This window comes from Ovis aries, chromosome 2 (genome assembly GCF_016772045.2).
Source record: "Ovis aries strain OAR_USU_Benz2616 breed Rambouillet chromosome 2, ARS-UI_Ramb_v3.0, whole genome shotgun sequence".
Lineage (NCBI taxonomy): Eukaryota > Metazoa > Chordata > Mammalia > Artiodactyla > Bovidae > Ovis > Ovis aries.
Genome location: NC_056055.1, coordinates 141442360 through 142347172, shown reverse-complemented (window position 1 = coordinate 142347172; position 904813 = coordinate 141442360). Strand labels below are relative to the sequence as shown.

Here is a 904813-nt window from a genome sequence, read left to right as displayed (position 1 = left end):
ATGTTCATAAATTTTAAGTTAATTGGGATTTTTTTATATGAGAGTTGCCTACTTTTCGCTTTTATTCTGCAAACAATTATTTTAATGTTGATTTTTTAAATTGTCAACAGGTAAAATGCTAACAGATAAAATAACATTCAAAGTTACTCTTTCAAGGCTTTTGTGATAAACCTTACGATAATACCTGGTATATTGCTTGTTTTATTCTGCCGAATTAAAGCTAAATTCACTTTTATTCTCATAACGGCCATTCGTCTTCCCTGATAGAGTTCTGGGTTCTCTTTGTTCGAATCTTCCACTACTCTATAAGTGGTGGGATCCTTTCAGTTATTAACGTTTCCACAATATTGATATATGTGCACTGCTTATACTTGTGTGTGATTATTATTCACATGCCTCATTTGTTCTTTCAAATTAGATGGTTTGATGTTTTTCATTAATTTATTTTAGTTGTAGGCTAATTACTTTACAATATTGTGGTGGTTTTGCCATCTGTTGACATGAAGCAGCAACAGGCATACATACGTCACCCCCCATCCTGAACCCCCTGCCCCCTCGCTCCCCACCCCATCCCTCTGGGTTGTCCCAGCACACCGGCTTTGAGTGCCTTGTTTCATGCATCAAACTTGGACTGGTGATCTACTTCACATATGGTGGTATACATGTTCCAATGCTATTCTCTCAAATCATCCCACCCTCGCCTTCTCCCACAGAGTCCAAAACTCTGTTCTATACATCTACGTCTCTTTTGCTGTTTTACAGATAGGGTCGTTGCTGCCATCTTTCTAAATTCTGTATATATGCGTTAATATACTGTATTGGTGTTTTTCTTTCTCACTTACTTCACTGTGTATAATAGGCTGTAGTTTCATCCACTTCATTAGAACTGATTCAAATGTGTTCTTTGTTATAGCTGAGTAATATTCCATTGTGTATATGAAACACAACTTTCTTATCCACTTATCTGCCGATGGACATCTAGGTTGCTTCCATGTCCTAACTATTGTAAACAGTGCTGCAATGAACATTCGGGTACACGTCTCTTATAAAAGTGTTCCACATGTGTACACTTCAGTGTGGTAACACCAGTAGCAAATAACCACTAATGACAATTAAGTACTTCCAAAGTACCTGCTGAGATGGAGCAATTTGTGAATTTTACTGAATTTTAATTAATTTGAATGCAAATAGTTACCATTTTGGACATTATAGTTTTAGTAGAGGTCATTTCCTCAAGAAACTCATCATCCACCTTTCTCATAGGAAGGGATCCAGATGATAGTTAATTTTAACTTACCCTTTCTCTGCAAATTTATCCTTCTAAAAATATGGGTGGGTAAGTATAAAGAAAGTCTATCTCAGCAAAATAAACAAGTAAGTAACAATAACCCACATAATAAAAAGATTGTCTACAAGGTTTAGTAATCTCTTCTGTGCAGTATTTCCTAGTGACAAAATTAAGAGAAACATAGTTTCACCTGTGTCCCCTTCTCAACGCACTATAAAACAATGGTACTATTATAGGAACAGACATTTCTACTGTGAGGGTATGCGATTTTCCTACAATATCTTTTCTAGAGCTTAACTGTCTTAGGAATATGAATCCACTCAGGTCAGGAAGCAAACCATTCTCTAAATACCTAAGGTCAAAAAAGTTAAATGAAATACAGTAACAGGATGCCTTAAAATTAACAGAACCATTCCTTTAATTTAAAAAAAAGGGGGCTTCATTTGGAAGCTCATAAATAAATTAGACATAGAGCAGTTCCAGCGACAGCCGTCAGCACCATTTGTTCTGCTGTGACTGATGTGCTCTCTCTAATGGAACTCAAAGTACAGGCTTTTAGACCCAGTCTCTGGGCACACCATGGTGAACCCAAGACTCTCAACCCCAGCTTCTACTCCCAGATCTGCTTCCTTACCTGCTTGTACCTTTTTTCATGCCCCCAGGTAATCTCCTATAGAATAGCCATGTTATTTTAATTCACACAGGAGACATGTCATCAGTAAAAATATTGTCAGTGAATCACCATTTAAAATAATCTCACAGTGACGTCCTTTACAAAGTGAAGATTCCTTTTGTCATATCAAAAGGATTTGCCCTGTTTGATCTCTTTACTCAGTTTGAGGTTGCTCTTTTTCTTTCTTAAAGTGGGTTTCACCTGCAGTTTTTCAATGACTCCCATACGTTCCTTTTAGTCCCTTTTATAGTCAGTGAGTCAAAACAAAGTCCAGAGTTAAATCATGGACTCTGTTGGAAGGGGCAGCTGGGGGTTTGCTATTCTGAGGAAACTGTAGTGAAGGATCTATTCATGAGGTCTTTCACATGCTAGCTATAAATCAGCACCTTGGAATGCTGGAAAATTTCCATTGGTTAATAATCAAAATCCCAGGAAATCATTTTGAGCTGGGACATGGTCATACTTAATTTTAAAACATGATGCCATCAAAGAAAGAGAACAACAAATATAAATATCCCACTTGAGAACCATTCATTCATCTTGTGTATTGGAAGAACAAAATATTATTTTTTAAATATTCTGATTATAGAATCAGAAATGTATATCTATTCCTAGAGAATATTTTTGATGCACTGTTTTCATTTGTCCATTCACTCATTCATCAAATGCTTTTGATTGTTTATTTGAGACAGGTACTAGTCAACATGCTTGGGAACATCCATGAATAAAATAGACTAAGACGAGGGAAAAGAAAAACAAGAATCTCCCTTCGTGCAGCTTGTATTCTAACAGGGAGAAACATACAATGCACAATAAAAATAGTTAAGTAAATTATATATCAGAAGGCAATGAGTACTATAGAAGATACAGATTAGGATAAATTGGATAGGGACCTGTGAAGGTTTGCAGTTTTAATTAGGATAGTCAGGATGAGCCACAACAAAAAGATGACATTTAAGCAAACACTCAAATAAAAGATTTTTTCTCTTTCTTCATCCCTAGGAGTATACAAAGTTATAGTTTTTAATGTGTTTAAAACAGATATATTCAGGAAGGTTTGAAGCAGAATCCTCCGTGAGAGGTGACAGGCCCCATGATCTGAATTGACTATAGTGTTGGTATTTACGCAGTTACCTGAAGCAAAGGTAATGTGGCAGTAAAATCCTTATGGGCTTTCACAGGTGGAGCTAGTGGTAAAGAATCCGCCTGCCAATGCAAGAGATGCGAAAGACATGGGTTTGATCCCTGGGTCAGGAAGATCCGTGGAGAAGGGAAAGGCAACCTACTCTAGTATTCTTGCCTGGAAAATTCCATGGACAGAGGAGCCTGGCAGGCTACAGTCCATGGGACCATGGAGTCAGACATTACTGAGCAACTAAGCACACAGAGAACCCTTATACCTTACCAGTGTCACCATGCAAAGTGTGTGACTATTCCGCCCTTTGCTCCTCAGTACACATGTTATACGTTTGGCATATCTATTGCTCACTTTTGGTCTCCAGAAGACAGGCTAAGATATGACGCAAATGATTCAGGCAGAATCACAGGACCGGCTAAAGACTTGGAGCTCACACGTGGGACCTGAACCAAGAAGTGGTTATTCTAGGGAAAGGGACATGAGAATTGTGTTACCTAATAGGTTTGAAATTAGAATGTCAGTACAAAGGTGAAACACAAGAACCCCGCATCTTAACCTGAGTTCATGTTCTCTCCAGGTTGGCACAGCTCATGTAGCTGTCAGTGTTTCAAAATAAAGGCAACGTTAGAGGTTCATGAATGTGGTGGGACCACACTGGACAAGTTTCAAGACAGGTGTTGAAGATGCAATCATAGTTTGGTTTAAGCACAAAGCTAGTCACAAAGGATTAATGCATGACTAAGAAAACACGTTACTTTGAGGCAGTGATTTTTGAGGGAAAAGAAAGAGAGAACGAAGAAAGGAGGATAGAGAGAAAGTGACAGAAACAGAAGTAGGAATAGAGGGGGAAAGGCAGGAAAAGGCATCGGGGAAAAGCAGTTCTAAAACAGTTTTTGAGAAATATCTAGAATCCAGTTACTAAATAACTGGCGTCAAAGACAAACACAGAGGGAGAGCAATCGCAACATCCATAAATTCAGCAAATGTTTACTGAACATGTACTGTGAGCCTGCTTCTGTATTTGGTATCGGGGAGTAGGGCATATGAAGACATATTCTGTCTCTGAGCCACTTTTAAGAAAGGAAGCACGTCCACAAAAAAATTGTCTTTAAAGGATGAATAGTTGTATAGCAGAAGGGCATACAGAAAGTCATTTGTCCCTGGACCCAAGATGCTTTGCAGAAGTGCTGATTTTCTTTTTTTTTTTTTCTTTTTGAAGTCTTTTTGTGGAGGGGAATGGTGCTGACTGTGAAATATGATTGGGATTTGTAAAGAATATTTTTTTCAAAGATGTTTGAAAGGGAGGAATATGAGAAAGGGGGAAAATTCCAGGTAGATCAATTGAAAGTAAGGAATTTGGGGGGAATAGGAAAGCTTCCATATATTTTATACTTAGCAGTTCATGTCAATGAATATCTTTATACCCAGTGAGGTGGTGCCTGAGTAGGATCTCAATTCCAAAATGAAACAATTTAGGTTGAGGTTAATATGACTCAGTTGCCAGGTTAAGAAAGCTGGTTTGAATGAAAAAGGAAGGCAATTTTTATGCATTCAGGGTTGATTAAAATGTTGATTGACATGTTTTAACAAAATTTATAAAAGTGAAGGAGCGGAGTATTTACCTATTTTTTTACCACAATAAAAAACAAACATTCTAAGGACAATCCTAAACTCTAGACATCCTAGATATGAGGAGTGGGGAAAAAAGCTGCCAAGTACATTAGCTAATTAGCAGTTCTTTAAAAATTCAGTTTTCAAAGTATATGTTTTTTATGTATTTGTATTTTCAGATTTTGAGCCAAATATTTTTATCACAAATGTGTATTTTTTCCACACAATCTAATATAAGAAATATCTCATGTATTTGAAATCAAAATTAATTAGAAGCATTTTGTTTCTAAGATAATATCTTATTATTTCTGCTTAATACAGCTTTGCATTCTCCTTAAATATTTAGTGTCCATGGTGAGTTAGAAGAATAATAACTTATCAATAAGGAATATGAAAACAAGTAATAATAGCACATGAATATGAAGTTATATTTACAAAGAGTTACATGTTTCTATATTTGGCTTTTTTTGCACATCTATAAATATGAGGATTGAGCTAAAATAATGTTCTATGAATAAATATTGCATGTCATAGTTATGATTCTTTATTTACAACTTCCAAAGTGATGAAATACTATATGGGGCCTCAATTAGAAGAGTACACAAAGTTCCTGCCAGAGGGTCTCAGGAATTCTTGAAGAACAACACATAACTTTGTATTGCCTAATATAAAAGACCAGTTGTTCAGTTTTTTGAAGATCACCTATTTAAAAAAATAATCAGTTCTTGCCAAACACAATAGGGATCATCCTGTTTAATAGTTTACTAGGTCTAATATTTCAGTGTGTAACATTCTAGGTAGTTCCAGATTTATTAGGGGATGTGTAATCATTCTCTAATGACTTGTTAAGACCATTGCCTTTCAAAAACATCAGGGAAGAATTTTATACACCACCTCCAAACCTATTTTATATCATCATGTAACAATACTTTTGACTCATGGCTGAAGTATCTTCAATCTCTATCCCTAGGGATGATGAAGTGCTCTGTGGGAAGATGATGTCAGAGCATGAAGCCCATTACTTTTAGTTATATTATGGATAAGTAACTATTAAGGAACTTTAATATCAATTTTTAATGGATCCAGGTTAGTAAACAGCTGGTAGGACAAAATATAAATCCTTTCTGGCAGAATGTATGTAGTTGACTAAGGCCTCAATAAAATCCAGGGTTAGAGTTCCATTGAACGTGAGCTCACAATCAAAAATCACAGGATAGGCAAGAAACAACACTATGTAAGAGTCAACATGTATAACAAAACAGAATTATACATACACAAACATCAGATGTGAATTAGAGGTTTTAGAAAGGGAGCTCTGTATAAAATTATATTAATATAAGTGTATATTTATGACTTGAGAGGGGAAAATAAACAGAAAATGTATGAGACCCAATGTCATAAAAATATGTAAACTTCCATTGACTGAAAAAATTGCACAGCCTAAAAGGTGAGCATTATGTTTTAGTTGGGGCATTATTGAAGACTTATCCAGAATACACAATACTAAGCCCAGAATATAGCCTCTTAGATATCTCTGAGAGTCTGTTCTAAAGACGTAAGGGAAGAGCCAGGACATTGGAATTTTTGCAAAACAAACAAACAAACAAACAAAAAGAGTTGAACATGAAAAGATTACTGCTAATTAAAGTAAGAGCAAGCATCCTAAGTTAATGAACTTAGCACTTTTCTCTGTATGAGAAGATGCGAGTCTAGGTTTTTTTTTTTTTGGCGGGGGGGGGGGGTGGGTCATGTTGCTGGGCCTGTGGGATCTTAGTTCCCCAACCAAGAATCAAACCTGTACCCTTGCTTTGGAAGTGCAGAGTCTTAACCACTGGACCATTAGGGAAGCCTTTTTTTTTTTTAATCTGGGCTTAATGAAATTATTCCTTTGATATGCTTCTTAACTAAGTAGGGCCAGTGTCCTGTTTTTCTTCATCCTGAATCCCCCTAGGGTGTACCGTCATCGAGGGTGGCCTCAGTGGCGGATAGCTTGATAGCCCCAATGTCCTTTGGTTACTGATATGGCAGGTGACATATTTTGTCTATGGTTCTGAAAACAATATATTAACTAAATAAGAGAACAGAAAAATAACAAATATTATAGCACATATAACCAACAAAACATGAATATCCAGGATATATGGGCAGCATCTATCAAAGAGACAACCAAATTTAAAACTGGGCGAAGTATCAGTTTCCATTTCAGTTCAGTCACTCAGATGTGCTCCAGCTTTTTGCGATCCCATGGACTGCAGCATACCAGGCCTTCCTGTCCATCACCAACTCCCAGAGTTTACCCAAACTCAGTCTACTGAGTCGATGATGCCATCCAACCATCTCATCCTCTGTCATCCTCTTCTTCTCCTGCCTTCAATCTTTCCCAGCATCAGGGTCTTTCCAAATAAGTCAGATCTTCGCATCAGATGGCCAAAGTTTTGGAGTTTCAGCTTTAGCATCAGTCCTTCCAATGAACACCCAGGACTGATCTCCTTTAGGATGGACTGGTTGGATTTCCTTGCAATCCAAGGGACTATCAAGGGCCTTCTCCAACACCACAGTTCAAAAGTATCAATTCTTTGGCACTCAGCTTTTTTTATAGTCCAACTCTCACATCCATACTTGACTACTGCAGAAACCATAGCCTTGACTAGATGGATCTTTGCTGGCAAAGTAATGTTTCTGCTTTTTAATATGCTATCTAGATTGGTCATAACTTTCCTTCCAAGGAGTAAGCGTAGGAACCAAAATAAAGCTACAATTTATAATAATCATATAAAAATGTGAACAACACTAGTAATTATTGATAAAATTGACATAAGAATTAGGCATAATATTTTCCATCAGATGATCAGAATGTAAAAACTTTCTGCGACAAACTTCCACTTGTGAAAAAGTGAAAGTTAATTGCACAGTTGTGTCCAACTCTTTGCAATTCCACGCACTGCAGCCTGTCCTGCTCCTCTGTCCATGGAATTTTCCAGGCAAGAGTACTGGAATGGATTGCTGCTTTCTTGTCCAAGGGATCTTCCCCAACAGGGATCCAACCCAGGTCTCCTGCATTGTAGGCAGATTCTTTATCAGCTGAGCCACAAGGGAAGCCCCTCATTTGTAGGATGCATTAGGTAATGAAAGTGCGTTAGCTACTCAGTCATGTCCAGCTCTTTGTGGCCATGGACTGTAGCCAGGCTCCTCTATTCATGGGATTCTCCAGGCAAGAATACTGGAGTGGGTTGCCATTTCCTTCTCCAGGGGATCTTCCTGACCCAGGAAATGAACTTGGGTCTCCTGCTTTGCAGGCAGATCCTTTACTGTCTGAGCCACCAGAGAAGCTATATAAAGAAATAGACCCTCTCATATGTTGTGGTGGTGAAAAAGAAAAAAAAAAAGTATGATCACTTGGAGAGACAGTTTAACAATGTTAATCAAATTCAAGATTTCAATCTAAAAATTCATACCAACTTTTATCTATTTTTCTAAAAGAAACACTAGAAGTAAGTACAATCATCAGTGATGGAGGATATATATTGAAGAAATGATTTTACTAGAGAAAAATTTTTGATTAAGATACTAAAATCTATAATATTATTGAATTTTTTTAATTTTGTTCAAATATTGTTAAAATCTTTATAGTATTGTATCATAAGCTTCTCATAAAAAAATTCAGACTTAAGCCAAAGAAAGTGGGGGAAACCACTGGTCCAGCCAGGTATGACTTAAACAAAATCCCCTATGAATATACAGTGGAGGTGATGAATAGATTCAAGAGATTAGATCTAGTAAACAGAGTGCCTGAAGAACTATGGACAGATGTCCATAATATTGTATGCTAAGTCACAGCTAAGTCACATCAGTCATGTCCAACTCTGTGCGACCCCAAGGACTGAAGCCCACCAGGCTCCTCTGTCCCTGGAATTCTCCAGGCAAGAACACTGGAGTGGGTTGCCATTTCCTTCTCCAGTGCATGAAAGTGAAAAGTGAAAGTGAAGTCGCTCAGTCATGTCCGACTCTTAGCAGCCCCATGGACTGCAGCCTACCAGGCTCCTCCATCCATGGGATTTCCCAGGCAAGAGCACTGGAGTGGGGTGCCATTGCCTTCTCTGATAATATTGTATAGGAGGCAGCAAACAAAACCACCCAAAGGAAATGAGAAGCAAGAAGGCAAAGGGGTTGTCTGAGGAGGCTTTACAAATAGCTGAAGTGAAGTGAAAGGCAAGGGAGAAAGCAAAATATACACCCAAATAAATATAGAATTACAGAGAATACCAAGGAGAGATAAGAAGGCCTTCTTCAATGAACAATGCAAAAAAAAAAAAAAAAAAAGGAGGAAAACAACAGAAGGGGAAAGACTAGAGATCTCTTTCAGAAAATTGGAAATACCAAAGATGGAACATTGGAAATATCAAAGATGGAACATTGGAAATACCAAAGATGGGCATAATAAAGGACAGAAATGGTAAAGACCTAAGAGAAACAGAAGAGGTCAAGAAGAGATAGAAAGAATACACAGAAGAACTGTACAAAAAAGGATCTTAATAGCCTGGATAACCACAATGGTGTGGTCACTTACCCAGAACCAGACCTTCTGGAGTATGAAGTCTACTTGGTCTTAGGAAGCATTGCTGTCAGTAAAGCTAGTGGAGGTGATGGAATTCCAGCAGAGCTATTTAAAACCCTCAAAGTGCTGCACTCAATAGGTCAGCAAATGTGGAAAACCCAGCAGTGGCCACAGGACTGAAAAAGGTCAATCCTCATCCCAATTCCCAAGAAGAGCAGTACTAAAGAATGTTCAAACCACCGGACAATTGCACTCATCTCCCATGCTAGTAAGGTCAGGCTCAAAATCCTGCATGCTAGGCTTCAGCATCATGTGAACCAAGAATTTGCAGATGTCCATGCTGGGTTTAGAAAAGGCAGAGGAATCAGAGATCAACCAGAAAAACATCTACCTCTGTTTCATTGACTACGCTAAAGCCTTTGACTGTGTAGATCATAACAAGCTGTGGAAAACTCTTAAAGAGACAGGAATACCAGACCATCTTAACTGTCTCCTCAGAAACCTGTATACTGGTCAAGAAGCAACAGTTAGAACCTTGTATGGAATAACCAACTGGTTCAGGACTGAGAAAGGAGAATAACAAGGCTGTTTACTGTCACCCTGTTTATTTAACTTATATATACATCATGAAAAATGCTGGGCCGGATGAGCTATAAGCTGAAATCAAGATTGCCAGGAGAAATATCAAGAACCTCAGAAATGCAGATGATACCATTCTAAGGGCAGAAAGAGAAGAGGAACTAAAGAACCTCTTGATGAGGATAAAGGAGGAGAGTGAAGAGGTCAGCTTTAAACTAAATATTAAAAAAACTGAGATCATGATATCTGGTCCCATCACTTCATGACAAATAGAAGTGGGAAAGGTGAAAGCAGTGACAGATTTCCGAAAAGGGCTCTAAAATCACTGTGGATGTTGACTGCATTCATGAAATTAGAAGACAATTACTTCTTGGCAGGAAAGCTATGATAAACGTATATAGTATGTTAAAAAGCAAAGACGCAACTTTGTGGACAAAGTTCTGTGTAATCAGGACTATGGTCTTTCCAGTAGTCATGTACAGTTGTGAGAGCTGGACCATAAAGAAGGCAAAGCACCAAAGAATTGATACTTTCAAACTGTGGTGCCGGAGAAAACTCTTGAGAGTTCCTTGGACTGCAAGGAGATTAAACCAGTCCATCCTAAAGGAGATCAGTCCTGAATGTTCACTGGAAGGACTGATGCTGAAGCTCCAGTACTTTGGCCACATCTTGCAAAGAGTCAGCTCATTGGAAAAGACCCAGACTGGGCAAGATTGAGGGCAGGGGGAGAAGGGGGTGACAGAGGATGAGATGGTCAGAAGACATCACTGATGCAATGGACATGAACTTGGGCGAACTCCAGAAGATGGTGGAGGACAGGGAGGCCTGGTGTACTGCAGTCCATGGGGTCACAAAGAGTCAACACAGCAGGATGACTGAGCAACAATGACACTTGTTGATCCCAAGGATACGTATCACATTGTTATGTATATCCCTTATATCCCTTGAGGAGTAACCAGAACCCTGCTGCATCACTGCCCTGTTTCTTGCCAGTCTTTCCTTTGTTTCCTCGGTCTTCTAATTAGTAACTGTTTGAATCTGTCCTTTAGAACTCTGGGAATGTCTAGAAGGTTGAAACCTTTTCTTACAAAAAAGAAACAGTGACATGGAAATCTTTTGTATCTGGGAGGGCCCCATAGGGTCCTGCTTGCTTTCATCACTGTTGAGTGGCACGTCTATATGCTGAAGAGTTGTAAAAAGCTGAGGGGCCATGGCAGCAGGCCCACCCCCCAAAGTGTTACAACCTCCCCCGCCCCCAGCAGCAGCAAAAAGAATTGTAAAAAGCTATAAAGAGTTAGGTTTAAGTTTTATAATAGCAATATAAATGAAAAACTATTATATTAAAATGTGGCTGTTAACTGGCCTTTTGTTATTTGATTCCATATTTTGTAAAAGACTACTGTTATTTCAATTTCTACTTTGGTGGAAGTTTTTTTAGAGATTTGCAAGTTTAACAAATATGAGTGAATAAAGTATTTTAGGAGAGGTTAATGTCAAATCCTGTAACTTTAAATAAAATCTTTTTTTAGGACACAACTCAGTCTATGACAGAGCATTGTGTGAAGTACAAGGTCTAGATTCTTTTACAGGTTTAAAGAGTGAATTCAGTGTTCATCATTTATCACCAAGCAATCTGGATTGGGTCCCAGTGGCTATGGGATGTTGTTTGCATTTCAACTTGCTCTTAGTAAACAACTCAGTTATCTTAAGTGATATTGGAAATTGTTAATGGCATAGAGAAGGTTCTCATTAAATATAAACCAATGGGCTAAATTTCTATTGAGACTAGGCCATAACATAGGATAAGAAGTGATAGGAAATGGATTCTGGGGCAGAAGAAAGGTTAACAAAAGAAGACAGATCATGAATAAAACCGATTGTCTAAGAAGCATAGGCATCTACATTTTGAGGAAGGATGTTAATACCAATTATATGTCAGACACAGGCACTGACAATGCAAGGATGTATAAACATCCTCTCTCAACTCTGGTCTTAAAATTTGAGTTTCTCAAATCACCCTGCTAGCATGATTATTGGGAGAAGGCAATGGCACCCCACTCCAGTACTCTTGCCTGGAAAATCCGATGGACAGAGGAGCTTGGTAGGCTGCAGTCCATGGGGTCGCTAAGAGTAGGGCATGACTGAGCGACTTCCCTTTCACTTTTCACTTTCATGCATTGAAGAAGGAAATGGCAACCCACTGCAGTGTTCTTGCCTGGAGAATCCCAAGGACAGAGGAGCGTAGTAGGCTGCTGTCTATGGAGTCACACCGAGTCGGACACGACTGAAGCGACTTAGCAGCAGCAGCTGCAGCAGCATTATTAAAATGCAGATTTCTCAATGCAACCTACAGCTTATAGTAAAATGTAACTTACCTCTTTGATTTAGACTCGGAATATCCATGCATTTTAATAAACTTCCCAAGTGATTTCTCTGCACTCTGATCTAGTTTGGTAAACAATATTATCTTGGATTTTTGTTTGCTAAGGGAAATAGCACTGAGTTCTAGCAGCTCATCAGTACTAAGATTGATCCTGTATTTGGAGAGAGGCAGGAGTTGGGCCGGAGTGGGATCAAAGTTTGAGTTTTGGGTACAGGCCAATCAATGTGAAAATAACTAACAATATAAAGCACAAGAATGCAAATAAAAAGTACCATAAATTTTAGATTATCAAAAATTTTCTTTAGACAGAGACAAACAGGGGAATAAATTCTCAAATAGATCCTGGGATCCTACCTCTCTCCCCATTATAGTCATTCAAGGAAATATGTTGTAGTTGTTTGTGTGAGTGGAACAGTTTTGCAACATCTGGGTTGAGTTAATTTATTTAGCAAATTATGGTTGAGCATCTCTTATAGACTAGGCTCAGAAGACACAAATATGAATTAAGACTATGATCTTGATCTCAAGGAGCTCAGAATTTATAGAAGATGGATATAGATACAAATGCAACCCCTCATGGGACTAGTCCACCAGGCTCCTCTGCCCATGGAATATTCCAGGCCAGAATACTAAAGTGGGTAGCCATCCCCTTCTCCAGGGGATCTTCCCAACCCAGGTCTCCCACACTGCAGGCAGATTCTTTACCATCTGAGCTACCAGGGAAGCCCAGTAGGGCAATAGAAGTCATTATTAATTTATTCAAGCAACACATTAATAAAATGACTACTGGATACTAGGCCCCAGATATACCGTGATGAACAAAAATGTGGTTCCTGCCCATATGGATCTTTTCTGGTGGTGAATAAAGCAGATAATAAGTATATAACGTGATAACAAAATAAATAATGACAAATTGAGAGTAAAGGAAGAAAATTGGGTGTATGAGGTGGCTGTGGAATTACTGGGGACAAAGGAACCATTTACACATAATCTTTAAAATTGAATTTCTCTCTAGATTTGAGAAGAATTCGCTAAGTCTGACTAGTTATTTTCTATTTATGTGTCAGTAGGCTGTCAAATGATTGTATTAACAGAGGTGATATCAACTCTCTTTTCCTGTTGTATTTTTAAATTAACTTAGTCCTAAAGTGAGCACCAGAGGCTGACAGTTTTGTGAGAGAAATGTTTTGACCATGTACTTTCATTTCATTCAGGTTAAGCATACTTTTTTTTAGACCAGCTGGTTATTATTGCTTACATTGTTAGTCTTTATTTATATATATATATACATAATCATTTATGTCCTCACAGCAATGAATTTGATGTGTCTTCATGCCCAACACAACCTGGGCCTGAAGAGCAAGAGGACAAGTCAAATCATATTTAATTAAAGCTAGAAAAGCAATATAACAGAAATCTCAGCTCTAGACAAGGTGAATAGCTATTTCATTAAGAATAAATGGGCTGGGGCTTACCTGGTGGCTCAGTTGTAAAGAATCTGCTTGCCAATGCCAGAGATGCAGGTTCAGTCCCTGATCTGGGAAGTTCCCACATGCCACAGAGCAGCTAAACCCATGGGCCGCAGCTATGGAGCCTGTGCTCCAGAGCCTATGCTCCAGGAACGGCAGCTCCTGAGCCCGGGCGCAGCAACTACCTAAGCCCACACGCCCTGAGCCCACGCTCTGCATCAAGAGAAACCACAGCAATGAGCAGCCCTTGCGCCACAGCTAGAGAGCAGCCCCCGCTTGCCACAACTGGAGAAAGTCCAAGCAACGACAAAGACTTGCACAGCCAAAAATAAATGAGATTATTTTTAAAATAAGTAAATAAATGGGTCCATAGAGAATTGTTTGCCACATTGACGCCTATTACTCTGCATAGCGCTCAGAATGGCACAGAAATAGTTTGCCCGCTAGGGAAAGTGCAGTCCATAAAAGTTCTATAAGATATATTTATAATTAGAGTGAATTATCTTAAATCATCTAAGATGTTTCCAAGTTCTTTGCATCAATAAACAATTGTAAGTTCATCAATGCAAGATAAGTTGTATTTGCATACTCAGTGTTATATAGATGTTCAAGGAAGGTAGTTTGTGTGAATACATGATTTTCCAGTTTTTGACAAGGTGGTTGACTATGGATTGCACTTCTAAGGCATAAATTTAGATAATAAGTTTTGAAAAAAACTTTGTATCAAATAAAGTCTACTGTGTTCATGTTTTATGACCTGTCAATAGGAAAAAACATTTTTTTAATAACTAAGTCTTGAAGAGTAACAGAAACTGACCTATCAGCCTGAAATGACATCTGAAGCAAAGCTTAAATGGCTTTTTGGTTAGTCAATAAAAATAGATGAATGTCTAAAACTTCAAAGACAATGAAACTGACTGTTCATGATTTTCCTCTTCCAAGCTCCACTGGAAGCTTTTAGGTTTCTATTTTCATCTTGCTTATGGTTTTTTTTTTTTCTCAATTCACAGTCTAAAAATGCACATACTAAATCATCCTTACACATTCTCCCAATTCTCAATATAAACAAATCAAATGTTGCTTGGAAATATTTACTATGCTTTGTTATTTACAACAACAACAAAATGCATCGATTGCAATAAAGACATGGAGACAAGTATTCTCAACAGACACACAAAGCAGTTTATGACATCGAAATGGCATGCTTGAAAAAAATGTTAGATTAATGAGAAAACCTAGGGATCCTAGTTTGTATTGCTAAATTCTTCCATCAAATCTTTTCAGCTTTGATTCATTCATTCACTCCTTTACTTATCTGTTTATTCTGTGTGTCATAAACAGATGTTTTCAGTGTGCTTTTGACTTAATTCATTATCTTTGGGGGGCTTCCCAAGTGGTGCAGTGGTGAAGAACCTGCCTGCCAATGCAGGAGACACAAGAGAAGCAGGTTCGATCCCTGGGTCAGGAAGATCCCCTGGAGCAGGAAATGGCCACCCACTCCAGTATTCATGCCTGGACAGTTCCATGGACAGAGGAACCTGGTGACTACAGTCCATTGGGTCACAAAGAATCATCCATGACTGAGCACACGTGCACATGCTTGGGATAACATGTGAGCCTACTGTGTTCAGTGGGATGTTCCTATGTGAAAAAGTCAGTATCTACTTTACATGGACATTGCTCTTCATTTACAGGAAGCAAAGGAAAGAAGCTTACACATATGCTGTATACAATATACATGTATATGTATAACAGCTCAAAGACTATCCTATGTCTTCATTTTTTTTTTTGAAACACCAGACGCACAAAGGAAGTCCACCAAAAAATAAGTGATTTTCATTACTTTCAAGAAAAAATTTTGAGAATCCAGAATTTTTGCCTGTCTTTCCCCATCCACCCCTGTGATCAAAGCAGCTTGTGAAGTGTTACTAATTCCATACTCTTAGAAAAAAGCAACAAACTTCCTTGACAAGGCAGCTGAAGATCATTATGAAAAGTGTTGCAATGGGAGGAACAAACAGTATCGGTGTATACAAGCCCATGGACAGATGTAAGAAGAAAAAAATTATAGAGCTTCATCTTGGCCATAGTGACATATTTTAACTTGATATCTGTCTAGTCTTTTGGGTGAAAATAGTAGCAGAGACTATTAAGAGTGGGGGAAAAAATCTATGAAAGCTGTTCCTTTTCTCCCTGAAAATAAAGGGCATCAAATGTGAAGTTATTTATCCACATAATAACTTAAAACAGTGTTCTAGCTGTGCTGGAACATAAACAGTTTGGCATCAGAACCTATAATTTCCTTAAAGATAACAAAAGAAGACTCATACACAATTAAATGTTTTCAGTCAGTTCAGTCACTCAGTTGTGTCCCACTCTTTGCAACCCCATGGACTGCAGCATGCCAGGCCTCCCTGTCCATCACCAACTCCTGGAGTTTACTCAAACTCATGTTCATTGAGTCGGTGATGCCATCCAACCATCTCATCCTCTGTCGTCCCCTTCTCCTCCTGCTTTCAATCTTTCCCAGCATCAGGGTCTTTTCAAATGAGTCAGGTCTTTGCATCAGGTGGCCAAAGCAGGTTACAAACAGTAACTGTTCTTACAAAATACACCTGAAAATCATTAATTCAACAGTACATCACAGTTTTATCTCTGGGACTGCATAGGGGTTTTTTTTCCCATGTTTTCTATCTCTTTATAACTACAAATGTGTTTGAGGCAAGAGTCGAGGAGATTTTGAGATGCTGTTGAAGGATGCAAAGTAAATTTTTATTGTATAATATTTGCCTTTTGCTCAATGTCTTATCTGACATATTTAAAATTTAGCTCAAACGGACTTAAGTGTGAAATGGAATGACAGAGATGTGTTCATACATCTGTTCACCAAACCAGCATTTATGGAGCACCCACAGTGTACCAAGCCCTGTGAAAGGCACGGGGTAACCAGTAACAGCAGGACAGAAATGGGCCTGTCCTCACAGCATTTACCATGCAGTAATAATAACTCACATTTCTATTGTGCTTTCACAATATGTAATACATTTTTATAAACATTTGTGTTATCTACTTATCCTTTGAGATAAGTGTTATTATTCCCAACATATAAATGAGATTATTGAAACTGGAACACTTTAAGGTTGGGAGGTTCAGAGATAACTACAGATATGTATAGAGGATATTCAATCTCAAAAAAAAGCCATTTACATATCTTTAAAAATGTTTTACTGGCATATGATTGGTTAGAATATTTTATTAATTTCCACTGCAAAGCAAAGTGAATAAGCTATATGTATACGTATATCCTGTCTTTTTTGAATTTCCTTCCCATTGAGGTCACCACAGAGCATTGAGTAGAGTTCCCTGTGCTCTACAGTAGGTTCTCGATAGTATCACTAGTGTGCACATGTCAATCCCAATCTTCCAATTCATCCCAACACCCCCTTCTCCCTTGGCATCCGTGTTTATTGCACATACTGCTGCAGTGAACATTGGAGTGCATGTTTCTTTTTAAATTATGGTTTTACCCAGGTATATGTCCAGTAGCAGGATTGGTAGGTCACATGGTAGTTCTATTTTTAGTTTTTTAAAGGAAACTCCATGTTATTCTACCTAGTGGCTGGACAGCCACATGTAAAAGAATGAAATTAGAACATTCCCTAATATCATGCACAAACATAAAATCAGAATGGATTAAACACCTAAATGTAAGGCTAGATACTATAATACTCTTAGAGGAAGACAGACAGAACACTCTTGGCACAAAGTACAACAAGATCTTTTTTTGATGCCCCTCCTGGAATAATGAGAATAGAAACAAAAATAAACAAATGGGACCTAATTAAACTTAAAACTTTTGCATAGCAAAGGAAAGCATAAACAAGACAAAGAATGTAACCCTCAGAATAGGAGTAAATATTTGCAAATGAAGCATCTGACAAGGGACTAATCTATAAAATATACAAGCAGCTCATGCAACTCAATATAAAAAAAAAAAGCCAATTAAAAAAAAAATGAGTAGAAGACCTGAATAGTCATTACTCCAAAGAAGACATACAGATGGCCAACAAATACTTGAAAAGATGCTCAACATCACTTATTATTACAGAAATGCAAATAAAAACTACAATGAGGTATCCCCTTACACCTGTCAGAATGGCCATCATCACAAAATCTACAAACAATAAATGCTGGAAAGGATGTAGAGAAAAGGGAATCCTCTAACACTGTTGAGAATGTAAATTGATACTTCCATTTATATTTTATTGCACTTAATGGTTCTTCCAGTAAGATTTCAATCAGGAGACAAGAAACATACAGTAACTTTAACAGGGGAAGTTTAAAACAGGGAATCATTAACTATAACAGGAGATAGGAGCAAAAGAGAATTGTACATAAAGGAGTAAAGAAAACTCTAAGGAATACAGAAATAGAAGATATAGAAAGCAACCACAACCTCTAGAGGTAACAAAGATCACCCAAGAAACTAACAAATATAGAAAGGGTCCTCTGCCCTGTAAGGCTGGGATCCAGACCTCCCTGGAGAGCGCACTACTGAGGCCCCCCAGATGGCAGAGAAGTTCATAGAGGGGCTGCACTGGGAAACTGGGGAATCACCTTCTGGGCCTCTGAGGGAGGTACCATGCAGAGGTACCATATGCCCTGGCCACAAAGCACTGTAGGAAGCTGCCAGGAGAGAGGATGCACAGAAACCAAGAGCTGACTCTCTTCCAGGATCCCTCCAGGGTTCTCTACTGATGAAGCTTACCATCTTGCCAGCTGGCAAGAGAAAAATGTTCCAGCATTGCATGCAGAGCCACCGAGGGTAGATCTGCAGCTTAGAGGAATAAAATGATAAATGACACATTGGTATATCAAGAACATTTAGATGAATTACATAATATCATTTATTTGTCACAGTTCACTAAGGGGATACATATTTTATTCTTCCCTAATGGATTAAATCATTTTTAAAAATATATTTCATCTATTTATTTCTAAAAGATAAAAAATTTTGAAATTACTTTGCCCATTACTATAAAGAGTAAGACTTACAACCTGGTAATCAAAAGCATTGAATTGGGCACCAGACAGTTTGGATCCAATTTCTGACTGTTAGACTTTGAGCAAAATATGTTGGGAAAAATATTTAACCTGTCTCTATATTTTGGTTTGTTTGCTTTAAAAAAAGCAGAACTTACTACATATATTTCTTATGGAGATTATATTAGATGATGTTTGCAATATACTTGGAATGCAACTGGCACATACGTATGCTCACTTGCTGTTATTGTTATTATTTGCTGCTATTATTTTCATATATGGTTATTATTTCTTCCATTACAAATCTTAAATATGTAGGATAAAAAATAAAAAGTCTTATAAGCATCCTAAGAAGAAAATCAGTCATATACAAAGTAATACTGTCAAGATGCACTGAATTTTTCTCCAACCTATGCTCTGCTAGAAAACAGTAGAATGATGTATGTAGGTTTGAGGGAGAAGAGATTATTAACAAATAATTCTATAAGCAATCTAGTTGTTTCTAACATCTTGACTATATAGGCAATAGAATCCTAGAGGTCCAGTGGTTAAGACTCCATGTTCCCAAAGCAGGGGGCACAGGTTCAGTCCCTTGTCAGGGAAGATCCCACATGCTACATGGTGTATCACACACACACACAAAAGACATAAAAAAGTCTAGCTACAAAAGTTCTTCCACTTCTATATTTTCAGTGGCAAATGACAGCATGTTTATTTGAAAAACATTAATGAGGCTTATTGTTTTGTTAATGTTATAAATATGTGATTTTCCATTGTGAGATAAAGTTTAAAAAATTAAAAATTACTGGTATTCCTACCGTGGAGAATCAGGTGTATTTCCTCCTAGTTTTTTCTCAGTGGATATACATGTAAAATAGCATGTAGAAACATACACTTTTAGAAATTAGTGTTCTGCTAGCTGTGTAGTGATGTTCCACATTCTACTAGATGTGTGGTGGTATTTGGTTTTGCTTTTATTAGTTATAGTAATTTTTGAAGACTTTTAAGTATATAGTAATGCAATTTGAATAGTGATTGGTTTACTTCTTCCTAATCATTTGTCTCATATTTCTTTTTCCTACCTTATTACACTGGCAAACACTGCAGCATGATGCCAAGTGGAAAGGATAAGAGTAGACATCCTCTCCACAATCTTAATAAAGACAAAACATTCACGTTCCATCATTAAGTGTGATGTAGGCTACAGAATTTTATGTACATGCTGTTTATGAACTTTAAAAAATCTTTTTATTCTTAGTTTATCGAAAGTTTTAAATCATGAATAGGTGTTGAATGTTGTCAAATATGGTTCTTTGGTTACTGGAATGATAGATTACTTAAAATATTTTAATCTACAATTATGGTGACTGACTTTATTTACTTTGGAGACATAAATGGATTTGCATCATTTCTCACGAAAAAATAAGGCAAATATAAACCACTGGGTATAAAATTATCCCATTTTTTATAAAAAAGGAGGGTATGGAGATATATATATATACATACATATAGATATGTGTTTATGCATATATTATCACTCATATAATGTGTCTTTTTACGTACAAAGAACATTTCAGGATACTTGAAAAACTTGACAACAGTGTGTTGCCCACATAAAAACGGTCTGGGTGTCTGGACTCCAGAGAGATTTAATTTTATTCTTACTCTCTTGTGTGAAATGTTGACTATATATGACTTTGAAAAAATACATGTCTCTATTTCTTATGGTTGTTTGTTGCATTTAGGCTTAAGTATTTTATTAGCTTAGAATATGTATTTGAAATATAAGGTGTGACTTTGAAATGTTCTCTTTTTTTTCTTTTTTCCAGTCATTTAGTTGAATTTCTATGCTCTAGAAAACTAATTCCATTTTATATGCTTGATTCAGAATGATTATTTTTATTCCATCCACTAAAAGGATATTGATTTCAATGCCAATTTCACTATATTTGAGTTAACACAGCTTTGTAAATCGGAGATGGCACCCCACTCCAGTACTCTTGCCTGGAAAATCCCATGGGCAGAGGAGTCTGGTAGGCTGCAGTCCACGGAGTCGTGAGGAGTCAGACACAATTGAGTGACTTCACTTTCACTTTTCACTTTCATGCATTGGAGAAGGAAATGGCAACCCACTCCAGTGTTCTTGCCTGGAGAATCCCAGGGACAGGGGAGCCTGGTGGGCTGCCGTCTATGGGGTCGCACAGAGTCGGACACGACTGAAGTGACTTAACAGCAGCAGCAGCAGCTTTGTAAATTGTAATTTTTGCTGGGGCTAGTGTGTCATACTGGTTTGTCATGTTTTTTAACTCACTTTTTTTTTAATTTTTGTATTTATTTTCCTGATAAAATTTGAAATTTGGTCACTACCTTAAATGTGTTCCTTGACCACTCAACCTAAAGTGTTTTCTTCTTCATACTGCTGATTTCTTCTCCTTCATCAACTTATCCCCTATATAGTATATCTATTTGTGTATTGACTAGGGCCCATGGATGTTTTGTTCATCCTATAAACACTTTATCTATCACAGTGCTTGATATACAGCTGCTCTATTAATATTTGATGACTGACCTACTCAATGAATGAATGTATGAGTGAGTGATTTGAATAAATTCATCAAATTCCAAAAAAAATACACACTTGATTTTATTTCCCCTGCTTTCTCTCCACTCTTGACATTTAATGTCACATAATTTATTTTAATCTGTGATTAGAACCCTGAATTATTATATTTTAAAATAAGATGCTATGAATACTAAAATGTTGTTTTCCATATATGCTTTTTCAAGGATCTGGGGGAAGTTTACATTCAATTTTTTTTTTTTTTTTTTTTTTTTTGCTGCACTGTGTGGCCTGTGGGATTGTAGTTCCCAGATAGGGGTCAAACCTGCCCTCTCCCTCACAGTGGAACAGATGAGTCTTAACTACTGGAGTACCAGGGAAGTCCTTGCTGCTAAGTCGCTTCAGTCGTGTCTGACTCTGTGCAACCCCATAGACGGCAGACCAACAGGCTCTCCCGTCCCTGGGATTCTCCAGGCAAGAACACTGGAGTGGGTTGCCATTTCCTTCTCCAGTGCATAAAAATGAAACTGAAGTTGCTTAGTCGTACCCGACTCTCAGGGACCCTATGGACTGCAGCCCACCAGGCTCCTCCGTCCATGGGATTTTCCAGGCAAAAGTACTAGAGTGGGGTGCCTTACATTCAGTTTTATAACTGTATTTACAGTATTTGTCTGCTTTTAACTCAAATAATAAAGCTTTTATACAATAAATTTCTCATTCTTTTAATGCTTGATTTGAATCATCTTTTGTAGGCTTACAGATATATTTTAGCAGCTTCCCTACTGAGGATATATTAACCACTTGCTTTGAGAAATTTTTTATTTATTGAAAATATGTCTCTATGTGCCTCATACATAAATAACAGGTACTTGTCTATAAAGAGAATTGTCCATTCAATCTATGTCCATCATAAAAACAAACAAAAGCAAAACCCCTCATATACAATATTGCATTCTATCATGGTACATAATGTCTCAGTGAGAACTCTGAGACTAGCTTGTCTTTTTCCTTATTCATTATTTTTTATCTTTAAAATTCAAAAATTTATAAGGACATATCCAGGTATCTGGATGAGCCTTTGGTTTTGTCTTCTCAGATCTTTCTTCAGCTTGAAAACTTTTTCTTTTCTTTTAAATTTAATTATTTATGTCCTTGCTATTTTTTTTTCTTTCTTCCCCTAAACAGTTATCTTTCTTTGAGCATATCTCTGTCCTTCATATCCATCATTATCTAGGCCATCATTTTCATCTCTTTGATTTCACTCCTGCATTACAAAAAATTTCTCAAATCTTTTCCCATTTCATCGATTGGATTCATTTTTTTCTTACATGCTCTTTGCTATCTCAACTGCTACTTTAATTTTCTATTGAATTTTGCATTTTCTTGCCACCTACTATAGCCTTCGCTTTTCTCATTTTTTTATTTCATCCTATTCTCTCCTTAATAACACATATTATAGTTTTGTAGAGGCTTTTATTCATGAATCTTCCTGAGCACATCAAGATTGTAAATGTTAAAATGAAGAATATAACTGTAAGTTTTTCAGCTATTTTAAAAATAAACTAATTCTCAGAATTATTCTCTCAACTGGCCTCATCAAGTCAGTACACTTTTGCCTTCCTCCAGCAGTGCCTCTTTATGACATCTTGACTTATTTACTTTACTTGCACTGTGTTGAGATTGATTCAGGCTTGCCATTTCCTTCATATAGGGTGAGGGAATTTTTTCTTTTTTTTCTTTTTTTGCCATCATGGAACATTTGGATCTTCATTCTTACCATAATTTTTTTTCCGTTTTCTCTTTGAACTACATCTAAAAGCTTTAATTTTTGCTCCTATCCAAATTTGCTAGGTAAAGGTTAAAGCTTCTACCTTCTACCTTACAGAATTAAACTAAGATTATCAGATACAGTGTATAAACTTGCCTTTGCATAATGCAAAGCATGACAAATTGTACAAAGTTCCTCCATCTGCTGTCTAAAGTGCCCCTTTAGAACCCTAACAACCCACCCCACTTCTCCATTCTGTTCTGATAGATGTAGTGTATGTACTGATGTATAGTAAGAGGGGAAGGAGTGGAGATGACTCAGGGCTATAGTGCGGCTTGGTCCAGAAGGTATTCACATGATATAGAGAGAAGACCTCCTAGTTTTGGTCAGAGCAACATGTGACTGGGGAGTGAGTCATTCTTTCTCTCTTATTTGAGAGAATTATGTGTCGCCTGATTCGGAGGGTTCTCTATGCAATGTGTCATCCAAAACTGTGATTCATGTCTATAGCTCGGAGGGAAACCACTGTTGGATATTCTGCACAAACATCAGCATATTTTCTCCTGTTCTTTCTTCTTTTCTCTCATTTTCTTCTTTGTTCATCTTCTCTCTTACACAAACATAGCATCACTTTAATATTCTAGCTCTCTCATTATTAGCAATCCATGATATTTTGGACAGCTTTATTCTTTTTTACTATTTTAACTGACAGTGGCTTATTAGGAATACCTAGTCATCTGTCATTTTTTAGCCAAATTGTACCCTAATATTAACTTTATCGGAATCAAATCTCATAGTCCCTGGAGTTCTTTAATTCATCTCCATCTTTGTTATTGGGAACATGTTTTATCCAAATTATATTTAAAGAGTAGAGATGATTCACATTCTGAAGTACTTAGTAAAGGACTATTTTATATTGGGAGCCAGGTCACCAGTCTCTTGCATGCAGACCCTGATAGTGAGTCAAGAGGGTCCACATTAGGCTTATTAGTCATGTCATTCCACCATCCTGTTTGCCCTGGACTGTTACAGATTGTGCTATTGTGTTATCATACTTATTTATAGTGTTCTGTTCATTCTCTAAAGCATTCTGGTTTGCATGATAAATTTCATGATCATCCTATATGACACTATGAGATACAATTTAAATGTCAGTCATATATCCTTGAAGGACTTATTCATGCTTCCTTAATATTGTGATGTAATTTTAATGGAATTAAACTTAAACAGGTGAAAACTGCTGTTAATTAAATTGAGCTACAATTTAGTTCAGTTCAGTTCAGTTCATTTCAGTTGCTCAGTCGTGTCCGACTCTTTGCGACCCCATGAACTGCAGCACGCCAGGCCTCCCTGTCCATCACCAACTCCTGGAGTTCACTCAGACTTACTAATATCCTAATCCTGCTTGCATGAAAACTGAATGGGTCATGTCATCAACAATGTTCAAAGCAGATTGTTAAACTCTAATTGGTGGACTAGTACTTCATGTGTGCTGGATAATAACACAGAATTTGGAGCTTTACATATTCAAGTTCTTTAATTCTACAGATTCTAGACATTTAGTTCTTTAATTCTAAAAATCTTAGATTGGCCCCATTGGTCTAGGGATTATCTATCAGGTGACTCAAGTGCAGATGTCCCAGCTGTAAAGTTCCCACTCATCCACTCTTTTTGTCTTTAGAGTGTCCACTGTTAGTTAACTTTGCTGCAATGCACAAAAGGGGCTTTCCAGAGTCTACCTATTTTGCAGGCAGTGATCAAGACCATCTCCAAGAAAAAGAAATGCAAAAAGCCAAGATGGTGGTCTGAGGAGGCCTTACAAATAGCTGAGAAAAGAAGAGACGCTAAAGACAAAGGAGAAAAGGAAACATACACCCATCTGAATGCAGAGTTCCAGAGAAGAGCAAGGAGAGATAAGAAAGCCGTTCTCCATGATCAATGCAAAGAAATAAAGGAAAACATGAGGATGGGAAAGACTAGAGATCTCTTCAAGAAAATTAGAGATACCATGGGAACATTTCATGCAAAGATGGGCTCAATAAAGGACAGAAATGGTAGGGACCTAACAGAAGCAGAAGATATTAAGAAGAGGTGGCAAGAATACACAGAAGAACTATACAAAAAAGATCTTCATGACCTACATAACCACAATGTATGGTCACTCACCTAGAGTCATACATCCTGGATACAAAGTGGACCTTAGGAAGCTTCACTATGAACAAAGCTAGAGGTGGTGATGGAATTCCAGTTGAACTATTTCAAATCCTAAAAGATGATGCAGTGAAAGTGCTGCACTCAATATGCCAGCAAATTTGGAAACTCAGCAGTAGCTACAGGACTGGAAAAGGTCAGTTTTCATTCCAATCCCAAAGAAAGGCAATGCCAAAGAATGCTCAAACTACTGCACCACTGCCCTCATCTCACACGCTAGTAAAGTAATGTTCAAAATTCTCCAAGCCAGGCTTCAACAGTACACAAACTGTGAACTTCCAGATGTTCAAAAAGGATTTAGAAAAGGCAGAGAAACCAGAGATCAAATTGCCAACATCTGTTGGATCATCGAAACAGCAAGAGATTTCCAGAAAAACATCTACTTCTGCTTTATTGACTAAGCCAAAGCCTTTGACTGTGTGGATCACAACAAATTCCCATCAGGAGATGGGAATACCAGACCACCTTACCTGCTTCCTGAGAAATCTGTATGCCGGTCAAGAAGCAAGAGTTAGAACTGGACATGGAACAACAGACTGGCTCCAAATTGGGAAAGGAGTATGTCAAGGCTGTATATTGTCACCTTGCTTATTTAACTTAGATGCAGAGTATATCATGCGAAATGCCAGGCTGGATAAAGCACAAGCTGGAATCAAGATTGCTGGGAGAAATATCAATAACCTCAGATATGCAGATGACACCACACTTCTGGCAGAAAGCAAAGAGGAACTGAGGAGCCTCTTGATGAAAGTGAAAGAGGAGAGTGAAAAACTTGGCTTAAAATTCAGCATTCAGAAAACTAAGATCATGGCATCTGGTCCCATCACCTGATGGCAAATAGATGGGGAAACAGTGGAAATAGTGACAGACTTTATTTTCTTGGGCTCCAAAGACACTGCAGATGGTGACTGCAGCCATTAAATTAAAAGTAGCTTGCTCCTTGGAAGAAAAGCTATGACCAACCTAGACAGCATATTAAAAAGCAGAGATGTTACTTTACCAACAAAGGTCTTTCCAGTCAAAGCTATGGTTTTTCCAGTAGTCATCTATGGGTTTGAGAGTTGAACTATAGAGAAAGCTGAATGCTGAAGAATTGATGCTTTTGAACTGTGGTATTAGAGAAGACTCTTGAGAGTCCCTTGGGCTGCAAGGACATCCAACCAGTCCATTCTAAAGGAAATCTGTCCTGAACATTCATTGGAAGGACTGATGCTGAAGCTGAAGCTCCAATACTTTGGCCACCATATGCAAAGAACCTTCTCACTGGAAAAGACCCTGAAGCTAGGAAAGATTGAAGGTGAGAGGAGAAGGGAACAACAGAGGTTGAGATGGTTGGACAGCATTACCAACTCAATGAACATGAGTTTGAGTAAGCTCTGGGAGTTGGTGAAGGACAGGGAACCCTGGTGTGCTGCAGTCCATGGGGTCACAAAGAGTCAGATACAACTGCTGAGTGGCTGAACTAAACTGAACAAGGTGATCGCTCTCAAGGCATATCATCCAGCATACATAACAGTGGTTGGATAGAATGTGTAGATTATGGTCAAGATAAATAATATATCCCAAATGATCCAAACATATGAAATCAACAAAATTGAATCTAATCTCCAATACTGCTGATTATTAACTTTTGTCTTTGAAGGAGTTCCTTAACTTCACTGACCCTCAGTTTCCTAATATGAAGTGATAATACCGAAAATCTTGGTGGTGTTGTGATGATAAAATAAAACATATGTAAATCACTCTGATACAATTCTTTTTCATAAAGTCTATATTTATTAAGAGAAAATTAAAGAAAAAAGATTCACTGCTTTTCTTGGAAATTTGTACTATTAATGAACAAGAAAACAAAGTGAGCCAAATGAATTCCCAGAGAGTGTCTATACTTTTTGTCAAGGATAATAGTCTTCAACCAATAAATGGTACCAGGAAAAGTAGAATAAGGGAATAAATTCAAGATAATTGATGACCTAGTAAAGAAGCACATAGAATTTTGAAATCTCCTAATCTAAACATTTTATATCAAGCTACCAAGAACGATACAATTTTATATACATAAATGAACCTAAACTCATACATTAGTTTCCCCTCAGAAGGAGGTCTTTAGCAGCAGTATGACTTTGAATATGTCAGTGGTTCTTCTCTGTTCAATATTCTTTATCATTCACTTAGATAAAACATATTGCAGTTTGTGAAGAAAAAACTATGGTAAATGGCAGAAGCATGCTGGACTAATGGGATGGTGCCATTACCATTCACTTAGGCATAAATTTTTAAAAAATAAGAGAATGTAATGAGGCTTGTCAGTAGCATATGCAAAAAAAAGGCTTACATTTTAATGAGCAGTAGTTATATGATTCAACAGTGGCATATATCTACAGAAAATCTCATGAACACTTTTTGATATCCAATATAAAATATCCAAACAAAACCTTTCTATTTTTTATTCACCTGTCTTCCAGATTATTAATCTTGTCTTTCACTGTCTCCCACCTGGGATAGTGGGAGACAGCGAACACTTGATAGTTTAACACTATCCCTCAAGTTCTTAATTTCTGATCAGCATTGGAATGTCCATTTCATTATTATTTTGTAATTTTGATTTTATTGAAAAATTCTCTATATTTTTATATACATCCTGTGATATTTCCTATATTTTCTTAAATACATAAATCATGATTGTTTTAAAGTCCTTATTGTCTAATTAACCAACTATTAATATCTGCTTTTTTCCTTTTTGCATGTAGAGACAATGTTCTGTCTCCTCGCATGCCAGGTACTTTTTTTTAGTTGAAAGTCAAGCATTGCGTTTTCAAAAAACAAAGGTATACAAATCTCCAGATGATATACTTTCATTAGAGAGGTTAGCCTCTCCTCTGCTAGGCAGACACAGCAGAGGAAGTAGAGGGGCTGACTACTTTAAGCTTTTATTGAGAATCTGTCAGAGCCTATCTCTGCTCTACTTTTCAGAGGTCTTCAGCTTGGATATGTAGTGACACACCCTGTGAAGCTTCTGAGTTTGGTAAATTGAGGAAGAGAGACTGGCTATTGTTAAGTCTATTCAAGTCATTAATTTTATCACTCTATGCCTAAACAGGTTCCTCCTTTGTTGTTTCATCTGTCTTCCATCTTCTAGGGGCTGAGACAGGATCCTCACTCAGCTCCAGTTCAGTCTGCACTATCAAGCACCCCCAGAGACAAAGCAGTTACTGAGGATTATTTAAAAGTCAATTCCCCTTTCCTTTGAGGACTTTGAGCTGTCCCCTGTCCTCCTAGTAGATCATGAAAATGTAGGCTATTCCACTTTTCTGTGTTTGGGCTTATAGCTATAGCCTGCTATCCTGTGAAATTTTGAAACTTAGCTGATATCTTGAGGAGTAAAATAAATCTGAGGTCCTGCTCCTCTCCAGTTTTATTATCCCAGTCTGGTGCAACTGCCAAAACTATTGTTGTTCTTTTGTCCCCCAGCCTCAGTGCTCTTCCTGACTTAGCCTGGATTGTCAGCTTCATCTGCATCTAGAAATGAAAAATAACCTCCAGGGATAGCTTCAGATTCTTAGCTCACATTTGAAAAATCATATTTCTTGAAAGGTACTCCCTCTAGCCCTTATTGTTTGGCTGATCCTTGATGCCGTTAATATACTTTTTTTGTAATTGATTCAACTTTTCTAATTGTTCTCAATGGGAACATTGCATGCTGTCGCTCAGTCATGTCCATGGCTTGTGACCCTTATGGACTGTAGCCAGCCAGGCTTCTCTGTCCATGGGATTTTCCAGGCAAGAGTACAGGAGTGGGTTGCCATTTCCTTCTCCAGGGGATCTTCTCAATGTCCACTCAGCTATCATTCAATCTCACAAAAGTGTTTTGCAAAAGAGCAGAGAAAAGAGATGAGATGCCATATACAGAAGCATTTATGCTATCGCATCAGGAGAAAAAGGAGTCAGAGGACTACCATATTACGGTATGGAGGTCGAAGAGAAAACCCAAAAGGGTACATAGACAAAGGAGCTTTAAAAATGCAGGAGACAAAACCAACTGAGGATCCATCAGAGTTTCTAGAAAGAATTTATCAAACTTTTAGGTTCAGCTCAGCTTAGTTCAGTTCATTTCAGTCACTCAGTCGTGTCCAACTCTTTGTGACCCCATGCACAGCAGCATGCTGGGCTTCCCTGTCCACCACCAACTCCCGGAGCTTACTCAGACTCATGGCCATTGAGTTGGTGATTTCATCCAAAATCTCTTCCTCTGTCATCCCCTTCTCCTCCTGCCCTCAGTCTTTCCCAGCATCAGGGTATTTTCCAATGGGCCAGTTCTTCACATCAAGTGGCCTAAGTATTGGAGCTTCAGTTTCAGCATCAGTCCTTCCAATGAATGTTCAGGACTGATTTCCTTTAGGATGGACTGGTTGGATCTCCTTGAAGCCCAAGGGACTCTCAAGAGTCTTCTCCAGCACCACAGTTCAAAAGTCTCAATTCTTTGGCCCTCAGCTTTCTTTATGGTCCTACTCTCACAACCATATGGAAAAACCATAGCTTTGACTACACTGACCTTTGGTGGCAAAGTAATGTCTCTGCTTTTTAATATGCTGTCTAGGGTGATCATAACTTTTCTTCCAAGGGGTAAACATCTTTTAATTTCATGGCTGCAGTCACCATCTGTAGTGATTTTGGAACCCAAGAAAATAAAGTCTGTCACTGTTTCCACTGTTTTCCCATCTATTTGTCATGAAGTGATGGGACCAGATGCCATGATCTTAGTCTTTCGAATGTTGAGTTTTAAGCCAACTTTTTCACTCTCCTCTTTCACTTTCATCAAGAGGCTCCTCAGTTCCTCTTTGCTTTCTGCCAGAAGTGTAGTGTCATCTGCATATCTGAGGTTATTTATATTTCTCCTGGTAGTCTTGATTTCAGCTTGTGCTTCATCCAGCCCAGCATTTCATGATATACTCTGCATCTAAGCTAAATAAACAAGGTGACAATATACAGCCTTGATGTACTCCTTTCCCAACTTGGAACCAGTCTATTGTTTCATGTCCAGTTCTAACTGTTGCTTCTTGACCTGCATACAGATTTCTCAGAAGGCAGGTAAGGTGGTCTGGTATTCCCATCTCTTGAAGAATTTTCCACAGTTCACTGTGATCCACAACATGATTATAGGTGCTACATGCAAACAGACCTGGAGGTCCCTGAGAATGTAACGATGATAAATATGACCCTCATCAGGCAAAGTGCCCCAGATATTTTAAAAATGTAGAAGTCATATTGTGTATTTGAAACGAATCCTTCTCAACTAGTAAGTGTTGTTTCGAAAGTATTCAATAACAGGGAACAATGGCAGAAGCAAGGAGATGCAAAACCAAACTCAGCTTTTCTGGTAGCCACACTGAAAGCAAGTAACCTAAAGGGAGGCTTCCCAGATGGGTCAGTGGTGAAGAACCCACCTGCTAATGCAGAAGATGCGGGTTTGATCTCTGGGTCAGGAAGATCCCCGGGAGGAGGAAATGACAACCCATTCCAGTATTCTTGCCTGGAGAATCCCATGGACAGAGGAGCCTAGAGGGCTACCGTGCTTTGGATCGCAAAACAGTCAGACATGACTTAGCAATTAACAACAACAAACACTAGAAAATATGAAAAAATAATTTTATTTATGTATTTAAATCAAATATATTTATTTCCTGAAAGGGCCAAAAGCTGGAAGTTTGAAGAAATATTATCTTGAATTAAACTTACAGAAACAAGTGAAGAAATTTATCACTACAGTGGAATGAGAAAGCAGGCAGTTTTGAGTAAGAAGAGAAAGTACAAAGCTACAAGTCCTGTCTTTGAATAACTGACAATATTTTGAAATACTAAAACCATGATAGCATCATTAGGTTCTATATTCAAATACAAAAGTAAAGATTATTATACTTACCTTGTAGGTCAATCTCCTCATGACTAAAATCAAACTGTTGTGATGATAGATCTAGTGCTATTTTCTTAACCATATAGCAGGATAAAGTCATAATAATAATAATGATAATTTTCAAATAAACATTTTTCCTAGATTTAGACTTTCACGCATATTATATACTGTTGTCGTTTAGTTGCTAAGTTGTGTGAAACTGTTTTGCGACGCTGTGGACTGTAGCCCACCAGGCTCCTCTAGCCATGGGATTTTCTAGACAAGAATACTGGATGGGTTGTAATTTCCTATTCCAGGGGATCTTCCCAACCCAGGGATTGAACCCACATGTCTTGCATTGTTAGGCAAATTCTTTATCACTTAGCCATTAAGGAAGCTCCTGAGTATTGCACACACACACACACACACACACACAGAGTCATTTAATCTTCACAACCATCATTTAAAGTAGGTAAACTGAGTTCCATTTAGTTATAGAGAAGTAAAGTGAAATATAAACAATGTATGAAATTTGTCAGGTCACAGAGTGTAGTTGGTATCAAAGCTATGTTAAAATCCTGTGCTCTAAATCAGCATAGAATTGTCTGCAATAATAGGAATGTGCTATCACTGCAATGTCTAACACATAGCCACCAGCCACATGTAGAAATTAAGTGCTTGAAATGTGTCTAGTGCAAGTGATGAAATAAACTTTCAATTTTATGTCATTTAAATCAAGTAAACTTTTGCTAGCAAATTTGGAGAACTCAGCAGTGGCCACAGGACTGGAAAAGGTCAGTTTTCATTCCAATCCCAAAGAAAGGCAATGCCAAAGAATGCCCAAACTACCGCACAATTGCACTCATCTCACATGCTAGCAAAGTAATGCTCAAAATTCTCCAAGCCAGACTTCAGCAATACGTGAACCGTGAACTTCCAAATGTTCAAGCTGGTTTTAGAAAAGCAGAGGAACCAGAGATCAAATTGCCAACATCCGCTGGATCATCGAAAAAGCAAGAGAGTTCCAGATAAACATTTATTTCGTCTTTATTGACTATGCCAAAGCCTTTGACTGTGTGGATCACAACAAACTGGAAAATTCTGAAAGAGATGGGAATACCAGACAACCTGACCTGCTTCTTGAGAAATCTGTATGCAGGTCAGGAAGCAAGAGTTAGAACTGGACATGGAACAACAGACTGGTTCCAAATAGGAAAAGGAGTATATTAAGGCTGTACATTGTCACCCTGCTTATTTAACTTATATGCAGAGTACATCATGAGAAACGCTGGACTGGAAGCAACACAAGCTGGAATCAAGATTGCTGGGAGAAATATCAATAACCTCAGATATGCAGATGACACCACCCTTATGGCAGAAAGTGAAGAAGAACTAAAGAGCCTTTTGATGAAAGTGAAAGAGGAGAGTGAAAAACTTGGCTTAAAGTTCAGCATTCATAAAACTATATCATGGCATCCAGTCCCACCACCTGATGGCAAATAGATGGGGAAACAGTGGCTGACTTTATTTTTGGGGGCTCCAGAATCACTGCTGATGGTGACTGCAGCCATGAAATTAAAAGACACTTACTCCTTGGAAGAAAAGTTATGACCAACCTAGACAACATTACTTTGCCAACAAAGGTCTGTCTAGTCAAGGCTATGGTTTTTCCAGTAATCATTAATGGATGTGAGAGTTGGACTGTAAAGAAAGCTGAGCACCAAAGAATTGATACTTTTGAACTGTGGTGTTGGAGAAGACTCCTGAGAGTCCCTTAGACTGAAAGGAGATCCCACCAGTCCATCCTAAAGGTATTCAGTCCTGAGTGTTCAGTGGAGGGACTGATATTGAAGCTGAAATTCCAATACTTTGGCCATCTGATGCAAAGAGCTGACTCATTTGAAAAGACCCTGATGTTGGGAAAGATTGAGGGTAGGCAGAGAAGTGGGTAACAAATGATGAGATGGCTGGATGGTATCTCTGACTCAATGGATATGAGTTTGGGTGGACTCCGGGGGTTGGTGAAACTTTGAATGATCACATGTGTCTAGTAGCTCCCACACTGGACAGCACAGCTCTAAAATAATTAAGTTGTATTGGCTTCTGGCCCTGAAAAATCTGTGGGTGTACAAGAACACTGTCTCAGAAGCTTTTTCTTAGAGTTAATCAGTTGGAATATCACTCCTTGACCTATTTTTAATAGAAAGTACATGTATATGGAATATTGTATATGGGAAAGTGTAATGTATATACTAGTCTTTATTAGTAAACAATATGAATAGCTTACTTGTAAGCATTTGTATGAAATAAACAATATGTAAGTCAAGTGATTTCTTTAAGTCAAAGTGTGATTTTTCTCTTTATTTGGGCTTCCTGTGAGGCCGTTAGTGTACACAGTAAACCTATCAGAAGCAAGTAATAGAAGAGAGGAAAGATAGAGGATGCTGCCTGTTTTATGTTTACTTAGAAGGTATTAGATGTTGGCATTATGGAGCTCAACTGCAATTCTAGGCGAGTTCTACTTCCTTCCGGGTCAGGTCTCCAGGTTGTGCTGAGTAAGGAGAGTGGTAGCAAAGGACACCTGATATGATTCTCTCAGGAGCATGTGAGGTGACTCCTTTCCCTGGCCTGCTGTTCCTTCTGGCAAGTGCCCTTTATTCTCTCTAGAATGCCTTATCACTCCTTCCTCTCTCACTTTCTTTAAACAAGAGAACACTTTCTTACTTACAAATATACCACAGCGGTGTTTTGCTTTGTATGTGAAGCCTCAAAACACAAACCAATATTTTCAATACCTAAGAGCTGTTTGTAAATAAAAACAGGGTTTCTGCTTCCTGAAAACCCAAATTCCATCATAATAAATTAGAACATTTTCTCTATGCTTTATTTTCTTTATGCTTTATATTCTTGACTCTTAAAATGTTGAAATTATTAAAACAAATGAAACTAATTCAAGGACTGTCAGTCCTTTCCCTCATCGGTGCTAGTTATTTTTTAGGCTTTGTTCGGAAGTGGAGAGTTGGCTTGATGGTCCTGGCTGCAGAAGGAGGTTTGATTGACTGCACATGTGTTAATACCATGCATACATTACTGAGGAACTACGAGGCAGAGTGCCCTCAGAGACACACTTCTGGAAAGAGTGGTTGACTCAGGCCCCACCTATACAGAGCTCAGTTCCTAAAAATAGGTGCTAAGTTACATCCTTAGACGCAGGGCTAAAATAAATTCAGCCGTCCCATCTACTTGCTTGATAGACCCTTCAGTGGAGCTGGCCTCCACTCCACCGATTGCTTTCAGGGGACTGGGAAATTTGCTGTACAAAGGAGGAAACTAGTCTGTGAAGAACTGTAAAGATATATGATATTTCCACGAACTTGGGGTTAAGTCTAAATATTGCAGAAGGTATGTGTTACGTTGTCATTGATAAATGTCTACTTCCATAGCTATAATATGTTCTTACTGATTGCTTAAGATCAGGGAAGACCACAGGTCTAACTGAACTTGTTAGCAGAGGAAATATTCAGTCAGATTTTGTTCTTATGACAATATTTAGCATTACTTCAGATTATTACATTTAGGGCTTCATCTATTAATCTCTTTACAGATTAATAGTTAGTCCTTTTTTATTTTTAGTATTAAAGAATAATGAGCCAAATTTGATAAACAGACATGAGTGGAAGTTATACTTCAGTTTTTAGCTAAAAGAGAAAACTGAAAAAATTAGTTCATCTTTTATGAGCATAAATTGATCATCTATACAATAAATATGTTTAAAACTCTAAACTATATTTCTTAAAATTTGCTGAGGGAAAAAGAGAACTTAAAATATTCTCAACTGTTGCAGCTTACTCAGAGAAATCTATGAAATGTATTCTTTATGCAGCCTTAGTTTGATTTTGTACTTCTTGCCCCAACCACAGTCTCATCTCCTCTGGGAGTATTACTGGAGTAAGGATTAAAGAATCAGGTTCTTACATGTTTTCCAGAATTAAGAAAAGCGCAGCCAGTCGGATCTGCCAGCCCTAATTATAGTAACTACAAACTTAAAGAGAGAAGACAGATTTTACTTTAAAAGTAGCATGCCCTGTATACTGTTTCAAATGAATTTTTTCTGTCTTCAGTTGCCTGTGAACACCTTAATTTGGTCCTGTTGTGCCTTAAATGTTTAGAATGTTAGAGACTAAAGTGATTTGGAAGAGACATTATAACAGATTCTCTTAAATTAAGACACCAACTAAAAGCAAGGACACTTTAAGATTACATAATACAGGGTTTAAATTTAGCCAGCTGGTGCTGAACTGAAAGATATTTTATTTTTATCAGAGCTCTATTTGGTCACTGACAAGTTGGTGGTTGTTTGAATCATTTTAAAATTTTATGTACAGAGTGCCAAAGGACAAGTAAAATATTTACCTCAGCTACCTTCAGAGCCATGAATTTTAATATGAAAGAGCACCTGTTTTGAGTTTTAGAAGCTATTACCATTGAGTTTTAGAAGCAAAAATACCGGATCAAAAATGGGAAAGTCTTGAATTCTATGCTTAAGTATTTCTCTACTTCTCTGCCTAATCTTTGATTCTTTTACCTTTTTTATTGTTAATATATAAACAAACAACTAGACCTATTTTTTTAAGTCAATCAGCAGTTCAAATGTCTACAATATGGCAAAGTGCCAGCTGTTTGGGGAAAATGTAGTCTGGAGTTTGGCATGAATGTTTCTGCATGAAGTACTGGGCATCTTTGATACAACTGCCTGTAACCACCTGAAAAATTAAAAGAGGCACTGTTTAATGATCACAGAGAGCATCACTTTAGAAAATGTCAGGTGGGCCTCAAGTCTTCAGCAATTAAAGAGGGAGACAGGGTTGGTTCTCTTTCTTCAAGTTGACTTTTGGGTAAAAACACCACAAAGTTCATGTATAATTTATTGTTGTTTACCATGGATAGCTGTCTGCTAGTCAAGAATTTTGCCTCTCACATTTACCACAATTGAAAAGCTTCTGCACATCAGTATTCTTTTTTTATTTGTCTGGTAAAATATTACTTACGATGAGACAATTTGGGGTTGGACTCCTGTGATAACCTTGAAACAGGGAATTGACACTCAGTTCTTCTCTCACTTTCTCTCCGTCTCTCTCCTCTCTTTCTTCTTCATGCCTATACACAATTCTGGGCAGTAAGAGACCATTTTGTAACACTTATTTGTTAGCTCAAAGTCATGTCTAGATTCAGTAATTTATAGACCAGGGCAGCAACTTAATAAGTGCCTGGCAGTATAATTTCAAGACTTCTGATTGAACAGTCTGTGGGGAACAGTACTTAATTGACAATACGTTGTCCTTTTTGTTTGTTTTCCACCTCCTTTTTTAAAAGCATTTGAGTTACACTTTGAAATTTAATTAAATTGTAATTTGTTTTTTCCTGCTTCTGAAACAACCACTTGCTCATTCAAATTACAGTTTCATCCTTTGCAGAGTGTGGTTAACTTCAGACTTTTCTGATTCAGGAATAAACTATTTTAGAACACTGATTTATTCAATCTTTTTTTAAGATTTTTTTTAAACATGGGCCATTTTTTAAAGTCCTTATTGAATTTGTTATAATATTGCTTCTGTTTTATATTTTGTGTTTTTTGGCTGTGAGACATGTAGGATCTTAACTCCCAACCAGGTATCAAACCCACACCCCCTGCACTGGGCCACCAGGCAATCCCCCTAGGTAAATGGTCTTCATGTGACTGTGTAAGATATGATATTGTTGGTTTTCCTCCCTTATATCAAATGACTGATGTTTTCTAACACCAACCAGTTCTCCAATTCTCTGATAGCAACTGGGTATACAACAATTCACTTCAGTACTCATACTAACTTCCAGAGTTAGAGCAGAACAGACAGGTTGTGCCCACTTTAGCCTTGAATTTGGGTTACAACTCAAGAACAGTCAAATGGAAGAGATTTATAGAGTAATGTGTGTGTGTGGAGATGGTGCACAGAACTTCCATGCCCTCTCTGGGCTCACCATCAATCAACATGTTCACCAGCCTGGAAGCTCACTAAATGCTGTTATTTAGAATTGAGATTTCTTTATGTGGGGAAATTGGCTGAATCATGGCCATTGGTAATAGGATTCAGTGCCTAATCCCTCTCCCTCTTTAAGTAGAAAGTAGAGTTGAATATTCCAACTCTTTAATTACTCAGTTGGTTTTTCTGAATGCAAACCCTGTCCTGAAACTATCTATATTTCCCCCCACAGCCAACAGGAAGCCAGGAGTTACCTCATTAGCTCACATACCAAAGTGAAGTAGCTCAGTCGTGTCCGACTCTTTGCGACCCCATGAACTGTAGCCTGTCAGGTTCCTCCGTCTATGGGATTTTCTAGGCAAGAGTGCTGGAGTGGATTGCCATTTCCTTTTCCAGGGGATCTTCCTGACCCAGGAATTGAACCCAGGTCTCCCACATTGCAGGCAGACGCTTTACCATCTGAGCCACCAGGGAAGCCCTGCTCACATACCAAAGACACCATCAAATTCCAAGAGTTTTAGGAGCTCTACGCCAGGAATCAGGGAAACAGGCCAAATATATTTTTTTTAATTATTTCACATATGTCCCACAATATTACTACTCTGTGAAATGCTACCTATGAACTCCAGAGTGAAATATTCATAGTATTTATTTTCCTAATCATTGAAATCTCTTTTTTTGCAAATTTAACCTGAGTATTTTTCTATTTGTACATTATAGTCAAGAAAAGCACAAAGAACAGTGACAATCAGACAATGCAAAGAACAGATATTTTGCTTTCTTAAAAGAGTTGAGAGTCAGCAAATTCAGTGAGTTATTTGTGTCAGTTGGATACAACAAATGACAGCATGGCTATATTTAATGACCCCTGGGACTCCATGGGCCTAAATGGTGGCGCAAAAATAATCTGGCACTGAGCAGTGCAATAGGTAATCCAAATTCCTGGTAGAGTGGCTGTAGTTCTTAAAATGTCACAAAGAATAAAAGGAATTTGTCACATAGATAACACAAAGAACCCCACTGACTTTTTGACTTAGCACTTTTAAGTTCTGGATAAGAAAACTGAGGCACAGAACATTAATTAGTAACTTACAAGATTTAGGCAGAGAGAAGTAGAAACCTACTCTCTTGACTGTACTTTATTCTGCAGAGCTTCATGAAACCATCACTCCATCCTCACTCCACCCCCACAACTTGGAATACATTTCAAAGTACAACTTGATAAAGTCTTTTTGTCCCAGGTTATTATTTTTCTTTTTATTTTTCATTTCATATTTCTCTCAAATTTAGGGTAAATTATGGAAAAGCAGACCTGATCCACATATTTATTGACAACTTAATAAATGGCGCTTGGTTTATTTTTTAACTTTACTGTCATCTAAGTTTGCTTGTCATCTGTGCTGGATGAACTCTTCCCCTCTTCCCCAGCACTTCCAGCCCATGTCCCCTGCCCTCCACCATCAGCCCATCATTGGACACATCATTTTGCACTGTTGTTTTTGGCAGACCTTCAAGTAGGCTTGTGTCTTCTACATTTCTCTAATTGTATGCAGGATATATCCTGTTGCCTGGTGAGCTGAACACTTTAGATATGTCTGGCTGTTCAAAAATAAATAATTGCCAAATTGCTCCAGGCATACATATGACTTAAAATGAATATAATACTAAAATAATTTCTTTTAGGAAATTTTTGTTTGTCAAGGACCCAATTCCACCCAAATCTGAATATATCAGCATCTGTGTTTCTAAATGCATTTACTTGGTAGTCAGCAACATAGAAAAGCTAAAAGAAAAAAAAAAATCATGTCACCGTTAATTTTAGAAGCTAAGTCCAGTGTTATAAATGGTTTCAAAACATGTCAATGCTTTTCATGTTAACTTTCACAAACAGGAACTATACATATAAAATAATGTTCAGATAATAATTACGTTATTTTCTTACTTAATTCATAAGAAGTTAGTTGCACTGAAGTAAGATGTAGGTGGATCACTTTATTAAGTGGTGGGTTTTTTTAAAAGCTATATATATGAAGTTTTGATGAGTAGAGTCACATTTCCCCACTGGATTGCATTAAAATCCACAGGTGCTTTATCACTACCTCTGTTGTTGTTGACTGTTTTCAGTCCATGCAGTCATAATAAGAATTCAGCTTTATCTTATCTAACCACTAAGCCTTTTTGTCAAGTAATTAGACTTCAGAAGTAACTACAGTAAATAAGTGTTCCAAAGAAACAGGGAGAAATCTTTTTGCAAAGCTAAGGATCAGCTTTTAATTTATTTGTTGTATAAGTTAGAGTTTTTTATTGTCAACACAAGCACCTTATTATCAAGTTGGAAAATCCTAGAAAGAGATAAAAATAAAATGAGTTCATTCACATTATTTAAGGGTGGTCAATTCCAGCTCCAAACTTTGATTTACTGCCTCTGCTTCTGTTGGATCCTGAGCTAGACTCCTGAGTATTGCATAGGATGAAAGTCTGCTGTGGCAACTGGGGTGCAGCCCAGCCCAGGTTCCAGTTGGAACACAGGGGCTAGAGCTAGAGGTGCCAAAGGAAGAGCAGTGGATGGCGATCAGCCGCTTGGTCGTTCCCTCTGTCCTCTGTGCCACCCCAGACTGCTCAGAGCAAGAACAGAACCCTGTTTTACAGCCCTGACTTCTGCAGTGGAAACTGTGCTAGCCCTCAGGATCTCAGAGGACGCAAAAGTGCTTATTTTGAGGAATATAACTGTATTATGCATGTGTGCTTCAGTCACTGACTTGTTCTGGAATGGGAATGATTTCAGGATTCATCATCCAGATAATTTCATTATCCAGAATTGGGCAACAACCACAAGTTTAACTCTATAAAGTATCAGAGAAATGAAATTTGAAAGGCAGCCATGTGTTTGTATTTAAGTTGCAATCTTTTTTTTTTTTCTGTAAAGATCTAGTTCAGTTATTTCAATTGTTGGCTCAAAACTACAATTTATAGTTTCTAATAGTTCACCCTTTAACTAGAAGCAACAAATTACCTCAAATTTCAATTTTCACTGCTTTTCTTTTAATTCATCATTTCAACCCAACTGGTCCCAGCTTCTCTACTATGTCATTTTGTTATACGGTTACCATCTCTTTTAATTTGTGTTCCATTATGATCATGTATATACACGTATGTGTATATATATGTATGTGTATGTATCTGTATGGGCCTCCCCAGGGGCTTAGTGGTAAAGAACCCACCTGCTGGTGTAAGTTTGATCCCTGAGTCATGAATATCCCCCGGATGAGGAAATGGCAACCCACTCCAGAATTCTTGCCTGGAAAGCCCCATGGACAGAGAAGCCTGGTGGGCTATGGCCCATGAGGTTGCAAAGAGTCAGACATGATTGAGCAACTGAGCACGTGTATATGTATACATTATTATACACAAGGCACAGTGTTACCCATGTCTCCATATTGCTTTCCCTTTAGTTTATGTTCTCAAAGTCCATTTAGATGTTAAAAAAAAAAAGAGTAGTCTTCAAACAATAACCAATAACCACAATATCATCTATAGTGACACTTTACCTTTCATGTAACATTGCTTTAAAAACTGCTGTTTTGTAAACATTTGTACTGATAAAGTACAAAGCTATATTTTTATAAAAACTATAACAATAATAAACCTTTTCTATAAGATTATTCTCCCATAGATAGCTGTATGGAGTTGATATATAAAATTTCATTATTTATAATCATCTTTGTATTTTGAAATTAGAAATTTTTTTGAAAATTTTCCAAAATTAGAAAGATTTCACAAATGATGTGCATTGTTCTCTCTCTCTCCCTTTCTCCTTCCTTCTTTTTTATTTCATTTCTCTTAAAGACCTGTGGAATATATTACTTAACCCTAGCTCTATCACTATCCTTAAGATTTGTGGAGTGTCCTCAGTTTACCAAAATCACAAGAACATCACCTTCTAGAGCCAGAAGAGATCTCAAAGGAAACCCACATAATACTTTACTAGGAAACCAGAAAATGCTGTGTCACATAAACTCTAACTAGTTGAGTACAGACTTTGAAACAAGACAGTATGGGTTTGAATTCTGGCTCTTAAACCTAACCAACTGATTGATCCTGGGTAAATTACTTAAATCCATCTCTGTGCCTATTTCCTCATCTGAAAATGGAGATACTAATAGAGTCTATCTCATAGATTACTGTTTTGAGGATTAAATAAATTCATATTTGTAAAATGTCTAAAACAGTAGTGCCTGGTATACAGTAAATGCTACATGAGTTTTGGCTATTATTATCATCATTATTATTACTGTCTAATATATGGGGTTAATATAATAACATTTATGTCTTTCCCAGAGAACAACTTAAGAATTTAAAGTACCAAGTTATCCTAGATGCTGCAAATTCAAAATAACACCATACTAAATAAAAACGTTTTTAAGAGAGAAAATTATCTACCCATTTTAATAGGTTGTTCTCTTGTTAAAGGCATCCTTCCTTTTCAAAGGTGCACTCTTGAGCTCAAATTAAATTTCTGTCCTCTTTGGAGTTGTAGAAAGCTATTAAATATCATTTTTCTATTATAATCATTCCAACACTTGAAACTAATAACTTTTTGGTTATCTTCAGTGATGTCAGTATCACATTACTTCAAGAAACTGAGCTCTTCAACCACTTCAACCATAATGCGTCTGTCTCCTTTCTGATGGAGCTGCTCATAGCCACACATTGGACCCCCTCATTACTTTGACTTAGTTCTTAACTCTCAAAATACTCTTAGATCACAGTCTTTTTTCTTTTAGCTGCAACTAACCTTGACCCACAGCATAGTGTTCCCATCCTCAACACATCCTGCCCATCAGCCCCTCTGCTCTTTTGCCTCATCTCTCTGCATTTTGAATCCACTCAGTGTCTGAGTAAAGATGGAGGGAGAACTCTTACTTGGGAGGAAAGCATTGAAAGATGCAGCTGTGGGCACCTGTTCATCAGTAGAATCTAAAGCAGAAAAGGCCAAGAGGAATCCAATAATGGAAGAGGAAGCAAAACTTTATGAGCCAGTAAAATGGTACAAATGTATCAGATTTGATGGATGAAGCTAAGCTATAAAAAGAAAAATAAATCACAAGGTCAGAAATAAGGAAAACTAAGAACAAGACAGGATGGAACCTAGGATGGATTAGGGCACACATTTCAACTGAGGCCAAGAACAGTTCAGCAGTGTTGGTGGCCTGGTGTTAAGCACTCCTGACTCCATGCTTCAGGCATGGGTCTAAAGCTTAAAGGACCCATGCCAGACCCAGCGCCCACTCAGCCTGGGCCCATTGTCAGCTGCAAGATTAGAGGTTCCATTGATCTCCCATTTCATTTGTCCCCACATTCTTGAGCTAAATATACCTTATCAAAAGCCAGTTCAACATTTTCCTCATCATCTGATATATTTGCCCCCATTCCCAGGTTGTGTGTGTGTGTGTGTATATATATATATACATATATATATATATATTTTTAAAGGTTTGTGGTTTTGCATATATGTTAATACCCAACAATCATTTTATCCACTTTTAGTTGACTTCATGTCACATTCACCACTATTCCTGACAATCCCAGATGTTCTCCATTGTAATATACAACTGGAAAATTTGAAAATGAAAAGACGTTTGTGAGTAATATTCTTTTTAAAAGTCACATTGAATTTTCAAAAGTATGGCAAGGTTAAGTCTGAAATAGTTACTAGAGATATACATTGATATAATATGGATGAAACTGAGAACTAATAGAATGTGTGTGGTAAGACAAAAACAGAAGACTGGGGATGGAACCCTGAAAAATGTATGTGATTGGGTGCCAAGAATTGTGTGTGTGTGTGTGTGTGTGTGTGTGTGTGTTTCAGGAGACTGGTCATGATAGATGAGTATTTCTTCTGTCTGGCCTAAGCTACTCACCAACTCCACACTCAGTTTTAAGATTTTATAAAGCACACTGCAGAGAGTGCTGCAAAGCATCATTTTAAATTCCTTCTCCTGAGATACTTCCTGCAACAGCAAATGTTAGGCTCAGAGAGTTTCATGATGTTTTCCTCAGGTCCTGCATGGCTGGTGAATGGGGCCTGGGGATTTCTGCCCCATATGTTTTCCTTGGCAGGCTTCCAACCCAGAGCTGCACTGGGAGAGTCTGAAAACCTCCTGAGGTCTTCCTCTTCGATCTCATAAAGCAAACAGGATACTACTTGTGATTAAATAGTCCCCTAAAGAAAAGTGTGTGTGTGTGTGTGTGTGTGTGTGTGTGTGTGTGTGTGTGTGTATTAGCACTTACATGTTCTATCTGTAGTCTTGTACTTATCCACTGGAATGAGGAAGCTAGTTATTTTCTTCTGGACCGAACTGTGATGGAGATATGAATATGTCTGAAATTTTTTAGCTATAACACTTCTCTGCAGATATGTAATAACAAGAGAATTTCTGACAGAAATTAAACTGGGCAGAAAGCCCAAAGTTGACTTGTTTCATTTTCCAAACACACGATTTTATGCAGTTTTAATTTTCACCTGCTCATGTGGTGTCTTGCTGAGCATTTTGGGAGATGAGCTGGATTTCATTGTGGGAGACTCACAGGTTCACAGGCAAGAAGTTTATTTTTCCTCCTTCCTGGAAGCTCTAATCCCAAATTTCACATCACTGCTCTGCTTAAATAACTTCTGTTACAGAATTTGGAACTTGTTTTCTACTCTTTAAAAAGAACTACAAGAGAAAAATTAAAATCTGTCAACAGGAACCCTAAAAAGATGTGCACTGAATTTTGCAGTATTGTTGCAAGGCAAATTCATTCAATAAATGCTTACTGGGCAAGTAATAATGTTATATGTTAAATACCTGTGAAGCTGGCCATATTCATCTCAACTGTCAATTGCTTCTTGGCAATCTAGGAATTTTAGTTCCTGGTAATAATAAAAATTGCATATAACCTGTTCTTCCAAAAACAAAAAATTTTTAGCAGCGGCTCTGGCACTCATTATTAGGAAAAGCACAAGAACATCATTCTTACAAATGAACTGTATTCCTCCGATCCCCATATAAAGGCCCATGGGGATTGTTTCTGGCCACTGTTTAATGACCAGACTTTCACATTCACATTGTAGGTGTGGCCATTCTGTGAACTGATGAGACTAAGAGACTCTTAGACTGAAATGACGGTAAGCATGGTGATGTGCGCTCCTAGGAGACTTCAGAGATGGAGCCTGATGCTGAGTCCCTGTCTAGTGATTGTTAGTTCCCGTCTACAGCCGCAGTTAAATGTCTAGATTTTTAAATAATCTTTACAAATAAACAAGGAGATACTTAACTTTATAGTCTGAGTTCCTTTTCAGGTAAGCTATCTTAAAACAGTAGAAGGTTACACTAAGTTGAAGTGACTTGTCCAGCTGCCTAAGGTTTTTTGGTGCCTAAAGGGAGTAGTCTTGGAAAGTGAATCTGTTTGAAAGTTGTGAAAGCCTAGCTTCATGTGGACTCTTACAAAGAAGCACAATATATAATTTTTAATTCCTTTTTACGTTTCTTTCCCGACACCCCCCCCCACAACCTTCCTCCCCTTACCTACCACCACGCCTGAATTTAAATATAATTGGTCTATCAAAACTTTTGTTTGCAAGTTTTAATTAAATTCATTGTTCACAGACGTTACTGTCTTATCGTGCACAGAAAAGAGCAAGTTTCAATCCAAATAACATTTAGAGACTGATTTTTACACTTCACCCTTTAAAAACAGGAATGAAATAAGCAGCATAAACTGAGTTCCACCACTTACGGGGCCTGATAGGATTAGGTTTTGAATCTGAGAGAACAGAAACAAATGCCAATGCCAAATTTTCAAAGATAGTAGCTATAAATAAATTAAGGGATGATGAGACTGACTGACTATGTGTCTCATGTGCATCTTAAGCAGGGAAGACTATTAAATTACTTCCACTCTTTGGACTGTTCTAGGACCAGGATATCATTAGGAAACTGACATCATCTCTTTCTTTTGAAATTACAGGCTGCGTTGATATGCAAAGGGTATTTAGGGCATGTTAATGGTGACAGGGACAGTAACCCAGCACCTGGCTGATTTAGTTTTGACGTAATTAAAATTATTATAGTTTTAATTTATAAACATCCTTGTTCTAAATTAAAAGACTGTTCAAAATGTATACAGTATTATCAAGTGTCCTTTACAATTATGGGGGACAATAATCAGAAAGGAGTCATGCCAGTACAAACATTTGACAAGTGCTGGTTACCCTTCATTTTATAGCATATTAGGAGAACCTAGAACTTTGGTAAGAGCTGTGCTTAGTCGCTCAGTTGTGTCCGACTCTTTGCAACCCCATAGACTGGATGGATTCTTATTATTTCTGCTTAACATTCACAATTTTATTTTCCTACCCAGGAAACATTTTAAAGGTTAAAGATCGCATTGTTTGGAATGTGTTTGTAGAATTTTTCTAGTATATCACTGCTCTGAAAGAGTGAATTTACTTCAACAGAAGTCTGTTATTTAGCAAGCAAAACATTGCAGTACTTAAGCATTTTCACTTTTCTCCTTGGTTGCTTAGCCTTTCCAAATAATGTTTGGTAAGGAAACTGTGTGGAGTTAGTGAGTTTTCCTTTCTTTGATGAAGTCTATTAGCCATTTAGTTCCAAAGAAAATGATATCAAAGTATGCTGTTATTTGTGGACTTAGGCAGAGAAAGCATTTTAAACAAAGACTTACTTAAGGTCATTGAAAAGTTTGTGTAAATTCAGAGACTGAATTTCTCTAAGACAAAAAGCAGACTGAATTAAATGCATTTTGTTTTTCAAAGGAAAATATGGTTAGTAGGAGAGAAGCTGCCGCAGCATCAATTGTCTAAGTCAGTGAGAATCAGAATTAAATGATTCAGGCTTTCTTTTAATGCCCTCTATCAGAATAAATCTCAGATGCTAACCTTAATGGAGAGGGGAAAGTTAGAGGATGAAGAACTGAGGAATTCCTAAAAATGTCTGGCTTTTCCAGATTGCAGCTAGCATAGAACTGATTTAAGTAATAAATAACTTTCTTACTCTGCCCAAGCTTGTTTTAAAGGTAGGCATACTGGGAAGATGTTTTTCAAAACTGCAGATGATTAAAGGTTCATCTGCATTTTATTACTGTTGCTTATTTTTGATCTGTTGAGTGACAACAGCATACTTGGAACTAAATAAAATAGTTCAGTACACACGAACTAGCTTTGCATGAAATTTTTCCAAGCCTGAGAAATAAAAATGGATTGTTTTAGGGAAAGAACACATTCTAAGCTAGTATGCAGTAGGAATATAAAAGGAATATATTAGGAAATAATGGGTGAGAAAAAGTTAAGTTACATCAAAGAGGAATTGAGTTAGCAAGAGGTGAATTATGCAGAAACATATCAACTTTGGAGAGTTGCTAGAGCAAGACCTTAGGGGAAAAGGGGGATGGAAATCAATTTAAGTAAAGGAATATACAGATGAAATAATAGAAAGAATACCTACATTCCAACTAACCAAATATAAAAACCCCTCTTCCTTTAGCAGTTATCAAACATCTTACTAAGGTACTTAGAAGAGATACTTACCAGAGGTACCTAGAAATGTAGAGGTACTTAGCAGAGGTACCTAGCAATGTAGAGGTACTTACCAGAGCAGCAATGGAATGGATCGTTAAACATGGAATCCAGGATCCTTCTCTTTCTTTGCCTTTGGAAGGCAGCAACAAGGATGGCAGAGTCTTAAGGAGCAGCCCAGTCATCACTACCTAACTGGTCCAGGCCAGGGTTCACTGTGCCAAGCCCACTGCTCAGAGACACCACAGGGAAATAAAACATGTGAATAGCTTTCAGTGATGATTTCATGATTTTACCTAACAAAACAGAGGGCAGGGGGAAATGTGAGGAACCATTTGCAGGAAGAAAAGGAGTAGATCCATCCCCACAGTGTTGTGATTTTCACACATTTCACATTTTCTAGGGGACTGCCCTCTTGTTTCCTGGTAAAATTTTAATGGTTCATTTATTTCAGTTCAGTTCAGTCGCTCAGTCTTGTCCGACTCTTTGTGACCCCATGAATTGCAGCACTCCAGGCCTCCTTGTCCATCACCAGCTGCCAGAGTTCACCCAAACTCACGTCCATCGAGTCAGTGATGCCATCCAGCCATCTCATTCTCTGTCTTCCCCTTCTCCTCCTGCCCCCAATCCCTCCCAGCAGGCTAATGCCAAAAACACAGACAGACTAATACTTTGGATATCACATTCATTGACATTCTTCTCTCTTAAATACTTTCTCCGTTCCTGTGGCCATATGAACATGACTGTACGCCTTCTTTGCCCCAGTCTCTCCCAGTAATTATCTACTCTGTCGTGCTCTATTGTATTCCTGTTGCAAGTAGCATGGCAGATACTTGACTTTAGGAAGGAGTGGAACAGCCTTGAGATTCATATGGATCAGTCAAGTCCTATCCTTTCTACTTACTGGCTTTGAGATTTGGGGAACTTTGTAACTTTTATTATTCTCAGACTTGTATCATCTCAAATTATCTGGATAATATTACCTAGGATATATAACACCACCTAAGGAGAAGGCAATGGCACCCCACTCCAGTACTCTTGCCTGGAAAATCCCATGGACAGAGGAGCCTGGTGGGCTGCAGTCCATGGGGTCGCTGGGAGTCAGAAACGACTGAGCTACTTCACTTTCACTTTTCACTTCCATGCATTGGAGAAGGAAATGACAACCCACACCAGTGTTCTTGCCTGGAGATTCCCAGGGACGGCAAAGCCTGGTGGGCTGCCATCTATGGGGTTGCACAGAGTTGGACACGACTGAAGTGACTTAGCAGCAGCAGCAAGGAGACAGGAAGCTAGGGAACATATATTATTTACTATGTGCAAGATACTATGTAAAACTCATTACTTTAATCAGATATCCCTCAGTCCTCACAGGCATTCAGGTTCTGGTATCATCTTCTTGTTATAGGTAAGAAGAAGAAGGCTTCCAGGGGTTAAGAAATTTGCTTAAAGTCAAAAGTAAGTGTCAGAGACAGAATAAATATCAGGCTTTCTGGGTCCAGAGCAGATGATTAATCTCCCTTGGGTTTGCCTCATGCAGGATGAAACCCAGGTAGAACGGATATAAAATGGGTTTCAAAATGAGCTTAACCCAGCCCTGTGCTGGAGGAATCTGCATACAGGTGGAAGGGCAGAGAAGTAGGGATGACAAGAGAGATTCAACAATACAATAAAAAGTAACACATAATACAAACAAAAGTGTAATTTTCAAACATTGGGAGAGCACAGTAGAGAGAGCTACTCATTGCTTGGGTTAAGTGGGAAAAATCTGAAGAGAAATTAAGCCATTATGAGAATACATGTGAGGGACTTTTCAACCCCATCAAAATGATTAGTCTTGATCTAGTTTAATTCAGTTTCATCTCAGTATAAATGAATGTGGTTTGGGGGATGGGGATGTGGTGTGTGTGTCACCAAGTTCCTTTAGGATTCCCCACCTCAGGAGGACTCCATCTGCTGCATATTCACAAAAGCTAACTTCCTTGGCAGGGCCAGCCATATGGGAACTTTTTATTCCTAAGTCAGCATGTGGAAATGATGCAAGCTGTTGTGGTTTTCTATTTTTAAACACAAGGCCAGATCAACACTTAAAACATTGTGTTTCTCGAGGATCACTCTGGGGTTTTTCTTTTCTTCTCTTTTCAAGGAGAGCAGGACTAAATAAAACAGTGATTAATTTGTGCCCTGCCCTGAGCACTATGCGTTGTCAACAGTTGTTGTTCAGTTGCTAAGTCATGTCTGACTCTCTGTGACCCCATGGACTGCAGCACACCATGCTTCCCTGCCCTTCACTATCTCCTGGAGTTTGCTCAAATTCATGTCCGTTCAGTTGGTGATGCCATCCAACCATCTCATCCTCTGTTGCCCCCTTCACCCTCTGCCCTCAATCTTTTCCAGCATCAGGGTCTTTTCCAGTCAGTCAGCTCTTAGCATCAGGTGACCAAAATATTGGAGCTTCAGCTTCAACATCAGTCCTTCCAATAAATATTCGGGACTGACTTCCTTTAAGATTGACTTGATCTCCTTACTGTCCAAGGGACTCTCAAGAGTCTTCCCCAGCACCACAGTTCAAAAGCATCAGTTCTTCCGGGCTCAGCCTTCTTTATGGTCAACATTAGATGAGTAATAAATGTTTACCAAATGTATGCTGAAAGCCTTAAGGGGAGAGTTTATCAAATACCCTTATTGTATACCTGGGATTCTGATTTAAACAAGAAGAAACTTTGATGGAATCATGCCACCACCTCCCATGCCCTGAGGCAAAACAAATCAATTGCACTGAGAGCAGTCCTGGCTTTGCATTTCCTTCCCTTACAGAAAAGCTTAGCTCTGTCCCTGCTGGCTTGGATCAATACCTAACCCCATCTCAAGTTTGAGCTCTACAGTGAGTGACCAAAGAAATATAGATGAAGAATTTGCTTGATTTCCAGTTCTAAATTCAAGCTTATAAGGACAAAAAAGAACTCACTTAGAGGCACAGAAATTCAACTTACTGGTTTTCCTTTGATTTATCCCTAGATACTCTGAAATAAAGGATTTGTGTGTAGATGTTTAGGAAGCAAAAAGGGAGATTCATACCCTTAATGAAAAGCTTACTTTATAATGTTATATGTTAATGAAAAATACTTACATAAAAGACTGTGCAGAGTTAAATAGCTTTGTACTCAGAAATACCTGAACTTTTTCAAGCTCAGCTCCTTACTGTATGATTTTATCTTTTTAAATGTTACTTTTGCCATTAGTAAACTCGAAATAATACCACCCATCAGGTAGAGTTGTTGTAAGAATTAGACATAAAATGATGTGTAAGAATACACATGTAAAATGGCTAACATATAATTGATCCTCATTAACAAGTAGTTATTGTTGTAATGCAATATACGTCTCATTGTGTTAGGGAAATATCTAACAAGACTTATTTTGTAAAAGTATGCATCATCTATAGGCATTTAATACTTTCAAGTTATTTGACCACTTCAAAGAAATTTAAGTCATTTAATTCAAGCATTGATTTTTTAACTGGCCAATACTTTAAGCAATCAATTTAACATATTTAATAGCAATATGATTGAATTTTCAAATATGTCCAAACTAGCAATATTAAGCACGAATGATTATTTAATTTCCATCTAAATTCTATACATTTATAACTGCTCTTGTACCAGGAGAACTTCTTATGAGATGCCAGGGGCTGCAGAAAAGAGAAGACAAGTCTATACAAGAAGTTGTTATTACAGTTAGAAATGGCAGTTCTGTTACCCAGAGAGATTAGAATCTAAGTGGACTTTTATACTAAGTCTTATCTATGAGTAGGTAGACATTTATTCTTTGAGGCACAAAGAAATTCAAAGATGTTTCCAACAGAGCATGGTTTGTGTATATAAATCTATGAAATTTGGGGCAGCTAGAACTGAAATATGCCATTAAAAGAATTGACTGTGCAGTGATTTCAGACTTGGTGAGGTGCATGTACATGTACAGTGGATGCTTGTATTAGTTTTCTATTGCTGCTGTAACAAATTAATGCAAACAGTTATTAATACATACAGTTGTGCTTACAATAGCACAAATCCATTCTATTACAGTTCTGGAGGTCCAAAACAAGTTTCACTGGATCAGCATCACAGTGTTGCCTGGGACCCCGCCTCCTCCTAGAAGTTCTGTGGGGGAGCTTACCTTTCGAAACTTTTAGAATCTACCTGCATTCCTTGACTCATGGAATCTTGCCTCTGCTTTCAAAGCCAGTAGCTTAGATTTTGTATTACAGCTCTCTCTCTCCACCCCCCACTCTCCTCCTCCCCCCTCCCCTCCCTCTCACTCCTCTTCCTCTTCTCCTTCCTCCTCCACTTCTCCCTCCTCCTTTTCTTCTCCTTCTTCACCTTTTTCCCCCTCTCTCACCTCTGTCATTGTCTCTCCCTTTTGACTCTGACTCTCCTGCCTCTCTTTCCCTCATGTGAAACCTTGTGACTACATTGAACCCACCTGGACAATCCTGGAGAATCTTCCTACCTTAAAATTCTTAATTTAATCACATCTGCAAAGTCCCCTTTGTCATGTGTTGAGTTAACCAGAAAGCACATTCAAGATTTTCTGTAAGATCTTGCAGGAAAATCTGAATGAACTTTTGGTCAACCCAATAAAATACCATATTCACGGATTCTGGGGCTTCTCAGTGGTGCAGTGGTAAAGAACCCACCTGCCAATGAAAGAAAAGCAAGAGACACAGGTTCGATCCCTGGATCAGAGAGATCCCCTGAAAAAGGAAATGGCAACCCACTCCAGTATTCATGCCTAGAGAACCCCATGGACAGAGGAGCCTGGAGGGCTATAGTCCATGGGATCGCAATGAGTCAGACATAACTGCTCATAACACATAACACGCACACACACACACACACACACACACTCACAGATTTGGGGGATAAGGATGTACACATCTTTTGAGAACCTATACTTTGTTTACCGCATTGCTAAACCTTGTCTTTCTCCTCTATGAGGCAACTGGATGTGTAGGATCTCTTCTAGTACCTGCATAAGGAGAATAGTGGTTAGGGAAGATTTACTAAGAAAGCAAGAACTAATCCTTTTTATTACCGTGAGAGATGATCTGTTCTTGTTAATGTATAAATTGTGCAAATCACATGAATGAATGGAGTTTGGAGAGGCGACTAGAGTACACACAACACAATGCTTCTGGGGGGAATGGGGCCAAAGGGAGGTTGGTCTTAAAGGTGGAATCTGATTTACTGGGTTCATATGCCACAGCATGCCTTTTGTGCCGTCACGTCAAACACTTTTACTCAGTTAACTCTCTGCCCTTCTTCTCCATGTTTTTTTAAAACACTGTAAATTAATGCAAGATTTGCTATACACTTGCTGTTTCATTTTATTCTCCACCTATTTCTTGGTTTTATAATATTCAAATGAGGGTAAAAGATATAAAACTCAAGTTGAGTACAAATTTGACTTGGCAGCAGCATTCTGAATGCTTAAAAGAGATGAACTTTATTATTAGCTGAGGGATATGCAAATATTAAGAATTATAGAAAATTTATTCATGCTAATAGCTCTGAGTCTATGGTATGTCCATAGATTTGATCTGGTGTACACAAATTTGAGCTGGGTTATAAATCATATATTTAGATTTTATGGAATTTAGTTCATCATTCTCCCAATTTAGTTCTAAGTCAATTTTCTGAGTAGTTGACTTCTTTAGAATGCATCCAGAATATAATAGCAAAGCTATTGATATGTCTCCAGAAGTACACTTGCCTTCTTGAAGCTGACATCTGTATTTGTATCAGCTTTGTGGACTTTTGTGACACTCCAGCTCATTCTCTGCCTAGCTTTTAGTCTGGACTAAATAAAGGCTTCTTAAATTGATTTTAGAAAATTTCTAATAAAAAAATCTTTAAATTCTTATTTTTCTGCCTGAGAATTCAAATTACTATTAAACCTTAGAATTTCTTTTGAGTCATAATTATACATCAGTTTTCTAGGTCTATTTATTTTATATGTTTTTATTGCATATGCAGTGAGTCAGTTAGCAAAAAAAAAATGACATTATTATGTTGTTTGAATTTTACTTCATCTCTTTCCTTGGGAAGGTAATTGTTTGGGTTTGTCTTTTGGTTTTTGGACACTTGTACTTCTTGAGATATAGCATAGAATTGTACTTAAGTCACAGAACCCAGAGCCAGATTGTCTAGCTTTCTTTCCAGCTCTGAAGCTTACTAGCCACCTGATCTTGAACAAGTTTGACAGTCTTTCCATGTCTCTGTTTCCTTATCTGTAAAATGGAGATTAAAAATAAATATAGTCTCTACCTCATACGGCAGTTGAGAGCATTAAAAAGACTAATGTCTGACATGTAGAAAGCACTTTATACATATTTTCTATTGTTTTTTTGCTTGTGAATCATTCCTTTGAATCATTTATTTGCCTTTTCAATAATGTTAGAAAATAATTAGAAAATTAACACTTCAGCCTATTTATTATACTTGTCTGTCCTCCAGTTTTCTTTTATCTCACTACATATTTGGAAAGATTTTGTCACTTTGAATTTTTATGCTAAGAATGTCCAACGGAACTCATTTTATGAATTAGCTATATCTCTCTAAGGAATTTTCATCATTTTAAAAATCACTTAAGTCTTGCTTTAGAAATAAGATCACAACAAAGCACTTGGTGGTGTGAATCTGGTCACATTAGGTGTTTTCTAAATATTTTCCTGACTTTAACATGTGGTGAGAAACTCTTAATGTTTTCCTCAAAAGCATTGCCTAATTTTCCCAACACGATTTGTTGGTAATGCTGCTGTTTCCTTCCTTTTCTGCATCTTCTTCTCTTCCACGCGGTCACATGCCAACTCTTTCTTGTTTCAGTGCAGATGTTCCACTTCTCAGGATGCCTTCCTGACACAACGCAACGACACACCCAGGTAGATTAGGTTCTCCCCATCCCAGGGGCTCCCAACTCAACCTGATGGAAAACCATAAATGCTCTGGGCTAAAATTGCCTGTCTCTCTTACCAGTTAGACTGGAGGCTCTGGAGCATAGCAAATATGTCATGTTTATTATAATCAGTATTTAATAATAAAGAATACATAAATGACATTAAAATAAACCTTATTAAAGTATAATTCAGCTAATTTATTTCTGAAGTTTCATATGGCAAAGATGGAAAAATATTAAAGTCATCTATAGCAATTATATTCACAACAATTATATAAAAATTCTCCTTTTTGTTACAGATGACCTTTATATGTTTCTGTTCTATGCTAGTCAGCATGCAGAAGCCCATAGTTGCTATGGCTTCATAGTGGGGTAGCATCTTCTATTTATAGAATAGCTCTCTATTTCATTGAACATATTTTTGTTTTTAATGCTACTGCATGAAAGGAATATAGCCATGATAACTCCTCTTCATTTATTTTTGCCTGGCAATTTCTTGCCCAATATTTTCTTTTTAAATTTTGTCTTGCAGGTGGCATATGATTGGACTTATTAATATTTGTCTTTGTCTTTTAGGTGAAGTTTGGCACATGTTTCTTTACATTTGGTTTTACACTATTCCATTTTATTTTGTTAAGTCTCTTTGTTTTCTTTTTGGCTGACTTGTTAAAAGGATTGTGTTTTTATTTTTATTGACTTTTCACATGAATACCAACTAGAATTCACATAGACTGTAGTTCTCAGAGTTTTGAATTCGCATAGACTCTTGAATTCGCATAGACTCTTGAATTTGCATAGACTCTAGTTTTCAAAGTCTTGAATTCACATAGACTCTTGAATTCACATAGACTCTTGAATTCACATAGACTCTTGAATTCACATAGACCCTAGTTCTCAGAGTCTTGCATTCACATAGACTCGGATTCACAGAGACTCTAGTTCTGTACTGAAACTAAAATTTCAGTAATCAGTTCTCTAACTGCTTTTAGTGTTCAGTGTTAAAAAGAAGACATCCTGAATTTTGCCTTATCATCACAGAAATCCTTCATCTGTCTGGATAATTTCTTTTCCTTGATTCTGAAATGTTTTACCAGGATTTACTATTGGTGTTTTAGAACTACTTTTTGTCCTGGATTATGGTAAATACTTTAAATCTATCAATGCCCAACTTTTATTTTCAGCAAATATTTCTTCTATTTTCAGCAAAAAATCTATTTTTCATTTGTTCTGCTCATTCCTCCACCTTCCCACTGAAATGCTATTATCTTGTAGTAGCATTTTGAATTTTGCTGTCTTTTCTGTATCTTTGTCATCGTCTTTCACATTGTCATTGGTATTTCGCTATTGGTTTTTCTCTTCTGCAGCATATGAAAAAGAAAGTCGCTCAGTCATGTCCAACTCTTTGTGACACCATGTACTGTAGCTCGCCAGGCTTTTCTGTCCATGGAATTCTCCAGGCAAGAACACTGGAGTGGGAAGCCATTCCCTTCTCTAGGGGATCTTCTGGACCCAGGGATCGAACCCAGGTCTCCTGCATTGCAGGCAGATTTTTTACCACCTGAGCTACCCAGGGAGCCCTCTGCAACATACAGTAACTCTATTAACTGCCTTCAATGTGTGCTTTAATTCTTCTAAAAAACTTTTATACCTTTAGTTCTTTTCCCGCCTTTGATAACTTTCCTTCTGATTTCACCACAGCTAGGAAATCAGAAACACCTCTGCTTATACCTGTGCTCTAAATCAGAGAGACCAAATATCAGCTTCACAACTCAGACTCTAGCAAACAGTCTCTTAGTGAAATAAAGAGGTCAAAGTATTTTTTACTTTATTTCACATAGCTCATATTGTGCAGGCAAAAGGGAGAAGTAAAGAGGTGACTCACAAAAATTTACACCATCCTTGTGCAAGCCAGTTTTACAGCTCCTGGTGTTCAATATCAGTCTTTCATCCAGTAACATCCATTGACATAATCATCTTTTCCATAAAACTTTACCCACAACTATGATTTGGGAATGGGCCTCTCGTATTTTGAAAATAATAAGACATATTTAAATTTAGAAAATGTGTTGAGATTGAATCTTGCTTTAGAAATAAGATCATGACAAAGCACTTGGTCGTGTGAATCCTGCCACATTAGGTGTTTTCTAAATAAACACTTTTATGACTTTGACAGTATTTTGAAGCAATACACTGAGCCTACCACTATGTATCTAGACATTAACCTTTATTTCCAAGTCATTAATTATATTTATAACTTATTTAAGCTTTTAGACATTTGTTTAATGAGAAATAAGGATAGATTTGTCATTTTTAATGCTCTAGGAACATATCATTTATAAAATTAAAAAAAACTGAATTGCATCTTTGAAAATTCCTGAACAGCTAATTTGAAGACTAGTTCATAGCAAATGTCTCAGTGACCCTTTTGAAATGCCTCTTGATATTAGTCTCTGCATATTTCTAAGAATTCTTTCACTGATAACAGAAATTGTGAAATTAGGAGAAATTTTCAATGTGTATTCAAAACATTGACTATTCCTTATCATTTTGTATATCTGATATCTTAAAACTATTATCACCTCCAAGAAAACACAGAAGGCTGACTATGCAAACCCTTCTGTGACTGATTACATGCAGATGAATAATCGCTCAACAAAATTAGGGCATTCTGCCTTATCTTGTACTACTTTGCTTTTTTAAAAATTCCTTAAACAAGGACTTTCCACAGGAAGTAAAATTCAAGGAAGCATAATAAACTTTGCAACCTAGGTAAATTTGCTTGATTGATCCATTGGTTTAGTCAGTTTCTTCATTTTTAAAACCTGCAGAAGAAAAGCACATGTTTGAGGCTCATGGAAAATAGAGACATGAAAAATAGTCACACACTCTCTCATGATTTAAGAAAATAGGAAGTGGACATAAATTGGGTCCAACTGGAGTATATAACTTCTTATATTACAAAAGGTAATAATAGAAATCTTTCCCCTAAGAACCTCAGAATTCTTTGAAAATGCATTCTTACCCTTGGTTTCTAATAGTCTCATGATAACAGCTTAGATTTGTTAGTGGTGTATATTCTTTCCAAGTGCTTCCCTATATGCTCTTTCTGCTTTACAGGATATGTTCTATTACAGAAAGAATTAATTTGGGGGTGGATTAGCAAGTATTTTCTTATCAGCAAATAAAATATTCTATATATAGGATTACAATAGATTCTAGGCTGGGCTGGAGAACTCATTAACTGGAGATTTGAGAAAATTCATTGAACTTTTAAAAAAGTTTATTTACTCATCTGCACAGTGAATTACCTCTAAATCCCAGAAACAAATAACTTCTAGTACAATGGTTTTGTGATGTAAATATTTATAATGCTTTTTATCAGAAATAGTCATGTAAAATTTTATTTTCCCTTCCTCTTTTTCACAGACCACTGTAGCCTTATGGCATGGTCCTCCACACTCTGGTTTCCATTAGAATACTTACAGGTCCTATTATTCCCTATTTTCTACAAGTATTTTATGACAATAGCATCTTTAGTTTCCAGTCAATTATTAGTAATGTTTTTAAAAATTATTTAATTTTTAAAGGTTATCTTCCATTTACAGTTGTTACAAAATATTGGCTATGTTCCCTATGTTGTATAGGATAGCTTTGAGTCTGTCTTACACCCACTTTGTTCTGTGTTACCTTTCTCTTTAAAGTTTCCCTAAACTCAGTTAACCCTGTTTCTAATGTCAGTCATATTCTGAAAGAGAATATCATGAGGTCAGACAACCAATGTTCCTATCTTCTTTTCCACACATCACTAAGAAAGGGACTGTCCTTACAGATGGCTAACAAATACATGAAAAGATGCTCAACATCGCTTGTTATTAGGGAAATGCAAATCAAAGCTACAATGAGATATCACCTCACACCAGTCAGAATGGCCCTCATCAAAAAGTCTACAAACAATAAACGCTGGAGAGGGTGTGGACAAAAGGGAACACTCTTGCGCTGTTGATGGGAATGTAAATTGATACATCTTCCACTATGGAAGATGGAATGGAGATTCCTTTAAAAACTAGGAATAAAACCACCATATGACCCAGCAATCCCACTCCTAGGCATATACCCTGAGGAAACCAAAATTGAAAAAGACACATGTATCCCATTGTTCACTGCAGCACTATTTACAGTAGCTGGAACATGGAAGCAACCTCAATGTCCATCAATAGATGAATGGATAAAGAAGCTGTGATACAAATACACAGTGGCCATAAAAAGGAATGCATTTGAGTCAGTTCTGATGAGGTGGACAAACCTAGAACCTATTATACAGAGTGAAGTGAGTCAGAAAGAGAAAGATAAATATTGCATTCTAATGCACATATACAGAATCTACAAGAATGGTACTGAAGAGTTTATTTACAGGGCAGTGATAGAGAAACAGACATAGAGAATAGACTTATGGACATGGGGAGAGGGGAGGAGAGGGTGAGATATATGGAAAGAATAACATGCAAACTTATATTACCATATGTAAAATAGGTAGCCAATGGGAATTTGCTGTATGGCTCAGGAAACTCAAACAGGGGCTCTGTATCAACCTAGAGGGGTGGGATGGGGAGGGAGATGGGAGGGAGTTTCAAAAGGGAGGGGATATATGTATACCTATGGCTGATTAATGTTGAGGTTTGACAGAAAACAACAAAATTCTGTAAAGCAATTATCCTTCAAAAAGAAAAAAAAGAGACTGTTTTATGAACCTTACAAATTTACATCAGGTGTCATCAACATCAGGATAGGAACAAATGGGCGCGCTGCCTCACAGTACATTCGACAGGAAGCATCACCTTGTTTTTCAAATGAGGATATTAAAAGACATTGACTTAGGAGGTTAAAAAACAACATGGACACAATTTATTTGCTCCAGGTAGGTTTTCTACTCCACTACCCTGCCTGTGTAGGCAGAGTCACTGATGGGGAAAAGAGAGGAAGAGAGAGAGAGAGAGAAACAGAGAGATTAAAACATATGTCTTTTCTGTGATCAGAAGAAAAAGCCACAAGGCAATGGAAGCCAAATCTCTCTAATACTCAGGCAACTGATTCCCTGACCATTAATAATCTTAGGCATTTCCCAGTATGTAGGATAAAAATTGAAGTATTTGGAAAGTAAATACTCTAAATTTTTGCAAAAATAAACTACTGACTTTCTGTTAAGATTGATATAAGAATGACATATTTTATGAATAATGTACAAAATGAAATTCATATCATAATGTGGAAAAACTTTAGTGGCTCATGTTCAATTAAATTTATATAGTGACCATTTACAACAAGAGGAGTATGGCTGAACATAACCAGAATTCATCTGTACAAATAGACAATGCACAGAGAAAAATAAAGACATATTTTCTTCTGCATGTGAAAGACTTTCAGTAGTTTGTGTGAATCTCTTTTTATCAGGATTATCTGGTGGAGTTATACTTTTGTGTGGATATATAGAGTTTTCAGAAGACAGGTGAATTTTAAAAACTAATTCACATTTATTGTGAATATATCAGGTTATACAATCACAGCATGCATATGATACAATGTCTTATTCCTGTATATTTTGTTTCTTTTTGATATGTGTGAAATAAAATATAAAAAAATTAAAACTTTAAAATATACCTATAATTTAATATAATAAGAAGTCCTTAAGGAAAGCCAAATACGGAGTCAGACTACAAATGATTTTTAATCTCTCCTGGGTCACGCATATTATTCTCAAATTGCTATGTGTACATAAACTTTCAAGTAGCTGATGGAAAAAAACAAACAATGTACTAAGATGGTTCAGTGTGGGGACAAGGTGAGAAGATAGGGGAGCAGGGCAGGGAGGAAACAGCTTGGTGGTCTGTTAAATGGGGTTGTCTGGGGCTTTGAGTCAGTGTTGGTAAACCAATTCAAATAACAAAGCACACCAAAGACCACTACCCTATGAGTGCAGAAAACAACAGCCCTAAGGAGAAAGGCAGGGGTGTATGAATGAGTGATGAACATATCAAAACAGACACACACACACACACCATTCACTGGTTGGCCCCAGAAGGAGCCCTTGAAATGATTTTGGAATTACAATTTTTAAAGAGTAAATAGTAAACAAACAAACAGAGTGATAGCAGCAAAGAACACTGAATTAAATAACAAAAACTAGTTTTGAAATCAACTCTGGCACCTGTATTTAAATAAACATGGAGAATCACACTCACCAGGGAGGGTCCTTATATTCCTTTCACATCAGGAAACATGTAGATGTGTTTCCTTATGCCTAAAAGGAATCGATTAGACCAGATGAGACTACGGTATCTCTAAGACATTTCTGCTTCTGACATCTGTTATTCTGTGATCATGCAATCAGGCTTTTGCTCTGTTTGCAAATATGTAATATCTAATGCCCTATATTTTTGTCAGGTAGATGGCTTTCATGGGAAAATATCAGGTGATCTGGAATGACTGGCAAAACTTATTTTTAAAGGGAACTATTAATTCTGTCTTATGTAACACATGCCTCTATGAAATTAAAGGAAAAACTCCAGTCTATAATTCTTATAGCATTCACATATTTTAGATCTATCTCAATAGATCTTTCTAGATCTATCTCCTTGAGGGTTGAAGGGTAAGGTAAGAGGCAAAGAGCAATTTTTAGACTTGCTAAAGATTTAGTCAAACCACCAAATCTGACACTTACTAATTGTGTGATCATAGGAAAGTTTTTTAATTACTCCGATTCTCCATTTTCTTTGTCTATAAGTTTTAGAAAATAATGGAACATTCTTCATGAGGTTGTTAGAGAAGTAAATGAGATTACGCTTTTATAGCATTTAGCATAAATCCAACACATAGTGCTTCAGGAGTTTCATTAACATTATGTATCTCTTAATAAATACTTACTGTTTATCGGAATAATGGCAGGAAAGTGGGGCAGTATTTTCATTTGCTGTTTGCATAAGCAGATGCTTCTCTATTGGCATTTTGTAGCTTTGCTTGAAGGTTTAAAAAAAGAAGGTGACTGTGAAACATGGGAAATACTGTCGTATATTACAGTCTGCTTTCCAAAACCAGATGTTTTAAGTGCCTTCACTGTTCCTAAGATGATGTTATTTTCTTTTCAAAACCTGAATCATATCTGAGCATGCTACGTTTGTTTTTAGTGCCTGCTGGCCCTACTAAGCCTGCGAGTGAATTTGCAGAAGACACTGCCGTGCAGAGCAAGAGTGTGTCAGACCTCCAAGAAGTGGTGTCCTTGAAGGAACGGATGGCGAGGTACCAGGCAGCTGTTTCCAGGGGCGACTGCCGGAGCTTCTCCGCCAATGTAAGCTGCTCCTGGTGCTCCTGCATTAGGCCGGCTGATTGCCTTTCACATGCCTTCTTTACATGGCAATATAAGAATACTACTGGACAATTGGATAAAGTAGAGAAAACAGCAATAATGTGTATCAAATTCAGGGTATCTGAAATTAAGCTTCAGCTCTGCCACTTACTGGGGCTTCCCAGGTGGCACTAGTGGTAAAGAACCTGCCTGCCAGTGCAGCAGACATAAGGGACTAAGGCTTAATCCCTGGGTCAGGCAGATCCCCTAGAAGAAGGCATGGCAATCCACTCCAGTATTTTTGCATGAAAAATCCCACGGACCGAGGAGCCTGTCAGGCTACAGCCCCTAGGGTCACAAAAAGTCAGACATGACTAAAGCCACTTAGCATGCATGCTGCCACTTACCATTTGTATAAACTTGGGCTCCTATCTTAACCCCTCTCTGAACTTCAGTTTCCTTAACAGAAAAATGGGAAAAACCACCTACTGCAGATGGTCTCTGTGAAGAGTCAAAGAGATAATTTACATGTAAGCCGTAAGGCACTGTATAAATGTGTTATTATTGCCCCAATTATCATTTAACCTATAGCTATTCTCCTCAGGAAGGTGGGGAATTAATTTCAAAATCTTAATCATGTGGGTCTGCCTCCCATCCTCCTTGTTCACATGTATAGTTAATTTAAATTCACTGGCAATATAATTTCTTTTGCTTTTTTCATTTTTCTGTATGCACTAAATCCATTACGAGTAGCTTAATCAACATAGAAATGAGGGAGATTAGCAATGTAGGCACTCTGCTAAACCACTTATGATTATAGGAAAGAGCAGGATTCAGTAAGACCACCGATATTTAGAGCCAATGCATAATAAAGTCATATTCAAAAGAGTTTGTTGGGCTCCATATTCTGCGGCCTGCAAGCCACAGGATTTGAGAAGTCATTTTATTAGTAGAAGCTTTAATGGAATGTAAGGATATTCTTTTATAATTATAATCTCCAAATTAGCAAAGATGTTCATTTATCCACAAGAGAGAGAGAATAGCCAAGAAGGGTGGTATTCTAAAATAGCTACTGTGAAGCGGCGTTTTTCTTTACAAATTATTCAGAGACAAGAATGACTGTGCCAAACTCATTAACAATATTGCAATTCTAGATGACATTTAAGATTTTACATAGTAATTAAAATACATTTTAGACGCAGCATAGATGTTGAATGAATGTAGAGAAATATCTAAATACTTCCAAAACAAATAGTATCCCTCCAGCACCTCCTGCCAGTCTTCTTACATAGCACCCCCTGCTGGATCATTAAGCAATTTCACCACAAGTTAGATAATAAATTGGAAGAATGTTTCTTGGGGGGAAACAAGCTGACTTTGAAAATACCTAAATAAAGACTAGCTATTTACTAAGCCATCTTTTATCTAGGAAGACTTTTATCTTGCTAGGCACGAGGATAATATACCATAAAACACATGTGTACAAGGCATGATTTGTATTTAATGTTAAAAGGAAAACATTTAAATCAGGCACATGGGAAACAATTTCTCACTATTTAATATAAAAAATTTTTAATTTCAGTGCTATTCTGAAGAAAGTCTATGTAAAAGGAATTTAATAGTCCCTGTCTTTCCTGCCCATGTACAGATAAAACTAACTGAGGGACAGCAATTTATGGGAGGTCATGTAATTAGATAGCAACGAAGCCAGACTAGATTCAAAGTCTCCAGTACTCTTTTAACTATATTCAACTGCCTCTTCTTATACAGGAATGCATATTGGCCCAAAAAATGCCCTATTGTTTGGTTTGCCCCTAAGCTAATATTTTGAGAAAAATGAGCACATATATTATCTCAGAGAAATCCTGATAAATATCTAAGATACAGCAAAATAACTGCCTCATTTGGCCAATTGCATCAAATGTTTGTTTAATCAAAAAAGCATGGAAACTACTTATAACCAAGTGTTGTCTGCATAAATAAACCAAATATTTTATGTGCAGAATTTGGAAGTCATTGATGTGGCCCCAAACTGAATCCATTATATTTGAATTACACTGAGATAGTTTCTTTGTCCTAGATCAGTTTCTCTTTGTCCTAGAATCAGCCAGGTGGTATCTTGTTGAACATAAAGGAAAGGCTGGGGCTTCCCTCAGAGCTCAGTTGGTAAATGATCTGCCTGCAAAGGATACCGGGGTTCATTCCCTGAGTCAGGAAGATCCCCTGGAGAAGGAAATGGCAACCCACTCCAGTATTCTTGCCTGGAGAATCCCGTGGGCAGAGGAGCCTGGCAGGCTGCAGTCCATGGGGGCTCAAGAGTCCGACACGACTTAGGGACTACACCACCACCACCACCAAAGGAAAGGCCTGCCTGTGAAAAAGCATCAGTCTACAGAAGACCCCTAGAGGAGAAAGGAGAAGTAACATTTATTAAGCAACAAAGCAACACATTTTGTGCTGTGCAATTTTATTTCCTTTATCTTCCTTTTTAACACTTGCTAAAAACCTGTGAGAAATATGTTGCTCCCCCTGCACCCCCCTCCAGTTTGAAGAAAGAAAACTGAGGTTAAGGAACTCTAGCCCAAGGTTTTAAGGCTCATACATGGGATTAGAATCACTGTTTGTCCTACTCCCCAAATTATGTTACTTTCTATTATGCTCTAGAAACCAAGAACAATTCTTTTAAACAAAATTGCTGATTCTCTATGTAATATACTTGCCTAAGTTTAAGTGTTATATATTTAAATTAACTTACTATTAAAATAACATTAGGTAGATTTTGTGTTAGGTATTTAAATTACTTGTTAAGAATAATTTTATTGGTGTACCCATTAAATTCCAAATCTTATTGCTGTGTCCAAGAATAGGAAACATAGAATAAGGATAAACATTTTTTTAAAGGTTCAACGCAAAGCAATCTAAGTTATATGGTCATTGACAATTACATGGAGTAGTTGGGATGTCAGTACCTGGTGGTAACCAAGGCATAATGATTTCAGTCTAAGCAAAGAAACATCACTCCAGCTCATAGTCACAGGCTGCTTCTTGAGTAAGTCCTGCCATCTTACATAGGTAAACATGCACTTACAAGCTGAACTAAGCAAAAAACCTTTTCACTCCTACTAACTGAACTATAGCTCAAAGGGCTGTCCCCCTTAGCCCAGCAAGTGGCATCAGGAGTACTGGGTTGTATTACTAGAAAATATCAACAAACTGTATGCATTGTTGCGTGTGCAACATGGTCTAATTCCAAAGCATGATGCTAAAGGAAATGAATGGATATATTCATTTTTTTCTAATTCGTTTAGTAGATAAGAGGCAATCTATTCAGTGTAAGAACTGATATTCTTGTGCAAACACACATACCAGGAAAGTATCCATTCATTAGCATAGTTAATCAGACCTACCAGATTAATTTGTACATCATTTGGACATTGTTTATAGTTGTTGGAAAAGGTAACTTTCTTAACAAAATTTGGCTTGATTTCTGTAATTTGATATTTATATATTATCTATAAATGATTGGAGAAGGAAATGGCACCCCACTCCAGTACTCTTGCCTGGAAAATCCCATGGACAGAGGAGCCTGGTGGGCTGCAGTCCATGGGGTCGCTAAGATTCGGACACGACTGAGCAACTTCACTTTGACTTTTCACTTTCATGCATTGGAGAAGGAAATGGCAACCCACTCCAGTGTTCGTGCCTGGAGAATCCCAGGGATGGTGGAGCCTGGTGGGCTGCCATCTATGGGGTCCCACAGTGTCGGACACAACTGAAGCGACTTAGCAGCAGCAGCATACATGAAAAAGGTCATTTACGTAAGTTAAATGATAGAGGGGATAAGAGAAATACTGTAGCCTTAATTTACCCTTCCCTTTCTTTATCTTAAATTTCAAAAGAGATGCCATAACTTCTTATGATTTTAACGTGTATCAAGTGATAGTAATTGACCAGGATTTAGGTGTGAAGTTTGTTACAGTTTGATAGAATGTATCCCTTCTTTCCATTGAGCTAATGTGCTATTCTTAAATATTTGGCAGGCCCTGTAACTGGGGAAAGGTTATAAACTTGATAAAGCAACCACTTGAGTATCTGCCAGTAATTCAGACAATCCTGAATATTAATTTCATCTCCAGTATTTTAGAGTATTGCCTGCGTGTGGGCATGCATGCACGGTCAGTCCCATCCAACTCTTTGTGACCCCATGGACTGTAGCCCGCCAGGCTACTCTGTCCATGGGATATTCCAGGCAAGAATACTAGAGTGAGTTACCGTTTACTCCACCAGGGGATTTTCCCGACCCAGGGATCAAACCCAGGTCTCTTGTGTCTCCTACATTGGCAGGTGGATTCTTTACCACCGTGCCACCTCTGGAAACCCATTTTAGAGTATAGAAAACCTCAATATAGTGTTGTACTTTTAGTACTTGTTTGAGAAACTATTTCAGTCAGGATTTCAGGATCGTAAGAATCCACAGTCCAGGGAACCTCAGCTCACAAGTATCCAGATACTCTCAGGTTTCAAGTCTTCCAGGGTTATGTCAGGACTGGGCCAGACCTCAGGAGACCTTCTGTGCATGAAGTGTCACTGAATCTCCTTCCAGTCTCATACTGGGACACATCCTAGAGGAGAGTGGGTTGGCCTGGGGCCTGTTTGCTTAACAGTTGTCATCCCACCTGGGCTTGAGTGCCTGCTGGGCTGTGGAATATGCTGAATCGTCAAAACCAAAGCCGTCAAGTTACTGAGCTTCCCACAGGGACAGAGTATCTAAGACAACTTCTCAAAGTTGTTCAGGTTGTTCCAAGTGACTCCTACTAGAATGAGCTTTCTTATCCGTAAACTGCCAGTGATAGACCAGGATCTTTCTAAACTTAGACCCTCCCACCCAACCCAGAGTCTCATATACCAAGGCTAAGGGCTGAGTCCTAGGGTACATCCATCTCAGAGTATCTGTTTTTCTGCCTATGTTTTAAAGGCTAGTGTTAAGACAGACAGCTGTGATTAAGACAGGCAGATATGGTTTCAAACTCCAGCTCCCACACTCACACCCTAGTTGTGAGAATTTAACAAGATGTCTTACTTCCCCAAACCTCAATTTCCTCATTTTAAAGTGAGGATGATAAATGTTCATATCTCACAGAATATGGAGAAGCATCAAATGAAAAAATATATGTAAATATATAGAAGAAAATCACTCAGCACTATGTATTAAATAGTGGTTATTTTTATTAACTTTAATATTTTTTCATATGATTAAAAATATGCTCCCTTAAAAGAACTCCAAAGCTATTTTGTTTATCCTTAATGATTTAAGTACATTTTTGAATAAGTCAAATTTCTTTTTTAATATTGTTAACGGTGTGTTACCTATCTAGACATTAGGGATTTTAATAACAACTTTATTATGGATTAAAATTTAATCCATTGTTCTAATATCTGGCTAGTTTATGTAGTATGAGAGAAATACATTCTAACAGGTCTAATCTCCAGACATCAAAATCTATCTGAGATAAAGAAAATTAACTCAATACTTTGAAGATTCTTCTAACTTTATATCAGAAGACTGACACATGGAAAACCATCATGGATAGATTATTTTTATTAAGGTTTTCTGTAATAAAGGCCTTCTGAAATAATTATTTATGTTACTGTCTTTCTATTATACCACCCACTAATAACTGTCAATGATTTTTTTTTAATAGCTTGAGAATCCTACCCTGAGATGATGTAAAGTTGAATTTTCCTTTTTCTTAATTTGTTTTAGATGCTGGAAGAATCAGAAATGTGCACAGTGCCTGGTGGTTTGGCCAGAGTGAAGAAACAATTTGAGAAGGACAAAGTTGCTTCTTCCTCTAATACCTTCACTCAGTACCAATACCAACACCAGAACAGATCTGAGCAGGTAATACTACTATCAGTCAAGGATAAATCCTGTCTGGCTGAAATGCTCTTATTTCAGTGCTAATATAAAACACACACACCCGCCCTCTTTGGTGGTATATTTGTTTTCATTACTCATCAAGAATGGTAATTTTGAAATGTTTTGAAAATCATCCTGAAAGCATATCAGTGTATTAACTTATTGGAGCATTTTGACATGTTTGTAGAAAATCACACTGGTATATTATTTTCTCGGCTTCTAATGTCTCAAAAATGAAAATTAGATAGTCTAAGTTAGTCAACAGGTAAACAGAAATGTTGAGAACAATGTTTACATTGAACCTCTGCCTTTACATTATAACTCATGATAAACTACCTGTTATTTCTTTTCATAGATTAAATTGAAGCATTATTCAGCTGCTTATTTTGATGAGTTTTCTGTTTGCTTAAAATCATCAAAAATTGAGTAGAGGAACCCAGATGTTATATAAAACTTAATAATGCAACCTCTAAATGCTATCTTACATAAAAGATTATATTTTCCCATTTCATTACTCCATTGTCATATATCACCAAATGTTGTCATGGGTTATAATGATTTTTGATTGTGAAAATATTAGTAATAAGACTCATTAGATTGAGCCTGGCACTGTGAAAAATAGTAACTGCACTGTAAATAGCCTTTCTATGAGGAAGAAAGTAACTGGGATATTTCTGAAATGTTGTCATAGGACATAAAAGTATTTTTTGTTTTTGTTTTTTCAGAAAAATCCCAAGGATATTTAGAGTTGTCTAAGTTTTGAATACTAAGGCATTCGAGTGTGTATGGTGGTCGGGTAGCAGGGAAAGTATATCAGATAGATTAATTAAAAGTCTGATATGTGAAATAGTATTTGTTTTCTTTTTCTGGCTTTGTTTGAAAAAAAATTTTAAGGTGCAATATACGTAGCTCAAGTTTAAGGCAAGATTTCTTTTAATTTTACCTAAAGGAAATGTAATGTAAATAAATTAAGATTGGATATTGTTGCCGTTTGGTCGCTAAGACATGTTCAATTCTTTTGTGACCTCAAGGACTGCCCATGGAGCTTTTCAGACAAGATTACTGAAATGGGTTGACATTTCCTTCTCCAGAGCTATCTTCCCGACCTAGGGATCAAACTTGCAGGTGGATTCTTTACCACTGAGCCACCAAGGAAACCTGGGATTGGATATAGTTGTGATCTAAAATATAGCTTTTGCAACATAGGAATCTAAGTGAATCAAGTACGTGTGTTTACTTGAAATTGATCAACTACATGATATATAGTCATTATTAGTAATTTAAATAAATCCTATGTAGAAGTACAGGTTTTTACAGGTCCTTTAATTTACAGGAAAGCAGAGTGATAGAGTGTAAGAACTATGAGACTTGGTAGATATGAGTTCACGCACCACCTCTGACATGTATCAGCTGAGTTACATAGACCCAGGGCCACCTTCACGGGGAGCAGTTACACAGAACCCCTTGGGTGGAAGGGCCCTGCACTTATTTTCATACTCTGCTATTATCTTGAAATTCTTAGTGATTTTTAAACAAGTAACATTACATTTTCATTTCACACTGAGTATGGCAAATTATGTTGCCAGCACTACATAGTCCAAATTCATAACCCCTCAAGTCTTAGTTTCTGTTAAGATGGAGAAACCAATGAGTGATTTGTCTATTTCATGAGGTGATTGCGGTGGTCAAAGATACCAAAGGGCATTTCCATGAAAGCATTTCATCATCTGTAAAATTTGCTATCAATTAGGATGCTTTATTTTGCAAAAGGCCAAAAATCCAACCACAAACGTCTTAAGCTAAAAAGAATATAACAAATTCATAAAAATGCAATCTTGTAGAAGGGAGATTTGATGTAATCTCCAGAGGTATACTAGAGCAGCTGGCTTGTGCCAACACTTTCATCATTAAATTTTTAGGAATTTTGAAAACCAGATAATATCATGTTAATAGCTTGCAATCAGCCATATTATGAATATTAATACCAAGGGAACTGGCAACAAATCAGGAATATTTTTCCTCCCTTCCTTCCTGCTTTCCTTCCCTTCTATTCTTCCTCCCTCTCCTCTTTCTGTCTTTCCTTTGAGAACCCATTGTTAAGCATGTATTACATTACCATGGATTTAACTAAGGATTCACAGTATGTCTCTAGCACAGTAGCTAGGAGCACTCAGATGGAGCAAGATCGCTGGGGTCCGTATCCCTGCTCCTCAACTTACTGCTGTTGTCATTTAGTCACTCAGTCGTGTCCAACTCTTTGGGACCCCATGGACCATAGCCCGCCAGGCTCCTCTGTCCATGGGATTTCCAGGCAAGAATACTGGAGTGGGTTGCCATTTCCTTCTCCAGGGGATCTTCCTGACTCTGGGATCGAACCTACATTTCCTGCTTTGGCAAGTGGATTCTTTACTGCTGAGCCACCAAGGAAGCCCTCCTTAACGTATTAGCTGGTGACATTAGGCAAGTTTCTTTGTATCTCTGTGTCTCAATTTCCTCAATTATAAAGCCAAGATTAGAATAGCACCCACCTCATAGGTATGTTAAGAGCATTAAAAAATCTGTTTTTGTAAAGTACTTAAGATTGTGCTTGGACCTTATAAGCACTTTCCAAGTGTTTGTTTTAAAAACTGATTATCTCCTTGACCATATTTCTTTTCTTTTTTAACCTCTCAGCCTTACTTCCTCTCAGTTGGCCCCATTTTCACTCAAATTTTCCCCAGAAAAGACTAAAAATGATGGAGAAAAAGAGGGAGAATCCTTTTCCCAGAAGCCTCAGGAAAAAGCCTTATGACATCTAATTGGCTCTAAATGGATACATGTGCTTCCCCTAGAGCTAAAGTACTACAGCCAGAGGGTGCTGATTGGCTGAGCAGCCTCTGTGCATGTCCTCAGCATCCCCTTAGGAACAAACAGTAAATAGAGGCTGGGTAAAAACCATCAAACCAAAACAATCAACCAATCAAAAACAAATCAATCCTGGGTAAAAACAATCAAATCAAAAAACAATCAAAAACACCAAAGCAATCAAGCAATATATGTGTGTGTGTGTATTGCAGATGTATTTTTCTCCTTGCAAATATAGTGTACTATAATAAGCGGTAATCCCTGCTCTGAGAACATGAAACACTAAAGTATGTAAGAGTAATTTAAAAAATGTACTAAAAATCTGAATAGCTGCATGATTCTAGGCCTGTAATGACCTCTCTGAACTTCAGTTTCATTATCTGCCTTTAGACATACTAATAATACCCCATAATTCCATGAGAAATGGCTAAATCTAAGTCATAATGCAATGCAATATAAATAAAATAGAAAGGAAACATGAGAGAATGAACAAGTAAATACCATTTATTGACCCTTACACAGAAATCTGTAGGGAAATAAAAGAAACAAGTCATCTGTCCTTAAAAATCAAATTACTGACTTATAGTCCTTAATGGAAATTTGAGCTATCTATCAAATTTGAGCAGAAAATGTAGAAAAATCATGTTTTAGATATTCACTTAAATGTTTAAAGCATTCTGAATGCATTCTAAAAATCTCTTCTTTTATCAGCAGGGATTGAGGACAAAACATTTATTGGTAGACAAACAGTTAATTCTGTTTTATCCAAATTGTTGTCATGCCTGAGAGTGTTTTCTGTCTCTTTGTTTAAAGTACTTGAGATTTATCTCTCTGCTAAATTCTGCCCATAGCCAGAAAAATATTTAGTTTGCTAACATATATAAATTAACTTGAAAATCAAGTTTAATTAGAGTTAAAAGAAAGAATATTTGTTTTGGATTTCTGACAATATTTAACATCACAATTAGTAATAACTTCATCAGTTCAGTTCAGTCACTCAGGTGTTTCCGACTCTTTGCAACCCCATGAATCGCAGCACGCCAGGCCTCCCTGTCCAACACCAGCTCCCAGAGTTCACTCAGACTCACGTCCATCAAGTCAGTGATGCCATCCAGCCATCTCATCCTGGGTTGTCCCCTTCTCCTCCTGCCCCCAATTCCTCCCAGCGTCAGGGTCTTTTCCAATGAGTCAACTCTTCTAATGAAGTGCAAATGTTAGTCGCTGAGTAGTGTCCAGCTCTTTGCGACCCCATGGACTTGTAGCCTGCCGAGCTCTTCTGTCCATGGAATTCTCCAGGCAAGAACACTGGAGTGGGTTGCCATTTCCTCCTCCAATAATTTCATAAGGTGTAATATGAATTCCAATCCACCTCTTTTTTTTTCCTAATGTACTGAAGTCAAATGTTTCAAGGTAATTAGCTATTTGGAAGCAGTTTGTCTGGAAGACAGAGAACAGGACTAAACAGGTTTTGAAAATTAAGCTATCTCTGAGGGTAAAGTTCTCTCTTTTATTTAATTGATTATACCTATTGAAAGAGGTTTAAATAGTGGGGGGAAAACAGGTACAAGATATAGGAACACTCACTATGCCAAACATTTTAAACTTGGACTAATGTCCTATTTATGTATTCTAGACTTCAACTTTATGGTTTCTGCCTAACAGTTAGCAGCATCACTGCTAGCCTGTGGGAGTATCCTTATGAAAATTAGAAAAAGAAGCCACTCTGGACAGTCATGGTCTCTGGGTAACAGGGGTATGGAGTTCAGCTTCTTAGAAGAATATGTTGGGCAAAACTTTATTATTATCGGTGGTTCTGGTAGTTAGTACTGCTTTTAATATCACCCATTTAGAGTCTGTTTTTCAAAGCATCCATTACTTATTCCTGTAGATAAGAATGAAATCCAACCCTCCTTAAGGGATTATGAACCATTCAGCATGTGTCCTGTTGATATTTAGGTTAGAAATACCACATTAGCATTGTTTCTCATTTTGTCTTAGGACTGAATTCTCAGAATTCTATGCCAGTGAAAAGCAGTAGGTTCTTAATACTAGAATGGAAAGGACCACTTAAGAGGGATATTTTTAATCCACTCACTACAACAGGCTCCATTTGGGAAAACATTCTGAATAATCCATCCCCTCATCTTTAAAAAGAGGTCTTGAAGTACATGGAGCAGATATTAGGATAAATATGTTGTTGGTAGGAAAATGCCATTCTTCCTGTCAGAGTTTATTTTCACTCACCCATTGTATGGTTGCTGGGTTGTTGTTCTATTTAAAGACTTCCATCCTCTCTTTCTTCATTTTTAACAGCTTTATTGAGGTAATTTGCATACCATAAATTTCACCCATTTACAGTGTACAGTTCAATGGCTGTTCAATATATTTACAAAGTTGTGTGGTGTCGCCACAATCTAATTTTAGAACTTTCCCATTCTTCCAAAAACCAAACCTTGGACCCATTAGCAATCTTAGGAGCTTCCTTCTTTGTGCCATATTCTCACATTCAGGATTTGATCTTCATTCTCTCATGCTTATTTCCTCTTCATTTTCTTTCTCTTGTATTTACACAGCACTGAGTAGCTCTTTGCGTATTAATTGTGAAGTCCTAGCAGCTCTTTTCTGGAGTTGCTTCTTTTTTCCCTCATTTTAAGTGGTCTACATAGGGAAGAACAGATGGAGCTCCAAAAATCTGGTAAGTACTCAGTCCGATGCTGTGCTTAGGTAATTGCTTTCATATGAGAACGGCTGCACTGAATCTATGTCAAGAGTCTAAAGCATGCCTGACCTCCACTCCCTGCCGCCAAGTCTGATGTGGACCAGTAGGGAGCTGCAAGACAGGGTGTATCTTTCCACACACATCTGCTGTTGCAAAAAGCCTCACATAAACAGTCGTACTCTATTAAGATTATGTGGATTTGAAGCAATCTCTAAACAATTTTAGGCTGATAGAAAACATTTTTGACAGCTTGTGATGTATCTGACATCTGTGTGTTTTAGACTCTTTAAAGGTGACCCATAATTATTTTCTAGCAAGCTAAACATATTTTTATCAACTGTATGTCCACATTGCAAAGCATTTCTCATAAAAGTGTTTTAAGCCTGACTTTAGCTTTCTGCCACATACATAATTTTTCAAGGGCCTGGATTGCTATTAACAATCCCAACCTAACTTATATCTCTATCAGCACACAGGATTGTGACCAAAAGTATGTGTTGAAATGTGTTTTTTTTTTCTTTAAGTTATGTGCATGGTTTTTAAATGACTGCTGTAACTAAAGTAACCCAATCAAACTGAGGCAGTTTAGAGGAATGGTTAAGCCTATCAGTTCCAGAATCAGACAGCCCAGGTTACAGTCTCCTGAGCTGACCACATAACCTCCTTTATAAAATGAGGATTAAGTACCGTGTGTGTTGAGAATAAAACGAAGTGGTTCATGTAAAGTTCTTACCAGAACTGACCAGCAGATATGAACAGTTCAGTAAACACCAGCTACTATCAGTAGTAGTATTGCCACTACTTTGCCATTCAAAGTAGAATACGATTCATAAACTTATTTTATTTATAAGTAAAGTGACAAAGAAGGATGGCATTGTTCTATGCCTCACACCGTCCTTCTTTTTGCCTTTTTGGCCTAGGGAGACAGAATCATTTCCTAGAAGCTCATTAGGCAATTCAAGATTAGTTTAAAATTAACATCCCTGAACACGCTTTTCAACTTGTAACCTCTGGCTACCCAGCCTCCATCTGCCTCCTCTCTTCCTGTTCATGTCCACCTTCCTATAGTTCTGTGCGTCTTGGTGAAACCATGTCCAGTTCTAACTGTTGCTATTCAGCCTGCACACAGGTTTCTCAGAAGACAGGTAAGGTGGTCTGGTATTCCCATCTCTTTATGAATTATCCACAGTTTTTGTGATCCACACAGTCAAAAGCTTTGGCATAGTGAGTAAAACAGAAGTAGATGTTTTTCCAGAATTCTCTTGCTTTCTCTATGATCCAGTGAATGTTGGCAATTTGATCTCTGGTTCCTCTTTTTCCAAATCCAGCTTGTACATCTGAAGTTTCTTGGCTCACGTACTGTTGAAGCCTAGCTTGAAGGATTCTGAGCATTACCTTGCTAGCATGTGAAATGTGTGCAATTGTGTGGTAATCTGAACATTGTTTCGCATTGCCCTTCTTTGGGATTAGAATGAAAACTGACTTTTTCTAGTCCTGTGGCTACTACTGAGTTTTCCAAATTTGCTGGCATATTGCATGCAGCACTTTAACAGCATCATTTTTGGATTTGAAATAACTCAGCTGGAATTCTATCACCTCCAATAGCTTTGTTCATAATAATGCTTCCTAAGGCCCACTTGCTTCACACTCCAGAATGTGTGGCTCTAGGTAAGTGACCACATCATTGTGGTATCCAGGTCATTAAGGCCTTTTTTGTATAGTTCTATGTATTCTTACCACCTCTTCTTAATCTCTTCTGCGTCTGTTAGGTCCTTGCCATTTCTGTGCTTTATTGTGCCCATCTTTGCATGAGATGTTCCCTTTGTATCTCCAATTTTCTTGAAGAGACCTGGTCTTTCCCATTCCATTGTTTTCCTCCATTTCTTTTAATTGTTCACTTAAGAAGCCTTTCTTATCTCTCCTTGCTATTCTCTTGAACTCTGCATTCAGTTGGGTATGTCTTTCCCTTTTGCCTTTTGCCTCTCTTCTTTTCTCAGCTATTTGTAAAGACTCCTCAGACAACCACTTTGACTTCTTACATTTAATTTTCTTTAGGATGGTTTTGATTACCACCTCCTAACAGTGTCACAAACCTCTGTCCATATTTCTTCAGGCACTCTGTCTACCAGATCTTATCCCTTGAATCTATTCCTGACTTTGATTTAGGTCATACCTCAATGGTCTAGTGGTTTTCCCTACTTTCTTCAATTTAATTCTGAATTATGCAATAAGGAGTTCATGATCTAAGCCACAGTCCGCTCCCAGTCTTGTTTTTGCTGACTGTATAGATCTTTTCCATCTTCAGTTGCAAAGAATATAATCAATCTGGTTTCAGTACTGACCGTCTGATGATGTCCATATGTAGAGTCATCTCTTGTGTTGTTGGAAGAGCCTATTTGTTATGATCAGTGTGTTCTCTTGACAAATCCCTGTTAACCTTTACTGTGCTGAAAATGAGCAAAGAAACTAATCTGCCTGGTGGCTTAGAGGGATTTAGAGGCATTACTGTATGAAGCCCCACCACTATCCCCTTGTTTCCCAGGCAGGCAGGACCTTGGGACATAGTACAAATACTCATAAATAAGACTAAGTTACAAGCATAGATTCAACACTTTCAAAATATCTTGAATTGGTTGCTTTTCTTTCTATGATCATCTTACTGTTTCTCCAAAAAAAAAAAATTTGTAGAAACAAGATTTATCCCAGTTATTGGAATATTATGACCATAGTTCCTCTTCTTCTGAATGGTACTGTGAGTTTTTCCATTTCTGTAACCTATTTGTTCTTATAGAACCCATTTTCAATTTCTTTTACAGAAGACAAGTGTGCTTACAGATATACCCTTCACTTCGTTCAAGTAAAAGGAGTTAGGATTGCTCAGGAGGAAAGGAATGGCTTTGTGCTTATCACAGGGCCTGTGGCTGTTGAGGGAGTGTCACCTGGACCCTTTCCACAAAGGCACAAAATCACAAAATCACAGCAGAATTTCATATTCTCAGTGCTCCAACACATGATCTCAAAAAGCTTTTAATGTTGATAAAGATGTAAAGATTATTTAGACATAATCAAGTTGTATGTCTTCTTTTATGGGAGAGAGTAGACATTTAGGGAAAGTTGGAATAGAAAAAAGAATATATATTTGTATAGCCCCTTCTTCAATCTGAATTGTCCTATTAGTTTAGAATTATAACTGTGCTCTTTGTATAATTATACCTAAAAAGCTTCTCAAGTATGTAAACAATATAGTATAATATATTTACTAAATAAACTTTCTTTTTAAATTTAATAATAAAATGGCAAGATACAGAATTTTAAGTTTTGAGATTTTGCTAGTTTGTGAAGAGCAAGGAAAATTATAGGACCAATAGAAATCATTAACATTATACAATCATTATGTTTTCAGAACTTAGTAAAATCTGCAAAAATTTTTTTTCCCATATAATTACTTTTATGAAAATGGGCATTTTCTATAAGCAGTTGACATCAGAGGATATATTATTAGCTTTTTCTGCTGCTTCTGGATCTGATATTTCTCAAAATAAACCTGTCCTCTTGGGGCTCTAAAAATGATTGGATTGAGTCAAGCCTGTCTGTTCTTTTGGATGCTCATTTATTTATTAGTTTGCATAATTACAAATGAATTATCCTGCTAAAAAAGCAAAACTGGAAGAACACAAGGCGTGAACAAAGAAGAAGAAGCACAAAGAGATTCTGTGCTTAGAGGAAATGCTTCTGCAGAGATATGTTTAGGAAATTCTTCATTTTTTTCCAGTTTCTTTGCAAATCTCAACATCACAGAACCCAAAAGTAAGATTACATCTCCTTCCAACAGGCTTTTCTTGTGCTTCTTCTTTATCCCTCTCTGTCCTGAGTGATCTACTCAACATGGTCCAATAAACAGCTCTTTCAGTTCAGTTCAGTTCAGTTGCTCAGTCCTGTCTGCCTCTTTGTGACCCCATGGACTGCAGCACTCCAGGCTTCCCTGTCCATCACCAACTCCCGAAGAGCCTTCATTTTCAACCCCGTCAGGAGGACAGAGCACTTCAGGTAGCAGCCACTAGGTGGACACCAAAAGCGGGGAGCCAAGTACTCAATCCATCTTCCTTATCCTTGGGTATACACCATGGTCTTCTAGAGACATCATTCTGCTTTGGTATTTGAAATCCCTCCATTGGATTATGCAATTCATCATATTGCACAGTGTATAGAAATAGGTTTGGGGAAGGTTTGCGAGGCTTCAGTGCAGTCAAGACTTTAGGCTGGGGTCCAGTTTGTGAACCTGTTATCATAAGCATTTTTTATCATTATTCTGAAAGTATCAACAACAAATTCCCCCAATCACATTTCCATTGTTTTGTTTTTCTTAGAGGATCTAAAAAAGGAGTATTCCTTTCTTCCCCTCAATTTCTTTTCTTTTCTGTCTTTATTGTTCCCAACCCTTTCGTTACTAAAGAGGGGATTATGACAATGACAGAGTGTACCATAAGTCTGGGTACAGAAAACAGAGAACGAAAAAGCAGTAATTTATGGAGATGAGGGAATGTAAAGAAATACAGGTGAGAGAATTAGAGATACTCACATACACAACTACTTTTTCTATATCAGAATCAGATACAAATGTGTTGATTTCCTCCTGTAAAAATAGTGCTGAGACAGTATCATTTCAGACAAAATACAGGCTAACTTATTTAAATATAATGATCATTGTCTCTGTGTTTAGCACTTACGCTCAGTATAATTTCTCTTATAATTTTGAGATATGTAATCAAGTATTTATCTTTTACTGTTTCCTAGACCACTATTCTTGAAGTTTTAAAGACAAGACTATCACCCCTTCTTAGTAAAGTCTATTTGAATCTCATCTGCTCTGACCCCTCCTTACAGAACTAATTTGACCTTCAGTCATGAATCTCCAGCAAGTGGGTGGGTGTTCTACCCTTTACATTGCCCTGGAATTGATAAGTATAATTGGAGAAAAATCCAATACAGATCAAAGGCTATGTCCTTAAATTTCATTTCATCTGATTTGTTTCTATATATGTATAGGAGTTAAATGGCTCAATTTTTAAAAGCTATAGATGTATACTTTTAGGCAAAATGAAACTATTTAAACATCTACTTAAAGCAAATAGTTCTTTGTTCTCTTTTTGTAAGAGTCTCTTTTCAATTTTGAGACCCCTCTAACTTTTGTATTTTTAAATCTTTGCATGTGATTACCAGTATTATATTGATAGAAAAGATGTTTCACTGAATCACGAACCTTAAAAGAAATAAAGAAAATTGTGCAGTTACCTGATGGACTAGTAAAAACCATATTAGGGGAAAAGACTCAGTGATTTTTGAAATCAATGTGCAATAAAAATTACAGCACGTGACTTAATTTTTTAATTCTTTGAAGGTGTTTCAGTGCAGTTCTTCAGCATAAATATTTAGCTACTTGAGGATAATGACTCTCCTTTCTTGTTCCTAGTTTAAACACACTTTAGGTACATCACAAGTGCATGTTGAGCACCTAACTTACTGCTTTTAGGTGTTAAAGCATTGATTCTATACTGATGGAATTCTTGTTAACCTCTGTACCATGGTGTATGTTTGGAATTTTCAAATCTTGTGCAGCATTTTCCCTTCAACTCCTTTTACTGATTAAGTCCGTGGGTAATCAACATGTAGAATTTAAAAATGGTAAAATTCTTAACAAATCAGATATTATGAAGTGTGAAGGGCCTTGTGTATTTCCTGACATATACAACACTCAGTCAGTGACAGGTCTTTCTTTCCGTCTCCTTCAATGCTTCCCTACACTCTGCCCCAGCAGGTTATGAATCAGGATTCTAACTGCGACTGAAATTAGCTGTCGTTTACTTACCTGATTTCTCACTTGAACTGATGACAAACTCCAGCTCATAATCCGCCATTCCTATTTCCACTTCATTATGTTTCCATTCCTGATGTTACTAGTAGATACATTCACCAGTGCAACTGCAACCAATTGCCCTTTTATTTTTCAGAAATTTCCCTCATTTTGAAGAAAACCCAAGTGATCAGAGTAATTAATTTGCAATCATAATTAATAATTACCCTGAAAGGCTTTGTTTGCACAGATTATCTTGGAATGCTTACATCAGAGTTTAATCTGTTTTATTGCACTTTCTTCTGCTTGGATTTTTATATAAGGAATTAAAATGTGTCCCTCCAGTGAGTAAGACTGATGACCATAAAGACTCAGAGGGATGGTGAAAGAAGGAGGCAGGTTTGTATAACAGGAACTCTTCATGATCCTTTTAGCAGAGAAATTTTACTGTCTCAGTCCTCCCAAAGGAATTTGTAAAGTCAAATGGAACATATATTACCAAGAAATAAGCCCGAATCAATTTCATCATAAGACATGAATAGTGTTTTCTACAATGAATGGCATCCCTTTTCTTGTGTTTTTAACTGGTTTCTGTTTGATTAATAAGACTGCAGTGTTGATAAATAACACTTTCTTAGGAGAGATAATGTCCTATTTTCATTCTTTTGGACATCTGCACCTCCGTCTACCCCTGGTGACTTCACCATCCCATGAGGCAGAACCAGTCTCCACTATCAGAAGCTGCAAATACCATACGCTCACTCACCTGGTATCTAGGACTCAAGCTTGTCAACTAGACTGCACCAATCAGACACTTCCAATTCAAGCTTTGCATAAGGAAGTAAAGAAAGGACAAGAGAAGCAAGAACTATGCAGAAACAGTTTTAGTGATGGCTGGTAACAGGAGATTAGCTGCATCAATTTTCAAGAAATAGTCACTGTAAAAACAGTATTCATGATATAGTGTCAATGGCTTTGGCAGTGGGTGTGTCCAGTGTCAACCGCAAGGGTGGATTCACCGGAAGGTTCTGCAGTATTATTCAGCATGGTTTCTCGCTATAAAACCTCCAAGTCTCATTCTCTGAGAATATTTCGGGAATCTTATTCCTGGAGAGTCTGTGAAATACACTTCTACTGTGAATTGTTTCTTTAACAAAGTACCTTTCCTATTTATATCAGTTAGACTCTGATGCTTGGCACTGGGAGCTGTGACTGATAATATACATATATATGTAGTGGTTTAGTCACTATATTTTGAACTTCCCTGGTGGCTCAGACGGTAAAGCAACTGCCTACAATGTGGGAGACCTGGGTTCAGTCCCTGGGTCGGGAAGATCTTCTGGAGAAGGAAATGGCAACCCACTCCAGTGTTCTTGCCTAGAAAATCCCATGGACGGAGGAGCCTAGTTACAGTCTACAGACTGCAGTCTATGGGGTCGCAAGAGTCAGACACGACTTAGTGACTAAGTGGAAGTGAGGTAGCTCAGAAGCCTGCCAGGCTCCTCTGTCCATGGGATTCTCCAGGCAAGAATACTGGAATGGGTCATTGTTTCCTTCTCCAGGGGATCTTCCTGATCCAGGAATTGAACCCGGGTCTCCTGCATTGCAGGCAGACTCTTTTTACCAACTGAGCTATGAGGGAAAATTATAAATCTTAACATTCAATTTGTTATTTACATGAGAGGCACAAAACAGGACCTTTTAATGAAGAGTTAAGTGTAAAAAGAATTGTATAATAGTAGATCAAATCCCTGTGAACTGAGTCTTCATTGGATGTCAGTTCAGAGAAAAACTAAATCAGTGATCTGAAAGCTACTCTCTGGCCATGCCTCTATAGAAATTTCCATGTCCTGGGGGCCAGAATGATTTAGAAGGGTTATGATATGCACAGGCACCTTTTTGCTTCTCTTTCAATAAACCTCACAAATCCACTTCTTCTCTGGTGGAAAAAAGAATATACATATTGAAACTTGTTTTTTCTTTTGTTTCTGGACTCATTTCTATAATGAAAAAATTCATGGCAAAATATATTGACATAACCAGAGACAATCTACTTTCATTCAATCTTTTTGTTTTTTTCTTTTGCCTTATTTACTGTATCTTGAATTACTGGGGAAATAGCTGATACAGAGTAAGTGTACAATGAATATTTGTTAAACAAACATAGCAAATATTAATGTAGCACTTATAAGCCAGGTTTTCACATATGTTACTCCGATTCTCCTTGCAGTAACCTTCCAAGATAGGTACTATTTCATCTGCCCCTACACACACACACACACACACACACACACACACACACACACATACTTTTTTTGGACAAGAAATGAACTCATGGAAGAGCTAAGTAACTTGCCCAAAGAAAGTGAGCAAATGTGATCCAAACTCAAGAAGGCTAATTCCAGAGTCTGTGCCTTGTAATTTTGTTATTGTGCTGATAGTCATTAACATGCACCATGTGTCAAGCACGAAAGATTCAGTGATGAGTGTGATATTGCTTTGCCCTCAAGAAGCTCTCTCTATCAGAGAGACAGACACATGACAAATGATTACAAGTGCAATATGGTAGATTCTATGATAGAAAATATAAATGAGGTTTGTTAGGACACAAAGGTTGTGATAAACTTTACTCCGGATGAGGGATAATTGAGGAGGGGAATCTGAGAGTGGAGAATGCTTCAGCAGAGACTTAAAATACATTTTTTATAAATGTAGAACTACACTGTAGGTGAAAGAAACAGTTTATGCCACAGGTAAATTAGTATATTTATGAATATAGTGAAACAGAATTGAGTCATGGGGCTGGAAGTGTAGCCAAAGCCTGCATAAGAGAAAAAATATATAATTTTTATTTTATTCTAAGGCAATCAGAAACCATTGAAGAAACAAACAAGGGAGTAAGAAGAATAGATATGCATTTAAGTAATGTTCTTCCTAGCTGTATAGGATTGATGTAAGGGGTGTCAAATTTAGATTGGAGAAGGTAAGTTAAGAGAATACTGAAATAGCAGATTAAATATATGAGGGCTTAAATGGGTCAGAAATTCTAGAATAAAGGGGACACTGACTCAAAAGATAATTAAAGGTAGAATTGGCAGGGCTTTCACTGACAAATCAACTGAATATTGGTGAAGAGGAGTTGTGTAATGAAAAGGTACAATTCTTCTTTTTCTCTATTTTGGTTTGTATTAATTAACATAGTATACATGTTACCCCTGGTTTTCTTTTTCTTTAAGTTATTTTCATTCTTTTTGCAAGCTTTTTACTTGCAATTTCACTACTCCTTGAGACTCCATGTTTTAGCCTCTTTTATTGTACTTTTATGTTTATTTATATCCAAATGCCCTTTTGGTTTTAAGATGCCTTACTTCTATGTTAGACTGAAATGTTGTATACATGTATATATGTGTGTGTGTGAATATATAATATGTATATTATACTTCTACATAAAACTTCTAGGTGTCTTTTACTGAAAATCAAATGTTTTATGTATCCTGTTTTTTTTAGTTTGTCAAATAAGTATTGCTATTTATATAACTAATATGTTTGATGGCTCAGTTGAGAGTACATCTTTTAAAGTTCTTTTTATGAATCTTTAGCATTTTAGATGCTGAGATATGACCGTATAAATAACACTTTGGGGAAAGAAGAGGACAGAATTTTAGCAGTGAAAGCTGTCATTACTTATTCAGAAACCTCTCTTTGAAGTCAAATATTTCTACTTTTAAATTAAATATTTTATTAAAAACGATAAGTTTTGTTCTTTATAGCTAGATGGGACCAAAGCATAATTCTTTTGAGTCAGGAAATAGTTGATATTAATTGAATGATAGCATTCAATTAAAGCATGAATTAGTATGAATTCAATAAAGTATGAATTCAATTCTCTCAGAGACTTATACAACAAACCTACATAATTTGTGCATGTCTATATATTACAGATCTTAAGAGAATTTCAAGTTAAGTGAGCCATTTTTATTCCATTAGATATATGTGTACATATTTTTATATACTGCATAGATATAGAGATAGACTGACAGATTATTGATATGTAGATAGGTTGGTAGATAAAACTTTTATTAAAACAATGCTTGCAATGCCTAGCAAAATGCTATAGAGATAGGTGGTGCTCAGTAGCTGTTGGTAGAATAAATAAATATATAGGTGAAGTGATATGAGGTCACTCACATTTAGAGATGCAGTAATTTCAAAGGAAAAAATTGCTACTTTAATTTTTTTTACAAATGTTTTGCATCATCACTCTCTTAGGATCCAATAGTCCAACCAGCTTCAGGGAGCACTCATAGCTTCAGGCAGCGCTAGTACTAAATGAAGTACAACTGGAGTCTTCACTTCCAAGTATACACAGTTATACAAAGGGTCACGACTCGCATTTGCCTTGACTCTTCTTTCCCCTTTATAGTGAAAATAAGGATAAAATATTATCTTTTATTGTCATCACAAATATATCAACTTAATTTGCTGATGCCATAGAAACTCTGCCCAATGCATTCTACTGTTGTTTTCACATAATACTTGATAATGCATTGATTTACCAACTCAATGAATAATAACAATTTACAAAAGAAAAGGAACATACAAGTTAGTTTATCACCAATAAGATCTTTTATAAAAAGAACATTTGAAAATAAATTTTCCTATTTTGAAAGGTTCTTTACTTTCTGTATGTGTTTGCTGCCTTTGTGTATCTTTTGGTTTCTTGATACGGGCTTCCCTCTAGTGATTTCAATTGCTCTTTATAGCATAACAGCACTGCCCATGTTCTTCCATAAACGTTCCAACCATTTGTAATGTTATCAGGAGAACTCTGCTAAGTATACTTTGTCAGTGATTAACATATTATTGCTATATGCATCAACTTCAGTAACTCTGCCTACCAATTATGAAATATTCAGTATCAAAGATTATCAACTGAAATATTAAAAAATAAAATCATAGGATTTTATAGAACTTTAATTTTTAAACTAGATTTTTATAAAATCATAAAGTTTTCACATTCCTAAAAAAAAGTTATTTTTATCCATGCATTCACTTCTTGACATTTAGAGGGGAGGATCTACTCTCTAACAGGAAGATAAACATCAAGATTTGAAGATGTATGAGTTCAGTTAAAGGAGAATGTCATATTATCAAATAATGACTGTGAAATGTGATAGGTATGTAATAGAGATATGTACTGACCATATAGGAATATGATAATAAGAGCAAGAACAGGTAACTCTGTACAGAAAAGTCAGGAAAGGTTTCAAAGAAAATACAGTTTTTGAGCCAAGGCTCAAAAGTGTGTAGTGAATGAGGAAAAACCCTAACATGAAGCTCAAACTATAGGGATATCAAATTTTATGCTGTAAAATTTGAAAGTAAATTTTTTAAAAAGTGAAGAGAGAAAACTCAGGGCAAAAATAAAACAGGTTTGAATTCAAATATATCCAATATCCAAATAGACAAACACAATATATCAACCACAAATTTTTATGTTCATCACTTAAATATTCTTTCAAGTCTTGAATCAACTGACATTTTTGTTAACATAAACAGCACATTTTTGGTATTATTTCCGCTTGTTTGACAATGGTACAAACCCTTCTTGGTTTTATTAAGAATGAGGTTAGTGATGGGTAAAATTGCTGAATTACTAGCATTGAGAATGAGCTATTTTTTCCACTTTAGTGAGGCAGTTATCAACTACTCTTCTGCCAGTCTTGCATCACACTTTATTTTAATGGATGTCCTTCTAAGAGTCACAATAATAATGAGTCATCATAAAAAAACTGTCTTTTTTCTTCCCTTACTCATTATGGTAGCATGAGTTTGCATTTTTATCAGTGGAAATGTACAATGCCTTTTCTTACAGTGATAAGAACAATGGCAAATTAAGTAGGTGAAGTGCAGAATCTTTTCTGTGCTGGAGAAATCCCTTTTGGAGAAATGTACATCCATGGAAACTTTGTAATATACTTGATTAATCCATGAGCTGATATCAGATTGGCATGAGTTATGCAAACATTATAGCTTTTTTTTATTTTGCCTGATATTGTCTAGATTCCAAAATTAGAGCATATATATCATATGTTTCTTTTCAGGGATAAATGAGATTTTTTTTTTAAGTTAAGTGTGATTTAGTAAGTTACCCATAGTAACTTATGACATACCTAGTATAAAGGAGGGCGTGAGTACTGATTTTGGTTAATCCACCTACGAACCCAAAATTGTATTTTTCTTCTTGCAGCCAATCTATACTTGAATTTAATTTTTAAAGTATTAATACCAATTTTGTGAACTTTTCATGTGGATTTATGTATGGTGTTCTGGCCAGAATTCTTTATTGCATTTATTTGTGTAATTGGATTTCTTCCTGATCGTTATGATGATCCATCCTTTTATCTAATACTTCAGTCTATAGACACCAACACTTGGGAAGAAAGAAAGTCAGATTTAAAATCCAACTCCACTACTTACAAAATATGAAACACAGTAAATAATGGAAACAAAAAATTGAAATATTTTAAGACAGGCTTTATGTAAATTACAGAAAACAGGGGCCAGTAAAATTGATGCCTTGACACTAACATACCGAACTAGTGTAACAGTTATAGTTCTGTTTCATAATAGCACATAAGTGCTGAAGTAGAAGCTTATAACTGTAAACTAAATTTATGTATCCTTGTACTGTTTATATATTTATGTTGTGTCATCTCCCACAAGAAAATATATTTAGAGATGATAGGCCTGGATTGTTTTAAACCAAGTAGATACACAGAAAGTATAAAGTGTTAGCCCCAGAAAATGATACTTTTTTTTAAATGTGTTGAAATATATTTATTTACTGTTTTTCTACTCCCAACATTTTACATTTATCTTTCTCAACACATCAAGTTAACATACTGACTTTATTCTTTCAGCCTGACAATTAGCAGCAAGTATCAGAAACTCAAATTTCTATGGTTCCAGGCAGATTTGGTATTAAACGTTAGTGAATGATAGGAACGGTGCCCAACTGAAAAGTATATGTCCCAACTAAGACAGGTGGCCACTACTTTGTCCAGCAAGCCACTGCCATGTTGGAATGTGAATCCAGTGTTGCCAGATCTTCAAAATTTCAAATATAAGCAGGAATCTTGATTTTTTGGTAGGTGTTAACTAGTTCAAAACCTTAAAATCATTGAGTGGGTCAAATAAATGGGTCTCTGGGTCACAGCTTGTCATATGCGCCTCTAGGCAGAGATGTGATTCTGTAGTAACGATCAAAGTGCCCTTCAATAAGGATCTTGTCACTGATCAAGTTCCCATGTCCTTTGCTCTTTCACTGTTTAATCAGTACTTCCTATTTCTCAGTGCGTCAAAAGAAACCCATAGAATATCCCCATTATATGTCGATAGATATAAAGATCAGCCATAGTTGCAAACAGTTTTTACACAAAGAAATGTTATTTGTACCCATGCATTCCTTTCTCTCTGTTGTCTGCAATGGCACTTATTATTCTCTCCATGCATGCCAAGTCGCTTCAGTCGTGTCTGACTCTTTGCAACCCCATGGACTGCAGCCTGCCAGGCTCCTCTCTCCACGGGGTTGTTCTCCAGGCAAGAATACTGGAGTGGGTTGCCGTGCCCCCCTCCAGGGGATCTTCCTGACCCAGGGATTGAACCCGAGGTTATTATGTCTCCTGAATTGGGTAGGCGAGTTTCTTACCACTAGCACCACCTGGAAAACCTAGGTGATGACAATAAAAGATAATACTTTTATTATTTCCTCCAGCCTAATGTTATTAATAACCTTAAATAAAACTTGATTATGCACAACTTCTTATTATATAGAATTATGATTATTTGAATCTGAAAGAATATGGATTATTTTCTATATTCCCTCTTGAGAAAATAAAGTACACATTTGTTCATTGTTCTAACCCCTGGTCCTAGGACATTCTCAGCCAAATAGAAGGTTGAATGAAATTAATTTGTTAATGGAGGTTTTATTTTGTTTTATTCATTCATTCATTAAGTAAGCTTTTCCTTAGCATAAACTATGCATCAAGCATGTTAATAAATATCATGTGATAAATGACTAGAGCTGGAAGTACATTCTGCTTAGGAAAATATTACACTGGTCTTAAATTTAATGAGGTATAATTTAAATTTTTTCAGGTACCTTTTCAAATGCCTTTTTCAGATATTCAGTTATATCTTTATTGAAGTATAATTGAAAAAATTATAAGATATTTAAAGTATACACAGTGATAATTGATATACTTATACACTGTGAAAGGATTCTTCCCATCTAGTTAATTAACACACCTAATGGAATATTAGGTATAAATATTAGGTTTACCCAAAAATATCTGGGTAAACTCTGGGAGTTGGTGATAGACAAGGTGGCCTGGCATGCTGTGATTCATGAGGTCACAAGGAGTCGGACACAACTGAGCGACTGAACTGGACTGAATGGAATATAATCTACATTTTAAAGTGCAAACCTAGATTTTGGCTTCAATTCTCTGTAGGACTTTTGAGAAGTTATCAATTTTTTGTCTTAATTCTCCTTCCCAAAGAAATATAATAAGATCAAGTCATGTTTTATATATACAACTTCCCTGGTGGCTCAGTTGGTAAAGAATCTGCCTGCAATGCAGGAGACCAGCTGCAATGCAAGAGACCAGAGTTTGAGCCCCGGGTCAGGAAGATCTGCTAGAGAAGGAAATGGCAATCCACTCCAGTATTCTGGCCTGGAAAATTCCATGGAGAGAGGAGCCTTTCAGGCTACAGTCCAAGGGGTCACAAGAGTTGGACATGACTTAGCAACTATACATACATACATACATACATATAATGTAAATATATATATGCAAATATATGACTGCCACTTTATTAAATTTGACCCTATATACCAAATAGACTTGAGGGGAAAAAGCCAAACACTGCAAGTATACTAGCAAGAAAAAAAAATCACAAGTCAAGATCTCATGAATTAATTTTAATATAAACTTATTCTTGGTTTAAAGGTTTAGAACTTAATCATTTAAAACTATTTAACTCCATGTTTAAAAAGAAAACCTCTAGTGCTTCTATTTGATTAATAACAATAATTCACCTTTGCTCACTTGACTATTCTTTAGTAAGACAACATTTTTATTAATGAAATCCCATATCAAAAACAGTACTTGCTAATCATGTAAATTATCAAAAGTAAAGTGAAATCCCAACTTCAAAGGTGTTCAAATAGATGTGTTCTTGGAGAGTCATCTGTCTACATTCTATTTTTTGATGGTAAGATTTTTAGCAGTGTGCCAAATGCTTCATATCAATCAATAAATCATATATTTGCATCAGATCCCATCCCAGAGTAACAGCAGGGATGGACCACCAAAGTTAGCAGCAGTTTCAACCATCCAGTTCAGTCAGGATCACCTGCGCTAACTTAACTGGAGAAGGCAATGGCATAACTAAAATCAAAAGCAGCCTGATGTGTGGTGATGGAGATATGCTAGCATAATATGGCCTGTTTATATTGGTTTTACGTAATGGTTATACTCTTAAATTAGACTCTAGATCTGCCACCAAATCAGAAGGTCAGCTTGAACACAGGAATGTCTTTCTGTAATATGAAAAATCTGGCTTATAAACCACAATATTGATATATTTCTTTTTCATCAGGGATTTTCACTTTCTTTTCGAGATTCATCTCTGTCATATGGGGTATGAGTTGCCTCATTAACAGTCGTTGCTTTCTAAGGGTGGTGAACAGAATACTGGCTCCTGAAGATACCTGTGTCTTAATCCTCAGGATTTGTGGATATGTTAAGTTATGTGACAAAGAAGAATTAAGGTTGAAGATGGAATTACAGCTGCCAAGTAGCTAACCTTTTGACAGGGAGATAATCCTGGATTCTGTGGATTAGTCCAATGTAATCACAAGGGTCCATAAAAGTGAAAGGGGGATCAGAAGAGAAAATCAGCAAGATGGCAGAGAGAGAAAAAGTTTAACTAGAAGGAGGCCATGAGCCAGTGAAAGTGGGCAGCCTCTAGAACTGCTGGAGGCGAGAGAATGGATCCTCCCCTAGAGCCTGCTAACACCCAGCAAGACCCATTCAGTGTTTCTGACCTATACAACTGTAAGATACTGTTTGTGGTCATTTGTTAACAACAGTCAAGCAAAGCAATATACTGAGGAAACAACTTTTTTCAGAAGTCTCTTTCACCGAAATTGCACTGATAAAAGTTAAAAATTTCAGAATTTTCTTAAAGCATGTCTATTCATTCATTCATTTTCAGGAGGTAATCTGTAGCAACCAGGTCGACATTTCAAGTCGCAGCCAGGAAATGGAAAGAAATGAACCAGAAATTTCTGAAGCACACAAAATTGATGTTCTTGGAACAGAAATGGTAACTACTTAGAAAAAACACTTTCTGGAAACTGTTCTGGAAACAGTTCTGGAAACTGTGTGGACATTCTGATCTTGTTATAAACAATTGCTTTTATATTCCTTTATGTATTTAGTACCAATACACATCAGTGTCTCTTTCCCAACTTTGAAGTCTTTGAAATATAAAATGAGCACCCTGAAAATATAAGGGTACTTTAGATGTCCATTCATATATGTTCTGTTACAGCATGAGCTCATTAAAACAAATGATCAGTGTTTAATTTGCATCTCTCTACGTGTACTGAAGTCTTGGATGAAAATCACTCTGCAATGTAGAATACATGTACAATCCTGAAATAACTGATTTCTTAAAAGCAATTATTTATTTAAAATTATCTTTAAACACAGGTCTCTCATCTTGAAAAGCACACTGAGGAAATAAATCAAGCTTCTCAGCTCCATCAATATGTTCAAGAAACAGGTAAGAATCTGATATTATTTGATTTGAATATACCTTTTTACTGTTGATGCTTCTGTGTTTGAATAGAGGACTTCCAAAGCACAAGCCTTCCCACTAAATAAAGTTAGTAACTATTACTCATGATTCTAATGGAGACAGGACAGTATTTCTATTATAATTAGGTTCTGTCTATGCTAAGAGATGCAATAAGCTTCTAAAATAGTTCATTGCCCTTCAACTTTATGATGTATCCAAAAAGCCTAGAAAGTGATAAGCCAGTCACCTCTGAATTGTTTTTGCCTTAGGGATCTAGAATAAACTTGATGTTTATCAAGCTCCTTGGGAACAGAAAAGTTTATCTAGATTGTATTACTTTTATTTTATTTTTTTGTATATGACTTTAATTCCAGTTAATTTTGCTGCAGAATACAAATACTTTAGTTGAGAGTATTACAGATATGAGATCTCTGATTTGATTGTGGACAGCTGAGGTTATTTTGTTTTTTGTTTTTTGTTTTTTGTTTTTAAATTTTTTATTTTTTTAACCTTTTGGCTAAGATCAAGTGTAGATTGTATTACTTTTAATGATAATCTTCCCTGGTGGATCAGACGGTAAAGCGTCTGCCTACAATGCAGGAGACCCGGGTTCAATCCCTGGGTCGGGAAGATCTCCTGGAGAAGGAAATGGCAACCCACTCCAGTATCTTGCCTGGAAAATCCCAGGGACGGAGGAGTCTGGTGGGCTACAGTCCATGGGGTCGCAAAGAGTCGAACACAACTGAGTGACTTCACTTTCACTTCACTTTAATGATAGATACAAGCATGTTTAAGTCTAATTCTCCAACCTACAGATATGAGATTAGATTCCAGGCAAACTTGTGCAGATCTGCATAAAATGGGTACAGAGTGTCTTGCCTGTAAAAGGGGAATGAGTTTTCCTGTTCCTAAGTGCTAAAAGGGAAGATTTAAGCCAACAGTGACCCAGATGTTACTTAACTATATCTGAATTTGGTTTTATGGTAGTTTTGCTTAAGGAAGTAGATCCTTTCTTGTTCTTCTGCTGTTCTTTTCTTGTTTTATAACTTTTATTATTATTTGAGCGCAACAGTAAAACATGCTTGTAGAAAATTTGGAAAATATATACAATTAAAATAAATAACAACTTCATAACTTATGACTTTCCATCCAGTAACCACCATCATTTTTCTTCCTATATTTTTTGACATCTACTAACTTACCTAATGTAGTAGTACCATATGTATACACTTATATCCTGAATACTTTTATTTAACGTATGTTATAAGAAGTTTTCCATAGTATTATAATGACTTCTCAAACATCATGTTTATTAGTTACGTAATATCCATGGTGTTCTTTTCTGTTTTTAGTCATAGATACACCTGAAGATGAAGAGGTTCCAAAGGTTTCAACTAAGTTTTTAAAAGAACAATTTGAAAAGTCTGTCCAGGAGAAGGTCCTTTATTCTGACAAAGAATTGACCCCAGCCAAGCAGATTAAGGTAAGACAATTTCTCTGCACAGAGACATGTTAAGTATAAAACCACATGTAAACACATAACATTTTCGAATTATTGACTGAAGAGGTTTTTCAATAGCAAAAAATATCCTAAACCAGTCCTTATTCTGTTCCAGAAGAAGAATATTTTTCTACACGAGAAAAGCAGTACAGAGAATTAAAACTTTTCTCACTAAAGCAAATTAGGGGAGAAAAAATTATATATGCACTTAAGTTTAATAATTAACATTAGATAAAGTAATAAAGCCAGTTTTTAAATGTCATCTACTTACTCTGTTGTGTCTAAAATTCCAAGGAAAACAAAACAACCCTCAAAAGTACTTTAAGATTTTAATTGTTTCCCTCTAGATTACTCTGCATAGCACATTAAGTAAAGAAGGAAAGACAGTCAAAATTATGGGTAAATGTTAAAATACTGAGTTCCTGATGTATTGAATAGGGAATGTAATTCTAAAAAGTGCAAATGGATTATAGGAAAGATAGTAACATATACTGAATGTTGCTTTGAAGTAGGTCTCTAAATGGAGTCTATCACCTGTTGTTCCCAAGGGAGACATCGTAGCATGGGCAGGTGAAAGGCAGTGCCCAGAAAGTCTCCACCAGTATACTCATCTTTATAAGATTTGATTTTCTCTCCCTTAAAGATTGAAAGTGAATCTGAAGAGACTTTAAAGCCATCATCAATTGTGGGTACCTCTTCTACTTCTTACACTTCAACCAGCCAGAGGAAGGAAACATCAGCCACCAGATACAGTGACCACAGGGCTGCTTCCTCAACTCTGGCACAAATTAATGCCACTCCTTCGGAAAAGACAGAAGAATTTCCTCCTCCCCCACCTGACATGCTTCAACCTCCAGTCGATGTGACAGCATTTTCCCAGTCCCCTGAACTCCCCAACCTTCCTAGAATACCACCAGTCCCCAAAGAAGTATACTCCAAACAAAGAAATTTGTATGAATTAAACCGTTTATATAAACACATCCATCCTGAGTTAAGGAAAAACTTAGAAAAAGATTATATCAGTGAGGTTTCTGAGATTGTTTCTCGTCAAATGAATGTGGGGAGCTCAGTTTCAGCAGATGTGCAACAAGCCCGGTATGTTTTTGAAAATACGAATGACAGTTCTCAAAAAGGTCTGAACTCAGAAAGAGAACACTTGGAGTGGGATGAAATTCTGAAGGGGGAGGTGCAGTCCATGAGATGGATCTTCGAGAATCAGCCATTAGATTCCATCAACAATGGCTCTCCAGATGAAGACAACATCTCCAAGGGCATTGCTGATCAAGAAATCATCGCTGGTGGTGACGTGAAATATACCACATGGATGTTTGAAACCCAACCCATCGATACTCTGGGGGATCATTCTTCTGGCACTGAGGAACATGCTGAGAGAATTCCTGAGCTAGCCAGAGGAGATGTCCACACAGCTCGGTGGATGTTTGAAACAAAGCCATTAGACTCGATGAATAAATTGCATCAGAGTCAAGAAGAATCAACAGCAACTGCCATAAAGGACATAACTGGGGGAGATGTCAAGACTGTGAGATACATGTTTGAAACTCAACATCTGGATCAACTTGGACAACTTCACTCAGTAGATGAGCTGCACCTACTGCAACTCAGATCTGAGCTCAAAGAAATTAAGGGGAATGTTAAGAGAAGTATAAAATGTTTTGAAACGCAACCATTATATGTTATTAGAGATGGCTCAGGTCAAATGCTAGAAATTAAAACTGTTCACAGAGAAGATGTTGAAAAGGGTGATGTGAGAACAGCACGTTGGATGTTTGAAACACAGCCCCTAGATACAATTAACAAAGATATAACAGAAATTAAAGTCGTCAGAGGAATATCCATGGAAGAAAATGTCAAAGGTGGGGTGAGTAGGGCCAAGTGGTTGTTTGAAACTCAACCTTTGGAGAAAATCAAAGAAGAGACAGAAGAGGTCATCGTTGAAAAGGAAACAGTAATAGGTACAGATGTCTCTAAAAAGTGTTGGATGTTTGAAACACAGCCATTAGATATTCTGAAAGAAGTTCCTGATGCAGACCATCTAAAGTCTGAAGAGATAATAGGGGGTGATGTGCAAACTACTAAGCAACTATTTGAAACACTTCCAATAGAGGCTTTAAAAGATAGCCCTGATGTAGGAAAACTTCAAAAAATTACTGCTTCTGAAGAAGAAAAGGGGGATGTCAGGCACCAAAAATGGATTTTCGAAACCCAACCTCTGGAAGAGATTAGAGAAGATAAAAAAGAGTACATACGAACAGTGAAACTTGAAGAAGTTGACAGAGGAGATGTAAGGAATTATACACATATCTTTGAGTCAAACAACTTGATTAAATTTGATGCATCACATAAAATAGAGGTGGAAGGAGTCACAAGAGGTGCTGTAGAGCTAAATAAATCACTCTTTGAAACAACACCATTATATGCCATTCAAGATCACCTTGGAAAATACCATCAAGTAAAGACAGTCCAGCAAGAAGAAATCCTAAGAGGTGATGTAAGAAGCTGTAGGTGGCTTTTTGAAACAAGGCCCATTGATCAGTTTGATGAAAGCATTCATAAATATCAGATAATTAGAGGAATATCTGCTCAAGAAATACAGACTGGGAATGTAAAATCTGCTAAGTGGCTATTTGAAACCCAACCACTTGATTCGATTAAACAATTCAGCAATATGGAAGAAGTAGAAAGTAAAACTGAACAAGTCACTGATATTGTTAAAGGGGATGTCAAAACCTGTAGATGGCTTTTTGAAACCCAGCCAATGGAATCTCTTTATGAAAAAGTTTCACTAATGACTGGCAGTAAAGAAATTCATAAGGGAGATGTGAAGGCCTGTACATGGCTCTTTGAAACTCAGCCACTTGATACGATAAAAGATGACTCTGAAGCAACAGTCAAACTGCAAACTGTGAAACAAGAGGAAATCCATGGTGGGGATGTTCGTACAACATGCTTCCTTTTTGAGACAGAAAATCTGGACAGCATACAAGGAGAAGAAGGAAAGGAGATCAAAGCCATAGAAATGGATATCCAAGCTGGGGATGTCGCCAGCATGCGGCATAAATTTGAAAGTCAGTCCTTAGATTCTATAAGTTCTGGTTCAGAGGAGGTTTTGAGAAAGATCAAAACCCTAAAGACGGAAGATATTCAGAAAGGCAATGTTTTACATTGTAGGTGGCTCTTTGAAAACCAACCAATTGATATGATAAAAGAAAGTCAAGAAGGTGATGAATTAGTTAAGACAGTGACAGACATACAAGGTGGAAATGTAAGAAAGGGGTGCTTTATCTTTGAGACTTTTTCTTTAGATGAGATTAAAGAAGAATCGGACTATATTAGCACCAAGAAAACAATTACTGAAGAAGTAATAAAGGGTGACGTAAAAAGCTATAGAATGCTCTTTGAAACCCAGCCACTCTATGCAATTCAAGATCGAGAAGGGTTTTATCATGAAGTCACTACAGTTAAAAAGGAAGAGGTAATTCACGGAGATGTACGGGGGACAAGGTGGCTTTTTGAAACAAAACCATTAGACTCAATTAATGAATCTGAGACTGTGTATGTGATTAAATCTGTCACACAAGAAGACATTCAGAAGGGAGATGTTAGTTCTGTTAGATACAAATTTGAAACCCAGCCACTGGATCAGATTGCAAAAGAATCATGTGATATTGTGCCCACTGTGAACTGTATTCAAGGTGGGGATGTAAGGACAGGTAAACAATTCTTTGAGTCTGAAAATTTGGATAAGAATACTTATGTAAGAACAGTAAGTGTCAATGAAATACAGAAGGGCAACGTTAAAACATCCACGTGGCTATTTGAGACCCATACTCTAGATGAACTGAGAGGAGAAGGGTCAGAATATGAAAATATCAAAACAGTCACCCAGGAAGATATGCAGAAAGGTGATGTGAAGCAGGCAGTATGGCTCTTTGAAAATCAAACTTTGGATTCTATTAAGGAAGCAGATGAAAGCATCGCAAAAATCACCAAGGAAGAAATCCCTCCTGCTGATGTCAAGACAACTACATGGCTCTTTGAAACCACACCCCTTCACAGATTTACTGAAAAGAGGGTAGAAAAGGTGGAAATTATTGGCAAGAGCATTAAAGAAACCTTAGGAGAATTGTACTCTCAAAAAGTTATCGAGGCTCCTGGAATCATCATTGAAGCTGATGAGGTTGGAGATGTTCGAATGGCAAAATACAAGCTAATGAATCAAGCATCACCTGAGATACAGAAAGAAGAGATTATCAAGGTTGACCTCAGAAATATAATGGTGAACCTTCTTTCCAAAAGAGACTGTAAGAAAAGAGAGATCTTGGTCAGTGAAGAAGAGAAAGGAAATGTTAATCTGACCAAAACTCAGTTATTAAACAGATCAGCAGAATTTCATGCTGAAAAAGAAGAGATAGTGAGTGGTGATGTCCAACAAGCAATAAAAAACCTGTTCTCTGAGGAAAGATCTGTAAAGAAAGGTATTTTGATTCAGGAAGATGAGAGAGGCGATATTAACATGACTATCTATTGTCTTCTCCATGAAAATGCTGCTGACACAATTAAGCGTGAAGAAATAGTAGGGGGTGATGTAAAACGTACGATTCATAATTTGCTATCTTCCATATCAAACAGTAAAGTATCTGAAAGGGCTAAAATTGATGCCTCTGAGAGAGGAAATGTTCAGTTTTTTACAACATGCATAGAAACTGGAGCTTTGGATTATCTCAGACAACTCCAGACAGGCTCAAATGAAATACTAACAGGTGGGAAACAAGAAAAAGAGGAAGAAATAATTGGTGGTGATGTAGAAGGCACAAAACTGTTATTAAAGAAAAGGCAATCTCAGGTTGAACGTACTGTTAATGAAACTGACATCATCCCAGGAGATGTGCTTAACACAGTTAAGGTTTTTCTGACAGAGCCTCAGAATACATCTTGTAAGTTACCCAAAGAAGAAATTATTAAAGGTGATGTGAAGTCAACCCTAAACTCCCTCAGCCAGGCCGTAAGTCAGAAAACAGTGGCTAAAACAGAAGAAATTTTAAAAGGTGACATGCTGACCTCCCTCAAGTCACTTAAGGAATCAAGTCAAAAATGGAAAGACTCTAGACAGCCTGATGTCATCCCTGGGGATATTGAGAAAGCTATTGAATGCCTTGACAAGACTGCACATACGAGGACAGAAATACTGAAAAAGGAGCTTATCCTAGATGACCTTGAGGCATCATTAAGGAGTCTAAAAGAAACACAAAGAGCTTTCAAAGAGGTAAATAAAAGTGCAGTCAAAGACGATGTGCACACTGTGATGGCAGGCTCCAAAGAAGAGCAGAAAAGAGGGATTCATCAGGTGGCTGTCCAGAGGGACAAGAAAAGCATTCTTCAGCCAAGACCAGGACCCTTTGAGCCAGCAGCCAGGTGGCAGGAGGGAGGAGACATTCTCAATCAAACTGTAAACAAATCTTGTCATGGAGATTTAATGGAAGAAAGAACTGAGGTTAATCTTCCAAAAGCCCCCAAAGGCCCTATAAAGATCGTCATAGATCGCGAACAAAACAATGATGCTCTTGAGAAAAACCTTAGAAAACTATCTAATTCACACCAAGTGGGTATCGGTATCTGGACTGATAACACGACAGAGCAACATCTTAGGGATGAACATGTAAGCGGACAGTTGACTTCAACCCTGTCAGTTAGGGAACATCGAAAAACCAAGGAAGCAGAGACAGAGAGAGGACAGAAGAAGGAGGCTGTCTTTTTGCAATCTACTGATAAAACAACTGGAAAGCAACAGACTGAAACTTCCCAACTGGGGAATGACCACCAGCAGATTGAGGCTTTCCCGGTCAAGTGTTCTAAAAATCCCCAAAACACTAAAACATCAACAGATACACAAAGCTCTAGGCCTGGTTTAACCCAGGCTCCAGTCTACAAGATGGTTGGAGAAACACGTGAGGTTTCAGAGGACTTTCAGAAGCAGACTCTGTTAAAGCAAGAAAAGCAATATTCTAGTAAAGATAGAATGAAAAAGAATGTGACCCCTCAACCAGGGTGGCAGACTTTGCCTGTGAATCAAGACATGTCAGATGTAACAGAAGCAAAAGTCTCCCAAAAAAGCCACAATCAACTTAAAGCAACTGACAAAAAGCAGACTGATATTCATCTGAAGAGCCAGGACTTTCTAATGAAGACAAATACCACCAAAGATTTAAAAATGGCAATGGAAATGTCCTTTAATCCAATCAAATTTAACCCTGAAAATAATGCAAAGGAAAATGAGTTCCCTCTTCCACCTCCATCTCCACCTCCTCCTCTACCTTCCAATGCATCATCTGAAATTGAATTTCCTCTTCCTCCTCCACCTCCTTTAATGATGTTGCCTGAAAAAAATGTGTTTCCTCCTTCACTGTCCACTGAGAAGATACAGGCTGAATTTGAAAGTTTTCCAGGCCTCCCTCTTCCTCCACCACCAGAAGATGAGAAATTTGAAAGAGAATGTCTATCCATGTTTCCACCACCGCCCCCTCCTCCTCCAGCTCCAGCTCTAAAACCAGCACATCTCCTTTCCTCTTCTGTTCAAGAAAAGCATAATGGAACATTCATACAATACTCCCAAGAAGAAGCCTCAAGCTCTCAGGCTAAAATCATAACAGGAAAATCTGGAGGACGTTTGCCACCTCCCACACTCCCCAAGCCCAAGTTCCCCAAGCAGATAGAAGTTGATTTGGAAAATTCTCTGCCAGATACAGAATGTAAAATGACTCCCTCAATGGATCAGAAAAGAGTAATAATGGCAACTAGCAGTGAACACATAGAAACAAAGCAGAACATATCTAGCAAAAGTCTTGATAAAAGAAAACAACGATCTATGGACTCTACGAGGTCTTTTTCACAGGCAGTTCCAGAAAGTTCACCAGCCAAGAAAAAACCTATCGCACCTCTCATAAAATCTCATTCATTTCCAGCAGGTTCAGGGCAGCAAAGTCCAAAACCTTATATGAGAAAATTTAAAACACCTTTAATGATTGCTGAAGAAAAATATAGGCAACAAAGAGAAGAGCTTGAAAACCAGAGACAGGGGAGTTCAGGCTACAACATAGTCAGAACAGAGAGCCAAAATCAAAACATATCAGAGCTGAAAAAGGACGTGCTGTTACAAAATACAAAGGAGGAGGTCCCCCTGACTGCAATGGATTCAGAGGTCACTGTGGCCCAGACAAACCCAGTCTCTCAAAGTCTTTCTCAAGAACTAGGGGTCTGTACAGATAACCAGATTTCCACAACACCGGCAGTGACATTCTCTGCCAAGAGGCTCCAACATGTTCCAGCAACCTTGGAAGGCAAAGATACCATGAAAAAGGAAGTTTTGCAAAACTCAAAGGATATGATCCAATCTAAATCAGCTTGTGAAATTAAACACAGTCAGCAAGAATGTAGGACCCAGCAAACACAACAGAAGCATCTGGAGCACTTGCACTTGCCCCAAAGCAAACCAGTTTCCCCCAGTTTCAAAGTTAAAACCATCAAGGTTCCAATTCTAGATCATAAGTTAAATGAAACAAGCCACAGTTATGAAAGTCATAAAAAGCAATCTGAAGTTGATATTCAAACCATTACCAAACAACAGTACCAGGAAACTGAGAGAACAGAAGCAAGGACTGAAGGTAGTAGCAATAAGCAGTCAGTGACTGAAAAATATTATCAATTACCTGCGAAGGAAAAGAGAGCAACAATACAGTTGCCTACAGAAACCACAGGGAAAAGCCATGAAAGTAATGTCAAAATAGTTCATGAGAAGCAAAGAGAATTTAGAGAATCTGAGAGTGGGAAACCTCTAGGAAGTGAAGAAACAATTCAGGGACCGCCGATGATTGGCCCAAAGAAAGAAAGTCTAATAGTTGAAGCAAAACAAGAACACTTGAATAAATCAGCTCAGAAGGTAGTCGAACAAAAGGTTGCTGAGGCACATCTTGATTCTCAGACTCAGAATTTTCAGCAAACACATATACAGTCTTTTGAAAGTCAAGTTGAACATAAAAAATTGCCCCAGCCAAATAATCATCTTCAGGAAGAAAAATATCTTGGCGTCAAGGGCACACAACAGAAACAAGTCTTTTCTAATACTAAAGAGTCAAAGCAAGAGATTACACAGAACAAATCTTTATTTTCCTCTGTGAAAGAATCCCAGCAGGATGATGGAAAACGTGCTATAAATGTATTGGAATTCTTGAGAAAACGTGAAGAACTACAACAGATTCTGTCTAGGGTAAAAGAGTTTGAAGCAGAGCCAGATAAAAATGGCCTTAAGACATTTCAGATGCTGTTAAATATTATTCCAGTATGGCTATTAAGTGAAGAAAAAAGAGAATATGGAGTTCGCATTGCTATGGAGAATAACATAGAAAAAATCAAAGAAGAAATAACACAGATTAAGACTCAGGCAGAGGACATGCTTGTGTCCTGTGAAAATACAATTCAAACGGCCATGATATCATCTAAAGCAGGAAAGCAGAGAAATAAAGCTACCAGTCTTAATGAAACATTATCTAAAGTGTCTAATGCTAATGTCAGTTATAATAAAAATACCCAGCAGAAAGAAAATACAATTGTGGAAAAAGCAGAGCACCACCAAGTAGCAACTCATCAAGAAACTACTGCTCATCATCAAGTGAAAACGCATCAGGAAATTAAACTAGATGATGCCAAGGTTCCTCCTCCATCTTTAAAAACACGCCCACCGTCACCAACTTTCATAACGATCGAGTCTACCGCCCGGCGAACACAAACCTCTCCTAAGGATGAGCTTTCCCAGTCCCCTAAAAAGGACAGTTTTGCTGAACCATCACCAAAACCGTCACAACCAACTAGAATCCTCAGAGCAAGTATCTCCCCTTCGCCACCCAAGAGTCGTTCTGAACAACTTGTGAAACTCAAAGACACCACTGCGAAGTTATCCAGAGGGATCATCCCATGTTCATCGATAACCCCGGTTCCCATTGTGGAGAAGAGGTCTGAGATCATCACGTCTCCTGCAACACTTCGCCGTCAAATTAAGATAGAGGCTCGTGGTAGGGACTCTCCACCTACAATCACAATACCTATAACTGTCAATCATGCTGATAGTGGTTCTTTCAAAGAATCCATGGAAGCTCAAGAGGAAGTAAGGAAAGTAGAGAAAAGGTCGACTTACATTCACAAAGATGGAGTAAATTCCGCTAAAGACATAGTGCCAGATACTGAGAGTTTTGACGCAGTGGAAATCATCCGCAAAGTCGAAGGACCTCGCCTGGCAGAGCACGCGCAGAGATACGAAGCAGCCAACAGGACTGTTGAAATGGCTGAAAATTTCGTGAGTGACCATGAAAATGACATAAACAGATGGTTCAGGGGATTTGAGGATGGCCTAAGTTTTGACACACAGTCAAATAGAAGAGTTTATGTAAATGGAGAAGCAAATCGTAATATAAAGCAAGAAAGCCATTCATTTAAGGAGGAATTTGGATTGACATCTTCAGAAAGCACTAGCTTTACGGGTTTTTCTCACAGTCGTCCTAGAGAGCGACAAGAAATGATGCCTGTTAAGCTGCCCAGCATACGCTCTGAAACAAGGTCTCTCAGTGAACATTTCTCAGGTCTGGATGCATTTGAGAGTCAGGTTGTAGGGTCGAAGACGACGGTCTCTTCGTCACATGGTTCAGAAGCTGGCAGATCTCGCTTTGACTTCAAGCACGCCCCACCCACCTATGAGGATGTCATCGCTGGCCACATTTTAGATGTTTCTGATTCACCTAAAGAACTCAGGAGGAATTTTCATCAGACTTGGCAGGAGAGTGAAAGAGTTATTAAAAACTTGGGATATACAACCTCAGATGCTTCTGCAACAGAGATGGAAACCACCTTCCAAGAGGAATCTGCATTTATACGTGGTAAATGACCTTGCAAAGAGTGAAGGAAGATTAACCCTTTAAAGGCAGAGAACTAAGACGCTTTGCAATTAAAAGAGTACATGGAAAGAACTAAACAACATAACGTAAAACTAACAGCTTTCCCTGGTTGTTGCTATCCTTCCCTTTACCGTGCTTGCTTTTACTACTTTCTCTTTACAAAAGCATTTAATATGATTCACCAGCCCTGTGTGAGAGTAACAAACACTACTATATAGGTTATTGAGACCTATGTTTGTCAAGGTAAATAAGGCTTTAGATAAAGCAGCAGGTATAATAATAATTGCTATTGTGGTAGCATTCATTATTATATGGAATTAAAGATTTATTAATTATTGCATACTACTAGTACATTATACAGAGACGGCAACGGCACCCCACTCCAGTACTCTTGCCTAGAAAATCCCATCGGTGGAAGAGCCTGGTAGGCTGCAGTCCATGAGGTCGCTGAGGGTCGGACAGGACTGAGTGCCTTCACTTTCACTTTTCACTTTCATGCATTGGAGAAGGAAATGGCAATCCACTCCCGTGTTCTTGCCTGGAGAATCCCAGAGATGGGGGAGCCTGGTGGGCTGCCATCTCTGGGGTCGCACAGAGTCGGACAGACTGAAGCGACTTAGCAGCAGCAGCAGCAGCAGCAGTACATTATGAGTATTTCTTATTAAAATATTATTTTATACACATGTTAAAGACAATATGAGATAATATTTCTTGACCTATTATTGATAGAATTTTAACTGCCAGACTTAAGTGGTGTTTGAGTTTGCATTCAATACAACCTGGTAATAATCCAAGAAACAATTTGCACTCTGCATATGTGCTTTAAAGATTTTCATTGATTGAGATCTCTGACAAAAGTATATTTAATTATTGTTGTTGAGTTGGATGGAATTGGCTCTCTAATGCCACTGCTATTTTCCCCCCTGTAACTGATTTTCTTTTGCCTTTCGTAAACCCCAAATTATAGCTCAATTGGTCTCATTCACAGATAAACATGGACAATAATTTTAAAATATAATTATATTTGGAAGAAGAGATTTAAAACACATGAACTTAGTACAGATTTTTTAACATCAGAGAACCGTTCATTTCTTTATATTCTCCTTTTTACAATTAATGAGGCTTCACAATAAGAAGATTTGACATAATTAATGTAGCCCATTATTTTAGATAGACTGAAAGAAATAGCAAGCCTAAAAATAAAAACTGCTGAAACTAATAATTCTGCCCTTATCATATTTGCAACATATGTGTCTATTTTATCAGGTTAATATGATTTCTTAATGTACTGACTTCTGGCATAATTAAGCAAAGCTGTCTAATTTCAAATGCTGAGTTTCTGTTAACTAAAGACATAAAAAAATACAAGGAAATTGGCATTAAATATAGAAGTTTGTCTCCAATTAGAACAAAATAAATAAAGGAGATTTCTTAGTAGCCCAAATTGAGCATCAAAACATTAAAGTGTGTGTATATAATATTTTTTATATAAAGAACAGTGCACATATATGCTCATATATAAAACTACTACACTAGCTTATTACAGAATAGTTGTGAGAATCAAAACAATACTCTGGCAAAAGTTGTGTCAGTTTTGAACCACTATGCAAACACTGGTAATATAACTATGCAAACACTTGGTAATATAACTACTATTACTCATAGGAACTGGCATTCACATGTAACTTTGGGAAATCATAAGAGGCAGAGATAAGAATCCCCAAAGCCCTGAAATCTTAAGCTATTTAGACTGAGGACAAATGGCCCTGAATAGTTCCTTGTATTTAGGAGTCTCATCTGATTGTTACGAATTGGTGTCACAGAGTCAACACTAAGTCATCAAGAAAATACCTAAACAAATAAAATATCAGCTGAAAAAATACATGGATATATTTTAGAAAAATCTCTACCGAATACTTTAAAGACTAAAACTTTAGACCAAGTTAGGTATAAACTTTTATATACATAGAAAGTTCAGTCATTTAGAATGATAAGTGGTCTCAGGAGGTCTCCTCATGACCGATTTTCTATATATCTTTTTCAGTGTGTTAAAGTTAGTGAACACATTTTACTCATGTATATTTCCTAAAATAATAAAAATTAACTTGTACCACGTATAAATAGTAGATAAACCAGAATAAGGTTGATTGTACCAGAACCTTAAGCCTAATGGTAGATGCCCTACATCCAGAGAAGGAACATCGAGACCAGTAGTGTTAGAGCTTTCTGTACTAACTGCATGGCCAGTTAATATGCTGTTGCTGTTTGTTTTGCTTTTACAATGTGACTGAAAACAGTATTACATAAGCTCTTATATATTTTTATTTTTAGAAACTGCAACTCCAAGACAAGGAAATATGTATACTTTGTCGAAAGACAGTTTATCCAATGGAGTGCCTAGTAGCAGACAGGCAGAGTTTTCATAAATCCTGTTTCCGCTGCCACCATTGCAACAGTAAACTGAGGTAAAACTGTTTTGTGGCCTGGGGCCCAAGTATTCAAAGAGCTTGCAGTATACTTATAACATCATGTCTCTACAAAGATGTCAGTTTTTCCAAATCCTGTTTCCATCAGTTAAAACAACAAAGGGAAATGTGGTCATTTTCTGTGTTGCTCGGAATGGCTGTTACCTTTTTCCTTTTAATGTTTTGCTTTCTTAATAAAATTCAGAAGGGGCCCTTTAGTCCAAGCATGAAGATCACATAGATAAGAGAAAAAACTCTCACCACCACCAACCTCTCCCAATGCCATGCTCCACTGAATAAGAAAAATGATCTTTCTAAAAATGCAAATCTGGGATCACTTCCCAGTTTTAAACATGTAATGGCTTCCTCTATTCCCAAAATTAACATATAAATATGAATTAAAAAGCAATTCAATATATTATCCCTTCTCATCTCCCAACACCCCTTCCTCCTGTTGCCTGTTGCTTTTCATGAAGACTGAATTTCAGTTCCTCAAAGTCATTTTTTTCTCTCACATCTAGCTGATTCCAAATGTTGTTGCTGCTCCTTGGAGGAGTTTTCCCATGCCTCACCCCCAGATCATTCCTCAGAGCTCAACTGAGACTTTATGTCTTTGAAGTGACCTGCTTTTACCCCTGTATATGGATCACAGCATCTCCTGTGCTCGCCCCATTCTAACACAGTCTAGTGTAATTTTCCCTGGCTGTAGGAAATGTGCTAATGTTTGTCTTGTCAATACCAAGTGAACCCAAATATACAACAAGGACTCAAAAACATTTATTCAATGACTGCTATTTTTAAAAAGCATTATATAAAACCCAGGCTTCCCTGCTGGCTCAGGTAAAGAAACTGTCTGCAATGCGGGAGACCTGGGTTCAATCCCCGGGTCGGGAAGATCCCCTGGAGAGGGCATGGCAACCCACTCCACTATTCTTGCCTGGGGAATCCCCATGGAGTAGGGTTACCTAGTAGGCTACCATTCTTGGGGTCAGAAAGTATCAGACACAACTGAGCAATTAAACACAGTACAGCACATATAACACCCATAGATACAGAAAACCAAGCAAAGCAAATACGTGGCTCACTAAATTATAAAGTGAACACTTCATAAGCACTATCAAGATCAAGAAATACAGCATTGTTAGCCATTCCAGAAGCTCCTTCCTCCCTTTGCCCTATGCAAACATAACCAGTCTCTTGACTGTGAGTCAATATCATCCTTTATAGTAATTGTTTCCTTGCATTTTATAGTTTTATTTACCCAAATGTGCGTTCTTAAATTCTGTACTCTGGTTTTATCCTTTTTAAAAACACTCTTTCAAGTCTTTCAAGTCTTTTTAAAAAATAATCTATGGGTTTTCCATCCATTCCTTTCATTCCATATTGTTTACTTGTGAAAGACCCAGGACATTTGACCTGTGAAGTTTTGCAGTCTGCAATTGCTGATTACACACTCATACTGCAGTTCATATGCTCCTTTATCCTCTGTATTTTCAAAAACTGTCAGCTGAATCCAGGTTCTAGATTAATTCAAGTTTAAAATAAGATTTGATTCCTTTTGGAAGAACATAGGGAGTATTGACAAGAGTATACTTAACACATTATGTCAGCTTTTCTCTCTTTTTGTGACATAGCAGATATTGAAGCTTGTAATACCTATATCTGTTCAATGATGTCTGAAAAATCCTGATACTCAAATTTTGTTCTTCATTTTTTATGATTAGAATACTTTCACAGAAGATGCTTCCCTGTATTTGGTATTTGTTTACACGATGATAAAGTTAATTTTTAAAAAGGCAGAATAAGTCCATAATTCTTTTCCTTTATTCATCAGTTTTGGCAATGTATCAATTTTTATTTAGTAATTTAATATAATAGTTTCTTATCTCCTAGAGATAACCACTTTTAAGATATTTTAATGTCTTTATAAACTTCAGATTTACACATGTTTACACAAACAGTTATCATCATTACTGAAACTCCAGTTATTCTATACCTGGCCAGTGGAAGCTACTTCAAGTTGTCTCCTGAGTCCTTTTGACAGAACCCAAGTTATCTGTGATAACTTCCTCTTTATCTGATAGGTCTAGATGTCCCATGTTCATCTTATACATTTACTGGCCCAGATGCAGAGTCAGTCATTTCTCTAAGCCTTGGTTTCTTCTAGTGAGAAATGTAAAATATTTCAAGACTATAATCTTGATGCTCTTTCTACCGAGTTGATCGCTATTTCTAAGCTTTTTAGTGTTAAGATATAGTAAATATTTATATACACAGAAAAAAATAGGAATTCATAGTGATGTTTCCAAATTGAATTCAGAATTTCGTAGCTTTTGCTTAGCCTCTTCTCTGTTACAGCTGTATCTTCTTCTTCTTCTACTTCAGGGCTTCTGGTTCTCAAAGACAAAGGAGATAACAGAGTTAGACGATCCCATATTCATTTGAACAACAATTTTAGAAAAACAAAACTATCAGCACCACTAATTTGATTATCAAAGCATTAAAAGTTGTATTTGCTCCGCTGATCACTCACACCTCATATTTTAGAATAGTGTACTGAGTCTTTGGTGTCATCATATGTAGCTGTTACATGATATAGTACCTCTCTTTGTGCCCTCATTTCATCACAGTTTACATATAACAGTGTATTTAATCTAACCCACAATCCTTATGTTGAGATTTCCGTAGTCATTATGGTTGCTCAAGCTTATTTTCAAGTAGATTCCTTAGAAAAGGCTCATGGAAAGTTTATTCCTTCAGTTCTTACATACTGATGATAACAATTTGTGATCTTTCCATATGTAATTTCATTCTTTTTTATATTGGGAAATGCTCTTTAAATTATAGCTTTTTAATATTTAACTTGTTTCATAATTTTATTTTCTTATTCAGGAACTCCTATTATATATTTTTCATTTATGATTATAAATTTTTTATCTTTTAATTTTCCTGTTTTTCTTTAGTGAAAGTGTTAGTCGCTCAGTCGTGTCTGACTGTTCGCCACCCCATGAGCTGTAGCCCACCTGGCCCCTCTGTCCACGGAATTATCCAGACAAGAATACTGGAGTGGGTTGCCATTCCCTTCTCCAAGGGATCTTTCCAACCCAAGGACTGAAACCAGGTCTCCCACACTGAAGGCAGACTGTTTACCATCTGAGCCACCAGGGAAGCCATATTTTTCTTAAGATGTTTCCTATTAATTTGCTCTTGTTTTTCTTTTAGTTTGGTTTTTATTGCTGACATGTTTGACTTTTCCTTTCATTACTGTTTTCTTCTTGATACCTGAAACCTTCTTTACTGCTTTTTCTAATTAGAATTCATGCTGTTCTTTTGGGTCTTTTATCTCTTTCTTAATGTCTTTTAGTTCATTTTGAAATAGTAGGTTAAAAGTTTGGTGTTTCAAGAACATGTTTTTCTACCATGTTTTTGTTGCCTACAATGATAATGCTCCTTATTCTTTCACTTCTCATAATAACTTTATATACTGTTTGGCCTTGATACTTTGCTGTTGCTTGTTTTTATATGGAGTTAATTTATGCAAATCTTGGAAGGAAGCAAAATTCAGGATGGTTTTCCCAACTTCACAGGGCTACCTTTTCTAATTTTCTTATACTGTTCAAAAAACTATGGTGCCTTGATATTCCTGGGATTTCCTGTCTTGGATTCTCTCCTTCATGTTGACTGGGACCTTTTGATTTCTGTCATCATTGTTCACCTCACTTTTTATTCCACTCCCGTATTTGTTTTTCACAGTGTAGGATCTAAAGGATCACAGTGGGTTAGTTTTGAGTTTAATTTCTCCAGCCTCTTCAGACTTTCCTGCCACAGGACTTTTGCACTCTCACTGGCTATTGAAATGCCAAAACCTCTCCCAATTTGAGCTGCTGCTCTCCGATTGGCATGTGATACTTTCCAGGAACTATTGATTGACTATTTTGTAGTCTCATATTTTCAGGTCCATCAGACACCTTCCTTTCTCCCTCTGTTGTCATCCACACACATGCTACTATTATGCTAATCTTGTAGCTAATGTTGGTTTGTCCTTCCCTCCTTGTATTTTGAGGTTGACGAGGATACCTTGTCACTTGGTTTTGTTGTAATTTTATCCTTGGGTTTTTAGTTTTTCTCTCCATTTTTATGTAGTGATTCAGAAATATTAAAAAATGATACTGCTGCCTTTGACTAAATTTGATGTTAATTTTAACAGGCATTTCTATTTGTTAATATTTCCAAAGAGACAAGATTAAAAATTGCATAGACAAACTTTCCAATTCATTCATTCAAAATCCAGTTAACTGGGAAGTTCAAATAGTTAATTTTTGTATGCTATTCAGGATTTGTTCGAAATTGCAGCCCCTCACAATTCTCTGAGTTAGCAAAGATTTAGTCCTACCATTTTACATCATCTATAACTACATATGCATTACACTATAGCACCTTTTGTAGCAGTACCTGACATACAGCACGAAATTCTGACTACTGCAAGACAAGTATTATAGAGGGCATTAGTGGTGAATATTATCTAACAAGAATGTTCAATCAATAGGCACATTCCTATTGCCAGTAAGCTAATTGTACTCAATCTCTGATTCATTGCTCGAAATAATCAATTCCCTAATGCTGTATAAATTTGCAGTGTATATATAAAATGTTTAAAAATGTTTTTTTTTTTTGACAGTTTGGGAAATTATGCCTCACTTCATGGACAAATATATTGTAAACCTCACTTTAAACAACTTTTCAAATCAAAAGGAAATTATGATGAAGGTTTTGGACACAAACAGCATAAAGATCGATGGAATTGCAAAAATCAGAGCAGCTCAGTTGACTTTACTCCTAATGAAGAACCAACTATGTGTAAAAACAATACGGAAAATACCCCCATGCTTGGAGAACTTAATAAGCATTTAGATGCTGGTAAGAGTGAAGGGCAAAGGGATATTTTGAAAAAATGTGGAAAGAGGGGGAAATTAAAAATCATTTGGCCTCCTTCCAGGGAGATACCTAAGAAAAGCTCTTCCCTTGAGGAAGAGCTCAAAATGAGTAAACCTAAATGGCCACCGGAAATGACAACCCCTACATCTGCTGGATTTAAAAGTGGATCACTGATAGAACACATGAAAACTGTGGAAAGTAAAGGACAAGAACTAGATAACATTTCTTTCCTGCAGCCATGCCTGCAATCCACCCACATGTGTCAGAAAGAAGATATTACAGGAATCAAAGAAATGGAAGCATATGAAACAAGAAAAGAGAAGAAGGAAGGAAATAAGGATGTACAAGATAAGGTGAATGAGGCCGAAGATACAAAGAATAAGAGGAAAAGTGAAATGGATCTTAATGATAACAATAATGCGGTCGCACAGAGTGCTGAGAAAGAGAAAAATGAAAAAGCTAATGAACCTGATGGTGCAGAAGGTCTACAGGTTACTAACACCGATGATGAGGTGGTACCAGAAAATCGTAAAGAGAATTTGAATAAGAATAATAATAACAATTATGTAGCAGCATCATATCTGAATAATTGCAGGCAGAAGACATCTATTTTAGAATTTCCTAATCTATTGCCACTGTCAAGTGAAGCGTACTGCACTGCAAATGAATGTCAAATTGAAAGCTTAGAAAATGCTTCTAAACTCCCGGAGTTACTTGGTATATTCGAATCTGAAAAGACTTACTCAAGAAACATGCTGGCTATGACTCTAGATAGACAGACTGACCGAGCGACTGCAGGCAGTCCCGTGCAGTGTGTCCCCAGGTCAGGCCTCAGTGACGGGAAAAGTTCAATGCCCTCTTCTGAGACAAATATTTTAAACATCAAAGAAAACCACTCAAATAATAAAACCCTACATTTCTTCTTTTCGAACACTGTGAAAATTGCTGCTTTTTCCAAAAGGAATGAGAACATTTTTAAGCATAATTTAATAGATTCTGTAGATCATATTAAAAATATGCCATGTTTGTATTTAAGAGAATTGGGGAAGGATATCAAACATTGGCATGGGCAAACAATAGGAGCAGCACACGTCAACAGAGACACAGATTTTGATGCTCCGAGCTGTGAATTTACAGCCAAGCCTCCATTTCCCAGAGTGGAAGTCCAGTCTGAACAACTCACAGTGGAAGAGCAAATTAAAAGGAATAGGCACTACAGTGATACTGAGTAGAACGTCTCTGGCCACTTGCAGTCCACACTCAGGCAGTATCAGTGTTCTGAAAGAAGGCTCTGGGGGTTTTGATAACCTTTTGTTGAATTTGTAAACATTCAGAAATCTCATGTCTATCACAATGGATGTAATATATCCATTGGATCCACAATGGATGTAGTAAATCCATTGGATCCACAATGGATATAATAATTCCTTGTATTACACTAGATGATGTTTTTCATAATTGATTTGAATCTACTTTTAGTCTGAATGGAATCAAGAGATGAAACATTCTTGAATGTTTTCTTGTCAAATGATACTTAAGTGTATTGCTCTGTTTTTTCAACATGCCAGATAACATCATGGTGACATTCTGTACTCTGATATTTATCACCATTCTTACACTTTCTCTATAATTTCTGCTGAAATAAAATCGAATCACCTGGGGTGCAAACCAAAACACTTGTGTCTGTTTTCTCCATGTATATTTTCATTCTAAGCATGTATGTTTTCATGATTTAGGAAATATATGTCTTGTGCCAAGTATTTAATATGCAAACACACACTCCTGGAAAAATTAAATACTAAGCCAGAGCCACAGTATTATTAGAAAATATAAAATATTCTTTCCCTTTTTTGCTCTTTTTATAGAGATACAAGAACTATTATGGTTGTTTATTTACCTGTGTAAAATTATTATGGAACATGCCTATAAACATTTAATGAAAAAATATCACTTTTCATCAAAATAATGTGAAGTTCATACTCAGAAATCAACTGAACTCAAAAAGTATTAGAAGTTACTTAAAAAAATTATGGCACACATTTTTAATGCTTACTATATATGCAATTAGTGAACATATAAATGATATCACTACATTTTGTCAGATTTTTTTCTTACCCTATTTAATGGATATTAATTTTTTATTACAAAACACTGTCTTTTGAAAATTTCTTTTCTGAATTTTCCCCTCAAATACATGTGATAATTCTGAGAAGAAAAATAATGTGAATATAGATGAGCCAGTGCATGTTGACTTCAGTTCAGTTCAGTCACTCAGTCATGTCCAATTCTTTGAGACCCCATGGACTACAGCACAACAGGCTTCCCTGTCCATCACTAACTCCAGGAGCTTACTCAAACTCATGTCCATCGAATGTGAGGCCATCCAACCATCTCATCCTCTATCGTCCCCTTCTCCTCCTGCCTTCAATCTTTCCCAGCATCAGGGTATTTTCCAATAAGTCAGTTCTTCGTATTAGGTGGTCAAAGTAATGGCGTTTCAGCTTCAGCATCAGTCCTTCCAATGAATATTCAGGACTGATTTTCTTTAGGATGGACTGGTTGGATCTCCTTGCAGTCCAAGGGACTCTCAAGAGTCTTCTCCAACACCACAGTTCAAAAGCATCAATTCTTCTGCACTCAGCTTTCTTTATAGTCCAACTCTCACATCCATACATGACCACTGGAAAAACCATAGCCGTGACTAGATGGACCTTTGTTGGCAAAGGTCCTTTGTTGTCAAGAATATGAAAAGGCATGTTGACGTAAAATATACATATATGAAATAGGCCTTATCCTGTATTTTTCTACATGAGCACAAACCGTTGCCTTTCTGTCAAGTATGAAACCAAAATGTAATGTTGAAAACTCATTCTTTTTAGAAATTATAACAATTCTCTCCTGTTAGTATGTTCTCAACAGGTTCCTAAGACATTGTTCATTTGCCAGGGTTGCCATATAAAGTACCACATATTAGATGGCTTAGACAACAGAAATTTACTTTCTCACAGTTCTGAAGGCTGGATGTTCAAGATCAAGGTGTCTGCAGGATTGGTTTCTCCTAAGGTCTCTCTCCTTCACTTGGAGACAGCTTGCCCTCTCACTGTGTCCTCACATGGCCTCTTCTCTATGCAGGTGTACTGCTGATGTCTCTTCCTTTTCCTATAAAGATATTAGGCCTATTGGTGTAGGGCCCCACTCCAGTAACTTCATTTAACCTTAATCACCTCTAATACAAACCCTACCTCCATATATAGTCACACTAGGGATACGGCTTCAACATATACATTTTGTGGGAATATATTTACCCAGTTTAATGGAGTACTGTGAAAATCTGCAAAGAAAACAGTTAACTGTAGTACTACAATAGCAAAATTATTGTTTAAATTGAATTATTCCACTTTTGATCTACTCTTTGAATCTTTATTATTTATTTATTGGCTTCCAGTTGGCTCAGTGGTAAAAATCTGCTTGGCAATACTGGAGACACAGGAGATGCAAGTTTAATCCCTGAGTCGAGAGGATCCGCTAGAGAAGGAAATGACAACCCACTCCAGTATTCTTGCCTGAGAGACCCCATGGACAGAGGAACCTGGTGAGCTACAGTCCATCGGGTCACAAAGAGTTGGACATGACTGAGCCACTGAGCATGCACACATTATCCATTTGGCGGCACTGGGTCTTAGTTGTGGCACATGGGATCCCATCTTTGTTGCATCATGCAGCATCTTTAGTTGTGGCATCTGGGATTCTAGTTGTGGCACACATAACCTTTAATTACGTCTTGTGAGATAATATATGCTAAGATTACACAATAGTTTCCATAGAGGAAAAAATAATTTATAAATGATCATGGCAATATCTTGAGATTTAGTTTCTTAATGTCAGTTGCACTTTAACAAAAGTGGTTTGCTTTACAAAATTTCTACCTTGGGATTCTGCTCATTTAATTTGGGTATCGCAGTCCACATAACTGTCAGTTACATTAAAACCTGGGATTAAAATTAGCTAATGTAGATATCAGGGAAGACAATAGAAAAATATGAATTGTTCTTTTGTTTACCCTTCATTCAATCAACAACTTATTGTTTTCAAACCTTCTCTATCAGACATAATTATTGACTGCCTCACCTTCCTTGGGTAACATGTAAGATTTTTTTAAAATTCAGATATATTTGGGGAGAGAATAAGATGGCAGAGAAGTAGGTGGACGTGGAGTACATCTCTCTCCATGGATACATCAGGAAGATGCCTTCAGACACAGAAGTGCATGCAGAACACCAGCTGAGAGCAGACAGGAGTACCTGACCAGTGGAAAAGAATATATAGAGCCACACACAATATGCAGAGAGCCTCAGTAGGACAAAGGAACTAAGGGGAAAAACAGGAGTGTTAGTAGGACTGGACCTGCCCTTGGCCGGTGAAGGAACTGAAACAGGGATCCGATCCCCACATCGGGACAACTGTCTGAGTCAGAAGAGAAACATTTAAGGCCAAGAGTGAAACAGCTGACCTGTGGCAGCCTAAATGGAATGAGAATCAGACAGTCCTTGCTGCAGCCATACATACCGCAGACAGGGACACAGGTCCCCTGGAAGGCACAGCAGCTGGGAGCTGGAGTTTAGGAGTTGTGGAGCAATCCCAGTGCAAGAGCTGCTGTTGACTGTGAAGAGACAGATCAATGGGATGTGAGGGAGGAGACTGTGGTGGGAAATACCTGTGGCGGAAAGTCTGGCTGCCATGGAAGCAAAGCAATACTGCTGAGTCATGCATAGAGGGTGAAGCCATCACAGAGGCTCTCTCCCCACAGGCCAGCATCGGCAGCTGAACAATAGAGAGGCTGGCCCATCAAACGCCTGACACACTGAACTACAGAGTAGGACCCCAGCCAGGGTGCTCCTTTAAGTGACTGATGCACCGAACTACAGAGTAGGACCCCAGCCAGGGTGGCCCTCTATGTGCCTGACATGCTGAACAACAGAGTAGGACTCCAGGCAAGGGAGCCCTCTAAGTGCCTGGATGGGCAGAGCTACGGTGAAAGACTGGCCAAAGAGGCTTTCTGATTGCTAGCTACAAGAGGCTTGAAAATCCGATAGGGCCATAACTCCTGTGGCAGAGGCAGTCTGTTGCCCTGCACACTTGGCACAGCCAGGGTTCTCACAAGCCAAGCAGCTGTGCCATCTTCACACTCAACTCTTACTGGGCAGAGCTGCCACAGGCAAGCAAAAGTCTTGCATCTACACACACAGTCAGTAGTGTCTGATGCTTTGTGACCCTGTAGACTGTGGCCTGCCAGGCTTCTCTGTCAGGGATGGGGTTCTCCAGGCAAGAATACTGGAGCATCCTGGCCAGTACTGGTTCCCATACCCTTCTAAAGCACTATATTTCCTGCTTCCCTAGCCGCAAACTCCCCTGAGTACTTGATGCTGCCAGAACCCCTGCGACCCAAGCAGCTGCACCACCTCCACATCTGGCTCTCAGAGGGGCAAACCCAAATCCTCCAGGGCAGCCTCAGGAACAAACCCCAGTGGATGAACCGCGTGTGGAGGTAGAAATAAAACCACAGTTGAAACCCAGGGGCAATGTGGCTAAGGAAGAAGACCCAAAGCCTTCCCACCATCTGTACAAGCTGTAGATTAAATCCACACAATCAACTAGGCAGACTCTGTATCTACAGAATATAAAAAAGGTCATTGAGAGCTCCCAAAAAATAAAACACACTGGTTCTGATAGCTGTGGACATTGGAGGCAAGAACACAAAGAACTAGGACCAGATTAGAATCCGAGCTGCCCCCACAGCAGGTCCAGAGATCAGCACAGTGTTGGAGGGCATCCTAGGGAGGTGAGGTGGACTGTGACTCTCAGTAAGGAAAAGGACTCTGAAGCAGCAACTCAAGAAAAACTATTTTTCTTATGCTTTGACTTGTTCTGTAGATTCTTTTGGATTTTTCCATTTTTGTTTCTTTCCCCGCCCCCCTCTATTGTAGTAGTTGATTTTATTGGCACTAGCTGTATACAGTCAACAAAAACAAGACCAGGAGCTGACTGTGGCTCAGATCATGAACTCCTTATTACCAAATTCAGACTTAAATTGAAGAAAGTAGGGAAAACCGCTAGACCATTCAGGTATGATCTAAATCAAATCCCTTATGATTATACAGTGGAAGTGAGAAATAGATTTAAGGGCCTAGATCTAATAGATAGAGTGCCTGATGAACTATGGACAGAGGTTCGTGACATTGTACAGGAGACAGGGATCAAGACCATCCCCATGGAAAAGAAATGCAAAAGAGCCAAATGGCTGTCGGGGGAGGCCTTACAAATAGCTGTGAAAAGGAGAGAGGCAAAAAGCAAAGGAGAAAAGGAAATATATAGCATCTGAATGCAGATTTCCAAGGAACAGCAAGAAGAGATAAGAAAGCCTTCTTCAGCAATCAATGCAAAGAAATAGAGGAAAGCAACAGAATGGGAAAGACTAGAGATCTCTTCAAGAAAATTAGATATACCAAGGGAACATTTCATGCAAAGATGGGCTCGATAAAGGACAGAAATGGTATGGACCTAACAGAAGCAGAAGATATTAAGAAGAGGTGGCAAGAATACACAGAAGAACTGTACAGAAAAGATCTTCATGACCCGGATAATCACGATGATGTGATCACTCATCAAGAGTCAGACATCCTGGAATGTGAAGTCAAGTGGGCCTTAGAAAGCATTATTACAAACAAAGCTAGTGGAGGTGATGGAATTCCAGTTGAGCTATTTCAAACCCTGAAAGATGATGCTGTGAAAGTGCTGCACTCAGTAGGCCAACAAATTTGGAAAACTCAGCAGTGGCCACAGGACTGGGAAAGAACAGTTTTCATTCCAATCCCAAAGAAAGGCAACGCCAAAGAATGCTCAAACTACCACACAATTGCACTTATCTCACATGCTAGTAAAGTAATGCTCAAAATTCTCCAAGCCAGGCTTCAGCAATACATGAACTATGAACTTCCTGATCTTCAAGCTGGTTTTAGAAAAGGCAGAGGAACCAGAGATCAAATTGCCAACACCCGCTGGATCATAGAAAAAGCAAGAGAATTCCAGAAAAACATCTATTTCTGCTTGATTGACTATGCCAAAGCCTTTGACTGTGTGGATCACAATAAACTGTGGAAAATTCTCCAAGAGATGGGACTACAAGACAACCTGACCTGCCTCTTGAAAAATCTGTATGCAGGTCAGGAAGCAACAGTTAGAACTGGACATGGAACAACAGACTGGTTCCAAATAGGAAAAGGAGTGCATCAAGGCTGTATATTGTCACCCTGCTTATTTAACTTGTATGCAGAGTACATCATGAGAAATACTGGGATGGAGGAAACAAAAGCTGGAATCAATATCAAGCTGGGAGAAATATCAATAACCTCAGATATTCAGATGACACCACCCTTATGGCAGAAAGTGAAGAGGAACTAAAATGCCTCTTGATGAAAGTGAAAGAGGAGAGTGAAAAAGTTGGCTTAAAGCTCAACATTCAGAAAACGAAGATCATGGCATCTGGTCCCATCACTTCATGGGAAATAGATGGGAAACAGTGGAAACAGTGTCAGACTTCATTTTTCTGGGCTCCAAAATCATTGCAGATGGTGACTGCAGCCATGAAATTAAAAGACGCTTACTCCTTGGAAGAAAAGTTATGACCAACCTAGATAGCATATTCAAAAGCAGGGGCATTACTTTGTCAACTAAGGTCCGTCTTGTCAAGGCTATGGTTTTTCCAATGGTCATGTATGGATGTGAGAGTTGGACTGTGAAGAAGGCTGAGCGCCGAAGAATTGATGCTTTTGAAGTGTGGTGTTGGAGAAGACTCTTGAGAGTCCCTTGGACTGCAAGGAGATCCAACCAGTCCATTCTGAAGGAGATCAACCCTGGGATTTCTTTGGAAGGAATGATGCTGAGGCTGAAGCTCCAGTACTTTGGCCACCTCATGCAAAGAGTTGACTCATTGGAAAAGACTCTGATCCTGGGAGAGATTGGGGGCAGGAGGAGAAGGGGACGACCGAGGATGGGATGGCTGGATGGCATCACAGACTCGATAGACATGAGTGTGAGTGAACTCCGGGAGATGGTGATGGACAGGGAGGCCTGGCGTGCTGTGATTCCTGGGGTCGCAAAGAGTCGGACACGACTGAGCGACTGAACTGAACTGAACTGATGAAATCTAATTAAGCTTTTGAACTTTTTATTTCCTCAGTCACATTTCTTATTGTTGTTATAAACCTCTGCCTCTACATTGAGCTCCTGCAGTTCTGTAGACTTTTCCTTTTTTTTTTTAATTGTTCTTTTCTCTTTTTCTAATTTTAATTTTTAACCTATTATTATTTTCTCTACATTTATGTATTTGTTTGCTTTTCCCACTGCTATTTTCCCCTTGCAGTTAATCTTTAATGTATATAAATCTTCATCTATCTCTATTTAACTTTGCATATCTATTCTATCTTTCTTTCCTTTCTTCTCAACATATTTGTTAATTTTGTTTTCATTACTTTATTCCCCAATTGGCACCTTGCTTTAGTTTTGTTTTCCAGTTTGTGCTTTGGTTAGTTTTGTTCTTAACTGGTAAATATAATTTCTGATTTCCTTTATACGCCAGGCCAATCTACTGTACTTTATTTTTGTTGGGCTGTTTTGACTTTGCTCATAGATGTATATGTATATGTGTGTATTCATTATTTTAATTATTATTTGCTGATTTTGTAACTGCCACTTGTCCGGAGTTCATCTTTGGTTTCTCATTTTGGGATATTTGTTTTAATCTCACTAAATGCCAAAAAAAGAACACTTGTGGAATCTTTGTCCCTGACCAGAGATAAGCCCTGAGCCTTTGGAGTGGAAGCACTGACTCCAAGACCCTAGAAAAGTGAAGTGAAGTCTCTCAGTTGTGTCCGACTCTTTGCTACCCCATGGACTGTAGCCTACCAGGCTCCATCCATGGGATTTTCCAGGCAAGAATACTGGAGTGGATTGCCATTTCCTTCTCCAGGGGATCTTCCTGACCCAGAGATCAAAACCATGTCTCCTGCATTGTAAGCAGATGCTTTACCATCTAAGCCACCAGAGAAGCAAGACCCTAGATTACCAGAGAACTAATCCTCAGTTCAGTTCAGTTCAGTCCTTCAGTCATGTCCGACTCTTTGTGACCCCATGAATCACAGCACGCCAGGCCTCCCTGTCCATCACCATCTCCCGGAGTTCACTCAGACTCACGTCCATCGAGTCCGTGATGCCATCCAGCCATCTCATCCTCCATCGTCCCCATCTCCTCCTGCCCCCAATCCCCCAGGATCAGAGTCTTTTCCAATGAGTCAACTCTTCACATCAGATGGCCAAAGTACTGGAGTTTCAGCTTTAGCATCATTCTTTCCAAAGAAATCCCAGGGTTGATCTCCTTCAGAATGGACTGGTTGGATCTCCTTGCAGTCCAAGGGACTCTCAAGAGTCTTCTCCAACACCACACTTCAAAAGCATCAATTCTTCGGCGCTCAGCCTTCTTCACAGTCCAACTCTCAAATCCATACACGACCATTGGAAAAACCATAGCCTTGACAAGACGGACCTTAGTTGGCAAAGTAATGTCTCTGCTTTTGAATATACTGTCTAGGTTGGTCATAACTTTTCTTCCAAGGAGTAAGCGTCTTTTAATTTCATGGCTGCAGTCACCATCTGCAATGATTTTGGAGCCCAGAAAAATGAAGTCTGACACTGTTTCCACTGTTTCCCCATCTATTTCCCATGAAGTGATGGGACCAGATGCCATGATTTTCGTTTTCTGAATGTTGAGCTTTTAGCCAACTTTTTCACTCTCCTCTTTCACTTTCATCAAGAGGCTTTTTAGTTCCTCTTCACTTTCTGCCATAAGGGTGGTGTCATCTGAATATCTGAGGTTATTGATATTTCTCCCGGCTTGATATTGATTCCAGCTTTTGTTTCCTCCATCCCAGTATTTCTCACGATGTACTCTGCATATAAGTTAAATAAGCAGGGTGACAATATACAGCCTTGACGCACTCCTTTTCCTATTTGGAACCAGTCTGTTGTTCCATGTCCAATTCTAACTGTTGCTTCCTGATCTGCATACAGATTTCGGAGTATCAAATAGTAAGAACACAAACAAAGGAACCCATTTGAATACAAGAGTCAGCATCATCCATGGACCAGTAGTACTCTATGCAGGACCCCTTATCTAAACAACAACAACAACAAAATGCAAACCTAATCGTCAGTAGACAGGATTACCACCTACTCAGTCTTACCCATCAGAGGAAAAACAAACAGGCAAACAAACAAAAACTCAACACAAATTTCACCCTATACAAAGCTTACTCAAACCACTGAACCAAACTTAGGAGGGCTGAAACCAAAAGGAAGGAAGAATTCAACCTTGAAGCCTGGGAAAAGGAGACCTCAAACACAATAAGAAAAAAATAATAATAATGAAAAGGCAGAGAAATACTATGTAAATGAAGGGACAAACTAGAAACACAGAAGTTCAAATAAATGAAGATGAAATAGGCAAACTACCTGAAAAATAATTCAGAATAATGATAGTAAAGATGATCAAAAACCTTGAAAACAAAATGGAGAAAATGCAGAAATCAATTAACAATACCTAGAAGAATTAAAAAATAAATACACAGAGACAAAAAACACAATTACTGAAATTAAAAATACTCTAGATAAAATCAATAGCAGAATATCTGAAGCAGAAGAATGAATCAGTGAGCTGAAAGATAAAATGGTAGAAATAACTTCTGAAGAGCAGAATAAAGTAAAAGGAAGGAAAAGGACTGAGGGTAGTCTCAGAGACCTCTGGGACAATGTCAATGTACCAACATTCAAATTATAGGGATCCCAGAAGAAGAGAGGAAGACAGGGTATGAGAAAATTTTTGAAGAGATTATACTTGAAAATTTTGTCAACCTGGAAAAGGAAATAGTCGGTCAAGTCCAAGAGGCACAAAGAGTCCCATATAGGATAAACCCAAGGAGAAACACACCAAGACACATACTAATCAAACTAACAAAGACTAAACTCAAATAAAAAATATTAAAAGCAGCAAGGGAGAAGCAATAAGTAACATACAAGGGAAATCCCATATGCTTAACAGCTGATCTTTCAGCAGGAACTCTACAGGCCAGAAGGGATTGGCAGGATATATTTGAAGTACTGAAAGGGATAAATCTAAACCAAGATTACTGTACCCAGCAAAGATCTCATCCAAACTTGATGGAGAAATAAAAACCTTTTCAGACAAGCAAAAGTTAAGAGAATTCAGTGCCTTCAAACCAGCTTTACAAAAAAAATGTTAAAGGGACTTATATAGTCAAGAATATGAGAAGAAAAAAGATCTATAAAATCAACCCCAAACAACTAAGAAAATGGCAATAGAAACATATATATCAATAATTACTTTAAATGTAAATGGATTAAATGCTCCAACCAAAAGACACAGACTGGCTGAATGGATACAGAAATAAGACCCATATATATGGTGCCTATAAGAAACCCACTTCAGACCTAAACACACATTTAGACTAACAGTGAGAGGATGGAAAAATATATTCCATGCAAATGGGAAGCAAAGGAAAGCTGGAGTAGCAACCCTCATATCAGACAAAATAGACCTTAAAATAAAGATTACAAGAGATAAGGAAGGACACTACACAATGATCAAGGGATCAATCCAAGAGGAAGATATAACAGCTGTATGCACCCATCAAAGGAGTACCTCAATACATAAGACAAACACTAACAGACATAAAAGGAGAATTTGACAGCAACACAATAATACTAGGAGACTTTAACACCTCACTCACGCCAATGGATGATCATCAAAACAGAAAATTAATAAGGAAAAACAAATCTTTAATGATACTTTAGATGAGATGGATCTCATTGATATCTTCAGGACATTCCATGCAAATGCAGAAGAATATACCTTCTTCTCAAGTGCACATGGAACATTCTCCAGGAATGACCATATCTTGGCTCACAAATCAAACCTCAGTAAAATCTTCTCCAACAACAATGCTATGAGACTAGATAACAATTACAAGAAAAAAAAAAACTGTAAGAAAGACGAATACATGGAGATTAAACAACACGTTTCTAAATAGCCAACAAGTTATTGAAGAAATCAAAAGGAAAATCAAAAAAATTCAAGAAACAAATGACAATGAAAACATGACAACTCAAAATCTATGGGATATGGTAAAGCAGTTCTAAGAGGGAAGTTCATGGCAATATAATCCTAGCTCAAGAAACAAGAAAAACGTCAAATAGACAACCTAACTTTACACCTAAAACAACTGGAAAAAAACCCAAAAAACCCCAAAAGTAGTAGAAGGAAAGAAGTCATAAAGATCCGAGCAGAAATAAATCAAAAAGAAATGAAAGAAACAATAGTAAAGATCAATAAAAACTAAATGCTGGTTCTTTGAGAAGATAAACAAAATTAACAAACCTTTAGCGAGATTCATCAAGAAAAAAAAGAGAGAAGAATCAAATTAATACAATTAGAAATGAAAAAGGAGAGATTACAACAGACAAGGCAGAAATACAAAGGATTTTAAGAGACTATTATTAACAATTACATGGCAATAAAATGGATAACCTGGAAGAAATGGACAAATTCTTAGAAAAGTTCAATCTTCCAAGACTGAACCAAGAAGAAATAGAAACTATGAACAACCCAGTTACAAGCACTGAAATTGAAACTGTGATCAAAATTTTCCAAAAAACAAAACCCCAGGATCAGATGGTTTCACAGGAGAATTCTATCAACCATTTAAAGAAGAGTAGAGCTAATGCCAGAGAAGGCAGTGGCACCTCACTCCAGTACTCTTGCCTGGAAAATCCCCTGGATGGAGGAGCCTGGTGGACTGCAGTCGATGGGGTCGCTAAGAGTCGGACACGACTGAGTGACTTCATTTTCACGTTTCACTTTCATGCATTGGAGAAGGAAATGGCAGTGGCACCCATCTCCAGTGTTCTTGCCTGGAGAATCCCAGGGACGGAAGAGCCTGGTGGGCTGCCATCTATGGGGTCACACAGAGTCGGACATGACTGAAGTGACTTAGCAGCAGCAGCAGAGCTAATGCCTATCCTTCTAAAACTCTTTCAAAAAATTGCAGAGGAAGAAACACTTCCAAACTCATTCTACAGGGCCACCATTACCCTGATACCAAAACCAGACAAAGACAACACACAAAAAAGAAAACTACAAGCCAATACCACTGATGAACATAGATGCAAAAGTCCTCAACAAAATTTTAGCAAACAGAATTCAGCAACACATCAAAAAGCTCATATACCATGATCAAGTTGAGTTTATTCCTGGAATGCAAGGATTCTTCAATATATGCAAATCAATCAATGTGATACACCACATTAACAAACTGAAAGATAAAAATCATATGATAATCTCAATAGATGCAGAAAAAAACCTTTGACGAAATTCAGCACCACTTTGTGATTAAAACGCTTCAAAAAAAAGGTCATAGAAGGAACCTACCTCAACATAGTAAAGGCCATATATGATAAGCCTAAACAAACATTATCCTCAATGGTAAAAACTGAAAACATTCCCCCTAAGATCAGAAACATAACAAGGGTGTCCAATTTCACCACTGTTATTCAACATAGTTTTGTAAGTCCTGGCTACAGCAATCAGAGAAGAAAAAGAAATAAAAGGAATCCAAATCAAAAAAGAAGTAAAACTCTCACTGTTTGCAGATGACATGATACTGTACATAGAAAATCCTAAAGATAGTATCAGAAAATTACTAGAGCTCTAGTAAATCAGTGAATTTAGCAAAGTTGCAGGATACAAAATCGATACACAGAAATCACTTGCATTTCTATATACTAACAAGGAAAAATCAGAAGGAGAAATTAAGGAACCAATCCCATTCACCAATGCAACAAAGAGAATTAAATATCTAGGGATAAACTTATGTAAGGAGACAAAAGAACTGTACACAGAAAATTATGAGACACTAATGAAAGAAATCAGAGACAACATAAACAGATGGAGAGATATTCCATGTTTCTGGGTAGGAAAAGTCAATATTGTGAAAATTATACTACCAAACACAATCTACAGATTCAATGCTGCTGCTGCTGATGCTAAGTCATTTCAGTCGTGTCTGACTCTGTGCAACCCCATAGAAGGCAGCTCACCAGGATCCTCTGTCCCTGGGATTCTCCAGGCAAGAATACTGTAGTGGGTTGCCATTTCCTTCTCCAAGGCATGCATGCATGCTAAGTCGGTTCAGTCTTGTCTGACTCTGTGCAACCCCATGGATAGCAGCCCACCAGGCTCCTCTGTCCACAGGATTCTCCAGGCAAGAACACTAGAGTGGGTTGCCATTTCCTTCTCCAGATTCAATGCAATCCCCATCAAATTACCAATGGCATTTTTCACAGAACTGAAACAAAAAAAATTTCACAATTCATATGGAAACACAAAATTCCCTAAAAAGCCAAAGCAGTCTTGAGGAAGAATAATGGAGCTGGAGAATCAACCTTCCTGACTTCAGATTATATTACAAACTATAATCATCAAGACAGTAGAGTAGTGGCACAAAAACAGAAATATAAGCCAATGGAAAAAGATAAAAAGCCCAGAAATAAACCTATCAACCTATGGGTACCTTATTTTTAACAAAGGTGGCAAGAACATACAATGGGGCAAAAACAGCCTCCTCAATAAATGGAGCTGGGAAAACTGGACTGCTACATGTAAAAGAATGAAATTAGAACAGTTCCTAACACCACATACAAAGATAAACTCAGAATGGTTTAAAGACCTAAATGTAAGACCAGAAACTATAAAATTCTTAGAGGAAAATGTAGGCAGAACATTCGATGACATAAATCAAAGCAAGATCCTCTATGACCCACCTCCTAGAGTAATGGAAATAAAAGCAAAAGTAAAAAAAGTGGGACCTGATTAAACTTAGAAGCTTTTCAACAGCAAAGGAAACTATAAACAAGGTGAAAAGAAAACCCTCAGAATAGAAGAAAATAATAGCAAATGAAGCAACTGATAAAGGATTAATTTCCAAAGCATACAAGCAGCTCATACAACTCAATGCCAGAAAAACAAACAATCCAATCAAAAAGTGGGGAAAAGACCTAAACAGACATTTCTCCAAAGAAGATGTACAGATGGCTAGCAAACACATAAAAAGATGCTCAACAAGGCTCATTATAAGATAAATGCAAATCAAAACTACAATAAGGTATCACCTCACACTGGTCAGAATGGCCATCATGAAAAAGTCTAGAAACAATAAATGCTGGAGAGGGTGAGGAGAAAAGGAAACACTCTTGCACTGTTGGTAGGAATGTAAATTGAAACAGCCACTATGAAAGATGGTATGGAGATTACTTAAAAAACTGGGAATAAAACCACCATACGACCCAGCAATCCCACTCCTACATTTCTTCCAAGGAGTAAGAGTCTTTTAATTTCATGGCTGCAGTCACCATCTGCAGTGATTTTGGAAGTCCAAATATTGCTTTACTTAGTAATGAGTATTGGTTAACTCTAATTATGACAAAATCTTTCAGCTAAATAAATGGACCCAAAGTTATGACCAACCTAGACAGCATATTCAAGAGCAGAGACATTACTTTGCCGACTAAGGTCCGTCTAGTCAAGGCTATGGTTTTTCCAGTAGTCATGTATGGATGTGAGAGTTGGACTGTGAAGAAGGCTGAGCAGCAAAGAATTGATGCTTTTGAACTGTGGTGTTAGAGAAGACTCTTGAGAGTCCCTTGGACTGCAAGGAGATCCAACCAGTTCATTCTGAAGGAGATCAGCCCTGGGATTTCTTTGGAAAGAATGATGCTAAAGCTGAAACTCCAGTACTTTGGCCACCTGATGTGAAGAGTTGACTCATTGGAAAAGACTTTGATGGTGGGAGGGATTGGGGGCAGGAAGAGAAGGGGACGACAGAGGATGAGATGGCTGGATGGCATCACTGACTCGATGGCCGTGAGTCTGAGTGAACTCCGGGAGATGGTGATGAACAGGGAGGCCTGGCATGCTGCCATTCATGGGGTCGCAAAGAGTCAGACACGATTGAGCGACTGAACTGAACTAAAGTACAGATAAACACACAAATCCAAATTCAATAAATTTTCTTGTTTTTTGCAAAGAGGGTATTAGTTTGCTAGGGCTGCCATAACTAAGTACCACAGACTGGAGTCATTTAAATAACAGAAATCTGACAATTCTGGAAGCTGAAGTCCAAGATAAAGTTGTAAACAATTTTTTTTTTCCCTGAGGCCTCTCTATTTAGCTTTAAATGGTTACCTTCTCTCTGTCATGATCTTTCTTTTGTATAGATCTATGTCCCGATTTCTTCCACTTGTAATGACGCTACTCATACTGGATTAGGGCCCATCTTAATGACCTGTTTTACATTAATTACCACTTCAAAGACCCAACATCCAAATATAGTAACTTTTCCAGATAATGAGTGTTAGGACTTCAACATATTGTCTTAGGGGGACACAACTCAGTCCATAACAGCAGTAATTACATTTTACCTTGGTACTTTTTTAAAATATGTCTATGAATATTATGAATAATTTTTCATTTAATTTTCACTCAAAATTCTCAATAATTTTCTCTAATTTATATCACAGAATTATGTTACATATGGATTTATGCTTTCGGTTCAGTTCAGTTGCTCAGTCGTGTCCAACTCTTTGTGACCACATGGATTATAGCACACCATGCCTCCCTGTCCATCACCAACTCCTGGAGGTTACCCAAACTCATGTCCATTGAGTCAGTGATGCCATCTAATGACCTCATCCTCTGTCGTCCCCTTCGCCTCTTGCCCTCAATCTTTCCCAGCATCAGGGTCTTTTCCAATGAGTCAGCTCTTTGCATCAGGTGACCAAAATATTGGAGTTTCAGCTTCAACAAAAGTCCTTCCAATGAACACTCAGGACTGATCTCCTTTAGGATGGACTGGTTGGATCTCCTTGCAGTCAAAGGGACTCTCAAGAGTCTTCTCCAACACCACAGTTCAAAAGCATCAGTTGTTCGGTGCTCAGCTTTCTTTACAGTCCAACTCTCATATCCATACATGACTACTGGAAAAACCATAGCCTTGCCTAGACGTACCTTTGTTGGCAAAGTAATGTCTCTGCTTTTGAATATGCTGTCTAGGTTAGTCATAACTTTCCTTCCAAGGAGTAAGTGTCTTTTAATTTCATGGCTGCAATCACCATATACAGTGATTTTGGAGCCCCCCAAAATAAAGTCAGCCACTGTTTTCAATGTTTCCCCATCCATTTCCCATGAAGAGATGGGACTGGATGCCATGATCTTAGTTTTTTGAATATTGAGCTTTAAGCCAAACTTTTCACTCTCCTCTTTCATTTTCATCAAGAAGCTCTTTAGTTCTTCACTTTCTGCCATAAGTGTGGTGTCATCTGCATATCTGAGGTTATTGATATTTCTCCCAGCAATCTTGATTCCAGCTTGTGCTTCATCCAGCCCAGTGTTTCTCATGACGTTCTCTGCAGATAAGTTAAATAAGCAGGGTGACAATACACAGCCTTGACGTACTCCTTTCCCTATTTGGAATGAGTCTGTTGTTCCATGTCCACTTCTTTTTTTTTAATTTAAATTTATTTATTTTAATTGGAGGCTAATTACTTTACAATATTGCATTGGTTTTGCCATACATCAACGTGAATCCCCACAAGTGTACACATGTTCCCAATCCTGAACCCCGCCCCCACTCCAACTTCCCTCACCGTACCATCCCTCTGGGTCATCCCAGCGCACGAGCCTCAAGCATCCTCTAACCTGCATTGAACCTGGACTGGCAATTCGTTTCTTACACGATAGTATACATGTTTCAATGCCATTCTCCCAAATCATCCCACCCTCTCCCTCTCCCACAGAGTCCAAAAGACTGTTCTGTACATCTGTGTCTCTTTTGCAGTCTCACATACAGGGTTATAGTTACCATCTTTCTAAATTCCATATATATGCGTTAGTATACTTTTGGTGTTTTTCTTTCTGGCTTGCTTCACTCTGTATAATAGGCTCCAGTTTCATCCACCTCATTAGAACTGATTCAAATGTATTTCTTTTTAATGGCTGAGTAATACTCCATTGTGCATATGTACCATAGCTTTCTTATCCATTCATCTGCTGATGGACATCTAGGTTGCTTCCATGGCCTGGCTATTATAAACAGTGCTGCAGTGAACATTGGGGTACACGTATATCTTTCAATTCTGGTTTCCTCAGTGTGTATGCCCAGGAGTGGGATTTCTAGGTCATAAAGAAGTTCTATTTCCAGATTTTTAAGGAATCTCCACACTGTTCTCCATACTGGCTGTGCAAGTTTGCATTCCCACCAACAGTGTAAGAGGGTTCCCTTTTCTCCACACGCTCTCCAGCATTTATTGCTTGTAGACTTTTGGATCGCAGCCATTCTAACTGGCATGAAATGGTACCTCATTGTGGTTTTGATTTGCATTTCTCTGATAATGAGTGATGTTGAGCATCTTTTCATTGTTTGTTAGCCATCTGTATGTCTTCTTTGGAGAAATATCTATTTAGTTCTTTGGCCCATTTTTTGATTGGGTCGTTTATTTTTCTGGAATTGAGCTGAAGGAGTTGCTTGTATATTTTTGAGATTAGTTTTTTGTCAGTTGCTTCATTTGCTGTTATTTTCTCCCATTCTGAAGGCCATCTTTTCACCTTGCTTATTGTTTCCTTTGTTGTGCAGAAGCTTTTAATTTTAATGAGGTCCCATTTGTTTATTTTTGCTTTTATTTCCAATATTCTAGGAGATGGGTCATAGAGGATCCTGCTGTGATGTATGTCGGAGAGTGTTTTGCCTATGTTCTCCTCTAGGAGTTTTATAGTATCTGGTCTTATGTTTAGATCTTTAATCCATTTTGAGTTTATTTTTGTGTAGTGTTAGAAAGTGTTCTAGTTTCATTCTTTTACAAGTGGTTGGCCAGTTTTCCCAGCACCACTTGTTAAAGAGATTGTCTTTTCTCCATTGTATATTCTTGCCTCCTTTGTCAAAGATAAAGTGTCCATAGGTGTGTGGATTTATCTCTAGGCCTTCCATTTTGTTCCATTGATCTATATTTCTGTCTTTGTGCCAGTACCATACTGTCTTGATGACTGTGGCTTTGTAGTAGAGCCTGAAGTCAGGCAGGTTGATTCCTCCAGTTCCATTCTTCATTCTCAAGATTGCTTTGGATATTCGAGGTTTTTGTATTTCCATACAAATTGTGAAATTATTTGTTCTAGTTCTGCGAAAAACACCTTTGGTAACTTGGTAGGGATTGCCATGAATCTACGGACTGCTTTGGGTAGTATACTCATTTTCGCTATATTGCTTCTTCTGATCCATGAACATGGTATATTTCTCCATCTATTAGTGTCCTCTTTGATTTCTTTCACCAGTGTTTTATAGTACTCTATATATAGGTCTTTAATTTTTTTAGGTAGATATATTTCTACGTATTTTATTCTTTTTCTTGCAGTGGTAAATGGGATTGTTTGCTTAATTTCTCTTTCTATTTTCTCATTGTTAGTGTATAGGAATGCAAGGGATTTCTGTGTGTTGATTTTATCTCCTGCAACTTTACTATGTTCATTGATTAGCTCTAGTAATCTAGTAATCTAGTAATCTTTCTGGTGGAGTCTTTAGGGTTTTCTATGTAGAGGATCATGTCATCTGCAAACAGTGAGAGTTTTAATTCTTCTTTTCCAATTTGGATTCCTTTTATTTCTTTATCTTCTCTGATTGCTGTAGCCAAAACTTCCAGAACTATGTTGAATAGTAGCGGTAAAAGTGGGCACCCTTGTCTTGTTCCTGACTTTAGGGGAAATGCTTTCAATTTTTCACCATTGAGGATAATGTTTGCTGTGGGTTTGTCATATATAGCTTTTATTATGTTGAGGTATGTTCCTTCTATTCCTGCTTTCTGGAGGGTTTTTATCATATATGGATGTTGAATTTTGTCAAAGGCCTTCTCTGCATCTATTGAGATAATCGTATGGTTTTTATTTTTCAATTTGTTAATGTGGTGTATTACATTGAGTGATTTGTGGATATTGAAGAATCCTTGCATCCCTGGGATAAAGCCCACTTGGTCATGATGTATGATCTTTTTAATGTGTTGTTGGATTCTGATTGCTAGAATTTTGTTAAGGATTTTTGCATCTATGTTCATCAGTGACATTGGCCTGTAGGTTTCTTTTTTTGTGGCATCTTTGTCAGGTTTTGGTATTAGGGTGATCGTGGACTCATAGAATGAGTTTGGAAGTTTACCTTCCTCTGCAATTTTCTGGAAGAGTTTGAGGAGGATAGGTGTTAGCTCTTCTCTAAATTTTTGGTAGAATTCAGCTGTGAAGCCGTCTGGACCTGGGCTTTTGTTTGCTGGAAGATTTCTGATTACAGTTTCAATTTCCATGCTTGTGATGGGTCTGTTAAGATTTTCTATTTCTTCCTGGTTCAGTTTTGGAAAGTTGTACTCTTCTAAGAATTTGTCCATTTCTTCCAATCTGTCCATTTTATTGGCATATAATTGCTGATAGTAGTCTCTTATGATCCTTATTTCTGTGTTGTCTGTTGTGATCTCTCCATTTTCATTTCTAATTCTATTGATTTGATTTTTCTCCCTCTGTTTCTTGATGAGTCTGGCTAATGGTTTGTCAGTTTTATTTATCCTTTCAAAGAACCAGCTTTTGGCTTTGTTGATTTTTGCTATGGTCTCTTTTGTTTCTTTTGCATTTATTTCTGCCCTAATTTTTAAGATTTCTTTCCTTCTACTAACCCTGGGGTTCTTCATTTCTTCCTTTTCTAGTTGCTTCAGGGGTAGAGTTAGGTTATCTATTTGACTTTTTTCTTGTTTCTTGAGGTATACCTGTATTGCTATGAACTTTCCCCTTAGCACTGCTTTTATAGTGTCCCACAGGTTTTGGGTTGTTTTGTTTTCTTTTTTTTTTTTCATTTCTATGCATATTTTGATTTCTTTTTTTGAATTTTTTCTGTGATTTGTTGGTTATTCAGCAGCGTGTTGTTCAGCCTCCATATGTTGGCATTTTTAATAGTTTTTCTCCTGTAATTGAGATATAATCTTACTGCACTGTGGTCAGAAAAGATGCTTGGAATGATTTCAATTTTTTTGAATTTACCAAGGCTAGATATATGGCCCAGGATGTGATCTATCCTGGAGAAGGTTCGGTGAGCACTTGAGAAAAAGGTTAAATTCATTGTTTTGGGGTGAAATGTCCTATAGATATCAATTAGGTCTAACTGGTCTATTGTATCATTTAAAGTTTGTGTTTCTTTGTTAATTTTCTGTTTAGTTGATCTATCCATAGGTGTGAGTGGGGTATTAAAGTCTCCCACTATTATTGTGTTATTGTTAATTTCCCCTTTCATACTTGTTAGCATTTGTCTTACATATTGCGGTGCTCCTATGTTGAGTGCGTATATATTTATAATTGTTATGTCTTCTTCTTGGATTGATTCTTTGATCATTATGTAGTGTCCTTCTTTGTCTCTTTTCACAGCCTTTGTTTTAAAGTCTATTTTATCTGATATGAGTATTGCTACTCCTGCTTTCTTTGGTCTCTATTTGCATGGAATATCTTTTTCCACCCCTTCACTTTCAGTCTGTATGTGTGCCTTGTTTTGAGGAGGGCTCTTGTAGACAACATATATAGGGGCCTTGTTTTTGTATCCATTCAGCCAGTCTTTGTCTTTTGGTTGGGGCATTCAACCCATTTACATTTAAGGTAATTATTGATAAGTATGATCCTGTTGCCATTTACTTTATTGTTTTGGATTCAAGTTTATACACCCTTTTTGTGCTTCCTGTCTAGAGAATATCCTTTAGCATTTGTTGGAGAGCTGGTTTGGTGGTGCTGAATTCTCCCAGCTTTTGCTTGTCTGTAAAGCTTTTGATTTTTCCTTCATATTTGAATGAGATCCTTGCTGGGTACAGTAATCTGGGCTGTAGGTTATTTTCTTTCATCACTTTAAGTATGTCTTGCAATTCCCTCCTGGCCTGAAGAGTTTCTATTGAAAGATCAGCTGTTACCCTTATGGGAATCCCCTTGTGGATTATTTGTTTTTCCCTTGCTGCTTTTAATATTTGTTCTTTGTGTTTGATCTTCGTTAATTTGATTAATATGTGTCTTGAGGTGTTTCACCTTGGGTTTATCCTGTTTGAGACTCTCTGGGTTTCTTGGACTTGGGTGATTATTTCCTTCCCCATTTTAGGAAAGTTTTCAACTATTATCTCCTCAAGTATTTTCTCATGGTCTTTCTTTTTGTCTTCTTCTTCTGGGACTCCTATGATTAGAATGTTGGGGCATTTAGTATTTTCCTGGAGATCTCTGAGATTGTCCTCATTTCTTTTAATTTGTTTTTCTTTTTTCCTCTCTGATTCATTTATTTCTACCATTCTATCTTCTACTTCACTAATCCTATCTTCTGCCTCCGTTATTCTACTATTTGTTGCCTCCAGAGTGTTTCTGATCTCATTTATTGGATTATTCATTATATATTGACTCTTTTTTATTTCTTCTAGGTCCTTGTTAAACCTTTCTTGCATCTTTTCAATCCTTGTCTCCAGGCTATTTATCTGTGATTCCATCTTGATTTCAAGATTTTGGATCATTTTCACTATCATTATTCAGAATTCTTTACCAGGTAGATTCCCTATCTCTTCCTCTTTTGTTTGGTTTGGTGGGCATTTATCCTGTTCCTTTACCTGCTGGTTATTCCTCTGTCTCTTCATCTTGTTTATATTGCTGAGTTTAAGGTGGCCTTTCAGAATTCTGGCAGTTTGTGGAGTTCTCTTTATTGTAGAGTTTCCTCTCTGTGGGTGGTGTTGTGTGGGTGGCTTGTCAAGGTTTCTTGGTTAAGGAAGCTTGCATCGGTGTTATGGTGGGTGGAGCTGGATTTCTTCTCTCTGGAGTGGATGTCTTCTCTCCGAAGTGTCCAGTAATGAGTTATGAGATGTCAATGGTTTGGGAGTAACTTTGGGCAGCCTGTATACTGAAGCTCAGGGTTGTGTTCCTGTGTTGCTGGAGAATTTGTGTGGTATGTCTTGCTGTGGAACTTGTTGGCCCTTGGGTGGAGCTTGGTTTCAGTGTAGGTATGAAGGCATTTGATGAGCTCCTATCGATTAATGTTTCCTGGAATCAGGAGTTCTCTGGTGTTCTCGGGATTTGGGCTTAAGCCTTCTGCTTCTGGTTTTCAGTCTTATTTTTACAGTAGTCTCAAGACTTCTCCTTTTATACAGCACCATTGATAAAACATTTAGGTTAAAGATGAAAAGTTTCTCCACAGTGAGGGACACTCAGAGAGGTTCACAGAGTTACATGGAGAAGAGAAGTGGGAGGAGGGAGATAGAGGTGACCCAAACGAGATGAGGTGGAATCAAAAGTGGAGAGAGCAAGCTAGCCAGTAATCACTCCCTTATGTGCGCTCCGCAGTCTGGACCACTCAGAGATGTTTATGGAGTTATACAGAGAAGAGAAGAGGGAGGAAGGAGACAGAAGTGGCCAGGAGGATAAAAGGGGGGGAATCAAAAGGAGAGAGACAGATCCAGCCAGTAATCAGTTCCCTAAGTGTTCTCTACCATCTGGAACACACAGAGATTCATGGAGTTGGGTAGAGAAGAGAAGGGGGAAGAAGGAGACTGAGGCAACCTGGTGGAGAAAAAGTAGAGTCCAAAGGGAGAGAGAGTAGTCAAGCCAGTAATCTCGCTCCCAGGTAAAATTGGGTACTGAAGATTGGTTTCTTAAAGGTACAAAAGTGATGAGCAATACCAAAAAGCAAAGATTAAAAATCTAGAGTAGAGGTTGGATTTTCAAAAATACAATAATAAAGAAAAGAAGCAGAAAACAAGTCACAAAAAATATTTTTAAAATATATATATATGAAATTTACTTTATAAAATAGGGTATTTTTTTGGAGAGTAATAGTAGGTTATAAAATGAAAATTAAAGAAGTAATAGAGGTCTTAAATTTTTTTTAATTAAAAAAAAGAATGATTGTAAAAATAGTACAAATATACTAGGGCTTTCTCTGTTGTTGTTGTGGGCAATGTGGGGTCAGTTTATCTTCGGATAGTTCCTTGGTCCGGCTTATATTTCTCAAGATCTATAGGCCCCTTCCTATGTAGTCAGTACTAACTACAAGGTTTTAATCTATTGCACCTGTCACTTCCAAGGCGGTTCCCTCTGTTTTAGCTTCTTCTGTTTACTGGTCTCTTCACTGTCTGATTTCTGCCTTGACACAAGGAGGGCAGTGGTGGACACTTTTTTTAGGCTCACTTGTTCAGTCGCACTGTGGGGAGGGAGGGATGCTGCAAACAAACAACACTGGCGTGTGCTCACAGTGTCTCAGCCACACTGGGCCTGCCCCCGCTCATGGCACATGTGCCCTCCCTCCTCACGCTGCTCAGGCTCTAGGTTTCTGCGCCCAGAACTGTCTGAGGCCCGCCCTGGGCTGCATGCACCTCCCAGGTCTAAGCCGCTCAGGTTCAGGCACTCAGGTAGTCCTCCGAGGCGCAGACTCGGTTGGGCCTACGTTTTGTGCCCTTCCCAGGTCTGAGCAGCTCAGGTGATGAGGTGTTTGGCGAGCGCTGTCGCTGCAACTTATCACCTCCCCCATCCCTGCCACTCGGGTTTCTGGGTGTACAACCGGCACACCTTCTCAGGTGGATGTTGACTGCCCAGAACCCCAAGAAGTCTTAGTTAGCAAAGAAGCCTGCTTGCAGTTTGGTAGGTAATGTCTCTCTGGGGCTGCGATTGCCCCCTTCTGGCTCTGGCTGCCTGTCACCAGAGGGGGATGGTCCACAGCCGGCTAGTTCTGTTCAGTCCTTTGTTCTGTGCGCGGGCCTGGCAGTGTCTTAGGTTAGGGCTTTGCGTGTGGTAGCTATCCCACAGTCTGGTTTTCTAGCCTAAGTTAGTTCACTCAGATTGCCCTCGGGGCATTCAGGCCTGGTCCTGACTCTAAGCAATGCAGCTTGCGCCTCCCTGCCCAGCCCCTGCTTGCTAGTGGCGGATGCAGGCATCTGCGCTGCTTCTCCGCTGGGGGAGTTACCGTTGGGCTGCTAATCTGTGGGGTTTAATTATTTACTTATTTTTCCTCCATGTTATGTTGCCCTCTGTGCTTCCAAGATTCGCCGCAGACTTAGCAGTGTGAGTGTTTCCTGGTGTTTGGAAACCTCTCTTTTTAAGACTCCCTTCCTGGGACGGAGCTCTGTCCCTACCTCTTTTCTCTCTTTTTTTGTCTTTTATATTTTTTCCTACCTCCTTTCGAAGACAATGGGCTGTTTTTCTGGGTGCCTGTTGTCCCCTGCTGGCATTCAGAAGTTGTTTTGTGGAATTTACTCAGCGTTTAAGTGTTCTTTTGATGAATTTGTTGGGGGAGAAAGTGGTCTACCCATCCTATTCCTCCACCATCGTAGGACCCCTCCCTCCCCCATGTCCAGTTCTAACTGTTGATTCCTGACCTGCATATAGGTTTCTTAAGAGGCAGGTCAGGTGGTCTGTATTCCCATCTCTTTCAGAATTTTCCACAGTTTGTTGTGATCCACACAGTCAAAGGCATTGGCATAGTCAATAAAGCAGAAATAGATATTTTTCTGGAACTCTCTTGCTTTTTTGATGATCCAGCAGATGTTGGCAATTTGATCTCTGGTTCCTCTGCCTTTTCTAAAACCAGCTTGAACATCTAGAAGTGCATGGTTCACGTATTGCTGAATCCTGGCTTGGAGAATTTTGAGCATTACTTTACTAGCATGTGAGATGAGTGCAATTGTGTGGTAGTGTGAGCATTCTTTTGCATTGCCTTTCTTAGGGATTGGAATGAAAACTGACCTTTTCCAGTCCTGTGGCCACTGCTGAGTTTTCCAAATTTGCTGGCATATTCAGTGCAGCACTTTCACAGCATCATCTTTCAGGATTTGAAACAGCTCCACTGGAATTCCATCACCTCCACTAGCTTTGTTTGTAGTGATGCTTCCTAAGGCCCACTTGACTTCACATTCTAGGATGTCTGGCTCTAGGTGAGTGATCTCACCATCATGATTATCTTTTTCGTGAAGATCTTTTTTGTACAGTTCTTTCTGTGTACTTTTGCCTCCTCTTCTTAATATCTTCTCCTTCTGTTAGGTCCATACTATTCTGTCCTTTATTGAGCCCATCTTTGCATGAAATGCTCCCTTCGTATCTCTATTTTTCTTGAAGAGATCTCAAGTCTTTTCCATTCTATTGTTTTCCTCTATTTCTTTGCACTGATCACTGAGGAAGGCTTTCTTATCTCTCCTTGCTGTTCTTTGGAACTCTCCTTCAAATGGGTATATCTTTTCTTTTCTCCTTTGCTTTTCACCTGTCTTCTTTTCACAGCTATTTGTAAGGCCTCTGCAGACAGCCATTTTGCTTTTTTTGCATTTCTTTTTTTGGGGGGATGGTCTTGCTCCCTGTCTCCTGCACAATGTCATGAACCTCCATCCATAGTTCATCAGGCACTCTGTCTATCAGATCTAGTCCCTTAAATCTATTTCTCACTTCCACTGTATAATCATAAGGAATTTGGTTTGGTCATATATGAATGGCCTAGTGGTTTCCCCCACTTTCTTCAATTTCGGTTTGAATTTGGCAATAAAGAGTTCATGATCTGAGCCAGTCAGCTCCCAGTATTATTTTTTCTGACTCTATAGAGCTTCTCCATATTTGGCTGCAAAGAATATAATCAGTCTGATTCTGATGTTGGCCATCTGGTGATGTCTATGTGTAGAGTCTTCTCTTGTGTTGTTGGAAGAGGGTGTTTGCTATGACCAGTGCATTCTCTTGGCAAAACTCTATTAGCCTTTGCCCAGCTTCATTCTATACTCCAAGGGCAAATTTGTCTGTTACTCCAGGTGCTTCTTGACTTCCTACTTTTGCATCCAAGTCCCCTAAAATGAAAAAGACATCTTTTTTGGGTGTCAGTTCTAAAATGTCTTGGAGGTCTTCAAAGAACCATTCATAGATTTATGCTGTAAAAATTAATATTTCCAGGAACATAATTTTCTTTCAAAGGAATCAAAATGGTTTTACAATAGATGAGTGCTTTACCAAAGGAGTCTGTATGATAGCAGAGCTTAGCATATGAGGGGTTTTGCATTATTTTTTCAAGATTGGACCTTGCAATGAATATTATAAAAATGTTACGTTACCCAGAAAACTGTGCTGAACTATCTTTTGCAACTTCAACACAATCATCCTTGTGACATATTTGGAACTCTGGGCAGCACATTCGTTGGTTTGGGACAGTGATTTTCCTACAGTTCAATGAAACTTCAGAATGTATACCCATTACCCCATCTCTGATGTGTGACAATCATGTGCATCCACCATACTTTCCCCTAGATTAACAGTTTTCTATAAACATCTCTAGAATAATTTCTAAAGGGACATTAATTTTTTAAGGAACTTGAGGATAGGAAAAGTATACCTTCTATGCTATAAGCCAATGGAGGAGGAGAAAACTTTCCCCATTTCTAAGAAAATGAATGTATAGAAAGATAATCACAGATGTTGCAGTGAAAGAAAATTACAATGCATTTTTTTCTCTCTGGAAATGCTATTGAGAACCAAGAGTTATTGCCACATCTGATGTAAAATTTTTAAATCTGCATATATTAACAGTAATATAAAATCTTACTTTAGAAAAATCAAATTCACAAATACACCATGAATGTAATTCTCAGATTCAAAACAAGAGCCATGAGGGTATATGAGAGTGCTAAAGAGTTCAGTCTCAATGCCCTGGGAATTATCTCTAGTAAAAGACAAGAGATATTTTTGGATAAATCTAATCTAAAAGTGCTAAAGCTGAAACTCCAGTACTTTGGCCACCTCATGGGAAGAGCTGACTCATTGGAAAAGACTCTGATGCTGGGAGGGATTTGGTGCAGAAGGAAAAGGGGATGACAGAGAATGAGATGGCTGGATGGCATCACCGACTCGATGGACGTGAATTTGAGTGAACTCCGGGAGTTGGTGATGGACAGGGAGGCCTGGTGTGCTATGATTCATGGGGTCACAAAGAGTCGGACACGACTGAGCGACTGAACTGAACTGAACTGAATCTTAAAGTAACTTAATCTCAACTTTGATAGAGTACTTTGTGTGTGTGTTAGTCACTCAGTCATGTCCAACTCTTTGCAACCCTGTGGACTGTAGCCCTCCAGGATCCTCTGTCCATGGGATTTTCCAGGCAAGAATACTGGAGTGGGCTGCCATGCCCTCCTCCAGGGGATCTTCCTGACCCAGAGCTCGAACCTGGATCTGTGCGTTGGTGGGCAGACTCTTTACCATCTGAGCCACAGGTAATTTAATCTCAGCTTTGACAGAGTACTTTGTAAAGGCTAATTTAAGCCCTCTAACAAGGTCCATTTATCATGGATGTTTTTCCCCCTAAAATATTATGAGAAAATTTTAAACTTTAAAACTGTAAGTATTTATATGCAAATAAAGTGGTAGAGGGAAAGCAATAGTCATAGAATGTCTACAACGTGGCCATTACCTTTTCATATAGTAGTACTTCTTTGTAAAAGTAAACTGATGGATAGAAAGCCTGACTAGTACATACTGTGGCAGGACCCAGTCAACAGCCATTCTGCAAATATCATAGAACTCTTAGTATATGTTGGGACTTCCCAGGTAGCTCAGCTGGTAAAGAGTCTGCATGCAATTCAGGAGACCTGGGTTCCATCCCTGGGTTGAGAAGATCCCCAGAGGAGGGCATGGCAACCCACTCCAGTATTCTTGCCTGAAGAATCCCCATGCACAGTGGAGCCTGGAGGGCTGTCAGACATGACTGAATGACTAAGCACACTCAGTATATGGTGGCAGAGTGACTTTTTAAAGAATAGCTTATGGTATCTTCCATATAAGGTCTCAGACTTGAATTTTTTTTTTTAATCCCCTAATTATGTTTATAGATGTAGCGGGAACCAACCCAGGAAAATGTATAACCATAAAGAGTCTCTTAAATTAGAGTACTTCAAAATCATAGTAAATAAACATGTGAGAAATTTGGGACTTTGAAAGGTAAACTATCTTCATATTGCCATAATCACAATTTATTTTGATGGAATTATATGGTTGTGGACTCAATGATGCACAGCCAAGATTCCCCCTACAGGAAGAAGGACTTATTTCCCCCAAAGCTTGAAATACAGCCCACAGAAAGTCCTCCACTTTCAGTCCATGCCAGGATTGCTTTAGCTAAAGAAAGTCGCTTCCCTCAGCACAGACTGTATTCAATAAGAGATGAATTCGAGGACAACTTGGCACAACTCTGAAGGGTCACTCCAGTGTGAATCTCCCTGTAGAGCTGCTGAGCTCTCCACTGAGCCTGCATCACAACTCACCTTCTTCTGTCCAATCTCCGTTCTTTCCCATCCCTTCCCTTCCCTTGGTACCAAGAGCACACCCTGATAAACCATCACTATATCAATCCTGTCTCAGAATCGATGTCTCTGAGAACCCACCTGGACCAGCTGGTACTAGGAATGACCCTAGCAGAACACAGACACTGGCATGATATTTTGGAGCCAAAATATTTGCTGCCTGACACTGGGCACAAGATGGCAGTGCAATTGTTAAAAATCCCAGCATTGCTGATCTTGAATGGCTGTACTAATCGAAGTAAGTGCTTAACTGGTACCATACGTCAGATATTTGAGAAGTGTAGGAAAAATAGCAACTACAAAATGAAAATGAAATTGAGTGGCCATTCTCAAACACTGTCACTCTGTGGGGGAATTAACAAAACCCTGAAATTATCAATCAAAAATTAAAGGCTAAATGTAGCTTAATTGTAAGAGTAGCTGGGCCCTATGGAAGCATAAAGATTTGCCAAGGTCAGGGACTTGTTTGGAAAAAAATGGAATTCAGAACATGGTTGGAGATAAGTTGGCTGATGTAGCCAAAATATTGCAAGATTCCTCTGAATATGTGTTTAATAATTAATATCCAAATTTCAAAAACATCAATATCAGCACTTTTCTATGCTCTTCAGCCTGTTTTTAGCAAGCCAGAACATTCCATTTTAATGCTGTCAAAATCACCAACTCTGAATACGTCATTGTTAGAAGTTAATAACAACATTATTTGGATAAATATTTATCACTTGGATAACATTTATGTTGCCAATTGTAACATTCAGATGATGCATTTTACTCTTCTCTTCTTTGTTAATACCTTCATTGGTTTGTTGTTAATGTAAATAGATATAGTACTGGTAAGCAAGTGTGTGTCTATTAACATAATTCTTATAACCATGCTATAGCTACTCAAAATGTTTTACTAATTTCGTTTATTTCTTCACCTATATGATTCTTAGCAATTTTACCCATGCCCAAGGCTTCAATTATCTTCTTAATATCAGTGACTCCCACATTTATATTACTTTACCTGAGTTTTCCTCTGAATGCTGGAATCATAGACAACTGCCAGTTTGACGGTTTCTCTTGGGTATTTCAATGGCACATTAAATCCAGCATGTCCGAATCAGAGCATTACCCACTCCATACCTCCAGCCTTAAACTTGGGTCTCTTTTGCTATTTCCTATCTCAGACTCTGTTATAACATCCAGTCACTAAAAAAAAAAAAAAAAAAAAGGAAAGAAAAAACTAGGACTCATAGTTTATCATCCATTCACAATTAAAATCTTTCACCAAATCCAATTGATTTTTTTACTGCTTAGAAAACTCATCTATTCTTCCTAACACAAATCACATTTGTATTGATCATTTTCCATGTTTTTGATAAATTATTTGATGAATGCTGGTAGCACTCCACTCACCCCTCCCACACTGACTGGAAGCTTTACAAAGACAGGACTGGGTCTAATTTTACTCTCCACATTTCCTCAAATTCCAGCAATGAGTTAGGCATCAGTAGGCATTTAATAAAGTTTGGAGAAAAAAAATGTAAAGAGCCAATCTAAATCTAAAACTTGAGCCACAGTACATACTGTTTTAGAATAACATATGGAAATGGATAAAGATATTTCTGGGATCACTTTTGGATTAAACACAAAGTATCAATCACAGACCATGTTGATAATATGTAAAAGCAACATTTCTGAGAGAACTGCAGTTGTACTGGCAGACTGTATATCCAAATGTCAGTGGCACCATTGGGCATGTTTCTAGAATAACAGCTGAATGGGTAAACTTTATTATTGCAAATAAGGCTAGGCTGATTTTTTTTTACAGGAAAACATGTTTATTTTCTTAAAGACTGACAAAATTAATCCAATACCTAAGGATAGACAAAATCATTCATATAAATACATACATATATTTAAAATCTGTATTAATATTCATTACATTAGCTTTAAAGTATGAATTTTCCCACATATTGCTAGTTTACTTTGTACAATAACTTGTATAGAACATACTGGTTGGATAGTTAAAGGCTGGAATGATGATAAGTCCTTGATTTGGAGGTCACATTTCAAAAAAATACCCACATATAAATAAAATGCTGCTAAAGATGGAATTTAAAAAAGCATATTTAAAGTATAAGAATGCATATGGTAACATCTCTATTACTTTGACTAACTATAGAAGTTTATGTAGTTCCTTGTAACTTGTAAATCATGTCAATATGATTTATCTCAATTTTCACGAAAATCCTACACTGTATGTAAATCTTTATTTCATTTGACATATAAAGAAACTGGGGCTCAGAGAGGTTACATATTTATCCCCAAATAATACAGGGCTTCCCATGCGGTTCAGTGGCAAATAATTCATCTGTGAATGCAAGAGATGCAGGAGACCCAGGTTCTATCTCTGGGTTGGGTGGATCCCCTGGAGTAGGGAATGGGAACTCACTCCAGTATTCCAGCCTAGAGAACCCTGTGGACAGAGGAGCCTGAGGGCTACAGTCCATAGGCTCACAAAGAGTGGGACATGACTGAAGTAACTTAGCACTCAACCTAGTAAATTAGAAGTGAAAGAGATTTTAGTATTCCTAATTTATCTTTGAGAAAAGCAAGATTTAGAGATATTGAGTCATCTAAGGTTATGCTTAAAATACTGTAATGTAAGGACATGAAAGGACTTCCCTGGTGGCTCAGCTGGTAAAGAATCCACCTGCAATGAGGGAGACCTGGGTTTGATCCCTGGTGTGGGGAAGATCCCCTGGAGAAGGGCAAGGCTACCCACTCCAGTATTCTGGCCTGAAGAATTCCATGGACTGTATAGTCCTTGGGGTCACAAAGAGTCGGACATGACCGAGCAACTTTCATTACATTACATTAAGGACATGAAAAAGGTTATTGTTTGAAGTTCCATACCCTTTCTTCCATTGAAAGTCTCTAAAAGTCTGATGATTTTGCTACCAAACATTTAATTTTTATTCTCTGCTTTGTTTTTCGCCCTTTCGTTTATCTTTGTATATAACTGGTGATGCATGTGTGTGTGTGTGTGTGTGTGTGTGAGATCTGTGCATGCATGTACATCTATGTGCACATATACATGTGTATGCACACATACTAACGTTCTAGAACCAAATCTGAAGCATCTATTTCTCAAACAAGGTCCTACACATGATTTGGCTGAAAAGTATTAGCTTTTATATAAATGCTCGTAATTTCAATATATTTAGAAATTTCATGTGTTGATTATTTTAATGAACTCAGATAGTGGAGTACATTCGTTTTGGAAGATTTTAACAAGAATTGAAAAGAATAGAGTCTGGACTAACCATTATTTAACCAGAAATTACAGATAGGCAGAGAAGAAATTGCCATTAATTAGAAAATAAACAGCTATGCTTGTCCATACAAAAATAATATAAATTAGTTGCAGATAGTATTCATCTTTTGCTGTGCTCCAACCTCACAGCAAGGACAAGCACCACGGTCCCTGATATTATTTAATTCTCACAAGTGTTCCATGGATATGACATGAAATAAGGTTTCATGATTATGACATGAAATAAGGGTTTGTGGCTTAGGCAGTTCGGTTTCTTGACTGAGTTTTACGAAGTTATCCGGCCGTGAGTACAGAGGCACAGATTGAAATTAGTCCTAACTGACTAAAAAGTCTATTAACTATGCCTTGTCGCCTTCTCCTGGCCTTTCAGCCCTTTATTGTGTGAGTAAAACATATGTACCAGATGCTCTCATACATGCTTATGAGCACAAGTATGCCTAACTACTATGTTTATAACTATATTTAGATATTACAATGAATATACGTATGTGTTATACATATACTCATTGCATTTTTTTGTGTAAATGTATCCATGTGCAATTGTGTGTTTGTACACACACACATATTATTACATGACTACTATCAGGTACTTATGCCCATACATTCCAAAGACACATTTATAATGCAAAGTAGAGAAAAAAAGATTACTTACTGAAAATGTCATCAACCTCAGGGAATGAAAGTGAAGGAAATACATCAATTCACTCGCCTACCTTAAAGGCGAGCAGCAAGCAGAACTGCTCTTTTTAAATCGATGAAATTAACAAAAGCAATTGCATGTGGCAGAGAGGAGATGTCAGGTAGGAATCAGTACATGTGGGACCTGAAGACTGTGAATAACTTAGAGAAAGACATTAAGGCCTCTGCTGCTACTGATTACCTCACTCTCTGTGTGGCTGTAAAACATGGCAGCGTTTTCTCCTGTGCCAGGAAATGCCAGGAGGCGAAAGGTTCAGCCATGGCCATGTGAAACAGGACAGGAACTGTTCACCCTAAATACCAAACCTTTTGATTTTCAAAGTTCTGAAATATTTAAGCTAGAAATACTTCCAACACAGGAGGATGTGTAAATGCCTACTTGATAAAGAAGAAAGGAAGAGCATGTGCCTATTTTTTAATTCATAAGAAAGTTATTAAATCACTAGCATTTCAAAGAGCCCACTTTCAATTACCCATGAAGAGATTGCCTACAGAAAATGTTCAATTCCAGGCTGGCATCGCCAACCCACCCAGACCACTGGCTCCCTTCCACCTTCACTTGTGTCCTCCGGGAATAAGAACGCACTTCAATATCAGTAGAAGTAAAACATAATGGCCACATTTACAGAATAATTTCCTCTGATATTTTTATTCCAAGGCAAAAGGAAGGGAATTGTGAGCATAAATGACGCAGGCTGGATTTCTGCTGCTTCTGCTTTCAATGACAGTCTTATACAAGGTCCTGCTAAAGACAGTCCCCGTGGACTTCCTTTCCCTCTTTCTCCTGCCCATAGGGCATGCAGCCATTTACTTCCACACCATTTTTTCCGGCTTTTTTCATTAACCATGGCATCCTGTCTCTGCCTCCCTTAATACTCACACAGGATGCATGCTCAGTGAACACTTGATAGAAGAATGAATGAGTGATGACATATGTTCCTGTGGACAGCAAATGGCAGCACGTTGCAAAAGCACCTTCAGACCTTTGTTCCCCAATATAGCTTATAATGGAGAGATAAGGGAGCAGGAAGAAGAAAAGGAGGGAAGAAACTCAGGTGGATGTCTACATTTTGCCAAAGTTCAGTTTTTCCAAAATAAATATCTGTTAATATCCATGTAATACTTACGTTAAAATGTCTGGCATATATTTTAGTATCATGTTTTTATAATTGAGGTAACCAATTGAGGTTCATTTAATTTTAACAACATACTTCTGAGATGAAATTATTATCTCTATGTAAATAACTTACATCTTGAAGAAAATTAAACTATTTTCTCAAGGTCACCCATCTAGAAAGTGGCAAATCACAATAAATGATGAAAGACCATGGGAACACTGGCCAAAAATTAGTATTCCTAAACCTAATTTGGGAGAGCTGAGTAATAGAGGTATGTAGTAAAAGAGAAACTTATTCAGGGGAACAGCTTAAAAAATATGTATTTTGATTTCCTCAGGGTATGTGAGATGTATGGAAAGAGCAAAATGGAAACTTACATTACCATATATAAAATAGACAGCAAACAGGAATTTTCGGGCCAAGAAACTCAAACAGTGGCTCTGTATCAACCTGGATGGGTGGAATGGAGGGGGAGATAAGAGGGAGTTTCAAAAGGGAGGGGATATATGTATATCTATGGCTGATTCATGTTAAGGTTTGACAGAAGACAACAAAATGCTGTAAAGCAATTATCCTTCAATAAATAAATTTTAAAATATATGTTTTTATTTGTTTTGCACTTAAATGTGGGTGATCATGAGTAGATGACAGAAAAATAATGGGTTTAGCAGCATAACTGGGTTCAGCCAGTAAAGACAGATTGGTTCAGATTCTAGGACTGAAACCTCAGAACCCAGAAAGGGCAGTTAGAGAACCGTATTGGTTACTGTCAGTGACTCAAGGTGTAACAGTTAGACCCTGAAATCTCAGTGGTGTAAGGTAAGAATGGTTTAATTCTTGCTTCTATCACAATCCACTGTGAGTTGGTGAGGAAGAAACTCTGCTCTAAACAGGTCTTCAGGAGCCTAGCATCCTGGCTCTGCCCTCCTGCACAGCCCTGGAGCGTGGTGAACTGGCAGACAGAGAGGTAAGGGGGAGTGTGGTTTGGCAGTGTGAGGCTTCTATGAGCCAGGCCTGGAAGTGGGTCGCATCACTTTTGCCTGCGTTTCATTGTCCAGAACTCCATGCTATAGCCACACCTGCCAGCAAGGGAGCCTGGAAATGTACTCAACTTTGGGCCCAGGAAGAAAATAAAAACATGCTTATATCTGAACGTCTGCCACAATGAGATAAAAGGAAATCCAAACTTTCAGACACCCAACCACATCTATTTCTCAGAACCTTTGTACTAAATGTTATTCTTTAAAATTTGTACCTGTATGGGTTATAGCCTTTCATTTAGAAATCCACCATAAACATTTTTGGTTTTTTTTGTTTTGTTTTTAATTTATTTAATTGGAGGCTAATTACTTTACAATATTGCAGTGAGTTTTGCCATACATTGACATAAATCAGCCATGGGTGTATGTGTTCCCCATCCTGAACCCCCCTCCCACCTTCCTCCCCATCCCATCCCTCGGGGTCATCCCAGTGCACCAGCCCTAGGCACCCTGTCTCATGCATCGAACCTGGACTGGCGATCTGTTTCACATAGGGTAATGTACATGTTTCAGTGCTATTCTCTTACATCATCTTATCCTCGCCTTCTCCCACAGAGTCCAAAACACTGTTCTATACATCTGTGTCTCTTTTGCTGTCTCGCATATGGGTCATCATTACCGTCTTTCTAAATTCCATATAAATGCGTTAGTATACTGTATTGGTGTTTTTCATTCTGGCTTACGTCACTCTGTATGATAGGCTCCAGTTTCATCCATCTCATTAGAACTGATTCAAATGTATTCTTTTTAATGGCTGAGCAATGACATGGATGGATGAATCTAAGTCAAAACAGATAAGCAGACCACCTTTGGAGGTCGAGCACTGGGCCATTTCAAAAGGCTTGCAGCTCACAGATTCAGGAGTTACGAGCAGGCAAAGTGGAGACCAGACAGGCAGGAAAGTTACAGCGCAGAACTTCAAGCGGGAATGCAGACTGGGCCATTTCAAACAACCATGGGTCTTTGGAAGATCTGAGAGTTCAAAGCACCCCCAAGTATAGAAAGGTTAAGAAGCTGCACAAGTGGGAGGCACGTGGCAGACACTACAATAATGACTCAACTCTGAGGGCCGAGATCCAAAGCAGAGTATCACTCACTTAGAACAACCCGAGAGCCCGGGTGTGAGCCCTGGGAAAGGACTGACTACTGTTCTCAGCCTTGCTTGCAGGCATTTTTCAAGACGCCCTGCCAGAGACTGGAGGATTGCTGCTAAACCTACAAGAATGGAAAAGGCAAAAAACTGATGAGACTAAAGATTACAGATGGGTTGGCAAAGATACAGCACCAGCTCCAGTCTCTGAGGGAAAAAGGGAGAATTTCCAAAGTCAATCATTAGTGTTTTTAGATAGATGCACTAGGGAGAAGGCATTCTAAATCCCAAAATGAACAGGTTTGGCACTGGCATTATCTACTACTTTGCATTATCTTGACCTCTGCATTTTTGCTGGGGTAGATAATGGGTAATTCCACACTTTGGCAACACGGTCAATGACAAATGACAGGCCCATGGATCACAGACCAAGTTACCGCTGTTGCCTCCTCCTTCTGCCTGGGTACCTCTTGGTATTCGGCCATCTGAGACAGTTTAGTTTAGTCCTATAGTTCTCTCTCTGTGTTTTGTGTGTTTCTTAATAATTTTTTTTTTTCCTGGCAGTTATTCAAATCAGTGCCTAGTTAAGCTTCATGGATGCAAAAACCTGGGAATACTTTGGCAGGGGTAGTCTTTTCTTTCCATCCAGGTCCTTGTGTGTGTCAAATAAAGATTCATACTCTTCTTACATTTATGAGTGTGTGTGTGTGTGTGTGTGTGCACAGGTACATGGATACATTACCTTTCCTTTAAAGTTAAATGCAGTTCTGTTTATAGAGATCCTTGGATTTCATATCTAGTAGGCCACAGGTGTTTTCTAAAGCTTATTTGAATTCTCATTGCTGAAATACATTTCAAACATGTTAACTAACAAGTTAATTCAGTTGTATTGGATATGAAATTACTTGCACCCACTGTGAGTAATAGGTTGAAAGGATCTAGGAAAAACAAAGGGATAAATTTTCCTATGAAAGAGGAGTTGTTCATCACTCATTATCAGAGAAATGCAAATCAAGACCACAATGAGGTACCATTTCACACCAGTCAGAATGGCTGCAATCCAAAAGTCTACAAGCAATAAATGCTGGAGAGGGTGTGGAAAAAAGGGAACTCTCTTACACGGTTGGTAGGAATGCAAACTAGTACAGCCACTATGGAGAGCAGTGTGGAGATTCCTTCAGTTCAGTTCAGTCACTCAGTCGCGTCCGACTCTTTGAAACCCCATGAATCACAGCACGCCAGGCCTCCCTGTCCATCACCAACTCCCGGAGTTCACTCAAACTCACGTCCATCGAGTCCGTGATGCCATCCAGCCATCTCATCCTCAGTCGTCCCCTTCTCCTCCTGCCCCCAGTCCCTCCCAGCATCAAAGTCTTTTCCATGAGTCAACTCTTCGCATGAGGTGGCCAAAGTACTGGAGTTTCAGCTTTAGCATCAGTCTTTCCAAAGAAATCCCAGGGCTGATCTCCTTCAGAATGGACTGGTTGGATCTCCTTGCAGTCCAAGGGACTCTCAAGAGTCTTCTCCAACACCACAGTTCAAAAGCATCAATTCTTCGGCACTCAGCCTTCTTCACAGTCCAACTCTCACATCCATACATGACTACTGGAAAAACCATAGCCTTGACTAGATGGACCTTAGTCAGCAAAGTAATGTCTCTGCTTTTGAATATACTGTCTAGGTTGGTCATAACTTTTCTTCCAAGGAGTAAGCGTCTTTTTAATTGCATGGCTGCAATCGCCATCTCCAATGATTTTGGAGCCCAAAAAATAAAGTCTGACACTGTTTCCACTGTTTCCCCATCTATTTCCCATGAAGTGATGGGACCAGATACCATGAGATTTTAAGGAGATTCCTTAAAAATCTGCAAATAGAACTGCCTTATGACCTAGCAATCCCACTGCTGGGCATACACACCAAGGAAACCAGAATTGAAAGACACATGTGCACCCCAATGTTCATCGCAGCACTGTTTATAATATCCAGGACATGGAAGCAAGCTAGATGTCCATCAGCAGACGAATGGATAAGAAAGCTGTGGTACATGTACACAACGGAGTATTACTCAGACATTCAAAATAATACACTTGAATCAGTTCTAATGAGGTGGATGAAACTGGAGCCGATTATACAGAGTGAAGTAAGCCAGAAAGAAAAACACCGATGCACTATACTAACACATATATATGGAATTGAGAAAGATGGTAATGATAACCCTGTATGCGAGACAGCAAAAGAGACACAGATGTATAGAACAGACTTTTGGACTCTGAGGGAGAGGGAGAGGGTGGGATGATTTGGGAGAATGGCATTGAAACATGTATACTATCGTGTAAGAGACAAATCGCCAGTCTAGAATACAGGATGCTTGGGGCTGGTGCACTGGGATGACCCAGAGAGATGATTTGGGGAGGGTGGTGGGAGGGGGGTTCAGGATTAGGAACTCATATACACCCGTGGCAGATTCATGTCAATGTATGGCAAAACCAATACAGTATTGTAAAGTAAAAAAAATAAAATAAAATAAAGAGAAAAAAAAAGATTCATTTCAGTACTTGGTCCTCTGCTGTCTTATGATGATCTCTCATAATAGTACAACGTATTTCATATGTGAATGGGCCTGTATCACTAATGATAATCACAGCTTAAACATATACTTGACTGAATTAATCATAATTTTTAGCATGAGTTCTTATTTGTGGCTAAAGAAAATGTGCTTGAGGAAAACAGTGGACCGAGTACTAGAAAATAGGATTGAAAGTGATTCCAAACCTGAAAAAAAAGAGAAAGAGGAATTGTTTATTTTTCTGCATAAAATAAATAAGTGACAGGATGCATGAAATAGAATATAATCAATAGATTCAGATGTCAGCTTATTAGAGAGTTGACTTTGTGCTGATTTTAAAACTGTTGATTTATCATATAGAATGAGCTTAGATTTTTGAAAACATGCTGCACTGTATCTACAAGTATAAATAAATTATGCATAAACTTCTCAAAGGGTTGTGACAAGGCTCTCACACTATGCTGTTGTATTTTCCTTAATTTCAACATTGTTATGGGAAAGTGGAGGAAATGAAGTGTTTCTCTTTTGCCCCATATCAAAAATCTCAAAAGCTAATTTATGGTTAAACTTTCCTTCTCTCTTCTGGTCTTCATCCTCCTGCTTCTTCAGGGATCTCGTTCTATCAATGGTACTTCCTATCTCCCAGAACTTCTACCTAATCTTCGTCCTGTTCTGCTCAAGCTCACTCAGTCATGTCCGACTCTTTGCAACCCCCTGGACTGTAGCCTACCAGGCTCCTCTGTCCATGGGATTTTCCAGGCAAGAATACGGCTCCCTCCTTGAAACCACCATCTACTTTAGCTCCTGAAACACACATCTCTCCTGGTTCTGTTCCCAGTCTCTTGGTATTCATCCTTTGCCTTTTCCTCAGCTCCTCCTCTATTTCTCACTTGAATGTGTACTCTCCAGACTTGACTTTTCAGCTTTCTCCACTATACATTCTGCCCAGAGCAGTCTATTCACATTCATATTCATGTTTACGTAAGTAGATCCTACAGCTGTGTCTCCAGTTCTCGAGACCAGACCTTCCTCCTGAGCTCTGGCTCCTTGTTTCTAACTGGTTGGTCTTCCACAAAGATGTTCGACACAGTATATTCTGCCCAGACCTTGACCTCTCGTGTGTGTGATTATGTGTCTGTGTTTCATGGTGTGTTAGTTGAGGGAGATGAGCATGGCTAGCAGTCAACAGAGCAAGCTGGTAATCATCCTTTGTTTCCTCCTCTCTTTGTCTCTCTGTCTTGTTGGTCTGTCTGCCTTCCTCTCTCTTCCTGTCTTCCTCATGCTCTCCTTTCCCCTTGGATGCCCTTTCTCTGCCTTTCACTAGGTTAACTCATCTCTCATACAGGTCTCTGAAGATTAATTCAAGCTTCACTTCATTTTGAAAACATCCTTACCACCCTAGACTGACTTAGGTGCCTATCCTCTGTAGCCTGTTGTTTTTGTGTGTGGAATTAAAACAAACTGTCAACCATCTCGAGGTTGGAAAAATGTGTCTTTATCCTGTCTGTATTCTCAGTGATAGGAATAAAATAAGTCAGGGCTTGAAAACTAGAGGCATCAAATTGAGATTCATCCACACAAAATGGATATGGGTATGGATGAAATTGCCTAGGCAGAATATATTAGGACTGATGAATTGAAAACATTAGAATCGTGAATGAGCATGACAATATGTTTTGTGTGCAAAAATAAATGATTGAGCTTTATGTGTAGTACCTATGAGCTCAAGATTTAAGACAAACAACACTGGATGTTGACAGACTAATAAACCACAACCGAATAAAACAGGAGCGTGAAAATACACATGCTCAATGAGTAACATAAGTCATAAAGAATGAGAGTCACCCAAAGTCTTGTAGAGATTACTACTCTGGTTTCACTCTGACAAAATACGAAGCAAGGTTTGAGGAAACACTTGGATAACCCAAGAAGAGGAGACTTGAATAAGATATTGGAGTGGGGAATGCCAACAATTGAATATTGATTATGAAAATCAGAGTAGGATAATCAGATAAAGGATAAATGTGCTGAAATAAGTGTGTCTAAAACATGTGGGACTAGGATTAAAATAACAGTCATCAAGTGTCCAAATAATACAATAAGGGATATAATGTAGGTAGGATGATTCCCTTTCACTTTTTTTTTTTAAGTTTAGACTCTGAATGAATGAGTATGTGTTAGTTTCTTATTGCTGCTATAATAAATAACTGCAGACTTAGTGGCTTAGAACAATATCAATTTATATCTTTTCTTTCGGGAGGACACAAGTCCCCAAATCAAGAGATGAACAGGACTGTGTTCCTTCGAGCAAATTTGGGAAGCAGTTTCCTTGCCTTTCCCAGCCTCTGGAGCCCTCTGGCATTCATTGGCTCACGTATGCCAGCAGAGTAGCAATCCAGGATAAGCACCTCATCACAGTATCTTTAACTTCATCTCATCTGCAAATGTAAGTGTAAATATTATTTAGCCATGTAAATAACATATTCACAGGGTCTGAGGATGAAGATGTGTATATCTTTGAGGGTACATTGTTCTGCCTAACATAGATAGTAGAAAAACCATAAAAATTAGGCAAATACCTGAATTTCATTCCTTTATTAACATTTGAGAGTCTATTTTCCATTTAAAAACAATCCCTTACATTAAGTTTCATGCTCTCTAAAGCATTTTCACACTCATGATCATACTTGAGCCTTAAAATAGCCTTGTGAAAGAGATAGGGGAGATATTATGTCCATTTTATAGATGAGTTTATGCATGTGTTTGTAAAAGCTTAGTGGCTTGCTGCAAGGCACACAGCTAGTGAATTCGAGATTTAAACTATAATACCATGTTTTCTAACTATAAATCTTTCTCTCCACTATTCCGTAAGTTTTTCTCGAGAGTTTTCTAAAAATATATTCACATACAAAAAAATTGACAGAATCACCAAAAAAGGTTTTAGTCTTAAAGATGTGATGAACAATTCTGAAGCCAAAGAATTCTCAGTAATAGTGGGAGTGTATTCTATCATTCCAACCCAAAAAGCTCTGTCATTTTTAAGAGATAAGAGCGAAACAGAAAAAGTCAGGAAAATTCTATACACTTTGAGTAAAGAAGACATGTTGAATGAAGTGAGGACTTCCTGCCCAAAGCAGCAGGGCAGTCAGGACAGATCGGAGCAGGGAGCAGTCCAGCAGCTCAGGCACCAAGAGAAGCAAGGATGACCTTGGCAACTGCTGTTTGCTGCTATGCAGCAGAAGCGAACTGGCAGCCTAGACAGAACTTGCTCAGTGACAATGACCCCAGGTGGTGAGAGCTGCCAACAGAGAGGGGGAAGACCTTCTCCTGTTTTAGCGTTTTTGAAGATGTGGACAGAAATGACTGCAGTGGCTCTAACTGTGGAAACTCACTTGGAGCATGTTGTTCTTGGTGAGGAAGGAATAAAATGTCTTACACTTGCCTAAGGATGGGGGGTTGGGGAAGTCTCCTCAAGTCTGCATTCTGAGCGGTAGAAGTTGTGTAAGCCAAGGAATGCCTCAAGCAAGATTTGGAAATTTTATAATGGCGTCCATTCCTCCCATTTGATGTAATTAGAATAAGTTTCTTTAAAAGTCAATGTCAAGAGATAATCGTTGCTGTTTCTAGGTAAATATTTAAATGCCTTTCATCCTGGGATCCGCCAACCCCCAAAGTGATTTTTTTTTTTCAGTTTAGTATATTCACTCTTTCTACTACAAAGTTTTATGAGTTTTGAGAAATGCATCATGTCATATATCCATCATTATAAAATCATACAGAATAGTTTCACCATCCCCCCAATTCCCCTGTATCTCAACTGTTCAGCACCCTCCACCTTGAACCCTAGGCAACCACTCATCTGTCTACTATCTCTACAGTTTTGCCTTTTCTGGAAAGTCACATAAGTGGAATAACACAGTGTGTAACCTTTGCAGACTGGTTTTTTTTCACTTAGCATTATTCATTTGTCTTTGCATATCTTCATAGTTCATCGTTTTTACTTTTCCCCTCTGAATAATTTTCCATTTATGGATTACTACAGTTTGTTTATCCACTTACCTATTGCAGGACATCTTGGTTGCTTTCAGTGTTTGTGATTATGAATAAAGTCACCATCAACATTTGCACAGTATATAAGCATAAACATTTTATTGGGATTTACTATACCACCAAACAAAGCACAGCTATGTTGGGTTTGGTAAGAGACTGCCAAACTGTCTTCCAAAGTGGTTGCACTATTTTACATTCCCAGCAGAAATGAATGAGAATTCCTGTTGCTCCGCATCTTCACCAGCAGTTGGTTTTTGGATTTTAGTCACTTGCAACATGCATGTATGGGCATCTCCTTATCATTTTAATTTACAATTCCTTAGTTACAAATGACTTGAGGATATTTCCAAATGTTTATTTGCTATTTGTATATCTTCTTTGAGGTATCTGTCCAGAACTTTTGTCCATTTAAAAACTGGGGTATCAATTTATTGCTGAGGTTTAAGAGTTCTTTGTATATTTTGCATACAAAAGTCTTTTATCAGATATGTGTTTGACAAATGTTTTGCCCCAGTGTATGGCTTGTCTTTTCATTCTTTTTTCTGGGTGTTTCACAGAGCAGAGTTTTTAATGTTAATGCAGTCCAACATCAATTTTTCTCTTTCATGGATCAAGCTTGTTTTTGACCTGCTGTTTCCACTTAACAATACGTTTTGAGCCTATTCCTTGCTAATAAATATACTCTTATAGTTTGAAAATCCAGAATTAAAAAAGTAAAACACTTTCAGACAGATAAAAGAGTGTTAAATAAGTGTTTTCTAAGATCACTAAACAGAAAATTAGTGCAAAAAATTGTTTTTGGTTTTATGAATAAATGAGTGTGTCATCTGACACACAACTCCCATTATAGTCTCTGTATTTTCCTGAATATCTCTTCTTAATTTAATTTCTATTCCGCTGCTACCACTGTGGCACTGACAAGCTGGATGCTTAAAGATGATCAGAATGCCAACATGTCTTTGGTTATGCTTCTGAAAGTATAGCCTAGTTCTTTGAGGTATAAAATAGAAGGCTTAAAAATCTAAGAATGGAACTTCAGAGAGAGAAAAAAAAATTGGGAATGAATTTGAATCATAGCATCACTGAATTATTTTTATCTTTAAAAGGTAAAATTTACAAGCAAGATCAAGGTTATGGGTCTTTTGAGTCCCTTAGATTACCCTTGATTGATAATAGTCAGGGCAAAGATATACTGTAAATTAAAGGTTTACATTTATTATTCCATTTTAGATCGCATATGCAAACTGCCTTTCAATTCTTATAATTTAATCAAGTAAATTAGTATATACTCTGTACGTCTCCTGGTGGCCCAGACAGTAAATAATCTGCCTACAATGCAGGAGACCAAGGTTTGATCCCTGGGTTGGGAAGATCAGTGGAGAATGGACTGGCTACCCACTCCAGTATTCTTGCCTGGAGAATTCCAAGGACAGAGGAGCCTGGTGGGCTAGAGCCGATGGGGTCGCAAAGAGTTGGATATGACTGAGAGACTAACCATTTCACTTTTACTTTCTGTACCTAGGGGAAAAAATATACCTTATCTTTTGCCATTATATCCTTTAATCTTCCCAAATTCCTACAAAGTAGCTATGATTATTCCCATTTCATAAATGAGAACTGATACTCTGGGAAGTTCAGTAACCCAATGGCACAGCTAATTTATGGTGTAGGTGGATTTTGAACACAGGACTAACTGATTCAAGAGCCTAAGCTTTCTCAACTATCAATACAGAAAGAGGAATCAACTATATGCTTTATGTTTGTATATAAAACAGTTCTGTTTTGGATGGAGATGAGGAAGAATTGACACAAATATGGATCCTGGTGTGATGAAAAATCATCTCCTATGGTGTTGCAGTGAGTGTAATGAAAAATCAGTAAGAACTGAAGTGATCTGGGGAGGAACTAGTAAGCTGTGCAGGAAACCCATCTCCCTTTCCTCTGGACAGATTGACCACATTTCTCAGACTGCGTTGTGCTTAGTTGCTCAGTTGTGCCCAACTCTTTGCAACCCCATGGACTGTATGAGGCCTGCAGGCTCCTCTGTCCATGGGGATTCTCCAGGCAAGAATACCGGAGTGGGTTGCCATGCCCTCCTCCAGGGAATCTTCCCAATTGAGGGATCGAACCCAGGTCTCCTGCACTGCAGGCAGATTCTTTACCATCTGAGCCACTAGGGAAGTCCAAGAATACTGGAGTGGGTATCCATCCCTTCTCCAGGAGATCTTCCAACTCAGGAATCAAACCAGGGTCTCCCTCATTGCAGGCAGATCCTTTACCAACTGAGCTACCAGAGAAGCTCTTTCTCAGCCTACCTTACAGTTAATAGGCCATGAGTACCTATTACTTCCAGGCCTTGCTCATAAACATCAGCTATGTCATCTCCTTCCCCTTTTTCCCCCTGGGTTTCTATCAGTCTGAATTCTTGAATGAATTCAGTATTGCCGACTTCATTCCTTTCTGCAGGCTGGTGGCAGCATGCTCTGTCACCCTGGCCCTCTTTGCACGGGAGCTGGCTGGTTTCTTCTTAGGAGTTTCCATGTTCAACAGCACCCAGTGCCTCATCTATATCCTTTCTAATATGCTCCTTTTCTTCTCGGCCCTTTTCCACCATAACCCACACCTAATTAACTTTCTGTGAGCAGGACCTGCACATCCACTAATCTAAGCCAATGATATTTCTAGATTTATCTGTCACAGCAACTGGTGTCACCTTGACTAACACAGAAACTGGTGTCAGAAATGGGATGCTACTAAGCAAACACTTAAAATATGTGGCACTGTCTTAGCAGTTGGGCAGTTCTGTTCAGTTCAGTCACTCAGCCGACTCTTTAAAGAGTTGTGTCCGACTCCTTATGACTCCATGGACTGCAGCACGCCAGGCTTCCCTGTCCGTTACATGTCCCAGAGCTTGCTCAAACTCATGTCTGAGTTGGTGATGCCATCCAACCATCTCATCCTCTGTCATCCCCTTCTCCTCCTGACTTCAATCTTTCCCAGCATCAAGGTCTTTTCCAATGAGTTAGGTTTTCACAGCAGGTGGCCAAGTATTGGAACTTCAGTTTCAGCATCATTCCTTCCAATGAATATTCAGGACTGATTTATTTTAGCATTGACTGATTTGATCTTCTTGCAGTCCAAGGGACTCTCAAGAGTCTTTTCCAACACCACAGTTCAAAAACATCAGTTCTTTGGTGATCAGCTTTCTTTATGGTCCGACTCTTACGCCCATACACGACTACTGGAAAAACCATAGCTTTGATTACTCAGACCTCTGCCAGTAAAGTAATGTCTCTGCTTTTTAATATGGTACCTAGGTTTGTCATAGCTTCTCTTCCAAGAGGCAAGCGTGTTTTAACTTTATGGCTGCAGTCACCATTTGCAGTAATTTTGGAGCCCAAGAAAATAAGGCCTGTCACTGTTTCCAATGTTTCCCCACCTATTTGCCATGAAATGATAGGACCGGATACCATCACCTTAGTTTTTTGAACATCAAGTTTTAAGTCAGCTTTTTCACTTTCATCATGAAGCTCTTTAGTTCCTCTTTGCTTTCTGCTATAAGGGTGATGTCCTCTACATATCTGAGGTTGTTGATATTTCTCCCTGCAGTCTTGATTACAACTTGTGCTTCATCCAGTCCAATATTTTGCATTATATACCCTGCATACAAGTTAAATAAGCAGGTAACAATATACAGCCTTTATGTACTCCTTTCCCAGCTTGGAACTAGTCTGTTGTTCCATGTCCAGTTCTAACTGTTGCTTCTTTACCTGCATACAGATTTCTCAGGAAACAGGTTAAGGTGGTCTGGTATTCTCATCTCTTTCAGAATTTTCCACAGTTTGTTGTGATCCACACAGTCAAAGACTTCAGCATAGTCAGAGAAGCAGAAGGAGAATGTTTTTTCTGGAATTCTCTTGCTTCTGCTATGATCCAACGGATGACGGCAATTTGATCTCTGGTTCCTCTGCCTTTTCTAAAACCAACTTGAACATCTGGAAGTTCATGGTTCACGTATTGCAGAAGCCTGGCTTGGAGAATTTTGAACATTACTTTACTAGTGTGTGAGATGAGTGCAATTGTGCAGTAGTTTGAGCATTCTTTGGTATTGCCTTTCTTTGCGATTGGAATGAAAACTGACCTTTTCCAGTCCTGTGGCCAGTGCTGAGTTTTTCAAATTTGCTGGCATATTGAGTGCAGCACTTTCACAGCATCATCTTTTAGGATTTGAAATAGCTCAACTGGAATTCCATCACCTCCACTAGCTTTGTTCATAGTGATGCTTCCTAAGGCCCACTTGACTTCGCATTCCAGGATGTCTGGCTCTAGGTGAGTTATCATACTGTTGTGATTATCTGGGTCATGAAGATCTTGTTTGTATAGTTCTGTGTATTCTTGCCATGTCTCTTAATATCTTCTGCTTCTGTTAAGTCCATACTATCTCTGCCCTTTATCGAGCCCGTCTTTGCCTGAAATGTTCCCTTGATATCTCTAATTTTCTTGAAGAGATCTCAAGTCTTTTCCATTCTATTGTTTTCCTCCATTTCTTTGCACTGATCACTGAGGAAGGCTTTCTTATCTCTCCTTGCTGTTCTTTGGAACTCTGCATTCAAGTGAGTATATCTTTCCTTTTCTCATTTGCCCTTAGCTTCTGTTCTTTTCTCAGCTATTTGTAAGGCCTCCTCAGACCACCATTTTGCCTTTTTGCATTTCTTCTTCTTGGGGATGGTTTTCATCACCGCCTCTTGTACAGTGTTATAAACCTCTGTCCATAGTTCTTCAGGCACTCTATCAGATCTAATCCCTTGAATCTATTTGTCACTTCCACTGTGTAATTGTAAGGGATTTTATTTAGTTCATACTTGAGTGGCCTAGTGACTTTCCCTACTTTCTTTAATTTAACTCTGAATTTTGCAATAAGGACTTCATGATCTGAGCCACAGTCAGCTGCTGATCTTGTTTTTGCTGACTGTAGAGCTTCTCCATCTTCTGCTTCAAATAGTAAAATCAATCTAGTTTCAGTATTGACCATCTAGTGATATCCATGTGTAGAGTCATCTCTTAAGTTGTCGGAAGAGGGTGTTTGCTATAACCAGTGCATTCTCTTGGCAAAACTGTTAGCCTTTGCCCTGCTTCATTTTGCACTCCAAGGCCAAACTTGCCTGTTACTCCAGGTATCTCTTTACTTCTTACTTTTGCATTTAAGTCCCCTATGATGAAAAGGACATCTGTGTGTGTGTGTGTGTGTGTGTGTGTGTGTGTGTGTGTGTGTGTGTGTTGGTGTTAGTTCTAGAAAGTCTTGTAGGTCTTCATAAAACCATTCAACTTCAGCTTCTTTGGCATTAGTGGTTGAGGCATAGACTTTGATTACTGTGATATTGAATGCTTTTCCTTGGAAATGAACAGAGATCATTCTGTCGTTTTGAGATTGCACCCAAGTACTGCATTTTGGACTCTTGTTGACTGTGAGGGCAACTCCATTTCTTCTAAGAGATTCTTGCCCACAGTAGTAGATATAATGGTCATCTGAATTAAATTTGCCCATTCTGGTCCACTTTGTTCACTGATTACTACTAAAATGTTGATGTTCACTCTTGCCAGCTCCTGTTTGACCTGGGAGTTCATCTTTCAGTGTCAGATCTTTTTGCCTTTTCATAGTGTTCATGGGGTTCTCCAGGCAAGAATACTGAAGTGGTTTTACATTCCCTTCTCCAGTGGACCACATTTTGTCAGTACCATGACCCATCCGTCTTGGGTGGCCCCACACGGCATGGCTCATATTTTCACAGAGTTAGACAAGTCTGCAATCCAAGTGATCAGTTTGGTTGGTTTCCTGTAATTGTGGTTTCCACTCTGTCTGCCCTTTGATGGATAAGGATAAGAGGCTTGTGGAAGCTTCACGGGAGGGATTGTCTGCGGGTGAATCTGGATCTTGCTCTGATGGCCTGGGCCATGCTCAGTAAATCTTTAATCCAATTTTCTGTTGATGAGTGGGGCTGTGTTCCCTCCCTGTAGTTTGGCCTGAAACCAAACTATGGTAGGGGTAATGGCGGTAATGGGGACTTTCTTCAAAAGGACTTATGCCCAGACTCACATTCAGTTCCCCTGACCCCATGGCAGGCCACTGTTGACCCATGCCTCCTCCAGAGACTCCTGGACACTCACAGGGACGTCTGGCTCAGTCTCCTGTGGGGTCACTTCTCCTTTCTCCTGGGTCCTTGTGTGCACAAGGTTTTGTATGTGCCCTCCAAGAGTTGGGTGGTAGGCTACAAAAAATTAGTCCTATGAGTTTGAATATGTAGAACGATGCCATTTGCAGACAGAATATTTGGGGAAATTGCTGTTGGTAATTAATCAAGTAAACAATACCAAACATCCACTAAGGTTTTCTTTAGAACTAAGAGGAGCTGGAAAATGCAGTTTTAATAGTGTATATTATTTACTTATAGCTAAACTCAGCAAAGTACTAAAATTAGTTACAAATTGATTGTTTCATAATTAGAAATGAAAAGTGGAAGACTAAAAAATTGGTGACTTAAAGTTCTGACAAACTTGATTCTGGCCATTGCATATTAGGAAAGACAATTTAAAAATAGATTGAGAAACCTGGTCAATTAAATTGGTTTATGAGTATATCCACCCCACCAGTTTTGTTGATCTATCTCAAAGAGGCTTCCATTGAGTTGAAGGGCAAGAGACAAGGATAAAAACAAATACATTAGGCTTGAGAATAATGTCCAAGAAAGAACTTGTGAGTATGTGATTATGAGCATACAGTACTATCTGGAAACAAAAAAGGATGGAGCCTTTCAAATTTTTGATGAATTGTATTGTCAAAGGCATCAGAAGTCCAGGCTTTAAAAACAACTGCAGCAACAACGATACTTGAACTCTCCAGGGTATAAGGCAACCATCATGTTTCTGAACTTGAACCAGCAAGAAGCAGACTGCAGAAGGAGAGTATGTGTCCTATCACCAGCTTCAAATGGAATCATGGAGAATAATTTACAAGAGAGACTCCTTCCTGCAGGTAGAAGCAGGGCCAGAGAGAAATATGCACAAAAGACTTCCTCCCAGAAATTAGAAACAGGGCCACACTAAGAAACTTTTATCATGCAGACTGGGGGCTTTCAAGAAGCCCACAATAATGTTTTCTTGTTTGCTGTGGACCAAAGTCTGCTTGACATTTCCCAGTACTCTCATTCCTAAGAAGATAGCTTTTAATTGCTACTATATTTACCATTGTTCATTGGGAAGAAGGTATAGATAACTAGTCTTTTAGTTTATAGTTCATGAGGAAGCACACCAGAAGAAGAGGGGTGAACCAGATGCAGTATCTGGCAGTAGCTGGGAGTTGTTTTATCTTTCTGACCGTAGTAGTGGTTAAGTGAAATTTTATTTATTTATTTTCTATATTTTGTAATTGGAGGATAATTGCTTTGAAATGTTGTATTGGTTTCTGCCGTACAACAATGCATATCAGCCATAATTATAAGTGATATATATATATATATATACACATACACACACACACACACACACACATATATATATATAGGCTTTGCTGGTGACTCAGATGGTAAAGAAGCTGCCTGCATTGGGAAGATCCCCTGGAGTAAGGGAATGGCTACCCACTTCAGTATTCTTGCCTGGAGAATTCCATGGATAAAGGAGACTGATGGGCTCAGACCGTGCTGTCACAAAGAGTGGGACACAACTGAGTGATGAACACATACAAACACACACACACACACACACACACACACACATATATATATATATATGCATGTATATATCTTTCCCTCTTGAGCTTTCCCCCACCTCATCCCACCCCTCTCGGTCTTCACAGAACACCAGGGCGGTCTCCCTGTTATACAGCAGCTTCCGACTAGTTATCTATTTCACACACTATAGTCTATATATGTCAATGCTACTTTTCCAGTTCATCTTACCTTCTCCTTCCCCCCAAAAAGTAGCCTGTGGTAGAAATGGAGGAGCTGTTCACTAAAAGCTTGAGTCTCTTTACTCCTGGTGAACAATTAGACTGGCATTCCCAGCCCTCCTTGAAGTTGATGCAGCCATTTCACTGAGTTTTGAGAAGTAACATGTCAGCAGAAGTGACGTGTGGCACTTGGACAATCCTTCTGGGCTCACATGTCATCTACGTCAGGGATGATGATTCCCTGAATCATTCTGAAGACTATGTTGACTATGAAAGTATCTGAACAATCCTGTGGAGCAAAGCCCTTTGCTTCTCCTTCTCACTACACCAATGGAACAAGAATGAGTAAGAAAGAAAGGTCTACTGTGTTAAGCCATCGATATATTGGGGTTTATCCATTTCAGCATGGTATCCCAACAACTGCTTCAGGAAAGGTTTCCCAGAAAAAAAGAAAAGTGAAATGGCGTCTTAAATTTATTTGTAATGAAGACACATATCTCTTTAGTGGGAAAAGCATGAACAAAAACTATAAGACTAGATTGATCTTCAAAAGAACACTTGAAAGTTGGGGCAAGTCATCCACCCCAACTTTGATTACTCCTACTCTAATATATTGATCAATAACAATGAAAAATGATCTACATAGCTACTCTTCCAGGTACTAACCTAAGCACTTAGAACACATTATCTCATTTAAATTTCAAAGTCCCTCTGAGGACTAGACATTATTATCTCTATGTTACACGAGTGAGGAAACTGAGGCATTGAGTTATAAGTGCTGCTGCTGCTGCTAAGTCGCTTCAGTCGTGTCCGACTCTGTGCAACCCAATAGACGACAACTCACCAGGCTCCCCCGTCCCTGGGTTTCTCCAGGCAAGAACACTGGAGTGGGTTGCCATTTCCTTCTCCAATACATGAAAGTGAAAAATGAAAGTGAAGTCGCTCAGTCCTGTCAGACTCTTAGCGACCCCATGGACTGCAGCCTACCAGGCTCCTCCATCCATGGGATTTTCCAGGCAAGAGTACTGGAGTGGGGTGCCATCGCCTTCTCCATGAGTTATAAGTAACTGACTCATAAGAGGTAGACCTAGAATTTTAACTCAGATTGGTCTATCCTCACTCTCCCCATTATGAATTACTTCTTTGTATGTCATAGAAAGCAAAGCACTTTAAAACTTCCCTGCTTTACCTATTCCGTGTAAATAAAAATATGCCTGGGATGACTGAGGTTTCATGGTAGGGTTTTCCAAAATGACTCAAACAGTGTCTCTCTTAAGTACATTTTTAGTTGATTACCAAAACCAACACTCATCTTATTGTTCCACTGTCAGTCAGTCAATGCCCAGAAAATCCCATAAAATTACACCTCTCTTGTGTTTGTATCACTGAATACTAGCCTCTCCATTCCAATGAATATAGACATTATACATTAATGACTTAGTGGTTGCTTTTCATTACCTTTTCATTAAAAGTTGAGCAAAAAAAAAATACTTGCACATTTTGGGGTCTTGCATTTATTTTCTTCTTGTAGTTGATTTGCAATTGTGCTTCATGTAATTATCCTATTACTCTTCAGAAAATGATAATGCTCTTGCCCCACAGAGGCAAAGCCCAACAAAGAGGATCTATGTTCTGGTGCCAGTGCCAGCTGTTGGAAATTATCTTCCAGCTCAGATTCGATCTGTTGTTTTAGATTTTAGGGTCTACTGTGCAATCCCCAGAAACAGCATTTATTTCAAAGATTAAAAAGACACTAATTAGTTACATTAAAGTACCTGATCCAAATGTTCTGTTAAGGGATTTCCAAGTTGCTACAATGGCTTGAGACTTTATACAGTGTCTAATGGGTTGTACTGTAGAATATTTTTGGTGTACTGGACTAGGGGATATAATGCTGGGATGCTGTTAGAAGAGTTTGAGATGACATGTGGCTGAGGATTGGATAGATTCAGGAAGATTTACACCAAAGAATTAAAATCCACAGGGAAGTCACTTTATGAGACCTGACCATCCAGGAGGCAGTAGGGGGTGGTATTTAAATAAAAGCAAGGTAAAACACCTTGTCATCTATCTTCCTTATACGTATTAATGTTATTTCTAATATAACATATTTATAGAGTGCTTAAAACCTGGTAGGGATGTTACAAATGTGTTGGGAATCTGACTTATCTAACTATGTGCAGTTATGTTTTGCAATGTCCTTCTTATAAATATTTATAATTAATGTCTCAATTGAAAAGTGCTTGATAATAATCAGGATTTCTTCTCTAAGAATGAGGTACTCAAGTCAAGTACTATATAGGTCTAACTGGTGAGTATAATTAAGGGAAAGAAAACACCTGAATTCAGTGTATACATGTAAAATCTCAAGCAAACACTGAAGGATACAAAAAAACATAGAAGCCATTATTATTGCAAGTCTTTAAAATTAAATGAAATAATGAGGTTTTTTTTTTTTTCCAGAGACATTCACATAAACTGTTAGGAATTCACATCTTTTTGGAAAGAAAAGTCAGTATGGGAATAGAGTTATAAGAATTTAGAAAAGATTGTAAGCCAGGGACATAACTATATAGACTATAATATTTTTAATATTCTAGTTTACATAAGCTGCATTTTAAGAAGATTTTGAAACGTAAACCCAGATTTTCACTTTGTGATTAAAATAATGCTAATAAGAAAGGTAGGTGTTTCTACCTCTTTAAAACATTTACTCAGTACTACACTGAGTGTCTGAGATCTTTTGAAGTGAAGTGAAGTCGCTCAGTCGTGTCCGACTCTTTGCGACCCGCCGACTGTAGACCACCAAGCTCCTCCGTCCATGGACTTCTCCAGGCAAGAATATTGGAGTGGGTTGCCATTTCCTTCTCCAGGGGATCTTCCCGACCCAGGGATCAAACCCAGGTCTCCCACATTGCAGGGAGACCCTTTAACCTCTGCAAACCAGGGAAGCCCCGGGATCTTTTGAAGGAGGTCATTATTATCTTCATTACCTCCACCATTGTTTAACAGGTAAATAGCAAGGAGGGAACACAGCTCCACCCATCATCAAATCCCTTATGATTATACAGTGGAAGTGAGAAATAGATTTAAGGGCCTAGATCTGATAGATAGAGTGCCTGATGAACTATGGACAGAGGTTCGTGACATTGTACAGGAGACAGGGATCAAGACCATCCCCATGGAAAAGAAATGCAAAAAAGCAAAATGGCTGCCTGGAGAGGCCTTACAAATAGCTGTGAAAAGAATAGAAGTGAAAAGCAAAGGAGAAAAGGAAAGATATAAGCATCTGAATGCAGAGTTCCAAAGAATAGCAAGAAGAGATAAGAAAGCCTTCTTTAGCGATCAATGCAAAGAAATAGAGGAAAACAACAGAATGGAAAAGACTAGAGATCTCTTCAAGAGAATTAGAGATACCAAGGGACCATTTCAGGCAAAGATGGGCTCGATAAAGGACAGAAATGGTCTGGACCTAATAAAAGCGGAAGATATTAAGAAGAGGTGGCAAGAATACACGGAAGAACTGTACAAAAAAGATCCTCACGACCCAATAATCATGATGATGTGATCACTCGTCTAGAGCCAGACATCGTGGAATGTGAAGTCAAGTGGGCCTTAGAAAGCATCACTACGAACAAAGCTAGTGGAGGTGATGGAATTCCAGTTGAGCTCTTTCAAATCCTGAAAGATGATGCTGTGAAAGTGCTGCACTCAATATGCCAGCAAATTTGGAAAACTCGGCAGTCGCCACAGGACTGGAAAAGGTCAGTTTTCATTCCAATTCCAAAGAAAGGCAATGCCAAAGAATGCTAAAACTACAGCACAATTGCACTCATCTCACACGCTAGTAAGTAATGCTCAAAATTCTCCAAGCCAGACTTCAGCAATACGTCAACCGTGAACTCCCTGATGTTCAAGTGGTTTTAGAAAAGGCAGAGGAACCAGAGATCAAATTGCCAACAACCGCTGGATCATCAAAAAAGCAAGAGAGTTCCAGAAAAACATCTATTTCTGCTTTATTGACTATGCCAAAGCCTTTGACTGTTTGGATCACAATAAACTGTGGGAAATTCTCCAAGAGATGGGAATACCAGACCACCTGACCTGCCTCTTGAGAAATCTGTATGCAGGTCAGGAAGCAACAGTTAGAACAGGACATGGAACAACAGACTAGTTCCAAATAGGAAAAGGAGTACGTCAAGGCTGTATATTGTCACCCTGCTTATTTAACTTATATGTAGAGTACATCATGAGAAACGCTGGACTGGAAGAAATACAAGCTGGAATCAAGATTGCCAGGAGAAATATCAATAACCTCAGATATGCAGATGACACCACCCTTATGGCAGAAAGTGAAGAGGAGCTAAAAAGCCTCTTGATGAAAGAGAAAGAGGAGAGTGAAAAGTTGGCTTAAAGCTCAACATTCAGAAAACGAAGATCATGGCATCTGGTCCCATCACTTCATGGGAAATATATGCGGAAACAGTAGAAACAGTGTCAGACTTTATTTTTTGGGGCTCCAAAATCATTGCAGATAGTCACTGCAGCCATGAAATTAAAAGACGCTTACTCCTTGGAAGAAAAGTTATGACCAACCTAGATAGCATATTCAAGAGCAGAGACATTACTTTGCCGACTGAGGTCTGCCTAGTCAAGGCTATGGTTTTTCCTGTGGTCATGTATGGATGTGAGAGTTGGACTGTGAAGAAGGCTGAGCACCGAAGAATTGATGCTTCTGAACTGTGGTGTTGGAGAAGACTCTTGAGAGTCCCTTGGACTGCAAAGAGATCCAACCAGTCCATTCTGAAGGAGATCAACCCTGGGATTTCTTTGGAAGGAATGATGCTAAAGCTGAAGCTCCAGGACTTTGGACACCTCATGCGAAGAGTTGACTCATGGAAAAGACTCTGATGCTGGGAGAGATTGGGGGCAGGAGGAGAAGGGGACGACCGAGGATGGGATGGCTGGATGGCATCATGGACTCAATGGAGGTGAGTCTGAGTGAACTCCGGGAGATGGTGATGGATAGGGAGGCCTGGTGTGCTGCGATTCAAGGGGTCGCAAAGAGTCGGACACGACTGAGCAACAGAACTGAACTGAGCATGGCCCCGCCCATCAGAACAAGACCCAGTCTCCCCCTCAGTCAGTCTCTCCCCTCAGGAAGCTTCCATAAGCCTCTTATCCTTCTCCATCAGAGGGTAGACAGACTGAAAACCTCCAACTCAGAAAACTAATCAATCTGATCAAGTCCATGGACCACAGCCCTGTCTAACTCAATGAAGCTATGACCCATGCCACGTAGGGCCACCCAAGATAGACAGGTCATGATGGAGAGTTCTGACAAAATGTGGTCCACTGGAGAAGGGAATTGCAAACCACTTCAGTATTCTTAAATATTCCCTGGTGGCTCAGACTGTAAAGTGTCTGCCTACAATCCGGGAGACCCGGGTTCAATCTCTGGGTTGGGAAGATCTCCTGGAGAAGGAAATGGCACCCCACTCCAGGATTCTTGCCTGGAAAATCCCATGGACAGAGGAGCCTGGTGGGCTACAGTCCATGGGGTCGCAAAGAGTCCGACACGACTGAGAGACTTCACTTTCACTTTCTTTCACTTTTCAGTATTCTTGCCTTGAGAACCCCATGAACAACATGAAAAAAGCAAAACGATAGGACACTGAAAGATGAACTCCCCAGGTTGGTAGGTGCCCAATATGCTACTGGAGATCAGTGGAGAACTAACTCTAGAAAGAATGACAAGACGAAGCCAAAGCAAAAACAACACCCAGTTGTGGATGTACTGGTGATGGAAGCAAGGTCTGATGCTGTAAAGAGCATAGGAACCTGGAATGTTAGGTCTATGAATCAAGGTAAATTGGATGTGGTCAAACAGAAGATGGTAAAATTGAACGATGACATTTTAGGAATCAGCAAACTAAGATGGACTGGAATGGGTGAATTTAACTCAGATGACCAGTATATCTACTACTGTGGGCAAGAATCCCTTAGAAGAAATGGAGTAGCCATCATAGTCAACAAAAGAGTCTGAAATGCAGTACTTGGATGCAATCTCAAAAACGATAGAATGATCTTTGTTCATTTCCAAGGCAAACCATTCAATATCGTGGTGATAAGTCTATGTCCTGACCGGTGATGCTGAAGAAGCCGAAGTTGAACGGTTCTATGAAGACCTACAAGACCTTCTAGAACTAACATCCAAAAAAGATGTCCTTTTCATTATAGGGGACTGGGATGCAAAAGTAGGAAGTCAAGAAACACCTGGAGTAACAACCAAATTTGGCCTTGGAGTATAGAATGAAGCAGGGCAAAAGCTAAGAGTTTTGCCAAGAGAACACACTGGTCATAGCAAACATCCTTTTCCAACAACACAAGAGAAGACTCTACACATGGACATCACCAAATAGTCAACACCGAAATCAGATTGATTATGTTCTTTGCAGCCAAAGATGGAGATGCTCTATACAGTTAGCAAAAACAAGACTGGGAGCTGACTGTGGCTCAGATCATGAACTCCTTATTGCCAAATTCAGACTGAAATTGAAGAAAGTGGGGAAAACCACTAGAGCATTCAGGTATGACCTAATTCAAATCCCTTACAATTATACAGTGGAAATGAGAAATAAATTTAAGAGACTAGATCTGATAGTAGAGTGCCTGATGAACTATGGATGGAGGTTCATGACACTGTACAGGAGACAGGGAGCAAGACCATCCCCAAGAAAAACAAATGCAAAAAAGCAAAATGGCTGTCTGAGGAGACCTTACAAATAGCTGTGAAAAGAAGAGAAGCGAAAAACAAAGGAGAAAAGGAAAGAAATAGCTGTTTGAATGCAGAGTTCCAAAGAATAGCAAAGAGAGATAATAAGCCTTCCTCAGTGATCAGTGCAAAGAAATAGAGGAAAACAATAGAATGGAAAAGACCTGAGATCTGTTCAAGAAAAATAGAGATACCAAGGGAACATTTCATGCAAAGACAGGCTCAATTAAAGAATGGTAAACAAGAATGGTATGGACCTAACAGAAGCAGAAGATATTAAGAAGATGTGGCAAGAATATGCAGAAGAACTATACAAAAAAGATCTTCACGACCCAGATAATCACGATGGTGTGATCACTCACCTAGAGCTAGACGACATAGAATGTGAATCAAGTGGGCCTTAAGAATCATCACTACAGACAAAGCTAGTGGAGGTGATGGAATTCCAGTTGAGCTATTTCAATTCCTAAAAGATGAGGCTGTGAAAGTGCTGCACTCAGTGTGCCAGCAAATTTGGAAAACTCAGCAGTGGCCTCAAGACTGGAAAAGGTCAGTTTTCATTCCAATCTCAAAGAAAGGCAATGCCGAAGAATGCTCAAACTACTGCATAATTGCACACATCTCACATGCTAGTAAAGTAATGCTCAAAATTCTCCAAGCCAGGCTTCAGCAATACGTGAACCGTGAACTTCCAGATGTTCAAGCTGGTTTTAGAAAAGGCAGAGGAACCAGAGATCAAACTGCCAACATCCACTGGATCATCGAAAAAGCAAGAGAGTCGCAGAAAAACATCTATTTATGCTTTATTGACTATGCCAAAGCCTTTGACTGTGTGGATCACAATAAACTGTGGAAAATTCTTCAGGAGATGGGAATACCAGACCACCTTGACCTGCCTCTTGAGAAATCTGTATGCAGGTCAGGAAGCAACAGTTAGAACTGGACATGGAACAACAGAGTGGTTCCAAATTGGGAAAGGATTATGTCAAGGCTGTATATTGTCACCCTGCTTATTTAACTTCTATGCAGAGTACATCATGAGAAATGCTTGGCTGGATGAAGTACAAGCTGGAATCAAGATTGCTGGGAGAAAAATCAATAACCTCAGATATGGAGATGACACCACCCTTATGGGAGAAAGTGAAGAGGAAGTAAGAGCCTTTCCATGAAAGTCAAAGAGGAGAGTGAAAACGTTGGCCTAAAGGTCAACATTCAGAAAACTATGATCATGGCATCTGGTCCCGTCACTTCATGCCAAATAGATTGGGAAACAGTGTCAGACTTTATTTTTTGGGGCTCCAAAATCACTGCAGATGGTGATTGCAGCCATGAAATTAAAAGATGCTTACTCCTTGGAAGAAAAGTTATGACTGACCTAGACAGCATATTAAAAAGCAGAAAGATTACTTTATCAACAAAGGTCCATCTAGAAAAGCTATGGTTTTTCCCATAGTCATATAAGGATATGAGAGTCAGACTATAAAGAAAGCTGAGTGCCAATGAACTGATGCTTTTGAAATGTGGTGTTGCAGAATCCTCTCAAGAGTCCCTTGGACTGCAAGGAGATCCAACCAGTCTATCATAAAGGAAATCAGTCCTGAATATTCATTGGAAGGACTGATGCTGAAGCTGTAGCTCTAATACTTTGGCCACCTGATATGAAGAACTGACTCATTGGAAAAGACCCTGATGCTAGGAATGATTGAAGGTGGGAGAAGAAGGGGATGACAGAGGTTGGGATGTTTGGATGTCATCACTGACTCAATGGAAATGAGTTTGAGTAAACTCTGGAAGTTGGTAATGGACAGGGAAGCGTAGCATGCTGCAGTCCACGGTGTCACAAAGAGTCAGACACGACTGAGCGACTGAACTGAACTGAATAACTTTCTCTCTCTAACCATATTTAAAAGTCCTCTCCACTTGCAGCTAAAGGCAAATGGGCTCAAATGAGTCTACGTGCAAAGAAAGTTACATTCTGTGGTATTATGCTTATAAACACATGCTCTCCACCCCTCAGTTTATTTTAAAGCCTCAAAAATTCTTGACATTGCGAGGGCATAAAATTTTTAGTTGGCTATTTTTACTTAAGGCATTCTACACTGAGATGTGCAAGTCTATATAGTTTTTTCTGTGAATGTAAAAGCGTTCCATGGTGTTCACTGGGTTTTGTAAGTCAACTCGCAATAAAACAGAAGTAGCAATGGCTGTGGGCTTCCCTGGTGGCTAGAAGGTAAAGAATCTGCCTGAAATGCGGGAGACCAGGTTCAATCCCTGGGCTGGGAAGATCCCCTGGAGGCATGGCAACCCACTCCAGTATTCTTGCCTGAAGAATAATCATGGAAAGAGGGTCCTGGCCAGCTACATACAGGCCATTGGCTTCCAGAGTCGGACATGACTGAGCAACTAAGCACAGCATAGCAGTGGCTTGCACACTTCATTTACCAACTAAACAATGTAGCCTACCTACCCCTAGCACTGCCAGGTCAACAGCCATAATACTAGCCGATGACAAAACAAGGGCTGTTTATGTTCGTGACTTGGTTGTTTAAACATTCAGAGAAGTGGATTTAAAAAATCAATCCTATTGTGAATTATCAGTACACTGTTAAATAGACACCAAAGGTTACTGACTATAAAGGACACATCCAGCCTACCTCCAAAGTAATGCATCATCATAAAAATTTAAAAAGGGGGCTGAAAACTATGGGTTTATCTACAGGTACAGAAACTAAGGCAGGCTTTCAGAACAGAGAAAAAAATTGTAAGGAAGAAAAAACCTTTACAAACTTAATTTCTAGAAAGTAATTATCAAGCTGCATGGTCGCATAAAGCCCTATTGATCCAAATTTCTCTTTCTGTATGAACTCCACAGACTTGCATGACTTGGCATCAGTAAAAGCTAATGATGATTCATGTTATTAGCTTCAGCTGCCCTAGTCCCTAGGAACTCAGCTTTGACCTTTTACCAGCACTTTTCTCCCTAGCAAGCAGGATCAATCTCCAGGCATATTTCCTAATCATCCAAAAGCACCTGGAGAATGAGTTACACCTGACTGGGTGAGGGGCTGGGAAGCTAAGGAAAAGAAAGATTCAGACTGAGGAGAGAATGTATCCCATCATGTGATCTGCCCAGCAATTTTGGGAAAACTTAAAAAGTAATATTACATATTAAGATTTCACTTACATAAAGGTAAAATAGTCATAATTACAAGACATGTTAAATGTTATCAGTTGATTTTAACTTTTAGCAGCAGCCTGCCCCCTCCCCCGCAAAAACCCATACAATATTTACAAGCTCCTTTTTCCTTGATCAAACATTTATTGAGCTCCTAGCACTATGCTAGGCACTTAAACAGCATTCTACTGTGGTAATATAGAAGTCATTAATTTTTTAAAATTAATTTTTTAGTGTCCTTTGCTTTAAGTGGCTCCTGAGAGAAGTATTGATTTATGAAGCCATGGAAAACTGCTTCACAAATAACTAAGAAAAACCTCTTCACCTCTTCTTCCTACTCTTTCCATCCCCCACTTCTCTTCCTTCACTTGCCTAGCCTTCCCCCAACACATGCCCTCTCATCTCCTTTCCACTTTTCTACTTGAGGCTGGATCAATGCAACATGCAGGTCCAGCATGCAATAGAAAAATAGATTAACTTTAGTGATTAAAGTTACAGGAAAAAAAACATTATTACAAGAGATTGGCTTATTCGTTATTAGTCAAGCAAATAACCTAATTCGAGATTATAAAAATTGAAGATAATCTAAAGGGTAGTTAAATAAAGATTTTTTTTTTCTTCAGTTTTGGTAATGGTTTGGTTTCCATAACACACACACTCGTTGAAGGATTGCGTATCTTTGCAAATGTTTTGTTTCGATGATAACAATAAAGACTGTCCCTACTTTAAGACTTTGTGAGAGTCTGTATCAATTAAAATTCTTATACAGCCTTCTGTATAAATCATAACTCCACCTTTATTTCAAAATACTAAACCCAGAATAACATAACTCTTTTCTAACATAATAGTAGGGACTTCCCATGTGGCGCTAGTGGTAAAGAATTCACCTGCCAGTGCAGGAGACATAAGAGATGCAGGTTCAATTCCTGGGTCAGAAAGCTCACCTGGAGGAGAGCACCGAAACCGCTTCCAGTATTATTGCCTGGAGAAACCCGTGGGCAGAGGAGCCTGGAAGGCTACGGTCCATAGGGTTGCAAAGAGTTGGACACCACTGAAGTGACTTAGCACACTTGCAATATGATAGAAGCATACCCACTGGAAATCCTTTTCCCATTCTGTGTGGGTCAGATGATTTTCATTCAAATCAGCCTACCATAATATCTCTCGTCAACATTTAGAGTCAAGAGTTGGTATATGCCACTTTCCAGTCCTTTAGCAACTTTCTTTCCTTGGATTCCACAGTGCCAAATTACTTTTCAGTTTCTTCTGGGATTTCATATTAAATTGCCTCCCCTGCAAAGAGACCCTGCCATCTTTATGTTCTCTTAATTGTAAGTGGTTTCCTATGCTTGTCGCTCTGTCTGTGCTTTGTCCTTGGATATCTTTTACATTCTCTTAGTTTCAGTGATTCCCTTTCTCCTGACAACTCCCAAGTCTCAGGAGAGAAGTATGATGAGGGGGAATAGTATAAAGCTAGGTGTTGTAATATTTGCTTGGTTTGGAGACCTGTTCCCTATTAAATTTTGATGAGTGACTTTATTGTATCCATGTGTGTTCGTGGGGGTGCTGGTATAAAGTTTGTAAAAAAAAAAATACTAGTTATGATGACCTGAATAGAATACAATTCCTTTCTGATGGTTTTGTTTACTTGTCTTGATTTTTCTTTACTCTTTTAACACAAGAAACTTACATAGAAATCTTTTAACATGAGCATGGCATTCATTGTTATAGATATTTCAGAGTTCTAAATATGAAAACAGAAGACTTATGTATTTGAAGTTATCTAATTAATTACATTACTGGGTGAAATCCTTTTATTCCAGGTGCAGCTGACATCCAATACTAAATGAAATGGGTTGACTTTCATTTAAATGAAGGAACCAGCCTTTAAACGTGCATATTTCAACCATATTGGAAATGGCATAGTGAAGGGACCATGAGAAAAACAGTCTCTGGATGGCAACAAATAAAATGTATCTGACAGTCAATTTACCGTAAAATTGGTGAAAAAAAAAAAAAAGAAAGCCTCTTTGAACTTCCATTCATCTGTAGAAACAGGTATTATCAATACATATCCACAATTAACAGGGCTGTTGTGAGAATTATATCAAGTCACATTCAGAATAGGGTAATATTATCATTAAATTCCAATGCAATACCTTTCTGGAAGATCTTTTCTGCAAAAAGCCCATCGTGGCTTATAGTTCCAATTATAAGTTAATCCTCACATTTAAGAAAGTCAGAGGTTTACTTTGTTTTTAATCTCTATTTTACAGATTAGAAATGCTGGGTAAGTTTAAGTGACTGACCTGTGATTTTTCACCCGGTCATAAGCAGAGCTGGAACTAGACTGATTTCTTTCCTTTTTATTCAGTTTTGTGTCTGCTGGATGTACCTTTTATTCAGAATTGATTCCAGTGAAGTATTCAGTTCCTATTCTTGATAAATATAGATTTTTTGCATCAATTAATATAAAATTATTATATATATATATATATTAAAGTTTGGGCTTCCCAGATGGCAATGGCAATAAAGAGTCCACCTGCCATTGCAAGAGATGCAAGTTTAATCCCTGGGTCAAGAAGATCCCCTGGAAGAGGGCGTGGCAACCCACTCCAGTATTCTTTCCTGGAGAATCCCTTGGACAGAGAAGCCTGGCATGATGTAGTCCATAGCATCTCAGAGTCAGACATGACTGAAGCAACTTAGCACACATGCACACAAGCAAATTTCTTCCTCTTCTAACAAGTTGAATGAGTTCTCCATCGCATGGGGAGAAAAACAGAGATACTTAAAAACACACACACAAAGAGGAATTAGCTCATTAAATACTTGTATTTAAATAACACTGGACTTTCTGACCAATATAGATGATGAAATTCATAGCCATGCATAAAACTAGCATCAGCATGCAATCTTTTCAGCTATCTCTTTTTTTTTTTTTAACAATTTTCAATCTTCATCAATTTTAAATATTTAATGGTTTTCATTCTTAGTAAGTTGTTAATGGTATACAGGTTTCTTTTGCTCAAAGCTGCTTATGCATAGCACTAGCAGTAGGCAATATTAGTGTTTTATCTGTATGTATGTTGTTAATTTTCTTTAACATTTTTGCTTCTGTAAGAAGTTGTTTGATCATCTTAATCACTACCAAATCCATTAGGACCCATATATTTTCAGGATTAACTGTTGCAAATTCCAGATATCATAGAAAAGATTACAGGGTACTAGAAAAGACTATATTAGGCAGAGCACAGAGGGGTAGTTAGAAAAATTATGTAGATATTTGTGTGCAGTTCTCTAAAAATTTTTAGCATTCTAAAGTTTGGTAACATTTTCATATTTCACATGCCTTTAGTCAGGATTAGTCTTTTGATTGAAGGCCATTTTATCTTTTATCACAAATATTTCTAAACTGTTATTGCATTTAAATTTTCCAATTTTAAGATATACTTTTTAATATTTCTAGTTATTGCAAATAACTCCCCTTTCCCCCCAGTTTGAATAAAGCACCTTTTGTTTTCCCTTTCTCTCCCAGACTTAAACTCCATTCCTCTAATGATTACTTCATGCAGTTAATGAGGGTGTTCATTTTAAGTTACAGTTACAAAAAATAATTTAAAATGCTAAACAAACCAAAAAAAAACCCTTCTCTAGATTAAAAATTCAAAGTGATGTGGCATACAGGTTGCTCCTCCCTCCATGGGATTTTCCAGGCAAGAGTACTGGAGTGGGTTGCCATTTCCTTCTCCAGGGAATCTTCCCGACCCAGGGATCGAATCCAGGTCTCCCGCATTCCAGGCAGACGCTTTACCATCTGAGCCACCAGGGAAGTCCTAAAAATAAATAATATATGTTTTATTTGCACTGTTGTTTTCTTAATCAGAGATGGTCTATCTCCCAAACTAGATTGGTCAAATGACTCATGAAGGGGGGAAAGGAGTACAGGAAAATTTGGATGAATGGTGCTGATATGTACGCATACATTTTCTCTAGTACTGGAAGACGGCAACACACAAGTCTATTCTGCAATCAAATTTTCCTTAAGAGTGCTCACAAAATTTCCGCAGGGTTTGTTTGAGGTATCATGGGTTACATGGAATTATCTTGGAAGGCAAATGAAGAAAGGTGATTGTTGCAAGAAGACAAAGATCACTTACAAATAATTAGAACTAGCAGCAGAAGCATTCTGAATTCCAACTAATTAGACAACTACGTTGCTAATTTATACACGTGACTTTTGACTTTTGCAACAACTTTGTAAGATAGAGAAGGTTACTCGAAGAATGACCCACACAGTAACATCTTCCTGTAGAACTTGTTTGTCTTACTGCAACAATAATTTACTGCAATTGGTTATAGACTTATTAGAACTCTGGACCTTTCAGTCGTATTTGCACTGAAGGGACTTATAATGCTGCATAAGGAAAGATCATCATTAATTGCCACTTTCTCTTTTTCTTTCCTTGTTAAATAACATCATTTCTCTCGTGTTTGTGTCAAGTGAGCGCGTGGGCGCGCGCGCACACACACACACGAACAAAAAAGCACCCATTTAATCATTCAAAAGTGATTCCCCAAAGGTTAAAAAAGGGGGGTATAAACCAACTACGTTGCCTGTTTAAAGTAGCTTTCTCCTTGCTACCTGAGGTGTTTTGTTTTGCTGGGTGAAGGTGGGAAAGTTCATTTGGAAGGAAGGTCTGGAGGGACCCTCCACCTACAACTTTGAGAACATTTCTCCAGATGCCTCTTTCATAGCTCGGGCACTGATTACTATGGCAAGGAGCAGTTAAGAGGCTCAGAAGTACCACTCTTTTCAGATGCCAAAGCTACCAAAGGGAGGAGGACGGGGGCGCTGTCTGGTGACTGTTCGCATGATTCCTCCAAGGCGGCGACCACCTCCAGGGATGCGCTCTCCGGCACTGCCGTTCGTGTCCCACTCGGGTCCCACGGCCGGGGCGCAGGGATGCCAAGACGCTGACCCTCCAAGCCGACGCTCTGGGGACTGAGTCACCCCAGCACGCCCTTTCCCGCTAAGCCACGGGCTCCAGACCGTCAAAAAACGCGCCAGGCCCACCTCAGTGGGCCCGGTCGCCCAGCCGCACCTAAGCCTCGAGAGCCAGGAGTCCCGCCGCGCGTTCCTCGCTTGCCTCCCCCATCCCAAACGCTAGCAGCCTCGCTGCCTCTCCCGGAAACGAGCCTGCTGAGCAAAGGCGGAGGAAAACCTTGGGCCTTCCGCTCTGATTGGTCTCCCCGCGCCGTGCGGGGCGAGGCAGCGATTGGCTACCCAGCGTTGTCAGTCGCCGAGGCCAGAGCCTTCGCCGGGGAAGCGCAGCCGGGCTTCGGTGCTCCGGCGGCCGCCGCGGCGGCTCTAACCGGTACCGCTGGGCGAGCCCGCGCGGGCGCCACCGCCTCCGCTGCTGCCCACCCCGCTGCGCCGCAGGCGCTGCCGGTCCTGCAGGCGGACGCCGGGGAGGGGCGGCCGGGAGAACGGAGCACGAGGAGGCGGCGGCGGCAGCGAAGTGATGCTGCCGTTGGGGATGGGGCAGCGGCCGCGGAGCAGCAGCATCTACGGGACCCCGGCTGCAGCGTCCCTGTGGCCCGCGGGCCAGCCAAGCGGCGGGAGACCACGCGCCCCACGGGTAAGGTCTGGCCCAGTGCGCGCGCCGCCCCCGGGGCCACTGGTGTTATCTTTGGGGGTTTCGAGGCTCATTGTTCCGGGGGCATTCAGACAAAGGTGTTTGGGACCCTGGCAGCGAGTCCGGACGCGCGGCTAGGCTGATGGTCGCCCGGGTGCCACTCCTGCTCGTGCGTTTTCTCCTCTGCGCCGGCTGACTTTGATAGCGCGGGGATGGCATTGTGTGTGCATTTGCGTGTGTGAGCGCGCGGCTTAGGGCACTTTGCGGGGAGCGCCGTGAGTCCCCTCTCGCGTGAACCTACGTCCTTCAGGGCTCCAGGCTGGGATAGAGAGAACTGGATGCACTTGGCTCAGCTGGAGGGAGAGCGCACGAGAACGCACGGGGAAAGTCCTTAGTGGCTCATTTAAGAGCCTGGCAAATTGAAGTTTATTGCCTTGATGAAAAGAGGGAGCTGTCAGTGCGCCAGGGGACAGGCACATTCACCGAGGCTCCCCAAAGTCCCACTTTGCGCCGGGGACTTTGGAGGGGAGGAGATGAGAGAGGAAAGTAAAGGTTGGTCCGCTTCGCTGGGAAAAAGGATGACGGAGAGGAGGGAGAGGAACGAGGGTTGGGGAATGGAGCTAGGCTTGGAGAGAGGCGACTTTTTTGTGTCGGACGCCCCACGTAGGAAGAGGAAGCTCGCTCCACTTTTCGGGGATGCAGATTTGGGGAGAGAGAGTCCAGCTTTGAGGGGCCGATTGAGGGTGTTCTGGCCCGCGCCAGTGTGGGGCACGCGTGTCACTGGAACGGGGCGGGGCTCGAGTGCCGGTTCAGGTGGAGTCCCTACCTCAGCAAGCTACCTTGGTAGATATATTCGGGATCCGGACACGGCCGGGCGCGCGCGTGGCCGCTGCGAACTGTAGGGTGGCTCCACCCTCGGAGAAAGTTCCAGCCCACTGGGGTCTGGGCAACTAGACCTAAAGCGGGTTAACCTCCCAAGTGTAACCAGGGTTACGTACCCAGCTTCCTCCAGTACATACACTGTTTTTCATTTTATATATTAGATTAACTTATTTTGTAAAGCCATTGGGAGTTCCACCCGCGATGTAAACCTTTCCGCAGAAGGCTGGGTTTTTTGTTGTTTTGGTTTTTTTTTTTCGCTGCTGCAAATGGATGATGCTACCGGGCTAAGTCCAGATCTCCGGAGCTCAGTGCAGGGGTTTCTCCATCCCTGTTCGGGACGCACAAAGTTATTCTTGGCGATTGCTTTGTACGTGGTCTTTTGTCTCCTAGGAGTCTGCTTGGAAAGTTCTTGAAATACCTCGGCACTGACAAACTGTCCCTGCCTGGCATAGATGGAGAGGCTGTGGTCCTTTACAGAAGCGGATGAATTGTAGCGGGAATGGGAGTGGAGGGCAGCTCCCTTCTTACCAGCTAGAACCTTTGGGAAACATTTAAAAATTAGCTCAGTACAGGGAGCCGGATATTAAGCTGAGAACAGCACTTCCGCAGCTACATAGACCCTTAGTCCCTTTCACTGGAGGAGTCTTTTGCCCCTAGACACAACGCAGCAAAACACAGCAAAAACAAAACCCAAAGCCCCGCGGCGGAAACGACTTTGGCGGGGCTCATTGCTGATTTGGCAAAGCTGAAAAAAAAAAAAAAGTAAAAACACCTCATAGAAATGATGTAGAAAAATCAGAAGGGAGCTGTCCAAAATGTCAGCATTTTTTTACAGGTTTTTTTAATTTAAAGATTACTTCCCCCCAATTTGGTGATTTAAAATAATTATGAAGCAGATGAATAATTTACTGGTGAACTAGGAATGATGTTAATTTTATGTCTGAGAATGGTTGCACATTTTTTTTTATCACTTAATGCATGAACCGTAAATGGAATTTTTCGTTCTATTTTACTTGAACACTTATAATTGCATTTGGGTTAGTACAAAATTGGCAGCGAGTGCTTTCCCCTTAGTAGTCATCACATCTGGTTTAAAAGGCTAGTTTTTAGATATCATTAAAAAGAGTATAGCTTGTGATTGTTACGTTTCAATACAAAATTTACCTGTTGCCAGGTGAGTACTATAATATCACAATATTTGGTTGTAACTTTTAGGACTTTATTAAGGTGATCAAACACAATAAACGCATTGTTGCATTACTAATCAATAGTTTTAAAATAAGCTTAAAACCACTTACTAAAAGCATCCAGTTATCAAAGTGGACCTTTTAAGGAAATTTTCAAATACTTGGCTAAGAATGTGGTTTTTCACTTTGCAAACAAATAACATTTTGTAAATCCACTGCATTATATATTGGGGCAAGTCACAACTTTCTAAGCAGAAACAGAGCTTTTGTATTCATTTTAAGGAGTTTTGAGGGTTTTTTTTTTTGGAGGGAACAGACTTTTATTTGGGAGTACTTTTCAGGTAATTAAATATGTTTTCAAAACCACCAGACAAAAATGTAACAAAGTGCAGAGAAATGTGTCAATGAGCAGAATAAAGCAGCAAGGTCTACGTGTCACTGAGGGTGACCATGCAGGCAGTGTGTGGGAAGGGGGCCCCTCAGGTTTAGGGGAGGGAATAAGTCAGCAACTTAAGTTTACACAAGCAATTCAAGTTCTCCCTATTCTGCAAACGCACTTCAGCTTTGACTTGTTTTGTTGCAGGGCAGCCCATGAGCTCAGATTGCTTTATCTTCTAGATGGAATTTAGTAACTCAAGTAAATGTCAAGTTGTCAAGACTCCAGGCCAACAAATTCTCTTTCTGACCTATACTGGATTTTAATTTCAATACTGCATAACTTTTGTAAAAAGATTACATTTACTGTGAATAGCAATACAATATACACTATGATCTTGAAACATAATTTGTCAAGTAGTCATGATTAGTTTCTATTAATAAATTGTTAAGTAAGACAGTGAAGTTTATTTTAATTAATAGTAATTTATATTCATTTAATTAATGGTGAAATAATTTTGTTTTTTGAAAACTAACATGTTTCAGGGAATTAAAAACCGCAAGCAGTTCAGTAAACCTGAAATTTATTTGCATTCTCTCATAGCCTGTCTTTCTCTCTCTCTCTCTCACACACACACACACACACACACACACACACACACTACACACTACACACACACACACACTACACACGCATACTGGAAAAGCTCTCAGGAAAACTAACCACTCCTGAATTTGAAACAAATTCACCAACCCAGCCTAAGTGATGAATATACTTCATAAGGCATAATTCTTATCCTTTCAGGTACTGTCTTTCTAATTAATAATGATACTGGTTTATTCAAGTAAATTGTAACAAATTGAACTGTTTTCCAGCTGTGTGCAAAACATTGTTCTAGTTGGCTTTGACAATATTAGTAAATCAAAACCCTTGCCCTCATAAAGCTTATATTTTCTTGGGGTAAAATAGAATAGATAATAAATGAAAAATATAAGTAGGTAACTTTCTATATATTTTGTAACTTACTTATATATGTATATAAATGATTTATCACCTACCAGCCTATCCACTATCGATGGCTCAGTCTCTCTTTCCATCTCATTTTGTCTCCAGCCAGTACACATCTACCCACACACACACACAAATATACTCACATTAATCTAAGAACTGAAAAGTGATCATGGTGAATATCTGATACATGTTACTTCTGAAGCTGTGTAACTGAAAACACTGGATATGATGACAATTAAAGATGATTAACGATTTAAAGACGGTTTAAGATGATTTTAAAACCTTTAAAGATGGTTAACAATTTCAAGATGATTAAGCAAAATATGACAGGATATCTGCCTTTAAAAATTCTTTAAAATCAATATTTTTTCAGAGGAACTGAAGTGGGAAATACTATCTTTTAACATATTGCATTCAAACTAACAACATTTTAAAGGGTGTTTATGACTATCAACGGTCAATCTACATAACCTCATTTAAAGAAGATGAATGAATTTGATGTAGAAATAAAGCACCCAGATACATAATTTTAATGAGAAATGTTCTACTTATTCCAAATTGAAAGTGATGTATTTCTGTACCTCTGTGAAAGTCAATCAGAACCCGTAGAGTTTGAGGTCAAAGTTTTCCTAAGTTTATTCATCCCTCCCCCAAAAACCCCTAAACCTCACAATCTGATCATCTAATAATAAATGACAAAACACTTCAAAAATTCAAAATTAGTTCATCTTTAATTCAGAATTGATTTGGTTATCCAGTCAGTCCAATTACAGATAAAATCTTGCAGTATTTTCTCTACTCTTGCTCATGAAAGTGTGCAATTATGATTCTAAGTTTTCACTTTCTGTGCTTTTCATTTCATTATTTTCTTTAGAGTCTTTAGCTTACATATCAAAATAAATGTGTGTGTATTTACCTTTGTGTAAAGAATGGGCTCTAGCTTGACTTTCAAAAGTTAGTGAACAGTATTTTTGTATTGGAGGAAAACTGAAATTGTAGTCTCAAGAAGCCACATTACATAATGAATTAATGCCATTTTATTCACAAGTTTTATTATGACTGTATATTAGTGCAGGGCACACAATATTAATAATGGTCGTTTCTGAATTGATGTCCACCATTCAAAGAAAATCTTTTGAGATTACTGCTCTGCAATTCATTTTTAGCAGATGAGGAAATGTCTTCTGATCCTGCTGTTTCAGTATATGCCCAGTTTCAAAAATTCATGTACCACCCACTTAAGCCTTTATCTTTTATTGCCCTGGCTTTTCTCCATTCTGCCCAAGTACAAAACTTTAGGAAAACAGTGTTTAAAAATGCAAGTAAAGCAACCAACAGTTATTGTACCTAGCACACAAAGTCAGCTCTGGCTGATTATGAAACAGATGAAAACTCACCATAAGTCAATTGACCCCGGGAAAACCCAGGTCATTAGTCTAAGGTCCCCTGTGTATAAGAAAGAACTTGAGGGAGTTAATAATTGCCCAAGGTCAACTGAAAGTAGAGCCAGGTTTAGAAACATTGTTTATCGTCTACTAAGTGTGGGTGTTGACTTCATGTCTGCTGCCCATTATACAGCCTTGCATTTATAATGTGGTAACATCACATTGGTTTATTTTTCTCCCTCAGTTCTTATAGCAGCAAAAATTTGGAACAGTGGACTAAAAGGTTTAAAACAACAGGCAAGTTAGAGCTGAAGCAGACAGATCTTTTATTAGACAGACATTCCCAAGACATGGGAGTAGACCAGCCGGAAAGGAGTTGACCTAACATTCCCTTTTGGCTTCCCGCTTTTTATACTTCTGTCTCTTTCCTGGGATAGTATTGAACAACCTGCCAGCTGATGCAGGAGACATAAGAGATATGGGTTTAATCCCTGGGTCAGGAAGATCCCCTGGAGGAGGGCATGGCAAGCTCCTCCCATATTCTTGCCTGGAGAATCCTATGGACAGAGGAGCCTGGGGGGCTATAGTTCATTGGGTTGCACAGAGTCTAACACAACTGAAGGGACTTAGCACAGCTCACACTCCTCCTCCTGGTTGTGCCCTGTGCAAAACAGGGCCTGTACCCACCACCAATCAAGAAAGGGAATGCAAATAGGTATATGTCCAAGGCCAGTTGACAGTTGCAAGTTACAGAACCGTTGTATTTCTCTTCGCATAATTCAGTCTGTTCTAATCAAATATATATACGCATAGAGTATTTATGAACCCTTGATTGGCTCCTAGTTATCTAGGATTCCTTGAGGAAGCCCCTGTGGTTAGTTTGTGTCCACTGTGTGCCTAGGGTGCTGTGTAGGAATTGGAAAAGCTCCTGTGGTTATTTTGTAGCCAGTCTGTGAGCTCTCCTGGATGTGTCTGAAGGGAGTTTAGAGATCAGCTTGCAACCTTTTCACTAAGCCTCCCATCCTTGCTCATCCCTAACATCCTACCTAAAAGTAATGTAAGCAGAAATGACGACATCTACCAATTTGTGCATCTGAATATTTTCTAGTAATATCTGAAATAATATATCACATTAATATTATCTTGAATCAAGGAAATGATAAATTGGTAGGCATTTAGAGATGTCATCTAAGATTATAGGGCTAGAGCCATGTCTTCATGTAAAATATTTGTATTTAATATAGTCATTTTGTCTACAGATTCCTTTAAAATATGTACCAGTATTTCTAAAACAGAGTTTCTTACTTCCAGAGATCTATAGACTTTAAACTGATCGATAGGTGAATTAGGGACTTCAGGAGATAACCATGGTTTGCAAGTTTTCAAACCCATATCTCTTCTATTCATTACTGTTCCAGATTAACTGGAAATGATTAAGAAAACCTTAAAAGCTACTGCTCTAAATTCAGTTCAGTTCAGTCGCTCAGTCGTGACCGACTCTTTGCAACCCCATAGTGATCACACCTTCGCGATTATCTTGGTCGTGAAGATCTTTTTTGTACAGCTCTTCTGTGTATTGTTGCCACCTCTTCTTAATATCTTCTGCTTCTGTTAGGTCATACCATTTCTGTCCTTTATCGAGCCCATGTTTGCATGAAATGTTCCTTTGGTATCTCTAATTTTCTTGAAGAGATTTCTAGTCTTTCCCATTCTGTTGTTTTCCTCAATTTTTTGCATTGATTGCTGAAGGAGGCTTTCTTATCTCTTCTTGATATTCTTTGGAACTCTGCATTCAGATGCTTATATCTTTCCTTTCTCCTTTGCTTTTTGCTTCTCTTCTTTTCACAGCTATTTGTAAGGCCTCCCCAGATAGCCATTGTGCTTTTTTGCATTTCTTTTCCATGGGGATGGTCTTGATCCCTGTCTCCTGCACAATGTCATGAACCTCCGTCCATACTTCATCAGGCACTCTACTATCAGATCTAGTCTCTTAAATTTATTTCTCACTTCCACTGTATAACTGTAAGGGATTTGAATTAGGTCATACCTGAATGGTCTAGTGGTTTTCCCCACTTTCTTCAATTTCAGTCTGAATTTGGCAATAAGGAGCTCATGATCTGAGCCACAGTCAGCTCCCGGTTTTGTTTTTGCTGACTGTATAGATCTTCTCCATCTTTGGCTGCAAAGAATATAATCAATCTGATTTCGGTGTTGACCCTCTGATGATGTCCATGTGTAGAGTCTTCTCTTGTGTTGTTGGAAGAGGGTGTTTGCTATGACCAGTGTGTTCTCTTGGCAAAACTCTATTAGCCTTTGCCCTGCTTCATTCTGCATTCCAAGGTCAAATTTTCCTGTTACTCCAGGTGTTTCTTGACTTCCTACTTTTGCATTCCAGTCCCCTATAATGAAAAGGACATCTCTTTTGAGTGTTAGTTCTAAAAGGTCTTGTAGGTCTTCATAGAACTGTTAAGCTTCTTCAGTGTTACTGGTTGGGGCATAGACTTGGATTACTGTGATATTGAATGGTTTGCCTTGGAGACGAACAAAGATCATTCTCTCGTTTTTGAGATTGCATCCAAGTACTGCATTTTGGACTCTCTTGTTGACCATGATGGCTACTCCATTTCTTCTGAGGGATTCCTGCCTGCAGTAGTAGATACAATGGTCATCTGAGTTAAATTCACCCATTCCAGTCTATTTTAGTTCACTGATTCCTAGAATGTCGATGTTCACTCTTGCCATCTCCTGTTTGACCACTTCCAGTTAGCCTTGATTCATGGACCTGACATTCCAGGTTCCTATGCAATATTGCTCTTGACAGCATCAGACCTTGCTTCTATCACTAGTCACATCCACAGCTGGGTATTGTTTCTGTTTTGGCTCTATCCCTTTATTCTTTCTGGAGTTATTTCTCCACTGATCTCCAGTAACATATTGGACACCTACAGACCTGGGGAGTTCCTCTTTCAGTATCCTATCATTTTGCCTTTGCATACTGTTCTTGGGGTTCTCAAGGCAAGAATACTGAAGTGGTTTGCTATTCCCTTCTCCGGTGGACCACATCCTGTCAGACCTCTCCACCGTGACCTGCCTGTCTTGGGTTGCCCCACGGGCATGGCTTAGTTTCATTGAGTTAGACAAGGCTGTGTCCTAGTGTGATTAGATTGACTAGTTTTCTGTGAGTATGGTTTCAGTGTGTCTGCCCTCTGATGCCCTCTTGCAACACCTGCCATCTTACTTTGGTTTCTCTTACCTTGGATGTGGGGCATCTCTTCATGGCTGCTCCAGCAAAGTGCAGCTGCTGCTCCTTACCTTGGATAAGGGGTATCTCCTCATCACCGCCCCTCCTGACCTTGAAAGTGGAGTAGCTCCTCTTGGCCCTCCTGTGCTCGTGCAGCCACCGCTCCTTGGACAGTTAGCGTAAACCAAAACAGAACACAATAGAGGGAGGGAACATATGTGGATAAGGAGAGGATTTTAAAGGACTGAAAGTAAAAGTGAAGTCGCTCAGTCCTGTCTGACTCTTTGCGACCCCATGGACTGTAGCCTACCAGGCTTCTCCCTCCATGGGATTCTCCAGGCAAGAGTACTGGAGTGGGTTGCTATTTCCTTCTCCAGGGGATCTTCCCGACCCAGGGATCGAACCCAGGTCTCCCGCATTCTAGGCAGACGCTTTAACCTCTGAGCCACCAGGGAAGGTCTTTAAAGGACTAGTACCTCTCTTATTACTCAAGGAAAAGGGAAAAAAGAAAAAAAAACCCTGTTGCTGGATTTTATCAGAAAACAACCAGGGCAGTGGTTTGAAGAGACAGTGTGTTGCAAATTTCTAAGATGCAGATTTGCAACTGATCAGATGGCTTGTTACTGATATACTGCACTTGGTTCTGAGTTTCTGCTGTTAGCATTGTTTCTTCTTTGACTAAGAAATGTTTTCATGACGTATATAGATAACATCAGAGCTGAATCACTTCCTCACTGAACAACAAAATTTGCGGGTGACTTCACTATGGCTTTAGTACTCAGTCAAAGACAATTGCCAGAGGTATAGTTGGGTTGGATACAATTGGCTATAAATTTAAATGCTAATAGACAAGAAAAATTGCACTAAATGTGCACATTTGCACTGTGACTGCATGAATACGGCACGTGAACTAACATAAACTCCCTCCGTTGCTGGTGAGTTCCACCACAGCCTATCACTTCTTTATTTCTATGTCTGTTAAATGACAATAGCATTGCTGATTACTTGAATTGTGATTTTTGAGGAGTTAGATGAATTGAATGTGAGTAATACATATTGATTTCTCTGAGTGAACACAGCCATCTAATTACAGATAGGAGAAGTGCTATATTTGATAAGCAAGACTAAAAAATAATGAATTACATTGATAAAGTCATTTTAAGTGGTGATTTTGACTTAATTCTTTATTCAAAGAAAAAGATGATCTTGAGTTTCTAACCATACTGATTAAAATTTAAAAAGTAGGCCAATCCTGAAATGTCTCGAAGGCAGTTGAAGCAGTTGTTTTGTTTTGTTTTGTTTTGTTCTCCATCTTTATTGGTTTCTTCTCTCTGTCTCTCTGTCCCTTTGTCTGTCTTGACAGATAAATATTTTATATTCTAAATGTTGCAAGGAATTATTTCAGAGCTGCCTGAAATTTTCTACTGACTTTTTGTTATAGTAAGTTAAGACTTAGAGGAAATTAAAACTCAAACCTTTACTAATGGAGATTGACAAGAAATGAGAAAAGGTAGAGGGTTTTCTAAAATAGAAATATTGAATGTGTATGTGTGTATATATATACACATACCTATGTAGACAATCCAAATTAAAATAGAAAGAGATTGTTGGGAAATTTAGAGATTTGAAAGTTCACACAGAATAGCAAATAAGGTTTTTTGAATATTAAAAAAAAATTATTTGGCTGTCACAAGTCTTAGTTGCAGCACGTGGGGGCCTTTAGTTGTAGCATGAGAGCTACACGTGGCATGTGGAATCTAGTTCCTGGACCAGGGGTCACACCCAAACCCAGGCCCCTGCATTGGAAGCATAGAGTCCTAGCCACTGAACCACCAGGGGAGTCTCAGCAAATAAGTTTTAATTGCAAAAGAATGTTTAAATAAGGAAAAAAAAAAAAACCACAACATTGAGACAAAGTTCCACTGTCAACTAATGATATTAAAAATGGCTATAATTAACACAGTGTATTAATATGCAGACAGACCTGAAGAAATGGAAAGAACCTCAATATACAAACTCTAAAATATGGAAAATAAAGCATAATATGCAATAATCACAAATCTGTGGGAAAACAAAAAATGATCAATATGTGGTTCTGGGAAAATTGAGTAATTATTTGCAAAAAAGGTACACTCTGTATCTCACATTTTGTTTAGAAATAAATGTCAGATGAAGAAACTCTAAATCAAGTTAGAAAAAAATAGACTTCATAAACACAGTATAATGGGGAAAATATACAGATTTGACCTCATAAATTTTAACAGACTTAAAGTGCCATAAGTAAATCAAGAGAATATTTTTAGCATATTATGAATAACAGTTTAATATTACTCTAATAATAATCTAGTGTTTTCTATTAGAGGACTTACCTCAAAATATTGATTCATAGCTTATATCCATCTTACTCACTAGATTGAAAACCTCTTAAAGAGAGAAAGTGATTATCATCATTTTATCCCTAGTACTTTCAACAAAATCAGGGAGAATAGACATTGTCATTGATTACTAAAAGTTTTCCAAGTATACCAATAGAAAAGTGAACTAAGAAATAAATTGATAATCTATAATAGCTGGACATATATAAGACCAATAAGTATCCAAAATTTTAACTTAATGGTAAAAAGTAAAGGAAAAAAATTAGATACATTTTTTAGCTCATCAAAGTAGCAAAGACTGTAAGTGAAGGTTGTTCATTTACAAATTTGGTGGAGATGAAGATGGGGCAAACTGCAGATTCCCCTAAATTTTTGGTAAGGCTTTTCATTGATGTTTACAGAAATCTTTTGTTGCATGCTACAGAAATTGATTATGACTAATTTAAGGAATAAGATCCACAACGAAAAGAAAGTATTTTGTAGCTTACAGAATCAAAAGAAAAGGAGAGGAAATACAATAGCTACAGAGATACTGGGAGAAACTGCTGAAACCTTTGCCAGGAACCATCACTAGGATGAATCAGCATCAGTCCTTTCTGTCCACGTGTCAATTTGCTCCAAGCCCAAATTCCTGTAATGAGAAACATGACTGACCTAGCTCCAGTCTCATACCTAGACTTTGGTCAGCAGATCACCAGACACCTTGATTGCCCTGCTGTCAAGACCACATTCAAAAGAAAATCAAGGGACTCGTAACTGAGGAGCTGGTTGTGCAAAAACAACAGGTGTCCATAGTGTGTGTATCAAAAGCCTTAAAGGTATCGCCTTTGTTTCAGTAATACCACTTCTAGCAGTTAATTCCATATCATTACAAATAACACAGTTTCATTAAAATACCATTTGTAGTAGTTTGGTAGTAAAATATAATCGACTTGGCCAGTAACATCAGAGTAATGAAATTATGGCATATACTATTAAATTATGGTTTTGAAAGCTTGGTAATAACATTGAAAAATGCTGATGAAATCATAGTGGAAAAGAATACAAAATTTAATATGAAGGATAAGCTTGCATTCACATATACAAAAAGGCTTAAATAAAATATTAATGTTTGTTTTGGGGGATATGAGGATTATGGGAATTTTGTGTTTAAGCCTATGACAATAGTTTTAGCAGGAACAAGCACTACTTCGATAATCATATGAAAATCAATACTGAAACAAAAAGACAAAAAATAACTGGAGAAATGACAGTGGCTTTGAGCTTCTCGACAGCTGTATTGGAAGCAAAGCACTGGACTGCTATTCTTAATTTTGGAAGGAAAGGAGCTTTGTATGATACAACATTCCCTTTTCTACGTTAAGTTAGTTATTATACCAAGTGAAATTTGGCTAGATTCCCATCTGAGTGACTTTTCAGGAGCCATCATGGACTTTGCTTTCCAAATCTTCAGCTCAGTGTAATAGAATTTAAAATGTGTTCTCATTTTATGGTTCAAATGAAGAATTCTTACTAGCATAGGAAGTTAGAATAAAAATAATTACTTCTATTGATATGTGTGTTTCATTGTTTACCTTGCTCATTTCTATAAGCTCATGCTTAAATTGAGACATTATATCTTAAAGTAAACTATAGTTTGGCTTGGTTGTTTATTAAATAAAATTAAAGATACTGTACAATTTGATGGTAATAGAGCAGAAACCCATGCTTCCTTATATAAATCGGAAAGCAAGCATGGCTGAATATTTTGAATATTATTTTCCTCTTGTTCATACCTACAGCTCATTACAATTTTCAAAGAAGAGCAAAGGGGTCTGGATGTAATAATGGGTGGAATTTTCCTGAAAGAGCGAGGTGTTTCTATTGTCACGCATTTTCCCTCTGGTAGTTTACTGTGGTGTATTGGCGGAGCTTTGTATGGGATGATCTTGTGAATTATACTTGAACAAATAATACAATTACTGGAAAAGTACAGAAAAAAGAAAATTGGTTGATCTTTGGTTTCCTCTAATAATCACTGCTGCCCTGTAGCTCGTGGGGATGGGCAGTCTAGCTGCTTGTGCCCTTCCAGGGCACAGGCTAGGATAATTTCCTTATCATTTTCCTTTGTTAGTGTATGTACTGTTTGAATGGATAGCACGCACATGGCAGAAAACACATGGTAAAAATTCTCCATTTCATATCCCTTCTCCATACACCCAGTATTCATCTTTCCCAAAGAGGTAATTACTCTTACTAGTTTCTTGATGCCTTTTCAGAGCTTGCCTAGTGCATGCAAACAAACACTAAGTTTTCCAACATTTTCTTTTTTCTTCCAATTTTTATACAGATGCTAACATTGTTGTGTGTGTATGTATATGTGTTTTGCTTCCTGCTTTTTAAACTCAGTTGATCGTTTCTTCATTCATTTTTAAACTTCATGGTATTACATTTGTTGAAAGTACCATAATTTATTATCAGACAGTCGCCTCCTGATGAACGATTGTGGTTTTCAGATCTTTTAGCCAACGCAACCAATAATGTCATGCAAAATCTTGTAAGCATTATTTCATGTGTGCAAGAATCTTTAAGACATAGAAGTGGAGTCTCTGGATTAAAATGTATATGTATTTATTTACTTTGAAAATGTATGGGTCTTTGTTTATTTTACATTTGATTACCTTGCTTTCCTTATTTTTCATCCCATGATTAATAGTGCTGAATTGAACTGGACCAAAAACTAGGATTCATGAAATTTTCTTAGAGACCCCTCACCCAGGTTTGCCACCATCTACCAGTGTGTTTTGTGTTTATGCAATTTACTGTGAACTTACCTTGCTTGGTGATCTTCCAGCATCTGCTTTACCATCTTGACCACAATAATAGTCACTAGAATAGGCAGACTTTGCCAAGTTATTCCTTAATTTCAGATAGTCTCCTTTCCTATGCTTTGGTCTACTAGACTAAGCCAATTATATGAGCAATGGGAGGACTTGTTCTTCATCTACTAAATGATACTATCAAAAATAATCACGTCCTGTGTTGGCAAGGATGCAGTGAATATGGTGATTTCAGAAGCTGTTTATTGCAATTAAGATTGGCACAGCCCTTTTGAAAAGCAATTTGGAAGGATATTGGGGATAAAAACTATAAAAATATTCATACTGTCTTACCCACTGATATTATTTCTGGGAATTTCTCCTAAGAAAATAGTATAAAATATGGAAAAGGTCATATATTTGAATATGTTGATGGATATATTTTGTGAAATAAACTCAGAAGCAACTCAAATGCCCAATAATACACTTAGACACATGTATTTGAGGATAATATGTAACTATTAAAAGTAAATATGAGGATTATAATAAAAACGCCTATGCTATAACGTTTCTTGGATAAAACAGGGTACAGACTTATATACAGGTTCAACCATAGCTAGATAAAAACCTACACCTATGAACATTAAAATTATAATGTATTACACAATGGTGGAAAAAGTGGTGATCCCTTAGTTAACTTTTTAATCTCCATTTTTCTAGAATGTTTTACCACATTTTACATTTAAAATGAAAACACACTAGATTTCCCCTTTTCTTTTTAATATTTTGTATTGAATGTGAGTTATAGCTTTTGATGATTCTTTGCTACTATTCAGTGACAGAAGCTTTTTCGTCCTGTTTTTTTGTACAGGTGAATGTAGCGCTTACCATCTTCAGAGGTTCTTGGCTCAATCCCTTCTGTGTATCAAAAGACATCTTACTCAACTTTCTTTCACTCATTGTCATGCTAAGTAATTTTTTCCTTAGGCAGCAAATTCAAAATTCAAACAGTACTGAATTTGCTTTTTGCTTCTTTTTAGATTTAACCTCCTACGATCCTCTCCTGTGCTCACTAAGCTCTGTGTTGATCTTTTCCTGTCTCAGACACTCTAGGCCAAATCAGACTGTTTCCTAATTTTTATTAAATTTTAAATATTTCATTAAAATACACTTAGGGAAAGCTAATAGCATAGCACATGTATCATGCTATCAATGTACTTACCCAGTGAAATAGATGGACATTAGATAAGATTGCCCATGATAGTTGTATATTTTTATGAAAAAGCAAATAACTAAAGTATAATGAAAAAAATATTCTCTTTATGGTATGAGTTAATTTGTTACATATGAGTACATATGAATACATTTGTACATATGAGTTAATTTGTTAACTTGCAGTGAATTATGAAAGAACAGAGTGAAGTATGCATTTTACCCCACTAACTCCTTGGGAAATGAATGCAGTGGCATTATCTCTCTTTGAAATGAGTTTTATTGTAGCCTATCTTGTTATCTTTGCCCAGCTGATTATCATGTTATCTTTAAAGTGTTCAGCTCACGGTTAATTTCAAAGAGACAGCAACGAGAAGAGTGTCATCTCATGTTGGAAGCACTATATTTTACAATTCCATCTACTTATCTTTCCTGTCAAGAGAACTGATTTTGAATATCTTAATAGTAAAGATGTTAATTTCTGAGACAATGCACCAGTGGCTAGACAGGATCATTTTGAAGCCACAGTGGAAGGCAGTGGTGTAGCTGCCTAAAGGATTTGCTTGGGTCAAGTCCCATCAGTGGTCTGCTAGGACTGTCATCTGAGATTGGGTCGGATTTTAAAGAATCTGTCTGTTTCACTTCAGTTCAGTTCAGTTGCTCAGTCATGTCCCAGCTCTTTGCAACCCCATGGACTGCAGCACTCCAGGCCTCCCTATCCATCACCAACTCCCAGAGTTAACTCAAACTCATGTCCATTGAGTCGAAGATACCTTCCAACCATCTCATCCTCTGTTGTCCCCTTCTCCTTCACCTTCAATCTTTTCCAGCATCAGGGTCTTTTAAAATGAGTCAGTTCTTCATATCAGGTGGGCAAAGTATTGGAGTTTCAGCTTCAGCGTCAGTCCTTCCAGTGAATATTCAGGACTGATTTCCTTTAGGATGGACTGGTTGGATCTCCTTGCAGTCCAAGGGACTCTCAAGAATCTTCTCCAACACCACAGTTCAAGAGCATCAATTCTTCGGCGCTCAGCTTTCTTTATAGTCCAACTCCCGCATCCATATATGACTCCTGGAAAAAACATAGCTTTAACTAGATGGACCTTTGTTGGCAAAGTAATGTCTCTGCTTTTTAATATGATGCCTAGATTGGTTATAACTTTTCTTCAAAAGCGTCTCTTACTTTCATGGCAGCAGTCACTATCTGCAATGATTTTGGAGCCCCCCAAAATAACGCCTGTCACTCTTTCCACTGCTTCCCCATCTATTTGCCATGAAGTGATAGGACCAGATGCCATGATCTTAGTTTTCTGAATGCTGAGTTTTAAGCCAACTTTTTCACTCTCCTCTTTTACTGTCATCAAGAGGTTCTTTAGTTCTTCACTTTCTGCCATAAGGGTGGTGTCATCTGCATATCTGAGGTTATTGATATTTCTCTGGGCAGTTTTGATTCCAGCTTGTGCTTCCTCCAGCCCAGTGTTTCTCTGATGTACTCTGCATATAAGTTAAATAAGCAGGGTGACAGTATACAGCCTTGACATACTCCTTTTCTTATTTGGAACCAGTCTGTTGTTCCATGTCCAGTTCTAACTGTTGCTTCCTGACCTGCATACAGATTTCTCAAGAGGCAGGTCAGGTGGTCTGTATTCCCATCTCTTTCAGAATTTTCCAATTTGCTGTCATCCACACAGTCAAAGGCTTTGGCATAGTCAATAAAGCAGAAGTAGATGTTTTTCTGAAACTCTCTTGTTTTTTCGATGATCCAGCAGATGTTGGTGACTTGATCTCTGGTTCCTCTGCCTTTTCTAAAACCAGCTTGAATATCTGGAAGTTCACAGTTCACATATTGCTGAAACCTGGCTTAGAGAATTTTGAGCATTACTTTACTAGTGTGTGAGATGAGTGCAACTGTGTAGTAGTTTGAGCATTCTTTGGCATTGCCTTTCTTTGGGATTGGAATGAAAACTGACCTTTTCCAGTCCTGTGGCCACTGCTGAATTTTCCAAATTTGCTGGCATATTGAGTGCAGCACTTTCACAGCATCACCTTTTAGGATTTGAAATAGCTCAGCTGGAATTCCATCACCTTCACTAGCTTTGTTCATAGTGATGATTCCTAATGCCCACTTTACTTCACATTCTAGGATGTCTAGGTGAGTGATCATACTACCATCGTGATTATCTGGGTCATGAAGATCTTTTTGTACAGTTCTTCTGTGTATTCTTGCTACCCTTCTGCTTCTGTTAGGTCCATACCATTTCTGTCCTTTATTGTGCCCATGTTTGCATGAAGTGTTCCCTTGGTATCTCTAATTTTCTTGAAGACATCTCTAGTCTTTTCCATTCTATTGTTTTCCTCTGTTTCTTTGCACTGATCACTGAGGAAGGCTCTCTTATCTCTTCTTGCTATTCTTTGGAACTCTGCATTCAGATGGGTATATCTTTCCTTTTCTCCTTTGTCTTTTGCTTCTCTATACTTTTCACAGCTGTTTCACTCAATGGAGTACTAAAAATCCTCCTTTTCTAGACCTGTTAGGGATACCACTGCCAAGGTCATCCTTTTTAAAATCTTCCTAGTTAAACTCAGATATTTTACTCTTACCTATTCCAAAGTCCTTTCCACCCACCACCATCCACAGTTGATAGTTTTTAAAAAATTGTGTCTTCCTTAAAAATACCTTCAAATGTACACACTACTTTATTTAAAATTGATATCCAACAAGGACCTACCATATGGCACAGGAAACTCTGCTCAATATTTTTTAATAACCTAAATTGAAAAAGAATTTGAAAAAGAATAGATGCATGTATAATCAAATCACTTTGCTGTACCCCTGGGACTAATACAACATTGTTAACCAACTATACTCCAGTATAAAACAAAAAAGTCCTTCAGCAACTTCTCAAGCTCTGAAAACATATCCATTTAAATGTCTATCCCATGATTAGGAGTAGGGATGATATGATGAAATTTGAAAATGAAGTTAAAATATAATTTTAGTAAATGGTACAATAGTTCCTATCTCATTAAGCTATTCATTGAGAATAATAGTAATAGTATATAATTTTTAGAGTGTTACCACGTGTTGGATATAGGATTGCTTATCCTTTTATAGGAATTTTATCTTTTATAACTTAGCAAAACCTGAGGAAGTAGTTGTTATTAATATCTTTATTTTATAGATGTTGAAATTAAGAACAAGATATTGAGTTAAATAACATTTCCAAGACTCAAAAATGATTTTTTTCTGATGGAGTCAAGAATCTAACTCCGAAGCCTTAAACAAAAAGTGAACTACTTTTGTTTACTGGCTTTTGTTGTAGAGTGAATTTTCAACTTTTCCTTCCTGAAGAAAGTCAATAAAGGAGGTGAAATTTCAAATATACATGTATCTATACATGTACATGGGCTTCCCAGGTGGCTGAGTGGTAAAAATTTTGCCTACCAATGCAGGAGATGCAGGTTCAATCCCTGGGTCCGGGAAGTCCCTTGAGAGGGAAATGGCAACCCACTCCAGTGTTCTTGCATGGAGAATCCCATGGACAGAGCAGTCTGGTTGGCTATAGTGCATGGAGTCGCAAAGATACACGACTGAGCATGCAGCTCTCATGCCTAGATGCACACACACGCATTTATGCATGTGCATGTTTATAGTTATTACTAAAAAGGAACAGGCCCAGGGTCGTCTGATAACTGGGAAAACGATCCCGTCTTCCTCAGACATTGGCTACAATTTCTGTCTATATTATTCATGTTCTCTGTCATTTATTTACCATGCTGTTTTATTACTTCACATCTCAATTTAAAAGTTGGGAAATGCAGTAAGTGATACTTTAAAATAAAATTTGTAAAACTCTCTAATAAGATCCCCTTTGTGTAGTCAGTTTAAAAATGAAATCAAGATATTTGGCTTCTAACCAAAGCTTTTTTTGTGAGATGGGTATGGGAGCTGAGAGTTGAATACATTTCTATCACATTTTTTTAAGGCTTATTTTAAGTTGATAGTTTATTTCTCTTTCTTAGTTGGTAATGGGAAAACAGCATCCTATACTTAATTTTCCCTTATAACTCAGATAGGATGTGAGAACTATTTTATGCCATCAGAGGCTTGACAGATACTTATGATAGATGATCTTTTTCATCTATGTAAAATCCTGAAAAATAGCCAAAAATAGCTAAAGCAGTGATTTCAATTCACAGCAACTCAATCATTAACTCCTGTTTGAACTGGGGACTTACACCTGAAGACTTGTTTCCTAGCTATTTTAAAGTCATATTCGTTATCATATCTATATCTATTTACCAGTTGCAAAACTAATTTTCCCAGCAGGATTTGGCTTAATAGCCAAGAGGCCATGAATTACAATCATGAAATTTTTTCATTAAATATATTAATATTATATTTCAAGAAACTGAATTCTCATAGGTTATGATTGAAGAAGCCTCATGAATGTACCTTGGTCTGTATTGATGCTAGATGCTCCAAAGCAGAAGGATTAGATCCGGCATTAATCCCCATTATTCAGTTTTTCTTTTTCTTAACTTTCGCTTTGCTTTCTTTTCAGTTACTTTCTATACATTTAATGCTATCTCAAAACTAATTTACTGTAAAATCCCAAATAAATAGCAGAATTCAAAATTTCTGAGAAGAACAAATAGATAATACCTGAATGTTGGAAAGATGGAAATTTACAGTTTATATACTTTATAATTATACATATGTGTCCTACTCTATGTGACCCTGTGGACTGGACCCACAAGGCTCCTCTTGTCCACAGGATTTCCCAGGCAAGAATGCTGGAGTGGATTGCCATTTCCTTCTCCAGGGATCTTCCCGACCCAAGGATCCAATCTGTATCTCCTATGTCTCCTGCGCTGCAGGCAGATTCTTTATCTGCTGAGCCATTAGGAATACCTGCTGTTTGGCTGTTGCTTCATATTTGTGAGCCACTATTTTTGTGTGTCAGGATTAGTGTATGTGGTACACATGGTTACTTGTTTTAGTAGAACTCCATTGCTATGTTGCCCTACCTCATAAAAGTTTTGGGCTGTTTTCTAATCTGTCATCTGGCAATGTAAAAAATACTTAGTGTCCGGATGTCTTAAGCCTATCAAATCACATTATAATGCCAAGAGTGCAATAGTATTTATTGATACTAAAGGGTGAAATAACAAAAATAACTTGTAAAAAGAGAGAGTTAATAGGCAGTAGGAAAGGAAGGGGGATGAGAGTAGAGGAGAGAGAGAGCAGCAAAAACACAGATAACGTAAGGTAACATGTCAGGTAGTATGAGTGCTATGAATAAGAACAAGGCACAGGAGGGCATAAAGCCGGATAGAAGAGTGGACAGCATGCTTTAGGTTGGGCTGTTAAGAACAGTTTCTCAAAACTTGCGATATTTGAGTTCAGTTCAGTTCAGTGGCTCAGTCATGTCCGACTCTTTGCGACCTCATGGACTGCAGCACACCAGGCTTCCTTGTCCGTCACGAGCTCCCTGAGCTTGCTCAAACTCATGTTCATCGAGTCGGTGTTGCCATCCAACCATCTCATCTTCCGTCATCTCCTTCTCCTCCTGCTTTCAGTTTTTGCCAGCATCAGGATCTTTTCCAATATTTGATATATGAGTAAAGACCTGAATTAAAAGAAGGACCATGCCATTTGACACTCTCTGGGGAAGAATTCTCCAGGCAGAGATGCTGCAGGGGGAACGAATCAGGTGTGTTGAGACACCTCACGCAACCCAGTGCTACTGCAAAAAGTGAGTGAGGAGTAGGCCAAGAGGTGAAGATGGAAGATTCCAGAGCCTGCCAATGAGCCCCCTGGAGGCTTGAATGAAAGATCATAGAATAGGTTTGAAATATCAGTGATGGCAGGGTTTTGATTGGAAAGGTAGGATGATGTCTTTTCTGGCTGCTCATGTGTAGAATTGCCAACAGGAGAAAAAGAGCCTGATAGGAAATGAGTTAGAGGCTATTTTAGAGTAGTAGTTGAGAAATAATGGTGGCCCGGGAGGCATGGAATTGAAACACCCCAGCTGCATTCACCAACCTCTGAAAATGATTTATCTTTGTTTGCTAATGTCTTACTTATGATTCTACACATTATATAAAGATAATGGCAGAAACCAAGGTGCTGCAGACTCATTTGGGAGCTGTATTCTACCCTTACCATCTTTGTGCATCTTATTTTTCCTAAGGCAACTTATCAATAATAAAAACCCTAAAAGATTTGATGACATGTAGATTAAATGTGCTAATTAGCATTTCCATCTTCTCTCTTTAGATTTAATTCCTACTACACTATTTATCATTTAACGCACCTTCTCCTTCTCAATTGATTATTGCTCACTGACCTGGATGAGAGGAGTGATATTCTATAGTTACATACATCATTTTATTGTGTGCATAGCTTCTAAAACTTTTTAACTTATCTGGACTCTGAGTTGCAAGACAGAAACCCAATTCAAAATAGCTCAGGATAATTTATTGGCTTCCATAACTGAACAATCCAAGGGGAAAATTCAGGTATATCGGAATCAAAGATTTCAGCCAATGATATGGGACATTCTCTAACCCAGCATCATTGTGTTCTGCTAACTTCTGCTTGGCTTCATTCTCAAGTGATTTCTGTCTTTTTTTCTCTTTCTCCAACATCACCCTCCCTTCTGTCCCACCTAAACTAGTTACCTCGGAATGAAAGATGACAGAAAGGAAGAACTGATTTTCTTTTCTGAGGATAGTCACATGTGACCAGGAGAAGTGAGTGCCGGCACTTGTCTACACCTTGCTTTTCTGAAACTTCTTATAAGGGCTAATCATGACCCTAGGGAGAGTTGATGGGGAGACAAAAAGTAATTACGTTGACTTTGGTTGACTGACTTCGGATATATTTCAGGGTTTAACAGCTTCCAGGAAATCCAGAATCTACGTTTTTTGGGTTAATTTATGTGAGAAAAGGTTTTTTAATGGTCTAAGGTAACAGAACAAACCTAGTTGATATTTGGGTAAATGCAAAAGTTCCCCAGTGGCCATGAGATAATGATCGGATCATTGTCTGTTAAACATTACTTCCAGTTATGATACTAACGTTCATTTGAACCACCCTTTCCACCAAGAGCAGCAAGAAAAGTTGTTGAATGGAACGTAGAAGAAATGCAACCAAGTGTGTGAGGAATTATAGTGCTGAAATCTGGAGAAGGAAGAACCAATAGAAGTGAGTTCAGCATTTAAGATTATTTTTATCATCAGGAAGGAGTGTCTGAGGGGTGAGTTGAACTCTTGGTGCTCTTGTGGGTCTCGGTAGAGTCCCTAAAACTTTCCTAGGGGGATTCACTGCCTTACCATCCTCCACCTGGGGCTGCTTAGGAGGAAGTTTATGGAAAGCAAACCAGTCTTTGCACAACTTGCAACCCACCTCTGTGTTATATGGGTGGCCTGGAAAACCACAAGCCTTGAAATCAGATTAAATTAGGTCAAACTGGCTGGAATCTCAAGTGCCTGGAAGAAGAAAATGAAAAGCCTGTCTAGAAGAAATATCATCATTCTAAGTTTGAAATGCTTTAACATATAATTTTTCATATATAATAGCCAGTATACATTTAAACCAGACATACATTCACCAGGGAATCAAAATGAACACTTTCAATGCAGGGCAGGTGGTAATAAATGTGCCTCTAGATATAATATCCTGAGAATGAGACAGTATCATTTATATAATATTATGATTGAGATTATATAATGTGAATCTAATCATTGGGAGACAACAGATTAATGAGGTCATTTTATTTAAAAGAGGGAAAACAGAAGAGATGTAGTAATGTTCTAAATAAAAAGAGATCAAAGGGACATGACAGCTAAATCCTACACATTGTCCTATATTGAACTCTGTACCAGAAGGGAAAATATGCTAAAAAGTGATGTTATTGACTCAATTCACAAAATAGGATATTGGATGAAAGTCTAGATAAAAATATTTGTGTTAGTTTGCACTGCTACAACAAAGTGTCAGAGTCTGAGTGGTTTATAGAGAACAGAAATCTCTTTCTCACAGTTCTGATGACTAGAAGTCTGAGATCAGGGTGCCACATTGTCTCATTCTGGTGAGAGGCCCCTTCTGGATTGCTGATGGCTGCCTTCTCCTTGTGCTCTCTCCTGTGGCAGGAATAGCTAGCCAGTTCTCAGGTCTCTTAAGGACACTAATCCCCTTCATGGGGGCTCTATCCTCATGACCTAATTATTTCCCAAAGGCCCCACAAATACCTTCACTTGGGATTACGGTTTCAACGTAGGAATTTTATAAGGACACAGGCAGTTTATAAGGATACAAGCATTCAGTGCATTGCAGTGTTATAACAATGTTAAATTAACCGAAGTTCATAACTATCTTGTAGTTATGTAAGGTAATATCCTTATCTTAGAAACTAAACTCAAAAGGTTTTATTAAATATCAGTAAGCAGTCATATATGCAACTTATCCTCAAATGATTAATAGAAAACTTATATACATATAGACTTGTATACTTATGGATAAAATGATAAAGCAAAGGGGCAAAATATTAAAAATATTTGAATCAATAAAAGGTTATTTGGGTGTGCTATGTATTGCTTTTATTCTTATAAATTCCTTATAATTTTCAAGTTATTTCCAAATGAAAAGTTAAAAAGAAAAATTAGGCCCACCAAGACCTAATATGTAAATTATCAGACATAACCTATAATATCTTAACTAAATAAAAAAATCATATGTATTTATTATCTTTATTGATGTGAAAAACCCAAACTTGAAAATTTTTACAGGGATGACATAGAAGCTTTGAAAAAGAATCCTTTTGAAATTATGGTTTGAAAATAACAATAACTGAAGCTAAGGATTTACTGGAATAAATTTAACAGTAAGTTGGACATCAAGAAGAGAGACTTAACTAGCTAGAAGAAGGGGCAGAAGGAACGATGATCATAGGATGAAGGTATGAGAGAAGACAGTGGGTAGTCTTTATATGCATCTAGTTGGAGTTCTAGAAGGGGAGCAAAGGAGGAGACAGAAGCCATTCTTGATGAGACAATGCCTGAGCCTTTTCCAGAAGTGACCATGAATTTTAATCCAAGGAGTCCAAAGGAAGTTTTAAAAAAAGAAACCATACTTAGACACTTCATAATGGAATTGCAAAAATAATAATACAGAAGAAAAACATATCTTGCCATAGTTAGAACAGCATCCAGAATCCTAGTGGAAGGCAGGACTGAAAGATGCTGTATTTAATATATTGACTAAAAATAACTACTTACCTCTAAAATTGTACTTAATGGAAATATTCTTAAAGTGAATAAAATGTGAAATAAAACTAGATTTTCAGATAAAGTAAGCCAGACAAAAACTGAATTTATCACCAGCAAACCTGCACGCAAAGAGTTCCTTTGTGTATAAGGAAAGTGACCTCACAGGTGCAGGAAACTAAAAGATCAAAGAGAATGATAAATCTGTAGATAAATCTAAATGAGATTTGATTTTATAAAATAATTATGAAATTGCATAAATTGAATTGGGAGAATTAAAATACCTGATAACCACAACAGTATCATATCAGTCAAAGGAAAGTTAAATGAAGATAAATTGGTTATTTTGGTCCTTTAATTGTCTGAAGAGGGATATAAGACTTAAATAAATTGACGATGTGCTGTAAATTCTAGAGTGAATCTAGGAGAATAGAAAAATGTATTATAATAGAAAAGTGAAATTCTAATTAAAGGAGTATTCAGTAGAAAAGATACCAAAAAAGGAAAGAAACTGTAATGACACAACCAAGAAAAATAGGGAAACATAGATGGTGAAGTCATAATGGATATTTTGTAATGATATAAAATGTAAATTGATTAAATGATCTCAATCTCAAAGGTTATTAGACTGTATTGAAACTATTTCGTTTTCAAAGGAGTACTTGAAACTTAAGATGTGGAATTTGAATTACGCAGGATTGGAAAAGCTATCACTAGTCATTGATTTTGTATGGTGGTGGTGGCTTTATAAATAATCGCCAGGGAAATACATTTCAAAACTACAATGAGATACCACCTCAAGCTTACTAGAATGGCTGTAATAAAAAAGACAAGAGGTAACAAGTGTTGGTGAGGATGTGGAGAAAAGGGAACCCTTGTGCACTGCTGGTGGGAACATGAATTGGTATCGTCACTATGGAAAATGGTATGGAGGCTTGTCAAAAAAATTAAAAATTGACCTACCATATGATCCAGCAGTTCTGTATATATACACAAAGGAAACGAAACAGGGTACTGAAGAGCTGTCTATACCCAGTATTCATCATATCATTATCGACAGTAGCCAAGATAATGGAACAACCGAAGTGTCCATTAGTGGATGAATGGTTGAAGGAAACGTGGGAGGTATATGGATGGATGTGAATACTAATGGATATTATTCATCCATAAAAAAAGGAAATTCTGCCATTGCAACAACATGGATGGATCTTGAAGACATTATGCTAAATGAAATAAATCAGAGAGAAATATATACTATATCGTCTTGTTTACATGTGGAATCTAAAAAAACTGAACTCATACAAACAAAGTAGGATGCTGGTTGCTAGGGGCTGGGGGGTCAGGAAAATGGGGAGATGGTGGTCACAGCATACACACTTCCATTTATAAGATGATTAAGTTCTAGGATGTAATGTCCAGCCTGATAATAGTAGTTAACAATACTGTATTATATATTTGAAAGTCGCTCAGAAAATAGACTTAAATGTTCTCACCACACACCAAAAAGGCAGTTATGTAAGGTGATGGAGATATTAGCTAACCCTATTGTTGTAATCATTCTGCAGTACATACATGTATCAGATCATCACGTTATACACCATAGATTTACACAGTAAAACTTCAATAAAATTAGAAAAATATTATAAAACATAAGATTTCATTCACATGATATATATATATGTATACACATGCACACACACACACACACACACACATATGCCACAGGACTGGAAAAGGTCAGTTTTCATTCCAATTCCAAAGAGGGGCAATGCCAAACAATGTTCAGACTGCCATACAATTGCACTCATTTCACATGTAGCAAGGTAATGCTCAAAATCCTTCAAGGTGGGCTTTAACAGTATATGAACTGAGAGCTTAAATGTACAAGCTGGATTTAGAAGAGGCAGAGATACCAGAGATCATATTGGTAACATGCATTGGATCATAGGAAAAAGCAAGGGAATTCCAGTAAATGCCTGCTTCATTGACTACACTAAAGCCTTTGACTGTGTGGATCACAACAAACTGGAAAATTCTTCAAGTGATGGGAATGCCGGACCACTTTACTTGACTCCTGAGAAACCTGTATGCAGGTGAAGAAGCAACGTTTAGAACCGGAAATGGAACATGAACGGATTCAAAACTGGGAAGAGAGTACAGCAAGGCTGTATATTGTCACCCTGCTTATTTTAACTTCTATGCAGAGTACATCATGCGAAGTGCCAGGCTGGATGAAACACAAGCTGGAATCAAGATTGCCTTGGATATGCGGATGACACCACCCTAATGGCAGAAAGCAAAGATTGAACTAAAAACCTCTTGATAAAAGTGAAAGAAGACGCTTGCTTAAAACTGAACATTCAAAAAACAAAGATGCTGGCATCTGCTCCCAGTGCTTCATGGCAAATAGGTGGGGAAACAAGAGAAACAGGAGGAAAAAAAAGAGAGACTCTATTTTTTGGGGCTCCAAAATCACTGTGGATGGTGACTGCAGCCATGAAATTAAAAGACACTTGCTGCTTGGAAGAAAAGCTGTGACAAACCTAGGCAGCATGTTAAAAAGCAGGGACATTACTTTGCTGACAAAGGTCTGTATAAGTCAAAGCTATGGTTTTTTCAGTCATCATATATGGATGTGAGAATTGGACCATAAAGAAAGCTGAGCACCAAAGAATTGATGCTTTCAAACTGTGGTGTTGAAGAAGGCTCTTGAGAGTCCCTTGGACAGCAAGATCAAACCAGTCAATCCTAAAGGAAATCAACACTGAATACTCATTGGAAGGGTTGGCTGATGCCGAAGCTGAAGCTCCAAGCTTTGACCATTTGATGAGAAGAGTTGATTCATTGGAAAAGACCCTGATTCTGGGAAAGATTGAAGGTGGGAGAAGAAGAGGGCGACAGAGGATGAGATGGTTGGATGGCGTCACTGACTCAATGGAGATGAGCCTGAGCAAATTCCAGGAGATGGTGAAGGACAGGGAAGCATGGCATGCTGCGGTCACAGTCATACACAGCCGAGCGACTGAATAACATCATCTGTGTGTACATATATGTGCACACACATGCATACACACACTGACATATATGTGCGTGTGTGTGTGTGTTTACATTAACTGGGCTTTATTGGTGGCTCAGATGGTAAAGAATTCACCTGCACTGCAGGAGACTCGGGTTAGATCCCTGTGTCTGGAAGGTTCTCTGGAGAAGGGAATGGCTACCCACTCCAGTATTCTTGGCCTGGAAAATCCCATGGACAGAGGAGCCTGGTGGGCCACAGTTCGTGGTGTCGCATAGAGGCAGACATGGCTGAGTGACTAACACTTTCCTATATAAACTAGTTAGTTTAAAAATACTATAAAGAGCAGACATAAATATGTGCCATTAAATTATTACTATATTTCTGTTCTAGTTTTATTCTCTTTTCCTGAGATGACTTTTTCTTTCTCCGTCAGCCCCTCAATGTATAGTCAACTAAGTCAAGATGTGTCCCAATATAGTGACCTAACAGAGTAATTATCTTGCTAAATGCTACAGTATTTTGGCTTTATTAAGTCCCGATTTTCCTCTTCATACCTGGAAAAGCCAGTGTACTATCACTTTTACCTTCTTTCTGCGAGGATCTTACTAAACTCTCCTCTCAGGATGCATGCACGTGTGCTAAGTCGCTTCAGTTGTGTCTGACTCTCTGAGACTGTGGACTGTAGCCTGCCAGGCTCCTCTGTCCATGGGATTCTCCAGGCAAGAACACTGGGGCGGGTTGCCATGCCCTCCTCCCAGGGATCGTCCTGATGCGGTTATGTCACTTGCTTTTTTCTTCCCCGTGTCTGTTATGTCTCTTGCTTTGGCACGTGGGTTCTTTATCACCAGCGCCACCTGGGAAACCCCGCCTATCAGGATAACTTGCTGTGTATTTTTGCCTGTCTTTTCTCTGCTTTTGATAGAGAAAAGCATAGGGAATATTTTGAAGTTCATATCCTAGTTCCTAAATCATCTTTTAGTAAGTGATTCACTGTGATTTAAATTACCTTACCTAAAAAATTGACAGACTATTCTTAACTATGATCAATGTGTTAAATGACCGAATATAACAACTTTAATTTAATTAAAGATTTTAAAATTTAAAAAATAAAAAACTAAAAAAAAAAAAATAAATAAAGAGAGGATGGAATCAAAAAAAAAAAAAAAAACATAACTAGATAACTGTATATAGAAAACTTAAGGGCATTTTTAGGATCTAAATCCAGGCCAGATCTCCCAATCCAGGGCAGTTTAAGCAAGCACTCTGGTCCTTTGGTGACCCTGTTGTAAGACATAAAGTTCTTCTCTTATGCAAAGCATTCAGTTTGTTTTTCGACATGGTTAGGTAAGGAGGGGCTTCCCTAGTAGCTCAATTGGTAAAGAATCTGCCTGCAATGAAGGAGACCTGGGTTGGGAAGATCCTCTGGAGAAGGAAATGGCAACCCACTCCAGTACTCTTGCCTGGAGAATTCCATGGACGGAGGAGCCGGGCAGGCTGCAGTCCATGGGATTGCAAAGAGTCGGACATGACTGTGCAAGTAACTTTCACTTTCAAGGCAAGGAGAGAAAATGGTTCTCTGTTTAGTCCAGTATTCAGATGCTGTCATAGGGGATTTCTTGATTTGGGATTCTGAAAGGTGGTCTTCAGTCCTATTTCTGCCAGTCAGTTATTGAAAAGATAATTGATTTATTGATAAATATCAGATGATAATTGTGCATCTGATGGATGCACAGCAATTTAATATACCTAATAAAAATATCCTTTCTTTTCAGGCTTTGAAAGTCCATGTCACTTGTAGTCACTTAGTTTTCATTACCATTGTTTTCCTTTGAAAGGAAAGGGCCTTTATATTTTTCAGTTGCATTTCTGAAGTCCTGAAGCATATTAAGGGTACCTCTTCTCACGTTGCACTCACTAGGAGTAACATGGCTTTGCCATTAGGTTATATCCTGATGAAGATCATATGTTATTAGCATCACTGCTCAGAGATGAGAGGGTCTTGATCCTTCACACAAAAAATTGTTGTCAATAATATTAGCTTTATGTGCTTTTGACTGAGCTTAGTGAACTTTTTAAAATATTTTCTACTCATGTATGTATACATGCTGCTTGGCATTGGTTTCCAGACTTAAAATGAAGAGGGATCAAATTTTTTCAAAAGGATGTCGAGGAAAACTGGCCTAGATACTGAGATATCTAAGAGTCCCTCAGGAGAGGAGAGTAAATTGCTCAGATATTGTCTTTGTCCTGTAATAATATAAGCTGGCTACTTATCAGAACCAGAGCTGCTGTCACTTGACTAGCATATACAATTTTACTTCAATTGTAGGAGCACTATAAGCTAATTGACATTTTGCCAACACTAACAAGTGTTCCTCTGATTGTGTATGTTCACCAGCTCTTCTAATAAAGATATAATTTGTGCCAAGAGTTGATGTGTCATTTGTGGTTTTACCAAATTAGTTGTTTGTATGGAATCAAACTGTACGTTTCTTTTGTTTTAAATGCAAAATATTCAACACTACTAGTAGTGATTTGCATATCACTTTAAATTGTCATTTTCATTATGAATCTGTGTCTTATCTTGGCTGGTATGCAAATAGGACACATTTTTATATGACCACTTTTTTTTTTTTTCTGAGTGTGATAAGGCTGTTAACATGGGTTGCTGAAATGTTTGGTACATTTGTATTGACTAAAATAATATTTCTATTTTGTATTTAAAGCCCTTCAAGATTCTGGACCTCCCATTTCTCACAAAAAAGATCATAAGTGATATTTTGCATAAATTATATGGATTCATAAGCTTATATCCTAGGAAAATTCTCAAATTTACATAAATGAATTGTTACATATTGACTATCCATTTCTAATTAGAGAGCTGTTTCCTGATTCAGTTCAGTGTGTCCATTAGACTACCAGATAGCTCCAGAACAGGAATGCTTAATAAATTATATCGCTTAAGCATTATTAAAATAAATCATGCATATTTAGTAAAAGCTCTGTAAAAGTGGTGATAATGATATGCATCCATTGATTCTTGAAACGTAATTGAAATATTAGTTGAAACTTTTAAAAACGAAGAGCACGTTCTACATAATGAAACGCAAGGCAGAGAATAATAAACCTTGTCTTTTGCTCCATGCCAATCCATACTTAAAATCCCAGTTTAATATCATCATGACTAAGTATAAATCCACCTACTATGAAGAGGCTCCTAGAATAGTTGCCAATCTAGAAACAAAATGAAAAGAGAATTTTTTCATAAAGACTTCTTATGTTCTGAACTTTTTTCAGTCTTGGATGGGATTTTTTCAGAGTGCATTACCCACTGGACCCTGGCATGATATTTGTTTTCTTTTGACAAAGGAGCAATAGCTGCTACTACCACCTCTGTCATCCCCTACCTTCTGCTTCTTTCTGCTTCCTATTTTCAGGACTGTCAGGAAGATAGATCTTCACTGCTCATCGTTTTCTGGAAAATAGAGGGAAGTAGCACCTTACCCATCTCAGAAAAGTTATGTGAGGATAAAATGAGGTATTTGTGCCTCGAAAGCTTAGACGGACATAATACTTTATAATTACTATAAAATTCAAAATGTCTTTTCTCCCCTGTCTTGCCCTTCATTGCCAAGCACAATCCCATTTTAGCTTAGTTGAGCAGAATTAACTCTTCTCTGCCGACCTGACTTCACAGCAGGTTTATGCTGAGAGATCTTTTGAAAGTGAAGTGAGTTTTGTTGCCATAGAGGTAGAGAAGGTGTTCTACTTGGCTTGATTTGACAGGAAATGTTTTGAAGCATTTCTGTCCATTTTATCAAATTTATAAGTATATTTTATATATTTTACTTACTAATAAAGTGCAAGTGTTTACATACCTGGTCCTTTACATATTTAATAATTCCTTATAATGTGAGAAGAAATATTAAGTGATCCAGATTCTTTTTTTTCACATTTATTCAGGCCTTGGAAATAGAAATTTAAAAAGTCCTGCTGAATTTCAAGCATAGTTGTACTTCTGTTGCAATTGTGAGAGCTACCAGACATGAATGGGAGAGTGGGGAAGCTTGAGTATTTGGTGCAGAGGATACCATACCAGCCTCTTAAGAACTTTTTCTTAAAATTTCTTGGGAGAAAATGGTAAGGAATGGTTTATGCACAGTGAAGATATGAAAAATGCATGTATAACAAGAGCAACAAAAACTAAATGGGGATGGGCATCTGATGCACAAAAACTTTTACCTTGGGATTCTTGCATAGCACAGTGCTTCCTGCCCTGTAGTAAGCTGTTGAAAAATAATTATTGTGTAACTCTCAGTTTTGCTAGTATCTTTTACAGTATGACAGAATATTTCAAGCATCACTCCTGTTGTGTAAAGAAAATTGGCATCCACCCTTTATTTCTGCTCATAACCTGCTCATTACTGAAAGTTGGATCCTGCTGTTTACTGCTGGGAAGCCAGTTCTCAAGAGGCAAGGTTGGTCTTTAGCACTGAGCCACCTGGGAAGCGCCAGGTAGAAAGGAAAGTTTGCTTTATTTCAGAGGCTGGCAACTAAGGGAGACGGTGGGCTCATTTTCAAAGGGCAACTCCCACTGATGATCAGTGGGCAAGAGCTTTTAAAGGGGAGTTTCATGGGTATATATATATGTGGAGGGAGGGGTTAAATGCAGAAACAACACCTTCAGCTCTGACAGTCTTCTTGAAACTGGTCATCAGTTTCAAGTGTGATCAGCCGTCATCTTGATTGTTTTGAGTACAGTTAATCTTCAGTTCAGGGCTGATCTCTCCCCATTTCTTTGAGGCCATTTCTAGGAGTTATGGCAGCTTGTGTCATGGCTTCCCAGGTGGTGCTAGTGCTAAAGAACCTGCCTGCCAATTCAGGAGACCTAAGAGAGACAGATTCGATCCCTGGGTCACGAAGATCCCCTGGAGGAGGGCATGGCAACCCACTCCAGTGTTCTTGCCTGGAGGACCCTCTGTACAGAGGAGCATGGTGGGCTACAGTGCATGGGGTCACACAGAGTCGGACACAACTGAAGTGACTTAATATGGATACATGTCATGGCTATGGTCTGGTCATCATGTAGTTAAGTTCTTACGGCTGGTGGGGGTGTTAGTGTCTATAAGACAGCTTGCCAGATATGGCTCAGTTTTATCTGTAGCCCTTGAGAAGGAGCTAAATGTCCTTGACTTTGTTTATTACTGACTTTGAAGGACAACCTGTTTATTTTGTCCAGTTTGACTACTTCCTTTGTTTCTGCGTTTTCTTACTTCTCTTCTCTGATTAAACTTATTCTTTCGCTAAAGTTTTTCTGCAGACGAAAGTACGCAGAAGACATGGAGTTGGGGAGACCATTGGGTCTTGCTTGTTTCAAGCTCATCATTAGCATACTGCAAGCTCACCATTAGTATATTGACAACATTTGCCTCCAATCTTGGTCATCTCCAGTTGAGGGCTTTCAGACCTCAGACAAGGCAGGTTGGACAAGAGCACAGGTTACTGCCCCCAGGAACATTCTTAACTAATAGCATCTTGAAGTTGGAGGTAAATATACACTCTTTGCTCCCCATGTGGGCTAAGTCTGACATATATTCTGTCTTGTCTCCTGGCATTCCCTGCAGGACCATTGGATAAAGCAGTAACCTACTCAACCACACACCCTTTTTTATAAAATTTATTGCTGTGTAGTTGATTTACAATGCTATGTTAGTTTCAGGTATACAGCAAAATGAATCAGTTATACATATACCCACTCTTTTATATTCTATTCTCATATAGGTTATTACAGAGTACTGAGTAGAGTTCCCCATGCTACATAGTAGGTCCTTATTACTTATCCATTTTCTGTGTAATGGTGTGTATATGTCTATCCTCATCTCCCAATTTATCCCTCCCCCCGTTTCCCCTGGTAACCATAGGTTTGTTTTCTACGTATGAACCGTGCACCCTGTATTGGCTTCTTTATCTGGTGCCTGTCTTCCCTCATTGATACTTCCTGAGATGAGCTCCCAAATAAACTACTTGCATTCAAATCTTCCTGATAAGATCTGATTCTGGGGACATCCAAACTAACATAAGCACCTTCCAAAAAATTCTGAGGACACTAGCAAGGTAAGTATAGCACAGATACTGAAGACATACAGTAGTTAAATTTTTTGTTTGTTTCTTTTACCAATTTTCAAGTTGTGTCAATCCTCTGAGACTTAATGTAACTATTTCATTTTCCCAGGCTCCTAGGATTAAATGGGTTGGATATTTTAGGATGAGAGGAATAAAGAAACAAGGAGAACAGCTGTAATTATTTCACTGTGAACACTGGAGGCATTAGAAGGCTACATAAATAATGTGTTTGTGTCATAGGATAGACTGAAATATGCAGGTGTTTCCAGTATTGATCAAAACATAAATGAACATTGCAGATGATGTTAGAGAATCCAGATAATCAGCTCAGCTACCTGGGATGGCAGTGGAATGAGAAATGAGTGTACAAACAAGCTTTTTTAAAAAAAAAAAATTGGAGTATAATCGTTTTACAATGTTGTGTTGGTTTCTGTTGTACAACAAAGTGAACCAGCTGTGTGTGTGTGTGTGTGTGTGTGTGTGTGTGTGTATAAATAACCGTTCCCTCTTGAGCCTGCCTCCTACCCTCATTCCATTCCTCTAGGTCGTCACAGCAGCGAGCTGAGCTCCCTGTGGTATACAGCAGCTTCCCCCTGGCTAGCTGTTTGACACATGGCAGTGTATAGATGTCAGTGATACTCTCTTGATACATCCCAGCTTGTGCTGATAGGACTCAGTCCAGCTCCAGAGCCTTCCAGGTGTGGATAAGGAAGAGCCAAGGTGCTTCAGCTCTGCCAACACAGTACAGTCACCTTCTTCCTGGGAGTGACTTGAGGGCACGTTTAGAAGCATGTGAACCATGACCCTCATGAATGCCCAGACCAAGATGGTCCAATAGACTTCTTAGAGCTTTAAGTAAGAAGCCTACCCTGTTCTTTGAATTTTCAAATGTTTGTATGTGAGAACACAAAACAGAAACTTTTACATTCTCCTTCAGTGATGACATCACATATTTGGTTGGATATATATTTCATATTTGCAGTCTAGCATATTTGTAATTTCTGTAAAAAAAAAGTCTAATAATTAAGGATAACTTCCATTACAGCAATTATATTAAAAGGAATCAGTGTATCATATGATTTTTATGCAAAAATCTTTGCTGCTTCTTATATATAAACAGAATGACAGAATTTGTTTTCTAAACAAATGGCAGAATTTAAATCCTGAGATTATTTTATCTAAAAATGGCAAATTTCAGAATTTCTAAAAGGTTAGTTTTCACATTGCAAATAGACCAGATCCAAACATGAAGATCTAAAATTCATTATTAAAAGCTCTAATCAAACTTGATAAGAGTTTTGTGAGTACATATATTCAAAAGCAGTTGGTTATACCCAATACCAAAATTATTACTCTATTTGACCTTTTCGTAACTTTAATATTCTGATGCTTACATTTTAAAAGAAATTCTGTGAAATCCAAATAGTATTTCTTGTTGTTGTTTAGTCACCCAGTCATGTCTACTCTTTGCAACCCCATGGACTGCAGCACACCAGGCCTCCCTGACCCCACCATCTCCCGAAGTTTGCCCAAGTTCATGTCCGTTGCATTGGTGATGCCAGCCAGCCATCTCATCCTCTGACGCCCTCTTCTCCTTCTGCCCTCAGTCTTTCCCAGCATCAGGGACTTTACCAAGGAGTCGACTGTTCACATCAGATGACCAAAATACTGGAGCTTCAGCTTTAGCATCAGTCCTTCCAGCAAGTATTCAGGGTTGATTTCCCTTAAGATTGACTGTTTTGATCTCCTTGCTGTCCAGGGGACTCTCAGCAGTCTTCTCCAGCACCACAGTGTGAAGGCATAAATTATTTGGCGTTCTGCCTTCTTTACGGTCTAGTTCTCACAACCATACATGACCACTGAGAAGACCATAGCCTTGACTATACGGACCTTTGTCGGCAAAGTAATGTTTCTGCTTTTCACCAACACACTCTCTAGGTTTGTCATAGCTTTCCTACAAAGAAGCAGTTGTCTTCTGATTTCATGGCTTGCAGTCACCATCTTCAGTGATCTTAGAGCCCAAGAAGAGGAAATCTGTCACCACTTCCACCTTTGCCCAATCTATTTGCCATGCAGGGATGGGGCTGGATGCTGTGATCTTTATTTTTTTTTAATACTTAGTTTGAAGCTGGCTCTTTCACTCTCCTTCACCCTCATCAAGAGATTCTTTAGTTCCTCTTCACTTTCTGCCATTAGAGTGGTATCATCCGCATATCTAAGGTTGTTGATGTTCCTTCTGCCTATCTTGATTCCACCTTGTAACTCATCCAGCCTGGCATTTCTCATGATGTGCTCAGCTTATTGATTAAATAAACATGGTGACAGCAGACAGCCCTGTCATATTCCTTTCTCAATCTTCAGCCAATCAGCTGTTCCATATAGGGTTCTAACTGTTGCTTCTTGACCTGCATACAGGTTTTGTAGGAGACAGGTAAGGTGGTCTGATATTCCCATCTCTTTAAGAGCTTTCCATAGCTTGTTATGATCCACACAAAGGTTTTAGGGTAGTTGATGAAACAGAAGTAATTTCTTTTTTTTTTCTGAAATTCCCTTGATTTCTCTGTGACCTAGCAAATTGGGGAGTTTGATCGCTGGTTTTCTGCCATTTCTAAATCCAACTTGGACATTACTAGTTCTCTTCCACTCTTACCCAGTAACATATTGGACACCTTCAGACCTGGGGGACTTATCTTTTGGTGTCATATCTTTTTGTTCTTTTATAGAGTTCATGAGGTTCTCATGGCAAGTACGCTTTGGTGGTTTGCCATTCACTCCTCCAATGAATCACATTTTGTCAGAACTCTCCACTGTGACCCATCCGTCTTGGGTGGCCTTACACAGTATGGCTCATAGCTTCACTGAGTTACACAAGACCCTTCACCATGACGAGGCAGTGATCCCTGAAGGGGCCAAATAGTATTAGGTTGGTGCAAAAGTAATTGTGGTTTTGCATTGTTGAACTTTGTTGTTTGATATTGGAATACATTCCTAAATAAATGTGGTTATGTTATACATCATTTTAATGCACATTTTGTGCTTTGTTGTTTGCTAATAACATTACTTGCTGTGTATTTTAGACTAGGGAAATGATGTTAGACAAAAAAAGCAAATTCAAGTGCTTTTATTATTTGAATTCAAAATGGGTCAGAAAGCAGCAGAGACAACTCACAATATCAACAACACATTTGACCCAGAAACTTCTAGTGAATGTACAGTGCAGGGGTGGTTCAAGTTTTGCCAAGGAGACAGCCTTGATGATGAGCCATCAGAAATGGTGAGCCATCAGAAGTTGACAATGACCACCTGAGAGCCATCATCAAAACTGATCCTCTTAAAACTACATGAGAAGTTGTCAAAGGACTCAACATTGACCATTCTACTGTCATTCTGCATTTGAAGCAAATTGGAAAGGTGAAGAAGCTGGATAAGTGGGTGCCTCATTAGCTGACTGCAAATTTAAAAAAAAAATCATTATTTTGAAGTGTCGTCTTCTTTTATTCTTTACAACAGCAAACCATTTCTCAATCAGATTGTGACTGTGACAAAAAGTGGATTTTATACGACAACCAGAGACTACCAGCTCGGTGGTTGGACTGAGGAGCAGCTTCAAAGCACGTCCCAAAGCCAAACTTGCACCAAAAAAAAGGTCTTGGTCACTGTTTGGTGATCTGCTGCTGCTCTGATCCACTATAGCTTTCTGAACCCTGGTGAAACCATGACATCTGAGAAGTATTCTCAGAAAATTGATGAGATACACCAAAAACTGCAATGTCTGCAGTTAGGATAGGTCAACAGAAAGGGCCCAGTTCTTCCCCATGACAAAGCCTGACTGCATGTTTTACTACCAGTGCTTCAGAAGTTGAATAAACTGGGCTACAAACTTTTGCCTCATCTACCACATTCACCTGACCTCTCGCCAGTCGACTACTGCTGCTTCAAGTAGCTCAACGACTTTTTGCAGGGAAAACACTTCCACAGCTGCCAGGAGGCAGAAAATGCTTTCCAAGAGTTCATTGAATCCTGAAGCATGGATTTTTATGCTACGTGAATAAACAAACTTATTTCTCATTAGCAAAAATGTGTTCATTGTAATAGTTCCTATTTTGATTGATAAAGATGTGTTTGAGCCTAGTTATGATGATTTAAAATTCATGGTCCAAAACCACAATTATTTTTTTCACCAACCTAGTAGCAGACATTTACCCAAGTTTCATTTCCTGTGCAAGTCTAGGTATAAAATAGGGCTCTCTGCTGCTGCTGCTCCTAAGTTGCTTCAGTCCGACTCTGTGCGACCCCATTGACAGCAGCCCACCAGGCTCCCCCGTCCCTGGGATTCTCCAGGCAAGAACACCAGGGTGGGTTGCCATTTCCTTCTCCTTTGCATCAAAGTGAAAAGTAAAAGTGAAGTTGCTCAGTTGTGGCCGACTCTTAGTGACCCCATGGACTGCAGCCTACCAGGCTCCTCCGTATGATTATTTTTATGAGACGAATGAGTGACCTAGGTTTCTACCCTTAGATTCTCTTTGCAACTAGGCCCTTATCCTGTGAAGAACAGTGATATAAGCAAAAAAACCTAACTTGTGTTTTCTGTAATTATTTTCTGTTAAAAAGTTTATTTTTAAAAAACTTAAGATTTCATAAATATTTGTGTAACGTTTGTTAATCTTAATTATCCAATTTGAGCTCAGAAATGCAAGCCAACTGTACTTCTTAGCTAAGGAGAGGGAAAAATATTAATACCTTTTCCAACGTCCTGGATTCCCTGAGGTGCCTGGGCTTTCAGCCAGCCTCTCTGGGAGACATATTCAACTGCTGTGGCGGAGAGACCCCTGTCTGCACAGAGGCTGCAAAAAGTCTGTCTGACCAGCTGAAAATCAGCCACAGAGAGCCAGCTGCAAATGGGACAGCGGGGTCCTTGGAAACATCTGGCCCTTTGGAGACTGCAGGGTGCCTGCCATTCTTTGTCGAGAACACCTTTCTTATCACCTTTGCTCTCAGAGGAGTTTGAGCTGCTTCTGTTTATAGCTGTGAAGAAGGATGACTTGGAGAATTCAGCAGGAGACATCATTTCCTTGCTTGTGATGGACTTTAGGACTCTCTGTGAGGAATAATAATGCTTAGGGCAAACTGGAAACTGACCTCTTTAGGCTCATGATGTCTGTTTGGAGCACATTAGGAACAAAGCTGCCATTAATCTCCATGTCCTTGATCTCATTTCTGCAACAGGAAACTGTGTGTTCAGACATCCCTGAACTTCTAAGAGGGCTCTTCTAAACCTTTCATCTTTACCTCACTTTAGTTTACCTTTTGAAATTTTTTCCCTGAAGGCAAAGTTCCTTTTCAGGAAGCCTAAGATGGTAGCTTCTGGCCTGTTGGTCTGAACATGGTCAGTTGCTCAGTCATGTTTGACACTTTGCGGCCACATGGGCTGCAGCAGGCCAGGCTTCCCTTCCATTGCCAACTCATGGAGCTTACTCAAACTCATGTCCATAGAGTCAGTGATGCCATCCAACCGTCTCATCCTCTGTCATCCCCTTCTCCTCCCACTTTCAGTCTTTCCCAGCATCAGGGGCTTTTCCAATGATTGGTTCTTTGTGTCAAGTGGCCAAAGTACTGGAGTTTCACCTTCAGCATCAGTCCTTCCAATGAATATTCAGGACTGATTTCTTTTAGCATGGACTGGTTGGATCTCCTTGCAGTCCAAGGGACTCTCAAGAGTCTTCTCCAACACCACAATTCAAAAGCGTCAATTCTTCAGTGATCAGCTTTCTTTATAGTCCAACTCTCACATCCATACATGACTACCAGAAAAACCGTATCTTTGACTAGATGGATTGGCAAAGTAATGTCTCTGCTTTTTAATATGCTGTCAAGGTTGATCATAGCTTTTCTTCCAAGGAGCAAGCGTCTTTGAATTTCATTACTGCAGTTACCATCTGTAGTGATTTTGGAGCCCAAGAAAATAAAGTCTGCCACTGTTTTCATTGTTTCCCCATTGATTTGCCATGAACTGATGGGACTGGATGCTGTGATCTTCATTTTTTTAATGTTGAGTTATAATCCAGCCTTTTCACTCTCCTCTTTCAGTTTCATCAAGAGCTCTTTAGTTTCACTTCACTGTCTGCCATAAGGGTGGTATCATCTGCGTATCTGAGGTTATTGACATTTCTCTCGGTAATCTTGATCCCAGCTTGTGCTTCATCCAGCCTGGCATTTCACGTGATGTACTCTGCATGTAAGTTAAATAGACAGGGTGACAATATACAGCCTTGACGTATTCCTTTCCCAATTTGGAACCAGTCTGCTGTTCCATGTCCAGTTCTAACTGTTGCTTCCTGATCTGCATACAGATTTCTCAGGAGGCAGGTCAAGTGGTCTGGTATTCCTGTCTCCTGAAGAATTTTCCACAGTTTGTTGTGATCTACACAGTCAAAGGCTTTGGAGTAATCAATAAAGCAGAAGTAGTTGTGTTTCTGGAATTCTCTTGCTTTTCGATGATCCAGTGGATGTTGGCAATATAATCTCTGGATCCTCTGCCTTTTCTAAATCCAGCTTGAATATCTGGAAGTTCATGGTTCATGTACTGTTGAACCCTGACTTGGAGAATTTTGAGCATTACTTTGCTAGCATGCAATTGTGCAGTAGTTTGAACATTCTTTGGCATTGCCCTTCTTTGGGATTGGAATGAAAACTGACCTTTTCCAGTCCTGTGACCACTGCTGAGTTTTCCAAATTTGCTGGCATATTGAGTGCAGCACTGTCACAGCATCATCTTTCAGGATTTGAAATAGCTCAGCTGGAATTCTGTCACTTGTTGGACTGAAGATGGTACTCATGCACAAGTACAGCATAAACTGGAAATGATTTTCAGTTATCAGATACCTCTGCATTGATGCAAGTGATAGCATTTCTGTAACCTGAGGTCACTGTAATTCGACAGAAAGTAGAAGAGCATGGAGAATCTCTGGAAGTCACTCATTTGGATGTTTTAAGAATTCTGTCTCAAGAATCACCCCATTGTCCTGCTTATTGTTTGACACAAAGAATGACACAAACAAAGTTCTTTTGTTGGAACTCAAATGAAGAAATTTATCTCCTTCTTTAGAAGAGGGATGTACAGAATCATAACACATGTGATTTTTGTAATTCCTCAGACATGGGTACTTAATCATACATAAAATGTCTATTAATGATGAAAAATAATAACTAGTATCACCGAGTATTTTCTGTGTGCCAAGACCCTGTGCTAAGTCCTTTGTTATGGGTACCAATTGGATGTCAACAGGCTCGGATGAAAATGCATTAGTTTCTCAGATGAAAACACTGTGGCCCAGTAGTTAAGTGATGTAGTTACTCACACACCTTCAGTTCTACAACTTAGGATTGATCAAGTTATGGTTTGAACCCAGATCTGTTAGAATCCTGTGTGGCATGATTAATCACTCACTATCTTACATTTCTTGCCTTCTATTTTTTAAAGATTTTCAATATGATGGTTTTATATATAAGTGTGTGTATGTGTGTATGTATATACACACACTGTGAAATGATTCAGTTCAGTTCAGTCGGTCAGTCGTTTCTGACTCTTTGCGACCCCATGGACTGCTGCACACCAGGTCTTCCTGTCCATCACCAAATCCCGGAGTTTATTCAAGCTCATGTCCATCGAGTCAGTGATGCCATCCAGCCATCTCATCCTCTGTCATCCCCTTCTCCTCCACCTTCAATCTTTCCCAGCATTAGGATCTTTGCCAATGAGTTGATTTATGGCCTATCCAATATTGTTCTTTACGGCATTGGACTTTACTTCCATCACCAGCTGGGAGTTGTTTTCACTTTGGCTCTATCTCGTCATTCTTTCTGGAGTTATTTCTCCAGTCTTCTCCAGTAGCATATTAGGCACCTACTGACCTGGGGAGTTTACCTTTCTGTGTCCTATCTTTTTGCCTTCTCATACTGTTCATGGGATTCTCAAGGCAAGAATACTGAAGTGGTTTGCCATTCCCTTCTCCAGTGGACCACGTTTAATCAGAACTCTCGACTGTGACCTGTCCATCTTGGGCAACCATGGCGTGGGCTCATAGTTTCATTGAGTTAGACAAGGCTGTGGTCCATGTGATCAGTTGGATTAGTTTTCTGCAATTGTGGTTTTCATTCTATTTGCCCTCTAATGGATAAGGATAAGAAATGATTACCACAACCAAATTAATTAATACATCCATCACTCTCACATTGATACCATTTTTGTGTTTGTGGTGAGAACACTGAAGATCTAGTCTCAGCATGTTTCATGTGTATACCATATTATTAACTATAGTTACCATGCAGTAAATTGGATGCCTGGAACTTACTCATATTATAACTGTAAACTGGTAACTTTTGGCTTATATTCTTTTTGAAATGCCGTAAAACCTCCCTTTTCCAGTTAGTTTGAATAATGTTTTGGTTTTAAGAACTTTTAAGTGTTTATCTATTTTTGCAGTTCAGCATTCTGGACTATATTTCAAGACTCCTCTACATCTAGGCTTCAGAGTTCATCACACAGCTGGATAGTGCCATGTTTGTGTTAAAACAGTGAAATCCGCTTTCCACTCTTCACCTCTTTTCTCTCTTCAAAATATTCTCATTCTGAGTATATACATATGAGCATAAAAACCTTTTCATAGCAGTTTAAGTAGTGTTTCCTGTATAGATTATAAACATATCATTTAGCTGTATTTTTAGAAAACAACATGTTTTTTAAAAATCAATTGAAAACATTTAAGTGGATAAATGGGAATCAAGCCGTTCAGGAGTGGGCATTGTAATTGTATAATAGCTCTTGAAGAAAAATGTTCACCTAAGGTCTGTTTTTTTAGGTTGAAAGGAAGATTTCCAAGTTGAAATACATTAATCACCATAAAACAGAACCCCTACTCTCAAATATTCTAAACAATGAAAAATATGGAGTCACATCTTTATAATGAGTTTTGGTAATTGTGGCAGAAAGAAAATCATTAGGTGATTGAAAAGAAAAATGAACCTAGGCTGAAAATCTAGTATATATTAAAAATAGAGAAAAACCTAAAGTATAAGAATAAAATTAAGCCAAAGCCTTCATGGCACTTTTTTTTCCCCAAAAAAAGTCTTATATTTGTTTATTTTTGGAAGCATATTTTAGAAGATTTACTTTACTTTTTTTTAAACTACTTTTCAGAATTCGACCCGTCTAGGGTGGAAGGAGCTGAGTGACTGCACATCTCTGAGTCTCAGTTTGTTGTTGTTTAGGCTGTAAGTTGTGTTCAACTCTGCAACCCGGTGGACTATAACCCGCCAGGCTCCTCTGTCCATGGGATGTCCCAGGCAAGAATACTGGAGTGGGTTGCCATTTCCTTCTCTGGGGAAAGAACTTAGTTTTTTAGAGCAGTTTAGGTTTACAACAAAATTGAGAGTATGGTAAAGAGATTTCCCATGTACCCCTGTCCCTACACATGCACACCTCCTCCATGATCAACATCATTCACCAAAACGGTCCATTCCTTTTCTTTTACCAACAGTGAAACTACATCGACACATCATGACCACCCAAAGTTCACAGAATATATTATGGTTTACTCATAAAGACATGTATCCATCATTATAAAAGCATGCAGAATATTTGCTCTGAGAGTCCTTGTGCTCTGCCTGTTTATCTCTTACCCCCAACTCGCCACGGACCTCTTTTATGTCTCCAAGTTTTCTTTTCCAAAACGTCATATAGTTGAGAGCAAACAGCTTTTTCAGATAGACCTCTTTCACTTGGCCATATGCATTTGAGATTCTTCTATGTTTTTTTCATGGCTTAATACTCCATTTCTTTTCCAGGCTGAATAATATTCCATTATCTGGATAGACCACAGTTTCTCTGTTCACCTACTGAAGGATATCTTGATTTGCTTCAAAGATTTGGCACTTAGGAAGTAAATGCCGTAAACATCCATGTGCAGGCTTTTTTTTTTTTTTTAACATAAGTTTTCAGTTTCTTTCGGTAAATAGTACAGAGCATGATCATGTGGTAGGAATTATGTTTAGTTTTGTAAAAAACTGCTAAATTTTCTTCCCAGTTGGCTGTACATTTTTACATTCTCACCAGCAATGAATGAGATCTGTTGCTTCATATCCTTGCCAGCATATGATGTCAGTGTTCTGGATTTTGACAAGTCAGATAGGTATATGATAGAACCTCATTGTTGTTTTTGCATTTCCCTGATGATAGTTTAGTTTGTGTTTTCCCCGATGTCATATGATGTGGGGCGTCTTTTGGCTTATTTGCTATGTGTATATCTTCTCTGGTGAGATACCTGTTAAGCTCTTTGGGTCATTTTTTTGAGTTTTCTTGTTGTTGAGTTCTGAGTTCTTTGTATATTTTGGGTAACTCTACTCTGTTGGATGTGTCTTTTGCAAATATTTTCTTCCAGTCTGTAGCTTGTCTTTTAATTTACCTTATCGTTATTTTTTTCCTTCCAACTTTATTGAGATATAATTGACATATAACATTGTATAGTTTTAAGGTGTACACATGGGCTTCCCTGGTGGCTCAGATGACAAAGAATCTGCCTGCCTTGATGGGATCCGGGTTTGATCCCTGGGTTGGGAAGATCTCCTGGAAAAGGGAATGGCTACCTACTCCAGTTTCTTTGCCTGGAGAATCCCATGGACAGAGGAGCCTGGTGGACTACAGTTCATGGGGTTGCAAAGAGTCAGATACACCTGAGTGACTAACGCATACACAGCATACAAAGTATACATATGTTAATTTGATACACTTATATATTTCATTATGACCACCACCAGAGTGTTAGCTAACACCTCCATCATATCACATAATTACTTCTTTTTTTGTGGTAAGAACACTTAAGATCCAGTTTCGTAGCAACTCTAAATTTTAATGCACAGTATTGTCATCTCTAATCACAATGTTGTACATCCAAATTTATTTTTCACTGGAAGTTTGTACCCTTTGACCATCATCTCCTAATATTTTCCACCCCAGCCCCTGCTAACCACCATTCTTTTTGTTTCTATGCTTTTTGTGGATTCCACATATAAGTGTTACAAACAGTATCCATCTTTGACTTATTTCACTTATTGTAACATCCTTAAGACTACCCATACTGTCACAAATCCCATCTTTCTCATGGCTGAATAATAGTCCATTATTATGTTATATGATATATATGATATCATATCTTCTTTATCCATTCGCTCATTGATAGGTAGTTGTATCCATATCTTAGCTATTTTGAGTAATGTTTCAATAAACATGAGAGTGCAGGTAATTCTTGGATATTCTATTTTCACTTCCTTTGGATACATACCCAGAAGTGGGATTGCTGAATAATATGATAGTCCTATTTTTAATTTTTTCAGGAACCTCCACACAGATGTGAAATGATATTTCCTTTTATTTTCATTTGCATTTTCTTGATGGTTAGTGATGTTCCACATCTAATCATGTACATTTTGATCATTTGTATGTCTTCTGAGTTAAAATGTCTGTTCAGTTCCTCTGCCTATTTAAAAATCAGATTGTTTTTTGTTATTGGTTTATATTAATTCTTTTTATTTTGGATATTAGACCCTTATCAGATATATGGTTTGTAATTCCTCTGTTTCTTTTGCTGTACATGAGTTTTCTAGTTTAATGTAATCCCATGTGCTGCCTTTTTACTTGTGCTTTTGGTGTCATACCTAAACAGTCATTGCCAAAACCTGTGTCAATGAGATATTTCCCTGTTTCCTTCTAGGAGTTCTATGGTTTCAGGTCTCTTGTTTATGTCTTTGATTCATTCTGAGCAATATACAATAGAGTCCAGTTTCATTTTTCTACATGTGATTACCCAGCTTCCTAACATCATTTACCTTGGACGTGGGGTAGCTCCTCTCAGCCACCACCCCTGACCTTGGACGTGGGGCAGCTCCTGGAATGTGAGGTCAAGTGGGCCTTAGGAAGCATCACTATGAACAAAGCCAGTGGAGGTGATGGAATTCCAATTGAACTATTTCAAATCCTGAAAGATGATGCTGTGAAAGTGCTCCATTCAATATGGCAGCAAATTTGGAAAACTCAGCAGTGGCCACAGGACTGGAAAAGGTCAGTTTTCATTCCAGTCCCTAAGAAAGGCAATGCCAAAGAATGCTCAAACTACTGCACAATTGCACTCATCTCACACGCTAGTAAATTAATGCTCAATATTCTCCAAGTCAGGCATAAGCAATACATGAACTGAGAACTTCCAGATATTCAAGCTGGATTTAGAAAAGGCAGAAGAACCAGAGATCAGATTGCCAACATCTGCTGGATCATCGAAAAAGCAAGAAAATTCCAGAAAAACATCCGTTTCTCCTTTATTGACTGTGCCAAAGCCTTTGACTGTGTGGATCACAATAAACTGTGGAAAATTCTGAAAGAGATGGGAATACCAGTCCCCCTGACTTGCCTCTTGAGAAACCTATATGCAGGTCAGGAAACAACAGTTAGAATTGGATATGGAACAGCAGGCTGGTTCTAAATAGGAAAAGGAATACGTCAAGGCTGTATATTGTCACCCTGCTTATTTAACTTCTATGCAGAATACATCATGAGAAATGCTGGGCTGTGAGAAGCACAAGCTGGAATCAAGATTGCCAGGAGAAATATCAATAACCTCAGATATGCAGATGACACCACCCTTATGGCAGAAAGTGAAGAGGAACTAACGAGCCTCTTGATAACAGTGAAAGAGGAGAGTGAAAAAGCTGGCTTAAAGCTCAGCATTCAGAAAACGAAGATCATGGCATCCAGTCCCATCACTTCATGGGAAATAGATGGGGAAACAGTGGCTGACTTTATTTTCTGGGGCTCCAAAATCACTGCAGATGGTGATTTTGCAGCCATGAAATTAAAAGATGCTTACTCCTTGGAAGGAAAGTTGTGGCCAACTTAGATAGCGTATTAAAAAGCAGAGATATTACTTTTGTCAACAAAGGTCCATCTAGTCAAGGCTGTGGTTTTTCCAGTGATCATGTATGGATGTGAGATTTAGACTATATAGAAAGCCGAGTGCTGAAGAATTGATGCTTTTGAACTGTGGTTTTGGAGAAGGCTCTTGAGAGTCCCTTGGACTGCAGAGATCCAACCAGTTCATCCTAAAGGAGATCAGCCCTGGGCGTTCATTGGAAGGACTGATTCTGAAGCTGAAACTCCAATCCTTTGGCCACCTGATGCGAAGAGCTGACTCATTTGAAAAGACCTTCATGCTGGGAAAGATTGAGGGCAGGAGGAGAAGGGGATGACAGAGGATGAGATGGTTGGATGGCATCACTGACTCAATGGACATATGTTTGGGTAGACTCTGGCAGTTGGTGATGGACAGGGAGGCCTGGCATGCTGCGGTTCATGGGGTTGCAAAGAATCGGACATGACTGAGAACTGAAATGAACTGAACATCATTAATGAAGAGACTATCAAATATAGCATTTGTTGAAGAGTTCCCTTGTTAGGGGCTTCCCTTGTAGCTCAGCTGGTGAAGAATCCTTTGTAAAATATTGGTTGACCATATACGTGAATATTTATTTCTCTGCTCTTAATTCTGTTCCATTAACCTCTGTTTTAATGCCAGTGCCATGCAGTTCTGGTTACTGTATCTTCATAGTGTGCTTTCACATCAGGAAATGTGAAGTCTCCAGCTTTGTTCATCTTTCTCAGGATTGCTTTAGCTATTCAGGGGTATGGTACCATACAAATATTAGGATTATTTTTTTCTGTTTTTGTAAAAAATACCATTGGAATTTTGATAAGGATTGCTTTAAATTTATAGATGACTTTGGGTAGTATCCTATGGACAGAGGAGCCTGGTGGGATATAGTCAATAGGGTTGGAAACAGTCAGACATACTGAGCAACCAACACTTTGGGTAATATGGCTATTTTAATAATTTTCTACTGACCTATGAGTATTGGCTATCTTTCCATTTGTTTGTTTCTCTTTAATTGTTTTATCAGAGTCTTGTAATTTTCAGTGTATAAACCTTTCCCCTCCTTGGTTAAATTTATCCTTAATATTGCTTTTGGATGTATCCTTAGAAAATAGTGGATTCTTTGTTAATATAGTGTAACCCTCAAAATCTATTAATGGATACTAAAAAAAGTTGAAAAGGGTATTTATTCAGTGAAATAAATACTGAATGTTAATACTTACAAACGTGTTAAAGAAAATATATCTGAGTATTTTCTTTTTTGGGGGTGTGTCACTATTCTTTTTAAAATTTTTTTTATTTTTAATTGAAGGATAATTACTTTACAGTATTGCATTGGTTTCTACCAAATATCAGCATGAATCTTACAAACCTATTAAAGAAAATACATCTCTGAGCATTTCATTTTACAGACAGTAGTCTTAGAAAAAATTGTTCTAGTATATGTAAAATGATTAGTTTTAGCATATTAACTATTAGATTGTCTTAAACCACTAAGCTGAATACTTACTATATATGATGTTTATTTTTCTCTTGTACCACCTACTTACACAGCTTTAAATTCCACCTTCCCACACCTTCTCAGCTAACATATGTCAGTTCACAAAGAAAATCATGGTCAGGAACAGACTGATATCCAAACCCTCAATATTCAGATACCACATTTATTAAAACACCTACATTCTCACTAATTCATTGATCCTTTAACCAGGTCAAGGTGGATAAAGCATCCTTCTGTTTGGCTGTCAATAATTTTTCTTCCCATTTTCTTAAAAATCTTACCTCCCTCTCTAATGGTACTTCTCTGCTGCTACTGCTAAGTCGCTTCAGTCGTGTCCAACTCTGTGCAACCCCATAGACGGCAGCCCACCAGGCTCCTCCGTCCCTGGGATTCTCCAGGCAAGAACACTGGAGTGGGTTGCCATTTCCTTCTCTAATGCATGAAAGTGAAAAGTGAAAGTGAAGTTGCTCAGTCACATCCGACTCTTAGTGACCCCATGGACTGCAGCCTACCAGGCTCCTCCGTCCATGGTATTTTCCAGGCAAGAGTACTGGAGTGGGGTGCCATTGCTTTCACTAGGTGCATTTAAAGACTTTCTATCTTGAAAACAATAACAGAAACAAAGTACCTATCCCACATCCTATTTTAACTGCTACCTCCACTTGTAAATTTGTACAGGGTGGTAATCTGAATTTTGATCCATTTTCCCAATTTCCATTTACTCCTCAGCCAATTTTATGCCAATTTTTGAAGTTACCAGTCACTTGGAAGCTTTTAACCATTAAATCCAAGGGCAAAATATATAGGAAAGTTGTTGGTTCATTTCTTGTTTATTTATTTATTTAAAAAATTTTTTATTTTTACTTTATTTTGCTTTGCAATACTGTATTGGTTTTGCCATACATTGACATGAATCTGCCACGGGTGTACATGAGTTCCCAATCCTGAACCCCCCTCCCACCTCCCACCGCCTATCATCTCTCTGGATCATCCCCGTGCACCAGCCCCAAGCATCCTGTATCCTGTATCAAACATAGACTAGCGATTCGTTTCTTACCTGATAGTATACATGTTTCAGTGCCATTCTCCCAAATCATCCCATCCTCTCCCTCTCCCACAGAGTCCAAAAGACTGTTCTGTACATCTGTGTCTATTTTGCTGTCTCACATACAGGGTTATCATTACCATCTTTAAAAATTCCATATATATGTGTTAGTATACTGTATTGGTGTTTTTCTTCCTGGCTTACTTCACTCTGTATAATAGGCTCTAGTTTCATCCACCTCATTAGAACTGATTCAAATGTATTCTTTTTAATGGCTGAGTAATACTCCATTGTGTATATGTCTCACTGCTTTCTTATCCATTTGTCTGCTAATGAACATCTAGGTTGTTCCCATGTCCTGGCTATTATAAACAGTGCTGTGATGAATATTAGCGTACCCTGTATCTTTCAATTCTGGTTTCCTCGGTGTGTATGCCCAGCCGTAGGATTGCTGGGTCATAAGGCAGTTCTATTTCCAGTTTTTTAAGGGCTCTCCACACTGTTCTCCATAGTGACTGTACTAGTTTGCATTCCCACCAACAGTGTAAGAGGATTCCCTTTTCTCCGCACCTCGCCAGTATTTATTGCTTGTAGACTTTTGGATCGCAGTCATTCTGACTGGTGTGCAATTGTGGTTTTGATTTGCATTTCTCTGAGGTTGAGCATCTTTTCATGTGTTTGTTAGCCATCCGTATGTCTTCTTTGGAGAAATGTCTATTTAGTTCTTTGGCCCATTTTTTGATTGGGTTGTTTATTTTTCTGGAATTGAGCTGCAGAAGTTGCTTCTATATTTTTGAGATTAATTCTTTGTCAGTTGCTTCATTTGCTATTATTTTCTCCCATTCAGAAGGCTGTCTTTTCACCTTGCTTATAGTTTCCTTTGTTGTGCAGAAGCTTTTGATTTTAATTAGATCCCATTTGTTTATTTTTGCTTTTATTTCCAGTATTCTGGGAGGTGGATCATAGAGGATCCTGCTGTGATTTATGTCGGAGAGTGTTTTGCCTATGTTCTCCTCTAGGAGTTTTATAGTTTCTGGTCTTATGTTTAGATCTTTAATCCATTTTGAGTTTATTTTTGTGTATGGTATTAGAAAGTGATCTAGTCTCATTCTTTTATAAGTGGTTGACCAGTTTTTCCAGCACCACTTGTTAAAGAGATTGTCTTTAATCCATGGTGTATTCTTGCCTCCTTTGTTGATGATAAGGTGTCCATAGGTGTGTGGATTTATCTCTGGGCTTTCTATTTTGTTCCATTGGTGTATATTTCTGTCTTTGTGCCAGTACCATACTGTCTTGATGACTGTGGCTTTGTAGTAGAGCCTGAAGTCAGGCAGGTTGATTCCTCCAGTTCCATTCTTCTTTCTCAAGATTGCTTTGGCTATTTGAGGTTATTTGTATTTCCATACAAATTGTGAAATTATTTGTTCTAGCTCTGTGAAAAATCCCGCTGGTAGCTTGATAGGTATTGCATTGAATCTGTAGGTTGCTTTGGGTACTCAATGGTGAAAAATTGAAAGCATTTCCCCTAAAGTCAGGAACAAGACAAGAGTGCCCACTTCCACCACTACTATTCAACATAGTTCTGGAAGTTTTGGCCACAGCAATCAGAGCAGAAAAAGAAATAAAAGGAATCCAAATTGGAAAAGAAGTAAAACTCTCACTGTTTGCAGATGACATGATCCTCTACATAGAAAACCCTAAAGACTCCACCAGAAAATTACTAGAGCTAATCAATGAACATAGTAAAGTTGCAGGATATAAAATCAACACAAAGAAATCCCTTGCATTCCTATACACTAATAATGAGAAAATAGAAGGAGAAATTAAGCAAACAATCCCATTCACCATTGCAACGAAAAGAATAAAATACTTAGGAATATATCTGCCTAAAGAAACTAAAGACCTATATATAGAAAACTATAAAACACTGGTGAAAGAAATCAAAGAGGACACTAATAGATGGAGAAATATACCATGTTCATGGATTGAAAGAATCAATATAGTGAAAACGAGTATACTACCCAAAGCAATCTACAGATTCATTTCTTGTTTAAAATCTTGATATCATTCAGTGCCTTTGGACACTCCTTCCTTAGTCTAGAAACTCTTCTTTGGTGTTTGCTGCTGCTGCTGCTAAGTCACTTCAGTTGTGTCTGACTCTGTGCAACCCTGTAGATGGCACCCCATCAGGCTCCTCTGTCCCTGGGATTCTCCAGGCAAGAATACTGGAGCAGGTTGTTAGTTCCTTCTCTATTGCATGCATGCATGCTAAGTCGCTTCAGTCATACCTGACTCTGTGCAACCGCATGGATACAGCTCACCAGGCTCCTCCGTCCACAGGACTCTCCAGGCAAGAATACTGGAGTAGGTTGTTATTTCCTTCTCCAATGCATGCTGAGTCACTTCAGTCGTGTCTGACTCTGTGCGACCCCATAGACGGCAGCCCACCAGGCTCCTCCTCCCACAGGATTCTTTAGGCAAGAACACTGGAGTGGGTTGTTATTTCCTTCTCCAATGCATGCATGCATGCTAAGGCGCTTCAGTCGTGTTTGACTCTGTGTGACCCCACCACCAGGCTCCTCCATCCACAGGATTCTTTAGGCAGGAACACTGGAGTAGGTTGCTATTTCCTTCTCCGTCCTGGTAGTTCAGTTCCGTTCAGTTCAGTCGCTCAGTCGCATCCGACTCTTTGTGACCCCATGAATCGCAGCACACCAGGCCTCCCTGTCCATCACCAACTCCTGGAGTTCACTCAGACTCACGTCCACTGAGTCCGTGACGCCATCCAGCCATCTCATCCTGGGTCGTCCCCTTCTCCTCCTGCCCCCAATCCCTCCCAGCATCAGAGTCTTTTCCAATGAGTCAACTCTTCGCATGAGGTGGCCAAAGTACTGGAGTTTCAGCTTTAGCATCATTCCTTCCAAAGAAATCCCAGGGCTGATCTCCTTCAGAATGGACTGGTTGGATCTCCTTGTAGTCCAAGGGACTCTCAAGAGTCTTCTCCAACACCACAGTTCAAAAGCATCAATTCTTCGGTGCTCAGCCTTCTTCACAGTCAAACTCTGATATACATAAGACACTACAATTTCTTCGTAGGATGTTGTTGCTCAATCTCTTTAATGAATGAAGTGATATTTGCATTCTTTAGTCATTCTTTCTTTCTACTAATATTTAAATATCTACCTCGTAACCAATTTTCCAGGCTGTCTGGTATATAAATTCCTTAAAGCGTCAGAACAATTTATCCCTTTCTCCCACCTTCCTTCCCTCCCTCTTTTCTCACTTCCCCACCTCTCTCCCTTCCCTCTTCCTTCTTTCCTTTCTTTTTTTTTGTCTCTCACCTTACTGTCTACCTAAAGTACTTGACTTAAAATCTGACATTTAAGATTATGTAAATACATCAGTGTACTATATTTTTCCTGTAATGTGATGGATTATTTCACAGCTTTTATATACATATTAACATTGGCAAGGTGGTAGATGATTGAAGAAATAGCAGCCCAAAAGTGGAAAAACTTAAGTTATATCCTTGTGTCTCTAAGGATATACATATATTTTTTTACTTCTTCCATAGTTTTAGGACAGGTATGTACATTGTTAAAATATGATAAAATGCTATTTTAAATGATTGCATATTCTAGAAAAGGACTGGCATGCAAAGCTATTGAGCTATTTTATTTTAATAGTCTGGAAAACAATAAAAGAAGCACACTTTTAGAATAAAATATTGAGGAATTGGTTATTTCTATCTTATCTTTCAAAAACTAAGGTGAATTATTTCAAATTAAAAATTTTCATGTAATAAAAATTATTTGTTAACTCTACCAATGCCCCTGCCATGAGCAGAAATACACATAGTATCTTGAGATGTTTTCTCTTAAAAACAGAGGTGGTTACATAGAACAATTTTAAAGACCTAGGCATGTCTTTCAAAGACTTCAATATAACAAAGACTTATAATAAATTCCACTAGAATGAGCTACCCAGGGATAACTTAATATATTTAATGAGTTTAAAAAATATGTGCTAACTAATAGTTCTAAGCTTTTTAACAAAGAAGAACTAATATTGAGAGAAAAAATATAAGGATATTTCATTTGAGAAATGAGCTATATCTGAGATAAGAGGAGACTAATTTTTAAAATGTTATAATTTTGAATGGCTCCATGAATCCAGCCAGTGATCACTTTTCTCCTGGTGAGGTCCTCAAGGTGAGACTCTCATGTACTACTTATATGAAATAAAGACACACATTCTCAGGAAAGTTAGAATCTGCTTATTTTGAACATCCAAACAAATTAATACAGTGGTTAAATGTATTATTTAGTTTCAGTGAAGAGAAATACAAATTCCCTGGTGTCTCAGAGAGTAAAGAATCTGCTTTCAATGCAGGAGGCCTGAGTTCGATCCCTGGGTCAGAAAGATCCCCTGGAGAAGGGAATGGCAACCCACTGCAGTACTCTTGCCTAGAGAATTCCATGGACAGAGAAGCCTGGTGGGCTATAGTCCATGGGGTTGCAAAGAGTCGGACACAACTGAGTGATTAACACTTTCTTCCTCTACTTTCTAAATGTATTATTTAATTTCTGTGAGTAGAAATACAACTTATCAAATTGTTACCTAATTTTTAATGAAAAGTTCTTCCCCAATATATTTTTACAGTAATTATCCTGATGCAAGCTGTCCCCTACCTTCCAGTTAAAGCTTTCCTGAAAATATTTTTAATAGTTGAATATCTTAAGGAAAAACAGTAGAATCTCACTAATGAGATTCAACTCCCAGGAAGTTAAAAAGAGGTAAAATTGATAATTAGTCTATAAATAGGGAAATTTTATGATTTATAGTTTTAATATTCTTTAAAATTAAAAACTGAATTAAACACCAAATATATAAAATAAAAGTTACCTGATCAACTTCTCTGAATACCTGAATGTGCCATATTTTCCCTATAACATGCTAGATAATTTCACATTACTTGTATGACTTTTAGGAAAATTAAAATAAGTGATTTGACTGTTGAGAAGCATTTTATGATGATTATGCAAGGAAAAGAATAAAAAAGTCTGCTGTTCACTTTGATGGCTTCTTATCAACTTCCTTGAAGAATTTCTCAAAAGAAATATGAACTCCCAAGTTTTCCTGTCTTGGTCAAGGGGCCTGTAACAACTGTGTAGCTACAGTCTCCAGGGTGGTAAAACCCTCTCTGAATCCAAATTACTGGCAAGCTTTTGAACCTTGATTTTTAAACTTATAAACTAAAATGCTTATTTATTTCATCTATCACTGAATGGAAGCTTTCAGACAGAATCCTTACTGATAGAAATAGGGTGGTTCTTTCTCATGATTTTGGATTGTGTTCTTCCTCACGATTGAAAACACAGTCAAGCTTAGGATTCATCATTTGTGGCATGACTCACCATTTCCATTTTTGTCTCAGTTGTGTTAGCTCCAGAACAATACCTTCATTTTCTATTTTCTGGTCATTTTTTTATGAAGTAAAGGCAAAGCACAATCAAACATTATTATGATTGCTCGATTATTGCAGCATAGACAAGGTATATTGTGTGTGAGAGTATAGCCATGCAAAGCAGGGAGGCAGATAGCCCCATTGTTCAATAGCTTGAAGTATTTGTTCACCAGCTTGTGATATATAAGTCATAATTTAGCAAAGGAGACAAAATTTAAGAGTGTGCATGTATAAGGCTGTATGTGGCGTGCATGTTGGATATGTGAAAAGTTCATTTTAGGTGGTGCAGTATATATCATTTCTATATAATTTCTATTTTAGATCTTTGGTTAAGGCCCTCTGTCTTTTCTGTACATATGACTTTGAATAGATTGGTGCTCAGAAAATGTTTATTTGATGTGGTTGTTCAGTTGCTCAGTCGTGTCTGAATCTTTGTGACCCCACAGGCTGCAGCATTGCCAGGCTTCCCTGTCCTTCACTATCTCCTGGAGTTTGTTCAAAGTCATGTCCATTGTATCAGTGATGCCATCCAGCCATCTCATGCTTTGTTATCCCCTTCTCCTGCTGTCTTCAGTCTTTCCCGGCATCAGGGTCTTTTTCCAATGTGTCACCTCTTCACATTAGGTGGCCAAACTACTGGGGCTTCAGCTTCAACATCAGTCCTTCCAATGAATATTTAGTGTTGATTTTCATATGTCTTACTAAATGAATGAATGAGTGAATGACTGAATGGTTGGTTGCTTTGCTGAAATGCCAGGTTATTAGGACACTCAATAACTTAGTAAGATAGGCAGCCATGTTAAATTTAGAAAACGCAAAGGGAATTATAACTGAGCATGTACAGACAGAGTATAGAAGGGTAATAGAAGTTTTTTTTTTTTCTATGCTATTTATAAAACTTTTTTCTTTTTTTTATTTTTTTATTTTTTTTTAGTTTTTATTTTTTTAATTTTAAAATCTTTAATTCTTACATGTGTTCCCAAACATGAACCCCCCTCCCACCTCCCTCCCCATAACATCTCTCTGGGTCATCCCCATACACCAGCCCCAAGCATGCTGCATCCTGCATCAGACATAGACTGGCGATTCAATTCTTACATGATAGTATACATGTTAGAATGTCATTCTCCCAAATCATCCCACCCTCTCCCTCTCCCTCTGAGTCCAAAAGTTCATTATACACATCTGTGTCTCTTTCCCTGTCTTGCATACAGGGTCGTCATTGCCATCTTCCTAAATTCCATATATATGTGTTAGTATACTGTATTGGTGTTTTTCTTTCTGGCTTTCTTTCTTTCTGGCTTACTTCACTCTGTATAATCGGCTCCAGTTTCATCCATCTCATCAGAACTGATTCAAATGAATTCTTTTTTATGGCTGAGTAATACTCCATTGTGTATATGTACCACCGCTTTCTTTTTTTTTTTTTTTTAGTTTTTATTTTTAAATTTTAAAATCTTTAATTCTTACATGCATTCCCAAACATGAACCCCCTCCCACCTCCCTCCCCATAACATCTTTCTGGGTCATCCCCATGCACCATCCCCAAGCATGCTGCATCCTGCATCAGACATAGACTGGCGATTCAATTCACATGATAGTATACATGTTAGAATGTCATTCTCCCAAATCATCCCACCCTCTCCCTCTCCCTCTGAGTCCAAAAGTCCGTTATACACATCTGTGTCTCTTTCCCTGTCTTGCATACAGGGTCGTCATTGCCATCTTCCTAAATTCCATATATATGTGTTAGTATACTGTATTGGTGTTTTTCTTTCTGGCTTACTTCACTCTGTATAATTGGCTCCAGTTTCATCCATCTCATCAGAACTGATTCAAATGAATTCTTTTAACGGCTGAGTAATACTCCATTGTGTATATGTACCACCGCTTTCTTATCCATTCATCTGCTGATGGACATCTAGGTTGTTTCCATGTCCTGGCTATTATAAACAGTGCTGCGATGAACATTGGGGTACATGTGTCTCTTTCAATTCTGGTTTCCTTGGTGTGTATGCCCAGCAGTGGGATTGCTGGGTCATAAGGTAGTTCTATTTGCAATTTTTTAAGGAATCTCCACACTGTTCTCCATAGTGGCTGTACTAGTTTGCATTCCCACCAACAGTGTAGGAGGGTTCCCTTTCTCCACACCCTCTCCAGCATTTATTGCTTGCAGATTTTGGATCGCAGCCATTCTGACTGGTGTGAAGTGGTACCTCATTGTGGTTTTGATTTGCATTTCTCTAATAATGAGTGATGTTGCACATCTTTTCATGTGTTTGTTAGCCATCCGTATGTCTTCTTTGGAGAAATGTCTATTTAGTTCTTTGGCCCATTTTTTGATTGGGTCGTTTATTTTTCTGGAATTGAGCTGCATAAGTTGCTTCTATATTTTTGAGATTAGTTGTTTGTCAGTTGCTTCATTTGCTATTATTTTCTCCCATTCAGAAGGCTGTCTTTTCACCTTGCTTATATTTTCCTTTGTTGTGCAGAAGCTTTTAATTTTAATTAGATCCCATTTGTTTATTTTTGCTTTTATTTCCAGAATTCTGGGAGGTGGATCATAGAGGATCCTGCTGTGATTTATGTCTGAGAGTGTTTTGCCTATGTTCTCCTCTAGGAGTTTTATAGTTTCTGATCTTACATTTAGATCTTTAATCCATTTTGAGTTTATTTTTGTGTGTGGTGTTAGGAAGTGATCTAGTTTCATTCTTTTACAAGTGGTTGGCCAGTTTTCCCAGCACCACTTGTTAAAGAGATTGTCTTTAGTCCATTGTATATTCTTGCCTCCTTTGTCAAAGATAAGGTGTCCATATGTGTGTGGATTTATCTCTGGGCTTTCTATTTTGTTCCATTGATCTATATGTCTGTCTTTGTGCCAGTACCATACTGTCTTAGAAGGGTAATAGAAGTTTTTTAGGAGAGAATTGGATGTATTAGAAAGAGCATGTCGCAGCAATGCACATCTGTGTTCAGATCCTGCTTTATGACATTTCAAGCATTGAGAGTGTCAGTTATATATATGCTTTTCTCATTTGTCAAACTGAGCCTTAGTTTTCTCATGTATAAAATGGGAATAGTTTTGTTTTTCTCACAAGGTTTTGTGTATAAACCTAGATCAGAGCTTCACATTTGGTAACTGCTCAGAAATTCTAGTTTTTAAGAAAAATTTCATTTGAGAAGTCGTACTTGTTTTTGCTTCTGACATCCAGGACCTGGTGCTCCAAAGTTACTCTGCAAGGTCAAAAGTTAACATTGGCTCAGTTTCCTGATTTCTTTTTGAAATACAGCCAATGATATTGTCTTGCTTGTGGGAGTTTGATACAAACAATCCAGGCCACCAACAATCCCCATGGCGGCTTATTGCTTCTTGGCTCGCATGTAACTCTGATTGATGAGTAGAGTTTCAGCAGGTGCAGAATTTGGCTACACTCTTTTGGCTGGAAATGCACTAGTGCCCTGCTTCAGAGTGAGTACTAATGTTGATTCAAAATGCAATTCAAGTGATCACTGTGGGTTTTGACATTCCTAGAGGATATGAGCCAGAATTACCCTACTTATGATTCTTTTTCCTTTGTGTGAGCCTAATAGATGAAATCAACAGCAGCGTTTCTGTAAAGATTTCTAGGTGTATAGATGAAAAATCTGTAGTTCTGGGATTCTCTGTTTTGACTGCATCAGTTCATGACATTCAGTTCACAATTTGAGGCACATTCCTTTATGATAAATGATGGAGTGTCAGGATGGTAAACATGAGTTATCAGTTATTTATTGTTGGTCCACATGGCACCAAAAATGTGCTTAACTTTGTTACCTGGTGCTGGCTTGTTTGTTACTGTTTATAAAGCTTCTGTTTTGAGATTTCCCTGTGATATACTTTAATTTACTCATTCCTGGGAGTTTTATATTATGAGGACCTTAAGCCAAGGAAAATGGTTTTTAACCTAGTTAATATAACACACTAATTTGTTGTACAGAAATTACTGAAGCAGTTATGAAAATTTAAAATTATATGGTTGCCGATTGTACCAATAGGGGCAGTTAAATAGTATTAAATTGCTTAGAAAGAGTCACAAGATCCAAAATGGCAATGCATGCAAACCTGCAATTTATTGCAGGAAGAAGTGGTGAAATACTGCAGCAGGATTTAATCAAGGACGTGCATCACATCCAAAGACTGTTGGCTCAAGAGAGGGCAGGTGCCAGCTCTGATTGCCTTCCTTAGTAATGGCCATAGTAGATGCACTTCTCTCAGAAAAGGAACCACAGACAGTGCACAAAATTCCTTGGAGCCAGGAAGCCACAGATGGAGTCTGAGCCCAGATGAGTCTGCTGGTCACAGAGACAGATTTTTGCTCTATAATCAGTAAGTGTCTCGTGGAGACCAGATGCAGATCATCAATTTCACTGTTACCAAGAAACAATCTTGACATGATGGGCCAAACCTCCCCAAACTCTTTGAACCTGTGGTTATAAAGCAGCACTGTGAATCAGTCCATGTCATGCCTTAACCAGGTATCAGTTCTGTAGGGTCTTTTCTAATTTTAGTGACAGAGCTGAGGCCCATTCCAGGTCTGTTGGAATTAGTCCTCACAGCATATCGTTTTTGAAACAAGTTTAAGAAAAACTAATTCTAAGTAATGATGGCAGGTTGAACATGTGCATTGACTTTCACTCTTTTCTGAAATCTTGTTAAAATTATAGTAACTGTTCTTTAAAGAAATAAACCCACAAGGACCCAAAAAAAAAAAAAAAAAAAAAGAGACAACAGCAACATAATTTTGGAAACCAAAAACGTGGATGGGCAGGTGGTAGCTGATCTAGCAGTCCTAAAAACATTCAATCCTAAAGTAATTGCACAGAAAGCCGAGGAACTACAGAGCTAACTTCGTAGATCTCCAAAAGGTTTCAATTGGTGCCAAGAGGTACTCCTGGAAGTAAGTGAGAAAGTGAAAGTGAAGTTGCTCAGTCGTGTTCGACTCTTTGCGGCCCCGTAGACTGTAGCCCCCCAGGCTCCTCCGTCCATGGGATTCTCCAGGCAAGAATACTGGAGTGGGGTTGCCATTTCCTTCTCCAGGGGATCTTCCTGACCCAGGGATTGAACCTGGGTCTCCCGCATTGGAGGTTGATGCTTTAACCTCTAAGCCACCAGGGAAGCCAAGATGATATGTAGGCTGGGAAGTCTGAAGCAGAGCTAAAACCAGGAGAACTAATTGGAGTTCTGTTTAAGTTCAGTCCTCAGATCTCCTACTGCTTTCTGTCTTCCACAGTGCTGTAGATTTAGAATTTTATAATCTGAAAGTCACTGTTAGATTGGAGTTTGAATCAAGAGCCCAAGGGGCCTTCCTCGATCTCAAATAGCTAGTTAGTGACTGTGGCTTTATTAGAACTAGGTTCTGAATTTCTTGCTATCTACATTGAAACTACTTGCTAACCCAGAATGATTCTGCAAGAGAATGCTTTGGATCAATAGGTATATCCTCTGGTTAACAGGATATACAACTCAAGATATGGAACTAGACCATGTGAGAAATAATGTATTGGTGGTTTGTAGAATGTACTAGTTCAGGTTTAGAAGGCAAGAAGAGAAATCATTTACGTTATTGCAGTATTTCAGGGAAGAAGTGGACTAGGATAGCCCAAACTATGGTGAAGTTACTGGGAATGGAAGTTTGAGGTCATATTGAAAAGACTTAAAAACAACCTCCCTTCATAGGGTTGTGTTTCATGGCACTGGAAAATCTTCCTATTTAGGTTTAAGGAGCTTTTTATTTTATCTTTATAGTGTAAGGTCATTGTAGTTTTGTCTCATCATTTTCTTAGTTTCCAGATAATAGCTTACTAAAACTTTTATTCAGGTGCTTATTTTTATTTTATTACTGTGTCAGTTAGCATTAGTTATTATATTATAATTGACTACAGTTGAGAACATGACCCTATTTATATTGGATAATAAACATAATACAGTGCAATTCAACTAGTATTATACCTACTTACTATGATTAGTCTACTAGTGATCCTCAAAAATGACATATATGCTATGTACTAAAGAACTTAATGATAATGTGGATCATTTGATATTGACTGTCTTTATGATTAGTGTGGATGGATAACTAACCATCTGGTGTCTCCTCCTAATCTTCCTCAAAGAGGAATAATATGTTGGAAAGTAAAGGGACTCTATTCACTTTTAAATAGTCCCTGCAAGGTGATTTAACCATGCTTTATTATTCATTATATTAAAGACAGTTGATGAAGCATGAAGCAGTCGTTTCTGTAGTTTTAAAAGAGGTCATGAGCTGATTCATTCAGGTTTGTAATTCCCTCTGAAACCATCTTTGAGCCAAAGATATTTGAAGATATATTTCTATAGCTACAGATACACACACACATATACACACTAACATAGAAATATTTTCTACTATTATTTGGATACTTATTGAAGGAAGAGGATGTTAAACAGTAATAAAAAGAAGTTTGCAGTCCTTCAGTTAAAGATGATAGTATAGCTCCTCTTCTTTAAGGAAAAGGATAATATTTTAGGGTGCTATTCTTTATGAGGAATTTTAAACTTTATAATACAGGTGAAGTATGGTGAATAAGGTGAATACAGAGATATTTTAACAATTGAGAATACTTTAGCATAACCAATAGTTTATTTGTACAGATTCATCTGGAATAATGTTTTAAGAATTAATGTCATAGATGTAAGATTGCTTTACTTTGATGGTGGCAAAGTTCTTTTCTGAGGTCAGTTTTCCCTGAATTTCCAAGTACTTGTATTCTGTAATTTTCTTTTTTCCTTTCTTTCTTAGTATTTGTCCTTTGTTCATAGTCTAGGTTCATTTCTCAGATTTTCTGCTGAAACTTTCCTCCTTTATATTTCAACTTGAGGTGTAATTTTTGGCTTTGCTTACATGGTTGGGTCTCTAGGTTAAGCTCTATTCTCTTTATTTTTTTTTTTTTTAAAGAAACATTTATTTACTTGGCTGTATCAAGTCTCAACTGTGGCACACAGGATCTTTCATTGCTGTGTACAGGCTCTCTGTTGTGGACTCTAGGACAGGTGGGCTCTCTGGTTGTGCCTCGCAAGCTTGGTTGTCATGCGGCATGTGGGATCTGAGTTCCCTGATGAGGGATTGAACTCATGTCCTCTGCATTGGAAGGCAAATTCTGAACCACTGGACCACCAAGGAAGTCCCTCTATTCTCTTTAGAAGCTTAAAATACTTCCTTTTATGTTTTAGCTCTTGGCCTGCTTTCTTCAAAATGTTCTCAAAAGGAAAAAATAGCAACATGCTTTATTCTAACAAAGTACACTGGCTTATCTGTTCTTCCAGTGACCACAGGTATGTTTTTGACCATCTATTCACTTAATTAAGATGTCTGATTTGTTTAAGGATAACCACTTCTTAATATACTATCCACCTTCCCCATCTTGACATCTGAGAAGTGTCCATAGATAAACATTTTCAACTTTGCCTACAGTAATTTATATGTTGTAAAAGATAGGTATAAAAGAAAGCATACAATTCTGGTTTGTTTTCAATAAGTACAGTTTAGTGCTACATTGATTTTTAGAAATCATCTAATGATTTAACACATTCATTTTAGAGATGAGAAAATAAAAGACCTAGGGTACTTGGAATTTTATCCAAGTTTCCCAGCTAGATGGTTGCAAATTTTAATTTATTTGTTAGTTTTTTTGTGATTACATTGTTGGGAGAAAAATAAAAATGCTTTGGTTAAATAAAAAAGAAAACACCTAGATATTCTTCCTGCTTTATTGCTAGTTCTCACCTTATCTTAATTATGTTTGCCAGGTAATGGACTGGTTACTAATCAGTAATCCTTTGGTATCGCAAAAGGATTGGTTCCAGGGCCACCCCCTCAACCGCTTCCCAGGGTATACCAGAACCTGAAGATCCTTAAGTGCCTTTTATAAATGCGGTAGTATTTGCATATAACCTATGCACATGTCCCCATATACTTTAAAATTATTTCTAGATTACTTACAATACCTAACACACAAAAAATGCTGTGTAGATAGTTACCATCATGTGACAAATTCAAGTTTTGCTTTTTGAAACTTTCTGGACTATTTTTTCTCAAATATTTTCTATCTGCCTTTGGTTTAATCTATAGAAGTTGAACCCACAGATATGGAGGGCCTACTGTATCTTGTTGATAGGAACCCCAGAGGAAAACCTGATGGAGTTTGTTCTGCTTCCTCAAATTTATGGCTATAGTGACTTGCAGATTGAAGTAGTTTTCTACATGTCAACTTGGATCCACAGTTTTAGACCATCTAAGATCTATTCAAGTAAGCATCTTGAAGTAGAGTCTTAAACGTTACATACATTTCCCCCCTCCTTTTAAAGGGTGGAAATTGGGATTCATGCTTGATAAGGAGGTTAGGATTTTTTTTAAAAAAACATGTTTACCGCTGAGAAGGCACTTGCTCTAATAGTCATCAACAAAGGTACTAATCATACTAAATAATTACTTGGCATTCAAATTAATCTCTGAAAGATGTTGCTACTGTGGTAATTTGAGCACAGTGTTCAGTCAACTAGGGCATTCTTACATAAAAGTAGGTTAGTTTAGCAAGGCAAGCTGATGATTATTCTCCATTCAGTTCCTTGTTAGGTACTTGACAGTTGATTGTGGATTATTTTGTCCAGTTCTTTTTACAGGTGTGGAAGTTAAGCTAGATGACTCCATTTCCTGGGTCCTTTCTTTGTCTCCTTTAAAATATAGATGCTTTTTGGTAATTCTTTTAAAACGTTTTTTTGGTTGTTGTTGTTAGCTCTTAACCAGTGTACCATAAAGTCTGTGACCTGGAAGATATAGGCTCTGTAATAATTTTTATTTTATTTTTCTTAAATCACTTAATGCTATACAATAATTTTAAAGGTTTTAAACCTTTTCTCTCAAAGATCCATAGCCAATTGTAACCTCAGCTTATAGCCACAATTGAGGATAGAATTCTACCTGGAAATCCCTTCATCATGCAGTAGGGCTAGGTGGGCACAGTTCCCCTTAAGCTCTCTAGGTTTACTTCCCTCCTTAGCTCCCTGTCTTTCTGCCACAGGTAGGATTAGGATGCAGAGAAGCCAGGGCTGATTTAAACAGGATCAGAATGTTGAACAGCAGCAGCGTTACATGAGGGCTGGTGTAAAACTATAGTTGAAGGTGAACTTGTCCTTTAATTTAAATTGAAAAATACCTTCAATACAGGAAAGTCATAGGATATCATTTTTGTGGCTTCCTATAATGCAGGTCTTACCAGGAGATATAGGTAATATGCTGTGAGGATTGAAGTTTATAATGTCACTTCTAGAGCGTCTCTCTCTCTCTCTCTCTCTCTCTCTCATCCATTCCTTTGCTACACTTTTTAAACGCCCATATATACACATACACCCACATGCACACCACACTCACATATGCGTACATGTACACACATACACACACTCCGCAATAAAAACCTTTCCCAAAATACATTTCCTTTTGTGAAGAAATATCTGACCAGCTGGGTTTCCTGTATAATTTATTTTCTCATAATAACTTTAGCATGTGGGGTATATAATTAATTCTTTCAGGCTGCCGCAATAGACTTGAGTAGTCATTTGGTGGCTGTGATCCTAACAATTTAAAAAATAACAAAGAATGTACCTTCTTTAGTTTCAAATGTCCTCACTTTGAGTAAGTTATTACTAGAGACAGTGTTGTCAGTGCATATTTGCTGCATGGGATATCGGTATTTAAATTTGAACTTTAGCTAATAATAGCCATGCAAAACTAATATGCCTTTGTATTTGATGACTTTTAAGCACTTACTATGAAAAAAAGCATGAAACATAATCTGTTAAACAATCATTGATATGCATTTGTTTTTCTCAAGTTACTAACAAGAAATATCGGTGTTCTTACTCTCATTGGACCAATTCTCTGTATTCCGTAAATCAATTACAGAAGGCTTTGCAAGTATATTTTGCCTTATTTTGCTAAATGGGAAAAACTTTGAAGCCCAAGACACAATAGGTCTAACAACTCTTGTTGCATTCTCCTGTGTAAGGTGAATACTGAATATTTTGGATGAAATGATGGTAAGATTGCATATTTTCAAGATATTTTTGGAGGAAGTGACCTACTTTCCCATTTTAGGAAAAATGAATAAGGTCAAAATGATTATACACAGTGGACAGAATCTATTATTTCTTAGATCATATGTTAAAGTGTATAGGAGTTATCAAAATGTTAAGCTAGAGTAAATAAAATGTTAATAATCTTAGTTCTTGGTCTTGGCATGCAGAGTTTGGCAGATAATAGATTATCAAAGTATTTAGAAGGAATGCCTCAGTGTGCAAAATTAAGTCATTCCACCCTCACATGGCTCTATAGCTCTGTAATCAATTCCATTTCTCTGAAGTGAGGGGTTTTATAAAGAAGTTTAAATAAATTAGAAAGGTATACTATATAAGCATAAATATTCAGTATTAGGGAGATATCAGTTAAATCCCTTTTCGCCATTCTTTTTCAGTGTTAAACCAGAAGTTCTGGCTAATGCAGTAAGATAAGAAAAAGAAATAAAATGTGTACAGATTGGGAAGGAAGAGATAAAACTGTCTGTGTTCTCAGATCACCTGATAATCTGTGTAGAACATCCAAAAAAATTGACCAAAAGTACCTGGAACCAGTAAGGATTATATTAAGGCCACGAAATACAAGGTTGATGTTCGAAGGTCAATTGCTTTCCTATATACCAGCAATGAACAAATGAAGCTTGAAACTAAAAACATAACATCATGTATATTAACAACCCCAAAAAATGAAATATTAGTACTTAGATATAAATCTAACAAAATATGTAAAAGCTATAAAACACTGATGAATGAAATAAAAGACTTAAATAAATGGAGAGTAACTCATGTTCTAAGATAGGAAGACCAGTATTCAGTTATGCCAAACATGATCTGTATATTCAAAGCAATTCCAAACAAAATCCCAGCAAATTATTTCACAGTCATCAGCAGACTGGTTTTAAGCTTTATATAGAGAGGCAAAAAACCCAGAACAGACAACACCTAATATTGGAGGAGAAGAACAAAGTTGGAAGACTGACACTACCTGACTTCAAGACTTACTATAAAACTATAGTAGTTCAGACAGTGTGGTATTAGCAAAAGAACAGACAAAATAGAAAGCCCAGAAGTAGACTCATGTAAAAATGGCCAGCTGATCTTTGACAAAGCAAATGGTATCAGAATCAATCTAGACACAGACTTTAAACTCTTCACAAAAATTGACTGTGAATGGGTTATAGAACTAAATGTAAAACACAAGACTCCCAGAAGTTAATATAGGAGAAAACATTGATGACGTTGGGTTTGGTGATGACTTTTTAGCACCAAAGACATGATCATGAAAGAAATAATAATGTATATATACTTCATTAAAATTTAAAGTATCTGTTATAAGAAAGAAAATGTCAGGAGAATGAGAAGACCAGCCATAGATTGGAAGAAAATGTTTACAAAGGCAAGTTATCCAAAACTATACCAAAAACTCCTAAAACTCAACAGTAAAGGAGCAAGCAGCTTGATTAAAAATGTACCAAAGACCTTAACAGATATCTCGCCAAAACAAATTTACAGGTTTCAAATCAACATGTAAGAAGATTTTCCACATTGTATGTCATCAGGGAAGTACAAATTAAAGTAACCTTGAGATAGCACTACACATCTATTAAAATAACCAAAATTGAAAACACTAACAGTACTAAATGCTGATGAGAATGTGGAGCAACAGGAACTCTCATTCATTGCTGGTGGTAATAAAAATGGTGAAACCATTTTGGAAGATGTTTGGTTTTTAAAAAAACTAAACATTCTCTAAGCGTATAATCCAGCAGTCAGGCTTCTTAGTATTTACTCAGAAGAGTTGAAAACTTACATGCACTCCAGAACCTGCATACCAAAGTTTATAGCAAGTTGGTTCATAAACTGCCAAAACTTGGAAGCAACCATGATGCTTTTCAGAGGGTAAGTGATGGAATATTATTCAGCACTGAAAATAAATGAGTTATAAAGCCATAAAAAGACATGGAAGAGCCTTAAATGCAGATTACTAGGTGAAATAAGTCAATCTGAGGGAGGCTGCATGCTGTTTGAATTCAAGCATCTGCCATCCTGGAGACAGTGAAAACTAGCAGTAGTTTGTAGGGATTAGGTTGTTGGGACGGTGAGCAGGCAGATCACAGAGGATTTTTAGAACAGTGAAGAGTCTGCGATTGATATATGCTCTTATACATAGAATGTATAGTACCAACAGTGAACTATAAGGTCAACTATGGTCTTCGGATGATTATGATGTGTCAGTGTGGGTTCATCAGTTGTAACAAATATACTATTTTGGTAGGAGATGTTGATAATCTATCACAGGTGAGGCAATACATGTAGGAGGCAGGAGGTTTAGGGAAAGTATACCTTTCCCCTCAGTTTTTGCTGTGCACCTAAAACCACTCTAAATAATTATAGTTGTCATTAAAAAAAGATCAATTCTCTTAAAATTTATCTGAATTCATTGAAATAGATTTAAAGTTGCAATGGGTTTTACATGGATGTTTATATGTATAGCAGAAGCTGTACACCTCTACATTTTCCAGCTTCCCATGTAATTTTAGCTAGATGATTAGCACTGGCCAGTCCAACATGATAGAAAATGGTAGGCGTCACGGGTGAGCTTCAAGTCACTGAGAGTGACCACGAGGTCACAGATGAAGTAACCTAAACCTCTCATTCATTACTTGGCTGAGAGGCACTTTTTTTTAAGCCACTAAAAGTTTGTGTGAACTTTTTTTTTTTTTTACTTATAAAGCATGGGCTTACCTATCTTGATTAATACAGCTACTAATGAAAATTTATATGAAGCAGAAAAATGTCAGGAATACATAGCTAATTTTGAAGACTAATACATATAAGGTGAGAGAACAAATAGATGAATGAAATTGAATAGTGATTCAAAAAGCAACACAAGCATACCTGAACCTTAGTAGATAATATAGGTAGCATTGCACATCACTGAAGGAATGCTGAGTCCATTGGCTACATACATGAAAAAAAAAATGATACCTCATACCTTAATCAGATATTAATTTTAGATGGATTTAAAACTAAAGTGTGTACAGTAAGAATTTAAGACACTCAGAAGAAAGTTTAGAGAAAGAATTTCTTAGTCAAGAAAGAAAAAATATATACACTAAAATGAAAAAAGAAGTGTTATAGGTAGCAATGGAGAAACAGACATAGAGAATACACTTATGGACATGGGTAGAGGGGAGGAGAGGGTGAGGTGTATGGAGAGAGTAACATGGAAACTCACATTACCACATGTAAAATAGATAGCCAATGGGAATTTCCTGTATGTCTCAGGAAAGCCAAACAGGGGCTCTGTATTAGCCTCTAGAGGGATGGGATGGGGAGGAGATGGGAGGGAGGTTCAAAAGGGGGGGATATATGTATACCTATAGCTGATTCATGTTGAGGTTTGACAGAAAACAACAAAATTCTGTAAAGCAATTATCCTTTAATTAAAGAATCAACAAATTAAAATAAAAATAAACTTTAAGAAATGGAAAAAAAGAACAAAAAGAGAAGTGTTATAAATGGATAGTTTGCAGTTTTAAATGCCTGTACATTAAAATATCCAAAAACCATAGTGAAAAAGAAAAACCACAGACTAAGAAAAAGTTTTGCAAAATGTATAATAAACGTTAATATTTAGCATATATGAAAATTCCTTCAGTAGATAAAACATAACTCAAAAAAAATAACAAAAGGAGATACCAATTCGTACCATCAGATTGTCAAAATTATAAAGGCTAACTAAGTACTAGTGAGAATGTAGAGGAGCAGAAACTCCCATAAAATGTGGATACATTTAAATCAGTATTGTCTCATTGGCGAGCAATTTGCTCACTTTAAAGATGTGCATAACCTATGACCCAGCAACTCTCCTTCTAGGTATATATTCTATAGAAATTCTCATACCTGTGAAGGGAGAAACTGTTTAAGGATAGTCATAGTGGTATTGATTGCAATGGCGAGAGAAAGAAAAAATTGAAATGCTCAGTGAGAGTATATAACAAGAACTGCAAGTATTAACACAAATTTAAAAGTAAGTTGAATGTTTAAAAGCAAGTTGCATGAGGAAATAGAATGCATGATACTTTTAATACAAAGTTTAGAAATATATAAAAACTACTAAGTATGTTATGAATTTGAATGCATGTGTGTAGAGGGTTGAAAATGTGTGGATAGTGATGAATGGGTGTAAATAAAGGGCACGAAGATGTGTATCAGAATCATAAAGTTTAAATTCAAGATAATTTTTGGGAGGGAATTTTATAGGGCTTTTCTATTGTACTTGCTGTGGTTTATGATGTTGGAAAGTGGGCTGATTTGCAAATATTTACTTCTTAAGCTGAGTAGAGGATACACTGGTGTTTGATATACATTATTCTCTATATGCCTTTTGCTAGTCTTAAAATACTTTACAAGTAAATGAAGTTTTCAGTTGAAGAATGGAAATTCAAAACAATGGGAGCCTTCCATTTCCAAAAAGAATGAGATGGTTCACAGTGGGCCAAGCTTCTCACTAAAAATAAACAAGCAAGCCAGTGAATTACAACATGATCTATGTAAAGGCATTAGGGATCAATGAAAGCAGTGAGAATTTAAAAGTAAAATTACAGATGGAGAACCCTTCAGAAGTGAGCTGAGGATCTGCGATAGTCCCCTGGAGACAGTTACTAAACCTTCACACTGGCTATAAATCGTAGATGTCAGCTAGACCCAAACAGAAGATCTCTGCTAGAAGCAAAGAATCTAGCAGAACTTTTTACATCCTCATTGGGCTAGAGTAACAGAAATGGATCATGAAGCATCTCAAACACATGCAGTTTCCAACTGTGACATTTAGTGAGTTCTAAAGCTGCATAAGATTTGACCAGAACTTTGATAAAAGCAACCTGAGTTCTTGCATCCATGTTTGGAAAATAAAGACTTGCTGTAGGTGGAGGCAAGGAGAGGTTTATGAGAACAACAGGTGAAAGCTGGAAGGACTTGAAGGAGTGCCAGATGGACTTTGATGATCTCTTCAACCACATAATGCCCAGAGTCTTTTAAAAACCCTGCATAGAGGTTCATAATAATCTAGGTTTTACCCTAAAGGGAGAACCACTTAAGTGGGACAGAAAGCAAACATAAGTAGTGACAGTGGAGCAGGGCTGATGTTACAAAATCAAGGACTTAAGAGGTCTCAAAACATCAAGGGGATTCCCAGGTAGTTCTAGTGATAACCTGCCTGCCAATTCAGAAGACATGAGAGACGTGGATTCAATCCCAGGGTCGGGAAGATCCCCTGGAGAAGGGAATGTCAGTCCACAACAGCATTGCCTGAAGAATCACATGGACTGAGGAGTTTGGCGGGCTATAGTCCGTAGGGTTGCAAAGAGTCAGACACTTTAAGTGACTTAAAGTAGCATAGAAAACATCATCATGCAGTCTCTGCCTCAGGACATTTGTCAAAATATGAAGCTGCACGGGCAGGAGCCAAAAAACTAGATCATAAAAGATCTTTTTTTTTTTCAAAAAGGTGAATTTTTTGCTATCTTTTAGTGCTGAGGAGACAAACATTCATAAGAAATTCCAAGGAGAATCATGAAGGGCCCTCTTGTAAGAAGAAAAGAAACCAAAGTGGAGCCTGAGTCTTAGCAAAGTAGCCACCCTCCCCTGCATGACTGTGTTTAAGGTTAATAGCATCACTCTACCCTACCCCACTGTATCTGACTAGCAGAAGAAAGAATAAATCTTCTCTAATTGAAGATATCATCATCTGGACCCTCTACTGTTTTCTTGAAAATGTGCAGTATCTTGTATTCAAACAAAAATTACTGTGGGCTTGGAAAGAAAAGATAGAACTGTGAAACTGATCATGAAAAGAAACACAATAACAAGTCAATTACTTGTGTTGGCAGGTATTCAGCTGAAAATAGCTATGTTTAATATGTTATGATAGTAGAGGAAAATAAGAAAAATATGGAGAACTATAGCAAAACAGGAATCTCTCAGTAAAATCAAACAGAAACTCAGCAGTTGAAAACTGACATTAAGAACTGATGTATTTAACAACAATGGCACCCCACTCCAGTACTCTTGCCTGGAAAATCCCATGGACGGAGGAGCCTGGTGGGCTACAGTCCATGGGGTTGCGAAGAGTCGGACACGACTGAGCAACTTCCCTTTCACTTTTCACTTTCATGCATTGGAGAAGGAAATGGCAACCCACTCCATTGTTCTTGCCTGGAGAATCCCAGGGACAGGGGAGCCTGGTGGGCTGCCGTCTCTGGGGTCGCACAGAGTCGGACATGACTGAAGCGACTTAGCAGCAGCAGCAGCAGCAGCAACAGAAGACAGGATCACAGAACTAAAGACAGAACATTAGAAGATGTCCAAGCTGAATAAACGAAGATCATGGCATCCAGTCCCATCACTTCATGGGAAATAGATGGGAAACAGTGTCAGACTTTATTTTGGGGGGCTCCAAAATCACTGCAAATGGTGACTGCAGCCATGAAATTAAAAGACGCTTACTCCTTGGAAGAAGAGTTATGACCAACCTAGATAGCATATTCAAAAGCAGAGACATTACTTTGCCGACTAAGGTCCATCTAGTCAAGGCTATGGTTTTTCCAGTAGTCATGTATGGATGTGAGAGTTGGACTGTGAAGAAAGCTGAGTGCCGGGGAATTAATGCTTTTGAACTGTGGTGTTGGAGAAGACCCTTGAGAGTCCCTTGGACTGCAAGGAGATCCAACCAGCCCATTCTGAAGGAGATCAATCCTGGGATTTCTTTGGAAGGAATGACGCTAAAGCTGAAACTCCAGTACTTTGGCCACCTCATGCGAAGAGTTGACTCATTAAAAACGACTCTGATGCTGGGAGGGATTGGGAGCAGGAGGAGAAGGGGATGACAGAGGATGAGATGGCTGGATGGCATCACAGACTCAATGGACGTGAGTCTGAGTGAACTCCGGGAGTTGGTGATGGACAGGGAGGCCTGGCATGCTGCGATTCATGGGGTCGCAGAGTCAGACACGACTGAGCAACTGAACTGAACTGAAGCTGAATAAAAGAGATAAAAGGGATAAACAGAAACAATTCTGAAACATAGAGACAAATAAAAGACCCCCCAAACAACTTAACCAAGGCAAAGGAATAGTGTTTATTTTTTATTTTTGGCTGTAGTTTTTGTTTGCTTGTTTTGGGTTTTAGTTTTGGGGTTTTGGTTGAATGCTTCACTGAGATGTGAGGAAGTTCTGATCAGAGTTATGATTTAAAGTCTGGTTCACTTCAAGTGTTTGTTTACCATTTATTTAGAAGAGAGGCTGATATTCAAGAAAAGGCAAACAAGAGGATCACTGCTCACCCCTTTCTCTCTTGTAGTGAACAGTTGAGCTCTGGTTCTGAATATGTGTTCTTCACTCAACCCTGTAAATGTCCTTCATCAAACTCAATATTTTTAGAAGGTTGTCAGTAAACCCTGTTGTTATTTGAATGTGACCTTTACAATATCCCCACCTATCCAAGGAGCTTATCAAAATATTCTTTCTAATCACATGAAATATTCTTTCAGAGAGGAGTTGTGAATTGTTAGAATTTTCCTTACCTTACTAAATTTCTAGTATTTGGAGGTTTTTTTGTGTGTTTTTTTGTTTTTTTACTAAATTGATGAATACCACTTGCCTAGTTAGATCATCACCTCTTAGTCCAGTTTTTCTTGAACTCAGTGATATATAGTCAAGCTGCATAAAAATTATATTGAGTCTTAGCAGAAATAACTAAAATAATCAAAGTCAGAAAATCATTGAAAATATCTGAAAGATATTGCTGTAAGCAATAGAGAATTGTAAGGCTTTAGATATGTCTCCAAGGAGAAATAAAACATGTAACATGAAATAAATATTAACAATTAAAAAGAGACATTTTGAAAATGTCTAAGAAAAGTCAAAAGGCCTTGGGATTGATATTTCTTAATAGAGATGGAGTTTTTCAATTTGAAAAAAAATTGTAAAATACTGGAAATGAGTCTATATTGCTTCTCTGGCTATTTAGTACTTAGAAAATATTTTTTCCTCCCCTTTTTTGAGTTTCCTGCTCTTTTAACTACAGTTCCAGTTCTAGTACATAGCCTGATATGTGTACTGAACATAAAGGGTTTGACTGGTCATGGTGACGCCATTTTTGGTGGCTGTTGTTACAGTGTTTGACACATGTTTTCATTGCTTTCTTTTTCATTATCTTGAAATTATCTTTAATTATGCTTCTGGGCTCCTAAGAATTTGCTCAAAGGAGAAAGAATAACTACAGCAAAATGAGCTCCTAAGGTGGTCCACATACCTGTCACCTCAAAGGGGCATTTAGAATTTATTCATTTTTCCTTCTTGAAAGAAATTCCTTATCCTCCTCACTGGGTTAAGTGTCTGTGAATATTATAAACTGGAAGATTCTAGGCTTCCCTGGTGGCTCAGAGGTTAAAGCGTCTGCTTGCAATTCGGGAGACCTAGGTTCAATCCCTGGGTTAGGAAGATCCTCTGGAGAAGGAAATGGCACCCCACTCCAGTACTCTTGTCTGGAGAATCCCATGGACGGAGGAGCCTGGTGGGCTACAGTCCACGGGGTCGCAAAGAGTTGGACACGGCTGAGTGACTTCACTTTCACTTTCATAGTGATAAGAAGTAGCTTCATATTTTTGTTTCATCTTTTCTCTGATAGTGTTTGAATCATAACACTCTAGGTGTGGAGCAGGTTGAGTGAAAAAGAATAATCAGTATTTTCTTTGGAAGAAGGAGGGAAAGCCGACTTACTGTATGGTATCACACGAAAGGAAATTTGTCAATTAACACTCTAGTCGTCTACCGAGAACCCCAAGTTTCCATTCAATGCACTTTATTAGTAATGAAAGATGGAGAAAAGGAGGCATGGATTATGAGTATGTGGTCCACCTTCTGGCCTTCTCAGAATGATTGCAAGATGACTTCTCTGTTTTCAGGTTTCAGTTCTATTTTAGACTGTATTAAAAGGGGAGAGGGATGGAAGAAGCTAAAAAGCAGAGGATAAAATAGGATATGCTTTCAAAAGTGCTTCTCCAAGTCTTCTCATATACCCCAGATTCCTACTGGGTAAAATTAGCCAAAACTGGAACACATTTCTAAATCCTGCCTCTGTAGTAAAAAAAACATGAGGGAGAAGAAAGTATTGGATGGCTTTGGGGTGGTCAGTTTACAGTATATTTCCATCTCTTTCTTCATTGCAAGCATTATACATAAAAATTGTAATGAATATGAATAAATAACAATATGACAGAGGATGTGATCTGTGAATGTAATTGTAATAAAGCAAGAATGTAAAAATAAATTTAAAAAGATGGAAAAATAAGATGAGCTATTGAGTCACAATTTACTCTTGTATCATCAAAAAGAACCTTGTCTGGTAATCATTCTACAGTATCAAATCAGCATGTTGTATACCTTAGACTTACATAGAGTTAGGTGTCAATTATTTCTGAGTAAAGCTGGAAAAAAGAACTTAGTCCACTCAGTCCCAAAACAAACTCACCTTGTTTCCAAAAGTGAAGAGAACAGACAAGAAAAGCAGCATAACTGAGAAATATTTTGTATTATTTAAATCCATTTGACATCTTCTTGTGCTGATATTTAATTTTCCTCGTGTGCTTATAATCAGCATCTTTTTTCACTCTCCTCATACTAATCAAGCACTCTGAAATAAACTTGGGGCTTTGGGTAGATGAATAACAATTGACAGGCTCTCCTTAGGGATAGTAATCTATCTTGGTGCAGAGCAATGAGCTAAACAGAAAAAAGAAATATTTTGATCCTTTTGGATACTATACCAAATGTAAAAAGAAATAGACCCCAGTATTAGCTAAACGAAGATTTTTGGGTCACGTTAAATGCTTGACTCTTCAACTGCATTAGGCAGAGTTATTATTTCCTTTTGAGCTGGATTAACTATAATCTTCATAGTGAAACTTCAGTAGAGGACATAGAAATATTGTATAAAAATTGATTATAAAGAACACATGATAAAGATTTGTTAAAGAACTTTACAGAATTCTTTAGAAAATTATGTGATAAATGTAAGTGGAAAAAGAATGAAAACCTCAGTGTTTTACTTGGAAGATCTTCAAAAGATTAAGCTATAATCTGAAGCTTAACTTCAGTGAAATATCGACATCAATTTAACTAGTAAGATATTTGTCAATTTTTATAAGAAAGGAGTGAAACAACATAAAGAAACAAATTCCCATCATATTTTAGGATTTAAGCAAAAGACCTTTGCTGAAACACTGAGACGATTTAAAATGAACCTTCTAAATTATCTAAAATAAAATTCTAAGTCACTTTCTTCTATTGTAAAAAAAATACATTGTAGACACAAGTATCATTAATTATGCATTTTTTTTGCAGTAAAAATGCTAGTTGGGTGATGTCTTCATATTTAAACACCAGCCAGGAGTAAGTTGTTAACTCAGAGTCCTTTGAGACCCTCCAGTGGTCATTTAAATAATGTGGCCACCCTGACGGTGATTTGTCTTAGGTCTTAGTTCATTTGGGCTGCTATAAACCTAAATTCCATGGACTGAGTGGCTTAAGTTCAATAGAAGTGTATTTCTTACAGTTCTGGAAGCTGAGAGGTCCAAAATCAAGGAGCTGACAGATTCAGTGTCTGATGAGAGCCTATTTCCTGGTTCCTAGACAGCCGGACTGTTGCTGTGTCCTCATGAGGTTAGAGGATGAGTGGGCTCTCTTCTTGTAAGAGCGCTAATCCTTTCATGAGGGGTCCACCCTCGTAAGTAGCTTCCAAAAGCTTCCAAATACCGTCACTAAGAGATTAGGAGCTTAGAGATGAAGAGCGTGAGTCTGATTGGGTAAAATGACTTAAAACCTCTCTTACCTAATGACTACTGCTGTTCAGTCACCCAGGCGTGTCCGACTCTTTGTGACCATGGACTGCAGCCCTCCAGGCCGCCCTGTCCGTCATCATCTCCTGGAGTTTTCCCAAATTCATGTTCATTACATCGGTGATGCTGTCCAGCCATCTCATCCTCGGATGCCCTCTTCCCCTTCTGCCCTCAATCTTTCCCAGCATCAGGACTTTTCCAATGACCATTAGGAATCCCTGAAACAAATTAAGATCTGCAAGAAATGTCCTTTGCCATGGGGGCCTTCTCACCAGTGTTCTCTCTCTGATTATCAGATCATCTTCCCAACTGGGTCTGAGGAATTGAAGTTCTGCATCAGCAGGTTTTTTGTTTTTTTTTTAATATAGGAAAATTTAATTTATGTGTACCGTAGCACTGTTCAAGCTCCTTGTGAGTTGAGATTCACAAGAACTGATTATACTGGAAACTGGCTTGACATTTTTTAACATCAGTATCAGTGCCAGTGGAGTTTATATAAAAAAGTGTGGATAGAATGGTTTCTTACAGAATCTATAATCCTGTCTTGTCTTTGCTTTAGAATCCATGGATTTGCTGGTTTTTTTTTTTTTTTTTTTTTTTAAGATAACTTTTCTTTTTCCTGTGACCAGGTAAAAGAAGAAAATATAAAATCATTCTTTTATCCTGGAAAAGTTGTATTAGTATATGGAAAAACCACATGTATTAATATCTTCAGAGATCAGGTTTACCTTTAGGGATATTGGTTGGTGTTTCAGATAGCAGAAAGAAGTGACACTAGTTTTGAGGCTTGGCTGACCTGGGTCATCATCCCGTCTCCAAAACTTATTTTACTGTGTGGTCTTGGGCATTTCTGAACCTTAATTTTATCTTCTATAAAATAGTATTCAGTTCAGTTCAGTTCAGTCGCTCAGTCATGTCCGACTCTTTGCGACCCCGTGAATCTCAGCACGCCAGGCCTCCCTGTCCATCACCAACTCCCGGAGTTCACTCAGACTCACATCCATCGAGTCCGTGATGCCATCCAGCCATCTCATCCTCTGTCGTCCCCTTCTCCTCCTGCCCCCAATCCCTCCCAGCATCAGAGTCTTTTCCAGTGAGTCAGCTCTTCTCATGAGGTGGCCAGAGTACTGGAGTTTCAGCTTTAACATCATTCATTCCAAAGAACACTCAGGGCTGATCTCCTTTAGAATAGACTGGTTGGATCTCCTTGCAGTCCAAGGGACTCTCAGTCTTCCCCAACACCGCAGTTCAAAAGCATCAATTCTTCGGCGCTCAGCTTTCTTCACAGTCCAACTCTCACATTCATACATGACCGCTGGAAAAACCATAGTATTAGTAATCCCCAAATTACAAAACTGGTGTGATGATCCAAGATAGTGTGTGAAATCTAAATTTTACATAGCAACTGGCATGTAATATATATTTAGAAAAGGTTGACTCATTATTAGAAACAGTGATAGATATTTAAGGCAAAAATTTCAGTAAATTTAATGAAAGTTTTAAGTCATATTGGCATGCGTTCATAAGGATAACCATTTTTTTTCCTGATGCCTTTTTAATAAATTTAAAAGTATTCTGTGTTGTATGAAACATGAGACTGCAGTGTTTTGGAGATAAATTCATCTCTTTCTCTTCCTGATAGACACTGCTACCTTTAATTCCATAGAATATCTTCATGAATAGACCTCAAGAAAGCAAATTTTATTTGATGAAGGTCTTTAGGGCTTAAGATCTGCCAGAGAATTGAGGAAATTGATAGAACTTGTTATGCTTAATCACATAAAATGACCTAAATCCAAAATTCTTGGTTAGTCATTTGAAGCCTGCTATAAACTGGTCCCTTCATCTTCAAACCTACCTTCTACTAATCCACTTCTTATTACATACACTGAATTTCACTTTCTGGAATTATAAATGATTTTTTATTCACTCAAAATGGAAAGCCTTTCCACCAAACTCAATATGTTCTCATTCCATTTGTTCTAAAAGACTTCTATCAAAGTCTTTCTATTCCAGAAACACTTCCCAGATTCACTTACTAAAAGTATGTGCAGTTTCTCTAACCCCTATTATTATTTTCTATAGAGGTTTTATATTATCTATCTTTCTGCATTATAATATAATCATATTCCCTATATCTTATCTTTCCTGTTATTTTAAAAGTCTCATGAAAGTACTATCTGTGCTCAATTAATCTTTGTGTCCCTGCAGTAGTGAGCAGAGATTTTATACCTAGTAAGCCAACCATACGTATTTGCTGAACTGGTCATAATTCAATTTTTTCAGGTCAGGATATAGGTATTGAGATGTAGTACTAATTGTTAAGTGATGAGAGAGATAATTATTTATACTTGTTGTTCAGTAACTAAGTTGTGTCTGACTCTTAGTGACACTACGGACTGGAGCATGTCAGGCTCCTCTGTCCTCCACTATTCCCTGCTGCTGCTGCTAAGTCGCTTCAGTCGTGTCCGATTCTGTGTGATCCCATAGACGGCAGCCCACCAGGCTCCTCCGTCCCTGGGATTCTTCAGGCAAGAACACTGGAGTGGGTTGCCATTTCCTTCTCCAGTGCATGAAAGTGAAAAGTGAAAGGGAAGTTGCTCAGTCGTGTCTGACTCTCAGCAACCCCATGGACTGCAGGCTACCAGGCTCCCCCATCCATGGGATTCTCCAGGCAAGAGTACTGGAGTGGGGTGCCATTGCCTTCTCCGCCACTGTTCCCTGAAATTTGCTCAAATTAATGTCCTTTGAGTCGGTCATGCTGTGTAACTACCCCGTCCTCTGCCACCCCCTTCTATTGCTGTCAGTCTTTCATGGTATCAGGGTCTAGTATTCCTCAAAGACATAGACTATAACTTCTTGTGTGCATTTTTAATGGAGCAGTAATTACATCTGTTAAAGTTTTTTAAAATTTATTTTTAATTGGAGGATAATGGCTTTACAATGTTGTGTTAGTTTTTTCCATACAAAAATGTGAATCAGCCATAAGTGTACATATGCCCCCTCTCTCTTGAACCCCTTCCCACCCCCCACGCCATCCCTCCCTTCTAAGTTGTCACAAAGTACCAAATTGAGCTCCCGGTGTTTTACAGCAACTTCCTACTAGCTATCTGTTTTACATATGGTATATATATATGTTATATAACATGTATGGTATATATATGTTATATAACATGTATGTTTTATATATATATATGTTTCATCCCACCCTCTCCTTCCCCCACTGTGTCCAAAAGTCTGTTCTCTGTGTCTACGTCTCTACTCCTGCCCTGAAGTAGGTTCATCAGTACCATTTTTCTAGATTCCATATATATGTGTTGCTGTGCTTCATCAGTTCAGTCATGTCCGACTCTTTGCAATCCTATGGCCTTTAGCCTGCCAGCCCCCTCTATCCATGGAATTTTCCAGGCAAGAATACTGGAGTGGGTTGCCGTGCTCCTCCTCCAGGGGATCTTCCCGAGCCAGGAATCCAACTGGGATCTCCTGCATTGCAGGTGGATTCTTTACCAGCCAAGCTACCAGGGAAGCCCATATGTGTGTTAATAAATGATATTTTTCTCTTTTTGACTTACTTCACTCTGTATAACAGTCTGTAGGTTCATTCACTTCACTTCCTGTACAAATAATATTGAAGAACTTAAAGTTTGCAATTAAGCTATAACTTTAATCAATGAATTTCATATATGGAATACAAAAATAGAACTCCATTTTTAAAAGTTTTTTAAATAGAAGATCTGATATCAATGTAAAGAACTTTAAGTTAAACCTTAAACTTACAACTTCACATTTGTAATTGCCAATAATGACTACTCAGCATTTTCACAGAGATAGCAAAGCATTATTGTTTCCAGTCTTTTAAACCTTAAGGAAAATGTGGTAATTGAAAAAAGATTTTTAAATGCAGGTAAACTGACCAGAACCAAAGCTTCAAGTGATTCCACCACTCATTGTTAGAGTGGACTTTTTGGTAGAGTCCTATATCTCTTTGGTTGTTAGTTGTTCATTTTTTTTCTTTTTTCATTTGAAAATGAGGACAATAGCACACAGCCTGCCTACTCTGTAGGTTGAGAAGATCAACCATGATTATATAAGCAATGGAATTTGTAAAATCTTGCGTTGCTTGTGTGTATAAATAGCATCATTGATTATAATTCACATTTTCAGTGTTTCGAAAGAAAGCTTTATATCAGTGTAGGAAGGGTCCCAGTGCAACTGAACATGTCTTCTGTGTTCCTCCAGTTCTATAAATCTTGTACGTAATAAGTGACATGCTGTCAAGCTCACAAATTGCATTTCAGGCAGAAAGCTCAGAACTCACCCTGTGTATACTTTCTTGGTCCATCTGTGTCCAGCACAGGCGAACTTTTCTTGGAATTGTTTAGCTAAGCAGTGGCCGTTGGTCACACCTCCAGCTTTCTGTTTTTCAGGCCCCAAAGGGTCGAGGTTGGAGTTCTTTCCCTGGGGCAGGAAGCAAGGCTCAGGAAGCTTCACTGGCCACACTCTGCTACACTATGGTGGTGCCCTTGGAGGACCAGTGCGTTGCTAGAGGCCAAATATTGTGTGTCCTCTCTCTTTCTGCAAATATACACTGACCTACTGAGGCCTGGTGTGCTGCTGTTTGCCTCTGAGACCTCGTACATTTGTCTCTTCCCCAGATGGCACTTCCCTGCCTTTCAACGCTGGCTGCACTTGTTATATTCTGTCCTGGGGCACAACCTGACCACTCTGTGAAACTACAGCATTTTATTTCTCGTCATTCTGGAGGTGTTTTTGTACAGTCTGTGCTACAACTTCTCTGTATTGTTGCAGATAAAGTAGATATTCAAGTGATTCTTTTCTCAGGCAAAAATAAAACCTATCTCATGGTGATAAAAACCAGTCTTTGTAGTTGTGCATTAATTCCTACTGATGACATGAGAGAGAAATGGCCGTTTTGCTTCCAAAAGCAAACTTGGCTTTGTGACAAGAGGTTTGGTTTGCTAAAACAAAGGATATGTGTGGAGGAACGGTGAGATACGAGGTTTGTTTAGTGTTCAGGAATAGTTTTGTGTTTCTGAATTTTGCCTGTGTAATGAGTGACATATAAGTAAAAGAAAACAAGATGAAGGTCAAGCAGACTGAAAAGTTTGAGGAATATGAAATGACCCACTTTGCCTTCTTCCTTTTCATACCTCCCTCAGTTGCTTAAAAACATTGTCTGTGTTGAGTAGCATGGGTACAAAACCACACAATCACTGCTTTATTTGATTTTTACTTCAAGATACTGAAAGTTGATGTTGTGAATAATAGCTATGACTAAGGGTAAGTGTGGAGAAGGCAATGGCACCCCACTCCAGTACTCTTGCCTGGAAAATCCCATGGATGGAGGAGCCTGGTAGGCTGCAGTCCATGGGGTCGCTAAGAGTCGGACACGACTGAGCGACTTCACTTTCACTTTTCACTTTCATGCATTGGAGAAGGAAATGGCAACCCTCTTCAGTGTTCTTGCCTGGAGAATCCCAGGGATGGCAGAGCGTGGTGGGCTGCCATCTATGGGGTCGCACAGAGTCAGACACGACTGAAGTGACTTAGCAGCAGCAGCAGGCGGAAGTGACAGAATCTCCCAATGAGAAGGCTCTTTGTGAATTATTTTAACAGCCCATTGCTAGTTGCTTCTCTACACCATTGATTTATGAAGAGAGAGATGAGTTGCTTGCTCTCTGTTTGGCATAGAGTTGGTCTATAGAGTTTGTCTATGTGAATAGATTGGGAGTATAAAGATAGTTCAGGAACTGCAGAAACTGCAAGAAGAGGAAGAACTAATTGCATAACAAACATCAGGAGTCACGTTTAATAACCTGGCTTAGAGGTTTCAAAAGAAAAACGATGGATTACCCAACAGTCTCAAGAGGAGAATTTGCTGTTGAGCAGGCGTGTCTCTTCTTCTGGGAGAGTGAATGTTAGGATAATAAGAATAATTATAATATTCTGATAATGAGGCATAATATCATAACTAGTATACCCAGTGGGATTTGGCATGCCAAGGGTTTATTTATAATGGAGATTGAAAAAAGAAGCCCTGTGGGGAGAAATTAAGGATGAGAAAGCAAAATGACAGAGACTGATCTCCATATTGTAAGTATGCCAGGTTTATCTATCTATCAGTTTATCTATCTTGATTGAGCTAGTTCAATAAAAGGGTTTCTTTTTGAGGCCAGGGTTTCACTCAATGGTATTAAAGTAAAAGCAGCTCCTCCTTTATTTCCTCTCTCAATTGGGGGATGAAAACTGGTTGCATATGAAATGACTTGGAAACAGTTATTTCCTAGAATTTTAATTTGAACCTATGACTTGAAGTCTTGAGGTGATGTGTTTTAGGTGCAAGGCTATTGGCCAGGATTACTGTCGACTATTGGAAGAGTCAACAGTTTGTTCAGTAGCGTTCACTAAAACTCAAGCTGTTCTGCAAGTTTAGGTGACCTGTGACTTGCTGCTTCACAGCTCTCTCAAAGATTGTGTTTGAAGTTGAACCTGTTATTTTTTTCCAGTGATAATTTTTTAGGTAGACAAATGCCCCTGTTCTGTGATGTTCAGCAGTTTTTATATAAGCACTGCTCAAAGGTTGCTAGGTAGGATATTATTCAAGGCCTTAGAGCATCTTATCCAATCAATGTATGTATGGAATGCAGCTAACTGCAAATAAGAGTTTCATGAAGGATTTACTTTTTATTGCTATACCTTGTATCATTGCAAAATCTGAATACATCAGATAAATAATTAATAACATAAAAATCATTATTAAACTCTAAAACCTCATTGAAATATATCAGTATAGGAGACGTATGACTTTTCAATTGCTTGTGTTTTTACTGTAGCCACCTGAGTCACTTGGAATACCTAATACCTGCCTAATAAGTGCTGTGTTTTTTGGTTATCTGATACCTCCTAGAAGTTTGGGGAAGGAATTCAGTGTTGCAGTACTGAAGGATGAAATTTCAAGCCTCCTTTTATTTATTGTGATAATAAAGGATATAACTTCATCAGTGACAATAATGAAATCTTACAGAGCTAATTCAATTCATAAAACATGATACGTGGATGCTAATACAGGTTTTAGTTTTTTTCTTCCTTTGGAAAGACAGTACCATTTTGATACACCATCTGAGGATGCTGTAAGTTGTGGGAAGTCTTCTACCACCTATGGTATGTCAGCTCCTTTGTCTGATAGGCACGTTCTGCAACAGTACCCTTCCCAAGCTGCCAAGTTGTATCATAGCTCTCAATTGTGTGTGTGTGTATATATATATTTCCTGACTTATACCATGCCATAGTGCCATCCTCTCTCTGAAACAGCCAAAGCCTCTTAAAGTTATTGCCAACTTTTCTTATTTTCTTCCCTCTTATAGTAGTACATCACAAGTATGGTTGTTTCTTCCTTTGTTAAATCTTTTGTGTCTGTCCTTTTCTTTCTCCTTTGCCCCTGCTTGGTCTAAGATCATTACAGCCTCATTCACAGTTTATTAAGAGCCCATTGACAGGACTTTATGCTTCAGTCCATGACAGTATTCCATGCAAGTTATTCCCTGCTCCACCATCCTTCAATTGTCTTACATTGCCTGTACCACATTTACTACCTACTTGCCCAGTCTAATGTACTTTTCCGTCTTTATCTCTCAAAATATCACTACATCGATCACTGATTCCCCCAAAATTGGTTTGCTGAAACATGCCATATGGAGTCTAGACTATCACCATGCTTTTAGTCATTCAATACCTTCTGCTCCTCTTTTAAAATATATTTTAATTTCCCTTATCTTCAATGGCTAACCCCAAGTCTTATCTCTTCCCTAAAGTCTTGCAAAATCCATCAGTAGTGGCCTAACAAAAGTTTCGTTCATAGTAGGCTTTAAATAAAATAGGATGGGAAACTAGGTGAATTTGTTACATGGAGATTGACTAATAAACACGTATTTTTTCACCCCTCTCTTTCCAGCATATGTCTCAGAATGATAATGCACTTCTTGTTTAACCTTCTAGGTAACTATCTCAAGGACTTTTAAAGGCTTAGAGACCTAGAAGTAATTTGCAAATTACAGTTAGTCTAAAAGTGGAAACCTAATTGATTAAAATTGCATTACACCGGTGAGGAAGTGAGTGAGGGCTGAGTGGACTCAGTGCTCTCATGGGACATCTTGGGTAATCCTAACCTTTAAAGTTGAATTTGATTGCAAATATGTACCTGTGTATTATATTTAACAACTTTACCCGGTCAATAAATAGAGTATTCATAGAATTATCAGTCTTGCTTTCATGCAGTCAATGATGTCTAAACAGGGTGTCATTATAACACTTTTGGTTTTGTTGTTCAGTATTAGCCTAGCAGTAGTTTGTCCTTCATGAAAAATTTCTATTAAAATTAGTTTCTGTCCTTGGTTTTAATATTTTTGAAATTCAGAATATATTTTCTTTGAGTTTTTTATTGTGTTTTTTAGAACAAATGATTTTTCTTAACCACAAAGCTTAAACTGTGTGCAGTTAGTTTGAACATTGTACTGAAATCCCTGTACATTTTTGATGTACTAAGATCTAGAAAGATGAACATTCGTAGCTTTCCTTTTCTTTGTAAAGGCGAATTCATGGTAAATAGACTGAAACACGCAGCTGGGGTGATAAGGGTAGGAAAACGTTTTTGTTTTCAAAATGAAAAAAGAGGTCTAAGAATGATTAGTACTAAGAATGATTCATGTAGTGCAGAGTTGCCAAGTGTGACCTAGTTTTATTTACAGTAGCTGAGTATACCAAGTTTTCCAGGGAAACTAAGCATAGCTGATGGAGTGTGAAGACCAAACTTGGTTAAATCTCCTCCAACAAGAGAGTTACTCCCCCAACTCCTCTCCCCTGCTCACTACAGAAATTGCTGTCCTTTTGGTGGTAAGGTTGATACTTCATTTATGATACATTATAAACGGTGGCATTTGAAAGGGGGATTTTTGTGCATGTATTTCTGTACCTGTTGCTGCTTTTCTTTCATACAGACTATATTAACTAATGAAAGTGAAATAGACCCTCAACACACACGTGTGTCCTTGGCCAAAATTTGGAGAATGAAAGTTGGAGGGGTGTGCAGACTAGAGTGATGCATTTGGGGTTTTTTTGTTAATAAGTACTGTTGTCACTGCAGTATTCTTGCCTGGAGAATCCCCATGGACAGAGGAGCCTATCATGGGGTCACAAAGAGTTGGGCACGACTGAGTGGCTAAGCACACACGCATTGTTGTCGTAAAACTGTACTATAAGGTGTCCTACTTTCCATGGTAGATACTGTGATAATATAATTGTACTAAACTGCATCTCTTGCTTCTGTCATTCTAATGGTACATTTCTGTGTCTGCAACACTAAGTAGATAGTGCTGTATAAACAAATGCTACATACTGTTGGGAGTCTTGCATTTAAGGAAAGCAACGTATGAATCCTTTTATAAAGTGAAATTTTTGGTAATCTAAAAATACTGTGTTTAATATACCCTAGAACTTCAGACTTCTCTAATAGATTTGTATAAACCTTGGCTCTAAGGTAATTGCTAAAGGTTAATTTTAATAAAATTTACATAGTCACATATATAATGACATCAACATTTTTTTTAGTTTCCAAACAATAACTTGTATGAGTCAAGCATCATTAGGGTGGCATTTCAGTACACTGATAATGCTCTCAAATTCTCAAATGGATTCATAATTTAAGTAATAAAATCATGAAAATACTAAACAGAAAATAGATACACCATTAACCTTGACATGACAATTGCAGAGAATTTCCCAAGTTTAAGTTGTGTGCATATATACCCGGATGCGTGACCATAAACATACTAATAGAGTTTTGCCAAGAAAATGCACTGGTCATAGCAACATCCTCTTCCAACAACACGAGAAGACTCTACACATGGACATCACCAGATGGTCAACACCGAAGTCAGATTGATTATATTCTTTGCAACCAAAGATGGAGAAGCTCTATACAGTCAACAAAAACAAGACCAGGAGCTGACTGTGGCTCAGATAATGAACTCCTTTTTGGCAAATTCAGACTCAAATTGAAGAAAGAAGGGAAAACCACTAGACCATTCAGGTATGACCTAAATCAAATCCCTTATGATTGTACAGTGGAAGTGAGAAATAGATTTAAGGGCCTAGATCTGATAGATAGAGTGCCTGATGAACTATGGAATGAGGTTTGTGACATTGTACAGGAGACAGGGATCAAGATCATCCCCATAGAAAAGAAATGCAAAAAAGCAAAATGGCTGTCTGGGGAGGCCTTACAAATAGCTGTGAAAAGAAGAGAGGCGAAAAGCAAAGGAGAAAAGGAAAGATATAAGCATCTGAATGCAGAGTTCCAAAGAATAGCAAGAAGAGATAAGAAAGCCTTCTTCAGCAATCAATGCAAAGAAATAGAGGCAAACAACAGAATGGGAAAGACTAGAGATCTCTTCAAGAAAATTAGAGATACCAAGGGAACATTTCATACAAAGATGGGCTCAATAAAGGACAGAAATGGTCTGGACCTAACAGAAGCAGAAGATATTAAGAAGAGGTAGCAAGAATACACAGAAGAACTGTACAAAAAAGTCTTCATGACCCAGATAATCATGATGATGTGATCACTCATCTAGAGCCAGACATCCTGGAATGTGAAGTCAAGTGGACCTTAGAAAGCATCACTATGAACAAAGCTAGTGGAGGTGATGGAATTCCAGTTGAGCTGTTTCAAATCCTGAAAGATGATGCTGTGAAAGTGCTGCACTCAATATGCCAGCAAATTTGGAAAACTCAGCAGTGGCCACAGGACTGGAAAAGGTCAGTTTTCATTCCAATTCCCAAGAAAGGCAATGCCAAAGAATGCTTAAACTACTGTACAATTGCACTCATCTCACATGCTAGTAAAGTAATGCTCAAAATTCTCCAAGCCAGGCTTCAGCAATACGTGAACCATGAACTTTCAGACGTTCAAGCTGATTTTAGAAAAGGCAGATGAACCAGAGATCAAATTGCCAACATCCCCTGGATCATGGAAAAAGCAAGAGAGTTCCAGAAAAACATCTATTTCTGCTTTCTTGACTATGCCAAAGCCTTTGACTCTGTGGATCACAATAAACTGTGGAAAATTCTTTAAGAGATGGGAATACCAGACCACCTAACCTGCCTCTTGAGAAATCTGTATGCAGGTCAGGAAGCAACAGTTAGAACTGGACATGGAACAACAGACTGGTTCCAAATAGGAAAAGGAATACGTCAAGGCTGTATATTGTCACCCTGCTTATTTAACTTATGTGCAGAGTACATCATGAGAAACGCTGGACTGGAAGAAACACAAGCTGGAATCAAGATTGCCGGGAGAAATATCAATAACCTCTGATATGGAGATGACACCACCCTTATGGCAGAAAGTGAAGAGGAACTAAAAAGCCTCTTGATGAAAGTGAAAGAGGAGAGTGAAAAAGTTGGCTTAAAGCTCAACATTCAGAAAATGAAGATCATGGCATCCAGTCCCATCACTTCATGGGAAATAGATGGGAAACAGTGGAAACAGTGTCAGACTTAACTTTTTTGGGCTCCAAAATCACTGCAGATGGTGACTGCAGCCATGAAATTAAAAGATGCTTATTCCTTGGAAGAAAAGTTTTGACCAACCTAGATAGTATATTCAAAAGCAGGGACATTACTTTGCCGACTAAGGTCTGTCTAGTCAAGGCTATGGTTTTTCCTGTGGTCATGTATGGATGTGAGAGTTGGACTGTGAAGAAGGCTGAGCACCGAAGAATTGATGGTTTTGAACTGTGGTGTTGGAGAAGACTCTTGAGAGTCCCTTGGACTGCAAGGAGATCCAACCAGTCCATTCTGAAGGAGATCAGCCCTGGGATTTCTTTGGAAGGAATGATACTAAAACTGAAGCTCCAGTCCTTTGGCCACCTCATGTGAAGAGTTGGCTCACTGGAAAAGACTCTGATGCAGGGAGGGATTGGGGGCAGGAGGAGAAGGGGACGACCGAGGACGAGATGGCTGGATGGCATCACGGACTCGATGGACGTGAGTCTGAGTGATCTCTGGGAGATGGTGATGGACAGGGAGGCCTGACGTTCTGCAATTCATGGGGTCGCAAAGAGTTGGACACGACTGAGCAACTGAACTGAACTGATCCATGTACACAGAATTACTTTTCTAGTGCTTTCTGGAACTTTGCATTACAGGCAAATTATATAAAGCATGGATAATAAATACACAACTGTATTTGTATTTAATACCATTTAAAATATGTATTTTAATATTTATCTTGAGTTCTTTGTATTTCACAGGTCTCTGTAGTTAACTTGCATTTGTTTATTTAAAAATTTTTTTTGAAATAGACTAGGTATAAAATATTTACTGAATTTTATTGCAAATCCAGGAGAAAAACTTTTCATTTTAAAAAGAAAACCAGTTCTATTTGCAATTTTTTAAGGAATCTCCACACTGTTCTCCATAGTGGCTGTACTAATTTGCATTCCCACCAACAGTTTAGGAGGGTTCCCTTTTCTCCACACCCTCTCCAGCATTTATTGCTTGCAGATTTTTGGATCTCAGACATTCTGATTGGTGTGAAGTGGTACCTCATTGTGGTTTTGATTTGCATTTCTCTAATAATGAGTGATGTTGAGCATCTTTTCATGTGTTTGTTAGCCATCCGTATGTCTTCTTTGGAGAAATGTCTATTTAGTTCTTTGGCCCATTTTTTGATAGGGTCGTTTATTTTTCTGGAATTGAGCTGCAGAAGTTGCTTGTATATTTTTGAGATTAGTTGTTTGTCAGTTGCTTCATTTGCTATTATTTTCTCCCATTCAGAAGGCTGTCTTTTCACCTTGCTTATATTTTCCTTTGTTGTGCAGAAGCTTTTAATTTTAATTAGATCCCATTTGTTTATTTTTGCTTTTATTTCAGGAATTCTTGGGGGTGGATCATAGAGGATCCTGCTGTGATTTATGTCTGAGAGTGTTTTGCCTATGTTCTCCTCTAGGAGTTTTATAGTTTCTGCCTTATGACCCAGCAATCCCACAGCCGGGCATACACACCGAGGAAACCAGAATTGAAAGAGACACACGTACCCAATGTTCATCGTAGCAGTGTTTATAATAGCTAGGACATGGAGACAACCTAGATGTCCATCAGCAGATGAATGGATAAGAAAGCTGTGGTACATATACACAATGGAGTATTACTCAGCCATTAAAAAGAATACATTTGAATCAGTTCTGATGAGATGGATGAAACTGGAGCCGATTATACAGAGTGAAGTAAGCCAGAAGAAAAACACCAATACAGTATACTAACACATATATATGGAATTTAGAAAGATGGCAATGATGACCCTGTATGCAAGACAGCAAAAAAGACACAGATGTGTATAGCGGACTTTTGGACTCAGGGAGAGGGAGAGGGTGGGATGATTTGGGAGAATGGCATTGAAACATGTATACTATCATGTAAGAATCGAATCGCCAGTCTATGTCCGATGCAGGACACAGCATGCTTGGGGCTGGTGCATGGGGATGACCCAGAGAGATGTTAAGGGGAGGGAGGTGGGAGGGGGGTTCATGTTTGGGAACGCATGTACACCCTTGGTGGATTCATGTCAATGTATGGCAAAACTAATACAATATAGTAAAGTAAAATAAAGTAAAAAAAAAAATAATAATTTTTTTAAAATTAAAAAAAAAACCAAACATTTCATTAACTTTTAAATGTATTTTTCTCTTGGAAATTCACTGCAGTGTTATTATCATTTTGAATGCCAATATATAATAGTGCTGGCATTTATTTTAGCTTCACCCTAAAATAGAATGTTTGGTGTATTGAATTACATTTGGCTATAATTCATCACTTGAGTAGTTTGTTAAAGAGGAATTTTATTCTTTTTTTTAATCCCTGCCATGACAACTTTGTGTCAAAAAGGCAGTCAGTTCTGTCAGGGACCAGGATGGTGGTTAAGAAATTGAAAACATTTCTGCTGGCAGGTTCACTATTCATTTCTGACACCTGGCTGGTACAATATTGAGCACTTTAATTTATTGAAGTTTCTGTTCGGATAATAAAAGTCGTACACTATTCTACATGGAACCTGTTTCAACATTTTTTTTTATTTGTTTGGACACAGTTCATAGCTTTTTAATAAAACATTGCACCTTCCTCTTTTTAAAGTGTAATATAAATGATAGGTAAAACCATTAACTAACCTAAATTCAAGATTCACTTTTAACACTTGTAAAAATTATAGGATATCAAACTAGAAACATTTCTAATGTATGATAAAGTGAATTTTTTTTGGTTTCCTTGTATCATCAAACTTTAGCTATTTTTAATAGGTTTTAACATGTTGACACCTATTTTTAAAAGCCCACTTATTTGATAGCAAAATTACTATCTGCTTTTTTTTTTTTGCAAGAGATAGAAACAAAACCTTTAGATGTGCTGATGACTTGGATGATTGATGGGAACCAGAGCCAAAATGGTCAAAAACTGAGTCTGAGCCATCACTTTACAAAGAGCCAAGGTCAAGACAGGGGAACCAAGGTAAGTTCATAGATGCAAAGTCAGAAATAAAAGCATGTGTGAGTAGTAGGCACAATTTTTAAAAGGAATTAGGGAAGAGGATTCTGGGTTAAAGAATGGCATCAAAGTTTAGGACTTATCTTTATGGGCTTCTGGTTAGAGGTGCATGGATGGATTAAGTTATCATAATGGTAAAACCTCAGGCATTATTCTGTTTGGTAGATCTTGTTTTGTTCAGGCAGTATACATAAAAATTTCTTTCATTACAGTTTTCTAGTTATTAAAGCTAAGAAGAACTATCCAATTTTATAGAGCATGTTGGTAAACATCTTTTCAGTAATAACTTGAAAGTTTTGCAAAAGGCTCAATTTGAAATTGTCAAACTTGAAACTGATTAATACATTCACAGTCCTTTATTTTGATGTGATAGCTGAATCATTAACACTACACTATTATGTGATGGGATTTTCATAGATTTTAACTATACATGTTGAGTTTTACAGACTTTAATGTATAGAATTTGCAGTTAGGTTAGAAACTGCTATATTCTGGCAAATACAGATAGGCATGTAAGCAACTATATTGCTGTCATTAGTGGTGAGGAATATTCTAATCATTGTGTTCAATTAATGTTAGGAATGAAGAACATCGTTGCTAATCAAAGGACCTTGTTTTCACTTGCTGTCATTTACCATATAACACTAAGTCTTTTGAGAAGATATAGTAGGAAGGATCTTTATCAGTGCTTCCCACAGTGTGGGTCCCTAGACTAGCAGCATCAGCATCTCCTTGGAATGTCTTAGAAATGCAGATTCCTAGGCCCCTCTTGGTACCTACTGGGTCAGTAACTGCAGGGAAGACGTGGTAACTCTGATGTATACTTAAGTCTGTGAACCATTGATCTGCATAAATGGAGACCTTATCTATGAAAGGGAGTACGGGACCAATTGTGACATAAGAAAGCCCAGAGATAAATCCATGCACCTATGGACACCGTATCTTTGACAAAGGAGGCAAGAATATACAATGGAGTAAAGACAATCTCTTTAACAAGTGGTGCTGGGAAAGCTGGTCAGCCACTTATAAAAGAATGAGACTAGAACACTTTCTAACACCATACACAAAAATAAACTCAAAATGGATTAAAGATCTAAACGTACGACCAGAAACTATAAAACTCCTAGAGGAGAACATAGGCAAAACACTCTCTGACATTAATCACAGCAGGATCCTCTGTGACCCACCTCCCAGATTACTGGAAATAAAAGCAAAAATAAACAAATGGGACCTAATTAAAATTAAAAGCTTCTGCACAACAAAGGAAACTATAAGCAAGGTGAAAAGACAGCCTTCTGAATGGGAGAAAATAATAGCAAATGAAGCAACTGACAAAGAATTAATCTCGAAAATATAGAAGCAACTTCTGCAGCTCAATTCCAGAAAACTAAATGACCCGATCAAAAATTGGGCCAAAGAACTAAACAGACATTTCTCCAAAGAAGACATACAGGTGGCTAACAAACACATGAAAAGATGTTTAACATCAGTCATTATCAGAGAAATGCAAATCAGAACCACGATGAGGTACCATTTCACACCAGTCAGAATGGCTGCGATCCAAAAGTCTACAAGCAATAAATGCTGGAGAGGGTGTGGAGAAAACGCAACCCTCTTACACTGTTGGTAGGAATGCAAACTTGTACAGCCAGTATGGAGAACACTGTGGAGATTCCTTAAAAAAACTGGAAATAGAACTGCCATATGACCCAGCAATCTCAGTGCTGGGCATACACACCGAGGAAACCAGAATTGAAAGAGACACCTGTACCCCAATGTTCATCGCAGCACTGTTTGTTATGTGATTATAGTGTTTTAAAAGCACTGCTTCCAGGACATGGAAGCAACCTAGATGTCCATCAGCAGATGAATGGATAAGAAAGCTGTGGTACATATACACAATGGAGTATTGGCCATTAAAAAGAATACATTTGAATCAGTTCTAATGAGGTGGATGAAACTGGAGCCTATTATACAAAGTGAAGTAAGCCAGAAAGAAAAACACCAATACAGTATATTAATGCATATATATGGAATTTAGAAAGATGGCAATGATAACTCTGTATGCAAGACAGCAAAAGAGACACAGATGTATAGAACAGTCTTTTGGAATCTGGGAAAGGGCGAGGGTGGGATGATTTGGGAGCGTGGCATTGAAACATGTATAATATCATATAAGAAACGAATTGCCAGTCCAGGTTTGCTGCAAGATACAGGATGCTTGGGGCTGGTGCTCTGGGATGGCCCAGAGGGATGGGATGGGGAGGGAGGTGGGAGGGGGTTCAGGATGGGGAACACGTGTACACCCGTGGTGGATTCATGTTGCTCCTGCTGCTAAGTTGCTTCAGTCATGTCCGACTCTGTGCAACCCCATAGATGGCAGCCCACCAGGCTTCCCCGTCCCTGGGATTCTCCAGGCAAGAACACTGGAGTGGGTTGCCATTTCCTTCTCCAGTGCATGAAAGTGAAAAGTGAAAGTGAAGTCGCTCTGTCGTGTCCGACTCTAGTGACCCCATGGACTGCAGCCCACCAGGCTCCTCTGTCCATGGGATTTTCCAGGCAAGAGTACTGGAGTGGGGTGCCATTGATGTATGGCAAAACCAATATAATATTGTAAAGTAATATATATATATATATATATATATATATATATATATATACACACACACACACAAAATAATGAAATAAGTGAATTTAAAAACACCTGAAAGCAAGAGAATTCTCAGTGGCTCATTCCTCCTAAATGATGCAGAGAAAATTCTTCATTCAGGAAAAAAATCCAGTAATCCAGCCAAAGGTGAGAAAGGGATTGGGAAGGCGAAGGCTTCCACATGGCAGTGTGTGAACCACCAAAGACAAAGAGGGCAGAAATTCAAGTCAGGTGGTGAGCAGGGAACGGGCAGTTTTAGTGCCTGTGTACACACGGCAGGTTGTGATCCATGAACAAAAATCCCAAAGGGCAAATTAAAAAGAAAAAGCCTCCCTGCTTTTCCTTTCTCAGAGCGTCTTACTGCTTAGCATTCTTGGTAACTGTTCATCTGTTTCCTTCTTGTCAACATGCTGACAACCAGCACCAATCAACACTTATTCCTGTTTCCTTGTTTTTCTCTCTCTTTTGTTTTTCATTCTAAACCCTTCTTTCTCCCAAATCAGAGTTTCAGGTTCTAAGAAAATTACCTGTCACCAGAGCAGAGATGTTTTAAAAAATAAATACATATTCCACAATTCAAAGCTATATAATATATTGCAAACCCTCTGAATCAAGGATTGTTTTTCTACTTTTGATTTACACATTATCTAAAGACTTTTAAACTGACAAAAATGTAGTGATACAGGGGAGTGTGAATGGAATGTAGTTAGCACTGTAAACTAAGTTACTGTTTTCCCCTCTTTTTCTATACTTTTCCTTTATTCTCTTTTCTCACATTCTTCCTTTTCCCTTGTTCACACACGCTTACTTCTTGTAACTCTGGGGATATTATCTTTAGTTTTCACACCATTATCACATCTTCTTTGTTTCTCCCCCTCTTTCAACTTTTCTGTTTTAAAATGAGCATTTTCCCCGGTTCTTTTTTGCTGCGTTGCCTCATTCCCTCATTCACATATTCATTATTTCTTCGTGTCCCTGTGCCTTCATCCTCCTGCCTTTCTCCTGGATTGTTTTCTGTGCTCTTTCAGCTGGGTCTTACTTAACTGTCTTTTGATCTCGCCCTTCTCAGAACCTTCTGGATTTTTTTTTTCCACTTCCTTCTCCACTCATTTTCAGTAAAATAGTTAATGCGCTGATAAAAATGCATAGCATCTGCAAAGCTTGAAATGTCTGCTCTTCATAGGAAGATGAAGAGTCTTGGTTCTTGCTCACAAAGAAGACAGTATTCACAATGGCTTTTGACTCAGGCCTCTAAAATGTGTCTTGTCAGTTGTCAGCTAGGCCCTCGATACTTGGTGGTAATGATTTTACTCATTCTTACTCGTGGCGCTTTCATACTTTGCCTCATTTTCTTGTCTTCCCTCAAACCCTGTCTCAGTGTTTTCCAGTGTTGGAGGGTAGCGTTGCCTCCAGATTTACAAAGCAAGAGACGCCACTGGTCATAACGTTGTCTCAGTTTTCCGACTCCCTTTCCCTCACCTGGTAAACCTTCAGGTGCCCTGAAATCTGGATGCGATCCTACTCCATTTTCTGTTGTTTTGCTAGGAGTGACCTACCTGCTTTCCTGGATCATACTTGTGTGATTTTTTTGTTTGTTTGTTTGTTTTTGGTTTTTAATGCCCAGTGCCTGGTTCACAAGAGGAATTTAGTAAATGTTTGTGAAACCAAATTAAAGTACCTTTTCCCCATCCATATTGTCCGTAGCATTTCCTGCCATCCTGTGTGTCTCACGCACCTATTATTGCCACGTTGTCATATACTCAGCTGTTGTTTTCCTTGGTTTTTGAGGGCAGGCTTTCCATCTCTGACTCCTAACATCTTAGTACCTAGTATGTGGCAGAAGTTCTCAAAACAGTTTTGCTAAATAACAAGCAATGAGTGAGTCTCTTATTTTGCCTGCTATGAAAACTGAAGGGATATCTACCCAACTGCACCTCTGGCACTTTTGCCATTCTGCACATTTTCACCATGGGGTCTGGGAGGGAAGCTGAGGTGTGGTTTGCATCAGCCTGAAGACTGGAATCCATTTTTAGCTGAATGTTCTCTTTCAGTTCTCATACATACCCATATACTTGGACATTACTATGCTTTATATTTAGCATAAATGTTGATGCTGGGCTTCTTTGGTGGCCAAGTTGACGCACAATCTGCCTGCAGTGCAGGAGACCCCAGTTCAATCCCTGGGTCAGGAAGATGTTAGCTTGTATCTTCATTTTCTTTACTTTGTCCTTTCCAGTTTGCATCCCATGTGTATCGTTGGAGTAGGCAGAATCAAAATATACATGAGATCCTCTTAAAGCCCACTATTTCTGGGAGCATTGGATATTATTTGATGAATAATCTGGATGGACTTTAAGTGCCTAAAATGTAACAATAGGAGCAATAAAATGTGAGCTATATAGGAATGGTTTCCTAATGGGCATTATACACTTTTTTTTAATGTTAGTTCAAGAACAAACTCCAAAACACTTTTGGAATTTCTTGACTACAGGTAGTTTCTGGGGCTTCAGGTAATGAATTACAGTTGAGGGATTAAAATGAGTGACTTGCATCAAGGATCTTTCTTGGCCCACCTCCCTTCGTAGAGATCTAAGAACAGTCTCTGAGTGGGATCAGAAAGAATTATGTTCTTCCTGCTCTTTCAGTCTGGAGCAGTTGGTAAAGCTATTTGGAAATTTGGCTTCCAAAGCTAGCCAGAAGTCTTCAGGTTATGTTTCATTTATTCTTACTAAATTCCCAAAAACTTATTCTACTTTGGAGGGATCAGAGATACTGGCTCTTGCATATCTTGTCTTGCTTTTGCTGCTGTCATGATAATATCTTTCTTAATTACCCCTAGTTTGCAGGATGTTGAACAAAAGATATAAGAAAATCATATTTCTCTCATACTCATAATATTAGATAAACACAGCACTCACTCTAAATTGCCTTTTGCCAAATTCTCAAGGAGAAAAAAAAGCTGCTTTATTTTTATTATTTTTGCTTCTTTGTTTTCTTTCATTTTATTTCTTCTGAGTGAGGATATAAAAGTAGATTGCCCTAAAATCTCTAAACCATAAAAATGAAGTCATATATACTACTATGGCACATGAAAGAAAGGAGGGTGATAACAGGGACAATAATTATCGACCAGAATTTATTGAATGATTTTGTAATGCCCCTAACAATAAGTACTCACACAAAACAGCAAGGCAGAAATAGTTCTCCTGAATTTATGTAAAATGAAACTGCACCTCCAAATGATTAAGTGACTGGCTGAAGGCTTCACGCATGTAAGATTCCTGTGTTCTTTTTGTCAAGCAATTGGAAAACATCAGAAGAAAGAGCAACATGCTTGCAGAGAACAGTATTGGGAAATGTCTTATCAAAGACACATTGTAAAGTTTGCAGAAAAGAATTTGAGAGACTAATGATTTTGAAACACTGTAATTTCTTCTCTAAAATGGAAATTGGCCCACTATGGATACGAGTATGGCAACATCTTGTTTATGAGGTATTCAGCCTGCTGACAACTGGGGTTCACCAACTTGAACTCATGTGCAAAATCAAGTATTCTGTTGCAAAAAACGTATTACTTCTTTGGCTCCAAAACTTTTTTTGTATTGGGAGTAATAGATAAAAATTAGAATAGAGAGTTAAAGGTAATATACTAACATGGAATAGATTCAGAAGTATAGAATAGTTTTTGAAAGCACTGCAGTGTGTTTTTTGGTCACATTTTACAAACAATCTTATGGAATAATCAGAATTTATACATGTGGAAATTGGAAATATGAATAGCTAAAGGACCAGACCATAAGTGGTGGACCTGGAATAAGAATCCAGATCCCCTGATATCTTCTGTTGTGTTCTTCAAAAAATTTGATGACCATGAGCCATCAAGAAAAGATCGAGTACAGTGTTTCAGTTGTTTGTTATCCCAAAACATAGTGACTTAGAACAGCAGCAAGCAGTCATTGTTCATATGATATTTTGCAGTTTGGGCATGACCTTGGAGGGGGCTCATCTCTGCTCCACGGAATGTCAGCTGGCTCCACTAAATTGAGACTGGAGAACCCATTCATAAGGTGCTTCACTCTTAGGTGTGACAAGCTGATTTTGGCTGTTGACTGGAGGGTCATCTAGGGCTATCAATCAGGGACCCCAGACCTCCTTGTTGGCTCCCCATGAGATGCAGGGTGCCTCATGGGGGTGCCTGGCTTCCTATGCAGCACAAAAGCAGAAGCTGCTAGGCTTTCTTAAGTGTTAGGCCTAGAGCTAGCAGAATATCAAGTTTGTGGCATTCTTCTGGTTAAAGTCAATCACAGAGCTAGTCCAGACTTCCAGACTCAAGAGGAAGAGACTCCACAAGTGCACAAATAAATTGGGGGTGGGGAGTTGCAGTCTCTTGAGGACCACTGATGTAACTGACTGTTATATCACATATAGTTTAGAGTATTCAGATTAAGAAGGACAGAAGTAGTATACTGTTTAGAAAGGTTTCTAGAGAGTCAGGTATTTACAAAAATAAACTTTAGTTAATGGAAAATATTCATTACTTCCTCCAACGAGCCAGGTAAAAGAATCCAGTGTAATTTGAAAAGGGTCCTAAAATAATCTATCTTAACTATTTTTTTTTTCCTTTTAGCAGTTTGTTATCTGATTTCGGATAGAGCTTTTCAGTGAGGATGTGATGGATTACCCATTGCTTAGTGTTGGATCTTCTTTGTGAGAGTGTCCAATGTTTTCCAGCATTTTCTACTGGACATAGAGTCCTGAGTACAGCCTCTCATTCATATTTCTATGTTAACGTAGAGAAATCACTTCTATTTCATAAACACATTTCCGAAGAAGAGCCAAGAAGATACCTCAAAGATGAGCTGTTGGTTTGTGTGTTATTAACTCTATTCAGCAAGTGGAACTTGCAGTTCTATTAAGAACTGTAAAATCAACTATTGTCACCAACTTTGCAGCTGGGAAAGATGGTGGAGTTCTTTCCAATTAAATGTATGGGCTGGCCCTGAAGGAGTTTGATCAAGAATTTGAACACTTATTTGCCAACTAAATAAAAAAATACCCTGCTGCCCCTGAGTAAGACTGGCCTCCTTCATGGGATGTTTATCAGATGCTATGGCTTCCTTGCTAACATCTCCTTACAGTGGTCTAGTCATTCTTTAAATCATAAATAAGAATCTCTGGAGTGTTTCAAGGCAGAGCAAATCAGATATAACCGAACTTGAAAAGCAGGAATTTTCCCATTTATTCTTCTACCAATCTTGTGAGCAGAAAAAGAATCGACACTAAACTAAACCCTCTCCTGCAAATGCTCCTGCCTTTAGCAGCCAGGCTAAGAAGCAAGAGGACCAAATATCTATGAGGAACACTCTCTGAGAATGAGAAAAGTATGACACCTTCATCTCAAGTAATCTGTAGACCAGGAAATGCGAAGATTCTCAGAGCAGTTAAATGGGAGCCAAGAATCTAATTTGAGAGAAAAATTGTCTTCTGGAGTGTGTGACCAGACTGCTCAAGTTCACGTGTGTCATCCTTGAGTGTCTTGAAGTTTTGTCCTGTTTTCTTTTATTGTTTTACCTAGCAATATAAGAGACATGGAGCTTAATTCCAGACGCTATTAGGAAAAAGAAAGAGTTGGTCTTTGTGCGGATGCAGAAATCCTGAGGGTTATATTTACCTTTTAGAAGCCTTAAATCTCACTGTCCCCGCCTCATGGTTTCCATGGCACTTTGTCCCTCTGCCTTGTACCTGGTTTCCCTAGACGACAGGTGTAGGTAAAACTGCTCTGACCACTTGATGTTCAGGCAGAAATTATATAAGTAAAATATAGATACTGCTGCACATTGACAGCTCTCATTTTCCGTGTCTGCAAAGGTCTGGCACTCTTGTTACTTAGGCAATTTACAAAGAGGAGTCACGTTCACCTGAAACATCTGATTAGGAAGTCTTAATTAAGCCTTTATGTGATTCACAATTAAGTCTCTAAATTTAACATCGTGGATGTCTAAATAAATGTTACCCTTGCTGTCTTGCCTTACTGTTGAGAGGACTGCTTGTGAACTAATGCTCTTGAATCTTGGGAACCTGTCTCCTTCTGTCCCAGGACAAACTGTTATTTTGGTGTGCTCCTTATTTATTGCTTCTCTTCTCCACTCCACCTAATCAGTATCCTATTTATTTTCTCCTTGTTGATGTCCTGTGTACGCAAACAATTCATTTTGTAAAATTTCTGTGATATTTGAGAGTCTGAAAATGATTGAGAATATCTTTAACCACTTCAACTTTCTGTAAGCCTTATGCTATGTAGACATATCTTAGAGTTATTTTCCCTCAGCATAGATATTCTACTGATTTTTAGCATATGAATTTAATAATTAGTTGTGCGATTCTTATTCATACATGTTTCTTTTTTCTTCCCAGAAGCCATCAATGGGGATTGTTTAGCTTGGCACTTAGTGGACTCTTTAATTTTATATATATATATATATATATATATATATATATATATATTTCTTCAGTTACATAGTATTTTCCAGTAACATTTCTTAGAATTGTTCATACCTTTTCACATTTACTTTTCCTTCTGCTTAAATTCCTATGGAAAAGGTTTATATTTATTAATTGATTGTCTAAATTCTGTAGCTTTTCATTCATATTTTCGATTTGATAAGTTTTGCACTGATTATTAGTAAATGGTTTGTGCGGTCTTCCAAACTATTTCTGTTACAATGGTACTGCAACTGTTTGATTATGCAAGCTCTGGGTAAATGTCTTCATTTTTTTAGTAATATACATATTTTATAGTATTATGTCAGTATTCCCAGGTTAATATATGAGGATGTAAAGCAGCCAGTTTAAAATGAGGAATTAAATCATTGAAGCAATTATTTATAAGGAATCAGCTACGCGGATTTTTCTTATAAGATTTACTTTTTAAATCCAAAGTAGTAAGATGTTTTGTATTGGATATATACTATTCATATCTTGTGTGTGTGTGTGTATTGAGTATCTTTGAATAGGGGAGAGATTAGTCTGTTTTTAGATGGACCTAGCTTTGCACCCAGTGGGTCTTCTGTGCTGATATGGGTGTGATACAATATAGTGAAGTTGTTTTGAAGGTCTTGCCTTTTGCTATCTCTATATTCAGAATAGTGGAAAAGAGTGAGGGATGAGATTCTGTGAGTTGGAACCCCATTGTGGGAGAATCACATCAAAAATTGCTAAGAATGGTAGTGTTTGCAGTATTTTGTACTACTTACTAACTGTGTAAAAGACGGGAGAGGTTTTTCAGGAAAGGGCTGTATAAAGGTGTTTTGTTTTGAGTGATATCAGACAAGATTAAAGTTTGAAGTATTGACTTGAGTAAGCTAGGGATTGGAAGATATTTGACATCAAGTCACTACCAAATTGACTGAGCTGTGAAACAGTTGAGCAAAAGTATATGCCTTACAAAGGTAGTGATAGTAATACTCAATTTGATTTTAACTATCGAAGCATAGATTGGAGTATATTAAGTGGAGGAAATGAGGCTAGGGTGATTTCATAGGTCTGGAGCAGGATTGCTTTTAGCTTCAATACTTTGCAGAGCTAGCAAGGAAAGGAATGTATGATATTAAGGATAACAGTGGTTGTGATTAGACAAAAGCTATGTTTTATAGAGTATCTTAGCAGGGTAACATTGGACCAAGGAACAAAGTGAAATTCAGCATAGTGCAGGGTAAAAAATATTGTCCTTCCTAGCAGTTTTTAAATTTTATTGATTTATTTTCAGAAGATATTGAATGTTTTTTATTGTACCAGTTCAATTAACAAAACAGAAGCTTTAGTTCCATTACTGATACTTGGTAATCCTCGATCGGTTTTTGTTTGTTTTGATAATGGAAGCAGTGATGGTTGAAATTAACTGTAAGTGCAAAGAAAGTTAGTGTTTGTTTTCTTAAAGTTTTTGTCTCTGTACAAATGTTAGCAAATTTCCACTGCTTGTATTATGAGATTTTAACATGCTTTAGAATGCTTATGTGAATGCCTCATTAGTGTATATACATAGATGTTTAGTTTAGATCCCAGTTTCTTGTTGTTCAGTTGCTCAGTCATGTCCGACTCTTTGCGACCCTGTGGACTGTGGCACGCCAGGCTTCCCTGTCCTTCATCATCTCCCAGAGCTTGCTCAAAGTCATGACCATTAAGTAGGTGATGCCATCCAACCGTCTTGTCCTCTGTCGTCCCCTTCTCCTGCCTTCAGTCTTTTCCCCAGCATCAGGGTCTTTTCCAATGAGCCAGTTCTTCCCATCATGTGGCCAAAGTATTGGAATTACAGCTTGAACATCAGTCCTTCCAGTGAATATTCAGGATTGATTTCTTTAGGATTGACTAGTTTGACCTCCTTGCAGTCCAAGGGTGTCTCAAGAGTTTTCTCCAACACCACAGTTCAAAAGCATCAGTTCTTGGGCTCTCAGCCTTCTTTATGGTCCTAGTCTCACATCTATACATGACTACTGAAAAAATCATAGCTTTGAGTATACAGACTTTTTTGGCAAAGTGATGTCTCTGCTTTTTAATATGCTGTTTAGGTTGGTCATAGCTTTTCTTCCAAGGAGCAAGTGCCTTTTAATTTCACGGCTGCAGTCGTCATCTGCAGTGATATTGGAGCCCAAGAAAATAAAGTCTGCCATTGTTTCCACTATTTCCCCATCTATTTGCCTTGAAATGATGGGACTGGATGCCATGACCTTAGGTTTTTGAATGTTGAGTTTTAAGCCAGCTTTTTGACTCTCCTCTTTCAGCTTCATCAAAGGATTCTTTAGTTCCTCTTCACTTTCTGCCATAAGGGTGATGTCATCTGTGAATCTAAGGTTATTGACATTTCTCCTACAATCTAGATTCCATCTTGTGCTTCATTCAGCCTGACATTTCTTATGATGTCTGCATTTAAGTTAAATAAGCATGGTGACAATATACAGCCTTGATGTACTCTTTTCCCAATTTGGATCCAGTCCATTGTTCCATGTCTGGTTCTAACTGTTGCTTCTTGACCTGCATACAGATTTTTCAGGAGGCAGGTCAGGTGGTGTGGTATTCCCATCTCTTGAGGATTTTCCAGTTTGTTGTGATCCATGCAGTCAAAGGCTTTGGTATATTCAATGAAGCAGAAGTAGATGTTTTTCTGGAATTCTCTTGCTTTTTTAATGATTCAGTGGATGTTGCAATTTGATTTCTGGTTGCTCTGCCTTTTTAAAATGAAGCCTGAACATCTGGAAGTTCTTGGTTCATGTACTATTGAAGCCTGGCTTGGAGGATTTTGAGCATTACTTTGCTAGAATGTGAAATGAGTGCAATTATGCGGTAGTTTGAACATTCTTTGGCATTGCCCTTTTTTGAGACTGCACTGAAAACTGACCTTTTCCAGTCCTGTGACCACTGCTTAGTTTTCCAAAGTAATGGCCACAGTTGTATCCCTTTAACTGTTAAGTCTGTGTACATGATAGTTCATTTTGTTAAACATATGTCCCACATGGGCATATATTGTACCTAATGGCAATGTCTGCAGGCACTGAATGACAGAACCGGAAGTTCCTGTAGTACTTTCTCTCCACAAACATTAACTAAACACATACTCTTGACTGAGTGCTAGGCCCTGTGGAGAAAAAATAAAGAAGATATAGCTAGCCCTTCAGGAGAGCGCACACACTCAAGTTTTGCTGCTTCTAAGATGGGAAGATTAGTCTACTGGAAGAATTAGACAGTTTAAGAATGGCTGCGAGGTGCACTGATGTGGGGAAAGGGAGTGGGAATCATAGGTAGCTAAGACCAGCAATATTCTAACTGTTGGGGTTAGATTCTGTTTCCATAGTGTTCATTATTTGTTAGAATATCTAATTGATTAATTGCGTGAAACAGTGATGCACTGGTTAAAATCATCAACCATGATTTACAAAATTTCCATTCTCTGCACCAAATAGCCTAATCAGGATCTAGGGCAGTGGTGATGTAGCAGAGATAGAAGGAAAAAGAAGATACAGCAGCAGACAATGCCAAGAGCTCTGCAAAATTTCTGCTGTGAGTTTGAAACATCCGAGCCAATTCAGTGATGTCATTCTCATTTGCATTACAAAAATATTTGCTCTATGAGGGCCGGATTTTTTTTAAGTGTATTTTTGTTTACTGCTATGTCTTGGGTGCTTTGCATAGTACATACTTAAAATTTTCTCAGCTGTTTACACAGCATGCCACAAAATCCTCTAATCTTTATAAGTTAAACCTGTTGTCTCATTTTCAAAATTTAACACATATGTTCCTAACAAAGACTACATACTTACAAAAGAGCAGTGTTTAGATCTTAAAGCTCTTGTTTGCCTTTTAATAACAATGTGTTTAAATAGAAAATACAGATACTCCACACCATTTTTAATGATATGGTCCAAAAATGTTATTGTGACGTACTTTAGAAATTCTGAAAATAGATTTAATTAAGATTATTGGCAGGCTAAATTTATGCAGACTTTAAGTAAAACAATACTTTATCTGAAGAATATAATAGCATAAATTGAAAGTAGGCTGCTGTAGCTGGATGAATTCTTAGAAAGTATCAAATCCATTTCCTTCATTTCATAAATTAGGAAGCTAAGAATGAGGGTAGAAATTATAAATTGTCCAAATTACATATATTCTTAAGAGAAATCAGTTAATTGCTTTTTATAATTTCTTATGAGTTAATTCTGAATCTCTAGTAAGAGAAATATTTAAACAATATTATTGCTATATCCGTTCTAAAATTTTCAATCAGTTGAAAAGTTTTGTAATATTAGAGGCTTTATAGCATTTACTGACATAAACTGAATTTGATCATTAAGTTTTATATATATACTAATAAGATATTTTAAAAATTGGTAGTCTACCACTAAAATGTTTTAAAGGTATTAAAATTATAACGTTCAGGAAAACTTTGATAAAATTTACATCAACTGAAGAAACTAATTTTATAATAAATATCCCCACATAGTTTGGGTAGTTTCATTGGTAATTCTTCACGTACTTAGAGAAGAAATAATACTATTTTTGCATAAACTCTATCACTCTTTAATGACAACATAAGTTTCATAACAAACCATGACCAAGTCATTAAATGAAAGGAAAATTATAAACCAGTTCTTATGAACATAGGTGGAAAAAAGTCCATAACAGAATCTTAGCAAATTGAATCCAACAATGCAGAAAAAGGTAAAATATCATGACCAAATCAGGTTTATCCTAGAAATGAGACACTAAAATAACATTCAAAAATACCTTTTATAGTTAACTATATTTACAGAATAAAAGAAAAAATGTAGTTATTTTGATACATGCAGAAAAAGAATTTTACCAAATTGACACCTATTTATTGTTTAAAAAAGATGTCAGAAAACTGAGGATGGATGTGTCCTCAATCTTATAAATGGAATCTATTAAAAACCTATAACTAACATTATACTAAATGGTGAAATATTAGATGATTTTCCTAACATTGGGGCCAAAACAAACAAGCATCTTCTTTGAGCTGTCGTAATTTTTGTGGAGGCACAAGCCAGTATAGTAAGGGGAGAAATCATGATAAAAGGCCAACAGATTGGAAATAAAGTAACAAAAGCATGATTGTTTATTTAGAATATCCTATAGAACCTAAATACTAATTCCTAAAGTTAATTTAGTGAGGTTACAGTTTAACAAGTAAATATATGAATATCAGTTATATTTTTATACATCAAAATCAAATAAAGGAGAATGAAAAAGTTAGAAGTCCTTTACAATAATACCAAAGCAAAAACACACCTAGTAAACATTTAACAAACAACATAGGCCTATAAACTAAAAACTAGAATGCATTGCTGAAAGGAATTATGGAAAACCTGAGTAAATAGAGAGCTGTATCATATTTGGGATTAGGGCTGCTTTGGTGGCTCAGACAGTTTAGAATCTGCTTGCAATATAGGAGACCCCGTGTTTGATCCCTGGGTCGGAAAGATCCCCAGGAAAAGGAAATGGCAACCCACTCCAGAGTTTCGCCTGGAGAACCATGGGCAGGGGAGCCTGGTGGGCTACAGTCTATGGGACCACAAAGAGTCGAACACGACTTAGTGACTGACACAACAGGAACACTCAGTATTGTTAAGATGTCAGTTCTCTCTAAACTGATTTGTAGATTCAACACAATCTCAACCGTAATCCCAGCAGGTTTGTTTATAAAATTGTATAAGATGTGTAAAATTTATACAACTGCAAATGAAATATAAATGATATGATCTAAAATAGCCAAAACAATTTTGCAAAAGAAGTTATAGGACTCATAGTACCTGATTTCAATATTTATTTAAAGGTACAATAATAAAGTCAGAGTGGCATTAGCATTAACAATAGGAAAGTACATCAACTGAGTATAATATAGAATCCAGAAATAGCTACCTACTCATACATGACCAGTTAATAAGAGTCCAAGATAATTCCATTTTGAAAGAATATCTTTTCAAAAGATAGTTTTGAATCAATCCAGTAAGTTTATGGGGGGAAAATATTGGGCTTCAGCTCTGCTACACATCATATGCAAAAACTAATTTAAGATAGATGATAAACCTAAATTTAAAAGCTAACTTGAAGCTTCTTCTAGAAAATATAGAATATATTTAAAACCTTTGGGATAGACAGGACACAAAGCCCAAGCCATACAAGAACATAATTTATAAATGAACTTCGTCTAAACTTAAAATGTCTGCGTTTTGAAAGGTACCATTAAGAAGAAAATGAAAAAAGTCACATGCTGGCAGAAAATATTCTGAGAGAAAGAACTCAATATATATGACAAAGAGACCAGTTTCCATAATCAACAAATAATTCCTATAAAATCACTAGGAAAACAAACAGGCTCAAAAAAAAAAAAGAGTAAAGGACTTCAAAGATACATTATAAAAGGAACTTAATATCATGATTTGAGAAAGAAAAGTGATAGTAAAATTAGTATTCAAGTGCTTCCTTGTAAATGCTTTTGTTTTAATGTAATTTTTTCCCCTAATTGTACTGACATCAGAAATGTCTAGGCCAGTGATTTTCAATGCTGACTGTATGTTAGAATCACTTGGGAGCCTTTGAAAGCACCGGTGCTGAGGCTCCATCCCAGACCAGAATCACTGGGGTGAAGTTGCTGGGGATATTGGTTATGATTTGGAGGCTTTTGGTGATTTTAATATGTAGTCAGAGTAAATAACCAGTTGTCTATAACTAATATATATACACATATATATGTATATATGCATATATTTGTATGCTACTGACTTGAAGGATTGAGAGAAGTTTCCATAGACTGTGTTGCACTTGTGTCATGAAAACCTGATTTACCATTGCCAACATTTTGAAGATATATTGAGCATTACACAATGGAACCGATGGGGGGCAAGTAATACCAACTGTTAACCAGAGAGGGACTGTTGTTTTAAGGATCATATAAAAGCCTTTGTGGTATTGAGGCTGTAAAATTGGCAGCCGGCATCCTATGTAATGGTTTATTTACCTACAGTTTTGATCAATTTATCTTTCTTACTCTGATGATGTAGACAGCGGGATCCTTTTAAATGTGTATCCGATATGTTGGGCATAGCCTATTACCTCAGTAACCAGTGTTGCCAAATGTGTTTTATTGGAGGTTGATGGTGTGAGCCAAAGGTGGCTAGTTGCAACAATAGTAGCAGAAATAAGTTATTGGGCTTAAATTGAGGCTATTCATTTTATAGTTGCAGGATGTCATTTTTCCATATCTCCATTATCAAGTTACCTTTAAGTCCCAGTTATTTAGCATCAGTGATTCCACCGTTTAATAATTTTTGCTCATTTGTAACACTTCATTGGTGTTATGTAGGTTTGGTGATCCAAACATAATTTTGGAATGAAAGCTTTTTCATATTTTCATTCTACCCTTCTGCGTGAGTTTCTTTCTCTCTGCTGAGTTTCTATTTCTGTAAAAATTTTTTAATTAACTCTCTCTCTCTCATCCTCTTCACTACCTTTGCATTACTTTTTTCTTTAGTTAAGGATGCCACTGATGGCTAAAAATTGTCTTTGAGCTGAGTTCCTGCCTCTCCCTTCCTCCCTCCTTTTCTCCATCACTGTGTATTTTTATTAAGAACTCCTCTATGAGAATTATTCAAGGAGTGGTAAGGGTTTTACCTTAAAATTGAAACGAGTAGTTCTAAAAACAGTCACTGTTAGAAATACAATAGGCAGAAGACACTGTAGTAAACTACATATCGAGAAATTAAACTTGGTGAGTAGGGTGTATGGAAGCCTGGCCAACCTTTGCAGGTGAAATGAAGGAAGAACGTGAGTGGCAGGTGGAGGCAGGGGAGCAAACTATACCTGAATTTGCCTAAGTTCCAAATGTTGCTTTAAAAACCACGAGGGAGGATTGCATCTACATTAAGTTAGATGCTATATTCTGTACCTTGTTTATAAACACCCTTACATTCCTTGGTTCCTTATGGAAACCAATAAGGAGTTGGAGTCAATTCCCTTCCAGCTCTAGCATTTTGTAATATTATAGTGTACAGTGCCTTATTTTGACTCAATGCATGTTTACTACAAAGGTCAGGGGCAACTGGGATTCGACTCTGAGTAATTTCTAGTCTTAGGAGAAACAACTGTTCAAAAAAGAAGCTCCAAAGTCATCCAATATGCAGGGTCTAAATCAGAGATCTTTCTGGGAAGCAGGAAGTTTCTGAAGAATGTGAAGGAGGCCAGACTGTTCCCAGAACAATACACTTGCCCAGCTTTTATCCTGGTTCACTCTTATGTATCTTTTTAAAAATTATGTTATATTGGTGTACAGCCAATTGACAGTGTGATAGTTTCAGGTGAACAGCAAAGGGACTCAGGCATACATATACATGCATCCATTCTTCTCCAGACTCCCTTCCCATCCAGGGTGCCGCATGATATTGATCAGGGTCCCCTGTGCTATATATAGTAGGACCTTGTTGGTTATCCATTTTAAATATAGCAGTGTGTACATGTCAATCGCAGACTCCCTAACTACGCCCTTCACCCCATCCTTAAACCATAAGTTTGTTCTAAGTCTATGAGTCTGTTTCTGTTTTGTAGAGAAGTTCATTTGTATCATTACTTTTTAGATTCCACGTGTAAGGGATGTTATAAAGTATTTCTTCTTCTTTCTGACTTACTTCACTCAGTATGACAGTCTCTAGGTCCATCCATGTTGCTGCAGATGGCATGATTTCATTCTTTTTAATGGCTGGGTAATATTCCCTTGTAGATATGGACCATATCTTTTTCCACTGCTCTGTTGATGGACATTCAGGTGGTTTCCATGTCTCTTGGCTGTTGTAAACAGCGCTGCAATGAACATTGGGGTGCAAGTATCCTTTCAGGCCTTGTTTATCTCTGCGTATATGCTCAGGAGTGGGATTTCAGGGTCATATGGTAGCTTTACTTTTAGTTTTCTAATGAACCGCTACACTCTTCTCCGTGGTGGCTGCACCAGTTTACACTCCCACCGACATTAACTCTTACACATCCTTTGATTCAGTGCCTGCCTTCCCTGAAGAGCCTAGGTTAGGAACTGCTTCTCTGTAACACATGGTATTACAGTAATAATTTCTGTGTGTGTTTCTGACTGCTCCACTGGAATGGGATTGGGGATCATATTTTTCAGTGCTGAAACACCAGAATACAGTATGGTATGATACATACTGTAAATATAAAATAAATTTTTTAAAGCAAATGCCTGAGTATGCAGATGTTCTGTCTGGTGGTAGAACTGTCCACAGTTCCCTTCTGTACAGTTCACAGTTCACTTCAGTACAGTGAACCAAGCACTTCATAGCCCTTTACAGTATAATCCTTCAGTTACTGACAATGGCAAAGTTTTCTTAACATTTTTCTAATACAGACTTCTCTCAGGTTTCAAGTGTAATGATTAAAGTTTTGCCTTTTATGGCTAGAGCTTTTATTGTGTGTTTGAAATATAGTATAACATTATAACCCTTTTTAATATAGGTCTTTTACTTTCAAAATGTACAATGTTTATATATGCATCCTTGCCTATATGTTACATATAAAGCTATGGTTAGTAGGGGTTAGTGTAAAGAGGACCAGCTCCTTAGGTAATCAGCTATTGGGACTCTAGCAAATCTTTCCATTTCAGTTTTGAAATAGTAGCAACAAAATCTCATCCCTATAATGATGGGAGATGGTGCAACTTGAATGAGAGAAATGAATCTAGAAGAATTTGAAAACCATGAAGGTTACACCACTTGGTAAAATGGAGCTGATTATCTCTTTTAGATTCTCAGAGATTTGGAACAGAACTAGAAAGCCTCTCCCTCCTTGGATGGTGCATATACGTGCTCGATGAGCTTGGCGACCGACACTCTGCAGTTTTCCTCCAAGAAACTAGCATATGTTGTGAACATGTGTGTTCTCCAGGAGATGCTTCGGGGGTCCTATGGCAGGCTTGGGCACTTTTAAGTCTCGACTCTTATTTTAAAGCCCTCTCTAGGCCCCCACGTGCTCATCTCCTCGTACACACTCCTATATTCCCTGATTCACGTGGCCAGAATCGTTATCCATTGAGCTGCCCTATCTAGACACCTCCCCACAGATTGCCAGTCCCCTGGTTTCTCCAAAATGCCTCTCATACTATTTCACCCTTGCCATGCTCACCACCTCTGCCTCTGGCCAGCCACCTGCATCTCTTTCCTGCATTATTGCCGTAGCCCCAGCTCAGTATTTCTCTAAGCATCTGGCTTTTCCTTTCTCTTATCTAAACCATTAACTGTGCTTTACCCCTCCTCCAGATATAAAACTCTCTCTTACTAGTTTCCATGGGCTAAAAGCCCATTCTTCTCTATCCAGACCAGAAGTTCCCCCTGAAAAGGTGATTGATCCTTTTTACACTTTTTCAGCAAATCAGCAGCGTGAAGCCAGAGCTTTGAAACCGCTACTTCCTTGCCTCCCAGGAGCAGACACTCTCCCCCAACGCTGTCCATCCACATTGTTCCTTCTGCCACAGATGTTCTTTCTTCTCCTTTACCTGTCAACCTTGAACTTATCCTGGGAGATGCTGCCCAAATTCTACCTTCCTCTTGGCAGAGGCATCATGGAAGATTCCAGGGGCCACACTGAGAGGAAATAACATGACTGAGATTATGAGACAACATGATTATAGCTTTCCTTTCATAAAATAGTTACTTTGATGGACACCACTAGCCCAGGTTTGAAAATCTACTCAAGACAACTTGTTGACTGCCATAGTATTTCACTTGGTAGCCTAATCTCACACTCCTTCGAGGATGAGCATTAAGAGTTCTGTCAAACCATTTCCCAGATTTTCCATCTTGCAAACACAGTAATATTTGAAAGGAAGACTGTTTATAAACCTTTGTTCATGTTTTTGGGAACCACATTCCAGGTAAAGGAAATAATCTGCAGTTTCTTGAGTCTCTTCTTCCCTTTCTTATTTGTCTTGCAGGCTACAGCTGTTAAGCCAAAGGAGATTGGTTCCCTACTATGAGACTGTAAGTCTTTGGAGACTTGCTAATTGACATAGTCCAGAATTGAAATAGATGCACAGTGGGAAATCCTGTTATATCTTCATCCCATTATCTCTTCTTGAGCAGAACCCTACCACTGTTGTTCCTTGAAAGTGAAGTCGCTCAGTCATGTCTGACTCTTTTTCACCCCATGGACTGTAGCCTATCAGGCTCCTCCGTCCATGGGATTTTCCAGGCAAGAATACTGGAGTGGGTTGCCATTTCCTTCTCCAGGAAATCTTCCCCACCCAGGGATCAAACCCAGGTCTCTTGCATTGTAGACAGACGCTTTACTGTCTGAGCCACCAATTGAAATAGATGCACAGTGGGAAATCTTGTTATATCTTCATCCTGTTATCGCTTGAGCAGAACCCTACCACCGTTGTTTCTTAGAAGATGCTAATAAAGTTCGGCTTGGTTTTAAGAGCTTTCTGGGTGCCCTGGTAGTCCATTTGAAGATGGCATTGCTCCCTCTTAAGAACGTCCTTTGGTGCAAAATGAAAATTCCCAAACCTATTTGATTAAATTGGTACACATGGTGGTATTAATTTTATGATGGGGAGCCAAAGAGAAAACTAAGGAATAAAACCACACAAAACAATAGTATAAATAATGTTTTTTAATATAAGGTGAGCAGCAGAAGAACTTGGGAAGGTGTTTTCAAAATGCATACCAACACAGCCATCTCACCTTTTCTCCAGATTTTGACTCAGTAAACATGGCATACTGCCACATGTTGAATTTTTTCCCAAAAGCTTTTTGAATCATTTTGATGTAATATACTGAACTATAAACAGGAATGCTAGTCTCAAACCATGTTATAGCCTTACATAGCAACTGGATTTCATCTTCTAATATCAAAGTCTAGTATAGTATGCAGAGAAGGCAATGGCACCCCACTCCAGTACTCTTGCCTGGAAAATCCCACGGATGGAGGAGCCTGGTAGGCTGCAGTCTATGGGGTCGCACAGTGTCGGACACGACTGAAGCGACTTAGCAGCGGCAGCAACAGCAGTATAGTATGACTGAGATGCAAATTCAGATTTCTAGTGAGAGGTTTAGGACACATGACTGAGGAGCTTAAATCCTACCCAAAGTGTTCTTCCATTTGTTAAATTGGACAGGACCTTGGCCAATGTTGGCTTCCCTGGTGGCTCAGAGGTTAAAGTGCCTGCCTCTAATGCGGGAGACCTGGGTTCGATCCCTAGGTTGGGAAGATCCCCTGGAGAAGGAAATGGTAACCCACTCCAGTATTCTTGCCTGGAAAATCCCATGGACGGAGAAGCCTGATAGGCTACAGTCCATGGGGTCGCAAAGAGTTGGACACGACTGAGCGACTTCATTTTCACTTTGGCCAATGTTTATTTTAATAGTGTTTCAAATTAGTTTTAGAAAAATGAAATCTTTTTTCCCCCTAACAAAAGCAGCCCTAACTATATAATAGATGAATGAGAAGACCAGTTGAATGAAATGGAGGCTGCATAACAGCCTCCTCTTTCCTTTAGAACTGGTGTGACCTTCTTGATTGCTTTAGGGATCCACAGTTTTAACCACTGGTAGTCTACCTGTCCCATTTCACGGATAAGGAGACTGAGGCTTAGTGGAAGCAACTTGATGTGAAAACCAGTGTTAGAACATGGGGGTCCTCACTGTCAGTCTAACACACTACATTATTACTTTTCTTTACTCTGCCTAAGAGAGGGCATTAAAAGATGTAGTAGGCTGCCATTGTCCTTACTAGCATTACTAACATTTTTACTGACAATATGCCATTCCTAAACTCAAATTTATAATTGCTGAAATAAATGGAAAAATATATCAAAAGTTAAATTAGATGTACTATACCATTAAAGGAATCAGTTGATTTTTGTCAGCTGGGAAAAATACTGTAAAATCAAATGTGATATTAATTAAGTAGAGTAATATAATGAGGCTTCAAAATTGTAAAATTGGATCCTGATAGGGCAGTATAGTGGAGGTGGTGTGTTATCTCATTATACAAAGTCTTGGAGGGGGGTTCTCTTGCATACTTTCAACTGAAAAATGTAGGAATTAGTTGAATCCCTTTGACTCCCATCAAAAAAAGACTAATAGGCATTGCCAAAGGAAATTATGAAGGTAAAGAAATGCAAATCATTTAACTCTATGTTAACTCCTTACTTTAGCAACTACTAGGCTTACCTTGGTGCCTGGTGATGCAGGAAATATGGGAGACGTGGGTTCAGTCTCTGGGTCAGAAAGATCCCCAGGAGGAGGGCATGGCAGCCCACTCCAGTATTCTTGTCTGGAGAATCCCTTAGACAGAAGAGCCTGGCAGGCTACAGTCCATGGGTCACAAAAAGTCGACATGACTGAAGTGACTTAGCAGCAGCAGGCTTACCCTGAAAGCTCGCAAAGAGAGGCTGCTTCAGTTTGTTTCTAAACTTGCACATTTCACTTTTCAGTACTCCTGTTTACTAGTTAAATCATAGAATATGTTGATATACATGCATTTACGTTAGGTTGAATAACTTTATATAATTCTGTAGATATTTTATTTGGAAAAGGAAAAAAGATAATATAAACCTCTACTGCCTAATGTCTCCCCAAAAGCTAATAATGCCTTATTTTTTTGGTGCTGGCACAATACAGAATATTGCATTTAAGAATTCAATTTTCTTTATTTCATGGTAGCATTGAAGCATGTTTGAAAGGAATATATGTAACTTAATGCCATCCATTACATCACTAGTGGCATTTTCTAAAGAGCAAAACTTGAATAAAAATGTAAAACAAATATTGAATATTTTTGAATAGCAGGTGACATTGGGACGAAAGATAGCTTTCCTTTCAGCAGCATTAAATATAATTTTGTAAGGGAGCATTCTTGATGGAGGAGACTGAGGCATTAGAATACTAAATCCTGTGTTTATTGGGAGGTGCAAGATGATGAAATAAGTAGATATCACAAAATAAAGGGAGAATGGACTTGCTTCCTTGCAACTCACGTTGGAGGATAGAATAACCTTTACGGGGTAGGATTTAAGATTGCCTTGCAACCACTGAAGGCTTCTGTGCTGTCTGAGGGAGGAATCTGGCCTTAAATCATCAAACAAATTAAAAATAGCAAAATGTTTTGTTAAGACAAACCATCTGTTCCAGAGCAGCAGAAAGAGAGAGGCTGGGGAAATCTCCAGAAGGCTTGTGGATTTAGGAGTAGAATAGTCACACAGAGTTTATACTCCTCTGAGCCTCACTCAAGTTCATTATTGATCCCAACCTCACCAGACTAGGAGATGCTACCTGGGAATTGAAAAGTGAAACCATCTTAGATTAATATTCTACCCAGATAACCAGGATTTTGTTGCACAGTAACAAGAAAAAATGCATGCATTGACCTTGCAGCTATGGTTTTCCACCCTGACTGCACAGCAAAATTGCCTGCAGAGTTTAGAAAGAAACCCCAATGCCAGGGCCCCATCTTGGGTCAGTTAAGTCAAGGCCCCTGGGGGATGAAACATGCACATTAGAAGGATTTGTTAAAAACTGGGAAGGTGATTTAACATGCAGACAGCCTTGAGAACTTCCTTTCTGTGTAGTAAGAAGACAATAGCAATAGAAACTAGGAGTCATCTCCCTGATAAAACCATATGTTGATATTTGGCAGATTTGACTTTTGTAAATACAACAGAAGGACAGGGAGGTCTTGTCCCTTAAGGGCAAATGCATCTGTTTCTTTTGTGGACAAAATAATTTCCTAGAGTGTAAATTATCTTTTTAAAAAATTCTGGCAGAGACATTTCCAAGAATATATCAGCTTTTGGCTGGCGAGAAGTCACAATCTGGTAACAGAGAGAGCCAGTATGTTATATAAGAAGAACATCTTGTCATGGACTTGATTCTGCGATTCTGGTGTGCCCGTGAATATTTCTGATGGGGAAGACAAGTCTTATTTGTTCTCAGCATATAAGCATGGGATACGAGGAATTTGAGGTTTGGTCTATGTTAAGCATTCTAGCTCTTTTGTTTGCAAGTTGGAGAGAAAATTCAGATGTATAGACCTTAGTAGTTTCATTCAGATGAAAGCAGAGAAAAATAAAAATCTAAAGAACCAACCGGTCATGATGCCGAGATGATTTTCGGTGACTTGGTGCCATTTTATTACTTCAGTGTCAGTTTGAGTAACTGACATGTCTGTAGGAAACAACTATATTCAGAATAAGAGGAGATTTTTCTGATGATCCAGTGGTTAGGAATCTGCCTGCCAATGAGGGACATGGGGTCGACCTCTGTTCAGGATGATTCCACATGCCCCGGGGCAGCAAAGCCCATGTGCTGCAACTGCTAAAGCCAGCAAAAGCTAGAGCCTTGCTCCACGACAAGAGGAGCCACCACAATGAGAAGCCTGTGCACCACGACTAGAAAAAGCCCCCACACAGCACTGAAGACCCACAGCAGCCGAAAACACGTAAATAAGTATTTTAAAAAAGAGAAGAGGAGGAGCCACCACCAAGAGCCTTTGCTCTAGGTTGTGTGAATTAAATCAGCTTGCTGAGGCTACCTTGAGTGAGGACAAGCAAATACTTCAAGGCCTAACAGAATGCAGCATGAATGGGTTGTACATGAATAGAGCACTGAAATGGGAAAGTCTGGGGGGTTGTACAGTGAACTAGAGCTGCATGGTGGTTGTAGGAAATTTGCGTAGTTACCAAAGGACCCCAGTCAGAAACCAGTGGCATGAGAAGCAAAGGCTAGTCACTTACAGAAAAAGGCAATGGCCGGATGAGTTATCAAGAGAACAGCACCATGAGAAGAGATCCTCGTAATGGCCCCAGTCTGTGAGAGACCTTAGCCATACTGAGAAGGGATCAAGGCAGAAGCTCAGACCTATAAACCAGGCCGTTGTGGAGGAGAAAGGGTCAAGTAACAGCTACGTAGGGCCCTGGACCAAATCATTACTACACTCCATTGCTGGCCTTCAACCCTCAATCGAAGGGAAGACTAAGGTTGTTCCAATATTTGCTGTTCCAGCCAGAATTTATGCTGGGAACTGGAGCTAGACTGGTGTGCTGGTGGGGCAAAATAGTTGATTTAAGTTTGAGGTAGAAGGACTACAAAGATGTAGAAAAAATTAGGCAGCTGATGGAGTTATTCCCGGTGTACGGGATCCTGATCATGCCGTTTCCAGAAACTGCCTACAGTGGTCACCACATTTCTTTAAAGAAAATGAACTCAATATTAATAACTTCTTTCCTTCTCCTCACTGCCAGTGAAGATGGAACACTGGGTATATTGGGAGAAGATTCACTTTAGAGCTCTTAGACTTTGACCTAGGCGCCAAGTGGAGGCTGTCACTTGGAGTACACATAGTAGCCTTATCTCTGGATCTTTTCCAAACTAAACCTGCTCTTTATCTCCATTTGCTGGAAATTCTGTTTATGTCCTCTCTCTCCATCCCTCTGCTCCCGCACCCGCAGATCTGTACAAAAGGCAGAAATCTTCCTTATTTAAGGTCCTCTTCCACATCATTCATGACATTTGTGACTATGTATTGATATTCATCATATTTTCTGAGAGGATGTGAGCCATGCTGCTGATTTCTATGAGGGGAAGAATCCCTGTCTGAAGTAGAGGAAGCATTTGGTCAATATCCAGACTGGAGGAGTGAGTGAATCCACTTACTTATCTGTTTTAATTCAACACATTCACCATCCTACCTGCTAAAGAACCACAACATAGAGAACATTTACAGTTTTTTTTTCTTTTTTTTAAGTTATATTCCCTCTTAACCACCTTTCTTATTTTAGATGAGATGATGACACAGATATAGAAGGTTGGGACAGGTCTATATTCATTCTGAAATACAGTATGAAACTTGCTGTGAGAGAAAATTTCTTACCTCTGCCACCTCGGATTCTTCAAGGGAGAGGAACATGCATGCTATGGAAAAGAATCCAGTTGGTTGGCTTCCCAAAGATGGAGGTGATTGGTTTGGTTCTATGATCCACTATCATCTTGTTTTATTGTATGAGAGAAATTCTGTTTCCTTAAAACAAGCAGTACTATACAGACGAGTGAATGCACTGGATAACAGTACATTTATGTGGCAATTTTAATTACAGTTCTGTGGCTACTATATCATGATTACATTTTGATTCTGTGAGTTCCCTGGAACTTGTTTTTCATTCCTTTATTATAGCTCACTTATTATTCAGAAACTCTTATATAACAGGTTCATGCTTTGATAAGACTTAGAATTACCTTATAATACTGGATGTTAAGCCTAATAAATCGGTTGATGAAGAACACTTTCATGAATCATGGGAATAACTGATGAAATAATAATGAATGCTCTTACACCCAGTGCTGGTTGCTTTAATGGTAACTTTCATTAAGTAGGTGTAATTTTGCCAAAGCTCAATCTAGATTAACCTGAGTGAATAGATTTTTATGGCAAACATGAGTTTTCCATGTTTCTTGTTTTTAGAGAATCAGTAATGTATGAGCATTGTCTTCCCAACTACCGTTACAGTTTTTGGTTCCTTGTCGATGAAAACTTAATTTTCATTTCTGCCTTGAATTCCAGTTTTTGTGATTTATTTTCCATCCCACTGTGAGTGGGCTATAATTTCTATAAGGAGGCAGAATGTCTACTGTGTCTCAGCTTTTGATCTCTGGTACCTAAAGCAGAGCCTAAGACAAGGAAAGCATGCAATAAACACCTGTTGAATTAAATACCATTGAATGAAGTAACTAAAACTACCGTCCCACTTTGAATACAGTGAGGGTGAATCTGATTAGAAAATGCATACATTTTTAAAGTGACTAAATGTTGACCCTCTCCTGCAGCGTTTTCAGACTTGACTTTTTAGTCTCTGGAGCTCCAGAGTCTGCATCAGTTCTATGTTGAGATGTATCATCACTGTTTTAAAGTTGAATTATTTTAAAAATCAAATAGAATATAATTTTGCTTCTCTGATGGCTCAGTGGTAACAAATCTGCCTGGGTTGGGAAAATCCCCTGAAGAAGGAAATGTCAGGCCACTGCAATATTCTTACCTTGGAAATCCCATGGACAGAGGAGCCTGGCGGGCTGCAATCCGTGGGTTCTCAAAAGAGTCACATATGACTTGGTGAGAAATGCTGGGCTGGAAGAAGTACAAGCTGGAATCAAAATTGCCGGGAGAAATATAAATAACCTCAGAAATGCAGATGACACCACCCTTACGGCAGAAAGTGAAGAAGAACTAAAGAGCCTCTTGATGAAAGTGAAAGAGGAGAGTGAAAATGTTGGCTTAAAGCTCAACATTGAGAAGACGAAGATCATGGCATCTGGTCCCATCACTTCATGGCAAACAGATGGGGAAAGAGTGGAAACAGTGGCTGACTGTTTTGGGGGGCTCCAAAATCACTGCAGATGGTGACTGCAGCCATGAAATTAAAAGACACTTACTCCTTGGAAGGAAAGTTATGACCAACCTAGACAGCATATTAAAAAGCAGAGACATTGCTTTGCCAACAAAGGTCCGTCTAGTCAAGGCGATGGTTTTTCCAATGGTCATATATGGGTGTGAGAGTTGGACTATAAAGAAAGCCGAGCGCTGAAGAACTGATGCTTTTGAACTGTGGTGTTGGAGAAGACTCTTGAGAGTCCCTTGGACTGCAAGGAGATCCAACCAGTCCATCCTAAAGGAGATCAGTCCTGAGATCAGAACAGGACTGATCTCCTTTAGGAGATCAACTGATGTTGAAGCTGAAACTCCAATACTTTGGACACCTGATGCAAAGAGCTGACTCATTTGAAAAGACCCTGATGCTGGGAAAGATTGAGGGCAGGAGGAGAAAGGGATGACAGAGGTTGGATGGCATCACTGACTTGATGGACATGAGTTTGGGTGGACTCCAGGAGTTAGTGATGGACAGGGAGGTCTGGTGCATTCTGGTTCATGGTGTTGCAAAGAGTTGGACACGAATTAGCGACTGAACTGAACTGAAGATGTGCTCTGCTATATTTCTGGAGCAGTATAGAATGGACTCATTTGAAAAGACCCTTGTGCTGGGAATGATTGAAGGCAGGAGGAGAAGGGGGTGACAGAGGATGAGATGGCTGGATGGCATCACCAACTCAATGGACATGAGTTTGAGTAAGTTCTAGAAGTTGGTGATGGACAGGGAAGCTTGGTGTACTGCCGTCCATGGGGTCGCAAAGAGTCGGACATGACTGAGCGACTGAACTGAACTGAATAGGTACTTTTAGCAAAAGACATTCTTTAAAATATATTGCTCCAGTAGTATGCATGATATTTTGATAATGCAGCTTTGATGCAATCCTGCTGAGGGAAGGACCTTTTCTTTTTCTTGAGGAGGGGGTATGCTTTGAAGTGGTCTTTTAGCTAAAAGCAATTTGGTATGAGGACTTTTTTTTATATGTTATGTATTTAATACATACATATTTTCAGCATATGTGTATATATACACACATATACATTGTATATATGTATATAAACATATACATTATTTTCAGCATTTCATTACAGAATGCAATATATATTCCCTTCATTCTGATACACACTTCACCAAATACATTCTACTCCCGAACCATGGAAATTGCAAATGAGGTAGTTTAGGGATAGAGAAGTGTCCCACAGGGCTGAATCGCAGAGAATTATTCCCAGGAATGGAAACCTAATGGAGTTTACCTAGTTGGATAGAACATTGTTTGGTGGTGGTGGTTTAGTTGCTTAGTCATGTCCGACTCTTGTGACCGCATGGACTGTGGCCTGCCAGGCTTCTCTGTCCTTGGGATTTCCCAGGCAAGAATATTGGAGTGGGTTGCCATTTCCTTCTCCAAGGGATCTTCCCGACCCAGGGATTGAACGTGTATCTCCTGCACTGCAGGCAGATTCTTTACTGACCGAGCCACCAGGGAAGGCTGGCACATTGTTGAGCACCAGCAAATCCTTTCTTCTTCATATTTTCTTCTTGTTGGAATGGACTTGTCTATAGCTTTTGTCCGATGCTGTTCCACTGTTGTATTTGGGAGCAGATCATTTATCCTCTAATTTCACAAGTCTTCAGATAAAGCAGAATTTTGTCTCAGAATAGCTCATCCCCAGAGTCTCAGCCACACTTGGTTTAGATGATGAGGTTTGGGATTTCTGAGCTGATGATATTTAGATGAGCTTTCACTTTAAGCTGATGCTGTAATGAGTTGGGGAATATTGGGATGGGATGAAAGTACCTTATATGTGGGATGGGTCTGAATCTCTGGGGGCCAGAAGGGGACTGTAGTAGGCTGTATACTCCATGTCCTAGTCCCTAAAACTTATGAAGTCTAGTTTATAAGGCAAACAGAACTTTGGGAAGCAATCAAATTAAGGATTTAGAGATTGGGAGATGATCCTAGATTATCTAGATGGGTCTGATGTAATGACAGAGGTTCATATAAAAGGGTCAGAAGATGAGTCAGAGTTAGAGGGAAAAGTGATGTGATGATTGTGGCAGAAATTTGAATAATATGCTTTGAAGATGGAAGAAGAGGCTACAAACCAAGGGATGCAAGTGGCAACAAGACATTGGAAAAAGCAAGGAAACCGGTTACCCCCTAGAACTTGCAGAAAGAACGCACCCAGCTGACAGTTTAACTTCAGCTCAGTGAAACTGATTTCAAACTTCTTCTGACTTCCAGAATTCAAACATAATAAATTCATGTTGTTTTACACCTCTCAGTTTTTAATGATTTGGTACAAGCAATAGGAAACTAAGACGGTCCATATGAAACTGCTTTATATTGGTTTCTGGCAGAGAACTGATGATTCCTTGGATATTTTATTTATTTTTTTTAGATATCACTTTTTTTTTTTTTTTTGGTGTGTGTCTTTATTTTAATTGAAGGCTAATTACTTTACAATATTGTGGTGTTTTTTTCCATACATTGACATGAATCCGCCATGGGTGTACATGTGTTCCCCATCCTGAACCCCCCTCCCACCTCTTTCCCCATCCCATCCCTCAGGGTCATCCAAGTGCACCAGCCCCGAGCACCCTGTCTCATGCATTGAACCTGGACTGGCGATCTAGTTCATGTATGATAATATACATGTTTCAGTGCTATTCTCTCAAATCATCCCACCCTCACCTTCTCCCACAGAGTCCAAAAGACCTGTTCTTTACATCTGTGTCTCTTTTGCTGTCTCACATATAGGGTCATCATTACTGTCTTTCTAAATTCCATATATATGTGTTAATATGCTGTAGTGGTGTTTTTCTTTCTGACTTACTTCACTCTATAATAGGCTCTAGTTTCATCCACCTCATTAGAACTGATTTAAATGTATTCTTTTTAATAGCTGAGTAATATTCCATTGTGTATATGTATCACAGCTTGCTTATCCATTTGTCTGCCGATGGCCATCTAGGTTGCTTCCATGTCTTGGCTATTATAAACAGTGCTGCGATGAACACTGGGGTACATGTGTCTCTTTCAATTCTGGTTTCCTCACTGTGTATGCCGAGCAGTGGGATTGCTGGGTCATATGGTGGTTCTATTTCCAGTTTTTTAAGGAATCTCCACACTGTGGAGATCTCCACAGTGGCTGTACTAGTTTGCATTCCCACCAACAGTGTAAGAGGGTTCCCTTTTCTCCACGCCCTCTCCAGCATTTATTGTTTGTAGACTTTTTGATGGCAGCCATTCTGACCGGCATGAGATGTTACCTCTTTGTGGTTTTGATTTGCATTTCTCTGATGATGAGTGGTGTTGAGCATCTTTTCATATGTTTGTTAGCCATCTGTCATCTTTGGAGAAATGTCTGTTTAGTTCTTTGGCCCAGGATCCTCTATGACCCACCTCCCAGAGTAATGGAAATAAAAGCAAAAATAAACAAATGGGACCTAATTAAACTTAAAAGCTTTTGCATAATGAAGGAAACTGTAAGCAAGGTGAAAAGACAGCCTTCAGAATGGGAGAAAATAATAGTGAATGAAGCAACTGACAGAATTAATCTCAAAAATATACAAGCAACTCCTGCCGCTCAATTCCAGAAAAATAAACGACCCAATCAAAAAATGGGCCAAATAATTAATTTTATACTTCGTGAAAAAAACAAATACAGAAAATAACTCTGTAAAGGGGATGGAAGTTGGAGAAGTAAAGGTCATTCATGAAGTAAAGGTCATGAATATTCACTGTGTGTCTTACTGGGTAACAATTAGAAGAGTAGTTTTACAGGTTGACAGGACTATTTTGTCTAGAATCCAAAAAAACTGAATTGAAATCCCTTTCATCTTGGTTTTCCTAGATGTTTTCTCTTCTGTGTCACCCACCCCCACTCCTCCAGAGTATTTCAAGTTGGACCTGCAGAGACCCTTTTGAAGGTTAAATGGAGTTCAAGGGCTTCCATTCTTAGTTTCCCTGCTGAGACAAAAGATACACTAATTAATGGCTTTTATGAAGACTTGACTTTTTACTGGAAATAAAACCAAATAATTCCTCTGAAGATTTTATAACTAATTGCTATTTAGCATAATTTGATTTGAATTTCTCGTGGAAAACAGTTGAATGGTAACAGAGTTGATTATTATGAATCCAAAAGTTTCTTCATCTGAAGATTAATCATGCTAAAAGCCAATATATCACTTATATAATTTTATTCTGCAGATCATTTCCTGTTTTGATGTACTGTTTTGGACTGCTTACTGAGTAGAGTGAGCCTTTGGAAAGCTTTTTCCTACCTAGAACTCTCAAGCAAATAAGTTATTTCAAACTGAAACATCTTTTGGATAGAATTTTTCTTTTTAAGCAAAAAGTCGTATATATTTGTGTGTACCTAATGGTGTGTATATATATATATATATACACACACACACACACACATATATATATATACACACACACATATATATACACACACACATATATATATACACTTGTTTTTTGACTTTAACAATTTATAAGGAAACTCTTACAATATATAAAATCATATACATATATAGATTTGTGATTTTTAGGTAACATGAAATATAAATGAACTTTTCCTTAGTGATACTGTATTAGCAATAAGACACCGTTTTTCTAGACCGAAGCTCAAGAACACAGAGTAAGCTTGTTGAGATGAGCAAAACATGCATCTACATGAGGTCCAGAATATGCCCAAGTAGGGTCACAGGTATGAGTGTGATCTCTCTAAAAAGTAGTGGAAACAGAGGTGATACCATTACATGATTTAGTGTGCATGAAGAAAAAATATGAGTTATCTTGAATTCCCTCAGAAGATTGTCATTAAAATGTCATGTTTTAATACAGTCTGCAAAGGCCTCAACAGCATCCTTAGGGTTATTACTCCAATGATTTTCTAAGGTTTATTCAAATAACGAGCCTTCATATTGGCTATATTGGTTAATGGCAGAAAGTCAGAGTAAAGTTTGAATAAAATTGTCTTCTTAATGAGAATATACCAGGTTTTCAAATTTGTCTTCCTAAAAGGAATTGGATCCCCCTGGTGGCTCAGATGGCAAAGCGTCTGCCTATAGTGGGGGAGAACCGGGTTCAATCTCTGGGTTGGGAAGATCTCCTGGAGAAGGAAATGGTAACCCACTCCAGTATTCTTGCCTGGAAAATCCCATGGACCGAGAAGCCTGGTAGGCTACAGGCCATGGGGTTGCAAAAGAGTCGGACATGACTGAGCGACTTCACTTTCACTTAAAGGCAATATATTTTTTAGAATAAGATTTGAATTTGTTTCTTTACCTAGGTGAAATCTGATTTTTGGTTTATTAATCACCTTTTATTTAGATTAAAGATTTTTCATTCCTTATCTCATCTCTTTTTCTTCCCTTTTTTCCCTTTTTTAAAATCTTCCCTCCTTTTCATCTTCCCTTTGTCCTTCTACTTCATTCTTCCCTTCTCTCCCCTCGCTTCATCCTTTTTTTCCTTTCTTCCATCCCTCCTTCCTTTTTCTGTACCTAACTGGTCAAAGTCGAATCTAAAATGCTGAGCCTGTTTTCTGGACAAATATGGAGCAAATTTTTAAAATACCTCTCAAGTTATTGAAGAGGTGAGGGGAAAACATTTTCCTCTTAACTCAGAAGGCAGTGTATTGGAATGTAATTTATATACTTCAAAAATATCTTAGAACATCCTATTCTCACTGGCTCCCTGATTGTACTAACCATCCCTCAATGCATACAGATTCATGGACAGTTAAGAAAGGGAAGGGAAGGGAATGAAGCGGGAGTGATCATTTTCTAGTCAAATGTTCCATATTGCACATGTAACTAGTGACTAATTCAGAAATGGTGTCTTGTCTTTACTTGATATTACAGATTTGTCACCTAAAAAATGAAAATTTATTTTTCCCTGCATGCCTTTATGTTCTTCAGTTTGTGTCCTCAGTTTCTGGATTTTGCTGTCCCATGGGTGAATGGAATTTACCTTCATTCCATCTGAGAACATCTTCATCTCATTTAAATAAGGCATATCAATGAGCAAAATATTCTCTTCCCCATTCTCAAGAGAGGGTAGTCCTAGTTCTGTTACAGTCTAAGAAAGCAGGCAAAAGACTCTGAGACTGCACTTCTTATTCAGTTGGTTGAACGGCTTCAGTGCTAGCTTTGACTCACAAAGTAGTGTGGTATTTCTTGTACCTTGAGTGTTATGGAGCAATTATTCTTTATTGCCCACACAAAATAATGACAGGGAACCTTTTGATATGCACATGTATTTGAAATGTAATCCACTAATTTATAGCAAAAAATAGTGTGTTTTATTTACTAAATGACGGAGGATAAGATGGTTGGATGGCATCACCGACTCTATGGACATGAGCTCTGGGAGTTGGTGATGGACAGGGAAGCCTGGCCTGCTGCAGTCCATGGGGTCGCAAAGAGTTGGACACGACTGAGCAGCCGAACTGATTTAGTAACTTGAACACAGTTTATGGTCCAGTCTTTGAGGATATAATCGGAGTCAGTCCAGTAGATTAGGTTGAATGGATCAGGTTCCAAGGAATGACCAAAAGTCTTAGATCCTCACTTGTTAGTCCAGACCTGGCAGTTACAAATTCCATTAGGTAATGAGAGAAACGGGGCTTCCCTGGTGGCTTCCCTGGTAAAGTGTCTGCCTGAAGTGTGGGAGACCTGGGTTAGATCCTTGGGTTGGGAAGATCCCCTGGAGAAGGAAATGGAAACCAACTCCAGTACTCTTGCCTGGAAAATTCCATGGGCTGAGGAGCCTGGTGGGCTATACAGTCCATGGGGTCACAAAGAGTTGGACACGACTGGGCGACTTGGATTAATGAGAGAAACATTTATTTTGCCTTTCTCGTCTCTCTTCCATCTCCCTTCCTTCTTTCCTCTATTGCTAGAGCTATGCCTCTCTATCTCTGCCTCTGTGTTGCTTTGTATCTCTATTATTGCCTGACTCTTAAAAAATAATAGTTAATAGCTAATCTTTACTGAGTATTTAACATGTTCCAGTTATAAATCTACATGAATTTTATTTAGATTTGAAGGGATGATAAAATGGAAAACAAAGCAATTGTTTTACATTGAAAAGTTATGAAAAATAAACTTCACTGTACATTTTAAACTGTTAATAATTCATGAGGGGAATACCCACTAAGGATATTCATGAGAGAAATGTCCACTAAGATTATGTCTGATGAAACTAACTGGTCAGAATATCATTTGCTTCAGTTCAGTTCAGTTGCTCAGTCATGTCCGACTCTTTGCGACCCCATGAATTGCAGCACGCCAGGCCTCCCTGTCCATCACCAACTCCCGGAGTTCACTCAGACTCACGTCCATCGAGTCGGTGATGCCATCCAGCCATCTCATCCTCGGTCGTCCCCTTCTCCTCCTGCCCCCAATCCCTCCCACCATCAGAGTCTTTTTTAATGAGTCAAGTCTTCACATGAGGTGGCCAAAGTACTGGAGTTTCAGCTTTAGCATCATTCCTTCCAAAGAAATCCCAGGGCTGATCTCCTTCAGAATGGACTGGTTGGATCTCCTTGCAGTCCAAGGGACTCTCAAGAGTCTTCTCCAACACCACAGTTCAAAAGCATCAATTCTTTGGCGCTCAGCTTTCTTCACAGTCCAACTCTCACATCCATACATGACTACTGCAAAAACCATAGCCTTGACTAGGCGGACCTTTGTTGGCAAAGTAATGTCTCTGCTTTTGAATTTGCTTAGTTTTATTTAATTTATCCGTCCTCTCTTTATTCATCAAACATATCTTAGGTGCTTACTATTAGTATATCAAGATGTATGCTAATGAGTATAGCTACAGAACAAAGGAAACTTAGGTTTCATCCACCACAACCTATGTCCTATAGTGGGTTTTGCATTTCCTTGCTGAAACTTTGTCTCAGAGATCTCAGTTCTGACACCAGTATATCTAAAACCACGGTGACATCTAACAACACAGACTCATATGCTACAACATTATTGACTCCAGTCATCAACATTCACAGCTCCCCATAATTCTGAGCTACTGTGAATGTGGCAGACTGCCATGACCATGTCTGGCAGAAACCTTTTTATAGTTATTACAGGGAAGACTTCTCATTTAATTGAGATGCATTAGGTAAATATGATGCAGGTGGCTTCATTAGTTGAGTTTTACAGAATGCAGTCAGCCACAGCCCTCTGAAATTCTAGAAACTCATGGGCCAGCAGTAGTAGCACAAAATAATAATGGAGTTGAACACTGACCCCCGCCTGCACCCCATCAAGGGTCATCTGCAAAACAAGCAACAGGGGTCTCAGAATATATCAAATGTCTTCTGTTTCTTAGAGGTCAGAATATGTGTTAATTTATAGCATGGATAGAAATAAATTAGATAAAATTTAAGCAGCTCTTTTTTTCTCTAAAGTATAAATAATGTAGTAACACCTGTGCCATATTTCTAGTATCAAGGCCAGATGGCTCATCCTCATTCTCTGTCTCATTCTACTTTTCTTTTAACTGTTTAAAATTGTGATATACTTGTTTCATGTTCTAATATTCAATGTTTTGCTTTTACTTTTCTCTGCATTTTTTATTGCCTTTATTTTTTTGTTGGTTCATAGGAAAAGCATATTCCTTTATTCTTCAGAATTGTTTATTTTTTAAATTATATAGGCAATTCTCTTTCCTCCCAGTGAGATCTCTCCCATAGTCTTGTGTCTTGTTTAGCTCTCACTTTGCTAGGAAAAATATATAACATATACACACATACACACGCTCAAGTTAGTTTCTTAGAACTATGAAGAGAAGAGTAAAGAAGTAAAAGGTAGTTTCATGTCAGAAAGTGTTATTCTGTTACCTTTACTAATAACTTGGACATAAAATTACAAATACAAAAGCATTTTCTTTAAAAATTTTAACATCTCAATTTAGTTTTATCTAACTTCCCTAATATTATCCCTTCCCTACCCTTTTCTCCTTTCATAAAATCAAGTTTGCTTTCAATGTCTGTGAATCTGCTTCTGTTTTATAAATAAATTCATTTGTGTCCTATCTTAGATTCCGCGTGCAAGCGATATCGTATGGCCTTCGTCTTTTTCTTTCCGACTTGCTTCGCTTAGTGTGATGATCTCTAAATCCTTCAGTGTGGCTGCAGATGGCATTAGTTCACTCTTTTTTATGGCTGAGGAGTTTTCCTTTGTGTAAATATGTACCACATTTTCTTTATCCATTCATCTGTCATTGGCCAATTAGGTTGCTTCCATGTCTTGGCTATTGTAAATAGTGCTTCACTACACGCGTGGTGCACGTATCTTTTCAAAATATGCTTTTCCCTGAATTTGCTATAGAGTGAGATTGTTGGATCATGTAACAACTCTTAAGTTTTTTAGGAATACCTCCATACTGTTTTCAATAGTGGCTGTACCAATTAACAGTATCACCAACAGTGTAGGAAGGTTCCCTTTTATCCACATTTTCTCCAGTGTTTGTTACTTGTAAAATCTTTGATGATGGTTATTCCTACCAGCGTGAAATGATACCTTTGATTTGCATTTCTCTAATAGTAATGATGAGTATCTTTTCATGTACCTATTGGCCATCTGTATGTCTTTGGAGAAATGTTTGTTTAGGTCTTCTGCCTATTTTTTATTGGGTTGTTTTGTTTTTTTGTTATTGATATATATGAGCTATTTCTGTATTTTAGAAATTAAGCCCTTGTTGGTCTCACGATTTGTAAATATTTTCTACCAGTCTGTAGTTGGTGTTTTAATTTTGTTGATGGTTTCCTTTGCTGTGCAAAAGTTTTAATTTGGATTAGATCCCATTTGTCTATTTTTGCTTTCGGGACACTAGCCTTAGAAAACATTGGTATTGTTTATATCATAAAATATTTTGCTTATGTTTTTCTTCTAGGAGTTTTGTGGTTTCATGTCTTATATTTAAGCCTTTAAACCAGTTTTGCATTTACTTTTCTGTGTGGTATAAGGGAGTGTTGTAGCTTCATTGACTTACACGCAGCTGTCCAGCTTTCCCAGCACCACTTGCTGAAGCAACAGTCTTTTCTCCATTGTATGCTCTTGTCTCCACTGTTGAAGATCAACTGACCGCAGTGTGGGAGTTTATTCTGGTTCTCTATTCTGTTCCGTTGATCCATGTGTCTGTGTTTGTGCCAATATCATGCTGTTTGATGTTTTGATTACTGTAGCTTTGTAGTATTATCTGACTCTGAGAGGGTTAGTTATATCACCTTCTTTGTTCTCTTTCCTCTGGATCGCTTTGGCAATTCTGGGTCTTTTATGGTTCCATATAAAATTTGAGATGGTTTGTTCCAGTTCTGTAAAAAAATGTCATAGGTAATTTGATACAGATAATGTTAAATCTGTAGATTGCTTTGGGTAGTATGCCCATTAAACAAAATTCATTCTTCCAGTCCAAGAGAATGGGATATCCTTCCATTTCTTTCAATTTTCTTTAATTTCTTTTATCAATGTTTTGTAGTTCTTAGCAAATGAGTCTTTCACCTTGATCATGTTTATTCCTAAATATTTTTTTTTTGCTTATTTTGATATGATTTTAAGAGGGTTTTTTTTTTTTAAACTTTTCCTTTCTGATGTTCCACTGTTGGTATAAAGAAATGCAACAGGTTTCTAGGATTTTTCAGTGGCATAAGGTGGGGGACAGCTGTGGGTCCCTGAACCCTGAATACACCCTAGAGATACATAATTTTCAGAAAGTTGTTGTAAGCTCATTCACTGAAGATCTCCCTCTCAGTTCTCTTTCCATCACTAATGCATATTTATATCTTGTACATCTTTTCTGTACATCTTTTCTGTCCATTTAGTGGGATTTGGAAAGGGTTAGAGGGAAAAAATTCTGTAGCAATTTGGCCATCTTGAACCAAACAGGATACACATTTTCAATAGCTTAACTAGATGAAGAGCCAACTAGAATACCTGGCTTTTTGTAAGAAATCTATCCAAAAAAATCACTGTCACAGATAGGAAATAGAGACTACAACCTAAACTTCACAGAACTGAATTAAATAGGAATTTCAATAACTGGAACTTCTAGCAGATTTGCTAGTGACTAATACAGGGTGAAATTTTATTTTGCTTCTGTCTACTTTTTTAGTTCCCTTTTTTCATGCACATATATGTAATCAATTTGAGTAGGCAGATCTCATAGGATATATTTAGATATCATCTGTTTTTGTCTTCCATTCTTTCTTTAAATCTGCTAGGTGAGTGACTTTATGTTCTTGCCACTGGAACAATTCTGGCTGAACCAAAAGTCACTTTAAATTACCAAAATTATCTTGATTAAGTAATTACAACTACTTGGTCCCAGATAATAGTTAATATTTATAAATTTTATGTAAGATTAGTCTGCCATCCTTTCTTGCTCCTCTGTTCTCAGCAGGATGGTATCAATTTGATTAATCTTCAGTTTGATAATTTCAATTGATTAATCAACAACTGGAGTTTGAAAAAAGCAAGGCAAGGATGTTTATGTGTTTTCTGAGCTTAATCAGTGTTTAAAACTGGCTCTCTCATGGGGACTTTTGTGAATTCTGTGAATGATTTTGTAGTGGGTTTTCTCTCTGCATCCCCCTTGAGGTGGACATCGCCCCTTCTTGGCCCAGCTTCTCCTGAGCTCCCAGCTTCAGTCTCCACTGTGGCATCTATAGACTTTTATAATTGGGGTCCTCTTGTCTTGGCAGGCTGTCTTCTTTGGCAAGATCCTTTTAACAAGGATCTTTTCACCAATTCACTGTGTCTACAACTGCAGGGGATACACATTAATTTCTCTGAGTGCTCTCTTAGAATTCTTGGTTACTTTTACTTGGAGTTAGAGTATGGCCCCTCCTTGCCCCTTCTGCCTCAGGGAAATGACTCCCAGACCTGTTATCTTCAAAAAAATCCTCCTCCCTAATTTTAGCCAGCATGGGGTGCTTAAAATTCTCCTTGGCCAACATCACTTACAGCCTTCACACCTTAACTAAAACTGAGAAAGGAAAAGGCATGTCTTAAAACCCTGTTGCTGCTGCTGCTGCTACTAAGTCGCTTCAGTTGTGTCCGACTCTGTGTGACCCCATAGATGGCAGCCCACCAGGCTCCCCCATCCCTGGGATTCTCTAGGCAAAAATACTGGAGTGGGTTGCTATTTCCTTCTCCAATGCATGAAAGTGAAAAGTCAAAGTGAAGTTGCTCAGTCGTGTCTGACTCTTTGCAACCCCATGGACTGCAGCCTACCAGGCTCCTCCGTACATGGGAGGCACAGGTTAATTGAACACAGCATTGACTAAAAAGTTTGAATGATTTTTTAAAACTCGGTGAACTTTAGGCTTGAATTCTGCAACTGGAGTAAAATCGCATAAAAAGCAAGAATTTCAGTGGAAATAAATGAGTTGTTACCAATAAATGATTTGAGATTGTCACTAATTCAGAAATAGAAGGTTCTCAGTCAAAGCTGAAACTGGACTGGCTTTTAAGAAATTCAGATAGCATATATTTGATTAAGAAGTGGCTCAAAGTTTAATTACATGATGAAAATATAAACAATTTCATTAGGAGAGATAAATGGAAGGAATTGTTAAAATATCTACTAATTAATTTTTTCACTAATATAATTTTAATTTCTAGAAAAAATTATGAACTATGAACATTTATGAACAATGAAATATTAACCTAAATAATTTAGAAGTTTTGTAATTCTGAATTTAGTAACTACAACAAATTTCTATTGATTGTGGTGCGGGAGCAGACTCTTGAGCATCCCATGTAGAGCAAGGAAATCAAGCCAGCCAATCCTAAAGGAAGTCAACCCTTAATATTCATTGGAAGGACTGAATCTGAAGCTGAAGCTCCAATACTTGAGCTACCTCATGCGAAGAGCTGACTTATTGGAAAAGACCCTGATACTGGGAAAGATTGAGGGCAAGAGGAGAAGGGGGCTTCAGAGGATGAGGTGGTTGGATGGCATCACCGACTCAATGGACATGAGTTTGAGCAAACTCTGGGAGATAGTGAAGGACAGGGAAGCCTGGTGTGTTGCAGTTTATGGGGTGGCAGAAAGTTGGACACAACTTGGCAACTGAACAACAATAGCCTACTTTCAAAATAAAATGTCAAAAAACAAGCCAGGTGGAACCTGGAAATATGCATCTAAGCAAAGTCATTGATAAGCATTACATATTCTGAAAATCCACTATCTGAAGGAATGCGTAACTGGACCTACTGGATGCTTTCTTAGTAACTAATATATTTTAATTAAATGAAAGCTCATAAGTAAAACCTGTGAGGGTATAGTGTTGTTACTTTATCATTTCTATTGTGTCAATATGGCTTCAAGAACACAGAACTTGAATTATGGATCAAGACGTCCAGTGGCAGGACTCTTGATCATTGTGCTTCTGGAAGTGACCAGACCCTTGTGAACTGTTAAAGTTTTCATGATATTTGAGTTGGCAGTTCAGGGACAGGGGGGAAAAAGAGAATGGGCAGAAATAAGCCCAATTTCTTGGTATTTTCATGATATTTGAGTGGGTTCATTAAGATGGATTTCTGAAGTCCCAGAGTTAGTCACATTTCCATGGCATGAGATTTTGGAAGATGATTGAAAGGTATTGGGAAGCACTTAGCAGTACAGTTCTAATGGTATAATTTAAATTAAATTTTTTTAATAAGCCCAATATGGAATAATGGCAAGACCGCCCACCCATTGCATTTGCCTGTAAGTAATGAGTGAGATTTGGTTAAAGAGGAAAAAAAAATATTTAGTAGACTCAGATACTGGTTTGCACAGATATGGCTTTAGTTGAGTCAGGCCAGAGAGTTATGTGATCAGTATTATGATGTGGCCAGTGAACTTATGATGATGAGTGTAGGAAGGGTGACCGGGACCAGGGAACAGACACCCCACCACACCTATGCTGGCATGACCAGGCTAGAACACTGCACACAATTATAGACAAACAGAACATGTTCATGAGGGAGACAGCTCAGTGTATAATAAAGAGAATTAGAAGCCAGGTTGGTGGAGAACAGTTGACTATTACCTTGGAAAGAAGAGAGAACACGAGGTTTTTGTTTGTTTGTTTGTTTTTATAAATGTAAAGGTTAACTTTTATTCATGAAAAGTGATTAGATTTTTAAAATTTTCTGCTTCGTCCCAAGAGGTAAGGAGAGATGGATAGAAATAGAAGGTGTGAGGATAATATAAAGAAGTACTTTGTCAGAGTTGAGAAAATACAGACTACTTTGAGATTGTGCTGTGCTATGCTAAGTCACTTCAGTCGTGTCTGCCTCTTTGCGACCATATGGACTGTGACCCACTAGGCTTCTCTGTCGATGGGATTCTCCAGGCAAGAACACTGGAGTGGGTTACCATGCCCTCCTCCAGGGGTTCTTCCTGACCCAGGGATATAACCCATGTCTCTTATCTCCTGCATTGGCAGGCGGGTTCTTGACAACTAGCTCCACCTGGGAAACCCGACTTTGAGATTAGTGATTGTTCAAGTATTAAACTGGAGAAATTTCAGTTAATTAGCAGGTTGTTTGGTTTTATTGTTTTGGTTCTTCTCTGTTCAATACAACTTGTTTGCCCTGGGTTTTTTGGCTGGATGCTTTTGGCCAGTATACCGATCTTGATGAATTTTGAAATTGTGGAAATGCATTACATTCTTTATCAACATGTTCACTGTAATGGAAGTCCTCTTTTTGCAGTGAGAATTGATGTTGGGTGGCATACTCATTGTTCACTCAGTGCAGTTTGCTCAAAGACCTCTCCATTGACCAGGAATGTCTTACCAAAATGCTGTGGTGACTTGTACTGTGCTTAAAGAAAGCACATCCTGGCCTGAAAATAAACGGATGCCTCCTGACACTCAGTTCATGTATTCCTCAGAGTTTATGATAATTAGGATGCTTGTTTAATTGCTGTCCTTATATTTCCACTGGATTGTTGCAGGTGAAAAGCAGATTTCAAACCATGTGTGTTACATGCACAGGTAATTTATAAACTCATTTTTGCTGTTACGAGCACATGTAAATCATCCTGAATATCAATAAGTCACTCTTTTATTAATTTTGTGCCAACTGTTACTAAAGGTACATTTGGCCCTCTCCTTAGAAAGGATTCCTTTGAGTGACGGCATTTCATGAATGTGTCCCTTTGATGATGATAAGTAAGCATTCTACCACTATAACGATTTTTATAGAGTAAGAACTCTTGAGATGTATTAGGGGTGCAACCAACTTTCAAATGCAAATATGAAAATATCTGTAAGTTATAAAGTAGCTTTCAACTACATCAGGGACAGATATTTTATCCTATTCAGTATTACTAAATAATTATTATCACATAAAAGGATTATATTTAATAATTCCTTTACTGATCTGAAATATAGCCAATTTATTACATTAGGAATACTTAGAGGATGTTGAGTTTCTGAGGGTTGTTAATGTTAACTATCACAGTGCAATAATTATTTTCCAAATTCTATTATTAAGCAATAATTTTTTAAATTATAATAAGCCCAATTTCTTGGGATATTACTGTTGGGTCAGAAAGGGTCAGAAGCTGAGGTGTTGTTATTCCTTATAAGGAAATCATTTATAAGTTCATGTGAAAGGCAAGATGAGCTCTTACCAGATAATCTTTACTGAATTTGTTACATTATTAAAGGATTTACTTCACAACAATACAGTTACAGGAATACTTAATTATTAGATTCTTTGTGCTTTCCCTTTTTATTTAAAATGTATAATATTATATATATGACATGGTTTGATTCAGTATCTTTTATTTTAAACCTATTTTAAATGTGATTTAAATGGAACTTCCCCATGAAGAATCATGAACTAAGTCTCTTTTCCAGAAAAATTCTAGAAATCCATAATGAATTAAACATTCTAATGCCCAAAGGGTAGTATCATACAGGCATACCTTAGAGATATTGCAGGTTCCTTTCCAAACCACCCAGTAAAGGGACTATCACAATAAAATGAGTCATACAGATTTATAAATACAACAGAAAGTGAATCATCTTCAATTTGTAAAATGCACAGAACAAAATACAATAAAACAAGTTATGCCAGTATTCAAAAATTATTGTTAATAAATGAAGTATGTAAACATGTTTGGTTAAGTATGGTCAGCAGATTTCACATCCACAGTTTCAGGCAGGCTCAGGTCAAAAATATTTGGGGAAAAAAATTGTGAAAACTTCCAAAAAGTAAAACTTGAATTTGGTGCAGAGGCAATCATTTACATAGCATTTATATTATAATTAGAATACCATTTACATTGTATTAAGTATTATAAGTAATCTAGAGATGATTTCAATATATGAGAGGATGTACATAGATTATATGCAAATATCGATACTACACCTGTTTATTTCAGACACCTGAGCACACTTTGATTTTCTGATCTAATGGGGACCTGGCGCCAACCCCTGTGAATACCAAGGGAAATGACTATAAAAGAAAGAAAGAAAAAGAATACAAGTAAACATTGGGAAATAAAATAGCTGTTGAGTAAGAAATGATAGTATTTGGGGAAATCTTTTTTGTTAAGCATGAGCATAATTTAAATATTTGAAAATAATCACAGAGAGCACCTGGTGCAATTTCTTGCCTTTAAGCAGGATGGCATAAAAGTATTCAAGAGGGAAGAAAGGACTAGAACGAGAAGAAAAGATCTAGCAGGGACTTTGGATCAAAAAAAAGTATACATTTTGGCTGAGGAGAATGATATCCAGAAATTGAGTTGCTTCCATTTGACAGCTGTGGTAGATTACAGATCACCTGATTACAGTCCCACACAGTACAGCAGATCATTGTTCAAAGAATACTGAAGTTAAAAAGATCATTTCTAGGTTTCATCTATGTTTTTATTTTATATTGGTGGCACCATGCAATATTTACTTTGCAACTGAAGGTAATACCTAAAGCTATACCCCAACATCAGAAAATTTAAGTTACAAAAGAGAGGTGAATTGACTCCAGATGGATTTTAGAAATAAATATGAAAGGCAAAACAATAAGACTTTTAAAAAGAAAGCATAGAGGAAACTTTTCATGACATGTTATTGGCACAGGTTACTTAAATAGCATATAAAAAGCACTAACTGTTTAGAAAAAAATGAAAAAGAAGTAAACTAAATTACATTTTAACTACCAGTTTTTGTTTATCAAATGGCATCTAAGTGGTTAAAAAATAAACCTACTCATAGAATTGCAAAACATATTTGCAATATCTTTTAACTAGTTATGGATTTAGTCCAGAATATGTGATGAATTTCTACAAATTAATACTCAAAACACAGACAATCAAATATAGAAGTGGGCAAATGTCTTAAACAAGCACTTTGCAAAAAAAAAAAAAATCCAAGTAAGCAATATTTTAAATATATGTTCAACTAATAAATTAATAACAAAAATTTAATTTGCAACAGAATACTATGCATACTTACCAAATGACTCTTATAAAAAGAAAAACCCACACTAAGTGTTGGCAAGACTGTGAAGCAAATGAAACCCTCATACATCAGGAAGAGTATATGAACTGGTATAAGCACTTTGGAAAATTGTTTAGAATTATTTACTTAAGTTTACCATCTCTCGTTGTTTAGTCGCTAAGTTGTGTCTGACTCTTTGTGACTGTGGACTGTATTCCACCAGGCTTCTCCATCCATGTGATTTCCCAGGCAAGAGTACTGGAATGGGTTGCCATTTTCTTCTCCATAATTTTATCATACCTTGTTACTGCTGTTGATCAGTTGCTCAATCTTGTCCAACTCTTTGTGACCTTATGGACTGCAGCATGCTAAGCTTCCCTGTCCCTCACTCTTTCCTGGAGTTTGCTCAAACTCATGTCTACTGAGTTGGTGATGCCATCCAACCATCTCATCCTCTGTCTGCCCCTTCTCCTGCCCTCAATCTTCCCCAGCATCAGGATGTTTTCTACTGAGTCAGCTCTGCATATCAGGTGGCCACAGCATTGGAGTTGCAGCTTCAGCATCAGTCCTTCCAGGGAATATTTAGGGTTGATTTCCTTTAGGATTGACTGGTTTGATCTCCATGCTGTCCAAGGAACTCTATAGTCTTCTTCAACACCACAGTTCGAAAGCATCAATTATTTGGCACTCAGCCTTCTTTATGGTCCAGCTCTCACATCTGTATGTGACTATTGAAAAAAACATAGCTTTGACTATATGGACCTTTGTCAGCAAAGTGATGTCTGTGTTTTTTAATATGCTGCATAGGTTTGTCATAGATTTCAAGCTCTTCCAAGGAGCAAGAGTCATTTCATTTCATAGCTGCAGTCATCATCCACAGTGATTTTGGAGCCCAAGAAAATAAAATCTCTCACTGCTTCGACTTTTCCCAATCTATTTTCCATGAAGTGATGGGACTGGATGCCATGATGTTAACCTTTTGGATGCTGAGTTTTAAGCCATTCTTTTCACTCTCCTCTTTTCACCCTTATCAAGATGCTCTTTAGTTCCTCTTTGCTTTCTGCCATTAGAGGCGTCCCTCATAACCCAGCAATAACATTCCTAGTATATAGCCAAAGAAAATGTGTACGTCTCCTCACCGAAAGGCATGTATATTTTGTGTAACATTGGATCTGAAAATTGCTATAAAGAACTCAAATGCACCGCACACAAAAATCAACTCAAAATGGATTAAAGATCTAAATGTAAGATCAGAAACTATAAAACTCCTAGAGGAGAACATAGGCAAAACACTCTCAGACATAAATCACAGCAGGATCCTCTATGATCCACCTCCCAGAATTCTGGAAATAAAAGCAAAAATAAACAAATGGGATCTAATTAAAATTAAAAGCTTCTGCACAACAAAGGAAAATATAAGCAAGGTGAAAAGACAGCCCTCTGAATGGGAGAAAATAATAGCAAATGAAGCAACTGACAAACAACTAATCTCAAAAATATACAAGCAACTTATGCAGCTCAATTCCAGAAAAATAAACGACCCAATCAAAAAATGGGCCAAAGAACTAAATAGACATTTCTCCAAAGAAGACATACGGATGGCTAACAAACACATGAAAAGATGCTCAACATCACTCATTATTAGAGAAATGCAAATCAAAACCACAATGAGGTTCCACTTCACACCAGTCAGAATGGCTGTGATCCAAAAATCTGCAAGCAATAAATGCTGGAGAGGGTGTGGAGAAAAGGGAACCCTCCTACACTGTTGGTGGGAATGCAAACTAGTACAGCCACTATGGAGAACAGTGTGGAGATTCCTTAAAAATTGCAAATAGAACTACCTTATGACCCAGCAATCCCACTGCTGGGCATACACACCGAGGAAACCAGAATTGAAAGAGACACATGTACCCCAATGTTCATCGCAGCACTGTTTATAATAGCCAGGACATGGAAACAACCTAGATGTCCATCAGCAGATGAATGGATAAGAAAGCTGTGGTACATATACACAATGGAGTATTACTCAGCCATAAAAAAGAATTCATTTGAATCAGTTCTGATGAGATGGATGAAACTGGAGCCAATTATACAGAATGAAGTAAGCCAGAAAGAAAAACACCAATACAGTATACTAACACATATATATGGAATTTAGGAAGATGGCAATGACAACCCTGTATGCAAGACAGGAAAAAAGACACAGATGTGTATAACGGACTTTTGGACTCAGAGGGAGAGGGAGAGGGTGGGATGATTTGGGAGAATGGCATTCTAACATGTACACTATCATGTAAGAATTGAATCGCCAGTCTATGTCTGACGCAGGATACAGCATGCTTGGGGCTGGTGCATGGGGATGACCCAGAGAGATGTTATGGGGAGGGGAGGTGGGAGGGGGGGTTCATGTTTGGGAACGCATGTAAGAATTAAAGATTTTAAAATTTAAAAATAAAAGTTAAAAAAAAAAAACTCAAATGCCCATTAATATATTGTGGTATATTGAAGTACTTTTCAAATATGAGAAGAAAATGAAAGGAAAAAATGAGAACACTACAAACTGGATGGGTCTTCTAGCATAATATTGAGCAAAACACATCATACAAAAAAGTACATATTATATGACTGATCTATTGTATGAGAAATCAGAATATTCCTCGCAGAAGGGTAACATCTAGAAATGGACAAGAAAAGGGCTTCTTGGAGTCTGGTAATATTCTATTTCTTGTTTGGAAGACTGGTTATACTATTTGTTCATTTTTTGGACATTAATTGAGTGTACAGTTATGATTTGTCTTCTTTTCTGTATGTAGATTTCGCCACAATAAAACTTACAGATGGAGTGAGTGTGAGAGGGCTGGAGGGAAAGAGAGAGAGAGAAGGAATAGATGAAAATGGAAAAAACAATTGGAGAATACTGTCAGCTTTATGTGTTTTAATAGGTTGTGCATTCTGATTTGACAGAATTTCATATATGTCTTCTGGCTAAACTAGCAATGGCTGCAAAGCTATTTGAGGTTGTCTGTATCACTGGATTCTTTTTTTTGCATGACATACATTTTCTGAGAGCAGCATGATAAAATTTTCAATCCAAATTTTTTTTATTTATCACTGTATTTTTTTGTTTTACTAGTCTTTTGTATTTTGAAGTTGTATTGTTAGACGCATATGTATTTGTGATGAATGCATCTTATTTATCTGTTGCTCATTTTTAAAGTACATAACATGTTTGTACTGTATTTTTTGCCTTAAATTCTGTATTTTCAAATATTAATATTACTGGAGATTTGGAGGAGTTTTATATTTGTCTGACATATCTTTTCGATTCTTAATAGAATATGTTATTAATATGTTATAGTTCCTATGTCTTTTTGTTTTATGTCATTTATATGTAAGTTGCTGTTTTATTAGCACTTTGCTTTGTCTTCTTGTCCACATCAACTTTCTGTAGTATTATTCTGTTTTGTTTTAATGTATTTTTGCTTTCTTAGAACAGCTTAAGTTGTTGTTTTTTTTCCTGATGACTCATTCTTTCTAATATCATTTATTTTTGTAGTTGATTCAACAGAAGAACCATATTCAGTTTATTTACCCTTATTGTTGCATTTAACATAGTACTGTCTCTCCTTAATAAGAACAGCACTTCAGTAGTTAAGGGAAGTATTCTTTGATGATTTAATATTGACATATGTGTGTATTGGATCTAAATGTGAGATGTATTTCTTTTGTGGCTGACACTCAGAAACGTTGAAAGCTGTGAGTCTCTTCTGTAGACCTTTTTTAAAAAGGTCAACATGTTTCTTTTAGGTCTTCAGTTTATTTCTCTGCCCCAGCACATTACCAAAATCATTTTTATTCAGGTATTTACTGCAGCACACATCCAGCAGGGAGTTCTCAGAATGATTAAAGAGCATTCAAGTATAAAACTTATAATAGGAATGTCTCAATCATCAATCTGCTGTATTTCTTTAACTGTGCTCTAGACATTCCAAGCATAATGACAAGTTATTTTAATCTTGGGAAATGTTTTCAAAAGAGACAGAAAAGGAAGAGTTATTAAAAATTAAAATGGTTTTACTTCTTATGTTTCTTTTGAGAAAAAAGAGTCTCTCTCTATTAATGATCTGATAGAGTGGGAAAGATATAGCCAACCTCTTCCTGTCTAATCAGTAATTGTTCATGGAGATAAGACACCATTCAGGTTAGGGGGCAATTTCTATGAAAGAGGAATGAGAAAAACTTACTTTTGATGCCTGAGCATTATGCTTACATTGATTTTTCATTTTGTAATATGATTTTAAAATCTTATCTTTATCTGCATAGCAGGTTTTGCACTACATGTAATTCACTGACTTTAGGAATTGGTAGCACTAATTAAAAATTAGAACAAGTGAAGTTTTATTGAAGGTAATCTTGTTCACTCCAGTGCTTAATTATGTACTCCCAATATCTGTTTTGAAACATGAATATTTCTGTTGTACATGTTTTTAGGTATCTTTATTAACATGAATGTTTCCAAGTTGGCTCGACAGATTAATTTCACAATACCACCTCATACCGGTTAAATTATAAAACCCTTTTACTAAATAAAGGAACTGAAGAAAAAGAGAAAGATTCAAATTTTCAAAGAACAGCCTTGCTTTTCTTATAGATAATGCAAACAGTGAAGACAATTTCTTTTTGTCCAGTCTTGGGTCATTAAGTTCTAGCAATTTCCATGAAAACCCAGAACACTTCTAGTTTTCTTATTACATCTTGAGAGAACAGCAAATATATTGAATATTAACTTCGAATCTCAAGACTTAAGCTTAAATCTTGACTTGCCAATTGACTGACCATGTAATTCTGGCCAGGCAACATAAGCGTTCTGAGATACAAAAGTTTCTTTTTGCTAATTAGCTCTAATTTCTAAGGTCCAAGGAACCAATTAGATTATAATGTTTCCTTTATGGAAGTCATTTTTGTTCCGTGTGTGTTACATTTCTCTTCAAGTGGCACATAATTAACCGTGTGTCCTCTTCTTGGTTCAGTGCTTTTTATAAGAACCACAGTAAATTACAGATGCCAAATCATAGATGTCAGTGCAGAAAAGCAAAGTGGGCTTTCTCAGTAAAAGCCATTTATATGAACTGTGGAATCTTAAAAAGATAAGTTATGCTAAAGATTTATTACATTTGAATGAATGCATACTCACTCTTAGGAACTTCGGGTAATGCCCACTGTAAACATTGTTGGAAACCATCAATCAGAAACTCATTTTAATGCCACTAGGAAGTTAACAGTGCTATGGATTCATTCAAATATGCTTTCATCTCTCACCAGGCTTTCACAAATACTGTATTAACAATCTTGGCAGCCACAGGTGTGAGGAGTGTGAGGTATATTCCCTTAATGCATGGCCCAAACTGCTGTTTTAATTTTTAACAGACATTTTTCAAGGTAATATACATTTAATGCTTTTCAAGTGAGAAGGAAATCCACACTTCCTGAGTGTTCATTACATGTCTTACATGAATTATCTTGTTTAATTTTGTAGCAACCAAATGAGATATATTTTACACTCCCACCACCCCCCACCCCATACCTTTTACAGATTAGAAACCGCTTCTGAGAGTGGTTACATCATGTGGCCAGACTTACATAGTCAATCAACTGTGAAGTCAGCGTCTGTGCTCTCTTAAGAAGTAATTAAAGGAAAATAGTGTTATTTAGGGTTTTCCTTGAAATTTCTAGAACTCAATGGCCCACCATTGAAGGATGCCGTCAAGAATAATGGTTAGTCTGACCATTATTAGTTATTTTAATTATGGTGAATAGCTACATGATTTTACTTAACCTCTTAGGCCCAATGAATCACAAAACTTCATGGTCATGATTATTCAAAGTATTAACTGCTCAAACAAATACTAAGTTCTCTGGCAAAATGACGGTTTTCCTAGTGCAGTGGCGACTCAGTGCTCTAATGAACATTGTGCAGACCTTGGTCTAATAAGTGTAAGATACGAATTTCATGGCATGATCAGTATATTGATCATGTAGCAGTATATTGATCAGTAGCAGCTTCTGACGCTGTTTTGATCGTTCAGTTCAGTTCAGTCGCTCAGTCGTGTCTGATTCTTTGTGACCCCATAAATCGTAGCACGCCAGGCCTCCCTGTCCATCACCAACTCCTGGAGTTCACTCAGACTCACATTCATCGAGTCCGTGATGCCATCCAGCCATCTCATCCTCGGTCGTCCCCTTCTCCTCCTGACCCCAATCCTTCCCAGCATCAGAGTCTTTTCCAATGAGTCAACTCTTCGCATGAGGTGGCCAAAGTACTGGAGTTTCAGCTTTAGCATCATTCCTTCTGAAGAAATCCCAGGGTTGATCTCCTTCACAACGGACTGGTTGGATCTCCTTGCAGTCCAAGGGACTCTCAAGAGTCTTCTCCAACACCACAGTTCAGAAGCATCAATTCTTCGGCACTCAGCCTTCTTCACTCTAACTCTCACATCCATACATGACCACAGGGAAAACCATAGCCTTGACTAGATGGACCTTTGTTGGCAAAGTAATGTCTCTGCTTTTGAATATACTATCTAGGTTGGTCATAACTTTTCTTCCAAGGAGTAAGCGTCTTTTAATTTCATGGCTGCAATCACCATCTACAGTGATTCTGGAGCCCCAAAAAATAAAGTCTGACTGACACTGTTTCCACTGTTTCCCCATCTAGTTGCCATGAAGTGATGGGACCAGATGCCATGATCTTCGTTTTCTGAATGTTGAGCTTGAAGACAACTTTTTCACTCTCCTCTTTCACTTTCATCAAGAGGCTTTTAGTTCCTCTTCACTTTCTGCCATAAGGGTGGTGTCATCTGCATATCTGAGGTTATTGATATTTCTCCCGGCAATCTTAATTCCAGCTTGAGCTTCTTCCAGCCCAGCGTTTCTCATGATGTACTCTGCATATGAGTTAAATAAGCAGGGTGACAATATACAGCCTTGACGTACTCCTTTTCCTATTTGGAACCAGTCTGTTGTTCCATGTCCAGTTCTAACTGTTGCTTCCTGACCTGTATACAGATTTCTCAAGAGGCAGGTTAGGTGGTCTGGTATTCCCATCTCTTTCAGAATTTTCCACAGTTTATTGTGATCCACAGAGTCAGAGGCTTTGGCATAGTCAATAAAGCAGAAGTAGATGTTTTTCTGGAACTGTCTTCCCCTCTTCCATGATCCAGCAGATGTTGGCAGTTTGATCTCTGGTTCCTCTGCCTTTTCTAAAACCAGCGTGAACATCAGGGAGTTCACGGTTCACGTATTGCTGAAGCCTGGCTTGGAGAATTTTGAGCATTACTTTACTAGCGTGTGAGATGAGAGCAATTGTGCGGTAGTTTGAGCATTCTTTGGCTTTGCCTTTCTTGGGAATTGGAATGAAAGCTGACCTTTTCCAGTCCTGTGGCCACTGCTGAGTTTTCTAAATTTGCTGGCATATTGAGTGCAGCACTTTCACAGCATCATCTTTCAGGATTTGAAATAGCTCTACTGGAATTCCATCACCTCCACTAGCTTTGTTCATAGTGATGCTTTCCAAGGCCCACTTGACTTCACATTCCAGGATGTCTGGCTCTAGATGAGTGATCACATCATCATGATTATCTGGGTTGTGAAGATCTTTTTGTACAGTTCTTCTGTGTATTCTTGCCACCTCTTCTTAATATCTTCTGCTTCTGTTAGGTCCAGACCATTTCTGTCCTTTATCGAGCCCATCTTTGCATGAAATGTTCCCTTGGTATCTCTAATTTTCTTGAAGAGATCTCTAGTCTTTCCCATTCTGTTGTTTTCCTCTATTTCTTTGCATTGATCGCTGAAGAAGGCTTTCTTATCTCTTCTTGCTATTCTTTGGAACTCTGCATTCAGATGCTTATATATTTCCTTTTCTCCTTTGCTTTTCACCTCTCTTCTTTTCACAGCTATTTGTAAGGCCTCCCCCGACAGCCATTTTGCTTTTTTGCATTTCTTTTCCATGGGGATGGTCTTGATCCCTGTCTCCTGTACAATGTCATGAACCTCATTCCATAATTCATCAGGCACTCTATCTATCAGATCTACGCCCTTAAGTCTATTTCTCACTTCCACTGTATAATCATAAGGGATTTGATTTAGGTCATACCTGAATGGTCTAGTGGTTTTCCCTTCTTTCTTCAATTTGAGTCTGAATTTGGCAATAAGGAGTTCATGATCTGAGCCACAGTCAGCTCCTGGTCTTGTTTTTGTTGACTGTATAGAGCTTCTCCATCTTCGGTTGCAAAGAATATAATCAATCTGATTTCGGTGTTGACCATCTGGTGATGTCCATGTGTAGAGTCTTCTCTTGTGTTGTTCGAAGAGGATGTTTGCTATGACCAGTGCATTTTCTTGGCAAAACTCTATTAGTCTTTGCCTTGCTTCATTCCACATTCCAAGGCCAAATTTGCCTGTTACTCCAGGTGTTTCTTGAATTCCTACTTTAGCAGTCCAGTCCCCTATAATAGAAAGGACATCTTTTTTGGGTGTTAGTTCTAAAAGGTCTTGTAGGTCTTCATAAAACCGATCAACTTCAGCTTCTTCCACGTTACTGGTTGGGGCATAGACTTGGATAACTGTGATATTGAATGGTTTGCCTTGGAGACGAACAGACATCATTCTGTCGTTTTTGAGATTGCATCCAAGTACTGCATTTCAGGCTCTTTTGTTGACCATGATGGCTACTCCATTTCTTCTGAGGGATTCCTGACCGCAGTAGTAGATATAATGGTCATCTGAGTTAAATTCACCCATTCCAGTCCATTTTAGTTCTGTGATTCCTAGAATGTCGACGTTCACTCTTGCCATCTCTTGTTTGACCACTTCCAATTTGCCTTGATTCATGGACCTGACATTCCAGGTTCCTATGCAGTATTGCTCTTTATAGCATTGGATCTTGGTTCTATCACCAGTCACATCCACAACTGGGTATTGTTTTTGCTTTTGCTCCATCCCTTCATTTTTTCTGGAGTTATTTCTCCACTGATCTCCAGTAGCATATTGGGCACCTACTGACCTGGGGAGTTCCTCTTTCAGTATCCTATCATTTTGCCTTTTCATATTGTTCATGGGTTTCTCAAGGCAAGAATACTGAAGTGGCTTGCCAGTCCTTTCTCCAGTGGAGCACATTCTGTCAGGCCTCTCCACCATGACCCGCCCATCTTGGGTTGCCCCGCAGGCATGGCTTGGTTTCATTGAGTTAGGCAAGGGGTCAGGAACTGCGGTGGTAAGGAGATACCCCTCATCCAAGGTAAGGAGCAGCGGCTGTGCTTTGCTGGAGCAGCCGTGAAGAGATACCCCACGCCCAAAGTAAGAGAAACCCAAATAAGATGGTAGGTGTTGCAACAGGGCATCAGAGGGCAGACACACTGTTTCGATGGTAAGTAATATTTATTGTGGTTACAAAAGTCCATGTGTTTTGCCATTTAGCAGAAGACTTTTCAGCTCCTGAAAATGTTAGATTTGGGTCATAGTTTAGTATTCACTTAGAATTTGTGTATGATTTATTTCCATTTTGGACCTCCACCTTGTGGCCACTATGCTGTTTTGATTGAAGACATTTTCAGGAACCACATTTGTCTCCATCATGCCATTGAATCTGTAAGTGGCACACAGCTCTGAGGCCGTGTGCTTTTCAAGTGCTTCTGGGAAGTTCAGATCTCTAGAAATCTGTGAATTAGCTGTCTGACTACTCCTACTTTCTTTTACTTTCTCTCCTTCAGTGTAGGTATGGAAGCTGTGACTTAAAAGGAAAACTGCTTGATGCAAAGTCTAAGGTTGTCATTAAAACCTTGAGGGTAACAAGAGGTAGAGATGTAAGGCTCACGTGAAGGAAAGAATGATGAGAAAGAAGAACAAATGTCTTTTCTATGGTGGTTCAAGAGAACTTAGCAGAGGAGAAGCTAGTCACCTCAGTGCCAGAGAAAACCAATTTTCCATTGCCTTAAGTGATACTGCAGAGCTACCATAGAGCCCAGTGACCTCAAAGTGAGTTGTCGAATGGAATTTGTCCTTGGTAGTGGTTCCTGACTTTCTCTCATAAACAAGGCTGTGACTTGACTTTCCCACTTTTTCTTCCTCCTCCTCCTCCTCCTCTCTTTTCTGCCCATCTGAGCTTGGAGATGCAGGTTATTTGATTGAAAAGTGCAGTTGCCATGGTGGCTGTTACTGCATTGGTGAGCATTACGTGTTTGCTTTGATGAGTGGCAGATACCACCCAGCCCCTGGGTGCTGTGGCTGCTTCCATCAGTGTCCTACTGCAGGAATGAGATGGTTCTATGTGTTAAATGATTTTCTTACTTTTCCAGGAAAAAAAAAAATCATTAGGAAAGTGACTCAGTGGACTCTGGTTTAAGAATAATAGAATAAAAAAAAAAAAAAAGCTTAACCACAGCTCAGGGCAATATATCTAAATGAAAAGGAGATCTATAATTTTATCAAATAAAGAACTAAATAACACCCAGAATATAATGTATTGGGAGCTACTGTGCTTTCAAATATGATCACACAAAAAAATTGGGAAAATTATTTAAAGCATGGAGCACCTACTTGATGTTAGTGCTTAGTCTTTGCCTGCAAAAGACAGTATTTAAATCTAGTTTCTTCTTCCCGAGAATGTTTCGTATGTACATACTACTGATAAGCAAGTATTTACTAGATGCCTTCTAGTTGTCTAACATGAAACTAGGCACCAAGAAAAATACAGAAAATGTGTGAGACATATTCCTCTGCCCATAAGCAGAGTCTGTGTGTCAGATAATAATAGATATCATTAAATTGCTAAAATGTATAATAGAAGCAAGTACCATAGGAATTTAGAAAATGTGGAGGACTTATATGAGGTGAAACATCTGGGATGATCAGCAGGGGGATGTTGAGACAGAATACCTTTATTCATATTATCATTCATACTCAAAGAATGAAAAATTTTAAATCATACCTGAATTAATCTGTTGTAACACACCAAGCTCTATCTGATAGTCTCTTCAGCTCTGGAAACACACAATGAGGGTTGTACTTCCTATTTTCACTGACTGTTGACCTTGTTCACCACCTTTAATCAGAAACAGTCCCATGGGCCTGACTGTGTCAAAACCAATGAGTCTGATAATAATGTTGTTTCCCAGTAGATTCCAACAATGCTACATACATCACCTGAGATTATCAGAGTGAACTAAAACAATTCTAATACCACAGTAGTTAAACAAAATACATTGGTTTTTGTTTTCCTGTGGGATTTGTTCTGAGGATTTAAAGTGAAAGTGAAGTCACTCAGTTGTGTCGGACTCTGCGGCCCACCAGGCTCCAGTCCATGGAATTCTCCAGGCAAGAGTACTGGAGTGGGTTGCCATTTCCTTCTCCAGGGGATCTTCCTGACCCAGGGATTGAATCTGGATCTCCAGCGTTTCAGGCAGACACTTACCGTCTGAGCCCCCAGGGAAGCCCTAATAGAATACCTCCTATAAGATTATTCCCAGCAAACTGATACCTAGGTTTCATCTGTCCCTTAGAACGTAACTCCAAGTGAAACTCTAGAGCAAACTGAAGGTTTTTGTAGCAGTGCAAATATATATATATATTTATATTTATATGTACATACATAAATATATATATATAACAGATTGAGAATTGATCCAGAATTCACGCAAGTGTTCTATGAATCAGCATCAGTATTACTCATGTGCTATCCATTGTTTGAAATGACAGAATTCTTATCTAATGAAATCCTGGAATGTGCCCTTAGCATACTCACTAAAGGTCAGTGTCAATGATTTTCCACTTAAACTTGTGAATAATGGATAGATGGTTTGGCCAACTAATGAAACCACAAAAATTAACAAAACAGAAATACTGTAAATTTACTAGATGAACTGAAAGTAATGTGGGGCTAATAGTAAAGTTCGGGAATATCTAGTTCAACCTAGAGTTATCAGAGATGGTACAGGTTGTTTGTATGAAGACATCGTGCATTTCTAAAAAACAAGGATAGATCCAAATACTAGAAAAAACTCACTACACTCTGGGGTTAGCCCCAGTGAAGACTAGGGAGTGCTACCTAACTCGGATATGTCCTTTGCATCTCTAAAGTATTTTGAAATACATGTAAATTACCTCATGCCAGGCATGGCCATTGCAGTCCATATCTTCCATGATGATTGGCTTTGCAAATCACATGAACTGTCTTATCTGGGTCCACTTTAGTAGTTATACATAGACTCAGTCTCAGAGTACATGTAGTCATTGCTCTAACGCTTCTTTGAAGGACAAAGGAGGCACACTGTGTTAAGTCCTAGCTTCCACAACTACTTTATTACATAAAATAGAAGAAGGGCATAGGCAGAGTTGTGGTAGGGAGTCAAAAGGGATGTCACTTGGTGTTAGAATATTATCAAAAATGACTTCTAGTAATATCACCTACTAGACATAGTTAAGTGCTAATCTTTGATAATGTGAAAATGAGTCATTCAGTGCTTATTGAGTAGAATGATATAATGGACTACAAGTAGATCATCATTCTGGGTACTGTGTACACAGGAAAGGAATTAGAGATGGAGCTCCTAATGGTGTGGCACTGCACTGTCCGGTACGTGGGTACTAAGTACATGTGGTAGAAGCCGGTGGGTGGTACTAAGCCGGGAGCTCTGCTTCTGGGATGGTCTCCCCTTCCAGTGAACGGCAGGGCAAAGATATGCTTTCCCCATGAGCCTGATGTAGACTCTACAGAAGAGAGCCAGGTTTAGGTCGTCTTGAAGTGGACCCCACCCAAGAGTTTAGGGGTGAGGTATACTGAGAAAGTGACGTGGGATAAATTATTGCAAGATGGGCCTGAGGAAAAGCACAGAAGCATAAGCCAGAGGAGACAGCTTATGTCAGAGAATTCTAACTGGAAAAACCCCACCATCAGCAATCTAAAAATCCCAAAAGCATTCTAGAAGAGGAAAAGCAGCATTCAGACATCAAAATCTGATATTAGGTTATTCATCTATCAGTCAAGTGATATCTATTGGATTTTTGCTTCTTTGTTTCTCTACTCCAACCTGAGGGATCCAGAGGCAGCTCTGTTTAATGGGTAAAAAGCCCAGAAGAGCCAAGGGTGGGGAGTAAAGAAGTTGATGGCACCCCTGTTCAAAAGGGGGCGTTGAGTCCAAGCTTCAGCTGAACAAAAGAGAGAAATTTTTAACTGGATGAGTGATTACATTGAACTGGACTGATCTCTACAATACCAGAAAGCAAGGACGATATATAGAGATTTATGAAGGGGACTTGGTGCAAGATAATTTTCCTTCTGCTTTCAACCAGTTGAGACTAGTTTGTGCATTAAACCAAATACAAATAAGAAAAGTATTTCTCTCCAGTAAAATGAATCATTTAAAATCTTCGTAAAGAGCCTTTAAAAGTGTACATTGTTGAGCACAGTCTGAAGGTTTCCTTTCAGATAAACAAACTGAATATTTCTGCCCAAGGCTTGTGACTATTATTCTTTGCAGTAATTAGTACTAATTCAAAGAGGATTATGAGTAACCTGTGAACCACAAACAGGACCCAAAAACCTTGATTACTAGTTATATCCCTGCAGCTGCTTCCTTGGACCTTTCATTCTTGGCACTGCTGTTTCCATATTTGCAGATTGGCAGTGATAATGTCTAGAATATAAACCCCCTCCCTTAAAATAGGAGCATCTAATTTGTTTCTCTCTGTGTTCCTAGTGCCAAGAACAGTGCCTGGCACATAAGAGATAATAAACATTGAATGAGTGGCTTTCCTGCCAAACTCACAAGAATACTGTGAAGATCAGATGAGGTGGTAGACATGACAACATATTTCAAGCAAAACAGAAGCCAAAGGTATACACCCAGTATCACTGTGCAGGATGGAAATGGTTTGCAATATCCAGAGGTCACCTTTTCCCAGGTACATTTGGCATCTCTAATCATTCAGTGACTTTTATTGAGTGTCTAACATCTTTAGTTTTTTGCTTTGATGTGTCTATTCCAGTCTGTCTAGAGTACCAAATATGCTATAAGTGAGAGGGTCTTAAGTGGAATCAAATAGGAAAAGAAAAAAATTTTGGAACAGAATTTCCTATTTTGTTCCCTAAGAATAAGACATAAGAGAATTTGGGATAATGCTCAGGCTACAAAATGAATAAATGTGCCAGAAGACCTGGTTTTTATAGGCATCTAAAAATGATAGTGACAATAATGTAATTCTAGATCAGTGGACTGGCAGACTAGCAAAATATACAGGGAAGCCCAGATGCCAGAGATTCATTGATCACTGAAATGCCACCTGCTAAAATGCCAGAAGGAAGACATAATTAAAATTATGTAATCCGAGGAAGAGTCTTTTTTTCCAACTTGAAACTTTCAAAGTGTTGTCTACAGAATGTGTGTGTGTGTGTGTGTGTAGTGATTTCCAAAATGATGAAGCAAAAATATTTTGCAAGCCATATTTAGATTGAGACAAGCAAGTCTGGAAGCACTAGGGCTCTTTTCATCCCCTGCTCATTTTTCTATGGCTGACAATGAAAATATACACTTTTGTAACAGCCAGTCCCCTTTATAGCCAAGAGGGTCTTTGTGAAGGATAGTGGACTTATGAGTGGTAACGGAAGACTTACATGTACTACACCTAGTTTCCAACAGCAGATAGACAATGAAATTTGAACGTATCCTGTTAAAAATCTGTGCCTTCGGGTGAGCAGAGAAGAAGGAAGAGAATTCTTTCCCCATCATTTTGAAGTCAACATTGCGTTTTCACCAAATGCACACACATATGCCTGCACTTCTTTACCCAGCTGCTCCTTCTGGTTAATTTGTTTATTTCTGAAAGCTACATCTTGCCAGTGGTTTTATCAGCCTCTCCTGCTACAATAAATCTACCCTATTACTTAATATGCTGCAGTAAATAATTTGTATTTGTGACTATAAACAGGGCTGGCAACCTCTGTGGATGATAGGCACTTGACAAAGCCTGCAGGGTCTTTATTTGTCCCTGGCAGACAGAACCCTGCTGTGTGTGTCCTGTGTTCAGTGCAGATCCAAAACTGGGAGCTTTATACGTTCTGTTGGCAGTTGCCGTTTACCACTTTCAACTAAATTTGAAGGCAGCAACTGCTTTAGTTGTTATTTTGTATGTGATTCAGACTTTTTTCATTTTTTTTCTTGATGTAATGCAACCATGAGTTACACAGAATAACCAAGAGAGTCTGCCCAGGTATAAAGGCCCACCATGGTCTATTAGACGAATCCCACCAAAGGGTAAAAAGCCACCTATTTAAAGGAAGCATTCATCTCAGATAATATGAGTTTTAAAGGATTAAGAACAATGTAGTAATATGGTTGAGAAAAATCACTTTTTCAAACATCTGAAGATGATATATAATTTTCCAATTGCATGCTGTGCAGACTACTGCCAGAAGTGGGTTATCAGAATTAACTCCTCTGGCAAATTAGTGTGGGAATAAGAGAATTTGCTCTGCTGCATGGTCTTTTACTTGATATTCAGCACCAGATTTTCTTTGGTTCTTTTTCGTTTTTCATTCTGCATTTATTCGCGCAAATGTATATTTGCATCTGAGTACCAAAGCTATAATGATTCAGTGCTTTTGTACATGACTTATATGCACTAATTTTGTAATTATGTGCACAAATTAGATGCATGTGTAAAAACAGAAGCACTCAGAAAAGTGTGTCCATTGAATTTAAATGAAATCAGAATTAAAGACTATTTAAAACCTGAACTGATTAAATATTATTCTGACATGAAGTGTAATATACCATTTGTTGCTGCTTTGAGGTACCTTTTATTCATTTGATTTGTGATTTGTCAGGGTAAGACATGCAACCTGGGATGGGACCAGATGGAACCAGATACCATAGTCTTTGCTTTTTGAATGTTGAGTTTTAAACTAGCTTTTCACTCTCTTCTTTCACCTTCACCCTGCAAAGCAACTATCTAGGAGTGGTTTCCTGTGACATGAAAGAAGCGTATTATTCCCCATATAATATGTACATCCCAAATCAGCATATCAGAAGTGAAGCAGCTTGAATTGGTGCTGTTGCTGTCAGTTGCTAAGCTGTGTCTGACTCTACGACCCTGTGAACTGCAGCACGCCAGGCTTCTCTGTCTTTCAGTGTTTCCTAGAGTTTGCTCAAATTCATGTCTGTTGAGATGGTGATGTTATCTCACCATCTCATCTTCTGCTGCCTTCTTTTCCTTTTGCCTTCAATCTTTCCCAGAATGAGGGTCTTTTCCAGTGAGTCGGCTCTTCGCATCAGGTGGCCAAAGTATTGGAGCTTCAGTATCAGTCTTTCCAATGAATGGTTAGGATTGATTTCCTTTAGGATTGACTGGTTTGATAATCCTTGCTGTCCAAGGGACTCTCAAGTGTCTTCTTCAGCACCGCAGTTCTAAAGCATCAATTCTTCAGTGCTCAGCCTTCTTTATGGTCCAACTCTCACCTGCATACACGACTCCTGAAAATAGCCATAGCTTTGACTATCCAGACCTTTGTTGGCAAAGTAATGTCTCTGTTTTTTAATATACTGTCTAGGTTTGCCATAGCTTTCCTTCCAAGGAGCAAGCATCTTTTAATTTCATGGCTGCAGTCACCATCCACAGTGATTTTGGAGCCCAAGAAAGTAAAATCCCTCACTGTTTCTACTTTTTTCCCCTTCTATATGCCATGAAGTGATGGGACTGGATGCCATGATCTTAGTTTTCTGAATGTTGAGTTTTAAACCAGCTTTTTGCTCTCCTCTTTCACCTTCATCAAGAGGCTCTTTAGTTCCTCTTCACTTTCTGCCATTAGGGTGGTATCATCTGCATATCTGAGGTTGTTGATATTTCTCCAGGCTGAGTATGATATTAATCATGACCATGATGATGCCTTAGATTCTTTACATCTGCAATAAGATTCTTTCCTGAAAATTCATATTCCTATTTAATAGGCCAGCCAGAGTGCGATAGAAATTTAAATCCTGACGTGCATGAAGGATTTGTTTATCATTATTTCAGTTTATAATGGACACAGTGAAAGAGTGTCTGTTGTATTCACCTTTCTATTCCTTGTTCCTAGCAAACTGGGGGATAGATAATCTTAAAAGTTATCAAATGAATGAGTGGACTGATGGATGAGCAAATGAGTATAATAGCCTAAGTAATATACAGTTAGGTAGTGACAAAGCTCTCAGGAATGTGCATGTACCATTGATACCTATAGAAACTGGCAAAGCCACCTTGCAAAATGGTGTGGCATTACCAGCTAAGGTACGCCTACCCTATGACCCCACATTCCACCCTGAGATATATGTTCCAGAGAAATGTATGGCTGTGTGCTGCAGGCTGTAAGGGAAAATACGTTCATAACATCATTGTTTCATATATCCCCAAATTGGATTCAACCTGAATGTTCCTCAGTCGCAGAATGGATAAATAAGTGTGATATAGTCGCATTGTAGAATATGAAATGGCAATTAAAATGAAAGATCTGCTGTGGCTCAGTTTTCCAAGTATTATACTTTATCAAACTGTATAGCAGAAAGGAAGAGAAAATAGTTTCATTTATCCAAATTTCAAAAATAAGTAGAACTAAGCTGTATTGTTTAGATCAAGTATGCAGGGATAACATGATTAAGATAACATGAAAATTAGTACTATAAGTTCAGGGTGATGATTACCTGTATGGGATGAAAGAGATGTGATTGGAACAGGATATGTGGGTGGGGGAAGGGATCTGGGTGTCAGTGATGTTTTGTTTCTAACCTGATTATTACACTGTTCAGTTCAGTTCAGTCGCAGTCATGTCCGACTCTTTGCGACCCCATGAATTGCAGCATGCCAGGCCTCCCTGTCCATCACCAACTCCCGGAGTTCACTCAAACTCACATCCATTGAGTCAGTGATGCCATCCAGCCGTCTCATCCTCTGTCATCCCCTTTTCCTCCTGCCCCAATCCCTCCCAGCATCAGAGTCTTTTCCAATGAGTCAACTCTTCACATGAGGTAATTACACCAGCGGTCACTTAATAATTATTGATTAGACTCTATGAAGGCTCTGTGTATTCTCTGTAAATATACCTCACAGTAAAAAAGATAAAACAGGTAGAAAGTTTAATTCAACTTATATATTTACCAGAGTCTATTTAAAATAGTGGGACAGTATATTGATTATGAGCTCTCCCCATAAGGTACAGTTGGCAAAAAGTAGCATTTTCCCACAGCTTTGCTGAGATATAATCAACATATAACAGTAGATATGTTTCAGGTATATAACATGATTTTATATACATATATATTTGGTATAGCCATATGTGTAAATAATGTTTTCCAGAATAAGTTTAGTGAACACATCATATAGTTACAATATTTTTTATGATGAGAATTTTTAAGGACTTGCCTAAATATACAATATAGCATGAATAGTTAACTATAGTAGATCACTAACAACAAATCACTAATAACTTTCTCATGATAACTAATACTTACCAAGTTATTATGATCACTTTTAATGTTAGAATCATAAACCATTAATGTCAGCAAATAGTCTAACCCTTTATGTCACTATTCAGATGATGTCATTGAGGCCGAAAAGAATTGACTGCAGATGGTTACTGCAGCCATGAAATTAAAGACGCTTACTTCTTGGAAGAAAAGTTATGACCAACCTAGAGAGCATATTGAAAAGCAGAAACATTACTTTGCCAACAAAGGTCCATCTAGTCAAGGCTATAGTTTTTCCAGTGGTCAGGTATGGATGTGAGAGTTGGACTGTGAAGAAGGCTGAGTGCCGAAGAATTGATGCTTTTGAACTGTGGTGTTGGAGAAGACTCTTGAGAGTCCCTTGGACTGCAAGGAGATCCAACCAGTCCATTCTGAAGGAGATCAGCCCTGGGATTTCTTTGGAAGGAATGATGCTAAAGCTGAAATTCCAGTACTTTGGCCACCTCATGTGAAGAGCTGACTCATTAGAAAAGACTCTGATGCTGGGAGGGATTGGGGGCAGGAGGAGAAGGGGACGACCGAGGATGAGATGGCTGGATGGCATCACTGACTCAATGGACGTGAGTTTGGGTGAACTCCGGGAGTTGGTGATGGACAGGGAGGCCTGGCGTGCTGCGATTCAGGGGGTGGCAAAGAGTCGGACATGATTGAGCAACTGAACTGACTGAAGGTTAGATAAATCCAACTGTTAAAGGCCAGAAGTGCCCGTCTTGTCTCTTTCCAATACCAGGGCATGTTATTCTGAAATTTCTCTCCTATCAATAAAGTTAAGGAAAAATTGTGCATCCGTCCCTCCCAGTTGAAGTCCAGGCTTCTTCTCTTTGAAGCCACATGGGCTATTCATTTCATTAAACTTGTTACTTTTGTTTCCTCACTGGCTTCTCTTTGTAGTCTAGCTGCAGTTGGATGGATAGGATGGGCTGAATTGTGTGCCAAATAATCATTAGTGGTTTTGTACAGAAGAGGTTCAGATAGAGATTGTTATGAAAGATTAAGATCGGTGCAGGAGTTCAACATTGAGAAGTCCATTAGACAGAAATCCAAGCGTTGTAATGAGCACATTGACATTACATCCTGCAGCCTTGCTTCTGAACAAATATCCATAGGATTCTGATGCTGTGGCCCAGAAGAAACAGAGATTAGATTTAGCTGGTATGAAACACAGTAGGCTGAAGAACCCACCATGAACAGAAAGTTTGTCTGTCCCTGAATTATTGAAAATTTCAGCAGAAACTTTTATGAGGTTACAGAATGACCTTAAAATGAAGAATTTCGCTTTTTCTTTTTTAGCATGAATTCTGAGTTATTTTTGAATATCAGAAATATATATAATATGACATTACAAAAGTTAACATTTATAAAAGGCACACACCATAGAAACTAAAAACAAAAATGCCATTTTACACTACAGTAGTTCCTTTAGAATGTCTATAAGTGAATAAGTAAAACTTTAACCACTTGGGATATTTTTATAAAGCCTTTATATAACATTAATAATTTTTGGTTCAACTGTTTAATTAAAACTAAACTTTGAAATGTCACAATGAACTCTACCTAAAAGACTATTTTTGCCAATACTTTTTGTAAACTGGAAATCAATATAGGGCATTTCAGAAGTACTATATAAGACAATGGAGCTCAATTTTCTTTAAAAAGAGTTTGAGACGCTGGTAAAAAAGACAGTACCATGATAGCTACATTTTCCAATCCGATATCCCCAAGAGAAACAAGGAACAAAGGCATATTGTCCTGGGAAAAGAAAAAACCCAGTGGGAAAACCAGTTATTATTTCTGACCCTCCATTCTGGGAATGTTCTCTTCGTGCTTAATAATGGAATTGCTCCAGATTTTAGACATAATATCTCAGAATTACACTGGAAGTGGAGTTGGAAGAGCCCTAGAGGCTGTCATGAGTTTGCAAGATGTTTATTCTATACATACAGGAGACCATTTATGTGATTATTTTAATGGTAAAATGTACTTTAACTTAGAACATGATGTGATCATCATTCAGTTCCCCATGTGCTATAACCACGATTTAAGTTTTTTGCATTAACAAATGAAGGGAAATAGTGCCTGTGATCATGTTTGAAAATTCAGAATACAGACATGAAAATACATAATTAATAGTAGTAACAACTATTTACCAAAAACTTAAACTAATAAAATATTTCACATTAAATTATTGATTGTGAAGAGACTGTATGGGGAATTGAGAGTTGACTAGAACCACTCCTCCCACTCCTACCCCAGCTCCTCACAAAACCACGCACTGTGGAGAATGTTTCCATATCTGAACAGCAGGGCTGACAACAAATCCTAGAAGCTTCACAGCCCACCGGTGTTTGCGCAGTAGGATGAGTGAGCAAGTGAGCAGAGCTGATTACCCAGAGCAGAGCCAGTATGGAAGGTCCTGGGTGCGCAATGTTCCCATCCTTGGCCATTAATTCATGGCCAAGGCTGAGGATAGACCTTGGCCCCTCCCAGCTGCGAGCTTGAGAAATCAGCAGTAGCCTGGAGAAGCCCGTCCCCACACTTCTGCCCGCACACCTTGGTAAGGGAACTGTGACTTAACCCCGTCTACTGTGAAGAGTGACTTTTGGCTCCATCTGACCAGAAAGGCAGACAATAGCTCCTGGAAACTGTTTGGCCCAGCAGTGGATGAGCCAAGGGAGGGGCAGGCAGAGCTGATAGTTTTCAGAGTAAACCAGGGCCTCTGTTTTAGCAGGAAACTTGAGGTGTGGGTCAGCTTGAGTTAAGAAAGCAAAGCTTTACCAGCTTTAGGCTACTTCTCCCTCTGGGCAAGGAATCTAATTCATAACCCTGCTCACCACAGAATATAAGCCTTAGTGTATCCAACCAGGAAGACTAACCAAAGCTGCACAGCCCATTCAGGAGTCCTCTGTAGAGTGGCGTTTGAGGAGAGAGCACAGCTTGTGACTTCCCTTGTCTGCAGAGCAAAATCAGTGGCCGTGTCTGATCAGGGATTCAGTGCACACTCTGGCTGGTTACAAGTTCCCAAATGATGAGCTGTTCAGGCACTGTGCCTGTCTTGCTGCCCTGCCAGGACAGGCAAGCTAATTCCAAACTCCACCTACTACTGAATGTAGTACCCAGTCCCAACCATGTAGTAAGCCTGACCAGAGAGTCCAGACAAAGGAGAAACCATCCTCAGTCTTACCTGGATAGGCAGCCATGCCAATAGTCCTGTCAAACTGTTCTCGTCCAGTGGCACCCTCCCCCACCTTTCCCTATCCTTAGAACTTGAACAGTTAGTTGCCTTATCAAAAAAATAGACCATAATGTTAACAGCCGCCCCTCCACCCCACCCAAGGACATGATCAACAGACTCACCCAGAAACCCAAACTGAGCTGACTGGTTAAGAGTTGTTTCTGCCAAAGAAAACCTGAAAAGTTTGGAAGAAGAGACTGATCATTCAAATGTGCAGATATTGATGGGAGGAACCAGAGGTCATGAAAAATCAGGTAAACGTGACACCACCAAAGAAAACTAATAAAGCTGCAGTCATGACCCTAAAGAAATGGAGATCTAGGAGCTGTTAGACAAATAATTCAGAATAATCCTCTTTAAAAAGTTTAGCAAACTGTAAGAAAACACAGAGACAACTAAAAGGATGTAGGAAAACAAAGATGGAAATAGAAGTTCAACAAGGAAATAGCAACCATAAAAAAAAAAAGATCAAGATTTGAACATGCAATAACTGAACTGAGTAATTAATAGTTTCAAAAATAGACTAGACTATGCAGAAGAAAGAATTAGCCACCTGGAAGATTGTTATTGTTCAGTTGCTCAGTCATGTGCGTTTCTGCAAACCCATGGACTGCAGCATGCCAGGCTTCCCTGTCCTTCACCATTTCCCCGAGCTTGCTCAAACTCATGTCCATTGAGTCGGTGATGCCATCCAACTATCTCATCCTATCGCCCCCTTCTCATCCTGCCTTCAATCTTTCCCAGCATCAAGGTCTTTTCTAATGAACTGGCTCTTTGCATCCGGTGGCCAAAGTATTGTAGCTTCAGCATCATTCCTTCTAATGAGTATTCAGGATTGATTTCCTTTAGGATTGACTGGTTTGACCTCTTTGCAGATCAGACCTGGACAGTAGGACATTGGAAATTATTTTGTTAGAAGAGCAAAAACAGAATGAAAAAGAGTGAAAACAGCCCAAGGGGGTTGTGACACAGAATTTAAAAAACCATATTTACATTGTAGGAATTCTGGAAGGAGAATAGAAAGGAACAGAAAGTATATTTAAAGCAACAATGGCTGAAAACATCCCAAACCTGGAGAGAGAAATGGACATACAGATCCGTAAGGCTAAAAAAAAAAAAAAAAAACAAAACAAAACAAACAAACAGATAGTTTGAACCTGAATACAGCTACATTGAGACTGTTTTAGATTAAATCATCCGAAGTCAAAGACAATTTTAAGAGCGGTAAGAAAAAAGAGAGGAGTTATATACACAGGAGTCCCCATAAGATTATGGGCAGATTTCTCAACAGAAACTTTTCAGGCAAAGAGAGAATGAGATGACGTACTCAAAATATTGAAAGAAGATAATTTAAGCCAAGAATTCTATACATGGTAAAGCTGTCCTTCAGAAATGGAGGAGGACAAAGACTTGCTTGAACAAACAAAAACTGAGGGAGTTTATTACCACCAGACCTGCTTAATGAGAAATGCTGAAGGGGGCTCTTAGTGTGGGAGTGAAAGAACACTAATTAACATCATAAAAACATAAAAATGTAAACAATAACAGTAATGGCATGAGAAATAAATCTCCTTGACATGGGTCTGGGATCTAATACATTTTTGGATATGACACCTAAGGCACAAGCAACAAAATTTAAAATAAGCAAATGGGAGTTTATCAAACTAAAACACTTTGGCCCAGCAAAGAAATAATCAGCAAAGTGAAAAGAAAGCCTATAGGGTTAGAAAATTTGCAAGCCATGTATTTGATAAGGGATGAATATATAAATAATTCAGTAGCAAAATAATAGTAGCATTCTCCAAAGGAGATATACAGAAGGCCAACAGATGTATGAAAAGATGCTGAACATTACTAGTCTTTGGGGAAATGCAAATTAAACCTACGATGAATTATAACCTCAGGCCTCTCAGATTGTTCATCATCCCAAAGGTTAGGAGATAACAAATGTTGGCATGGATGTGGGGAAAAGGGAACCATTATGCATTGTTGGTGGAATTGTGATTGGTATAGCTGTTATGGAAAAGCAGTGGAGGATCCTCAAAAATTAAAAATAGAACCAGCATGCAATCCAGTAATTCCACTTCTGGGAATGTATCCAAAGAAAGCGAAAACGTTAGCTTGAAGAGATATCTCTTCAAAGATATCTCTAAAAAAGATAACATGTACCCTCATGTTTATAGCAGCATTGTTTAGAATAGCCAAAACATGGAAACAACTTAACTGGCTCTCAGTAGGTGAATTGGATAAAGAAGTAGCATACGTGTATATACACACATATGCACGCAAGAGTATTATTCAGTATAAAATATGTGGAAATCCTTCCATTTGCAACAACATAGATGCACCTTGAAGGCATTATGCTAAGTAAAATAAACCAGAGAAAGACACATGCTGTCTCACTTATATATGGAATCTAAAAAAAAGGGAAACCTTCCTAATTTGTAGAAAAAAAGATCAGACTTGCAGTTACTAGAGGACAAAGTGAGGGAGAGTTGGAAAAATGTGGTCAAAAGGTATAAGTAGTTGGGTTGTAACTGTAGCCAACACTGCCATTTTATATATAGGAAAAGTTTTAAGAGAGTAAATCCCAGGAATTCTCATCACAAGAAAAAGTTGTGTTCCCCTCCCGGCTTTTCCCCTTTCTTTTCTTTTTATTGTATCTATGTGGGAAGATGATCGTTGGTTGAGCCTGTTACATTCGTTTCACTACATGTGTAAATCAACAGTCAATGCTGTGTGTCTTAAGATTATACAGTGATGCATATCAATTATTTCCCAATAAAGCTGGAAAAATTATTGGTTGTTCCTACATTAAAATATATAACAAAACTGTAGATCTTGTAGGAAAGAGAAATTTGACAGAACAGATTTTAATTCAGCCTTCAGGGTACTAACAGCAAGATCATTTAAATATCATTTAGAATTATACTTCAAACCTTGAACATGATATCATTAGAACTCCAAATTCTTTTATCTATAATTCATATCACTTTATTTGCATGTTTACTTCTTGATTTATGTATTTATTTGTCATTGGGTTGATGGATTAGTTCGACCGTGCCTCGTTCCAAATGGAAGTTGATGTAGCTTATTATGTTTAGGTCCACAAACTAAGGTTTGCAAAGATGTCACTTTAAAAAATTTTATTTTCTCTCGCTTAACTCAGTTTCTGACCCCAGACCCTCAGGATCTGGTGGAAAATTTAGCCTCTATGCTTCCAGCATTCTTACTTTCCCTAGGATGGTTACACAGCTCTGTTGTCTTTCAGAGCGCTGTGGCCATTCTTTTCCAGATCATTGTCTTCACCACTTAATGGGCAGACCTGGGGACCCTGGTGTTCTTTCTGCAGCTGCCTAAGCTCTAGCCTGTGGATGCTCCCCATAGCCTCACAAAGGCTACTTTTCAGAGTTGCTAGCAGAGGTAGGGTCCATCTCTGCTGTTCTGGGTCTCTCTGGTTCCCCCATCCTCTCCTCTCCATCCACAAAGGCCTCCTCCCTTTCTTTGCTGTCTTCCACAGACAGCTTTATGTTCTTTTAAGGATATGTTTGTTGTTGTTTATTTGTTGTTTAGTTGCTAAGTCATGTCCGACTCTTTTGTGACCTCATGGACTGTAACCCACCAGGCTCCTCTGTCCATGGGATTTGCTAGGCAAGAATACTGGAGTGGGTTGCTGTTTCCTTCCTCAGGGGATCTTCCCAAGCCAGAACACAACTTCTGATTTGATTTCTAAATAGATATGTCTATCTTCATGGCATTTCATTGTAAAGGGTATATGGGATGTTTACATAAATACCATACACAACAAAGGCAAAATACATAATAAGGGAAGTTGAAACGTCTTTGGGAATGGGAACTTTTGGGAAGGTAATATAAAGCCATGGTTAAGATTAGCACCCAACATTGCATGGTAAAACGTACGTTTTCTTTCTGAGTTTCCTAATGAACAACCCAGATGGAAACACAAACATTTACATGATTAATAGTGTCCAAAAGATAAAAATGAGCCAAGCATCTTGAGGAACATAGCTTCTCTGTTCTTGAGAACTGAGAGAAATTTCTTCTATTGATATACATTAAGGAGAAACTTTCTCAAAGTAGTGAACAGTATTTTCTGCTTTCGTCCATGGGATTTTCCAGGCAAGAGTACTGGAGTGGATTGCCATTTCCTTCTCCAGGGGATCTTCCGGACACAGGAATCGAACCTGGGTCTCCCACATTGTAGGCAGATGCTTTTACCGTCTGAGCCACCAGGGAAGTCCCTTAAAACACACACACAAGTATCAAATGAGTTTCTGATGAAAGCAAGTACAATGTTGTGATTTGGGTTTGGCTTTCAGCTCTGCCATTGAAACCTATGTGACCTCAGTTAAATTTTTCCTATGGAGAACCTCAGTTTCCTCCCATGGAGGGAAAAATCACTGACTTCATAAAATTGTGAACATAACTAATTCCTATAAAGATGATGCCTGGCCAATACAAAAAGGCAATTGATATTAGCCTGTAATTCTTTTTCATAATAATTTATCATATGTATTAAAGCATTGTCTTTCTTGAATGCTTGCTATTTGAACGGTATCATTCTAAACACTGGAGATGCAGATCAAAATCCCTGCCTTCAGAGAGCTTGAATTACACTAGGAGGAGGCAATGATCAAAGTATTTAAGTAAAATGAATAGTATGATATGAAACCATAAGTCTGTGGATAAAATAGGAATGAGGTTAAATAATGCCAACAGTGAGTGTGGGTTGTTCTAAATAATATAGTTGGAGTGGCCTCCCTGGAAGAGTTGGAGGGAAGGCGTGAGTGTATCTGGAGGAGGGCAGGCCAGGCAGGGAAAGCAGATGGCTGTTCATGAGTGTTTGAGGAACAAGGAAACCAGTTGGGAGAAACAAGGTAATGAGAAGATACATTCCGGGAAAGGTGAAGGACTGGGAAGCCTGGCGTGCTGCAGTCCATGGGGTCGCAAAGAGCTGGGCACGACTGAGTGACTGAAAAACAACAGTCAGGGAGCTTATGAGGGACCGATGTCATTGGGACCTTGCCACCCCTGTTGCTTTCTGAATGTGATGAGGCTACTGGAGAATCCAGATCGAAGATGGATATAATCTAACTTACATTTGAAAAGAGTCACCTGATTCCTCTGTCGGGAGGCTTTTGGACTTAGCCAGGTGAGGGAGTAGCAATAGAAGCTAGCATCAGGATGGAAGGTGGTGAAAAGTAGAGATATCTATAACCTTTTGAAGTGAGAGGCAACAAGACGTGAAGGATTGCAGGTGGCATATCAGAGGGAAAGAGGAGACAGTGAACCCTTCAGAGCTTTTGGTCTGAGCTGATGAAAGGATGGAATTGACATTAACTGTCTAAGGTCAGAAAAGGATTGAGGGAAGATTATGGGAATAGCCAGCTTCAGGAAGAATAATACCAGTATCAACATTATCATTGTTACTTTTAAGACTATTACTCTTTCCCTCAGAGCAAAGTGATGACATGTCACCAGATTATAATTCAGAGGAGGCACTTAAGTGGGGATCTGAAGGAAAGTTGAGTAAACATGCAGCTTTTTGAGGATCTAACTAAAGCAAGGATAAAATTTAGGGTATTAGGGGACTTAATGCATTGCTTATCCTTCCAACATCCTGCCATGTCATTTCTTACAACTGAAATGCTGATAATATTTGGACAACAGAGAATTCTTTCATATGAAACTGTCATGCCTGGAGAAAATCTGTGTGCTTTGATGGTCAATTGAGTGGCTAGCATAATTAATTATCTAAAATGAGATGGAAAGAGTTACAGTTGAGGAGAGAATCATCTCCCCTTCACATAGCAGAAGTTGAGGGAGAAAATGGTCAGGGATAAATACTTTCCTCAGAGAACAGCACTTAGAAAATAAAGCCCCCAGTCCTAGATTCTTTTCCATGGAGCATCTCTCTAATAACTGTAACCTAGTAAAATTTCATCATGATATTACCTAACATCTACCATAGAAAAATTTCATTAATGGACCCTTGAGAGTTTTTATTTTAAAATAATATAACTTTTTGATGAATTCAACAGGACTAATTAAGTTGCAAAAATTCATCTCTGAGCAGCTAAGTGGGTTAGCCTGTAAGATGTTACAATTGCAGAGCAATTGTTTCAAAATATCTCCTTCATAGAAATTTTTGCTTGTAAGATATCAGTCCTTAAATCATTTGTCTTGACAGTAGTCGGACCTCATGTTCTGTTGTTTATTGAGACTTCTCTTTTTTGAGGTGAAAAAAATACATCACTGACAACGTTCTGTTTACTGTGTTAGAGGTAAACGTGAAAGTCACTTAGTTGTGTCTGACGTTTTGCGACCTCATAGACTGCAGCCCACCAGGCTCCTCTGTTGATGGGGTTTCCCAGGCAAGAATACTCGTGGGTTGCCATGCCCTTCTCCAAGGGATCTTCCCAAAGCAGGGACTGAACCCAGGTCTCCCACATTGCAGGTGGATTCTTTACCAACTGAACCACCAGGGAAGCCGATGGTGGAGGTAAGGGTCTCCAGATCAACCAGAGGCAGTTTAAAGTCATTAGGACACCTGTTGAGAAAAGACTGACTACATAGAAATCATCACTATGAACAAAGCTAGTGGAGGTGATGGAATTCCAGTTGAGCTGTTTCAAATCCTGAAAGATGATGCTGTGAAAGTGCTGCACTCAATATGCCAGCAAATTTGGAAAACTTAGCAGTGGCCACAGGACTGGAAAAGGTCACTTTTCATTCCAATCCCAAAGAAAGGCAATGCCAAAGAATGCTCAAACTACCACACAATTGCACTCATCTCACACGCTAGGAAAGTAATGCTCAAAATTCTCCAAGCCAGGCTTGAGCAGCACGTGAACCGTGAACTTCCTGATGTTCAAGCTGGTTTTAGAAAAGGCAGAGGAACCAGAGATCAAATTGCCAACATCTGCTGGATCATGGAAGAGGGGAAGACAGTTCCAGAAATACATCTACTTCTGCTTTATTGACTATGCCAAAGCCTCTGACTCTGTGGATCACAATAAACTGTGGAAAATTCTGAAAGCGATGGGAATAGCAGACCACCTGACCTGCCTCTTGAGAAATCTGTATGCAGGTCAGGAAGCAACAGTTAGAACTGGACATGGAACAACAGACTGGTTCCAAATAGGAAAAGGAGTACATCAAGGCTGTATATTGTCACCCTGTTTATTTAACTTCTATGCAGAGTACATCATGAGAAATGCTGGGCTGGAAGAATCACAAGCTGGAATCAAGATTGCAGGGAGAAATATCAATAACCTCAGATGTGCAGATGACACCACCCTTATGGCAGAAAGTGAAGAGGAACTAAAAGCCTCTTGATGAAAGTGAAAGAGGAGAGCGAAAAAGTTTGCTTAAAGCTCAACATTCAGAAAACGAAGATCATGGCATCTGGTCCCATCACTTCATGGCAACTAGATGGGGAAACAGTGGAAACAGTGTCAGACTTTATTTTTGGGGGCTCCAAAATCACTGCAGATGGTGATCGCAGCCATGAAATTAAAAGATGCTTACTCCTTAGAAAGAAAGTTATGACCAACCTAGATAGTATATTCAAAAGCAGAGACATTACTTTGCCAACAAAGGTCCGTCTAGTCAAGGCTATGGTTTTTCCTGTAGTCATGTATGGATGTGAGAGTTGGACTGTGAAGAAGGCTGAGCGCCGAAGAATTAATTCTTTTAAACTGTAGTGTTGGATAAGACTCTTGAGAGTCCCTTGGACTGCAAGGAGATCCAACCAGTCCATTCTGAAGGAGATCATCCCTGGGATTTGTTTGTAAGGACTGATGCTAAAGCTGAAACTCCAGTCCTTTGGCCATCTCATGAGAAGAGTTGACTCATTGGAAAAGACTCTGATGCTGGGAGGGATTGGGGGCAGGAGGAGAAGGGGATGACAGAGGATGAGATGGCTGGATGGCATCACAGACTCGATGGACGTGAGTCTGAGTGAACTCTGGCAGATGGTGATGGACAGGGAGGCCTGGCAGGCTGCAATTCATGGGGTCGCAAAGAGTCGGACACGACTGAGTGACTGAACTGAACTGAGAACAGACAGACAAAGCACCCTGCTGTTTCAGGCATTTCAGAATTATCATCTGGAATTTGGTCAATCTCTCCAGAAAAAAATGATAGCTAGAGAATTTTTAGGAAAGGAGTAATTCATATACTAAGAAAAATTTCTAGGAAAAATAATAATAGGGGGGAATCTGCAACAACAGTGGAAACTAGAGAATAAGCTGTAAGTCTTCCACTGACTTGAAATACTTTCTGCTGGAATGACGGTAGATCCGGCATGAATAAAGAAGGAATTGCTTATGAGTCACTGGCCCAGAAGCGCTGGATTGTCATAGAGGAAGTATGCAGATATCGGCCCTGAGAGACTGATCTAGCAGCTCCCAGAAGGCCTTCATGAGTCATACTGTGTTTATGTGTGCTCCGTCGTGTCAGACTCTTTGCAGCCCCATGGACTGTCATGGATCAGCAGAAATCCTGTACGTTGTAGTGGTGCGAGACCTGGGGAGTCAGAAAAGGAAAGGGAACAGAAAATGTGCAGTAATGGTGACAGCTGTGATTTTGGCTCAGTACGTTAGTGACTTCCATGATGAAACTGAATTCGGATGCCAGGAACCATGGATCTGGAATCATAATATCTTGATACTGAGTGGGAGGTTCTGTTGAGTGGGAAGTTAGTGAGATTGGTCCAAAGAAAGACAACTGTTGCTGCACCTGGAAGAAAGCTGGGTGTCACTCAATCTAACTCCTGACCCAGAAGCTTCTGCAAACAGAGAGAAAAGCAGGCAGAAGTAAGATTGGTCTGCTGGGATCATTCACAGCCTCAGTGGCCCCACTACTCTTACACATGGATGTCTGCGTATGAGCAGTAAGCCCTCTGGACTGAGCTTTAAAAGAATTTCTCTTACAGTATGCAAGTGGAAAATGAGAAAGCCTATGCCTTTGTGGGGAAATACCAGGCACAGAGAGCCTTGCCACTCTTGAAGAATGAAAAAAAAAAAAGAAATTCAAAAGGGCTTATGAAAAAATGATATAATAAAGTGAAGTATTCAAGAGGCAGAGGGAAATCACTTTTAAGAAATAGACTTTTATTTTTAGAGCAGCAAAATTGAGCAGAAGGTGAAGATTTCCCATGGTTGCCCTGCCCTCCCTCATACATAAACTCCCCCATTATCAACACCCTGCACCAGAGTCACTGGGCTCAGCCCAGGAGTCTACACTTACACATTGCGTGTGTGCGCTCAGTCGTGTTCAACTCTTTGCGACCCCCATGGACTGTTTCCCATCAGGCTCCTCTGTCCATGGAATTTTTCAGGCAAGAATACTGGAGTGGGTTGCCATTCCTTCCCCAGGGGATCTTCCCAACCCAGGGATCGAACCAGCGATCCCTTGTGTCTCCTGCATTGACTCAAAAGGATTCTTTACCACTAGCGCCACCTGGGAAACCCTACACTTACACAATATTATCACCCAAAGTATGTAGTAGATTAATACATTCCAGTTTACTCTTGGTGGTGTGCATTCTGTGGGTTTGGAGAAATGTATGACATGTACCAGAGGATTTTAACTACCCTAAAATCCCTCCACTTCCTGCCTGCTCATCCTCCCCCTCTTCTTCAACCTCTGGCAATCACTGATCTTTTTCATTATTTTCGTACTTTCGCCTTTTCAAGTTGAATCACATGGTTTGTAGCCCTTTTAGATTGGCTTTTCCACTTACTAATATGTGTTTAAGTTTTCTCTGTGTCTTTTTGTGACTTGATAGCTCATTTTCTTTTAGTGCTGAATAATATCTCATGGTCTAGATGTACCACAGATGAATCCATTCACCTGTTGAAGTTCATCTGATTGCTTCCAAGTTCTGACAGTTATGAGTAAAGATCCCCAAAGCACCTAAAACCATATTCTTTCTGTTATTGTTAATCTGCTGACTTAATTTGTTTTTAACTTTTGTTGAGGTATAGTTGATTTATAGTGTTGTGTTAATTTCTGCTATATGATAGAGTGATTCAGTTAAAATATGTATCAGTTTATTTTTCATATTCTTTTCCAGTGTGGCTTAAGTCACATTAACTATGAACATTGATATCAAATATGGTTCCCTATGCTATAGAGTAGGATCCTGTGGTTTATCCATCCTGTATATAATCGATTGTGTCTGCTAGTGCCAACTCCCAATCCTTCCCTCCCTCACCTCACTCCCCGTGTCTGTGAGTCTGCTTCTGTTTAGAGATGTGTTCATTTGTGTTGTTATTTAGATTCCACATATAAGTGATATCATATGGTTATTTGTCTTTGTTTCTCGTTTACTTAGTATGATCTCTGCCTCCATCCATGTTGCTGAAAGTAGCGTTGTTTCATTTATTTTTAAGGCTGAGTGCTTATTCATTGTACCTTGATTAATTGTATTTTAATCTATACCACATCTTCTTTATCCATCTGTTGATGGACACTTAGGTTGCTTCTATGCCTTGACTTTTGTAAATGGTGCTGTTATGAGCATAGTGGTGTATATATCTTTTTGAATTACAGTTTTGTCTGGATATGTGCCTGGGAGTGAGATTGCTGGATCATATGGTAACTATTTTTAGTGCTTTGGGGAACCTCCATACTGTTTGCCATAGTGGCTGCACCAGTTTACATTCCTAATGGTGTAAGAGGGATCTCTTTTCTCCACATCCTCTCCAGCGTTTATCGTTTGGCGGCTTTTTAATGATGGCCTTTCTGACTGATGTAAAGTGGTATTTCATTGTGGTTTTGATTTGCATTTCTCTAATAATTAGCAGTGATGAGCATCTTTTCAAATGCCTATTGGCCATCAGTACAAATATATTTTCTTGAAAAATATTTTATATATGCAGCAAGAAATTTCAGATTCTATTTGCTCTGTCCTTTTTGACAAAAGAGGAAATTATAGACTGTATAAGAAGAGAGATAAAAAGTAAAAGAAAAGAGGTTATAAAAAATGGAGCTATCCAAGTGGCAAATTGAAGTTTGAAGAGAGATCAGTAATAAATGAATGTAAAGGATTAAACAGCAGAGACATTACTTTGCCAACAAAGGTCCATCTAGTCAAGGCTATGGTTTTCCCAGTGGTCATGTATGGATGTGAGAGTTGGACTGTGAAGAAAGCTGAGTGCCAAAGAATTGATGCTTTTGAACTGTGGTGTTGGAGAAGACTCTTGAGAGTCCCTTGGACTGCAAGGAGATCCAACCAGTCCATTCTGAAGGAGATCAGTCCTGGGATTTCTTTAGAAGGACTGATGCTAAAGCTGAAACTCCAGTACTTTGGCCATCTCATGAGAAGAGTTGACTTATTGGAAAAGACTCTGATGGTGGGAGGGATTGGGGTCAGGAGGAGAAGGGGATGACAGAGGATGAGATGGTTGGATGGCATCACAGACTGGATGGACGTGAGTTTGGGTGAACTCCAGGAGTTGGTGATGAACAGGGAGGCCTGGTGTGCTGCAGTCCACGGGGTCGCAAAGAGTCGGATACAACTGAGCGACTGAACTGAACTGAAAGTTATGGAAAAAATTTTAAATGTTTTAAAACCAATTAAGAGCAGAAAATATACAAGAGGAAACTGAACAAATGTTATAGAGCTCAGCATGCAATAATAACAAACATTTAACTGAGCAGAAAGGTAATGATGTGGAAAGCAAGATAGAGTTGGTAGAGAAATAAAAACATATTAAATTATGTTAAAGCACATAGAAGAAAAAACCATTTCATAGGTAAAGATATAATTTGATATTTAACATAATTCATAGAGTTAATTTTAAGAGATAAAGATGTAGAAATAGTAAGGATATTAGAATTTAAGGAATAGATATTCAACAAGCATTCTGGCTGAAAATAGTGAATAAAAAACACCTTTCTTAACAAAGAAACTGTATTTTTAGATCTTTATTTCACAGCTATAGAAAAGAATAAATTATAATTAGCCCTTTCCCCATTCTTGTTCTATTATGGAAACTTTCAAACACATACAAAACTAGGGAAAATTTGTATAATAAACCCATATGAACCCATTCCCCAGCTCAATATTTATCAACTCATTGCCAACCTGGTTTCATTCGTATCTCCAGCCACCATCCCTCTGAGCTTAGAAGCAGTTCTAAGATTTCATATCACTTCTTTCATAAATATTTCAATATATGTCTCTAAAATACAAAGTCTCTTTTTTGAAAGCTTAACTACAGTCCATTACTCTACCTAAAACATTGTATTTCTATAATATCATTCAGTAGCCAATCAGTGTATCAGCCATCCCTAACTTTATACATTTACTTTTGATTTATTCAAATCAGGATCCTATTTGGGATAGGATTTGCATTTACAAATTGTTTGGTTAATAAATCTTTAAAATGTAATTTAATCTGTAATATCTCCTCCCATTCTTTCTCCTTGTACTTAATCCATTGAAGCTATGTTTATTTTTCTATTCTACAGAGTTTGAGGGAAAACACTGTGATTCTAAATTCTAATTAAGTTCTAAATTTATTCAACTAGTCTCTTATTTGTCTATGAGATTAAAAAATGTTTCATCCTTGTACCTTTCCTTAAATGTAAGCAAACATCAAAATCTGTGAAAATAAAGACTTAAAATGGAAATGTTTTGATATAGAACTGGTAATGAAAATAGGAGTAAGTCTTAAAATTACAAGTCTACATTATAAAATAGAATGAAAACATTGTGACTAATTCTTAAAAGCAAAGATACATAATGTATGAGTCTTTATTCTTAGATGATTTCAATAAAACCATTTTAAATTAATTTTTACTGTGATAGTGTGTGATCAACACTCTTCTTTAATGCTTTAAGTATATAATAGAAAAGCAAAATTTAAGAAACTGAAAACAAGTTTGTAGAGAGATATACTTTCCTTTTAGTTCTTTCAACAGCTTTTCCTTAATTTTAATTGCAAATACAAATATACTGAAGAAGATTTATCTAGTTGTTTATTACTTGTTGCCAAATTCTGGACTCAACTTTTTTTAAGAGTACTATATCTTTATCCTGTGTACATATTTTCTATAATAGCTCATCCAGCAAAAGTCTAATGCTTTTGCTCACTTGGGTGCTAAAGAGTTCTTTCTTGTGTATCTTCCCACTATGAAGATATGAACTCCAGCTGCGCTTTTCTCCTTTTACTTTAGAATTGATACCCCTAAGGTGAGATCTTTAATGTTGACTAGGGTCTTCCCTAGTCTCTCAGTTGGTAAAGAATCCTCCTGCAATACAAGAGACCATCTGCAATGCAAGAGACCCAAATTCGATCCCTGAGTTGGGAAGATCCCCTAGAGAAGGAAGTGGCAACCCACTCCAGTATTCTTGCCTGGAAAATTCCATGCACAGAGGAGCCTGGCGGGCCACAGTCCATGGGGTTGCAAGAGTTGGACACAACTGAGTGACTAAACCACCAACCTCCAAAGGTCAAATGATCGTTAAAGACATCCCTTCATTCACGACATACTGTTTTATACCCTTCATTCATGATGTGAATCCTCACACGTTTTACAAGTGTTGCTCTCTGAATATTAGATATTCAACATTTACTTCACTCAGTTGCTTCCCAGCATGAATTACAGGGTGTTCCCCAGGATAGTTCCCTCTCCTGGTAAAGAGAACTCACATGGGAGAGAAAGCTGATGTCTGTGAGTGACACGATAAAGGTTTCAGTAATTTTTCATCCTTCAAATGCCTAACGTGAATTCATACTGAGGAAAACCATACACGTCTCTATGTGGGAAAGCCTTGACTCATACTCCTATCAAGATCACAAACTACACTGGAGAGAAACCCTATAAATGAATATGGAAGTGTCTTCTTCCAAAGTGTGTACCAGACACCAGAGAATTCATCCTAGGAAAAACTAAATATAATGGATGAGGGAAAGATGTCAGTGAGAGAACTAACCTGTATTCACACAGAGAACACATGACTGAAAGATTATGTCTGTAGTCATTGTGGAAAGGCCTTTGTTGATAGTTTATCCTTTAAAAATTAATGTGAGCAGACTCACACTGGACAGTAGCCCGTTCTGTAGTCATAGTGAAGGGGCCTTCAGTGGAACTCCAGGCTTTGTATGCACAGGACAAGTCAGACTTGGAGGAACACAATAGGAAAGAAGCGGGAGAGGCTTTACCGAGAGACATACATTTTAAAAATACATGCTTGCGATTAAAGATGTATAATTTTAAAAAAATCTTTGGAGATACGGTGTGGGGAGAAATCACAAGAAACCCTGGACTTGGATAAAAATTATTCTGAGATTTATATCTGAGAAATCTACGCCTCTCAATTTTCCTGTATACCTGGGCAAACAAGAAGACTGGCTACAGTTTGATCCTGTTTTAGTAAGGACTGTCAGGCTGTAAGCAAAAAGTTATATAATGGACTTTAAAGATTTTCCAGTGGGTTAGATTTGTGTTCTAGTCTACCACTCTAGTCTATAGAGTATAGTTTCATTGTGATTGAAAGATGCTGTCTGTTTCTATTCTACTTGTTAGAATTGGTTGAGTTCTAATTGATATCCTAATAAATGATTCATTTTTAAAATGTTTCATAATTCCTTGAAAAATATTCAGTCATCTCTGTTTGATGGGTGTGAGTTGTTCTGTCTCTCTGCCTTGGTCTCTATTTCTCTCCATCTCGATACACACGCACTCACACTCAGTTCAAGTACCGTTATGTCCCACTGTGACGACTACAATAACACTTCAGCTAATCTCGCTAGCCAGCGCTTGCCCCTCTGTATTCTACATAGTTGGAACAGTCCTTTAGAGAATGACTCCTGTGACTTCTCTACTCAAAACCTTCAACTCACTCAGAATTCAGAGTGCTCAACCAAAGCCTGGAATTCCTTACACCACCTGGCCTCTGGCCACTCCTCCTTACTTTTCTCCGTTTGCTTACTGTTCCACTCAGGTTGGCCTCCTTGCGCATCCTTCCACCCATCAAGAATAGTCTTCCCTCAGGCACGTGTTCTGCATGTGCCTCCCCTCCCTATTACGCTCTTCCTCAGACGTGTATGTGACTTGTTCTGTCTTTACTCCCAGGTCTCCATTAATCTGTGTCCTTATTCAGGGATCTTTCTTGGACCAAACAAATAAAAATAACCCCTAACCATTCCCTTACTTGGATTTAATTTACTTCATTTCTCTTAAAAACCACTCAGAACACCGTGTATTTATTTATAATCTACATTTTTATATTAGTATATAGATTTTAACTTTTGTTTTCTTTCATATGTATTATTTATTTAATATATTTGCTTAATATCTGTCTCCCTCCACTGAAACATAAACTGCATTGCTGTGTCCCAAGGTCCTAGAACGGTGCCTTTACCCAATAAATAGTTGGTGAATGAATGCAACCCATTTTTCTCTCTCACCTTACATACAGGTAAAATCTGCACCACCATATTAGACATGGTGTGGGCTTCTGAGAGTCATCCGTTTTGCTTTTATCCTGCTGTCCCTGATTCGGGAACATTCACTCTAGTTTGGTACCATTGTTGATTAGCCTGACTCTTATTTTTATACTGAAAAGTATTATACCTGAAATTTGTTCCTGCAGTCAACTACATCCTGACTTCTGGATATATAATCTCTGTCACACATACTAAATACAGAGATGATGGCAATACGTTTCCCAGTGTGAAAAAAAGAAAACCAGTATCATTGTCCTCATAGCATTATGGAACAGCAGTCTATATTGTATCCCTGTTACATTTAGTAGATTTTCATTAAATTCCTCTTCTTGAAGGGCCCTCTTCTTGAGGGATGGAAGGTTCTAGATTTTTGAACTCCCACTAGGTGGAGCACATTCCGCACACAGGGCTCTAGAAATCTTCCCGAGTCCGAAGCTGTCTTATAGTCTGCTAGGATAAATGAGCATTTGTTTGTGCCTTCTAATCTTGAGTGAGTAAGTTGGGTGAAGTGTTTAGGCACCACAGATATAGTCTCTGGTTAAATACAAAGAGCTCTGAACACTTAATTCCAGTGCTTCCTGTTTGAACAGCCTTCATGTTAAGAAGACTTAATGGGTTGAACATTCTGCTGGAAGCAGCACGCACAAATTTTCCACTTGGATCTGATAACTTCTCCAGTTTGGGAGGGGAGAGGAATCACTGCCTAGTTTAGTTTTAAAATTTCTGTCCCTAATCACATATTCAAAATGATATTTGTCAAGGAGATACTCGTGGAGTAAGGCTAATTGTATCCTCTGGGCTGGAACTGAAAAGATCACACTTTATTTATGAATTTACTACTCAGCTTATATTTTAAGGCTTGGAAATGGTCTTAATCCATGTGCTGAAAGAATTTTTGTTCTTCTCTTTATTGCCTGAGGTAATGGAGGCAATGGGGATATTCCCAGTGTCGCATATATCTTGGTTGGCGTTCAGTCGCTGAGTTGTGTTCGACTCTTTGTGACCCCGTGGACTGCAGCATGCCAGGCTTCCCTGTCCTTCACTGTCTCCCGGAGTTTGCTCAAACTCATGTGCATTGATTTGGTGTTGCCATCCAACCAGCTCATCCTCTGTCGCCCTCTTCTCCTACTGCCCTCAGTCTTTGCCAGCATCAGGGTCTTTTCCAATGAATTGGTTCTTCACATCAAGTGAACAAAGTATTGGAGCTTCAGCTTCAGCATCAGTTATTCCAAGGAATATTCAGGGTTGGTTTCCTTGCAGTCCAAGGTACTCTCAGGAGTCTTCTCTAGTACCACAATTTGAAAGCATCAGTTCTTTGACACTCAGCCTTCTTGACCACGGTTAAATCTCAAATACTCAGCTGTTCCTTCTTTAAGAGTATCATATGCCACCATTGTCCCAGATTTCTTTGACTCTCATGGGAAAGTTTCTATGACCTGAGCTGAAGAAATTAACATCTTCATGCTGATGTCTGATCTGTGATAGACAATGGAAAATTACAGTCTGCATGGGTAGACCTATTACCTCCAGTGCCAACCTCTGTGTAACAAGATGTTAAATGGGATGTGAGTTTAGTTTCTAGTGAATCAAAATAACAGAGAGAAAACAGTAGGTGACAACTTCTGCCATGTTCTAAAGTAGGGTATTAGACCACCTACACATGCCTTGCAGAGCAGATTCTCAACCTCTAGCTATAGAAGAGGATAGCTAAGGAACTGAAGATTGGAGAGAGAATTTCTTTGTAAAAACTTGTTGCAGTTCTGTGGCATACCCCCACATACAACATGACTAAGAAAGGGAGGTGCTTTTCCTCCAATCTCTAGTAGATTGATGGAGGTTTCAAAGAATCCTGAGAAAGTGGTGTTTTCTCTGGAGGTTCAAACAGTGCATATCAATTAGTGACTGATATGCCTGAGAGAACCAAATTGCAAGAAATGGAAGTTGCTTGTGGCAGCCCAGTAGAAGACTATAATTTGGAGAGTAACTGCTTTCTCAAAGATTGATTAAGAAATGCATGTTTCCTACGGATATACACAGAGAGTTCCCTGGGGTTGTCTCAGTGGGATTATTTCTAAGAGTGAAACCTGGAGATCTGGTGGAATTCTGAAGGGTTACCTGGACTTAGACTGTTGAGAACCAAAATCTAAATTGGGAGTGGGAGAGGTCATCCTAAGCAGGCAGCCAGAAAGTTCACCAGAGGATTTCAGAGAAAGATTCTAAGCAGTGAATACTCTTCATAAAACCCACAAAGCATACTCAGAAGTGAAATTCAGCACTTAACCAAACTAAGATCATGGCATCCGGTCCCACCAATTCATGACAAATACATGGGGGAAACAATGGATGCAGTGAGAGACTTTATTTTCTTGGGCTCCAAAATCACTACAGATGATGACTGCAGCCATGAAATTAAAAAGATGTTTGCTCCTTGGAAGAAAAGCTATGACCAACCTAGACAGCATATTAAAAACCAGAGTCATTATTTTGCTGACAGTGGTCTGTCTAGCCAAAGCTGTGTTTTTTCCAGTAGTCATGTATGGATGTGAGAGTTGGACTATAAAGAAAGCTGAGTACTGAAGAGTTGATGCTTTTGAACTGTGGTGTTGGAGAAGACACTTGAGAGTTCCTTGGCCTGCGAGGAGATCCAACCAGTCCATCCTAAAGGAAATCAGTTCTGAATATTCACTGGGAAGACTGATGTTGAAGCTGAAACTCCAGTACTTTTGCCACCTGATGTGAAGAACTGACTCATAGGAAAAGACCCTGGTGCTGGGAAAGATTGAGGGCAGGAGGAGAAGGGGATGACAGAGGATGAGATGGTTGGATGGCATCGCTGACTCAATGGACAGGAGTTTGAGCAAGCTTCTGGAGTTGGTGATGGATAGGGAGGTCGGGTGTGCTGCAGTCCATGGGATCACAAAGAGTCGGACATGGCTGAGCAACTGAACTGAAGCTAAGGAATTATTGATTCTGGCTTATAACTTTAGGAAGCTATTCTCTTCTTCTTACTTCTACCCACCACCTTCAAAGAGCCTTGGCAGTCTATTGAGTTAATATAAGAAAGAGAGACAGTAGCTTCAGGTGGGGTCAATAGAAAAAGCAACTATGCCACCCTTTTCCCTTGCAGTGTTTCCATCTATAGGAAACAGAAGGACTTTATATTATCATAAAGTGGCCAAAGAAGGTAGAGATCTGCCTAAGATTTTATCTAAGGACAAGGAAAGATCAAGACCCACAGAGTGAATTTTTAAAAGCAGTCATGAAAAAAAAATTTGCCTTGTTTTGCCCCTTTCTTCTGCCCTTTGATATTATGATATCATGTATCTCATATACATACATACTATATACTATGTATACATTATGTACTGCATAGCATATGTATTATACATTATAGTATATATACATATTATATATGTATATAATGTTGATATATGTATCAATGTCATTCATTTTTTTAGGTTTTTATTATTTTTTTTATTTTTTTTAAATTTTAAAATCTTTAATTTTTACATGCGTTCCCAAACATGAACCCCCCTCCCACCTCCCTCCCCATAACATCTCTCATTCTTTATACTTTAAATAGGGTTTTACCTTCATATATGGATACCCAAGATAGTTGTGTTAATGATTAACACTCATAGTATTCAATATGATTATCTTTTTGGTCAGCTTTCTTGTATTCAGGTTTTGCTTCTGTACTTGAAAGCTATATTGCATGAAGTCTTATAGTTATATCTTCTTAGATAACTTTAGGGCTTCCCTGGTGGTTCAGACAGTAAAGAATCTGCCTGCCATGCAGGAGAGCTTGGTTTGATCCCTGGATTGGGAAGATCCCCTGGAGAAGGAAATGGCAACCCACTCTAGCATTCTTGTCTGGAGAATTCCATAGACAGGGAAGCTTGGTGGACTACAGTCCACGGTATTGCAAAGAGTCTGACATGACTGACTGACTAGCACTTCACTCACACTGATCAAATTCCTTTGAATCCTAATTTTCATACCAGTATTATCAACTCTGCTTTCTTTCTACAAATATTTTCCTCATATGTTATTTTAAATTTTCTTATTTTCAAGTTTATATGTTACTTTGTTTTAGATTGTTGGATTTGGGTTATATGTATATACTTTCTGTACTGTTCACTTCAGTCACTCAGTCATGTCCGACTCTTTGTGACTGCATGAACCACAGCTCGCCAGGCCTCCCTGTCCATCACCAAATCCTGGAGTCCACCCAAACTCATGTCCATTGAGTGGGTGATGCCATCCAACCATCTCATCCTCTGTCATCCCCTTCTCCTCCAGCCCTCAATCTTTCCCAACATCAGGGTCTTTTCAAATGAGTCAACTCGTTGCATGAGGTGGCCAAAGTATTGGAGTTTCAGCTTCAACATCAGTCCTTCCAATGAACACCCAGGACTGATCTCCTTTACGATGGACTGGTTGGATTTCCTTGCAGTCCAAGGGACTCTCAAGAGTCTTCTCCAACACCACAGTTCAAAAGCACCAATTCTTCTATGCTCAGTTTTCTTGATAGTCCAACTCTCACATCCATACTTGACTACTGGAAAAACCATAGCCTTGACTAGACGGACCTTTGTTGGCAAAGTAATGTCTCTGCTTTTTAATATACTGTCTGGGTTGGTCATAACTTTCCATCCAAGGAGCAAGCGTCTTTTAATTTCATGGCTGCAGTCACCATCTGCAGTGATTTTTGAGCCCCCCAAGATAAAGTCTGCCACTACAGCCACTGTTTCCCCATCTATTTGCCATGAGGTGATGGGGCCAGATGCCATGATCTTCGTTTTCTGAATGTTGAGCTTTAAGCCACCTTTTTCACTCTCTGTAATGTTAGAATTAATATTTAAAGTTACAGCTATATTTTGATCTTATTGATTTCATCATAGTTTAGTTTTATTTTGACTAGTAAAAATTACCCCTAATTTTCCACAGATAATATTTAAACAGATATTCTACTATTAATGGAAACATCTAAATCTGTAACTTCACTTGTGAATGAGAAAAGATGCTTAGCAAAAATTTTACCTATTTCTTCCCCCCTACTAATTACTTTTCAGATTTTGTGTAGTTGTTTACAATTTCAGTTTCCAAATTGAAATAGTTATGTTTTTCCATTATGCCTCTTTCATGAATCCTCACGTAATAAAAGCAGTATATTTCACAACTACAATATAAACAGTTATTTGAAATTAAATACACATTTTCCTGAGCTCTTGGCATGCCTTTCTTTTATCTTTTGTATTCTAGAATCTTGGATTTTGTTTTGTTATTTTCTCAGACATGAGCAAGAAAAAATTTAAAGGCCAATACATTGTACCATTTTGAGATTTTTTAATACATTATGAACATGAATTCAAAATACTGATTTAGCTGGGCGGAAGAGTTGAAGTTTCCATTCATCACTCCTGTGCCTTATGAATTTGCACTGTGATTTCCCTAAAATTTCATTTTACAGGTTAGAAGTTTGATATGCGATTCTTTTGTCTATGGAAATAACTTTTTTATTGTTCCTATATGGCTTTATTTTTTTCTTTATTTGGTTCTTAATTTAGTTGTGCCCTGGTATTTTATTTTATTTTTTTAATATTGGCCTTTTTTTTTTACTTTATCTTTTTCGTAGCTCTGTTCTGTTCTGTAATTACCATTTTGCTAGTTACTAGCTATTTTTAATTGATCCTCTGTGTCTTACAGCGTTTTTTTTGTATTTTTTCTTTCCCTTTGCATTGTGTGCTGAAATACTTTCCTGATTGAACTTTTCAGACCTTTAAACTTGATCTTTTTCTGTTTGTTTTTTTAAAAAAATTTTTTCTCTATTTTTTCCCTCCAGTCACAGCCATTATTTTATTTAACCTTCTGATTGAGCTTTTAAAAATAATGATCATGATTAATTTTTGAGAATGCTAATTAAACAAAGTTGGTCATGGATATAAAGGATAGAGTCTGGATTGATCTGTGCTAGTTGCCAGACTGTATTTATTCATCTATAATGGCTCACAGGAACCGGGAATCTAAAGTCTAACCGGCTCCCTGGCTATCATGAGTAGACTGTATATGTGATCGGTCACGTGGACTCTTTCATTATATACTGTGAGCAGTCGAATTCCCAGCCTCATGGGGAGATTGAGAACTTTTCTGGCCCATGACCCCACTTTTGGCTTTTGTCTTCACCCACAGGCTGAATCTCTGGTGGCAGGTTTGCTTTAAAGGATTGTTCTTTCATTTTTAGCTCAAACTCTGCAACCAGCCAGTCTGAAAGCAAGGGAATTAGACTTGTTAGTACATCCTTTTTTGTCAACAGGCCCACATACACTGCCCATCATTCAATCTTGCTCCTCAATTCTTGCTGCCCCAAGTATTGGTTTGTTAATAGATCTTCTGAAAAAAATCACTCTTTGGAAGTTTTGTGAATTCTTACATTTTACATGTTTTTTCCTACCAATCTTATACCATATGTTATCATATGTTATCATCTAGAAATCTTCAAGATTTGATTGATGGCACGCTTTCTTATTAGTTATTTAGCATACTGGATTTATTCTTTCTTACTTTAATGTCTCATTGTGGTTTAGGATCTATGAATGAATGTAGCCAGGTGCCCTTCTGGTTTTAATGACCCAGACTATTGGGTTTAGATGTCTGATTATTTTTTTTAAGTACATCTATTTTTTTTTTAATTGTAAGATGTCTTGCAATATTGGCAAAATGACCATTTGGGACAATTCTGATTCTGATATCTAGTTCTCTATAAATTGTTTTACTTACATATTGTTGAAATAGGATGTTTTGCTATTTATGGCTTCTCTTTCTTACATTTGTTAATTTTATTGGAGAGAGACATTGAAAATCTGCCAGCAAAACACATTCAGAAGCAGAGATACTGAGGAAGAATATGAGCTGCGTTGCCTTGCTTCCTGAATTCAGATCAAAATAGCAGTCAGATGCTTTCATCCTGCTCAAACAAGGGAGGTTGCCAGAGTGTATAAGGTGGAGAGAGTCATGCTTCTTTTGATACTTCTAGCAAATAATGGCAGTGACCCCTCCTCAAAGCTGCATCTTGTAATCCATTAAAGCAAACAAACATTAAAGATATGATTTAAAGTAGGAACTCTCCTGGAAAATGGTCATGGTATGGCAACCTCAACACAGTTATTCTGTTATCAAGCAATATGTTTGGGGGAATCATACCTTCAAAGCTTGTTATCAAATCATTCTACAGTGGTAGCTCTCTTTTTCTGAAGCACTTCCTGGGTCAGGATCATGAACTGTTATTAATGACTAGATATTTTTTGGCCTTTAGCATTCCCCTTAAGTGATGAGAGAATCTTTTATTTCCTTGCTGTAAAAAAAAAATGAGTATGTAGGGAATTGTTATCTATCAAAGAAGAAAGAAAAATGATTGTGCACTGGGTAATTTTTAAGGCTTGTCATCCTTTCCTGGGAAAGACTCCCAACCATACACCCTTCAGAACATAAACAAAAATGAATGAATGGGTTAGCAGTAATATTGTTTTCAGTTTCGATGAGAGTTAAAAAGTGAAAGTTATTCAGAATATTCCTTCATTCAAATTAATCTTCCCTGGATTCCTCATACATTATTCATAATGCTGTGGTAGAATGACCAATTCCATTTGAATACTAGATGGTTTATTTTCTTCTAAATAGAGCCTCTGCCAGCTGCATGAATAACCGTAACTCCATGACAAAATTTTTAATGGAAAATATATTTTAAAAAATATTTTTCTCTTCCTTTTTAGTAACTACTTTTATGGTCATTCGGACTTCTATGTGACATGGATTCATCAAAGATTAACACTCTTCTAGTATTTTTTTTTTTACTATTTTGATTAATTATTTTTGATCATAGTTATCTGTGTCTCTCAGTAATATTTGGAAAATTTATGATGATGAAATAGAAAGATGTGACAGAGGCGTCAGGGGCTCACAGTGTGTTCAGTCTGGGTGAAGTTTAGTGGTGTGTGTCTATAGCATCATTCAGATACACAGGTGTAAGAATTGTACTTTGAGAAACATCAAAGCACAGTACTTCTCAAACTTTAATAGGAAAAAGAATCAACCAAAAATCTTGTTAAAATACAAAGTCTGATTCAGTAGGTCTTGGGGCTTCCCTGAGATTCTGAATTTCTGAAAAGCTTGTAGGTAGCGCCCTTGCTGCTGATTTAGAGAAACCATGCTTCACGTAGCAAGTTGAGACCAGTCTTCAACTTTGCAAATAACAGAAGTCTCAGTTTTTCCAGTTCATACTGAATTTGATCATGAAGAGACAACACAACAGTAACCGAAGAGACAGGAGGCTGATGTTCAAGCCAAATTACCAGTTTAATTATGGCATGGCTTCTTAGCCCTGAGTACTGAGAGAATAACGCAGAGAATGCCAACGCTTAGACACAATTCTGATTTAATTGGTCTGGAATGGTCCTAAAACACATAGTTAAAACTTTCCAGCTGATTTTGGTATGCAGCCACAGTGAGGATCCCTGTTTTACATTGAGATTTATAATGCCAGTAGATCAACCAATGTTAGTTGACCATCACATCCTCTTTCTTGAAGAAAAGTCTACATAGGGAGCCAGGATTAGGTTGGTTGCTTGCCTGGGGAATGTAGACTCACAAGGGAAGAAGTAGACTAACGTGAGCCTCAGCAAGCTTAATAGGTGCACCTTTATTAAGGCTATGCTTGCCATGGTTGTAGGTGTGCAGTAAACCCTTCGGTGCCCTTCTGCAGATGATTACATTGTATTTCCATCTAATTTCCATTTTCTGTACTGAGTCTATACTAAGACTATCCTACCTCTGTTTTTTTCCTTCATTCTTTAAAGCATATTTCAAATGTTTTATATTTATTTAAGACAGATTTTTGCTGTATTCATTTATTCCTGTTTATTTTAATCCTCTCCAGCAAAATTCTTACTCCCCTTGGTTGAAAGTGTTTGTCCCAACATTGCCTCTGTGGTTCTCTTTATCATTCATGCCTTAGGGTGGATTTTCTTTATATAGTTCTAATATTTCCTATTATATATATATCCTGCTTTTGAGCTTATTTCTTTGAGTGTGAGCTTCAGTTCCAAATTTTAGACAGCCCCTCTAATTTTATAATTGCTAAATTATTTGTTCAGTATCAATTAGGTGAATATATGAAATGCAGTGTATATATTCCACTCGTTTTCACAAAGTTAATGCAAGAGTTATATTATTTGAAGACAAAGATGAAGTGAAAATGAGTAGCAGGTAGTTTTGGCTCATAGAACAAGACTTCATTTGTCACTTAGGAAAAACTGTTCAGTATAAAATTGAAATGATACAAAATCACTTTCGTACAAAACCATTTCAGCCTGCAAACTGGAGAAGTGCCAACAGAGTGTTTAACTGACTTTCTCTTTTAAGTGGGAGAACAGTCGACCTGGAACCATTTTTTGGGAGGGGGTAAACTTTTGCTATTATTAAACTCAGTGGAAATTTTAACAACAGATCATTTTGAGAACATGTGAAAAGGAAGAGGTAGTAATCAGGAATTCTTTGTGAACTTCTGTCAGACTAATTGAATTTTCCTCTCTGTCAGAATGATAGGACTGATATATCAGTTGAAGTAACAGATGTAATTTACCTTGACTTTAAATGAGCTTCAGCGTCTACTTTTTTGGCATACAAATTGCAATTTTTTAAAGTAATCTAGACTAGAATCTTGCACGTTAGAGTTTTATTTATCTACACCAGAGGCTTATCCAAAATTATCTAAGGTTTTTGTAAATGTGCACTGAATTTTTATTAAGTTATAACCATGTCTAAGTTATATTTGTATATTCTTAACCTACAACTGCAGATGAACCACAGTAATTGTATACAGTAATGACAGAAATATTGTGTGGGTGTTTGTGTGTATAAACCACCCACAAAGTCAACAGCCTGCAAGTGGAATGTTAGCTTAGCTTAGAGTATCAGGACTAATCTTCTGGAAAAGCCATACCATATAGTCATAGAGTCTGGGATGGAAATCAGATTTCTCTAGAGAACACAACCAGTAACAAATACATATAATGGAGCACTAGTGTTGTTTTGCTCTGTTATCTTGAAGCCCACCACAATCAACAAAGCTAAAATATATGGCTCCATGGGGGCGGGGAAGGTTTGAACATTGCCTAGATAGCAGTAGGCATTCAATATATGTATGCTGAATTGATTTTAGCACAGTAAACATTATATACACACACACACACATGTGTGTGTGTTTGTAGGAGTTGACTCGCATGATGTTTGCAGAGGCTGAAAGTTCCATGATCTGTTGTCTGCAAGCTGGAGATCAGGAGAGCCAATGGTATATAGTTCAGTCCAAATCTGAAGACCTGAGAACCAGGGAACAGATGGCACAAGATCCCAGCGAGAAGTCAGGAAGATACTCATGACACAGCTCAAACACATTGAGGGACCACACTTTCCCCTCCTTCACCTTTTTGTTCTGTAGGCCCTCAGTGGGTTAGATGTTGCCCACCCATGTTAGGGAGGGCAGTCAGCTTTACTCAGTCTGACTCAAATGCTAGTCTCCTCTGGAAATAACCTCATAGACACACCCAGAAATCATATTCACCCAAATATCTGGGCACCCCATGACCCGGTCAAGTTGACACATGGCATTAACCATCACAGCCACCACTTCCATCCCAGCCCTCCCCTGTGTCTTTGCACTTGGTTACCTGGTGACACTGAAACACAAAAGATCAACCTTGTCATTAAAAGAAAAAAAAAAAAGAGGAATCTGGGGAGCTCTGTGAAAGGAAAAATGCTTTAAAATTTCAGAAGCCAATTTCTCAAATACAATTGATAGTGTAGGAGAGATGTTTAGACGTACGCCTCTTGTAAATATCATCTGCTTATTTAATTGTCAGCCTTGTTGGAAAACTGAATATGTTAAGAGGGGAAAGCAATGTTAAAAATGATAACCCCTTTGAATAGGATTTTGCAGTAATAAACAAAAGTCCCATCTGTTATCTCATTTGCGACTAAGAACATCCCTCTGAAATGAGATGACAGTTTTTACTGTGAGGTTTTCATATGATAAAATCAGAGTCAACAAATGTTAATTTTTACTGTGCTAAAAACAATCAAGTTAGCATAGATGTATTGAATGCCTGCACTTTCCAGGAAATGTTCAGACCTCATCCACACCTGAGGATCCACAGGCAGGTACAGGAGCCTGCAGGTTGTGCATTCCTATACCTAAGATCAAAGAAAGAGCGTGCGTAAGTCAGGGAACTCTCCCCCTAGAGAACCAATTTTAAAATACTAAGCCTATTGCAACTTACTAATTCCATTTGCAAGAATTTCATGTACCTAAGTTAAGCATTTCTAAATCAGAATTTATCCACTCATGGGTCTCCATGCATGGGGCATTCCATACTTTCCTGTGTCCTATGATGCCCTAGATTGAAAACTTCTAAAAAGTATGTTCATGCAATAGACTTGTCAGAATGCTGGCATTTACTTTTAGGGAAAATTCTAACTGAATCAAGGTTACTTTTTAGTGTTTATGCAGACTTAAACCCAAGTTTCACCAGATTTGGAAAAATATACCTAATATCATTTGGGGGAAATAGCAGGTTCCTTATTCATATTCACATGAGTATGTGATATATATTCTATATATATGTATATAATTTTTAGTTGATTTTGGTGAACTTCAAGATAGGGAAGCAAAATAAAAATGCCATTGCTCCTTCATTTTGAAGAATTCAGTTCTTAATTCGTAATAGATCACTCTAAATGCTACACTGTTAATAAATATCTGTAAAGTTGTGGAGTACAGCACGTCTCATTCTCTTGAAAATGAGGTCCAGCCAACATATACATGATCACCTAATTTAAAGCAAAGAGACCATGCAGAGCAATGGAGGAAGATGATCTTTTCAAAAAACTGTTAGTTGGCTATATGAGAAATAAATTTGATGCCTAACTCAAACCATACATACAAGTCGACTGCAATTAATTACAGATATGTATGTGATAAATGGAGAAGGCAATGGCACCCCACTCCAGTACTCTTGCCTGGAGAATCCCATGGACAGAGGAGCCTGGTAGGGTGCAGTCCATGGGTCACAAAGAGTCGGACACAACTGAGCGACTTCACTTTCACTTTTCACTTTCATGCATTGGAGAAGGAAATGGCAATCCACTCCAGTATTCTTGCCTGGAGAATCCCAGGGACGGGGGAGCCTGGTGGGCTGCCATCTCTGGGGTCGCACAGAGTCGGACACAACTGAAGCAACTTAGCAGCAGCAGCAGCATGTGATAAATGAAATGATAAAACTCTGAGAAGAAAACATACAAAAAGTCTTCCTGACCATGGAGTAGGCAATGATTTCTTAAATAGGAAAACAGAAAAATCCCAATAATAAAGGAATTTCAGAAAAAGATACATAGGATCATATTAAGACTAAAAACATCAGTTCATCAAAATATACTGATAAGGAGAGTGAAAGGCAAGGCACACTGGCAGAATATATTTGCAAAAGTCACGAGTTAAGTTGTTAGAGTATGTAATGCTTATATTTTTATTTATTTGGGGGATTTCAATTACTCAGGGCAATCTTGATTTTTTTTCTTGGAATGCAAAGTGCTGACTCCTGATTGGAATGTGATGTGTACCCTTCACCTAATAGCAGCAAGGTAAAATATCAATTTTGGATCTACTTGTGATGATTTCCCACAGCAACATTTCAGTTCAGAGAGATTGTTGTAAAAGGCATAAAGATTTAAAATATGCTTCCAAAGAATTTTAAATACTTTGCTCCATCAAGGATATAGGTATATTAGCTACAATGAATTTTTGGTCTAAGGAAAAGAAAATTCAACTCAAACTAGCTTAAACAATGTTGAGAATTCTAGGAGGCTGTATTATTAACTGAATACATTCAAAGTGCTTCAGAAAGCAAGTTCATGTCTCTCTTTTGTGGTTCTGCTTCCTCTGTGTGTCTGTGTGTCAGGTGCTTTACGAGATAGTCACTGTACTCCTCATTTCCCATGTGTAAGTAGATCAAAGGCAGGGAGAGTGACTTTCACATTTGGCCCATGATTGGAGCTGCTTTTCCAGAACCTATTCTCACACCTGCCCTTACCTGTCTTTGGTCTGAAATCTATTGTACACCCATTTCTTGAGCAAATGTTTGTTACCAGGGGAATGGGCCTGAACTTAAGCTGCCCATCTTGAATGAATTGCTGGGACAAGTGGCCTGGAGATACCCTGAGTAACAGCCCAGTATTTCTCAAAGTGTGAACTTTGAAATGGCAGCATCAGTAGCATCTGAGAATTTACTTTAAATGTAGTTCCCTGGTCTTCATTGTAGATCAGCTGAATTAGTAACTCCGAGGGAGAGCTCTGGCAATCTGTATTTTGTCCAGATCTCTGGGAGCACCACAGATGTAAGCTCACATGCTTACATTTGAGCACCACTTTTTGACTAATCAGAGACCACATCTAGAACTGGAGCCAAGCCCTCAAACAGCTACTGATTAACTGGAAAGGTGTGAGATGTATTATAGATACAGCTATAAAGCCAACTACCCTCAAAATGTATGAAGCATGTTTTATTATGTTTAGTTAATTAAAGTTGTAAAGTGTTCTATTTTGGAATCTATTTTAAATGAGATAAACTGTCATTTATTTGGATTGGTTGATTTTTCATACTCTAGATTGTGATGCATTTAGGTCATTATATAAGTTATTTAGTAGTGACCAGATTTTTTTAATATGTTAGATTTACTATATAGAATAGAGTAGAAAATAGAGTATAGCAATGTGAAATTGTGATTCAAATGTATATCTACATGTTTACATATGTATGTGCTACTAGGTTGTAATGTAACATCCGTAACAACAAGCTGTCTGGTTGCCATGAAGTGATGGGACCAGATGTCATGATCTTAGTTTTCTGAATGTTGCATTTTAAGCCAGCTGTTTCACTCTCCTCTTTCACCTTCATCAAGAGGCTCTTTAGTTCCTCTTCACTTTCTGCCATTAGGGTGGTGCCATATGTTACTGAGTTTTCTGCCTGCAGTCTTGATTCCAGCTTATGATTTATTCAGCCTGGCATTTTGCATGATATACTCTGCATATAAGTTAAATAAGCAGGGTGACAATATACAGCCTTGATGTACTCCTTTCCCAATTTAGAACCAATACGTTCTTCCATGTCCAGTTCTGTTGCTTCTTGACCTGCATATAGATTTCTTAGGCAGATAAGGTGGTCTGGTATTCCCATCTCTTTCAGAATTTTCCACATTTGTTGTAATCCACACGAAGACTTTAGCACAGTCAGTGAAGCGGAAGTGGATGTTTTTCTGGAATTCTCTTTTTCTATGATCCAGCAGATGTTGGCAATTGATATGTGGTTCCTCTGGCTTTTCTAAATCCAGCTGTATATCTGGAAGTTCTCAGTTCATGTACTGTTGAAGCCTAGCTTGAAGGATTTCGAACATTGCCTTGCTAACATGGAAATGAGTGCGATAGTGCGATTGTTTGAACATTCTTTAGCATTACCCTTCTTGGGGATTGGAATGAAAAGTGATCTTTTCCAGTTATGTGGCCACTATTGAGTTTTTAAAATTTGCTGGCCTGTTGAGTTCAGCACTTTAACAGCATCATCTTTTAGGATCTTAAATCCATCTTTGTCCTTAGACACTGATGAATTGGATTTGAGCACTGAAGGGAAGAAAGGAGCTGAAAGCCATCTGATATCAAAAGGTAGGTGTAAAATTTCCCTAAATATTGTGATTTTTGCCCCTTACTAGCAGCAGCAGCATTAGAAACATAGTAGTAGGCAATACCATTTAAAGTTAATTAGAATTGTCAAGTTTTGCACTTGAGTCCATACAGTTTTGTCTCCCTAATAGTTTTATTATTAATATATAATGATTCAGTGGTAGAGAATTTTCCTGCCAATTCAGGAGACACAGATTTAATCCTTGAGTAGGATAGATTCTCTAGAGAAGGAAATGACAACCCACTCCAGTATTCTTGTCTGGGAAATCCCATGGACAAAGGAACCTGGTGAGTTGCAGTCCATGGGATTGCAAAAGAGTCAGACATGACTTAGTGACTGAACAACAGCAACAACAATTAATAGTAATAATTAGTACTTAACAATTCTTAACAGTATTTCAAATATTTTTCATGAATTATTTGTATAATTCTTACCACTACCTCTAAGTAAAAGGGGGAAAAAATTCCATGATCACATTCTTTACATCCAGATATATGATTAAACAGTAATAGCCTGTTTCAAATTTCCAACATTGATGAATTTCAGTGCTTTTCAGATTATATAAAAAAGTGGATTTAAGATTTTGGGAAGTTCTCTAAGGCTAATACAGTGAAAGATATGGAAATGGCAAATAGAAGGCTTAAAAATAGACAGTAATATAGACATTTGATTTGAATGAGAAACAAGATGGGTATGGTAATCCACTGAAAGCGTGCTACCAAGACAGCGCTTATAAGATAAGACTGACACTTTAGAACTATAGTTCATGGCTTTGGCAAGCTCTGTCTAACCAAGAGGCCTTAAGCAAGAGCAGAGACAAACTAAGCTTTGGACTGGGCCATCTTTTCAAAGCTCTGCCTTATTCTGGTCTGAGAAAAGTAATTATTCCATCTTTAATCTTTATTTCTAAGAAAAAGTCAAACTGAAAAAAATGGGGTTTCTGAAACATAGTTACCTTAAAAGATTTATTTGAGGAATTCATTACTAGAAGCTGAGTCCTATGTGATTTTTTTTTAAAGGATCTCTTTTCATTTGAAATAATTATTTGAAAAACCTAGACTATCAGGAGGACAGTCATATTATGCCTTTATTGCATTGCTTCAGCTGTTTCTTAAAGGAGATAACTTGAAAATAAAGACAATTGAAATGCAAATTTTTGGCCTCAATGAAAGAATCATTCTTTTCAGACAAGGATAAAACTTATAATATTTAGAATGGGCTTCTTTTTTTTTCCTTTGTAAGAAGATAAAACTGTTCTTTCCTGCAGCAGATTTTATTTGGCCATCAGAAAGTTCCAAGAGATTCCAATTAAGAGGAAAAACATAATCTAACCTATTTATAGAAAAAAAAAATTGTGAGTGCTAATGGTGGCCAGTCCTTCTATGTTTAGCAGAATCAGAATTCATCCCATGGGAACATGAGTAAGGCAACTTAGGATAGTGGCTATGAGCAGGGCAGGGTTAAAGTCAGATAATACTAATTAGAAATGCAGCTTTTCTGAGTGTTAGTTGAGTGACTTTAAGTTACCTGCTGCTGCTGCTGCTGCTAAATCGCTTCAGTCGTGTCCAGCTCTGTGCGACCCCATAGGCGGCAGCCCACCAGGCTCCCCCGTCCCTGGGATTCTCCAGGCAAGAACACTGGAGTGGGTTGCCATTTCCTTCTCCAGTGCATGAAAGTGAAAAGTGAAAGGGAAGTCGCTCAGTCATGTCCGACTCCTAGCGACCCCATGGACTGCAGCCCACCAGGCTCCTCTGTCCATGGGATTCTCCAGGCAAGAGTACTGGAGTGGGTTGCTATAATTTTTTCTAAATTCCACTTCCAAATCTCAGACATGTATATGAATGGAAATATTACTTAAAGGATCATTTGGGAAATTGGTGATCTAATAGGTGTGACATGTCAAGTGCAATAGATGGTAGTTACAGTGTTGTAATATAAACTCGACACTCTGCATTTCATTCATGTATTGTTCACTGCATAATTGATCACAGGAGCATCTTTTCAAATTTGTATTGACATTGTGGTCTATTCTTCTCAGTTTTTTTATGTTTTAACATCAATAAGTTACTACTTTAAAATATTCAAATGGTTCTTGAGAGGGAGGGCCTTTTCAGCAGAAATAAACAAATAGATTCATACACACACATATATAAATACCTCATTTTTTCAAGACAAGGCATTCCAGTAGTTATATTGGAGGTACCTGTTAACTTCTCTATTTCAATCCCTTGTATGAATATAAGATTTTCTTTCCATTTTGGAATATGAAAAGGAAAATATTTAAGAACTACTTATATATTAATAAAGAGTAAAATACTTAAGCGAAAAAAGTAATTCCACTGAACTTGTTTGCGTGTATTGTTTTTAATATGACAAAATATTTGTTCATGACAGGATCAAAGATCTATATATTCAAATGTATTTCAAAAAGAATTCCAAAAAGCAAATATAAATTATTTTTAATTATTTGTTCAGTAATTGAGATTGAACTATAAAAAGGAATAGTGCTAAGTGGTTTAAAAAAAACCTACTTCGTATCACCTAAAGGGAAAATGGCAAATTTAATGAAGATGTGACTGACATTTTTTTTCTCTTCCCTTCAGTAAGGTTATTTCTTTCCATCTCCAAGGGGTTTTCTCACAATGACCTCTGAAAGAGAAGCTCAATGACATTGCCTGCAGAAATTATCGGCTGCTTCTAAGTCAGTCACAGGTTTTGCTTCAAGGCAAGAAAACACATTGCTGCCAGTCATACCTGAGAGCACCGTCTTCAGAAAGCTTCACCCTCCTCTAAATGCAGCCCCACCTCTTACAGACAGACAGAAATATTTCAATGATTTCCTCAAAGGAGGTATTACCTATGGCCTGGTTTCATGATATGTATTTTTTTAAGAAAAGATGCTCAGTTTTAAAAAAAAGGAAGCAATAAATTTGAAAATCAAATACAGATACATTAGCATATATTAAGAAAAATGTGCATGTTATTTATGAATGTTTTAAGCAGAATGTCTTGGAAAAAAAGGCTATTAACTTGACCCCAGTAAGCTGTGTACCTTATTTATATAATTATTACCTACTATAATATTTCTTGATATTAAAACATGATACCACCATGCTGTAGCTGTAGACTTTTTGATGGATGCAAAATCAGCTACTCTTCCCTTTTGTCCATCTAATGATGAACAGGGAGGGATAGGAAACATTCACATTCTAGAGGCGGGGAAGTAGAGCAGAATGGAAGGGAGGCATGCTTAGCAAGGCAAAGAACAAAGCTGATTGGCCCACTCAGGGTCACATTAATATCATACATGTTTATCAGAAGTAATCTATGACTATTCTTTGTTCTCCTGGGGGAAAAAAAATAATAAGTACAGTAACCTAGGTATCGCCTTGGCTTATTACTGATGCAGAGTCTCCCCCAGGTATTGCTTTTGATAACAGATACATAGTCTTCAGTAACCATGTTGAGCCATATAGGATTACTCAGTAGTACAAACAGTAAGGAACAAAAATGTTCCATTAAGATTTCTCAAGAGATGACTACCTGTTTCTTTGAGTGATTATTCCCACATGTTTGTAAATCCTGTATCATAAACAGTTGGCTAGTTTTTCTTTGTTTCGTCCTGTCGGCTGAGTTTTGACATGATGACATATGACTGGCAGGGCTGTGTTCCTCATAGAGGATGGGAGCAGAAGGCCATTCTGTGGTATAGATAATGAACAGATGAATACATTGACTCTTAACTCCCAATGCCATGTTGTGTGGCGCTTGTATCTTGTTTGTGAAAAGTACTGGTTTTCACAGCTGGAAAAAAGCAATCGATTAAGCAAATTAATTCAGCATATACTTTTAAACTTGATACAGTACACATGCATAGAGAGTATCTAGACTGTATAGTCTGAGATTAACGTATTGGTTCATTCAACATTTAATGTGTGGTATATACCAGACATTGTTTACGGTGCTGCTGTAAGGTAAAGACCCTGTTTTATGCGGTTTACATTCTGGTGGAACAAAATAGACGATAAACATCCAAACAAATACACGTGGTTAGTTGGGGAAAATGGGAAGATGTATGAAGTGTGGTAAGGGTGTCTCAGTGGTGAAATTCACCTGCCAGTGCAGGAGGTGCAGGTTCAGTTGCTGGGGCGGGAACATCCCCTGGAGAAGGAAGTGGCAACTCACTCCAGTGTTCTTGCCTGGGAACTCCCATGGACAGAGGAGCCTGGAAGGCTATGGTTTAGTGACTGAACAACAACAAAAAGATGTAAAAAGGGACAGATGGTGATGCCATTTATTGTTCAGTGGCACTCTTAACAGCATCGCTTTCCGGAAGGACGACAGTCTTGGAAAATTCTATAGACTACTGATACGCACAGTCTAAAGGACTGTAATGTTATAGACGAATATTTCATGACTTTAGGCTTATGGTAAGCAATTTTCTGTATAAATTACTTTTGAGAGTAGACTGCAAAATGGTCTTTTAATCAAATCTAATCAAAATGTAACATGGGCATTATAGGAATTTCAGTGATTATAAACTACTCTTTCTCATAAATGCAAAAATCTTAATCCAAATATAAGCAGGCCAAATTCTATGATATATAAAAATTATAATATATATTGTTCAAGTTGGATTTATTCCAATGATGAAAGATTCAAAAATTAAATCAATAGTATATCACATTAAAAAAATAAACGAGATGTTCTTCTGAATACAGAAAAGTAATTTGATAACATTTAACATTTCTTCAAAATTAAAAAAATAAAACTGTTATATTACTAATAGGAATGATTTTTCCCATCTGACAGAATATTTTTGACATTATTCTTTTTTTTCTGACATTATTCTTAAAGATGGAATTCTTAATACTCACTCTATAAGATCAGAAATAAGGCAAGAATACATCTATAGCCACTTCTATCCAGCATTGCACTGAAGGGTCTACCCAGTGAATAAAAGGAAAAGGAACACATGTCAAGGGATTAGAAAAAAAAGATGACTATGTTGTATATGAAGAGAGGATAAAGTATCTATAACAAAATTATTAGATTAATATATAATATTAATAATTATATGTTATTAGATTAATATCACCATTTTATATAACATGGTAATGGATTTGAAAAGATGGTCACCATATACATACATACATACATACATGTATATATATGGGGGGATATATGTATGGATACACATGTGACATGTATAAAAATTTCATTATGGGTTGAATTATATCTTGATTAGAACTCCTAATCTCTAGTACCTCAGAATGTGATTTTATTTGGAAATAAATAATAAATTTGCATGGGAGTCAAAGAGAGGTCACTGTCATGGACCCAACCGATATAACTGATGACGCTCACAGAGGGAAAATGCTATGAGTACACACGGAAGAAGACGACTGTGTGTTAGGAATGGTGCAGCTGCAGGCCGTGGAATGTCAGAAATTGCCAGCAAACCACCAGGAGCGGGAAGAGTCAAGGAAGAATTTTCTCAAAGGTTTCAAGAGGCGCATGAACCTACTGATGGCCTTTAGAACTGTGAGATAATAAATTTCTGTGTCAAACCTCCCTGGTTTTGGTAACTTTGTTACAGTAGCCCTAGGAAACTAATGCAGTTCATATCAACATTATTTGTTGTGTTTAAAATATTTCAAAACAACCCAAATATCCATCAACAGTATCGTGGACTTTTTTTTTAAAGGTGGTATGTTCACCTACTGGAATAGATGTATTCATGTACTGGAGTCAGAATAAAAATGAAAAGAATATTGCTACAACTACAGATACAGATAGGTAGAGGATAGGTAGATAGTTACGACAGATCCATGCATAAAGTAAAAAAAACAACTCCCTGGCGTTAGATCAGAATAATGATTTCTTGTTTGGATGTAAAGAGGTCCTCTTTGGTGTTGCTGTTGCTGAAATGACCTGAAACACTCATTCTACAACCCAGAGAATTGCAGAAGCCAAATTGTAAGATAAGCTACTTCGTGGTATCCTGAGAACCACGTAGTATTGTTGGAGGTTCAAGAGGGAGGGGACATAAGAATACCTATGGCTGATTCATGTTGATATATATATAGCAGAAACCAACACAATATTGTAAAGCAGTTATCCCCCAATTAAAAATAAATACATTAAGAAAAAAATTGTGAACTCTCTAGGCAGCCTACTGAAGTTTAAAAGCCAGCCCCACAACTTGCTACTAAGTTAATCTAGGTAAGTTCCTTCTCGGGTTTCAGTTTCTTACCTATGAAATAGAAACAACATTATCTATTTTAGGGGATTGTTTTAAGGATATAGTAAATTAAAGCTTCTAAAACATTTAGAATAATACCTAAATATTTAATGTGCATTTACTTAGTATATATTTATTAAATATATAATTATATTTAATTTATATATTTAAATTTATATATTATATTTACTAAGTATTATGTCTTTATTGCATATTTCAGTTCAGTTCAGTCGCTCAGTCATGTCCGACTCTTTACAACCCCATGAATTGCAGCACGCCAGGCCTCCCTGTTCATCACCAACTCCCGGAGTTTACTCAAACTCATGTCCATCGAGTTGGTGATGCCATCCAGCCATCTTATCCTCTGTCGTCCCCTTCTCCTCCTGCCCCAAATCCCTCCCAGCATCAGAGTCTTTTCCAATGAGTCAACTCTTCGCGTGAGGTGGCCAAAGTGTTGGAGTTTCAGCTTTAGCATCAATCCCTCCAGTGAACACCCAGGACTGATCTCCTTTAGGATGGACTGGTTGGATCTCCTTGCAGTCAAAGGGACTCTCAAGAGTCTTCTCCAATACCCCAGTTCAAAAGCATCAATTCTTCGGCGTTCAGCTTTCTTCACAGTCCTACTCTCAGTAAATAATATAATGAAAAAAAAATTGAACTATAGAATTTTGAAATCTCATGTTTAGAATTAGATTGTTTCTATCCATTTATGTTAAGTCTGTACAAAGTAGTAAGTAGAACATCAGTGAAGTGTTAGTCACTCAGTCGTATCCTACTCTTTGTGACCCTGTGGACTGTAGCCCACCAGTCTCTGTCCATGGAATTCTCCAGGCAGGAATACCGGAGTGGATTGCCATGCCTTTCTCCAGGGCATCTTCACAACCTGGGATTGAATCTGTGTTTCCTGCACTTCAGGCAGCTTCTTTACCATCTGAGCCATCAGGAAAGCCCAGTATGTGAGTACACCTAAGCATTAAGCAGTACGTGTGAGCAGATATGTTCATGATAAAAGCACATTCTAAATCTTAATTAAATGCATCTTAAATCACTATTAATAGTATTGAAAATGTGATCTAATACATTTGCAACCATTATGGAATAAAACAGCTAAAAGTATTATCTGTATGGAGTTGAGACTTGGATAACATACTGTTAAACTATAGTTATTTCCCTTAAAAGATGAAACTGTATTGAAAAGCAGTTTCTAATTATCATTCACATTTTTATACATCAATGCATGAGTTTAATTAATATACCCAATTATTAAAAATTTAAAACAGGTAAGCAAGAACTATTGCTAGTGTTTAAAAACTGTTAGCCATTTGGATGGACTTCCTTGGTAGCTCAACTGGTAAAGAATCTGCCTGCAGTACAGGAGAGCATTGTTCCATTCATGAGTCAGGAAGATCCCCTAGAGAAGGGATAGGCTACTCACTCCAGTATTCTTGGGCTTCCCTGGTGGTTCAGGAGGTAAAGAATCCGCTTGCAGTGTGGGAAACCAGAGTTCGATCCCTGGGCTGGGAAGATCCCCTCGAGGAGTGCTTGGCAACCCACTCCAGTATTCTTGCCTGGAGAATCCCCATGGACAGAGGAACCTGGTGGGCTACAGTTCACGGGGTCCCAAAGAGTTGGATACAACTGAACAACTAAGCACAACATGGCAACCTTTAAATCTCCAACACCTTTGCAAATTGGCAAGTATTCTCTGTTTTATTAATAGTAAATTGTGTAAAATTGTTTCTGTAGGATTTGCAATGAAAGACCGTCTTTCCACAGTGTTGAGTCTTAAGGATAGAGTTGTTATATTTTTTCTTTTCTGAATACTCATTTTGTCCACTTTCAAAAATAAACTCCCATCATAGTAGCTTTCCTCTGAGCTATAATGCTGATGTGTATTCATGAGTTCCAGGACCAAGGGCTTGGCAGTACATCTCACCAGCTTCAAACTCAGTGTCTGTCTACCTGATTTCTGCTCTATCCCAAAGTGAGTTTATTTGATGCCATTAATTTCATAATACTGAGAAGATTCACTGAGTTCACTGGAATAATCATCCTTGAAAATGGGACCATTAATCATTTTCTGCTGTCAGATCAATTCAGAAAATACTAAAAATTGGTTAACTTATTTTTCAGGGTTCTGACACTCAAATATGAATAGAAGTAGTAGTTCCAACATGTTCTTTTTGTTTTATTAAAAGATAGATTTTAATCTGGGTATCTTAATTTTAATTGTATATAGATTAGTAGATTTGTAATTCAATATAGATACATAGCTATATTTGTAAACCAATTCATCAAAATATTGTTAGCGATTTGGATTTTAAATAATACTTCCTAGAGTGATGTGAGGTTATTTTAAAAACTATAATAGTCATTGAGTCTTCTGCTGTAAAAAAATGATGTTATCTAAATTGCAGTTGGTACCAGAAGGAGCTGGAGAGGGATTGAAAATCATCTTTATGAGTTGAAGTTGCTACCATCCCCATAATCTCTACAGCCCATTCCTAGTCTACTACTGACTTACTTATCATAATCCATCCAATTCATGTGGAAAATTTTACACAGTTACTTATGATTATATTCACCAGTTTTTTAGATATTACTTTTGTGAGAGATAATAATCAGTTTCTGGGAGCTAATTTCTATTTAAAGAACTATGAAAAGCATTGAGTAAATCTAAAATTAGAAATAAAATACGTACTTACTTTTCCATGTAGCTTGATCAGTTTCATATACCTATTGTTAAAGAAGCATTCAGAGCCTCTGGCCTAAGGATTCATTTGTTTCTACATAGAAAATAGGCTTTATGACTTTAGGCAGCCTGCTATTTTTTATCCTTTATATAGGTAGGAAAGAGCAGGCTGATTGAAGAGATTCATTATAATGTAGTTTCAGCTCCTTGATCCTGTCCAATGAGGAAAAGTAAAGAAGAACCTGCTAAAAATAGATAAGCAGAATTCTGGGTAAACAAAATGAAGAGACCCTTTCTTATTTAGGTTTCTTTCTTGAAAAAGCCTGTGGGAAATGTTCTTTCTGAACAGGACCTGCTAATTAATTAGCACATATAAAATATATATGCATTTTGGAAACAGAAATTAACATTTGGTTCATTTATGCCACATAAATAGAACTAAGACTTTGTGGGAAGGCACATTCCTATATACAAACTATCCTTTCATAGATGGGATAGTTTCATTGCTTCAAAGTTAGCTGAGGTGCAAAAAAAAAAAAAAAAAATCAATATACCGAACTCCGTCTTCTAAATTACTCCCATTGAAAATGAAACATGGGTTTTGCAGTTGAAGATTTAAAAGAGCAGATGTAGAAACAGAAATTTTGGCGGACTCAGTCAGAAACTAATGAGCTTTGGGAAAATCCAGCTGATAATGGAGTTTGGGTAGATTACAATCAAAACTAGAGGTTGTTGAATGCCTACAGTGAACTGGCGTCAAGGTGGCACATGGAAACTGACCAGAGGTAGCCTTTCCAAATTCCTTATAGGATTGCTCTTTATCACAAAAAGCTACCTCAGGTAGTATCATTCAATATGTTCAGAATTTACATTCCTCTTAATAAACATACATTCCTCTTAATAAATACACCACACACGCTTCTTTTGAAGCAGGAGTAAAAGTGCACTGTGGATACCTTAAACTCTTGGTGCATGCCCTACATGGTCCATTAGCCACCATAAAACTACGGATGGCCTTTCCTTCGTGGTGGCTCTTTATGCCAAGCCTGTGCATTCTATCCAGTTTAAGGACTCTCAGTGAGAGGCCCAGAGCCCTCAGCCAAAGGTGAGAAAAACAGAAGGATAGTAGGAGAAAGTGCTAGCTGACTATGAAAGCTCAGAGTTCTTGTACTAAGGAACTCTCTTTCTGTAATGAGTTCTCCTGCTGGTTCTTGATCTGATGAGCTATATACAAACTAGCTAATTTCATGTGTTGAGTGTTTTAGTGTGTATTTTGGTATATTTCAGTATGTTTACAGTGTTTCAAATTTAATTAGTACCTATTTGACTATGCAATTCTGGCACACCTGGTTATAGGTTTACAGAATATACAAATTAGACAATCTTTATGTGTTGATGCTGATAAAATGTTGTCATGGTACTTCAAGTCAGAATTCATCCATACACATTTTTCAGTTATTGAGTCCTACTTTCTTAATATGTGTGTTTGAAAGGGTATGGAATAAAAGTAGATATAAGAAGTGTTAACAAGAAGAAGCAGGAATCTCTCTGCAAAATATTGTAGTTCCCGAGTATACCATGCCTTTCCAGACCGTCTCAGCACCTTCCCAACTCACGAGTCTAATCCAGTGTTTCTCATAAAATCCAGTCTCACTGTAGGCTCTACCCCTTGAGTCCAGTGGATCCAGATCGGTGATTTGCACCCTGCTAAACATCCAGTGACATCCCAAGAAATGGTAGAATAAAATGCAAACCTCTAATCATAGTCTCAAGGATCCTACACAGATTTTCCCCTGTCCACCAAACCTTCCCTGTTGTCTAGGAAGCACTCAGGTAACCTTGCTCTGAACCATCCAAGTTCCTCTTGTTTCAAAGGCTTTGCCTTGTGCTTCCTGTTGCTTGCCGAGCTCTTCCTCACTCTTCATTTTTGTAATGGAAGTATAGTCTTTATTTGGCAGCATCAAAAGAGCAAATCTGTCAGCTGTTAAGTGAAATGGTGAAAAATGGCATCAACCTGCAGTGATGTTAAAATTTCAGTATTTTCAGAATTCTCTATGACAAATGGCCATATACATATGATCTAAATATCCTTCATATGTTTTCATGGAAAAAAAAGGGGAAGGAACGTTAAATCCTTTTCTATGTGGAACATTAAAATTGCCAGAAAATAATTTAAACTGAATTTGGCAACTTAATTATATAATTAAATAAATCTATATTGGCACATTTTATATTTAGAAAGCTATAAGGGTTTTTAAGGCTTTAAAGTGTTTTTGTAGAGGTTAATTATCCATAAACTCAAATCTTATAAATTCATTTTTTCAATAAATATGGAGCAACTACTATATGCCAATCACTCTAAAAGTTAGTACACCACATTTTCAGTTATCATGTAGATTGTAAAGAAACATGAACCAAATAAATAGACACTTTGGGAACAACCAGTAAAAATAGTTCATTTTCCTATAAGCATGAGGATGTATTCTGTACCTATTATTGTGCTTGGTGCTGAGAATATAAAATCTCTGATTTCAAGATGTTTGGACACCGACAGAAGCAGACTTTGAAAAGAATTCAGTATATTCCATCATAAGTACAGTAACATAAACAGGTTAAAGGTATAGTGGTAGTAAAAAAAAAAAAAAGAAAAGGAAGATGGGGTAATCAATCAGTGATGAGAGAAGTGGCAGTGGGTCACTAGGGAGGTTTTCCTGGAATATCTGAGAGTATCTGAGTTTTGAAAAGGGAAGAAACACGTATTACCAGCATAGAGTGTCCCCAGCCCTTCCTTCCCACCTGAAGGTAAAGGTAGTTTTCTTAGTTTCCTTCTCTTCACTCTGTTTGATTAGTTCTTCAGTTATGCAAATCAAAGGAAGAAGGGACTATGGGAGAGAACCAGGCCTTAGGGAGGAGTGTAGGGATAATTTAGAAGAAAAATAAGTAGAGGCTATTGTATGTAAGGAAAAGAAACAGGGGAGAAAGGTGGATGCTTTGAGACATTTCCTTTTCTTAGACTATGTAGCATATTTATGGGTTCAAGAGTATGATATCCTGGCATAATGCAGGGTAGTGCAAACTAATGGATGCTCAACTCATTATTGTAAGGTCTGGGACTGAGCCATATGGGACACAGAATGGAAAGTAGATATTTACTAGGAAGTCAGAGAGGGATGACATTGGATCAGAGAAACTGTAATGGACAGAGGCATGTGTCTCTGTTTCTTTCATAAACACATGAAATAGCAAAAGTTGTTGGCTCTTGAAAAGTTTGGTACTGAATATTTTAAAAGGAAATGGGAATATGACAGAATGGGGATATTAGTACAAAAAGCTACATGTATGGATGTGAGAGTCGGACTGTGAAGAAAGCTGAGCACGAAAGAATTGATGCTTTTGACTGTGGTGTTGGAGAAGACTCTTGAGAGTCCCATGGACTGCAAGGATATCCAACCAGTCCATTCTAAAGGAGATCAGCCCTGGGATTTCTTTGGAAGGAATGATGCTGAAGCTGAAACTCCAGTCCTTTGGCCACCTCATGCAAAGAGTTGACTCATTGGAAAAGACTCTGATGCTGGGAGGGATTGGGGGCAGGAGAAGAAGGGGACGACCGAGGATGAGATGGCTGGATGGCATCACGGACTCAATGGACGTGAGTCTGAGTGAACTCCAGGAGTTGGTGATGGACAGGGAGGCCTGGCGTGCTGTAATTCATGGGGTCACAGAGAGTCGGACACGACTGAGTGACTGAACTGAACTGAACTGATGAGATATATTTCTGGAATATGGAAAACTTCTCATCAGTCGGTTGGTTCATACTTCAGTAGCTGTTTTGACTTACTGTTTGCATTAAGCTGCCGAACTGGCCACAAATTTGCCTTCTTATTTGACACAGTCTTACTCTTTGCACAGTGGTTTTCTGAGAAATGCTGACATGAGATTCCACTGGATTTATCTAACAATATTTGCAGTATCTTTTGTCATCATCTTCTTTCTTTTCTCTTGTGTTTCACTTCTGTTTACTTCACAGTTATAATCTAACAAAATTGTGTTGATACAAGCATCACTTCATCCCTGAGAAACTGGTTGTATTGTCTCTTGACTGTGTTGCCAATGTCTTATCTCCAGAGGTGTATATAAAGTGAGGTTAACCAAAGCTAAGCTTCAAGGCCTGTCACTTCTGTGAGTCCACCACATACAAATCTAATTTTGGACTTGTAGTCTTATCTTCTTTTCTTTTTAATAGGGATCCTAAACTTGTATAAGATTCAGGCCACATAAAACCTGGGTCTACTCTTACAGTTATCTCAGATACAAATAATATGACACAGGTTGAAATGGCAGTCAACAGTACTGTAGTCGGCTCTTGAAGCTACATTGTAAGTTCTTAGGATCAGTATCTGGTAGACTCCTCAAATTTGATGTGGTTTTGACCTAGATGTTAGAATGTAAATTATGCATCATGTGGTTTGCTCTCCAAAGGCAGTACATAAATGTGATTCTAGAGTGATTCTAAAAATTTTGAATTGCCAATTCAGATATAATTACTGGATGATTGAAGATTTTATCTCCCCATAGTAACAAATAAATATACATGCTATGCATTGTAAATATCACATCAGATTTTATATGTCTTCTTACTAAACAGCTGTATTAGTTTGGTAAGACTGCCATAAGAAAGTATCATAGTTTGAGTGGCTCAGACCACAGGAGTTTATTGTCTCACAATATATGAGAGTCTAGAAGTGTGAGGTCAAGGTGCTGGCAGGACCGGGTTCTTCTGCAGGCTGTGAGGAGGAGTCGGTTTGATGCCTGTCTCCTAACTTCCAGGCTTTTGCCGGCATTCTCTGTTGTTCCTGGGCTTCGGCTGCAACAGCCTGATCTCTGCCTTCCTCTTCACCTGGTGTTCTCCTTGTGTGTGTGCCTGTGTCCAAATTTCCCCATTTTGCAAAGTCAGCAGTCATGTTGGATTAGGGACCCATCCTACTGCAGTATGACCTCATCTTAATTTCTTACATGGACAGTAGCCGTATTCCCAATAAGGTCACATTCTGAGGTCCTGGGAAGTAAGACTTTAACATATGAATCCTGGGGGACCGGTAACAACACGTGGTAGCAAATTACGATCAGAAAGAACAGTATGACCTTCATGCAGTTGGCACTACTGTGGACAGTGCTTAGAATTCTAGTTAGCAGATCTGAGTATTTATCTGCAGTAAGCACAGCCAGCCAGGAAAGCTAAATGTATTGAGCATTTTTCTAATGTCAGTGGACATAGTTATAAGTATTTATTATTGCTATGATCAGGAGTTTAGAAAATATCATATCTTGCCTCCTAGGTTGTGGCCTCTAGTTGCATTCGGTTCTGGGGCCTGCAGCTTTAAAGCAACTGATATTGGAAGACACAAAAAATGATGCTTCTTGTTAAACCTTGACAGCTTTTGGGGTTTTCCTTTAAGGGGGAATACTGTTGACACTTTTGAAATTCTTTTGACCATTTAGGGTCTTAGTATTTTAATAAAACATTCTATTGTAAAGGGTACTTCTTCATATAACAATATAGGTACTGCATTCAAAATAAAAATTTGAAATTTTATCCTCTATACCTCTCACTGAACTAGTGGCTTCCTTAACTTTTTGAGCAAAGTTGAGTGATTGATGTTATCACCTGTGATTCACATTTAACTTTAATTGAAAAATGGAATCATTAAAAAGAAATTAAGAGGAGGCAAAGAAGGAAAAAGAGGGAGAGAAAGGCGGGTGACCAAATGTGAAGAAAACAAGAAAAAAGACCTTCATCTAACTCTTCAGAAAGTCTTTCTTAAGTAAGTATTGTAGTTTTGTAAATAATTCTGTCTAGAGAAGATAAAAGGAGCAGATTGGCCAATTACCTTCAAACTGTTTGATCACATCCATGTTTTTGTTAATTATTCAAATTTTAAGAGTCATCAAAGAATCCTAATGCATAACTCAATAGGAGGAGCGAAAGCTAAGACATCGGCAAATTCTTTTTATGTTTGAGATTTTGCCCATTTATGAGCACATGTGCTTTTGAGTGTTGGTCTGATTTAAACCCTGTTTGTGGAAAGGAGGGTGATAATTTAGCCTTTGGAGAAAGAGGAAGAAGGACATAAAGATACTTACAAAGTCAGCAAGTAGAGTGGAGGTGTAGGATGAAATCACATCCTTGACATTATGTGACCCACTCTGTCTTTCCCCATTGCACCCTCATCCTTGGCCCAGCCACACATCTTTTGCTCCAGCCCAAGTGGTAATCAACCGTATACAGTGATCGATCCAGAATCTTCAAATAAAAACTAGCTGCCTGAACTGTTTAAGGATCATAAGACTAAATGAAAGGAGATGATTAGACAAAAGAAGCAGGTTGATACAGTGAGATGCTATACTAATGTGGAAGCGAGTTCCAAAGAAACATTTTTACAAAGCCTGTAATATATTACTTTAGTTGCATCCTGATTGTAAGTTATCGGAGCTTTTTATGGACACTGTAATGGCACTAGAAGTGAATGTCTAACAAAATAATAGAGTGCATTACCAATTCTTCTATGATGACCACTGCTGAGAAACTATTAGACCCATTTGTCAATATACCTTGGTGTCTAATAGTAGTTTTCAAGAATGAGTGATTGTGAAACTATTCAACATTTTAAAGTTATTATTTCTCCTTATACACATTCCATTGAATCATCAGTTTCGAGTACATCTATTTGTCCACCCATGCCTTTTCAGTAAGCTGATTGAAAAGTAAACAACAAAAACAAACTTTGAAAGGATAGAAAATACTAACAACTGTGAATGGCATTTCGAAGGTCTATTTACTGTTTCAGACGGAATTGATGTTTGGTTACGTTTTGAGTATTGTACAAGTTGGCCCAGAACATTACAATAGAATATATACAAAATAGAACTTTAAAATAGCAAAAATCTGCTTTGCAGTAAAAAAAAGATTAGAGGTCTGGGATAGTAGTTTTCATGCCATTATAAAGAATTTCTTGACAATGGGCAGATGTAACAAGCTCTGTGGAAGCACAGCCTTAGATATTATTTATAGTACTGTAGGCGACTTTGGAGATATTGTCCTAGAATCAGATTGTCTCAGAGTCAAAACTGTCTCGTCTATGATTGTGTCTCTGTCATCTGTGTTCTTGGTTGTGTTTGATGCCTGCCCTATAGACAGTGGTGCTTCGCAGGTGCCTCAGTGGTAAATAATCTGCCTGCCAAGCAGGAGATACCAGTTCAGTTCTCGGGTCGGGAAGATCCCCTGAAGAAGGAAATGGCAACCCACCTGAGTATTCTTTCCCAGGAAATCCCAAGGACAGAGGAGCCTGGTGGGCTTCAGTTCCTAGGGTCACAAAAGAACCGGACATGACTTAGCAACTAAACAATTGTAGGCACTGACAACATAGAAGTTGTTCTATTGAAACACTAAGTTCTACCCCTGCAGCCCTATGGCCGGGTTTGGCTTTTACTGATTTCCTGGTCCTCTGAGATTTAGCAGCAACCTCCATGTGATCCCTAACTGGAGCTGCCCATTTTGCAAATTTTGTTCTGTTGTGGAATCACCTTGTGCCAAACCCTTTAGGCTCCCTGATTCTTAGCTATTAGTATTTCTTAGTTCTGTAGTTATGATCTTGAGAATTTCTGCTATTTATTCCTCATGTTGTGAGAGGTGAATAAAACTTGGATAGGACAGGTGTCCATCTCAGACACGTTACCTAGATCTGCCTGGCTGACTTTTCTATCTACTGAAGCTGACTAGTTTGATGAAGGGTAACCAGCAAGTTTATTTTCTTCTCAAGGTCCAGAGTAGATGTGGTGTAAGTCACGAGTACTATATTTACTAAATATTTGGGGAATTTTCTGTCATCCCACTCAGGAGTTTCAACCCCAAAGCAGTTTCAGGGAACAGAGCCACCCATACTGTCTGTGCTCTCTTTGTTCTCCTTTTCCTATTTCTTTCTCCTTTTCTAGTCTATAAATGATCTGTATTTTTATCACCTCTCTGTTTTGTAGGGGAAACTGCTCTTCTGGCATCTCTTAGTTTTTTGGTTTTTTTTTTTGCACCCCTCTATGACGTAAACCCTTGCTCCAAGTCCCACATGATTTGCTTCTTGATACTTAAATACAAGCTTTTGGAATTTTTTTCCTCTCTGGCTGCTGGTACTTGTAATTCAAAGCCATGGTTTTAAAGACTACTGTCTTCACTGTTGACTTACAAAGGTCAAATTAATTGCTCAAAGGTCAAAATAGTGATTCTTTGTTCTCTCTGAATCACCATACCCTGAGGCATGGAGAAAGTCCTCTTTGCTACTTAAATATGGTGGAATAATGTAACTAAAATAAATTGAAAAAAATCAGCACTTAGTTTAATAGCAAAATACTCCACTATGAAGGAAATCCACATTGAAATACAGTGTTAGGTGTACTGTATACTTATTGATATTTACTTATCTCTACAAGCTAAAACAAATGCAGAATAATAAATGTGCCAGTTACATGTCTTTGTGTTTATTCTAAATGGGAAAGACTAGAGATCTCTTCAAGAAAATTAGAGATACCAAGGGAACATTTCATGAAAAGATGGGCTCAATAAAGGACAGAAATGTTATGGACCTAACAGAAGCAGAAGATATTAAGAAGAGGTGGCAAGAATATACAGAAGGACTGTACAAAAAAGATCTTCATGACCCAGATAATCGTGATGCTGTGATTACTCACCTAGAGCCAGACATCCTGGAATGTGAGGTCAAGTGGGCCTTAGAAAGCATCACTACAAATAAAGCTAGTGGAGGTGATGGAATTCCAGCTAAGCTATTTGAAATCCTGAAAGATGATGCTGTGAAAGTGCTGCACTCAATATGCCTGGAATGTGGAAAACTCAGCAGTGGCCACAGGACTGGTAAGGTCAGTTTTCATTCCAATCCCAAAGAAAGGCAATGCCAAAGAATGCTCAAACTACCGCACAATTGCATTCATCTCACACACTAGTAAAGTAATGCTCAAAATTCTCAAAGCCAGGCTTCAGCTGTATGTGAACCGTGAACTTCCTGATGTTCAAGCTGCTTTTAGAAAAGGAACCAGAGGAACCAGAGATCAAATTGCCAACATCCTCTGGATCATGGAAAAAGCAAGAGAGTTCCAGAAAAACATCTATTTCTACTTTATTGACTATGCCAAAGCCGTTGACTGTGTGGATCACAATAAACTGTGGAAAATTCTTCAGGAGATGGGAATACCAGACCACCTGACCTGCCTCTTGAGAAACCTATATGCAGGTCAGGAAGCAACAGTTAGAACTGGACATGGAACAACACACTGGTTACAGATAGGAAAAGGAGTATGTCAAGGCTGTATATTGTCACCCTGCTTTTTTAACTTCTATGCAGAGTACATCATGAGAAACGCTGGGCTGGAAGAAGCATAAGCTGGGAGAAATATCAATCACCTCAGATATGCAGATGACACCACCCTTATGGCAAAAAGTGAAGAGGAAGTAAAGAGCCTCTTGATGAAAGTGAAAGGAGAGTGAAAAAGTTTGCTTAAAGCTCAACATTCAGAAAACAACGGGGAAACAGTGGAAACAGTGTCAGACTTTATTTTGGGGGGCTCCAAAATCACTGCAGATGGTGACTGCAGCCATGAAATTAAAAGACGCTTACTCTTTGGAAGGAAAGTTACGACCAACCTAGATAGCATATTAAAAAGCAGAGACATTACTTTGCCAACAAAGGTCCATCTAGTCAAGGCTATGGTTTTTCCAGAAGTAGTCATGAATGGACGTGAGAGTTGGATTGTGAAGAAAGCTGAGCACCAGAGAATTGATGTTTTTGAACTGTGGTGTTGGAGAAGACTGAGAGTCCCTCAGACTGCAAGGAGATCCAACCAGTCCATTCTAAAGGAGATCAGCCCTGGGATTTCTTTGGAAAGAATGATGCTAAAGCTGAAACTCCAGTACTTTGGCCACCTCATGTGAAGAGTTGACTCATTGGAAAAGACTCTGATGCTGGGGAGAGATTGGGGGCAGGAGGAGAAGGGGACGACTGAGGATGAGATGGCTGGATGGCATCACCGACTCAATGGACGTGAGTCTGAGTGAACTCTGGGAGTTGGTGATGGACAGGGAGGCCATTCATGGGGTCGCAAAGAGTCGGATATGACTGAGCGACTGAATTGAAGTAATGTTCTCCAGTTAAAATACAGTTAACCCTAAGATGTTTTTGCTATCATAGAGCAACACATGCTATAATTGAGTCTGTTTTTGAAAATCTAGCATGAACTTGCTGTTTCTGTTGAACCCTCTTACCTACAAACATCATTGGTTCATTTATTGAATGTCTACTGTATGCTGGGAACTAGGCATGCATTAGAGAAGGAAATGGCAACCCACTCCAGTGTTCTTGCCTGGAGAATCCCAGGGACAGCGGAGCCTGGTGGGCTGCCATCTATGGGGTCGCACAAAGTCAGATACAAATGAAGTGACTTAGCAGCAGCAGCAGGGATAAGTAAGTGAACAGTGGACATGCCCCTAATCTAGTAAATGCTGAGAATTTTCTTTAGTCACTGCTACTGCTAAGTCACTTCAGTCGTGTCCTACTCTGTGTGGCCCCATAGACGGCAGCCCACCAGGCTCCCCCGTCCCTGGGATTCTCCAAGCAAGAACACTGGAGTGGGTTGCCATTTCCTTCTCCAATGCATGAAAGTGAGAAGTGAAAGTGACGTCACTCAGTCGTGCTGGACTCTTAGCAACCCCATGGACTGCAGCCTTCCAGGCTCCTCCGCCCAAAGGATTTTCCAGCAAGAGTACTGGAGTGGAGTGCCATTGCCTTCTCCGTCCTTAGTCAATAAGTAAATATAAAAATCCTCAAGCTCCCACCCCATGTAGTGGAACTCCCATACCCTGCCTTTCCAAGTTTAAAGCCACACCTAGAAATCTGCACTTGTGCTGTCTGGTGGAAGAGTTAACTGTGTATTTGGCATTTCGTTCTCCACCTCTGAAGAGAACACTCCATTAGATCCCCAGAAGTAACTCAGGATATATGACTTTTAAGGGCTTCCCTGGTGGGGATGAGTTCTATAAATGGTTAATGAATAATATCATTAAATGTTTTGTTTTTTCAAAAAATTGAAACATACTTCCGATCATCACAGAGTCCTAGTCTGGGCTCCCTGTTTTTGTAGCAACTTCTCACCAGCTGTCCAGCTCACACCTGATTGTGTGTGTGTGTGTGTGTGTGTGTGTGTGTGTGTGTGTTTTGATGCTGCTCTCTCCATTTGTCTCACCCTCTCACACCATATAGTGTGTGTGTGTGTGTGTGTGTGTGTGTGTGTTTTGATGCTGCCCTCTCCATTTTTGACTCACCCTCTCCCTCCCCTGCTGTGTTCACCAATCCATTCCCTACATCTGCATCTCCTTCCCTGCAAATAGGTATGGCCTGGAGCGATGGGATGCGGGGAGGGGAGGGCAGCTAGGAAAGGAGGGGATGTATGTATAATTATGGCTGATTTGCATTGTTGTATGGCAGAAATGAACATAACATTGTAAAAAAAATTTTTTTTAATTAAATAGAAAAAAAAATACTTCCTATCTATAATTTCCCAAGATTTCTTCTGGTTTTTACAATGATTCCATAGTTTAAACAATGCATATTTGGTATATTTCCTTTTTTCTTGGGTTTAAAATAGATACAGCATAAATGTGCCACTCCTTAATCTTTTCTATTAAAATAATCTCAGAGTCTGATTCTAATATTACTAAGCTCAAATCAATAATACATCAAAATCCGAACAGGTTAACGATATTTTACACCTACACAGGGGAACTTTGAAAGTTTCATTAGGACTAGATTTAAAAAATAATGACATTTATTCTGAGCCTTCTTTATTCTTATACTATATGGTCTGATGGAAAGTCAGGATGAATTAAAGTTGATCATGAGATTGAAATAATCTCTTTCAGGATACCAGAGCTTTATACTAAATTTCTACAAATGCAAAATTTGAAATATACATTTTCCACAATGTTGTCAGCCAGTGTTTCTTAAACTTATATAACCTATAAAGTCTTTTTTTATGGAAAAACAAAAAGAAGCACAAAAATCTTCTATGTGAACCCTAGCATTAAATCATTTTTATTACAGTGTTACTTAAAAATATGCAAACAGAAAGCCAGGCATAAATACCTTATGCTTATACTTCTTACAAAACATAGTTACAAATGAATGCAAACAAATGTCTAAATCTGAGAAATTCAGTTTCACAATATTGTTTTTTAATGTAGAGGAGGTGTTTTGTGGACATGAAATGTCTGTTCACCATGTGAAGAAGACATGGGCTTGCTAATGTACAGATTCTTGTGTACCATACAGTGTAGTATAGTGACAGTTCTCCCTATTTAGTGACAGTTCTCCCTACTTTGTGGAAACTCACTGTGCAGGGTCATCGTTGTCCTTTTTCTCTCTGTGTTCCTATTAATACTTCTCGATGCCCAAATGATTGCATTTAAAGACACGAACACTAGGTTAATATGAGAGCACATGGTGATAAGATAGTGTGGTCCAGAAGACCCAGAAAGCATTTGGATTATTTCTTTTATCGTTATGGAAAATCAAAATACAAATATGATAAATATATTACTAAAAGGTAATGTTTAAAAGCAAACTCAAGATTTTTATACAAATATGAAAATAACTTGAACATTTTATTTGACTCCATCATTAATGAGGAAACTAATAAGATGTTATCAATAGATTCAACAGAGAGTTAAGAATACCACAGGTATGTAGTTGAGTCAGGAGTGTTGAAATCAATCTACAGATAGATGCAAAACTGGCATTTTTACATAGAGTTGCTATGAGGAGAGAAATTTTCCCTCCAATAGAAGGAACTTGCATATCCTTACATAAGTGGTGCTTTAACGTCTATGAGTTATCTATAATTTATGTCTTTGTAAAACAGTTCAAATTGCCATTTAAAGAATCAGATAACCAAAAAGGATATACTTGGTCAATGCCTCCTTTGCATTAAAGATACCCAGTCTTCTTTTGATTCATTTGAGTCTTTCACAGTTCGTCCATCCAGTATATCTAAGACAGATATACAGACCTCATAGAACCTATCCATGGACCTCTATCAAAAGCTTGAAGTTCTCCTCTGCTCAACTGTCTCTTGCGCACTCCCTCGAGCGGCAGATAGGTGACCCACTCGAGCATTAGTCTTAGAGGAATATACAGCTTCCCCTCAGATACGACACCCAGCAACCTATTTGAATGAGTTGGATGTCTTCCAGGGGAATGAGAACTGTGATAACTAATCCCAGATCTTTTACACATGAAAGATTTGCCCAAAAGAGTTATAATGATAAGTCAAATTCACAGTAGGAGTGTTTAACATTCCCTCCCTCCCTTTCTTCCTTCACAATTGTTGCATAACAGATACTTCACTGAGAATGTTATATATGTTATTTCATAAAATATCATAATCCTATTGGCATGTGCATTTTTGAGAAAATTCAGCCTGAATATTAAATATTAAATATTCAGCACAAATATTAAATAAAAGATTTACACATCATAGTCCTTCCCACCTCATCTGGGAAATTGAGTGTCCAACCTACTTTTTTTTTTCTCCCTAGTCCTGTGATTCCATTTGGCACATGTGTGTGTGTTAGTCACTTAGTCGTATCCAACTCTCTGCAACTCCATGGGCTGTAGTCTACCAGGCTTCTCTGTCCATGGAATTCTCCATGGACAAAACTAGCAAAAATAGTAGAGTGGGTTGCCATTCCCTTCTCCAGGGGATTTTCCCGACCCTGGAATCGAACCCCGGTCTCCTGCATTGCAGGCAGATTCTTTACCATCTGAGTCACCGGGGAAGCCTAAATGACCCTAACTTATCTTGTAATGTGTTTATGCCCCCTTACCTTCCTTGGCTAAGCTACGAGCCTCTTTAGCAAAAGAGCCATGTTTTATTCATGTGTCCTTGGTTCCTTGCACAGTGATAGGCACATACGGGGAGCTGATTACATACTTTGGAGCTTATCTGAAGTACACATACACAGTAAAGCTAATGCCTAAAATTGAACCTCTGGAAAAATTCTGTCCTGTCACTAGTTCCAAAGATTTTATTTCCTCTCTCAAGGTGTTTCACTACTGCTAGATAGATTTTAGGGTTTAATAGATTTGTTAAATGTGGGGCTGTTAAAAGTTGCTCTGGGGACACAGGAAAACCTTGTCTTATCATTGGGTACAGGCTTGCAGACTAAATGTCATTATGTGACATCCTTGGGAGTGAAGGAAGCTGTGACAATGCAAAAACCGTTAGACATCATCTAGAATTTTGCACCACAAGTATGTATCCAATGAATGGAGAATAAGAAAGTCTTAAATGCCAGTATTTTGTTTCCTTCGAACCTCGCATGCTCACAGACCACATTTTGCCCTAAAGTGTTTCTTAGAGTGAGAGTGAATACCAAAGAACTGCTAAGGAAGTGGGAACACAGAGAGCTGATATTCCGCCTGGCAAAAACAAGGCATAGAAACCAAAGCTCGAGGGAGATCGGAGACTGAAAATTAGAAAAGTGGAGGGAAAAAACCGCACTAAAATGCTAGGAAAAGCTTCATTGTGTTATCAACCGTTTGATTGAAGAATAAAAATGAAATGTAGGATTTAAAAACAGTGTATGACTTGGGCAAAATATATGCAGTTCTTAAATATTAAATAGGTTAAACTTACAGAAACAGGAACTGTCATTCCTTTTCAGCAGTAGAGCATTTCTTTTCAGTTTATCACTGATGAGGATAAGGAAGTAATTAAGGTGTCTATCCACAGTTTCGATTGCAATCTGGCAATATTTTCTGAAGATACATGAAATGGCTATCACTATTGAGATAGTTATCCAGTGTCCCAGTTAGTGTAGGGTTTTAATGGTCACTTTTATCAGGGGATGTTCCTGACCCGGGGATCTAACCTGTGTCTCCTGTTGTCTCCTTGAATTGGCAGGCGCATTCTTTACCACTGAGCCACCTGGGAAGCTTTGCTTTCTCTTAAAGCAGTCTTTGAAAAAAAAAATCACGTTGATTTTCTTCTAGACAGTTTCATACAATAAGTAATATAGTCTCCTTAGAAGCTTAGAAATTCAGTAACTTATATGGTTCATGGGTTTTTTTTCTTTTTCACTTTTTAATTGTTATCTTTTCATCTTATAAATAGCTCTTCCCATTTTGGAAAGAATTTGGGACAAACAGGTTAGAAAACCTTTACTAAAAAGGAACGAGGTGATTTTTTTATACCAGTTAGGCTAAGTAAAATTTTTGTATGTTTCAAAAATTGGACTGCCCATAGAGGGACTTCATTTAAAATTGTTTGGGGAGGGAGCTGTGTCGACCTGATATCATTTTATATTGGAATGCTGATCCATTCTTGGTTGTACTTTGTTTGTATATCAAGTACCGCCCCAGCCACAAGCTTGGGTTTCGTGTGAATATGCATAACACTCCTTGTTAGGAGAGCTTGTAAATCCCTCACTGGCAATAGTCAGCAGAAGTAGATGCACCTGTCTTCCCAGCTGGGATTTGCTCATGGGAAAGAGAGTTATTTAACGCCATGTTATCCTCATGGACAGCTGTATATATAAGATGCCCTAGGGTGTACAAGACCTAAATTTTGTTTGTTAAAAAAAAAATGAATGTCAAAATGAAATTTGACATGAAAAGTGTTTTGATGTTTTGATTCAGTAGCTTTAAGAATATATAGAGTTGGATTAATAGAAAAAAGTGTTAGTTGGCTTGCTTTGGTCTGATTGCTCTAACAGCTTTTAATGACTCAACGAACACCAATATTCTCAGCTCAGATTAGCTTGGGGTTTAGCATAAAATACTTCATTCTGTTTTGATGCAAGGCCTTTGTTAAAACATGGGGCTTGCCCTCAATGCTACAGCCATAACTCCTTGTCTTCATGCATTTGAGTTTTCTGTTTTCCCATGACAGACTTAAACTCCATAATAGGAGCAGTGTCTGTTTTGCTGGCTATTCTTTTCTCTAACTCACTGCCATTGTGTTAGCTCTGGATATATTTGTGTTTAATAAATCTTTGTTGAGTGGATGCTTGAATGAAAGAAAGGATGAAATGTGTTTTGCTGACCAGGAAAAAGGTAGTGACTGCTTCTTAAAAACTCTCTGATTCAAAATCACTGCAAAATCTAGAGATCTCTTTGAGTCCCATTTTTAAATGGAGGTATAATTTACTTACAATAAAATGTAGATTTTATAGACATGGCTTCATAGTTGTTTTTCTTTTTTTCAGGTCTGTCTATTCATATAACCACTATCTCTACCAAATATATAGTTTTCCCATTATTCTAGAAAGTTCCCTCCTGCTACTTTCCAGTTAATCTCTCATAACCACTGTTCTGATTATTACTACAGCCTCTTTTCTGTCCTTTCTAGAACTACTGAAATGTAACCATGAAATATGTGCTTTTTTTTGTGTCTGTGCTAATAGAGTAATAGGAAGGATAATATTATTTTAAAAACTACTCTGTGGCTCTCCTTGGAGGTTTTACTGGCCCTATCTTCCCCAGTCTCTAACCATTTGCTCTTAAGAATTCCAAAAATATAGAGAATAAGATTCTTACATGTAGAGTTCAGAAGTACCACTCAACTTGTAACTTTGTACTATGAACCTCCATTTGAAAAGTGAAACCCATCAGTAATAATCTAAATAACTCCAGTGTTAATAATCTATTATCTAAATAATATATGTATGTAATATATACTCTTACAATGTACTAATAAATAACATGGAACTTATTATAATAAGTAACATAAATAATCCTAATTTTCAGAGCTAGGAACATAGCCCTTCTTCCAGACTCCTCTACGCTTTACACAACAGTAACCATTGGTTTCACTTATCTTCAAGACAGTTCTGTGAGCAACCAACATGTGTGTGACAGGTTGTAGAAGGAAAATAATATGAAAAAGAATATATATATATATATGTATAACTGATTCACTGTGCTGTACAGCAGAAATTAACACAATATTGTAAATCAGCCATATTTCAATAAATTTTTAAGTGAAAAAAAGGAAAAAAAAATTTCCAAAATTAGATATTTCCTCTAAAAGTTCTTGTTTAAAATATATTTTCAATAACATATAGCCTTTGGGGATGTAGAAGGTAGGTAGCATTGCAAAGGAGGTTTACAAAGAGCTAGTCACTTTGCAGGCAGTGGGAAGAGCCTGCCAAGTAAAGCCTGTAGAAAATGGATTCATCGAATCAGAGCAGTCCATGATTGACTGCCAAAGCCAGCTTATTTTCTTTGCTGGTTCCGAAAAAGAATGTCTGAAACTGTGTGGTGATGGAAGGCTATCTTACAGAACATGCTGGCAGAGCATACTTTTTCACTGGCTCAAGTCAGTATTATTATAAACTTGATGGGATACTTAAGGCTCTGGTAAGGATTTTTAGGTCAGAAAAAAAAATTAGACGTAGGAGATTAGGGAGCAAAATGTGTTAGTTTATTTCACAGCAGAGTAAAGCAATAAAACAGCCTTAGCAAAGCCACAGACAGGACTTGTAGAAGTCTAACAATTTTCAACTTCTCTTGTAGAAACATTTGCTGTTACTAAGGAGACCAAAAAGTATAAAATTGTGATCTAAGGAAAGTAAGTCTAGTAGTTGCTGAAAAAGAGTTAATACAGTATTACATTAGATAAAGAAGGCATCCTTTCAAAGATGGATGAGATTATTGATTTAAAGGGAGAAAATTCCCACGTTCAAATTATGTCTTCTGTAAAGGGTGCGGTTTTGTACAAGATAGTTTGATGCAAGGTATGTGGAAATTTCACGAAATGGCAAAAAGAATCTGAATAACCTGAAACAGAGTATGAGTGTTAGCCGAAGTGCACCTAGAAGATTATTTATGTATTTTTCTTTCCCCTTAGACCTGGTAGAGACGCTTCAAGAACTGCCTAGTCCCGGGGAGGAGGGATTGCCTGAGGACACCGTCGCTTTACCTTGAGGCGAGTGCAGAAGTTTGCATTATAAGGTAATAAAAGGTGATTCCTACTTTTGGTTTTTGTAACCTTTGAAAATTAATGAAACCGTGGTGTAAAATTAGGCTATGTTATCAGAAGCATTAAAGATGTTCCGAATTTATTTATAGCTTTGTTTTTGTTCATGCTTTATACCTTTCATGTGGAATATGTGCAGAAATAATTCTTTCACAGATATTATCTTTATGTTTGAAGTTGGATGATACGTAGACACAGTGGGAATTGCAAAGCGCGTCTGGCCACTTTGGATTAAAATACCGTTAGCAAAGATTCTCTCTTGAGGTGCTTCTTGGCCTTTTCCTTCTTGCCGGCATACAGAAAATGGTAATGTCCCTGTGGTACTCTGCAGAGGCCGCTCATTCCCAGAGACAACTGGTGCTGAGCCCCAGAGCATCTGAAGAGATGGAATCTCAGTACATCTGTAAACCACTGTGTAGAAGAGCTATAGAGAGCAACAGATGCTGCTTTTTTGAACACTCTGAAGTGTATCCCCAGCTTTGTATATGTCCCTGTGATCAGAATCTGGATTTAGAGAAGTTTTTCACAGAGGGAAAAAAAATGATCCTTTGCACTCTAAATTTTCCTATGAAGTTCATTTTCTCTAAAGATTGCCCAGTATTTTATATCACGACACTTGAACAAGTGTTTTCCTTCCATGTCCATCTGTACAATGATAAAGAAGTCCTCTCTTGGAGGACCCACATAGGCACGTCAGTTCTCACAGAACTCCTTGTTCTCCTAGGGCTCTGGGCAAGTTTACAGAAGACAAAATATACCTCCAGGGATAGAAAGAGCCCCTGCAGCCTGAGGTAGCTGTAGAGTTTAGGGCTCCCTTCCGTATTTGGTCTGGTCTGGGTAAAATTAAGTTATCTCATTCAGAAGAAACTGAGTAAGCATTCGACAGATTTGGGGCCTGACTCAAACCCAGACCAAATATTGCAGAATTAGAGGATACAGGCTGATGGGACTCAGCTAGTCTGGTGCTTCTTTTATGCCTTATTTTCCAGTATTGTCACATGTTCCACCACAGTTACCACCTCAAGGTTAAGAGGTAATAGCTGAGATGTCCAGTGGTATCTCCATGAAAGATGCACATAAATACCCTTTGGTCACGGTTCTGTCAATAGAAGCTGTGCTATATAACCAGGACCTTTGGTTTGGTTTGCTTTGGTTTTATAACCTCTGTATGTTAGCATTTGCTTTTTTTTTTTTTTTTTGAAGTGATTGACAGATTTTTGTTAGAGCAGTTTTAGTTTTACAGAAAAATTAATTGAAAACTGCAATGAGCTCCTCCTGCATATCCTCCCTGAAAAGCACACATTATTTGTCCCATTATTAACTTATTTTATTGGTATGGTACATTTTCTGTGATTGATATGAACCAATATTGATACATTTTTCTTTATTAACGTGTTGCATAAAGGTTCACTCTTTGTATTGTGCATTCTGTGGGTTTGAAAAATGCATAATGACACATTTTCATTGTTAGTGTATCACATAGAATATCTTCACTACTCTGAAAATTCCATGTGTTTCCTCTGTTGGCCCTTCTCTCCCCTCACTGAAATCCTGGCCACCTGTGATTGGTTTACTGCCTCCACAGCTTTGCCTTTTCAGGAATGCCATACAGCAGACAGCCTTTGCAGACTGGCTTCTTTCACTTAGCTCGTTTCTCTATATTGTTGAGTAATATTCATTGTACGAATGTACCACAGTTTGGTTTTCCATAACTTATTAAAGGACATCTTGGTTATTTCCCAGTTTGACAGTTATGAAAAGAAAGCTCCCATGAACGTTTAACTGCAGAGTTCTATGTAGACATAAGTTTTCATTTCATTTGGATATATGCCAAGGAGTGTGATTCCTAGATCATATGGTTCAAGTATGTTTAGTTTTTAAGAAATCTCTAAACTGCCTTCCAAAGTGGCTGTACCATTTTCCATTCAGTATGCATGAGGGTTCCTGTTGCTCCACATCCTTACCAGCATATGGTGGTGTCAGCGTTGTAAATTTTAGCCATTCAAGTGATTATGTAGTGTTTTCTCATTGTCTTAGGTTTTTTAAAATTTAATTAATTTATACTTGGTAATGACATTGATTAAGAATCTGAACTTCCCCCTGGCAATATCCACTGTGGTCATGCATTTTTATGAGATAAGCATGTGTGTACATCTAAGGGTTTGAAAAACCTTTATGTACATGTGTCTGTGTATACCTTCTATTCTCCATGATAGAAAGAGGTCATAGTGGGCAAAGACTTTCTAAAAATACACCATCAAAATGAAAATATACAGAGTATATCAAAGATACTTTTGTTTCAAAAAATGAAATATGAGTATTCTATGGATCCAATATGAAAATAGGCCATGCTTGATGTTATTTACAGCTAGTTTTTTGACATGAATAACAGTGTTTATACAGGCCACATCAAATTTGGCACTCTTAATTTTCCTATCCTGTTAAATTCAGCCATGCAGATATAGGCACAAGAAAGATTCTTTTTAGTCCTTTTAAGTTACAGTATTTTTTTTTTCTGTATGCTGAGTGCATCTTTAGACTTGATTGCACTACTTTGTAAATGTTTCTGATGAGATGGACTTCCATAGGAAGTTTCTCCTGTGTAAGTACTGCTCCTTTCATTTTTCTGTCTAAAATAGGGCACGGTGCCTGTGTGAAGGACAGAAATCGCATGACACTTGCTAAAGACAGTAGGGAAGACTTTATTCAGGAGGGACTATAGCAATGAAGTTTTGTCGCAAGAGAAAGAGAAATGGCTCACCTTCAAATACAACAAAGACAATGGGAGATTTATAGCCTAGGAGCAAAGTGGGGATCAGTGGATGGATGGAAAATTACCAAGACCAGAGGAATTCTTGCTAGACTGACACAACAGGATCCTTGCTGAAGGCAGGTCAGGGAGAGAAGATTTGGGTATGTTTGTGTGTTTGTGTGTGTATATGTGTTTGTGTGTTGTGTGTGTGTGGAAGCTGATCTAATATCAAAGATACCAGAGACAGAGATATGGATGTGTGTGTGTGTGTGTGTGTGTGTGTGTGTGTGTAAACTGATCTAATATCAAAGATACCAGAGGAAGAGTCCCTAAACTGACTCAGCAGAATTCTTGCTAGAATTGAACTAAGCAGGCCAAGGAGAGACCCCAAGGTCAGAGCTTAGTTGAGAAGAGGATTCAGAGGATCCTCACCCAGATTTGGTCAAGGAGAGAGTCTTTGTCATCTGACATATGACAGAATTTCAGTGACCCTATATTGTTATTATGTAGATAGCCCTATATCAAATATTGTAGGAATCTATTTAACAAAGTCTTGAAGACACTAAATGAGGATTATAATTTAAGGAAAAAAATAAGGAAATTACTTTAAATCATGTAAATAGTTTTCTGTAATGTTCAAGACTAACCTATTTAATGGAGTATAGATCTGGTTAAAAAAGTTAACTAATACGTATGAGCAGTTTTTATGTACAAAACAGAATCTCAACAGTGACAGAAATATGAAGATAAAAAAAAGGCGCACTCTACTACAGGAGGGTCCAGGTGGGAGGGAAAGAGAATTATTTTGTGTTAGTCATCAAAGAATTTATATATATATATACATATATACATATATATATGCAAATTTCATAAAGAAGTAGAATAAGAGGTCTGTTGGCACTGGGTATATCTTAAATCTAGATTGCAAAGTCACTGATATAGTGGTATATAGAAGACGTTTTTCAAACTTTAGTATGCATAAAATTAACGTGGTGTTCTTATTTAAATTTCTTTCTCTTAGATTCCAGACCTAAATGTCTGAGTAATTGGAAGCGTCCAGGATTCCTCACTTTTAACAAGTATTCCAGGTTACTCTATTATCGCTGTCATTCAGTTGCTTAGACATGTCCAACTTTTTGTGATCGCATGGACTGTGGCAGGCCAGGCTTCCTTGTCCTTCACCATCTCCCGGAGCTTGCTCAAACTCATGTCCATTGAGTCAGTGATGCCATCCAAGCATCTTGTCCTCTTTTGTCCTCTTCTCCTCTTGCCTTCAATCTTTCCCAGCATCATAGTCTTTTCTAAGGAGTCTGCTCTTCTCATCAGGTAACCAAAGTATTGGAGCTTCGGCATCAGTCCTTCAGTGAATATTCAGGATTGATTTTCTTTATGATTGACTGGTTTGATCTCCTTGTGGTCCAGGGGAATCTCAAGAGTCTTCTTCAATAAGGGACCTGTAAGCCCTGTTTTTAAAAACACTGATCTGTACTATAATATGTACAGTTTTCCTCCCTGTAGTGTGGCTGATGTTAGAAAGTACCCCCTGAAAACAGGATAATAGCGCAGGAAATTAGCGCAAAATATGGGAACCCCAAGAATGTACAGAGGAGACTGAGTGACTTTTAGTACTGTCATTTATGAAGGATTGTCTTAAAAGTCCAAAAATAAGGAAACAAACTGGACAAAAACTGTTCAAGTATTAGAACATTTTTAAAAAGATACAACAAAAGATGTATATTTTATTAATAAGTATTTCTAAATAGATAAATATAATTCAATTATATCAATGAATTATTTCACAGGTATCAATTAAACAATATTTAAAATTATAGGGGAATGATAAATAATGAAAACCAAAAGTGGGATATTAAGTTAATTAGTGCTTTTATCTCAGTGGAATATTATTTTTACTACTTTGAAGAATGATGACATTTACAAAGTATTTAACATAATGTTATGTTAAAACTTAGAATCTACAAATATGTGCTTGGAATGGCTGTTTCCACATAAAATATGTATGTATATGTGATGAAATTTTAGGTGTTTTGAATTCTAAAATTTTTTAAATGCTACATGGTGCTCACAAAATCAGTACTAGAATCTGAAACCTAGATGAAACAATACTATGTAGAAATCAGAGGCTTTGGTCATGAATTTTTAATAGTTAAAGAGTAAATAATTTTCAAGTCACAGGGTGCTTTGAGATTATGCTACTATCTGTTCCAAGGAAAACTTATATATATAGGAGTGATACCCATAGCTGGCTGATTATAACAGTTATTTGGGGAACTTTCTAAAAATATGAATTCCTTAGAATCTAGACAAGTGCTGCACTTTTTCAGATTGGAGTCTGGGTCTTGGAGTCTGATTTTTTAAAAAATATGCTATTGATGGCCTTACTGATTAGCAAAGTTTGGCAACTACTATTGTGGGGAAGATAATTTATGCCTTTAAGAATTTCTACAATGATCAATATATGGCACCCTCCCCCCAAAAAAACCCCAAAACTCAAGACAAATAATGTCAAATTCCAGATTGTTTAATGTGTATATATATCATAGTAAATAGAGTAGACGTTCAGAAGCAGGGAGGAGTAACATGAGGAGGATAATTTAGGAGAGCATTCTGGATCAAGAACCTCAGAAGCATTAGTGGCAGTGTGGCAGGAAGGGGGACCCCTTCCAGAACCCGAAATGGGCTGTTGTCTAACACTCGGAAATGAATTGTCCAAGGAGACACATGTGCTGACAAAGCAAGAGATTTTATTGGGAAAGGGCACCCGGGTGGAGAGCAGCAGGGTAAGGGAACCCAGGAGAACAGCTCTGCCACATGGCTCACAGTCTTGGGTTTTATGGTGATGGGGTTAGTCTCTGGGTTGTCTTTAGCCACTCATTCTGACTCAGTCTTCCTGGTGGTGCACACCTTGTTCAGCCAAGATGGATGTCAGAGAGAAGGATTCTGGGAGGTGGTTGGACATGTGATGTCCCCTTTTGACCCTTCCTGAACTCTTCTGGTTGGTGGTGGCTTATTAGTTCCGTGTTCCTTACCAGGACCTCCTGTCGTAAAACAGCCCATGCCGATGGTTGCTATGGTGCCTGGCCAGGGTGGGCGGTTTCAGTCAGTGTGCTCCCCCTAACAGTGGGGTAGCATAGTGCTGCAGAAACCACAGACTTCATCATCTTGACAGCCTGCAGGTCAAGACGAGAAGTGACGAGACCTTGAAGTGCTTAGAGATGGCTGTAAAAAGATGGCACCATTTGGGGACGGCAGCTTTCTCAGCAATCCGCAGTGTAAGCCCTTCACCCCTTCCCTAGAGGTTCAGATCCCTTTCCGAGCTTCTGTTCCCGTTTTGGATCCAGGCTCTGAGGCACAGAGAAGCACTCGTGGCAGAAGCACTTTGGGATGGGAGGGTCCTGTGGAGTCTAGAAACCAGTGTGTTTTGTTAGGCTTTTTATTTTGTATTGAGGTAAAGCTGATTAGCAGTCAGTGTTGTGACAGTTTCAGGTGATCCACAAAGGAACTCAGCCATGCATATACATGTATCCATTCTCCCCCAGACTCCCCTCTCATCCAGACTACCACATAATATTGAGCAGAGTTCCTGTGCTGTACAGCAGGTCCTTGTTGGTTATCCGTTTAAATATAGCAGTGTGTACCTGCCCATCCCGAACTATTCCTTCCCCTCATCCTCCCCCCTAGCAACCATGAAAGCTATTTCTTGAAGTCTGTAAATCTAAATTGGTGTCTCTTTAGATGAGGAGAAGAAATGCAAGGAAAGAAACTTCAGAATATTTGTGGAAGGACAACACATTTATTGAGTATGTTTAGTCAAAGATATTATGGCATTTAAAAGGCATCCATCACAGAGTAAATTGAAATTAAACCTTTACGAATAGGTATGGCTTGTTTCCCCAAAACAGGAAAGGCAGAGGAGAGAGGCATTTCAGTGATGGGGACAACGTGTACTGATGTCGACCACATGTGTGTCTTCTGAGGACTCAGTTCCTTCTTTAACGTAAATGTTACCGAGTCCAAGCTCACTCTGCTTGCCGCACGACAGGTCAATGAATCCAAGAGACGAGGGGCTGAGGCAAGGAAGAGATTTTAACCAAGAAGATGGCAGGCTTAGCCCATGAAAATAACCATCTTCTTGGGGTCTGGATGTCAGGTTCTTTTAGAAGTCAGAGATGAGGGGAGGTAAGGAAGCAAAGTAAAAAGGCCATTAATCTTGCAAATGTTTCTGAGAATGGCAAGCCACAGGCAGGGGATGTGTTCATTTCTTCCTTCCTGCCATCCACAGGTGGGGTGGACAGGGTTCTGAACAAAGGCACTTTAGTTTAATAGTCAGGCAGAGGGGCAGGATTCTCTGAGGCAAACCATTCTGTATGATTATAATAAGAAAAGTAACGAAAATTAAATCAAAGAAACAGTTCCAACTTGGAGCCAGAACTGGCTTTCTCCCTGCAACATAAATGCTTTTGTTTAAAGTTATATTCTTCCAGCTTAGTTGCCTGAACTGACAGAACTTTGTTTTATGCAACATAGGACCTAGGAATAGGAGGTCCACGAATGTTTCTTCAATGAACAAAACCAATACCAGCTTGACTAGAGTCATTGGAAGTGTGGGCATAGACGAGTTTGGATGGAGTTGGTTCTCATGTGGGCAGGGCCTCAAGTCCCAGAAGAATTTGGACTTGGTCTTACAGTCAAGGTTTCTGAGAAGGATAATGAGAAGATAAATGTGAGTTTTGAAGAAGAAAATCAGCCAACAGTAAAGGAGATGGATTAAAGAGAGGGGAATAGGAAATGTAATTAGCATGCTAATCAGCTAATTACCATGAGAGGAACCGTGGATGAGGCTGTTGGCAGTGAAAAGAAAAAAAGAAGTGGATAGCAGAGGGAAGTTTCTCAACTCAATTAGAGGAGTACTGACCAAGTACTAAGTGCTGGTCACCATTCTGGACCAGTGAACAAATAGAGCATATATTCTGTAAGGATAAATCAATAATTAAAACTAATAAATATAATCAGTAAGGTATATACATGTCAGAAGTTGCAGCTGTTATAGGAAAACACCAATCTGAGCACAGTAAGGGGAGCCAAGAGGAAGAAGGGCAGCAGATTGTGATAATACAGAGAATGGTCAGGGGAGGCCCAAGATTTGAGGGAGATCAAAGAGTGAGCCAGTCCCTGGAGGGAATAGCATGCCAGGCCAAAGAAAGAGAAGAGGTGATAGGTATAAGAATCCCAGGGCAAAGGAGCCTAGTGGGCTGCTGTCTATGGGGTCGCACAGAGTTGGACACGACTGAAGCGATTTAGCAGCAGCAGCAGGGTATTCCAAGAACAGCTACATTTTTAATTTAAAATCTATTTCAAGCAAATGCTAAAAGGCACCCATCACTGACTACTGAGATGGAGGATTTGGCTGCTGAAAACAATCTTCCTCCTTTGTAGTTCTGCTTCAGGCCAGATTGGATTAAATTTCTAAGGGACAAAGGAGAAGGAAAGAAGCAGTGTGAATTGAGGAGTCAGCCTCAGGCCATGCCTGTAGTTAAAATGAGAGAAAGTGAAGTCAGAGGAAAACCTGGATGGGGTCTATCCTTAAGGCTTTGTAAAGAGGGTTTGCCTAAGAAAAGGAAGCCCCCTGGTGCCACATGCAGGAAAAAAAAAAAAAAAAATTAAGGAGACTAAAAGACTGCAGGGACAAAACCCTGATGGAGTTGGGAGAGGAGGCATTGGGTTACCCCGGTCTCTAATGACTCCGGAAAACAGTTTCAATCGGCAGAAAAAAAGCATAGGATTATGGTGTATCCAGGTAGTTCTGTTTCCTCTGCCAGGTACAGTGACCATCTGTGCTGTTAAGAATTAATATCCTAGACAAGTTGAGTTTTTCAGCTCAGCATTCAAGGTACTTGAATAATGTTTTGAAATCTGTCTTTGATAAGAAGTGCTGACAAGCTTGAAAGACGCAGATTCAGTGTGCGTGGCTTCACTTCAGACGTATGCAGCTTCTCCTTCCTCTCCGCTCCTCCATCTGCTCGGATTTCAGAACGAGGCCCAGCTTTGACATGTAGAAGAATCAAGTTTTCTTCAGGTCTTCACCAAAGCTTGTATTTTATTAATGCGTCAAGCCTTTTTCTGGGGCACAGTGATGTTCGGGTCTCAAAAGGCCAGCAGAAATACAGGGCTATCCTAGGGTGAAGAGTGGAGCCTGTCAATATTTGATAGCCTCTTCAATAGCTCCCTTAAAATGGATTTTTTCTTTTTAAAGTTTGCAAGAATTAAAATGTAGCATAAGTAGTGATTCAATACACGTCTGCTAAAATGTTAATAAAAAGGTACACGGAAGTCAGGGATTTATAAAAATCGGTGCTGTCAGCTCTGGTTCCCGTTCTCTCTGCTATGACCTAGAATTCGTTTTTTAAAATATCTCTTTTAGGTTATATAGTGAGCCTATCAGAAAAAGTGCTTTGAAAGCAATGGGAGGTTAGACATTCAAAGAATGGAAAAACATCCTAATCTAAGAAAAGGGATGGGCTTGTTATTCTGGGAAACAAATAAGGACAGAGTGTTAAAGTTGATGTGATAGATGGTGGCAGTTACATGGAATTTCAGGATTGATTGTAAAGAACTTTCTGAAGGAGATCAGATTCCTATTTAAGGCCAGCCTCTTGCTCCTTAGTCTCTCTCCCTTTTCTTTTCAGATTTCCATCACCTTGCCTCTTTTAAAACCTGGTCTCAGGAAGGGATCCACTGTCAGTCTTCTATAACTTCCGGTGAATTTGAATCAATGTGATACTTCTCCCAAGTGTGTGTACACTTTAAGAAGGAAAGGAAGGTTGTGTCTCCATTGAAAATAAATTACAAATCAGTCTACTCAGTCTGCATGTAAGACGTGGGGAATTTTAAGGGAATTTTGACTTGGTGATTGCACTTTTATATTTATTTTTGCTTCCATTTTATATTAAAGGAACTATGTAACTCTCATATTGCAACATGATGAGATCCTCATGGCTTTTTATTTACCTGCCTTTTTCTTTGTCAACTCCACAATTTGGATAAATTTGTTAGCAAACAAAAATTTGTAGCTGCATGTTGCTTTTACCGTTTATTCTTTGATACTCCCATCATTATGTTTCAAATGGGAACAATCTTAAATGAAATCTAGATCTTATATTCTGTGATAAACATCACCACATTTTCCTTGAAGGCATTGTCTCAGAAATGAGTTTTTAAAAGGTAGCACTATTGGTCTCACTTCTCAGAAGGCAGAAATATGTCAGTCAGAATAATTAGATAGTAATCTTGGTATATTTAGTATTATGAGACTAACGGATTTAGCAGTAAAAGGAAATCTTTACAGAAGGAAAAGTTGGCACATTTTGTTAAGAGGAAGAGAGTTGAGTTGTTATATTTGACTGTGAATCTGACAACACTGGAAGTGATTGCTTAGAAATAAAAGCTTTTCTAAAGCTTTTTATTTGAATTAGTCTTTATAATTCCATCAAAAACCATTCTTAATTTTTATGAACACAGAAGTATGCATCATTTTTAATCCTTTAATATTCAAAATGCACAATACATTAACTTTATAGAAACAGAGATAGAGAGAAAATAACCCTTTGTCAAAGCATCTCAAAGCTCTTAAAGGATGAAAGAAATTATGTTTACTTTTACCCAAGAAAAAGCAGCAAGTTGGGTGGAGGAGATGGGTGAAGCAAATGAAAATACATGGCTGGCTTCGAGATGGTGAGGAGAGGTCAAGAGTGTGTGTGTGTGTCTGTGTGACAGAGAGGCAGCACAAGATAGACATAGAGCAGAAGCTCAGAAGGAAGAGTTTAAACTCCCAGCAGAAGGAAGTATTTGACTATCTTTCAAGTTTTTGATTTGACACTCGAAAAATGGCTTTTTGTTGCTTTGGAAACATCATTTCACCTTCTTGCATCTGAATTTTTTGAAGAAAAACATCCACTTAATGTCACAATAGCCTCACAGGAATAATTGAATAATTTCTGCTAAAAGCCTTTAAGAACTCTTGCATAGAAGATGCCATTTACAAAGGTGTTCTCCGCCTCTGTCAGTCTTAACAAACTGAGAACTTGATGGGTTTATTTACCAAACTATCAGCTGTAGAGAATAAAAAGCAAGAATACTTTTATTTTAGGACTTGTTAAAACGCTAGTTAAATAATGACCAGAAAATGACAAGTTAACCTTCTTCAGTGGCACTTCCAAAATATGGCTTTAATATGCCTAGTTTTATTTCATCACTTTAAGTGATAAGTAATCAGGAAAAATTCCTTTGGGATACCGTTGATATGATCTTTGGAGAAAATTATCTTTTTCTATTTCTGTTTTTTGGGGATCTTCTCTTGATTTGACCATAACTGGATTATCTGGCTATATACATCTCTAGAGTAGCTACAAACATCTAGAGATTCTATGCCACACTTGGACCCCAGACAGACCTTGACATAGGAGGAAAAAAAGATGCCCATATTGTGCTTCCTGTAAAGGCAAGAGTGCTTGCCCATGGGTACATTTTTTTGTGTGAGCATAGTAATTCTTGAATACATTGCTAATACATAGATCTAAAAGAAAAATACGGCTCATCATCTTGGCTAATGTTTTTGGAGCTTTCAACTGACTTGTTGTTTGTAACTTATTCCTTGGGTGGCAATAGAAGAACCTTCTGAAGAATGATTTGTAGGAATAGATTTTCCCAAAAAGGTGGTTATAGCCTCTTTGATAATTGTTTGAACTACAACCCTTAAGTGATGGTTGGTCTATCATGCTATCTGGGATAGTGAAACTTTTAACTCTAAACTGAGTAAGATCGTTTCATTGGTTTGCTAATAAATTCCTAAAGTAGAATAATAGGATATCCTTTAAAAATTGACATGTAAGGAGTCAATGGTGTTAATTACATGATATATTTTAATAAAGTACAGTAATTAAAAACTATTGTCCTTTTAACTAACTTCATGAGGTAAACTTCATATGGTGATAGCAAATGGAAAAGGACTTTGAATTTGCAAAACTAGAAAAGACCTTTTTAAAGTGGATATTTTGAGCTAATTTGCTTTTTCTTTCTGATAACATATCTATTAAATAATAAATGAAATCAAATAGAAAAATGTATGTTAACTAAATATAAAAACATTTATATTAATATAGCATTATAATTCCTGGAGAAGGAAATGGCAACCCACTCCAGTATTCTTGCCTGGAGAATCCCATGGACAGAGGAGCCTGGCGGGCTACAGTTCACAGGCTCACAAAGAGTCAGACACGACTGAGCGACTTCACACACAGCATTATAATTATATTATAATATTTTAGTAAAACTAATACATTAGGTAACTAATATAAGTATTTCTAGTTTTCAAATCTGAAATTTTCAGTTTTTCTACTTAAGCATTTGAATTTATTAAAAATTTTTTCCTTGGTTTTAGCTTGAAGTTAAAACTTGAAAGACAACAATGAACCAAAATAAGAAATAGCAATACATTTTATATTCAAGATCAAACCAATGTTTCAAACATTATAGTTTATAGTTCCCTCTTAAATATAAAATCAATTAGAACTTTTCAATATTTGGAAACCATTTTGCCCCTAAAGGCAGCTCTCAGAAATGTTAATTCACTCATCCGCAACAGCAAAAGAATGTCCATGAGACTGGGCCACCACTGGACTGCTCTTGGAGTAATTAAATACCTTGGACTTTTACCTTGCAGTGACTGCTTATTTCTTGGCATTTAGCCTTCAAAGTAGTGTTATGTTTGAGATGAGTACATGAATGAATTACATGTGACATTTATAGCAAGACTCTAGAGGCTCATTTCCACTCTGAACTCTTACAGTGTTGATCCCTTTGAAGTTGTAAGCATCCTAGTGAAATAAACTTGTCTAATATCACTTCTGTATTTCATTTTTCTTAAAATAAAAGGAATAGACAAAAGATTCTGGATGGTTCACTCATTCATTCATTCATTTATTTTAGGAACATTGACTAAAAGTCTCCTTTGTGTTATGTAGTGAACAAGGTGGTGAAGGCTTACATTCTAGTAGTGGAGATGTTTTCAGTCGCTACGTCATGTCCAGTTCTTTGCAGCCTCATGGACTGCAGCACACCAGGCTTCCCTATCCTTCACTCTCTCCCAGAGTTTGCCCAAGCTCATGTTCATTGAGTCAGTTATGCTATCCAACCATCTCATCCTCTGTCACCGCTTCTCCTTTTGCCCTCAATCTTTCCTACCATCATGGCATTTCCAGTGAGTTGACTTTTCACATTAGGTGCCTTTGTATTAGAACGTTAGCTTCAGCATCAGTCCTTCCAACGCTTATTCAGGGTTAATTTCCTTTAAGATTGATTGGTTTGATCTTCTTGCTGTCCAAGGAATCTCAAGAATCTTCTCCAGCACCACAATTCAAAAGCATCAATTCTTTTGGTGCTCAGCCTTCTTTTTGGTCCAACTCTCATATCTGTATATGACTACTAGAAAAACCATAGTTTTGACTATACGGAACTTTGGTGGCAAAGTGATGTCTCAGCTTTTTAATATGCTAACTAGATTTGTCATAGCTTTTCATCCAAGGCAAAACCATCTTTGAATTTCATGGCTAGAGGGAGATATACACTAAACAAAATATTTGACAACGATTTCTGAATGTGTGTATCTGTTAGTCGATCAGTTGTGTCCAACTCTTTGTGACCCCGTGGACTGTAGCCTGCTAGGCTACTCTGTCCATGGAATTCGCCAGGCAAGAATACTGAAGTGGGTAGCCATTCCCTTCTACAGGGGATCTTCCTGACCCACAGATTGAACCTGCATCTCCAGCATCTCCTGCATTGGCAGGAGAGTTCTTTACCACTAGCGCCACCTGAAAAGCCAAGTATATCCGTAGGTACAATTATGAGAAATGCCATAAAGGAAACTGGATGACTAGAATGCCTTATTGTAGTCAGAGGGATCAGAAATCTTCAGGGAAAATACAAGTGAAGGGAAGGGGAACATCTCAGGAAAAGCAACCAGAGTATTCCAGGAATATATTGTAATGATCAGGATATTTCCTGGAAAAAAAACTGCAACAACAAAAATGTAATGACTTAGGATTCTAATTAATACTTTATAACATATAGATTCTCATATCTATACATGACTACTGGAAAAACCATAGTTTTGACTATATGGACCTTTGTTGGCAAAGCAGTGTCTCTGGTTTTTGATATGCTATCTAGGATTGTCATAGCTTTTCTTCCAAGGAGCAAGCATCTTTTAATTTCATGGCTGCAGTCGCCATCTGCAGTGATTTTGAAGCCCAAGAAAATAAAGTCTCTCACTGTCTCCATTGTTTCTCCATCTATTTGCCATGAAGTGATGGGGCCGGATGACATGATCTTAGTCTTTTGAATGTTGAGTTTTACGCCAGCTTTTTCACTCTTCTCTTTCACCTTAATTGAGAGGCTCTTTAGTTCTTCACTTTCTGCCATAAGGGTGGTGTCATCTGCATATCTGAGCTTATTGATATTTCTCCAGGCAATCTTTGTTTCAGCTTGTGCATCATCCAGCCTGACATTTTGCATGATGTACTCTGCACAGAAGTTAAATATTCAGGGTGACAATATTATACAGCCTTGACATTCTCCTTTTCCAATTTGGAGCCAGTGTGTTGTTCATGTCTGGTTCTAACTGTTGCTTCTTGACTTGCGTACAGGTTTCTCAGGAGGCAAGTAAGGTGGTCTGGTGTCCCCATCTACTTTAAGGATTTTCCAGTTTGTTGTGATCCACACAGTCAAAGGCTTTGGCATAATCAATGAAGCAGAAGTAGTTGTTTTTCTGGAATTCTCTTGCTTTTTCTATGATCCAGCAGATGTTGGCAATTTGATCTCTGGTTCCTCTGCCTTTTCTAAATCCAGCTTGAACTTGATTGAATCTGGAAGTTCACGGTTCACTTAAAACCTAGCTTGGAGAATTTTGAGCATTACTTTGCTAGCATGTGAGATGAGTGCAATTGTGCGGTAGTTTGATCATTCTTTGGCATTGCCTTTCTTTGGGATTGGGATGAAAACTGACCTTTTCCAGTCCTGTGGCCACTGCTGAGTTTTCCAAATTTGCTGGCATATTGAGTGCTGCACTTTCACAGCATCATCTTTTAGGATTTGAAATAGCTTGGCTGGAATTCCATCACCTCCACTAGTTGTTTGTAGTGATGCTTCATAAGGCACACTTGACTTCACATTCCAGGTTGTCTGGCTCTAGGTGAGTAATCACACCATTGTGATTATCTAGGTCATGAAGATCTTTTTTGTATAGTTCTGTGTATCCTTGCCACCTCATCTTAATATCTTCTGCTTCTGTTAGGTCCATACTATTTCTGTCCTTTACTGTGCCCATCTTTGTATGAAATGTTCCGTCAGTATCTCTAGATTTCTTGAAGAGATCTCTAGTCTTTCCCATTCTATTGTTTTCCTCTATTTCTTTGCATTGTTCACTTACGAAGGCTAAGTGAACACAAGGAGATCAAGCCAGGCAATCCTGAAAGAAATCAATCCTGAATAATCATTGGAAGAACTGATGCTGAAGTGAATACTTTGGTCACCTGATTCGAGGAACCTACTCATTAGAAAAGACCCTGATCCTGGGAAAGATTGAAAGCTGGAGGAGAAGGGGACAACAGAGAATGAGATGGTAGAATGGCATCACCTACTCAATAGACATGAGTTTGAGCAAGCTCCAGGAGATGGTGAAGACAGGGAACGCCGGCGTGCTACAGTTCATGGGGATGCGAAGAGTCAGACGTGACTGAGTGAGCAACTACAACATGTAGATTATCTCAGGATACTTTGAAAGTTGCTGTTGACATCCATGCTCAGTCACTAGCCCAGTCATATCCCACCAGGGTCCTCTGTCCATGGCATTTTCCAGTCAAGAATGCTGGAGTAGGTTGCCATTCCCTACTCTTGGGGGTCTTCCCAACCCAGAGACTGGCCGCACATCTCCAGCATCTCCGGCATTGACAGGTGTATTCTTTACCAATGAGCCACCTAGGAAGCCACACGGCCCACTAAACTTCCTATTAAAAATTCTCTGCATCATCTTTCTTTTTTTCCAATCTTATGGCTTGACTCCACTATTAAAAGTGTTTGCAAATAGTGAATAGATTTGATAGGTATTCATAAGTGATTATTTGTAGAAAATTCAAGGGACATGTTCTTCAAGTCAAGATCTATAGAGTATCTGGTTGCCTTGAGGTTTCCCTTCACCTGACTGTCACCCAGGTTACTGTTGTTTCCTGAACACTTGCGAGAAATGAAAAAGCTTACTATTGAGTCTTTATTGCATTAGACTCTTTAAAACTTCCAATAGCGGATGCATCTTATGTGATAATGTCAAAAATAGTAGCTTGGCACTAAAAACTCTTTCAAGTCAATGTGATCTCCAGCGTACATTTCCAGCATCGTCACTTACTGCTTCCCAGCACAGATTGTATGATTTGACCAAAGCAGTTCATTTACTTTTCTCCTAATGTAACTTATTTCACTTCTAAGAAATTCATGCCAACCAAAACACCTCCCCCCCCACCATTTATTTTCTTCAAAAGCCCATTCAGTCTTCACAATATCATCACTCATCAATGTCATCATTGCTCCAGAGTGCTTTTTTTAATCTGAATTCCAATTTTAAAAATCATATAAGCTCTCTCTTGCCATATTCCTGGGTGCCTGTTTGCTTGGTAACACTTATAAAATTGTGTTAAAATGTCAAGTGCACTTTGTTTATTTTGTTCATAGCTTCTGTTTATGAAACAGATCTATGTATTGCCCTAAATTCCAGGGATCCTTTTCATATTTTAAATTCATCTCTGTAGCTTATCTTTAAAACCTTGAAGTCAGAGTACTCTGCCTATATTCAGTGTTCAATAAATGCACATTGGTGCGTTGATGAAAAAGAACAGATTTTGCAATACCACCAACCAGAAGAACTGCTGTGTCAACACCAGGAACTTTCTGGCTCCGTGGATTAATATGCTGTGGGTACAATTCCATAACAGATTAATTGCTACCCATCATGAAGAAGTTAAAATACTCTCTGAATTTAGAAACTATACTAGAATCATAATGAGGTTTCTCAATTTTGTGCCAAGCCTGTAGATTGAGTATCTACAATTATTTAGCTGGCCTTACTTATTTAGGGATACTTGTTTCCTAGAGACTATTCAGATCATTGAATTGTAATGGATACAATTCTAGCCTATAGTCCATATCCTACTATGTTATAAGTTGCTTAGAACTAGATATTATATCCTATTATACATTAACCATGGAAAAAAGCACAAGCCAGTCTTTAGGATTTTAAAATAAATTATCTCAGATTTAAGGTACAGCTTTCTTCTGTTTTCATTGTGATTGTTTTTTCATGGGAAGACATATTTTTAGGACCATTTGCCATGGGCAGATGCATTTTTTATTTTAAACTAGTCATAAAGAAAAATTAGAAGATGCCTTACCAGAAAGGAGGAGTTTCCTTCAGTTTTCATTGATAGTTGGCTAATTAACTAACTGAAGGTACATCTATGCAATGTAATACATACAGCCATAAAAAAAGAATGTATGTTTCTCTATGCACTAATACAGAGAGATCTCCAAAATATATGAACAAAGCAAGGTGCAGATCAGTGCGTATGATATGCTATCATTTGTATAAATATAAATAATAAAGAATATGGTAGATTCATGTGTGTGTGAAAAAGATATATCAAGAAGATTATACAGTGTGCTGATTATGCCAGTAACTTTGGAAGAGAAAGGAGATGATTAAAATGAAGAAATGAGAGGAAAACATTTCACTGAATGCACTTTGTATTTTTAAAATGTGAAGCCATGTGACTGTATTAACTGTTAAAAATAAATATTTTAAATTTTAGAATGGAAACACAAGAGGAAAAATAATTTTTTTAAGTGTAACAGAGCTAATGAAAGTTATCTGAAAATAATAGACTTATATTAAGCCTGTACGCATCTGAAAAATGCCTTCCAAACTCTCTTTGATTTTGTTAACACTCACAGATGCTCCAGTGTCAAACTCAAGAAATAGAATTAGGGATTTCAAGAGGGAAATAGAGTAAAATCATAGGACTCCCTACTATGGAAAAGATCAGTTACAGAACCAGTGAATTTGGTCATGAGGTGTTCAGTCAGCTTGGACTTTGAGCACACAATCGAGGCTTGATCCACAGCTACCCAGAACTCATCCACTCCCCCTCCTCCCAAGAATGTGCTTTAGAGTCAAGAGTGTTGAACATTTCTATGTATCAGGCACTTTTTAGGAATCTGAAAATAACAAATAATATGGCATGCAACAGATAACAAAAATCCCTGCTTTCAAGAAGCTTACAGTGTTATAGGAAAGAGATAATTAATATTTAAGGAGAATATATGTTATATTAAAGTATGCTGATATACTTTATATATGCATATATATACATATATATACTCTACATATGTGTGTGTGTGTGTATATATATATACATTTATATATAATGCAATGCTGATTGTTAAGGATTAAAAAAACAAAAGGGAGACTGGATAGGAAATATTGAAGGTGAAGTTACAGTTTTACTAAGATGACCAGAGAAGGCCTTTTAGAGTAGGAGACATTTCTTTAAAGTCCTTAAGGAAATGAGCCAGTTAGCAATGCATGCAGAAATCCAGCTAAAAGCATTAGCATTTGCAGAGACCTTGATATGAGACAGTACCTGGTTTGGTCAATGAACCAATATGGCTGGAACAGAGTGAGTCTGGGGAAGAGCAACAGAAAATGAGGTCAGAAAAGGGGGAGGAAATAAGTAAATCACATAGGGCTTTGTTCTTTGAAAGGAACTTGGCTTCCAATACTGAAAGTTTGGAAGGTTTAGAACAAAGGATTGACATGATCCATTTGCATTTTTTAAGAATTATGACTCTGACTGCTATGTATAAAATTACATGAAAGAACTCAAGAGCAGAGGTGAGGATGCTACTGGGAAAATGAATGAAATAGTCCAGGAGACAGAAGATATACATACACTGGGAAATAGAAGTAGGAGAATAGAAATGGCAACCCACTCCAGTGTTCTTGCTTGGAGAATCCCAGGGATGGTGGAGCCTGGTGGGCTGCCGTCTATGGGGTCACACAGAGTCGGACACGACTGAAGTGACTTAGCAGTAGCAGCAGGAGAATAGATAAATTTTGATAGTAGATTCAGTAGAAGGTATTGACTGTCAGTTGTGGACAGTGTGATAAAATTAAGGGTCAGATTGTCAAAGCAGACTCAAGACGAATTACAAATCTTACCTGCTATCAAGTTTACTAATAATTCTTGGATACAGGTCATAGCTAAACATAAGCCAAGCATTTTTCCATTGGAAAGGTATGAAGCCATGAGTACAGCTCTCCATAAAATGATCTTTTCATGCCTGAGGACATAATACTCTGGTTCAGATTTAACATGAGAAGTTTACATACTGTAGGTAATACAGTGCTTGCACAGGAGAGATTTCATTTGTGAAGCATCTTCTTATTAGGTCTTGTTAATTACATAATATGAAAGGTCAACTAGGTCATCTGTTTCTTTCCCAGATGGATTAAGGTAAAAAACAGATTGCAAGTCTGTTACTAACTTTTGCTTTCTAGAAAGCAAGGAGAGTCAAATATGGTGTACAGGAATTTGTCCTGAACACCAAGGACTACGTTGTTAACTGTGATGAGGAAGACAGTGAGAAGAGAAGTCACTAGGGAGTGAAACTGTAATAGCTCAGTTTTGCACCATGAAATTCAAAGACACTTACTCCTTGGAAGGAAAGTTATGACCAACCTAGATAGCATATTCAAAAGCAGAGACATTACTTTGCCAACAAAGGTCCGTCTAGTCAAGGCTATGGTTTTTCCAGTGGTCATGTATGGATGTGAGAGTTGGACTGTGAAGAAGGCTAAGCGCTGAAGAACTGATGCGTTTGAACTGTGTGTTGGAGAAGACTCTTGTGAGTTCTTGGACTGCAAAGAGGTCCAACCAGTCCATCCTAAAGGACATCAGTCCTGGGTGTTCTTTGGAAGGAATGATGCTAAAGCTGAAACTGCAGTCCTTTGGCCACCTCATGCAAGAGTTGACTCATTGGAAAAGACCCTAATGCTGGGAGTTTTGGAGGGTAGGAGGAGAAGGGGACGACAGAGGATGAGATGGCTGGATGGCATCACCGACTCGATAGATGTGAGTCTGAGTGAACTCCGGGAGCTGGTAATGGACAGGGAGGCCTGGTGTGCTGCGATTCATGGGGTCACGAAGAGTCAGACACGACTGAGTGACTGAAGTGAACTGAAAGGTCAATTCTTAGTTGCTCAGTCATGTCCAACTCTTTTCAATGCCATGGATTGTAGCCCACCAGGCTCCTCTGCCCATGGGATATCCCAGGCAAAATATTGGAGTGGTTTGCCATTTCCTACTACAAGGAACCTTCCAATACAGGGATCAAACTTGTGTCTCCTGCATTGGAAGGCAGGCTCTGTACCATTATGTCACCTAGGAAACCCCATTTTAAAGGGACCATCATTTTAAAAAATGATTATCTTTTAGAGACACATATTGAAGGATTTCAAGTTAACTTTTATGATTTCTGGGATAAAGAAAACGTCAGAAAAAAGGGAGACGGAGAGGGTGGGATGATTTGGGAGAATGACATTCTAACATGTATACTATCAAGTGAAAAAAAAAAAAAAGAAAAAATTAAAGTAAAATAAAAAGTAAAAGTGAAATAGATGAGTCGAAACTAGCATTGTTGAAACTAGGTTATGTATAATATGTAGAGTAATTACACCACCCTTTTTTTTCTTCTTGTGCATATTGAAAATTATAGTAAAAAATAATTGTTTATAAAAGAAAAACAAAAACATATTGTTAGCTAATAAATGTACACATCTGCTTCAATCTAATTTCTACTCTTGCTGTAAACTAATGCTCCTTGTTCTTCTCTATCATACATGGTTTCTATTAAACTTTGAGAACATTTTCAATATTGATGTGCATTTTACTGACTACCTTTTATAGACATCTTAATCATATATAAAAGGCGGTATCAATTATCCCAGTTTTGTAAAAGTTTGGAATTTAATGAGAAGAATCACGGCAGTTTTTAGACATATGTTTTTTATGAGCATGATAGTCAACCAGCGGCAGTTTCCTGCAGGAAACAGGACAAGGATTGTCTTTTCTCTCTTCCTGATGCCTTTCAACCTTTCTTTAATGTCCCCTATTGAAAGAATTTACCTGGGAGTCATGTGGGAAGGAGAAATAAAGTTCAGAGTCACAGAGCTGAATATTACTGAGTACATTTGAGTCCAAGACATAATAACAATAACTGATAAGCAGGATATCTGTTGCTTTGAGTACTGAAGTTTAGTATTTTTTTTTCTTTGTTTATAGTCAAATAATGTAAATTGTATAGAATGATGACTGATCAAGGTAGACTTTTTTTTAAGTAGTTAAATCCCGATTCCTACTTGTGGATCAATGGATAAAATACTGAAATTCTACACCCCATAGTCTTTCACCCATAATATGGGGCTAATAATGAAATCTACTTCATAAAGTTGTTGTGAAGAAAAGATAAAATGTAAAATGAGTAGCCTGGGCACATAGTACCTGGTTAATAAGTATAAACTGCTGTATTTCTTGTATAATTATCATCTTTCAATCATCATCATTGGGATTTCTGTTTTTTAACTTAAAAATGCATAAAAAATTTAGGGAAAAATACAAGAACATAAATATTTTGATAATTTAGTAGCCAATTAGAGTATTTTTAATATTGTCATTCATATGTTCATTTTACACATTGCCACTTTTAAGGACATTATATTTAATATTCAAAATAATACTTAGGGGCAAAAGTGATTAATGTCTTCAGCCTCAGCTAACCTATTATAGCTCTGGAAGTCCAGAAATGCAGGAGAGATTTTCCTTTGGAGGTAAGGAGATCCATTGATTCAGCTAGGTGGCTCTAGGCTTGAGGTACACATCCGCTGCAAATGTTATTTCATTCAGTATTCAGTATGTTTAACACTAATCAGGCATCCTTGAAGAAACATACTTGAGATGGCGAAAGTGCTCACTTCAAATTGTCCTCAAGTTTAGGTTGGAGTTTACAAAGCAATTCTTACGATGTGCCACTGATCAGTGGTGGTTCATGTAGGCACAGAGATTAAGCATCCACTGCGCAACCATGCAGTTACAGTGAAGCGTGAGTCAAAGTGCTGAGAAGTGCCTCTGTGAACAGATGATTGTGTCAAGGATGCTGTGTGTTCCCTGTTTTTTGTTACAATGAATATAAGACCACCTCCATTACTCTTTATTAGGATGGGATATTTATGTTGGTTTTGTTTTTGGTCTTACTACTTTCACTGATTTTATTCCCCTAGAGAAATTAAATCTACCACAAAGCAAGTTCATCTAAAAATTTTAGTATAAAATGCATGGTGACTTAAATTTTGTACTTTCTTCAGGGTATATTTATCTACTGAATCTCTTGAACCTTCCTGAACAAGCATTTTTTAAGTTATGACTTTTAAGAGTAGTACATTTAAAATTAAAAATAATGATTAAATAATATTTAATATTAAATGACCTTTATATTATATGGTTAAATTATATTTTAATAGAAAACTGACTTTTAAAAACCAGCTTTTCAAAGTCACAAAACAAACTACATACATTTTCCAGATGTGCCTATGTATTCAACATGTTCTAGCAATACCTATCCTGAAGCAAAGATTTGGCTGAATGCCCTTGACCTTCTATTTACAATTAATTTTAATAATATTTGCCATTTGTGGTTTTTCCCCTTTGCCAAGTTTATATCCGTTCTATTCTCCCCCATTTAACAATTTGAAATACTATACATAATGAGAATATTCTGTTCAATATGCTAAAAAATTCAAGAGAATTTTTTTTCTGCCAAGGAACATTTGTCAGCTGCCTTCTCCCTTCTCTCAGGCCCTTATTATTTCTTGTTTGGTCTGATATAAGAACTTCTTTAATGATTGCCCTGCCAGTGTCTTGTCTCCTTCCAAAATATCATCATTATTTCTCCCTATGAAAGTTCTCTAAAATACAGATTTGAAATTATATTTGGCTTAAATATTTTCAGTGTTGACATATCAACCTCAGTATTAATTCCAAACTTTATTGTGATAGAGAAGGCCATGTTGCCACTCTAACCATGAACTCTGAAGAAAGTGTCAAAGTGAGCTTAAATTCCAGTTTCATGGTTAGTTAGCTGCATCACCTTTACCAAGTCATTTCATCTCTTTGGGCCTTTAGTTTCTCAACTGTAAAATGTTTGAAATAATAGTACTATTATCGAGAAGGTATTATTTTTGAAAAGATTTAATGACTGCGTACATGTGAAATGCTAAGAACATTCACAGCGCAAAGTAATAATTATATCACTTTAGCTATTACACTTATCCTATTGTAGCTTGTGTTTTTTCCCCGTATCACAGCCCTGTCAAACTCATGTACAAACACCTCTTACGCTGTACCCATAATGATCTAATTGCTTTGTGGACTGAGAAAAATGCACAGCCTTAAAGTTGAAAAGTACGTTTTATTTGGGGAACTTACTGAGGACTTAAGCCTGGTAGATAGCTTCTCAGCCCTGAGGGACTGTTCCCAAGAGATAAGGGATGAGCCAGGATAGATAGAAATTTGGGGGGAAAAAAAACAAAACACATTGTTGGAGCATTACAGTATTGTAAAGTAAAATAAAGTAGAAATAAAAATTAAAAAAAAAAAGATTAACATTAATTAAAGAAAACAGGGCCTCTCAAATTAATGTGTTTAGTAAGGAAAGTTATGACCAACCTAGATAGCATATTCAAAAGCAGAGACATTACTTTGCCAACAAAAGTCCGTCTAGTCAAGGCTATGGTTTTTCCAGTGGTCATGTATGGATGTGAGAGTTAGACTATGAAGAAAGCTGAGCACTGAAGAACTGATGCTTTTGAACTGTGGTGTTGGAGAAGATCCAACCAGTGCATTCTAAAGGAGATCAGTCCTGGGTGTTCTTTGGAAGGAATGATGCTAAAGCTGAAACTCCAGTACTTTGGCCACCTCATGTGAAGAGTTGACTCATTGGAAAAAAACTCTGATGCTGGGAGGGATTGGGGGCAGCAGGAGAAGGGGACGACTGAGGATGAGATGGCTGGATGGCATCACTGACTCAATGGACATGAGTTTGGGTGAATTCTGGGAGCTGGTGATGGACAGGGAGGCCTGGCGTGCTGCAATTCATGGGGTCCCAAAGAGTCAGACATGACTGAGTGACTGAACTGAACTGAAGGTTTTCAGTGTATGGAAAGATGCAAGGGTCTTGGCTCATAGAAATCATTCCTTTGATATGCACCTTAACTACTAGGGTCAGTATCCTGCTTTTCTCCATCCTGAATTCCTTCAAGGTACACAGTCAGGGACACCCCCGACCCCTGCCATCCACACACACACGCAGGCCGGCAGCTTGACGACTGCAGTATCCTTTGTTTACTGATAAGGAAGTCAACATCCTTTGTCCACAGTACACACTGAGAACTTAGCTTCTACTTGCTCTTCATAACCTACTTCATTTTTTCAATACTGTGACAACTGTATATAGGTTACCTGCTTGTCCTGTGTGTCATCCAAATATTCCTTTTTAAATTAGCTTTCTTGACTAACTTTACTGTAAGACAGTAAATACTCTAAAGGCAAGAATTACTTGTTTTGATATTTTTTAAAATCTATGTATCTGACAGAACAGAGAGCAGCATATAATAGTTATGTGATAAATCATTGAATAATTGTTTTTGTAAAGTGCAGACAAAGAAGAAAGTTCTCCTCGAATTTTCTTCTCTTTTTTAAAACATGAGGAAAATTACTTTCTACATTAAGATGTTACTATTGATTATTCTATTCTGTGCATTTAATGAGAAATAAAACAACCCAATATGCAGAAGCTGCCTTATCCTTTCAGGGTTAACAATAGCAGCCATGCTAGATCATCTAAAAAGCAAGCTTTTGTATTTTCTAATGGAGACACTGCTCATTTTTTGGAGTGATGAGAAAATATTCTCAAAGCATTTTTCAGTCTGGAAAGAGTTAAAATATTGCAAATGTTATTTAAGTAAATTTTACTGTTAACTAATTCTAGCCAGCTAGTGTGCTGCCCATATAATCAAGAACTGCTTTTCTGAAATTTTTATGCACTGTTTATTTCCTATTTTATAAGTAAGCCTTTTATTTTTGCATTAATTCTCATTATAGTGAGGAGAGCAGTGGTCTAGAAACAACCCATGAATTGCATTATCTAATTTAATTAAGGTGAACTGGCAATTTCTCGAAAGATTCAACAGTCCCCGGACAACTAAAAATGAAACTTTAAAATAGCTTTGTAGTGGACATAAGCTTCTGTCATTTACCATTATTATGCACTCTCACATTCCTTGACAGGAGTTTATGAATAATTCCACAGATACCCCAATGCTTGATTTACATAAGCAAAGCAGGTGTTTCCAGATGTTAGCCTACTGCTTAGTCCCAAGCAGTCCTAGAAGAAAATCATTGTCTCTGATTTTGTGAACCATACCTCTGATTGTGTGGCGCTCAAATCTATAAAAGCTATTTTATTGTACCAATATAATCCCGGTTGATCCAAGCATCTGTGAATTCTCCTTGCCGTGCGGTTTCCTGGTCAGAGGATGCAGTGTACTTCTATCAATAGGACTTTGATCATATGTGGCTTTCTGGGAAAAGATAAGTTCCTGGGGCAAGGAGAAAGGTTAAGGCTGTAAGAAGAGAAGAGATCAGGCATTAACTGTTTTCCTTCAAGTACATTATAGCAAGTTAGCACAGCCAGGAAACCTTAACAAATGAAAAGTGAGAAATTGGCTGACTGACTACAAATCATGAGATTTTGTTCTGTATTTTCACTTAGTGTAACACAGACACCCATTATTCAGATAGAGATAAAACACTGTGAAACTAGTTCCCAAGCTGGTATATTCATATCAGCTATAGAATGCTGATTTCTTACCAAGAGTTTATGCTCTATTACCTATATAGGTTGAATGAATATTCAGTATTCAGTACTTATTTTACCTATCGCATTTTACCCTAACATCCTAAAGACTTTTTTTCTTATTCAGTTGTTTTCTAAAATCAGGTTGTACATTCATGTCTTGTAAGAGTCCAAACTGCATGAGAGAGGGTCTAATAACTTCAATATCTTTCATTATTGTAAACCTTTTACTGAAAATAATAAAATGAGTGGTGTGAACTTACATTTAGTTTAAGAAAATAATTTTCCATTTGCTGGTTTTTTAATAAGTAATAGGAGTCCGCTAAATCAGCTAGAATATAGTGTTAATGAGATTAAAATTGCAGGTTTGATTCCTGTATAAGGTAATTAGTCTTATGTGGAAGAAAGCTATTCCAAGGCCATAATTTTGATCCCCAGTGGAGTTCTTATGAAAGGAAGACCACGTAATGAGTTATAAAGGACTTGTGGCAAATCAGGCTTTCCTCCTTGGGTGAAAAATGACAGATACAAAAACTTGATATAATTTAGAGCATGTAGCATGTCAGCTGGCCAAAAGCATCATCATTTTATATGAGGCTACAAATCATCGTGTAAATGGGCACTTAAACAGAGTATGGACTCAGCTCATTTCTCCTTTAGCTCCACACCATTGAAAATCACTTAGAGACAGTGGGACCGAGCATAGATCAGAGTTGCAGAATGCACAGAAAAATTGAGACAGAGCCCCCTGCTAGAAAAGTTATTAAAAATTATTCTATAATTGCTGTAACTCTTCTATCAAGCTGAATAATACCAACCTGAAAAGTATTTGTATTTTCATTAGATACATATACTAAGATACGCAATTATATTGACTGTCATTTTATTCTTGTTTCTGATATGGAAAATCTTAGCTGATCAACATAGATATTGTAAGTGTATTTTATATGTACCATATATTTTCCACATATTAGCCAGATGTTGGTATATTAAAAGTAAAATTGAAAAATCCAACCTCATTTTAGGCTTGTTGAATATAGTAAGTTACTTTTCAGTCATTGAAATTTTTTACATCGAAAACTCAGTAGTTTTGTTTTAATAGAAAATGTGGTCATGTAGAATATTTGGAAAATGTATAAAATTTCAAGTAAGATAAACACATGAAGTATTCATAATTCCAGCCAGTGAACATAATCATGTCATTATATTTCCTTTTATGATGCTTTTCCTTTTATTAAAAAAAGAATTAATGTGAAAAATGGAATCAAATACATCCAAAATTATAGGCTATTTTTTTCAACTTTCCCATCAGTTGTGCTTCAGAAACAGTACTCTTATGACTGTATAGATTTCCTCTTAGATATATGCTATAATTTACCTGTTATCTAAATCTTAGAATTTATGGTTATTTCTGTTTTTTCACTATTAGAAATAATGCTGCAGTGAGCATCTTTGTCTGCATTCTGGCCAGTTTGTGGACAGGATAGTCTATATTGGTTCTTTAAATAGTCTAGCACTGAGGTTGTTGGGTAAAAAGATTTGAATATGTTTAAGTCAGCTACCACAAATAGCCACATTCCTTCTCTTCTCACATTGCCCCGATTTATGCCACCACCATTGGGTTACGAGGGCACTCAGTCCTTCAGTTTCCCTACATCTGCTGTTATCACATTGAAGTCTTAATTGCTACAATCTTATGTAATTCCTAGAAGTTGCTTTTCATAACTCCCTTTATTTTTAGACCAATTTATGTCTTAAAAGACATATAATTCATGTATGTTTATTTTATTACAACAAAATCAAACGTGTTATTTAGACCTGTTCTAAGCACAAAGCAATGTTAGTTCTTGTAAATTGATGAATAGAAACAAATCATCAGTAGTTTTGTTTGTTTCCTAACTCATATACATGAGATTTGAATGGTAAAGTTACTTAAACATTGACCAAAATTAAATAAGTATTATTAATATGACCATTATACCACCATAATGACAGATTACAGTTGAATTCTGCCATAAAATTCTAGAAAGGAAATGGCCATCTAACTTTTATGAGATAAGGTTTTGGCATTTTTTCTAAAGAATAATTCAGTACCTAGCCTCTTGAAGGACAGGTCTGAGGGGGAAAGCTAAATATATAAATTCTCCAGATTTGATCAATCGTATGTTCCTCTGGGTTGCCTTGTCTCCCAGATGTGTTCATTTGCAATTAAAAGCATTATTCATTAAAAATGCTTAATTAGCAGGTTGGCAAATGTTCTGTTCTCTAGAATTTTCCATAGCCAGGCCCTAAGATTTTCCTGCAAATTTCAATGTTGAGTTAATTTGTTGCTGTCCAGAGACATATTTGAGCAGAAGGGAGAAAGATTACCTAGTAATATGTTTTCCACTGTTTTTCGTGTACTAAATTAACAAATTAAAGTACATTATCAATTAGCAGTTTTTAAAATTTTCTTTCTGATGAAACCTAAGCAGTTTGTTTTAGAATTTGGAGTAGAAAAGCAGTGCACATGGAAAAGAACAGATTAAGTCCTCATTTGCTCTCCCTGAGTTCAAAATAACATGTATTTATCAGTTGTTATTCATATGAGATTTTAAATGGTTTTCACTGTTTTTCAAATTATCAACAGTAGAGTTCACTGGAGTCCTTCAGCTGTGCCTTTACATCCTACAGGATATATGGTAGGTAGATACTATAAATCAAGATAGCACTTTCCTGTAGGAAAAACTCTATATGCCCTTTAGAGACATTTTCAGTCTAGAATTAAACTAAAACATAACAGTAAACCAGGGATATTCGTGTTGGTGATTCCTTAACCCTTCCTCCCTTCACATGCCATCAAGCCACTGTGACTCTCCCTAGAAAACACCTACTGTCCCATGAACATCCATATACCAAACCTTTTCTGTTTGTCTCTAGGCTTAACTTAGTCCCAATTTGATCTCATTTGCTTCCTACTATTAAAACTAAGATTGTGTTAGATTTCTAGAAAGAACCTCCTAACCCCAGAAGAATGACTTCTATGGTGGGAATTATAATCTCATACTTGAAGACATATCATTCCTGTTACCGGAGTGAAAAGTAACTCTCTCTCTCACTCTTGTCTGCCAGTCACTCAGTTTCTCTAAGAACAACCACTGTTAGAAGTTTCACTTGTGTACTTCCAGAAATATCCCACTCATCTGTAAGCATTTATGTGAATTCCTTTTAATTTTACGTAAATGAGCCCAGAATATAAAAAAATGACCTATACTTTCTTATTTAGAAATGTAGCTATCATGAAGATATTTTATTTTGTTACTTCTAGAGCTATCCCATTCTTTGTCATGACCCCCTGGTATATTGGATGGGTGTAGCATCATTTATTTAATCAGTCACTATTACTGAGAATTTTAAAGTTATTTTCAGACTTTTATGAACAATACTGCAATGACCGCTCTTAATATACATGTAGGATTTTCTGGATCATAGGATGTGAACATTTTTAAAACTTTTACTGTGCAATGTCAATTGCCCTCCATAGAGATTGAACCAGTAGGTCACCAACATTTGTCTTTACCCTCACCAACTTAGCATATCAAATGTGATTTTTGCCAGTGACAAGCTAAGATTATATCTTTACATTATCTTTAACATATATATAATATATATATTATATATTTAAAATATATCTAATCTGATATATGTGCTTATTATATATCATATATATTGTACTGTAATTATATCTTATACCACCCACCCTCTCAGTGGTGTAGCAACCTGACCCTATTGGTGGAATACACTGAATTTCCGGAAGCTAGTCCAGCTCGTAGTACCCTGTAGATGACCAAGTGTAAAACTTCTGACATAGATGGAAAGGTTGGACAAATTTATGTCATTTTTCCCCTTCAAATCACAACACTAAACTAAACTTCTCCCCTTCACCCCTAAGGAGAAAATTCCACGACCTTTTTTGGAATCCATGTACCCATTAACCACCATAGAAAGAATGCAGATCTATTGTGCATAGCAGGGAAACCACTGTTTAGTGACTTCTGTATAACATGAAAATGCCAGGTCAACATTTTCTTCTCTGGGATAGATATAATATCTTTCTGAATGACTATAAACTGCTAACTTAATTCAGTTTATAGCTAATTAATTAGTTAAGGCTATTAATACCTCTGACTAACATGTAAAAAATGTATACTCAGTTGTTGGCAGAGTACTAATTAAAACTTTATTTACTTTATGAAATAATTTAATTATATTTTTGGAAAGATCACGTTGAGTTTTTCAGTTTTTAGTTGTCTGAATGTTGAGTTTTAAGCCAACATTTTTAACTCTCCTCTTTCACTTTCATCAAGAGGCTTTTTAGTTCCTCTTCACTTTCTGCCATAAGGGTGGTGTCATCTGCATATCTGAGGTTATTAATATTTCTCCCGGCAATCTTGATTCCAGCTTGTGCTTCTCCCATCCCAGCGTTTCTCATGATGCACTCTGCATAGAAGTTAAATAAGCAGGGTGACAATATACAGCCTTGATGTACTCCTTTTCCTATTTGGAACCAGTCTGTTGTTCCATGTCCAGTTCTAACTGTTACTTCCTGATCTGCAAAGTGAAAAAGTTGGCTTAAAGCTCAACATTCAGAAAACTAAGATCATGGTATCTGATCCTATTACTTCATGGGAAATAGATGGGGAAACAGTGGAAACAGTGTCAGACTTTATTTTGGGGGGCTCCAAAATCACTGCAGATGGTGATTGCAGCCATGAAATTAAAAGACGCTTACTCCTTGGAAGGAAAGTTATGACCAACCTAGACAGCATATTAAAAAGCAGAGACATTACTTTGCTAAAAAAGGTCCATCTGGTCAAGGCTATGGTTTTTCCAGTCGTCATGTATTGGATGTGAGAGTTGGACTGTGAAGAAAGCTGAGTGCTGAAGAATTGACGGTTTTGAACTGTGGTGTTGGAGAAGACTCTTGAGAGTCCCTTGGACTGCAAGGAGATCCAACCAGTCCATTCTAAAGGAGATCAGTCCTGGGTGTTCTTTGGAAGGATTGATGCTAAAGCTGAAACGCCAATACTTTGGCCACCTGATGTGAAGAGTTGACTCATTGGAAAAGACTCTGATGCTGGGAGGGATTGGGGGCAGGAGGAGAAGGGGACAACAGAGGATGAGATGGCTGGATGGCATCACCAACTCAGTGGACATGAGTTTGAGTGAACTCCGGGAGTTGGTGATGGACAGGGAGGCCTGGCGTGCTGCAATTCATGGGGTCGCAAAGATTTCGACACAACTGAGCGACTGAACTGAACTGAACTGAAAGTAGATAATCCATGCACATTTTTCAAAATTTAAGTGCAAAACTGTGTGCAGTTTAATTAATTCACCCATAGTTGTCAATCCCCATCAGTCGTTCTTCCAGAAGACTTATACATGTGTGCAAGTGTCTGTGTGTGTGTATGTGAGAGAAAGAGTGCGTACACATATATCATAATCAAGCCAAATAGACCATTAGCAACTTGCTGCTGTTCCCCTAAACAATGTATTTTGGAGGAATTTTCATATCAGTGTATATAAAGTCTTTAAGAAACTAAGATCATGGCATCCGGTCAACAGCAACAATCATCCTCTTTAACAGCTATGTAGCACTCTGTTGGGTGGATATACTCTAGTCCATCATGATTGACATTTAGAGTATTTGCAAACACTGTATATTAGAAAGTTGCTGTGGTGAGTTTTCATGTGCGTATGCCATTCTCCACATGTACAAAGATTTCTGTAGGAAAAATTATTAGGACACCCCCTAGGTAAAATAATAAGTGCATTATCAGTTGTTATATGTTGCCAAATTGCCCTCCAAGAGATACTTCATGCCAATTGTACTTCCACTTCCATGCGTCTCTGTGAAACTGCCTCTTTGTAACCTGAACAACTCAGGATTACCAACATTTTAACATTTGTCATTCTTAGAGGAAAAAAAAATGTTTTGCTGTAGATTTGAGGGGTTTATTTTTTATGTATTTTCCATTATATTTTCTAAATAGGAATTATATTGTTTATTCAGTTTTTCAACATACTTAGCAAAATGTTGAGAACATTTCCATTTATGAAATATCTTTATAAACATTGTTTGTAATAAACTTAAGGTAGTGAAATAATTTTAAAGTCATAGGGACATTGCAAAGATACTACATTGTTCTTTTATTCATCATTTATTTTTTCAGTTACTTGTCCATATCAGTATGGACTCATGTACATTTTATGCTTTGGGGTATTATCTAATACTAGGGCTTCCCAGGTGGCTCAGTAATAAAAAATCTGCCTGCCAATGCAGGAGACGTGGGTTTGATCCCTGGGTGGGGAAGATAAGATCCCCTGGAGAAGGAAATGGCAAACCCATTCCAGTATTCTTGCCTGGAAAATCCCATGGACAGAGGAGCCTGGTGGGTTATAGCTGCTACAGAGGAGCTTGGTGAGTCACAAGAGTCAGATATGACTTGACTGAACAAGAACATAACAGTATGTTGTTTCTTTATTTTCTTATTCAGATTCTTCCAGATTTTGTCATTGAGAGCTTTTCAAAGTTTACTCCCGTGTCCCTTAGACACAACCCTAAGCTTTTGTTAGTTGAGTATATCCTGAGTTTTAGTATAAGATGCTTTAGGCTTATCTCGTATTTTCCCTGCCTAGACCTAGAATCGGTCATTTCTCCAAGAACTCTTGGTTCCTTCAGTGGAGAATAGGATTTAGAAATTAAGATCTAGGCATTGAGTAAGTTTGTTGCTTTTCATGGGTTAATGGTTCAGTGCCCTTTCTGTGTACAGAATTGAGTAATGTATCTATAATTATTTATCTCTCCCTCATACATATATGGGAGAAGGCAATGGCAACCCACTCCAGTACTCTTGCCTGGAAAATCCCATGGACGGAGGAGCCTGGTAGGCTGCGGTCCATGGGGTCGCTAAGAGTCGGACATGGCCAAGCGACTTCCCTTTCCCTTTTCACTTTCATGCGTTGGAGAAGGAAGTGGCAACCCACTCCAGTGTTCTTGCCTAGAGAATCTCAGGGACGGGGGTGCCTGGTGGGCTGCCGTCTCTGTGGTCGCACAGAGTCAGACACGACTGAAGCGACTTAGCAGCAGCAGCATACATATATGAAAGTAAATGTGTGTTTGTGTTCATGACTCAGACTTTAATGAAATAGTGAAGGATTTATCCTAGTCTTCCTTTCTTATTTATCTGTAACTTCTCTCTCCAATAACCAGGCTGCTACCACCCACCATCTATTTAGCTATTTGTTTGATGTGAAGCAGTTTCAAAATTAGTAACCTATATCCATATGAGAAACAAACTTGCCAACTAAATTTTTGGTTGTAGTTCTAATTTGCCTTTTGTATTATCCAGGAGACTGAATTTATTTTCATATGTTTAAGAAATATTTGACTTTTTCCTAATAAATGTTTATTATATTCTTGAAGCACTGAAAATTGAGTTATTAGCCTTTTCTTATTCATTTGTAAGTATCTTTTACATTAAGGAAATTAGCCTTTGATTCATAATGTGAATTGGAAACGTTTGTCAGTTTGTCATTTGTCCATATATTCATATATATATATATCGTTTATATATGCATATATATGCAGCTTATATATATATATATACACATTTTATACATATATACATATATGGTATATATATATCTCTATATACTTTTTAAAAAATCAACTCTTTTTTTCTACTTGAAAGATATTATATTCAATAATACCAATAATAACAATCCTCTGAATGGTTGCATGAAACTGCTGTGTATAATAATTTGTTTTCAAAATCAAATAATATAAAAGGATAATTTTACCTCTTGTTTATGACTAAATCTTACATTTTCAAAAGTGAAAGGGAAGTCACTCAGTCGTGTCCGACTCTTGGAGACCCCATGGACTGTACCTGCCAGACTCCTCCATCCATGGGATTTTCCAGGCAAGATTACTGGAGTGGGTTGCTATTTCCTTCTTCAGGGGATTGTCCCAACCCAGGGATCAAACCCAGGTCTCTTGCATTGCAGGCAGACTCTTTACCACCTGAGTTTCCATGTTTTCATTTGTGTGTTAGAAAATCTCACTTGTGTAAATGAGGAGCAGTGTTCACATATAGTATTTTGGTTTCTTTTGACTTTGTTCCTAGCATATGTCGTAGTAATAATAAAAATTACTACAAAATTGTTTTAAGGAAATGTTCAACCAGTGTTCTAATTGACTTAAGGCCTGTAATGAGATAGTTTCCATCTCTAGGGGGAGAATTTCTGACAGTCTTTATTTGAAAGTTTTCTTCTACACATAATTACTTAATTCTCAGAGCCAGCCACAGCATCTTCTATAAACCAGTTGCTCCTCAGTCAGTCCTGCAGTTGCTGGACTTTAGAGCACAGGTGCTACCCTGCTGGTGCTGATTTTATTACAGTGGGGGACTAAGCTGAAGTGAAACATCGGGAGATTTCTTGTTTGTCAGGCATGTTAAGATCATGGATATCTCTCCTATGTTTAGCATTCCTGTCACTATAATGGGTTTTTAAATTTTGTTTATATAAAATAATAAAATCCCTATTACACATAAAATATACAGACTTTTTTACCTTAGACAACAAAGCTATGCTTCTGTCAGGTGTTCATGTATGACCTTCATACTGAACTGTGAATCAGGCAAATAGTTACAAAATTAATTGCTCATTGTGAGTTATGCATTATCTTTTTTCCAGCTTGTCTTCTTTTGTTAGCACAAACTTATGCAGTATACAGTCCTTAAAAGGCTCCAATATAGGCAATTTAAATTTCTTTATTTCTGCTCAAGAATAAAGCCTGTTAATGAACTAGCATAGAGTCATTTAATTCTCTAAACTAATTATTTAATATTCAGCTGTTTCATTTGTCTGTTCCGTTCAGTCATTGTCTGACTCTCTGAGGCCCCATGGACTGCAGCACACCAGGCCTCCCTGTCCATGACCAAATCCCGAACGTACTCAAACTCATGTCCATCGCGTAGATGATGCCATCCAACTATCTCATCCTCTGTTGTCCCCTAATCCTCCTGACTTCAATCTTTCCTAGCATCAGGGTCTTTTCAAATGAGCCAGCTCTTTGCATCATGTGGCCAAAGTATTGGAGTTTTAGCTTCATCATGAGTCCTTCCAATGAATATCCAGGACTCATCTCCTTTAGGATGGACTGGTTGGATCTCCTTGCAGTCCAAGGGACTCTCAAGAGTCTTCTCCAACACCACAGTTCAAAAGCATCAGTTCTTTGGCACTAAGTTTTCTTTATAGTCCAACTCTCACATCTGTACATGAATACTGGAAAAACTATAGCTTTGACTGGACGGACCTTTGTTGGCAAAGTAATGTCTTTGCTTTTTAACATACTGTCTAGGTTGTGATAGCTTTTCTTCCAAGGAGCAAGTGTCTTTTAATTTCATGGCTGCAGTCACCATCTGCAGTGATTTTGGAACCCAAAAATATAAAGTCTAACACTGTTCTATTGTTTCCCCAACTATTTGCCATGAAGTGATGTGACGGGAGGCCATGATCTTCCATTTTTTAAATGTTGAATTTTAAACCAGCTTTTTCACTCCTTTCTTTCATTTTCATCAAGACGCTCCTCAGTTCCTCTTCACTTTCTGCCATGAGGGTGGTGTCATCTGCGTGTCTGAGGTTATTGATATTTCTCTCAGCAATCTTGATTCTAGTTTGTGCTTCATCCATCCTGGCATCTCGCATGATGTACTCTGCATATATGTTAAATAAGCAAAGTACAATATACAGCCTTGACGTACTCCTTCCCCAGTTTGGAACCAGTCTGTTGTTCCATGTTCAGTTTTAACTGTTGCTTCCTGACCTGCACACAGATTTCTCAGGAGGCAGGTCAGGTGGTCTGGTATTCTCATCTCTTTCAGAATTTTCCACAGTTTGTTATGATCCACACAGTCAAAGATGTTAGCATAGTCAATGAAGGAGAAGTAGATGTTTTTCTGAAACTCTTGCTTATTCTATGATCCAATGGATGTTGGATCCAATTTGATCTCTGGTTCCTCTGCCTTTTCTAAATTCAGCTTGAAAATCAGGAAGTTCTCAGTTTATTTACTGTTGAAACCTGGCTTGGAGAATTTTGAGCATTACTCTGCTAGTGTGTGATATGACTGCAGTTTTGCAGTAGTTGGAACATTCTTTTCAATTGCGTTTCTTTGGGATTGAGATGAAAACTGACCTTTTCCAGTCCTGTAGCCACAGCTGAGTTTTCCAGATTTGTTCCAGATTTAGCATATTGAGTGCAACACTTTTACAGCATCATCTTTTAGAAAGTGAAATAACTCTACTGGAATTCCATCACCTCCACTAGCTTTGTTTGTAGTGATACTTCCTAAGGCCCCCTTGACTTCGCATTCCAGGATGCCTGGTTCTAGGTGAGTGATCACACCATCATGGTGTCTGGGTCATGAAGATCTTTATCATATAGTTCTTCCATATATTCTTGCGACCTCTTCTTAATATCTTCTGCTTCTGGTAGGTCCATATCATTTCTGTCCTTTATTGAGCCCATCTTTGCATGAAATGTTCCCTTAGTATCTCTAGTTTTCTTGAAGAGATCTTGAGTCTTTCCCATTCTATTGTTTTCCTCTATTTCTTTGCATTGATCACTGAGGAAACTGTCTTATCTCTCCTTGCTATTCTTTGGAACTCTGCATTTAAATGGGTATATCTTTCCTTTTCTCCTGTGTCTTTATCTTCTCTTCTATTCTCAGCTATTTGTAAGGACTCCTCAGACAACCAGTGTGCCTTTTTGCATTTCTTTTTCTTGGGGATGGTCTTGATCACTGCCTCCTGTACAATGTTATGTACCTTTGTCCATTGTTCTTCAGGCACTTTGCCAGATCTAATCCCTTGAATCTATTTGTCACTTCTGCCGTATAATAATAAAGGATTTGATTTAGGTCATACCTGAATGGTGTAGTGGTTTTCCCTACTTTCTTCAATTTAAGTCTGAATTTGGCAATAAGAAGTTCATGACCTGAGCCACAGTCAGCTCATAGTCTTGTTTTTGCTGACTGTAGAGAGCTTCTCCATCTTAGTCTGCAAAGAATATAACCAATCTGATTTCAGTAGTGACCATCTGGTGACGTACATGTGTAGATTCATCTCTTGTGTTGTTGGAAGAGGATGTTTGCTATGACCGGTGCATTCTCTTGGCAAAAATCTGTTAGCTTTTGCCCTGCTTCATTTGTTTCCCAGGCCAAACTTGCCTGATACTCCAGGAATCTCTTGACTTCCTCCTTTTGCATTCCAGTCCCCTGTGATGAAAAGGACATCTTTTCTGGGTGTTAGTTCTAGAAAGCCTTATATGTCCTTATAGAACCATTCAACTTCAGCTTCTTCAGCATTACTGGTTGGGGCATAGACTTGGATTACTGTGATATTGAATGGTTTGCCTTGGAAACAAACAGAGATCATTCTGTCATTTTTGAGATTGCACCCAAGTAGTGCATTTTGGACTCTCTTGTTGATTATGATGGCTGCTCCAATTCTTCTAAGGGATCCTTGCCCACAGTAGTAAATGTAATGGTCATCTGAATTATTGGTCATCTGAATTTGTAATAAATAAGTTTCCTTTTTTCATGATTTATACCTTTACTTTACAGGAATGTAAAAAGGGTAATAAATATATGGTTAGTTTGCCATACTAAAAGAGAAGATCATATTTTGTTATTTAGTTATAAAAGATTCATTTATTCAGATGACTTTGACTAGTAAATTACTTTTTCAGTTGAGTTCAGTCACTCAGTCGCGTCCGACTCTTTGCGACCCCATGAATTGTAGCACGCCAGGCCTCCCTGTCCATCACCAACTCCCGGAGTTCACTCACACTCACGTCCATCGAGTCAGTGATGCCATCCAGCCATCTCATCCTCTGTCGTCCCCTTCTCCTCCTGCCCCCAATCCCTCCCAGCATCACAGTCTTTCCCAATGAGTCAACTCTTTCCATGAGGTGGCCAAAGTACTGGAGTTTCAGCTTTAGCATCATTCCTTCCAAAGAAATCCCAGGGCTGATCTCCTTCAGAATGGACTGGTTGGATCTCCTTGCAGTCCAAGGGACCCTCAAGAGTCTTCTCCAACACCACAGTTCAAACGCATCAATTCTTTGGCACTCAGCCTTCTTCACAGTCCAACTCTCACATCCATACATGACTGCAGGAAAAACCATAGCCTTTTTAGAAAATCACAAATAATTGACCTTTATTTTGAAACACAAGTGTGTTCTTCAAAAATATCGATTTGACCCTATATTTGTTGTTGTTGTCAGTAGCCAAGTTGTGTCTCACTCTTTGTGATTCCATGGACTGTAGCATGCCATGCTTTCTTAATCATCATCATCTCAAAGAGTTTGCCCAAGTTCATATTTGTTGAATCAGTGACGCCATCCAAGTATCTCATCTTCTTTTGCCCCCTTCTCCTCCTGCCCTCAATCTTTCCCAGCATCAGGCTCTTTTCCAGTGAGTCAGCTGTTTGCATCAGGTGACCAAAGTATTGGAGCTTCAGCTTCAGCATCAGTCCTTCCAAAGAGTATTCAGAGTTTATTTCCTTTAATATTGACTGGTTTGATTTCCCTGCAGTCCAAGGGATTCTCAAGAGTCTTCTCCAGTACCACAGTTTAAAAACATCAATTCTTTGGTGCTGACCCCATATTAGATGATACTTTATAGCACAATATTCTGTGATGTTGGAGAAGACTCTTGAGAGTCCCTTGGACTGCAAGGAGATCCAACCAGTCCATTCTGAAGGAGATCAGCCCTGGGATTTCTTTGGAAGGAATGATGCTAAAGCTGAAACTCCAGTACTTTGGCCACCTCATGCAAGTTGGTGATGGACAGGCAGGCCTGGTGTGCTGCGATTCATGGGGTCACAAAGACTCGGACACGACTGTGCGACTAAACTGAACTGAACTGATTAAAGGTTAATTCTTAACAAGGGAAATATTTGTATATAGTTTAAAAAGTAGTTTTCATTCATGATACTATTCTGTTCCCTATAACCTTGTACTTTTCATTTCTAAAAATTGAAGAAATTGAGGCATTCCATGGATTAACTACCTGTAGCACATTTCAAATTTAAAATCTGCGGACTCCCACCACACAAACACAAAACAGTTTTAAAAATATGTTTGTGTGAAGGTATTCTCAGAATTGTTTTTTAAAAAGAAAGCATGTTGTGGGGAGGGAGGTGGGAGGGGGGGGGTTGTCATGTTTGGGAACGCATGTAAGAATTAAAGATTTTAAAATTTAAAAAATAAAAAAAAAGCAATTTGAGAAATTGATGTCCTTTTTAAACTTGAGGTTAAGGAAGAATTGAGTAAGAAAGATAGGATTAAATCAGCTATAAGGTTAGGAAAGAAATAGCATGCTGCAAAATACCATATGCAGTGGAGAGATGGGCCGTACATTTGTTCTCAGCTTTGAAGTAAATGTGATCTTTCACCCTGCACTGAGAATATAAGCCACACTGCTTTCTGTGATCCATAGGATCTAGCCCCTGCCTGTCTCTCAAACCCATTTGCTATAGTCTCTCCTTGAACTTTTTTCGTTTTCCAAGCTGCTTTAGCTGGCCTCTGCTCTATTTCAAGGAAAGCTCTGCTTTATTTTTTACAGGTGGAACTTTGCATTTCTTTTATCTGGGGAACTCTATCCTCAGTCAGTCAGTCAGTTAGTTCAGTTGCTCAGTCATGTCCAACTCTTTGCAACCCCATGGACTGTAGCATACCAGGCCTCCCGGTCCATCACCAACTCCCGGAGCTTACTCAAACTCATGTCCATTGAGTCGGTGTTGCCATCCAACCATCTCATCCTCTGTTGGCCCTTTTCCTCCCAACTGCAGTCTTTCACAGCTTCAGTGACCTTTCAAATGAGTCCATTCTTCACATCAGGTGGCCAGAGTATTAGAGTTTCAGCTTAAACATCAGTTTAAGCCTTCCAATGAATATTCAGAACTTGTTTCCTTTAGGATGAACTGGCTGGATCTCCTTGCAATCCAAGGGACTCTCAAGAGTCTTCTCCAGCACTACAGTTCAAAAGCATCAATTCTTTGGCACTCAGCTTTCCTTACATTCCAACTCTCACATCCGTACATGACTACTGGAGAAACCATAGCCTTGACTAGACAGACTCTATGCTCAGGCCTCTGCAAATCTGGCTCCTCTTTATCTTTAAGTTTGTGTGGTGCCTGGGGGAATTAACCAGGCTATGCCAGGTGGCCCATCCACCTTTAGTTCGCTGTCATATTGTCCTGCTTACTTCCTTCTCAGCACTTGCCATGATCAGTTGGGGAAGAACCATGTTAACTCCATGAGTGAGGTGATATTGATTAATGTCCAGAATGTATGCTTTATTGCCAGAGAACTCAGATTGAATCCTGCTTTGCTGTTTGTGTTTGTATGGCATTAGGCAAGTCACTTACTGTCTCTGTGCCTGGATTTTCTCACATATAGAATGTCCTTAACTAATACTCTTGCCTGAACCCCTATGAAATAGAACTATGTACTGTATACAGACTTTCTGGTTCATTCTTCTACAGCCACTGCAGATCTGTGGGACGGGAAAGTACAGACAAGAAACCTTATTCCATTGTTATTCCAGTAATTGTTGCTACAGCTTTTTGTTTTGTTTCCTAAGCATAAAAAGTTATAGAATTCCTAGATCTTACTTTCCAGCTTTGTGCTCTTGATTCTCAATCTGCTTCTCTCCTCAGTAAAACTCTTCCAAAGGATTCCCTATACTCCTTGTTCATCTGCTTTTGTGTCCTGATTTTTGACTGGATTTTCTTTGCTACTACTCCACCGAAACTGCTCTAGTCCGTGTCTCCAGTGGTCTCCACCTTATTGAAATCCCTGTCACTTCCCAGTTTTCATTGTACTTGACCTGTCGAGAGGATTTAGCACATAGATTATATGGTATTTATTGAACAAATTCTTCACCTAGCCCCCAGGATGTATACTACTTGGTTTTCCTACTATTTCAATGATTGTTGGCTTTTTAGTTTTTTTTGCTTGTTTCTCCTCATCTATCTAACCCTAAATGCTGTCATACCTGAAGAGTAAACTATTGATACCATTTATATCTGCATTCATTGGTGGGTAATTTCTTTGTCATATGTCATAAAATACTGTCTATGCAGTACAGTATGCAAACCATGAACTGTAGCATGCCAGACTTCCCTGTCCATCACCAACTCCCAGAGCTTACTCAAACTCATGTCCATTGCGTCGGTGATGCCTTCCAACCATCTCATTCTCTGTCCTCCCTTCTTCTCCTGTCTTCAATCTCTCCCAGCATCAGGGTCTTTTCCAGTGAATCAGTTCTTCACATCAGGTGGCCAAAGTATTGGAGTTTCAGTTTCAATATCAGTCCTTCCAATGAATATTCAGGACTGACTTCCTTTAGGATTTACTGGTTGGGTCTCCTTGCAGTCCAAGGGACTCTCAAGAGTCTTCTCCAACACCACAGTTAAAAAGCATTAATTCTTCAGTGCTCAGCTTACTTTATAGTCCAGCTCTCACATCCATACATGACTACTGGAAAAATGATAGCTTTGGCCAGATGGACCTTTGTTGGCAAAGTAATGTATCTGCTTTTTAATATACTAGCTAGGTTGGTCATAACTTTTCTTCCAAGGAGCAAGCGTCTTTTAATTTCATGGCTGCAATCACCATCTCCAGTGATTTTGGAGCCCAAGGAAAGAAAGTCTCTCACTGTTTCCTTTTTTACCCCATCTATTTTCCATGAAGTGATAGGACCAGATGTCATGATCTTAAGTTATCTGATTGTTGAGTTTTAAGCCAACTTTTTCACTCACCTCTTTCACTTTCATCAAGAGGCTCTTCAGTTCTTTCTTTTCTACCATAAGGGTGGTATCTTCTGCATATCTGAGCTTACTGCTATTTCTCCCGGCAGTCTTGATTTCAGCTTGTGTTTCCTCCAGCCCGTCATTTCACATGATCTACTCTGCATATAAGTTAAATAAGCATGGTGACAATATATAGCCTTGACATACTACTTTACTGATTTGGAACCAGTCTGTTGTTACACATCCATTTCTAACTGTTCCTTCTTGACTTGCATATAGATTTCTCAGGAGGCAGGTCAGGTTGTCTGGTTTACCCATATCTTGAAGGATTTTGCACAGTTTGTTGCAGTCCACACAGTTAAAGGCTTTGGTGTAGTCAGTAAAGCAGAAGTAGATGTTTTTCTAGAATTCTCTTGCTTTTTTGATGATCCAGTGGATGTTGGCAATTTGACCTCTGGTCCCTCTGCCTTTTCTAATTCCAGCTTGAACTTCCAGAAGTTCATGGTTTATGTGATGTTGAAGCCTGGCTTGGAGAATTTTGAGCATTACTTTGTTACCATGTCAGATGAGTACAATTGTGTGGTAGTTTGAGCATTCTTTGGTATTGCCTTTCTTTGGGATTGGAATGAAAGCTGACCATTTCCAATAATTTGGCCACTGCTGAGTTTTCCAGATCTGGCATATTAAGTGCAGCACTTTCACAGCATGATCTTTTAGGATTTGAAATAGCTTAACTGGAATTTCTTTAAGTCACTAGCCTTGTTCATAAATGATGTTTCCTAAGGCCCATTTAACTTTGCACTCCAGGATGTCTGGCTCTAGGTGAGTGAGAGAAAAACACCATCATGGTTTTCTGGATCATGAAGATCTTTTTTGTATAGTCCTTCTGTGTATTCTTGCCACCTCTTCTTAATATCTTCTGCTTCTGTTAGATCCATACCATTTCTGTCCTTTATCGAGCCCCTCTTTGCATGAAATGTTCCCTTGGTATCTCTAATTTTCTTGAAGAGATCTCTAGTCTTTCCCATTGTATCATTTCCTCTATTTATTTGCACTGATCACTGAGGAAGGCTTTCTTATCTCTACTTGCTCTTCTTTGGAACTCTGCATTCAAATGGGTATATCTTTTCTTTTCTCCTGTGCCTTTTGCGTCTTTTCTTTTCACAGCTATTTGTAAGGCCTCCTCAGACAACCATTTTCCCCTTTTGCATTTCTTTTTCTTGGCAATGGTATTGATCACTGCCTCTTATACAATGTCATGAAACTCTGTCCATAGTACTTCAGGCACTCTATCAGATCTAATCCCTTGAATCTGTTTGTCACTTCCACTGTATAAGGGATTTGATTTACGTCATACCTGAATGGCAAACCACTTCAGTATTCTTGCATTGAGACCCCATGAACAGTATGTAAAGGCAAAAAGGTATGACACTGAAAGATGAACTTCCCAGGTCAGTAGGTGCCCAATATGCTACTGGAGAAGAGTGGAAAAATAGGTCCAGAAAGAATGAAGAGTTGGAGCCAAAGCGAAAACAATACCCAGTTGTGGATGTGACAGGCAGTAGAAGTAGAGTATGATGCTCTAAAGAGCAATATTGCATAGGAATGTGGAATTTTAGGTCCCTGAATCAAGGCAAATTGGAATGGTCAAAAGGGAAATAGCAAGAGTGAACATTGACATTTGAGGAATCAGTGAACTAAAATGGACTGGACTGGGTGAATTTAACTCAGATGACCATTATATCTACTACTGTGGGCAGGAATCCCTTAGAAGAAATTGAGTAGCCATCATGGTCAACAAAAGAGTTCAAAATGCAGCACTTGGATGCAGTCTCAATAACGACAGAATGATCTCTGTTCCTTTCCAAGGCAAACCATTCAATATCACAGTAATTTAGGTCTATGGCCCGACCAGTAATGCTGAAAAAGCCGAAGTTGAATGGTTCTGTGAATACCTACAAGACCTTCTAGAAATAACACCCAAAAAAAGGTATCCTTTTTGTTATAGGGGACTGGAATGCAAAAGTAGGAAGTCAAGAGATACTTCGAGTAACAGGCAAATTTGGCCTTGGAGTACAAAATGAAGCAGGGCAAAGGGTAACAGAGCTTTGTCAAGAGAACACGTGGTCATAGGAAACACCCTCTTCCAACAACACAAGAGAAGACTCTGCACATGGACATCGCCAAGTGGTCAATAGTGAAATCATATTCATTATATTCTTTGCAACCTAAAATGGGGAAGCTCTGTAAGTCAGCAAAAACAAGGCCAGGAGCTGACTGTGGCTCAGGTCATGAAGTCCTTATTGCCAAATTCAGACTTAAATTGAAGAAAGTAGGAAAACCCACTAGATCATTCAGGTATGTCCTAAATCAAATCTCTTACAATTATACATGGAAGTGACAAATAGATTAATGGGATTAGATCTCACAGACAGAGTGCCTGAAGAACTATAGACAGAGGTTCCTGACGTTGTACAGGAGACAGTGATCAAGACCATCCCCAAGAAAAAGAAATGCAAAGGGCACAGTGGTTGTCTGAGGAGGCCTTACAAGTAGCTGAGAAAAGAAGAGAAGCTAAAGGCACAGGAGAAAAGGAAAGTATAGTCTTTTGAATGCAGAGTTCCAGAGAAAATCAAAGAGAGATAAGACAACCTTCCTCAGTGATCAATGCAAAGAAATAGAAGAAAACAATACAATGGGAAAGACTAGAGATCTCTTCAAGAAAATTAGAGATACCAAGGGAACATTTCATGCAAAGATGGGCTCGATAAAGGACAGAAATGGTCTGGACCTAACAGAAGCAGAAGATATTAAGAAGAGGTCGCAAGAATACACAAAAGAACCATACCAAAAATATCTTCATGACCCAGAAAACCATGATGGTGTGATCACTCACCTAGAGCCAGACATCCTGGAATGCAAAGTCACATGGGCCTTAGGAAGCATCACTACGAACACCAGTCCCCTATAATGAAAAGGACATCTTTTGGGGGTGTTAGTTCTAGAAGGTCTTGTACGTCTTCATGAAAATTGTTCATATTCAGCTTCTTCCGCATTGCTGGTTGGGGCATAGACTTGGGTTACTGTGATGTTGAATGAATTTCCAGGAGAGCTGAGAAGTGATCTCTAGGGCCAGTGAGTGAATTCATCCTTCCAAAGGGAAAAGTTTGACTGGTTTAACGCCAAGATGGCGGAGTAGAAGGATGTGCACTCATCTTCTCCTGTGAGCCCTCCAAAATCACAACTGACTGCTGAATAACCATCCACAGGAAAATGCTGGATGCAACCAAAAAAAGATACCCTACGTCCAAGGACAAAGGAGAAGCCCCAGGAAGATGGAAGGAGGGACGAAATTGCATTTAGAGCCAAACCCCGTACCCACCAGATACACTTGGAGGGTTCAAACAAACCTTGTGCTCACCAGGACCCAGAGACCCCCCATAGACTGAGCCAGAACTGTGTTTGAGTGTCTCCTCCGGAGGTACAGGTCAGCAGTAGACTGCTGCAGGGGTAGGGACTCTGGGTGTAATAGACCTGGGTATGGCTTAAGCCCCTTTGTAGGAGGTCGTCATTAAACCCACCCTATAGCCACCAGACCTTACACAGGACTGGGGTAACAGACTCTTGGAGGGCACAAACAAAGGTCTGTGCAGTGGCAGCCTCCAAATTAATATGTCCAGACCAAACTTCTACACCAATGTGACATTCTTTTGTTTGTTGGTTGGTTGGTTTAAATTAATTGATTTATTTTTGGCTGTGCTTCGTTGTTGGACTCAGGCTTTTTTTAGTTGTTGTGAGCGCCTCTCTTGTTGAGGTGCATAGCCTTCTAATTGCAGTGACTGTCTTGTTGTGGAGTAATGGCTCATTAGTTGTGACACATGGGTTTAATTTTCTAATGGCATGTGGAATATTTCCAGACCAGGGATCAAACCCATGTCCCTTGCTTTGGCAGCTGGATTCTCAACCACTGGACCACCAAGGAAGCTTTGAGGCCACATTCTTGACATTTATCTCTTGACATCTCCAGTAGGACATCTAACAGAAGTCTCAAAGTCAGCATATTTAAAACTTCATTCCATATCCTCCCGCATGGGGAACACCAATCATTACCCCCATCTCAGTTGATAGCAACTCCATCAGTCTGGCAGCTCAAGCCAAATTATTTTGAAATAATCTTTTCCCCCTCTCTTTCTCTCATCCAGTCATTAAATAAATTATCTTGGATATATCTTAAAATATATCTAGACTCTCAGTACCTCTCATCCACTTTTTTGCTTCTACCGTCACATTTTGTTGTGACCACTGAGATAAGTCCCCACCTGCTTCATGTCCATAGCCTCTCATGTGGTCTCCCTCTTTCCACCCTTACCATCAAGTTTATTCTTCATATAGTGGCTAAGGCAATTCTGTTACATTGTCGATCATATCGTGTCACTCTCCTCTTACCTCTCTAGTGGAGTCCTATTACCCTTAAAATAATAGCCAGAATCTTTACTCTACGGCCTGTGAGTCTTCCCTTGATTTAGCCCCTGTTTCCTTCTATGAGCTTAGTTCCTGCCGACCTCCCCTTTGTCCATTCCTTCCTTGAACATGAAAGCCCATTTGATCTCTGATGTTGATCGTGCTATTGTCTCTGCTTAGAACTGTCTTCCTTCAGATATTTGCATAGCTTGCTCACTCATTTTGTTTAGAACTCTGCTCAAATTTTACCTTCTCAAATAGATACTACCTCTCACTGCTAACTATTGTTAGTGCTAATTGCAACAGTACCTTGTCTCCCTCCATCTCTTACCTGGCTTTATTTTTATTTCTTATACTTACAGTGCCTGATTGTTATGAATTTTTATCTCTTTTCTAGTCTGTTTTCCCAACTAGAACATACATGTCATGAAGACATAGCCTTTCTCTAATTTCCTGAGTCCTAGATCAATGCTTAGAATCCAAAAGGTGATTACTAAACATCTAAAGGAAAGAAAGAATGAAGGGGCTCTGTACAAATGTACTCTATATATGCTGCTATAATCATTTTAAAAATAAAATTGTAATACTCTTTTTGGGTTGGACTGAATGACCAGTTTTCTTTGATATTTGATATTAGTTTTAAGTTAGACCGTGAAATAGCTACTAAAAATGTGAGAATCGATGATGGAAGAGAAAATAAAAGATCATCTGCATCAGCTATCACCTTCTAGCCTGCACTCACTTAGGTAACGTCCATCTTTATTGAAGATTTGTCTTATTTTTACAGCTCTCAACATTTCACCACCTTGACAGGACATCTTTTCCAATATTTAATTATTCTGTCAATTGAGCATCTATTTTTTTTAAGGCAAATCAGATTTAATCACTATATTTTAAACTTATTTCTTTTTGGAGATCTTCTGATAAATAGAAAATTAATTTTGTGTACAAAATGCTTAGGTAGATTAACCTGAATATTCAGTACAGGGGTACATAGTAGGAACACTAATGCTTGTTGAATGTTGTTGATTGAATCATATGTAAACAAGAAAGAATTTTTTAACCATTTCATGTATTTTAGATTTTTTTATCATAAGTTTTTATCATTTCTTTCTGTTCATTTAATTATTTTTGCTTTACATGCTCTTTTTCCTACCAAACACAGACATCAAATGTTCACACAGAAAATGAACGCTAACTTAAATAATCCAAAGTTTTGCATGTCAAAGTAACAGATATTCTCAGTGTCATGTTATAGTTTTAGATAATAGCTTTTCTGGTTGGCTCTGGAGACCCTCAGCATAAGTCTATTTGAGGACGGGTTACAATGAAGATGACGGGGAGATGGAAGAGGAACACAGGAGAAAAATCAGGTCTGGAAATTGATGGTCACTTTCTACGTATGTTTGTCACCTTGGAAAAGATTAAGGGGAGGATGGTACCTCTTTATAACTCATTTTTTTATAATGTGTTAAGATAAACCCAAATAAATGATCAGCCATAATGGTGAGAGGAGGGCTACCATGTGGGGATTGCATTGCTAAAGCCAGTCACAGAGGCCTACTTCCAGGATAGGAAAGTCTAATCCAGTATTTTTCTTTGAATGGTGTGTGGCTTTTGATAAGTAATAAATACACTAAAATAAAAAGAATACATGTCGTAAAAAAGTAAAAATGTGGGTTTTGTAGAAACGAAACTGAAACACCATGATGCCACCATCTAGATAGAATTGTTACTGTCTTTGTACTTCCTTTCTGTTTTTTTTTCTATGCATATTTTAACATAATAATGAGAGTGGTATTATCCTCTATATAATTATGGATCATGACTTTTGATTACTGTTACTATATGCACTCAGTCCTTAAAAATACCTAATTTTAATAATCACATAATATCTTATAATTTATCAAGGTATATTAATTTGCCTAGTCATTTACTTATTGTGATAATTTGGGCTACCTTTAACATTCAGTGTTAAACTTTTTTGCACAAAACCTTTAAATTATTTGGGAGGAGAAGTTTCTTTTTAAAAGGAAGAATGTAAGGCAAATGTTCTGAAAACCTGTCTTCTTAGGAGTAGTGAATATTTTGGTCTCATGCAGTGTTTGTAATTTTATTTTAGACTGCCAATCTGAATATATAAATTGCTATTTGATTCTTATTATCTTTGTGATTCGTTTACCTGTGCTTACTACCAGTGTTGAACATTTTCTTGTGTTTACTAGCATTTGTGTTACTTCTTTGGAGACATTTTCATATACTATGTCAGTTTATTTGGCTTTTAGTATTTATATTCCTCCATAAATAGTTCCTCCAGTCAAGATAAGACTGTCTGGTTCACCATCCATTTCATTTTCTTGTTTGTCGGTTTAACTCAGTACTACAGAATGGTAAACAAATGGTCAAGTCCATGTAGCATACAATGGTTTTAAAAATATTCTTTTTTTAAGCCCTATTCAAACATTTTCTATAAAATACTAAGAATCTTTTTATAGGCAATTCTTTATAACCTAGATCTATTTTATAAGATAAACCTTTTTTGTATTTGTTGTTTGAAATCGAGTAAAACCTGGTTCTCAGTTCATACTTTATATATTTTCTTAATTCACACCTTGGTCACACACACATACACACAAATTTCCCTTTTATTTACTTATCTTACTTTTTGGAAAAGGATAAAAGTTAAAATAATAGTCATACTTATATAAATGTTATGCTTAATATAAAATATATATCTTTAATTCTCTCTTTTAAATGAAGGGATGTGATATTTTGAAAGGAGAGAGTGAATAAAGGTGAGGATGTTGAAATTTTGGAGAATTAGAGACTAGAGAGTTTTTGTCTGGTTACTATATGTTAAGTATATAAAATGCAAATATTTCTGTGACTAAGCATTTTTGAATAGAAAATCCTCTTTGAGCTAGGGTAAAATTAAAAATCTTGTTCTAAATTAGGAAGATAAAGATACAATGAGTACCATAGAGAATTATCAAGAAAAACCCCTAGAGAATAACTGAGCAACTCATGACCTACCTGTGGGACCCCCAGTTTCTCTGTCAACTGTGAACACAAATGCAAAAAGAAAATACATGTGTGTGAAGAAATTTGTATCTTATATTTACATTAGCATTTCCTTTCCTACAGATTTAGTAATCAAATCTAGACTGGCAAATAAAAAAAGAAGGATATCAACTTTATGAGTCAGTTATGATGTTCTCAATTAAGGACTGCAAATACTTAACCCCTTACAGAGGATTACAAATCTACCAATGAGTGGATCCAGATTCAAACCCAGGTCTGACCCCAAGGATCATGGTCTTTAACAAACCTAAGGTGTTTTTATCATGTCATATTCTATCACACAAGTCATCAAGGAAACAGAGGAAAAAGGAAAGAAAAAAAAGAGATTATCCTATTATCCTAAAGTAAGCAGCTGAAGAGTATAAAGAATCAAAACAGTAGATCATAGAATTACAGGTTATGTTTTGTTTTGTTTTGTTTTTGCATGAGAGGAGATGTCACGTAGGAGAGGGATAAATTGGCAGTAAGGCCATGGAGCAAAGGGTGAACTTTGTACATCCATAGCGGTGTGATATAATTGGTGGTCCCTTGAGTTCTCCAGTCTATAACTTAAACAGTGCAGCATCCCATTATGGATAAACCATGGCCACCTGGTCTTCCTGGCTCTGAGGTGCAACCTGCAATGTAATTTCAGAAATGCATTAGAGCTGGGAGACTGAATCTCAAGGAAAATCAAGTTTGGTCAGCTGACAAAGTTAATTTGGTGCTTCATCATTGTACTGGCCAGCTCTTGTCATAGAAGCAGCTTAGTCCTTTGAAATTGTTCAGTCTGGGAAGAAAACAAAAAAACACAAAAGCACAGAGATATGAAGGAGAGGCATACCTTTCCATCCCCCCAAATTTAGCCAGCACTGTGTGTTTTCAAAACAATTAGATTAGGGAATTTCTTGTCTGTATTTTAAGAAAGGATAATATCTACATCATTTCTGTTAGATAATACTTGTTATTATAGAATACAATAATAGGGGCAAGGGTCAAAGTGTATTTTGCATTAAAGTATGATGCAAGGTCAAAAAGTCCAATTTTGAAAATGTCTTGCTCAACAAAATTTGTTCAGTATAACAACAGTACAGTTAGATACTGCAATTCATGCCAAATACACAGTTTCTAAAATGCTAGGAAGAGAGAAAAGGAGAAAGAAAGAGGAAGGAAGGAGGGGAAGAGAGAAGATAAAAGGAAGGAGAATGAGAACAAGAAAAAAGGAAATTAGGGAGGGAAAGAGGATAAAAGAAAAAGGAAGAGTAGCATGATAATAATCAAATAATTTTTAAATGGTATCAAGTCAACTGAGATGTTTGCTATTAAAAAGAACATAATTTATTTTTTGTAAAGTAGACTGCAAAAGAGTATATTTGTCCTAAAGTGGTAAGTGTGCAAAAAGAAAGATAGGTAGTCTCATCATCATTAATTTTGCTCCATAAAATCTCCTGAACTGTATTTGAATCATCCTTCAGGGTCACTCATTTCCCTTCCTTTCCTGCCTTCCTGCAGCCCTTAAGGAAAACAGCTCTAGTGTTAAAAGAAAAGGATTTGTTTCTGTGTTGAAAATAAGGGGAAGTGAAAGGAAAGAAAAATCAAACATTTCTGGTCCCTTTTGCATGAGGAGGATTCCAGGAGTGTTAAGAATCCTGTGAGACCAACTGCACCCAAGCTCTTGCTCTGTACTGCCCTGACTGCAGGGACTAGAGTTGGGAGTCCACCTAGCAAAGGTGCAGAAAAAAAAAAAAATTTTTTTTTTAGCTGCCCTTCTCCTTCAGCACTGTGAATACCCTATTTTGAAAGGTAGTCTTGATTTATTTACTTCTGGATGAAACTGAGTTTCTAAAAGCCTACAGAAAATCTCAGATCACTAATGGAAGTAATTGAAGGCTGACATGGTCAACCAGAAGACAGAAAAAAAAAATTATAGTATCTATATATACAGTGTGTCTCTGAGAGAACCAAATGAAGTGTTAGCGGGAAGAGATAATCAAGAAAAGAACTTAAAATCAAATGTTCAGTTCAGTCACTCAGTTGTGTCTGACTCTGCGGCCCAATGGGTCTTTTCCAATGAATCAGTTCTTTGTATCAAGTGGCCAAAGTATTGGCGCTTCAGCTTCAGGATCAGATGAGACAGTGGCTAATTATCTATACATGTTTTCCTATCAATTCTCTCTTCCCTTATTTCTGTAAATGGAACAATGACCCACCCAGTGGCTCAAGCCAAAACATAGGAGCCATTCTAATTCCTCTCCTTCCCTGTCTCCAGGTCCCTCCCCTACCCCATTACCAAACATCAACAGATTCTTTCCACTCTACCTCAAAACCTTACGACCTTTACTTGTCACTTGTATAAATTGTTTCCCTGCTTCTACTCCTACTGATGGTCCAAAGCAATCCAAAAATCTGTGATATCTAGGAATCAGAAACCCTTTCCAAACTTTTCTTTAAATTCCTGGATACCTATTCTAAAGTTACCTGTGTGTCCAGATTCTTGCTTCTCTGATCTACATCATATTAAGGCAGATATGTCAAGACTTAATGCTGTGTCTGACTACTGGAGAAGTAAGAAAAGATTTTTAAAACTAAATTAAAAAAAAACACACAACTGAGGAAACTACATACGTGTGCATATATATACATATGTAGGTATCTGTGCTAGAGCTTCCCTGGCAGCTTAGCTGATAAAGCATCTGCCTGTAATGTGGGAGATCCCGGTTCAATTCTTGGGTCAGGGAAGATTCCCTGGAGAAGGGATAGGCTACCCACTCCAGTATTTGTGGGCTTCCCTGGGGGCTCAGATGGTAAAGAATCTGCCTGCAATGCAGGAGGCCTGGGCTTGATTCCTGGGTTGGGAAGAATCCTGGAGAAGGGCATGGCAACCCACTCCAGTATTCTTGCCTGGAGAATCCTGGAGGAGTCTGGCAGGCTGCAATCCATGGGTTCACAAAGAGTCGGACATGACCGAGTGCACATGTATCTGTCCATATATGTTTTTAAAGTGTGCATCCATATATATGTATTCTCATATATATATGTACACATATGTATAAAGTCTTGCAAATTGTAGCATTTTTGAGTATATAAAACCCATAGTACTGGTGAGAATACATGAAGAGTGTCATTGCAGGCTTTCTCAATGCTCTTTCACTCTTTGTTCTTTTACTGAGTTGACTACTTAAGACTTCAACTCATTAGTGAGCACATCCCCTGAGTTCCACAGCCACCCCCTCTGCTGCCCCCGCCAGGTGGAGCCCTGATTTTATCACATTGTTTCCAGAAGCCAGCTTTGGTTATTCTCCAGGCTGGGTTTGCTTTGGTCACCAGTATGAAAAATTTAGAAAGAAAATAACTCCAGTTCATCCTTGTATAATTCAAATAGTATTTTAGAACATTATGTTAATCATAGAAACTGCTGAATTAAATATGAAACTGAAGAGATTTTTAGCAGAAACTTCTTAAAATACTTAACTGAGGCTTTTCAGCTTTCACAAAAATTCTACACCCTGCTTTTAGAGCACTGATAGGTAATACGGTTGATGCTAGATGAAAGAATGTAAGTGTACTTTATTCATCAGGTCTAACAGTACCTCAAAACCTGTGTGACAAATATTTCTTGTATCCCAAACTATTATTACTGGGAAAAAAGGAATCACAGGTGACATTGATTATACTTTCTGTATAGAAATATTCTATGTTAATATCTTGGGCTTTCTTGGTGGTTCGGGGTAAAGAATCTGCCTGCCAATGCAGGGGACACAGGTTCGATCCCTGGTCCAAGAAGATTCCACATGCCGTGGAGCCACAAATACTGAGCCCACATGCCGCAGCTGCTGAAGCCCATGCTCCCTAGAGTTTGTGCTCTGCAGCAAGACAAGCCACAGCAATGAGAAGCCTGTGCACCATGGCGAAGAATAGCCCCGGCTCACCACAGCTAGAGGAAAGCCTGCCCAGCAACAAAGACAGCTCAGCCAAAAATAAATAAATAAAGTAAAAAATAATAGTTAATATAAAAGTGGCATAAAAGATACCATGCTAAGAATCAATGACAAATGAAAGCTGTCCAAGAAGAGTAACAAACGTAGGGTAATCTCCTGAAGCTCATATGAATTAATCAGTCTCTAGTCTTTTCCCGATACTATAAACATGATTAGAATTCACAAAAAGAGCTTAAGTAGAATATAGTCATTTCTTTTTCTGTTTAAAAAAGATCTGGACTAGATCAGAGTTAGCTTCATCAGTGGAAAAAACTTTATATAATTCAGTTCAGAGCAGCCAAATGAGACCTCCAAGGACAAAAAAAAAAAAAAAATCCAAATATGCAAATATGTGTAATTTCCCAGAGTGGTACAGGTATACACTTCAAGTAAAGGTTAAACAAAAATTATTCATTATCTCAAGTAAACCAGAACAATGCATTACTTTTCATAAACAGATTGCCCTCTTTTAAAAAAATGATGTATTTTGAACCTCAACCTGATATGATTTATGGTACTAATATACTCTGTGAGAGGACAGAATAGTGCTGGTTATTCCCTGACATTATAGCATAAACTGTAGATCATTTAAATATGCAGAAATTGAATGATTTGCAGAGCCATATCCATGCTCCTCTTGCATAGCTGTTTGTAGTTAAGCAAAAAATACCCTTCATTCTATTTTTACAGCTTTATTTTTGAGATGATCAGAAGGTGAGTTGAAGCACAGATAACATCATTTGGTTTACATAAAATATAAATGAAAATGGTAAGTAATCTGATATAATTTCAAATTAAACTTAAGTCAAATAGCTTTGGGGAAAGTCATTATTTTCTGTTTTCTGAATCTTGTCTAATAATCAAATCAATAAGGAATTCCTCTTTCTCCAACTGTTAGAACTCAACTATATCTCTTAAAGGAGAAAGGATATATTGAATATGATTCAGATTTCATTTATTAGGAACAAGTAGAATCTATTAGAACACATTAAAAAGTCACAAAACAGTCATTTCTCCGGCCTGGTGTTTGTAGAACCCTACTCAGCTTTCCTATGTCCAAAAAGTCCCGTTACTCTCTTTCCTGGTGGCACCAGCACCCTAGGGTGAAATCAGTAAAAAAGAGAACCATTTAGAACAGAAATTGTTGAGGTTATCTCAATCCTGAGTTAGCTCACTGAACGCACGGACCAGAAAAAACTACCACCTGTGCACTCTCCGTGTAAGAGTGCCCTGCCACTGAAAGTGAATGCCAGCCTAGCAGCAGACTTCTGTCCTGGAGGAAGCTTGATGGAGACATAGAAATCTCAGACCCCACTCCAGACCTATGGAAGGTGAATCTACGTTTTCAAAAAATCCCTAACTGATTCATGTGTACGTTAATGTTTGAGAGGTGCTGCTGGAAGCTATTTAGTGCTAGTGGTAAAGAATCTGCCTGCCAGTGTAGGAGACACAGGTTCAATCCCTGGGCTGGGAAGATCCCCTGGAGTAGCCAACCCACTCCAGTGTTCTTTCCTGGAGAATCCCATGGATAGAGGAACCTAGTGGCTCCTCTCAGGTAGCAAAGAGTCAGACACGGCTGAAGCAACTTAGCATGCATGGGCATGCTCAAGGCTATTTATGTAGTGCCTTAGCACTCTTCCTGTAATAACCCTCATGTTTATTAGCTTTAAGTATTAAAGCTATGGATCATGCTCTTCTAATCTCAATTATGCCAAACCCACATCCTCACTTTCTGTTATGGCTTCAGTTCAGTTGCTCAGTTGTGTCCGACTCTTTGCGACCTCATGGATGCGGCACACCAGGCTTCCCTGTCCATCACCAGCTCCCGGAGCTTGCCCAAACTCATGTCCATCAGGTAGGTGATGCCATCCAACCATCTCATTCTCTGCCGTCCCCTTCTTCTCCTACCTTCTATCTTTCCCAGCATCAGGGACTTTACCAATGAGTCAGTTTTTCGCATCAGGTGGCCAAAGTATTGGAGTTTCAGCTTTAGCATCAGTCCTTCCAATGAATATTCAGGACTGATTTTCTTTAGGATTGACTGGTTTCATCTCCTTGTAATCCAAGAGACTCTTAAGAGTCTTCTCCAACATCACAATTCAAAAGCATCAATTTATTTTTCAGCACTAAGCTTTCTTTATAGACCAACTCACATCCATACAAGACTACTGGAAAAACCATATCTTTGACTAGACAGACATTTGTTATAAAGTAATGTCTCTGCTTTCTAGTATGCTGTCTAGGTTGGTCATAGCTTTTCTTCCAAGGAGCAAGCATCTTTTAGTTTCATGGCTGCAGGCACCATCTGCAGTGATTTTGGAGCCCCCCGAAATAAAGTCTGTCACTATTTCCATTGTTTCCCCCATCTATTTGCCATGAAGTGATGGGTCCATATGCCGTGATCTTAGTTTTTAGAATGTTGAGTTTTAAGCCAACTTTTTCACTTTACTCTTTCACTTTCATCAAGAGGCTCTTTAGTTCTTCTTCACTTTCTGCCATGAGGGTGGTGTCATCTGCATATCTGAGGTTATTAATATTTCTTGCAGCAATCTTGATTATAGTTTGGGCTTCATCCACCACAGCATTTCGCATGATGTACTCTTCATAGAAGTTAAATAAGCATGGTGACAATACATAGCCTTGACGTACTCCTTTCCTAATTTGGAACCAGTCGGTTGTTCTATGTCTGTTTCTAACTGTTGCTTCATGACCTGCATACAGTTTTCTCAGGAGGCAGGTCAGGTGGTCTGGTATTCCCATCTCTTTCAGAATTTACCACAGTTTGATGTGATGCACACAGTCAAAGTCTTTGGAGTAATCAATAAAGCAGAAGTAGATGTTTTTCTGTAATTCTCTTGCTTTTTTATGATCTAATGAATGTTGGCAATTTGATCTCTGGTTCCTCTGCCTTTTCTAAATCCAGCTTGAACATCTGGAAGTTCACAGTTCATGTACTGTTGAACCTTGACTTGAAGAATTTTGAGCATTACTTTGCTAGCATGTGAGATGAGTGCAATTGTGTGGTAGTTTGAACATTCTTTGGCATTGCCTTTCTTTGGGATTGGAATGAAAACTGACCTTTCCCAGTCCTGTGGCCACTGCTGAGTTTTCCAAATTTGCTGGCATACTGAGTGTAGCACTTCAACAGCATCGTCTTTCAGGATTTGAAACAGCTCAACAGGAATTCCATCACCTCCACTAGCTTTGTTCATAGTGATGCTTCCTAAGGCCCACTTGACTTCGCATTTCGGGATGTCTTGCTCTAGGTGAGTGATAACATCATTGTGGTTATCCGGATCATGAAGATCTTTTTGTATAGTTCTTTGTATTCTGTCATGTCTTGGGTTAGGTTAATACCAGTTGGCATCACTATCTGGTTTTTGTGGGTTTTTTCTTGTTTTTATGTCATTGGCTCTATTCAGTGGACAAGTGTGTTTTACCTCACATGTGTCTTTTATTTCTAAAGTGCTTAAATCTAGTTTTACTTTTTATCATTTCCCATTAAATCTAATTCTGAATAATTAATTTAGGAAGCAGGTATACTGGCCATAGGAAGTGTCTTCATTCAAATAAGGCTACCAACCAAATGGCAGCAATGGATGTTAATATTAAATCATTGAAATGATCAGTCTTCAGTCTTGGCACTTATAAATCAATTATTAAAACAACCCCAAATAAAAGCATTAGTCATGTTCTGTTTGCGTGAAATTCTGAACTTACTTTAAAACAGGATTAATTATTCATTTTTGCCAAGCACTAGCATTTTTTAGTTCTTTTTTTTTAATAGTTTCTTCAGATATGTGCTTTTTCTTTTTAAAACTGAAGATTGTGTTCTGAGGCCTCAGTTTTCAAATATACTACTTACTTTGCTTTCTTAACCTGCATCCCTCCTTTAAGGTAAAAAAATTTATACTCCGCTTTCTGATTTTGCTCTGATTTTATGATCAGAAGGATGCACTGTCAGTTTTAGCCTTTCTGACCCATTCTGATGGAAGATACTGCTGCCTGTCCAAGCCATGCTTCTCTCATTTGTTTTCTCCTTCTCATCCCCAAGTATTAGTTTATTTTATAGCAACCAACTTATATATAAACAATATCAGATGAAAATTTTAAATTTTTTCTGGGTAACTTAAAGTTGCAAAAGTTGTGTGTTGGCTTTTTCCCTGTCCCACCTCTTTTTTGTAGGTATTTGAATATCTCTCACAGAAGATTTAAACTATCTGCACACATTGAAATTGATGAAGATTTGAAGTAATTTAGATTTTTCTAGAGTAATATGAGTATTTCAGTTTGACATCTGGAAAAGCTTGAAATATTTAGAAATCACCTCAAATTCCTGGCTCCCTTTTTATCCTTACTGACAGATTCTTCTATAATACCTGCAATAGACCTGCAGAACATTTATAAAAGGCCTCTTAGACTTTTCCATGTAATGATTGTATCACCCTCCATGAATATTTCCCAGTTCACCAAATTCTTATTGTGGCTATAATAAGACTGTAGTTATTTAACTCATTATTTCTAATTAACCTATGCATGAATTTCCGTAGTAGTGAATCTCTTTAATGTGACTCATTCCCTTAAAATACAAGTGATCTTGTGGAAATGGAATTGGGTTCAGAGGTCATAACACAAGGCTTTTGGTCCTAAATCTGCAATTCAGTGACTGATGTCCTGGAAGGAACCACTCGAGCTCCATTATTTTTATGGCCATGTTAACACTGACAATAAACTTAGAGGGATATTTTGAAAAGACATTAAATGCTTTTTTATAAGTTCTTCTGAATCAATGTTTTAATTAATCCAGACTATTAATGGTTTTTGCTGCTTTTATTGCTTCCCATTTTCCTTTGTACCCTTTTGAAATGTGAGACAAACATGTTTCACTTGCTGTCTCGTGTAAGTGTTGTAAGATGCTTTTCCTGACTGCTGTGATAAAAGAGGAAGGAAAGATCTGCCCTTTCATAATTTATCTGTATTCTATTGGTATTTTCAACAGTTTCAATGGTATTGTTTCCTTTACTAACAGCAAGTTTCAAGATTTAAAACAAGGTTTAAGACGCAATTCTGCTATGTGTTGCCCTACAGAACGTACACAGCTCTCTCCGATGGGGAACCCACATGGTGGTTTGGCTGTATGCTTGTTCTATTAAAATATGGGCAAGTCAGTCTGTCTTTTCCACCTGAAAATATCTGTATTTGGAAGAAGGAAAAAGCACTGGCACAGTTTCTTGTTATGGACAAAACTATATATAGTGACTTAGAAGCTTTACTTATTTTTATGCCAGTAAAATGAGTTGTAAATTCAGCAGAATGCTTTTATAAAAGAAGAGTATTTGGAATGACTTTAGTAATCACTGGTCTGCTTATATAAATGCAGTTTATTCTCAAAGATTTCACCAGGATGTTGATGGAAAATCAAAACCACAAAGTAGAATTCTGCTTCTTCTATCTTGTTTTTGAAAGGCATGGCTTACATAGGGTAGGTGGAATCTTTTCAGTACTGTAATGTCCTAGAGATCTGTGTATAAGTTGGTCTTTAGGATTTTTCTGTTTTTAAAATGAAACAAGAGAAAGTCAGGTAGGTTCTAATACTGACTTTGACAAGTTTTACATGCATACTGCTGTAAATGTTACACTCAACATTTAAAAAATACAGCAGAACAGAACATTTTACGTGTGAGTTTAAAGCTCTTGGTGTAGAAATAGAGCTATAAAAGATCTCATAGGAGATTTTTAAATTAAACTTTTGCTATTAAAAAATTAGACTGAAAAGTAATTGATTTATTAGTTGTTATTTAATTCAGACATTTTGGAAGAAAACTATATACCAATTATGCTCTCAGCAAGGTCAGTAAGAGATGTTTTAATTTAGGGGATTTATCCTCTAGAATAGGTGTGTCTGTTTTTGTCAATAAATAGATCATGGCATCTGGTCCCATCACTTTATGGGAAATAGATGGGGAAACAGTGCCAGACTTTATTTTGGGGGGGGCTTCAAAATCACTGCAGATGGTGATTGCAGCCATGAAATGAGAAGATACTTACTCCTTGGAAGGAAAGTTATGACCAACCTAGATAGCATATTCAAAAGCAGAGACATTACTTTGCCAACAAAGGGCCGTCTAGTCAAGGCTATGGTTTTTCCAGTGGTCATCATGTACGGATGTGAGAGTTGGACTGTGAAGAAAGCTGAGCGCCAAAGAATTGATGCTTTTGAACTGTGGTGTTGGAGAAGACTCTTGAGAGTCCCATGGACTGCAAGGATATCCAACCAGTCCATCCTATAAGAGATCAGTCCTGGGTGTTCATTAGAAGGACTGATGCTGAGGCTGAAACTCCAGTACTTTGGCCACCTCATGTGAAGAGTTGACTCATTGGAAAAGACTCTGATGCTCGGAGGGATTGGGGGCCGGAGGAGAAGGGGGCGACAGAGGATGAGATGGCTGGATGGCATCACCGACTCGATGGACATGAGTTTGAGTGAACTCCGGGAGTTGGTGATGGACAGGGAGGCCTGGCGTGCTGTGATTCATGGGGTCACAAAGAGTCGGACACAACTGAGCAACTGAACTGAACTGAACTGAGATCATGGTCAAGAAATTTGTGTAACAATTATTTAGAAAGGCAGCAAATTTACTATTTAAATCAAATAAGACAAATTAATTTTGAGCAAGGGCTACATGGACATGTTTGTATCAAGGCCTACATAGATTCATTTTGAGCAAAAGCTATATGATCAGATTAACAAACTTTTGAAGTTGTTTAAAAGTGTTAATGTTTTGGTGGGTGAGATAAAGTGATTTCAGTATGAATGGTATTGCCTTGTTTAGGAACCACATATGAATACATATGTGCTTGTGATGAGATGGACATTGGGAAAAGTGAAGAGGAAAAAGAAACTAAAAAGACTCTTTTAGAAAAAGGAACTAAAGAGCCTCTTGATGAGGGTGAAGGAAGAGAGTGAAAAAGCTACCTTAAAACTCAGTATTCAAAAAACTGAGATCATGGCATCCAGCCCCAATATTTTATGGCAAATAGAAGGAGAAAAGGTGGAAGTAGTGACAGATTTTCTCTTCTTGGGCTCTAAAATTACTGCAGATAGTGACTGCAGCCATGAAATTAGAAGACAGTTGCTTCTTGGCAGGAAAGCTAGACAGTGTGTTAATAAGCAAAGACACCACTTTGGTGATAAAGGTTCACATAGTCCAGGCTATGTCTTTCCAGTAGTCATGTACGGATGTGAGTGTTGGTCCATAAAGAAGGCATGCTGCCGCTAAGTCATTTCAGTCGTGTCCGACTCTGTGTGACCCCATAGACGGCAGCCCACCAGGCTCCCCTGTCCCTGGGATTCTCCAGGCAAGAACACTGGAGTGGGCTGCCATTTCCTTCTCCAATGCATGAAAGTGAAAAGTGAAAGGAAAGTTACTCAGTCATGTCCGACTCTTCGCAACCCCATGGATTGCAGCCTACCAGGCTCCTCTGTCCATGGGATTTTCAAGGCAAGAGTACTGGAGTGGGGTGCCATTGCCTTGTTAAAGAATTGATGCTTTCAAGCTGTGGTGCTGGAGAAGAGTCTTGAGAGTCCTTGGACAACAAGGAGATCAAACCAGTCAATCTTAAAGGAAATCAATTCTGAATATTCATTGGAAGGACTGATGCTAAAGCTGAAGCACCAATGATTTGGCCACCTAATGCAAACAGCTGACTCATTAGAAAAGAGCCTGATGCTGGGAAAGATTGAGGGCAAAAGAAGGAGGAGGTGACAGAGGATGAGATGGTTGGATGGCATCACTGACTCAATACAGGTGAATTTGAGCAAACTCAGGGAAATAGTGAAGGACTGGGAAGCCTGGCATGATGCAGTCCATGGGGGTCTGGAAGAGTTGGACACGACTTGGCAACTGAATAGCAACAACAGAAAGAGAAAAAATAAAAATGTATATTTAAAAAATAAAATAAAAATTATGAAAAAAGAAAATTGATCATTTAAGTTTTTTTGAGCGTTCCTGTACCTGAAAGATTGTCTCATTTTCTGTACAAAATGGGATGCTGACCATTTAACTCATCATCATTCATAGGATAAGAGACAGACTAGGGAAAAAAGGAGTACTGGAAAAGTTGCTGACTGGGAGTCAGGAAAATAGCATACAGTCTCAGTACAACCTGTGACTTTGAACATGGTGCTTCACCACTTTCTTCTTTCTATACGGACTCTGCCTATTATAAGTGTATTTGGATACAAGCAATCAGGAACCAGATACACACTGGCTATAAGCAAAGGCAAGTTTATTTTTCTTACCTAGAAAGAACGTCCTCAGATATCTCAAAGCTAATGCAGTGGCTCAAAAGTGTCTTAGTACACCAGCAGGAAACAGAATTGTGATTAACTTTCACCATATTTGATCTAATGCCTGGCCGGATGGGTACATTGTCTGCCCTTACACATGCCAAGAAAAGAACAGTGGCTTTTAAATGGCCAGTTAACATTGTCAGCCACAGGGATCTAGTAGACCCTGACCTGGGGATTGTAAATGAGAGATACCCAGCCAGAGTTATCCATACTCAAAGTTAAGGGCACAGGCCTCCCAGTCTATAGGCATCTGATACCAAGTGAAATGAGGGGGCCAAACAGCACGTCAACAGCACATTGCCTCACAAGACTACTCTCATTTCAAAACTGGACACAAGTTTAGAGGTCTCTAGGACCATCTCATTTCAGACCAGCTGACTACAAATTCAGAGTCCCCACAGATTCCCATGGGCTCAGAAATTCACTACAATAACTTAGAATTCAAATAAGTGCTATAGATAAAATTGATATTTTATTACAGTAAAAGGATATGAACTAAAACCAGTCAAAGGAAGAAACATAAGGCAAAGTTGGGGAGGGGTCCAAACCCAGGATTCCACTCATCTTCCCCGCTGGAGTATTGGAAGCTCTTTCCTCCTCCTACTTACCCTGTGAGACTTCATAACTCAACGACTCACAGTATTGCCAATCAGGAAAGCTTACTTCGGACTTGGTGCCTGGAGTTTTTGTTGAGGTTCAATCTTATACTGCCACACATGGTAACTTTTAGTCCCTAACCCCTCCTGGAGATTATGGAGAATACTTTTAGTTTCTAATTCCTCCAAAGGGAGAGATTGTGATTCCTAAGCCCAGTGTATCATATTGTTAGACTATCTGGTGACCAAAGCCCCTAGGCAAACAGATGCTCCTAGCAGGCAGAGATAGCTTCCCAGTAGCAAAGGGTGAGGGAAGGACCACTCTTGGGTTAAAGTTAACCCTTCACTATTGTTGTCATCACTAAGTCATGTCTGACTCTTTTGCCACTTCATGGACTGTAGCCCACTAGGCTCCTCTGTACATGGGATTTCTCAGGCAAGAGTACTGGAGTGGGTGGTCATTTCCTTCTCCAGGGGTCTCTTCCTGACCCAGGGATCAAACCCATGTCTCCTGCATTGGCAGGCAGGTTCTTTACTGCTGAGCCACCAGGGAAGCCAAATCCTTCACTACACAGAGGGGATTGAAATGAAGGTCTGACGCAGCTCTCATATATAATTCTGGCATGCAGATAGTTCACCAATTTATAGAGTTAGATTCCTGCTTAATTTAGAACAGCCCTCTCCATGACACTGCTATAATTTTTTTTTTGACCTTGAACTTTTTCTACCACTCGCATCTTCCCCTGTGGTGCAATCAAGCATCTTCCAACACCACCAGCTTAGAGGAGTGTAAAGCATTCTTAGCACCAGAAAACAATGGTCATTCCACTAGAGCATTTCTGCACTGGGCCATGCCTGCTAAAGGTGAAGATGAATCCTCATTCATCTGGCCATGCCCCAGCATTCAGCATTAGTCCTGGACTCTGGGACTGAGACTCCGTGAGCTGAGCACACAGGCTGCTGGAAATGATCTCTTACTAACCCAGACAGCTGGGCTATAGCTGTGTTGGCTCTTGTCAGTGCCATACAGCACTGCTCCGCCTCAGATGCCATCCTGCTGTTGATGCTCTTTTCTTGCTATTGCAAAAACCTCCACCTGGGGAGCTGCCAGATGTCTTACCAGATTATTCACTGGTCATTTTGTTTGCCACATAACTGTCCTGTCTGGTCCATCGACACATTAAAATCTTTGTCCAATCCCTAAGTAGGAAGAAGATAGATCTGTGGTTCTCTACATTATTTTCTTATCATTCCTATAAACAAACAAACAAAAATTTGCATTTAGTAAAACTGAGACCCAAAGAATTAAGCGATTGGGTGAAAGCCCCGGAGGTGGTGAGTGGCCGCACCAGAAGAGGAGTCAAAGTACTCTGACTTCCCTGCCAGCTTTCCCTAGGCTGCCTGCCAAAAAGAGTTGAATCCAGCCATCTTTGCTGGGTGAAATTTCCTGCTAGCAGGGCCTCGTGAAGCATCAAACCAACAACCTCTGAATGACAGTTTTCACTGGCTGTGTGCACCGGGGTCAAAAATCCCTGAGGAAGGAGACCTCTTTCTTCATGACTCCGGATCTGTAAACCTTTCTCTAGATCAGTGATCTAATTTAATCTTCTAAGTGTTAAACTCTTGAACCCTTTCCATTTTATAAAGTTACTGGGTCTGGCTCTCTCCCATCTGCTTTTACCCATGATGGAATTATAGTTTTTGATCAGTTAAAGGGGCTAGCTCTCATTTTACAGCTGAGAAAGGAAGTGGAGAGAGAGACAGCAACTGTACCTAATTAGTGAGAGAGCCGGAGTGAGAGCCCAGATCCCCTTTCTCTCTGCCCACTGTATTCTAGGGGCATGTTTTTAATCCTCTGCCTAGAGAAGGAGAAAGAAAATAGAAATCAAGCTTAGCAGAGACTCCCCATCCCTCCTATGCCCACCAGCAACCCAATATTCACTCTTCTTTTTTCACTCTAACAAATGCTTAAAGACTCCAGTTCCAAGAAACCTAAGACCACATGACTAAGTTCTGAAAATGAGAAGTAAATAGAATTCGAGTATCTTTTTAAGTGGAGCAGGACCCCTTTTGGTCCTTTCCTCCTTTCTGTTACCTGTAATGTAGATGTATGATTGAAGCTGTAACAGCCATTAGTGTCACGGGAAATAGGTAGCATCAGACAGGAAGAAGCTGGGGTCTGACACTGAGAAGATGCCGTACCTTGTGTGTGTGTGTGTGTGTGTGTGTGTGTGTGTGTGTGCGCGCGCGCGCGCGTGCATGCACGCGTGTGAGAGAGAGAGAAATTTTCATCTTAAATCTGAAACTGAATTTTTGAAAGTCACTCAGTTGTATCCGACTTTTTGCGACCCATGGACTGTAAAGTCCATGAAGTCTTCCAGGCCAGAATACTGGAGTGGGAAGCCTTTCCCTTCTCCATGGGATCTTCCCAATCCAGGGATGAAATCAAGGTCACCCGCATTGCAGGCGGATTCTTTACCAGCTGAGACATAAGGGAAGCCCAAGAATACTGGAGTGGTAGTCTATCCCTTCTCCAGTGGATCTTCCTGACCCAGGGATTGAACTGGGGTCTCCTGCATTACAGGCAGATTCTTTACCAACTGAGCCATCAGGGAAGCTAATCTGAAATTAACTTACTCTTATTTGGGTTTTCTGTTACACACAGCCAAACCCATCCAACCAAATTTCTAGGATTAGGGTAAATCTAAAAGGCAAGGTAGATCTAAAACTTGAACGGGCTTTATTATTATTATCATTAATATTTGTCTTTTGTTTCCTAAGTAACATTTAGTATCTCCTGTTCAGAAACATATTTCATCCAATTCAGTCCTACCTCTCATTTTGTATTATTCATCATCTACAACCCATGTTCACACTGAATAATTTATGATTTTGTATTAGTATTTATTTCCCAAAGGTATAAATCCATCAATAGTTGTAATCTCCTTGATTTCAAGATCCAACTGCTTCTTAGAGTTATTTATAGTTTCTAACTCAATACTAAGGCATAAGCCTGTCGGTAAATATTTAGAGCATTGTATTGTTCAGTCATTAAGTCATGTCCAAATCTTTGTGACCCCATGGACTGCAGCTTGCCAGGCTTTCCTGCCCTTCAGAGAGTTGTATTAAATGAATCAGTAATGCTTGTTATCAATGTAAGTTATTCATAGTAGGTAAAACCAGTCATGTGTGTATATGTGTAAGTACGTGCTGCTTACGAAGTTGAGGCAGGTTATTAAATATCCCTATTTTACATAGAAGAAAACAGAATCAGAGAAGTCCATAATCTGCAAATAGCTTTCCTAGGTTGCTCTGAAAGAGAACTAGAAGCAAACCCCAGCATTTATGACACTCAGATTTTTCCACAGCACCCTGCTGCCTTAAATTTACAAATAATGTTTTATGTATTCTCAGATGGGGTCCCTACTATCTGGATCTAAACATTAAAAACACTAATGTGATCACTTCTTCATATTAGCAAATAATTATCCCCTCCCCTTCCTGTGTTTCACTCTCAGCCTCATCCCTAGAGATGGTGGCAGAGTGAGTTAGCCAAACACAGCACACATGCTTCCCCCACCCCTAGCATGAAGCCATCACTAGAAAGTGATGGCCAACTTCTCTCCTTGCCTGTGATACCATCCATTCTCACACTTAAGTGGTCTGGGGTCCACTCACAGTAGACATTAATGCCAGTGACTGTGTTATATAGTCAGAGATTGTGAATCTAGGTGATTTGAAAGCCTTATAGAAATGTGCTTCTTCTCCCTACCTAATTATAGCCTGATATATTATTATCATTAAAGCTCATAATTTCATTTTTTCTTGTAGTGTTTGTATTAAGCTATTTCAGAACGGAAGTGGTTCCAAAGGAAAAATATCTGAAAAATACTCTTCAGTACTCCTCATCTTTGTGCTGATGAATGATCTATCAGAACTTCCTTTCCATTGGATATGTTTTCAATAGTTTTTAAGGTTTGGGGTTTCTGAGTCTCAATTTTCAACTCTAGTCTTGAATTATCTATAGTAATGTTTTCTTCTTTGTTATGAATCTACATATCTTACCATCTACTCAAAATTAATCATAGCAGATGGTTCTAATCTTGAAAGTAAATATCCCATATCTTTGTATTACTATCCATGGAGGAAGTGGGAGAAAGCAGATGAAATAGGCAAGATAATCTCAGATAATGCAGTAATTTTGTGCAGTGCATACACTTTCTGAAAAAAAAATTATTAACTACATTTATTATCCTTAGATGAAAGTCTGAGTACTGAGGGAAAGGGAAGAGTCATGGAGTTCAAAGCATACATACTGAATTTTGTGATCTGAAATGCACTATATCTCTGGAAACTTACTTTTCTTTTAATAGTAGACACTGCCAGTATGACCAGGAACACAAAACCAGTTCCAAGTGTTCTTGTACAGTAATTGGGATAGTATTTCAAACCCAAAAAGCTGAGTCAATTATATATTATCAGTGTGGAAGAGTAGAAATTGCATGGAAGCTATTTTTCATTATCCTGAAGTCTTGATGTCTTTGGTCACAGAGTGAGAAGATATGATGTTCTTGAATTTAGGGGTTATTGACTCCTCACCAGACCCTACCAAGTTTGGCCCTGGTGACCTATTGTGGCAAACAATTGCAACATCTTAGTGACTTGCCACCTGAAACTCTCTCACCTCTGTTATAGTCCAGTGAGGACTGGCGTGGGGTTCAGCTCTACAGTTGAACAGGAACCCATGTATCTTTGATCTAGTGACCCTACCATTGCCCGTGGTGTATAGAGCTCTTCTAATGCTTTAAGAAAAGGTGGAGAACATGGAAGATTGTACAGGGAGTTTGTAGGCTAGACACACACGTGGATTATCTGTTTCTGTCCACCTGCCCATTTGCCAGACTTCAGTCATAACACACACCTAACTATAAGGAAGGCTCGAAAATGTGCTCTACTTGTGAGCCCAGGAGGAAAGAAGAGAAGAGTTTTGGTGAACAGCTTGCCAGAATACTTATGAGCAGAGAAAGAGTCAGGATACAGAAAAGGAGGAAAAGGTAAAGGTATAATAAATAAGCAAAAAATTGACTGATTTAAGAAGTAGGAGGTAAGATAAGAAGGCATTGATGGAGGTGTTGCCTTTAAACAAAGAGGAAAGGATCTCATCCTCTGGGACTAGAGAGAGATCATATAAGTTTTTTTAAAATATATACTTATTTTAATTGGAGGTTAATTACTTTACAATATTGTATTGGTTTTGCCATACATCAGCATGAATCCGCCACAGGTATACACATGTTCCCCATCCTGAACCCCCCTCCTTCTTCCCTCCCCGTACCATCCCTCTGGGTCATCCCAGTGCACCAGCCCCAAGCATCCAGTATCATGCATCGAACCTGGACTGGTGACTCATTTCATATATGATTTTATACATGTTTTTAATGGGCACTTTATGGAGGACTCCACAGCCACAACATTTTATTCTATTCTCCAGAGGAACTCATGAAACAGACAGCAGATCCAAAAGCAAGATCACCAAATGGAGTGGGGTTTGTGTGTTACATAAAGGCATCCTGCTAAGAAAGCAAGAAGGGATGAGAGTCAGCTATTGGTCAGATCTCTAAACTGTATGCCCTAGGGGTGTCTGCATCTTCCTGGAAGAGGGGTGCATTTTCTTCAGCACAAACTCATCTTGTGCCTGCTGCTGCTGCTACTGCTGCTAAGTCACTTCAGTCGTGTCCGACTCTGTGCGACTCCATAGACGGCAGCCCACCAGACTCCTCTGTCCCTGGGATTCTCCAGGCAAGAATCCTGGAGTGGGTTGCCATTTCCTTCTCCAATGCATGTATGCATGCTAAGTCACTTCAGTTGTGTCCGACTCTGTGCGACCCCATGGACAGCAGCCCACCAGGTTCCTCTGTCCACTGAATTCTCTAGGCAAGAATACTGGAGTGGGTTGCCATTTCCTTTTGCCTGAGGGGCTACCAATCACCTGGAGAGAAGACACCCTTTCCTAAATTCACACAAAGGTACCATATGGGGTAATAGTGTCCCCATTCAAAATTAGGGGTGACCTGTACAGACTTAAGCAGATTTATGAGAAGCGTGCCTCCCCTATTTGGGGGTCTGGGAACATTTTGGAAGGAACATTGGAGAAGGGTCATCATGTTCTCAGATCTGGGTCCTTACATTATAGCTTTGCTATTTTGTTTGAGTTATTCCTTTTTCCAGTATTATAGACAGACTGTGGAACAATTCTGTCATGTTCCAAGGTTTTAAAGACTTATTGTGAGGAGGCTGTTTGTTCTTCTTAAAACCTTGCCTTCATTACTAGTTCCTGCTAGTATCTCGTAGCCACACGGATTTTGCTAGTAATGGAAAATTTTTAGTGCTGGAAGTGAATAGAAGTAGATCTCTGCGATGATTAGAGGAGTGGGATAAGGGAAAAGAGGGAGACTCAAGAGGGCCAGGACAATTATGACTGATTCATGTTGCTGTACGGCAGGAACCAAGCACAAAGCTGTAAATCAATTTTCTTCCAATTAAAAAAATAAAGAAGTAGATCCAACTTTGCCCCTAACCAGGTGACCTTGAGAGTCTTTGCATTTCTTGGACCCTGCCTTGCCTCGACTCTCATTTTGTTAGTGCTGACAGTTTCTTGAGAATATGATTACCAATGTCCCCTTCAGTTCTGACATTTCTAGATTCTAGGGGATGTAGCAAGCACAACAGTTCAGACAAAGATATTTTCATATAAAAACTTAGGAAACCCATAAGTATACGACCTTGCATGTATAAAAAATAAAAACAATAAATAAATAAATAAAACAACCTAGTGAAAGTGAAGTCACTCGGTCATGTCCGACTCTTTGCGACCCCGTGGACTGTAGCCCACCAGGCTCCTCTGTCCATGGGATTCTCCAGGCAAGAATACTGGAGTGGGTTGCCATTTCCTTCTCCAGGGGATCTTCCCGACCCACGGATTGAACCCAGGTCTCCTGCATTGCAGGCAGACGCTTTAACCTCTGAGCCACCAGGGAAACCCAAAACAACCTAATTAGAATACAAAAATAAAATACCTTTGTAAAACTTATGTAAACTACTTAGCATGATTATAAGCAGATAAAATGAAATAAATATACAATATGAAGTTTAGTCTGTGAATATTTGTGTGTGTATATATATACAATATATAGTAAAACAGTGCTTATCATACAGAAAACACAGTATAGGTATATACCACTATTGTTATTATTACTACTACTATTATTAACACTCTTTCCTCACTGGGACCAATATTACAATATAACCACTCCAACTGTAATAAAAAAATATTTGTCAAGACTCTTAGTGGAGTTTGGAATGTATTTCTTCATTCTGATATGGATTTGACCTTCTATAAGGGCATTAGTGAGCCCTTACTGAAATTTTCCCTTTGGAAAAACCATTTAGAACAACAAAGAATATTAAAACAGCATGGGTTTCCAGGAAAGATACTCTATTTATGTTTTAGTAATACTATATATATTTGCTGTTTTCAGATATGTGCTTCAAGTCCTTGAATTTCTTTACTGGTCACCTCTATCTCTCATTTCTTATTCCTTAATAACAGTCCTAATCAAGCCTGCGGTAATTGATTGTGTTGTTAAACATCTTTAAGGGGGTTACTGTCTTATCCCTGATTACATGACCAAAACATATCATCAAATATTTATTGTATCATCATTATTAAGATATATAATCCCTATACAGAGAATTTTTAAGCTACCCTAGTAGATTTTTTGAAAGGTTTCAAGGCTAACCAACTCCACTACAAAACTTAGATCTTGGCATAAAAACTGTTCATCTCAGGAAAGCAAATGAGGGCAGTGTTTGCATCATGAATCTGAATGGTGGGTGGCTGAAGCATGGATGATTAGTAATGATGTCTAGCTAACATCACCCAATGAGCTATGATGTAATGAAATTCAGGGTAAAAAAATATTCACGCTAAAAGCAAAGAAAAAGATCACATAGTAAGAAACTTTTCTTTTCACACTAAGAAAATGAGACTCAGAGAGCATAAACGACCTTCTAAAGAGAACATAGCTGTTTAGTGTCAAAACCTGGACTTAGAGGACCCTTGTCCCCTCAGCCTGACCTTGTCAGGCGTTCTATTTTATGTACCTCCGAGAAAATATTCAGAAGCCTAGGGCTATGATCTACTCCCAGCTGTACCTGACAGTGGGACCTGGAAGGTCAAGAACCCTTCTGGGCCTTCCATCCTCATCTGTGAAATGGTAAGGTTGGACCAGACAAGAGATGAGGTCCCTGTTAGCCCCAGAGTGCTCTGCTTTCCTGCCATGGTTCATTTTTCAGTAGAAACCAGATCATTTTCTCTGGCACAATTTAAACTTATAATTTCAGAACTATAACTATGGATATGAAGCTCTTAATCATCAAGGCATTTTTTTCTAAACACTTAAGCTGATGCAATTTTCAGAAATGCAGAAAACAAATTTTGCAATCAGTTTTCCCAATGATTGAAAAGAAGGCAAAAGGACAGATAGGAGAGAGGTAATTATATGGTACATTTAGTCAACAACTGTGTAGATAAAACGTCAAAAAGTAAGGGCCTCTATCAGGCACTTTAATGGTACCCTGACTCCCCATGACCTCTCATCACTGGCCTAGATTCTAATCCTGGCCTTTCTACCTACAAGACTTTGAGGAAATGATGTCTCTAAATCTCAGTTTTCTCATGTGTGAAATGGGAATGAGAATGGTACTTCCTGCGTAGTGGTTAAGGAAATAAATGGCAATAATGTATATGAAATTGGGCAACATATTTAAGGTAGTGAACACGATGTATTCTTTCTGAATAGTTCCTATGCCACCTCAATAGTTCCTTTGGCCACCTCATGCGAAGAGTTGACTCATTGGAAAAGACTCTGATGCTGGGAGGGATTGGGGGCAGGAGGAGAAGGGGGCGGCAGAGGATGAGATGGCTGGATGGCATCATGGACTCGATGGACGTGAATCTGAGTGAAATCCGGGAGTTGGTGACGGACAGGGAGGCCTGGCATGCTGCGATTCATGGGGTCGCAAAGAGTCGGACGCGACTGAGCGACTGAACCGAAGTGAACTGAACTGAAATGCTGTACAAGTTGTTAAACAATGTAAACATTGCTCCCTGTCTGTAATGAGGAGGGACTGGGAAGAAAGACAGCGTTACCAAGCAGAGAAGTACTTGGTCTGGTGTCAGCTCACTGAGGATGTGCTTGGTAGGTAGTGACTGGATGAACCCGTGTTTGATAGCCCAATAAACAGACCAAGGTAACCCTAAAGGATTGTTTCCAAATCAGTGCTCTTTTAGGAATCAATGTTATGTAGATAATCTGCCTATTGTCTTCCTCCTTATATATATGTGTGTGTGTATATATATATATATATACACACACACATATATATACACACACATACACATACATATATTTATACTTGTAGTTTTCTTTATGCCTGTAGTTTTCTTCTTTTCCCTTGCCTTTTGTTACAGGGCTGATATGAAGAAAAATAAGTATGTGAAATGAGGATGTATACTATTTTATCAATTTAGATTTCATACTTGATTTTCATTGCTAATCCCTAAAACTCATAGCAAATCTTCAATAAAAGATTTTTTGCCTTTTGCCTAAAAATTACTTAAACCTATTATTTTCCCTTACCAAAGTATAAAACTATACTACCAGTAAAATTATCTTTTGCTACTTGCAAGGTACTTAGTAACTGTAGCCAACTGAGCTAATTTCTTGTACTCTTTCATAATATTCCTTTATGTCTTACCATTCGGTCATTATAAAAATGATCATGCAATTCATCACGTAACTTCTATTAATTAATAGCATACAAGATAAAAGGCAGTGAAACACACAGTAACAACCATAGGCCTCCTTTCTGAGATTTCTATCATAAAATAAATAATGCAGAAATGCCATTATGTGTTGAGTGATATACAAATACAAGTTTGTATGATAGACTTATATTTCAGTTAACTGAACTGTGCCAGTACGATGCATAAAAAGCTTCTAGTATGGGTACGGTTCAATGTTTAAAGTTACAATTTCTATCTGATGTCTGAGAAATCTCAGGGGAGCTCGAGCAGGTGGAGAACATGGGAACAGACAGGTCTCAGATATTGTGTAATGTTTTGTCATGGCACCAGCTCTGGGAATCTTATGCATGTTACCTTACGTAAATGTCACCACAGTATCATGAAGTGAGGGTGCTTATCTCTCTTGAGTGCAGAAATCACTCTCCCCTTGGTCTCACTAGCAGTCATAAGCTGAGAAAGAATGGCAGGGCCCCTGTTGTTTCTGTTCTACCGTGTGTCTAGGATAAAGTAAAATTCAATATTTTATGGCCATTTACTTCATACCAGTGTATAGCTCAACTACTTGTCACTGAATTACCACATCTGGAGCTATTTCATCTTTTTGCTTACATTTTACTTTTATACACTGTTATTTAAAAAAAGGCTACATTTCAGGAAGAAACCCGGGATTTTATTCAGACATAAAAATAGGCTAATAGCAATGACTGTGAAAGGGAAAGAGAAGCAAGCGATATTGCCAGACCTGTATTAAGAGTTACAGTGTTCGTCAGCAAAGAACTTGAGCATGTCATATTGTGAAATAGCATGTGATAGAAACTACAATATGATGCTGTGATTGATTCCATCTACCATATGGTGTGTTGGTATATCCTGTTTCCTTGGGGAGTGCACTGAGGAGGGAAGGAGAGAGAAATCCTTCTAAAGTATATTGAATAATCATCTGAGTCTGAATGGATTTTGATGATACCACCATGCTCAGTGACTCCATGAGGAAAATGAAATACCAGGCTCTTTAAATGCATGTTGCGCCATTCCGCATCTATTGATATCACTTATATATGAATTATTTCAACAAGATAGAATTTCCAAGGATTATTCCATGGATCCCAGGGACAATATGTCAAATACCACTTGTTCGTGAATTGCTGTTTTTATAATTATAATTCCTAAAGCTTCACGTTTTTATCTATAATCAGAGGGACAAGTAATGAATGGAAATCTCTTTCCATATGAAAGGAATCAGCAACATTGTCAAGAATATATTAAAATCATAATTATGGGATATTCAGCTACTCAGAGGTTAGATGGAAAGAACACTGATTTAATCACCGTGTGTAAAATTTAGTACAGAGAAGGAAATGGAATATGTGTGTGTGTATTCAGTTGTGTCTGACTCTGCAACCCCATGGACTATAGCCCACCAGGTCCACTGTCCATGGGATTTCCCAGGCAAGAATACTGGAGCAGGTTGCCATTTGCTTCTCCATTGGATCTTTCTGACTCAGGGATTGAACCTGCATCTCCTGTGTCTCCTGCATTGGCAGGCGGATTCTTTACCATTACAACTGGGAAGCCTCTGCAGTGGAATAGAAGAGACCAAACACTCCTGTTGGAATCAAACAAAGCACTGAAAATTTTGTCATGTGAAAACACTGTGTATCTGTATTTATCAATAATGCATGTAGTGGGAATGTACAATTTCTTGGAAACAATTACTGTCAAGCATCAAGCTGAAGTATTAAAAATGTAATTATTGAAGGACACTACAGGGAGATTAAAGTAAACTAACGAGGTCTTTTCAGAGTCTTTCTCAAATTCTACTCTTTGAAAAAATGATTTTATTTTGATCAAAATATGTAAACTCAAGAATCTGACGGTTTTATTAAAGTCTGGAGCTAAGACAGTGAGGGAACATTCACCAAAGCATTACCGAAACAGACATAGTGAGTAGACGGTTTGTCTCTCCTCCTCACTAGTCAGTGGTGCCCTTGGTTGTGAAATTTCCCTTCACTGCAACTTCAATAAAGTGTGAACATTCTAGGTATGCTTCTGTCTTCAGGGTGCCATTTAGGAATAATAACTCTCTTGTGGAAAAACTGATTTACCTCTTACTAGGTACAATGTTCCTGTAGGTAATCTTGTGCCTGTTTTATAGTTGATGCTTGGGGAGGTGAAAAGGATTGGAGAAATAAAGAAATGTGCCCTGGGGTCGGGCCAGAGCCCAACTATAATTCTAGAGTCCATCCTGTAAAATAAGCCACTTGGCTACACATTGTAGATTGCTTTTACGTTGTGGAATAATAATATGAACCTACTGCCAGAATTACTGACGATTTAAGCTAGTTATCTATATAACACACACAATTAAAAATTCTGTTTGTATCCCACAAAGTAAATTTTAAGGTGAGGTTAAAAATGGATTATGTGATCGATGACATTTTCATCTAAATACTTTATCTGTATATTTTTATTAATTACAAATACTGACCGAGTAGCCTTGATTGCCAAGAACTTCACCTTTCCTAATAAAAAGTTATGGGTATTTTTTTTACCTTCTCAGCTGAAACCATATCATCTTAATGCACAGTAATAAAATTCTTGGCTACAGAATGGAGTTACTCTACCTGGTTGAAACTTTATGTTTGTTATATATTATTTAATATCTAAATTGTTCAGCTCTAAAAGTTCCAGTAGAACAGAGTAACACTTTATCTTGGATTTTAAGAACAAGCAAATATTTGGCAGAACACAGGGCAACGTGGTTTTTTTCTTCCTTTTCAGAGGGCAGAATATTAGAGCTGAGAACCTGTGTTCTAGCCCTTGCTGTGACTCTGACAATGAAGGTGATCATGGACCATACTCCATCGCACAGCTCACACATACTTCTTATTTTCCCTTGGTGGCTGTTCAAATGAATGTAATCCCTTGATTTCAATATAGAAGTTCCCTTTTACTATGCATGCAATTTTTATTTGATTTTGATAATACAAGGACATCTCAAGGATGTATTAAGCAGGCTGCATCATTTGAACACAAAGGGATCATTCTTGAAGTTTTGTATTTGAAATAAAGTAAAATGATAGTGACGATGATGGCTAAATTGATTTTGGGGAAAAAAAAATCTCTATAATGCATGTTTTTTTAGTGTTTTCAATACCCCTGTGTTTTTAAAGTTTCTTGCATTTGTACCTTATTTGCTTCCAAGATATTGTAGTAGATAACAATGAGTATGATACTTTTTAATGCAATATAATTATATTAACTAAAGAGATATTTTGGATACTCTGAGTGGTTTATTTAGCTTTGTGCTTCTTAGCAGTTAAGTCAAAAAAGGAATGCAAAAAACTATATCCTAGCATTCAAAACCATGTTCTTTAGATTTTCCTTTGCTTCTTTAATTATTTAGAGGGATTTTAATAGTGTTCTGAAAACAAGAATTCTGTTTTCTAGTGAGCTTGGGAAATGTGGCTGTTAAATCTCCATCTTGGAAACTCAGTACACATTAGCAAGTCAAAGTCTTAAGAAAATCTTCCAGTTAAAAACCTGTTCAATTTTTGAATCTTGCTTCAATTGTTAAATTTAATTTCACAGGTAGAGACTCTCTTTTCACACATAATAACATCCTCCACAATAATTTTCTTTTAAAACTATTTTGGAAACTGTTCAGTTACATAATTCTCATTCTGGTGAAGGGAAGTATTCTATCTCTTCAAGCGGTATATTTCTCCAAGACACTGTAAAAGAAATTCACCATGGCACGCAAGGAGATTTCTATGCGAGGCATTAACACAGCAAGTAGGAACTTAAGCAGAAAGCACAGAAGAATTCTTTGTGTAATCATGTCTCATATCTGTATTCAGTGAATGTTTCTGCATGAACACGAATGTATAAATCCATATCCATGGTTTTGTCGTGGAGGAATCTCACGTCATTTAGATATGCACCTTCCCAAACATGTCACTTGACACTTGACTGGAGCTTAGACCACCTAGGAACAGGACTTCCCTTAAGTCTCTTTATTAAATATCACTTCTGATAGCCTGGTGTTTGATAGGCTTGGAGACAGCAAAGAGAAATTTATACTCTGTGCGTGTGTGTGAGTGCTAAGTCACTTCAATCTTGTCTGACTCTTTGCAACCCTGTGGACTGTAGCCCCCCAGGCTCCTCTGTCCATGGGATTCTCCAGGCAAGAATTCTGGAATGGGTTGCCATACCCTCCTCCAGGGGATCTTCCTGACCCAGGGGTCAGACCTGCGTCTCTTACTTCTCCTGCATGGGCATACTCATATTCTGTGAGTCCTCTGTATTTCTGATGGAAGGGCAACAGGAAAACAAGGGCAGGATTGGTACCTAATTAGAAACGAAGATAAAGCTCAATTGAACCTTTCATACAGAGATGTGCTGCAAAGTTTCCTCTAGGAGTTCATGGGGTCTGATCTGGTGCATGGATTAGGATTCAGTTAAGTCCCCAAAGAAAAACCACTCCAGTATTCTCACCTGGAGAATTCCACGGACAGAGGAGCCTGGCGGATCCACAGGGTCACAAAGCGTTGGAACGACTGAGAGACTAATAAGCCCCCAACTTCCAAGCTATGGAACAGGCTTTTTCACCTGGATTGTTTGAAGGTCAGTAGTAACTAGCCGCTGTAACCAATCATAAGACTTTCAGTACTATTCTTGTGGCACTACTCTGAATTTAAGCAAGCTTTCTTTGCAGTATACCGGCCAGTGTGGGTTAGGCAAAACATATAACTCGAGACAACTGAAAATAATTGACCTGCTAATAAAGTAACTCAGAGACTTAAAATTTTATAAAACTGCAGTTAAGAACGGGCTTCCCTGGCAGCACAATAGGAGACAAAGAGAAAGAGATGAATCCAAAATCAGAGTAAACGTAACTTTTAAAAGACACAGACAGAAAGATATTATAACCTACCGTGTCAGAACCATAAATAACAAGGCAGAAAAGGTCAAATTACATTGATGCAGTTGGAAAACAGTATGGAATCTACGTCTTGACCACTCATTATGTTATTGTAAGTCAATAATGAGCATACCTGCAATTCATTGAAACAGAAGTAAAAACAGAATAATTAAAATGAAGGTCATTCCATGAACATTATTAATCAGTATAGGCAATTAGTATAATGTTCCTTCCTTCTTTAAGTGTCTGCTTGCAGTAAGTCTCTTCACTTTAATAATATTCTGTGAAAAATATACAAATGCTATGCATTTAGAAATAGTTCTAATTAGGTAAGTTTGCTATACCTATTCAAGATTTTTAATTATAGGGCATATCCATTTTTAAGCTGTTGACATTTTCAGCTTTATGAAAAACCCTTCCAAAAAACATGTTTCAGATTCAGCGTTTAGAGCGAACAGATGCTTTACTTCCTTTCTTCGTTGTTGAGGATGAACTGTCCCAGTACAATAAACTTGCCATAAAATCTAAGCATATAAAATGAAACAGGACATTATAGTTATATCTCACCCACCAACCAAGGATTGGGATTTATGAATATTTAAGCTGTGGCTCTGTGCTTGCTTGAATATTTGGTACACATCCACTTAGTGAGGTCATAGTCTCCACTTTGCATCAAGTTTTCATTTGTCTGGGATTAGATCTTGTGTTGCTAACACTGTCATTTGTGTGATCATCTGGTAGATGGCCTAGCTCAGTTTACAGCAAATACATTCGTTTCAGTCTTGAGGTCGTAACCTTGGTGGCAAAAGGAAACTTCCAGTAGTTTTTGAACAGACTTGGTCAATTGGTGAAGGATGCTGGGGTATGCGTGCCTTAGGTTACAGCAAAGGAACATCACTAGTTGTCCTGTTAATTAGAAATAATGAGGGGAAAGGAAATTAAATCCTGCTGCCTCCTTTCCCCGATTCAAAGAGACATTGATCAATTGAAGCTTCTAAAAATTCGCTGTCAAATTATCTCAAGTCCTTAATGATGCTTACTGAAGTTCCTGCTCTCAGGAACTTCTTCTGCATATGCAATTTTTGCTGTGTCTGAGGGTGATCTATGAGTCAAAATGATGTACTGAATTAAGGCAAGTGGGAGGTGAAATGAGGTGCTTTTACTAGTCTGCAAAGACAAAGATTTATCCTGAAAATAATTTGAGGGGAGGAAAAAGAAAAGTTTTAGAGGTAAGAAATACAGTGTTCATATTTTACGTGTTTTATATCTTTCGGATGTTATTTGATTATCTCAGAAAACTGCTTTTGGTTTCCAGTTAGTGAATTGAAACATAAAAGATATAAACTTTTAAAAACTATTTAGAATATTATTGAGTTTCGTTTGACACTAGAGGTGACAGCAAATGTGATTAATTGCCACTCATAATTGCAGTTTCATTCCAGTGGTTATTGCTTGTCAGTATCAATTAATAGCTCAACCAAAACCTCATTCATTCCAGAATACTAAAGATGATGGCTTGTGGGAATTATGCTAAACTAGCACTTTCAATTAAATTTGAATTTTATAGGGTACTGAATAATAGTTTATGAGTTTATAATAGTAAGTACCAGTGAGTTATTGTTGAATTGTAATTACTATAATTATGTATGTTTATCTGGAGAATTGTAATTAGCATTGTCTCCATGTTTAAAAATAGACAATTGTACTTAATTTTCCACTGAATGTATAGTTTCTGAAGTTCATCATATAAGGGAATGGGATTCAAAAATAACCAGTTCCAATAATTTGGAAGTGTGTGGAGCATGACTATTGGCTGATCAGTGAGAGGAAAAAAAAAATTGAAGGTGAACACAACCTGACAAGGTACAGATCAAGAAATGAAGCTTCTGTGCATCCTATGAATAGTTTGAACTCTCTGTTAGAGTTCGTTTTCTATTTGTATTAATTATTTGACCTACAAGTTTATAAAAATAAGGATATATCTCAAGTAATTATATCCTACACTAATGAGTCACTTCCTTTATCTTGAACTTCTCAGTCCACAGAATTGTTAGAAATATATCTGTTGTTCATAAGTGAGAAAAAAATGGACATATGTAAGAGAAGCAAAATGGAATATAGTACAACTTCCTAGTTGAAAGGATTACTTCAATTTCATTTTGCTCCTAGAATCTTTATGAATTTGCTTCCAACATTATTTTACTTATAGAATAAAAACTTGAATTTCATCAGTCCTCGGAATATTAGAGAAAACATATAAATTTCTAAGTTGGTGCCATAAAATATAAGCTTTTAATTTATGTAGTAATACTGTATTAACAATGTATAGAGTATTTAGCATTTAAATAATATCTTCAAAAAGTAGATGGTAGAGAATTAAACAATCCAACCCCAAATTTAAATTCAAAACTAAAATCTATTTAAATGATTAAGAACTATTCAGAGTGGATTGAAATCCACTAAATGTAGGTCCAATTCCTTTTTTTTAGTATCAGTGAACTGGTAGCATTCAATTAAAAAGAGGAAAGTTAGGAACTGTGTGATCAAATGAAATAATTGTCAAAGGAAAGTCTGGCTGTTTGAGAAACGTGGAAATTGTTCCAGTTCACCCAAATGACTTTGCTTCAATAGACTATGTGGTATTTGTACGTTAATGTGGTTGAGAAAAGGAATAAATGGACTGTTTACAGGTTTCAATTTCACTTTGTCTAGATTTCACTTTATTTATCAATGTGATTTATTGAAATATTGCTCAGTTTTTAAAAGTATGTATTTTGAGCTCAAATTATGCTATATTTTGTTATATATTATTGTTTGTTAAGGATAAAAGTTTCTTTATCTGTGTCAATACAAAAGCAGGAAATTCAGGGCACATAAAGTTAGATCATGAGTGAGTTTGAAGCAGGATGACACCATATGGAAAATAAGAATGTTATCTGTCTTGTTCTAGATATACGCTGTTAGAGATGCCATTAACCATTCTGGCAATACTGATGCCTCATGTTGCACTCTCTGTCAAAGAAAATTTTCACTTATGGGCTGTTAAAAATGTCACCCTTAGCAACCTGTGCTAGGTTTTCTTTTTTTTTTTTTTCCTAAGCGAAGTGTAGGATTTGTGACACACCGCTTCTTGAATTAGATGCCCCAGGCTATATCCTTGCCTCTTATCTACTTAGAGTAGAACTCTGTAAGCTCTGTGACTTACAGAAAGTAACTTTCCTTCCCTTGACTTTGGTTTTCTCATCTGTAACGTGGGAATGAAACTCTCTCACTGCCCTTTTTTAAGGACTAAATGTACAGGAAAACATATAGAAGTGTACCTGTACATAATAAGGGCTTAAATAAAAATTGGCATGGTTAGCATTGCTTTTATTCTTTTTTATATCACAGATTAGATGGTTAAAAGCTGACTGCTTTCTTGGTTTAAGCCTGAATACGGTCTCTCTCCGAACCCGAGGCACTTCTGTTATTGTCAGCCCATCACACCAGCCTGTCAGTTTACTTTAGATCTTCGTTGGTTTACAGGTTTTAGGGATGTGAGATCCGCAAATATGACAGTATTGCCTTTATGTCTTCATACAAGCCATTCATGATAATGTTCAGTGAGACATAGCCAAGTACAGAGCTCTTTGGCACACCGACAGGGGTCTTCTTGCCAAGGTAAAACTGAGCCACTAATCTCACACTCTTCATACAGTGGTTCAGCCAGCTTAACATCTGCTTAACCAGATTATCACTCTGCTCATACGTCTCTATCTTGTATATGAGAATATCATGGCAGATACTATGAAATGGCTGTCTGAAACACACTTTATAAAACTAACAATGCCTTTCTCCAAATCACCTCTTAATTGAAATTTTAAATAGACAGTCTGTAGGCTTACTCAGTTGTCTCACTCATATATATCTGCCACATACAAAGAACAAAGACGGGTAAACCAATGTAATAAATAATTTTATTATCATTATTATAACTTTCATGGCTTCCCAGATATTTCAAAAACAGGAGTTCATGTTTTTAATTTCTAGGAAACACATGAAATATATATTTGTGTATCTCTGTCTTTCAGTTACCCCTGCAATCTTCTATAATTATCTCTACATAATCTTGTACTTTTAATAAACACCATAAATGAAAATCCTCTTCCTGAATTTGTATGATACCTATCCTTCCCAGGAGACTCAGTGGTAAAAAGAAAATCCATCTGCCAATGCAGGAGACACAGGAGATGAGGGTTTGATCCCTAAGTCAGGAAGATCCCCTGGAGGAGCAAATGACAACCTACTCCAGTATTCTTGCCTGGGAAATCCCATGGACAGAGGAGCCTGTGGTCTACCATCCATGAGGTCACAAAGAGTCGGATACAACTTAGTGACTATACAACAGCAAAAGAATTTCAGTTACATTAAAAAAGGTCCTTCTTTGTGTCTCAGGATACTTATTTATGAAATAGAAAGCTCAGACTAAATTAATAGTGATATATTAATTAAAACAAGCACCCTTGTTTTTATTTTCACCATCAACATCAGTATAAAGTGCCAGAACCATGTTCTGAAGCTTTAGAATGGTGGAGGAATAAGGCATTGCTTTCAGTAATCAATCCATATATGTTATTCACTTAACTGTGCTTCATAAAATCACTGCAGATGGTGACTGCAGCCATGAAATTAAAAGATGCTTGCTCCTTGGAAGAAAAGTTATGACCAACCTAGATAGCATATTCAAAAGCAGAGACATTACTTTGCAAGGTCCATCTAGTCAAGGCTATGGTTTTTCCAGTGGTCATGTATGGATGTGAGAGTTGGACTGTGAATAAAGCTGAGTGCCGAAGAATTGATGCCTTTGAACTTTGGTGTTGGACTCCTGAGAATCCCTTGGACTGCAAGGAAATCCAACCACTACGTTCAAAAGGAGATCAGCCCTGGGTGTTCTTTGGAAGGAATGATGCTGAAGCTGAAACTCCAGTACTTTGGCCACCTCATGCGAAGAGTTGACTCATTGGAAAAGACTCTGATGCTGGGAGGGATTGTGGGCAGGAGGAGAAGGGGACAACAGAGGATGAGATGGCTGGATGGCATCACTGACTCGATGGACATGAGTTTGAGTGAACTCCGGGAGTTGGTGATGGACAGGGAGGCCTGGCGTGCTGCGATTCATGGGGTCGCAGAGAGTCGGACACAACTGAGTGACTGAACTGAACTGAATGTTCTTTTTCCTTACTCACCTGTACTTCTTTAAAAGCTCAATCATATATCTGATTTGTACATAGCATAGCAGTATTTCTTCATTTGGAATATGGCTTCAGGGACTGCAGTCATTAAAATGAATTTCCTATAGGCCCTACATATTTTGCATGAATTTATAGTCCCACCAGCAGTGTGAGCATTCTCTTCCATATCCTTTCCAACTCTTGTTATTGGTCTTTTGATAATAGCCATTCTAATATATATAATGTGATATCTCATTCATTTTGATTCACATTTCCCTAGTAATTTGAGATATTGAACATCTTTTCATGTGCCTCTTGGCTGTGTGTATGTCTTATTAAAAATTGTCTATTTGTGTTTTCTGCCTGTCTTTTAATTGGATTCGTTTTGTTGTTGTTGAGTTGTATAAGTTCTTTACATATTTTGCATATTAATTCCATACCAGATATAAGGTTGGCATATATATTCTCCCATTCAGTAAGTTGCCTTTTCATTTTAATGATGGTTTCATTGACTGTGCAGAAGCTTTATAGTTTGATGGAATCCCATCTGTTATTTTTTGCTTTTGTTTCACTTTCTTTTGGAGTTAGAACCACAAAAACATTACTAACGGATGTCATAAAGGTTACCATCTATGTCTTCATCTAGAAATTTTTTGTTGTTTCAGATCTAACACTCAAGTCTTTAATTCATTTTGGGTTAGTTTTTGTAAGTGATGTAAAATAGTGGTCTAGTTTTTTGTTGTTGTTTTTTAATGTTTCTGTCCAAATTTTCCCAGCACTATTTATTGAGAGACTGTTATTTTTCCATTGTTCATTCCTTTTTCATAGATTAATTGTTATATATGAGTGTGTTTATTTCTGACTCTTAATTCCATGTTGAGCTATGTGTTAATAGCATGCTGTATTGTTTACTATATCCTTGTAGTATAGTTTAAAATGAGAGTGCATGATACCTCCAGTTTTGTTCTTCTTTCTTAAGACATTTTTTGGGGGTAGTGCTGTTTGGAGTCTTTTGTGGTTTTATACAAATTTTAGAATTATTTATTCCACTTTTGTGAAATATGCCATCGGCATTGGATAGGGATTATATTGAATCTGTAGATTGCTTTAGAAAATGTGGACATTTTAATATGAATTCTTTAAATCCACGAGCACAGACTATCTTGCCACTCTTTTGTGTGTTCGGTTTCTTTCATTAGTATCATATAGTTTTTAATGTATGTATCTTTCACTTCCTTGATTAAATTTACTCCTAGGTATTTTATTCTTTTTGATGAAGTTGTAAATGAAAAATTTTTTAAATGCCATTCTGAGAGTTCATTATTAGTGCATAAAAATGACCTAAATATTTAGATATTGATTTTGTATCTGTGACTCTGCTGAATTTGCTGCCTCTAACAGTTTATTTTTGGTGAGGTCTGCAAGGTTTGCTTTATGCAGTATCATGTCATTCACTAATAGTGATGGTTTTACTTCTTCCTTTCCAATTTGAGTGCCTTTGTTTCTTTTTCTTGGCTAATTGCTGTGGCTAGGGCTTCCAGTACTATGTTGAATAAAAGTGGCAAGAGTGAGCATCTTTGTATTGTTCCTATCTTAGAGAAAAAACTTTAAGCTTTGCACCCTTGAGTGTGATGTTGGCTGTGGGTTTGTCATATATGGCCTTTCATTGAGGCACATTCCTTCTGTATACCATTGTTGAGACATTGTAGCAAAAATGGTTGGTGAATTTTGTTAAGTGCTTTTTCTGCATCTATTGAGATGGTTTTATGATTTTTATTCTTTATTTTGGAAGAGTTTGAGAAATAGTTATCAAATCATCTTTGAATGTGTGCAAGAGTTCACCGGTGAAGCCATTTGGTCCTTGACTTTAGTTTGTTGGAAGGTTTTTGATCACTGATTTAGTCTCCTTACTAGTAATCAGGCTATTTGAGGTTTCTCTTTCTTCAGAATTCAGTCTTGCTAGATTGCATGTTTTTAGAAATTTCTTCTTGGTTGTTTATCGTTGATGTATTAGTTCATAGTATTCTCTTATGATCCTTTGCATTTCTGTGGTGTGAATTGTAACTTCTCCTCTTTCATTTCTGAGGTTTTTTTTAAGTTTATTAAGCCCTCTATCTTTTTTAACTTGGTTAGCCTAGTGTCTTATTTATATTCTCAAAGAACCAGGTCTTAGTTTCATTTTTCATTTTCTGTCTGTTTAGTCTTTTCTTTATTTCTACTCTGACCTTTATTATTTCGTTTAGTTTTCCTTTTTCTAGTTCTCTTAGTCATAAATTTAGATTGCTTCTATGAGACTTCTTGTTACTTGTGGTAGGCCTGATGACTATGAACTTTCCCCTTAGAATTGCTTTTACTGCCTTCTGTACGTTTTGAAATGTCATAGTTTTGGTTTTCATTTGTCTGTAGGTTTTTTGTGACTCTTCCTTTATCACCTTGGTGACGTATTGGTTGTTCAGCAGCATGTTGTTTAATCTTCATGTTTATATGGTTTTTCCAGTTTTCATTTTATAATTGATTTCTAGTTTTACGCTATGGTGATTGGAAAAGATACTAGAATTTATTGAGACATGTTTTGGGACCTAACATGTGGTCCATCCTGGAGAATGTTCCATGTGAAGTTGAGAAGAATGTGTATCCTGCTCCTTTATGTGGAATGTTCTATATACATTTATCTCTTGTTCATCTAGTTTAATGTGTCATGTAAAGACAATGTTTCTTTATTGATTTTCTGTCTGGATAATCTATGTATTGTTTTAAGTGGGAGCTTAAAGTCCCCTACTATTATTGTATTGCTTTTAATTTCTCCCAATAGGTACCTTAATATTTAATTTATATATTTTGGTGCTCAAATGATGGATTCATATACATTTTTAAATGATGAAGCCTCTTGCTGGATTGACCCCTTTATCATTATATGCTACCCTTTTTTGTCCTTTTTTACAGTCTTTGTTTTAATGTCTGTTTTGTCTAATATGAGCGTAGCTATTCCAGCTTTCTTTTCATTTACATTGGTATGTAAACTATTTTCCCATCTCCTCACGTTTAGTCTGTCTGTGTCCTTTTTCTGACCTCGGTCTCTTAAATATATAGGCAACATAGAGAGTCTCTTCTTTTTTATCCATTCAGCCACTCTACATCTTTTGATTGGTGAATTTACTTTATTTAAATTTAAGGTAATTATTAATTAGGATATAATTATTGCCGTTTTGGAGCTGTTTTTTGTGGTCCTTCTCTTTCTCTCTTCCCTTGTGGTTTACTAACTTTCTTTAGTATAATATTGAGATTTCTGTGTCATTCTCTTCTATATGTTTTCTATAAATTTGTGTGTATGTGTGTATGATTGTGTCTGTGTGTGTGTATAGTTACCATGAGGTTCGCATAACAATCCTATGTATATGGTGTTCTCTTTTAAGTTGATCACAACATAACTTTTAATATGTACTAAACTTTATATTTTTATTCCCTTACCCACATTTTATGTTCTTGATAACAGCTCTTATATATTTTATTTTCAGTTCAGTTCAGTTCAGTTGATCAGTCGTGTCTGACTCTTTGCCACCCCATGAATCGCAGCACACCAGGCTTCCCTGTCCATCACCAACTCCCAGAGTTCACTCAGACTCACGTGCATCGAGGCCATGATGCCATCCAGCCATCTCATCCTCTGTTGTCCCCTTCTCCTCCTGCCCCCAATCCCTCCCAGCATCAGAGTCTTTTCCAATGAGTCAACTCTTTGCATGAGGTGGCCAAAGTACCGGAGTTTTAGCTTTAGCATCATTCCTTCCAAAGAAATCCCAGGGTTGATCTCCTTCACAATGGACTGGTTGGATCTCCTTGCAGTCCACGGGACTCTCAAGAGTCTTCTCCAACACCACAGTTCAGAAGCATCAATTCTTCGGCGCTCAGCCCTCTTCACAGTCCAACTCTCACATCCATACATGACCACTGGGAAGACCATAGCCTTGACTAGACGCACCTTAGTCGGCAAAGTAATGTCTCTGCTTTTGAATATGCTATCTAGGTTGGTCATAACTTTTCTTCCAAGTAGTAACTGTCTTTTAATTTCATGGCTGCAATCACCATCTGCAGTGATTTTGGAGCCCCCCAAAATAAAGTCTGACACTGTTTCCACTGTTTCCCATCTATTTCCCATGAAGTGATGGGACCGGATGCCATGATCTTCGTTTTCTGAATGTTGAGCTTTAAGCCAACTTTTTCACTCTCCTTTCACTTTCATCAAGAGGCTCTTTAGTTCCTCTTCACTTTCTGCCCTAAGGGTGGTGTCATCTGCATATCTCAGTTGACTGATATTTCTCCCAGCAATCTTGATTCCAGCTTGTGTTTCTTCCAGTCCAGCGTTTCTCATGATGGACTCTGCATATAAGTTAAATAAGCAGGGTGACAATATACAGCCTTGACATACTCCTTTTCCTATTTGGAACTGACAGAATGTGGTCCACTGGAGAAGGGAATGGCAAACCACTTCAGTATTCTTACCTTGAGAATACCATGAACAGTATGAAAAGGGAAAATGATAGGATACTGAAAGAGGAACTCCCCAGGTCAATAGGTGCTCAATATGCTACTGGAGATCAGTGGAGAAATAACTCCAGAAAGAATGAAGGGATGGAGCCAAAGCAAAAACAATACCCAGTTGTGGATGTGACTGGTGATAGAATCAAGGTCCCATGCTGTAAAGAGCAATATTGCATAGGAACCTGGAATGTCAGGTCCATGAATCAAGGCAAATTGGAAGTGGTCAAACAAGAGATGGTAAGAGTGAACGTCGACATTCTAGGAATCAGCGAACGAAAATGGACTGGAATGGGTGAATTTAACTCAGATGACCGTTATATCTACTACTGCGGTCAGGAATCCCTCAGAAGAAATGAAGTAGCCATCATGGTCAACAAAAGAATCCGAAATGCAGTACTTGGATGCAATCTCAAAAACGACAGAATGATCTCTGTTCATCTCCAAGGCAAACCATTCAATATCACGGTAATCTAAGTCTATGTCCCAACCAGTAACGCTGAAGAAGCTGAAGTTAAATGGTTCTATGAAGACCTAGAAGACCTTAGAACTAACACCCCAAAAAGATGTCCTTTTCATTATAGGGGACTGGAATTCAAAAGTAGGAAGTCAAGAAACACCTGGAGTAACACGCAAATTTGGCCTTGGAATGCAGAATGAAGCAGGGCAAACACTAATAGAGTTTTGCCAAGAAAATGCACTGGTCATAGCAAACACCCTCTTCCAACAACACAAGAGAAGACTCTACACATGGACATCACCAGATGGTCAACACCAAAATCAGACTGATTATATTTTTTGCAGCCAAAGATGGAGAAGCTCTATACAGTCAACAAAAAGAAGACCAGGAGCTGACTGTGGCTCAGATCATGAACTCCTTTTTACCAAATTCAGACGTAAATTGAAGAAAGTAGGGAAAACTGCTAGACCATTCAGGTATGACCTAAATCAAATCCCTTATGATTATACAGTGGAGGTGAGAAATAGATTTAAGGGCCTAGATCTGATAGAGTGCCTGATGAACTATGGAATGAGGTTTGTGACATTGTACAGGAGACAGGGATCAAGACCATCCCCATGGAAAAGAAATGCAAAAAAGCAAAATGGCTGTCTGGGAAGGGCTTACAAATAGCTGTGAACAGAAGAGAAGCGAAAAGCAAAGGAGAAAAGGAAAGATATTAGCATCTGAATGCAGAGTTCCAAAGAATAGCAAGAAGAGATAAGAAAGCCTTCTTCAGCAATCAATACAAAGAAATAGAGGAAAACAACAGAATGGGAAAGACTAGAGATCTCTTCAAGAAAATTAGAGATACCAAGGGAACATTTCCTGCAAAGATAGGCTCGATAAAGGACAGAAATGGTCTGGACCTAACAGAAGCAGAAGATATTAAGAAGAGGTGGAAAGAATACACAGAAGAACTGTACAAGAAAGATCTTCATGACCCAGATAATCATGATGATGTGATCACTCATCTAGAGCCAGACATCCTGGAATGTGAAGTCAAGTAGGCCTTAGAAAGCATCACTAAGAACAAAGCTAGTGGAGGTGATGGAATTCCAGTTGAGCTGTTTCAAATCCTGAAAGATGATGCTGTGAAAGTGCTGCACTCAATATGCCAGCAAATTTGGAAAACTCAGCAGTGGCCACAGGACTGGAAAAGGTCAGTTTTCATTCCAATCGCAAAGAAAGGCAATACCAAAGAATGCTCAAACTACCACACAATTGCACTCATCTCACACGCTAGTAAAGTAATGCTCAAAATTCTCCAAGCCAGGCTTCAGCAATACGTGAACTGTGAACTTCCAGGTGTTCAAGCTGGTGTTAGAAAAGGCAGAGGAACCAGAGATCAAATTGGCAACATCTGCTGGATCATGGAAAAAGCAAGAGAGTTCCAGAAAAACATCTATTTCTGCTTTATTGACTATGGCAAAGCCTTTGACTGTGTGGATCACAATAAACTATGGAAAATTCTGAGAGAGATGGGAATACCAGACCACCTGACCTGCCTCTTGAGAAATCTGTATGCAGGTCAGGAAGCAAGAGTTAGAATTGGACATGGAACAACAGACTGGTTCCAAATTGGAAAAGGAGTACGTCAAGGCTGTATATTGTCACCCTGCTTATTTAACTTATTTTATTTTATGCTTTCTTAACTAATTATTCTATATAATTTTAGTTTCATTTACAGCTTTTGAATTTCAAGCTTCATACTTGACCTATAAGTGATTGATCCACTACTTTTAATGTATATTTGCCTTTTCCAGTAAGAGTTTTACATTTGTATACTTTTTTATTACTAATTAGTGCCTCTATTTTTCAGCTTAGGGAAGTTGCTTTAACGTTTTACTTAAGGCTGGTTTAATGATGTGAGACACAGGGGACACAGGAGATGTGGGTTCAATCCCTGGGTCAGGAAGATCCCCTGGAGAAGGAAATGGTAGCCCTCTCCAGTATTCTTGCCTGGGAAATCCTATGGACAGAGGAGCTTGGTGGGCTATAGTCCATGGGATCACAAAGAGTTGGACTTGACTGAGCACACACACATACACACATAAATGCAAATGTATTCTATATATTGTATAACTGAATCACTTTATTATATACCTGAAACTAATACAGTATTGTAAAGAAACTATAATAAAAATAAATACTGATATACTATTTTTAAAAATATTCTATCCTCTTCAGTTTTGCCATTTAATTTTTAATGTGTTTTGATCTGGTTCTCATGGAATTCATTTTGTTTGGGGTTCTGTGTGCTTCCTGGATCTGGATGTCTGTTTTGTTCCCCATATTAAGGAAGTTTTCTACCATTATTTCTTCAAATAATTTTTCTGGCCTCTTCTCTCTCTTTTCCTTCTAGGACCAGTATAAGGCAATACTCTTTCATTTCATGTTGTCCCACAGTTCCTTTAAGATATCATCACTTTAAAAAAAACACCTTTTTTGCTCTATCCAGGTGATTTTCATTGCTTTTTCTTCTGCTTCACTAATTCATTCTTCTGCTTCATCCACTCTGCTGTTGAATCCTGCAAGTGTGTTTTTCAGTTCAGTATAAATTCTGTGTGGTACTTCTGTACATCTCAAATGAGTAAGACCATCTCAGAGTTCTCATTGTGTTTATCCATTTGTTTCCTGTTTAGTGGATATCTTTTGAACTGTTTATTGGGTAGATTGCTTATCTTAATTTTAAGAAAATCTGACAAATTTTCCCCAGATTTGTCTTATTCTTTGGTTTGAAACATATTCCTCTTTCTCCTCGTTTTGTCATGTTATCTGCTATAGATTGTAAGCAATAGAAATATTAATGAATCAATTTTATTGTGTTTCCCTTTTTATGAGTTCTGAGCATTATATTAGCATGTGAGTAATCAGTCCTGTATGCTTATAAAGCGCAACATTGAGTTATGGAAGGGGCCATTCAGATATTACTTGGCCTAGCTCCCTGGCAAAGAGAACATAATCAAATTATCTCAGTGAAATAAGAGGAATATTTGGTACAATTACAGATGTGAAAACTTAGTTAATGAAAACTTCTAAGTTTATCCAAGGACAAATTAAAATGCTGTGGTGGCAATAGGTTGTAATATCTGTGTGAATCCTCTGAATCTGCATTCTCTCCATTAACATTATTTCTCTGACAAGAAATTGAATTTTAAAATGCCACCAGAATGATGTCTAAATAAGCATTAAATCAAGATTTTTCCTATTTGTATCAGTATATTCAAACAAAATTTTCCTTGCCATTTTTCAAGGAAGAAAAAAGCTCATATTTGAAAATCAAACATGGGTATCTTCAGCTTCAGTAATAAACATATTTTCTCCAGCAAAGAAAGCAACTGAAATCAGATGTTCTAATAAGAGTACTCTTAAAATCACAACAGGTATCCTGATAGAGGTGGAGAAGCAAAATAGCCTAGGTCAGAATGTAGGTACACTCGTGATCTTTAACATAATCTTTTTTTTCATTTGAATATGTTACAAGGAATTCCCAGAAGTTGAAAATCAAGTACTGAGAGTTGTAGGGACATCTGGAGGGCAAAAATGCTGCTTTTTTCTTGTACACCTATGATATTCAAGCCACAGGATGGAATGTATATAATAAGAAATCTAATAATATAGTGGGAAGCATTTCCTTTCAGCCAAAAGAGAGGAACGTACAAAAGGAACAGATGGTGATAAGTTTGTGGTAATAGGGCGAAGCACTAAATAGTCTTTGACAGAGCTTGCCCCTAGATAAAATGGCAGCGGCGGGCTTAAATCATTTTCTACATTGCTCATTGACTTTCTTTGCCTACTAATAAGTCTTCAGAGAATGAATTTAATTTGCAGCTTGACTTTGCCTCCTTCTGCTAATGTTACATGGCCTATGCTGAATTTGTTTAACCCTATGACCCCAATTTTGGTTTCAGAACCCTCTTTTCAATCTTTTCTTGTCTTAAAATGAAATTTTGCAGAAAGCAACCATTGCCCTGAACTATTCTCTTTTAAAATTTTGCATAATAACCAGAGAAATCTGGACAGAAGTGGTTCTCAGCCTTCACCACATAGCAGAATCAGTTGGGGACTTATATTTTGGTTTTTTCCTTTAAATATTGGTGCTCTGTCTCTAACCCTAAAAAGCAATTAAATCTCTAGAAATCTCTCTAGCTGGAACAGTCTAGATATATAGGTATGTTTTCAAAATGTTCTCAAGTGATGCTGTTGCTCAGTAAGAATTGATAACCTCTGGGTTAAAGTCTTCAAAAATAGGTTTTCATGCAAACTGTTGTAGCTGGCCATTTGATGCACTGCTGAGAAAAGAAAGAATTTATTTGCATTGGAAATTCTCTTTTTTCCTGGTGCTACAGTACCTTGGGCTTATTTTGTCATAGTGCTTATCCTGTTTTATCGTAATGAGTGCTTTCTTTGTCTCTTCCACTCATAGAGGTCAGAAATTAGAATTTAATATCTCTATCATTCAAATCCCTGTAGCCTTTACATGGCATGTTGTTGAAAACTAACTCCTAAAGGGCAGGGCTAGGCGTTTTTTAGTATATATTGTTTTTTTTCTTTCAAGTTCCTAGCCTTACATAAATGACTGATAGTACATGATTGAAGAATAGTGGACCCGAATTTGTTTAACTGAACTTAAATTGTTAAAAGGAACAAATTAGATCAGTTCTTCACAATTTTCAAACATTCTTGCGTCTTTACAATTTGAGGAAACAGGGTGTTGAATAAAAGAAAATATATTTTCATGTAGTTCCTCAGTATTGTATTGCAAATTCTTTCTCAGCCTGCAAGCCTTATGGTAAGCCATAAATGGGCTTAAGAAAGATAAAACTAAATATTAAAAAAAAATACTAAGATAATGGCATCCAGCTTCATTACTTCATGGCTAATAGAAGGGGAAAAGATGGAAGCAGTGATAGATTTCCTCTTCTTGGGCTCTAAAATCACTGCAGTTGTAACTGCAGCCATGAAATCAGAAGACAGTTGCTTCTTAGGAGGAAAGCTATGACAAACCTAGACAGTGTGTTGAAAAGCAGGGATATCAATCTGCCGGCAAAGGTCCGTATAGTCAAGGGTATGGACTTCCCAGTGAGCACGTATGGTTATGAGAGCTGGACTGTAAAGAAGGCAGAGTGCCAAAGTATTGATGCCTCCAAACTGTTGTTATTGTTGCTCAGTTGCTGCTGACATTGTTGTTCAGTGAACTGTTGTTTAGTTGTTGTGTTCACAGACCACAGCACACCAGGCTTCCCCATTCTTCACCGTCTCCCAGACTTGTCAAACTCCTGTCCATCGAGTCAGAGATGCCATCCAGCCACCTCATGCTCTGTCATCCCCTTCTCCTCCTGCCTTCAGTCTTTCCCAGGATCAGGGTCTTTTCCAGTGAGTCAGCTCTTCATATCAGGTGGCAACGTATTGGAATTTCAACTTTAGCATCAGTCCTCCCAATGAATATTCAGGATTGGTTTCATTTAGGAATTGACTGGTTTGATCTCCTTGAAGTCCAAGGAACTCTCAAGAATCTTCTCTGACACCACAATTCAAAAGCATCAATCCAATAGCAATTTTAATATGCTATCTAGGTTTGTCATAACTCTTCTTCCAAGGAGCAAGTGTCTTTTAATTTCATGGCTACCGTCACCATCAGCAGTGATTTTGGAGCCCAAGAAAATAAAGTCTGTCACTGTTTCCATTGTTTCTACATCTAACTGCCATGAAGTGATGGGACTGGATGTCATGATCTTCATTTTTTGAATGTTGAATTTTAAGACAGCTTTTTCACTCTCCTCTTTCTCTTTCATCAAGAGGCTCTTTAGTTCCTCTCCACTTTCTTTCATAAGGGTGGTGTTATCTGCATATCTGAGGTTATTGATATTTCTCTCTGCAATCTTGATTCCAGCTTGTGCTTCGTTCACCCCGATGTTTCGCATGGTGTGCTGTGCATGTAAGTTAAATAAACAAGGTGACAATAGCTTTGACATACTCCTTTCCCAATTATGAACCAGTCCGTTGTTCCATCTCTGCTTCTAACTATTGCTTCCTGACCTGCATACAGAATTTTCAGGTCTGGTATTCCCATCTCTTGAAGAATTTTCTACAGTTTGTTTTGATCCACACAGTCAAAGGGTTTAGCGTACTCAATGAAGCAAAAGTAGATGTTTTTCTGGAATTCTTTTCCTTTTACTATGGCCCAATGGATTTTGGCAATTTGATTTCTGGTTCCTCTGCCTTTTTTAAATCCAGCTTGAACATCTGGAAGTCCTCGGTTCACGTACTGCTGAAGCCTGGCTTGGAGAAACTTGAGCATTACTTTGCTAGCGTGTGAGATGTGTGCAGCTGTGCAGTAGTTTGAACATTGTTTGGCATTGCCTTTTTTTCGGATTGGAACTCGAATGAAAACTGATATTTTCCAGTCCTGTGGCTGCTGCTGAGTTTTCCAAATTTCCTGGCATATTGGGTGCAGCACTTTCATAGCATCATCTTTTAGGATTTGAAACAGCTCAGCTGGAATTCCATCACCTCCACTAGCTTTGTTTGTAGTGATGCTTCCTAAGGCCCACTTGACATCTCAGTCCAGGATATCTAGTTCTAGGTGAGTGATCACACCATTGTGGTTATCTGGGTCATTAATATCTTTTTTATATTAGTTCTTCTATGTATTCCTGCCATCTGTTAAAACCTTCTGTTTCTGTTAGGTCTATACTGTTTCTATCCTTTATTAGGCTCATCTTTGCAGGAAATATTCCCTTGGTATCTCTAATTTTCTTGAAGAGATCTCTCGTTTTTTCCATTCTTTTTTTTCCCCTGTATTTCTTTGCACTGATCACTGAGGAAGGCTTTCTTATCTCTCTTTGGTTTCCTTTGGAACTCTGCATTCATATGGGTATATCGTTCCTTTTCTTTGCCTTTCCCATCTCTTCTTTTCTCAGATATTTGTAAGCCCTTCTGAGACAACCATTTTGCCTCTTTGCATTTCTTTTTCTTGGGGATGGTATTGATAACCACCTCCTATATTATGTTACAAACCTCCATCCATAGTTCTTCAGGCACTCTTGTCTATCAGATCTAATCTCTTGAATCTATTGTCACTTTTACTGTATAACTGTAAGGGATTTAATTTAGGTCATACCTGAATGATATAGTGGCTTTTCCTACTTTCTTCAATTTAAGTCTGAATTTGGCAGTAAGGAGTTTATGATCTGAGCCACAGTCAGCTCCCGGTCTTGCTTTTGCTGACTGTATAGAGCTTCTACATCTTCTGCTGCAAAGAATATAATCAACCTGATTTTGAACTGTGGTGCTGGAGTAGACTCCTGAGAGTCCCTTGGATGGCAATGGGGAGATCAAACCTGTCAATCTTAAGGGAAATCAACCCTGAATACTCATTGGAAGGACTGATGCTGAAGCTGAAGCTCCAGTATTTTGGTCACCTGATGCAAATAGCTAACTCATTGGAAAAGAGCCTGATAGCTGGAAAGATTGAGGGCAGAAGGAGAAGAGAGCATCAGAGGATGGGATGGCTGGATGACATCACCAAAGCAGGGGATGTGAACTTTGGCAAAGTCCAGAAGATGGTAAGGGTCAGGGAGACCTGGAGGGCTGGAGTCCATGGGGTCGCAGAGAGTCAGACATGACTGGGCGGCTGAACGACAGTAAGAGGATGGTAAAATTTGTAACCTTTTCATTTTTAAAATATTTATTTATTTATTTGGCTTCTTCCAGTCTTAGTTGTGGCACATGGGAACTTGGTCGCATCGTGTACACTCTCTCATTGTGGTGGATGGACTCTCTAGGGGGTGGGCTCGGTCACGGCGGCATGTGAGCTGAGTTACTCCATGGTAGGTGGGATCTTAGTTCCCCCACCAGGGACTGAACCTGTGTCCCCTGCATTGCAAGCTGGATTCTTAACCACTGGACCAACGGAGAAAGCCCTGTAATCTTTTTAGATGATGAAATTGAAGCAAATATGCCTTTGGAATCATGCTCTGTTTCAGTTTCTTTCAAATAAAACTAAGGCCTTAAAAGTAGTCCATCCATCCAACACTGTCTCCTTTCTCTGACTTTTCTTGTCTGATGAGCATTTAACTGCCCCATTCTTATTTCCTTCTCTTAATCTTAGAAGGGAAGGCCCAACTCTATTGGTGTCTTTCCTGATATCATTCCCCAGCCTTGGGACTCTGAGGAAAAGGTCACTTTAACCCTAGTGAGAAATTATCTACCTTTACAAGGAGACTGAAGCCCCAGCACCCTCCCCACCCAACCACCCTATAGAAATGCAAACTACTCTTCATTGGGCCTAAATAGACATCACTGTATTAATAAGATTTTGCAATTTTCATTGCTTTTCAATTACATTAGTTTCATTTCAACTGATTAAAAGCTTATTGGGTGGGAAGGGAAAGATTGGATTTGGTTCATCAAATCTCTGTAATCTTGTTTGAAGAATATACTAATGGTCCCAGATAAAGATAGAGTAGGAGGTTTACCTAGGAGCCTTCTAGCCTTTCAGTGATGAGAGGGGGGCTACAAGCTTAAAGAGGGAGATCTATAGAGACACTGATACATATTCATATTTTAAAAAGGAGGGAGAGGGGACCATTAGAAAGACCTTTTTAAACCTCTGTTATAAATTATACTCATCTTCCTCATTCACCTCATTCTAGGATCAATGGAAAATATATTCTGTTTATTACAAAACATTTCATCCTAATAAACATTTAAATTTATTCCATAGTATTTCAGTTTAATTCATCTTAAAGGTTTTCCATTCCTACAGAGTAAAGGGTCATTTGTTATCTTTTAATAATATTGATTGAATTCCAGCACTGTAATAAGATTTTAAAACAGGGTCCTGTCCAAAACTTTCCTGCATTTACCTACAGAAACCACTATGTAAGTAAATACTTTCAATATAATGTATTACGTGCTGTAGTACAGGTATATACAAAATATTTAAGAGCATTTCATTATGCCTTAGAAATGTTAAAATGAATTGCCAATAATCATTAGAATCATGCTTACCCAACTGACTGCTCTGTAATTAATTTAGTCAACAATTTATAATCATTCTCTTATTCTTCCACTGAGGTTTTAAATGTACTTGCCTTGAATGCACTGAAACAGGCTAAATATCTCTGCTCGATTTTCTGTTGCTTTAGAATATTTCTTAAGCAGATGCATTTGGACACCATTAAATCTCATATTTCTTGTGAACCAGGTGTTTTCTGCTTCCAGCCTGGCCAAACCTCCTGTACCATTCATGCAATTATATCAAGTGAAAGTCATGAATAGCAAAGTAATGACTGAGTTATATTGCAGGACCAACGTAACATCTATTAAATCAGAACATTAATTTCAGAAACTCAGAGGTTTTGGAAAAGCCGTAAAGGGAGCTGCAAATTGTTTGAGGAGCCACACTCCAAATATTTCCGTAAGTGTGTTAGTTTACAAACAGGTCCCTGTACACACAGAGGGCAAAGAGAAAGTGAAGAAAGAGGCAGGCCGCTTCAGAGGGGTAGGGGCAGGTTCAATAAGCAAAGAAACTTATTGTGAGGTTTTCCCTGGGTGCTTGCAAGTGAGTAAATTGCCATACTTGCCCAGCAGAATCTTAAAAGATTGAAACAAACCTTAACTAGGTTCAGTCATGCATTCGTTCAGACCAGGTGGTCTCAACCACACCTTACTCTCAAGGCTGTGTCCTTGGAACAGCTCCCCCTGTGGGAACTCTAGGCAAAGTGTACCTTGCAGGGGCAGGGGAGGGGCTGGGGAGCCTTCAGTTGCCTAGGTCCAGCTCCAGGGTCAAACACAATTCATATCCTCTTAATTACCTGTTCCATAAAGAAGGTAGCTACCCTTTCTATTTAAGTATTTGTCCTTTGTGAGTCAAGTGGGCCCTACAAATTACATTGACAGGAATAACTTCTTAGGTCTACGTTACGTTAATGTTTGTTAATAACCGTTAAAGCCTGTGTGCTTCCTCCTGGGCAAGGGTATTCGTGGTGACAGTGCAGGGGTCCCTGTCTGCCACAGATTATCAGCAGCCTGCAGAGCAAGAGCATCAAGAGAGAAGGATAGCTCTTCTCCACTGAACTGATGTAAGGTGAAAGGAGAACCAAGGCCATGTCTTTTGGTCCACCTCCCAGATTGTAGAAACTAACCATCTCGTTGGTGATTAAAACAGCAGCTGTTAATGTCTTGGAGCTGGTTGCCCAGTTTAATTATCTTGGAACCTGGCTAAAATCCTCTTCTTTTAGCCAATGTGAGAATTTCACTCTCTCCAAACTCACCCTAGAGCAAAAAAAAAATTTCAAAAGGTCCTAAAAAGTGAGTGTCGTTGCCCACCATGGGTTTTCAGACTGGATATGCTGTTGCTTTAGCAGTGGTAGTAAGTATTAAGCAACTGACTTTGTGGTTAATACTGCAGTGGAGTCATGAATTTAGTCACAGTGTAGTCAGATGTGCCAGAAAAATACAGTGCCTTTATTCTATAAAATGGCTCATGTCTCTTTTCACTAGCCTCCAAGGGGTAGCAAGTAGCGATATAGTAACATTAACCCAAACACAGCCTGAGCCAATAATTAGTTTCTCTAGATTTAACTGTTTCTTTTGAAAACTTGTGTAGTTTCACTATTTTCTCTCTTTTTTTTTTTAATCTTCCTAACATGGTATTTGAGTTATGGGAGGTGATCTAGTACCTTGGCAAGCAGGGGTCCTCCAGGCCCCTGCTGATCCTTGGGCTTATGCTGGCAGGAGTCTACAAATGAATGACTCATCCAAGCCCTTTCTGGGCATTCTACTGGGACATGTGCTGAAGTTAGAGAATGATACATCCATTCTCTAACCTCTCATATTCATGTTTTGGTTTCACCATGTTCTTCAAGGCTCTCAGTCAGCATCCCTGCCATGTGGGAAGAGCCAGGAGTCTGGAATGGACTCTCTTCTTGGCTATTCCATCTCACCCTGGTGACTTGATTGAGGCAGCCCTCACTCTATGTTCTTTGCATCAGGGAGTCAAGACTAATAACTGCTCTTGCTGCTGCTGCTGCTAAGTCGCTTCAGTCGTGTCCGATTCTGTGCGACTCCATAGACAGCAGCCCACCAGGCTCCCCCATCCCTGAGATTCTCCAGGCAAGAACACTGGAGTGGGTTGCCATTTCCTTCTCCAGTGCATGTAAGGGAAAAGTGAAAGTGAAGTCACTCAGCCATGTCCGACTCTTCACAACCCCATGGACTGCAGCCTACCAGGCTCCTCTTTCCATGGGGTTTTCCAGGCGAGTACTGGAGTGCGGTGCCATAGCCTTCTCCGAATAACTGCTTTTAGTGTTGTCTTAATTTTCTGTAACACACCTGCATCATCGGCTAAAGGAGCAAGATAATGGCTCAAGAGTCTGACAGTAGTGCCGTTATCATTGTTCCTTTCCACTTCCCACCCCTCCCCCACTATCACTTACGTGGCAAGAAGCAGGCTTTTCTTTGGTTTCCAATGTCATTTCTTCCATCTACCATATGACTGCTAGCTTCATGTAATAGTTGCAAAAGGAGAATCTTCTCTACATTAAGGGGAAATTCTATGATCTATCCATCACTTTCAGGATTAGATATGCTTGAGAAGAAATTTAAGAAATTCTCTCTCTCTGTCTTCCGCCCTGCCTGCCTGCCCCTTTCCTCCTTCTCTCCTGTCTCTCTCTTGCTTGTCAAGGTCTTTTTCTGTTGTTAAAAGTAATCAAGTACCCCCTTTCTGGGATGTTGTTAATAGAAGACTGAGGAAATGGTTTTTAAAGGGTAAATTACAATGCACCTAGTATAATTTTAGAAATATTATAACTTTTACTTTGCTCTACTTTTAAGGACCATTTTAATATATTAACTCCTCAAACTACTCTGCATTTCTCCAGATAGTTTGAACATCATCTGGGATAATATCAGTATACGTGGAAAAATGTACTTGGTATCATGTAATGTAGTATAATGTAATGTGAAGTCGCTCAGTCGTGTCCAACCTTTGCGACCCCATGGACTGTAGCCCACCAGGCTCCTCCCTCCATGGAATTCTACTTGGCATCATAGGGAAATAAAAATTTCTCTTTCTATCCAGCTAGGTTCTTCAGCTAATGCTCAAGAAATTAGGCTGATAAAAACAGCTTAATATGAGAAAAGCAGAGCTTATTAATGTGTGTTATATACATACATGTGGAAGAACTCAGTGATGAATAACTCAAAATGGTAGTTAAGACTTGGGATTAACATAGCATCTGAACAAAATAAAAAAAATAAGTTTCAGAGAAATGACAAGACAAAAGGGGTTTAGGTTCTTATGGGCAACAAACTGTGGAAGGATAAATTCAGAGAGAAGCCAATGGAAGGTAAGAGTTGTTTTCGTGAGGTTTGGTGGAGGCCTGGCGTGCTGCAGTCCATGGGGTCGCACAGTCGGACATGACTGAGCGACTGAACTGAACTGGTACGAACATTCCTATCAATGCTGTCTCTGGGTTGGTAAGAATCTAGAGTTTTCTGTTATAATTAAGAATCACCTTTCCCCGTCCTGGTAGAGAGGGAGAAGATGGAAAGGTTTGTTTGTGTGTATCTGTTTCACATACCTTGAGCCCAAAACAATCCTTAGGTCAGTGGATTTCACTCTCTATTCAAAATTTTAAGTTTTGTATATTAAAAACCAGAGGTTTGATTAAGAGTTGTGAGATAAAGGATCTGCAAAGGATGAGAAAACATGAACTGGAAAAAGCAGAAAAGAGCAAATGGAGCACACCATTCCATATCTTACCAAATCAGTTTCTTATTCCGGGAAAAAGGTCCATCCAGATAAGCAGTTATGTCTCATTGCTGAAGGCAGTGATGCAACTGAAAATAGGAAACCTACCTAAGTTAGGTTTCTATATCGTGTGAGCATTCAGGCATTTTATGAGATTCATTTCTGTGTAAACAAAAGAAAAACAGGGTTTAATGGTTGGAACAAACTATTAACCCAGCTTTTGAATCCAGAGTGCAGTCAGTCAAGATTTCTAGATGTTTGGCTTGAAATGTACTTAGATAGTAGAGTGAGAACGTGCAGTAGCAACTGGAGAAATTTCCTGTGTTGTAGCTTGAATGTCTCTGCTGATGGCGTGTACATCAGTGCTACAGTCATGGCTATTTTTCAGGGCAGAGCATGGAAGGATCCACTTCAGATTCCAGGGCTTGTTTATTTAGGTAGTCACAGTAAGGATCTGGAGAGTCAGGTTTTAGTTCTCGGGAACTTCATGTCAAGGGGATGAGAGAAAAATATAAAGCTCAGTTATTGACAAAATTCACAAAAATGCAAAATTTGTTTACAAAGAGATAAAATTACCTCAAAGATAATGAACATCTATAAAGGTAGGTTATAATTTTTCATTGAAACATTGAAATTCCATCAGTCTTCCCCTTTTCTATCAAAAATAATCAAAGTAGGACTAATTTGCTTACAATTAAGTCTTGTCTCATTAAGCTTACTGCCTTTAGCCTTTCCCAGCATCAGGGTCTTTTCCAATGAGGCAGTTCTTTGCATCACGTGACAAGAGTATGGGTTTCAGCTTTGGAATCAATCCTTGCAATGAATATTCAGGAATGATTTTCTTTAGAATGGACTGCTTTGATCCCCTTGCAGTCCAAGGGACTCCTTAAGAGTGTTCTCCAGCACCACAGTTCAAAAGCATCAATTCTTCAGCGCTCAGGTTTCCTTGTAGTCCAACTCTCACATCCATACATGACCACTGGAAAAACCATAGCTTTGACCAGACGGACCTTTGTTGGCAAAGTAATGTCTCTGCTTTTTAATACTCTGTCTAGGTTGGTCATAGCTTTTCTTCCAAGGAGCAAGTGTCTTTTAATTTCATGGCTACAGTCACCATCTGCAGTGATTCTGGAGCCCAGAAAAATAGTCTGTTACTGTTTTTGTTGTTTCCCCATCTGTTTGCCATGAGATGATGGGACCAATGCCATGATCTTAGCTTTCTGGATGTTGACTTTAAAGTCAAATTTCACTCTCCTCTTTTCACTTTCATCAAGAGACTGTTTAATTCTTCTTCACTTTCTGCCATAAAACTGGTATCATCTGCATATCTGAGGTTATTGATATTTCTCCCATCAATCTTGATTCCAGCTTATGCTTCATCCAGCCTGGCATTTCTCATGATGTTCTCTGCATATAAGTTAAATGAGCAGGGTGACAATATACAGCCTTGATGTACTCCTTTCCCAATTTGGAAACAATCTGTTGTTCCATGCCCAGTTCTAACTATTGCTTTTTGACCTGCATACAGATTTCTCAGGAGGCAGGTCAGGTAGTCTGGTATTCCCATTTCTTTCAGAATTTCCCACACTTTGTTGTGAACCACACAGTCAAAGGCTTTGGTGTAGTCACTAAAGCAGAAGATGTTTTTCTGAAACTCTCTTGCTTTTTTGATGATCCAGCAGATGTTGGCAATTGGATCTCTGGTTCATCTGCCTTTTTCCAAATCCAGCTTGAACATCTGGAAGTTCAGGGTTCAAATAAGTACTGTTGAAGCATGCCTTGGAGAATTTTGAGCATTACTTTACTAGTGTGTGAGATGAGTGCAATTGTTCGGTAGTTTGAACATTATTTGGCATTAAACTGGTTTAATGCTTTGAACATTAAAAGCATTATTTGCCTTTCTTTGGAATTGAAATGAAAACTGACCTTTTCCAGTCCTGTGGCCACTGCTGAGTTTTCCAGATTTCCCGTCATATTGAGCGTAGGACTAGCATCATCTTTTAGGATTTGAAATAGCTTAACTGGAACTCCACCACCTCTATTCATAAATATTCACATACCTTTATTCATAGTGATGCTTCCTGAGGTCCACTTGACTTCGCATTCCAGGATGTCTGACTCTATGTGAGTGATCACACCGTCGTGGTTATCTAGGTCATAAGGTCTTTTTGTAGAGTTCTGTGCATTCTTGCCACCTCACTTCCGCTGTATAATGGTAAGGGATTTGATTTAGGTCATACCTAAATGGTCTAGCGGAGAAGGCAATGGCACCCCACTCCAGCACTCTTGCCTGGAAAATCCCATGGACGGAGGAGCCCATTGGGCTGCAGTCCATGGGGTCGCTAAGAGTTGGACACGACTGAGCAACTTCACTTTCACTTTTCCCTTTCATGCATTGGAGAAGGAAATGGCAACCCACTCCAGTGTTCTTGCCTGGAGAATCCCAGGGACAGGGGAGCCTGGTGGGCTGCTGTCTCTGGGGTTGCACAGAGTCGGACACGACTGAAGCGACTTAGCAGCAAATGGTCTAGGGGCTGCACAGCACTGGAGCATTCAGGTGTGACCTAAATCAAATCCCTAACAATTACATAGTGAAAGTGAGAAATAGATTTAAGGGACTAGATCAGACAGACAGAGTGCCTGATGAACTATGGACAGAGGTTTGTGACATTGTACAGGAGACAGGGAACAAGACCATCATGGGGTCCCAAAGAGTCGGACATGACTGAGCAACTGAAATGAACTGAACTGACCTGATACAGTATTGCTCTTTACAGCATCAGACATTCCTTCCATCACCTGTCACATCCACAGCTGGGTATTATTTTTGCTTTGGCTCCATCTCTTCATTCTTTTTGGAATTATTTCTCCGCTGAATTCCTATAGCATATTGGGCACCTACTGACCTGGGGAGTTCATCTTTCAGTGTACGATCTTTTTTCCTTTTCATGCTGTTTATGAGTTTTTCAAGGCAAGAATACTTTAGTGGTTTGCCATTCCCTTCTCTAGTGGACCATGCTTTGTCAGAACTCTCCACCATGACCCGTCCATCTTGGTTGGCCCTATAGGGCATAGCTCTCAGTTTCACTGAGTTAGACAAGGCTGCTGCAGTCCTTGTGATAAGTTGATTAGTTTTCTGTGATTATGGTTTTCAGACTGTGTCTTCTCTGCTGGGTAAGGATAAGAGGCTTATGGAAGCTTCCTGATGGGAGAGACTGACTGAGGGGCAAACTGGATCTTGTCCTGATAGGCGGGACCATGCTCAGTAAATCTTTGATCCAATTTTCTGTTGCTGGGCAGGGCTTTGTTCCCTCCCTGTTGTTTAACCTGAGGCCAAACTGTGGTGGAGGCAATGAAGATCATGGCACTGCTGTCCTAGGTGCCCCTGACCCTGCAGCAGGCCACCACCGACCCACGCCTCTGTGGGAGACTCCTGGACACTCCCGGGCAAGTCTGGGTCAGTCTCTTGTGGGGTCACTGCTCCTTTTTCCTAGGTTCTGGTGCATACAAGTTTCTATTTGTGCCTTCCAAGAGTCTGTTTCCCCAGTCCTGTGTAAGTTCTGGCGGCTCTGTGGTGGCGTTAATGGTGACCTCCTCCAAGAGGGCTTATGCCATACCCAGGTCTGCTGCCCGCAGAGCCCCCACTCCTACGGCAGGCCACTGCTGACACATACCTTCGCAAGAAACACTCAAACACACTTCTGGCTCAGTCTGTGTGGGGTCGCTGGGTCCTGGTGCACGCAGGGTTTGTTTCATCTCTTTGTTACAAGCTTCTTTATAACCTGACTCTTCCCCCACCCTGCCTCCTTGAATCCTTCATCTCAGGGTCACCTGAGAAGCTGTCTCCCAGGCTTGAAGTCTTTAACATTCCCACCAAATGAAATGTAACTCAGTTTCTTGACTGTGACTATTTAAGTCAACATCATGGAGGATAGAACTGCCCCTAGAATGAATACAAATGATATAGCCCCAATAATCCAAAAATATCACTCCCACCCAAAGATAGTATTGGTAAAGAAAAGCAAAGACTTCATCACCACAGGTAATTAGAAATCTCTGAGCTTCCAGGAAAATGGGACACTTCACTCACAACCCTTTAATCTATGATACCTAGTAGAATATACAGGGATGAGATTTTCCTAGCACTGACAAGGCAATGCAGGGAAAAGACAGCAAATATCCCTTGTGGACTGAGACCCCCCCTTATTTAGACAAATTCCTCTAAGAGCTGGCACTCATGGTAGGGGTATGTCTTAGGTCCCAAGCTTGACAGATGGCCACCTACAGATGCATGCCCAAAAACCTATGCCTCTTAGCAAGCATAAGAATCAGGGAGAGTGCACTTTCCCTGAATACTAGCCCAGCTCTCAAGACACAAAGCAAGTGAAAAGGAAGATCTCATGTTTTTTTTTTTTTTCTTTTTGTAATTGGTGACTCACAACAAAATTTTGTCCAAAATGACTCCCCTATGGTGAGAACTATGAACTCACCAATTTGTGAGACTGATTCAAACAACAAGCTTTTCAGATTTTACCCTATGCCTATGATTCTCCCCCTTATGATAAAAGACAATGATAGAGGGAAATTGTGGCTACCCAAGAATGGATCAATAACAAATGGCAAAGCCACATACAACCAAAGTAGTTCACAGAAGTGTTTCCTCCTGTTAATCTCAATTTGGAAAGCAGATATTTTTATTACCGTTTTCAGCTAAACTCTACAGACTGAAATCTTGGAGGCAGATTTTGGTAAAATTCTTACCTCTTGCTGGTTTGGTCGGTTGTTCTAAGGTTTAGTTGTAACCTCTGGGGTAGGTAGAATGTCTCAAGCATCCTATCTGGGTCAACAAAACGATAGGGGAGAAAAAAATTCCTCTATTTCCTCAGGTTCCTTGACTGGCCCTTCAAAATAAGCTGATGGAACGCAATTTAACAAGAGAAAAGCAAGCACAGTTTATTAACATGTGTATTACACATACACCCAGGAAAACTTTTAATGTTGAGAATCTCAAAAGATGGTTAGAACTTAGGGTTTATATAGTATACAAACCGAGAACAATATTTTTAGAGGCGTGACAAGACAAAGGAAAAGGGGTTTAGGTTCTTAGAGGGTAACAAACTGGAAAGATAAATATATGGGAAACAGATGGAAGATAAAGGGTTGTTTTGGTGATGTTGGCTGTGTAGATTCCTCTCATTGCTGTCTCTGGGCTGATAAAAGTCTAGAGTTGCCTCAGGTGATGAAGAATCATCCTATTCTTCCTGGTAGAAGAAGGGTATTTGTGTATTTGCTCTTTTCCAGTGGCCTTTAGCTCAAAGTAATCCTTATGTCAGAGTGCAAATGTTGGGATAGCATACTCTAAAAATCTTTAGTATTGATCATATATATTCAATTTGTGAGACCTTAATGAGCCACTTGAAGTATCCACAGCAGTAATTTTTTTTTCCTTACCTCCTGCCAATCTGCCAACATTTTTTTATACTCTCTTGGGCTCCTAGAAATTACAGCAGTGATTCTTAATTTTTTTATGTCATATGTTTTTAAAACTGATGAAAAATTATGGATTTTTCTGCTCCTCCCTTGAAATATTTTCACACTCACATGATTCTGCTTAAATTTAAGAAATAAATCCAGATTGTGAGTTCTACATCTAGATTCAGCTCCCAGCCATGACATAATAGTTTCTATTAAACTAACCTTCTCTCTAAGAACAGCTGCAGTAGCAAAATAATGTAATAGAAAAATTGCCAGGTGTCTGAAGGCATTGCAGAGCAACCAAGACATCCAGGGACAGGGGTACTAAGAGCCTATGAAGATGGAAAATGCATTCAAGTGAGCTTGGAGTTTTTTCCCCCACTTTTCAGGTCAAGATACTTTCTGACTCTTAAGTGCCATGGGCTTAGAGGTGGAGCAGAATGTGGTGATGTGGGCTTTCAAAAGTTTCAAGGGGCCAAGGAGATAAAAATTAGAATTAAGATTTCTAAGAAGCCTAATAGCATTTATGGAACCAAGGATTCCTAGGATTTATAGAATGAAGATGTCCTAGGAAAAGGAAACACGGAAACACAAGCTTTTCTTCCATTGAAGCATATGTTAATAATTAAGCCAAAAGGCTAAGCAGAACTCTCAGTAGTGTCATCAGTTCAGTTGCTTAGTCGTGTCCGACTCTCTGCGACCCCATGGACTACAACACATGAGGCCTCCCTGACCATCACCAGCTCCCGGAGCTTACTCAAACTCATGTCCATTGAGTCAGTGAACATACAGCCATCTCATCCTCTGTTGTCTCCTTCTCCTTCCGCCTTCAATCTTTCCCAGCATCAGGGTCTTTTCAAATGAGTCAGTTCTTCGCATCAGGTGGCCAAAATATAGGAGTTTCAGCATCAACATCAGTCCTTCCAATGAATATTCAGGACTGATTTCCTTCAGGATGGACTGGTTGGATCTGCTTGCAGTCCAAGGGACTCTCAAGAGTGGTTATCCAACATTACAATTCAAAAACATCAATTCTTCTTTTACTGTGATGGCTGCTCCATTTCTTCTAAGGGATTCTTGCCCACAGTAGTAGATATAATGGTCATATGAGTGAAATTCACCCATTCCAGTCCATTTTAATTTGCTGATTCCTAAAATGTTGATGTTCACTTTTGCCATCTCCTGTTTGAGCACTTCCAATTTGCCTTGATTCATAGACCTAACATTCCAGGTTCCTATGCGATATTGCTGTTTACAGCTTTAGACCTTGCTTCCATCACCAGTCACAGCCACAACTGGGTATTGTTTTTGCTTTGGCTTTTTCTCTTCCTTCTTTCTGGAGTTAGTTCTCCACTGATCTCCAGTAGTACATTGGGCATCTACCGACCTAGAGAGTTCATCCTTCAGTGTCTTCTCTTTCTGCCTTTTCATACTGTTCTTGGGGTTCTCAAGGCAAGAATACTGAAGTGGTTTGCCATTCCCTTCTCCAGTGGACCACATTTTATCAGACCTCTCCACCATGACCCGTCCGTCTTGGGTGGCCCTACATGGCATGGCTCATAGTTTCACTGAATTAGACAAGGCTGTGGTCCATGTGATGAGATTGGTTAGTTTTCTGTGATTATGGTTTTCAGACTGTCTGCCCTTTGATGGAGAAGGATAAGAGGCTTATGGAAGCTTCCTGGTGGGAGAGAGTGACTGAGGGGGGAACTGGGTCTTGTTCTGTTTGATAGGGCCATTCTCTGTGTGGCTCAGATGGTAAAGCCCCGCCTGCAATGCAGGAGACCCGGGTTCAATTCCTGGGTTGGGAAGATCCCCTGGAGAAGGAAATGGCAATCCACTACAGCATTCTTGCCTGGAAAATCCCATGGACGGAGGAGCCTGATAGGTTACAGTCCATGGGGTCACAAAGAGTTGGACACGACTAAGCGACTTCACTTTCACTTTAGTAAATTGTTAATCCAATTTCCTGTTGATGGATGGAGCTGTGTTTCCTCCCTGCTATTTACCTGGGCCCAAACTCTGGTGGAGGTAATGAAGATAATGGTGACCTCCCTCAAAAGATCCCAGGCACGCACTGCTGCACCCAGTGCCCCCAGCCCAGTAGTGTCATAGTTCTAAGCCAACTGAGGTTGTTGTTCAGGGCCAAAAGAATGTGTAGTGGATGTATGTATGAAGATCTCAAAAACAGACAAAGCTGGTCTATGTTGAGAGGCCAAGATACTTTATACTTGGCAAAGAGTAACACCTAGCATAGCAGAAGGGAAGGTCTCAGTTTATGGATTATTTCTTGAAGTGGGTGATACTTTTATAGCACATTCTCTTGGAGTCCTCAGTAATGAAGCTGTATCTTTTTGATTTATGCATTTCTCAGTGTGTGTGTGTATGTATGTACATATTCTACTTCAACTTTTAAAATGTTTGCTTGAACATATTTTTTCAGTTTATGGGAGACTATGTCTTTTGAACAGAATCCTTTAATCCTTCCTCATTTCAGGAAGCAGTGAGCAAAGTCCAGAAGGTCCCTTGGGGGCATCCTGCACAGTAATGAAAAAAAGTCATATTTTTATGGATGCCTCTCAACTACACATTGAAAGTTGGTCAAAACAAAGAGCCCAGTGTTTGAAGTTATATGCTAATCAGTACATTTCATGGAATAAAAATGACAGAATGTTGATAACCAGTTTGAAGCTAAGTTAAGGAAGATGGGAGTTCATGATATTATTTTTCTATTTGTGTATACGTTTGAAAATTTTTATAAGTTTTTATAAAGAAAGAAAACACAGAATCTGCTTCTTCGATAACAAAAAATAATGTCGCAAATGTAATCCCACAGAGGATGAAAAAGAGAAGTCAGAAAAATAAATCCTATATACAAAATTGGATTTGCTTCAGCTACAAATTTTAGACATCTTTTACTCCTACTTTCTTTTGAGCCAATTGAATCCCATTTCTGTTTGTAGGGCTTATTTTAATCACACCTTTTTTAAGGAGTCTTAATTACTACTCTTGCCTCTAAACTCCCAATTACTCAATTATTATTTGTTGTCAGTTCATCGATCTTTACTATATTATGTGCTGGGCTGCCTGAGTTGTTATGTCTTTATACATGTTATTTTTGTTTTGAAATATTTTACCGCATGCCAAGGAAGCTTGTCAGGTTGAGGAAATATTAAGTATGAAATATATTTTAATTTGCAATTTGTCAGATTTATCATTTTATTGGTTATTTATTGAATGCTTACTTTTTGCCACAGCCTTTTCAAACATGGTTTGTCCTCCTTAGATGCTACATATCAAATATTCCCATTCACTTTTTTAGTCCTCATAAAACCGATATGAACTTGCCATTCTTAGTATCCTTATTTTATGAATCAGGTAACTGAGGCACACGGAGTAGGTTGCAGGATGTCACACAGTAAGTGTAGGAGCTCTGGGCCTAAATGCTTAAATCTACCTGATTTTGCCTCTTAGTTGCAGAGTAGGGAAAGAAACTTCCCAAGGTGCTTCAAGAATCTAAAGCATTTCCTTCAGAATACTGACTTTCTTAATTAAAGCAAAACTGTCTTAACATAGAATCTATTGTCTTTGAACTTGCCTGGTCTTCACAGTTATTTGAATCCTGTCCTTAAAACTTAGGGCTGAATTTCTGCAGCTGATGTTGAACTGTTCACCAATAATTATTGTATTTGTAGATTTTCTGTTCTAGCATTTCAATATATTTATGTTATCTTCAAAACAAAATTTCCACAACCTTGTGAGTATAATTGGAGAAAGAGTCTTAATGAATTATTTTACTGTTCTTTGTAAACAGGTCCCATTGTGGAGTGAGAGAAATACCTGCCATGTTATATCACAAAGGCTCATTAGATGAAAGTTAGGTTCACTGCTAACTATTGGAGGACCAGAAATTGACTAGCGCTAATGAGTATGTGCTCACTGATCCCAATGAAGTCATAGCACTTCTTTAAATATGCTTTGCTCTTCTTAACTGCCACATGTTAAGTGTGCTTAGGAAACCCACTGTGCTTCTGAAAATACCCTTCCCAGGATAATATCCAAAGATATGACTCTTGTTTCCAAATAGGGCTTCTAGTCAAAACATGGGCACACAAATGGAAAGCTAATCTAAATTACCTGAGATCTCCAAACCCCGTAATTAGCATTGATAACATTGTGAAGTATACTTCCTGTCTTCTTTTCCTACACAAATGTTAATCTTTATGTTAATTAAACTGTAAGAAAAAAAAGATACTATCATTGCTTATATACTATCATCCACTTATATTTACATAATTGACAAATTATATGTAATAAATGCCACAGAACTCCCTAGAACCAATGCAGTTTTAAACTTTTTAAGCATACTGTTAAATTACTTTCTTGAAATTCTGAACCAATTTACATTCCCTTTTTAAAAAAATTTTTATTGGAGTGTAGGCTTCCCAGGTGGCGCTAGTGGTAAGAACCCACCTGCCAATGCAGGAGACATAAGAGACATGGATTTAATCCCTAGGTTGGGAAGATCCCCTGGAGAAGGGCATGGCAACCTACTCCAATATTCTTTCCTGAGTAATCCCATGGACAGAGGAGCATGGCAGCCTAGGGTCCCAGAGAGTCAGACACGACTGAAACAACTTGGCACACACATCAGAGTACAGATCATTTACAATGCTGTGTTAGTTTCAGGTGAACAGCAAAAGTGAATCATATATGTGTGTGTGTGTATGGATGTGTGTATCCATTCTTTTTCAGATTCTTTTCCCATACGTGTTATTACAGAATATTGAGGAAAGTTCCCTATGTTATACAGCAGATCCGTATTAGTTATGTATCTTATGTATCTGGTCTGTATATGTTAATCCTATTCTTCCAGTTTATCACTTCCCCATACGTTTCCCCTTTGGTAACAATAAGTTTAATTTTAAGATCTGTGAGTCTGTTTCTGTTCTGTAAATCAGTTCGGTTCAATTCAGTCGCTCAGTCGTGTCTGACTCTTTGCGACCCCATGAATCGCAGCATGCCGGGCCACCCTGTTCATCACCATCTCCCGGAGTTCACTCAGACTCATGTCCATCGAGTCCGTGATGCCATCCAGCCATCTCATACTCAGTCGTCCCTTTCTCCTACTGCCCCCAATCCCTCCCAGCATCAGAGTCTTTTCCAATAAGAACTCTTCGCATGAGGTGGCCAAAGTACTGAAGTTTCAGCTTCACCATCATTCCCTCCAAAGAAATTCCAGGGTTGATCTCCTTCAGAATGGACCGGTTGGATCTCCTTGCAGTCCAACACCACAGTTCAAAAGCATTAATTCTTCGGCACTCAGCTTTCTTCACAGTCCAACTCTCACATCCATACATGACCACTGGAAAAACCATAGCCTTGACTAGACGGACCTTAGTCGGCAAACTAATGTCTCTGCTTTTGCATATACTGTCTAGGATGGTCATAACTTTTCTTCCAAGGAGTAAGCGTCTTTTAATTTCATGGCTGCAGTCACCATCTGCGGTGATTTTGGAGCCCAAAAAATAAAGTCTGACACTGTTTCCACTGTTTCCCCGTCTATTTCCCATGAAGTGATGGGACCGGATGCCATGATCTTCGTTTTCTGAATGTTGAGCTTTAAGCCAACTTTTTCACTCTTCTCTTTCAATTTCATCAAGAGGCTTTTTAGCTCCTCTTCACTTTCTGCCATAAGGGTGGTGTCATCTGCATATCTGAGGTTATTGATATTTCTCCTGGCAATCTTGATTCCAGCTTGTGTTTCTTCCAGTCCTGCACTTCTCATGTACTCTGCATATAAGTTAAATAAGCAGGGTAACAATATACAGCCTTGACGTACTCCTTTTCCTATTTGGAACCAGTCTGTTGTTCCATGTCCAGTTCGAACTGTTGCTTCCTGACCTGCATACAGATTTCTCAAGAGGCAGGTTAGGTGGTCTGGAATTCCCATCTCTTTCAGAATTTTCCACAGTTGATCTACACAGTCAAAGGCTTTGGCATAGTCAATAAAGCAGAAATAGATATTTTTCTGGAACTTTCTTGCTTTGTCCATGATCCAGTGGATGTTGGCAATTTGATCTCTGGTTCCTCTGCCTTTTCTAAAACCAACTTGAACATCAGGAAGTTCACGGTTCACGTATTGCTGAAGCCTGGCTTGGAGAATTTTGAGCATTAATTTGCTAGCGTGTGAGATAAGTGCAATTGTGCGGTAGTTTGAGCATTCTTTGGCATTGCCTTTCTTTGGGATTGGAATGAAAACTGACCTTTTCCAGTCCTGTGGCCACTGCTGAGTTTTCCAAATTTGCTGGCATATTGAGTGCAGTACTTTCACAGCATCATCTTTCAGGATTTGAAATAGCTCAACTGAAATTCCATCACCTCCACTAGCTTTGTTCGTAGTGATGCTTTCTAAGGCCCACTTGACTTCACATTCCAGGATGTCTGGCTCTAGATGAGTGATCACGTCGTCGTGATTATCTGGGTTGTGAAGATCTTTTTTGTACAGTTCTTCTGTGTATTCTTTCCACCTCTTCTTAATATCTTCCGCTTCTGTTAGGTCCATACCATTTCTGTCCTTTATCGAGTCCATCTTTGCATGAAATGTTCCCTTGGTATCTCTAATTTTCTTAAAGGGATCTCTAGTCTTTCCCATTCTGTTGTTTTCCTCGATTTCTTTGCATTGATCGCTGAAGAAGGCTTTCTTATCTCTTCTTGCTATTCTTTGGAACTCTGTATTCAGATGCTTATATCTTTCCTTTTTTCCTTTGCTTTTCACTTCTCTTCTTTTCACAGCTATTTGTAAGCCCTCCCCAGACAGCCATTTTGCTTTCTTGCATTTCTTTTCCATGGGGATGGTCTTGATCCCTGTCTCCTGTACAATGTCACGAACCTCATTCCGTAGTTCATCAGGCACTTTATCTATCAGATCTAGGCCCTTAAATCTATTTCTCACTTCCACTGTATAATCATAAGGGATTTGATTTAGGTCATACCTGAATGGTCTGGTAGTTTTCCCTACTTTCTTCTATTTCAGTCTTAATTTGGCAGTAAGGAATTCATGATCTGAGCCACAGTCAGCTCCTGGTCTTGTTTTTGTTGACGGTATAGAGCTTCTGCATCTTTGGCTGCAAAGAATATAATCAGTCTAGTTTCAGTGTTGACCATCTGGTGATGTCCCTGTGTAGAGTCTTCTCTTGTGTTCTGTAAATAAGTTCATTTATATCATTTTATATTAGACTCCACATATAAGTGATATATATTTATCTTTCTCTGAGTGACTTCACTTAGTATGATAACCCCTAGATCCATCCATGTTGCTGAAATTAACATTATTTCCTTCATTTTTATGGCTGTAGTACTCCATTGCATAAGTATACACACTCACATACATACACCCCCCACATCTTCTTTATCCATTCCTCTGTTGATGGGTATTTAGCTTGTTGGCATGCCTTGACTATTGCAAATAGTGCTGCTATGAACATTGGGGTGTATGTATCTTTTCAAATTATGGTTTTCTCCAGATATATGCCCAGCAGTGTGGGATTGCTAGACAGTATGGTAGTTCTATGTTTAGTTTTTTAAGGAACCCCCATACTGTTCTTCATAGTGGTTGTGCCAATTTACGTTCCCACCAACAGTGTAGAGCTATTCTCCACACCTTCTCTAGCATTTAATGTTTATAGGTTTTTTATAATGGCCATTCTGACTGGTGTGAGGTGATATCGCATTGTGGATTTGATCTACATTTCTCTAATAACTAGTGATGTTGAGCCCACAGTAGTTGATAAGAACATCAGTTAACAATAGCTACGGCAACAATGGTTATTATTTTTTAATCGTCTCTTTTTTTAATCATTATCTCATGAGATAAAATGTCATCTCAATATTTTATTTCCTTTGACAATTGTGGAACTTGAATGCTTCTATGTATTATTGCCCTTTGAATTTCTTCAGGGAAGAATTAGAATTGTTTCTTAATGTCATTTTTGTTTTCTGTTTTGCTAGTCAAGCTTTTCTTATTAATTTGTAAGCTCACTGTCACTCTCCCCACCCCCATCCGTGTGTGTGTGTGTGTGTGTGTGTGTACGTATTTATACATGTATCTATATCTATATGTATATTATGGGTACGTGTGTATGTGTGTTTATATATCTATATATCCATTTTCTAAATATGGTTTCAGTTTTTTAATGTAACTAGACTTTTCATTCTTTTCTTTCATGGTTTTGGTCTTTATTGTTTTGTTTAAGAGAGCCTTTCCTACCGCAAGTTTTAATAAAAGCACACATTACTTGTAATTGTTTTGTGATTTTACTTCAAAATTTAACCTAATCAAAATTTATTTTGTTACAAGGTATAAGGTAGGGATTGAAAAGTTATTCTTTAAAAAAAAAACACGATGTAATTATTTTAATATTATTTATTAAATAATCTACATTTTGTCCACAAATTTAATATCCCAATTTTATCACAACACTTCTAATATAATTGGTTCTATTTCTAAACTTTTATTGCATTCCATTAATCTATCTTCCTATTCTGACATTAGTACCACTCATTGGGATTTTTATTGGATTGCATTAAAATAATATATTATTTTGGAAAAAGTTGGCATAACCTACTTTAAATTTTTATTATAGATATAAAATACTGACAGTTTTCTAATAGCAAAAGATAAAGAATTTTACTTTCATTTATTATTAAAAACCATAATCCTCTGAATGATAAGAAGCTCAGCAACAAAATTGGAATCCATCTCCAATCAACTCTTCAGAGCTTGAAGGTGTACATTTTGTATATCAATCCTATCCTTAATTTTTCCCCATCTTTTTTTTTCTATTCTGTCTCCATTGACTAATTTAATTATTTATTTTTGTAAAATCTTTGCATTGTGTTTACAACTGCTAACTACCTTCCTCCAGTTTTGATGTGATTTGGAAGTAAAACTAAAAGCTTTTAATAGATTATCAAAGAAATCCATGACCATAAAGATTAAAAACCACAGTTCTAGATCATTTAAAGTGGCTCATTAATGGCCAAAATTGAATGTAATTTTACAAATTTCTTTATACCATGCTATTTTATGAAATCAACCTGACCTAAATGATCCTGACATTATTTGAAGAAGCATATGTGAAATTAAATTGTTAATGTCCAGAAGACTGATGCTCAAATCAAGTACTACCCACAAAGTCCACAGCATAACACTTGTGTTTCAGGATAACTGCAATAAAAACTATTCAACTGTAAAAGGAGAGAATGTAAAACAATAGAGATTGGTATCTAGTATATGCCAGGTATATACCATAACCTGGTTGATCGGACTTCATTTATTCTTTCACTCGTGCCTGCATAAACTTTACCGAACCCTTAATGTCCCAGACACTGTGGTAGGCATTGGATTTATGGCATTCAACAAAACAGAGAAAAAGTTCTTCCTCCTTTTGTCCTCCCATTTTTATGGGAGCAGACAGACAATTAAGAATATGAAGAAGTAAAATCAGTTCAGTTCAGTTCAGTCGCTCAGTATTGTCCAACTCTGTGCGACCAGACAGACAATTAAGAATATAAATAAGTAGAATAAGTAAGTTCAGTTCAGTTCAGTCGCTCAGTCGTGTCCAACTCTTTGCAACCCCATGGATCGCAGCACACTAGGCCTCCCTGTCCATCATCAACTCCCGGAGTTCACTCAAACTCATGTTCATCGAGTCAGTGATGCCATCCAGCCATCTCATCCTCTGTCGTCCCCTTCTCCTCCTGCACGCAATCCCTCCCAGCATCAGGGTCTTTTCCAATGAGTCAAATCTTCGCATGTGGTGGCCAAAGTATTGGAGTATCAGCCTCAGCATCATTCCTTCCAATGAACACCCAGGACTGATCTCCTTTAGGATGAACTGACTGGATATCCTTACAGTCCAAGGGACTCTCAAGAGTCTCTCCAACACCACAGTTCAAAAGCATCAATTCTTCGGTGCTCAGCTTTCTTCACAGTCCAACTCTCATATCCATGTGACTACTGGAAAAATCATAGCCTTGACTAGACGGACCTTGTTGGCAAAGTATCTAGGTTGGTCATAGCTTTCCTTCCAAGGAGTAAGCATCTTTTAATTTCATGGCTGCAGTCACCATCTGCAGTGATTTTGGAGCCCCCCCAAAATAAAGTCTGACACTGTTTCCACTGTTTCTGCATCTATTTCCCACGAAGTGATGGGACCAGATGCCATGATCTTTGTTTTCTGAATATTGAGCTTTAAGCCAACTTTTTCACTCTTCTCTTTCACTTTTATCAAGAGGCTTTTTAGTTCCTCTTCACTTTCTGCCGTAAGGGTGGTGTCATCTGCATATCTGAGGTTATTGATATTTCTCCCGGCAGTCTTGATTCCAGCTTGTGCCTCCTCCAGCCCAGTGTTTCTCATGATGTACTCTGCATATCAGTTAAATAAGCAGGGTGACAATATATAGCCTTGACGTACTCCTTTTCCTATTTGGAACCATGTTGTTATTCCATGTTGTTGAAACCTGTTGTTCCATGTCCAGTTCTAACTGTTGCTTCCTGACCTGCATACAGGTTTCTCAAAAGGCAGGTCAGGTGGTCTAGTATTCCCATCTCTTTCAGAATTTTCCACAGTTTATTGTGATCCACACAGTCAAAAGCTTTGGCATAGTCAGTAAAGCAGAAATAGATGTTTTTCTGGAACTTTCTTGCTTTGTCCATGATCCAGCGGATGTTGGCAATTTGATCTCTGGTTCCTCTGCCTTTTCTAAAACCAGCTTGAACATCAGGAAGTTTATGGTTCCCGTATTGCTGAAGCCTGACTTGGAGAATTTTGAGCATTACTTTGCTAGCATGTGAGATGAGTGCAATTGTGCGGTAGTTTGAGCATTCTTTGGCATTGCCTTTCTTTGGGATTGGAATGAAAACTGACCTTTTCCAGTCCTGTGGCCACTGCTGAGTTTTCCAAATTTGCTGGCATATTGAGTGCAGTACTTTCACAGCATCATCTTTCAGGATTTGAAACAGCTCAACTGGAATTCCATTACCTCCACTAGCTTTGTTCGTAGTGATGCTTTCTAAGGCCCACTTGACTTCACATTCCAGGATGTCTGGCTCTAGGTGAGTGATCACACCGTCATGTTTATCTTGGTCATAAAGATCTTTTTTGTACAGTTCTTCTGTGTATTCTTGCCACCTCTTCTTAATATCTTCTGCTTCTGTTAGGTCCATACCATTTCTGTCCTTTATTGAGCCCATCTTTGCATGAAATATTCCCTTGGTCTCCAATTTCTTGAAGAGATCTCTAGTCTTTCCCATTCTGTTGTTTTCCTCGATTTCTTTGCATTGATTTCTGAGGAAGACTTTCTTATATCTTCTTGCTATTCTCTGGAACTCTGCATTCAGATGCTTATATCTCTCCTTTTCTCCTTTGCTTTTCACTTTTCTTCTTTTCACAGCTATTTGTAAGGCCTCCCCAGACAGCCATTTTGCTTTTTTGCATTTCTTTTCCATGGGGATGGTCTTGATCCTGTCTCCTGTTGTAAATAATATTCTGGATTAGTTGACTGACTAAAATTCAATGACTGTAGAGTAAGATAATGCATATGTTTCTTAATGTGGCATGACTAGACTGTGATTTGATGTGTATGATTGAACTCAATTTGTTATCACATCAAAACACATTTTTCTGGGCTACTGCTACTGCTAAGTCGCTTCAGTCGTATCTGACTCCGTGCGACCCTATAGACGGCAGCCCACCAGGCTCTGCCATCCCTGCGATTCTCCAGGCAAGAACACTGGAGTGGGTTGCCATTTCCTTCTCCAGTGCATGAAAGGGAAAAGTGAAAGCGAAGTCGCTCAGTCGTGTCCGACTCTTAGAGACCCCATGGACTGCAGCCTACCAGGCTCCTCCGTCCATGGGATTTTCCAGGCAAGAGTACTGGAGTGGGGTGCCATTGCTTTCTAAAAATTAAGTAGTCAGTTAAACTCATGCCTTCACAGCCTTGCATTCCAAATGTTATTGAAAACTTGGGTAAGGAACATAGGTGTAGGCAGCTCCTTACTCTGAACTTTAAAGGTGGGGCTGAAAGTTATGCATACAGGAGAGGATAGAGCAGGTTGGGAGTTCCAGGCAAAGCAAGGGAGATAGGGCAGGGTGCCCATGTTGGGAAGCAGGGTGGATAAAGATGACAATGGAAGGTACACCACGGGGCCAGAGCTGATTGTAAAACTCTCTGAGGGTTATAATGCAGAAATATACTAAAGTTGGTCATTACGGCTGTCTGCTGTAGTCCACCCACCCATATCATGTATTATCTTATTTATCTGTTTGCCGTAATAATTCTTCTTAGAAGTAAAACCAGTCACAGTGAAGATGATCCTGTTAACTCATAGGTAAGGAAAGCCTTCAGATTGCCCAAGAATATTTTGAAATATTGTACCTTTATCCATACATGTAATGGTTATTTTCATCCATTAGAGAGAGATTTAAGCTTTTCAATTTTTCTAACTCTAATACTGCTGTTATGTAAGAGAAGGAAAAGCTCTGAGGAGCCTTCCTAGAAAAGATAATTGTACAGAACTCCTGGTCTGCTTCTTCAGTCGTGTAACATATATCAGTTGGTAATGGTTAATTAGTGTATGCACTTGCAATTTGGTCTCCTGAGGAGGGAAATTACATTTCTTACTTTTAACCTAGAAGAACATAGAATTCTGTGAATGTGTTCATCTTACTTAGACTTTACAGCCTTGCCTTTAGCATCTGTTGAGGGGAAGGGAATGGAAACAAGAGAAAATGACAGGCCATTTGCTGAGTACACCATTTATAACAAGGAGTACCTACGGTGTTAGGTGCCTGATTAACCTGTTGGACTTAACAGTGAACTGTACAGATACTTGTATTTTTATATACTTGTTCATCTGACTGAAAATGAGAGACAGTGTGTTCTGGTTGAGAGAACACCAGCTCTGGAGTTATTTGTATCTGTTCCAAGCGTGACTCTACCTCTTAGCAGTTGCATAACATTTGAAGACATACTTAATGTTCCGATTCTTATTCTTCTCATCTGCAAAACAAGAATAATATTACTATACCCTTGAAGGATAGTTGAATTAGAAATAATTTGTATATAATCCTTAGTATAGTGTATTCCACATTTAAATGTTCAATAAATGATAGAATTTTTATGATTGATATTATCGAGATCTACCCCATTTCTCTGCCCCTTCATTTTCTCCCCTATTAATATATAATTTAAAACTTAACAGAGAATATTATAGAAAATAATATACTTTAGTAACTTGTTAAAATGACCACATGATTGTCCACAGCAATCGGTAATTTTTTTTAATTTATTTTAAATGGAGGTTAATTACTTTACAATATTGTATTGGTCTTGCCATGCATCAACATGTATCCACCACAGGTATAACTTGGGTGACACATCTATTGCAAAGCTCTCTTGGGGGAGACTTCAGTGCTGTTATTTATAAAATAGTACTTTGATAAGTAACAGAGTTGTGTGAATTAAATGGCCTAAGGTTTGTAGAAATATTCTGCAAGCTATAAAAAATTAGACGAATGTCCATTGGTCCTGAAAAGCGCTTTAGAGTTCATCCAACTCCTTGTTTTGAGGATGATAAAAATGAGAACTAGAGAAATTATGATTCATCCGAGGGTAGATAATTAGTGAGTGGCAGAATAAAACTCTAGCTTTAGTGACCAGTGTTCCAGAGTATTACCCACTAATGTTGACCGTGTGTGTTCATTGTCCTGTTTGAGTGAGCCATTAATATCCTCTAGTTTTCTAATGCTCCATTGCTACAGCTACCATTCAGGTACAAAATGTGTAAGATGTGTAAAATCAGTATGATATAGTGCTGCCAACTGACGCTGAGGAAGATCTGGTTCTGTCTTAGAGAGTGAGGGAGCTATGGGATTCCCCCATCTTGCCACATCACCTGTCTTTCCTGAATCAACTCCAGTTTGCAATCCCATTACCATGTGTTGTCTGGCGCTGTTTCAGAATGAGGTGTTGCTGAAGTTAAAGCCGTAGGGTTCTGCAGTTTCATTTGGGAGAAAAATTTGATTCCAAATTGAAGTAGCTATTTGATCGATACACATTGAGGTCACTGTTTCTGCTGCCAGGGCAAAAATGCATGAAAATGAAAGTCCAGTAGTGTCTTCTTTCCATATTAAGACCAACTTCCCGTCTCCCTAAATAATTAGCATCTGTAAGGTGTGCTCAGAAACTTAAATCTCACTGGATTTCTTGATACTTATATGAAGGAGTAAATAGTGATAAGAAGTTAGGATATCAGATAGGCCTGCTTACTGAGAGCTGCCTATACAAACTAGACAGTTCTAACAGATGGCATTTAAATGTAGAATGACAGATGAAATTACTTTTATCCTGTTATTGGAAAATAGAAGCAAAGCTGAAATAGATTTCCAACTAAATGAAATCAATCAATGTAAGCCACCTTTATGTTCAGATGCTCAGTTCTAGTTTTGCATATATATTCTTTCTCTTTCTCTCTCTCTCTCTCTCTATATATATATATATATATGTACACACACACATATATATGTATATATATATACCTACATATATATGTGTGTGTGTACATATATAATGTATACATATAATCTGTGGTGGTGGTGGTTTAGCCACTAAATTTTGTCCAACCTTGTAAGCCCATAGACTGTAGCCTGCCAGGCTCATCTGTCCTTGGGATTTCTCAGGCAAGAAGATTGTAATGGGTAGGCCATTTGCTTCTCCAGGGCATCTTCCTGACGCAGGGATTGAACACACGTCCCTCAGATTGGGATTGCAGGTAGTTTGCTACATTGCAGTCAGATTCTTTGCTGCTGAGCCACCAGGGAAGTCCCATATATACTCTGTATCTAGTATATATGTGTGTGTGTGTGTTTGTGTGTGTATATATTATACTATATATTATAGAACATATTTACTTATTTTAATATTCCAAAGAACTGTCCATATTATTAGCACATCAAAGTTAGGGAGAGACAACCAGTGTGACTAGCAGGTAGATTCAATGTAAGTTGTTTCATTTAGGTGTCACACAGACTTTGTTTGATCACCAAAAAAGAACAGTACTCATAAAATGAAGAGGAAAGTTATACCAAAACAAAACGCCACCTCAAAAGCAATGTTTTAAAAAATTGTATGTTATTGACTCAGATATAGACTCACATATCATTAAGTTAGTCTATCCTGGAGAACTATAGTGAACTGTTGTTTTTATCACACATTCTCAGGTGATGTGCTCACTATTAGTCTTTTGTACAGTAGGGTTTTCTTTATTAACTTTGGGTGTTTATTACATATATAATAGGCCTCATTGCAGCAATAACTGAACTGGCTTCAGTTATTCCATTTTTGTTGGCTTAAAATCATAAGTGCTTAAATTTTTTAGGAGTAAAGATACTATTATAAACATAACAATTAAAATGTGGTAGAAAGGACATACGTTCTGTTAATCTATTGGACTATCCATTGCCATATCACACAATCATAGACTGCCAAAGCTTTTAAAAATTGTTGTATATGGATTGAGGCCATCTGTTCCAAAAGTTTTTGATTTTGTTTCTTTTTTAACAAATGAGAAGAATGAGGCTGAGAGAGTGATGACTTGCTCAAAGTGAGCCAAACAGCAAGTGGAATTAGGGTTTCTCAGCTCCCAGGTCTCATTTTAACCAAAGTTGCCTCTGTCTGCATTTGCTTTGGATACTGGTTCTTAGCTGAAAAATACTCAGTTCTTTCTGATTCAGAAATTACTGTAATAATATTTTATGATGAACAGATTTCATACTTTTTCATTATGATTTGCGTGACTTTTAGGGTCTAGAGTAAAAGTCATCCATCAGTAGAAATAGAATAATCAAAGAAGTAAAAAATAATGAGATGCCATTCTATTTAAAAAAAAATCAAAAACAGGCAGATCATATTTCTGCTTTCGGTCTTCAGTGATATTGTCAAAATCTTCGTCTGTACAACACATTTAAGAGTCCATTACAAGTTTTGTTATAGATTAGTCTCCACATTGCATAGGTGGCCAAAGATGGGCAATTTTTCCTGATGCATGTGTTGGAGAAAGCTGTTATTTTTGTGGGTATTTTTTCCCACATGGCATATGAATGTCCCCAAATTAAATATTTTTGTTACATGTCATCAAACTATATGTCAGTTTGTATTAGAACATTTCATTTTACATAAGTCCTAACTTAGATAAACAAAGTCAGATGATACTCTTTATCACAATGTACCCTGCTTCACTGTTAAAATTATTATTGCTACACAAAATTGATAATAATTCTCATGCACTATAACTGTACACATGCTTTTTTTTTATTTCTGACAGGTTATTTCTGTGGGAAAGTTAGTTGTATTCAGGATATTAAATACTTGGTTTTTGATCATTAATTATAGATATGGAAAAGACAGCAATAAGCAAAAATGGAGCATTTATCTCACTTTTATCTGTATATAGCAGAAATGTGTCTCCATGATGTATGTCCCTGTAAGCATCTGATGTTGTAAGGTACCAATCTAGTTTTGTGTTACTTGATGCATTATTTATTTCTTTTCTGTTTGGAGAGAGCCAGATGAGGATAATAAGAATTCTTAAGAAAAATTCTACAAGTATGATTAAAGTGAAATGATCTGTAAAACCAAAGTAGGATGAAGTATTGCAAAAACCTGGGAAACAGTCACATGGGGCAACATCTCAGAAGCAATCACCCCTTTTTTATAAGTCCAAGGCCACTGTGATGCTGAGAGCTACCAGTGCTATAAAGTATTATGGTTTCATAGCTTTTGTAGCCTTTCCCAATGTTTAACCCCTATTTTTGTAGCAACTTTATTGAGATATAATTCACAGATCAGATAATTCACCATTTTAAGGTGTACAGTTCAATGGTTTATAATAGTTGCAGAGTGGTACAATAATCACAATTTTCAATCATTTTCATCACCTGAAAAATACACCTATACTTTTTCTTTATTATACCCTCCTTCCCCAATTTTCCCATACCTAAACCACCACTACTCTACTTTTTATCTCTGGAGATTTGCCTATTTGGGACATTTCATATTAAGGGAATCATATAATACACGGTCTTTTGTGAGTTACTTCTTTTGCTTAGCATAACTTTTTCAAGGTTCATACAAGCAAGTATCAGTGTTTTATTCCTTTTTCTAGACAATGTTCTATTTTATGGCCATATCACATTTCATTTATCTAATCAATTGTTCATCCATTCAAAAGGTGTTATTTCCAGCTTTTGCCTTTTATAAGTAACACTGCTATGAACACTCATGTACAAATTTCTATATGAAATTATGTTTCCATTTCTATTGAGCTTAGATAGATAGATGGTGGTGGTGGTTTGGTGGCTAAGTCATGTCTGACTCACAACTCCATGGACTATAGCCTGCCAGGCTCCTCTGTCCATTGGATTCTCTGGGCAAGAATACTGGAGTGGGTTGCTATTTCCTTCTCCAAGATAGATAGATATATTGGAAGAATTTAGTAACTTAAAGTAACGTTTATTTTCTTATCTAACTAGATTATCTTACTGTCAGATTATGTTGTTTTGACCTCTGTGGAAGAAAACTAGATCCTTTATGGTTAATGCTCAAGTTATAGAGATTAGTTAACGCTTTATCTCAGTTCTATATAGGACAATTTGAATTCAGGTGTTTTAAAAATCTGTTCTGTTAGTCTCATTGACTGTAACATGATGCTGATGTAATATTCCCCAATATTTCCATTACTCAGTTTTATACTTCTCATAAACCGGTATTACTGAAATAACTTCCAGGGTTAGAACTACAGTTTTTGATTTTTTACCACAGTCTGTGTACAGGTACTGTGCTGAGTGCTCTATGTGCATTTCTGGAATTCTTAAATGAACTATGTGAGATAAATATTATTATCCCAGTATTACATTTGAGAAAATGTACAGTATTACATTTGAGAAAACTTGAGACTCAAAGAAATTAAGGGACTTACCCAAGGCCTTCAGTTAAGCAAGTGATAGAAATATATTAGAACCCAAAAGCCATCCATCCAGTCCAGAAGCCTGGGTTCTTCTCACATAACAGGCTGTCCATATTAAGACGTCTTTAACCAACAACACCAAGTAAAATAATTTTATTGCAGTTCTTATAAAGTTGTTTCAACTACTCACTTCAACCTAGATACCCACAGTAAACAGCATGAAAAATGAGTAAAATCTCAAATATCTGCCAATAGTTAATATATTATACATTAATATATTATATATATTATACGTTAAACTTAATATATTATACATTAAACAATATTGAAGAGTAGTTTCAAAGTTTTTCGATCATGATACAGAATTAGAAACATGTCTCATATCAAAACCTAGTTATCACTTATATACAAAATTTCAAGCATGAATTCATATTCTTCACAGGTTTCAGGACCCAGAGGTCTCTAAGCACAATTTTAAAAACACTGGCATAGACTATCTGGAATGAGGCAGACTAATTTTTACCAGAGACTAATCTGAAAGTTACTCCTCTTTCTTGAAAATAGCCAGGAACTATGAAAATCCTTCCCATTCCCATAGGGCTATGAAACAGCTAAGCATAAGATGGCAGGCTGACTGAAGACACAGGAGTTTATAGAGGCTGCAGCTTGCGTAAATGAGCTCCCAGAAAAGAGAACAGAGAGACAGAGGACCATAGTCACCCAAATGGAGAATTCCAGAGTAATCAACAGCACATCGTTCAGTTCAGTTCAGTTCAGTCGCTCAGTTGTGTCCGACTCTGCAACCCCATGAATCGCAGCACACCAGGCCTCCCTGTCCATCACCATCTCCCAGAGTTCACTCAGATTCATGTCCATTGAGTCAGTGATGCCATCCAGCCATCTCATCCTCTGTTGTCCCCTTCTTCTCCTGCCCCCAATCCCTCCCAGCATCAGAGTCTTTTCCAATGAGTCAGCTCTTCGCATGAGGTGGCCAAAGTACTGGAGTTTCAGCTTCAGCATCATTCCCTCCAAAGAAATCCCAGGGCCGATATCCTTCAGAATGGACAGGTTGGATCTCCTTGCAATCCAAGGGACTCTCAAGAGTCTTCTCCAACACCACAAAAGCATCAATTCTTTGGCGCTCAGCTTTCTTCACAGTCCAGCTCTCACATCCATACATGACCACTGGAAAAACCATAGCCTTGACTAGACGGACCTTTGTTGGCAAAGTAATGTCTCTGCTTTTAAATATGCTATCATTAGCAACTTCTAAAGCATATTGAAGGAAAGAAAGTCACTTTAGAAACATGGCCAAGACTTTCTTTTCAAAGAAGTGCAAACTTAAAAGCAAAGAACTATAAAATAATGTACAGTTTATGGTGAACTACTGCAGACTTAAAGAATTGCTGGATAATCTGCAATTTATGGGATAGGCCTTGATATTAGGAAATGACCTTCAACTTTATACCAGTTTAGGGTCACAATAAACAGAAATGATTAATGATCAAGGATAAAAGTATCATACTGTTACTAATCTGTTGAGAAATATTTCTACTGGGTATTTTTTTTAAAGATTTCCATAAATTTTATGGAAAATATTACTTTACCCTAACCATATATATGTTACCTATAGTTTGAATAATTTTTAACTCTTCACTGTAATTCTCAGCCCATAGTTGCCGTTTGTTCGTTTCAATTTTTCTGGTGCCTTTACAAATTTTTTTTTAAATCAATATATTTTTAGGGATGACTGTTTGGTTGGTTGGTCCCAAATGATGGTTGCCACAAAGTAGGCAGATAAGGTAGGCAGCATCTCACATATAATATTCCTTTAACAACAATTATTCTTGTTTGGCTATGCCTCACATCCATGGGAGGAAAGCCACCACATTATTAATGTTATTAATTATATTATAATTAGTATAATACTTTACATTGTTATAGTAATATTATAATAATTATAATAATTATTATTATACCCATAATTAGCACAGTCACATGAAATGGTACTATTGCTAGATCTCTTTGGAAAGCTTCCTCAGCTTTCCACTTGACAGTAAATAGGGATTACATATAAGCTGTAGTTTTCAGGGCATATGTCATCAAGATTTTAATAAAGAAATATTTACATATTCAACCTATTAAGATAACCAATTCTAGTTCTTCTTTAGCATTGGACAGATGTAATCTTTCATGTGATTTCTGAACTTTACCTACCTACACTCACAACTTTATATGTCTCAAAATTTAAGCCACAGAAGGATGTAGCAGAAAGGTCAGTGCTCAGGAGATGGAAGACCCAGATAACTACTAGCTCTGTCTTAATAGTTGTGGATTGGATTTCCTCTTAGTGAAAGTAATAATATTAAGAAAGTGAGCAATCATTTTGGAATCTCAGTTTTCTTACAGGTAGAAAAGGGAAAACGTTACTATACTGGCCTCAATGAGCACAGGGCTGTTGTAGGAATTGAATGAGATAACAGAATGCAAATTCTTAATGAATTGAACTGCAGTAATGTAAAAATAAAAGGAACTTCATTGGGGAGCCACTTTCTTCATACCTGTGATCCTCACAAGTGAGTTATCAAAATATGTCTACCCATGATACTAATGAATTATTAGGGCTGCTTTCTTTGCCTCCTCCTTGACATCTATATTTGACAGCCAGTTGCCTCTAAAGGTGATTCTTACCTCTTTAGTTTTCTCAGGTTGAATCCCCTTCCTTTGCAGTTTAAATTGTCTTCACTGAGAGAGATGCTCTGGTGGAATGCAAAGACTGCACGTGTCATCATGTAGATCCAGACTGCTGAGAAATAGCTGAGGAATAAATACGAAGAACATTTCTTCAAACTGAAGACTAAAGAAAAGAATTTTTTTCAAACCCATGTAGAACAAAAACTGCTACAATTTTGAATAATTTAACATTTCTATGGCTTAATTGAGTTATCTCAATTAAAAACACAGTGAGAAAATTTCAATAGAAAAATTGCCAGAGAAGAAATAATTAAAATAATTACTATGTTTAAGAGAAAATTTCCTGAACTGAGCATATTGTTCATGCAAAAAAATCTGAAGTCATTATCATATACGGTAATCATTTTCTTCACATTACAAATACACAAACTGTTCCTAAATTGGTTGTGTATGGCCTCTTTTGGTAAAGAAATGGTAGCTCCCCAAAGCGGAACAACTTGAATGTACTGATGCCAAGCATGCCAGGGTAGTTAATCGCTTAGTAGTTCCCATGTTATATTTGATTACAAAATCCACCAAAGCTGACAAGAATTTGCTCCTCTGGAAGTAGGAACTTTCAAAGGATTCAGGAGCTTGGCTTTATATAAAAAACAAAGAGTGTGATTGGTTACTGAGTATACAGTTAGATATTTTTATATTGTCACCTCTATTAGGAAATTTACCTAGAAACACATAACCATTTTCTATTGTAAATTACTATAATTTTCTTTCATTTGCGCCCTAAGGAAAAAAGGTACTTTGCATTTATATACCTGCAATTAAGATAATATCGTATCTGTTACCACAATGGGTATGGCAACAATGATTCCCAGTGGGGCCCAGACTGAAAATCTAAAAGTGGTATTCATTAGATTTAATAGATTCTAGGGATATAGCTAATCAAGGTCAAGGATAGGGGAGAGAGAGAGACAGTGACCATGGGGAGAAGTTTAAAAAAATACCATAAACATAGGAAGCCTTCAAAGGTAGAAAATGAGGGCAGATAAATAAGTTTGGTGCTAGGTCTATGATGACCACCAAAATAAATGGGACAAGGAGCAAGGAGGCAAAAAAAGAGTATAAAACTGTAAAGGCTATAAGCAAAGAAGAACAAGTGAGTCTTTGAGAACTGCACCCTTTACAGAGACCATGAGACCTGATTTTGGGGCAAATCCTACAATTTATAGTCATATAAGATCTCATAGGTATGTGATATAATGAACAGATATGCACTACAGTAAAGATTGCAATCTAGAATTGGATTTAGAAAAGGCAGAGCATTCAGAGATCAAATTATCAGCATCTGTTGGATCATATAAAAAGCAAGAGAATTCCAGAAAAAATATTTATTTCTGCTTCATTGATTACACTCAAGCCTTTGACTGTGTGGATGCAACCAACTGTGAAAAATTCTTCAAGAGATGGGATTACCAGACCACCTTACCTGCCTCCTGAGAAATCTGTATGTGGGTCAAGAATACACAGTTAGAACCAGACATGGAGCAACAGACTGGTTCCAGGTTGGGAAAGGAGTATGTCAAGACTGTATATCGTCACCCTGCTTGCTGCTGCTGCTAAGTCACTTCAGTCGTGTCTGACTCTATGCAACCCCGTAGACGGCAGCCCACCAGGCTCCACCATCCCTGGGATTTTCCAGGCAAGAACACTGGAGTGGGTTGCCATTTCCTTCTCCAATGCATGAAAGTAAAAAGTGAAAGTGAAGTCACTCAGTCTTGTCCGACTCTATGCGACCCCATGGCCTGCAGCCTACCAGGCTCTTCCATCCTGGGATTTTCCAGGCAAGAGTACTGGAGTGGGGTGCCATTGCTTAACATACATGCAGAGTTCATCATGCAAAATGCCAAGTTGGATGAAGCACAAGCTGGAATGAAGATTGCAGAGAGAAATATCAATAACCTCAGATATGCAGATGATACCACCCTTATAACAGAAAGAAACAAAGAACTAAAGAGCCTCTTGATAAAAGTGAAAGAGGAGAGTGAAAAGGCTGACTTAAAACTCAACATTCAAAAAAGATCATGGCCTCTGGTCCTATCACTTCATGCCAAATAGATGGGTAAACAATGGAAACAGTGACAGACTTTATTTTCTTGGGCTCCAAAATTGCTGCAGATGGTGACTGCAGCCATGAAATTAAAAGACACTTGCTCCTTGGAAGAAAAGCTATGACAAACCTAGACAGTGTATTAAAAAAGCAGAGATATTACTTTGCTGACAAAGATCCGTCTAGTCAAAGCTATCATTTTTCCAGTAGTCATGTATGGATGTGGGAATTGGACTGTAAAGAAAACTGAGTGCTGAAGAACTGATGCTTTGAACTGTGGTATTGGAGAAGACTCTTGAGAGTTCCTTGGACTATAAGATCAAACCAGTCAATCCTAAAGGAAGTCAATCCTGAATACTCATTGAAAGGGCTGATGCTGAAGCTCCAATACTTTGGCTACCTGATGCAAAGAGCCAACTCATTAGAAAAGACCCTCATGCTGGTAAAGACTGAAGGCAGGAGGAGAAGGGGACAACAGAGGACGAAATGGCTGGATGACATCACTCACTCAATGGACATGAGTTTGAGCAAGCTCCAGGAGATGAAGGACAGGGAAGCCTGGTGTGCTGCAGTCCCTGGGGTCACAAAGAGTCATACATGACTGAGTGACTGAACAACAAGAACAAGATTGCAATGGAAAGAAAGCACTAGTTCTTTTAAAGGTCTCATGTAAGTGAATTTTTTTTTCTTTTTTTCCTTCTTTTTTTTTTGGTCAAGTCCCCTATTTATGACTTCCCCAGTGTTTTGGTAGTGAGCTGCAGTATAGGATACATTGACCCTAAGGTCTCTAAGTAGAGCACAGAAGCCCCAGTGTATGCTATTTTCAGTCATCATTGGAGAAAAATAATAATTGCTCCAATTTTTGAGCCCTGTTTTGGATATTACTGTGTAAGAAACTAGCCAAAACTTAAAGGCTCCATTTAAAACTTTGTGACTTGGGAAAACAAAACTGTTATCACTCGTATTGACTAAGCATATGTGAGTGGGTGATTCTCCTTTAGCGTTTAGGGTTGATTAGGGCTGCAGTTCTCTGGAAGTTTGTGACCTGGAGTATCCAGATGGCTCACTTACGTGGTTGGTGCTGGAGATGAGGCTGTAAAACCAAGTTCATTGCATTTCCCCTCATGGCTGTTGTATGTGGCTTGGCTTCTCGTGGCTCAGTGGTTGGGCTCAAAGAAGTTGAATTTCCAGCATGTGCGTGAAAGCTGCGTATCTCTTAAGGCCCAGCCTTGGAGATTATACAGCAGCTTTGCTGCTGCATTCTCCTCGCCTGGGCAAGTCTCAGGAGAGGCCCAGATTCCGGGTGGGGAGAAGCAGACTTCACTGTTGCATGGGAGGTGGCAAAGAATGTGTGGCCATCCTTATTTCACTCCAACTACCTACTATGTGCCAAGTACTCTGGTAAGTGCTTTGTCCACTCTACATTATATAAACCTCAGAACCATAGAGCAGGTTAAGCATCATTATGCTCAGTTTGTCATTTAGGAAATTTGGAGATCAGAGATATTCAGTGATAGAGTTAACACATGAGTGAAGTGGGATCTGGATGCTAGTGCCTTTGTCTCCACAGCCCCAGTAAGCCATAGAGAAGGAGGATAGGAATGACAATTGCTTGTGCGTTTGTTAAGTCAGTTGTATGGCTCTATTAGTGGATCCTGAATTGCTGGTTGAGTCCCCATCCCCAGTCCCTTTAAGATTATGAAGTTTTACTGTTTTTTTAAGCCTATAAGACTAAATTGTCTAGAAATTTCCAAGATACGATTTTCTATACTAATTCACTTTTCTTCTCCTGAAAGTGTTGTCACTCAGTTCTGTCTGTCTCTTCGCAACCTCCTGGACTGTAGCCCACCAGGCTCCTCTGTCCATTTAACTCTCCAGGAAAGAATACTGGAGTGGGTGGCATTTCCTCCTCTAGGGGATCTTCCTGACCCAGGGATTGAACCCAGGCCTTCTGTATTGCAAGCAGATTCTTTACCATCTGAGTCACCAGGGATTCTTCCAAATAAATGAGTGTGTTGAGTTCTCACCACGCAGAAAATTACAAAGAGAAATTAGGGCAAATCCCATGCTTCTAAGTTTTTCAATCAAGTCCATTTGTGGCCTGATCAAGTGTACTTAATGATAGAAACTTGCAGGGCATGTACCTAGTTGAATTGAAAAAATGTATTATTATAACTAATTTAAATCCAAACTAACTGTACTGTAAAATATGCATAGATATCTAACACTTTAAACCTGTATAAATTATTCTCTTAAACACACTCATTACAAGTTTCCTTTATATATTTCAGAATCCTTTTTAAGGCCATAAGAACTGTGTGAAAAATGGAGCCTTCAATCAAAAGTAGTTTTGTCTATGTAAACAGTTGGTTGGATGGATTTCTTTTCTGCTTCAGTTTCCTTTTCCACCAAATAGATCAATTATGCGACTATGGCTTATGAAAAAGAGATAGAGAAAAATTGAAACTGTTTGAAGTTTTGAAACTCATTTGTGAGGAAAGATTAAAAGACTGGTGTGATGTAGTTTAGCCTTGAGAAGAAAAGATTGGGGAAAAGTAGGCTCAGTGATAAGAACTTGTGCACTCTATTTAAAGTAAGACAGATGTGAATTGCCGAAATGACAGTGGGGTGGTTAGACTTCTTTACAGGTAAATTTCACCAGGAACCGTATTGTAAATTCCTGGCTTAGATTTTGAAATAAGGATGTAGACTGTTAGCACTAGCACCTTGAAAAACAATGAAAGTTCTCTTATAATCTCTAGCATTGAAGGAACAGATTCTGCATGAACGCATGGAGACAGAGGCATTTGCTTGCAAAAGGCACTGTGGATTATGATTTTATGAAATGCTTGTGTGTGTATCTGGGGCTAATGATTGGGAATAAGAAGCCCAACAAAATTAACTAGCTTTCTCAAAGTCATTGGCTGTATCAACGATAGCAAAACAGTATTAGATGTTTTCTTCTTTCTTTCTTCAGTTGGTAGATTCTACCCTGTGTAGAATGATAGAAGAAGAAAAAAAAAATGAAAGAAGGAAGGAAAAAGAAGAAGAGAAAATCAGAATGATCTAACTGCATTAAATGTAGTCACTTCTCATTGTTTAGTCGCTAAGTCATGTCCGACTCTTCTGTGACCTCAAGGACTATAGCCCGCCAGGCTCCTCTGTCCATAGGATTTTCCAGGCAGGAGTACTGGAGTGGGTTGCCATTTCATTTACATCCTCAGAAATTTAGTGGTATAATTTTCCTATTTTTGCTCACTAATAGTCTAGTGTGGATATTCAGCAAGCATCAGGCTTTGGAGGCCTCTCCTCTTTCAAGCGGAGCGAATGGAGAGAGTACATACAGATTTGTGGAGCAGGTTGTTATGGGTCATGTTTGTATGAGTCATTTGTCCAGACTCTGTCATATGACCCTATCTTTCTGAGAGTGAGGTTAGTACATGTAAGCTTAGCTGTGTGCCCAGGACTTTAGTATGTGTGTGCAGACAAGAGAACAAGTAACAAAGCCGATAACAGACCCAGAAGACTTTCTGTCAGAGTTCTTCTTAAGCATGAACTTTGAAACTGCCAATTAATACTAGAATGCTCTAGTGCTTCAAACACAAAATAAATATTTTTGTATTTAAAACTATAATTTAGGGACAAATGTTGAATTTTTTAATGTGGACTTCTAATATAAGTTCACTTGAAAAATCAGACTTGCTATGAATTCCATTAGAAATTCTTAGGGCTGAGCAGTGAAATAGTGTAACTTTTAGCAAGTGCCAACCATTTCCATGTGAATGGAGCCTTTATTAAACATATTTTAACACTCCTGTGGGTTAATAATGTGTTAGCAGAAAAAGACATGTTGAGCTTAGTGCAGTTATCCTTCCATCCCAATTATACTGTGACATTAAATCTTGTGACATTTAATAAGAAAAGCCATTTCACCCATGGCTACTTCTAGCGCAGACAATTTATGCAACAGTGTTCCCATAGACAAAATTATGAAAAGAAGGCATTCCAACAGGCTGATATGTCTAACTGCCCATGTAAATTAAATAAGGTGTAGCAAAATATATAAACTGTTAATATTATGATTACCTGGTACCTGAGACAAAAAAAGAGAAATTAATAACCATGGCTTTTAAATTAATAAAATTAAACAAATATAAATGGATAACTCATAGGAGAAGTTGTTTCGTTAATAGGGATCCAGGAAGTTATTTTTCCCCATGGGAGGCATTTAAAGCTTTTTTCATAATGTATATCCATCTGCCCTATAGCATAGCTTAATATTTGTTGAGATTTAAATTAATTTGGCTTTAGAGTTATAAGATGCCTTGATTACCTTAGAGAGTTGAAATTCTTATATCTGAGGTTGAATTCTTCATCTTTTAAATTAAGGTCTAGATTTTACTATTATGTATATGTGCTTAATCTGCCAGTAATTCTATAACCTATTCCTTTCCAAAGTGGTTGTATGTATAACACTGATTCTGCATTTACTGAGTTCTACAATTAAACCATTCATTTGTTCTTAAGTGATAAGAAAAAGTATAAGATGTGACGCTTGAATATTTGTTAAGGTACATGTTCACTTCTGTTTCTCATCTTCACCCTATTGACATGATGGCAAATATGTGATAGAAAACAAATCATCAAATCAGACATTTAAAGGGCCACATTAGACCTCAAATGATCAGAATGAATTTTTAATTAATTTTAAGTAAATTTTTCAGTTGTTTTAGTTTTAAATCTGAATCAAAGTTTCCAAGAGAAATGTTAGAGTCATGTCAGTCAGTTCAGTCTCTCAGTCGTGTCCGACTCTTTGCGACCCCATGAACCGCAGCACACCAGGCCTCCCTGTCCATCACCAACTCCCGGAGTTCACTCAGACTCACATCCATCAAGTCTGTGATGCCATCTAGCCATCTCATCCTGGGTCGTCCCCTTCTCCTCCTGCCCCCAATCCCTCCCAGCATCAGAGTCTTTTCCAATGAGTCAGCTCTTCGCATGAGGTGTCCAAAGTACTGGAGCTTCAGCTTTAGCATCAGTCCTTCCAAAGAAATCCCAGGGTTGATCTTCAGAATGGACTGGTTGGATCTCCTTGCAGTCCAAGGGACTCTCAAGCGTCTTCTCCAACACCACAGTTCAAACGCATCAATTATTCGGCGCTCAGCCTTCTTCACAGTCCAACTCTCACATCCATACGTGACCACAGGAAAAACCATAGCCTTGACTAGGCAGACCTTAGTTGGCAAAGTAATGTCTCTGCTTAGGAATATACTATCTAGGTTGGTCATAACTTTTCTTCCAAGGAGTAAGTGTCTTTTAATTTCATGGCTGCAGTAACCATCTGCAGTGATTTTGGAGCCCAAAAAAACAAAATCTGACACTGTTTCTACTGTTCCCTGTATTTTTGGTAAGCTGAGGGGTCTGGGGAGAAAAAGCTTTTTCCTCTGCCCTCTTATGTTCTATGACTGGGCCTGGGAATTAAACTGACAAAAGAGAGATGAACAGACAAAAAGCATACAGATTTTACTTAATGTTAATATTACTTTATGTACACAGAATCCTTCATATATAAGAAATAAGGGCCCGAGAAGCAGGTAGGCTTGAGAACTTATATACCATTTTAATAAAGAATCATAAGTTAAAAAAAAAAAAAAAGAATCACAAGTTACGGAGATGTGACCAAGCAAAGGAAAAGGGGGTTTGGGCAGTAAACTGTGGAAAAGCAACCAGGAAATATATGAGGGAAACTAATGGAAAATAAGGATTATTGTAGTCGGTTTATCTGTACAGATTCATCTTAGGGTCAGCTCTCTGTCCCCAGTGAAAAGAATCTTCTCCTCTTCCTGTAGAGAGAGGGCATCTTTCTCATGGGAAGTGTGTGCCCTACTTATTTATATAAAGGGGGAGGTCAGGGAGCCCTTCCTGAATCTCAGTCTCCTTGAGCTCAAAATAATCATATGAAAAAGTATTTGGGGATGGCATGTTCTGATCGCCTTCAGAGTTTTGTATTATTTATTTAGTTAGCATTTGTAATATAATTATATGCACATATAAGTAGATAAATAGAAAAGATAACTAGCTAAATGAAGGCTTATCTTAATCAAATGGTCTAAAAATGACTATCATTGAATTTCAGACTCTTAAGAATTTTAGACAGTGCTCAGATCCATAGCTTCCCCAAGGAACAGGGCAGCTGGCTTCCCCGGTGGCTCAGCTGGGAAAGAATCTGCCTACCAATTCAGGTGACACAAGAGATCTGGGTTCCACCCCTGGGTTAGGAAGATTTTTTGGAGGAGGAAATGGCAACCCACTCGAGTATTCTTGCCTGGAAAATCCCATGGACAGAGGAGCCTGGCTGGGCTACAGTCCATGAGGTTGCAAAGAGTCGGACACGACTAAGCACAATGCGTGCAGATCCATTGATAAGAGCTGGCAGAACATTAGAATTGCAATAACCCCGATAGAATAGTAACCATTCTGAAGACAGCCCCTATCTGTGATAGAAGTGGATTTAAAGGATAATGATCTTGAGATTAATAACCGCCTCCTAATATCATTATCCCAGAATCACTCCCTCACACATATCTTCTAGATGAATTCAGTCTCATCTGGCAGGTGAATGACCCTCATTGACTTAGTGATGGGATTGACATCTAAGGATCCTAGAGTAATCTATGGTTAGAGAACAAATTATTGCCCATTCCCAACCTAAATGTGCTTATTGAAAACAGGACCCATGACTTACTATACTATATTTATAACCTCATGGCTACTGTCTGTGTGATTACTTTGATACAACCAGTTATTGTGTGAATATTTTTGGAAATTTATATCCAAGCTAAATAGCTGTGCAGACATTGAAACCAATAAGAATCTATTTTCTTCTATGTTTTCATGACTTAAAGGGAAACTGAAGAAATAAAAACTTAGCTCCCACTGGCAACAGTCTTTATCAATGTGACAGCTTTTACTGGTCTAATTGGAAGTATATGGGGTGAAGTGTGGCAGTTTGGATCCTTTGGACTATCAATAACAGACCAATCCAAGCAAACTGTAGCAATAAGAAAGCAGAGCACAAAATAGGATGGGTATAACTCAGTAATATTTTCACATCCTAGAGTTTGTATCTCTCTCCTCTCCATCAAGAATGTTGTCTTCATCTTGAAGCTGATTTCTCTTGGATTAGAATGACTTTCAGTGGCTGCTACGTACTCCCTTGTTCAAGTCAAGAAGGCAAAAGAGAGATTAACTTGAACTGTTCTCTAGTAAGAGACAGAGAGGATGTTCTCAGAGGTCACAAGCTTGTGCTTCTTTATATCTCGTTGTCTGTTTTCGTATCACATGCTTTTCTTGAACTTACTACTTTCAAGGAGGATAGAATGCCCAAAGGCCAAACACAATAATGTTAACCTTCCCAATTGCACTTTTTCTTTTCTTGTAGGAAAGGAATGAAATGGATGTTGAGTGACCAGTCACAGTGTTTACAATAATGGGATAAATGAGGAGAGAGATGATGGAGAAATAGATGTGGAATGAAGGCACTGGAGGTCCAGTGGGACAGCCCTTTTGCCAGAAGTAGAGACAATACAAGCCAAACAAAACAGTGAAGATAAAAGAGGAGAAGAAATGACAAATCAAAAATGTTGCTGTTTAGTCTCTAAGTTGTGTCTGACTCTTCTACAGCCCCATGGACTGTAACCCACCAGGCTCCTCTGTCCTTGGGATTTCCCAAGCAAGAATCCTAGAGTGGGTTGCCATTTCCTTCTCCAGGGGATCTTCCTGACCCAAAGATAGAACCTGTGTCTCCTGCATTGGCAGGCAGATTCTTTACCACTGAGCCACCAGAGAAGCTGAAATCAAAAATCAGTAAGAACTGTTTCATTTAAAAGAAAAAATGGAGTGCCAGACTTTTTCCAAAAATTTATGATTATTCAGATACTTTATTTTTCTGAGATGATGAGGATATATTTTAAAAATATAGAGGAAAAATAAGGCAACAGATAGCTCTTTTAATTAACATTAACTCATAACTTGTGAAAAGGGTTGTATATGAGAAAGACCACCCTATTGATCCTATTTCTATGGATTTTTTTTTTTGGCATGGAGAGATTTAATCCTATAAATGTCAACATATTGGATGGTTTGTTTTCAGTGGGAAGAATGAAAAATTCAACTGTACTTAAAGTCGATGAGCTTGACTTTGTGATAAGCCGTAGTGACTTCTCTGGTGTACGTTGGAACATGCATGTTCTTTATAGAAAACCTATCTCCACATCCTTTCCTGGATTTCTGCTTCTAGAGAGAGATTTACTGTTTCATAATCAAAATTATGTGCAGGTTCCAGCTCTGAAATATTCACTATCCAAATGTGTCAATATATAGGTCTAAGGGACTAACAAGTTCCCCTGTCACTAAGGCAGGCCTGGTTAAATGTCTGTAACCACAAGATTTCCTCTAATAGCATTTCAAGTGGAAAATAAGAACCAAACCTGGTCAATTCAGTTCAGTTGCTCAGGCGTGTCTGACTGTTTGTGACTCCATGGACGGCAGCACGCCAGGCCTCCCTGTCCATCACCAACTCCCGGAGTTCACTCAAACTCATGTCCATTGATTCGGTGATGCCATCCAACCATCTCATCCTCTGTTGTCCCCTTCTCCCCCTGCCCTCAATCTTTCCCAGCATGAGGGTCTTTTCAAATGAGTCAGCTCTTTGCATCAGATGGCCAAAGTATTGGAGTTTCAACTTCAATATCAGTCCTTCCTATGAATACTCAGGACTGATCTCCTTTAGGATGGACTGGTTGGATCTCCTTGCAGTCCAAGGGACTCTCAAGAGTCTTCTCCAACACCACGGTTCAGAAGTATCAATTCTTCAGTGCTCAGCTTTCTTCACAGTCCAACTCTTGCATGCACACATGACCACTGGAAAAACCATAGCCTTGACTAGACAGACCTTTGTTGGCAAAGTAATGTCTCTGCTTTTGAATATGCTATCTAGGTTGGTCATAACTTTCCTTCCAAGGAGTAAGTGTCTTAATTTCATGGCTGCAATCACCATCTGCAGTGATTATGGAGCCCCCCAAAATAAAGTCTGACACTGTTTTCACTGTTTCCCGATCTAGTTCCCATGAAGTGATAGGACCAGATGTTTAAACCAAAAGTTTAAGCCAACTTTTTCACTCTCCTCTTTCACTTTCATAAAAAAAATAATAATAATCTTAACATATAAATATATATGTTATAACATATATATTTATATGTTAAGATTATTTTTGTAGTACGTAGACATGGCCTGAGAGTTGTAGTTAAGACATGGGGTGACCAGTAATAAGAGGAATATCTGTGAGAATTTCAGTGTATCAAGCAAATTTGACGTAGAGGAGTGCCCTGGGGGTCACGTAGTTCCACCTTCACCAAACAAGCTCACAGGCTTGCAGTTTACCATAGTGCAATTTTCTTTACCTTGTGAAGCCTAATCTTTTAATGTTTGAAACCCATGACTTCTAAAATGAGCATCTAATATCCACCTCTTGGTTCTCATATTCCACTGCTGCAGCGGGAAAATAGGGCTGGTGCCCCTGGAGCAGATCTGTTTTAACCTTAAGGATGGCATTGCCTTACAAAAGTTATTTTTTTCCCCTTGTCAGATTTAAGCTGAAACATTTCAGACATGGAGACTCAAAAAATCATTTGCAGTCTGAGAAATAGAATCCATCATATTTCAAAGACTATCTAACAGATTGTTTAATTCGGAAAAGGGGACAAGTGGCCTGTTGATGTATTGCTTTAGTTTCAGACATTATTGGAAGAGGCCGATAAAAATGTCTTTTATATAATCATTAGCAATAAGACTTTTCTAGGTGGTTGCTGATAGACTGTGGATAAACAAAAGAATTAACTTACCTCATCCTAAAACAGAATGCAAATCCATCTTTCACTGTTAAAGGGCTCTTAAGAAAATTGCCTGGTTTAAGAAAAAACACCCTTGGAAGAAATAAGTTTTTTGGTTATCAGAAAGAAAGGATCATAAAATGTCAGCAGGTCTCATTCATGGCCAGAAGATGATGTACCTTTTTTATACATTTATGTGAAGCACCTGATTTTGATAAAGGTCAGGACTGCTGACTCCCACGTGACTCTGTATTCATCCCTATGTGTAACAAAAGGTATATAAGCAAACCCAAAAATAAAGAAAATGGATCAGTTTCCGGAAAAAAAAAAACAAAAAAGAAAAACAAAATTGCCAATTTCTGTGAATGATCTAGCTTGTAACTTTTATCACTAGGTAGTTAATTTATGAATAGTTGACCCAATGAGACATTAACCTTTTAGAATCTTTGCTTGAAACCTAGCGTTAACTGGTTTTAATAGATATTATTGTTCCCCCCCCTTTTTTGTAGTGACAAAATACACTTTATACTAGAGCTTGATCACTGTGCTTTTGCAGTGAGAATCAGCATTGAATTCTATAGTGCAAACTAACCTGTTCTCTGATAATCCTCTATGCTCTAATTCCCATTAAAAGCTTGAATATACTGGGCTCTGCACTTGTTTCGCATAGGGTAAATGAGCAGGTGTCTTGAAGTCTAATATTAAGCACCCTGCATCCTGTCTACTTGCTTTTTAAAAATATTGAATGTTTTTGATATTTTTCAGATATTCTGTAGTATTTATGTGTGAATTTTATAATGGGAAAATTTAAAAAATACTTTTTCCCTAGAAAAATATCAGTCAGGTATTTGTCACTTCATGGCAAATAGATGGGGAAACAATGGAAATAGTGACAGACTTTACTTTGGGGGGCTCCAAAATCACTGCAGATGGTTACTGCAGCCATGAAATTAAAAGATGCTTGCTCCTTGGAAGAAAAGTTATGACCAACCTAGACAGCATATTAAGAAGCAGACACATTACTTTGCCAACAAAGGTCTGTCTAGTCAAAGCTATGATTTTTCCAGTAGTCATGTATGGATGTGAGAGTTGGACTATAAAGAAAGCTGAGTGCCAAAGAATTGATGCTTTTGAACTGTGATGTTGGAGAAGACTCTTGAGAGTCTCTTGGACTGCAAGGAGATTAAACCAGTCAATCCTAAAGGAAAGTAATCCTGAATATTCATTGGAAGGACTGATGCTGAAGCTGAAACTCCAATATTTTGGCCACCTGATGTGAAGAACTGACTCATTGGAAAAGACCCTGATACTGGGAAAGACTGAGGACAGGAGGAAAAGGGGATGATAGAGGATGAGATGGTTGGATGGCATCACCGACTCAATGGACATGAGTTTGAGCAAGCTCTGGGAGTTGGTGATGAACAGGGAAGCCTGGTGTGCTGGGGTTGCAAAGAGTCGGACATGTCTGAGTGACTGAACTGATTGTTAGACTCTGACAGAGGGTCATGGAAAATTTATGATTTACCAACTTGAATAATTCTAGACCCTCTTTTTACACTTTCTACAATAACTCCTATTTTTATCCTATTTAGAAAGCAGGATATAAAATACATAATTTTGTTTTAATGTATTTTATACACATACATTGACAGAATGCAAACTGCCTCAAAGGCAAGAGCAGTCCCAAGGTGTGGTGATGGTTAGTTTTTATGGGCTTGTAATTTCTTTGTTCTGACTATTTTGGGGAAGGGGCAGAGATTTCCAGGATGTGGGCCACTGCGAACTTTTTGCCTTTATGGTAGGCCTCAAAACTGTCATGGCGCCTGTGGATGTGTAATTTAACATGATAATGTGTTACAATAAGTATATAATAAATCTGCCATCATCTTGAGCCTGGTCGGTTCTGACTGGTTTTTGCTGTGTCCGGTTCTTCCTAGTGCCCGTGCCCTGCCCCCCTTCCTTCCTGTTTCATATTGACTGATAACTGTCTCCTATTTATTAGCATAAGAGTTTTGGTTTTTCTATTTGTCTTGTTTATATTTCTAACTTTTAAACATAATAGATATGTGTTTCTTCCACAAGGAAAAAAGATGGGGGCAGGTGGGAGGACAGTCCAAGAGGGGATGTATGTATACATATGACTGATTGACTTCATTGTCCAGCAGAAACTAACACAACATTCTAACACAACTATCCCCCAGTTTAAAAATAAAAATAAATCTTCTAAAGATGGAAAAAATGTTTAAAAAATATTCTGAAGCAGTGTTCCTCTGAGAATATCTGTCCAGATATGTTAGAGGGGAGCCTAGGTTTTGACAGAACTGGTAATTGACAATTAACTTATTTCTTTCAGGACTTTTATCTTTTGGGAGGTGCAATCAAAATAGGTTAAGATATTACAGAGCTTCAATATAATATTTATTTTCAGAAATATTTACTGTATGCAAAAAATCTAAGAATCTAAAAAATAATTCAACATTAAGGATATTTTTAATTAATTATGAGGACATCAACATTCATTTCTAAGAAATTTCTTAGTAAACTAAAAATAAATGTGCCTTTTCTTGAAATTATAATCTGTCAGAAACCATGAATAAGCGGAGTGTTGAAACCGTGTTCACTAAAGGCAAGGATAAGACCAAACTCCCACTAATTCTATTGTCATTTTATATTTTTCTAGAAGTTCTAGCACATGAAATAAATAATACAGGAATATATAAATGTATTAGTGTTGGAAATAAAGAGACAAAATTATCATAATTATTGTTATTTATAGATAACATGATTATCCACTGAGGAAAACCTAAGAAAATCAGCACTTTCTAAAATAATTTAGTAAGTTGACCATACTTGATTACATGCAAATCCAGTGCCTCTTTGTATATATCATTCATAATATCAGTGCAAAAGAGAATCTCCCATTTAAAGAAGATCTTTTTTAAATGAAGAAAAAGATCTCCCATTTAAAATAACTACTATACATATGAAAAATCTAGCAAGAGACTTGAAAGGCAAAGCCTCTGTGAAGAAAATGACAAAATCTCAAGGAGAAAAGCAAAACCGGATGGAAAATGCAAATATTTAAGAGTTATCAGTTTTCCCTGAATCTATTTGTGAGTGTAAAGAAGTCTTCATGAATATCTAAGGATTGTGGGGAACTGCAGAATTCTTAGAGAAAAATGTGAATCTAAAAATCTGTCCAGCAAAATAAAGATTAAAATAGTTAAAAACAAAATTAATGCATATGGGCTTGTTAAAATATATTATAGAATTCTAATAATTAAAATGGTGTGGAAATAATAAATATTCAAGGAATTTATATAGCTCAAATCTATTAGAAAGAGATGAAATATTTAGTATATTAAACTGATACAATTGGCCAACAAATGATAGGTTGGTAGATGATAGATGGATGGACATACAGTTGTACCCACAGATTACCCCTAGATAAATTCCAGATTAATTTGAATGTGAAAATGAAAATGTACATCTACTGAAAGAAAACATAAGAGTTTAAAAATAAGTATCAAGCTGAGAATGAACTTCCTAAGCATTAAGAAGCCAGAAATGATAAATAAGATTGTTGATTTGTTCACCCCAAAATGTAAAATTTTGTGTGTCACATATGACATAACTTAAAGAGTTAAAAAAAGCAAATAATAGATATTAGTAAGATTCAGGACAAAATAATATCTTTAGTAATAATACTTAGCTCTCATATATGCTTATTGTATATTAGGCCCTATTCTAAGTGCTTTTAATGTATTAATAATTCTAAGAGATCCATGAGAATGGTACTTTTTTATCCTCAGTTCAGTTCTGTTCAGTCGCTCAGTCATGTCCAATTCTTTGCAACACCATGAATCGCAGCACGCCAGGCCTCCCTGTCCATCACCATCTCCCGGAGTTCACTCAGACTCACATCCATCGAGTCAGTGATGCCATCCAGCCGTCTCATCCTCTGTTGTCCCCTTCTCCTCCTGCCCCCAATCTCTCCCAGCATCAAAGTGTTTTCCAATGAGTCAACTCTTCTCATGAGGTGGCCAAAGTACTGGAGTTTCAGCTTTAGCATCATTCCTTCCAAAGAAATCCCAGGGTTGATCTCCTTCAAAATGGACTGGTTGGATCTCCTTGCAGTCCAAGGGACCCTCAAGAGTCTTCTCCAACACCACAGTTCCAAAGCATCAATTCTTTGGCACTCAGCCTTCTTCACAGTCCAACTCTCACATCCATACATGACCACAGGAAAACCATAGCCTTGACTAGACGGACCTTAGTCGGCAAAGTAATGTCTCTGCTTTAGAATATACTATCTAGGTTAGTCGTAACTTTTCTTCCAAGGAGTAAGCATCTTTTAATTTCATGGCTGCAGTCACCATCTGCAGTGATTTTGGAGCCCCCAAAAATAAAGTCTGACATTGTTTCTACTGTTTCCCCATCTATTTCCCATGAAGTGATGGGACCAAATGCCATGATCTTCGTTATAAATAATGAAACTAACGTCTAGAAAAATTTTTGCTAGTCACAAAGTTAAACAATTAGTCAATAGCAGAGCCAGAATTTGAAGCCGGGTCTCCTGGATATGAAGGTTGTGCTCTTCCTGCTCTGTTTGCTACTAAACACTTAAAAGTTGCAATTAATACGATAAAGTTAAGCATTCAAATAGAATAATGGACAAACGGGTATTTACCAAAGAAGTACTATAGTTAACACTTGAAAATGTTAAACAATAATGATAATCAACAAATGAAAAATAAAAGGGGACTGAATATTTAGTGTTTCCTACTAGTAATGATTACAATGTTGATTGGATATGCTGAGGAATTAGGTGTGGAAAAACAGACCTCTTGTATATGTTGAAAGATGACATTTCTAGAGGGCAATTTTGCAAACTATATCGAAAAATTTTTTAATCACATGCTTTGACCCAATAATTATTGTCTTAAGGGAACTATTAAGCGAGTGTTTGCTTGTGGGTGTGTGAGTGTACATCAGTAAAATGATTGGAAATATCTAGTCTGAGTGGTTTATAAACATCAGAAATCCACTTCTCATAGTGCTGGAGGCTGGGAAGTCCACGACCAAGGCATTAGCAGATCTGGTGTCTGGTGAGAGCTTTCTTCTTGCTTCATAGGTGACTGTCTTCTTGCTAAGTCATTACATAGCAGAAGAAAAAGAGAGCTCTCTGAGGTTCCTTTCATAAATACACTAATTCTATTCAGTAAGGTCCCACCCTCATAATCTAATCACCCCTTAATACCATCATATTGGGGATGGTAGAATTTCAACATATAAATCTTGAGAGGACACAAACATTCAATCTATAATATCAGGGATTTTTCTATTTCTGTTTTTTTATTGCTCACTCAACATGTTGACATTGCCATTTTAAACTTAATGCCTCATGGCCATAAGATGTTCGACTCAGCACTAACCATCACATTCATCACACACCACCACATTGAAAGTAGGAAAAATAATGGGGAGGGGACATGAATGTTTCCACCTTGTGTGTTTCCCTCTTTTTAACTGAAAAGAAAATACTTAGAGTCATTCTCTCAGCAAACTTACCTTTATTGTTTTGGCAGAAGTGACATGGGGTTTGATTCCCAGGTTGGGAAGATCCCCTGGAGACAGGAAAGGCTACCCACTCCAGTATTCTGGCATGGAGAATTCCATGGACTGTATAGTCCATGGGGTTGCAAAGAGTCCAACTGAGTGACTTTCACTTTCCACCCTTAAACCCATCATTGGCAAAGAGGCACAGAATTCCCTTTGGTTGCTTAGAACAAATAACTCAGCCTCTAGGGCTCGAAGAGAATCTACTCTCACTGTATGAAAGCGTGAATCTCTTTACTCTATTCCTCCCTCAATTATACAAAATTAGGGCTCCATTAGCAGTGAAAAAAAGGGTGTAGGCTGTTCAGTTCAGTTCAGTCACTCAGTGGTGTCCGACTCTTTGCAACCCCATGAATTGCAGCACACCAGGCCTCCCTGTCCATCACCAACTCCCAGAGTTCACCCAAACTCTTGTCCACTGAGTCGATGATACCATCCAGCCATTTCATCCTCTGTTATCCCCTTCTCCTCCTGCCCCCAATCCCTCCCAGTATCAGAGTCTTTTCCAGTGAGTCAACTGTTCACATGAGGTGGCCAAAGTACTGGAGTTTCAGCTTTAGCATCTTTCCTTCTAAAGAACACCCAGGACTGATCTCCTTCAGAATGGACTGGTTGGATCTCCTTGCAGTCCAAGGGACTCAAGAGTCTTCTCCAACACCACAGTTCAAAAGCATCAATTCTTTGGCACTCAGCTTTCTTCACAGTCCAACTCTCACATCCATACATGACTACTGGAAAAACCATAGCCTTGACTAGACAGACCTTTGTTGGCAAAGTAATGTCTCTGCTTTTTAATATGCTATCAAGATTGGTCATAACTTTCCTTCCAAGGAGTAAGCGTCTTTTAATTTCATGGCTGCACTCACCATCTGCAGTGATTAGGTAGGCCAAAGAAGTGTCTGCCATATATACTGAATCTAAAAACTGAATCTTCTTGTTAACACACTAAAGCAAAACAGCAAAACCTTTGTCAGACTTTTATTGGAGAAATAGTGTAGCCCACATTTCGAATTAACACATTCTTTTATCATTTGTAATTTGGGAGATACAAAATCATAGAAATTTAGAACTAGAAGTTAAAAATTGTGCTTCCTAATTCACTTAATTAATGAGGTAAGTGGAGTCCAGTAGCTTATAATCTTCACCACATTGTGATTAAGGAGCCAGCCCAGCCTGTTGATTTTCTGTTCAAGACAGGACCACCCATGTTTGCCTCTAGCGTGCTTCAGTCTACATAATAATTAAAAGCAGTGTTGTAATGGGTTTCTCTTCATTTATTGTGTTTTATCTGCTTTTTTTTTTTTTTTTTGCTGTTGAATTTTTTTTTATTTATTAGTTCATGGCTTTCTCTTATTTACTCTTTATTAAATCCAAGTGAAAACTCATCACATTTTACCATGGCAAAAAAAACCAAATGGAAGCAAAGGTATGAAATTCTTTGGAAGTTTTTTCTTCCTATTACCTGTCCCACCATGAAAAACTCTTCTTTGAACCTCTCTGTTCCACCTTTTCAGATCCCTGCTAGTTAATGCTTCCATAATTTTCTCTAACACAGAATTTCCAAAAATGTACTGGACTACACTGTATTTATAAATTGTTTAAATTGAAACTCAGGAAGATTACAAAAGTAGCACTAAGAATTTTCATGTATAATACCAAAATATTAGCATTTTAACTTACCCTTTGCTTTATGCATGTATGTGTGTGCATATATAAACTTTGCTGAGCCTTTTGCCAGTAAGTTATAGGCATGATACCCCATTTTCAAAATACTCTGGCATGTATTTCCTAAAACATGGACATTATCTTACATAATATAAAACAAAAAAAAATGATCAAAATCAGAAAAATAACAGTGGTTCAGTATCATTCTCTAACCTACAGATCTTTTTAAAATTCCACCAAGTATTGTACTTTTCTTCATAACAAAAGACAATTTTCTATTCTAAGCACTGCAGAATCACATGTATTTGGTTGTCATGTCTTTTTAATCTTCTTTTCACCAGAGTGATTCCTTATGACTTGTGTTTTTGAAGCATATGGGTCCTTTGTAGAATCTCTCTCAATTTGGTTTGCTTTGTTACTCATGATTAGATTCAAGGTGAGCATTCTCAGTGCTTCAGGAAGCAAATTGTGTCAACTTTTTCCTTTATGGTTGATGTTAATGTTGATCTTTAATGAAGGCGGTGTCATGCCAGATTTCTTTCTTTCTCCTTTGTAATTAATAAACATCTTATGGGGAGATGCTTTAACACTGTGTAAATGTTCTGTTTCTCACTGCTATACCCTCTGCCTTTGCCTGAAGCTATTACTATAACAGTGGTTGTCAAATGATTTTCTAACTCCATTATTCCCAGAACATTTTTTAGTTTGCATTCCATTGTAAGAAATAGTTTTCCTTTCTTTCCCATTTATTTATTTACCTACTTACTTACTTATCCATGGACTTCTGTTTTTACAGATTTTATTATCATGATTTATTTTGACACCTAAATTGTCCCAGGTTTTGCCAGTTGAAACCCCTTCAGGTTGGCTTTTATGTCCTTTCTATATGTCCTAATCATTCTTTGAACATTTCCTCTTCCAACCACCTTTCTGAAATCAGCCTTTTTCAAGGTTCTTTGTTCTTTCCAGGAGAGAATGGTAGTATTTAGACCAGTATCCAGTCACTGCTGCTGCTGCTGCTGCTAAGTCACTTTCAGTAGTGTCTGACTCTGTGCGACCCCATAGACGGCAGCCCACCAGGCTCCCCCATCCCTGGGATTCTCCAGGCAAGAATGCTGGAGTGGGTTGCCATTTCCTTCTCCAATGAGTGAAAGTGAAAAGTCAAAGTGAAATCGCTCAGTCGTGTCCGACTCCTAGCGACCCCATGGACTTCAGCCTTCCAGGCACCAGGCTCCTCCGTCCATGGGATTTTCCAGGCAGGAGTACTGGAGTGGGGTGCCATTGCCCTCTCCAATCCAGTCACTAGATATATTCAGTGTTACTTGGGTATTATTACTCATGTACAGCTCAAGAGTATAATACACCAATGGAAAACCAACTAGGATTCTTAAAATAGTTTATATATTTGAATTAAAGTACACAGGAAAAAAAAAGTCTTTAATGAATGACAAAAGTTTTATGCATTCAAATTTCTATAACATGATAATTAGAAGCCTACAAACTCTACAGAGTCTAATCCTGGGATAGAGGTAGAAGGACAAATGAATGGAAGGGCAAAAGTGTGGACAAGAAATGTTTTCTAGAATTTGGTTTTAAAACTCTATTACCGCTTCTCAAGCTCTAAACCAGGAGTACACTTTTCAGTTCTTCCCTTTTCCTTCATCAGCATGTGAGGATTAAACTCATAATGTCCCTAATATCCCAGTGTCCTTCTTTTGTCCTGCTTCCCCAGTATTGGCTTAGAATTCATTGCTTCTTTTCTCTACGAAAAATTGAATAAGTAAAATTGTTTTTACAGCATTAATGTTAAAGTGCATCAGAGATTCAGATAAAAAATTGCTTTGTGCTTTGCACTATAGTAAATGATCCTGTAATGATTTCAAATATAGTAGGCTCTAACTTCAAAGCTAGTAGAAATACACTCATATTTTAATTATTTATTATTTAATGTCAGGAAAAAATAAAATTTTATGAAAACTTGAGACACTTGTATATGTGTCAAAAAACCTTACATGGATAGATACCCCCTCTCTAGAGTTAATTTTAGAATAATATCTTTTAGATCTAATTTTTGGGTTTTCAGCATTGCAATTTTGTTTAAATTCTTTACCCCAAGCTACTGAACTGTAGCTTTGTAAGTGTGATTCCTTTGTAATACTTTATATTAAAACCCCAGTTTCATAGCACTGGATGACATGTTGACAGCTATAATTCAGCGTGCTTTCCTTCTTTCTCTTTCTCTCTTAAACACACACACACGCATACACAAACACATCTTCTATATATACTGTATACACATCCCAATAAGAAAATGGCAGGGAAACCTCAGCTTTCAGATGATTTATTGAAATTACTGAAAACTCTGGGTTGGGGAATCTGCGGGGGATGGATTCTCATCTCAACCGTACCCTTTACTGGCTATGACCTGGGGGTAACTTACTTCTGTAAACTTCAGATTCCTCTCCAAATGGTAAAGTGACCCAAAGGTGTATAATCTAACACTATGTGTCAAAATATCTCACCAAAATAGCACAACCACAAGAGGTAATACATATAAAGTGTTGGTGCTAAACCTGGCTCAATGCAAATGTTCAACAATCTCCATTATTACTATTTTCTAAGGATATTTTTCTAGAAATGGAATTGGTATTAACAAAAAATCAGCTTAAGGATGAGCAGGCTGATTTTTTTCTTCCTCTTCAGGTGCTGTAGGTTTTCAGAGTTTTACAGCAAAATGATACTGAAATGAAAGTAAATGTGTGACCTCATGGACTATAGCCCATCAGGCTCCTTTGTCCATGAAATTCTCCAGGCAAGATTATTGGAGTGGGTTGCCATCCCCTTCGCCAAGAGATCTTCCTGATCCAGGGATCAAACCCGGGTCTCCTGTATTGCAGGCGTGTATGCTTTATCATCCGAGCACCAGAGAAACCCATTGATGTTGAAATACTACAGTCCAGTTCTGGATGCCTTGGACACTGGTGAGAATTTTTTGGCTTAGTTCTGCTGAGTCCTACCTTTATTTACTGAGAAAAGTACCCTCCCCTATGGCTTTAAAACGCACCTGGATTTTGATGATTCTCAATGGTACCAAGATCCCCTGGAGGAGGGCCTGGCAATCCACTCCAGTATTCTTGCCTGGAGAATCCCATGGAGAGAGGAGTCTGATGGACTATGGTCCATAGGGTCGCAAAGAGTAGGACACAAGTGAAGCAACTTAGCGTGCACACAGAAGTACCACTCTGATTCAGAAATATTTTTGTTTTCCTCTATCCCCTCCCCATTGACTGCCCCCATAGAACTTTGACTTTACTCTCTAGCACTTATCAGAGTTTGCAGTTATGTATTTATGTATAATCATTTGTCTAATAGCTGCCTCTATCCTTACACTAGATACTAAGTTGCATGAGGGCAGGGACCAGAAGTATTTCAATCACTGAACATCCAATGGAGTGCCTACTCATGACAGTTGTGTTTTAGAAGAACATTTCTGTCCTTGAAAATAAGAAGGTAAACCCACATGTACATTGCACTGTGCATTTGAATTCCTGTCACTATCGTTGAGAACATATAGCCTGAAGGATAAAGAGACAAATTAAGAAGTAATATTAATTAACTGTTCCAGCTAAGTGATAATGTAGAATCTTCCAGGTACTCTGTGGATATTGTCCTACATATGCTTATGTGCAGAGATCCTAATATACAGAAGTAACATTGTATCTTGTGATATTGCATGGTGATATTAGTGAATTATTGATAATGTATTCAATCCTCAATGCTTAGCTCAGAGTCTGGAGATGGATTATACTCAGTAAATATTTGTTAAATGATTCAGTTTGCGTGGGAGACTGAAAAACGTTTTGGATAAGTAGAGAAGGAAAGTCTTCATTTAAAATAAGCGTTTGGTATCAGGTAATTTTACTGTATCATGTTCTGTGCACCTTATTCCCCAGCTATAGCAGTCATGGTCTTTACTGTTGATAACAGCAGTGCAGTTGCAGTGCGAGCTAGCTGCCTGTGTGGTGGCAAGCTTCTGCCCACAGTATTTGTGTCATAGTGTTATATGTTGCAGACAAATGTCACCAGCTCAAAATTCTGGAGTAAGTCTAGGTTTGATGAATGGTATGTGCTGTGCTGGGTCACTCAGTCGTGTCTGATTCTTTGCGACCCATGGGCTATAGCCCACCAGACTCCTCTGTCCATGGAATTCTCCAGGCAAGAATACTGGAGTGGGTAGCCGTTTCCTTCTCCAGGGGATCATCCCACTCCATTGATTGAACCCAGGTCTCCCATATTGCAGGTGGATTCTTCACCCTCTGAGCCACCAGGGAAGCCCAGGAATACTAGAGTGGGTAGCCTATCCCTTCTCCAGGGGAACTTCCAAACCCAGGAATTGAACTGGAATATCCTTCATTGCAGGTGGATTCTTTGCCCGCTAAGGTACCAGGGAAGCCCCAATGAATGGTTTAAGTCTTACAAAAGTGAATTTTTCCTACCACCATCGTCAATTGCCAAATTTGTGTGTAGTGAAAAACAGTTGATCCTTTAAAGTACTATTTATTTCAATAAGTCAGTCAGTTGGTAGCTAATATTAATATTTATTCAGGAATTTCAGTGACCAGACAAATGTTAGGAATACCAGTCATCAAATAGGCTGCCTTCAGGGAACTTGCAGTCCAGAAGAGTGATAGGCATTAAGCCAATAGATTGCTAACTACTAATTGTACTAAGCTAATGAAAAGCTCACAGAGAATGTTATAAGGTAGTGGTCGCCAACCTTTTTGGCACCAGGGAACAGTTTTGTAGAAGACAGTTTATCTTCTTGGAAGTCCGAAAAGTGGGGGAATGATTTCAGAATGATTCAAGTACATTACATATATTGTACATTTCATTTCTGTTATTATTACATCAACTCCACCTCAGATCATTAGGCATTAGATCCTGGAGGTTGGGGAACCCTGCTATAAGGGATAATAACACAGGGAACCTACTTGAAATTGGATGGATAGAAAAATCCTTTTTGAGATGTTAACTGAGATCTGATGGACAGGAAAAAAATGTGGAAGGAGAGAAAGGGGTGTGTGTGTGTGTGTGTGTGTGTGTGTGTGTGGATGAGGAGGAGAGGAAAAAGAAGAACGTTCTAATGAGGAGGTAAACTGTAAAAGTGTGTGTGAGCCTCAGCTGGGGAAATAGTGGGATGTCCAAAGACTGATAAATAACCCTGTTGCTGAATTCCAGCATGCAGGAAGGAAAGTGGCTGGAGAAGAGTTGGACAGAGGCTGGGGTCAAGCTGTCAGGTCCTTGTAGATAGTGGTAAGGATTGTGGATTACTTCTTTTTCTGAGTCAAGAGAAGTCATTAAAAGTTCCGAGTAGGGAGTTGCATGATTCAAAGTATAGTCACTCATTATTCACAGATTCTATATTTGCAGATTCACTTACTTGCTATTGCTGCTGCTGCTGCTAAGTCGCTTCAGTCGTGTCCAACTCTGTGTGACCCCAGAGACGGCAGCCCACCAGGCTCCCCTATCCCTGGGATTCTCCAGGCAAGAACACTGGAGTGGGTTGCCATTTCCTTCTCCAGTGCATGAAAGGGAAAAGTGAAAGTGAAGTCGCTCAGTCATGTCCGACTCTTTGTGACCCCATGGACTGCAGCCTACCAGGCTCCTCCATCCATGGGATTTTCCAGGCAAGAGTACTGGAGTGGGGTGCCATTGCCTTCTTCACACTTACTTGCTAATAACATTTATTTGTACCCCAGTATCAACATATGAGAAGCTTCATGATAATTAGCGGAAATGTTCCCAATATTGAAAAATTCACTTTATCCTGCACATAGGTTCTCAGCTGAAGTCAAACAAGGTGACACAGCTTTCTTGTTGTAGCTCTCATAATGTAAACAAGTATCTTTTTCACAGTGTATTTAGAACCATGTTTTGTTCATTTTTATGCTTTTTATTTGTGATTTTGCTGCTTAAAATGACCCCTAAGCAAGGTACTAAAGTGCTGTCTGGATTTTCCAAGTGCAATAAAGCTGGGATATGTCTTGTGGAGAAAATACCTGTATTAGATAAGCTTCATTCATGTATAAGTGATAGTGCTATAACTATGAATTTGATAGTAATGAACCAACAACATATATTAAATAAAGGATCTTTAAATAGAAGCACTGACTGACTCAAAACAGAAGAACTGACTCATTAGAAAAGACCCTGATGCTGGGAAATACTGAAGGCAGGAGAAGGGGACAACAGAGATGATACGGTTGGATGGCATCACAGACTCGATAGACCTGAATTTGAGTGAGCTCCGGGAGTTGGTGTTGAATAGGGAAGCCTGGCCGGAGAAGGCAATGGTGCCCCACTCCAGTACTCTTGCCTGGAAAATCCCATGGATGGAGGAGCCTGGTAGGCTGCAGTCCATGGGGTCGCTAAGAGTCGGACACGACTGAGCGACTTCACTTTCACTTTTCACTTTCATGCATTGGAGAAGGAAATGGCAACCTGCTCCAGTGTTCTTGCCTGGAAAATCCCAGGGACAGGGGGAGCCTGGTGGGCTGCCGTCTCTGGGGTCACACAGAGTCGGACACAACTGAAGCGACGCAGCAGCAGCAGCAGCAGCAGCAGGGAAGCCTGGCATGCTGCAATCCATGGGGTCGCAAAGAGTCGGACATGACTGTGTGAGTGAACTAAAACAGAAACACACACAAAACAAGGTCATGTGTTGATCAGTTGACCAGAGGATTGAAAGAACCTAACCCAATGTGTCTTCTGGGAGCAATTGTTCCATATTTGTTAATTCATTGTTTGTAGCCTGGTGGCTCAGACGGTAAAGATTCCGCCAGCAACACGGGAGACCTGGGTTTGATCGCTGAGTTGGCAAGATCCCCTGGAGGAGGGCATGGCAACCCACTCCAGTGTTATTGCCTGGAGGATTCCATGGAGAGAGAAGCCTGGTGGGCTATAGTCCATGGGGTTGCAAAGAGTTGGATGTGACTGAGTGAGTAAGTACAGCACACAGCACAGCAACTTTATAGATCTTAACTACTATGAATATCATGAATCTACTTTATCCGTTTAAGCGGTTGCTGTTCTGCAGTATGGAATATGGAGAATGAACAGAAGGAGAAGTAGGAAGTTCTATAGAAATATTTCAGTGGAAATGTGAGAGATCTAGCAGCCTGTACTGGGAATATGGAGACTATGGCTTATGAAGAGACAAATGTGAGACACTAGGACTGACCAGCATTAAAAATCCAGAGTAAGGTTTCTTTGGGGCCCTTTCAGACCTTGGCAGTTTCCCTGCTGCAGATACCTAAGGTACATCATGCTATCAATCCCTTCTTTCTAAAAGAAGGTCTCCACTATATATTAGTATTTGTTATGTATGCTTATAACTTAGCTAAATACTTAAATTAGTATTTAAATATGATTCTTTTAAAAATCTTTCAAAGAATGATGCTGATATTGACTATATCATCCAGACTATGATGTTATTTTTTAATTAGTGTGATCTTAATTAATTTATTATTTGTCCTGCATTTAATAGACTTTCAAGGGCTATCAACTCACCCCTGTGAGGAAATGTCTTCTTCATCAACTTGTAATACTGACATTAATCAGCCTAGAAAAACAGATTTTTGCATGGTCATCATCTAGAGAACCTCAACCTGGTTTCATCTCCTTTCACCATCAAGTTAAAGGGAATTTTCTTTCCATAGTGAATGGATTGGCATATTAAGCAGACTAGTTAATGCTAGCTGCAGTTGTAACATTTGTATAGTGTCTGTCTTTTACTTTTTTATAAATTAAAAATCAATTTACTTTTAAATTTAATGTACTTGACCAGAGCAGTTTCTAAGATGAAAGTAGTCAGTGATTAGTCTTTCTCCTACAAATCATGAGACTTCTTTTTTTAAAAAAAAATTGAAGTTTAGTTGATTTATAATATTGGACTAACTTTAGGGGTACATAGTCAATTACTTTTTTCTGATGAAATTCCATTATAGTTAATTATAAGATATTAAATTGATTTCCTATACTCTACAGTAAATTCTTTTTCCTTATCTGTTTTACATGTAGTAGTTTATATCTGTTAATCCCATATTCCTAATTTATCTTTCCCCCATGAGACCTCTCTTTTCATTTCAAATAAAATACAACAGCTTCAAGTTATAAAGGTGAACAATTCAAGCAAACATATTGCTTTAGCAAACAATTGGCTTTAGAAAGATCTACATAAGCAGATATATAAATAAACTGTACTGAACACATTGGTATCTACACAAATAGATAGCCCTCCATTCTTGTTAGAACCATCTCAATACTATGCATGCCATCTCCTCCACATGTCCAGGTTCTCAAAAAAAGAGGATGCTATCATCAGCCCTGGAGGTTTGGAACTTAACTTTCTTTAGCCAATGGTGACAATATCATCCCTTCTTCTAGGGACTGACTTGGGAAAAGTCATGTGATTCAACTCTGCCCAAAAAACTAGCAGGAGAAGTGTGCAGGGGTAACTTCTGGGAAAGGTTTTCTGCTGATAGAAAGAGACGGGGAAGGACAACACGTTTCTGAATGTGTGGCTAGAGAAACCAGTGGTGCCAGAAGCTGGGCAAGCCATCTGACATCCACAAGTGGCTCAAGCATGAGGACAAAAGCTGAGGCCCTGGGGAAATATGTTAAAAGCCTTGAGTATGTGATATCACTGCTGAGACATTTAATTAACCAAACCTACAGAGGAAATTTCATCTATAATTTATTATTGTTATGTTTAGGGCTTTATGATTTGACTCTGCTGTAATATGCAACCAAAACCATCCTAATATGGACCACTATTAAGGAGTTTATTGTTTTATAGTTCATAGATGTAGGATGCATGTATTTGCACACTTTAATATCTGAAAAGAGATGTATCTTAACAATTGATAGTATCAAATTCAGTGAACTAAAGGATTTTTTTTTTTTTTGCTAAATTGAACTTTCAACACTAAAATATACAAAGGCATGGTGTTCAAAATAGTGTTCTGATGACATTTTAAGGTATCTAGCCTTAATAGAATCTAGAACAGTCAATATCATCCTGATCCAAAATGAAATAATGCACCACCCATTATATTAAAAAATAATATGACTGTAGAGTGTGAACTAAAATAATACAGTCACGATAAAGCAATCAAGACTATAATATATTTTGATTCTTCCCAGATATATTTTTTTATATTTAAACAACATTACTTACATTGAAAAAATATATAGCTATTTGTTTTGGAAATACAAAGTTATTTCTGATTCAGTTCAGTTCAGTCACTCAGTCATATCCGACTCTTTGCAACCCTATGGACTGCAGCACGCCAGGCTTCCCTGTCCATCACCAACTCCTGGAGTTTACTCAAATTCATGTCCATTGAGTTAGTGATGCCATCCAACCATCTCATCCTCTGTCATCCCCTTCTCCTCCTGCCTTCAATCTTTCCCAGCATCAGGGTCTTTTCCAATGAGTCAGTTCTTTGCATTAGGTGCCAAAGTATTGGAGTTTCAGCTTCAGCATCAGTCCTTCCAGTTAATGTGAAAGTGAAAGTTAAGTTGCTGTCATGTCCGACTGTTTGCGACCTGTGGACTGTAGCCCACCAAGCCTCTCTGTCCATGGGATTCTCTAGGCAAGAATACTGGAGTGGGTTGCCATTTCCTTCTCCAATATTCAGGACTAATTTCCTTTAGGACAGACTGGTTGGATCTCCTTGCAGTACAAGGGACTCTCAAGAGTCTTCTCCAACACCATGGTTCAAAAGCATCGATTCTTCAGCGCTCAGCTCTCTTTACAGTCCAACTTTCATATCCACACATGACTACTGGAAAAATCATGGCTTTGACTAGATGAGTCTTTGTTGGCAAAGTTAATGTCTCTGCTTTTTAATATGCTATCTAGATCGGTCATAACTTTTCTTCCAAGGAGCAAGCATCTTTTAATTTCATAGCTGCAGGCACCATCTGCAGTGATTTTGGAACCCCTCAAAATAAAGTCTGTCACCGTTTCCATTGTTTCCCCATCTATTTGCCATGAAGTGATGGGGCCAGATGCCATGACCTTAGTTTTCTGAATGTTGAGTTTTAAGCCAACTTTTTCATTCTCCTTTCACTTTCATCAAGAGGCTCTTAAATTCTTCTTTTCTTTCTGCCATAAGGGTGGTGTCATCTGCATATCTGGGGTTATTGATATTTCTCCCAGTAATCTTGATTCCAGCTTGTGCTTCATCCAGCCCATCATTTCGCATGATGTAATCTGCATATAAGTTAGATAAGCAGGGTGACAATATATAGCCTTGATGTACTCCTTTCCTGATTTGGAACCAGTCTGTTATTCTATGTCCAGTTCTAACTCTTGCTTCTTGACATGCATACAGATTTCTTAGGAGGCAGGTAAGGTGGTCTGGTATTCCCATCTTTTGAAGAATTTTCCACAGTTTTTTGTGATCCACACAGTCAAAGGCTTTGGAGTAGTCGATAAAGCAGAAGTAGATGTTTTTCTGGAACTCTCCTGCTTTTTTGATGATCCAACGGATGTTGGCAATTTGATCTCTGGTTCCTCTGCCTTTTCTAAATCCAGCTTGAATGTCTGGAATTTCACAGTTCACGTACCATTGAAGCCTGGCTTGGAGAATTTTGAGCATTACTTTGCTAACATGTGAGATGAGTGCAGTTGTGCAGTAGTTTGAACATTTTGGGCATTGCTATTTCTGATTAATTGATCATAAATTCATAAATGCCAATTTATGACTATTATGGAATAGTAAGTTTGTATTACGCATGTGAAATGCCAGGCTGGAAGAATCACAAGCTGGAATCAAGATTGCTGGGGGAAATATAAACAGTCTCAGATGTGCAGATAATACTACTTTAATGACAGAGAAGAGGAACTAAAGAGCCTCTTGATGAAGGTGAAAGAGGAGAGTGAAAAAGTTGGCTTAAAACTCAACATTCAAAAAACAGAGATCATGGCATCTGATCCTATCACTTATGGCAAATTGAAATGTGGAAACAGGGTCAGATTTCATTTTCTTGGGCTCCAAAATCAATGCAGATGGTGTCTACAGACACAAAATTAAGACTCTTGCCCCTTGGAAGAATAGCTGTGACAAACCTAGGCAGCATATTAAAAATCAGAGCATCTCCTTGCTGACAAAGGTCCATATAATCAAAGCTCTGGTTTTTCCAGTAGTCATATATAGCTGTGAATGTTGGACCATAAAGAAGACTGAGCACCAAAGAACTGATGCTTCCAAACTGTGATGTTGAAGAAGAGTCTTGAGAATCCCTTGGACAGCAAAGAGATCAAACCAGTCAATCCTCAGGGAAATCAACTCTGAACATTCGTTGGAAGAGCTGATGCTGAATCTCCAATACCTTGACCACGTGATGTGAAGAGCTGACTTAATTAGAAAAGACCCTGATGCTGGGAGAGATTGAGGACAAGAAGAAAATGGGGCAGCAGAGGATGAGTTGGTTGCATGGCATCACTGATACATGAATTTGAGCAAACTCAGGGAGATAGTGAAGGACAGGAAAGCCTGGCATGCTGCTGTTCATGGGGTCGCAAAAAGTTGGACATGACCTAGCAACTGAATGACGACAACAGAGGATCAAGTCTACTCACCCATAACATTTTAGAGAAGAGAAGACATGCACTCAAGTAACAGTAACCCACAGCAGTGTTTCACTGATGGAAGTAACTGCTGTCAGAACGCCAGTGACATGAAAATAGATACTCTACAAGGGTATTGGGAAGTATTCATGCAGAATAATCATTTGAGCTTTATTTGGAAGTATGTGTGTAATTTGGACATGTCAAGATGCAGTGGGGTAAGGATACTCCAAACAAAGAGACCTGTCCAAACAAAATTCTAAAACGTATAATAGCTAGAGTTTTTTTTTTCCCAAAAAAAAAAGTGAAACCTCACAGTAAAATAATAACACTAGAATAATTGGCAACAGAGTTGACAGGTAGGCAGAGGATAATTGTTTGCTCACCACCAAGTTCTTTCCCCTAGATTTGCTAAAAAGGTGGAGTAATGAAATTCTAACCTTTGACCCCTGACCTTTCCTACCTTCCCTTCAAAAGCAAAAACTGGATCTTCATCTTTTTTTTTTTTTTTTTAGATTTTATTTATTTTATTTATTTATTTATTTATTTATTTATTTTTTTTCATGCATTCCCAAACATGAACCCCCCTCCCACCTCCCTCCCCATAACATCTTTCTGGGTCATCCCCATGCACCAGCCCCAAGCATGCTGCATCCTGCGTCAGACATAGACTGGCGATTCAATTCACATGATAGTATACATGTTAGAATGTCATTCTCCCAAATCATCCCACCCTCTCCCTCTCCCTCTGAGTCCAAAAGTCCGTTATACACATCTGTGTCTCTTTCCCTGTCTTGCATACAGGGTCGTCATTGCCCTCTTCCTAAATTCCATATATATGTGTTAGTATACTGTATTGGTGTTTTTCTTTCTGGCTTACTTCACTCTGTATAATCGGCTCCAGTTTCATCCATCTCATCAGAACTGATTCAAATGAATTCTTTTTAACGGCTGAGTAATACTCCATTGTGTATATGTACCACAGCTTTCTTATCCATTCATCTGCTGATGGACATCTAGGTTGTTTCCATGTCCTGGCTATTATAAACAGTGCTGCGATGAACATTGGGGTACATGTGTCTCTTTCAATTCTGGTTTCCTCGGTGTGTATGCCCAGAAGTGGGATTGCTGGGTCATAAGGTAGTTCTATTTGCAATTTTTAAGGAATCTCCACACTGTTTTCCATAGTGGCTGTACTAGTTTGCATTCCCACCAACAGTGTAGGAGGGTTCCCTTTTCTCCACACCCTCGCCAGCATTTATTGCTTGCAGATTTTTGGATCGCAGCCATTCTGACTGGTGTGAAGTGGTACCTCATTGTGGTTTTGATTTGCATTTCTCTAATAATGAGTGATGTTGAGCATCTTTTCATGTGTTTGTTAGCCATCCGTATGTCTTCTTTGGAGAAATGTCTATTTAGTTCTTTGGCCCATTTTTTGATTGGGTCGTTTATTTTTCTGGAGTTGAGCTGCAGAAGTTGCTTGTATATTTTTGAGATTAGTTGTTTGTCAGTTGCTTCATTTGCTATTATTTTCTCCCATTCAGAAGGCTGTCTTTTCACCTTGCTTATATTTTCCTTTGTTGTGCAGAAGCTTTTAATTTTAATTAGATCCCATTTGTTTATTTTTGCTTTTATTTCCAGAATTCTGGGAGGTGGATCATAGAGGATCCTGCTGTGATTTATGTCTGAGAGTGTTTTGCCTATGTTCTCCTCTAGGAGTTTTATAGTTTCTGATCTTACATTTAGATCTTTAATCCATTTTGAGTTTATTTTTGTGTACGGTGTTAGAAAGTGATCTAGTTTCATTCTTTTACAAGTGGTTGACCAGTTTTCCCAGCACCACTTGTTAAAGAGATTGTCTTTACTCCATTGTATATTCTTGCCTCCTTTGTCAAAGATAAGGTGTCCATATGTGTGTGGATTTATCTCTGGGCTTTCTATTTTGTTCCATTGATCTATATGTCTGTCTTTGTGCCAGTACCATACTGTCTTGATGACTGTGGCTTTGTAGTAGAGCCTGAAGTCAGGCAAGTTGATTCCTCCAGTTCCATTCTTCTTTCTCAAGATTGCTTTGGCTATTCGAGGTTTTTTGTATTTCCATACAAATCTTGAAATGATTTGTTCTAGTTCTGTGAAAAATGTGGCTGGTAGCTTGATAGGGATTGCATTGAATTTGTAAATTGCTTTGGGTAGTATACTCATTTTCACTATATTGATTCTTCCAATCCATGAACATGGTATAGATGCAGAGAAGGCCTTTGACAAAATTCAACATCCATTTATGATAAAAACTCTCCAGAAAGCAGGAATAGAAGGAACATACCTCAACATAATAAAAGCTATCTATGACAAACCCACAGCAAACATTATCCTCAATGGTGAAAAATTGAAAGCATTTCCCCTAAAGTCAGGAACAAGACAAGGGTGTCCACTTTCACCGCTACTATTCAACATAGTTCTGGAAGTTTTGGCCACAGCAATCAGAGCAGAAAAAGAAATAAAAGGAATCCAAATTGGAAAAGAAGAAGTAAAACTCTCACTGTTTGCAGATGACATGATCCTCTACATGGAAAACCCTAAAGACTCCACCAGAAAATTACTAGAGATCATCAATGAATATAGTAAAGTTGCAGGATATAAAATCAACACACAGAAATCCCTTGCATTCCTATACACGAATAATGAGAAAGTAGAAAAAGAAATTAAGGAAACAATTTCATTCACCATTGCAACGAAAAGAATAAAATACTTAGGAATATATCTACCTAAAGAAACTAAAGACCTATATATAGAAAACTATAAAACACTGATGAAAGAAATCAAAGAGGACACTAATAGATGGATCTTCATCTTTTTATCATATCCTTTCTTGTGATTTTCTCAAGAAACAAGACAGGACAGTGCAGAACTAAAAAAGAAATTGCAACTAAACACTCATAATTATAAGTAAAATGAAAACAAAGCAACAGTTCTTTTGCGTTCTGTGCCAGCTCTGTGCTAACATTTTACATATAATTATGAAAAGTGAAAGTTACGCGGTCATGTCCTACTCTGTGAGACCCCAGGGACTGTAGCCTACCAGGCTCTTCTGTCCATGGAATTCTCCAGGCAAGAATTTTAAAGCGGGTAGCCATTTTCTTCTCCAGGGGATCTCCCCAACCCGGGGATCAAACTGGGATCTCCTGCATTGCAGGCAGATTCTTTACTGTCTGAACCGCCAGGAAAGCCCTACATATAATTTTAATGTCCAAACAATCTTGTGACTTAGATATGATCTTCATTTTATTGGGAGAAGATTGAGGTTCAGTACCTTGCAAAGGTCAAACAATGATTAAATAAGAGCTGGAATTTGACTCCAAGTCAGTCTGACTCTAAAATATAAACTTACATTTTATATCCATATATTATATTGTCTTCCAGTCTCTTTTTCAAGTGTGGCTTTAAATAGGTATGCTTCACTCTTTGGTTTGCCATGTTGGGTAAGGGATTTGGAAGAATTTTTCTCTTTTAGTTAGGTGTCTGGAGGTATTTTTCTATTTCTTTTAGTTTATTTGTTCTTACAGAGTCCTGTTTGCTTCATTTGTGAAGTCCTGTTTATGTTAAACTGTGTGAAGACTGTTGATGAGGAACATTTAGTATTTACTAGTAGGAAATAGCCTATAATTACCTATTTCATTAAAAAATTACTGAATAGCTATCTAAAGATTGGTCAATCCCAACTGATCAACCAGCTAGAGATTTTCTATCAGCATAAAGTATTTACCATTCCCTTGGGGCAAATTTCATTCCATAAGGAACAGAGGGCCAAGCCTAATTGGAGAATAAATCTCAGACATGCATCATGAGGAATATAGATTTTATTTTCTTTTCTATAAATAACTTGTGGAGGAAACTTGCAGTTTGGAAAAAATTTGGAGTTCTGCAGACTAAAGTACAAATAAAATAGAAAAGTATAAAACCTTCCATCTTTTTATTTTAAACAACTTAGAATCCAAGTCGTGTACTTTTTATTTTTTTTAAGTACAGACCAGTCTGGAAGTTGAAAGGCCACAAAATGCCATAGAAATAAAAATGGATGGCTAACCTTTGAGGCAATGCCAACCCGGCCACAGTCATTCTGACTTTCACCAGTTTGATCCTTTTATAACAGCTTTGTAACTCCTTTGTACGAAGTGTTTTCTAAATGTCATATAATAGGCTGAAACATTTGTTTTAACCAAACATCAGTATTTAACAGGGTAATACAAAGCAGATATCTGTGCTTATATACTGTGATTATTTGATCAATAAAATAAAAATATAAAAAGGCTAAATATCAGAGAAAGATATTGGATATTAAACTTCAGACCAACCCAACCCTTAGGCTGATTTATATTTTCACATCAGAAGGGAAGTCCTCTAACACTCTCTATTTTCCATGTCAAAAGAGAGCTTTAGATTAGTGTTATAATTGACTGTATGGCATGATTCATTCCAAAATATGGTTTCTCTGTACTTTGCTTGTGATTAATTTTCTTTTTTTTTTTAGTCTTTGGAAACTGGCTTTGTTTCCTTTCCCCATTTAATTTCTCCATCTTATGTAACAACTGATTATTGACTTCTAAATTATCTCTGAATGTGACAAATTAACATGAGGCTGTAGAAATCAGTAAGTATAGAGATATTTGTAATGTTTGTTTTCTGCTTTTCAGCCAGATCATATAAATTAGAAATGACCTGGATGACGGAAAAATCAACTTCTAGACTCCTTGATACTTTTTTTTTTTTTTTCACATCAGAAATTTAGAAATCTACAGGGAGGCCTGGCGTGCTGCGATTCATGGGGTCGCAAAGAGTCAGACACGACTGAGCGACTGAACTGAACTGAACTGAAGCCATGGCAGTGCTTGCTGTAAACTCCAAGCAATTTCCCTTTGAAGGGAACAATTTTCAGCTCAAGTGAAATGGCGGTGGAGGGATTAGGAAAAAGAAAAAGAAACAAAGTTGGTCATTGTTGAATAAAAAATATTTTAGAAAATATATTTCCCACAGTTTTTTAAAGTGACAGTGAGTGATCTGTAGCCATATCAGGATTTGTTTTTAATTATAAATTGATAATGACATTTACACACTGCTATATTTAAACATTGTTGTTTAGTCATTTAGTTGTGTCTGACTCTTTTGTGACTCCATGGACTGTAGGCCGCCAGGCTTCTCTCTCCATGGGATTGTCCAGGCAGAAATACTGGAGTGGGTTGCCGTTTCCTTCTCCAGGGGATCTTCCTGACCTAGGGATTGAACCCGCGTCTCATGCATTGTAGGCAGATTCTTTACCTCTGAATTATTTGGACCTCCCGTATTTATGATAAAGAACCGACAAGGACCTACTCTGTAGAGCAGAGAAGTCTGTTCAATATTCTGTAATAACCTGAATGGGAAAAGAATTTGAAAAACAGTAGATATGTGTATAAAACTGAATCACTTTGCTGTACACATGAAGTTAATACAACAGTCTTAATCAACTATACTTCAATATAAAATTTTTAAAGATTCATAATGATAACTATAATTTGAACCCACCCCTGCATGGATCTTCTCTGCCTCCTCTGTTAAGTATTTGCATCTTCTTTATCCCATAGTAAGAACCTTTTCATTCAACAGTATCAATGTATTTGATATCATTTTGTCCAAACTGCAATATATCATAATGACAACTTTATTAAGTACAAGTCAAGGTTTCTTTATGGTTCTGTGTCAAGAAGTTTGGTGTCTGGATATTATATTTTGAGTCTGAATACATTGGCAGACGTTTAACAGATTTCATCAGAAACAGATCCAAAGAAAGCATACAGTTCTTTTTAATTCCTGATTCATTTGCTTATTCAAAACTAAAAACAGAAATATTTAATGAAACTTTATTTTTCTTTCCTAGTAGTTTCAGCTTACCTGTTATCTTTCTGTTAATATTAATTTAATAAAGAAAATAGAATAACTGGGGAAATACAGGCTTGTCCCTTACACCTAGTATTCTGTGAAATGCTAATAGACAAATTATTCCACAGACAAATACATTCAAGTAGATGTTCTTGTAGTCACTGTAGAGATTCTTGGGATTCTTAATGCGTTCACATATTAATAAGGAGGAACAGAAAGGTGAGCATATAGTGTACAAGGTCTCCCAGACTTATATGATCATAGAACCGTTTCCTCATATGATTTTCTTTAAAATACAAAGGAGTTGTTACAGTGTGTGATTTCACATTTATATAGTTATTTAATTAATGTCTGTCCTCTACTGGGTGAATGCTTTAGGAGGACAGGAACTAAATCTGTTATTCCTTGTCATTTTCTTCCCAGTGCTAAGCACATGTATTTTAAATGTGTGTGTGTGTGTGTGTGTGTGTGTGTGTGTGTGTGTATCTATGTATTAATTGAAGGATAAATGCTTTACAATGTTGTGTTGGTTTCTGGCATATATCAACATGATTCAACCATAGGTACATTGGTATACATATGTTCCCTCCCTCTTGATCCTCCGTCCCATCATATCCCACCCCTCTAGGATGTCACAGAGCACAAGGTTGGGCTTCCTACGTCGTATACCAAATTCCCACTGTCTGTCTCTTTCATATGGTGCTGTGTATGTTTTGATGCTACTCTGTCAATTTGTCCTTCCCCCTTTGCATCCACAAGTGTGTGCTCTATGTCTCCATCTCTGTTGCTGCCCTGCAAATAGGTCCATCAGTCCCATGTTTCTAGATTTCATATGCTTGTTGTTGTTGTTCAGTCACTCAGTCATGTTCAACTCTTTGAGACCCCATGGACTGCAGCACGCCAGGCGTCCCTATCCTTCACCATCTCCTGGAGCTTGCTCCAACTCATGTCCATTGAGCCAGTGATGCCATCCAACCATCTCGTCCTCTCTCTCACTCTTCTGCCTTCAGCCTTTCCCAGGGTCTTTTCCAGTGGGTCAGCTCTTTGCATCAGGTGGCCAAAGACTTGGGGCTTCAGCTTCAGCTTCAGCATCCTTCCAAGAAGTATTCAGGACTGATCTCCTTTAGGATGGACTGGTTTGATCTCCTTCCTGTCCAAGGGACTCTCAAGAGTCTTCTCCAACACCACAGTTTGAAAGCATCAATTCTTTGGCACTCAGCCTTTTTACGGTCTAACTCTTACATCCATAGATGTGTTTTTCTCTTTCTGACCTACTTCACTCTGTATAACAGTCTCTGGGTTCATCCAGCTCACTAGAACTGACTCAAATTTGTTCCTTTTATGGCTGAGTAATATTCCATTGTATATATGTGAAAGTCACTCAATTGTGTCACAACTCTTTGTGACCCCATGGACTATACAGTCCATGGAATTCTCCAGGCCAGAATACTGGAGTGGGTAGCCTTTCCTTTCTCCAGGGGATCTTCCCAACCCAGGGGCTGAACCCAGGTCCCCCCGCATTGCAGGTGGATTCTTAACCAGCTGAGCCATGAGGGAAGCCCAAGAATACTGGAGTGGGTAGCCTATCCCTTCTCCAGGGGATCTTCCTGACCCAGGAATTGAACTAGGGTCTCCTGCATTGCAGGTGGATTCTTTAGCAACTGAGCTATCAGGGAATCCCTGTATGTATGGAACACAACCTTTTCATCCATTCATCTGTCAGTGGACATCTAGGTTGCTTCCCTGTTCTCACCATGGTAAATAGTGTTGCAGTGAACATTGGGGTACATGTGTCTTTTAGAATTGTGGTTTTTCTCAGTGTATATGCACAGTAGTGGGATTTCTGGATCATATGGTAGTTTCATTCTTGTTTCTTAAGAACTCTCCATAGTGTTCTCCATAGTGGCTATATGAGTTTACATTCCCACCAACTGTAGGCACATAGACTTTTGATGGCTTCTTGATACAGCTTTGCAGTACCCACCTGCCTTCATCCTGCTGACTCTCCCTACCCTTCTCTGCTTTTTGTGTGTCTTCCATAGTAGTTGGACCGTAAAGGCTGAGTGCCAAAGAATTGATGCTTTTGAATTGTGGTGTTGGAGAAGACTCTTCAGAGTCCCTTGAATAGCAAGGAGATCAAACTAGTCAGTCATTAAGGAAATCAACCCTGAATATTCATTGGAAGCACTGAAGCTGAAGCTGATGCAAAGAACAGACTCACTGGAAAAGACCCCTTGTGTCTGACTCTTTGTGACCCCATGGACTGTAGCCTGCCAGATTCCTCTGTCCATGGAATTCTCCAGGCAAGAATACTGGAGTGGGTAGCCATTCCCTTCTCCAGGGTATCTTCCTGACCCAGGAATCAAACTGGGGTCTTCTGAATTGCAGGCAGATTCTTTACCAGCTGAGCTACCCAAGGAGCCCAAGTCATACTTGACCTGAAGTTATTAAACTGAAGAGTTATTTAAATAACTTTTCTTTTTATTTTGGCATCTGCCTATAGGCAGATAATTTGCATGTCACATAGATAAAAGAGTTATTGTGCATACAACTATTTTCTCATCATAAATGAATAAATGTGCACTCTGGTTTTGTACATGAATTAGGTTAGTATGAGCTCACCGCAGAAGATAGAACCACTCTATGACTCATGGAGTCATTCCCCTCCACCATCATAATTCTTTTTATTTTTTTTTTTGGTCTAACTATGTACCCTCTGCCCCATTATTTTCTTAACATCTTTCTTTAAGTTGACTTTAAAATAACTCATCTTTGTTTTTAATTGAACCTTTGACTAAAGAAAAATACCTGGAGTTAGTTATATTATTTCTGTAAGATGAATTAAAATAAATAACTACCAAGAAAATGGTTTGTACAGTGACCTCAAATGAGCTTGCACATCACACTCTGTAAACAGTGTTCTGGACCTTGGCAGATTTACACATGAGTACAACCCTGTGAGAATCCAGCTGACCTTCCCCAGTGACACTAGCTCATTAAGTGCTTTTTACATTTGAAAATTGTGTACTAAATAATTACAAGAGTACAAAAGCTGTTATAAACATAGATAGCATATTAAGAAGCAAAGACATCACTTTGCCAACAAAGATCTGTATAGTCAAAGCTATGGTTTTTGCTGTAGTCATGTATAGATGTGAGAGTTGGACCATAAAGGCTGAGTGTCAAAGAATTGATGCTTTCAAATTGTGATGTTGGAGAAGACTCTTGAGAGTCCCTTGAACAGCAGGGAGATCAAACTAGTCAGTCATTAAGGAAATCAACCCTGAATATTCATTGGAAGGACTGAAGCTGAAGCTACAATACTTTAGCCACCTGATGCAAAGAGCAGACTCACTGGAAAAGACCCTGATGCTGAGAAAGATTGAGGGCAGGAGAAGAAGGGGGCAACAGAGGATGAGATGGTTGGATGGTTTCACTGACTCAATGGACATGAATTTGAGCAGACTCTGGGAAGTGGTGGAGGATAGGGAAATCTGGTGTGCTGCAGTCAATGGGGTCACAAAGAGTCAGACATGACTTAGCAATGGAACAACAACAGCTAGGCATATGAAGCTACTGGTCTCTCTGGACCTCTTTTTTTTCTATGTAAAAGTAAGACTTTTCTAACACTAAATGTTATAGTACTCAGTGAAATTATGTGAGACATATATGTGATTCACATATGAAGAACAGGAAAGACAAAATGTGACCATCGAGAATTGAGTTCACCTCTTTTGACTCCATTTTCTTATCAGTAAAATAGATGTATTATTAATATCTCAAGACTCTTAAGAATCAAACAAGATTAAATGCATAGTTTTCAATTGCAGCATTTCATGGAATGCAGGCACATTGGTTAGTCATAAGAAGTTGGGTGAGTAGTGAAACAAATTGAGCAAAATTCTGAGGAAACAACCAACTTGATTTCTTCATGAAGCCAGTGCAATTTCTTTTGAACAAAAGGTGGAGGGGAGCATTGTGCTAGACAGTAAGCAAGTTAAAAGATTTTACATCAAATTCAAGGTGTGATTCTCCATTAAATACAAGTCCCTCCACCAAAGAATTTATTAATTATATTCAGAAAATAATTGCAGACTTTTTAGTAGTTGTAGATATTAAAATATACTTGAGAATTATTATTCATTTTGTTAAATACCAAAATGGCTGCACCAGATAATGTTCTTAAGCTGCAAGCATTCAGGAATGAAATGTCATGATACATGCAGTTTATTTTGAAATGATTCAGTTAAAAAAAAAAGTGAGACAGATAATTGAAAGATGGAAAAAGTGAATTGGGCAAAATATTAGGAGTTGTAATCAATATGGAAATATATGGGTGCTTATTGTATCAAAGTTTATGCTTTGCTGCATACTTGAGAATTCTCATAATAAACTTTAGAATAAAGATCTAAATAGAGAAAGGGTTCCATTATATACTATAGAGCAAATAAAGCCAAATGCTAAGGACTGTACAGAATAATTCAATTTTATGCATCTTTTTTCTTTCGTCTTTGCTTCCTTCTTTCTAGTTTTTCTTCCTTATGCTAGAAGAATAAACAAGAAACTTTAAATTACAATATATTTTTTCAGAAGACAACTGAAATTAGGGAAAGTAGTTTAAATTTTTCTTTCAATATTGTTTGAATTTTTATTATACATTAACTTTTTAAAATATTGCAGAACAATAAACTCCTAGCAAAAGTTTATATGTATTATCATTCACTATTTAACCAAAATTATTAGTATTTCTCTGAACTAGATCTTCTGTAAAGTATATCAGGGCACCATATTCTGAAACCAGTGCTTTTGTAGAAAGTACTATCCAAGGTACTGATTTGATCATAAAAAATATGGAGATTTAATCAGGACACAAATACCCGAAGAAAAGGAACTGTTGGTGCCAAAATACTTGTCATTTATGTGAATAGAAGAAACAGCCACATACTTGCTCTTTATTTTCTATGATTAAAAGTGCAGATTGTTTGAATGATTATTTTCACTGTTAAAATATAGTTTAAAAAATTTCCCTTGGTATATAATTCTCAATTTCCTGGTCTAATAATTCTGTTCCAACGTTCTATGGCATTGATCATATTTTTTTAATTCTATAGGCCTGCCTGTGGTGAGAGCAAGGAGCTATGCTTAGTTAATATTCTCACACGTCTAAATTTCTAAGTAAGGCACGTTTTACATGTGGTTAAAAATGATTTCAGGTAAATAGTATCCACAACAACCCAAATAAGAAGTCTACATATCTTAGCTCTTTCCAAGACATACATTATGTCTGGGAGAGAGGAAGATAGGAAGTTACACATTGTAAACCATTTTGCATCTTTGTTTTTCCAGTGCTGTGCTAGATGCCTGATACTTCGTTTATCTGTGGTTTGAGAAGTTTTAGACTGCATTTTAATAATCAGTTTGCACCCTTAATTTGAATTTCAAGGCTTATTGAAATTATTTTTAAATATCAAGTAACCAACCTATAAACATTATTCAGTCAAAACAGAAACACCTTAAAGAAAGAAAGCCTATTCTTTTGGGAATTACTACTTGCTTGTTGACAATAAAGTTGCAAGCAAGTTGAAATTTTCTATTGTTTATGTTCTATTATTGACAATTTAATCCATGACTTATATATTAAGCAGTTACTATTAACTTAGAGGGATAAATAGACAATAGAATGTTTAATCAGCTTCTTACTAGCTTGCTATCATGAAAACGAAGTAACCTTGCAGCACCAGTATACTTTAAAAATTCAGTGGTGCTGGTTTTTTTAGGATACACAATCTTTTTCTTTGGTCTGTATATAAATGATATATAATTCTATGGCTCCAGATAACAAAGCAGTCTACTACTTGATCAAAAGAAATAATTTAGCTGACATCCAAATCATTGAAAAATTAGCTGGTCCCTGCATGTAACACTTCAGTTCCACATTTCCTTGATGTCAAATGCCAAAGGTTCCATCAGGAAAACTGTGTGACATGTGAAAGTGGATGAAATAAAACTCTTTTTTGAGGTTACCTGGGATACATTGTAACTTAAGATGATAAAAAAAATCTTTTAAAATAAATATAGATTAGACCATTATTTGTCAGCATTACAACAGACAATAATAGCTTTGTGTAAAATGATATTCCAAATGAATCTCTCTAGATATATTCTTTTGATCTAGGCAGTGAACTATGAGATGTGCCAAGCAGTTATAAAATATTTACCTGACTGTAGAAGAGTTTTTTAATAAGAAGTTGACCTCATGCCTACCATTTCTGTGAATGGTGCCTAAGGCTGTCACCTCAACTGGGGAGGAGTGTAATGCATTATACACTATACAGTGATTCTCAGCGCCATGCCCATGCATTGGGTTTTCCTTGGATCATACAACTTTTCAGGCAGATTTGTTTTAGATAGTAATTAAGACCTATGCTTCTGTTTTTATTCTCTCTGAAGGCCTTGAAATGTATATTTTCTCCTATGGCTTTTATTTTTAAACATTGAGCTGTCCTGCTATCTAAAATTATGGTAAATGTCAAAAAGTCTTTGAATTTACTTGTTTTACTGCAAATTTGACTGATTTTTCCCCTGAAAACAACTCTCTTCATTAGCTGCTTGTACAGACCAGAAATGATAAATGAGTGCCCCTTGGGCCAATATATTCCACAGGTGTGTTCTGTTTACACTGAACAGTTATCAAAAAGTGAAATTAGATGCTAGCATTTAAAGTTAAGGGAGATTTTATGGGGAAAAAAAAAGCCTGATTTTTGGCTTCTCTCCAACATTCCCCCATCTTACAACTGACTCATTTCTATCATTTCCATTGCCGCCTGGTCTCTGTCGGCCTTTGAGTTTTGGACCTCTGAACTAGACAGATAGACCTATCATCCCATAAATGAACATTTTGGACAAACTACTGACTTAACATTTCATAAAATTTTACATACTGAGCTCAGTAGTGGTATGAACATCTTTGGAGATATTATGCTTGAAGGTTACTTCCTATCTCTTCAAACTCTATTGCCTTCTCCAACCTATCTATAAAGCCATCCCCAAATTAATTTCTTCCATTAACCTCTTCCTATCCTGCTGCTGCTTCTGCTAAGTCGCTTCAGTCATGTCTGACTCTGTGTGACCCCATAGATGGCAGCCCACCAGGCTCCCCTGTCCCTGGGATTCTCCAGGCAAGAACACTGGAGTGGGTTGCCATTTCCTTCTCCAATGCATGGAAACGAAATGTCAAAGTGAAGTCGTCGCTCAGTCGTGTCTGACTCTTAGCGAACTCAAGGACTGCAGCCCACCAGGCTCCTCCATCCATGGGATTTTCCAGGCAAGAGTACTAGAGTGGGGTGTCATTGACTTCCTATCCTATCCCTGGTTAACACTAATTGAACACTGAACAGATGAGAGAAATCATGGTAAAGCCTGAAGTAACAAAGATAAAAAAAATATGGAGTGTGCCCTCAGAGTGCTTAGTTTAGTAGGAAAGACAGTTATCAGAAAGAATAATTGCAAAAAAAAATTATATATATATATATTATCAGCACTGTTTTAATGATAGCCATCAGTTGTTGAATATTCTGGGTGCCAAGCGTAGTAACTGCATGTCTGTACTGACAGTCTCTACTCTCGTTTCCCATTTGTTCTGCAAACCATTCCAGGTTCTGTGCTGCTTTGCTGAAACAGCTCTAAGGTCATCAACCATCTCCATCTTCCTAAATCCATTAGTGAAACTGCAGGATCAGGGCAAGTTATTAATAATCTATTCCATAGTCTCCTCAAATGTAAAATTATGACAGTAACTACCTACTACACATGAGTATTGTGAGGATTATACAGGATAATCTATATAAACCCTCAAAGCAATGTTTGACAGAAAATAAGGCTATAATATATGTTAACTATTATTATGTTGCCATCATTTCAGTTCAGTTCAGTTCAGTCACTCAGTTGTGTCTGACCCTTTGCGACCCCAGAAATCACAGCACGCCAGGCCTCCTTGTCCATCACCAACTCCCAGAGTTCACTCAGACTCACATCCATCGAGTCAGTGATGCCATCCATCCATCTCATCCTCTGTCGGCCCCTTCTCCTCCTGCCCCCAATCCCTCCCAGCATCAAAGTCTTTTCCAATGAGTCAACTCTTTGCATGAGGTGGCCAAAGCACTGGAGTTTCAGCTTCAGCATCATTGCCATCATTAGTACACTGCTATTGTAACTACTCATTTTTGCAGCAACTTGACACAAATGGACATTTCTTTCTTCTTGTCACATCTTCTTCCCTTGGTTTGCCTTTCCCGGTGTCACACTCTCCTGGTTTCCCTGGAATGTGACTGGCCGTGGTTTTCGTTGCTGACTCCTTGTCAGATCTGCAGATATCAAAGTAATCCAGAGTGTGGTGTTGGGCTTCCTTCTCTCTCCTATCTGTTCTCTATTCATGGTAATCATATCTGAGCTATGGTTTTAGATGCCATTTATGTTCTCATGGCTATAATATTTGTATCTCCAAACTGACATTTTCCATAAACTTTAGTCTTGCATGGATATCCGAGTGCTTTCTCAACATATTTATCAAGCATCTGCAACTTGAACTCCTGATTCCCTTCACACATCTGATCCTTCCATTTTAACTCTTTTTCCAGAGAGTCCATTCTCCATAAAGCAGCAGAATGATTTATTAAGTTTCAAATCACTCAATGCTTCTCTGTGAGTTGAATACTGCTGTGAGCCCCACCTAGTATGCTGACAACTGTCCTGGTGTGTGACAGCTACTTACTGTCACTGCAGACTTGGGGAGACAGAATCCAAGAGCAGTCACTGTTTCCAACTAACCCCTGGGCTTATCACTTGCTTCTGGAATTCTAGAATAAAAAAGAATGATCATCATTAAAGATGATTTACCGTTAGTAGCTCCAGCCAAGGATTTTATTTTGTGCTCAAAGCCAGTGAATCTAAAGCTGTATCTTACTTTGTATTTATGTACAACAAAAATAATTGAAGAGTGAAATATGCAGACTACAGCCCACTTGTTTTGTCCATGTTAATTATACCATGGGCTTTTTGTCCATGTTTATTAGGGCTTCCCAGGTGACTCAATGGTAAAGAACCCACCTGCCAAGCAGGAGACACAAGAGATGCAGCTTCAGTCCCCTGGAGAAGGAAATGGCAGTGCACTCCAGGATTCTTGCCTGGGAAATCCCATGGACAGAGGAGCCTGGTAGACTGCTCAGTCACATCCGACTATTTGCAACCCCAGGAATCGCAGCATGCCAGGCCTCCCTGTTCATCACCATCTCCCGGAGTTCACTCAGACTCATGTCCATCGAGTCAGTGATGCCATCCAGCCATCTCATCCTCTGTCATCCCCTTCTCCTCCTGCCCTCAATCTCTCCCAGCATCAGAGTCTTTTCCAATGAGTCAACTCTTCACATGAGGTGGCCAAAGTACTGGAGTTTCAGCTGCTGTAGCAACATTCCTTCCAAAGAAATCCCAGGGCTGATCTCCTTCAGAATGGACTGGTTGGATCTCCTTGCAGTCCAAGGGACTCTCAAGAGTCTTCTCCAACACCACAGTTCAAAAGCATTAATTCTTCGGCACTCAGCTTTCTTCACAGTCCAACTCTCACATCCATACATGACCACAGGAAAAACCATAGCCTTGACTAGACGGAACTTTGTTGGCAAAGTAATGTCTCTGCTTTTCAGTATGCTATATAGGTTGGTCATAACTTTTCTTCCAAGGAGTAAGTGTCTTTTAATTTCATGGCTGTAGTCACCATCTGCAGTGATTTTGGAGCTCAAAAAATAAAGTCTGACACTGTTTTCACTGTTTCCCCATCTATTTCCCATGAACTGATGAGACCAGACGCCATGTTCTTCGTTTTCTGAATGTTGAGCCTTAAACCAACTTTTTCACTCTCCTCTTTCACTTTCATCAAGAGGCTTTTTAGTTGCTCTACACTTTCTGCCATAAGGGTGGGGTCATCTGCATATCTGAGGTTATTGATCGTTCTCCCGGCAATCTTGATTCCAGCTTGTGTTTCTTCCAGCCCAGTATTTCTCATGATGTACTCAGCATATAAGTTAAATAAGCAGGGTGACAATATACAGCCTTGACGTACTCCTTTTCCTATTTGGAACCAGTCTCTTATTCCATGCCCAGTTTTAACTGTTGCTTATAGGTCCTACCTTGCATATAGGTTTCTCAAGAGGCAGGTCAGGTGGTCTGGTGTTCCCATCTCGTTCAGAATTTTCCACAGTTTACTGTGATCCACACAGTCAAAGGCTTTGGCATAGTCAATAAAGCAGAAATAGATGTTTTTCTGCAACTCTCTTGCTTTTTCCATGATCCAGCAGATGTTGGCAATTTGATCTCTGGTTCCTCTGCCTTTTCTAAAACCAGCTTGAACATCAGGAAGTTCACGGTTCACGTATTGCTGAAGCCTGGCTTGGAGAATTTTGAGCATTACTTTACTAGCGTGTGAGATAAGTGCAATTGTGGGGTAGTCTGAGCATTCTTTGGCATTGCCTTTCTTGGAAATTGGAATGAAAACTGACCTTTTCCAGTCCTGTGGCCACTGCTGAGTTTTCCAAATTTGCTGGCATATTGAGTGCAGCACTTTCACAGCATCATCTTTCAGGATTTGAAAGAGCTCAACGGGAATTCCATTACTTCCACTAGCTTTGTTCGTAGTGATGCTTTCTAAGGCCCACTTGACTTCATATTCCAGGATGTCTGGCTCTAGGTGAGTGATCACACCATCATGATTATCTGGGTCGTGAAGATCTTTTTTGTACAGTTCTTCTGTGTATTCTTGCCACCTCTTCTTAATATCTTCTGCTTCTATTAGTTCCAGACCATTTCTGTCCTTTATCAAGCCCATCTTTGCATGAAATGTTCCCTTGGTGTCTCTAATTTTCTTGAAGAGATCTCTAGTCTTCCCCATTCTCTTGTTTTCCTCTATTTCTTTGCATTGATTGCTGAGGAAGGCTTTCTTATCTCTTCTTGCTATTCTTTGGAACTCTGCATTCAGATGCTTATATCTTTCCTTTTCTCCTTCACTTTTCACTTCTCTCCTTTTCACAGCTATTTGTAAGCCCTCCTCAGACAGCCATTTTGCTTTTTTGCATTTCTTTTCCATGGGGATGGTCTTGATCCCTGTCTCCTGTACAATATCATGAACCTCATTCCATAGTTCATCAGGTACTCTATCTATCAGATCTAGTCCCTTAAACCTATTTCTCACTTCCACTGTATAATCATAAAGGAATTGATTAGGTCATACCTGAATGGTCTAGTGGTTTCCCCTACTTTCTTCAATTTACGTCTGAATTTGGCAATAAGCAGTTCATGATCTGAGGCACAGTCAGCTCCTGGTCTTGTTTTTGCTGACTGTATAGCGCTTCTCCATCTTTGACTGTAAAAAATATAATCAGTCTGATTTCGGTGTTGACCATCTGGTGATGTCCATGTGTAGAGTCTTCTCTTGTGTTGTTGGAAGAGGGTGTTTGCTATGACCAGTGCATTTTCTTGGCAAAACTCTATTAGTCTTTGCCCTGCTTCATTCCGCATTCCAAGGCCAAATTTGCCTGTTACTCCAGGTGTTTCTTGACTTCCTACTTTTGCAATGTATGATTGGTGTTGGATTAGTGTTGTATAAATGCAGCCCATCAGAAGATAAACCTTCCTTCCCTAATTATCGGTCTCCTTTCTAAGCCCTTCATTCAACTGTTTACTCAAATGTCATCTTATTAGGTAACCTGTCCCTCCTACCTGATTGGAAATGACTGCAAATGGCACTCCCTATGCTCATTCTCTCAATTTTATTTGTCTCTGGTAGCTCAACTGATAAAGAATCTGCCTGCAGTGCAGGAGACCCTGGTTCAATTCCTGGATCAGGAAGATACCCCGGATAAGGGGTAGGCTACCCACTCCAGTATTCTCGGGCTTCCATGCTGGCTCAGTTGGTAAAGAATTAACCAGCTGTACAGGAGACCTGGGTTCCATCCCAGAGTTGGGAAGATCCCCTGGAGAAGGGAACAGCCACCCACTCCAGTATTCTTGCCTGCAGAATTCCATGGACAGAGGAGCCTGGCAGGCTACAGTCCAGAGGGTCGCAAAGAGTCAGACATGACTGAGCAACTGTTAATATATTTTTATTTGTTGCGTTGTCATTGTAGTCGCTGTGGCAGTTGTTTTATCTGACTCTGTCCTCAAGAATAGAAGCTCTACAAGAAGAAGAGCTTCATATTTTGTGCTCCTGTTGTATTTCTAATACCTAAAATATTGGCTCACATTAGGCATGCAATAGACAAGTGTGAAAATGTACAAATGAGTAATTCCTATTAATGTGTAAAATGTATAACCCAAGGAGTGCTGTCAGAGGGCTCATCCTGTATCACTTCACCACACAAGAATCTAAGGTTATAGTTATATGTAAGGATATAAGGCATCTACCCATTATGGAGGTGGTTGGAGCTTCAGTTTACAGTATTTTAAAGGCATATCTTATAACCATGAAATGAGTTAGTTACAGGAAAATGAACCTTTAGGTAGTGAGCTTTGTGCACATACTTTTTCAAAATTTTTCATATATATATAAATGGCATATATAAAACTAATGTTTAATGTAGCATGTGTTATTCACTCAGTCCTGTCCAACTCTTTGTGACCCCATGGACTGTAGCTCTTCAGGCTCCTCTGTCCATGGAATTCTCCAGGCAAGAATACTGGAGTGGGTTGCCATTTCCTTTCCCAGGGGATCTTCCTGACCCAGGGATTGAACCTGGGTCTCCTGCATTGCAGGTGGATTCTTTACCATCTGAGCCACCAGGGAATGCATTAAATATGTCTTTGATAATTTAGGGGAAAGTGATTTATCTACATTAAGTATGAGAAATTCAGAGGTGGTTCTTTTTACTTCTTGTTGATGACCCAGATATTATTGATATATTCTTTTTATCTCTGCTCCCACTAATTACATCTGTAAGTGAGATACAGATTGGGACTGAATCAAAATCCATGACATCCATGGTTACATCATTGTCCATTTATTGGCATTCCTGGCTGTACAGATGCACTGCATGACCTGCAGCCTCATGCCTCTATCTCTGAAAATGATAGAGGCAAGAAAAAGAAAAATGTTGAAGTTGTCTATGGAGAAATTGGGGTGATCATACTGAAACCTAAATTTGGAATGGTGACCCAGGAAACTTGATGACAGAAACAGGGAAAGAAAAAAGCGGTAATGCCAGATTTCTCAAGCCTTAAACAAACATGCCATAACCCTTTCCCCTGCAGTCATCATGCTAATGAAAGAGATTCCTACACATACCTAATTCTTCCAAATGGAACGCAGCCTCCCTCTCATGAGGTTCATTTGAACTGAACTTTATTTACAAATGTGTAAGGTGCAGGTGTCTGGCAGTATGATCAACACAAGTTGAAAATCTCAGGTGTCATATGCAGACTGCTCTGTATTATTATGGAAATTATTTACGGTGAGAGTTCTTTGTGCCAAGTGAAGCAGAGAACTGCAGCGCTTGTTTTGAACTGTTTTGCCATCACTTCCATGGCCGTTTTATGTATAGCGTGAAAGTCGCTCAGTCGTGTCTGATTCTTTGTGACCCCATGGACTATACAATCCATGGAATTCTCCAGGCAAGAATACTGGAGTGGGTAGTCTTTCCTTTCTCCAGGGGATCTTCCCAACCCAGAGATCAAACCCAGGTCTCCAGCATTACAGGCGGATTCTTTACCAGCTGAGCCACCAGGGAAGCCCTCTTTTGTGTATAGACATTGTCATTGTCTCTAAATTGGGTGGGATTATCTATGCAGAAAGAGAGGAAAGGAGCAAAACACAAAGCCAAAGATAAAAGAGCACAACATAACCACTAGAGTCTAGTGTTCACAGTTGTGCAGGTTGTGTTTAAAACTGTTAGCAATAATTATTTTTTACCATCTTCACTATTTGTTTTGATACCGGCTGAAGTGGACAGTCATTGGCATTCCAGTTTTGTAGTGAATGGTCAAAAGTCAGATACTAGTTGAACCTAAAGTAAGAATGTTTATAAATGAATTTAGTTGAGCTGTTTCAAATGAGGGAGAACAGGTTCTTACTGGTAGAATACAAACTTAAACAAACCAAAAGAACCCCCCCAAAAATCCTTATTATCTGGTTTAAAAGGGAGAAGGCTATTTTCTAAGAGCAGTTGTCCCCAACTTTTTTGGCACCAGGGAAGACAGTTTTTCCACGGATGGCGGGGGGGAGAATGATTTGGGATGATTCAAGCACATTATTTAGGGTTTACACCGATGAGAATCTGATGCCACCATCACTGATCTGACAGGGGGAGGAGCTCAGGTGCTAATGTAAGCCTTGGGGAGCCGCTGTAAATACAGATGAAGCTTCGCTGTTTGCCTGCTGCTCGTCTCCTGACGTGCAGCCTGCTTCCTAATAGGCCATGGACTAGGGCTAGTCTGTGACCTGGGGGTTGGGGATCCTAGTTCTAGGGGTCTTAAGAGGAGTGCTATCATTTATTTGACTTACATCAGTTTCCAACAAAAAGCCCCACAGACGCTATACACGAGATAACTAAAAGAAATATATTTCAAGGTATTGAACTGATCTTAAAAATATTTTATTGGCTTTTATTCTGACTAATATATTCTTAATAGATTTTCTTTGCCCTTCCAAACAGGAGTCTTCTTTCCTGAATTTACCATATTGATTTTGTTATCTAAGCTATAGCACCATTCAGACTCAGAGTCATGTTTACCTAAAGTGCCTAATTGCAGCTGAATATTTACTGGAGAATATTTGAAACTTTACTTTCAAAATACTTTCCAATATGTTTCCCATTTATTCTGAGTACAGCCCTACAGAGAGTACTAGGCCAAGAGCTTTCTTTATCTTTCACCATAATTCTCTTCTCTTGTTATCTTTAAGCAAAACTCCTATTGAAGCAGGCAAGGCTTTAGGGGCTGACTTGAATTGAACTCAGCCATCCACAGTTATTTAAGAAAAGCTGCCTGCTGAACTGGCCACCATATACTTATCATCCTGATTTATTTTTCAAAGCCTTTCCAGATCTTCCAATAATTTTTTTTTAAAGGAATGGCTATAATGAAACATAACGTTGAAAATTCTTGACAATATTTTCCAGTTCTTCTCTAAAAAGTCACTTAACAGCTTTTTGGAGAAATGGGGTGAAGCAAGCAAGACACAAAATTTAAATATCCATTGATAAGCTCAGGAGAAAACTGTGAACAGTATCAGAAATAAGAAGCACTGCTTCACTGCGAACTAAATTGTCAACAAGTATCATGATGCTTCCACGGTTTTGGTAGTGTTTGTACTTGTTCTCTTTTTGATCACTGCCAGTAAAAATGTATAATTGGGGACTTGCCACAGTTGTGAAATATCTGTGTGAGTTCACCATTGGGAGAATGACTTCAAAAACCATGAATGAAGCTGTAGAAGTAACTTACAGGTAAATTATACCTGGCTTTCCTCATGAACAGTGTTCTATAACTTTTCTGAAATCATGGAAGGTTATAGTTGGAAGAAAGCTTAGAGATTATCTCTTTTGATCCCTTATTTTTATAGAAAGGCACCTGAGGCTTGGCGAAAAGAAAGGGTTTGATACAAAAAGTGAATTAGATTTTTCAAAGATATATTGTGAAAGGCAACCACAAAGTCAGTGAGAGTCACCCTAGGCCTAATAAAGATCTGAAAGCAGTTCTAAGTAGACCACACAGATTGGGTAAAGAAGTGCAAGAGCCCCCTTGCTGTAGACTCTTTTTTTAGACCCTGCGCTTCCTCATGGGCATGACCCATGGTGTCTGCCAAGCTTACCTCAATCTAAATCAGTCAGAAAGGGGCTCTTCCTTGGGGTGCAGGGAGCAAAAGGGAACTATTTTATTATTACCATTCCTCCCTATCCCCTGCCTTCTCTTGCCTACCTGGCATTCTCTTGGTCTAACCCTGAGGATAGCTGCTGACACAGCTGAGACTACCTACATTTTTTGTGAGTTTCCGGTTGTTGTTTTTGCTTTGTTTTCCACCTTGACTTCAGCTACTGTTACATGATCCACTTAAACCCCTAGATGCAGCAATGGAAAATCAGATACTTGTAAAAATGCATTTACCAAACATGTCTGAATTGGCACCGTTCTGAAGCCATCCATTCACTGGGAGTGAGTAAGGACACGTTCAGCCTTGTGAGAAGAAAAAAGAAGTTAAAATGCCCAGAAAAGAAAGGAATAGCTTTAGGGTTGTCAGTGATAATTTGCTAGCTAAATGTATGTAACATTTTTCTAGCAGTGACTTTTGAAAGCCAGGGGCTTTTATTAACAAATTTGTGTGGCTTTGTTTTGCTTCCTCCCTAAGGTCTTAACCTAAAAGTTTAAGATTTTGTCTTCTCTTCATTCACTCAATAGGCATCGTTGTGCCATTGAGTATTCTCGAGATTTCTTCTTTGAAAGCATCAGCGTAAGGTTTATGTATCCTAGTTTAGTTGGCCTTATTGTGTTTGCTTTTGATACTCAGTGTCTTCACTTACTTTCTAAACCAGAAAATTGCCTTTATAAGAATAGATTTTCCTGAAGACTCCCAGGTAAGCCAGCTTGCGATTGGATGTGAACTGTCTCAACCACACACGGTGTGCACCTCAGAGAGGAAGTGACAGTGTTCCCCGTGAATTCACTTCATGCAGCTGGCGTGATGGGCCAAGTGGGACCCCAAACACACACTCCTGTTTTCCTGAAAATCCAACTAGCTTATCGCACATTTGCATATATATTTCCTATTTAGCTTGTATTTCTTACGTCTTCTGCCAGGTCTTCAAACTGAGCCAGGCATGATAAGAAAGGAAATGCATGAAAATAATCATTCAGGAGAGGAGCAGTTTACTCGTGTGGCTGTACTCAATGACCACACTTCTCCTCATCTCATAACACATCTCTTTTTCCTCATCATTTCAGATGGAATATACAAAATCAGCAGGCAAGACAAAGAGTCCCTTCATTAAATAGTGCTGTGATATACTATTTTAAGTCATTTATCCAGAGTATCTCTAAAACTTGAGACCCCTTGAGAGAGTACTAGAAGTGTCCCATACAATGGCTTAGAAATCTACATATCCTGACCCAGATTCTGTCTTTACTTTCTGTCCAGAATGTTTGCCCTACAGGGAATCTCTACACTGCTATGTTTCTGGAATTTCAGACTCAGAATGTCCAGTTGGACTCCTTGTTCATGCCCTCAGATCTAACTCTTCTTTCCATTTACTCCATCGTTCGTAGTGTTTCCACTGTCCTTTTAGCTTTCCATTTTACAAACCTTGAAATCATCTAAGGATTATTTCAGTCTCATTCACCCTTTATAGTTATTGGCCACTAAATTTTCATGTCCATACAATCCTTTCAGACTCAGTGTAATCATTGTAACCTCATGATAATCCTGCCGGGATTACTGTCAAACCTCCTAACCAGTCATCTTCCTCTTGTGACCTCCTGTATTTTCAGTTTATCCTGAATACAGTTAAATTTACCTTCTAAAATTCTGCTCTTATAATAGTATAGCCTTACTCTGAATCCTCTAATAGACCCCATCTGTATGTGGGATAATGTCCAAACTTTCCACATTAGCATTTAAGAACTACATTTCTTTGGTCTTAAAATGTATATACAATCTTAATTTCGTTCCATGTACAATTTAAGTGTTACACTTAACAAAGTCCTCACTGTCTCATCTATCTTCTCTCCATGTCCACTCATTCTGATCCTACCTTGCAAGTAATATCTCTACCCCTTCCATCTGTGATCAATTTCTACCCACTTTTTAGGATACAGTATAAATCCTATTACATGAAATATTCTCACCCATCTGTATTCCACAATAATCTATACATCCCTCTTCTATTCACCAGTGAAGACATTTGGTCCTGGACTTGTATTTGTTGGAAATTCTTCAAAAACTGATTTAATTTACTTGTGATATATTTGCTCAGATTTTTTATTTCTTCTTAAGCCAAGTTGGTAGTTTCCATGTTTCTTGGATCCCTTACTTTTCTTAAGCACATTTTCTTTTTCTTTCCATTTTTGGAGATTAAATCAAGCTGAAGTCAGTGGAAAGACATTCTCCCTTTGAAAGTAAGTCTGAAATGAAAATACGTTAACTAGAGTTAAGCCAGTTTCCTCACCAAAACTAACTAAATGAGAGAAGAAAATATCTCTACCTTCCATATAATAAATGGCTCTTACTATGTATTCTGTGTTTTGGAAAAAATATTCGTAAGGAAAACCAGTGATAGGCTTGATTTCTCAAAGCCTTTGTAAGACCTGTTTTTTTCTTTCCAAGAAGGTGATTTGTCCTGAGATTCTAAATGAAAAGAGTACTCTTAATATTTTGTGCAGTGAACTTTTACTAGGGAACTCGCAATACAGTTGCTCTCTAGTTTTTGTCTTATTGTCTTGCTTCTTCTAGAAATTGCATATGAGCTTTATATGCATGTCCAAATATATTCCTGGAAAAACAGAAAAGGGCTGTGTGTATGTGTAAGAGAAAGGGTAAAATGGCCACTTTATTTATGATTATTAGTTGCTCTGAAAGGAAGTAGAGATTAGTCAGGATAGTAAACTACACCACAAAATGTCCTCTGATTGAACCTACGTCTTCTTTACTTTCCCTATACATTTATACCTCTTTTAATTGGAATCACATAAATTATCTTTAGTCTACACTGTCAGCATAAATAATTATGCTTCCTCATTCAGGGGAAAAAAGGAGATATCTGCCAAAACACAGACCAACACATACCAGTGGCTTCTCCAAGTTTATTTATTCAGGAAGTATTTATTGAACACCTACTATGTGTCATGTATATGTTATGTTGGACTTCACGTACACAGTATGAACAAAACAGATATATTTTTGTCAAGGATTCAAGTTTTGATTCTTTTTGTCAAAGATCCAGTTCATAAGAATCCTACTTTTATCATGTGCGGAGTTCAATAGTGCAGTTGAACAAAACAGTTGAAGGCTCACAGACCAGTGGAAGCTAAGTGGTAATTCAGCAAGGAGCCCTAAGCTTCTGCTGCCTGGGGAAACATTTAATGGCATTACCCAGGAAGTATCATGACACCGTACAAAGGGGCATCTCTTTGCAACTCTAACCTCGACAAAGAAGCAATTCTTCTTGCCAAAGGGAGTAGAATAAATCCCTTCCCTTTGCCCCAGCACGCCCCCACACCACTGATCCGGCAGAGAATCCTGAATGCTCACAATAGACAGAAGGCTGTAGGGTCAACCAAACCAACAAGCGCCACACCAGGGGTTAACAAGGAAAGCAGGAAGCCAACACTTTGCTGAGCATATTGGGGGGAAGCAAAACCTTGAAGCCATTGATCGAAGCTGTATCCAGCATCATTTCAACAGCCAAAAGTGAGATAATCTACCAACAGCTCAGAGTTCAGAAATGAAAAAGCAGCCAATGTCAAAACAGCCTGGGAAAAAAAGAGTGGCCCTGGCTATATAAAAGAGGATCAGGAGAGCCAAGGCCGGACAGGCCCGTTCTTACTTTAGCACTGTGGAATTGTGGCTAGACCTAGAATTTAATCCCAGTTTGTCGCTGTCCTGCTGTGACATTGTGTAAGTCCTGAACCTCGCTGAAGCTTAGATTTTTTGCCTGTAAAACAAGTTTCCAAGGTTATGAGAATTAGAGAAACTGAATGTAAAGTAGGCATTCAATAAACGGCAGCTACTTTTGTTTTGTAATGTATATTCAATCATTAAAATGAATCCCTTGATAGTCTTCTTAAAGTTCCAACATGTCATTTGCTGTTAAACGTCTGGTGTCAGATGAGGTTCCTGCCTTGGAGGTGACTTTTAAATGGCTTACCTGTGCCTAAATGTGGTACACCTGGTTTTGTCCTTAGTGCATAGTACTTATCTATTTCTCTGTCTGCATTGCCTTCTGTCCTCTCCATACTAGAAGCTCTTTGGGGTCAAACCTAATGCCTCATTCACATTAATCCTCAGTGACTGTCATAGTTTTTATAGATGGTAGGTACCTAATAAAATTGGGGCTTCCCAGATGGCGCTAGTAGTAAAGAACCCCCTGCCGATGCAGCAGATGTAAGCGATGTGGGTTCAGTCCCTGGGCTGGGAGGATGCCCTGGAGGAGGGCACAGCAACAAAGTATTCCTGCCTCCAGTATTCTTGCCTGGAGAATCCCCATGGACAGAGGAGCCTGGCAGGCTACGGGGTCACAAAGAGTCAGACACGACTGAAGAAACGGAGCACCCAGCACAATAAAATTTACCCATGTATGCCTCTCTTTCATCACTTTGTGCCACATTTTCGTTCATTTTTGGCTTCAAAAGTCAGACCATAAGAAGAGTGAAGTGTTGTATATGTGTATGAGCATGTATATGTGTATGTATATGTCTGGGTGTAGAAAATGGGAAATGCCCTCACCTTCATTAATAGCTGGATGTCTACACCTGCCAAGGATTTGTGGAGAATGTCTTTCCTTTTTATTGAGGGAAAAACTTACAAATGAGATTTTTAAAAATGTTTATATATATATATATATATAATAAATGTAATGTATATATATAAATGTTAGCAATAGTAAAATTATATGAAGAAGACTCCCCTGGTAGACTTCCAAAATAAAATCCAGTCAATTTAATCTGTGTAACTATTTGCATATTTATTTCTCAAAAAGTATTTAACACAAGAAGGTCTAAGAAACTTTAGGATTCAAAACAGCAGGCAGTTACCCATCTGTGCCCAATGTGGACATTAACCATTGTGCCTAATTTGCTATGTATTGTTAATTTTAGGCTTCAGGCTCACATATAGCGGTTTTGAAACCCTGAAAATTCTGTGAGCTCTTTTGTTAAAACCAAGCCTTGCCTGTGTGATCTCCCTGTTAATTATTTTTTAATAAGTAGCTTCACTCCAGCATCCCAGAATCTGTTTGAGCTGCCAACATTAAAAGACAGAAACTGCAGAAAGAGCAGCAGTATCTCCCTGAAATCGTCAAGCCTCTGAAACGCAGGGGCTTTAGAAGTCTGCAGGCTCAGCTTCCCTGCCCTGCTCCAACATCCTCTGCCAGGTAATTTACAGGAGATGCTGCAGGCTCAGGCTCCTAATTGGTTTTCCCATGTGCTGAGCTGTGCTTGCATCCAGTGTTAGGAGTCTATGTTCGAGTCTCCTTAAAACCCAGAGAATTAAAGGATCTAAAACTATTTTAGTAACCAAAAACTGTGTGTGTCCCTGATGCCATTGCCCTGGTGGCAGTTCATCGGTTGGTTCCATCTAGTCCCCCTTACCCAGTTTACTACCACTCCCAGTTATCCAAAGTCCCAAGATGCTTTCTTGAGGGCTTATGAGTGATTCTCTTGGGTCACTGAAACGGGAGCTATCAAGGCACAGTGCATCTGTGAATGCACAGTGCATCACCAGCCAGTGAACAGTCTTGGGTACCACTCCTGCTAGATGGTAAACAGGTAACGTATGAGCTGGTTACTGATGGACCTTTCTGAAAGGGCAGTAGAGTGGGGGTCAAGAGTGTGGCCTTTGGAGGCAGGTTGGCCAGCTGATATTGTGGCTTCAGTGCTTATTTGTTGAGTGTTTGTGGACATGTCATTTTTTTGTCCCTCCATTTCCCCTTTTATAAAATTGAAATAATTATAATAGTACCTGTTCTAGGATTCCTGTGAGGATTATTCTCATCATGCACTTAGACTGAATAGCACTTAGTGGATACGTAGTAAGAGTATTGCTTATATTATTAACCTCCTTCTCATGGAACTGAGAAGCACGGACGTCAGAGCTTTTTATTACCCACTTCTGTTCTCTTGGTCAGTTCTGATGCTGGCTGGTCACGCTGAACTCTGACCTCAGACCCTGTGAAACTTTGCCAGCCTTTCAACTTCCCACTTCTCCCAGCCCAGGAATGAGTTAGAAGTGGGAGCTAAAAATTTAACTCGGGAAATCTGCATCAAAAATTGCTCTCTTCTATCTATCCCTAGACCACCACTCCCCCTTTTTTTTTAAGCTTAAGGTTTTGTCATTTTGGCTGTCAGGTTCTGTAATGACCCCTTTCATATTCTTTCTACCCTAAGTAACTCCCTACTAAATTAGCAATCATTGCCTCTAATGGAACAAGGTAGAGAGGGCCTCTGTATTAGAATCAGTGAACAAATTCCATGAGTAAAGGGAGTCAAGGGAATTGATTAATATTCTTAAAAATAGTATTCTATCATATAAATCTGGAACTATACTTCTTACCCAGAAATTTATACAATATCTTGTTCAAGCCTACTTAATTCTAAGCAATTTTGATCATACCCAATGAGCTACACAAATCCTATTTGAATGCTGGCAGAAATGATTGACCATACGTGTTTTTAAGTTAGAGCAGGAAGAGTCATAGATGACTTAGCTGTGTAATCTAGACTCTCAACTTAAACAGTGTTGAGAGTTGTTGAAGCCTAAGGCAAGGTGGTGTATGTTGCAATCCAAAATATAACTCAGGAGAGTAGAAATTAGAAACTCAGTAGAAGAAGGTGAGTATTCAAGAATTCACAATAAAAGATAAAAGTAAAGAAATACTCCATGCCGGTGACCTGACCAAATCACCGGCTATTCTTTCTTAGCCACAAACAGCACTAACTAAATTTGATTATGCAGCCTCCAGAAAAAGTAATTTAGCTGCTGAAAATCAACATATTGTGACACTTATATAGAAATGAAAATAAAATACCACTTTTGCAAGGAGAGTTTAGAAGATATATTTTGGACACTGGAAATTTTATTTTGGGATGAGAATACACTTAAAATTGATTATTGACAGTTGGTAAATCATTTTTTCCCATCTTTCTCTGTGTGGTACAGATGGGAAACTAACATCTTCCAAATTCATTTCTCAGTTAGACACATGTGTAAATTAGCCTGTGCAAATTACACGTTTCTTGTGTAGGCTTTATTAAATCCTGTCAAAGCTGTTATTAGGACGGATTTTATATTGTCTAGTACTTATGAAAATTGACAATGTAGTTTGTGAGTTAGTCACTACAAAAGATTTTTAAATATCTGATCAAATGCTAGTGAACTAATACAAATGCCTGCATATATAAATATCCATGCTCACCAATTACTATTTTCTTTCACATAAGTACAGTACTTAGTTTAGAAAGAGTCAAAATATTTTCTGCATTGGGCTAGCCACTCTGGAGCTCCTCTTCCCTTGATGACACAGACAGTGATCTCACCTTAGTATATGTAGATAGTCTAGTGGACTCAGATAACACTACAGTTGTCTTCAATTCTCATTCCATAGACGCCTTCCAGATTTATGTGAGGGAAGAACATTCGTCTTCCTAAGATGCTAGAGATCTCCAGACTGAAAACCACTTCACACTTTTCCTCCTGCCACAATTTTCCCACTCAAATGGTATCCTCTCACCCTGTCCAGGTTAGAATAGAGCCCAGTTTCAGTTTGAGAAGCTGATTATTCCAAAATTTTCCTTAAAGTTCAACACTTGGGTTTAATTACATGATGGATTCAAGGATAAATTATAACAAAGAGCAAACACGAGCCAAGTAACCACAACAAATTTAATTATAAAACTCATTGCTGAAAGGAGAAATCTCTAAGGACTTTTTTTTCTTTTAGAACTGCACTTAGTAGTGTTGACTTTTATTGTGAAGTTTTAATAACCTTTTCAATCCTCTTCTGTATGCATTTCCCTTAAAATACTAAGAAACCTAAATTTAAACCAGTATGATATTAAGGAATAAGAATTACATTTCATTGTATTGTGCTTCAAGCATATAATTGGAACAAAAAAGGCATGAAAAATGAGAATAATGATAAGGCATTCAGACATTGAACTGGCATATTTGAAAGTTGTGACTTATACTGGATTAGCCTTCCTAAAGCTTATTGTTGGTGCCACAAAGAGAAAACTGATTATAGTGTATCACCTCTACAGAACTTGACCACATTCACTTAATAAATACTCAATTTGGTACTTCCCTAAATAGATATAAGTGTCTTGGTTGTAGAGAAGGATGAAAAACTCAGGATTCATGGGTCTTTTCTCTAATACCTTAGAGAAAAGTAAGTTTCAATAAATACTTACTGAGAACTTAAGTTGGTTAAATATACTGCTGGGTGCTTCACCTCAGTGAAGATTGGGCTCACCCACTAGTGAGGTGGATAATAAGAGAAGAGGCAACTCAGAATGAGTTGATAAAGGTTTACGATGGGGGAGAAAATGGCTTTACTACTGGGTAGAGAATGGTATCATTCTCTGAGACAGGCAGAGTTGGAGGATTAGAAGAGTACTTGGGGGAGTTGGTATGCTAAGTTGCATCAGTTGTGTCTGACTCTTTGCAACCTTATGGACTGCAGCCCGCCAGGCTCCTCTATCCATGAAATTCTCCAGACAAGAATACTGGAGTGGTTTGCCATGCCCTCTTTCAGGGGATCTTCCTGCCCCGTGGATGGAATTAGCATCTCATACGCCTCTTGCATTGGCAAGTGGGTTCCTTACCACTAGGGCCACCTGGGAAGGGGAAGTTGGAAGAAGTTATATTCAGTTGGGAACCTGTTCCTTTGAGATACCTGTTTTATTCAAATGGCGAGATCTGATAGGCAGTTGTGTTTGCAAATTTTGTATCTCAAGAAAGAGATTTGGAATGGAGAGTGAGATCTGGGGAACTGTCCACTTTTTATCACTGAAACATCAGGGCTGGCTGAGATCTACAGGAGAACGTGTGCAGAGAGTAAAAAGCAGAGGGCCCAGGGAAGGAGTCTTAAGGGTCGAAATTTAAGGAAGGGCTAGGGAAGGGACCCAGGGTCAATCCCTTGGTCGGGAAGATCTCCTGGAGAAGGGAGTGTCAATCCACTCCAGTATTCTTGCCTGGAGAATTCCATGGAGAAAGGAGCCTGGTAGGCAACAGTTCATGAGGTCGCAAAGAGTCAGACCCAATGAGGGACTTCACACCAGGGATACTAAGGATGGGGGAGGGAAGCCTTCACAGCAGTCTGGTAAGGGGCAGTATCAGTGCTGAAAGATGTATGTGTCCAGGGCAAAAGGGAGTAGAGGTCATTTGGGTAAGTTATGTAATCGTCTATTATCAAAATGTTTAAGACAGACCATCTGCCTGGAATCCATATAAAATCTTATCAGTTAAGTTTAGTTTTTAATGTGAAATATATGACATTAAATTTGGATATCTCATAGTTCATTTACCAGGAGTTATAACCAAGGAACAAGTAATAAGGGTTTTCAACCCTTCCTTAACATTAATGCTCAGAATACTTATCAATAAACAGCAGTTTCAATTGACATGGTATACGTTATAAGAATATATAACATAAGGATAGACGAGCATGTATTTTATTACTTTCAAACTTGTATGATTCCCTCAAGTAATCGGTGAAGGTGTTTGATGATTCACGCATACATTGTCCTTTCCCTACTCTTTAGAGAATCAACGTGTGAACTCTATTCATTTATCTTAATTAGCATATCTGAAGCCAGTAGCATTAGAAGGCTCATCCCCATCAACATAAAGAAGACATTGCTAGCAGTAAGTTCTATCAATCAAAACCAAACTATGAAGTTTCCTATTCTTTCCATAAATTGGTGACTATTTGTTGAGTATGTACTGTGTGCCTAGAACTATTGTAGGTCCTGGAGATAAGGCTGTGAGCAAACCAGAAAAGGTCCCTAAACATGTGTAAGACTTACATTCTAATTGAGGGGGAATATGAATGCATTTTAAAATTTAAACAGATAAGAACTATCAAGTAGCAATGAGTGCTATCTAAAGAATAAAAGAGAATGCTGTAGTATACATAGCATGATAGAGACTGGGAGGAAATTCCTCCAGTCATATTAATAAATAAATTGATGATTTAGAAGAGAGATGTTTATCTGTGAGTGAAGTTTTGAGAAAATAAGGGGGAACTGGATCCAGAACTAAAGTTGAGGGATTGGCCTTTGACAGAACATCCTTATCAAAGTAACAAAGGGAAGGATTATTTGTTCATGAGAATAGATAATGTGCACCTCTTCTGAACTACACTGTCAGACAGCCTAACATAGGTATTTTCACTATGGGAATCAGCAAATGATACAAATCAAGGCTTTTATTTTTCATGCCTCTTGTTTGTGAAACATTTTACCAGCACATCACTGGCAAAGTGTATGAATAGGCTGATGCATTTCATCACAGGAGGATAAGGCATTTCCTGCCTGATAGCTATTTACTCCTATGAAGTATGAACCATGTTCATCAACAGAATATTATATAGGAGATTTGAGGCATTTAAAGAAAATCTGAATGGCTGCTGTCATTGGATGCTATACAGATTTAAGTGACTGGAGTTTGAACTAGATAAATCCAAAAGTCCTACTCAACCCTAAGAATACATGATAATATTATAAAACTGGTTGCTAAGAAGCAACAAATTTTAATCGACTTTTATCTTTTTAAGCTAGTTTTCCAGATTTTTGCCCAGAGTTGTAAATACAGGAATCATTTGTCATTTTTCTTGTTATTTTTATCACTACTATTTAGCTGTTCATTATTTCATTCTAAAAAGTCCATAATTCTGTGGTTTGGAATTTGATTGCGATTTGGAAAAATGAAAGAACCAAATCAGAGATGGAGACAGAAAGTATATCTGAATGGATGAAATTGTGGAGCTGGTATAAGAGCTTTAATTAGAAAATATTGTGGGCTATTTAACGTAGTATTTCTTTATAATTTTTTAATATTTTAATTTTTGGCCTTTGTCAACCATTGTTCTGTTATGCTTCTTTGCCTCAGAGCTGCAATGCAAGTACTACAAGTCCTATAGAGTAGTTCAATATGTGTGGTTATACAGAAGCCTTTTGACAAGTGACCGGTCAGATGAAAACTTCAACCTTGAAATCTTACTAGATAAAAGGCTAAAATTGTTTAAACATTTTTTTATTGAGGTATATTTGAACAGTATGTCTCAGATGTACAACACAATGATTCACAACTTTTAAAAATGATACTCCATTTATTGTTAATACAAAATACTGGCTACATTCCCCATGCTATATGATATATCCTTGTAGCTTACTTATTTTGTACACAGTAGTTTGTACTTCTTGATCCGCTATCACTATCTTGCTACTTCTGCTTTCCCTCTCCCCCTGGTAACCACTAGTTTGTTCTTTAAATCTGTAAGTCTGTTTCTAAGTTGCTGTATTTACTAGCTGTATTTTTTAGATTCCACGTACAAGTGATATCAGACAATATTGTCTCTGTCTGACTTATTACACTTAGCATAATGTCCTTGAAGTCTATCCATGTTATTGCAAGTGATAAAATTTTATTCTTATTTATAGCTGAGTAGTATTCTATTATGTATATACACTGTATCTACTTTATCCACTTATCTGTTGATGAACACTTAGAATGCTTCCATATCTTGGCAATTATAAATAGTGCTGCTGTGGACATTGATCCATGTATCTTTTTTAATTGATGTTTTCATTGGGGGGGGGGAGGATATATATACCCAGAAATGGAATTGCTATATCATATGGTAATTCTGTTTTTAGTTTTCTGAGAAACTGGCATATTGTTTTCCACAGTGGCTGAACCAATTTACATTTCGACAGTGTTCTAGGATTCCCTTTTCTCTATATTCTCACTAACGTTTGTTATTTTTTCTTGATTTTTTAATATAAATTTATTTATTTTAATTGGAGGTTAATTACTTTATAATATTGTATTGGTTTTGCCATACATCAACATGAATCCGCCACAGGTAAACACGTGTTCCCCATCCTGAACCCTCCTCCTACCTCCCTCCCTGTACCATCCCTCTGGGTCATCTCAGTGCACCAGCCCCAAGCATCCAGTATCATGCATCGAGCCTGGACTGGCGATTCATTTCATGTATGATATTATATATGTTTCAATGCCATTCTCCCATATCATCCCACCCTCGCCCTCTTCCACAGAGTCCAAAAGACTGTTCTATAGACAGTCTACAAAAGACTGTCTCTTTTGCTGTCTCACATACAGGGTTATCGTTACCATCTTTCTAAATTCCATATATATGCGTTAGCGTACTGTATTGGTGTTTTTCTTTCTGGCTTCAGTTCAGTTCAGTCGCTCAGTCGTGTCCAACTCTTTGCAACCCCATGAATCGCAGCATGCCAGGCCTCCCTGTCCATCACCAACTCCCGGAGTTCACTCAGACTCACGTCCGAGTCAGTGATACTATCCAGCCATCTCATCCTCTGTCGTCCCCTTCTCCTCCTGCCCCCAATCCCTCCCAGCATCAGAGTCTTTTCCAATGAGTCAACTCTTCGCATGAGGTGGCCAAAGTACTGGAGTTTCAGCTTCAGCAGCATTCCTTTTAAAGAAATCCCAGGGCTGATCTCCTTCAGAATGGACTGGTTGGATCTCCTTGCAGTCCATAGGACTCTCAAGAGTCTTCTCCAACACCACAATTCAAAAGCATCAATTTATCAGTGCTCAGCTTTCCTCACAGTCCAACTCTCACATCCATACATGACCACTGGATTTCTTTCTGGCTTACTTCACTCTGTATAATAGGCTCCAGTTTCATCCACCTCATTAGAACGGATTCAAATGTATTCTTTTTAGTGGCTGAGTAATACTCCATTGTGTATATGGACATCTAGGTTGCTTCCATGTCCTGGCTATTAGAAACAGTGCTGCGATGAACATTGGGGTACATGTGTCTCTTTGAATTCTGGCTTCCTTGGTGTGTATGCCCAGCAGTGGGATTGCTGGGTCGTATGGCAGTTCTATTTCCAGTTTTTTTAAGGAATCTCCACACTGTTCCCCATAGTGGCTGTACTAGTTTGCATTCCCACCAACAGTGTAAGAGGCTTCCCTTTTCTCCACACCCTCTTCAGCATTTATTGCTCGTAGACTTTTGGATCACTGCCATTCTGACTGGCGTGAAATGGTACCTCATTGTGGTTTTGATTTGCATTTCTCTGATAATGAGTGATGTTGAGCATCTTTTCATGTGTTTGTTAATCATCTGTATATCTTCTTTGGAGAAATGTCTGTTTAGTTCTTTGGCCCATTTTTTGATTGGGTCATTTATTTTTCTGGAATTGAGCTGCAGGAGTTGCTTGTATATTTTTGAGATTAGTTGTTTGTCAGTTGCTTCATTTGCTATTATTTTCTCCCATTCTGTTGTGCAGAAGCTTTTAAGTTTAATTAGGTCCCATTTGTTTATTTCTGCTTTTATTTCCAATATTCTGGGAGGTAGGTCATAGAAGATCCTGGTGTGACATATGTCGGAGAGTGTTTTGCCTATGTTCTCCTCTAGTTTTATAGTTTCTGGTCTTACATTTAGATCTTTAATCCATTTTGAGTTTATTTTTGTGTATGGTGTTAGAAAGTGTTCTAGGTTCATTCTTTTACAAGTGGTTGACCAGTGTTCCCAGCACCACTTGTTAAAGAGATTGTCTTTAATCCATTGTATATTCTTGTCTCCTTTGTCAAAGATAAGGTGTCCATAGGTGTGTGGATTTTAATTGTAGTTGATTTGCAATGTTGTGTTAGTTTCTGATGTATAGCAAAATGATTCAGTTATACATACATATATTCTTTTTCATATTATTTTCCACTATGGCTTATTAAAAGATGCTGACAGTAGGACCTTGTATCTATTTATATATAGCAGTTTGTGTCTGCTAATCCCAAACTCCTAATTTATCCCCTTCCCCTACTTTCCTCTTTGGTAGCTATACATTCTTTTCTGTGCCTGTGAGTCTATAGATAAGTTCATTTGTATTGTTTCCTAAAGATTCTGCATGTAAGTGATATCATATAATATATCTTTGTCTGACTTCCTTCGCTTAATATGGTAGTCTCTAGGTCCATTCATGTTGCTGCAAGTGGCATTATTTCATTTTTTATGGGTGAGTAATATTCCATTGTATGTATATATTTCATCTTTTTCAATCATTCATCTGTTGGTGGACCTTTAGGTTTCTTCCATGTCTTGGATATTGTGAATAGTCCTACTATGAACACTGTATTACATGTATCTTTTCCAATTAGAATTTTCTCCAGATATGTGCTCAGGAGTGAGATTGCTAGACCATACAGTAACTCTGTTTTTAGATTTCTAGGGAGCCATCATACTTTTCTCCATAGTGGCTGCACCAATTTACATTCCCACCAACAGGGTAAGAGAGTTCCCTTTTCTTCACACCCTCTCCAGCATTTATTACTGGTAGATTTTTTGATCATTCTGACAACTGTGAAGTCATACTTCATTATAGTTTTGATTTGCATTTCTCTAATAATAGTGATGTTGAACATCTTTTTATATGCCTATTGGCCATTTTCATGTCTTCTTTGGAGAAAGATCTATTTAGATCTTCTACCCATTTTATGATTAGTGGGTTTTTTGTTGTTACTGTTATTGAGTCTATAAGCTGTTTGTATGCTTTGGAAATTAATCCCTCATCAATCACATCATTTGAAAGTATTTTCTCCAGGTTTTTAGGTGGTCTTTTCATTTTGTTTATGGTTTTCTTTGCTATGCAGAATCTTATAAGTTTGATTAGGTCCTATTTGTTTATTTTTGCTTTCGTTTCTATTGCCTTGGGAGAATGACATATGAAAAAATCGGTAGGATTTATGTCAGGGAATGTTTTGCTTATGTTCTTTTCTAAGAGTTTTATGGTGTCATGCTTTATATTTAGAGGAGAGCATGGCAACCAACGCCAGTATTCTTGCCCGGAGAATCTTGTGGACAAAGAAGCCTAGCAGGCTGTAGTCCATAGGGTCACAAAGAGTCAGATACAACTGAGGCGACTTAGCACACACACATATGCATGTCTTATATCTAAGTCTTTAAACCATTTAGAGTTTATTTTTGTGTATTGTGTAAGAGAGTGTTCTAATTTCATTGATTTACATGTGACTTTCCAGCTTTCCCAGTACCACCTGCTGAAGAGTCTGGTTTTTTTTCATGTTGTATTCTTGCCTGCTTTGTCAAAGAGTTATTGACTGTAGGTGTGTGGCAACATTTGTTTTGTATTCTTTTTGATCACAGCCATTCTGACAGATGTAAGGTGATACCTGATTGTGGTTTTAATTTGCATTTCTCTGATGCTGAGCATGTTTTCATGTGCCTATTGACCATCTGTATATCTTTCAACAGACATTTGGAAAAACGTCTATTCAGGTCTTCTGCCCATTTTCAATCTAGTTGTTTGTTTCATGTTGACTTGTATGGGCTGTTTATATATTTTGTATATTAATGCCCTATTTTGTCCTGTCATTTTCAAATATTTTTTCCCCATTCAGTAGGTTTGTTTTTTTCATATATGCCATTTATTATGTTGAGATATGTTCCCTGAATCCCGGTTTCTGGAAAATTTTTATCATAAATGGATGCTAAAGTTTGACAAAAGCATTTTCTGCTTCTATTGAAATGATCATATAATTTACATTCTTTAATATGTTAATGTGCTGTATCACATTGATTTCCAGATATTAAATATCCTTATATCGCTGCATTAAATCCCACTTCATCATAGTGTAAGATCCTTTTAATGTACTGTTGGATTTAGTTTGCTAATCTTTTTCAGAGTTTTTGCATCTGTATCAATATCAATGATATTGGCCTATGATTTTCTTTATCTGTTATTTCTTTTTCTAGTTTTGGAATCAGGGTGATAGTGGCCTTATAAAATGAATTTGGAAGCATTTTTTCCTCTGAAATGTTTTGGAAATTTTGAAAAGAATAGATGTTAACTCTTCTCCAAATGTTTGACAGAGTTCACCTGGGAAGCCATCTGGTCCTGAACTTTTGTTAGGAGATTTTGTTGTTGTTTTTGATTGATTTGGTTTCATTGATGGTAATTGGTTTGTTCATATTTTCTGCTTCTTCCTGGTTCAGTCTTGGGAGATTGTATTTCTAGAAATTTATCCATCTCTTCATTGACCAGCTAGATGAAAACGTCAACTGTGAACTCTTACTAGATAAAAGCATTGAAATTTTATTGAAATAACAGTAAGGGAAACTTTAAAAATTGTCACTATGCATATTCAAAGTTTGTCCTACCACAATGTGTAATATTTGTTTTACTTATTATTTCTCTGTCACTTTCTTGATGACTTTTTTCCTCAGACATTTGCATCAATTGTACAGATGCCAAAGAAAAAAATGTAAAGGAAAATATTGTTTTCGGTGGATTTTAGGGAGTGATCCTATTTGTTATTGGAAAGTCTGCCTGTGCTGGGTTCTCTCTTCTTGCTCCATGACCAGCCTGTGATAAAGCCAGAGAGACATTCCTGAAAAGATTGTATCAACCATTTTATGGTAAAGTATTTCTGTAATCTGGTTTGTATTACTTATGCACTTTTGCAGGGAGACTGGGGAGACTAGCGAGTTGCTGAATGTGTCAGATCAGGGCATTTCAGAGAGAGAAAATCTCCTCCTTTCTTCCTACAGTGGAGGGAAAACAGCTTTGCTTCTACGCTGGAACAACCAGAGCCTCAACTGCTCCTGCTTGTGAATGATGACTAGTAATGACGGGTGATGGTTCCCCAATTCCAGCAGTGAGTGGTACCCAATCCCAGTTTTTATCCCAGTCCCCAGAAGCCTGTTTCTCTTTCTCTGAGTCTAGTCTTCCCCAAGAAGGTTATTTTCTGAAAACAGCCCATCAGAGAGGGGGATATTCCCCCTTCTACCCTTCTTGAGTTCTTGTGGCTGGACTCATAATACATAGACACAAGACAGATTAACAAGAGAAAAGAAATAAATTTTAATTCATGTGCAAGATAATGGAACCTAAGAAGTGACCGGAGAAGACAGATTTTATATTTTTAAGACAAACAGTAAGTGAGGAATTAACAAGACAAAGAAACAGGTTTCAGGCACTTAATTAGTGAAGAATCTAGAGTTTGGGCTTTGAGTAGTAAACTAAAGAAGTAATAAGGTTTGTCTGGGTTTCCCTAGTAGCGCAGACAGTAAAGAGTCTGCTCGCAGTGTGGGAGACCAGGATTCAATCCCTGGGTCGGGAAGATCCCCTAGAGAAGGGCATGGCAACCCACTCCAGTATTCTTGCCTAGGGAATTCCATGGACAGATCATGGGGTTGCAGAAGAGTCAGAAATGACTGAACACTAAACAGCAACAAGGCTTGTTTATACAGACTGCTTGGCCCCAAATTTTCTCTCTCTGGTGAAGAGTGTCCCTTCTACCTCCAGATGCAGGAGGTGTACCTTTCACATGAGAGATTTATTTGCTGCCTGCAGGGAGACAGATGGGAGGGTCAGAGTGTCCCTCTTGCATCAGATGTTTCTTAAGTAACTTTCTTTCAAAATGATCAGTTTGCCATTGAGGCATATTTGGAGGGAGGTCTGCCCTGGGCTCCAACAAGCCCTTGGCATACTACTGCCCCACATATCATTGGCCCAGCTTCAGATAGATGGTATTTTTATTTTGTAAACTAACCGGAATTTCATAAACATAGCAGTACTCCATGCAAGGGAAATTTTAAATTTATGCAGCATATTTGGGAAGTGGACTTTGTCACTTGAGTATTTGAAGCACTCCTCATTTGCTTGCTTGCTTAGTCGCTCCAGTCATATCTGACTCTTTGCATCCCTTTGGACTGTAGCCTGCCAGGTTCCTCTGTCTATGAGACTTCTTTCAGGTAAGAATACTGGAGTGGTTACCATTTCCTTCTCCAGGGGATCTTCCCGACCAAGGGATCGAACCACATCTCCTGTGTCTCCTATGCAGGAGGATTCTTTACCTCTAAGCTGTTCCTAAGTCAAAAGTGCAAACCTTAGAAGTTATTAGAAGAAATTAAATTTAGCTGTTATTTTGTCTTCCCTCCCACTGTGTGGTTCTCTATGGAAATGTGAACAATGATGGTACTGTGGTCTGAAGCTATGTTTTGAGGGACCAGAAACATCCCAGTAGGTGAGAAAAGAATGTTAGTGCAAACAGTTCAAGTGAGATTTAGTAGAAGGAACAGTTTGTTCTCTCTGCTAGGTTGGCAAAGGTATCTTGAGAAAAGACTCTTATTATGATTTGGCTTTTGAGGCCTCAGGGGCCTGACTACTTTCCATATTCTAATTACTTGCCTACTGTTTCTAGAATAATTCATAAAGGGACTGTGTGAATTAATACCTATAAAGGATCTTTCAAAACACAATTTGTGAGGGTCTGGATCCTTCTTTCAGGACTCATGTAAGTCTTACTGTAGCCAGAAAATATTGACTATGCCTCTGTTTACTGACTTCTAAGGAACCACCTTTGTTTTCTCAAATGAATGATACACTGATGATGACATTTTCTTTATCTTGTCAGAAGGTTTTCACGTGGCTACAGCATGACTGTTCCCTGGCTGGCTGCCTGCATTATGCTTTGTGTTATAAGATAAACCTGGTTTCAGAAAGGTTAAAAAGTGACAATATAGTGTACCTGAGAGTTGATGAAATAAGGTAGTTGAAGGGGAATTTTCTGGACTGCCTTATCCCATTTACAAATTTGATAAATAACCTCAGCAGTGGCCACAGGATTGGAAAAGGTCAGTTTTCATTCCAATCTCAAAGAAAGGCAATGCCAAAGAATGCTCAAACTAGCGCACAGTTGGACTCATAATCCATGCTAGTCAAGTAACGCGCAAAATTCTCCAAGCCAGGCTTCAGCAATACGTGAACCGTGAACTTCCAGATGTTCAAGCTGGTTTTAGAAAAAGGCAGAGGAACCAGAGATCAAATTGCCAACATCTGTTGGGTCATCAAAAAAGCAAAAGAGTTCCAGAAAAATATCTACTTCTGCTCTATTGACTATGCCAAAGCCTTTGACTGCGAGGACTACAACAAGCTCTGGAAAATTCTTTAAGAGATGAGAATACCAGACCATCTGACCTGCCTCTTGAGAAACCTATATGCAGGTCAGGAAGCAACCGTTAAAACTGGATATGGAAAACAGACTGGTTCCAAATAGGGAAAGGAGTATGTCAAGACTGTATATTGTCACCCTGCTTATTTAACTTATATGCAGGGTATATAATGAGAAACGCTGGGCTGGAAGAAGCACAAGCTGGAATCAAGATTGCCGGGAGAAATACCAATAAGCACAGATATGCAGATGATACCACCTTTATGGCAGAAAGTGAAGAAGAACTAAAGAGCCTCTTGATGAAAGTGAAAGAGGAGAGTGAAAAGTTGGCTTAAGACTCAACATTCAGAAAACTAAGATCATGGCATCTGGCCCCATCACTTCATGGCAAATAGATGGGGAAACAGTGGAAACAATGGGAGACTTTTATTTTCTTGGGCTCCAGAATCACTGCAGATGGTGACTGCAGCCATGAAATTAAAAGACGCTTACTCCTTGGAAGAAAAGTTATGACCAACCTAGAGAGTATATTAAAAAGCAGAGACATTACTTTGCCAACAAAGGTCCATCTAGTCAAAGCTAAGGTTTTTCCAGTAGTCATGTATGGATGTGAGAGTTGGACTATAAGGAAAGCTGAGTACCGAAGAATTGATGCTTTTAAACTATGGTGTTGCAAAAATAAACTCAAAATGGATTAAAGATCTAAACGTAAGACCAGAAATCATAAAACTCCTCGAGGAGAACATAGGCAAAACACTCTCCAACATATGTCACACCAAGATCCTCTATGACCCACCTCCCAGAATATTGGAAATAAAAGCAAAAATAAACAAATGGGACCTAATTAAACTTAAAAGCTTCTGCACAACAAAGGAAACTATAAGCAAGGTGAAAAGACAGCCTTCAGAATGGGAGAAAATAATAGCAAATGAAGCAACTGACAAAGGATTAATCAAAAAAAAAAATATATATATACAAGCAACTCCTGCAGCTCAATTCCAGAAAAATAAATGACCCAATCAAAAAATGGGCCAAAGAACTAAACAGACATTTCTCCAAAGAAGATATACAGATGGCTAACAAACACATGAAAAGATGCTCAACATCACTCATTATCAGAGAAATGCAAAGCAAACCCACAATGAGGTACCATTTCACTCCAGTCAGAATGGCAGCGATCCAAAAATCTACAAGCAATAAATGCTAAAGAGGGTGTGGAGAAAAGGGAACCCTCTTACACTGTTGGTGGGAATGCAAACTAGTACAACCACTATGGAGAACAGTGTGGAGATTCCTTTAAAAAGGTGGAAATAGAACTGCCTTATGACCCAGCAATCCCAGTGCTGGGAATATACACTGAGGAAACCAGAATTGAAAGAGACATGTGTACCCCAGCACCGCAGCACTGTTTATAATAGCCAGGACCTGGATGCATCCTAGATGTCCATCAGCAGACAAATGGATAAGAAAGCTGTGATACATATACACAATGAAGTATTACTCAGCCATTAAAAAGAATACATTTGAATCCATTCTAATGAGGTGGATGAAACTGGAGCCTATTATACAGAGTGAAGTAAGCCAGAAAGAAAAACACCAATACAGTATACTAATGCATATATATGAAATTTAGAAAGATGATAATGATAACACTGTATGTGAGACAGCAAAAGAGACACAGATGTATAGAACAGTGTTTTGGACTCTGTGGGAGAGGGTGAGGGTGGGATGATTTGGGAGAATGGCATTGAAACATGTATAATATCATATATGAAACGAATCACCAGTCCAGGTTCGACGCATGATACCGGATGCTCGGGGCTGGTGCACTGGGATGACCCAGAGGGATGGTACGGGGAGGGAGGTAAGGGGGGGGGGGTCAGGATGGAGAACACATGTATACCTGTGGCGGATTCATGTTGATGTATGGCAAAACCAATACAATATTGTAAAGTAATCAGCCTCCAATTATAATAAATAAATTTATAATAAAAAATAAAATAAACTATGGTGTTGGAAAAGACTCTAGGGGAGTCCCTTGGACTGCAAGGATATCCAACCAGTCCATCCTGAAGGAGATTAGTCCTGAGTGTTCATTGGAAGGACTGATGTTGATGCTGAAACTCCAATCCTTTGGCCACCTGATGCGAAGAGCTGACTCATTTGAAAAGACCCTGATGCTGGGAAAGATTGAAGGCAGGAAGAGAAGGAGATGACAGCAGATGAGATGGTTGGATGGCATCACCGTCAATGGACATGAGTTTGAGTAAACTCCTGGAGTCGGTGATAGACAGGGAGGCCTGGCGTGCTGCAGTCCATGGGATTGCAAAGTGTTGGACATGATTGAGCGACTGAACTGAAATGAAATAACCTTTGAAGAATTGTTCCTGATATTTTGTCATTGTTAATGCAGTTTGTAGCTTTCACATGTGTGTTCTATCAACTAGAATGAAAAGAAGGAAGGATATGTCATAATCTCTGTATTTTCTTCACTGTATTGGGACTTAAGTCCTCCATCCAGGATGCATGCTTATGATCGTCACTCAGGCTACAAAAGAAATTAATTGAGTAAGTGGATAAATATTCCCTTAAATCTGGGAAGCCATGTCATCACCCTCTTGTCCCTCAATTACGGTGTGTGAAATCTCATTAGTATTTTATTGAAGATGTTGTTTAGATATTTGTGTTTCATTAAAGCACAGAGCAGTTTCTGTAATATATACTCTGGCAGGTGCTGAAGTGCTGCTTGAGTTACTCAATGGAAAAGCCCCCTGTGGAGGAGCATTAACTCACTCTAGCCCCAGGAGGACCGGCCTGTACAGTTTGATGTCTTCAAACTGATGAAAAAGTTCTATCCACTGAGAATGCCATCCACCTCATTCACGTGTTTCTTGGCTTTTTTTCCTAGAAGAGGTTTTCTCAATTTCACTACTATGGATGTTTGGGATTAGATAATTCTATGTCCCAAGGAGCTGTGCAGTGCCCTGTAGGATGTTTGGCAGAATTCCTAGTCACCAGGTGCCAAAACATCCTTTCCCCAAAACTGATCATTTAAAATGTTTCCAGACATTGCCCAGTGTCCCCTGGGGCACAAAGCCACCCTGGTAGAAAATTATTGTTCTCGAATTCTCGTGCAAGCCACAGAGACTCTGGAAAGACAGAGATCAGATGCTTCAAGAATTAGTTCTCATTCATGTTATTATGATGTTCAAATGTGAAACCAAAGGATGAATTAGCCACAGGTTATATAAAAGCCACAAAAGAAATAAATCGGCAGCTTTCAATGTATGGGCTCAATACTGTAATATGAAGCTACACTGTGAGATAATTTAGTGTCAGGGTGAGTTTGAAGATAGAAGGGATGACATATACCTCTCCTCTTCTCAAACATTGTCTGTAATGGAAATTTTCAAGCTTTTGGAAGTGTAAAGAAACTGCAAAAGCACACAAAATCAGCTCTGTTCAGTGTAGATTTGGTCCTATATTTTTTTAGAGACAGTGGAAAAAAAAAAACCTCTAAGTTTTTAATAAACATCATAGTGAAAACAAAGGAAAACAAACTCTGTGGTATGGTTCAAATGAAACTGTTATTATAATCACTCCTTCCACCTCATTAGTGCATGGCCCATCCCCTTGAAAATATTTGCATCTCCATGCTTGCCCAGAAGTACATCCTTTGGTATATAAATGGCTTATTTTTTAGTATTCTTTAGTAATTCTGTTGTTCAGTATCACAGCCATAAGTGGTTGTGGCTTCTTTTTAAGGCAATTATTTTAAAACTGTGTCAAAACAAAAAGTATACTGTTATTTTACACATTCAGGAAAAGTCTCTGAGAGTTGGCTTCAGAAAAGTAGGCAGTGCTCTCTCCCCAGTGCCTTAGTGGGAAAAACCAAGTACCTCATCTGCAGAGATCAGTGCTCACTTGGCACCAGTTGGAAAGGCATCTGTCTCACGTAGCTTATTGCAGTAGCCCATTAATTAGTCTCCTTGCTTCCGCCTTGCTACTTCAGGTCTCTTCTCTCTACTGTAGCAAATAGAGCGGTCCTGGTAAACATCACTGAGATCGTGTAAATCCTTTGCTCACAGCCCGTTAGTGGCTCCCCGTATTGCTTAGAGTAAAAGCTGAAGACTGTAAAAATGGTCTGCAAGGCCCTGCCTCTGGTTTCATCTCCTCTTTTCCTCTCCATTGTGCACCTCACCACAGCTTTGTTGGCCTCCTGGGTGGCCTGAGGACTCAGCAGCTCTCTCTCAGAAATGTTGTACCTGCGGTTGCTTTGCCTGAGATGCTCTCCAAGGATATACACATGCAGTACGCCCTCATCTCCTTCAAGTCTGCTTCCGTGTGGCACCTCTTCCCTGCTGCTGCTGCTAAGTCACTTCAGTCGTGTCCAACTCTGTGTGACCCCAGAGACGGCAGCACCAGGCTCCCCCATCCCTGGGATTCTCCAGGCAAGCACACTGGAGCGGGTTGCCATTGCCCTCTCCTCTTCCATGAGGCCTCCTCTAACTGTTTAGGTTTGCCATCTCACCCACATCGCCCTGCCGCTGCCCTTCTCCTGCTTCTTCTTTTTGTGTACTATCATGACATCTATCTTTCTAATATACTAATTCCTTTTTGTTTTGGTCTGTATTCTCCACTCCTTGAAAGAACAAAAATTCAGTGAAGACAAGGAATTTTTACTGTTTAATCCTCTGTTGTGTCACAAGATTCTAATAAGGGCTGGTGATATAACTGTCTATGGAATGGATCTATAATCAGGAAAGTAAGTAAAAGATATTATAAGCAAAATTTATTTTCAAAGTGTAAATTGAAAGATCATTTCAAGATTACCTTGATACCTGATTTTTTTGAAGAATGAAGTTTCAGATGTTATTGAATATAGTTTTTAACTTTTTTTAAAAAATGAAGTATAGTTGATGTACAAATTAGTTTCAGCTGGGCAACATAGTGATCCAAAATTTTTATAGATTATACTTCATTTAACGTTATTGCAAATTAATGGCTATATTTCCCTGTGCTGTATACATGTCTTTTTGCTTATTTATTTTATACCTAGCAGTTTGTGTTTCTTAATTCCACACTCCTATCTTATGCCCCTGCTTGCCTCTACACACTAGTAACTATTAGTTTGTTCTCCATATCTGTGAGTCTGTTTTGTTATATACATCCCTTTATTTTTTAGATTCCACATACAGGTGATTTATGTAGAGTATTAGTTTTTCGCTGTCAGACTTTATTTCACTAAGCATACTATCCTCTGGGTCTATCTGAATTACTGAAAATGGCAGGATTTTGTTCTTTTTATGTCTGAGTAATATTCCATTGGGAAGATCCCCTGGAGAAGGAAATGGCAACCCACTTCAGTATTCTTGCCTGGGAAGTCCCATGGACAGGGGAACCTGGAGGGCTACAGTCTATGGGGTCTCAAAATAATGGGGCACAGCATAGTGACTAAACAAGAAATATTCCATTGTATATGTGTGTGTATGTATGTGTGTGTGTGTATATATATATATATATATATATATATATATATATATATATATATATAGGATGTGGTCTCTTTAGAATGGCTATTCCCTGCAAATACAGAGCAGTTACCTGTGGAGAAGTTTAATTTGTAAGTCAAAGAATTTCTCATTATGAAATATGGAATCTGTTAACTTTTAAACATCTTGATTTTGAAGTGCATATAAATTTTGTGTGGAAATGTCAATGACTAGATTATTGTAATTTGCCTTGAGGCAAGTTAAGGATAAAGGGATAAAGGGATGGATCTATAATTTAACTGTTTTATGTTTTGAAAAATGCATTATGAGGATGATCAACAATTGATTCTGTCTGAGGCTTCCCTGCAGAGAAGGCAATGGCACCCCACTCCAGTACTCTTGCCTAGAAAACCCCATGGACGGAGGAGCCTGGTAGGCTGCAGTCCATGGGGTCGCTAAGAGTCAGACGACTGAGCGACTTCACTTTCACTTTTCACTTTCATGCATCGGAGAAGGACATGGCAACCCACTCCAGTGTTCTTGCCTGGAGAAAACAGGGACGGGGGAGCCTTGTAGGAGGCCATCTCTGGGGTCGCACAGAGTCGGACACAACTGAAGCGACTTAGCAGCAGCAGCACGGCTTCCCTGGTGACAGCTGGCAAAGAATCTGCCTGCAATACGGGAGACTTGGGTTTGTCTCCTGGGTTGGGAAGATCCCCTGGAGAAGGGAAAGGCTACCCACTCTAGTATTCTGGCCTAGAGAATTCCATGGACAGAGAAGCCTGGTGGGCTATAGTCCATGGGGTTGCAAAGAGTTGGACGTGAGTGAGTGACTCACTTTCACTACTTTTCAGGAAATATATACGTATTTTAATCAAATGACTTTTAAAAATCAAGTGAGATAGTAACAAGGGATTTTCTGTCAATGTTTCCAGGTTTCAGTTTCCGTTGCGTGTATTAAGGTTCTCCAGAGAAACAGAACCAACAGGAGGTATACATATGTAAATGTACCCCCATAGTGACATTTTTATTTACATTTATAAAAAGATTTACTTTAGGGAGTTGACTCATGCAATTATAGAGGCTGAGAAATCTCAAGAGCTACAGTCAGCAACTGGAAACCCAGGAGAGCCAATGGTATAACTTCTAGTTAGAAAGCCAGCAGGCTGGAGGCTCAAGAAAAATCATTTTGACATAGTGGAGTATTGTGCTCAGTTCTCAGTCGTGTCCGACTCTTTGCATCCCCATGGATTGTAGCCTGCTAGGCTCCTCTCTCCAGAGAGCCTTCCAGACTAGAATACTAGAGTGGGTTGCCATTCCCTACTCCAGGGGATCGTCCCAACCTAGGGACCAAACCTGCATCTCTAGTGGCTCTTCCACTGACAGGCAGATTCTTTACCGCTAGCTCTACCTGGGAGGCCCTACTTGACCAAAAAAAAAAAAAAAAAGCCATTTTCAGCAACGTAGATGGACCCAGAGATTGTCATACTGAGAGAAGTAAGTCAAATATCAGACAGAAAGACAAGTATGTGATGTATGTAGAATCTAAAAAAAAAGGATACAAATGAACTTATTTACAAAACAGAAGTAGAGTTATGGATATAGAAAACAAACTTATGGTTACCAGAGCATAAGGAGGGAGGAAATTTGGAAATTGGGATTGATAAAATTATATATATATGTTTGTGTGTGTGTGTATACACATGCTGGTATACATGGAATAGATAGCTAATAAGAACCTGTCATATAGTGCAGGGAACTCTACTTAATAATATGTAATGGCCTATGTGGGAAAAGAACCTAAAAGTAGAAAAGAGTGGAGAAACGTATGTGTATAATTGATTCACTTTGCTGTACACCTGAAGGAGACATGACATTGTAAATCAACTCCAATAAAAATTTTTTTAAAAAGAAAAGAAAAACAAACCAGAGGACTAAAAATGAAGAAGAAAAAAAAAAAAGAAATCATTTTCAGTTCAAATCCAAAAGCAGGAACAAAGATCAATGTATTAGCTACAGTTAGGTAGGAGGTATTCCCTCCTACTTGAGAGAGAGCCAGACGTTTTGTGTCATTAAGTATTCAGTTGATTGGATGAGGCCCACCCAGCTTACAGAGGGCAATCTGCTTTACTCAGTCTACAGATTTTGTTATTCTCATCCAGAAACACCTCACAGACTCACCCACAGTGTTTAACTAAATATCTGATCACCCTGTGATCCGTTTAGTTTGGCACAGAAAATATAACATCGCCTTGTGTTCCAAATGTCCTAAGTACCAAATATTTTTCCTAAAAATGATTGTCGGATAAAATTGTATATCTTCATTGTCTTCAAAAATAAAGGCAATACAGTTTGAGGGGGATTTATTATATTTGATTTACAATGTTGTATTAGTTTCTGCTGTACAGCAAAGTGATTCGGTTAGAGATATATACTTTTTCATATTCTTTTCCATTATGATTTATTACAAGATATTGAATATAGTTCTCTGTGCTATACAGTGACACCTTGTCATTTATTTTATATGTAGTAGTTTAATATGTGAGAGAATTAGTTATGTGAGAGAAATGAAAATTTCAAAAACTATCCAACAGAATGTCAAAAACTTGTATTTTTTTAAAATCTCTTAAGAATTTTCTGTTGAAACCCTCCCTTTAAAGAAGAATGCAGATTCCGAGGTGAAGGGTTATAACTTTAAGAGTGCATTTCTATTTCCTTGTGAAAGCAGTATAAGTAACACTTCTTTATTGGGGGGTGTGTCTCTGTCATTTTATTTCATGTTTTATACAATGATAGAAACAAAATGAAACAAATTTTAGAACTACTTTTTTAAAGTAGTGACAGTGAAATATGTGAATGATTACAGTGACCCCAAGACAAACACATTCTCGCAACTTCAGAATTATACAAAGCTCAACTTCACCTATGAGCATATTATCTTCAATGTTCATTCTGTTTGTTTAGTTGATACAATTTTTTTTTTTTCATAAAATGCCTTGATCTTAGAGTCACTATAAGCTCAGTTAACCCTACAGAGACAACTGGGTGCTCATTTTCTTCTCTGTATTGCCCAGTAATCTGCTCAAGCAACCATTATAGTGGGGGGAAAGAGAGCCTGTGACTCGAAACTGAAGCAAAAGTTGGTCGATATGGGGCTGTGTTCCAAATACTTAACAAATGGTAAGGCATGAGTACCAGTCAATCAGAACACATGCTATAAATGTCACTAAATGGAGCTTGCCTAAAGTTATCAGTGGAATTTTGGAAACTATTTGTCACATTAAAAAATGTTTACTAATTTAATCATGCCTATACATCTGTTGGGCTTCCCTTGTGGCTCAGCTGGTAAAGAATCTGCCTGCAAGGTGGGAGACCTGGGTTCAATCCCTGGGTTGGGAAGATCCTCTGGAGAAGGGAAAGGCTACCCACTCCAGTATTCTGGCATATAGTCCATGGCATCGCAAAGAGTCGGACATGACTGAGCGACTTTCATTTTCACTTTCACACATCTGTTACACTTTCTTTGGTATGTTGTCTCATTTTTAATTTCAAACTCTAAAGGCCCTAAAGCTTGATGAGGATGTAATAGTTTGAGTATGATGCTGGCACTGTCATCATGGAAATTGAGATTTTAAGAAAATATTTGATATTAAATAATGCATCTGAAAATTAAATTTTTTAGAGAATGTCTTTAAAATAACAGTAGATTTTATTGAGAATGGGCCAGGAAAGAAAGAGGAAGTATGTGTGTGTGCACGCTTGGAGGGGATGTCTAATAAGGGTACACACAGAAAAAGTGTAGCCCTCTAGAAACAAAACAGAAATTGGGAAATATGGACACATGAAGCATTAGAAAACCAGATAAAAAATTAGGGGTTCTAAGAAGGGGACATTAAAGTGGATCAAAAGAGAAAAGACCCCTTTGTACTAAGAGACCTCAAAGAAGGCTTCATGGAGAAGGTGATGGCATAGAATATGAGAGAAGAGGAGGGAAAATGAATGAAAAGGCAACGTTTGGATCATCTTATTTTGAGCCATAAATAGTAAACTAAGGCACTGTACCTATTAACGTGAGGTATAGAGAAAGTTGAAAGAAAAAAATGCTCTCCCAGGTAGAAATTAGTTGCACCTTGATGTAAGAGAAACTGACAGTTGTAAAAGATTCAGGTGATACCTGTTAGAATCTGTGATCCTCTGAAAAGAGTAAGTGCTGTTAATCAGGGTAGATTCTGTAGTTCTTCCCAAGGACTCCCAGTAAATCCAGCACTGAGAGACACACTTGTACAGGATTAGCACCTTGCACAATGTCTTGCTCAGAACGGATGTTTTTCAAATACATATTTATAAGTTAAGCCTAAAATCCTTATATTGAGAGCTCAAAAAAGGTCTAACAAATGCATTTTTTCAAAATGCCAAGTTGCCTAATTAAAATTCTTAAAGTTCCAAGAATTATCTACTTCAGAATTATTTCATTAGATATTTGTATTGTAATTAGAATATAGTTAGATATTATGATATAGTTAGTTATCTAGAAAAGCCTTTTGGGGTAAACCAGTTTTAAGGACCTTTAAATAATCAGAAAAATTATTCCCCTCATTACATTACATTACTGAAGAAAGATTAAAAAGTAATGACTGATTATTATAACGTTTACTTTGTACGATTAATCCTAATAGATAAATTGGAAGTAGGATATTAACTAGTTCTAAATTAAGCTTTGCTATTTTATTTATCCATGGAAATTATTGTTTTAATTAAAGACACAACCACAGTAAACAGCAGTAAGTGGTCTCAGAACCTACATAATCTACCAATAACAGGATTGCATATAAATTAGACATAACTAATATTGGTATTAAAAGAGGACAGAAATTTACGTTTGTATTCAGGGCCTCTAGGACTGTGATTCAAATGTTTTTTACTTATTATTAAGATGGTGCCTGCCAACCAGCTGTTCAGAAATACCCATTGGAGCTATAAAGCAAGAATTTATTTTAGTTTATTAATGGAAACTTAATGAGTAGAAAGCATGGTCTCTATCTCTCCTTCTCCTGCTTCCTATCCCATTTTAGATCCACATCTTCATTTTCCTTGGGAAAAAAAATTAGTGTTCCAGTTTATTTTATGTAAGCAAAAGATGAACACTTAGAAATATATTTGTAATATAAAAATTCCCAGTTAGTAATTGTGGGGCCATGTCTGGACTAACAAGCATTTTGATGCAGCTGTCTGAGAACCTTGTGTCAAAGAATAACAAGCATATGACATTACCAAATAGTCCATCCTGATCTCAGTTTGTTCAGCTGTTTAGTGACCCAGGTTAATGCAAAGAAGTCCGCAACATCCTGCTTTGGACATATTTAAATAATATACTGGCAGATACATTATTGGCGAACCAGCACAACTTGATGAAAATATTAGTTCAAAGAGATCAAGGACTGAAGAAGAAAATCAAGATTTGTCTGGTTTTTAAGATATGGTAGTTTTCTAAAAGAATTTATATTTTATCTCTTTGTAAATGCTGGGCAATTTGGCCTGTAATGAATAGTTGCATCTTTGTGATTAAATGTCTCCAATATATATGAACATATTATTGAAAGTTATTTGCCTCCAAAACAAAAAAGAAACGTTTAATACATCACTTCCTGAAATTATTTTTGACTGCTGTCAAGACAAGCAGCTGGCGTGGGACTTGATACTAGAAGGGTATTTTCCCAAACTGTGGACATCCAATGACCTGAAGCATCTTGCCCAAACGAACCCCTCTGCGCCTTTCTGGTCCGGCCCCTGTGTTACTGCACACAATGATCTTCTTGCCTTTGAAGTGTGTTTCCACCCGCCATTATTTTCTACAACATGAGCACGTGAATAAAAATGGCCTCTGCTTGGAAAGGTTAAAGTCAAATCAAGAAATGAACTTGATTTCCAATCTACCTTAGTATAAGAGAGACTTAAGTAGCTTGAAAAATGCTTTTGTGAATGCTTTTGTTACTTTGACCCGTTGACTCTCAACTGTGTCGTACTCCAAGCCCCATTTTTATAGCAAATATTTTATGAGACATCTTGATTTGCCTGAAAGAAATTCCCAAGATAAATTACCTGCACAGACTAAAGAAACAAACATAATGCCCTGAATGTAGTGTTGTGAACGTCACTCAGTCATGTCTGACTCTTTGCAACCCCGTGGACTATACAGTCCATGGAATTCTCCAGGCCAGAATACTGGAGTGAGTGGCTGTTCCCTTCTCCAGGGGATCTTCCCAACCCAGGAATAGAACCCTGGTGTCCCTTATTGTAGGCAGATTCTTTAGCGTCTGAGCCACCAGGGAACCTGCATGTAGTATAAGGGGAATATATATAAATACCTTGGAGCACAACTGCATAGGTGACATAATGAAGTAATCACACGCTTGCATCTATCCAGCGTTAGACTCAGTGGAAGCTCATAGTGAGTCTGGAGCTCCAAAGGTTGGCTGTTAAGGGTGAGTGTCTTGGGAACTCAAATGCCTTGTGAAGTTATTTTTCAAATAATAAACAACTCCTGGTAAATTCTTAAAAACTGACCGAAATACAATATTTACTCCATTCACACAGCAATTCCAATCTTGATAAATTTCAGTATATACTAAAACCATGTCAGAAATACTTTGTGTTTTACTTTGTATATAAAAAAAGTTAAGTTATAGGCTTCTGTTAATTATACCCAGATATTTTACCTTCATGCATACGTGAAAGCCAGGTCGGATGGGGGCTACTCTATACATTGCAGAATGTCTATCATCCATGTCCTCCACCTACTAGTTGCCAGTATGCCAGTAGCACCTCTCCAAAACAACCAAAGCCATCTGCAGAGATTAATAGGGCAACCCCAAAGGGTGGTACCTATGCTGTTGAGAGCTTTGCCTGGTTCTCAGCATAGGATATAATCACTCATCACTTCTACCAACCCCAGTACTATAAAAATCTAGGGTATAGTCCTACTGACTTCCTTCAGTTCAGTCAAGTTCAGTTCAGTCACTCAGTCACGTCCGACTCTTTGCGACCCCATGAATCACAGCACGCCAGGGCTCCCTGTCCATCACCAACTCCCAGAGTTCACTCAGACTCACGTCCATCAAGTCCGTGATGCCATTCAGCCATCTCATCCTCTGTCGTCCCCTTCTCCTCCTGCCCCCAATCCCTCCCAGCATCAGTCTTTTCCATAGTCCTACTGATTTCCTTACCAAGCAATTTTATAGTCTCTCCTAAAGAAATAAGGAATCTCAAAGTTATTCCAAAATTCAAGCCTGATCATATTTCTTCCTTGCTCAAAGCTTCAGTGGATATTTATTTATTTGTTTTATATTTGACTTAGAATGTTGTGTTAATTTCTGCTGTAGAGCAAAGTGACTCATTTATGTATCAGTCACTCAGTTCAGTTCAGTTCATTTGCTCATTCATGTCTGACTCTGCAACCCCATGGACTGCAGCACACCAGGCTTCCCTGCCATCACCAACTCCCAGAGTTTACTCAAACTCATGTCCACTGAGTCGGTGATGCCATCCAGTGGTCTCATCTTCTGTCATCCCCTTCTCCTCCTGCCTTCAGTCTTTCCCAGCATCAGGTTCTTTTCAAATGAGTCAGTTCTTTGCATCAGGTGGCCAAAGTATTGGAGTTTCAGCTTCAACATCAGTCCTTCCAATGAATATTCAGGACTGATTCTCCAACACCACAGTTCAGAAGCATTCATTCTTCTGTGCTCAGCTTTCTTTATAGTCCCAACTCTCATATCCATCCATACATGACTACTGGAAAAACCTTAGCTTTGACTAGATGGACCTTTGTTGGCAAAGTAATGTCTCTGCTTTTGAATATGCTATCTATCTTTTCTTCCAAGGAGCAAGCATCATTTAATTTCATGGCTGCAGTCACCATCTGCAGAGATTCTGGAGACCCCAAAAATAAAGTCAGCCACTGTTTCCATTGTTTCCCCGTCTATTTGCCATGAAGTGATGGGACCGGATACCATGATCTTCGTTTTCTGAATGTTGAGCTTCAAGCCAACTTTTTCACTCTCCTCTTTCACTTTCATCAAGAGGCTCTTTAGTTCTTTTCTTTCTGCCGTAAGGGTGGTGTCATCCGCATATCTGAGGTTATTGATGTTTCTTGCGGCAATCTTGATTCTAGGTTGTGCTTCTTCCAGTCCAGCATTTCTCATGATGTACTCTGCATATAAGTTAAATAAGTAGGGTGACAATATACAGCCTTGACGTACTCCTTTCCCTATTTGGAACCAGTCTGTTGTTCCATGTCCAGTTCTAACTGCTGCTGCCTGACCTGCATACAGATTTCTCAAGAGGCAGGTCAGGTGCTGGTATTCCCATCTCTTTAAGATGTAAAATTATACATAGTTACATTATTTTTCATATTCTTTTTCATTATAGTTTATCCACAGAATATTGAATATAGTTCCCATGCTGTACAGTAGAACCTCACTTATCCATCCTTGATCATTTTTTAAATTCAAATACTTTTTAAGGAGCAGATCTTTCTATTCAAACAAAAGTTGCACATGAAAGCATGGCATATAAGAGATAAAAGCAGTTTTACTCTGCTTGGGAGGGAACCCAACACCATACCCACCCAAGCCTCTCCTTACAAATGTCTGGGGCAGTCTCACAAAGCCTTTCATCGTAAGGCTCTAAGGAGCACTGTTTGGAAGGCACTGACTTACAGGATTCAGACTATTAGTGTGGCCCTATAAGATTGCCAGGCTCTGGCCTCAGAACCCCTCTGTCACTGCAGACATTCTTCATACTGTAGCATCCAGCCATACCTGCTAGGGGCTGTTTGCTGCTGCAGCTGGCTGTTTGCTAAATGCCTCCAAATGGTCTCCTGCCCTTTACCTTTGTTTTCTCTGCTCCTTCTCCCCTGAACTCATCTTAACACCAAGCCTATCCATATTCTGTCAGCTCTCATCTCTCTGGGATGTTTTCCTTCACACAGCTAGAAATTCAGGTGATTTATTCTTTGTGTTTCTGTCCTGCTCTGTTCTCTATCCATCATGGGTCTAATAACAGCAGCTGGAAATGGTTGATAGCTGTCCCCACTTTATGGATGAGAAAATTGAAGCCCAGAAACACTGAATAAGTTTCCCAAGGTTGTTCGTGACTAGCAAGTAGAAGAACCACAGTCTGAATTTAGGTTATCTATGTGATCTGATTATCATGCTCCCCTTTATTTTTCACCCATTATCTTCTTCTACTGGTGGCCAGATGGTAATGAATCTGCCTTCAATGTGGGAGACCTGGGTTCGATCTCTGGATCAGGAAGATCCCCTAGAGAAGGGAGTGGCAACCCACTCCAGTATTCTTGCCTGGAAAATTCCATGGACAGAGGAGCCTGGCAGACTACAGTCCACAGGATTATAAAGAGTCAGACATGACTGAGCGACTGACACTTCCACTTTCATCTTCTTCTACACTGGGAATTCCTTAAAACATCACAGCTTACTCATCTTCCTGTATCCAGCACTCACTAAGCCTCCAAAAAAAAAAAATATTTTCAAAGAATCAAAATGAGTGCTTTCTTCATAGACTCAGCACAGTGAGATATTTTAACTCAAAAATTCATAAAATGTTTACTGGGCTTCTCATAATGATTCTTCCTTTTCTTGCTTTCATTACCTTCTTATAAGCTGATAAAGCGAACAGTGTTTGATCACAGTGCACCAAGCAGTGTGCAGCTAAAATGGTAATAGAAATGCATGCATTTCTATTTCTGTTTTTCCGAAGACTCATCTTTATTTTTATTAATTTATATTAATTATATGTAATTTCAAGTATTTCCAACCTTTTTATACCTATTCTTTTAGTCATTCACTTATGCAATTATATTTCTTTTTCCCCAGCATATTGTCTTAATTCAGGCCTTCATAGAACTAAGAATTTTCCTGATCTTGAGATTTCAGAGCTTCTAGCAGTTAAAGACTGTGGGTCTCAGAATCTGTCATTCTTGGTTCTCCCTACCAGCTGGATGACACTCAGCAAAATTACTCATCATCTCTGGACATCAGCTTTCTTATCTATAAAATTGGATCATACCTGTTACTGCCTCAGTGTCTATGTCTCTAAAACACTTGCCTCAATGAATGACTCATACTATATGCTCCATAAATGTTAGTTGTTTTTCGCTTTCATGTTTATCTTGCGGGGAGAGGCTGCTCTTTTAAAAATAAGTGTTTCAACTTTCTCTAGACCATGTACCGCTGTTAATTTCCCTGTGACAACTAGCACAGACTTCTTTCTTAGTTCCCCTTTATGGGTAGAATGTGTTATCTCCTGTTGGTCTTGCTAATTCATAAGCATATGAGCTCTTTCTACTTCATAAACCATGTTAGTGCCTAAATTAGTTTGTTTTTTTTTTTTTTAATTGTTCTTTGGTGAAACCTTGGAGCCTGGCATTTTCTAAATGCTAATTGCTTTCTTTCCTCACTCTGGTAATTCATCCCAGCACACACTTTTGATGAAGGATTAGTTCTGTATAAATACTTTGTGAATGAAAAAATATCACATCAAAAGTTAAACCTTTGTTCTGGGTGTAGGGAAGATTTATAAATACACATCAGATTTAGAGTCACCATATTGTTCAGAACCCAAGAAGAGGGAGTTTCTGTTTCTACAGTCCAGGAGTGAAGTGAAAGTTATTCAGTCATGTCCAATTCTTTGCAACCCCATGGACTATATTCCAGGCCAGAATACTGGAGCGGGTAGCCTTTCCCTTCTCCAGGGGATCTTCCCAACCTAGGGATCGAACCCAGGTCTTTTGCGTTGCAGGTGGATCCTTTCCCAGCTGAGCCACGAGGGAAGCCCTTGTATATAAAAAGGCTGATATGTAAAAAGACATTCACAACAAGTCAATTTGTTTAGGTGTTTTTTGTTGTTGTTGTTAAAATCCAGAAAAAGAATGAAGATTTAATCCCTCTTCATGTCTCTCTCTCTTGCCCCCCATTCCCCCAACACCCACACAGTACTTTGCCTGTCCTCATAAACACACATCAAAATCTGTGAGTGGTTTGCATGATACACAGGGGCAGATGGGCAGGCAACCTTTTTAATGACTGAATAAGTAAATGACCAGGTTTCCAAAGCATTCAAGTCGCTGGATGAGGACTTTTTAAAGGGGATGTGGGAATTAAACGTTTTTCCTCCTTTGTTGTCCTGCGTTATTATGCAGTTTAAATGTTTTCCCAGTATCCTCTAAGTTCACTGATTGTGAAAGAGCTAGATATTTAGGATACATGTAGGTTTTAGTGAGTGAAACAGATACTTTAAGAAGTTCAGATTTGTCTCAGCCAAGACTGAGCCAAGACAGAAAATGTCAGGGGCAGAGTTGGAATCTGGACTTGGAGAACTTTATAATATCTTCTCTGTTTACTGGTGAAAAGTTTACTTTTTCAAATAACCAAGAGCATTAATAAAATCTCATTGTATTTCTGATGAAATAAAATATAAAAATAAAAATGAGTATAATACAAAGTAAGTTGCACATAATTGCAGAAGTCTGATATAATACATAGAAATAAACTACTCTGATGATTTTTCTATGAATGTTTTCAGCCATTTAAAAATCCTAAAGCTAATTAATTATTTTCAAAATTTATAATTGCAAGGTTTTTGCTGTTGTTGTCTAACCTGAAGGCATAAAGCATGACAACAAAGGCTATGACAAGGAGTGCGGCATAACCAGACATTACCAGAAAGTTAGGGGATGGAATGAAAGCAAGGAGAGGAGAACCAGTGGACTCCACTGTGGTTAGCACACAGCTCAGGAGAAGGCCACATGATATAACCTGATCACAGTGTTTTGCTTTCAAGGAGTGAAGTTGCCACCTCTGGATACAATATTTTTCCTTCCATCCCCCAAATCTGCTGTAAATAGTAGGTATTTTCTCCTGGATCAAGTAGAGTTTGAGTCAAATTATTCTTTCCTCTTTGTTTGAGTCCGAAACCATTTCCACTGTGAAATATTTCCGAACCCTCTCACTCTTTATGAAACCATTGAGAAAACCCCTGCGCTTCCTAGGAGTTTCCATGATGCTTATGGGAGGGGGAGCGGTCTACAAAGTCGCAAAGATTTGAGTCCCAGATCATCATCCAAGCTCTCTGACTTTTTAATGATATGACCTTGGCAAGTTACATTTCTGATCTTCGGTTTATTAATTTGTACAGTGAGGATAATCTTACCTCGTATGCTCACCATCAGGATTAAATATGAAGATAACATGTGAAAGGCTTAGCACAGTCCTGACATTTAAACAAGTGGTAGCTACAAATGCTCTCCAGTAACTCAAGATCAGTCCCACTGAGGAGTCATTTTCATTGAACCATGGAAGTTTCTCAGTTTCTCTTTACACACTATGGACCATAGAAATGTCTTTCTCAGTTTCACTGTACACATTATGGACATAATTGATTTACACAGAAATGGACTTGGTATTCTCCAAATAACCAGTAATGATTTTGGCTGGTTTATGTTAGAGTCACTCCATTTACTGAGGTTTATTAACCATAAATTACTGAGAAAATAGAGGTGAGCAGCAAAGAAGTAGAAGGAATTTGAGAAGAAATGTACAATAGGCATAAATGAGAAAGGAAAATATGCACTTCATCAAAATAAGTCTAAAGGAGAATCCTTGCACACTAGACAAATTACTCCAAGAGCTAGATTCCCAAACTCTGCAGTCCAGTCCTGAGCCACAGACCTTACATACCTCACTCAGCTTGTGTGGGACCGAGTTTCCTCATTTATAAGTTAACTAAACTGAACTGAAAGTTGTCTTCCAGATCCCATTCAGGGCTAATATTCTAGAACTGTCTTAAACTGGAGAATGTTAGCAACTTGCATCCTAAAAGCAAATACAAAGCTTTCAAAATTTCTATGTCTTTAAATTCTATGAAGCAAATGTAACTGTATCTTTCCAACCTGCAGTCCTTTCACTGTTTTATGCAAAAGCTTTGTAGAATGCAATCTGAAGGACCATGGGCAAACCCAGGTCATGTCTCCAAAGTCAAACTGATGGTGGCTGTTGACCAAGAGAAACATCTGGAAAGCCATCTGGTACAGTTCACACAGGGGCTCGCACATCCAATCTATTCCCTGACAGGACATTTAGTATTCTAAGTAACTGTGTGACTGCCTCGAGTACCTTGCATGTGGATTTCGGGGACAAGGATACTGCCAGAGGACAGTGTATTTAGGGATGCCCTCATGGAAAGCACGGGCATGCAGTAGGGCTTCTCTGGAAGTTATTTTAGGCTGGAAAGTGCTACTTCCAGTCAGCACCACATTTAATCGGTTTGTGTATTCTAAAACCAAAACTGGGGGGCCTCCCCTCTGCGCATTACTGTAGCAATAGAGAAAGAGCGTGGGCCTTACTGTCATAGGCGCACAGCATACAATTGCCACACAGCATGGAGGGGCCCAAAGAAGAGGAGCCAGCCTTGAATCCAAGGCCACTGCAGAAACTATGTCGTCAGTGCAGCTAGTTTTCAGAACAGTGAAGAATGACACTGAACTGCACTTTCTTTTTTTCTGTTTTCCATTGAACCATTCTGTAAAGTGATCGCATTAAGGTAAATAATATTGAATTGGCCCCATATTCAAATAATTCCCAAATAATGAATTTTTATGTAAAAAAGTCGCAGCTCTTTTGCTACCTATCTTTTCCATCCGATTGGAATCCAAGTCCTTTAGCGTTTCCCTTGTTGTTAATACTCCCATCTTACCGTGCAGTTCCTGTGGCCCAAGATTTCATTCTCCTTATCTCTTGCTTTGACTATTATGCCCTCCCTGTCTGTGCTTACCTGGCTCCAATTCATTATCGCCTTTGTTACCTGATATTTTAACTATATTGACCCAATGAACAAAGCCTTCACAAAAAGATAAAATGTTGAACTTTCAACTAGCTAAAATTATCAGATAAGGTATGAAGCTAATTCTTCATCTGAGTTCTAAATGTAATTTCATCTCTGTGAATTAACCCATCCTTCAGCCCTTAATTGATCAAAATGATCCACTTTGCGCTGGAAAGTTAAAACGTCCTATCTCCCTCCATGTGGCTACCAGGGCACTTGTCCTAAAACACTTAACCGCCTCATCCTGCTTCTTTGCTTGAAACTCAATGACATCTGATACTGCCAAAGAAAAGGTTTTCAAACTTGAACATGTGTGGGGTTAACCTAACGAGTTGTTTTATTTTGCTTTTTTTAATACCGAGTCTCAAGGCTAAACCCTCCTGAGGAGCTAATTTGTAGTTCCGGGATGCAGAGCCTAAAGGACCCCACCCACTATGGCACAGGTGCTCTCCTCTCTGACATCTCCTCCACCTCTACTCTCCCCTTCCTGTAAATTCCTTGTGGATAGGAAGCTAGTGTGTCCCTGTACCTAGCAGAAAATGGATGACTCAGGAAATTGATGGCTTTCCATAATTACTTTTAAATGAAAGAAAGAAGCAATGTATAGACTCAGAATTATTCTGCCTGATTTGATAAAACTGGAAATGTGAGATTTTGACAAATATCTGAAATGAATGGATCAATTGATCAAAGACTGAAAGAAAACTTACAGAGCATTCAACATTGGTTTTGATTAACATCTATTCCTGATTGTCCTTAGGGGGAAAATTCTAATTTATGACGATTGTGATTATTGCGAAGATGATTAATAAACATGCAGATTTGGGAAAAAACAATTTACTTGCTTTTGATTTTCAGGGTAGTTAATTTACAAAGATGCCCTGAATGCTTTAAGGCAGTTAGAGCAAGAATAAAATTGTATTTCTCATTTGTGACAGTGTATTCATGTTGTCAGGCACAGTGTCTTCTTAACGTGCTTATTTTTAATTACATAGTGATGAAAGTGAAAGTCGCTCACTCGTGTCCAACTCTTTGTGACCCCATCGACTATACGGTCCATGAAATTCTTCAGGCCAGAGTATTGGAGTGAGTAGCCTTTCCCTTCTCCAGGGGATCTTCCCAAGCCAGGCATAGAACCCAGGTCTCCCTCATTGCAGGCAGACTCTTAACCAGCTTAGCCACCAGGGCAGCCCATACATAGATGTGGTAGGCACCAAAGACTTTCTGAGGGAGGTGTGGGGTGATCCAGATGAATGTGAACCTGGCCTTCTTCAAAGGCGTTTATAAAGCCCTGCTCCTGTATAGTTCTAGCCAGGGGAATCTCACTGTAACCCACTTTTCCAGGGTGTTGAATCTGTTGTAAAGTGATGGTGCTGATAGAAATACATCTTAGATGATCCGCATACTGAAGTGCCATGTGTGATTCTACACAGGGAACTGTGATTCGAAAAATCACAGAAGAATAAAAATAATTGCTTTTTGCGTTTTGGCCATGGTGAATGGGAAGATACATTCATGCATCCACATTGTTATGCATGTTCTTCTCTCTGCCTGGAACATTTTCCATCTTTATACAACTGTTTCTTGCTCATCTTTTAGATCTCAGCTCAGATGCAGTATTTCCCAGGAACCCTTCCTCGCCACCAGCACATGGGTTGATAACCCTTCCTGAATGCTATCTTTCTGCATTCCCTGGTTCTGGTCTTTATCATAGCGTTTAGTAACATACATTAAAATTAAACATTTACTGCTTGGCCTCACCATTTTACCATGAGAAAGAAAGTCTGTTACACTCTCTGTTGTAACCCCAGTGTCTAAGAATAGAGCCTACAATAAAACAGGCGTGGAATAAACAATTGTCAAGTGAGTCAGTGACTTACATATATTTGTCAGATTTATTGGTATCATCATGGCTTAAAAAACTTATTTCAGTTTTTATTGTGTTCTTGTTTTCATAATTCCAGGTCCTGAAAAAAATTAGCCAGTGTCAGATTTAATTTCAAAAGAGGCATAAATTATATAGACTGGGTCTCAGAGGGCAACAGTCTGCCTCCAGTCCTGTCTCCCACCAACTCGCAAAGTGATCTCTTTGGATCACTGTGTTTTTCTATTCTTTTATTTTAGAAAGAGCTTAGAAGAGCTGATTTCTCACTTAAAAGAGCTGATTTCTAGCCTGAAGATTCCATTAGTCCAGTAAAGTAAATCATGTTTCAGGCAAAATACCTACTCCCAATTTTCAGCCTAAGTCTTGATGGTTCTCTAATCACGTGATTGAGAGGTTTTCTCAATAGTAGTTTGTAATACTAACAAAGATCCAGTGGCTTTAAGCCCATAGCCCTTTTTTCCCCCTTTATTCTAAGCAGAATTAATGTGAAAAGGAAAAGATGACTCTGTGCCTGATGGTGGCGGCAGCAGCTTGGTGGTCAGATCAGGTAGCACTGGTGCCAGATGCGAGTGGATCTGTTAACAGAGTCTGCAAAGCCGTCTGTGGTACATGTGTTGCTGCCCCATCAGCTTAATCATAGCCATTTGGGGCTCATGAAAAGTGAACAGTGGACAAATGACAATGAAAAGCATGAACTCACCATCAACCACACCACTGGAGAGGAGTCACTTCCTTCTTTAAACTGTAGAAATTAGGATAACAATACCTGAACTTCATTTCTTCTCAATTTATGTTCATGTCTAAGAAGATCACAAGATAAGGTACATGGAAATCTTGATAGGTTGTAAAATGACTATGCAAATATTCTTACCCCAAATCAGACTGTCACAGAGTCTTCCTTGTAACACGCTGAGAGTCAGTCTATAAATATTTATTGAGCACATAATGTGTGTCAGATGCAATTCTAGGCATGGTGCTAAAAGAAACTTATCCATTATTCTATGTAGTATAAACAGAAAATAAACACAGGAAAATAAATAAGCAAACAAATGAGATAATTATTAAAATAATTTTTAGAGCATCTGGAGAGGGCAGCAAGACTCTCAAAGAAAGACCTAAAAGATAGCATTTGAGGTGAGAGCTGTTCAGATCTGAGAAAGTTCCCCCTCAGCAGGTACAAAGCCCCAGAGGCAGGAACGAGCTTGTCATGTTTAAAGACTAGAATAGGCTGCTGAGGCTAGAAAATTAGAGAAGATACACAGAGAGAGGAAGGGGCCAAGGAAGAGAGTTTGGGTTTTATTTTATGCAGTCTCTCCAGCAAAATTAAACCAAGAATGCACACCATTTTGTTTGCTTTCTAAAATCTGTTAAATATTTTATTCTGCCTCCTTCACTTAAATGAAAAAGTCACTTTTAATTATTTTATTATTGATTTGCTTTACTGAAAATCAAAATAAGATCAGGAGTCCTTTGCAATAAGTAGTGACCAGCAGTTTGTGATCCTGGAAGGTAAAGTGAAGGATTATTAGAATTCTTTCCCTGCTTTGACTTGTTAATTATTTTTAATATTCTGTTTTGAGAGAAATCTGAGGCAGGAAGATTAAACAGTGCATTAGGATTTATGAAAAGCCCATTTTAATAAAAAATTTAAAGACTTTATGCAAAATTAGGTTTTCTAATAAAAACATATTCTACATTCCCATACATTTATCCACAATTACTTAACGTACCTTCTATTTTATATTTTATTTACAATGTGATCTTACAGTTTTAATTCAAGCAAAAACCTCATCTATTTAAATTTAAATTTTTAATTAAAAATCTTTTATTGAAGTGTAGTTGATTTATAATGTTGTGTTAATTTCTGCTATACAGCAAAGTGACTCTGCTATACACATATATACATTTTTATATTCTTTTCCATTATGGTTTATCCCAAGATATTGAATATAGTTCCCTGTGCTATACACTTTGTTGTTCAGTCACTCAGTCATGTCCACTCTTTGTGACCCCATGGAATGCAGCACACCAGGCTTCTCTGTCCTTCACCATCTTCCACAGCTTGCTCAAACTCATGTCCATTGAGTCAGTGATGCCATCCAACCATCTCGTCCTCTGTCATCCCCTTCTCCTGCTGCCTTCAATCTTTCCCAGCATCGAGGTCTTTTCAAATAAGTCAGCTCTTCGCATCAGGTGACCAAAGTATTGGAGTCTCAGCTTCAGCATCAGTCCTTCCAAATTAATATTCAGGGCTAATTTCCTTTAGGATGGACTGGTTGGATCATCTTCCAGTCCAAGAGGCTTTCAAGAGTCTTCTCCAGCACCACACTTCAAAAGCATTAGTTCTTCGGCACTCAAACTTCTTTATGGTTCAACTTACACATCCATGCGTGACTCCTGGAAAAACCATAGCTTTGACTAAATGGACCTTTGTCAGCAATGTAATGTCTCTGCTTTTTAATACACTGTGTAGGTTTGTCATAGCTTTTCTTCCAAGGAGTAAGCATCTTTTAATTTCATGGCTGCATCACCATCTGCAGTGATTTTGGAGCCCAAGAAAATAAAGTCTGTCACTGTTTCCATTGTTTCCCCATCTATTTGCCATGGCACTAGGCAAAATTACATTTAAAATTTAATAATAATAAATGAAACATGATATTAGAAAATTCAGTAAGGCTTTATTAATTCATGTGTATTTCTATTTGATTAGCCATTAGAAGAATCTATATTTTTGTGCTTTAATTCCATCAAATTTTTAAAGAGAATGACTTTAAAGGTCAAACCAGAGTTATCAGGGTCAAATCAATTCTTTCTCCTTGGTATATTGTTAGTCATTTAAAGATTTTGTTTTTATTTTTAATTGGAAAGAACAATATTTGAATAAAATCAAGCTCCTCCTCAAAGCTTAATGTCTTTAAAAAATAGTATTTATGCAATCCAGAGTGTACAAATTCTTATGTTGGTCCCGTAATGGCTCATTCCAACATGGCTGCACACATTCAAGCATGCGTGCGCGGCGCGCGCGCACACACACACACACACACACACACACAAGTAAATTATCTTCATTCCCTAATACATGGGGCTCCTAGAAAAGTGGTGACCAAGTATAAATTTTGGGGTGCTGACTATTCTTCATTTAGGGCCACTGCATCTTCTCTCTGCAAAGCTTACCTTTAAGCAGTGTGAGCTCTAAGCTCTCTCTCTAAGCTTACCTCTAAGGAGGCTCACCTTGGCCTGGGCTCCCTGCGGTGTGCAGCAATCACATCTTCACACAGAGAAAGGATAAAGGGGTGCCACGTCTAGACAGACATTTTTAAATCAGCCAGGAAGAGACATTTGTTACCATTTGAGCATTTTTCAGTATTCTGATGTGGGTGTGCTTAAGAGGTCTTGATGTCAACTCAGACATCTTGGAATTTGAAAAAAGCCTTCTGATTTATTTAATGATATTCATAAATTTTGCTCTGTATCTGAGTGCCAAATTCCTATACAGAACTTGAAAAGCTCTCTTAGATAAGTGTTGGCCTTTTTTCTTTTTTCCAAACTGCCTCTGGAGGAATTAGGAAACAGAATAGATGTTCTATAGTCAGCAACTCTCTTGCATTATTCTTTTGAAAGAGTGAACTTGAGACTTATTATATAACCAGTGTTTTAAACAAAATTATAGAGTATCCTGAATTGCTTAAGCTCCATCTCTAATTTAACAGTGAACATATTTAAATGAAGATGAGCTAAAGGGTTTGGTAGTCATGGCAACATGATATGAAAATATACCATGTCATTCAAGTCTATTAGAAAAAAACATTATCATTCCAAAGGTTTTTGTTGCTGCTTTAAATACTGACTATAGAAGAAAAAAGAAAAGAAGATGAGAGAATAGATGAGTCATGAAATATTTTAATTTTTTTGTTACAAAAATGCTGGCTTGAAAATAATGTGATCTAAATTCTAAATAAATTTAGCTGCAAAATTGATATTAAAAATAAAGACTATGAGAGAGTAAACAGATATCAAATCTGCTGCTTGACAAAAATGTATTAAATCTACTTCCTGCAAGTAAGCTTTTAGAAGGGAAAAGTAATTTCATATTTTTAAGATTTAAGTGAGTTGCTTTTAGAGCACCTAATTTGTGACTATTCATATGAGAAATAAAACCTCAAAAATACAACTTTAAATAAGTTGAAACAAACAGATTTTCAGAGCTTTATTTAAAATCAGGTGATTAAATTGTGACTTTGTAGATAATTGAAAGCACAGAAGACAAAAATGTGTATCATCCAAATGCTATATTCATAAAAAATACAGGCTAACATTTTGAGGTCTACTCTTAAACTTTTTCTATGCTGGAAATATCTAGCTCTACAATTTCTCTTGTGAAAATAGAGCTGCATTGTACTTATTTGTCTGTAATTCGAAAGCCTAAGAGCCTGGCTTTTATGTCAGACACACTTGGATTGTAGTTTCACCTCTCAGTCCCATTTCCAAAGGCGTATTTTGAAGCCTGTCTGAGACTCTACTCCCTTAAGTGAAAAAAGCACAGAATAAAAGCACCTCTAGCAAAGGACCATTTTCAGACCAGGAGATATCTAAAAAAAGACAATCAATAGATGTTAAAATAGATCGACCGAATATTAGAATTTTCTGCCAAAAATTTTAATGCAGCCATGATGAAAATACTTCAACAAACAATTATGAACCACACTTAAATGAAAAAAAAAAAAAGGCAGAATCTCAGTAAAGAAATAGAAAATGTAAAGAAAAAACAGAAGGAAATTTTAGAACTGAAAAAATACACTAACTGAAAAATTTAAAACTAAGAAGTTAGGCCCAAGACTAGAACGAAGGAGGCAGTGGAGAAAAAAATATCAGTGAAATGAAAGATGGAACAATAGAAATTACTCAATCTGAATAATAGAGAAGAAATTGACTAAAAAAAAAAAAATAGGGCCTCAGGGACCTGTAATTAATATAAAAGATCTGATATCCATATGATTAGATTCCTAAAAGGAGAGGAGAAAGTAGGTAGTACTGAAAAAATATTCAAAAGAATAATGGCTGAAATGTTCCCAAATTTGACCTCAAAAAAGTAAACCCATAAATTCAAGAAGCAGATCAAACCCCAAACAGAACAAGTCTAAAGAAATCCACACCAAGGAACATTCAAACTTCTCAAATATAAAGACACCCTCCCCACAAGCCACCCCCCAGAAAATCTTGAAGGCACCAAGGAAAAGGACCTTATTTAACCATGCTGCTGCTGCTAAGTCACTTCACTTGTGTCCGATTCTGTGTGACTCCATAGACGGCAGCCCACCAGGAGGCCAGAAATAAATGGTACAACATTTTTAAATGCTGGGGGGGAAAAAAAGGAAAGAACTATCAACCCTAAATCCTGTATTAAGCAAAACATATCCCTCAGAAGTGAAGGGAAAATCAAGACAATCTCAGATGAGGGAAACAAAGAAAACTTGTGCCACAGACCTACCTTAAAAGAACGGCTACGGGAATTTCTCTAATCAGAAAGGAGACAATAAAAGGAGAAATTGTGGAGTAGCAGAGAGGGAGAAAGAACATGGTAAGCGAAAATATGGGTAAATATAGTAAACTTTACTTTTCTTACTGAGTCTTCAGAAAGGGATGAAGGTTAATTTCCCTATAAGGACTTCCAGACTCCAAAAGACATGGAGATTCATTGGCGATCTGGTACAGAGGAGTGATGAGACCTGATCTGACTGTAAAGAGGAACTTCCCGGCTACTGTAGGGATGCCAGAGTGAAAGTGGGGAGACCAGGACGTGGTAATCCAGAGTGAATGATAGAGCCCTAGACCAGGGTATTTGCAGTAAAGGTGGTAAGAAGTGATCTATTTCTGGGTACAGTTTGAAGTTAGTGTGAGCAGGATTTGCTGTCAGTTATTGTAAAACAAGAGAAAAGGAGCAAGTTCATGAAGGACAAGGCCAGGATTTTTGTTTACAACCACTAGAAGCATTGCTTGCAGCTAATGGAACAGACTGCTGGTGGAGCAGACAATAGGGGAAGATCATGAGTTTAGTAACAAGCCAGTGAGAGTTGAAATTTGGGAATATTTGAATTCCCTGAGTATCTTCTCATACAAACATCCAAAGAACCACATTGCTCTACTTGCATACTAACTCTACTCTCAAATTTGAAGATTTGGAAATATGCAAAGCCATCAACTATGACTTGAGTGATATATACCCCATGATGCAATACAAGAGGAAAATGACAAAAATTATAACAATGTTAAAAATCCCTGATATAAAAAGAAGTGAAAGTAAATATTTAACATGAAAATATGTAAACATTATAAAGTGCCAAATAAAAACTAACTATAAAATATGAATAAGCATACCTTAATATTCCAATGAGCATAATTACTAGGTAAAATTAACTATGATGTTCAAATTTTACAAACTCTTTATAGTATAAAAATGAATAAAATTTAACCAATAGGATGGTTTTTAATTAATTTATTTTTATTTAAGGATAATTACTTTACAGAATTGTGTTTTTTTTCTGTCAAACCTCAACATGAATCAGCCATAGGTAGACATATATCCCCTCCCTTTAGAAACTCCTTCCCATCTCCCTCCCCATTCCACCCCTCTAGGTTGACACATAGCCTGAGCCATACAGCAAATTCCCCGTTGGCTATCTATTTTACATATGGTAATGTAAGTTTCCATGCTACTCTTTCCATACATCTCACCTTCTCCTCCCCTCTCTCCATGTCCATAAGTCTGTTCTCTATGTCTGTTTCTCCATCGCTGCCCTGTAAATAAATTCTTCAGTACCATTTTTCTAGATTTCATATATATGTGTTAGAATATGGTGTTTCTCTTTCTCTTTCTGACTTACTTCACTCTTTATAATAAGTTCTAGGTTCATCCACCTCATTAGAACTTACTCAAATGCAGTCCTTTTTATGGCTGAGTAATATTCCAGCCATAAAAAAAGTAGGGCTTCCCTGGTAGCTCAGACGAGAAAGTGTCTGCCTGCAATGCAGGAGACCCGGGTTCGATCCCTGGGTAGGGAAGATCCCTTGGAGAAGGAAATGGCAACCCACTCCAGTACTCTTGCCTGGAAAATTCCACGGATGGAAGAGCCTGGTAGGCTAAAGCCCATGGGATCGCAGAGAGTCGGACACGACTGAGCACCTTCAATATTCTACTGTGTATATGTACCACCACTTCTCTGTCCACTCATCTATTGATGGACATCTAGGTTGCTTCCATGTTCTAGCTATTGTGAATAGTGCTGCAGTGAACAATGGGATCCATGTGTCTCTTTCAGTTTTGGTCTCCTCAGGGTGTATGCCTAGGAGTGGGATTGCTGCGTCTTATGGTGGTTTTATTTCTAGTTTTTTAAGGAATTTCCATACCATCTTCCATAGTGGCTGTATCAATTTACATTCCCATCAACAGTACAAGAGTGTTCCTGTGTTTCCACACCCTCTCCAGCATTTAGTGTTTGCAGACTTTATGATGAGGGCCATTCTGACCAGTTTGAGGTGATATCTCATTGTAGTTTTGATTCTCATTTCTCTAATAATGAGCAGTGTTGAGCATCTTTTCATGTGTTTGTTAGCCATCTGTATGTCTTCTTTAGAGAAATGTTTCTTTAGGTCTTTTTCCCACGTTTTGATTGGATTGTTTGTTTTTCTGGTATTGAGTTGTATGAGCTGCTTGTATATTTTGGAAATTAATCCTTTGTCAGTTGTTTCATTTGCTATTATTTTCTCCCATTCTGAGGGTTTTCTTTCACCTTGCTTATAGTTTTCTTTGCTGTGCAAAAGCTTTTAAGTTTAATCAGGTCCCACTTTTTCTTTTAAGTTCCATTACTCTAGGAGGTAAGTCATAGAGGATCTTGCTTTGATTTATGTCATTGAAGATGTTTAAAGAAAGTGAAATAATATTGTTCAAAGTGAAATCTTTAAAAAGCAAGGAGTATTAATGATAGAGTTTCAAGTATATTTTTGGTGCACAATTTCTAGTTCTTGCATAAAACCCTTTGAATCTAAAAGGGTTTGGGCAAGAGTGAGAACATCACCCCAACCCCAAGTACTTTCCTTCCGCTCTCATTTTGAAACAATTGTGTGCCTTATTGGATACCTTTAGAGATTGTTTTAACAAGTTTTTGTTATTTGCAAGAGCTGAAATGTTTTTATTGAGTGAAAGCTGCAATTTGTACTTCAAAGAATATATTACCAACTTATCTTTGTTTAGATTCATCATCTACAGATGGAGATTTTACTTTTCAGAAAGGCTTTGAACTAAAGTAAGAGTTATTTGGGCACTAGAAGCTGTGCTCTGTTGATTTCCATTGTTTTCTTCCGTTTGGAAATGAATGATTTACATATGGAAGAAAGCTTTCTCAGCAGATGTACCTTTGTTTATATAAAAGTTTAGCACTTTCTAACTAAATTGTAACATGAAGACTATTCAAATTTCAGATGTTTTCAAAGAACTGAAATAACAATAAGAATACCAAAATATCACCATTTCAATTATTTTAAATGGCACAAAATGCCAGAAGAGCCGAATACAGAAAGAAATCTATATATAAATTCACTAGTAAATAACATTTTATTCTAGTGTCTTTTTAAGTAATTACAGCTACATTCTAAAAAGCCTAGAATTCTCACAAGTAGTTTAAGGTCTTGTTCTGGTTGTTGTTGGTTTTTTTTTTTGTTTTTTTTTTTGTTTGTTTGTTTGTTTGTTTTTGCTCTTCAGAACTAGTTAGAACTTACCTTTATATATGCATCAGTATAACTTTGTTTCAAAGCGCACTGAATCCAAAATTGACTTTGGCCGCTTAATCCTTCCCACGTGGAACCGGGGGCTCTTTCCTAAACATCCCATTGCCTCTTTCTTAAACATCCCATCTGCAAGTGTTAGGTTTCTCTATACTGCCTGCCAGTCCAATGGAAAAATTATATTTTCTTTTACCTGTGTATTCACTTTGTTTTTGCCATGAAAACATGCTCAAAATGGGTTCACTTTTATCTTTTCACATTCAGTAAGGTTAACACGAATAAAATAAAGGCCATTTCATGAAAAAACAATTTTTTTAATAGATTGTATGTGCTGTGTGCTAAGTTGCTTCAGTCATGTCTGACTCTTTGCAACCTCAAGGACCGTAGCCCACCAGGCTCCCTCTGTCCATGGGGATTCTCCAGGCAGGAATGCTAGAATGGGTTGCCATGCCCTCCTCCTAGCATTGCCATAAATAAAAGAGGTTTGACCACTCAGAATATATTAGAAGATTTTCTTTGTTCTCTGTTGAACAAGCAGAATTTTTTGTTTAGGGAAATGTAAATTTTAAAAATAATTTTTATTGGAGTACAGTTAATTTGGGGTTTCCTTGGTGGCTCCACTGTAAGGAATCTGCCTGCCAATAGTTTCAAGTATACAGCAAAGAGAGTCAGTTATACATATATCCACTTTTTTTAGAGTCTTTCCCATATAGATCATTACACAGTATTGAGTACATTTCCCTATGCTATACAGAATGTCCTTATTAGTTATCCTCTTTATATTAATATATGAGTATATGAGTATAATATATGAGTATATATTAATATATGCATATATATGTCAATCCCAGTTTTCCAGTTTATCCCTCTCGCCTTTGTCCCCCTGGTAACTATGAGTTTGCTTTCTACATCTCTGTTTCTGTTTTGTAAATAAGTTAATTTGTCCCTGTTTTTAGATTACACATGTAAATGATATCATATGATTATTGTCTTTCTATATCTGGGCTACTTCACTCAGAATGACAATCTCTAGGTCTATCCATATTGCTGCGAATGGCGTTATTTCATTCTTTTTTTAATGGCTGAGTAATCTTCTATTGTACATATATAACACAGAGGATGAGATGGCTGGATGGCATCAGTGACTCAATGGACATGAGTTTGAATGAACTCCGGGAGTTGGTGATGGACAGGGAGGCCTGGCGTGCTGCGATTCATGGGGTCGCAAAGAGTTGGACACGACTGAGCAACTGAACTGAACTGAACACATTCTTCTGTTGATAGACGTTTAGGTTGCTTCCGTTTCTTGGCTACTATAAATAGTGCTGCAGTGAACATTGGGATGCATGTATCTTTTTGAATTATAGTTTTCTCCAGATATATGCCCAGGAACGAAATTGCTGCATCCTGGATGCTGTTCTTAAGGAAACTGCATATTGTTCTCCATAATGCTGGCTCTAGTGTACATCCCCGCCGACAGTGCAGGGGTGTTCACTGTTGTCCACACCCTCTCCAGCAGTGATTATTTGTAGATTTTTGATGATAGCCATTCTGACCAGTGTGAGGTGATACCATGTTGTAGTTTTGATTTTCATTTCTCTCACAATTAATGATATTGAACATCTTTTCATGTGCTTTTTGGCTATCTGTATGTCTTCTTTGGAAAAACTCTTTCATTCTTTGCTGCATTATCAGCACTTGAATTTTGCCTAGTACATAGTTGATGTTCAATACATATTTACTAAAAAAATGTGTAATATGAGTTCTATGTATTTGAGAATATTTAATTCTGTTCTGGAATACAATAAAATGAGATGGATATGAGTAACTTAATGTATTTATAAGGTGTAGGCAAAATTTATAAGTTGTGTTAGCTAAAGATAATGAATAAGATAGTAGTATGTGAAACATGGGCTTCCCTGGTGGCTCAGATGGTAAAGAATCCACCTGCAATGCAGGAGACCTGGCTTCGATCACTGGGTTGGGAAGATCCCCTGGAGGGGACAACCCGCCAGGCATGGCAACCCACTCCAGTATTCTTGCCTGGAGAATCCCCATAGACAGAGGAGGCTGGAGGGCTACGTCCATGGGGTCGCAAAGAGCTGGACACAACTGAGCAACTAAGCACTGCAGACAGCATGTAAAACATAGGCAGAACTGTAAGGCCTGTAGATATGGATATAGATGTAGGTGTTAGTTACCAATCAGACAAATTGGTTATGAATAAAGTGAGTAAAGCATGTATGTACTAAGCACCTCTTATGTATCATATGCTAAGTACATGTGAAGTGTATGGGATACTCCATATGCAGGTTATTAAGCTGACCGTTGTTTAATGACATGCACCCTGGCAGATAAAACATATTGCTACTCATCAGGCTAACCCTTTAACTATAGCCCGAAATTCCTGCACTTTTCTTGTCACATCTTTTGCCTCTTTCTTCTTGCTATGTATTTAAATTGATTTAATGAACCAAGTAATTCAAGTATCTTAATTTGGTCTGTGAGCCTTTCTGTTCCCTTGCCTTCGGGGTAATTTGCTTAATCATGCATTTAGAGTCTACCTTGCATCATATCCATATGGCATAACTTTTGTAATATCAGTATATGTGAATATATTGCTTTATAAGAAAAAGAGCATGCATACTCATTTTTTAAAATCTAGAACTCAGCGCAATTCCCACATTTTTCCCCCTTTGAGTTGGTTTGAGAACCAAAGTTTGCTTATTATTAATATAGGTGGTATAAGCTTTGTAAGTGCCCCATAGTATAAAGTGTGTGTCTTTCTTTGCACTTTAACAGATATTTTCACTTTGATGGATTTGGATGTATTTCTAATTAATAATAATTTTAAAATAATAGAAATTTTCAAGAGTTTTAAAATTATCCCAGATCATAAAATCGAATACCAAGTGTCATCCAGTTGATAACTATAAATAAATGATTCTAAAGTAAGATATCTTTATTTTTTAAAAATCATTTTAACTCAGTGAAGACATCATAGCCTGTGGGTAAGCCAGGAGAAAACTAATGAGATGGGCTCTTCTTTCAAGTCCCCTAGATATGCAATTCAGGCCAATTTTCAAGAAGTTTGATGAACCAAGAAAAAGAAGAAAGTCTTCAAGAGTGCAGACTAACAGCCTGATAAGTGGAATTATAGCTCTTAAGGAAGCAAGAGCCCCATAAGAGGTTGCTGGACTTGCAGTTGAATTATCTGAGGCTCTCACTGGGAGTATTGAGATGTTGGTAAACCAAATGAGAATTCACAGCCCAAGAATGTCCAAGGTCCTGGTGCAAATCCCTGCAGAGAGTTTGACTAAATGGTTATTTAATCTCAGTCATTTCCAAAGGCTTTCTTTTTAGAGAGTCAGACTCCCAATTGAATACCGACTAGAAAATAAGTGGGAGACAGAAACCAAAAAAGAGACATTCATAGATGCTGTACCAGATGCTGATGAGCATGGTAGTCCCTCTAAGCGTAGGAAACAGTAACCTAATATTTAAAAGACCCAAACCCTTAGGTTCATCTGTTCTTTAATCCCCTTAGTGAAAAATTATGAATGAACTTGAGTGACCTTGAAAAGATAAATCAGTAGAACATTAGGCTTCATCCAGCTTTCGGACATGACTGAAGCAACTTAGCAGCAGCAGTAGCAGCTTTATGAAGAGCGGCAAATAATGTTAGAAAGAGAAAGACAAGTACCATATGATAATATTTATGAATGAATGTAAAATAGGACACTTATGAACTTACCTATGAAACAAGCAGATTCACAGACATAGAGAACAGACCTGTGGCTATTGAGGGAGAAAGAGGGAGGGATGGATTGGGAGTTTGGGATTAGCAGATGCTATTATATACACTGATGGAATGAATAAACAACAAAATCCAAATCTATAGCACAGGGAACTATATTCAGTAACCTGTGATAAACCACAATGGAAAATAATATGAAAATGAATATATATATGTTAAATGGATGACTTTGCTCTACATAAGAAATTAACACACCATTGTATGTCAACTATACTTCAATACTAAATATTTCTTTAAAAAGAAAAGAGTGGCAAATAATGAAAAGGACTGTTCTTCAGTGTGCTCTATCTATATACAGTCTCCTCTGAAAGCAGTGGCATAATTTGGAGAGAAGGAATTCTCACAGTGATGCTTCATTCAGTGGGTAACAAAAAGAAATGCCCATTTTATAGATGGAATCCCTGTTGGCTCAGTGGTAGAGTATGCCTGCAATGCAGAAGACGCAGGTTCAATCCCTGGGTAAGGAAGATGTTCTGGAGAAGGAAATGGCAACCCACTCCAGGATTCTTGCCTTAGAAATCCCATGGACAGAGGAACCTGGCAGGCTATGGTCCACAGGGTTGCAAAAGTCAGACCCAACTGAGAGACTAAATCACCACCATAGACTGAATACATTAATGACAAGTTCAGATATTTCACCTTGCTACTTGGCAGTGGTTGGGTAGCATCACAGACTCAATGTACATGAACTTGAGCAAACTCTGGGAGATAGTGAGAGACCCGGAGGCTTGGTGTGCTGCAGTCCATAGGGTCACAAAGAGTTGGACACAACTTAGCAACTGAACAACAATTGGCAGTACAGATAACGCCTATACTTTCTAAATGTAAGATGCTATCTGGTTTCTTTACAATGTTTGGTGATGTAGATTGTCCCCTCCTTGAAAAGGTCTCTTTCCTCTGCTTTCATAGTACCACATGACTCCAATCTATTTCCAGCCTTCCTAGATTTCTGTTTCTTTTACTGTATTAGTTAGCTATTGCTGTGTAGCACACTACCCCAAAACACAGAGGCTTAAAACGACAATTTATTCACAATACTTTTGGTCAGCTGGTCTAAGCTGGGTGATTCTTCTTTTCCATGTGATATTGGCTGGGGTTGCTTATGTAGCTGTATTTACTAGGAGCTCAGCTGGGACTGCTCATGGTGGCTTAGATGGTAAAGAATCTGCCTGCAATGCAGGAGATCTGGGTTCAGTCCCTGGGTTGAGAAGATCCCCTGGAGAACAGCAGGGCAATCCACTCCCTTATTCTTGCATGGAGAATCCCATGGACAGAGGAGCCTGGCGGGCTATATAGTCCATGGGGTCGCAAAGAGTCGGACACAACTGCTCCACTACACTTTGAACTGGGACTGAAATATCCAAGTTGACCTCACTTACATCTTTGGAGTCTCATCTGTGGTGCCTGGAACTGGTTAAGATTTTGCTGGGCCTTTCTTTCCATCAAAGTAACAGGAATGTGGGGTAGCCTCTAAGATGACAAAAATAGAAACTGCAAGACTTTGCAAGGTCTAGGTCTGAAAATGCTCCAGTGTCATTTCTACTACATTTTGTTGGTAAAAGCAAGTTATCAGTTCAAGGGGTAGCCAAGATGCCAGGTAAGGGACCATAGGCTCTATCATTTAATAAGAAGAATGACAAAGAATTTGCAGCCCTCATTAATATAGCACATCCATCTATTCTTTTTCTTTTCAGCCAATTAGTGTTTCTGTTGCTGAAGATTTGGACCTTAATGCTCTGCTTCTGTCTTTTAAGTTTTCTTTTTTTGGAGAACTTCATCTGGAAGTCCTTCAACTATCCCCTGACACTTTCTATGTTTTGACCCTACTGATTGCTTTTGTTCGTTTGACAGAATGAGCTGTGCTGACCTCTGCTCAAAAGATTTCCTACCATGTCGCTTTTCTTTCCTCATCTGATTTACCCCTAATCTCTCTGTAGGTCTTAAATTAAGCCTCACTTGTAGAATGTGTTATCTAATCATCCAAGTCAGAGTTAAGCTGTGTCCTATGCACTCCAGTAACCTTCTATCTTCTCTCTTATTCCTGAATTCGATTCTCAGTGGTAAAAGTATCTAATTTGTAGATCAGCCTTCCCTAGCAGATATCCTTTGTATTCAGGTTCTCCTAACCTCCTTTTCTATTTTCTGGCTATTTCTTATCAGTCATTATCCAAATGATTAAATCTTGGTTATCTTTAGTCAATGGTTACTCTTTAAAATCGGTTCTTCCTGTATCACACGGGATAGAAAATCAACATATATTTGCTGAATGGAAGAGGTAATGAATCAATCAGTCTACAAACCCTTGCTCAAAATCTTCAGTTGTTCTTGTTTACTGAAAGGTACATCCATAGTCTGATCAAGGAAACCCTTCACAACCTGACCTTTCTATATATCTAAGAATATTTCCTGCTATTTATCAAATATACCCTTGGCCTTAATTTTTTTTACCAAATACATTTATGATTATTACTGCTTCTGCCTCTTATCCTGTGTGGCTGTATACAGTGAATTCTCTCAGATACAAAGCCCGGTGGGATACCAGTATGAAATGACAGTGACTTAGGTCAAAAACCATTTCTTTCTTATGTAATAACAAAATATAATGATTCCAGGGCTGATATAACAACCTCATGGTGTTAGAAACCGCTCTCTCTCTGCCCCTCCACCCCGCCCCGCATTGTCCACATGCAGCTCTCATCTCATGACCTTAGATGGGTTCCTGGCCCCCACCACTAAGTCCACATCCCACCCAGAGGGAGAGGAGCCAGGGGAAGTGAAGGCTGTATACATGCTCTTTTGGGAAGTTGCCCCCATCTTTTAGCTGATGTTCCACTGATTGAAGTACCAACACATCTTGCCTACAAAGAGAGAGGAAGGAAAGTAGGTGTTAACTGGCATCCATGTCCCCAGCGACAATTTGAGGATTCTGTTTCTAAAGAAGGAGAGAATGGACATTGCGAATAAAAAGTTGTCTCTCCATTGTTGCCCTGTAAATAAATTCTTCAGTATTGTTTTTCTAGATTCCATATATATGTGTTAGAATACAGTATTTATCTTTCTCTTTCTGACTCACTTCACTCTGTATGATAGGTTCTAGGTTCATCCATCTCATTAGAACTGACTCAAATGCGGAAGTCGCTCAGTCGTGTCCGACTCTTTGTGACCCCATGGACTATAGCCTACCAGGCTCCATCCATGGGATTTTCCAGGCAAGAATACTGGAGTGGGTTGCCATTTCCTTCTCCAGAGGATCTTCCCGACCCAGGGATCGAACCCGGGTCTCCCGCATTGCGGGCAGACGCTTTACCGTCCGAGCCACCAGGGAAGCCCTCTTTTTATGGCTGAGTACTATTCCATCATGTATATATAGCACAACTTCTCTATCCATTCATCTGTCAGTGGACATCTAGGTTGCTTCTGTGTTCTAGCTGTTGTAAATAGTGCTGCAATGAACAATGGGACACCTGTGGCTGAGCCATGTTGAGGTTTGACAGAAAACAGCTAAATTCTGTAAAGCAGTTATCCTTCAATAAAAAATTAATTAACAAAAAAAGTTGTCTCTGCCCCATTCTTATTTCCATATTTCAAAACCTGACCTATGTTCTGGAATTGGACAGAGCAGTGTTCAAATCCCAGCTTTACCTCTTGTTGATCATGTAGTCTTTGGCAAATTATTTAACCTTTCTAGTCTCACTGGCAAATGTAGAAAATAGTACATCTCTTTGAAGGTTAGTGAGAGGAGTATGAACATAAAACACCTACCACTGTGTTTTACATGTAGAAGATGCTCAATAAATGATAGTTCCCATGGTGATTATGTTGTTCTACTTCCTTCATTGAAACTATCTGACTGCCTCAAACCCTTGTCTTTACATCCTGTTTCACACATATAACAGTTAGCTCCGTGCCATCACATTTGTCCTTCTTTCCTATGTTGTATTTGTCTCTGAATATAGAAATCATGTTATATTTTTGTTCTATAGGTTTTCCCTACATTGCCCACCCCTCATTGAAATAATTGGTCCAGTGAGTTCATAATCAAGGTCAATGTAGAGCAACTTTAAACTGGGATCAAAAGATTAAAATATCATCCACATTTATAGGTTTTCCATAGTATACTGAGACACATGTTGACCTCTTGATATAAATGGGAATATAGGTACAAACAGTATCATACAGCAGGGTTATATAAATATTAACACTTTGAAGGAGAAAGTGTTAATATCTTTTACTGGGAGATTAAAAAATGTTGACAACAGTGATCTTTGATTTGCTTAATCTGAGTTTAGTTAGTATGTATAACAATGGGGATTCAATTAATATCTCTGGGCCTCTGTTTTGTAATCTACAAAATCAGGCATAGTGCTTCATAAAGTATTGGGTTATTGGGAGGATTAAATGAGATAATGCACATAAATCACTTTGTGTAGTGCCTTGAACACAGTTAAGGCCTTAGTAATATTGAGCAATCATTGCTACTGGTAGCAGTCTTCATGCATTGCTCTCACAAGAGATAATGCTTCAATAGAATGGTTCACGTGTGAGATTCCAAAATACTGGCAAGTTGCTCTGGATTAAATCAAATTGAACATAGGAAGACATCATTTTACCAACTGAATTGATATTTCACCTATAAATATCATTAACTTTGCTTCAGAAACATTTAAGTTATATGATTTCAGTCTTGCTTTATCTTCTAGGCAAAAGCTTTAAAATTATTAAATTATATAGCTTTGAAATATGTTTGTTTCCTGGGCATCATGATCATAGTTCTTAACTGAAATTTTTAAAGACCATGTTTGTTTGTTTCTGCTTTGTTTTTCCTGGGCTCGTCTTAGAAATCTTTACAGTTTCACGGGGCTTTAGTAATGTTATTTAGTCATGTGGTTTTGCAAATTAGTAGTTTTTATGGAAATAAGGAAAGTGATTTGAAGCATCTTGGTCATTGTGGATTTGTTTACAAGCAACACAAAGTTTTGTGGTTTGAATTTTATTTGTGGCTCATTAAGCCATACTTTCAGGTTCAAGAAAGTTCTGAAAAATAAACAGGAAAAAATAGAAAATGATTTTTAAAGCACTTATTTCAGGTCATCTGCTTTCTATTCTGCAACCCATTAGTGTGTAAATGGATTTAGATTTCATAAAGATGAAATGAAAAAATAGGGCATTAGAGATTATGTTCCTCTAAGTCCCTTATTTTACAAATTCAGAGTTAATGCAAGGAGAGACGGGATGAGCCCCCAAGATCATTTCCTTCCTGTATTAGGGAGGTAAGAAAAGTAAAATGGACTCATTGGCTTTAATTTTGGAGCTTCTGAAAGTTACATGAAGGGTAGGACTTCGATAAGTTCATTCAGGGTAAACCACTCTAAGAAAATCTTATTGAAATAAATTTTAAAGGATGATCATTCACACACATAAAACAAACTAACAAAACTTTTGTCAGCAAGTCTTTGGCCTTTAGCATTTGTATTTTTGACCCTATGGGCCCACAACATAGTCAAAGACAAGAACTGGAGTCTATTCAATAAAGCTGTATTTTTCTCTGCTTATCTTTCAATACACAATAAGTCTTCTAAGGGTATTATTTGTGGAATTTCAAACCCCAAAGAGAATCTATCTTTAATATTAAGAATGAAAATAAAGAGAGAGTAAAGAGATCTTTAAAAAAGATTCTTCTTAGCTTTAAAATAACTTTGAAATTATTTTATTCTATATTTAGGTATTCATCAGAAGCCAAATGGTATTTCTAACATTTGTAGTTTTGGGGGAAATAATATACCATAGAGTTACTATGACGATGCCAAGATCTGGATTTTTTTTTTTCTCATTTAGATGTAAGCTTTTACTGTGCTTATAATAGTAATAACTTTTGTTTTTCACAAAAGTAAAAAAATAATGACTGTTTAATAGAAGTAGATCTTTATAAGGATAGATCATTTACAGAATATCAGCTTACTAAATTTGCTGCTGGGCTTCCCTGGAGGCTCAGACAGTAAAGAATCCACCTGCAATGCTGGAGACCTGGGTTCTGTCCCTGAGTCAGGAAGATCCCCTGGAGGAGGGCGTGGCAACCCACTCCAGTATTCTTGCCTGGAGAATCCCCATGGACAGAGGAGCCTGGCAGGCTACAGTCCATGGAGTCACAGAGTCAGACCTGACTGAGCGGCTATGCACAGCACACAGCAAAGTTGCTGATGGACTTAAAACCTGTGTTTTGTTGGTTTTTTGCCACTATAGCTGATTTTTAAAAACATCTTTTAACTAAAGCTAAAACTGTAATTAACCAGCATGTGACCTACAATGGTTTTGAGTGAAAAGATAAATGACCTAAAAAGGTGAATAGGCAACATTTACAAAACTTGAAGTAAATCTCTCAAATATACCATCACAAGGACGTATGTAATCTGCTGTAATTTCTTTGCCCAAATCTTTAAAAGTAAGATTAAATTCACAAAAAAAATTATTTGTAACCACTGTAGCATCTAGACTGTCAAAAAATATTAGGGAACATTGAGTACACTTAATTTAGAAAGGCAAGTTATAAAACAGTGTATTTTAGACAAAATTTTAATTAGACTTTAATACAGCTTTTGTCACATAAGGTTTTATCAAATATAACAGTAGCTAGTGTAAAAACCAGTAGGGGAAATGTCAGCTTTTCTGGAACATCTTGATTTTTTTGTGCGTGGCTTGTCATCACTAAAGAAATAATCTGAAAAAATAATTTCTCTTCATTCAAAAGTAGTATCTTTATTGTTGCTCATGTAAAAAATATAATCTCCTCTTGAAATAACAATTTTGAGAACTTATATGCCTAGAAAAATGTATCTTTTTCTGAGACTTAACATTTAACTCTCAATGGATGCATTTCTAAACTTTATTTTAGTCAAAAATGTATTCAAAGCAAAACAGAAGAAATAATAAAGTAATGGAACTTTTGCCTACCGTCATAACTCACATAGATTCAAAAAGCATTTTGGATTCTCAGTAAAGCATGGAAAAGGACCCATGGGCTAAATCAGGAACCAGCCTGGTTCCCAGTTGTCACTGATATCCCAAAGGTTTATCAAGGGGTAGGGGTGAAAAGAAAGAGGGGTTCAAAAGAAAGAATCACCAATAAAGCATGGCATTTGTAGTCACAGAGGCAATGCTTTGTTTGTTTCTTCAATGTAAAAAAAATTATTTATTGGTAAATAGACCCTTAAAGCTTTTTGATTACATACATTATGCAAAGTAATTGATTCATATGTTGTTGTCTAACTACTCATTACTGTAGTCTTTTTTGAGATGGTCGTAAATGTTAAAAGTTACAGTAACTCTGTTCACCTGAAAATATCACAATATCGTTAATTGGCTACAACTCAATACAAAATGTTTTTGGTGTTAAAAAAATAAAATTAAAAAAATAGTGCCTGCAGTAGTAAAAAGTATTCTGAAAAATGACCTTAAAAAAAAAAACAAAACACGAGCACCGTGATTCAATAGGTTATCCTTTCTCAGAATCAAGATTCCATATCTGCTTTTATCATCATAATTCCTTGAAATTTTAGCCTGTATCATGGATTGTGCCTAGCATTTATATGAATTTAATATTCACAGCTTTATGAGATAAACACTATGTTTGTCTTCGTCTTATAGATGACAGAAAACAAACCAAAAAGAAAAGGAAGCATCATTAGAAAAAGAACAAGCAAAGGTCACACAGTTCGGCAAGGCCCCCATAGTACAGTCCTACCAGGACTCAGGCTGGATGGAGGTTCTTAGATGTCTGGAGCAGGAGCGGCATGGAGTATCAGATGCTAAAGCACTGATTCCTCACCCTTGCTCTCGAGGATGAGGAGTGCGGCCACCAGAGACTGGGAATGGGAAGGAATTCATCAGGAATAGCTTTGCCCTCCCTGTGGCAGAGTGACTAACTGAGGGTCTCTGGTGTAGCATCCGGTAGGGAAGGAGACCACAGATAATCATGTTTGTAGTAGCCAAAGCCATCAGCATTATAAGAATGTGAAGAGTTCCCATGGAGATACCATGCCAGTCATAAAGTTTCCTTTCTAAGTGCATTGACATAGTACTGAATGCTGGGTTTCGGTTTCATAATTATAAAAATAAGTTAGTTTGTGAATCTGTTTTTTCCCCTCCCTAGTGCCTGGTGGGCTGCCGTCTCTGGGGCCGCACAGAGTCGGACATGACTGAAGCGACGCAGCAGCAGCAGCAGCAGGAGTTGTTAAATTGAAAAAAGCTTTCAGAGCTTCTGACTTCTTTATGTTCCTTTGTTTTTACTGAAGCAGTTATCCTCGATCAAAGATTGATTAGTTACAGTAAAAATCTGTGGGTTTTGATAATTACAAATAACTTGCAGTATACAAGGCTGTCTTTTTCTTGGACTCACATTCAGATACGCTTTTTATTTCACATAAAAGTTTTCTGGCCAGGCATTTTGAGCAGAGATGTTATTTGGCAGACATCAACTCATTGTATCAAACCTCTTTCAAGTCCTTCGTTAGAGCTTTGGCGCTCTACTGTTACATTGCATTTGAACCTGCTAACACCTGTGATAATTTCTCATCCATTTCAAATTATGCCCACTAAAATGTGGCCTGTCAACTACCAACCTTAGTTATTATTTTTAAAGGAGTTGAGGCTTTTCAGAATTTATGCAGAATAAAAAATTATGTATTCATAATTAGGAAGGACCTGCGATTCTTTGACCTAAACTCCATAGCAGTGACTTGTAGGAATCACTGTGATATAGTCATCTCTCATAGGAAGTTCCCTTTTAGTGGCTCCCTGAGAATTCTTAGGCTACTTACTAAACCAACGTCCCATAAGCTAAAAGTCTTCCTTTTATCCCTCACCAAAGACTCTGTGAAAAAGCAACCAAAGCAAAAGAGAAAAGATTTCCATTTTTAATGCCTAATTCATATCCACTCCTGTATCCATCAAATATTGTGTATTATATCTCTGCAGTATATTATCTTTTCTGAGAAATGTTTTACCCAGTGAAGCAATGTTCTATTTTCAATTTCCAGGAAAGAGTAATTAAAATAATGTGCATATATGTTGAAGGGCAAAGGAAGGTATTGTGCAATATAGATGAAATAGTCATTGGTTTGTTTTACATTCTATGCATTTTTAATGAGCAAATTCCCATTTACAGGAATTAAATGTTCCAGATACTGATTTCAGAAGGATAATATATAATATGAAAATAAAACTTAGTAACATCATGTGATGATGTGTAATTCAATATAGCGAGAACCCTGGAAGGTGAAAAATGATGCTATTCCCGTCAAAATATTTCAGAAAATTAGATTAATTCCCTGAAGTACATTATAATAAAATTGAAACGATGTTACATGATTTATAGTCTTTTAAATCTGATCTTTAAAAGTGATTTTCATGTCAGAAACAGGGATCCTAGCCCCTTTTTACTCAATCACGTATATATTCTATGACATCTGAAAAATCTACCAAAGAAGCATTATAACACAGACGCGCCACCAAGTTTGCTCTTGCTTCTCTCCTGTGGTTGCGAGATACTCACGTAACTTACCGAAGTGGGTCTGGCTTAGATCCCAGTCACTCATAGGTTTTGTCACAAAGTAAAATGCTATACTTGTTCTATTCATTTTTAGAGAGCAAAGATTCACATGGTAGATCTGTACTAATTCTTTCAGAGAAGCATTAGAAGATAAAGCTTTATTGCGGGCCCCCTACCATCCAAGTACCGTCCTAAGTGCTTTCACATGCCCCTTTATTGCAAACTCACAGGACTCAGTGAGGAAATGTCACTTTTATCTGTACTTTGCAACAGGGGAAAATGAAGCTCAGTAAGGCTTCAATTGCTTGTGAGAGATTATACAGTATTGTAATGGAGAGAGCCAAGTTTCAAACTCAGAAATCAAAGGGCCTGCTCTAACTTCTGGACCACTCTCCTTAAAATAAGATGCCCAGAAAGGATACAAATGGCCAGAGTGAGGGGACTGACTTCTGTGAATCATTCTGAACTTCATTTCTGAAACCCTGACATGGCCCAAAGTGACCCAGGAGGAGCCTGGTCCTGGGTTATTTGTGTCTTATAATATTTTCTCTTTGAGAGTTGGTTTGGAAGGTTGAGATTATGTTAAGGTAAAAAGAACTATTTGAATGATGCAAAGAGAAGCTTTTGCTGTTAGAATAGGTAACATCTGTTTCCTGGCTACAGTTCATTTTACAGTGACACAAAATGATGCTACAGAGACCACGATGCATTTTCATAAGAAAACAGAAACTCCTGGTCAGTTTTTCTCTAAGTGACTTCTGTATGGGAAGCTGAACTCAGTCTGGAGCAGTTACAAATGGTTGCCAGAGCAGATCCTTTTAGAGGAAGAGATATTTAGGAATCAAGGACCAAAGATAAATACGATTGAAATTAGAGCAAAGCAAATGAAAACCCCAACTGAACCCAGAAGACGCCTCCTGACCCTTCAAAAGCACCCAACATTTTTTTTCTCACCTCTGTTAAGAAAATCATAAACCATGGAAATAGGAAGTTTATTTCTACACTGCCAGCTATGACAGCCTGTCAAAATATTCAAGATATAATGATATGGGTTTTATTTTTAACAATTTTTTGTCATAGAAATAATTCTTGCTTAATAGTGATCTAATGATATGATAGTATATGAAGGATACAGTGAAAATGAGAAATTAGTACCTATCCCTAGAGGTAACCTTGCCTTCCTTAGCCCTTCTAAGCACATATAAACACAAATATTTACTTATATAAATAGTATGTTCTATCTTATTCTTTAATCTACTTTTAAAAATAACAATATATTTTCATATTAAAGAGTTGGCCCCTAAAATTTTTTACCTGTTTTTACTAAACCAGAGTTATTTTAGACAGATGCCATAGAGCTCTAAGTGGAATAATTTCAGAGAGACTGAGGACTAAATTAGTTGGTTTGTTTTTAACCAAACATCAGTGGCTTTAAGAAAAAGTGAAAAGGTAACAACACGGATGCATTAAGACTTCTATCACATCACATTTAGACCATCAAAAAGTTATTAAAGATCACAGTAAGCTATTAATAGTTTTCCAGGTAACTAAATTTGTTGATGTACTTACCATTAAAAAAATGATTGAAAAAAAACTTCCCCAAAGATGGAAGTGAAAAAGAGGAGTCAAAGCATTCCAGGTATAGAAAAGGTTTTGTTTTGTTTTGTTTTAATGTTTATGTTGTTATCTCTACCAAAAATGTGTGTGTGTGTGCATGTTTGAGAGACAAGGAGACACAGACAGACAGGAACATAGAGAAGGGAGACAGGAAGATTGAGTCTGATGTAGGTGTGATAAATTAAATTTCTGGCCCTAATTCTTCACTCTCTCATATTCTACATCAAAATCTTCTCCAGGCCCTCATCGTGGGAAGAGTGTACCTCCCACCCTTTGACGCTTGGCTTGGCTATTAACTTGCTTTGGCCAATGGGATGTCAGTCTATGTGATTTGAGGAAAACCTTGAAATGTGCTTGTCAGACTGTTTTGTCTTTTGAGCTTCTCCCATATCTATGAGTACAGGTCTGAAATACATAGACCTGAACCTATCCTGTAGCCTGGAGGCACACTCAGCTGTACTCAGCCTGGATCAGCTGAACCTAGCCAACCTGTACTTGTTTATGTTGTAAGCCACTGAGTTTGGGAGGTTGATTGTTACACAGCATTGTTGTTGCAATTGCTGACTTATTGGTAATTATAACTGACCCAAAATAAGAACTTGTCTCAGCTTTAAGCCCTGAAGAACTCTTCTTTTGGACTCTGCTGGGCTATTTATCATGTTTGAAAAATTGAGAGAAAGGTGATATAGGCATGAGGCAGACTTTACCAATATCAAAGCAAGATTTGGGGAGCCTTAGGAGAGGAATTTAGATGCTCTTTCTAATATAAGCATCCATGAGATCCATGTATACAAGATAATTGACATAGCTATGTCTTTGTTTTCTTACAAAATAAAACTGTTCAGGAACAAAGCCAGAGTCCTGTTGACCTCCTCATGCCTTTAAATCCAGCAGCACAACTAGAATTATAGCCACATATAAAAGCCTTATAGTCCCCCATATCTCATGGGACTCTGATTGCTTCAGAACACCTTCCTTGGCTAGGAAGGAGCTTTCAGAATCTGAAGACGTGAAAGCCACACTAAGATTCCATCATTTAGAGTTGTACTTTTCAAATATGGTAGCTACTAACTACATATGGCTGTTTACCTTTAAATTAAATGAAATCAAATTAAAAATTCAGTTCCTTAGTTATAGTAACCACATTTCAAATACCATATGTGGTATTAATAGCCACATGTGGCTAATGGCCACCATACTGGACAGCTCAATTATACAGCACATTCTCATTGAAGACAATTTCTATTGGACAGCATTGACTTCAGGCAAGAGGACCCATTCATTAGTCATCTTCTATAGTCTGGAGGCTGAAGCCATTTGGTATTGGGCCCAAAATTTTGTAGGCCCTTTTTCAAAAAGAAAAAGCCCAAAAGAAGGGGCAGTTACAAATCATGGGATCTCCAAATCTCTACTTTAATTGATAGAAAGTTTAACATATACCATTTTACCTATTTTAACTGTTGTTCAACCAAGCTTATTCTTACTGATAAAAAAGATAGAAATTAAGGTATTGTGGCAAAGAAGGCAGATGAGACCTTAGTTACTATAATTGCCAAGCAACTAAGGCTATGTGGGATTATGTACCTTCAGTAATAAAAATTGGCAAAGGCTAGCTCAATTTTAATTCTGTTATTCTGAACCTAATGTATTTACTTTGGAGTTCAATTAGGTCTTGACTTGCTAGATTTCACTTGCATAAGGGACTGAAGAGCTTCTTAAAGAGATACTGTCCATGTGGGTATTTCTCAACAGTGTAACACCAAAAGCAGAGGGACCAAAGCTGCCATTCTTCTTTTGTATAGCCTGTCCTGTGCATTTGGTTCTTGGGCTTCCCCGGTGGTTCAGATGGTAAAGAATCCACCTGGGTTCGATCCCTGGGTTGGGAAGATCCCCTGCAGGAGAGCATGGCAGCCCATTTCAGTATTCCTGCCTGGAAAATCCCCATGGACAGAGGTGCCTGGCAGGCTACAGTCCATGGGGTCGCAAAGAGTCAGACATGACTGGGTGACTAAGCACAGCACACATCCCATGCGTTTGGTTCCTAAGAGTGATGTGCAGTGGGAAAAAAGGAACAACAGCCCTTCTGCTATCCAGAAGACATAGCTGTACTCAGAAATAGGAGTCGGAAGCAAAAGAAATAAAACTGCATATATTCAGTGGTAAATACATAGCTTATTTTTAAATACTCATGAGATATACACTCTTTCCCTGATGGCTCAGCAGTAAAGAATCCCCCTGCAATGCAGGAGACACAGGAGATGTGGATTCGATGTTTGGGTCAGGAAGATTCCCTGGAGGATGAAATGGCAACCCACTCCAGTATTCTTGCCTGAGAAATCCCATGAACAGAGGAGCCTGGCCGGCTACAGTCCATGGGGTCGCAAAGAGTCAAACACGACTGAACACACAGGCACACAGAGATACATACTGTGGGCTTCCAGAAATAATTTTGGAAGGTAGTACACAAGGTTGAGATTTCACACATGAGGTTTGCAGACTGCAGCTTTCTAAAATGGCCTCACTAATATCTCCTGCCTTCATACTCCACTAGAAACATGCCACTTCCTATCAAGAGGTAAATCTGGGTCCCCTCCCCTTGAGCTTGGACAGGCCAGTAGTATATGACATAAGTGAAACTGTGTTCCTTCCCAAGCTCAGTCGTAAAGATATCCTGCTCTTCCGCCTTGTTCTTCTCCTTTGTTTTCTTGGTTTGCTTGATCTCACAATCATCTTCCATCGTGCTGTGAAGAAACCCAGACAGCCTGTGGAGAGACACATGTGGGAAGGGAATGAGTTCCCAAGCCTGCAGCCTCACCTGAGCTCCCAGCCAGCTTCCCAGTTAACAGCCACTACTTACTCTCCCATGAGAGTGAGCCATCTTGAGAGTACACTCCTGCCCTGTAGTGTGTAGAACCGAGACAAAACTGCCCCTCCTGCATCCTGGCCAAATTGTAGGTTCAGAAGCAAACTAAATGATTATTGTTATTTAGATCACTATTTCCAGGTGGCTTATTATGTGGTAATAGATAACTGATACAAATATGCTTTTGCTGCCATAAAAAACTGTGTGGCTTACAACAACACAAATCTGTTATCTTACGCTATTCTGTAGGTTAGAAATTCAACATGCGTCTCATGGGCTAAAATCAGGATGGTGGCAGGATTGGGTTCCTTTCTGGAATCTCTAGGGGAGAATCCATTCTCTCCCTTTCTCCAGCTTCTAGAGGCTACCTGCATCCCTTGGTTCATGTTCCCTTTCTCCACCTTGGAAACCATAAATGGTGTGGAGTCCTTCTCTCATAACGTCACCTGCCCCTTGCTTCTGCCTCTCTCTTTCCCACTTTTAAAGACCCTTGTGATTACAATGGGCTCACCCAGATAATACAAGATAATCTCCCTATTTTCCCGTCTGATCAGCTGCTTAGCAGCCTTAATTCCACTGCAACCTGAAATCTCCTTCATCCTCTAACCCAGCATTTCACAGGTTCCAGAGTTTAGAGTGTGAGCATCTTTGGGAGGCTGTTACTCTTACCACAAGAAGTATGGACATGAATCAGTGAAAGCTGAATTATAGTTTTAAGATCGTAGTTACTTTGGTTAAAATGACTTCTAGATATCAGCTGAGCACCCCATCTATTGAGACTTCAATGCATTTGGTTCAAACATCACATTTAGTGAAGTCTTCGCATTCTTCCCAGTCATGCCAGGAACGCTGGTGGAGAGAGGATGGCTTACATTGTTCTTCGCGCCTTTATTTTTATACTCCCACATCTCCTAAACTTGTTAAGTTTGTGAATTTTCTCACCACCCCACACACTGTCCTTGGTCTATACTGTATCGTAGATGTAATATCCCTCCTTTCCTGGACTGCCACAAAAGAGCAAATCAAATCAAACCAAACATCATAAACAATAAAGCACATAGATTTTAAAATATATAAAGTGTTTTAAAATATAAAAGTGTGAGGAGATGGAAAGGGTGCCCATCACAAGAGAAATTTAAAGTGATACTTCAGACATTTTGGTCAAATGAGTTCTGCCAACTCAGGTCAGCCTCCCCGCACCCCCGCCACGGCACAGCTCCCTCTTCTGGAGGAAAACAAAACAACACAGGGTCATCTTAACTGATTCATGCAGAACAGGGCAACTCCCTGCAGCCACTGATCCAAGCTAGGTTCAAGACTCACATTATATACACAAAATTCATTGCTGTGCCTCACTCTCATGTCTCCTTCCCTCATCAATATCTTTGAGAAAGAGAGAGAGAAATAGGGATTTATATCCAGAGTAATAGAAACAATATCACCACTTCCCTCTAACCTGTTAGAAGACAGCAAAGGTTACTGTCTGTTTTGCCTTAAAATGTATGTTCTCCTCCATTCAGTTCAGTCAGTTCAGTTCAGTCGCTCAGTCGTGTGTGACTCTTTGTGACCCCATGGACTGCAGCACGCCAGGCCTCTCTGTCCATCACCAACTCCCAGAGTTTACTCAAATCGTGTCCATTGAGTCAGTGATGCCATCCAACCATCTCATCCTCTGTCATTCCCTTCTCCTCCTGCCTTCAATTTTTCCCAGCTTCAGGGTCTTCTCAAATGAGTCAGCCCTTCGCATCAGCATCAAGTGGCCAAAGTATTGGAGTTTCAGCTTCAACATCAGTCCTTCCAGTGAACACTCAGGACTGATTTCCTTTAGGATGGACTGGTTGGATCTCCTTGCAGTCCAAGGGACTCTCAAGAGTCTTCTCCAACACCACAGTTCAAAAGCATCAATTCTTCTCCATTCAGTAATAGGAACCTTAAGAAAATATTTATGTAACACTGATGTTTAGTAAATTCTATGAATTCAGGGATCCAGGGACCTCAGGATAAATGTTTTTCTGGGTTTTTTCCTCCTGATCATCTCCTACCCTTTAGGGACCTGGAAACCAAAAAGCAGGAGCAAGTAACGAGGCTGCTCATCAACACAGCAATGTGGTAATGTGTGTTTGAGAAACAAAAGGAGACATTCTTGCCAGAAGCTGGCTTCAGCCCAGAGCTGTGTGGTGCCACCGGCAGGAAGGCTAACAAGCCCAGATGTAACCCAGAGTCTGCAGGAGCTCTTCAGACTTTCCACGGAAAATTAAAAACTCATAGCCAGATAATACATTCTGAGCTCTGTGCCCCGTGGACTTCTGCTGAATTTTGGATACGGTGAGAAAGTGAGAGAAGGAAGGGTGACCAGGGAAAGAAACCAGCCTTTCACAGAGGCCACAGGTAGAGTAGGAACTGTTCTTCTAACTGGTGCCCAAGGGCTCAAAAAGTCCCTGGGGATTGGCATATGTGAAAATTGTGTTAATATTTATTTAGGAAGGTGTATTCATTCAGCTTTGATAGCAAATTTTAGTGAGGCAGAGTTATGAATAATTTGAAAATTTTAGATTGTAGTATAAAAAGTGTAGTGATGCTTGCACATGAGGTCACAGCTGGGAACAGCTGGCAGAGTCCACTTGGGGGTTGGGGGTGAGCCTGGGCTGAGGAGGGGCCTGAACTGACCTGAAATCTGAGCTCTGTCACCCACTAGGGTTCAGTTACCTCATTTGTGAAGTGGGACAAATATAGCAACTGCTTCTACTTCTGAGAATTAAATACATTTACACGTGAAGATCACTTATTATAATGCAGTATGTGACCCACAGCACATGCTCAGTAATGGCCTATGTAAGTCTATGTAAGTGTAGGTAAAATGTGTTTTCCACCCAGGAGGGGTGATCCTGCAAGAAAAAACGTTTTGCTTATTAGAATAAAGGGAGCTAGGGCTTTCCAACTAGGGCTTATGTACCTCTAAAGAAAATAGTTTTGTCCCAGGTGTAAATGGTAGACTTAAAATTCAAGCAAAAGGACTTTACTTGCTCTTACTTCAAAAGAACTGTAAATACTAAACCAAAACACATTTTTTTTAAAAATTCCAGAATTAAGTGTAGGAATGAAACGATAAAAATCACCTAAAGAATCTTTATGACTATAATTTGCTTATGACTTATATGTTCAAGATTCCTAGAATAGACCCAGTGGGGTTTTAAGACAGAGAATTTTAAAATTGGAAGCAGCCAAATAGAACATCTAATTTAAAACTTGTTTGCTGGCAGAGACGCCATGGCTTTTCAGCAGTGAAACTCCTAGGTGTGCTCCAGAGCAACCCACGGGGCGGCAAAGCCCCTGAGGAAGTTTGTCAGGACCTGGCCCTGCCTGCCTCTTAGAACTATGCAAAACTTTGTCTGTGGGTCCTTCTCAGCAGATGGTAGACCAACCTCCTGGGCATTAATGTCCAATATAAAATGCATGTACCTAATGCAATCCAGATATCATTTCATTGAAGTTCCAGCAGGCGCAGCTCTCTGTTGCCCATTAGTTTTGGAAAGTTGGGAATACTTTGCTGACGTTCAGTGTTTATTTAACATGATTATCCTCTACTCTTCTCTTCCCAGTATCCCTCTCGCCATCAAATCCACCCATCAGTCCCCACTGAATCTGTCTTTAATACACAGAGCAATTTCATCCACTCCATACCCATCTCCTTAGGCATCAGCCACCCTCGTCAGACACCATCATCTCTCAGCTGCGCTAAGATAGTCGCCTCCCAGGCGCCTGATGTCTCCATGATGGCAGCAGTCTTCTAACTGCAGATGAGATTGTAGGGGTCCTGCTGAGTGGAGCCCTCTGTGTTTCCCACAGCTTTTAGAATCACCCCATGTGATGTAGCCCTGTCTCCCTCAAGCTCGTCTCTTCCCCGTCTTCTACTTGGTCCTGTGCTTCAGCCTAGCTTGCCTTTATTCTCTTCCTTGAGCATCCCCAGTTTATTCCCACCTTTACAGCCCTAGCACTATTTTGCTCCTGCTTGGAATGCTGTTCCATCCAAGTGTCCAATAACTAATTACTTGTCAGTCACATCTCCATTTGCATGTCATCTCCTCAGAGATGCCCACTATCCAGTCCAACAGAACCCTAATCACACTGTCACATCCCTGTTTTATTTTCATGGTAGCACTTGATACCTTGGTATTTTCTTTGTTTGGATTATCCTTTTTATACTCTCAGCACCTATTTCAATATCTGACAGTAGCAGGTGTTCAGTAAATGTTGTAAGGAGAAAATGAGTGAGTGAATGAATGAATGGCAGTGCAGGTAGAAAAGGGTGATACAGATAAGTATCCTTAGTTACTGGAGGATTTTGTTGATTTAAACAAAAAGGGTTAAAATAAAATTACTGGGTTTTTTTCCTAAGCCTAGTCCTGCTGACAGTTGCTAGCAGGTTTAGGCTTAGAAAGTGGTAAGAGTTTTCCAAGTGGTAAGAATTTTCATCACCACCAGTTTTAGATAAGTAGCCTAAACATTACTAATAAAAATCATAATTTTTAACATATTCAACATTCCCTCAGAAATGTAATGTAAAGCTTATTAGTTGCATCCATACAAACATTTTTGCAGTGTTCACTTTACGGTTTTTGGCTTTCATCTCGTACTTCTTTTAAGCCTTTCATAAACATTCCTTTCTGAACATTTATGGCTTTCAATGGTGGGTCAATTTCCAACTTTTAATCAAAATTTTAGTAATGGGTCAGTAGGAAAACAGAAAGAGATCAAGGAAATAGAACCCTGAACCTGGATTCACCTCTTTGAGTTAATCTACTATTTGTATTTTAAACCTCCAAATATGCTGCAGAATGAAATGATATCTAACAGATGGTTTCAAAGTACAAGCCAACACATGTGATTAAGAAGTGAGATGAAGACATGAGAATAAAAATAATGTGGAATCCAGTGAGTCCACCTGCCTGCATATAGCACCTCACATTCAGAATCGCACAATAACCAGCCCTTCCATAGACCGCAGCCAGTCAACAGCCTTGGAAGCACGTTCCCTTAGAAACCTAAACTTTAGCTTGAATAATACTTCCTTAGTCTTACATTTTGTGTTTTCTTTCTGCTTTTTTGTAAAAAAAAATGTTTTTAATAAATAAAAATTTAAAAAGACTTTATTTTTAAGAGCAGTTTTAGGTTCACAGGAAAACGGAGAGGAGGGTACAGAGATTTCCCACATGTTCCCCGACCCCATATATGCATAGAGTGTTCCATCATCAGCATCTCCCATCAGTGATACATTTGCTACAAGTGATGAACCTAGATTGATGCTTAAACTATGCTTCGCTCCTGTTGCTGTACATGTCTATGGGTTTAAACAAGTGTATAAGTGCTTGTGATAGTATGATACTATGACAGTATCATATAGACTTAGTTTCACTGCCCTAAAAACTCTCTGCTCTGCTACTAACCCCACTTCCGGCAACCACTGATTTTATTGTCTCCATAGTTTTGCCTTTTCTAGAAAGTCACATAGTTTGAGTTGTACAGCATGCAGCCTTTTCAGATTGGCTTCTTTCTCTTAATTAATATCCATGTAATGCTCTTCTGTGACTTTTCACTGCTTGATTGCTAATTTGTTTTTTAATGCTAAATAGTATTTCATTGTCTGGATGTACCATAGTTTATTGATCCATTCACCAATGGACGGATGTCTTGGTTGCTTCCAAGTTTGGGCAATTATGAATAAAGCTGCTGTAAACTTCTTTGTGCGAGTTTTTCATGCACAAATTTTTCAACTACTTTTGGGTAAATAACAAGGAGTGTGATTGCTGGACCATGTGGTAAGAACTTGTTTACAAATTGCCAAGTTGTCTTCTAAGGTCTCTGTACCAAAGAGTCTTCCAAAGTCTCTGGAAATTTTGCATTTCGATCAGGAGTTAATGAGAGTTACTGTTGCTCCCCATCTTCACGAGCATTAGGTGTTGTTGGTGTTCTGGATTTTGGCCATTCTAATACGTGTTAGTGAATCCTGACTGTTGTTTTAACTCACATTTCCCAGATGACATATGATGCAGAGCATCTCTTCACATGCTTAGTTTCCATCCATATTTCTTCTTTGGTGAGGTGTCTGTTAAGGTCTTTGGCCTATTGTTTTTAAGTCAGGATGTTTATTCTTATTTTAGAGTTTTAGGATTTCTTTATGTATTTTGGGTAATAGACCTTTATCTGATAGACTTTGTCAAATATTTTCTCACTGTCTCTGACTTGTCTTCTCAGTCTCCTGGCAGTGTCTTTTTGCAGAGCAGAAGGTTTTAATTTTTATGAAGCCAAGCTTATCAATTATTTCTTTCATGGATCATACCTCTGGTGTTATATCAAAAAAGTCATCAGTATACACAAGGTCATTTAGATTTTCACCTTAAAATATATTAGGAGTTACCTTCTAGGAGTTTGATAATTTCATGTATTACATTTAGGTCTGTGATCCATTATGAATTAACTTTTGTGAAGGGTATGATGTCTGTGTCTAGACTTGTATTTTTGCATGTGGATGTCCAGTTGTTCAATCAACATTTGTTGGAAAAAGTTACCTTAGCGTCATTGTATTTCCTTTGCTCCTTTGTCAAAGATCTGTATGGGGGTCTATTTCTGGGCTGTCTCTTCTGTTCCATGTATCGTTTGTCTGTTCTTTTGCTAACACCAGACTGTCTTAATTATTGCAGCTTTGTCATAAGTCTTGAAATCAGATAATATCAGCCTTCTGACTTAGTTCTTCCCTTTAATATTGTGTTAGCTATTCTGGGTCTTTTGCATCTCATATAAATTAAGAATCAGTTTGTTAATACCTACCGAATAATTTTCTGCAATTTTAATTGGGATTGCAATTGAATTAATAGATAAATTTGGGAAGAGCTGATATTTTGATGATATTAAGTATGAACATGTATTATCTCTCCATGAATTTAGTTCTTTGACTTTGTTAATCAGAGTATTATTGTTTTCCTCGCTTAGATCTTGCATATATTTCGTTACAAATTCCTAAATATTTCATATTTTTAGTGCTAACATAAACAATACTGTTTTTTAAGGAATGTTTATTGAAACATGATATATTCACTCCTTTCAAATATTAAGTTTGATTGATACTGACATATCAAACTAAGCAATCACCACCAAAACCAAGACACAGAATATGTCCATCATGCCAGTAAGTTCCTTGTCCCTTTGTACTCAATCCTCTTCTTCCACTCTCAGCCTCTGACAAACACAGATTTAATTTCTCTCTCTATTATTTTACCTTTTCCAGAATATTACAGAAATTTAATCAGATTGTATTTAGCCTTTTGTATCATCTGGCCTCTTTCAAATTCCGCTTGTTCACTGTTGTTATATAGGAATGAAATTACTTTTTATGTAATTGCATCCTATCCTACAAACTTGCTATAATCATTATTAGTTCTGGGAGATTTGTTGTCAGTTCTTTTAAATTATCTGTATAGTTGATCATGTCATCTGACAACAAAAACATTTTTATTTCTTCTATTCAAGTATGTACACCTTTTATTTCCTTTACTTATCTTAATGCATTAGCTAGAACTTCTAATACAGTGTTGGAGAGAAGAGGTAAAAGGGGGCACCCTGTCTTGTACCTGATCTTAGTGAGAAAACTTCAAGTTTCTCACCATTAAATATAATGCTTAGACGTAGGATTTTTGTGGGTATTGTTTATAAGTTAAGGAAATTCCCCTTTAATCCTTGTTTCCTGAGAGTTTTAATCATGAATGGAACATGAATTTTATCAAATGGTTTGTCTATATCCGTTAATATGGGATGATGTGATTTTTCTGTTTTAGGCTGTTGATAATTATATTAGCTGATTTTCAAATGTTGAAGCATATGGTTGTTGTGTATAACTTTTAACCTGAATGTGACTGCGTACAAACTCACTAGCTACGTCAAAATAAATCTCTAACAAATTGTGCTTACTTGGGATAACTTGGACTTGCATCAAGGTCCCTTCCCTTTTGTTGTTCTTCCAGATCCTGTTGTGGTTTCTACTGCAAATGGGTTTCTTTGAGCCATGAAGATTGCATGGTTGGGGAGGGTAAGGTTGTCTCCATTTCAAGCTCTAGAAGAAAGTATTACTTCCTGATGGGAGTGACCCATCTCTAGTAACATAGATTTAGGAAAGTAGTAGATTCAGAGTTAAATTTGTTTAAATAACAAATTGATAGTTTATCTGCTGTCAATAGAAAAAAACACCACATCAAAGGGTGAAATTAGTGACCATTTAGAATAAAGAATGCCCATGTGAAAACATTAGATAAAAGTTAGTCATTGGAGAAGGAAGCTCCATGATTTTTGCACATATGCACATGGCAATTGTTATCCTTTCGGAGCAGAATAGAAAACCAAATATATGCATTCCCATATTTTAATTATAACACTTATTATTAACAACATCCAGAATTTACTTACAAATTCTTGTACTCATCCCCAAGATCTAGGACCGAATTAATGCACAGCTTATTAACTTATTATAATTAAACTAAAAACTATAATTTTAGAACATGTACAAATTCCAAAAATAAGATATAAATAAGATATTATGAAAGTTTTCTTAGAAAGAGGACTAATTTAACTGGGAATTTAAAAGTGAATTCTAATTCATTTTATAATTAATTATTGTTATGACATAAAAATTGTATAATGTGTGGAAAATACATCAGAAAACACAATTTCATCATCCTAACAAACCTGTTATCTGTGTTATACGTCTTTCAACCATGTTTTCACATGTATACATATATAGATTTTTGCTGTCAAAGCATCCCTTTCAGAGGAAGTCTGAAATTATACCAGGCTCCATAACTTTGCTTTAACTTGAATTTACCCATTTTCTATGTTTTTTGGTTGAAGGGTAAGGTGGTCTGCATTTCAAACTCTAGAAAAAAGTATCACTTCCTGTTGGGAGTGACCCCATCTGTGTGTGTGTGTGTGTGTGTGTGTGTGTGACCCACATCCTGTGTGTGTGTATATGTTGGTTTGGGGATTTTTTTTTGTTTAAATAGAAGTATGGTTGATTTACAATGTTGTGTTAATTTATGCTGCATAGCAAAGCAATTCAAATATATATATATATATATATGTGTATATATATATATGTATATGTATATGTATATATACACACACACACTTTTAAATTCTTGTCCCTGATGGTTTATCACAGGATATTGAATGTAGTTCTTTGGGCTATATAGTAGGGCCTATTGTTTATCCATTTTGTATGTAGTAGTTTGCATCTGCTAACCCCAGCCTCCCACTCCATCCCTTCCCTAATCCTTTCCTTCTTGGCAACTAGAAGTCTGTTCTCTGTGTCTGTGAATCTGTTTCTGTTTCATAGATAGGTTCATTTTTAGATTGCACATATAAGTGATATCATATGGTATTTATCTCTCTCTTTATGACTTCACTTAGTACGATAATCTCTAGTTGCACAGTTTTGAAGTATTTTTTTAAATAACATATGTTTTCCTACTTTAGTTATTTTATCAAATAATATAATGTTTGATATACAGGCAGATCCAGTGAATTTCTTCTTGGTGTGCTAAAAGAGCAATATTAAATGCTACATGATTAAAAGTGAAGTTGCTCAGTCATGTCCGACTCTTTGCAACCCCATGGACTGTAGCCCACCAGGCTCCTCTGTCCATGGGATTCTCCAGGCAAGAATACTGGAGTTACCATTTCCTTCTCCAGGGGATCTTCCCAAATCAGGGGTCAAACCCGGGTCTCCTGCATTGCAGGCAGATGCTTTATCCTCTGAGCCACCAGGGAAGCCAAGCATGTTTTTTGCACTCAAGTTCATGTCACATAATTTAATATAAACTTATTGTATCTAAAAGAATGAGTCATTTCTGTGGTCACCATTTGTTAGAATCCTATTCCCTACCTCTTCCCTGTAAAGGAACAGTGTGCGAATCCACTCTGAGAGACCTGGTTCTTGCCAGAACAGTGAGTGACGAAGGTGATGAGAAAGTGTAAGATGCCTGCTTGGCAGTCTCCTCGGTGAATGGGAAGTAGCCACAGTGCTTGAGCAGAGTGAGCTGTACTTCTGCTCTCGCTTTGCCAGATGAACTGTACTGTCAATACCGCTGCATACTGAAACTCATGAATGAAAACCAACAGTATCTCTCCAAGCCTAAACTTCTAGCACCTATTTTCCATTTCTACTCTGACATTGTGGTTAAAATGTGATTTTTTTAATGAGTTTTTTTTTATTATGAGTCCAACTCTGCCAATATATCAGGATAGACCATTTTGATAAAAATAGTACTTGTTTTATCTCAACATTTGCTATTTAGGAATTAGCTTTTTAGTGGTAAAATCACTTTTTGTTTGTTTATTTTTGTGGTTTTATATGACCTACTTATTAATTTACTCACTTATTTGTGATTTGCTGGTAGAGGGTATATTATGGAGATAACCAGCTAAAACATCTGAATAAATAATACAATTATCTGAATGGTTTACCTACATCATGCCTGACATCTGGATACTGGAAATTATTCTCAGTTTCTATTTGGATGACTATAAGTGATACTATAGGAAAGTTATGACCAACCTAGATAGCATATTCGAAAGCAGAGACATTACTTTGCCAACAAAGGTCCATCTAGTCAAGGCTATGGTTTTTCCAGTGGTCATGTATGTATGTGAGAGTTGGACTGTGAAGAAAGCTGAGTGCCGAAGAATTGATGCTTTTGAACTGTGGTGTTGGAGAAGACTCTTGAGAGTCCCTTGGACTGCAAGGAGATCCAACCAGTCCATCCTAAAGGATACCAGCCCTGGGTGTTCATTGGAAGGACTGATGCTGAGGGTGAAACTCCAATACTTTGGCCACGTCATGCGAAGAGTTGACTCATTGGAAAAGACCCTGATGCTGGGAGGGATTGAGGGCAGGAGGAGAAGGGGACAACAGAGGAAGAGATGGCTGGATGGTGTCACCAACTCGATGGACGTGAGTTTGGGTGAACTCCGGGAGTTGGTGATGGACAGGGAGGCCTGGCGTGCTGCGGTTCATGGGGATGGACACGACTGAGCGACTGAACTGAACTGAAGTGATACTAAACTCAATCACTCTCAGACACCACTTGCATTAAAACAACTCAGGTCGTTCAACTTGCAAGGTATCCATGAAGTGAATCCCAGTTGGGCAGTTCAACAACAACAATAACAAGGCTGTTATACACAGCGGCATAGTCACTAAGGAAGAATTCCAAGGACAGTACACAGAATTCTTGGGAATTCTTGGCTCCTACCCCATTCACTTGCTCACTTACTCATTCTCTCACCTACCCAATAAGTATATGCAGTGCTGTTACAGACAGACTTTGGTTTTGGAAATGATGCACTGGAGTAGTAGTATCTAAATTTCCTTCTAGACAAAATTTCTCTGCTGCCCATTTACCCTCCATATTGCCATTCTTAAACTTTTGGTTTGGCTGTTTTTGACCAAGTGTATTGTATGGGGCTTTCTGAAATGGCAGCCCTGCCTTTTGTGTACTGGAAGCACATTGTTCTAAAAGTTACCCTAGAGAGGAGGAGTGAAGAATACACCAGCCACTCGGAGGATGTGTTGAGGAACCATCCTGTGAGATTAACTTTCTCTTTGTGCTTTGTTATTGTTGGGGCTTCTCACGTGGCTCAGTGGTAAAGAAGCTGCCTGCTAATACAGGAGATACAAGAGACTCTGGTTCAATCCCTGGGTGGGGAAGATCCACTGGAGGAGGAAAGGGCAACGCTCTCCAGTATTCCTGCCTAGAAAATTCCATGCGCAAAGAAGCCTGATGGGCTGCAGTCCAAGCCTGGTGAGTTGCAGTCCATCGGGTCACAGAGTCAGACACGACTGAGCAACTGAGCATACATTGTTATTGTCGAGCATTCTCTGTCTCCCTCTCTCTCCACGCCCCTCCTTGCCCTCCCTCTCCTCCCTCGCTCACTGTCATTTCAGTCACAAAGTGCTCTGCAGGTATGATTCATCATTGAAAATACACTCTTGTTACAGACAATTTAGTTTATGTGCTGGAGCAAATGCACAGTTACAGACAATTTATTTCATGCAACTAGGAAGTTTTCGTATAGGATCATAGCTCCTACTTGGAGGAGCTAAGGACAACAGAAAAGGATTCAGCAGGTTTATGTACAGTTAAAGCAAAAGAAAGGGAAACAGTTTGTGAGCAGCTGAAGCGTTGCAGAAAAGGGAGAGTTTGTGTCTCTCACTGTCTGTACTGCCTTTGATCATTCTCCATTGTAGAAGTTATTTTTGTGGACAGACAAAGGCAGAAGCAGAAAATGACCATATAAATTAGAATTCATCCCTTGTCAGAAAGCGACAGGTGTATCTTAAGAGAAGTATAACGGTGTGGGTTTTCTGGATGAGCAACAACCTATGGGAACTAGAATCCAGGAGGCAGCTGGGAATTGGTAGGACAAGAATCAGAAGTCAAAATGGGGAAAGGAGGAGAAAATTGGGGAAAGCTTTGCACAGTGCCAGGGCCCAAGCCATGGTTTCAAGACTTGAAAGATCCTAGTCAGGACAGAAGAGGGAATCAGTACATTCTCAGAGATCTACTGGTGACTGATCTCTGATCAGATGTGGGCTGACAGCTTCCAGGGAGACACACACATATACAACCACACACACACACACACACTTCCCTGGTGCTGTAGACAGATGAAATTCAGTCCTATAGTAAAATAGAGGTTCTTTGTGACCCCAGGGACTATACAGTCCATGGAATTCTCCAGGCCAGAATACTAGAGTGGGTAGCTGTTCCCTACTCCAGGCAATCTTCCCAACCCAGGGATCAAACCCAGGTCTCCCACATTGCAGGCAAATTCTTTACCATCTGGGCCACCAGGGAAGCCCAAGATACTTGAATGGGTAGCCTGTCTCTTCTCCAGTGGATCTTCGTGACTCGGGAATCCAACCGGGGTCTCCTGCATTACAGGAGCATTCTTTACTAGCTGAGCTACAAGAGTAGCTGAGAGCAGGCCAGGGTGGGTTTGTCATATGAATTACATTATTTTCAACTTCTCATCTCTTTGGGGTAGGCTTATCTGCCTCCTCTCTTGATAATGGTAAATTGTTTTTTGATATTTTGATTGTCTTCTTCATCGATATTACCCTTGGATGTAGTATTCTGAGTGAGTGAAAGTCACTCAGTTGTGTCTGACTCTTTGCGACCCCATGGACTGTATGCTGCTGCTGCTGCTGCTGCTGCTGCTGCTGCTGCTGCTGCTGCTGCTGCTGCTGCTGCTAAGTCGCTTCAGTCGTGTCCAACTCTGTGTGACCCCATAGACGGCAGCCCACCAGGCTCCCCCATCCCTGGGATTCTCCAGGCACTGGAGAACACTGGAGTGGGTTGTCATTTCCTTCTCCAATGCATGAAAGTGAAAAGTGAAAGTGAAGTCGCTCAGTCGTGCCCGACTCTTAGTGACCCCATGGACTGCAGCCCACCAGGCTCCTCCATCCATAGGAATTTCCAGGCAAGAGTACTGGAGTGGGGTGCCATTGCCTTCTCCCATGGACTGTATAGTCCATGGAATTCCCCAGGCCAGAATACTAGTGTGGGTAACTTTTCCCGCCTCCAGGGGATCTTCCCAACCCAGGATCAAACCCAGGTCTCTCTCATTGCAGGCAAATTCTTTAGCAGCTGAGCCACAGGGGAAGCCCAAGAATACTGGAGTTGGTAGCCTATCCCTTCTCCAGTGGATCTTCCTAACCCAGGAATCGAACCAGGGTCTCCTGCAAATTCAGGCGAATTCTTTACCAACTGAGCTGTCAGAGAAACCCAGTATTCTCTCTATGTTGCTTTTATTGAAAATAAGAAATCTGTTTTGTTTAAAAGAGATAAAGAAGTTTACTAATTACTCTTCTCAGATGTTAATTGTAGTACCAGTACTTATTTACTTGGAGTCCTTGCATAATAATCACAGGCTTTGATGTAGGCTACAGTATTGATGTACTGTAATGTAAATATAAATTCCATTTGTATTAGAGAATTCCCTGCACAGCTACTCTGAAGTTAATGAATCTGTACAATATATCACAGGCTGAGTATTCCTTCCTCTTTTTGATGTGATGTGAGTGGATTATGTTATATAAACATTTGACCCTTTTTCTCAAACAAAGAGGCTGAGATTATTCCAAGAGAAAGACTTGTGTCTTTTACTTGTCATTGATCACAGTTTACAATTCTCCAGATGTACTGAATAAGTAGAGAATATCAGATATTTTGAAATTTTTCATTTAATTAGCTTTTAATTAACTTTCTATGTCCTTTAATGAGAATCCCAGTTTTCTGTAATCATACAGAGTTCATGACTCCTACGCTTCCTTAATGCCACTGAAACCATAATTTTAAATAATAATTGGTTTCTTAAAATGTAGTAGCATGGTAGACAAGCTGTAAGTCTATGGCTCTGAATTAGCATGGTCTTTGATAAAGTTTTTATCCCACTGCTATGGGAACCAAAAAATTTAAGAAAGTTGTTTGAAATTGTATAAAACCCAAAAGTAGTAAAAAACGAGTTCTTAAATCATGTGACATGAATAATAGTGAACCAGATAAGTAAAAATTGAACTGACCCAAGAATTACCTCTTTCCCTCACCTCCATCTCTACTCCATTCCCATCACCCCTAAGAGAGCCTAGCACAATGTGGAGAAGAACACACTCAATGAGCTAGTGAGTCAAAAAATTTTTTTACTAAAAACTCTGAATTCTTTAAAGGTAAAAATTCTACTCTTGCCTGAAATACTGTAGTTTTCTATAATATTGTTGAGGTCTTCTATAAAATGTCACTGAATTGGTGTCGCCATTTGCCATTTTGTGATGATTGATCTAAGATTGTGATGAATCTTGCCTTTGAACCTTATAGTAAAAATAGTTTAAAGGGTAAACAAAAAGAATTATAAGGCAGCAGGTGACATGTTTTACTAGCTGAGAACAAAATATACTTAAGAAACCTACTTATGTTAAAACTGATGATTATTGATGTATTCTCCTTATTTGGTAGTAGTGTTAACTAGAAAACTAAACTGCTTGTTCAAAATTGCAAAGCAAGGGTTTTGCTTTCATTTAGTAAGTCCAGTAACATATATATATATATATATATATATATATATATTTCTATTATGGGTTAGCTGGAAATATGAAGTATATTCCAAAGCATTAAAATTTCATCTTTTAATATTTTGTTTGAAAGTATTTCCATTCTAAATTTATTTTCATACAGTTAGTTTGGAATTCATCTCAATTAGCCAAGTTTATACTGAGATTTTCCATCCTCGTAAATCTTTTTGCTCCAAAGATAAAGCTTAACAGTATTGTTTATTATTTCCTGTGAACTGCAGACCAGTGAAATATTGACAGAAAATGTTTATATTTGATACATTTAAGTGATAAAGCTTCAATCAGTTATCTAAAGATAATATTTTAAAATGTAATATTTCTCACTAATATCAACAGATTTTCCTTGCATTTATCCTAAGTTTTTCATTTAATCCAATCATGCTTGGCTGCAGGGCACTTTTGTTGTTGCTGTTGTTGTTCAGGTGGTTAGTCATGTCCAGCTGTTTGCGACCCCATGGACTGCAGCATGCCAGCCTCCTCTGTCCTCCACTATCTCCAGGAATTTGCTTAAATTCGTGTCCATTGAGTCGGTGAGGCCATCCAACCAGCTCATCCTCTGCCACCCCCTTCTCCTTTTACCTTCGATCTTTTCCAGCATCAGGGTCTTCTCCAATAAGTCAGCTCTTGACATCAGGTGGCCAAAGTACTGAAGCTTCAACTTCAACAGTAGTCCTTCCAATGAATATTCAGGGTTGATTTCCTTTAGGATTGACTAGTTTGATTTCCTTGCAGTCCAAGGGATGCTCGAGAGTCTGCTCCAGCACCATAGTTTGAAAGAATCTATTCTTTGGTGCTCAGCCTTCTTTATGGTCCAACTCTCACATCTGTACATAACTACTGGAAAAACCTTAGCCTTGAGTATATGGACCTTCACTGGCAAAGTGTATCTCTGCTTTTTAGTATGCTGTCTATGTTGGTCACAGCTTTTCTTCCAAGGAGCAAGCATCTTTTAATTTCATGCCTGCAATCACCATCCACAGTGATTTTGGAATCCAAGAAAATAAAGTCTGTCACTGCTTCTACTTTTCCCCTTGTACTTGCCAGGAAGTGATGGGACTAGATACCATGATCTTAGTTTTCTGATGCTGAGTTTCAAACCAGTCTTTTCACTCTCCTCTTTCCACCCTTATCAAGAGGCTCTTTAGTTCCTCTTCTCTTTCTACCATTAGGATGGTATCACCTACATATCTGAAGTTGTTGATATTTCTCCTGGCAATCTTGATTCCAGCTTGTGCTTCATCCAGCCTGGCATTTCACATGATGTACTCTGCATAGAAGTTAATAAGCAGGGTGACAATTTACAGCCTTGTCGTATTCCTTTCCCAATTTTGAACCAGTCATTTGTCCCATGTACAGTTCTAACTGTTGCTTCTTGACCCACATACAGATTTCTCAGGAGATAGGTAAGATTGTCTGTTACTCCCATGTCTTAAAGAATTTTCCACAGTTTGTTGTGATCCACACAGTCAAAGACTTTAGCATAGGGCAGTTTCATCACTGGGTTATTCTAGAGGTGGAAATGTAGGTGAACAGTATGATCCTCACTAGTGTTATCTCTCAAGGTTTACTCCCAAGCTGAAAACCAGTCCAGGGTGGGGAGAGTCCAAACCCTGAAGGGAGACCCTCACGTGCCAGATGGGTCACCCTACATCAAACAAGTAAATATCTAAACCCTCATATCTCCCAGACAACATCTCATAGAAACTTAGAAACCAAGAATCTTTGCTCACTTTTACTCTGTTATGAAAAGACTGATTACAATAGCCAAAGCAATCTTGAGAAAGAAGAATGGAACTAGAGGAATCAACCTGCGTGACTTCAGGCTCCACTACAAAGCCACATCATCAAGACAGTATGGTACTGGCACAAAGACAGACATATAGATCAATGGAACAAAATAGAAAGCCCAGAGATAAATCCATGCACCTATGGACACCTTATCTTTGACAAAGGAGGCAAGAATATACAATGGAGAAAAGACAATCTCTTTAACAAGTGGTGCTGGGAACACTGGTCAACCACTCGTAAAAGAATGAAACTAGAACACTTTCTAACACCATACACAAAAGTAAACTCAAAATGGATTAAAGATCTAAACGTAAGACCGGAAACTATACAACTCCTAGAGAACATAGGCAAAACACCCTCCGACATAAATCACAGCAGAATCTTCTATGACCCACCTCCCAGAATATTGGAAGTAAAAGCAAAAATAAACAAATGGGACCTAATTAAACTTAAAAGCTTCTGCACAACAAAGGAAACTATAAGCAAGGTGAAAAGACAGCCTTCAGAATGGGAGAAAATAATAGCAAATGAAGCAACTGACAAACAACTAATCTCAAAAATATACAAGCAACTCCTGCAGCTCAATTCAAGAAAAATAAATGACCCAGTTGAAAAATGGGCCAAAGAACTAAATAGACATTTCTCCAAAGAAGACATACAGATGGCTAACAAACACATGAAAAGATGCTCAACATCACTCATTATCAGAGAAATGCAAATCAAAACCACAATGAGGTACCATTTCACGCCAGTCAGAATGGCTGTGATCCAAAAGTCTACAAGCAATAAATGCTGGAGAGGGTGTGGAGAAAAGGGAATCCTCTTACACTGTTGGTAGGAATGCAAACTAGTACAGCCACTATGGAGAACAGTGTGGAGATTCCTTAAAAAACTGGAAATAGATAGCGTATTCAATAGCATATTCAAAAGCAGAGACATTACTTTGCCAACAAAGGTCCGTCTAGTCAAGGCTATGGTTTTTCCAGTGGTCATGTATGGATGTGAGAGTTGGACTGTGAAGAAAGCTGAGCACCAAAGAATTGATGCTTTTGAACTGTGGTGTTGGAGAAGACTCTTGAGAGTCCCTTGGACTGCAAGGAGATCCAACCAATGCATCCTAAAGGAGATCAGTCCTAGGTGTTCATTAGAAGCACTGATGCTGAGGCTGAAACTCCAGCACTTTGGCCACCTCATGCAAAGTGTTGACTCATTTGAAAAGACCCTGATGCTGGGAGGGATTGGGGGCAGGAGGAGAAGGGGATGACAGAGGATGAGATGGCTGGATGGCATCACTGACTCAATGGACATGAGTTTGGGTAAACTCCGGGAGTTGGTAATGGACAGGGAGGCCTGGCGTGCTGCAGTCCATGGGGTTGCAAAGAGTCGGACACGACTGAGCGACTGAACTGAACTGACTTATATTTAGGAATATTGAATGGGTAAAAATTTCTTCTGATATTAGGGATCACATATGCCATAATAGATCTTGATTCTTTAAGGCAGGGATCTTAGCTTCTCTGCTTCTCCATGAAATATGTTTGAGTAATTCTTAGTTACCTCCCTCTCAGGGAGGGAAAAATTACTTCCCTTGGAGCTATCCATGGTGCTCATCTCAGGACATCATTTTTTCAGCCTGCTTTGCCAGCTTCCAAGTAGTTCTACTTCCAAGTAGTTCTAGGATTTCAAGCTCCTTTGTGAGTCTTGCGATTATTGCTTGAAGCAGCACCTATGTGTTTCATACCCAGAGGCCTTGTGCTGCAAGTTAATATTGTCATCCCTGCTCCCTACCTGTTCCTCTCTTTCTCTGTGGCAGCTTTATCTTTTCGTGAATTTTCAGCCCTACCATTGCTCCTGGCTTGGTCTCCAGTAGTCCAGGCACATTGCCCTGCCTCAGACAAAGCAGCAGCCAAGACTCACTTTAAGAGTAAACAGTGAGCATGATTGAATGATGACAGGAGAAACCACCTTGCCCTAGAGCCTTTTTCCCTTGTAGACTTGCAGTTTGACAAAGCTCCTATTTGGTGATATAGCATCAAGGAACAACAGTGACCGGATTTACAAAGGCACTGGGTTAAATACTTTGGATACATTATCTAATTAACGTTCACAACATCCCCTTGAGATAAATATCATTAGCCCCCAATTTATGGTCAAAAGAACCAAGACTCCAAGAGGTTAATAACATGTCTAACTTAGCAGAACTAGTATGTGGCAGAGGCAGTTTTGTCTTTCAGTCTGTCTGACTCTGTACCCAGTCCATTCTTCAAGGCTGAATGCAGTCTACAAGAATTGCAGATACCTTTAAATTCATTGGAGAAGGTAACGGCAACCCACTCCAGTACTCTTGCCTGGAAAATCCCATGGGCGGAGGACCCTGGTAGGCTTCTGTCCATGGGGTCACACAGAGTCGGACATGACTGAGCGACTTCACTTTCACTTTTCACTTTCATGCATTGGAGAAGGAAATGGCAACCCTCTCCAGTGTTCTTGCCTGGAGAATCCCAGGGACGGGGGAGCCTAATGGGCTGCCGTCTATGGGGTCGCACAGAGTCAGACACGACTGAAGCGACTTAGCAGCAGCAGCAGTTAAATTCATTGCTATTTACATGCAATCAACATTTGACATTTGGTCTTTAATATCTCTGATTTAGGCACTCCATCATTTCTGAGTCACATGTTCATTCACCCTTAACTAAGGTTAGAGAAGATGTATATTCTTTACAAACCAGCTGATTGAGTGCAGGTGTAAAGCTGTGTCATCAGAAACATCTAACCCCTCTCTCTGTGCCATGTAACAGACAATCAGATCACAGTGATTTGCTCTAGGCCAGAAGCTCACTGACCATCACAAGGTATCTATACTTTTTTTGAGCTTAAGAGATATCATTAACAACACAAAGCCCCAAAGCCAGTGTAAAGGGAAATTTTATAAGTGATGGAATTAAGCTTTGTCCTTTGGGAGGTAGACGTGATTATTTCCATCAGCTTTTCACACTTTTCCAGTTCATTTTCTATTTTCACTTAATCTTCAGCCTCTCCTAATTTCAGAGTCCCAGGGCTCAGAGAACTAACGATGGGCTAAGCACTTAGTTGACCAGTCAACTAGTCTTTTAACTATGATGGGATGCATTGTTGAGTTTACTTCACCCTTCTTTTAAGATACTCAACAGATGGCTTTTGGTAGATATATAGACTCCTCTTTTATGTCATTTCATAGGACTTTTCTTTTTCTTTTTTTGTACTGGTTTTTTTTTTTTTACAGTATTGCATATTTACTGTCAAAAGAAAACGTGAAAGAGAACATTCATCCTGTTTTATTCCAAGTTGAGGACTTCATTTTAACTGTGCGGTACAGCAGTCAAAGGTTGTCTTCACCATTCCCACAAGGCCCGAAGGTCCTCTTTACTTTTAAAGTACCCAGGCATGTCCCAAAGTCACTGCATGGTGGTGGGACAAGGACTTTTGGTATCTGCTAGGCATGGCTCCCACTCCTGTGTTCGAGTACCCACCCAGAGACCTTTAAGCCTGCCCTCCATACCTGCTCCAAAGTGTTCCTGGGACCTAAGTGCCTCTGTGTTGCTAGTGGCCATGCCTTTAGCACACCAGCTCAGCCTTGTCCCCTGGCAGTGGGGCAGTGGGCCTTGTCATACCACTTGCCCTGCTGGGACTCCTTCTCTCTTTACCCTTCTTCCTCAGCCTCCCCTTCTGTTTCTGCTTTCATTCCTTTAATCCCTTCCCATCAAAGCCCTATTTCCTTATCATTAGTGATTCTTGGGTTATCTGGAAATTTTTAAAAATTTTCTTAAACCCAAAGTTGACATCATTAGCAAAGAAAAAAAAAATGTTTCACTTCTGAATGGCAGTGAACTCTTTCCTTCAGGACACACCCTTTAATCCCTATAAAGCAAGAGAATTGCCTGTGTTCTTTCCTAGAGAGTATTATATTCCCCACCCTGAATAGTTCTAATTATCAATTCAAGGTTACGGGCTCCTTTCATATCAGCAAAGGGTTAAATGTTTATACCACATTCTATACATATGAAAGAATGTGATTAAATATCACCTAAATTCTCAGTTTCCAAGAACACCATGTTATATGGTGTTGCAGAATGAATGTTTACATCTCCCCAAAATTGAAGCTCTAATCACACCCTACCCTCAGTGTGATGAGAAGTGGGGTCTTTGGGAGTTAATTAGTTTTAGATGGGTCTTGAGGGTGGGGCCCTCCTAACGGGATTAGTGTCTCTGGAAGAAGAGGAAGCAATCAGAGCTCTGTCTCTTCCCCTTGTGAGGACACAGGAAGAAAACTTCAGGTCAGGAGGAGAGCCCTCACCAGAAGTCAACCATGCTGCACTCTGATTTTGAACTTCAAGTCTCCAGAGCTCTGAGAAAAAAAATTCTGTTTTTCAACCTTCCTATTCTATAGTACTCTGTTAGGGCAACCCAAGCAAACCAAGACACATTCTCTCCCAAATGCATTTCTTTGCTTATTCATTCATTCATTCTACTTTTTAATTAAAATCATATTTGTGCTACATGGTATTTTTTACCATTTCTACTTCATAATTCCTGATGATACCATACCATATTATTCTATGTCCCTGTCTTTTGTATTGGTTTCCTGGGGCTGGCTACTGAAACAGATTACCACAAACTTGATCATTTAAAGCAATAGAAATTTATTACATCACAGTTCTGGAAGCCAGAAGTCTAAAATAAAGTCTTTTGACAGGACTGAACTGTCCCCTGAGATTCTAGGCAGAAACTGTCCCTTGCCTCCTCTAGCCTATGGTGGATGCAGCTGTTCATTGGATTTTTGCTGTCACTTGAAAAACTCCACCTTCATCTTCATAGTGCCTTCTCCACTGTATGTGTGTGTCTATCTCAAAATTCCCTCTGCCCCTCCTGAATAAGCATAGTTGTAAAAATTTTCAATTCAATTCAGTTCAGTTCAGTCACTCAGTTGTGTCCAACTCTTTGCGACCCCATGAATCGCAGCATGCCACGCCTCCCTCTCCATCACCAACTCCCGGAGTTCACCCAAACTCATGTCCATCGAGTCAGTGATGCCATCCAGCCATCTCATCCTCTGTCGTCCCCTTCTCCTCCTGCCCCTAATCCCTCCCAGCATCAGAGTCTTTTCCAATGAGTCAACTCTTCGCATGAGATGGCCAAAGTACTGGAGTTTCAGCTTCAGCATCATTCCTTCCAAAGAAATCCCAGGGCTCATCTCCTTCAGAATGGACTGGTTGGATCTCCTTGCAGTCCAAGGGACTCTCAAGAGTCTTCTCCAACACCACAGTTCAAAAGCATTAATTCTTCGGCGCTCAGCCTTCTTCACAGTCCAATGCTCACATCCATACATGACCACAGGAAAAACCATAGCCTTGACTAGACGGACCCTAGTCAGCAAAGTAATGTCTCTGCTTTTGAATATGCTATCTAGGTTGGTCATAACTTTTCTTCCAAGGAGTAAGTGTCTTTTAATTTCATGGCTGCAATCACCATCTGCAGTGATTTTGGAGCTCAAAAAAATAAAGTCTGACACTGTTTCCACTGTTCCCCATCTATTTCCCATGAAGTGATGGGACCAGATGCCATGATCTTCGTTTTCTGAATGTTGAGCTTTAAGCCAACTTTTTCACTCTCCTCTTTCACTTTTATCAAGAGGCTTTTTAGTTCCTCTTCACTTTCTGCCATAAGGGTGGTGTCATCTGCTTATCTAAGGTTATTGATATTTTAGGGCCCACTAAAATAACCCAAGCTAAACACCTAGTCTCAAGATCCTTCATTTAATCACATTTTTTGCCATCTAAGGTAATAATCACTGTTTTGCCACATGAGGTATTATTCACAGGTTCTGAGGATTAGAAAGAAAATCCACATTTGGGGGGAGTGGTATCTTTTTTCAGCTTACCGCAGTCCATCTTCTTGCCCACAAAGATTCACATCCATCCCACATCCTATCCCAATATCCTCCCAAGTCTCAACTTATCATACCATCAGTGTAAGCCTAAAACTTACATCTAAGGACTATTGGCTCAGAAGTCCTAAGTCTCATTGTGTAAATCACCTAAGTCAAGTAGGTATGAGGCTGGGTATGTTTCATTGTGGGGCAAACTTCTTCTCTATCTGTGGACCTACTAAACTAGAAGTAAAGTTATTTACTTCCAAATTACAGTGGTGGGACAGGCATAGAATAACCCTTAGAGACATTTCCATTCCATAAGGGGAAAAATGAAAGAATGTGGTGTCCATCATTCATAGTCATACATTTTTTCTGGCCATCAATAGTTCTGCATTTTTTCCCGGTGACATGACGCCTCTCATAACATGGGATCTTTGTCTTGACATTTCCCCGCTCTTAGCTGCTGCTGCTGCTGCTAAGTCGCTTCAGTCGTGTCCGACTCTGTGCGACCCCATAGACAGCAGCCCACCAGGCTCCCCCGTCCCTGGGATTCTCCAGGCAAGAACACTGGTCCCCACTCTTAGGGTTGATATTAAATTTTTGAGGCAAGTCAAAAGACCCCCAAAGCCATATAGGTTTTCTTTTCACTCTATTTAGTTTTGTTTTTTTCTTACTTGTATTGTAAATAAATGGAAGTTAAACAGCTTCTCTTGAAAGTCAGTCAGAAGCTTTTGATAAGTTAGTGCTTGAGTGAGAGTCCTCCATATTGTATGAATCAGCCAGACTAGCTTCTCCTGGCTTTGAAAATTCTGTAATATATTCCTAAGATTTGGCTGTTTCTAGTGCTTTTAATTGCATCGTCTGATATGCAGCAGAGACAATCTTCTGTGCACACAATATTTTGCATGTCAAAGTAGTATCAGTGTATTTTTAGACAATTAAAATGACAACTAAAATTACAATTAGAAGTGCAAACTTGTTAAAAATGAAACATATATGGTGGTACCATTGCAAATAGCTCAACTGAGGTGGCACACAGATAACAGAAACTCCTCTTTTTACACACAGCCAAGGCTTCCCTGGTGGCTCAGTGGTAAAGAATCCGCCTGCCAATGAAGGAGACATGTGTTCGGTCCCTGGGTTGGGAGGATCCCCTGGAAAAGGGAATGGCAACCCACTCCAGTATTCTTGCCTAGGAAATCCCATAAACAGAGGAGCCTGGCAGGCTACAGTCCATGAGGTCACAGCGTTGGGTACAGCTTAGCAACTGAATACGCACGCATACACACTTACATGTTCAGGCAAAATAAGTGACAACTTACTCATCTGCTTAGTAACTGTTGAATTGTCTCAAGATTGCTTGTGACATACTTCCCAATTTCAGAAATGTCAGACAGCAAACTATGTGTATCTTAGACTTTAGGATATGGTATTTCCATATAATTTAATATTTTTATGGTATCATTTGTAATTGCTGCATATTATTTTACTGTTTGGATGCATACAACTTGTCTCTTATTAAGTAGTTTGTTTTCCATCTTTCTATTATTGAAATTTGTATTGAATTAGTTGAAATTAATTACCCTGGCACTGAAATGGAGCTCAGATATTTAACATTTATTCCAGAAAATATCTTAATGGGAATTAAGTATTCTGGATTGGCATGCTAACAAAACTACCATTTTTATCCTTATTTGTTTTTTTTCATTACTCTCATTTTAACTTACCAGTGTGTTCTTTGTTTGGAGAAATTGACTAGGTAGTTCATCAGTTACTCATACCTTATCCTTATACTTGTTGTTCAGTCGCTCAGTTGTGTCCAACTCTTCAATTCCTTGGGCTGCAGCATGCCAGGCTTCCCTGTCCTTCACTATCTCCTGGAGTTTGCACAGACTCATGTACATTGAGTCAATGATGCCATCCAACCTCCTCATCCTCTATCACCCCCTTCTCCTCCTGCCTTCAGTCTTTCCCAGCATCAGGGTCTTTTCCAATGAGTCAGCTCTTCACATCAGGTGGCCAAAGCATCGGAGCTTCAGCTTTAGCATCAGTCCTTCCAAAGAGTATTCAGGGTTGATTTCCTTTAGGATTGACTAGTCTGATCTCCTTGCAGTGCAGTGGACTCTCAAGAATCTTCTCCAACAACACAGTCAGAAAGAATGAATTCTTCAGTGCTCAGCCTTCTTTATGGTCCAACTCTCACATCCATATGACTACTGGAAAAACCATAGCTATGACTATAGGGACCTCTGTCGGCAAAGTAACGTTTTTTAATTAATATGCTATCTCGGTTGGTCATAGCTTTTCTTCCAAGGAGCAAGCGTCTTTTAATTTCGTGGCTGCATGCACTAGAAAGACCCAAGAAAAGAGGCTTGGCCTTGGTGGCTATGAGAAAAGAGAGCTTAAAGGGAAAGGCCTGGACCATGAGAGAGGGTCACTGAAGTCCAGTCCTGCCCACTTAGAGGGCCGCATAAGAATCAATAGAGAATATACTTGTTGAATGGGCAGGTGGTGACACATGTTAAGGAGAATGATGGAGGATGTTGTCAATATACACCAGGGATTCAACGGATCAAGACACGTAATTTTACAACCTCACCACTATTTCTCTGCTGTAAGATGGCAGGTGCAAATAGTGGACACAAGGATGATGCTAGAGAGGGAAGAGCTCTGGAAAGTAGGAGTGTGTAGGCCCCTGAGTCACTGGCTCAGTGTTTGTATTCATTAGTAGAAGAGGAGGGTGACAGCCTGGAATTGTGTATAGGGACGCACCTCACCAGGGGCAGCCATGGAAGCTTCCTCTGAGAGTAACAATCATTTGATCCATATATTTTCCCCTTTCCCTATTATCTCAAGCTTGATTCATTTTGATCAGTCACCATATTCCTCCATTGTTTCCAATGTATTCTCAGTGGTCTCTTCGTCCAGTCTGCTTCCTGTATACTTAGATTCAGATCAGATTCAAGCTGATCCAAAAAAGTCACGTACAGAGGTGAAGCAGGCAAAAATCCCTTTGAGGAAAAAAAGCATGAGGAGAGCGGAGGGGCATCCGCTGACTTGACGAAGCTGCGGGTGGTGGCCGCGTGTCCCCACTGAGGTCTCTAATTAGACCAATGTCTTCCTCAGAGACACACTCCTGTGTATGTATGGTGTGTGTGAGGCACTCTGGCTCTTGTATCTGACCCGCATTGTCCAGGCTCCAAAAAGAAGAAAGGAGTCCGTTGTCTCTTGATAAAAGCCTAAAACAGAACTCCCCTTTTCAATGCTGCATGACATTGGAAAAACTCAACTCCTGTCTTCTGATTTACTATAACTCCTGGGTTGTGTATCCACAACGTTGCTCTCTAGGTTTCTCTGACTCTATTTCAGAGTCCTTTCTTCATGTCTAATGAGATACATCTTTTTCAGGGTTGAATCACATTTCATTTTTTGGTTTGTTTTAAGCTAAATTTAGTAGAGTGTGTCTCAGTTCTTAATGGTGTTGGCAATAATTCCCAAATTAAAAAGCTCTTCAGATTTCACTAGCAACGTGTTGTTTTCTCTCTTTTTTTAAACATTCTTATGGTGTTAACATAATACCTAATATTTGTACAGTGCTTTACAGTTTATGAAATACTTTAAAACCTATCATCATCTGATAGGGAGTATTATTCCGAACTCTTTTACTAAGGCAGAGGGTGAGGCTTAAAGATATAACTGGTTTGTCGAAGGGTACACAACCACTCCAGCTGAGATTGAAGCAGGCCTTCTGGCTTCAAATGTCATGTCCTTCATATCACAGAGCACTGCCTCCCTAGTGTCTGTCCATGGGTTTCCACATGAGACATCATACATAGAAAACGTAAGTGTTATTATTTAACATGTAAGAGAATACAAAGGTCCATATAGTCCAAGCTATGTGTTTTTCCAGTAATCAGGTATGAATGTGAGAGACCATAGAGAAAGCTGAGTGCTGAAGAATTGATGCTCTTGAACTGTGGTGTTGGAGAAGTCTCTTGAGAGTCCCTTGGACTGCAAGGAGATCCAACCAGTCCATCCTAAGGGAAATCAGTCCTGGATATTCATTAGAAAGACTGATGCTGAAGCTGAAGCTCCAGTACTTTGGGCACCAGATATTAAGAGCAGACTCATTGGAAAAGACCCAAATGCTGAGAAAGATTGAAGGCAGGAGGAGAAGGGGATGACAGAAGATGAGGTGGTTAGATGACTTCACCGACTCAATGGACATGAATTTGAGCAAGCTCTGAGAAACAGTAAAGGACAGGGAAGCCTTGCACGCTGCAGTCCATAGAGTCACAAAGAGTTGGATATGACTGACTGAGGGTCTGAACAACAACAGGAGAATAAATCTCAGCATCTAGAAAGATGTTCCAAATGTTAGTTTCAGTCAAAAATGGGTCATTTTTCTCTCGTTCACCTGAAAATCATACAGAAGCAGTAGCTGATGCTTTTAAAGATATTAATAGTTCACATTTACAGAGTAGTTACCATACACCATACTTACCACACACTCAGAACTTTTCAAATACTATTTCAATTAATACTCACACAAACCCATGAAAGGAAGCACTAGAGTCTTAGCTCAGGCTTCTCTAACAGAATCCTGCAGACCAAGGAGATAGTTTAAACATTGTATCCCCACAATTCTGGAGGAATTCCAAGATCACAGATGTGCCAGAATGACTGAGTTCTTGGTGCGAACCCTCTTCCTGGTGCCAGAATGACTGAGTTCTTGGTGCGAACCCTTTTCCTGGATCAAAGAGAGCTGCTTCTCCCTGTATTCTCACATGGCAGAAAGAGGTCCCTTCTTCTTCTTATGAGGACAGTAGTCTCATCATTAGGGCTTCACCTTAATGACCCTGTTACCCAACCACCTCCCAAACCTTACATTTCAAAACTACTATTACATTTAAGGGTTAGAGCTTCAGCATATGAATTTGGAAGATGAATGCAAACAGACCATAGCAACCAGGATTATCCTCATTTTGTAGACAAGCAAATGAGTTGTAAGAGATTGTGTAAGTCACTCAAGCTAGTAAGTGGTAGGCTGGGAACTTGAACCCAGGAAAAAATGGCTCCTGTGAGCAGAGTCTTCACTAAACCATAAGGATTAAGATGTCTGGTTCTGTAATCAAGCTTAGGTTAGAGTTTTAGCTGCACAGGCAACTAGCTGTATTAAATTGGGTGACTATTTAATCTCTCTGAAAGCTGGTGTTTTGTTTTGTTTTTTTAATCTGTCATATGACTAAATAAGTTAACAAAAATTGACAGCTAATTAGGAGTCAATAAGTGGGAACTAGTATTGTTCTCGGAGAAGGCAATGGTGACCCACTCCAGTATTCTTGCCGGGAAAATCCCATGTGTGGAGGAGCCTGATAGGCTGCTGTCCATGGGATTGCCAAGAGTCGGACACGACTGAGCAACTTCACTTTCACTCTTCACTTTCGTGCATTGGAGAAGGACATGGCACCCCACTCCAGTGTTCTTGCCTGGAGAATCCCAGGGACGGAGGAGGTTGGTGGGCTGCTGTCTGTGGAGTCACACAGAGTCGGACACGACTGAAGCAACTTAACAGCAGCAGCAGCAGCAGTATTGTTCTACTGATGCTACACACAGTTTCATTTGTTTATTTCTGAACTACATACTGAACACCTGCCGTGTGTATCAGACTTTCTTTGCACATTGATTATTTACAAGTTCCATCTCCTTAGTACCCCCAAGATCAGCACATCCAAGGTTAATCAGGCACTTTCCCGTCTTTCTTGCATTTGAAGGATCCTCTCACCATATGGAGTCAGGATTACTCACTTTTAGCTTCCTGTAGTTGCTGTTGTTGAGAATTAACTCCATCATCTTTTGTTTTGCAACATTGTATCTCTGCCTAATCCTCCTCCTTAATATCATTGGAATTCCTATGACTGTTTTCCAGGGATAATTGAGGACACCCTCGCTGAGGAAAATCAGTCTGGCTGCAGACATCCCCCATTTACAAAACATGATTTAAAACCAAAAGCTTCCATCTTGAGGCCCCTCTCTCTTTCTGTTCTGCTTTCTTTTCTGCTTATAGAAAATTATGGGCTGAATAATGCCTCAGAGTCAGAAGGGTGGTTGTTGGTTGCCTCTCTACCCTTAAGTGAATTTGTTCCCAGGCCCCTTAGCCCTGACTGTCAATTGTCTTTCCCCAAGATTTTTGTTTTCCCCATTCCTCAGCCCTTAAAACTTACTCATTAAACTTTCATTTTTCCTTTTGACCTGCAAGGATTTGGTAAAAACACTTGTTCAGTCTCACTGTGCTCACCAGGAAGGGCAGTGTTTTTATACATAGAATTGCAGCTTACATAATGCTCTTCTTATAAGGCCAAGAACAAAAACTCTTTAAGTTCAATGTCAGACCTGATACCATTGTGATAAGACAAATGCAAAATGCCTTTAATTGGAACAGATGTTTTATGATCTGAATATTTATGTAAATTCAGACCACGCAGCCCATGTAGCCAAAAGTAGGATACAGTGAGGCATAAAATTGTAAATGGCTCATGTGGATGAGGTTTATTGATATTATAAAATGTCATGGTAAAACTTTGTGTCAAATCTCCTTCATTTTGTCACACAATATTAAAAATAATAATAATAATTAAACAGTGAGAGTTGTGAGTAATACTGACATAGTTGACATGGACTCTCTCTGGATTCATAGCGCTCACTCCAGACACTTAGTGTTCAGCCTTCAGCAGGTGGCTTGAAATAAGTCCTGGTGAGCCTTCCCACAGCAGTGAAGCTGACGCATAGGAAGATCTGCCATTGGCAAGGATTTAGCTTCACCTGGAAATAAGCTGCCAGTGTGAAAACTGCTGAATCTGATAACAGTGTGGCTGTAACTTTAGCAAAACAGCCGCTTCCTTTATAAAGCCCTAATGTTTTTGTGTAGAACTAAAACGTGGTCAATTTGGTGGGACACCCATAATTGAATGAAGCAGGGAGAAACAGATAGAAAAGGGGGAAGGCAAATGAATCAGCTCATTCATTATTTACTTTACATGAACAAAACCTAATGTTCTTTAATAGAAGGTATTGCTGTTACCCGGGTTTCCCTGGTGGCTCAGATGGTAAAGAATCTGCCTGCAGTGTGGGAGACCTGGATTCAGTCCCTGGGTTAGGAGGATCCCCTGAAGGAGGGCGTGACAACCCACTCCAGGATTCTTGCCTGGAGAATCTCATGGACTGGCAGGCTACGGTTTGTGGGGTCGCAAAGAGTCTGACACGACTGAGCAGCTAAGCGCAGCACAGCATATTGCTGTTATTCATGTAGCATTGGAACTCAGTTAACCTAATGATCTCTCTGTCATCATTGAAGATGATTAATTAATAGCCCTACATTGAAGATAATTAAAGGAAAAAGAGGAAGAAAAGAATATTCTTTGAGAGATTCATGAAAACTCTGCTGACCTTTTTTGAATGTTTATGTTGGGTATAATATTCAGTTCAGTCGGTCAGTTTTGTCGACTCTTGGTGACCCCGTGAACCGCAGCATGCCAGGCTTCCCTGTCCATTACCAACTCCTGGAGCTTATTCAAACTCATGTCCATCGAGTTGGTGATGCCGTTCAACCATCTCATCCTCTGTCATCCCTCCTCCTCCTCCCTTCAGTCATTCCCAGCAGCAGGATCTTTTCAAATGAGTCAGTTCTGCACATCACGTGGCCAAAGTATTGGAGTTTCAGCTTCAGAATCAGTCTTCCAGTGAATATTCAGACTGATTTCCTTTAGGGTGGACTGGTTGGATATAAGCTGGTTGAATAATATAAGCTGGTTGGGTATAATATATACTTTTTAAATATAGATTTTTAATCCTCATAACACCCTGTGAGATAGATACTGTTTTTCTTTTATTTTTTCGTAGACTTTATTTTTTAGACAGTGTTAGATCCATGGCAAAACTGACCAGAAAGTGCAGAGATTTCCCACATACCCCCTGCCCCTGCACATGCACAGCCTCCCCCACTATCAGCATCGCCCACCAGAGCGGCACATTTGCTGCAGGTGATGAACTTACAGTGATACAAAGTTATCACCCACAATCCATGGTTTACATTAGGGTTCACTCCTGGTGTGCATTCTATGGGTTTGGACAAATGTATAAAGATATGCACCCACTATTATTAGGAACTATTTATTCCCATTTTATACCAGAAGAGAGTAATTTAAAGAGAAGGCACACAGTTGGTAAATGATTGGAAAGGGTCTGCTGAATCTAGCCATGAGGAGGCTTATCTGTGACCCCGATGAGGGCAGCTTTAAGAGAGTTGTTGGACAAGAGTGGGAAGAAAACCTGAGTTTCTCATTAGCAGGGTCTGTGAATGGGGCACCTACATGTTCACTTACATGGATGACACCCTGCCTGTTTCTTATCCAGGAATTTTGGCTGCAGGGTGCTCTTAACCTTCATGGTAACCTACCTCTTAGCATCTCATTTGCTTAAATAGTTCCTAAGTCTCCAAAACACTTTCAATCCGATACAGTTTGGTTGCCGCAGTCCTGTAAGACATACTAGCTTCACTGTGCAGACGAGCAGCAGAGGCACAGAGAGATTTCAAATGATTTGCCAGAAGTGCAGAGCTAGCTGCTAGTGAAAAACATGAGAACGGAGGAACAGCATGCTGCTCTTGAGCTCAACACGCTTTAGAACCCGTTAATCTTTGGCTAAGGTTCCCACGAAAGTAGCCAATGGCGGGCCACATCATCTGTCTGTGGCTGTGAAAGGAGCTTCTGTGCTGATCGGAAGGACCCGGGAGACTCTGTCCTGCCCTCTTCTCCCCCATTGTGCTGGGCAGAGGCCACTGACCTGGTGATGTTATTGGACTAAATTCACTTAAGGGCACCTGGCATATTGCCATTTCCTGGTTTAATGTAAGTCATATTACCCAGCTCACCAGTCCAGGAAAGTAAAAGGCAGGCAGTGCAAGTTCAAGGTCATAGAGGGAATCAAAAAAGAGCCCAGGCTGTGCCAGTTCTTAAGCAACATCACTTCCTCTTGTGCACAGACAGGACATTTCACTCGTTGGTTTGTTGACGTCCGAGAGTCATATTCATGGGTCTACAAAAATTATTGTTGACTACAAAGATTCAGAAACATGAATCCAGGGACTGTTCTACAGAATAAACTCCCCTGTAAATATTTTTTGGAGCCCAGTCAGTAAAAAAAACGCAAACATGTGTTGGCCCAGTCATTATTTACCCAAACAGGGATGAAAGGAAAAAAAGGAACAGTGGTCTTTGATCTCATTTTCTACTAGTTTACAAGTTTATTTGCTTGTGGCTGTGACTGTAACATCAAGTTAACCCAGTTTCCAGGCCATTATTGCTCTGAGGCAAAGCAACTTTTCAGTTGCTGTCATCATGGCCTGTATGTATGGGGAAACTTCAGAGATTACTCAGACATCAGCAAAAAACTAATTATTTGAGTGAGAGTTCCATGAACCATGTGAGTCCTTGGTCTGGAAGGCACAATCCATTTATTCCTGAGGTCATGGAAAGTAACACAGGCCTCCTTAACAACCACAGTGATTCCTCTTTAGAAGCATTCAAATATGGATCTTAGAGAATGGAATATGAATTATGAAAGGCTCTCTTTTAAAATCTCCTTCTTTAACAAGCCATTTCCTCCAGTTTCACTGCTGGACCTCTTTGCTATTAAATCAAGCAGATAATAAAAAAGAAGAAAACAGACAATATACTCAAAGTGAGTTGACTTCTTTTTATTGTGTTGTGTCTGCATCTTTGATTTTTCCCAGTGTGTGTGTATGTGTGTGTGTGTTTCCATCCATCTTTCTCTGCTTGATTTTTTAAAGTATTTTCAGATACCTCATTAACAGTGGCCACTTTTCTGCCTCTTCTATGTTTAATATGTGAAGTGTTTTATTTCTCTTCCATTTCTGCATATGCTGCCATCATCTTCTCACTCTCTCTTCAAGTGACTGAGTTTGCACAAGGTTTTATATTTTTAAACACTCATTCTAACAGTGTTCTTTGAAGAAAGGAATACAGTCTTCAATATAAATCAGCCTGAGCCAAACGAAAGCATGCTCAAGCAAGGCATTAAATCCCCCCTCTGATTTCCAAAACTACACTGAAAAATAGCTTAGGTTAGCTAGACAGCATGTGGCAAAGGTGGAAAACAGGACTATGAAGAGCCCCTGGTTATATCAAATTTTGCTTTTTTGCTACTTTGGATTTGCCAATCAATTCTAGGAGCCATGCCTTTTTTCATATATTTCCTTGGTCTCTGCTATCTCCAGCATTTAGCAAATGAAATTCCAGTAGACTGTCTAGAGACCTCTGGCCCAGTAGCAGCTAAACATATCAAAGGGCCAACCACAGAGCAAGAGGAATGAGAGTGTGAATTTCGATGTGTCTCTACCCTTGCTATCTTAGCAGGCACTGCTTATATTCGATAATATGTAGCATAGTATTTCCTGGAGGAGGGCATGGCAGCCCATTCCACTATTCTTGCCCGGAGAGTCCTATGGACAGAGGAGCCTGGAGGGCGGTGGTCCATTGGGTCTCAACGAGTCAGACATGACTGCAGCGACTGAGCATGCAGCACCGCATAGTATTTCAGAAGCATTTTCACTGGCTCAAAGCTAGTTGTGCAAAAATAAACACATCTCTCCTACATATATTCCTACAGGTATGGATAGATAAAGGTATGCATTAGTGAAGGATGAAAAAAAAAGTTGAGGACAGGAGGGGGAAAAGAGTAATGACCATTCACTGAGCTTCTACTCTCTCCCAAGTGCTTTAGTTGTATTATCCCATTTCATCTGACAATTATCCTATGAAGTATTTACAAGCTATGCCTTTTGAAAAAGTAAGAAAATGTAGGAATAAGATGGTTATTTTTTTGGCTGTGCTGGGTCTTCGTTGCTGTGTGCAGGCTCTCTCTAGTTGTGGCAAGTGGGGGCTACTGTCTAGGTGCAGTTCCAGGGCCTCTCATTGCAGTGGCTTCTCTTGCTGCAAGCACAGGCTCTAGGGTGTGGAGGCTTCAGTAGTTGGGGCACATGGGCTTAGTGGTTGCAGCTCTCGGTCTCCAGAGTGTGGGCTCATTAGTTGTGGCTCAGGGTCAGCAGCTGCAGCACAAGAGTTTAGTCACTTTGTGGCATGTAGGATCTTAGTTCCCTCACCAGGGATCAAACCAGCGTTCCCTAATTTGCAAGGAAAAGTCTTAACCACTGGACTACCAGAGAAGCCGTAAGTATTTCGTATATAGTCTTTCATTTACAGCAGCTCTCTGAAGTAGCTAGTATCATTACTTCCATTTTAGCTATGAGAGACCAAAGAGGAGCGTAAGGAGAATACTTTGTCCAAGTCACAGAATCCATGGGTAAAAGCTCCAGAATTTGACCCATAGCCGACTGACTGCCTTCATGTCATCCACATGCTTTTCATATCCAGCCATGTCTTTTGAGACACATGATATGAAAATGCAACCCCCAAAATATATTTTAGTGCCATGTTTAAGACAAAATTCTATATCATTCAAGATGTGAATAGCATGACAGTACAGCCAAGTGCTAAAAGGATTATCTCAAAAGATAATTCAGCACGTCTGTAAAATATTTGTCAACCCTTGTCATCACTGCAATGCATGTCGGACTCCTTCAAAAGGCATTGGAGGTTCAAGGTAGTATTGATGGTATGAGGAGAGAGGAGTCTAAAACTCAGTTAAGCTGTACTGCTCAGAAAGAATTAGCAGATTGCTGTTGAATTGAATTAATAAATTCAAAAAGTGCATGAATTCAGCTAGAATAAATTTCAGATTTTACGATTCCGAACTGAACAAAATCAAGTAACTCATTCTAACAAATCTTTTTTACAGGGCTGAAGCAACTAATGATAAGCAACTCTTTGCTTTGATAAAAGTATCATTATAAGTAATGCAAATGAAAAGATATATTATTCCAATAATTATTTTCCCCTTTATTTAGATCTCCTTGCCTCTTATAATGGTAATTTGAATAGACGGGAAAGTATGGGCTTCTAGAAACTTAGATTAATTCAGAATTTACTGTATGCCAGGCATTGTGCTGAGTACTTTACCTTGCATTCTATGTGAGATACATACTAGGTAATCTCTGTTAAATGGATGAGGAAGCAATGGCTTAAAGAGATTAATTTCCCCGTATCACATAACTAAAAAGAGCTTGGCTTTAAATCTAAGTTTTCTTGACCACAAAGCCCGAGCTCTTCATCAGTATTCATTGAATTCATAGCTGGTCAAATGATCATATTCAAAAGGTGTAGATCAATAGATCATTGTTAGCATAAAGAGCTGTATATTTTCCAGTTCTGGGTCTTACAGTTTAAACAAAATACAGGTCACTTGGAGTGGGCTTAGAAAAGAACAACTTGAAGGGCAAAGGGCTCACAACCCCTTCAGTTGAAAAGGGATCTTAGGAGCCAGCAGTGTTTAGCCAGAAGGAAAGACATAATATTGTCCAGTCTTCAGAGATTTGAAGAGTTTCCCTCAAGGAAGTGAAATGAGCCTGTAATTCAGAGGTGCCTGGAAGAGACTGTTTCCAGGTTGTTTGACATTCTGTGATTCTATGATATGTTCTTCATGAATCCAAAGAGTATGTGTTCATTCAGGAAGTTACAACATAGCACCATAGACTAGGGGGCTTAAAGAACAAGTATTTATTTCTCATGGTATTGGAGGCTGGGAAGTCCAAGATCAAGATGCCAGCAGATCTGATGTCTGGTGAAGACACTCTTCTTGGTTTACCATTGGTCATCTTCTCCCTGTATCTTCACATGGCAGAGAGCAGAGAGGACCAGCTCTCTTTTCCCACCATGAGAATTCTACCGTCAAGATCTAATCACCTCCCCAAAGCCCCATCTCTGAATGCCATCTCATTAGAGTTTCAGCATATGAATTTGGGATGGAGGGAAGACACAAACACTCATTACATAGCAGAGTAGAGCCAATCCAAGTTGCATGTCAGCTTAGCTTGAAAAAGAATTCTCTGCTAGAGCAGTCGAATGATGGCAGTTATGCTTCAGACTTCATCCATCATTGCAGTTACCAGCATGGGTCAGAAAAATACTCATCAGGAATTTTGGAAAGGCAATTTAAATATAGGGTGATTGATTAAACGAGTTGTCTTTCTTAGACTAGAGAGGCCATGAATTAACACATGAAGGCTTCGTGATTACAAACCCCTAAATCACTGAGCTAATATTCCTGAGTGTGGGATCCCGTGTTTCCTATGCTCACTTCAAGAAGCCTTCAGTAGAAAGGGAAGACTGCAGAGAATTTATAATGACAGTAGCATCAGCTTTCAGCTCTTGAACTTGAGTTCTAAAATGGCATATACCGGGTGGTGAGAAAATCTGTGAAATTATTCACTATAGTCAAGGGGTGAAAGCAACCTAAATATCCATCAACAGATGAATGGATAAACAAAACATGGTGAATATATAATGGTATATTATTTAGCATTGAAAAAGAATGAAATCTTAACATATGCTACAGCATGAATGAACCTTGAGGACATTAGGCTAAGAGAAATAGACCAATCATAAAAAGACAAATATTGCGTGATTCCTTGGTTAAATATATGTGGGTATGGGTTAATGAGTGAAAAATTCAAATTAGGTGATAAGAGCAAATTCATTTTTAAAATGCTGTAAACTCAGACATCATGATGAACACAAAGAGAATGACTGGACTTACTCTGCAGATCCCTGAAGCTAGAGTCAATTTCATCTTTGGCTTTTCTCAAGTGATATTTTCCTAGAAAAGAAGTTACTACAGTGATGTACATTTTTTTTTCTTTCAGCCTCAAATACCCCTGATATCTTCTAAGTGAAACACACATAATATGAAGACACAAAAAAATACTTAAGAATCCCTGTCTAGACAAACGGGTATAATTCAAAACTCTGAAAAGAGAGATTTCGTATAACTCCTCAAGATTTCTTAGCCTTTCAGAATAGATAGAAGTTTCAGAAAAAAGTCAAACTCTCCCTTCTGATTGCCTTGTTGTCTGTGTATTTTCCATTGTGGGACCAACTCTTATCTATATCTGAAACCAAGAGACAGTTGCCTTTGAACTCTGTGTGTCCTATCCTTGACATCTCCCATTTTCTGACATTCACTATCTTTCCAGGTTTCCCTTAATAGCTCTTGGATTGAAATGTATAACTATTAAGACAATATTATAAGCAGCCCTTCCTTTATGCTTAGATGTGAAATAGTGTGTCTCCCTAAGCTCAACCTATCCTATATTTTTAAGTTTCTTGATGGTTAATTCCAGTACAGATTTTATTCCCCCTGTCCTCTTACTCAAAGTTGGATTGATTTTTTTTTTCTTTCAGCTGCCTAAGCTATAACAATTAGGGGTGTGCAATGAAGGATAAAATAGCTCTGATTCTAGATTGCATCCTAGCAAATGGGGAGATTTTCAAATTAAGTTGTTACCAACTTTATCTAAACAACTGTAATTTCTAAATTTATGATTCACATATAGTTTTGATGTAACTTACAGGACAGCTTGGTATAGTGATGAAAATTTAAATAATTCCCTAAGACAAAAAATCAAAGAGTTATCCATAAGAAGTAGTAGCTTCCTTGATCCAAAGAAAGAAAGCATGGGGTCAGATGGCAGAGATAGGAATTAGAAAACATTTGTCCATAGTGCCAAAGCTAAGAATTCTTCCTGAAAGCTACTGCTGAAAGGATTGTAGTCCAGATGGCTTTATTTCCCATGTTAAGAATAATGTAGGGACATGATTTGTGTTCTCTTCAATCACATCCTTTCCAGGTATTTAGCATTTTCTCCCTTCTGGTTCTAACCTACCTTATTTTCTTCATATACAGAATATGTTAAGTGCTTTTCTCCACTTCACATTATATATTTGTGTTTATAACTGGACTATAAGCTCCTTGTCACTCCAAAGATTAACCCTTTAATAAGAGTTGACTCGTTGGAAAAGACTCTAATGCTGTGAGGGATTAGGGGCAGGAGGAGAAGGGGACGACAGAGGATGAGATGGCTGGATGGCATCACTGACTCGATGGACGTGAGTCTGAGTGAACTCCGGGAGTTGGTGATGGACAGGCAGGCCTGGTGTGCTGTGATTCATGGGGTCGCAAAGAGTCGGACACGACTGAGCAACTGAACTGAAGAGTTCAATAAATATTTGTGAACTGAAGGAATAAATGAACAGTGAAGGAGCCTTTTTGTTATCGTCTGCGTTGTATTAGAAGTGATTCCATTGGGACACCTTATAAACCAATGTATTTTGGGCTAGTCAGATTAGGGTAAATGGAGCACATTTAATAGCTTCTCTGAGGGATCCACTTTTTGCCAACAGTAAAGATGGATGTTAGGTACAGTCTTCCTAACTTCATGCTTGAAAGTGGAACATGTATGTTAATGTACAAATGTGGAATTTCCTGAGTTCTTTGACCTAATTTTTTTCCAGAAATGTTAGGACATTCTGCTCTTGAACACCAATGAAAACACCTTGTAGTGAGACGTCTTTGGCTTCTTTGGCATTCTTAACTTTTGTCAACAAAAATATTAAACTATCTATAGTAAAAGTAGAGAAGAGTTTTATTTGAGCCAAACTGAGGACTATAGTCTGGAAGACAGCTTCCCAGATTACTCTGAGAAACTGCTCCAGGGAAGCATGGTTTTCAACATGGTTTTATATCTTGTCAGAACAAAGAACATTAAACAAGTCATGGATATATTTCTTCAAGGTTTCAACAAAAACAGACCAGTACTTACCAGTGAGTCAGTGTGGTCTTGGCACCTGGAAAGGGAGTCTTATCACTGGAGAAGAACCAGCATGGGTGTTCCAGGGAGGGAGGCATTTTGTTTAATATGGATTTTCTTTACTTCTGGTCAGTGTGTCCTTTTCTGTAATAATTAAGGCAGATGTACAGTGTATGTTTGAAAGTCCACAAATAGGCTGTTTTAGTTAGCATAAATTAAAGATAACTCATATATGAGCCAGAATGTCTTTCCCATACCTCAATATATGAAAATTACTTTTGTGACTTGGATGCAAAATAATCTTCAATAAAACTCTGGTAGACTTCCTTTTAGTCAAAGTCAAATGTGGCAGGTAAAACAATATTACTATAGCATGCTAATGAATAGCTTTATTATTTTTTTCAATACTTTGCAAATACTTTACAAGAATAGCCCATATGGTAAGTTAGAATAAGAAGGGCACAAAATAGAAATATCTTACCTGGCTAACCCTCTGAACAATAACAAGGAATAGATAAGATCAGTTTCATGCAAATACTCTGAAAATAAAATACTAGCAATACAAATAATCAAATATGTAAATAATAAAAATTTGCTTAGGAATGGTTCATATGCAGCTGATTATTTTTCGATTTTGCCCAATATCATAGGCTCTTTTCCAAGTGAAAGCCTGCATTCATCCCCCACTATACAACCAATTATACTTTATCCCTTGGACAGGCACTGTGAGGCCCTCTCAACCTCCATGCCCACTTCCCCTGGTACACACTCCAGCCTTCCTTCCAGTTTCTGGGAGGAGCTCACTTCTTCCCTGGCTCTAGAAGCAATTGATTCAGGGGTAAGCACGTGACCCAGGCCAGAACAATGAGAATGGAGAGCAAGATTTGGAAATCAAGCCTCCTTGCTCTTATGAGGATGTTTCTAGAATTACCCCTAGGTTTCTCCAGTCATGGAGGAAGACTTTTGTAGTCTTTAGAGTTACTGGAAGTCAGTTTGTGTCTGTATGGTGGTGTGATACCCCAGAAAGCAGAGTGGAGAGGAAAAAGAGAGTGCGTATTTGAGAACATTGTTGGGTCAGTGAACCAAATTTCTCTTGTGATTCAGTGTATCTGCAGTGTTGTTAATATCCGTGTAAACTGGATGTTTGGTTACATGTCACCAAACACACCATAATAAGTGAAATTCCTTTCTTCAACAAACCTATACTAAGAATCCATTAAATTTTAGGCTCTATTATCCAAAGGTAATTTATATCTCTTTCATGGCCTCAAAGAAGTTGCAATCTGGTAAGAGAAACAGAAAGTAAATACCCAGGTCAGGTGGTGATATACTGAGAATGTCCATCATAGATGCAGGCAATAAGGGGGTTCAGAATTTAAAGAGAATAGTTTAAAGCTATAAAATTGACTAAACGTGTTTTTTTAATTAGGACTACACATGGTCAATTTTATATAATGCTAATGCAGTGATAGAATATTTCTCCCTGTCAGGATGGACCATACCCACTGCCTTAGGCCTCCAGACCTGGGGCATCCTTGTTAAATGACTACCTCTTAAATCACACTAAATCATCTTTGTAGCTTGAAGTTCACTCTTTCAGAAATAAGACTTCTAAATAAATCTGTTCTTTGATTATATGGCAACCAAAAATCTTGATTGCAATAATCAGGAGAGATATCAAACTATTACAAGGTTGGCAACAGGGAGTATTTCAGTATTGTATGAAGGCAACTCAGGAACTTTTTGAAGCTATATGAGTACCATAATGTGATAAGGAAAATTATATGCCCACAAAATATTAATGCTAAAGACTGGAGAGCTGATATATACTTCCAATTGTCCTTACTGAAAAATTGATATCTCTCAGCCAGGTGAGGCGAAGAGAACAGACTCAGAAAGGACTCTGGAAGTTTCTACTAAGGTAATTTAATCCATCAGTCCTGTTCTGTGCATCTTGCATTCTTGCTGTGATCTAGTTCCTATCAAGAGCTCACTTATCAGTGCTCTGTACCTCACTGTCTGATGAATGGTTGCTCCAAAATAGCTTTTATAGTAGTCTTTCCCCATTGTAGTATGAAAGACAGTTGACTTCAGCATTAGGGCTTGGCTATTTCCTACCTAATGGGTACAGACTGAACTGTGTTGACCTAAAACAGATAGACTGCCAGTTATTTCTCCTGCAGAAATGGGTTTATTTGGAATCAGCAGAATATTGCAGTTTGGAGTATGCAACCTTAACTAGCCACGTGTGACTCCCCACACAGCAAGGAGAGAACTGTTTTAGAGGAGGGGGGAGGAAGTTGGGAGGACCATGATAAACAAAGAGTCCATTGGAGAAGTTGAAAGTTTGTAGTGTGGCTTTTCATTGGCTGAGTTGCGAGGGGCTCTCATTAGCTGACCTCCTGCCCAGCAAGGAGAGAGGGTTTTCCTTTTTATTGTTGGGCTGTGCTGTTATTGTAGGCTGTGAAAAATTCCTGTTCTGGATTCCCAACTATTTTCTTGAGTTTTCTGTTTAGTAACTAGTGATTTAAATATTTTTCTCCTCTATTATTCTAGTCTCTCACAATGGACAATAATTGTACATATATATGTTCTCATATTACCCCTCTATGTCTTTTTTCTCTAATAACTTCTTCCTATGTCTGTGTTCAGTTCAGTTCATTTCAGTTCATTTCAGTTCAGTCACTCAGTCATGTCCGACTCTTTGTGGCCCCACGAATCGCAGCACGCCAGGCCTCCCTGTCCATCACCAACTCCCAGAGTTCACTCAAACTCACGTCCATCGAGTCAGTGATGCCATCCAGCCATCTCATCCTCTGTTGTACCCTTCTCCTCCTGCCCCCAGTCCCTCCCAGCATCAGAGTCTTTTCCAATGAGTCAGCTCTTCGCATGAGGTGGCCAAAGTACTGAAGTTTCAGCTTTAGCATCATTCCTTCCAAAGAAATCCCAGGGCTGATCTCCTTCAGAATGGACTGGTTGGATCTCCTTGCAGTCCAGGGGACTCTCAAGAGTCTTCTTAACACCGCAGTTCAAAAGCATCAATTCTTCAGCGCTCAGCCTTCTTCACAGTCCAACTCTCACATCCATACATGACCACAGGAAAAACCATAGCCTTGACTAGACGGACCTGAGTCAGCAAAGTAATGTCTCTGCTTTTGAATATGCTATCTAGGTTGGTCATAACTTTTCTTCCAAGGAGTAAGCGTCTTAATTTCATGGCTGCAGTCACCATCTGCAGTGATTTTGGAGCCCCCAAAAATAAAGTCTGACACTGTTTCCACTGTTTCCTCATCTATTTCCCATGAAGTGATGGGACCGGATGCCATAATCTTCTTTTTCTGAATGCTGAGCTTCAAGCCTACTTTTTCACTCTCTTCTTTCACTTTCATCAATTCCCATCTCTTTCAGAATTTTCCACAGTTTATTGTGATCCGCACAGTCAAAGGCTTTGGCGTAGTCAATAAACCAGAAATAGATGTTTTTCTGGAACTCTCTTGCTTTTTCCATGATCCAGCAGATGTTGGCAATTTGATATCTGGTTCCTCTGCCTTTTCTAAAACCAGCTTAAACATCAGGAAGTTCACTGTTCACGTATTGCTGAAGCCTGCCTTGGAGAATTTTGAGCATTACTTTACTAGCATGTGAGATGAGTACAATTTTGCAGTAGTTTGAGCATTCTTTGGCATTGCCTTTCTTTGGGACTGGAATGAAAACTGACCTTTTCCAGTCCTGTGGCCACTGCTGAGTTTTCCAAACTTGCTGGCATATTGAGTGCAGCACTTTCACAGCATCATCTTCCAGGATTTGAAACAGCTCAACTGGAATTCCATCACCTCCACTAGCTTTGTTCGTAGTGATGCTTTCTAAGGCCCACTTGACTTCACATTCCAGGATGTCTGGCTCTAGGTGAGTGATCACACCATCCTGATTATCCGGGTCATGAAGATCTTTTTTTTGTACAGTTGTTCTGTGTATTCTTGCCACCTCTTCTTAATATCTTCTGCTTCTGTTAGGTCCAGACCATTTCCGTCCTTTATTGAGCCCATCTTTGCATGAAATGTTCCCTTGGTATCTCTAATTTTCTTGAAGAGATCTCTAGTCTTTCCCATTCTGTACTTTTCCTCTATTTCTTTGCGTTGATCGCTGAAGAAGACTTTCTTATCTCTTCTTGCTATTCTTTGGAACTCTGTATTCAGATGCTTATATCTTTCCTTTTCTCCTTTGCTTTTCGTTTCTCTTCTTTTCACAGCTATTTGTAAGCCCTCTCCAGACAGCCATTTTGCTTTTTTGCATTTGTTTTCCATGGGGATGGTCTTGATCCCTGTCTCCTGTACAATGTCACGAACCTCATTCCATAGTTCATCAGGCGCTCTATCTATCACATCTAGTCCCTTAAATCTGTTTCTCACATCCACTGTATAATCATAAGGTATTTGACTTATGTCATACCTGAATGGTCTAGCGGATTTCCCTACTTTCTTCAATTTGAGTCTGAATTTGGTAAAAAGGAGTTCATGATCTGAGCCACAGTCAGCTCCTGGTCTTCTTTTTGTTGACTGTATAGAGCTTCTCCATCTTTGGCTGCAAAGAATATAATCAAACTGACTTCGGTGTTGACCATCTGGTGATGTCCATATGTAGAGTCTTCTCTTGTGTTGTTGGAAGAGGGTGTTTGCTATGACCAGTGCATTTTCTTGGCGAAACTCTATTAGTCTTTGCCCTGCTTCATTCCACATTCCAAGGCCAAATTTGCCTGTTACTCCAGGTGTTTCTTGACTTCCTACTTTTGCATTCCAGTCCCCTATAATGAAAATGACATCTTTTTTGGGTGTTAGTTCTAAAAGGTCTTGTAGGTCTTCATAGAACCGTTCATCTTCAGCTTCTTCAGCGTTACTGGTTGGGGCATAGGCTTGGATTACCATAATATTGAATGGTTTGCCTTGGAGATGAACAGAGATCATTCTGTCGTTTTTGAGACTGCATCCAAGTACTGCATTTCAGACTCTTTTGTTGACCATGATGGCTACTCCATTTCTTCTGAGGGATTCCTGCCCACAGTAGTAGATATAATGGTCATCTGAGTTAAATTTGCCCGTTCCAGTCCATTTTAGTTCGCTGAGTCCTAGAATGTTGACATTCACTCTTGCCATCTCCTGTTTGACCACTTCCAATTTGCCTTGATTCATGGACCTGACATTCCAGGTTCCTATGCAATATTGCTCTTTACAGCATCAGACCTTGCTTCTATCACCAGTCACATCCACAACTGGGTATTGTTTTTGCTTTGGCTCCATCCCTTCATTCTTTCTGGAGTTATTTTTCCACTGATCTCCAGTAGCATATTGGGCACCTACTGACCTGGGGAGTTCCTCTTTCAGTATCCTATCATTTTGCCTTTTCATAGTGTTCATGGGTTTCTCAAGGCACGAATACTGAAGTGGTTTGCCATTCCCTTCTCCAGTGGACCACATTCTGTCAGACCTCTCCACCATGACCCACCCGTCTTGGGTTACCCCACGGGCATGGCTTAGTTTCATTGAGTTAGACAAGGCTGTGGTCCTAGTGTGATTAGATTGACTAGTTTTCTGTGAGTATGGTTTCAGTGTGTCTGCCCTCTGATGCCCTCTCGCAACACATACCGTCTTACTTGGGTTTCTCTTACCTTGGTCGTGGGGTATCTCTTCACGGCTCCTCCAGCAAAGTGCAGCTGCTGCTCCTTACCTTGGACGAGGGGTGTCTCCTCACCGCTGCCCTTCCTGACCTTCAACGTGGGATGGCTCCTCTAGGCCCTCCTGCGCCCAGGCAGCCACTGCTCCTTGGATGTGGGTTGATCCTCCCGGCTGCTGCCCCTGGCGCCGGGTGCATCACAGCCTTAATCTGTATCTTATCTGCTAAATCTCATCAGTTGTTTGAGGAGATAGAGAAGTAGAGGTGAAGTCAGTGAAGTCACGTCACTCAGTGTCTGACTCTTTGCAACCCCATGGACTGTAGCCTACCAGGCTCCTCTGTCCATGGGATTTTCCAGGCAGTAGTCCTAGAGTGGATTGCCATTTCCTTCTCCAAGGGATCTTCCTGACCCAAGGATCGAACCCAGGTCTCCTGCATTGTAGACAGACGCTTAACCATCTGAGCCACCAGGGAAGTCCAGAGAAGTAGAGTAAAAGATGATTTAGTAAGTGGCAGAGTCATTCCAAAGATAGAGGGGACAGATTAATTCCTTTCTTAAGTAGCTCACATTAATGAACATTATCTTTATTGTTCTGTTTGATTGACTATCTATAAAATTCATGATATACAATTAACTGAAATTTTCACTTTAAAAGAAATTTTAACTCATCTTCCCAATTGTTGTGTTAATTTTTCTTTTTAAAAGACAAATAAAATGAGACCTTTATTAAGTTTCAAAGTTTCACTAAGAAACTTAAGAGTCAGTGCAGTAACATGCATTTGCAAACTCACTGTATTGATTTATTTGATATGGGATCATTTTCCAAGCCCTCTCAAGCCTTTTGACCATGTCTCTAAGAGGATATGCATGACCTAACCCAAGGCCAGCACTGTATCTGTGAGTGTGTGATTTATTGTTTTCCAAAAAGATCAAAAAGAGTCATGAGTTTAATGAATGCAGCTAAATTCTCTTGCAGTTGAACAAATCCATTTCCTATTGACTTTCTTCAAAAATATGTGACTATAGAACTGCTTGCCCACTATTCTTAGCAGTGACATCTTGCTTATACACTTCGATTAATAACAACTTGTAGGTAGCACTGAGGCATTGGTGTACCAAAATTAGTATTCCTTGTTACATACTAATTTAAGATACTGAGCTTCAATTATGAAATTTGTTGTTCAGTTTTTACACATTACATTTAGTAGCCCCTAAATTTGTTGTGCCTTTTAAGTCCTCTTTCCCCACAGATCGTAAATCAATCTCTTTTTTTATTGTATGAAAAAATTAGCACACACAATCGATTTCAGAAGTGGCATGCCTACTGCATGTCTGATAATATAATAGCATTCAAATTAAAGAGATTTTTCTTTCATTCCCTGTGTTGACAGTGCTCCTTTCCGGTCTTTCCCTCTTCCTTCCTGCTTTCCTTGCTTCTCATTTCCCCTCCACCAAATCCAAAATTATTTGGCGTCACCATGTGGACATTTTTCCCCTTTATAATGAGTTCAACAGTGTCAGTGTCAGCATTTGGACTTATGTAGAAAATAACTTCTTCATTATTTATGGTAATAAAGGGAGATGGCGCTGTGGGAGTAGAGGTTCTCTGCACTTTTAGAGCCGGCAGCCAATATGAAAGGTTTGGAAGGCTTTCTGACCCTTGATGCCATTCCCAAAGACTTCAGTTCTGCCATTAGCAATTTGATCCTCAGGGTTAGGGCACTGCCCCTTATCAAGATGCAAATCCCTGTGAGCCAGAAAATGCCATAAGCTGCTGTGATCCATTAATATCATATGACTAATTCATAGATTGGAATATTTCCAACAAAACTAGGCTGAGAGCAGATTTTGTAAGGAGAACTAGAGTCTGAGAGAGAGTCAGAACTAGATGAGGTCACCGAACATCTAAGGAACAGTAGAAGATCATTGCAACCAGAGAGAAACAACCAGAGGCTGAAGAGGTTGAAGAGAGGCTCCTCTGACTTCCATTTTTGCCCATTCTTACTCCTAAGCATGAATATTTATTAAATGAATGAAATAAAAACATCCACACAAACACCTTAGAAACTTAGAGCAAGGGACATAGTTTCTTGTGTAATTTCATTTGGGATCACAAGAGGCAAGAGTCATGGAGAGTGGGAAGCATCAGTAGAAAATAAATTGTAGATGCTCAAAGCATAAAGAAGTGGGGGGGGGTAGAAAGAGGTTATTTATTGCATTTACAGGATTTTAGAACACATACATAATTCTGATAATGACTGTTAAAACTAGACACGAAAACTGGTCAAAAGTCTCGTTTCAGTCTAATATTTTAATATTTGTTTTACCAAACTAGATTTGATATGGCTGCAAATGCTTACTTTTTCTCTTCCTACATTTAGTAAGCGTTCCTAGTGTCCTTTTGTGTACACGTTTTATTGCTAATATTCTGGGGAATACAATGAATAAGAAAAACAAAAAAGCTGCTTCCAAGTAGCTATCAAAGTGTTACAAAAAAGAAGATTAAGCAATAAATATAGTACCATGACAGAGAAGGCAATGACAGCCCACTCCAGCACTCTTGCCTGGAAAATCCCATGGACAGAGGAGCCTGGTGGGCTGCAGTCCATGGGGTCGCTAAGAGTCGGACATAACTGAGCAACTTCACTTTCACTTTTCACTTTCATGCACTGGAGAAGGAAATGGCACCCACTCCAGTGTTCTTGCCTGGAGGATCCCAGGGACGGGGGAGCCTGGTGGGCTGCCTTCTATGGGGTCGCACAGAGTCAGACACGACTGAAGCGACTTAGCAGCATAGTACCATGATGTGATTTCTTGAGGAAAAGCAGAGGAAGCACAATGTAGTATACAGAGGGTGTTAAATAATACTCAGTACCCCTTTAAGTTATAAATAACCTGTTCAGCCTTTGCTCTAAAGATTGGCAGTTGGAGGGTGAGAAGTACTTGCATGCAGATCACCCAAGGCAAGCCTTCAGTTATCCACTGAGATGAGGGTTGAAATTCTGGGAATTTATCATAGAGGAAAAGAGCGTCCACTCCCACCTTTGCTAGAAATTCTCAAAGATCCATAAGGCTTTTAGGGAAGGAAACAAAAAGTATTTCCCTGAAGCTTTTTCTGAGACCGGAATTCCTCATTGGTATAGTAGAGTATGATTAGGGTTTGGGAGACGCCCAAGTGTTAGAGGTTAGAACAGGGTCTTCTTAATCTGAGGCAGCAGAAAGCACCACGACTAAGGGAAGGTGAAAAGTTGACAACTGTGGGCAAGTTGGACAACTATGACGCAGAATTTCGGAAGGGGGAACTTAATGGACCACAAATTTGAAGGAGCCAGAGGAAAGCACAGAAATCAGGATATGAGGCCAGAATTCTCAGCTAGTCACACTGGGTCCATGACAAGTGACCGTGTTTGTGGCTTACTTTTTTGAAGTGCGTGGGAGAAAAGCCTGAGGTCAAACTTACTGGACTGGGGCTGAGTGAATATTGCCAGCCAAAGCCAGTCTTCCTTGGACAGATCAGCATCTCTTATCATTGTGATCTCACGCTACTTAAAAATAAGTGATTAGAATCGTTCTTGCTGTCTTCAATGCCTCATGCATTTATTAAGCAACAACTGTGTTCCAGGTTCTATGCTAAGTACTCATGGAGAGGCAAGTGAAAGTAGTTGATGCTTCAGAACCTGGAGTCCAGAGGGGTAAAGCCACTATCCTTCAATTAAAAAAAAAAATTTTTTTTTTTAAAAGAACCTAGAGAGATAAGTTCTTCATAAAGTAAAACCGAGCTTCAAATCAACTTCATCTCTGATTAAAATAAGGTTATCCTGACCTGTTAAAACACCCAGCAGTACTCTCAGAGGCAAAAATAAATCTTCTCTGATGAAACATTAAAATAAAAAAAAAGAAGAATGTAGAGTCCAGAGGGCATGTATAAAACCACCCCCACGCCAGACAGAGCTAAGTTGTATGTATTTTTGTGAGGCTGACCAAGAGCTGTTCTTAGAAGTCTAGCTTCAACATGTAAATAGTCAAGATTAAGCTTTTCACAGAACTCACATTATTAATCATAAAAATTCTTTGGATCACAGCCTTTTCATAGCTTAATGTACTGTAACACTGACCTTGAAGACACATGTCTTTAAAGGACTGATGAGCAGAAAATAGGAAATCTCTTTTTCAGGTGACACTCAGGAAACTTTGGGATTGTCAGATCTGTTCTCTTGCACCTGCAAGTCCCATCCTCCTTCCCATCTGTTCCTTTCACTTCTGATGATGGAATCCTACACCATGGGCAGGATTTTCACTTCTCAATATAGAACCCATGTACCTTACCTCATGGTCCAACTGACTTCCTGAGAATAAATCATTGTCTTCGTATTTCATAAGCAACAACAAACATTGATTTTGTTGTTAGCATGTATGAGCCTGCATTCATTCAACAAACTATATATTTTAATCAGCAAGTGCCCTAAAATTTTGGATTTTAACACCCTGAGAGATCAACTTTTAATCAGTTACTGATTACAATTTGAGGAGCCTTGTGTCCAGGCCAAATGCAATGTGACTTATTCTCTGGTGAGTAACTCTTCACTTGAAGTCTTAAAGTTGTTTTGAATGCCTTAAACCAAGTTTCTTCAACAGCAGTGTCAGAACTGTGACATTTTATGCTAATTTTACAGTGAGAAGGATTCTTTAGCAATGTGTTGAAAGGCAATGTGAGTTCATCTGAGCCTTTGATTATGTTTAATAGTTTTGCTGTCAGACAGTGAGTCAGGATCTTTTACTTGTACTTTACAGTTTGCATTTACACCTCCTTGCATTTGATAAAAGCAATGTAGCAGACTCTGCCTGTTGACAATGATGGCCCCTTGATTTTAATCAGTGCAGAGAAAAAAGTAAAACTTGGCACAGTGGGGTGTAAAACCCCTTCCTTCTGCCACTTAAAATGTAGTAGCTATATGTGTAACCTTGTAGGACAACTTTGTGAAACAAAATATCAGCATATCTAGTCATTTGATTTACATGAGAAATTTTACTTTCCTTCTATCAGGTTCAGTTTAGCAAATGAGGTTAAGAAAAAAATTATCTTCTCTATTTGCAAGCCTTGGTGATATAACCATTTATAAGCATGCCTATGTAATATTTTATTTAATGGGAGAAAATCAATGTCCATTTTCTCTCCACTCCAGTGAGGCTGAATTTTTCTTGCAGTAGGGTGTGGTCAGAATAAATGAATTGCAAAGAGACCACTGACTGAGGAGTGGGGTTGGTATTTCTGAATTCCTATTGGACTTCAATAATTGTAAATAATTTATCTCAAGTTTGCCTCCATCCTAGGCTGCATTTTTTAATTTCCACTAGAAGTCTTTGAGCTGATTAGGTTTGCAGGTTTTCTCCCCATGTGTGCCAGTGTCTTTAGTTAGATGTCACAAATTTGAAATAGGTTTTGTCCCTTTTCGTGAAAATAATTTGAAGTTCAACAAAGTAGACATCTTGGTACCTAGGTAATAGTCCTTCAGGTAGGAGTCTATTTAGGGTACAAACAAACAGATGAAGTTATTATGGGTGAGTATAAGGTGGAGTTTGGTAAGCTTTTTATATATAGGGTCAGATAGTAATTGTTTATGGCTTTGGGAGCTGCACAGTTTCTGTCATGACTACTCAAGTCTGCCAGTGGAGCACAAAAACAGATATAAACCACACGTAACTGAATGAGCAGAGATCATTCAGTTCAGTTCAGTTCAGTCGCTCAGTTGTGTCCGACTCTTTGCGACCCCATAAATCGCAGCACCCCAGGCCTCCCTGTCCATCACCAACTCCCGGAGTTCACTCAGATTCACGTCCATCGAATCAGTGATGCCATCCAGCCATCTCATCCTCGGTCGTCCCCTTCTCTTCCTGCCCCCAATCCCTCCCAGCATCAGAGTCTTTTCCAATGAGTCAACTCTTCGCATGAGGTGGCCAAAGTACTGGAGTTTCAGCTTTAGCATCAGTCCTTCCAAAGAAATCCCAGGGCTGATATCATGGCAGTGTTCAAATAAAACTTCATTCAAAACAAGGATTGCCCTAGTGTAAATCAGCTTCCTGGGATCATGTTTTGGCACATTACTAAAAAAATAGTGATCACAGAAACTTTCTTTACGCATTCATGTGGGAAAATTGTTGGGGTTCTTTTAGACACTGATGAGTTATTTAAAATGGTATCTTAATACCAGCAAACCCTTTCTCTAGGCTTGCAAGATGCTTGCAAGGCAACAAGTGCTTGAGTAAATGACCAAAAAAGGACCAGGTGAGACCAGGCAGAGGCAGCAGACAGACAGATCCACCCAGTGTTTTCTCGGGTACTGGTAATATGGGGTGGAGTGCATTGAAGTAAGAATAGAGGAGGGAGTCTGTAGGAGAATTTTGGAACAGGAACTTGCTAGTATGTCTGTTCCAAATCAGAATCCATCCAAGCCGTAAGGAAGTAGGAATTACCAAGATATTGGGGCCCTAGGACTTCTCTGGCAGTCCAGTGGTTAAGACTCTGTGCTTTCAATGTAGGGGGCATGTGTTCGATCCATGGTCGGGGAACTAAGATCCCACATGCTACACCGTGTGACCAGATAATAATAATAATAATGGGGCCCTAACCTTGTGGACAATTCAGAAAGGAGAGTAAATTCTAGTAAGAACACTGGACTGCTTGGTAGGCACCATTCTGGACTGTGAGAAGCTATCTATGTTGGGGGAGCTGATGGAAGCAAGGGCGTGGGAGGAAACAGAGAGTAGTTAATGAGATGTTCAAAAAATGGAAACTTGTGTTTTCAGAAGTTAACTTAGACACTCAAGATTTCCCCCCTGAACAACCTAGTTCCTGGAATATCACAAAATTTAATTAAGGCACCACTGAAACATGTGACGAGTTTCTGACCTACAGGTTGGGTAGATGTCTACAGATAGCACAGCAAAGACTAGGGAAGGAGATAATCAAGACCCAGGAACCAGGCAGCAGCTGACAGAATTAGGGTTGCATGTATTATGCTTACATAGGACAAAAACTGCGAGGGCCAAAAATGAACTCTGTCTTTATAAAGTCTCATTTATACCTCCACAGAAAAATCAGACACTTATGCCTAGCACTCCATTGTTCCATGAGAGTCTTAGCTACTGAAAGTCATATTGTCTAACCCTTTTTTTCCTGACACATAAAGAACTTTTACATTGTAAAAAGATTTTTAAAGATGCAGTGAGAGTTTAACTTGAAAATGGAAGCATTTTCAAGATCAAGAATGGAAACAAAGAACAGCATAATAGGTATTATGTTCAGTAGACATTTTAAGATGAGTTATTGTATTGTAGGCATTTTTCAAATACAGAGAACAATGTTTTTAACCTTTATGTGTATATTTAAACACTCATAAAACATTTCTACTTTTTGTGACAAAAAAATCTGATGTACTTACAAACGAAAGAATGCCTGGTGTTAATTATATAAAGGCAATGTAAATCTATAAAGCACATTGCTTTTATAGCCACGAGTCAACCCATATGTACCATTTGGGTAGGTTTATTGTAAATTTCCCATAAAGTAATATTCTGTTCTTTAATAAAGTGTGGGTTTTGCCACTGGTAGAGAATAATAACCACCCTTTAATTTCACAATTAGTGGCTTCACTCTAAGATAAGATTTGCCTGAAAGGATAAGTACATTCCAGTTCAGAGAAATTCATATCTCCTAGGTGAACAAAGCTCTAAATCGAATACCAAACAGACTTCATCTGAGAGCCCCACAAGGGCTGGAAGCAGCAGACCTGATGGCACTCACATTCGGGGAGCTGCTGTGACCAACGGAAGCAGAGGAGCTTAATTTGAAATAAACAGAACTGAGATGCTTCCTGAGGGAGCCAGGAGAGAGGAGGTCATTGAAGGCAAGCAGACTGACTGTCCTCAGCACCCCTGACTCTCAGGATAAATATTAGGAAACCTACCTAACTGTGAGCCCAAGGCTGATTCTGGAAAAGAACCTTGTGCCAGGCAGCCCGTCAGCATCAGTGGAGATCCTATTGCATTATAGACAAGAGCCATTTCATGGAATCCAAATGTAACTAAATACTTGAATTTGAAACTTAGGAGTATGAGTGGCACTCATTTGATTTTGAAGTTGATTGATTTATTGAGTTTCCACCATATGGCCAGCTCTTTATGAAATTTACATTCACATAAGACAGAATAGCACTCATTTTAAATCAGGAGCAAAAAAAAAAGGAAAACTACAGTGATAGCAGAGGCCACTCACAGTTGTCCAGAGTTGAGGAATACCCTGAGCCTGTCCCTCAGTGTATTCCAGCCACTGACCTACAGCCCTTTGAGGCTAGGAGAGTCACCACCAGCAGAGGAAACCCGACCACACAAGCTGCTGAGAAGTGAAACCTCAGCTCTGGCTGTGAGGTTCCTGGTTTGTATGTGACTCACTTAACTTCCCATTCTCCATGTAGACAGTTGAGTTTGGACACCAGAAATGGTCTGGAAAGCTTTTCCCATCGCTAGGAGTACCTGTGTCTATCTGTATTTCAGAACCTCCTCAGAGCCAGCTCTCTTGAGGCTTTGAAATGCACTCTGTCCCCACTGTTTCTGTAATCCTCCCTTTGCCCTTCCCATGAAAACATGGAAAAGCTCCTTCCTCACCAAGTGGTTTGCCTCGACGCCAAACAACTCACTTGGTAATTGGTCCGACTGCAATAAATCAGCTGAACAGTGATTTCGGAAGAGTTGTAGCTCTATATTGCAGACCCTCTTCATTCAAACTGCTTCCCACAGACCAGCTGGGGGCTCTTAGAGGAGATGAGCTCTTCTGGTTGCTGATCTGAGAGGGAAACCCAGCAAAGCGCAGTCACTTAGTCTCTCTGTTCAATTTGCCTGTGATAAACTGGGCTCTGCTGATTTTGTGCCTGCTTTATGCAATAGGGATAATGGAAATAAAATGAATACTTCAGAACAAAGGCAATAAAGCATTATTATGGCTAATGAAGGAATGATTTGTTTTGAATGTCAATTGCTTAGAGGCAAGGATTTTCTAAAAATCAAATAATAAATGGTCACCATATCGGCAATATAAATATTCCCTTATTGATCTTAGATGGAAATCAGATTGCAGAGAGAAGAATGCCCGACATACTTCAAAATAGATTCTAAAGCAAGTATCTGTGATGAATGATCAAGTTCCTAACTTGCTTGCATTACATTTTTAGAAGCACCCTGATATTTTGATTTATAACTTTTCTTTCATTGCTTTGATATCTAAATCCTCTAGGTTAATACCGTTGAAATGAAAGTTTCATTGGTTGAAGCAATCAGAACAAGGCTCTAATGCAGTAGTTCTCTTAAGCCTGCACTAGACTCACTCGGAGAGTTTATTTAAAAGACAGATTCCCAGGACAGGTCTTCCAGAGACTTTGAGTCGGAAGATCAAGTGGGACCTAGAAATCAGCATTCACACTAAACAGCCAATGTGTTTCTCTGCTTGAGGCTCTTGATCTCATTTTGAGAAAAACTGCAATAGAGTCCATCCTGCTTTTGAATCAGGCTTCAGAGGACACACATTATAAAGAGGACAGAAAGTTAAGAGGCTTAAAATAGCTGGAATCGAACTGAGATCAAGCCTCTGGTTCAGAGTAGAGTGCCAAAAGGGAGGGAAAGGATAAAAAGAAATTTATACAGACGGGCCATTCACCTCGTTCCCCTTTTCCTGATCTACACCAAGTCTGCATCTTACAAGAGAACCCAGAACTAATCTCCCTGCTGTCTCTAATGCACCCACTGAGTTCAATGTGCCCTGCCTCTCTGGAATAAATGTGGGTTTTAGTAAGGAACATTGCAGTTACAAAGACTAGGGCTGCTCAGTACCAAAAAGAAAACAAAAATGTCAATCACAGAAATGTATAGCCTGCCCTACTAATTATTTTAAGACATCTGGAGTAGCATGCTTAGTCTACAGTTCATCCAGATGTTTCAGCTTTGTGTACAGAGCCATGCTCTGCATTTGAGCCGTCTGTTTTGAAATGCATTTCCATGCTTGAACAGTCAGTGTCTGATGAGTGTATTGTGGGGTGGAGGGGGGAGAGACAGCCTGAAGCCATGCACACACAGTCCCCAATTTCAAACAGTTCTGTCCCAAAGATCGGTTTGCAGCTTAGATGTTCGATTTTCAGAGCATGGTTCCCTCTGGAAACCATGTGTCACACACACCATGGTTAACTGCTCAAGCCAGTCCACAGAAGGCTCTTTAATCCTAAACATGTCTAAGATAGGGAATGGAGAAAATTAGCCAGTTGAGTTCTGCAAGTTGAATGTCCCCATAAAGCCCTCTGAAGGAGGAAGGAAGACAAAGAATTTTTTCCCTTTCCTAGAATCAAGGATGAGCCTAGGCTAGAAAATATACTTCCTCCCTCCCCAGTGCTCAGTCAAAACTCACATTCTTAAACTCAATTCGTCTGAAATAAATGGGATAAAAAGAAATTTGGGCAAATTTGATTAAGGAGATAAATGACCAACAGCCCCCTAACTTTCAAAGAGATAATTTGTCTTTTAAAAGAGGCTGTTTATTTTTTAATGAATTTCTGATTGTTGAAATGGCAGGCAGTGTAGCATATTAGCCTGCACAAAAATAAAAGAGAAATACTCAGATCATTGTGGAGAAAGGGAGATTATAGGCAGGTTGAATTTGCCCAGGACTCCACCCTTAGTCTGTTCCCCAGGATGCTTCCTACATTTATGCCAACATTTCTGTTTCTTCCAAATATTCATATTTTCAAAGGCTATACATGTTTTCAAGTAGCCAATATGGAAGCACTGAGGCCGGCGGTGTTTGTATTTGTGTGTGTGTGTGTGGTGGGCAGGGTGTGGGTAGAGACAAAAGGTACAAGCAATTAAATATATGGATCATTTCTGAGATGAGTTCTGCCACCACTCAAAAATATATCGGTCTATGCAGACACAATACCTGTCTGACTATTTGTAAATATACCAAGTGCTGATGGTGAATCATGTTAATTAACACAGACCAACACTTCTTAGTAATATGCTATGATCAATACCGTTCTATTATGATATTCATCTCTAATTAATTTTGGCTCAGCAGGCTAAAGCTGCAGACTGTGGCTACTCAGGGGATGGCATTTGAAATATGCATTGCTTTACTTGTGAACTAAACTCGTGAATAGCTAAGCTGGGGCAGCATAAGAAATTGTTTCACATCACTCCTCTCCACTGTTGTAACTAGAAAATTTCTGCAGAGATGGAAAAAAAAAAAATCACTACAAGAGAATTCCAGAAGTGGGAAGAGAAAGAAACCATGTAGATATCCAAGAAAATCTTGGTGCTTGAACAGAAATCAGTCAGAAGGGCTGACCAGTTTACTGGCATTTATTCCAGAACCGCAACACTCCCACTCTCTTTGTAAGCACATGAAATACTTCATTTGAATGTTGGGAAGCAGAATATTGGGGCAATAAATGGACTTCTTATGTCCAAAGGAGTGGGTTCAAATCCCATGTCTTCACCACTAACCACCACGTTGTTTGGGTCAAGTTAGTTATTTCCTTAAGTATCTCTCTCCTCATCTGCAATATCAGACTAAATAATAGGCATAGTTCACAACCCCAGAGGGAATGATGAAGAAGGCGGCGCGGCTTTAAGGGGCCTGGCACTCCATAAACATTCACAGAGAGTCAGCTGTTATTAGGCTGAAGGACATAACTTGCTTTTGTGGCCATTCAGTTCAGTATAATAATGAGCTGCGTGAAATAAAACCCTAGTCTACCCATCCAGTCAAAACCATTATACTGCGGGCCAGCTGAGCACCCCCCATCACCCTGGGAGACTAGAGGAGCAAGAGCCACTATTTCTCTAAGCTGCCCTTCAGCAAACTCAAGTTTCTGTTTAGGTAGCTTGGTCACAGACTAGAAAAGAATGATCAGTTAAGTTTCTGGAAGGATATGGCCTTCTCCATCGTAATCTGAAAAAGAGTCCCCTTACCCAGGCCTTGTACATGTACAAAGGTCAGTCTGGTTGATTTGATTTGGTTCCCTATTTACTTTCTAACTGTGGGGCAGGTCCAGCACTGGGACACCCAGGGTGCATTATAAAGCCAGCTCATAATTCAGGGTGTGATTTCACTCCCCTCAGATGAAGGAGAGGAGCAGATGTCCCAGCTCAGGTTTGAAGAAGTCATCCTCAGTCCCCACTTCCTGATGCAGTCCTATAACTCATCTGCTAATTGTCCCTCAGCACCAAACTCACTCAAAATATACTAAGAGAGAGTTTTTATTAAACATGACATTAATAAGCACTGCAGGCAGTTACTGAAATATATGAATTCAAATGGGAGCAGAATTATAATGGGTTTTCTCTTTTCCATCTTCCCAGATTCCACCCTTTTCCCTTTCCTTCTTTCCCTCCATTCTCAGCTGTCAAGTAGGCCTGTAATGAATGTGGGTAGTGATATCCCAGGACCCCCTTTTAGAGAGCCCTTGGATGCAGAGTCTAGTCCAGCCAAGCATATCTAGTCTTGGATTATAATCACCTATGAACATCTCTGTCTACCTCATTAGATCATAGTTCCTTAAAGCTTGGGATCATGTGTTTTCATCAGTTTTTTAACCCTTGACCCCTCCTCCACCTGCCTCAGCAACTGGCTCTGAGATATTCTGAGATGCTCTCAGTGGTAGAGACGCAAAAGAAGGACGCAAAAGAAGGGAGGAAGCTGAGGAGGTGGGCTCAACTGCCTTGTAGGCCTGTCATGGGGGGCGCATCAGCAACTCTGCTGGGCCAGTCAGTGACTCCAGCCCCCTGCCTCACCGTGTGCCTCGCATCTAATCTCTCAGGGAGAGGATTTGATTAGTTTAATTACTACACAGGCTCTCAAACAAGTTACCTCTGGTGCCACAAGCCAGTCTAGAGATGGCCAGGCCTAGACCTCTAACCTAGTCAGCTGAGTTGGAGGAAAATTGTGTTGCCTGAGACAAACATGTCCGCCTGGACCCAGTGCGTCTATGGGTGGCTACTCTGTACAGAGAGAAGCAGTAGTTGTGGTAGGCTCTCAGCCTTGAAGCATTTTTCCTCCAGGAAAGATGCCCTCCTGAAATGTTTCCTAAATGGCCAACTGACTCTGGAGGCTGGGCTTTTTGCTTTAAGCAGAGAAAGTAATAGCTTTTTTGCAAAGATGAGTGCAAACCTGTATATAACTGCTCAATTCCAACGTTGTATAAGGCACACAGAGAACGAGTGACTCAGTTGTTGTCCCCATCCTCAAAGAGCCCACAGACTAGTAGCAAAAGACAGATATGTAATTCTCTAAGAGCAGTAGAGTATGATCATGGCTAGGGTATGGGCTTTGGATATCAGTTCAGATCACACGTTGTCTGTTTACTAGCTGAGTGACCTTAACTGTCCTGGGTTGCAGTTTCCTCCATTTCTTCATTTATAATGTACAGCCTTGTACTGGGAATATACAGGGAGGAAAGAATGCCCAGCACACAGCCTGGTGCTTTGTGAAAAACTGGAATATGAGGATTGTATTACTTACCTGCATGAAGTTCTAATATATAAATTTGTACATAAATCACTTCATTTGGAACACAGGGAAATCTTACCGAAGGATAGTCATCTATTTTTCTTATTTGTGTAGTTGTTAAGTCATGTCCCACTCTTTTGCCACCTCATGGACTATAGCCTGCTGGGCCCCTCTGTCCATGGGATTTCCCAGGCAAGAATACTGGAGTTGCCATTTCCTTCTCCAGGGGATCTTCCTGATCCAGGGTCAAACCTGGGTCTCCTGCTTGGCCGGTGAATTCTTTACCACTGAGCGCCAGGGAAGTCCATGTTTTTCTAATGTCATGCAAATGTTAAAATGGAAGCATCCATAAAGTATCATAGAAGGGAAAAAAAGGAGAAAATGGAGGTCAAAAAGCCCCTACTGATAGCTGGTTTTTTGGAGCAAGCCAGTAGTTGGCAGGGTCAAGACTGACTCCCAGGACCAAAGGGCTTTTTTTTCCACTGTGCTGTCCTGAGCTGCTGGCATTTCTCTCCAACCTCACAGAAAACAAGAGGCATCCACATGGGGAAACACTGAAGCATGCCAACACGCTCAGGACGTCCGCAGCCCCATCTGTAATAAGCGACTCTGTTATCTTACAAAGTGCATATCCTGTTATAAAGGGAGGACGCAGAATGTCTATAGATCTGCATTGATTTTGTGTCCATCTAGGGCTATTAGGATGTTATTATAGCTGAGGCACCATTTTGAGGGTTTGTTTACTTAAGTTGAACTGCTCCTGGGAAAGCACAGTATGAAAAATACATGACTGTGCTCTTGGATTTATTTCACTCAACTTTTTCTCTCATCACTGGAGTCTGAACCCAGGGTACTAGTTTGAAAGTCTAATTAACAGCCAAGAAGGTCATTCGAGAAGGACTCGAGAGTTCATTTAAGGCTATAGCCATCCTTAGTTTGTCACATGAAAAATTAAACACAAAATTAATAGCCTCAAAGATTTGTTTTTGCTGTGTGAGTCCTAGACTAGAGAGGGGAGACTTACACTTATTTAAGCTTCTAATGAAAGTAAAAGATCCTCTTTCATAATAAATGAAGAGACCTATTTTTGGTCTAGAGGTCACAATTTATAATATTAACATGCCCAGAATTATGATGACAGTGGCACTTTTGTGAGTCCCTGAGAGGATAAGGACCCTGGGTATGGGAAGGCGAATTGTTGGCACCGATGCCAGAAGCTGGGTCTCACGGTAGTAATCATCACCTGTAACATGATGAACACAGAGGAAATCAGGACATTGCTGTGCATTAAAGGGCCAGGAAGGACCTGCTAAAAGTCAGGCCCATGATGCCACAGTCACCCTTTTTCCGAGATTAAAATGAACTGCTGAATTTTTTTTCAGCTCTTGTCATCTTCCTTTTCAGACACTTGGAAATTATCTTCTATTAGCAGGTTAATTTTGCCTTATACATGTATTAAGCCTCTTACAAGTATGCCAATCTAAAGAATAGAAGGTGACACTTAAGCCTTTGACTTCTCCAGTAGTTTCTTAAGCTACCTTATTTCTACTCTTATGTCTTACCATCTGTAAATTGGGATGCTTAAAAAATCTCATATGATCATTTAATATTCTAGAGAAGGAAAGAAGAGAGAAAGATGTCACCATTTGACTTTCATAATACACTGTATTTAACTGTGTGAACGCTGTATAAACAGTTCATTCCACGCACTGGCGAAAGGGTTCGGGATGCAGTATATTCGAACCTGGAGTGCCAAGAGTGCTTTATAGTTCAATGTTATATGTGCCGATTTGACCTTGAGTTCCCTGAGAATAACCTCGGGTTGGTTGTGCATTCCTCAGCGACATTGTTCCAAGGCTCTAGATAACTTTTCCAGATGAAAATGTAACAGAGAATAACACAGAATAGTGAAACAGTGGTCATCTAGTGGTCACTTAGCCTGTTTTCAGCACCCTCTCTGTAATTAAAAGAAAAAAGTTCAAGTTAAAAATTCAGTAGCAGTTTTTTTCTTTTGCAACAAAAGATAGATTTTCGTATGATGCTAGATTGATACAAAGCACCATTTCCTTCAGAACAGTGTTCCTATTGTCATTATCAGGTCCTTCTGCCTTGGGGAAACAGCATATGTTTTTTGTTTTTTGTTTTTTTTTTAAAGGAACACATTTATCAAAGAAATACAGGTTGAACGTGTGTTGCTAGGAAGAATGCATTTCAAGTCAGTGGATTCACTGTGTCTTCCTTTTCTCTGTGTATGTGTTAATTTAAATTTATTCATTCTCATGGTGTTGTATGGTAATACTATAAATCAGGGTGTTTTTTCCATTGTCCACTAGATGTTCAGGGGAAGTAGAAGCAACAGAAAGAAGAGATGTTTGAAAGAGATCTAGTATGGTAACCCAATGCCATGAACAAGTGCTTCATAGATGTGTAACTAGCTAGGGTAAGCGAAACAAACCTCTGCTATTTCACAAGCATCTTTTTGGCTCTTTGTTCAGAGGTTAAAGTCTTTTCCAAACAAGGAAGTTCAACATCTGTAAATAAAGATAAGAAATTGATTCTCTCTACACCCAACATCACAGGTTAAAAAGTCTCTGATTCCTACAAATGCGTTCAACCAAGACATTTATTCTACACAGATTTAAGAATGGGGTCGGAGCTCATGGACTCACACGTCTGTTGAATACCAAGTTCTAAGCAATCTGCCCCTTGTCCATTGTTGACTCACCACCACGATGTCTAGCACACAGCAGGTACACAATACATGTTAGTGAATCAACATGTTAGTGAATCAACTAGGAAGTTTGAGGGCGTGGAGAAGCCCAGGTGACAGGGGAATTATCGGATTCAATGTTTCCTTTTTACTACTAATAGTTTAAAAAATATATATGTACGTAAAGAAAGGCACAGGTTAGCAGGTAATTAAAAAGCAAACGCCTCAGTAATCCCCACTCAGTAGTTGTCACCCCCTTTGTTCTAGATTCAAAATAGTTCATCTTTTTCCCCTATCGTTCTTAGCTCAATAATGTGTCAGCTGGTATTTAAGTGAAAATTGTGACTTAAAATATTTTCATATAAATCCATTAAAACAGTATCAGTGAAATTCACATTGCTAGGTCATGAATAAGGCATTTCCAAAAGAGAACTACTCCTTCTTCTACTCCATTCCTTTGTAGTTGCAATTATCTTTTGAAAGAAAATGTACATCCTCGTGACAATGCTGAGATTGTAACTTCAAAAATTTTCAAAGAAATGGAAATGGATCTTTTTCCTCTGAGGCAGACCACTTCTCCTGCCTCTCAGGTCAATCAAATGCCCTAGGAATCTTGAGACATTTCTAAAGAAAGAAATGGCTTTGTGACTATAACGGAAATCTGAACTGAAAAACTATCTAGTGAAAGGTAGAATTTAAGACAGCTATTTCTTGCTTAATGATTTATGTGCTAATTGGGCTGATGCCCCTTCACGTACAGAGTTTGAGATGTATCCAGGCTCCTTTGTGAAGAATGAACTCCACCAAATTTTACCTGAGAGGCAAGAGAGGAATTTAGGTTGAACATTCTATGTGAAGGATTTCAGAAGTGGCTCAATTTAGCTAGCTTAAAGTTGAAATAGTGAGAAAACCAATAAGACCCCAAAGGCAAAATTCTTTCTTCTGTAAGAACTCATCTTTTGCCAAGAAATGCTTGCTTTCGAGCACAAAAAGAACTCTTGGAGTTGTGACTTTAAAACAATTGCTATCTTCTTGCCCACAGGGTGAATAAAAACTCACCAGCCATGTAGTGAAATGAAATCTGTTAATAAAATACATTATTTTCTTCATAGAAACTACTACTATATATTCTAAAAGTCACCTCTAGGTTTCATAATAATTAAGCTGCATTTGTGGTTAAAACCAATTAAAAACAACAAACGTTTACCAAGTACCTAGGTTTACAGAATGATACTAGGTGTTATGAAAACGCCGTAAGTGGATAAGTCAGCAGACTCTTATCTTGAAATAAAATAAATGCTGAAAATATTCATGAAGGTAAAGATTGGGGAAACTAATATTTTCTTTCCACTTTTATTTGCCTTTTTCTATTATTAGTGATAGGAAGGGCAAAAAGGAAAAACTTGGTTTAATAAGCTTATCAATAAAAAAGTGAATAAACACTTGAAATGAACATAACAACTGCATGTTTTAAACAAAGTGGAAAGCATCTGTTGAGACAAGAGAGAAAGCAAATTATGGTCTGCCCCTCCTTCTCAGTGGCCTGTGTCCAACACAGGCATTTTGAGAACTCTAGTATTTTGAGAACTATTCAGGGGTGAAAATAGAAAGTCGTGTATCTATGTTTAAAGAAAGAAAGTCTTAAAAAAAAAAAGAAAGAAAGTCTTTTGATTACTGGATTCCTTATGAGCCCCTAAAGTACTAAATAGTCTTAAGAGGAACAAAGGAAAATAGAAGCTGCTTGCACATCCTTGAAGACAAAGGATCCTTGTCCTGATGAGTTTTCATGAAGACCCAAGGTTTGGGATAGAATGCAGCCAAGAGTCATTTACATGGAAGTAGAGGAGATGCTTTTGAAAATGAAATCACTCTAGCTTAAAAGTTATGAAATATAACACACTCCATTTTTGAGTGTTATGGGAAGAGATACCTTGTATTTATGCATACAGTTACCTCATTTCAATAGCAAGACTTGCTTCAATAGAGAACTTTCCTCTTTTCAGGTGTCAGAGCTCCAAGTAGCACTGCAGTCTACATTAAATATCCAGTGCTCCTTTCCTTCACAAAATTCCTCTGGTCTATTTAGTCACTGAATTCCTAAGAATCATTAGGGTACCAGCATTAATCACCATTATCATATTTATAAATTAATCCTAAATAGATTACAATATTTCAAAGTTGGCTTCTCGTTTTCTCTCTCAATTCTGTAGTATAGTTTATACTTTTCACTAGAATTATTAACAGTATCAAAGTTTTCTTTCTTCAGGTGTAAGAGCTCCAAATAGCGCTGTCATCTACGTTAAATATGTAGCAGTTGCCTACACAGCTGAGAAGGAAGTGCATAGCCAGGTGCAGGCATACAGATGCATAGTGAAACCCAAAGACATGAATGGGTTAGTCTCAGAAATAACCTTACCCTGTTATTGTTTTATAAAGGTCTAAATCAGGTTGGCATAAATAGAAAAAACACTCATTTTTATTTATGCATCTTGAGTATGCTTTTATAAATATGTAAAGTGAACACACTTTGAGAGTTTAATGAGTTTTATAATTTTATTCCTAGATAAACATACTTTTGAGAAAAAAAAAGAAGAAAAATAATTATTCCTTGATTCATTCCAAATTAGTTAAAGGGCCCAAAACATAGTAGAGCACATAATACATACAAATAAGGAAAGACCCCACATATTGCTTTCCTTCAGCCCCAGATTTATTAGAACAGGACGATATGAAAATAAGTAATGGCTTTATGCACTGAATCTTGATCCACACCAGAAGACTGGCTGCTTGGGTGTCCCCCAGGGAAGCCTGGGTAGCCTGAGCCTTACAAAGACCAGAGAAAGCAAGCAAGAATGTAGTCATATGACTGTCTCTGGGTATCTGTCAGCTTGCCAGGTTAAGGAGAAAAATGAGCAATTCAGTTACCCTTGGCCTTAATGAGGTGAAAATGAAAGTGTTAGTTACTCAGTCCTGTCCAACTCTTTGCAACCCTGGTGGACTGTAGCCCGCCAGGCTCCTCTATCCATGGAATTCTCCAGGCAAGAATACTGCAGTGGGCAGCCATTCCCTTCTCCAGCTAAATGGGGTAAAGTTAGAATCTTTTCAAAAGGAGAATTATATGAGAAAGTTTTATTAATCTTTTATAGTTCTAATGAGAAAGGCATTTGTTAAATATATGAAGAAGTTTCTAAACATTGTAGAAATTTATTCACTCCGTGGTTCCCAGAAACTAAAATCTTTACTCTGAATGGCAGAATTAGGAACCTTCGCTTCTGGCGGGTGGCGTTTTGTTTTCCTTAAATGAAATTAGCCGTCATGGTCTGAAAACTGGTGAGTGAAAAGACTTCCACTCTCAGTGATTACAACATTGCCTTCTGAGGAAAGCCTGCTAACTTGTGTGACATATCCTCTCTAGGTTAGAGGATGTGGAATGATGGTGCAATTACAAATTCCACTCATAGGAGAGGCAGTTATTTTGATGACAGGAACACATTTATTCTCAAAGATACCAGACCATAAATTAAAATGTTAGCTACTCAGACTGACACTTGGAAAAATAAAGGTTATTCCCAGTGTGTATAGTAGATATTTGCCTCCAATAAGTTCATAAATTCATCTTTTCCTTGGTGGTGTCACCAGCGACTCTCTCAGACACCTCAAATCTCCCTACTTTTAAAATGCACTTAAAGTTACCTGGAGTACATGAAAGACATTTGGAAATTGCAAAGTTTGGTAGCACTTGGTAGGGAGTGTGGGGAGATTTCTAACAATAGCCAAGGTGCCTTTGGATCCTATTTGCTTTTACTAATGTCTTAATCATAAATTAGAGTCTTGTTACATTTGCTATTCCATTTAGAAAATTATTGCTTAACAGGATCCTAGTCAGCTTAGAAAGGTAATATACTTCCAAAATTGCCTAATTTTCTCACCTTTAAAGGATTAGCTATTATAAGAACTTTTTCTATTAAATCTATCTTTAAAGAGCTAAGTGGCAGCAAAGAAAGATTGTATTTGGAATTGCATTGAATTAGTTAGGTTCTCCTGAGGGTACCCAGTGCCCATGGACAGGCAGTCTAGCAGCTCTGACATCCCAGGCCAACCCCACTAGACACAAAAGAAGCCTCTGAACTTCCAGAACTTGTAAACTGTCACTTTGGTCTGCACAGCTCTGGAGACGACAGATGTGACAGACTGCAAGAAATAAGCTGAGAGTGAGACCCCAGTCCCTGCAGATGCTTTCTGCTTTCCTCCCAAGCTAACTAGGGAAGAGTAGAGCCTGTTGCCGAATTTCCCAAATCTTCTTTTTTCACTATTTTGAATTTTAATTTTCATCTTTTAAAAAGTTGTGTACAGTAAGATTTACTCTGTGGCATGTATTTCTTATGAGTTTTGACAAATGCACCACCGCGATTAACATACAAAATAGTTCCATCATTATACCCGCCAAAATCCACTGCTGCCCCTTTGTAATGAAACTCTTTCCCCATCCATAACAGAGAATAGAATTATTTTCTATCTCTACAATTTTGTTATTTCCATAATATGGTATTAATGGAATCATACAGTGGCCTTTTGAGTCTGTCTTCTTTGCCTTAGCATAATGCATTTGAGATTCATCCAAATGCAGTACAATGGTAAATACATAGGTAGGCAGGCAGGTAAATGCTCTTGCACGTATCAATAGTTTATTTCTTTTTATTGCTGAGTAGAATTGGCAACCCACTCCAGTGTTCTTGCCTGGAGAATCCCAGAGACAGAGGAGCCTAGTAGGCTGCCGTCTGTGGGGTCGCACAGAGTCGGACACGACTGAAGCAACTTAGCAGCAGCAGCAGCAGCAGCAGCAGTATTCTACTATATGGATATACCATAGTTAATCTATTCCTCAGCTGAGGGACTTGTTTGAGGGACCTGGCTTGTTACCAGGCCTGGGCAGATACGAACAATGCATTCAGGGTTCTGTGTTAACATGAATTTTCATTTCATCTGAATACCTAGAAGTAGAACTTCCTGGTCATATGATAAGTATATGTTTAACTTTGTGGGAAACTGCTAAACTGTTTTGCAAAATGACTGCCATTTGACATTCCCACCAGCAGTGCGTGACCGTTCCCATTGGTCTACATCTTCCTCCACACGTGCTATTGTCAGGGTTTCTTTCTTTGCTTATTGTTCCCTGATGGATCAGACGGTAAAGCGTCTGTCTGCAATGTGGGAGACCTGGGTTCGATCCCTGGGTCAGAAAGATCCACTGGAGAAGGAAATGGCAGCCCACTCCAGTACTATTGCCTGGAAAATCCCATGGACAGAGGAGCCTGGTAGGCTACAGTCCATGAGGTCGCAGAGTCAGACACGACTGAGCGACTTCACTTTCCTTTCCTTCTTTCTTTGTTTCCTTGTTTGTTTAGTTTTTGTTTTAGCCACTCTAATAAGGATTCAAAAATATCTCATTGTAGGTTTAATTTGCATTTCTCTAAAGACAAACTCAGCAGTGGCCACAGGACTGGAATAGGTCAGTTTTTGTTCAAATCCCAAAGAAAGGCAATGCCAAAGAATGCTCAAACTACCACACAATTGCACTCATCTCACACACCAGTAAAGTAATGCTCCAAATTCTCCAAGCCAGGCTTCAGCAATACATGCACCGTGAACTTAACAGATGTTCAAGCTGGTTTTAGAAAAGGCAGAGGAACCAGAGATCAAATTGCCAACATCCGCTGGATCATCGATAAAAGCAAGAGAGTTCCAGAAAAACATCTACTTTTGCTTTATTGACTACGCCAAAGTTTGACTGTGTGGATCACAACAAACTGTGGAAAATTCTGAAAGAGATGGGAATACCAGACCACCTCACCTGCCTCTTGAGAAACCTGTATGCAGGTCAGGAAGCAACAGTTCGAACTGGACATGGAACAGACTGGTTCCAAATAGGAAAAGGAGTACATCAAGGCTGTATATTGTCACCCCGCTTATTTAACTTCTATGCAGGGTACATCATGAGAAACGCTGGGCTGGAAGAAGCACAAGCTGGAATCAAGATTGCCAGGAGAGATATCAATCTTCTCAGATATGCAGATGACACCACCCTTATAGCAGAAAGTGAAGAGGAACTAAAAGCCTCTTGATGAAAGTGAAAGAGGAGAGTGAAAAAGTTGGCTTAAAGCTCAACATTCAGAAAACGAAGATCATGGCATCTGGTCCCATCACTTCATGGGAAATAGATGGGGAAACAGTGTCAGACTTTATTTTGGGGGTGCTCCAAAATCACTGCAGATGGTGATTGCAGCCATGAAATTCAAAGACACTTACTCCTTGGAAGGAAAGTTATGACCAACCTAGACAGCATATTAAAAAGCAGAGACATTACTTTGCCAACAAAGGTCTGTCTAGACAAGGCTATGGTTTTTCCAGCGGTCATGTATGGATGTGAGAGTTGGACTGTGAAGAAAGCTGAGCGCCGAAGAATTGATGCTTTTGAACTGTGGTGTTGGAGAAGACTCTTGAGAGTCCCTTGGACTGCAAGGAGATCCAACCAGTCCATCCTAAAGGAGATCAGTCCCGGGTGTTCATTGGAAGGACTGATGCTAAAGCTGAAACTCCAATACTTTGGCCACTTCATGAGAAGAGCTGGCTCATTGGAAAAGACCCTGATGGTGGGAAGGATTGGGGGCAGAAGGAGAAGGAGATGACAGAGGATGAGATGGCTGGATGGCATCACGGACTCGATGGACGTGAGTCTGAGTGATCTCCAGGAGATGGTGATGGACAGGGAGGCCTGGCATGCTGTGATTCATGGGGTCGCAAAGAGTCGGACATCACTGAGAGACTGAACTGAACTGAACTAAAGACTAATGAGATTGTGTATTTTTTCATGCACTTACTTTCCACTTGTATATCCTCTTTGGCCAAATGTCCATTCAAATCTTTTCTTCATTTCTAATTGGGTTGTTCTTTGCTGAGTTTTGAGAATTCTTTATATAGTCTGGATATCAGTTTTTTGTTAGCATTGTGGTTTGAAAATATTCCCCTTCTATGTGTAGCTGGTCTTTTCATTCTCTTAGTGTCTTTCTCAGAGCAAAATTTTTATCCTGAGAAAATCCAATTTACCAACTTTCCTCTTTCAAGGATCATGTTATTAGTACTAAGTCTAGTATCTTTGCCTAAGCCAGAGTCACAAAGATTTTATCTTACATTTTATGCTAAAAGTGTATCATTTTTTTAATATCAGGGCCCCTTTTAATTAGGCCATCAAGTACTCTGAATTCTGAGTAAATTTAGGATGTCAGAGAAATTTATAAATGCCCAATTAGATTTTTTGTTCCTTAAGTCAAAAGCTCGATCTCCCAGGGCCTTCACTGTGCCTCACCCCAGCCCCATCCTTGACAGCAGCTAGGTGTCCAGTAAACATTTATTAAGAACTGATCAATCCTTTTGGAGAAGCAAGCTTTTTTCTGCATTGGGTAGTGCAAGAAGGATAGGTTTTGCAATCAGCTCTGTGTTCAAATTATAGCTCCACGCCGTGTTAGCTTTATGATTTGGGGAAAGCATTTTATTTCAGTTCTTTGTTTACTGACCTAAAAATATGGACTAATAACGCATTCCAAGATCTTTGTGAGAACTAAATCTGTGACTTGTGAAAGTGTCTTTGTAGTGCCTATCTATATTGGAAACACCATAAAGACTTATTTTCTCCCTTCTTCCTTTTTCCATCCAATCCTAAATATATCTGTTTTTTACAGTCAAATAGCTCTGGTTCTGAGTAACTGATGCCTCCAACATGCTGTGAGTAAATATACTGCTTAGCTGTCATTTGAATATATTTTTTCACGTATGCATGAATTTGTAGCAAAGATGACTAAAGTGGTTTCACATGGCCACGTTCAACAGATTTTCTTCTTAGAAACACCTCTTAGACATTTCTTCTTAGAACACCTCTTACTGTACACAAATTGAACGAATCAAAAGAGGCCAGGTTAAAATGAGGAGTAATCAGAGGAAAGGGCTTCCCACATGGCTCAGTGGCAAAGGACCTGCCTATAAACGCAAGGAGATACAGTTTCTACCCCTGGGTCAGGAAAATCCCCTGGAGAAGGATATGGCAACCCACTCTATTTATCCTTGCCTGGAAAATCTCATGGACAGAGGAGCCTGGCAGGCTACAGTCCACAGGACTCGAAAAAAGTTGGACACAACCTAGCAGCTACACAACAAGAAGTCAGAGGGAAAGCCCAGGAGTATAACATTCATTGGAGAGTCCCTGTCTCACTCATATTTGGAATTTGGCCAGGCAGTTTCAATCAAAGCCTGGAAATCAAAAATGTAACCAATAGTTAAATAAAAATGGGAGAAAGATGGTTCTGCTTAGGATTTGCTTGCCAGAGCTTTACCAATAACTTAGTGCATGGAAGTTACGCTACCTTTTGTTAATACCTCAACTCTTTGTTAGACAAAAAGGATTTTTCTATGTAAAATAATAGCTCATTAATATTTGACTGAGGAAACAAAAAAGGCTGGAATAGTTTTTAGTGCCAGACATTAGGTTGATAAACTGGATAATCGGAATCATGTTGCTTGATTGACAAGCTACAAAGTAAGCCCCTAGACGAGTTCATTTAGAAGCCCTGAACAATGCAGTATGTTGACGTGCTCTTACAACTGGTTATTTTTGAAAGCTGACCTGAGAAGAAAGTCATAATGATATTTTGTGTAATAATAGTGCTATGTATTAAGCATTTGCTCAGTGCCAGGAAGTGTCACTGAAGCTTTTATGCATTATCTCATTTAGTTGTTATAACCACCATGGAAAGTGACTGTTATTATTTTATGAACAAGGAAATTGCAGGCTTAGGTTAAATATCTACCCTAGGTCACACTATTAATAAATGGCTAACTCAGAATTTGAACTCAAGTCTGTGTAACTAGAAAGCCCTGTGTTTAACTGCTATCCATTATCATGTAACCCTGAACGGCTTACAACTTGTGGAAGTAGAAATGCCCTCTAAGACAGAGTCTCAATTTTGGAGACCCAGTGAATCAGTAAGGTACCTTACTTTTAGATGTGCAGCACAAGACCTTTTGATTAGCTACAGATGCATTTCCATTTGTAATTACAAGATTAAAGGTCACTCTAGTTTTATGTTTCCTTATTAATCTCCTAAACTTTTTAGCACTTGCAAATACATAACTTACAAAATATGTTACACTTCTCAAGCTCATCTAACCATATGCAGTGATACTGATTAAATTATATTGATACCTGTCAAGAGATAATTATCACTTAATAGAGCTGTCCAAATGTTTCCTAATTTCTTAAATGCAGAATTTTCCCAGCCAAAAAAAAAAAAAAACACATAAGTTTTAGCAAAAATTTCTCTGAGCTTCTTATTGAAAGAACAATAGCCTGTTCACTATGACATAGTGCATTGATTTGAAGAGAGAATGAATTAATGTTTGTTGTGTTGAGGTATGAATGAATGAATGGGGTAGTTGGCAAATTTTAACTCAATAAGTGTTTTTAAGATGAATAAATCAATTAATGAATTTATCTATGTACAAATTTTAGCTCATAGAACAATTTTTGCCCACTTAGAATGGATTCTAGAACCAGGTAATTTAGAAGCAACTTTTAATTTTATATATATATATAATATTATAATTGAAGGTATAATTCAACCATATAATATTTACATGTATATGTATGGTACATATATGTATATGTGTGTGTATATATATATATATTTATTTATAAGGAAAACATTAGTGCCGGGGTCCTGCCCCGGTGGATCCAGGGAATTCGAAGGGGAGATGGCATAGGCAACTGTTAGGCAAGTTAGAGAGCCATCAAAGGGGTTTGAGCTGAAACATTCTTTTTATATGCAGGAGACTGTTAACTGAAGCCCTGAGTTAACTTTTTCCAGAGAATATCAGAAGAGTGGAAAGCACAGTACAATAAGGCAGGCAGACTCTGGTTTTGGGGGGTAGATATTCAGGAAAACCCAGGGGGACCCCTGAAGCCAGATCACGCCTTTGCGTTTTGTCGGGCTTCCTTCCTCATGACCTTTGCCATGGGCGGGATTCCTCACGCTGGCTCCCGGCACATTAGTATCAAGTTTACCTTGCCCTAATTTACTGTGCATTTTCATGATATTAAATTTATAGCTCATGGATATGTTTCCATAACTGGCCCTTTAAAATGATTTGCCATAAACTAGATCACCTCTACAAAGAACTGCATAAGAAGATGCATGAAATAATGGAAGTCACATGCAGCAGATGCATGTTAGCTTTGGATCCTTATTTAGGCCAAGTGATAAGTGAAAAATAGAAGGAAGAAGAAATTAACTGCAGAAAAACAAGGTGTTGCCTATATGGTGGTGGTCAGACTCTCCAATTCTGCATGAACTTTCCTAAGCAAAGGTTACAACATTCTAGGCTCCTTTAGCAGATTCGTCACTCCTCATAGGCTGCTCAACTACTATGCTTCAGTATTTCTAGAAAGAATTTCAAAGGCAGTGGGAACCATATCCAATCATGTGTTTGTTTTATTTATTTTTTTATCTCTTACCATTCTTTTGCGTACTTGTTAGCTGATTCCGAAGTAAAACAACTTGGGGAAACCATACCCAAGTCCAAGTGGTCATTTATTCTTACCAGTCTAGTAACTTGAAGGAGATTTATTCTTCTGACCTAAAAAGGTCCAAACCCATAGCTAGCTATTCCGAATACTCAGTTGAAAGATCCATGCTTCAGACTGAAATTGAAATAGTGTCCTATTTTTTGAACTATTGAAAGACTATTGTTTATGCCTAGACTAACAGGACCTTTTATCATAACCTAGTGTTCAGTTGTTCTTTTGTTGAACCACCATGTGACTGTTAAGCAGGTAATAATAAAATCACTGAAAAAGTAATTTCTCATGGAGATTCCTTTAAAAACTAGGAATAAATCTACCAAATGAACCAGCAACCCCACTACTGGGCATATACCCTGATAAAACCACATTCCAAGACACTTGTACCCAATGTTCATTGCAGCATTATTTACAACAGCCAGGACATGGAAGCAACCTAGATGTCCATCAACAGATGAATGGATAAAGAAGATGTATTGCATATATACAATGGAATATTACTCAGCCACAAGAAAGAACGAATTTGAGTCAGTTCTAGTGAGGTGGATGGACCTAGAGTTGTTATACAGAGAGAAGTCAGTCAGAAAGAGAAAAACAAATACGGTAACACACATATATGGAATCTAGAAACGTAGTATTGATGAACCTATTTGCAGGGGAGGAATGGAGCTGCTGACGTAGAGAATGGACTTGTGGGCTCAGTGGGAGAGGGAGCGAGTGGGACCAATGGAGAGAGTAGCATAACATATACACACTTTCGTGTGTGAAGTGGATAGTTGGTGAGAAGTTGCTGTATAATACAGGGAACCCAGTCTGGTGCTGTATGATGTCCTAGAGGGGAACGATGGGGGCAGGGAGGGAGGCTCAGGAGGGAGGGGATATATGCATAATTATGGCTGATTCATGTTATGTAGCGGAGAAGGCAATGGCACCCCACTCTAGTACTCTTGCCTGGCAAATTGCATGGATGGAGGAGCCTGGTGGGCTGCAGTCCATGGGGTTGCTAAGAGTCGGACACGACTGAGCGGCTTCACTTTTACTTTTCACTTTCATGTATTGGAGAAGAAAATGGCAACTCACACCAGTGTTCTTGCCTGGAGAATCCCAGGGAAGGGGGAGCCTGGTGGGCTGCCGTCTATGGGGTCGCACAGAATCGGACACGACTGAAGCGACTCAGCAGCAGCAGCAGCAGCAGCATGTTGTGTAGTAGAAACCAACACAACATTGTAAAACAAAAAATAATTTAAAAATTGAAAAAAAGAATCCCATGTTGCAGTAATCTATGTGAGCTAGTATGTTCAAACTTTCTAACAATCATTCTTATAATCATCACTTGAATGTTTGTTAGCATTACAATACGCATGGATTAAAGAGCCAAGGTCCCCACCTTTTTTATACCTTGATCCCAGCAAGCACCTATAGCCCATATTAAAATAAGAATATTATTGAAAAAATGAAGAACAATTTTCCTTGCTGTTGTACATTCTCAGAATTTTATTTTTCTATATGAAACTGAAGAAATCATTGGCCTTTTGATATTTGCTTCTGTAGCTCTCTGTGTTTATGCTTAAGACTGAACTTAAGCTAATGAAGTAGGTTTCCTTAATTATATTAATAAATTTATTAAAACTCAAACTCACTAGCAATCAAAAACTGCAAATTAAAATAGTAATAAGATATTATCATTTGCCTCTCAGAGCAGAAGCACTAATTTTTAAATGATACAGTTTAATGCTGATGAGGTTCCTTTAGATAACCATTCCCATGTGTAATTTGTAGTAAGAAATTTAACCTTCCCAGAAAACCTAAAACGTTTCTGCCTTTATAACCAGTAATGTGAGTTCTGGAACTCTGTAAGAAGGAAGATAAATATAGGTACAGATAAAGATTTGAAAATAAGGAAATTCTTCATGCTGTTACTTGAGACAAGAAATTTAAACCAGTTAAATATTTGCAGTATGAAATTAGTTAAATTATACTATGTACAAATGATGGCATATTTTCTACCCAGTAAAAGATATGTTTACCAAAAAATGCTCATGATATAATGTTACATAAAAGTATAAACTGTAAAGAGTATAATTCCAGTTCATTTTTTAAAGTATACACACATAGAGAGAGACACACACACACGGTTGAAGAAAGAGGGATTATATATGCACATACATATGGAAACTAAACTCAAAGTTAGAGCACCCAAAAGCAGGGATATAGTGGTTATCCCTGAGCTATGGATGATATTCTGCTCTTTCTTATATTTTTCTGTAATTTCTAGATTTCCTACCATCAACTTATAACATACATACTTGGAAAACGTTTTATTTTTAATTAGCTCATGAGACACCCCTGGAGGAGGAAATGGCATCCCATTCCAGTATTCTTGCCTGGAGAACCCCATGGACACAGGAGCCTAGCGGGCTACAGTCCATGGGGTCACAGAGTCGGACACGACTGAGCATGCATGCATGCCTGAGACTCCAGCTTTCTAGAAACGAGTGGCATGGAGTATAAGATTACCAAAACGCAAAAGTAGGAGGAGAGTCAAATCAGAGGAAGGCTCTGAGGCACAGTGTTCAGCAGAATTCCAATTTTTAAGGTCTCCTCTCCTCGGGTTCAAGCACTGTTTTACAAAAGGAATTTTTAATCTATTTCAAGCATTCTCCAAGTTCCCTGCTATTTAGACTATAAATAAGATCATGCAACATTGGATTTTTTTGTGATTTAATAGTATTCACAGGAATCTTAGGAAACTTAAACAGCTTTGCTCTGTTGCTGCTGCTGCTAAGTCGCTTCAGTCGTGTCCGACTCTCTGCGACCCCATAGACGGCAGCCCACCAGGCTCCCCCGTCCCTGGGATTCTCTAGGCAAGAATACTGGAGTGGGTTGCTATTTCCTTCTCCAATGCATGAAAGTGAAGTCGCTCAGTCGTGTCCGACTCTTAGCGACCCCATGGACTGCAGCCTACCAGGCTCCTCCATCCATGGGATTTTCCAGGCAAGAGTACTGGAGTGGGGTGCCATTGCCTTCTCTGCAGCTTTGCTCTAGGTACTGTTAAAAGACCCAAGAGAAACCATGAACAGAGTCCTTATTCTTTCAGTTCAGTTCAGTTCAGTTCAGTCGCTCAGTCATGTCCGACTCTTTGCGACCCCATGAATCGTAGCACGCCAGGCCTCCCTGTCCATCACCAACTCCCGGAGTTCACTCAGACTCACAGCCATTGAGTCAGTGATGCCATCCAGCCATCTCATCCTCTGTCATCACCTTCTCCTCCTGCCCTCAATCCCTCCCAGCATCAGAGTCTGTTCCAATGAGTCAGCTCTTCGCATGAGGTGGCCAAAGTACTGGAGTTTCAGCTTTAGCATCATTCCTTCCAAAAGAAATCCCAGGGCTGATCTCCTTCAGAATGGACTGGTTGGATCTCCTTGCAGTCCAAGGGACTCTCAAGAGTCTTCTCCAACACCACAGTTCAAAAGCTTCTATTCTTTGACACTCAACCTTCTTCACAGTCCAACGCTCACATCCATACATGACCACTGGAAAAACCATAGCCTTGACTAGACGGACCTTAGTCGGCAAAGTAATGTCTCTGCTTTTGAATATGCTATCTAGGTTGGTCATAACTTTCCTTCCAAGGACTAAGCGTCTTTTAATTTCATGGCTGCAGTCACCATCTGCAGTGATTTTGGAGCACCCCCCCAAAAAAAAAGTCTGACACAGTTTCCACTGAAGTGTTTCCCATGAAGTGATGGGACTGGATGCCATGATCTTCATTTTCTGAATGTTGAGCTTTAAGCCAACTTTTTCACTCTCCTCTTTCACTTTCATCAAGAGGTTTTTTAGTTCCTCTTCACTCTGTAATCAAATGAAAGAAACCAGAGTACAAAAAGAACATCAGAAAATGTATTAAGCAGCTGTACAAAGAGATGGCTATGTAACTCTGGACACACACAAACACAATTAGAGGTATCTCAGACACTTCCCACCTCCAAAGAGATGTTTCTGACCTCTGTAGTTACCCTCAGTACCTCCAGACCTAGATGTTATCTCTCCCATTTTTTCGAGTTTATGTCATTCACGTGATGAGAACATAGATGTGAATGATGGGGGATTCTGGACATGAAAACCATGTGAGGGTGTTGTGTGGGGAAAATTCCACCCCTTTTTGCCCCAACCATCCATTTATGGAAATTAACACAGTATAGAAGAAAAGCCATAATCTTAGAATTAGAAGACCCTGTCCACATCCCAATTCTGACAGAGTTTCTCAAACCTGTGAAAATTACCTTACTAAACCTGTCTCCTCTGAAGTGTGAATGACAGAACTGATGACACTCAGCTTTCCGAGCAGTAGCTTAGACAACACAGGTGAATGAGCCAGTGCATCACTGAGCCCATCAGAGGCACTGGATAAGCTTGGTGGAAACTGGGTCAGAGCCTGCGTGTGAATTAACCAGCAGTGCTTTTCTGTATCCAACATACTCCTTGACAAACACAAGAATTACTTTTCATCAGCCCCCTGCCTTGGTTTCCTGGTCTGTGAAATGAGACACTGTATAACTTCAATTTCTGCTTTCTAAATATCTGAAAGTCTACAGTGACAAACATGATTTAAATCTTAAGACAACTAGGAGTAACATTTAGGAGAACTTTTTCAATTCCTCTTGCCATCGTGCATCTTAGTTCAATTCAGTTCAGTTCCTCAGTCATGTCCGACTCTTTGCAACCCTATGGACTGCAGTACACCAGACCTCCCTGTCCATCACCAACTCCAGTCTACTCAAACGCATGCCCATTGAGTTGGCAATGCCATCCAACCATCTCATCCTCTGTTGTCCCCTTCTCCCTCCTTCAATCTGTCCCAGCATCAGGGTCTTTTCAAATGAGTCAGCTCTTTGCATCAGGTGGCCAAAGTATTGGAGTTTCAGCTTCAGCATCAGTCCTTTCAAAGAAGTCCCAGGGCTGATCTCCTTTAGAATGGAATGGTTGGATCTGCTTGCAGTCCAAGGGACTCTCAGGAATCTTCTCCAATACCACAGTTCAAAAGCATCAATTCTTCGGCACTCAGCTTTCTTTAGAATCCAATTCTCACATACATACATGACTACTGGAAAAACCATTGCTTTGACTCTCCGGATCTTTGTTGGCAAAGTAATAGTCTCTGCTTTTTAATATGCTGTCTAGGTTGGTCATAACTTTTCTTCCAAGGAGTAAGCGTCTTTTAATTTCATTGCTGCAATCACCATCTGCAGTGATTTTGGAGCCCAAAAAAATAAAGTCTGTCACCGTTTCCACTGTTTTCCCATCTGTTTTCCATGAAGTGATGGGACCAGATGCCATGATCTTCGTTTTCTGAATGTTGAGCTTTAAGCCAACTTTTTCACTCTCCTCTTTCACTTTCATCAAGATGCTCTTTAGTTCTTCTTCACTTTCTGCCATAAGGGTGGTGTTATATGCATATCTGAGGTTATTGATATTTCTTGTGGCAATCTTGATTCCAGCTTGTGCTTCTTCCAGCCCAGCGTTTCTCATGATGTACTCTGCATAGAAGTTAAATAAGCAGGGTTGACAACCTTGACATACTCCTTTTCCTATTTGGAACCAGTCTGTTGTTTCATGTCCAGTTCTAACTGTTGCTTCCTGACCTGCATATAGGTTTCTCAAAAGGCAGATCAGGTGGTCTGGTATTCCCATCTCTTTCAGAATTTTCCACAGTTTGTTGTGATCCACACAGTCAAAGGCTTTGGCATAGTCAATCAAGCAGAAATAGATGTTTTTCTGGAACTCTCTTGCTTTTTCAATGATCCAACGGATGTTGGCAATTTGATCTCTGGTTCCTCTGCCTTTTCTAAAACCAGCTTGAACATTGGAAGTTCACGGTTCACATACTGTCGAATCCTGGCTTGGAGAATTTTTAGCATTACTTTACCAGCGTGTGAGATGAGTGCAATTGTGTGGTAGATTGAGCATTCTTTGGCATTGCCTTTCTTTGGGATTAGAATGAAAACTGACCTTTTCCAGTCCCATGACCACTGCTGAGTTTTCCAGATTTGCTGGTATATTGAGTGAAGCACTTTCACAGCATCATCCTTTAGGATTTGAAATAGCTCAACTGGAATTCCATCACCTCCACTAGCTTTGTTTGTAGTGATGCTTCCTAAGGCCCACTTGACTTCATATTCCAAGATGGCTGGTTCTAGGTGAGTGATCACACCATTGTGATTATCTCAGTCATGAATATCTTTTTTGTACAGTTCTTCTGTGTATTCTTGCCACCTCTTCTTAATATCTTCTGCTTCTGCACCTTAAGTCTGGTATTATTTGGCTTGTTTTTGTCTTTGAAAGTGGAGAAGGCAATGGCAACCCACTCCAGTATTCTTGCCTGGAAAATCCCATGGATGGAGGTGCCTGGTAGGATGGAGGTACCTGGTAGGCTGCAGTCCGTGGGGTCACTAGGAGTCGGACACGACTGAGCAACTTCACTTTCACTTTTCACGTTCATGCATTGGAGAAGGAAATGGCAACCCACTCCAGTGTTCTTGCCTGGAGAGTCCCAGGGACGGGGGAGCCTGGTGGGCTGCCATCTCTGGGGTTGCACAGAGTCGGACACAACTGAAGTGACTTAGCAGCAGTAGCAGCAGCAGTGATCTTCTTATATGTAGTAAAATTTGATCATAGTACCTTCCCAGGATCTTCTGGAGAGAAAAAGAGTAAGAGACAATTAAAATCACATTGAATTTTTCTGAATTTCAGGCACATACCAGATCTAACTTGGAAAATACAGTAGAGTGAGTTGGGGGAAAATAGAGTTTATAATAGAGTTTTTGTAATAACAGAAATTAAAATGAACAGGTAAACTACATATATAATATGAACATGACACTTGATGACATTCAGTAGTATATCAACTATTAATGCTAATGATCATTATGAATTATTGTATCTGCCAACAAAACTATTTTCCTTAGAGAAAACAAAACCTTGTATGAAAGTGTTATAGCATTCCTCCAAAAGACATTTATAATTTCTTAAGGACAGTAAAAAGAAAAAGACATTTTATTGTGATGTCTATCCAGTGTATTGTCATTAATTACCAAGTATATTTCCAGCACTGAGTGGGTCCATAAGCCTAGAACAGTGGTTCTTAACCGGGGGCAGTTTTGCCTTAGGAGACATTTGGCAATAACCAAAGGATGGCATCACGGACTCAATGGACGTGAGTCTGAGTGAACTCCGGGAGATGGTGATGGACAGGGAGGCCTGGCGTGCGGCAATTCATGGGGTCGCAAAGAGTAGGACACGACTGAGCGACTGAACTGAACTGAAAGATACTTTTGTTTGTCACAGTTGACTGGGACCATGTAGTGGGTGAGGGCTTCCCTGGTGGCTCAGTGGTAAAGAATCCGCCTGCAGTGCAAGAGACATAGGTTCGGTCCCTGGTTCAGGAAGATGCCCTGGAGGAGGGCATGGCAATTCACTCCAGTATTCTTGCCTGGAGAATCCCATGGAAAGTGGAGCCTGCTGGGCTACAGTCCATAAGGTCGCAAAGAATTGGACACGACTGACACGACTTAGCAGCAGCAGGAGAAGCGACTTAGCATGCATGCATGCATGTAGTGGGTGAAGGCCAGAGATGCTGCTAAGCGTCCTGTGATGCATAAGTCAGGCTCCACATCAGAAAAATTATCTGACCCAAATTGTGAGTAGTTCTGAGGCTGAAAACCACTGATCTAGAATAAGCATGAATTTGGGGATAATCTGTCCATTCATCCAATCCATATGTTTTAAATACCAAAGCTAGGGACCCCCAAAAATGTAGGCATTCGGTGGATGAATATTCGTAGTTGAAGCATAAACGAAACAGGTGTTCCTCTTTAAATCAGTTCACCATTTACTTGCTTTACTTGCTTGTGTTCTACTTTACTTCTCTCTACTTGTCTCCTCTGTATTTTTTCTCCTTTTCTTTTCTCTGCTTCTCCCTTCTATCAACTCCTCTGTGTCCATTGTCTTATTTCCCTATGACCCACACTATACTTTTCGTCTTTCTGTCTTTTTTTTTTTTCTCTAAGATCGAAGTGCTTGAACATTCTTCCTTATCAATACATAAATTGTGTGGAAACACAGAACTAAGTTGTATTTATACTGGATACAAGGAAAAGAGTCCGTATACTTCTTCCATTAGTCGGTAAAATAGAGACCCAACAGCTACTTCAGTATTTTGTCTTTTCTCTCCTTGTCTTAGGATTTGGAGAGAACTTCAGCATTAAAAGTAATCTGTGTCCTTCTAATAAGCAGAATCTTATGGTTTCTTATGGATCACATAAGGAAAAGAACGCTTATAAAGGAGTGTCAGATGGGTGGGGTGGCAAATCCTTTTGAGTGAAATTCTCTAGGGATTGCTTAAAATGTTAAATCATTTTCTCTAACTTATCCCTTTCTGCTAGACTGAGGGGTGGACCCAGCAGAGCAAGTCTATGCTACCTCCTTGGAAAGTAAGGGTACTTGGGCTGATTCTTATACCCTTCTTTGTTTATCTCCTTATGAGACACTTACCGATTAACAGTAACATCTAATGAAAGGATTTTGGTCACAGAATTGGGAGGAGGCTAGATCTGTGCAGGTAGACTCTCACCTGAGAATCCAGAGGAACACTGAGAGAGATTTACCCAGCAGAAATGCATCTTTTTTTTCATTCATTCATTGAATGTCACTAGATGTCAGACATAAGTGAAGTATTTGAACATCATGTTCAGTTTTGTTTTTTTTTTTTTTGCCCTCCACACATTTTTTCAATCTTTTTAAACAAGCTGCATAGCAGAAGAAAGACATTTGGAGCCGTTTGGAATTGCTTGCCATATGTAGATTATCTGAATTTAATGATCTGCATGATGAGAAGAGAATGGCAGACTCAGGAAGGTAGTAGAACTATTTCAGGCTGGTAAATATTTTAAGACCAACAGATTTATTTAAGTTATCTGCTATGAGAGTTCCATTTTCTTTCTATTGTGGAAAGGCTCCTCAGCTTGCACAGAATATATTCACAGTGATTTCCTGTTTTTCTGATGCAGGTAGTCCTGATCAGTGCACATTTTTTCTTTGTTTAGTATTTACTGATCAGAGCTATTACATGGAGCATTGTTGAAATACAAGTCCCTTGGTTTGCATGCCCAGAGAAGCTGTTAGAACCTCTCCTAATTTGTAGGTACTGGTCATTTCATGTGTCCAGGGACTCTGTGGTTTAGTGCCCAGCAGGCAGGGCCAAATATGAATGTCTGTTTATGAAAACAACCATCAAAAAGAACAGTAAGAACCAGAGCATCACATATTGTATTGTTCTCACAGTGCCACTCAAACTCATAACTGTTATTAATTTCAGAGTAATCACTGGATGAGAGAGTTTGATCCATCTGTTCAGAGAATTATGGAAACTATTAAAAGAATTTACCACATATGTAATCCCTTCCACTTAATATCACACATCTTAAAACATTCAGCTTTTTAAAATGTGTATCAAAATGTCAGCACAAATGTTAGGAAAATTATTTGCTTGCTAACTTCCAAGGTCTATCTCACTATATGGATCACAAAGCTCAGACAAGTTGCAAAGTGACTCAGGAAAACATCACACAAGAGTTCATTTGTTATCTTTGCCATGTTACATCCACCATATTTAAGACAGTACCTCAAGAAAGGGAAGCTGGTTTTCAAAGCAGCTTTTCCTAACACAGACTTCCTGTGACTAAAAGAATCTTGAATGAAAAATGTTTGTGGATAATATCACATTACATACAAGTGCCTCCAAGCTGGTGTGCTGAAATCTTGATCTCTGAGTCCAAGGGATGACTCATGAGGTCCAGAGTGACCAGAACCTCTGTTCCAGTCATCTCCAGTCATGATGAGCTTTGACCATTGACCCTAACGTGCTACGCTAAAATCTTTTCCTGTGTGTACAAGAAGTTGAGAGCACTGCTTTTAACAATCAACTTTAGTAGTCATGTTCTAAAGAGCGTATTCTGTACTCTGCAAGGCTCACTAAAATTGTAAGAACTCACTAACAAAGAGGAGATATCTATCATGATGACATCTCTATGCAGCTGTCCATTGTCAAACACTTTCAAGTAAATAGTCAATTCCAACAACAGTTCTATGCCCATAAAGCTCCCAGGGACTCTTTGACATCTTTTTGTTAGTATATCTTGACATATTCTTACAGATGCACACTTCATTGATAAAGCCTGACTTATTGACTAAATTGCTGTACTTTGGAAGCTTAGTTGTCCCCTGGAATTGTTTCCTGCCACTACAAAATGCCACTTTTCTGAAACCAGAAAAGTGATCCATGCTGAAGTTTCAGTGATGGACTTCAACTCTATTTGAGCTCCACAGGTATTATTGTACCTGACAGGCAGCCTGGGTTAGAGCGGAGGTGTCACTTTTACGGTCATTGACAGGATGCACCAGGGCTTTTCAGAGTTAACCACAAAAGCCACTGTGTTGGTTTCTGCCATATGTATATTCAGTAGACACACAACATTGTAATTATCCTTCAATTAAAAATTATTTTTTTAAAAATTGTGCTCTTGTATGTAAATGACACAACTGAAGATGATGGAAGAAACTTCTTTCAAATTAAAAAAAAAGCATTTCAGGGTTGAAGATCTCTAAAAGAGTATAGGACTAGCAGCGGTAGTCGCTTAGTCATGTCCGACTCTTTGCGACCCTGTGGACTGTAACCTACTAGGCTTCTCCGTCCATGGGATTCTCCAGGCAAGAATACTGGAGTGGATTGCCATTTCCTTCTCCAGGGGATCTTCCCGACCCAGGGATCGAACCCGGGTCTCCCGCATTGGAGGCAGACGCTATAACCTCTGAGCCACCAGGGAAGCCCTCTAAAAGAGTATAGGCTCTTCATTTCTTTTAGTAATAGCAGAGTGGCTCAATAAATGAGATGCCATGTGATGGAGGGAGGCATCCTGTAGCTCTTGGGTAAACCTGTGTGTTCTGTAACACTTAGGTTTTCTAGAACTTGATTATGAAGTATGACCCCATGGATTGCTTACCTTTGCATTTATTTTTCAAGCCAACATTAGCTTGAAAGCATTAGCGTCTGGAAATGTTAGATGCTGTGAAAAGCACACATGGCTGGCTTCCCTAGTGGCTCAGTAGTGAAGAGTTCACCTGCCAGTGCAGGAAACGTGGGTTTGATATCTGGTCCGGGAGGATCCCACATGCTACAGAGGAACTAACCACGTGTGCCGCAACTACTGAGCTTGTGCTCTAGTGCCCGGGAACTGCAGCTACTGCAGCCCACATGCCCTAGAGCCTATTCTGTGCCACGGGAGAGGCCAGCACAATGAGGAGCCCACACACTGCCACTAGAGAACAGGCCCTGCTGGCCACAGAAAAGCCTGCACATCAGCACAGACCCAGCATAGCCAGAAACAAATAATTAAAATTATTATTAAAAAAGAAAATACGTGGGAATGAAGTAGTGATCCATGCTACAGCGTGGACCAACCTTGGCATCATTATGCTGAGTGAAAGAAGCCTGACTTAGATGGCCACATATTGTTTGATTCCATTTATATATAATTTCTAGAATAGATAAATCCAGAGAAACAAGAAAACCCTTGGTGGTTCCAAGGGCTGAAGAGACAGGAGAACAGTAAAAGGTTTCGTTTTGGGATGATGAAAAGATGTTCAAAGTCAGTAAAGGTGGTGGGGTACAACACGGTGAATATACTAAATGACACTGCGTTGTTCCATTAAAAATGGTTAGTAGTCTCTTATGTGAATTTCAGAACAGTTAAGAAAAATTAAAGATGCACACACGTTCAGAATCAAAGAATTGCAACGTTAGATGATACAACAGCATGGTGAAAGGATCTGCTCACCCAAATGAATGTAGTGTGTTGTCTTAATTATTCCATAAATAAAATAAGTACTGATACCCCATCCCCACTCCTGGAGGGAAAGCTATTGTAACAGAGCACTTAAAGATTTTCAGTAGAAAATTATGCAAGTATTTTTCTAAATATATTTCTAAAAACTTAAATTGTCTGTGAAGCCTTCCTAAATAGGTGAATCTAATTATGGTATCTATCCAAGCCCCTTTAAAAGCTCTGTTTATAAGATCATGAAATTATCTTAACAGTAACCATAAAGAGAAAATAATAAGAATACATTAAAGAAAGAAACATTTTAGGTTAAATAGTAGACAGAGCTTTTGACTGTGCGACTGATTACTGGCGAGTTCTCCCTAAGGTATGGGCTGAGTCTGGTGGGACATGTAATTTATAGTGAATGGCAGAGAACATGAAACAGGAGCAGGCTGTGTGTTGTAGGTCAGCACTCATGGGGGAATATGGTAGAGTTTCCAGTTTACCATTTCTACCTTCTGTTTTACCCACCCTCCTCCCCATCTCATACTAAACAAGTTTGAAAGAAAAAGAAAAGTGATTAGAAAGAATAAAGAGGGTCCCACAAATGTGATACCTTTTTCAATGAGGTTTAATCATTGAACTCAACAGAGGAAAAAAATCCCAAATATTAGTGGTCCACCAGGGGACATTTCTCTATTTATCTTTGTATCAACTGCATCCGATGATGGTGAGAGAGAAGATGGTAAAAGCTGAGAGTCCATGCAATTGTTATTTCCTGGCGCCAAGTGAGGTGTGAGATCCATTCTACTCCCTTCCCACCTCCCCCTAACGCCTGCCTCTGAGTCATTATGTGATGCCTCCACCAGCAGAGTGGGAGTTATTTTTCTGGAATCTGAAAGAAGAACGTTTAATCATTTTCCACACATTTTCTTACCGTGAAGCTAGTTGGGAATTTATCTTCTTATCCCCAACAGAGCTGATGCCTTTAAGAGCAAATAATCAGGAAGGGTGAGGTGACTGCTTAGCATGGGGTGGGGATGGAGAAGAAACTGTCTGATCCCACCCTGATGGCTGCCCAGAGACTCTGGCGAGGGCAGGAATAGAGATCAAAGAGACAGTGTGCCCTTCTAGCTAATCTTGGTTTCAAATGCCAAGTCCTGCAGTCAGAGGAAATGAAATTCAGCAAAGTTTCTGTGGTCATTAACTTCCTCTGACTTAAGGACACCACCCATCTCATTAGATTTAAAAGCAATTTTTCCAGGCTAGTAACCTCTGGCAGAAGCCGGGGCTGATGACTGCATAGAGCAGAAATAAGCATGACCATTAGCAGTGGCAACAGGAGAGGGTTGGTCTTAGGAGTAACCAGCAATGGTAGATGTAAATCGGCATGAAAACGATGGCATGAGGAATTCCTAGCTGAGAGTAATCCAAGTCACCTTATCTAGCCAGTTTCCTTCTTAAACTCCGTTGCTCCCTGACTCTGTTCCCCAAGATGCCCAAGTACTGAATTCCAGCAGCCCGGCTCAAATGCATGGAGCACATGAGGCTCAGTAATTGTCATACATGGTGGCCCCTGACACTGGGCCCACTGATTGATGGCCAACCACAAGGTGATGTTTTAATATGTGCCTCTGAGGAGTCCTGTGGGCATGCATAGCTGCAGACAGTGTTCATAGCCTGTTGCTTTTGGAGAGCTCTGAAGCTATATCCTTTTTTTCATGACAGTATAAACATTCATGAAGGTGAAAATAGGATTTAGTTGCCCAGGTGCCATGCTAATTAGCACGTTATTTTTAGAGAGCATTCGGAGCTGCAAGAGCTAAATGAGATGATCATGACCTTTGAGCTGGTATCCCCACCCTGGGGAATTATCTAAAGAAAGTAGCTTTTAAGCCTACTTGTTCAAAGATGTTTATAACTACCTTATTTGTAAAAGCGCATAACTGGAAACAACCCAAATGCTCAACAATTAAGAGTGGTGAGACAAAATTTGTAAAGTTAATACAGTGATAAATCTCTGACGATGAAAATTATGGTTCCCTGGACTGTGTAAATATTTAGAAAGCCTATGTACAATGATGTTGTATAAAAAGGAGATTACAGAACATTTCAAGCACAGTAGGACACAGTGTTATTAATAGTATGACTATGTGAAAACCACATGTGAATAGTGATAACAGAAGTGGTCACCCTCTTATATCTAGCTAGTGCTTTGAGTGAATGAGGACTTAGTGTTTTTATGGCAGTTTAAGTTTTTTCTGTTTTTTTTTTTTTTAAGCTGTTTTAAAATGCAGTATTTAAAGACAATATTTATTACCGTGGTATAAGAAGCACTGAACCATCAACATGTATTAGTCTGCCCATTCATTTCCTGTGCACTTCTGACTTATCCCACATGGTCAACATAAATCTGTGGCCCTGAGGAAGTTCGTCCATTAAAACAATATATAATTGGCGTTATCCTGGTGGCTTAGACAGTAAAAGAAGCTGTCTGCAATGCAGGAGCCCTGGATTCGATCCCTGGGTTGGGAAGATCCCCTGGAGAAGGAAATGGCAACCCACTCCAGTATTCTTGCCTGGAGAATTCCATGGACAGAGGAGCCTGGTGGGCTACAGTCCGTGGGGTCACAAAGAGTTAGACATGACTTAAGTGAAGAAAGCTGAGCACAGAAGAATTGATGCTTTTGAACTGTGGTGTTGGGAGAAGACTCTTGAGAGTCCCTTGGACTACAAGGAGATCCAACCAGTCCATTCTGAAGGAGATCAGCCCTGGGATTTCTTTGGAAGGAATGATGCTAAAGCTGAAACTCCAGTGCTTTGGCCACCTCATGCGAAGAGTTGACTCATTGGAAAAGACTCTGATGCTGGGAGGGACTGGGGGCAGGAGGAGAAGGGGATGACTGAGGATGAGATAGCTGGATGGCATCACTGACTCAATGGACATGAGTCTGAGTGAACTCTGGGAGTTGGTGATGGACAGGGAGGCCTGGCGTGCTGTGATTCATGGGGTCACAAAGAGTCGGACACGACTGAGCGACTGAACTGAACTGAACTGAAGTAAGTGACTAACACTTTCACCTTCACCCAAAAGTAAGTACTTTGTTTTAGGTAATGATCGCCATTTGGTATAGGTCAAGGTCAAAAAAATTTCCATAGCTGAATAATAAAGGGAGAATCTGAGCCAGAGGACCAAATCTGTTAGTAGCAGAAGTGAAGGATCTGGGGGAAGTGGTCATGGTCTCAGCAATGCAGAACAGAGTGAAAACCACTAGCCGCACAGCCCGTGATAATCAACAAAGAGGCAGATTCCAAAAAGGGCTTTGTGTACCAGGTTATCATTCCCGAGCAGCTTTTATTTTCCTTAGTCCTTGTTTTCAGATTTCAGCTGATAGTGACACAGCTCTCCCGGGACAGAACTTCTCTTTGGTCATCTAGAAAGAGTTCGCATGCCATTCCAGTCGGGTTCTTCACTGTGTTGTTCATAAGAAGCTGTGAGAACACAATATAATTTTCATTGATCGACACCACAGTGCACTGGTCTATATCATATTATTAGAAATATTTTATTTCCTATTGCTGGAGTAAATCAACTAGCTAATTAGAACAAATGCATAAAACCCTTGAATGTCATGCTTCACTGAGCATTTAACAGAAGTGCTGAGCATTTAACAGATCTAGAATTGTTCATGTAAAGATTTCCTTATCGTGTAAAGGAATCATGTAAAGGTTTCCTTATGAATTCAGGGGCCAAACCTCAGATTCCCTCTTGCTGCTGAGTTCTCATTTAGGAGGTAGCATCCGTTTTCCTTGTGCTCACTGTTTATGAAGTCAAATGAGAAGATAAAAGCCCTCTGCGAAGGCTGACAAAGCTCTGTTCAGCCTCAGGGCTTCTCTACAACTGCTTTTCCAATTTCATATCAGTAAACTTTTTTCCAACTGTTCAAATCAGCAAGAACCATTGATTCATGAGTGAAACATTGAAAGCAATTTCCCCTGCTCATTTCCAATCATTCCCACTAGTCAGCTTTTCTGAATCACTATAGCTATTAAATCAACACAGATGCAAATGGCAGGTCTGCCTCTTACTCTGAATTTGGATGGGCTTCGACATCATAAAAGATCTGTTGAATCTAGATCATTCCTATTCGTGCATACTAGTGGGAAGAGGATGATTTTCAGCCAGGAAGCCCACCTGTCAGTTTCATCTTAGGTTAGTTGTTCACACACAATGTCTTGGGCTCCTCATCTGCTACACAGGAGTTATACATCACTTGCCTTACAGGGAGGTTATAAGGTCAAATTAAATAAATATGGGGAAATGGTAATGAAGCTCTACAGCATTATTTGATTCTCTTTAAAGAAATCATGATTTGGTAGTTAATGTGTTCATTTTCTATGTTGGCTACATTCTTACTACCCTTGTTCAAGTCAGAAACTGATCTGGGTTTTAATCCTGACTCTGACTAACTTTGCAATGCTACTGTGTTTCTTAACCTCTCTGGCCTTGATTTTCTCACCAACAAAATGGGCATAATATTTTAAGGATAAAATGGAAGGGTGTAAATAAAGCCTTTGGCACAGTACCTGCCACGTAAGTGCTCAATAATGATAGAGTCCAAATAATAATGATGGTGATGGTAATAATAACCATTACTATTGAAAAGTTTTTTTCAAAGAAAACAGCTGTTTTATTATTGGGATTACCACAACATCAAAAAGAACCTTTCTTGTAGTATACATTGAGGAAGGTGAATGTCATTGTAAATCTCTTCAGAGCTTTCCACCTCTGCTTCTCTAAATTCCCTGGTGCTCCTGTAATTCCCAGCTTCACCATGAATCAAGAATCACTCTGTGCCAAGTGGTTACAGTGTGGAAATTATAGACACAGATGGTATCGAATCTACACAGCTACAATCTACACAGATGCGAACAGAAGGGTGAAGGTGAGGCCCACTTTCCTTTGCATTCCTCCTCTGTCTTCTGCACAACCACCACCACACAAGGATGGACAAGTGGTTCAGACTTCTCTGGAGTTAGCAATAACTAAAGAGAATTCCGAAAGAGGTGGGGATTTCTTAGCTCTATACTTCATCAGACTATCACCTAGTACAATAAATCACTAGAAGTCTTCAGTCCTTTCAGGGGTATCCCCTTGAAGACACACTCAGCTCCAGGCTTGTTCATGGCACTTAGGTTTGACTCCCACTCCTTTGCACATTGCTAAGACCATTTTAACCTACCGATTGGGAAATCTAATTCTACCCAGTGAGTTGGTCTCAGCTGAGATTTTAGCACCTTTTTTTCCTGAAAGACTATTTCTCCTAAGCTGAGAGGTTCAGTCTAGACTAACACCCCACTTGGGGTCAACTAGGCCAAGGGGAAGGCAATGGCACCCCACTCTAGTACTCTTGCCTGGAGAATCCCAGGGATGGAGGAGCCTGGTGGGCTGCAGTCCATGGGGTCGCTAAGAGTCAGACAGGACTGAGCAACTTCACTTTCACTTTTCATTTTCATGCATTGGAGAAGGAGATGGCAACCCACTTCAGTGTTCTTGCCTGGAGAATCCCAGGGACGGGAGAGCTGGATAGGCTGCTGTCTATGGGGTCGCACACAGTCGGACACGACTGAAGCGACTTAGCAGCAGCAGCAGGCCAAGGGGAGTGAACTTGAATGCCTCTGCCCATTGGTACTACGAGGCCAGGATGAGCACTGTGAGTCTTGTTCCATCTAAGATGTCACCACTTGGATAAGCTATGGGCAAGCTTTCCTTTCTTATGTTTTTTTTTCAAATTGTTATTGGAGTATAGTTGCTTTACAATGTTGTGTTAGCAACATTGCTGCTGTGCAGCAAAATGAATAAACTATCCATATACATATATCCTCTCTCTTTTTGAATTGTTCGTATGTAGGTCACCACAGGGCACTGAGTTCCCTGAGCTATACAGTGGGTTCTCATTAGTTATCTATTTTATACATAGCATCAATAGTACGTACATGTCAATCCCAATCTCCCCATTCATCCCACCTCCCCTCTCCCACCTTGAAGCTTTCCTATTCTTAAATCACTGCTGTTGAACCACCCATCCCTACCCCCCATTCCCATCACTCCCTGACCCATACAACCACACACTTCTCAAGGACAACTTCAGAGGCAAGGGTTTAAAACTGATACAGAGGAGGAAAAGTATATCTCCGGTAGAAAGACCCCATCTCTCTCAACCCCTCCCCAGAATGGGGTCAGTGTCCACATTCTGGAGCAAATCCTGGTTAGCTCCTTCCATCAGCCCCATGCTCTTCCTTTTCCTGTCAGATTGTGCAAATCCTTATTCTATACGGAGATGTTTAAAATAGCGGTTTTTCTACCTTCCCCTTAGTTAGAAAAATGCCTAGCCAGAGCTTTGAGATTACCATTTGTATTGACCTAACTAAATTCTTAAGTAAAGTGCCTCCCCTTTTTCCTAGCTACATTATTTTTTCCTAGTTGCCCTTTTGTGTAAATGTAGCATAAATGCAAAGATCTCCACTTTAGATTATTTGCTGGAGCTGTGTCAGGAGATGAATACAAATTCTTGTTTACCCGGCAAACACTTGCATAATACTTCCTATGTGCCAGGCAGTGTTCTCAGTGTGTTTTACAAACATTAACACATTTAAATCCTCTTGACAATTCTATAGATAGGCATTACCGTCACCCCCACTTACACTTGGGGAAATGAAAGCTCAGAGAGGTTAAGGAACTCTTTCAAGGGTACACACCCAGTGAGTAGTAGGATTCCTACCTGGGTGACCTTCCTCTGGGAACCATGGTTTAACCTGTAGGCTTTTCTAGGTCAAAATTAGGCAGATTCCAAAATCAGAGAAGTCTTCTAAATTTAAAATCTGGTTCAGTATATACTGACTTCTGCTTGAACTGGGACTACTTGAGTAGTCTCTGAAGAATGGTCATGAGGAATTTGTGCTGTAGAATTTTATTCCTTGGTTTACTTTGCTGTCAATATGATCATTTGATCAGTCCTTTAATATAAAGCACATATGCCCAGAGGGTCGTGTAATAAATCCATTTCATATGTTTTGTGGAGAAAGCCATAAATTGTCTCCACATGAAGTGAGCATGGATCAAGGCTGCCTTATTTCTGTGAACAATATGATATACCCTAAGCCAAATTTGTATTTTTCCTTGTGAATGGGGATAAAAATCACATTGTTTTCACCTTTGGATCACTGGATCTTATACATGCAGTAACTACTTCTCTATGTATTGATCTATTGAACAGTTCATACTTAGATCATTATTTAAAGCATTTTTTTTTTACTTCTGAAAGAGTGTTTATCAAGAACTCTTGAATCATTTTCCAAAAAAAAATGCAAATAAAAAATAATAATTTATTCTAATCTCATTGACAGGATCCTGGTGCTTATGACATTGATCTCCCCCATATCATGACGTAGGCATTATCAGTTCAAGGTAAAGATAGAAGAGGTGCTATATACATTTATCAGGCTGAAAGTTAAGCTCTCTTGAGTTAAAATGTCCCATCTTTGCACTGCAGACCTCCCTCTAGAATCAATCACAATATATTTCTTAAACAGCTAGTATGAGCAAATCACTGGATTGAGCTCTAAAGATTCAGAAGGAAATAAGACATGGTCTCTGGCTTCAAGAGTTTGTGGTTTATTGAAGAAGATAGGTTTATAAACATTACAAAAAACATAGTAATGAAAGTACTGATGAAGTTATGTGCAAGATACTGAGGTGGCACAGAGAGGGAGTGATCACTGACCATGATGGATCAGCAATACTGCAGAGTGGACTTCTTGCTTTTAAACTGGGTCTTGAAGGATGAATAGGAGCCAGCTAAACAATACCTAATAAAGAGTATTCCAGGATAGAGAACTTGGGAGGAACCAGATTATAGAATACCCTGTAAACATAAAAATAGTTTGGTCTTACATTCACCATTCGCAGTAATCAGTTCAGTTCAGTCACTCAGTCGTGTCTAACTCTTTGGAACCCCATGGACTGCAGCATGCCAGGCTTCCCTGTCCATCACCAACTCCAGGAGCTTATTCAAACTCATCTCCTTCACGTCAGTGATGCCATCCAACCATCTCATCTTCTGCTATCCCCTTCTCCTCCCACCTTCAATCTTTCTCAGCATCAAGGACTTTTCCAGTGAGTAATTTCTTCGCATCAGGTGGCGAAAGTATTGGAGTTTCAGCTTCAGCATCAGTCCTTCCAATGAATATTCAGGCCTGATTTCCTTTAGGATAGACTGGTTAGATCTCCTTGCAATCCAAGGGAGTCTTCTCCAACACCACAGTTCAAAAGCATCAATTCTTTGGGGCTCAGCTTTCTTTATAGACCAACTCTCACATCCACACATGACTACTGAGAAAACCATAGCCTTGACTAGACGGACCTTTGTTGGCAAAGTAATGTCTCTGCTCTTTAATATGCTGTCTATGTTGTCTGTTTCTTCCAAGGAGTAAGCGTCTTTTAATTTCATGGCTGTAGTCACCGTCTGCAGTGATTTTGGAGCCCCCCAAAATAAAGTCTGTCACTGTTTCCATTGTTTCCCCCTCTATTTGCCATGAAGTAATGGAACCAGATGCCATGAACTTTGTTTTCTGAATGTTAAGTTTTAACCCAACTTTTTCACTCTCCTCTTTCACTTTCATCAAGAAGCTCTTTAGTTCTTTTCTTTCTGCCATAAGGGTGGTGTCATCTGCATATCTGAGGTTATTGATATTTCTTGCAGCAGTCTTGATTCCAGGTTGGGCTTCATCCAGCCGAGCGTTTCTCATGATGTACTCTGCATATAAGTTAAATAAGCAGGGTGACAATATACAGCCTTGACGTACTCCTTTTCCTATTTGGGACCACTCTGTTGCTCCATGTCCAGTTCTAACTGTTGCTTCTTGACCTGCATACAGATTTCTCAGGAGGCAGGTCAGGTGGTCTGGTATTCCCATCTCTTTCATAATTTTCCACAGTTTGTTGAGATCCACACAGTCAAAGGCTTTGGTGTAGTCAATAAAGCAAAAGTTGATGTTTTTCTGGAACTCTCTTGCTTTTCCATGATCCAGCGGATGTTGGCAATTTGATCTCTGGTTCCTCTGCCTTTTTTAAATCCAGCTTGAACATCAGGAAGTTCACTGTTCACGTATTGCTGAAGCCTGGCTTGGAGAATGTTGATCATTAGGTTGCTAGTGTGTGAGATGGGTACAGTTGTGCAGTAGTTTGAGCATTCTTTGGCATTGCCTTTCTTTGGGGCTGGAATGAAAACTGACCTTTTCTGGTCCTGTGGCCACTGCTGAGTTTTCCAGATTTGCTGGCATATTGAGTACAACACTTTCACAGCATCATCTTTCAGGATTTGAAACAGCTCAACTGGAATTCCATCACCTCCACTAGCTTTGTTTGTAGTGACGCTTCCTAAGGCCCACTTGACTTTGCATCCCAGGATGTCTGGCTCTAGGTGAGTGATCACACCATCGTTGTTATCTGGGTCATGAAGATCTTTTTTGTATAATTTTTCTGTGTATTCTTGCCACCTCTTCTTAATATCTTCTGGTTCTGTTAGGTTCATACCATTTCTGTCCTTTATTATGCTCATTTTTGCATGATACGCTTGTTCCCCTAGTGTCTCTAATTTTCTTGAAGAGATCTCTAGTCTTTCCCATTCTATTGTTTTCCTCTATTTCTATTTCAAATTGCTTGCTGAGGAAGGCTTTCTTATCTCCCAATAATAAGACACTATTTAAAGAATTTAAGCGAAGGAATAATGTGATTTAATTTCCCTTCTAGAAAAGGCAGGATGGTTGCAGTCTGCTGGATGTAGTCAGAGACTAGTGCTACAGATAGGGAGATGAATTAGAAATTATTTTAAGAGCCCAAAAGAAAGACTTTCAGAAACGAAACTAAGACAGGAGGACAGAATTGTAGATTGATGTTAAATAGATGATAATAAGTAGATAGGTAGGTAGAGTTGGAGGATGAGGAAGGAAAAGAAGTGGAAGCTGCATACTCACCAGTGTAGTTGAAGGGACTAGAAACTGATCAGTTAAGGTGCTTTCAGGGAATTTATTATCTCTGATAACCACACGTGTGTGGAAGTCAAGTAAGCCCAGGATCGGTCAATCCATCCACATCCGTTGGAACTATGATTCCCATTCGATCCGTCTTTCCATTCTCCTTGCTCGTAGCTGCAGGCATTACTTACAGACACATCAACAGGTGACAGCATAAAAGAGAGGATGTATACTCAGAATGCCTCCTTCTCAGGGTGAAGGCACCCATTCCCAGAAGGCCTCAGCAGATCTTCTTTCAAGTGTGGCAGTCAGGATTAAATGAAATGTGCCTGCTTAACCCAGTCACTGACAGAGGCCGCCATGGAGCAGCTTAGATCAGTGACTCATTTGAAGCTAGAATCTGCCTTTCTAGCTTCTAGTATGTGAAGGGTACAGAAGGGAGCAAAATCCTTTTACTAAGGAAAAGTCCAAAAAGAATGGGGGCCAGGTAGGAACTAACCTTGTCTGCTGCTAAGGAGATGATTAGTTTGGCTTTTCTTCCATTCTAGTTGTAGAGGCAAGATGTATAGGGAAAAGACAAACTATAAAAGTAAGGTGGTAAGTAAAATTTCCCCAGTAGAAATAACCTAAATGATCAATGTTCTGAAGACTCCAAGGATAAAGCATATATCCTCTATCATTTATTTTTAGAAATGAAAAATTTAACTCCCAACCTGATGTTTGACCTGCATGGCATCAAGTTAACAGACATCTGAATGATGGATATTCACTCATCTTTTTTTCAAATGTTAGTACTTTATAGGCTACAAACTGTCTCTCTGTCTCTCTCAATTCCTTGAATTTCTTTCCTCCTTTAAGTACGGTTTCTTCACTCTCATCTCACTAGGGGAAAGATGAAGAAATCAGCCTTAGACTTTACCTCTTAGCTGATTCCCTTTTTACTTCAAAACTAGCCTGTTTTTCAAGTGAGATTTTCCCCAAATTTGAAAATACTCTGCCATAGATATTTCAGTAGGAAGATGGAGCCTCAGTGGGCGTGTTATACAATTCTTGCTGCATCAAATGCCCGTCCTCCTCATATTCTGGAGGTCTGTCTCTAACTACTGAGAAATATTTCTAATCTTCTTGAAACAGAAATTTGTTCTCCTATGTTTGTTACTCATCCATCTCAATTATTTTTTCAGCTCAATTATCACTGAATAAACTAAAACTTTGCAGTGAGCCTAATGAATATATGTCTTATTTGGGTAAATCTAGTTGAATTTAATGTTTTTAATAAATAAACATACATGCTAGAATACATTGCCTTAGTTAGTAAAGTTAAAGAAAACTTTTTTTTTCTGTTGATTTACCATTGCATTAAAAAAAAAAACCTAGTAGGAGTTTTGTTATACCTTGTGTAACATTAACCAGAGCATTAAATAAACTATATGTTGCAAATTTTCTCATTTAGCAGGCACCCAATTTAACTGGTAGTTTAAGATTTTGAGCTTCTCTAAATGAGCCAACAGAAAAAATAAATAAGCAAAACGCTTTCCTGTGTAGCAGTTATTTTCCTCAACCTTGAAGTTTATCCATAAGGCACTTAGTAAGGCCCCTTTGATATAACAGAAAGGTCAACTTCATTGCCACTGTTTTTCTAACATGCTATTTGTTGGACAAATCCTTTTTATTTCTCTCTTTTAAAAAGTTTAAGAGGGAATTCACTAATGTGATCAACTGTGGACTTTCATCCTGGCCACCCAGTTCCACAAAGTCAAAATGATCAAAGACTCTGCTGTTTCGCACCTTGCTTTCATCTCACGGCTTCCGTGGAAGATGGAAGGTAAACAGTCTCACAGAGCTCCAATTACGAATATCAAGATAAAGAGGAGATGACTTTCCTTTTCCACCTTTGAAATTATCTATGGATTGATGTAAAATAGATTTCAGAGCCTCAAGTACTTGCTTGCTCTCTGATTGCAAACAATGGGTTCTGAACAAGAACAAATAAACGTGGGAAGTGGAAGGGTAACCTGGTTAAGAGGCAGCGTCAGTGAGCACTGAGATAAGCAGAACCGGGTTTCCACCATCAAACTCAGCTCTCCTACGCTTTTCTGAGTATTTGGGTTGAAATTCTACTGGCAAACTGTAATTTGCATTTTCCTAAGAACCTATGTAGCAGATAGATGGTAAAGAGAATTAAAAGATTATTCAAAGAGATCCAAAATTATTAGGAAAGAAAGAAGCAGTTTGATATTATAGTGCTACAGAACAGAAATAAGAAAAAACCAATGCTCCCTTTTGAAAATTTTAATTAGGGTGGGGAGGGAGCCTTTGAAGAACTCTGTTTTGCACGGGCATTGCTTTCTTTTTGTCCTTCTTAGAGTCATTTTGCCTTTTAAGGCTCCATTGCCCATTTATTTACTTGAATTAACTGAAATAATTTCTTATATCCATCTTAAAAATAATTCCCCCATAAAAGCATTTTTTTTCTCTGCTCTATGTTAATATTTGGGATATTTATTCAAATCTTAAAATCAGTCCACATTATGTCTCTGGAGAATCCTGATTTCTGTCAGCTCATTTCCGTGTTATGATGGAAGGTCTTCTACATCCTGTACAAGCAAAGATCCAGGCTGGCTTGTTCTCTCATCGTTCACAGTAAACTAACAATCCTAACACTGGTTTCTTTAAATTTCAAAGCTTATAGACCATCCATCCACCATAAAGCAACATTATAGGAAGCCAGCTCTCCAAGGTTTCTTCCAAAGAATTAACCTTGACTTGTTGGCGATGCAGATATTTCCAATGCCAGATGAAAAAGTGCTCTGGGGGAAAATGGAGGGCAATTGATCTATCCATGTATTCATATCCTGAGCCATGTGTTTATATCATAGTGATCCGCTTCCTTCTGAAACTCCCATCACTAAATTTGTTTTAATATTTGTCCTTGGATTTTATTGGACTGGTTGTATGAAATATGCTTCAGTATTTGGATAGTGGCCATTTTATAATTTAATCTTCTCTCTCCATGTAAAAGCTATTCTAGATTTTAATGTCAAAATAACTTGATCTCCCCTGAAAAACTGGCATGATTATTCTTGCCATTATTTAAATTATGTAACTAACTTGTCACATTTCTCATCTTTGCACTGTCTGCCAGGAAGCTCAAATGCAAATCGAAATAAGCCTCCAACTACTAATAACAGTAACTCTAATGGTTAACTTATCTGATTACTTATAACGTGGGTTTATTTTTCTATTGCTTTTTTATTTGTCTTATGATTGTATCTTTTACTTTATACCCCTAAAACCTTTGCTGGAAAGTGATGGTATTTAAGTAAATTCAACAATTAAAATAGTTTTCAAAAAATAATTTATTCTAAAATACTTGAAGGGTCTTATAAAGAAATTATAATCAGATTTTTTTTTTTTGGTAACCAGATATTTTATCTTTGTCTCTTGAGAACATGTAAAACAGAAGAACCTTATGGATTGTGCCAGGCATTAAGCAGAAATTAGTAAAAATAAAGCTTTTTCTCTAGTGAGTATGGTTGATAAAGGAGTTGAAGGAGCATTTTCAAGAGGCCATGGAATAGTATAATCTTGGCAATTTTTTTACATCACTTTAAATATGCCATCATTATAAAATTGGTTTATGGTTAGATTGTCTATATTTCTGACCCCTTTATTTACCCTTGGCTTCTTGAGAATATGACCTATGACTTAGTTGTTCCCAATACATAATACGATACCTGACTCATAGTAATGAAGTGAGTGTCACTCAGTCATGTCCTGCTCTTTGCAACCCCATGGGCTATACAGTCCAAGAAATTCTCCAGGCCAGAATACTGGAGGGGGTAGCCTTTCCCTTCTCCAGGGGATCTTCCCAACCCAGGGATTGAACCCAGGTCTCCCACATTACAGGTGTATTCTAACCAGCTGAGCAACCAGGGAAGCCCAACTCATAGTCGGGCTTCAACAAATAATTTTTGAATGCCACATGAGTTTTTATCTATTTCCTTCTCCATTTATCTATTTAGAGGCACTCTTATGTAAAGAAACATTTCAAAGGGCTTTCCAGTTCTATGATTTGAATGAATGCACTCTCATTTACATTGCCATAGATATCTTTTCCCTAATATGGCACTTGATGCAGCCTCTTGATTCTGTAATAATTTTCATTGTGAACGAAACATCCTAGCATTTGTCTCACTGATGATGAAATGTATCAAAACTCTCAAAAGCAGACCATCATTTGCAGAAATAAAGGGAAATTGCCAAATATATTGGAAAGATTTCTTTTTAATTTACTAAATTTTGCTAAAAGTGATTATCCAGCAAATGTAAAGAGAGAGTTTGAGCAATTGTTTCCGTCCACATCATTAAACCCAGTTTTGAGTTTGGAGAAGTCTCGCTCTGTAGAACACTCTAAATGACTCTTTATGGCTCTATTCCTTGTGCCTGGTTCCTGCTCTTGTCAAACTAGGAAGAGATTGTAATCTCATTAAGAAGTGAGGGGGGAGTTTAAAGCAAATATTAAAGGGCAATTTAATTACCCTATGAAATTTAAAGTGTGTACAAGACCCATAGACAGTGGCTCTTAGTTTTAATACAATTTCTGTTTGACTTCAGTGAAAGTTCTATTAATGCATTATGTATATGCACATGGTGAGCATGCGTAGTTTCTTGCCCTAGAACATACGTTTCACCAGAGCAGAGATTTTCATCTGTTTAGTGCACTAATGTGTTTCCAAGTGCCTAGAATAGTGTTAGTTAGTCATATCCAACTCTTTGCAACCCCGTGGACTATATTCCGCCATGTTCCTCTAACCATGGAATTCTCCAGGCAAGAATACTGGAGGGTGGCCATTCCCTTTTCCAGGGGATTTTCCCAACCCAGGGATTGAACCCACATCTCCTGCATTGCAGGTGGATTCTTTACCATTTAATCCACCAGGGAAGCCCATAGGCCCAGTACAAATCTTTTCTCATTAGACATTTGTTGAATGAAGAGAAAAAGTTCATGCTGAGGGAAGATACCTTTTCATGATTAACTCTGTTTCCATCCTGTTGAATTTTTTCCCATTATTTTATTTCATGGACGTAAAATCATTGAGACAGGAAGTCCAGAAGGTAAAGCATGGGGCATTAAAGCAGTTTTGAGGGTAGTCAGTGCTAAGCATTCTCGTTTGATGCCTTTTAAAATTTGGAACCTCAAGATTATTTATTCCCATGATCACACAACCTCTGGAGTCATTTCTTACCATTACATCAGATGCTTAGGAAGAGAAAAAAGCCACTTGTATCTTCCTTCCCCATGACTCATTATCACTGCACCTTATTCCAACCCTCCTGCTAAATCCTCCTCCACAACACAGCAAAACATAAAGATGTATATATACAAGTTCCTAACTAAAATGCAAGTAGTAAATACACTAAAAATATTACCAGCAACTCAGCTTCCCTACCTAACCATAGATCTTTGAGACTTTGGAATTATTCCTTAGTATTGAAATTTTTTCTGGAAACATTTAAGCTTATTTTTTCACTCTCAAAAAAGAGAAGTTTATGTTGAGTTACCAGAAGGAAGGAGTCTGTTGAGCCTTGTCCTTGTGCTTGAGGGTAGACAGTTCTGTGAAGGAGACCTAATCTTGACAAGTCCTTCTAGACCAGGAAGAGCTTAGATGCACAGCTTTTATGCCCTAAACTAGCTAGTGGCCCTCAGCTCATTTAGCTTTGAGAGATGGAGTCTAGAGAAAGCCTTTGTGTAAAGGAGGCATGGTCTGGACCTGAATTTAGAAACCATACATGAAAAACTGTTGCAGAAGAGCCACTCACTGAATATATTCATCGAGGATTGTTTCTATGTGACAAAAATCCATTAAGGAGAAAAAAGGTGAAACAGCCAATTAACCATATGAACAGTGAGTTTGTGCATTGGATACTTGACAAAGACTGGAAAAAATGCACAGCCTGAAAGTTGAGAATTATATTTTATTTGAAGACTTTACTGAGGACTGTAGCCTGGGATCCAGCTTCTCAGATAGCTCTGAGGGACTGTTCTGAAGAGATTAGGGAGGAGCCAAGATATATAGAAATTTTCTGGAGGGGGCGGGGGGGGGGGAGTTGAAGATCAAAAGATTACTGCTAATTAAAGAAAAAACAAATATCTCAAGTTAATGAATTTAGTGATTTTCTATGTATGGGAAAATATAAGAGCTTGGGCTTAATTAAAGTATTCCTTTGATATGCACCTTAACTCTCTAGGGCCAATATCCAGTTTAACTCCTGTGTTCTCCCCAAGGTGCACCATCAGCGGTGGCTGCAATAGCTGTAGGTTTGATGGCCACGACGTTCTTTGTTCACTGAAGTGACAGGTGGCATTCCTGGTCCACAATGTTTGGCTAGATTACATAGTCAAAATCGGATCTGAATATATACATGGGTTGGGGGGTTTTTGGGGGGGAGAGAAAGAATTGAAAGAGTAAAGTAATAAAAACTATGTGTGTGGGTATATACATGGTGGTGGTGATTTAGTTGCTAAGTCGGGCCTGACTCTGCGACCCCCTGGTCTGTAGCCCACCAGGCTCCTCTGTCCACGGAGTTTTCCAGGCAGGGGTACTGGAGTGGGTTTCCATTTCCTTCTCCAATATGGGTATATTTCTCATGCCTATATATATATATGTATATGTGTATATAATATGTGTGTATATATGTATATGCATGTGTGTATGTGTGTGAAAACAAAGCCAGTCAGTATATATTGGTCCTAAATTTAAAAAAAAAAAAATCAATCAACATCAGCCCATTTTGTTTTCCTCCCGTTGAATGAAAAAGGAAAATCTGTGTAGATGTGACAGATAGAAATGAAAATGTGAGCCTTAGGTTTAAATAATTCACTTCCCCCGTACTATACTTAAAATATCAAGGTTTAATTTATACATAAAATAAAAGCCAGAATCTTTTATTTGTAGTGTTTTATCCACTTCACATATGCATTGCTAAAACTGAACTAAATTCTTTAGGGAAAAAATACAGTACATCTGCTTTCCATGAAATCTCCCTAAAGGATATAAATGTTTTTATTTGCTACAATGAGCTACCTGAATGTCATGCCAGAATACAACATGACATTACTTAACTTGAGGTAATTTAGCGTGGCAGTATTTTTTTGGACAGAATTGAAAATATTTTAGATTAACTTACCATATTAGCAAAAGTTGCACGGAATTTGCTACAGCTTTTTGAATCTAAACACATTAAGTATCGCATGATTTGCATGCATCCCGAACACTGAATACCAGCTCTCGTAGAGTTACTAAGGGCAGAAGTCACCGTGCATCAGGCAGCTATAATCTCCTCCTGGTGTAGGACAGACTTGGATTTCACAGACGCTCTCTGGGGTGTGCCAGCACATGTTTGGTCGGAGGAGGCGAGACTCAATCTTCCTCTCTGCACCCATAGGCAGCTGCACAGTCAAACCAGCTGGGTGGGAATATACTGTAGTCCTGTGACCCCCAAACATACAGACATGGTGATATGGAGCTTGCTCACAGTCTTCCCTGGGAGCTCTTAGACTCCACATGAAGCCTGCAGTCCAGGGCGCAGCATGTGGTAAAGATGTTTGTCAACTTGGGAGCAGCCTCCAAAGTGACTGGGAATGAGAAGCAATTCTCTGTTCCTAATGCAAGCCTGGTGCAAGAGAATGGGTGTTTAGGGGATGGAGCCAGCACCTCACTGGTCTTCAAAGAGACTGTTGATCTTATTTTATGTGGTTGCTTTCCTTTTAATTACTTTCATGTTTGTTCTAAATTTATTATATTTTTTATTGAAGTATAGTTGATTTACAATGTTGTATTAATTTTCTGCTGTACAGCAGAGTGATTCAATTATATCTTTTAATTATTTTTTAAAATGTAAAAGGAAGACTTGAATTTATGGTGGTTGTAAACAATTTGAACAGTGTAGATGTATAGAGAATAAAAAGAGGGACCTTTGCACCAGCTGCTCACAAGCTCATTCTTTTTCCCAGTGGCAATGGCTGTTAATTGTTTTCTGAGTGTTTTATTTTGAGGCTAGATTCAAATATTTAGACTTAATATAACCAAATGGCTTAGTGATTCTTATAATGTGACTCATACATAATTGGAAATCCATTGTATCTATCATATCACCATTACTTTATATCTCTAGTAAGTCCTTATTGTAAGTATTTTTATCAGTAACTCTTGAAATACATTATCTCAGCACATCTACCCTAGAAGAACTCCTTCTTAACATTTAAAATGTTGCAGTTGCCTGTAGGTAATTGCTATGTTTTTATTCCATGAAATTAAAAAATAGTAATAACAAAAATGTACAATGAAGTTGACAACACTTTAAAATGAATTAGCATTTTTCTTATGAAAGCATATGTGCACATTTGAAAAAATAAGAGTGCCTACATGTACAGGACATTATTTTTTTAGGCTGTAAATGATCACAGATGGATTTTCAGATCAGATCACTTGAGGAAATTAACTCATCATTGCTGACCACATCCACCCACCCCCCAACATACACATAGAGCCACATACACCCAGAGACACACATTCATCCCAGGTTGGGAAATACCAGTATTAAACTATAGAAACTTTTCATCAAGGAGGGAAGTTCACTTAAAATGTATCCTTAAAATATCTCAATGAAGCATTTCTGCTCTAAGTGGGTCATTGTTTAATTTTTAGATATTTATATGTTTTGAAGAGCAAGTAGGCTTTCTACTCCAAAATAGCTCAATTATGTTTTGATTGCAACATCTGTTTTTTTCCAGAGATCTTGGATCTCAGATACTGTAATCATTTATACATAAGTTGATAATTGCTTTACAAAAATAAAAATTGTTGCTGTGATGGTGGTGTAGTGTGGGCATGTGTGGTGTCTTTTCTCATCCTAGAGATTTCACAGTGTACTTAGCTCCGTTGATTGGTAAAGTACGCTGTTTGATTCTGCATGATAGCGGATATCTTCAGTTTTCCAGGTAACAAAGAAGAGGAAATGAGCTGGAGTCTGTGGACCTGGAAGGGCCTTGTCTGGTGGGGAATGGAGTGAGGTCTCGCAGCAGCTCACCCATTCTTTGACCTTGAGCAGATGTCTTTTGCTCTACATACTTGGCTTCATTGGCTTCCTGAGCAAAGACCTCGGAAATGAAATAACATTCAGTCCATTTATCCAAAACTCCCCCAAGGGATACACTTAAAAATAATACTAACAATAAAGTATATTCTGTGTGACCCATTTCCACTCTCATTCTGTCACATGTATCACAGTTCCATGGAGAAGTAAGCCATTATAGGTGTGCATTTAGCCTGATGAAAGAGTTGTATTTTACTTTAATGGAGGCATATTTCACAGATCCCTTTTGTATTTATTATCATTTTTTTTCCCAGGGAAAAATGTAATACTACAAAGAGTATACATACAGTGGTGATGATTTGTGACTTTTCTCAAAATATCTGTTTTATTTTTCGCTCAAAGAGAAAAGTAGACTGATTGGCTTTTAGAAGCTAGACCAAGAAGGTTTTAATAGAGGGAACAGATGGACTACTTAAGGTACCATATCTTTGGGGCTACTATTACACCAAGTTTAATGAATGTAGGTAGAACCAGGTAATTCTTACTGTAAGTTTCAGCTCTCAAATTGATCATTCCAGCCATCTGTGCACTACAGAGCACATCTTTGTTTACTGCCTAAAGTTTAAGTAATATCCAGCTAAGCTTGCTAAGCCTAGTAGGTCTCACATCTCACCCCACACAAAGGAAACAACGCAGAGACCCAAAGGCAGTTTATCAGATAATTTTTAATAGAATTCCAGAAAACTCTGCACATATTGCCCAAGGTCCTTGATTGCTATCTTGGGAGAAAAACAGTTTCTTTTCCTCATATCTATCTGGTTAAAATGTGCAACTTCCTCCTGGGAAGAAATCAGGCAAAAAAATAACAACACGGGAAGAAAACATGAGGATGTAGCTCACTCATCCTATTCTCAGTGCCAGGGTGGGCTACGTAAACCCTGGACAAGGTCACGGTAACAGAGAACGGCAAGCAGTCCAGGTGATGTTGTTGTTAAAGGAGTGAGGCGTTAAGTGGTTTCCAGGACCCTTAGTGAGCAGGAGAGCCCAGATCTCAACATCTGAAAAATAGGGCTTCCCTGGCAGCTCAGTGATAAAGAATTCCCCTACCAATGCCAGGAGACACAGGTTGAATCCCTAGTCCAGAAAGATTCCACATGCCACGGGGCAGCTGAGCTCATGTACCACAACTGCTGATCCAGCACTCTAGAGCCTGTGAGCCCCGATCCCTGAGCCCACGCGCCACAGCTACTGAAGCCCACACCCCCTGGAGGCCTTGCTGGAGCTCCAGGAGAGGAGCCGCCACAGTGAGAGGCCTGCACACCACCCAGAGAGTTCCTCTAGTTTCACCACAACGAGAGAAAAGTCTGCCCAGCACAGACAAAAATAAATACATACATAGAATTTAAAATAATTTTGAAAAGAAGTGTAAAAAGCTGTTATTGTATAAAGTATATTTTTTAACTTGAAAAATAATAGCATTAATCAGAGTATTAGAATACCAGGTTGGAAACCATTGCTGAGCCAAACTTGGGCCCTGTCTTCTGCACACAGTAAATCCAGTCTACTAACACCAAGTGTGTTGAAGTCAAGTGCAGCTTTTACTGTAGGGCATCATACAAGGAGTCTGGGACAGCTAGTACTCAAAAAACCCAAACTCCCCTATTGGTTTTAGCAAAGCTTTTTTTTTTCCCCCCCCTCATTGAAATACAGTTGATTTATAACATGTTAGTTTCAGATGTACAACAAAAGGATTCAGTTGTATATATACATACCATTTTTCAGATTCTTCTCCCTTTTAGGTTACAAAATATTATGTATAATTCTTTCTACTATAGAGTAGGTCTTTGCTGGTTATCTATTTTATATATAATAGTATGTATATGTTAATCCCAAACTCTTAAGTTTATTTCCCTTCTTCTGATTTCCCTCTTCTATTTTGAATAAAATAAGTTTGTTTTCTATGTCTGTGGGTCTATTTCTGTTTTGCATATAAGCTCATTTGTATCACTTTTAAAGATTAAAATGGACTATTACTCAGCCATAAAAAAGAATGAAGTAATGCCAGCTGCAGCAACATGGTTGGTCTTAGAGATTATCATACTAAACGAAGTAAGCCAGACAGAGAAAGGCAAATATCCTATGATGTTGCTTAAATGTGTAATCTAAAAAAAAATTTTTTTAAAGCATTTGTAAAGGCCAGGTTAGGGAAGGGGGGTCCAAGGGTATGTGATCAGCTCAGACACAATTCTAATCGGTTCATGATGAGGTAACAGGGTAGTGTAACAGGAGTTAACATTATCAGTACTTAGGTCTGGGGGCCACATGCTCATGGTGATCAAGTAGTTAATCTCTTCCCCTTGGTGGAAGTTTTAGCCTCCATAAAACAATTCAGAAAGTGTGCAGTGGACACTTATTATCTAGATACATTAGAGAGTATAAAGCAAAGGATGTGGAAGAGGTGTCTGTCCCAGGAATGCCCCATAGGACCCTGCCCAGTTACAAAGCCACTTCTTATAAACCTATTTCTTGAGTGTCTGATGTTTGTATTTAGTCTTTCTATGAGATCATTAATCTATAGGCTTCTCTCATTTTTGTTTTCCAGAAAGAACTTGTGAGTTTTTTTTAACAAGTGTCCTAACTGATACCCTGTTTATTCAAAACATTTCGAAGTGGATTTCTTTCACAGCTTAGCCAAGGCGTGGAAAACACTTTCACAGTGTCAAGTTTAGCGCCTCATTCCTTTCAAAGGTCTAGTGAGGAAAATGTGCCCAGTTTGGAAGTAACAGATGTGCATTTTCCTTTCACATCTAAGTATCCATCAATAAAAACCTAGTGTGAAAACCTAGGGTGAAGCCTTATACTTCAGAGGGAAAGATGTACTTTCCCATACTGGGCCTGTGGCTTGCCAGGTTACAGCTTTAAGTCGTATTGATCTTGGAATATAGAAACCCCCATTGAGTATGATTCAATCAGGGCAAAGGGAACTTCCCACCTCCCGCGCGCCCGGTCCATATGGCTGCGAGTGTCTGCACCACATGTGCCCGGGGATGAGGGAGAACCACTGAAGTGAGGAGGAGGGTCATTCTCCAGGTGCACTTCAGGCCAAGATGCTACCCTTTGAATTAAAGGATGCTGTTGCTGCTTCAACCGTCTGCAGGACGTATACTTTAAGCTGTTGGCTTTGTTTTGCTGGTTTTTAATGGTGGTGAAATATTTGTACAGATGCTGGCCTACTGTCTCATCCATTGTCTCTAGTGGCAGACGCCATACCCATTGCTAAAAATACTGATCTAGAATAAAACGCCTATAGAAAAAGAAGGGGAAAAAAGCAAAGCAATTGCCCACAGATGGGTCATATTCAAGGCTCATTGTTGTTAACCGGCTGTAGACAGTCTGTGTCAAAACCAGAAGACATGTTCAAATTCCATGAGCTTATGTGGAATGATTTACTATAACAGTATTTGCAAGATACGCAGTGCATGGCCTGAAAAGTCCAGCTAAGGCAGTAGTTGGTTCAGTCAATATGCAAACTTTGCAGAATTCCTTTGCACATATGCCCTGGACTGTTCTTAATGTTCAGAACCAGTTTTTGCTATCCATAAATCCAAAGACCTAAAATTGTAGCTGAAAAGTTTGACAGCCAAATTCAAACAGGGATCTATCTCATTGTTTTGTTTTGCCTGTTATAAAGATAAATTCATTTTCTACCAAAATCATTTGTGAAGTAACTCATTTATATAGACTAACATTTCATAAATAGACATAAATTAGAGCATTTATATTCTTGAAAAGTATCATGAAATTTTATCAAACTTTTGAAAGGGTCATAACGTATCAGGTTTTTGGGAAAGCCACTTGAATTTTCTTCATTGCTCTTTAAATCCCCAGGACCTAGTCTGTGAATTGTACATAAAAGGAAAATGAAAATATTGTTGAACTACTGAAAGACTAACTCAGATGCATTCCAGCTTAAAATCAGGGAAAGATTGGATTGTTTTTAAGGCTCCACACTACATTCCTTCAGCCTCACAGTCTCCCGTTTACTTAACAGAAACGTTGTTGTTTAGTCGCTAAGTCTTGTCTGAATCTTTGTGACCCCATGGACTGTAGCATGCCAAGCTACCCTGTCCTTCACTATCTCCCAGATTTTACTCAAACTCATGCCTGTTGAGTTGGTGATAGCATTCAACCATCTCATCCTCTGTCACTCTTTTCTCCTCTTGCCCTCAATCTTCTCCAGCATCAGGTGGCCAAAGTATTGGCGCTTCAGCTTCAGCATAAGTCCTTCCAATGAATATTCAGGGTCAATTTCTCTTAGGATTGACTGGTTTAATCTTTCTGCTGTTCAAGGGACACAACAGTCTTCTCCAACACCACAATTCTATAGCATCAATTCTTCAGTGCTCAGCCTTCTTTATGGTCCAAATCTCACATCTATACATGACTACTGGGAAAACCATAGCTCAGACTATACAGATCTTTGTTGGCAAAGTGATGTCTCTGCTTCTTAATATGCTGTCTAGGTTTGTCATAGCATTTCTTCCAAGGAGCAAGCATCTTTTAATTTCATGGCTGTAGTCACCATCTGCCATGATTTTGGAGGCCAAGAAAATCTGTCACCATTTCCATTTTTTCCCTGTCTATTTGCCATGAAGGATGGGTCCTGATGCCATGATCTTAGTTTTTTGAACATTGAAACATTAGTTGCATTCATATTTTTCAGTCAAGTGAAGTTATTGTTCTTAATTTTTAATAGTCTGAGCACCTATTTTGAGAGAAAAATGCATTTGATCACACAGAAGACAAAGGCAGTTACAGTTCAAGGTCTCTCCTCTGTGCTTTAGTAGCTCCATTACTATGCTTTATTGTCTGAATTTTATCTGTCTCAAGAAGAATATGAGTTCCTCTATATTTTCAGCTTCTCCTAGAATACCACAATATAGAAAACATTCAACATAGTTTTGTTGAATGAAACAATGGGTACTATAGGAGAGGAATTAAGTAGCTGATTAGGGAATCCAAATGTGGCTGGGCTGTCTTTCACCTTCGAGCAAGGTGTTGTGTGTGCTCAGTCACTTCAGTCAAGTCCGACTCTTTGCTACCCCATGAACTGCAGCCCGCCAGGCTGCCCTGTCCAAGTTCCTGAGAGAGACTAAGTTCCTGCCGTGTGGTAGGCCCTGTACTGAGTTGTGATGTATAAGACTGAGTTTGCACCCACTGATTTTATGTCATTATAGGGCATTTGTTGGAAACCTCACATCCTGACTGCTTTGATGCCTGTTACAGAAATGTGATCGGTGCTGGAATAGATACAGTCAATACTGAGTTACTTTTTAATCACCGAATTTCAGGATCATCCACACTTTTCTTACTATGTCTCCTTAATTCTAACCTCATGTACTAAAATCATGACAAGTTCTTCTCCGTTTGATGGCTAGTGTTTTGTTTTTTCCCTGAATTGGATGCCTAAGGGGTGTTTTTGCAATTGCCAAATTGCTAAGAATTACTGTGGGTGTAAAATATAAGGGGCAAAGCTGAGAAGAGTTTCTGTGTAATCTGTCAAATTCTGAATCTTCCCTTATAGCCTTTCTCTGTTGAGTAAAGGGCTAAAAAGAAGAAAGAACTTTGATAGATGTGTAGCTTTGTTCAGAATGGTTCCTCTAATTTTTTCTGCTACCCCAGCTAATGGTGAATTCTCTCATACCAACTCTCTGAATTTCCGAAAAACACTGTTATTTGCAAACAGAAACTGTGTTCATTTTGTATGGAATTCCATTTTTTAAAAACTGGAATGATTTTAGCCCAAAATCTTTGTGTGGTTTGGCTCATATATTTAAAATCTTCCCCCACCTTATTGGTCTACATGCTAAACTGGCTTTAGAAAATTTTTGTGACTTCATTAAACAAAAACATGGTGTAGTGATTATCTCTCTACTGGTAGGGTTGACCATGATTGCAAGTAAAGAAATGGCAGTACTTTTAAATTCTGTCTATTTTATTTATTTCTTTTACTGCACTGCAAGGCAGGCGGGATCTTGGTTCCCTGACTAGGAATTGAACATGTGCCCCCTGCTGTGAAAGTGTGGTGTCTTACTCAGTGGACTGCCAGGGACGTTCCCAAGTATTTTTAAATAAAATCATTTCCATTGACTTTTTTTCTAAGTATTAGACTTAGGATGTTCTTTGATCATTGTCAGAACCTACTCCTCTGATAAGTCTGTTGCTTGGGCTTTGGCAGTCATATCACTGTGTTCTATCTCACAGGAATGATTCCATTTCTATGGGAGCTAGTTGCCTCTCTCCAGAAGGCAACAGTAAAGACCCTGAAATGCAGTGAGACTTGAAATCCTGGGGTTAGAATGATACTCTGTGTAGAACAGAGAAGACCTAGCCTAGAGAAGTTATAGCCATCCAGAACGTAGCCATCCAAATATAGCCGTCATTCCCTCTATGTAGCACCATGTGCAATTAAGAACTTATCACATGGATTTGAATACTGAGATGTGCGCATCAGTCTTTCTTAACGGAGGCTGAAGATTTGGGAATGGGAAGTGACAGAGCTCTGATTGTTTGCATTAGCCAGTTACTGTGTTGGTAAATAGCTCACACACATACCTCCAATTTCAAAGTATCAATATGATGTCATTTACCACGCAATTGGGAAAAGCTGTGTGAAGCCTGCTTTGCCCAAGCCCAGGGGATCCAGCTCCAGGACAGTGGGCATGTGCTGGCTAACCCTCTGGGTCCCGAGCTCCCTGTGAGGTGGTCTCAGGCTTCTGCTGTGACTACATCACAGTTAAACCTCTCCTTCCCCTTCCTCCTTCTCCTCTTATCCCAAAACAGGTGTTGCTTCTGAGAACATGTTCTGATCAGCTTCCCACATGAGTGTCTCAAAGTCTGTTTCCCAAGGACTCTACCTGTGACAAAAGAAATGGAAAATTAGGCTCATTATTGTTGAGAGTAGAGAATGAAAACCCTCTGTTCTTTCTTTTAAATTCATTAACAAAGTACATCACTATTACCTCTTCTTGGTTTCCTCATGAATCACAGAATATGTCTTGATAAGCTAATAAATGGGCAGCTCCATGGTGCTTTCTCTTTTGCTCTGCGGATCTTTTCAAGTCCTTGATTGCAGACAGACCACACACAAACCAGGATCAAATTGTGACCAGATGCTGGCATTAGAAATTCACACTGTAAATTACTTTGTTGCCATAAAGAGGACTGTAGCAAAACTGGAGGAACTAAATCTCATGTCCAAATATTTTATTATCTTATTTGTACTATTCTGTCACTAAAATACTTCATAGCTAACTTTGACGTGGAGACAAAACAAAATGAATGGACTCTTTGGAATAAATGGCATTGGCAAAATTCCTTTTTGCCATGTGAATATAAAAAGAAGAAAAGATATTAATGAGGTGTAATAGAATAATGTACTAGAGTAACTATAATTTTTAGGCCTGGTAAAATTATAACTTAGATTAAAATGCGGGTGACAAATTTTGAATCTAGGCTATTTTCCCAGAAAAACACAACAAGTTATATAGTAATTTTCAATTATCTGCCCAAGGAGAAATAGTAATAATGGAAGTTATCCAAAAGAGCAGATAATGAACAAATTCATTTCTATCAGACTTTGAAATATTGTTTTGTTTTCTAAAAACAACATTTGAATGTGGATGCATTTTATATTCTGGAAAGTTGTGATGACTCTTAACTTATATACTGAAATTGTGCTTTAGAAATCAGACTAAAGAAAGTGGCTTATATTTTTCATCTGACTTTGTGTAATGCATTTCTATTTTCTGTATTATTGCTGAGGATAGATATCAACTCTTAGGATAATGTTAACTTTCTCTGAAAGCAGAGAAAATTTGTGTCTGTGTGTTTCCTAGCTTTCATTTTCCCAGAACTGATTTTAATTTAAAAGATACTCTCCTTTCCTGCCCTTGTTTGGCTAAAATTATTTTTTAAATATTTCCTGTTAAAAAAATTAGAGTTATATCTAAGTAAGACTTAAGGTTTAAATTGAAATATCTGCCCCTGAAAAGTTGAGTTGGCTGTATATACATTTTTCACATGTATTTTGGCCCTACCTTTATTAATTTTTGTTCATTAAATACTAATATATAAATAACAGTATATATAAATAAGCTGGTATAGAATCTGGCACATTTTTAGCAGTCGGTAGCTGCTCATTCCCTATATTTCTTGCTTCCTTCCTTGTCTTCACTCAATATTTTATATCAAATGCTTCATATTAATGCTTCATATACTTTAATAAATGTTTATATCTTATTGTACTCTGTATAAAAAAATCTGTAAAAGCAAAGATTTTTTTTAATGGCTAGAATGAAATCTTCCAGGTGTTATTTTCCCTATATTGACATTCAATATGTGTTTCCTAAAAGCTACCTCCATGGAACTAGATTTATCAATAATAAGCATATAATCTATTAAGAGCCCTAACATTTTAAAGGATAAAAATGAGGGCTGATGCAGGCTGAAAATGGACCGCATGGTCTCATGTCTTATTCATAGTCATGTGGAACACTTCTAATCTAGAACTATACATTTTCACACAAGGCAGAAAGTTACTACACATTGCAGTGTTTTGGTTGTTTGCTTTGAGACTCCTTTGCTTTGGTACCTGATTTGATAAGTATTTGATGTTTGAGCAGAGTTAGTTATCTCTTCTTTAAAGATCTGAATAGTATCTTCAATGGAACAGTGAGAAGGCACTGGAGTAGTGCATTAAGAAAATAGGTAGGCTCAGTAAGCCTCCGTTCAAACCCTTGGCTCCACTCCTACCCAGGTGTCATTACACAAGAAGCTGACTCTCGCAAAGTCCTGATTTTCTTTTTTGAAATGGTGATAACATGAAACAAAGAGAGTTGGGATGATTACATGTAATAAATGGAAGTAAATTAACATACAGTAGGCATTCAGTAAATACCGACATTTGTTACAAATCGTAGCAAACATTTACTGAGTATGTACCTTATCTCAGTACCATTCTATGCACTTTCTATGCACTGATTCATTTAAACCTCAATACAATTCTATGATTCAGGTACTGTTGTTATCACTGTTTTTACACATGGAACTTTGAGAGCTTATATCATAATAAGCAGCTAAATCAATATTTAAACCCATCTCTTGCTCTAAACCATCACACTATACCATGTATCATACAAACAGTGGCTTTTAGCAGAAACTGGAAGCAGTAGATGGATCCAGTGGGACCAGTGGCGCCTGTGCCCATACCTCTCTCCCACTCTTCACATCTGGCTACACTGAGGGACCACTGAATTTTAGTCACTTGACTTTACCCAGAAATCCTTCCATAAGGTGAATGGTCAGAAGAGAATTGTACCTCTCATTACGAAGGTTTATAGAAGTACAGATTGAGACCCAGCGATCAGATACCCTAAAGGCAACTTCTGATTGGCTCCTAGTCTATTATGTAAAAAAGTCTGATCAGATTCAGCCTGTCTTAGAGTGGTCATGAGTCATAAATTAAAAGGAGAATACTCATACCTAGAAAGCCCAGCTCTGCCACTAATTAGCTGAGTGTCATTGTACAGTGGCTTCAACCCTCTGGATCCTTCCTCATCATTAGAAGTTAAAGATGTTGCCCTAGATCTCATGGCTACTCAGGAGCTAATCCTAAGCTTCTGGTGGGCTTTGGCTTTAGCCTTCTTTGACCTGCACAAAGTTTTGTTTTGTTTAATTGAATTTTAAAATATAAATTCCAAAGGTTTCGCATAAAACTCTGTGTTTCTGTCTTCCCTTGAGAACCTGAAGTCATGGCATGATTGAGCCTGGTTTTCCTTATGGCGTCAGTGGAAGATACCAGGCTGAGCCATGGCTGCGGCCTCAGATGGGATGTGTCTTCACCGGCTGAGCACGGCTCCACCTCTCCCTGCTGTCTCAAGCCCAGTCTGCTCCCTCACTTACCCTACCTGCCTGGTCTTATAGGTATATAGGTTTGCAATCCGAAGACAAGCTCTGATGTTTACTTGATCATTTGTTTACTATTATTTTTTATTTGATCAACATCTGTTCAGTGCTTACTTACTTGCCATTCTATGTACTGTATTTATAGCCTAAATACAAAGTTTTCTTTTTATATGAAGCATTCTGCCTTCATTTCTGTGAGCCTGATTAATTTCCACTGTTTCTAAAGTGTTCTTTCTTCTTCTTATCAACCTAGGTGACTTCAGTTTGCTAAGCAGCAGCTTCTCCTGGCATGAGCCACTGCAGATCTCCTCATCAGACGGGCTGAGACCATCCTGTGTGCCCTGCACCTGGAGTAAGGAGAACACAGCAAGGTTGGTCCAACAAGTGGGAGGATACACTGCTCAGAAAGGTAGCCCATCATTGTGGAAAAATAATAGCAATTCTATACAATCAGAAATCAACATCTAAGAACTAATGGGTACAGAAAAAATTTCATTTTTATTAATGTTTACCTATTATGGTTTGTAAAAGAACCTTGCCATAAATATCTGTACAGGAGGAAAAAATTGATAGCTCAAAAAATATCCTTTTTTAAAAGTTCATATTCACAAGTGTCTGAAACCTCTGACTGATTTTAGTGATGGCCTCTTTCGAAATGAAATTGTAGGGAACTAAAGATATGCCTTAGGTGACCTAAGACAATGCCTATTTAAAAATCCATTTCTCCAAGGTCATAGCTAACTGATTCTTAAATTTTCTTTGCTGAGGTAACCTTGTCCCTACAGGCAATTGTACTTCAATTATTTCTCATTTTGTTTGAAAATAATAGTATTTCATATAGAAAATGATGGTATAGGTATAAAAAGTGTATAAAATAGGTAATCATAACAATGTTTTTATTTAAATGATAAAAAGCAAAGATAAATGCTCAGAATATTTCTTTATACACTAACTTTTGTGGTAAATAACATGCTAAGTTTATAAAAAGGATTGCAGCCTTGCTGGAGTATGACTCAGAAAAAGAAGGACCACAGCACCACACTGGCAAGAGGTAACTTGAACCATAATTTTACCTTTCCCACCATCACCTCTATGATGTGGGCCGGTAACTTAATCTCTCTTAACAAACTGTTTCCTGGCACCTGAAGTGAAGAGTTATTTCAAAGTGCCTTTTAAATACTGATTCAGTTGCACAGTGAAGCGCAGCTGTGAGTGGAGGGCAAGGTGACAGCTCTGAACTAGTTCTCTACGAGATAATTTGCCAAAAGTCAATTCAACACAATGCACATTCACCTCATTCCTTTCTTCTTTTCAATATTTACCAGGTTTACAGCAGTGTGTACTGAAGGTGCTGATTTTTGCCACTTTTGAAGATTCCTGTAAGGATTTAGCTGAGTTTTCCAATCGCTAACAGCATTTGAAAGAACACCCAGTTTATCTTTGTCTTGCCCCCCCACCGTTGTACAGAGGGAGTATCCCGTGATAAGGGGTGATGGAGAGGTGATGGTCCACAGCCACAAAGGATGGCAACAGAGACGTGACATTATCACAGGGACTCTCCTAATTGAAGACAAACGTTGGATTCAGTATTTAAATATGTTAGGTTGATTAACCGTTTTTGAGAACTGTTTCATGGAATTAGCCTGTTGACATGGTCCTTCCTCTTAGGGATGTAGGGATGTATGATGTATTTATTCATTCATTCATTCATTCAGCTGTACCGGTCTTAGTTATGGGACTGTGACATCTTTAGCTGCGGCATTCAAACGCTTATTTGTGGCATATGGGATCTAGTTTCCTGACCAGAAATCAAACCCAGGCCCCCTGCATTGGGAGCACGGAGTCCACCACTGGACCGCCAGGGAGGTCCCCCTCTTAGAGATCTTATAGTTCAATGGAGGTAAAACATCTAAAACTGAAACAGAAAGTAAATAAATAATACAATTACAAATTGGGGTAAGCATTATGGAATACAAAAGGATGCTAAGGCAGTGGAGAGTGAGCAGCTGCTTCATGATGTGGTCACAGAAGGTGTGAGAGTCAAGAGAGCCGTTCCCCTCCCTCTCCAGGCACATGATGGGATTGCATCGCCTTAGTCTGCCTGCGGTTCCGTGGACCATGGGATCTGGTCTGGCTCATCAGTTGTGCACAGAAATATGTTCACTTCCACACTGGAGCATCTGAGTGTTGCTTCTATAGACCCCTTTCCCTGAGGCAGTCTAACAAGTGTTGTACTCCAAGATGTGGTTGCTCCCTTAGCCTTGAACTTGTGTGACTTCAAGGAACAGAGTTCCTTCAACCAATTCACACTGGACGTGAAGCATGTAGCGTGAGAAAACAGCAGACTGTATTGTCTTAAGCCACTGAGATGTGGAAGCCGTTTGGTAGAACAGCTTAAGGAAAACAATCCTGTCTATTACAAACAGCATCTCTGAAGAGGCAGAGGGATGATTTACAGACGCTTTAAGACAGAAGGCCTTGAACTCGGCTGATTCACAGAATTGAATGAAAGCCAGTATGGCTGGATTAGAGTAAATCAGGAAAAAATAGCAAATAATCTTTAGTTTCTACTCTCTCACCTCTTGCCTGTTCTGGTTCTGAGGCTGTTCTTGTGTTTATATTCCTGGCAAGGCTTTAAGATAGATTAAGTAGCTTGAGTCTAAATGCTTTTGATTTGCTTACACAAATCAAACTCTCATACTTTATCTCTCGCTTCTGGATTATGATCATTTTTGTCAAGAACTTAGCATGTGGGTGATTGATATGGTAATACAATCCTAATGCAGTCCCTGAAGCTGAGGGCCTCTACTCTTTCAGTCAATGCTGAGATGCACTTGGGTGTGTAGGCCATTCATAACTGAGCTGAGACTTGGGATGGGCAGCCCACAGCACTTTGCATTTGAATAATGTGTAATATCGTACAGTTTTTAAGGTCTCAGTTTTCATATCCATTTCTAATATTCCAGCAACAAAATCTAGGGAAAAGCCCACATTTTCAGGTGCCTTGTCATAGCCTATTTAATGTATATGTAGGAGAGATTGTCTTTTGCACTGAAGAGCTTGTTTGAAACCAAAACGAGAACCCCTTAGCAAAAATCAAATTGCATGAGATGCAGTTTATCTTCTTTGGAAGAAAAGACGAGCTGAGTCAACCCTCCTGGGATTTGACAACTAAGGTATTTCTTTATCCTTGACACTGCTCAGATAGAGCCACTGATATTATAACTGCCTTTATTGAAGTTTGGTCGATTTAGAGGAAGTACATCCATCTTATATTACAGTCATTCTTGTACAGTCCTTACAGTCTTAAGGATTTTTTATTGAGATGAATGAAATCCTGCTTAAGAAAAAATCAGAGGAGGGAAGGGAAATGGATCTAGAATAAAAACGAGGTCCTTAATATAGTCCAGTCTCAGTGCCAAATGCTTTCATATATAATATTACTATTCCCATACCGTGGAGGAAGTAACCTACAAAGGTTGTGATCACCCAGCCAGTGACTGGAAGACCAAAGAAGGGACAGTCTTCTCCCTCCCAAGACCCTTCTATTATCTCTGCCACTAAAGAGGAAAAGTCTATCGCCATGGTTAAATATAAAATGGCCATGTCCTGCCTTTCTGTAATCTCCAGAGATGTCCTCTAAAAGATGAATATAGATCACTCTCAACTTATTACATAGCTAGAAGAGCCTTGGTTTATTTGTTATGTTTACATATCTAAACAGAGCTGGTTGTAATAAGCTGTGCTCTGCTAATTGTACATCTTCCCTTTGTTTCACCTCATCCTGTATAATTAGTGCCATCTTGAAAATAGAAGTTTTCCATGACATTAAAATTCTTACACAGCACACCCTCTAATTATTTCATATCTTCACATTAGGGACTAAGATACTCATGGTGGAGGGGATAATTCTGTTTGTTATTTAATTAGTTATAGAGGAGTTCAGGAAAAAGAGATTAAAATAATTTCTACTTGACTCTGAGATTTTTTTTTCTCATTGTCTATTCCCTCCTGACTTCAAACCTCATCATATTTGGTACCAGAGTCAGTTATGCCTCTTAGGATTTCCTTCTATTAAAAAGTTACCTATTCTTCAAGATCTACCCAAAATCCCCTTCTTTACAGGTCTTTCCAGATATCCATCATTAAAATTAAGCTTCATCTTCATACTCTAGGGTACTAATCCTATAGAATCTCTCTCTTTTGTATTATAGGGGTAAAAATAGGGCAGAGATGGCTGGTAACTTACTCAAATATGTTTCCTCTCTTTTTCTTGGGCATATAACTCAGCAGCATGTCCTTGCCTGCCTTAAAGTTGGGTGTGATCAGATGATGAATTTCTCACAGTGGAAAACAAATGAAGTGGCATATTTCCTTTTGGGGCCAGAATTTTTAGGAGGTAGGTTGCTCCATACTTGCCCTCTCCTGTTGACGTCTGCATGAGAAAAGTCTGATGCCCTCAGGGATGGAAAGAGTCAGGGCTCCTAGATCACTGAGTAGAAAGCTGTCTGGCCAAACAGGAACAGCCTCACTAGGTTGAACAGGAAATAACCATATATTGTGTTAAGGTTGGAAATTTAGAGTTTATTTGTTATACCAGCTAGTGTGGACATACCTAATACAGTGTGTGCACGTTTGTGCATATCTTTGTGACTCCCTCTATTTCAGAAGCCCCAAAATGACGGGAACAACAACCAAAAAATCACCCCTTACTGGGAGTCTTATTTGGAAATAGAGCAGATGGCCATCAAAATGAAGAATGGAGGGTCACTAAATCATTTCTGGTATTGGGAATGCCATTTTCTCATTGGCAAGCAACCGACTAGAATTTTGAAAATAATCTCATAGGCAACTAACTTACAGTAGAGAATGAAAGGGATACCCAGTGAGTTTCCTTATTAAAATGTGTCCTAATTCATTACTCATTCAAATATTCGTCATTCTTTCAATCAGCAAGTAGGTATTGGACATATTCTGTATGCCAGGCAGTCTGATAACAGTACTGATCAATCACAGATCTAGTCCCAGCTTACTCCAAATATATACTCCACCTGTCCAGCAAGTCATCAGACTACCAAAGGTGCATTCAGCTTCTCACCCAGGTTTTCAGGTTCTTCATCTATAAAAGTAAATAATAATATTATCTACTTCACAATTGTGTTATATTTTTAATTAGATAATGATCTAAATATAATGTTTATAAAATTTTTAGCACTGTGCTTCACACTTGGAACTTGATCAGCACTCAATAAATCCTAGCTATTATTATTCTTATTAATTTAGATTAATTTCATAAGATTGTACAACAACAACAAATCTGCCTGAAAGAGACTATGTGGAATATAATTTCCCCTTTGTAGTGACTTCTGATATGAGAGTTGAGGGGTTGGGAATAATGCCCCACATTTAAAAAAACAAACAAACAGTATATGCAAAGGGCCAGTGACATGAGGAAGCATTTTTTGGGAACTGAGAAAGTAGGAATAGAGAAGTAGAGAGATCAAGGAGGAAAATGCAGCAGGATGAGACCATGCAGAGCCTTGGGACCACCACGTAGCCATGCTAAGAATTTGGCCTTCTTCCTAGTGCAAGAGAAAGTAAGTCACTGAATGGTCTCAAACACATACTAGCAAAGAATATGATCATCTTTGTTTTTTTAGAAAGATCACTATGGCTGGAATGCATAGGTAAACCACTTGAAAAGTTACCATAGGAGAGTCAAGATAAGAAATACCCATAGGTTGGGTATGGTGGTGGTAGTGGAGATGGGGAGAAATCATAAAATATGAGACATGTCTGAAGTGACATTGGCAGGACATAGTGATGCTTAAGTACCGAAATGAGAAGAAGACGGCTGTTAACAATGGTTCCTGGTGTTTCAGGAAGCTACAAGCACATTTCATAGAAATAGGGACCCTAAAAGAGAATCAGGGTTGCTAGGGCATGAACTCACCCTTGTCCATGCTGCATTCAGGTGCCTCCCAGATGTCCACGAAAATAGGCCAAATACGCAGCTGGATATATTGGTCTGGAGCTCCATAGATACATCTGAGCTAGAATGTGAATATAAAGGTTATTGGAAGTAATAAAAGTTATTGGACTAGCAACTGAGACCAAGGACTGGAGAATTTGCTTAGAAAATGGGCAAAACTTAAACTGAGAAGAATAAAAGAGGGCCTGGGACCTAGCCTGAAGGAACTAGTTATCAAGTTAAGCAGAGATGTGTATGTGTTAGAAGAGCATTATTAGGTATTGGCTTAAGTGATTGTGGAAGTTTTATAAGTCCAGAAATCTGATAGAGGAGGCCAGCAGGATGGAAACTCAACAAAGAGTTGCAGTTTGAGTCTGAAAAATCAGGAAAACCAGGATCAGTCAACAGTGCAGATGAAGTCCAAAAGAAGTGCTGGAGAATTCCCTCTGGCTTCAGGAAGATCAGCCTTTTATTCTATTCAGGACTTCATTGAATTGAATGAACCTTCCCCACACCCCCACCTCCCAACAGGCCTGTTATGGCCAACATTCTGCTTTACTCAGAGTCCACTGATTTAAATGTAAATCACATCCAAATGTCCTCATGGAAACATCCAGAATAATGTTTCACCAAGTATCTGGGCACCACAGTCCAGCCAAGTTGACCCATAAAATAAATCATCACAGGGATATACAAAGACAACCAGAAATAGTGATTGATTCCCAGGCTCTATACTAGTTGCTGGGAATACAATCTACATCATGGTTTACAGTCTGAGCCCAGGGGCCAGAGAGCTGGGTTTGAAACCTAACTTTGCCTGTTACTTACCCTGAGACCTTAGGCAAATTACTCAATGATTCAGTGCCCCATCTTTAAAATAGGCACAGAATAACCCACCTTTGTTGATTGTAAAAACTAGATCAGGTAATAAACATAAAGGGAATAGAAAACTGATTGAACATGGTGAGTGCTCGATAAACATTTGCTCTTATGTTTAAAGCAGACCTGGTCTTTTCCCTGCAAAGTGACAGAATGCTTCACGAGCAGACAACAGTGTCAAGGAAGGCGATAGAAATGCCTAACCTCATCTTAGATGAGGGCCTGATCAACAGCAGGAGGAGGCCGCAGTCCCCCTGCAGTGCTTTCGGGAAATCTGGAACTTAACCAGCCTTTTTCCTCCCTGTGAAGATACCAGACATTTGAATGGCATGTGAACTTGTGAAATAAGCATGCCCTTAGCTCTTTTAACCATCCCCATGGAAAAGAAATGCAAAAAATGTTGACCATCCCCATGAAAAAGAAATGCAAGAAAGTAAAATGGCTGTCTGGGAAGCTATGAAAAGAAGAGAAGCGAAAAGCAAAGGAGAAAAGGAAAGATATAAGCATCTGAATGCAGAGCTCCAAAGAATAGCAAGAAGAGATAAGAAAGCATTCTTCAGCGATCAATGCAAGAAATAGAGGAAAACAACAGAATGGGAAAGACTAGAGATCTCTTCAAGAAAATTAAAGATACCCAGGGAACATTTCATGCAAAGATGGGCTCGATAAAGGACAGAAATGGTATGGACCTAACAGAAGCAGAAGATATTAAGAAGAGGTGGCAACAAGACATAGAAGAATTATACAAAAAAGATCTTCATAACCCAGATCATCATGATGGTGTGATCACTCACCTAGAGCCAGACGTCCTGGAATATGAAGTCAAGTGGGCCTTAGAAAGCATCACTACAAACAAAGCTAGTGGAGGTGATGGAATTCCAGTTGAGCTGTTTCAAATCCTGGAAGATGATGCTGTGAAAGTGCTGCACTCAATATGCCAGCAAATCTGGAAAACTCAGCAGTGGCCACAGGACTGAAAAAGGTCAGTTTTCATTCCAATCCCAAAGAAAGGCAATGCCAAAGAATGCTCAAACTACCGCACAATTGCATTCATCTCACACACTAGTAAAGTAATACTCAAAATTCTCCAAGCCAGGCTTCTGCAATACATGAACCATGAACTTCCAGATGTTTACGCTGGTTTTAGAAAAGACAGAGGAACCAGCGATCAAATTGCCAACATCCGCTGGATCATGGAAAAAGCAAGAGAGTTCCAGAAAAACATCTATTTCTGCTTGATTGACTATGCCAAAGCCTTTGACTGTGTTATCACAATAAACTGTGGAAAATTCTGAAAGAGATGGGAATACAGACCACCTGACCTGCCTCTTGAGAAATCTGTATGCAGGTCAGGAAGCAACACTTAGAACTGGACATGGAAAACAGACTGGTTCCAAATAGGAAAAGGAGTACATCAAGGCTGTATATTGTCACCCTGCTTATTCAACTTATATGCAGAGTACATCATGAGAAATGCTGGGCTGGAAGAAGCACAAGCTGGAATCAAAATTGCTGGGAGAAATATCAATAACCTCAGATATGCAGATGACACCACCCTTATGGCAGAAAGTGAAGAGGAACTAAAAAGCCTCCTGATGAAAGTGAAAGAGGAGAGTGAAAAAGTTGGCTTAAAGCTCAACATTCAGAAAACGAAGATCATGGCATCTGGTCTCGTCACTTCATGGGAAATAGATGGGGAAACAGTGGAAACAGTGTCAGACTTTTTTTGGGGGGGGGCTCCAAAATTACTGCAGATGGTGACTGCAGCCATGAAATTAAAAGACGCTTACTCCTTGGAAGAAAAGTTATGACCAACCTAGATAGCATACTGAAAAGCAGAGACATTACTTTGCCAACAAAGGTCTGTCTAGTCAAGGCTATGGTTTTTCCTGTGGTCATGTATGGATGTGAGAGTTGGACTGGGAAGAAGGCTGAGCGCCAAAGAATTGATGCTTTTGAACTGTGGTGTTGGAGAAGACTCTTGAGAGTCCCTTGGACTGCAAGGAGATCCAACCAGTCCATTCTGAAGGAGATCAGCCCTGGGATTTCTTTGGAAGGAACGATGCTAAAGCTGAAACTCCAGTACTTTGGCCACCTCATGCGAAGAGTTGACTCATTGGAAAAGACTCTGATGCTGGGAGGGATTAGGGGCAGGAGGAGAAGGGGATGACAGAGGATGAGATGGCTGGATGGCATCACAGACTCGATGCACGTGAATCTGAGTGAACTCCAGGAGTTGGTGATGGACAGGGAGGCGTGGCGTGCTGCGATTCATGGGGTCGCAAAGAGTAGGACAGGACTGAACAACTGAACTGAACTCACTCTTTTCAGATAAGACCCTAAAGAACTTCCTGTTGAAATGTAAGTGTTACCTAAAGCACTATCAGTATCAGCTTCCACTAGCTTGAGGTAGGTTTCTTCTCAGATAAACTACTCAGGTTCTAATGGAACGTCGTCTTCATTTGATTGAGGCAGGACTGAGGAGGCTCCTGGAAGCTAGGACGGAGTTGGGGAAATTGAAGATGGCAGATGGGAAGGCCAGGGGAGGGAAAGATCAACGGGGAGGAGAAAGGACAGCAGGGCCCTTCTTGTTACTCACACCTGGGGTTCCCCTGGTGTTCACTCTTCTCCAGACCTTGTGCCTACTCATGCCTACTCATGGCTGGGACCCTTGAAATATTTTCCCAAATCCTTCATCTCCTTGCTTTAAGTAAGTATTAAGTTTTTTAAGTATTAATTATTTGTGGCTGTTCTGGGTCTCCATTGCTGCGCAGGCTTCCCTCTGGTTTCAGCAGGTGCAGATTACTCTCTGGTTGCGGTGCACAGGCTTCTCAGTGTGGTGGCTTCTTTGCAGAGCAAGGGCTGTAGGGGGCACGGGCTCAGGAGCTGTGGCTCCCGGGCTCTAGAGCACAGGCTCAATAGTTGTGGCTCACAGGCTTAGTCTCTCCACATCAGGTAGAATCTTCCCAGATCAGGGATCAAACCTGTGTCTCCTGCATTGGCAAGCAGATTCTTTACACCTGAGCCACCAGGGAAGCTCATAAATAAGTATTAATTTTGAGGTTTGTGTTCTATTTTTTCTCCACTATGGGTCAAAGTAGTTTTCTAGAGACAGGCTCCCAGTAGAAGGCAAGTCTCTTGCTAATTCCATGTCATCATATTCAGAGTGCCCCATAAATAGTATTTCCCTTGGGATATCCTTTTCATGTCTGCTTCTGAATGACAGTCTACCCCCTTTCTTTACCTGACTCAGGCCAGTAGTTCAGGAAGTACAGTGCCCTTGACCTGTACCAACTGGAGAAATGCTGCCTGTGCATTTGCTCCTCTGTCTTTGTCCTGGGCTTGTGCAGAGGGTCTGTGCCGTAGCGCTTGAATCCACTCTCTAACCTCTGTAGACATCGCTAAGTTGTTTGATGTATTATCCAGCTTGTAATTCAGTATCCAGGGCTTCCTTAGGGGCTTATCAGTAAAGAATCTGCCCGCCAATGCAGTAGATTCAGTCCAGTCCATGGGTCAGGAAGGATCCACTGGAGAAGGAAACGATAACCCACTCCAGCGTTCTTGCCTGGAAAATCCCATGCACAGAGGTACCTGATAGGCTACCGTCCATGGGGTTGCAAAGAGCTGGACATGACTGAGCAACTAAACAACAATTCAGTATTCACTGTGAGGTTGACATTTGTTTTATTTTTCTTTTTAAATGAAATACTGATAAAGATCTTGGACCATGACTAACTCAGAGCTAAACTCGAGTGTTTATTACCTTATGATTCCTTCTCTTTCAGTCCTGCAAACTAAGGCATTAATGTAGGTGCTTCTTTTTACTTAAAGATGGGGGCCCTGCAATTTCGCTCAAGATGGGCTTTTTTGGACATTCTTCCTCTGGGCAGAGCTGCAGGTCCATCTGCATCTGGTTCCATGTCTCAGTCATGTGCCTTGTGTGGAATGGGTTGGCCCTCAATTGCCCGGCCCATGCTCTCTCCACTGTACAACACTGCCTTCCAGGGCTCACAGCACACTCTGCTCATGCCTGAAAACCAGTGAGGTTTCCCTTCAGGCCTCTCAAGCCCCAGGAAGAGGCACTAATAGGAAGGGCAGGAGCCAGTGTCCTTTGGCTTCTGACGGATATCTTCCAGAACAGCTCCCCAGGCAGCTGAGCCAGAGGTGAAGAAGCGGAGACCCAGGAGACACTGGGTACCTACACTTTAGATCAGGGGCTGTCACCTCCCTCTGCCCCTGTGCAGGTCTCTGAGTCTCAAACCCTCACAGAACCTTAAGGAAACTGATTAGGGGATGCCCTGTTAGGAGTGAGCTGAAGGTGAGGAATGAGGCACTGGTCCGGTACAAAATGAGGCCCAGAGAAGGGATGAAGTTCAGGGATAGGGTGAGAGTCAGGGAGGCCAGTAGCACACAGGAATACTGGTCAATAAAGCACAGTTTTGTACCGTGGTCTACCAAGTATCCTCCCCACCATAGCAATCACACTTCACATTCAGAGGCACAGCCCCAGGCCCCAGGGACACCAGTGTGATAAAATGCACAGAGGCCAAGGCTCAGACACCAACACGGTTTGTACACCTTCCCCAGACCAGGTGCCTCACGGGTCATCTTACTCATTGCTCAAGATGGCCCTGCAGGTGGGGGTTTGCTCATTCGCCTGCCAGAGTGAGGTACATGGACTAGTGCAGATGACACTATGGGGGAGCAGGAACTGAGGCGGTTCATGTAGTCACAGTGTAGTGCTTCCACTCCTAAAGTCTCACACAGGGTCCATGGAGAAGCTGACAAACTACTCAGCCGCTGTGCTCCTGGACCAGGCCCTCTCAGTGCCCCTGACCAGCCAGCTGGATTGGCCTAGGAGGTACCTCAGTGAGAGTGAAGAGCAACAGGAAGCAGGCAATGCCTACCCACCCACCCATACACAGCACGGGGCCAAGGAGCAGGGAGCCAGGCTTGTGCTATGCAAATAACACTCACCCTGCCCTCTCTCTGGCCATAGACCTGACCTTTCCTCTTCTCTGCAGGGCTGCTGTGCAGGAGTCAGCTTTCCTGATGCTGTGTTTGTTGATGGCTCTGGATGCGCTATAACCAGAGTCCTTCTCAAGCTGTGTCTTAGCCACTGAGCAGATTGGAATAAAATCAGGAAATTACACAATTCCTAGGTTAAAAAATAAGGGAAAAAAAGAAGTCCCCAAGGGTGGAAGTTGGGTTAGGACTGGCCACATCACAAGGTTGCCCCATCCTGAGACTTTGCGACAGGTATTCCTGGTGGATTTCACTGAGCCCTGGAGAGACAGCACAAAGGGATCCCTGAGGACAGAAAAGACTTCTCCGGGCAACAAAGGTGTCACAGCCCAGAGTGGATGCTCCTTCCCCTGCCCTCCTAGGGTAGCTTACTCTTAACTCTCTGCTACATTTATGATGAAGAACTTCTTTCCCAGTCACCTCAATATTTATTTGCTATGTGCAAGGCCCCCCACTTTCTCACAGCCCGTGACGTGTCCAGCATACCTCTGGCTCCCTGGCATCCAGCCCAGAACCAAAAAGTACTCCTCTATAGATGTTAGACAAATATATTAGCATAAACCATTTACCTCCAGGATTTGGAAAAGGCCCTATAACATGAAAAGGTCAACAGATCCTCCTTCACCAATACAAGCTACCTGAGATCCAACAAATGGCTTTTCGTGTCTTTCCTAATAGCACAAAATATCCCTTGGACCCTAGTGAAATAAGTCTAGCACAGGACGAACTGCCTTATAAATTAATGAACACCACCCTGTAAACCAGGTGGTTTATAGGCATTGGAAATTGGCAGAAATATGATAGGCAGTGGTCATATAGTTGATGTGAAAGCCACCACAATGGTTCCTGATATATTTCCTATCACAGTCCACATAGGAGATGAACCTTTCATGCATCACAACTCCCAACAAGATAGTCCAGCCACACCTCTTTCTTCATTAAAAAAAAAAAAAAAGAAAAACCTTTCTATTTTGTATTGGGGTGTAGCTGACTAACAACGTTGTGATGATTTTAGGTGAACTGAAAAGGGACTCAGCCATACATATACATGTATCCGTTCACCCTTAGACTCCACTCCCATCCAGGCCCACACCACTTGCAGGAAAGTAAATCAGACGGCAAGGGAGTAAAATCAATATTTTTGTAAGAATACATTTGAATCTGCTCTAATTTGAAAAGTGGAACCCCAGTAATGGGTAACCTTTATTGAGTGCTTACTGCATGCTAAGTTCTGTGCCATGAGCTTTGCATACATGATCTTAATTGAGCTAGGAACAACCCTGCACGGTGGGTTCTATAGAATCTTCATCTTGCAGATTACAAAACGAACTGATGGAGGTTATACAGTGTTTCCAAGACTAATACATGGCTAGGACTGAAATCCAAGTCTTTATATTTACACTTGCCTGTCCAAAATCATCATCCTCAAATTTCAGCACCTGGTGACTATTATTATAAATTTCCTGTGACATCCCTCACAAATGACTGCCCCAATCTGTATATGATGGCATGAAGAACCTTTTTTTACCAAAAATAGAGTGCTGCTTCTATCAAAGCTGGCTTTTGCTCCCTGGGTTGAACTCAATTCAATTATTGGAATCAGTTTGTGTCTTAAAGATCAGCAAGATAATAACCATCTTTTATTGAGTCTCTTTTATTTTGTTCAGTTCAGTTCATTTGCTCATTCATGTCAGACTCTTTGCGACCTAATGGACTGCAGCACACCAGGCTTCCCTGTCCATCACCAACTCCTAGAGCTTACTGAAACTCATGTCCATAGAGCTGGTGATGCCATCCAACCATCTCATCCTCTGTCTTCCCCTTCTCCTCCTGCCTCTATCTTTCTCAGCATCAGGGTCTTTTCCAATGACTCAGTTCTTCATATCAGGTGGCCAAAGTACTGGACTTTCAGCTTCAGCATCAGTCCTTTCTATGAATATTCAGGACTGACTTCCTTTAGGATGGACTGGCTGGATCTTCTTGCAGTCCAAGGGACTCTCAAAAGTCTTCTCCAACACCACAGTTCAAAACCATCAATTCTTTGGCACTCAGCTTTCTTTAGAGTCCAACTCTCACATGCATACATGACCACTGGAAAAACCATAGCTTTGATTAGATGGACCTTTGTTGGCAAAGTAATGTCTCTGCTTTTTAATATATTGTCTATATTTGTCATAACTTTTCTTCCAAGAAGCAAGTGTCTTTTAATTTCATGGCTGCAGTCACCATCTGCAGTGATTTCGGAGCCCCCCCAAATAAAGTCTCTGACTGTTTCCATTGTTTCCCCATCTATTTTCCATGAAGTGATGGGACCAGATGCCATGATCTTTGTTTTCTCAATATTGAGTTTTAAGCGAACTTTTTCACTCTCCTCTTTCACTTTCATCAAGAGGCTCTTTAATTCCTCTTCGCTTTCTGCCATAAGGGTGGTGTCATCTGCATATCTGAGGTTATTGATATTTCTCCCAGAAATCTTGATTCCAGTTCATGCTTCTTCCAGCCCAGCATTTCTCATGATGTACTCTGCATATAAGTTAAATAAGCAGGGTGACAATATATAGCCTTGACGTACTCCTTTTCCAATTTGGAACCAGTCTGTTGTTTCATGTCAGGTTCTAACTGTTGCTTTTTGACCTGCATACAGATTTCTCAAGAGGCAGGTCAGGTGGTCTGGTATTCCCATCTCTTGAAGAATTTCCACAGTTTGTTGTGATCTACACAGTCAAAGGCTTTGGTGTAGTCAGTAAAGCAGATGTTTTTCTGGAACTCTCTTGCCTTTTCAATGATCCAGTGGATGTTGATGATTTGATCTCTGGTTTCCTCTGCCTTTTCTCAATCCAGCTTGAACATCTGGAAGTTCACGGTTCACGTACTGTTGAAACCTGGCTTGGAGAATTTTGAGCATTACTTTACTAGCGTGTGAGATGAGTGCAGTTGTGCAGTAGTTTGAGCATTCTTTGGCATTGCCTTTCTTTGGGATTGGAATGAAAACTGACCTTTTCAGTTCTGTGGCCACTGCTGAGTTTTCCAAATTTGCTGGCATATTGAATGCAGCACTTTCACAGCATCATCTTTTAGGATTTGAAATAGCTCAACTGGAATTCCATCACCTCCACTAGCTTTGTTCATAGTGATGCTTCCTAAGGCCCCCTTGACTTCTCATTCCAGGATGTCTGGCTCTAGGTGAGTGATCACACCATCATGGCGTCTGGGTCATGAAGATCTTTTTTGTATAGTTCTTCTGTGTATTGTTGCCACCTCTTCTTAATATCTTCTGCTTCTGTAGCTTCAGGTAGTTTCTTTAAGAGCTGCTCTGGTTCCTTTAATCTTGCCTCAGGTGATCTCCTGATGAGCTTCTTGAGATTATCAAATTATGATCTTCTCTGGAATGCTAACATCTCTTCCATTTGTTGGGGATTTTATGTGTATCTCTTGCGGTGGAGTTGGTGATGGACAGGGAGGCCTGGCCTGCTGCAGTCCATGGGGTCGCAAAGAGTCGGACACGACTGAGCGACTGAACTGAACTGAACTTGAGGTGGAACCAGGACCCTGTCCCAAGGCTGCACTATTGTTTCTTCGCTGCTCCTCCCTTGTCTCAGCATCCCGTCCCTTCTGTGATTAACAGCAGTTCTTTAAATCTTTCCTTTGGGATTCATGGAAGGTCATGGAGGCTGGAGTCTATTCCCTACAGACAAGAACAGCAGGGGAGGAGAGCAGAAAGGCCTTGTGGCCAGGAGCCCCACAGGGTCCTGCTTGGTTTCAGGAGGAAGGTGGGAGAACAGGAGAGAAAATGTTGGCAAGAGGATCCCTAGGAGGGAAAGTGTTCCAAAGGTGGGTATCAATCCCCAGTAGAAGAGAGGAGAGTGGGGAGAGAGGTGAGCTGGGAAACAGCACAGTGAGGGTAGGGCAGCCATCATTCCGGTGAGAAAATGGAGGAGGCAGAAGAAGGGGCTGCAAGCACCACAGAGTCTTTGGGGAGGCGAAGAAAATGGAAAGAAATCTCTGGCGAGCACTGACAATTTTTTTTTTACGAAGGAGAAAGAGAAGAAGCAGCTTTTCCAAGCCCAGAGCTGACATGTGTGTGGGGGTCCTGTTGACAGACAATCAGATCACTTCCCTGTCACTCAAACCAGTCACCCCCTGTGTCTGGAAGTCATGCCCCAGGGGGATGCCTTCAAGGACTCAGAAAAGTAAATTCTCTGGAGCCTTCCCCACTTGAGCCATCTCCTGAATGCTGAGCCTTACTAAGAAACTTAATGAGACCTTTTCACACACCAGGGAGCAGGGCTCAGTAGTGGGCAGGCTGTTGAGCAAACATTCCGTTGTCTGGATTTGAATGAGGAAAGATATTCAGCTGGAATGAGATGAAATAGGGATCAGTTCATGCTTAAAAGACATAAAAGTGTTGGTCAGAGAGGAAACTCAGGGACATATTCAAGTTTTTCCTATCTGTCAGTGAAATGTTATCACTGAGGAGTTTGTACCTTCTTTTATTTCAAAGTGAAGTGAAGTGAAGTGAAGTAGCTCAGTCGTGTCCGACTCTTTGTGACCCCACCCATGGACTATAGCCTATCAGGTTCCTCCGTCCATGGGATTTTCCAGGCAAGAGTGCTGGAGTGGATTACCATTTCCTTCTCCAACTCGCCCACAATTTAAAAGCATCAGTATCAGGATAGTGCATTGTCCTCCATACAGTATTTGAAGACGATGCTACCAGTGGTGATTCTCCTGGATGACTATGAACAGTTGAAAAGAACAATGGATGTATGGCAATCTCCTGTGTTGCACAAAGAATTGATTTCAGACTGTAGCTGTTTGAAAATAAATATGACCAAAGCCAAGAGACTGATATAAAAATAAACAAGAGCGTCTTAATCTGTATTTTCACAAACAACTGATTTAATCACTTTGACTTTAAACTCACAAATCAAAAGGTCAGCCAGTTTGATTAAAAACACGTGCACAGTCCAGTTGATTGACTGACTGAACTATATGCTTAAAGAAGCAGTGGTGTGATGCTAAGAGAAGTAGCTTGGGAGTCAGGGAGCCTGGATTCTGTTTTGGGCTTCATTTCACATCCCTTGTAAGAACCTGGGTGACCTCTGAGCCCCAAGACACCATACCTACATCCTGGATTCTGGTGATAATCAAATGAAGTAACATAGGTAGAAATAATTTTGTACACTGGGAAGTTCTCTCCAAAATTCCATCACCACTATCAGTAACTGTTACATAATCCCAAAGTCACGTATTCGTCAATCCTTTGAAATGCTGCTGCTATATTTGATACACTTACTCATGGAAACTTTCTCATGTTTGGCAACTTCTGTCCCTCTCCTGTCTGAAGTCTGAATCTTCCTTCCTAACAGTACCCTCTGCTACCAATTTAATGCAGCACCATTGAAGATAATCTGCCCAACTACTGCTGCAGTTAATAGAAATTCTCCTTTCAGTGTGGTGCATCTGCTGTGACATCTGTTTAAAACCCATGGAGAGGATTCAGTGTTCACCAGCAAATTGAGTAATTACTGTGTAATTACACTATAAATTGTGCAGTCAATGATTTGCTTTCGAAATTCATCTTTCGGACATATTCACTATGACAGCCACTTGGGTTCTTCTAAGATGTGCAGATCTGTTCTTAAAACGGTCAATATAAAGATGTGAGCCAAACACCTGTGGCCAAAAAATTAGAGGATTATCTATAGAAAAGAGAGAGGGTTAGAGAAGGACAAAAATGAAAGTGTGGAAAGGAGATGTTAATAGAGCGAGAAAGAAAGGGGAAGGATATTTTGAAGATTGTCTAAGTCTTTCTCAGTTATTTCGTAAAACCTGTGAAATTGCTAAGCCTTGCTGGCAGGAGAAAGCACAAGAGGAGAGATCAGTGACGCAGGAGTTCGCCTGCTTCACGAAGAGCCCATTACTAGTGATAGCTATTTGGACTTTGGGAAATTGTACCATATGTAGAAAGTAGAGAATTAATGACTTAAGAGATGATATCTAATAGCTCTTGATAACTACAGCTTTACAGTGTCTAAAAACTGAGACCTAACACTTTGCTGAACAGTTATCAAACAAAGATCTATGCTTCCTCTAAATCTGTTTTTTAAAAGCCAGTCAACAAATATTTATTATCCACATGTTATATGGAATATGAAATATGTATTAGACTGTATGCTTGAAGCAACCTGGAATATAAATAAACAAGGCAGCAGTGTGGCATAGTGGAAGAAAGGCTAGCTTGAAATCCTTCCTGACTTGAGTTTGAATCATGAGCTGTGGGACTAAGCCATATGAAGCTGCTGATGTTCAATCATTTTTAAGCTACATACCTGGCAATTTCATGCGATTCAACCAAAAGGAATTAGAAATGCCTCTTAAATGATTGAGAATTAGAAAAAATGTTTATAAAATATTTATAATGTTTGTATAAATGTTTAGAGTTTGTTTATGGTGGAAGGGATATAGAAGCATCTTACCCTTGGTCACCAAGGGTACTAAACATCATTACTGTGTAGTGGAAATAGGACAGACGAGTTAAGACAGTATTGCAAAAGTCAGAGCTATGTATGTCTCCCTTTTGGCCACTATATGTTTAAAGATACAAGTCTCACTAAATATTTAATGAAAGGAATTTTATACAAATGAGAGGATTCATTTGTTAAAACAAAGGCATTTGCTACTACATAAACACGCAAAAACACACACACACTAAGTCACTTCAGTCGTATCCGACTCTCTGTGGCCCTATGGACTATAGCCTGCCACGCTCCTCTGTCTATGGGATTGTCCAGGCAAGAATACTGGAGCGGGTATATCTGATCTCTAAAACAAAAATTCTATTCCAAATGCCCACTGCAACAAACATCTATTAGAATCAGTTATTCTGTAATTATATTAACATCAAGTTGTTCCATTTTAACAGCACAACACTTTCCAAATGTGTATACTTCAGTTTTCAAAAGGTAAGTCCCATTTAGAGATGGGATGCAGTTTTACAAAATAAAGTAAAAAACCAAAATGCACACCAAACACCCAGTTGCACTCATGACGGTTTTGTTCCTTTCCTTTGCATGGGAGCAGCAGAGCACTCACGGCATCAGAGGCAGCCGCAGGAAACAGCTAGCTGCATTAGTCAGTGTGCTAAGTAGAGACAGGAAGCAAGTTCAATGGAGCAGAAAGGTCCCTGCCTCTGGAATTGATGGAGAGAAGGAATGTGATTGGTTTCTTAAAGGGCAGACAGAGGAGTGATGGGTAATTTCACCTCCCCTCACTAAACATGCCTGTCTATCTGAGATGGATCAACACCTTAGATTACACATTATGCAAATGACAGTGGCAATTTGGCACCTCATGGTCTCCTGCCAGAGTTTAGATTCATTCCCACTGTTGTCTGAGAAAAGTGAAAATAAACATGCCCCCCTTCCCCTCCTTGGCTTCTTTGTCCTTGTGAAGTACAGCTTTCTCCAAGCCTGCAGCTCAGAGCCTAAACTGCATGGCAGTGGCCGTCTCTTCTTGCAAGGTGGTGAGCTCAAAACTCCCAGACTCGGAAATTAATTTCACAAAAGCAAGAACAGAGGTGCCAGTGACTGTTGTAGATCATACAGAGAAGCTCCCAAGGAAATCCAGGACCTTAAATTATGCAGGTTTGATCCCTGGGTGGGGAAGAACCCCTGGAGAAGGAAAGGCAATCCACTCCAGTGTTCCTGCCTGGAGAATCCTATGGACAGAGGCACCTGGTGGGCTACAATCCATGGGGTTGCAAAGAGTTGTACGTGACTGAGAGTGGCATGTGTGGGCGCGCACACACACACACACACACACACACACTACATTTCGAAAGATACTGCAGATGTTTCAGTGCCAATGAGTCAGAAGAAAACTGCTACCCAAAAGGAGCTATTTCCTGATTTGCTCATGGAAAAGTAATTCTGGGCAATGATGGAACAGCTTTGTGTGATGTGAGCTTTTCTTTCTCCCCGCCACTGAAAAGACCATGTCTAATCTGGGGAAAGGAGAGCTGACAGTTACTGATTTACCCTCACATAAATAGTCTAAAAGAGAATGGATTTGACTTTCCCACAACATCGCCTCCGCCCCCCTCCCCAGAAGTCCCAGTGTAAAACTGGAAGACACGTGCTGGAATTATAGAAACAGCTAGTCTGTGCATGAAATATGACATCTTTAAATGAACATGATCAGATTTTAGTACAAATTCCCAAGGGATTCTGGAAGCTCTTCCTGGAGTTCCTAAGATATATTCATATCTAACATGTGATTTATCCCTGGGGTAGATGATTGTCTTAAATCATCTTTTAAGACTACTTCTAACATTGAAATTTAGACCATAAGGATAAAATCAGAATTTTTAACAGAACAAGTTCAGTGTTGGACTTCTATATCAGTGAAGAGCTGAAGTCTATTGTAGAGTGGATTATTAACTAAAATGAGAACTTTGCCAAACAAATTAGGTTGTGCTGGGCTGGTCATCATCTCAAAACTACCCTCTAATACAGGTCAGAAATGAAAAAAAAGAGGGGGCGGGAATCATTTCAGGGCAATGGTGTTCTTGTGGTCATAGGCTCAATCGTTATAACTTCTCAGACTACAAGAAGCCACCATTTTGTGTAATGACTTAGTAAGTGTAACGATCTTTCATGTAAACATTTGTGCCCACAGTGGAAAACTTAAAAACAAATAGATACCACTCAGGTGAAGCCTAGATGGTTTTTTTTTTTTCTAGAGAGAGTCAGCCCTGTCTGAATAATGACGTTGTCTTCTTAGTGAACACCCTTTGTAAGTGCGTAAGGCAGGAAGACAGAAGAAGACTGACTTAACCCTGACTTGTCCATCCTTGAAAGGCATAATGTGGTCTCTTTAATAGAAAATGAAAAGGCTCTTGATACAATCAGAAACCCGAGTTCTAGGTATAGATACCCCTGGTTCTTTTACTTGAGTCACAGTGGTTCATCTCTCTACAGCCTTTCTCCCTATAAAATGTAGTGATGAGGTGACTAAACATTGAAATCTTTTTTTATGCAAGCTAAGAAACTCTACCACTACCTAAATTCTGTCATTTATTTACCAAGAATGGCAACTTGATATATCAGTACATTTGAGCCTTGAGCAACAAGGGTTTGAACTGCATGGGTTCACTTACATGTGGGTATTTTTCAGTAAATATAGTATATTTTCATTTTACAGATCTTGAACCGTGTAGAAAAGTTTGCATTCAATTAGACAGCATTATATTTGAAATCACAAGCACTAGGGTTTGAATCCTGATTCATTGAATCCAACTGTTTTTAACATTTCCTTTGTTTTTGAGGCAGAGATAGCAATACATGGATTTTGGGTTTTACCTGAGGGTTAGCAACCCCCACCCTTGAATTTTTCAAGGGTCAACTCTATACCTCTGTGATACTCAGAACCTCCTTGAACAGTTTTTTAAAAAAGCGTTTCAAAAAAGTTACTGCGCAGCAATCTCCTCTGTCCAGGGTTAGAACGCAATACGGATCCACTCAAGGTCTTCACCCTTAAGACAAGGTTGGCTTTTGTGGTTCATTCACATCTGACATTTGATCGTTATAAGCCACGTTGGTATCAGGAGACCACAGTTTGAGACAGTGTATTTTATGCCTTTAGGATTAGAAAGACAATAGGATTAAACCTCCAATTTGGCAAATTCCCCTGAGTCCCTGCATTTACAGGACTACTCTTTCACATTCTCCAGTTAGCAAATGTGGCCACAGTGGCATTGCCACACTTGCCAAGCAGTTTCTGCAAAATGTACAAATGAAATATATCAGGCATCTAATGAGGACTGAAGGCCCATTCCACCCTCCCCCTTTTCTTCACACTGTGTGAGAAGCTATACTGGGCTTGATTTTTAGCCCGCAGCCACTGAAGCCCTGGTCCTAATTAGGAGAGTAAAATGCCCCTGACAAAGATATAAGAAATCCAGATGTCTACAGTGAGTATAGATCTTGAGATTCTGTATTTGCTGCCAAGAGGATATCTCAGGGAGAAAGAAAGACATGGGAAGCCACAGGAAATAAGGATGAACAGCTAATGTATTTAAGTAATTTTCCTTAACCTAATATGTTTCCTTTAAAATATAACTCTTTTTTTTTATCTTTGCTTGTTTTTGCTTAATTAAACACCAGAAACTATTAACTTGATTTGGTCTAGGGTTCTAAACACTTGAATAGAATGTGGTTTGTTGTACATGTTAAAGAAGCTGAAAAAAAAAAAAACCAAATGAATTAAGATGTATTCCCTGTACTAGGCTATCTAAAGATACACAATATTTCAAAAGTTGTTTTGTACAGAAAATAGCATTGTTTTCTCACATCTTCTGTCAGACCATGAAAGCTCAGAGTTAAAACAAATAAAACAAGAGTGCTTGAGCGCTCTTCAGTCCCTTTGATTTAAGCCCAGGTTGAAAGCTCCAGCGGGAAGCAGCAAACGAAATATTTCAGTCAGTCATGCTGATGCCCCACAAGTAAAATTTCACCGCTTATGCCACGTGACTCCACTTTGTCATTGTCGTTGTTTTAGTCTCTAAATCATATCTGACTCTTGCCACCCCATGGGCTGGAGACCACCAGGCTTCTCTCTGTCCATGGATTCTCCAGGCAAGGTTTTCCTGGAGAATCCAGGATTCTCCAACGGACTAGAGTAGGTTCCCATTTCCTTCCCCAGAGGATCTTCCCGACTCAAGGATCGAACCCACATCTCCTGCATTGGCAGGTGGATTCTTTACCACTGAGCCACGGGAAGCCCCCTGGAAAGCCCCCTGTGACTCCACTAAGTCTTCCCTATATCCGTCTACACTGAGCAATGCATCTCCATATCTCATACATAATTTTACACCGTTCATTTCATTGCTTACAACACTATATTGAAATAAACTGCAGGTGGCTACTCTCTAGACTTTATTTTCTTAGAGGATAGTATGTTATTAATGCTTTATCCCCCAGAATTAACACAGCACCTGCACATAAAAGAGACAATAATAACATCCTTACTGATAATAAACTCTATTAAAATACTTAAATATATTTGTAATTTTCTGTCAACATTACAACTAGCAATAGTACCTGTTAAGCATTTCTGTGTGCCAAGACAGATACTGAGTGTTTTCCTGATGTTTATTTCATTTAATTTTCATGAATCTGATGTCGATACACTTTTTGTATATTCCAGCTGAAGAAATGCTTGCAGAATGGTGATACAGCTAGTAAATGGCAGAATTTGAACTCAAGTTATCTGACTATATGATCTGTAGTTTTAACATTTCACAATACTGCCTCCTGGGACAAATCCCTTAACAAATGTTTTTCAGAATTACCGGCAAAATCCCAAATCCTGGGAATTAAAAACTAAAAGTTTGTTGCTGCATTTTTCATCAACATTTGACTTGTAGAGAGAGTCAAGGTTTTTCTAGTCCAATTTGACCTCTTTATATGAAAGATTACTTCAAGGTGCTTCTTAGAGAAAATGGGATGAAAGGTAGTCAGGATCTTATCCTCCAAAAATAACATGCATAGAATAAGAGTTCCATTTAGACCAGTGAAGTTCAGTCACCAGGCTCCCTCATGGCATTCCTGACAAGAACTTATATGGTCAGTCTACAGATACGAATTCTCAGTGAAAGTCGCTCAGTCGTGTCTGATTTTGCAACCCCATGGACTATACAGCCCATTGAATTCTCGAGACCAGAATACTGGGGTGGGTAGCCTTTCCCTTCTCCAGGGCATCTTCCCAACCTAGGGATGGAACCTAGGTCTCCCGCACTTGACAGCTAATTCAAATCACTATTGGAGTTGGCTTACTAAACAGACTACTGGGATATGATGATTTTGGCCTTTGAATAGTTGTTTCTTGGTACTGAAGGTATTATCTATGGTATAATTGATATGGGCATTCATTCCAGATCAAGCTCTGTGATAAGTAACCTGGAAGACTTCAAACAAAACAGGGGAAACTATCTCATGCTACCATCTTAAAGACCCCTAGATCCATACAGTTCTCATCCCAAGAGCCACAAGAATGACTTAGTGCTTTTCTGTGGATTTGACCCATAAACTGCTTGTATTGTTCCTCTGAAATATTAGTGGCCTGGGAATAAGCTGTAATTGAAGATTGATGAGCCAGGTTGGGAAGTTGTGACCATCAATAGCATCATGAGTACGATTTCAGGGACTCGAGGTGGCAGATCATTGTCGGTGCCTTATCCTCTGACATGGCCATTAAGACATGTGCAGTTTCTAGGACAAGGCTTTAAAGAACTGAGAACACGGTCATCTGTTCTGATAGTCACATCACTGCAATTTCTGTGAATGCTAACAGAGTGAACTAGGGAAGAACAGGAAGCCTGTTAAGACTAAACATCCAACAGCAGAAAGGTGATTTCATAAATGAAATATGGCAGTCATTGAAAATGAAGTGGTGTGAGAGCAGGTAATGGCATGCAAAAGTGTTGCTGCTGCTTGCCAAGTGGAGAAAAGCATATGAAAATGTCCACATAACATGTTTCTATATTTATAAATGAAAACATATAAAATGCAAATAAAAAAAGATCTACATCTATTTGTCAACAGTGCTCATATCTGCTTGAGAGTATTATGGGTGAGTTTCATTTTCTTCTTTTTGTTTAGTTTGATCCTCTAAATTTTCTATCTTGAGTATGCATCCTTTTTTTTTTTTGCTTCTGAAAACAAAAGCTTTCTCCAAAGCAATAAAGCTTTAAAATACACTGTTAGAAAGAGAAAAGCTAAGAAAATTAAGAGTAATAAGGCATTAGGCTAACAAGATTTTTTTTTAAAAGTAGAAATTCTAATAGGATTATATTCACCCCATAAAGTAACCAAAAGGCTGTGACCAGTCTGCCTTTTTATAGATAACTTTTTTTTCTAAGAAACAAGAAATACTGTATCAAAAAGTGGTGATAGAAATTTACCATGCCAAAAAGGAAGTCATGGAGCATCTTAACTGTCCAGTAGACCATAGCATCCCTAACTGTGCCAAGAAGCTCCTAGTAATAACAGAATTCTGTAAGTCATGTTATATCTCTGTATTGAGATTTCCAAAGAAATAGAACATAGTAAAGGCCCTGAGCCATCCTGCAATGAATCAATCTGAATAACCTCATCTAATGCAGTGTTTCCCACCCTTCAGCATCACACAACCCTAACAGTAAGATATTGGAATACCTCTGGTTATAAGGCAGTACTTTGAAAAACCTCCTCCGTTTAGGAGAATGCATTACTCATACCAGGAATTTACTTATTCGATTAGCTGTCTGAACCAAATGGAAAATAAATCATCTTGATTTCTAACAACTCCTGTAGGAACCATGCCCTGAAGCTCCCCAGAGACCTAGAAACATTAATGCTTCTCTGCTAGTTTTCTGAGACTGACATATGCCCAGGGAACCGGGGAGCCCATTGTTGCTATTGTGCTTCATGCCTTGAAAACCTTCCAGTCATTAGAGGGTTATTCTTCACCCCACTCCTGTTACTCAGAGTGAAAATTATCCTCTTGAATCTGGCAACATATGGTCTCTATAAAGAATTTCCAAGCATATTAAAATCAACCTAACAATAGCTCTGAAAATAATTTTTTGGAAGGGCAATTTTGTCAGTGTAATGATGTCAGTTCCAAACTTTTCAATGAATGTATTCTTATCAGTAGCTTGGATGCGACATGAGGTGAAGCATCTTGTTAGGGGATTTCATAGACGAACACAGCACAGTAGCGATTGCAAATAATGACTGTGGCTACCGTAACCCAAGGTGAAAAGCACTATTTGCATCACTTTAGCACTCCTTAGAGATCCAATTTACACATGTTACTGCTGTAACTGGACAAGATAGATGTAATCACAAATGACCCACCACAACAGCAAGCCAGATAATTTATTAAAAAAAATCAGTTCAGAAAGACATTCCGGAAAGAATAATTCAAGGATTTGACAGTTGACAGCTTGTGGAAAACTTTGAAAAATATTCACCCAGAAAAGCTGCAAATTCTTTGTTTCCTGAATTTCTCTTAATGCAGAGCTACTGTCTGTGTATATTTTATTGTCACCTACAGAAACTTTATCTTTTATCTAGAAATTGAATCTAGAATCATTATAACTAAGCCATGAGTTCAAGAATTCAGTCAGAAGCAAAAGTTTGCCTTGAGTGGCATAATGAAAATCTCTAGCATGGGAAAGGTTAACACTCAGACTACAAAGCACCTTCCGCTATATCTTTACACATCACATAAACACTTGCTGTTGCATATGGTCCACTTATCTATGACACCTCAGCAAAGGGCTCTTGTTGATGCTACTGTTGGATGATAGATTACTGTTTATGGCTGTCTAGAAGCCATTTACTCAGCAGTTATTTATTCATCAACTATAGTATTTCTTGCACTGTGCTATTATGCTTAGGCATAGTGATAGAGATAGACATAATGAGAGTAATACAAATAGTGATAAAGCCAGATAAAATCTTTGCCCTTATAAAAGTTACAGTTTATCAAAGAGATGCAGTTAAAAAACAATCAAAGAAACTGATCTTTGGATTAAGGGAGTTTTCCATATGAAACAGTCAACCTAAAATACAATCAACACTGAAGTTAGGAAAGTATATTGAAGAGGAAGAAATGATAAAAGGTAAGGTGGAGAAGAAATATACTCCTGAGCAATGACTTCCTCTGCATTCTTAATGTTAACTACACTCTTATCATGAATCCAAGAAGGTGCCATACTGGAGAGCTCCCTGTTCTCCAAATAAACCAAACAATTGAACACCTTTGTTTTTTTGCAAGTGCTTTCATCTTATCATTGAATGCCTCTGCCCCACAACCAGTGTTTCTCCTATTGAGATTCCATTAAAAAAATTTTTAATCTAAGTAAAATGTTGTCTCTTCCATTAATTTAACCCAGTCAGCCTCATCAACAGTTAACTATTTCAGTTAAGGTGAAGTGAAGTGAAGTCACTCAGTCGTTGTCCGACTCTTTGCGACCCGTGGACTGTAGACCCCAAGCTCCTCCGTCCATGGGATTCTCCAGGCAAGAATACTGGAGTGGGTTGCCATTTCCTTCTCCAGGGGATCTTTCTGACCCAGGATAACTAATTATTTATTTCTTCTAGATTATAATTAATATAGCTATAAGCTCCTTAAAGGTAGGGGATTTCCATTTCAATTTGTATACTTAATGTAACATTTATACATTTTAATCATGGAATTGTCACATATAATGAATAAGTACAAACAAAAATACAATGGTCCTTTTCAGTACCAAGAAAAGAAGGAAAAAGAGAAAGGACAGAAAATAAGTTGTCAGCACGTCTCCAGACTCGAAAGTAGATGCATGTATGATGCCATGTATAATTATATAAGTAAAATTAACACATCACAGGAAAAGACCCAAATGAATTTTCAGCAGTTTTTGACAGTATATTTTTAGAGTCCTGTTTTTAAATGAAGGCTGTGTAGTTTTGTGAATTGACCTTGGAGAAAGGGGCACAAGAGAAATAAAGAAATAATCAGTTGTCATCCAGGATATTTTTTCCTAAGCAATATCACAGTAAGAAGGCCAGATGACATCTAGTCCACAAAGACACATACTATACATTCTTCGACAGCATGGAGAGGGAAAATAGAGTTTTCAAGTATATTCCTTAGTTTAAAAGGCTGCGCCTCACGTGAGCAAAGCTCTGTAACATTTCCCAAGATGAATACAGCAGGGTCTGATTTATTTTGTGGTGGTTGGTAGTTCTCTCCAGCAAAACATGAGTGGCCAACAATTAATAATAACAGAAATTAAAATGTATATGCCATTTTAAAGTTTACCATGTATCTCACAACCATGTACCTCTAATCAAAATTAGATTATCATTATCTCATTTTATACTTAAAGAAGTTGAATGATGTCTGGAGTTCTTAGTTACAGACAACAGAGTCCACTCTAACCAGGTTAAAGAGAAAGGAGCTCGTCAAAGAGTATTAGGTAGTTTGTGGAATCTCCAGGAGGGCAAGACTCAGGTTTGGTTCCTAACCAGCCAGACAGCAGGGCCATGCACAGCACAGCCCATACAGTGCCTGACAGTTATTTGGAGCTCTTTTAGGGGATGCATCAAGGCTGCCCCTGCCTCTGCCCACTTCTACCATGTTCACATTTGGAGGAGATTCCATCACAGTGATCCAGAAGAAACAACTTTGTCACTCCATGTGCTTTCCAGTCAATCCAATTAACTAGAAAGCAGTTGCCATCTTATGTTGCTCACTCCTGCATCTTTGTCTTGCCCAGAGGCTTCTGATTGGTGGAATTTAAGTCATATGCGTTTATCCTAGTTGTAAAGGGACCTAGAAATGTAGTCTGGACTTCATCTTCTATTACAGATGTCCTATTTCCTGGAAGAAAAGCTAAAGGGAGATTGGATGGGAAATCAGTTAGCTAATCTACCAAATCTGCCATAAGTGGAGACTTGACTTGATTATAGTCATATAGCTAGTAAGTAACAGAGCTTCAGATGCCAGATCGTACACTCTCCACAAGATAAAAATGACTGCTTCATTATGGTAGAGATGAGTAAGTAGCTCATCTGGCCTTCAGAGCTTAATTAAAATATCCCTTAAGAGCAACTATTTCCTTTTGACATTGAATTGCATGAGCTCTAAGCGTCATTATTGGTTTAGTTTTCTAGATATCTAAATATTGTGAAGGGAGTAGCCTTGTAAATGGAGATGAGTCCTTCATCCTTTCTCCAGTTCTCATTAAAAAAATAATAATAACTACACATCTACATTCTAAAATTAAGAATCTCAGGGCCAGAAAGACCCTTAAAGCCATGTTAAGATTTGTAGCAGCTCTGAATCAGCTTTCCCTATTTCTCACATTAGTCCATGGATAATTTTTATATTACAGAAAATATGAAAACAAACTTTTAAAATCTGACTGCCATGTAAAAAGTAAAATGTAGAATATACTGTATGGACCCCTGCATGACAGCTTAATAGACTTGTGTTTAAATCCAGGTTTAATCACTAGCTATAAGATGCTGGTAGAGCAAGCTTAATCTCCTTGGGTCTTTCTCCTCTTCTATAAAATAGGAGTAAAAATACCCTTTTCTTTTTTTAAAAAAAATATTCATTTATTTATGTGTACCGGATCTTACTTGTGGCACATGAATCTTTAGTTGCAGCTTGTGAGTGCTTTGTTGTAGAAAGTGAAACCTAGTTTCCTGACCTACGATTGAACCCAGGCTCCCTGCATTGGAAGCATGGAGTCTTCGCTACTGAAAATTGTCAGTAAGGTTTCATGTAAACTGCAGAGAACATGATGTGAGTAGAGGTGGGGAAGCAATGGTGTGTCTTCTAAATATGTCAACTAGATGAACAAATAGTTATTTGTAAAGCAGTTAATAAAGTCCTAGAAAATACTAAGCAATGACTACTGTTTAAAATATTATTTTAAAATAGTTACTTCAAGTGATAATTTTGATTTAACAAATCTTAATAATGATGTGCTCTGAGAATCTACCCACTCATGAAAATGGTATTAGTTTTGACTGAAGAAACATAATGTTCAATGGCAAGTGAAATTTTTTTCCAAGACTATTTTCTCTCACAAATGACTATTTCCAATTATACATAAAGACCTTTCCTAAATCCTACTTTTGTAAAACTTTCAAACTGTCTGATGGGTTTTCAAATTATATAATAAAGGAAAAGGAAAGCAAATAGCTTGAAATCTCTTAGAAAGTCACCGGTGCCATCTGTCTATGACTTACTGAAAAAATGACTATAAAATGCAGTCCTTAAACAAAAAATAGCCTCAGAATTTCATGAAAAGTCATCTCTAATGGGCCAAGTAAAAACACGCTTTGAATAGGACTTTACAACGTTTTAACAGTTTCAGAAACAGCCTGACATCTCAAATATAATGGAAAGTAAAACCTCTCATATATGTAGGTGGACAGGAAGCACAGAATCATTTTTCACTTTTTGTTGTCATTAGCAAAACCTACCATAGCCTGTTGAGTTTGTCTGTGGTGCAGACTTCCCTGTTTAAGAACTTGGACTCGGACACTTGCATTCTGAAATAAATTGTCTTCACTGGTGGTAGGGGGAAGCAAAAGGCAGATAGAAAGCACATGTCTCCCTGCTTTGCTACAAATTGCCATTTATATGGTGTCTGAGAGAGAAAACAGTTCTGAAAATGGGAAGACAGATAAAGTTGGTTCACCTTTCTGGTGAGAGCACTCTTGGAAGGTTGACAGCAGAAGCCTTTTCTCAAAAGAATGAGCTCCCCATGCTGAGGAGAGGAGGGAGGCCCAGGGGCTGGTTTGCAGAGTGTAAAGAGCAGACAGAGGAGGGGTGCAGAGGAGAAAACACAGAGGACCACCAGAAAGCTGAGCAGCAAGAAGGCAGGAATGAATAAGAAGGAAGGCTAGACAAAAGCTGAAAGTAGAGAGGGACCAAGAGTGCCAAAAGCAGGTGAGAGCAGGGAGGGCGGCACAGGGCATGCTGATAAACTGCAAGAGCTAAGTAGATGAGGAAATCGAGGGAAACAGGCAAGAGCACTCATTTAGGGGCTCTGGATAGGAAATGAAGGAGGAAGATATACTGCTAATTTAATGTGATGTCCGAGAAGGTTTTGCTGTCACTCTTGTCATTTTTTTAAGCAAAGGCAGATAAGACTTCTGAAAACAAAAGAGGAGCCAGTGGGAATGGGGAGGCTGAAAACACCAAATCTGGAAGAGACCTTCACCAAATGGGCTGAGAAAACATGCACTAGTGGCAGAATTTCCGATCACTGAGGATTAGTGCAAAGTTTTTTAAACACAATTTTTTTTTTTTTTAAATTTGGCTACCCATGACATACAGGACCTTCTGTGTTACAACATGTGGGATCTAGTTCCCCAACCAGGGATCAAACCCAGGTCCCTGGCATTAGGAGCTCAAAGTCTTAGCTACTGGACCACCCAGGATAATGCAGTTTTTAAACTAAGAGAGAGTTGTCCAGGGGATGGGGGTAGGTTTCCAAAGAGATTTCATGGCAGAGCTACAGTTAGAATCTTTTCTTGTCGACTGTCAATCCTGTGCTTTGTCCAAGAGACAAACTGTCCCAGTCTCTTTGATAATGAGACCTTACCCCACAATATTTAAAGACACAGGAGTCAGAAGAAAGATGACAGGCAACAGCGGGAGATTTATGCAGTAGAGAGAGAGAAAAGAGAAATGATTCTCAAGTGAGAACTGAACCAAAAGCCCATGGGAAAGATTAATATTCTAAACCCTGCCTATGGAATCCAAACTAGAGGAGTCAAACAGATTCCAGAGCTATATAGGTAAGGCTGATTCTGGTGAAGAGTTCAACATGGCAGTACAATGAAAATTGTTAGGCTGGGTGTGTAACCACTGGGGAAATAAGAATCTTCAGCGAAAAGGAACTTGTAAACAGAAGAAAATGTGTAGAAATGGAAATCCCAGGCATAGAAGAGTGTCTGGTGAGGATGAAGCTGAGCAAGGGTTTGATGAAAGAATTGTGGGAAGCAAGGATTGGCAGAGGCAAGGACTGTGAAGGACCAATGCAGTTGACTGAGAAGGAGAATGAAAGAAACATCAGCATTTCCATCTGATTGGCCAGTCGGTACTAAGTTAAGAATATTATAGGGCTCCCCTGGTAGTCCAGCAGTTGGGAGCCTGCCTGTCAGTGCAGGGGACACAGGTTTGATCCTGTCCCAGGAAGATCCCACATGCTGCAGAGCGACAAGGCCTCCGCACCACAGCCTGAGCCCACACACTCTGGAGCCCATGCTCCACAAGGGAAACCACTGTAATGAGAAGCAACTAGACAAGCAACTCCCACTTGCCGGGGCTGAGAAAGCTAGCTCACAGCATTGAAGACCCAATGCAGACAAAACTAAATTAAGCAATAAGAATATTGTACACAAAGCAGGATTTCAGAAGCAGAAGTGAAAGTCAGTCGTGTCCGACACTCTGGAACCCTATGGACTACACAGTCCATGGAATTCTCCAGGCCAGAATACTGGAGCGGGTAGCTGTTCCCTTCTCCAGGGTATCTTCCCAAGCCAGGGACCGAAGCACATAGTTAGAAAGCTACTCTGCCAAAATAAAGCATCATTGTCACCCATTGTCCTTTGGGTGATAATGGAACACTTCATAAAGCTGATTCTGATGGTGAAAACTGGTTGTGTCTTAGTTGTGTTACAATGATGACTTACTGGGTAATAGTACATTTCCAATGTAGTTGTTCAGTTGCTATGTTGTGTCCAACTCTTTGCAACCTCGTGTACTGTAGCACGCTAGTCTCCTCTGTCCTCCGCTATCTCCTGGAGTGTGCTCAAATTAATGTCCATTGAGTTGGTGATGCTATCTAACCATTTCATCCTCTGCTACCCCTTTCTCCTTTTACCTTCAATCTCTCCTAGCATCGAAGTCTTTTCCAATGAGTTGGCTGTTCACATCAGATGGTCAAAATATTGGAGCTTCAGCTTCAGCATCAGCCCTTCCAATGAATATTCAGGGTTGATTTCCTTTAGGATTGACTGGTTTGATCTCTCTGCAGTCCAAGGGACTCTGAAGAGTCTTCTCCAATACCACGGTTCAAAAGCATCAATTAATTCTTCAGCACTCAGCCTTCTTTATGATCCAGTTTTCACATGACTACTGGAAAAAACATAGCTTTGACCGAACGAACCTTTGTTGGCAAAGTGATGTCTCTGCTTCTTAATATGCTGTCAAGGTATGTCACAGCTTTCCTTCCAAGGAGCACGCATCTGTTAATTTCATGGCTGCAGTCATCATTTGCAGTGATTTTGGAGCCCAAGAAAATAAAATCTGTCACTGCTTCCACTTTTCCTCCTTGTATTTGCCATGAAGTAATGGGACCACAAGCCATAATCTTTGTTTTTTCAGTGCTGAGTTTTAAACACTTTGTCACTCTCTTTTTTCACCTTTATCAAAAGGTAAAAAGTTAGTTCTTCTTTAGTTCCTCTTCACTTTCTGCTATTAGAGTGATAGCATCTACATATCTGAAAGTGAAAGAAACTATTTGTAGTTCAGTTGTGTCTGACTCTTTGTGACCCCATGGACTGTAGCCTGCCAGGCTCCTCTGTCCATGGAATTCTCCAGGCAAGACTACTGGAGTGGGTTGCCATTCCCTTCTCCAGGGGATCTTCTCGACCTGACGCTGGGATCAAAACTGGGTCTCCTGCATTGCAGGCAGATTCTTTACCATCTGAGACACCAGGGAAGCCCATATCTGAGGTTGTTGATATTTTCAGTTTGTGGCTGGCTCATCTAGCCTGGCATTCTGCATAGAAGTTAAATAAGCAGGGTGACAGTATATAGCCTTGACATACTTCTTTCCCAATTTGGAACCAGTCCATTGTTCCATGTCTGGTTCTAACTGTTGTTTCTTGACCTGCATAGGGGTCTCTCAGGAGACAGGCAAGATGGTCTGGTACACTCATCTCTTTAAGAACTGTCCACAGTTTGTTGTGATCCACATAGAGGCTTTCACGCAATCAATGAAGCAGAGCTCAATAATTTTCTACCTTGCTTTCTCCATGAGCCAAAGGATACTGGCAATTTGATCTCCATTTTCTCTGCCTCTTCTAAACCCAGCTTGTACATCTGGAGGTTCTCAGTTCACGTACTGCTGAAGCCCAATTTGAAGGATTTTGAGATTACCTTGCTAGCATGTGAAATGAGTATAGTGCAGTAGTTGAAACGTTCTTTGGCATTAAACTTCTTTGGAATTAGAATGAAAACTGACCTTTTCCAGTTCTGTGGCCACTGCTGAGTTTTCCAAATTTGCTGACATACTTAGTGCAGCACTTTCACAGCATCATCTTTAAGAATTTTAAACAGCTCAGCTGGAATTCTATCACCTCTACTAGCTTTGTTCATTGTAATGCTTCCTAAGGCCCATTTGACTTCACACTCCAGGATGTCTGGCTGTAGGTGAGTAGCCACACCATCGTGATTATCTGGATTGTGAAGATCTTTTTTGTGTATTCTTTTGTGTATTCTTGCCACCTCTTTTTAATCTTTTCTGCTTCAGTTAGGTCCATACCATTTCTGTCCTTTACTGTGCCCATCCTTGCCTGAATTATTCCCTTGATATCTGCAGTTCTGAGGAGATCTCTAGTCTTTCCATTCTGTTATTTTTCTCTATTTGTTTGCATTGTTCATTTAAGAAGGGCTTTTCTCTCCTTGCTAGTCTCTGTATCTCCACATTTAGTTGGGTATATCTTTCCCTTTCTCCCCTGCCTTTCAGTTCTCTGCTTTTCTCAGCTATTTGTAAAGCCTTCCCAGACAACCACTTTGCCTTCTTATTCTTCTTTTTCTTGGGGATGATTTTGGTCACCGCCTCCTGTACAGTGTTACAAACCTCTGTCCATAATTCTTCAGGTGCTCTCTACCGGTTCTGATCCCTTGAATCTATTCATCACCTCCACTGTATAATCATAAGGGATTTGATCTAGGTCATACCTGAATGGCTTAGTGGTTTTTCCCTACTTTCTTTAAGACTGAGTTTTGCAATAAGGAGCTCATGATCTATAAGCCACAGTCAGCTCCTGGTCTTGTTTTGACTGTATAGACCTTCTTCATCTTTCCATTAGGTTCTAGTAAAAACCTTGACAACTCAATAAAGAAGAAAATCATGAATTTTGTATTGACTTTGTCTTAAGCATCTAGAAAAGAATCACGGCATAGTCATTTCAGCCTATCTTAGTGTACACAGAATATTAACTATGGCTATGTAAATGCTACTCAAAGGGCTAGTTAAATCTGGTAGATTTTTCATATTCTCAAGTCCTATTTGAGAACATTTAATTCTATCTCACATTAGTGCCAATGGTAATACCCATAAGGACATTCCCTCCAACTTGCAAACTTCCTTTCCCCCTCTTTTTTTTTTCAAAAGTGCAAGACCTTTTTAATATAGGTGTTATAAAATGACATTGAAACTTTTTATGAAAAGAATCATCTGGAAACACCAAGCTTTTGGTAGCAACAGCCAAGTAAGAAAATTGGTTTTGCACTGCATACTCAAGATCCATTGACCTATCATTGCTCAGGAAACCTTTTATAGGCAGTCCTATTAGGATTTGTCTTTATCGTGTTTATATTAACAGTGATGATACTTTTCATTCATGTAGCAGTCTTCAGCTTACAAATTATTTTCAAATAATTTTTGAAATTTGATCGTTGCTCTGACCCTGAAAAGAATATCCAGATATTATCATTCTCACTGAACAGATGAGGAAACATGTTAGAGAGATGCACTGAGTTCAGAACCAATGACTAAAACCTGGGAGTTGAATCCAGCACCTCTAGCACCATAAGACTGACTGCCTGGAGAATAATCTCCGTTGATGGCATCTACATGAAATATTTGGGGCTATTATGTATTCCAATTAAGTGATATGGTATAAAGGGGCATTCAGTTTAGAAAAGGGGAAAAGGAAAATAAAAATTGCAAATTCTCATCCACATATTATCAGTGGCTATGGTACTTATATCTTTCTTTGAAATATGACCTAAAATAATATCGTCTCTCTGTCATGAGCTATCTAAGAAATATCACTCTTTAGACTTTGTAAATTTTAGATGGCAATACACTAACATCTTCCTAGCTTCTAAAAATACCCATTTTTGTCAGCTTCCCCCCCAAAATAATGGGCCAAGTGGAAACTCTTTTTGGTAACACATAGCTCATCATTTTTAAATTCTCCCAGCTGCTGTTGATATTAGCAGGATATCTTTCCTTGTGTGCTCTTCCAAATCTGTAATAAAACATCCCAGCATTTCCTCTCCCAGTAGAGATGCCCTATCTGAGGCCCAACAGCATTACCGGCCTCCCAGGCTCCTGTGATTAAATAAGTGATCGCTCTGCCCATCTTTAAAAATGTGTCTCATATGAGGCAGTCGAGACAGAATATCCATCACTGCAAAGAAAAGCCAAGCATTTATTTAAAATAATGAGATATCCTCATTTTCATTTTTCCCTGAGAGGATTGTAGCAATGTTTAAAATTTTCCTGAATTCTAGAACTAGGGCAACACATTGATTTGAAGAAAGCTATAATCTTCCCTTCTAATTTGAAGTGTACTTTCTCTGCAGTGAAATAGAGTGTAGCTTTCAGAATAGCAAGAGCCCTAAGCCCACACAAAGGCACCCTCATCCCAAGCACTCCTCTTTCAAGCTGGCCCCATTCTTCTCAATGTAGGGATTTATAAGGACCCTTTGCAATAAATTTCAAGGTATATTGAACTGAAGAAAGAAAGGTTCAAATAATTTCTTCCAGATTTGAGAGGGAAATTATTTCAACTGCCAAGTCATGACGAATATTACCTTTTGCTTTCTGCCACATCCTCGTTGCAAATGATCTGTTGGCTAAGTTCAATTATGGGGTCTCCTTGAAAGGCTTCATAATTAAAATTTTTTTTTTAAGGAACAAATTAGCTCTTTGTCTTCCTGAAGCAGAAGAGTCAGAACAGTTACAGTTACTACGAGCGTTCAGGGATTTCAACATGTTGTGACTATGCTGCCTTCCACGGCCAAGGAGGCTTACTTGAGAGAAAAGGCTAGGAGAGAAAGCCAGCCCTCTGTGATTTGGAGAGATAATAAGTTAGCAAGCTGTATAACATAATGGTTTATGAAATTCTGCCTTCAAGGACCATTATCTGGTGTTAATAGTGCTTTATTTCTTCCTCTCCTGTGCTTATTTAGAGCATAATTATAAGAACGAGAGGAAGGGAGGGAGCATGGCGTCAAGATAACCATTCGCTAAATTAATGCAGCTGAGTCGACTCTCTGGCTTTTGGGGCTCGTTTATCAATTAGTTCTGTTGCGGTCTGAATTCTTGAATTTCCCCACAGAGTGAAGATTCTTTGATTTCACTGATTCACTGGCTGTGAGCAAAGTTATCTGAGATCAAAACACTTTTCAGAACGAATCTGTTACCTACTCACTACCATGATGCATTGTACAGCCGCTTCCCATTCATTTCAAGACCATTTTATAAGCACTAGTATTTAGCCTTCTCTCTCTCTCTCTGAATCTGTCTTGTTTTCATTCCTCTATTTTAACTAGTTAAAAATGGGCTTTTTTTCTTTTCAACTGGTTTATCTTTCTGCACCATGAATTTAAAGTTACTATGTAGATTTTAACATTAAGACCGTTTTTGTACTCCTCCATGGCCTCTAAATATTCAAAATTTGTTCCAAAGAATAAAAATGCTGGTAATTTGAGGTGACACTGGAGAATTGTCCTTATTTTCTAGAAGCCAGATCAGTGTTTCAAGAACTGTTGGCCCCTAAGCTTTTGGAAAATTCGCCACAGCCCTGACTTAGCTTTCTCAGCTAATTCGTTTTTAAGGAAGGTTCCAGGGAAAGAGAAGTGGCAGGAACAAAAGGCTGCTTAAGTAAGATAAACAAATTGTGTCATATGCTTCACGTGGTCTTAAAATATAATCTGAACTAGCTTTTGTTTCTAATGTAAAAGCAAACCAAAGTCTGTGTCCCATTACACATTCATGTTCCATCCTCCTTTGAATGCTGTAACAGTTACAAATCATTCATCCTTTCAAAGTTAATTTACCAAAACCCAAGAATTTCTGTGCTTAAATCAAGAAAATAAAATGTGTGGAGTAGTGAATTCCTGTGGAGCAAAATATTTCATTTTGTTGCTACCCAGGAAAGTAGTTATAAATGGAATTATGTCTCTCCAAATAGACGCACTGAAGTCCTAGTCCCAGTGCCTCAGAAGGTGACCTTGTTTGGAAACAGGATTTTTACATGAAGTCATGAGGGTGAGCCCTAATTTAATGTGACTAGTGTCCTTATAAAGGGGCTTCCCTGATGGCTCAGTGGGTAAAGAATCCATCTGTAATGCAGGAGACACAGGTTCAATCCCTGGGTCAGGAAGGTCCCCTGCATGAGGCAGTGCCAACCCACTCCAGTGTCCTTGCCTGGAGAATCTCATGGACAGAGGAGCCTGGTGGGCTACAGTCCAAAGGGTTGCAAAGAGTAGGACACAACTGAGTATGAGCACAGACAATCCTTATAAAAAGGAGAAATTTGGACACAGAGACACAAACAAGCAGAACACCAAGGAAAGATGAAGGCAAAGATCTGGGTGATGCATTTACAACCCTGGGGCACCGAAGATGGCCAACAGTGTGCCCAAAGCTAGGAGAGAGGCATGGGACAGATTTTCCCTCAGAGCCCTTTGAAGAAGTGAACCCAGCCAACATCTGTTCAGACTTCCAGCCTTTAGGACTGTGAAGCAATAAACGAACCTCATTTAAGTTCCTACTCTGTTTCTTTGTCACAGAATCCCTAGCCAATGGATACAGTAGCTAACCTACATCTCTAGGCATGTAGGACATTGCAAGAGTGTGTGGAAAGGCCATAGCTGAGACACATGAAGCCAGAAAACAAGAGAAGGGCAGAGATCAAAAACCAAAAAGATGTTCCTAAGAAAGCATTTATCCCAAAGAGCCAAGCAAAGAAACAAAAACAGTAAAAGACTCAAGAACTAAATCAGAAATACCTGAGACCTTCTATTCTCAACTCCACTGTCCCCCTCTTGGAGACTGACCAATTTAACTAACGTCGCCCTGTCCCCTTGCTGCTCTGTTCAGTCTCCATCCCCCGTCGCTTCACTTTATTTGTATCACAGCAGGTATCTCTATCTGAATGTATTTTTTCCTTCATTTATCATGTGTTTAATATCTGCCTACCTCTCCTAGAAAGTAAGCTCTCCATCCATCTTACCATCTTAGAAAACAGAGCCTGGCATCAGCAGGCGTTCAGTGCATCTCTACTGAGCCGGTGAAGGAGCTGTTATATTCCGTAGACAGAGGACATGAAGGTAGGCCATTTGCCGGGGTCCCCCGTGGGTGCAGGGCAGCTAAAATAACTGTGAAGCCAGCTCAGTGCTCACTGAGGTTTAGGAAGTCAGAGTTGACTTGTGCCTGCTTGAACTATGATGGAGGACATGAACTTGTCACCCAAACTACGCATACATCACCCAAGGGACACTACCCACTCGTTATTAGGACTGACCTCTGGCTGTACGACAGAACTTTCCACAAGTTCAGAGACTTAAAAACAATCAGTTATTCAGAATAACAGACTATCCAAGATGCAATTTCTGGGAGAAACATGTGCCTCTCAAATGGAAAATTCTGCCCCATTAACTTCCTGAAACGTGAAGGTGGATGGTTACAGAAGTTCTGTGAGTGAAGGTAACCTGTGATACCGAAAGGCCCTGGGGTGGGGGTGGGTGGGAATCTTAAATATTCTAGTTAAATGTTTCTACTTGGAGGGGTTTGCATTTAATGGATGACAAGTTAATGTTTAGTCAGTCCTTGTAGTGTGTGTTAGTCGCTCAGCCATGTCCCACTCTCTGCGACCCCGTGGACTGTAGCCCACCAGGCTCCTCTATCCATGGGATTTTCCAGGCAAGAGTACTGGAGTGGGTAGCCGTTCTCTTCTCCAGGGGATCTTCCCAACCCAGGGATTGAACCCAGGTCTCCTGCACTGCAGGCAGATTCTGTACCATCTGAGCCATGAGGGAAGGATGCTTAAAAGCAGTAACAAATATTATCTGTGCCACTTTCTATTTTACTTATACATTAAGGTGTCTGTTAAACAGGGATTTCATTTGTTTTGTTTTGTTTCAATTTTGTAAACCTCAAGGAACTCCCTGGAGGATTCTGCTGTGTGCCACTCACTCCTTCCCCAGAACTATTAAGCTGATGCATTTTCTTAACTTTTCAGTGGACTTTCAGCCTTGAGTTTTCCAGGAGGAAAACTGACTTCTCTAGCCGGAAAATCTTTACAATGTAGTCACTAAAGGAAAAACCTGACAGCAATCCTATGTATTTAGAAGAATCGATCGATACGTGTGCTTGGATCCCAAATCCTGAACCCATGGACTAACAGAAGCCCCTCGCCCCACTGGAACATGCTGTTTGTATCCTAATATCATCTGCTTGCATAGCATTCTCTCCCCAGAAATTTGGAAGAAAAGCAGATGCTATTTTTGCCCTTATTTTATACCCAAGGCCACTGAGACACAGAAAACCACAGGGCAAGTTACTCAAGGAGTAAAACAAGAGCCTCTGGCCCGTTACCAACAACTTCATCCAACATACAGGAAATTACCCTTTAGAGTTTGATGCGCCAGGCTACTCTCGCCTCTCTTTATTTATATTACTCTTTCTGGTCCAGAGGCATATCTCTGTGCTTGCTTGACCACCTGGGAAATCTGTTTGGTTATGAGCAAAAAGGACATTTTGAGCACCCCTTGCTGTGGGTCCACAGTATCCTTGGCTACACCTTAGATTCTGACTGATTTCTTTTCCCATTTCAAAGCCTCTCTTTTATGGGAGACCAAGATGTAGCACTGTGCCTACTTCTGTTCTTGTCTGCAAAAAAAAACACAAAGTCAATAAAAAGAGTGATTCTTTCTATTGAGAGTGTGTGTGTATTTTGCAGGACTTCAGAGAAAAGAAACTACAGTATTTCTGAACCTCTTCAACATCTACAGCTGGTACCCCTACCCCCAGCATCTTCACTGTCAATCTGTTCTTTGCAAATCAGCATTTTTTTGTTGATCAGGGATCCCCACAGAACTGATGTGGTGGGGTGTATAGCAAGCCAAAATGAACTAAAAAAAAAAAATTCAAGCGATGGACACACATCTAAGAAAATAAACCTGTGTCTCTGGGAGGACAGCAGCCCGAGATGCTCCCTTCCGCCCTGGGCTTTCCTGTGCCAAGGATTGTGCCTGTTGTCCTAACAGGCCTTGGGAAGCTTGGGGAGACTACTTACCTGGTCACTCACCTGATGTGTGGTCTTGAACAAGCTACTTAGTGTCTCTGAGTTGCCATCCTCTCATCTGTAAAATGGAGAAAATACCTCTCTTGGAACACTGTGAGGAACAAAGCTCTGTGAAATCCATGACATCAAATACAGCACATAGCACAGTGCCTGGTACACTGCTGTGCTTGGTCACTCAGTCATGTCCAGCTCTTTGCAACCCTATGGACTGTAGCCCACCAGGCTCCTCTGACCATTGGATTCTCCAGGCAAGAATACTGGAGTGGGTTGTCATGCCCTCCTCCAGGGGATCTTCCCAACCCAGAGATTGAACCCAGGTCTCCCGCATGGCAGGTGGATTCTTTACCATCTGAGCCACCAGGGAAGCCCAAGAATACTGAAGTGGGGAGCCTAACTCCTCTCCAGGGGATCTACCTGACTGAGGAATCAAACTGGGGTCTCCTACATTGCAGGCAGATTCTTTACCAGCTGAGCTACCTGGGAAGACCAAAGTAAGTGAAATTGTTAGTCGCTGAGTCGAGTCTGCCTCTTTGCAACCCCCTGGCTCCTCCGTCTATGGAATTCTCCAGGCAAGAATACCAGAGTGGGTAGTTGTTCTGTTCTCCAGGGGATCTTCCTGACCCAGGAATCAAACCCAGGTCTCCCACATTGCAGGCAGATTCTTTACCCTCTTGAGAAGCCACCAGAGAGGCCCCTGGTGCACTATATACATTTTTAAATGAGACCTACAGTAACAGTGGTAAGAAGTGTCATCTTTGTTAGCTGAATAGGGAAGAATGCTCATTCTTCTATGAAAATGTTTATAAATACATGTACTCACTTCATGCTCTCACCTGTTCCTCTCCTGTTTCTCCCTCTGTTAGCTCTTTTTAAATTGCTCAGGTACCTATATTTATGGAGTTTCTTCTGCTAGAAAATCTTACCAGAAAGTTACCAGATAAAATGAATTTTCACTAATTCTTCTGGGGCATAGAAGTATGGGAGATAGATATCCTTTATGTGGAGGAATGAATTGCTCTTGAAAATCAGTGCACAGGATTTGGGGAAGGTAAAACTCCTCCCTTACACCCTTTAGACTGCAAAGATGGGTAACCAGCTACTCAGCTCACAACAGTTTCTGGGGGCCACTCGCCATCTGCCCCCTGCCTGTCTCTGTAAGCCCCACCTCCATCACCGTCTCCTCTTCCTCTCCAGTCCTGGCACGTGACAGCCTCTCTCACTTTTTGACTTGGCATTTGCTGTTCCCTCTGCCTAAAATGCCCAACCCTCATCCAGATAATTCCTAGATGTCCTTGAAGATTCAGACTGGATAGCTTTTCTGAGCTTTCCTTGCCATTGCCCCCAAGGCAGCCTCTTTGGTAAACTCTGGGAGGGGATGGAGGAGTGGGATTGATTTTGCAGTGTAAGGAGAATGGTGCCCTTTGGAGCAGAACTCTGCACATTCTGCAGGACCATCTCTAGGTCTCCCAGGGCCTGTCCATCAGCCCAGCTGTCCTGTGTACTCCATTTGCCTTATGATAAAAATGTTTATCCCACTGTTCTAATCGTTTATTTGAAGTCTTTCCTCCCGGGTTATGAATTCCTTGAGGAGGCATTTGGGTTCTATTTATTTCTATTTCTCCAGCATGTCACACACCCCATTCATAACCCACCCCTCCACTGATAGCTTGATTAGTGACTCCAGAAGAGAACAGGATAGAAGCCTCTTCCAGTTGATGCTTTTGGGTAGTCCCTTAACAGCTCAATGAAAGGTGCCTCACAGTTTAGTAGAAAAGTATGAAAGGTGACAAGGGCTTATATCATCATATATGATGACAAAGGTAGGCTCCTAAGAATCAGATCCAGTGGAGAAAGTTTGCTTTCTAGTCCCATCTTGAGACTCGCTCACATCCTGGTGGCATTCAAATGGAGGCCATGTCTGTATATCCCAAGGTGAGAAGTGCTTTACTAAATTCTCTACTGCTGAGTTCTCTCGCTTCCTTTGACTTACTGCTTAAAGTTTCAAAGCTTGTTGTACTTCTCACCCTTTTTTTAAAAATCATCTTCAGTGCAACTTAGAGCAGAAATTCCCTCCAGAAGGCCAGGGATACTGGAGCCTCTGTTTACAGAGTGCCTAATATGTGTTGGATGGAGGCTTGACTGCCTGGAGCTATGCTGCTTGAAGCCATCTGATAGTCATTTAGTTAGAACCATAACGACACTGGGTTATTGCTGGCCTCGTACGTATCGTATACTCACAGCAGTGCTTGGCATGGACAAGAAGGTGTGTGTTGCCTCCACTGTTGCCCCTCAGGTCTTTTCATTTCATTATCACTACTGTGCTTGGAAAAATGATTTTCAGTCTATAATCCCAGTTCAGTTCAGTTCACTCTCTCAGTTGTGTCCGACTCTTTGCGACCCCATGAATCGCAGCACACCAGGCCTCCCTGTCCATCACCAACTCCTGGAGTTCACTCAAACTCACGTCCATCGAGTCAGTGATGCCATCCAACCATCTCATCCTCTGTCGTCCCCTTCTCCTCCTGCCTAAGTTCTTTCAATACAGTCTATACATCTAAGAGCACAGTTTTCTTTGAAGCAGACTTTGATGAAACTGATTTCCATTATTTGCTGTCTCTGTCTTCCAAGACACATTTTGCTCTAAGCAAGAAGGAAGCGATGATTATTTACATGAATGGATGTTGTAACCTGGCATATATTTATAACTGACATGATAGCAGCTGAAGGTCTAGAAGGGATTAGGCTTCTGAAGGGCAACATTTTAATTTGAACACCAGTTAAAGAGTTCTGCCACAGGGTTATCGTTACCATCTTTCTAAATTCCATATACTTGTGTTAGTATACTGTATTGGTGTTTTTCTTTCTGGCTTACTTCACTCTGTATAATCGGCTCCAGTTTCATCCACCTCATTAGAACTGATTCAAATGTATTCTTTTTGATGGCTGAGTAATACTCCATTGTGTATATGTACCACAGCTTTCTTATCCATTCATCTGCTGATGGACATCTAGGTTGTTTCCATGTCCTGGCTATTATAAACAATGCTGCAATGAACATTGGGGTACACATGTCTCTTTCAATTCTGGTTTCCTCGGTGTGTATGCCCAGCAGTGGGATTGCTGGGTCATATGGCAGTTCTATTTCCAGTTTTTAAGGAATCTCCACACTGTTCTCCATAGTGGCTGTACTAGTTTGCATTCCTACCAACAGTGTAAGAGGGTTCCCTTTTCTCCACACCCTCTCCAGCATTTATTGCTTGTAGACTTTTAGAAAGAAGGTAATGATAACCCTGTATGTAAGACAGCAAAAGAGATGCAGACGTACAGAACAGACTTTTGGACTCTGTGGGAGAGGGAGAGGGCGGGATGATTTGGGAGAATGGCATTGAAACATGTATAATATCATATAAGAAATGAATCACCAGTCTAGGTTTGATGCAGGATACAGGATGCTTGGGGCTGTTGCACTGGGATAACCCAGAGAGATGGTATGGGGAGGGAGGTGGGAGGAGGGTTCAGGAGTGGGAACTTATGTACACCCGTGGCAGATTCATGTTGATGTATGGCAAAACCAATACAGTATCGTAAAGATAAAAAATAAATAAATAAAATTAAATTTAAAAAATAAAAAAATTAAAATACCATTAAAAAAAAAAAAAACCACATGAGAGAGCCAAAACAAACAAACAAAAAAAAAAAGAGTTCTGCCACATCTCCACTGAATTTGTGGCCCCCAGGCTCCATGGTCTCTCTTACTATACTCCCGCCATGTTTATAGGCAAGTGTAACTAAGTAAAAAGAATAATTACAAAGGAGACGGTATAATTTTACCAAGGAGACTTAAGGGTGAATTGTTAAAAACCACAAAAAGCAGTACCATTTAGATCAGCTCCAAAATGAATGCTGCTCACTGTCTGGAGGTCACTAGGGCCACGGTCTCCGTGCATGAGGCGTAAGGATATACTCCTTATGAAGTGTCATAGAAAGAATGAGGAAGTAATATTTGTGGGTAAGGGAAAAGTGAGGAAAAGTTGGGAATGACTTCTAAAAGGCAAAGGCAAGGGAGATAATATCAGCAGAGATTTTCTAATGGCAATCGATGCATTTTCAAGAATGGAGCTAGACAAAGCAAGGAGATGTTGAGATTAACCTCATCAGATTGATTACTTCATCAGAGTCAAACAAACAATAACTTAGACTTGAGAAAATATGAGACTGTGTGTGAGACTTCCCTGGTTAGAAGAAGACTATCATCAAAAAGTATTTAACTGCAAAGAAGGCCTCTTGTGAAGAGGGAATCTTTTATGACAATTACGAATATTCTGTTTCCTTCACATTCATCTTTAGTTTATAATCTATAGTATATTTGCTAATACCTTGGAGGTATGAACATCCATAAACACCTTCCAGCAAGGAAAGAAAGGTAGAATGCTTGTGTCAGGGAGTTTTCAATACTGATGGAAACGCATGCCTATGTTTATTTTGTTCAGCGTGGGTCATTCTTACAGTCTCATTAGGTTTCTCTGAGGACGTGAAATGACTAAATAAATCTGAATGACAACTGTACTTTATTGATTTTGCAGAGTTTAGAGGAAGATTGATGAGGCATGGACCCTTGCTTCGCATATGGAGGAAAGTAGACTAAATACAGAGATGCCAGACAGCCACTGAACCCCATGGACAGTGCTGCACTCACGCTGATCTGTCGAACTTTAAAATTTCCTAGTAATATGCAACCTTTGCCAAACGAAAAGAAACTGATGCCCAGAAGGCATACTCTTCAGTATTGGGAATAGACGTGCCCTGAGGACAATGGCTTCAAAGGTCTCCTGTTTATACGTCTTGACCGTGGTGTGCTGGGCCAGCGCTCTCTGGTACTTGAGTGTAACTCGTCCCACTTCCTCCTACACTGGCTCCAAGCCATTCAGCCATCTGACGGTTGCAAGGAAAAACTTCACCTTTGGCAACATAAGAACTCGACCTATAAACCCCCATTCTTTTGAATTTCTGATAAATGAGCCCAGCAAATGTGAGAAAAACATTCCTTTCCTCGTCATCCTCATCAGCACCACCCACAAAGAGTTCGATGCCCGCCAGGCGATCCGAGAGACCTGGGGGGACGAGAACAACTTCAAAGGGATCAAGATAGCCACCCTGTTCCTCCTGGGCAAGAACGCCGATCCTGTTCTCAACCAGATGGTGGAGCAAGAGAGCCAAATCTTTCACGACATCATCGTGGAGGACTTCATTGATTCCTACCATAACCTTACCCTCAAAACCTTGATGGGGATGAGATGGGTGGCCACTTTTTGTTCGAAAGCCAAGTATGTCATGAAAACAGACAGTGACATTTTTGTCAACATGGACAACCTTATTTACAAACTATTAAAACCCTCCACCAAGCCACGAAGAAGGTATTTTACTGGCTATGTCATCAATGGAGGGCCCATCCGAGATGTCCGCAGTAAGTGGTATATGCCCAGGGATTTGTACCCTGACAGCAACTACCCGCCCTTCTGCTCGGGGACCGGCTATATCTTTTCAGCTGATGTGGCTGAGCTCATTTACAAGACCTCACTCCACACCAGGCTGCTTCACCTGGAGGATGTGTATGTGGGACTGTGTCTTCGAAAGCTGGGCATCCATCCTTTCCAGAACAGTGGCTTCAATCACTGGAAAATGGCCTATAGTTTGTGTAGGTACCGCCGAGTGATCACCGTGCATCAGATCTCTCCAGAGGAAATGCACAGGATCTGGAATGACATGTCAAGCAAGAAACATCTCAGATGTTAGGATTTTTACCGATGTAAATATGTGTTTCTTTTCTTTTTTAAGAGATGAGGCTTAGGGTGTAGGTATTTTACAGGTGTCACCAAGGAAAATGAACTGGTGAAGGGGTTTATAAAAAGTATTTTTCTTTCCAATCCTAGTTCCTTTTTTGAATCGCCAATTTCCACATGTTAAGCTCTGCTCATAGAAATAATACATGGGTTTACAAGGCCAGATTTCATTCTCAGGTCCTAAGGTACTGCATTTATCTCAAAAAGCAACTTCCTAACAAAGGCTAGGATTTACATACTGTGCATCTAAGATAAAAAAAAAAAATCTGGTTCTGGGAAACTAGAACTCATTGTAATGTCTTCATATTCTCTCTGCAAAAGTAAATAACACTTTATCAAAAACAACTCAGAAGCAGCACAGTCAGGGAGACACGCTGGATGTGATGATTCATACTGTGTGTGATGTTACATTGAACTTTCACATAAATTGCCATGGAATGTGTACAGTATTTCCAGTTCCACCAAGAAATGAACTTAGTACTGGAAGGGAGGCTGCAGTTAAGTAAATGGAAATTTATACTTGAGGATCAAATATTCTCTCTGTTTGGAAGACAGCTCTGCTTGCTCATCCAAGGATTAAACCTGGTCAGCAGGTGGAATGTATATAAAATGCTACTTAAAAAATAAACAGGAGATTTTTTTTTTTGATCTTTCAGAACAAATATTACCTGGTGCCCCCAAGGAGACTTTGCCAAATGTAATTTCACCTGCTTCCTTCCATACGGTGTCACTAAATACCTTTTACAGTTTCTGGTTCAGATAGGCACATGTGTAGAAATAAGTCGGTAGGAGGCCAGAAGGATGATAATGACACGGAGAAAACAATACAAATTTACATGTGCATTGTAATTAGCATGAGCTCAGCACTGGTGTCAAAGGCCCCTTCCATACATTTGCAAAGCTCATGAAAAAATATTTGAGGAGGGAGGATTGTTACTGAAGGATTTAGGTCTACTGTTGATAGATGCAATCTCTTCAGCATCCGATCTATTCAGGTATTTCTAACAGCAGTGCTGTTCAGGGGTATTCTGGAAGCTCTGTGATTGAGGATTATGGGAAGGAAGGGTGGGGATGCTTGAGTCCAGGTTCTATGGCTGCCATCATCTGAATCATGTAAGCCTGCATCCTCACTTTGCTGTGCTTCGATACACTCATTTATAAAACATCTGGAAAAAACACCTACCTTACAGGTGCTGTGAGAGCAAATTGCATTTGCTGAATATTTTGGGATCCTTAGTTTTAACGGTGCTACTTAAAGCAGTGTATCATGCATTACGCTAAATGTTAAAATAACTACATAATTGCCATGATGGTCATCAGTAGTGGTGACCTCACTGTGGTATGATATCTGCCAAAATATAGATCAAATATAACTCTTAGCGCACCTGATTCTTCTAGGACTGACTTTTCCTTGAATATGTTAGGTGTTTGTGAAGGCTTCGGTTTCTCTGTCATTTCTTCTGGTTTCAATGAATAAGTTATTACTTCAGTGCATTGCCTTGATATCCCAGGGTGCTGACAGGAAAGGCAGCTGCCTTTCTTTAGGGAGGAGCCTCTGGCTGGGGGGTACATTATAGTCACTGAAGCACATGCTTTGCATAATGTATCACATCCACTTAGGTCTCAGGAAACATTTGGTCTGAATTCTCAGTAAGAACTTTGAAGCCTGGCAGAGGTAGTCCACCTCTGGCAGAAGAATAGACACTCAGCAAACCCACACATTGCACATTTCCAGCACTCATTAGAAAACTTGTTTGCGTCCATTCAAAGAAAGCTCCACAACTGAAAGAGTATACCTTTTTTTTTAAACCTGCCCTTTGCAAGCTAGGAGTTGATAACAAATAAGCAGATGAAATGTATAAATGGAAATCATGGCTTACTTCTTGAAAACACTGAATCTCTCATCTCCAGCCCAACAGAACCTAATAGGAGACAGACCTTCCTGTCTCTTAATACATCTTCATCTCAAGTCAGCAGGACCACTGAGTTTGATTAGAAAATAACATTAGGTAGCCTGGAGAAAGATGGATCAGCACAAGGCGAGCCACCCTCAAACCCCCAACTTGCAACTGCTGTGAGTTCCAATCACTGGAAAAGTCTCACAACATTGAACTTAGTTTGCCTGTCCATCATGTAGTCAAATCAAGGCCCAGTCTTATACCAACGTCTTGTATTTACCTTATGCTCAGCCGAGCCACCCTCAGTGTTAAGGAACTGCACATTATAAACATCATATGTATACATCTGTGGATCACTTTATAAGTGTGTGTGAGTACATTATGAATAGAGCGCTAGTCTTAAGAAGGAGCAAAAATCGAGAATCATGTCTTAAAGAACTATTTCCTAACTTTTTTATGCTAAGTAGTACTCATGTGACAAACATGTAAATATTCATCAAAAACCATATGTATATATTTTTAAAGGCATTTTTTTTTCTTCTTCCCAGCTGTATGTATTGCTAGAATCTGCTTGCTATGTACATTTCCTTCTGCATGGAACTTGGTGAGGCAAGGTCATTTGTCCAGTTTCAATAGCCTAAAGCATGGTTGCCTTTTGTTTTTTGAATGTTCCAAAAATGTTTCAATCAAGTGATCAGGAAAAAGGTCTAATTTTCTACTTTTGCTAATTTTATGACACTGGCCAAATTAGGATTAGTTAACAAATCAGTGATTTGTTAAGCCATTTTTAAACTTATTGTTCTTTCTTTGACATAAAATAGTGTTTCAGACAGCATTTTACCAGAAATCAATTCAGACAATTTTAGGAAAAGCTTCTGACTGTCCCCCGACTTGTTTTGTTCGTTATGCATCAGATAACAAAAGATATCAATACTTCATGTCTATACTCTTAAATTTTCATTTAAAATTTTATTTTGGGGAAAAAAAAATCTGTCTTTGGTGGCTAGTTTGTGTGGCTTTCTGTCTTCTTATATTGGAGCAAATGTCAGTTTCAATATATATTGTTGTAATTTTAAAAACCAAAATCAAAAAATGAAGATCATTTTCAATTTGAAATAAATTCAGAACAAAACCCCTTTGTGTGGCATGACATGGGGAAAAGAAACTCTTTACAGAGAAGCTAAGGAAGGAGTTTTTCAATCAAATCTCTTCTATTAAAAGACTGAAATATTTCCATAAAACATCTGGGATTCATTTTCTACCTTTCCTAATATGTGGGTTTAGGGGGGAATTGATTATCTCATTTCTTCTGTAAAGGTGAAGATAGTTTTTATAAGCAACAAAGTAACTTGTGAATGAAAGAAGTAATTTACTAGAAACGCTTGTTGATAATAATTGACATTTAGGTATGTCATTATATACGAATGATTGTATTTATGTATTTATTTGTCAAAATTGTACATACTGTTTCACCAAATGTAATTGTCTGTAAAAGTGCACTCTTCACTTTTGTAGTACAACTTAGGGTTACATGGGTTGCCAATCAAGCTGCTAATCAGAATACTATTTTTTGTATCAGTGTTATAAAACTGAAAAATAGATGCTGAAAATGTCTTTACATTCAGTTTCTTCCCCTTCCTTATGAAATGTAAACTGTTGATTGAAAGCACGATGCTAATGTATAAGCCCATCTGTCATGAGGAAGATTATGGTTCCATAAAGCTGATTTTTTAATCCATTGGGACAAATAAACAGAAGCAGAACATACTTTCCACTTGGCTTCTTTTCTGAAAGAATCTCTTTGGCGAGCTGTGATTATTGGAATTAGCTAATGTCCTGTTGTCTTGTTAACCTTCCTCACAACCTCAATATCAGTGACAGTTCAAATCACTTGGAGCTTGTACACAAGAGCCCATAGCAACTTGATAGTCAACTCAGAGATGACTTGGTTTAGTAGACTATGGACTACTACTCCAGGATTTAGGAAACGACTATCCTCCTTGCCCCTTGGCAGCTTCATGTAAGTCTCTGTGTTAAATTGTAATGGTTGAACATGCCAACAAATTCAAATCCAAAGAGCATTATGTTGATAATGTGCAGTGAATCAGGACATGTCAAATCCAAGGCTAAAGTGTCATCCTTACATTTCACACACATGTATCCTTTGGAATATTGCATACTCTTTTAAAAGTTTGATGAGACTGGAAAAATATCAGTCAGGTATTCTTTACAGCTAACAAGTAGATGCTGATTGCTGATACCTGACTTTGCAAGCAAGAGACTAATAGCTCTTTAGGAGGTAAAATTTCCTTTTTATTAGCAATCTGATCTAGCCAAATAGGTCTTCCCTTTTTAATTGACAGTAAGCTTTGGATCTACTACCCTGCACCCCGAAGTTCAAAAGGTAAAGTCTATCAGGTGAGTTGTGAGTAGAACATAAAAACATGAAATAGACTTGCATTCAATGTGACTTTTAAATAATTTTGTAACTGGAGTATAATTGCCTCACAGTGCTGTGTTAGTTTCTGCTGTACAGCAAAGTAAATCAGCTATATGTGTACATACATCCCTTTCCTCCTGAACCTCCCTCCCAGCCCTCCAGGTCGTCACAGAGCACCAAGCCGCTTCCTGTGCTGCACAGCAGCTTCTCACTAGCTCTCTATTTTACACACGGTAACATATGTTCATATATATATATATCCGTGCTACTCTCTCAATCCATCCCACCCCTGTGTCCCCATGTCCCTACATTTGCGTCTCTGTTTCTGCCCTGCAAAGAGTGGCACATATATGCAGTGAAATATTATGCAGCCATGAAAAGGAATGAAATTGGACCATGTGTGGTGATGTAGACAGACCTAGAATCTGTCACACAGAGTGAAGTCAGAAAAACAAATACCATATATTAACAAATATATGTGGAATCAATGTGACTTTTTACAAGGACCAACATTAAGAGCAGTGCTCGGAAAGTACAGACTGGGAGCATCAGTGACAAACAGTTTGTTAGAAATGCCAATTCTTGGGCTCCCCCAGAAAAGTTGGGGTGTGACTCAGAATTATGTTTTAATAAGCCCTTTAGGTGATTCTCTTGCACCCTAAAGTTGAGAACATTGATCAGGAGTAGAGATTGGCAAGCTACACTCTGAACCACAGCTGGCTAAGAATGGATTCACAGTGAATATTTGCAATGACTCAGGAGAAACTAACACTGAACCCCAACTAAGCAAAATATCTCAACAGGAAGATTTCCACTTTTCTCGTTAGTAGATGTGTATTGCAAAAAAAATTAAAAATACTTGATCATTATTTTATCATGTTTTCAAACCATCAATACACAAACTGAAAAAAAATTTGTTGCTTGTTATTTAAGTACTTTCCTGTATCTTCAATTTTGCCTCTTGGTCTGCAATGCTTAAAATATTTATTATCTGGCTCTTTACAGGAAAAGTTTGCCAACCTCTGACTTAGAGGAAAACATCTGATAAAGGTGCAACATATGAAATTCCTCCACTTGTCAGTGAAAAGTCACATCAGTAAAGCATCCTGGAATTGTCTGCTTGCAGCCAGGGAAATGACAATGGAGTCGTAATAATGAATTGCATTAAAAACCAACAGCTGCATGTGTTTTTAAAATATTTCATTTTTCTCAAAGTGATTTTTAAAACTGATAAAAGCTTGCTCCTAATTGTAACAATTATCCAAAGCTTAATTAATATATTGCTTAAAGATGTGTGGGCACTAGACCTAAGAGGATGGGTTTCATACAGCTCGATTATCATAATTACAAGCATTCTATTTTCCCATTTACTTAATTGATTGTCACAGCTTTCCAGATGAATTCATGCTGCTGGAAGAGAATCGAATACATCTCTGAAAGAAAGGAAAAACCAGAAATGAGGCTATTTAGAAAAGTGAGGTATCTCAGAATATAATCCATGGTGAGCATGAAAAATTGCCCTCGATAATATCTCCTTACCTCTTTGGTTAAAAGAGGCTTTTTTGTGAAATGAAAAAGAAATGAATGAAAAAGTATTATTGATTCAGCTACATCTATAATAACACAGGCTCCACTGTCTCTTCAGCCAGAGGTGCCTAGCACTCAAGAAAAATTTTCCATTTAGTTTTCCTTATAGAATCTATTAGTTTGGTACATTATGTTGACTATTTGTTATGCCTTTTGCAATGACCTCAGTCCTCACCTGGAGGGAGCGTGGCATGAGAGGTGATTTATTCTCTCTCTGAGGTTTATTCCAGAGTATTTCCTCAGCAGTGGCTGCCTGATACGGCAGGCTGGGCAGACTTACGTGTGGGGGTTTTGTGATGAAGACTATTTTTCAGCAGAGACGAGGATGACCCCACCAAGCATGAGGTGAGGAAAAAGAAAACATTAGAGACTTTCTCCCATTGCGAAGCCTTAAATTTTCAGTTCCCATTCCTGTTTTGTCATTATCTTTGTTGTTGTTTATTCCTAACAGTAACCCCTATGAGGTAGATGCTGGCTCAGCTGACAGGTTAGGAAACTGAGGCAACAGAGAATTTTATAACTTCCAGGGTGAACTCAGGTCTTATGGCTCTCAGGGCCAACACAGCTGCCTCTCACAGGTAAGAACATATACAACCATGCCCACCCACGTCCTATGCTACACGATGTCATTATTTTAATTTTTAAATTTGTTTTCAGATTGGAGCTTCCCCCACATTCTTATTGTGGGGGGAGTATATAATTTACATACTTACCCTTTTAAAGTGTACAGTTCTATAAATTTTGATAACTGTATACATTCCAGTAATGACCATCGTAGTCAAGATACAAGACAAGTCCATTACTTTCCGCCTAAATTCTCTCACAGCTCTTTGTAATCAGTACCCTTCTCTACTCTGTGTCTATCACTGATCTGTTTGCAAACTTCTGTTTTACATGAGATTTGCATTTAATTCAGTAGCTTACCATATATATGTTTAGTGTTTGTTTTCAATCACGCTTTTTTCTAAAGTGACATGCTTGTCAGTTCACATTCTCTTCTATGTCAACTTGATTTTCTTCTTTGTTTGTTTTGCTTTGCTTACATTTTTGCTTTAGAAAAAGGTTCTTTGAGTAACCCATTATGACAACTTAGTATAAAGACAAGGAGAAATCTGTAGAGGAAGAGAATAGAAAAAGACAAAAAGATCTTAAGATAATAGTTAAACATCATGAAAGTACAGGTAAAAGATTCAGGAATTTTTGAAAGAAACCACCATTGATTCGATAATACCCAAATCTAATGAATATTAATAAGAAGGTGCAAGTCAAAAATCTATAACCCCACTCACTCTGATCTAGCCCAACTCACTGGGAACTTTAATAGAGCTCCTCTCCTTCAGAGCTCACACACATTTCTGTGAAGTGGAAGGAACGATCTATAAGTTCAATTATCCTTTTTTCCCTTTTAGAAGTAGAGGGTCCTCTGGAGAGGCATCCATCACTCACAAGTTCATTGAAAAGGCACGCCCTCTCTGCCCTCTGGGATTTGTCTCCAACCACACTCATGAGCTCTGCTACTGTACCTGCCTGTGATTCCTTTCTATGGTTTTCTTCAACATACGTTAGTTCACATTTCCTTTAGGAAAAGGTAACTTCACCACTATAAGCTTCTCTTCAAACTTTATCGACAGAAATATCTGAGTTAACTTGCAAAGCACACTGTTGATAACACTACGCCCCTCCGTCTGGGAGGCCATTCAAGCTAAAGGCAGCATAGCTGTGGGAGAGAAACAGCAGGCTGGAGCTAGACCAGCAGGGAGGGACATGCATGCTCTACGGCGGAGCTTCTCAGGCTACAACATGCCTGGTGATTACCTGGGAGTCTTGCTAAAGTGCAGGATGATAGTTCAGGGTATAACCCAAGGTTCTTATTTTCTTGTAAGCTCTCAGCGCTGATGCTGCTTGTCCTTGGAACAACCAGGCTCCAGGTCCATCCTGAAGTATGGAGACAACAGGAGCAGAAGGAAAGGATCAGAGAGAGAAACGTTTGCCACCAGTGACACCAAACAAGCATAAATGTAGCCTAACCTTGGAATATGGCCATTCAGATTAGTAATCTGACCTCTTGAGGTGGAACAATGTGTAATGTGGGAGAGAGGAAGTGTTTTGGCATGAAATCAGAAACTAGGTCGTCCCTCCTAAATGAGGAATCCAGTATTTATTATGGGTACCACTTTGGAGATGAGGACTCCAAGAGTCAACGTAAGTGACTTGTCCAGTGTCAAAAATTGGTAACCAGAAATATAGTATTCAAACTCTATGTCTTTTGACTGGAGTCCAAATGCTTTTTTCCATTATATTATAGTCTTCTCGATTCCATTTGGAATTTTGGAAACAAAGGAGGGGAAAATGCTGGTTTTAAATGTTACAAGTAGCATTATATCCAAGACCAAAAGGGTAGTCAGTGCTAAAAGTGCTTAAAAGTCAGCATAGGAAAAAAAAAAAATCCAGAGTCCAGAACATGCAGCCCAAAGAGTATGGAGATACCTGGGGAATCAGTCTTGGAATCTGGGACAGAGTCAAAGAAATAGGTTCAGAACATCCATCAGAATTACTTTATTAAGTGGCAAAAAAAAAAAAAAAAAAAGAGAGAGAGAGAGAGAACCAGATTTTTCAGGCAGAAACTTCATCCAGCAATATTTTTAACTGCTATATCCTGGGTTGGCTCGGAGGGTGGGCTGTACCTCTACTTTGCATCTGGAAGCAACCTAGATCAGTGTAGCCACAAGTCAAATCAGTGTTTTCAAAAGGAACACACAGCACACTCTGCAAAGGCTTTGCATGTGCTTTTTATTTCCAAGTCAAATGGAGGGAGGAGAAAATGACTCCAAGGTGACAAAAGAGAAGAGTCAGAAACAGAGACAGTGAAAACTTTAAAAGGAAATGAGGAGCAAAGAGCAGGAAGAAAGAGAAGAGAAGAGAAAGCAGCCACTCAGGTGAGGTGGAAGGTGAGGGAAGAGTCTCGCCTGTTTTCATTTTATGTTGGCCAGTGTGTCTGCTTTTGCTGCTACTGTGAAAAGTAAGTGTTATGGATTTCAATCCATTTTCCAGCAAATTCTCTCACAGCTGAGAGTAAAGAAAAAGGAGAGAGCGGGGAGGCTCCCCAGAGGCAGTTGTCAGTCGTGCTTTTTCCTAAGGTAATGTGTTTGTCAATTCACATTCTCTGTGTATCAGCTTGATTTTTGCTTTTTTGTTTGTTTTGCTTTGCTTACTTTTGCTTTACAATTATTCTCAGTTGGTTCCGAGATCCACGTCGGAAATGCTACTTTCTTTTGCATTAAGTTTTGTAGGATTGCTATGGCCTGGACCCCAAAGATTAGACCCTTGGATTTCCACGGGCCTAGATTAATTAGTAAGTGAAATACCTACCTACCATTTTCAGTGGAGAAAGAGATAGTTACTCTTTCTCCTCCTTAGAAGGCAGGTACAACCTAGAGCTATCTAGGGAGATCAAATAGTGACAGCTCTCTAGTTAACAGGATATTTGAGGAGTTCCGAACCCATCACGCTTCTTCTAGCAGCTTCTGGTCTGCTGGTTTCCAGTTTCCATTGTTGTTTTCAAGACTATTGCGAAGCTAGGGGGAGGTGGATAAGATTAAAATTAAAAACACAGAGAACTTGCTGTTCTGGTAAAGGTCCAGCCATATTTCTTAAATAAACACTCCTCAGATTGTTGCAAGACTAATTAATTTATGGAGCTCTGATAAAGTTTGACAATGAGAGTTCCCCGCCACCCCCCCTCCCCGAATAGTTACATTCTTTTCATGGATGAGCAGATTTTCGGAGGTCCTTATTCTACTATTCTGGAAAACGATTGTTGGCAGTTCATAGATTCATTCTGTCATTTACATAGTTACTGATAAAGGAATGCTTTTTATTTCAACAAATATTTATTGTTATTTAGCATACCTCAAAAATTATTGTGCTAGGTATAGCTGAAACATGTTAGAAGGTGGCTTCTGTGGAATATAGGGAATAACTAAAAAGGTTTTAAAGCAGAATAGCTAGTGGCAGTGGAATATTCAAGGCAGTGGAGATTGGATTAGAGTGAAGAGCCATGTTTGGATTAAAATAGAACAGGTATAGATGACCACTTGAGTGTAAGATGGAGGGAGCAGGTGGAGTAACACTTTCAGCATTCATTTATCAGAGTTCCTCCTTGTCAGTACAGTTTGTCAATATTCTTTGAAACAGATGCTCTTATGCTCAGTACCACAGTCTAGGTTTAGGGATGCTAGACCATAGTCCAGCATCCCTAAATCACCTAAGCTTGGGATTGCAGGCTCATTCTAAGCCTGCAGTTGACTCACACCACCAACCCCGACTCTTTTTCCCTATATGAACTCATGCCCCTTCCTTTAGTCACTATGACTAAAGGATTTTATGGGGAAGAGGAAAACAGGGAAGTGTAGGTGGCTGCTCAGGTCAATGGATGATCTTCATTCAGTAGCGTTTATTCTTCATTAATCACAGTGATATTTTAGTTTTTAAAAATTATCTGAAAGTTTGAAAAAAATCAGCTATTATTCATACCATTCTAATGCAATTATTATTATTCTATATGTTTCCTTCAAATAGTTCTCCTGTGTTTATTTTTACATGTTAGTAATATTTGCCATGCTATCTGGAATCTTAGCTTTGTTACTTTAAGTTACAAACATGTCTTGTTCTGCTCTGTTTTTAGTGGATACACTGTATTTCTGCTGAGGAACATATTATAATTTAGTTAAAATGTCTACTACTGTCAGACGTTTCTGTCAAACAAAGGGACATCATTCTAAGAAGACTGAGAATCAGAGACTTAGTATTATAAGTTGATATGTAAAATTTATTTTTTTCAATTTCTAAATAGAATTGCTACCTAGCATTGCTGGGATCCCTGAGGAAGGCACAGGCTGTGGTTCTCTTGCAGATCAGAGCACATCTCTGGTGCTTTGGGAGCAGTCATTCTTCCATGCACTTAAGCTTTCCCCCGTGAAAGGGGGAATACTGGGTTTTGGTGTCTAGTGGAAACACTCTTCTAGGAACAGAGAGCACCAGCCTCTTCAGATCATCACAGGGTTCTCAACTTCCCTCTTAGGGACCTCGGTGGGCCTTTATTTCTCACAGACCAAAAGAGATGAAATGCCTGTGTTTGAGCAGGAACATTTTCACGGTCTAGGCATCTATTTGCCGCCCTTTTTCCTCAAAGTTTACTTTATTCTATTCCCAGGAAAACAGACTGTGGAGTTGGTTGAGAAGAGTCCTATTCACAGTACCCAGAACATCCTTTTTACATGCGAAGCCTTATTCAATTTATTTTGAAATAAGCTCATGCTGGGAAGGGCTGCTTTTCTAAAAGTTGTGAAATGCAAGAGACAGTAGCAGCTGTTCACTTGCAGGTTCAGAAAGAATGAAATGAGCAAAATACCCTACCAGCCTCCATTATTAGATAATTAGCAGTTCTCCTCCTGTATCAATTGTCCATCAGCCAAAGGAGGTGTAAGTTTCCTTTCCCCAATTCCTGTTTCATATGCACCAACATTTTGAGTGACTACACAGAAACAAGTCAGAGACTATCTTTGCTTTGACCTGAATAAACTACATCTTCAAAGACTTACCTTTTCACTCAGAGGTTTGGGGTGACCCAGGTGTATAACCCAAAGAGAGTTTCACTTGTGTTGAGAGGAATGGAAGCAAATAAGTTCAGGACTGAAAGGGGCATTTGAGAGCATCTAGTTCAGCAATTCTCAAAGGCCATCCATTTACCAGTCTAGCTGACTACAAAAATCTTACCACTGGAGCTTTTAATAGTGTAGGTTATCACCTCTCAACTCTGGGGATTCTAACAGTGGAACAATAATGATGAGTGATTCTTCTGTTTGGTCATGTTTGCTGACCATTTTTAAATGAGAAAATGAAGGCCCAGAGAGAATAACATTCAATCACTTATTCAATCATTTATTTGTCAGACAGCTATTGACACAGGCAAATCAAAATTCCCCATCCTAGTTTTTACATTGTTACACTGTCTTCCTAAAACTGTAACTACAGGCCGTGAAAAGTAAAAGCGCTAGTTACTCAGTCGTGTCTGATTCTTTGCCACCCCATGGACTATAGCCCACCAGGCTCCTCTGTCCATGGAATTTTCTAGGCAAGAACACTGGAGGTGGGTAGCCATTCCCTTCTCTAGGGGATCTTTCCCACCCGAGGATCAAACCCGGGTCTGGATCCTCCCAACCAAAGGACTGAACCCAGGTCTCCTGCACTGCAGGCAGACTGTTCACCATCTGAGCCACTAGGGAAGCCCCAACTATGGGCTACGGGCTTTCAAATACCAAGTGAGGGCTCATGGAATAAAGTTCTAAAGAACTAAAGATCACTTATTTTGAGAACAAAGCATTTTGTTTTCCTATAAACAAAGAAGACCCCCAGTGACTAATTATTTCAGCATAGAATTGTAGTTAAAATGCTTTTTACATTGCCTTGGCTCTTTCCTATTACCTCAACAGGGTAGGGGAAATTTACTTGTTTATTTAACAAATATTTGAAGTCTAAGCACCTCTTAATATATCAGATTGTGCTAGGCATATAGCTCATGAACAAAAGACACATACTCCCTACTGTAATGGAGCTTACAGTTTAGTGAGGGTTAAGGATAATTAAACAGATAGTTTGCAGTTGAGTATGGTGGGTATTATGACAAGCAGATTGTTAGGGAGTTTCCAAATATTTAAAGCTTTTATACAGTTATGAAGGAATGATTTTGGCCAACAGTTATTTCCTATTGATTCAAAGAAAATTAAGGATATAAGTATATTCATAAGTGGATAAAATAATAGCAGTTCAAATCAGACAACCAGTGCTTATTGTGGAGTGGAGAGGTTGGCAAATCCTTTTCTCAAAAAACAACTATAAAACTCAACTAAATTCTTGTAAACACCCATTTTAGGGCTCTGGAAATTAACAAAGGCAAACAACAGATTGAGGAAAGTTGCTTCACAAAACTCTGCTAGAACTATATATAAGAACGGAGGGCATTTGTGGCTTTCTTTCCTGGGATGGCTCAGTCAATGTAATTTTGCAGGGTAAGGCTAGTCATGAAAAGCGAGAGCTTTGTTGCTGGAGGGGGCTCACTTTATTTGGAGTAGAAAGTGAAAATCCATGTTTCACTGGACTATTTCAGAAGTAGCAGTATTGGTAATCGGCAGTTCTGCAAGTAAACTTAGTTGCTCTGCTAGCCTGAAGCTGCAGTTCCAGTTGGTGAGAATAGAGTGACCAGAGTCGATGCAGGACTTTATTTATGTATTTATTTATTTTTACTTTATTTTACTTTACAATACTGTATTGGTTTTGCCATACATTGACATGAATCAGCCACGGGTGTATACAAGCTCCAAATCCTTAATCCCCCTCCCACCTCCCACCCCCATCATCTCTCTGGATCATCCCCATGCACCAGCCCCAAGCATCCTGTATCCTGTAACGAACATAGACTGGCGATTCGTTTCTTACATGATAGTATACATGTTTCAATGCCATTCTCCTAAATCATCCCACCCTCTCCCTCTCTCTCAGAGTCCAAAAGTCCGTTCTATACATCTGTGTCTCTTTTGCTGTCTCGCATACAGGGTCATCATTACCATCTTTCTAAATTCCGTATATATGTGTCAGTATACTGTATTGGTGTTTTTCTTTCTGGCTTACTTCATTCCGTATAATTGGCTCCAGTTTCATCCATCTCATTAGAACTGATTCAAATGTATTTTTTTAATGGCTGAGTAATACTCCATTGTGTATATGTACCACAGCTTTCTTATCCATTCATCTGCTGATGGACATCTAGGTTGTTTCCATGTCCTGGCTATTATAAACAGTGCTGCAATGAACATTGGGATACATGTGTCTCTTTCAATTCTGGTTTCCTCTGTGTGTATGCCCAGCAGTGGGATTGCTGGGTCATAAGGCAGCTCTATTTGCAATTTTTAAGGAATCTCCACACTGTTCTCCATAGTGGCTGTACTAGTTTGTATTCCCACCAACAGTGTAAGAGGGTTCCCTTTTCTCCACACCCTCTCCAGCATTTATTGCTTGTAGACTTTTGGATCGCAGCCATTCTGACTGGTGTGAAATGGTACCTCATTGTGGTCTTGATTTGCATTTCTCTGATAATGAGTGACGTTGAGATGCAGGACTTTAATAGAGATCTCAGAATGGCAGTGTTATGAATGGCTGACTTCTTATCTGAAACAGTGGAGGCCAAAAGGCTGTGCAATGACATTCAAAATTCTTAAAAAAAAAAAAAAGTCAGTGAATATATCAATATTCAGCAAAACTATCCTTCAGAAATAAAGATGAAATAGAAACATGCCTAGATGAATAAAACCAAGATACTTTGCTGGCAGTCTTTTCTTCCAAGAATACTAAAGTCTTTCTCAAGGATAGAAAATGGCATCAGATGTTGAGGATGTTCTACAGAAAGAAATGGAAACTAGTAACAGCCTATATAAGTATTTGTTCATCTCTTGATGACTTTAAAAGATATAAAGTTGGAACAATTCAAAATTGGAATTAAGAAAAACATTCATTTATGATAGCATCAAAAAGACTTGGAATAAATTTAACAAAAGTAGTGCAAGATCTGTAAACTGAGAACTACAATGAATTACTGAAATAAATCAAGAAGATCTTTAAAAACAAAGAGACATTTCATGTACATGAATTAGAAGATTCAATGTTCAAAAATTCCAGCAGGCATTTTTTTTCACTTGACAACCTGGCCCTAAGATTTACACTGAAATGCAAAGAACCCAGAATAGCCAAGACAATTTTGAAGGAGGAAAAAAAAGGAAAAACCTGAAAGTTTTCAGTCAGTTCAGTTCAGTTGCTCAATCGTGTCCAACTCCCTGCGACCCCATGAATCACAGCACGCCAGGCCTCCCTGTCTATCACCAACTCCCGGAGTTCACTCACACTCATGCCCACTGAGTCGGTGATGCCATCCAACCATCTCATCCTCTGTTGTCCCCTTCTCCTCCTGCCCTCAATCTTCCCAGCATCAGGGTCTTTTCAAATGAGTCAACTCTGCATCAGGTGGCCAAAGTATTGGAATTTCAGCTTCAATATCAATCTTTCCAATGAGGTTTATATCACCCAATTCCAAAACTTAATACAAAGTAAATCAATATGGTTGGGTACTTGTGTAATGTCAATTTTAAAAAGATTCACAATGTGAGAGTTGCAAGATAAGTTTTATTTGGGGAAAAATGAGGACTGCAGCCCAGGAGACAACACCTCAGATAGCCCGGAGAAACTGCTCCAAAGAGGTAGGAGGGAAAGGTCAATGTGTGATTTTGATGAAGGGGGAATTCATGCAATCAAGCTCTTATCTTATGAAAGGTTTTCTTTTCTGCTAGTCACAAGAAGCTGATGTCACCACAAAGGAATTTAGTGTTTTTCTAGAAGTGGAAAGATACAAGGGTTGGGATCATGAAATCAGTTCCTGAAAATATCTATCTAAAGACACATTCCGCCAGTTTTCCTGGAGCACAGTGTGCCTCATTCTCCACCCTGGACTCCCTACAGGGTGTGTCAAAGGTCAACAGCTGCAGTAGCACAGGATTTAATCCCTACAGAGGCAGATGGCGAATGCTCTTGTTGCTGCTAAGTCACTTCAGTTCAATTGCTCATGTTATGCCCAAGTCGCGAAATCTCCCAATGACCACCAGGGAGCCGATATCCGATGCAAAAGCAAGAGAGTTTTTATTACCAAGCTCGAGCTGAGGCTCCCACCATTACCAACGCAGCGGCTAAGGAGAGGAGCCCCGAGTTTTGGGTTATACTGCTTATATAGGGAATATTCAGGTGAAAGGGTAACAAAGAGGGTGTTCAGGCTGAAGGACTACTGGTTGGTTACCCTCTTCTATAGGGTTGTGTGTGGATTTCTGATTGGTTTATTTTACTTCCATGGTAGATCATTACTTCCAAGGTAAATCACAAACGTCACAAATGTAAATCATTACTTCCAAGGTAAATCACAAATTCTTGAACTTAAAGTCAGGAGGTTTAACCTAAGGGCCGATTGGCTCATGCACAGTGGGGCAAGTTTAGGCAATATCCAAAGTCTAAGTCTGTTTGCCTGGTACCTTTGCAAAATGGAGCTCTTTTACAAGATGGAGTAGCTTAGGCTCTTCACTCAGTCATGTCTGACTCTTTGCGACCCCACTGACTGCAGCATGCCAGGCTTTCCTGTCTATCACCAACTCCCAGAACTTACTCAAACTGATGTCCATCCAGTTGGTGATGCCATCCAACCATCTCATCCTCTGATGCCCACTTCTCCTGCCCTCAAATCTTTCCAAGCATCAGGATCTTCTCCAGTGAGTCAGTTCTTCACATCAGGTGGCCAAAGTATTGGAGTTTCAGGTTCAGCATCAGTCCTTCCAATGAATATTCATGACTGATTTCCTTTAGGATTGACTGGTTTGATTTCCTTGCAGTCCAAGGGACTCTCAAAAGTCTTCTCCAACACCATAGTTTAAAAGCATCAATTCTTTGGTGCTCAGCTTTCTTTATAGTCCAACTCTCACATCCCTACATGACTACTGGAAAAACCATAGCTTTGACTATATGGACCTTTGTTGGCAAACTAATGTCTCTGTTTTTTAATATGTTGTCTAGGTTGGTCATAGCTTTTCTTCAAGGAGCAAGCAAATTTCATTTTCATGACTGCAGTCACCATCTGCAGTGATTTTGAAGCCGAAAAAAATAAAGTGTCTCACTTCAGTTATATCCAACTCTTTGGGTCCGGACCTATGGACTGTAGCCCACTAGGCTCCTCTGTCCATGCGATTCTTCAGGCAAGAATGCTGGAGTGGGTTGCCATGCCCTCCTCCACCTCCAGGGGATCTTCCCAACCCAGGAATTAAACCCACATCTCTTATGTCTCCTGCATTGGCAGGTAGGTTCTTTACCACTAGCACCATCTGAGAAGCCTGGCAAATACCCTTGGCAAATGTCAATTTGTCACTGACAATAAGAAGTTATGACCAACCTAGATAGTATATTCAAAAGCAGAGACATTACTTTGCCGACTAAGGTCCACCTAGTCAAGGCTATGGTTTTTTCTGTGGTCATGTATGGATGTGAGAGTTGAACTGGGAAGGAGGCTGAGCGCCGAAGAATTAATGCTTTTGAACTGTGGTGTTGGAGAAGACTCTTGAGAGTCCCTTGGACTGCAAGGAGATCCAACCTGTCCATTCTGAAGGAGATCAACCCTGGGATTTCTTTGGAAGGAATGATGCTGAAGCTGAAGCTCCAGGACTTTGGCCACCTCATGCGAAGAGTTGACTCATTGGAAAAGACTCTGATTCTGGGAGGGATTGAGGGCAGGAGGAGAAGGGGATGACCAAGAATGAGATGGCTGGATGGTATCACGGACTCGATGGCCGTGAGTCTGAGTGAACTCCGGGAGATGGTGATGGACAGGGAGGCCTAGTGTGCTGCGATTCATGGGGTCGCAAAGAGTCAGACACGACTGAGCGACTGAACTGAACTGAACTGATAGATCCGTGGTGTAGAATTGAGGGTTCAGAAATAAAGCCTTATACTTATGATTCAGTGATGTTCAACAAAGGTGCTCATGTAACAGGAGGAAGAGGGGCAGAGCACAACTTTTGAAAGAACGACGTAGCCCAAGGACACAACATAAACTGATTAGAATCAAATGGGACCAAGATGGCAGACAAGACTAGACCTTGATCCTCAATCAGCAAGTGAAATGACACACCCAGAGGTGCCACGACAGTCCCAAGGCACTGTTAAAAGACCAAGGAGTGGGCACTGGCCCAAATCCTGGAAATCTCCCTTCTCCAAAATAGTTGAAATAATCCTCCCACTCATTAGCATATGAAATTACCCAGCCTATAAACTAACCACGCCACATTTCGCAGCTGCACTCATCTTCTGCAATGGCCCACACTCTATGGATTGTGCTTTTCTTTGAATCTGAATAAATGGCTACTTCTAACCTATCACTTTGTTTCTTGCTGAACTCTTTCTGTGATGAGACATCAAGAACCTGAGCTTCATTAGGTCCTAAAACCAGGTACCATGGGTTTTGGCTGGGTTTGAGTCCCAGCCATGTTGGTTCAAGTCCCAAGCAGGGTTTTGGCTGGATTTGAGTTCCACTCATCTCAAAATGACACTCATCTCACATGCTAGTAAAGCAATGCTCAAAATTCTCCAAGCCAGGCTTCAGCAATACGTGAACTGTGAAATTCCAGATGTTCAAGCTGGTTTTAGAAAAGGCAGAGGAACCAGAGATCAAATTGCCAACATCCACTGGATCATGGAAAAAGCAAGAGAGTTCCAGAAAAACATCTATTTCTGCTTTATTGACTATGCCAAAGCCTTTGACTGTGTGGATCACAATAAACTGTGGAAAATTCTGAAAGAGTTGGGAATACCAGAACACCTGACCTGCCAAATCTGTATGCTGGTCAGGAATCAACAGTTAGAACTGGACATGGAACAACAGACTGGTTCCAAATAGGAAAAGTAGTATGTCAAGGCTGTATATTGTCACCCTGCTTATTTAACTTCTATGCAGAGTATGTCATGAGAAACGCTGGACTGGAAGAAACACAAGCTGGAATCAAGATTGCCGGGAGAAATATCAATAACATCACATATGCAGATGACATCACCCTTATGGCAGAAAGTGAAGAGGAAGTAAAAGCCTCTTGATGAAAGTGAAAGAGGAGAGCAAAAATGTTGGCTTAAAGCTCAACATTCAGAAAACTAAGATCATGACATCCAGTCCCATCACTTCATGGGAAATAGATGGAGAAACAGTGTCAGACTTTATTTTTCTGGGCTCCAAAATCACTGCAGATGGTGACTGCAGCCATGAAATTAAAAGACGCTTACTCCTTGGAAGAAAGGTTATGACTAACCTAGATAGTATATTCAAAAGCAGAGACATTACTTTGCCGACTAAGGTCCGTCTAGTCAAGGCTATGGTTTTTCCATTGGTCACATATGGATGTGAGAGTTGGACTGTGAAGAAGGCTGAGTGCCAAAGAATTGATGCATTTGAACTGTGGTGTTGGAGAAGACTCTTGAGAGTCCCTTGGACTGCAAGGAGATCCAACCAGTCCATTCTGAAGGAGATCAACCCTGGGATTTCTTTGGGAGGAATGATGCTAAAGCTGAAACTCCAGCCCTTTGGCCACCTCATGTGAAGAGTTGACTCATTGGAAAAGACTCTGATGCTGGGAGGGATTTGGGGCAGGAGGAGAAGGGGACAACAGAGGATGAGATGGCTGGATGGCATCACTGACTCGATGGATGTGAGTCTGAGTGAACTCTGGGAGTCGGTGATGGATAGGGAGCTGTGGCGTGCTGCGATTCATGGGGTCACAAAGATCGACACAACTGAGCGACTGAACTGAACTGAGTTCCAGCTACGTGGGTTTGAGTCCCAAACAAGGTTTTGGCTGATTTTGAGTTCCAGCCACATGGGTTCAAGTCCCAAGCAGAGTTTTGGCTGGGTTCGAGTCCCAGCCATGTCAGTTCAAGTCCCAAACTGAGTTTTGGCTGGATTCAAGTCCCAGCACATGGGTTCAGGTCCCAATCTGTGGTAAATGGTTTCACTAAGACGGTTGAATAGGGAAGGAAAAATCCTTTTTTAAAAAATGATCTGCAACACTAAGATATCTTCGGCAACAAAATGGTTTTACTTGATATCTCACACCACACACAAGAATTAGTTCAAAATGTACCACAGATCTTAATGTAAGAGCTGAAAGACTGGTCTGAAAAAGTGAATCTAAGAATTATCAAGTTGGAATGGCATTTTGGTTGTATCCAGAAGACACTGTCACCAGGCAATCCAGGAATACTCAGACCCTGCTTCATTCACAGTATCTGGGGAAGATGAAAGCCCAAGAAACAGTAGCCAAAGAAAATCACAGCCCCCCTTAAGATTAAAGTGGGCATGGATCCCGAAACTAAATGATGAAGACTGGGAAACTGAATAAGAAACCCTAGAATTGAACCCCTCTTATTTAATTAGCAGTTTCCCTTGTTAAGTGATGGGTGAAAAGAAAGTGAAAGTAAAAAGGTATTAGTCACTCAATCCTGTCCAACTCTTTTCGACCCTATGGACTGTAGCCTGCCAGGCTCCTCTGTACATGAAATTCTCCAGGCAAGAATACTGGAGTGGATTGCCATTTCTTTCTCCAGGAGATCTTCCCAACCCAGGGAGCGAACCCAGGTCTCCCACATTGCAGGCAGATTCTTTATCGTCTGAGCCACCGGGGAAGCTCTAGGTGATGGGTGATCTCATCCAGACTGGCCTAGGAAGAAAGAATTTAATGGGTTGTAAATGAAAACCTCAAAGGTGGAGCTGTCTTCAGGGATGCTCTGTCCTGTAGCTCAATCTCAAGGTACCTTTCTATCCATAGCTTAACATAATCCTGTGTACTGGCTCCATTCTCAGGCCGTCTGTTTCCTTATGATTGATGACAGCTGTCAAAGTTCTAACATCACATCTTCCCATCTCAAGTCCAGTGGAAAAGAGCCATTTTCTAACAGTCTCAGAAAAAATTCTCATTGGTTTGTGCTCCCTGAAACACGGAGGCCAGGGCTGGGCAATACTCTCACCACCTAGGAATGAGCAAACAGGAGCCTCACCCCAAGAATATAAATGGAGGGTAGAAAAGAGGGTAGCTTCCCAGAGATAAACTAGATAACTCTTTCCTGGCAAAAAGCAAATGGGTGCTAGGAAGTAAAAATCTCACAGGTTTCCACTGCAACCTTATTCCTTTAAGCTAATAATTTTCCACTTATTTCATGCAAAATACAACTAGAAAACATCCATCAGATCCAGAGGGAGAAAGAAAGAGCAGTAAAAAGGACATTTGAAAATCAAACTTTAAAGAAAAATTTTAATGACATTTGTCCCCAAGTCCTTTTGTTTAACCAAACAAGGACCCAACTACAGTAGCTGCCGTAGCTCAGGTATCATATGACAGAAAGAGAAAAGGAGGCTCAGAGAGAAAGTGAAAGTGAAGTCACTCAGTCGTGTCCGACTCTTTTCGACCCCATGGACTGTAGCCTACCAGCCTCCTCTGTCCATGGGATTTTCCTGGGAAGAGTACTGGAGTGGGTTGCCATTAAGCATCTACACCTGGGCCCAATCAGAGTGAAGAGACAGGTGGAAGTCTGGCGGAAGGCGGAAGTCAACAGCAGCAGCAGGGCGAGGCCTGGGCTACTTTGCAGCGGCAAGCCTCGGAGCAACGGACCAGGTCAGCTGCACGGAGAGGAGAGGCGGAGCAAGGGGCCAAAGCTCCAAGCCTCTCCTCCCGAGTGACGCCAGTTGGTCTTTAACAGTTAAGCCAAGAGAAAGAAAGAAACCATGCGTCTCCCAGGGAACGGGTCTTTCTAGACGCCATCATTCTGCTTACTCACGCAAGACAGGGCGCCAGTCTTGAGGTGAGCGTTCCTCTTCCCTGGAAAGGAAGGAGAGGGTGGGGGCTTACCTTTCTCCTGCAGGTCTGCGTGTTAAGAGTTGGTTATTAAGCTGTGAATGTGTGTAAAGTGAGGAGAGAAGAGTAGAGGAAAGAGAAACAGGAAGATAGGGACAGGCCTAGGCTGGATTCTGGCAGAGCCCCAGTCTTTAAAGAAAAGGTAGGTTTTCTTTTCCTTCACAGGTATTGTTGGTTTTGGTTTTCAGAGTCCTTGAAGGTTAAAAGCAGTCTGGACACAGGTTTACCTCCTGACCCCCGATTAGCAAACCCAGGGGACTCAGACTGCCCTGGAAGCTCAAGGAGGAGGTTTGTAAATCAGGGAATTGTGTTCTGTGTTCGAGCTGAAGATACAGTAGCCCAGACAGCTGACATAGAACACTAGTTGCATTTTTCTGGGTTTGAGGAGGAAGTATTTTCCTTTTGGAAACCTCGTTTGGCCATTTCAAACCTTTGTATAAGTTTGTATAAGTTTGAGAAAATTACCAAATAAATTTTTGCCAGAATCCTGCCACAGATTTCCAAGTTAGCAGTTTTGTGAAGTACCAGGGGAGGAACAGCTGCAGAAAGAAAAAGGTGCTCATTCTTGGACAGGAAAGAAGTGTTTGGAGTCTGTTGGTTTAGTGCCAGCAGGGTCAGGGAACTATAGACCTGAGGCCTCAAGAGCTGGGTGTTTTTCTAAGGAGGACATGGTGTCTGATCAGGGAGAAGAGTTGAGAATGAAAACTGATTGCTTATCAAATCCAGAGTCAATTACATGGAGACAGGACATACTCGGAATCTGTTGAAATCCTAGGGCAAGTTATTTTGAGGCTAGGATGGCAGGAGGAAAGAAAGTTGATTAACTGCTGCCCGCCCCATCACCCACATGCTTTGCCAGTAGTGCTCTACATATATGACCTCACTTTGCGTCTGTGCACGTGTCCTCAGTGGCTCAGTCGTGTCTCTTTGCAACTCCGTGCACTGTAGCTGCGCCAAGCTCCTCTGTTCATGGGATTATCCAGATGAGAATACTGGAGTGCGTTGCCATGCCCTCCTCCAGGGGATCTTCCCAACCCAGGGATTGAACCCAGGTCTCCTGCAGCTCCTGCATTGGCAGTGGATTTTTTACCACTGAGCTACCTGGGGAACCTGATGAAGGTGAAAGAGGAGAGTGAAAAAGTTGGATTAAAACTCAACATTCAGAAAACTAAGATCATGGCATCTGGTCCTGAAAGGTTGTTGCTCAACCATGAAATATGCTGGGATTCTTGGCCTCTGGAGAGGAATTAAATGCGGGGCCAGTGACAAGGCTTGATCACTCAGAGCTTTTGTGTAATACAGTTTTATTAAAGTATAAAAGAAATAGAGAAAACTTCTGACATAGACATCAGAAGGGGGCATAAAGAGTGCCCCCCTGCTAATCTTTAGCCAGATGTTGTATAGCTACTAGCATTCTGCTAATTAGAGAAAGGAAATGTTTCAAAACTCAGAAACTGGTACCAGGCCCCACACCCACAACATGCATTTTGAGAGAACATTGGCACCAGGTGAGTCATCCCAGGCCATGAAATGATTGACATGAATCTTGAAAGGCAGGGTTCCAAGTAAATATATAGTTTCATTAACATAGATTAGGAGGACAATGTGTGAGTATAACATACAGGTTTGTCAAGTGGGTTCTGAGTCTTAGGTGGAACCAACTTGAAGACAGACAGAGTCTAAGATAAATACATAGTTCATTAACATAGCTTAAGACAAACATTTCCATAAGAAAAATGCATTCTTAGCTCAAGGTTTGAGAAAAGTTAAGTTCAGGCGGAGCCAGGTGTCATCATGGCAACACAGAATTTTAAGAGAAACATCTTTTTAAATTTGTATAGAGAAGGGGGGGAAAATCTAACACTTGTTTCCTTCTGCCACTTAAGAGAGAGATAAAAATGTCTTGAAGCCTGTTTCGTCCCTTTGGTGACCCCCTGGCCTTCCTGCCTGTTACACTCTCAGTCCCATCACTTCATGGCAAATAGATGAGAAAACAATGGAAACAGTGACAGACTTTATTTTGGGGGAGGCTTTAAAATCACTGCAGATGGTGACTGCAGTCATGAAATTAAAAGACACTTGCTCCTTGGAAGAAAAGTTATGACCAACCTAGACAGCATATTAAAAAGCAGAGACATTACTTTGCCAACAAAGGTCCATAGTCAAAGCTGTGGTTTTTCCGGTAGTCATGTATGGATGTTAGAGTTGGATTCTAAAGAAAGCTGAGTGCTGAAGAATTGATGCTTTTGAACCATGGTGTTGCAAAAGACTCTTGAGAATCCGTTGGACAGCAAGGAGATCCAACCAGTCTATCCTAAAGGAAATCAGTACTGAATATTCATTGGAAGGACTGATGCTGAAGCTGAAACTCCAACACTTTGGCCACCTAATGCAAAGAACCGACTCATTTGAAAAGACCCTGATGCTGGGAATGGCTGAAAGCAGGAGGAGAAGGAGACGACAGAGGATGAGATGGTTGGATGGCATCACCAACTCAATGGACACACAAGTTTGAGTAAGCTCTGGGAGTTGGTGGTGGACAGCGAAGCCTGGCGGGATGCAGTCCATGGGATCGCAAAAAGCCGGACAATGACTGGGTGACTGAACTGGACTGAACTGAAAATCCTACAAAGAAAGGGCTATTGTTATCATTCCTACTTTAGAGAAAGTCAAGGCACAGAGAAATCACATAGCTTGTTTAGAGTCAGAGCTTCGTGGAGATGGAGCTGGGGGTTAGAACCCAGGCAGGTCCTGGTTTGCAGAGTTGAAACCTGAAACTACTGTACTAACCAGACCTGAGGCGGGCTGGGGGCTTGTGTCAAACTTAACATCAGTGAGGCCACACACCTGTCCTTACCCAGCAAATCTTTCCCAGTTGGATACAGAGTTTTGGTACCTTGGAGTGACAAACTACTGGAGGCGTTTCATGTGTGTGGTGAGGTGAGGTCATGTAGGGCGAAGAGAGGAAAAAAGAGAGTGATCCTTACTTTGAAGAAGAGAGTGTATTGAATATTTCACACAGGGCAGCCGGAAATCAGACCTTCATCTTCCTTTCACCCTCTGTCTTGCCCTCACTGAGCACACTTAAAGAGAAAATGCATTCTGCCCATTGAAAAAGGGCAGACTGCAATGAAAAACAACTTTAAAGATATTTCAGTATATAAAGTCTTTGAGCTACATCACTGACAATGGTTTACAAGTTTATTTTCCACTTGCAGTTGTGCTGAGCAGACACTTCAGGAAGTGCGGCAGTAATTCAGGCTGTGGGCTGCAGCAGCATCTGCTGGGCGTCCCATCTGTACAAGAGCGGGTTGTCCTAGACAGTCAGGTGCAGATTTATCCAGACACGTCATCTGCAAAATGGCCAGCCAGGAGAGATTTAAACATTCTTTTCCTCACCCTTTTTGCTAAGTATACAATTCTAAGAAAGCAGATTTCCAAGCAAAGACTTTTTTCCACCTCCACCCAAAGAAGAAACAAACAAACTTTGAACAGAGGAAAGACAATACAGGCTCTAAGTCCATGTTTCAGTGTCAGCGCCTGGCACTTGTTGATTGGCAACCTTGAGCAAACCCTCTGAATTAGAAAAGATTTCATTTGTAAAACAGGCTGTGGGGACAGTTAAAGGAGATAATAGCCATTATCTTCTTATGCTACATAAAAACAGCTGATTTTTTTTAGTTCTCTGTTCCGAGCAGCACTTAGCATAGCAGTGGCACATAATCCATGCTGCATGACTGGACATATGACTGACTCTATCCACTGAAAATGACATCTAGGGACACAGATCTAATTTCTTCTTAATTATTTCTTCCAAAGGAAAAAAAAAACAAAAACAAAACAAAAGCTCTCCCTTTCAGGCTTTCCTTCTTTCTAAGGTGATTTCTTTCCATGACTATTTACATGTCCACTTTCCTATGAATAGTTATTTTTTCAAAGACTTTTTCAGTTTGGGGTTGGTTTTTTTTTTTTTGTTTCCTACATCCTATGTCTTCTGTTTCATTGGCTTATACCCTTGTTTTGTAATAAATCATTTTCACCGAGCTTCCTAAAAGGACAAATTGAAGATAAATTTTTCAGTGGTTTCATGTCTGGCACGTCTGCATTCTAGTGTGCTATTGATAATTAATTGGATTGGTATAGAATTCTAGGCTGAAAAAAATGTCCCCTTGGAATTTTAAAAATGATTCTCCAGTGTTTCCTATTATTTCTTGTATTACTTATTAAAGAAAATGTGAGTGAGTGTAGGAAAGAAGATTAATAACAGTAACTGTACCACCTGGAGACAACCCTGTTAACACTGTGATGTCTACCTTTTTCAGAACACACACACACACATACACACTCACAAGGTCATATTGTATATTTAATTTCACATTATAATTGTTTAACTTTATGTCATTTTATCCTCATGTCATTATATACAACTAAATTACTTTAAGATCCTTTTCAATCCTAAGGATCAAAGATTCTATGATATGTTAAGAAGAAATTGTGACATATGGGATGGTTCAGTACAAGGAGCAGACAGTTGAGGAGTTGGTTTCATTGACACAGGCATGAAATAGAACTGTGGCAAAGGAAAGATAAGGTTAACTACCTGCCAGGTGCTTTTCATTTAGGGGTACAGAAGATTCTCAGCGAGTATATAGAAATCATAGACAGGTTACAGATGAGGCTCAGTAAATCATCTGAGTAACCTACAGTCGGGAAAAGCACAGTAGGATGGAGAAAAGAGTACAGCAGGACCTCCTGGAAAGAACACCATGTGCAGCCTTTAGGATGAAAGGGGGTTACATATAAGCAAAGTGCTCAAGGTCCTGAGTGGGAGACAGGCAACCAGTGCCAGTTTCAGAGGCCTGCAATTCAAGATGACAAGCAATAGATAACAGAACAGAATTGCCACCTAAACACAGAAAATCTTTGCTGCTGTGAGGACAGAGCCTCACGTGGGCTTCAGAAAGAAATGGACAAGGAGTAAAGAAGAGGAGGACAAGAGAAAATAGAGCAAGTAGCTAGGGATGGAAAAGTGGGGTTCAGAGATGACAGCTTCTGCTGAAGATGAGAAGGATGCAAACAAGAAACACTTCTGCAGCAAAATTATCTTCCTGGAGCTGACTTCTGGGTTTTGTGAGTGGTCCCCATTCCCTCTTTTCACTTTCATTGCAAGAACAATGAAAGGGTACAGTGAATTACAAAGTAGCAAGAGCACGAAAAAGCAAGAAAAACTATCAACGCTTTGATAGTCTGAATTTGTCTAGAAACCAAGCCCAGACAAGGGCATGTGGTAAAAATAACAGTGGCAGGTAAAGACTGCACCCTGTGAGTCAGAAGAGCCTGGCCCTGCAGGAGAGAGGAGTTGGGCGGGGTGGCGGTGGGGGGCCGGTAAGAGACACCTACCCAGGCCCTTTGTCCTACGTGGATCCTTACCTCAAAGGTTTATTAGTAAATGCTAAGACAGAGTAGAGCATGCACACACCGCGAGCATCCATTTATAGAAACTTCATCACTCCTTTCCCCATGTCCTTAAAGATGCCCTGTTGGGCAGTGAGGCAATGGCTGAAAGCAGACAGACAGTCAATGTAATTGTTGTATGTGAAGCAGGCTTTAAGAAGGCATATAAACAGAAAGCTTCAGTAATTAATGCACTCTGGCAACTATTTTTCATGCTTCCACTAAAATTTTGACAAAGAGGAAAAATTGTAAACAACTTCTAATATGAAAGGACAAATTGCTTTGCACTGAATCAGAAGAGCAGGAAGCAGCACACAACCCTTTTTTAGTTCAGGAAAGCTGCATTAGATCATGCTGGTTAGACTCAGACCTGGATGGTCCTTGTAAGTCACGATCCACTGGGGAGATGCCTCCACTCCCGCGTGGAAGTTGGGGAATTGTTAGTTCTTAACATGTTGTACTGATAGAGCTATCTTCTCTTCTGTGGAATTTAGAACCCAAGAGACTTCAAAAGAAGCCATGAATTTGAGTGCGGGAGGGAATCTAACATGGAAAACAGGAGGAAAAACTAGAAAGTGTTTACTTTGTGTTTTCCTATGTTTCTATGAATTGAGATGAAAGAGCAAATAAGCTTCAATATAGAATTATTTTAAATGATCAGACTTAAAAACAAGCAAACAAACAAAAAAAGCAAAGCGCAATCACTCACTCAGGAACACTGAAAGTACAATAGTATATTAAAATCTGTGTTGAAAGCAGTAAAGAGAAGAGGTGATATTAGCAAAATAGGGATCAATGATTTCAGAGACTAACTGTAGTGGAAAAAGATAACATGATAAAATCTATGGTGAGAAATACGTCATAGGGAGAGGCCAGGTGTTAGAGAAGCAAAATGCGAGCGGCAGTGGTGCTGGGAACAGCCAGGACGAAAGGAAGTAGGACGCGAGAGCAGGGAACCTCGGTGCTTAAGAACACGGGCTCTGAGTCAGCAGACATGGGTTTAAACCTGGGTAGCCAGAAAAGTTATTCAGCTGTTTTAAGCTTTGGGTTTATCATCAATAAAGTGGGGATACTATCATCCCTACTTGATAAGGTTTTGAAAATTAAAGCATTGTGTCTGACACCAAGGAAAAACTGCAAATTAGCTCAATTTGTGAACAAAGATTCCCACCTAGACATGTCCTGATTTGTATTTAATTTCAAGGTGATTATTGTTCCTTTGTATTTTCTATTTGTTGATTGAGTAGTGACATTCCCCCCACCCCCCAAGGATTAAGGAAGAGGTAAAATCACACAATTAGGAAAATATGATGTTATTTTCAAAGGAATAGAATCACTCTGATTTCAGTTTTCTTTCCTAAATTAAAGAATAGATGATGTGCCAATATCCATGGATTTTTTTCTATTCATCTTTGTCCAAATTTAATTGGAATAAAATGAGTAAACACTTAGATTTCTAGAGAGACTAATCGGAGTTGTAATTTTGTTCCCTCAGCCCACTCCACAGTCACTGTGTCCTATAGAGCTGTAACAAAAGACTATAGACTTCATGACTTAAAAGTAACAGATATACAACTATATATAAAATGGACAAACAATAAGGACCTACTGTATAGCACAGGGAACTATACTCAATATTTTATAATAACCTATATGGGAAAAGATCTGAAAAAGCATGTATATATATATATATATATATATGTGTGTGTGTGTATATATATATATATATATATATATATGTACACACACATACCCACATCTGAATCACTGCTGTGCAGCTGAAACTCAGATAACACTGTAAATCAATTATACTTCAGTAATCAATAAATTTTTAGACGTTCAAACTTAAAAAAAAAAAAAAAGAAGCAAGTTTTTTATCTTGTACCGCTATAGGTCAGAAGTCCTACCCAGGTCTCACTGGGTAAAATCAAGGTGTCAGCAGGTCTGGGTTCCTTCCGGAAATTCTAGAGAAGACTCCATTTCTTCTCGTTTTCCAGCTTCTGGAGGCCTCCCCATCCCTTGGATTGCAGCCCCCTTCCTCTATCTTCAAAGCCAGCAACAGCAGGTAGAGTCGTACGTCATGTCCCTCTGTCTCCCTCTCCTGCCTCTCTTCCCCTTGTAAGAGCCCTTGTGATGATATTAAGCCCACTGGATAATCCAGAATAACCTCCTTAAGTCACCTTAATTCCATCCACAACTTAATTCCCGCTTGTCTTGGGAAGTAACATAGTCACAGGTTCTAGTGGTAGGATGAGGAGGCAGTCATTATTCTGTGTATTAGTCAGTAAATAGGTTCTATTGGTAAAAAGAAGCATTTTGAGCTCTATCAGGTACATAACCTCTCTTACTGAGAAATGCAAGATGGATTCTGGGGAGGATAAACACCAACACCATCTAGTCACTGTTTGAGTTTGTTCATTTTTTTTTAAATGAATTAGTAGTACAGCATCATGGTTTAAAAAATGGAGTATAAAACAATTCTCCAGTGTAAAATCTCCCTCCCAGTGCTGATTCCCACATCTATGGGTTCCAAATTCTACCCACTTAGGGCTACTATCAGAGAAGGCAATGGCACCCCACTCCAGTACTCTTGCCTGGAGAATCCCATGGATGGAGGAGCCTGGTGGACTGCAGTCCATGGAGTCGCTAAGAGTCGAGCATGACTGAGCGACTTCACTTTCGCTTTTCACTTTCATGCACTGGAGAAGGAAATGGCAACCCACTCCAGTGTTCTTGCCTGGAGAATCCCAGAGACAGAGGAGCCTGGTGGGCTGCTATCTATGGGGTCGCGCAGAGTCGGACACGACTGAAGCGACTTAGCAGCAGCAGCAGCAGCAGAGCTACTATTGCTATGGGGCTTCCCAGGTGGCGCTAGTAGTAAAAGAATCCACCTGCCAATGCAAGAGATGTGAGATGCAGATTTGATCCCTGGATTGGAAAGATCCCCTGGAGAAGGAAATGGCTACCCACTCCAGTATTGTTGCCTGGAAAATTCCATGGACAGCAGAGCCTGGAGTCGTTGGGATTGCAAAGAGTCAGACATGACTGAGTGACTGAGCACACACGCTATTGATATATTCCTATGTATATTATACCATTTGTGCAAATTCAAGTAATTACAAATACATCTATATTTTGAACCCATTTATTTTTACCTTGAAGTTTTCATACTCTATACTATGATGATTTTATTGTGGAAAAAACACAACATGACATTTACCATCTTAACCATTTTTTAGTGTATAGTTTAGTAATGGTGTTGCTGTTAAGTCGCTAAGTCACGTCCAACTCTTTGTGGCCCCATGAAGTGCAGCACACCAGGGTCCTCTGTCTTCCACTGTCTCCCTGAGCTTGCTCGAACTCATGTCCATTGAGTCGGTGATGCCATCCAGCCATTTCATCCTCTGTTGTCCCCTTCTCCTCCTGCCCTCAAATCTTTCCCAGCATCAGGCTCTTTTCCAGTGAGTTGGGTCTTCACATCAGGTGGCCAAAGTGTTGGAGTTTCAGTATCAGTCTTTCCAATGAATATTTAGGGTTAATTACCTTTAGGTTTGATCTCCTTGCTATCCAAGGGGCTCCCAAGAGTCTCTCCAGAACCATGATTCAAAAGCATCAATTCTTTGGCTCTCAGCCTTCTTTATGGTCCAGTTCTCACATCCATACATGACTACTGGAAAAACCATAGCTTTGACTATATGGACCTTTGTTTGCAAAGTGATGTCTTTGCTTTTTGATAAGGCTGTCTAGGTTTGTCATAGCTTTTCTTCCAAGGAGCAAGCATCTTTTAATTTCATAACTGCAGTCACCATCTGCAGTGACTTTGGAACCCAAGAAATCTATTTGCCATGAAGTGATGGGACCAGATGCCACGATCTTAGTTTTTGAATGTTGAGTTTTACAGCAGCTTTTTCACTTTCCTCCTTCACCTTCATTAACAAGCTCTTCAGTTCCTCTTTGCTTTCTGCCATTAGAATGATATCATCTGCATACCTGAGATTGTTGATATTTCTCCTGGCAATCTTGACTCTAGCTTGTGAGCCAGCATTTCGCATGATGTATGTACTCTGTGTATAAATATAAATAAGCAGGATGACAGTATACAGCCTTGATGTATTCCTTTCCCAATTTTGAACCAGTCAGTTGTTCATGTCTGGTCCTAACTGTTGTTTCTTGACCTATATGCAGGTTTCTTAGGAGACGGTAAGGTGGTCTGATATTCCCATCTCTTGAATTTCCCACAGTTTGTTGTGATATACACAGTCAAAGACTTTAGTGTAGTCAAAGAAGCAGAAGTAAATGTTTTCTTGGAATTCCCTTGTTTTGCCTGTGATCCAGTGATTGTTGGCAGTTTGATCTCTGGTTCCTCTGCCTTTTCTAAATACCAGCTTGTATATCTGAAAGTTCTCAGTTCACGTACTGCTGAAGCCTAGCTTGAAGGAGTTTGAGCATTACCTTGCTAGCATGTGAAATGAGTGCAATTGTATGGTAGCTTGAACTTTTTTTTTGGCATTGCCTTTCTTTGAGTTTGGAATGAAAACTGAATTGACATTATTACGGAGCCAATCCCCAGAATATTTTCATTGCAAAGCTGAACTCTATAGCTATTAAACAGCTCCCTCCTCTCGCCACCTTCAAGCACCAGGCAACTATCATTCAGTCTCTGCTTCCATGAATTTCACTACTTTTGATACCTCATATAAATGGAATCATACAGTGTCATTTTGTGACAAGCTTATTTCGTTTGGCCTAATATCACCAAGATTCCTCCATGTTGCTGCATGTATAAGAATTTCCTTCCATTAAAGGCTGAATAATATTCTATTACATTTTGTTAATTCATCCTTGGATGGATTTGGGGGTTGCTTCCACCTCTTAGCTATTGTGTACTGTGCTTTCATGAACATGGATGTGCAGAGTGCCGTAATGTTTTCATTTCACGATTGTTATAACTTCGAGATCTTTCCATAGTATGTGCAGAGAGCTTTTCTTTCTTTTTCTGAAAAATAGTATCATAGTCATAGTATTTTGTTGTATTGATGGACCAGTGTGTAGTTAACTAACTCCATGCTGATAAATATCTGTACTCTTTCCACCTAGTAGAGATTTCAAGGTGAAAAATCTATTCATATACAAGTTATCTTTCTTAGAAATTAACAGCAAGAGATTCCCAGGTATTTTGACTAAAGTTCTTTGATAAAATTAAAAATATATTCTAGTTGTAGAGATGAATAAAATACTGAATTCATCAAGATTAAAATACTGAATTCATCAAAATTAAAAAGTCTTGATGGTAAGCACTGGATATGTTTAACAAAATATTAAATAAAATAATTTTATAATATGACTACAGGACTAAACACATATTTCAAAAATAGAAATTAAGACACATGATACTAAATAGTGATTTGAAAATAGTCTGAAAGAGTTCAGATATTATAACAAATACAAGAGTGTATTTTTAAAAAGATGAGCAGAACTAAGAATTTGCTAAATTAGTCTATATAGACAAGAGTCAGAAGACCTAATGTTTTTCTTGTTTTTGACAATTTATTATTTATTTTTATTTTATTGTATTTTATTTATTTTTTCTTTTTTTAATTTTAAAATCTTTAATTCTTACATGCGTTCCCAAACATGAACCCCCCTCCCACCTCCCTCCCCATAACATCCCTCTGGGTCATCCCCATGCACCAGCCCCAAACATGCTGTTTCCTGCATCAGACATAGACTGGCGATTCAATTCTTACATGATAGTATACATGTTAGAATGCCATTCTCTTGTTTTTGACAATTTTAAAAAAGTAAATGAAAACATGTCAACATGAAGATTAGCAGTAATATAATTTAAGATTATATGAATGCATTACAAGTTATCAGAGAATAATGATGTATCTCCACTCGAAACTTATGGAGGAGAAAGAAAAGTTAAGAACATTGAGAAAATTATCAAAGAAAATAGAGCTAATTGAGCAGGCTATAATAGAAATTCAAACACAGGGGCAGGAAACAGCACAGTACTTTCAGCGAGGCAAAGAGTTACAGCTGAAGGAGTTAAGAGTGCAGTTAAAGGAAATCTTAACCAAATAAATAAAAATTACCTAAAGTGGACAAATAAGGAAACAAAACTCAAAACTGTCAGTGCTATTAGACCTTGAGAAAAGAAAATTGCAAATATCATATTTGAGAAAAGAGAAAATTTTACCGGATACAAGAGGACTAAGGACTGGGACCTGCGCCTCCTCCAGAACCACGGAAGCTTATTTCTGGGTGAAGCTTTGCATTATCAGTCAGATACAGGAAGATCCGTGATATCTGTCTTGGAAAGAGAATGCATGGATATGAATTGGGAAGGACACAGATCAGACATGTGAAATGCATGTACCCCTAAAAGAAATGCAAGAAGAAAATTATGTAAGGCCCTGCTGTGTTTTCTTCATGCAAGAAAAATGGCATAAGGATTCTATCACCTCAGAAAAAAATCTGAATGGGTATAAAAGTAACCTCTAAAGTTAAATGTTGTTTTAAAAAGCATGTAAGACACACTTTTAGGAGAGGACACATTTTTAGGTATTCACTTTAAAAGTCCAGAATAAACTTACAAAAAAGAAGTTGACTGGTAGCATGGATACAGTTAATTTGCAAGGTAGAAAGGAGGCTGTAAAGTGTAAAGTGAAAGGCATGTCTTTTTATGTGTGTGTGATGATGCTATGAAAGCAACCACAATTAACTTGTTGAAAGCTGGGGATTCAAGAAAAATGTATGTAGAAGAGGAGCAAATTTATTATAGTCCTATTTCAGAACTAAAAATGACCTTTAAAAATTCCTTTTGACTGCTGTATTAGAGAATAAAGGCATAATATAATGTATAAGGAATAATGAAAGGACAGAAAAAAATCAGTCTCAAAAAGAGCCAACAGTGTCAAAATCATTCTATCTTCTCAAAAAGTAAAAACAAAGGCTTGGAGATCTGAATTAGATATTCTTATTTGTGAATAAATTTTATATGTATAAATAGAAAAAATAGATGAAATTCAAGAAGAAATACAGAAAAGTGTTTTTGAAGTAGAAGGTATTCTTGTTTATAGATTTAGCAAAAAGGGAAAAGGAAAGACAAAAGGCAAAGAAAAAAAGTTTTAGACATCTGAGAATAAGAAAAAAGGGCTATAAGATTAAAAAAAATAAAGCTTTCAGATGGCACAGAAGGAGAATCTACAAATGACATGGGAGGCCACCAAGCACAGGTGGGAGGAAGGGGATGAGATTGGATATGTGAGGAGACACTGTGGCTGCTGCTGCTGCTAAGTCGCTTCAGTCATGTCCGACTCTGTGCCACCCCATAGATGGCAGCCCACCAGGCTTCTCCGTCCATGGCATTTTCGAGGCAAGAACACTGGAGTGGGGTGCCGTTGCCTTCTCCGGACACTGTGGCATCCATGGCTTATATGATGAGCCAGGGCAGAGGCTCAGGTGAGCTGAGCCTGAAGTTATAATGATCTGATCTTGCAATTTATCTATTTCTTTTTTCCCCCTGGAAATGCTCTGAGCTCCAGAAACTGGAATAGAGAGAAATTGGGATGAGTTACCAACATGCCACTGGGATTTCCAACAGAACAGGAGGATCTCAAAATAATTTGGCCACTGCTCCTTGTATAACCCACTTCATTAGGACTGACAGATCAGGTTGCCAGGACTGATGGTTCCTTCCCTCCTGTCTCTGTTCCCTGAAATTTTAGAAACGTTCAGCCTCAGAAGTCATCAGAATAGGCACCTGGCTCCTTGGAATGATGACTGGGCAGTATCCCAACCTGAAATATCTCCCATAGTCTCTCAAATCCCCTTCAGAGATTCATCATTTAGATCCAAGAGGCTGTTCTGCCTTTCTTCACAAATGTTCTTCCTGTGATCTAAGAAGGTCCCCTCTAACCTGACCAAGCCCTCCTTAAGACCAAGCCTCCTTAAGACTAGTGTAAATTAGCTTAATGTCATTCAAAGAAACCATACTCTATACTCTTCACAGCACTGTCACAGCTAGAAATATACATATATATATATATTATACACACACACACACACACACACACACACACACACACACACACATATATATGTATACATAATAGGGGGCTTCCCAGGTGGAGGTAGCACTAGTGGTAAAGAGCCCGTCTGCCAGTTGACACAGGAGATTTAAGAGACGTGAGTTGGATCCTTGGCTTGAGAATATCCCCTGGAGGAGGGTATGGCAACCCACTCCAGTATTCTCGCCTGGAGAATTCCATCGACAGAGGAGCCTGGTGGGCTACAGTCCATAGGGTTGCAAAGAGTCATACGTGACTGAAGTGACTTAGCACGTACATATAGATAATAAAGTTTAAAATTTTGCCTGATTATCAAGAATCATATTGCATCAGTAATGAATCTTCAAAACAAAGTACTCTGTAATAAATATAGACTCTAAGAATGAATGAGTGAATGAAAATCTAAATAATACCTTGAAGCAGTGGTTCTCCAAGTGTGACCCCTGGAACAGCACTCTCTATCATCCTAGAGTTTGTCAGAATACACATTCTCAGACCTACTAAATGAGCCCAGCCATCAGTGCTTTAACAAGTCCTTCAGATGATTTTGATATGTGTTACAGTTTAAGAACCACAACCTTAAATTTAAGTTTTAATCAGTTTCTGCTTAAGGGGAGGGGACACAGACTCAAATGCCTACAGGAATAATGAAAAGTTGCGTAAACAGATGACATAGAGGGAACAGGTATAAAACAACAAAGAGTGGTGGGGACTGTACCAACAGAGACAGCGAGACCACATGGCCAGCCTAGGAAGTGGTCTGTGAGTGACATCACCAAGATGGCAGAATAGGAGACCCCACTCTGGTCCCCCCGCAAAGAACAGCAGTCAGCTATCCAGGAATGATGGAGAAGGAAACAGCAACCCACTCCAGTATTCTTGGCTGGAAAATTCCATGGTCAGAGGAACCTGGCGGGTTCCAAAGCCCATGGGGTTGCAAAGAGTCAGCCATGACTGAGCACATAAGCACATCCATGAATGAGAATAGTTCATTCATAAAGAGAGCACAGGGTTCACATAAGCTTCAACACAGTGGGGCAACAACCAGGGAATAACTACATAGAATGGGTAGGAAGAAGAGTTTCATTCTGCCTGTGTCCCCCCATCAGCCCCAAGAGAGAACTCTCCCTGGAAAAAGAAAAGCGAGGGGAGTGGCCAGCTTCCCCAGACTGCTGGGGCACTGCCACCCAGAGACAAGCATACCGAGATATCTGGAGATAGCTAGGAACAAAAGAGGGCAGGCTGTCAGTATCAGCCACTTGCTGGGAGTTCCTAGTGGCCGCCTCTGCAGAGGACCCCATCAGCCTTCATCACTGAGAATCTCAACAACCTTGGTGGATGCTGTGGACCCCCACAGCTTTCACCACTGAGGATCTTGACACGGAGCTCAGGAAACTGCTCTGCAGAGGAATGCAACAGCTCTGCCACTGAGGAAGCCGACAGCCAGCACAGCTGATGCAGATGCCCCTGCAGCTTTTACTGCTGAAGGCCCCCCATATTTTAGCATTCACAGACTCCAGCTGCCGGAATTCCTCCCTATCTGCTGTACGAGAGCTGAGGCCTGGGATCCGGCCCAACCTCTCCACCCACAGCCAGCCTCAGCTTCTGCAGCTCTCGGCATGCACAGTGCCAGTCCAGGACCATGCACTTGCTTCGATGCTCAGAGCCAGACCTGTCGCTGGCCTGCATTACCAGTGCCCATAGATAACACCTGAAGCCACCCACACCTGCATGCCACCAGCCCCAGACCCTGTCACTGGCCTCCACTGCTATGTTTACATCTATGGCTGGCCTTTGTAGCCCCACAAGTGTACACCGACAGTCCTGGCCCCTGTTGCGTCTGTAGTTGGCCTCAGGCCCTGCCAGTGAGTGTGTCTGCTGTCAACCCTGCCACCACACAGGCACCACAGCGACCCCTGCAGCTGAATGCATGCACACCACGGGCTCCAGCCACCCCTGCAGCCTGCCCTTTCCCACCTCACAGAACCTGGAAGCACCATTTAGGATCCCAGAAGTCCTTGCAGCCCTGGAGGAAGCCGTGCAGCTCTTGCTGACAAGAATCAAGCAGTTGCTGATGTTGGAGACCCCAGCGACTTGAGCCAACAAGACAGTACACTCCCCTGCACCCCATGCCACTACTCACTCACCTGCTTCACACCCTTCACAACCAGACGCAGGGCGACAGCACACTCCAGCATGGCCCCACCAACCGGGGAAGGTTTTTTTTTTTTTATCAGAGTCAGCCTACAAAGTCTAAAAGAGGTGAGTGCTTCTTTCATGTGAAAACAACTACACAAAGCCACAAAGGGTCAGGGGAACATGATACCACCAAAAGAAAACGATGCATGTTCAGTAACCAACCACAGAAAATGGATATCCACAAATTTCCCAACAAAGAACAAAATAATTGTCCTAAAGAAGCTCAGAGAGCTACAAGAGACACAGATAAACAATTTGACAAAATTAAGAACAAAATACAAAAACAAATCAGAAGTTCAACAAAAAGAAAACATGAAAAATCACCAAACAAACGTTTTAGAACTGAAGAATACAATGATTGAGCTAAAAAGTGCAATAGAGAGTTTCAATCGGAGACTCAATCAAGTAGAAGACAGCATCAGTGAGCTTGAAAACAGGTAATTTGAGATTACCCAGTCAAAGGAGTAAAAGGCAGAAAGAATGAAGGCCCATAGGACGTGTGGGATAAAATCAAGCAAAACAATGTTCACAATATGGAAGTCCCAGATGGTGCACAGAGAGAAACAGTTTGCAAGCTTATTTAAGGAAATAATGGCTGAAAACTTCCCAAATCTGGGAAATGAAATCGATATCCAGGTGTATGAAGCTCAAAAGTCTCTAATCAGGTTCAACCTGAAGACTTCACTGAGGCACTTTATTATAAAACTGCAAGAAATAAAGATGGAATCTTGAAAGTGGAAAGAGAAAAGAAGCTCATCACATACAAGAGAACCCCCCATGAGTCTATCAGCAGGTTCCTCAGCACACACCTTACAGACTGGTGGCAGAATACACTTTCTTCTCAAGTGCGCATGAAACATTCTCCAAGGTAAATAATATGTTAGGATACAAAAGAAGTTAACACATTTAAGAAAATTGATTAAAATCATATTATGTTTCTTTTTCCATCACAGTAGTTGCTGTTGTTCAGTTACTGTGTCATGCCCGACTCTTTGCAACCCCATGGACTACGGCATGCCAGGCTCCTCTGTCCTCCACTGTCTCCTGGAGTTTGCTCAAATTAATGGCCATTGAATCAGTGATGCTATCTAGCCATCTCATCCTCTGCTGCCCCCTTCTCCTTTTGCCTTCAATCTTTCCCAGCATCTGGGTCTATTCCAGTGAGTCGGCTCTTCACATCAGGTAGCCAAAGTTTTAAAGCTTCAGCTTCAACATTAGTCCTTCCAATGAATATTCAGGGTTGATTTCCTTTAGGACTGACTGGTTTGATATCCTTGCAGCCCAAGGGACCACAATGGCCTGAACCTGGAAATCAATAACAGGAGAAAACACAGGAAATTCACAAATATGTGTAGGTTGAACAACATGCCTCTGAAGAGTGAGTCAAAGATGCTGAAAATGACAAAAAATATCTCTGGAGAAAGAACAATGGCAGCACAACACACCAAAACTTATCAGTTCAGTTCAGGCGCTCAGTCATGTCCGACTCTTTGTGACCCCATGAATCGCAGCACTCCAGGCCTCCCTGTCCATCACCAACTCCTGGAGTTCACTCAGACTCACATCCATCGAGTCACTGATGCCATCCAGCCATCTCATCCTCTGTCGTCCCCTTCTTCTCCTGCCCCCAATCCCTCCCAGCATCAAAGTCTTTTCCAATGAGTCAACTCTTCGCATGAGGTGGCCAAAGTACTGGAGCTTCAGCTTTAGCATCATTCCTTCCAAAGAAATCCCAGGGTTGATCTCCTTCAGAATAGACTGGTTGGATCTCCCTGCAGTCCAAGGGACTCTCAAGAGTCTTCTCTAACAACACAGTTCAAAAGCATCAATTCTTCAGTGCTCATCTTTCTTCACAGTCCAACTCTCACGTCCATACATGATCACTGGAAAAACCATAGCCATGACTAGACGGACCTTAGTTGGCAAAGTAATGTCCCTGCTTTTGAATATGCCATCTAGGTTGGTCGTAACTTTTCCTCCAAGGAGTAAGCGTCTTTTAATTTCATGGCTGCAATCACCATCTGCAGTGATTTTGGAGCCCCCCCAAAATAAAATCTGACACTGTTTCCACTGTTTCCCCATCTATTTCCCATGAAGTGATGGGACCAGATGCCATGATCTTCATTTTCCGAATGTTGAGCTTTAAGCCAACTTTTTCACTCTCCTCTCTTACTTTCATCAAGAGGCTTTTAGTTCCTCTTCACTTTCTGCCGTAAGGGTGGTGTCATCTGCATATCTGAGGTTATTGATATTTCTCCCAGCAATCTTGATTCCAGCTTGTGTTTCTTCCAGTCCGGCATTTCTCATGATGTACTCTGCATAGAAGTTAAATAAGCAGGGTGACAATATACAGCCTTGAGGTACTCCTTTTCCTATTTGAAACCAGTCTGTTGTTCTATGTCCAGTTCTAACTGCTGCTTCCTGGCCTGCATACAGATTTCTCAAGAGGCAGGTCAGGTGGTCTGTATTCCCATCTCTTTCAGAATTTTCCACAGTTTATTGTGATCCACACAGTCAAAGGCTTTGGCATAGTCAATAAAGCAGGAATAGATGTTTCTCTGGAACTCTCTTGCTTTTTCCATGATCCAGAGGATGTTGGCAATTTGATCTCTGGTTCCTCTGCCCTTCCTAAAACCAGCTTGAACATCAGGAAGTTCATGGTTCACGTATTGCTGAAGCCTGGCTTGGAGAATTTTGTGCATTACTTTGCTAGTGTGTGAGATGAGTGCAATTGTGCGGTAGTTTGAGCATTCTTTGGCGTTGCCTTTCTTTGGGGTTGGAATGAAAACTGACCTTTTCGAGTCCTGTGGCCACTGCTGAGTTTTCCAAATTTGCTGGCATATTGAGTGCAGCACTTTCACAGCATCATCTTCCAGGATTTGAAACAGCTCAACTGGAATTCCATCACCTCCACTAGCTTTGTTCGTAGTGGTGCTTTCTAATGACTTCACATTCCAGGATGTCTGGCTCTAGGTGAGTGATCACACCATCGTGATTATCCAGGTCATGAAGATTTTTTTTGTACAGTTCTGTGTATTCATGCCATGAGATGCAAGAAATGCAGTTCCAGGAGGAAAGTTAATAGATAAATGCTTATATTGAGAAAAAATAAAATAGATCTCAAATGTTCTTGCCAGACACAAACACACAAAACATATATGTAAGAGATGATGGATATGTTAGTTTCATTTCTCGTTGGGAAGGCAGCACCAGTGGTGGCTGCTCTCCCTGCACTGGCTCCATTATGGTAATGGAGCATCACACTGTATAGCCTAAATATATGAAACTTTTGTTTGTCCAAATATATAAAAATTTTAAAAATGAGAAAGAAGTGAGCTGCTATTCTGCAAGACTCTATGTTCTGTGGGCCAAATATTTTAGTTTTCTAAGAGATTCTGATGCTTGAATTTTTATATGACATTTTGCAATTGTTAACTCTGTGTAGGCCTCATAAAATATGTATCTGCCAGGCAAATGCAGCCTGTGGGCAGTGTTTTCTTTAGGGGTCATCCATGTCAACACAGATACTTGGAGTTTATTGCTGAGGACCCCTGGTAAGGACCAAAATAAGAGGAGAGACAGTGACATTCTGCGCCTACTTGACATTTTTTCCTAAGATTGACTCTGATTATGAGATAAAAAGAAGGTTTTATCAGCTAGGTCAGCTTTATCTCAGTCTAGCAGTAGATTTGATACAAAAACCTAATCAATATAGTACTTGCCTTAAGAACTCACTGAGAAATAGAATATAATATAGAAATTTAACAAGAGAAAGGAGTATAATACGCTTACAACAAAATTATAGGTTTTTACTCTGAATATCACCTCAGCCCCAAATTATACTTGAGAAGTTGAAATTAATGGTTTGAGAGATTGCATTTTGTTTTGCCTAGTTTTGTTTTTAGACTATTCTTCTCCTTCAGTGATTGTGTAATTGCCCAAACCATTGTGGAAATAGCCACATCTTTAAAAAAAGAAAAAAAAAAGAAGAAGCTAAAATCAAACTAAAAAACAAAAAGCACACACTGCAAATGCTTTCATGACACCCCTCTTCAAACTGGAAATATAACCGAAGCTTCAAGAAACTTCATTTCAGCCTCAGAAGCTGACAAATGAAGGATTTAATCATAGAGAAGTTCTGCCTGAGATGTGAAACACAAATCCCGGGAGTTTGTTATGGAGATTGTTTCAGAGAAATGGTCTTAATTTCTTAAGAGGCTTTATAATGACAGCTTGTATCTCCACATCAACTGGTAAAAGGACAACAAAAACTCAAAAGGGATTCTAGTAAAATCCACACTAAAAACACTAATGAGACAGTTAAATTACCTATTGAAGGAGCTGAAAAGCAAAATTGACAGGTTTTTAGTCAAAGGAATGTTCATGTCTCCCAAGTAAACAAAGACTAGGGAGTGAATGAAAGGAAGAAAAAGAACACCCTGTTCCTCTGGGAGCTGCTGCTGCTGCTGCTGTCGCTTCAGTCGTGTCCGACCCTGTGCGACCCCACAGACGCAGCCCACCAGGCTCCCCGTCCCGGGGATTCTCCAGGCAAGAACACTGGAGTGGGTTGCCATTGGGAGCTATTCTGTGAGGAATTCTTGGCAGCTACAGAAATTCATAGGTAAAAGCAATCTACATGCACTGGGCTTTGAGGCCAGAGGGAACCCTAGGAGTAAGCCAGCCCTCCCTGTTCTGGGCAGGCAGAGGGAAGCCTGGAGGGGGAGAGAGAGACAAAGAGAGAACGGTGACTGAGTTTCCTTTCCAAAGTCTTAAGGACTCTACTAATGTAAAACCAAATACTTTCTAGAACTCTACTCAGAATGCTGGGGGTGTAAGACAGGTAATAAGGAGACCTATCACTAACTATTGCCAGGATTTTAGTGTCAAATTATTAGACAATGGACTTAAAATTTTTTTAATTTTTAGAAAAAATAATCATAAATTTAGAGATTAAAAAATATAATGTAAATAATAAGAAAATGTAGAAAACCACAAAGGAAAATTAAAGAAGAAAATGACACTAAGCTATTTACTGTCCAATTTTTAGATAATGGACTTTAAATTTTTTCATTTTTAGAAAAAATAATCATGTATTTAGAGATTATCAAATAAAATATAAATAATCTGAAAATATAGAAAAGTACAAAGAAGAAAATTAAACCTATTACTACTACTACCTAGATATAATAACAATATTTTATACACATTGTCCAGTCTTCATGTAACTATATGTATAGATATATAGGAATGATTAAAGAAACATGGGAATTAATATTTATGTTAAGATCAGACTACACAATCTATTTGGTAATTTGTTTTATCAGAAAATATAAAGCATATAAAATATATTTTAAACATTTCATTAAGTCAATTAGTATTTTTATTCAATAAGATTTTAGTATATAGTTCAGTTCAGTCACTCAGTTGTGTCCAATTCTTTGTGACCCCATGGACTACAGCACGCCAGCCTTCTCTGTCCATCACCAACTCCCAGAGATTGCTCAAACACATGTCCATCAAGTTGGTGATGCCATTCAACCATCTCATCCTCTGTTGTCCCCTTCTTCTCCTGTCTTCAATCTTTCCCAGTATCAGGGTCTTTTCCAGTGAGTCAGTTCTTCACGTCAGGTGGCAAAAGTATTTGGAGTTTCAGCTTCAGCATCAGTCCTTCCAGTGAATATTCAGGACTGATCTCCTTTAGGATGGACTGATTGGATCTCCTGGTAGTCCAGGGAACTCTCAAAAGTCTTCTCCAACACCACAATTCAAAAGCATCAATTCTTCAGCACTCAGCTTTCTTTATGGTCTAACTCTCACACCCATACATGACTTTCCATTGTTTCCCCATCTGTTTGTCATGAAGTGATGGGACTGGATGCCATGATCTTGGTTCCTTAAATGTTGAGCTTTAGGCAAGCTTTTTCACTCTCCACTTTCACTTTCATCAAGAGGCTGTTTAGTTCCTCTTCACTTTCTGCTATAAGGGTGGTGTCATCTTCATATCTGAGGTTATTGATATTTCTCCCTGCAGTCTTGATTCCAGTTTGTGCTTCATTCAGCCCAGCATTTCACATGATGTACTCTGCATATAAGTTAAATAAGCAGGGTAACAGTATACAGCCTTGACATAGTCCTTTCCCAGTTTGGAACCAGTCTGTTGTTCCATGTCCAGTTCTAACTATTGCTTCTTGACCTGCATACAGATTTCTCAGGAGACAGGTCAGGTGGTCTGGCATTCCTATCTCTTTAAGAGTTTTCCACAGTTTGTTGTGATCCACACGTCAAAGGCTTTGGCATAGTCAATAAAGCAAAAGTAGATGTTGGTTCCTCTGCCTTTTCTAAATCCAGCTTGAACATCTGGAAATTCTCGGTTCACGTACTGTTGAAGCCTCGCTTGGAAAATTTTGAGCATTACTTTGCTTGCTTGTGAGATGAGTGCAATTGTGTGGTAGTTTGAACATTTTTTGGCATTGCCTTTCTTTGAGATTGGAAAGAAAACTGACCTTTTCTAGTCCTGTGCCCACTGCTGAGTTTTCCAAATTTGCTGGCATATTGAGTGCAGCACTTTCGCAGCATCATCTTTTGGATTTGAAATAGCTCCACTGGAATTCCATCACTTCCATTAGCTTTGTTTATAGTGATGCTTCCTAAGGCCCACTTGACTTCACACTCCAAGATGTCTAGCTCTAGGTGAGTGATCACATCATTGTGGTTATCTGGGTCATTAAGACCTTTTCTGGTAGTTCTTCTGTGTATTCTTGCCACCTCTTCTTACTATCTTCTGCTTCTGTTAAGTCCATACCATTTCTGTCTCTTGCTGTGCCTATCTTTGCATTAAATGTTCCCTTAGTATCTCATTTTCTTGAGGAAATCTCTGGTCTTTCCCACTCTATTGTTTTCCTCTATTTCTTTGATCACTTAGGAAGGCTTTCTTATCTGTCCTTGCTATTCTTTGGAACTCTACATTCAGATGGATATGTTTTCCCTTTTCTCCTTTGCCTTTTGCTTCTCTTCTTTTCTCAGCTATTTGTAAAACCTCCTGAGACAACCATTTTGCCTTTTTGAATTTCTTTTTCTTGGGGATGATCTTGATCACTGCCTCCTGTCCAATGTCAGGAACCTCCATCCATAGTTCTTCGGGCACTCAATCTATCAGATGTAATATGTTATTACATATTTTGAGCATGGAATAATTTACTTAATCAACGTCCTCATTTAATGATTATTCTTACACACGAATCTTTGTAAATAACTCAGTTTTTTTTTTATTGGATGAATCATTGAAATGGGGTTGCTAAACCTATCTCGATGCTGATGATTCAAGAGATACTTCATTTAAAAAAAAATGCAGATGGATTGAAAATGAAAGAAGAGTTTTGGGCACCAGAGGAGAGCAAACAAAAGAAAAGCAGAGGTCACAATCTCAATATCAGAAAAGGTATCATTCTAACCAAAAGCAATAAACAGGACACAAACCAGACAGGTATTTGTAATATTAAAGGTACATACTAGGATTGTAATTTGTGTGAATATCTATGAAGCAAGTAACTTCACAGCAATATTCATAAATCATAGACTTGTGGAGTTAAAGAAGATAAAGGCAGAAATATATTAATAAGAGAAAACTTTAATGTATTTCTCTCAGGCAATGACTGAACAAGTGAATAAAGCAATAAAAATGGATATCAAATGCTGTATTTAGGAAACAAAGCATTTCTACTTTTCAAGAATCTGTATTATGGTCATAAAAATTTATTAAGTCACATACACAAAAAAACCCTTTTTATGTTCTAAAGATTTTAGAAATAGTGTAATCACTGACTGTAATGTGTTAAAACTTGGAACAAACAGAAAAACCAGAAAACTACATAGAAATTCCAACACTTTCTCTTAACCAACTCTTGGGAAAAGGGAAACTCCAAAATATGTTTTATGGTATCTGGGAAAAAAAAATAATAAAAAGTACTACATGTCAGACTTCATGTGATTGGATAAAGCAGCACTATGAAGAAAATACAAGGACTTCAGTAGTTATTAATAAAAGTAAAATAAAAACAAATCCACTAAATATCCAACAGAAAAATTTAGAAAAGGAGCAACAAGATATAAATAAATCAAAGGAAAGCAGAACAGAACAATAAAGATAAACATAGAAAGTAGTAAGTTAAACAAACAATAATACAAATACAAAATCCAGTTTGGGGAACTATAAAGTAGGTATGCTCATAACAAATGTAATCAGAAATAGGAGGACGCACAAATACAGACAATATGGAATAAGTGGGAAGGAGTTATATTTACAGAAATAATTATAGGCATCATAAAATACAGTATTAATTACAGTCAACTAAATTAAAAAATCCAAATAAAGCAAATACTTTGCTAAGTAAATGTAAGTTTTATATCAAAACAAATTCAAGCACAGATAAAATATATAAACACATCAATTAAATAGAAGAAATAGAAAAAATTTTCAAAGAGCCATCCCTACCTTTCTCCCCAAAAGACCAAAATCAAATGGTTTTGTGATGGATTTCTAATAAATTTTGACAAAACAGTTCTATAGTACAGGAAAAAAAAAAACTTTGTGGTTTCTTTTATGATGCAGAGATTAATACCAACATGTAACAAAAATTTCCAAAAATAAAATTTTTATAAGGCAGTCTCTCCTATGATTATCAATGCAAAATACTTTCAAATAAAATAGTAGCAGACCTAATCACCATTTTATAAGAAAGTGAATACTAACTAAGATTTTTCCAGTAATGTAGGAATTTTCAATATTAGGAAAGCTATTTAAGTAATTTGCTATTGTAATAGATCCACGTGTATGCATGCTAAGTTGCTTCAGTTGTGTCCAGCTCTTTGCAACTCTGTAGACTGTAGCCCACCAGGCTCCTCTGTCCATGGGATTCCCAGGCAAGAATACTGGAATGGGTTGCCAGGGGATCTTCCTGGCCCAGGGATGGAACTGGTGTCTCTTATGTCTCTTGCATTGGAAGGTGGGTTCTTTACCACTAGTCCCACCTGGGAAGCCCCACGGTAATAGATCTGCTGCTGCTGCTGCTAAGTCACTGCAGTCGTGTCCGACTCTGTGTGACCCCAGAGACGGCAGCCCACCAGGCTCCCCCGTCCCTGGGATTCTCCAGGCAAGAACACTGGAGTGGGTTGCCGTTTCCTTCTCCAACGCATGAAAGTAAAAAGTAAAAGTGAAGTCGCTCAGTTGTGTCCCACTCTTAGCAACCCCATGGGCTGCAGCCTACCAGGCCCCTCCACCCATGGGATTTTCCAGGCAAGAGTACTTGAGTGGGGTGCCATCACCTTCTCCGAATAATAGATCTAAGAGTGGCTAGATCATATAAACACCTCTAGCCTTTCTGGAAATGCATTTGTTAAGTTTCAAAGTCCATTTGTGATGCTGAAGAATCTTAATCAACTAGAAATAGATGGCTGTTTCCTTAACTAGTTAAAATATGTCTATCACTAGACCATCAGAAATTCTAAAATCATCCTAATTAAATTTAGAGATAAAACAAATGTTTTCATTATCATCACTATAATTTAAAATTTTTGCATATATTAGAAAATTAGAGATGAAAAATAAGTCATATATATATATATAAACTAGGCAGTAAGGGATTAAACTAAATATACATGATATAATTTATACCTGACATATATAAGAGAATAAACTGAAAATTGCCTACAAACAATGAGGATTTCAATAAGATTTCTGACCATAAAATTAATATACAGAAATTAATAGTCTTCAGATTATAAATAAGAACTAGGTAGAAAATATAATGGAAGTAAAGATCCCATTTATAATTTAAATTGAAAATTAAAATTAAACACAAAAATGATAGCTGTAAATAACTAGTGACATTAACAATATATAAAATCTCTATAAGTAAAACTTAAAAATCCTTTAAGAGGAGCAAGTAAAATTTTTTGAACTAATAGAAAAATATAACTTGTTTTGGGATAGATCATTCAACATTAAAAATAAAGGTATCAATTTTTAAGTTAATAACTTAATAATGATTTTTTAATTGTAGCATAGTTGATTTACAATGTTATGTTAGTTTCAGGTGTACAGCAAAGTGATTTGGTTATACATATTTATGTATATATCTATTTTCATTTTAAATTTTTATTTCATTTAGTTTATTACAAAATATTGTACATAATTCCATACAATGAATTTTTGTTCTTTATTTTGTATATGGTAGTGTGCATCTGTTAATTCCCCACTCTTAATTTATCCTTCTCTTGCATTCCCCTTTGGGAATGTGTGTACTGTGCCTGTGATCCTATTTCTCTTTTGTAAGTAAGTTCATTTGTACTATTTTTTTAGATTCCACATATAAGTGAAACCATATAGTATCTGTCTTTGTGTCCTTCACTTAGTATGATAATCTCTAGCTCCATCCATGCTGCTACAAATGGCATTATTTTATTCTTTTTTATGGCTGAGTAGAATTCAGATATATATATGTACCACATTTTCTTTATCCATTCCTCTGCTGATAGATACGTAGGTCACTTCCATGTCTTGGCTATTGTAAATAACACCCTCATGAACACTGGGGGTGCTTGTATCTTTTCAAACTAGATCTTTTGTCTTTTCTGGATATATGCCCAGAAGTCAGATTGCTGGGTCATGTAGTAATTCCATTTTTAGTTTTTTAAGGAACCTCCATACTGTTTTCCAAAGTGTTTGCACCAAAGCAATTGCACCAATTTACATTTCCACCAACAGTGTAGGAGAGCTCCCTTTTCCTTTTCTCCACACCCTCTCCAACATTTATTATTTATAGACATTCTGAGATGACCATTCTGATAGATGTGAGGTGGTATATGACTGTAGTACTGATTTGCATTTCTTTAATAATTACTATGTTGAGCATCTTTTTATGTGCCTATTGGCTATCTATATGTCTTCTTTGGAGAAATGTCTGTTTAGGTCTTATGCCTATTTTTTGACTGGGCTGTTTATTTTTTTGTTATTTAGTTGTATGAGCTATTTGTATATTTTGGAAATTATTTCTGTGTTGGTCACATCATTTGCAGATATTTTCTGTGAGTCCATTGGTGGTGCTTTCATTTGTTTATGGTTTTCTTTGCTGTGCAAAAACTTGTAAGTTTTGATTAATTCCCATTTGTTTATTTTTTCTTTTATTTCTATTGCCTTGGGAGACTGACATAAGAAAACATTGCTACAATTTATATCAGAGAATGTTTTGCCTATGTTCTCTTCTAGAAGTTTTATGGTGTTGTGTCTTATAGTTAAGTCTTTAAGCCATTTTGAGTTTATTTTTATGTATGATGTGAGGGTGTGTTCTAACACATTTGGCTGTTCAGCTTTCCCAACACCACTTGTTCAAGAGATTGTCATTTCCCCATTATATATTCTTGCCTCCTTTAACTGCAGATGTGTGGGTTTATTTCTGGGCTCTCTATTCTGTTCCATTGATCTATATGTCTGTTTTTGTGCCAATACCATGCTGTTTTGATTACTGTAGCTTTATAGTATTGTTTGAAGTCTGGAAGGGTGATGCCTCTAGCTTCGTTCTTTTTCCACAGGATTGCTTTGGCAGTTCTGGGTCTTTTTTGGTTCTGTATAAACTTTAGGATTATATATTCTAGTTGTGTGGAAAATGTCATGGTAATTTGATGGGAACCACATTAAATCTGTAGATTGCTTTGGGTAGTATGTCAATTTTTAACTATATTAAATCTTCTAATCCAAGAGCATGGGATATATTTCCATTTCCTTAAATAACCTTCAGTTTCCTTTATCAGTGTTTCATAGTTCTCAGCATGTAAGCCTTTCACCTCATTGGTTAGGTTTATTCCTAGTATTTTATTTTTTTTAATGTGATTTTTAAAGGGTTTCTTTAGTTCTCTTTCTGTATCTTATTGTTAGTATAGAGAAATTCTACAACTTTCTGTATATTAATCTTGTATCTTGCTACCATGCTGAATTTACTTATCAGTTCTAATAATTTTCTGTGTATGGAGTCTTTAGGGTTTTCTACATAGAGTACTGGTCATCTCATAAAATGAAAAATTTACCTCTTCCCTCCCAATTTGGATACTTTTTTTTCTTGTCTAATCACTATGGCTTGGACTTCTCATACTTTGTTAAATAGAGGTGGTGAAATGCCATCCTTGTCTTATTCTAGATTTTTAGTGAAAAGGCTCTCAGCTTTTCACCATTGAGTATTATGTTGGCTATGATTTGTCCTAAGTACTTTTATTATGTTGACATCTGTTTCCTCTACTCTCACTTTGGTAAGAATTTTTATCATGAATGGATGTTGAATTTTATCAAATGCTTTTTCTGCTTCTGTTGAAATGATCACGTGGTTTTTGTCTTTTGCTGATCTATATCACATAGATTTGCACATGTTGAACCATCCTGTGACCCTGGAGTAAATCTAACTTCATCATGGCATATGATCCTTTTTATGTGTTGTTAAATTCAGTGTACTAATATTTTGTTGAGAATTTTTGCATCTGTATTCATCAGTGATGTTGTTGTCAGTTGCCCAGTCACGTTTGACTCTTTGAGACCCCACAGACTGCAGCATCCTAAGCCGCCCTGTCCCTCAGCATCTCCCAAAGTTTGCCCAAGTTCATGTCCATTGCATCAGTGGTGCAATCCAGCTATCTCATCCCCTGATACCCTCTTCTCCTTCTGCCCTCAGTTTTTCCCAGCATCAGGGACTTTTCCAATGAGTCGGCTATTCGCATCAGATAACCAAAATGCTGGAGCTGCAGCATCAGTTCTTCCAATGAGTATTCAGGGTTGATTTCCCTTAAGATTGACTGGTTTAATCTTCTTGCTGTCCAGGGGACTTTCAGGAGTCTTCTCCAGCACTGCAGTACAAAGGCATCAATTCTTTGTCATTCTGCCATCTTTACGTTTCAGCTCTCACAACCATATGTGATCACTGGAAAGACCATAGCCTTGACTATATGACCTTTGTTGGCAGAGTAATGTTTCTGCTTTTCAACACGCTGTCCAGGTTTGTCACAGCTTTCCTGCCAAGAAGCAATTGTCTCCTGATTTCATGGCTCCAGTCACCATCTGCGGTGATTTTAGAGCCCCAAAAGAGGAAATCTGTCACTAGTTCCACATTTTCCCCTTCTATTTGCCATGAAATAGTGGGACTGGAAGCTATAATCTTACTTTTTAAAAAATATTTAGTGATATGGACCTGTAATTTTCTTTTTTGGTAGTATCTTTGTCTGGTTTTGTTATCAGGGTTTTGGTAGCTTCATACAATGACTTTGAGAGTGTTCCTTCCTCTTTAATCTTTTTCAAGAGATTGAGAGTATGTTTGGGTTTTTTTTTTTAATGTTTGGTAGAATTGCCCAGTCCTGGATTTTTGTTTGCATGGAGGTTTGTTGTGTTTTTTTTCTTCCACCTTGAAACACCAAATATTAATTATTTCATTATTTCTGTGGGTCATGAATTCAGTAGCAGCTTAGCTGATTTGGTGTGATTCAAAGTCTCTCATGGAGTTACTGGATGCATGCATGCTCATAAAGCCACCAGCACATAAATCCACGGGCGCTGCATCTCCTGAACTCACAGACTCAGGAACGTGCACAAAGTCCTGGTCCCAAAATCTGCCAGAGGGAGAACCCAACAGAGCTGCCTCCCTGGGCCCACAGTGGATTGCTGGTAACTGGCTCAGGTTTTACCCCTACCTCTGTGTGTTCATGCCCACAAAGTTAATAGAACCCACTGTGGCTGCAGCCTTGCCCACTGACAATGAGGCTGCTATGACAGTTCCAGGCTCCTTCTTCCCCATGTTGACAGTGGGGTTCCTATGGAGGATCAATGCTTTTTATGTCAGGTAATTTTTATTTTTTGGCAGCACATCTTTCAAACAGCAACATTTTTGAGCAGTATATTCAAGACCTTTGCTGGGTACCATGAAATATACAAAAAGATATAAAATTGGGTCATTGCACTCCAGGCAGCTGAAAGGACATGGTATGTTGCAGCAGAAAGAGAATGGGCCTCAGAGTCCTATTCCCTGGTTAAAATCCCTGCTTAGATTCATGTTAGTAGCTTCCTTAGCCAATTTACTTAACTTCTCAGAGACTCAATTGCTTTATCTGTAAAGCCCAGAGAAAATACCTAACTCTCAACATATTATTAAAATATGACTTTGAAACACCTATTTTAGTATCTAGATTCTAACACCTGCACAATGTGTTTTAAAAAAAGTTGGCAAGAAAATAATATCCCATGAAAATGTAGGCAGGAAATGCTTAGTGCTAAATTGATAACATAGATGCTCATTACTGTAGAATTCAAAGGAAGGAGATCATTTCTAGGAGAATGTGGTCATAGCATATTGATTGAAGAAAGAAGAACCAAAGCTGAATCCTGAAAGGGTAGTAGTTTGTGAAGAGAAGGGCATCACCACAGGAAAGGAGAGCCATGATGTGGACGCAAGTGTGAGCTGAAAATGTTTGGATATAGGCAGAACTGACTTGGAGTAGAGGACAGAAAATGGGAAAGGCAAATTATGGTCAAATTAAAGAGGGCATTGGAGAATGAAATGGCAACCTACTCCAGTATTCTTGCCTGGAAAATCCCAGGGACGGAGGAGCCTGGTGGGCTGCCGTCTATGGGGTTGCACAGAGTTGGACACGACTGAAGTGACTTAGCAACAGCAGCAGCAGAGAGGGCATTAAATGCCAGGCTAATGAGTTTGGGTTTTTCTCATAGGAAGCCTCTTTAGATTTATGAACAGGGTTATAATGTGATGGAAGTAGTGTTTTGGATTGATGACATTTTGGCAGCCAGCCATATGGTTTGGGGTCTGCAAGAGAGGCAAGAAGGTCAGAGTCTGTCTTAAACTGTAGGATAAACATTAGCTAATAAGGACATCTTCTAGGGTGCTGGCATTGGAAAGAGAATGGAATAGAAGAGAAAGTTGTGTTCATCATGAAAGTAAGAACTGAAAGACTTAATTTTGAGTAGATAATCCTAAATGGTGACAAGAAGGGAGCCTTCAGAGATGACATCCACATTTTTAAGCCCAGTGACTAGACAAGTAATAGCACCATTTGAACAAAAGCAGAGATGGAGAGCAGAGAAGAACAATGCTCTAGCAACTTGGAGAAAATATGATTCATTTATATTAACATAGTGCATTTAAAATAGAGGTGATACAATCTGGTGGAAAAGTTCCCCATTCAGTTGGAAATTCAATCCTGGTGCCAGGCGGGATGATGAGACTGAAGCTATAGAACTAAGATTCATTGGCAGCTAACAGTCGAAGACACGGGGTGAGAGACTTTCTATTGATAGCGGCAAAGTCTCAATGACTAAAACTTGGCATGTTCATAATTATTAAGAGCAGAAAATGGAGCTAGTGAAGAGAATGAAGAAAGGTCAGAAAGAATGGATAAGAACTAAATAATATTGTGCTTTGAAAGCCAAATGAGAGAAGAGGGTCAAAAAGAAGATGGGAACAGAAGATGAACCATGTCAGATACTGCAGAAAGGTTGATGAGAACAAGAAACTGATAATGTCAGTGGGTTCAGCTCTTATGAGATCAGTGGTCTTCCTGCATATGGGTTCAGAATGCTGGGAGGGCTGACTGCAGAACGAAAAAGAAGTACAAGATAGTGGTGGAAACTGAGGGTCCTGAGAGCAGACCACCTGGATTTCAACTGAGTCTCCAGGCTTGCTGTGTGATCTTGTGCGAGTTGTTTAACTCCTTTATGCCTCCATGTCTCCATCTGTAGAATAGAGATAGTAATGATAAAAACAGCAGCTAACTCTTGAGGTTTTTGTGAGGCTAAAGGACAATGTATATACATTGCCTAAGACAGTACAGGCACAGAGTAAGCACTCAAATACTATTTATCAGTGAAACCTTGAGTAGTCATTCATCAAATCCATTTCACCTGCTTTTACTAATCAATGTCATCTACAGTAGACTTGCATGTCCTCCAGGTGGAAAGTAGACTAAACACTAAGATATTTGCCTGAGTTGTTTTCCAGAAACTTGGAGTCAGCTCTGTCTGGTTCCAACTGAACTGAGTAAGACTGGATAAGACCACTGACCCTTCAGCTGGGCATGCGTGAGTATATGCTTAGTGATCTTTGGATGTTACAGAGCCAAAAACTCCACCCTCAGATCGTGCTAAATGCCGCCTTTATTTAATTTTTTCTTTTAAACATGCAGAGGCTTGTAGCTTAGGTAAGCCTGTGCACAACAATGATGACAGCGCATTTTCCTAATCACCTTTTCGCACACCCCAGACCACCCCGATTCTTTATTTTTTATCCCATAAGTGTCCCATGCCGCTTGATTTCTAGGAGACAGAGCTGAGACTGTCTCCCATCTCCTTGCTTGGCTTGCCTTGTGAATAAACCCCCTCTGCCACAGAGCTTGGTATCTTAGCATTTTAGCTTGCTGTACATCAGGCAAAATGAACCTGGTTGCATAACATCATTTCTTGTTATTAGCATTACTGTTACAGGAAGCGGAGACTGGGTGGTATTTGGTCAAGGGTCTTGGTAGGGAAAGCAGAAGTATAGTAGCAGGAGAGCTTGGGAGAGCTTCCCAGGCACAGGTGTGAGCATGTCTGCAGGCAGGTGGGAAGGGGAGGAGTAGAAACTGCAGGTACCAGGGAGGAGGAAACTGCAGGTACCAGGGAGGAGGAAACTGAAGGTACCAGGGAGGAGACAATGTGATGAAGCAGAGTCAGGAAGGGAAAGGAGAGAGTATGGAGTTCAGGATCCAGGTTGACTAATTATCCTGGGAAAGACAGGCTAGACACCACCTGAGACCATAAAAAGTCTACTCATATGGAGATGGAATTTTGAAGAGACTACAGGGAGAACAAGAAAACACACAGCAGCAAGCTTTTTTTCCCACCCAGCAAAGGAAGCACTGAGGCCTTGGCCAAACGTGAGAAGAACTGAGTGGATGAAGGTCTCTGCAAGCATTTGCAAAATTTCATAACATTCTGTTTTCAAGGTTAAACTTCTTCAGACATTTTTTTTTTAACTCCATAGTGGCTCCAAGTAGAAAGTAAAGAACAAAGGGTTAAAAGCAATTAGAAAATATTGTAGGATTAGTCTAGTACCATCCAGCAGTATGGATGAGAGAGCTGTCAGTGGAAACCAGCCCTCAGCCTGGTAAGTCCGCGACCCTTCTGTTGGGAGACAAACCGAGGAGGAAAAGGCTGGCTTCTCAAAGCCTCTTCAAGGTCTTTTTAGATCTGTTCTAAAGAGCTCTTCTTTTTTACCTAGAGTAACATTTGATATTGAGTAGTCTGCCAGGTTTAACTTTTCTTGGGAAACACAAATTGTCAAACCATGTTGCTTTCTCAATTAAAAAAAAAAAAAGAATTTTCACCAGAGTTTGTATCTAGGGTAAACAGGGGAACTAAGTCTGATGGTTTCATCCTTCATTTCCCAAATCATCATTCTGGGGTAGTTGAAAGAGAGCATACAGTCATTTTTCGGACTGGTGCTGGGATAGTCAGATTGGTAGCTGTATGTGCCCACACCTGCTTTCTGCATTCTCTCTTTGCAATAAATTAAATTAAAAATAAATTAAAATAAATTAAATTTCTTTTGGTGCAACAGCTTCAAATATTAAACCAGAAATTGTGGAGGAAAGAGTTTGTCCTGCCGGGCTATAAGCCTGTTTGATCCCAAGGGAATATGGGCATTTCAGATGCTATAAACAAGCAGAGGAAAATTCTGATGAAGATAAAGTGCTATGTGCCACAGTTCGTTATTCCGAGCAGCTTTGAGGCTGCCAGGACAATAGACTCACTTCTGTTTTTGCCATCAGGATTGCTCTGGAGATGGCTTATTTGTAAAAGGAGCAGGATCAAGGCTATGCATTCATTTGTAAAAGATGCCACCACACACATTCTGCAGCTAATACCGTGTTCATGAACTTTACCTGTGACTAAATACGTTTCATTTCTTACAGCTGAGCTTCAGTAATTGGTTTTTGCAGCCACAAACACATCCAGCAAGGAAGATGTGGAAGCCCAGGGCTCTCTCACTCTGCTTTTTGAAATGGCTTTTGCTGCAGATGGGAAATGCCATCCCAGCTCCGAGTTGGCAGGTCCTGAGGTCAAACCTTACAGAGCTGGCACCTAAAAACCCCAAGGCAAGGAGGAGCAGGTGGCTTTGGAAGAGTAAATGACCCTGAAGGTAAGCAACAGGGACGGGGAGAAGCAAACGACAGTGGGAGGAAAGTGGTGGATAGGGAGTCTGCAGAAATGAGCCTCCCATCTCCAGCACACAGCAGCTCCATGTTCTGTGTTTTCCCAGGTCCCTGCAGTCATGGAGGTCTCCAAGTGCCCACTAGGCCACAAAGTCATATAGCATAACCAAGTCCAGGCTAAACTACCGTTGGGAATTGAAGAATCATCATGCTGTTTGGAATTTGGCTGTGAAAAGGAAATGTGGGCTCATCCAGTGAATTGATTAGTTAATCCATTCAGAAAAAATTAAGAAGCATTTGCTTTGGCCTTGAAAGTGCTAAATTATACACTTCAACAGTTTGGTTCACTGTGTCCCACATTTCCAAGAGAATTAGATTAGTTGGTATAACCCTGATATCTACACATAAAATTGACACTAAAATAAGCACCAGGATTCCAGAAATGCATCAATGAGATATGCAGAATAATCATATTTTTTACTTTCTGGATTACTAGCTCTAGAGACAATTATGATGTAAGGAAATTGCCTTAAATTGCCTCATCCCCTTCCCTTACTCTCTTCTCCTCCACCTACTGAGACATTTACCATCTCTGGCTTTTTCCCTTCTGCCTGACACAACCTGTGTGGGCATCATTACAGCCCAATCTTTCACAGTCTCTACCCCACAAATCACCTTTTAAAAATATTTCCATCTTATATTAATAGCTATGGGTTGAGGAATTATTTTCCCAGTGCTATTTATGTTTTCAAAGCTCCTTAATTATGATAGAAAGTCACATACAGAAGCAAACCCAGGAAGGAGATTTTGGGGGACAGGAGGGTTATTCTCAGGACATTTTAAATCATATAAATGTCTGAACACCGTTATCTGCCTCTCATTCTCACTTTTCATTGTTTTGTTTTCATTAGCCATGGAACCTACTATGTATAAAGCCACAGAGCCTCCAAGATAGAGGGAGGAGCATAGTCTTTGTGAAACTGTGGGTGATAATTAGTCAAATCCATTTCACCTGCCTTCACTAATCAAAGTTGTTTTAAGACTTGCCTGTCCTCCCAGCGGCACATAAACAATAAGATGTTTGCCTGTGTTATTTTCTAGGAACTTGAAGTCAGCTGTGTCTTGATCAAGATGAGCTTGTTAAAAGTGTGATTATTTTGCATATCCCATTGATGCTTTTTTGGAATCTTGGTGCTTATTTTAGCATTAATTTTATGTGTGGATATTAGGGTTATAGCAACACGGACCCTCCCCAACTGGGCATGCACAAGTGTTTGAGCTCAATGACCTTTGACATCAAAGAACCTCAAACTCTGCCCTTAGAACATGTATGGGCCTGTAGCCTGGTTACACCTGCATAGAATCCCAAGCCAATTTACCTTGGGGCAGGCTGATTTTGAGATTTGTTCTCCTGTGTCCTCGCTTGGCTGCCTTGTAAACAAACCCTCTCTTTTGCAAACCTCAGTATCAGAGTGTTGGCTTGCTGCTTGTCAAGCAAAATGCACCTGGTTTGGTTACAGTTGCCTCAGAGAGGCTCATAATCTGGTAGAAAAACAGCTCTTTAAACAATCAATAATTGTGTGATTTAGTAACTGCTGAAGTAAAGTATGGTCAGGGTTTCATGAAAACTCCAGGAAGGAGATTCTGCCTCTTTAAGGAGGAAAAGATATCAGTGTTGTTAAGATTTGAGTCAGTATTTTTAAAAATTAGAAAATTGGCCTGACTGCTAAGGGCATAAACATGGATTCAGCAAGTAACTCAGGATCATTCTGGAAGAAAAACACCCGGTTGGCCTTTGACCCACTGTGCCAAATTATTTCATCTACTGATAAAACCTAGAGATTTGAGGACCCTGGCTATCAGGCAGCTCTTCAGTGGAGAGAGAGTAGAGGGCTTTGCTGGTGTCCTCAGAGCACAGAGGTTGGGCTGTGAGCACACTGAGGGCTTGGCCCTGGTGAGAGATTCATTTTTGAGTGTGTAGTAGTAAATGAAAGTGGAGTCTGGCTGCTCACCACTCAAAAGTCAATAAAGAGGCAAGATTGGTGGAAAGGAAAGTTTGCTTTATTTCAGATGCTAGCATGGGGATGGGGGGCAGACTCCTGTCCAAAAGCTGACTCCCTTCACACTTTGTCAGTCAGCAAGAGCTTTTATAGATGGGGAGAGGGGGCAACATGCAGAAATAGCACAGTCAGCTCAGATAGTCATCTTGAAATTCGTCATCGGTGGTCCGACAAGCATCACCTTGATTGTTGTAAGTACAGTTAATTTTTTGTTCCAGGGTCGGTTTGTTCCCATTTCTTTGAGGCCAGGTCTCAGAATTGTGTAAAATGAAGTAGTTTATGTCATGGCTTTGATTTGGTCATCATGTAGTTAGTTAACTTCTTTCATCTGGTAGGGGTCTCAGAACCCATTAGACAGCTCACAGGATATAGCTCAGATTATCGTCTATGACCCCTGAGGAGGAACTAAAGGTCCTTAACTGTGCTTAGTGACTAAACTATAATTATTTATTCTTGTTGGACTGTTTTCCTTTGTTTGTGCATTTTTTCACTTCTCTGATTAGACTTATTCTCTGGCTAAAGATTTTTTCACAGACAGAAGGCAGGTGGGAAAACATGGTCAGGGAAAGAACCATAGGGTCCTGCTCTGTTTCATAGTTAGAACCAGGAATACTTCTCCCAGATGTTCAGCAGGCTATAAATGAGAGCTCCTGATTGGATTTAAAACCAATAGTCCAGCACTCCGGACTCATCAGTTTAGACTTGCGTTCAGTTCCATCCTGTCTCTGACACAGGAGATCTGATGAATTTGGGCGTGTGCTATAAAGGCACAAAAAGAGAATCAAATTGAGTTTTTTCTCCACTTCTGTTTGCTTGGGTATTAGGTGCTGTGAGTATAATATAAAATCCTCCCTGCCTTTTCTTTTTCTCACATTCTTTGAAACGACTATCCTCTGGAACCCAGGCTTGATCCCTGGATACCATATTTGAGATGGTCGAATGTCACAGTTAAGACCGCATGCAGGCTTTTGGATACAGATGCTGCTGCTGCTAAGTCGCTTCAGTCGTGTCTGACTCTCTGCAACCCCATAGACGAAAGCCCACCAGATTCCCCCGTCCCTGGGATTCTCCAGGCAAGAACACTGGAGTGGGTTGCCATTTCCTTCTCCAATGCATGAAAATGAAAAGTGAAAGTGAATTTACTCAGTCGTATCCGACTCTTCATGACCCCATGGACTGCAGCCTACCAGGCTCCTCCACTTCACGTATATAAGGCACTTAAACGTATACCTGGTAGATTGTGAACGGTCTGTACATTTGACTTTTATCCTTCCGACTGCTGAGCACACTAATATTTCATTCCAGATTGCTGGAAGGAGGACCTGTGACAAATTCAAAGAACCATCAAGGATATCCTGGACACAGGTAGGGGCGATGACCCCCTTGTTCCCCTCTCAGGACTGGGAAGCAGGGACTTTTGGTGAGCTTATAATGCAGACAGCCTGAGAGGGGCAGTTCTTTTTATAGCTGCCACCTATGAGGTAAGATGTGACCAAGTGTGCTGCCTGTTTCAGATCCCTTGGTGTGGGTGGGTGGAGAGTGGACTGATTCGGCTATGGGGAAAGAAACATGGGATCAGCTTTAGGCAGCTTCGGAAAAGACTTAAAGGGATCCTGCATGTTCTGCTATGATCCAGACCAGCAGGCAGGGTTCTGAAAATAAGCCATACTAAGGAATAGTCTATGTGCAGGGTTGGCCTGTGCTTTGTGCCATGGTTCTCGGTTGTGGTGTAGGACCTGTGATCCAGGCATGTATACTTTCAATCCATTCTCCTCCTCTTCTTCTCCACTGACTTAATCCTGACTTATTATTCCCCTAGAGTCTTCAGTTTCAGTCGCTCAGTCGTGTCCGACTCTTTGCAACCCCATGAATCGCAGCACACCAGGCCTCCCGGAGTTCACTCAGACTCTTAGGGCACCTTATATCTGCCTGGCTGTCCCACTGCTAGCCCCTCTGCTTCCAGTCCACTTGTCCAGGGTTGTGAGATGGATCTTTCTGAGCATTGTTCTGATCACATCAATTTCCTACTAAAAACCTTCCATTTCTTACCTACTGGGCCAGCAAGTATCCTAAGTGAGCAAAGTGGACCAGACAAGACGAAAGAGGCACGCTTCAGATCTGAAAGCTTGGAAACATTCCTAACTTCCATAAGGAGAGGCATTTCCTCCCATTTATTTTGATAGTGGAGGCTTCCTAAATCTACAGTTTATATCCCACTTTTAGTTCACACTTTGTATGAGAAATATCACTTCATTCTTAACTGTTTTAAGAAAAACAACCCTGCCAGTCAAATGATTGTTTTAGGATGTTGGTTAGATGGCATAAATGGAGATCGTAGTACAGTGGCTAGCTGAAGATGGGAGATTTATTTATAATTCACATGAAGGTGTATGTTGGTAGGTGGTCTGGTTATGGGGATTAGCATGTTCTGTTCCATGCAGTTGTATTGGGACCCTAGTCTCTTTTGTTCCCAACAGTGGTTCTCAATGTCTTAATCAAGGACTTTTGGGGCATCCCTGAGAGTTTCAAGGGTTTATAATATCAAAATTAATTTTTAGTGAGGTATAGTTGATACACAGTATTATATTATTTTCAAGCATACAGTGTACTAATGAAAATTTTATATATTCAATTTAAAATAATCATAAAATATTGGCTATATGTACAATATATGCTTGTAGCTTTTTTGTACTTAGTATCTTGTACCTCTTAATCCTCTAACCCTATCTTGTGCCTTGTCCCTCCCTCTCCCCATTGGGAACCACTCGTTTCTTCCCTATATCCGAGTCTGTTTTCCTATATATATGTGTTTTTCTGATTCTACATATAAGTAATGGCATACAGTATACGTCTTTCTCTGACTCATTTCAATAAGCATAACTTACTCAGTAAGCATGGACTGCCTAGTGCAGGGATTAATAATTAGCCGCCTGTTGCTCTGGCTAAGCCATGAAAAAATCACCATGGGAGAAGAATATAAGCAAAATATAGCAATATAGCAAAACCCAAATAAAAGTACATTGGGTTGATCAGTTGGGGTTGTCATGCCCTGCTAAGCTAAGGCAAAACATAATGTGGACCTTGGAACGCCAGGTCATTGCCAGTTCAGAGCACTGCTGTGCACACATGAAAATGTTTTCCCCAGGCATATGTGGGTCTATGACCTCCAGCTAGGTGATAGCCCTTGTACAAGAAAATAACAAAGATAGTTTAAAGTAATCAATAAAATGGGAGACGTGACCAGGGACACAGGAGGCTGACTTCAGTGTAACACAACAGATACTTTCTGCTTGCCAAGATGCTAAATGAAAGTGATGTAGTTCCAAGCAACAGGGCTCTTGACCAAGAGGTCTTGAGTCCCCCAGTCCCATCTTTAAAACTTTAATTCTGTCTCTAGTTTCTTTTTCCCAAACTGTGCATCGACCACTTTCAATCCCTACCTGCTGTGCTGGCTGCAGCAGCCTAGGTCCATGCACATTGTTACAAGTGGTAGAATTTCATTCATTTTCGTGACTGAGTAATACTCCATTGTGAGTACTCTTGCCTGGAAAGTCCCATGGACGGAGGAGCCTGGTAGGCTGCAGTCCATGGGGTCGTGAAGAGTTGGGCACTACTGAGCAACTTCACTTTCACTTTCATACACTGGAGAAGGAAATGGCAACCCACTCCAGTATTCTTGCCTGGAGAATCCCAGGGACAGGGGAGCCTAGTGGGCTGCCGTCTATGGGGTTGCACAGAGTCGGACATGACTGAAGTGACTTAGCAGCAGCAGCAGCAGCATATACCATCTCTTAATCCATTCGTCTATCAATAGCACTTTGGTTTTTTCTGTATCTTGGCTATTGTAAATACACTCCTATGAACATTCGCGTGCATGTATCTTTTTGAATGAGTGTTTTCGAGGTTGTTTTTTTTTTTTTATGCATACCCAGGAGTGTAATTGCTTAAATCAGATGATAGTTGTATTTTTTGTTTTTTGAGGAACTTCTACACTGTTTTCCATAGTGGCTGCACCAATTTATATTCTCACCAACAGTGTAGGAGGATTCCCTTTTCTTTATACCATTTCCAGGATTTGATGATAGCCATTGTAACAGGTCAGAGAAGGCAATGGCACCCCACTCCAGTACTCTTGCCTGGAAAATCCCATGGATGGAGGAGCCTGGTAGGCTGCAGTCCATGGGGTTGCTAAGAGTCGGACATGACTGAGTGACTTCACTTTCACTTTTCACTTTCATGCATTGGAGAAGTAAATGGCAACCCACTCCAGTGTTCTGGCCTGGAGAATCCCAGGGACAGGGGAGGCTGGTGGGCTGCCGTCTATGGGGTCGCACAGAGTCGGACACAACTGAAGCTACTTAGCAGCAGCAGCAGCACTGTAACAGGTGTGAGGCGATTTCTCACTGTGGTTTTGATTTGCATATCCATGATTAGTAATGTTGAGAATCTTTTCATGTGCCTGTTGGCCATCTGAATGTCTTCTTTGAGTTCCTCCTGTGTTTTAATCAAGTTTTTTCTTAATTAATTGTATGGGTATTGACTCCTTATTTGTCATATCATTTGCAAGTACTTTCTCCCATTCAGCAGGTTGTTCATTTTTGTCAAAGATTGCATTTGCTGAATAAAAGCTTTTAAGTTTAATTGGGTTCCATTTGTTCATTTTTGCTCTTATTTCCTTTGCCTTCAGTTCAGTTCAGTCGCTCAGTCGTGTCCAACTCTTTGCAACCCCATGAATCGCAGCATGCCAGGCCTCCCTGTCCATCACCAACTCCCGGAGTTCACTCAGATTCACCTTCATCGAGTCAGTGATGCCAGCCAGCCATCCCATCCTCTGTCGCCCCCTTCTCCTCCTGCCCCCAATCCCTTCCAGCATCAAAGTCTTTTCCAGTGAGTCAACTCTTTGCATGAGGTGGCCAAAGTACTGGAGTTTCAGCTTTAGCATCATTCCTTCCAAAGAAATCCCAAGGCTGATCTCCTTCAGAATGGACTGGTTGGATCTCCTTGCAGTCCAAGGGACTCTCAAGAGTCTTCTCCAACACCACAGTTCAAAAGCATCAATTCTTCGGCATTCAGCCTTCTTCACAGTCCAACTCTCACATCCATACAGGACCAATGGAAAAACCATAACCTTGACTAGATGGACCTTAGTCGGCAATGTCTCTGCTTTTCAGTATGCTATCTAGGTTGGTCATAACTCTTCGTCCAAGGAGTAAGCATCTTTTAATTTCATGGCTGCAGTCACCATCTGCAGTGATTTTGGAGCCCCAAAAAACAAAGTCTGACACTGTTTCCACTGTTTCCCCATCTATTTGCCATGAAGTGATGGGACCGGATGCCATGATCTTCGTTGTCTGAATGTTGAGCTTTAAGCCAACTTTTTCACTCTCCTCATTCACTTTCATCAAGAGGCTTTTTACTTCCTCTTCACCTTCTGCCATATGGGTGGTGTCATCTGCATATCTGAGGTTATTGATATTTCTCCTGGCAATCTTGATTCCAGCTTGTGTTTCTTCCAGCCCAGCGTTTCTCATGAGGTACTCTGCATATAAGTTAAATAAGCAGGGTGACAATATACAGCCTTGATGTACTCCTTTTCCTATTTGGAACCAGTCTGTTGTTCCATGTCCAGTTCTAACTGTTGCTTCCTGACCTGCATACAGATTTCTCAAGAGACAGGTTAGGTGGTCTGGTATTCCCATCTCTCTCAGAATCTTCCACAGTTTATTGTGATCCACACAGTCAAAGGCTTTAGCATAGTCAATCAAGCAGAAATAGATGTTTTTTCTGGAACTCTCTTGCTTTTTCCATGATCCAGACCACAAAAAGTATTGCCAAAATTTATATCTAAGAGTTCTCTGCCTATGTTCTAGAAATTTTAGAGCTTCAGGTCTTACATTTAGATCTTTACTCAGTTTTAAGTTTATTTTTGTATTGGTGTGAGGAAATGCTCTAAGCTTATTCTTTTACACGTAGCTGTTCAGTTTTCTCAGCACCACTTATGAAAGTGACTGTCTTTTCTGCATTGCATATTCTTGCCTCGTTTGTTGTTGATTTATTGACTGTAAGTGTGTGGGTTTATTTCTGGACTCTATTCCATAGATCTGTATGTCTGGGTTTGTGTCAGTACCATACTGTTTTGAATATTGTAACTTTGCAGTATAGTCTGAAGTCAGGGCACATCATACCTACAGTTTGTTCTTTTTTTATCAAGATTGCTTTGAAATGTGGGGTCTTTTGTTGTTCAAAATAAACTTTAGGATCATGTGTTCTAGTTCTATGAAAAATGTCCTCAGTATTTAGATAGGGATTGCATTAAATCTATAGGTTTCTTTCTATAGTATAGCCATTTTGATAATATTGATTCTTCCAGTCCAAGAGCATGGGATATCTTTCCCTTTTTACCATCAGTTTCCTTCATCAGTGTTTTATAGTTTTAAGTGTATAGATGGCTCACCTCCTTGGTTAAGTTTTTCCTTAGTTTTTTTTTTTTTTAATTCAGTTTTAAAAGTTACTGTTTTGGGGGTGGGTTTTTTATATTTATTTATTTTTTTTGCTTTCTCTTTCGGATAGTTCATTATTAGCTCATAGAAAAGCAACAGATTTATGTATATTAATCTAGCATCCTACAACTTTACAGAATTCATTTATTCTAACAGTTTTTGTTTTGTGAAAGACTTAGTATGTTATTCACAAATAGTGACAGTTTTGCTTCTCTTCCTTTCCAATTTAGATGCCTTTTATTTCTTGTCTGATTGCTGTGACTGGCAATATTGTGTTAAATAGAAGTGGCAAGCATGAGCATTTCTATCTTGCTATTAATTTTAGAGGAAAGACTTTTAGCTTTTCACTGTTGAGTAGGATGTTAGCTGTGAATGTATTAGTCCATTTGCCATAAGTGGACTTTATTTTGTTGAGATATGTTCCCTTTACATGATTTTTGAAGGTTTTTTTTTTATCATGAATGAATATTGAATTTTGTCAAATGCATTCTCTGTATCTGTTGAGATAATGATGTGATTTTTATCCTTTTTGTTGCCTTGGTGTGTAATGTTGTCTTTTTGTGAATATTGAACCATCCCCGCATCCCTAAAATAAATCCCACTTAATCAAGATGTATAATCCTTTTTGTATATTGTGTGTGTATATATGTCAATATATATTTATATATAAAATCAGTTTACTAATATTTTGAGGATATTTGCATCTATATTCATCAGAGATATAGGCCTGTAATTTTCTTTCTCTTTTCTCTTTTTTGGTGGTGTCTTTTTTTTTTTTGGTTTGAGTATTGGGATAATGGTGGACTTACAGAATGAATTTGGGAATGTCTGTCCTCTTCAATTTTTTTGAATAGTTTGAGAATATTAGCTCTATTTTGTTACAAGTCTACTGTCAAGCTATAGAATTCTGGCCTTTTTTTTGCTGAGAGTTTTTTTTAATTACAAATTCAATTTCACTACTAGTGATCAGTTGATTTCAATTGTCTTTCTGATTCAGTCTTGGAAGGTTGAATGTTTCTAGAAATTTGTACATTCCTTCTAAGTTGTTTAAATTGTTGGCATATAACTGTGAATGGTGTGCTCTTACAATTTTTTGTATCTCTGGTGTTGATGGTTGTTTTTCCTGTCATTTCTTATTTTGTTTATTCGGGTCCTCTCTCTTTTCTTCTTGAAGATCCTAGCTAAAGTTTGTCAATTTTGTTTATCTTTTCCAATAAACAGCTATTAATTTCACTGATCATTTTCTGTTGTTTGTTTAGTTTCCATTTTATTTAGCTCCTCTCTGATCTTATTTCCTTCTGCTGACTTTGGCTTCATTTGTTCTTTCTCTAATTTCTTTAGAAATTAGATGGTAGAAAGTTAGATGGTAGATTTAGATTGTGTATTTGAAGTTTTTCTTTTTTCTTGAGGTAGGCCTATGTTTCTGTAAACTTCCTTCCTAGAAATGCTTTTGTTGTGCCAGCTGCGATTCATGGGGTTGCAAAGAGTTGGACACGACTGAGCAACTGAACTGATACGTTTTGGAAAGTTGTGTTTCCATTTCTGTTTGTCTCAAGATGGTTTTGCATTTCCTCTTTGATTTCATCACTGACCCATTGGTTTTATAGTATTTATAGAATGTTGTTAGTATCCATGTGTTTGTGCTTTCTCATTTTTCTTTCTGTAATTAACATAGTTTCATACCATTCTGGTTGAAAAAAATGTTTGATATAATTTCTGTGCTATCAAATTTGTCTAAAATAGTTTCATGGCCTAGCATGTCATCTATCCTTTAAGTGCACATAGTGCATTCTTCAGAATGTGTATTCTACTGTGTTTTAGATGGAAGATCCTATAGATATCTAAGTCTAACTGGTCTATTTTGTCATTTACTTAAGTCATTTATTCATATTTTATTTACATTATTTATGTCAGTTATTATTTATGTCATTTATTTAAGACCTTCTTGACTGATTTTTTTCCCCTAGATGATCTCTCCATTAGTATAAGTAGTATATTAAAGCCCCCTACTATTACTGTGGGCTTCCCTTGTAGCTCAGCTGGCAAAGAATCCACCTGCAATGAAGGAGGCCTGGGTTCGATCCCTGGGTTGGGAAGATCCCCTGGTGAAGGGAAAGGCTACCCACTCCAGTATTCTGGCCCAGAGAATTCCATGGACTGTATAGCCCATGGGGTCGCAATGAGTCAGACACAACTGAGCGACTTTCACTCTCACTATTACGGTATTACCGTGAATTTCTCCCTTTATGTCTGTCAGTGTTTGCTTTATGTATTTAGATGCTCCTGTATTGGGTGCATATTTGTTAAGTATAACACCCTCTTCTTGTATTGATCCCTTTGTCATTATATGATGCCCTTCTTTGTCTTTATTACAAACTTTAAGGGCTATTTTGTCTGATGTGAATGTTACTACCACTGTTTTTTAATATCTTTTTTCATCCCCTCACTTTTAGCCTGTGTGTCTCTTTAGCTTTGAAATGAATGTCTTGTATGCAGCATATGGATAGGTTTTGTTTTTTTATCCAATCAGCCACCCCATGTCTTTTGGAGCATTTAGTCCATTGACATTTAAAGTAATTATTCACAGGTGTGTACTTATTACTATTTTATTGCTTGTTCTCTGGTTATTTTTAGTTCTTCTCTGTTCATTTATTTCCCTGTAGTTTGATTTTCATTAGTGATATGCTTATATTCTTTTCATTCTAGTTTAGTATTGTAGTTTATTGACGTGTAGTTACCACAAGGTTCATAAATGTTAACCTATAAACTCTATCTACTCATTTTAGACTGTTACTTTAAGCTCAAACACATTCTAAAAGATCTGTTTTTTGTTCCCCTCCTTCACATTTTGTGATGTCATATTTTATATCTTCATGTTTATCCCTTCACTATTTTTTGCAGTTACACTTTTACATTTTTTTGTCTTTTAATCTTCATATTAGCTTGTTTAAGTGTTTGATCCTCAGCCCTTACTATGTATTTGCCTTTCCTAATAGAATTTTTCCTTTCTTTAGATCTTACTTTTTGTTATAGCCATTTCTTTTCTGCTTAGAGAAGACCATTAACATTTCTTTTAGGGTAGGTTTTGTATTGATGAACTGTTAGTTTTGTTTGTCTGAGAAGTTCTTTATCTCTCTCTCAGTTCTGAATGATGGTATTGCTGGGTAGACTGTTCTAGGTTGCAATTGTTTCCCTTTCAGCACTTTGACTATATCAGCACTCCCTTCTGACCTGCAAAGCTTTTGTAAAGAAACCAGTTGATAACCTTAGGAAGCTTCCTTGCACATGACTTTGGTTTTTCTCTTGCTGCTTTTAGAATTCTCTAGCTTTTGCCATTTTAGCTGTTATGTTTTGGTGTGGGTCTGTTTGAATTCATTTTGTTCTGGACGCTCTATGCTTCCTGTACTTAAATGTAGTGTTTCAAGCTTGTGAAGATATTAGCCATAATCTCAAATACTTTGTCTACCCCTTTTCTCTCTGCTTTCCTTCTGGGACCCCTGTAATAGGAGTATTGGTATGCTTGATGTTATCCCAGAGATATTTTAAACGATCTAATCTTCCAGGTCATTTTTGCATTCTTCCTTATCCCTTGTTCTGCTGTCAATTCCTTCTAGTATGTTTTTCACTTCAGTTATTGTATTCTTCAGTTCTGACTGGTTGTTTTTAATAGTTTCTAGCTCCTTGTTAAAAGTCCCACTGTGTTCATCTAATTCAGTTAGCATTCTTATTACTAATGCTTTGAACTCTTTATCTGGTAAGTTGTTTGTTTCTGTTTCATTATGTTTTCAGGGATTTTTCTCTTGTTTTTTCAGTTGAGACTAGTTTCCTGTTTTCTCATTTTGCTTAACCTTCTGTGTCTCTATGAATTTAGGTGAAACAGTTAACAGTTACAGTCTTGTAGTGGTGTCTATATGTGGAAGCATCCCTATTACAGTCTGCCTGTGCCCAGTGGCTTTGGTAGAAGAGCTGGATTTGACATGAATACAAGTCACATCTTACATCAGGGTGTGCTGGCAGCTATCACCTTAGTATGATGTGGGGCTGAAGATGGAGTGGTACTTGAGCCAGATCCAGGGGTGATGCAAGGAGGCCCCTCTGCTCAGAGGCCATCCCCTATCAAAGGCAGATCCAGGCCCTGGACTCAAATTGTTGGAGCAGAAGCCCTGAGGGTCAGGTCCAAGCTGGCTCCACTCTCTTTAAATGTGACCTCCCCTCCACCCCAGCACCGGCACCCGTGGCCCTGGCAGCAGCAGTGCTGAAGCATGAGGACCGTGAGGGCTCTCAGCTTGTGACAAGGCATGGGCTGCGGTGGTCTAGCCTCAGATAATGGTCCAGGCTGCTTTTGATGGGCTGCCTGTGCAAGCACCAGTTAGTAGCTTCCTCAGCCCTGTTCAGTGCTTCGGGTCTGAGTCTCTTCATCCCTCGCATCTGATGTCTCCCTCAGCATCTGCCACCCCACCCTGGTGTGGAGCTGCACTGTGGGGCAGGCAGGGCTGTGTGAACTTGGCATGTGTTGGTGCGTGCTCTGCGGTGGTCCAGCTGCCATCAGAGATCAAGAATGTTTCTGAAGTGCTGTGTGAGCACCAGTAATGGCTGCCATCATCCTGCTTAGATGCTGCTTTAGGTCTGAGCTGCCCGTGCGTCCCAGGGCCCAGCACTCTTCTTTGTCATGATGGCTCTTGCTTCAGTGTGGAGTTACGATTTATTACATTGGGCTAAAGAGTTCACTGGGCTCAGGCTGGAGGCACACAGGGCTGATCACAGGGAATCAGGCAGCCACCTTGGCAGTTTTTAGTCTAGCTTCTCTGCCCTATCTCAGCAGCAAGCAAACATGCATGTGTTTCTCTTGAGTGGCGTCTGAGCTTCCTACCACCCTCCTGTTAGTTTCACAGCATTCCAACCAGTCAAGAGGGCTCATCTTCCCACCTACCAGAAGCTCCAAAACCTCTTACCCTTCCATCTCCTCCAGCCAGCTAGACGGGCTGAGCATGGGCCTGGGCCATCCAGAGCACCAAAGGGAACCTGAGCTCTTCTGCCTCCAAGCCATGTTTGAGGCCCTTCTTACCCGGTTTGACCAGTGCAGCCAGGCCACAGAGGATGTCTGCCAGAGGAATTGGTGGTTGCATAACCTGCGTGACTGCAGGAATAGTGGGCCCCTAGCCTCACTCCACACAGGCTCCTCCCCAGGCCTGCAGCCAGTCTGCCCAGCCACCTTGCCCAGGCCAGCAGAGGCACTGGCCTGGCTACAGGCCCCAGCAGGGCATCCTTGCAGGCCAAGAACAAGATCCACTCAGCAGCATTTAGCTCCAAGGGACCTGGGCTCATGCCTTTCCTAGGGTGGGCCTAGGGCTTCACTCTGGTTCCTGGGAGGCAGAGCAGACAGCACTCAGTATTATTAATACTGCCACGCAGGTTTTGAGTCAAGCAGAACAGCTTCAGCCCAAAAACTGGGGTGCCCAGCGTGCGGCTCAAACTACTCACTCACCGTGGTGGATCCCCTCCCGAGTAATCTCGCTTTTCCTCTGAGTCCCCTCCCAAGGGCACAGGTTCCAACCTGGTCCTTTCTTGTCCCTTTGTACTTGATTGTGTGGCTCTTTCTTACAGTCTTGGTCTCTTGGCCAGTTTCTAGTTAGTCTTCGGCGGGAATTGTTGCACATGTATTTTTGAAGTGTGTGTGGGAAGGTGATTTCCACATCCTCCCACTTTGCCATCCTGATTGATCTTCCTGGTAGTTTCTATTTGCAGTTATTTGAGAAACCTTCACACTGTTTTCCATAGTGGCTGCACGAATTTGCACTCCCGCTAACAGTGTACTAGGGTTCCTTTTTTTCCACATCCTCGCTAACATTTGTTATTTGTGGTCTTTTTGATGATGACCATTCTGACAGGTGTGAGAGGACCGCGTGGTTTTGATTGGCTTTTCTCCAATTAGTGATGCTGAATACCTTTTCATGTGCTTATTGGTCATCTGTATGCCTTATTTTTAAAAAAATCTCTATTTTACACGTCTCTATTTTTTTTTTGATAGGGGGTTGTATGTTTATATGTTTTGAATATAGCTCCTTATTGATCATATCATTTGCAAATATTTTCTCCTATTCAGTAGGTTGTATTTTTGTTGATTTCCTTTGCTGTGCAAAAGCTTTTAAGTTTAATTAGGTTCCATTTGTTCATGTTTGCTTTTATTTCTTTTGCCTTAGGAGACAAAATAATGCTCTGATTTATGTCAGTCTTCTGCCTATGTTCTCTTCTAAGAGTTTTGTGGTTTCTGGTCTTACATTTAGGTCTTCAATCTCTTTTGAATATATTTTTGTATATGGTATGAGGAAATGTTCTAATTTCTTTCTTTTACATGTAGCTGTCCTGTTTTACCAAGACTACTTATTGAAGAGATGATATGTTTTCCTGCCTCCTCTGCCTTAGATCAATTAACCGTAAGTGTGTGGGTTTATTTCTGGACTCTTCTGTTCCATTGATCCATGTGGTTTTGTGCCAGTAGCATACTGTTTTAATTTCTGTAGCTTTGTGTTGACAGTGTGGTCTGAAGTCAAGGAGCATGATCCCTCCACTCTGTTCCTGTTTCTCAAAATTACCTTGACTATTAGTCTTTTTGTTTCTGTACAAATTTTAGAATTACGTGTTCTAGCTCTACAAAAAAACCTTTGGTATTTTGACAGAGATTGCATTGAATCTGTAGTTTGCCATGGATAGTCTGATCAATTTAACAATATTCTTCCAGCCTGTGAATTTATCTTTCCATCTGATTGTATCATCTTCTATATCTTTCATCAGTGATCTTATTTTCATAAGAACTTATTTTTAGAAGAGGCATTTTTGTCATTTTCATTTTCTCATGTACATGCACTGAAGTATTCCACAGATTACATGACATATGATACAACAATAAATTAAACACAGAATATGAGAGTCTAGCTGTCTTCTATTGTCAGACTTTACAGAGATTTACAAAAATGTCAGTAAAACAATGCCACACATTTAACAGAACTGCTTCATGTATTATCTTCCACTAAACATTTTGTTTACATTAACATGTAATGGATTGAGTGTTACTTCAGAATAAGTATTTAAATGTTTTCACTTCATATTAAACATCGCTAATATCAATAGATAAGTTAAAACTCTTTGAGGTCCTCAATTTTTAAGAGTTTACAGGAATCCAGAAAGCAAAGTTTGAAAATTATTGCCCTAGGTGTTGCCCTCATCTGTAAGGTTGAAGCTGGCTCATACTCTGTCCCCATTCCAGCTGAAGGGAAGGGAGGCAGAGAAAGAGGAGGGAAAGCCGCTTTCAATAGGATATTGCCCAGAACCTGCTCTCGGTGCTTCTTCTCACATCTCATTGGCCAGAATATCATCCCATGGCCATGCCCTGTAAGGAAAAAGACTGGAGTTTTACAGTAGCAGCAAAGATTGCCAGCAGGCTCTCTGAAGCTAGGGGAGGCAGGAAATGGATCCTTTCCTCACAGTCTTCAGAAGGATCCAACCCTCCTGACACCTTGATTAAGGAATTCCAGCTTTCAGAACTGCTTGAAAATGAACTTCTATTATTTAACCACCCAGTTTGTGGTATATTATGGAAGCCCTAGCAAACTGATACAGACAATGTACACCCATGGCTGATTCGTGTCAATGTATGACAAAACCACTACAATATTGTAAAGTAATTAGCCTCCAGTTAAATAAAATTTTTTAAAAAACATAAAGTAGCTTAAGAAAACTTCCCACTCAGCTAGTGAAACAACCAGACATGGTACAAGTGCATTGGAGGAAAGAAGCGTCCATGCTACAAACAAAAGTCTTTACCATTTGTATGTGTTGAACTGGCTTGTTGATGCCAAAAAGGCATCTGAACATCACCCCACTAGGAGTCAGGCATGTTTATACTTAGCACATTGCTTTGTCTCTTCTCTGGCTCCCAGACTAAGCATAAATGCAGGAATTAGAAGTCTCCTTAAGGTCCCATTTATTTGCACTCAATTCCCTGTCAGGAATATAATGGGTACTAATATATTAACTGCTCTTTTACTATAAACATGTTACATTAAACAAGCATAACTAAGCTTCCAAAGCAAAAATAAATAGACTCTTTCTGTACATGAGAATGTGCCTGGTAAGATGTTTTTCTTCTTTGTGCTGTCATTCTAGAATCAATAATATTTTTTAACAAAGTATGTTCTTTGTGCTTGAACCTTGTGAAATTGTTGATCATCCGTTGAGTCGAGTCCAACTCTTTGTGACCCATTGGACCATAGCATACCAGGTTTCCCTGTCCTTCCCTATCTCCTGGAATTTGTTCAAACTGATGTCCACTGAGTCGGTGATGCCATCCAACCATCTCATCCTCTGTTGTTCTCCTCCTACCCGCAATCTTTCCCAGCATCAGGGTCTTTATCAGTGAGTTGGCTCTTCACATCAGGTGGCCAAAGTATTGGAGGTTCAGTATCAGTCCTTCCAATGAATATTCAGGGTTGATTTCCTTTAGGATTGACTGGTTTGATCTCCTTGCAGTCCAAGGGACTCTCAAGAGTCTTCTCCAGCACTACAGTTCAAAAGCATCAATTCTTTGGCACTCAGCCTTCTTTATGCTCCAACTCTCACATCTGTACATGACTACTGGAAAAGCCTTTGTCGGCCAAGTGATATCTCTGCTTTTTAATAAACTGTCTAGGTTTTGTCATAGGAGAAGGCAGTGGCACCCTGCTCCAGTACTCTTGCCTGGAGAATCCCATGGACAGAGGAGCCTGGTGGGCTGCAGTCCATGGGGTTGCTGAGAGTCAGACACGACTGAATGACTTCACTTTCACTTTTCACTTTCATGCATTGGAGAAGGAAATGGCAACCCACTCCAGTATTTTTGGCTGGAGAATCCCAGGGACAGGGGAGCCTGGTGGGCTGCCGTCTATGGGGTCGCACAGAGTCAGACACGACTGAAGCGACTTAGCAGCAGCAGCAGGTCTTGTAATAGCTTTTCTTCCAAGGAGCAAGTGTCTTTTAATATCGTGGCTGCAGTCACCATCTGCAGTGATTTTGGAGCCCAAGAAAATAAAATCTTTTACTGCTTCCACTTTCTCCCCATCTGTTTGCCTTGAAGTGATAGGACTGGATGACACAATCTTAGTTTTCTGAATGCTGAGTTTTAAGCCAGCTTTTTCACTCTTCTCCTTCATCCTCATCAAGAGGCTCTTTAGTTCCTCTTTGCTTTCTGCCGTTAGAGTGATATGATCTGCATAACTGAGGTTGTTGATATTTCTCCCGGCAATCTTGAGTCCAGCTTGTGATTCATCCAGCCTGGCATTTTGGATTATGTACTCTGCATATAAGTTAGATAAGCATGATGACAATATATAGCCTTGATGTAATCCTTTCCCAGTTTTGAACAAGTCCATTGTTCTATGTCTGATTCTAACTCTTGCTTCTTGACTTGCATACAGGTTTCTCAGGAGACAGATAAGGTGGTCTGGTATTCCCATCTCTTTAAGAATTTTCTATAGTTTGTTGTGATCCATGCAGTGAAAGGCTTTAGCATAGTCAATGAAGTAGATGTTTTTTTCTGGAATTTCCTTGCTTTTTCTGTGATCCAACGGATGTTGGCAATTTGCTCCCTGGTTCCTCTGCCTTTTCTAATTCTAGCTTGAACATCTGGATGTTCTTGGCTCACATACTGTTGAAGCCTAGCTTGAAAGATTTTGAGCATTACCTTGCTAGCCTGTGAAATGAGCGCAATTGTGTGGTAGTTTGATTACTCTTTGGTATTGCCTTTCTTTGGGGTTGGAATGAAAACACCTTCTCCAGTCCTGTGGCCGCTGCTGAGTTTTCCAAATTTGCTGACATGTTGGGTGCAGCACTTTAACAGCATCATCTTTTAGGATTTTAAATAGCTCAGCTGAAATTGTATCACCTCCACTACTTTTATTCATAGTAATGTTTCCTAAGCATTTTTGATATACGTATACCTTGTGAATTGAGCTTCATAGTAAGCATTTTTATGCTGGCTTTACTTATAAGTAAATAATTATGTAAATTATAATTTCACCTAAGCCAGCATAAAAATGCTTACCATGTAGCTTACTTCACAAGGTATATGTAATCAAAGAATCAAGTTGCAGACTTAAACACATATAATTTTTGTTAGTTGCACCTCAAAGCTAGAAAAGAAAAGGAAAAATGTTCACCATGTAATCAGCTATAAAAAGCAGGTCAAATGTAAACTGACCGGGTACCAGTGGCCAATGTGGGGGTTCATTCAGTGGTCTGTCATTCAGGACTCTGAAAGAATCGCAATTAACCTGATGCATGATCATACACTGCCTCAGTATATAATTGAGGTATTCCCTTTACTAATTCCTCAGATGAGTTAGCATTTATAGAAACCCAGAGAGTCACTGGAATAGTATGGGAGGGATAGATAGTTAAGGCTGCAACATCTGTGGCAGCATGACGCCATGGGAAGATCGTGAGCCTGGAGGTAAAGCCATTTAAGTTCTTGTCTTGGCTCTGCCACTACCGAACTGTGTGTGGTGCAGGCCAAGAACTTCATCTCGCTGGGCCCTGCTTTCTCCACATGCAAACAGACGTGACTGGAGCATAGAATTTCTCACATTCATGGCTTCTGTTGAAATGTTCTCCTGAATGTAAGCTCTCAGATATTATAATGTATCTGTTTTTCTCACAGCCAAAAATTGGGAAAACATTTTCAAAAGAGCTTAGTTTGAGTCTTCACTGTTGCCGAATAAAAGGAGGGATGGACAAATGTTGGTTGGGTGTCTGCTTGTTTAGTTTAGCCCATAATTGACTTGGAAAAACTCAATTACTATACAAATAATTTATATCATTTCCAAAGTTTGCTTTGGTTCTCTATTGGTAATTGAGATTGTGGATGAAAAAGTAGATGTCTAGCTTCGATTCCATTTATGCACGATTCTAGCAAAATATCTTTAACAGAAAAGCAGGTTTATGGTAGAGCATTTCCAGTTTAGAATTTTTTGTTTTCCTACTCTTTTAGTCAGAACTGAAAATCCTAAACGTTAATGTTCCTTTTAGTTAAATGGAGAGATTTTCTGGCTAGATATTCTGTATTTCCTAAAGTTCACTATATCAGTTTCTTTTAAAGCATCAGCGGTTCTTGGCACTCAGTTAGGTGCTGTTATAAAAATAATTATTGGCTATACACATTGTAATAGCAAAAGTATATATTCACCAAGACGTACAAAGACCTAGTTCCAGTCTAGGATAGTAGGAATAAAATAAGCAAACAGTGTTTTCCATTTAGGATTGTCCCAGACAAAGGCTTAACGCTTTCACTTGAGAAAAGTCTTTCACTACCAGCGGGTTAGTTTGCCCATTTGAAGTTGAGAAATATTGTACTTATGTAACTTTTCAGTAAAATTATTATACTTGGAAGTGTATATGCTTCATTTTTGAGTTGTAGGCTTTTGTGGTTTTCATTACAGATTGTTTTTTATATCTGTGTTCAATAGTAAACGAAAGCACCCTGTGGCAACTATACCACATAAAAAATACCAAGAGAAGCATATGGAGTAAAGAAACTCTTCAAGAAACAATCAAACAGATCCAGGGCATTTTATGGGTACAGAAAAAAAAGAGAACTTTGACTCTTTGTATTTTCATTTGTTCATGTCTTGTTTTATAGCCTTTCTAATTCAACTTGCCTTCTGTGCTACCCAATGGCATGAGTACTTATAAAGTTTACCATTAAATCTGAACATATACTTAATTTTTAAAGACATGTGTCTTCTCAAGAAGCCCTTCCAAATTATAGCACACAAGGGCAGTTATATCTGCTCTGTGTTCAATCAAACAAGTGTTTATCTGAGAGATTTCTCAATTTTTACCTACATTATTCATTTTCACACACCCGAAGGCCTTTGGCAACAGAATTGTAATATTCATTCACATTAATCTATTTTGAAAATGTTTAAGGAGATGTGAGCCCCCTAATCTCCATATCAGTGCTCCACACTAGTGACGGCTCTCCGGGTTCTTGCTTTAGAAAACATTTGGTTCATTTTGTGAAGGAAACAATCTAAGACTTTGCCTCATCTGCTTGACCTTTTATTCCTTAAAGCTTGGAAGGATGAATGGTGAGGGTGCTTTGCTAAATGAGAATAGAAAGGTAACTCTGATAATTATCAAAAGAACACCATGTCTTCATGGAAAAGAGAGACAAAAATTATGATCAAGCAACTATAGACCTTAGACTAAGAGTAACATTTTTTATTTCCAAACAAAGTTTCATACTCTTCTTAAGTTAGTAAAATACACAACCCAGTGAATTCTTTCTCATGTGAACCCTTTTGTCTGCCACCAAGCATCCACTACTTTTTTTTATTCATTCAACTATTGTTTTCCAGTTTTATTGGGAAGTAATTGACATGAACTGCAGTATAACGTTTAAAGTGTATAGCATGATTTGATTTACATAGACTGTGAAATGATAACAGTAGATTAAGTTAACATTCATCAGTTCGTAGATATACCAAAGGGGCTTCCCAGGTGGCACTGGTTGGTAAAGAACCCACCTGCCAGTGCAGGAGACATAAGAGATGTGGGTTCAGTCCTTCAGTTGGAAAGATCCCCTGGAGGAGGGCATGGCAACCCGCTGCAGTTTTCTTGCCTGGAAAATCCACATGGATAGAGACATCTGGTGGCCTATAGTCCATGGGGTCACCCAGAATTGGACATGGCTGAAGTGACTGAACATTCCAAAAGAGAAAAAATTCACCTTGTAATGAGAACTCTTTGGACCTGCTCTTTTAACCAATTTCCTATATATCATACAGTAGTGTTAACTGTATCATGTAGCTTACATTCCTAGTCCTTATAACTGGAAGTTTGTACAGTTTAATCAATTTCTTCCCAATTACCCCTTCTCCTCACCCCATCACCACCCCCTCTAATAACCAGTCTGGTCTCTTATCTTTTTGTATGAGTTTGGTATGCTTGCTTTTTAGATTCCATAAGTGAGCTCATATAGTATTTGTCTTGCTGATTTATTTCACTCCCTGGTGGCTCAGATGGTAAAGAATCTGCCTGCAATGCAGGAGACTCTGGTTTGATCCCTAGGGCAGGACAATACCGTGGAGAAGGGAGTGGCTACCCACTCCAGTATTCTTGCCTGGAGAAATCCATGGACAGAGGAGCCTGGCAGGCTACAAAGAGCAGAACACGACTGAGCAACTAACATACCTTCAAGGTCCATCTGTGTTGTTGCAAATGGTAGAATTTGTTTGTTTTTAATGGCTGAATAATAGTGCATTGTATTTCTATAATACTACATCCTCTTTATCCAAATCCGTTGATGGACATTAGCTTGTTTTCATGTCTTAGCTGTTGTAAATAATGTTATGAACCTAGGGGCTACAGATATCTGATTTAATGTTCTCAGTTTCTTTGGATATATTTCCAGAAGTGGAATTGCTGGATCATATAATAGTTCTATTTTTAACTTTTAGAGGAAATTTTGTACTGTTTTCCATAGTGGCTGCTCCAATTTAAAATCCTACCAGTATCACTCAGGGTTCCCTTTTCTCCACATCCATACCAATATTTGTTGTTTTTTGTCTTTTGAATAATGACCATTATAAGAAGTGATATCTTTTTTTTCTTTTTTTTTAAGCGGGGACATTGTCTTTAATATAGTTGGAATTAAAATGTCACTTAGTAAAATGTTTACGAGTATTGGTTTTTATCACATCAAAAAAGCTGACATGCAGGTCAAAGTTGCTTCCCTGTAGGAAGTGAGAAGCTGTGTGTTAAAGCCCATGGCACCGGCCCTCTCCTGCCAGGTGTGTCTGAAAGAGGCTGCTGCCAAGAACACACTTAAAACAACTCTTGATGTATCAAAGAAAGGTGTCAAAATAATCATGATTATTATCATGGGATGATTTGAGAGAACATTGAAACATGTATATTATCATAGTCCAGGTTTGATGCATGAGACAGAGGGCTCAGGGCTGGTGCACTGGGATGACCCAGAGGGATGGGATGGGGAGGGGTGGGAGGGGGGTTCAGGATGGGAAACACATGTACACCCATGGCTGATTCATGTCACTGTATAACACAAACCACTACAATATTGTAAAGTAATTAGCCTGCAATTAAAATAAATTAATTTTTTATGAAGTGATATCTCATTGTGGTTTTAATTTGTAATTCTTTAATGACTAGTTACATTGAGTACCTCTTCATGTACCTATGCCCATTTGTATATGTTATTTGAAAAAAAAATATTTTGAGTTCTTTTGTCCACTTTAAAATTGGATTACTCAACTTTTTGCTACTAAATTGTATGAATTCTTTTATATTTTTTAAATAATGGATACATGGTTTGCAAACATTTTGCTATCCATAGATTTTCTTTTCACGTTGTTGATAGTTTCTTTTGCTACGCAGAAGCCTTTTAGTTGATGCAGTCCAACGTATTTATTCTTGCTTTTGTTGCTTTACTTTGGGTATCATTTCAAAAAAACACATTAAGAAGACTCATATCACGAAGCTTTTTCAGGCTATGTTTTCTCCTAGAAGTTTCATGGTTTCAGTTCTTACTACTTAGTACTTAATGGATTTAAGTATTTCACCCATTTTGAGTTAATTTTTGTGAGTGGTATAAGATAGGGGTCAAATTTGATTCCTTTACATGTGAATATCCTCTTTGGGACTTCCCTGGTGGCTCAGATGGTAAAGCATCTGCCTACAATGAGGGAGACCCAGGTTCAATCCCTGGGTTGGGAAGATCCCCTGGAGAAGGAAATACCAACTCACTCCAGTATTCTTGCCTGGAAAATCGCATGGATGGAGGAACCACCTAGTAGGCTACAGTCCACAGGGTCGCAAAGAGTTGGACGTGACTGAGCGACTTCACTTCCTATCCTCTTTGCCCACCAGCATTTATTGAATAGATTTTCTGTTTTCCATTGAGTGTTCTTGGCTCCATTGTCAAATATTCAGTTCAGTTCAGTTGCTCAGTCATGTCTGACTCTTTAAGACTCCATGGACTGCAGCACGCTAGGCCTCCCTGTCCATCACCAACTCCCCGAGTTTACTCAAACTCATGTCCATTGAGTCGGTGATGCCATCCCACTATCTCATCCTCTGTCGTCCCCTTCTCCTCCTGCCTTCAGTCTTTCCTAGCATCAGGGTCTTATGGCCAAAGTATTGGAATTTCAGCTTCAACATTGTCAAATTTTACTTGACTTTATATGATTTATGATGTTGGCTGGGTGCTTGTCATTTATGGCCTTTATTATGTTGAGATATGTTCCTTCTGTGCCTATTTATTAGGTATATGCTGGATTCTGTTCCACTGGATTCTTTGTCTTTTTTCAATGCCCTTACCACACTCCTTTAATTAAAGCTTTATGTTCTACTATATAATTTATAAAGCTATAGCTTTATAGTAGAGCTTGAAATTAGGAAGTATGATACCTCCTTCTTTGTTGTTCTTTATTATTTTGGCTATTTAGGGGTTTTGGTGATATTTTTAGAATACTTTAAAATACTAATTTTAGAAGTATTTTTTGTATTTCTGTAAAAGTGTCATTAAAATCTTATTTCTTCAATTTTTATTGAAATATAGTTAATTTACAATGTTTTGTTAGGTTTAAATATACAGCAAAGTGATCCAGGTGTGTTTGTATATATGTACACACATATAGATATAGAAAATTTTTATTTATATATAATATATGAATATATTTAGATTATTTTCCATTACAGTTTATTACAAGACATTAAGTGTGGTTCCCTGTGCTAGACAGTAGGTCCTTTTTAGTTATCTATTTTGTTTGTATATAGTAATGTGTATATTTTAATTCCAAGCTCCAGGGATTGCATTGAATCTATAGATGGCTTTTGGTAGTACTGACATTTCAACAATATTAATCTTCCAGTCCATGAACATAAATACCTTTCCATTTATTTGTGTCTCCTATTTCTTTCATCAATAAAAATGTAATTTTCAGAGTAGAAATTTTTTACCTCTTTGGTTAAATTTATTCCTAAGTATTTTATCATTTTTAATGCTATTATAAATGGAATTGACATATTTTTCATAAAATTGTTAGTGTGTAGAAATGCTACTGGTTTTTGCATGTTAATTTTGTACCCTGCAACTTTACCAAATTCATTGATTAGTTTTAACAGGTTTTTGGTGAAATTTGTAGGATTTTCTATGTATAAAATCATGTCATCTGCAAATAGAGACAAGATGACTTCTTCCTCTCCAATTCTGATACCTTTATTTTTCTCTCCCAATTGCTCTAGCAAAAACTTAACAGTATTATATTGATTAGGTGTGATGAGAGTGGGCACACTTGTCTTGTTCCTGATTTTAGAAGAGAAGCTTTAACCTTTTCACCATTGAGTATAATGTTGGCTGTGGGCTTGTCATTTGTGGTCTTTTATTATGTTGAGATATGTTCCTTCTAGACCTAATTTGTTAAGTGTTTTTTATCATGAACAGATGTTGAGTTTTGTCAGATGCTTTTCTGTATCTATTGAGATTATCATATGATTATTTCTTCCATTTTATTAATGAAATATATCCCATTGATTTGCATATGTTGAGCAATCCTTTCATCCCAGGATGAATTCCACTTGATCAAGGTGAATGATTCTTTTAATGTACTGCTAAATTTGGTTTTGCTAGTATTTTGTTGAGACTTCTTGCAACTGTACTTATTAGGGATATTGGGCATAGTTTTATTGTAGTGTCGTTATCTGACTTTGATATCAATCAGATATCAGGATATGTGATTATCAGGAGAATGCTGGCCTTGTAAAGTGAGTTTGGAAGTCTTCCCTCTTCAATATTTTGGAAGAGTTTGAGAATAATTTTATCTTAATTATTCTCTAAATGTTTGTTAAAATTCACCAGTGAAGCAGTCTGGTCCTGGGTTTTTCTTCACTGGGAGGTTTTTGATTACTGATTCAATATCCTTACTAGTCGGAAAAGGCAATGGCACCCCACTCCAGTACTCTTGCCTGGAAAATCCCATGGACAGAGGAACCTGGAAGGCTGCAGTCCATGGGGTCGCTGAGGGTCGGACACGACTGAGTGAGCGACTTCACTTTCACGTTTCACTCTCATGCATTGGAGAAGAAAATGGCAACCCACTCCAGTGTTCTTGCCTGGAGAATCCCAGGGACGGGGGAGCCTGGTGGGCTGCCGTCTATGGGGTTGCACAGAGTCGGACAAGACTGAAGCGACTTAGCAGCATCCTTACTAGTAATTGGTCTGTTCAGATTTTCTATTCCTGATTTAGTCATGGTAGGTTGTATGTTTTCTAAAAATTTTTCCATTTCTTCCAGATTGTCGAGTTTGTTAGCATATCGTTGTTTACAGCAGCATCTTGTGGTTCTTTTTATTTCTGTTTATATCAGTTGCAATGTCTTCTTTTTCACTTACAATTTTGATTTAGGTCTTCTCTCCTTTTTCCTTGGTTAGTCTACCTTAGAGTTTGTCGGTTTTATTTCTTTTCAAAGTACCAACTTTTAGTTTGCTTAGTGTTTTCTATTTTTCTGTTCTCTATTTCCGTAATTTCCGCTTTAATCTTTATTTCCTTCCTTCTGCTAACTTGGGGTCACCTTATTTTTCTAGTTCCTAAGGAATAGAATTAGGTTGTTGGGGTCATTCCTGCTTTTTAGTGTAGGTGTTTATTGCTACAAACTTTGCTCTTAGAACTGTTCTTTCTGCATGGCATAAGGTCAGGTATGCTGTGTTTCCATTTTAATTTGTCTCAAAACTTTACTGTCTTTAATTTCCTCTTCAATCTGTTGATTGTTCAGTAAAGTGTTTAATTTCTATGCATTTATGAACTTTTTCCAGTTTACCTCTTGTTATGATTTCCGTTTTCTTTAAGAATTGTTTCTTGGTCTATCCTAAAAAAAGTTCCATTTGCACATGAGAAAAATATGAATTCTGCTGTTGTTGACTAGAATGTTCTATATATGTCTGTTATATTATTTGATCAGTTCAGTCGCTCAGTCGTGTCTGACTCTTTGCGACCCCATGGACTACAGCATGCCAGGCTTCCCTATCCATCACCAACTCCTGTAACTTACTCCTGTCCACTGAGTCTGTGATGCCATCCAACTGTCTCATCCTCTGTCGTCTCCTCCCGCCTTCAATCTTTCTCAGCATCAAGGTCTTTTCAAATGAGTCAGTTCTTCACATCAGGTGGCCAAATATTGACGTTTCAGCATCAATCCTTCCAATGAAAATTCAGGAATGATTTTCTTTAGGATGGACTGATTGGACCTCCTTGCAGTTCAAGGGACTCTCAAGAGTCTTCTCCAACACCACAGTTCAAAAGTATCAATTCGGTGCTCAGCTTTCTTTAGAGTCCCACTCTCACATCCATACATGACTACTGGAAAAACCATAGCTTTGAATAGATGGACCTTTGCTGGCAAAGTAATGTCTTTGCTTTTTAATATGCTGTCTAGGTTGGTCTGTAGTGTTTAAATTCAGTTTATTATCTTTCTGACTGATTTACCCATTGTTGACAGTAGAGTATTAAAATCACAAACTATTATTGTATTCATGTTTATTTCTCCTTTTAGCTTTGTTAGTTTTATTTTATGCATTTAGGTGCTTTGTTAGGTGCACAAATATTTACAATTGCTATAACATTATGTTGTTATTGACCTTTTTTATTATGTAATATATAACGGCCTTTTTTAGAAAAACTGTTTTTAAAGTTCATTTTGTCTGAAGTAAGTATAGCTTCCCCTGCCTTATTTGTAGACACTGGGAGATTACCATTTGCTTGAAATGTCTTTCTCCATCCCTTCTCTCTGTTTATGTCTTTATGATAAAGGGACTCTCTTTAAGGTAGTATATTTTTGGATCTTGTTTTCCTATCCATTTAGCCATTCTGTCTTTCTTTTTTTTAAGATTTATTTATTTATTTTTTTTTTAAAATTTTGGTGGGTCTGTGTTGCTGGACCAGCTTTCTCTAGTTGCGGTGGGGGAATGGTGGGGGAGTGGTGTGGAGCAGGGCTACTCTTTGTTGCAGTGTATGGCCTTCTCATTGCCGTGGCTTCTCTTGCTGCAGAGCGCCAGCTCTAGGCACGAGGGCCTCAGTAGTTGTGATGCACAGGCTCAATTGCTTCGTGGCATGTGGGATCTTCCTAGGACAGTGATCAAACCCATGTCCCCTGCATTGACAGATGGATTTTTAACCACTAGACCACTAGGGAGGCCCCATTCTGTGTCTTTTGACTGGCTAATTTAATATGTTAGTAACTGTTGATAGGCAAGAATTTACTATTGCCATTTTGTTAATTGTTTTCTGATAGTTTTATAGATCCATTGTTCCTTGTTTCTTATCCTGCCATCATTTTACATATTTTGATGCCTTTTGGCATCAGTATTCTTTGACTTCTTTTTCTTGTTGTTTTGTTTGTTACAGGTCTTTACTTTGTCATTGCCATGAAGATTACCTAAAATATCTTAAAATTATAACGCTTGATTTTAAATTGATAACAACTTCATTTCAGTAGAAGTCCTAAACTTTACACTTTTTCTTCTCCTACCCCTCACATTTTAGATTATTATTGTTAAAATTTGCATATTTTTACATTACATGTAACTAAGAAGGCTTTTTTAGTTTTAAGTATTTTACTACACTTTTAGTGTTTAATTATATTGTACACTACCACTACTATATTATAGACTCTAACTTTTGCTATTTATCATAGCTAGTGATTTTTATGCTACCTTTTTATGTTTCCAGAAGTGGAATTGTTGGGTTATTTAGCACTATTTTTATTTGCTGAGGAACCCCTATACTGTTTTTGACAAGTAAGGAAGTGAAAGTTGCTCAGTCGTGTCCGACTCTTTGGACTCTATAGACTCCATGGGCTATACAGTGCCCGGAATTCTCCAGGCCAGAATACTGGAGTGGGTAGCCTTTCCCTTCTCCAGGGCATCTTCCCAACCCAGAGATCGAATCCAGGTCTCCTGCATTGCAGGTGGATTCTTTACAAACTGAGCCACAAGGGAAGCCCAAGAATACTGGAGTGGGTAGTTTATCCCTTATCCTTTTTGATGATGGATGCACCAATTTTCAGTAGACAAGGGCTGTCTTTCCTCCACATCCTCATCAGCATTTGTTTTTTGTGGTCCTTTTTGATGATAGCCATTCAGACAGGTGTGGAGGTGTTCTTTCATTGTGATTCTGATTTCCATTTCTCTGATTAGTGATGTTAAGTATCCTTTTCATGTTCCTATTAGCAATCAGTATGTTTGGAAAAATGTTCAGGTTTTTTGCCCATTTTTGGTTGAATTGTTTGCTTTTTTGATATTTAGTTGTGTATGAGCTCTTTATATATTTTAGATATTAACTCCTTTATGGTCATCATTTACAAATATTTTCTCTCATTCTACAGGTTGTCTTTTCATTTTGTGAATAGTTTCCTTTGCCACTTTAATTAGATCCTATTTGTTTGCTTTTGCTTTTGTTTTCCTTTGTGTTAGGAAGCAAATGAATATTACTATGATTTATATCAAGGAGTATTCTTCTTATATTTTCTTCAAGGAATGTTATGGTTTCTGGTCTTACATTTTGGAGTTGAATTCATTTTGAGTTCATTTTTGTGTATCATGTGAGGAAACATTCTTAATTCCATTCTTTTACCTATAGTTGTTCAGTTTTCTCAGCAGTACTTATTGAAAACGTTGTCTTTTCCCAATTGTAAATTATTGCCTCCTTTGTTATAGATTAGTTAACCATAAGTGTGAGTTTATTTCTGGATTCTCTGTTCTTTTCCTTTGATCTATTTGTGTGTTTTTGTTCCAGCACTATACTGTATATAGTATATAGTATACTTTGCCAACAAAGGTCCGTCTAGTCAAAGCTATGTTTTTTCCAGTGGTCACGTATGGATGTGAGAGTTGGACTATAAAGAAAGCTGAGCACCGAAGAATTGGTGCTTTTGAACTGTGGTGTTGGAGAAGACTCTAGAGAGTCCCTTGGACTGCAAGGAGATCCAACCAGTCCATCCTAAAGATCGATCAGTCCTGGATGTTCATTGGAAGAACTGATGCTGAAGCTGAAACTCCAGTATTTTGGCCACCTCATGTGAAGAACTGACTCACTGGAAAAGACCCTGATGCGGGGAAAGATTAAAGGCAGGAGAAGAAGGGGATGACAGAGGGTGAGATGGTTGGATGGCATCACCGACCCAATGGACATGAGTTTGAGCTTGCTCAAACTCGTCCTGCGTGGATGCTGCAGTCCATGGGGTCACAAAGAGTCAGATGCAACTGAACTGAACTGAACTGATGATGTTTTGATTACTGTAGCTTTGTTATAGTCTGAAGCTGGGAACATGATACCTCCAGCTCTGTTCTTTTCTCAAGATTGTTTTGGCTATTCGGGGTCTGTTGTGTTTACATTCAAATTTTAGAATTATTCTAATTATGTTAAACATGTTCGATATTTTGGTAGGAATTTCATTGAATATGTAGACTGCCTTGGGAAATAGTCATTTAACACTATTATTTCTCCCAGTTAATGAACATTATATATCTTTCCATCTGTTTCTGTTATCTTCAGTTTCTTTCACAATGTCTCATAGGTTTCCAAGTACAAGTATTTTTATCTCCCTAGTTAGACTTATTCCTGGGTATCCTATTCTTTTTGATATGATAAATGAGACTTAAAAAACAAAAAAGACTTCTTTCTGACAATTCATTATCAGTGTATAGAAAAGCAGCAGATTTCTGTATATTAATTTTGTATCATGCAGCCTTGCCAAATTCATTGAATTCTAGTTGTTTTTCAGTGATGTCTTTAGGATTTTCTGTGTGTAGTATCATGTCATCTGAAAACAGTGACAATTTTACTTCTATCTTTCCTATGTTTCTTATCTGATTGCTATGGCTAAGACTTCTAATACTGTGTTGAATAAAAGTTGGGAGAGTAGACATTCTTGTCTTGTTCCTGATCTTAGAGGAAATGCTTTCAGCTTTTTATCATAGAGTATGTTAGTGGGCTTATCATATTTGGTTTTTATTGTATTGAGGTGTGTTACCACTTCACAAAATTAATATAAAGAGCTAATCATAAGTGAATGTTAAATTTTGTCAAAAGCTTTTTCTGTATCCATTCAGATGATATTATTCAATTATTAACATTCATAATCAGCTTTTATTGATTTTACATAAATAGCTTATAGAATGACTTTGAAAACCATATTTTCCTAACATTTGTTACAACAAATGAGATTTCTTTATGAAGGTATTTGTTAAATCTTTTTTTACACAGGAAGTAGAGAAAAATGGAGGAAGGAAAGAAAATAATATTTCAAAATTAATCTTCAGTGATAGACCTAAATATTTGGCAATTATTTCCTTTTATACAACATCATATGATTATAGCTTGAAATATATTAAAAATGCTGTCTATCAATTTAATTAAAATCTTGGTGTTCACATCACATTCCCTTGACCTATCATTATGATCATTCCTCAGCTGTACTGACAGTATTGAATTTCAAATAATACTGTTCAATACTGATGAACTATGGCATGAGGTTTGTGACATTGTACAGGAGACAGGGATCAAGACCATCCCCATGGAAAAGAAGTGCAGAAGAGCAAAATGGATGTCTGGGGAGGCCTTACAAATAGCTGTGAAAAGAAGAGTGGCGAAAAGCAAAGGAGAAAAGGAAAGATATAAGCATCTGAATGCAGAGTTCCAGAGAATAGCAAGAAGCGATAAGAAAGCCTTTTTCAGCGATCAATGCAAAGAAATAGAGGAGAACAACAGAGTGGGAAAGACTAGAGATCTCTTCAAGAAAATTAGAGATACCAAGGGAACATTTCATGCAAAGATGGGCTCAATAAAGGACAGAAATGGTATGGACCTAACAGAAGCAGAAGATATTAACAAGAGGTGGCAAGAATACACAGAACTGTACAAAAAAGATCTTCATGACCCAGATAATCACAATGGTGTGATCACTCATCTAGAGCCAGACATCTTGGAATGTGAAGTCAAGTGGGCCTTAGAAAGCATCACTACGAACAAAACTAGTGGAGGTGATGAAATTCCAGTTGAGCTGTTTCAAATCTTGAAGGATGATGCTGTGAAAGTGCTGCACTCAATATGCCAGCAAATTTGGAAAACTCAGCAGTGGCCACAGGACTCAAAAAGGTCAGTTTTCATTCTAATCCCAAAGAAAGGCAATGCCAAAGAATGCTCAAACTACTGCACAATTGCACTCATCTCACATGCTATTAAAGTAATGCTCAAAAGTCTCCAAGCCAGGCTTCAGCAATACGTGAACCGTGAACTCCCTGATGTTCAAGCTGGTTTTAGAAAAGGCAGAGGAACCAGAGATCAAATTGCCAACATCTGCTGGATCATGGAAAAAGCAAGAGAGTTGCAGAAAAACATCTATTTCTGGTTTATTGACTATAAAGCCTTTGACTTTGTGGATCACAATAAACTGTGGAAAATTCTGAAAGAGATGGGAATACCAGAGCACCTGACTTGTCTCTTGAGAAATCTGTATGCAGGCCAGGAAGCAACGGTTAGAACTGGACATGGAACAACAGACTGGTTCCAAATAGGAAAAGGAGTACCTCAAGGCTGTATATTGTCACCCTACTTATTTAACTTCTATGCAGAGTACATCATGAGAAATGCTGGACTGGAAGAAACACAAGCTGGAATCAAGATTGCCAGGAGAAACATCAATAACCTCAGATATGCAGATAACACCACCCTTATGGCAGAAAGTGAAGAGGAAGTAAAAGCCTCTTGATGAAAGTGAAAGAGAGTGAAAAAGTTGGCTTAAAGCTCAACTTTCAGAAGACGAAGATCATGGCATCTGGTCCCATCACTTCATGGGAAATAGATGGGAAACAGTGGAAACAGTGTCAGACTTTATTTTTTGGGCTCCAAAATCACTGCAGATGGTGACTGCAGCCATGAAATTAAAAGACGCTTACACCTTGGAAGAAGAGTTATGACCAACCTAGATAGCATATTCAAAAGCAGAGACATTACTTTGCTGACTAAGGTCCGTCTAGTCAAGGCTATGGTTTTTCCAGTGGTCATGTATGGATGTGAGAGTTGGACTGTGAAGAAGGCTGAGTGCCAAAGAATTGATGCTTTTGAACTGTGGTGTTAGAGAAGACTCTTGAGAGTCCCTTGGACTGCAAGGAGATCCAGCCAGTCCATTCTGAAGGAGATTAGCCCTGGGATTTCTTTGGAAGGAATGATGCTAAAGCTGAAACTCCAGTACTTTGGCCACCTCATGCGAAGTGTTGACTCATTGGAAAAGACTCTCATGCTGGGAGGGATTGTGGGCCTGAGGAGAAGGGGACGACAGAGGATGAGATGGCTGGATGGCATCAGTGACTCAATGGACTTGAGTCTGAGTGAACTCTGGGAGTTGGTGATGGACAGGGAGGCCGGGCGTGCTGCAATTTTGGGGTTGCAAAGAGTCGGACACGACTGAGCGACTGAACTGTTCGATTGTTATGCCTCTTGGCTGAACATATGTAGGTTATCTTTCTTTATCAAAAATATTTAACAGTTGGGCAGTCATCTACTCAGTCTTTATGAACTCTATATTGAATAATTTTTCATTTTTACAAGCATTTCCTGCATGACTTTTGCTTTCTTCTTGTCATCCTCATGTAACTGAGTGGTCTATTGCCTTCAAAGGAGGAGGGATTTTTTTAACAAGCCTCCAATTCTATCCCACAATGTGAAATACTGTCTGTCCATAACTATAGTTAACAAGCATGAGGTAGTCTGTATGATGAGTTGAGCCATTAATAATTAAGGCCTTAAGATTTAGGGAACATGAACATCACCATCATGAATGGAAACTATAAATATTGACCAGGATATATGAACCTAAATAAACTACCATGTGTAAAGGAAAGATAAAAGGATATCTGTGGTAAGACAGACTCTGAAGGACGTCATCCAGAAGGTGAAAAGCATGACTTACAAATGAAGTCAGAACCTTCCAGATGTGATGAGGTTTGTTTAAGTGCTTATATATACAAGTCTCTGACAAAAGCCTCTGTGAATCCAGTAGATCAGCATGTCAGTGAAAAAGAGAAAAGTAAAGATACCAGCAATGAGTTGAAACCAACCATATGGAAACTCTCCTATGCTATCACACAATTTGCTGTAACCTCTCACCTCCAGCAGGAACGGAGGAGATATGGGGATGCTGATCCATGGCATTGGCTGGACAGAATGCATAATCTATCAATAGACTTGATTCTTTTAAAATTGTATTTCATTAAGGAAATATTATAGACAAAATAACTCAGTGTTGCAAAGAAGGAATAAAAGTTATACATACTGAGAGTTGTTATAATCCGGAGGCTAATAACTTGTCAGAAGATGTCATCTTCTGGGTATGTGGCAGGATATATGTATAGCACAAACAGATAATACTCTGTAGCATTGAGTGTAAGATCCATCTTAGACCCTAGAGTGGATTTGCTGCTGCTAAGTTGCTTCAGTCATGTCCGACCCCATAGACGGCAGCCCACCAGGCTCTCCTGTCCTTGGGACTCTCCAGGCAAGAACACTGGAGTGGGTTGCCATTTCCTTCTCCAATGCATGAAAGTGAAAAGTGAAAGTGAAGTCACTCAGTCGTGTCTGACTCTTCATGACCCCATGGACTGTAGCCTACCAGGCTCCTCCGTCCATGGGATTTTCCAGGCAAGAGTACTGGAGTGGGGTGCCATTTCCTTCTCTGTGGATTTGCTACTAGTTGCCAGTTCAATTCCTACAGGTCTCTGGATGCTCTGGCTAGTATTTTGTTCAATTTTTTTATGCAGTATATATCACATGAGTTGTAGCCATCAAACCATTCTTACACCCCTGGGATAAATCCCCCTTGATCATATTTTATGATCACCCTAATGTATTGTTGGATTCAGTTGTTAATTTGTTGAGGATTTTTGCATCTATGTGATATCAGACAGTTTTTTTTTTTTTTTTTTTTGTGGTATCTATGGTTTTGGTGTCAGGGTGATGCAAGCTTCATAGAATAAGTTGGTAAGTGTTCCTCCTTCCTGTGAACTTTTTTTGTAATAGTTTGAGAAGGATAGGTGTTAACTCATGTCTAAATGTTTGGTGAAATACATCTGTGAAGACATCTAATCCTAGACTTTCGTTGGGGAGTTTTTGTTTGCTTTGCCTTTTTTTTTTTTTTTTAAAGTGAGTTGGTTTTATTGCTGATAGTTGATCAATTTGTTTTTCTATTTCTTTCTGGTTCAGTCCTGGAAGATCATACATTTCTAGGAATCTGTTTCTTCTAAATTGTCCATTTTATTGACATATGTTGTTGTTGTTATTAGTCATTTGGTGGTGTCTGACTCTTTGCGACCCCGTGAACTGCTGCACGCCAGGCTTCCCTGTCCCTCACTGTCTCCCTGAGTTTGCTCAAACTCATGTCTCTTGAGTCAGTGATGCAATCCAACTATCTCAATCTCTGTCATCCCCTTCTCCTCTTGCCCTCAATCTTTCCCATCATCAGGGTCTTTTCCAATGAGCCAGTTCTTTGCATCAGGTGGCCAAAGTATTGGAGCTTCAGCATCAGTCCTTCCAATGAATACTCAGGGTTGATTTCCTTTAGGATGGACTGGTTGGATCTGCTTGCTGTCTAAGGGACTCTCAAGAGTCTTCTCCTGCACCACAGTTTGAAAGCATCAGTTCTTCAGCACTCAGCCTCCTTTATGGACCAAACTTTCACATCCATACATGAGTACTGGAAAACCATAGCTTTGACTATACAGAACTTTATTGGCAAAGGGATGTTTCTGCTTTTTAATACACTCTTTAGGTTTGTCATAACTGTTCTTCCAAAGGGCAAGTATCCTAATTTCATGGCTGCAGTCACTGTCCACATTGATTTTGGAGCCCAAGAAAATGAGATCTGACAGTGTTTCCACTTTTTCCCCCTCTATTTGTCATGAAGTGATAGGACCAGATGCCATGATCTTCATTTTTTTAACGCTGAGTTTTAAGTCAGCTTTTTCACTCTTCTTTTTAAACTTCATCAAGAAGCTCTTTAATTCCTCTTCACTTTCTACTTTTAAAGTGGTATCATCTGCATATCTGAGGTGGTTGATATTTCTCCCAGCAATTTTGATTCCAGCTTGTGATTCATCCAGCCTGAGATTTTGCATGATATTGACATATATTTGTTCACAATAATCTCCTGTGATCCTTTGTATTTCTGTGGTGTCAGTTGTAACTTCTTCTCTTTCATTTCTGATTTTATTGATTTGGGGCCCCTCCCTGTTTTTCTTAATGAGTCTGGTGAAAGGTTTATCAGTTTTGTTTAGTTTTCCAAAGAACCAACTCTTAATTTTTTATTTTATTAATTAAAAAAATTTACATTGGAGTGTAGATTAACAGTGTTTCAGGTGGACAGCAACGTGATTCAGTTATGTACATACATGCTTCTATTCTTTATCAAATTCTTTTCTCATTTAGGTTCTTAAAAAATATTGAGCAGACTTCCCTGTGCTATGCTGTAGGTCCTTGCTGGTTATCTGTTTTAAATATATCCCTGTGTACATGTCAATCCCAATCTTCCCTCCTCCTCACCCTTCCTCTCTGATAATCATAAGCCTGTTTTTAAAGTCTATGAGTCTGTTTCTGTCTTATAAATCAGTTAATTTGTATCATTTTTTAAGGTTCTGCATATACATGATATCATATGCTATTTGTCTTTTTCTGTGTAACTGTCTCCACTTAGTATGATATTCTCCAGGTCCATCCGTGTTGCTGAAGATGGCATTATTCCATTTGTTTTTAGTGGCTGAGTAATATTGCATTGTATATACGTGCCACATCGTCTTTATCCATTCCTCTGTCAGTGGAAATGTAGGCTGCTTCCATGTCTTGGCTATTGTAAACAGTGCTACAATGAACACTGAAGTGCATGTATCCTTACAAACTTTGTTTTTCTCCAGATATAACCCCAGAAGGGGAATTGCGGGATCATATGGTAGCTCTATTTTTAGTTCTTTAAGGAACCAAAGAACCAACTCTTAGTTTTGCTGATATTTTTTATGTTTTTTTTAGTCTCTATTTCATTTATTTCCACTCTATGATTTTTTTTCCCTTTTACTAACTTCAGGTTTTGCTTGTTCTTTTTCTAGTTCCTTTAGATGTAAGGTTATGTTGTTTGATTTTTTTTTTTTATTTCCTAGGAGATCCAACCAGTCCATCCTAAACGAGATCAATCCTGGGTGTTCATTGGAAGGACTGATGCTAAAGCTGAAACTCCAATACTTTGGCCACCTCATGCGAAGAGTTGACTCATTGAGAAAGACCCTGATGTTGGGAGGGATTGGGGACAGGAGGAGAAGGGGGCGACAGAGGATAAGATGGCTGGATGGCATCACCGACTCGATGGATGTGAGTTTGGGTGAACTCTGGGAATTGGTGATGGACAGGGAGGCCTGGCGTGCTGCGATTCACGGGGTCACAAAGAGTTGGACACGACTGAGCAACTGAACTGAAGATAGGCTTGTATCACTATAAACTTGCCTGTTAGAACTACTTTTTGATCTGTGTCCCACAGATTTTGGGTTGTTGTTTTCATTTTCATTTGTCCCAGCTATTTTTAATTTTTTTTTCCTTTGATTTCTTCAGTGCTCCATTGGTTGTTTTGTAGCATGTAGTTTAGCCTCCACTTGTTTATTTTTTGCAATTTTTTTTCCTGTTCATAGCATTGTGGTCAGAAAGATGCTTTATATAATTTCAGTTTTTTTTTAATTTGCTAAGTTGTTTTTGTGGCCTAGCTTGTTCTCTATCCTGGAAAATGTTCCAGGTGCAATTGAAAAACTGTATTCTGCTTCTTTTGGTTGGAATGGTCTATTTAGAATTATTAAATCCACTCGCTCAAATGTGTCATTTAATGCCAGTGTTTCCTTGATTTCTTTTTTCTACTTTTTGTCTGAATGAGCTGTGCTTTGTAAGTGGGGTGGTAAAGTCCCCTACAATTATTGTGTTACTGCCAGTTTCTCCCTTTACATCTGTTAATATTCTATGTCTTTGTTGTTCTCTAGTCTCTAAATCATGTCCAACTCTTTTTGCAACCCCATGGACCATAGCCTGCCAGACTTTTCTGTCCATGGAATTTCCAGGAAAGAATACCAAAATAGGTTGCCAGTTCCTTCTCCAGATGATCTTCCACTGCAGGGATCGAACCTGTGTCTTCTGCTTGGCAGGCAGATTCTTTACCACTGAGCCACTGAGTATTTAGGTGCTCCTATATTGCCTGCATATATACTTGTAACTGTTGTATCTTATTGTATTGATCCTTTATTATGTAATGTCCATCTTAGTCCCTTATTACAGTCTGTTTTAAAATGTTTTGCCTGATAGTATTGCTACCCCAGCTATCTTTTGATTTCTATTTGCATGAAATACCTTTTTGCATCTCGTTGCTTTCAGTCTGTATGTTTTTAGATCTGATATGATCTCTTATAGGTACCATATATATAGTTTTTGTCCTTGTATCCATTCAGCCACTCTTTCTTTTGTTTGAAGCATTTAGTCCATTTAGTAATTATTGATATGCATTGATACTTATTGCCATTTTTTTAGTCTAGGGATTGTTCTTTCTTGTCCCTTCTTTTGTTCTCTTCCCTTGTGATTTGCTGGAATCAAGATTGCCGAGGGAAATATCAATAACCTCAGATATGCAGATGACACCACCCTTCTGGCAGAAAGTGAGAGGAACTAAAAAGCCTCTTGATGAAAGTGAAAGAGGAGAGTGAAAAAGTTGGCTTAAAGCTCAACATTCAGAAAACGAAGATCATGGCATCTGGTCCCATCAGTTCATGGGAAATAGATGGGGAAACAGTGGAAACAGTGTCAGACTTTATTTTTGGGGGCTCCAAAATCACTGCAGATGGTGATTGCAGCCATGAAATTCAAAGATGCTTACTCCTTGGAAGAAAAGTTATGACCAACCTAGATGGCATATTCAAAAGCAGAGACATTACTTTGCCAACAAAGGTCCGTCTAGTCAAGTCTATGGTTTTTCCAGTGGTCATGTATGGATGTGAGAGTTGCACTGTGAAGAAGGCTGAGCACCAAAGAATTGATGCTTTTGAACTGTGTTGTTGGAGAAGACTCTTGAGAGTCCCCTGGACTGCAAGGAGATCCAACCAGTCCATTCTGAAGGAGATCAGCCTTGGGATTTCTTTGGAAGGAATGATGCTAAAGCTGAAACTCCAGTACTCTGGCCACCTCATGCGAAGAGTTGACTCATTGGAAAAGACTTTGATGCTGGGAGGGATTGGGGGCAGGAGGAGAAGGGGACTACAGAGGATGAGATCGCTGGATGACATTAGTGACTCGATGGACATGAGTCTGAGTGAACTCTGGGAGTTGGGGATGGACAGGGAGGCCTGGCGTGCTGTGATTCATGGGGTCACAAAGAGTTGGACACAACTGAGCGACTGAACTGAACTGTGCTGAACTGTATGTCTGCCTGTACCAGTGGGCTTTTTCCTTTGTTATTTTCATGTTTATAGTTGTGTCCTTTTTTTTTGCTTAGAGAAGTCTCTTTAATATTTCTTATAAATCTTATTTGGTGGTGATGAACATTTGTCTGTCAAACTTTGATTTCTCGTTCAATCTAAAAGTGTCACTGGGTAGAGTTTTCTTTGCTGTAGGTTTTCCTTTTCCTTACTTTATATCATGCCACTGCCTTCTGAACTACAGAGCTTGTGATGAAAAGTCAGCTGACAGCCTTTTCAGAGTTCCCTTGTCCATGAACTTGTTGCTTTTCCCTTGCTGCTCTTCACATTGTCTTTAAATTTTGACAGTTTTTGACACCATGTCTTGGTATGGTCCTCCTTGGCTTGCTTCTGTTTGGGACTCTGTGCTTTCTAGACCTAGATGCCTGTTTCCTCTCCCAGGTTAGGGAAGTTTTCAGATATTATGTCTTCAAATATGTTTTCTGTCCCTCTCTTTTTTCCTTCCAAGCCCCTACATCGTAGGTGTTGGTATGCCTGATATTGTCCTGAAGGTCTCTTAAGCGGTCCTCATTTCTTTCTTTTTTTCTTTTCTGTTCAGCTTCAGTGATTTCCATTTCTCTTTCTTCCAGCTCACTGATCCATTCCTCTGTACTTTGTAATCTACTGTGGATTCCTTCTAGTGTATTTCTCACTTCAGTTATTATTCATTTCTGCCTTGCTCTTCTTTATATTTTCTGATTCTTTGTTTTAAAACTTCTCCTTCTGTTCATCCGTTCTTCTCCCAAGTTCTTTGATCTTCTACAATCATTACCTTGAATTATTGAGTAGATTGCCTATACCTTCACTTAGTAGTTCTTCTGGGATTTTATCTTGTTTCTTCATTTGAAACATGTTCCTCTATTATCTCATTTTACCTAACTGGCTGTTTTTATTTCTATGTCTCTGGTAGGTTTGCACTTCCTGACCTTGGAGAAGTGGCCTTTTGTAGGAGACATCCTACGGGGGCCAGCAGCACACTCTTCTGCTCACCAGAGCTATATGCCCTTGGGATGTCCCCTGTGTGGAGGACATGGCTCACTCTGTTGCGGCAGGCTGACTGCTGCGGGTGGTCTGGTAGGCGTCGCTGACTGCCCGTCCAGTCGTTACTGGGCCCTACCTCATGCAGACGCTTCTGGTTCTAGGTTTGGGAAGTTTTCAGCTATTATTCCTTTATGTATACTTTCTGTCCTTTTAGATTTTCTGCTTCTGGAAATCCCATAATATAAATTTTTTTTAAAAATTGTGTCCTAGATGTCCTTAAGTTTTCGTCATTCTTTCTTATTTTTCTTTTTGTTCATCCTGATAGGATTATTTCAGATACGTTATCCTCCATCTCACCAATTCTTCTGCATTTTCAAGTCTGCTTTTGAAACCCTTCATTGAATTCTTGAGTTTATTACTGTATTTTTCATCTCTAGGGTTTCTGGTGTTTTTTTGTTTTTTTTGACTGGTTTCTACTTCTTTGTCCAACTTCTTGGGTTTCTTCTTGCCTTATTTTTCTTATTTTGCTAAATTGTCTGAATCTTTCTGTAGTTTGCTAAGCTTAAGAGGATTATTCTGAATTCTTTGAAAGTTCATAAATCTCCATTTCTTTAGCGTGGTTTAGCATAGGTTACTGGTGCTTTATTTGTTTCCTTTGGTGTCATGTTTACCTGATTTTTTTCGTGACCCTTGAATTCTTAAGTCCGCATCTGCACATTTGAGTAATTAGACACTACAGGTTTGCTTTGGGAGAGACAGATTGTCACTAGTCAGCTCAGTTTGGGTTTGTGGGTGTGTTTGCTGGTAATATTCTTGGGTAGGTGGGACCTACTTTTTTTTTTTTTTGCGTTCCCCCCCCCCCCCCGAATAAAGCAACTTTTTAAGCACTTTGACCAGAGATAGGCACTCTGTTTGGTTGAGTACTGGTAGCTTGGTTCTCTGCTACACGATGGGCTCCATGGTTACCTGAATTCTCTTGTCAGGCTTTCTAGGTGGTTAGGGCTGACGCCTGATTTATATTCATCCTCACTAGTAGATGGGGCTACACCTTGGCTTTTCTGCCATGGCAGGGCAGTGAGATGGGCCCCAGGGTCTGTAATATTCATTGTTGGAGATTCACGTTAGGCAGGAGTGTGCACTGAGTACCTGGTCAGATGTGCCTCTTGTCTACTCTGCAGATAGGGAAGGCCATAAACAGTGCTCCCTGTTCAGATGAAAGTGTTAGCAGGGCTCTTGTATGGTCTACACTGTTTTCCCACAGCTTCCCCGCATGTTCTGGTTAGGTCTTGGTCAGGCAGGCTAAAGGCAATGAGTGGAAACAGCAATAACCATGGCTATGAATTTGTTTCCCTGCCCTGTAGCATCAGAAGAGCAAGTCTGAAACTGGTAAAAGCCTGTGTTTTCCTAAGCCAACCCATGCCCCAGGTTCCATGGCCAAGGAGGGTCGCTAGCTTCGGTCTGCAGTATCGCCCGTCCTGCCAGTTCCTTAACTCACACGCGGCTGAATTATGCAGCTTTCAGGTGTTGTCACCAGCCCTTCTTGACAGATGGGACCAGGAAACACTTTCCACAGGAGGTCGGGCTGCTGGGTCTTCATTTCCTAGTCTGGTGGAAGAGAGAGGGGCTATTTCAGGCTTTTCCAATTCTTTTCCAAGTAGGCTTTCTGGTTGGAAGGGGTTGAGCTACCCTCAGCCTTAACTATGAGTGAATCTTCTGCATGGGCACATCAGAGGAGCTTCCAAGACCCCCATGTTGACTTTGCTCTGTGGGCAGTCAGCTCCCACTCACCTCTCAGCTAGAACAGTCCTGGACTACACAGCTTCTAGGTGCTGTCACCAGGCCCTCTGGCCAGATGAGGTCAGGCTACACTCTCCCCAGTGCGTTGGGCTATGACTCAGCTTTTTTCATAGTTGTAGGCAAACCAGACTAGAAGACTGGCAAACTTATCTGAGGACCAAAGCCAGGGAGACGTGCACCCCAGGGGGTTCCCTGGTCAGGGTGGACTATCAACTTTGGGTGATCTAAGTTTTGGGGTGGTAATGAGCTCCATGTGCCAAGATCGTGGACTGGTTTTGGGCAGTCTCTTCCCACTTTTCTATCGTAGTCAGATCCCAGTGATGCTCCATGCAATCCCACAAAATGCCCCACAGTGCTGGGGTAGTTGTTTGAAACCCATGGGATCTCTTTTCCCATTGGAGGAACCAGAGACTCGGGGGAGACCTCTCAGCAGGGTGCTGTGCTGACCTGAGGGGAGGCGGTGCAGTCACTGTGTGACTGTTCTTTTCCTTCTAATACGGTCTGTCTTGGTGGTACAGGAAGGTACTTCTGCCTCACCCCACTGTTCTAGGATTCCCTACTGCTGTCTTGTTCATGAAGAGTTGCTGTTTTTGCGAGGGGAATCAGAGTCGGGAATGGCTTAGGTTGCCATCTTGGGGATTTCACTCTCCCGGTATAACCTGTAGGCCTCTCCATGTGCTGCTTATGGCCCTGAGCAGTGAAAAAGAATGTGTGCCTCCTGTGGGCAGCTGGGTGCCCGGTGGGGAGGAAGAGGTGGAGCCTACAGCCACTCTGCTGGGTTCAGATATTGACAGGAAGACAAAGACAGGGGAATTCTCAGTCTAAAACCTGACACCACACTCTAAGGGGGACAATTTCTGATGTAAAACAAATATCTTGAAATATTCTCTCTACAGACAGAGCCAGGAGACCCACATGCCCATCATGCTTCCTCTTTGGGGACAGTATAATAAAGTAAAGAAGTACATGTATGTTAGCTCAGCCAACTGATTTGGGCTCTAATTCTGCCCCTTTCTTATTTTGGGAGCCTGGGCAGATATCCAATGAGATATTTGTTTCATCTGTAGAACAAAAGATAACACCCATCCTCCGGGCTAGTATGAAGGTAAGTATGATGTTACATATTCAGTGTTTGACAAGAAGTGCCCATGCAGTAAATGGTAGCTATTATTATTATTTATTGTAGAAGGCTTTTAATCTAGACGAGTCTGTAGAGGAATTTTTAGCTTTTCTGTAGACATACCTCCGTTTAGCTCACAGGGACACAGTACCGTAAGAGTCAATAGCTTTCTCATTCTATCCTTTGTTTTCTTAAATTTCAAATTGTGCCACAAAGAATCATTTGGTATCCCAGAAAAGTGGGAGGAAAATGATTTGATTAAACTTCTGCAGCCTGAGAATATGAATAACTTTAATGGCCACAAACTTAAGCTTGAGTTCAATGCACCACTTCTCATACCAGCCTCACACGGCCCTCACCATTATTCCAAAGTTGGTTTGGTTCAGGCCTTTGATTGGATCTGAGACCTCTGGACGCTAAGGGATGATGTGTTGACTCTGAAAACAGCTTGACCATCAACAATCTAACAGTCATAAAATAGCCATAAAGTGATGTTTGTGTAGGCTGTAATATTGATGTTATTCATGGCGGCCAAATAAATGATGGAAGTGCCACAATGCTGGGCAGTGAAATCTGGAGTGCTAATCAGCTGGACCAGCCTGTAGAGAGCTGCAAGGGAAACATAGAGCCATTCTTTCTAGATGAAGCAAATCTGATAAGCATTTTTAGCCTCTTGGCAAGAGACACAGTGAGAGCTCCAGGAAACCAAATGCCCATTCCTGTTCCCATTTACTCATTTGAACAAGCTCCTGCTGGGTTTATTTTGGGAAGTAGGTTCTACTTGCCCTACAGAATTTATTGATTTAAGGGAGGAGGTCATTGATCTAAACAAACTTTTCTTGGAGGGATTTTGAAAAGATCATCACAGAAACTAAACATTAATATGTAAATGTGGCTGTACCATTCCCATCTCTACAGGCTGAGCCCTGTTATATTGCCTTAAATCTACACACTCTGGTGCCCACCCAGGATGTCCACACTCAGTAAAATCATTGTGTTTCCAAATGTCCTAGCTTCCTCTGTCATTCTTCTCGTCAGGAAGCTAGTATCCATTAGAAACTGGGAGAGAGACTAAGCTTAAACTGATTGACAATAATGTGTTCGTAACTGACACTCCTTAGCCCCAATACCACAGTATTTGCATTTTAAAAGGTAACATCCCTTATGTCAAATAAATTTATAATTGGTAAAATTTGAGGCTAAGTGAAAAGAGAACATAAAAAGCCCCAGAACAGAGCATCTGTGGTTAGCTCCTCTGAGCTGTTGCTTTGTTTCACAGCTTTTCCAAAGACTTTTTCTAAAGAATTCATTCATTTATTCATCATCAAGTGTTTGAGAACCTATAATATCCTTAGTACTCTTCTGAGAGTTAAAAAATATCAGTAAACAAAACAAAGATCTTTAACCTTGAGTACAGAATGAGAGAGTATATACTAGACCAAATAATACATTTTATAGACTGTTAGAGGGTGATGTGTTCTTTGGGAGGGAAAGTAGCAGAGTAAAGGGGATTAAGAGTGCTGGGTAATTGGGTTGAAGGTTGCAATTTTAAATGCGGGGTTCAGGAAGGCCTCATTGAGAAAGTAATGTTTATTCAAAGACTTAGAGAAGAAGAGAGAATCAGCCAAGGGGATCTGGGAGAATCTGTTTCTGAAGGAACAGCTAAAGCAGTGCCTGCTCTGATAAAGGGAGGCCAGCGAGGCTGAAGTCAAGAGAACATAGAGGAGAAGTCATGGGGATGATGGGAACCATCTGCTCCTACTCCTGTCGACTTAAAAAAGATGCATAACATGAAAGTCTCGAGTTAAATTTTATTTCAGGCAAAATGAGGACTGCAGCCTGGAGACAGAACTTCAGATAGCTCTAACAAACTGCTTCAAAGAGGTAGTGGGGGGGAGGTCAATATATATGATATTGCTGAAGGGGTGTTAACGGCATTAAGCACTTACCTTACAAAAGTCTTTCTGCTAGTCACAACAATGTCACCATAAAGGTATTTAGTGCTTTTCTAGATATGAGGAGATGCAAGGATTGGGATCATGTGATCAGTTGCTGAAAATGTCTATCTAAAGATTTCCTGATGCTGAGGAAGATTGAAGGCGGCAGGAGAAAGGGATCACAGAGGATGAGGTTGTTGGATGGCATCACCAACTCGATGGACATGAGTTTGAGTAAATTCTGGGAGCTGGTGATGAACAGGGAGGCCTGGCATGCTGCAGTCCATGGGGTCACAAAGTGTTGGACGTGACTGAGCGACTGAACTGAACTGAAAGAGTTCCTGGAGGACAGCATGCCTCCTTCTCCACCCTGAACTCCCTTCAGGGTGTGTCGAAGGTCAACAGCCGCAGCCTCACAGGATTCAACCCCCAAAGAGGCAGACGGCAAATGCCCTCGGCAAGTGCCAGTTTGTCCCTGACATTCCCAAGACAGCAAGGGGATCTGTGAAAGAAAACGAGAATGGAGAAAGGGAGACAGAGGATTAAATTTACATGGAAGAATTTTTTTTTGTAGACCAGTGACTGTGTCTTCTCAAGATCAATATAGGGTAATAAGAGCTTTATATCTTAGTAAGAAAAGGAAGTTGAAAAAAAATACTGAAAACTACACTCTCATCCTCCTGTGTTCTGAGCAGGTGGACAAAATGATGCTCTTTGAATAACACGTTTGAGGAAAAAGTCATCACAGATTATACGTGGCTCTCCTTCCTCATTTTGGATTGACTTTGGTCAAAGGGCTCTTTTGAGGTTGGCATTCCAAATACAATCACCTCATTGACATGTCAACTACAAATTGGCACTTCCAAGAGCATTTGCCTGTGACTGAACAGCCACAACAACGAGGCCATTGCCATCTGCCTCTGGGGAAATTGAACCTGCCCTGCTGCCGCTATTGACCTTCAGCACCCCCAGAGGGAGTCTGAACTCCAGGGGTATTGGAGAGATGCACCCCATGCTCCAGGGAATCTGGTAGAACAGGTCTTTAGATAGTTAAACATTTTCAGGAACTAATTTCATGATCCCAAACCTTGCATCTCTTCATATCTAAGAAATCACTAAATCCCTTCATGGTGACATCAGCTCCTTATGACTAGTGGAGTACCTTTTGTAAAGTAAACACTTGATTACACTGAACTCCCCTTCACCAAAATCTTATATATTGACCTTCCCCCACGCCTCTTTGGAGCAGTCTCTCAGAGCTACCTAAGGTTCCGTCTCCTGGGCTGCAGTCCTCATTTGCCCCAAATAAAACTTAATTCACAACTCTCAAGTTGTACATCTGTTTTAGTCAACAGGCATCAGTTGCAAACTGAAGGACAAGGAATGAATACACAGCTTTGACAGCCTTCAACGTAGAATATAGGTGTGGAGAACATTCCCTTGTTCATTCATTGTTAAATTAATCATTTCCCTGCAGCTGAAAGCTTCAAGGTGATTTGCTGAAACTTTAAGTTTATATATCAAATTACCTCCCTGTGTACTTATGTGTATATTCCAGACTAGGGGTTTGGGGGGATCATATTTTGGGGATCACCTTACATTTAATATATGCTCTCTGATTAAAATGTTCCAAAACACAAACCCTGACCCGCTCATAAAACTGTCTACTCTCTATTTTCAAGATACTCCTTCTTTAAAAGGAAGAGAGTTTCTTTTCATGTGGACTATAAGAAATACAATGCTGGGAGTTAGAAAGCTTGGATTCCAAAGATGATTGCAATGAGATTAGATCATATGATTCTGAAATCCTGTGATCTTCTAAGAAATATGATTAGTGAATCCAGATTTGAGAGAATTGGTATGTCAGCCATAACATTCATTCATTCAACAATAATACTCTTAAGTTTTGTGTGTAAAGTTGTTAATCAAATAGGCATGAGGCTCTTGTTTTTATGACTTAGCTTACTTCACAAGTGCCTAATTAGTCAGGGTTGTCTAGATTGCTGTGTTGAAAAATACTGAGGTTCAAGAAAAGATATTGGTGATTGATTAGTGATGTCCACTATGAGTAAAAGCAAAGTCTTTGTGCATAAATGGAGCCCAGACACCGTTGATTCTCTTTTTCAGCAGCAACCCCAAACTGTTTCCTGAAAATTACAGAGCTCTACCAAGGACCCAGCATTATATCATTGTTTAAAAACCAGTCTCCTATCTTCCTGATGGAGTGTGTGTATGCGCGCGCAGGCGTGCTCAGTTGGGTCTGACTCTTTGAAACCCAATGAACTGTATAGCCCACCAGGTTCCTCTGTCCATAGAATTTTCCATGGCAAGAATACTGGAATGGGTTGCTGTTTCCTTCTCCTGGGGATCTTCCTGACCCAGGGATTGAACCCACGTCTCCTGCACTGGCAGGCAGATTCTTTACCACTGAGCCACCTGGAAATCCTTCTGATGGAGCGAAAGAGCTATATACAGAATACAGAAGTGATTTAGACTCAAAGGCAATCTTCTGTGGTAGTGAGCATTGTCCAGGTGATACTTCAAGGAGAAGTTTAACCTTATCTGGTATAGATATCCTTGCTGGTTCTGAGAAGTTTAAGAAAATTGACTGATTCCCCCAAAGTGGCTGTAGCAATGGAGAAGTCAACTCATTCTCTCTTAACCCACACTGAGGTATCATTCTGTGTTTCTCAGTTCTGGGCTGATCTTTTTAGCAATTTGCTACTTCAAGTCTACTTATCTGTCAGTCACTGTTAAATTCATTTTGCACAGCTGACTGTGGTGTTATCACAGCCTTCCTTATACTAATGCATTTAAGAGTTCTGTGTCTTTGAAAGGCTGCCAACATAGAGGAATAGCTGAAAATGCGACTTCCCAGTCAGACTGTCCTTTTCATGATCAGCCTGTAACTACCATTTGCACTTTTTTATAGCTTGAATTCTTTGTTGGTCTGACTGCAGTCATTGATTTTCAACAATGTATTTCTCGTGTTGGACTTTTTTTTTTTTTAATTTTCCAACACATGTTGAATGAGGGCCTGTACCAGACGATTTAATATTACAAGTTTCATTTGAAACAGCTCCTATGAGAAACTTATACTCTATTTATTGGGTTGAAAGGCAATCAAATAACATTATAAGCAATACAGGGAAAGCAAAGTGATATGATAGGAAGATACAGGCATGTTCAAATTCCAGTACTGCTATTTATTAGCTGTTGACCTTGGATAAGTTAATACTTTACTTCTCTGAACTTCATTTCCATTATCTGTAAGGTGGACACAGGCAAATCTACTTGGCTTATAAGTTGGTATAATATGTATGAAAAGCACCTGGAATATAGTTATGCAGGTTACTGTTTTTAGCAATGGTAACTATTTTTTAAATAATTTTAATATTAACAAGTCAGAGAACAAACATGTGAGGGATATTAGGAATATGCAATTTCTAGACTTTGGTTTTGACTTAGATCCCAGGATCATCGAGGACGCCATGGCTGCTGTTATTCAGGTTTGACAGGGTGCGTGGTTAGGGTCGTTCGTTAGGGGTTTCCCTCCCGGCCTCTCCCTTTCCCACACTTTCTGCCTCTTTTCCTTTAAAGCGAGTTCTGTGGAGAAAGAAGGAGCTTGGAGGAATGACCCTTGAAGAGTGCTGTGTGCTCAGGGTCTCATCCCAGAAACTTAGACCATGTCCACTAGTTAATATAACATGGAGAAAAAATGCCGATGAAGATAAGTATGGAACCCAGAACTGTCTGATGGCTTCCTGCAGCCTGAAGATTGTGCTATCTCCTTCCCACACTGATGCATCAGCTCTCAAGAGGCTCCAGGAAAATAATCAGAAAGCAATAAAGCTGCCTTATAGAGATATGACCCTCTACCTCTTTTTTCTCCCCAGCTTTATTGAGCTATAACTGACAAATAAACATTATATATATTTAAGGTGTACAACTTGATGTTTTGATATACACATACATTGTGATATAATCACCACAATCAAGTTAATTAACATATTCATCTTTTAAACTTCCAGTAGATGGGTCCTGATTCCCTGCACAACTCTTTGTTGTAACAAAATATGCTAATTAGCTGATTGGAATTTCAAAAACCCTATTCACCAACAGCTCAACTGTTACAGCTGAATGGATGGTAAGTTCACTCAAGCAGCCAGTGGTTTATTCATTCCTCTGCTCAATTAGGTCCCTAGAATGCTCATGTTGGAAAGGAAATTAATGATCAACTAATTAATCCCCCCGTCTAAAATTGAGTAGACTGAAGCTTAGTGAAATGGAACTTGGGTGAGGTCATGCTGACAGTCAGCAACAAAGCCTGAGCAGAAGCCATTTTGGTTTTGATATTTTATTACCAAAGAATGTAAATTTTTTTTTTAATTTTAGGGTTTTAAGGACATCCAAGATAAAGAATCAAACTGAAACTGTCCCTTCTCAAACAACTATTTCTGATTCTTTGATCTTGGGAAAATTGTACTTACCTTGCTGAATTTGGAAGCCACATCCCAAAAGGCTCTAATGAACATAAAAGTTAGTTACAATACAAATCATGAACGTAAAGCAAATGCAACATCTATGGCTTAAGGGGCAGAATTACCAGGACTAATCTTCAGGTGCCTTTGCAAGACTACCTAATTTTCTATGAATAATTTTGCACAGAAAATTTTTTAGTTTTTTACTCCAACCTGTATAAACTTCAGGACCCACAAAATCTGATTTGCCCTTAGGTAACTCTCTAAGGGATCATAGTGGGAATGCTTGGAGTCCATTGATTTGGATTCAGTTCTCTGTCACCTGCTACCAGGCTGACCTTGGAGAGGTTACTAAAGATCTTAGTATATCTGTTTCCTCACTTATAAAAGGCAGATAATGAAACTGATCTCCTAGAGTTGTTGCATGCCATAAGCAAGGTAAGGTGGGAAAAGTCTCCAGTTTAATGCCTGGCCCAGAACAAACTTGCAATAAAGGGGCTTTTGCCTTATGCAGGGAGGCTGTCGGATATAGCAGTTAAGAAAGTGGGCCTTAGAACCAGGTATACCGGTATTCAAATTCCTGTTTTATATTACAGTACTTACTGTATTATCTTGGGCAACTTAGTATTTCTGAGCCCTAGTTTTTTCTAAAACCTAATCAATACAGTAGTTTGAGATTAAAAGAGATGATGTAAAGTGCTCATCAGAGTTGCTTTTGCCTGCAAGTAACATCAAGAACAAACATTTAAAATAGCTTAAAACAGTGACTTTTCATCTTTTTTGACTACAGCCCACAATAAGAAATAGATCTTACATTGTTCCTCAGTGTAAAAATACACATTATCACAGGACTAACATGTGAATCAAATTTGATTATGTATATGATCAAGCTTCATATAGTATTCTAGAATGGTAAAATAAGAGCATGGTATCTGAATTCAGGCATTTCCCAAAATATGCCACAATAGCATTGGTATCCCAATATGTGACGTGCTTGTATTTTTCCTCTATATCATTTTAATTTACTTTTTAAATTTAAGTACAGTTGATTCACATTATATGTTTCAGGTGTATAACATAGTGATTCAATATTTTTACAGGCTGTAGTCCATTTAAAGTCATTATAAAATATTGTACTGTATTCCTTGTGCTGTACAGCATACCTATGGAGCTTATTCATTTTATACATAGTATTTGTACCTCTAATCCCTACCCCTGTTTTGCTCCTCCTGCTTTCTCTCCCCCCATTGGCAGCCACTAGTTTGTTCCATGTATCCCTGAGTCTCTTTCGGTTTTGTTATATTCATTCGTTTTATTCTTTAGATTTCATATACAAGTAGTAACATACAGTATTTGTCTTTCTCTGTCTCACTAAGCATAATACTCTCCAGATCCATCAATGTTATTACAAATGCCATATGTCACAAATGGCAAATTTTCATTCTTTTTCATGGCTGAGTAATATTCCACTTATCAGTTCATCTGTAGATGGATACTTAGGCTGCTTCCATATCTTAGCTATTATAATAAATAAAGCTGCTGTGAACATGCATCTTTTCAAATTAGTGCTTTGTTTTCTTTGGCTATACACCCAGAAATGGAATTGATGAATCGTATGTTAGTTCTATTTTTAGTTTTCTGAGGAACTTCCATGTCGTTTTCCATAGGTTGCACCTATTTATTATCCCACCAATGTTATATGAGGGTTCCCTTTTCTCTACTTCCTCGCCAACATTTGTAAATTGTACATTTTTTGATGGTAGCCATTGTGACAAGTGTGAGGTGATATCTCATTGTGGTTTTGATTTGAATTTCTCTGACTAGCGATGTTGAGCATCTTTACGTGTACCTGTTGGCCATCCATATATCTTCTTTGGAAAAATGTCTATTCTAATCTTTTGTCCATTTTTAATTGCTTCTTTAAATATTTAATTGTATGAGCTCTTCATATATATTTTGGATATTAACTTCTTGCCAGTCATGTCATTTGGAAATATTTTCTCTCATGTGGTAGACTGACTTTTCATTTTGGTGATGGTTTCCTTTGCTCTGCAAAAGCTCTTAAGTTTAACTAGGTCCCATTTGTTTGTTTTTGCTTTCGTTTCTTTCACCTTAAAGACAGATCCAAATATTACTGTTTATGTGAAAGATTGTTCTGTGCATTCTTCTCAGAGTTTTATGGTTTCTGGTCTTAAATTTTGGTCTTTAATCTTGAGTTAAATCTTGAGTTTAATCTTTTGCTCTTAATTTTGAGTTTATGTATATGATGTGAGAAAATACTCTAATTTATTCTTTTACATGTAGCTGTCCAGTTTTCCCAGCAGCACTTAACTGAAAAGCCTGTCTTTTCCCCATTGTAAATTCTTGCTTCCTTTGTTGTAGATCAATTGATCCAAACTGTGTGGGTTTATTTCTGGGCTCTTTATTCTGTCCCCTTGATCTATACATCTGTTTTTTGTGCCAATACCATACTGTTTCAGTTACTATAGCTTTGAAGTATAGTCTAAAGTCAGGGAGTGTGATCCTCCAGTTTTGTTCTTTTCTCAACATTTCTTTGGGTATTTGGGGACTTTTGTGGTTCTATATAAATTTTAGGATGATTTGTTCTAGTTATGTGAAAAATGCCCTGGGCATTTTGATAGATATTTTGTTAAATCTCTAGATTGCTTTGGTTAGTATGAACATTTGACAATATTAATTCTTCCAATCTGTGAACATAAAATATCTTTTTCAATTTTTTTGTATCATCTTCAACTTGTCCCTAATGTTTTATAGTTTTCAGAACATAGGCCTTTCGCTTCCTTAGTTTCTTTCTAGGTATCTTATTATATTTCATGTGATTTTCAACTGGACTATTTTCTTGCTTCCTCTGAAAGTTCATTATTAGTGTATAGAAGAACAACAAACTTCTGTATGTCTTATATCCTGCAATTGTACTGAATGCATTTATTAGTTCTTATAGTTTTTATTAGGGTTTCATATATATAGTAACATGTCATCTTCAAATGGTGACAGTATTCTTTCTTTCCAATTTGGATGCCTTTTAGTTTTTTTCTTGCCTGCTGCTACTGCTAAGTCGCTTTAGTTGTGTCCGACTCTGTGCGACCCCATAGACGGCAGCCCAACAGGCTCCCCCATCCCTGGGATTCTCCAGGCAAGAACACTGGGGAGTGGGTTACCATTTCCTTCTCCAGTGCATGAAAGTGAAAAGTGAAAATGAAGACGCTCAGTCGTATCCAACTCCTAGTGACCCCATGGATGGCAGCCTTCCAGGCTCCTCCTTCATAATTCTGCCTAAATCCAACTTTGCTGCTTTCGTTTATATTGCTCATATATTGAATAAAAGTGACAAGAGTAGACATCCTTTCCTTGTTTCTGATCTTAGAAAAAAATGTTTTCAGTTTTTTCCAGAGTATGATGTGGTTTGTCTTTTATGGCCTTTATTATGTTGAGGTACATTCCCACTATACCCACTTTGTTGAGAGTTTTTATCATTAATAGATGTCGAACTCTGTCAAATACTTTTTCTGCAACAATTGATATGATCATATGATTTTAACTGTTTGTTACTATGACATCACATTGACTAATTTGTGGAGCTTGAACCTCCCTTATATCCTTGGGATAAATCCAACTTAATAATGGTATATGATCCTTTTAATGTATTGTTGAATTCAGTTTGCTTAATATTTCTTTGAGGAATTTTGCATCTCTCATCAGGAATGTTGAACTGATTTTGGTATGAGGGTCTCATAAAAATGAGTTTGAGAAAGACAGGTATTATTTCTTTTATAAATGTTTGGTACAATTCCCCTGTGAAGTGGTTCGATCCTGGACTTGTATTTGCTGGGAGGTATTTTTTAATTACAAATTCAGTGTCACCACTATTGATTGATCTGTTTAGATTGTCTGTTTCTTCCTGATTACAATCATCTTGGAAGATTGTATAGTTCTAGAAATTTACCCATCTTATCTCCATTATATTGACTCATTTCTTTTTCAGTTTACTTGGATCCTGTGTTTTTATTGATGACCCTTATCAATTTTATCTTTAAAAAAAAACAGCTCTTGGTTTCACTGATCTTTTTTTTTTTTTTTTTTTTTTTGCCTCTATACTATTTTTTTGTTTCTATGTTATTCATTCTCTCTCTGAACTGTTGTTGTTGTGTTTTTTTTTTTTCTGGTGACTTTGGCTTTGTTTATTCTTTAACAGATTACTCTAGATGCTATATTAGGTTGTTTATTTCTATTTTTTCTTGTTTCTTGGGGTAGGCCTATATCACTATAAACTTTCCTCTTAGAAATGTTTTTGCTGCTTCCCATAGATTTTGGAAAGTTGTGTTTTTATTTTTAATTGTCTTAAGGTATTTTCTGATTTCCTTTTAAATTTCATGTACTCATTAGTTGGTCTGGAGTTTTGTTTTCATTTTTTGGAGTGTAGTTTATTTATAATGTTAGTTTCGGATGTATAGCAAAGTGAATCAGTTATACACATATATGTATCCACTCTTTTTTTTTTAAAGGTTCTTTTCCCCTATAAGCCATTAGAGAGTATTGAGTAGAGTTCCCTGTGCTATACAGTAGGTCCTTATTACTTATCTAATTTAGTAGCATGTAGTTTAGTCTTGATGTGTCTGTGTTTTCCCCATTTTTCTTCCTGTAATTTATTCCCAGTTTCATACCATTGTGGTCAGGAAAAATATAGTTGATAGAATTTCTATCCTCTTAAATTTATTGAGACTGGTTTTGTAGCATAGGACATGATATATCCTGGGCAACATTCCAGATGCACTTAAAAAGAGTGTGTATTCTGTTTTGGGATATAATGCCCTATAAACATCTATGGAGTCCAGCTAGTCTAATGTGTCATTTTAAACCACTGTTTTTGCCTCCTATCCAGGCTGCCTCATAACATTGACCAGAGTTCCATGTACTATACAATTGGTCCTTTTTGGTTATCCATTTTAAATATAGCAGTGTGTAGAGGCAACCATAAGTTTGTTCTCTAAGTCTGTGAGGAGTTTGGGGAAGAATGGATACATGCATATGTATGGCTGAGCCCCTTCACTGTTTACCTGAAACTACCACAGCATTGTTAGTCAGCTATACCTCAATACAAAATTAAATGTTAAAAAAAGTTTAAAGAAAAAAACCTGTTTTTGTATTGGTTTTGTTTGGTTGATCTATCCATTGATGTCAGTGGGGTATTAAAATCCTCTCCAATTATTGCATTATTGTCAATTTCTCCCTTTATGTCCATTAATATTTACTCTATATATTTAGGTGCTCTTACAATAGGTGTTCACAAGTGTTTTATCCCCTTCTTGTGTTGATCTTTTATTATTATAAAATGTCCTTCTGTTTTGGTCTTTTGTTGTAGACTGTTGTATTTATATTATTTAATTGTGTGGACTGTTTTAAAGTCTATTTTATCTGGTATGACTAGGGTGGCTTTCTTGTCATTTCGATTTGCATGAAATATGTTTTTCTAGCTCATCATTTTTTGTGTGCCTTTAGCTCTGAAGTGAGTCTCTTGTAAGCAGCATGGCTTATCTTTTAATCTAATTAGCCATTTTAATTGGAGCAGTTAGTCAACTGCCATTTAAAAATGGTTATTGATAGATATGTACTTACTGCCATTTTGTTAATTGTTTTCCAGTTGTAGTTCTCTGTTCTGATTTTCTTTTAGTTTCTTCCCTTATGGTTTGATGATTTTCTTTAATGGTATGCTTGTGTTCATTTCAGGTTGGGTGTATCTGCTATAGGTTTTTGATTTGTGATTATTATGGGGCTCATATATGTTGATCTCAACCTATTATCTACTTGTTTTTAAAGTCATTAAACTTCAAGCACATTCTAAAAGATCTATGTTTTTTTACTCCCCTCCCCCATGTTTTATATTTTTGATGCCATATTTTATATCATGTTTATCTTTTAACTGTAGCTGATTTTACAGTTGTCTTTCAATCTTCCTACTAGCTTATTAAAATGGTTGATCCACAACCTTTCCTATGTATTTTTCTTTACTTAGTAGGATTTTTCCTTTCCTATAGATTCTAACTTCTTGTTGTAGCCTTTTCTTTTTTTACTTATAGAAGACCCTTTAACATTTCTTTTAGGGCTGGTTTAGTACTGATGAACTCTCTCTCTTCTGAATGATAATCTTGCTGAGATTATCCCTTTCCACACTTTAAACATGTTATGCCCTTCTGGCCTGCAGTTGTTTCTGCAGAAAAATCTCTCATAGCCTTATGAGGGTTGCCTTGTATGTGGCTCCTTGCTTTTCTCTTGCTGTCTTTAGAATTCTCTCATTAACTTTTGCCATTTTAATTTTGATGCCTAGGTGTGAATCTTTTGGGGTTCACCTTGTTTGGGACTCTGTTCTTCCTGTACCTGGATGCATTTCCTTCTTCAGATTCAGGAACTTTTCAACCATAATGTCACTAAATACATTTTCAAGCCCTTTTGCTCTCTATTTTCCTTCTGGAACCCTTACAATGCAAATGTTGATACACATCACATTGTCTCAAATGTTCCTTAAACTGTTTTAATTTCAAAAATTTGTTTTCTTTTTGTTATCCTAATTGAGTGATTTCC

The 904813-nt window shown here is 38.8% G+C and overlaps 2 protein-coding genes, 1 long non-coding RNA gene and 1 pseudogene across 19 annotated transcripts; 3 read left to right on the top strand and 1 right to left on the bottom strand.

Moving 5' to 3' along the window:
* The first annotated feature begins 34414 nt into the window (after positions 1-34414).
* Positions 34415-109798, top strand: XIRP2 (xin actin binding repeat containing 2). Of its 3 annotated transcripts, XM_012135021.5 has the most exons (8): positions 34415-34567; positions 60898-61058; positions 66820-66957; positions 88677-88787; positions 89177-89249; positions 90617-90747; positions 91409-100706; positions 103056-109798. In XM_012135021.5, the coding sequence occupies exons 2-8, from the start codon at positions 61002-61004 to the stop codon at positions 103148-103150; spliced, it is 9903 nt and encodes a 3300-aa protein (XP_011990411.3). In that variant the 5' UTR covers positions 34415-34567; positions 60898-61001; the 3' UTR covers positions 103151-109798. The 3 variants fall into 3 exon arrangements, with proteins under 3 accessions (XP_011990411.3, XP_011990428.3, XP_011990434.2); XM_012135038.5 differs by lacking the exon at positions 88677-88787; XM_012135044.5 differs by lacking the exons at positions 34415-34567; positions 91409-100706 and having other exon boundaries at positions 60902-61058; positions 103056-103189; positions 107868-109798.
* Positions 109799-175500: 65702 nt separating this feature from the next.
* B3GALT1 (beta-1,3-galactosyltransferase 1) lies at positions 175501-797023 on the top strand. 14 transcript variants are annotated; one of them, XM_060409812.1, is made up of 6 exons: positions 175501-264562; positions 388653-388756; positions 747005-747122; positions 751045-751150; positions 785421-785542; positions 792102-797023. In XM_060409812.1, exon 6 carries the CDS (start codon positions 792331-792333, stop codon positions 793309-793311), a length of 981 nt encoding a protein of 326 aa, XP_060265795.1. In that variant the 5' UTR covers positions 175501-264562; positions 388653-388756; positions 747005-747122; positions 751045-751150; positions 785421-785542; positions 792102-792330; the 3' UTR covers positions 793312-797023. The 14 variants fall into 14 exon arrangements, with proteins under 14 accessions (XP_060265795.1, XP_042099712.1, XP_060265804.1 ...); XM_060409821.1 differs by lacking the exons at positions 175501-264562; positions 388653-388756; positions 751045-751150 and adding exons at positions 683247-683461; positions 787174-788009 and having other exon boundaries at positions 785454-785542; XM_060409818.1 differs by lacking the exons at positions 175501-264562; positions 388653-388756; positions 751045-751150 and adding exons at positions 683247-683461; positions 786454-788009 and having other exon boundaries at positions 785454-785542.
* A 17515-nt stretch (positions 797024-814538) lies between these two features.
* LOC105609277 (uncharacterized) lies at positions 814539-879299 on the top strand. Of its 2 annotated transcripts, XR_009599327.1 has the most exons (5): positions 814539-814760; positions 848533-848759; positions 852138-852197; positions 863691-863766; positions 878246-879299. It is a non-coding gene; the product is annotated as an uncharacterized LOC105609277 (long non-coding RNA). The 2 variants fall into 2 exon arrangements; XR_009599328.1 differs by lacking the exon at positions 863691-863766.
* A 2636-nt stretch (positions 879300-881935) lies between these two features.
* LOC114113173 (lathosterol oxidase-like) lies at positions 881936-882830 on the bottom strand (annotated as a pseudogene).
* Between the last annotated feature and the right edge of the window lie 21983 nt (positions 882831-904813).

Coding starts and splice junctions, on each gene's coding strand:
- XIRP2 (XM_012135021.5), top strand. CDS start 61,002: ATGGCGAGGTACCAGGCAGCTGTTTCCAGGGGCGACTGCCGGAGCTTC. Junction 90,748..91,408: donor CCCCAGCCAAGCAGATTAAG/GTAAGACAATTT, acceptor TCTCCCTTAAAG/ATTGAAAGTGAATCTGAAGA. Junction 100,707..103,055: donor GGAATCTGCATTTATACGTG/GTAAATGACCTT, acceptor TTTTATTTTTAG/AAACTGCAACTCCAAGACAA.
- B3GALT1 (XM_042243778.2), top strand. CDS start 792,331: ATGGCTTCAAAGGTCTCCTGTTTATACGTCTTGACCGTGGTGTGCTGG.